Source organism: Homo sapiens, chromosome 1, assembly GCF_000001405.40.
Source record: "Homo sapiens chromosome 1, GRCh38.p14 Primary Assembly".
NCBI classification, from domain to species: Eukaryota; Metazoa; Chordata; class Mammalia; order Primates; family Hominidae; genus Homo; species Homo sapiens.
Window position 1 is genome coordinate 96986596 of NC_000001.11, and position 981071 is coordinate 97967666.

The 981071-nt window shown below is 35.3% G+C and overlaps 1 protein-coding gene, 6 long non-coding RNA genes and 3 pseudogenes across 15 annotated transcripts, besides 6 other annotated features; 8 read left to right on the forward strand and 2 right to left on the reverse strand.

Moving 5' to 3' along the window:
• DPYD (dihydropyrimidine dehydrogenase) lies at positions 91148–934464 on the reverse strand. Of its 8 annotated transcripts, none has more exons than NM_000110.4 (23): positions 934289–934439; positions 896669–896779; positions 841519–841601; positions 753797–753884; positions 734915–735076; positions 712756–712952; positions 705122–705203; positions 692500–692587; positions 608464–608571; positions 606623–606792; positions 587165–587375; positions 562965–563149; positions 529131–529346; positions 463464–463628; positions 395798–395866; positions 386966–387049; positions 319582–319702; positions 318664–318783; positions 248257–248399; positions 206474–206653; positions 111894–112037; positions 95735–95875; positions 91148–92551 (listed from the first exon to the last, which is right to left on the reverse strand). In NM_000110.4, exons 1-23 carry the CDS (start codon positions 934325–934327, stop codon positions 92381–92383), a joined length of 3078 nt encoding a protein of 1025 aa, NP_000101.2. In that variant the 5' UTR covers positions 934328–934439; the 3' UTR covers positions 91148–92380.
• On the forward strand, positions 109328–336360 carry DPYD-AS1 (DPYD antisense RNA 1). Its single transcript, NR_046590.1, has 5 exons — positions 109328–109391; positions 278819–278882; positions 319594–319714; positions 321795–321829; positions 336112–336360. It is a non-coding gene; the product is annotated as a DPYD antisense RNA 1 (long non-coding RNA).
• Positions 127979–128848: an enhancer, noted in NCBI's record as "NANOG hESC enhancer chr1:97580130-97580999 (GRCh37/hg19 assembly coordinates)". NCBI's record gives its function as "activates a minimal SCP1, AML or CMV promoter by ChIP-STARR-seq in naive H9 embryonic stem cells {active_cell/tissue: H9 hESC(naive)}" and the evidence as "EXISTENCE:reporter gene assay evidence [ECO:0000049][PMID:30033119]".
• Positions 151675–151804: an enhancer, noted in NCBI's record as "active region_1355". NCBI's record gives its function as "activates an Ori minimal core promoter by ATAC-STARR-seq in GM12878 lymphoblastoid cells {active_cell/tissue: GM12878}" and the evidence as "EXISTENCE:reporter gene assay evidence [ECO:0000049][PMID:35858748]".
• Positions 158340–159590: an enhancer, noted in NCBI's record as "VISTA enhancer hs671". NCBI's record gives its function as "enhancer in: forebrain[7/7]" and the evidence as "EXISTENCE:transgenic organism evidence [ECO:0001131][PMID:17130149]".
• LOC105378867 (uncharacterized) lies at positions 351064–399414 on the forward strand. 2 transcript variants are annotated; one of them, XR_007066237.1, is made up of 4 exons: positions 351064–355076; positions 380403–380606; positions 397039–397183; positions 399341–399414. It is a non-coding gene; the product is annotated as an uncharacterized LOC105378867 (long non-coding RNA). The 2 variants fall into 2 exon arrangements; XR_007066236.1 differs by lacking the exon at positions 399341–399414 and adding an exon at positions 397799–398723.
• Positions 399416–403350, forward strand: LOC124904226 (uncharacterized). Its single transcript, XR_007066239.1, has 2 exons — positions 399416–399499; positions 403228–403350. It is a non-coding gene; the product is annotated as an uncharacterized LOC124904226 (long non-coding RNA).
• Positions 455245–455882: an enhancer, noted in NCBI's record as "NANOG hESC enhancer chr1:97907396-97908033 (GRCh37/hg19 assembly coordinates)". NCBI's record gives its function as "activates a minimal SCP1, AML or CMV promoter by ChIP-STARR-seq in naive H9 embryonic stem cells {active_cell/tissue: H9 hESC(naive)}" and the evidence as "EXISTENCE:reporter gene assay evidence [ECO:0000049][PMID:30033119]".
• On the forward strand, positions 511055–522408 carry LOC124904225 (uncharacterized). The gene is made up of 3 exons (XR_007066238.1): positions 511055–511132; positions 521140–521254; positions 522334–522408. It is a non-coding gene; the product is annotated as an uncharacterized LOC124904225 (long non-coding RNA).
• Positions 559094–560565, forward strand: SEC63P1 (SEC63 homolog, protein translocation regulator pseudogene 1; annotated as a pseudogene).
• RPL26P9 (ribosomal protein L26 pseudogene 9) lies at positions 599271–599705 on the forward strand (annotated as a pseudogene).
• Positions 795252–795301: an enhancer, noted in NCBI's record as "active region_1356". NCBI's record gives its function as "activates an Ori minimal core promoter by ATAC-STARR-seq in GM12878 lymphoblastoid cells {active_cell/tissue: GM12878}" and the evidence as "EXISTENCE:reporter gene assay evidence [ECO:0000049][PMID:35858748]".
• DPYD-AS2 (DPYD antisense RNA 2) lies at positions 810326–811456 on the forward strand. Its single transcript, NR_046591.1, has 3 exons — positions 810326–810477; positions 810620–810700; positions 810873–811456. It is a non-coding gene; the product is annotated as a DPYD antisense RNA 2 (long non-coding RNA).
• On the forward strand, positions 868980–870421 carry LOC100419654 (MIA SH3 domain ER export factor 2 pseudogene; annotated as a pseudogene).
• Positions 934245–934644: a silencer, noted in NCBI's record as "silent region_1109". NCBI's record gives its function as "represses an Ori minimal core promoter by ATAC-STARR-seq in GM12878 lymphoblastoid cells {active_cell/tissue: GM12878}" and the evidence as "EXISTENCE:reporter gene assay evidence [ECO:0000049][PMID:35858748]".
• On the reverse strand, positions 946879–955145 carry LINC01930 (long intergenic non-protein coding RNA 1930). Its single transcript, NR_146275.1, has 2 exons — positions 954978–955145; positions 946879–947574 (listed from the first exon to the last, which is right to left on the reverse strand). It is a non-coding gene; the product is annotated as a long intergenic non-protein coding RNA 1930 (long non-coding RNA).
• Between the last annotated feature and the right edge of the window lie 25926 nt (positions 955146–981071).

A 981071-nucleotide genomic window follows, 5' to 3' on the forward strand; every position in this document is an offset into this window, starting at 1 on the left:
AATTCTTTGCAAGGTGTTTCCCTAGACTTGGCTGTGTCCTGAGGAGGAAGACTGCTCAGCTCAGCAGTAATCTTGTAGTTTGGTAGCCTTTAGGGGGCTTGAGCTGCACAATAATGGGGGTGGAGTGGGGCTGGAGACCCACTAGTGGAGAGAGAAAGAAAAGGCCTTCTCCTCAAATCTCTGTTGTGCTTTGCACCTGGGTTCCAGAGTAACTTAATTTGGGCCCTGTGATGGTTAATATTGAGTGTCAACTTGATTAGATTGAAGGATGCAAAGTGTTGTTCCTGGGTGTGTCTGTAAGGGTGTTGCCAAAGAAGATTAACAGTTGAGTCAGTGGACTGGGAGAAGCAGACACACCTTCAATATGAGTGGGCACCATCTAATCAGTTGCTGGGAGGCTAGAATAAAGCAGGCAGGAGAAGATGGAAGAGCAGACTTGCTGAGTCTTCTGGCCTTCATCTTTCTCCTGTGCTGGATGCTTCCTGCCCTCAAAAATCAGACTCCGAGTTACTTGGCTTTTGGACTCTTAGACTTACACCAGTGATTTGCCAAGGGCTCTTGGGCCTTTGGCCACAGAAGGCTGCACTGTCGGCTTCCCTACCTTTGAGGTTTTGGGACCCAGACTGATCCACCATTGGCTTCCTTGCTCCGCAGCTTGCAGATGGCTTATTGTGGTACTTTACCTTGTGATAGTGTGAGTCAATTCTCCATAATAAACTCCTTTTCATATATACATCTAACCTACTAGTTGTGTCCCTCTAGAGAACCCTGACTAATACAGGCCCAGAATTGCATAACATCATCTATGAATAAAGCTCTTTTTGTCCTAAAGTCTCCCTCTCTTTGTATTTCAGACTGATGTCCACCAGACTGGTGGTGAGAGGAGAATGAGTGGGTGACCCGAAGGCTACCATGCCACCACTTCTGCTTTCTCTTTTTCTATCTCAACACCCTTCAAATATACAATAACCACAGCCACACTGCCGTCCCCCAAATGCTTCTTTGAGTAAAAATTCAAGCCTCCTTGAACATTAACTCGTGGAAATGTATATACGTGTGTTGGGGTAGGATGGAGAAGCAGATGGATGGAAACCTTCTTACCTTGAAGTGCATGAGCTGAGTGGGGAAGAAAATGAAATATTGGAGACAGCTGGCTAGGCTCTTCCTGTAAGGGTGTCCAGTTCTCTTCATCCAATGGGCCAGGCTGTTTCCCAGGTTGTCAGAGGGTAAATCCTCTTCCTCGTCAGCCAGTCTACAGTGTGGCTGACTGCAATGTCTGCTTCACTGACTTCCAGAACAAACACACTGATGAACGTTTTCAGCAGCTCTTTACTGAAGCGTTCATGTAATTGCTCTCTAACCACAGAGTCAGGAGACGAGGGCAGTGAAATTGTGGCGCTTGGGCACTGCACATAGGCCTTTAGGATATTCCAAGTGGACACCTTATTGTTCACTAATTCACCCCATGCTCTGTGCCCATCCTTTTAAAGCCCTTCCCCATCTGTGTTCCCAGCATCATTCTTATCCCCTTCCATTTTCCTCCAATAGGCCTTGAAATTCAACACCCTGGCCAGAATAATGGAGCCATAGTATCCCTGACGTGTCCAGCAAATTCTGAGACGATGGGTCTCAGGCCTTTCCTGCCTATCATGGCTTTTTCCTTCTCTCCAGTCTTTCCCAGAACACAGAATAAACTTTCACATAGAGCCTGCTGGTTCTGCTGAAAGCACTTCCCCCTCCCCTCACCACCTGCCTTCCTTACCCTTCTCAGATGCTTTCCTTTGTAAGACACTGTGCCTAATCTTTGTGGTGGGTTTATATTTCTCCTTCTCAGCATACCTTTTTTTTTTTTTTTTTAATTTGAGACAGAGTCTTGCTCTGTTGCTCAGACTAGAGGGCAGTGGTGGGATCTTGGCTCACTACAGCCTCTGCCTCCAGGGTTTAAGCAATTCTACTGCCTCAGCCTAATGTAGCTGGGATTACAGGTGCACACCACCATGCACAGCTAATTTTTGTCTTTTTAGTAGAGATGGGGTTTTACCATGTTGGCCAGGCTGGTCTCAAACTCCTGACCTCAAGTGATCTTCCTGCCTTGGCCTCCCAAAGTGCTGGGATTACAGGTGTGAGCCCAGCCTCCACTTACCTTTGACCTTGGTGTTTTGTTTTGTTTTTGAGAATGTTCCTGGCCTTATTTGTTAAAGACACACTTGATCCCTCCCTGCCTGGATTATATTCTGAAATTCTAAATTTCCTTAGATTAATTCACATGAATAGCACCAAATGCAAATCTCTTTTTTCTAGCCCCCGAATTTCTTTCTGACACACGACTGTGGGTGGAGGAGGGAGGAGGACTCAAGGGTCAGTTTTCACCCGATAGCAGTAGAGGCTGTGCTACCTAAGGAGGGTGGGGTGGGATCTGTACCTTGAGAGTGCATGTTAAGTTTTAAACATGTTCTTTCGTCTTATGAAAAAAATTACTGAAGACACTAAACCTTTGTCTTAGGTTGAGTCCCTCAGAAGCAGCCCCTGAGACAACGATCTGAGCATAACTCATTCATTTGGAAGGTGGTCTCAGGAAACACTAACAGGGGAATGAAGAAGTGAGTCTGGAAGAGGATGAAAGGAAGCCACAAAGTGTGCGGGGCTCCCTCTCCTCCCAAACCCTGGGAGACTGAGGAAATTACCACAGAGGTGTTGCCCAAGGACTGGGAATGGTGGCCATTTTTCTCCTCCTCCATTATTGAGTGCTGCTCCAGGAGGGATTAACTCCCCCAGCATTTCTGGCAGCCCCTGCCCTCTGTTAGAAACCAGACCCCTGGGGCAGAGCCCTAGGTACTTGAGGTTAGGCGCCAATAGCTTATATTAGGACAGTCACAGCCCCAGCAGAGGGGAATGGGCAGGACACTCACTTCCCCATCTGTTGTGCCCTATTCAAAGACATGAATAGAAACACACTTTTATACTTTACTGGTCAGTGACCCAGAAATGCAGGGAACCCTCCTTCCCTTTGGTCAGAAACTACTCCATGCGGTTTGCTGGTGTGATTTTCAAAATGAAAGTCCTTCCCACACCCCCTCCACAGAGAAGGGTCCAGTGAGGAGGGAGGAAGTCTGCTGGAGTTTTATATCACCTACAGTCAGTGTTCTTTGTTTTGATAACTCCTAAGAAAGTAGTTAGTGTCTGATTAATGAAAATAAATATTTATTAAATGGAAGAATAAATAAAGAAACTGGGACTGAAGCCAAGGACACCTGATCCCAGGAGTTGTGTTCTTTTCATTTCATTCAGTCTTTACCTTGTTAGGGAATCCCTGAGCTAGGGAGACTGGAAACAGTGGTTGCCACCAGTGGTGGCAACGAAGTGTCCCTCACTGGGAATTTGCAGCCTTGGCTGATAATGCTTTTGTGTCTCTACAACTGGGACCTGTAAATTGGCCTGCTAACCTCACCAGAATGCAAAAAACCCCACTCTATTAAGGGCTGTTGAAAAATCAACCAAAATGTCAACACTCTTAATAACAGATCTATTAATAATTCAAATGTTTTAGTAACAATATAAGCATTTCCTCACATTATATCAGAAAATTTGACAATGTTTGCCCATATTTATAATTGTGGTGGCTTTACTTTTCAGAAACAGTATGATTATTAAGCACAAATGCATTTGTTTCTGCACTGAATAGCCTGGCTTGACGAAAATATTCCAAAGCCAATAGCTCTTATTTAAATAAATAAAATTTGTCTAGAAAACTTCTGAATTCATTCCAAGAAAAGGGAAGCTATGTTTAGCATAGAGCTAGTGCTGTTTATGTGTTTTTGTTTCTTATAATTCTTTCATAACTGGTTATGGATGGTAACTTTCTATTCGGGATGCATTCTATTCCGCTGGCTGTAATAGGTAACAGAGTTTCCATGGTGTAAATTTGCATACACATTATGTAGTTCACATGCATGCACATTTACACACTTACTACATTTGTTTATTCAACAACTACTTATTTGCTGATTAACGCTTTTGTCATTAAATGTACAAACTTATTTGAGGGCCACAATAAGATAATTGCTCTGTTAAAAAGGAAAACACAGTCTTTGTCTTAAGAAAGACCTAATTCAAATCCCATTAGCTGCTTAACATTGAGTAAGTGACTTACACCCTTCAACTGTCAGTTTCTACATCTGTCAGATTGTGATAGATAATCCTTACTGCATGATTGATGAAGGTTAAATTAGATAATACATGTGAGTAAATTAGTACTTAATTCTATGAATGACTTTATAAGGTTGATATTACTATGCATATTTTTACAGAGAAGTCAATCGAGATTCTCCCAAATATGAGTCCTCCAATTTGCACAGAATGGCACCTATGTAGCTAACCCACTGAGGGCACATTCTGATTTTGCCCTCAGTGTGTTATTTAATGGGTTACTGAGTGAGATCTGACATCTCACTTTAAAGTTTTCAGGGTTACATAGAAGTAGCAAGAAGATTCCTCTTATCTCAGATGACACTACAATTGTTCTTATCAGGGAAGAGACATAGAATCTCTTTTTTATCAGTTAGATACTCATTAAGGTTAGCAAACTTTTATTGATTAGTGAAGGAGTGTGTGGCTGGTTAAAGGGATAGTAGCAGCTTAACTGTTAACTGCGAAGCAGGGGACGCCTAAACACTTCTCTAAAAGTATTTTTATATATTTTTTGCTGGGTTTCATTAAACATCCAGCATCAAGGCCTAAGAAGGCTGTTTAAATATTTGAAAGAGGATTGATTGTGTGTTTTGACATAGTTGTCCTTTTACAGGAGTATCAATGATTGTATGGATTGGTTGTCGGTTTGATGTACTTGCATGAGTGGTGTTGACAAAGTCAGAATATTCCTGAAAGTACATGTTTGGCTTCACCAGCAGCATTTTGTAATATTGAGGTAAATATTTTTCTTTGTGTGTGGGAACACATTTCTAAAATGACAAAGGAAGAGAGTGAGCCTACATGATTTTTGTATACAAATATTTATCTTATAGACAACTTTTCAGGAACATTTAGTGCATAAAGCCAAGTAGATCTATATATCGATCAGGCTGGCTGGTTTCCAGGCTAGGAGAACTTGATTCCTCTCCCATAAATTCACTATTCTCTTTATAGTCCCAGGATTTTCACTGGCAGCATTTCTCCCAAGGCTACAAGGCCTTTGCCACCTACTTGGGCATGGGCGAAGAAGAAGAAAAAAAAATAAAGGAAGAAGGAGGCATGTATAGAACATTTACAAAGCATAAAAGTGTTTACCTTTGATATAATTTTTATAAGAAACCTAGAAGAAATAATCTTTGTATTTTTTTCTTTGATTTTTGTCCTACTTTTGGCAAAAGAAAGAGGATAAGGCAGCGATGAGGTGGGTTTGGAGCTTGGCCCACCTGCACTCTCCTCTACCCTTTACTTGCCATCCACGTGGCCTGGCTTGAAGGAATTCTCTCCAGTCTTGAGTGCAGGCTCATTCCCTCAAAACTGGGTACAATTATACGCCATGTGGGGTTGTTGTGAAGATTAAAGAAAAGTACTCAGCAAACAGTAAGTAATTAATAATTTTTTGGCTATTTTTAATTTTTAACAAGAATATGATCACCTCTGGGATGGCAGAATATCTACTACTTAGAATATAGTATTAGAAATGGGCAAGTTGCTAAATTTTGTTTTTAACCTTACTATTGACTCACCGTATACTTGGCGTTAATAATGCAGTTGTTTAAGTTACATAGAAAATTTGATGTTGTAATTTGGTGATGATAACATGGTCCTAAAGTGTTTTCAGAAAGGGATTTGGAGGTAATGAGGGAGGGAACAGGTCACACAGAGCCTTGTTGACCATTCTGAGGACTTTAGCTTTGACTTTTACCACTTCAAGGTTGTAAGTAAAGGTGTAAAATGACCTGAATTATTTTTTTAATGGACTGTTCTGGTCGCTGTGTTGATAGTAGCCTATGACTGGAGGTGGGAAGGGAAATGTAAGGGAGAAACAGGATGACCTTTCGGGCAGATAGTACAGTAAGTAATCCAGGTGAGAGTTGACAATGACTAGGATCAGTATGATTGCAGTGGAACTTTTGAGAAGTAATCATATTCTTGATATATATGTTCAAAGCAGAGACAATAGCATTGCAGATGGACTTACTGTAGGGTGCAAGAGAAAGAAATGAGTCAAAAGTCACTTCCAAGTTTTTAGCCTACGCCACTGGAAGAACACAGTTGCCCTCAGTAGGGATGAGGGGAACTGAAGTAGAGTAGATTCGGGGTGGAAGATCAGGTGTTCGTTTGGTACATACTATATTTTAAAATGTTTATTTAATTCAAGGTAGAGATGTCAAGTAGGCAGTCAGAAATGTGAAACTGCAGTTTGAAAACAAGGTCAGGCTGGAGATATAAATGTGGAAATAGCTTGCATACAGATGGCATTTAAAGCTACAGACTGGATGAGATCACCAAGAAATATGTGTGGTAAGGAAGACAGCACCAAGGGCTGAGCCCTGGAAGAGTTTACTTTCATTAAATGATGTCTCCTGAAGATTAAAGGAAAAGCAGCATTATTCAAAAGAGGCCATATCTACATTTGATCACTTTCTTGCCTTGTAATTGCAAAAGGTTTAAGTCCTCCTGCTTTTGCCAGGATTCCGCTGAAAGAGAGGCTGCAATGGGACTCAGAACACAATACCCCAAAGTATGGCATTTTGATATGCTGAGTACTTTAAACTTAAGGACATTAGAAGGGCCTTATGAGCAGGTCACTCTGACCTTCTGTTGCCTTTCTGTCTCCTGCCCCATTTTCTCCCCAAAAAGGGAGTCATAGAAACCAGAATTCCTTTTCCCCAATGTAGGTCATAGAAATTAGGATTCCTCTCCCTCAAACCAAACCATAAAGTCTACAGAGGTTACTCTTTCCCCACCCCTTGAAGATTCCAGAGGCATCCTGCCCCACACCTGAGAGGAAGGAATGCTATGCAAGGAGGTCAAGGAGAATCTGAACAGACAGGCCTCGCTGGGTTTCCCTCCTCAGTCTATTAGCACAAGTTCATACCTTGTGCAATCACATCTCTACACAGCTGTTCATTCTTCATTGAATCTAAGCATAAAAATCGACAGCTTTCCCTTCAGAAATGAAGATCTAAAAGCCCTATCTTCATTTCTGAAGATCTAAAAGATCCTATGTCACACAAAATTTTGATTAAATACATCTGTTATGTTTTTCTCTTGCTAACTTGCTTTTTGCTACGGGAGTTTCGACTATGACCCTTATGATCAGTGAGGAAAAGTATTAAACCTTTTAGCCCTTACAATAGTAAACACCAGATACAATTTAATCTCTTTAATTGAATGTCTCTTAACTGTCTTGGACTTGTATCTGGAATATATAAAGAACAATAATAATTTGATAATGATAAAACCAACTCTCAAATAAAAGATGGACCAAGATTTGAACTGAAACTTTTCCAAAGAAGATATGAAGATGACAAATGAGCACATGAAAAGATGCACATCATTAGTCTTTATGGAAATGCAAATAAAATCACAATGAGATATCATTAACTAAATGGTTAAAAAGGAAACATACCCCTCCCCTGCCAAAAAAGCCAGCAAAAACTGATAGTACCAAACGCCAGGGTGGATAAAGAACAACCAGGACTTATATATTGTTGGTTAGGAATGACAAAAGGCACAGCCATTTTGGAACACAGGCAGTTTTTTTTTTTTTTATATAAAGTTGAACACATACTCGCCATATGTGTTTAACTTTATAAAGTTAAACAGCAATCCATATTTAAACAGCAGTCCATATTTACCCAAAGTGGGGGTAGAAACATGGTCATACAAAAACCTGTACACACATGTTAATAGTAGCTTTATTCATATTTGCCAAAAACTGGAAACTACTCGAGTGTCCTTCAACTGGTGGATGGTTAAACTGTGATACATCCTTACGATGGAAGACCATTTAACAAGAAATAGAACAAATTACGGACACACACACCAAAGTAGATGAACTCAAATGCATTATGGTAAGTGAAAAAAATCAGACTTAAACAGCTACATATTGTATAATTCCATAAGGATAATCTATAAAGACAGAGAAGTGGCTGTTGAGGACTGAGGTTGTGGAGAGGGGTTGAGTACGAAGGGCACAAGTGAATATTTGCAGGAAAGGAAACCATTCTACACCTTGATTGTAGTAGTTATATTATTGCATACCTTTGTCAAAACTCATGGAATGATACACCAAAAAGGGTGAATTTTACTATATGTAAATTATATCTTGGCCGGGCGTGGTGGTGGCTCACACTTGTAATCCCAGCACTTTGGGAGGCCAAGGCGGGCACATCACCTGAGTTCAGGAGTTTGAGACCAGCCTGGCCAATATGGTAAAACCTTGTCTCTACTAAAAATACAAAAAAAAAATTAGCCCAGCGTTGTGGCCTGCGCCTGTAGTCCCAGCTGCTTGGGAGGCTGAGGCAGGAGAATCTCTTGAACCCAGGAGGCAGAGGTTGCAGTGAGCCGAGATCAAGCCACTGCACTCCAGCCTGGGAGACAGAGCCAGAATCCATCTCAAAAAAATTAAAAAATAAAAAAAAATATATCTTCATAGAGCTGATTTTTTTTAAAAAAATAGCATTTTTTAAATAAAACAATAAACAGCTACAAAAATATAATAAAATACCAGAACAAACAAAAAACCACATGGCTTTTAGTGCTGAACTTTTTGAGTTAACTACGTCAAAAAGTCAAGAGAAAGTGAGTTACCATGCTGAAGTCTTTCCCAAAGGATGGGCAAGAGGTGGAGAGTTATTGTCCTCTTTCATTTGCAGCATCCAGGAACACTTTGAACAAAGCCAGTGACACACTTGCTGTGGACCTGTTGGATAGCACATTCGCCTCAGTGAAAGATGACCCCACCTAATGTACTATAAAGTGTCAGCATACAACAAGCTTGTTGTATTTTTAGATCCCAGACTCAGAGACTCCATGTATGGTATTTTCACACGGGGTGAGGTTGACCCAAAACACCACAGGCAGATTCTCTGGAGTAAAAGATTTTTAACTACATGTCAGCAATGATTAGTTACAAAGGGAAAGAGAACTTGCCCCACTTGACACTAAATGACAGAACAATTTGACAAAAGCTAAAAACAGGAAAAAAATCAGTCCTTAAGACAAGAGGCTGATCCCCAGTAGTGTTAGGGACAAGTCTTTTGATTACATCTTTTGTCCCACGAATAATAAATCCCTACCCTCAAAAGTCTTTCTAGGCTGGTCTCCTAGATTTTGGCCTGGTGACCTCCAAAGTATAATTTGCAGAGTTAAAGGAATCTGACCTGCATTTAATATTTAGTTCCTATGTATCTCCACAAAGTATATTCTGGAGAGGGAGCCATAGAATTTCATTATCCCTCTACATACCAGGTACAGCACAGACAACATGTTCTATAGTTTTTTAAAGACCTGGGTAGCCAGTTAAAACCCTGATTACTGAAGATGCTCTTTAAAACCTCTTGACTTAGGCCTCTAGCCTGGTTATTGTTAATAATTGTGATGCTGGCTTTCTGTGAAAGCTCAATCACAATATTTAATCATGGGACATGCAAGGCTTTGCTAGGGATAGTGTGCAGAGACACCAGACAGGCCCCTGTCATCAGGGCTGGCATTGGGGTGGGAAGAAGCAGGACTTAAGTATAAAATGATAATCGTCATAATGATGGTAATTCAAAGTAGCATACACCAAATCACAAATGTGTGGTAGGAAGAGCAAACACAATGGAGAAGTAGCACATCATAAACAGAGGTTTGAGAATCAAATGTCTCTGCCCTTGAGTCCAGGTTCCATTCCTTTTTAGCTGAAACACTGGAAACTCACATAACTTCTCTAAGCCTTCATCTCTTTATCTATAAAAAACAGATACATAAATTTCACTGCCTAAACCTGTAAGAACTAAAGGGGATCATGCCTATAAATGTTTAAGGACAGTGTCTGGCATGGAAAGCACTCAGGAAGTGTTAACTCTTGGTGGCAGAAGAAGCAGTAATAGGATTTGAAATAAGCAGTGACTTCTGCAGTGGTACATGGTGTGTACTTCTGGGGAGGTCCTAGGTGGAACTATAAATTTGGAAGTATTAAATAGTACTTAAAATGATGGGCTGGAGGGAGATTATTCAAGGAGAGAAAGTAGATGAAAAGGAGGATAAGGTCTCGTCTGGAGCCCTTCCGCATTCCAAAGTTCAGCATTTTGGAATTGGAACTTTTTCCTCCTTTTTCCTTTTCATTCATTTTAGAATAAACCTCTACAACATTTTACGAATTCCCCACAAATATCACAGCCATGGAATTAGAGCTCTCTACCTAAATCCTGACAGGCTTCTCCACTCACTTTCATTTCTGTCACTGTTAGTGGAACGTGGAAAAATAAGTTACATAAACTTCCGTTGGCTTATGTCATTTTAGTCCAGGTCTCCATTGTCAGGTTAAAGGTTGAAGCAATTATCTGGATAATTCAGGTAGAACTTACCAGGCCTCTGGGACCCCTTTCTCCTTCTGCTACTTTTGCCTGAGTAACCAGGGAATCACTTCAATCCTTTTTCTGCTCATGTAACTCTGGTCTGACTACGTCTTTACCCACTGGACCTTGTCACTGAAACAAATATATCATATTGGAAACAAATACCAGTGAGGGAAGGCATGCTCATTTCAAATGTGGGTGTATTTAATTTCCATATGGACTATGCTGTGAGCCAGTGCAAAAGGCAGCTCTAAAGCATAAGGGATAAATGAAGGCAGACAGTCAGGAACTGAGTCCTTGTCAGAATAAAAGGAAATCAATCTCACAAAAGGTAAAGGAGATGAATTTTCTTGACAAGAGCCTGTATCACCATTTATTGTTATTTATGGCTTTTTGGGAGAATAGCTAGAATACTAAAATAAGGAACATTTTGGCCCATGTCACAAAACACCATGTGAATTTACAGCCTCCTCGTTAGAGATATTTTTCTGATCAAGAGGCAGCACATCACCCTCATGAAAAAGGAAGTGGCGGGGAGGGGGACAGAAAAGAGATTTTTGATGGAAAAGCCTGGAAAGTTTTACTTGTTTAATTGCTTGGGTTGGGATAAATAACAGCAGAGTAAATGAAAATCGCACTAGCAAAGGATACCCTCCTGTTTGTGTGACTGAATATATAAGTCCATGAAACTTATGGTGGTGCCCAAATAGAGAGAAGCCACTAGCTCTAACTCACCATTGACCGAGCCTGTCAGATCTTATCTTAATGAGCTACAGATCCCAGGACAGGAGAGGAACAAAACGAAGCCGTGTGATAAGGTACATAGTGCCGTAATTGGACCAAGCTGAGGCAGCGGTGTTCCTCAACAGCAGCTGTGGGTACAAATGAAAGGGCTGTCAGTCGCAAATAATTTGCTATGTTTCAGTTTTCACTTTTGTCCATAGGGTAGGATGTCAGAAGAAAAGTCTAAGAGCATAGCTTTCCCTTCTGCATTTGCCTGCCAGCATATTTCTCTCTATCCACACTTCAGCAAATTTAACAACATGACAAATCTCGAGATGTTTGAAATCCTTTATTTACATGAATCCAATATACTTTCTCAGATCTTACAACCTTACTCTGCATCCAGTAAATTCCCTATGTTGCTAGTGCACTGTTGCAATTTGCATTGCATTTTCCATGATTTGCCAGTGTTCCCAAGAAACACTCAGTAAATACTGATGCTGGGCACTGTGAAATGAGCCCTTCAGAGTAAACTGAGGTTTTGTTACAAATGAACAAGCATTTAGCCTCCCGTGATCCACAGCAATTTTATGACAATTCCATGGGCATTGTTTTAGTAATCTAATGTTGTATAACAAACTACCCCCAAATTCAGTGGCTTACAACAACAATCGATTATTTCTTGCCATTCTGTAACATGGATTGGGCTTAGTGATACAGTTCTTCAGCACTTTGTGGTGTCTGCTGGGGCTGGAACCTGTAAGATGGCTTCTTCACTCACACGTCTGCCGCTTCAGCTGTGATGTTGGGAACAGCTGGTGGCTGGGCAGGCATTCCTGTCCACATGCCCTCTTCATGTGGAGAGCATGGTCTCAGAGAGTTCTGATGTGTTACATGATGGTGGCTTGCAGGAAGGAGGAAGCAGAAGCTTCCAGTACTCTTAAGGCTAGGGCTTGTCCAAGTACATCACTTCTGACATATTGTAGTGATTAAAGCAAGTGATGGGGCCAGCCCCAATTCAAGGGAGGGGAGATAGGTAGCGGTAGGGATAGATCCCCACCGTTAAGGGGATGAATGAGCAGTGTGTGTGTGTACAGGGAAGGAAAGAACTGATGGTGGCCATTTTTAGAGGCCTCATAGATGTGTCCTGGACTGCTTGGTGGGGACTGAGGAGTACTGGAATTGGATTTGTTGCTTGTAACTGGTTTGTTTCTTGTTTTGAGCACATGATCTCAGAGGAATGAGGAACTCTAGACATTTAAACAGGGATTCTCAAACAATTTTGTGGTGATCCATACTGGAAGTTTTAGGAAACAATGTTGACTCTTAATCTGTGCACTGAATTCTGAAGTCCTTTATTCTGTTTCATTTTAAAGAAAGTTTGTCTTGACTCTTGACATTGATTTCATTATCTACCAATGGCATAACATTGTGATTTGAAAAATTCCAGTCTAATCCTATCTACTCATTTTAGAGATGAGGTGGCTAAGGATTAATGAGGTTGAGTGACTTTTTAGAGGCAGGACTAGTATGCAGGTCTTCTGACTCAGAGGTGATTAAATGCCCTATCAGTTCACCGTACTGCATTTATAAATACAGAGTAAGCAGTGGATCTAACGTGAGTTATTAATTTTGTTTAATCTATACTTACTCATTATGGTCTTCACAAAAGTACAAATGAGGGATTGTTGTTTTTTTAAATGTATTTTTTTCTCATTCCCCTACAACTTCACCATGCTTAATATAATTTTTCAAGCATGAGCATTAACTCACAGCATTTCTGAGCAAGTATATAATGTATAACCTATTCTCTGCCCTCAGACTGTTTTTTTTTTCTTTTTGAGGTGGGGGGTATAGTTTGCCTACTTCACAACCCCAGGGGATATAAAAGAAATAAAAATCCATAAATATCGTCCTATTTAATATTATTGTCAAGAGGAAAAATGTTCTGACTTTCCTATTATGAAAAATTGGAGTAGTATTCTAATGAAGATGGTGGAAAGGTCCACAGGAGATTTTGAGGAGCAGGACTGTCTTCCAGGAAAAGTTTTAGTGTAGTTCTGCCTGGAGTCATAGATGGACTGGAGGACCTACAAATCCAAAAGTTACTCACTTTGGTTTAGTGGTGTTATGGGGCTTCATTAACTGATGGTTCCATTAGATTTCCAACAATAAAACTGCTTTTTAGGTAAACTAAACTATCTCTAAACTTGGAGCTGCAATTGATAGCGAAGAGTTGGATGGATGTTACTTTGGTTCTTACTGCAGTTTGATGGTCTAGTATAGCACTATTCAATAGAAATATAATGTGAGCCACACACATAGCATTTCTAAACATTCTAGAAGCCTCGTTTTAAAAAGTAGAAAGAAATAAGTGGAAGTAATTTTTTTAAGTTTATATTTTGAAATAAGTTTAGACATTAAAAAGTTGCAAAAATAGTATGGTGTTCCAGTATATCTTTCACCCATCTTCTTTTAATGTCAGCATTTTGCATAATCATGGCAAAGTTAACAACACTAAGAAATCATCATAGATCCAATATTCTTAACTAAATTGCAGACTTTATTTGGACTAGTGAAATAATTAACTCAATAGATCCAAAATATTATCATTTCAACATGTGATCAACACAAAAAATTATTAAGATACTTTACGTTCCTTGTCTTGTACCAAACATTTAAAATCTGGTGTGTGTTTTACTCTCACAGCACATCTCAGTTTAGCCAGCCACGTTTCAAGCCCTCAGTCACCACATGTGGTTGGTGGCTACTGTATAGGACAGTACAGTCCTACTGTCACAACTCAGAGAAGAGCCATCATGAACAATCTACTTATTCTGCATGTGAATTATCTGTAGGGAACTTGAACATATGCAACGCTTATGGGAGAGGCAACATGGCTTGCTGTTAGGAGCACTAACCTGGGAGCCAGGCAGAGTGGAATTCCAGCTCTGCAACTTATCACTGGTTGTGTGACCTTGACACGTAACTCAAACTTTCTGGGCCTCCTTTTCTTCATCTGTCAAAAAAAAAAAAAAAGGAAATAGAAAATAAAGAAGATAGCAACAACTCATGGGGTAATCAGATGGACTGAATGAGATAACACGTTAAATGTGAACACAGCAACTTACCTGGAGTCGGTACACATCAAATGTTAGCTTCTAGTCGTCCTCTATGTCACTGCCAATAGATCAAATATATGTGCACTTTCTTTGGGTTAAGTGATATGAAAAGACCAATTAGGGCTCTGGTTAATACTTTAGAAAGGCTCAACAGATGTTTATTGAGTACCTACTATTTGCCAGACACTGGGCTGAGTGCTAGAAGTATAAAGATGCATAAAAAGCACTTAAGGAGTTTACTATTTAGTAAAAGACAAATAGCATTTAAATAAGAATTCTGCATTTTCTGTGTATATGTGCTTGTGTTTGTGTATCTGTGATGGGGTGGAGGATGGAAATTGTTGTGGCAATTTAATTAATTTTTAAAATTATAAAACAAACATACCTTTAAGAGTTATGAAAACAGTTTAAAAAATTGAATATTGGCCAGGCGCGGGGGGTCACGCCTGTAATCCCAGCACTTTGGGAAGCCAAGGTGGGCGGATCACAAGGTCAAGAGATTGAGATCATCCTGGCCAAGGTGGTGAAACCCCATCTTTACTAAAAATACAAAAATTAGCTGGGCGTGGTAGCACATGCCTGTAGTCCCAGCTACTTGGGAGGCTGAGGCAGAAGAATCGCTTGAACCCTGGAGGCAGAGGTTGCAGTGAGGCGAGATCACACCACTGCACTCCAGCCTGGTGACAGAGCGAGACTCTGTCTCAGTAAATAAATAAACAAATAATATCAGTAATCCTGTCATCTTCACAATTAGCTTTTTCTGTCTTTTAAAATATTTATTTTAGAGTTTTTTCATTTGATTAACATTGTGTGATTGTAATCATAGTGTAGGTACAGTCACTTAACTTCTATATTGCTAGATATTTGCTGCAGAATCTGAAAGACTATTTGTAAAGAGACAGTTACCTAAGGCATTTTTAAATAAATGATTTAAGCTGCATTCATTAGTAGGAATAAAATTTATTTATTTCTTATTACAGAAGGAGGTGGTGAACTCATGGAGGTGGTTAGATGTGTTTAAGAAAGCTATCAGTGGTAATGATAATGATAGAGCTAATTTTTCCTGAGCACAAGTATTGTGCAAACCCAGCAGTATGACTGCAGAGCCCTGTCTTGTCTAATAACCTGTACTGTCTTCAAAAAAATTTGTGTGTTTGTTTTAATCTGAGTGTAATATATATTGAGTTCTTAAAGTCTGGATATATACAGAGATGTAGAAATTCACAATAATGACTCTACCAAATGTGTAATTGTCTTTGGGAAGTTACACTATGGACTATGTCCTTTCCTCCCTCCTTCCCTCCCTCCCTCCCTCTCTCCCTCCCTCCTTCCCTCCCTCCTTCCTTCCCTCCCTCCCTTCCTTCCTTCCTGCTTTCCTGCCTTTCTTCCTTCCCTCCCTCCCTTCCTTCCTGCCTTCCTGCCTTCCTGCCTTTCTTCCTTCCCTCCCTCCCTCCCTCCTTCCTTCCTTCCTTCCTTCCTTCCTTCCTTCCTTCCTTCCTTCCTTCCTTCTCTCCCTCCCTCCCTCCCTCTGGCCTCTGTAGCTCCTCACCAGGCCAATTCCAAGCCTCCCTCCCTCCCACCCTCCCTTCCTTGCTTCCTTCCTTCCTTCCTTCCTTCCTTCCTTCCTTCCTTCCTTCCCTCCCTCCTTATATAGTCTGCATTTACTTTGTATTATGTGATCAATAATTTTAACTAAATTGTCTTTTTATGTTATAGACGCAATTTGAGGGATGAACTATCTTGCACTTTCAAAACGAAAACTAAAATCTCATTGATGTATTTTTAAATATTCTATTCATTGTGTACTGGTCACAAGACAAACAGATCTAGGTTTGAATTCTGGCTCTTATGTTTGCTAAATATATTCTTTTTGGGCAGCTTACCTTCTTTGAGACTCAGTTTCCTTATTTGTGAAATAAGAACAAGAAAAGTGCCTTTCTTCCGGGGTAGTTTTGAGGTTTAAAAAAGATAATGTATGTAAAGCTTGCACTATTACAAAATATACTTCACACACATTGACCACAGAAAGTGTTCAATAAATGGTTGTATAACAGTCAGTTCAAGATACCACAGTTAACTAAATGTGATCTTTGTATCACAGCAGTCATTTTGAAATCCGGGCTTTTTTTTTCCAAGATAAAACTGCTTTGTTTTGCCTCCATTCTCTTACTTCTCATTTATCTTTTCAAGAATCAAATATAGAGGACTTAAAGCAGGATGTTTCTTTTATTACTTAAACAGGATTGCTCTTCTAACTCTATCAGTGAGGCCATGAGGCTTGCTGCCCTGGCATGGAAGGAGACCATGAGGAAAAGGAAATGGAAAGCCAGAAGTTGGCCCCTTCCATTCCAGGAGGATGTGGGGAAGAAGCAGACAGAGCAAGAGTAATGAGATCTTTCTGCCCCTTGGTTTGGTCGGCATCTCATTGGCACAAGGGAACTTTAGAATCATCCACATAATTTTGGGATTCTGAGAATGTGAGTGCTAGTGCTGTGGTACATGGGGGGTGGCGGGCTGCAGGCTCTTATAACAATTCCAATCCTTGCTATAGCCCAAATTGGTTTAGGAGTGATAGTGCTGTGGCTCTGAGGGATAAGCTTGAGTGAGCACCCCTGGCTCTCCTTGGCCTGTGGAAAGCTTGGAGGAATTGGCCTGGTGAGGAGCTACAGAGGCCAGAGGATCCCAAGATGGGAATCAAGGAAATGAATTTAAATGGTTGGGATTATGGACTTTAGCAATAAACACCAGAATCTCACTTTCAGAAAAATGTGACATAGAAACATTATACCTCTACAGCACAAGCTGACCACACCATTTGTAGCAGAGAACATTGGGTGAATTCACAGATTCTGCCTCCCCAGTGCCAGCATTAGGTCACATTATCTACATTCTTCTACATGACAACATTTTGACAAGTAGCAGGGAAAGGATAAGATTGTTCAAAATCCTGAAAAGACACTGTTTGATCAGAAGAGACTGAGCTATCTAAAGAGAAAAAGTCAACTATTGGATCTAAGTTTTTCAGATTGGGTTAAAATTTATTTTTTCCCCTATCAACTGGAGGTGTGAGTGTATATGTTTGCATGAGTTAAAAAGGATGGGAAGTTCCTTTTAATGAGATGGGTAAGATTCTTAGAGCCCTTTTGGTGACAGGGAGATCAAAGTTTCCATTTTGAACGTACTAAATTTGAGATGCCTGTTAGATATCTAAATGGAGAGAATGAGTAGGATTTTAGGTATGTGAGCCTGATATTCAGAAAAGAAGGCTGTGGCGAAGATAAAGATGGAGTTACAGCAAATAGATGGTGCTTTTGTGCCAGGTCATAGCTGGCCCTTGGCAACTTAAGTGTTTGAAGAACATATACTTCTCATCTGTTTCTTTTGGAAACCACTGCATGAATAGCTGGGGCTGGGAGGATGGAAGCTTAACTTATTCTCCCTTCTTCTTCATCATAATCCTAAGGAAAATGGAAAAGTGGCCATAGACTACACTGGCCTGGAGGGTGTGTAATGCTGCTGAGCATGAAATTCTTAGACATATGCAGGGTTGCCCGTATGGAAGGGACTAAGGCAAGCCTGCCCACACTCCCACGTACTTCATGAAAGGAGTAGTGAGGACACTATTTGCACATCATCCAGGTTGATATTTTTAAAGGAAAGTCCCATTCTTTTGTAGCTTCATGGTTTAATATGAACGCATGAGAAGGGATGACATTAAAGGTCTTTTGCCTCTGGTTGAACACTAACAAAAGCCACTTACCTTCTACTGTTTTTCCCAATAGCTTATTTATGATCTAGGCCTGAATATCCTTCCACCTGTCTATTGGGGTTTTCACCATCCTTGTGTCATGTTCACGCTTTATGATGTGGCGACATTTAAGGCATGTAACTCTGATTTCCTTCCTTCCATTTGTACTATCCATGTTTACCTCTACTTCACATATCCATCTTCTCTAAGTGTGTGAGTACGTGCTCTATTTCATGTCACTGGAGAGGGATGCTATCTTTCCAAGTAGATGCATTTGAACCAATCTTCTCACCATCACTGACATAATATACAACTCCAGCTCTGTTGAGGTGTCAGCAGGTCCGTTGTCATACTTGACTTGTTTTGAGTTGCTGATTCTGTGGAATCTATCTTCTTCTTGAAACAAATGAAGTCTCCTTTTCTGAGTATCTCAAACAAAGTATAAGACAAAGGCTAATAATTACCATAGTATTAATAACATTAATTATAATATTGATAGCTAACACTTGTTAAATATTTTCTTACATACTGGGTTACTGGGTTCATTTTTTCACATGTGCTATCTTAGACACAGGTGAGGTAGGATATGGGAGGCCATGTACCTAGTGGTTAGGACCCAGGATCTGAAGCCAAACTCTGTGGGTTGGGATTTTGACACTGTCACTTGTAAGTGTGTCATCTGGACCCCCCCCTTTTGCCTTGATTTTTTAATATAAAAAATTGGAATAATAATAGTGAGGAAAATAAGAATACCTATTGCACAGAGTTGTTTCATGGACTACATTTGGTAACACATCCAAAAAAACTCAGAAAAACACTTGGCAAATAGAGATCCATCAATATCAGCTTTATAAGTATCAGAATGACATGTTCTCCTGTCAAAAATGAGAAAAATAAATTAAATATAAGCGATCCTAAACTGTACCATGATAGGTGGAATATTCAGACTTAAAGCCAGGTTTGTTTAAGGTGATACATCATCCAGTAATCTAGGGGCCAAGAGGCCCCCCTAAGATACTTCTGATACTTGTATATAACTAATGAACGTGCATTCTAATGTGAACTGGTGGCAAACATGCCACATGCTGTATCACATGAGTACCTGTTATATCACCTACAAGAGAAGAAAACAGTACTTCCATTTTGCTGGACTTTCTTACCAGTTCAGATAACTCTGATCCATACGCAAACTAAAAAAAACAAAAATAAAAACAGCAGTTGTGTGGATATACCTGACTACTACCACATCAGTTCTTGGCCTATATATGTAAAAGTATTTTCTAAACTTTAAAGCTCTTATGATTATTATCCTGGGATGCCTATTGCGTGGGTACCAATACCTAGGAATATTTGTGCCATCTGGATAGAAATAAAAAGGCCCTGAAGGTTGATGTTATAACTCTCAACGCATTTTTTTCCCTCTACTTTTCTTGTTTCTAATGTTGACAACCACCCACATGGTATTCACTGGTTCTCAGTGCAGCCCACAGAAATGCCAGCTGGCTGCATGCCAGTGTCAGGGGGATGAGATTGTTGAGAGCTTCCTCATAGCAAAACCCTGTCAATGACAAGCATTGTTTCTGAATCTGAAATATTTTTCTTTTTCTGTCCCTTTGGTTTCTCTTCCCACTGGGGAATGGGACTCAGAATGGGTAACTAATTATATCATGGTAGCTGTGATGTCTAACAACACCAGTTCTCATATTTATGCAGCATCACTCACTTGGCTGTACCAGCTAATATGTGAAGATTGGGTGAGGCTGTCAGCATCCACGTGCAGCGTTGCCGGCAAGTCTGGTGTGCCTCTTTGTAGCTCCATGCTTACTTTCAAAAATATGATTTGTTTTCTCCAGGCCTGTCCAATGCACCACATTTGGAGAGAAACACGATAAAAACACAAAATCTGCCTTCTGCGTATTTTTTGGCAATTAAACAATCTTTTTCTTAAATGAATAGAAATACCAAATTTTCCTGTTTGAGAACAAATGATCACCAAAATTCAATCGCAAGCATTTGTAAACCAAAGATCCTTCTTCTATCCTGATAACAACTTCTCAAGTAGCATCACAGATTCACTCTAAGGAATATTCTTTATTTGGAATCCGGTCTTGTGCACATTGGATTGCTGATTAGAGCAATAAATGAAGGAAGCTTGGAGAGCTCACAGCACTTCCTAGACTGTATAAAAACACATTACCTTTTACTCAACAAGCATAGTGCTTTAAAAATTGATCCTCACTGACTTAAGGACTTTTTTTGGCTTCTGAAATCTCTCATGCAAAATCTAAGGGATTCAGACTGTATGTATTATACACATAATGAAAATTGGTGAGCCTTCAACAAGTGTATGATTTGTGCATACCATTTCAATAACTTCATATGTTACTGTGCTTATATTAGTCCGCCAGGAATGAGATCAGTTCACCAACTCAAGGTTTCTTTAGATAATGACGGAGCTAGGATTCATAGGCTTATCATTCAAGATACTCCTGTTTTACACTAGGTATTGTGATAGTTCAGAATATTGTATTATCTCTTGTGGTGAACAATCTCCTACCAAGGCTCCTAGAGATTGCCAAATTGGATTTCAAGTAACTCTGGATTTGAGTACAACAATAAGAGAATGATTGATTGATGACCCTCTTCTACCATAAACGTGAGGTTTCCTTGTGTCTGCAATTTCTGACCAAGTGATGTCCACTAATTATGTACAATGCAGCTACGGTTTGGAATATTTCAGTTGTCCTTCTAGGTCTGTGAAGATTGTGCTTTTCTTTGGTAGAACAATAGATGAATTAGTGTTTACTGAGCACTATGACTAGGCGTGTTCTAAGGACTTTACATGTATTTAATCATCACAGCTATCCTATGAAGTGACATTACTGTTTTCCTAATTTTCAGACAAGGACACTAAAACACAACAAGGTTAAGTGATTTTCCTAGGGTCACACAGTTGGTAAGTAGTGGGAGGAAAACAGACCCAGGCACTCCTATTCCAGGCATAGTGCTTCTAACCTCTGTGCCCATAGAGTTTGAGAGACAGCTTTTTTGTAGAAGTAGCAGTAAGGGAATTTTTCAGTATTAGGTGAATCCAGTAGAGAAGCAAGGACTCTCTGATTTCTAATGCACAAACTTCCTGGCTTGTTAGGTTTCTTTGCCTGATTAGTAACAGCTTGCAGGATTCCTTAATTTGGGGAAAATCCTAAGCCTACTGTAGCTACACAATTTCTCCTTAGCAACAAAAATATTCTGAATGGGTAACATACTGAGAGCACATGAAGGAATTGCAAATTGTAAATGGTATAAGCATAAAGATTTCCTCAACACATGGCTGTGGTGGTGATAGGATAGGCATTTCCAAGATGGGTACCATCCACAGTTCTAAGCTCTCCCTAAGAAAGAAATAGGGTTCCACCCAAAAGGAATGTAGTGCTCCCAATGGTTAAAGTATCTGGTCATGTATCTAGAATAAGGAGCACTACTGTGCCTTCCTATCAGAGGAAGTGTGAGCATCACATTTTCAAGTTACATACAAGGTTATAAGACATTTTCTTTAAATGCACTACATGGTGCATTTGATTAAGGACTGAACTTTCAAAGGATTCCTTTGAGTAGAGTGTTTTGATTTGCTCCTATCAGGCCTAGCCCTGCCTCATAAATAATGGAACAAGCCTTGCATGCCCCTGAATTCTGAGCTGTGGCAAGCATTTGAGGAAATACTGAGTCACTGAGATTCTCAAGAGCCTTAAAGAAATGAGGACCAGTTGAAATTCTACCCTTGGGGACCTTTGCACAGACTTTACTTTGGTCTGTGGCTAGGACACAAGAGGGAGGTGAGCCATTGGTTCATTTGTTTTCAACCCATACCATATTATTCCATATAACACAAGCCATCGCACTCTGGTGTAATATCAACTGCATTCTCTTCTTGGTCTTAACCAGACCATGAGTCCTTTAGTGTCACCTCCTGTTGCTCCATACAAAATCATTAGCAGCACTTGTGCATGATTTGGTTGATTCTCTTGCCTGTTTGGCTGCACTTAGAATCCTAGAGCAGTTCTACAAATGAAAAGGTGTCCAAGTAAAGGCTCTACATGTTAGGATAATTCAGTAACTAACGGTTGCACTGTTAATTTGATTTTGCTGCTGATCAGAGATAGGAAGAGAATTGTAACTGAAATGCATTGCAACCGATTTGTAAATGTTGGTACACATTATCCATCATTGTTATGCTATTATGCTATTAACATAAATTATCACATAGAGGTAATTTGAAATTGTGAACTGACACAGGTATATCTCATTTCTGGCAATAATTACACATAAAGGAAGGAGGTCAGGCTAAATGTTGCATAGTATTATTGTGTGAACTACTGATGGACAGTAGTGATTAAGTGATGTTAGCATTGAAAAATTAATTTGTTCATAGCATTTCTATTTTTTGTCATATATAAATTTTATGTATCACATTCAAATGAGTAATAGTTTTTTTTAAGAATACACTTTTAGGGCTAACTTCTTTTTCCTTTTCTTTTTCTTTTTTTTGTTTTGAGATGGAGTCTTGCTCTGTCACCTAGGCTGGAGTGCAATGGCGTGTCCTCAGCTCACTGCAACCTCCACCTCCCGGGTTTAAGCCATTCTCCTGCCTCAGCCTCCTGAGTAGCTGGGATTGCAGGAGTGCGCCACCAGGCCCGGCTCCTTTTTTTGTATTTTCAGTAGAGACCCAGTTTCACCATGTTGGCCAGGCTGGTCTCGAACTCCTGACCTCGTGATCCACCCACCTTGGCCTCCCAAAGGGCTGGGATTACAGGCGTGAGCCACCACACCCAGCCAGGAATAACTTTTCTAAAGTCACTTCTGCTTCACACTGATATTGATTTTACTGAGTTTTTGTTTCACATTTTATTTTTAGCTTTATACATAGTGATAGGACATTTTCTTTAAAAAGTTAGAGGATACAAGAAGACACTGTTAAAAAGAGAAGCTCTTTAACAGTGACTTCTTGGTTGACTACACGAATCTCCAATTCATTTGTGTATTGATGAAGTGCCTTCCCTATTCTTAAAGCAAGTTAGGACAAAAACAGTAAGAATATGCTTCAGGAGACGAGTATTCATTTTGACTAAAGGAACTGTGTATGCAGGCAGATTCCATGTTGACTCTATACTGTGGAGAAATACTTTCCATTTTTCAGTGTAGTCTATCAGATTACATACTACATTTGGTCTTTGGGATGGACTAATGAAAAGAAAACTAAGATCGATTTTATGATGGGAGACAAAGTCAGACAAGAAACATTGGATTCCTCAGATTTAAGCTTTGAAAATCTTACATGCTCCAAGCCTCTCAGGCAGAGGTTAAGTTGTCAATGGATACCACAGTGAAAATAGTGGACAAGTGTCACTCTGAGATCTTGCCACAACCAGATGTCAAGAAAAAAATGTAAAATGACAAATGGACCCTTAACAGAATAATGTGCTATCATTGCATCCTCTCCCAAAGGGTCCCATCAATTCTAGCACTTTTGAGTCTATGCAAGTCATACGATACAACTATTTATGAGATGGAGATGACACAACAACACCTGTGACATTCTGGAGCTCTGAAATGGGAGGCCTAAATGGGTTCCTTCAGGCTCAAGTCTGAAAGAAGCTGCACATAAACTTATAGAGACAGTGCCATAACAATTCTTGGTTATTCTTAAATGTGGCATGCTAAATGCAGAGTCAGGACACAGGAGTTTTTTTTCTAAGTGATAAGTTCTACTATAATCATGAAGGATAAAAGACATATGCCATCAAAATTACCCTTGAAAATCTCAAGAAGATGCCATATTGAAGACTGAGACAATCTCTCAGTGAATGCTACACTGCCAGCTTTATTCCCAGGTTTGATAAATCAGTAGATATTTCTGTGCACCAGATGTAGTAGGTGCCTTTCATTTAGGGCCATAATGTATGAGAAATACATATTTTTAAGCATTAGAATCTGAGTCAACATAGCACAGATACTTGCATGATGAGGGGCACGTGAGAACTGGGGCTGACTCGAGGAGCAAATTTTCATATTCTCACACTCCGTCTTCAATTCTTTCTGGGACATACATGCATTGAGTGAAATGGCCAAAACTGCGGTCTGTATTGCTTTCCTAAAATTTTTCCCTTTCACTCTCTTCCTCTCTTTGCACTGCCTCTTGTTGTTCTCTTCCTCTCCCAGACCCTTCCTTCCTTCCCTCCCCTCCCCTATGAACTATCAGCAGTTAGCATTATTTGTATTTCCCCAACTAACTCTTTGAGATGGGGTAGAAACATTAAGCCTTAAAAAACCCCAAAAACCTATATATGTTCTATTCTCAGCTCTAAGGTTTCTAGTTTCAATTTCTAGTTTAAAACCTATACGTCTTATTTTCTGTTAGCAGGGGTTCTTAACTTTTTATAGGCCAGGATTTTTGAGTAGTTGATGAAAACAAAGGGCCATTCCCCAGAAAAATATGCTGTTTGCATTCAAATTCAAATTTTTAAAAATCAAGGTGAACTCATGGTCCTATAATCTTTAACTAAGATTCTCTAGAGTTTCTCTTTCACCACAAGTTTCTCTTTGTAATAGCAAGTGTCCCATGTTCTTGCAATCTAATATTCTATGTTTTAGAGGGAGACTATAATGATAATAATGACGATTATACTAGGAATAAATAGGTAACATTCATTAAGAGCTTAAATCTGTATAGGCATTAGGCCAAGTTAACTCATTTACCCTTTACCAAAACCCAGTGATGAATGTGTTGTTGTCCTTATTTACTGTTAAGAAAACTGAGGTATAGGGAAGCTAAGGAATTTGCTCAAGATCACAAAATTAGTGAGCAGCTGAGTTATGATTTGAACCCATTTGCTTGGTAAAAAAGAGAAGAGAAGATGAGCATGGCCATATTGTACCATCAGATTGTGACTCTCTAACACTGGTCCTTTCTAATCAGGAGAGCGTCCCTCCTTAAAGGAGAGGATGTGCCTTCTCTTAGTAGTTGATGTTTGCTGTTGACCTAAACTACATCTATCCAGTCTTACAATCAGTCCTCCTGGTAAGCACTTGAGTCATTTCAGCAGTTTTATAGCCTGATTTTGGATTCTTAAAAATATTATACCGGCTGAGGCAGGAGAATGGCGTGAACGCGGGTGGCGGAGCTTGCACTGAGCCGAGATCACGCCACTGCACTCCAGCCTGGGCGACAGAGCGAGACTCCATCTCAAAAAAAAAAAAAAAAAAAATTATACCTACTTTCCAGAACAACTTAATTTCATATTATCATTTCAGAGAATGTTTAATTTAAAAAGATATTATTGAGGCTTCAAGCATGTAATGACTTTTCATACATATCAGAAATCTAACCTGCAGTAACTTAAGGAAGAAAACAAACTTATTGAATTGTGGTGTCCAAAGAACTACTGAACAGCGAAGTTGTGGAAGGAGCAGGGAGGCCATGAGGCCTCAGGAACAACTCACACAGGGAAGCAAATACCGATAGGTCCCGCTGGTTCTAATCTGCTTTTATTTGCGTTCATTTTCTTTTACTTCCAACTCACTTTCTTCAAATGGCAGGAAACATAAATGACCATAGCTTATAAGTTTTATATTTTACATCTTATCACAAGAGGGTGACAGTTTTGTCATTGTCGTGATGTCAATCCAAGGCAATTTATTTTATTGACCTAACTTGGGTTAATTTCCCACCCCTAGAATAAATCAAATGTGACTTGAGATGGAGAAATAGGATCATTTGTGAAAACATGTCAGTCTCATAGAAATATGTGAATGGAATAGAAATGGAGAAGTTCCCAGGAGAAGGGACCGGGTGATGAATAGACAATGCTGGTTTGCTGAAAAGTAAAACTCAACTAAATTTATTTGTTTGAAGTTAGCATTAAGTTATAGAGGTAACTATTAGGGGGCTTGAAAACATATTTCTTGATTTATACCATTCGATGAATATACTGGGAAAATGGTATGCACATTGAATTTCATTAATTTAATAAATAGGTAATTATATGGAAAAATTTTATCATGTCTTTCAGCAAAAGTAACATTATTGTGAAGTAAATAATATTATCCTTAATTTGGATTTTTAGATGAGTACATTTAAAGCGAGATAAACTTGCAATGAGGAGCCAATGGGAATAAGAAGCACCTATCTTAGAAGAATAGCTAGGACCTTCTACTGAATGACTTCTGGAAGAATCCAGGACTATGATTAAGGTAGCTTTAAGCAGAGAATGAAAGTGTACATGCAAAGTTCAGTGACTAAATTGTCAAAGTTTTTTGATGCTGTACCTGTCACCTGGTGCTTTTTAATGAAAGGAGAAAAATAGAATTAGTATGCACAGGACATTGTGTAACACAATTCTAAGATGTAGACCTGGGTTAGCCCTTTGAAGAATCTGAAATTTGCAACTGGGAAATATCGCTGGTCTAGCTACAGCTGCCTTACATTGCTATAGCTATGCTGAGTAAAAGATGGTTCTGGATAAGAGTCTATTTAGGAATTATGTCATTGGAAAAGGCTTGCATTTTGTGGAGGTCACATTTTCAGCATTGAACTAGAGCCAAGACGGGAAGAAGAAATTTCTTTCTCATTCTTTTTTATTTGCATTAAGTAAGAAAAATACATTTACATTTGGGACTTCACATATTTGAAAATATATGGAAGTCAGGTTGAAGATTTTCTTCTTGGCCAGCATCAGTGAGTGTGAGAAATAGTGGTGTGCTGTGGATGGATACATGCAGCAATGAGCCCCATCATTTGGAAAAATGAACATCAACAATTTCAGCTCAAATACATTTTTTAAAGGTGCTTTATATGTAGATTTATATTTGATATTAACAAATCTCTTTTGTTTAGCATGAACTCTGGGAACATGATGATAATAATACTAGGGCTAATTTGTAGTAATGTTTTTTGCACCTGGGAATAAATGTGCTTTTGTACAGAAAGTTCAAAAAACAATTTAATGTTGAATAAATATAATCTCTAATTTATGGTGATAGTAGGCTGTCCTAGCAGCTTGAAAGGACAAGCTGGTATATATGGGGAAAACAAGGAGCCAAAGGGTGACACAGGGTGGGACAAACGCAAGAAAGGTGCAAAATTGACAAGAAATGAAGTGTGCTTACACAGACTGTAATTGATCTAAATATATGCCCTAGCCGACAGACACCCTCCTGAAGTTGCCACCTTGAAAAAAAGTACCTTGGTTAGTTTTATCCTTGTCCCACTTTCCTTCCAAGTCCTTTGGGAAGAACTTTCAGGCTCCCTTTCCTCTGTTTTCTAGACACTAGGACAGGGGCAGGAAATCTAGAAGCAATGACTCATGTGTTATTTGGAACTGATTTGAACCTAGAGTCTGACCCTTTGCATCTTTTGGAAATATTTCAAGAAATACATAGCCAACTCCAAGAAAAACACATTTTTACCAAATCGCTCAGTAATAGGACAGAAAACAACTTTAGGAAAAACTTAAGTACAGTTCTAATTTTTATTATGTCAAGAACATATGAGATGAGGTGGAGCCTCCAGACTGTCTTTATAATGGAGATAAAAATTCTCCAAAATATACCTTTTCACCTCCTGCAAATAATGACTTAGGGTTCAGCTAGAAACTTATGTCCAAACTAAAGGTTTTCCACCCGTTGTGGAATAATTTATTTCTTTTGGAAAACTTGCAAACCATCTCTCCATAAGCAAAAGAGTGAAACAATAGTAGACAGAAGGGAATAGAAAAACAAGGAACACTTTGTCTTCAAAATAACAAATGGTTATTAGAGTATTGGCAAAGGGATAAGAAGATGCAAAGGACAGGGTGTGTGAAGAGAAAGAAGAGAACCACAGAAGGGCCAGACTGCCAGCTGTCTACCCTCTACAAACCCATTAGGGCAGGGAGAGATTGGGAGGGGACTCTCTTCTCCATCCTAGCTGAAAGACTCCCGAGAAAAAGGCAGGTCTATTAGTCTTCTAGGGCTCCCATAACAAAATATCATATTAGGTAGCTTAAACACCAGAAATCATTTTCTCACAGTTCTGGAGGCTAGAAGTCCAAAACCAATGTGTTAGCAGGGTTGGTTTGATTCTGAGGCCTCTCTCCTTGGCTCACAGATGGCCACCTTCTCACTGAGTCCTCACGTGGTCTTTCTTCTGTTGGCCGACATACCTGGTATCTCTCCGTGTGTCCAAATTTCTCTTCTTATAAGGACGCAAGTCAGATTGGATTAGGGTCTAGCCCGATGGCCTCATTTTAACTTAATCCTCTCTTTAAGGTCCCCATCTCCAAATGTGGCCACACTCTGAAGTACTGGGGATTAAAGCTTCAATTTAGTGTGGGTTAGGGGACACATTTCTGCCCATAACAGCAAGATAGCTCATCAGCCTGTCAGCCTCACAAATAGGCATCGTTACAGAGATGAGCAGAAATTTTTTTGTTGTTGTTTAACTGGAGCAATATTTCTGTAAGGCAAGGTAACGCAAAGTGTTGTCATCATTTACTTTCAGTTATCAAGACTCTGGAGACATAAAGTAGACAGTGAGTAAACTGGCTCTTTGACCCAGGTGTGGCCTGACTTTTGTAACAGCTCTTTTCACAGGAGACTGAAGTATTTAGGGACAAAATATTATCTGTTTGCCTGAGGATGGATTTCCAAAAAGGCTACCAATCCTGCTACAAAGGCTTTGCTACCATATACCTCTCATTGCTGTGTTTACTCACCATGGTGGAGCATTTCCAATCCTGTCAACTTGTCTTTGATTTTACATTTTTTATCGTAACTTTCTAGCCAAATATCAATGCTGCTATCTTTTATATGTTCAAAATAAAAAATTGCACAGTGGTTATGTTTTTATTTTATTTAAAGATTATTTCTGTTTTTGGCAATCTTTCGCAGCTCTTTTCAGCTCTGGTGCTACAATAAACCTATTGAAACTCTGACTTTTATGAAGAACAAAACAAGCCAGAGAATTATTTCACCCCACAAAGTTGGGAGACAGATTTTATTTGCACCCTTTAGTGTTCATAAATCCTATATATCTCCATTATACGTTTACCTTAAGAATGGAATTTTGTGTCTTGCTTACATTTTATAAATTTTGTCTGGAGTATTTCACATAAGGAAGTACTTTCATATCTTTTATTTAAAACCAAGACATCTTCTGGGCTAAAGAGGTGACTTTTAGAAATGGAGTTAGGACATGATAGTCTGCCCCAAATGAGAGACAAATCTAAAGTATGCTGAGCTAAGAAGCAAGACAGGTTTCAAAAACCTCTTACCATATTTATTTTTATATGTACATTTTATCCTGTGTTCATTCCCATATGATCTGCCATCAATTACCCAACAGTAATGAAAACTTCTATGTTTTTACAAGGTAGAGACACAATAAAACTAACTGGAGGTTGGCAAGGCTGCCACTTCAGCTTCTTTTCATATTACCTGTCCCTGCATACCCCTGACTCCTTTCCTGTGCCCTTCTTTCAAGCTTATATATATATATATATATATATATATGTATGTATTTTTTTTCCTTTTCATCTCTTAAAGCTTTTTCCCTCATTTATTTTATTGGGAAAAGCATAGTGTTGTATATCAAAGCACCTTGGACTCAGACTAACCAGAAATTGAAATCCCATCTCTATACTTGCTGCATACACTTGGAAAAGTTACTCACCATTTCTCTGCCTTTGTCTCCTCATTTCTAAATTGGTGCAAATATGAAAAATAAATGAGACTGTACTTATAAAGCACTGAGTCTAGTGCTACATAGTATAGGTAGTTTGGCTGCATAGTGTGAATGAAAGCTATTTTAATCTTTCTTATTCCCTCTCCTTATTATCCTCTTTAAGTCTCTTCCTTCCTTTCCTTCCCTTCCCCTATCTCCTACTCTTCTTTATTTTCTTTTTGGTTCATTATTGTCTCCAGTCTTTTCTTTCTTCCTCTAACAATGACAGTATACACTTACATATAGAGAGATATATATGTAATCAGATTATCATGTCCTAACTCCATTTCTAAAAGTCACCTATTTGGCCCAGAAGATGTCCTGACTTTAAATAAAATATATGAAATTATTTCCTTATTTTATGTGAAATACTCCAGAAAAATTTATAAAATGCAAGCAAGACATAAAATTCCATATATATATGTAATTTCCTGTGACCTGATCCAGTGAGTATCAAATAAGAGACTATATTGGGAATCCTTATGGATTTTTAATTATTTCAAGAGCCTGAGGGAAGCCTTAAATTGATCTGCAATAGTACTTCATTGTTTCTTTTCTTTTGGCTCCAATTAGGTCAACTCAGTATAGAGAAACTGGTTCATGCTGATCAGAATCTCTGATGAGGAGTTATAAATGTCTTTGGTTTTAAAAAAGAGAGAAGGTGGGGGAAATGATCAACTTATACTTTTTCTGGGAGTACCATCTTTCAACATGTAACGTTCGTGAGTACTGGAGAAGAAAATGAACAAATTAAAATCCTTATAGTTCTCTTTTCTTTTGTCTAAAATTAAATAGGTGGACTAGATCCTTTTACCTTTTCTGAATAATAGTGGTAGGACCATGTCAGAGTGATTCTTTAATTGAAACATGCTTTGGTGTTTCAGGCCCTCAGGCCTTTCATTACGGTATGACTATAAGAAAAGGTTGATAAATCCTATCATTGTATTAGTTATTTAGGAATATTATTGAGGACCTTTTTTAACCACATTATTCAATGTGGCTCTGGTGTGAAACCCATTTCACTATTTCACATTGGAATCCAGAAAGCTCAGAGTCAAATTCAAATCTTAATCACAGGCATTGAAGAGGTCTTTTTAGGCTACCTGTACTCTAATATCTCTGGTCCTGGAGTTTAAAAAACAATTCATTGATTTTCAGTTTCTGGTTTCATACATACAGAGCTTAGAGTTGCCACTCTATCCTAAAAACAAGTAAAAAATTGAACAGATTGAAAAATCAACTTTCCTTAGGTCCATCAGAGAGCTGAGGATGCAACCAAACTGCTCAACCCAAGACTAAAGAGACAGGCAAATGCAGGGAGTCATGGCTTGTCAGAAAAGAGACTCGGGAGAGGAAACAGACATGGGAACAACAGCTAGAGTAAGAAAACTTGAACTGTAATTTGTGAATTGCTAGAGGCTTAGTGTGGACAAATTTGAGTCAAAAACTCCAGGGGGCCTCCCACATTTTTGTCAGTTTTATCTCCAGGAGTTTAACCAGGTTTTCACAGTAAATATCAGAGAAAATGTCCTTATGCTTCTCGAAGGGAAGGGGAAAAGAAGCCATTTTGAAATATGCCAGAGCACTCCATTCTTCTTAATAAGGCCCACATGGGAAACTAGTTAACCAGAGCCCCACCTGCTGGGCTATTATCAGAGCCTAATTGACCTGGGGGAAGGCACGTACTCAACTCCAGTCAGCTTTAACTTTTCACATGAGAAAGGAAAATACCCAAATTTAGCCCACTTTAGCCATCCTGTCCCACCTAAGGGAGATGGGAAATGAAGAATCACTAGTGAAGTGCCTAGACCAGAGTCACAGGCTCATAAAAGACTGAGACCTGATTATAAAACTATAGAATGCTTCCCCTTGCCCACACCTTATCACCACATTACTAAAGACCTATTTACAACAGTTTCTTTTGCCTGGTTCATCATGCTTAGCTACCAAGAAAAAACTACAAGAGAAAGGAAATAAAGTTTAGCACCACAAGAAAATCACCAAACCACAGGTGTAAATAATAACAGAGGATCTAAAGACAGATCCTCTAAAAACCAGAAAATGATTGACAAAATTATAATCTCAATAATAACCTTTATTGCAAATGAATCAAGTTCTTCAATTAAAAGTTAAACAGTGGCTGAATGGATTTTTTAAGAAGACCCAACTATATGGTGCCTCCAAGGGAATCATCTCACTATTAAAGACAAACATAGACTGAAAGTGAAGAGATGGAAAAAGATATTGCATGCAAATGGAAATCAGAAGTGAACAGGAGTATTCATACTTAGATAAAATAGACTCTCAGTTAAAAACTATAAAAAGAGACAAGACTATTATATAATGATAAAAGGCTCAACTCAACAAGAGGATATAACAATTATATATGCACAAATACTGGAGCACCCAGATACATAAAGCAAATATTATTAGATCTAAAAGGAAGAATAGAGTGAAATACCATAATATTAGGAAACTTCAACACCCCACTTTCAACAACGGACAGATCATTTAATCAGAAAATCAACAAAGAGACATCAGACATAAACTTCAAAACAGACAAAATAGACTTAACAGACATTTACAGAACATTCTATCCAAAAGCTTCAGAATACACAGTCTTCTCAATTGTATATGGAACATTCTCCAGGATAGATCACCACAGAAGTAAACAAAATAGAGACAAAAAATAATTCACAAAAATGGAAAAAACAATCCTAAAATTCAAGTGGAACCACAAAAATACTGAATAGCCAAAGCAAACCTGAGCAAAAAGCAAAAAGCTTGAGACATCCTACAACCTGAGTTCAAAATATGCTATGAAGATATAGTAGCTAAAACAACATGGTCCTGGCATAAAAACAAACATGTAACTCAATGGAATAGAATAAAGGGCCCGTAAATAAATGCATGTACCTACAGCCAACTGATTTTCAACAAAGGTGCCAAGAACACAAATTGAGGGAAAGACAGTCCCTAAAACAAATGGTGCTGAGAAAGTTAAATATCCACGTGCAGAAGAATGAGACTAGACCTCTACCTCTTGCCAAATGCAAACATCAACTCAAAATGGATTGAAGACTTAAATGTAAAACCCCCAATTATTAAACTACCAGAAGAAAACATAGGGAAACACTTTATGACTTGGATTGGGCAGGGATTTTTTGAATAAGATCTAAAGAGCACCGGCAACAAACATAAAAATAGACAAATGGGATTAAATCAAACTGAAACACTTTTGCACAGCAAAGGAAACCATACAGTGATGATGCAGCCTACAGAATGGGAGAAAATACTTGCAAACTACATACCTGACAAGGGGTTAATACCCAGACTTCCAAAGTATTTAGGAGACTTAACTGTAGAAAAATAAACAACTAAATTTAAAAAATGGCTAAAATACCCCAATAGATATTTATCAAAAGAAGACATTCAAATGGCCAACAGGTACATGGAAAAATGCTTGTCATCACTAATCATCAGGAAAATGCAAATCCAAACCATAATGACATACTACTTCACTTCGGTGAGAATGGCTATAATCAAAATGACAACAGAAACAAGTGTTGGTGAGGATGTGGAGACAAGGGAACACAAACACATTGTTGGTGGAATTGTAAATTAGTACAGCCACTATGGAAAACTGCATGGAGATTCCTCAAAAAATTAAAAACAGAAATACCATATGATCCAGCCATCCCACTACTGGGTATATATTCAAAGGAAAAGAAATTACTATGTCAAAGAGGTATCTGCACTCTCATGTTTATTGCAGCACTATTAACAATATCCAAGATATGGAATCATTACAAGTGCCCAACAATCCAAAAATGGATGAATAGATAAAGAAAATATGGTGTATATATACACAATGGAAATACTATTCGGTCATGATGTGATTAAAATTCTGTTATTTGCAACAACATGGATGAACCCAGAGGATAACATGTTAATTAAAATAATCCAGATGTAGAAAGACAAATACTGCATGGTCTTACTCATTTGTGGAATGTAAAACAAAACAAAAAAACCCAAAACTTGATATCATAGAGAGCAGAACAGTGGTTGCCAGAGAAATGATAAATACATGGGGTTAATAGATATGCTAATGCTCATGCTAATACATGAGCTTTCTGGATCTATGGGTAGGTGTCTGACATTAATTTGTTAAAATCCTCAGTTATTTTTTTCAATGAATGTCAGACACCTACCCATAGATCCAAGAAGCTCAAAGAATGCCAAAAGGATAAATACCAGAAAATCCATACCTAGGCATATATCTTTCAAACTATAGAACATCAAAGATAAGGGAAAATACTGCAAAAAGCCAGAGGAAAAAAGATATTACCTTTAGAGGAGTAAAAACAGAAATTACATCTGACTCTCTTCAAAATCATCCAAGGAAGAAGATAGTAGAGCAAACTATTTTAAATAATCTCAACAGCCTAGAATTCTGTGTCCTGCAAAATTATCTTTCAAAAGTGAAGGGAAATTAAGACTTTCTCAGACAAACAAAAACTGAAGAAAGTTTTTACCTAGTAGACCTGCCTTGAAGGAAATGTTAAAACAAGTTCTTTAGAGAGAAGGAAAAATAAAATAGGTCAGAAATAGGTCTACATAAAGAAAGGAATCATATCAAAGAAGGAATAAGTGAGAGTAAAATGAAAACTTTTATTTTTCTTATTCTCAATTGATCTTACAGATGACTGTTCTAAATGATAATAGCAACAATGTATTTGAATATGTGTGTTTCCATATTACTCACATATCTTGAGTGTGTATATATTAATATAATATACACACATATATATGTGCTCACATAGAAGTGAAATAAATGACAGCAATGATGCAAGGGATCAGAGGGAGGAATTAGGATTATTTTATTGTTATAAAGTATTCGCACTACCCTACCTGTGAATTGGTATGTTATTTGAAGGTAGATTTAAATTAGTTGTAAATGTATAGTAGAAGGTTTAGGGCAACCACCATAAAAAGTAAAATAAGAAGAAGAGAGCTGAAGGAGAAGAGGAGGAGGAGGAAGAGGAGGACAAGGAAGATGAAGAAGAAAAAGAGGAAGAGGAACTAATATGCAAGAAAAATAGAAAATGGAAAAAATGCTCAAATCACAAAAGGCAGAAAAAGAGTGGAAGATAAAACTAGGAACAAAGAATAAGATCAAGAAATAGAACATAGTAATATGATAGATATTAATCAAGCTATATCAATAATAATTTAGAGTGGCAATGATCTAAATGCAGCAATTAAAAGACAAGGATTGTCAGAGTGGATTCTAAAACAAGACCCAGCTGTATGTTGTCTGTAAGAAACACACTTTCAATATAAACTCGCATACTAATTAAAAGTAAATGTGTGAAGAAAAATATACCATGCAAACATGAATAAAAATAAAATAAGAGAAGACACATTAATTTCAGACAAAGCGGCTCTCAAAGCAAAAGAAGTTATTGGGGATAAAGAAGGGCATTACATGATGAAAAATTGGTCAACTGTCTAAGAAACGTAATAATTCTTAGTGTGTATGCACCTAACAACAGAGTATCAAACTAGATAAAGCAAAAATCGATAGAAGTGCAAGGAGAAATAGATGAATCCATTATCATAGTTGGATAACTCAACACCCCTTTATCAGAAATGGACAAATCTAGTAAGCAGAAAATAAGTAAAAACGAAGTTTAATTCAATAACACCATCAATCAACTGGATATAATTTGATTTCCATAGACTATTTATTTCAACAATTGTAGAATACATATTCTTCTCAAGCTCACATGGAAAATTCACCAAGGTAGAACATATTCTGGGCCATGAAATCCACCTGAACAAATTTAAAAGCATAAAAATTAATGTCTGCTTCTGATGACAATAGAATTAAATAATAATCAATAGCAAAAGTATAACTAAAAAATTCCAAAATATGTGGAGGTTAAGCAATATGCTTCTAAATAACACATGAGTCAAAGAAGAAATCTCAAGAGAAAAAATATTCTGAATTAAATAAAAATAAAATCACAATTTATCAAAATTTGGGATTCAGTGAAAGTGCTTAGAGGGAAATGTATAGTCTTGTGTGCATATATTAGAAAAGAAAAAAAGATCTAAAATCAATAACCTAAGCTTCCACCTTAAGAATCTAGGAAAAAAGGAGCATATTATGTTCAATTTAAGCAGAAGAAAGAAAGGAAGAATAAGAATTGAAGAAGAAATCAATGAAATTGAAAATGGGAAATCAATAGAGAAAATCAACAAAACCGAAACCTGACACTTTTAAAAAGTCCATAAAATTTATAAGCCCCTAGCCAAGCAAACTAAGAAAAAAAGAAGGATACACATTAGTAATATTGGAAATGAAAGAGTAGATATCACAACGGGTCCTATGACCATTAAATGGATGATAAAGAAATACTAAGAGCAACTCTATGCCTACAAATGTGACAATTTAGATCCAATAGACCAATTTCTCAAAAGATACAATCTGCCAAAACTCACACTCACACACAAATGAACAATCTTAATAGACTATAGCTATTAAAGAAATTGAGTCAACAATTCATATGCTTCCAAAACAGGAAGTACTAGGCCCACATGGCTCCACTGGTGAATTCTACCAAACATTCAATGAAAAAACGTGTCAATTACTACAACCTTTTTCAGAGAAGAGTGTTTTTTCCTAATTCATTCTATGAAGCCAGCATTACCCCAATACCAAAATTAGGCAAAGACATTCCAAAAAAACAAAACTACAGAAAGAGGCAGGTCAAGATGGTAAAATATAAGGTTACACCAATTGTCTCCTCTGCAAGCACACCAATTTAACAACTTTCCACACACAAAAATAAACACCTTCATAAGAACCAAAAAAATCAGGTGAGCACTCACAGTACCTGATTTTAACTTCATATCACTGAAAGAGACACTGAAGAGGTTGGAAAAACAGTGTTGAATTACCAGTGCCACCCCTCCCCACATCCCCTGGCAGTGGCAACGTGGTGCAGAGAGCATTTCTGTGAAGCAGGAGAGGGAGTGCGCAGCAACTGAGAAGCACTGAACTCAGTGCTGCCCCATTATAGCAGAAAGCAAAACCAGAACAACTCAGCTGATGCTCACTCACAGAGGGAGAATTTAAACCAGCCGTAGCCAGAGGGGAATCACTGATCCCAGCAGTCATTTTTTTCTTTTTTTTTGAGGTGGAGTCTCGCTCTGTAGCCTAGGCTGGTGTGCAGTGGCGTGATCTCAGCTCACTGCATCTATGCCTTCCAGGTTCAAGCTATTCTCCTGCGTCAGCCTCCTGAGTAGCTGGGATTACTCTCCACCACGCCCGGCTAATTTTTTGTATTTTTAGCAGAGATGGGGTTTCTCCATGTTGGGCAGGCTGGTCTCGAACTCCTGACCTCAGGTGATCTGCCCTCCTTGGCCTCCCAAAGTGCTGGGATTACAGGCATGAGCCACCGCGTCTAGCCGATCCCAGCAGTCTTAACTTGAGTTCCCACAAACCTTGTCACCTTGGGCTAAAGGGACCTGGGCCCCTAAATAAACTTGAAAGGCAGTCTAGGCAACAAGGACTGCAACTCCTATGTGAACCCTAGTGCTGAACTGGGCCCAGAACCAGTGAACTTGGGGGGACACATGACCTACTGAGATACCAGCTGGGGCAGCTAAGGGAGTGCAGGTATCACCCCTTCCCAAACCCCAGGCTGCATAGCTTGTGCCTCCAAAAGAGACCTCTTCCTTCTGCTTGAGGAGAGGAGAGGGGAGAACTTTGTTTTGCATCTTGGATACCAGCTCAGCCACAGTAAGATAGGGCACTGGTCAGAGTCATGAGGCCCCCATTCCAGACTCCAGCTACCAGATGACATTTCTAGACATGCCCTAGGCCAGAAAGAAACACACTGTCTTGAAGAGAAGGACTCTGTCATGGCAAGATTCATCACCCGCTAACTGAAGAGCCTTTGGGCCCTGAATAACTAGCAGTAATACTAACAGACTGCACTGAGGGCCTTGAATGAGACACTGAGACTTGCTGGCTTCAAGTGAGATTCAGCATGTTCCCAGCTGTGATGGCTATGGGGCAACATTCCTTCTGCTTCAGAAAAGGAGAGGGAAAAGTAAAGGAGACTTTGTCTTGCACCTTAGATACTAGCTCAGCCACTGGGGGGGTAGAGCATCAAGCAGGCCCTTGAGGTCCCCGATTCCAGAACTTGGCTCTTGGATGGCATTTCTGGACCTGCTCTGGGCCAGAGTGGAGCCCACTCCCACTGGGATTCCCTGAAGGGTGAATCCCAGGCCAGGCAGCAATGACCGGAAGCTGACTTAGCTCTTGGACCTTAAGGGAAGATCAGCGGTAGCCTGGCAGTGCTCCCCTGTGTTCTGGTGGTGGCAGTGGCCATGGGGTGAGGCTCCTCTGCCTTTGGAAAGGGGAAGGAATAGTAGGAAGAACTATGTCTTGTGATTTGAGTGCCAGATCAGCCACAGTACAATAGAACTCCAGGTCGACTTCTAAGGTTTTTTACTTTAGTTCTTAGCTCCTGGATGGCACCTCTGAACCCGCCTGGGCACTGAGGGAACTGATGCCAGGGAAAAGGCACAGACATGGCTGGGTTTGCCACCTGCTAATTGTAGAGCCCCAGGCCTTGAGGGAATGTAGGTGGTAGCCAGGGAGTGGTTACAGTAGGCCTTGGGTGAAACCCAGTGCTGTTCTGGCTTCAGGTCTGATCCAGCACAGTCCTAGTGGTGGTGGCCCTAGAAGTACTGGTGTCACTTTATCCCCAGCTCCAGATGGCTCAAAACAGAGAGAGAGAGATTTTGGTTCTTAAGGAGAAAATGAAGAGAGCAAAGTCTCTGCCTAGTAATCCAGAGAATTCATCCATACCTTGTCCAAGACCACCAAGTTGGGACCTCTATTAGTCTACAAGAACCACAGTGTTACTGGCCTTGGGACACCCCCTAAAGCAGATACAGTTTAGATCACAACACCTAAGTCCTTTTGAATATCTGGAAAGCCTTCCCAGGAAGGCTAGGTACAAACAAGCACAGACTATGAAGACCAGACAGACACAGACAAACATCTGCAAGTATCAAGACCATCCAGGAAAAAAACGACCTCACAAAATGAACTAAATAAGGCACCAAGGACCAATTTTGGAGAAAGAGAAATAGGTGTCCTTTCAGACAGAGAATTCAAAATAGCTGTTTTGAGGAAACTCAAAGAAATCCAAGATAACACAGAGAAGGAATTCAGAATTCCATCAGATAAATTTAACAAAGACTGAAATAATTAAAAAGGATTACACAGAAATTCTAGAGCTGAAAAACACAACTGGCATAACGAATAATGCATCAGAGTGTTTTAATGGCAGAACTGATCAAGCAGAAGAGAAAATTAGTGAGCTTGAAGACATGCTATTTGAACATACACACTCACAGGAGACAAAAGAAAAAAAGAAAAAAACAATGAAGCATGCCTACATGATCTAGAAAATAGCATCAAAAGGGAAAAATCTAAGAGTTATTAGCCTTAAAGGAGAGGTAGAGAAACAGATATCAGTAGAAAGTTTACTTGAAGGGATAATAACTGAGAACTTCTAAAACCTAGAGAAAGATATTAATATCAAAGTATAAGAAAAATATAGAAGACCAAGCAGATTTAACTCAAAGAAGACTACCTCAAAGGGTTCAACTCAACAAGAACAGCTCACTGTCCTAAATATTTATGCACCCAATACAGGAGCACCCAGATTCATAAAGCAAATTCTTAGAGACCTACAAAGAGACTTAGACTCCCACACAATAAGAGTGGGAGGCTTTAACACCCCTCTGACAATATTAGACAGATCATCGAGACAAAAAATTAACAAAGATATTCAGGACCTGAGCTCAGCTCTGGATCAAGGGGACCTAATAGATATCTACAGAACTCTCCACCCTAAAACGACGGAATATACATTCTTCTCATTGCCACACAACACTTTCTCTAAAATTGATCACATCATAGGAAGTAAAACACTGCTCAGCAAATGCAAAAGAGCTGAAATCATAACAAACAGTCTCTCAGACCACAGCGCAATCAAATTAGAACTCAGGATTAAGAAATCCACTCAAAACCACACAACTACATGGAAATTGAACAATTTGCTCCTGAATGACTCTTGGGTAAATCATGAAATTAAGGCAGAAATCACGAAGTTCTTTGAAACTGAAGAAAACAAAGACAACATACCAGGATTTCTGGGATGCAGCTAAAGCAGTGTTTAGAGGGAAATTTCTAACACAAAATGCCCACATGAAAAATCTAGAAATGTCTCAAGTTAACAACCTAACATCTCAAATAAAAGAACTAGAGAACCAAGAGCAAACAAACCCCAAAGCTAGTAGAAGACAAGAAATAATGAAGATCAGAGCCAAACTGAAGGAGATAAAGACATGAAAAACTCTTAAAAAAATCAACAAATCCAGGAGCTAGTGTTTTGAAGAAATTAATAAAATAGACAACTAGCTAAGCTAATAAAGAAAGAGAGAAAAATCAAATAAACAAAACACAATCAGAAATGATAACAGAGATATCACCACTGACCCTACAGAGATACAAACAAACATCAAAGAATATTATAAACACCTCTCTGCACATAAACTAGAAAATCTAAAAGAAATGAACAGTGTTCTGGACAAATACACCCTCCCAAGACTGAACCAGGAAGAAATTGAATCCCTGAATAGACCAAAAATGTGCTCTGAAATTGAGGCAATAATGGCCTACCAACCAAAAAAAAACCTCAGACCCAGACAAATTCACAGCTGAATTCTACCAAAGGTAGAATTCAAAGAGAAGGTGGTACCATTTCCACTGAAACTATTCCAAAAAATTGAAAGGGAAAGGAATAGAAGGAACTTTTTGGAACACATCAAAAAAATTGAAGAGGAGGGACTCTTCCCTAATTCATTGTATGAGGCCAGCATCATCCTGATACCAAAACCTGACGGAAATACAACAAAAAAGAAAAACTTCAGGCCAATATCCCTGATGAACATAATGCAAAAATCCTTAAGAAAATACTGGCAAACTGAATCCAGCAGCACATCAAAAAGCTTATCCACCATGATCAAGTTGGATTGATCCCCGGGATGCAAGTTTGGTTTGACACACAAAAATCAATAAATGTGTTTCATCTCAAAAACAGAAATATAGACAACAACCACATGATTATCTCAATAGATGCAGAAAAGGCCTTTGATAAAATTCAATATCCCTTTATGTTAAAAACTCTCAATAAACTGGGTATTGGGGGAACATATCTCAAAATAATAAGAGCCATATATGAAAACCCACAGCGAATATCATACTGAATAGGCAAAAGCTGGCAGCATTCCTCTTGAAAACTGGCACAAGACAAGGATGCCCTCTCTCACCACTCCTATTCAACATAGTATTGGAAGTCCTGCCCAGGGCAATCAGGCAAGAGGAGGAAGTAAAGTGTATTCGAATAGAAAGAGAAGTCAAATTATATTTGTTTGCAGATTACATGATCCTATATCTAGAAAACTCCATAGTCTCAGCCCCAAAGTATCTTAAGCTGCTAAACAACTTCAGCAAAGTCTCAGGATATAAAATCAATGTGTAAAAATCGCTAGCATTCCTATACACCACCAACAAGCAAGCAGAGAGCCAAATCATAAATGAACTCCCATTCACAATTGCTACAAAAAGAATAAAATACCTAGGAATACATCTAACAAGGAAAGTGAAGGACCTCTTCAAGGGGAGCTACAAACCACTACTCAGAGAAATCAGAGAGTATACAACAAATGGAGAAACATTCCATGCTCATGGACAGGAGGAATCAATATTATGAAAATAGCCATACTGCCCAAAGCAATTTATAGATTCAATGATGTTCCCATTAAGTTACCACTGACATTCTTCACAGAATTAGAAACAACTATTTTAAAATTCATATGGAACTTAAGAAAAGCCAGAATAGACAAGTCAATCCTAAGCAAAAAGAACAAAGCTGGAGGCATCATGCTATCTGACTTCAAACTATACTACAAGGCTACAGTAAACAAAACAGCATGGTACAGGTACAAAAATGGACACATAGACCAATGGAATAGAATAGAAAACTGAAAAATAATGCCATATACCTACAGCCATCTGATCTTCTGCAAACCTGACAAAAACAAACAATGGGGAAAGGGTTTCCTACTTAATAAATGGTGCTAGGAGAACTGGCTAGCCATAGGCAGAAAATTGAAATTGATTTCATTTTTATATAGGGTTGGAGGTCTAGTTTCATTCTCCTGCATATGGACACCCAGCTTTCACTGCACCATTTATTGAAGAGACTCTCTTTTCCCTAGTATTTGTTCTCGGCAGTTTTGTCAAAAATTAGTTGGCTGTAAATATGTGGATTAATTTCTGGGTTCTCTCTTCTGTTCCATTAGTCTTTGCATCTGTTTTTATGCCAGTACCATGCTGTTTAGGTTATTATAGCTTTCTAGTATATTTTGAGGTCTGGTAGTATGATGCCTCAAGCTTTGTTCTTTTTGCTCAGGATTGATTTGGCTCTTCAGGGTCTTTTGTGGTTCCATTTGAGTTTTAAGATTTTTTTTCTATTACTGTGAAGAATGTCATTCATACTTTGATAAGGATTGCATCAAATCTGTAGATTGCTTTGGATAGTATTGTCATTTTAACAATATTAGTTTTTCTGATCCATTAGCATGGGATGTCTTTACATTTCTTTTCTTCAATTTCTTTCATCAGTATTTTGTAGTTTTCCTTGTAGAGGTCTTTCACTTCTTTTTTTTATTATTATTATACTTTAAGTTTTAGGGTACATGTGCACAATGTGCAGGTTTGTTACATATGTATACATGTGCCATGTTGGTGTGCTGCACCCATTAACTCGTCATTTACATTAGGTATATCTCCTGGATCTTTCACCTCTTTAGTTAAATTTGTTCCTAAGTATTTTATTTTATTTTATTTTTTGTAGCTATTGTAAATAAGATTGCCTTTTAAATTTCTTTTTCAGCTAGTTTATTGTTAGTGAATAAAAATACTACTGATTTTTATATATTAATTTTGTATCCTGCAACTTTACTGAATATCAGTTCTAAGAGGTTTTCTGCTAGAGTCTTTTGGTTTTGCTATATATAAGATTATGTCATCTGCAAACAGACAATTTGACTTTCTCCTTTCCAGTTTGTATACTAGAAGAAAACATAGGGAAACACTTCAGGACACTGGTCTAGGAAAATATTTTATGAATACGACCTCAAAAGCACAGGCTGAAATAAACAAATGGGATTATGTCAAACTAACAACCTTCCACACAGCAAAGAAAACGATCATTAACGGAGTGAAAAGACAGCCTACTGAATGGGAGAAAAATATTTGCAAGCTACTCATTCAACAGGGGATTAATATTCAGAATATGCAAGGAACTCAAACATCTTTTTTTTCCTTGATGGAGTCTTGCTCTGTCACCCAGGCTGGAGTGGAGCAGTGTCACCATCTTAGCTCACTGCAACCTCTGCTTTCTGGGTTCAAATGATTCTCGTGCCTCAGCCTCCCAGATAGCTGGGATTACAAGCATGCACCACCTGGCCCGGCTAATTTTATATTTTTAGTAGAGATGGGGTTTCACCAAGTTGGCCAGGCTGGTCTTGAACTCTTGACCTCAGGTGATCCGCCTGCTTCATCCTCCCAAAGTGCTGGGATTACAGGTGTGAGCCACTGCACCTGGCCATGGAACTCAAACATCTCAACAACAAAAAAACAAACAATCTGATTTTAAAATAGGCAAATGATCTGAACAGATGTTTCTCAAAACAAGACATACAAATGATCAAAATACATGAAAAAATCCTCAACATCATTGATGTTTCAGGGAAATGCAAATCAAAACCATAATGAGATGTTATCTTACCCCACGCAGGATGGCTATTATCAAAAAGACAAAAAAAAATTGCTGCTGAGGATGCAGAGTAAAGGAAACTCTTATACACTGTTGATGGAAATGTAAACTAGTATAGTCACTATGGTGAACAGTATGGAAGTGCCTCAAAGAACTACAAATATTACTATCACAGGATCCAACAATCCCACTACTGGCCATTTATCTAAAGGAAAGGAAAGCAAGTATCCAAGAAATACCTGTGCCCACAACTTCATTGCAGCACTACTCACAATATCCAAATAAGGAATCAATCCAGGTGTCCAACAACAGACAAGTGGATAACAAAAATGTGATACATATACACAATGGAATACTATTCAAGTGTAAAAAAGAATGAAATCCTCTTATTCATGGCAACATGGGTGGAACTGGAGGATATTATGTTAGGTGAAATAAGCCAGGAATAGAAAGTAACACTGCATATTCTCACTGATTTGTGGAAATGAAAAAATATTGATCTCAAAGAAATAAAAAGCAGAACAGGGGATACTAAAGGCTGGGAAGAGCAAGAAGAAGGGAGAGATAGAGAGAGATTAGTTAAAGGATATAAAATTGCAGCTAGATAGGAGGAATAAGTTCTAGTGTTCTATAACACTGCAGGATGATGATAACATATTATATAGACTCAAATAGCTAGGAAGAGAATATTGAATGTTCCTAACACAAATAAATGATAAATGTTTGAGATGGAAGATATAATTACTCTGATCTTTTCGTTATATATTATATGTGTTGAAACATCACTACATACCCCCTGAATATATACAATTGTTATTTTTCAATTAAAAATAAAAATAAAAAAGACGTGCAAAAAATAAATAAAAAAAGAATAGCCAAAATCCAGAACAACACCAAAAGCAGGTAAATATATGGAACAAGATATGGAACAACATGAACTTTCATTCATTGCTTATAAGAATGCAACATTATATAGACATTTGGAAGACACTTTGGCATTGTTTTACAAAACTAATCCTACCATACAATGCAACAATAATACTCCTTTGTATTTTACCCAAAGGAATTGAAAGCTTATGTTTTCAATCCTTTACACAAAAACCTGCACACAACGTTTTTAGCAGCCTTATTCATAATTGCCAAAACTTGGAATCAAAAGATGTCCTTCAATAGGTCAACAGATAGATAAACTGTGGTTCATCCAGACAATGGAATATTATTGAGCACAAAAAAGAAGTGAACGATCAAACATTGAAATGATATGGAGGAAACTTAAAAGCACGTTATTCAGTGAAAGAAGCCAATCTGGAAAAGCTACATACAGCATGATTCTAACTATATACGACATTCTGGAAAAGGCAACACTATGGAGACAGTAATAATGTCAGTGGTTTCTAGGAGTGAGGGTAGAGCAAGGGATGAATAGATGGAGCACAGAGAATTATTAAGGCAGTAATCTTTATGGTACTATAATGAAGGATATATATCATTATACATTTGCCCAAACTCATGGAATGTCCAATACCAAGAGTGAACCCTAGTGTAAACTATGGACCTTGGGTGATTATGATGTGTCAGTGTAGGTTCATCAACTGTAACAAATATATGACCCTGTGGGGGATGTTGATCACAGGGGAGGCTATTTATGCATGTGTGGGGGCAGAGACATATGAGAAATCTCTATACCTTCTTTTCAATTTTGCTATGTACCTAAAATTGTTCTTGAAAAAATCCTTTAAGGCAAAAAATAAATTTAAAAAAATAGAATAAAAAACTCCTAAACCAAATTTATTCAGATTTCTATTTTATAACATTTACCTTAAATCCTCTGTAGAAAAACTAAGAATATACATTAATAAATAATTCTCATCTCTTCCTCTGGCTTCTCTAATTTCTTATCACTTAGATATTTCCTTCAGATGTCATTTTATTCACATGCCTTCTTAGGCTCTGTTTATCTCTCATATAAAATCATTGATTAATAATTTGTGCACATATGTAGAAGGGAAGGGAGGTCTTTTCTTCTTCCTCCTATCACAACCTCTAATTTTTGCATGTAGATTTTGTTTGGCTTGTAGATGTTACTTAAGAAGAGCAAATCTACTGTGATAACTGCTACCCCATATCATACATTACTTCTTTCTATTCGTGGTCTTAACTTTGTTGGTGAGAACTCTATTTTATGTTTTCTGTATTTCTCTTTTCTTTTGCCTACTTTACTCTGCAATATGCCATATTTTACCTTGTGGGCATGAGTTCCAAACAAAATTCTTCCTGGATGACTGTGTGGGTACCCTACCTAAAAGCAATTAGTTATTGCAACCCAAATTACCAACACAATATAACTGGATCATGCTAATTTTTGGTTTAGTACTTTACTGTAGGTTATTGAAGCTGTTTGGCATTTTAATTTTTCAAAATGCTTCAGGAGGTTTTTGATCACTTTATAATAAAACTTTATTAAGCAAGATACACATATAACATTATTTTACAAAAGAGCTGAGACACTGGCATGTGGTTTGGTATAAGAGTGAAGGCCATGGCCTCTGAAATGGGACTACTTGGGTTTGAGCTCTAGCTTTTTCACTTAACTACTATGTGAGCTTGAATAAATTACTTAATCCTTCTGTATTTCAGTTATTGATCTTGTTTTGTAATCTGTAAAATGGGCATTAAAATAGTACTTTTAGCTCATAGATTGATGCATATGTATTATTACTTTGGTGATTTTTAATTGTCATAATAAAACAGTCAAAACTAGTCTGTAGTAAACTTGTACATAATTACATTTAATTGCTCTATCTTCTTGCCTCATGGCTCTTTGTTGTTGAATTTCCATTATCCAGAGAGAGCTGTCCCTTGCTCTCTCGCTCTTTACTTGGACTTTGGAGAACAACAACAAAAAGCTACCATGTGTAAAATGAAGCTAAAAAGAAGTTGATGATTTAAATAAATGAGCATGTTTCTTATAAAATTCAGGAAGGATAAAGAACTCCACTCAGTTCATTAACCAGTTACTAAATGGTGTTTGCATTATCCACATGAATACTAAATGAATTCATTATGATATGTGCTATTACAGTGAATAGCAAATGAACTCATAACTATGGGCTCCATAAAAATATTCCTAATGGAGAAGTTATGCATTGTCAAGCTGCTTTCTAGAGTAACTGGGGCTTATATTGAAATGGGCAAAATAAATAATATGAGGCACAACATTGGTTAGTTGGAGTTATTTTAGTAGGTTCTTTAGAACTGAAAATACAGTTTATGTCTTGATAAAATGTCAGTGGCCTCAGATCACTCCATTATTTGTTTATGTCCTTTATTACTGATGGCTGATGTCTAGCTTTGTCTGTGATTCAAAGACAAAGATACAATTATATGCAGCTGGTCAACAGGAAAGCTTTGGTCTGTGATAAGACAGACTATGTGAAAAAGTCTTGAAGAGTTTGCAACCTTTTCTGCTCAGAGACTATCCAAAGAAATGGTTAGCACACTTCATCAATCTCAGGTCAGTTGCTATACATAAAATCCAGTGAACCCCCTCATCTGCCAACTTTTTCTCAGTATAAGAATAAAATAATTTTTAGAATTAACAGCATGATTGGTGTACCCCTGAAGTAATATTTGGATTTTATTGACCATCATAAATAGATTATGAAATCATGGCAGCAACAAAAGCACAGATGGTGTCTTATAAACCTGCAAACTACAAGTGATGAGCCCTAAGACGAGTCAGAGGGCACTCGTGGGCCATCAGTGGTCTAGAAACCACACTACACACTATGATAACCTCTCATTTAAATGCAGAATTAATTTCTTAGGAAAAAAATGACACAGCATCTTGGTTTCATGGTAAAATTAAAATACTTCCTGTGCTGAATTTTCAAGAATCACCAGTTTTATAAGTAATCCTAATCTATGGATTACATTTGAGCCTATGAAAGTAAAATTTAGCAAGAAGTATAAACAGTAGAAATAGAAAGTAAAACTTCACTAATGTAAGCAGTTTAACAATTCAGATAACATTACTTGCAGGCCCACAATGCCCAAGGCATTATGGGGAATGCACAAATAAGACTGTATTAGACTTCCAGAAATTTTTAATGTAGTCTATCATGTACCTATTTAAACATGATATACATTAAACTGGAATAAGACTTAGAACCAATATACACATATGCAGTGTGAATAATAGCAGCAAAATAATAGCAAACATGTACATAACACTTTCTATGTGCCAGGAACTGTTTTAAGTAAGCACTGTACATAAATTTATTCATTTAGTACCCACAATAAGCCTGTGCTGTGGGCCCTATTATTATCTCCAATTTACATGAGAGGATACTGAGCTGCAGATGGTTAAGTAACTCAGAGGTAGGTAACTGACCACAACATTGTCATGCTTTACTTCCATGATGGAGGGTTGTTGCTGAGAAGCAGCTGCTGCATGTAGAGAATGATGAGATTGTAGAAGAGGGGAGAGCCACAAGATTCATGATACCGTGAGAAAGAATTTTTGCAGATTAGAGAGATCATGGAGCCTAGAGAAGGATTTTCCAAAAAAGGGTTTTTTTTTTTTTTTTTTTGGTTTGACAATTAGAACATCATGGTGTTTTTAAGTAAGTGGCACGTGGAAGTAGTAGGACATGGAAGTTATTTCCAGATTGTTTCTAGTTAAGGAAATACGAGGGCATAAAAAATTAAAGATAGTTTTTGAAACCTTTTTTTTTTTTAAGAAGTTTGGTCTTGAGTGCCAAGGGAGTAGGGATGAAATTAGTTTTCGGGTATTAAAAAAGTAGAAGGAGTTTTACAAAATAAGCATGAAGTAGATTTAAGAGTGATCATCAGAGAAGAGTCAATGGAGGGAGAGAGACTGAAGATAAAATCATCCTCTATGAAATCATATGCATACCTTCTAAGCTACTGTTAGCAGAGAAAATTGATAAAAAATACAGCTCTTTGGTTAATTACATTGGCTGGATATCACCATTTTGTGAGGGTCCATATGGTTTGTGGGTCATCTTCCCAGCTCAGAGTCTTCAGATGGTCAAAGGATCAACTTTATTTTTTGTTATGATCCACAGAGGAAAGGAAAAGAGATAATGACCAAGACAAAGAAAGAAGTGAACCCGGGGAGAACCTTCAGGGAATCTAAGAGAAGAGTTTTTTTAAGTTTTTCAATGTGTAGACCATTTTAATATCGTGTCAATGTTTCCTGAAGAAGTTGTTGGCGGTCTTTAAGATTCCTGGACTTTCACCAAAGAGAGTCTTAAAACACACACACACACACACACACACACACACACACACACACACACGCCTCCAATCAATATCATAGAACACAAGAGTTGTAGTTTCAATTTCCTCTATTACTTAAATATATTATATGTATTATGGTTCAAGTACGTTTGATTATTCTTAACTTTGTGAAAACATGGCATTAGAGACTAACTTAATAATGACACATTTCAGGAATGAGAAAGCTTCTAACACAGCACCTAGTAAAATGTTAAATGAATTAAACACAATTAAATGAGATTTGACACGCATTATCTCATTTAACATTCACAAGAATCCTGTGAAGCAGATGTTATTATCCTGTCTTATAGTTGAGGAAACATGTTAATGGCATGCCTAAAATAACAGAGGGGTAAGAGGAAAAGCATGGTCTTGAATGGATTCTACATAACCTACTAGTATTTTCTTATGCATTACATTTGTTTCATTTGTACTTAAAATTGAAAGTGTAAGGCAAGTATAAACTTCAAGGTGCTATTAAAAATTGTATTTTTTAGTGTAATGATGTCTGAAAATTGTTCACAAGTATTTTACTATGGCTTACACCTCAGCAGAAACAGCTCTCAGCACTTTCAAAGTGGGACTATTTTATACAGCCTAAAAATGCTCTCCAATAAGGCTTCTTAGTAGCAACTCCGCTGACAACCTCTTGAATGTAATGTTAAGTAAGACAGAATCTAGTCCGGGCGCAGTGGCTCACGTCTGTAATTCCAGCACTTTGGGAGGCCGAGGCGGGCAGATCATGAGGTCAGGATATCGAGACCACCCTGGCCAACATGTGAAACCCCGTCTCTACTAAAAAAAAAATATATATATATATACACACACAAATTAGCTGGGCGTGGCGGCGGGAGCCTGTAATCCCAGCTACTCAGGAGGCGGAGGCAGGAGAATCGCTTGAACCAGGGAGCTGGAGGTTGCAGTGAGCAGAGATAACGCCACTGCACTCCAGCCTGGGGACAGAGCAAGACTCCATCTAAAAAAAAAAAAAAAAAAGAAAAAAAAAAGAACAGAATGTAAATGGGAAGAAATGTTTTCCTGGGAGAAAAATGATACTGGTCTCTATTTCCCCTCCTGGAGGTAATTGACAATCAATTGCTTAATTGTTCTCAGAATCTTTCCTATTTCTACCATAAATGTCACAATAACAGCACAAATGTACTAATACAATCATTTATTCATTCAACAAACTCTTTTTGAGTAATTATTAGTGGCTAGGCATTGGGATTATCATTTTTGGATACAAAGAAAAATAGAGTACAGAATCCATTACCTCAAGGCTCTTGTTCTCTAGCATGTGTGTCTTAGGTATTTAAACATATGTTCACAGGTACAAAATATTGCACATAGAACTTTAAAATGCATAACAAAAGAAATCATATTTGTGATAACTTAGTATTATGCTCCAAACTAATAGTTGTCACAGATTATTCAAATTCTAAACCTTTCCGGGAAGAAGTGCCGTATACAGCACTTCTCTTCCATCCTCGCATCTCCCTTCCCACCAGTACAATGCCTTGGACTTACGTAAAGTGTAGATTTACTGAGTGCCAGACAAATGCAAAATTGGCTTTTCCTCTGCTCCTTTCTTTTACATGTAAAATGTAGATTCACAAAGCTAATCAGACCCTCACAAGAATGTAACCACTTGTCTCATTGCTTACCCACTCTCCTTTTTTGTTCCCCTCCCGCTTGCTCTTTCCCCTTTAAATATTGAAGCTCCCAAAACCATCTTTTGAAAAAGCACTGGTCACACATCCTGCTATGACTTGCATTTCTTCTTCCCAGGAGTGTCTTCAACCTTGGCAAAATTAACCTCTAATTGATTGAAATTTGCCTCAGTCACTGTTCAGTTTACAAAGTTACCCAGCTCTTCTGCTTAAATCTTTCTCTTAAGCTCCCTTTAACTACCTTTACTGGACTTCTCTACCTTGTTGTTTCTTAGACATCTAAAGTTCAGCATATTAAAAACCAATGTTGTGGGGTTTTTTAAACATAATGATGTCCCTTTATTCATTGTGGTACTTCAAAAACAAAATACATACATTATTAAGAAAATAAAACACAGCAAAGCAGAATTGAACATTTGAGTACTTTTTGCCTCTTCCTTTTCTCTTACCAGAAACCATCTAAAGAGGTAAAGAATGGTAATTGTTTTCTAGATATGTTGAAAATATTTTTTTCTTTTCTTTCCAACTTTTATTTTACTTTCACTGGGTACATGTACAGGTTTGTTATGGATACATTGCATGTCATGGGGGTTTGGTGTGCAGATAATGTTGTTATCCAGGTAATCAGCATAGTACCCAATAGGTAGGTTTTCAGTGCTCACCCTCCTCCCAACCTCCACCCTCAAGTAGGCCCTGATGTCTATTGCTCTCTTCTTTGTCAAGAAACTCAAAGTTTAGCTCCCACTTGTAAGTGAGAACATGTGATATTTGATTTTCTTTTCCAGCATTAATTTGCTTAGGATAATGGCCTTCAGATCCATGCATGTTGCTGCAAAGGATATGATTTCATTATTTTTTATGGCTGCATAGTATTCCATGGTGTATATGTATCATGTTTTCTTTATCTAGTCCAGCATTGATGGGCATTTAGGTTGATTCCATGTCTTTGCTATTGTGAATAATGCTGTGATGAACATATGCATCCATATGTTTTTATGGTGGAAAGATTTATATTCCTTTGGGTATATACCCAGTAATGAGATTGCTGGGTTGAATGGTAGTTTTATTTTAAGTTCTTTGAGAAATCTCTAGACTGTTTTCTACAGTCACTGAACTAATTTACATTCCTGCCAGCAGTATATAAGTGTTCCCTTTTCTCTGCAACCCTGCGAGCATCTGTTATTTTTTGACTTTTTAATAGTAGGCATTCTGACTAGTACAGGATGGTATCTCATCGTGGTTTTCATTAGTGATATTGGTTTCAGTAGTGATATCATGGTTTTCATTAGTGAAATGTGGTTTCGTTGGTGATACTAAGCATTTTTTTCAAATGCTCAATAGTCACGTGTACATGTTCTTTTGAGAATTATCTGTTCATGTCCTTTGCCCACTTTTTTAATGGGGTTGTTAGTTTTTTGCTTGTTGATTTAATTTCCCTATAGATTCTGGATATTAGACCTTTGTTGGATGCATAGTTTGCAACTGTTCTCTCCCTTTCTGTAGGTTTTCTGTTTACTTTGTTGATAGTTTCTTTTGGTGTGCAGAAACTCTTTAATTAGATCCTACTTGTCAATTTTTGTTTTTGTTGCAGTTGCTTTTGGAGTCTTCATCATGAAGTCTCTGCCAGGGCCAATGTCCAGAATACTAGGTTTTCTTCTAGAGTTTTTATAGTTACAGGTTTTACGTTTAAGGCTTTAATCTATTTTGAGTTGATTTTTGTATATGATGAAAGGGAGGGGTCCAGTTTCAATCTTCTGCATATGGTTAGCCAGTTATTGCAGCACCATTTTTGAATAAGAAGTCCTTTCTCTATTGTTTGTTATTGTCTGCTTTGTTGAAAATCACAGAGACATACTAAGTGTCTGTCTTTATTTCTGGGTTCTCTAACCTTTTCTATTGGTGTATATGTCTGTTTTTGTACCAGTACCTTACTGTTTTTATTACTGCAGCTTTGTGATATAGTTTGGAATTGGGTAATGTGATGCCTCCTGCTCTGTTCTTTTTGCTTAGGGTTGCTTTGGCTATTTGGACTCTTTTTTTCTTTCCAAATGAATTTTAGAATTTTCTCTTCTAATTCTGTGAAAAAATGCCATTCATAGTTTGACAGGAATAGCATTGAATATATAAATTGCTTTGGACAAAATGGCCATTCTAACAACATTGATTCTTCCTATCCATGAGTAGGGGATATTTTTTCCATTTGTTTGTGTTGTCTCTGGTTTCTTTCAGCAGTGTTTTGTAATTCTTGTTGTAGAGATCTTTCACCTCCCTAGTTAGCTGTATTCCTAGGTATTTTATTCTTTTTGTGGCTATTGTGAATGGGATTGCACTCTTGATTTGGGTCTCAGCTTGGACATTATTGGTGTATAAAAATGCTACTGATTTTTGTACATTGATTTTGTATCCTAAAACTTTGCTGAGGTTGTTTATCAGATCTAGGAGTTTTTGGAGAGTGATTATGCGGTTTTCTATGTATAGGTTCATACTGTCTGCAAGGACAGATAGTTTGACTTCTCTTCCTATATGGATGTCTTTTATTTCTTTCTTTTGCCTGACTGCTCTGGCTAGGACTTCTAGTAGTATGTTGAACAGGAGTGGTGAGAATAGGCATCCTTGTCTTTTTCTGGTTCTCAAGGTGAATGCATCCAGCTTTTGCCCATTCAGTATGATGTTGGCTGTGGGTTGGCCATAGATGGCTCTTATTATTTTGAGGTATGTCCTTTTGTGCCTAGTTTGTTGAGGGTTTTTAACATGAAAGGGTGTTGAATTATATTAAAAGCCTTTTCTGCATCTATTGAGATGATGAAGTGGTCTTTGTTTTTAGTATTGTTTATTTTATGAATCACATTTATTGATTTGTGTATGTTGAACCAACCTTGCATATCAAGGATAAAGCCTACTTGATTGTGATGGATTAGCTTTTTGATGTGCTGCTGGATTCAGTTTACTTGTATTTTGTTGAATATTTTTGCTTCTATGTTCATCAGGGATATTGCCCTGAGGTTTTCTTTTTTGTTGTGTCTCTGCCAGGTTTTGGTATCAGAATGATGCTGACCCATAGAATGAGTTAGGGAGGAGCTCCTCCTCCTTGAATTTTGGAATTGTTTTGGTAGGATTGGTACCAACTCTTCTTTATATATCTGGTAGAATTCAGCTGTGAATCTGCCTGGTCAATGCCTTTATATGGTCAGTAGGGTTTTTTTTTTGTTATTATTACTGATTCAGTTTTGGAACTAGTTATTGGTCTGGTCAGGTTTTAATTTCTTCCTGTTTAAATCTTGGGAGGTTTTATGTTTCTGGGAATTTATCCATTTCTTCTAGATTTTCTATTTTGTGTACATAGAGGTATTCATAATAGTCACTGGGTTTTTTGTTTTGTTTTGTTTTCTGTGTTTCTGTGGGGTTAGTCTTAATGTCCCATTTGTAATTTCTGATTGTGTTTATTTGGATCTTCTCACCTTTTTTCTTTATTAGTCTAGCTAGCAGTCTGTCAATATTATTTATTCTTTCAAAAAAAAAACCCAACTCGTGGTTTTCTTGATTTTTTATATGTTTTTTTCTTACCTCCATTTCATTCACTTCAGTTCTGATATTGGTTATTCCTTTTCTTCTGCTAGGTTTGGGGTTGCTTTGTTTTCATTTTTCTAGTTCCTCTAGGTGCGATATTATGTTGTTAATTTGAGATCTTTCTAACTTTTTGATGTGGACAGTTAGCAATGTAAACATTCCTCTTAATGTTGCTTTAGCTGTGTCCCAGAGATTCTTGTATCCTGTATCTTTGTTTTTGTTAGTTTCAAAGAATTTCTTGATATGTGCCTTAGTTTCATTGTTTACCCAAAAGTCATTGGAAGCAGATGTTTAATTTCCACGTAAATGTATAGTTTTGAGAGTTCTTCTTTGTATTGATTTCTATTTTTATTGTGCTGTGGTTTGAGAGTGTGGTTGGTGTGATTTCAGTTTTTTTTGAATTTGTTGAGAATTGCTTTATGGCTGAAAGCATGGTCAACTTTAAAGTATGTGCCATGTTCAGAGCAGAAGAATTTATGTTGTGTGTTTTTGTGGGGGTGAAGAGCTCTGTAGATGTCTGCTGGGTATATTTGGTCAAGGGTTGAGTGTAAGTCCCAAATATTTTTGTTAATGTTTGGCTTTGATGATCTGTTTATTACCATCAGTGTAGTGTTGAAGACTCCCACTATTATTTGTATGGTTATCTAAGCCTCTTTGTAAGTCTCTATGAACTCGTTTTATGCATATGGGAGCTTCAGTGTTGGGTGCATATATATTTAGCATTGTTAAATCTTTTTGTTGAATTGAACCCTTTATCATTATGTAATGCCCTTCTTTGTCCTTTTCAATCACTGTTGCTTTAAACTCTGTTTTGTCTGAAATAAAAATAGCAACTCCTGCTCTTTTTTGTTTTCCATTTGCTTGAAAGATCTTTCTCCATCCCTTTACTTTGAGCCTATGGGTGTCCTTGCATGTAAGATGGGTCTCTTGGAGACAGCATAGAGTTGGGTGTTGCTTTTTTATACAACTTGCCACTATGCGCCTTTTAGATGGGGCACGTAGCCCATTTATATTCAAGATTAATATTGATATGTGCAGATTTGATCCTGTCATTATGTTTTTAGCTGGTCACTATGTATACTTGATTGTGTAGTTGCTTTATAGTGTCAATGGTCTATGTACTTAAGTGTGTTTTTGTGTGGGTGGATAATGGTCTTTTGCTTCCAAGTTTAGCACTCCTTTAAGGACCTCTTCTTAGGCAGGTCTGGTGGTAACAAATTCTCTTAGCATTTGCTTGTCTGAAAAGGATTTTATTTCTCCTTTGTTTGAAGTTTAGTCTGCTGGACGTGAAATCCTTGACTGGAGTTTATTTTCTTTAAAGTTTCTGAGTATAGGCCCAGTCTCTTTTGGCTTGTGGGGTTTCTGCTAAAAGGGTCCACTGTTCCATTTGTAGGTGACCTGCCTCTTCTCTGTAGCTGCCTTTGAATTTTTTTCTTTCAAGTTTACCTTGGAGAATCTGATGACTATGTGTCTGGGGGATGGTTATCTTATACAGTATCTTGCAGGGGTTCTCTAAATTTCTGAATTTGAATGTCAGTTTCTCTAAAGAGGTTGGGGAAATTTTCATGGACAGTATTTTCAAATATGTTTTCCAAGTTGCTTGCTTTCTCTCCTTCTCTTTTAGGAATGTCAGTGAGTCATAGGTTTGGTCTCTTGACATAATTCCATATTTCCTGGAGGTTTTGTTCAATTTTTAAAATTCTTTTCTCTTTATTTTAGTCTAACTGAGTCACTTCCAAGAACCAGTCTTTGAGCACTGAGATTCTTTCCTCAGCTTAATCTATTCTGCTGTTAATACTTTCAATCATGCTATGAAATTCTTGTGGTGAGTTTTTCAGCTCTAACAGGTCAGTTTGGTTCTTTCTTAAAATGGCTTTTTCATCTTTCGTTTCTTGAATCATCTTACTAATTCCTTAAATTCCTTGGATTGGGTTTCAACTTTCTCCTGAATCTTGAGGATCTTTGTTGCCATCCAGATTCTGAGTAATTTCAGCCATTTCATTCTGGTCAAGAATCATTGCTGGGGAGCTAGTGTGATCACTTGGGATTAAGAAGACATTCTGACTTTTAGAGTTGCCAGAGTTCTTGTACTGGTTACTTCTCATCAGAGTGGATTCATGTTCCATTAACTGTGGTGAAATTTGAGTATAGTCAGTTGGCTTTTTTTCTGGATGTTTTCAGAGGGCCACAGCTTTGTGCAGGGTCTTTGTGGCTGAGTTCTTGTCCTTGGTTTCACAGATGCATATATTAGCAAAGTATTTTTGGTGTTGAAGTCTGGACTGTGGTCCAGTGGATGGTGCTTCAGCATAATGACCAGTAGAAAGACTCTTACTCAGCCTATGTCTCCTCTGTATTTCTTTGTGTTTGCAGCCATGCTACCTCTAAATGCTCTGAAATTGTGGGCTCCTCTCCCACTCAAGTGCTGGCCATAGATCTAGACTTGGCACTCCCAGGCTTCACACTACATCCCTGGGGTGAGTTAAGGTTTTATGTTTTCTCTTCAACTTGGTGGCACCAGGGTCAGGGACCTTTGCAGTGGCAATGGCAGAGGAACTTTCAGTTATCTCTTGGGGCACCATTTCCACCCCAGAGAAATGCAGAGCCACTGCCAATCAGAATGATCAGCTGTGGGTGGGGTGGCTGTGCTGTGAACCCAAGCTGTGGGACCCTTCCTGGTGAAGACCAGGATGGATGGGGGTCTCATGGGGAAGACAGTCTGGCCTCTTCTCCATATGGTGAGTGCAATGTGCTGGAGGTATGAGTGAAACACCATGGCTCTTTGTTCCTTCCCCAGCCCAAGGGCAACAAGAGCCAGTACAGCTGCAGCAGCAGTGGCAGAGGAGTTATCAGTCGCCTCTGGGAACTCCACTCTAGAGAGACACAGAAGGGCTGCCAATGGGAAGGTTCAGCCAGGAGTGGGCCTGCTGGAGCAGGGGGTCAGGGGTTCACAGGAAAGAGAAACTGGGCTCCTTTCTGTATGGTGGCTGCAATGTGCTGGAGGTGCGAGCAAAGCAAGCAGGTTCTTTGTTCCTCAACCCAAGGGCAGCAAAGATGGTACTACTGCAGCAGCAATGGCAGAGAAAGTCTGTGGGTTGTCTCTGGGTATTCCACTCCAGAGAAAAGCGGAGTTGCCACCAACTGAAGTTATCAAGTGAGGGCAGGGCAGCTGGGCTGGGGACTCAGGTGAGGAGGCCCTGCCCATTGAAGAGTAGCAGGGGCAGGAACCCTCATGGAAAACGGTCTGGCCACTTTTCCATAAAGCAGCTGCAGTGTGCTGGAGGTCTATGATAATAGTTCTTAGGCTTTTTTTTGTTCCCTCCCCAGCCTGACGGCAGTAGGGATGGGGCCTGCAGCAGCAGCAGCAAAGGCTGCAGTCCTGTTGGTTACCTCTGGGAGCACCAACCCAGAGAAATGCTTAGCTGTGACCAGTTAGTGTGCTCTGAGGGGATAGATTAGCTGTGCTTGGGTCCTAGGGCAGTGGCCTTTGCCGGAGGAGGTGCAGTGGAGGCAAGGTCTGCAGTCTGTCCACTCCTCTGCACTGTGGATGTGGCCTCTATCCTAAGGATGTGCATGAGAGCCTGGCCTCCCTTGTTGGCAGGGCTGTGGTCCCGGGTGCCAGGGAGCCCAGGGATCCAATTTCCTTGGGGCTGTACATAGGCCTGTGCTGCGGCTCTGCCCAGACTCTACCCAGCTCTTCGTTTCAGTCTGGAGATCCCATGGAGAGGCAGTAAGGGGGTATCTCCTGTGCCCAGGGTTGCAAAGGTCCATGGCAGAAGTGTAGGTCTCTGGGTTCTCTCGCTCACTCACCCTTTCCCTGCAGTGGGGAGCCTCCCTTGCCTGCATGCCAATCCCAGATGGGTGGCTGTACTGCCTTGTTCCTCTCTGCTCTACATGGGTCCCTTGGCTTCCCTGATGAATCCCAATGTGTCCCTAATGTTGTTATTTCTCTCCTAACTTTTCCCTTATCCTGTGCTCATGATTATTATTGAATACTTGCTCCCCAAATATCACTAGCACAATGTGTTGATAATTTAAAGTTCAGTTCATTATTTACCGAAGTAAGAGAGAATACCACCTTGATAGAACTTTGGCAGTGTGTGGGAAGCGGGAAAGCAAAATTTGAATTTGTTGAGACTTTTGGTTTAAGATGGGTGTTTTAATGTGGGGACTTGATTAGGATTCGGTAAGGGTCACCATACAACTGTTTAGGATTGGTGGAATCGGCAAGGTGGGGATTTTTGAGGGAAGGAATTTAAAGAATTCTAGGGTACAAACTGTTGATGCTTTCCATTGAAGACTTTAGCTGTTTCCAGAAAGTTTTCTCATGCAGAATCAAGTCATTTGTCTGAACTAAATTCTCCTGCAATTGTAAAGTCTTATTAATGATGGCAATAGAAAAGTCATGCTGATATTGTGCGTAAGTTAGGTTTGGAGGAGGAAGTGGGTAGTTTCCATCCACATTGATTTTGGACTTCTAGCTTCCAGAACAAGAAGACAATACATTTCTGTTATTTTGAACCATCCAGTTTGTAATACTTTGTTATAGCAGCCATAGGAAACTACAACTAATGTTAATGAAGCAGGTGACTACACATTTTTTTTTAACAACAACAACAACAAAATTACCTCCTATTAAGAATAACCACAAAATCATCAAACTGGATTCTTTCAACATGTATTTATTGAGCACACAGTGTCCAATCTGTGTGTGGACGTACATGGTTTGAGTTCTCATTATCTACAAACTTGCTTGAAACAACTGGGCAGCTGATGGTTATGTGAATGTATACTTGCTTCATATATTCACTGTTTAAGCCTCGATAATATTAGACCTCTCTTGTAATTTCTTAGAAGAATTCATTCACAAATGATCATTGCTAATAAAAATTCCTTTTAAGCCGTATTTAATTGGATGACACTTAGCTTGAACACCTAACAGCGAATTATATATAACCCCATTTGTGATCTTCTCCATGCACAACTCTTTGATCCCCCATTTACATCAGGTACCTAACTGTATAAAACTATCCATGACACTCTAGGGCACTGCTTTACCTGTATTTTGCATGGGCATTTTCTGTGATTGGCTGAATAATCTTTGAAGGCAGTTTTTAGCATACTAGCTGCAGAACAGACAATAGGAGCTTAATAAATACATACTGAAAGAACCCAGTTTGATGATTTTGTGGTTATTCTTAATAGGAGGTAATTTTTTTTGGTTAAAAAAATGTGTAGTGACCTGTTTCATTAACATTAGTTGTAGTTTCCCATGGCTGCTGTAACAAAGTATCACAAACTGTGTGGTTCAAAGTAATAGTAATTTATTGTCTTCCTGATCTGGAAGCTAGAAGTCCAAAATCAAGTTGTTCTCAGGACCATGCTGCTCCTGAAACTTGTGGGTTTGCCTCCTCCTAGCTTTTGATAGATTGCTGGCAGTCCTTGGCATTCATGAGCTTGCAGCTGCATAACTCCAATCTCTGCCTTTGCCACCATGGCATTCTCCTTGTGTGTGTCTGTCTTCACGTGGCCGTCTTCTTATATTGACGCCAATCACATTGGATTAGAGGCCCAGTCTACTCCAGTTATGACCTTGTTTTAACTTGACTGATCACATCTGCAATGACCCTAGCTCCAAATAAGGTCATGTTCTGAGGTACTGGTATTCTGAAGTACTTTCATGTATCTATTTTTGAGAACCAATTCAACCTATAACACTGACTTATATAATTCACTTTTGAACTAGAATGACAAACTATTGGCACCTAGTGGGTGCCACAAAATGATATTCCTTTCCTTCCTTCTTCATGCTGGGTTATAATTACAGTGACTATTCATGACTGATTTCTGTCTGTCCCAGTGCCTTTATGCTTGTCAGAAGGTGTGCACGCAATGTGGTGAAAATTGGGTCACCCATTTACCTGTTGATCCTCATCAACTGGCAGGTGGTTTCTGAGGACCTGGGCTTTTTAATGCTATTCGGTGATTTTTCTTAGAGAACCATCGGTCTGCCCCTCATGCAGTATGTAGCCACTGCTGGTTTCTTTCTTTGTCATTTTGTACAGTCTTGCTGCACTCCCTCCTACACCACAATATGCTTTTGTGCAAGGAGCCAGCTCATTTCAGGGAGAGGAGAGGCGTCCAGCTGCCCATGGACCCCACCAACACCAGCTCTGACATAGGAGGGGAAACAGCCCCGAGAGGTGCAAAGTATTCTAAGTTATGGATGTTCATAGAAGGGTAGTTTGTTTTATTTGTAATTCTTTACTTTTGGCTGTGCTTACCTCCTGCCAGATTTCTAACTCCCTTAACATTTAAGATTGCCAAATCAGGCCATCTGTAAACATGAAAAGTTGTAAAACTGGGGTCTTTCACCAAAGTGATAGTTTTAATATTCTGAACAGAAGAAAAACTAATATTTTAGTTCTGAAAGTCCCAAATAATATAGTTTGGAGTGGGTATAGCCTCTCTGTTCTCCATCCTCTGCATTTCTCAGGGTTTTCTGAATGTGGGTGGATCTTGGTTTGATGGCCATCTTTTTCTTCCTCTCTGTCGAGAATGTGCCTTGGCAAGCATTGGAGAAGCCCAGCACAGCTTTTGTGAGCCAGAAAGGTTAAAACTGAGCTGACAGGACAGCCCCAGCTCTCTGCTGTTGGTGAGTTATTCTGTTTATTCTACATATGTTTCCTTTTAATTAAAATGTCATTTTTAATTAAAAATGAAATGTCAAGAAGGAAAAAAATTGGCAAAGTCTGGATGATTGCAATGAATGCAAGCAGGAATAGTCAGTAGAGAGAAATAACTTTAAAAGAACGAGACTGTATCTTATTCACCATTTTGGTTAAAAAGAAAAAAAACAAACAAAACAAAAACAAAGAGAGCTTTGGAGGGTTTTGAATGCTCTCTGCTGTTCATGGCAGGCACACACACACACACACACACACACACACACACACACACACACATCTGCTTTATAGCTTGTTCCCATAATTAAAAAATATATATTTGATGTGTGGGCACATGCTTTAAGTTAATGAAGGATGCTGATGGGTGCCACATCTTTCATGAGTGACAGAGCCACTAATGAGATGTAGCATTGACTGTAGAGGGCACCAATAAATTGTGTAAAACACCCCTGCTGGCCATTTATTTAATTTATTTTATGGAAGCATAATGCCTTATAGTTTAATATGGAGCTTTTATTTTGTTATAAAGACCCAAGTCTACAATGGGGTTTTCAAGAATTATGCATCATTTATGCCTCCCATTTCAGCATGGCACTGATAGAGAATATTCTACATTATGATTAAATCCTCAAAGAGATGCTTCTATAGGCAAAAGCAACTGCACTAGAGTTTACATTATGTTTTCTGCAGAGTGGGAACTGACACGTGGTTAGGAATGTGGTGGGGCTTGTAGAAATCAGTTGCAGAAGAGCAACGAAAGGTAGTTTTGGTATGGAATAAAGGAAAGACCAATGAGAAGTGAGCCTCTCCGCAGCAGGTAGTGTCTTCATTTGGTCTTCCATCTTTATCTTTTTATGCCTTTTTTGCTCTTTTGATCATGCTGAGAAACTTCCTCTCCCTCTCCACATTTGGCAACTTTGCCTCATTTTCTTTCCTGTATGGTGCCATTCTTTTCCCTGACTTAGGTCTTTGCTTATGTTCTTTCCTCCGACATGTAATCATCCCACTATACCCTCCATGAACTCCCCACCTAACTTCTGCTACTTGCTCTTTGAAGCTCTGTTTATGAAATCAGTTCTCAACTTCAATGATTTCTATCCTGTAATGACATTTTTTCCCTTCCATCAGTAAGTCCTGTGAATATTCTTTCATAACTCCCTGGACTTCTTCCTTGTATCACTTATAGCACCTGTAATTAAATGCTTAATTGCCAACTGAATTTGGTTACATTTTCTAGAATGTAAGCTCCAGGAAGGCAGAAACAGTGCCTACCTTGCTTATAGCTGCATCCCTAGCACCTGGCATGATGTCTTGTACATAGCAAATTTCAGATAAATATTTGTTGTTGATTAAATATTTACTCTCAGTAAAGACTGTAAGTATTTGGTTAGTATGGTTTGCTTAAAAGCAAGTGAAAAGTAGTACAGGTTCATGAAAATTGTGAAAGGGCTTTATAAACCATTATACATACCTCCAGTTTAGCTCTCTCTCCAATCCTGCTTGCATTCTGTGAAAATGAAACTAAGAATTAGAGTTTGATTCTCATAATGATACAGAAAAAAGCTGTAATTTTATGGAAACATAATTCAATAAACCTATACTGAAAGTCTACTATGTGCCAGACAGAGTACTTGGCACCTAATGTCCCTACAGTTAAGGAGCTTTCAGTTTGGTAAAATTTGTTGAGCAAGTAAGAATTGAAAAACATTTTTATCTACATTGGCTGTCTTTTGTATTTCCCCACCAGTAAATGTTATGTAAAGGAAGCCCAGTTCTTACAATGTATATGACAAAATATACTTGTGTCTATCTACAAAACAAAAACCTGAAGGAAATTGAAATGCTATTCCTTGTTTGCTCTATTAGTTTATTAGTATGAAAGTATTACTTTATTGAAACATAAAATAAAATGGTTGAAATGATATTGTGTACACATTATTTTCTGTCTAGTACTCAATTTTGTAAATATAAGTAGTAAAAGTAAAGACATCTCTTATCCATTTCACTAGATTTTTTTACAGTTATCTTTAAACATTTATTGGAAAGATTCCCCCATTTTTCTTTATCTCCATGATAGTCAAGAAGTTCTGCTTTGTGTCCAGTTGAAATATCTTCTGCTTTATTAAACCAATTTCTGCTTGTTTGCACCTCTGTGTCCATGGAGAACAACTGATCAGCATCCTTTATATAAAACCTTTTATATTCTTGGAGACAGTAATTTCCTGTGAAATGTTTAGTTGAAAGTTCCATAAACTTGAAGAGAAACAAAAGGGTTGTGGTTACTTTACACTTCATGAAAATATTGTTGCAAAGCTTTGAATGTAAAGACAGTTACATTTACCTTTCTATGTGACAAATTAACTTTAGCCCCCTTTTTAATCGCATTTTGGTTTCATCATGATACATTTAAATTATGTATTTCCTGGCAAATGTGGTTAATTATTTTGGAAGTGTATGCACATAGCAACCCTCTTTGGTTTCTCTTAATTTCTCGGTAAATCTTTTTGACTGTATTTTATAATTTAAATTTATAATTGTCCCAATATGAATTATTATTCATTTGGAATTGATTTTGGCAATTTGATTCTAAAACCTTGAAATCTAATAATGGATAACCACTAAGAAAACATTCTCATGAGATATAGAAAAAAAATTTAGGGTCGAGTGATTTAATTGCACGAATAGGTTTTTTTATTTAGAAAATGTATTATTCCTATCATTAATTTCAATAGTCCATAATTGTCCACAGTAGTTTAAGAAATTCAAACAATATTTATGTAACATTAAACCCAAAATATCACTGAAACTGCAAACATTTATGTGGCAATATTAATGTGCAGACATTTTCTGGGATTGACAGCACACGGGCACATGGTATTAACTATCTCATAATTTCTTCATTCTTTATGTCAAGGGAGCTCTTCATGGAAGTTCTATGATTGGAGGGGGTCTCTATATACATTAGCACACTTCTGCCCAAGTGTTTCCTTGGTTTTGGTGAAAGGCTGCCCTCTTGTGCAGAGATGAGAAGCAACTGTTAAAAAGCCTCATTTAGCTTATTAGCTGATGCAATTTCTATTGGATTCTAAAATGGAAGTTAATGCTATGCTTGGAACCCACAAGTCATCTTTTAAAAATATCAAGAATTTACTCTTAACCTTCCTCTGGACTCTTTGTACCTTAGCAGGGATTATGATTCTCATGATTCCTCCATATGACTCAGACCGAAGATAAACTCTCACCTTCAATTCAAGGAAACAGCTCCCCATTAGGAACAGCCTATAGAGTTTTGCTCTCAACAAATAAATGATGTGTTTATTTCTAATTACAAAACATTCTCATCTATTACTGAATCATATAACTTAATGAAAAAGAAACCAGACCCACTCCTTTGGGTCTATTGAAGTCTAGGTCTTAGCTTTGTCACCGCTGGAAGAGAAGAAACTTGAAGAATCCTTCACAATGTTAGTACTGAGAAGTGAAAAATAGAGTGCCACTCACTTCTACTGTTTTAGGTCTTATTTATCTAAGCATCTAATTGAATTGAAGAAGTAGTATTTCAAAAATGTATATTTGATAAGTAGGTAAGATAGATTATTCTATCTGAGACTTTAGTAAGTTTTATTTTATGTAAATGCTTTCTTGTACTTTTTAAATTTAGGGTTTTAAAGAGCTTCAATAATTATTGTCACTTAGAAAAGAATGAGTTGAATATCTTCATGAAAGTTGTAAGAGTGGCTAAGAACCCTGAGCAATGGTGTCTGAATTAATCACTCTGTCTCTAACGTATAACTCACAGAATGTAAAAGTAAAGCTCTGATGTGATTATAGTTTAGAATTCCACAAGGTCTTTGGTCACCAGAGTATGTTTGAGCCCCACCTTTTTATTAGATAAGGATGACATAAAAACAAACAGAGCCTCAAGGAAAATGAAAACATGTGTCCCCACAAAAACTTGTACACAAAAGTTCATAGCGGGATTGTTCATAATAGCCATAATAACCAAAACGTGGAAACAACCCAAATGTCTGTCAGTGGACAAAATGTGATTTATACATACAATGGGTTCTTATTCAGCCATAAAAAGAAATGAAGTACTGATACATGCCACAGCATGGATGAACCCTGAAAATATTACACTAAGTAAAAAAAGCCAAACACTAATGGCTATATAATGTATGGTTCTATTTTTGTGAAATGTCCAAAATGAGCAACTCTATAGAGATATGTAGATTAATGGTTTCCTAGAGTTGGGGTGATTGGGGAGGGGAGGAGAGGGGAAAAGAAGACAATGGTGACAATGGGCACAAGGGTTTTTTAGAGAAGGAGGTGATAAAAAATGTTCTAAAATTGATTGTGGCAGTGATTGCACAATTTTGTGAGTACACTGAAAACCATTACCTTGTACTCTTTAGGTGAATTTTATGGTATTAGAATTATATCTCAGTCAAGCTGTTCTTTAAAAAGAGTAAAAAAAGTAAATAAATTAAAAATAAAAACCTCCTGTGTTCTGTAAAAAGTCTTTTCCTTATTTCAATGGTTGGTACAAAGTCTTTATTCAGTACTGAAAATTATTCATATGTGTGCAGTTAGCCTCACCAAACCATTCTTGGTTTAAAGATTTTATGTCTGATTCAAACCTGCTTTCTTGTTTTATGAGTTTAATTATTATGAACAATCTTCTCTCAGACTTTTCTCCCCCCTCCCAGGACAACATGCCTTGGAGGGAATGTAAATATTTTACGTGTTGTTACAATATTTATATGAGCAGAAACAAAGAGTTGAGGGTGGCACTTTCCCTAATGAATGCCAGCGCTGGCTTTGGGATCAGATCTATTAAGATTCAAATCCTACTTATTCATTGTGAAATCTTGTACAAGTTCTCTTTGAACGTCAGTTTCCTTCACCATAAAATGAGGATAGCAGTACCTTCTTCATATAGCTGTTGTTTCATGTATTAAATGAGATAACATATTTTAAGCACTTTGCAAATTTACTTAGACATGATAGGTGTTCAAAAAATATAGAAATTAATAATAATAATTTTGAAGAAAATAATTCAATTTATTTAAAGATAATCCTTATTTAGCTAAAGTGTATGAATAGAAAACAGAGTTAACAGATTCCTCAAACTATTTCAATGGTAATTAGGGAATTTTTGCATTGGTCTTTAAAAGTATGAATATTTATAGAGAGTTCCTTATTAAGAATCATTTTTTTTCCTTCAAAAGAAAAGCCAGATACAAACAAGTAGGGAACCATTGTAGCTTTTGGGGAATGGGCAAAATTATTATCTTGAGGTATTATTTTCAAAATAATGGATTTTACTTGTCGTAGGACACTTTTTCTGCCTTTTCATCACAATTGCAATCAGCACACTACCTGCTTTCAGCAGCAACAGAAACAGCTGGATCACCCATTTTGATGAGGGATTACTCTTCAGTATTTATAGTAACACCCATTTCACCAAGTAGGGCTCAAAAGAAGGAAAAAACAAACAACTGACTTCTCTTGTAACGGGTAACTGCTTTCTTTTGTACTAAATTTTCTTTCCTATTGCTTTCACTAGCTTCAGATCCTGAAGCTCATTTCGCCACTCAGGGGACACTAAAAAGCAGCCAAACCAACACAGCCAATAGAAATTTAATCTTAAAAACATAAGACTTTGCTTTGAAAATCCTGTAGAAACATTAAGCAAAATATTAAGGAATAAAAACAAGCCCATGAGCATGGCAAAGGTCTTGAAACCTGAACAGGGACTACATTCTAAGTCAGACACGCATAAATATGTGTCTTTTCTCACTGATATTAATGAAACGGTTAATTCTGTTGTCATGGCAACAAAGAACAGCTGTGATAAAAAGCTAAAGGTCTACACATAATGCCCAATACAAGGTCTCTAATTCTAAAGCTGATTTTCTTAGCTACAATAGAAGTGATGTGTTTTCAATATCATTCTAAGCTTTCACATCAAATCCTTCTAGTTAATCCAATAAATAGACCAGTAGCATAAAAAGGAATATATGTTTGCACATTATAAACCTTATAAAAGAAGTTTACCTATGTCCAATGTTAAGAGGGGATCTGAAAAGTAAATATATGCTCCTTCAGAATAAAAACCTACTCTGAGTGAAACCCTAAAATGTAGAATATGTTTGAATAGGATATCAAGGTAATTATCAAATGCACTATTATCTAGCTAGTCAGTAGGAATGTATTATATTTGAGATAACAACATCACTGCTACTACCAACAGCAACACAACAGCAACAATAATTCAATTTTAAAAACTCACTGGAACATAGTAATGTAAGTGGCAGAGTTTGTTCTATAGGCCTATTAATGTTGTTTATAGGTCCACTGCAATTTGCCAAATATATTATACCAGTAATCCAACCCTGGTTGTAGATGAATTTCAGGCTCTGATAAAGACTCATGTAATATTTCAGCTTCATTGATGAATCTCTTCCTTACCTTCTTTTTGGCCCTGGAAGGTCACCTAGATTTCTTTGTCTTCCTCATCTCCCTTCTTCATAGGTCTCTACAAGAACTGTCCTCCCTCCTCTATTCCATATTCTTAGCTCAGGTACTCACAGTTTCTCTCCTGGATTACTGTGATCGAACAGGCCTCCAATTCATTCTCCAGCCAAATGTCAAAGTAATCTTTCTAAAACATAAGTGAAATCATGTCCCTTCTCTTAAAATCTTTCAGATTTCCTCCCTTTTCTGTCTGAGAAAAATCAAAAGTTCTTAGTATGGCTTAGAAGAGGCTTCACGTGAACCTTAGCAACTTCACCCTCATCTCCTCTGATGCCCCACTTGCTCTGTAGTCAAAAAGACCTTCTGAAGTTTTCTGAATGGGCATTATGTTTACGATTTCTATATCATTTTATAGCTGACTGTCCTTTACTTTGAATGTCCCTTTTTGCTTTCCCATGTAATGATTTCCAATTTGTAGTTGTAAATTTAACTCATATTTTCAAGGGTGAGCAATATAGTGCTTTATATATAATAGTTTTTGAAAAGGTCAAAATTAAAATATTCCACAGTTAAATAAATTGTAGCACAGCCATAATATCAAGCCATTACACACCATGCTAGAGATACACATGTAGTGATATAAAAAACTATTGTTGCTCTTTTTTAAGGTTATTATTGGGTTAAAATCAGTATATGCTAGGTGATTCAATTTTTTCAAAATTAACTTTATTGATGTATAGTTTACATAGTATAAAATACTCACATTTAAAAAGTACAGTTTGATGGTTTTTAAAAAAGTGTATACTACCACGTAACCACAATCACAATCAATATATAGAATATTTTCTGCTATTCCCTTCTAGTTATTCCTCATGTTCATCCCTGGCCCCAGGCAACCACTGATTTGACTTCTATCACTATAGACTAGATTTTTTTTCTGGAGTTTCACATGAATGGAACTTAGAGCATGTTTTTTTGTGTGTGTCTGGATTTTTTCTTTTAGCATAATGACTTTGAGATTCACCCATGTTGTCCTGTGTACCAGTAGTCCCTTTACTTTTATTGGTGATTCGCATTTGATTTGGACATTCAGTAATTTATTCACATGTTGATGGATGCTTGGGTCATTTCCGGTTTTGGCCTATCATGAATAAAACTTCTATAAACATTCAAGTACAAGTCTTTACATAGACATTTGTTTTCATTTCTCCTGGATAAATATGTAAGAGTGGAATTGCTCAGTTGACTGGTGTCTTAGTTCATTTGGGCTGCTATAACAAAAATACTATACACTGGATAGCTTAAAAAACAAACATTTATTTCTTACAGTCCTGGAAGCTGGGAAGTCCTGGATCAAGACACCAATAGATTTGGTACCTGGTGAGAGCTCTCTTTTCAGTTTGTAGATGGCCATCTTCTTGCTGTGGCAAGGGACAAAGGGTTCTCTCTGGGGTCTCTTTTATCAAAGCATAAATCGCATTCATGAAGGCTGATGTGGTTTGGCTGTGTACCCACCCAAATCTCATCTTGAATTGTAGTTCCCATAATCCCCATGTGTTGTGGGAGGGACCTGATGTGAGGTAATTGAATCATGGGGTGGTTACCTCCATGCTGTTCTCATGTTAGTGTCTTGTCATGAGATCTGATGGTTTTATAAGGGGCTTTCCCCTTTTGCTCAGCACTTCTCCTTGTTGCTGCAATGTGAAGAAGGGCATGTTTTCTTCCCCTTCTGCCATGATTGTAAGTTTCCTGAGGCCCCCCTAGCCCTGTGCAATTGTGGGTCAATTAAACCTCTTTCCTTTTAAATTACCCTGTCTTGGGTGTTTTTTCATAGCATCGTGAGAATGAACTAATACAGTAAATTGGTACTAGGGTGTGGAGTGCTGCTGTAAACATACCCCAAAATCTGGAAGCGACTTTTGAAGTGGGTAATGGGCAGAGGTTGGAATAGTTTGGAGGGCTCAGAAGACAGGAAGATTGGGAAAGTTTGGAACTTCCTAGACACTTGTTGAGTGGCTTTGACCTAAATTCTGATAGTGATATGGATAACAAAGTCCAGGCTGCGGTGCTGTCAGATGGAGATGAGGAACTTGTTGGGAACAGCAGTAAAGATCAGTCTTGCCATGCAAAAAGACTGTCAACATTTTGCCCCTGCCCTAGAGACTTGTGGAACTTTGAACTTGAGAGAGATAATTCAGGATATCTGGTGGAAGAAATTTCTAAGTAGCAAAACGTTCAAAAGGAAGCAGAATATAAAAATTTGGAAAACTTGCAGCCTGATGATGCAGTAGGAAAGAAAAACCCATTTTCTGGAGAGAAATTCAAGCCAGCAGCAGAAATTTGCCTAAGTATCTGGGAGTCAAATGGTAATCACAAAGTCAATGGGGAAAATTCAGAAGCATGTCAGAGGTCTTCACGGCAGCCCCTCCCATCACAGGCCTGGAAGCCTAGGAGGAAAAAATGGTTTTGTGGGCCAGGCCCAAGGTCCCCCTGCAGTGTGCAGCCTTGGGACTTGGTGCCCTGCATCCCAGCTGCTCTAGCCATGGCTAAGAGGGGCCAAAATACAGCTCAAGCCATAGTTTCAGAGGATGCAAGCCCCAGACCTTGACAGCCTCCACGTGGTGTTGAGATTGCATGCACCAAAGTCAATAATTGAGGTTTGGGAAGCTCTGCCTAGATTTCAGAGGACGCATGGAATTACCTGGATGTCCAGGCAGAAGTTTTCTGCATGGGTGGAGCCCTCAAGGAGAACCTTTGCTAGGGCAGGGTGGAAGGGAAATGTGGGATAGGAGCCCCCACACAGAATCCCCACTGGGGCACTGCCTAGTGGAGCTGTGAGATGAGGGTCACTTCCTTCCAGACTCCAGAATGGTAGATCCACTGACAGCTTGCACTGTGCACTTGGAAAAGCTGCAGATACTCAATGCCAGCCCACGAAGGCAGCTGGGAGGGGGTTGTACCCTGCAAGGCCACAGGGGCAGAGCTGCTCAAGGCCATGGGAGCCCACTTCTTGCATCAGCATAACCTCGATGTGAGACATGGAGTCAAAGGAGATCATTTCAGAGCTTTAAGATTTGACTGTCCCATTGGATTTTGGACTTGCTTGGGCACTGCAGCCCCTTTGTTTTGGCCAATTTCTCCCTTTTGGAATGGGTGTATTTACCCAATGCCTGTACCCCCATTGTATCTAGGAAGTAACTAACTTGCTTTTGATTTTATAGGCTCATAGTTGAAAGGGACTTGCCTTGTCTTAGATAAGACTTTGGACTTAGACTTTTGGGTTAATTCTGGAAAGAGTTAAGCCTTTGGGAACTGTTGGAAAGGCATGCTCGTGTTTTGAAATATGAGAACATGAGATTTGAGAGGTGCCAGGAAAGGAGTGATATGGTTTGGCTGTGTCCCCACCCAAATCTCATCTTGAATTTTAGTTCCCATAATCCCCATGTGTCATGGGAGGGACCTGATGGGAGGTAACTGAATCATGGGGGCAGATACCTCCATGCTGTTCTCGTGATAGTGAGTGAGTTCGCACAAGATCTGATGGTCTTATAAGGAGTTTTTCCCCTTTTGCTCAGCAATTCCTCTTGCTGCCACCATGTGAAGAAGAATGTGTTTGCTTCCCCTTCCACCATGATTGTAAGCTTCCTGAAGCTTCCCCAGCCATGCAGAACTGTGAGTCAATTAAACCTTTTCTTTATAAATTACTCAGTCTCAGGTATTTCTTCATAGCAGCATGAGAACAGACTAATACAAAGGCTCTACCCTCATCACCTCCAGAAGCTAAATCACCTCCCAGAAGCCTCATCTCCTAATACCATCTCATTGGGGGTTATAATTTCAACGTACAAATTTTGGGAAGACACAAACATTCAGCCTATAAGAATTGGTCAGTATATGATTACAGGGTACTGTCAAATTGTTTTTAAAAGTGATTGAGTGATTTTATATCTTCTCTTGGTGAATGTTTGTTTAAATCTTTGGCCACTGTTAATTTTCCTTTTTCTGGAGTTGTAACGTTTTAGAATTTTTTTTTCTGAAAATAAGTTCTCTGTCTTATGTTTGTATCACTCAATATTATGTAATATTTTCTCCCTGTCTATGGCTTCCTCTTTACTTTCTTAATAGTTTCTTTTAAAAATAGAAAGGTTTTGTGTGATTATATTTTTGTAAAAAGTGAAACATAGACATGCACACACCCCTTTGAAATACAGAAAAGAACCTGGAAAGATATACACATGGTACATACCTCTGGGTAATCAAAGTGATTACCTCTAGGTGGTATAATTATAGTTCATTTAAAATTTTCTTTTTTTCCCCTAACTTTCCTTAATATACATGAATAGCTTTTATAATTCAAAAAATATTACATGATATGTGAATAACATTATAATAATTATATATATATATCATTAAGTGACACTCCTCCGCTTCTTGATCTTCTGAATGTGTCTTTCTTTCATCTTTGTATTCCTGGTGACTGTCTCAGCATCTGATAAAACTGGTGCACAATATAATTTGATCAAATTCATTTAGCAAATATTTATTGAGAACCTACTATGTGCCAGGAATGTACTGGGTACTGGGAATGCAAATTGTATATGAAACACAGATCTCGCAAATAAGTAATTTACAGTTGGATAATCTCTCTATTGCCTATGCCTATTATAATGCCTAACACTTACTAGCTACTTGAAAAATGTGTCAATGAATGAAATGAAGAGATTGTAATTGAGTCTTGTATTTCTTAGCATGATATTTTTTCCCAGTTATATTATCTATTTATTTGACACTGATTTTTTGGCTTATCTATTAGAGTTCAGCATGAACAATTCAAATAAATTGTCTGTACAAAGGGTTTTGCCTGAAATGGCCGAATCAAGTGGGATATAATTCTGAGCCCTCTGAAGAGCTGATGAATTTTAAAAAGAGAGGTATAGGGAGGGGTTTGGAAGATGAAAACTTTTTCATTACGTTTTTCTAGGTGAGCTCATCTTAAATAAAAGTAGAGTTCGAGTCATCTGCCTGGCATGGTAACATTTTCCTTTTTATTAGAAGTGGTCAGATCAGATCTCAAGTCACTTAAGATTATCTTAATTATTAACATGACTACAATCATTCTTTACATAGATGTTGCATATGTATTACTTGGTCATTAGACTCAGGACAAACAGTGTCATCCACATAATCAAATTGAATGATTTCATTCTCTGGCTCCAATCTCATGATACTATTAAATAATTTCCTGTGAAATATCAACTACCAAATATTGGATATATTTTTGTTGGTTACTATGTTTGGTAACTGTGTATGATATTGTCAGCTATGGTTACTGTGTTTGAACCTTTTTCTAATAAGGGCAAATAGAAATGGTGATTGCAAGAAGTCTCAAGACCTGTGAATAAGGAAAATAATTGTTCTTTCAGCAGATACATTCTAGTTAGCTACATTCATGTGTAAATAGAATAAAAGGGGGGCAGGGAGATATTACTGCATAAATTGAACATTGACTACCTTTTTAGTAGTGGAATGTCTTTTTTTATAAGCTAATATTTGAAGGGCAGGATTTTTGGGTGTTAAGCAGTTATGACTGGAGATTAAAGCACATTTATTTTAATTTTATGGTGGCATTCCACAGGGTCAGAATTTTTGCAAATGTAAGTTTCATTCTGAATTTTACTTCTATCTTCTGCTTTGAGGATAAATCATTACCTGTAGGTGGAAATATATACCTTAACACATTTGATAATGACTTTGGAGCAGGAAAAAACCACTTTTTTGAGTACAAACATAAAAAATTCTCATAATGTTTAGCTTTTCTAGACAGAAACATGTTTCTAGGAAACACAAGAGAGTTGTCTAATTATTTGTGAGTTCCGAACTGCTTGTCAACTTATGTTAAATTGAACTGGAGTCATCCTTTAATCTGATCAATAAATTGCCCTATTACATTTACTAAACATTGCTGGCTAGCTCATGATCACTGCTTTAGTCCTTTTACAGGGCAACTGATTATAAAGTTCCTTTAAGCAAGAGGACTTTTCTTACACTTTCTAATTTCATCCAGTAGTTGATGGGAACAGTGGTGGAAAGTCTGTGGAGACACCAGTGAAATTTGCCTGTTTTAGTTCTATATAAGAGAACTCCGAAAGGGAGACAAATGTTTTCCATATGGTTAGAAATTGCTGGAATAAGTCAATCAACCACTTGGGGAAAGGTGGCTTCTATTGTTCTGCTATAGTTTCCTCTAAAACTTAATGATCGAAGAGCAGTTTTTGGAGGGAAGGAGTGACGTAGATTTCTATCTTCAACAATTAAAAACCAGTAAGCTGAGACCACAGTCTAATCCAACTGTAACATTACCATCTCACCAATAAAGTCAGGGTTTGTTAAAGTTTCTAAGTTTGTAAATTTGTAAATTAACGTTTGTAAATTTGTAAATTAACCTATCAATACCTCAATATCCTTATTTGTAAAATTGAGATAATCCTAGTATCTATGTCATTGACTTATTTTGCAGTTCCATGAAATCATGTAAATAAAGCTGTCAGGGCAATGGATGACACATAATGGCAGAATAAGTATTAATAATTATTATTACTGTTAGTACCATTGTTACTGCTATTATTTCCCACTTTTATTATTATTACTATTACTGATATCTCACCAATTCACCTCTGGGTCCCCATAATGTTTGGCAGTAAAATTTATAAAATCAACAATGCTCACTCTTCATTATTGAAGAAAATCAAAAGGTAGCATTTCCCTTCTGGGAGAAAGCATCCTCAAACATTACTGAATGTTGAATCTCACTTAATGAGTAGAGGAAAACAGTCTAAGCCTTCTGGGCCTGCAGATTGGAGGCAACAAGTGCCATGGGAACCTCTCTGTGCCTGAACCAAGGTCCTGAGGCACAACAATGTTTCCCACTGGGCTGAGATAGCACTAAAGATGAGCTAAAGTTGATGCTAATCAATTTATAGATTTATTTGGCAGTACAGGTCCATGATCTCTTTCCCACAATTCTGAAATCTAAAGAACTCCAAAAATAAAGAGGGTTTTTGGGGATGGGGCAGTCACTTATTAGTAAAACTAACTTGATCAGCACTCATTTGGGGGCAAAATCTGAACTCATGTGAGTCTACTGTAGAGTCTTCATTAACCTTAGAATGAATATTATATGCAATGATTCAGAAGCATTTAATGACCTTGCATATGGAGTGTTGCCCTAGACCCCACTGGGGGTATATATAACATAAAGCGTATACATTTTTTTTTCCTAAAATGTGAAAAATTCTGAAGTTGGAAACACATGTGGCCCCAAGCTTTGTGGGTAGGAATTAAGAACTACACCTACTCACAGATTTACTTTGGTTTAGCAATGTGAGCAGACCCAGTGTCACCATCATTTCCTCCTCCAGCCTCCAACTCTGAATGCCTGCTCCTTGAGAGTCTGTCCCTGATAGAGGCAGAAGGCAGACAGATGCCTAGGCAGATAGGTAAGTGTCCCCGGCAAAACCCCACCTTCAAGCCTAAAACAGCCTGAAGGCTGAAAGACCAGATGAAACCTGTGACCCAGAGGAAGAACTGCCCCTGTTTGCCTGCTCTTTCCCAACTGATTCTTTCTGAATAGTCCCTTTTAACCAATTGAATGTTACCTTTTTCTATACAACCTATGGCTTGCCTGGGCATGCCTGCATGCACACTGGGAGAATAGGGTAGAGCCACCAGGAATTCATGCTTTATGCTGGGGAGGAGCCTAGCCTCTTCAGCTCGTATGTGAAAGTCCTAGCACTCCACCATGAGATTGGAGGCTGCTGGCCAGACCCCTCTCTTTGTTGAGAGCTCCCCTTTTACTTAATAAATTCCACCCTCCTCACCCTTCAATGTGTCTATGTGCCTAATTCTTCTTGGTCATGAGACAAGATACTGGATTTAACTGAGCTAAAGAGCAGAAAATCCTGCATCATCTTTCACCTCTACACAGAGCCCTGATGGGCTCCCAGAGAAAAGGAAGGCCATTGAACCAAGGTCAACAGCCATGACAGACTGTGATGGGTTTTTTTTTTTTTTTTTTTTTTTGCACTAGAGAAAGCCATCCCTTCCTGCTCTTTTGAAGCCAGGGATCAAAATTTAGAGACTGTTTGGGTGATTATAATTCAAACTGAAGGATAATCTCCCCAGTGAAATTAGACTATAAGCCCATGGACCTAGCATTTCTGATTCCAGCAGGCCATTGCATGTTGGAGATTTGGTTTCTTCTCTCTCTGTGGTTTTCAGTTTGGTGTTCAGTTTAGCTGCTCTAGCGTGCTGACTCTACCTTGTCCTACTTCAGTTATGCAGCTAGCTCTTGGGACAACTCTGGGGTGACTCTCTGACATTTCTTTCTGTTCATCTTGAAAATAAAATAGCTCTGAGATTTAGGTTGGAAGATCTGTATTTACTAATCAAACCAGAGATATAAGGCCATGGTAAAGAGATAGCAGTTTCCTAGGCCTAATTAAGGAATGGATGCTAACAATGACATGTTTTACAAAAGAAATATTACACTGGAAAGGCATTTGTTTAGTAATGAAATCCCAGAAATGATTTCAAAAGACAGAAATTGTTAAAGTACCATGGAGGAAGGGAACCCTGGTCATGGGAGGTGACTTGCCAGCCTCAGTGCTCTGGACTCTTTGAAACTGATGTCAGCAAACATTCCAACCATCTAACCAACTTCCCTTGCTTTATTCCTACGTTTTCCCTGCCTAGAGGAAAAAAATACACTGGTCAGAAGACGCAAGAGTCCAAGTTCCTCGGTTGTTCTAGTTCTTATTGCACGTTCTATTTTATATAACTATGTTTGTGAATTGAGGTAGTCAGAGTTTGCCCCAAGGCAGGGAGCTAGTCATGGTGTGTGTGCTAACAAGCCCTCATAACTGAGAGGCTGAGGCTGCCACCCAGAGAGGACTTCTTGCAGGCAGACATGGCTTCTCCTGAGGCACCCTGCCCTTGCTTCCAGAGGGTAGACAGGTGGTCAGGTGAAGCAGACAACAGGTGACTCCCCTTGTTGTGCATCTTCCCCTAGAGTTTTTCTTTCTGAAGCAAAAACATGTATTTTAGTACTCTTTATTTGTTTCTGAGGTTAGAGTACATCAGGTTGACAACAATAAGTCAAATAAAAAATATTTACTAAGTATCTACTATTTTATTCACATTGCACCAGGCCTTAGGGAAATGCAAAAGAAGCAAAGAAATGTTCCTGCCCTGGAGAGACAAAACTAACAAACTTTGCACAGGAAGAAAACATTTCTGCAGCAAAACCAGGGCAGATAAATGTGGCTGTTTTGATTGACAGTGGGGAGAATCTGGGTCTAACTTGGTTAAAGGAGAGAGAAAGAAAAGCATGAGCTAACATGTTAAGAGATTCTAAAAACTGTAAACAGAGAAGAGACTTCCAGGTCTACAGGGGACAGGCAGGCAACTGGAGATATGACAGCCTTTGTGTAGGTGGTGGGATGGTCTGTTGACCTGGAAAACTCATGTCCTACTTAAAGAGGCAGTTGCTTCAGGCCTAGTTCAGGGGTTGGGAAATGTTTCCTTGTAATGTGACAGATAGCAAATATTTATTCTTTTCAAGGCCCTCCTGTCTCTGTTGCAACTCAGCTCTGCAACTCTGTTACCCATGGAAGCAGCCATTGACCACATGATTACTGGATGGGTGTGACTGTGTTCCAGTAAAATTTTATTTGCAAAAACTAGAGGCCATGGTGTGGTCACCATAGTTTTCCAACCTCTGCTCTAGAGCTGATGGCTGTTGGATCTGAGTTTTCAAAGGGATTTAGAAGTCAAGATTGTGATGTGAAATATCTTGATTTTAACATGTTGAATCAAAACACATTTAATGTCATCTGATACAAGCAAAATCCTTTCTATGACCTCATTTGCAGCTAATTTGCATACTTTGGGTAAGATTTGATATGGATTTTAAAGATAAGTAGGATTTGATAACTGAACAGGAGAAAGGAGGGTTTCTGAGAAGGGGGAATAGCATGATATTCAAATTAGCTTAAGTTCATACTGACATTGTTTGATTAGCACAGCACCAATAGTTCAGCTTCTCTATCCATCTAAGCAGCCCTCACTAAAATCCTGGCCTTCTTGCAATAGTTCTCTTTAACTATGCTTTGTTATTTTTTGGATGAGGTTTTCTAAGAATCTATTGTATTAGGGAGCCCCAAATCTGCAATTTCCTTCTAATGAGGCCTGTTAATTTGATGATAGCATAATCAAATATAAACACCACCCTCCCTTGGTCTGTAGGGTGCTTCATAATGAGATGGATCCAGAGGGGCAGAGAGTTGCCAGACACATGAAAGAAGCCTGTGTCCCTAACTAAGGAAGGACTTATTAATGACTTTAGTCCCAAAGGAAGAGACACACAGAAAATCTTCAGAAAAGAGAAATGGCGATGGTGAAATCAAAGCAACCCAGATGGCCTATAAACAGGCTAATTATGTGGAAGACCCAGAAGCAGCTCTGAAGTTTCTTTCCCAGCTGCCTATGGAGTCTGCCAGGTAGCCAGATGCTGGCAGGGAAAATGCCTTCCACAGGTCATCAGCAAAGTGGTGCTCCACATTAAAGCAAAGGATAACCCCAGTACTTTCCTTTATGCAACAAAAGAAGATTTCAGATCTTTATGAGAAAAATTTTAGAGAACTTGTAAACCTCCATATTATTCAATGAATAAGAATTATGCTGATTGTTTTTGTTGATGGAAAAACACAATTTCAGAATACCACATATGTTTTTGTGCATGTACATATACATATTAGAATAAAGAAAGAAAATGATTCCGGGGTATCTTGTTAATACATTGTAGTTTAGAGATAAATGTCAAAATTTTGATGAATAATGTCATTTCATGTCAATATTTTCTTTATCATCTTAGAAGTACCAAACTCAAAGCTCGGCTCAGATGCTGAAATAAGATGCTGTGATTGAAAAGCTCTGCTCGTTCTTAAGCCTTCCTTATAGGCTTTGGGACACCTTCTGCCAGGCATCTGAGGGTAGGTAGTGTAGGTCTTTCTTGCTAATTGAGTATGGTGATTTCAGCAATATCTGCAGAGAAGCCAGGCACTCAGATTCAGAATGGAAAACAAGATAGAAGAGTAAAAAAGGGCAATGTGGTGGCTTTTTATTTAAAGCTAAAAAAATTAATTTATCTGTGACCAGGAGGATATCATAAAAGATAATGGGACTTGTGTTTCAAGAGACCTACCTCAGTTTCCTAGCTATTTTTTAGTTTTAATAACACTTAAGATTTTCTTCTTTTTAAATCGAGACATCTCCATCTTCCTCTGTGCTTTTATTCTTGGTGTCTATTAATTGTTGAGAATTGCATATGAGTGGAGACAATAGAGGCATTATGCAGGTGTCATTTTAATTATATATCATAGGAAGAGAGAATCATTGTTTGTAAGTAACTCTATGTTCAATATCGGGGCTCAGTTCGGAAACTTGAAGAAGACATTCCTAGCCAGCTCTTGCACTCTTTTGGGCTCACACATCGCTATGTTGCATTGCCATGTTGCATTGCCACTTTTTCATGTATCTACCAGTCTCCATCACAGTACTATGCATTCCCTGAAGGCAGAGGTGGCGTAGTATGGAGTTTAATTCTAAATTTTCTTATGAGGGAAAGATTGGTCTTTTCATCAAATGGGCTGGTACATCTGGAAATCTACATGCAAATGAATGAAGCTGGATTCCTACTCACCATCTAAAAAAAATTAACTCAAACGGATCAAAAACCCAAATGTAAAGGTAAAAATATAAATAGAAGAAAGCCTTGGTGTAAATTTTGTGAACTCTCATTAGCTAATAGTTATTTAGATAAATTATACCAAAAATAAAAGTAACACAATTTTAAAAAATAGATAAATTGGGCATCACCAAATTAAAAACTTTTGTGCTTCAAAGGACACTATCAAGAAAGTGAAAAGACAACCCACAGAATGTGAAACATTTTTGCAAATCATACAGTTGATAAGGGACTTGAGTCTAGAATGTACAAAGAACTCCTGCAACTCAATAATAAGACAATCCAATTAAAAATAAGCAGACAATATAAGTACACATTTGTCTTAAGAAGGGACAGAAAAAGTCAACGAACACATGAAAAGTTGTTCAGCATCATAAGCTGTCAGTAAAATGCAAACCAAAGCTACAATGAGATACCATCTCATGTCATTAGGATAGCTATGATCCAAAGTACAGATAATAATAAGTGTTGGCAAGGATGTGGATAAATTAGAACACTCATTCCCTGTTGGTGGAAATGTAAGTTGGTGTAGCTGCTTTAGAAGACAGTCTGGCACTTCCATAAAAGGTTAAAAAGAGTTACCACATGACCCAGCAATTTCACTTTTAGGTATATATTCAACAGAAATGAAAATATATGTCCATAACAAAATTTCTACATGAATGTTCACAGAAGCTTTATTCATAATAGCCAAAAAGTAAAAACCACCCAAATATCCACCAACTGATGAATGGGTAAATAAAATATGTCATATCCATCAAATGGAATATTATACGGCCATAGAAAAAATGAACTATTAATACATGCTAATATATGAATTAACCTTGAAAATAGCATGCTAAGCAAAAGAAGCCACTCACAAAGTACAGTGGTAATATCCACACTATATTGCATGATTCTATTTTTGAAATGTCCAGAATAGGCAAATCCATAGAGATCAGAGGCAGATTAGTGTTTCCCTAGGGTTGGGCAGAGAGGAATGTGGAGTGACTGCTAATTGACTGAGTTTCTTTTTTTTGGTGTCATAAAAATGGATTCTGGTGATGGTTGCATAAATGTAAATGCACTATAACCTATTGAATTGTACACTTTAGATGGCTGTTACATGAATTACAGCTCAATACAGCTGTTATAAAGGATAATTTATTATGTACCTAGGCTACTACATGCCAGGCTCTGCACCTGGCTCTGGGAATGCAAAGATGAATATGACAACTGCTTTTACTCTGATGCACTAATAGGCATATGCATAAGGAGTAGAGATATTACCAGGAGTGAATGATTAATTCTTGCAATTGGGGATATCCTCAGAGATATCAGAGAGGAGGTCCCAGCTGCTTGAGATAGTATTTGAAGAAAAAAAAAAAGTTTCCTCCAAGTGTGGCATGATTAAGAGCAATACAGAATGAGGAAGTAGCACATGCTAAGACGTGGAGGTATTTTACACATTTATTTTGATATAATTTATTTTTGAAAAACTCTATGCTACAAAAAGGAAAAAAAGAAGTTTAAAAAGCACTTTTTGGGCAATTGCTTTAGTATTGATGAAAGGTGGCAAGGACGCAAGTTGAGGTCACACATGTGGGATGGTGTGGAGAGTTGGGAATAAGCAAAGGGCACATTTATAGAGCCCCTGCCCTGTTCCTACAGGTCTTGCCTCTCTTTGTCTGCACACAACCCTATAAAATCTGCTTACTCTTCTTCATTTTATTGACAAGAGAAATGAGGCACAGAGAAGTAAGGTGACTTGCCCAAAGTCTCAAGTGGCCAATTGGCAGAGTTAGTATTCAACCTGGAAAATCTGTCTCCAGAACCTGAGCTCTAAGCCACTAATCTTATTTTGAAGGCGTTATTCCAATTGTGTATTCCCCATGAAACCTGGCCCAAGGCCTGACCCATTGCTGGACCTTTGAAAATGATTATTGTTTGAATAAATCCATGCTCTCCTATCTGTTTATTTCAAAGATTCCATGCTATGAAGCATGAAGCATAGGCATGAGCACAGGCAATCCCACTGCCTACAAGTAGAGAAGCTGGAAATGGAGGTCCTGGCCTTCTGCTTCAAGACAGCTGCCTTTTTCCCTCCTTCGTACTCTTTATAGTGCCTAACTAGCAGATCCAACCACCCAGTGACACCAATCTGAAGAGCCAATATTTATTAATATTTAATTTTATGAGTATAAAATTAAGCTAATACTTATCAAGCAAGTTCTACATGCAGGCACTGTGCTAAGCACTTTACGTGCATTTTCCCCTTTGGATCTCTTGATAATGCTAAGCAGCTGATCCTTGGGAAAGTGGCATATTGATCAACAGCATGGATTCGGGAGGCGAACTGCATGGGTTCAGATCTTAGCTCTGCCATTTACCAGCAGTGTGGTGTGTGAAATCTGTTTAATATATCAGTACCTCAGTTTCCTCATCTAATAATAGTACCTACTTCGTAAGATTGCTGTGATGGCTAAATAAATTATTGGCTGTTGAGTATTTGGAATAGTACCTGACATGGTGACTGCTAAGTGGTAGCTGTTATCAGTAATTTTCTTTCTACATCTGTTTACAATTGAGAAAAGTGAGGTTTACATTATTAAGTACCTTCCACACAAAGACACAGCTAAGAGCCAGAGCCAGGATTCAAACACAGGGAATTTGATTCCAGAATCTGCATTCTGAACCAACTCCAGAAAATTCAGTTCCCATGGTATATAACCTCTGTGAAGCATCCTTTGTCTTCCCAGACGAATTTAAGGATGGCTTTATCTATACTTGCATAATAGCAATAAAATAAAATGTTCAACATTTTGTTAGAAATGTAGGACACCGTATTGCTATATTTTCCATTTTCACAGTGGCTGGTATCTAGTAGGCTCTTAATAAATATATGTTGTTAGTCTAAACCCTATTGCTAAATATTTCTTCAATCCATTCCCTCCTCCCTAACCCTATTACTGCTACCTTATTAGTCCAGGCACTCAAAATTTCTTGCTTGAGCAGATGTAACAGCATCCTAATTAGACTTTGTGCTGCCTACCCTGCACCATACCCTGTGATATGAGATAATATTAGTGATCTTTTTTCTGTGCGACCAAAAGAATCTACAGTTTTCCAGCTGATAAAATTGATCCAAAAGCTAAATGTTTATACATACAGCCCAATAATTTCATGATAATTTGGGCAGCCTTGCCACCCGAAAGTCCTTAATAATTGCTATTTGTTGAGTGTAGAACTATCTCTGTTATTTAAAGCATGGTGAAGAAGAGTGTTGATTTGTAAACACCAATGTAAAAACAGTTGACCTGATAGTCATATGCAAAATATGGTTTGTTTGTTTTTTACTGTTGCTGTACCAAATAACTCATCTTAAAATTTTAACTATATGACAAGTTCCATGTAGGTCTGTTCATGATCATGAACATCCTCTTTAAGGAAGGTGTCTTGGTCCATTCAAGCTACTATAACAAAGTAGCATAGACTGGATGGCTTATAAACAACAAAAAGGTATTTCTCACAGTTCTGGAGGCTGAGAGGTCCAAGGTCAAGTTGTCTGTAGATTCTGTGTCTGGTGAGGGCCTATTTCCTGGTTCGTAGATAGCAACTTCTTGCTGTGTTCTCACACCCTGTAAGGGGTGAGTAAGCTCCCTAGGCCCTCTTTTATAAGGGCACTAATCCCATTCACGAGGGCTCTGCTCTTATAACCTAAGCATCCCTTAAAAGGCCCCACTTCCTAATACCATCACCTTGTTGGTTAGGATTTCACCATGCAAATTCCTGCTTGCCATGGTATTTAATATATTCACAGGTTTCAGGGATTAGGATATAGGTAACTTTGGGGGCAGTGGGGGGGGGGGAGCATTATTCTGTCTACTATGCAGAACAATAAAGATAATATGAACTTTCAGCTACAGGGGTTACATGTGGCCTGAAAATAAAGCCACATAAAGAAGAACAGAGAGATGAAGGGAAACAGTTCTGATGATGCCACTGTTTGAAATTCTGAATTCAGTAAAAACTTCAGTGAACTCTATTCCTGGGCTTTTAAGTTATGTGAGGCAATAAAATTCTTTTTTCTTTTCCTAAACCAGTTTGAGTTGGTTTTCTGTCACTTGAAATCAAACATCCTTACTGATATGGGGCAGGAAAGAAAAGGAAGAGGTAGGGGGGAAAGAGAAGAAAGAGTTCATTGCAAATTTAATGATCAATCCTAAGCAAATGTGAGAAGGCTGAAGCGGTTATACATGTAGAAGGCTGAGAAGATATGAACTTAGGAAGAGATAGAGTAAACTTTAGACATATTGAGTTTAGGGTTTGTTATATGAATATACATTGTATTTGAATAAAATATACATTTGTATTCAAATATATACATATAGGTTTGGGTTTTAGAGAAGTCAGGATGAAAGAAAGATTTGGGGATATCTAATATTTTTCCCTTTATCTTTAATATGCATGTTTTTATCTACGGTGTTCTTGGTTTTCTAGATCCTTGGATTCCTATACTTCCATGTTCAGCAGAGGAGAGCATAAAGACATCACATTCTTGTCTTTAAGAAACTTTCAAAGTTTTAAGGGTTAGCTCATGTTTATATTGTGATGGAAAGCAATGTTATTGGCCATAATTGTTGGCAAGACTTTGTAGTGTGATAAAAATGACTCATGCGCGTAGTCTCAAAAGAGAAAGAGAAAATGAGGTGTCACTGTTTCCCCCCACCCCAACCACATATGCTGGTTGAAGTCTCATTGAAACATCCTAGCCTATAAGAAAGAAGAGCAAGATGTGGTCTCCGAAATGTTGCAAAACTGAAATGGAGTGTAAAAATATTCATGATTTGTTTTCTACAGTCCTATCCCAAATCCCTAACCCCTTTCTACCTATTTTACTCAAAAGCGGCTCTTCTAAAATTGAGGAAATAAGCATCTTTGAGTTTCTTGCCTGAAGACATAAATCAAATTGAAAGGCTCTTATCTTCCACTCAGGTTCTTATGCTTCCAAGACAAAACATGCAGACTTAACCTTTTCATTCATCTTAAATTTTAACATACATGTATATATGCACACTCATGGATGTGTATATGCATATATATTAATATATTTGGTCCTTTATTATTGACCAAATACCTAGGTTTCATAGAGATGGATATCATAGAAGCCAGGAAAGATGAATAAGCCAACACTATTAATAGGCAGGTAGATCTCATTTTCAGTAGAAACACATAAAGGAAAATTACTGGTGAGAGAGGAGGTCTTGATCCATATGTTGATTAATGCAAATCTTTGAAAACTGCCAAAAGCGTATAAACTTGAATGCATCAATGGTAGTGGAATAAGGAAGGCAGGGCCATAGAAAGACAGAAACAGACAGAAGGCTCTTGGTGCTTGCAGAATACAGCATACAAAAAAGCACGATATAAATTCTGTAAACAAGTAACTGCACAGATTCATAAATCAATATGACTCACTACTATAGACTATTTGCCAGTGACAAAATAACTTGGATTCTTTTATAATGTAGAAGTTTATAGTGCATACCAGAAGAATAGTAAATGAAAGACAGTATCAAAGTTTATAAATGCTCTAGATCAGCTAACGAAAGGTTAACACACTCAACAAGACAGTCAGCCATGCTTGTTTCCAATGCAAATAGCACTATCCAATTTAAAGGTGTCATCTGTAATTTTAAAAATTTAAGCAGAAAATCCATATTAATTAATAAAAGATGTGCCATATTAATTAATGCTACCATATTAATTAACAAAGGGGAGCACTATAGACTACAGGAACTTCCCAGAACCATTAAGGGTCTGGGTCCAAATTTTCACCCGGCAGGCAGTTTGCTGAATTTTGCACATATGTGAGTAAGTGGAAAATGTTACAGCTCTGGGTAGATACTAGTGTGTTTAATGGCTTTCCTGTTAATTGGATTAACTTCATGGGATAGAAGCAGACCAAATCCTGCCAGGTAACAAACTCATTCCTAAGGGCAGTACCTTTCAGACAATATTATTACATGATTTTGCCAGCCCATTTGCTGGTAACCTAAGACCATGCAAAAGTGAAAAATGCATCTCCAAATATCCATATTACAGCAAACTATCTAATGCTCAGAAAGATTATCTGACAAAGGGCATTGCCTGAATATCAAGTCAATTTAACTTCATTTCCAAATACAGTTCCAATTAAACATGTCAGTTTATGTAAGTCATTTATTTGCTTTGTCTTTTAATTTCCTTTTTAAAAAACATAGAAATAACCAGCTTATAGAATTAGGGAGGTAAAATGAGATCATTTAATATTTATATATTTTCATATTTATATACTAATATATAAATATATAAACATGTTCATTTTAATCACATTCACCTTTTCAATTATATATATTTTATTACTAAGATCTTTTATTTTTGACAGAATTGGTTAACTTACTCTTTTTTTTTTTGTGACAGAGTCTCACACTGTTGCCCTAGCTGGAGTGCAGTGGCGCAATCTCAGCTCACTGCAACCTCTGTCTCCCAGGTTGAAGCAATTCTCCTGCCTCAGCCTCCCAGGTAGCTGGGATTACAGGCATGTGCCACCACGCCCAGCTAATTTTTGTATTTTTAGTAGAGACAGGGTTTCACTATGTTGGCCAGGCTGGTCTAGAACACCTGACCTCGTGATTCACCCACCTCGGCCTCCCAAAGTACTGGGATTACAGGCGTGAGCCACCGTGCCCAGTTGATTAACTTACTCTTAAAAAAAAATCTTGATCTTTCCATTGCATGGAGTACTTTTTTTTTTCCAGATTGCCATGACAAATGTTAGCCTAGGAAGTCATACTATCAGTTACTACTATGACCATCTGACTTTGAGTCTAGCAAATGTAGATTTTAGTTAGTGGCCGTATATCTTTTAAAACTGTATTTGAAATTTCTACGCTCATGAACAACAGTAATTATATCTAACTTATTAAGTGTATGACTATTATCTTCTCCATTTTATAGATGAGGAAATTGAGGCTGAGCAGTCTAGTTAATGTATCCAAGTTCAGCAAGTGGCAGATATAGATTCTACTATCCTGTGTGTGTAAGGTGAATAACTATTTTCATATTAGTAGGAAGTTTTAAGAGACTCCAGTGAAGATGGGGATCATGCACTATGGACTGTATAGTGAGTGATTGAAGGAGCAGGTTTAAATATAAACTCTGCCCTTGGCAACGTATGGTCTTGGGAAAATCACAGAAACTCCTAAGCCTTGTTTTTTCATCTGTGAAATGGAGCTGATAACCTCTACCTGACTACATTTCTGTGCAGTTAAATGAGATGTTTCATTACATTTCAATTTTGGCATTTTTTTGGTCAATGAAGTTTTAAAACAAAGCTAGATTTTTTTTTTCAGCATTAAAAACATAAGATTTATATAAAAATTCTCAAGTATCTACAAGTAATTTATTTCTTGACATTATACAAAGTCAGCATAAAATTTTAAGCCATTTCAATGTATTGACAAAGCTCTACCATAAGTATTTTATAAGATAAAGTTGTGATGCTGTCATAGGATAATGTAACATCTTAGTTACTGTTTTCTTATTATTGAAATTATCCATATGTTATAAAGTATAATTTGATTAGATGAGTTCTGATACAAACATTTTTTAACTGAATACATATTAAACATTGTATTTAACTCACTATTAATGAGGGAATGGTTAAGATTTACAAGTAGTCCCGGTATGAACATTTTAATCTTAAAAATACATGAGACAAAATATGAAATATATTCAAAACATTTGTTTTTTAGTGTTTCACTATAGGATGTTTTTAAATGAGAAAAACAGTAATTGAATACTTATTCATTGAAGAGTCACTATTTCATTTTATCCTCACAATAACCTTAACCTTAGGTGGTACAAACTATTTTAATACCAACTTTACAGATTGGGAAGTTGAGGTTTGGATGTCTGAGGTGACAAGCAATTAAGAGGCAGCAGGGTGTCAAACTTCAAATACATACTAATCCTCAAACTTTGGGGGTAAGGAAGGTCACATATAGTTGGAATAGTAGTGGGAGGCCTTCCTAGGAGGGTCTTGAATTCCATTTTAATTTGTTAAAACGTGGAGAAATCTTGAGGGTTTTATAACAATGGAGAAATATGATAGGATATGCAGGTTGGCAAGCAATCTAGGAGAGTGCTTGCATGAGTGGGAGTGAGATATTCCTACAAGAGCTGGATAATACATAATGGAAGAATGAATCATGGCAGTGTGTACGATGGAAAACTGGAGAAAGCCTTAGGAGATGTTTTAGAGGTAAAATTGTTAGACATGGTAACTGACTGGATGGAACAGTATGGAACAGAAAAAGTAGGGAAATAACTATTTTGATATTGGAATTAAGTTAAAAATATTTAAATACAGCAAGTGCTCAGGTACTCAGAAGTCCAACTTACAGGTATAGATGTTGGCATTAACTGTACAGAAAAGGTGATAACACCAGTCAGAGTGGGAGAGGGGGAAGACATCCCAAGGAGCATCTTGCAGATTGCTTCTGGTTCATGGTTCCTATAGATTTTAGCTATTGTCTTTTACTATCCTACCTCAGCTTACCTTTGCAGTCATTTAAGTAACTCAGGCTCTCCAATCTCTTGACGTTTGCAATTGCTGTTTCACCTCTGGAACACACTCTCTATTCTTCATGCCATTGGTTTCTTCCCACCCATCAGGACTTACCTGCCCACACTAGAAGGAATAAGTACCTTCCTCAACTCCATCTCAGGCCTTGTTGTTACTGCCAGAGCACTTATCATAGTTTGCACTTAATTTATTTGCTTGATTTTTGTATCATCCACTAAGGGGCCCACCCAGTAAGGCAGGAGCCATGTTTGTCTTGTTCATAGTTGAATCCCTATCAGCTAGGAAGTTCTTGGCATAAAGAAGTTACTTAATATTTTTGAATGAGTGAACAAAGTGCGGATTCTGATTCCTTGAGGGATTCTAGTGTGATCCAAACCTGTCTCTCTGTCTCCACCTTACTTCCAACCACGTTCCTTTTGTCCTAGCTAATTCAAGCTTTTGTGGTTTTCCAAACATTCCAGACTTCTCAAACTTCTGTGCTCTCTCTTGTTTTCACTGCTTGAGGTGTCCTTCTCTTGTTACCTATTTAGGAAATTCCTTTATGAGCTCATATTCAGAAAGATTAAATAATCTGTCCAAGATGATACAGATAATGAGTGGCAGCTGTCATATTCAATCCAGTTCTGTTTATTTCAAAGCCCAAATTTTAATCACTGTGCAATACTGATAATCACGTTAAAAATATTATATTTTATGAAAAATCAATGTATCCCAAATTAAAGAGATATGTTTTAATCAAGTTGTTGAATACATGAGAAAACTTCTAAATAAAAGAGCCAAAGTTTAAAAAAAAAACAAACTTGGCTTAATTGTCACCTTGTTAAGACAGTATACCTTTGATGTCCCTGCTCTCAAGATTGCTTTCCTAGCATTTACCATATGTTACCTACTATTTCCCCTGTACATTGTAAGCACCTTGAAGTTAGGGAGTGCCGTGGTCTGAATGTCTATGTTTCCTCAAAATTCATATGTTGAAATTTCCATATCCAAGGCGATGGTATTAAGAGGTACAGCTTTTGAGAGGTGATTAAATCAGGAAGGTGGAACCCTCCTTAATGACATTAGTGCCCTCATAAATAGGCCCAAGGGAGCCTGTTCATCCCTCTACCATGTGAGGACACAGCCATAAGGTGCAATCTCTGTACCATAAAACAGTCCCTCGCCAGACCTCGAATCTACTGGCACCTTGATCTTGGAATTCCCAGCCTCTGGAACTGTGAGAAATGTTTTTTTTTGTTGTTGTTGTTTGTTTTTTGCTGTTTATAAGCTACATAATTTATGGTAATTTGTTATAGCAGCCCTAACAGATTAAGACAAGGAGCATTCATCATTCGAGTTCATACCCTCAGCCCTTAGTCCAGTGCTTGGTTCACTGTATAATAGCTGCTTCATAAATATTTGTTGAATAAATAAATGGTTGGTTGAACAAAAGGATGAAGGCATGTAGCATATTAGACATAACCAAGGGCACCTACAAACATATCTAAACAGTTATATGACCTGGAACAAGTTAGTTAGACTCTTTAAGCACCTATGTCTTCATTTTTAAATGGAAAAAAATATAGCACTTACCTGTGATCTTTATAACATTCCAATGTAATAACACATGTTGTATTAGTCATGATTGTCCAGAGAAACATAACTGATACACTTTATTTAGTTAAAAAAATTCATTTGTTATTTTAAGGAATGAACACACATAATTGTGGAAGCTTGATGAGTCCCAACTTTGACAGGGGAAGCCTGCAAGCTGGCCTCTCAGAAAAGAGCTATAGTTCAAGTCCAAAGGCAGTCTGATATACAACCAGAAAGAGCCAATGATGTAGATGAAGGCTGAAGGTAGTCTGCTGGAGAATTCCTTCCTGCTCGAGGGAGGTCAGCCTTTGTTCTAGCCAGGCCTTCCACTGGTTGGATGAGGCCCACCCACATTATGAAGGGCAATTTGCTTTCCTCAGAGTCCACTAATTTTAATGTAAATCTAACCCCAAAACACACACCTTCACAGAAACATGGAGAGTAATGCTTGACTAAGTGTCTGGGTACTGCAGCCCAGCTAAGCTGACACATAAAATTAACTATCATATATGTAGAACATTTAGTACAGCTTCTCAGACATTCGTTAGGAAGTGCTCACTAACCACACTCTCTGGTCCGGTCTTATGTCCCCAATCATGTCTGGAGGTAAGGTGCCATGAGAATGTGTGTGTTAGGGTCAATGGCTCCTGGTGTGTTGCTGGATGGGAATAATGTGGTTTTCATTCTTCCTTATTCTGAGTCTCTCTGTAAATAACATATGTAAAATTGAGTTATGTTTTCTACACACAACATGGATAAGAAAGACTTCTTGGTATGAAATAGAAAGTGAATACAACAGAAAGAAATGTGTGTAAGGAAGAAACTAGTATAAAATCATGGATTGCCATGGCCTAACCCTGGTCACTTGTAGTTCTCCACAGTAGTTACAGAAACAGTTAAAGTATTTTGCCCTCTCTTTCTCAGAAAAAAATGCAAAGGTCATGATTATTTCTTTAATCTCGATCAAGGAAATTTCTGCCTGGCATTTGGCATTCAGTATCTTGAAGAGGACTCAGGTGTGTACATACATGGGATATCTTTTATAATATTCCCAGAAGGCTACTAAACTCCCAGAACTCCCAGAGTGAAAAACTCTCATCAGATTCAGGTAGGGGGTAAGACATTATGATGGCATCCACGTAGCCCTGGTAAATCTCTTTTCTAGATTACTGGAACTGTTTTCTAAGTGTTACCAACTCCAAAAGTTAAAATCCCTCACCACGACAAGAGTGCAAAGAGAGTCAATTTATATGAGTCAATAATATCACATAACTATCTAAGCAGTAATATTAAGTGAGGTGTGTACTTCCTACAGTGAGACTGGCACTTTCAGACAGGCAGGCAGGCTGCCACTTTCCATTTGTCCCTGCCCATGGGCCATTGCAAGAATCCTGGCCTGTTCCCAGTAAAAGATGCCTTTTGGCAGAATAGAATCTAATTCAGTAGGTAAAGATGGGTAAGAAGGACAGGAAGTGAAACATTTGAGTGACTGCACTATTATCACCCTTATTTTACTTAAACTAACATGAGTTTTATATCTGGATGGAATGCTCTATAGGACTAACCAAAAACTGCTCTATCTCAAAATCTAAATTGTTTATATGAAATTATATTTGCAAATGAGGCAGCAAAAGACCATATTTAAAATGCTTTATGATATTTTATTTGATATTATTCAGTAATACAGGTTTTGTGGCAAATATGCATTTCTAAAAGTGCATAATGAAACATTTTATTTTTCTAGCTCTTGAATTTGTCATAGAAATAAGCCATAGATTGTTACTTTCTGATTTACTACTTATAGATTCATATTGAAGATGCCATGAAGAGGAGATAAATGAGTTTATATGACACTATTTACTGATTATGAAAATAGAGAAATACAAAAATATTATCTAATAATAACAAAAAATATATTTCTTTTAAACATAAACACTAAAACAGAGAGTAGTCAAACTGATTTGGCACACTTAATATATATTATCAACATTATATTTTTCATTCTTGAATAATGAAGCATTGCATACTTTGAGCTTTGTTCAAACATTAGTTGCTATAATCATGAAGGTGACTATTAAAACCAGTCAGAGCCCGTATGTGCACAGCAAAAGAGTGGTAACCAGGATCTATCCTATCATCTCATTTTGTTAGGAACATAGTTTAAAGAGAAATGCCATTAAAAGAGGATGAGTTTGTACACCCATCTCACGCATGAGTAGTGAATGGTATTTAGTTAGTAAATATTCTCCCTATCCTCTATCCAACACCAAAAATAAGCAATTTCAGCGAAGGGGATTTTACTTAATAAAGTTCTACAAACTCAATTTTAGGCTTTCTTATCCTGCCATAGCAAATAATTTTTTGACTTTCTTCATTTGTACTTTATGGAGCTAACTACATTTTCTTAGAAACAGCATTAAAATTAAAGGTAATTTTTAATGATAAAATGTTTCCTTGGATACATTTTCTTGTATGTTAAAGAGTACTTTGTTTCAAAATGCTTAATTTCACTTACAATTAGAAATCAAATATGGAGCACAGCATAGGGCAATTTGGAAACTGTCACACTAATTGCCACAAAAAAGTTAATTTTTCACATAAGACAACTGGCAGTGAACATCCAATTAACTGCCACACAGTTATTTAACTACTATCCTCAGAAAAGAATTATTCTATTTTATGACCACTAATTGAATGGTCATTGACATGAGACATTTTTTACACTTACAAATGTATTTTGAAATTACATATTTTTATTTAGAAAATGTATATTTGTTTTAATTTGGAAAGAGCTGAACACAAGGATCATGATTTTAAAAGATCAGCATATGTAGGTGACATGAAAGTTCACAGCAACTGTTTCACAAATCACCTTAACACACCGGATTCACAGATAAGGGTACGCCTCTCTTTGGTTCATAAGGTGTTGTCCTGGAAACCATTTTGATGCAGTCGACAATAGGGCAAACACTGAGACACAGAGTACAGCCTGTACAAGTGTCGGTTATGGTGGGCAGGTGGGTTTCTGGATCAAACTGTATAGCCTGCAAACAGAAATAGAGGGTATTGATGTCACTGACCACAAAGGTCAACAATGTCCCCATTTTAGCGTTAACATTTTTCTCTGCTGCAGAGGAGCCACACTATGAGACAACTACGTCCAGCTCTATGGTGCAACTATAGCAACAGTTGAGCTGACAGAGGAGGAAAAAAAGAGCGAGAAAAGAAATCCTTTTAAATTAAAAACACAATGTTTAAAATTCCTTAGGGGTATTTTTCTTCATTGTGTGAGGAAAATATGTCATAACATAGTCACTCTCTAGTTTTCTTTGTTCTGAGCAGAGTTCGGGTCTTTCCAGTTCTACCAGGATGGGGCGTCTTCTACCTGTGGATTTTGGGGGACTTTCACACGTCCTCCTTTTCCTCTTCACACTCTTTGTTCTTGACAGTGGAAAAGTGTTACTGTCAGATTCTGAGGCAATGAATACATTTGTTTGGATTTCAAATAATGCATGTAGTTTTTAGAAGAAAGCAGAAGAAAAAAATTAGCTTAACAGTCAGCTTTGAGTTTTGAAGATTTCCAAGCTGACTCTAGTCATTGTCCACCACGAAGGGGAAAAACACTGAATGGAGAGCCAGGAAAACTGATGTCCAGTCCTGGCCCTGACACTATTGAGCCCAGATTACCACAGCCAGGCCTCCAGCTCTGAAACGGCTTAGGATTTTGAGAAATTTTACAATTTTCCTTCCCCCGTCTTCCTCTATTCCCTCCCTCCCTTCCTCCCTCCCTTCCTCTCTTTTTCTTTCCATGAAGCAATGTAGAATAAGCAATTAAGAATACCTAGTATGAAATTCAGGACCGAGTTTTTTTTAAAAAAAGATATGATGATTATTTTCCCATTAAAGAGAAACATTTCAATGATGAAAAATGACATGTAAGACCTCAGCGGAAGTTACAGGATTTCTATCTAGGAGGGATTTCAGGGCAGCTACGTAGGGGTGGATCATGGTGTCAGAGGGGATTTAGGAAACTTGCCTGGCAGTCTCACTTGCAAAAAAAATACAAGAGTTTTACTCAGACTGTGTACTACTTTGAAGTGACTAAGTCGGGGCTGAGGAAATTACAAGGGACAATAAGTGTCTCTCCACCCCCATGGTACCCCTTGAGGCCAGGTCTACAAATCTTACATTTTCAAGGAATTGCATTATTTTGATTTTTTTCCTGTCTCATACCAATGTTATAATTCAATTATATATGTGTGTATATATATATATAGTTGTTTAAAAAATTCCCCCCTCCAAATGAAGCTGCATGCAACTATATTTTTTCTCTTTTATGCACATATAAATGAAAATAATATTTTCAGAGTAAATCATGATAGTTGCTTAATATTTTTAAAAAGTCTGATCTGTAAGGAAATAAACATATATTTGAACAAGAACTATAGCTATAGCAAGTCATGAGAATATCTGTCCACACAAATTGGTGCTATGTTTTGTAAAACAACATTTTAAGGTGCTGTTTGGATGAGTAAAAACGATTTATCTTCCTTAGGTACCCTTTTATATAAATGGAAACTCAATGAAGTAACTGATAAAAATTAAGACTAATGCTTAGAAATATACTTTGAAAATCTGCAAAGATATAAAACTTTATGTTCAATTAAAAATTTTGGCTTTCTATTTTTATCTTCTGAGACAGAAGAATCAAAGAACTTTCTAAGTCTTTTAAAATGCATACTTGTGATTTTCTTTCTCATTACTAAGAAGATTTTTCTAAAGTTGTTCCAAGTCTAGAATTCCACGGTGGGAGCCATAAGTTCTAAGATTTAAGATATTAGAGAGCTGATGCTCTGATAGTTATAGGACTTCCTGATTGATCTCTGATTGGTTAATTTGAAAGACGACATGAAAGTAAATGTGATATGGCTAGCACTTTATAAAAATAACGGTTAAGACAGCTTTTAGCTAGAAAAAAGGTGATGAATTGAGTAAAAATTTGGTGTAGAACTGTGGAACTAGGAAGAAAAATTAATAGTTTTTTTTTAAATTAAAATATGTCTGTCATAAGAATATGCAAAATCCCACCATGAGCAGTATGGAATCTGCCCCTAGGTTGAATAAGGTACACAAACTTCTCTTTTTAAACATGGGGACATTTTATTATGAATTTAGAACATTCCATTGATCATTTCTTAAAAAGATCTTTTTTTACTTATAGCTTGAAAAATATAATAAAAACAATATTGTATAGTTTTTAGCAATTTTTAATAGTTTAGTAGTTTTCCAAAACTTTAAAATTTGCTTTCTCCAAACTCTACTTCTTAAGAAATTCTTTAACTTTCACAATAAATCAGGCTTTTGAGAAGAAACTTATGTTTAAAAGTATTGTTATGATCATTTTTTCATTCATTTCTAAAATTCAACCAGTTAAAAGTCATAGTTGTGCCAAACTCTTTAAAAAATAGCAGGTTATAAATATATAGGAAGTAAATGAAGAAGCAAATTATAAGCCAAAGAGAAATTCACAGAATGTGTTTTCAAGAGAATAGCCCACTAGAAGGAGTCAAATCCCCAATTTTTCTTTCTTTTTCTTTTTCTTTTCTTTTCTTTTCTTTTTTTTTTTTTTTTTCCTGCATGGTAGATGCTCTGCTGAGGACTGAGGAGCTGGAAAGTAGCTATGGCTCACTTCATGAGGGAAGAATACATCTCTTAGGCTTTTCCAGCTTCAGAGGAATTCCTGGGACCAACCTATACAACTCGTTGGTGGGAAAGTGCTTCTTTCTGACTGTAGTAAAAGCCTAATCAATACTGAATGGAAGAGAACTCTCTTTTGGCAGAAGGAATCATAGCCTTTCAGAGTAATGGCCATAAATGGTAGTTCTGTTCCCTTTCCTCTGTATTAAAGCATAATGCTTTCCTAGTATTCCTAATTTTGTGTGCATTTCTCTTTTCAGTTGGATTTTTCTCTCTAATGTTGTGGCTGATGAAATGGTATAAAAATAATTCTGTGCATTAAATGCTGGCATAGTTAGTAAAAGTTACAAGTTTCCTTTTAAAAAAAGACCATATTATAAGGGTGACAGGACAGAAAGATGTACTGTTGCAGAAGAGCAATATTTGGCACCACTGGTTTAAATTTCACACATAGCAACAGAAAATGCTTTCTGCCGTAAAAACAAGAAGAAACATGTCTCATAGCATTCTAATTCCAGCAGGATTCTTACCTGGTAGCCAGAATCATTACAGGTCATGTAGCATTTACCACAGTTGATACACATTTCTTCATCAATCATAGCCACAACTTGCTCTACGTTGCTCAATTCACCAAATGTTCCAAGGTACTGCAGTGCTTTTCCTATTACATCCTAAAAATAGCCACTGAATTACTTAGCAAGCTCATTTTAAAACATTTTCATGTAATAATTAATATCACTCAGCATTTTCCTGTTTTTATACAATGTTGCATTATATTAACTTGGGAGACTGGATAGTATAATTCTCATAGATAAGCTTTTTATGATAATTATAGCTTAGATGTTTGTCTTCTGAAAGATGGGCAATATGCATGCCTGGCTTAGAAATACGAGACCTAATTAACTGCATTCAATAGGTTTTTGACTGGATAATTTAAAACAGCATTTCTGTGGACAGAAAGAATAAATGACACCCGTGTGAGTTGTTATGGCTAACTTTTTCTCATTTTTGGACCTTGAAGGACCAAAAGTAATACAAAGTGACAAAGGGTAATACACTATGCTAGAAAAGTTTAGATTGCTCATAATGAAGGGAATACGAGTGTGAATGTTATGCATTTATTTCACTGCATGAGGATTTTAGATTTTAATTTAAAAAGTGCTGTGATAGAATACTCACCTGTCATGTCTTGAAGAGTATGCAACATTATTTAAAAATTCTAATTTATGTTAATCGCTTAGGTTGATCCAATAATTAAGTCAGATGCTCTTTTACTTTAAAGAACTAGAATTTTCTTCATTCACCATTGAAGATCTTTCATGTGATTACACATTGCTTTGTTCTTCATACTAATTGGGAGTGTGCCTAATATGTGAAGCACAGACTATGTTTCATCAACAATAAGAAACATTTTGCTTCATAAAACAAAACAAAAGAATGTAGCAATGTCAAATTAGCATGCTGTCAAGATTTTTGCTTTTGTTTTTAACTATTAACATGAGAATCTTGTTTGAATTCAAGGTCCATGTTCAAGGAGGTTTGACTCTTAGTTAAAATCATCTTTCCATATTCTCTTTGGTATTGCATTTTCTGCTATTTTTATAATCTTGCTTACTCTTCTTTACTTTTTTTTCTATTTGATCTCTAAATTATAATATACTCATTATCATGGAATTTCAAACTGAGACAAAGTTTACATTTTTATACAGTTCCTTTGTGTATCTTTCAAGTGATAAGATGCTAGAAAACTTCCAATATTGTCTTCCCTATTTTCTTTATAATGCATTGAAGTTATAATTTCAACTACACTGCAGTCTGTTTGTAGGTGGGCACTTGACATCCAAATCAATATTTCCATTTTGAAATGCTCCCATAAACTCAAGATCTACATTTATCAGCTGCATAATGAGCACTGTCATTAGAGATTGGTACTTCAGATTCTCTACTCACTGAACTTATCATCAACAACACGAACTGGGTCTTCCTTTGTATTTCTTTAGTTTTGTGAATAGCATTACGATTTTTCCAATCACGGAGTCTTGGAATTTCATAGTTATATGTCACTACATAACTTGCTCCAATATCTCCTATCTGTTGCCAAGTCTGGGTTCCAGATGTGCAATATCTTTTGAATCCTTTCCATGTTTACTGCCATCTTTAAACATTATTAATGAATTTCTCATTAATTTTAATGCAATTGTAAGAGACTACTTGATAAGTTTCATCCTCACATTCTTCCTTTCCCACTCTACCCTGGGCAATGCTGCCACCTTAATCTAGGATGTAAGACACAGACTAAATTTCTCACTACCTTATTCAAAAATCTGTTGAATTAGGCACAGGCTTACCACGCTGGCATTTAAGGCTTTCTGCAAACATGTCTTTTTCTATCTTATTTCTCAGTTTCAAACACCATGCACTTCAGCTACACTGGAGGACACACTTTTCAACTGACCCATCTGAGATCTAACATTAGGTTAAATCCTCTGTCTAAGATACCTTTCATTCCTAACTCCACTTTGCAAAATCCCAAGCATCCTTCAAAGACATCTCGAATGCCACTACTTCATGAAGATTTCCTTAATCCTTCCTTCTTCTTTCCTAACCAAATGTGAGGACGTGATCTCTCTTTCTTCCTCTTTCTCACCTTTTCCCCTTTTCCTCCCTTCCTTGCCCTCTCTCCTCCATATCCTCTTTCTTAAAAATTTTTTTTGATGGCCAATATCTATTATATGGAACTAATGACAACAGATACCTTTTGAGTTCTTAATATATTTCAGGCCAGTGCCATATGTTTTACACATTTTCTCACTTAAACCTCATGCATTTAATAGTTGATGATGTGACTGAGATTTAAAGTACCCAATTAAGTAAATGATGAAGCAGGGATTGAGAACCAGTGTTGCCTGACTTTAAATACCACGATCATCAGCACTCTGCTATGCTGACTCATTTGTTATTCTGTATTTAGCAAATTCTAATTCATGTTATGGATATTTTCTACATTTAGCTTCCCATGTTGTGGTCTCTTAGTAAGCTTTAATTCATCTGTGTATCTCATGTGGTGTATCCTGTTTCTGGAGATCATTGAAACACAATGGGTACGCAAATATTTGTTAACATAAATATAAATTTTATATATCTATACACTAAACCTATAATATGGTAGTAGGCACATAGTGGGATGAAGTAATAGCTATTTTACTGAACATTTTTATTGATATGAGTATTTTAAATACAAAATAATCATAGTCAAAGTATCTGAATATGTGTAATATTTCCCAGTACTATTTTAAAATAATAAATTCAAGAGGTCACTATCTGGCTGTAAAAGCCCATTTATATGTGATAGAAAATAATTTTTTAAATCTAGTAAATAAATCAACCCAAAGAGTTGTTTCACTGAATCAGATAATGGTGACTAAAATCATCAATAAATATTCAAATGATGATTATACAGGAAACTCTCTAGGCAGTCAACAAGTGTATAAGCCTTCTTCAAAAGAAACGTTGTATATGCCTTAGAAATTTTACGTGGAGCAAGTCCACATTCTGTGTACATTAAATATGCCTTTTCCTCTAAATTGGAGATTTGCTTTTGTCATTTATTAAAACATCATTGTTTAATGTGAAGCCAATGTGGAGCCTCTAGAAGTTATTAGCACATGGTGTTAACAATTCATCCCTTATTAAGTACAATTTTTTAAGAAAATTATATTTTTTTCTTTATCTGGAAGAGGATAAAAGAATGACAACTATTTTAAATCATTTTGGGAAAGAGTAGCAAAAAAAATTATTCCATGTGGCTAAGAATGTGGACATTTGTTTTAATCCCAAAGCCTCCAGGTAGTACTACCAGCTTATGAATACCCTTGAGTAGATGTCCTGGAATCTGGAGTTGGCTGAAAGATGCATAAAATCAGTAAGTCACATATGGCTAGTCTCCAGCCCCTCTTGTACACACATCTGTGGAGATCAGGGAACCCATATTCATTATTCCAATTCATTATTACACCCATTTGGATGTATGAAGGTTCAGCAGTATGGTGTAGCCATCCCTGATTAGTGGAAATGGTTATATGTAGATATGTATGTGGAGAAAGCAATGTTAAATCTTTTAAATTATAGATGATAACACTTAATTTTAATGTAGGTGTTCAAGGAATGGATGTTGCAAAGTACTACAGAATTCCAAGATCCCATTATTATCAATTTATTACTTGTTTGAGATAATTAAAAGTTGTCGTTGTTTTGTTTTGTTTTGTTTTGTTTGAGACAGAGTCTCGCTCTGTTGCCCAGGCTGGAGTGCAGTGGCGTGATCTCGGCTCACTGCAAGCTCTGCCTCCTGGGTTCAAGCGATTCTCCTCCCTCAGCCTCCCAAGTAGCTGGGGCTACAGGCGCCCGCCACCACGCCCGGCTAATTTTTGTATTTTTAGTAGAGCCGGGTTTCACCATATTGGCCCGGCTGGTCTCAAACTCTTGACCTTGTGTCCACCCGCCTTGGCCTCCCAAAGTGCTGGGATTACAGGCGTGAGCCACGGCGCCTGGCCAAGTTTTTTTTTTTTTTTTTAATAGACCAGTCAATGTTTCTGTTTGATATAAAGTTTAAGGCCAAAGAGTGAGGAACTAGACAGCCCTGATTCCGTCCCTGATGTTTCATTCTGAATTTATTACGACTAATATTAATTTATTAGTTTTGGTCTATTTTTAATAGCTGATGGAAGTATTTTCAAACTGTGATTATCTAGCATGTTAGCTGTTCTTTCTAGCTTCAAGTCTTCATATTTGATTAGCATGTATCATATCAGTTTCTACTGCATGCCTATGGCTCTCGCCCTATCTTAAAGTAAAACAAAAGTCATAAGATGAACCATTGTAAGTCACACTGTCGTAAAGTAGAAAGAAAAATCATAAGATGAACCATTGTTAAGTTCTTAATATGAACCATTGTAAAATAAAAAAAAAATCATAAGATAAACCATTGTAGGTCAGGACTGTCTGCACTTTGTACAACTTCTGCAAATAAGTATCCTTCAAAAACCAGGACCCAGAACAGCATGCTGTGGGCAGTCACTATGACTTCTAACCCAAAAACATTCAATATTTAAATTATTTGGATGTAGCTATTTAATCATTTAACTATTTCCTTATCTGTACCATTACCAATGTCATATCTTTTTATGGTATATTCACTTCTTGCCTAATGCATCTTTCAAAACAGAAAATGAGATAATTCAGTTTGCTCTTACTGAATTTATGCTGATTTTTAACTTCTTCCTTTACTAATGCTCCCAAGTCAAAAGCTGAATGACGTTTGTAGGATTCCTTTGGGGTTAGATCTCAATCTTTCTGATTTGTTTCCATCTTTTCCCTACTTCCCCTACAACATCCACCTTTTTCTTTGGGAAAGAACCTGGAGCAACATTTATTTTTCATCAGTGTGGTATAGTGATCTCTTACAAAAGCACTTAAAAATATAGCAGGTGCCTTATTCTGGATATTCTATATATGCCCTCTGAGCAGAAGGCAGACAGGAGTACTGTACAGTAAGAAAAGGACATCTTAAGTTTAAATTTGGCAGAACTCTAATAACTAAGGACTCGGCTTGAATATGCTGAGAGCAGAGGGCAGAGACAAAGTATGATCCAGAAAATGAAGTATTAGATTGGCCGGCGAGGGTGAGAGAAGCAAGTAAATCAAGAGATGGAATAGCGGCAAGTGAGACTTTTGGAACCAAAGTAGTGAGAGCGGCTTGGGTGAGAGGGAGATTATTAGTGAGAGAGTCAGATGAGTAAGGATTGGCCAGGAGCAAAGTTGGTTCAGTACCTGTCTGTGGCCCTGATCACTGTATTTTTTCTATCTGGGATGAGCTCAGGCTTTAAAGTGGTAATGTCTTGCAAGACACTTTGGATTTAAATTCATTTAATGAAGGTAAGTGTATTTCTACAATATCCTTAGGTATCTTAGGTTTTAACTCTCAAATATATTTTCTCTACTCTTTTTAGTTCTGATAAAATTCTTTATGGGATTCTAGAAAGATAATAGGAGTCAAACAGTTCTCTCTAATTATAATTTAACAGTGTACCACCTGCTCTAAGTAGTGAGTATTAATAGACAAAATATGTTGCTATTTTTCCTAATATTTTCTCCAAACTCAGATCATTTGAGGCTTTAGCACTTCTGACCTGTCCTTAAATCTTGATGCCACCCTTTTATTTCATCATTGGTAATGTGATCTGTCTTTTCTCATATAAGCACCAAACACTGAGTTATCTAAATGCATAACCTTTTTCTTACTTCTTAGGAAACTTAGTGATTATATAATCAAATTTGTACTTGTCAGCTTCTCATTTTTCTTGATCCATCTTCAGGTTAGAGTTGCTGACTATAAGATAATATCTATTGTTTTCTCTGAACTTCCTGAAATTAGGTTTACTAAAGGTGGGATACTTGCATTTCTAAGCTCAGACTTCCTTTCATTGGCCTAATAAACTCTAAGTTAACGTGGAATGGTTACTTTCCTTCAAGATTCCTTTAGCTGCCATTTTCTTCAAACAGACTTTTTTAGCCAGAAATAAGCCAAAGCAGCAAGTCCCCTCATTACTTGTCTCTCTTTTGTGAGACTGAATTTCCAACAAGGCAATTCAATAATTTTTCCGATGTTTTGCCTTTAGTGGAGTGGGATTTCCATCTGAAGTTTGCAAAGGCTTTCATCACTCCTCTGTCTTGCCTGTCCCTATTAACCATCTGGTTACAAGGTCTCTGAGGCAGTCCCAGGGTAACATTTTGTTTTTCTTTCATTTCACTCTCCTGCAGCTGCTTCCTCCATACTCCACCCTGAGGTTTGTGGATTTCCATGCATGTGTATAATTTTTTTGATAGATACTGCTTCTCCCCTAGCCCTTCCATCAGACCCATTTATTCCAGACAAGATACACCTTTCCATGCCATAATCTGGTCAGGAATCACATTTCTACAAATCCCCATAAGACTTAAGGGATTATTTTACCAAATTCTCTTCAGTTTTTAAAGTTCAGTTTGATAATTTTCATCTGCTATGTGTTGGTACAGGGACAAGTGAGAATATTAACCTTGTTCCCAGCCCATTTCTCTGGTATCTTTTGGAAATTGCTGGGCAAGGCCTCCACTATTTTTCTTTCTGTTCCCTCCTGTTTATGCTCCATAGTATCCAATATGGTCTTGCAGTTTTATCTGAGTACTCTTCTCTTTCCTTTCACAATTCAATTGAAATAATAAAGCACTCGATCAGGCTGACTGGTGTCCCGCCAACACTGTCTTGCCAGTCTTATGAGATGCAGTCCATCTCTTACTAGAAGCAGCAGGAAGAAGAGATGAAAACATCACTAGTGCCCCTAAACCATTCATTTTCCTACGCAGAAATTCAAAGACGTTAGAGATACATTCCCGGCTTCATAAAGAGAATGAGAATTCATTCTCATATATATCAACAGAAGTGGAAAGCATTCGGGGGACTTTATAAGTCTTGGCAGACTCTCAAGTCTCTGTTATATGCTGCCTGGGAATAAAGCACGTTTCTCATTTAACTGGGCCAAATGTGCACACTGTCACTTCAGTTCTCTCAGCGAGGAAACGAAACTGCCTCCTGTAGGAGGCATTGTCTGGTTTCTTTTCTCTAGCACAGGTGAACCTGTAGAATATGTCAGGAGCTTCTTCAGAAGGTCCTTGTTCATCTTTTAGAAGGAAATCTTTATACTCATTGCAGGAGGCCAGGTTTCTTTTTCTTCTTTTATCTCATTCTTTCCCATCAGCCTTCCAGTACTTCTTTTGATACCCTCTTCTTCCTCAGAATCTTTTTCTTTCTGTTTCCCTTATGGAATTGGTAGCTTCATAATATGGGCCATACGCATGGTAAATGCTATGCTATTATGCATTGGAAATGAAGATGTGGTGTTGATAAAAGGGAAATCATGCAGATGCCAGGCTGTCCCCAGGGCCCCAGATCATTCCCAGGGGTAGGACGGAGGGCCTCTGAGGCCATTTTGTTTGTTTTTTTTTTTTTTTTTTTTTTACTTTCAAGGGGCTAGGAGAATCAGGATGTATGTTGTCTAGCAAAGATTTCTGGTTCTCAAGGACTCTCTAGTCCCTGGATAACACTGGGCATAACCATGCTTGATGTTCAAATGAAATTCATAGCAGTTTAATCAGTTGATCCCATTGCTTTTTTATATTCTGTTATTAATACTGATTTATAAAACCCAGTTATTTTCCTCATTATTGCTTCTCAGTTCTGTGCTTTCTATGAATTCCAATTTAACAAAAGAATGAGTTTACCATTTTGATGTCACTATCTGCTTGATCCAGGGATTATGTATTGGATTTAAGGTCCCATGGCTGCAGGTTATTACAAGTATGTTTGAATACTGTGCTTTGCAAACATACTGATTTGCTTGAAATGCCACCTTCCTTTTCTTTCTTATTTCTATGTTTCATGAGAGACAGCAGAGGACAGTGCTTAAGGGCCCAAGGTTTAGAGCTACCCTTTGGAATCAAATCTTGGCTTTGATATCTTCCTAGCTGTGTGACCTTAGGAAAGTTATTTAACCTTTCTGTTTATCAATTGCTTACTCCATAATAGCACAGAGGGTTATTGTGAGGATTAAATGAGCTAATTCGCAAGCACGTAGTGATGCTTGAAACCTCATAAGTACTCAATAAATATTAGCTTTTATTATTAATTCTCTGCTTAATTAACACTAATTTATTAAACTCCATTTTAAATATCACCATCTCTGTGAAGCTTTCCACAATTACCCAAGGCAGAACTAATCCCTTTCACTCCTCTGTTTTCCCAGAGCATTTTGTACATATTTGATTGAACTGTAAATAATTTTTAACATGTGTCTTTCTCCCTTGCTAGACTATGAGCTCCATAAGGATAGACGTCTTTCTTTTTAAAATTCACGTTGTATTCCTAGTTTCTAGCACAATTTCTGGATTGCAGCAAGTGCATAATAAATATATGTTAGCACTACATCTCCATCGAGATTACAAACATCCTGAGCCTTGGACCATGCCGTGTCTGTTTTTTTGAATCTCCTGCAGTCCTTAGCACACTGCTGGTCACACAGCAAATACTAAATACATACTTGCTGATTGACTGATATTGAAACTGCCTACCTCTGAAGAAATAGACCATTAAGTCATTAAGGCATTTGAAAGGAAAAAAGAACAAAAGATGAGATCTACTGAGCATAGCTTGCTTAGAAATATTATTGTTGCATTCCCAACCAGGGAAGATGGGGTAGATCAGAAACTTGAATGCATGACTGAAAAACTTGTTCAGACAAGAGGGGCTTAGTTAACTTTGTGGGACACTGGGGTTCTTTCTACAGCAGATGGGGAATAATGTGCTGTGGAAGCTGAGAGGATAAACAAAGCAGTGTCATGGAGTTTAAACTATCGAACAGAGGAATCTATAAAGAGGCCAGCAGAGAGGAGGGAAGAAACAAGCTAAAATAAACAGATGGGTGGACAGAGAAAATATTAAGCATGAAAACAGATAACCCAGGTCCTCCAGGAAAAAGGGAAGTAGGAAAAATGGTATGTCAAGAAAGAAGAAACACTCTAGGGAAAACACTGAAGTAATCATGTAGCAGCAATTACATGGCGTGCCTGGGTGTGTGCTAAAAAACAGCAATAACAACCACAATAAAAGGACAAGAAGCAATGTCTGATTCATGTGCAGACAGAAAATGACTTTAAAGGGAATGTGGCCGTTAATATCAACGTGGACTGAAAAATCACACAGCCACATCATCTAGATGTGGTCTGAAATAATGGGCAAAATGGCAGGGACTTGTATAAAAATGACAATAACTGTGGCTCCTAGAATTTGAATAGAGCTGTGCTGTGTATAATACTTTCACACATATCTTTTCATTTAAAACAATGGAGTTGAGGCCTTCTGACATTATCCAGTATATATTTTCCCTCCTGCCAATCCCTTGCCTGGACTGTTACAATAGCTTCTAACTGGTCTCCTTGTTTCTGCCCTTGCCCCTCTAGCAAACTGTATCAACACTGCAGCCAGAAAGATCCTTTGCAAAAATAAGCCAGATCATATCAGTCTTCCTTTCTAAAAGCCTTACTGGTTTCCTGCCAAGGACTTTGCTATTTCAGGGTCTTTGCACTTTCTGTTCATTCTGAATGCAGTGTTCTTCCCCTGGATACCCACATCATTCATTCCCTCACTTTTTTAGGTGTTTGCCCATATGCCATTAAACAGGCAGGTGTTCCCTGGCCAGTCTCTCTAGTAATTTTTATTCTCCTAAGCTTGTTCTATTTTCTCCATTACACTTGTCACCATCTGACATATTATGTATTCATCTGTTTATTTGTCATTGTCTGTTTCTCCCTACTAAACTGTGAGCTCCATGAGAGCTGGGATTTTCACTACTGGATTGTGCCAATGACTGCTATAGTACCGGAACATAGTGGTTGCACATTAAAGATTATTGGACAAATTAAGAAACATACATGGATGAATTTGACAACTGTTGCCAACTAGAGGTGGAATTTCATTGATTGCATATGCGAGACAAAATGAAACAATACAAAGTATTGGTAAAACAATCGGTGCTTTCTGACCTTGTGGACCACTTTCCTATTCTTAAGACTTCCTTTTTGTATTTCTTCCACACTATCATTTTATTTTGGTTATCCTTCTCTTTCTTTGATCACTTCTTCACATTTGTTCCTCCAGAACTCCCTACTTCTTCATAGAGTATTAGGTTAAGTAAGAAATAAGAAAATACATGTGCAGCTTCTATCTTGGGTCTGGAACACAGTGGGCGTTGGAAATGTCAGCTCTTTCTCCTTTATATCCTCCAGCATAGGCCCATAATTCCTTTATCAATTTCAATACATTCAAATCTAAGTTTTTCATGCTACACCCCAAACTCCCCTCAAACCTAAAACACTAACATCAAAACCTTAACTCATTATCTTTTATTTTTCTTTATCTCTGTGGAACCATAAAAAAGCTGGACATCTTAGTCTTCTTATTATCAGCTCTTTACTATACCTATGCCTAATATAATGAGAATCACTGACTCTTGGAGGAAGAATTAACAAGACTTTATTAATTTCATCTCTGTTTCCATTACCATAGCCAATTACCAAATCCAGGACCACATTATGGCATACCTGAAATATTCTCAGTTCCCCATTCCCTTCTAATCTCTACTTAGTCTACAGGGCTCCTTAAATGTCACTTCCTCAAGGAGGCTTTCATTGGCCCCTTCAATCTAAATTAGGTCTCACTATGAAACAGATTCTATATATCTTGCATTTTTTCTATGTAGCTCATATCAAAAAATAATTTTATCTTGTTAGTGTGATTCCTTAATATCTGTCTCTTTCTATATTCTGTATGCTTTATGAGGACAGAAGCTGTGTATGTTTTATTTATTGCCCTGCAGAAGCTCAATTCCTAGTGCATTGCTTATCTCATGGTAGGTATGCAATAAAGATTTCCTGAAAAATACATAGGCTTCTTCAAAACTTCCAACTTTTTTGGCCTCCAGAGCTTTATGTATTTCTATTTTCATTCTTCAGTTCATTTTATTGGACAAAATGGAAATGAATAGTCATCTTAACGTGGATTTCTTTCAAACTGTTCATTTCAAATATTATAGCTAATAGTAACATTTATTTAGGACACATTTGGTGCAGGCACCATGCTAAAAGCACTTCACACATCATCTAATTTATAACTCTATGAGGCAGATACTTTTATTATTTCCATTTCACAGATTAGTTAGCTGAGGCAAGTTCATGCAGCTATGAAACGGCAATGCCATAGTTTGAACCTAGGCAGTGTGACAGAGTAGTCCCATGCCTAATTCAGGAAATTCTTTCACCATAAATATAATCTGTTAAAATTTTACAAACTTTGCTTTGTATTTCAATGAGGGCAATAGTTTCTGAAGACATTTTTATGGTCACTTTCTTTAAATATGTCTGCTTGTTAAAATGACACTGGGAAGTCCAAATTCAGCTTCATGACACGTCTCTCCTCTTATGCAAGATATCTTAATATATTGTTTAGACTCCTTTCCCTCTCTGCTTGCCAAAGATGTAGTTTCCTTAATCATGCCCTTTCTGGCAGCTTCAGCTATTCTCTCCCAAACATATGCAAGCATATGCAAGCCTGGATCGTTCTCATATAAACAAAACAATCTTTTCCTCTACTCGATTCCTCTTCTTATCCCTTTCCTACTGACCTTTCTCAAGTTACTGAAAGTGTATTCTGCACACTTTGTTGTTACTTTCTCAGTCTTCATTCATTCCTCAAATTATCACCTCCTGGATTCTACTTCTCATCATTCCATTGAAGCTGCTTCTTGGGTCAGGAAAAGCTAAAATGTGATGGGTCTGAAGGTTATGCTAAGGAGCTTACCTTAGGATTACGGTTACAATGGGGGAATTTTAAGCAAGGGATAAAACAAACAGTCCTACATTTTTAAAAGACTCCTTCATAATAGTTGGAGAATGGATTAGATAAGGAGGACAAAAGAAAGCAGGACAGTTAATATAATGTTTTAGAATTCCAGGAAAGAATACGTAAGCAACACACTGAGGCCTCAGCATTATGTAAAGAATGTAAGAGGAGGGAGATGTAAGAGATAAGAACAATAGTCATTGCTGACTAGCTTGTGAATAGGATGAGTAATAAGATGACATCCAGGCTGAACTGCAGCTTTTTGAGTTAGGTAAGATGGGGTTCATTGAGACAGAGGACTCAGGAGGAAGAGCAGGTTTGGAAGGAATGGGAATCAGTTTAGTTCTAAGTATGATGGCTACTGGGTTCCTTGGTCAGACGATGCAGGTGGAGGTGACCCCAAGATATGGTGACACAAGTCTGAAGTATAGAAAAGATGTCTCGGATGGAGAATAGTTGAGTCATTGTGTAGGAAACGTTTAGATTTATCATAAAGGAAGATTATACAGAGAGAAGGAAGCAGAGAGGTGAATACAGACACCAACATCATGTTCTTTCAATCCTTTTCTACTTTCCCCAACCTGTTCTTCAGCTTCCATCATATGAGACTACACGCTGCTCTCTGAACTCAGTGATTTTCTCAAGGCCCACCTTCCCCTACCTCTTCCATGAGGTTAATATCAGAAGGAAAAAGGAATCATATTAAACATATTTCAAAGTAAAGGATCAAAGCTACAGGACAAGAAATAATTTTGTTTTGTAGAAGTGTAAAAGGGGTATTTTAAGTTTGGTATTAATTAAATAAGGAGTTTAGAACCCAGAATTTTGAATTTAATTAGAAGTTTTCATTTATAAAGATTTAAAAATTGTTTATTATGGCACAAATAATTACTTACGGCATAAAACTTTTTTCTAGAGATTGACCATCCTTATTAGAACCTTGTCTAATTCATTTTTGATTTGTCCTTGAAAAGTTTTGGAAAACTTTGAGAGGTTGAAAATTTGAATATAAAGTAAATGATGCAATTTATGGTACATTTTTGTCACTGAATTATAATTTGAGAGATGAAAGGGATCCCTTTAAAATGCAAATATTGAGGTCTTGGAACAACTGTCTATTTGGAAAAAAATAAAGTTATAACTGTACATGATACTTTAGAGCCAAACAAATTTTAGAGAAATTGAAGTAAAATACAAATATTAAAATCCTAAAACAACTAGATGGGGTAAATACTGATATAATCTTATGGTAGAAAAGGTTAACCTAAGCAAACAAACGGCAAAAATCACAAAATGAGCCTTTGCTAGAGATGATTACACAAATTAAAGCTTCTGTGTGTGTATGTATATGTATATATATACATATATACACACACACAGTTTTATAGTATAATATAAATATAAATACACAGTTTTATATTTATAATACAGTTATTTGTTATAACAGATTTAATCTCTAATTTTCTAAAGAGATAACTGCATTTATAAAAACTGAAAATGCTTGCTTCCCCGAAAACCTCGCCACTATCAGCTACTATTTTGTTTTTTGACAGGGCACAGCATCTGCCTAGAAATGACAACAGGTGGAATGAGTATGGACATTCTGGGGAGAAGGCCAAGGTAGTGGAAAATCCACCAGACATTGAGAAAATCTACCACAGCTGCCCATTAAGATGTTGACACTGATAAGGTCTAAGATGCTGGTAAGATGGTATCTACAATGTCTTGAGGCTTATGTAACATGTAACACCAAGGACATTTCACTCTGGATAACCTCCAAAGTAAGACAACTTAGGAGAGGAACATAAACTTGCACTATTTTTAATAAGATGCCTTATTCCTCTTTGATACTTCAGAAATCTTTATCTACATCCAAGACTTCACAATTCTTTGGTTTAATTCTGACTTTGATTTTTTTTTGATTAATGATCTACAGGCTTTCATGCAACCACAGATTTTTTGTTTGCTCTGTTTTGTTTTTTGTCTAAGTTATCAATATTTAATATACAATCTCTGAAAGATTTGAGGGCTAGAAAAGGTAAAAATGCTTTCATAATCATATTGCACTTCTTTTATTTCAAATATAAATAATATCTTCCTTTAGAAATTTTTACACCTAAGGAAAAGATGCCTAGAGATGGAGATTTTACATTTAATTCAAATTGATTAAGAAGAGAGAGAAAGCTGGGAGAATTCCTATTGAGAGGTGAAGCCAGCTGGACTTCCTGGGTCCAGTGGGACTTGGAGAACTTTTCTTACAAGAGGATTGTAAAATGCACCAATCAGCACTCTGTAACTAGGATTGTAAAATGCATCAATCAGTGCTCTGTAAAAACATACCAATCAGCACTCTGTAAAATGCACAAATCAGTGCTCTGTAAAACGCACGAATCAGCAGGGTCCTAAAAGTAGCCAATCACAGGGAGGATTGAAAAAAGGGCACTCTGATAGGACAAAAACAGAATATGGGAGGGGACAATAAGGGAATAAAAGCTGGCCACCCCAACCAGCAGTGGCAACCTGCTGGGGTCCCTTTCCATGCTGTGGAAGCTTTGTTCTTTCGCTCTTCGGAATAAATCTTGCTGCTGCTCACTCTTTGGGTCCTTGCCACATTTAAGAGCTGTAACACTCACTGCGAAGGTCCACGGCTTCATTCTCGAAGTCAGCGAGACCATGAACCCCTGGGCAGGAACCAATTCCAGACACACTATATCTCCAAATCATATAGTAGTCATAGCCACACATTGGCAAAAAGGCTCGTGAAGGGCTGTAGGTTCTGGCCTTCGCATTCCATTAGTGTTCAGTTTGTTCAGTTCATACTTTTAGTGGCACAAAAATAATTTAACATGAACAACTCAAGAGACGATTTGGGGCTTTTATGCTGTTAAAAGTCCCAAATGTTCATTTTATTTAGAATGATGGCATTGAAGTGCTGGCACGCTTTGTGGTCAGCCACTCCCTTTGCCCTTTCGGAACTCTGTATTGCTGAAATTTTGGAACATTGAGTCTGGACCACTGTTTTTAGCATGAGATACATTTTTTTTTTCTTCATAGGTAGAAGGAATTTTTAAGGGTTCCAGTCTCCAGTTGACTGCTAAAGATGAATTTCAGTGAGGTCTACTTGAGAACACATAAAAGCAAGCTTTTCAGCTGATATTTCAAACAGAAAATGGAGATGTAGGAGTAGAGTGTCATCAAACACAGAAGAATGAATTTCAGTAACTGCAAACTACATTTTAGTGATGATGATTTCAGACAGAATGCCATCCAGTAACACCTCCATTTTTCTCATTATGACTGCTTGGAAACAATACTGTCTTGAGGGTGACAGAAAAAAAGAAGGCGTGGTTACAAAAGGGTTACCTGAGGAATCCTGGTGGTGATGTCACTGTTTTGCATCTTGACTGTGGTGGTGGATACATGAACCTCCATACATGACAAAATTGTACAGAACTAAATACAACACACACATAGAAGTAAAACTGGAAAAACTTGAATAGGATTGGTAGATTGTGTCTGTGTCAGTATGCTGGTTGTGTTATCATACTATAGTTTTGCAACATGCAAAACAGGTGAAACTGGATAAAGGGTACACAAGACCTCTCTGTATTATTTCTTACAACTACATGTGAATCTACATTTCTGTCAAAATGAAAAGTTTAAGGAAAAAAATCAAGAAAGGTAACACATACTCATAATTCTATCTTAGTGTAATTTTTGTTATTACCAGAAAATAATCTCCTGAGACCCAAATAAATGTCCAGGCTTTCCAGAGGCCAAACCAGAGAAAGTTTTTCCAAAACTTTCAAGTGATCACATTGATATTGATGTGCTTATTGATAATTGAGTTGTACTACATGACTAATACAAGATATCTTGGAGTTAATTATGTATTAAAATAATTTTTAAGTGACTATAAGAAAACTAGGAATTTCATCTTAATATCTCCTGATACATTTAATGTATATAAAAATTTCCATGACATGCATGCTTGCCAGTGTTCTAAAAAGTATAAAATATGCAAATAAAAAAGGTTATTTTATAATTTAAATGCAGTTTTCACCATGGACAGATGTTTTTAAAACTTTCATTATAATTCTAAAACCAAATTAGTGATACATTTAAGCAGTAAATAAACATTTTAACTATATTTGTATATTTAACCAGTAAAGTAGGCATACTTATATAGTTGGCATAATTTTTACCTTGATGGTAGGAATAGGCCTTTTGGGGATAAAACAGTTTCTCTTAAGTGGTGAAAAAGCTACATTTTGTTCTTTCAGTCTAATCTTGTTTTCTGCTATGATTTTCTTGCGCTGTTCCAGATAAGGTCCAAAACTTGGCAGTTTCTAAAAGGAAAACACACAAATAAGGAAGCATGTTAGCTCAGAGAAGAGAAAAATGGGAAGATATAAACATATAAATATTATCAACAAACAAATGTGTGTCTAGGGATTGTTTCATGTATACTGTAACTAGGTCTTCACTCATTGTTTTGGACCACTAGTCTTCTCGGTATCAGGTTCCGTTAATTATTAAAAAGAACACAACAGTACAATACTTTTACCAAATATGTATGTATTACATATACAAATGTTAATTAAAATACATTTCTAAATGGAAGAAAGTTCACAATGGCAAACCAAACCCATTCACATAAAACAACAGCTATTAGTTAAACCATTTGTTTGGTTTGTATAGACAGAAGGTGAAACCTATTGATGCTTTTTTCCCCTTCATCAGGTTTTTAGCATGATATAGACACAGTTGTAGTCCCTGACAAATGCTTTTGTCAATAGCAAAGGTACTTCGCCAAAGTTCTCATCTGTATCTCTATTTTATTGTGTTCAAATTCTTACTACATCTCTTTAAAGATTGTAACTAATGTTGATTGCAACTTACTGGAATAGCTGAAAAACAAAAATGGTAAAAATATTGATTTCTCTGTACAGAAAACAAATTTTATTTTGCATGGAGGCAAAAATAGAAATGAAAAGGAGAGGAAATATTACAGTGCTTAAACAAACTCCATCAGTATTCAAAATCACATCACGGAGCTTTAAATTTCAAGGTTATCCAATTGTACTTTACAAAGTTCATTTAGAAAGATACCTGGGCGTCATGGAAAAATGCTAAGTGGTTTCAAGTTAACACGAAAATGCCCTCATACCATTCATTATCCCACAATTATTTTCTCTTCACTTTGTCCTTCCCCTCTTCTAGAAACTTTGATCTTCACTTTTACTGACACATACTGCTGGTGATAGACATCACTGAATTCCAAATGTTTTGTGTCGGCCTGTAACCTGGAATTGGTAGGTCTCTTTCATAAGACTGCAAAAATACCCTCTCTCTCCTGCAGAATAAAGTCCATTTATCTAGCTGATGGAGGTTTGGAAAACTACAGCACTCGAAGGTCATCCTGATCTCTGACCTAGCAAGTATTTTGGTGAAAAATCACACTTGTTTCAAAACACTGGCCTCCACATTTCAGCTTGCATAACGCCCCAGGAAAATGAGTTCTCTGGTCCTCTAGAGACCTCAGTAGAGTAGGTAAGCTAAACTTAAACCATGTTCCAATTAAGCCGAACTGCAAACTGCAACTGTAATTCATGTTAGCAAAGAACATACTTATGTAGAAATATCTAAGATTGTTACTTCCATTATCAATTCATTATAATTATGTCAACAAGTCAAGTAAATGGAAACAATGTTATGAATGCCAAACTAATTTATATACAATGAGACTAGAACTGAGTACTTCATCTCTACACCTTAATGCTTTCTTAATTTGTAATATTTAATTGTTGCAGTAATATGAAATGATAGGATGGAGGGAGATAGTATTTTGTATCCATTTTGCTATAAAACAAGTGATACTGACTTGCTAAAAGCATAAAATAAATAAGAGTATAAAACAAGTCCTTATCACATATATAAGCATCCTTAAAAGACAATGCTTTTATGAAATGGCTTTTTCTTGGGGCATATGAGGTATATGAGGTGTTAGGGATTACACTTGGTGCCAAAAAAATGCCTTTGGGGTCAGATAACACCACATAAGGTGGCGAGCACACGTCCACATGATATAAATCTTCAGAATGTCACCCCCTGCGTGCTTCTCTTATACCTCAGGGGCATCTCAATCCTAATCTAATATACTCAAAGACTATCAAGAACGGTTAAGTGTTGAAACATATGACCTCTGGTTCTAGCAGATGCCTCAGGTTAGCAGGCTCCATGAAAATCGGAACCATTATTTTCCCTGTTGGGGTTTACATGGTTCTCTGTTTGGACTTTACCTTACTCAACATCATCTAATTTCACCTAAGAGTTTTGTAAAGGCCATTCAAAAGAAATCATTCTTGCAACCTTTTAATCTATCTTCCTTTAAATGTACATCAGAGGATAGTATATTTTTTCATTTAGATTATTATTTATCCAAATGCAGACAATGAATGTAGTTAAATTTAAACCATAATGATTTCAAATTATTTCAACAATGGTAATAAGAACAATAAATTTTTGAAAATCTTTTGATGCTGAATATAATACAGCCTGTGTAAATATCCAACAGCCTGATATTTTCTGTCATTTTTTGCAATGATTGACCACATTTGCCATACATAAATTATGTTACACAGCCTTCCCCTGGCTAACATGCTAAGTTTCTAATGTGCTAATTGGTTTTATAATTAGTCCTAAAGAGAGAATCTCAATTTAACATAAAGATTCCTACAGGATTTTCTTTGTGCATTGGTTAGAAGAATTAATGGACTAAAAGGAAAACTTGCCAATTTTTTTTAATTGAAAGCAAAAAAAAAAATACCAAATATCAGTGACTGCTCCTTCCACCTTCCACCAAGCATCTCCACATCAAATTGGGTTCATTTTTGTTTAATTCCTCACTGCTACATGGAGCTCTCAGAGACTAAGGTATAGTACCAGCTTCCAAAACTTCAAGGCTGCTGTAGACATTTTGCTTTCCTTATTAGTTTGAAAATTTAAGTGCTTTAAAAAATATGTTGTATATATTAAAGTGGTCCTAAGGCTATTTAAGTACTGAACATTTTAAAAGTAAAGTTTTCCGAAAACAAAAAAACATCAATTCTCTCCCGCAACAAAGGATCAACCGATCACCTTTACACATACTACATTTAGGCATACATTTGTGTTTTGATCTTGCAAAAAAAAAAAAAAAAAAAAAAAGGAAGAAGGATAAAGCAAGCAAGCAAGCAAAACAAAGCTAAGAAAGAGTGAAGATGAATGCATAGTTGGCCACTGTGTGTGTGTGCAATCAGTGATGATTAATAAAGCATTTAGTTCAAATCTCTGCCTGAACATATAGTTAATTGATTTCCTATTGCAGGAGGAGAAGCAGCAGGACCTGACAGTGCCAGCAGCAGGAGCTTTTCCTCTTCATTCATTATTTTCTTACAGAAAAGTTGTAGCCTGCGGTAACTCAAAGTGAGAGGTTTTGAGCGTCATGCTATATTTCTTAAACAAAGGAAAAAGTTCTTTAGGACTATCAAAAGCTGCTTTGTAACTGATGAACTGAACAAAGCTCAGAAATGGTGTGAGTTTTGTTTCAATAGTTTCTCCAGGGATTCATCATTGATGAATTTGTTCTCACCAGAAAGGCTAAATCCTACTCATTTAAAGATAACAGTATCTTACACTAAAACTGTCTCTATCCAGATATAAAAAAAGCATTACATTGCCGATAGAAAAGTGACAACATAATGAATCAACAATGATACCTTAAGCCAGCAAAGCTTTAAGGTAAAGAAGTCTATTTGGATTATAATTTATTCATGGATCAATCTAAAGTTAATTGAGCATATTATGAAGTAGAAAAGCGTTCTTGTTTGTAATAGAAGCAAGCACTTGTATCTTCCAGTTTAAACTGCATAATTTTTATGAGAATGGCAGCAAGTTGCCTAATAGCACTAGTCTGTAGTACTGTAATGGATCAACTTTATTTTCTTAATCACACTCTCTTATCTAATTGGAAACCATAACAAGAAGACAAGTAATTACTTTGATATCTAAATTGTAATATGTGAAAGATGAAAATATTTCCGGCTTATATCAGAATATATCACTCAGTATCATATATATATATATATATATATATGTATATATGTATCTTATTCAGTATAAACCTGAAATCTATTATCTATCTATCTATCTATCTATCTATCTATCTATCTCCTTTATACCTATTTCGTGTGTGTGTGTGTGTGTGTCTATACAACTGACAGACTAAAGGATAAGTTACATGTAAAGGATATCTAAAAGTTGACTTTTTTTTCCCAAAAGACATGTTTGCATATGACATAGCTCTATTATTTATCAGTCTTTTGACATTTATTCAACAAATACAGTATTGAATATCCACTCTGGGCCAGGAACTGTCCTGTGCTACACTAAAGGCTAAACAATTTCCAGACAGTGTAGTACAAATTATCATTGTTATTAATTTTGTAAGTATCTTTTGCTATTCATTAAGGGCTAGTGTCAGATTGAATTATATGTCAAATATACCTGGTTGTTGCAGTTATCTCAAGGAATAATATGCCAGACTCCTTGGAAAACTGTTTGAACTCAATAAAATGACCAATAATTGCAGAGAAAAATGAAGAAAATAAATGTTCAAAGAGTTGATCTTTAAAAACCTCAAAAAGCTAATTGAAGTAGTTCTTGGATACCTAAAATAAAAAATATGGGAGCAGTGTGGTATAATGGTTGAGAGCATGGGTTCTCTGAGTCTGTTTCATTATCTATAAAATGGCCATTGTGAGGTTTAAATAAAGTAATCCAGGTAAAGTTCCTAACTCACCCTAATTTCAATCTCTGCTCAGCATGATTCAAGGTAGCACAGGAGATAGAGATGAGAAGTATCTTTTCTGTTCTGTAGTTTCTGAATTCAGTTACTTTTCTTCTTTCCTCTTTTCAATTATGAAAGTAATCAGTTACTTACATTTGATGCTGATTTTTATTTCAAAATCAGTTTTAGCATGGTTTAGAATCAGAAGCTCAGATTTTCCCATATGTAAGTGGCATGTAATGCTTAATCACCGATATAACAGTAAGCAATGTTTCATGATATTATCAAATTTGGACAGTGGAACACAATAAAAAGACAGAGACAGAAAGTCCATCTACATATTACACGTTACCATAGTGCTATGTGATGGCTAATGATGCAAATCAGTACACTGGCATTGGACATGTAAAATATATGAAATATGAGTATTAGTTTAACCTGATAAATGTAAGCTACAACTTTTGATCAAATATGTGATATCTAAATTGGTCAAAAGCAGAGATAGTTCATGTTTCATAGTGAAAGTAGAAAGTCAACATTCACATAGTGATGAGGGAAATAATTTAGAAGTCAAATTTGCATTAAAATCAGTTTTGCACTCATTAGCTGTGTGACTATGAGCCAATTACTTTACTATTCTGCTACTAATTTTCCTTATCAATGAAATGAGAATGACAGTATCAAACTCACGATGTTGGTATAAGCATTAAATGGAATAATATTTGCAAAATGCATGCCTGCCAATTTATTCCCATAAGCCTTAACTGCTTCTATTGCATTGTGTACTGTGCTCTGTGTTTCCATGTTTGCTCATGCATCCCCTCTGCCAGAATACCCCATCTTGTCTTTTTCACCTGGTACATGCCAATTAGGCTATTTAGTTTCAGCTCAGTCTTCATAACACCTAAGTAATCTCCTTTACCGATTACCCTCCCTGCCCAGTGGTTTAGAATATCCTGGGCATATTTTAATCTCTGTGCCTACTGCACTGCCTTATCATCATTAGCTTATGTGTCCATCTGCCCAGCTTGAGATCCTAGACAGGTAACTTTGATCCAGCACATAATAGGTGCTGAATATAATTTTTCAAAGCTTAATGAATGAATGAATAAATGAATGAATGAATATCTTGAATATATTTACAAAATCTTTCTGGTTGTTTGAATTGTCAAACAATCCCAAACAATTACTTTCAGAAACAAATTAAAGTATATAAATAGGTTTTCAAATATGACATGAAGTAAAAAATCGTACTTACAGAAAAGCTGTGATTCATACATTCAGAAAACATTTATAAGGAGCCAGACACTTGAAATTTATATAGAAAGGATAGTGTGTGACCTTAAAGAGACTATATTAATAACAATTGCAATACCCTGTGGGCTGTGGCAGAAGTGACACAAACTGTTATATGAGCAGTGACAATGTGTATCTAACGCAGGCTGAGGGGTCAGAGATTTTCTAGAAGAGGTGTCATCCGAGCTAAACTCTGAAGGATAAGGTGAAGGTAGGATGGCAAGTGGTGCAGTGGAGGCGTGAGGTCAGGAAAGGTGAAGAGAATCCTCCAGGTGGAATAAACAGCAGAGGGAGAAGGGTGACAATTTGGAAAAGGCACCGGGGAGCCAATGGACTGCTAACCCTCTGTTCCATCGTTCATAAGCTACAAGAGGGTGAGGCACTTCACCTGTGAAAAGCAGGCAGAACACATTTTGTTGTGAAGTGATGAAGTCGGATCATGAATTAGGAATAATGTCAATCAAGAGAAGAAAGTCTAACATTCATGGAATGCCAGCAAAGGATGATGGAAATAAGACTTGCTTTCTGCTAAGTGCTGTGCAGGTGCTGGGGCCCAGGCCACAAAGAGGACCAGGAGGCTGTTCCTTCCAAAAGCAGTTTATAGCCTTATGAAGAGGATTGAGTCATATTCAAAGGAACTCAGATAAGAACATTATTATTTTCATATTGAAACAATTTAAATAACTCATATCAGGTCTCTCTTTAAAAACTGTCATTTTTTAAAGTAAGTATTTTTGAAGAAATACCTCTAGGTTGGGATTTAGGAAATGTGGTATTGATGGCATGTTTTAGGAGAAACCAGAACAAAGAGATGGTCCAAGCATTATGCATGGAGAAATGTAGAATTTTGAAGGAGAGGGGGAATAGAAAAGAGAGGAGAGGGTAAAAGGAAGTGTGAAAAGAGAGGGCAAGAGAGAAGGAGCACAGCCTGTTGGTATGAGGCTGAAGGACTTTTATAAACAGGGAGAGCCACTATTTAATTTTAAGATGTTTGCATTGCTCCAATCTAAATCCTCCTCCATAGTCTTTATCTAAGAACATCTGCTACACACTTACATGTCTTGGTGAGACATTTGGAGGAAAATCAGGGAAACAGGGTTGAGTTTCATGGTTGGGTTGGCATATAGCTGAAAAGAATAGAAACCAACAGGAGGGAGGTTTGAGGGAGATTCAGAATTCAATGACAGCTGGAATTTATAGCCAGAAGCAACCTAGAGAACAGAATCTCTGGGGATTTGGTAGCAATTTCCAGAAGGACAGGACTGGGTAAAGTCAGCTGACATGTGGCTTACATACGTCATTGTAAGGAGAAATAAGTAGAGGACGACATGCACAAACAATCTGATGTAACCCAGATCCAATGAGCAATTAATTCCAACTCAGAGGTTAATACAATCTTTACAGTGAAGGAGGAATTTAAACTATGCTGAAAAATTCTGAAAGGGGAAAGCAGTGCCTAGTTGTAGGAGGAGAAGAGAAGTAAGGAAATGAAGTGAAGGAACTACAGGATGAGCTTATCCTTATATGGCTAAAATATACTAAATGTCAGGGAGATAGTGGGGGATGAAGCTGGAATATCTATAGATAGGGCTCTGAATTCTGGGCAAAGTGTTTGGATTTTATTCTTTAGGGTGTATGGGAACACCAGATATTTGAAAATGTGTGACCAGATCCTCATAGTGGCAGAAGGAAGGGTGGACTGTAGGATGATGGCGGTAGCAAAAAGGGAGAATCATCCAGAATGTTGGAGATGGGATTCTGGTAGTGGTAGGAAAGTGAACTAGATGAGTTCTAAGGTCATCATTATTTTCAAAGCTGTTATAGTAGAAAATTAAAAAAGGGTTCTATGGTGTAACGGTTAATTTTATGTATCATCTTGACTGGGTTAAGAGATGATGCCCAGGGAGCTGGTAAAACATTATTTGTGGGTGTGTTTGTCAGAGTGTTTCCAGAAGCAGTTAGCATTTGGATCAGTAGACCAAGTAAAGAAAATACGCCCTGAGTAAAGAGAATGTGGGCGGGCATCCCCCAATTGGTTGATGGACTGCATAGAACAGAAAGGTGGAGGAAAGGCAAATTATTCTTTCTTCTGGAGTGAGAGCTAGGACATCCATCTTCGCATGCTCTTGGATATCAGAGCTCTAGGTTCTTGGGCCTTTGGACTGTAGGCCTTATAGCACTCGCCCAGCCATCTCCTCCACCATCTGCTGCCCCCCTCATCTCCCAGTCCTGAGGCCTGCAGATTCAGGCATAGAGTTAAGTATGCCATTGGCTCCCCCAGTTTTTAGGCCTTCAGAGTCAGGCTGAATTACACTACAAGCTTTCCTTGTTCTCCAGCTTGCAGATGGCACGTCATGGGACTTCCTGGCCTCTATAACAACGTGAGCCAATTCCCATATTAAATTCCCTTTTACATACCTATATATAACCAATGGGTTACATACAGATATAACCTATAACCTGTTGGCTATAATAATATAACCAATTGGCTGCATATAGATATATGAGGGAATTGAATATATAACCTATTAGTTATGTATGGATATATAAGAGGGAATCTAATATGTTAAATTGGCTCTGTTTCTCTGGAGAACTCTAATACACGTAGTATTCGGGAAACAGAGAACCAACACTGACTACCTGTCCCCACACCAAGGCTCCAATATTGATCTTCACTCCCACACTGCCTGCTGACTGCCTCACCCTGACTCACAATGGCTTCTGCCTTGAAACTCCTGCATGCTGTCATTCTTCCTGACAGACTTCTATTTCCACCTCTTTGTTGGTCATCTTTCTGCAGATGACCCCTCCTTTATCACCATCCCCTGCTCAATCAGATTCTTGACTTTTAAAATTACATAGGAACTTTGTTAACTGGGGCCTGCATAGTCTATGAGCTGCCAAAGACTTACTTCTTAGTCAAAAGGAACATAAAGCAATGTTGGTGGACAACCTGGGAAGGGTAAAATGACTTAGTTTTACTTTCCTTGCATTCTAAAGGACCTTTGCTTATATTTTGTAGAGATGATGAGGTAGGGGAGGTGACATGGGGAAAATCAATTTCCTCAAAAATGGCTGAGAGGGGATTATAAATTTAACAAGGGAGAGGGAAGGAACTGCACCATCATCATCACCTTCACGAATATATCAGCTTATTAACTGATCATGGCTATATACCAGACACTTTGCAAAGCACATGAGTACATTATCTCTTCCTTATTGCAAAGAAGATAAAGAATATCCATGAGTTGGGTATTCTAGTGTCCATTTATACACAACAACACTGAGGGGCATAAAGACTAAGTAACTTGCTACAATTAATTCAAATCCAAGTCTGCCTGATAGACTCTGTGCTATCCTGCCACTCATACTTCTTTGTAGTCCTCACAAAGTTTTGTATAAGGTAGGTGTTTAATATGCTCTTTATTTATTTAAAGAAGCATACTACCTACATACTCCATTCCTTGAAATCTATGCTTCCTGTTTTACTTATTCCACAAATTTTGAAGGGAAAATGTTTCACACAGTAGAAACCATTAAAAAAAATGCTGAACACATACCAAGCAAAATATCTGAATTAGTTTGGTCCTGTTTATTACTGGCCTCAAGTTTAATGAGCTCAAGTTAATACAGGTGAAAGGCCAGGGTGTTACATGCAGAAGTTAATGAAATACCATAGAGCTGCTGAGAAAACGATTAGCAGCCAAATGTGAATTTAATATACTTCATCTTCAAGAAGCAATGCCCCATGGGAGGCATCTTGCTGGGGGAGGTAATGTGGCATATTGGAAACAGCACTCACTTGGGAATTAGGAGATGGGGCTCTGATCTTCACTTTGCTGTCAGCTGGTTTTGTGACCTATGGCAGCCTGATGACTCCCTCTGTGTCTCAGTTTTCTCACCGGTAACATGAGGGGGTTTGACTACATGATCTATGAGGTCCCTCCCAGTGATATGATCTGTTTTGTTTTCAAATTCACAATTAGAATTCCTTAGGGTTTATGCCTAGGTGGCATCACATTGTCTGTGAATGAAACATCAGATTGAGTCATAAATTATAACTCTTTCCATCCTACTTAACTATAGAACATTCTGAGTCTATTAGGCTATAACATATGGATATCATGGATCATGTTTATCAAACTTCCAAGGTTGGATGGGTTCATAAACTGTTTTAGACTTCATTAGTAAAAGGTAAAACTAAAGATATTGTAGCTATTTTACCTCATTACTAAATAATGAAATCTGTATAGAAAATTAATAGAACTAAAAATATTTTTTTAATGAAAGCTATTATAAATCTGTATGAATTGGGAAATTCATACAGTTCATAACTAACATTACACTGTAATTATCTTGACAAAGTTTGATGTCTAGTTACAAACTCATCTGAGACACACTCTATAGAAAATCAACCACAAATATTAGAAGTGAATATAAATGATAACAGGCATGAAATTACTAAAGAGGTAAGAATAAAATATAGATACACATGTGGATGCATTTGGTACATATTAGAGTTTTAGGATTTGGGAGAAAAAATAGAACCTTCTACTAAAGCAATGCAATATGCAGAATGATCATTGATCTTAGAACGCAGAAACTAGCTGAATGACCTGGGGCAAGCCACTTGCCCTCTGTAAGCCTCAATTTTCATCTGTATAAAACAGAAATAACAATGATCACCTTGCCCATTTGTTCTTCACCACAACTATTTAAAATAGGAAAAGCATTAATAGATGATTAAAATACAGACAGCTGTTACTATTTTGAAAACTCTAAAGCATTATAGAACCAAAGTATTATTACATTGTGCATAAATCTCATTTATGCACAATATAATAAATAATGTAAAGATGTGAGTGCTCTGAATTATAAAAATGTCACAGAGTATTAACAATACATAAAGAAAGATTTTCTCAGCAACAGTCCTTCCAGTGCCTTAGGAGTACTTGGATGAAATAATTTGCTTTTGAAACCCACCTTCAAAATGCTACTGCTTTCATGGCTAAATGTTGCATAGAATGTCAAGGGCAAAAACCAATGAGGGAAAATGGAATAAAAATTGCCTTACACAATGGAATGGAAGCAAAGGAAAACAGAAAAATGAGGTGATGAGGAAAATGGGACTGCTATAAATATGGAGTAAAAAAGCATACAGGATTCAGGCTATATTTGGAGCAAGACTAGGTTAATCAATTTTCTTCCATATTTATGCAATATGATACCTAATATCCTCCTATGCAGAAACACCTGTTTTAATCCCTTTTACAGCACAGGACATAAAATATTACATTTTGATCCATCTAAAACCCTATTTAGAGTTACAGTTCAGAGCATACTGGAATGAAATGATCATCATTTTGAAAGTCAATTTTTAGTAGTTCTATGCTAAGCAGCAGATTTATATTGGAAAGAAAATAAAAGGAAGTATAAGTTTTTTAATATAAAAAATATCTTTCTAATATAATTAATTAGCATACATGTATGAAATATTAAACATGGGAAAATATATTTTATACATTTGGCAGAGTGCTCCACAAATAATAGCTTCTCCATGCAGCTACAGAATACAGTAACAAACATCCATAAATCAGAATTCATCTCAAATCTAGGTCTCCCAACTCCAAGCCTAGTGCCACTCCCTCTACATTGGCCATGAACTTCCTGAAGTTTTTGGGCTACTGTTTTGCCCAACAATACTTAAAGTTTTTGGTGTTTTAGGAAAAGATACTGAGGGAAGGACCTAATAAACTACATCCTTGGGAAAGACTCCTTCTTTCAGATGTATTTGTTGAGTATTTACAATTTGTCTAGTACATGCTATGCGCTGACCATTGAAGACATAATGGAGAATAAAACAGATATGATCTCCTTCCTCAGGGAATATGTAATCACTTTTAGTGCAATAGAATTAAACATAAACAATCCCACTCACCTGCACTTTCACCCTCTGTCTTCTCTTCCACTACTAAGAGAGGTATCCTATGTCCTTTAAAAGACTCCACTCATGGACTCCACCTCACGTACCCTGTGATCATCTGAAGGAATTTGCTTCTGTCATTTTTATCTTTGACTATTCAACAATTCACCCTCATTTTTACATTATTTTCATTAGCACACAGATATACTTTAGCGTCTGTCATCCTAAAAACAAATATGCTAAGCATAACAAAACAATTTCTGTGACCCTACAGCCACTTTCAGGCATCATTAATTTACTTCCCTTCAAACTTCTTTTAAGCATTTTTAATAGTGTCTGTCTTCACACCTTCACCTCCTATTCACTCCTCAACATATCCTTTTCAGGAATTTGTCCTCCATTCCAAACAATTGAAATGCTTCCATAATGAAGCTAACAACAATCTTTATTGTGCAAATCCTGTGGCCACATTTTTGTTTGTGCTCATCTAACTTTATCTCTCAGCATCATTAAACTTAGTTGACCCTTCTTTCTTTCTTAAAACACTATCCTATGGCTGGGCACAGTGATTTATTCCTGTAATCCCAGCACTTCATAGGCTGAGGCGGGAGGATAACTTGAGCCTAGGGGTTTGAGACCAGCCTGGGCAACATAGAGAGACCCCATCTCTATTTAAAAAAAATAAACAAAACCCCCACTATTCTGTTTTTCATCCTACGTCACTTCTAAGTGTCTCCTTTGCTGGGTAGTACATACACCCCAAATCTCTCTACTTTTCACCATTTCCATTGATATGGCTCTAGTCCAAGGCTCAATTGCCTCATCCTTGGGCTACTGCAATAGCCTCCTAACCAATCTACCTGCTTTCTCTTTTGACTTGGTATAACGTATCCTCCTTATAGTAGCCTGAGAAGTTGTCTTAAATAGAAACTATGACAGATGATTCCTCTGCTTAAAATCCTTCAATGATTTCATTGCTCTTAGAATAAAATTGGAAAACATCACCATGACTGTAGGTTTATCTGGCCCCTGCCCACCTCTTCAATATATTTTAACCACTGTCCCCTTTATTCACTACACTCCAGCCATATTGTTCTTGCTATTCTTGACAAGTCTTATAAGATCATATGACCTTAGGGCCTTTACATTTACTGGGTTTTTTTTTTTGGTCTGCATCCAGATCTTTGCATAGTTGGATCCTTCACATGTTTTAGGACTCAGATAAAATGTCACCTCCTCAGAGAGGCACTCTCGGACCACCCAATCTAGAGTAGGCCTTTCAAATCACACTCTTCACATCTCCTTTTTAAAAATATTCACATCGTTTATTTGCTTACTTTTAAAAATCTCCAACCCCTCTAAAAGGTACTAGATTAAAATGTTCACTAATCTTATTTACTAATTTCCAGAACCTTGAGCAATGCCTGGCTCATTGCACACTCTTGAATGAATGAAGGTACTGGGTAATTGTACATTTATACACAGTACAGTCTTGAACTTAGCTTGGCTTCCAATTCTGGCTCCATTTTTACTAGGTTTTTGACTTAGTCGTGTTTTACTTAACTTTTGTAAGATCTCAGTTTCCTCACTCATAAAATGGGAATAATATTTTATAAGGTTGTAAAGATTATATAATTTATATAAATTGTATAGAGTGAAGCCAGAGCTTCATACACAATAGGCACTTAATAGGCCTCTTTGCCATCATTATAGAAATTCTTATCATCAACATTATTTTTATTATAGAAATTCTAGCAATGTCTCATAGCTTTTTATTAACTTTGTGAATTACTTATGTACACAGTGACACTATATTAATGTATTTATTTTTTAAAAATGTGCTTTTAAAATATTTTGCCTTGTGCTTAATATTACGATATAGTAAACATTTCCCATCCCTTCAGCAAACCATTTCTCCAGCATTTATAAGGGAAGTCAATGGATTAAGCATGTTGTACGTGATGGAGAACTGCTTATTTCACATTTAGACTGCATACACTGTATAAAGTCAGGATTGCTCATACAGTTATGTAATTTTGTGCTCCACATGTTTAAATAAGTAAAATTAAGAAAATGAAGATTTGATAGTTGACAAGTAAATGTAAACACTAGTGCTTAAAGAATGAAAGCAAGACCATTCTGTAGCCTAAACTAGATGCTGTCATCTGTGGGGGTTAGGGAAGATGCTAAGATCTGAGCCTGCTACCATGCTACTTCACGAACATCTGGCAGTGTGTCACTTCACAGGCAACAACATCTTCTCTAAACAGAAGAGACTTGAATTCATCAGGGATTCCTGTAGTACAGTATATGCTTAAGTTAAGTACCTGCTTTCCCGTGATTTCCATAGATTATCATATTCATGACACTGTGGAGTGAAAGCATTCTTCTCACTCTCTAACTAGAACATGAAAAAGAAATTAAAACATTGGCAGGCACTTTGTCTCCAGTTTGTTGGACAAGTAAGAAAAGGACTTTCCATCCATTAATGTAAATGAAATTCGGTCAACTTAGAGCATTTAAACAAAGATGACATCAGCCTGTCTATTAATAAATTCTTGACAGGATAACAATTACATTTGTAGTTGACTGTTTTTCTTTCAATAAATGTAGGTCAGTGGGTATTTTTAAGGAATGTATTTAAAATAAATTCGCAAACCCCAATAACTTTTCTCCTCATCTCTGTTAACCCAGAAAGTAACTTTAACATGCACATTCTTGCTTCTTAAGAGTGGTTTTCAGAACATTGTGGTCAAAGCCTTTTTAACACATGTGACTGTGTAATTAAATATGTGTGTGCCTACTGTGCATATACACACATATACATACAATGCATATCCATAATACATATATGGTATCTATATTCTACCCCAATATTTTGAACTGAATCCTATAGAAAGATTTAAAGCTACAGCGGGCTCTCTGTTATCTAGGGATGGTTTTTCCATTTAGGGATAATCTGGGCCCTTGTGTTACTGCTTCTTTCTGACTTGTGCATTTCTTTCATTATTGACTATCAGAAAGGAAAGGTAAGAAAAGGTAATAAATTGATCTAGCTGGTTAGTCCTCTAGCCTTAGGAATCCATTTCGTAGAGGAAGAAGAAGTGAATTTAATGAATAAATTGAGTTTGGGGGGATTATGTGTGGAATTCACTAATCTACCTGGCCCAATACCCCATTAGTTAGATTTGAGAAAGTAAGTTTCTAAACAGAATCAGGATGAGATTTTCAATTTCATTTTGTGGAACGTCTTTCCAAGACAATGTGTTTTCTTTGTCTAGGGGAGTTTTGGAGATGGTATATGTTGATATATTTGAATATCAGTTATAAGTACTACCAAAACAGTGAATAATTTTACCTTCATTTATTACAAATTAAAAGCACAGCTCTATATTTCATCACATTTAAGATGCTATCATACATTGTTTATTAATACAATAAACAAGAAAATATAAGGAAAATATGTTGTTTAAAATATTACTAAAACTTTTTCACATTCAGCATCTGGTAACTTGACGATATAATCAATTGTAAGACAAACTGATTCAGAGGTATTAAAAATGAAAAAATGCATGTCTTAGATTTGGTAAAATGCATTGTGTTTTCTAAATACTTACTGGCTCAGTTCTAAGTCTCCTTCTCATCATTGTTAGTAGCCATAATACAGTAATGGCATCTCATTACTCCTAGGGCGATGCTACATGGAAATTACATCATCATTCCTAAAACCCTATTTATGAATGAAAGTCCACATTTTGGATTATAAAACTTCAAAATTTGCCATCATAGAAAAGCAAAGAATAAACCTTGTTCTACTTCCAGCATTATCCCAGAAAACGATGAGTGACTATCACAAAGAAAGAGAGGTGAGGGTGGACATTACCGTATGTTCTTGAGTCGGGTTAAGTCCATACCTGAAAACTTCTGAGACAGGTGTCTTTATTGTTTCTTGACTCCATTTTCCTATCCATATCTCTTCTACTCTTCTAGAGGTATGTGGTGCTAAAGAATTTTTTAGGTTAAAGACTATGTACATTATATATTTGTATTTGTGTCTTCTAATGTGAATTCAAGGAGAAAATAGCATAAGCAATATTTGTTCCTTCAAAGAAACTCAGGATGTCCTAACCATTTTATAAGAGAATGATTTCCCTCTTGTATTTCTCCATGAATGTCTTTGCATGAGTTAAATATTTGAAAGGTTGACAGACTTAGTTATTTCTAGAAGAAGTTTCTGTTGATCAGTGTGCAGGGGTTAATTCTGGCACTGCCCCTTAGAGATATTTTTCTAGGGCAGAATGAGCCACAAAGAGAAAGATACACAGGACAGTGTCAATACAGCATCACTACGTCATTTAATGGCTGATGGTGGTTATGGCAGCCAATAGTCTGAGGAAAGCAGATTTTCCCTGAATGATGAAAAAAAACCCATCATATTCAATAAAATCACAAACAAATACCATATATTCCTGTTAACCATCCAATGATGAAACTGTATATGTGAATACACTAATGCATTCCTTAAATGCAAATTACTGCTAAATTTCTAAGTAAACTGTCTTCCACTTCAGAGCCATTGTAATCCATCTCTTATGTCAGATGAACTGTGAGACTTATCCTTCTGATCGCATAGGATTTACTGCTTTTTGTCATTCATCTCTCACACTTGGTAATCCTTTTACCTCTTCCTTCCAAGTTTGTAATTTAAATGCACTCTATTCACAACTGAAAAAAGGACCATAGTGTAAATAGGATGTCTTTAAGTTACGGCCAAAGAAGTCATTACTGCTTATACAATGGTGTGGGTTCTATTACACAGAGGACAATATGAGGAGGCTCACTCTTCACTTGCTTTCATCAATGTTTTGTGTCAACACACAGAATAAAGGGTGGGTGCTGAATTTGGGGTCTTCCCTTGCTTTGACTTGTTTCTTATGGTATTGCAACATTTTGTGTTTGAGAGAAAAGTCCTTGACTACCAGCATTGGCCCCCATGAGTTCTTCAGTTTGTCATCAACATGGATTCTGATTTTATTGTTTGAAAGTTCTAAAATAGCAAATTGACAAAATTGGTATTTACTCCTGAAAATCCTACGTGGCCATTTCAAAGAGAAGCACGTTTAGAAGAATTAAAAGGTGCATGTAAAATGCTTCCATAATATATTTTTAAGTGAAAGAGAAAGCAGGATTACAGCAGCACATACAGTATGATCCTAATATAGTTTTTATTATACTTATGTATTTTCCTAATTTTCTACAGTGAGCACACACTACTTTTATAATGAGGAAAATGTTCTTAAAAGTATTGTCTTAAAAGTCACACTAACAGAAATGGTTATAAAAACCTATGCAGGAAGAAAATTACAATCATTATTATGGTCACAATTGTTACCTTATATGTTTTTAAAATATGAATCTCAAATCGTAATTTAGAATGGTAGATATCAAAGAAATGTATGCTGTGGGAGGATGCATATGTAATGACTACACAGATGGAAATATGATAAGTAGACCTGAGGCCCACTTCTAAAATATGGTTAAATACATAATAAGTAAGAAATGCTCATTCAGTTCAGCAAAGCACTGCATATGTTTGAGGATATAGATTTTTTTTATTCCTGAGAATATGAAACTCCTACATTTTAGGTCTATATGGGGTGTTGGCAAATTAATATCCTCCAAGAATTAAACTGTGATGCTAACTTTCCAAGAATTAAAACTATAATGTTAGCTTTTATTAGAGTGAGTTCTTTTCTATTTGCAGCTCTCAAAGAAGAAATACATTTAGGAGGATATACATATGAGAATATTTATATACAAAAACACAGATTAAAAGTTTGTCTTCCCAAATAAGTTAAACATTTAACTTAAACCAATGTTTGCTGAGCACCTACAATTTTTTAGGTATTGATCCCTCTAGCTGGCTCCCTATTCAATGAGCACACCCAAACTGCCTGCACCACGACTGCCTTTTAACGGGGGGGCTATAGTGCATCTTACCAAGACACAAGCTTAGGAGGTCCAGATATAAACTATAGCTGATGTAAAATGACAAATTGGTCATGCACAGTGGCACACACCTATAGTCCCAGAACTTCGGGGGGCCAAGGAAGGCAGATTACTTGAGCCCAGGAGTTGAAAACCAGCCTGGGCAACATGGTGAAACCTGTCTCTACAAAAAATACAAAACTTAGCTGGGTGTGGTGGCATGCACCTGTAGTTCCAGCTACTCGGAAGGCTGAGGTGGAAGGATTGCTTGAGCCCAGGAGGTCAAGGCTGCAGGGAGCCAGGATTGTGTCACTGCACCCCAGCCTGGGCAGCAGAGGAAGACCCTGTCTCAAAATAAATAAATAAATAAAAGATACAAATATATAAATATACAAATAAAATGACAAATCATGGATTTACTATGGAAATGGGTAGTTTTTCTCACAGGATTAATTTTTGTACACAATCTCCTTTCTGCAGTGTTTTATATACAGATAAATTTGAGTTGTCTTTAGATATCTACCTCAGAAAATGCTCAAAAAGGCAACTCCAGGCCAGTGACTCACACCTGTAATTCTAGCACTTCGGGAGGCCGAGGTGGGTGGATCACCTGAGGTCAGGAGTTCGAGACCAGCCTAGCCAACATGGCGAAACCCCATGTCTACTAAAAATACAAAAAAAAAAAAAAAAAAAATTAGCCAGGCATAGTGGTGTGTATCTGTAATCCCAGCTACTCAGGAGGCTGAGGTAAGAGAATCGCTTGAACCCTGGAGGCAGAGGTTGCAGTGAGCAGAGATCACACCACTGCATTCCAGCCTGGACAACAGAGCAGGACTCCATAAAAAAAAAATGCAACTCCAGACCCCTGGAATAAAAGCATATGACAGGTTGAATGTGCTAACACTACAAAGTTTCCAAAATAAAATCTTTATTGATTGATTGACTGAATGCCTTGTAATTATCAAGTGTCGCTCATTTATCTGCTGCTTTCAACTATATGTGAACGTATGGATGAAGAAAGACTTCCTGAACAATCTTCACTAGAAGATCGTTTCAGAACCATATGCTAAAGCAAAGCTTTTTTATTGCTATATAACTGCAGAGGACATTTACAGGAAGCTGGGTCAAGCACTCTTATCATGTTTCTTATGTACTAATTCAACCTATTTCCTAAGGTTTACCCACATTCATTCTATAAAGTTAATACAGAGACAATTAGGAGAAAGACAATCCATTGTATACATATTGCAAGAAACTTTTAGTGTCGCTAGAATGTCGAAGATGCAATTTATCATACTTTCTTTAGAACTTTTGCATCTTTATTCATAAGTGAAAATGGTCTATAATTTTGGTCTACAATTTTCTGGGTTGTACTATTGTCAGGATTTAGTATTAAAGTTGGTCAAGGTTCATAAATTTATTAGGGAGTTTTCTGTACCTTTCTATAAGTTGTAATTGTTGAAATAACATAGAAACTCTGATAAAACAATTAGCTAGTCAGATGTGAAATCACTTGTGCCTGATATCTTTTTAATAATAAATTTTAAAATTTGCTTCCAATTCTATGGATGATTATTGACTACATAATCAATTTTAGTAGTTTTTATTTGACAAGAAATTACTCCTCTCTCTAGATTTTCTGACCAAATAATTATATATAACACCTTTTCACTATTTAATTCTCTCCTGCGTTTGAGGTAACAGTAGAGAATTAAAGGATTCTGTTTTCATTCTTATAGAATACATTTTTGCTTCCTTTTTGCTTGAGATTTCATTGTAATTGTATATATCTATTGATCTTTTCTTTTCAAATGTCACCTTTTGTTTTATTTTTCCTTTTCTTTCGGTTCTTCCTAAGACTGACCTTGCTGATGCAAGGGGGAAGTGACATCCCTTAGAGGCCAGCACATCGTCTCCCAGTCCAGGCGGGTCTTCCACCCAGACTCTGGGCACCCTGAGCTCTCTTGATAATCTTCAGATTTTATTGTGATAACACCTTCTTTTTCCCCCTTTTGTTTCCCACCCTGTCGTTAACCTTCTGCTTAAACTCTCTTTCCATTTCTCTTTCTTTTTAACATTTTTTTTTCTAAGCCAGAAACTTTTCCAACATACAAAGCCATTTAAAAACACACAGGTAGAAAGCAAGAGATAACTATAAAGTAGATTCCATGCTTCCTGGCTTCTGCATGGGGCAGGAACTGAGGAGGGCATCAAAAAAACATGGTTCAACAATATAAGCTGCATTGCTGTTTAAGTGCCTGGAAACAGCAGTGCCCATTGAAGAGTACTGAACGTGGAATCAATACTCAATAAGGAGATTCAGGTTCTAGGGCTTTGTTTTAAATATTTTTTCTGCCAGATTCAAAAATTAACTCTTATCTAAGGAATCAGTCACCAAATTTCCCTTTTACTGTCGACTCAGAAGTTTAGATAACTACATAGAACCAAATGGAAGAAAAATATTCTAAGTTTTATAATCACATTTATTTGCTTCAAAACTTTCAAAAAACTTGTTTGTTTGTCTTTAATAACTCACATTTTGGTGGTTTAGCGCATATCATCTGAGGATTGATGTTGAATGAGTAAATTACTGTGCCAGTTGCAAACAGGAAAGAAAAAAAATAATGGAAGAGGATACAATAATATAATAATATTTAGTGACAACGGGAGAAAATCCCTCATTTTTTTTCACAGACTTTGGGGACAGAAGGTTCTTTCCTTCAGGTATTGGGAATTTTGAACAACAAGCATTCATTAGAAAGCATACTAAGTGTGTGATTTATTGTGACTTCCAGTGACATAACAGAGCTCAAACAGAACAATATTTATTTGAAAAAAAAGCCATATGGCAGTGCATTCTATAATTCTGGCTTATGAACATTGAGAAGTGAATTTTTAGGCCATCTACAATGGGTCTCAGCACTTTAGTATGTCTCCAGAAGTCAGGTAACAGCTCTCCATGCTAGAAAACCATTCAAAGCAATGACATGGAAATTAGCACACGAGTGTCCCGCTTTGCAGCCCAGTCCCTTGATTTCTGTGATTTGACAGGAAGATGATATCAAAGACTGCAGAAAAGTGTTAAGGGACAGCTCAAATGCTGGTGTGTGTGTGTGGTGGAGCAGGTGAGCAGTTAGGATTGTGTGTCATGGGCTGACAGGAGAGGGAGTGTCAGGCTACCACGTGGGTGAACATGGGCCCTATCATAGAAAATATGCTTTTTGTTAGGATTCTCAATATCTAGAAGGAGGGGCAACCTTTCTGGCATGAATGTGCAACTGCTGTGAGGATCCAGTAAAAGGTCTTCTCAGGATTTGTTTAAAAAGGTCAGCTCAGGAACTACTGACCCCTCTGACTTCATCCTGACAGTTTCAGCCCTCTCACAAAATCACTCTTGTCACTTCTAGCCTCCTGTGCTTTTCTGAAAACAAAACCCTCTACCACCTGCCATCCATTATTCCACCAGCAAGCAACATGCGCTCTCTTCAGCTGATATTTCAATTTATTCGTGGTTAGATGTGCAGTAATCCTCTGACTGAAGCTGAGGGAGCAGTTTAAAGATTTAAAACAAAACAAAGCCAGTGCTTCAAACATCTCTTCATGCAAAGCTTACCAGATGCAGAAATGTGGCTAATTCTCATCCACACAAAAGCTAAACGAAGACCCGCAGATGGTCAGTGCCTGCCCTCTGCAGAGGGAGAGGCAGGGTTGGCTCCAAGTAACAAATAATTATCCAGGCCCTTTGTAAATCAAGTTGTACCACTTCTCCTGTGAGCATCCACAAAGACGGCTGCATATATTTGCTATTAGCTCCTTCTTTGTCTGGGGATTTTGTTAATGCCCTTTCTTCATATAAGTTTGTGTCGCCTTGTTCTCACATTTGACACCAACTGAAATAGCCTTGCAGAACCTTTGTTTCTATTTTCTTCAAAATGTGTATTCCTCAATGAGGTTTCATCTTAATCTCTTCTTTTCAAAAGGATATGAATTGAACATGCAGAGAATCAGCCTAACAGGACCGATTATCAATTTCCATTTCCTTTCAGCGCCTTTGCCACCCATGGGCCACCTAGACAGCTTTCCTTGAAGACAAAGGGTGTCTGAAATGGACAACTTTATTTTATATACCAGTCTCTTAGCGGACGACAGAGCCTCATCGCCAGTAATAAATCCTTCTCCTGACCCTTTTATATAATGCACAGCTGAGCTAAAAAGGAAATCAATGTTGCAATTTTAATTTAGCACTTTCATTCTGTTAATTTATCTAAAAAATCCTATGCCACGACTTTACCTTGTCAAAACAGCCAATTTGTGTCAATAGGAAAATGTGAAAATGCTCTGAGTCTCTCCTCTGCACCCCCAACCACGTTTTTAGTAGTATGGCTGTAAAAACCATGGGGCACATACTAAGCCCTCCATGTTTTCCTGTAAGTACAAAGCTTCTTTTGCAAATGGTGTGAGCTCAGCAAGTTGAAGAAATATGGAGGGTCTTTAGCGAGAAAATAATCTGGGACCACAGTGTTAGTTAGCTTTGCTAAAGATGTTTGTGAAACTACTAAAATGGAATGCCAAGTGTCTAAGTATGTATTAATGGTGATGCCTGAGCATATTAGTCAACTAGGGATATTAAATCTTGATTAATCTCTGGGGAGAGTTCTAAGTAATAAATAACACTGTGTTTTCTGTCAGGGGATCATAAAATAACTCTGGTTTTACTCTTTTCTCTCTGTATTTCACAACTCTAGAATAAGCCAGGGATAGAAACTTAATTTACTCTGGGAATGATGCTGCCACAGGAGAATGAGGTCAACTCCACACCACACTGCACTAGTGCCATGGTGGAGATGCAGAGGGGTGGAGCCCCTGAGCAGGTGAGGACCTGCTACCTTTCCAGTAGGAATCTTGTGTCAAGAAATTGTTTCTTCAAGCCTTTATTCAAATATCACATTCTCAGTGGGAACTTTCCTAATCATCCCATTGACATTAAAATTCTTCCCTGCCTCCTGCCACTCATTGGCCTTCACTATATCCCTTCCATGACTTTTTCCCCTCTTGGCACTTCTGACTTTCAATATCACTTTATAATTTACTTATTTTATTATCTATCCCCATTCCAATGATATGTAAGTATACTGCTGTTTACTAAATAATCCTCAGGGTATGGGACTGTTTTTAACATACTGCAGGTGCTCAAAAACATGTTTCCCAAAGAATTATCATGAGGTCACTTCTGGCCAGTTGTTTCTTGGGTGCAGGAATGGCTGCATTATATAGGTTGATGCATGTAACAACTCTGTTGGAAAGAAAACCACCTCTTGCTTTCAGGGTGCTTTTGAACTCTACAAGAGCTGAACTTGGTACGGGAGAAGGAGCCAAACTCCAAATCCAGGGTAAGGAATTAGCCCAAAGGTGGGCTTATAAACAGAGTCAGATCCTGGGACTTATGTGTGGCTGAAATAAAAAATAAACCTAGTTGGTTTGGGCTCGAAAAAAGGCTTCAGCTATTAGTCCAGCATGCTGTAAGCAAAGTAATTCAATGAGGGCCATTATAGCATAGGTACCATGCTTGGCACTGTAAGACAGACAACATCCTGGCCTGGGTCTGCAAGTAGATTATGATCTAGGGAAGTTTACATACATGTTTCAGTCTAGAGCAGGGCATGGAATGTATTATCATGGGAAATCAAGGAGGGTTTGTCCAAGATTCTTGAATCTTGAAGGATGGAAATGTTTTCAGTACCAGAGATGAGATAAATGGCATTCAAGGCAATGAGAATGCTGTTAAGGGAAGCAGAATGCATTTGAGGAGTAGCAATTAGCCTCATGTAGCCTACTTCCTTTGTAGATGTTTGCTGGAGTACGGATGAAAAGAGAGATAATTCTAGAAAGATAGGTGACTATCATATAGAGGCTGGGTTTTACATGTTGTATTATTTTATTGGGTAACCAGGAATAGCTCTTAAAGAGGAGACAGACTTCATTCAGAAGCCTGTGCTGTAGGAAGGATGCTCTATTTTGGTTTTGTGGCAGTGATGGGGCTAGGGATAAATATGCTTAGTCAAGTAAATAAGTATTTAGAAGTACTAGGCTATAAAGCTTAAGAACTATGGAATCTATCCAACTTATAACTGTAAAGCAGTAAATGTAGAATATTCTAGAATAAAGAGTCATACACTTACATTTCAAAGACTTCCCATCAGAGACTTTGCAATTTTGCTCCTTATTCTTTCTAGTATTCTTAATCTGAATGGTTAAGAATTCTTCAAATGAAATCTCTTTAACTTAATTATAACCAATTTCATCTTATTTCCTCATATATGTACGCAGATAATTACCACATGGCATTGCGAAAAGTCAGCCTGTTACATGCCTGATGATACTAAGCAAGTCTACTGTTCTTTAAAAAAATGTTGCTTTAATCTTTCCTTATATCACTTACTCTATCCCTTCAGTTAAAAAAAGAAACTCTTCTCTTTACTCCTTGCTATCTTTATTTTTTTTTCCTGAATATTGACAATAAAACTGTATGTGGACCTGAGAAGAATGTGACTACTGGAGAGACTAGTGGATGATCATTTCTTGACTCTTTTATGCAATTGACTTTTTAGTTCTCAATTGCACTGCTCTGATTAGTCAAATTAAATATAAGGTTGCCTATACTCTCAGATATTTTTCTTCTATACTTGGATCTCGTTAGATCAGACCATCCTCTATTATCTTTAAAGTAAAGGTTAACTACCATGTGGCCAGGGAATAGTAAAACATGATGCTGACACATTTATTTCAGTTTTAAAGGAAAAACCTCAGTTTTCAGCTGATGAAACATAGGCTGAAAATCCTAATGCTAACCATAACATTGTAGGTTCTCATTTGAATTCCAAAAATTGGGTATCTTTACATAGAAGAAACATATTTACTCTATATGTCGGTCAGTACTAAGATATACACACAAACAGTTTACCACACTTCCTGTAGACAAAATTTATTTTTTTCTAATAAACTCTGCTTCTAACATTAAGGTTAAATTTAACTAGTTCATTGAGACTTTGTTCTTTATTGTCCTCTGAAATTGGTATTATGCTATCAAATAAATATAAGAAAAACAGTAAAAATTCATCTGAGTAGGGTTTGAAATATAGTACCTTCAATAGCCCAGAGGACTCACTTACTTTTGAATCTGATAAACAAAGTAAATATATGAAGAAAAATATATATGCTCCTTGGCATCACATTTATACACTAGCTTATTTACAAAATTTTTCTTTATTGGTCCTTTGAATGTAAGAAAATCCACAATCTAGATGCTTAAAAAATGGATGAGAACATTTATTAAGTAAGAAAATATACATGGACACATATATATGAATGCATATCAACATTTACTTTTGGTTTTAATTCTCTCATTTATCTTTCCCAAATTTATTTTATAGTCTATCTAATCTTTAACAGATTTTTTGTTGTTGTTGTTAGCTTCATTACAACATCTGAAATATCCAATTTCCTCTATAGTTGCTGCTGTGTTTCGGCAGACACCTTTATTGAGTTATCAGAGGACTGTGCAGGTTCTGAGCCCTGCAGCATACAGAGTAGCCTGGGTGATTCAGGTCAATGTGCAATAATGAATCTGGGTCCCTGCCAAATATGGTCTGCCATTGTGAAGTTCTATCTCTCTGCATTTTAAATCATGATGGTTTTTTGCATTTCACTTTTCCATGGATTTTGCTTCATTAAACAACTTTGGAAGGAGTATTTTGCACTCTCAATTTTTGCGTGAAAGTCACTGATTAACTGGTGAATTTATGGTTTGAAATGATGCAAGGCCTGATCTGTAGGAACCAGAGGAAAATTTCCTAATGGACTTCTTCCTGATTTTACCAAAGCAAATGCCCTCCACCCCCGCCCTGCTCTAAATAGCACAGATTTCTGGTATTTTAATGTGTCATTAGTTTGACCAGACAGATTTTAGTCCCTAATAAAATAATTCTCCTAACTCTTAGGTTATTTATTTCTTAATACTTTGTTGTGAGATAAGGCAGAAAGACATGCTAACTGAGCTGCAATGCTTCAACATTATGACTTTAGTAACTTTTCTGAGTAATTTTAAAAACATGGAGAGCTACAGTTACCCAAAAAAACAGTTCAAGGAAACAAAAGGACTAGATTTATTCCAAGCACAGGTTCAGTAGGTCAGTGTCCACATAATAATCTGTGCTTTGTATTTTCCATTATTTCTTTTAACATGCTTTAGTGTCTACAAAGGATGAAAGAATATAGACTCCATTGTCCACTTGGAATTTAACCTTCCTATTTGGCCAGCTACTAGGCACAAAATGTTTGGGTTCAGTGGATATAAGTCCACTGAGGAAAGTTAGATGCTACTAAAATTTTCCTGCATCTTTGCACACCCCGGATGATCTATCCCACCCCAAATATTTGTGCATCCACACAGTGAATAGTTTATCTGATCTCCTCATAGTGATTTTCTGGATTACCTTTGCTTTATGAATTTAAGAAAGTCACTTACTTCTTTTTATCTGCTAACCAAGAGGTTCATAAATATTCTCTAAAAACCTGTGGGCTCTAACATGGGAAGTTAGAGAGTACGTACTTTTCCTAGTGGGTATGAAAGAAAAACTCTAGGTTCACCCTGAATAGCATCTGGAGGGACTGAATTAATACAGTAAAACTGCAACTTCAAAACTCTTTTTTTAGAATGTTAATTTAATTTTGAAACCTTTTTAAAAGGCTTAAAGGATTCTTTTTAGATAAACTAACAAGTGGGGAAGAAATAAGCCACTTCTTTTGGGAAGTTATCAGTGGTTTCAGGACCTTGCAGTGGCAACTGGATTTTCAGAAAAGAAGAAATATTTTAAAATAATCCCCCATTTTTGACTAAGATAAGACTGTTTGCTTGTGAATGGAGACTCAACATGTATAACATGTCTCCTATTTATGTGGATGAATCTTGTTTTCAAAAGACTATCTTGATCACATGAGATCGTTTTTCTCAACAAAAAAACAGAAAAAGTATTACACCATAGATGTTCTGATGCATTTTTTCTCACTCATATCCAACATCTCATTTGTTATAGAAAATTAAGTAGATTTGAGTAAAAAGGTATAAAAAAGAAATTCCAGTTTTATGACTTTCTAGTACTTATAATTATTGTAACTATGCTGAATACTTGCAAAGGCCTGGAGAATGAGACTCAGTTTACTCAACAGGCCAGAATAAGCCAGAGAAGCAATTGCTATGGTCTGACTGTGTCCTCCCCCAATTCATATATTGAAACCCCAACCTCCAAAGTGATGGTAGTAGGAGGTAGGGACTTTGGGAAGTGATTAGGTCATGAGGGTGAAGTCCTAAAAACTGAAATTAATGCCTTCATAAAAAAGATCTTAGAAAGACCCCTTCCTCTTTCTACCATGTGAAGTTATAGTGAAAAGATGGCTGTTTAGGAACCAGATAATAGGCCCTCACCAGACACCAAACCTGCTAGCACCTATATTTTGGAATAAATTTCTGTGGTTTATAAGCCTGATTTATAATATTTTGACATAGCAGTCTAAACTACTAAGCAAAAAATTATTTTTATATGAATAGGTACTTTTAAGATAGTTTAAAATGGTTAATTCGGTTTAGTTTAGAAATAATTTATATCATTCCTTTCTTTTGAGATCATTACTGGCTAAGTACAAAAAGTAATTTCAAAAGTAAAACTTTTGAGATTAATAGTACAATGATAAACTTCAGCCATGCTCTTGTCTGACTTGTCAGAAATTCCCAATTTTTAAAAACAAGTGAGATTTGCTGTGCGTGTGAGGCTCTTTCCAGAACTGCTCTTTTGGCCCTCATTCTTATGGATGTGGTATTCAGTGGTGAATCCAACCTCCACACATGAGTATTTGATAAATTTGCTCAAGTAGAACTTCTAGATGTATCTGACACTTGTTCCCATCCTACTTGTTTTTTAATTACCTATAGATTATAAGGCATTTTTATATACATGTTTTATTGAAAGCTCTGGATCTTAACAAAGCAAGCACTTGCTTGGATTTGCCTCCCTGGCCCCTTTCTCCACTTGTTCACACTCAAGCTTGTACCAAATCAAATTCCTTGCAGGCCCCTAATGTTCCATTACATATCATGCCCCTCAGTCTATGCACGTGCATGCTGGGTCTCATATACCCTTCCTCCAACATAATCTAATAGGTGAATCCTTACTATGTCCTAGGTCCCACCTTGATATGGCCTTCTCCAGGAAGCACTCCCTGATGACACTCACTTCTATCACATCTGAGATTAACTCATTCTTAGTATTTACTACACTATACTGAGTACCTGACTTTCCCTCAGGCCTAGGACAGAATCTTGTAATATTAATAGCATGCTGTCTGTCACAGACAACTGTTCAAATACATTCGTTGAGTAAATGAACAGGTGAATGGTAGCTAAAACTTCATTTTCTCTTTAGCGTGTCTTTTGCACATGATTTCCACATTTCAGTTTTTCTTAAAATTCCCTGGGAACAGCATCTTGAAATTTTCTCAAATTTTATATTTTCTTTAGGACTTTTGTACCTTGCTCTGCCTGGGCAGTCCTTTATTCATTCAACAAATATTTTTGAGTTGTGTTTATGTACAAAGTACTTTACAAGGTTTTCTAAGGAACCCAAAGATAAATAGTACTTGGATGTTGCTCACAAAGGGCTTACAGTCTAATTGAAAAGGGAAGACAAGTATAAACGTAGCAAATGGCAAGCTTCATACAAGGGAAGTGACACATTCAATTGGAGGATAAGGCAGGCCTTCTTGGACACGAACAAGGCCTGACAGCATATGCAAAGTCTGGACATTACAGCATAAAGAGAAAAGACATTCCAAGCCGTGAGATGATGTTTGTGACAAAGAGGAAAACAGAACATGGAAACTACAGATCAAAGCCTGACTGGACCTCAGTGTTTATGAAGAAGGGTAGCAATGCTGATGGTATGTTGAAAAGGGAGCCTGGGTTGGTCCAGGTAGGGGAGGGTCTTGGAAGTTACATTTTTGTAGGCAAAGGAGACTAGTAAAAGCTTCTGTGCAGAGTTGTACATCTCTCATTGGCTGACTCTTGCTTCATCTTCCTACGCAGCATTTCTGTACCTAACTCCTTTTTCTATGAAGCTACAGAAACCCCTCGTATCCCATTCCACCTCCTTTTCCTATTATTTTATGACATTCTAAATAATTCTAGAAATTCCAACTTGAAGGTTGCTAGAAAGGTATTCATCAACTCATTTTCCCCCATCCTCATTAAGCTCTATTACTTACATCAGGCTCAAAATCCCAACAATTAGTTTCTGCAGTAGTCCCCTACTGGCATCTTTCCAGTACTAATTTACTTGCTACAGATTATATATTTTTTTAGTTATTTTGAGACCTTTGACATCAACATTTCCATTTCTGGAGCCATTTCCTTGTCTTACAGCTCCTGTATTGTTTCTTTTTTGAAACACCAACTCATGGCTAAACTCCACTGAGCATCTTCTTGGATTATGGGAAGAGTATATTAAACAGAGGCCATTATCTTCCACACACGGTTCCATGTACTGCAATAACAAACCATGTATGTATTGCTAATCTTGCACAGACCAAGTACATAGCAGTCGGCACTCAATAAATTTGTTGAGTGCTTAATAAATGTGTGAATGAATAAGTGTTGGTTCATGCTGGAGTGCAGGTTCCTCAGTATCAAGTATTAGTATTTCTATTCTGTATCCTTGAACACTCTCACTGAAACAGGCACTAAATAATTCTGATTAAATGAATGCATTAATCCCTTCAGAAAAAGGATGCCTGCAGAAAAATCCCAAGGAATTGCAAACAAGATGCAATGCAATAAGTTTTCTCACCCCAAAATATGTAGAGCATCATATATATTATTTAGGCTATTACAGAAACATACATATTCTTGAGTTCTCATTTACTGATGCCTGGCATATATGCTTTCAATAAAGTATAGCCATTGCTGATTTTTTTTTAAGCCTGACTCAAAGGCTTCATGTCTTTGAACTAAACAAGAGTTCCGGGTTTTTATGACTTATACAAACAAACAAGCTGAGTGTGGTTAGAGTTATCCGTGCCTAATATTTTAATTCCATTGTTCAATAATTCCAATTCCTTTGCATTAGTTTTGCTTTAGTATACCCTTATAATACTTTCAAATATATCTATAAAACTTTACAGCCCTTTTCCAATGGCATATGGTGTGTGTTCTGAAGAGAAACATGTTTATGAGCTGAAAGATGGGAAGAAAATGTAAAATGCTCTTACGGGACTCGGGGAGGGATTGCTGCCTGCCTGTGTAGCAGGAACACTGCAGTATATCAAGACTCTTGCAGACTGAACAGAAGCCCTTCTATTTCAACAATGAGCAGAAGTCTGGAATTGTGCTATGCTAACTTTGATGCTATTAGGGTATTTTTGTTTTTTGCTTTTTTCTCTCCTAAAGATTAAAGTAAATATTTCCTGAAACAATATTTGAATACTGTATGTTGTAGGATAGTATCAACTGAGATGGAGGGAAGGAGAGAAAAGTAGAGTGTGGATGGAGGAGTGACAAAAAATACCATTTTTCTGTCCTCTCCCACTGAAGCCCACCCAAACTTTGTCCAAGCCGGAGCTTGCAACATTGTTCCTTACAGAGCTTATCTGTAGTTATTCTTGGAAACATGCAAATACTCATTCTAAAAGGTCCTGCTGTATTCTTTTTTTTTTTTTTTTATGGAGTCTTGCTCTGTCACCCAGGATGGAGTGCAATGGCATGATTTTGGATCACTGCAACCTCCACCTCCCAGTTCAAGAGATTCTCCTGCCTCAGCCTTGCAAGTAGCTGGGACTACAGGCACGTGCCACCACACCCAGCTAATTTTTTGTATTTTTTAGTATAGACAGGGTTTCACCATGTTGGCCAGGCTGGTCTCGAACTCCTAACCTCAGGTGATCCTCCTGCCTTGGCCTCCCAAAGTGCTGGGATTACAGGTGTGAGCCACCACACCCGGTCCTGCTGTATTCTTAAAATGGTCATTTGCTGAGTGCTAGATTCAAATTTTCAGTTGCCTCATATATTCCATCTTGGTCTTCCTTGTCACGATCATTGATATATAGTAACACAGCTGCAGAGACTAGAAAGCTTCGTGTGACCTCTGACTTCTTTGCTGTTGCCCCTAGTTGGTCACCAAGCACAGTCATTTTCCTCTCCCATCTCTCTCACTCACTCTTCCCCTTCATTTCCGTGGCTCTTCCGCAGGTTTCAGGCCCTTGAACTGATCTCACATGGCCTATTCCAATAGTTTCTTAGTCAGTCTCTTTTAATGCTAGGCTTCCTCACTCAAATTACCCTCTAACATGCCACCACAAGATGGTTATTTCTTTTAGAAAGTCTACTGTCATTGCATCCTATTGTAGCATTTTTATTCTGCTTTTTATTATACTTTGCAGTTTTAACTCCTGTTTGCACCCAGTGACTGTAAACTGCATCTTCATGTCATCTTCAACATCTCCGTTACCCATTTCACAGTGTGTTTTAAATAGACTCAGGATTATCTTTACACAGAATGTTGGTTTTGCTCACGAGGATTCTCCTGGTCCATACCCTGACATTTCTAAATGTCCAGCCTTTCCTGTTGATATTCTATTAGAAGGTAAAATAAAAAGGCACTCACTGCCTTTAAATAGCAATACAGGAAAATTTCACTGCTACTCTCATGTTGTCCACCACCGAGTCTTGAGCAAACATAGATGTGAAAATAAAATATTTAAGGAGAATACTTTGAAGGATCCACTTTTCTGAATTCTCTAAATTTTATTTCTAGGTGTTCTAAATTTAAGCTAGATCTTTAGAGATCTGGTTAGCTGGAGAGTCCTTTGCAAAATTCTTTCCATGGTTACGAGTGAGAAAAGAAAGTATAAAATGCTACATTATGGAACCTGTTGTTGCATTTGTATCAGAGATGTGGTTCTAGAACAAAGTATCTTCTTTGTATGGACACATCAGACATTTCTTGAGGGAATCCTACCAGAAGGAGATGCTCTTTACCTCTTCTATTGGTTTATACCTGTAGGTCCTGTGGTCTGCATGTGATCTATATGTGATTGCTCCACTTTTTGCATTAGTTACTAGGCTGCTCAGAGTATTATTTTTAAACTCCCTTTATTAGGGATATCATCCCTACTACTGATAATATTTAGCTTATGACTTACATACACATAGATACTAACTCTATTCCATCTCCATTTTATCTTTTTCACTCTAATTCCTACCATCTGATCTTTTCCTTTCCTTTCCTCTCCTCTATCCTTTTCTTTTTTCCTTCCTTCCTTCCTTTCCTTCCCTCCTTCCCTCTCTCCCTCTCTCTTTCTTTCTTTCTTCCTTTCTTTCTTCTTTCTCCCTTCCTTCCTTCCTTCCTTCCTTCCTTTCCTTCCCTCCTTCCCTCTCTCCCTCTTTCTTTCTTTCTTCCTTTCTTTCTTCTTTCTCCTTCCTTCCTTCCTTCCTTCCTTCCTTCCTTCCTTCCTTCCTTCCTTCTTTCCTCCCTCCCTCCCTCACTCCCTCCCTCCCTCTTTCTCTCTCTCTATCTATCTATCTATCTATCTAACTTCTGCATGCCCAGTTATTACTTAATTACTGAAAATCATTATGACAAGTTTTAAGTATGAACAGTGTTTGGGAATAAATGAATATGCTAGTAAGTTCTATTTCCTGTAAAGGCAGCACTTTACACATAGAAGATGCTCAAGAATTTCCTGATTGGATTCCCAAAATTTCAAAGCACTAAAATATATCAAAAAGAAAAAAAAAAGGAACGCTACAGGTCAGAGGTAACTAGTCATTTGAAATAACCTAAATTGGCTTTTGGTCAAAGTTGAGCACAACAATATGGTACTCATCCTTATTGGCTTTCATCTATTCTTAGTGAGTTATATTCCCTAACTTGAGGTAAAAAGTGAGGTAATGTGTGGTATTTTTCCCTGCTATAATCCTCATACAGAATATCTGAAAGAGAATGGTACTTTTCATGCATGTAATAATACCCAGGCACCACTATATCAGCTAACTTTGCTAGATAGCAGTCACAAAAAGGCCATTAATATCTCTCTTACCTCCACCTGAGAAAGGTTAGTGCTATGGGATGTGCACAAGAAGAAGATCAAAGAGCATGCATTGCTGGTCCCTGCTATATGTCAGAGCAAGACAACTGAAATACACTGAGAAGGTCAAGAGCAGTGGAAGCTGAAGAGATAACTATTTGTGTGTGTGTGTGAATGTTTATAGGATCTGAAGAAACCTGAGCACAAACGTCAGTCTTCATGACCTGATCACATATGACTCAATACAGAGGTGAAATCAAGGTGCTCCTACTGAGGAGTTCAAAGTAGAGACTCCGAAGAATGAAGAGTGCAATACGCCAAGGCATCCAGGTCCTAACAGGAAGAAAATCCATGAACAAAACCAGCAATGAAGAAAAAAAGATCATTCAAAATGGAATAATTTTAGTTTCTAGGGTTACCTTTTTTTGTATTTTTCACATAACAAAAACTTTTTTGTCACTTATTTTCCTTTACTTAAATGATTTTGAAATGAAGACAAATGGTTGCCAGGGTGCCTACAATTTAAAATATGTCTGAAAAGGTTTCTGTGGCAGTCCCAATTACTGAGCTATTAAAAGTAAACACAACTAAAAATTTGAAGAATATGCAGAAAGAAGCCTAGGAAAATGTTGATTTTGAAAAAGCAAAAACAAACCACAAACATATTTTTAAAAACACACATACACAATGTAATTCCTTTATGATCCTCATCAGACTTTCCTACATCTCAGCATTCTTTAGGTCAGTCAGTCAAATCATCGCTAAAGCTTTCACCAACAGGAACATCGTTCCTGGCGTTAATACTTCAGTGTAAGAACTGTTACTAATAATAAAATTTTATATACTAAGAATTTTTTCCTCAAGTGATATACAAATGCCTCTACAGATAAATACAATGTTGTATCTTATCACTAATCTATTCTACCCCACATTCATTAACATAGCTACGGTACAGTGTATTGGGTTAGGAAATGAATCAGATGGAGGAAATCTTCACAGCTCCATATTTCTAATATAAAATAGGAATTGTGCATAAACATTTTGTCTTTATATTTTTCAAATATAACAATAATAACTATAGAACATTTGACAAATGGAGAAATGTAAACAACAACTACTACATAAATTTAGCACTCTAAAAATTCTATCATAAATTCTATCATTCTTATAGGTCCTTCTTCCATCTTTTTCATGTGCAAATCATCAAGATGAAAAATGACTTGCATATGTTTGATCATTTTGCATTTTATCATTAAAACACCTGATCCAATAAATTTACTGTAATTTAATCAATTATTTTCTATATTGCTCCCAAGTTTTTATAATGACTACTATTTCATTAGTAAGCAATGATGAAGAGAACTTCTATATGCACATTAAAATATATTTTGGATTATTTACTTAGAGTTAATTCAAATACTTTAAAGAATTTCTTTTCCAAAGAGCTGAACCTATTTCTAAAGTCATCAATATTTATGACATCAACAGTTTCAAACCAATACTTGATATTTCTTAATATAACATGAATATTATTTTTTTTGCTCCGTTGGTATGTGATGAAAAAGTAAGGCCTTAGTTTTCCTTTCAATTTTTTAAAAAACTAGTTAGCTTGAACATTTTCTAGGTTCTTTTTTAGATGTATTTCTTGTTTTGTAAACTGACTATAGAGTACTAAGATATTTTTTAAAAAAATTTAGCTTAGCCTTTTATAAAATAAAAGCATTAATTCTGCCACACTTATTATATTTTTCCCGAAATCTGTTGCTAGCCTTTTTGGATTTGGGTTATATATTACATACATAAATTTTACAATTTATTAAAGCAGATAAATATATTTTTGGTCTTCTCCTTTTTTAATTGCTTTCTGATAGTGATAACATACAATGGTATCATAGCTTTATTTTATTCTACTTTTTTTATTTGAAAAAATAACTTTTTTCTCTAACTTATGCAGGGGAATCTGCTTGTTAGTGTCTTTTTCCTTTTTGTTGCTTTTAAAAATTGATTACCTATAGAAGCTTGGTAAATATTCAGTTTTATTTTCTTCTACATGTACTTTGGTTTGTTTTTATATCTAACTATCTAATCCTTTGAAATTTGTTTTGGTATATGGTATGAGACACTTTTGATCTTTTTCTTCTGTAATTGCTATACCATATCACAGAGCACACTGCAATTTAAAAAATCCTTTCCCATTGTTGTATGAAAACTTCTATGATACACATTGACCTATTAGGTTACATTTTTTATTTAAAATTATATTGTAGGCCTGGTGCGGTGGTTCACACCTGTAATCTCAGCACTTTGGGAAGCTGAGGTGGGCAGATCACTTGAAGTCAGGAGTTCGAGACCAGCCTGGCCAACATGGTGAAATCCCGTCTCTACTAAAAATACAAAAAATTAGCCAGGTGTTACGGCATGCGCCTGTAGTCCCAGCTACTCAGGAGGCTGAGGTGGGGGAATCGCTGAAACCCGGGAGGTGGAGGTTGCAGTGAGCTGAGATCACGCCACTGTACTCCAGCCTGGGTCACAGAGCCAGACTCTGTTTCAAAAAAAAAAAAAAAAATATATATATATATATATATATATATATATATATATATATATATATATATATATTCTAATTATATTAGGTAGAGACTGTTAAGGTGTAAGTGTGAGCAGCAATAATAAGCTGATAATAATGTCTTTATCTTTTAGGTAAAGACTTATGGCCAAGCTAGGGTTTTATATAGCTGGCTCTAGGCTGACCATAAGTTTTCAAAAAATGGGAAGAACATCACTTTCAACATTTAAATTGAGTTATTAATGTATTTCCATAGCGAAAATAACCCTATTAAACCTGAGTATAAATATTTGCTTTCCTCTGAAAAATGATCAGATTAAAATAAGCCAGAATTTGGTATTCTCACATCGTATGTATGAGCATGAGTTCTGAAACAGATTGCCTGAGTCTAGCTCTCTGGTCTGCTACCGACAGGCTGGATAGTTTGGCAAATTATATACCACCTTTGTATGCTACTTTCCTCATACGTGACAGGATGGTAATAATAGTCATGATTTCTTGCAGTTGTGATAAGAATTAAATGAATTGAATTAACATTTATGCCATTTTACCAAGTTTGGGGAGGAAGAGGAGGAAACGTGTCAACAAAGGCTTCCTTAAAGAGGGTGACCATTTGGTTAAATCTTAAAATATCAGTAGATTTTCACTATTTGAATGTTCTATTTTGACACGACTTTCTGAAGTTGGTGGTGGCCCAGTTAGCAGAGAATTTTTACTACATACTTTTAAAGGTTCAGCGCAGCTCTGCAGGGCCACGTGAGATGTTGCTTCTTATTAGTAGCCCTCGGCATAATGATGAAGTAAGTTAACGTTGCCTTTGACACTTAACCTCCTCTCAGTGAAACCAAGGTATGGATTTGAAAGTACCTCAGTGTTGGGAGTTTAAATAGAAAAAGATCTGATAAAATAATTTACGCAAAGGTGAACAGTACCTAGTGGGTTACTCTTTCCAGGTGGGGTCTTATATATATATATTTTTTTTATTTAAAAAGTGTTTTGGAGATAATTGATATTTTAAAAAATCAGCCTAAAAGACAGCTTAATCCACCATTTTTCTGAGTTTCCCTAAGCATTAAGTTTGGTCACCAAGAAGCAACGTTCTTAGATTTTATTAGCTTAGGTTCACTCGAGCATACTTCTTTTGAGTTGATTTAGCTAATCCTTAGCTTTCACTAAAAATTGATATGGTATAGGTATTTGAAAGACACTTTTGTATTTTTCACAAAACCCCGGCTATAGGCATTGTACAGTAAATTATTAAGTGTTCATTAAATATGGATCCATGTAACAAAATTTTCCCAATATTTACTGCCAGGAGCAAAGTGTTGTCTCTTAAGACAAACCTAGACATCCCCTTTTATCAGACCATGAGAGCTATAAAACTCATGAATTTCTTTAGTTTCTTGGCTACCAATAAGTTTACAGCAAAACATGATGTCCTGTTTTAATAATATAGCTTATCTTTTGTTTCCCATACAAGCACTTCTTGCTTTCTAAATAATTTCTGCTGTGTCTTAAATTTTAAAAATTTTATTACCTTTAATGTTTTAAATTGGTAAACTACTTTAAAAGACATGTAGGAACATGAGTGGAATAGTTGTTGCCTGTGTTCCTCATTTGACCCTTACTAAATATTAATTTTTAAAAAATAGTGTCTTTTTTCTTTCCAAGTAGATTTCAAGGTTTTATGGTAGAACAGGATTTCTTGTTTTCTATCCTCTATACTCACCCCACATGGGTACTCAATAGCTAAATTGATTGATTGATAGCTGTCTTTTAAAAGCAGATGTCTAGACAGGATTTTTAATGATGGACCTTGTTAAAAAATGATGGACTAATAGTGGAAATACTAGGCTGAGAGAGTGTTTCTGTTATTTTTCAAAATTCCTCTACAATGGACTATGGCCATTTTCTGCATGCAAGGAAGAACACAGCCAGGATCACCGTTCTTTAAATCAGAAAGGACTTTGATAGAGTCCAGTTCCCTCAGTTCAAATGAGGAAACCAAGGCCCGAGGAGTTACTATCATTCCCAGAAGTAGCGAGCTGAGTCAATATAACGTTAAGACTGAAATTTAGGCCTCCCTGTTGCCAGTCTGATGTTGTTTGATGCCAATCCATTTATTCACTTTCTGCTTCCACACAAGAATGACTTGCATAATTTTAAAGGTTGGAAATCCAGCATGATCCTAAATCAGAGTCTCCATTCATAAAACTCTAAGCTTTAAAAATGCTAGGAATCATTACACAAATAAAATCCTGAGCACTCATTGTGCTATGCTTTGTGCTAAACATGTTTCTTTTTTCCATATAGTCTTCGCAATCACCCTATGAGGTCAGTACTGTTATTATTCCTGTTTTAAAGACGAGAAAATGAGAGGCATGTCTCATGTTTAGCACTGGGATTCAGTGGCACTCTCCTACACTGTGTGGACTGCCTCGCGAATCCAGTCATGTATACACATGTGTGTGTTTTTCCTTTTGGACACGTAATGAGATTTTTTTTCCCATGCCAGACTGGGGTATCTTAGTATCTCTCTCATGGAATTCTCAATTCCTACCCACCTAGGTTTTTCCCTGGAAACTTCCTGCCATCAAAGCAGGAATGATATTTAGTGCTTCAGTATTAGAAGGTCACAAATTGTGCTGGAATCCAAGGGAGAATCACGTATTTGGATGAATCACGAACGAATAGTCTGAACTTCCCCAAAAACACTGTCAGTAAAAATAAGGTGCTGCCATTAAATGACACCTTTAAAGAAGGCAAGAACGCAAATTTATGACAAGAAGAAAGAACTTCTGAGCCAAAATCAGCTAGATCTTTTTTGTTTTTTTCAATGCCATCCTTGACACTGGTAAAGAGTAGTCAGCTAGGTATTTGTCGACTAGAAAGAATCGTTAAAATGGACAACTAAAACCATCATATTTACAAGTGACACAAATCAGAAATTGTTGGCTAACAAATCTCCTTATTCCATCACTGTGATATTTGCTAAAGCTGACCACCTATTAATTTTTCCAGTGGAGCCTAAGGATATAGCAAATGCCAAGTAAATAGTTCAATCTGAACCAGGTTTATTGTTCATCGGCTGGTGCTGTGGTACTGTGCCGTGCTTGTGTCTTTTGTTGCTGTGGAACAGCAGGCCTTCCGGGAATGCTAAGAATACAGTGTCTTCCCAGAGCTGATTACACCAGACACGGGCCTCAATGATGCATGGACCAGCTAACACAGTGCCACACAACCCCACAATGCTTTCAGCATATTCAGTCATCTGCCTCGGAGAGACTGAAAATATTACTATTGATTTGGCTTGGTGTTTAATGTGGTTGTTAAATTTTAAATCCCTGTACAATGACCAATACTTTGGGTAGTAATGTAATTCTTCCAGGTTTATCATCTCTCTTGAAACCTGACTATTTAGTACATTGTGTAGCATTAAATTTCAGACAGGGGAATAGGTTTTAATAACACAAACACTTAATAAAATAACTTTCCATGAGCTTTCTCATAATGGTATTAACAGGGAAAGACAATTTCTCTCATTGCGCTTCTCTGCAGACATTCTGTCGGCTCTGTATCTCCATCAGTTTTTTCATAATGTGCTCTTGGCACACTTACTTTAATATTGCTGGTTTGAGAGCACTGTCTTTTTTATCCTTGTCACTAAATGTGATATTTTGAGCACTCAAGATGCGCTGCAAGCAGGCCTAAAGTATTTATATTGAAACTACAATGGCAAAGCATGTAGGATGATCTACCTCTCTGAAATGAGCCTTTAGGAAACAACTTCATCTTGGGAACATCTCTGGCTACACAATTGTAAAAATGGGCTGATAATTAAAGTACCAGGGAACACTCCTTCCATATTCACTGTTTATAAGCAGAGTGGTCTTGGTGGGTGCACACCTTAACATAAAGGAAGTAATACTTACATCTTGCTTTTGTCACACCGAGGCTGATATCTCCACTAAGTACACATCCCTAATCCAAGACGTTAGCAAACATATCTCTTATCAGCAGTACGGCTTTCACAGGCTTTTTTCAGTGTCCACCAACCACTTTCCATTCTGGATAAAGGATGTTAGCTAGGTAAGAGGATAAGCACAGTTGTAATCTGGATATTCAAGCTGACCTAATGGTAGATGCTGGATGCACACTGAACCTGGCCTGGCGGAAACCTGTTTCTATATGAGAATGGCATGTGGAAACAGGGACAGATGGTGGGGTCAGTAATAAAGAACTTGTTTGTTGTTGCTGATTGGAGGCCATTTCTTCTGCCAGCATGACTCCACAGATTTATCCTGGCATTGGTGACCAAGGGGAGACAAACAATGTTGTTCAACAAGCATTCTGAAAGCTACCATATGGCCAGAAGGAAATCTCTGGAGAATACTAGGATGTGCTGTGTTGTGCTACACTGTGGTAGTATTGCTCTTAAGCAGTAGGGGGCATGGTGAGTTCATCCGGTTAGAAGTATAAATAGAAGTAACTGAAAACAGCAGGAAATATAATCCGGTGAGCTTGCGAGCTGGTGAGCAGTTGTGTTGTGGGCTGCTTTTAAGATTATTTGCTTAATAAACTGCATTAGTTTCATTCTTTTGCATTTTTCTCGCAAAAAATGTTCATAAAGGTTGGGTTCTAGGGTGACAAAGTGTTGGGAAATTTTGTTGATTTAAAAAACATAAATATGAACTAATAAGAGAGAAGAATTCATGTTAGTCTAGAAGCTTAGTTAATTGGGAGTCTCTAGAGGAGTCACTCAAGATAGTGTTTGCTAATTAAGGCAATGCATTTTCCAGGGATTTGGAGAAGGAAGAGCTCTCCTCTGGCTTTCTGTCTGCTTATGAGTTACTGTGCAGCACCAGTGACGAGCTTTCACTGATTCCAGTCACATGACTGACTTGGGTAGATGTATTCCACCCTCATAACAAAGGCTTGTGGGTAGTAAATATTACCTATCAAATAAAACACCAAGGTAATTCCAGTTAACTCTTTTCAGGAATTCTAAAATTTTGTCATTGAGTTTGGTCCTTTCGAAAAAGAAGTCTGCCAGAATTGGATATTTCTTTTTTAAGTTTTTGGATTAGTAAATCTTATCCAAAATGTAAATTAATTTCCTATAATAGCTCCAAATTAAGAATTCTACAATTCTGTTGATCCTATTCTGATCGATGCCAGATTCGGTTCATCGGTGATGAACAAGTCAGTCATGGTGCCTCAGATTCCTTCCATCTCATTTCTGATGCTGTAGCTGGATTTCTCTAATTATAATTGGATCACGCCAGTGGGATTTTTAGAAAACTGCAAAGTGTTTTTTGTTCTTCTGAGAAACAAGTTATAAAAATAAAAAAAAATTTATGTATTCTGAAAATGGCTTCACAAGATGAATCTTTTAAAGAAAAATCAAAACATTATGAAAAACCTAATAACACTCATAAGTTTAGATATGCAAAAGAAAATGAAACAGTATTAAACCCCAAGACTGGGTTCTATTCATGGATTTAAAAAATCTTGGACCTGTCTTTACAAAACTTGAGTTTAACCAACTGAAGTATCATTACATCCTTGGTTTTAAACGTCATTACCACACTACCAGATATTTCTAGACTGAAAAGATTTTTTATGTTTACGAACAACAGATTAAAGGCAAAGGCAGCATTATTGTAATAGGATGTCATAAGATGTTTCTCAGTCTTAGATGAGGCCCCAACTATGAAAGGAATGTTGGCAAATCTCCTTCTTTCTAAAGGTGGATCAGGCAGGACTTGGTGAGATGTGATTCAAATTTACTCTGTAGGTCTGGGATCTTTCCCTGTCACCCATAGCTCTAAGGAGAGGCAGAGAAGACACTGGAGAAAAGATTATGTATTGATAGCCCAGAAAAAGTGCTGTAATTTTCTCTGCTCTCTCCTGTAGAATGTTCTGTTTCCGCTACCTCAAGCCAAGTGACAGAAGACACTCTAAATACAATCAAGAGTGGGGTACTTGCCCAAAGAGGCAACTGACATTTTTTTTTTTTTTTACTCTGGGCTACCTATTTGCTACTTGGAAAAAATCTGCCTTTATGGGACACTTGCTGACTGTAGTGATACCAGTCTTAGCAACCTGAACATGGACATGCCCCTGGGTGCTTGGGTGGGTAGCTGTGGAGGGTTAAAGTAAGGAGGCTGGTGTCTGACTACTGCTGAGAAAGGCCTGTATGTCAGAGGTTGGTTGTGAGGGTTCCCTGATAGTAGGGCCAGTAGAGGTGTTTGCTTATGATGACAGAGACAGGAGTTTTTTTTGGGGACACTCTGGAAAGCTGCTGCAATATAACTACATTGAAAGCCCTGCCAAGGAGAGGTAATCCCAGTAGAAAGAGACTTCAGGGGTGAAATGCCGAAGCATAGGAAATCATAATGGGCAGAGCAGAAGGTATCACCAGGGAGACAGAATGGGAGGCTCTGAAGATCCCACAGAGGTATCCTTTAAGAAAAAGAGTTGGCACCTGCCCTGATTGCATCAATATCACAACCATGCCATAAGAGCACTACACAATCATCTTTTAGCCTCATATGCTTCATCCTTTCCCAGCACAATGGAGGAATCACAGGTGACATGGAGAAGTGGAGAAGAAGGATGGGAGAGGGAGGCAGAAGATAATCACAGACGACCTAAGCATCCGGCCTTTTCTCTACTGATGCTATAGGGCCTAGTGCAGGTTAAAGCAGAGATTGTTTAAATAAGAGGAGAGCCACAAGTTTCCTGGCTGGACTCTTTATTATCTGAGGGTGTTCTAATGTCTGGAAGTGATCAGAAAAACTCTGGGATTTTATCCATAGCCAAGAAGAGGAGCTTAGTGGGTTTTAAGAGAATAAAGATGTTTCTGGCTTGTTTTGAAAGTGCAGCTCATTTGGTACACTATAATACTGTTTTTTCCCAATAATCAAGTAATTAATTTTTGTGTGATGACATGAAGCCAAATGTAAGTGTGAGCTGAGTGGATCATACGTCTAATAGATCTGTAAACATGAGGAGGTAGGGAAAGTTCACTTCTGAGTACATATCACATCTGCAAACCTTGTCATAGTGATCCAAAATGGAATGGGAAGTACTGAAGATGTATAGTGATCTCGCTTCATGTAGGATTGTGCTTGCATTTTCTAACACAGTCCCTGGCATATAATGGAAGCTTAATAAGTGTATGCCAGACCGAACTGGGAAGCTGGGAAGACCAAGCGAGGCACGAGGTGCATAGAAGGTGACTAACAGGTTCTTGAATTAGAAGGGAACTAAGTTAGAGCATGAGCATGGCCACTATTCCTCTACTCTACCTTACTTACCTCCCTGACTTTGTCTCTTATTACTCCCCCTATCTACTCTACTCCAGACACCCTACTCTTGGCTGATCCTTAAGGCTTTTTTACTCGCTATTCCTTCTGCCTGGAAATCTCTTCTCACAGACATCCACGAGGCTTATTTCTCATTTCCTTCACATTTTGCTCATATGAGACTTTCTCTAAAAGGTCCATACTCACTGCTGTCTAACCTTTAAAATGCAACCTGTCTCCTGACTTCCATACTTTTGAGCTCCCTTGCCTTCTCCACCCTTCCTGTTTACATAGCCCTTATCACCGAATATACTATCATTTATTATCTTTACTGTTTGTTCATTTTTATCTCTTTTACTTAAATATAAGTTCTACAAGGGTAGGTTCCTTTTTTAAATGGATAAATCCCAAGTGTCTAGAACAGTGGCTGACACATGGTAGGAATTTCAGTCATCTTAGCTGAATGAATGGATGGCAATAGATGCCCAGAGGCCTCTGTGTCGTGTTAACTGGATTCCATTTGAGGCATTACAGAACCCTCCGGGGTCAGGGGAGGAGTTACTGACTCCTTTGCCAAGTAGCCGCAGTACATATCCACAGCCTCCTACCAAAATCAGCATTCTGGGTATTCTAGAACCACACACGAAAACTGCTTAGGAACTCTCAAATCAAGTAGCAGGTCAAAGAACTCCTTTGATTGACTCTTTGTTAGGCTGTTTGGAGTAGGATGTACTAATTAGATTTGGAAGCACTCAAGGTTTATACTTTGAGCTTTATCCCCATAGAATGCAGAGAGAATAGAAATGTAAACCCTAGTAAAAATTAAAATAAATTAACAGAATCAATCTAGATAGTTCTTCAAGTCAACTTGCACTCAAAGAGTATTGGGCCTTTTATGGTGCAAATAATCATATTGTACATTAGGGATAAGTAAATCTATCTTCAGTTAGACTTTGGCAAGCATTTCTGCTTTTAAATGTGAAAAGCCAACTTGAAAATTCTGACAAATATATTTTATAGAAAACTTCATGTAACATTAGAAAAGAAAAAGAAACTAGTTTCCTTCATATGGTTCTACTACACATATAGAATTATAAATACATGCGAATCTCTCTTTTTCTCAAGGACCAAAGAAGAGAAATGAAAAGAAAAACAAGAAAAAAGAAACAAAAGATTCCAGAGATGTTGTCAGTCTCTTTCAAACAGCTCATTCTTTGGAAAGCATATCTCCGTCAGATTTCATTCTTCATACTTGTTTCACTTTCCTTCATCAGTAGTAGACTTAAAACACTGTTACTCTCTTTATAAAACTTTACATAATAATCTGTTATTTTTTTTTACAGAAAAATAGCAATTCCTCCTCAGCCATTCTTTGTTGGCTAAACTAATTTAATTTATTCTGTAAGCTAAATAATGCCAGCTCTTTATGCCCTTCCTGACTTTCCTGCTTGGCACTTGAATAGTCTTGATTCTTTTAAATTTGGTTCTTCTAAGATTTTCTGATGAAATTTGATGAAATATTTTGATGAAATATTTGATCAATAATTCTTTAGAGACTTATAGAAAACTTTCAAAAGCTATTGCTTTCATTTTTAGTTTTTCTCAGTATAAAATACATGTTCCTTAAAGAAAACTGAGGAAATATAGAAAAGAAAAAGAAAGAAAAATTACCAAGAATTTCTGCTTTCAGAAATGTCTGGTAATATATGGGTATTATCATAGCTTTTTTTTCCTGTCCACAAATGCATGCTTTTTTTAAATAACAAAAACAGGAATTATATTTAGATATAGCAAGGTTTCTTGTTTTTTTAACTTAATAACATGAGCATTTCTAAGGGCCATAATATACTATTTTTAATATTATTATGATTATTTTGAAAATAAGTCACTTTCATTCTACCAGGGATGTTTGGAACAAGGTGTGTTTTGGAATTCCTTCTTGCTAGAATGGCTATATTGGAATCCTGTAGGGCATCTTGACATCTGCTTTAGGCACACTGAAATGTTCAATGGCAAGAGTATTTAGGACTGAGAACATCTGACCACTCAGAGCAAATTATTTGAACTTCTAAGTGAATTAACCCACAAAAATGACTTGATAACCACTATCTAATGCTGATTGAGATATCGAAACCACTTGTCCACAGGTGGAAAGAGCCTCCAAGATAAGTGAATCTAGATTCCTGAGTAAGGAAATTTAGTATTACCCAGTGACTGTACCAATTAGATAGACCCTTCTACCTACAGACTCAGTGTCAACCTCTATAAAATAGTAAATATAATCCTCACCTCTTTTCACACAGGAGTTTCTTAGAATTTAAGTTTGGCAAACACTATAAAAAATAGCTCTGAGTCACAAGAAATTGCCATATTGCCAGGCTACTTAGCTATTTATTACCTCACACTTTTAGTGTCTGAGGTGAGTCAACTTTAAACAAAAAAGCATTTTGAAAATGGATTTTACAGCCCATCTTCGTAAGGCCATTTCTTATATCTCATCTTTCAAATTTCATTTGACCAGAATTTGGGCAAAGAGAATTATTCTTAATACATTTGTAACGGCTGCTTTTATGTGTCATCAAGAAGAGTTGTTCACCAGCCAATGGTAACTGACTCTTCTGACTCTTTATCCCCAGTTACAGACCTTCCGAACAAGGAAATTATTATTCTTGCCATGATTCTCTGGTCATCAAACCCTGCTATGCATCACCATGAAACAAATATCAAATAAAGGATAAGTCTCAGGAAAACCCCAGAACTGGATTTCAATGCTCAGATCCTGAAAAAGTATTCTCTGATTTTAAGACATTTGCTGATTCAAGTGACTTTTTAAAGCAAAAAGACAACAAATGGGTACGCTTCCTTAATGCAGAGACATAGGCAAATGCCTTTCTTTCAGCTTTACGCAAAGATAGAAGAAGAATCTCTTACATTCTGGGCAACCATCTGGAACTCTATTAATTGGTGTATGAAGCAAGCTAAACTATAAGCTCAGATGTAACATGAAACAAATATACTCAATTAATGGAAGGTAAAATTACAGTCCCCAAATGGAAAGAACTACAAGTTCTCTGGTCATTCTACACGAAAAGTTCATTTTGACATTTCAGTTATATTAACAATCTGTTCCTGCTTTGGTGGTCTGGAAAGAATGAACAGCAATATTCATAATCTCTACTATCAACTTTGCTAAATTTTTTCCCCAAAGACCATCTTTATTACCCTGTAACTTTCACTACTTGAAGTGTTCCCATTTCTACAATAAATAGATTAAAATCAACAGAGAAAAGCTTCAAAAAGTGACAGGGTTGTTGGAATTTTTCTTGGGATTGTTATGACTCCTTCTTTATACACAGGTCATCTGAGTCATAATGAAACACCAACTATTCAGAGTCACATGCTGTGCTTTGTGCTTTTGGTTGATCAGAAAAGCAGTGAACTTGATCCCATCACTATAATCTGATGCAGCAAGGAAGAGTGATAACAATTATTCTTAGCTGATTTATTTTTTTCTTACAAATCACTTTCTTATGCACACAGAACTGCCAAAATGGCATCAGTTCTCTCACTAAATCTTGCAAATAAAACAGTATACCTTTCAACGTGGTGGCTGAGATTGTGTGATGTGGAGAAAAGGAAGATATGCAGAGATGTTAGCATGGCCACAGGGTGATGGTGGTGGTGGTGCTGGGGCAAGTGTGCACTACTAATAGGAGAAGATGTCAAAAAAAATGAAGCATAATAATAGTGCAATTTATCCTTGCTAAACGTACTGCAGTGTGCTATAATTAAATATGAAAACCTAAATTTATCTCTATGTTCGGTTGTCATTAATTTAACAGGGAGTGCACATGTTCTAATCTAATGGTTGATTTTTTTTCTCCATGTGCAGCATATTAAAATGTATATTAGCCTCAAGGTGCATAAACACAAAATAATAGACCAAAGGTTTTGGCCTGTGGAGAAAAAAAATCCATGCTCAAAGGCCGTCAAGTAGCTGTGATGCAGGGGAGACACTCACTTAGCCTCATTAAGCCAAAGCTCTCTTTTGCTTGTCTTTTGTTCTGCATGACAGCAGCCTCTTTGTTGTATAATAATTCATTCCAAGTTCGTTCCAAGCTACCGAAACTGGTGAACTGTGGCCATTTTAATGAGAAGTATTGGTGGTATGCATAATCTGGAAGCCACGTGGGCCAGACAATCACAGAGCACTGCAGCCAGCAAAATGAGATATTGTCGAAATCACAAATTTGTCAAGTTGTTTTTGGACAGGGTATTATAATAAGCACTAAAATATGCATCCTATTACTCTGCATCTGCCAGTCAAAGATCACTGTAATGAATGCGTGCTGCAGGGTATAACCAGGCCGTTTTCCTAAGTAAAACAAACCACAGAGTACAGAAAAGAATTGTGTGGGTTTTTTTTTTTTTTTTTGGCATTGTTTGACTTTTTTTTTTTTCCTAATCCTTTTGCACCAGGAGTCAGGTTCTCCTGGCATGGTGTCCACTGCTAGCAGTGAATACACAGGCCCTGCTGGTGCCAGGGAGTTAACATGAATACATTGCTTTTTTAATAGGTGTGCTTACCATCTGAGAATACAAAACCTCAAACTCAAGGCTTCAATTGAGTCTACTGAAGAATTCCTGGGAGAGAAAAGGGAAAAAGGAGGAGAAAAAAATATCTCTCCCAATGATCCTAAGCCTTATGTTTTATCCTTTTCTACTTCAAATGGCTTAGCCTTTGGGACTTGTTTTGTTGTTTGTTTTTCTGTTTGTTTATTTTTGCTTTTTTGTCTGTCTGTTGATTTATTTGCTTTTTAGATGAACCTAAAGCTTTGGGAAGAAATGGGTGAGATGCTAATCTATCCCAGTTCTATAATATTAATAGTTTGTATAAGAAAACTAATACAATGTTGACAAGTAGAGAGAGTATTTTCACTTGCCCATAAAAATGGTCCTTAGGGAGAGTGACCATATACTTTCTCATCTAAACCAGAACTCTTTTGAGAGTGAAGGGAAGATATTATCGATAATTACAGGCACAAAAAGCAAGACTGTCAGAGACAAACTGGCCTATATGATCATCCCAACCATAAGCTCTTGAATTGGCAAATGTAAAGGAAGCACACCATGTCCAAAGGCCATACAATACATCCTGTTATTCTGGGCAGTCTCTATGAAACATTCAGGGTTATTTGTTTGTTTGTTTGTCTGTTCTGTTTTCAGCCAATGGACTTTCCATAAGGTCTGGATGGAAATAAAATGATTGTTAAATCTAAGAATACGGAGAATACTCTTCCATTCTTTTCTAGCCATTTTTTAAACCTTACGGAACCTTTTTTGTGTGTGTGATCAGGAGGCATGATGTGAGACAGAGACATATAAAAGTATGGTCCATATGGTATTTATAATTGGGGCTGCAGTAGAAAGATGGGTAAAACCAAGTACAATTACTCAAATAAATGTGGATTTGGATGGTAAATATGAATATATGTATAAAATAGATGCTTTCTTAGTTTAGAGGAGATAAATATATCCAGTGGGAAAAATAAACAAAGCTTCCTGGGGTAGGTGAGAATTAGTAGAATTTCAATGGCAAGGAAAATAAAGAGTCAGAAGAACTGCATGCCATGAGCCAATGTATTGAGGCTGTTATAGGAAGGAGGAGAGCATGTTTGAAAACCACTTTACTGAAAGATAATTTACATGGAAGGAAGTAACAAAAGTAAGACTGACAAAATAGGCCAGGTGCAGTGGCTCACGCCTGTAATCCCAGCACTTTGGGAGGCCGAGGCCAGTGGACCATGAGGTCAAGAGATGGAGACCATCCTGGCCAACATGGTGAAACGCTGTCTCTTCTGAAACTACAAAAATTAGCTGGGCATGGGGGCATGCTCGTAGTCCCAGCTACTCAGGAGGCTGAGGCAGGAGAAGAATCGCCTGAACTCAGGAGGCAGAGATTGCAGTGAGCTGAGATCGCGCCACTGACTCCAGCCTGGTGACAGAGTGAGACTCTGTCTCAAAAAACAAACAAACAAACAAACGAACAAACAAACAAAAAACTGGCAAAATAGGTTGCAGGGAGATCACAAACAGCCTTGAATGCCAGATGAAAGAATCCCTTACATTTGTTGGTCAAGAAGTATCACTGAATGCTCTGAATCAGAAAATAAGCTTTGGAAAAAATAAACTGGCAGTGATATGTAAAGGGTCTGGAGAAGGAGAAGCTGGGAGAAGAAAGTCTACAGTTATAGCGCAGAAGAGTGGTCCTAAAAGCCTAAACCAGGATATTGATATTTGAGATAAAGATAAGACTATCCAAAATGCTCCTTCCTTTTCCTAAATATCCCAACTGTAAGACTTACACATATTTCTCAAGTTGTATAAAATCTTCTCAATGTCCTCTACGTCCTTAGCCCATCAGTCCATCTTATTTTCATGTTAAACTCTTCTGTGCATCATGTCAGGCTCAGTGATTGTGGAGCGAGTAATAGCTCTCTTTTACTGTACTTTGAGAATGGGTAGAATCAAGAGGGTGAGTGCAATATTGGTTTATACAACTTGGTATAGCCTAAGTTGGTAAGCATTTTCTTTTACCCTAAGTTACAAAGTGTGTGCACTTTGGATAGATACATGACTACTTTATTGTAGAGGCACAGGTTTGAGAAGGGAGATAAGTGCAAGGCAAACCAGATCCCTGAGTAGGTCTCGGGAGATATAAGCTAGAAACTCTGCCCACAGCCTGAATTATGGAAGCCTGCAACTGTAACAAATGTCCTGGGATGAAATGTCTGGAGCCTTAAGCTGTCATGCATGACAAGAACAGCTCTTTAGTGCCAGAGGTCTCTGTCTCTGGGGCACTGGTATATCCCTCCATTGCCCATGTGTTCTTCTGTTTGGTGTATGTGTAGGGTGTGTGTGTGTGTGTGGGGGGGGTGTGTGTGTTCTTTTGGGATATCTGCTTTGAAATTTCATCATCAAACTAGGCTTTTCCCTGATGAAAGTTCCATACTATAGAGAAAACATCCACATTTGCTTGCAGTTTGTGCAGCTTAAACTGAAGACAGATGTCTTGTGCAGCAACCACAATATTTTCATTTATCTCTTAATAGATTTCCATCTAGGAATCAAAAGTCTGATTTTATTTTTCAACTCTGATGATGAATACTAAGAATTATTTTAATTATAGATCTATTTCATTCTGCAGGAAATAAGGAGAGGCATTTTGAAGTTTTTTTCTTTAAAGACCTCAATAATATTTATCTTCTAAATGGGATTTTCATACATACCATGACAATCTTATGGATTACTACATATTGGGAGATACCTACTATGGAATCCCTGGCAATATCTAGTTTTAATTAAAATGAAATGTCATAATAATGTCATCCCACATTCTGGTGTCACGACAAACATCTTTGAACTCCTGTGATTAAATAAGCAGAAACACTTGATAAAACTTCTAATGATTCTTCTAAAGAAACGAAAAATCTTACAGTTCATTGTTTGTATCTCCTTTACAAGTATATCCTTTCTTGTATTATAGCTATTTAGATCTTAACTTTCAACTCAGTTATAAGCTCTTAATAGAAAATACCTGCATCACTCTAAGTTTACAACAGAGTCTTTTGTACGCTTTGGGCTTGATAGATATTAATGAAATGGAAAGGTAAAGGTAAATGTTTCACGCCCTTTGGAATTAATCTCTATTGTACATACATAACATGCAGATGCACTAACAGAAGATGACAAAAATTAGCAATCTTTTGAAAACTAGTATTTACTAAATGGATGTAATATGTGTTGATTATCATAAGTTAGGATTGAGTAAACAATTAAAATGCTCTACTTGGACCAAATTGAAAGCCCATATTACTGGCAATCTGATACAGAATTATAGCTGTGTTTCACTTGTGAAATAGAGATAACTTTTTTTATTTTTTTGTAACAGAGTCTCGCTCTGTCACCCACGCTGGAGTGCAGTGGCATGATCTTGGCTCACTGCAAACTCTGCCTCCTGGGTTCAAGTGGATTCTCCTGCCTCAACATCCCAAGTAGCTGGGATTACAGGCATGCACTGCCACGCCCAGCTAATTTTTGTATTTTTAGTAGAGACAGGGTTTCACCATGTTGGCCAGGCTGGCCTCAAACTCCTGACCTCAGGTGATCTGCCCATCTCAGCCTCCCAAAGTGCTAGGATTACAAGCCTGACTCACCGCGTCCAGCTGATAACTTTTGTCTTTCTCCAGTGTCATTATCCTAGTTTATAACATCATCTTGCAACTCGATTTCTATAGTAGACAGTATTAGCTACATAATTTGGGGACCCAATGAAAAGTAAAAATCCAAGCCTCCCAGTTTAAAAATTATTATGAATTTCAAGATGGAGTTGTCAGAGCATTAATCCAAGAGCAGGACCTTCTGAGAGGGAAGCTTTGTGCTATGGCACAGATTGCATACCCACAAAGCCAATTCTGCTAACCACCTCATAATGATGTCTGTAACTTCATTGCATCACATTTCCTATATATTTTCACATAGTAACATTACGATGTATTTGTATATTTTCACCATTTCTGTGTAAAACCATTTGGCAGTTTCCCTTTGCACATTTAATAAAATCCAAATTCTTTGTCATGGTCAACGAGCCTCCACATAATGTGGCCATTGTCAACCTTTCTAATACCATGTGGCGTTACTTCCTCTTTTTTTCTCTAACTTGTGCCACAAAGGCCGTCCTTCAGGTTTTTGCACACCTTCACAAATGCTACTCTCACCAGTGGAACGCTGTTCCCTGGCTCCTCATCCTTCACATATCATTCCAAATATCTCTTTCTCACAGAACGCTTCCCTGATACCCAAATTAAAGTAGCTCCACATTCTCTATTTTTCTTCTAAGCATGCCTTTTCCTCCTGCAAATGTTTAGTACACACTGTATCTTAAAAAAAAAAAACTAAAATAGTTTCTGTCCATGATTAGCTTGTAATCTCCAAGAGAACAAGGACCAGTCTCTCTTCTTCGCTACAGTATGACAATGTTTAGCACATTGCCTACTTCACAGTAGGTGCTTAATAAACATTTGCTGGATGGATGAATAAATGAATGAATGAAAGCACCATTCAAATGTTCAAGAACATTTTTCTCACTATTACTATTATTTTCACGTAGGTAAAATATAATTTGCTTGGGCAACCAGAACTATAATAAGCTCACCCAGGCATTTTCTTGTGGGCACTGGGCTCTCTCTGGGTTCTCCTCTGAAGAAGCCCTCTTCTCAGATATACTGTATATATGAATATTTATTTCTCTTATACAAAAGAGGACCTCAGAGCTAGGTACATCACTGCATCATCTGCTTTCATGACTTCTGGATGGAGTGAGACATGCTTCTTTCTAGGTCCTTCTCTTTTCCATTTTCTATTTTACTTAAAGAGAAGGAGCTGTTAACATATTGAAACTAACCATCCTGTTCTTCTTTAGCTTCAAATAGAACTAAGGCTGTTTATAAGAAACTACACACAAATAGAATATATTGCATCTTCCTGGAATTCTAGTACATTATAATGACAAATGTTTTTCATTGCAATATTCATTGCATTATGTTCAATTGTTTTTGTTGTTGGTCTGGAAACACCAGAAGTGTAATTACTAGCTTTGATAAAGTAATAAAGTCAATGGAATAAACTATGCTTGGATTATGGCCTCTTGTTATAAGATAAGCAAAGCTAAGTCAATACCCAATAAAAATTAATACTGATATCAAATCCAGCTATCTTATGTTCAAAATGAGAAATCATTACCTTCTCGTAACATTCTTCTATGAAATGTGTTCCTTTTAAAACATTAAAACTGTAGAAACATTAAAATACTTTACATATATTTACATATACCTTACTGTATTTGAGAACATATATAGAGATTATACAGATATAATCGTACATATATATGAGCTCTTTTGATTCTTTACAACAGTGCTGTGAAGTCAACTGGGAAGACTGAATTATCTCCAGTCTCTAGATGAGAAAATCAAGAATCAGAAAGATTATCTGGGGCTGGGTGCAGTGGGGCTGGGTGCAGTGGCTCATGCCTGTAATCCCAGCACTTTGGGAGGCCGAGGCAGGCAGATCACCTGAGGTCAGGAGTTCGAGACCAACCTGGTCAACATGGTGAAATCCCCGTCTCTACTAAAAATACAAAAATTAGCCAGGCATGGTGGTGGGCGCCTGTAATCCCAGCTACTCGGCAGGCTGAGGCAGGACAATCGATTGAACCTGGGAGGCGGAATTTGCAGTGAGCCGAGATTGTGCCATTGCACTCCAGCCTGGGCTACAAGAGTGAAAGTCTGTCTCAAAAATAAAAAAATAAAAAAATAAAAAAATTAAAAAATGAAAGAAAAGAAGAGAAAAAGAAAGATTATCTGGTACTATGCAATCAGCTATTAATACAGACAGAATCCAAATCTTCAAATCCCTGTTCTTTCAATTTTACTGTTAATATGTTCCAAAATGCATTTTAAATTAAAAACATACTAATGGTCATACTCTACTATTCCATAGAAGAATTTAAAAATGGAAAGTTATTCATGGAACAGTTTTGAAGTAGTATATTATCTGAATTTGTCTAGTATATTTTATTAAGCTCTCTTCAGCCTGTCCTCATCAAAAATAAGTATTACATTAACATTACAGTTATTTAAAAATTAACCTTTTCTAGGCTGGTTTAATTTTATGGATAATGTATTAATCAACATGGCTTGAAGTTTCCTATCAAAATGCAGTCAAGGCCATTTACACTACTATTTTCAGGAATCTCCTTCTGCTACCTTTGTAAAGCATTTACTTCATAGGAAGCATTTCAAACACTACTAGTGGAAAAATACACTAGGCAATTATAGCCAAAGTTTCTACGGATGTGGCTAATTTATTTCCTGGTTTAAACCATATCTAAACGAGATTTAAGAGTTCAAGAGCTGGGAATGAATGGACAATTGGGTTATTTTGTATTCTGTGGAGTGAGATTTGCAGTCAATGTCAGTATTAAATCTAGGTGTAAAATGCAAAGGTGCGAAGTTTGAATGATGCCTCCACTTTGTTAGGTGATGGCTGAATCACATACACACACACACACACACACACACACACACACTTACATAAACACATTGAATATATACACAAATACATGCAGATATAGTTAATATCTATAAATATATCTATTAAATTATAATATTAATGTCACGTAAAAATACACAGATACCCATATTTAATAATTTTTAAAATATACCATATATAGTACTTATATCTATTGTATATAACATATATATGCAAGGCACACATGTAGATATTGCTGTATATATTCTGTAGACTAATATATTGATATATATAATTATCATATTTATACAATATTATCATCATCAATGTTTTCATCAAGTTGTCACTCTCTCAGGTATAGCATACCTGAGAACTGAATACTTTTCAAGTTTATGTTTAGATGGTTTTCATGGTTGCGTTTTCCCACTGATAAAGTAGAATTTTAAATATAACTTGTCTTATTTTTATCTGTCCTCAATTTGAGTGTGTCCTAGTTCATTAAATTTAGAAATCCCTTCTCATTGCCCCTCTGCCATGTAGTTAATGGTCTGTAAAACACTTAAAAACACTAGAGGAGTTCATTTTTTTAAAAGGGGCTCTATGGAGAAGCCTTCTAAAATGTAAGAGTCTTTTGTAATCACCTATTTATTTACTTGTACTTTAAGTTCTGATTTTCATCTAGTAGAGGCATTCTTTGGTCAAGGCAAAACTGCAGTATTCTCTGTAGCTTAATATGAGTATAGCTGATAACATCATACTTTTTTCCATTACTACTATACTGAAACTAGTCTAGAACCTAATGAGCTGAATTGCTATCCAAAGGAACAGGATTTAGGTTCAGATGGGGAAAAAGAGAATAACAGCTGCATCCACACTCCCTTCCACATGATCTTGTTCATGAGCAATATGATGACCTGGCATGACGTGCAACTTTAGGTCTGGCTCTATAGCCCCAGGAGAACATGGCGAGGACAGTATTAAAAACGTGTCTATCCTATTCAACAAATGGTGCTGGGATAATTGGCAAGCCACATGTAGAAGAAGGAAACTGGATCTTCATCTCTCACCTTACACAAAAATCAACTCAAGATGGATCAAAGACTTAAATCTAAGACCTGAAGCCATATAAGTTCTAGAAGGTGACATTAAAAAAAACCTTCTAGACATTGGCTTAGGCAAAGACTTCATGACCAAGCACCCAAAAGCAAATGCAACAAAAACAAAGATAATAGATGAGACTTAATTAGACTAAAAACTTCCTGTATAGCAAAAGAAATAATCAGCAGAGTTAACAGACAACCCACAGAATGGGAGAAAATCTTCATGATCTATACATCCAACGAAGGACTAATGTCCAGAAGCTACAAAGAACTGAAACAAATCATCAAGAAAAAAATAAACAATCCCATCCAAAAGTGGGCTAAGGACATGAAAAGACAATTCTGAAAACAAATGGCCAACAAGCATATGGAAAAATGCTCAGCATCATTAATTATCAGGGAAATGCAAATCAAAACCATAACACAAAACCACCTCACTCCTGCAAGAATGGCCATGATCAAAAAAAAAAAAAAAAGATGTTGGCGTGGATATCGTGATGTGATGAAAAGGGAACACTTTTGCACTGTTGGTAGGAATGTAAACTAGTACAACGACTATGGAAAACAGTGTGTAGATTCCTTAAAGAACTAAAAGTAGATCTACCATTTGATCCAGCAATCCCACTAATGGGTATCTACCCAGAAGAAAAGAAGTCATCATACGAAAAAGATACTTGCACAACCATGTTTATAGCAGCAGAATTTGCAATTGCAAAAATACAGAGCCAGCCCAAATGCCCATCAATCAATGAGTGGATAAAGAAAACGTGGTAAATATACATCATGGAATACTACTCAGCCATAAAAAGGAATGAAATAATGGCATTTGTAGCAAGCCAGATGGAACTGACTATTATTCTAAGTGAAATAATTCAGGAATGGAAAACCAAACATCTTATGTTCTCACTGATAATTGGGGGCTAAGCTATGATGATGCAAAGGAATAAGAATGATACAGTGGGGCCAGGCACAGTGGCTCACGACTGTAATCCCAGCACTTTGGGAGGTTGAGGTGGGTACATTACTGGAGGCCAGGGTTGAAGACCAGCCTGGTCAACAGGCGAAACCATTAGCCATGTTATTAGCCAGGCATAGTAGCGCACTCCTGTAGTCCCAGCTACTGAGGGGTTGATGTTGCAGTCAGCAAAGATTGCGCCACTGCCCTCCTGGGCAACAAAGTGAGACTCCATCTCAAAAAAAAAAAAAAAAGATTGATATAATGTGGGCTTAGGGGAAGGGGTGAGAGGGGGGTGAGGGATAAATGACTACACGTTGGGTACACATTGGTAAGTGTACACTGCTTGGGTGATGGACACACCAACATCTCAGAAATCACCACTAAAGAACTTATTCTTGTAACCAAACACCACCTGTCCTCCCAAAACCTATTGAAATAAAAAATAAATTAAAAATAAAAACAAAAACACGTGTCTAGGTAGCATACATGATAGGTGTACTCACCCTAAGTAAGTTAATGTGTTTTACTTGTGTCATTGCAAAAATGAAGCAAGGTAGAGCTATAAAGGCTGTCTGAACTTTTCTCAAGACCCGGTGGTGGGGTGAGGAGTCAGTTACAACTGGTTATTTCCTCTTTGCAGGGAACGTATATGTGGCCTGAATAGTTGAGCAGACAGACTTGGGCTTGCTGCTATTAAATATGTGGAATGTGTGTTAATATTCAGGACATATTTTTTCTATTTGATTTCACTACTATACTTCAAATTTCATGCCTCCTAAAATCAAAGGCTTTTCACATTTCATATTTCCAAGTGTTGTCATAAGTCTGACTTTGGAATCATCATTTACACTATTCATAGTTCTTTTCATCTATCAAATGTTATAACCTGTTGTTCCCTGGATTCTGTATGAAACCAGAGCTCTTCTGCTTTTGTGTCCAAATATTCTCTCTGAATTTTCACTCGAGTCATTAAAAAAGAACTATTATCTGACTCTTCCATGATTTGTCTCTGGATAGGAAGCCCCAAATTGCATTAGTTGTTTTTATTATCCTAATACACTGAAAGCCTGATTTTACTATAATTTGTTCTTCACTTTCATCCCAGCCCTAGGTCTCCTGATAATACTGCTTTCTAAATTGTGTCTATTAAATGCCTTATTTGATATTATTATTTCACAGATTCATATCTTACATTTACCCAAGTTTCATTTCATTTCTTCTTTCTTCTTTGTAACCTCTTTAGATTCTTTTGTGCTAGTTATCTTTTTTCTGAGAATTGAAAGTAGTTCCCAAATTATAGCCAACTACAAATTTCCTTAGTGTTCTTTTGATCTCACTTTCCAACGGTCTCACTAAATAAGACAGATGAGATGCTTCTTACATTGAGATTTTATTTTATTGTATTATCTGTTCTAGTACTTCTCAAACTTAAACCTACATATCAATCACCTGGGGATCTTTTTAAAATGCAGATTGTGATTCCATAGCTGTGGAGTTGGGCCTGAGATTCTGCATTTTTCAACAACCTCTGGTGATGATGCTGATGTTGCTGGTTTGGGTACCATGTTGTGAGTAGCATTGATCTAGATAATTCCAGTTGGTACAAATAAATAACTTGATTGATTTCAAATAATGTTTTAAATAAAATGTTTATATTTTTAGTGATGGAAAATTTTTAAATCTGTAGTTATTTGAAATGAATAAATTTTTTTTACCTTGGATTAGAGAATCTCACTTTAATAATACCTAAGAAGGAGACAGGAGCTTGATTTTCCCTTCTTTAGCCTCCAGGGTTCCATTCTGATAGAAAAATACAAACTGCATTCTTTAAAGAAACTACCATCAGAGTAAACAGGCAACCTACAAAATGGGAGAAAATTTTCGCAACCTACTCATCTGACAAAGGGCTAATATCCAGAATCTACAATGAACTCAAACAAATTTACAAGAAAAAAACAAACAACCCCATCAAAAAGTGGGCAAAGGACATGAACAGACACTTCTCAAAAGAAGACATTTATGCAGCCAAAAAGCACATGAAAAAATGCTCACCATCACTGGCCATCGGAGAAATGCAAATCAAAACCACAATGAGATACCATCCCACACCAGTTAGAATGGCAATCATTAAAAAGTCAGTAAACAACAGGTGCTGGAGAGGATGTGGACAAATAGGTACACTTTTACACTGTTGGTGGGACTGTAAACTAGTTCAACCACTGTGGAAGTCAGTGTGGCTATTCCTCAGGGACCTAGAACTAGAAATACCATTTGACCCAGCCATCCCATTACTGGGTATATACCCAAAGGACTATAAATCATGCTGCTATAAAGACACATGCACACGTATGTTTATTGTGGCTCTATTCACAATAGCAAAGACTTGGAACCAACCCAAATGTCCAACAATGATAGACTGGATTAAAAAAATGTGGCACATATACACCATGGAATACTATGCAGCCATAAAAAATGATGAGTTCATGTCCTTTGTAGGGACATGGATGAAATTGGAAATCATCATTCTCAGTAAACTATCGCAAGAACAAAAAACCAAACACCGCATATTCTCACTCATAGGTGGGAATTGAACAATGAGAACACATGGACACAGGAAGGGGAACATCACACTCTGGGGACTGTTGTGGGGTGGGGGGAGGGGGGAGGATAGCATTAGGAGATATACCTAATGCTAAATGACGAGTTAATGGGTGCAGCACACCAGCATGGCACATGTATACATATGTAACTAACCTGCACATTGTGCACATGTACCCTAAAACTTAAAGTATAATAATAATAAAATAAAATTAAAAAAACCCCTTCTTGGTAATAAGTTATATCACCTAGTGTTTGCACACACTCATACACACATCACCTTTTCTGCCCATGCACACAGTTTTAGAGATCCCTTTTCAGTGTATTACCATCATCTTGCCTTTTTCTTATTGGGAAGACTTATCTACTTATGTGGGATTTTATTCCTCAAATAAGATGGGTTTTATTACCGACCCCTGAGGAACACAAATGCCCAGTTATCCCTATATGGAGTTTCCTATTATTAAGTCAGTTCTCTATCCAAGACAACAAAGTCCTTCTCATTTCCATGGTGACTGAATGGGGAAGCAATGATTATAAGGCATCAGCCAGAACATATGCGACAGAAAAAAGGAGGCTTGAAATTTCTCTAGACTCAGGAAATATGTATTCCATGGCACACAATAGAGTATTGCTTCTGAAATATTTCAATTTCTGTGGAATACAACTCTTGATGGATATATTTTCAAGTTGTACCGACATTCCCATACCTGTAATATGTGTATAAGCTCTCCTTTACTTTTGACACTTTTATTCACCCTTAATGGTACATGGAGCTAAAAGTGATATATTTTCCAGATGTGGCTTGATTTCAGGTGATATATATCTGCAACTAAAGAATAAGATTCTTTACAATGAGCAATGCTGAATAGGTACTTCTATAATAATCAGGCATCACATATTTGGACTTGACTGCTTAGGGTAACCATATATATTCTTGTTGAAGTACTGGGTGCTTAAAAATGTTTTACTTCATTCCTCAGTTAACAAAAATGACCCTGAAAAGTACACTGATAGCAAGTAGTATTGCACCAATTATACCCTTCACTGCATTTGATTGTAGGGTTTTCTCTTTATTAGCTTAAAAGTGAGCAGTACCAAGTCCAATTCCCCAGGGCTTTTTGTGCTTCTACAAATCATGTCAAGTTGCTCACAACCAGTGAATTCATTACTCTGATTTAGCGATGGCAGTACACAGGATGGGAATTTAAAAACAACAGCAAAAAACATTTAAGTCTTCAAATTTTACTAGTTTGCAATATGAAAAAGTTTTATATCTAGGTGAATGCTCTTTCTAGAAGGATTCTTCATATTTTTATTTATGATAGATGATTTTTGAAGATTTCAACTTCTGGTAATGGCAGAATACCTCCTTTGGGCTTCTCCTGCAGATAACTCACCAGACACACACACACACACACACACACACACACACACACACACACACACACACACTCTATCCAAATGCACTGAAGAATGTCCAAAAGAGGGCAGAAACTAAAGGGGAATTGGCACCTGGAAGAAGGGAATGACACTATTCTTTTTGCCTGAGAACAGGCTCAGGGGGTGGTACCAAGCAGGGAGGTTAAAATTCAGAGAGAAATTCGTCTTCTAACTGGCTGAGAAATCAGAGTTGGGGCCATCAAAACATCTAGAAACTGGGGAGATATCCAAGAAAGAAAGCTACAGAGAGGGAGCACCAGATTCTGCATATGTATTCTACCCAAATCACTGGCTGACATCTGAGCTATGCATGTGCTTGGCAGATGCCAAGCAGCACAGCTAAGATTGAAATAACTGTACAGATATTTCAGTCAGTTGCTAACTGCAGAAGGGGCAGAGTTTTGGGGTTTGCATTAAGATAAGTTAATTGTCTGCTAAAGCAAACAAAAATCGGGACTCTTAGGTGTGGAGAGTCCAGAGTCTCTGTATAATGTATCATTTACACAGTCCAGATACAATATAAAATTGTCAGACATAGGAAAGAGCATTTTGACTGCTCTCAAAATGAAGGGCAATCAACAGGGATCAGTCCTGAGATGATCCAGATATTAGAATTAGAGGTCAAGGATTTTAAGTCAGTTATTATAACTGTGCTCAGAATATAAAGTAAAATACTCTGATAATGAATGATGAGATAATAAATATGGCAAAGTAATAAATGAGAAAAATGAAGCAAAAAGAAATTCTAGATTTAAAAGATGTGATACTAAAATAAAAAGTTCATTAGGTAGGCTTAACAGCATAATGGAGATGGTATGAGAGGAAAGACTCAGTGAACTTGAACATGGATAAATAGAAATTGTCCAATCTGAAAAACAGAGAAACTATTAAAAAAATTAAAAGAACATCTGGGACTTGTGGAACAATCTTTGAAGTTCTAATATATATTCATTTGGAGTCTCAGAAAAGAGGAAGAAAGAATGAAACAGAAAAACTATTTAGAGAAATAATGACTAAATATTTCCTAAACTTGGTAAAAAAATAAACCCACAAACCATACATTTACCAGTTTAAGAAACCCACAGAAGCTTAAGGTAGATAAATAAAGGTTTCTAACATTTTAATAATATGTAGGAAGTAAGTTGCAGAAACTATTCAGGGGGCAATTTTGAGACTGAATTTGTGGTATGTTTGTAGAAAACTGTAGCTAAGGAGATATGAAAAAATGGGAAAATAACAAAAATTAATTAGAAATACATTCTGTTCCTTTTAATCTTATTATTAGAATGTTAAATAGGAATATTAAAGGAATAAATTTATCCATTAAATAACAAAACAGACATATGATTATTCAGTTACTATGCCGCTAAATAAATCCTATGATTTCATCTTCCTCCCTTATCTCCCTCCTTCCTTGTCTTCTTCTCTCCCTCCTTCCCTCTCTCCTGTCCTTCTTTTCTTTTATCGTAGAGAAAGATGAAGGATAAAATCTTTCTTACTGATACTATTATCATTAGGATACAATCATCATTAGGAAGACATAGTGTTTTACTGTTTGGGTCAAGAGTCATTGTAATAACCAATAGTTTTATATTTACAGTGTTATATATTCAACTAATTCACCAACAATTTCTATATAGTGTTGTGGTGGGCCTTCCAAGATAATTTTAGAACAATTCTTATTTAAAGGACATGGAATTAAAGCAGAAAATTATTTTATAAAAATAGGTGAAAAAGAAAAACAACAACAAAGACAACTTTTCTTTCTTATCCTTTCAGAATATTTCAGTAGAATGGGAAGCTACACTTGAAATGCAAGATGGAATATTTTCCCCTAAGCTCTCCATAATAGAATGTTGGTTATACCATCCTTAACTAAACTAACACTGTATCTTTTCTGTAGTACTGATAAGAAAATTGAAAATGAACAACTCGTTAATATACTACCTGAAAAATGTGAGATTAGAGAGTCCAGCAGAATTTTGAAGGCCAAGTAAGGGGGTGTTCGATGATGAGAGATAAGCAACTCTTTGAATAGAAGGATTGTAAGAGATTTACCCTCTGCTATTAGCCCCCCTCTAGTTCCCAGGGTTTAAAATCAATTACAATTTCATTGGTACTTAAAATTTCTCTTATTGTCACATAGATTGAATTTCAAAGAGAACAGGACAGCCTTACACATAGAACTAGTCAGTGGGGAGCAGAAAGTGTACAACCTAAATTGTTTACTTCATCCACAAGAGACTGTACTATGACTGGGATTCCATAATGTGATATCTGAATAAAAGCCTTACTTTACTTACTGATTTATTTTTCAAAGTTCAGTTCTTAACAAATTTTGAAAACAGAAATTCAGGCCTGGTCACTATTTATTCTTGAGTTAATTTTTCAAGTAGTTTCAGGATAGCCTTAGTTAACTTGGCAAAATGCCCTGAAAAGTGAATTAGCATGTTTAAAACTTGGCTAATCACTCCCTCATCCCCAACCATAGCAAAGCCTGCTTAATTTTGAGCCGGCGTTTTAGCATACAGTGGTCTAACTCCATCCTGCACACATATCTTGAATTGGCTGATTTGGAAGCAGGCAGACTTCCTTCTGGATCTCATTCAATTTAGAAACAACAGCAGATTAGCGATTAAATCGGCCAAACAACTTCTGGCTCATACCAATTAATTTCTTCAAGGATTTTTCCCTTAAATAAAGTGTCTTACACAGTTACAGGGAATGTCTCAAACAGCCTGACTATATATACCACTATTGTTGAATGTTTTCATTTTTAATGTTAAAAGCTCTGTCACAGAAAACAGCCTGGAAACTCTGTGGGGCAATGCAACCCATCATTCTACCATACTGATACAAGTAAAACAACAATATCAATGTTCTAATACATTAGGACCCTTTATAAAGAGTTCTCACCGTCTAAAAGCATCAGCAATCATAACGGAGCTGTGGGTATTTCTAAGCCAATCAACAAACAGCCATAAATATACTTGGAATATACAGAGACATTATCCTACTTCACTTTTAATTCAACATGAAGTCTTTTTTAAATTTAATTTAATTTTATTATTATTATACTTTAAGTTTTAGGGTACATGTGCACAATGTACAGGTTAGTTACATATGTATACATGTGCCATGCTGGTGTGCTGCACCCATTAACTTGTCATTTAGCATTAGGTATATCTCCTAATGCTATCCCTCCCCCCTCCCCCCACCCCACAACAGTCCCCAGAGTGTGATGTTCCCCTTCCTGTGTCCATGTGTTCTCATTGTTCAATTCCCACCTATGAGTGAGAACATGGGGTGTTTGGTTTTTTGTCCTTGCGATAGTTTACTGAGAATGATGATTTCCAATTTCATCCATGTCCCTACAAAGGACATGAACTCACCATTTTTTATGGCTACATAGTATTCCATGGTGTATATGTGCCACATTTTTTTAATCCAGTCTATCATTGTTGGACATTTGGGTTGGTTCCAAGTCTTTGCTATTGTGAATAGAGCCGCAATAAACATACGTGTGCATGTGTCTTTATAGCAGCATGATTTATAGTCCTTTGGGTATATACCCAGTAATGGGATGGCTGGGTCAAATGGTATTTCTAGTTCTAGGTCCCTGAGGAATCGCCACACTGACTTCCACAGTGGTTGAACTAGTTTACAGTCCCACCAACAGTGTAAAAGTGTTCCTATTTGTCCACATCCTCTCCAGCACCTGTTGTTTACTGACTTTTTAATGATTGCCATTCTAACTGGTGTGAGATGGTATCTCATTGTGGTTTTGATTTGCATTTCTCTGATGCATTCTTATACACCAATAACAGACAAACAGAGAGCCAAATCATGAGTGAACTCCCATTCACAATTGCTTCAAAGAGAAAAAAATACCTAGGAATCCAACTTACAAGGGACGTGAAGGACCTCTTCAAGGAGAACTACAAACCACTGCTCAATGAAATAAAAGAGGATACAAAGAGATGGAAGAACATTCCATGCTCATGGGTAGGAAGAATTAGTATCATGAAAATGGCCATACTGCCCAAGGTAATTTATAGATTCAATGCCATCCCCATCAAGCTACCAATGACTTTCTTCACAGAATTGGAAAAAACTACTTTAAAGTTCATATGGAACCAAAAAAGAGCCCGCATCACCAAGTCAATCCTAAGCCAAAAGAACAAAGCTGGAGGCATCATGCTACCTGACTTCAAACTATAGTACAAGGCTACAGTAACCAAAACAGCATGGTACTGGTACCAAAACAGAGATATAGATCAATGGAACAGAACAGAACCCTCAGAAATAACGCCACATATCTACAACTATCTGATCTTTGACAAACCTGAGAAAAACAAGCAATGGGGAAAGGATTCCCTATTTAATAAATGGTGCTGGGAAAACTGGCTAGCCATATGTAGAAAGCTGAAACTGGATCTCTTCCTTACACCTTATACAAAAATTAATTCAAGATGGATTAAAGACTTAAACGTTAGACCTAAAACCATAAAAACCCTAGAAGAAAACCTAGGCATTACCATTCAGGACATAGGCATGGGCAAGGACTTCATGTCTAAAACACCAAAAGCAATGGCAACAAAAGCCAAAATTGACAAATGGGATCTAATTAAACTAAAGAGCTTCTGCACAGCAAAAGAAACTACCATCAGAGTAAACAGGCGACCTACAAAATGGGAGAAAATTTTCGCAACCTACTTATCTGACAAAGGGCTAATATCCAGAATCTACAATGAACTCCAACAAATTTACAAGAAAAAAACAAACAACCCCATCAAAAAGTGGGTGAAGGACATGAACAGACACTTTTCAACATGAAGTTTAAACTATATGTAGTTGAGGTGCTTTTCCAAATGGAAAGAAAACAATCTACTACCCAAATCAACACATAGTTTCCTGTGAACAATATCAGAAACTAATAGGATGATCCTCTGTCTTAGTCCATTTGTGCTGCTATAAAAAATGGTACAGACTGGGTAATTTCTAAACAACAGAATGTTTTTGTCTCAGTTCTGGAGGCTGTGAAGTCCAAGATCAAAGTGCTGGCAGGTTTGGTATTGGGAGTTTGGTTTCTGCTTTCTAGATAGCGCCTTGTTGCTGCATCCTCCAGAGAAATGAATGCTCTGTCCTCACTTTGTGGAAGGGTCAGAAGGGCAAGAAAGTGTTCCCTTCACCCTCAAACCCTTTCATAAGGGTGCTAATCTCATTCATGAGTTTGGAGCCCTCATGACTTAATTACCTTCCAAAGACCACATCTCTTACTACTGATGCTCTGGGGATTAAGTTTTGACATCAGTTTTACAGGGGATGTGGTCATTCAAACCACAGCACCCTCTTTTAGAAACAAGATTGAGAGACAACTTTCTGGTATTCACTTATTTTTGGTTCATAGAGTTCAATCATTAAGGAAAAATGGCAAGTTGAAAAGTTGTGTAGTAAAAAATAAAGAAAACTTCAGGCCAATATCCTTGATGAACACTGATGCTAAATTCTTCAACAAAATACTGGCAAACCAAATTCAGAAGTGCATCAAGAAGTTAATTCACCATGACCAAGTAGGCTTTATCCCTGGGGTGCAAGGTTGTTTCAACATATGTAAATCAATAAATGTGATTCATCACATAAACAGAACTAAAGATAAAAACCACATGATTATCTCAATAGATGCAGAAAAGGTCTTTGATAAAATTCTACTTCCCTTTATGTTTAAAACTCTCAATAAACTAGGTATTGAAGGAACACAGCTCAAAATAATAAGATCCATATATGACAAACCCACAGCCAATATCATACTGAAAGGGCAAAAGCTGACAGCATTCCCCTTGAAAACCAGCACAAGTCAAGGATGCCCCCTCTCACCACTCCTATTCAACATGGTACTGGAATACCCGGCCAGAGCAATTAGGCAAGAGAAAGAAATACTGGGCACCCAGATGGGAAGAGAGGAAGTGAAACTATCACTGTTTGCAGATGACATGATTCTATATCTAGAAAACCTCATAGTCTTGCCCCAAAAGTTCCTTCAGCTGATAAACCTCTTCTGCAAAGTTTTGGAATACAAAATTAATGCACAAAAATCACAAGCATTCCTACACACCAACAACAGCCAAGCCAAGAGCCATATCAGGAAGGCAATCCCATTCACAATTGTCACAAAAAGAATAAAATACCTAGGAATAGCTAACCATGGACGTGAAAGATCGCTACAATGAGGATTATAAAACACTGCTCAAATAAATCAGAGATGACACAAACAAACGGGAAAACATTCCATGCTCGTGGACAGGAGGAATCAATGTTATTAAAATGACCAAGTGCCCAAAACAACGTACAGATTCTTTTTTTTTTTTTGTATTTTTAGTAGAGATGCGGTTTCACCATGTTAGCCAGGATGGTCTCGATCTGCTGACCTCGTGATCCACCTGCCTAGGCCTCCCAAAGTGCTGGGATTACAGGTGTGAGCCACTGCGCCCAGCCACAATGTACAGATTCAATGCTATTCCTATTAAATTATCAATGATATTCTTCACAGAACTAGAGAAAACTATTTCAAAGTTCATATGGAACTGAAAAAGAGCCCAATTAGCCAAGGCAATCCTAAGCAAAAAGAACAAAGCTGGAAGCATCAAGTTACCTGACTCTAAACTATACTACAGGGGCTACAGTAACCAAAACAGCATGGTACTGGTACAAAAACAGACACACAGACCAATAAAATGGAATATAAGCCCAGAAATAAGGCTGCACACCTACAACCAACTAATCATCAACAAAGCTGACAAAAACAAGCAATGGGGAAAAGACTCCCTGTTCGATAAATGATGCTGAGATAAATGGCTAGCCATATGCAGAAGATTAAAATTGGACCCCTTCCTTACCATATACAAAAATCAACTTAAGATGGATTGAAGACTTAAATGTAAAACTCTATAAAAACGCTGGATGACAACCTAGACAACACCATTCTAGATACAGGAATGGGCAAAGATTTCATGACGAAGCTTCCAAAAGCAATTGCAACAAAAGCAAGAACTGACAAATGGGAACTAATTAAACTTAAGAGCTTCTGCACAGAAAAAGAGAATGTCAACAGAGTAAACAGAAAACCTACAGAATGGGAGAAAATATTTGCAAACTATGTATCGAACAAAGATCTAATATCCTGAATCAATAAGGAACTTAAACAAATTACAAGAAAGAAGTAACAACCCCTTAATAAGTGGGCAAAATACATGAACAAACACTTCACAAAAGAAGACACACATGTGGCCAACAAGTATATGAAAACAAAGCTCAATATTTCTGATCATTAGATAAATGCAAATCAAAACCACATTGAGAAACCATCTCACATCAGTCAGAATGACTACTATTAAAAAGTTAAAAAAAAAATAGCAGACACTGGCCAAGTTGCAGAGAAAAGAGAACACTTATACACTGTTGGTGTGAGTGTCAATTAGTTTAACCATTGTGGAAAGCAATGTGGAAATTCTTCAAAGGGCTTAAAAAAGAACTACCATTCAACCCAGCAATCCCATTACTGGGTTTATACCCAAAAGAATATAAATTATTCTACCTACCATAAAGATACGTGTCCACATAAGGTATGTTCATTACAACACTATTTACAATAGCAAAGTCATTAAATCAACCTAAATGCCCATCAATGGCAGATTAGATAAAGAAAATATGGTACATATACACCATGGAATACTATGTAGCCATAACAAAGAATGAGATCATGTCCTGTGCAGGAACATGGATGGAGCTGGAGGCCGTTATCTTTAGAAAACTAAACACTGCATGTTCTCACTCATAAGTGGGAGCTAAAGAATGAGAACACAGGAACACAAAGAAGGGAACAGACACACTGGGACCTACTGAGAGTGAGGGGTGGGAGAAAACAGATAATCAGAAAAAATAACTATTGGGTACTAGGACTAGTACCTGTGTGACAAAATAATCTGTAAAAGGGGCCCCCATGACATGAGTTTACCTATATGACAAACCTGCACATGTACTAAAATAAAAGTTTTAAAAACATTAACATGAAAAAAGTAACACTGTACAGTAAAGCTTAGGTGTCATACAAATGGGAAAAATTAACTTTTCTTTTAAGATTTCCTTAAGACAACTAATGGTTTATCTTTACCTTCCCTTCAGCCCTTGGCAGCTGACCGACACAGCTACCTATTCCTTCCACACTTCCCCTTCTCTTAATTCAGAGGTATAAATGCTTTTATGTGCCAGAAATTATATTTTATGTTATGAGTTCTCCAGACATAAGCAAGAATTGCCAAACTTGCCAGATGGCCCTATACTTATATTTCAAAGTTTAAAAAAGCAGAATTTAATGCAGATACAGGAATATTATCAAAGTACCATATTATTTGAGCATTTTGGAAAATATTTTTATTTTATTTTCAATAGTTTGTATTACCACTAATGTTGTTAATCACTTCAGAGAGTATATTAATGCTAAATTCAGAAATAGGAATTTTTTTTATAGCCAAAGTTTAGATTTATAAAAAATATGAGATTCTGCTTTAGAAGAGATTCTTCATGAATAGATTTATATTTCAGTTTTCCTGGTGGGAAATCTTGTTCTTTCAAAGCCTTTCAGAAGATATCCCATTAAAAGTGTACATTTTTCAAAAGTTTTAGTGTAGTTTAAAATTATTTTGGACATAGGAAGAGCACAATATATACTTCCATGGAATAGCTACCTCATATTCATATACTCTCTCGATTTTATTTAGTGTGCTGGCATTAGATTTAAAAATTAAAGCACATATCACTCCTTTTCCTGAAAGTTACCACTTCTTGACACTGTACAATTCTTGGACATAATTACTTTGAGTCTCTAGAGTAAGATCAGTAAGCAACTAATGAAAAATTCCTGGTAGAGGCAGACAGAATGAGAAAATGACTATATAACTGAGATCAAATTATATCCACAGGGAGTAGGATGCTTTCTATATTCTACAAAAGTCTACAGCAAAAATGCACTAACGTGGATGAATTGTGTGAAGAGTCATTTTGAATTGGTGAAAAGACTGAATTACAGATTATTGGGAAAGAAATGCATTTTTTTCAGGTACATCCAATGGGAAGAATTGCTAACAAACATTCATTTAAAACAGCATATTCATTGTTGATTTTCATGTGAGTTTTGATAGCGTACTTGAAAGCTGTTAATTATCTTAAGTAGGTTAAACAATTTCTTGAAATGTGTTTATATTAATAATTCACTTAGTAAAGTAGGGCTTTTTGTCTGATAGCATAAAGGTATATTATAGCCTAGAAAGAGTAAAGAGCCTGCATTTTAAAGTAGTTATTTCTAAAATTCACAAGTTTGTAGCTCTTTATTACCAATCTTGGGAAAACTTCTAGACCTTTCTTTCAGAGGTCAACTACTCTCATTTAATAGTCATAAGTACATTATTTTTAATAAAATAACATATCCTGATGGAGTAATGTTTTCTAGTTTGGATGACAGATTTCTATAGTGGATGATAAACCTAAAGTTTTTATTCCAGTCATATATTCACAGATTCTAATTATAAATCTGAGGAACTCTAAGAACATAAAATCTTTTTTTAAGCGTGATATTCTCCAAACAAGTTAAGCTTTTCTTAGGGAAATCAGAATATTATGAGGCTTTCTAGCTCTGTGATCCAAGTAACAATCTTCTCCACAATGTGTAACAGGCTATCATACTCAGCTGTCAAATGCCTTCCAGAAAGCAAGATATGCCTTGCTGGCAGCAGCTCTTCACTCTATTGAGGGATGTAGAATGGTTTGGAATTTGGGCTTTCATTTCCTGTTGTCTGGGTTCAAATCTCAGCTGAGCCACTTGTTTTATCATCAGTTAAAGCACAGGTATCAGGAAGACCTACTTCACAGATTGCTCTGAGGGTTAAATGAGGTAACTGAAGTAAAGCCCACTGCAAGGTATTAATATTTAGTAAGAGTTGGGTGAAAATTGTTATCCATTGCCTGGAAACATATTAAAAGAGGACAGTATGTTCATCTGGTATGAGTTATTCTCATTGAATTTTCATTCTCCCTATCCCTATTCACATACATTGCTTTAGACAAATCTTGCTTCCAGAGGAACACTGCTACTTTTCCTTATTTAGATTTTTTTAACCAATGAGTTTAGATATATTCTAGATGACCAAATTGAACTTTAATATTCAGAAATTTTCAGAATTCACATTTTCACCCTTTGATAAAAATGAATTTAACGTGATTAGGCACTACACCTGACTATGCTTGCTCATATAGAGAAGGGGCTTCAATTCCCACTTAGTAATTTTTTTTTTTTTTTTGAGACAGAGTCTCACTCTGTCACCCAGGCTGCAGTGCATTGGCATGATCGCAGCTCACTGCAACCTCCACCTCACAGGTTCAAGCAATTCTCCTGCCTCAGTCTCTTGGGTAGCTGGGATTACAGGCACCCACCACCATGCCCAGTTAATTTTTGTATTTTTTTGTAGAGATGGGGTTTCACCATGCTGGCCAGGCTAGTCTCGAACTCCTGACCTCAAGTGATCCACCCACCTCAGCCTCTCAAAGTGTTGGGATTACAGGCATGAGCCACTACACCCAGCAGTGATTCTGTTTTGCTCAAGAAGAATAATCAAACTGATGATTCTTCTTGGTGAAATATTAATAGTTCTACCTACTTTGTGTTACCTATAAACATTTTACAGTTTTACATTTACTTCTCTATGGAATGGTCTAATCATTACCATTTTCTTCAGAGTGTTCTAAAAAGTCAATATTTACTGATGATATCAGTAATCCATAATGTATTCTTTTCTTTCCAACTCCAAATGTTTACAAATTGGCATTCTCTTTACATTTTGTCTTAGAAGGAGCATTTCTTTCCAAGGCGAAATACTTGAGAGAAAATGCCCTTAGTAGGAAGATGTGCTTCCAGATGCCTATGATAATTGATTAGATTTTTTTGATATATTGGGTTAATTTTTATTTTATTTTATTTTATTTTATTTTATTTTATTTGTTATGGAGTTTTGCTCTTGTTGCCCAGGGTGGAGTGCAATGGTGCGATCTCAGCTCACTGCAAAAATACTTCCACACTTTCCTCTTTTAATAGACTCTACTAGCAACCTGTCACATTTAATCACTACTGAACTAGCCATGTTGTTTTAATCTGCATTCTATACATATTTAGCATAATAAATGAAAACTTCAAAAATCCTCCCTGTTGATGACTGGTAGTGTAACTCTTGCTGTATGCACACTTATGCTCTGCCTTGGATTGTTGACATTCTATGCTCATGACACTGGAATCACTCAGAAACATCCTTGGAGCTCTCCATCTCCACCTGCATCCCTTCTACTGCCTCATCTCACTTCACCCCAACCATGGTATTTATACCTTGTGACACTCAATAAATAACTAAGGAATAGATAAATATTTAGATCATTATCCTGGGAATTCTTCTTTGGTGCAAGAGTATGAGGCTAGGTATCCTCTAGGGAACTTCCAGGGAGAAATATGCAGGCATACATACAGAAAATATATTAGCATCACAAAGGCAGGGGAAATAACCCACATACAGATCTAGAATACTTTCAGATGGCCCTCATAAGTTTTCTCTTGGTCCTCTGCAGAACTGCATACATTACAATGCTTGAGTAAGGACTGTATGAATGGAAACTTCACCTGCAGTTGTGATGAGGACACTCTAAGGTCCTTGGCAGGTATATCTAGGGTTTTCCTTGCTATTAAGTGTAAATCAGTCATTGCCTGGTACCCTGGACAGTAATAAGAATTATAAGCCAATTGAAGGTTGCTTACCACAGGGGAATCTGAAGCCCATTCGAGTACTCAGTTACTGCCTAGATAGCTGATTTTATATGAAATTGACACGACTGAAGAGACACAGAAGGCAATGTTCACATCAACAGTTTGCTGGGCATGCAGCCAGGCAACCATACACATCTACATAGGCAATGCAGCTGATGAAGGGAAGGCCCAAAGCTGGGGAGAACAAGGCAATTTGCAGGGATCTATGCAGACCTCAGGATCAGGTTTCTCCCCATTCCCTGAAGGTCTTCTCTTCTTCATTATTCTCTGGCTGTCTCTATCTTAAATACTTTCTTCTTTCCATTTCTTTTTTTTTTTTTTGAGATAGAGTCCCGCTCTGTCACCCAGGCTGGAGTGCAGTGGCGTGATCTTGGCTCACTGCAACCTCCGCCTCCTGGGTTCAAGCTATTCTCCTGCCTCAGCCTCCTGAGTAGCTGGGATTACAGGCTCAAGCCACCACACCCAGTTAATTTTTGTATTTTTAGTAGAGATGGGGTTTCACCATGTTGGTCAGGCTGGTTCGAGCTCCTGACCTCATGATCCACAAACCTCGGCCTCCCAGAGTGCTGGGATTACAGGCATGAGCCACCGTGCATGGCCTATCTTAAATACTTTCAAAGACATAATCAACAGACTAGAAAAACTAGTTTAATTAAGGCATTGGTAGGGAAAATATATGCATGTAAATAAATACATGGAGTCATAACCCAAGTTGGATTTGTTGTAGAAAAGCTAAAAGTCAAGTAATATAACATACATGGGCAGAATAGAAGGAGGAAGAGTTGGACCTGTGATCTTTGCCAATAAACGGAAGGTCCATGGTAAGGATCAGCCCACGATGGCAATGTGGCTTGATGCCAATGATGAAAGGTTGAGGAAAGAAGGTGGCATGCCTGCAAAAGCAATAATTTATCCTAAGTTCACTGAATACAGGTGAGTAAGTATTGTATTATTTCTACTACAACTGACTGCCACAGGTCACTGGGAAAGAGGTAAAACGTTCAACAATCTTGCCCACAGATTAGCAAAATCTTAATCTGCTCTCTGCCAACTCAGAATCAAATCCCAAGCATTAAAAACAATGATTCTCTCTGGACAGGATAACAAGTAGAGGTGGTAGAATGTAGTAGGCAAGTGCGGAGGTTTTGTGAGCACACAGACCAGGACCAGAATGCTGCCTCTGCTCTTTCCAGCATGGGACCTAGGACAACTTCCTAATCCCTCCAAGCCTTCCTTTTCTCAACAGGATAGAGAATAATAATTCATACCTTACATAAATCATTGTAAGATTAAAGTAGATAACACAAAAAGCCCTCAAAATGTTAAATAACAACCATTGAAGGTTTTTAATTTGTATTGTCATTATCATGATTATCAATTCTACTTTTCCTTGGGCAAATAACCTTGTACTCATAAACTGATTCTAACAGTTGTGTCTGTTTTATAGGATGAACACATACATCATTGCATGGAAAAAGCAGAACTTAGCCTGGCTGTGCATTTCATGGGTGCAGTTTATAGGCATCACCTGCAACTAGAATAGCAATATTAATTGTAATGCTAACATATGGAAAGATAAAGATAAAGGTGTAAGATAAAGCTCACTAAAACAAAGGGATCTTGATGTGGAAATGTTAGTATTTAGACAAAGTATAAGGACGCAAATGAGCAAAAAGAATTTTTGTGTTTACGACCATGATACAAACAGTTAAGAAATCCAGGTGAAAGTGGGTTTTCCATCCCACAGAATTTGAACCGCCCTCATTGTCACAACTGTAGGCATCGGTGATGGTGTTATCTTTCTTCGTAGGCTCTCTGGTCTCTAGCCAGTGGGGAGAAGGAGATTTCGATTTTATAAACTCCAGGACACATACATTAATGAGTAAAAAATGCTTCATAAGCTGATCAACAGTATTTTTTGTCATCCTTCAAGTAATAAAATACTTAAAACTCATATTAGGTTCTGACGAGCCCAAAAATGCTAAGAGGAGGGAAAGACATGATTTGATACAAAGTATAGATCTGATTTCTGTGTATGGGAATTCATATGAATTTGTTTTTATTGCACTGATTTTGATAACCTGCCATAAAACTTTTGTTAATGCTAAGAAGAAAGACATAGCTAATGCTATAAATTCACTTAGATATCTCTGCCTTCCATATTTTGGTATCAAATTAAATTTATCACTTCATTATCCCTTCCTGGCAGTTGGAAGTTGTAGACTTTAATGGAAGGTGCCAGGGTTGCTAATAGAATCTTCTCGTCACAGATGAAGGAAATGTAAAAGCGAAACTCACAAAGATTTGATAGGATTTATGCTAAATGACAACGACACCCAAAAGCACAAACTAAGAATGAAGCCTGTGCCCTATCGGGAGAAGGAATTAATTATCCAACAGATTTGTAACTCTTTCTCTACTATAAATAAAAATGTAGCAATTTTCACAAATGATCATTTAGCCAGAGCCAGCCATTGCCTATAGAATGGAATTAATGAGGACATTTACATAAACCTTACAGTGTTTTCATCCCTCAAGACTCAGTTCATCTGTTGCCTCCCAACTGCTCCTGATGCCCTAGGTTGAGATGGACACTTGTTTCCTTCTAATTCCATAACTCCGATAGCATAATAGCAGTTATGTTGAGGAGTGGTAATTGAATGGTTACGGGCACAATGTTTGTAATAAACAGAATTGGGTTTGCGTCCGGCTTCCACTAATAAATATCTAAACCTCTTTAACCTCAGTTTTCACCTTTGTAAAATGAGTATATATACACATATGTACGTATATATGTACACATGTATACATATATATGTGTATATATGTGTACATATATACACATATACGTACATATATGCGCACACATATATGTACATATATGCACACATATGTACATATATATGCACACATATATGTACACATATGTACATATATATGCACACATATATACACATATATGTGTATATATGCACACATATATGTACATATATACATATATGTGTGTATATACGTACATATATGTGTGTATATACGTACGTACATATATGTGTGTATATACGTACATATATATGTAAAATGAGTATATATATACACACATAATGTGTATATATATACACGCATATATAAAATACACACACAAAAGGTATATACAATTATGTGAAGTATTTAGAGTTTATTACTATTTTTTTTTTAACAATTGATCATCAATGATAAAGAGTTTATCTTATTAATCACTCAATCTCAATTAACTACTGCAGTGCCTGGCATGGAATACTCAATATATGTTAAATGCATAGATGTTTATTTAAATGATTAAAATCCAAACACTAAAGTTTCTGAGGCAGGGATATGTAAAATAAATTCTAATTAGTACCAAAAATCAAAATCTGTCAGAATTATGTGAGTTCAGAAAAGATGTGCGATACTTGTTTCCAGTCACAATTTTCTAGGAGAGGCATCCTAGATAATAGGAAGTACAAAGGCAGAAATCCTGAATGCAAAAATAGCAGAATGAAAGTACAGTTTTGACTCTTTTCCAATTTGCAATACTAATGCCCTACAAAATGCACAAAGTGTACCCAGAGTGAATGGAAATTCAACCTCAAGTGTTTTGTTTTCAGTTCTATAAATGTTATAATTTTATTATCCATTAATAATAATGCTATTACAAGACAAAATGTCAATGCATATATTAAAACACTAGAAATGTATTTGATTTAAAGTTTCCAGACAAATTTCCCACTGGGTTTGTTTGTATAAGGGTAGGTAGGACGTTAGGGCAAAAGAGTCCAGCCCTGCATGTAATATCCTATCGGCAATCAATTTAAGGTTCTGTTCTGGAAGCTTTGGCCTCAGGCAAGGCCAGCTTTTGTTAACGGAGGCTGCAGGCACTGGCTGATCCTACAAAGCAAAGCACATGGAAGGCCTACCAAAAGACCTAATCAAATTTTCCATCTTTAAGAAGCAGCTTCTCCTTTGAGTTGTGACACCACATCCACTACCTACTCCACTCCTCAAGGAGCAGATGTGCCCCTTCTCTGTTTCTAAGTCCTAGCCAGCCTCCCTGATGTGAAAGGCCGGAAGTCTTCCAACTCCACACCCAGCTGCTGGCAAGTTGGCAGAGTGAAATGCATTTGTTTATGCCCCTAGCCATTCATTTTCTTTAAGCTGGTTTCCAGCCAAGATTTTTATCTAGGTACCAGCTATTCTTTTCCAGTGGTTAACTTCATAAGGTTTTTAGTTCCCAAAGGCTACCTGATTAAAAGTAATTTGGGCATAAAAAATGTCTTTAGTATTTCTTATATGATATATCTTATTTTGTCATAGAAATATTACCAAATGCTTATCCTATAGTTTCTTTCAGAGTGAGTTTGCATTTCTTAAAAAAATTAACAATGTATTTATAATATGTAGGATTTATAATATACACACATTTTAAGTATACAGTTACACTTTAGACAAATATACACATTCACAAAACTACCACCCCAGTTGAGATATAGGATAAAAATATTACTGGAGAAAATTTCTGTCTTGATTTCAAATAATATGGATTTGTTACTCCCATTTTAAACTCCACATAAATGAAATCATTTGGTAACTGCTCTTTTGTGTCTGGTTTCTTTTCCTTATATGTTTGTGAGATTCAATTACCTCAAAACCTTATGGATATGTGCTTTCATTTCTCCTGGAAAGATACCTAGAAGTAGAATTGTTGGGTCTTACAAGAAATTGCTGGAGAGTTTTCCAAAGTAGTTGTACCATTTTATATACTCATTAGCAATGTATGAATTTTCAAGCTGCTCAATATCTTTGCCAACATTTATGTTTTCAGTATTTTGAACATTAGCTATTCTAGGGGGTGTGAAGTAATATCTCATTGTAGTGTTCTACTGTACTTTCTAATCTCACCTAAGCATTTTTCTCTCTTTTACCTAGGTTGTCAGTTCTTGTTCAGTGCTTTCCTTTATGTAAGAGAATACTATTCCCAATCAAAGGACAGACTACCAAAATTATGGTGATGTGCAAGGTCACCTGTGTGATGACATATAAGTTGATTATGACAACAGATGCATCTGCCAAAACATTTCCTTGATCTCCTCCTGTAAGCTTCCTTTGGGTTTCTCAGGAGGGGCAGAATGATTCACTATCAACATAGTATCACAGATAGACTTATCAGAATCTTGGTGAATTCATTCAACAGAAGTCTTCTCCATTTTGGTGCCAAAGCGATAAAGGAAGAATAAGGGCAAGGGAGTGGGTCTAGAGAATGTCTGTTTCTCAACTATACCTTATTTCCCTTATTCAACTGCCACGTTCTATAAGCCTTAGCTCCTACCTAAACCACCTAATGCATACCTCTTAGTCCAAAAAATCATCCTTGAAGCTCATTAGAATCAAGTGCATCTCTTATTAATTGATTCAAAAGTGGGAAAAACCATTTCATATAATTTAGGCTACATAAAATTTTTAAATACAGTGCAAATCAATTGAACTGTCCTTTCGTGTTGCATCTTTCAACAGCTGAATATTCTATATGGCATTTCACAGAAATAAGATTTGATTTGAGAACATCTGCAGCAGTCTGGAACACATTTTCCCCTGTACTTGACTTTTAGCTCATTATAGCTCTCAGATGTTCTCTCGGCAATCCTGTGACATATTGGAGTGTTACTGAACAAACATCAGTGAAGCCTATGTCTTGAGTAGTGTCAATCTCAGTTGAAAATGTTTCAGCTTTCTTAGCATCAACACTAGAAGAATTTAATTAACCCACTGAAACTTTCAAAGTGGTAGTTAATGCATGGAAGAAATGAGAAATCAGAAAAGTGGGGGGAGAGTGGATAAGTGCTTAACCTCCCACAAGCTGATGCCTGCCATCATCAGCCTCTGCTTAGGCAGGCCATGAGAAGCCTTGCTGCTCTGTGTAGCCTCCTGCATTCTGCCATGAAATCTCTGGCTTGCTCTATTGCCCCTATGGAGATGGAGAAGGTGTGGAGGTGGCAACTACTGCTGTCATGCTCCCCTGGTCCCCACACAAGGTCAGCTTCCAGGCTCTAATCAGCTCTCATCCAGATGCTCTCATGTTTTTAGTAGGTGGGGCTGGGAGACCAAGGTCAGAAAAGAGCTGTCGGGAGTGACACGGTTTTTTGCCCACTGCTGCTATTACATTAAGGAAGCAGCTGGTGAGATAATGTATGCCAAAGTGCTTTCTAAATTATAAAGTGCTTATATAATTGTCAGGGATAATCACTACTGTTGTTTTATTCTGAGGTTGCAGAAAAAGCACTGAACTGGGATGTTGGGTATCAAAGTCCACCAGAAAGCTGAATATAGGAATGTGTAGGGTCCACAGGGAGGTCTTTGGTGAGAGTACAGATTTGGAAGATAACAATAAAGAGAGGAATATTGGCTTCAGGGGTCAAATGACCATACAACAATATGAGAGCCAGAGATGGAACAAGGGAATACCAGTATTCAAGGGACAAAAAAATGTGTGTGTGTGTGTGTGTGTGTGTGTGTAGGGGGGGTGTCCTAAAAGATTAACTCTAAGAAGTTTCTCTTCACACACAGAAATATTGTTTATCTCCAGGCCTTTGCCACGCTTTATGCCTTATCCTAGAGTATTTTTCCCACTCCTACTAGACTTTGTTTCAGGTTATCTAGGAAAACATTCTGAAACTCATCCCCTGTTGTCTGTGTATATCTCTATAATTGCAATTATCACACTATATTATTAATAACTGTTTAAGCGTTCTATTTCCACACAGTCTGTGATCCTTTTAAGGGCACAATTATATTACTGTTAATGTTTGCATCTATAATGACCAGCAAATACTAGGTACGAACGGTTGTTTCCTTGAAAGAAATAATAGAGAAATATGAGAAAAATGTGTTTAAAAGTCAAAGAATACATTTCAAGTATGAAGGAGTAGTCAGTTGTTGAATGTCACACAGATTTTGCAAAATAAAGACTGGGAAGTATCTACTGGATTGAGTGATCAGTAGTAAATAACTCAACTTTAGTGAGAGCATGTTTAGTGATTTTGGAGGTTGCCAGTGGGTAGAAATCTAACCTTGAGTAGCTGAAGACAGAAAAGCAAGTAAGAAACGAAGGGCAGTGAGTACGGATGACATTTTCTAGAACCTGAACTGTGAAGGGATAAAGAAATTCAGACCATTCTTTCTTTCTTTTTTTTTTTTTTTGACATTCCTATAAGATATATATATCCTAACTTTTTGGATCAGGAAATAGGGGCTAAGAGAAAGTATGTATATTGTCCAAGGCTTACTGCTTACAAGACAGAAACCATGAGTAAGGTGCACACTCTTCTTGGTTCCACAGTTGGAGGAGGCCAATTGCTGGATATCCTCCTAACTTATTTAAAGTCAGGCTGTCTTAGTCTGTTCAGGCTGCTATAATAAAATACCATAAACTTGGTGGCTTATAAACAACATACATTTATTTCTCACCATTCTGGACGCTGGGAAGTTCAAGATTGAGACGCTGGGAGATTTGGTATCTGGGGGCGGCCTGCTTCCATACAGATGGCAACTTCTCACTGTATCTTCACATGGTGGAAGGGGCAAGGGATCTCTCTGGGGTCCCTTTTATAAGGACGCTAATTTTATTGCCTTCCAAAGGCCCCACCTCCTAATAGCATCACCTTGGCAGTTAAGATTTTAACATATGAATTTTGAAGGGACACAAACATTCAGACCATAGCATAGGCACAATGGGGAAATAAACATCTTAGCTGTATGTTATGGAAAGAAAGGCTATGTGGTAGCCTGGAGCACTCTGACAGGAGAGGTCAGACTACTAGTGGAGTGATATAATGGGAAACTGCACTACAGCACTAGCTACTTGCAGATGGGAAGGAGTGCAGAAAAGGAAGTGAAGAACACAAAAAATGAGTGTATTAGTCCATTCTCAGACTGCTATAAAGACATAACAGAGACTGGGTAATTTACAAAAGAGGTTTAGTTGACTCACAATTCTGCACTGCTGAGGAGGGCTCAGGAAACTTACAATCGTGGCAAAAGGCGAGAGGGAAGCAAAGGCATACCTTACATGGTGGCAGGCAAGAGATGAGTGAAGAGGGAAGAGCCCCTTATGAAACTATCAGATCTCGTGAGAACTCACTCATTCTCATGAGGACAGCACAGAGGAAACTGCCCCCATGATCCAGTCACCTCTCACCAGGTTCCACCCTTGACACATAGGGATTTTGGGGATTACAATTCAAGATGAGATTTGGGTGGGGGCACAAAATCTAACCATATAAATGAACTTTTCCATTTCATAATTTTTCACAGGGCTAAAGAGCCAGCTACCCCTTTGGAAACAGTTACAAGTTATCTGGAATTCTATATTAATCCTCATAGGCTGGTTGTACTGTGGTAATAATAGACCCTTAAATCTTAGTGGCTTAACAAAATAAAAGTTCCTTTCTTACTCAGAAAAAGTCTGCTGTGTCTCTAGCTGTGCTAATACGTGGTATCTGACCATCTAGGCCATCCATTTTATGTTGCCACTATCTCAGCATGAGACTTCAGTGTTCATCGTGGCAGAGAAAGGGAGTAGGGAGAATTGAGTGCTAGTGCTTAAACGCTTCCAGCCAAAAGAGTCATACACCACACTTTGCTCACATTTCATTGACTAAAGTAAGTCGCTCACTCATATGGAACATCCAAGGGGCAGGGAGGTTTGCCTCTTATAAAACCAGAGGGGACAAAGAATAGAAAATATTAGCGAGCACTAGCAATATCTACCACAAATGCCAAAAGCACGCAAAGTCAGATGGCATTCCAGCCTTACTCTGTATCTCAATAAAGATTATATACAGTAGCACAGGAATAATTTTATTTTCCTAGGAGGACTGGATTACCACAAATGCTATGTGTTTGCTTTTGTTTGTTTCACTTGGGACCTACATTAAGTGGAAATAAAGACTTGGTAACATTTAGGGTTTGAAAGGTGCCCAGATTGATAGCCTGATGATGGGTGGGTGACATTCTTCAGCTCAGCTGGGCTGGGCTGAGCAAATGAAGAGACTAACAGCCAGCACAGGACCTAGAAAAGGCTCTATAGTTTGAGATGAAATGGTATAAAATTGATAAGTAGGGAAGACAAACGAAATGCTTTAAAGATGTATGGCAACAAATCTTCAAAAGGCATGGTCTTGACAGTGAAACAATCCACAGCAGACTGGCCAGCATGGTGTAAGGGGCTGGGAGTGAAGGCTTCAGGGCACTTCCAGTCTATAAGGCACTTCATAAACAGTGCCTGAAGCTGCAAATCAAAGGCTTCTCAGTGCAGCATTAGTCACATTTTCTGTGCGCATTGTAGTCACATCTTCTCAGACACATTTCGAGGGGTCACCTGTGACTATGAAGCACAGAACTATTATAGGGCATGGATTTGAGCTACCAATAACATTGCTTTTTAAGATTATACAGCATAAAATAGAGTGGATATTTGATAATTAGGTGGTTAACTAGATCAATATGGGTAACCAAACAGAGTAACCAGGTTTCTAAGAAGAAAAGGAAAGGAGATGGATATTTCATCTGAATGTCTAAACTGATTTGGTTAAGTGTGAGACTGCCAATTATTCAGGGCAACTGAAGATATCCTCACCTATCCTTCCTAAGCTCCCAGGGTTTTGGTAACGCTGTTCAATATCCATATCATCTTGAAGCTAAAAATAAATTTAATTATGGTTTGTTTTGTTTGACTTTTTTTTTTGGTAAATTAAATCCCCCTTTTATTATTCCAAACAGCAGACATTTCAATTTTTTCCCCTGAAATCTTAGATGAGGACAAATTGGCATAAAGCTCAATATAATTATAATTTCTGTTGACTCTTTACATTATCAAAATGACTCCTTTGTCTCCTATAATTACCAGAAAATTGTATCTTCAAACTAATATTCCCTTTATTCAAGTGAGCAGATGGGCTTAACGGGAGATATAACAAATACATGTTTTTCTCAGGAAGAGTATCAGGGGCATAGCTCAAAATTGCAGAGAGGTATTTTCTTTACTCCATAAAATGAGGATTGGGAACAAAGCTAACTGGTTTGCTATAAATGTCCACTGATTGTGTAGAGATCATAGAAGGAAAGGTAGGGCATGAATTCAAGGCTAGAATTTGAATTCAAGTTTTAACTTACATGGATATAGTAATGATTTCATTTTAAATCCTCAATCTCCACCCAGAACAAGAACAATCCTCATTTTTTTTCATGGTTTAAAAGCAACATCAGAATTAATCTGGACAACTTGTGTTGAATATGAAAAGCATTATTATACAAGTTTTAAGTATATAATTAAATAAGGTGCATTCTGATTAGTTATATTTGATGAAGTATGAGGAATTATACTTAACCACTCCCATGAATGTGACAAAAGAAGTAACTGCATTTGTGTTTGGCAATTTGATGTAGTAAGGAGAAATGGGGAATCATAATCTGTATAAGCACGATGGACAAGAGAAAGGAACTTATGGGAGAATGACAACACAATGAAAATGTAGTATAGTTTACATTTTATTTCAGGCATGCAATGGTGGATTGTGATAAGGCAGTTGTAGCAGCTACAGATTCAAAAAGCACATTGCTGCCCAAATTCCTAGAATTGGTGACCTGTTGGTACTCCACACTCAGACATGGAAGTGGAAATCCATGTTCTGTACTATCTCATCCTATATCTCAATGTCCATGCAGGCACTGACAATTGATCACACACCTCTGCTGGGCTAGGCTTTGAATCACGAGCTTCCTCTATACAGGGCTCCCAGCAGGTACTACCAAATGATTAGAGTTGCCTTGTAAAATGAACCAACTTACCTCTGGGATGAGAGAAACCAAGTTGGGGAGGCTTACAGGACTTCACAAACTACTCTGGTTACAAGCAATGCAAAACTACCTCTTCCCATAACTTGAGGGACTCTTATCAGCCCCTCCCCTAATGGTTCACGTTAAATTCAGATGTTAACTTTTGGCAACAGCAGTAGACACCTCCCTTCTGCCTATTTTAGGAAGAATGATGGACTACTCATGACAATTTACTGCCCAAACTTGAAGTTAATTAATTTATCTCCATTTTACCTGGAAAGTGAACACTTCTCAATTATTTAGAAGCTTTTTGGGATAGGAGGTGCTTCAAAAGACAAAGATGCTAGCTTTTGACCAGATCAAACAAAACTAAGCTAGTAAAATCATGGTGTCAATAGGTTAAGGTAACTTCTAAAAACAATTTGTAAGTACCATCTGAAAAATCTGCACAAAGCAGAGAAGGAATCAACTCATAAAGTATTGCTCAAATGTTTCTATCTACCCCAATATTACCCATATATTTTGGAAATGGATATATCACATATTCAGTATTATCCCAAATTGCCTATCTATCTATGCCTCTCCATGTTACGAATAGTTATAATAACAACCACCATGTATTGATTGCTTACAACTACATGCTATACACTTTAGATAGAGGATTTCTCTTTTTTATCACAGAAGACTTCTGTGTACATATATGATTTCTAATCTTTACAAAGTACTGCAAAATAGCTATCATCATCTCAGTTTGCCTTTACATAAATGGAGGATTGTGGGATCCATGTAGCTGTTCCAAGCTCACCCAGTAGTAAGGCATCATGCCTGGATTTAAACTCAGACCTTCTGGGTTTCAAGCACTCTCTCTTCTGTGGTAAGCTTTTGACTACAGCACATTGACTTATTTGTGGGATCATCACACACTGATGAGATGATCAGAAGCTCAGAACAAGATGGGGCTAACAAATTTTATCCAACATTTTTTGCTTCTAAGGAGGAATAATCACAATTTATAAAACAGGTGTCTGTCTTATTTTTACAGGATACTTGACACTCCAGCATTCTACTTAAGATATCACTCAAACCATCTGACGATATTCAGATGTAGATTAAGTCTTCATAACATTTATGCAGTACATTCTGATCTGATAATTTTGAACCTTTGAACTTTCAGGGACTGGTGTTTTGTTTTTTATTTTCCTTCCTCATGCCCTATGAAATGAACTAAAACAATAAAAAATATTTAGCCTCATGTGATCTGACTACAATCATAGAAAGTGACCTCAATAATATATTTTATATCAATCATTACCCAAGTGACTGATAGAAATGCAAATATCATCTGGAACTTTTCTAACAACATAATGTAACTGTCTGGCAGTCCCAGGGAGAATAACTGTGGGGACAAAGCTGTAATGGGAGAAGATAACATGGACAAGAAGTACAGGGCCATACAATGAACTTGAAGAAAAATGGCTTTCATTCCCTTCCCTTCTCCTCTTTTCTGGGTTAGCTCCAAGAATGGTCATTACAGTATAAAAAAGTCCCCCAAAAATGTTATCATAGATGGACAGGAGTAAGCTGCAAGAGCCTACCAGCAGGTCCTTATTATAGATTTTCCATTTTAAGATTCTATATACTCATCAATAAAATTAAATTTTCTAATTATTACAGTTTACATTTTGAAAATATTATATACATTTATTCTGGGCACAAGTTCTTCATGAGATACAAGTATAGGAATATTTTCTCCCAATCTGTGACTTGAGTTTTTATTTTCTTAATTGTATCTTTTGATGAGTATGTTAATTGCGATGAAGCATAATTCATCTATTTTTTCTTGTATGGTTAGTGTTTTTTTGGTATCCTGTCCAAGACATTTTTCCTTTCCCCAAGGTTATAAAGATATTTACTTAATGTTTGCTTTTAAAAATGTACAGTTTGAAGGCAAGGAGTATATGCCTTCTGTTCAATTTTGCTGTGAATCTAAAACTCTAAAAAGAAAGTCTTATAGTCTTACCTTACTGTTTACTTTTTTATATCACATATTTAAAATTACTTTTTTGTCCTGTGTGAGGTAGACATGAGGTTTATTTTTTAATATAGGTATCCAATAATTCCAGTACTATTTGTTGAAAGGGCTTTCTTTTCTCCATTGGATTGCTTTTGCACCCCTGTCAAAAATCAATTGAGTGTATATGTGTGGGTCTATTTCTGGACTTTCTATCCATTACATTGATCTATTTGTCTACCCTGACACCCAAACACACTTGCTTGATTACTGCAGATTTATAGAAAATCTTGAAGGCAGATAGTACAAATTCTCCCACTTCCCACTTTGTTCTCCTTTTTCAAGATTGTTTTGGCTATTCTAGTTTGTCTGAATTCCAGTGTAAATTTTAGCATAGCTTGCCAACTTCTAAAAAACACATGTTGGGAGTTTGATTGGGATTATGATGTATATACAGATCAATCCAGGGAGAAATAACATCTTAATATATCTTACCATTATTTTAAGTCTTCTTTAATTTTTCTTCAGCAGTTCTTCTTAACTTTTATTTTAGATGCAAGGGTACATATGCAGGTTTGTAATAAAGGTAAACTCGTGTCATGGGGGTTCATTATACAGGTTATTTTGTCACTCAGGTATTAAGCATAGTGCCCAGTAGTTATTTTTTTCCTGATCCTCTCCCTCCTTGCACCTTCCATCCTCAAGTAGGCCCCAGTGTTTGTTGTTCCCTATTTTGTGTCCTTGTATTCTCATTATTTAGCTCCCACTTATGAGTGACAAAATGGAGTGTTTAGTTTTCTGTTCCTGCATTAGTTTGCTAAAAATAATGGCCTCCAGCTCCATCCATGTTTCCATAAAAGACACATCTCGTTCCTTTTTATGGTTGCATAGTATTCCATAGTGTATATGTACCACATTTTCTTTATCCAATCTGTCACTGATGGCCATTTAGGTTGATTTAATGTCTTTGCTATTGTGAATAGTGCTGCAATAAACATATGTGTTCATGTGTCTTCATGGTAGAATGATTTATGTTCCTTTGGGTATATATTTGGCAATGGGATTGCTGGGTAGAATAGCAGTTCTTTTTTTTGCTCTTTGAGGAATCAACACACTGCTTTCCACAATGGTTGAACTAATTTGCACTTCCATTGACAGTGTACAAGCATTCTGTTTTCTCTGCAACCTCACCAGCATCTATTATTTTTTGAGTTTTTATTAATAACCATTCTGATTGGTGAGAGATGGTATTTTAGTGTGCTTTTATTTGCATTTCTCTAATGATCAGTGACACTGAGCTTTTTTTCATACGCTTGTTGGCTGCATGTATCCACGTCGCTGTGAAAGCAATTCTTTCAGTGCAGATACTACATATATTTTAATTTGTTCCTAAGTATTTTATAGTTTTTACATGCCATTGTAAATGACATTTTAAAATTTTAATTTCCAGTTCATTGTTCCAATTGTTCATGTAGAAACAGAACTATTATTGTACATTGTTTTTGTATTATGAAACTTTGTTAAATTCACTTATTATTTTAATAGTGTATTTATAGGTTCTTTAGGATTTTCTATGCACACAATCTTACCATCTGCAAATAAAGACAGTGCAAGCCCATTTTTTTCCAATGTAAATATCATTTATTTATTTTTATGACCTTATTGCGCTGGTTAGGACTTCCAGTACAATATTGAATAGAAGTAGAAAGAATGGACATTCTTGCCCAGCTCTTGATCTTAAGAGAAAATAATTTATCCTTTCAACATTAAGTATGATACTAGGTATAGGATTTTTGTAGACGTTTCCTTCTATTAATGAATTGCTGAAGGCCATTATTATGATTGGATGTTGGATTTTGTCAAATGCTTTTGCTGATCTAAGGACTTATAACTAGAATGATTAAGAACTCCAAGAAATCAATTAAAAAATTAAAAAATGGACAAAATATTTGAATAGACAGTTCACAGAGTAAGATACATGGAAGGCCAATAAGAACATAAAGAAGAGTTAACATCTTCTTATTAGGGAGAAGAAAATTAAAATCACAATGAGATATCAACACATATGTACTAGAATAGCTGAAACTAAAAAGACTGAGAATATCAAAAGGTGGCTGGAACATAGAAGAACCAAACACCCACCCACAGCTGGTAGGACTGTGAAAGAGTAAAGCCACTTTGGAACTCTGTTTGGAAGTTTCTTGTAAAACTTATGCATCCACCTTATGACTGAGAAATTATACTTCTATGTACTAGCCAAGAGAAATGAAAACATGTTCACAAAAGGAGTTATGCAAGTATGTTTATAGCAAAAATATTTATAACACCAAAAAAGTGAAAACAGCCTAAATACAACTTAGAGTAAATAAATTGTGGTATTTTAATAAAATATAGTATTATTTACCAACAAAAATGAACTAATACCTACAATAATATGAAAAAATCTCTGTAATATTATAGTGAGTGAAAGTTGCAACACATACAAAAATACATATTCTGTAGAATTCCATTTATGTGAATGCTAAAAAACATGAACAAACTAATCTATGGTGGCAGGTGCTAGATGGTGTTTGCTTCTGGTGGTGGTAAAGGAAGATGTAATGGCTGGAAAAGTGCACAAGGCAGCTTCTAAGGTGTTGGCAATGTTGCATGCTTTGGCAGAGGTGAGGATTTCACGGATATATGTGTTTGTCACAACTTGTCAAATGGTTCATTTAAGACCTCTGTATTTTTCCTCCAAGTAATTTATATTTCAATAAGGGAAAATAAGTGGCATAGAAGATACAAAACTTTTAAAGTTGTAAATAGGAAATTATAGTATCCTCTTTTGAAACTGTCATTATGCTTTTGGTAAGGGTCTTGCTGTTGACATTTACACATTTCTTTGGACACTGCTTTATTCTCTGTGTTGAATAACTTTCCAGAAAGGAAAAAAATAGATAATTAGACATCTACATATAATATTACCACAACCAAATAGCAATAGTTTTATGAAATTGTGTTATTTCAGTTTTTTTTATTAGTATAAAATTAAGGGGTACAAGTGCAGTTTTGTTACATGGATATATTGCATAGTGGTGAAGTTTGAGCTTTTAGTGTAACCATCACACGAGTAATGTACATTGTACCCGTTAAGCAATTCCTCATCCCATATCCTGCTTCTACCCAATTCCTCATCCTACACCCTGCTTCTACCCTCCCACCGTTTTGAGACTCCAATGACTATTATTCCACACTCTATGTGCATGTGTACACATTAATTAACTTCCACTCACAAGTGGGAACATGCAGTATTTGACTTTCTTTTTCTGAGTTGTTTCACTTAAAATAATGGCCTCCAGAGGGCACAGTGGCTCATGCTTGTAAGCCCAGAACTCTGGGAGGCTGAGGTGGGTGGATCACTTGAGGTGAGGAGTTCGAGAACAGCCTGGACAACATGGAGGAACGCTGTCTCTACTAAAAATACAAAAATTAGCTGGGCGTGGTGGCAGACGCCTGTAATCCCAGCTACTGGGGAGGCTCAGCCATGAGAATCGCTTGAATCTGAGAGGCAGGGTTGCAGTGAGCCGAGAACGTGCCACTGCACTCCAGCCTGGGTGACAGAGCAAGACTGTGTCTCAAATAAATAAATAAAAATAAATTAAAAAAATAAAAAAGAAAATGGCTTCCAGATCCATCGATGTTGCTATAAAATACATGATTTCATTCTTTTTTTATGGCTGAATAGTATTCTACATTTTCTTTATTATCTGTCAAAGTACATTTAGCTTTATTCCATATCTTTGCTATCGTGAATAGTGCTGCCATAAACATATGAATGTATTTTTTTGATGTAATGATGTCTTTTCCTTTGGATATAAACCCAATAGTAGGATTGCTGAGGTGAATGGTAGTTTTATTTTCAGTTCTCTGAGAAATCTCTATACTCTTTTCCACAGGGTTTGAACTATTTACATTCCCACCAAAAATGTATAAGCATTCCCTTTTTTTTCCCACATCCTCACCTACATCTGTTATTTTTTGACTTTTTAGTAAGAGCCATTCTGACTGGTATAAGATAATATCTCATTGTGGTTTTAATTTACATTTCTCTGATGATTAGTGATGTTGAACAGTTTTTTATATGCTTGATGGGGTTTGTCTTCTTTTGAAAAATGTCTGTTCACGTCCTTTGCGTACTTTTTAATAGGGGTTACTTGTTTGTTGTTGTTGTTGAGTTGTTTGAGTTCTTTGTAAATTCTGGGTGACAGTCCCTGTTGGATACGTAGTTTGAATATATTTTCTCCTATTCTGTAGGCCTTCTGTTATCTCGATTATTTCATTTGCTGTGCAGAAGCTTTTTATTTTAAGTCCCATTTGTCTATTTTTGGTTTTGTTGCATTTGTTTTTGAGGTCTTTGTCATAATTATTTTTGCCTAGACTCATGTCCAGAAGAGTTTTCCTTAGATTTTTTTCTAGTACTTTTATAGTTTCAGATCTTACATTTAAGTCTTTGATGGGTTTTGAGGGGATTTTTAAATATGGTTAGAGGTAGAAGTATAATTCAATTTTTATGCATATGGCAATCCAATCATCCCAGCACTATTTATTGAAAAAGGTGTCCTTGTCCTAGTGTATACTTTTTGTCAACTTTGTCAAAGGTCAGTTGACTGTAGATATGTGGCTTTCTTTCTGGGTTCTTTATTCTGTTCCATTGATCCATGTGTCTATTTTTGTACCAGTACCATGCTGTTTTTATTACCACAGCCTAATTGTATAATTTGAGGTCAGGTAATGTGATGACTCCAGCTTTGAACTTTTTGTCAAATTTGCTTTGGCTATTTGGACTCTTTTTTGGTTGCATATGAATTTTAGAATTGTTTTATCAATAACTGAGAATGATGTATCTGGTCATATGGATACAATTTTGGTTTCTATTATCAAAACAAATCCTTGTTTTCAGAGTTGCTGTACAACCACCATGACAGAATTTCTGATTTTATCCTAATGAGAGCCTTTTAATGAGCACAGATTATGTTCATTTATTAATATCACCAATATGTATTTCATCATTTTTGAAACCTACTGAAAGTACAGTAATTTGGCAGGTTTATTGTTTTCTTCTAAAATGACTGCTGCTGTTCTTAAAAGGATCTAGCTGGAATTTTAATTATACATTGACTTTCTTTTTTCCTCCTAAATAAGGACACAACAGATAATTCGTGCAATTTAATTCTATAAACATGTAGCATTGTGCTAGGTGCTTGCAAACTCCAGTATGAATAAGATATTATCTTTCCTTCAAAATGCTTGTAATGACCTGCAGCACTGGACAAGAAGATATACAATTAAAGAAAATGCAGTACTTGCAATACTAGTTGTAGGAACCATGGGCTGTAATAAAATAAAAAGGAGTGATTTGACTTTCTTGGAGGCCAAGGAAGAGGGTCATAGACAGACTCACAAAAGAAGTGACATTTAAGATAGATTCTAAAAATATATTAATGATTGATCAGTATGTTCAATTCAGCTACCATGCCATTACTCCTACATGGTAGACATTGCATTAGGCACTGGCACACAGTCTGTGTTCTAGGCCGTCAAGAAGCTTATAATCTAGGCATATTTTGCCAAGTCAAGAAGGCATAAAGGTTGCTCACCTGTCTATCTCACTCCTTCTATTCTGGCTTTTTCCATGTTATTTTTACCAAACTCAATTCACACATAAAAAGGAACTTTAAGTTCAAAGGTTATTTCTTTACATATTCTTTTCTTTTCTGATGTAATGGAAAAAGTAATGGCTTGGTAAGTCAAGTGATTACTAATTCTTAATGTTACCAATAAGCTTTTTTCTTTCAACATTCATTTAGTCATCAGTTCACTTCTTCAGTCAACATTTATTAAGGCATTACCATGTTCAGTGCATGTCTAGAGAACTTAGATACAAAGATGGGTAAGAAAAGTGAGGTTATTTTCTAGTAAAGGAAGCAGACTTACAAAAATACAACTGCGATGTGATACTGGTTACAGCCAAGGTTCAAAAAGGAAGGAGACATTAATTCTATAGCAAAGGTCAGGGAATAGCTCAAAAAGTGATGCTTGAGAACTGGAAGGCCATTCCAGATGTCGGGAACAGCATGTGGAAATGCATGCAGATCCCAAGTGATCATTAGTTTTTGGCCTCTACTGTTTTTCTTTCATGACTGGTATTTAGGAGTCCTGTTCTCATCCCAAGCACCAAAAAGTGAAGACATTTTCTTTCATGCTTTTCCAGTTGCAAAATTTGTTGTTCAAATATCGGACTGTCCAATTTCTTTCATGTTTCTTAACGAAGAATGTCAACATAACTCTTATTTCCCATAATTAAAAGTGCCAAATAGTAATGTTTTCTTTTCTGAAATCACTAAAATATATACATTGCCTCCAACTCTATAGATGAATTTCTGGATGAAGTTATATTTGCAATTATATTTTCATTTTGGTAATCTTCACAAGCCCATAGTTAAAACCTTTGGAGCCAGATGTATGGATTTAGAAATATCTTTTGGATTTTAGAAATGTAAAATGGTACATACACCTAATTTTAATAAACACTCCCTCTCCAGCCCCAGCAAGGTGTGGGGTAGCAACCTGGAATCAAACACGTTAATCTGATGTTCTCTGAGAGGAATAAAGATTATAGCAAGTCTCACATCAGTTCAGGCCAGGTTTTCTGCTGAATGAATTATGTAAAACCATTTGGTTTCAGTATGTTTTGGATTTCAGAATTGTTAATGAGGGATTATGGAACTGTATTGTAATTATTTTCATTGTACAGTTTTATAAAAAGGTTTACAGAGATTAAGTAACTTGCCCAAGTTGTCTAGCTAACAAGGAAGCTTCACATAAATCCAGCAGTCTTACTATTTGCTAATAACTGCTGTCCTACATGCAGTTTCTTCATTGGGTATTTCCAACCTCTGGCCATTTGGAACCTAATGTGATGCTTCTCTGGCATTCCTCTCCTGCCTCTTTTATTTCACTTCTTTTTCAGCTCAAAATTATTTATTGTTTACTTTCTCCATCAAGAGAAGCTTGTGTTCTGCTCATTGCTGACTTCTCAATCTCTCACTGTTCTATTGCTATTCTCTTTTTTGTCCCTTTTGGCAATGCAGATTTTTGGATCCCTCCATGAGAATTATGATGTTAAAATGCAGATTCTCAACACACCTCTTACCCACTGACTCAGGATCAATGCTAGTGGGGCCTGGGAACCTACATTTCTCACAAGCATGCTGCATGGTTTTTAAGCACCAAGAGTTTGACATCAACAGCTCTGTGTTGTGCCAAAGCTGATGACTGTTCTTCTCAGGAATTTGCTCTTCTTGCAGGCACAGATTTTAATGGCTTGCACAGTAAGTGTACTAACACCCAACTACCTGCCCTTCAACAGCCACCTGAAGAAATGCTGGTTAGGCAGTTTGATCAGTTAATAAGTAAGGTAAGCATAAGGAAAGTATATTAATATGCTAATTACTTGAAAGATAACATGACATACTTGGCCAAATCCTTGTTTCCATAGCCCAAGTCTCATTTTCTCTCCATTGTCAAACACTGCACTGTAATGGGTTTCTTCTAAATATCTATTCTGGTTTATTCTAGCCTGACCTATGAGTGAATATCAGAGTAGCCATTGTACTTTCCAAACAAAATTTTCCTGTGTAAAGAAGCCAGATACTTCTAGAGTGTCTTTCTACAAAGGGTCTACATTTTCTCTCATCTTCCTATAGTATGCGGACACTGTGAGGACCAGCATACTATTCTTTGGCTAATGATAGGACAATGTGAGTTATATGCAAAGACACACACACACATACACACACATACACACGTACATACAAACACACACACACACAAAAGCAGCAGCAACATTAAGAAAGAATGATTAGTTTGCTGAGAATGATGCACATGTACCCTAGAACTTAAAGTATAATAAAAAATATAAACATAATAAAAAGAAAAATAAAAAAATTATAGGACCAAAAAAAAGAACGATTAGGAAATCACCTGTACCCTAGATCCAGAGTACTTTGATTCACTACTGGGGATATAAATCTAAAGGGATAATCACCTATTGTTTTAGTCATGTCAGCCTGCACAGGAGAATCCAGAAGCACAAATCTATTACCAGACCATCTGCTTATTCCTCAAGTTAGTGTTGAGAAATGAATCACTAATATAATCACATAGAAAAATCTTCCTTTTTTTAAACGAATGATAATGCTGAAAATTACACTTACGATTTTGATGAAAGCTGAGCTTAACAAAATAAAGTCTGAATCTTGATTCAAACTATTACCAAATCAGTTTCCATTTATGTCATTGACACAAGTTGTCTTCATCATTACCCATCTTTTATTTGAATATGTAAGTTTTGAAACGAGTGTGAAAATCCTTTAAAGACAAAACATGACAGTGCAATGCAGCTACTTCCATTTCCGCTCACATGGCAACCACCCAAATTTGAGACAATGATTTTATAGATGGTCATAAACTATCATGTCAGAGACAATTTCCTTGAGATATTTACATCGAATGATTGTAAAGTCATTTGTGAATTTTTTTTAGTTATAAGCAACCTTAGGATATTGATAGTCATTGATAAAGGCAAGAACACTCACTGTCTAAATACTGCAGAGTCAGTTTATGATAATATGATTAGTTACACTAATAATGCTGCTTAGGCATTATCTTGCTAATTACAATATTATAAATATTAATGTCACAGTCTTTCTGTTTGATTGCCACTCATGGAGTCATTCATCATGACATTTTCCTGGAACCCACATTGTAAGATTTTATTTCTTTCCTCCTTTTCTTTTTTCATTACTGGACTTGCAACCATACACATTACTCTTGAAGAAGGGTTTTTTTTGGCTATCTATTAGGAGAGGGACAGTGATATTTTCTACTAAAACTAGCCAAATATAAGTCAATTATATGATGTTTCTCTTATTCTTTCTGAGTCCCTAACCCAGTCATCCAAGGCAGAGTACCCAGGGCTTTTGTTTTCCATTCTTTTTCATGTGACCTGCTTCAAGTTAAGATTCATTTGAATTATTAAATGCTTCCTTAAAGAATCTTTTTATACTGCCTCTCTTTTTTTTAAAGTTAATTATTGATGTAGTGACAAGCTGAAAAGACTAAGAATTATAATTTTTTCCTCCCCTCATTGAGGGCTCAAGAAATGTCTTCTGACAATGGTTATCTATTTAGAATAATACAAAGGAAATACAAAGGCAAAATGCTGAATGTTGTTTTAGCAGTGTTGCTAAAATCACTGTATTATAGAAAACGTAAATGTAGTGTATATTTCTTGGAAAATAGCAGTTAGTGAGAAAGCTGGGACCATAACCGTTTGAGACCGGGTTTAACCACACAGCAGAAGCAGTTACAAAAGATACTGATTAGATTTTAATTTTAAAAACTTCCTTATATTATTCAAGACTACAGTGATTTGATTGTCTTGAAAATAGAAAGGTAATGTTATAATTTCCAGAAAGCATAAAGAAATCTCCAGACTCCCACTGGGAAGAATGCCAGTCATCACCACAGTAAGCAAGAATTTGGAGGCACTTTACACTGCAAACATCGGTCTTTTCCTTTTATATAATCTTGTGTTGTATTGGTTTATAAAAAGGTAACTCACAGACCCATCATATGGCTGTAATCAAGTCTCCTTCAGAAAGAGTCCACTGAAGAAATCACATCCAGGAGGCACTGTGTTTCCTTTGTTAGTGAGAATGTGAGATGGTAAATAAGATCTGAAATAGAAACCAAGGCTGAGTTCTCAAGAATAACACAGGAGATTTAAGCACATACCTTGTCCATGAGTTCAGCTATACGTGGAACTGGTTTCCCTTTCTGGTGACTCACAGTAGCTGGACTCTGTCCATCCCAGTCTTGTAGTTCTTCAATGCTTTTCAGATAAAGCAGGGCTTTGAGGCCAGTGCAGTAGTCTTCGATCACAGTGAAATCCTGATTCTGAATGGCACTGCATACCTAGAAAAGACAGAGCAGTCAACCAAGTGTCAAACCAAGAGATAATTCTCCAAACAAATTCACTTTTCTTTGAGTCAACAAATATTTATTTTATGTGCCAGGCACTGTTTGAGGCATGATGGATCAGTAGCCGTCTGGAGATGGGGGTGGTGGGGAGGAATGGACTGCAAAGAACACAAGGAAATTTCCAGGGACAATGAACATTTTTCATAAACTTGCAATGGTAATGGTGTCACAGGTATATACATGTTCCAAAACTTATTAAGTTGTATAGTTTAAATAGCTACAGTTTATTATATGTCAGGCTTAAGGAGTCGAATTTGGCACAACATAATAAAGGACATTTAAATTCTCATTGTCACTCTATTGGGATGTGCTGCCTGCAGGCAGTTCTCACGTCTGAAAGTGGTCAAACTGAGGTTGGAGTGCTGTTTATTACGTTAACTCAACCATCACTTACCCCTGCCTCTGTCTCCCTCCTCATCTGCTATTGTTCTCCTTGTTGTCAACTATGATCCAGTTACCCAGGTCTTTCCTTTCTTCCTCAAAAAAAATGCCATAGTCTTTCTTTGCCTTAGGATCTTTTCACAAGACCTTCTCACTGGCTAGAAGGCCTTTCTTTTCCACACATGGCTAACTACCAACCATTCCTCAGGCTCATGGTAAATGTCCCTTCTTCAAGGAGGCTTCCAGGAGCCCAGAATAGGTTATGGCCTTCTTTTAATCAGACATTTTTAACTTCTAATTATTGCATTATTATTTAGTTGACAACTCACTTCCCAATTAGACCAAAGTTTCAGAAGGGAAGAACTGCATTTATTTTGGTCACTATATTATCTGCAGTGACTAGGACACTGTTTGTCTGTTAGTCTGCTCTCCACAAATATAAGATGAATGAATAATGATGATATGGTTTGGCTGTGTCCCCACACAAATCTCATCTTGAATTGTAGTTCCCATAATCCCCACGTGCAGTAGGAGGGACCTGGTGGGGGTAACTGAATCATGGGGATGGTTATCTCCATGCTGTTCTCGTGATGATGAGTGAGCTCTCACACAATCTGATGGTTTTATAAGGGGCTTTTCCCCTTTTCCTTTGCACTTCTCCTTCCTACCACCATGTGATGAAGGATATGCCTGCTTCCCCTTCTGCCATGATTGTAAGTTTCCCGAGGCCTCCCCCAGAAATGTTGAACTGTGAGTCAATCAAACCTCTTTCCTTTATAAATTACCCAGTCTCAGGTATATCTTTTTATTTATTTATTTATTTATTTATTTTTGGAGTCTCACCCTGTCACCAGGCTGGAGTGCAGCAGCGCGATCTCGGCTCACTGTGACCTCCACCTCCCGGGTTCAAGCAATTCTCCTGCCTCTGCCTCTCGAGTAGCTGGGACTACAGGGACACACCACCATGTCCAGCTAATTTTTGTATTTTTAGTAGGAACGGGGTTTCACCATGCTGGCTAGGATGGCCTCAATCTCTTGACTTTGTGATCCACCCGCCTCAGCCTCCCAAAGTGCTGGGATTACAGGCGTGACCCACTGTGCCCGGCCTCAGGTATATCTTTATTAGCAGCATGAGAATGGACTATTACAAAAGATTAAAAAGAAAAGAGAACTAAAATAAAAAATTCTGGAGTTAAGGAAGTTTGAATCAGAGAAATTAAAGTTCTTCCACTAAAAAAACCCTGGGGATTCTGTGAGTGTGGCTGGGATTTGAGTTAAAGCTTGAAGAATGTGGATTTAGATACTGCTTCTAGGTTGCTTATTTCCAAAGATATCCCTCCAATTTTGATATCACATGTAGACTCCAGAGAGTCATTTACAACTTCCTGTAGAACCTCTTCACCAACATGGCCCAACATTACATCAAATTCAAAATTTACAACATGAATTCAACATACTTCCCAATTTATATTTCAACTTCAAACAATGAAACAACCATTAAAACAAAACTGAGCAAAGAAAAACTCATTTCTATCCTGTTTTCCCAGATGTTGAATACCTAGTATATCAGGGTGTCTGGCAATGGCAGCCAACAAAGAAAAATCATGTCATGCATGAATGAAAAAGAAAATGAAGGAAATGCCTGAAAACAGAATAATAAGATTCTATTTCAAAGACTCTTAAAGCCTTTTGGGTCTTTGATTAAATACATTTTATTGTAAGCCTCGTGCCTAGCATGCTACCTGATACCTCATTGTTGCTAGGTTGGTTGAGAGAATTTATTGAAAACATACTAGGAGGTTCCAGAATGGGGAATGGGATAAGGAGAGAGAGAGAGAGAGAGAGAGAGAGAGAGAGAGAGAGACAGAACTCTCATATATATATATATATATATATATATGTGTGTGTGTGTATATATATGTATGTGTATATGTATGTGTATATATATATATATATATATATATATATATATATATATATATATATATATATATGCCTAGGAGTTCTCAGCAAGCAGTGGTAGTGATTCCATGATGTGTACCTAAAAAAATGCCAGGTGTGAAATTCTGGGAATGCTAGCACTTAAAAGGAAGGCTAAGGAAGATGATCGTGAGGGACACCGAGCAGAAGAGATCCAAGAGAGTTAAGTCAGGCGCTGCAGAAAGGTCAGGAATATCAGAGCTGGAAGCGATGACTGGATGTAACACTCGGCAATATACCGGATAACATTTGCCTTTATAGGAGAGATCTGCAATGGAGTAGATGCCGGTTTTTTTGGTAGGTTGAGGAATGGATGAGGGATGATGAACTAAAGATATGCAGCCAGGTCACATTTCTAAGAAGTTTGGCTCCTGTAAGAGGAAGAGGCGAGCTGGGGTTATAGGTTATAGGGTTTTGCATTTTGCTTTTTACTTTTATTTTTGAGACAGAGTCTTGCTCTGTCACCCAGGCTGGAGTGCAGTGGCACAATCATAGCTCAGTGTAGCCTCAACCTCCTGAGCTCAAGCAATCCTCTCACCTCAGCTTCCCAAGTAGCTAGGACTACAGGCACACACCACCATGCTTGGGTAATTGTTTTTGGTATTTATTTATTTATTTTTTTATTTATTCTTATAGAGATGAGGTTTTGCCATATTGCTCAAACTCCTGAGCTCAAGCAATCCGCCCACCTGGCCTCCCACAAATGCTGGGATTACAGGCATGGACCACCATGCTTGGCCTGCATTTTATTTTTTTAAAGAATGAAAATAATTATGTTTTAAGGAGATACAGTTATTTTACATTTCAGAATAGGACAGACTGATTTCTGTGTATGAGATTTCTGTCAAAATTGGCTGAATGATTATGCGATGAGAATAAAACAATGCAATATCTAACATGATGCGGGCTCTTCTTAGGGGCCAGGCACTTTGTTAGCACTTTTAAATATATTATCTTCTTTAGTCCTCAAGATAACCCTAAAAGATAGGTTTAATTTTCAGCCCCATTTTACAGGTGAGGAAAGTGAGTCTTAGGAAAGTTAAATGACTTGCTCCAGGCCCCATGGTTAGAAAGTGGTGGCACCAGAATTCCTGGCCATACAATAGAATATGACCTAGATATAGACATTAACAGAGGAAAAACTTTTAATATAACTACAAATACTTTCCTACAACTATTGCATGGACCAAATGCATACGTTTTTAAAAATTTAATCAAGTTATCTTCAACTGAAATATAGCTCTGGTTTTGAAAAAATCCACACTTTTAGACAAAAATTGTCAATGTTTTCAATTTACCTTCTTACTTGTACAGTATGAGTAAGAATAGTAACAAGCCAAAACCAAAAAGCAGAAACAAAAACCCCTTCATTTTCTATTCTGAAGTGCTGCATGTTAGTACAATGTAGAAAAGAGTATAGAATAACTACTAAATATGAACAAGAACATTTTCTAGGAAGCCCATTTACATCAGATTAAAAAAATCTGTTTCTCAGGAGGAACAATTTGAACATTAATTAGGCCTGTTATAACCTTCTTAGAGTTGGTGGTGTTTTTTTCTCACAACAATTATAAGGAACATCATTATCATTTCCTCCACAGGGGTATTTTTTTTCTTTTGACTATAAAAGTCAACTGATGCTTTACTTAATCCTCTTTGCTCACTCTGAGATTCTATTTTTTTGTAGTATATGCTTATGGGTATACTTTACTATAGTCTTAAAATAGTTCACCATGTGAACATAAGAAATCAGATTTTGAAAATCACATAATGTCATGTACTTTATGGGATTTTCATGATTATTGTAAAATCCTGCTGCTAAAATGAATCTAGAAATACACTGCAAGGGATGAACAGTAAAGTATAATCTAAATCATCCCTGATGTTTCCAGGAAGAAGATACAAAAGCTATGAGTTATCTCAATCCTCAAACATGGCACAATTTGTATACAGTAGACTCAGACAAGGAGTGGAGTGATCAGAATGTAGACTTGGGATCTTTTAACTGTAGAAGAACATGGTAGGTCCCAAGGCTAAGAAAACTTCCTCTTTCCCACCCACTTCTAGACTCTTTATCATACAGGGTTGGTGTTTCACATAATTGGGAGCTATACTGAGAATGTGAACTGAACACAAAACCTTAAGAGGAAGGAGAGACTACAAGATACTTACTGAGCAAGACTGGGATAGTGTGCAATGCTGGAAGCCCTGGAATCCACCATGAGACACGAGTGCTGGAGGGGACCACTTCAGATATACTTAATCATATGGCAAATGTCACACCACTTACGTACCTTTACAAAATGAGTAGTTTAATTTTTACTTCCAATAAGATTAAACCTACTAATTTTCCTGATAGAATTTTTGATAGTAGGAACTTTGCACATTGATATTTTCTTTTAAAATTTTGTTGCACATACAAATCAGGTGGGGATCTTTTTAAAATGCAGATTCTGGTTTTGTAGCTTTAGAGTGGGATCCTGGAGTGAGATCCTGCATTGGCCAAATTTTCGGGGGATGCTGCTGCTGCTGCTGGACCACACTTAGAACAGCAAAGTCTTAAGCACTGGCAGGGGTGAATCTCATCTCAACTGAAATGCTGACTGCAAAAAAAAATTTCTTCTAAACAAATAGGTTTCTTCTTAATTTTTACTATTAGATTATATCAACATTTTCCTAGCCTTTCAAAGAATGCACTACTTATAATAAGAAGTCATGTTTGAAGAAACAAGAATAATTTGCTGATTAAATACTAATAAGACTAAAAATAAAACTTAGGATGCAAGTGCACCATTGAGAACAGCTTTGCCCATGGATTTGATCTCAGGAAATGGAATTGCTTAGAAAGATGCCTTGTCCTTGCCTAACTTATATACTCCATTGAGGGCCTTATCGCTATCTCAAAGGTAAATCGTTCTTGTTAAAACTCCAAACATGTAGCTGCTATGCCTAAATGGGTGCATTTTATATGACATCTCTTAATTGTTTGTTTAACAGCTCTGATTAGGACTCTTAATAGCTGTTAACATGTTTGCTTAGTATAATTTGTAAGTTCTTTATGGTGAAGGCTGGTTTATCTTTCTTCACAGCAGGGCATCAGGTGCCATTATAAGGATCGTTGCCACCATTAATTATTTCTATATGTGTGAATATCCCTATAGTGAGCTATTTTAAAGAGAGGCCCCTAGATTCTCAGCAGGACCAGCCCTACACAGGAGCAGAGTAGGTGGTGGCCCCCGTGCAGCGTGATTTGACGTGTTCCATAAAGCACCAAATAGCCTCCTCCAGGGGTCTGACACAGTGCCCTGAATTTTTACTTTAGGTGCAGACGCATTTAATAGAGGCCGACCTGTGCAGAACAACTGTACAAATACCTGGATGGTAACAGAGGGTTGTGGGGAGCTATTCTTTTCTCATTATTTCTCATAAAATGAGATTAACTAGATTATCAGTAAATTACCTATTTATGGAGATTTACGTCTTCAAAATCTTCTTTACATACATTATTTCTTTCAGTACTCAAAGCTGACTTAGTCAGGAGAGGGAGTAATATTCTTACTTGTAAAATGGAAAGAGCTTGGACTTGAAGTCCTGTTTCTTAAAGTCAATCTTGTGGTTTCTATGCCATATTAAGTTAAGAGGCTGAGAGCATGCACACAGAAGTCAAGCAGAATAGAGTTCCAATTACATCTTAGCTGTGTAATCATGAGCATTTTTTTCACTTAAAAATGGAGATTAAATACTTAGCACATAGGAAACTAAAAGGCAACATACTTAAGTGCTTAAAATAGTAGCTTATACTCAGCTACATTGGCACCAAAATTAAATTTCATACTATGAATAAATCATTAGGGCATGAATTAGGCAGGATATAATTTTTTTAATGTAATACATTTTTGGTCAAATACTGCAGAGGAAAGGCATGGACCTTATTTTTATTTGCATTAAATAATGATCTCCAAAAAAAAAAAGCTTTGGTTTTGTTGTCAGAAGACTCAGGTCTGAGACCCAACTCTTGTCATCTGGCAGCTGTGTAACTAGGGCTAGTCATTTAGCTTGTTGATTCCCTTCTCCCTCCTTTACATCTGAAAAAGGAGGATGATAACATCTTATTGTTGTGAAGATTAAATTATACCATGAAGGTGGAAGTACTGTGGAAATTATAAAGCTTAGACAGAATGGTACTAAACCTCATAGGTATTGTAGAATTTCACGTAATCTAGAATTTCAAGTGCCTGGCAGAGGCCAAAATGGGAAGTTTTGCCTATTAAAAAAAAGCTCACTTCATCTGAAAAGTAAAATAAATTTACAAGGAAGCTATCAAATAAAATCTAAATTAGATTAAAAATATTTATCCCAGGTAAATAATTTGGCAGAGAAGAGTTCTACAAAAGCAGGAACACCCTGAGACTGGCACATGCTTTTGTGTAATCAAATAGCACATTTTTCAAATGCTATTTTAAAATATAACAAAGTTTAAAAATAGAGATCTTGATCTATTAAACACAACTCAGATAAACCCATGACCATAATTATCCCTTTTCATTTCTTATCATACAGGTGGATAAACTACACTTCAGGACTTAGAAGTATGTGCCTCCAGGTTATATGCAAGTAAAATATATGCTTACAATTTAAGTCTAAAGTTGTCTCAAATTTACTGTAAATTCATTAGTAAAAGTTCTATTGGAGAATTACTACATTTAAGCAAAAACGGAAATTCTTCTGCAATGGTTATCACATCACAAATTGCATTAATAACTGAGTTATGTATCTGGAAGAGGTTCAAGAAGCCTCCCATGAATGTGGTTCATATATGAAACACTGAATAAGAAGGGTTGTTCATCCAATTCTTAAAGCTTTCTCAGGAAAAAGAAGGTTATATTATCTCTTCTTACTAACCTATTTTGATAAGCACATATTTTGTTTAAACTATGCAAAACATCTGCAATATTTTATATAGCACTTTATAGTTTTCAAAGCATGCTGTCAAAAAGAAATATCTATACAATGATTTATAGTTTTCAAAGCATGGTGACAAACAAGATTAAAGGGAATTTAGACTTTTTTTCAGACCAGCTTCCTCATTTCAGAGATCAGGAGTCCAGACTGGCTAAATGATCTGTGCATGGTACACAGCTAGTTGGAGGCAGTGCTGGCAGACCCGCCTGGTTTGAAGCTCTTTCTGCTACAACACTGTCTGTCAATATCATCGTACAGCAGTTCTAAGAGAAAGACAGAGAAGGTGCTATGAATTGTTCAGTAAGTGAGGAAATTGAAACCAAACATTGAATGCAGTGCCCAAAATCAAGATTAGTAACTGGGAGGGCCAACAGTAAGACTCAGAATTTCTGACCTCTGCAGAGCTTTTTATCTTTTCTTTTTATTATTATTTCCATAAATTTCAAAGCCTTAAATGAGATGAAAGTCTTACATATATAAACAAGCATATATGTATAATTTTCATAAAAAGAAGCGAAGTGATTTCACATTTATTAGTTAATTATTATGACAGAAATCCACAGATTTTTAACATTTAAGGTTTTAATATTTGGATGACCCACTTAAAATTTCTTACTTTAACTGGAAACTAAATTTCTCCTGTTTTCGGATGTTATGCAGTTTCTAATTCTATCTGTCCACACCTACTGATTAAAAAAATCAGATTTTCTGAAGGCATGGAATCAATAATTACTCACGGAATTGAGTTCTGACCAGTACTAACAAACAGATGTATAAAACTACATTGTACTTTAAAAATGGATGTACAATACATATAGATAAGGTAAGAATTCAGAATAACAATATCCGCCTATGAGCTTTTGGTACTACATAAACATGGCATTGCTTACTGGAATTCATGAATAAAACACCAAAATTATAATTTTATAAAAATATAGGTTAAAAGACAGCCCCTGGAGATACATAGTAAATAGGGAACTAGATGGGGATGTATTTGTATATTCACATAAAACCACAAATCTTAGTTGTTCTATCATATTAGTTTCTATCTGTTGGAGCTGTACAACATCAAAGTCATGATGTCCCTATATATTGCATTTAGCAGTAATGTAACGGACTACGTGAAGAAATCAAAGTGAGAGTTTCTAAGTAGTTTCCTGGCAATTGAGACAGCAGGCTCTCTCATCTGCTCTGTAACTGTGGCAGTGCATTGATTTAAACTCCTTCTGAGATCTCAAATGCTTTTATATTCTTAGGTCTCTCAAGCAGCTTTTTTTTTTTTTTTCCCAAAGTGATAAAATTCCAGCATTCAGCAGAATACCATCTTGTTTCCCCCAAAAGGAGAGGGCTTATTTCAGCTTTGCTACGAAACTGCACAGGATCACTAAGTAAAATAGCTGTCCAAATGTCATTCTACTAAGAAATCTGGCTTTGAGTTCAGTTGTCTATGTTCTGACCACAGCAAATAGGATTGGGAAAAAAAGAACAACAAACGAATAGCCCCGGAGATGTTGTTTTTCAAAAGTTCAGTTCAGAAAAATTGCCGAAATGGATAAGTAGTTCTGCTTATTAAATATTTTCAAAGTTGTTTTTAATTGCCACTCATTGATCAGTCCAAATGGTATAGGAGTCATTTATTTTGTAAATCATATATTTCTTCTCAGTACATTACTTATCCTCTGAAACGATAAATTCTCTGATAAATTTTAAGTATAAAAATTTCCCCCTTTTCCTCCAATTAGGAAGGAACTTTATGTAGCCTGAAAGTCTATTTTTCAGTGTAACTCTGTGGTCATTCTTTAATTAATTTCTTAACCCAAGATCAGCTAAAGACAGACTGAAGAGAATAATATGTTTTCAAGGTATATTATACTGAGATCCAAACCACATTTTGCCAGCCAGAATATAATCATCAATTCTCCAAGTATTTTCTCAAAGGCAGCATATGATGGGCCACCCACTCGACTACTATTCAGAAGAGCATTTGTGAGACTGATCTTCTCTGTTGCACTTTGTTGATGACACAGTTTCACTGAAGATGGCCTGCGCTGATTAGTCAAAGGGCTGTGCCCTGCAGGCGAGACTGCCCTGCCCCCTTCCTTGTATCTGTCCTTTACAAAGTGAGCTCTAACTGGACTCAGATCTCAATAATGACTGCAACCAAGAAATAATAATAAGAACCATACAGAGACACAGCACCTCTGTCTGCCTTTTATGTGACACTAGAGATAAAATGGGTGAGACAGGTACAACATGTAGGGCCAAAGAATGGTGATTACTGTTCTGTCTCTTCAAAGATATTGCTGTTGATGGCTCTGCTTCCCAACGGGCATAAATACAAGACTCAAAAGACTGAGGTAACAACTGGAGTCTTCTACACACCAGGATCCTATGCAGCCCATTCTTTGGTTAGGAACTGTGGCTGCAGTTTGAGGAAGCTTGGCCACTGCTCTTCAGAGGCAGTAGGATTTTTCTACTAACATCGTTTCTCACCATCAGGCTTTGGTGCTGCATCAGTTACCACAGCAATTTTCAATTACTCTGCAGTAACACAGGTGGTGGTGTAAGGGTTTGCATGTAGCATTGTGCATGCTCAGCACCTCTCATGATAAAAGTGGGGTAAGAAAAGGAAACTAAACATCCAAACAATAGCTGTCAGAAGACTCAAATCCTTAATTTTAGGCAATCTTTCTTTTTCAACAGAGTCAACACAGCTGGGAAAACTTGATTTATCATATCATTCACTAAAATACCAGATAGAGTTTGATCACAGAGGAGAAGTCATAATGCCTAGAGAGAAAAAGTTCAGGAAGGGGAATATCACACTCTGGGGACTGTTGTGGGGTGGGGGGAGGTGGGCGGGATAGCATTGGGAGATATACCTAATGCTAGATGACGAGTTAGTGGGTGCAGCGCACCAGCATGGCACATGTATACATATGTAACTAACCTGCACAAGCACATGTACCCTAAAACTTAAAGTATAATAAAAAAAATAAAAAAAATAATAAAGGATGAGTTCAGACCCCCCCCCCCCAAAAAAAAAAAAAGAGAAAAAGTCTATAGGGAAAATTAACGCATGGAATTTTTTTCTGAACTCTGAAGATGGATGAAAGTTATGTGGTCACTCAATAACTAAGCAGACATTCACATTCCAAAAAAAAAAAAAAAAAAAAAAAAAGAACAACTCACCTACAATGAGAAACATTTGTTAACATGAAAATAACATCTCAAATAGTCCTGACTACCTCTGAAAGCATTCACAATTCAGTAGTTGGTGTGATAGTTAATCTATAATTGATAAAAACACAAATTTGTGAGAGAGTACAACTTGGCTGTTATCAGTGAGTCAACAATTTTGACTGAGTTGCCAATATATTCTGGGACACAAAAGTTAAAGTTCAGTTGATTAAGAGTGAATAAACTATGTAAGAGTTAAGCGTTATAGGAAAAACAAAACAACCTTACCAATGTTGAAGTTAATATATGGTAAACACGGTGCATATTTATGGGAGGGCTAGAGAAGCAAAGCAATAAGGTTTGCATTTGTTAAAAGGAACTTTTAAAAATACTAAACTCATTTTTAATCCCTTTACTGTGTATATGGAAAAATAAAAGCTCACAAAGTTTGTGGTTTTGCAGAAAGACCAGGAAAATAAATTGTATGCTAGTTTTTTTTGGCTTTTTGTTTTAATGAAGGCCAAGAACCTAAAAGTAAAATGCCTGGTCTTCAGCTACAAAAGATGGATCTACTGGAACATGGTTACAGACAAACAAATGCAATGTCCAAAGAAGTAGTTTTATTTATGCCTTCTCACTAAAAGGGCACATATTTTATGATTTGTGACTCTGACAACCTGAAGAAAGATTACAAACACCAGTAAAAGTTCTAGGCTGAGGGTTTTAGGAGGATGCTTAGAGATGACCATATAATTTACCATCCAAACTGTGACACTTGAGAGTAAACAGGAAACTATTAGTGAAAATACCAGGACCAGCAGTATAAACTGGGATTGTCCTGTACCACTAGGATCTGTGATTCCCTTACTCAGAGGGTTTTTTTCATTCCTGTCTTTATATTGGAGGGAGACTTTCACTTGTCCCTGTGGAATGCATTCCAAAATGCTCCGTCACTTTTGGTTTAGTTTAACATTCTGGTCTTTCAGATACTTATGCAGGCCTCAGAGCATTAACATTGGATCTAATTCACCAGGCTTTTATTACTTAGGTGGGGATTTGGAATCCTGGAGACCTGACTTGATCCAATAAGAGGACCCGACTTGATCCTGTTATTGACCCAGATAATCCTAGATTTAAAGGGTCCCTTTTGGCCTCCAACTTTAAAAAAAATAATTAATAGACTTTGCTTTTTAGTACACTTTTAGATTTACAGAATAATTGGGCAGATAGTACATAGAGTTTCATACGCCCACACCACCCCCAAACTCGGCACCTTCCCCATTATTAATATCTTGCATTAGATGGTACATCTGTTACAGTTAAAGCACCAATATTGATATGCTATTATTAAAATTCATAGTTTATATTAAGATTCACTCTTTGCATTGTACCTTTCTATGGTTTTTGACAAATGTATAATGACATGTATTCATCATTAGAGTTTTATACAGAATAGCTTCACTGCCCTAAAAATCTACTATGCTGTACGTATTCATCCCCCTCACCCTCACCTCCCCCATCCCCTGGCAACCACTGATCTTTTTTACTGTCTCCATAGTTTTGCCTTTTCCAATATGTCGTATAATTGAAATCACATATATGTAGCTTTTTCAGATTGACTTATTTCACTTAGCAGTATGCATTTAAGGTTGCTCCAGGTTGTTCTGTAGCAACAGAATCCATTCACCTATTGAAAAATTATCACAGTTTTTTTCAACTTTAGTAAGAACTTCATATATTTTAAAATATAAAACCATTTTTCTATATAGCCAAATAATATTTTAACAGTTAATAAAATAAATAATTCCTTAGTGTAATCTGATATCCATAGTACAATTTCCATAATATTTTTATAGCTAGTTTATCCAAGCCTAGGTTCAATCCAGGACTGCATGTTGCATCCAGTTGCTCTGTCCTTCAAGGTTCCTTTTATCTGGCACAGCCTCTTTTTCATTGCACCAGCCTGTTGTAGAAACCCTACTGCTGGAGTCTGGCTGCTTTGCCACAGTGTTCTTTACATTTCTTTCCTCTAACCCTTGCATCTCCTGGAAACTTGTACTTGTCTTGAATCTTGTTGAACTCTCACACAATGTGGTTCACTAGAATTGGGTCCTCACAGGGCATCTCCAGCGCTTAATGGGAATGGGGTGGCAGGGAATGAATGGTGGACATTGCCTGTAATCATGGGCTTGCTCTGCTGTCCCACTGGACTTCAGTTTAACCCTTTTATGATAAAAGATACAACTCAGAAACAGCCAAACAGAAAAGATGCATAGGGCAAGGTATGAGGGAGGGGTACGGAGCTTCCATGTCTTCTCCAGACACTCCTCCAAGGGTCTTTCAGCCTAAAAAAAAAACTCAAAGGGGACAGGGGAGGCAAGGAGCTACTCAAAATCCATATCCTTTAAGGGTGGAAAAGTTTGGTGTATTTTAACAAACTTAATATTCTGTCCTTTTGTAACTTATTTCTTTATGCTTTACCCAAATTCCCTTATGATTACAGCATTTTGAAATTTACTTAGGTTACTTATTATGTTTTAAACCCTGTTCAAAATATGTCTACATGTAGCACCACATTGAAACTCACAATAGCACCTTGGGTAAGTATTATTATTTTCTTCAGTTAGCAGATGGGTAAATATGGGGTCAGAAATTACAGGCCTTGATTAAGATCACACAGCTACTAAATGGCAGAACAAAGATTAAAATTCTGGCTCAGTTTGCCCACAGGATCCTTTCTTGTAACCACAGTGCAGTCCTGCTTTCTGTTCTGACCACTACTACGAAGGCAACTGGCTTTCATGTGAAAACAGGGAGATTTTATATATATATATATATATATATATATATATATATATATATATATATATAATCTATATGCTTATAATGCATATGTGCGTATACATGTTTATATGTTTATGTTAATGTATGTTTTATATGTATGTGTGTATATGTTTTTAGGTTTATGCATACACATACATATACACACAAGCATCTATATACACACAATATTGTATGTATGATATACAATATATGTACATATATTTATACATAGACACATATATACACATATATACCTATGTATATGTAGTATAGATTTCTTGTAAGTATTATATCAAATAAAACATACATAATTATCTACTTCAGTGCCTAAATAACTGCACAATAGGTATCATCATTTGGATCTCATTCACCAGATTTCAGAGACACAGCAAAAAGGGCAGAGACTATATTTCTTTTGGTTACCATTGTACACCCAGTACTTACCACATAAAGATCTTTGCCTGGCATATGACTTATTCAATGGATGAATACATGAAGCAAAATAAAAATATTGTAATAGTATCAGTCAGTGACAAACACAATTCCCTTTCATTCCCTGTCCAGAATACATTTTTCTCTCCAATTATACGAATATATCATAATTAAGAACTCACATCAATCCACAAGAGAATACTTTTCTCTCAACTTTTGCTGCACTCTATATCACTCATTGCATCATTTATACATTAATATCTTTGCATTATTACTTAACTCTTCTTTGGATATGCCAATGTATTTCAAGGATGCAGGGAGTAACTCTACTTCTTCAGCATTTTTCTTCATATTCAAAGTACTATTTGTCACAGACAAACTGGACAAAGCCTGTGTATAGATTTTTGCATCTCTGGTGTTCCCAGTCTGGATGCCTGAGTCTTATCAGCAATTGTCATTTGATTATGTTTTCTCTTATGATAGTCCCCTTTAACACTAACTGAAGGAATGTATAATTAAGAACCCTATAAAAGATCTCATTTAACAATGACTGAATTCACACTATCAAATCCAATATATACAATGTTCTAATTTTCACACATATATATTAAAGCAATCTGGATTCTAACTCTAATAAAGGACAGATAAAACAGAGCCCAGAGACGCTAAGGAAAAGGTCTTCTATCTTGTTTTGTGTCTAGACTCTCTTATCTAATTTTTTTGGGTTTCTGCATCACGCACCAATAGAGGTCAGTCCAGCATTCTTGGGTCAGGACTAATGTTTTCATTTTAAAGAATTCCCTCTCTATCTTTAATTATTTCAAGTTCATAAAGTTCAACACTTCATCAAATTACTTTGAAATAGTTCAAAGTAAATGATAAAATGTATTATTGAGCAAATTTGTACAAATATTATTGCCATTGTAAATGATTTGCTTCCTCTAATACAGGTCCTGCAAAACCACTGCACATGCCCAGTAAAGGCCTTCTCTCTGTTTGCTGGGAATGTAGCCAGGAGTGTTTAATAGATTATTCTGAATTTTTACCAGAAGAGAGCAATTGTTTTTGTTTTTTTCCTCTCTTTCTTTTTTCTTTTCTTTTCTTTCTTTCTTTTACTTTTTTTTCTTCCTCTTTCTTCTTTCTCTTTGTTTCTTTTCTTTCTCTTTCTTCTTTCTCTTTCTTTCTTTCTTTCTTTTTCTTTCTTCTTTCTCTCTCTCTTTCTTTTTTTTTTTTGACAGGGTCTCACTCTGTTGCCTAGGCTGAATGCAGTGGCATGATCATAGCTCACTGCAGTCTCAAACTCCTGGGCACATGCAATCCTCCTCCTTCAGCCTCCTGGGTAGCTGGGACTACAGGCGCATGCCACCATGCTTGGCTAATTTCTTAATTTTTTTGTAGAGACAGGGTCTTGCTATGTTGCCCAGGCTGATCTTGAACTCCTGGGCTTAAGCGATCCTCCTGCCTCAGCCTCCCAAGGATTGGGACTATAGGTGTGACACACTGCACTTCGCCAAGGGAGCTATATTCAAACTCATCATTTCTTCAAAAACTTTCTCTATTACTCAAAAACTACCTACTAATTAATTTATTCTTTCATTCAGCACATGTTAATTTATGGACTAATCTTCCGGTTTCTTTTCACATTCAATTATCAAACAAAATTGTTGACTGAAGCAGCCTGAGGTTATGCTGTTTGTTTTCTGTCAGAATGAACTTTCCATGCAGAGCTGTTGTGAGGACCAAATGAGATAAGAATTATTAAGTACTGTTTACTAGGAAGGCCTCCCTTGTTGGTATAGGTGTGACACAATGCGTTTGATTCAGAGGTAAGAATAATTATTCAAGTTCTGAATTTTGTATCTGAATGTGCAACTGGTGTCTTCTGAGGTGTGTGTGTGTGTGTTCCATATTGACTAATTTCTAAGATGAGTTGCTCCATTGAGCTCCAGGACCAAAATGATCATATCTTTGTTGTAAACAATTAACTTAATCACACACAGATAAACATATAAGATCGAATTTTGAGACAAGGAAATGACCTGACTTTCAATTGTTATGCTTTGAGAGTATAAACCAGAATCATATTACCACCGCCTACCCATAAATCAATATACTACAGGTTTTAAATCAATTATTGAATATGAATTAGGTCAAAGAAAAGGTAAATAAGGTAAATAAATACAGGTAAGTTGGATTTTATGTGTTTTATATTTCATTTTTGTCTATAAAATGTCACACTTTAAACCATTGCTTATATTTTGAATCTGCTTATAATCAACATTACCTAATTAAATAATGCTCAGACATGCAATAGAATTGGCTTTTTTTAAACTCCCTCCAGATTACTCACATTTATTTTTTGTGTTTTAGAGACATCAGGCCTTATAAATGTGCAACAGTATTCTTACTGTAGCTGTGTAAGACCAGGCATGTGTAATGTGTGATGTATTTGGCCATACAAATTCACCAGTGATTAAACTGATTTTTTGCTTGTGTCATTGTTTTTAGGCTCAATGATGAGTCGTGAAACTTTCCTCTCACCTCATATTCATTGCTACATCTGGTGTCATCCAGAGTTAATATCCACGATGTACTGATTGATTTAGGAAGATGATAATGAGATTATTGCTTATGCCCTTAAAGCATGACAACTGAAATCCCATCATTTTCCACATGAGGAAATATGCTAAATATTATAATATCTGACAGGTCTATCACTGTGGGATTAAGCCAGCTATCTGAAACAAAGGTTTGATATTTTGATCTTTAGACATATTATCTTCTTTCGTCTTACAAACACAGAATTGTTGATTTGGAGATAATGGCAGTTTATATTTGCATGCCTACATCTTTAATTCCACAAACTGTTAAGGTCCTCCTGGTTCATATCTGCCAAACGAAGCTAAGAGCAAACATTGTTCTTTCTTCTGATTATGTGGGGCATGACCATAGAATAGGGGAAGAGAAATGTTTAACTTGGAGCATTTATATTTCAGGCCAGGAGAATCTGGTTTAAAAGTTTTCAAAAGACTGATGAGCCACAAAAATATTAAATGTGTAGGAAATCTGACCAGTTAAACAAAATGAAGAAGGAATGTTTCCTGAATATTCAAAGAAGGCAAGTTATAGAATTGGATGAGCATGTGTTTAAAGCTAATAAATGTAGAGCGTTTTTTTCCCTCCCCCTTGGAGGGAAATGTTTTATAGACCATTTACTTATTTTATTTTAAAATGTACATTTGATATGAATTTCATTTCTTTTACTCTTTCCTCAAAGATTCATAATCTTCTAAAATTTAGCTTCAGGAACATATTTCTGAGAATGACAAGAGCTTACTGAAACTGGCCTCTGAACTATTCAAAACACAGTTGCTTATTGTCCATTTTTAAACATTCATTGGTCGAGACTTACAGTAAGGCATTCCTCTCTCCCCTTAGCATCTGTCCACAAGCAAGTATGCACATATCTGCTTTGTGCCTAATATTATTTCAATTACTATGAGGCATTCTTAAGAAGTGAAAATGCACATACATCCTAGCTAGGAGATAAGACATACATTCATTTATCTGCATTGGCTTGTACATGCATTTTCAGGCTTGAGACATGTCTAGAAAGTAGGATAGAAACAAAAAGATACTAGTGCCTATCTGACATTTTCACGGAGGTGTTTCCTAGGCATCTTAACTATAGCCAGAATACCATTCCTAGTTTTTCCACTCACTGCAGCCTACTACTCCACCAGTCCAAAGTCTAGAAATCATCTCTGTCCCTTTCTTTTCATGTCCACAACCATTCAATCTCTCAGCAAATCTTGTAGCACTACTTCAAGTATATATCGTGAATCTATTTGTTGCCATAACCACAGCTTCTTGCAACTGGAATCAATCATGGTCTCTCACTTGCCTCACTGCAATACTTTCTTTATTCACTCTTGACCCTCCTAAATTAATTATCTACACGACAGCTAAGATGATTATTTAAAAATATTAATTAGATCATAATTTGCCACTGCATAAGACCAACAATGTCTTGCCTCACTTTGCAAAAATGGGAACACTTTCTACAAAGTACTGCATGATCTGGTCCTGCCTCGTTGGCCTTCCTTCAGTATGTCAAGCTTATTTCTGCCTTAGGAGCTTTGCTCTGTCTTTCTGCAATGCCTTTCTCCATACTTTCCCATAGCTGGATGAATCTTCTCATTCAGTTCTCAGCTTAAACATCACTGCTCTAGAGACGACTCCCCAGCCAGACAAGGTATCCTCCCAGTCACTATCACACAGTCTAATTTAAATTCTAAGTTAATGTAAAGTACTTACCACTATCTGACATTTTTCTTATATATCTGTTTCTTACTAATGTGCCTGGTACCCATCAGACACTCAGTAACTATTTGCTGAATGAATAGAAATTATGACCACTACATAATACACTGTTTGATAATATGAACCTTATGACTGAGTTTCTCAGCAGATATTAGTTATTGACAGCTTCAAAGCCAATCTCTCCTTGATATATTTAACTTTTCTTAAATAATATACAGTTTTAAAATTTAAATAACTTGCAACATTCATAAACATTTATACAAAGTATGATTAGTGCTTATTTGTAAGGAAATACTCTAATTTTAATACTTTAATACATGGAACACACTTGAGAAATATAGAAATGCTTCCTACCCAGGATGCCTTAATTAGGCAGACTTATTTAAACGTGCTTATTTTTAAATTTGGCAAGGTTCACAAACATTAATTTTGTTACATTGCTGATACTAATAATAGTATACATATCTTAAATAAAGGTATTATGTCATTTTCCCGTAAGACTTTGAAGAAATAGAACTCCTAAGCATGAGTGAAATCCCCCTTACTTGCCTACAGATTTTTCTCCACTATGAATCGCTCCCAATTCAGATTTCAAAATTCAGTATTTAATAACTTCATTACACATATTATTTAAGCTATCTTTAAGTATGTGGGTTTTTAAAAACATTATTATGGTATAATTTACATAGCATAAAACTCGCCCACTATACGTGTGCAAGGCAATGATATTTTTGTAAATTTATAGAGTTGTGCAGCATCACCACAACCTGGTTTTACGATATTCCAATTACCCAAAAGTTTTCTTGCATCCTTTAGCAGCCACTGTTCACCACCTCCCCAAGCTTCAAGAAACTACTGATTCGTTGTCCTCATAATTTTGTCACATCCAATCATTTCATAAAAATGGAATTTTATAATAACAAATATTAGTATTTTGTGTCTTTTTATCTTCATTTAGCATGTTTTTATACATGTCAAAATATTCTGTGCTATTATGGTGTCAGTCTATTTTATTGCTGAATAATATCTCATTGTATGGATGTACCACCACATTTTGTTTACCATTCATCAACCTGCTAGGGATTTAGACTGTGTCCAGTTTTGGGGTATTAGAAACAATGCTGCTATGACCATCTGTATGCAAGTCTTTTTTTCTGGATATATATATTTATTTGTCTGAGATAGATGATGTGGAGTGGAATTTCCGGATTGTATGGTACATTTTTGTAACATTATAAGAAACTGCCAAACTGTTTTCCAAAGCAGTTGCACCGTTTTATATTCCAACAAGCAATGTGTGAGGATTCCAGTTTCTCCACATCCTCACCGTCATTAAGTATTATCTGTCTTTTGATACTAGCCATTTTAGTGGGCAGAAATGTCAACATAGTGTACCGGTTAAAATAACAGATTCTGGGCCAAATTGTGTAAATTCATATCACAACTTGCCATCCTGTAACTTAACATTCCTGTCTATAGAATGAGGACAGTAATAACACCTGTCTTAGCCTGTTTGAACATGCTATAACAAAAATGCCATAGACTGGGTAGCTTCAATAACAAACATTCATTTCTCACAGTTTTGGAGGCTAGGAAGACCAAGATCAAGGTGTCTGGTGAAGACTTGCTTCCAGGTTAATAGATGGCCATCTTTTTGCTGTTTTCAAGTGGCAGAAAGAATAGGGGCTCTCTGGAGTCTCTTGAATAAAAGCACCAATCTCATTTATAAGGGCACCACCCTCTGACCTATCAAACCTTTGACTTACCAAAGGCCTATCTCTTAATACTACCAGATTGGGGTTAGTATTCCAACATATACATTTTGGGGGGACACAAACATTCAATCTATAACAATAACTATCTCACAGGATTACTGGAGGTATAAATAAATTATTACAACTTTTAGCTTACAAAAGGTGTGTCTCATAGTAAATTTCACATACAAGTTAACCATGATAATTTTTTTATTATCATAATTTGCAAAGTGACAACATACTTAACCTGGCTGTGGATTATAGTTAGGCTTTGGGAAGCTGTTTATGTTCTCTTAATGATCGCTTCCTTACATGATGTCAGCTTAAGATAGTTAAGATGGTTATCACAATGTCCAGGCACTAGAATGCTAGGTACTGTGAAAATCAAATCACAGATTTTAAATGACAATTAGAATGGTTAAAACTTCTAAATGGTCAGATTGACCTGCCAGACTACTTCAGTCAAATACGGGACTTTGAATGAATGATTGAACCAGTGGTTTATTTTACTAATAAAATGTACCTGTCCATGGGGATAAAAAAGGAAACTGCTGTAGGTAAGCTGTTTTCCTTTACAAAATTGTCAATTGTTTGACCATAAGGACCTTCGTCCTCTGTTTTCTTTATCCCATTTATTTGTTTCCTTGTCTTCTTCCTCCTTCACTTGACTACGTGGGTGATTAATGGATCACTGCTGCTTTGACCAAGGAATAAATGGAGAAACGGCAAAAGGATGATATTCCCCCTCTCGAGTTACTAAAATGCCCATTTTAGACACTTTTCTAGAAAGGCACATGTGCCGTCTGCTTGTCAAATCCCTTTCTGATTAATAGCTTTAGAAGATGTTTTGCATGCATGCTTGCCAGTTTTTAAAGCACATTACTGAAAGCATTTCAGAGCACTTCTCCTGGGTTTCCAGCAACAAGCAGGGATCACTTCTCCATGCTTAGGTCACTGCTGTACTAATTTCTCCAGGTTCCAGCAAGCCTTGGGGGTACCAATAGAATTCCCTAACAGCAGCCAAATTTTACTTGAGACCATCCAACTTAGCCTTCTGTATTGCATCCTGGGAGTGACTTGATTTAGGTTATGATATGGTAAAACTATTATAAAATTGCACACTATTTTCACTCACCTGTGTACCACTCATAGTCATATGAATATAAGATTCAACTATTTATGGATTGTCAAGGTTTTCTCCATTTCTGAAAGTCTCTGTTTCTATGAAAATAGCATGGATAGATTCTATCTAGTTTTAAAAAGAAGTAGGCCAATGAATAAAAGATATATGAAGGCACATCCTCCAAAATAAGGCAGAAATTGTGTATAACTTTATGAATATTCAACCACGTTGGATAATCACAAGTGTAGAAGAGAGTAATATAGTGGATTAAGTGCCATACTGGGCCAAACCACAGGGTGTTGAAGAAGCTTTCACCAGGTGATAAAATCCAGAAGGACTGGGTAGTGGACTCTCCAGAAGGATGAACTTCAACCAATGCATGACAGAAGGCAGAAGGGAATAGAAGATACATTTCCTCTCCATTTTTTCCTGTGATGGATTACCCCAAGGCATTGCTTTCTAGCTAGTCTATCTGGAGTTGTTCCACGTGGCCAGTTGGCTGTCTTGTCTCACTGAAGCTTGTGAAGCAGTGGCTAACTCAGTAATGCATTACCTTGTATTCAAGTCTCATCTTTCTCTGTCTCATTTCCATCTTCTTTTACTCTTGCTACCCTAGAATTTTATCTCCCAACAAAACATTAACACTTGACCCTTTCCTTGGGTTCTGCTTTCTACCACCCTGAGCTAAGATACATACTAGTCAAAAGCTAGAATAGAGGGCTGTACATTTTATTTTAAAATTTGGCATAAATGCATAAAACTACTAGCAGACTGGATGATGATGATGGCTGATGATGATAATTAATAGCTTGCATCTGTGGTACACATACTTTGCTTCAGATACTGTATGAGGTGCTTTGCATATGGTTGTGAATCCTCACAACCATACTACGAGGTAGGTAGTATTATTATCTCCACTTTACAGATAACAAAATTGAAGTATAAAATGTTCACACGTCTAGTAAGCCCAAGGTCATATAGCTAATGAGCAACAGAGCTGGGATTTCAACCCAAACAATTTGATGCATTTTCATTTGGGTTGAAGCATTCATGAATAAGGTGGAGTTCTCAGTGACTTCCTGTTCTTATTTGGTGATTCTGAGACTGATATCACTACCTGTCCAGTAGCTTCTGGAAAAGGTCATCTGAGTCCTTGCCATATTATTTATGATTACAATAGCGTCTCTAGAGAGCCGAAGTCCACTTTCTTTCAAGAATGTATGGTTGTTGAGGCATCTGATTCTCTACCTCCCAGGCTATTCAAATTGTATGTTCAAAAGGAGGCAATGAAAAACACACACTTAGTTCAACTAAAATCTCTCATACCTTTCCTTGTAGTAGAGGTTTATGAAAGGTCTACGTTATTTTATATTTAACTGAGGGCACTTGTAGTTTCATCCTTGAATCATTTTTACCCACCATCACATAGTGCATACCACATTCCTCCTGCGCACAAACAGGCACGCCCATGCTTAGGCCCATGACACTCCATCACGTGACTGGCGCTAAAATATAAACGTTCCCATTTTGTGTGGTATAAGATACTTGTGACTGAAAGTGACCTAAGCATTCTTTTTGCCTTTCTGTTGCTCTATTTAAAATAATGACTACAGACTCTCTTTCAACAAAGGGTCATTTGTGTCAATGGACAGAAGAGAGGATCAGATCACCTGCGGTAATTGCAAATTAATGTTCTCCTGGTAATGCACTAACTACACACTATTGATCTACAATTGAATACTAGAGGCTACTGATAAGTGATTTTTACTTTCCTGCTTTTTTGTGTGTGCTTTTATTGCTTTTTCCATAATGCATTTTTCTTTCAACTGGAATTTTCTCTAATTGTCTCCATTTTTAATTTCCCACAGTGAGATGACTTCTAACTTGTAATTAGAATCTGTAAAAATTCATGTCTCTGTCTCAAAAGCCTTTTAGAAATCTACTGAACTGTAACTTTGATGCCATAAACCACATATATGATGCACAGATACATAGTTTGAGAGAGCCAAGCTTTCGAATTTTTTTTTTATTAATACTCAGATAAAACAGAAATCCATTTGGCCCTCTATCCAAAATAGCAATTTGTTGAGTAGTCTGCAGTAAAACATTCAAAAGTTTCCCCTAAAAGCATTTTACTTGGAGAACATTGATGACGTGTTTTTCTTTCCAAGAGCAAACTTTTAAAATATGAGTAAACGGTTTATTACAAGATAATTTTTATTTTTAAGTGTGTGAGAGAAGCGGGGCACAGTGGCTCACACCTGTAATCCCAGTACTTTGGGAGGCCGAGGCAGGCAAATCACTTGAGGTCAGGAGTTCGAGACCAGCCTGGCCAACATGGTGAAACCCGTATCTACTAAAAATACAAAAATTATAGCCAGATGTGGTGGCGGGCACCTGTAGTCCCACCTACTCAGAAGACTGAGGCAGGAGAATTGTTTGAACCTGGGAGGCAGAGGTTGCAGTGACTTGAGATCACGCCACTGCACCCCAGCCTGGGTGACAGAGCGACACTCGTCTCAAACAACAACAACAAAAAAGTGTTTGAGAAGAGGATGCAGATTTCCAATTGAGTAAATATTTATACACATCTTCACAGCATACTTTTGACAATGTTAAATTTTCTCATGTTTGTGTCAAAACCTTAATTGAGGATCTGGCACCGTGGCTCATGCCTGTAATCCCAGCACTTTGGGAGGCCGAGGTGAGTGGATCACCTGAGGTCAGGAGTTCGAGACCAGCCTGACCAAGATGGTGAAACTCCGTCTCTACTAAAAACACAAAAATTAGCTGGACATGGTGGTGGGTGCCTGTAATCCCAAGTACTTGGGAGGCTGAGGCAGGAGAATCGCTTGAACACGGGAGGCGGAGGTTGCAGTGAGCCGAGATCATGCCACTGCACTCCAGCCTCGGCGACAGAGCAAGACTCTGTCTCAAAAAACAAACAAACAAAAACAAAAAACACGTTAATTGATAATAATTATTCTATCTGGTGGAAATTAACACACGTTTGTATTTCAGTGTTGTACTTGATCATGCTCCCTGTTTAGACAGAGGTCATTCATCCTAAATCTGGTTTCTGAACTGTGGTCTAGAAATCACCTGAAATGGAGAGATAGTCTGACAGTAATTTCCTTCACTACTATTTGTAAACTTTAAGCTTATCATTGATTTTCTGTATTTCTAAATAAGAGACATAGTTGTGATTTCTAAGTGTTTTCAGGCCTGTAAGAACTTTGATATTTTACTGTAATTTCTTTTACAATCATTATTTGCAGCTAGTCACAATTAAATACCATCAAAATAAATGTGTGCCCAAATTGTTTGCTTATTTTTTATTCCTAAGTCATGATTATCTGTACCAAAAAAAAAAAAAAGTAATAACTGTCAACCGCATGGCTAGAATTATATAAGTCTGGTACTCTTTCTTTTATCAGTTTATAACTAGAGACAGATACAATTACAGTTGATATTCATTTTACAAGCAGTCTTAGGGCTGGACCAGAGTGCTGATGGCTCCCTGATGTGCCAATCATTGTTGGATAATGAAAAGCGGGGCAACACCAGGGTGGCTGGAGCAGGAGGGAGATACTCGGAGGACTGAGACTCTGAATTGTGATACTCGCTTTATCATATTAAATATCATTTCTGTCTTATTACAATCCAATGAGATAGGTACTATAACTTCCATTTTATAGATAAATAAACCAAGGTTTATAGAGGTTAAATAATTAGCCCAAATTTATCCAGCTAGTAAATGTTGAGCAAAGTATTATAAAACTTCAAAGCTCCTTCTCTTAACTACCATAGTATACATGACAACAGAACCACATCTGTATACATAATGATAGCACACAAATACTGTAAAGAATCTTCAAGCTTAGGATGAACTGAGATTTTTGAAAAATGTTAAAACTAACAACAGGGTTACATTACAATATACATTAAAAGTCCAGAGTTCACTATGAATCCATGTAACAAAACTGCACTTGTAATCCTTAAATTTACACAAAGAAAAAAATGAATGCATTAAGAATGAGGAAACTGAATGTACTGATTTATGAAGAAAAAACAAAAAATGACCAAAAACATACTTGGTATTAGGTATATACAGGTATAAGGTAGAGCAATTCAGCTTTAATTTCATCTCACTAATAAGAGCTACCCATCCGCCTTTATACAGAGGTTCTCAGAGCTTGGTTATATTTTTGGTCTAGAGCTGGAGTCATTCCCGTCTAGCTACTGTCTAACATTGTCTTCCTCCCTTTTCCTCTTTTCTGTTCTGCCTCAGCCTTTAGACATCCTAGATCAAACCCAAAAAGTCAATAAATAAATCCTCAAATTTTCTAATCTTGGACGATGGTTAGGAATGGGACCTTTTCAAATCTACTCCATAAGCAATAAACTCAGAAGAAATCAGAAGTACATCAACACAAGGAAAAAAGGAAAACAAGAATAAAATAATGATATGCCAAATCAAAAGTGATGAGTGGGCTTTCTGAGAAGAAGATAACATCAGAGGGTCTAGTTTGTTGTGAACACATTGAAAATATGGTGACCAAACATGAGACTAATTGTAAATAGGCCTATATAAACATGAGTGTAGGTGTTAGGAGGATAAGAGATTTTAAAGTTTGGTTTGTTAGTACTGCAAAGAGAAATTGCCTTTTGAAAAGGCAAAGGTGCCTAAAAAATTAAAGGTACCAGTCTGAAAAAAGCCCAGAAAAATCTAAATTTGTTTTGAACCCTTTAGAAGAAAGATAGTAATCATCAGGTAGAGAGAGAAGTCCTTTAAAAAGGAGAGTGGCCATAACCCATGAGTTTCATTTTATAATAAGCTTATAATTCAGTGTTATTTAGAAAATGTAATGAAGAAAAGTTATAAAGAATTGGGACAGTACACACAAAGCAAAACAGTGGGGTACAAAACTGAATGTCATGAATGGAAACTCTTAGAGAGGTAGATGCTTTTGAGGGACCAACTGTGAAATGTATTTTTGTGGTCTGTATTTTCATTTTTTGTTGCAAGATAAATAGAGTGGCAAAATCTATTCTCATCTGAACCCTTGGGAAAATTTTTAAATATATTAAGCACATGATAGAACTGAATGATTCTGGAAAGAGATGTGTGTTAGTCTGATTTTTGCATTAATATTTAATAATGTTTTCCCTTGTATAGAAAGTTAATGATGATGTCCTACCATTAACAGAACATGTGCTTTGGAGACACGTTTCCTCTAGAAGTGATGAATTTGAGTTGATAAAGGCACATTTTTGGGGCCTGTCACCCTTGAGAGTAGTAAAAATTATTTATAAGCAGCTAACCAAGGGTGAAGGAGGCAAAAAGTAGCCCTAGAAGAGAGGAGAATTAAAATTATGAAGGATAAAAACCATTATTTAAAAATGAACAAGATGCCATGGAAGTACAAAGTAGAAAAGGCCTACTGAGCATTCACTCCAGGATCTGAGGAAAGCGACAGCTGGTGTGGTGTTGGCCTGTGAAAATGTAAAGACCTTGCCACTCTTTGGAGACACTTCACTCCTCAAGTGCAGAATAACATCTAAAATCGTTATCATGACCTGAAGTACTCCACAAGATTCATCTCTGCCTATGTCTTTCTCTTCATTTCCTATCATTCTCACCTCTGTTCAGTATGTCTTGCCATGCCTGAAATAGGCCATATTTGCTCACTTGTATAACTACGCCTTGATATTTATACTGTTGCTCTTTCTCTGGCCAGGAGGACACTCTTCTCTCGGGGTCTCTGAATGGCTCAATTATTTTATCATTGCTATGGTTTGAATGTCCCCTCCAAAACTCATGTTGAAACTCAATCTCCAATGTGGCAGTATTGAGAGGTGGGGTCTGTAAGAGGTGATTGGATCATGACAGCTCTGCCCTTATGAATGGATTATTCCATTCACAGATTAATGCACTATCATGGGAGTGGGATTCATGGCTTTATACGAAGAGAAAGAAAGACCTGAACTAGCGCATTAGCAAGCACAGGCCCCTCATCATGTGATGTCCTGCCCCACCTCAGGACTCTCCAGAGAGTCTCTGCCAGCAAGAAAACTCACACCAGATGCAGCCCCTCAACCTTGGACCTCTCAGCATCCATAACTGTAAGAAATACATTCCCTTTCTTTAAAAATTGCCCAGCTTTGAGTATTCTAAGTAACAGAAAATGGACTAAGACATCACTCTTGTGAGGGAGCTTCTAGCATGCAAGCTTCCTGAGGGCAGGTCTCAGGTGTCTGAGAATATCCTTGTATCCTTGATGCTTGAGCTCTGCCTGGGATATAGTGGGGCTCATTCAGTGATAAAGATGCCATTTTATGATAGTTCATTGAGGACATTATTTTCATTTTCCTAGATACCACATTTCAAATGTAACTAAGATAAACTTTTTAAAAGAAGCTATACTGTTTATCTTACTGTCAATTATATCCCTCTATGGTTTTTCCACAAAATCTTCTCTTTGCCATGGTTGTCTCCACTTCAGATGTATACTTAAGTTTTTGTACCCAAGAATAGAACCTTACTTTTGTCACTAATTAACTGTGTCTTCTCATATTAGATCAATCACACATGCATCTTCTGATTTTTCTGAGTCTACTTTGTGATTTACTCTTTACCCCAAGTTTACTCCAAATTTCATGTTATCCAAAAATGTGATCAAATGGATTTCTGTGCTTCCCCCAAGTAGAGCCCAGGAGCCCCAGAGTAGCCAGTCTTCTAGAAATCTCAAAGTTTTCTTTACTCAGCACGTGGAAAGAATGTTCAGAATTCAAAATAATTTTGGAAACTGAAGAAGTCAGGGATAAATTACTTAATAAAGACAAAAACAAATATCTCACTTATAAAATTATATGATTGGGTATAAACAAACTACTCACAGATAGAGCTCAAGAACTAAGAAGAATCAGCAATTAATAAGTGAAAGAGCAAGCTTTCACACGTTTATTATTTTGAATTCCTCTTTCATTTTGCTAGCACATTTCTTGAGTACAGTAACAGGGAGGGTGGGGGATGCAGAGACAAATTATAGAATAGAAATCAGGTAACATGGTTCCTAGTCCTACTGGAAAGTCAACTGATAAAATGAACCCAAGGAAATTACAAACTGTGAATATGCAAATCTATAAATGGGGTTAAAAATGCTTATTGATATACCCACAGCTTCATAAGAATTATATAAATTAACATATGGAAAAGGCTTTTTGAAAAAATAGAAGATAATATTCAATAGATCATTAATACTCTTTATAATATATTTTGCTATGGTCTAAGAGCTCTCTAAATTCCCAGTACAGTCCAGGTTTTCTAGATCTCTAACTTAGTACCAAAGTCTATAAAACATTGAAAAAATTTTAAAACAAATATCAAAGTGTATACATCAAAATGAAGTGGTCTTTTCAAAATAATCACCTGGGAAGATGTTCGCACTACTCAGAACAATTTTGGAACATTTCTCTGTAAACTGGTAATTAAAATCAATTTATGAACTAACAGAAAAAAGACTCATGACTTTGGATACCTAATTCACTCAACAACCAACTTTGTTCATTCATCTTGGCTCTCTTTAGCTTTTTAAAATGGGAATGAAATCCATTCCCAATATATAAAGAGTAGTTACTACATTACCTCCCCAAATAACTATTTCTAATAGTCATTTGGATGAACAAGACACAGTTATTAAAAAATCAGTTACCCATCCAATCACAACTCATTTCAAGTGACACTGATAAACCAGAAATAGAGGAAAGGAACAAAGATATACAATGTTTAGAAAGTAATATGTGAAATAAGAATATCTAAACAACTGAGATTTTCTTTCAAAATGAAGAATAAAAATAGTAGTTTAAGACTTTGGTCAAGCATATGAAGACTCTTTGAAAAAGAAGTCAGACCGTTAATTAGTCACATCTCTGCATACAATTCAAATAGGAACGGACAGTAGAAAGGATTTGTCAGGGACAAGAAAAAATTTAGGCAAGGACATTTATATAAGGTGAGGAATTTTCTGTAGCTATACGCCTGCAAACATCTTAGCTAACTCATGATTATTCTCTAACTTGAAATAGTCATTGTGCAATGCTATTATTTTTTTCTATAGTAAAACTGTCTTTCAAAAATATTAGCTTGAGTTTCAATTAATTTCTCTTGAATCTAGATGTTAATCTTTCTATCAAGTGGAGAATGTGTAGTCACTCAAAGACGTAATAAGTTTCCATTTAATTTATTCTCTTTGCTTATAAACAACATTTGTTGCACTAGAATCAAGATGCTTTTTAAATATGAAAACCTCTTGAAAATAACCTTTCATTAAAGTAATTTAAAATAATGTGATAACTGACACAGCAATTAGAACATCATTGAATGGATAAACTAAAAGCATTTTTTTCTTATATATTATTGTGAGAATATTGAGTTTCCATTTTTAAAAATATCTACTTACATATTATTCTTAAAGTTGTAAGTGAAACATTCATTAAAGCCAGGACACAAGAAATTGCATAATGGAAAGAAAAAATATTTCTCTTTTAACCAGTTATGTGAAATAGTTCTGATTCCATTTAAAATAATTTTGAATGCTGTCAAGTATTTTTACTACATTTGTTACCCTCTGGCCTGAAACTGAATGATGATGAAATAAAAAATTAGAAGTTATTGAATAAATATTTTCCACCTACCCAATGAAAATTTGTAATATAGGGTGCAAAATTTTTATCACCTAAAGACACCCGTCAGTAAAGTTGAAGCAATGAAGCCTCTGTGTATATTATGACCAAGAGATAATATGGGTAATGCATCCATCTGCACTCAAGTGGAAACAGTGTCATCGTGCTGCTTCAATTACTTCTTTTTCTCTAATTTTAATAAAATAATACATTTCCTGATCACATTAAAAAATTCCATTTAGCTTGAACTAGCTCCATCAGAGCAGCTTTGATTATTGTTAAAAATTGATTTGGTTATCTGAGTTCAGCGAGTGGCCGTCATGTGACCATGACTTTCCACAGCAAATGCCCACTATGCTTCATCTTTCCGTTATATTTCAGGATTTTCTATTAACTTTAGTGACAAACCCACGCAGAAAAGATAGAATTAAACACACACACACACACACACACACACACACAAACACACACACATCCATACAATCTCAATGAAGGCACAGGTCATAATTGTTTGTGAATTAACTGATAAGTTTTGACTTTCTGAATCAAAGTCCTTAAGGTAATGAATTGTAATGGCAGTATCATTAAATTAAATTAAATTATAGAAACCTACAGTCATTCAGTGAAAAAAGTCATATAGTATGTATATTTTTTATCTATAGAGGAAGGTGAACATTTTATAATGAAACCTATCACTGAAAGCAACTGACTCAGTCTGAGCTTTGGTTGTAATACAAATCCCTAAATAGTTTTTCAACAGAAATTATAGTCTAGTACTTGAATACTAGAAAGAAGATACAGGACTCATTGGGAAGATAAGATCTGGGACTAACAGTGAAATCAAAACTTAAAAAAGCCAATGTTAATTTATTAAAGTTCTCCCTTCAAACTGTTTTGAAGGTGAATTACTAGTTATTTATTTATTTTTCTCTTCATGAAGAAATAATTGGCAGTCAGAAGCAAACTTCTTTTTTTCAGAGTAGCCCTCAAAAAGATTTCAAGACCTCAAGAGTTTATGAATAATTTGAGAATATAATTTAACAGGAAGGTTTTTATAAATATCAGTACCTGAAATTTACTGATAATTTTCATCTGTCCTTTTCATATTTCTAATTTGCATATTCTAACTAATGAAATCCTGTCAAATAAGATTAAAAAATCAGGGATTTCAAAGACACTGAAGTTCACTTAAATAAATTAGAAGTCAGTTGGGTTGACTGAAGAACTTATAAGAGCATTTACCCAGGAAGGCAAGCCTGTAATCGGTTTTGAATCTTATTTCTAGGCCACGGTGTTACATCTGGTTCTGTTGTAATAGTCATTTTCACTCCAAAGTTGTACTAGGAAAATGATCTGGAGTACCCAGATTACTCTCTAGCTAATTCCTTAGTTTTTATATTCAGGATTCATTGAAGCATTTTATCCATTTTAAAATTATACAGATTTAAGTGTACTGCATGATGTTTTGTTATACATATACACACTCAAATGATCACTACAGTCAAGCCAATTAACACATCTCTCATTTTACACAGCAACATTTTTTTTCTGGTGGTAAGAGTGTCTAAAATCTACTCTCTTAGCAAATATCTAGTATAAAATACAATATTATTAACTAGATTACTTGTGCTGTGCTTTAGATCTCCAGACTTACTCATCTGACATGACTGCAATTTTGTATCCTTGAACTGCATCTCTTTGTAACCTTCCTACTTCATGCACCCACATATGATAACTACAGTTCTACTCTCTAAGTAGTCAACTTTTTTTTTTTTTAGATTCCACATATAAGAGAGATCATACAACATTTTCCTTTCTGTGTTTGGCTTATTTCATTTGGCATAGTATTCTCTAGGTTCATTTATTTTGACACAAATGGCAGGATCTTTTTTACAGCTGAACAAAACTCCATTGCGTATATATGCTGCAATTTCTTCATCATTCATCTATTGATAGACACTTAAGGTTGCTTCCATATCTTGGCTATTGTGAATAATACTGCACAGAATATGGGAGTACAGATCTATCTAACTATCTGTCTGTCTGTCTATCTATCTATCTATCTATCTATCTATCTATCTATCTATCTATCTATCTATCTGTCTATCATCTATCTATATGTAGTGCTGATTTCATTTCCTTTGGGGATTTACCCAGAAGAAGGATCGCTAGGTCACATCGTAGTTCTGTTTTTAATTTTTTGAGGAACCTCCATATTGTTTTCCATAATGGCTGCACCAATTTACATTTTCCCCAACAATGAACAAAAGTTGCCCTTTCTTTACACCCTCATCAACATTTGCTATTTTTATCTTGTTTGATAATAGTTATTCTAACAGGTGTAAGATAATATCTCATTGTAGTTTTGATTTGCATTTTCCTGAAGATCAGTGATGTTAAGCATCTATTCAAATATCTGTGCCATTTATGTCTCCTTTGGTCCATTATTTACTCAGGTTCTTTACTCAAAGATATTTACTCGGGTTCTTTATTCAAAGAATATTAACGTCTACACTCAAGACACATAACTCTCATTCATTTTTCTATGATTTCACATTTTTTTTCTTCAAAGATCCTGAGTAAAAAATTTTGAAATCAGGTTGTTTTTTTTTTTTTTTTGCTTTTGAATTGTGAGAGCTCCTTATATATTTTAAATATTAACCCCTTAAAAGACATATGGTTTGAAAATATTTTTCCAAATCCATAGGAAGTCTTTTCATCTTGTTGATTGCTTCCTTTTTTGTATAGAAGTTTTCAGTTTGATGTAGTCCTACTTGTTTATTTTTCTTTTGTTGCATGTCCTTTGATGTCCTATTCAAACAATCATAGCCAAGGCCAATGTCTAGGAGCTTTTCCCCTGTGTTTTCTTCCAGGAGTTTTATGATTTCAGGTCTTATGTTTAAGTCTTTAATTCATTTTGAGTTTGAGTTTCAGCTGAGCCCAGTATTACGCTGAAGCCAAACCCAGAAAAGGGTACTATAGGAAAAAAAGTATAGGCCGTATCTCTGATAAACATGGTTGCAAAAATCTTCACCAAAGTAATAACAAACTGAATTCAACAGCACATTAAAAGAATCATTCACCATGATCAAATAGCAGTCATCTTAGAGATGTGAGAATGATTAAACCTATGCAAACCAATAAATATAACAACACATTAAGAGAATGAATCACAAAAACCATACGATAATCTTAATAGATGCAGAAAAATCATCCGACAAAATTGAACATCTTTCTTAATAAAAACTCTCAAAAAATTAGATATACAGGGAATGTACTTCAGTACAGTAAAGGCCATATATCACAAGCATGCAGCTAACATCACAGTCAATAGTGAAAAGTTGAAAGCTTTTCTTCTAATATTAAGAACAAGACAAGGATGCCCACTCTCCTCATTTTTACTCCACATAGTACTGGAAGCCCTAGCCAGATTAATTAGGAAGAAAAAGAAATAAAAGCACCCAAATCAGAAAGAAAAAGTTAAATAGACTCTGTAGATACCATATTATATGTAGGAAACTCGGAAGCCTCCACCAAAAAACAGAACAGTTAGAATAAATGTATTCAATAAAGCTGCAGGATACAAAATTCACATGCAAAAATTAGTGATGTTTCTATAAATTAACAAAAAATTATCCAAAAAAGAAATCAAAGAGTTAATCTCACTTACAGTAGCATAAAAATAAACACTTAGCGATAAATTTAACCAAGGAGGTGAAAGACCTGTATACTGAAAATTATAAAACATGAATTAAAGAAATTGAAGAAAGCACAAGTAAGTGATAAGATACCCTATGTTCAAGGACTGGAAGAATCAATAGTGTTAAAATATCCATACTATCCAAAGCAATCTAAATATTCAATAGAATCCCTACAAACATTCCACTGGCATTTTTCATAAAAAAAATCACTGAAGAGTTTTTTAAGGTAAGATGATTGGATGATTTACCATTGAAATGTTGACATCTTGTCAAAGCATGTTACAGAATAAGATCATAGAAATAAACAGTGCCACGGAGAAATGATACATTCCAAGAAAATTCGCTCAAAAATTTTGAAGCAAATTTTGCTATGAAAAGCAATAATTGGGCTGGGCATGGTGGCTCACTCCTTTAATCCCAGTCTTTTGGGAGGCTGAGTGGGTGGATCACAAGGTCAGAAGATCGAGACCATCCTGGCCAACATGTTGAAACCCCGTCTTTACAAAAAATACAAAAATTAGCTGGATGTGGTGGCACGCACTTGTAATCCCAGCTCTACTCGGGAGGCTGAGGCAGGAAAATGGCTTGAATCTGGGAGGTGGAGATTGCAGTGAGCCGAGATCGTGCCACGGCCACTGCGCTCCAGCCTGGCAACAGAGTGAGACTCTATCTCAAAAAAAAAAAAAAAAAAAAAAAAAAGAAAGAAAGAAAAAAGAAAGAAAGAAAAGCAATAATTGCCCAATAAAATGTAATCTGAAACCCTAAGAGACATTTCAGTTTATCAACTGTGAGGTGGACCCTATTTAGCTGATGTGATTACTATGCATTGCATGCTTATATTAAAATAGCTCACATAACCTATAAATATGTACACCTACTATGTACCCACAAAAATTTTAAGAAGTTTAAAAAAAGTATATGCCCTTTACTGATCAATTACATTATACTAAAATATATTATAAAATAATTAGAGATAAATGCAATTTGGTTTTCTCAGCACTGCTTAAACTAGTAGTGAAGAAGAACCCATATAATGGATTTTATAAATAAATTTCAGTGCATTTATAATATGGGATAATATGTGACCACTGAAGGTAGCACTATATACCGAAGTATGTTGAGATGCAAAATGTATTTTGGTATATCAAGTGATAATAAGGTTCAGTTTGATTATACATATGAAAATAAATAAATAAAAATAAACTGTGAGGTGATATACAATATTTTGTGAACTTACATTTAATTCCTCAATTAGCAAAAATTTAAGCAAATGATGCTGTAACCTAGGTTTTTTCTTCAATAAAAATTTTCTAGGATTTACAACCATCATTTTTTAATAAAAATATTATCTTTACAATGAAGTCTGTTTTTTTCCCACAGCACTTATCTTATGTTAAATATAATACACTTACATTTAACATTTATTGTATATTTTTCTGTCTCTGCTCACAAGAATGTAAGCCCAATAAGGTAACAGACTTTAGTTGTTTTTTTTTTTAATTCACAGAAATACTCTAAATTTCTACAACAATGCTAAGAATATATAGTAGGGTCTCAATACATATTTATTAAAAAATGAATGAATGAATTATTCTCTGTGATGCATATAAAGCAATAAAGAAGGTATGCGCTATCACACTTATGCAACTTATGAAAAAAATTAGCTTTCCATTCTTGAAATGTCATTACTCTTCTTAATGTCAGTCATATGGCTTAATTTACAAACATAGATTCATTTGGAACAGATTTTGAAATTACTAATTTGAGTGTAAATCTTTATTTTAGCAGTGAACTCACTTAATTACATAAGATTTTGAAATTACTAATTTGAGTGTAAATCTTAATTTTAGTAGGGCACTCACTTATCTACATAGTCTATACACATGATGAATAGTGTATGAGAAAAATCAGAATCAAAATATTTATTTATATTACTATTTCTACACCCATTACAGGACTTCTATTTCTATACTCTAGTGTATCAGCACCATAACCTAGATATTTAAATCAATTTCATTTGTCTGGTTATACCTGCTATAAAGAATTCATTTTGTTGGTACACATTTCACTTGTGAATAGAAATCATTAGAAAGGTGGATTTAATAAATATTGTAAAACCAGAGAACAGAATTCGGTTGGGCAATGAGAGGCAATGAAAGGATGATATGAGAGAAATGGGAGGATGATGATCAAGAGGCTAAGGGCTTTGAGCTGTATGAAAAAGATTCGAACTAACTGCAAGAAAGAATTTGAGGCTGGGTGCGGTGGCTCATGCCTGTCTGTAATCCCAGCACTTTGGGAGGCCGAGGTGGGCGGATCACGAGGTCAGGAGATTGAGACCATCCTGGCTAACATAGTGAAACCCTGTCTCTACTAAAAATACACACACAAAAAAATTAGCCGGGCATGGTGGCGGGCACCTGTGGTCCCAGCTACTTGGGAGGCTGAGGCAGGAGAATGGTGTGAACCCGGGAGGCGGAGCTTGCTGTGAGCTGAGATTGCGTCACTGCACTCCAGCCTGGGCAACAGTGCGAGACTCCTTCTCAAAAAAAAAAAAAAAAGAAAAAAAAAAAAGAATTTGATGGGAAGTAAAAAAAAAAAAAGACGAATAAAAAGAAATACTGACTAGTACCCAAGCCCCAGCAGACATTAAACACTATGTATTTGGAGTAAGCCCAATTGCAGAGTTACATTAATTTCTCTAATAATATTCAACAGCTTAAAACTATACTGAACGAAAGGTTAGGTTAACCCAAGATTAGGGAGTGGAATGAAGTGAAATTCAGTTAGAATGGAAGAAAGATGGAAATATATATTCTCTACCCTCCACTGAACTACCAAACTAAAATTATAAATTCAAATATTTCCCACCTTATGACCATCCTAAGTATATATATATATATATATATATATATATATATATATATATATACTGATTTTAATTCATACTTTAGCTAATATTGGTTAAAAAAACATGTTCTGGCTGAGTTAAAAATCTGACTCAAGCTAATGGCAGAGCTGAAAAATAATCTTTAAATTTCTACAGATTAGATTGCCAGCTCTCTGGGCAATAAATTCTCCTAGGTATTTTTTAGCTGAAATTGTCTTGATTTCCTCTTCATTTCTGAAGTAAAAACCTATGTGTGAAACTTTACATTTTTAACAAAATCATTTGGGAACCAATATTTTAATAGCCAGAAAGTCTCTGGGCTATTCCCAGCTAGAGCTAAAGAGATAATGATTTCTTTTATACCATGTGAATCCTTGTATCCCCTCTTCACAATTCTGGTAAAAACAAAACAAAACAAAAAACCCATAACCAAGCACATTCATTTAACAAACTCATTCAACCAAAATTTACTATATTTCTGTTACACACCAAGCAGTCAATACATGGGGTAACCAATAGCTTATGATGGGGCCTGGCATAAAAAGATAAATTTAGGCAAACAGATTTCCTCTCTTAGCAGTCTGAGCTGTACACAAAGGAATATAAATCATCCCATTATAAAGACACATGCATATGTATGTTCACTGCAGCACTATTCACAATAGCAAAGACATGGAATCAACCTAAATTCCCATCAATGATAGACTGGATAAAGAAAATGTGGTACATGTACACCATGGAATACTATTCAGCCATAAAAAGGAATGAGATCATGTCATTTGCAGGGACCTGGAGGGAGCTGGAGGCCATTATCCTTAGCAAGGTAATACAGGAACGGACAACCAAATACTGCATGTTCTCACTTAGAAGTGGAAACTAAATTATGAGAACACATGAACACATAGAGGGGAATGACACACACTGGGGCCTATGAGAGGGTGAAGGATGGGAGGAGGGAGAGGATCAAGAAAAATAATGAGTACTAGGCTTAATACTTGGGTGATAAAATAATCTCTATAACAAACCACATGAAAAAAGTTTACCTATGTAGCAAACCTGCACACGTACCCTGAACTTAAAATAAAAGTTTAAAAAAAGAAATCCAAGCCAATAGACAGTAAGCTATTGGGACATTTCATGGAGAAATGAGAGCTAAAAGGCTGCAATGTGGCGTGGGTCTAAGGGTCATGACAGCCATGTGATAGAAGTTCAGAGGAGGCAAGAGTAAGCCATGGAGAGAACAAGAGTGGACAGAAATTTAGTTTCTTCTGAAGAAGAAATCACATGGCTCACAAAAGAGAGATGGCAAAGGTCTTGCCCCAGGACTGTCCCACTGGTTCTTGCAGTTCCAGTTCCAGGGTCCTTTCATGTCCAGAATACAATAGGCTTCATGTGCATAGTCAGTGAGTTTCTGATTTTCCATCTAAGAGGAGCCTAAGTAGAAACTGACATTTGAATAATTATTTCACCATTCATTTCTATGAGGACACATAGTACTCTATGTATATTTACATACTAGGATCTGCACCCTGAGCACACATCTACACCCAGGACACATAACTCTCGTTTAGTTTTCTATGATTTCACTTTTCTTCTCTTCATAGAAACTTGACTCTAAGAGGTAAGCTATAGCCTGAACATGTAAGCTTTGAGTGGGCATGGAAGACTTGCGTATTACTAATATTCCCGTCTTACAGGTCCTGTGATGGAAGACAGGCAATATGCCCAGTTGGAAGAGTATTTGCTTTGTGGCTGTGAAACTCTAGATGGGAATTCTGGCTCCATTGCTAGTCATGTGACTGCTATTAAAGACACACCTAAGACTGGGTAATTTATAAAGGAAAGAGGTCTAATTGACTCACAGTTCCACATGGCTGGGGAAGCCTCACAATCATGTGGAAGGCAAATGGTGAGCAAAGTCTCGTCTTACATGGCGGCAGGCAAGAGAGCATGTGCAGGGGAACTCCCCTTTATAAAACCACCAGATCTAGTGAGACTTACTCACTGTCAGGAAAGCACAGGAAAGACCTGCCCCCATGATTTAACTACCTCCCACCAGGTCCCTCCCACAACATATGGGGATTATTACAATTCAAGGTGAGATTTGAATTGTAATCTCACACAGAGCCAAGCCATATCAATCACTTTTATCCTCCAAGCCTTAGTTGATGTCAATAAAAAAAAATATTTAAAAATTTCACTCTCAAGTAGGTTGTGGAAATACTATATGTAGCAGCAATTACTACCAGCACATGGTAGACAGTCAATAATCTTTACTTCCATGTGTGACTTGCCCATGGTCACATCTGACAATGAGCAAGAGTCTCTTCTGAAACCCACTCATAACTCCATTGTATCCTTCAGCTCAGGTATTTCTACATGTGGATGAAAATAAATTCAGGTGATACTCAAGCCTGGATACTGTTATCTTCCAGATTCTTTTTGAAGACACTGCTCCATATTCTTCCTTTCTTCTTGATATCCTAAGGTGCCTTCTTTTATCATTTTCTTTCTTCTGAAAAAGCTTTCTTTAGCCATTCTTTTGGTTAAGGATTCCTGGCAATACATTCTCTTAGTTTTTCTTCAGCCGAGAATGTCTTGATTTCTGGCTCATTTCTGAAGGATACAGGATTTTGAGCTGACAGTTCTTGTTTTAGCATTTGAAAAATGTCCCACTTTCTTCCAGACTCCATGGCTTGTGATGAGAAATCCCCTGTTATTAGAATTGTTTGTCCCCAATAAGTAAGGTGTCATCTTCCTCTTGCTGTTATCGAGGTTTTATCTTTTTCTTCAGTTTTCAGAAATTTGAATATGATGGATTTTGGTATGGATTTCTTTGAAGCTGCCCTCTTTGGAAGTCTACCTTGACCTCTTGAATCTACAGGTTTATGTCTTTTGCAAAAATTGGAATATTTTTAGCCATTATTTTTTTTCCATTCCTGCCTTTTTCACCTCTCCTCTGGGACTCTGAGGACATTAGTGTTACATCTTTTGTTATAGTCCCACAGTTCCCTGAGGGCTGTTTTCATTCTTTTCTTCAGTCTTTTTTTCTCTCTGTTTTTCATATTGGCCAATTTCTATTGCCAATTTCTATTGCTCTATCTTCTAGTTCACTGATTTTTTCTTCTGTTCTCTTATTTTACTATTGAGCACATCAGCTGAGTTTTATATTTAAGTGATTGCATTTTTAAGTCCAAAATTTTCATCTTTATATCTTCTATTTCTTTGATGAGACTTTCTGTTGTTTCATTTGTTTCAATCATACTTGTAGTTGCTTGTTAATGCAATTTTATAATGGAGGCTTAAAATATCTGACAGATAATTATAGTATCTCTGTCATGTTAATGTGGGCATCTATCAATTCTTTTTTATGATCCAGCCTGAGGTTTTCCTGGGTCTTGGTATCATGAGTAATTTTTAATTGAAATCTTGACAATTTTGGTATAATATTAAGAGACTCTTGATTTTATTTAAACTTTGTTTCTGCTAGCTTTCCTTGGTGTCAGTCTGGCAGGGGAAGTGGAGAATGCCACCTCCTTAATGCCAGATAGAAGCCCAGGTATCTTACTTGGCTTTCTTGGACACCCGAGGGGCATGGCTCCTGGTTACTGCTGGGAGGAGGTGAGAATTCTGGCTCTCCAGTAAGCCTGCACTGACACATCCCTGGCTAAGAGATGCAGGCACGCCTTGTTGCTGCTCCCTACTTGGCCTTCACTGACACCATAAGAAGGAGGAAAGGAGAGTGGCCTTATTACCACACGGTGATGATGAAGGTCCTGACTCTGCACTAGACCTCCTCTACTACTACTGCAGAAGGGGGGAGGACGGACACCTCATTACTCTCAGGTGAGGGTAGAAGTCCAGGCTTCTGATATGGGATGGGGGTGAGGGCTCATTTTTGCCCAGTGGGGATGTGAGACTGCTTGGTGAGGGTGGACGTCTAAGATCCCTACTTGTCCTTTGCTTGCATGGATGGGTGTAGGGATGGAATATTTATCCGTGGTGTTGGGTGGAGCAGGGAAGTTATGTCTAAAAGTTCTCTCTCTTGCTAGACTGCCCCTTTCCTGGTTCTTTGGCTAGAGAGAGCAGGCTTTTCATCTGTGCCTATTGTTGTTTCTGGGCTGTTGAGCTTCTTTGGCTCCAAGTGTGAGATGAGATATGTGAGGAAAAAAATCGCAGGAAACTCACCACTGTGTTGTTTCTCGGGTCTTGAGATCCCTAGCCAATCTGCCTTCTCTTCACCTTTCAGTCTTCTTATATCATCAGTTTTACATATAAGGGTTTTTAGCTGTATACAGTGGGAGGCACAGAGAAAAGTAAATCTATTCCATCTTCTTGGAAGCAGAAGTCTGCCTCCATTAGCTTTCTAATACATATTATTTCCACCATAGATTGTAGGTATTTCATAGAACAATGTTAATTCTGATTGTCAAGTTAGCAACATGAACTATTTACACTCTACCCTTTTGCCAGAGAATATGTGATGCCAAACTTTCTGCTTTCCAATTACCATCAATGCTAAGTAGTGAGAAGTCATTATTAATGGAGTATTACCAGAGAGTTCACAGTTCACAGTCTAGTCATATAAAAAGCTTGGTCCCTAGGTCAATTCAGACTACAAAACCTGAATGAGAAATTCTTATGCTAAAATGTGCTGACAGTACTAAGCCCATGTTGAGCAACATTATTTTTAAAAAGTATATGAATACTTTTTAATGTTCTAATTTTTATTATTTTAGGGGTATTATTAAGAGTACAATTCACTACATCTCACAGCATCCCTTTAAGAGGACAAGGGAAGAAAGAAGTTCCCTCAGCTTTGTACCACAAGAAGCTGAACAATCAATTTATTTTAATATTTTAAAAGTTATAAAGCTAATAATTTATTTCTTTGGCTGCCAGGAATCTCAGGATCAAATTTGGTAATGACATAGATTTTCATACCCTTGATTTCATTTTGTTTTTCAATTGAGATTTTACTTTTACTCAGATTTCCTCATGTATTGTTTTTCCAGGAGGACAGTACTCATTTTGGTACCTGATCTTATTTATTTCAGGATCACATGGGTGAATAAATGTATTAAGAAAAGACAGTGGGTTCGTAAGCCCTCAACAGGACAGGAAATAAACCTCAGGTCTCTTCATAACTTGTCAGAGGAACTTAATACATGCTGCCATTTTGATCCCAAATGGCCTCCTTTTCAAGAGGCCCAAAAACGAATCTATTTTTTTTTTGTCACATAACTTACATTGCATTTGTGAGATGGAGATTTTTAAAAGGGACAGACAAACACAATGACTACCTGGAGGACGGAAGCACCACTATGGAGAAACTGAAGACCACTTTCAGCAGAGTCAATTCCACCAGTAGCCAAAATGGGAAATCCAGGCAGAGCACGAGCAATGGAGGTCACAGCTCTCAAAGCAATAGGTCTGATTGCTGTCCCTACACAAAATCAGAATAATCAATGGTTAGCACACTGACCACTTGAGTATACTGTCTTATATTACTTCTATTACTATGATGTGATGACAGCGTCACTGGACAAATTTCAAATTACTTTATCTCTGTTTAAGATGTATATACATATGTAGTGTATAAATGTTATGTTTTAAAGCATGTTAATTTGTTAATGGATGTTTATTTATTTTAAGGACTTTGATACCAATATTGAATTTAGACATGTTATACAAGTAGGTATAGCAAACACAGAATTCTCTGTGCACACATATTACATGCATATTACAATTGGATATACAGTAATGTGTAAAAGATTGCATAGAATATTTGAGCATCAGTGGCTCACGCCTGTAATCCTAGCACTTTGGGAGGCCGAGGTGGGTGGATCACCTGAGGTCAGGAGTTTGAGACTAGCCTGGCCAACATGGTGAAATCCCATGGCTACTAAAAATACAAAAATAAACATTAACCAGGCGTGGTGGCAGGCTCCTGTAATCCCAGCTACTTGGGAGGCTGAGGCAGGAAAACTGCTTGAATCCACGAGGCGGAGGTTGCAGTGAGCCGAGATCACACCATTGCACTCCAGCCTGGGTGACAGAGTGAGACTCTGTCTCAAAAACAAACAAACAAACAAAAAACAAGGAACAGCAGATTTTGAAAAGAAAAACAATCCCATATAGTACATCAGTAGACATACAGCTATGTTATGTTTCTTTAGAGTACAAAGCAGATGTTGCGAACATAGACTCTGTAAAAAAAGGCAAGGTGCTGATGAACTTACAGATTCCATGTTGCTTTTTATATGTACTTCCCACAATTTGAAAAAAAATAGGGAGTCTAATCCAATTTTTCACATATTAGAAAGTTTTAATCAAGTTAAAGAGAATTTACTAGAATCCAGTAATTAGAGTGTATGAATTTAATTTTTTAATATTTAATTAGCCAGACATTACCAGTATATTATTCCCTAATAGTAATAAAAATTGTATGGATAGAAAGAATACTTTGGGGCTATTTTAAAAATGAGTATATTGTACTAAAGCTACTTTGAATTCTCAAATGTTAAACATCCCAGAGTACATTAATGCTTTCATAATAAAGGAATATAATTTGATATTCCTGGTGTTCCCTTATAAGTCAGGGGTCCTTTAAGCATTTTCTGAACTAAAGGCAGTTCAACTTATGCAAGAATTTGACACTGCCTTAAACCAGGGCTTCACAAACAACATAAACAAATAACTGGTTCAGCCTCACGTGGTGAGTTCTTTGTCATCACCTCCACCACCACTAGTCACCAGCAATATCAATATGTATTTACTGGAGTGCTTACTCTGAGGTAGCACACACAGCCTTCCTTTAAAAAATGGCCAGAACTTAAAATTAAATTAAATTAAAAAATAAAATAAAATAATTAAATAAGAAAAGAAACAAAAAGTTAAAGGGCTTTCAATTTGAAAAGGCTAGATAGCATATGATTCCAACTATATGACATTCTGGAAAAGGAAAAACTGTGGAGACAGTGAAAATATCAGTGGTAGTAAGGAGCGAACGGGAGGGATAAATAGGCAGAGCAAAGAGGATTTTTAGGACAGTGAAAATACTATATATACTATAATGGTGGATGCATGTTGTTATACATTTACACACACACACACAAAACACACTTAGAGAATGTATCTGTTACACTCATAGAATGCCCAACACCAAGTGTGAAACCTATTGTAAAGTTCGGACTTTGGGTGGTTAGGCTATAGGTGTCAATGCACGTTCATGGATTACAACAAATGTATCACTCTAGTGGGGAATGTTGATAATGAGGGAGGTCATGCATGTGTTGGAGCAGTGGATATATTGAGTATCTCTGTATCTTCCTCTCAATTTTGCTGTGAATCTAAACTGCTCTAAAAAATAAAGTCTAAAACAGAGGCTGGGAGTGGTGGCTCACGCCTATAATCCTAGCACTTTGGGAGGCCGAGGCAGAGGGATCACCTGAGGTCAGAAGTTTGAGACCAGCCTGGCCAACAGTTTGAGACCAGCCTGGCCAACATGGTAAAACCCCGTGTCTACAAACAAATACAAAAATTATCTGGACTTGGTGGCGGGCGCCTGTAATCCCAGCTACCCAGGAGGCTGAGGCAGGAGAATTGCTGGAACCCAGGAGGTGGAGGCTGCAGTGAGCCGAGATTGCGCCATTGCCCTCCAGCCTGGGCAACAAGAGCAAGATTCTGTCTCAAAAAAAAAAAAAAAAAAAAAAAAAAAAAAATCGGTGGCTTTCTTTTTATCCTGTTCATATCTGTTTCAGATAAAATTGAACGTTTGCATGACTACTGCTTTTGTACTCAACACAAAAATGTTTGTGGAAATGTCTACTTGTGGCTCCCACACCTCAAACATCTTCCTCTACATATTACTATAGCATTCCTTAGTTAGGAATATTCAATGCTGACACTTCAAAATTCATAATAGACATTTTGGATACAAAGTATTAAGTTGGGCAAATTAGAAACCGGACATTAAGATTCTACTTCTATATTATTTATCAGTGATTCCTCACAGTTTTTATGTTTTAACCATAAAAAGGCTAATAGTGGACAGAATTTATAGTGAGAATACAAAAACACACATATATATACACATATCTTCAGTTATACTAAAAGAAATCTACATAACAAAAGTTAAAGGAAAGCATTTTTTAAGGAAAGCTGTAACAAACTTTTTGATAGACACACAGCTATCTCTGCATAATATAACTGGCATAGCCAATACATACCAACCCAATGGCTTCTTTACATACACACTACTTTGAAGTAATAAAGAAATATTGGTTTTTTTCCTCCCTTATTTAGTTGACCCAAGAGAGTAAATTTGAGCTAAGTAGATAAATAATTTATTTCTACCTCCACTGTTAGAAGACTATCATTAACAGTAAGGGGTAAAATTTCAAAGTGGTATACAGGGATTTGGCCACATATTCTATTGATATTAATGGACATAAAAAGGCAACACAGCTTTGAAAAATTAACCAGTGACACTTAAAGGGCAACATTATTACACAGGTGTTAAAAAAATCAGCAAATTCTTATTGGCATTTGAAGATGTTCAATTAGGTCAATAAGACATTTTCCAATTTATGCTTTTCTTCCTTTCTAACGCTTTTATAATGTACCTAATGAACAGAAAATCTTTTCAAAAAATAAGAGTATTTTTTCAAGTTAAGAGTAACTATGTTCTCTGAGGAAATGAGATCCAAAAAATGAAGAAATGATCTCTCTGTTGCTGGACTACAGTAAATTCAGTTTTTATTTCCATTATAAACCCAGTTTGATTTTTTATAACTCAACTGATTTAATACAAAATATAATCTACCTGTTCTCAGCATTTTTATGGGGAATAGTTCTTAAGAATGACTTCATCCACTAAGAACGGTTTCTAGAAGGAAAATGAAGGTATATAAAAAGATCTTTCTAAATTGCTATGTAGAATTTATTTTTAGTTTTAAAATGACAGAAATGAAGTAATAATAGGTTCAAGATAAAAATAAAACTGTTGGTTTAAAGAAAATACATATATCAATGCCATACAAAATTGTACATATGCCAATTAAAATCATAAAGACTTCCTGAATTACAATTATCGAGATAAAGGTCTTTTAAAATTTTGTCACTGCTACAGTGATTAATGATTTTAGACCAAAGACTAGGGAGGAAGAAGCCAGTGTGAGAAGTTCAAAGAATGTGTATGCGGGCTCTATCTTTAAGGAAACAACAAGGTTTAAATCAAGAAATTGAAATCCTATACACTTAATTGAACTAACAGGTAACATGCAATTTAAATTAAGCCCTCATCTACATGGGGTGGCCAGATGAACCTAATGGGGAATTCAGTTACATCAAGCCATTCTGCTTCAACTGTGTGGAATCCTCCAATAAAAATCAAGCCATTCTGAGTTCCCACGTTTTGAAACAAGCTGCAGGTTCGAACAAACAAACGAAAAATGAACTGGACTTATGAGTTGCAACATTGCTACCAAGAACTTTGCTTTGCATTATGTGGCTCTTGTGGTGGACTAGACTGAACTGTAACTTTTGGTCAATAATCATTCTAGGCCCTCCATGTAGTCATAATTTAAAATACAAATCAGTGTGTTGAATTCATAGATTGTCTTAGATAAACTACACAGAACATTCTTGAATTGATTCATGTTTCAGAAAAACATTTTAGTAAGCCAGAGATTTTGAATTAAGTTAATCAATCTGATTTTGATGAAAAGTATTTTTCTTAAGAAAATGAACTCTCATTTGTCAGATATCATTTTAAATACAATTTCAGAAATGCTATCATTGGCTATAATATTATATATTGATATATGTGTATTAATGTATTATGACAATCAGGTTCCTTACTCAGTCTTCATTTATCCATTCATCTGTCTATCCACAAAATATTTTTTAAGCACCTATGGCTTTTTTTTTCCTGGTTCATCAGTTTGTGTCCTAACTATATATCTACGCTTGACTCACAAAACACCAGGTCTTATCATTGTAGTAGGTTATTTCAAGTTAATAATTTGAATCCAGTTATTCATTCTCTACCAGTATTCCATTAGAAACAATTCACATTTGTTAGAACATTATACATTTTATAAATACTATTAATATGAATTCTATCAAGAAGGCAATTTGAGGATGAACTAGTTACCAACATCAGAGAGACAACTGGGCCAACTGTTGAGGTTCAAATCTTAGTTCCATTTATAAGCTGTGTGACTTTGTGAAAATTTTTAAATCCCACCGAATCTCAATTTTGTCATCTATAAAATAATAAAAATTGTAATAACGTCTTCATAGAGCTGTTTTGAAGAATAAATTACATAATATATATAAAAGGCGAGGACATAATAAAAATTGTAGAAGTGTTTGCTGTTATAATTTGTACTGCCCTCAAGGACAATTGATTTCAGAGTGAGCATTTATGTAGTTTACTTTGACATTGCCTTCTATGTTCTTGTGTGTTTAGTGATGCAATTAAAACCAATTTTTAAATTGGAGACAAAAGCATGATGCCTATGATGACAGAACTTTATCCTCTGAAACCTTAAGAGGACCATACATGTCCCCTCCTTTTTCTCTTTTCCTAACAGCTGTCATTTAGCAGTGTCATAATGTTGATGAAGATTACTTTGACCCCAAAGGAAAAAAAGCCTCAAAAGGCTGACATCAATATATTTAAGATTTTTTTTTTTTGAGAAGCAAAATGTCCATGGATTTTAATTACAATATCTGAACTCAAGTTTATTGGTGAAAAGGAGGCAGAGATGTACTTCGCATGACTAAATCCTTGAAGAAAAAAGGAATTTTTAATGAGCAAGAGAGTGTGGAACATATGCTAAATAACTGGAATTTTGAATAATTGAGTTTAATTCTGTTTGTCTTTCTCCCCCTAATCATTTGACTCCTCTAGGACAGCGACTGTTACACAATTAATTGTTAGAACTAAGTCCACAATAAACTCCCTGATAATAGCTCTAGCTGGCAATAAAACAGAAATTGGGTTATAATACTCATTCGTGCTCACTGTGTATGCAAAAAGAAAATGTAGTTTTAATTTGCTTACATTAATTAAAATATAATGAATTAAGTGGATAACAAATTCATTAGAAATTGAACCTTGACTGTCTAATTGTTAACAGTTTTAACACCATCCAGAAGAAAAAAAATTAGTAAATCAAGAATTTCAAGGATTTAGGAGGTGAGAGATTGATTTTTATAACCTACATATAAATGAACCACCAACAAATTTATGCTTTACTAAAATTAAGTGTACAATGTTAATGAAGTTAATATACTAATAAATACATGGGACACACCTATTTAAAAATAACATCTTTACACATGGATTAGGGTCCTCTGAGAATATTTGCATAATTCAATCAGAAACTGAAGTACTAAAAGGATCTAGGGTTATATGTAGAGATGTGTAATTTAAAGAGAAGAAATGGAAAAAATAAAGTTGATTATTTGATGTTATTTTAGTTTTTTCAGAAAAGCTAAAAATTTCTTCTGAAAATGTTTTAATTTTAGTTGAATTTTTTATGTTTTCTCCAAGTCTTCCTATCTTCATAGCTATGTTTTTCTGCTTCATAATGCATTCAATATGTTCCTAGTGGATTCATATTAAATAACTCAGTACCTAGCATGTGTCAGGCATTTATTTTTACCAAGAGAATTAATAACATTCACCAAAGAGGGCCATTCTCCTTTCTGAAAGTGTCAGCTACTGTTACTGGAATGAGTAGGATCACTCATTCATAGAGTGATTTCCACGTGCAGACACTGAGGCAGGGGCTTCATGTACACTGTGTACTTTAACCCTTGTAACTCTGAAGCTAGGTGCTGTCCTCTCTATTTTGTACATAAAGGAAGAGAAGCTCAAGCTGAATAAATAACTTATCCAGTGTCACGTAGTTTAAAAAGGATGTAATACATTAAAAATAAAGTCTCTGCGACATGAAAGTTCCCATTTTCAGTTATTATTGAGAAGTGACAATGCAGCAATTACCAAAAGAACCATCTCTGGATTATTTTTGCCTAAGAAAACTAGTATCAGTACAGACTGATGCTATGAGAACACAGAGGAAGTCCAACCAATTAGGTGTAAGTCTCAAACCATTTGCTTTATACAATTGTAGCTTTGAGCAAGCTCCTCAACTTCCTAAAACATTGGTTTTCCCTAATTAAAAAACAAGGACATTAATACTAATAATATTCCAGGGAGTTTGGATGTATTAGATGATACAACTCATGGGAAAGACTTGGCACAGTGCCTAGCTTATAATGTGTATAAGCTAATATTAGTGTCAAAGCCAGAGAAAATTGATCAGAAAAATAAACATTCAGCTATAACACATATAAGGATAAACACTTAATTTTTAAGGGTTGTTAATATTCATTCCTAGATATAACATTTGGGGTTCCTTTTGTAACCCATATATTATTTCATTGGCTTCAAAATTATGAATATTCATAGCTTGAGTCTATGGTAGTAAATGTGTGTATCTGTGTGAATAAATCTTTATTAGATTTTTAAGTGTAATTTGCAACGTGTGTGTGCGTGTGTATATATATATATATATATATATATATATATATATATATATATATATCTTCTAAGTCTTTTTTGAAGAATCTGTTCCATTAGTGCTTAGACACAAAGTTACATATACAACAATGTTCCTGGAAGTATTACTTTCTATAGAAAAACCGTAGAAAACAATCTAAAGGATCATGAGTAGTTACTCTATTAAATAAATTATAGTTCACCAAGATATGATATTCCAGAAAACCTTTAAAATTGACACGCAAATAGCTCTAATTTATAATGTTAAGAGTTAATCACAAGTAGCAGAGCAATATATATGGTATGCTCCCATTGTTGGCAAAAAAGTATGTGATTACATTTAGTATGTGTGCATGTAAATGCATATAATGTTGAATTTCATACTGTTCACAGGTATCATCTCTGGGAAAGGGGGTGAGTCCTGCAGTAAAGGGATTGAAGACCTTTCAAGTTTATATATATATACTTTTTATTGTTGGATTCTTTTTGATAAAATGGTGTTATAATTTACTTCTGTAGTAAAAATATCTATTTTTATAATGTTCCTAAAATTCACCTTACGAGAATAAGCATCATCAGTATATATGATGTGACATTTTTATATATGAGTGATACATACAGTGATTCTATCCTCTGTACATTACAAAGAACATGTTTGGTTCTGTGTCCAATATTTTAGATAAAAGATCTACAAACACAACAGAGTGAATAGGATGATCTCTCTTGATCTGTCTTTCTCACACACATATCATATATATCTATATAGTGATTAAAAGAAATCCTATAAATGGTCATCAAATATTTGAAGGATAATCATGAAAAAAAGGGCTTATCCTATGTAGCAAATTGGAACGAACAATTCAGCATACACGATTGGTTTTATTATTCTTATTTTTATAATTAATTTATTGTAAATTCAGCAATGAAAGCAGCTACAATGGAACTTCCCTATTCCTTGAATCTTGATGGCTACTTGACAGCAAGATGCAACAGAAAGACTTCTCTGTACTACAGGAAATATTGGATTAGTTTTTCTCTTCCAATTCAAAATCTGGGGATACTATAACTTATTCTTGGTAGTTTAAGAGCAATTTTATATGCTCTATAGTTTTCCAACAGATACCAGTGATTAACTTAGAAAAGAAGCAAGTATGAGTTAACTTTTAAGATTAAATATGTTAAATATAAATGCTCCTCTTTTGAGTGCTTTCTAATTGACAGATAGTTTCCTATTTATTTTTGCATACATTGTGCTGGTCACATTACTATGAAATAGATATTTCTGTCTCTATTTTTATAGATGTGTAAACTGAGATTCAGCAGGGATAAATGCCACATCCTCAAGATCACTCTGTTAGAAAGTATGGGTCCAGTATTTGAATCCAGGCCTACCTGACTCCCAACACCATGCTCTTAACCACAATGCTATGCTGCTTCCTGATTTTAAGTGTCTGGATATAAATTAAGCTTTAGAAAGAAGAGTTAATAATAATAATTGTTATAATTAATAAAGATATATTATCCAGGTATGATAAAACCATAAAAATCAACATTATAGAAAAATAGACATTATATTAATTGTTGGATAAAAATTAAATTAGAAGTAGAATAGCTAGTAATTGTATAACTAGAGTAACCATATAGCCCAGTTTGCCCAAGAGAGTCCCAGTTTATTATACCTGTATTTATTTGTAATTACATAATGTAACAATAGCTATCTTCCTTTGGTCTAAAAGTATCCCAGTTCAGATGATAAATTATAAAATCATACTAGCTATAACTAAAGATAATTATGTCCAAGAATAATAGGACAAAGACAATTACAGAAGCAAAGTGAAATTTGTTTTAGAACCAAAACCAAATTTATGAGGAGCTTAGAAACTCACTATACTGTCCAAGACTCAAAAGATGGCATGAAGAGCTAAATGTCTTTAAATTTGTCACTAGAGAGAAAAATATATGGCATTTACTAGGCATAATTAGTCTATATGTATGTTCTTTCTATTTTCAACCTGTAGGTGGCCACCACAAGCTACACTTATTAAACAACTCATTAGTAGCATTTTCAATACTGTCATCTTCAGATAATTAGCAATTTATTTAAATAACCAATTTCTGTAGAAATAATTGCCATGAAATGCCCTGAACCTACTTTTTATAAACTATAATAAAAGTGTTAAGATAATCCCTGACATTTGCAAATGCCATTAGTTCACCTTTCCTTTTGATAGTGCTATGGCATTATGTTTAAACAATTACCCGACAACACAGCAGTTTAATGAAACAGTACAGTGAGCACATTCTTCAATATGGCCAGAGAGGACATTCAGATTTAGAAAGAAATCCAGTGCGCAGAGAGGTTTACCCAGAGGAAAAACACAGCTAAAAGAAAAAGAATTACTGAATTAAGGACATTATTGCTATTTCCAAGTTGGTTTAGTTTCCATGGTAGATGCCGTATCATATGTACTCTCTTTGGAAACAAGAAAGGAGAGTTTTACAAGTTGATTTATGTGATAGGCTGGTGTGAACTATAATCATATATATCTACGAATATGTATAATACCTTCATTGTATTATTTGCTCTAAAACCTTGATGCAGGAACAAGTAGTAAATTTTTCTTACTATCAACCTTAAATGTACTTTTACTTTAAAAATGGTGTGCACTTTCAAAGTAGAGTTATTGAGGAAACGCACAAATGGTTTTACATCGCAGCTAGTATTTATCATTTAAAATAGACCAGAGTTCTAACTCAGTTTCTTCCTTGCTATTCAGTTCCTTATACTACTAAGATCCATTGATGTGGGATTATACAGTGTGTCTTGGTTGCGAGTGGTAAAACTATTTGAAGCCTTTATAATTTTTAAGCTGGTGTCCACTTCATATGAAAAAATAAAATTAGAATTCAAAGCCAGTGGCAATATTATTTTTATGGTTAGACTGAAATAACTTGAGAACCTATTAAGTACCAGTTGCTCTGCTAAATTATTCACTCGTTATTTATATCCTCACGACATCATTACAAGTCACATATACATTATCTCCATTTTACAGACATGGAAATTCAGGCTCAAGGAATTAAATAGTATGTGCATGTAAGAAAGGCAGGGCCGTGTGGTTAGATAATGCATTACAACAATAAGACAATTAGTCTGCAATATCACCATAAAATTCACTGCCGGGTTTGAATGTGAGGACTTTTCTTTATTTCCAGATTAACACATGCCTCAATCTCTCCAAATAAGAGCTTCTGGCAATGCTTTTTGCCTACAATTTTAAAGGTTTACCTATAAGTATAAATAGAAGAACTATTTAAAAAAGACATATTTCCCCAGCCAAGAAATTATTCTCACCTATGACAGACTTAGTGGACTTGAAGTAATATTTCTCATGTGATTTTGCTTAAGGATGTCCAGAGCAAATGTTACACAGCATAAAAATCTCACCATTCTATGTGTTTTCAAAAATGATTATTTGAGTAGGAGAAGGAGGAAGATTATAATGACAATGATAATGCCGATGACCGGAGTTTCATTTTACTCTTGGGAGAATCCAGGATAACAAGTGGGCATTATTCTGAGAACATACAGAAAAATAAAAAAGAGGTTCCACATCCATTAGGATCCTATTACTTCTTCCTTTGGAAAATCACAATTTCTTTTCTCTCTGAAATCCTGTGCTCTGTTTACTCTGTGGGTGGTTCTATGGCCAGGGTGTCCATGGCAGCACTTGCTGTACTGTAAAACCATTCCTTTCACTCTCAGCAACACATTCTCTTTCACTTTACAAAGAATTACATGTGTTAATCTCTATGCTCTGTGATAAGGCTGTGTCCCTCAGAGTCTACTGAAACACAGGCTGTACAGCAGTTGATGGCGTTTTGTTCTCTTCTTTGGCCTGTACAACTCTCAAAGATGTGGTGTGGACAAGGACATCTCTACCTGGGCCCTTATCTGAACCCTCTGAATCAATGCTCACTCTAAAACTGACCAGGCACTTTGAAAAAGAGAGATCCTACTGTTTAGTTGCTCTATCAATTAGTTGACAATAACATTTCTTCCTAAATTTCAATAGGGTAAAAAATGAAAAATCATTTTCAGTCAAAATTATTTCTTGTACCCAGCACCATGGCTGTTGCTCAAAGGCAGCAGAAGAGATGTCTCTTCTCAGCAAGCTTATAAGGCTGGGTCAATGAGATAAAAAACATGGACAACCCATGTTCACATGCCCAATTTTGTGGGTCAGACAACAGACACTGCTGAAACTTAGAAGACAAGGAGAGCCAGGAAATCTGAGGTGGTCTAGGAAGGCTTTGAGGAAGATGCAGGACTTACTTCAGTTGGGCTCTTGAAAGATAAGTGGGTAGGTCTGGGGCTAAAAATTAGGATATTTCAAACTGTGGCAGAGTTTGGGAACAAGGTGAGAAAAATTTCAGATATAGTAATGAACAAATCATATTTATAAAACACGTTAACAGCAAAACTAAAGTAGCCTCTCAGGTTGGGAAATGGTATACAGTGCATTACATAGTGTAGGGATGTTGCCTCGTAGGCAGGAAAACAGCCTACCCCCAGCTCTCGCAGCTACCAATATCAATTTCTATATGGCATTTTACTTTTTAAAATGCATTAAAAAATATTGACCTAGTATAAGAATAAACAGGTTTAAATTTAAACAAAATATCAAGTAAGGGAAGTTCAAAGCTATTTATTGTTAATAAAAATAATATTCCTATTTTAATAGCAATTGTTAATTATTAATAAATTAATAAATATTGCTATTTACTGCCAATAAAAATATTTCTCAGGGGACACTAAAGAGAATCTGTACTCTTTATACATGTCCCTGTCTGCAGCCTTTCTAGAGATCATAAAGTTCTTTCTAGTCTGATGAAAAGTAATATTAGGATTTTTATCAAACAGAAGGGATAAGAACTACAACTAGAATAATATGATCCACTTTTTCATAATATAGAGAGCTTATATAATGGAAGAGAACAAGTGTTCCACTCCATTCAACCATTCAGTAACTATTGCCAGTAATGTGAATTATCATTTTCACAGATGCATCTATACTTTTAACAAACATCATAAATAGTGCAGGAATCTGTAGCATGTATTAAAAAGAGCATATGATCAAAAAACTAGGAAAGGAAAAAGAACTTAAGACTACATTATTTCAGACAAGATCTCCTAAAGTATTACCTAAAGGAACTGTAATACTACCCTAGAGCATGAGGATATGGAGCAATCTGGCAACCTCTCTTAACATACCACAAGTCAGCTACTTGCCAAAAATGGGAAGCTAGTTTCAAGCTGTGCATATCTGTGTGGCCCCTGAGACCCCTGATGTTTCAGGGCTTTGGACTACAAGCTGAGGATGTGCCTCAACCAAATGGATGATAAAAACTAGTAGTGATTTGTATAGCCACTGAGTAGGCATGAATTTCTAATGTATCTAATACAGAACCAAATAGAATAAAATAGAATAATCTATGTAAAGCAGGCAGCACAGTGACAAGCACATAGTAAATGCTTTAAAAATGCCATCACTACAGTTTCTAAAAATATAAAAGGATAATAATAGAACAATATGAGCAATGTCATACAATAAACTCAACAGTTGAAGTGAAATGCACAAATTCCATGCAAAACACAACTAACCAAAATTGAGACAACAAAAAACAGAAAGTCAAAATTAAAAATAGATCCATAACTATTGCACAAGTTGAATTCATAATAAAAAACATTTTCACAAAGCAAACTGCAAGCCCAGATGGCTTCGCTGGTAAATTCTATTAAACTAAAGGAAGGAATAATACCGATCTTACACAAACTCTTGTAGAAGATAGAGGAAGAATGAGCCAATCTCAACTCATTTTATAAAGCCAGTATAATCTTGATATTGAAACCTGACAAATAAACTAAAGGAAAATAAAATTATAGACCAATATCCATAGACTCAAATATCTGTATTAAATAAATTCAGCAATATATAAAAGGTGTAAAGCATCATGATCAAATACAGTTTATCCCAGGAATATGAAGGTAATTTGATATGGTTTGGCTGTGTCCCCACCCAAATCTCATCTTGAATTGTTAACTCCCACACTTCCCACGTGTTGTGGGAGGAACCCAGTGGGAGGTGATTGGATTATGGGGGCGGGTCTTTCCTGCGCTGTTCTTGTGATAGTGAATGAGATCTGATGGTTTTAAAAACAGGAGTTGCCTTGCACAAGCTCTCTTTTTGCCTGCTGCCATCCATGTAAGATGTGATTGCTCCTCCTTGCCTTCCACCATGATTGCAAGGCCTCCCCAGCCACATGGAACTGTGAGTCCAATTAAACCTCTTTCTTTGGAAATTGCCCAGTCTGATGTATGTCTTTATTAGCAGTGTGAAAATGGACTAATACATGGTTTAACATTTGAAAATCAATTAATGTAATTCACCAATCAACTGAATAAAAGAGAAAAGACATATGAGTATCTCAAAAGGGTACAGAAAGTGTACACAGGAAAATCTGAAATCCATCCGTGATGAGAACTGTAAGCAAAACAAGGGTGAGACTATCCTCAATCTGACAAAGAACATCTATAAAAAAACCTATAGCTAAAATCAGACTTTATGTTAAAAAATTCTTTCTCTATATACTCTTCATACTTTCTATATACTCTATTCCATATACTCACAAGAAGCAATTAGAAAGTTAAAAAATAGTATTCACAATAGCACCAAAAAGCAACAATAGGAGTACATTTAGAAAAGATATGTAAGATCTGTACACTAAAAATATTTTGTAAAATATTTCTGAGAAAAATTCATGATACTTCAGAAAATAAAGAGACATACTAATCATAGACTTGTTGACTCAATACTGTTAAGATGTTAAACTTCACCAAATTGATCTGTAGATTCAACACAACTCAAAACAAAAATCCAAAAAGGTTTCTTTGAAGAAACTGATAAGCTGATTCTTAACATTATTTAAAAATACAAAGGATGTAGATTAGCAAAAACAATCAGGAAAGAAAATAACTCAAGGACACGATTTCATTTTAGGACTTGCTTTAAATTTATAGTAATAAAGACAATGGCATTAGAATATACGACAAATAAGTGAAAGAGAACGGAGTCCTGATATAGTCCCACAGGTAAGGCCAATTAATTTTTGACCAAGGCAGGAAGTCAGTTCAATGAGGGGAAAAAAGCCATTCTAACAAATGGTGTGAGAAAAGCAGGATATTTTTAAGAGGAAGGGGGGAGAAAAGAAAAGAAAAGAAAGGAAAAAAATGAAACCATGGCCTCTACCTCACTTCATATACAGTTTTTTTAAAGATTCAAGATGAATTGTAAATCTAAATGTAAAACTTGAAACCATAAAGTTCCTAGGGAGAAGAAAAGGAGAATATTTCTGTAACCCTGAATTAGGCAAAAATTTCATGGAAAGGATGTTAAAAGCAACGACTAATTTAAAAAAAAAATTGATAAACTGGACACTTGAACAAAATACATCATTAAGAAAATAAAGAAGCCAAAGTCTAGAAAAAAATATATTCACACACATATATTTTAAAACGAACTCATATGTAAAATACATGAAGAACTAGAAACCAACAGTTAAAAGATTACAATAGACAAAATACTTGAACAATACTTTTTAAAAAGACATACAAATGATCAATAAATACATAAAAAAGTGTTCCACATCAGGGAACTCGAAATTAAAATCACCATGAGACACCATTTTAGGCCCACAGGAATGGCTAAAAATCCAAAAGACTGATAACACCAAATGTTGATAACAATGTGGAACAAAACGAACTCTCACATGCTGCTGGAAGGAGTATAAAATGATAAATCACGGCCAGGCATGGTGGCTCACGCCTGTAATCCCAGCACTTTGGGAGGCCAAGGCGGGCGGATCACGAGGTCAGGAGTTGGAGAACAGTCTGGCCAACATAGTGAAACCCTGTCTCTATAAAAACACAAAAAATAAGCCGGGTGTGGTGGTGTGTGCCTGTAATCCCAGCTACTCAGGAAGCTGAGGCAGGAGAATCGCGTGAACATGGGAGACGGAGGTTGCAGTGAGCCGAGATCACGCCATTGCACCCCAGCCCAGGCAACAATGCAAGACTCCATCTCAAAAAAATAAAAAATAAAAATAAATAAATAAATAAAGATAAATCACTTTGGATAATTGTTTGACAGTTTCTTTAAAAAATGACATACATCTATCCTATCACCCAGCAATTTCTTTCCTAGATATTCACTCAACAGTGAAAACAGAACTAAAAAAGTATATGTACAAAAATGTTCATGACAGCCTTACCCATAACAGCTCAAAACTGGAAACAACTGAAATATCCATCAATTGGAGAATGAATAAACACATTTTGGTCAATCAGTAGAATGTAAACTACTAGCAATAAAAATGAAATTTCTACTGATGTATGTGACAATATTATTTTAAAAATTATATTGAACGTAAATGAGGCCAGACATGTCCCCTACTCACACACACATGGAAGTAGCAGGGAAGAAAGGTAAGAAAGAGAAAGAGAGAATAGAATGAATATTATTTAGTTTATATGAAGTTTTAGTACAGATAAAAAGAGTCTATGGTGGTATAAGTCTCAGCTGGAGATGGAGAAATTGACTAGCAAGCAACCCAAGAGAACTTTCTGGTGTGAAGGAAATATCCTCTGTCTTGTTTCAGATTGTGTTACTACAGATGTGCATCATTTTGAAAGCTAACTTATCTGAACATATATCATATCTGTGTATTATATTGTATTTAACTATACTCCATTAAAAATAAAAATATATGAATACATAAATAAGAAGTAGCAAAATGTCCATCTCAAAAGTGAGCATCTCCTATATGAATCCACTTCTAAAAAATTCTTTTGATGGTCAGAATCTTTCAAATACTTAATTTTATGAAATATGAGGACATCTTCCCATTTGCAAATAGAAAATGAATCTGTGGCAGGGCACGGTGGCTCATGTCTGTAATTCCAGCACTTGGGGAGGCCAAGGCAGGTGGATGACCTGAGGTCAGGAGTTCGAGACCAGCCTGGCCGACATGGTGAAAACCCATCTCCAGTAAAAATACAAAATCAGTTGGTCATGGTGGCAGGCGCCTCTCCAGCAACTTGGAAGGCTGAGGCAGGAGAATCGCTTGAATCTGGGAGGCGGAGGTTGCAGTGAGCCGAGATTGCGCCATTGCACTCCAGCCTGGCCAACAAGAGTGAAACTCTGTCTAAAAAAAAAAAAAAAAAAAAAAGAAAGAAAAAAAGAAAAAAAATGAATCTGTGAGCTTATATTTTAAAGGTGAATGGGACTGAAGATCATCATCTACAGTACATCATGTAAGGTAAATCAATGTCAACTTAGATGACCCAGTGAGAGCAATTTTTATGGTGGTGTTGCTCTTGTTAATGTTCGTAATCTCCATGAAATTTTCTTGAGAGCAATGCTTTTAAAGAAGCCACATATATCACATATAAGCACGTACACACAAACATACACATACACACACACACATTGTCAGTGATAAATCACTAGTTACTAAGAATAAGGACACATGGAGTACAAAATGATGAGCATATAAAGACAGGTATTACGGCTAGACTATACCTCTAAATCGTAACTCTTGAATTAGCCAGGCATGCTAAAAATCACTCTATTTAGAAAGGCACAGCTTCAATGAACCAAAGAAGCAGTTTGGCCCTTTGCTGACTGTAGTGCTAAGTGAGACCCCAGAGCCAAATTTCAAAAAATGCCATCAACTGATCACAAGTATTGTTAACATATAATGAGAATGTCTGTTTCTGCACTTTATGCCCAAATTGGTATTTGAGTATATCTTTACCTCTCCAAAACGAGAGAGGAGTCACTCAAGGGTGTTATTCCTATTAAAACCTTGTAGTCATAAACTTAACTTCCCAGACAAATCTTTAAGGAATATTTGGCTCATAGTTATGTCAAGTCTATGGTGGATTTGTAATGAAGTATCCTTTCTCTATTTGCTATTTTTTCAATCTTTAATGTTTTCTGATGAAATTTCAGGCTCTTGTCAAATTGAGGTCATTACTTTGTCTACTGGCATGGATATGCAGGCAAATTGGCCAGTGTGCAACCCTGGATGACTCAACTTATTGCCAAATGGCAGTTAGCTAACTTCCATTTGCAAGAAGAGGAGACAGCCTATTGTCAGGACCAACTTGGTGGGGAAAGGATATATAGTCTGTGTCTAATGCACATATCTAAGCAAAATGTGATGCATATATTTTTCCACATTCGTAGATGCTCTTTCTTGTTTTTTTCCAATTTATATTGTTGACATAAGTGTCTCATCGTCCAAATGCTTAAATTGTGTATAATAATTCCAAACAGCATTCGACCATTCAGATTTGGGCATTGGGCATCACAGATATGTTAAATCTAGTTACAGAGGCAGAGCTAGAGCATGGTTTCCATGCCTTGAGGGGAGAGACATTTTTCAGTAACCTTTGCCAAAACCGCTATATACTGTTTTTCTCAACAGAGCTCAGAGACTCATTGTAATTGTGTAGAAGTCAACAGAAATCATATTAAACTATAACACTTTCAAATTTTTTCAAGTATATTTGCAATCCAGTGTAAATAGGGCCAATGGTCACAATGTATATATTTTTGGAACACTAATATTTGTTTTACTCTAGGCAAGTGTTTTCACAGGTAGTAACTGGTATGAAAAAGATCTGCTTTCACTCTAGAAGATTATTTATTCATAAACTTCGAAATACAAATCATAAGACTCCCAGAATTCTAATTTACTAAATGCTGAATATATTATGAAGCAGTTCTTAAAATTTAAAATTTGAAAATGGAAATGTATTGAAAAAGTTTCAGAAAAAAATGATGTATTTCCCATATCCAGCACAAACTGAACTAGAGAAACATATTATGATTGCCAAAAAACGGGCTATCACTCTAAAGGCTGTAGGCAAACAAAATACTAACAAGTTTAATTATTCACAATGGCACATTTATGGAGAGTATAATGTCACAATCAATGATTACAAGCCCACACAAATAGCACTGTAATAATCCTACAAGGCGTGTTCAGAAGTGAAATAATTTAGAATTTGAAATCAATAGCATTTATAGACATTGGAAAATGTCAAATGGAAAACGAATGCCAGTATTTGTATTCTTTCTGGAGCATTTTTACTTCTCAGCTTTTAATTATTCTTTAAAAGATTTTTTAGTATCTGAAAGCAAAAGCAAACATTTCCCTTTCATGTCTCAACTAACTCTTTCAATAAACTTAGATATGTGAGGGTATTGTTTTATGTATGGAAAAATGAGAAGTCTTTGTGAGAGCTAAGGTTTTGCTAAGTGTTTCCCTTTAATTTCCCTTCTCGTGGCATCGTTCCCTTGTGCCATTCTCATCCTCCATCTCACAATGTTTTTGTTCCATTCATTTCCCATCACTATTAGCATTTAAATTCCGGTTTTGGCACAAAAACTTTCCAACACAAGGTATTACTTTGACAAATTCTTAAAATACTCCTTGTAATTAGAGACAGGGTAAATTGGATGAGAAGTATATAGGGATTCTCTCCACTATCTTTTCAACTTTTCTGTAAGTCTAAAATCATTAAAAAATAAACCTTTATTTTTAAAAGTTTCCCCTATATAACACTTGGATTCTTCTTGCTCTTATAAAAATATCAGTTTACCTATATTATTTGGGAAAAACAAGGACACAAACTTGTGAATATTGAAAATAATTCTTAAAAATATAACATTCATAGCTATTTTAATTAATTGCCATTTCCTAGCAAGGAATAATAGCAATAACAATAACTATCCTTTGTTGAATGAACTAAATATGCACACAGAACTCTATTAAGGCTTTTATTAATATTACTTAAGTTACTTTATCTAAATCTCACAGAATCTCCAGGAGCTATCACTTTTTATGCTAAAAATTGTTAAATATCTTGTCTTTATAAGAGTAACTGGAAGGTCTCAGATTCTACCCAAATATGTTGACTCCCAAACTAGGGCCGTTTTTCACAAACATTTTGCCTTCCTTCAATAAGTTGATATTTGTATGTACCTATTGGCTCTAGGCATTGCACTGTACATATACTTTTTATATATATACTTATTTGTATGAATGCTCAAAAATAACCCTGCAACAAGTTGCTATTAATTCTAAAAACGAAAGGAAAAATCCTGACATTTTCTAGTAAAAGCTGTTCTAGTTACGAAAGCATTTAACTGTCAACTCTGGTCTTTGCTGACACTTTTTTAGATTTCTGAAAAAAAAACTGTATTTAACCATTTGTCCATTAATGGAGTGATGTCCAATCACCTTATGTACCATCAAATTACCTATCAACAGAAAGAGAAAGAGAAGAAAATTTAATTTCAGGTTACTCCAGAAACTATGGCAACCAGGCTGTTTGGCAGCCAAAGGGTGTAAAATCCAGATTAGATAGATGGATGTATTTACATATTCACTTTTACATTAAACAGAGTGGATGACACATCCCTGTATAAAACCTATTATTTAAAAACTTCAAGTGAAAACTGTTAAAATAAATGGCTCATGACTTATGAAGTGTTAAAATAAACGTTTATTTCAACACTATACATGTCATAAGCCATTTATTTCAACACTCCCTACTTCAGAAGACTTACCCAAAACAAGAAGAAAAGATCTCACTTGCTAAGTGTATGTCAAGAGGCCAAGACGCAGAAGATAAAACCGAAGTTTTGATGCTAGAGCTTTGGTATGTGGAAGTTCAGATCAGAAGGTGGAAGAGGAGGTTTGATGCTTAACACCTGGTAAAAGCTCTGTGGTTGTGGTAAACTGTTCATCATCACCACCTACATTGGCTTCATTTAGACATCACGTTTATCTTAAGTCATTCTGAGAGTTTAGGGCATGCCTGAGTATCAAATTATGAATGAAATGCACTGTTTGAGGTGTTTCTGCAAAGATAATATATGTTTTATTTTATGTCCCCACTTATTAGAGAAGGCTCATGTAATCAAAGTCTTCAGGGAGCAAAGCTTCAGGGACAAAGGCCCAGTTTCATAAGCATAAGTGCATACACTTATACAGCACTTCCTATATGACAAGCTCTAGTGTAAGTGTTATACAAATATTAAGTAATTTAATCTTCACAGTGTTTAGGAGGGTGATATGGTTTAGCTGTGTTCCCACCCAAATTTCATCTTGTATTCCCACATGTTGTGGGAGGGACCCAGTGGGAGGTAATTAAATCATGTGGGCAGGTCTTTCCCTGCTATTCTCATGATAGTAAGTCTCATGAGATCTGATGGTTTTATAAAGAGGAGTTCCCCTGCACAAGTTCTCTCTCTTTGCCTGCTGCCATTCATGTAAGTTGTGACTTGCTCCTCTTTGCCTTCTGTCATGATTGTGAGGCTTCCCCAGCCATGTGGAACTGTAAGTCCATTAAACCTCCTTCTTTTGTAAATTGTCCAATCTTGGGTATGTCTTTATCAGCAATATGAAAACAGACTAATACAGAGGGGTAGGTATTTTTATTTTTGCCGTTTTTTTTTTTCAGATGGGAAAACAAATCTAGAGTGGCTGAGTAATCTAACCAGGGGAAACTGGTAAGTGGTGGCACCAGGATTTTACCCCAAGCAGTTAGCGCCAGAGTCCACGTTCCTTATCCCTATGCTAGGTTGCTGACTTTCAGCAGCAGAACAGCAGACTATCTCATGCTCTAGAAGTCATGTGGGCTTGAGAAGTCAAGTTCATCATTTCATTTTCGGGCAGGGCTAGCCCAAATGGGTGACAATTTCTCTCCTTTATAAACAAGATCTCCTAGATGAAAAGAATTAATGCTATTTCTATAAGAAATTAGTATTGACTGATGACTGATGATAGTTGATTATGACAGCTTTCAGTTTTGCCTATTTTAAGACTTTATGTTCCTACCAAAAGTTGAAGGCCTATGGTTGAAGTGGGAACGTCTGACAGTGACTGAATTATTTCCCTCCAGGATGTCTTTTATTGCCCGCTAATAAAAGCGCTAGTAAAACATTTCCATTGTTAAGCATACCCAATAATAGCAGTCTTTATATTCTGAAACAATGCTGTATAGCTCCCAAGCTTCTCTCTCCCTCCCTTCCTCATCCTTCCTTCTCTCTTTCTTTTATATTTCCCTCTTGATATGGTTTGGCTGTGTCCCCCCTCAAATTTCATCTTGAATTGTAGCTTCCACAATTCCCATGTGTTGTGGGAGGGACCCGGTGGGAGGTAACTGAATCATGGGGGTGTGTCTTTCTCATGCTCTTCTCATGATAATGAATAAGTCTCATGAGATCTGATGGTTTCATAAGGAGGAGTTTCCCTGCATAAGCTCTCTCTTTGCCTGCTGTTATCCACGTTAAGATGTGACTTGCTCCTCCTTGCCTTCCACCATGATTGTGAGGCCTCCCCAGCCATGTGGAACTGTGAGTCCATTAAACCTCTTTCCTGTATAAATTATCCAGTCTCAGGTATATCTTTATTAGCAGTGTGAGAACAGACTAATACACTTCCTCTTATTTCTCTAACATCTCTTCTTTCCTTTATCTCCCATCTTTACCTTACCTCTCCCCTCTCCTCAGACACCTTAGCACTAAGAACAAAATTAAGTGTGGATTGCTTAAAGTCCCTCAGTCTTTATAATTTTATAAATCTGTCAATAGTTGGAACATATGATGTAAAATCATGTAGTCTATCTGTAATACATATCCTTGTCCACAAACCAGACTTTAAAATATCTACACCCTTCCTCTGCCCACCCACCTTCCCACTTCACACTACGCAATGATTACCAACAAGTTCCTTTGGAAATCACAAAGCCAAAAATTGGTAAAAAGAAATCAGAAGACTCAGTGCACTGTGACATACAAAAAACAATGTGCTTTTAACATACCACAATGGAAAGAAAAATTCTGAGTTTTTTTGATTAGAACATTTGGCATTTGAAAGAAGAAAACTAAATTATTATAAAATTATGGAATGTACTCAACAAAAAAGTGACATAATTAAAAAAATAATAGGTTGGATAATATGAAAATATACTATATACTCACCTATTTATAAAATCTCTATATTTGATATCTTGTTATTAGAATCCAAACTACTCCAACTAGTAAAACATTCAGATGTATTTATACTACATAAATGAGACCTATATTTTTATAAGTGACACCTGAAATGTATTTTCTGAGAGCATATTTTGATATTTACTACTGGTACTAAAGTAAAAGTACATATACATACGTATATATATATATATATAGAGAGAGAGAAAGAGAGAGAGAGCACGTGAGTTATGTAAATATACATATACCATATCTCTATATAGTGTGCATATGTATATGTGTGTGTATATATGTATACGTATATATATATTTGTGTATGTATATGTGTATATATATGGTACAAGTATATCTTCCCAGCTATTTTTTCAATTTAAAAAAAGTTTCATACCATCAATTTGAAAAAATTCTAAATTTAAAATTAATTTTTATACAAATTTAAACTAGACATTAAAAACCAAATATTTTCATTCATTAAATAAGTAGACATTTATTGAATGCCAGCTATGAAGCAGCTATTATGTTTGGAGCTGGTGACATAAATAGGAGTTAGACATTATCCCTGTCTTTAAGAAATGTACACTCTAGCTAAATGAATATATAAATAACTTATTATAATGTATGTTAATGACTCCAGTAAACCTTAGAAAATGATCATGACAAATCAGAGAAAAGTGTATTGTACTTTGTCTAGTTGGGTCATCTTTACTTGAAGATGAAATATGAACTATGTCTTAAAGGATAACTAGCATTTTGAATGCAGAGAAGGAATGGAGGGAATCACAGATAACGGCATGAGCAAAAGGATACAGATCTGGCTGGAATGTTAGGTGTGTCGTAGGGCCTAGAGTAAAGATGGATTAGGAGGGAGAGGAAGGAGACAAGGCTAGATGGAGAGTGGGGCAGATATTTCTGGGACACACACTACAGCCTCCTTGACCACCTCTAATTCAACAGCAGCTCTTCTAGTCAGTTCCATGTCAGCTCTGACTGACCCCAAGAAAACAGAGCCCCACTTCATGCTTTGCTAAACTTCTTTGTACCCCCTGTCCCAGGGCCTCTCCTGCCACCACAAGAGCCTACTAAGCCTGTGCTTCCAAGCCACAAAAGTACAGGCAAGTGAATAAATACTTTCAGGGACAGCCCTTAGGCTGCTCCCGCCTTCCATCCTTCAGGGGGACAATTCTATAAGGCTTCTGCACACTTTCTAGGAGTTCATAATTGTGATCTAAAAGTGATACCTGCTTAAGTTGACTTTTGCTCCTTCTTTGTCTCATATTTCCTCCTCCCTGATGTCTATTTCCCAAGATCAACTCCCAAATAGGCCACTTTCATCCAAGTCCTTGTCTTCAGGCTTTGCTTTTGTAAGAACTCAAACTAAGGCAGAGATGCAATGAGGCCTGTTTGTGAAGGGTCCTATACTCTGCATTCAGCATTCTGGACAGTTTCTTACAGAAGTGAGAGGGCCTCTGAGAATTTTGAGCAAGGTAGTTACCAGATAAGATTGTATTTTGGACTTTGTATATGATGGTGGTGTTGCATAAGGACCAGAAGGACAAGAAAGTGAAAGTGATTAGCAGATGGTCATTTAAGAATTGTCTATAAACACAAGGGCTTGGACTAAGTCAAGCCTATATAAGATAGAAAATGACATAAAAGATTTCATTCACATTCGGAGATGGACTATATAAAACCTTGTGACTAATTAGAAATGCAGAGTAAAAGGGTCAACAGTGTCAAGAGGACTCAGGTTAATGCCATTTACTGTGATAATTTTTAAAGTATTTAGAGGATAACAAATTTGAGTTTGGGTAAATACCTGAGGCTAACTGGATGGAAAACAGCTGAGCTACTTAAAAACATGAAATATAACCTATTACTTATGTTTTGGTTTGCCATGCATGGTATCTCCAGTACTGTAAAACTGGGATTCTATAAATGCCTTATTTATAAATAGGATCCTAGAGCTCAAAGAGATTGTGACAATGCTGACTACTAGAAAGAGTTTGCTAAAATGTTATTCAATTGAAAACTGTGTATGAACTTTAGGATCATAAAAAGCTTGGTATACATTCTCCTTTCCTCTCTTAACAGCAACCACAAACTGGAATTTACCGATTAAAAATATTATTATTTTTGAGTCAGAGTCTTGCTCTTTCACCCAGGCTGGAGTACAGTGGTGTGATCAATAGCTCATTGCAGACTCGAACCCCTCCTCAAGTGCCCCTCCTGCCTCAGCCTCCTAAGTAGCTGGTACCACAGGCAGAAATTGAAAGACCAGTGGCCAAGGATCAAAGTATTCAATCAAGGTTGGGCAGTGACTTAGGATTAGCAGATGAGATCAGGTGGCATAATGGGAGGCAAAGTCAGTGTATAAGGTCAAGATGGTATAATGGAGGCAAGAACTTCAAAGACTGGTGAGTGAAAACTGTACAATAATGATTTGGAAGAAGCAGTGAAATAATAAAACAATTATAGTAACATCACAAATTTTGATTACATACAACAAGAATTTCATTTCTTGCTTTCAATTTTCATCCTTCTTCTATATCTGTACAAGTCAGACTAGCCAGACTGAAATTGGAAGATGATATGGGCAATGGTTGACATAGATAGATATGTACACATCTCTTTACATATATACATAAAGTTACCTTTCACCACTGTCATTCTTGGCAGATAAAACACTATAATCACTTTATAGTTGAATGGCATATAATGCAATGAAAGGTCTTCACAAGAAAAAAAATTATGTTTTCACCTTTTTACTTTCTTTAGCAGTGATTAGTTCCAGAAATATAAGGTATCATCACTTCTCAAAAAGCGCTGTAGGTTATAAGATTGCTCTTCTGAAGTTGGCAACATGTAATAAATGTGCTTTATTCCTAAACATCAATCAGTTTCAAGAATGGCACTTGCTTGTAAAATGGTAATAATAGAAATAGTCAGCTAATAAGTACTATAGGCATTAAAACACTGGATGACAGGTGTGAAGACTTCTTGTTATAAAAGAATACTCTCTTATATAATTATGGTTTTATAACTAGTTACATCAGTTTCTAAATATTTAGTTTTTAAGATTTCTGTATCTTTTTTGGTAATGAAACTTATATGATAGTATTCTGTACTATCATATTTATAACAAATAAAATATAGAGATATAGCCAAAAAAGACAATGAAAGTATTCTGGAGAGGTGTGATGGCTGTAGGTCATTTAATCTGAAGAGTAACAAATTTAAATAATTATTAAAAGTGTTGCTTGAGAAGATATTAATTTGTTGTATAAGTATACAATTGAAAAATATTTGTGTAAGTCTTAAAATTACCATAAAATTAGAATGTTTCAGTAATTTATGAAATAGTTGCATGGATAAACTTTATTGAATGTGTGGTTTAGTAGAAACAAACAAAAAACACTCAAATACAAAACAAAAGGACACATGGTGATTTTCATTTTCCAAAGCAAAACTTCACTCTGTGTCAAATAAACAGAAAAATCAGGTTCCTAACCTAAATGGAGTTATATTTTGCTGGAGAGAGGATCTGCAGACTGAACATAACTATATAATGTACGAAATCTAAATGCCAGGGGAATGTAGCAGACAGTCCAGAGGGAGTTCAGAGAGCAGGCAAGTTCCAGAAAGTACATGGAGGCAGTAAGCATTTTAAGTACAAAATCAGATAAATGGACCACAGGCATATCAAACTTCAGAAATGTTTTCAAAGAAGGCATGCAAGTGAGAACACATATTTTGTTTTCACAGAATGAAGAGATAATCGTTCACCATAAGTAAACAGTTTGTAAATGATCACTGAATTGTAGATAGGGGTGTAAATAGTTGCTGGATTGTGAAGACTTAGTCTAGAATTGTGAAGACGTATGACAAACACATGACAAACAAGTCACTGGCAAAATGTCTGGAGTTCTCTTTCCATGTAGCTTTTCGAAGTAGATTCAGAAAAGGCTTTTAATATAAATTTGAAAGGAAAGAAAGGGAAGGGGAGCTAATGGATGCCTCTATGCGCTGGGCACTGTGATGGACACCTTTAACTTTAGAATACATTATTTTTATGACAGCTACTTTATTGTAAATATATGTATCTGCAATCACATCTATCCAAAATTAATGTAGAGATCCAACTGCACAAATATGAGAAAATTAAGTATCAAGTGACACTTGCTAGTGTGGATGAAGTTATGATGACTTTCTTTGAGAAAATGATAAAAGACTATGCATCTTTTTTTTTTTTTTTTTTTTTTTAAAAAAGAACGATTTGTGTCTCTCTCCTAACTTGCCAAGCAGGAAAATTCAAAGGGAAATTGTGCCAAATGACTATTTTATTTAAAGAAAATAGTTTGAGATGGCAGTTCCAAAATTACTTCTGAAGGTAGCAAAGGGTATGAATTTAGTTAAGAGATAAAACTGTGTTTTTAGAATTGAGAACTTAGGCTAGGCAGGCATTTGGCATACATTAGCTAATTTATTCCTCATAATAGCTCTATGAAGTCTGATTTTTGGCATTATCTTCAGTTCACAGTGAAGTTACTGAGGTCATCAGCTGGTGAGTGTGTTTCTGACATTAAAACTCCGTAAGTTTTTTTCATCATTCATGTGACTTCTACCTGATAATTCCTTAAACACTAAACTATTTGCTGTTTCTTGAAAATATCATAATTATTCACACCTCTGTGTGATTTCTCCTGCTATTCCTACTGCCTGAATTTTTTTTTGTTTTTGTCTTCTTCTCTTTGTTTGTTAAGGCTAATACCAAATATTACATCCTTTGGGGAGCACTCCTAGACCATCCTCAATCACCAGATTCCTTTCTTTTTGTTCTCTCTAGCATGAGTGGGAACAACATCTTGAATAATAGCAATACCCACCTGCCTCATCTTTTAATGTGTGAGCTCCGTAAGGGCAGGAGAAATGTCTAGTTACTACTTTGACTGTAGGTATATCCATTGGAAAGAAAATAAAGGTAATCTTTACGCACACTGGGCATGACCAGATAAGCTCCTTAAGTTCTTTGAGTCTTGGTTTCCTCATATATGAAATGAGGCCAATGGAAGTATCTATCTCATGTGAGTTAGATGAGCGATTGCATGTAAAATGCTCCACATAGGGTTGAACACATTGTAAGCCCTTAATAAATGTCAGTTCTTACCAACATCATCACCTTTATCATTATTATTCCTAGTAATTAACAATTCGTTCTTCAACTTCCTGGACAATAAAAATGGGTTACATTTTCCACTAAAACTTGAAGACAATTAATTTTAACTTTTTAAAATTCTAAAGTTTTGAGAGTAGTAATGAAAAATAATCTTTATTTCTTTTATGATCTATATTTTGTCTTAACTTCTGAACGAAGCCTCTACAGAATTAGCAGTTTGGGATATATTTTCTTTTACCAGAAGCTATATAAAGAACAATATAATTCTTCTTATTTCTTTTTCTTTTTTTAGGAGGTGAAAATTATAAGACATTTTCTGATAGAGAAGATAATATCAGACTTAGGTCTACAGCAGGTTCATTCTGGATCCATGCTGGGAGAGAAAACAATGAATGTTACACTTCATTTATAATTTCCACTGTGAACATGATAAGGGCTAGTATATTCTCAAATCAAATTAATCCACAATTCTAGCATTTAAGATACAGTGCAAATCCCTAATTCAAGTATAAAGTATCACCTACAAAGCCAAAATAAATGGGGTAAGATAACAGTTCTCAGTGTTGGGTTATAGTGTCAATGCAAGACTTGAGCTGTGTTAATTCAACAAGCTTGATCTTGATTGCCAAAGCATGCTTGTCAATATTTAGCTCCCAGAGGGCATGTCAGGGGCCTTTACAGAAACTAGCTTAAATACAAAATACTATAGCAGGATTTGTGATCCTTTTCCTAATACTCAGATTAAACTGCTGATTTTCTTTCTTTTAGCTTTTTAAACCAAGAACGTGTTTTCCATACTCCTATGGTAACAAGAAGAGAAGAAATTGCATAGAAGAATTGTAAATGCTATTATTAGAGTTCCTTGAAACCCAGATAAAATTCTGTCACATGAAATCACTATAAAGCTTTTATCTGAGGTCTGAAATACCATTTCCCCACTATGATTACAATATAGAAAAAGGCTTGGAAAAAAATGTTAATCTTTATTCAAAAACAAATGTAATACAGATGAGATGATGGGTAATGATTCCCACAAACTTAAAAACAAATAGTTTACAATTTTAATAACTCTGCACTTAGAATCTTCTGCTACAAGGATGCTGTGAGGTTTTGAAGCTTATATAGCCATTATTATTTATTATTTAAGGGTTGAACCATTAAAACAATTACACTTAAGAAAATATAGTGGGAATCAGTAGTACACTGATGAAAACCTATACCCTCTATGGTGATTAAGTATAATACATGATATGAAAAATAGCATTTTTCCAAATTAATACATTTGTTTGCCTTCTAACTTTTATTCCTCATTAGATATCAATTAATTGGACATCTACATTCTCCTTTTCACTGAACCTGACAAAACATTCTATGAGATTGGGTATGGTGAGATTCTGACCAAAATATTTCCAAAACAAACAAAATAAACCCTACCACCACAACAAAAACATGTTAAACACATACTTCAGATAATTGAAAAATTACCCCCTTCATTTGATGATCAAAATTTTAATATATGTCAAGTACTTATAACATGGCTGAAAATAGCCCTTGATATTATCTTTTTTCTTTTATCTATTTTTTTCTAAAATAATGACTAAAGATAAAATCAGATCAATGCTGCAACAATGAGAATCAGGCTGAAATGGAAGAGCCAGATCATGATCTAGATTCTTTTGGTTACCTACAGATAGCTATGACTGCCAATTCTGAATCTTAATAGCAAAATTCTGTTTTTTTTTTTTTTTTTTTTTTTTTTTTTTTGGACAAAGTCTTACTCTGTTGCCCAGGCTGAAGTGCAGAACTCATTGCAGCCTCAAATTCTTGGGCTCAAGCGATCTTCCTGCCTCACCCTCTCAAATAGCTGGGATTATAGGCACACGCCACCATGCCTGGCTAGTATTTTTTTGTTTTATGTTTTTTGTTTCTAATTTTTAGTAGAGATGAGGTCTTGCCATGTTGCCCAGGCTGGTCTTGAACTCCTGAGCTCAAGCAATCCTCCCTGCTTGGTCTCCCAAAGTGTTGGAATTACAGGTGTGAGCCAACCCTTCTCTTCCCACTTTATACATTTCTGAATTGAAAATTCCAGTGATTTGTCGAAACAATACCGTTTCCATTAATCATATTTGTTTTACTAAGCTAAGACAAATGCATAAGCCACATCCCTAAATCCTATTTTAACTTTTACACAGTAATAAATTTTTCCATCATTGTCCCTAACTTAAGCTTCCTAAATGTCAGCTGATCTTCACAATTACCATATTTTATAGATAATAAATTGTGCTCAGATGGATCAAAACAGCACAATTCAACACCACAAGGCAAAGCTAATTTATATTTAAATTGGGACTCGAACCTGGGTCTGCTGACTACAACCTTTTTGCTGTCTTTATCCACACATCAGATATTTCTTGATCAAGGCAAAGCTTAAATATAAAACCACTATGACTTCGAGACCTGAAAGTGTTTTTGTTTTCAGAGAAATGTTATTCCTCAGCATGTGTCAAAGATATGGTTATGAGAAAGACAAAACTTTATAGTTTTCAGTTATATTTTGCCTTGTCCCTTCAATTTTACCCCAATAGATAGTAATAGCAAGACTGTCCCGTTCATCCGTGGACAGTGCCATTATTAGATACTGGGAATCCTCGTTATAAATTACATCATACCACTTTCACCTTGTTTATCAGACTCCTGCCTCACTGATACTTGTTGTTTCTTAAATTCCCAAGCTCATGGTAGTAGGTCCTTTGCATGACCTTTTCCCTCTTCTTGGTGTTCTAAATCCATATTATTGCATGATTGGCACTGTTCATACAAGTCTTAGCCCAAATGTCATTTCTCAAAGACATCTTCTCTGACCCCTAATCTAAAGTCCCATCTCTTTTTCTATCACAATTATACCACCTAGTTTTGCTATTTTCATAACAGTTAGAGGTATTTGAGATTATTCTTATGTATTTTTTATTCTCTCCTCCCCACAGCAATCCCTGCTTCCTGTCTGCTCAATGCTCTACGCTCAGAATTTAGAACAGCACCTGGCATATGGTAGGCTCTTTTACAAATATATGTTTAATGGATAAATAATTGAATCAGAGCATTTTAACATCTAGATGTAATATATCCTACAAGAATTGTTTTAAGAATAACATTTGTCTTTATCAGTCCCACCTGTGGGAGTTTGAATGTGGTAGAATTTGTGTCATTGTGATGTACAAAAAATCTTATTATCTGTTTTTTATTATGTAGTGTATAGTTTTTATATCACTACTGTTTGAGATAAATGTGACCTTTTAATCTTCTTATTAAACTTTTAAATACAATTTTTTCTTTAATCATTCCAGGTCTCTGACTAACATGCTCAATTTCAAACATGTACTCTATCTACTCATAAGTTAGAAAATTTTGATACTCTCTACTTAGATGACTAAGTTTCTAAGAAAACCCCATCACTCTATTTTGGTCTAAATTTGATTCCTTTACTCAGAAGTTTACAAATTAAACTTTCTATATGAGATGCATTCTACAGCATTTTAATTGGTAAATACATTGTGCTTTAAGTAAAGGTAAAAATTACTTTTAAAGTCACATGAATTTAGACAAATAGTACTACACAATAAAGTTACTGCTGATCACCAGGTTTTTTAGCTAATAGGGACATCTAGAAATAAATAAACTTAATCTAAGTTTCACAATAATTAGCTCATAATATTTTTAGTAGAATATGAATTTCAGGGATATCCTGTGTTATAAAATCTGTGTCATTTGTTCCTTTGAGTTCAGAAGGGTATTAATAAATGCCCCTAGGCAGCAGTATCCAATTGGCTTAGCATATCAAGGGAGAATACTAACTAGAGAATGAAAAATAGCACATTAGTGTTCAGAATGCTCATCTATTAAGAGAAGATACGTCTGCACCATGGAGAGAGGGTACAAGGACATCAAGACAAAATCTAGGAGTGCTATCTAATATCAATTAAACAAATCATTGCTGTGTCCTGCAGTTCAGGGTTCTGCATCTTTGGTGTCTTAATCTGCTGTATGCTGCTATAACAGAATACTATAGACTGGGTAATTTGTAATGAACAGATATTCATTTCTTTTTTTATTATTATTATACGTTAAGTTCTAGGGTACATGTGCACAACGGGCAGGTTTGTTACATAGGTATACATGTGCCATGTTGGTTTGCTGCACCCATTAACTCGTCATTTACATTAAGTATTTCTCCTAATGCTATCCCTCCCCCTGCCCCCCACCTCATGACAGGCCCCAGTGTCTGATGTTCTCTGCCCTGTGTCCAAGTGTTCTCATCGTTCAATTCCTACCTATGAGTGAGAACATGGGGTGTTTGGTTTTTTGGCCTTGTGATAATTTGCTCAGAATGATGACTTCCAGATTCATTCATGTCTCTGCAAAGGACATGAACTCATCCTTTTTTATAGCTGCATAGTATTCCACGGTGTATATGTGCCACATTTTCTTAATCCAGTCTATCATTGATAGACATTTGGGTTGGTTCCAAGTCTTTGCTATTGTGAACAGTGCTGCAATAAACATACAGGTGCATGTGTCTTTATAGTAACATGATTTGTAATCCTTTGGGTATATACCCCGTAATGGGATCACTGGGTCAAATGGTATTTCTAGTTCTAGATCCTTGAGGAATTGCCACACTGTCTTCCACAATGGTTGAACTAGTTTACACTCCCACCAACAGTGTAAAAGCGTTTCTATTTCTCCACATCCTCTCCAGCATCTGTTGTTTCCTGACTTTTTAATGACTGCCATTGTAACTGGTGTGAGATGGTATCTCATTGTGGTTTTTATTTGCATTTCTCTGATGACCAGTGATGATGAGCATTTTTTTCATGTGTCTGTTGGCTGCATAAATGTCTTCTTTTGAGAAGTGCCTGTTCATATCCTTTGCCCACTTTTTGATCAAGTGGAAGAAAGGGTATCAGTGATTGAAGATCAGATTCATTTCTTACAGTTTCAGATTGAAGATCAGATTCATTTTTTACAGTTCCAGAAGCTGGGAAATCCAAGGTCAAGGGGCCTGCATCTGGTGAGAGCCTTCCTGCTGTGTCATCCCACGGTGGAAGGCAGAATGGCACAGGCGCACACAAGAGAGAAAGAGATTGAACTGGCAGCCTCAAGCGCTTTTATAATGGGCATTAATCCATTCATGAGGGTGGAGCTTTATGGCTTATCACCTCTCAGGAATCACCCTCATGAATGGGCATTAATCCATTCATGAGGGTGGAGACTTATGGCCTAATCACCTCACACCTCTTATTGCTGTTGCATTGGGGATTAAGCTTCCAACAAATGCTTTTGGGGGACACATTCAAACCACAGCATTCCACCATGGTCCCTCAAAATCATGTCCTTCTCATATACAAAATATGTTCATTCCATCCCAATGGCTTTAACCCATTCCAGCACGAACTCCTAAGTCCAAAGTCCAGAGTGTCATGAAAGTCAGATATGGGGGAAACCCAAGGCACAATTCATCTTGAGGCAAATTCCCATCAGTCTGGGAAATCGAACAAGTTATCTACTTCCAAAAACACAATGGTGAGACAAGCATAGGATAGACATTCCCGTTCCAAAAGAAAGAAATAGGCAAGAAAAAAGGAGTAACTTGTTTCATGTAAGTCCAAACCACAAGAAGGGAACATTAAATTTTAAAGCTAGAGAATAATATGTTTTGACTCTATGTCCCACCTCCTGGACACACTGGGGCAGGGGTTGGGCCCCTAGGGATTGGGCAGCCCTGTTTATGGCTTTGATGGGTTCAGTACACTCAGCAGCTCTCACAATTTGGCGTCTTATGCCCGCAGTTCTCCTAGGCTACAGTTGCATGCTGGTGGCACCACAGTTCTGGGGTCCAGGGACTGCCTCACTCCCATGGCTCTACTAAGTAATGTCAAAGTGGGGATTCCCTGCAGTAGTCTCACTCCTGCACTCTGCTGTGCATTGCCCTAGTAATAGCTCTTTGCAGTGGCTCTGTGCCTATGACAAGTCTCTTCTTAGGGACCCAGGCTAACCGAGAGATCCTTTGAAATCTAGGTGGAGGGTGCCATGGCCCCAGAGCTCCTGTATTCTATATTCTTGAAGAATTAGCACTATGTGGACACTGTGAAGGTTTGCAGCTTATACCTTCTGGAGTGATGGATCAAGGTGCCCCTAGGATTGCTTGAGCCACTGCTGGGGAAGCTGAGGGTGATGGACAAAAATTCAGGGAACAAAGTCTCAAGATAGTGCAGGGCACCTAATGCTGAGGTCCGATATGAGCCCCTGTCTAGAAACCCTGCCTTCAATGTCCTACCTAACTTGCCTTGAAGATCTCAGAAATGCCTCCATGGTCATTCTCCCATAGTCTTGATGAATAAAACCTGGATTTCTTCTATCCATATTAATCTCTTTAGCAAACAGTCGCTTAGCCACACACTTAGTATTCCCTCCTGAACACATTCTTTTATTCTTTATGTGGCTAAGTTGAGAGTTTTTCAATGTTTTCTGTTCTGTTTCCCTTTTAATTATAAGTTCCATCTTTAAAACATTTCTCTCTCTCATTTTACTGTAAGCTGCCACCATATAGCACCTTGAATGCTTTGTTGCTTAGATATTTATCCTGCCAGATGTTGTTTAGATAGTTCTTCTTAAGTTCTGTCTTCCACGAAATCCTAGAACATAGACACAATTCTACCACATTTTTTTTTGCAACTGCACAAGGATAGCTTTTTACTCAAGTCTCCAATACCACATTCGTTATTTCCATCTGAAATCTTATCAGAATGCCCCTTACCATCCACATTTCTACAACATTCTGATTATGACCACCTAAGTAATCCCTAAGAAGATTTAGGCTCTCCCTGTAGCTCTTGTCTTCTTCTGAGCCCTCACCAGAATTGTCCTGAAAGCTCTATTCATGGAAACCTAGGCTTTTTCTAGCCTTCTCCTCCAAACTGTTCTAGCCTCTACCCGTTACCCAGTTCCAAAGTCATTTCCACATTTTCAGATATTTGTTATAGCAGCAGTCACACTTCTCGGTACCAATTTCCTGTCTTAGTCCATTTTATAGTGTTTTAACAGAATACCAAAGACTGGGTAATTTATAATGAACAGAGATTTATTTCTTATAGTTCCAAAGGCTGGGAAGTCGGTGGTTGAGGTGCTGGCTGATTCAGTTCCTGGTGAGGGCTCTCTTCCTAGCTTGGAGATGGCTGCTTTCTCACTGCGTCCTCACTCACATGGTAGAGAGAGAGCTCTGATATCTCTTCCTCTTCTTATAAAGTCACCAGCCCTATTGCATTAGGGACCCACCCTTATGACTTCATTTAACTTTCAGCACCTCTTCACAGGCTTTATCTCCAAATACAGTCACATTGGAGGTTAGGAGGTTAGGGCTTCAACATATGAACTTTGGAGGGAGGGGCACAATTCAGTACACAGCGCTCAATATCTTTCCAAGTAAATTACTTCATCAGCAAATTTATGATAAGATTTAATTGCCCAAATTCCCTCTGAAAAGCATATGAGATTATGTCACATCATTTGGCTCAAATGAAGAACTGTAAACTCTTCCATATTTCAGGTGCTTTTCGGAGGGACATAGGTTATAAGCACCACGAAGGCCTGGGGCCATGTATGTTTCCTTCATGCCATTCCAGCAGAGTGGCATATAGAAAGCACTCTATTTGTTAAAGGAAGAGAGGAGGCAAGAAAAGTAGTAAAGAAAGCAATAGAATCACTAACAATTTCCCATTAGGAGTCTAAATTCATAAACAACCGGAGAATGGGTTTAGTCTTCCCAAAGGAAAGATATATGGTCATCTTGCGGTTGAGAGGCATCATAATATTCCAGTAGAATGTGTATAGACTATAATTTTTTATTCTTCCCTACCCCAATCTGTGTTCTTGCAATATCTCAACCAAGTGCTGATATTTCTCATATTCAAGCTATTCCTTTGTGTTAAATCTAGAAAAATCTAATTAAAACACACACACATTTTCTGTGAAAGATCATTAACTACAACATTTACACCATTCCCCATTCATATGGACCTGTGCTCTAAAGGCTGTGAGAGGGTAAAACATGGGGCTGGTAAGCTCTGCTGCAAGTGTGGGGCCAGAAAATATTTCATATATAAACAATTGCTACATAAGGTAGAGTTTGGGAGAAAAATGTTTGTCTCAAATGAAGAAAGGTGCTGTGAACACTGGGAATTTGTCTGCTAAAAGAGGAAGTAAAAGTGAGAGGGACAAAGATAAACTTTGTCTGGTTATGTTCTTCAAGAGCCATCCTTGCCTATTTAAACAGTTTAAGGAGAAGTTAGTTATGTAAGTTCTCTCACAAACTCTTACATATTTCGAGCAAATTTATTCAGGAAGATTTCTGCTCTTAATACCTGCCTCTTTTATTCTTTCCCCAAGTGTTTATTGAGTGCCTACTACTACATACCAGGTACTTTGCTAATGCAAGATTTAAAAAATGACCAAGAGGACATTTCTGTGCTGAAAGAACTTGCAAACTGCTAAAAGAGAAATGCAGTAACCACACAAAATGATAAGTCCTTTGACAGAAACACACTGAAAGTATGTTTCCCATCAAAGGAAGCATCAAATTCAGCTAAAGAATTCATAGAGAAGGTTTGTTGGCACATTGAAGGAAGCTGGGATTTCCCCAGACAAGAGATAAGGCACGGAGTGTGGGGAGCATGGTGCATTAGAGAGTAGAACAGTTCCCTCTGACTGGAGCACAGCTGAGCCTGGGGGCAGGCAGGGAAAGCTAAGGATAGAAACGTTCTTAGGAATGAGCTTGTGGACATCATTAACAAGGATTTTGAAAATAAAAGAAAATTAAATGTAGTGTAGAGAATGGACAGAAGGGAGAGAAATAAAATAAAATCAGGAAGAAGTTAATTGCAGTATTCCCAGAGATAATCTTGTGGAATTAGACAAAAAGGACCAGCTCAGAAAAACTTTAAGCAAGTAGGTTCTTTGGGCTTTAGAGATCAATCAGATATGGCAATACTTATCAAAGCCTCACCTGTCCTCTTAGAAGAGGTAATGTGTACTGGAGGAAAAATTGTAATAAAGATCAAAGAGAGATTGCTATTTTAAATTCAACCTTTTTCAAGAAATCTGCATATTCTCCACATTCTGCCGATATTATATTTTGAAAACCCCATAAAAGCATGTTTTGCTAATGCAGATTAAAAGAAATTACTAGGGCATAAATATATAGATCATTTTCAATTTAGTCCCTACTCACTACTGTTTTGTACCTTACCACATCCTCAAATAGCTGCATTCTCCTTTCTCCCACTTGGTGAACTATTGAATCACAATATCCAAATGGAAGGACTTCCACACTTTGAATAATTGATCTCAAGCATGTTCCCTGATGATTTGACATTCACTCTGTTCTTCTCCCTGAAGTATATTTATATCAATAACTGCAGCTTCAGTTGCCCTTATATCACAGTGTTCCTTTTTAAGAGCAAACTGATACCGTAAGTAATTGCTAGCCTCTTTCTGAAAAATTTTATTCTTTCTGCAATTTGAACTTAGAGCAACAGACTTTGTCAAAGGCAAACCAGCACATTTTTCTCTTTTAAAAACACAAGTTTTGAACGCCTGTGAAAGGTCTCCATTCAATTTGACACTCAGCCAAGTCCTAGGAAAATAAAACTCACAGTCTTGTTTACTTTTTCTCTACTTTTTCTCCAACTTCCTCTATATTTTAAAACATATTTTCTGGCCTCATGAATAAAAACAAACAAAAATGTGGCAGAGAGCACAAGCATGAAAGTTAAATTTCAGAATGGGCTACATTTAGCTATTCTGTTGCTTCTAGTCTGACTCTTTATTTGCACAGCAATTAATCAGCTATGGTATGTCTTTTAACTGAGTAAACGATCATCAACCTCTCCTAAACATGTTAAGAAGTTCATTTCCGTCTGAATTGTCCTGACAAATACTAAAATAGATAACCTTAATAAGGCACTAATGAGATCATTATAACTAGTTTTGTCTGTATTTAAAGTACAGATTTAAGATCTTCATTAATGATTAACTACTGGAAAACTTTGTTCAATCCCTTGAGTTATTTTTAATCTCTATATACTATAATTACATATATTCAATCATAAAACTTTCCATGGTGCTGAACACAATTGAACTTTGAATAAGAACAAGTACGTTACACATCTTGGCTGTTTAAAAAGGTTAATCTTTAAGTAGATTAATGACATAGTGATCTTCACTCAGTTCAAGCTTTTTTTCTTTTTGACTGAGGAAAAGATACGTTACTACAAGCTATTTCATATCTTTCTGATGGAACTTACATGAATGACTGCTTTAGAATATTGAACAATCAGAACCCTGAACTTTCTATTATAAGGTGTCTCTGAGATCAGATAAGTAGGATGTGGCCTATCACTGGTCTTTATTTTCAGTTGTGCTAAAATGAAACAAGTGTGTTTTCTCCCGTCAGTTTCAGAGGAGAGTGGATATTAAATGTTAAATCACATTTAAGCTGAAGTCAATGTACAAAACTTTCAACCCTAAAGTTGCCTAAGGGAATCAGAAATAAGGGCATTTTACGGGTGTTACTATAAAATTAAAGAGGAGACAGAAATGTGGGATGTTTCCTTTCATTAAATGCCAAATAGTTATTTCAAACAACTTGTAGATGACTGTATTTTAATGTTATGACATACAATTTTCAAAATTAAATGTGTTTTAAGTCAAATTTGCTAATAGTATCCAGCAAAAAGATAAATTTTAGAAACATAATTCTCTAACTGTTCAGGCCTTTCAAAATATAGTTTGCCATGGGCCCAACAAGGCCAAGGGTGAAACGCAATATTTTCTGATCCTAAAATCTTTGCAAAAAAGGAATGCAGAAAATCAATGCAGAATTATATAAAATATGTTTGAGGCACAGACTAGCTCTTCATCTATACTCCAACTAAACTACTCCCTCTCACAAGATACCACTTTTTAATATAGTACAATTACCTCCATACTGACTGCAAAATGGCAGTTAAACCTTTAAAGTGTAAATCTTTGCTTTTGTGTGTTTACCTGTCATGGACTTTAAACAGTGTGGAGAGAGGACTAAGGAAGGTGGTAAGCTATTTATAAATTGGAAAGTCTTTTTGCATTTATCTAGGAATATAGACATTGTCAATATGTGATTGAATTACTGCACCAGTTTTCCTGGAGGATTTGTATGTTTATTGCTTTTTTGTAAGACATTTATCCAGCTCTCTCAATCCTGTTCTCTTTCTTGCATGAGTTCACACATATTAAAATGCAAGTGTCTTGCTTGTCTGATATGTCTTTTGCATTATTTGAAACCCTGAAGCCCCAATATTTCTTGATATCTGTACAATTCTGAAACAAAATTATTTAGTAATAATATTCCAGGGATAAGGCAATAATGAAATGTATATGCAACAAAAAGTTCACAAGCCATCATTTCAATTTTCCTCTTGAATTTTCAGGGTAAAGTTGAAGGAAACATTTACTTTTGAAGAAAGAACAAAACTCTAAATTATTATCATCACAGCCTGTGAATTATTCTTTGATGCCTATTGTGCTAAATAGGAGATTTTATACAACATAAAGTTAAGGCAATATTTACTTTAGCAGCTTACATTTTAAAGAATAAAAACGAGAAAATAAATATGAATTTGGATATATACATCTAAATTCAAGGAACCTAGAACATGATATGGTTTGTATATTTGTCCCCTCCAAATCTCAGGTTGAAATGTAATCCCCGCTGTCAGAGGTGGGGCCCAGTGGGTTATATTTGGGCCATGGGGGCAGATCTCTCATGAAGGGTGTGGTACCATCCCTGTGGTAATGCATGAGTTCTAGCAATCTATTATTTCACACCTGAGCCGCTTGTTTAAAAGAGCCTGGCATCTCTCTTGTGCCCTCTCTTGCCATGTGACACATCTGATCTGCTCTCCCTTTGTTTTCCCCGATGATCAGAAGCTTCCTGAGGTCCTCACTAGAAGCAGATGCCAGCACTATGCTTCTTGTAGAGTCTGCAGAACCTGGAAACAATTAAACCTCTTTTCTTTATAAATTACCCAGCCTTGGGTATTCCTTTATAGCAAGGCGAAATGGACTAATACAAAATAATATGAACCAAAGTACAAATACTCATTCATGATGATAAAGCAGAAACCAGCATTTACTATTAGGTTGGTGCAAATGTAACTGCAGTTTCTGCCATTACTTTCAATGGCAAAACGCGCAATTACTTTTGCACCAACATAATATGTTCTATTACACAGGAAGTTGCTCCAGGTTGTCAAAAAGTGATCAGTGCTGGTTGGTAACCATTGTATCCTAGTGTGTGGGTCTAGGGATCAGTTATATGCCAGGCAAGTCTCTGATCCCCTGAAGTTCACAGATAAGAAATTATATGTAGAATATGATATAAACACGAGAGAGATGCACAGGATGCATAAGATGCATGGAATCAGGGGTAAGGGCTTCTAAAGTAGTTTGGGGAGTGTAAGGAAAATATTGGACTGAGAAGCTGGTTCTAAGGGTAGAAATGCCTCTGTGTCTAAGGTAGCAGTATGCTTGTAGGTACCATAGGTATAGAAGCAAGAGCAACCTTGGCATTAGGTAAAAGTGTGAGTAGCTCAGTATGGTTGATTATGGCCTGGGGCAGTGGCAGGGGATGGCAACAGAAAAGGCTGGAGATGTAAGCTGGGACAAAATCATCCAGAGCATGGAATACCATGACTAGGTAACTTTTATCCTGGAATCATATTCTTTCTTCAAGTTTTAGTTAAAATGTTATCTCTCCCACAAAGTCTTCCCTGATCCTTCCAGTAAGAAGTGATCACTCCCCCATGGAGCTCCTACAGATCTTTGTTTGAATTGCTCCTTTGACAGGTACCAAATTTTCTACTGCAATAGGTAATGGAGTGAAAAGTATAAGAATCTAGGATTCAGAGGGCAAGAGGTTCTACTCCCAATTTTGTCACTTTGCAGTGGTCTATTTGCCTTTGGGCAGATCTGTTCACCTTATTTTCCTTTACCTGTAAACTCTGCGTAATAGTAGTTACAAACATTTGTCATTCAGGGTTATTATGAGTATGTGAAAGTGGCTTTAGAAATTTTGAAATTTCTAAAAATTGAGGTGTTTGAATATATGTCATCTATTTCCTATAAGAATGCACACACCTTAAAGGGAGCAAGATTTAGATTCTAGAAGAGGTGGATAATAGTTTGCCAATTATTTATAAGCCTAAAACCTTGAAGATTAATTTATCTCAATCCTTCCTCTTTCCAGGAAATCTTCCTTCAGTTCTTTTCCATGATAAGTCAGCTTCCTGTTAGCTTCCTCTCTCCTTGAGGCATAGACATGTGCATAGCTATCTCACTGCACATGGCTTATCATGCCTTCTCCTGATCTTCTTCCTCTCAGCTTCTTTTGCTGGATCTTCTTACTCTTCCTGTTCATAAAATGCTAAAATAGCCATTGGACCTCTTTTTTTTCTTTATCTGTATGCATTTCTTAGTTTATCTCAACAGGTTCCACAACTTTTTATAACATGTTTATGGCATGAAGGTTCAATTTATGTATTCAGTTCTTTCTTCTCCTTGAACTTCAGGGTCAAATATCTAACTAGTTAATCTATATCTTCATTTGGATGTCTGATAAGATGTCTTAAGTTCAACATATCCAAAAAGAACTATTCTTTCCCAAGGCTGATGTCCAGAATGGTGTTTCCTAGGTTTTCTTCTAGGACTCTTAATGGTCTTATATTTAAATCTTATGACTAAGTTCTCAAAAGCAATTGCAACAACAACAAAAATTGACAAGTGTGACCTAAGTAAACTAAATAGCTTCAGCACAGCAAAAGAAATTACCAACAGCTTAAACAGAGAGCCTACAGAATGGGAGGAAATATTTGCAAACTATGCGTCCAACAAAAGTCTAATATCCAGAATCTATAAGAAACTTAAACAAGTCAACCAGCAAAACATAAATAACTCCATTAAAAAGCTGGCAAAAGACATGAACAGGCACTTCTCAAAAGAAGACATACAAGTGGGCAACAATGAAAAAATGAAAAAATGTTCAACATCATTAATCACCAGAGAAATGAAAATCAAAACCACAAAGGGTTACCATCTCACACCAGTCAGAATGGCTATTAAGAAGTCAACAAATGTGACACAGCAAGACTCTGTCTCAAAAAAAAAAAAAAAAAAGTCAACAAACAACAGATACTGGTGAGGTTGTGGAGAAAAGGGAATGCTTATACACTGTTGGTGAGAATGTAAATTAGTTCAGCCACTGTGGAAAGCAGTTTGGAGATTTCTCAAAGAACTTAAAACAGAACCAGCATTTAATGCAGCAATCTCATTACTGGGTATATATCCAAAGGGAAATAAATTGTTCTACCAAAAAGACACATGTGCTTGTATGTTCATCACAGCACTATTCACCATAGCAAAGACACGGAAACAACCCAGGTGCCCATCAATGGTGAACTGAATAAAGAAAATCTGGTACATACACACCATGGAATACTATGCAGCCATAAAAAAGAATAAGATCATGTCTTTTGAAGCAACCTGGATGCATCTGGAGGCCATTATCCTAAGTGAATTAACGCAGGAACAGAAAACCAAATACTGTATATTCTCGTTTATAAGTGGGAGCTAAACACTGGGTATACATGGACATATAGATGGGAACAACAGACACTTGGGACTACCAGAGAAAGGGAGGAAGGAAAGGAGGTAAGGGTTGAAAAACAACTCACTGGGTACTAAGCTCACTACCTGGGTGACAGGATCATTCATATCCCAAACCCCAGCATCACACAAATTACCCATGTAACAGACCTGCACGTGTACCCTTGAATCTAAAATGAGAGTTGAAATTAAAAAAAAAAAGAGAACACAAAAAACACAAAACAAACAAATAAACAAACAAACAAAATGCCCCTCAAATCAGAAATGAACTATTGATCCTCCTCCCTTACTCTTTTGCCATAAAGCTGTTCTCCAGAGTTTACTTAAAATGGCACTACTGTTTGTTCACATGCTCAGCCCAAACTATTTGAAGTTATTTATAATTCCCTTTCCTCTTGTATCACACATTCAACCCATCAGTTAATCCCATTGACCTTCTCTAAAACATATTCTGAACACAACATTCTCCCTCCTCCAATTCCTCCATTGCTACTACACTGGTCTAAACCACAACTGTCTCTTGCTTAGATTCCTGAATTAGCTTTAAAAATAATTGCCCTGTCCCCATTCTTATGCTGTATAGTCTGTCTGCTACACAACAGCCATGGTGCCCATTTATTTAGAAATTGAAATTAGATCATATAACTACCTTAACAATTAGAATAAATCCCAAAATCCATGCAGGGCCTACATGATCTCTGGTTAGTCCTCCAATCTCATTGTCAACTATTCACTCTCCTATTCAACTTACTTCACACCATGCATCCTTATTGCTGTTTCTGAGCATTCTACTATATTTAGCCCTTTGTCTTTGGGATTTCTGATCTATTTATTTAGTTTGTGATTGCCTAGTTCACCTTATGTGACTAACTCTGACTAATGTGCCAGTGTTAAGTGTTTACTGTCAATTCATCTCATGACTCAGTCTGTTCCAGGAAATGCAAAGATTAAAAAGAATTTCTCTTGATTGCAGCTTAATATTTTCCTTATTCTAAAATGTTTCTTTCTGTCTTGAGCAATACCTAACTACTAGTAACTACCAGAAATGTTAGTGAAAGTTTGCCTACTCAGGGGCTTCATCTCATAAGAAAGTACCAGAAAAGCCAAAAGTAATGCGCCAGTCTATAACAAATCTGTGTTTTTGATAATCTAATTTTTAAAAGTTACATTTACTTTCTGACTGCCCCTTATCACATTACAGTTCAGGGCAGAACAACCAGAAACTACAGAAAGTAAATGGACAGGGAAAGAGATGTGCCATTGTTGTTGATAATGTGCCGGCACATGACTAAGCTGTGATAGTTCAATGTTTCTTAATGTTCTTAACTCAATGCCTAGATTTAAAAAGTCACAGATCAGAGCTGCAATTATGCCAAATACCTGGTGGTTTTATTAAACCCCCAAACAGATTTCCTGTTGTTGCTCCCCTCTAAAAGTTTCAAAATATGCAGAGAAAAATGAGGACAGCCAAATGAGGATAATCTGATGTGTACAGTTGAAAATAAAGCATCATTTAGGAAGAAACAAAGTTTTCTGTTATGTAGTAATGATGCAAAGGGCTAGAGAAATCTATAACCCTGAATTCTGACAGTGCAGATAATAATCTGTTTTTCTTGCACAATGAAATTTACTATCAGTGTATGAATTTTAACTGTGTGTAGATATATATGCACACTCTAACACATATATACATAAATATATATTACACTCTTACTAAGACAATGGTATTTCGTAAAAATTTTTTTTTTCCCACAGCTCTTTGCAGACACTAAACTTGAGCTTCTGAATGGCAGAAATTGACTTTTAAAATATATGACTTCTTAAAAAAATTCAACTTTGATTCTAGATTCAGGTGACGGACATGCAGATTTGTTCCATGAGTATATTGCATGATGCTGAAGTCTGTGATATGAATGATCCTGTCACCCAGGTAGTGAGCATAGTGGTGAATCTGTAAGACATTAGATTCTGATATTACAATTTCCAAGGGATTGTTTTTGAAATTACATTAAGCATACCCCATACTTTGTTTAAACATGGCAGATTCCCCACACATATATGAGAAGTTTTGGAAGATGAAAAGCAGATTGTAAAATGATAACTGACTTAGTAGAAAAAAAAGAACATTCAACATGTAGAACTCCCAAAAAGGCAGCTAAAGACAGGGTACTGGAGAGCACAGTTCAAGCAGGGAGGCACAGTGGGTGAAATGTGAAGACTGTCTGAAGATGGTATATAGAGCCAATTGGACCCCAGTTTCCATCACAACCCTGTGCAATCAGGTTTCTAGTGGTCCACTGGAGACAGAGATTTGTTTGTTTGTTTGTTTGTTTGTTTGTTTACTTGAGATGGAGTCTGGCTCTGTAACTCAGGCTGGAGTGCAGTGGTGCGATCTTGGGTCACCGCAACCTCCGCCTCCGGAGTTCGAGCGATTCTCCTGCCTCAGCCTCCGAGTAGCTGGGACAACAGGTGTGCATGACCATGCCTGGCTAATTTTTGTATTTTTAGTAGAGATGGGGTTTCACCATGTTGGCCAAGCTGGTCTCAAACTCCTCACCTTAGGTGATCCGCCCACCTCAGCCTCCCAAGGTGTTAGGATTACAGGCGTGAGACAGAAATTTATTTTTATAGAAGTGTACTAGAGATACTCCAGATATCAAAACTAGTGGAAGGCTGTAATTGAGACAGGAAACTGAAAGCAAGGAAATGAAATGAAAGTCTGCATATTGAAAGCTGGGACTACCATTCATCCACTGATCCCTTTTTTACAGAAAGGCACATTGCTTTCATGACGGAGATCTGAGGATCCTTCTAAGAAATTGTTTATCCCCAGAGAAAAGACCTGAAGATACTCACATTTGTCAGCCACAGTAAAAGGAAGAGCTTACCACTCAATCTCCTCTGCAATAAAGCTCCCTAGCTGTTAAATTTCACTCACATACTCAAGGCTTCCAATCAACTTTTTAATATCTCACACTTAAAAACTAAATTGAGGATGTCTTGAATCTCCAGACATTTCAGAAGTCTTTTTTTTTACATGAACTAGAGAAACCAAAACAAATAATCAAAATAAATAAATGAATAATGAGGCAGAAGATATAGAGATTTATATACGCATTGAAGGGAAACTGTAAGAAAAAAACCAAACATAGCTAACATCTTCAGAGACAGTACAGAATGAACTGCATCCAAAAGATAATGCAATCAAGAAGAAACCACCAAAGAAAATGATATCAATATGCTGAAGAGATATCTGTGCTCCCATGTTTATTGCAGCACTATTCACAACAGCCAAGATATGGAATCAAACTAAATGGCCATCTATAGATAAATAAAGAAAATGTGGTATGTACGCAATGGAATACTATTCAGCCATAAAACAGAATGAAATCCTTTCATTTGTGGCAACATGGATGAACCTGCAGGGTATTACGTTAAGTGAAATAAGCCAGGCAGAGTAAGACAAATACTGCATGAACTCACTCACATGTGGAATCTGAAAAAGTTGATTTCATGGAAGTAGAGAGTAGAAAAGTGGTATTAAGAGACTGGGGAGGGGTAGGGGGAGCAGGGGCCTGGATAGGTTAGTCAATGAATACAAAGTTATAGTTAGGAAGAAACATTTCTGTTGTTTCATTACACAGTAGGGAGATTACAGCAAATAACAATATAGTGTATATCTCAAGATACCTCGAAGATTTTAAATCTTATCTCCACAAAGAAATGATAAATGCTTAGAGTGATGGATATGGTAATTACCCCGATTTGATCATTATACAATGTATTCGTGCACTGGAACATCACTACACACCCCATAAAAATACAATTATTGTTCGATTATAAATACAACATTATTTTAAAAACTATCAAAAGCAGAAAGAGTTGTACAAAAGTTAAAATATAATGATCAATAAAAAATAAGTTACAGGTATGATATCAAAGAAATCTCCCAAAAGAGAAAGCAAAATTCAAATAGGAGAAACAAAACAAAATAAATCAGAGGGGAGAATGACTAAAAGAAAGAATGGAGAAAATGGGAAGAAAAAATGATAAACAGATAACACCAGAGAATTTCCAGACCTAAAAATAAAATTTTCCACATAGAAAAGAGCTGAGAGTAAAACAAGAAATTAAAAGGAAAATCCAGGTTGTGAAAACCAGATCACAAGAGATAAAGAGTAGATCCTACCAAAAGGATAAAACAATTTGAAAGAGAGAAAATATATAAATATATATATGGATGTGCATATATATAATTTAAATCAAAGAGCAGATAACAGATGAGATCAGCCCTCTCTATAACTGATAGAAGAAACTAGAATATTGGCTATAAATACTTAATTAAAAATTGTTTTCAATATAAAATTTTATACCCAATCAAATTATTAAGTATGAGGATAGAATAAAAACATTTTCAAATATGCAAATTTTATCTAAAGTTTCTCAGAATGCTTAGAATATCTCAGGAAGTTATCAAACTAAGTCCCAGAAAAATAAGTAAATATACTAAGGGTGAGAAATGTATGGGATCCAGAAATAGAGGGTTTAACACACATAAGCTAAGGAACATCCCTAAATAACATCAATTAGGACACACAGGGAATAATTTTAATTTTTTCCCCCATGATGTATAACAAAGTGCAATATCATGAGTAGGGTATAAAATTATCTACCTCATCATTATCTTTGAATTATATATTGCCTTTAAATATTTTACCAATTTGATACTCAAAAATAGCTCACCATTGCTTCACTTTGCATGTCTTCGCAAACTGAGTTTTAAGAGTTTTTGCACATAAGTTATTGGCTTTTTTCCATCTATTGCTCAAATAACTTTAAATATCTATCTCTATTTTAAGCCAGAGCAGCTCAGAGTTGCTTTTATTGACTTACCACTTGATATTATGTTTGATATTAAACCTACACTGAGGGATGTTGTAAGAGAAAACCCACTGGTGTTACTGTGTTGACTACAAAGCTTTTGTTGAGGATACAGCTATTTTATGACATCATACTCTCTGAGTGAGAAGTCATAGACCTTGATTCTGAAGCAATTGCATTATTGTTGTCTTATGAACACTGTTTCATATTCGTCTTCTAATTTTGTTCTTTTTTTGATATATAAAAAATTAAAGACAATATGCAGTCAAATATTTGCAATATTTTCACTGATATTTTTCCATTTATTTTATCTTTACAAAGCTTTCCTTTACCATTTTCTCTTTTTTTCAGAGATGCAGAGGTTGTTTAATATTAGGAAATACATTAATATTATTTTATGACTCTAATAGACAAAAGCAGAAAATCATATATTTTCTAGATACACTAGTTTATTTGACTAGACAGAAGCTAATTTACTAGTATAAAATTTTTAAAATAAAATTCAACTTTTTTCTTGCCAACATTTATTTTAGGTTCAAGGGGTACATGTGCAGGTTTGTTACATGTATAAATTGCATGTTGCATGGGTTTGGTGTATAGAGAATTTTGTCACCTAGTTAATCATCATAGGTAGTTTCTATCCTCACCCTCCTCCTAACCTCCTCTCTCAAATAGGCCCCAGTGTCTATTGCTCCCTTCTTTGTGTCCATGTGTACTTAGTGTTTAGTTCCCACTTCCGAGTGAGAACGGTATTTGGTTTTCTGCTTCTATGTTAATTTGCTTAGGATAATGGCCTCCAGCTTCATCCATGTTGTTGCAAAGGCCATGATTTCACTTTCATATGCTGTGTAGTATTCCATGGTGTTTATATACCGCATTTTCTTTATTCAGTCCACTGCTGATGGGCATCTAGGCTGGTTCCATGTCTTTGCTATTGTGAATAGTGCTGTGATGAACACATGTATGCATGTGTCTTTATGGTGAAATGATTTTCAAATAGGATAAACATACACCTATCTTTTTTCTTTTTTAATAGTTTAATTTAGTACAATTGTTAAAATTTTAGTCTACTATTTATTTTGATACATAGTATGAAGAAAAGTTAATACTTAGACTTTTTTCTAAATAAATAGCTAATTTATCCATTGATTATCTGTTTAATAAAACATCTTTTGTTTCCCTGACAATTGGTTTGAGTGTCTTCTTTTATATGCGATATTCTTGGAAATACGAAGACTATTTCAGAGTTCTCTGTTCCATTGGTTTAATCTACTGGTTCTTGTGCCAGAAAACATTGTCTTAGTTATTATAATTTTGAAATTGGTTTAAATAATCTGTTATGTATGTCCTTTTTCACCTTTCATCTAGGTGAAAAAGTTGCTTAGTGATTTTTTCCTGTTTCCTCTTGCTCTTAAATTTTAAAGTAATTTTATGTGTCTTAGAAAAAAGCTCATTTCAATTTTGTAATTGACTTAATTTGAAATAACTGCCATATTCATTTCTAATTTGAACTAAATGCCATATTATGAGTCTTTTATTATAACTCAATTTAATATAACTCAATTTGAAATAAACGCTGTATTTACTATGAGTCTTCTACTATAAGAACATATTGTGTTTTGTCATATATTCAAAGCTGCTTCTCTATGCTGAAGTAGTTATGTTGTTTCTTTCAGTCCCATATATTATTTAAGAATGAGTGTTTTATACTTCGTTTTTGCTAGTTTGAATGCTGGTGTATAGGAAAGCAATTGTTTGTGTGTCTACTGTACAGTGGAACACTGGGTCCAAGAGTATAAGCCTTGGAATCAGTCAGATCTGACCTCAAGTACCAATGGACCTCAGGCCTTGGTATTGTTTTTCTCATTTATAAAATGATTCTTTGTGAAAGCTGCCTAACTCAGAGCCTGGTACACAAAATCTCCTTAATAAAAGGCAGCCGATATAATACCTTAAGCATCACCATTATCATCTCACTATCTTATACTTTAATTAATTCTGAGATTTAAATTAACTCTTCACATTTCCTAGGTATATGAACAGAGCATCTCTATTAACAATAATGGTATTTTCTAGAATGATACGTCACTTCTTTCATGTTACATGTGTCACACATAACTTTCACAACAATATTAAATAACAATGTTCATGGTATATATCTTTGTCTTGACTTTTATTTTAATGGAACTATTTTTAATAGTAAACTCACTCATTAAGTGTGAGTTTGACTTTTGGTTTATGATGTATATTCTCAATATTAATATTTATCATAAACTACTTTTAGTTTTCTAAGATTTTAAACAGAAAGTGATACTGAAATTTTAGAATGAGTTTCCAGATCATTTCAAAAGAATTAAGCTTTTTCATATTGGATACAGTTATATAGTATATTATGTTAATAATGTTCATAATATTAAGCCATCTTTGCATTCCTGGAATATTCTTCTTTGGTCAGGATGGCTATATCTTTTAATGTGCTGTTGAATTTAATTTCCCAGCAATTAATATAAAATTAATTGCTAGTCAATTTTTTAAAGCATCAAATAAAAGTTTTAGATCAATTTCATTTATGAATATAAATGTATATTCATTATTCTGCTCCCCCACTCCCATCCTGCTACTTCATCATGAATTCATTTTGGGTTGTCTCATTGTCACCTTCTCTTTCATAATTTTGATTACTCTGTCATATTTTTCTACATTTTCTGGAGAAATTCCTATGGCTATCCTTCACAACACATTCAATTTTCCATGATCTCAATTCTGCTCTGTCACAACAGCAATGTGTATTTTATTTGTGCTGCTGTATTTTTGATTCTGTATTGTCTTTCCATTTCCCACGTATTTTCCTATCCATTCTGTATCTTCTTGTTTCAACCCAGTGTGAATTGCCCTGCTTTTTCTGTCTGCTTGTTTGGGAAAATCCCCTTTTCAGGACTAGAGACACACACAACATTGATGCTAACGGGTCTGGATCAAAGCCAAATTGGCAGAATCTAGCAGATTTTTATGGGACTCTACAAGACTAAAGGTGGAGGGTTTTAACTTTTCCTCCTTGCCTTGACCTCTAACACTCTGTATAGAAGGGATATATGTAAACTACAAAATTCACAGTAAATAGACAGGAAACTTGAAGTCTCTGATTCTACTTGAAGATCATGGCTTCTGAAAATTAGACCTCTTAAACATTAGGCATTGCTTCCAACAACTGCTTGCTCGCAGAAACGAAGAGAAATGAAGAGGCTTCCTTCACTGTAGGTTCTATCCTATGGCATCAGAACAAGAGCAATCCTGCTTGCCTTAAAGTAGGTATAAAAGTGCCAAGTGCTTCATTTCTCTATTTTTATCTATTCGTAGTTTAGAAAACAAACACAAAAAATAAAATCTGAACCACTTATTACAGTATCCTTATAATTGCTCTTTGATGTATACAATCATATATACATACCCTCAGAAATACCTGGTCAGAAATTAGGAGTAGTAAAGAAGGACTACTACTGCTGAATCCCATCACTCAAAGTTTAAATCCATATGTGAAGTTCACTAAATGGAATATTTGTGAAAATTTCTTGGCCATTCTGACAATTGGCTGAAAGTCAACTTTTTATTGTTCCTTTAATTTTTTTTTTTTTTTTTTGAGACAGGGTCTCTTTCTGTTACCCAGGCTGGGGTGCAGTGGCATAATCTCAGCTCACCACAACCTTTGCCTCCTAGGCTCAGGCAATTCTCCCATCTCATTAAATTTTTGTTTATCCTCTATGTCTTCATATATTTTAGTGAGACTTTTGGAGAGTCCACCCGAGTGTCCAATCACAAACCTAAATTCCTTTTAACTGGACCATTTAGTCCATTTACATTTAAAGTTAATATTGTTATGTGTGAATTTGATCCTGTCATTATGATGTTAGCTGGTTATTTTGCTCATTAATTGATGCAGTTTCTTCCTAGTCTCGATAATCTTTACAATTTGGCATGATTTTGCAGTGGCTGGAACCGGTTGTTCCTTTCCATGTTTAGCGCTTCCTTCAGGAGCTCTTTAGGGCAGGCCTGGTGGTGAGAAAATCTCTCAGCATTTGCTTGTCTGTAAAGGATTTTATTTCTCCTTCACTTATGAAGCTTAGTTTGGCTGGATATGAAATTCTGGGTTGAAAATTCTTTTCTTTAAGAATGTTGAATATTGGCCCCCACTCTCTTCTGGCTTGTAGAGTTTCTGCTGAGAGATCCGCTGTTAGTCTGATGGGCTTCCCTTTGTGGGTATCCCGACCTTTCTCTCTGGCTGCCCTTAACATTTTTTCTTTCATTTCAATTTTGGTGAATCTGACGATTATGTGTCTTGGAGTTGCTCTTCTCAAGGAGTATCTTTGTGGCGTTCTCTGTATTTCCTGAATCTGAATGTTGGCCTGCCTTGCTAGATTGGGGAAGTTCTCCTGGATAATATCCTGCAGAGTGTTTTCCAACTTGGTTCCATTCTCCCCGTCACTTTCAGGTACACCAATCAGACGTAGATTTGGTCGTTTCACATAGTCCCATATTTCTTGGAGGCTTTGTTCATTTCTTTTTATTCTTTTTTCTCTAAACTTCCCTTCTCACTTCATTTCATTCATTTCATCTTCCATCACTGATACCCTTTCTTCCAGTTGATCGCATCGGCTCCTGAGGCTTCTGCATTCTTCACGTAGTTCTCGAGCCTTGGCTCTCAGCTCCATCAGCTCCTTTAAGCACTTCTCTGTATTGGTTATTCTAGTTATACATTCGTCTAAATTATTTTCAAAATTTTCAACTTGTTTGCCTTTGGTTTGAATTTCCTCCTGTAGCTCGGAGTAGTTTGATCGTCTGAAGCCTTCTTCTCTCAACTCGTCAAAGTCATTCTCTGCCCAGCTTTGTTACGTTGCTGGTGAGGAACTGCGTTCCATTGGAGGAGGAGAGGCACTCTGCTTTTTAGAGTTTCCAGTTTTTCTGCTCTGTTTTTTCCTTTTCCCCATCTTTGTGGTTTTATCTACTTTTGGTCTTTGATGATGGTGATGTACAGATGGGTTTTTGGTGTGGATGTCCTTTCTGCTTGTTAGTTTTCCTTCTAACAGACAGGACCCTCAGCTGCAGGTCTGTTGGAGTTTACTAGAGGTCCACTCCAGACCCTGTTTGCCTGGGTATCAGCAGCGGTGGCCGCAGAACAGCGGATTTTCATGAACCACGAATGCTGCTGTCTGATCGTTCCTCTGGAAGTTCTGTCTCAGAGGAGTACCCGGCTGTGTGAGCAGTCAGTCTGCCCCTACTGGGAGGTGCCTCCCAGTTAGGCTGCTCGGGGGTCAGGGGTCAGGCACCCACTTGAGGAGGCAGTCTGCCCCTTCTCAGATCTCCAGCTGCGTGCTGGGAGAACCACTGCTCTCTTCAAAGCTGTCAGACAGGGACATTTAAGTCTGCAGAGGTTACTGCTGTCTTTTTGTTTGTCTGTGCCCTGCCCCCAGAGGTGGAGCCTACAGAGGCAGGCAGGCATCCTTGAGCTGTGGTGGGCTCCACCCAGTTGGAGCTTTCTGGCTGCTTTGTTTACCTAAGCAAGCCTGGGTAATGGCGAGCACCCCTCCCCCAGCCTCGCTGCCGCCTTGCAGTTTGATCTCAGACTGCTGTGCTAGCCATCAGTGAGAATCTGTGGGTGTAGGACCCTCCGAGCCAGGTGCAGGATATAATCTCCTGGTGCGCCATTTTTTAAGCCTGTCGGAAACTCTCAGTATTAGGGTGGGAGTGACCTGATTTTCCAGGTGCCATCTGTCACCCCTTTCTTTGACTAGGAAAGGGAACTCCCTAGCCCCTTGCAAGACACAGACTGGCAAATTAGATAAAGAGTCAAGTCCCATCAGTGTGCTGTATTCAGGAAACCCATCTCACGTGCAGAGACACACATAGGCTCAAAATAAAAGGATGGAGGAAGATCTACCAAGCAAATGGAAAACAAAAAAAGGCAAGGGTTGCAATCCTACTCTCTGATAAAACAGACTTTAAACCAACAAAGATCAAAAGAGACAAAGAAGGCCATTACATAATGGTAAAGGGATCAATTCAACAAGAAAAGCTAACTATCCTAAATATATATGCACCCAGTACAGGAGCACCCAGATTCATAAAGCAAGTCCTGAGTGACCTACAAAGAGACTTAGACTCCCACACAATAATAATGGGAGAATTTAACACCCCACTGTCAACATTAGACAGATCAACGAGACAGAAAGTTAACAAGGATACACAGGAATTCAACTCAGCTCTGCACCAAGGGGACCTAATAGACATCTACAGAACTCTCCACCCCAAATCAACAGAATATACATTTTTTTCAGCACCACACCACACCTATTCCAAAACTGACCACATAGTTGGAAGTAAAGCTCTCCTCAGCAAATGTAAAAGAACAGAAATTATAACAAACTGTCTCTCAGACAACAGTGCAATCAAACTAGAACTCAGGATTAAGAAACTCACTCAAAACTGCTCAACTACACGGAAACTGAACAATCTGCTCCTGAATGACTACTGGGTACATAATGAAATGAAGGCAGAAATAAAGATGTTCTTTGAAACCAACGAGAACAAAGACACAACATACCAGACTCTCTGGGACACATTCAAAGCAGTGTGTAGAGGGAAATTTATAGCACTAAATGCCCACAAGAGAAAGCAGGAGAGATCCAAAATTGACACCCTAACATCACAACTAAAAGAACTAGAAAAGCAAGAGCAAACACATTCAAAAGCTAGCAGAAGGCAAGAAATAACTAAAATCAGAGCACAACTGAAGGAAATAGAGACACAAAAAACCCTTCAAAAAATTAATGAATCCAGGATCTGGTTTTTTGAAAGGATCAACAAAATTGATAGACTGCTAGCAAGACTAATAAAGAAGAAAAGAGAGAAGAATCAAATAGATGCAATAAAAAATGATAAAGGGGACATCACCACTGATACTGCAGAAATACAAACTACCATAAGAGAATACTACAAACACCTTTACACAAATAAACTAGAAAATCTAGAAGAAATGGATAAATTCCTTGACACATACACCCTCCCAAGACTAAACCAAGAAGAAGCTGAATCTCTGAATAGAGCAATAACAGGCTCTGAAATTGTGGCAATAATCAATAGCTTACCAACCAAAAAGAGTCCAGGACCAGATGGATTCACAGCCGAATTCTACCAGAGGTACAAGGAGGAACTGGTACCATTCCTTCTGAAACTATTCCAATCAATAGAAAAAGAGGGAATCCTCCCTAACTCATGTTATGAGGCCAGCATCATCCTGATACCAAAGCCGGGCAGAGACACAATCGAAAAAGAGAATTTTAGACCAATATCCTTGATGAACATTGATGCAAAAATCCTCAATAAAATACTGGCAAAACGAATCCAGCAGCACATCAAAAAGCTTATCCACCATGATCAAGTGGGCTTCATCCCTGGGATGCAAGGCTGGTTCAACATACGCAAATCAATAAATGTAATCCAGCATATAAACAGAACCAAAGACAAAAACCACATGATTATCTCAATAGATGCAGAAAAGGCCTTTGACAAAATTTAACAACCCTTCATGCTAAAAACTCTCAATAAATTAGGTATTGATGGGACGTATCTCAAAATCATAAGAGCTATCTATGACTAACCCACAGCCAATATCATACTGAATGGGCAAAAACTGGAAGCATTCCCTTTGAAAACTGGCACAAGACAGTGATGCCCTCTCTCGCCACTCCTATTCAACATAGTGTTGGAAGTTCTGGCCAGGGCAATTAGGCAGGAGAATGAAATAAAGGGTATTCAATTAGGAAAAGAGGAAGTCAAATTGTCCCTGTTTGCAGATGACATGACTGTATATCTAGAAAACCCCATTGTCTCAGCCCAAAATCTCCTTAAGCTGATAAGCAACTTCAGCAAAGTCTCAGGATACAAAATCAATGTACAAAAATCAAATCACAAGCATTCTTATACACCAATAACAGACAGAGAGCCAAATCATGAGTGAACTACCATTCACAATTGCTTCAAAGAGAATAAAATACCTAGGGACCCAACTTACAAGGGACGTGAAGGACCTCTTCAAGGAGAACTACAAACCACTGCTCAAGGAAATTAAAGAGGATACAAGTGGAAGAACATTCCATGCTCATGGGTAGGAAGAATCAATATCGTGAAAATGGCCATACTGCCCAAGGTAATTTACAGATTCAATGCCATCCCCATCAAGCTACCAATGACTTTCTTCACAGAATTGGAAAAAACTACTTTAAAGTTCATATGGAACCAAAAGAGAGCCCACATCGCCAAGTCAATCCTAAGCCAAAACAACAAAGCTGGAGGCATCACGCTACCTGACTTCAAACTATACTACAAGGCTACAGTAACCAAAACAGCATGGTACTGGTACCAAAACAGAGATATAGATCAATGGAACAGAACAGAGCCCTCAGAAATAACACCGCATATCTACAACTATCTGATCTTTGAGAAACCTGACAAAAACAAGAAATAGGGAAAGGATTCCCTATTTAATAAATGGTTCTGGGAAAACTGGCTAGCCATATGTAGAAAGCTGAAACTGGATCCCTTCCTTACACCTTATACAAAAATTAATTCAAGATAGATTAAAGACTTAAACGTTAGACCTAAAACCATAAAAACCCTAGAACAAAACCTAGGCATTACCATTCAGGACATAGGCATGGGCAAGGACTTCATGTCTAAAACACCAAAAGCAATGGCAACAAAAGCCAGAGTTAACAAATGGGATCTAATTAAACTAAAGAGCTTCTGCACAGCAAAAGAAACTACCATCAGAGTGAACAGGCAACCTACAAAATGGGAGAAAATTTTCACAACCTACTCATCTGACAAAGGGCTAATATCCAGAATCTACAATGAACTCAAACAAATTTACAAGAAAAAACCAAACAACCCCATCAAAAAGTGGGCGAAGGACATGAACAGACACTTCTCAAAAGAAGACATTTATGCAGCCATCAGACAAATGAAAAAATGCTCATCATCACTGGCCATCAGAGAAATGCAAATCAAAACCACAATGATATACCATCTCACACCAGTTAGAATGGCAATCATTAAAAAGTCAGGAAACAACAGGTGCTGGAGAGGATGTGGAGAAATAAGAACACTTTTACACTGTTGGTGGGACTGTAAACTAGTTCAACCATTATGGAAGTCAGTGTGGCGATTCCTCAGGGATCTAGAACTAGAAATACCATTTGACCCAGCCATCCCATTACTGGGTATATACCCAAAGGACTATAAATCATGCTGCTATAAAGACACATGCACACGTATGTTTATTGTGGCACTATTCACAATAGCAAAGACTTGGAACCAACCCAAATGTCCAACAATGATAGACTGGATTAAGAAAATGTGGCACATATACACCATGGAATACTATGCAGCCATAAAAAATGATGAGTTCATGTCCTTTGTAAGGAAATGGATGAAATTGGAAATCATCATTCTCAGTAAACTATCGCAAGGACAAAAAACCAAACACCGCATTTTCTCACTCATAGGTGGGAATTGAACAATGAGAACACATGGACACAGGAATGGGAACATCACACTCTGGGGACTGTTGTGGGGTGGGGGGAGTGGGGAGGGATAGCATTAGGAGATATACCTAATGCTAAATGATGAGTTAATGGGTGCAGCACACCAGCATGGCACATGTATACATATGTAGCTAAACTGCACATTGTGCACATGTACCCTAAAACTTAAAGTATAATAAAATACAATAAAATAAACCCTAAAAAAAACCCTAAATTCCTATATTTGAATTACTAGTACTAGAATGATCACTGACTAAATTTAACCTACCAAAGATATATATTTTTCATTTCATTCTCCTTAAAACAAACATTTTAAATTTTTTTTACACAAAATTATAATGCGTTATACCCCACATTAGGTTTTATTTTTTTTCCTTTCAAAGTGGGGACTAAAGTTGCATGTATCAGAATCCTCTGAGATGCTAATTGAAAATATATATGCTTGGCCTTAACAAACATCTACTGAATTAGATGCTCTAATTCCAAGAATCTGTGTATTTGAAAAGCTCCTCAGGTGACTATTATCATACTAAAGACTTCAGTGACCTCTGCTGTATTATAAGCTACATTGGTCTGTTCTCATGCTGCTATTAAAGGCATACCCGAGACTGGGTAATGTATAAAAGAAAGAGATTTAATTCACTCACAGTTCTGCAGGGCTGGGGAGACCTCAGGAAACTTACAATCATGTCAGAACGGGAAGCAAACATGTCCTTCTTCACGTGTTGGCAGCAAGGAGAAGCGCAGAGTGAAGTGGGGGAAAAGCCCCTTATAAAACCATCAGATATTGTGAGAACTCACTCACTATCATGAGAACAGCATAGAGGTAACTGCCCCCATGATTCAATTACCTGCCATTGGGTCCCTCCCATGACATGTGGGGATTATGAGAACTACAGTTCAAGATGAGATTTGGGTGGGGACATGGCCAAACCATATCACAAGCCTATATAAAAAGGGTGAAACTAAAGAAAGGTCTTTGAGAGTGATTTCAAATAATGTACAAGGAACAAACACCCAGACACAAACACACATGCGTGCACGCGCGCGCACACGCGCGAGCACACACACACACACACACACACACTATTTCTACAAAATATTACCACACCCTCATCTAGTATAAGCTTGCTATTAAAACAAGGGTTTGGGGATCTGGGAACACTAGGGTAAAAAGATATTTCAACAACACAAGGCATTGTTGTTGGCCTAATTCATTTCTATTATGTTTTCATTTTAACTACTTAATAGAGAAATTCATAATTTCATTTTAGTATTGGAGTAAACTAAAAAAAAGACCAAATGTTTGGAACTATTGAATAAAAATCCAACATAGAAATAATTTGATCCATTAAACCTTTGGCATCTGCCTTGAAAAGTACATATGTTTCTTTGTGTTATTTCTCAGTATATTAATATGAGAAATGCATGAAGCACAGAGGTTAATAGGAATATGGAGAGGTTTACTAGACCACTTACAGTGTAATTGTGACCTGTCATTACTGTGAATTTTTTTAAAACAGTGATTAATCTCAGTGTTATATTTATAGATTGTTTTCAGTCAATTTTTTTGTCAAGTACAAAAGTGACTATATATTTTCATCCTACAATATGTTAAGACATTACAAAAGCTTAATGGAATAAATTAATACAGAATGAGCAATGGAGAAGGGGCAGCTGAAGCACAGTGCTTAAGTGTACAGTATGAAGAGTCAGACAGTAGAGATTCCCATATACCTGGATACCAGCTGTGTGATGTTATAGAATTTACTTGACCTTTCTGTGTCTCAGTTTATATTTCAAAAAAGCAGGCCCCTAATTGTGCCCACCTGATTGGTTTGTTGTACTGATTAAATAGCATAACATGTGAAAAGCTCCCAGCATCTGACATCTAACACATAGTAAGATGGCCTATATTCTATTAGCTAGAATTTCTTACTAAGTTTCCAAAGCTCAACAGCAAAATCAAGATGGCTGGCAAAGATTAAAAGTCAGTCCAGGCCGGGTGTGGTGGCTCATGCCTGTAATCTCAGCACTTTGTGGGGCTGAGGCAGATGGATCACCTGAGGTCAGGAGTTTGAGACCAGACTGGCCAACATGGCAAAACCCTATCTCTACTAAAAATACAAAAATTAGCAATTAGCCAGCATGGTGGTGTGAGTCTGTAATCCCAGCTACTCGGGAAGCTGAGGCATGAGAATCGCTCGAACCCGGGAGGTGGAGGTTGCAGTGAGCAGAGATCACACCACTGAACTCCAGCTTGGGTGACTGAGTGACACTCTGTCACAAACAAAAAAAACCAGTCCAATCACTAAATGCTCCTGCTTGTATGCAACTGAATATTAAGAATAAAATGGGGTTTCTTACATGTCTACTATGTCCCTGAAACTTTCATAAATTCTGGAGGAGTCGATATGAAGGAAACAACGGCTCTTGCTTTTAAGATGTTTATAATCCAAACAGGTCAGTCATCAACCGAATGTGCTAAATGAACTGAGACTAATTAGGAACATTCCTTGGACTCATGGTTTCTGTTCCATACACTTCTTTTCAAATTAATACACACTAATTAACATTTCTCACACCATATCATGACAGATATGTGCTAAGACAGTTTAACCTTCTTGTTTATTTTTGTTTATTTATATTATATATCGTTTTGTTGTAAACCAGGAGAAATGAGAAAGAGTGTGAGCTCCTTTTTCACTTCAGAAAGGACTTAGTATAGGTTTTTTAAATCTCAATTTCTTCCCTACCTCACCGTCTTCAAAATGTCCTTCTCTTTTTCCTCATCTAATGAAAAGGTAGCATATCTGAATTACTTACTAGGCTTTTGCAAGCTCAGTTGAAATTATAAAAGAGATGATGTTGCTTTGGGGAAAAAGATGAATCTGTTCGAAAAGAAGGTGAGACATATGCAGGAACACAGGTATTTGTAACTTACTCAGGATTACAAAGAAGAAATTAAGAAGGACATCCAAAGTTGCTCTTGGCATCACAGTTAGACTGAGTGCTCAGACGGTTCATCCAAGGCAGTAAGAAATAAAGTTTTTTATTACTATATTGATGGCAGCTACATTTCTAGCTGCATGCTTACACTTCAAGAAAAATGCCTGAATGATGCCTCTCATTTTTGTTCCTTGAAACGAATCCAAGAATGTTTCCCTAATTTACCTATCTGACTCAATTTTCCAAGATAGAGACTGAGTGAAACAGGTAATATCGGCCCATAATTTTAACAAGGGTCACAGAAGAGTACACTGGCAGCTTTTCAAAACCAGAGAGAATAAATGTTAGATTAGTAAGTGACACTTGTAGACTATTAGAATTTAATGAGTATACTATATTTAGACAGATATGACAGATGTTAATCTCTGATATTAATAAAAATGCCTAAAAGTTCATTTTGGAGAAAGATCTGAGTATGAACCCAGACTATGACATATCCTGGTTATGTAAACTCTGGCAAGTTTCTTAAGTATCTAGACTTGAGTCTCTAAGTCTGCAGAATGGGCCCAATGGTATCCACCTCCCAGGGTTATTTAAATAAGAATGCATACAAAGTGTTCAATAAAGTTCTGGGCACATAAAGATTGTATTATTCCAAGGCCTCGATATTCCCACACAGCTGCTATGCATTGCTTGAATAGCCAGTGCTGCTGAGGAATGCAGAAATGTTGATCAATTTTCTAGCAATACAAGTCTGTCAACATAAATTTCCAAATACCAAAAAGAGCACATATTAACTTAAATACTGAGATTTATAAATCTATAAATAACTTTTTTTTTTTATAGGGTCTCACTCTTTTGCCCAGGCTGGAGTGCATGGGCGCAATCTTGGCTCACTGCAGCATCGACCTCCCAGACTGAATCGCTCCTCCCACCTCAGCCTCAGGAGTAGCTGGGACTACAGGCGCATGTCACCATGCCAGGCTAAGTTTTGTGTTTTTGGTAGAGACAGGGTTTCACCATGTTGCTCAGGCTAGTCTCAAACTCCTGGGCTCAAGCAATCTGCCCGCCGCAGCTTCCCGAAGTGCTGGGATTCCATGTGTGAGCCATCGCTCTCAGCCTGATAATTTTCTTAAAATTGCCAGTGCTACTGTAAGAGACATAGTTAAGTTTATATTAAAAGGAAAACCAAGGTATTGCTTAGTTGTCATAAAGTTGTGTGAAGATTAAGTGAAATATGTTAGTGGTTTTCTCACAGAGTATACACACAGAGAGTTACACTTTACACAGAAATCTATATATCCCACAAGTAAACTGATTTTAAGGGAATCATTTTCTAGTTTCCCAATTTCCATATGTATGATGTCTTAAATTTTGTATGCCTGAGAAACAATGCAATCAAGGCATCCCGCTGGTTCTTCTGTCTCAACTCCTCTGTTTCAACAGTCTTTCCCTTACTTTCGAAAAAAAGCATATTTTTCATTGATCTCAAATATTACAATAACATATACATAGAATATAAAAATTTGGGGATACCAAACAAAATAATTCAAAATATTGGTGTTGGTTTTGAGAAAATGATTGATTCTAATGATTGAGTGACAAAAATTCTTGCAAATCAGGTAAAACCCAGGTTTCTGATTTCAATAAAATAGAAAGAGCAAGTCATCAAGTTGCTTAATCACTTTTGGTGAAGATCGCTAACTAATTTTAGGCTTACAATGGAGAAGGTGTCCAAATATTTAGGTAAAATGACTATAATAAACTCCTTCCAGTTTATTTATTTAGATAAACAAGGATTTCCAATGTCTACACCTAAAAAAAAGAATAAAACTGATGATAAACTCTATTTAAGAATAATATGTCTCGATAGATACATGATCAAATTATTTAAAAAGCCATATGTTTCTCATTAATAAATGAATCTTCAATAAAATTCACTTTTATTTTGAATAATTGTCAATATTTATGATATATTCATGCTGTTTTGATAAAGTATAAATTATAAATTCTAACAATACAGGAAATCATTTATCATTTAAAGACTGAATCTAGGAATTTTTAAAATGTAAAAGTCCATTTATAGACATATATTTTGTTAAAGAGTACTTCCAAAGAGGATCCTTAAGATGTTCAAATTTTAAAAAAAACATAAAAATAGGATAAAATTTGATGGAGAAATTGTTTTAAAATATGAGTTTAAGGAGGAAAAAAGAGGCAAAACTTCCCACTATTTGTTAGAGCATGTTTATGAATTTTTAAATGGGTGATGATAAATATAAAAAAGCACAGTGGTGTTATTTATTCCTAGTAGGTTTATTTAAAAAATGCTGAAACAATTTCATTTAAAGAATTCATATTTGCAAAACATGGGGGATTATGTCTTTTGCTAGCACTTGAACTTACTGCTAAAATTCTCAGGTCAACTAAAATGAGTGAGGAGTATATGGTTTATAACGTTTTAATTGTAGGGTATTTGTAAGCATAACAATTTGAAAACCACAGAAATAATGTACTGTATATAAAAATCTTCAGTACACTTTCCAATCCAACATTTTTTCACTGAATTGAATTGAAACGTTGGACTCTCCAAAAGCATAGCAAGTAAAGTTAAGCTGGCCTGACCAAATTCCTTTCTCTTCTCTATTCTGATAACAACTCTTATCATCACTCCTGTATAACCCTGGCAGTCTCCACCTTCAAGTATCAGACACCATGTATGTGTCTCAAAGGTTTACTATGCCCCACACTTAAGGACCTCTTGGAATTTGAGGTGTTTTCTACCAGCCATTCACATGGTACTAAATTTTTGGGAATGCACATCAGGACATTTGTCTGTCAGAGAAGGTTTCAAGCAGCTTCCAGGATTGATGAATAATATCATGAACAGTCTATAAAGATGACTTTGGAAGAGCTCAGTGCATAGTGTAACAGTGCTAACAGCAGGGACACTGCATTGAAATAGCATATCTCCAAATCATTGATTATCTCCTCCCTTCCACTAATAAAAGGATAGCATTGTCTGGGGATGGCAAGAAAGCAGTAAATTAAGAGAGAAGAGCAGTAAGCTACCAGCACTGCTGTTTCCCACACTTTAAGGGTTTGAGAACATAACTAGGTAAATTTGCATGTAAGCACTGTCCTAGAAGAGAGCTGTTATTTCTCAATATGCTAGTGTCTATACAAAGTTAAGAAGAAAAACATAACATTTCACAATCGAGAACGTAATTTTATCCTTGCCTAACTCACACCTGTTTCCTTTTCAAAGGACTAGTGATATCCATAAATTGTCTTCAATGGCACTCATAATAAATTCTCTTTGCATAAACAATGGTTTCCACTCAACATTTAATCTTAAAAGAGTGAATGTTATTCCCTACTCTGAGACCTCAAAGACTGTGTTCCACTTTTTCTAAGAATTCTGACTTCATTTACTATAATTTGTTTCAGATACTTAACTGTGGGCAGAGATTCTTATTTATTTATCAAATACTATACCCCTCTAATTTTACCATTGCTTAAAGCGTTTGACATTATTTTGGAAATAAGATATTCTAACTAAAATGCTCGATGATACTAATCTTTCTTCATCTACTGTTCTCAAAGTGTGGTTCCCAGATCGGTAGCAAAAGCATCATCTGGAACTTGTTAGCAGTGTACATTCTGATACATAAGGCCCTCCAAGCCTTATGTATCAGAAACTCTGGAGAAGAGGTCCAGCAATCTGTGTCACAACAAGCCTTCCAGTTTCTGATGCATGCTAAAGTCTGAGAACCACTGATCTACTGGAATCTCACCTCACCAAGAGGATGTTGATATGCAAAAATTGGCTACAGTTTACAAGTTAAATAAAAATATTTTTCTTTACTAACATAGATGAATCCTGATCCATAAAAGACTCATAAATATAAATCTTAAATCCCATAAATTAAGAATCTGATTTCTTCTTATGTAATCAGACATTTGCTTCTAGCAGGTTTCAAGATCTTCAACTACGGAGAGGCAATGACATTTTGATAGTCCTCTAGATTTAAGGAATAAATATGCTGGCTGTATAGTCAGAGTAATGCTAGAGAGTTTGGTCTGATGCTTAGGGATTTAGGACGACGAATGGATAGAGATGGTGAGGAATCTCATTCCAGTCATGCTCTCCTTTCCTAATTTCCCTTTTCACTGTTTGGTCTTCTCCCCCTTTTCCTTAGGGAGTCGAGTGATTGATAGCCTAATCCAATGACTGTATTACAGCTGCCTCAACTAGGACTCTTTTCCTTATCATTAGCAGTTAGCCTATGGTTAAATTCACAGCTCACTGCTTGGTACAGCCCCTGAGATTTAAGGGTCTGGCCTTTAGAAAATATTTAACATAAAACTGAAATCTTGACATACTGAGAACTCAGTTCTCTGCAAGGCTTCCTTAATTAATCCAATGTACTGTACCATTGTTCTGTATGAGACTGTGACATGGTGAACTGTTTCTGAAGCTTACAGAGATGTGTAGTTCTAAATTAAACAGCCACTGACGTGTACCTACACTGATTTTTTAGTACAGTAGATATGCATGAATCTGTGAATATTTAAATTCAAGCTCAAACAGTGACACAATACTCTCTAGTTTTACTTTCATAATAGAACATTTTTTGATTAATTTCAAGCTTGAAATCATTCTTTATGAAAAAACACACACAGAGGAAAGAAATTTAATAATTCATTACCACTGCTGCAAAGGTAAGTTTTCTTAATATGCTTGTCAGAGTTCTTTGGTTTACAAAGTCTATCAAATATTTTCTTAGGAACTGGAACAGACATTAATTTATTTTCCTAATTTTTAACCAAAGGAAAATATATATAATATCCAGGTACCCATGAATTTGTTGGCTCTTAAATACTATTTGGTTCTACCATTTATCTGCAGGACAATAGTTATCTTAAAATACCTAAGGAAAGGATGTAGACCTTGATCTATGCTTTAAACCTTTGCCCTTGCTCCAGTCTGTCCATGAGCTGTAAGCATCTATGAATATGGCAGCTGAGTCCCAGATGAAAAATTATGCATCTCATAAACTGCTATTCTGCTGAAATGTCAAGCCAAGGCAAGGCTGTACCTCAGACTCAGCACTTGGCATTTTCCTTCTGTCTGCTTTGTTGCCATGAAGCAAACATGAACAGTGAAGATTTGTGTAGGGCAGGTAGCAGGCGAGCTCACTGTCAAAAATCTATTATTAGGGCCCTGGTCTCCTGCACAGACCAACGATGGCTAAACAGTGAGATACTGAGGCTCTGAGAAAGGCAACATAATGAAAGAGGGGATTCTTTGTCAATCTGTACATGAATATATTCAAATGAGCATTATTTAAATGAGAATATTTCTAATGGTAAGCCTCTCTCAACCAAAGTGATAATTTATAATAAAATTGTAATCTAGCATCTGTATTTGAAATGCCTACTTTTGACTGTTCTGCAAATATAGTACATACATATTTGTATAACAAGTTCTTTAATAGTTTGATCAGTTAAACTTGTAATAAGCTAAGAATGTTTTTACATAGGTGAATAACAGGCCAGATTTTTTGCATTACTTTTGTCCATACAAAAAAAGGAAAAAAGTGAGTATAAAATGGAAGGCTCTCCTTTTAATTATTCTTTTTGCATGAATTACTACATTTTTATCCATTTAAATTCTATCTTTATCTATCAGGTTATTTTAGATCTTCAATGTTAAAGCCTAAGCTCTTATCGATCAAGATGATTACAATAGATAGCTTAAATTTGATGACAGATAATAGGCATGTTTTTCTAAAAGCAATTTATGCATCGATAATCATGTGATTGACACATAAAAAAATCCAGCACATTAAAAACAACTTCCCAATTAAAAAAATACTAACACTGTTTTTTATGATGGAATTGTAATGTGTGGTGTAAGAACTTAAAGCAATCCTGCCAAAATCTTCAGTTGCTGGCATGCGTGAAAATAGTTATTTAAAGAAAAATGTAACTAAAACTTCTGAGTTTGTAATCTGTTTTGTTTTGCCATCTCCCTGATTTTACACAAATATTCACTAATAAATACAACAAAATAAGTGTATGATTAGAGTGGGTTACACTGGATTTGTGTTTACGTAATGCCCAGTAGCACAGTGTATGCTGCCAAGTTATTATTGCATTCTAACAATTCACGCCTAAGTAACTATCTTAAAAACACATAAACTATGCGATGTGAAGTCGATGCCTAAAATCCCTTTCTAAGCTACTATATTGATTCACATTTGTGCAAGTTTTCTAAATTATACACTTTGTACTCACTTCTGGCCCTACACTGACGCAGATCTACAAATTACTAGCTAAATTTCTAACTTGTACCTTCTTTTATTAGTATTTCCTATGTTGGATTTACAATGAAAACACCTTTAGGAAGCTAGTAACCATACAAGCCAGTGTCCAATATCTCACACAGCTAGATTTCAAATCATTCATTATTCACTTGTAGACTCTAAGAACATTCATGGAATATTCCATTATAACTTATTTAGAAATACACAGTCATTTACTGGATTCTGTAATAACCTCTATGAGAGGAGTAACTTTGAGCTGAAACAGAAAATCTTAAAAGCCATCTTTTATGAATTATTCAGAAATCAATAATAAAGTTTATGTCTTAATACTGAAAAAAATGTGTTCTATTGTTGTAATTGTATAAGTTCATACATAATGAATAACTTCAAACAAGCATTCAAAATTTGAAGTTAAGAACAAGAATTTCCTTTCCTTTGGTGAAAATAGAACAAATTTGGCAAATAAAATAATTTAAAATAATAAGTTTTTCAAGCTTGTGGGAAGTAAATTATATTGAGCCTAAAGTGTCTATCATTATTTCAATTTAAGTGCCTTCTGCACTCTTTCCTATATATGTGAATGTGCATGTGTTTGTAAGTGCAACACACAAAATATATACAGGACAATGAAATTCATTCCCCATTAATAAAAAAAAGTTAAAAACACAAGGAACAACAACGAAAACTTCAAATGAATTCACCCCATTGAAAAATGCTTGAATACTGTTTCTCCCGAAGCACCTGTAAATGAATAAAGGTTATCCTCATGAAGTCAGCTGCAAGAAAGACATCTTTAGCTTATGCCATGCAGGACTGATTCTTAACCAGCTCTGAAAGAATCTTACCCACAGGGAGGATTTCATGTGAAAATGTCACACCACAGCTGGATAACACCATTTATATAGGTGATAGTAATCACTGATTTGGGGGCTATCTTAAGATGCCCTCATTATTTGGGAATGAAGTCAGAAAAAAAGGTCAAAATTTCAAACTAAAACAAGAAAAAAAGAAATTAAACTGGGAAAAATAATGGGTCACGCAGTCAAGGATGGAGTTTATAATTGTTACTGAGATTAGGGTTTTTTTCCAATCAAATAAGTCAAAGAATTTCTTCTTCCTTTCCTCTCTCCAAACCCAATAAACTATTCAGCTGTGTGATGATACATGAATTAACTGCTGTTTGATGCAACAGAAGTTTTCTGCATGGATTCTAGAAAAAGGAAAGGTCGTAACAACTTAGTGTTACATCTATACTGTCCAAAGAAAGGTACAGAATTATTTAGAATCAATGGTTTAGACAGAGTACTTATATGGTGGAGAGCTGAATCAGCCATCCTTGTTTGATAAAAAATATTCCTTTTGGATACCAAACAAGATTTCCTTTTATACTGTTCTCACTATGAAATCATCTGGTATATAATTCAACTTTTTAATGGAGCAATACTATGATGTATTTCTCCCATAATTGAAATTCAAGTTTATAAATCACTTTATTATGAGTTTGTTTCATATATTTAAGCACCGCCCCCCAGAGTTTAATCATCTGTAGATGAATTAGAAAAAGTGCTTCTAAAATAGCAAAGCTGAGGATAAGACCTTGGAGTGAGGTCCTAATTTGCTCTCTTGATGTAACTTTTAAGCTACAGCAGGTAGAAGTTATCTTTCTATAGTCTTATTGACTTCTTTTATTTAACAAAAGAGACCTCCCTCTGAAACAGTAACTCTCAAAATATTTTGAAGTTAACTAAGTAAAAAGTGCGTTTTACATTATGGCATATATAAGTGTATATTATGTGTATAACTGAAAAAGAAGTTTGGCCAAACAATGCTTATCCCAACTATATGCAAAGCATTCTGACATTTCTTATTCTATTTCATTATTTAAAATGTTGATTACAGTTCACTAAACTTGATTGCATAGTATACTCATGAGTTGGGAACCAACCTTTGAAAGACATTGCTCTCAAATCCAGGCTACTTATATCGGAAATAATTCCACTGACATTCCTTAGCTGAGATCCCGTTTTCCCAATGCAAGTCACTGTCCCTTATTAGCTAATGCATTTTCTCTAGAAGAACATTCCTGAAATGTGCCCAGTTTTCTACAGCAGGTATACTACTCCAGGTGCCTCACTATTTCCGTATTTAAACAAAACATAATCTTCATTTCAAAGAGCAGAAATCTTATTCTGAGAAAAATAATAACAATTGAATAAACAGCTAAAGAATATATTGAAAGGGGAAAATATCCTTCACTGGCAATGAAAAGTATGTATTGTGTTCAGGTGGCTATCCAAAATTAAACTCTATTTAGTTTTCACTTTTTAAAAATCTGTGATTCATGCAGCATCTCTGAAAGCAGACATTGCCATGCTCTGAGACAACACTTGAGCAGATATTAGCACTGTGCTATGGTAAATTTTTTAAAAATCTTATAAAAATATCTAGCTTATTTTGTGTAACTTTCAGTATTAAGGCAGCATTTGAAGTCCTGACAACCATATTTGATACAACTCTCGTAAAATTTGAAACCATTATTATTTAACACAATTTTGCTAGGCTAAGTTTTGCTATAACTCATACTGAAGGTACTCTGTTATAGAACTTGCTCTGTCCTAAAATATATTATCATTGCCTATTTAAACTGCTTTTCAGATTCTATTACTTTTAAACTTAAGCAAGCATTACTTTAAAGGAGGAAAACTATATTAATTCTGTCAATGTGGAGAAAGGCTATTTTCAAAACAGATTGTTTAATGTGAAGAAACTTAATATAGAACCTATTAGAAATGAGGTACAAGTCCTTTAAAATGTTAGGGATTTTTTGTTGTTTAAAATGAAAGTTCTACCCAGGCTTACCTAAGCTTATAGCCCAAGTGAATATTTATATATGAATTTATAAATCTTAGAAATAGAGTTTTATGGAAATGCTAACAGGCCCTGAGGTATGACTGAGCTTGTTTTCAGGTACTGCTATAATTTCCAGTGTGTGTATGCTTAAAGACTGCAACACAAAAGACTTTTTCTAATGCTGTAATTTTGTAGTTTTATTAGACTGAGTTATAGTATGGGAGAATATTCAGACATTGCAGCTTAAATGAGAAAACATGAATGGTGTTACTTATATAAAATACTACTGCAATAGTTCTTTTATTAATTTTTAATGTTCAGCACCCTCTGTGACCTCCTTTATTCTCTTGCTGTCAACATGGCAGGCTGGAAAAATTGAAATGGGCTGACAGAAAACATAGTGCATGTTACAGCCCAACTCTGGAGTCTCTTGACTCTCTTTCTGTGGCACATGCTAACGCGGTCCACGTTATTCTGCATTACAATAATATTTAAGGCCCTGTTTGATAGCTCCTGATAAAAGCGAGCTGTGTCTGGAGCCTGAGCAGGTGCTCCTCGTCAGCCTTCTTCTTTCTGACATTGTGGGAATGGCATTCAATTAAAAGCAGAATATAACCGTTTTTGTTCTTCATGGCTCACAGGCATACTTCATACTCTCAAAACTGAATACCTCAGCATGGATAGAGCTTTATTTGTGTCTGTCCAGCCTCTTCCAAAAGCACATTTTGGTCTGATTCAGCAATGCTTTTCTTGAACAGTGGGGCACTGTTATGTTATGTATATTTACCACTTTCTCTATCACCAAGGAGACTAATCCCAAACCAGTACAGTCAAGAACCTTACAGCATTGTCTTTGCAAGACCAAGTTCATGTTGTCACAGTCACAGAGTGCACAGGGTAAAGATACTGAACAGGACCTTGAGATTAAAACCTCTCTTTCTTTTTCAAATTCAAGCGTATGCTGATGAGAAAGAGCGTGCAAAGGTGTGAGGTCTGCAAATGTCTTGTCAGCTGATGCTTAATTCAGTGTTTTAATGGCTTGTTTGGGACAGTTGGGACAAGGTTTTTGAAGAAGGTAGATGTCTAAATTCTAGGAAGAATGAAAACTAGTCCAGACCATGAAAAAGATATTATAATGAGGGTACTTATATTTTTCTCTCAGAGGGCCCTCATATTAACCCTTACTAGTAAGTGGCAAAAGAACTGAGAGACGATGAGAAATTCTTAGGAAAGCATGGACCACAAGAGAATAGAATTTGTGCAAGACCTTATCTTGATATTCTCTCATCCTGTGCTGTCACTTGAGCTTTCATATTCAATCCGTTCTGTCATAACTATTAGGAATATTGATCAGCTATGAGTTATAAGAATTTGGGATCATAAAGGGCACAAAACTCTTGCAACATGACCTTCTGATTTTTCAGCAACCTCCAAGAAAGCACAATGCAAGAAGTGGGCAACACCTACCAGACACTCCTCCATATGTAGTTCGCTTTGCAATCCCCACTGCTGGCCAAGGTGTGCCATCAGATTTTAATCCCATCAGACCTGAGACAGTGTTGGTGGCTGTAACGCCATTGGCACCACCTATGCAAGACACATCAACATTTTCATGCAGCTCTTATAAGACACGATAGTTAAAACCCATTCAAACCCTCACATCCCAGAAAAATGCATTCTATTTTATCTTGAGAACATGTCTTCTCCTCAAAGTTCTTCACTAATTTAACTCCTACATTTATGTTTAAAATTTTAAACATTAAAGAAGTTTTAATTACCACAACTTTACTTTCTCAAATATTATACAGACTTGTTGTTACCAAATGTTTTGTATTTGGTGTTATTTTCCAGGTAATTTACAATGTCTTTGCAAGTCAGGGTGCAATTTCCCTGGGATGGAACACAAGCACGCATGATTTTTGTATTCAACAGATATTTATTGAGCATGTGTTTAAGGAAGTCAGCTAGGCCCTACAAAATATGAAGAGAACTCATAAGAAATTTCACATTGTGCAAATTGAATTTTCTTTTTTTCTTTTTTACTCATTAAAGTTTAATATATTGAATTGTTACATTATGAGGTCATTTATTTTGGACGGGTTTGCTGTGACTGTGTTTTTTGTTCTTATAATGTGTGAAATAAGTGTTTATTAGGAAAAACTATAAAGGATCTTGTGTTTCCAGATCAAAATTCATGGTCAATTTGCTAGCATGAGTCCAGGTGTAAATCTCCTGTGTTTGTGGGATCAAGTGCTCAACTGGAAACTTTTAAAATTGAGACAAAAAATATGCACATGTTTGTAGGAAAAGACATACTTGAGTATGGCTACATAATGTGGGCCAATATTTACAATAGCGGGCAACTGATTCAAGTCAAGTTCTTACCTTCCTTTGCAGCTCTTGCGATGCTCACAATATCAGTGACATTTGGGGTCAGCTTGGCAAAAAAAGGAATCTGAACAGCTTGCCTAACCCAGCGGCAGATGTTCCGCACCAGCTCTGGATCCTGTTCAAATAGGTCGGTTAAATATAGAACAAAATTAAAGAATTGTGATCAAAATGTGTACTGGAACAACAGCAAAGCTGGAGACGTGCAAGACAAATCCAACTTGACAATGAGCTACATGATATATTTCTCAAATTCCTCCTCAGTATTACACCTAGACTCATTAGGGAACTAAGGTTAACACACTTCAAGTGAACTGCAAATTCATCACATAAAGGTTAAATTCCTCAACAGAGCCTTTAGAAAATAAAATTTCAAAGAACAAAATGGAAGACAGTGTTTCCCACTTTCAGTTAAATATTATCAGGAATGAAACACAAACTTTTGATGTTAAGTACAAGAAACATTACAAAATTTCTAGTGATCTCATTGGTTTAAGCAAAATAAAAAATATTTAAAACTGCTGACTCAAGTGAATGATATTAAATCTAAAGCTTGTTTTCATTATTAGACTTAGTCTTGATGTGTATTCAAAATAAAATCTATGACTTCATCATCAATCTACATGTGATATATAGTATATGCAAATATGGAATAATTCAGCCTTGTATTATACATGAGCTGATCAGTAACTTTAATTTACTTTTGTAAATGTTACCAAGATCTGTGCAGCATTTTCAGCACTCACAAACTTGACAGAATTGATCAAAATGACAAAAATGAAATAAAATATCAAATGCTCATTTTAAAAAGCAAGAAATAGACATTTCCATGTGCCTATTTTCTGTGATTTTCCAGGCTCTTATTTTCTCATGGGGCAAGTATCATTTAGAGGGCAAACACCTATCCTCTCCATTGAATAACTTAGCTACAGTACAGTAATGTTCTTTGATTTCAACACATACAATAGTCCTTTTTTTCATTACTTTTAGTGCAAAATTTATTCTGACAGGTACTGATAATGTGCTTTGATAAATTACCTTAAAGTATGCAATAGCAATTCATTATCGAACTTGGTAATATTATCTTAGCAAGTTAAAATGTTTTTGAATAAAAGAAAAACCCAGAGAAATACAGTCATATATTTAAACTATGAAATAGCAGGCAAGCATATCATTTGTAATTAATGTTTTTGTATGTAAGAAAGTTGCTCTTTGCATTTTAACCTTTCGAATTCCTTTAAGATGAGATTTGTAATGTTATAACCTTTAGAAAGAACCTTCTCACTTAGGTTTAATGTGTCTTGATCCATCATCCTGTATTACTCAAAAAGTTATGCATTTTTGTGCTAAGATACTGCAATGAGGTAATTTCTGTTGATTGTTATCATCTCTATTAAGCAAAACTTAATACTTTTAAAAAGAAGTCTTTGGCTTGGCTTATTCTCTTTTTAGAACAGTAATTTCTTCATTAAACATAAATATTAAAAAAGTGCTATATGGAATGCTCTACAGGGCATAGTGTGCATTATGAATAGTAAAATGTGGAGACTTAGCTGTACAAATTCTAACTCATGAAAATGGAGATCTGCCCCTGCCCATGCAATGCTCATGAAATATTTATAACCACTGCATTGGTATTATGAAGGCAGTTGCATCTTTGTGACTTTCATTTCTAAGTTATGAATTTCCATGGGACTTAGCCTAGAAATGACAGTAACTCTAGATGATATGAATTGCATGTCCTTTGTGGAAGCTCTCTTTAAGGTAGACTTTGACAATAATTTAAAGATCACTTGAATGGCATAATACATGGAATGTGTCCTGATAAGAATTACTGAAACAAATTTGAAATATTATTTGGTTCCAATAGAGTAAACACTAATAATCTGATATAGGCTTCCAAGTGGCTTTCAATACTATTGACCCCCATGCCATAATAATTTACTCTGAACATCTGTCAGACATTTTTCCTGATTTTCACTAGGTGACTGCTTTAAATGACTGCCTCTTACCCATTGCTTAATGATCTGGAATTTGTTCAAAGTTTTTCAAATTCTTAGAAACACATGGTTTTTTTTGGTTAGCACTGTTTACTTGAATCATCTGTCTCTATTTTGAGATACCATAATTTGACCCTCCATGAGTAAATTTGACCCTCCATGAGTAAAGTTGACGGTGTTCACATATATTTTTCTCATCTTCATACTTAGGCAAGCCAGCTGCTGACTAATCATCACAGCCAAGGGTAAGTACAGTTTGGCTACCTGAGAATTTTAAAAACAACTTCTAACCAAAATTACCATAAAAATTAATGATTGTTCTGTAAATTGCAATGTTTTGTTTGACAGGTATAATAGAGAATATTCTAATACAACTAGAAATGTGGTGAGGTCAATAACATCATGAAATGAATCTATATACTTCAGGGAATTCACGAATAGACTGTAACTATTTATATTTTCCTGGTTTCTTCAAAATTTTGATATGAATGTTCAAGATCTAAAAGCAATTAGTAGTGTTTCTACATCTTGACCTTCTCATTTTCTAGTGATAGCATGAGATGGCTTTGCCTTTTGTAACAAGCCAGTTTTTAGAATCTTATTGAAATAAATAAGTTTTAGACAATTTCTAATTCTTCCCAAAATCTTCAGGATCTGAAATATACAAAAGTACTCTTATCTCTCAGACAAATCAAGAGTTTACCATTACCAATACATACAAGGAGAAGAAGAAGAGGAAGAAGGAAAACAAAAAACAATTATTGACTGCTCTATTTCTGGGCACTAAAAAATATATGTTGTGTCAATGAATGAGAAATGAGTGAAAACTTGGCAACTTGGCATATTTTCACATTATTTCCTTATATATCCATCAAAATATAAACTATGTCTAGATTTAAGAAAAACCCAGCTATATTTTATGACAATGTCCAAAAGCATGAAATGTAGGAAGACTACTTTACAAATCACTGGTAATTCTGTGAAAAAGTGATGGATAATTAAGAAAAACAGAATAGCTTAACAAAATCTTAAAAATGTCTAATACACAAAAACGTCTACGTAGATCACAAAGGCTTTATTGGTGCTTTCTAAAGGCATTAATGCTTCTCCCTGAACATGATTTGCAATCTCTGTCACAGTAGTTGCTTGTCTTGTGTGTGTGTGTGTGTGTGTGTGTGTGTGTGTGAGCATGTTCTTCAATACCTGTTAACCCTTTTGCTATTCAATGTGATCACCAAAGAAAGCTCTGAAGCAACAAAATGATTTCCTGTGACAGAGGTGCATGGCATTATAAGCAGAAAGACACTTGAAGCCCCTAAGAGAATGAGTGACAGATCTAGGGAGCAAATGGTGGTCTTGAGGATACTACATAAAGTGAAGGTACCAGAGCAGACTTGTGAAGTGCTGAGAAGAGTTTTGATAAAAGCAAGCTAGAGGCAAATTTGGCCTATTTGAAAATTTTGATGAGGTACAGCCCAGTGTCTGCCTGCAACTAATCTTATCGGGAATAGATTCCTATGAAAATCAAACAACGGTGACAACACAACTAGAAAAGGTAATGCTGAGGAATGCAGATTACTTGCTGCAGTAATGTCCATTATGCAAAACTGGTTGTTTTTAAAGCTTAATTTCTAATCTGGGACACAAGATAATAATTTTTAATTCTAGTAACTACTCTGTATTTAGTTACACATTAAGGGAGTTCTATAAATGACCCATCCTGCTGCTTTTGAGACCCTGAAGATGACCTCTTCATTGTAGAGCAGGTATTTCTACCAATTACTTAGGGCATCAAATCTCACTGGTTTCATGTCCTCTGCAAAGGAATAAGCACTACAGAATGAGACTGAGAATTTCCTGATAAGCTAAATTACAAGTGAAATTTTGACTTGAAGAAACATTTCTCTCCCATTTACCTAGTAATTTTCACTCTGTACAATTCATTTCAAAATGGCTTTCTTAGAATCTGGCATTTCAATAAATCCACTGCAAAATTTTACCAGTTATAAAATGTTTTTCACTAAGCAACTCTTAAGTCTTAATTCATATGACATGCCAAGAGGTGGCTAGAATTTTCATTACATCCATGTTTCTGATGGAAAGAACTGGGGCCCAGAAGATCAATCTGAGTACCAATTTCACCTTCTTAATTTTCTTTCCCATTATCATGTCCTAAACCTTCATCTTCTTTAGCAAAATTGCTCCCTGAAGTGAAATTCAGCCATCAATTGTAAACTAGAACTATCGAAGGCTTCTACTTCACTTATTCCTGTAAGACTAGAAGTAGCTGCAACATAATGAGCAAACGTGATGTATTATCCTTCTATGTCAATAAAACAGGACAGGCAGTCAACTGTTCCAGGCACAATTATAATATTAGTGAATGCAAAGACTATGTGTTGAAATGGAGATGTTTTTATTAACTATTTTTTAGCATGTGTCCTTCTTGCATCTGTTTTTCTGACTTAAGTATTCTAAAGGTGGTCCAACCACTTTGGAAATTAGTTGTGCAGTTTCCTAAAAAGGTAGACATGGACTTACTAATTAACCCAGAAATTCAACTCTTAATTATATATACAAGTGAGATGGAAACATATTTCTACATTAAAACTTGCACATGAATACTCACAGAAACTTTTTCAAAATAGGCCCAAATTTGACATAATGCCAATATTCATCAATATGTGAGTTGAATAAACAAAATTGCTGCATATCCACGCAATGAAATATGATTCAACAACAAAAAGAAACTAATGAATCATGCCACAACTTGGAATTAATAAAACAAAATGATGCTAAGTTACAGAAGTAGACATTATATGCATACATTTATTAAAATTCTGTAAGAGGAAAAACCATGAGTATGGAAAGCAGAGCAGTGGTTGCTGAGACTGAGAATTAGGCTGGAGGAGCAATTAAGTGGAAATAAGTATAAGAAAATTTTTGAGGGTAATGGAAATGTTCCATTTTCTTTAAAGGAAAACTATTGATATATTTGAAGATATTAAAATTAAAATGTTAATATATTTAAAAACATTGTGAAAAGACAAGGCACAAAGTGGGACAAGATTCTGAAGCACAATTCATAAAGGAGTAGTATCCAGAATATATAAAGGACCACCTGAAAATTAATGAGAAAAATGGGCAAAACTTTAACATACTTCGTTCAACATAGCATACTTCATTGGATTTCATTCAAGATGAAATCCAAATGGCCAAAAAATTTATGAAATGTGATCAGCCTTATGAACACCTTTCACATTTTTTCCATATAAGGACAATGCTCATTTAAACCACAATGTGATGCCATTATCTATCTACCAGATTGGGGGGTTGGGGGAAAGTCAATACACCCTGGGGAGAATGTAAATCAGTACAAGAGTCTTTGGGAAACAGTTTCACATGATCTAGGTTCCACTCTTACGTATATGTCCTTTTAAAGATGCAAACTCCAGAATACATGTTCAAAATATCCATAGTAGCACTGTTTGAAATAGCCCCAAAGTGGAAAAAATCCAAATTGTCCATCAAGAGTAAAATGAAAAATAAATGGTAATATAGTCATACAATGGAATAAACACACTAGAGCTATATACAATGATAAGGATTAATCTCATAAGGCTTAGCAAAAGAAACCAGTCTCAAAAGTATACAATATAATTTGATTCATATAAATTCCTTAAATAGAAAGTAAATATGGTCTTTAGAGACATATATATGGGTGATAAAACTACGAAGAAAAGCAAAGCAAAGAGTAGGGATGGTGTTAAAGTGGACAGAGAGGGTTGTGTTAGGGTGGGACATATAGGGAGCTTTTGAGGTGTTGGAGATGTTCTATTTCTTGACCTGGTGGTCACATGGTGTGCACATTATGAGTTGTTAAAAAATATATATGTGTGTGTGTAGGTATCTGTTTATAAATGCATACATATATGTTTCATGTATGTTGTCTATATTCCACAATAAGAAAATATACAAATGACCAGCAAATATGAAAAGACATCGAATCTCGCTAGTAATTAGAAAAACAAAAGAATAAACATGATCACCTATCATGATTTGCCGAAAATGTAAAGACTGATAATATCCCTCTTTGCTGAGGTTGCAAAGAAACAGGCATTCTCATAGGCTCTCAATAGGAAAGTAAATTAATAACTCCTTTTTAAGAACAATGTGGTAATATGTATAAAAATGTAAAGCTCATCTTATAAGTTTTAAATTCCAATTCCAAATACCTAGCCTAATTAAATCCACATGCATTCAAAATATGTGTACAAAGATGTCTGCCATTCACTACAGCATTGTTTGCAGTAGTGGAAAAAAAGAATAAATGTCAATATGGGAAGATTTGTGAAAAGTACTATAATCCATACAATGAAATACTATGCAGCCATTAAAAATAAATCTTTGTAAACTGACATGGAAAGATATCCAAAACATATTAAGTGAACAAAAGCAAGACACAGAATAACACACAGATAGCCTAATCCTGTTTTTAAAATATAAATATGTACATATATTTATATAGAGGTCTGAAAAACAGACTATGCATTTATGCTGTAACCTGTTAGCAGTGATTACCTCTGAAACGTTCCATATTTTGAATGTGGTATAATCGGGTATAGACATTTGCCAAAACACATCAAACTCTATACTTAAGTGTGTTCATGCTAATATAGGTAAATTATTTCTAATATAGATAAATTTCATCTATTATTCTAAAAATAATTCTAAAGGCACTCAAATATAAATAGAAAAATGAAAGAAAGTGGCATTGTAGGTAATGTGGGTTCTACCCTTTTGGCAAATATTTATTGACCATGAGGCACTACAAATTTTCCGTGCTGAACACTAAGATGAATGAAACTAGAGTCTGCAAGGAAATGCAAACCAGGCACACAATAAAATGGACATCTGATATTAAGTGTCACAAAAGACAAGACATCCTGAAAGTGTTCTATCATTTCAGCTTATTTCAGAGCATGTAGCGCAGAACCTGACACATAGTAGGCATTCAACAGTATTGTTGAATTGATAGAGCCTACACCACACAAATTGACACTGACTTTCTTATTTCTATGTACTTGGAGGAAAATTGAGAGTACAGTATACTGGGTCCAGGATAACATAATAGATAACTGTTTTAGGTACTATATTGGATAATACAGATTTAGAGATATGTAATATGCTATCCCTGTTCTTTAAAAACATAAAGCAAAATACTTTACAATCTAGGGGAGACAAATGCATACAACAAACACATAATGTGATTATAAAATGTTGTAACTGTATATACCTGGAATGTGTACATGTGTGCCTGTGTGTGTGTGTGTGTGTGTGTGTGGCTACTTCCTTGTGCCTTAAATAGAAGATGACATAGACCCACCTGTGTGTCCTCTCCTCCCCAAGCACATAGCCTTCTCTATTCTGTTTCTCATTTCAAGTTTTTTCTTATTTTTCTCTTTCTACCTGGAATGCCCTTCATTTTTTGTCCCTTGAATAACACCCTTCAACGCAGCCCTCCATGACAAATCCTTCCATCTCACTTCAGCATAGGATGGATTAGTAAATGACTGCCTCTTTAGTGCTCCTATAATGTTTCTTTATTACTGCATTTATCACAGTGTTTTATAGTCATCTTCTCTGTTCCATAATCAATTTCTTTCTACTAGACTATTAGTCTTTTAGGGGATGTATTTTACTCTTTTATCCTAGCAAAGAGCCTGGTACATGAAAGACAATAAATACCATGTTGAATGAAAGAATGAAGAATTTCTAATTGCATACCAGCTTTCCATCATGAACCACAAAACATTTGCATCTCCTCTTCCATGGAGCCAAAATAAGCTGGAGATACAGGATATTAGCAGCTCTTGCTCCAGGAGCCAACTGAGTTTGAAAACAGTCTTTTGATGCTCTCCATCAGTGAGCTAAAATACTTGGAGAGAACTGTCTCCTACTGTGGCCTAGAAGTCCACGAGAACCCACCTGAGGACCCAGGCTGACCATGATCCTTTCTGTCTGAACCTTTAATATATTGAGGGCTTTTCCAGAGTTTGTACCTCTGACCCTGACCCTGCCTCAACTCTCAGTCTTTAGTCCCTGGGACCTTGAGGGGAAGGGAGATGCTGTCCATATTTTTATCAGCTAAGGGGAACTATATTCCTGTTTTGTTCCTTTAAATATCATTTCTGGTGAACATAACTTAATGATGTTTTTTTCTTCCTTTCAGACAAAATTTCCCTAGTGTACCATTCCTCTGACATTCTTAGTGTCAATGCTCCCCATTCCACTTAGTCGCTAAAGCTTTCTTTTTTTTTTTTTTTTTTTTTACAAATGGACAAGAATTGCCATACACTACTCACTGTTTAGTTAATTCCTGACTGCCAGCGTTCTTTCAGGCACTATTTTAATTCTCTGTGAGGACTCTCAGATCCTCTCCACCAGCTCACTTCTTTACTCTCAAATGGCAGTGTTAATTGTAGAGATCAGCCCTGAAAGCTGTTCAAATTTCAGATCTCCTCTGCCACAATTTGTCCCTATGGAATCAGATTCAGATTTCATAGAATTATCTTGCTTCTGCCGGCTAATCCCAACAGGAAATCCACGGCCTCACCTGGCCATGGTAATGAAGTTTGAGAGGTACCTGCCCAAATAAACAGATCAATGAACACCTTCTGCCCACAGTTTCATGTGCTATTCTAGACACTGAGCCTCTCAGGGGCACTGTAGCACTGTTGCTATTTTAATATGTAAATACCTTGTCTCTATTCCAGGAATCCCATGTTGCATCAAAGAAATGGAAGCAGGGCTCAGACCCTGCATGGTAGAGGGGGCTCTGCAATTTAAAGGGTTAACTTTCTGCAATGTTGAGGAGTCGCATAACTTTTCACGAGAACTGATGAGTAGATATGCTAAAGTAACTAAGTTCTGAAAACGTCTAAGAAAAATACATGCAGAAGCAGGCAACTGCAACAGACACAGACATGAACCACTCGGATCTACCTTCAGGAACAGACTCTGGCCCAGCTGCAGGAGTGTGGTGAGCTGACTGCCTCTAACTGCTTCCTCCTTTAGGTGTGCCTCGCTTTTAAACTGGGGTCATGCTCCTTTCAGGGAGACCCCAGTGAATGATAGCAAAACTGTAGTACAAGGGTCTAGCTATTTCCGGTGAATGTGGGACTCCTCTAATAGGCACTTTTTGTCCTGAAGCTCCCTACTGGGCTAGCAAAGACTTTTCTTGTGTCTGTATCAGGGTCCAATGGCTCCCCTTTTCCAATTTTGCTTCCACTTTTTTCCTTTCACAAGCATTTCTCTCCAATAAACCTTTGGCCCTCCTAACTCCCTCTCTGTGTCTGATTCCTGGAGGACTCAACTGACACAACAGTTCTCTACTTGTATGAAGAATTCTCCCTGTAAGAGGATTACGCTATATTCTAGGAAAGTCAAAGAAGAAAGAAACTTGCCCAAGTGACCCCAGGATATCTTACTGAGAGGAATTCAAGAAAGCTACGCTGAATCCAAACGAATCTCTCAAATTTCTTCTGAATTCTAGTTCTACCCTTGGCTTGACAGAACAAGGTCTCTTGGAATGTCCTGAATACAGTTAAGCCTTGTTGGTGACCTACCCAGCAATAGCCAATATATGCTCAGGGGAAAGAAAAGGTCCAATACCAGGAAGCAGGGCTAATTTTTTTCCTAGAAAAAGACTGCTTTTAGGGACATGGTAGGAGACAATGATTGAGTGACCTCTGCAAAAAGACAACTCAGAGACATCCTTAAAGAGTTTGGACACTTACTTGATCTTTTGATTCAGAACTTGCTCAAACTCACTATTGTGATGTGGGACTCTGGAAGCAATTGTGCAAATGCCCATGGATAAAGGACATGATGCCTTTGTGTCCGCAAGACAAAATTATCCATCAAGGGAGGATGGCCAGAGGAATCAGTGTAGATGCTAATACTCATTCCAATTCTTTGTCTCTTACAGATGCAATCAATGACAAACCCTTTAAAACATCACTGAGAGGCTGGGCACATTGGCTCATGCCTGTAATCCCAGCACTTTGGAAGACTGAGGAGGGTGGATCACTTGAGGTCAGGCGTTCAAGACCACCCTGGCCCACATGGCAAATCCTTGTCTCTAGTAAAAGTAAAAAAAAGAAAAAAAAAAACAAAAAAACAAAAAACCAGGCATGGTAACACATACCTGTAATCCCAGCTACTCAGGAGGCTGAGGAATGAGAATCCTTTAAACCCAGGAGGTGGAGGCTGCAGTGAGCCGAGATTGCGTCACTGCATTCCAGCCTGGGAGACAGAGCAAGACTCTGTCTCAATAAAATAAAATAAAATAAAATAAAATAAAATAAAATAAAATAAAATATCATTCATTGAGAGGTCAGATGAAACTTCTTCCAGGTGTGTTGGGCCTCCAATGCCCTCTGTTCTGAACTGTACTCCATTCTAATGTCTGCCTTAGCTTTCATAATCCATTCTGCTTGTTTGAAGTCTAGTTCTCCCTTTCCGCTATCTGTACTCTACATTTCTAGACTTTATCCATTGTTCACTTCTTTCTGGATTGGATCCCTCTGAGCCTCTATGCCTGCCTGAATTGACCTAAAGTTGCCTACCTTGCACCCAAAATTGATCCATGACTTGTCTGTCACTTAGGGGCAGCCATTCCTTTCTGCCTTATAATGTTTTTCTTTACCTATGGTGTATATTCCCAGGTCTATTTCCCTTGTCTTTAATTTTATCATGTTTTTTTTGTAAAACCAAGATTGACACAGGTTCCATAGGCCTATCTTCACAGGCAAACAAAAAACTCTTCGAGAGCCATACATTGGCCATATTTCGCAGTAATTAGGACACCTCCAAATCTTCTACATTAAAGCATTTCAGAATAGTTTATTCTTTTGTTGAATCCTTTATACTGGGCCAAAAAATGAGCTTGAACTTTCTTTATGTGTGGGATATTATTTATCTTTAAATTAAAATGCTAGTTTTATCTACCATACAAAAAGGGTGTCATCCATAGTTTGCTTATTAATGAGGGTATGCAGCATAATTTGGAAGATCTTAATATATGCAGAAACAGGTCATGTACACATTTTCCTGATACCACCAGTAGGTGTTCAAAATTGTGGACCAGCTGAGCCAAAATGAACCCCAGCAGGTTTCCTAATCATTGCTTAGAACACATTAAAAAGACCTCAGTGGGTTATGAAATATAGGCAGCTGCTTGCCCTACTATGTATGGATTCATTTTGGATAAGGGCAAGTGTGTATGTAAATGTATAATAAGGAGTTTTTATTCTTTGCAGACTTCAAGCAGCTTGGCATTTGTTTTCTTAATGCAAAGCATTAGTGTAAACAGTATAACAATTTATATTTTATACATCTGCTGGTCTATTCACTTAGCTTATGTATTTCAGTGCTAGACTTAGAAAACAACCACAAGCATAAAACCTCAGTATTTTTATAATTCCATATTGAAGTGAATGATTAACCAACACAGGGAGGAAGCTAGTGTGGGGCACCATTCTGCCCTGGAGCACCCACCATGCTGATACATTTAGGATGAAGAGAGTCTAGGGAAGTCACGCTTCTGTCCTGGGAATGTTATGAAATCCAAGCAAGAAAGAATTACTATTGAGGCAATTTTAAATAACCTATCAGAGAAAAACTGCAATCCCTTGGCAATGAATGGTTCCGACTAAGGAGAACTCATCCATAACAAGTTGGTATAGTTCTTTAAAGAATTTCAATTTTCAACCCAGAATTTCATATCCAGCCAAACTAAGCTTCATAAGTGAAGGAGAAATAAAATACTTTATAGACAAGCAAATGCTGAGAGATTTTGTCACCACCAGGCCTGCCCTAAAAGAGCTCCTGAAGGAAGCGCTAAACATGGAAAGGAACAACTGGTACCAGCCGCTGCAAAATCATGCCAAAATGTAAAGACCATTGAGACTAGGAAGAAACTGCATCAACTAACGAGCAAAATCACCAGCTAACATCATAATGACAGGATCAAATTCACACATAACAATATTAACTTTAAATATAAATGGACTAAATTCTGCAATTAAAAGACACAGACTGGCAAGTTGGATAAAGAGTCAAGACCCATTAGTGTGCTGTATTCAGGAAACCCATCTCACATGCAGAGACACACATAGGCTCAAAATAAAAGGATGGAGGAAGATCTACCAAGCAAATGGAAAAGAAAAAAAGGCAGGGGTTGCAATCCTAGTCTCTGATAAAACAGATTGTAAACCAACAAAGATCAAAAGGGACAAAGAAGGCCATTACATAATGGTAAAGGGATCAATTCAACAAGAGGAGCTAACTATCCTAAATATTTATGCAACCAATACAGGAGCACCCAGATTCATAAAGCAAGTCCTGAGTGACCTACAAAGAGACTTAGACTCCCACACATTAATAATGAGACACTTTAACACCCCACTGTCAACATTAGACAGATCAACGAGACAGAAAGTCAACAAGGATACCCAGGAATTGAACTCAGCTCTGCACCAAGCGGACCTAATAGACATCTACAGAACTCTCCACCCCAAATCAACAGAATATACATTTTTTTCAGCACCACACCACACCTATTCCAAAATTGACCACATAGTTGGAAGTAAAGCACTCCTCAGCAAATGTAAAAGAACAGAAATTATAACAAACTATCTCTCAGACAACAGTGCAATCAAACTAGAACTCAGGATTAAGAATCTCACTCAAAGCCGCTCAACTACATGGAAACTGAACAACCTGCTCCTGAATGACTACTGGGTACATAACGAAATGAAGGCAGAAATAAAGATGTTCTTTGAAACCAACGAGAACAAAGACACAACATACCAGAATCTCTGGGATGCATTCAAAGCAGTGTGTAGAGGGAAATTTATAGCACTAAATGCCCACAAGAGAAAGCAGGAAAGATCCAAAATTGACAACCTAACATCACAATTAAAAGAACTAGAAAAGCAAGAGCAAACACATTCAAAAGCTAGCAGAAGGCAAGAAATAACTAAAATCAGAGCACAACTGAAGGAAATAGAGACACAAAAAACCCTTCAAAAAATCAATGAATCCAGGAGCTGGTTTTCTGAAAGGATCAACAAAATTGATAGACTGCTAGCAAGACTAATAAAGAAAAAAAGAGAGAAGAATCAAATAGACACAATAAAAAATGATAAAGGGGATATCACCACCGATCCCACAGAAATACAAACTACCATCAGAGAATACTACAAACACCTCTACGCAAATAAACTAGAAAATCTAGAAGAAATGGATACATTCCTCGACACATACACTCTCCCAAGACTAAACCAGGAAGCAGTTGAATCTCTGAATAGACCAATAACAGGCTCTGAAATTGTGGCAATAATCAATAGTTTACCAACCAAAAAGAGTCCAGGACCACATGGATTCACAGCCGAATTCTACCAGAGGTACAAGGAGGAACTGGTACCATTCCTTCTGAAACTATTCCAATCAATAGAAAAAGAGGGAATCCTCCCTAACTCATTTTATGAGGCCAGCATCATTCTGATACCAAAGCCGGGCAGAGACACAACCAAAAAAGAGAATTTTAGACCAATATCCTTGATGAACATTGATGCAAAAATCCTCAATAAAATACTGGCAAACCGAATCCAGCAGCACATCAAAAAGCTTATCCACCATGATCAAGTGGGCTTCATCCCTGGGATGCAAGGCTGGTTCAATATACGCAAATCAATAAATGTAATACAGCATATAAACAGAGCCAAAGACAAAAACCACATGATTATCTCAATAGATGCAGAAAAGGCCTTTGACAAAATTCAACAATGCTTCATGCTAAAAACTCTCAATAAATTAGGTATTGATGGGATGTATTTCAAAATAATAAGAGCTATCTATGACAAACCCACAGCCAATATCATACTGAATGGGCAAAAACTGGAAGCATTCCCTTTGAAAACTGGCACAAGACAGGGATGCCCTCTCTCACCGCTCCTATTCAACATAGTGTTGGAAGTTCTGGCCAGGGCAATCAGGCAGGAGAAAGAAATAAAGGGTATTCAACTAGGAAAAGAGGAAGTCAAATTGTCCCTGTTTGCAGACGACATGATTGTTTATCTAGAAAACCCCATCGTCTCAGCCCAAAATCTCCTTAAGCTGATAAGCAACTTCAGCAAAGTCTCAGGATACAAAATCAATGTACAAAAATCACAAGCATTCTTATACACCAACAACAGACAAACAGAGAGCCAAGTCATGAGTGAACTCCCATTCACAATTGCTTCAAAGAGAATAAAATACCTAGGAATCCAACTTACAAGGGATGTGAAGGACCTCTTCAAGGAGAACTACAAACCACTGCTCAAGGAAATAAAAGAGGACACAAACAAATGGAAGAACATTCCATGCTCATGGGTAGGAAGAGTCAATATCGTGAAAATGGCCATACTGCCCAAGGTAATTTACAGATTCAATGCCATCCCCATCAAGCTACCAATGACTTTCTTCACAGAATTGGAAAAAACTACTTTAAAGTTCATATGGAACCAAAAAAGAGCCCACATCGCCAAGTCAATCCTAAGCCAAAAGAACAAAGCTGGAGGCATCACACTACCTGACTTCAAACTATACTACAAGGCTACAGTAACCAAAACAGCATGGTACTGGTACCAAAACAGAGATATAGATCAATGGAACAGAACAGAGCCCTCAGAAATAATGCCGCATATCTACAACTATCTGATCTTTGACAAACCTGAGAAAAACAAGCAATGGGGAAAGGATTCCCTATTTAATAAATGGTGCTGGGAAAACTGACTAGCCATATGTAGAAAGCTGAAACTGGATCCCTTCCTTACACCTTATACAAAAATCAATTCAAGATGGATTACAGATTTAAACGTTAGACCTAAAACCATAAAAACCCTAGAAGAAAACCTAGGCATTACCATTCAGGACATAGGCGTGGGCAAGGACTTCATGTCCAAAACACCAAAAGCAATGGCAACAAAAGCCAAAATTGACAAATGGGATCTAATTAAACTAAAGAGCTTCTGCACAGCAAAAGAAACTACCATCAGAGTGAACAGGCAACCTACAACATGGGAGAAAATTTTCGCAACCTACTCATCTGACAAAGGGCTAATATCCAGAATCTACAATGAACTCAAACAAATTTACAAGAAAAAAAAAACAGCCCCATCAAAAAGTGGGCGAAGGACATGAACAGACACTTCTCAAAAGAAGACATTTATGCAGCCAAAAAACACATGAAAAAATGCTCATCATCACTGGCCATCAGAGAAATGCAAATCAAAACCACAATGAGATACCATCTCACACCAGTTAGAATGGCGATCATTAAAAAGTCAGGAAACAACAGGTGCTGGAGAGGATGTGGAGAAATAGGAACACTTTTACACTGTTGGTGGGACTGTAAACTAGTTCAACCATTGTGGAAGTCAGTGTGGCGATTCCTCAGGGATCTAGAACTAGAAATACCATTTGACCCAGCCATCCCATTACTGGGTATATACCCAAATGACTATAAATCATGCTGCTATAAAGACACATGCACACGTATGTTTATTGTGGCACTATTCACAATAGCAAAGACTTGGAACCAACCCAAATGTCCAACAATGATAGACTGGATTAAGAAAATGTGGCACATATACACCATGGAATACTATGCAGCCATAAAAAATGATGAGTTCATGTCCTTTGTAGGGACATGGATGAAATTGGAAACCATCATTCTCAGTAAACTATCGCAAGAACAAAAAAACAAACACCGCATGTTCTCACTCATAGGTGGGAATTGAACAATGAGATCACATGGACACAGGAAGGGGAATATCACACTCTGGGGACTGTGGTGGGGTGGGGGGAGGGGGGAGGGATAGCATTGGGAGATATACCTAATGCTAGATGACGCGTTAGTGGGTGCAGTGCACCAGCATGGCACATGTATACATATGTAACTAACCTGCACAATGTGCACATGTACCCTAAAACTTAAAGTATAATAAAAAAAAATAATAAATAAATAAATAAAAGGAATTAGGAAGGGAAAAAAAAATTTCTTCCCACTGCTGCTGTAGGAGCTGGAAAGAAATATCTAGGCCATTTTGTTTGTTTGTTTGTTTGCTTGCTTGTTTTTGCCAGCTCTGTGGACTGATATCCCTTTTTGAGGTAAATACTCAAAACTAAATACTAAAGGAAATAATAATACTAAGGAAATACTAAAGTGGGTGACTTTGGTAGAAGTCTTTGGTGATAATGTGGGATAGAGAAGGCTTTAAACATGACCTTTTGTAAGTGTAGTATTCACAAATTCAAAATGAAATTCATGGATACTGGATTTTATCTAAAATCTTTAGCAATCTTGAACCTAAAAATCCTTGAATATATTTATTACACTCATGTGGTGGTTTATAAGCATACATGTCATAAGGGGTGTGTCTGTGTAAAAAGAGAGTTCTCTATTTTAATCTTTCAGGTGTCAAGGAAAGGAAACATGGCGAGGTTACCCCATTTTGGGGAGTTTATTACAACTATACATGGAAAAATAAAAAAGTAAGTGAAATGTTTTTGGTAAAGGAAGGGCTAGGCCTCTGGGGATTGGGACACCATAAATCATTTTGTAAGACATACAGCAGCTCTAAAGAGCAGCTCCTGTTTTCTTGTTGTTACTTTAGGAATGGGTGTCTATTGTTTTAAGGATTAAAAACTCTGCAATACGAATACATCTGCTCTTATTTCTCAGCATCTCTTATTCCATTTCTACTTCTACTCACTTTCTCCTTTTTCCTATATTAGCTTTTTGGTTCTCCAATTCAATTTTTTTCAAAATTGAGTTGAACTTGGTTTTCCGATTCAATTTTTTTACTATTTTTTATATATATATGCATATATATGTGTGTGTGTTTATGTATAGGCATATATATGTGTAAATATATATGTATATATACATATCATATATACACGTATATATATCCACATATGTGTATACATACATATGTATATATGTATACACATTTATATACTTATATACATATGTGTATATGTACACGTATATATACATATGTGTATATGTACACGTATATATACATATGTGTATATGTACACGTATATATACATGTGTATATGTACACGTATGTATACATGTGTATATGTACACGTATGTATACATATGTGTATATGTACACGTATATATACATATGTGTATATGTACACGTATATACATATCATATATACATATATGTGTATATATACACGTATATATACATATCATATGTACATATGTGTATATATACACATATATATACATATCATATATATACATATATGTGTATATATACACGTATATATACATATCATATATACATATATGTGTATATATACACGTATATATACATATCATATATACATATATGTGTATATATACACGTATATATACATATCATATATATACATATATGTGTATATATACACGTATATATATACACACACACATATATATACATATATATATAATATATTTAAAAACAAATCCACAGAGAACAACACTCAGTACAAATAGCGTTCTTTATATTTTGGCTGTCTGAAATTTGACTTCCCTTCCTATTTGCAGGAAATTTAAATCATATGAAGCATTGGTAGGACACAGGAACTATCCCCATTTCGCAAGTCTTTGAAAAGAGGGTCTTACTCTTTCTACTGTCTTGCAACCAAAAAACCAGTACATGATCTAGGCCTAGGCAACTGAAGATCCAGCCCAAAGTTTTAACCTCACAATCAGAAAAGTGGTTAAATTGTATTTGTGGTAGTGTGTTGTGCAGCATCTCCTGACAGTATCCCATGATGGCAGTAGTGGTGGATATCAACCCTGGTAGAGGCTGTATTAGCTGGACAACTCTTGGTGTTCATTCTCTGAGCCTTTTCGTTTTTTGCCCATTTTCTAAGCCTGCTGTTCCTGCCTTCTTTGATTCCATAAGCCATCTTGTATCCTGCCAATAAATCTCCTTTCACTTCTGACAGCCAGTCAGTTTCTGTTGCTTGCAATTAAGAGTGTTAATTGATACAGGCAGTTGGCCACTATCCAGTGTGGAGTGACATTATTGCCTGGGTTATGGCATCACACTTCCTGACAAGTTGCTGACCTCTTTTTATTTAGTCTCCAAGTGGTTGCTTTTTGCTCAGGGATACAATATCTGGTCCAATAAATTGTGGTCAAGGTAGCCAGGACACACACTTTTACGGCAGGTGTATGCCAAATACTGCTTCTGTTTACTTTTCTTTAGAAAGGAGCTATTGGCCTGGCCGAGCAGGTCCTTAGTTTCATGGACTATGTGGAAATTACAAGAGTAAGGCATCAACTTTGTCCTCAAAGAACTTACAATCAAGTTATAGTTTCAGTTGTGACACTTAAACTATGTCAGGTTCAGCAGAATATAAAAATGGCCTTTAGAATTACAATACATCTCTATTCCTCTATAAATCATTTAGCATTTTAATATGTCATAATGAGTAAGCCCTCATATAATTCAGGAGACCCTTGCAGAAAGAAGTGATAAATATCACCCAGATCCAGGAAAGCTTTATTTGAAATGTATTAACAGTGGCTATGATTTCTACAAGATGGATATGTAGACAGAGAACAGTAATATAGTCCATAAGGGAAAATATCTTGAGGCACTGAAGTTAAATTAAAATATGATCTCCCTTTCATTCTCAATACCTGCATGATTACCAATTCGACAAGGATCTTTCATTTATCCCAACTCAACTTTACAGAAGTGCCTGAAGCCTACATTGTTGATAAAACAGTTGATGAAGTTTTCATGGGGGAAAAAAATCTTTAAAGTGCTTGATATACAAAATCATATTAGTACTAAAACAGATGGGTATTTACTTTTGCAATATTCAACAAATGCAGAGTACCCAAAGGACTGCTAAATTTAGATAGTTTAAAACTTTGCGCTTTTTTTCACTTAACAAGGAACATACTATGGTGAACTTTGCTGGTTATGTAATTAACACCTAGAAGCAGCAGCACCTAATTAGATTTTTACATCATCTGGGCAAAGGCAGCATCCAGCACTATAAAGAAGTCTTTATTTCATACCTTTCAAATTGCTACTATTCCTAGAACTTAACATAAAACTGCTAAAATCACAAATGCAACTCACAGATTTCTTACTGCTTTTTCCTTTTTTTGAAAGTGAATAATTTGTGGGAATACTGAAACCTTCTGAATCTGGACCAATGTCCTTAAATGAGCACTTGCAACTATCCTGCCTCTAACCATGAAAGCTTTACAGTCTTCATGGTTTAGGCCATTCTGGGTTTGGTAAAATAAACAGACATAAAAATGATCCAAAACAATCTGCTCTACTTGAAGTGTTTATGAAGTGAATGAAAACTTAGCAGTGGAGTGATTACTTTTTATTAACTTCTAGAGTGTGTGTGTATGAGAGAGATGTGAGGAGACAACAGTGAAGGTGATTGTAGTTTGGAATCTTGAGGGATTCACAAAATCACTGGCTGGAGTAGAGCCTATGGAAAAATGTATGACTAAAAAATACTTAAGAAAAGGTTCAAAAGCATAGGAATGCATGGTATCATATGAAATGGGAAGGAAACTAGTGCATATGAAGGAAGCAGGGAGGAGACATGTCCACATGGTTCAGCTAGAGTTTAGGGTCAATTTTTGAAAGATTTTGTGCCTTATCCTTTAGGCAATAAGAAAACATGGAAGGCCATATGTTTAATCCATGTTTTAGAAACATAACTCTTATATATGTCTATGGGGTGAGAGTATAAGAGTCCAAGCAGGAGACCAATCAGAAAGAGAAGGTATGGCTAATGTGAAACAATGTCAGTGAAAATCAATAATTTCAAGTGGACTAGGATGTTATTTTAAAGATGAATGTTAAAAAGTTTCAAGATAAGGACAAATCAGAGTTGGGGAATGAAAATTTAAAATTTTGCAGATTTCAATTGCTGGAGGATAGTAATGTATTCAATCAAGTTAGGAAACACAAGAGAAGCAGGTTTTGGCAAGGGCTGGGGAAGGGTGAATGAATTTCAGATACATTGAGTTTGAGGTCTCTATGGGACATCTACCTGAAAGAATCTGGTTGAGAGTTAATAGAAATCTGGATCTCAGAAAGGAGTTTTGGAAACATAGATTTGAGAGTCATTGGCATAACTCTCAAATTAAACTCTAATTAGTAGATGGTGGTTGATGTCTTGTGAATGGATGAGAAGATGGAAGGAAAAGGGCTTAAGCTTTGGGATCATTAATACTAAGGTGCAGAATCCTTATAATGGTCAGAGAGAGAGGAGAACAACCAGGAAAAATATAAATGAGAAGACCACTTCCCCTAAAAAAGATGTGGATGAAATTATTGAGGTAAAATACTGCAGAGAAATTAGGTAGAATGAAGACTGAAATGTAAGTAATAGAATATACCACTCACAGTTATTGGCAACTTATGGGAATGTAGTTATAGACACCTAATAAGATGGAAGGCAGATTGCAAGGGGTTAAGAAATTAATATTTGCAAACATATAGTCAAAGAAAACTAACAATAAATTAATCTGAACTATCAGAGTCTATAACTGTGTTTTACATAAAATACGTATAAAACAAATATAGCAATTAATTATCATTTTACAGTTCTCACAATTAGAACTAATGACATGATGAAAGAGATCATCTGTTATGTTACAAGGCAATAAGTGTATGTAAAGATAAAGAGATTATAAGACATTTTAAAATAAATCAATTGTGGTTTAAACAACATCCTGAATTCTTACAATGTGAAACCAGCAACTGTCTGAGACACCAAAAATGAACTTTGCTTATTAAACACATAATTGAGATCACAGGCCTAAATAGGACCTGAAGAAGTTCCCAGACAATATTAAAACTAACATATATACCACAGTTAATGATTTTCCAAGTCCTCTCACCTATTAGCTTTACGGTGCTTAAATCATTCCAGCTTTCTTATTTTCTTTCAAATTATCCCTAGCAACAGATACAGTAGACTCTGCTTCTCATAATATTTATAATCATCAAATTCCAATGAATATCTTTCTTATCCTGCTACAGATTAAAATCATATCTACTTGTCTTACCTTGAATGAGAAAAGAAACAACTATTTACCATAATTCATTCAATATTCCTACATTATATTTTTCAAATGTTATTTTCCTGATTATAAAAAAAGTTCTTAATTATTGTGGAAGCAAATACCAACTTGAATAAAGAAGAAAAAACTAAAATTACTCATAATGAAACAACTAAATAGAAATAAAATTAAAAAGGTCTATTTCCTTTGAGTAAGAAAATTTTACTCCTTTATTGAGTAAATACACTGTACTCAAAATTTAATGCTTATCATTTTTAGTTATATATCCTTCATTTTTATATAAGGTGCATTCCCTATGTCACTAAGCTTCTTTAAAAATACTATTTTAACAGTCATATATTTCATATAATAATTTATAAATCATATAGATACACCCTATTTTACTTAATTATTTATTTCTCAATTTTTGGATGTTGAGATTATTTCCAGGTTTTGTTATAAATAACATGGCACTAAATCTCTTCTAATAGGTGGTGCTCATACATTGCCTTGCTTTTGATGCTACGTGCTGTGTTCATAGGCAAAACTGATATTACAAAAAGCAAATACATAACAATAGGCATTTAGAAGATATAACTTCTTAGAAGAACTGGGTAATCCATAGCTCTGGGCCTGGCACAAGCAGGAACTTTGATGCTGTATGTTAACACAAGGGCAACTGATGAAGGAGATATAAGTGGGTATTTCAGTTGATGCACGATACCCATCCACAATTGGTCTTCAAATCTCCTCTGTCCTCTGAGAGAGAGTAGAGTATACAGGGCTTCTATGTCTTGCTCACATACAGATCTCCTCTCAGATAGCACATGCATAATTCGATTTGTCCACAATGTATAATCTGAGCCTATGTTATTCATAATAGAATTGCCTAAACCTTATACACCATAGAGATGCCTCTTAAGAAATAAAACAGTAATGCTACTATATTATAGACATGGTTATTTCTAAATAATTAAGAAAGAGACAATAGCCTATATAATACATATAAATCATGGCATGCAGCGAAAACCAGTCACTATATAGTATGTTAGGAAAGTCATATTAGTCTACTTATGTTTAACTCCCAGGCCAGAGTTTATTAATGTTGTTTCCTCCATCCACAATATCCATCCCATTCATATCACACACACTTGCTCCTGCCCTTGAGTGAATTTACTCATTTACTTTTCCTTCAGATTTTACTCAGATTTTTGCTTAATAGAAATGTACTTAACAGATGAATAAATGAATACTACTTGTTATATAACTGGATACTATGATAAAATTATTTGAAAAGTATCAATAGTGTTATAGGTATCCAAAAGACACATTAGTTAGAAAAGATAACAGAACTATATCCTACTAGAAAAGGGAAAAATGGTCAGATTACATAAAATATAGGTTTACTTTTACAAAGTATACTTAAGTAGTATTTTGTTAATCATTTCAGAGTTATATATTTACTTTTATACAAATAAATGTACTTAAAGTATGCTGAAATTTTACTGTGATTATGTTGCAATCAATTATTACAGAAAAGTTGTGAATATTCAAGTTGGACTTATTTGTATCAGCTCTTTACACCAAAGGGCTTTTTATTGTATGCTTTTGTTTTATTTCACATTTAATTAAAGCTAATAATTTGTTTAAAGTTTGATTAGAGAAAATATTTTCCAAGGTGAGTGAGAAACAACTTCTGAATATTACTTCCTAGATTTTTGGACAATTTGGTAGGATGAACTTAAGCCTAAAGCACCTATTAAACAAGAAGGAAAAGAAGAATAATAGTAAATCTGAATTTTGTTAAGATTTCATGAATAGAAATGAGCATTACAAAAAGATATTTCAGGATGTGGAAATGCTACCAATTTGAATACTGCATAAATTCATTTTTGTGGTGATGTCACTAACTTTGAATTATCCGTATTAGAGTGGGAACAGCCATTTATATTACAAGCATATTCAAAATAAAGTATATGTCTCTTTGGGATGTAATCAGCATTACAAATGTACACTGCTAACATTCTTTATTTTCAGTATTTAATCCTGTATTAAAGTGATGTTTGATGAGCACTCTGTGGCTACTAATGGGTAAGGGTAAGAAATAATTTTGAGGCTGGGCGCAGTGGTTTACGCCTGTAATCTCAGCAATTTGGGAGGCCCAGGTGGGCGGATCACCTGAGGTCAGGAGTTCGAGACCAGCCTGGCCAACATGGCAAAACCCGGTATCTACTAAAAATTAAAAAAACAAAATTAGCTGGGCATGGTGGTGTGTGCCTTTAATTCTAGGCACTCGGGAAGCTGATGCAAGAGAATCTCTTGAACCCAGGAGGTGGAGGTTACAGTGAGCCGAGACTGTGCCACTGCACTCCAGCCTGGGCGACAGAGTGAAACTCCATCTTAAAAAAAAAAAAAAGGAAAGAAATAATTTTGAGACCCCATGCATGAATGGCACACTAGATAAATGTCTTACCCTATGTTTGAACACAGATTCACAAAAGAATGACTATCAGGTCATTTTTACCATGTTTGTGACTTTTGATGAAGGTTAAAATTTACAAAGAATGGAAATATTTTGATATCTTATTTCTATGTTATTTCTGGTCACTTCTAGAACACCAAAATATGCAATGTATTTCCATCTCAAAAAAAATTCAAGTCCTAACTTGACTACAACTTTCGTTATTATGTATATATGTATATAATCCTAATATACAAGAAACATTTTACTTATATTTCTTAATTCCTAATTAGATAGTGAACAACTGTTTGGACATTAAATTTCCTGTATTTTGCCCTGACACAATATAAAGTGAATCAATAAAAATAAATACTGATTTTCCTGGCTTTAAAAGAAATCAGGATGAGCTCAAAAGCAGCCCTAAAAAATTGAAAATTGAAAAGATGATAAGTTCATTCTCTTTTATATCACTCCTTGTTGTGGTTCATTGTTATAACTGTTGTTTAATTAATATCCAAACTTGCATAATAACTAAAGTATGTGAATGGTAAACAGTAGGGTATCATCAGCCATAATTATCTTATTTGCCTAGTAGTGGGCTGCATGTTATATAACCAGTCTGTAATAATCCTTATTTGATGATACTCATTAATTCATTCACTCCACAAATATGTATTCAACTGCTACTCTATCTGCCAGAGCTCGACAGTAATAAGACAAAGCTACTTTTCTCATGAAGTTTTCATTCTAGTGGAAAATATGATAAGAACAAAATAAATAAGTAATATAATTTCAAGTAGGTGATTTAAAAATATACAACAGGGCAAGGGATGAGGGGGTAGAGAGTGGCTGTAAGGGTGTGGTACACTGGGGATGAATTACCTTGGATAACCTTTTGGGAAAGTCACAGTTAACTCCGTATATTCTATAACTACACAAATTATCCATTTGCTTTTATAGTTGCCTTTAAATTATTTTAATTTCATGAACTTAAATTTTGTCTTTGCTCACAGATTTTGAGTTGCTCAAAGTTAGAGATCATGTATTTTTTCATCATGCAATATCATCCACAGGGACAATCATAATATTGGTACATGAAAGACACAGTAGATATCTTTGTTGACTGAATATTAATTCTTGACTAAATATTCATTACTTAGATAAAACTTTTTAAAAATAAAACGCAACTGCAAAGCAAATGTAATGCTGACATATTTCATATGATCATTGCCTGTCTACATGATCCAGTTCTATATAACACAGTAAGAGGAAACTGAGATACAGGTGTGAGAAAGCTTCTAAGAGTTAGGATAACTCTTAGCCAAGTCACTAGCTCACACCAGCCTCATGACTCAAATTTTTTGCAAACCTATATATTGAGGATGGGTGTGGTGGCTCATGCCTGTAATTCCAGTGTTTTAGGAGGTCAAGACAGGAGGATCGCTTGAGGCCAGGAGTTCAGAGCCAGCCTACGTAACAAAGACCTCTTCTCTACAGAAAAAGAGGAAATTAAAAAGTTAGTCAGGCGTGGTGGTGTGTGACTGTAGTCCTAGCTACTTGGGAGGATGCGGCAGGAGGCTCGCTTGAGCCCAGGAGAGTTCGAGGTTACAGTAAGCTATGGCTGTGCGACTGTACTACATCCTGGATGACAGAGCAAGACCCTGTCTCAAACAAACAACCCCCCTGCCAAAATTGTGTATTGGTATATTTTATACGAGTCCATTCACCAATAGTTGAAACTGCAAATGTTTGCACTCATGTTCATATGGGTTATGGGTAGGTAATGAGATTTTCTTCACAAAGGAGAAAAGCAAAGAAGGAGGAAAGAAAGACTAAAGAAGACTAGAGCTAATAAATTAAATTATTAATAACTCCTCTGAAGTATTATAACATTTAGCTTTTGCTACAAATTATATGATGATGCCATTTGTGTAGGGCAGCTTAAGAATAAAGAATAGTGTTTTTGTTGTTGTTCAGACATGGATACAGGATAATATAAAGAATGCTTGTGATTTTATTAAGAAAATAACTTTAAAATTCCACTTGGAAGCTATATATGTTCAGGTCAGGATGAAAAATTCTGAGAAATACAGATCTAATGGGAGTATTAACGGGATATTCTCATCACTGTTTTATCTATTATCCAGAAACTTTTACCTTAGAAGAAAGAATGCTTTATTTCTCTCGTATTCAAGGTTTACATATCCAGGTCCTATGAATTCCATCTGAGATGCTATTAGTTGATCATTGTTATCTTCTAATTGTGTGCCTAGGAACACTGAGAATTCCGTTGGTATTTCTGAGCCTAGATCTACTGTCCAGAGTCATACACCCTTCTTGTCCAGCTCTGCAAGTGGTAATCTGAAGTCTGAGCTGCTTCTCTACAATGAGGCACACATCCTGTCTATTCCTGTAGTCTCTGAGCTAGTTCTGCTTCTGTTTTACAATTTAACTACTTTAAATGGGCCAGATTGTTTTTGGAAAATTTAAAAGAGCTAAATAAAAATGTACATGTATAAAACAGAGTTATTTCAAGTTTCTCACACATGCATTCAATTTTTATTAAACACACACGCATATATGTATTTTTAGCAATATAATAAGGATGGTAGTAATATTAAAGTAGAACTAGGAATAGCATTACTATAGGCAAATTATTGAACTAGGAATTCTGAGTTTGAAGGCTTGATGATTTCGTTGAGTTTTGTGTCCTAGAAGCATCTTCATCTGCTCCAAGCCAAGTACTCTGTCTTCATGCTTGGGCATGAATACAATTCAAGATAGTTACCAACAAAACGATAGTGGTGCCTTGTCATGTAATAGAAAAGATATTGCACTTTTTTGATTCCTGACATAGTATGAATAGTAATGTAAATCACAAACTCTGGAAAAATGAACAAAATGCATAGTCAAGTAAGTAAATTCTTTATTATTGTTGATGGATACATTGAAAAACACAAAAGAGGCTGAAATTAAATAATCTAAATCTCTGAGAGTCATAGACTAAACATTTGCTGTTTCAACTATTTGTGAATGGTTGTAAAGAACATATTAATATGTAATTCTGTAAGAAACTTGAATCATGCAGTGAGGGTATGTGAATGACTCACATGGCTAAGAATGAGTTGAACTTTCAAGAGCTTTTCCAGCTAGCCCCTACACTGTAGTCTCAACTCTTTTTTTAACTTAGTAGTTTAATTTTGTGAAGTTTTATTTAAAAGACCCCCAAAGAAAGCCAACTGCTAATTCTTTTTTTTTTTTTTTTCAGACAGAGTCTTGCTCTGCCACCAGGCTGGAGTGCAGTGCCATGATCTGCTCACTGCAACCTCCGCCTCCCTGGTTTTCAAGCGATTACCCTGTCTCAGGCTCCCAAGTAGCTGGGACTATAGGCATGCACCACCATGCCTGGCTAATTTTTTGTATTTTAATATTTGGTATTTCTGGGCCTAGATCTACTGTCCAGAGTAATACACCCTTCTTGCCCAGCTCTGCAAGTGGTGGTCTGTAGTCAGAGCTGCTTCTTTATAATGATGCACATTCGGTCTATTCCTGTAGTCTCTGAGCTAGTTCTAGAGATGGAGTTTCACCATGTTGGCCAGGATGGTCTTGATCTCCTGACCTTGTGATCCGCCCTTCTCGGCCTCCCAAAGTGCTGGGATTACAGGTGTGAGCCACCATGCCCGGCCCCAATTGCTAAGTCTTAGGATTTTTTTTTTTTTTTTTTTTTGAGATGGAGTCTCACACTGTCGTACAGGCTGGAGTGCAATGGCAAGATCTCAGCTCACTGCAATCTCCGCCTCCCAGGTTCAAGCCATTCTCCTGCCTCAGCCTCCCGAGTAGCCGGGATTACAGGTGCCTGCCACCACGCCTGGCTAATTTTTTTGTATTTTAGTAGAGATGGGGTTTCACCATGTTAGCCAGGATGGTCTTGATCTCCTGACCTCGTGATCCACCCGCCTCGGCCTCCCAAAGTGCTGGGATTACAGGCATGAGCCACCGCACCCAGCTGAATTTTTAAGTACAGTTTTTGAAAGTTGATGGGTCCTAGCCAAAAAAGAGAAGTTCTGGATAAATTTGATGGTGACTCAGACAAAAATGAGCATACCATATGCTCTATATGGAAACAAGAAAAAGTGATATTTGAAAATGTTTTAGCCAGTGCTCAATTCAGAATTTACGTTAATAGCATTATAAACGACTTTAGTTCTGTTTCTATAGACTCATTAGGGGTCTACAGGGATCATTTAAATATTTCAGTTACACTTTACTGCATTTTATGAGGAAAATTATATATTATAATGATACTTGGGGATTTGAGAAGGTCTTGGGACATATCCCTCATGAATATCTAAGTCTCAGCACTAGTAGATTTACTTTTCCCCAATAATTTCTTGTTAATTTTTCAGTAATTGCAAAAATTTGGCTTACTTAGCTTATTATGGAACTCTACTTTTTTGAAGATGCAGAGTTTTCTTGCAAGTTATTTTAAATTTGACAGTAAAATGCCTAAAAACTTAAGACTTAAGATGCTAGAGGAACTGCAACTGCTCCAGATGTACAAGTGCTAGCATGGGGTATGGTTGAAGTTATAACCCCTGCTCTTGCTAATTCCTGCTGCATGGTCATTGTTCAACTCATCTGTCTACATTAAAAAACAAACAAACAAAACAATAGCAGAATTACGGGATTTGTAACATGCATATTGCGTGGTCTGTGACCATAAGTCGCTTTCAGGCTAGGAGCAAAGACAAAGTCCGAGTAATCAAAGTATTAATAGAAGGTGGTATAGAGTAGGGACTGCAACTTGCAAAGCAATGAAAAGAATGTTGGCTTTGGATCAACTAAGCCTCTGCTTTCCTGGCTCTGTTGAATAGCAGCTGTATGACTGGTGCTGACCACATAGTAGGAGCTCAATAAATTATAATTATAAGATCAGTGTCACAAACTACAGTAGAATTTAGAGAAGAGAAGTCATTTTGGATATCAGTGCTCAGCAGAACTATTTAAATTTGTCCTTGGAGAACAAATAGACTTGATGAGGCAGACATTAGAGGGGAATTTGTGCCGCCACCTAAGAATGAACAAAGGTGCTGTAGGGAACAAGAGAGCCCGGTGCATATTGGGAAAAGCACTGTGTGTAAGTGTGTTACCACGGAGGTTCTGTGTGTGTTGGGGCAGTGGGGAACAGACCCAAAGAGTAGGTTTTTAAAAAACGACAGAATGCCTGTCACTGTGACAAACTTCTAGAGAAAATATTTCCTGTGTTTTTCATCATGCTTTCCTTTGCAGCCTGCATAGAAAACTTTGCTGTCAGCTTTTGTAGAGGCTGCTTCCTAAATTTAATTAGAAGATGTTTCCTAACAGGGAAGCAGAGCCTCCCCTCTTCTTTCCATGGCTGCAGTTTATCTAATCAAACTAAGCTCATCAAATTCCTGGCTTAGTTGTTCTTCACGCTGGCTATGCATCACAATCATTTATGGAGTTAAGTACACACACACACACACACACACACACACACACACACACACACACACGATGCCTGGGATCCAGAATTCCTGAAGAATCTCAGGAAAAAGGCAGTCCATGTAACTGTTTAAAAGAGCTTCACAGATTCCAATATTCAGAAATGATTGCAGGAGAACTTTGAGCTCATATCACCTTCCTTAGAAATTTTTTAAAACAGGGTGTGAAGGTGGAATCTATTTAGATATGATAATGCTGTGTTTCTCCATGGGAATCACTATATATTTTTCCTTAAAACAACTGAATACATAATCATCAGGCATTATTTGTAAAGATGTCAAAACTCAAAGAGTTCCATTTACCACAGCTCTCTCTAACTTAGTTGGGTCCCCATAGCCCTCTGCATTACCTTTTCCACTCAGCCAATTCAACAGATAGGTATCAAAATAACTCTAAATTTCTTGCATTTTAAAATAACATATGGGAAAAGAAAATAGTACAGTTGCTGCTTTACTTCAAAGAAGTCCACCTGCCTTTTGAAAGCAAAGACAACAGAGTCAATTTACTCTTTCATATTTTTTGTCCTTCTGTTCCTCCCCCTCCATCCCAGTGTTTCAAGGCTACCCAGACCTCCTTCTCCCTTTGACTCTCATGGGCATTTTCCTTTGCCCAGTGTTTCGTATCCTTGTCCTTCGTGTCTTTCTCTATCTCTTCAAGTCTCTCTTTGAGGTGACTGGTTTCATATTTTAGTCATGAAGTTATAAACAGCTTAATAGTTTTTCCTTATAAAGAATATTCATATTTTAAAAGAAAGCTCCAAAAAAGCAACAATGTGACAGTGTCTCCACCTCACAGAATGACTCAATAATAGTGCATAATTCAAACACCATGGCACAATAATAGAAGAGATACATTTGAGCAAGTAAGCCTTTATGGAGTGCCTCTTGAATTACACCTGGTAGGCTATTCAAAGCCTGACCCAGAACAGGTAAATGCAGTATCAATGAGCCCAAATCAATTTTGAAAGTTTTACAGCAGTTTTTAAAACATAACTGCAAAGATGATTTAAAGAACTAAGTCTAGTAAAACCACCAGGCATCAAACCTGAGGTGTCGATACCTACTAGGTTCTCAATAAGTGTTTGTAGAATGAATGGATGTACTAACATATTTAAATCATATCAAGGAAAGAAGGCTGGGTGTGATGGCTCATGCCTGTGGTTCCAGCACTTTGGGAGGCCGAGGTGGGCAGATCACCTGAGGTCAGGAGTCCAAGACCAGCCTGGCCAACAAGGCAAAACTCTGTCTCTACTAAAAATACAAAAAATTAGCCTGGCACGGTGGCGTGTACCTGTAGTCCCAGCTACTCAGAAGGCTGAGGCAGGAGAATTGCTTGAACCCAGGAAGCAGAGGTTACAGTGAGCTGAGATTGCACCACTGTATTCCAGCCTGGGTGACAAGAGCAAAACTCCATCTCAAAACAAACAAACAAATCATATCAAGGAAAGAGATGTGAATCAGGAGCTAGGAAAGCTGAGTTCTACTTCTGACTTAGGAACAAGGTGAAAATGGAACAGCAGAGGGTAGAAACTGAAGTGGTCACAGAGATGGGATTGAATGGAAAAATACAATGTTAAAGAGGTTTCAAGGAGAAGTTATAAATAAGGTCAAATTCTGTGCAGTACATGAAAAGGGAGATGATTGTGAAAACGTGACTGGTGACACTTCTGATAGTGTTTTGAGCAGAGTAGGAGAAAGCACAGACAGAAAGAGTTTGGAGAGTGGAAGCAAAGAATTTTCTGAATGACCAGAAAGGAAGGAATGATGAAAAATAGACAAGTGTATTGAGAGGGTGGCAGAATCAAAGCAATTTTTATCATGCATGTAGGAGAATGGGAATGGACCATGAAGAGGCAGAAATGAAAAATGTAAAAGCTGAACAGAGAGTAAGATTTTTAAGAAGTTGATGAGGCTCAGATTAAGCATATGAGTAGGGAAGTTTGTCTCCGAAAGGAGAAGTTCTTCTATCTGATACTGAGCTTAAAGTACAATGCCGAGCAGAAACAAATATTCCCAGGTGAGTCAGAGCTGGGAGGAAGCAGAATTCCTCAGGACTCTATCAAATACCTCGTGTTATGCTTCCTGTCCAAACGAAAGCTACTAATTTCCCACTCTCCATCCTTCTGCCCTGACCACCACATGCTGGCTCACCTCTGTAGTGTAACACATCTCATTCACCTAGGCCTCCTAAGACAGCCCTCTGATTTCCACTGTTCTAAGACAGAACACCTTCAAACGAGATCTTAGCTGATGGCTGACCTCCTAGGCCTTTTGCTAAGAAACTACCAGGGCTAAGTTGAAGGCTCATGACTTAACACATTTTTTTTTTTTTTTTTTGGAATTGGTTTCCAGTTAGGAGATTGTCTCAAATGAAAGCAATACAGATCTGAGTGGAATTTTTAAAAAGCTGTATTTCCAGAGACACTTTAAGTCTGGCAGAATGGCATGGGATTGCTTAACAGTTGAGTACCATTTAACTATGTTAACATTTATGACTGTGCCAATACTGGGCAAGGGTTATTCCCCGGCAAGAGGACCTGAAGCTGTGGCACTCAGTCTGGCTACACAAAGAACTTGCTTTATTTCATGGGAAGTGAGTTGCCACTAAATCTCCCAGGCAGAATGGGCTCTGTACTTAGTACCATTGACAACTTACACCTTGATTCTCTCCTTCTCCTTTTCTAAATGTAGTGGTTCCTCCATTCCTGTTTGCTAAATGTGTCTGTTATTATACAGTCTATTTGTTACAGAGTTTTATACATGAAGTATCAAGACATTATGGTGTCATTATTTTCACCTGCCACTTTAACCCCACAGCTATTTTTACTGAGACATTGGGAAAATTAGATTCATTAGAGATAATCTAAGCAAAATAAAGGTGAAAATAAAAAAAATTGTATACGGTAAAACCTTTACACTTGGTGGCAATATTTAAAACTGTGAAAATGGATTCTAGGAAGATGGGAAGATGCCAGGGTAAGTCAACACTTAAATAAGCCAAGTAGTACCACTGAAGCCTTGAGTTTCCTGGAGAAGAGAGCAAGTGTGAGGATTCATTTATCTTGGGGAAGGGAGAAGAACAGAGGTCCCAACAGGTCTGAAGCTAATATATAGCAGATTCCTTGGCCACTGGAGACTGCCCAGCCACATATGCCGGTGGAGCTTCGATCATCCAAAGAAGAGCACGTCTGCCAAGGTCTCACACAGTCCTTCAGGAGGTTGCCTCATGCGGCTGGTAGGCAGTCCTGGGAGGGTAGGGGTGATGCAATAGGTAGGACAAAATGCTACAAGTTTTTATATTTTAGAAGGAACTTTGTCCCCCTTGGACCTAGAGAGTCTTAGGTCCTGGTCTTATACCTGTCCCAGTGAAGAGGTTCTGGTATGCTAGGGTGTAATCACTAGCTCACCAGACAAAATTGCCATTGCACCCACAAACCTCCAGTTTACCAGTGCTCAAGAAAACCTCAAACCTGGCCTGTTCTTGTGTGGCAAAATCTACATTACAAGGAAGTCAAAGAAAAATTGCTACCTATTTCATGTACTCTTAAACTTGTGGGAGGGAGGTCAAGCTTGAACAGGTAGCTACTATTAAGGAAGAGCTAATGAATGAGACAGAGGAGAATGTTAGTTTCAATGTAATGAGTATTCTCAAAGAGATACAATTAGAAAATAAAAATAATAATTACTTGAACTAACAATAATGATTTTCACAGTTCTAAAATCAAAGAGAGGAGGTAAAAAAAAAAGAGAGTAGCTACTGCTGAGACCTGAATTAACTGTCTGGATGACCAAAATAAAGGGACAAAGAAGGAAATTAGTGATAAAATAAGTGATTTAGAGGAAGATCTAGGTGACATAACATGCAAAGAGAAGTAGTTCCAGATGGGGAAAACTTCAGCTTCTATCAAATAGAAGTCATAATCATGGAAATAACAGAATAAAAATTCTGTTGAAGAAAGGCTTGTGCCTTTTGACTGAATGGGCTCACTAAGACTCAGACAGGATTAATTTTACAAAAAGCCACACACCTAGACATAATCAGGGAAAATGTCTGACCTCCAATGCTAATGAAAAAAATTCTTTCTTCTACTCAGAACAAAAAATAGTTTTCTTACAAAAGAAAGATTATGCGACTATGTTATTAAAAGAAAATGACTGTCGCCCAAGAATCTTTATACCAGCCAATCAATATAATAATCAAATGTTAAGAAAAAAGGCACAATGGTTTTCAACAATCAAGAATTCAGAAAATATGCCACCCATGTACTGATATCTTATCTGAAGAAAATACTCAAGGAAGTACTCCCAATCTCATAAAATTTCTACCAGAAGCAAATCTCTTCTTTACAAGAAGAGCAAAGCACAATGCAGTGTTAATACAGTGAATAAACAGTGTTAACTTGTTTTAGTTTATGTGATGATAATTCTATAACTAAGACAGAATAGAAATTATAAGACAGTGTTCTTAAAATTTATGTTTGTGTGTGTGTTTAATTAAAACCCGTAACAAAGAGCTTTCAGCTACTCAGAAAAATCCAAAAATTGTGGAGAAAAGAAGGAAGAGGAAGTAAGGTAGAAAGGAGTTTAAAAGTCTCTAAAAAGGTACAGGGAGTAGAGATTCAGGAGTAAAATGGGCAAGTAGGCTGTCTTAGTGTGATCATTGTCATTACTGAACTGGATATACTAAGCGAGAAATATTGTTTCACATATTATTGTGAATAGCAGAAGAATGCAATTTCCAAATTAAGAGACTTTTAAAAAAGGAAAAACACCCAACAAAGTAAATAAACAGTAAACACAAAATATTATAATAATAAGTAAATAGGTCATTTACCACTATATATGTTAATGGAATGAATTATGAAAATAGAGAAAAGAAAAAAAGAATGCAGGAATGGAAATATTAATGTTAAGAAAACAATGAAAACTCAGGTCAAAAGCACTAATAAAGATAATTAGTGATATAATGATTACAGGAATAATTCTCAAAGCTATATGCATAAACTATATATCAAACAAGAAAAGACATATAGGGAAAAAGTGGGAAATGATATAAAAACACAACGATGGCCAGGCATGGTGGCTCTGCACTTTGGGAGGCCAAGGTAGGAGGGCCACTTTAGCCCAGGAGTTCAAGACCAGCCTGGGCAACATAGGGAGACTCTGTCTCCACAAAAAAAGTAAGAATAAATTAGCTAGGTGTTGTGATGTGTGCCTGTGGTCCCAGCTACTTTCGGGAGGCTGAGGTGGGAGGATCCCTTCAGCCCAGGAAGTTGAGGCTGCAGTGAGCTGTGAGCACGCCACTGCACTCCAGCTTGAGCAACAGAGTGAGACCCTATCTCAAAAAATAAAAGAAAATAAAAACACAACAATGGGAAATTTTAATAGGTATCTGTTAGATTTTGACTGATCAGTCAGATTGAAAACAGTAAATACGTAGATAAGTTGAGTGATACAATTAACTTGCTTGATTTAATAGATAATTGTGAAATTATGTAGCAACATACATAGCACATGTATTTTTCTCATATACTCATGTGAATTACTTGACATACAGTTGGCCACAAGAATACCTTGGCAATTTCCCCCAAAATAGCTGTTTTATACATTGGGTTCTTTGACTAGAATTTAATAAATCTAAATCTAAACCAACAGATGACCTACCTCACCCCTTTATCAACTGCTTATATTTGCAGGAAAGTGACAGTAAAGGCTAGTTACCAAGAGAAATTGAAGGAGGAGTACCATGACATTAGGTCCTTGTCTCTGGTCTTCCCCCATGTCAGGAGTACTGCCATTCCTATGGTTTGGCTCTGAGTCAACAATTTCTCTTACTGGGCTTAGGCTAGTTTGCCTTCCTTTCTGTTTCATAGCAAAAGGAGCTGATTAACACAGGGTTCTCTCTTTTTCTCTCCCTCTGTCTCTGTCTCTCACTACATATACATGCGGACATGTATATTGAATTCATACAAATACCTTCAATTACATCAAGTTGAATTGCAAAGCCCCTAATTTACTGCAGATATGCTTAGATTGATATTTCTATGCACAAGACTTGACAAGTAAAATTTTTTCTCATGAATCCTTCTCTCTCCTAAAGTAATATAATTTAAGGAACAGATCTCCTGAACACAGGATATACATAGGAACCCATGGAATTTTCATCTCTCTAAGTTCTTTTACTGAACAGAGACCACACCATTAAAGAGGAACATTTTGAGTTCTCTAGGTTAGCATATTAAAAAGGTGAAATTTACATTAAAAACTTTTTAGTTTTACCTTACCAAATTAAGGATCCTTATTTCCTTTATGTCAAAGCAGATAATCACGAAGACCTGGTAAGAACAGCTGACTTTCTGGTCAGCCATTTTATCACTCTGTTTTTCTCCTTAAGGAAGATTAGCACATCCTTTTCTACTGTTAGTGTTCTAGTCATGCTAACAGTAGCTGCAGAATCAAGTCTTTCCTAGAGAAAGCCTAACTGTTTCAGTGTTGTCCTGGAGTCGATTCCATGTTGAGTGACATCAGGTTGGTAGCTTGAAATTGGCTATAGTGAGAGAATTCATAACACAGAAACCAGCAACAAATGCTACAAATAGGAGATTTGTTTTCAGGAGAACTGCTTCACTAGCATAGTAGTTGTTTTGTTCCAGGTAGCTGATCTGACGAAGTTTAGAATCTCATACTCTAGTGAGAAGAAATAAACTGGGGAAAAGAAGTATTAAAAATTGATTATGTTCTTCTTGAGTCAATGAATTTATTTCAGAGAAGTATAATTTTTTAGAAAAATAATGGAGTCCTTAAACTAATAATTTTGGAAAATGTTAAGTGTGAAAAATTGTCATATAAAATTGTAAGCTGAGAAAAAATAGTACTTTTGCTTAAGGCGACTTAAATACATGATCTTGTCTACTTTCTTCCTTTTAATCTCCTGTATTCTTGTAGTATTGAATCTTTCTAGTTTCTACTTCGAAGAACAACTAATTTAATTTTTCAAAGGATGGTTGGAATGGTATTTCAGTGAATAAGAATATTTCATATTGTGCCTTAATAAAACTTGGAAACCTGTTATTATTATAAGGATAAAAATTACTAAGGCTTTTTCTTTCTAGAAAATCACTGAAACATTCTTATTACTTCATACAGCTTCACAGTGCTAAGCAAAGTCGACTTATGTTCTTAGTGGAATTAATCAATGTACAGCCAATTATAACTAGTAGTAGGTTCAGAGTTGACAAATATGCGTATCAAAGTCATGTATGGAAACTTGAACTGAAACCCCTTAATTTACATTCCCCAAATGTCCAGAAGAATAAGAAAATTAAAAACAAAGTCAAAACTGAGCACTGAAAGTTTAGCACTGATGAATGTTCAGAAGTCTAAAAGATACATTTGTGTTGGGAGTTGAAGTCGTGGTAAGGGTGCTGTCAGTGGCATGCAGGGATCTGGCTTCAAGGATTTTGAATTGTTTTTATTTAGTGGCCTTTGCAATTACTGGCCTTGCCAGCTCATGAAGGAGCTTATCATCACTCCCCCTACCACTTACCATCACCACCACTTTGAGAAGAACAATTCAATTTATTTTTATGATAGAGCACACTTTTTGATCTCTGGATGAAGTCAGTTACATCTCCTGTATTTGACTTAAAATTTCAGGAGAGGAAAAAAAAACACTCAAAGAAACAAACAAACAAACAAATAAACAAAGCCTTTTAAAAAATACTGTGAATCAGTACATTTCCTTAATGTTATAAAAGTCTTTTGAGATTCTTGTATGTGTGTGTTTAATTGTCCCAGCTATCTTCTATGAACTGAGAAAGGCCTTCTTTTGTTTGAATGTGACAGATCAGTTAGAACTGTGGCAACTACCATTTACAGCTATTGATTTCAATGTGACATTAAAGGCCCCAAATTCCACCATTATTCTCTTCAATTGTCACAAACAAAGGTTAATAATAGTTGAGTTTGGACTGAAGGAATCAAGTAAAGATTGCCAACTGAAATTACATGTTGTTTATCTGAGGCACAAGTCAGTATGAGGGTCTCTGGTCCCTAGGTTGCATGTGTATTATCATTATTTTAAAAATATGCCTTTTGCTAAAAGTAATATTTAAAATACAGAAAATGAAAGTGTAGTATAAGAAATCATGCTATTTAAAATAAATAATTTAAAAAATATACTTGTCCTTAACACAGAGTAAAAACATTTTGTTTTGTTGCTTCTATAGCAGCAAAATAATGTTTCTCATAACTGTAAAAAGTGGTATGTAGCATGATTAAACAATATTTCAACTCTTTAGTTCATGCAGAGGTTACCAGCTAGAGGGTAGAAAGGTTTGATTAGGTTTATGTCTTCCATGAGAATTTTTTTTAAAAAGCATACAACTCCCTTAATATATGAGTGCTAAAGCTACAAATGGCTTTCTTTTGTGGTCAGGTATGAAAGAACAAAGTCCCTTTACTACAATAAATAGGTAGAAAATAGCTAGTGAGATATTATAAATCTTCACAAAAGCAATGCCAAGTTAAAAAAGTCTGTAAGTCTTTAAAATTTTAACTCGTTTATATTTATATCATCACTTACTACCTATTTACTCCAATGGTAAATGGTAAATAGTTTCATGTGCTGTTTCCATGGTAAAGCTTCTTAAACAAGCATCTTATTTTTTAAAAAATTACACTAATAATTGCAATTATATTAATACATAATTATTCAATATTTACATAGAACTGCAGAATTACACTTATTAGTGGAAAATAGCTATTTTAAAGTATTTTATGAAAAGGAACCCTAGATTAAGTAAATGAATTGAGGATAATTTATTATTGGTCATTATTTCTTAAAAATAAAAAAAAGAGAGAGAGAGAGAGAGAATCTCGCCAAAAGTACTTGCTAGTAACCATTCTAAGGAATTCTAGAAGTAGGGCAGTATGATTCCAAATAAATATGGTTTATTTTTTGAATAGACAGACCAACATTCACGCTTGAGTTAATGCTATGCAGTACCATTTCATAACTCAGAAGATAACAATAAAACACACAGGTGTTGAGAATTGTTCATATATAGACAATTGTACAAAGAAATGAAAGTTCTCCTTTCCCAGTACCAGAGGTTCTAAACACTAGTAGTGTTGGTGTCTATTCTTTTCATTCTTTAAACCCTATGTTTATATATGTACATCTTTATATAATACATGTATTATTGTTATTTTAACATTCAATTTTTTTCTCTTTACATTATATATAATCTATATATGTCACCACACACACACACACACACTACATTGATATATGCGAAAATTGCTTTACTTTTTCCCTTTCATTAAGACATAGAGATCTATCTCACTGTTTTTTATAGTGACAGAGTATCCCATTGTGTACATGCCATAAGTTACTCAACGTTCTTTAAGGATGGACATTTGTCTCCAGTTGTGTTATTAAAAATGGTGCTAACTTGAACTACATGAAACATGTTTATGCATGTACTATAATTTTTATAGGAGAGATTTTTAGAATTGGCCTGCTGGGACTAAAAGTATATGCCATGAAATTTACTTAGATGCTGCAAAATGCTTTCCCAAAGGGTGGTACTGTTTCACTTTCCACTAGTAAAATATGAAAGTGACTGCTTCCCCACACTCTCTATAGCACTAATGGTAATCACTCTTTGCCAAATTAGTTGATGAAAAATATAATATCTGTGTTGGTTTAATTCGTATTTCCATTCTGACCAGCTGGGTTGGATATCTTTTCACGTTTACCGGCCATTGGTAATTTTGCTTCTTTAAATTGTCTATCCATTTTTAAAAATCTGAATTGTTTGTCATTTTCTTAGTAACTGGCTAAAAATATTTTTTCCTAATGTCCCATTTTCCCCTGCTTACATGAAGAGTGCATTATCATTTTAAAAAATACATATGGACAAAAAGAAGATGAAAACTGTCCATAATATTTTTGGTGTATATTCTGACATTAGTGTTAAAGATGAGATGGAATCATGCTTCCCATTCTATTTGTCATTGCTTTTCTTCACTCAACAAAATGGGCTCTACATTTTTGTATACCCTTAAATGTTCATTCACAACTATGCTTTTTAAACTTTGTGATCAAAACAAAAGTAAGAAAACATTGAAATCCTTTCACCAAGCAAAATTTCATTTTGAAAACACAAAAATGGAGTCCAAGTGGAATGGCTCAATCACCTTTCCCTCATAACTCATATCCTAGACTGGATAACGGTGACTGTCGGGATGCGAGAAAATGCTTTTTAATTGACAGGTAGAAAACAGCAGGAAGAAAAGTGATGGGTACCTCACTTGCAATTATGTGTGTAAGAAGGCTTCTAGTCTTGATTACAACTCCATGAGATGAATGCTGTTATTAACCCATTTTACAGAAGACAAAATGAGTGCAAAGTCACTTGCTTTATATGATAACATATAGTATGCATAGCATTTGAATTCAGCAATCCAGTTCTGAAATATGTGCTCTTAATCACTATGAAACCTGCCTAATAGAAGTACACAAACAATATTTACACTTGGGTCATATTATTTTAATGATTTTTTTTACAAGACTTTCCCAACATGTTGCAAGAACTGTAAAAATAGGTTTAAAATTTTGTTTAATGCAGTAAATGCAAAAGAATATTTATAATACATATATTAGGTAAAGTAAGTTTTTATTTCTCATTCCTTTGCTTTTAAAAGTTTTACCATATACATTTATATCTCCAAAGAACATATAATTTAGTATTAAATGTTTTTATCTTCCATATACATGAAATAATATTCTTCCTTATTCTTCAGCAACTTCCTTTGTCAATCTGACATTATATCACAGAGATTTATTTATGTTTTCCATATAGCCATATATCATTCATTTTTATTGCTACAAAGTATTCCACTGTATAATTACAAGTCTTTTTATCTCTTCTACCATAAATGGGCATTTGGTTGTTTCTAGTTTTTAAATTATTACTATATCTTCTCTTAAGTGGTTGCTCGATCCTTTTTTTAGTTTTTATATTGAGTTGTCTTCCGCTTCTGAATTTGAAGAAATGCATATATTCTAAATATCACTCTTCTGTCTCTTGTTTGTAGAACAAGTGTTTATTCCTAATTTATATCTTGTCTTTTCGTTTTCCTCATGGTATTTTTTGATTAAGAAATTTTAACAAACTTTTATGATCTCTGTATTTTCTGCCTTGTTTAAAGAATCCTTATAGATTATAAGGTCCATAAGGCATTTTTCTATACTGTTTTTGAAACATTTACCGTACTGCCTATCACATAAAGGTCTATCTACTTAAACTTGATTTTTATGTATAGATAATGATTGTCTTACTAGTATTTAGTTAATAGTTCAAAATTTTCTCACTGGTTTGTAATGATAGCTCAGACAAAAATCAAGCTTCCATATCTGTCTGGGTATCTTTACGAGTTCTGTGTTCTGCGAGTTTGCTCAATTTATCCAACTGTGTGTCAAAACCCCTATCTTAAGAGATATAGCTTTATAAGAATTGTTGAAAGTGGTTATGACCAAGTTAATATATGTTAAGTGCTTAGAACAATGTCTAGCATAAATGCTATATAAAATATTTTATTTTATTATTATTATTGAATGCCTTGGTGATTTGGGGCCTTTTAAACATCCATATAAATATATAAATCAGTGGATTCTTTTGGATATTTTTTATAGATTATCAGAAGATATGTGAATAATGTCATTTTTCCCAATCCTGATATTTTCATTTTTTATCTCTTTATTTTAAATTCATTTTTCAAGCCTTACTGTATTGGCATTTTATATCTAGTACAATGTAGAATGAATATGCTAACAGCAGGCACCCTTGTTTTATTTCTGATTTTAAAGACATGCTTACCACATTTCACTATTAAGTTTGATGTTTGCAGCAGATATTTTGCAAATATCTTTGATCACTTTAAGGAAGTTCCTTCCTATTCACAATTTTCTAAGATGTTTTTAAAATTATGAATGAATCTTGACTTCTACCAAACATATTTTCCGTATCTAGTGAGATGATCATATAATTTTTCTGCTTTAACTTGTTAATATGATGACTTACATGACATGATGTTTTCTTTCGGTTAAGCCAACCTGGATTTACTGAGATAAGCTCCATGTTGTCATGCCATATTCATCTTTTTAATCTTTTAATATGTTGCTGGATTCTGCATGTTAACATTTTGTTTCATATCTTGCATTGATGCTTATGAGTGAGACTGACCTATAATTTCTTTTCTTACACTAATCTTTCAATATCAAGGTTGTACCGGGCTCATAAATTGAGGGAGTATTGTGTTTTTTTATTGACTGATTGTTTTTTCAATTGACAGACAAAATTGTAGGTATTTATCATGTACAACATGATGTTCTGAAGTATATATACATTGTGGAATAGCTAAATTGAGCTACTTATATGCATTATCTCACACAGTCTTCATTTTTTGTAGTGAGACCACAATAAACATTCTCAGTATTCTCAAGAATACAATATATCATTTTTTTTGCTATAGTCTGTAATAGCTTAAAACCTTTCCTCCTGCATTTCTGACTTTCTAAAGCCTGTTTGGAAGGCCAGCTTTCTCTTGTGTACTGAAAACCAATCTCACTGGAATGCTGGTCAGCCATTCTACAGTTAAAATGGAAATTAGGAATCTTTTTGACTAATTAGATTTCAAATAGCTTTTGCTTGTACAGTATATTCATGGATGTTAAGAAGGCATTGTCACAATTAAGGTTTTTGAGAAAATCCTTTCCAAGAGGATGTTTTCCATCAACAAACAGAAGAAAAATTAAATGCCCGATTAACAAACATAATGTCCTCTTTAATAATTCTCAGCACTCTGGTAATTCTGTTAATATTACTGTGCTATATCTACAGTTCTTTCCTTTTGTTTCATGTTCTGAATAATTCAATTAAAAGTCTGACAAAGCAATAACAAGGGATTGAATGCTGTCGAATCGTAATTTGAAATAAAAACATAAGCTCTTTGGGAACACTTATTTAAAATTCTGCAAAACCTTTTCAAGTATCTGAGATTGTTGCATTCTACAAAAGAAACAGTTAACTACTTAGCTAAGTTATCCTGCTTCCTTTCTTGTAACCAATTTCCGTAAATAAGGAAAACACAGTTGTGTAAAACAATGAAGTTCTTGCAAAACAGACCACTTTGTCTGCACCTGGCTTACATGGAAGGAAGAACTATTCCTTTTTCCTGAATTTTGAGGAAAAACAGTGGCACAGCTTGAGTACTGAACAGCAGAATTGCCTGGAAGGCTCATCCACAGGGCCTACAATTTCTGTCCTTTTATCTGGAAAATATTAATATACAAGGTAATGTGAGGGAAATGAAAAAGAATGTGATAAAGACCTTGCCCTTAGAAAGTGGCCACTCTAGTAACAGAGATAAGAGCTGTCATGTGTGACACAATCTCATGCAGTTGGCGGACAGAAGGGAGCCAGAAGGTATGAAGGGGAATATTGATCCAGATGTTAAAGCCATAGGCTTCAACTTCCCCTCCCCCAATATGGACACTATTCTGCTTCAGTTCTCTGAGCTGTCATCAGAATTCATGATAAGGAAAGACACAGTGAGGAAATCACTTATTCTGACATCAAGAAGAAAAGCAAGTAATATAACCTGGTGTCATTTTACAGAAAAGCTACGGAGTAGTGATTAAGTGTACAGTCCTGTAGTACAGAAACCTGTGGTCAATTTCTGGCTGTAGAATTTCAGCCAAGTTGCTCAACTTTTCTATCCTGCAGTTTCCTGATCTAGAAAGTACGAATAATAGTACACTAGCTCAGAGAGTTGTTTGAGGATTAAATAATATAATCTACTTAAAATGTTAACCATTTCCTGGCATAAAATAAGCTCTCAAAAATGAGAACCATTTAATATTATCAATGTGAGCCAATCCTACAAGTTCTTACTGAAGAAAGTAGCAATGATTCTTTTTTTTTTTTGGAGTTATTTCTTTTTATTAATTTTATTATTATTATATTTTAAGTTTTAGGGTACATGTGCACAACGTGCAGGTTTGTTACATATGTATACATGTGCCATGTTGGTGTGCTGCACCCATTAACTCGTCATTTAGCATTTGGTATATCTCCTAATGCTATCCCTCGCCCCTGCCCCCACCCCACAACAGGCCCTGGTGTGTGATGTTCCCCTTCCTGTGTCCATGTGTTCTCATTGTTCAATTCCCACCTATGAGTGAGAAAATGCGGTGTTTGGTTTTTTGTCCTTGTGATAGTTTGCTGAGAATGATGGCTTCCAGGTTCATCCATGTCCCTGCAAAGGACATGAACTCATCAATTTTTATGGCTGCATAGTATTCCATGGTGTATATGTGCCACATTTTCTTAATCCAGTCTATCGTTGTTGGACATTTGGGTTGGTTCCAAGTCTTTGCTATTGTGAATAGTACTGCAATAAATATACGTGTGCATGTGTCTTTATAGCAGCATGATTTATAATCCTTTGGGTATATACCCAGTAATGGGATGGCTGTGTCAAATGGTATTTCTAGTTCTAGATCCCTGAGGAATCAGAAAGTGGCAATGATTCTAAAAGAATCCAAAAAAAAAAAAAATGCTGCAGATTCAAACAAGAGAAATGCTATGTAAGCAAAAAGAGAAGAAATATGTAATTAAAGAAACAGAAAGACAAAGTTAATTTTTAAGCAAAATTCAGTGAGAGAAACCAGTCTCAGAGCTGAAGACCACTCCTCTTGTAGGCTGGGAAACAGATAGAGGTAGGAGTGACAAAGAAGGAGACCAAAGAAAAAGAAAGGAAGCCATGGGAAAATTGAAATCTGCTTTTTAACTAAAAAGAATTAAACTTTATTGTAATACTGGCTGGGATATAGCTGGTAAGGAGGAACATATTAAATACTCAAACCATAGGCTTTTGTCCAAAATGTCTTATTTAAACAGTTTTCTAATCTGAAGTTTAGTACTAATCTGAAGCTTAGTACTATATACAACTGATACTTAAAAATAATTTAGTCATTCAAATTTACTTACATTCTTTCTATGCTTACAATTTATAATGGAATGTGGGTTGCTCATAACATTTTTATATTTACTCCTCCATATATAAGACTGAACTTTTGTAGGCAGCCATCCCATTTGACAAATCCAAGGTGACCTAAAAGTTTAGGTTACAGGGGTCAGTGAAATAAATTAACTGATATATTAATAGCTTATTATTGGAGCAGTTGTGTTTAAATATGACAGGTTTTGTATTAAAACTGGCACTAGTTAAGCACAGCCAGAACAGAGTTTCAATTATTAATAATGCTGTGAGTCACAAAATCAGAAAAAATTTAAAAACATCTGACATAGTTGTTCAGGGTTGTTTTACATACTGACTTTAAAATGTAATCATTTACCCAAGTGTTTATGTTATAACTGGAATCTGGTCAATAGAAATGCAATATGAGATTCAACAGCAACCGATACTGTGTGCTTTTAAAAATGAGTGTGTCATGTCAAAGACTTGTAAAATGGGAGCAGTGCCTTACCAAGGCTGAGTCTTTTAGTAATGAAATGAATGAAACTCTATATGGTGAACTTATAGAAAAGCCACTATGTTTGATGCAATTGGCTACAGGAAGTCGTGGCCTTCAGGAAAGAATCTGTGGGAGGTTTGCTGAACTTTGTATCTCCTATTCAGCCACTATAAATAATTTCCCTGTGACATCCTCTAAGGAAGCAAGTGTCCCCGTTATCACATTTGCTTATTTATTTTCAGTTTATTATCTCTCTTTCAAAACTTCATAGCTCTTTATATCTGTTCCTCCCTCTTCTCCAAACCGAGAAGAGAGTAATTAAAAATTAGAAGTTTGAAATATGTAAGATCTAACATGAACATTCCACTGCATCTGGAAGCTGACAGGGCAACTGACTTATTCTTGCAGGTGCTTAAAATGAACTATATGACAAGTTGGAGAGTTTACTCTGAAAGCCCAATTAGTAAAAATAAAATGAGAGAAGATGTTCCCACGGCGTTTGCAAAATGATATTAAAAGAACCAATGTTTCTTTTAAAAATAAGCCTGATACAGGAAAAAGGTAAAGGGCAGAATCAAAGTGGCAAGAAAAGAAAAAAATAAATCATGGAATGAAAGAAACACTGAACTGGAAATTTAGAGATATGAGGTCAAGGGGAAAGGTTAAAATTATAAAGGACATGAATACAGAGATAGAAGAAATCATGTCCGTGGTAGAAGACAGTACACTAACTTTTTTGAGCTACTATCCCCAATCTTATTTAAAATAATAACTACAACAAAAATAAAAACAGCATTAATCTTAGAATACAATAAGGCAAAAAATGGAGAATTAGCAAACACGATAGGGAGAGAAACAAAATCAAACGTGTTTCAGGAGAAACAGGATTAGAAAAGAGAATGTTTATAAAAGAGGAAATCAGTCAGGCAAATAAAAGCAAATGGAGAAAAACATTTAAAAGGAACAAGGAACTCAATACCGTAAAAGAAGAATTGAATTGCAGATTTTGATGTAACTCACTTATATTTCATAACTATACATCTCAATTCAATTTAATTCAGCTACTGCAAGTATTACAAAAATTTGTAGCCATACCAGAGGTGGAGATTACTATTTTTATTTCATTTTGAGTGTGACACAAAAATGGGGTTAAAGAATCTGGCACATTCTTTGGTATTCACTGCCAAGGAGGTTTGAACTTTCTAAAATGATGCAGTGAGATTTTCAAGCAGAAAAAAGTCCTTCTCAAATAACTCTAAATAAAAAGAAGGAGCTCTAGATCCAAAGGGATCAAGGAAGTGAAAGTGGAGGAGGTCAGACAACAAGTGCCAATGTGGCGTGTCCACACAAAGAGGAAAGAAAAATTGGGAATGATGGACATAACCAACTAAGGAATATAAAAGATTGAACAAAACCTAAACTGATGGTTCCCAGTGTCTCTAACATCTGCATGAGGCCTGCTACCTAATAGTTGCTCAATTAATAACTAATGAATTAAATGAATCAGTGAATTAACTGAATTCCACTTAGTGGAACTATCTTTTCAGGCTGTACTCATCAGTGGGAAACAATGAAAGAATGAGCAGACAGCTGGATTTACAAGAAATAGTGTCAAAAATTTGTCACTTTGGAAAAGACTTGCTCTTGGAGAAAAGAGGAAAATATTGAACAACCTGAAATAGTAAAAAAAAAAAAAAAATCTTACAGATTCTATGTGAACTGATCTACAGGGAAGAAATAGGTCTACACTGTTTTCAAAAAAAACTACTCTGGTTGTTTGATTTTTTTTTCCCCTTCCCTACTTTGTGGGATGATGTTTGATTGTTTTTTATTGCCATCAGCATTGGCACTCCTCCGGACACGTGTTTGGGGTTCTTGGAACCAAAATGAATAGTACATACAGTAAAGTGCACCTTTCGTGAAGGGAAAATGACAACTACATAACACCATGTAAAAGAATGCAGGCAAAAAGAGAATTTGTTTTTCTGTATTATATGAGACAATAAGGCGGAAAGAGAAAGAAAAGTAAGGCAAACGACGCATGACAGAAAGGAGAACAAGGCTCAGAACACACAAGATCAAGCAAGGGGGGTGGGGGAGCCCATGAAGGCAGAAACAAGGTAACAAAAAGGACAAAACCAGCAGTAGAAAAGAACTGTCAGACACAAAACCCTCAAAACAATAGATAGGAAAAAAAGGAACAAGATGACAGGAAAAGAGCAGCATGGAATCTAGTAAGAAAAAGAAACAAAAATTTCAAATAATGGATTTTCTAACACCCCCGCTGTTCCTCCAGTGCATTGTGTCACAGTCTCACAGAGCAGTGCATAATTTATTATGGTCACTCGCTGCCAGGCTGCTATAAAGGGCAGTAGCTATATGAAAATACTCCTCACTGCCTGGATGGCTTAATGATCTACCATTTGTAGAGGGGCAGGGCTGCGGAATGGCAGGCAAGGGCAGGAGGAGCACTTGTGGTGCTGGATGGCGCTCTGCATATTTAGTGCTTCCCACCGTTTGAAGAAGGGGTGTATTAACTCTCAAGACACCTCGGTGGGGTTTTTTCCCCCTTTTAAAGCCTTTCCTAAATAATAAACTTCTGTCCAGAGCAGTTTCTTAATCTGAAACTACATATACCCTCCTTTAAGGCAGGGGTCATGTCAAAGTAAACAACCACCAAAAGATGGATTTTAAACATAAAATCTGACTTGGACAATTAACATTAATAACTGGAAAACTGCATTCTGTTTTTTTTTTTTTTTTCTATGCTACAGTTTCTCTTTAGAAATGAATTTTGGGTGCAGAAAAACTTAAAAGTCTCAAAAAAAATAGAGACCATACAAATCATTTTCAGCAATCATTTTCCAGAAACTGGACTTTTCGGTAGTATTTATATAGAGGAACTTTCATAACTTCCACAAATAGCACTGTCTTCAAACTGAAATGCATCATCAAGATATCTATCAATAATTTCTGTGATTGATAAAGCCAGGGATTACTTCTTTAAAATTCTTCTTTGAGAGGCAGTCATGTCTGAGGGACAGGAGCACAGGCTCTTGAGCCAGATGGCCGAGATTTGGGTCCAGATGAGGCCACTGACTTGCCGTGTGACCCTGCCATGTTACTTACCCTTTCTGAGTTCCTTCATCTGTAAAATGGGAACAATAATAGTAAATATATCATAGAATTGCTGTGAGAATTAAATGAATTAGCCCTTGGGTGAGAGCCTGCTAAACAAAAAGCACGGCAGGTGTCAGGTGTTGTACCTGCTCTCAACAAAGCATGATGGGACATTAGGGCATTTGTAATCCAGAACCGTTCGCCATTTGGTCATAGGCATAGAGACAGCTGAAAAGTGCATCCCTTAATTCCACAAAAGACCAGGCTAGACAGTGCACTTTCTCTTTCTGTCCTCTCATCCTTGGATACAACCCTTGCTTATATAGGACAACAGATGTGTAAAAGGAAGTCACAGTCAGCTGTTTTGACATCTTTCATCCTCCAAACTCCTATAGTAAAACGCAAAATGCAAAAAATGCTCATTCTTAAACAAAATGATTTTTGAGTTCCAAAGATAAAATATTTTGAAAAAGATGGTCCAGATCACAGAAAATTGTTAATAATATGCATATATAAGTAGTATGTAATTCTGGACAAGGACAAACATATTTAGGTTGGAGAAATCAGACATGTGAAGCTTAAAATAGTAGAAGGTGGAAAGATAGCAAAAAATCAGAACAAGTTATGGAGAGTGGTCACAGAAGGAAGAAAATTAATTTGAAATGTAAGTTCTCAATTTAAAAAAATCAGAACTACTTTCCTGGGTCATACTCAAGAACAATCCTTCTCAGGATCTTCTCACTGCCAATGACACGAAAAGACATTTTGTGTCAAAGGTGAATTCATTCAATTATCCACTCATTCATTCGTTCATTCATTAATCTATCCCCAAATTATTTACTGAATACCTGCCATGTATCACATTAATCACATTAATCCCTGGAGAATCAATGGGGAACAAGTCACTCTACCATCAGTTTCTTTATTTTTCATGTGGAGAATATTCTATCTTCCCCCTCAAAGTTGATTGAGGAATGAATGTGATCCCATGTGTAGAAATAGGCACTTTGCCTAGAATACAAAGGGAACTGACTGAATAAAATCAGTTTCTAATCACCATAAAAATCATTTATGAATTTATTATTTTGGGATATATTTACATCATGATAACTATACTTTTATTGCAATCACCTTAAGACACACTTATTTACTACCTAAAGGGAAACTATATTTCACTTTATGTATTCTAAATCTATCATCTCTATAGGAATAATAGGTATATGTTTAATATTCAAAATCTTTCATTTTTGAAATTTTATTTTTTAATAATTGAAAAATTATTGTTGTATATATTTGAGTTACCAAGTGATGTTACAATTTATGAATACAATGTATACGTTAAAATTAAATCAAGTTAATTAACATATCCATCACCTAAAATACTTACTTTTTGTGGTGAGAACATTTGAAATTTACTCTCTTAGCAATTTTGAAATGTACAATAAATGGTTATTTACTATATTCACCATGTTTTACAATATATCTCATAGTAAAAAGAACCCTTATTATTCCTGTCTAATTGAGACTTTACATCCTTTCACCATCTCCTCCCTATTCTTTGACCATCTTCTCCCTATTCTCCCCACCCCGAGCTTCTGGTAATCACCATTCTACTTTCTGTTTCTTTAGTTTTAGATTGTTTCATTGTTTTAGAGTCCACATGTAAGAGAATATGCAATATTTGTCTCTCTAGGCCTGCCTTCCTTCACGTAACATGTTCTCTAGTTCCAGTCATATTGTTCCAAGTGACACAATTTCTTTCTTTTTTAAGGCTGAATAGTAGTCCATTGTGTATATATACCATATTTTCTTTATCCATTCATCTGCTGATAGACACTTAGGTTGATTCCATAAGTTGCCTATTGTGAATAGTACTGCAAGGAACATAGATAGGCATGCAGACATTTCTTTGATAAGCTGATTTCAAATCTATTGCATAAATACCCAGAAGTAGGATTGTTGGATCATATGGTAATTCTACTTTTGGTTTTTCGGGGAACTTTTATGATGTTTCCATAAAAAGTATACTAATTTACATTTCCACCAACAGCGTGCCAGGGCTCCCTTTTCTCTGCATCTTCTCCAACACTTATTATCTGTTGTCTTTTTGATAACAGCCATTCTGACAGGTGTGAGTGATATCTCACTGTGGTTTTAATTTGCATTTACCTAGTGATCACCGATGTTGAGCATTTTTTCATATGCCTATTGGTCATTTGTGTTATTTCTTTTAAGAAATGTCTATTCAGCTCCCTTGCTCATTTTTTATTCAAACTATTTCTTTTCTTTCCAAAGAGTTGTTTAGTCTCCTTATATATATTTGATATTAACCCCTTATCAGATTTATGGCCCAAAAATATTTTCTTCAAATCCATGGGTTGCTTCTTCACTCTGTTAATTGTTTCCTTTGCTGTGCAGAAGCTTTTTATTTTGATGTAATCCAATTTGTCTATTTTTGCACTTGTTGCCTGTGATCAGGTAGCAATATTTGCTGTTCTGCAATATTTGCTGTTCTGCAGCCTCCGCTGGTGACACCCAGGCAAACAGGGTCTGGAGTGGAGCTCCAGCAATTAAAAAATTAAAAAATCATTATCTAGACCAATATTGTGCACTTTTTCTCCTATATTTTCTTCTAGTAGTTTTACAGTTTAAGGTCTTACATTTACCTCTTTAATCCACTTGATAATATTTCTGTTAATGCTGTGAGATAATGATCTAATTTCATTCTTCTGCACATGGATATACATTTTTCACAACACCCTTTAATGAAAAGATGTCCTTTTTCCAATGGTTATACTTGGCACCCTTGCTTAACATCAATTGACTATATATGAATAGGTTCACTGCTGAGTTTTCCATTCTGCTCCACTGGTCAATTAGTCTATTTTTATGCCAACATCATGCTGTTTAACTAACATCACTTGGTGGTAGAGTTCAGAATCAGTTAGTATGATGTCCACAGCTTTGTTCTTTTTGCTCGGACTGACTTGGCTATTCAGGGTTTTTTTGCAGTTCCATACACATTTTAGAATTATATTTTCTATGTCTATGAAAAACTATATTAAATTTTCATAGGTATTACACTGATTGTGTAGATTGCTTTGGGAGATAATATGAACATTTTAACAAACCAATTCTTCTAATCCATGAACACAAGATATATTTGTTTTTGTATCTTTTTCAATTGCTTTCATCATGTTTTACAGTTTTTAGTATATGGGTAAGTTTCTCACCTCCTTGGTTAAATGGATTCCTTTTGATTTCTTTTTCATATAGTTCATTGTTAATGTACAGAAACATCATTGATTTTTGTTTATTGATTTTGTATGCTGCAACTGTGCTGTGTTAATTTATTAGTTCTAACAGTGTTTTTTTTTTTTGGTGGAATCCTTAGTATTTTCTACATATAAGATCATGTTAGTAAACAGCAACAATTTGACTTCTGCTTTTCCTATTTGCATGCATTTAATTTCTTTCTCTTGCTTGATTGGTTTGGTAAGGCTCTTGCTTGATTGGTCTGGTAAGGACTTCCAGTACTATCTTTTTAAAACAGACTTACGGGATACAAATGCAGTTTTGTTACATGGATATATTGCATACTGGTGAAATCTGAGTTTTCTGTATAGCCTTCACCCAAATACTGCATATTGTACCCATTAAGTAGTTTATCATACCTTAACCCTTTTCCACCCTTCCACCCTTCTGAGTCTCCAGTGACTATTATTCCATTGTCTTTGTCCATGTGTACAAATTATTTAGCTCCTGCTTATGAGTGAGAATATGTTTCCGTTTCTGAGTTATTTCAATTAAGATAATGACCTCTAGGATTCCATTCTGAGATGGCCGAATAGGAACAGCTCCGATCTGCAGCTTCCAGCATGATCAATGCAGAAGATGGGTGATTTCTGCATTTCCAGCTGAGGTACCTGGTTCATCTCATTGGGACTGGTTGGACAGTGGGTGCAGCCCACTGAGGATGAGCTGAAGCAGTGGGGGTGTCACCTCACCTGGGAAGCACAAGTGGTTGGGGGATTTCCCTTTCCTAGCCAAGGGATGCCGTGAGAGATGGCACCTGGAAAACCAGGACACTCCCACCCAAATACTGTGCTTTTCCAATGGTCTTAGCAAATGGCACACCAGGAGATTATATCCTGCGCCTGGCTCAGTGGATTCCAAGCCCAAGGAGCCTTGCTTATGGCTAGCGCAGCAGTCTGAGATCAACCTATGAGGCAGCAGCCTGGCAGGTGGAGGGGCATCTGCCATTGCTGAGGCTTGAATAGGTAAACATAGCAGCTGGGGAAGCTAGAACTCGGTGGAGCCCACCGCAGCTCAGCAAGGCTGGCTGCCTCTGTGGTCTCCACCTCTGGGGGCAGGGCATAGCTGAACAAAAGGCAGCAGAAACTTCTGCAGACTTAAACATCCCTGTCTGACAGCTCTGAAGAGAGCAGTGGTTCTCCCAGCATGGTGTCTGAGCTCAGAGAAAGGACAGGCTGCATCCTCAAGTGGGCCCCTGATGCCCGTGTAGCCTAACTGGGAGACACCTCTCAGTAGGGGCCGACAGACACCACATATAGGCAGCTGCCCCTCTGGGACGAAGCTTCCAGAGGAAGGATCAGGTCGCAATATTTGCTGTTCTGCAGCCTCCGCTGGTGACACCCAGGCAAACAGGGTCTGGAGTGGAGCTCCAGCAAACTTCAACAGACCTGTAGCTGAGGGACCTGACTATTAGAAGGAAAACTAACAAACAGAAAGGAATAGCATCAACATCAACAAAAAGGACATCTACACCAAAACCCTATCTGTAGGTCACCAACATTAAAGACCAAAGGTAGATAAAACCACAAAGATGGGGAGAAACCAGAAGAGAAAAGCTGAAAATTCTAAAAATCAGAGTGCCTCTTCTCCTACAAAGGATCACAGCTCCTCGGCAGCAACAGAAAAAAGCTGGATGGAGAATGATTTTGACAAGTTGACAGAAGTAGGCTTCAGAAGGTTGGTAATAACAAACTTCTCTGAGCTAAAGGAGGATGTTCGAACCCATCGCAAGGAAGCTTAAAACCTTGAAAAAAGATGAGATGAATGGCCACCTAGAATAAACAGTGTGGAGAAAAACTTAAATGACCTGATGGAGTTGAAAACCATGACACGAGAACTACGTGACACATGCACAAGCTTCAATAGCCAATTTGATCAAGTGGAAGAAAGGGTATCAGTGATTGAAGATCAAATTAATGAAATAAAGCAAGAAGTTTAGAGGAAAAAAAAGTGAAAATAAACGAACAAAGCCTCCAAGAAATATGGGACTCTGTGAAAATATCAAATCTACATTTGATTGGTGTACCTGAAAGTGATGGGGAGAATGGAACCAAGTTGGAAAACACTCTTCAGGATATTTTCCAGGAGAATTTCCCCAACCTAGCAAGGCAGGCCAACATTCAAATTCAGGAAATAGAGAGAACACTACAAAGATACTCCTTGAGAAGAGCAACTCCAAGACACATAATTGTCAGATTCACCAAGGTTGAAGTGAAGGAAAAAATGTTAAGGGCAGTCAGAGAGAAAGGTCGGGTTACCAACAAAGAGAAGTCTATCAGACTAACAGTGGATCTCTCAGCAGAAACTCTACAAGCCAGAAGAGAGTGGGGGCCAATATACAACATTCTTAAAGAAAAGAATTTTCAACCCAAATTTCATATCCAGCCAAACTAAGCTTCATAAGTGAAGGAGAAATAAAATCCTTTACAGACAAGCAAATGCTGAGAGATTTTGTCACCAGCAGGCCTGCCTTACAAGAGCTCCTGAAGGAAGCACTAAACATGGAAAGGAACAACCAGTACCAGCCACTGCAAAAATATGCCAAATTGTAAAGACCATCAATGCTAGGAAGAAACTGCATCAAGTAACAGGCAAAATAACCAGCTAACATCATAATGACAGGATCAAATTCACACATAACAATATTAACCTTAAATGTAAATGGGCTAAATGTTCCAATTAAAAGACATGGACTGGCAAACTGGATATTCAAGACCCATCAGTGTGCTGTATTCAGGAGAACCATCTCACATGCAAAGACACACATAGGCTCAAAATAAAGGGATGGAGGAAGATCTACCAAGCAAATGGAAAGCAAAAAAAAAGCAGAGGTTGCAATAATAGTACCTGATAAAATAGACTTTAAACCAACAAAGATCAAAAGAGACCATTATGTGATGGTAAAGGGATCAATTTAACAAGAAGAGCTAACTAACCTAAATAAATATGCACCCAATACAGGAGCACCCAGATTCATAAAGCAAGTCCTTAGAGACCTACAAAGAAACTTAGACTCCCACACAATAATAATGGGAGATTTTAACACCCCACTGTCCACTGTCAATATTAGACAGATCAGTGAGACAGAAGGTTAACAAGGATATCCAGGACTTGAACTCAGCTCTGCACCAAGCAGACCTAATAGACATCTACAGAACTCTCCACCCCAAATCAACAGAATATACATTCTTCTCAGCACCACATCACACTAATTCCAAAATTGACCACATAGTTGGAAGTAAAGCACTCCTCAGCAAATGGAAAAGAACAGAAATCACAACAAACTGTCTCTCAGACCACAGTGCAATCAAATTAGAACTCAGGATTAAGAAACTCATTCAAAATTGCACAACTACATGGAAACTGAACAACATGCTCCTGAACGACTACTGGGTAAATAACGAAATTAAGGCAGAAATAAAGATGTTCTTTGAAACCAATGAGAACAAAGACACAACATACCAGAATCTCTGGGACACATTTAAAGCAGTGTGTAGAGAGAAATTTATAGCACTAAATGCCCACAAGAGAAAGCAGGAAAGATCCAAAACTGACACCCTAATATCACAATTAAAAGAACTAGAGAAGCAAGAGCAAACAAATTCAAAAGCTATCAGAAGGCAAGAAATAACTAAGATCAGAGCAGAACTGAAGGAGATAGAGACACAAAATATCCTTAAAAAAATCAATGAATCCAGGATCTGGCTTTTTGAAAAGATCAACAAAATTGATAGAACGCTAGCAAGACTAATAAAGAAGAAGAGAGAGAAGAATCAAATAGACACAATAATAAATGATAAAGGGGATATCACCACGGATCCCACAGAAATACAAACCACCATCAGAGAATACTATAAACGTCTCTACCAAGTAAACTAGAAAATCTAGAAGAAATGGATAAATTCCTGGACACATACACCCTCTCAAGACTAAACCAGGAAGAAGATGAATCTCTGAATAGACCAATAACAGGCTCTGAAATTGAGGCAATAATTAATAGCCTACCAACCAAAAAAAGTCCAGGACCAGACAGATTCACAGCCGAATTCTACCAGAGGTACAAAGAGGAGTTGATACCATTCCTTCTGAAACTATTCCAATCAATAGAAAATGAGGGAATCCTCCGTAACTCATCTTATGAGGCCAGCATTATCCTGATACCAAAGCCTGGCAGAGACACAACAAAAAAAGAGAATTTTAGACCAAAAACCCTGATGAATATCGATGCAAAAATCCTCAGTAAAATACTGGCAAAGCGAATCCAGCAGCACATCAAAAAGCTTATCCACCACGATCAAGTCAACTTCATCCCTGGCATGCCAGCCTGGTTCAACATACGCAAATCAATAAATGTAATCCATCACATAAAGAGAATCAATGACAAAAACCATATGATTATCTCAATAGATGCATAAAAGGCCTTCAATAAAATTGAACAGCCTTCATGCTAAAAACTCTCAATAAATTAGGTATTGATGGAACATATCTCAAAATAATAAGAGCTATTTATGACAAACCCACAGCCAATATCATACTGAATGGGCAAAAACTGGAAGCATTCCCTTTGAAAACTGGCACAAGACAGGGATGCCCTCTCTCACCACTCCTATTACACATAGTGTTGGAAGTTCTGGCCAGGGCCATCAGGCAAGAGAAAGAAATAAAGGGCATTCAATTAGGAAAAGAGGAAGTCAAATTGTCCTTGTTTGCAGATGACATGATTGTATATTTAGAAAACCCCATAGTCTCAGCCCAAAATCTCTTTAAGCTGATAAGCAACTTCAGCAAAGTCTCAGGATACAAAATCAATGTGCAAAAATCACAAGCATTCCAATACACCAATAACGGACAAACAGAGAGCCAAATCATGAGCGAACTCCCATTCACGATTGCTACAGAGAATAAAATACCTAGGAATGCAACTTACAAGGGATGTGAAGGACCTCTTCAAGGAGAACTACAAACCACTGCTCAATGAAATAAAAGAGGACACAAACAAATGGAAGAACATTCCATGCTCAGGGATAGGAAGAATCAATATCGTGAAAATGGCCATACTGCCCAAGGTAATTCATAGAATCAATGCCATCCCCATCAAGCTATCAATGACTTTCTTCACAGAATTGGAAAAAACTACTTTAAAGTTCATATGGAATCAAAAAATAGCCCACATAGGTAAGACAATCCTAAGCAAAAAGAACAAAGCTGGAGGCATCACACTACCTGACTTCAAACTCTATTACAAGGCTACAGTAACCAAGACAGCATGATACTGGTACCAAAAGAGCTATATAGACCAACGGAACAGAACAGAGGCCTCAGAAATAACATCACACATCTACAACCATCTGATCTTTGACAAACCTGACGAAAACAAGAAATGGGGAAAGGATTCCTTATTTAATAAATGGTTCTGGGAAAACTGGCTAGCCATATGTAGGAAGCTGAAACTGGATCCCTTCCTTACACCTTACACAAAAATTAATTCAAGATGGATTAAAGACTCACATGTTAGACCTAAAACCATAAAAACCCTAGAAGAAAACCTAGGCAATACCAATCAGGACACAGGCATGGGAAAGGACTTCATGTCTAAAACACCAAAAGCAATGGCAACAGAAGGCAAAATTGACAAATGGGATCTAATTAAACTAAAGAGCTTCTGCACAGCAAAATAAATTACCATCAGAGTGAACGGACAACCTACAGAATAGGAGAAAATTTCTGCAATCTACCCATCTGACAAAGGGCTAATAACCAGAATCTACAAGAACTTAAACAAATTTACAAGAAAAAAACATACAACCCCATCAAAAGGTGGGCAAAGGATATGAACAGACATTTCTCAAAAGAAGACACTTATGCAGCCACAGACACATGAAAAAATGCTCATCATCACTGGTCATCAGAGAAATGCAAATCAAAACCACAATAACATACCATCTCATGCCAGTTAGAATGCCCATCATTAAAAAGTCAGGAAACAACAGATGCTGGAGAGGATGTGGAGGAATAGGAATGCCTTTATACTGTTGGTGAGACTGTAAACTAGTTCAATCATTGTGGAAGACAGTGTGGCGATTTGTCAAGGATCTAGAACTAGAAATATCATTTGACCCAGTGATCCCATTACTGGGTATATACAAAAAGGATTATAAATCATGCTACTATAAAGACACATGCACACATATGTTTATTGTAGCACTATTCACAATAGCAAAAACTTGGAAGCAGCCCAAAGGTCCATCAATGATAGGCTGGATTAAGAAAATGTGGCACATATACACCATGGATATTATGTAGCCATAAAAAAAGGATGAGTTCATGTCCTTTGCAGGATCATGGATACAGCTGGAAACCATCATTCTGAGCAAACTAGCACAAGGACAAAAAACCAAACACTGTGTGTTCTCACTCATAGGTGGGAATTTAACAATGAGAACACTTGGACACAGGATGGGGAACATCACACCCCAGGGCCTGTCATGGGGTGGGGAGCAGGGGGAGGGACAGCATTAGAGAAATACCTAATATAAATGATGAGATGATGGGTGCAGCAAACCAACATGGCACATGTATACCTACGTAACAAACCTGCACGTTGTGCACATGTACCCTAGAACTTAAATTATACGTATAAAAAATGATAATGACCTCTAGTTCCATCCATGTTGCTACAAAAGACATTATTTCATTCTTTTTATGGCTGAGTAGTATTCCATGATATCTATATCTATATCTATATCTATACAGATATTAGAAGAGAAAAGATACTGTTATCCCTTCATATATCAATTTCTTCCATGTTACCCAAAACACAATTACAGGAAAAACAGGAGTGCCAAGCCTGCCATGTTGTTTACAGTTTTGGTGTGGTCAAGGAAAGAAAAAATGTTGGCAAAGGAAAATTGCAACAAAGTTTTCCATTCACTTAATAGAAGGTTAGACATTTTACAAATAAGAGAAGAAAGCTGCATGTTCTTTTCTGATGAATCATGAACACATACTAAGGTTAATGGAATTTGCAACCTATCTATGAGGACTTTCAAAACTGAATAGACCCAGTAGCAACAAATAGGGAGAAAGGGGCAAAAACTCAAGCAATCAATCCTAGAAAAAAATAAATAAATAACATGAGGAAAGAGTCAAAGATGTTTAAGACATCTCAAAGACAGTAAAATTGTAATTCATGCTTTAAATTGATTTTTCCTTAAACAAAACTTTTTTTTGGAGAGTACATATATTCATTAAGCATACTGATACTTAAAGTGCTTTTGGTGAGAGAACAAAAACAAAGTTAGGTATAAAACAAAATTTTCAATAAGATCTCTGCAATATAAACAATGTCAAGAGAGACTTCATGTTGGTATAAAATCTGTGATTATCAATAAGCACCACCTCGTGTTTGTCTGGGGGGTTGTAATAGTTCTCAGAGAATATGGCTTCCCCAATGATCATGACAAAAGAGCCTTCAGTCTTCAGCCAATACTCCTAAGTTGTAAAATGCCGTAATTTTAATAACTTTATTTTTCTTGACTTACCTTATCTCCTTCTCTAGTCAGGCAAATCCATACGCCTCCTTCCTGACAGCTCACCTATCGCAGTTGGAAACCTTAAACTGACTGCACCATAAAAGACTGACTACCTCAGCAGGAAGCGTGTACAAATTTCTCTTTGCGGTAGAAGTACCTTAATTTTAAGGTCTTTGTGAAGGTGGTGCCTCTGATACCTTCGTTTAATTTGTCTTATTCCTTATCTTCTCTCTTGCCTTATCTTGAACTCTGTTGGCTCTACTCTCAGCCGCTGAGTACTTACTAGTTTTCTGGTCCAATATTGCTTTTTAGCCTGAAATGCAGTCTCCTTTACTCTCGAGTCATTTGTGGCTTCTAATACATGACTCAGTCTTGTCCACCAGTTCTTCCAATATTCTAGGCCAGTCAGATCACGTAACTAGACCCTCCCTTTTCCTGCCAATATTCATTTCTTAGCAATCTTGGTGTCCCACCTTGTCTCTACTCTGCCCTGACAATCTCTATTATTCTTCTGTGACATTACATTACCTGAACTCTTCATGAAATCATGAACTAAGACCATAGCCTCTCCTCCATCTCACCTCTGTCTCTGTCTCTCTTTATGACATTTTTATTTCATCCTTATGCTATAGTCAACAAATACATAGAGAATTCTGCTATATTTCTCAAACTCACTGTGATGTGAACAAATATTTGAGGGTGATTTTTAAAAAACTTAAAAAATACTTTTGTTGCTTATTTCTGGAATAAAACAAATGAGAACAATAAAAACCAAGTAAGTTAAAAAAATCCATAGTTAGCTGTTTTTCCTGTAACATTCACCAGGCTGGAGTGCAGTTGTGTGATCTCAGTTCACCGCAACCTCCGTCTCTCAGGCTCAAGTGATCCTCCCACCTCAGTACCCCAAGTAGCTGGAAACACAGGTGCACACCACCATATCCAGCTAATTTTTGTGTGTGTGTTTTTAGCAGACACGGGGTTTCGCCATGTTGCCCAGGCTGGTCTCAAACTCCTTAGCTCAAGCAATCTTCCTGCCTCAGCCTCCCAAAGTGCTGGCATACAGTCATGAGCCACCATGCCTGGCCTATATATAATGTTTTTTACTGCCACATAATGGTTGGGCTACACAAAAACAACAATATTTCCTGACCTAGAACTGATAATTCAGTTAGATTTAAACGGTGTTGCTTTCAACTAAAAAAATTACAACTTTTAAAAGCAGCAAAAATTTTTACATCATTACCAACATTAATAACTATAATTGAAAAACTCATAGAGAACCAGCTGTAGGCAAAATATTGGCAGTTACATAAATGTCTCTTACAGATTTCCTGTAGTTTATCTACTTATGTAAGCACCCATGTCTATCAAATGGCTGAGAATTAAAATCAAATAAAAAGTTGGGCAACATAATATAGTATAAAGCAGATTTTTTTTGATTAGAGATAGTTTTTCTCATAAACAAGTGGATAATTTATTTTAAAGAACTTCAAAAATTATAATGCTATGAGGAAAATAAAATAGGATGAATCCAATGAATATGGCTAACATCAGATTTTAGTCACTTTTGCAGAAGCTTATACCACACAGTCATTTCTCATGTTTCTTCATGGAACTATGTTATTTCATAGTGCAATGATTTTCAAACCCATAAAAGTGATGCCTCAGGGGATCATCCCACTGAGGCCAACCTAGTCTATCCCATACTTATCAAGTCAAATCATAGACCTGGAGTTCCAACTCTCTAGCCCAAACCTACATGTGTCCATGCTGATTCCGGCATAACTAAACATCACATTCAGGATAATTCTCCACATACATAGCTCATAGAGGCTTAAGTCACAAGGAATGAGAAGAATCAAGAACCTGCAGAAGATGTCTCAGGAGCACATACCTAATCAGTATCAAAAAGCGAACAGAACTCAGCAGTGATCCTCACCTTAGATTCTCCATGAGATGCCAGGGAGGCTACTGTGGCTTAAGTTTGTTGTATTTTACAAGTGCTGGGGCTCCCACATTCTTTTCTCTAACCTTTGGGATTTCTTATATTCCCAAACTCCTGAGTTTCAACTCTGGGAAATATGGAAAATACTATGACTTTTCAGCTGTTTTGGTTTTAAAAAAGTGTCTTCATATTGTCTCCTCCACAGACATCTATGGGGGTCTGATCCAAGCAGGGCTGTGGTCATTGCTCCCTGGACACTGCATTGCATATGAGATAGAGGGTCTGCTAAGCCAGCTGCTGAAGGAAGACTTTATTTCCCAGGGGAAATTCTAGCACATCTGGGGCACTGTGGTCCTCACACTTGGTTTGGATTCTCTTCCTGATGACGGACGTCTGCTTTCTGGCAAGGGTAAGAGTAATAATCTGTGGTTAATGTCTAATGAAAAAATGCTGGCATGTTGAAACAGAAACAAAGCCTCTCTCTTTTTTTTAAAAAAAAAAACATACAGTTTTATGCAAATTAAGTTTGAACATAGAACAGATCGTGAAAGAATTATCAAAGTATTGCTCTGGGTGGTATTTGGAGTAATAATCTTTAAAAATCAATTTTAAGGTTTACCACTTTTAAACCTTTTATTCTTGCTTAGCTAAATCGTCATGAAAGCAGGACTTCATACATCTCCCTGATGACAAAACTAATGTTTGGACTGTTTGAGTTGAACATTCTAATATTTAAAAATTCTATGCATAGAATTGAACAATATGATTAAACGCAGGAAGGGGACTGTGAGGTGGCAAGATATAACAGATGATAGCGGTTGTACTGCCATCTTTGTTCAGGTCCTTATTTGCCTGTAAAGCTACGGCAGTCTTCTCTCTGATTATACTATCATTTTTGAACTTTCTATCCAAAGAAATCATTACTAAATGAGTGTATACTAAATAGTTGTTCACTCTTTAGCAATCATACCTACAATGAAGGCACTCAAACCACTGAACAATTGGAATCCATCGAGGGCTAGGGAAATAACATCTTTGTAGCCTCTTGGAACTGTTAGGTAAAGAAATCAAATTCTTTGACAGTGATTCAAGCTCTAGGTCACTACAGATTCAAATGTGAGTATGCACTGGGTTTCTATCTTTAAACCCTTTCACATATATTCTTCTTCCTTCCTCATGGAAAGTTTGATTGACTGATAATATACACCCAGCTCATGAATTAGAATGTCATTTGAAATAGAATTAGAGAGGTGATTTCCATTTGGATAATTCCAGCTGAGAAGGTATAAATTCCAAGCAGAAGGAATAATAATTGTATGCAAAAAGGTATAGTAGGGAGTAGCCAGGGCAATGCGTTGACTTTTCCTGCTTGACCAGAAACTTTGATACGCCAAAATAACACAGTTGGGAATACTAGACAGAACACTAGACAGGGGTCAGTAACAAAGGCACTAAAGCTGTGGGACTTGCTACTTGGTTACCTTAGGCTAAGGCAGATTAAGCACTTTTCTGGTCCTTAATTCCTATCCTGTATATAAGGGAGATGAATTGGAAAATCTTTAAGGTTCTTCTCAGTCACAAAATTCTGTGCTTTACTATGCCCCGTCATCAACTCAAGGAAAAGAAGTAAGCAGCTTTAGGTTTTCTGATGGCAGGAAAAAGAAAATCATCCCAAGAGGGTTATATGACTAGCATTGAGAAGTCCTGTGGAGCATGCTGCATCTTGCTCTTCTTTATTGCCATATGGAAGGCAAGGCCTCTTACCACATATCTCACTCCATTTATAGCTCCTGGGCAACTATTTTTCTTTTGATAGCTGATGGAAGGTCTAAGAATTAAAGGTACTGCTGGCCAAAGAAGGCAGCCCAAAGACAACAATGTCAGGAACTCAGAGGTTCAGTAGAACTCCTGGGGAAGGTTGGTCTTGATATTAAAAGGTGAATCAGAAAGATATATACTGGTCAAATTCATGTTTGAGAATGAGCACATATTCTTAGTCAAATGTTTGCTACTATTCACATGCACCAGAAACAGTGTCAGAGGAGCCTAGTTAAGGTCTACCTTGTTATTGTTGCATGACAATGCAGGCCAGGGAAGGCCATATCTTGTCATTATTTTAACAGAAATAATAGGATTTTTTTGCCACCTATTGTTGGCAATAATTTTAAAAACACAACAACCACAACAATACAAAGGCCTACTCGAGGTCTATTCAGTACTAGCCTGAACTGGGTAAGAAGGTTCTGCAGGATGGAAGTAAAATATGTAATATAATTTTAGTAGGCTAAAAGAGGGTTAGTACTCAATGTGGTAAGAACATGTAGCATGTAGGAAAAGGGGAAAACCTCAAAAAGGTGTCATTTTGGCTGAATTTTACAGAATTGGTTATAAAACAATTAAATCTATTAAGTAATATGCTGTTACAGAAAATGGAATTATATAAATTGCATGTAGACAACTTTAAATTTGGATGCTAATACACCAGAGAAGCACCTTGAGTCGCAGGAGACAGAACCTAAGTAGTGGATTCAGGTTTGCTTGTAGTTTCATATATTTAGAGAAATGAAATAGAATTATAAAGACAACTTTAGAGCCTATGTAATCCTGCACTTAATTTTCAGTTAACAATACTGATACTTAACATTGATATTGCAATACCTACTTATTAGGAACTGTTCTAGACAACTTCCCTTTATTCAGGCTAATATCAAATCAAAGTGCAGGTCTAGAAGCCACTGACCAAATCTTTGACCTGGGAAACTCGAGGGCCTCTGCCTTGTGAAAAATGGAACAAAAACTCAACCGGCTTCAGAGGGTTGTTGGGAGGGAATGGAAGAAGAGTCATATTTTATTTTTCATGCTGTAATACAACTTTGATTCTTTGGAATGAATGCAACCAAAGCCGAATGATATTTTCACCTTTGCTTAAGCATCAGGGTTATTGACACCGTTAACTAAAATGGAAGCGCAGCCTCCAGTATAAAAGACCAAGGGTTCTATTCTAGCCACTTTAAGTACAAGATGTCCACTTAACCAATCATAGCCTTTTTGAGCAACTGCTGCCTAGATTCTCATTCATCAAAGTAAAATATACCAAAAAGCGAGCAGCATTAGTTAGGGTAAGCATTAGTAAAAACAAGAATCACTAAGTAAAATACTGCCTTAATGCAGGCTAAAGAAATGTTAGTGTTTTTAAAAACAGCAACATATTTTCTTTATCCACTGTATCATTGATGGGCATTTGGGTTGGTTCCAAGTCTTCGCTATGTAAATAGTGCTGCAATAAACATACGTGTGCATGTGTCTTTATAGTAAAATGATTTATAATCCTTTGGGTATATACCCAGTAATAGGATTGCTGGGTCAAATGGTATTTCTGGTTCTAGATCCTTGAGGAATCACCACACTGTCTTCCACAATATACACCATGGAATACTATGCAGCCATAAAAAATCGAGTTTATGTGCTTTTCAGGGACATGGATGAAGCTGGAAGCCATCATTCTCAGCAAACTAACACAGGAACAGAAAACAAAACACCACATTCTCACTCATAAATGGGAGTTGAACAACAAGAACACATGGACACAGGGAGGGAAACATCATCACACACCGGGGCCTGTTGGGGGTTGGGGGGTCAGAGGGCTGAGAGCATTAGGACAAATATCTAATGCATGCAGGGCTTAAAACCTAGATGATGGGTTGATAGGTGCAGCAAACCACCATGGGACATATATACCTATGTAACAAACCTGCACGTTCAGCTCATGTATCCCAGAACTTAAAGCAAATTTTTTTTTAAAAAGAGCAACACAATATGCACTTGTTTATTTCTTTGTTTTTGTTTTAACAATGCTCTTTAAAGTTAGTTTAAAAATAACAGTAGCCTGCTATTTTTAATGTTAACATTAACAGAAAATTAAAGCTTAAAGGAGATTTAAAGATCATTTAGTTCAAATCCCATATTTTAGAGATGGACACTTATCCTTCAGGAGAGCAAGTGGCTTGATAAAGGTGACACAGATGGCTGATGGAATGAATACATGAGACTACTTTTAAACACTTAGCAATGCTGAGGTGTTTTAAGATTTGATATGAAGCTTTGTTTTGCAGGAATACACAATGCAATTTCCCAAGGTCAGCTTGAGATTCTGTTTCCATAAATTTCATAAATAAATATGGAACCCATAATGTTGCAGAGTATGGATTACGGCCTTCCCTCTTCATAAATTTCATGATTTTTAATCACTTATTTTATATAGATGTGTATATATAAGCTTATATATATGTATATATATCAGTGTTACATCTATATAATGTTGATTACACACAGGCAAATTACTTAGGTACAAAGGCAGCATTTTTCACTCATTAAATATTTGTGAGAAAATATTTGAGATAAAGGAGAAAAAAATCAAGTATTTAGAGAGGAATGTGTACTGAACAAGAAAGTGTCTCTGGCAGATAAATATTTTAGCCATGGAACCGACAGCATGTCTAATTCGTGAAGCAAATATTAATCAGGCTCTGACCATGCATGCAGCTCTGTGCTTAGCACATAGTAAGTTTTCAACAGATGAAATGCAAGATCACATAGCAATGGGGAAGAGGGACTAGAATGACTCTTCAGTCCCCCACCACTGAGTATAAATTCTGCACCCCACCAATTGGCAAGTGTTCAAGACTTTGGAACTTAGAGAGGTAAAGGGAGAAGCAATGGGAATAGGAGGCAGAGAAGGGGTAAAAGGAACTAGAGGAAAAGGCAAATAAGCCCAAGTGTGTTTGTGCTCACTTCAGAAAGTCAGAGTCACAGAAAAGCATTTTTTAAAATGCACTAATATTCTGCCTTCCCTTTATTTAAAATATGGAACATTCATGTGTCCTCAGGCAGAGAAATCATTTAAAATATGTTGGAACAAAAATGATTAAATTAGCTTTATTCTTCAATCATATAATTTACAAGAGAATATCATTCAAAAGAAAATTTCTAAACTTGGCTGATATGAAGAATTGGTTTCAGTTGTAGAGATTATAACTAATAAGTGAAATGGAAATGTTCCTAAATTTTTTTCAGCCAAGATATCATGGTTTTTGGAACATGTGTTTTCCAAGAGTTTTTAGAAAGCTTAATGATATCTCTGATTGCAAAGTTTTAGCATTTGGCATTCTCATTCAGCCAAAGGCTGTGCAAAACTTTATGTGGCTAAATAACTCTCCAGAAAGGATGCACCTAAGACACTTAATGGCTGAGTAAATTCAGATGTGCTCATATAGCAAAAGCCTACTCCAAAAAATAAACTCAGGTGGGACTAGGGCAACATTTTCAAAATAATTGTCGTATTTGTGGTAAGAGAGAAATATTGAATTGCATTCTCCCCTAACAAAGCAATCAATAGATTTAAAACCTCCGTAGTTGTTTCTATCCATGTAGCTAAAAAATACTTCGGTTCTGAGATTCACAGACTGTGAAACAAGTGGAGGGACAATCTTGACTTGAGATGGGAAAAGAATACTAACTCAGCCCCCATTCCAGGTATCCTTTAAGGAATCCTTCTCATTTTAATCACATTACTTAAATGCTACTATCTAATCATGTGACTCATAAAAGTCACGATTCAATGTCATGTTTTCCCTATACTAGATAGTTCTGAGTCTTGGTTCTGTTATCATATATCATAGTTACTGATCTTCTGGGCAACCTGTTGTGAGTGGAACAGAGAATATATTTGAAGAATATTTGACTAGACCCTCCTTTCTTGTTGTTACATAAAAATGGTTTCTCCTTAAGTCACAAATCTATTCTGCATGTTAAATATTTACAAAGTACTTTAAAATTCTTCCTGAATGCTAATACAAAGATAGCAATCTATGTTCATTTAAATAAGCAGAAATGTTTGCCCTCCCAAATTAAGGGCCTCTGAGTTTAATTCAAATCAATTTGATGACTTGAGAGAAAAAAAAAAAGGTGGGGACCTACTAAGTACAAGATCCTGTGCCAGACATGGAGATAAAATAAACTTTCCAGGACTAGACAATCCGTCAGAAATTACTACATTTCACATTATTTAATTCACACCATTTCCTTCTGGGCTTAAAAGGTAAATTATAAGATGCAAAATACTCACCTTTTTAGCATTAAGTTTTTACAGTGCTCCTTAACATCCAACATTTAACTAGTTACATAAAGATGCAGTGTTTTCTATATATTAACATATTATTTCACATTTTGTTCATTAGGCTTTTGAAAGTATTTTAGTATGAAGGTTCCATTTATTGTATCCAAAAATAAAAATAGCATCAAAGTCTTTTTGCAACTCCCCAAACACAGTTAGTGAATAATGATCGTATGCTAAAAAATGTAAAATGCAATTTGTGCCGTGCCCCATTTACTACAAAATCACTACGAACAATGCATTTTGTACAGTATATTGCTCCAGGGAAACTGGATCGGCATCAGGAATGAATAAAGAACACTGCATTTGAAATCAGCTAATTCTGCTTCAGCGCTTTTAAAAACTATTTGTTATGATATTACTTCCTGTCAAGCACATAATGTGATATTTTCCTCAATAAAACTAAACAGTTGCTATAATTTCAGCTTCCCTCATTTTCCACTTTTTAAACACTAAATATTTAAACAATGCAGACCTGGAAGTCTCTAGCCAGTCATCTGATCCATGCATCTCCTTGCCTAAGGTATAGTAACTATCCATACGGGGGCCTGTTATGTCACACTGACATACTTAGTGGCAGCTGTCAAGGTCCTTACCTGCCCACAGGCCAGGCCCATTCCTCTTTCTCCCATGCCATGTGGACATGATAAATTTAACTCCAGGGCATCTGCTCCAGAATCCTTTAAACAAGAAAGGAAAATGAAAGAAAAGGCAAAGCTTTATTTATATACCAATAGGCTTTCACCGTTGATAACACAAGTCACATTTGTCAAGTGTTAACTATTCTGTTTTCTGCATCACAGCTATCTTGTGAGGTATAGTCTCTCTCTCTCAAATTAAGGTCTATATAACAACCACCACCACAACAACAATCACACACCAAATATTTACTCAGTGCTCATAAGGGGCCACTCACTGCTCTATATGTTTTATATTTGTTACCTCTAATTCTCATAATCTTTGTATTATTATGCTACCAAGTTTACAGGCATGTGAACTGAAGCATAGGGAGGTTAAATGACAAGCTTAGTTATTAGGTGACACAGTAGAGATTGTAACTCAGATCTGTTTGACATCACATTTATTCCTTCCTAAATAGCTTCTATTTTTATGGACACAAATCTTACTAATTATGGATAACTGATGCTGGGATTAGGCATACAAACAAAAATGTAGTAGGCTAGCTAGAATGAATAAGCAAAATGTAAAATGTTTTTAACAGAAAATCAACATTATCATACTTAAAAACAGTTTGTCTAAGAAATAGGAAGTATTGATAGTTTTGTCTTAATTACTTAATAGGAATCCTTCTTATTTAAATCATTAATTCCTTGATATACAAATAGATCTTGTATAAATGAACAACATAATTCATTCTAAGTATTCTTGGAATACTTTGAGAATCTTAGAATTCGTGGGAAGTCTTCTGTAAAGAACATGAAGAATAAACAAAACACTTTTAAAAGTTATTATAGGCCGGGCACAGTGGCTCACGCCTGTAATCCCAGCACTTTGGGAGGCCAAGGCAGGCAGATCATGAGGTCAGGAGATCGAGATCATCCTGGCTAACACAGTGAAACTCCGTCTCTACTAAAAATACAAAAATTAGCCGGGCATGGTGGTGGGCGCCTGTAGTCCCAGCTACTCAGGAGGCTGAGGCAGGAGAATGGCGTGAACCCAGGAGGCGCAGCTTGCAGTAAGCTGAGATCGCACCACTGCACTCCAGCCTGGGAAAGAGCAAGACTCCGTCTCAGAAAAAAAAAAAAAAAAAAAAAAAAAAAAAAAGTTATTATAGTGGCCGGGTGCAGTGGCTCACAACTGTAATCCTAGCACGGTGGGAGGATTGCCTGAGCTTAGGATTTCAAGACCAGCCAGGCAACACAGTGAAACCCCATCTCTACCAAAATACAAAAGATTAGCTGGGTGTGGCGGCCTGTGCCTGTAATCCCAGCTACTTGGGAAGCTGAGGCAGGAGAATCGCTTGAACCTGGGAGGCGGAGGTGGCAGTGAGCTGAGACCATGCCACTGCACTCCAGCCTGGGTGACACAGCGAGACTCCAGTTCCAAAAAAAAAAAAAAAAAAAGTTATTACAGTAATTTTAGAGATGGAGGAATAAACTAGCTGATTCAAATTTTATATTCTTTTACCTAACTTCTATAATTTTTCCAGTGCCGCGGTTTATTTTTCGGTAAGGCCAACTAGAAGCTTGAATTGGTTATAAGAGTATTTTAACAGGTTTATCACATGCAAAGGCTTAAAAAATAGTTCACTACTTTCTAAGTACACCAGACCTTTCTTTAGGGCAACAGTTGTTTCTTCTTTCTCTTTCCTTCCTAATTGTTTAAGATTTTAGCCTATTTTTTCCTGCTTTGTGAATTTTAAGTAGGACCTCAACAAATTTAAGAACTCCAGCTAGTCATTAATCGGTTGATAGTCTTGCCTATCTTTATTCATTAGTGAGTCTGCTTTTTCTTCTGCACATTTGTTAAAGTCCATTTGATCATTGAGCCTGTTTTTAACATGGTTTCCTTATGGTTTTGCTTTCCTAATCCGATTTTAAAGGTCTTCATGTTATTTGAGAGTTGCTGAAAACCATGCTGCTCTTTCCTTGATGGTTTGGTAGTGAGCATGGATGAGCACAGCCTGCTGAACCCTGAGTTCTAATCTTACGCCTGTAGCTAAGGAATTGGGGATGATTTGGACAAGTCAGTCAATCTTCTTTGTCTCCAGCTGCTCAAGTGTCAACTGTGGATAATATGACCTGTCTCAAAACCATGTCATGCGGTAATTACCAGCTTAGTGAAAAGATTGTATAGTGCAAGTATACACTTATAACATGTTTCTTATTATTTCCTGGTTACTTCAAATATTTCCTGTAGACTTCTCTATTTAACTGAAATGCAGCAATTAACAGCAAATCAATTCAACATCATTTTGGATTAAATAAGGCTTTGCATAATAATTTTATACATATTTACATTATGCATATTTCATTTCAAACTTACACCTAGCTACCATATTACACAATAATAGCTTACATTAATTGAGCATTTACAATATGCCAGATACTTTACTATGTCCTTTGTATGTTTTATCTTACTTTATCTTCACAGCAACTCTAAGAGGTAGGATATATCATCATTTCTACTTTACAATTGATAAAACTGAGACATAAAGAGTTCAAGTGATTTATCCAACATCCCACAGCTTATAGCTGATAGTAGGGTCTTGAACTCAAGCATTTTGAGTCCAGGACCTGCATTTATACCCACTATTATAATTTACTACAAATCACTTATTTTATGGCTGGAGTTGTCATAGTGTGTTACGAAAAACATAACAGCTCAATATCCTTACAGCTTCCAAGCTTGAAGTAAAAATTAAAATATTTTAAAATCACCTGTTCAATATAAAATTTTTTCACTGACTAATTATTATAATTTCCCCAACATTATACACATATACAAATGCCCACTCACCAAACACACCTGGCAAGGCCTTTGAAATGTGTATCCAAGCCTCAAAAACAGACAATGCTGTTCAAGGTGACACCATGAGAACAGGAACATTCATGTGGCCTCTGCTTGAAAATTCCTGTCTCAGGATGCACACCACCTTAAAAGGCAGTTAATTCCATTTCCAAGCAACTCTAACCATTCAAAAAGCCTTAATTGCTGAATTAGCATGAAATGTTAAATTAACTGAAATTGGGCATGCATTCTGATTCTTGTTAGTCACAAGCTTTTTAGTTTAGTCACTTACCCAGAGTTTATTCCACCTCACCTAAATGGTTATAAAATGAAATATCCTAGTGATGGCAGTGACATAGGAAATACACTGTTACTAATTTCCTACATTATCTATTTATCATCCATCTATACACAGTAGAAAGAGAGAGTTTGTGTGTGTGTGTGTGTGTGTGTATATATATATATATGGTGTGGACTCTGAGCCAAACTATAGGTTTGAATCCCACTTTTACTCCATCCTAGCTGTGTGAACTTGAACACACTCTTTCACTACTTTTGGCCTTAGTTTCCTCAAAAAAAGAAAAAAAAAAGGAAAACATCAAGTCAGAGAAGCTAGAACTCCAAAAAATATTAAAAATTAAAAATAAAAATATATTTAAAAAGTGGAACTAAGTCACAGAGTTGTTGTTGTAAGGCATAAATAAATTTGATATTTGCACAGAAGAGTTCTAGGGAGATGTATTTTTAAATGTTTCCAAGGCTAACACAGGAAATGAAAGGTGCCAAAAAAGAAAGTTTATTTTTTACAGTTTTAAGTAAACAGAAAAGAAAAATAAGAGCTTTAACATATATAAGAGTTTAAAGAGGAGTGATAAAAAATAAAAGTAAATGACTTCTGGAATGTAGTAAATACTATAAAGGTGTATACTATCTATCTAAATACTTTATCTATCTACCTATCAATCATCTATCTATCTAAATACTTATCTATCCATCCAAATAGACCTCTGACTTGTCCTTCCTCTGCCTTGATATGAAAATGATTTAAGATAACTCACCTGGTCCTACATTGTCTATACCTCAGGAGGGAAAGGAAAACTATCCTGAGAAATTCTTGGAATATGACAGTGGTATAGTTTTTAAAATTCTCTGAACCACTTTATAAAAACACCCAGAGAAACTAAGGTGGCAAAACCACAAACTCTTGTGCAACATATACAATGAAATCATGCACAAAGCATTTCTCCTCTCTTCTCCTTCTTTCCTTACCTCTTCCTTTCTTTCCCTTACCTTCCTGATCAATACAGCTCTAAAGTCACTGGTCAGGCAGGGCAAGACAGGTGAGCACGAGCATTTGAGGAGCCATGAGGGCCCAGTGTGGGATGTCACAGCCTAAGCGGAGCAGAGCCAGAAGGATGTCTACATGGCCAGTGGCATGGTGTGGTATATCACGGTCCAAGTGGGAAGGGAAGACGTCCGTGGGTGATAAGGTCTGGCAAAGGACATCAGAGCTCAAGTAGGGTGAGAACAGTGTACTGTACTGGGGCATGAAAGGCACAGTTATTGGATTCCCTCTTAACTTCTTCTGTTAAATGAATACATGGGGTCAGATGTTGACTTTCCAAGTAGCAATGCTATCCTCTAGTCTCAACTATTCAAAACTGGAGTTAAAGTTCTCTGGGATCTTAAACCTCTCTGAGATAGACCTGGGACAGGTAAAACACTCTTGGCTTGGGCCCCACTGGATGTAAAGTCAGTTACTATCTCTCATCTCCAGCTGCGTGTCTATCTCCTGTGATTCCATTCTGTCCTGTTACTGTCCCTGTTCAGAGACTTAACATCCAACTGGTCCTACATATCTCTGTAATGTGCCTCTGTTTGATTTTTACCTCAAACTATTTGGGATTTCTAACTCTCACAGCTATTTAATTCATGACATATTGCTGTCCAGATTCAGGTAAAGAAACTGATAGGAAACTGGCTTGTTAGTGTTTTAGTGTTTTATTTTGGCCCCGCCAGGAATAGTGTGGTCACTTGGTTTTAATGCCTATGCCTTTCTGCTGGACCTTCCTTGTCTCTTCCTACCAAAGGTGGTCAGAACCTTGGCAATCTCTCATCAGGTACCTGACTTAAAATCATCATCACTGGATTTTAAACACTTCAAGTTCATGGGTGCCAAATAAAATACCATTCTTCCCATTTATTCTGTAATGGCTTCCTTTTTGTTTGTCACATGGCAATACTCGAACTGTATACTTCTTTTTTACTTCATTCAACAAATATCTGCTGGTAAAGAAAGCCTTGTGCTTGGAATTGAGGATTAAGCAGTGAACCATGCAAGGGTCTCGACCCCCACGGAACTTGCTTTCTAACAAGCAGGACAGAGGAACTATTAGTAGTGGCCAATGACACAACTGTTAATCACCACTTTATTATATGCTACAGAGGAAAAACACAGACAGAGGTAGATCCAGATTTTGGGGAGCCTAATGCTTAAATAATTTGGAAAACCCTCTTTAAGGAAAAAACAATAATCAAACATTGTAAACACAGAGTTAGGTACAGGGACTTGCAAGTGGCCCATGCAAGTAAATGCCCTGAAGCTTAAGCTTCATTAACTATCTGGTCAACTGGCCTCTGAAGACAGGGTCTTACAGAATAGGACAGGGAGGTTTAAACTACGTAGCCAGAGGCTCAGGACTGAGGAAGAGAGAACATTGCAGGCCAAGGGAACAGGAAAAGCTCTGAGTTGGGAACGTGTTGGAGGAGGAAAAGAAGGCAGCGGGATCTGGAATGCAGAAAACAGACCCACAGTGACAATGGGGAGAGGCAGGCAGGGCAGGGGCCAAGTAGCACTTAATGGTCAAGTTAAGGGTTCTGAAATTAGGAAAGATGGAAAGAATTTGGATTGGTTGAGAGCAAGAAGATTAGTGGAGCTATTGTAGTTAAACTTGGTAATGATGCATTTTGGACCACAGCCAATTATACGCTTCCTCAAATTTGATGGCCCTACTTGTCACCCAGGAATTTTGCCACTAGTTAAAGGGGAGCCCCAGTCCCTTTTGCTATCTTCACATCTCCTATAGTAACTGTCCGCTCTCACAGACTCCCTCCAGATGAGAGTGGGTTGTGTCACAACCTCCACTGAGCCTGTCAAAGTGAGAGCTCCAGGAGCACCAGTGCCCAGGCCCCATCAGGAGGCTCTGGCCTTCCCCTACAATTCTGGGTTTAGAAGAAGCATCACACCCCATGCTAGCAAATCTAGCTTCCCTAGCAGCTGCCCTGAAGGGGCAGGACATGCAACTCAAAAGTTCAGAGGAAAGGAGAGCCCTACGGAGTGAAATGGGGCCAGTGAGAGACAGGAGACTGAAGGAGCCAGTAGACTCATTCCTTCCACTTCCTTTCCTAGAAAGTGATGAGAGAATGGGTGATTCTATCATCTTGTGAAATGATGTGCTATTCCCTGTCCCATATGACTGAGCAATTGGCTCCATTTCCTTGTGAAGTTGTGGCCAGCTCTGGAATGCACCATATTGCACTTGTTTTCCCTTCTTCCCATCTCATTTTTCTTTTCTCCTCAGTCTTTCTGCTCTGAGATTGTATACTTCAATAAAGCTTTTTCACATTAACTTTTACTCGGGCTCTATTTTCAAGGCTGATTACAAATTACAAAAGAAATTGATTCAAGATCGACTACACTGGATTAAAGATCCATTTACAAGTGAATATTGTGAACCTTCAGAAATGGCTCAGTTTGGCATATATCTGATTGCTCCCTATTACTCATCTTTGTTTTGGCTAGCCAGGGACTTTATACATAGTAGGTGTTTCATAAATCTTCTTTTGCATAGAATTGGAGTAGACTACCAAGGTTCCAGAAAAGCAAGAGAGCCTGTGATCAGGTACCTGGATCAAGAAAACTAACTAGATTCTAACAATGCTACTAATTTGACACAAGCAGTAGAAACTTCTTTGTGGTGCTCAAAAACATGACAAATTCAAACCAGGTTGAAGAATATAGAACATGAAATGCATGTGCATTCTAAGGCTCTACTGCTCCATATGTGTCATTTCTGTTTCAGATGAAGTAGTAAAAAGCTGATAGCAGGTTTCCTCAGCTCTCCATTGTGTAATTCAAGAATTAATCTGCCATAAAGACAGTTTTATAAACTTAAGGTTTAGTATACATCATCATCACATCACAGCATTAGCTAAACTTGAAACAGTTGGCATGCTAGAGTGTTGGTGTGGTGTCTCTGATTTCTTACATCCCTATATCACCACCCCAAAAGAAATGTATATGTTAGGTAGTACAGTAATTTTGACTTGAATATGTTTTTGTTGGTTTGTTTTAACGTGGGTTTTTCCATTGTAAGGAAATCTGTTTTAACCGGTTTTGAAGCATATTCATAAAACCAAAACCAAATACTGATTCTACAAAACGTTATTGGGTGCCTACCATATGAGCTGTGATGAAATCATGCTGCTTAATGCTACCCTCCTAGAAGCTGTGAAGGCCTGCGGGATACTTCCTTCATATGATATCTCCTGGGCTAGTCCAGACTTAAGATTATAGTGAATATTTTTATTTTTTAATTGACATTATCATAACCTCTTGTTATGTAGACTGCTCTCCTATGGAGAGATTTTGCAGACTGTTTTGATTGAACAAAAGGCATACCTTTTCCTCCCTTCTTTCTTTTTTTTCTTTCTTCCTTTCTTTTTATTTATGTTTTTGCTACAGAGTAATTAGAAGGTGATATTAAATAAAACTGAAATTAAAGAAAAATATGAAATGTGAAAAATATCTTTAGGTTAGCTAGTTTGCTTATAATTAAAGGCTTTTGACTTATAAAAAGTAATGTTGTCTATTTAAAAATTAATGTCTAATATTGAAAAAAATAATTTTGAAAAGTATTTTGTTCTTACAGAAAGGCAGAGAAGCAAGCGGCATGATAAAGCCATTCATCATAGTCAGCTTAAAATTGGCAAAGCTCATGCCAAGCATGGGCTCTGTGGAAGATTTCATGGTCAATTAGGTAAATACATGTATCAAATGAACCCAGCATGGAAGATCACGAGGCCAATTACTGATCATGTTTAATTTCACCCCTCTAAGTCCCAGTAGTAATTTTTCCCTTCTCAGTTTTAAAATATCCAAATAAAATGTATAATCAACATTTTTGAACACTACAGACAGCTTTGCAATATTTTATAATGTAGCGTCAATTAGTTCATTGGTATAGTTAGATTTAGTCTTCTACATTACTGAGAGGTTTTCAAGGAACCCCAGCTAAGACTCTCCAGACTATTTTCCATGACAGCATGATGGACATAAGTGTATAATTTTAAGTATGTATTTTTCTATTTGAAATACAAATTTAAGGCACATGGTTACTTGTTTGCATTTGTGCAGGATTCAATTTATATTATGGAAAACCTGCTGACTAGTGTTCCATTCAGGAGCATTCTGTCCCGCTCTTTTATGCATGTCTGTATTCAAACTAGAATAGTATTAAATGAACCTTTTATACTTTAAATATTCAAGAGTTTTATATTCAAAATTTCTTCTCTTACTGTCAAACTAGTTTGCCTAAAGGCAAGGTAAGATCAAGTTAGACTCTCAAAGGTAGAATTAAATTTTATCATGGCATCCATCATAATATACAGTTTGCTTAACATGCAAATAAAGAGTGTATGGATTCAGAGAATAAAGGATTTTTAGGTAGTGTGTGAAATCCAAGGGACCGCTTTTATAGAATAAATTCCTTTTAAATTTACATTTCCATCATTTTAATGAAAACACAGGGTAAACAAATTATAATAGAAATGTTTTAAGTTACATTTTCAATTCAGTTTTACTTCTACTGTATTATTTCTCATGGCAGCTCTTTATTTAAAACTAATAAAAATAGGAGAGAAGAAATAAAATAAATATATACTAAAGTAACCATTACCTCAGACTTCTTGGCAAGTTCCGTCCAGTCATTTTTATTGTAACTGCACATAATGCTAGCAATCACAATCTTTAAAAAGAAAAACAAAAGAATATAAGTTCAAGTAGTTATCCAGTTGTACACAAAGATATATTAATATTTACATAAATTTATAATGGTAAACTATATTATAAAATTAGTTTTCAAACTGTGAAAAAATAAATCATTAGAAAATAGCAGGGTAAGATAGCAAAACACTGGATGACATTTGGGGCTTTGGAATTACATTAGGAGATTTTCTCATTTACTATCTGTGAACACTTGGGCAAGTTACTTAACTTTTCTGATCCTCAGCATTCTCTTTTTCAAAATAGAGAGGATTTTACTGGCTTTGCCATCCTCTGAAAGTAGCAATGTAAATACATGCATGTACGTGAAGGGATTGTCTAATTATACAATGCCATTAAAATGCTGTTTGTAATTACTGGTACAGTGAAAAGGTTTTAAGTGATGGAAAAGAAAAAAAATAGTGTCTCTTTCAAACATAACTCACTATAGTACACATAATAATATCTTAAATATTCATAGTGCATTATAGTTTTAAATTTTATTATGTATTGATTATTTAACTACATTATTACAGAAATCCCATAATGGAGACTGTATAGAGTAGTAATTACCAATGCCTCCTCTGAAACTAGGATGTCCAGGTTAGAACCCTGACTCTGTCACTTACTTGTGGCCCTGAGCAAAGTATTTAGTTTCCTGATTGGTAAAATATGAATAATCGTGCCACTTATTAAGAAAAGTAATAACAGAAATTGGCCAGGCGTGGTGGCTCACGCTTGTAATCCCAATACTTTGGGAGGCAGAGGCGGGTGGATCACTTGAGGTCAGGAGTTCGAGACCAACCTGGCCAACATTGTAAAACCCCATCTCTACTAAAAATACAAAAATTAGCCAGGTGTGGTGGCGTGTGCCTGTAATTCCAGCTACTCGGGAGGCAGAGACAGGAGAATTGCTTGAACCAGGAGGTGGAAGTTGCAGTGAGCCAAGATTGCACCACTGCACTCCAGCCTGGGCAACAGAGCGAGACTCTGTCTCAAAAAAAAAAAAAGAAAAAAAGAAAAAAAGAAAAGAAAAGTAATAAAAGAAATTGCTAAGACTTACATAGCTCTTACAGTGTGCTTGGCACTGTTTCAATGGTTTTTACTTTATTAACTTATTTAATCATTCCCAATGTTATTCTCCCCACTTTATAGATGAAGACGCCAAGGCAATGACACCTGACAGTCATATAGCTGATAAGGAACAGCGCCAGGACCCAGAGCCAGGCAGTGTGACTGAGCAAGAGTCTGTGCTTTTAACGACTAGGTTTTGCTAGCCCAAAGCACATACTTGATACACGTAAGTAATTATTTCCTACCATTATCATTTAAAGACTATGAGATTGAGGCTGGGTGCAGTAGCTCACGCCTGTAATCCCAGCACTTTGGGAGGCCAAAGCAGGAAGATCGCTTGAGCCCAGAAATTCATGACCAACCTGGGAAACAGAGCAATACCTTGCCTCCACAAAAAAATAGAAAAATTAGCTGGGTGTGGTGCCCTGCCCCTGTAGTCCCAGCCACTCAGGAAGCTGAGATGGGAGGATCACTTGAATCCAGGTGTTCAAGGTTACAGGGAGGTATGATTGCATTACTGCACTCCGGCCTGGGCAACAGAGCGAGATTCTATCTCCATAAAATAAAAAAATAAAGACTAAGAGATTGAGACACAAAGAGTTTGTGCCAAGCTTAAAGTTGCAGAGTCTAGTGGTAAGAGTCCTCTAAAAGCCACTGTGCTCTCACTACATAGAGCTTTTTTATTTACTTTGAGAAAAAAAAAAAAAAAGATATGCTGTAAAAGTCAGATAAACGTTTTCATCAGGAGAATAGAAAGTTGTGACCATATTGGAGAGAGTTCTAAAAACCAGGGAAAGAAGCATGTCTTTAAAGTTTTTTTTTTCTTTTTCTTTCTGGATAGACTATAAACACCATGAAAGCTGGAGCTGCTCTGCATTAGTCATCATCTATCTACAGTAACTAGCATGGTATTTGGCACGTATCAAAGACTGAAAGAATAAATGAATGAGGTCACCAGAGGTTTAGGAGCAAGGGGTTGCATTATCAGCTAACCCTTTTAAGAAGATTAAGTAGAAATGGATACCATAAGTTAGAGAAGTGAAAAATAAACAATTGAAAACTGCTGGCGATTATATGAGTAAGAGTGAAGAGTGATTAGGGCTGATGAAGGTATCTGTCTTGGTGATGAAAAAATAATCAGATATTAAAATACACAGGACTAGTCAACTAGAGAAGCAATTAAAAAGAAGGAAGCAAAAGATCTGAGACTCTGAATCAAAGCCACTGAGAAATTCGCAGACCATTAGTCACAAAAAGGTTGAACAACGTTCCGAAATATGGAAGCCAGAAGAAACAGCAATTTTGAATAGATTCCTTAGAGAGAGGAACAAAGAGAAGAAAGTAAAAGTAGATGATGGATAGAGAAGGAAAATTAAGCATGCCAAATTATTGTTCATTGAGTTTAGGATTCAATTTTTTTCGTCTAGTGAAACTACAGCTTTTCAGAATTGGGGAGAAAAATGTAAGAATGCTTGTTCCATGGCCTTTTCCCTAGGGGCTAAAAAAGTGAGAAGTCATACTCCAAGCTTCATTTGCAAGTATAAAAGGGGCACCATGTAATTACACAGCTTCAGTTAGAGATGCTTTCCGCCCTTTCCAAGTGATCTAAGAGCTCAGGGATGCTATGCCCTATTCTCCAGTTAGAAAAAAGATCAGGGAGAACTATCAAAGAGGGCACCAGATCTTCCAGGACTAGACCTAATACCTCTTGGTGTAGGCATTCCTTGCAAAAAAAAAAAAAAAAAAAAAAAAAAAAAAAAAAAAAAGAGAGAGAGAGATTAAGGACCTTATTTGAAAGGAAAAATCAACTGGGGAATGGGCAGAGCCCTGAGGCTTATTGCTAGAACTTCAAGGGCAGAGACAGATACAGAGATACAGACTGAAGAAGAAGAAAAAATTAGCTATTAGATACTAGTTACCCTGTGGCGAAACTGATAAGCAATATGCATAGATTTTTAGAAAATTTTTTTCTTAAAAAAAAAAAAACAAAATAAAACAATAACAACAACAACCACAAAACCCCCACCTCCTAACATAACAAAATAATCCCCCAATTCACATTCTCATGCAACTATGAAGTGGCTGCTCAATCAGCACAGTCACAGCATGTGCACCTCCCTCTCCAGCTCCCCTCTCAGGGTTCCACAGAGGACAAGAAAAACCTTTCTCGTGGGCTGAATCTAGCCAGGCAGATGGGTTGACCACAGAAATCCACAGCAGGGAAGCAAGGTTTAGCAGCCTTGACAGTAGGATAAGATATATCCTCTCAAGTAGGGACTAACACTGTTTCTCTCTTTTACATGGCAATTTTAATTTTAACAGAGCTATTTTTGCTTCAAATTTATATTGACTGTGCCAGGTTGGTTAATTGTTCACCCTGTAGGTTGCTGAGAAGCATGAGGCACTACAATTGGACTTGATGAAGGGAAATAAATATCATACAGAGAGTTGTTCAGGACATTGCGAGAATCATGCCACTGAATGCTGGTGGGGCAGCCTCTGACTGGGGAGGGGTGACCACAGATGGGAGAGATACATTATGGTAAGCAGTGGTTTCCATTGTATGCTCTGAGCAGCCAAGCACTACCCTGTTCTCCTTTCCCTATCCATTGAAAGCAGACTCTATCTTCTTGCCCAGAAAGATGAGAAAGTATCCCCACCTGCACTGATCATAGGAATTAGGTACTCTGCTTCTATCAAAATCCCTCAGTGGAACTGGGAAAGTTAAAACTTTTTTTTTTTTCTCCTTGGTCACTAAACTGGAATGAAGTTTATTCAGAGCTGCTGTTGATCACTGATTCCTCATTTAACCACTTTCCAATCCCAAAGCTTACTACACTGGGAAAAAATAAAACAGAGACAGGAGAAAGTAGACAAACACACAGGATGGAGAGAGATCCCCTTTGCAGCCACTTTTAAGGCTGGGTGCCTCACTAACATATCTGCATATTTAAACTAATAAATACCACACTTTGGCTTAAGGAAATTCTATTTTTACATTCTTGTTTCTATGATTTAACAGTCTTGACAATTACTACATGCAAAACTAAAGTTGTCATGTTTTGAAGAAATTTTCAAAGCAATTTTTTAAATCAATTAAATTTCAGGAAAAATGACTTTATATTTATTTTAAAAATGTGAAATGGTCTAAGGATTCTAAATATCCTTATCTAAAGCCAGAGGATGGTTTGTGAAAATATGTGGTAGCATTCTATTTCTGAGAAATAAAGATGACCAAAAAATAATTTTACTTTTTATTAAAAGAGAAAGCAATTTTTAAAAGAGTCAGGCTAAAAGACATTAACAGTAAAAGGACACTGGACATAATTTAATATTTATTTGATAATTAGGAAGCCCTTCAGTATTTTGCTGTACTCCGTTTTTAATCAAGCAGGAGGGAACAGATTTTTTTTCCTAAGAAAAAAAACCAGAATGATGGATATTTTATATCGTGAAACATCATGCAATGTTATTAGAAATAAATACCCAATGAAATATATTTTTAAATAAAAGCAACATTTTTCTATATCAATATTTCACTTAATTTATGCCATTTCTAGTGCTCAATTTTTATGGCTCATATTTTAAAACATTATTGAATGAAGAGATAGTGAAACCCAGATGCTACACAGTATTTGAACTTTGTCTTCCCCCATCCTACAGTTTATGTTACACAGTCTGGTGGGAGATTCAATGTCACCTAATTGATTAATAAGCAAATTGAGCATCTAATATAAGAGGAATTAAATGGCACACAAAAAGGAGCTTGAGACATTGACTTAGCATTTTCGTGTATTCAACTTCTAACCAATATTTCTTGAGCTCCACTATATGCCAACAGCTGTTCTAACTCAGAAGTGATGAACAAGACAGAAAAAGTCCCTGCCCTCCTGAAGCTTACATTTTAGGGAGGAAAATGTCATAATGAGTTAAAAAAAGATACTTTAATTGGACCATTTCCAGTTCCAATTGTTAGACCTATTTATAATATTATTTTTAGGAAGGTAGTAATAGAGGAGGAGAGCATGACAGAGAATCACCAGAATACATAAATGCATGTCAGACACATGGTCAGTAAAAAGCTCCCTGAGTTGAAAACTGAGAGATGAGATGGCACCTCACATTAAATAAAATGTGGAAGTGAGTAAAAGCAGCCAGGTATGTAGAAGTAACTGCAGGTGCAAAGACTGAGGTGGGAATGAGCATGGTATGTTCAAGGGGAAAAAAGAAGGCTTTTGTGGTTGTAGATTCATGAGAGGACAGGAATAGTATGAAAGAAAATGAGAGAAGCAGGCAATAGCCAGATCTCTGGGAGCTCTGAACCCTGTGGGAGATTGGGTTTTATTGTTGGTGTAATGGGAGGCCGCAGAAAGGTTTAAAGGAGGGTGATAAAATAATCTGATGTACATTTTCAAAAGATGCTTGTGACTATAGGGAATAGGATAAGTGGGTTAAGGGTGAAAGCAAGGAGTCTGATTATGTTGAAATAATGTGGCTTTCATAATATCCACGGAGATACAGAGAAGTGGATAGTTCTGAGGTTCTAGTTGGTGAATGCTTAGATTCAGAGAGACATAGAGAAAAGTAGAAATTAAGAATGATCCTAGATATTTGGCTTGAACTACTGAACTGTGGAATGTAGACAATTTACTGAGATAGAATAAAGCCTAATGAAGAAAGTATTGAAGAGGTCCAATTTTAATATTTTATATTTAGTATGTCTAGTAAGCATAGCATTAGTGAAGACATCAATTGTGCCACTGGATATATGAGTGGAGAATTCACTAAAGAGGTCAAGGATAAAGGTGCAAGTTTTAGAGACTTCAAAATAAAATGGTATTTGAAGTCACCAGGCTAGATGACTTCACAAAAGGAAGAAAATAATATAGAGAAAAAGAAAGGCCCTAGGACTGACCTGGGGGCACAAGAGAGTGTGATGTCGTGCCAAGAGAAGGAAGTGTTCCAAAAAGTAAGGAACAATCAACCGTGATGAATGCTTCTGAAAGTCTGTGTCAAAGAGTAGAAACGTGTCCACTGGATTTGAAGAGACAAAAACCATTCGTAACCTTTAAAACAGGGGTTTCAGGGAAGTGACAGGACAAAAGTCAGGCTAGAATGAATTGAGTGAATAGAATATGAAGAAGTAGAGGCAATACATGAATCTCTCTAAAGGTTTTCTTGGGCTAGCTAAAAGACAAATGAAGGCAGCCTGTACAAGATCACGGGAGGACTAATGATGTTTTCTTAATGGACTATATTTGAGTATGTTTTTACACTAGTGAAAATGATTTGGGAAAGAGAAAGAAGCTCTTGAGAAGGGAAGAGGGGATGATGAATCGAGAGTACAAGTGGAGAAAGTGGGCTTTAAGAGAGGCAGAGGCATTGTTTGTATCTAACAGGATAGAAGACGAGTAGAGAGAGAAACAAATAAGTATGGATGCATTTAGGTTTCTAAATTCGATGTGGAAAAAGTAAAATCATTCTTCTTGGTGTCTACATTTTCTTTATGAACTAGGGTGTAAGGTCTCTTACTGAGAGTAAAGAGAACTAGTTATGGGTTTGTGACTATGAGGAAGAGATAAAATGTGAAATAGTCTCTAAAAATGGGCCAAGCATGGTGGCTCATATGCCTGTAATCCCAGCTACTCAGGAGGCTGAGGCAGGAGAATGGCTTGAGCCCAGGAGTTTTGAGGCTTCAGTGAGCCATGATTGTACCTCTGCACTACAGCCTGGGCGACAGAATGAGATTTTGTCTTTGAAAAAAAAAAAAAACGAAGAAAGAAAAGAAAGGGAAAGCAAATTTACTAGAACATGGTATGATTATGAGGTCAAAAAGGCAGATATTTAATCAGTGTTGATAATATTTATGAAAAATATGATTAGTAAAAATCAAAGGACAAGTTGATTTACAAAGTTGGAACACAGATTACAGTCCCCTTTATATTACTGAAAACATGAAATTGGGTTTTATAGATTGTCTTAGAGTTGAGACCCATCTTATCAAGATGCTTTTTAGTGCTTAAGTCATTAAAATTTGATATGCTCCTGAAAAGCCATTCTTTTAGTGAATTCTGCTTCGTAGAAAATACTTTTAAATTGGAGTATTTAATAGTTTTGACTTTCATTTTGACTAATTAATACAACTTAAGAAAATGTATACACTTTTTGTAAACATCTAATTTCTATGAGACATTAACATTTTGAAGCATATAAAATGCAAAGTATGATAATTTACTAATCAAATTTTGCATATTTCTTTCTCTCTAAAAGGTATCTCAAAGGTGAAAAACAATGTGCAGATGCTTATTTGGCAAAAAAAAAAAAAGTAGTGCTATATGGCTTCCATTGTCATCCTTTGAAATTTTAAATAAAAGAATCAAATTTAATGGTCAACTTTTTTTGTTTTGACAATTCCATTTCCTTAGGGAATAAATAAAATTATTTTATTAAGTAGCTTTTAAAAACTGAATTTCATTAAAGTTTACACATTAAAAATTAAGGTGAAGAACAACATAAAACTTGCAATGGCTTACAATAACATGCAGGCTGTCTTGTCAAATTCCCATTGACTTCAGGTCTATGCTTTTTAAAACACATTGACAATGCTATTTTGGTATTCTGTAACCATACTGTGAACTACATAGGAAATCCAGTCAACAATTCAGCTTCAAGACAATCTAAATTTTTTAGTAGGGAAAAACTGCAAAGTGACGGGGGTGAACAACTATAAATTACAAGCAGCCAAGTTAGGTTTTGTCAAACAATTCAACAAAATCATTCCTAAGACTACTGGGATTACATTGATGAGGAAAAACAGCATGAGACATTTGATTTTCAAAGACATTTAAACAAAGAAAATAAGTTTATTAAATGTTAATTAACCATACAACATTCAAATTTTAGATGTCCTTTATGCCTTAGTTCAAATTTAGTGAAAGTGAGATTGGTGCAATATTCCTGAAATATATACATTGACTATAAGACATTTAAGGTGAAATAATAAGCTTTTCTAATTTTATTTGTTCATTGCTTACTTAATGGTCATAAATGAGACTAGTATGCTTACAAGTTGTCTTTTAAAATTATTTAAAAATTCATCATTTTTTGGTTTATTTTGGGGCTGACAAATGTCTTATTTACACAACTATTTCAAATATAGAAAAGTAACATTTAAACAATATACAAGAGTTTCTATAAAAAATCAGAGATGTTTTCCAACACAACAGGAAACAACCACTGTACCACTCTAGGAGCTACAGTAACTTGCTTTTTCCTCCCCTTTTGATCACTCCATAATATATTTTTATTTAGTTTCTGTCCCCAATATGCTTAGGAACTGATCTCCCCAAGGTTAACAGTGACCTCACCAAATATATTATATACTTTTCAGCCCAGATCTGTACTAAACTCTCTTCAGCATTTAAGACTACTAACCACCTCCAGTTTCTTGAACCCCTCTTCTAACTGAGCTTTGGAGATACCACTTACTTTTCCTCTTTTTTTTTTTTTTTTTGGTGTTCTTTTTCTACCTCTGTCAATTTCTCACATGTTGATGCTCCCAGAGTCCACTCACAGTCCTCTTTTAGTCTCATTTCACATGCATTCACTAGACATCATATTCGCAATGACTGTAAATAATATCTATTAATACATGCAGAAAATCTCGAAAGTGTATACCTCTAAACTGCATCTTTTTCCTAAGTGCAAGAATTGCATATACGACTACCCGTTAGCACTTAATTTCCATTTGTCCAAAACCAAACTTAAATTTCTCCACTCTAAATTTGCTTATTTATCCACACTATATATGCTTTTGTTTCACTCTTTTGTCCCAGATCAGAAAACTAGGAATACCTATCTTTGTCGCCCACATCCAGTGATTAACCAAGTACTTGGCTGAGCATTGAAATTACCTAGAGAGTTAAAAAATAATAATAATTCCAAGGATTCTGTGTTACCTTGTATGGAGTGAGGTGCAGGCATCAGAGTTTTTCAAGTCTCTCTAGGTGGTCCTAAAGTACAGGGAAGTTTGAGAAGTACTGCTCTAGTTTATTTTCCAAATATCTCCAGGTTCCTCATTGTGACTACATTAAGATCCTCACCATTTCTTCCCTGGATTACTGCAGAAGATTCCTTATTAGTTGCCCCATATCTGATTTCAGCCAATACTATCTGCCAAAGTATTCTAAAGAGACAAACCTCCTCATATCACACTTTGGCTTCAAATCCAATTTCAGGATAAAATAATAGGCTATACAAGACCATAGTGCAACTTTTGCTTTGACCACACTGAATTGCTTTGCTTTCTGAGTGTAATTTGCATGCTGAATTCTCTTGATCATATGTCTGTTTCTTTTGTCTAAATGTATAAGGAATGGTCAAAGCACATGGCATAATAAAGGAAACATGAAAATTGATACAAAAAAAATAATACTAACTAAGATAAAATGAGAGCAAAAGAAAGGGTAATCATTTGTAACTGTGTGAATCAGGGAAGGCACCATACAACAGGAACACTTGGCCAATTATGAAATCACCCATGGACATTTAGAGGTATACCTCGAAGATATTGCAGGTTTGATTCCAGATGACAGCACTAAAACTAATATCACAATAAAGCAAGTCACACAAATATTTTGGTTTCCCAGTGCATAAAAGTTATGTTTTCACTACAATCAACTGAGCCTTTGGTGAATCATAATCTTTTTGCTAAAGGAATGTCTTGTCTTGATGGTGATAGCTGCTGATTGATCAGGCTGGTTATTACTGAAAGCTGTAGCATTTTCTTTCTCACTCTTTTTTTTCCTTCTTTTTTTTTTCTAGATAGGGTCTTGCTCCGTCACCTATGCTGGAGGGCAGTGGTGGGATTATAGCTTACCGTGGCATCGAATTCCTGGGTGCTGTAGCAATTTCTTAAAATAAGACAATAAAGTTTGCTAGATTGATTGACTCCTCCTTTCACAAGAGATTTCTCTGTAGCATGTGATGCTGTTTCATAGCATTTTATCCACAGTAGAACTTCTTTCAATCCTCTTAAATCTCTAAAACTCAGTTACTGCTTTATCAAATAGGTTTATGGAATATTCTAAATCTTTTGTTTTTATTTCAACAACGTTCACAGCATCTTCACCAGGAGTAGATTTCATCTCAAGCAACCACTTTCTTTGCTCATTCATAAGAAGTAACTCCTCATCTCTTCAAGTTTTATCATGAGATTGCAGGAATTCAGTCACATCCTTAGGCTCCACTTCTCATTATTGTTCTCTTGCTATTTCTCTAATCTGTAGTGACTTCCTCCACTGAAGTCTTGAATCCCTCACAAGGCTTGCAATCAATTTCTTCCAAACTCCTGTTAATGCAGACATCTGACTTCCTCTCATGATTCACAAATGTTCTTAAGGGCATCTAGAATGGTTTGATATTCTATCCAGACCACTAAAATGTTATCCAGACCACTAAAATGTTCTCCATACCAGCAATAAGGCTGTTTTCTTTCTTATCATTTGTGTGTTCACTGGAGTAACATTTCTAATTTCCTTCAAAAACTCTTCCTTTGCATTCACACTTTAGCTAACTATTTGGAACAAGAGGTCTAGTTTTTGCCCTATCTCAGCTTTCAACATGTCTTTCTCACTAATCTTAATCATTTCTAGCTTTGGATTAAAGTGAGAGACATGCAACTCTTCCTTTCACTTGAACACTTAGAGGCCATTGTTGAGTTGTTAAATAGCCTATTTTCTTTTTTTTTTAAATTATTATACTTTAAGTTCTAGGGTACATGTTCACAACGTTCAGGTTTGTTACATATGTATACATGTGCCATGTTGGTGTGCTGCACCCATTAACTCGTCATTTACATTAGGTATATCTCCTAATGCTATCCCTCCCCACTCCCCCCACCCCACAACAGGCCCCGGTGTGTGATGTTCCCTACCTTGTGTCCAAGTGTTCTCATTGTTCAGTTCCCACCTATGAGTGAGAACATGCGGTGTTTGGTTTTCTGTCCTTGGGATAGTTTGCTCAGAATGATGGTTTCCAGCTTCATCCATGTCCCTACAAAGGACATGGACTCATCCTTTTTTATGGCTGCATAGTATTCCATGGTGTATATGTTCCACATTTTCTTAATCCAGTCTATCATTGATGGACATTTGGGTTGGTTCCAAGTCTGCTATTGTGAATAGTGCCACAATAAACATATGTGTGTATGTGTCTTTATAGCAGCATGATTTATAATCCTTTGGGTATATACTCAGTAATGGGATCACTGGGTCAAATGGTATTTCTAGTTCTAGATCCTTGAGGAACTGCCACACTGTCTTCCACAATGGTTGAATTAGTTTACAGTCCCACCAACAGTGTAAAAGTGTTCCTATTTCTCCATATCCTCTCCAGCACCTGTTGTTTCCTGACTTTTTAATGATGGCCATTCTAACTGGTGTGAGATGGTATCTCATTGTGGTTTTGATTTGCATTTCTCTGATGGCTGGTGACGATGAGCATCTTTTCATGTGTCTTTTGGCTGCATAAATGTCTTCTTTTGAGAAGTGTCTGTTCATATCCTTCACCCACTTTTTGATGGGGTTGTTTGATTTTTTCTTGTAAATTTGTTTAAGTTCTTTGTAGATTCTGGATATTAGCCCTTTGTCAGATGAGCAGATTGTAAAAATTTTCTCCCATTCTGTAGGTTGCCTGTTCACTCTGACGGTAGTTTCTTTTGCTGTGCAGAAGCTCTTTAGTTTAATTAGATCCCGTTTGTCAATTTTGGTTTTTGTTGCCATTGCTTTTCGTGTTTTAGTCATGAAGTACTTTAAATAGCCTAATTTCAATATTGTCGCATCTCAGGGAACAGGGAGGCCTGAAGAGACTGACGGAATGAGGGATTTGCCCATGAGTGTAGCAGTCAGAACACACACAGTATTTATCAATTAAGTTTTCCATATTCAACGGGTGTTCGTGGCACCTGAAAGCACTTAACAATAATATCAAAGATCACTAATCACAGATCACCATAACAGGTGTAGCAATAATGAAGAAGTTTGAAATATTGCAAGAATTACCAAAATATGAACACAGAAACATGAAGTGAGTGTATGCTGTTTGAAAAGTGGCACCAATAGACTTGTTAGAAGCAGGATTGCCACAAACCTTCAATTTGTAAAAAAAGCAATATTGCAATAAAATGAGGTATGTCTGTATTGGAAATTGATTTCAAAATCCAAGGAGGTAGAGTACTCCAGGTAGAGTGAGCAGCAAGATCAAAAGCAAAGGATGGTGTATTTAAGGAATATGCTGTGTTTAAGAAATCTCAGGTAGTTCAATTTGGCTGACTTTGAAACAAATGGTTACGTTTCATAAAAAATGAAGCAAGATATCTAAGTAGGAATCTGGTTTATGCAGGTAAGGGACAAAACAATGGTTTCTAATCAGCTAAGCATTTGGATTTGAATTTTCGATCATTTTCTCTAGTAAATTCGTGCTTCTCATGTAGACATTGCCTTCTGGGATGCCTCTCCTGTGCCCTATTGCTCCTCTGACTTCCTTTGGCACCCCTCTTCTGAGATTCCTCAGTATCCTTTGCATTTTTCTGCTATGACATGTATTTGTTTATATATTTTATATATTTTTAAATTATATATTTTAATATATATTGTGCCTTTCTACATTCTAGAGACAGAATAAGGACACATAGATGGTAAAGGTAAGGGGTTCTAGATCCTTTTATAATTTATAAAGTACATTTTATATCAAAAATAATTTTTCATTATATTTGTTTCTGTATTTACAGTTTAGTACAGATTTTCACATACATTATCTCATTTATCCCCCACAACAATCTTGAATTTGGAGAATCTTATACTGATAATAATGAGGCATGGATAATTTAAATTACTTTACCAGGGTCAAGTTAATCAATAGCAAAGGCAGGGATTAAGCTCAGGTCTTTTGATTCCAAGTTCCTCTCTACTACATCAAGACTATACCATATTGATTTCCTATCCTTTCAATTTACATTAGAGATTCTAGTTGATTTTATGTCTTCAACCCTCTCGTGGTAGATTGTTTGAAAAAATTGTTCCCTCCTGGTTTCCATGCCACTTCGGAAGGACTCCCATCAAGTGGGGGCATTTATCTACCCAACCTTTGGGTGTGCGCTGATTTTGTGACTTGTTTTAATCAGTAGAACATGGTAGAGGTGATGATGTACCAGAGTTAAACCAAGGCTTGAAGGGGCCTGGTGCTTTTCTGCTTACTCTCTTGAAATCCTACCAAGACGACAAGCCAGCATAGGTTCCTGAAGGATGACAGACCACATGACACACAGACAAGCCATCCAGCTGAGGCTGACCTAGATTAGCCAGTCCCTAGCCCACCTGGAACTTGACCACAGATGGCATAAGACCAAGTGAGGCCAGAAGAACCATGCAGCATAGCCCAGTTAAGCAAATTGCTAACATCCTGAATCAAGAACTAAATTAATAATTGTTTCAATCCCAAATTTGAGGTATTTTGTTATATAGGAAAAGCTAACTGATGCCACTTTTACTAAGTACCACAATAAGAACTATTACATGCTGTGTACTTGCATATGCTGAGTACTATGTTTAGAATTTCACATGACTTATCTCTAATCCTTAGAACATCATAGCATAGAAGTTATTAGCCCCACTTTACAGACAGGAAAAAAAAAACTTCAAGAAGTTAAATAACTACTCACAGTTGCATGGCTAATAAGAGTAGATACAAAGCTTGATCTGTTTGACTATAATATTTATACTTTGAATGATTTTTTTGTGCTCCTTATACAACCTTTATAGAAAATGTGTTGGTTTACTTTTATAGATGGTTAATTTTATTCAATGTGTGTCAGTTTTTTATTATATTCATTCTCAGAGGCTAACCTTATTTATATGATCTTCGCCAGTGAGTTATTTCACTACAGCTCTGCATACCATCTAAGCTAGACCAGCAGATGGAACTGCCTAAGAAATAATAAAATTAGAGGAAAGAATGAGTGAGCAGGAACCAATGGGATGATTCACAGCTTCCTGACCATTACTGCATGTTAAGGGCTGATGATAGGGTAGTATTGGCCCTTTATAATCTGGCTCCAAATCACCTTGCTGCTCCTTATCTTGACATATCAAACTGAACCTCTTATATATACTGCCTACCGCATGCCACATGTACTTTTAGATGTCCATTCTTTTCCTCATATTGGTCCTTCTTGTAGTGCCATCCTAGACGTCTGACTGTACAGCTCCTACCTACTTCTCAAGGTCTAACTCAGAGCTAACCTCAACTGTATCATCCTCAATGATCTCAGAGACAGAATCACTGCTTTCTCTTAATATTCAAGTGTGCTACACCAACCACTACTCAGTTCCTGTTGGACTGTGTCAGATAGATGTTTATTTATATACTTCTCTTCTCTTGTCCCACTTCTCTTACCTCACTCAATGTGAGAACATGCTAATTATTATCCACCTTTAGTTTCTTATCATTTGGTGCAGGATTGCCTAGCACCTAATGTAATTTAGTAAATGTTGGTGGAAAGAAAGATGGCTTATTATTAATAAATTTTTTAAACCTTCCGTTTCATCCCTATGAAGATTGTAATACTTGCTACAAGCAAAAGTGCATGCAGGAAACTACCATGACTAATATATACGCATGTATAAAAGATCATGACTACTACTGTGTAGACTGTAGTAGTTATGTAGTCATGTAGTAGTAGTAGCAGCTGTCACATATGTATGACAGATATATATATGGTATGTCTTATATGTATATGAACCTATATTGACACAGCATCATCATACAAATCCACAGTTTACATCAGAGTTCACTCTTGCTGTTACACATTCTATGGGTTTGGACAATGTATAATGACACGTATCCATTGTTTTAGTATCATACAGAGTATTTTCACTTTCCTAAAAATTTTCTGTGCTCCACCTATTCATTCTTCCTCACCCCACCCAACCCTCCTGCCTATCACTGATTTCTTTACTGTCACCATAGTTTTGTCTTTTCCAGAATGTCATATAATTGGAATCACACAGTATATAGCTTTTTCATTATGGCTTCTTTCAGTTAGTAACATGCATTCAAGCTTCCTCCATGTTTTCATGGCTTGATATTTATACCATTTTAGCACTAAATAATATATCACTGTCTGTATGTACCAAAGTTTATAATTCACCTACTGAAGGATATTTTGGTTACTTCCCAGTTTGGGCAATTATGAATAAAGCTGCTGTAAACATCCATGTGCAGGTTTTTGTGGAAATATAAGTTTTCAACTCCTTTGGGTTAATACCAAGGAGTAGAGTTGTTGGATCCTATGGTAAGAGTATTTGTAGTTTTACAAGAAACTGCCACATGCTGTCTTTTTTTTTTTAAATTATACTTTAAGTTTTAGGATACATGTGCACAATGTGCAGGTTTGTTACATATGTATACATGTGTCCATGTTGGTGTGTTGCACCCATTAAATCATCATTTACATTAGGTATATCTCCTAATGCTATTCCTCCCCACTCCCCCAACCCCACAACAGGCCCCGGTGTGTGATGTTCCACACCCTGTGTCCAAGTGTTCTCATTGTTCAATTCCCACCTATGAGTGAGAACATGCGGTGTTTGGATTTCTGTCCTTGCGATAGTGTGCTGAGAATGATGGTTTCCAGCTTCATCCATGTCCCTAAAAATGACAGGAACTCATTATTTTTTATGGCTGCATAGTATTGCATGGTGTATATGTTCCATATTTTCTTAATCCAGTCTATCATTGTTGGACATTTGGGTTGGTTCCAAGTCTTTGCTATTGTGAATAGTGCCACATTAAACATATGTGTGCATGTGTCTTTATAGCAGCATGATTTATAGTCCTTTGGGTATATACTCAGTAATGGGATCACTAGGTCAAATGGTATTTCTAGTTCTAGATCCCTGAGGAATCACCACACTGACTTCACAATGGTTGAACTAGTTTACAGTCCCACCAACAGTGTAATAGTGTTCCTGTTTCTCCACATCCTCTCCAGCACCTGTTGTTTCCTGACTTTTTAATGATGGCCATTCTAACTGGTGTGAGATGGTATCTCATTGTGGTTTTGATTTGCATTTCTCTGATGGCCAGTGATGATGAGCATTTTTTCATTTGTCTGATGGCTGCATAAATGTCTTCTTTTGAGAAGTGTCTATTCATTTGCTGTGCCCTCTTTTTGATGGGGTTGTTTGTATTTTTCTTGTGAATTTGTTTGAGTTCTTTGTAGATTCTGGATATTAGCCCTTTGTCAGATGAGTAGATTGCAAAACTTTTCTCCCATTCTGTAGGTTGCCTGTTCACTCTGATGGTAGTTTCTTTTGCTGTGCAGAAGCTCTTTAGTTTAATTAGATCCCATTTGTCAATTTTGTCTTTTGTTGCCATTGCTTTTGGTGTTTTAGACATGAAGTCCTTGTCCATGCCTATGTCCTGAATGGTATTGCCTAGGTTTTTGTCTAGGGTTTTTATGGTTTTAGGTCTAACATGTAAGTCTTTAATCGGTCTTGAATTAATTTTTGTATAAGGTGTAAGGAAGGGGTCCAGTTTCAGCTTTCTACATATGGCTAGCCAGTTTTCCCAGCACCATGTATTAAATAGGGAATCCTTTCCCCATTGCTTGTTTTTGTCAGGTTTGTCAAAGATCAGATAGTTGTAGATGTGTGGCATTATTTCTGAGGGCTCTGTTCTGTTCCATTGGTCTATATCTCTTTTGTGGTACCAGTACCATGTTGTTTTGGTTACTGTAGCCTAGTAGTATAGTTTGAAGTCAGGTAGCATGATGCCTCCAGCTTCGTTCTTTTGGCTTAGGATTGACTTGGCAATGTGGGCTCTTTTTTGGTTCCATATGAACTTTAAAGTAGTTTTTTTCCAATTCTGTGAAGAAAGTCATTGGTAGCTTGATGGGGATGGCATTGAATCTATAAATTACCTTGGGCAGTATGGCCATTTTCACGATATTTATTCTTCCTGTCCATGAGCATGGAATGTTCTTCCATTTGTTTGTATCCTCTTTTATTATGTTGAGCAGTGGTTTGTAGTTCTCCTTGAAGAGGTCCTTCACATCCCTTGTAAGTTGGATTCCTAGGTATTTTATTCTCTTTGAAGCAATTGTGAATGGGAGTTCACTCATGATTTGGCTCTCTGTTTGTCTGTTATTGGTGTTTAAGAATGCTTGTGATTTTTGTACATTGATTTTGTATCCTGAGACTTTGTTGAAGTTGCTTATCAGCTTAAGGAGATTTTGGGCTGAGATGATGGCATTTTCTAGATACACGATCATGTCATCTGCAAACAAGGACAATTTGACTTACTCTTTTCCTAATTGAATACCCTTTATTTCCTTCTCCTGCCTAATTGCCCTGGCCAGAACTTCCAGCACTATGTTGAATAGGAGTGGTGAGAGAGGGCATCCCTGTCTTGTGCCAGTTTTCAAAGGGAATGCTTCCAGTTTTTGCCCATTCAGTATGATATTGGCTGTGGGTTTTTCATAAGTAGCTCTTATTATTTTGAGATATATCCCATCAATACCTAATTTATTGAGAGTTTTTAGCATGAAGGGCTGTTGAATTTTGTCAAAGGCCTTTTCTGCATCTATTGAGATAATCATGTGGTTTTTGTCATTGGTTCTGTTTATATGCTGGATTACGTTTATTCATTTGCGTATGTTGAACCAGCCTTGCATCCCAGGGATGAAGCTCACTTGATCATGGTGGATAAGCTTTTTGATGTGTTGCTGGATTCAGTTTGCCAGTATTTTATTGAGGATTTTTGCATCGATGTTCATCACGGATATTGGTCTAAAATTATCTTTTTCTGTTGTGTCTCTGCCAGACTTTGGTATCAGGATGATGCTGGCCTCATTAAATGAGTTAGGGAGGATTCCCTTTTTTTCTGTTGATTGGAATAGTTTCAGAAGGAATAGTACCAGCTCCTTCTTGCACCTCTGGTAGAATTCAGCTGCGAATCCGTCTGGTCCTGGACTTTTTTTGGTTGGTAAGCTATTAATTATTGCCTCAATTTCAGAGCCTGTTAATGGTCTATTCAGAGATTCAACTTCTTCCTGGTTTAGTCTTGGGAGGGTGTATGTGATGAGGAATTTATCCATTTCTTCTAGATTTTCTAGTTTATTTGTGTAGAGGTGTTTATAGTATTCTCTGATGGTAGTTTGTATTTCTGTGGGATGGGTGGTGATACCCCTTTATCATTTTGTATTGTGTCTATTTGATTCTTCTCTCTTTTCTTCTTTATTAGTCTTGCTAGTGCTCTATCAATTTTGTTGAGATCACATGCTGTCTTCTAACGTGATCAAATCATTTTGCATTCCCACCAGCAACGAATGAGAGCTCCTTTGCTCCAGATCCTCATCAGAATTTGGTGTTGTCAGTGTTATGAATTTTGGCTATTCTAATAGATGTGTAGTGGTACCTCATTGTTGTTTTAATTTGCATTTCCCTCCTGACATGATGTAGAGTACCTTTTCATATGCTTATCTGCTATCTGTTTATCTTCTTTGATGAGGTGTCCGTTAAAGTCTTTAGCTCATTTTTTAAAATCTGGTTCGTTGTTTTCTTATTGTTGAGTTTTAAGTGTTCTTTGTGTATTTTGGATAACCGTACTTTCTCCAATGCATCTTTTACAAATATTTTCTCCCAGTCGGTGGCTTGTCTTCTCATTCTCTTGACATTATCTTTCACTGAGCGGAAGTTTTTTTTTGTTTGTTTGTTTGTTTGAGACGGAGTCTTGCTCTGTCTCCCAGGATGGAGTGCAGTGGCACAATCTCTGCTCACTGCAACCTCCGCCTCCCAGATTCAAGCGATTCTCCTGTCTCAGCCTCCTGAGTAGCTGGGATTCCAGGAGGCTACCATCATGTCCAGCTAATTTTTGTATTTTTAGTAGAGATGGGGTTTTGCCATGTTGGCCAGGCTGGTTTCAAACTCCTGACCTCAGGTGATCTATCTGCCTTGGCCTCCCAAATTGCTGGGATTACAGGTGTGAGCCACTGCGCCCAGCCAGAGTTTTTTATTTTAATGAAACCCAGCGTATCAATAATTTCTTTCATGAATATTGCCTTTGGAGTTGTATTTAAAAACACATGTGTCATCAACATATTCAAGATCATCTAGGTTTTCTTCTGTGTTATCTTGTAGGAATTTTATATTTTTGTGCTTTACATTTAGATGTATGATCCATTTAGAGTTAATTTTGGTGAAGGGTGTGTCTAGATTAATTTTTTGTTGCATGTGAACATGCAGTTGTTCCAGCACCATTTGGTAAATTACTATGTATTCTCCACTGAAGTGTCTTACTGCTTTGTCAAAAATCAGTTGATTTAATTATGTGGGTCTATTTCTGGGATGTCTTTTTTGTTCAATTGATCTATTTGTCTATTCTTTAACCAATATTACACTGTCAGATTACTGTAGCTTTATAGTAAGTCTTGAGGTTAGGTAGTGTCAGTCCTCTAACTTTGTTCTTCTCCTTCAATATTGTGTTAGCTATTCTGGGTCTTCTAGCATGCCTTTAAACTTTAGAATCAGTTTGTTAATGCCCACAACACAACTTGCGGGGATTTCTACTGTGATTACATTGCATCTATAGATCAAGCTGGGAAGAACTCACATCTTGACAGTACTGTCTTCCTATACATGAACATGGAATATCTCTCCATTTATTTAGTTCTTGTTTGATTTTGTCCATCAGAGTTTTGTAGCTCTCCTCACACAGATCTTGTCATATTTTGATAGACTTACACCTAAGTATTTCATTTGTTTTGATTCTAATGTAAATAATATTATGTTTCTTTTAACTTCTACTTTTTCATTGTTGGTACAGAAGAAATCAAATGACTTTTGTATATTAACCTTTAATCTTGCCACATTGCTATAATCACTTGTTAGTTACAGGATATTTTTTGGTCAATTCTTTCTGATTTTCTATGTACACAATAATGTCATCTGCAAAAACAGTTTAGTTTTTCCTTGATAACTTGTATACCCTGTTCCCACCTTTATTTTGTCTTATTAGCTAGAAGTTCCAGTATAATTATGAAAAGAAATGGTGAAAGGGGAAATCCTTGCCTTGTTCTTGATCTTAGTGTGAAAACTTCTAATTTCTCACCATTAAATGTGATATTAGCTGAAGGTATTTTATAGATATTCTTTATCAAACTCAGGAAGTTTCTCTGTATTGTTAGTTTACTGAGAGATTTGATCATGAATGGGTGTTGAATTTTGTCAAATGCTTTATCTGCATCTGTTGATAAAATCATGTGATTTTTCTTTTTTAGTCTGTTGATGTGATGAATTACATTACCTGATTTTTTGAATGTTGAACCAGCCTTGAATGTCTGAGATAAATCCCACTTCACTGTGGTGTATAATTCTTTTTATACATTGTTGCGTTGAATTTGCTAATATTTTGTTGAGCATTTTTGCATCTTAAGAGATACTGGTCTATAGTTTCTAGCATGTCTTTGTCTGGTTTGCTGTCAGTGCAATTATTAGGTATTAGGGCCTCATATAATCAGTTAAAAAGTACAGAGGCTCCTTGACTTACGATGGGGTTAAGTCCTGATAAGGCTGTAATAAACTGAAAATATTGTTAAGTCAAAAGTGTGTGCTTCAACTTCTGAGATTTTCAACTTACAATGAGTGGAGTTATCTAGACATATCCCATTGTAAGTCGAGGAGTGTAGTGAATGTATGTTGCTTTTGCATCATCTTGAAGTTGAAAAATTCTAAGTTTGAGACTATCGGTATTCCCTCTGTTCCTGAAAGATATTGAGAGAATTGGTAGGAATTTTTCTTAAATGCTCAGTAGAATTAAATAGTGAACCCATCTGGGTCTTTTGCTTTGTTTTGGAAGGTTGTTAATTATTGATTTGATTTCTTTAATAGATATAAGCTGATTAAGATTGTCTATTTTTCCTGTGTGAGTTTTGGCAGTTTCAAGGAATTGGTTCATTTAATCCAGGTCATCAAATCTGTGGGCATGGAGTTGTTCATAGCACTCTTTATTTTCCTTTTAGTGTCCCTGGGACCCGTAGTGATGTCCACCCTTTCATTTCTGATATTATTAACTTATGTCCTCTCTTTTTATTCATTAGCCTGGCTAGAGGCTTATCAATTTTGTTGACTTTTTTCAAATAATCAGATTTTGTTGATTTTCTATATTGATTTTTTTTATTTCATTGATTTTTGCTAATTCTTATTATTCATTTTGTTCTGCTTATTTTAGACTAAATTTGCTTTTCATTTTCTGTTTCCTAAGGTAGAAACTTAGGTCATTAATTTTAAATCTTTCTTCTTTTTTAATATATGCACTCAATGATATAAATTGCCCTTTAAGTACTACTTTTGTAGCACCTCACAAATTTTGATAAGTTTTCTTTTAATTTTCATTTAGTTCAAAATATTTTTAATGCTTTTTGACATTTCGTTTTTGGCCCATGTGTTATTTAGAGGTGTGTTGTTTAATCTCTGTATATTTTGGGATTTTCCAGATATATTTTGTTAGCGGTGTCTAATTTAATTCCATTGTGTTCTCAGATCAGAGACTTTATGATTTCTGTCCTTTTAAAATTTAAGGTATGTTTTATGGTCCAGAATGTGGTCTATCTTGGTGAATGCTCCATGTAAACTTGAGAAAAATGTGTATTCTGTTATTGAATGTTGTTGTCTATAGATGTCAAATTATATCCAGTTGACTAATAGTGTTGTTGAGTTTAACTATGTGCTTACTGATTTTCTACCTGCTGGATCTGTCCATTTCTGACAGAGAAGTGTTGTAGTCTCCAACTATGCTAATAGATGCACTACTTGTCTTTGCTGTTCTATTGGTTTTTCCTTGGCATAGTTTGATGCTCTGTTATTAGATGGATACACGTTAAAGATTCTTATGTCTTCCTGGATAATTGATCATTTTATCATTATGTAATACCCTTCTTTTGTCCCTGATAACTTTCCTTGCTTTGAAGTCTGCTTTGCCTGAAATTAATATGGCTACTCCTGCTATCTTTAGATTAGTGTTAGCATGATACATTTTCTTCATCCATTTACTTATAATCTATGTGTTTTTGTATTGAAAGTGACTTTCTTATACGCAATACATAGGTGGGTTTTTAAATCCACTTAAACAATCTTTGTCTTTTAATTGGCGTATTTAGATCATTGATATTCAAAATAAGTATTGATATACCTGGATTAATATCTACTATATTGATTAATGTTTTCTATTTTTTTCTCTGTTCCTATTTTGTCTTCTATACTGTTTCCGTCTTTTGTGGTTGTATTTCATTATTTTATGTGATTCAATTTTTTTCTACTTCTTTTTAGCATATCACTTGTACTTTTTTTTTTTTTTTACTTTTTGTAGTGGTTGCCCTAGAGTTTACAATATACATCTATAGCTAATCCAAGTCCATCAGATAACCCCGTACCACTTCACAGATGATATGAGCATCTTATAATAAAAAAATCATATCCTCCCTCCTGTCCATTGTGTCACTGCTGTCATTCATTGGACTTATATATAGGTATACATAAGCACATATATTATACGTAAGTATACACAATCAAATATATTGTTACTATGATTATTTTGAACAAATTGTTATTAGATCAATTAGGAGTAAGAAAAATAAACATTTTTATTTTACCTTAAATTATTCCTTCTTTGATGTTCTTCCTTTCTTTATGTAGGTCCAAGTTTCTGGCCTATATAGTTTTCCTTCTCTTGAAAAACTTCCATTAACATTTCTTGCAAGGAGGTTTATTCTGAATACATTCTTTCAATGTTTGTTTGTCTGAGAAAGTGTTTATTTCTCCTTCACTTTTGAAGAATAATTTTGCAGAGTATATAATTCTACATTGGTGAGTTTTTTTCTCTGAATACTTTATTTATTTATTTATTTATTCTTTTGTTTGTTTTTTTGAGACAGAGTCTCACTCTGTTACCTAGGCTGGAGTGCAGTTCTGTGATCTTGGCTCATGGCAACCTCTGCCTCCCAGGTTCAAACAATTCTCCTGCCTCAGCCTCCCAAGTAGCTGGGATTACAGGCATGCACCACCATGCCCAGCTAATTTTTGTATTTTTAGTAGAGACAGGGTTTCACCATTTGGCCAGGCTGGTCTCTTAAACTCTTGACCTCAAGTGATCCACCCATCTTGGCCTCCCAAAGCTTTGGGATTACAGGCGTGAGCCACTGTGCCTGGCCCTCTTAATACTTCAAATATTTAACTCCAGTCTATTCTTGCTCTTTAGGTCTTGTTAAGAAAAACAGAATGCTCTGCCATATTATGAAATGGTTCTTCTTCTCTTCCCCCTGCCAGAAGCAGCGGGGGAATTTTCTCTAATACTCACTTTGAGAAGTTTGTCAAGCTTCTCTAGATAAATCTCACAATATCCTTGGTGTCCCCTATGCCTGGGCCCTCCTGGAGTTTTTAACTCTCAGACTTGTCTGCACTGATCCTCCAGAAATTCATCAATTATAGTTCAGGTTTTCCTACGCTGGTCCTGGATCCTGATGTGGTTTCCGCTAGTGAGTCTCTGCTTCAGTAAGCCATAGTTCCCTATATTTGCCTGTCTATCTCTCTAACCTTGGCGTAGCAGTTTTGCCCTAAGTCCTCCCATCTCTTACAATCTAAGAAGAGCTGTTGGTTTTTAGTCTCTTTAGCTTTTTTTTTTTTTAAAATTATTAATTTATTTTTTATTTTTAAGTATATCTTATTTATTTTATTATAGAATAAAACCTATTTTAAAATATTCTTTTTCTTCAGACATCAGGAATTTTTATTTATTTATTTATTTATTTTTATTATACTTTAAGTTCTGGGGTATATGTGCAGAATGTGCAGGTTTGTTACATAGGTATACACATGCCATGGTGGTTTACTGCACCCATCAATCCTTCATCTACATTAGGTATTTCTCCTAATGCTATCCCTCCCCTAGCCCCCCACCCCCCGACAGGCCCCAGTGTGTGATGTTCCCCTCCCTGTGTCCATGAGTTCTCAATAGGAACGCTTTTACACTGTTGGTGGGGTGTAAATTAGCTCTTTAGCGTTTTACTTGTTAAGATGGAGTGGCAACTTCCAAGTACCTTACATGTGTAACCGGAAACAAGCTATCATATATTTTTATGCCTATAAGTCATTCACTGTTTTCATAGCATGTCTGGTATTGATATTAATCTACAATATCCATTTGAGTTGTTCTATCACTTTTGAGCTCTCATTGAGGCTGTAGTAAGTCAACTAAAGTCATAAGATTTGAATGCACTATACACAAACAAAAAGGTGTGTTTTCCACATAAAATCTGTGCATGATATTTTCTTTGCTTTTATTTAAAAGGTCATGATATAGTACCTGCAAGGTTATGGTTCATTTAGGAATAGAGCTTTTCAATGGCACATAAAGAGCTTGATTTAAAATGTGTTATTATGCATTTATATTCCAATTATAAACTTCCTTTCAGAGGCTTTAACAAATATTCATTTAATAAACTACCTTTCTAAATTAAAAAGGTTAATAATTAATGTAGTATTAAAATGTAACATAGGAATAAAAAAGAGGTTAATAATAAAATAATGAAAACTCTTAAAATAATTACATGGAATGATGCACAACATCAAATAGTCTGGGTACATTTTCCAAAACCATACATTTAAGCACATGGGTGTTGTAAAGATTATTAAAACATTTTCTTTAAAGATTTTACATTCCCAAAATAAAATTCTATGTCAATACTTATTTTAATAATTTTATGAGATTTAGCTCTTTGCTCTCATTAACTATGATTGCATGTTTAATGCATGTTCAATTAGATAATCCTGGCGTGTACATTAGTGGTACTGTGTCTTAGGCAACGGATGGCAAACTCCTAGAGGACATGGGCTATGTCTTCTAGCTCATCATGTCCCTGTGGCCAGAAACTCATCAGCCTGAAGCAGCTGGATTAATAGAATGGTGGAATGGCCTTTTGAAGTCACAATTATAATGCCAACTAGGTGACAAAGCTTTACAGGGCTGGGGCAAAGTTCTCCAGAAGGCTGTGTATGCTCTGAATCAGCATCCAATACACGGTACTCTTCCTCCCATAGTCAAGATACATGGGTCCAGGAATCAAGGGGTGTAAGTAGAAGTGACACCACTCACCATCACCCTTAGTGACCCACTAGCAAAAGTTTTCCTTCCTGTTCCCACAACATTATGTTCAGCTGGTCTAGAGGCCTTACTTCCAGAGGAAATAATGCTGCAACCAGGAGACACAACAACGATTCCATTAAACTGCAAGTTAAGATTGCCACCTGGCCATTTTGGGCTACCTCTCAGTCAACAGTCTAAGAAAGGAGTTATAGTGTTGGCTGGGGTGATTGACCCAGCCTATCAAGATGAAATCAGTCTACTACTCCACAACGGAGATAAGGAAGATTATGCATGGAATACAGGAGATCCCTTAGGGCATCTCTTACTATTACCATGCCCTATGATTAACGTCAATGGGAAACTACAACAACCCAATCCAGGCTGGACTATAAATGGCCCAGACTCTTTAGGAATGAAGATTTGGGTCACTCAACCAGGCAAAAAACCATGACCTGCTGAGGTGCTTGCTGAAGGCAAAGGGAATAAAGAATGGGTAGTAGAAGAAGGCAGTCATCAATACCACCTACGACCACGTGACCAGCTACAGAAATGAGGACTGTAATTGTCATGAGTATTTCCTTCTTATTTTGTTAAGAACATGTTTGTGCATGTATACACTTTTACTAGGAAAATATCTTCATTTTATTTCCTTTTTTCCTTTATCATGTGATGTAAGATTTATTGACTTCATATAAGAATTTAAGTGTTAACTTTATGTAATAGCAATTAGGGTAAGGATTAATGCACTTCTGGTTGTGCAAAGAATAGCTGTGTAATTATGACCTTATTATTGTCTTTATTTGGAGATTATGTATGATTTCAGGAGATGTGTATGGGTTCATGTTGACAAGGGGTGGACTTGTGATAGTTAAAATTGAGTGTCAACTGGATTGGATTGCAACGTATTGTTCCTAATTGTGTCTGTGAGGATGTTGCCAAAGGAGATTAACATTTGATTCAGTGGACTGGTAGAGGCAGAGCCACCCTCAATCTGGGTAGGCACCATCTGATCAGCTTCCAGCATGACTAGAATAAAGCAGGCAGAAGAAGGTGGAAAGAGCAGACTTGCTGAGTCTTCCGGCCTTCAGTCTCATGCTGGACACTTCCTGCCCTCCAACATCAGACTCCAAATTCTTCAGCTTTTGGACTCTTGGACTTACACTATTCATTTGTCAGGGGCTCTTGGGCCTTCATCCACAGACTGAAGGCTGCACTGTCAGCTTCCCTACTTTTGAGGTTTTGGGACTTGGACTGGTTCCCTTGCTTCTCAGCTTGCAGACGGCCTATCATGGGACTTCACCTTATGATCATGTGAGTCAATAATCCTTTATAAATTCCCCTTCATATTTACATCAGATATACATCTATCCTATTAGTTCTGTCCTCTAGAGAACGCTGACTAATACAATACATATAAGCACATGGGTTTTGTAAAGATTATTAAACATTTTCCGTAAAGATTTTAAATTCCCCAAATATGATTTTATGTAAATAATATTATTATAATTATTTTATGAGACGTAGCTCTTTGCTCTCATTAACTATGATTGAAAGTTTAATGCATGTTCAATTAGATAATCCTGGTGGGTACAAGAGTGGTACTGTGTCTTAGGCAATGTATGGTAAGCTCCTAGAGAACATGGGCTATGTCTTCTATCTCATCATGTCCCTGTGGGTGGTAATTTGCTGGTCCTTTTTATCAAGGTACCTGATACATAGTAGGAACTGAGATAATATTTGTTGAATCAAGAACAAATGAAAGAATCATTGAGATGTAATTAATGCTTGTTAAATGCAATGCTTTAAAAAGTCAAGGACTTGTAAAAACACACAACTTACTCTTTTCCAACTATGTCTATCCTATTACCTCACAGAAATTCTAAGTGAAAGCTTAGATTCATTCACTGTGAAACATGTTGCATACCCTCCCACTTGAGAGACTCTACCTTGGCTGCCTGCTCAACCTTATATATTCTTCCCCAGACATACACATGGTGTTCTTCCACATCTTCTTTAAGCCTCTGCTCAAATGTCACTGTCTCAGTGGCACTCTTTAAAACTACAGGGCCAGGCACAATGGCTCACACCTTTTTGCTGAGGCAAGCGGATCACCTGAAGTCAGGAGTTTGAGACCAGCCTGGCCAAAATGGTGAAACCCTATCTCTACTAAAAATACAAAAATTAGCTGGGTATGGTGGTGCTCACCTGTAATCCCAGCTAAGGCAGAAGAATTGCTTGAACCGGGGAGGTGAAGGTTGCAGTGAGCTGAGATGGCTCCACTGCACTCCAGCCTGGGTGGTAGAGCAACAATCTGTCTCAAAAAAGAAAAAGAAAGAAGAAGAAGAAGAAAAAAAAAAACTACAAACGACCTCCTCCCAGCTCTATTTTATTTTCCATAGAACTTTCTATTATATCATTTTCTTATTTAATATATTTATTGTCTTTCTCTCTGCAGCTGAAATGTAAGCTCCAATAAAGTGAGAATCTTTGTTTTGGATACAGAATACTGCTGACATAGAGTAGATGCCCTGTAAATACTTGTGGAATGAATAATTAGACACTAACATATCATTTGAAAGTCTTTTTGCATCAGCTACCCGATATATAAAATGAAAATAATTTGGTTGCCATACTTATTTCATAGGACTGTTCTTAGAATTATATTGTATATTTGACATTAAATAGTTTTCAATAAATTCAACGATTATTTTGATAACTGAAAGAATAATGTCATATTCAGATTTGCCTTTTTTCTACAATTTAGCTAGAGTGCAAACAATGACATTTTGAAATAGCAGAATACTTTGGTTTTAAACATCCGGAGATAAGACTTTAAAAAATATGCCATCGGAAAGGGTAAAAAGCATCATCTTTATATGCTCCTTTGATCTTTCTGTAGTGTCACATTGTGAGCATATTATATTTGTGAATTAATGCAGTTTAAAAAAGAAGTAGAGCTATAGAACCAAAGTTTATAGATAGATTTATATTTTATAAATATTTTAAAATTATTTTTAGATTTAACCAAAATGCTAGAAAATTCACCAATATGTAACATCACTTTTTAGCAAATTATGTTTCCTAGTTTACATTGCTTGAGCAGAATTGATATTAAAAATTTTTGTCCTACTTACACAGAAAAAGTTCCTAGAACTGTGAGCCCCAGACATGTGTGCCTCTCTGATTTGAAGGACCCATAGAGGGCCACTATTGCAAACAGATACTACGTCAAAGATAGAATAGTGAGCTGGGAATGGCTACAATGTTGGGTGAGGAAAGAATGGACGGTGGGGTCAAAACTAGGAATCATGTTCTTTACCTGAATGGTCTAAAGGGCATGCATTCTGATCACGCAGCTGGATGATTCTTTTCCAATCCAGGCTCTACATGAGACATAAAGATTTTCATTGCACTTATCTGTCTCCTATGCACTTCAATAATACTCATCCTCTTTTTCCCCGTGAGATCATCTCCTTCAGTACTGCATCTTCAATGCCCATCTCTGAGCTGGCACAATAATGAAGCTCAGTGTAAATAGTGAATGAATAAGCTAATGATCCTGTGTACTATTCCTGCACAAATCAAGTCAACTTCACTTTTTTTCTGCTCTCCTTCCTCCCACTTTATCATATTCCATCCTCACTACAATTTCCCTCATCTCTATAAGATCTTTCTGTACAAGAAGGTATTTCCACGTTTGAATTCACGAGCTTCCACCTCCATTTTGAGCTGTCAATCCTGCTAACAATGAGCACCCCAGTAAACAACAATAGAAAAAAAAAAGTAAAAACAACCTCTAACATGTCTCACTACTTAGGATAATGATTAATGATACTAAAATAATAAAATATTCATTTATCATTGAATACTCATAAATCATTCCTTTGCCTTAATATGCAGTTGATGCTTAGGGATCAACCAAAAATGTTTCCCACATTTTTAAAACATCATAGGGTTTAATCTTCATTACAAATTTCAGTTCAAAATGTTTCTTCTCAGAAGCATGACAAAGTGATTTAGAGTAGAAGTAGTGAAAGGACCTTTTTCAAAGTGATTGGAACCTTTCTGGTATAGACGTTAAACAGCATAATGAATGTGTTGGCATTTGTTTCTTATTTGCATACTATAAAAATAAAACAGAGTGTACAACAAGTTCCTGTTAAATTCATATTACCTGTTTAAATAAGGATATTCAAAAGGCAATGTGATCTAATTAAAATCAAGAAATGGTATTCAAGCCATATTTATATACTTCTATGATAATACACATGCACTAATATTTACAATGCATGCAAAGGGTATACACCTCATTAAGCATACCGGGAGGAAAATTCCCCAATTTCTTCAATTCAACTAGTCATTTCATAATTTTTTTCTAATGTGAATGTTAGCTATTTCAAGTGCTGAACTAAAGTCACATTTAACTATAATCAATGCATTTGCAGTTGTAGTCCAAAGCAAACTCTGAAGGACGTTCTCATAGTCTAAAACTTGACGCATTTTGAAGATAATACACTGAAGGCTTGAAAACAAACTATTTACTCCCTTAAATGTGCCTTTTTCTCATTGTTCATACTTTCCAGCTTGCTCACAAATGCCCAAATGTTGATATCAATGCTGTTTCTAAGAAACTACAATAAGGGGTTTGTTTTGCAATCTTTTTTCTCCCTTCTCCCACACATAATCACATGATCTTTGAAACTTACAAAACGAATAGGAGAAACGTATCCTTTCAAAATGAAGTAACTTTATGGGGTTATAGTCCTCTAAGAGCAGATTATGCATTTTTTATACCATAAAAATTTGTCAATTTGGAAGTCTGTTTAAAATATAAATGTATAAGCATACCTTTGTCTTAGAAATTATTATATGAAAGTATGGACAATTAAGTTTTAGGAAAAAAGTGTACGACTACAGTTTTGGGTCATTAAATGCATCCTGTTTTGAGAGTTGCTATGTATTTTCAAAGAGCATTATAAAATCTATAGCACTGATTGTTTTCATTAATTAGAATAAAGCAAGAACAGCCTCTAGAATCACTTGATTTAAAAGACAAATTCTGGTTCAGAACCTTCTGAATTATTTACAACCAACTCCACTTGGTCTATCATTTAATGAAAGAACAGAAAGGTGTCCTTCCCCCACACCACCCTAAACGAGTCATCATAGTAGAATGCCATAAAAGCCTGTGATGAGGATTTTAGTCTCAGATGCAGCCTATGTCCCCACATGTCTCATAAATTCTTCTAATGCATTTTCACATCCATGATCATGAATGCCTATTCAATGAAAGGGTTTATCATATGCTACACTTTTCAACTACCAAGAACAAAGAGTAAATGGTCCCTGGCCCCATATTTGGAACAAAAAGTATGAAAGCAAAACAAAAACCTCTTACATTTTTACTAAATAAAAGAATGAATGCAGACTGTAAAGGCTGAGTGGAAACTTCTTTTGGCACCATGATGTTCTTTCTTGAGACCATGCTGCGTTTTCTCTGCTCAGTGAGGGACAGATAGAAAAAAATGGAGATACAAATGTAGTCAACCTCATGTGTCACCCAATCCATCTTCTCCCTACTAAAGAACTATTCACTACATTATAGCATTAAATGTTTCCATCAGTATGCTTTAAGAGTAATGCGGATTTTTGCTATCTATTTAGGAGGAATTCACAATATAGTAGAGGTAGCTACTGTCAAGAGTTTTTCGTTGTTTTTTTGTTTGTTTGTTTGTGGACTGGTTCTGGCTCTGTCACCCAGGCTGGAGTGCAGTGGCTTGATCTCGGCTCACTGCAACTTCTGCCTCCCTGGCTCAAGGGATCCTCCCACTTCAGCCTCCCAAGTAGCTGGGACTACGGACACTACAGGCCCATGCCACCACACCTGCCTAATTTTTTGTGTTGTTTTTGTAGAGACAGGGTTTCACCACGTTGCCCAGGCTGGTCTTGAACTCGAGCTCAAACAATCCTCCCACCTCAGCCTCCCAAAGTGCTGGGATTACAAGCTAGTTTTTGTCTTTCAATTTCTCCCTCAAGCTACTCGTAATTATACCCCTAGATCAGGCTAAGCAATTTCCTATCCTCTTTTTTTTTCAACATATTTTCATGACTTGGAGTATTATTTCTCATTAGGTAACTATCAGCCAAGCCAGAGAGATTTATGCATTTCTTAAGTGCACAACATACTCACACCAAATTATATATAAATAATACATACATATGTATACATAGAAGTTATATGTAGATTATAATATATACAAGTACATATGCACTTTTCCTTCAACCAACTGCCCCAGTGACTTCACTCAGAAATAGCCACCTATGAGACAAAACTACTCAACAAAAAGAAATAAAACAAAACAAAAAAACTAAAAGAACAGTAAAAAAACAAAAAACACACACACACATATTAAAAATTCTACAACTTGGAAGGAGACATACCAATATACACATTTGATGGCAAATTTTTGTCTAGTCTAGGAAAATGCCTTCTTTTCAAATTATAATTTATTACAATTAGTCTATCAGTTGGTTATCAGCCTTGGTTGAGTAGACAATTTCCATTCAAGGACTCACTGTATCAAAATACTATTTAAGGCAAATATACAGTAGATGCTGTGAAGCTCAGTAATATGGGATATTATCCCTATCTTATGGTCTTGAAGAAATCTCATAAAAATAATTCAAAATTAATTAGTGGCTACATTTCATGTATTATAGGACTTGTACAGTTTCGGTCAAGCAGTGGTTTCATGGTGCCATTTTTCTGATGTGCATCAGAGGGGGCTCAGAATAGAAAATTCATTTGGGTTTTTAACTATAAATGTAGGAAGCTCACCTTCTAAATACACTCTTGCCTTAACAGTGTTTATTCTTATATAGAATTACTCTGTCCCACTTCATTTCTTACTGGACTCTTATTTATTTGTAGAAGAGATTGTATTCTTCACTGAATATGCTGTAGCTAGAAAATGTCTTAGTTAAGTCTTTCTAGGTGCGAAATAGGGTCACAGCCTATATCTTACTAGGCGTCCTAGCAGTAAGCAGTACTGAAGCAATAATATTGCCTGGCATTGTGTTTGGCTTTTAGTTTGGCTGGCAGGGCCAGCTTCTTCCATCTATTCATCCTAAATAACATTGTCAGCAAATCTTTTTTTTAGGCAACTGCAAATAATCTTCATTAGACTATCTCATTCTTTTTTTAAAAAACTCATTAACTTATTTCACTTTTAGCTAATATTTTCTTTATCAAATGAGTTTCTGTGTAAGTAGCATGGCTGTTTTTACTTCCTATGAAGCTACCCTTCCTAAAGCTATAAAAGAAGAAGGAGAAAACTTTCATTACGGGAAAAACAAACAAACAAAACCAGAACAAAAGCAAACAAAACTCTACAAAACCAGAATAAAGGCAAACAAAACTCTAGGACATTGGTAGAATGAAAAGCTGGGAAAATTACTATCAACACACATAGTTTTCAGACTTTCTTAATTTAAGCAACTGTTGTAGCACAGTCATTGATCCTATCTAAATGAATCAGGATCTTTTTCACAATCTCCAGCCTCAATGAAATAACACTTCATCTACAATTATATTATTATTATTAGAGACTCACACTGTCACCCAGGCTGGAGTGCAGTGGTGCAGTCTCGGCTCACTGCAGCCTCCGCCACCAGGGCTCAAGCGATTTTCCTGCCTCTGCCTCCCGAGTAGCTGGGATTACAGGCCACCGTGCCCAGCTAGTTTTTGTATTTTTGGGTAGAGGTGGGGTTTCACATGTTGGCCAGGTTGGTCTCAAACTCCTGACCCCAAGTGATCTGCTCACCTTGGTCTCCCAAAGTGCTGGGACTACAGGCGTGAGCCACCATGCCTGGCCTTCATTTACAATTATTAAAAAATACTATGCTTCCTGAGTTGTCCATATTTGAATGAGATACTTATGAGGAATGTGGCATTTTCCATGCTTTATTACTGATAAATTTTTTGGACATTTCTGCTGCATCATCCATTCTCTGTGATAAAGATTGTGGTACACTAACAGGTATGTTTACTCCTATAGCATGTGCAGCTTGTACAGGGTATGGCTTTTAGGAAGTAATATCATTTTAAAATTAATTGTTAATTTCTATGTGTTTGTCCTGTCTTCCCAAGAAGTTTATACTCCTTTGATGGTGGGGTCTCTTTCTTATAAGTTTTATTTTCTCGTATATAATGTCTTATACATTTATGAGTCGTACTCCTGATTAGTAGATAAGGTAACTATTCAATAATACCTGTCTTACAATAAAAAAGATGAAGGAGATGACATATCTAGCAAGAGAAATCCAATAATATTAATGCTTAAGAACCATTGATGTTTCAGTTCTCATTTGTCAGAATTTGATATTAAATTGCTTTTTGTCAAGAATCTGGAAAAAACATGTCATAATATAGAATCCTTTATAAAAAGGGCAATCTAATTCCTTATAGCTCGGAAAGGACTTCAAACTGTGTCATTCCATTTGCCAACAAGGAATAAATTCACATAAATTAATCTCTCATTCATGTAATGTAGTACAGAAATTTATAGTCTTGTCAATAGTTCATGTGGAGCTATAATTTGGGATAGGTAAAGGAAATGTATCCAGTGACTGTGTATGGTGCTATATCCTTCCAGAATCAATGACTGAGAAAATGTTTTACTCTCTGATTTTCTTTATCCATTAGATATCAAATGTTTGGACTTCTCTCATTTTTAACTTTGAAAATGCTATTCTGTTTTAGTTCCAAGGTATACAGTGACATGCTTCCATCAGAAATGGATCCTAGAATACTTTGAAGCCACTGATATATCACTTCTCTTGAAGTATTTCTGTGGTAGTCAGCAGTTGGCATTGCCTGTGGTAGAAAGCTTCACATTATTCTTGGTGAAACAGAAAAGAATTCTGTCTGGAAATCATTAGGGATCCATGACCTATAAAGCTCTTTGCAAACACAACACAATTTTAAACAAATGCAAAAGTCTTGCTCCACTCATCACTGGAATGGCAGGATTAATTAATATCCTCCTGAGATATCCTTAACCCAGAGGTGCTCATCGAACCCCCTTTTAGGTAGACCTTCGCTTCATGTGCAGCCTTAAGGATTAGTTGTCAGCATTTACCCTCAAATAAAATATAGCCACACAAATATTAATTAAACAATTTCAATTTTCAAAAGAGTGTCTGGAAAGATCTGGAGCCAGATATAGTGAAGTCTGACTACTATTTCCCCTGCTTGCTAGCTGGAGAAATATGTTCCTTTTTAAAATTATTACTAATTAAGGCACATTATTAATTATTTAAAAATGAACATATTTCCCTAAACCCTACAAGAGAGGCCATATAATCTAGTAAAAGAGCATGGGCTTTCACATTTACTAGCTGTGGATCTTGGGTAAGCTTCATAATGTCTTGGATAAGTTAAGTAACCTCTGTGACCCTCAGTCTCTTCAGCTGTAACATGAGGTTAATAAGAGTTGTCTTAGTGAATTGTTGAGTTGGTTTTTAAAGCATTTCTATTTGTTTATTTGTCTATTTATATCTCTGTCTCTATTGCTATCTCTATCTCCATTGCTTCTTTTATATCTGTATTTTAAAGTGAAAACTTAAAAGCACTCAACCAATATTAGCTACTTCCTCTGCCCCTGTAATTATCTAAAATTATTATATATGTCTTGCATTCAAATAATCAACCAAATATGTAAATTTCAATTTCAACAAATAACATACTCTAATATATGCTTTTTACTGTTTAGTAAAATTGAGCTGAAAGATTGAAGGAAATGTTCATTTCTTTTCAACAAAGCTACACATAGTAAGCAAAAATTCTTTAAATAGCCATATTGTGTTGCCTGATATATTTGATTTTGAATTTATTTTACGATGTTGTTTTCACTTTAATTTTTTTCAATATTGAAATACAAATGAGCTTCTTATTAAAAACTACCTAGAACATTGAGTCCCATACAATAAGAGTGTTAACCATTGTAAACCCTGTCATGTCTCTGGGAAGCAGAGGAATTATCTTGTTATCAGTTTAATAATGGAACATTGAAGTAAATGATGCCATCCACTGACACCAGTAACACTGTCTCTCTGGGGAAATTCATGTCTGTGAGAACTGTCAATCTAGATGGATACAGACATATTAAACATACTCCCTTCAATCCATAAATCCACCCTTTCTGGGTTGCCTTAATAAAAAGATCCCTTATTTTGATAAAGACAAGCTATGCAGAATATCTTGACATTACTGATCTATAATCCCTTTATTTTAAAAAAGTATTTTGTGGAAGGATTTAGTAAATAAGTTAACAAATTTTCATCTACTTCCTTTTTGTGCTTTAGCATAACTTACATGTAAACATGTTCCTGAGGTTTTAAATTAATAAAGTATTAATAACTACATAGAGATGTGGGAAATACATATAATGTATTTATTTCCACTACTTGCTTTGGCAAGCTTTCTTCAAAACACAGCTTACTTTTGTTGTTTTGCATTAAAATTGCCTCTAGTTCTAATTGAGATAGATATAAGATGATTTTTTTTTTTTTTTTGAGATGGAGTCTCTGTCACCCAGGCTGGAGTGCAATGGTGCGACCTTGGCTCACTGCAACCTCTACCTCTCAGGTTCAAGTGATTCTCCTGCGTCAGCCTCCCGAGTAACTAGGATTACAGGTGCCTGCCACCACACCCAGCTAATTTTTGTATTTTAGTAGAGACGGGGTTTCACCATGTTAGTCAGACTGGTTTCGAACTCCTGACCTCAGGTGATCCACCCTCCTCAGACTCCCAAACTGCTGGGATTAAAGGCGTGAGTCACTGCACCCAGCCTAAGATGATTTCTTATATTAAAAGTATCACACGTTTTCCCATGAGAAAATATGACAAGAAAAAGTAAAAATTATCAACATAAATATATCAATGAAATATACAACAGTAGAACATAATGAAAACCTTCTCAGTGCAAAAATACACTGTATTACAGAACAAGCAAGAACCAAGAAACAAGTTGAATTGCATTGTTAGTTACCAAAATGTGTTGGTATATCTTAGTTTGCCAGAGTAGACTAAATTGCATTAATGGACACAGGTTTCAGCCAAAGCCTAGAAGCAATGACACTTACCCTAAAGACTGAAAAAGGAAAAATAAGTATACTGAAAAAAGGAAAAGAAATCCAAGGTGGCAGCAGGGATTCTAAGAAAAGGCTCTTATAACCTCTAACTGATTTTGAATTCTTACTCCCAGACAATGATGTTTCAGGGTAGAGAGGGCCTACTTGCCATGAGATCATTTGACTTTTTCTTATCTAAGTGCTTCCTAGACAACCCAATGGATATCCCACAGGCACCAGAAACTCCATTATGCAAAACCAAATTCTTCATCTCCCTTCCCAAATCTCTACCTCCTGGTGCATTTTACCTTTAGTGAATGGAGCCATCCAACATACAGTTGCTTAAGTGATAACTGAAAATCACTGTATAATACTTTCTTCTTCATATGCAATATATGCCCTACTCTTGCTACTTGAATAATCACCATCTCTGGTAATTCCAACTCCTATACCACTCAAAAACTCATCACCTCTTCCACTTCCATTAGTCTGCTGTAGTTCCGGTTATCCCCACTTATTACCAGGTCCTCTAGACCTGGTACGTAATCACTATTATAATACATTATGATTTTTGTTATTCACAACAACGCTGTAAAATAGGCACCGATATTCCAATTTTAATGACATCTTTGAAAATTAAAAACAATTTTTGTTAAAAGTTAATTGAAACAGTTTAGAAGAATTGAATACGATGAGACAAAATCTACCTATAACCCCACCCTCTGCCTCCAGGCCTTTTCCACATATGTGAACACTATTAATGTTGTGTATCTTTATAAAAATATATTTTTTATACCAAAAAGATAATATTAAGCATACAGTTCTGCAACTTGGACTACATTAAAAAATACCACAGTAAACATGGGTTTATACCTATGTTGGCAATTTTATCCACTGAGTGAAATTTTAATTGAGAAATTTCTAGGTCAAAGAGTGCATGTATTCAAAAATTTTATTGCTATGTTCAAATTGTTCTGTAGAAAGAATGTACAAATTTATAATCCTACTAACAGATTCTGACAATGCCTATTTTCCTTTATTCTCGCATAGTCTTCAGAATCCTAGCAGGAAATAGAAAGGACAGTCAATTGTGGATAAAATGAATAAATGTTATGTAACCACTTACAAAGATATAGCCTTGTGCAGGAAAACCACAAGGGACAGTAGAGGACACTGGGAGTGGCAGTAAGGACCCAGGACCATCTTAAGACCAGAGCCTGGCAAAAAGGGCCACCAGACATGAGCTGAGATTTCAGTGGCATCCACAGGTACTTCACAGTGACCCTGCAGGAGGCCTCCCCCTCCTCAGTCTCTCTGATCTGTCCTGACTGAGTCCAGCTGGAACCTAGAGGGCAAGGTGGCCAACTGAAGTAGGTCCGTCTTCCAGATGCAGATACTGCGTCGAAGGGAGGCGAGTGGATCTGAGCAGCAAATTGAAGACATGGAGAACACTTCGTAATTTTCTGGGGTTGAAGATGAAAGAGTCTGTGTTTAATGTGAAAACTTGTAGATTTTTTTACCTTGCCATGTTCATTTCTGAACTCTTATTTTTTCCTTGGCTAACTGGTTTTGTTGTCTCTATCCTTGCTTTCCCTTCCATCAAGTTTCTGCAGAGCCACTCAAGGATCTTTCCAAAATGCAAGCAGGATCATATAATTTCTCTGCATAAAATCTCTCACTAGTTCTCCACCTCTCCAGGGTAAAGCTGAAACTCCTAGGCAAGCATAAACGGCCTTTCGTAACTGGGCTCCTGCGGTCTAGGGATCTCTTTCCAACCATCATGTCTGCTATTCTCCCATCTGTATTCAGCACTCAGGCAGTACAGAGCCATTTGTAGTTCCCGGTTGTGAAATATTTTCTCAAACTTCAAAGGTACTGCATCACTCTGCTGGTAATGCCAGTGCCTTCTCTGCCCACACGCTGAACTTCTAGTCATTCTTCAAGATGCCAATCAAGAGTCACTTTCTCTGGAAGGTCCTAATCAACTTGCTCTTGTGGTAGAGTTAGGTAATTAATACTCTGAACTACTATGTGACATTGTGTGTTTCTCATCTGCACATAGTTTTCTGAAACTATTTAGTTGCTGCCTTCCCCCTTGAGATTGTGAGCACTGTGACAGCAGGGGTTTGTTCCTTGTTCACTTTATTCATTTCTCTCTTCAGTATTTAGCACAGACTCTGATGTCTTACGGCCTATATATTATCTTAGTATCTTCACTAACTTGCCATGTGTACTTGGTAAAGCCCCTTAATTTCTCCAAGTTTCCTAGCTATAAAATGGATGCAATATTAGTGCTAAGGGTCTGGCAAATATTAACTCTTTTAACTCTCACAACAACCTTAAGAGTTAATTTTAGTTAAGCTCTTGGCAGTATGTCTGGCACACAAGTGGTCAAGAAATGTTAAATCTTCATGTATTGTATCAAATCACCAAGGATCTTACTTCCAGAGATTAACTATTTGCATGAAAAACCATTAGATTTCCCAAGAGAAACGTGAAAAGTTTTGGGGCCTCACACTAAGACTCGTGAGGTTATCAAGCTTAAAATTTCTGAGCAAAAAACAAAACAAAACAACAACAACAACAACAAAAGTGATTGCCTAGAAACTTTGGGTGTTTGAGAAACGTAAGGATGGGTTTTTGGTCAGTTTTTATTTATTGCCTAATCCAGAGAATACAAGAGTGCCTATCCCATAACAGGTGACAATAAATATTTGTTGGAAGAATGTATTGTATGTGCTTTAGTTTGGGACACAGCTGCTTATCAATATGGATCAGTACTGTGGCCCAAGGTGAGACACAGGCACCCTGTCTCCATGTCAGGGGGATATTACTGCAACTCCTCAGGGAGGTGGAAACACACCATTCAAAGAGTAAAGCAACACTCTGAGCATCTTAAAGACTATTATCTCTGGTGGAAAATTCTCAGCTTCAAAGACTCCATGGCAAGAGCATTAGGAAGAATGTTTCCAAAAACTGATATGGGGGGATTTTCTGGCAGAGGTGAGTTTCTGAAATGGTACGAGTGAAATAGTCAGGCATATAAAGCGCTAGCCCCTGAGGATGGGAGCACAGAAATACAGAATAGGGGCAGTGGGGATTGGAGTTCTGTATTACAATACCCCTGAAATTGTTGTTTATTCCTACACCTTGTGTTTTACCTCAGGAAAGCAAGAGATATGGAATTGTTCTCACCAATAGTTGAAAGTGATATTAGGAATTAACTTTTTTAAAAAAGCAAAGACCTAACAATCTTTTAGTTATCAGCATTGGTTTTGGGAAGTATTTTTAACATTATTATATTAAAATATTAATATAGGTAGCAATATTTGAATATGGAATTATTTACGTTTTAGAAAATGTGCATTTCAAATAAAATAATGCACTTATTAGCGAGAGTTTTACAATTAAAGGGAAGACAGCTTGCACAATTTAATTGTTTAGTCTTTAACAAGGGACCATGGAAATGACTGGAGAAGCCTTCAGAGGACAAATGACTTTGAATTAGAAAGCTAAGGTCACATTTACAGACTTACTCTGATAACATGTTTGCTGCTAACTAGAGATTGTAGTAGACTGACCTAGGAGAAGACCAAGAATGTACCAAACAAAGGAGAGGTAAAGTAGAGTAACCTTTTTTAGAATGTATTTTTCTGGTCTGGATTTCAGATGTCTCATTTCCTACCTCCACGGGCTACTGGGTCACTAGTATTACTTCACATTGTACAGGTCACAACAAGGACCCTGAGCACATGACAGGGTGGTGGATTCTGGGAGTTCATTCCCTGAGCACCTACTATGGACCAGGAATTGGACTAGATTCTGAGAATACAGTATTCAAGAAAACATATATGACACTTGCATACTTCAAGCTTGTGATCCAGTGGAGAAGAGAAACATTCAAGGAACATTAACACAATGGTATACATTACAAAATGTGGTAAGTGCTACAAACAAGATGCTATCCAAAATAAATGAATGAGTAAATAAATAAGTGGCCTGTAATACAGTTCACCCTTTCAGGCAATGTCTCCATGTAGAAGTGACATGAAAATGGAAATTTCACAGATGAGCTGGAATCTGTTTTGGGTGAACAATGACTCAATTCAAGTAAGGGGAATATCATACATCAAGGTCCACATGCACCGAGAACTAGGCATGTTTAAACACACAGAAAAAGCCAGTATTGCTGGATGTTAATGACTGAGCAGGGAATGGAGTGAAATGCTGTCATGGAAGCAGACAGTAGCCACATAAAAATGTTGGTCCTAGCAAGAGAAATCATATTGTAATGATTTTACTAGGGATGAGGTAGAAAATGCTCCAGCTCTCCTATGCTGCCCATATGCCCATTTTCTTTGACTTGAAGATGGAGCTGAACAGCACTGAATTCTTGATTTTATTCAAGTCTTTGAGTAACCACACAACCTCTAAGCTCATTTTCTGTCTGGTTCATAGTCTGGCCAAGTGGAAAGAGGGGTGTGATTATGGCTAAGTGGGGTAGGTGGAAGGAAAGCAGCAACTTCCTTTGTTCCTTCCCTTTCAGACCTGATATTATCCTAAAGAAGAGAGTACAAAATGACATTGCTTCCCTCCTGCTGGGGAGAGTGCAGAATTGGTCATGGGCAATTGTGAGCACTGAGCTGACATAGTACCCTGGTGACCCGAATGAGTTAATGCATTGTCCTAAAGCTCTAATTTACAACCAGGAAGAATTTGGGGCATTGAGAGGCAGATTGAATAGGTCCATTTTTACCCATTGTGATTTCAGTGACAGGACCAGTTTGCTCTCGTCTAAACTGGCCCACCAAATCATGCATTCAGACAATTGAATCACCAACCCCCTGACATACTGCAGAATCTCTGCAATGTAACACAGCACTGTCACTTCAGGTTCCAGCTTAATGTACCCTTTACTTTCTAGTCCTCTTCTCTCTTTGGACATTTTGCACTGAAAAGCTTCTCTGACACTGATTACAAAATAAGAAATTAATATTGTCATTCATCTTTCCACTAGCCTGTGAGTGCAAAATCTTTCCAATAAACCCACTATAAAACCAAATATGCAGCCAAAAATAGACCTAGTCCTCCTGATTCTCAGATTTGCACCTCTTTAACACACCGACACTATGACACATCTGTTTGTCTTTTTATGTAGAACTTTCTTAGTATATAATGGTATTTATTTTTATCTACTAATGATAACAAGAGACAATTCCAATAACATCTAAAGCCAGACAATTAAACAAACTACATTAAAAGCTGTTCATAAGTTTAATAAAAATGATTATCTTGAAAGCTCTTAATATTCTTCAGATCAAAGGATATGTGGAAAGGATATGTGAAAACCCATTACACCTATAGTAATGGGTGTTTCGTGGTTACATGGTGAGGCTCTAGAACTTTTGATAGGATAGTTTATGCAGAAATAACCATAATGCTGCAGGATGGAAACAGGGTAGAAATTTCTCTTTCACCTCCTGAATAGAAAAGACAACTGAGAGTGGTGGTCAGAATACTACTGGGAAAGGAAACATAGACACACTGTTCAGGCAAGACACAGAAGCACAGTGTGAAAACAAGACCTGCTAGAATATGAAAGAAGCATCCTTTACTCCCATAGGTTAAAGAATGTCACCAGAATCACAGTAAGGAGAAAATGAACACTGATTATAGTTGCTATGTGTCTTTATCATTTCTTATGCAAATATTCATAGTGAATTTCTCTATAACACTCATTATATAGTTTGGGCTCACTAATTCTTATAGGATACCTTTTGTCACCTTCGTAAGATCGATGTTTCTCCAGAAACCGATACTAGCATCTGAGCTAGTATGAACCCTTTAAATATTATATTTTGGATTCTTCTGCCCACAGTGAACTGAAAAAAATCCTTTTCTGAATGCTGTCTTATTGAAGGTTAATTTTTTCTCAGAGTTTTCCACAACATATAAACCCAAGCAATTAAAAGTTCTTAAACTGACCATTGTCAGCTTCTCACATTACCTTTATTTTAGTATGTTCTGAATTAGTTAAGCACAGACTTAATCAATTCAGTTTTTCAGATCTGAAAATTTTTTTGTGTTAAAAATATATGAAGTTATAACAATAATATCACATCAATTTCATATAAATTTCACAGACTCTGCCCTAGAAAACCTAGGGTATATGATGACTATGCTTAGGGTATCGCATTATAAAATACTGATAAACTTTTTTTAGAAAGGATTAATTAATTTGAAATCTCCAGATGATAAATATGTGTGCTTCTGCATCAATACTATTTTTTAAGCCTATAAGAAAATCAGCAGTATAAATAGATGTTACCACATTTCAACTAAAGAAAAACAAATAAAAAATATCTGCCATAGGTCTCCCTCTTACAACAATATAATATAACAGATTATGAAAGTGATCTCCAATGATTTGCCTATTTAGAATCTTTCGGTAGAAAACAATTAAGCAAATCGAGATATTTCAGCATAACATTATAAAGGCAAAAACCATCAAAGTAGACCAAACAATTATTATCCTATTAAATATTAACCAAGAATATTGTTACTAAAACTGTAAAAATGAAGAAAGAAGGGAAACTTAGAGATTTCGGCTTTCCTGTTATGACTATAACTTTTCAAAATGTTAGTCTCCTTTACTGACCCAGCACTTCATTACTCCAGAGGGAAATTTAGAAAAGGTCTTTTATAGAAACAGATGTCTACGAAGGCATCTATAATGATTCATATATGGTTGGGATCCTACATCTATAGTTGAACTTCAATAGCCAGAAAAGTACATCTGACATTTTGCAAACAGACTTTGTCCAATCATGCTATGGCTTCACCTAAATCCCCCAACTCTGGTCAATTCCCCTGCATAGGATTGTAAACAAGTTCACATTTGAACCCTGACAGCATTCTTTTCATTAATGCCTTTTTCAGAAATTTCACTTGTTTGCATTTTAGCTGTACAATTTCATACATATTATACATTTCAGCTTCAGTTTACCAAAAAAAAAGTCTGCATCTTAACTCTTTAAAACTATAATCAAAGAAGAAAGTAAAGCAAACATTAAAAAAAAAAAACAACATTTGTCAGTTCTGAGTGGTTCTATGCAAAGGTGTTATTACATTATTATTCTATGAAAATAATTTCATTATTTTTCATTTTTTCAAAATTAAAAGAAAGGCATTAGTTGACATTAGTGTTCATTAAATATAGGCTGGAAAAGGAGGGTAGCAGAATCAGAAATTGGCTTAGAATTAGAGCAGAAAGGAGGTACGAGGCAAGAGGTCATGAAATTGTTAAAAGTACACGTGGTGGGAGATATAGAGATAAGGACTTCGGTTCAGATGACAGGAACACAGCTTTCAAAACTGCAGAGGTGGCAAAATTCTTTGGGAAAAGAAGGGCAGGAGCTGTCTATGGAAGAAAGTCAGTGACATGATGGCAAAAGTAACTAGAGGATGATACGTGGTAGCAAAGACCATAAATGCTGACAGCAGACAAAGATTAAAAGTAATATACCAAAGGTCTCATGAATATTTGGGGGTAAGGAGGAAGAAGAGAAAGAAATGCAGAGCAAGGACCCATGAGGCTGAAGGATAGAAAGAGTGTGGCTTAGTCTAATAGAATATGGTTTGGTGACATAGAATGCTGACTCAACCTCTCTCCAAATGGCACTGCGAAGCAGGAAGAGTACTGGATGCAACTATTGGCTTAAAAATAGAGGAGTGGCTCTATAGTGGGGTGGGATGAAGGGTAGGCAGAGACAATGGAAACTAGTGACTTCTATTTGAGAGATTTTTAAGGAATACTCCTCTTTTTCAGGGTTAATAGATATTTTAGTAAAGGCAAAGAGGTAGATACTAGGATCTAGAAAAAAATTTAGGTTATCAAGAGATGTTAAGAGGATATGTTTCAAAGAGCAGAGTCAAAAGGGAGGTGCTCTAGAAAAGAGGAGAGTTAATTCTTGTTGGGTGGTAACTGATTAGAGAATATTAACCTTAAGCAATGATGCATGATTTTTATAATGTCTTTAACTTTTTAGGCCAAACTAGAATTTCATTTTATCTGATGTCTCTGCAAATTTCTATGGCATAAGAGATTTAAGATTCAGAGTTGGTAGAAGAAGGACTTTATTTTTATGCAGTATATAATATGTGAATTAAGTTGTTATGAACCTATAGTATTTCTTAGTTAATCTTCAAATAAGTCCTTTAAGAAAATTCATATCTACAACTACTACCTCGGGATACTATGACCCAAAAGGAGGGCTATATATCCAAAGATTTATCTTTTATTGTTTGTTTTTGAGATTAATTATCTGTTTATGAAGTTAAATATTTGTTGGTACTATCCATCAAAAGGTAAGTTTTCTGATATTGGAAGTCTTAAAGATCAGACAAAAATGACCTTCACTTTTTTTTTTCTGATTGTTATCTCAAGAGCCAACATAAACCTACTCTTATTTCTGCCTGGCCAAATGACTGACATTTGTGTTTACCTAAAGATCTATACCTTCAGCACATACAGGCGATAATATAAAACTCCTGTGTGTCTGTTGTAGGAAATTACTAAGAAAACATAACCCCAATCCTTCACTCTATACTAGGTACCAAAATAATTTCACAGGTGATTTAAAACTCTTACCCTAATCTTCATGCCCCAAGTGCAATGTGACCTGTCTAGCCAGGAAACTAACAGAGCATTCTCTCCCTTCCTCTTTCGGTCTTGTGTTCCCCAGCTCCCAGCAGTGGTCTGTTCCCATAGTTAACCTCACAGAACAAGATAAAGCTTTCTTGCCCAATGAAGCAAGAAAAAAAAAAAAATCTCTCCCTGAAAATGCACCTCCGTCTCAAACATTTTTTCCAGAAATAGATATTAATCCTGCCCCTTTGCCCACTCAGCCAACAGTCAAAGAACCTCAGAATATAAAAATTCTCAGTAATTTTCTATGTTGCTCCCATCAAACCATTTCATTACATATGACTAAAATGGAGTAGGGAATAGAAAATAGTATGTATTCACCTCTGGAATGATCTCATATATTTTCCAAGCATGAGATCCCACTGGTTTCTCTTATGTGCAATTCAAAGATGCCTAAAAAATGGCTAAGTATTTATGGTTCAGTTAAAATATAAAAGCTTTTTCTTCTACTATTCAATACACACTGTAACAATACAATAAAAGTTATACATTACGAAAGTGATTTCTGAGCCTCAGTGAGAGGTCCATTTAATCAAATCATTGTCAGAAGTGTAGTATCTCTAGGAGAGTGACCTTGCCCAACCTCTTTGTTTATAGATGAGCTATGACTTGCCCAAGTTCATATAGTTGGTGACACAGCCATGAAAGGCTCTAGTTCTTCAAGATCATGGTACAGTATTTAACCATTTATTTTAATGTGCTCCATGATTTTCCCCCATAACATCAACAATCCCACAAATTACAGATTTCCTAATACATAAGTCAGTTTTTTAAATCTATTTTTGGAAAGAAAGGCAGTTCTTCAAATTCTGAACATGAAAAAGAATTTTTTAAAAATTTAGTGCCCAGTGAGTACTTATGTAAATGAATACAATGAATCAGATACTATAGGACAAATTAGTAAGATGGAAGCAATAGAGGCAGGAAAGCAGTAGGTTTTGTTCCTGGAAGTTTCAGAGTTTGAGCTCATTATTTAGAAGTAACCGGGAGATCCTATGCTAGTAGGCAGCTAAGACTAAGAAATTCAATCAGCCAGCCAAGAAACAACAACCACTAAAAGCAAAATAACAACAACAAAATCTACTTCAGATTTTTAAAAATTAAACTTCATAACATCTCTTACAGACACAAGTGATTCAGATAAATTGAAAATGAACATGTTGTCCAAAATTCAGCAAGTCCTTAAGTTTTCTTTTTTTTTTGAGCATGTGTAGGTGTTTTTATGTTTGCTCATGTGAGTGACAGTAAGAAAGATTTCAAAATGTGAATATGATTATGATTAAACTGTAGTGTTAATTTAGCCTGAGAAAGTGGGCTTTTTGTTAATAGATTATTAGGTAAATAGGGTATTAAATTTTTTAAATCATTTAAAAAGTTTTATAAGGATTCAAATAAAATCAAAATATCAGTTCAGGAAAATTTAAGAGCTTAAGTAGTAAAATAGTGTGGGCATTTTTAGAAATGAACATTAGACATGAATTTGTATTTGGGGAGTATTATAAATTACAACACAAATTATTATGTAGTCTTAATAATCATACAGAGATAATGTTAAACATTCATCTCAAACTATTAACCAGGGTAACCTGATATACATCTTGGTAAATCTGAGTTAATGAAGAATTATCATTTGTTTTACTAAATAGGATAATATAATTGTACCATATGTAGGAGTAGAAATATTGGTATGCTTTCTAAGTTGTTTTATTTTGCAAAATTTGATTTTCTATTTTACCTAAAAAAGTGGTATGCTTCTTAAATTTAAATCAATAGTGTATCTGTAAATAAATTTTTACTTAAGAAATAACTTCAGCATACATTCATCTGCCTTAATCATAAACAGAAAGAAGTATCTTATTTTCTCTTTATTCTTTTTTTGGAGGTCAGGAAATATGATTAGGTATATGGTACATTTAACCGTTGTGTATATAGGAGAGATTGAAAACTCTGAGGTTCAATTCCTGGGTTTGCCACTTTCTAGTCTTTTTATCTTGAGTAAGATACTTCTTATTTTTTATGATTAGTTTCCACATTTGTAAAGTAAGGATAATGATACCTCCTGTCTAAAATTGTGCTGAGAATTAGTGATAAAGTATGTCTACTACTCAGTCTAGTAACTGGCACAAAAACAAGTAGCTTCTACTAACGAATTTAGTCATCATTAATTATGATACCCTGACTAATCAATATTGGCAACACATAATTCTAAAAGATGTGCATCTGAAATTTAATGCTATACTCTTGTGTTTTCTCTGGATTTAAGAGGAATAGGGATGTGGAGAAGAGGGTTGTGGAGAAGGGGGGGTAATCAATAATCAAAATCATATTTAAGAAAAGAAGTATGATATGCTTAATAAATGTGGACAAACTGAACACTAGTTTGCACAAGTTTGGAACCAATCTCTTTAACCCTTAGTTTTTCCCTTGGTAAACAAACAGACTAAGTCATATAATGCTTGATAATTAATTATTCAAAGTTTCTCTGGCATTCAGTGTCTCTATGATTAATAATTCAGTTACGTTTATTGAGAATGCTAAATAATGGCAACTCACATTTTTCCTACTATCATTAAGACTGTCCTGTTCCAGTGATGGCTGGGAGTAAATCTGAACATAAATCAGAAAATCGCAGGAGATGTGTAGTAGTTCCTTAGTTACAACTATGAGAATGAAGTCGTACCCTTGGAGAATTCTAGTGTGTGACTTGAAATATACTTAGTAATCCAGTCACTGAAAGACTGACAGATTTGCTCATTGGTTTCTCAGATTCCGCCTAACAAGGCCTACGGGACATGGATTCTAAATGAGAAGAATAATTTCTAAAAAGTATTTTGACAGTTGCCTTTAAAAAAACAGAAACATTTTATGGCATATGTCCTTTATTTATAAGACTGATTTTTATAGATTATTTAGCATGCTTGAACCCAGGAGGTGGAGGTGGCAGTGAGCTGAAATCGCGTCACTGCACTCCAGCCTGGGCAGCAGAGTGAAACTCAGTCTTGGGAAAAAAAAAAATGTCCTCTTTCACGTGAATTTTAATAAAATACTATGATGCACATAAAAGAGAAGCAGTTGAACTGTGCTAAGCATGGGGCTTGGCCCTAGGAACACTGCGAGACTGCTGTCTGGTTAGTAAGCAGAGTCTTATATGCACATAATTACAAGATGCATGGATTCATGCATTAATAGAAGTATGATTATCCTTCCCCAACATCTGATTCCTCTTACTGAAATACAATTTTACATCTATATACTTTTTATATCTATCTATATCAATTTGTAAACATTGCCTATATGTGAACCAATCCTACTGAGAATTTAGTAGAAGTGGAGCCTGAGTTCAGAAGGAAAAAAAAAATAACAGATAGCAGAACAGGCTTAGCAGTTTTTTCCAGACAATCCTGGAGGAGGAAATTAAAAAATAGGGTTTTAGAATTGACCTGCAGGACAATTAATTAATTTATTTTTTCTTAAGAAATATTTATTGCGCTCCCCTTATGCACCAGCCATTCTTCAAGGAGGTACAGATTCAGGGGTAAATGAGAAAACAAAGAAAAAAGATTCTTACACATAGAGAAAAAATGTTTTGTGAGAAAACAGACTCCATCTGTCTTGTTCAATACTAGGTTCTAAAATAATGTCTGGCATTTAGCATACATTCAATAAATATTGGTAGAATAAAAAGAAAAAAAATGAACAATTTATACAGAAATGAATATTATTGAGGCACTAAAACCTAGCAATGTGATTGAGAATGACTGGAGTCTGGCATAGGGGCCTGCTTTTAAAATGATGGCCAAGGAAGGCCACTGGGAGATGGTACCAAGCGAGTTGATGATTTCTGCTCCAATCTCTATCTTATCTCTTTATAACATTCAATTATATGAATGTTAGAACTTCTGATATTGTTCCACAGGTATTGGACACTGTGGCATATTTTTTCTCTTTGATTTGTCAGTTTGGGGAATTTCTTTCAATAATTTTTATGGTTATATAATAATTGTACATTTTTATGGAGTACCTATGATATTTTGATACAAGCATACAATGTGTAATGATCAAATCAGGGTAATTAGGATATCCATCACCTCAAACATTTATCATTTCTTTGTATTAGAAACATTCCAATTCCACTCCTCAGTTATTTTGAAATATGCAATTAATTATTGTTAACTATATTAGCCCTATTATATTACTGAACACTAGTTCTTATTCCTTCTATCTAACTATATTTTTGTAACCATTAACCAATCTCTCTTTACCCTTCCCCTTCCCCTCCCACTACACTTCCCAGCCTCTGGTAATCGCCATTCTACACTCTATCTCCATGAGATCAGTTTTTTATCTCTCATATGTAAGTGAGAACATGAAATGTTTGTCTTTCTGTGCCTAGCTTATTTCACTTGACACAATGTTCTCCGGTTCCATCTATGTTGTTGCAAATGATAGAATTTCATTCTTTCTACGGCTGAAAAATATTCCATTGTGTATCTATACCACTTTTTTTAGTCCATTCATCCATTGATGGACACTTAGGTTGAATCCATATATTGGCTATTGTGAATAGTGCTGCAAAAAACATGAGGGTGCAGATATCTCTTTGATATAGTGATTTCTTTTGGATATATTCCCAGCAGCAGGACTGCTGGGTCATACGGTAGTTCTATTTTTAGCTTTTTTAGAGCCCTCTCCCACACCCATACTGCTTTCCATAGTGCCTATGCTAATTTACTATGTCTTCAACTTCACTGATTCCTTCCTCCATCTTGTCTAGTCTCCCTTAAGCCTGGTCAATGAATTCTTCATTTCTCATAATGTATTCTTCACTTCTTTTATTTCTCTTTGGATCTGTTAAAATATTTATTTTACAACTCTCTAATAAAATTCCACATCTTTTCATGACTGTTTTTCCACCTCTCCCACTAGATTTTTTTTTTCCACATTTATCATGGTTATTTTACGTCTCTATCTGATAATTCCAATTCTATGTGTGGGTCTGCTTCTATGGACCACTCTCAAGAATATTCTGTTGATCTTGGGCCACACTTTTTTTCCCTCATGTCTTATAATTTTTTATTGAGTGCCAGATGGTTTCTGTAAAAGAGCAGTAGAAATTTACAGAAATAATAGTCATCCCCAGAAAAGGGCACACCACTTCTCTTATTAGGCTGCTAATTAGGAGACTGAGTGGATTAAGTCTACAGTTAAGCAGAGTCTGGGTTGTGCCGCTGCTTTAGTTAGATTCGGTTCTTCATTGCCTTCAAATGTGTCGAGAGCAGAACCTTCTCTTCAGCAGGACTTGGGACTTGAGTCCCAGAAAGACTCTAGAATCTCTTTACTTATTGTTAATCCAGTAACCAACTTTCTGAACCAAGGGATATCTCTTGCTGCTTTACAGGCCAGCTCCTAGGTTTTTAGGTTGCTCGGGAGTTCTCTCTGCTCTCTAGTTTCACCATGGTTTTTTGTGCTTCAGGATATCTTTCTACTGATCTTCCCTTCCTCTAGTCTTCCAAAGAGCCACTGCAGTACAACTAGTGAAGGCCTAGAATGCACTGGGGGGATTTCTCTCAAGGCTTTTTCCCTGCCTTAGCCTTCAGCAGACCTCTTTTAACTGGAGGAGGCCCTGCTTGCCTTAGGGGGGATATCTCTCAGCTTGGCTGCCTTGGCTTTACATTTGGTTGACAATTCAGTGAAGTCCCATGAGACGGTTGGTTGATGAGTGCAGAGATGGTCCGTGCCTGGGCTTCTTGGGGTTCTCACACATCACACAACTCTAAAAACATTCATTAAAAGTTCTTTACAATTTTAACTGGTGTCTCTACAGTGACATCTTCCTTTCACCATTTCTCCAGGGAGCAAAGCAGTCATGAGTTTCTGCTCTCCTTGTCACTTTCTGAAATTTAGTTCATTTAAGTTTATTTGCATTTTCAGATTTTAGGTAAGTTTTTTAAAAGTCTAATTTTGTGGCTTATATCTTTTGTTATGGTTATTAGGGTAGGAGTAATAATCTCTTATAGCTTTCTACATCCTTACTAGAAGCAGAAGTCCTGCCTGAATTTCAAAGTCATAAGCTAACCATATGGTATCTATTATCCTAGCAGTCTGAGTTTGAATTGGAAAGGCCTTGGAAGGTTTTAAGCAGAGATTAGGCAACAACTGTGAGTCATAAAACATTTCATACAACTCTGCAGTTGAATAGTATGTATGAAAATATATGAAATGTAAAGCATTTGAGGAATAATTATAGTCGAGGTAACAATAATAATTACTGTTATATGGTGTTATATGTCATTTCTCATATTGATTGCTACACAGTTTCCAGTAATTCATTTAAAAACTTATTGTACACGTAGCCATTCCAGCCTTTAATTGTGTTCATTTCCTATATTAAGACATCTCCCCACCCATACTTTGTAACCCAAGAGCCATAACTAAATTTACAATTTAAACTAAATCAGGCACAAAACAGTCACTGATCATTTTAATATTGAAGGTTTTAAAGGACACATTATGAAAAAATTAAAATGCAAAAAGCAGCACAAAGTTAAATTAAATTATTTATTATGGAAAGATTAGTCAATCTGGTTACTTCCCTAAATTTTGCATGACTAAAATATTACAGAAAATTTCCTTTTGGCTGATCAGTATATAGATCAGAAACTCCCCAAAGAAGATGTATTAATAAAGTTAACTCATTCCTTATTAATGCTCTAGGCATTTTAACAAATGCAAAGTGAAATATCTACCTCAAAAATGACTTTAATGATAAGTTATTTCTTTGCTTCATGTACACAATGGATAATTAGTTCAGGAAAAGAATCTCAGAGGGAGAAAAAATAGCCAACTGTGAAATTCACAAATACTTTCCTTGGATTGGGTACAAATGCTATTCAGGCTAATACCAGGGATGCATAAATTCTTTCTATCCTATTTACAATCCAGTCTTGATTAGTTAGGAGCTCATTTTCCAGTTTGTGAATTATCTAGGTCTTTGATTCTTCTCTTCCCTCTGGCTGATTACCTTTCCCATTTCTCTGCTCATTAGCACCTCCACCAAAGGAAATGAAAATCCAGGTGAAAAGGAAAAGTAAATCATTCATAGATAATTCTAAATAATCTGATGTTTGGCTTTAAAAAACAATCTTTTTATTGTGCGTAAGTATATATGCATAGTTTTATTTAAGAAAATACAGTTTCTTAGCAGAACAGTGGGGACTGTGTGGTCAGATGTTCTGTGTTCAATTTGAAATTCTATCACTTACTATTTAAAAACTATCCATAGGAAAGTCCTTACCTTCATCCAGATATCAGTCTTATCATGCAATCAGGATGATATTCATATCTTTTTTGTGAGGTTATTGTGAAATCGATTCAGAGAAATACACATCTGTATCCTATAAATGGCTATACAAAACTAAGAAACTGTTATGTTTTCAATTTGTAAAACCCCTTTGTCAATTCTTGTTTCTTCTACTTTCCTTAAGAATCAGTTTGTTTTGGGGAAAAGGCTCATTGCCAAAGTATATCTCTTTTTTTCTTCTTCCTTGCTCCTTTTTAAAAAATTGTACCTTTTCTCTCTAACATGGTTATGAAATACACTGGTAGAAAGGTTGAAGAAACTGGTAGAAATATGGTTACATCTTTACCAACAAATTTCATTGACTGATTCTTCCCTGCCTCCTATTAAAATGGATAACTACTAGTTACCTGTATTAGTATATATTCTTACCAAAATGGCCCTCATTCTAATTTGTACTTTTATAAATTTTGGTTATTAAAATGAAGACATATCCCACATAGTAAAATTTTCAGTAAATTAAAGAATTCATTATACACATTTAACTGTTATATCAAAGTATACTTCATTTGTCTTATTTTAAGGATGTCTGGTTTGCCTGGTGATTAAGCTAGTAGTCCTGTGTCTCTCATGAACAGTCTCTTTTTAATTGATTTACAATTAATTGGATCATATTTGTGGATCACAGATATAGTTTAAACTGAATCAATTATCTAATCAAAAATAACAATTAAAAAAGAAAAGCAGTCATTAAAATACAGTATATAAACCCTTAAAAAATAATGTGTTAAGTATTGTTTTTTATAAGCTATTTTAAACAATAAAGAGGATGCTTTCAAGTAAATATCTTAGAAGACCTCAGGGGGAAAATGTGAAATTAGTTCTTTGTGAAAAATAAATATCTAAAGAGTATTCCCTGTAGGGTACAATGTAAAAGAATAAACTAGCTACTGGCAAAAAAGGAAGCTGGGGGAGAAAAAAAATATATAGTTATCAATAAGCCCAAAAAAGAGTAAAATGAAATGAATAGTTTGTAACAGAGCTAATGAAACACATATACTTGTAGCATATTCTGCTAAATAAAAACTTTATATTGCCTCCTACATTTAAGCCTCTCATAAAACAGTTGTGCATTTTTCTAAAATTGCTTACAAATTAGCAGATTAAATGGGCCCTTTGCACATTTTAAAGGCTTGAGGGGATAAGTAGGAGGAAAACAATTGTTACAGTTTTCACATTATCCTTTCTTTCTCCTTCTTTCCCCAGCCCTTTAAGAGAAGATTGCATTAGAGTTGAGTTCTCAACACTGATTGTTATGAAATAGTACCAAATTGATACTAAGTAAGATTACATTGGAGTTGAGATCGCAACACGAATTGTTATGAAATATTACTAAATTGATATTATGTAAGCGAGCCTACTGAACAAAGCTTTTCAGCTCTTTGAATATGAATTTTATTTTCATTTTTTGACATGAACTGGGTATGTGACAAACATAAGCAATTTATAAATTGTTTCCATTGCCTCTCTCATGAGCTAGTTTATACCATGAAAGACTCCACATTCACTGCATCATTGCCATCCCCAGGGTCTCTTTCACATGGTTCAGTGTGTTAGATGCTATACTTCCAATGTGGAAAGACAATATTCTCACCCCAAAGGCAGCCTGACAAATTACAAAATGAAGGGGTATTTGAGAAAGAGTATGTTGTAGCCAGTAATGCTTGTAAAATGACTCTTTTAAAAGGTTTGATGGATTTTCTCAAGATTCTTCTTTTACTGAATGACATGAACCACCAGCATTTTAATCTTCAGCAAAGCCAAAGCTTAACAATCCAACCAATATTTCTTTCATTTCTTAATACTATCTAAGGTCATTTTTAACTTCATGTTAATTCCCATGACTCAGTATCAAAGTGAGAATGATCAAAATGCTAGAGGGTGTTAATTGACTGGTAACTTGAAGAGTTGGGTAGGGACTGAAGAGCTAGGTAGCCGGGTGTTAGCGATTCAACTCAACCTAAAAGTAATTCCCAAGATGCATTCCAGGAAAAGGGCTATAATAATTTTAAGTTAAACCAATTTTTTAAACAGATTTATGGAAGTATACTTCTATATATGTTATATAAAGAATAAAATAATAATTTATTAAAGTATACAATAAATTATACATACTTAAAGTATACAATTTTATAAATTTTGACATATGTAATACTTTAAGACCATTATCACAATCAAGATAATGAACATATCTATTTTGCCAAAAAGTTTCCATGTGACTCTTTATAACTCCTCTCTCCCACTCATAACCCCTCTGTCCATAAGACAACCATTGATTTACTTTGTGTCACTACAGATCAGTTCACATTTTCTAGTTTTAGGATGACATAATAATATATGTACTTTTGTGAGGTGTTTTTTTTTTTGAATCTGGATTCCTTCACTTGAAATAATTATTTTGAGATTAATCCATTTTGTTGTGTGTATAATAGTTCATTCTTTTTATTGCTAAGTGATATTTCATAGTATGAATATACCACAATTTGTTTATCTTTTCAGTTGTTGATGAAAATATGAGTTAGTCCCAGGTTTTTTGTTGTTGTTGTTGTTACAAATAAAACTTCTATGAACATTCCCGTACAAGTCTTTGTATAGATATATGTTTTGTTTTCTCTTGGGTAGATATCTAAAAGTAAAATATCTGGGTCATATGATGGGTATATGTTTAAATTTCTAAAATAAACCCACCAAAGTACTGTATCAGATATATGATTTGCAACTATTTTCTTTCAGTCTGTCATCTGTATTTTCATATTTCTTTATAAACGAGTTTGAAGAGGAAATGTTTTTAATTTGTATCAAATCACATATATCCTTTTTCTCTCTTTCAAAGGCAGTAATTTTGGTAGGTATCTGACAAATATTTACCTAACAAAGGTCAAAAGTTTTCTTCAAAAAGTTTTATAGTTTTAGGTTTCTCATTTAGGTCTATGAGTATTTTAAGTTAACTTCTATATATCATGTGAGATCTGAATCAAGGCTTACTTTCTTGTTGCATAAGAACACCCAATTTTTCCAGCATATTTGCTGAAAGACTATATTTTGTCCACTGAATTGCCTTTTTGCATCTTTGTCAAAAATCAGTTGTTCATATAAATAATTTGTGGGTTGTTTGTAGGACTTACTATTCTGCCACATTAATCTATTTGCCTATCTTTATGCCAACACCAGACTATCTCATTACTGTAATTTTAACATAGCTCGGTATCAGAAAGTTTTAGACTTCCAACTTTGTTCTTTATCAATTGTTTTGTAAGTCCTTTGCACTTCCATATGAATTTCAAGATCAGCTTGTCAAACTCCACAAAAAAGGTTTGCTAATATTTTGATTGGGATTGCACTTTATCCATAGATAAAAATGGGAAGACTTGGCATCTTAACAATAGTGGCTCCTCTGATCTATGAATACAGTATATTCTTCCATTTATTAGGTTGTCTTTAATTTCTCTCAGAAATGGATTGTTGTTTTCAGTGTTCTTATCTTTCACATCTTTTGTCAGATTTATCTGTATTTCATGATTTGCTGCTACTGTAAATGATATATTTATTTTAATTTCCAGTTGTTTATTGCTTGCATATAAAAATACAATTAATTTTTACAAGCCAATCTTATATCCTTCAACCTTGTCAAACTCACTGATTACCTAAAGTATTCTGACAGGGCCAAATCTAGGATAGGCAAGTTAGGTATTTATCTCAGCTGCAAAAATTAAGGGAATGGCAAAAGTCTCAGTAATGAAGAGAAGGTGTTTTACTGTAATTAAAAAAAAAATACAATCTAAAAACAACAGCCTGTGGGCTATCTGACTGTTCCTGTAAATTAAGTGATTTTTTTGGTTGGTTGTTTCTTTGGTATATTCCATGGATTTTCTACACAGATAATCAAATTGTATATAAAGACAGTTTTACTTCTTCCTTTGCAGTCTTTTATTTTTTTCTTCTAATTGGACAGGGCAGAATCTCTAGCATAATGTGGAATGGAAGTTGGTGAAAGCAGATATCCTTATTTCACTTAGGAGGAAAGCATACAGTCTTTCACTATTTAGTATGATATTAGTTGTAGGCTTTGTTGTACATACCCTTCATCAAGTTAAGGAATTTTCCTACTATTAATTTGCTGAGATTTTTCCCATTTTAACTAGAAATAGATTTTTAATTTCTTCAAATTTTTTTTTCTATTGGGTTTATTGAGATAATATATTTTGTGTGATTATCACTATTTAGTTTATAACATATGAACTATGCTACTTTCAAATATTAACCCTATCTGGAGTTCCTATCTGGAGTTCCTTGTACTCTTTCTCTAATTGTGGTATCAGGGTGTTGGCCCCATAGAATGTGTTGAGAAGTATTCCCTCTATTTTACATTTCTGAAAGGTATGTATAGAACTGGCACTATTCTTTTCTAAGTAGTTTAGCGAATCTACTTGTGAAGCAATCTGGGCCTGAAGTTTTATTTTCTCTAATGTTATCTATTGTCTCTTGAATAAGCTTTTATAGTTTGTGTCCTTCAAGGAAATTGTCCAGTTCACTTAAGTTGATTAATTCATTTACATAATGTTGTTCATAATATGATGTCATTTTCCTTTTAATATCTGTAGAATCTGCAGTGATGTTATCTCTCTCCTTTTCTATATTGGTAATCTGTGTTTCTTCTTTTTGTTTCCTGATCAGTCTGGCTAAAGTTTGGTCAATTTTTTTCGTCTCCGCAAGGAACCAGCTTTACCTTCATTGATGTTCTCTATTTTTTTTCTTTTTCCAATTTCATTTCTTTTCCACTCTGATCTTTATTATATCATTTATTTTATTTACTTTGGGTTCAATCTGCTCTTTTTTTAGTTTTTAAAGGTAAAAATGTAGGTCATTAACTTGAGACTTTTTTTCATTTTGATACATGCATTTGGTACTATAAATTTCCCCATGAATAATGTTTTATGGCACACCACAAATATTGACATTCTGTATTTTCATTTCCATTCAGTTCAAGGTACTTTCTAATTTCTTTATGATTTTTTCTTTGATCCAAGGGTTATTTAGAAGTCTATTTTCGGCCGGGCGCGGTGGCTCACGCCTGTAATCCCAGCACTTTGGGAGGCCGAGGCGGGGGGATCACCTGAGGTCGGGAGTTCGAGACCAGCCTGACCAACATGGAGAAACCCTGTCTATACTAAAACTACAAAATTAGCCAGGCATGGTGACGCATGCCTGTAATCCCAACTACTCGGGAGGCTGAGGCCTTGAACCGGGAGGCAAAAGTTGTGGTGAGCCAATATCACACCATTGCACTCCAGTCTGGGCAACAAAAGCAAAACTCCCTCTCAAAAAAAAAAAAAAAAATCCAATGTGAAAATCTCTGCCCTTTAATTGCGGTGCTTAGACCATTTACATTTTTCATGAGATTATTTAATGGTTAGGTTTAACTCTTATCATCTATATACTATATGGATTCTATTTGTCTCATCTCTTTTTTACTCCTCTTTCTTCTTCTTTCTTTTGGATTAAGTACTTTTTATTATTCCATTATATATTGATTGTTGGTTTTTTGGCTATAACTCTTTGAGGCTTTATTTTAGTGATTGTTTTAGAGTATCTTTAAGGTACTCTTAGAGCATCTTTGAATTATAAAAGCCTACCTCCAAGTAATAGAAAAATTTACAAAAGGTGTTAGAACCCTAGAGCAGTATACTTCCATCTCTTTCCTCCCAACTTTCGTACTATAGTTGTACATTTAGCTTTATGTATGCTATAACCCCCATATTATCTTATTTTTTGTTTAAACAACCTATTTTCTTCTAAAATGAGTTAATTAATGGGAAAACATCATATATTTACCCATGTAGTTACAATTCTGGTGGTCTTTATTCCATTGTGTAGAACCACAGTTTGACCTGGCATCATATTCCATCTGCCTAAAACAGTTTAACATTACGCAGTGTAGACCTCCTTTTATTGTGCTTGAAAAATTATTTATTTCACTTATATTTTTAAAAGGTATGTGGCTGGATTTTGAAATCTAGGTTAATATTCGTCCTTTTCTTTCAGTACTTTTAAGATGTTGCCCCTCTGTCTCATAGCTTAGATTGTTTCTGACAATTAATCACACTAGTAACTGTTACATGTGTTTTTCTGTACAGAACATGTCTTTATTCTCTGGCTGCTTTTAAGATTTTTCTCTTTATCACTGGTTTGATTAATCTGATTACATTACTGCCTGGTATAGTTTTCTTAATGTTTCTTATGCTTGGAGTTGATGAAGTTTCTTGGGGGTTTTTTTGGGGAGGGGTGTTTTGGGAGGTTTGTAGTTTTAGGCAAAACTGGAAGCTTTGCACTATTATTTCTTGAAATTTTTTTCTGTATTTCCACAACTTCCTTCAGGGACTCTAATTACACATATATTAGGCCACTTATTGTCACCAGCTCCCTGATGGTATGTTTACTTCTCTCTCTTTCTCTGTTTGCGTGTGTGTGTGCGTTTCATTTTGGATAGCTTTTATTGTTATATTTTTAAGGTTACTAATCATTTCTTATGCAATGCCTAAAGTGCTGTTCATAGCTTCCAGTTACCTTTCATCTTATTCATTGTAGTTTTAATTTCTGGAAGTTTTATTTAGCTCTTTTATCTATCTTCCATGTCTTAGCTTTTTGAACATAAGGAATATAATTATAACAGCTTTATTGTACTTGTCTGCTAATGCTAATCTTGTCACTTCTAGGATGGTTTTAATCTATAAATTTTCCTCCTATAATGGCTTATGTTTTTCTACTTATTTACATAACAGGTAATTTTTTATTGAATGCTGGATATTGTGAATCCTACCTTTTTTGGTGCTAGGTATTTTTGTATTCCTATAAATATTCTTCAGCTTTGATCTGGGTTGCAGTTAAGTTATATGGAAACACGTTGATCCTTTCAGATCTCACCTTTAACATTTGCTGGGCATGACCAAAGCAGTGCTCAGCCTGGGGCTAATTATTTCCCAATACTTAATTAAGAGTCTTATTTATATTCTATTCAATGCTTGTGGTCATAGAGTTTTCCAGTTTGGCTGGCAAGAACAGTCACTATTCCCAGATATATGTAAGAACCAAGGAGTAGTCCATGTCATTCCTCCTTTTTTCCAGTCTCTTTGTTTACTCACATGCATGAGCTGATCTGTACTCAGTGCTGCATACTCAAGAGAACACCTGCAGGTCTCTGGAATTCTCTTTATGTAGCTCTCTGCTTTCTGTACTTTATCTTGTGAATTCTAGCCTCCTCAACTCAGGGCCTGGGGCAAGTCCTTTGTTTTCTATCTCTCAGTGACCACTCTCCTTTATTGCCTGATGTTCCAGGTCTTAAAAGCTGTTGTTTCATGTATATTCTAAGATTTTTGTTGTTGTTTCCATTGGGAGGTTAAATCCAGTCTCCATTTCCATCTAGGATGCACTAACATTTTATTTTAAAGAACTACGAATGTCCTATGTCAAGAAAATACTTGGCTACATGGAGCCGTAAACTAATCACAGAACTGTGAGCCATATTACATATTCTGATTCATTTTTTGCTACCCTTGTTTTGTGAAATTAAATATATTTTATTTTTTTCTTTGCTTCTATGCTGATACCAAGAAAAGAACTCACTATTTAAGTGTTTTAATGAGAAGCTGTGAAGTAAAATGAATGAATGATATTAAAGCAGGGGAGTATAATAAATAAAACATTAAACAAGGAGTCCAAAAACTTACATGATATAGGACATATAATGAACTCAAATTGAAGGAATCACTGAAAAACATATTTAGTGAGTTAGTGTTTAATTTTTAAATTGGTAACTATTTCTGAAATGAAGTATTTTGTATAAAACCACTAGTTCACCAAGTTTTGAAAATCAATTGGGCAATATACTTTAAAAGCTATACACATGCTGTTACCTTTGACTTGCCAAATCTCCCTTTCACAACATACAAAAATATTATTTTAAAAGTAGGGATAAAAACCAAATGCATAAATATTCTATGCAATCTAATTTATGGTAGTGAATAATTACCGTGTGTCAAAATGTTATATGTAATCTTTCAAAATGTTTAAACTATCTCTGAGGGTCACACAGATGAGGAATTGAGGCTGAGAGTGTCATAAAAAGCAAGTCAGAGGAGATGTTGAGATTCAAATCTGTTCTGACTCTAAGCCCTCTGCCTTTAGCTCCTAGACTACAACTCTAGAAAAACAGAATTTTGTTAGGATAAGTGGGCATGGATGTTTTTACTCTTAACCACTCATATTTTAAATTTCCACTACTATTATGATATATTCTCTTTTTTTGTAAATTAGAAGAATATTTTTAAATGTCCACAAAATAATGTCACTAGATAATCTGAGTTAAAATTTGTCCCGAATTTTGGCAAAGAAAGGAGGATGGGATGTAAGTATATATTGACTCTAGAATTCATGAATATCAGAAAATCACTACGTAAGCTCTAGCACAAAAAAACTGAACGGTTTCCTGGGGATACACTAGTCTTCCCTTCAATAGTTGCTTCAGCAGTTTCCTAATTTATTTAAAATAAATCAGCATGGGACTGTGTAGAAATCAACAGAAACAAGGACTTGACAAGCTCAAAAAATTTCAGAGGGAACAAAGGAGAAGTCCCTTCAGTACAGAGACTTACATTTCTCTTTGTGAATATCCTCTTTGGGGTACAAGGCAAAAGAACTAAGGTGATGTTCATGCTCTCGACGTTCTTTGATAAGTAACAAAAGTAATTATCTTGCACTAGCCATTGCTGGCCTGACAACAGATATAGTTTCACCTGTTACAAAATTTTATTTTTTTAAACGAGTTGTCTGAGTGACAAAAATCCCCCTATTTCTAATAAGTGAAACTTAATTATAAAAACTTCAAAGAAATAGAAGCCTACTTTTGCAGAGGTAGTCTTCGTGGAGATGGCAAGAAGACTGTACAAGGGCTCTGGACTAACGTACGCCCATCAAGTAAGCAATAAGCATCCTCCTCGCTTGCAGGACACCTAAATTTGACTCAGTTCCCTGATTCCGCCATTTTGGAATACAGAATTTCAGATGAGGCCAGGTAACAGCTCAAATCCAAGTCCAAATGGAGTCCCACTGACACTATTTTCAATAGACAGCTACATCCTTGCAAAGCATTAAGAGCTGGGCATAAAATATCCTTAGCTGGGATTAACAGCAAAACAATGCTTGGCTGATAACATATCTTCTTTCCTTGTCAGATCATTTGTTTTCTTTTTTGAAAATTTATATTTAAGATTGCCCACTTAAGAGAGTTGGAATAACACATATTCTTAATTTCTCAGGCTACTTAGGGCCAAATGAAATATTTCTTCAAGGTGTAATGGAAAGCCTTCCTGGCCTAGTGCTTTCACTCACTAGCTGTGTTACCCAAGACAGTCAATGCAATATCTCTAAATGTCAGTTTCATCATATGTTAAAATGGGAAAAAAAATCTCTGCTTCACAGATACATAAAGCCCTTAGCACAGTGCCTGAAACATATGAAATGCTCTTAATAAACTGTTCTGATATAGGAGTTTTAAAAATATTTAATAATATAGGTCAAGAGCCATAAATAACACTGGCTGTGTATGTAGTAGAATCAATTGATGAACTTTACAAAAAATACACACACATATGTATATACACATATACATATATATACATATATACACACACAAACATACATATATATTCATTGTATCCACAGGAGATTTCTGAAATGATTGAACAGAATAGGGCCTAACCATAAGTATCTTTTTTAAAGCTTCTTATAAGGAGATTCCAATATCCAAACAGAATAGAGAGCTACTGGACATAGGTTCTTAACCGGCGGTCCAGAAACTCTTTATAGAATACAGAAATCCATAAACTTGGGTGAGAAAACATTTAGACTTTTATTTTTACCAATCTTCCAAACTTTGGCATTTTTCAATCATGAATGTATAAATTAAAAATAAGGGCCCTTGGTCCCCAGGTGAGACAGAATGGACTCTTTGTGTTCAATAAGATACCAAATTATAAAGGAGACCTAACGGCATGCCAGGCAAAGGTAAAAACAAGCACCTCTGCACTTGAATAAACTGTTCTCAGTGCCACAAGGATCCTTTTTTCTTTTTCTCTGGCAGTTAAACAAGCACTGGCCTCAAGATAAGCAATATAAAAACAATTATAGCTCACTGATCACCAGATGCTGACCGACTTCCCCTCTTCCACAGTCATAACTACAGATTTGATTGGACAAGAGATGGATTTTAGCAACTTTCTCCTAATAAGGGACTACAAACCATCGACTGGTTCTGCCCAGTTTACAGAGGCTGTGCACTGAGTGCCTTCATGTCTCTGCTTCACCTTTTGATGTACACAGCCCAACTGTAATACATTCAAATGTTAAGTCTCCACTGCAAAGTGAACATTGCATGTATATAACATGCATGTTTGTTCAGCACACATGCATTAAGACCCCTTCATGCATATTCATAGCTTCTCCTATAACCTAATATGTAACTTAAATGTTAAGGCCCCTTCATGAATATTCATAGCTTCTCCCATAACCTAATATGTAACTTAGATGTTAAGGTCCCTTCATGAATATTCATAGCTTCTCCTATAACCTAGTATGTATACTTAGCCAACCCCTTCACCATAAATTCCTGTCTCACCTTTCTTCCCTTGAAGTTTCTGTCTCTGGTTTTGGCCAGAAACCTGCTTCCTAGCCCACAGGTAGTAATATTTTCTAAGTATTACTCCTTTCTAAATGTATAAATTGTCTGATTTTTTTTTTTTTTTTGGAGATTGAGTTTCACTCCTGTGGCCCAGGCTGGAGTGCAGTGGCATAATCTCGGCTCACTGCAACCTCTGCCTCCTGGGTTCAAGCAGTTCTCCTGCCTCAGCCTCTTGAGTAGCTGGGATTACAGGCACCTGCCACCATGCCTGACTAATTTTTTGTATTTTTAGTAGAGACGGGGTTTCACCATGTTGGTCAGGCTGGTCACAAACTCCTGACCTCAAGTGATCTGCCTGCTTTGGCCTCCCAAAGTGCTGGGATTACAGGCATGAGCCACCACACCCAGCCAATTGTCTGATGTTTTTAAGATGACAAATGCAATAAACCATAGTGGCACTATTGATATCTGTCACTTTGGACCAAAAGAAATCACAGAAAATCACAGTAGAGTTGCTGCAGAAATCTGAAGTACTTATACTCACCACGACATCAAAATTTGAGTAGTTATTAGACCCATCACTAGATTGTTACTTAGTGCCTTAATAAAAAAAATACATTACTATATCGTATATTTTAAGTGAGATAGTGAGAATCCTTTGTAACCCTATGAATTTTGTTTTATGCCTTCAAAAATATTCTGGAAAGAGGCTCCCAAGCTTCGCCAGAGTGCCTAAGGAGTCCCTGGTACACATAAAATGTTAAGAACTCAATATTTAGAGGCTATTTGTCAGTAAAGCACCTTCAGGAGTGCTGATGTAGATCAACTTCTTTGGAATCACTTTGAACCCAATGTGTACAATGCTGATCTCTCAGTAATTAACCGAGGAAGTGTTTTTTACAGAAATGAGGTGTATTGTAATAGATGTATATTTACATATCAATTGTTCTTCCTTATTAATTTCTCTAACAAAGCCATCATTTCCTTTTCTATCTTCACTACCTGATTCACTGCTGAAGCCCTACCTTCTGCTTCCTACTTTAACTGCCACAAATGATAAAAAATTTCAGTCTTTGCTTCCTAATTCAGTGCATTCAAAGTGCAGCATGTATTTTTTGTTAAAAAAAATTTTCCCCGGCCCAAAATACATGATTCATAAGGCGTTTGCATTGAGAATAAAAGGATTCACTTTAAACTGACTTCTGCAAGCCCTAGTTATTCTGCACATTTAATAATAAGCATTACAAAATCTCAGCTTAGGAACAAAAAGCTCTTAGTCAGTAATAAATTGTCACTACAATGATCAATGTGCCAAATTTAATTCACAGATAAATAAAAGGAAACCTTGAAAGCCAAGCAGAAGTCTAGTGTGAATGTAGGCTTTGGTATAACTGTGACAATTCAGAGATGAGCCCTCACAATATATTTCAGAGGTCTCTCTGCCTTTACATTCAAGAAGTTCATCAGCCATCTCCTCTGGTTCATGGTCAACTGGTGCTCACCCTCTCTGGAAACAGAGACATTAGCTACTGATATTAGCTGACCTATGTCCACACCCAGCACAATTCTTTTTATCAGAAAAGTTAGCTTTTGCTTAGAAGCTGCCACAGTGGGTTGAATTGTCCAGTCCCTGTCATTAAAGGTGGCAGCCATGCACTCGAGAATGATGTGAAAAAACTCCAGCAAGAGTGATAATTAAACTTGGAAAATGAAGGGTCACCTTCTTTCATTCAGCTCATTGGGCAAACCCATCAGAATAATTCCAAAACAGCGGGGGACTGTCTACTCTCAGCATGGCAATATCGAGGTGCACACACATTATTTCTATGGGTTCAAATGGGAATGCCATTTTAATGGTATTTAAAACGTTATCTTCGATATGAGGAGTAAAAATGTTAGAAATTAGTTCTAGGAATACAGAAAAAGAATGATGTGTATAATCTAAATAGGGAAAGAATCAGAAACAAGAAAAGTATGCATTTTTTTCTCAAGAAAAAGCATTCTAAGAGAAGAAAATTATCTCCAGGGAAACTGAAAAGAATATTAACTATGTCTCTTCTTTCTACTCAACTGTAGAATCACAAGGCAAGGGTTTCATCTCAGCTTTCTTGTCCACTTACTGTCATTTCTTGGTGGTCATTATTACAACAACTTACTCCTACCCAAAAAAGAGAAAAAGTGTCACATGAAGTTAAGACAATCCATTGGTAGGAGTTATTTTCCAGGAAAATTTTTTTTTTCAGACACATTAGCTTATCTAGATACTATTGAATCAGTATTTGGGAATTTATATTTCATACCATTCTCATGTTGCATTAAAATGTAATACTAGAACAGTGGCTTACACCTGTAATCCCAGCACTTTGGGAGGCTGAGGTAGGAGGACTGCTTGAGTTCAGGAGTTCAAGACCAGCCTGGGCAACATAGCGAGACATCATCTCTACAAAAAATTAAACAATTAGCCGGGCATGGTGGCATGCACCTGTAGGCCTTAGGAGGCTTAGGCAGGAGGATCACTTGAACCTAGAAGCTGGAGGCTGCAGCGAGCCATGATGGCGCCAATGTACTCTGGCCTGGGCGGGGGGACCCATCTCTAGTTAAAAAAAAATGTAATACTGAATATTTAAGGACAACATAGGCAAATGCACTGGATCAGAACAGAAGCATGGATGGTAAAAGCAAATTTCAAGTTCAAATTCTAGCTTCACCATATATTAGGTGTGTAACGATTGATATGGTATTTAATCGCTGTGTGCCTCAGTTTCCTCATCAGTTAAATAGAGAAAATAATACTACCTATCTTATAAAGTTGTTCAAAAAGATCAAATGAGCTTAAAATAAATAAAACTTTTGTAACTGTGCCTAGCACAGAGTGAGTGTTATATCAGTGCTCATAATATATTATAACCATTATTATTATGTTGCATGTTCAGTACCTGGCAGAGTATTTAATACTGTAGATCAGGTTTACAAACATATTATTTCTTTTTATAGTTGATCTTTTTTTTTTTTTTAGTCCTTATCATTCTGAGAAAGGCTTCCCAAAAGATGTGGGTCCTTTAATAAACAAATAGCTCAGCATAATTCTCATATAGAGTTAATTATATAATATGAAAACAGGGATAATTTTCACATCAAGCTCAGGAAGAGAAAAATTTCTAATAAGCAGAAACTATAGATTTTAGACGGGTCACGATAGTTCCCTTCACATCCAAACGACTATCTTGAGGAAGATAAATTATATTTGTCCTATGTGCATGTATTTTATTTCAAGTTAGTATTTTATTTTATTTCACGTATTTTATTTCAAATGCATGTATTTTATGTCAAGTTCTATGTGCATGTATTTTATTTCAAGTTTATTTTATTTCTATGTGCATGTATTTTATTTCAAAATTATCAAGAGATAATTTTGAAATAATTAGAGCTGTCTAAAACAGAAAAAAAACTTGATGGGCAAGGCAATCATGTGATTTCTATATTCCTTTGTAAGAATTTGCAATTTATCAGTTTGTAGACAAACATCCACCAATTTCAATAGATTTAAAAATATTTATCATTAGTATATTTAAGTGTTGTCTTTTGTCTTTGAAAGACATATGTAGGTAAAAAAATATTTTCGATGACATAAACCCACACATTGCCTCAAACCTCAACCTCCATTCACTAACAATTCATTGAAAGAAAGAATGAAAGAAAGAGAAATAAGTTGTGTATATTTGAAAGAGACAGAGAATTGAGGAGGAGGGAGGGGAAAAGAGAGGAAGGATGAGAGAGAGAAAGAGGAAGAAGGAGTAGGAAAAAAATAGGAAGTGGGAGAGGGAGGTGGGAGGGATAGGGACAATAAATGAATGACATTAAGGATCACCCTAATCAGACTATTGAAGAGAAAATATTATCTATTATATTCAAGCCTGATTTTACTGCAATATTTAGGCATGGTTCTTTAAGAGAAAAAAAAGATTTTATAAAAGATAGTTGACTAATTTAGTATAGGAGTGTTAAAATTATTTAATAAATTATTTCCCACTGAAAAAATATAGACTTCATAGGAAGATATGCTGCTTCTGCCTCAGGTTTATATTTAAAATGATTTATAGTTTACAATTTCTTCCTAAGGTCATCACCTTCATAAATACCAGCCACATACAGTGAAAACCAACTCAATAAAATGAGTATTTCATTTCTCTTCCTTCTGCTTATGTAGATACTTCTTCCATCTTACATGGCACCCATTTATAACAAAGCTTCACATTGTGTGGGTTTTTATGAGTTCTTGAGCTTTTCTTTCTTTTTTATCTTTCTATGCATCAGCAAAGCAACTGGCAGATTCTTTAATAAAATATACACATTAATATTTATAAGCCTATGAATTGGATGTTTAAATAAACATTCACCAACTTATGCCAATTCTCTTGTTTTAGATGTTAAATCACACTTACGTTGTCTGGAAAGTCAGCCTTTAGTTCAGTGACACTTTGACACCAATATGCAGCCGTTTTCTCACTGATGAGCTCAATATTCAGAAAGGAGCTTTGTCCAGGGCCATACATGGGGCCAGAGGTGGTTCCCCGGATGATTCTGGGGGAAACATTTGTCACAATGTCCTGATGAAAGAGTAAAGATATTGAGTCTCCTTTTGACAAAGAAAAGCTATAATCTTTATTATCTGCTCATTTCCATATGACAATATTTTATGAGGTCCCTTCTCACATTTTTGCAGAGGAATTTTTAATATACATTAAATTAGAATTGAACATAAACTACTTGCAAATAAAAAGGTAAAATAAAGTATTTGTTAGCTTTAGCTAAATTACTTCTTGTAATTCTAGGTTTAGAATAGCGCAAAAATAAAAATATTTATATTCATTAACACTCATTTAGGGCATACTCATTTTAATTTGTTTGCAATTAAATAATAAAAATATGATAGGTAAAATGCAAAAGTTTATCATTTCTGTCTATTTAATCTAGGTATCTCCAATCATAGTTTAACTCCAATAAGAATTAATGTTAGTAAAAAGTTTATATTTTTTTTTTCTGAAAAAAGTAACTCCGATGTAAATCAGTGAAGGAATAATATTAGTATTACTGGCTCATCAACCATTAACACACATTCTAATAAACTGGTTATGTGAAATTACTTATAGGATTATAACTATATATTCACTTTAAATGAGAAGAAAGTCACTTTCTCCAAGACTGAAATGAGTATATCAATAACTTCCTGATACCTATAAACAGTAAACAGTAAAATTAACTTGCTTGTTAAGTGTAATTAACAATCCACAACTGCTTCTAAAGCTGTATTAACGAAGAAGAATAACATTCTTCCATTACTTAAAACTAAAAAGAAACAAAGAAGGAAAATGTTTCTTTTGCCAACTTCCAATTAAAATTAATTTTGAGGAAAGGTCATTTAGTTAAGGATTTATCAGAATTAGTCATTTAAGTACCCCTCCTCACCATCTTGTCACTTTTAGTAAGATAACATGAACCCCCATTAGTATATAGCAATTAAGGTCAATTTACATATTTTAATTAAGAACCACCCCATATAAAACAATTAGCGTAATAGGCATACTAACTGGATTTCATAACATTTGGACGTTTTTCCAACTAGATAGACAGGAAACCTTAATTAGCATTAATTAGTGCTGATCTGCATATGTTTGATAAGGCATACCCTTGCCACAAAAGATTATTTATTCCTGAATCTGCCAAATGCTACAGTTGCAGAGGATAAAAGGACTTTTCTTCACATTGCATGTTAATTTCTGGTAATTTACATTCACTTTTACATGCGAATTAGTATATTATAAAATAAATGGTATAAATGTTACAATAAGCCTCCTTAAATATGTACATTTTAACTTATAGGAATCATGCCAGTTAATTTTTTACTAATTAAGCCATTCCATTTCTATTGTAATTGTGTGCAACATCACCAGCCTTGCTTTGATTTGCTATTGTGAAACCATGTTTCACAATCCTAATGGGTAAAATGACAAATAGAGTTACTCCACGAAGCTCAAGCCTTGTGGGTCAATTTCCATCTTGGCAAACGCTTAAATGTATGTTCTACGTCCCTACAGGTGGCTCTGTGAAGCTCATCCAGTGGGTACTCCGGTGTTTTCATGGTCTGAGAAGGCAATTCTTGAAATATTTCACTCAGATGAGGCTGGTTTTCTTCTGTGTTCCAATTTTCAAGAGCCATACCCTTTAAACCTTGAGATCCTCCTTTCCTCTGCTTTACTCCCTACTCTAAATGCTCTTCACCTAAGTAAGTCCAACCTAGGCCACAAGTTGTTCTCTACACAGGATTTCTTAGCCAAGGAGGAGTGAAGTCTGTATTTAGTTCACCAAGTCAAGTGCCCTGGTACTGTGTTGGTGAGCAAATAATGGGGCATCTGGTTTTGATGACCATTTTTTAATTCATTGGTCTGGAAACAGGTGCTTCCTGCTTATTCAACAAAACTGATTCACGTTAGCAGCATCCCTACTCCCGCCCATTCTCCATATCTTCACTTAGACTTCAGTTCCTTTGAGAAGTTTTTCTTTTCTCTCCAACTCCATTGAGTCTTAGTAACATGCTCTGACTCATGCCACCATAACAATATATACCTTCCTCAATTGGCATTCTTACTACCATTTATTGTGGTTGTCTATATTCCTGACTGTACCTTCCACTACAGCATAAGACTTGTAAAGAAAGAAACTATATTTTGTTTACTATTACATGCCCAGCTTCCAGCCTGGCCTTTAGTGGTGCTAAAATAAAGTACTGTATCTTCAATGAGTCTAGACTAAAACCATAGGCACTAGAATAAGTCTTGTCCTGAGGTATGAGAACCAAAGACATTTATTGCTGGCTGCATTCTGCTGCTGAACAGACCAGTGGTTTGGGCTTTGATATAGTTTGGATGTATACCCCACCCAAATCTCATGTTGAAATGTAATCCTCTGTGTTGGAGGTGGGGCCTGGTGGAAATGATTGATTGCATCATGGGGGAGAATTTCTCATAAATGGTTTAGTATCATCCTCTTGGTACTGTCCTCATGATAATGAGTGAGTTCTTGTAAGATGTGGCCCTTTAAAAGTGTGTAGCATCTCTCCCCTCTTTCTCTTGCTCCTGATTTGTCATATGATGTGACTGCTCCCCCTTCCCCTTCTGCCTTGATTGGAAGCTTTCTGAGGCCTCCACATTAGCAGATGCTGCTATGCTTCCTATAGAGCCTGCAGAACCATAAGCCAATTAAACTTATTTTTCTTCATAAATTTCCCAGGCTCAGGTATGTCTTTATAGCAAAAACGGGCCTTTATTCAAAGTTCAGGATTTATTACTATGCTTAGATCTTTTCCTGCTAGTCCATTTGTCTAGAATTGGGTTCTTGCTTGCTTCTTCTGATCCTTCAGGGACCCCTTTTTCTAGAACTCAGTACACCCCCTCCCTTGGATAGATCCCTGAACCAAATGCTGTGATACAAAGCACCCACTGCTATAGGCCTTCTCACGCAGCCTACTGTGATGACTCCCTGACAGAAAGCATGCTTGAACTTCATCTCACTGCAGCTTCTAAGACCTTCCTGGTTGCTAGTTCTTAACTGCTGGGTATCGCTGATCTCTAGGATTTAAATAGAATGCCCCCATTCAGATACAATACAACTACCAGTCTTTTTTGGTTCATGTGGATGTGTATTCTTAACCTGATCCATGACCACCTAGGGTATTTCCTAGCTAATGAGCCTGTCCAACTACAGTTGTCTTTTATGTTTGTCCTGTATGCTAAGAACACATCTTAACAGTATACATAGGAATTTTTAAAATATCATAGAATATAAAAGACACAGAATGGAAATTTCACCTATAACTAATAAGGAAAAAAATCTTCATGGTTCAGGAATTCTAAGCTATATGCTATATGCTATTTACAGTAACCTACTAATAACCACAAAGCCAACATCTCACATTAGCCAAAAGGATCAATAAGCTGACAATATTTAATTGGAAGACTGTCAAGAAAATGCTTCTTTCTTAAGCATTTCCCTCATCAGTAATACCTCAAAGCCTACAATTCTACCTTTAAGAATTTTTTCTTTGTGTATTATGAGTTAAGTTTCTTGTTAATGTTGGAGCTGGTTTATTTTTCTCTTCTACGATGTGGTGTTAAACTGTAAATATAGCATAGGAAAGTTATGAATGATCTCCTTAATCAAGATAATGAACAGGAAGTACAAACCAAATCAAAGGAAAATTTATTTGCTTTATGATAGAGAATGCTTATTCCTTTGTGTTGATTTATAATAGAGAATGTTTATTTAAACAGGTCAATTTTCTCATTCCTTAATTCAACCAAAGATAAAAGGTCCTTTATAACTTCTCAAATTACAGATGCCTACTGTTGTAGAATGGGTTAACTATCTGAAAGGAATTTGTTAGCATCATAGAAATTCAACATTTTCCAAATTCAACTAAAGTGCAAAATTCCAATGTATTCATCCAGTAATAAATCGGTAATAAAAATTTTATTCTAGATTTTCTTTCCCAAATTGTCATGTTTGCTATTGTTTTGCCAAAAACATTCTCCACTGAATTGAGACTTTTAGAATTTTTAAATTAAGTGAAAGATGAATGAAAACACATATATAACCAATTATCTTTGGTTATATAACTAGAGTTAGAGTTTAAATAATTGGACAATAACTTACTAAAGCTTTTGACCTGGGAAGACTAGAATTTGAGCATGATTTCATAAGAGAATATTTTGCTTTAATATTTAATGGCTAAGTCTTATTAGCATTGCTTAAAGGAGTTAATATAACAAAATAAACATATTCAAGAATAGTTAGAGTAGAGAAGAGTTCATTCTCTATAATAAAAAAGACAAACTGCCATAGCTCTCATCTTCAGTGCATTAACGATATTCAGATATTTTAAAAACAGATGTTTATAGAAAAGGAAGTGTTAGGTAATATCTTTGCTTTATGTAATATTATAACTACCATTATAACATCAAGTATTAGTGACCTTTTAACATTTGAAGTGATGATAATGATTTTTTCTCTATCAGAAAAGAGATTTAAATGGTAAGCGGACTGATTATATTTGTTTAGGTTCATTTACTTGACCTCTCTTATTATAAAAACTTATGATGTTTCTATGGTTACTACTGAATTAAAACAGTCACAATGGCCACAATGAACACAAAAAGAAAACTTTGCAGAAATGTCTGAGTAAGAGGCTAGAAAAAGAATGGGGTCAAACAAAGTTGGATGAAAACAAGAAATAAAATTTGCAAAGTGAATCATGGCTACATATACCATAGTGGATGAATTTTATAAACATCTTGTTGAATGAAAAGGGCAAGTTCTAGAAAAATATATAGAATATGACACACAACACAAAGCAATATATTATTTAGTGAAACATACTGACAGGATAAAACTATAAATATAAGTAAGGTAACAACTAAAAATAATTCAAGATAGAAGTTACCTCTTGGAGTAGGTAGATGCTGGAGGAGAAATTGGAAATGGTAGAGCAAGGAGGGCTTTCTGAAAGTACTAGTGATATATAATTATAAAGAAGCTTTACTCTTGAACTGCAGAAATGTGGCAGAATGAGAAATCTGTTCAATGAGTTATGCAGTAGTATAGTGTATATCGCTATGAGTTGTTGATAAGGTTTTATCAGTTTACTTGAAAACCTGTAACTGAAATCGAAGAAACATTTGTTTTGTTTTCTTAACTTCCAAGATTCTGCTGTAAATATTTTGTCAAAAATGTTTTAATTATTTGGTTTTACAAACTAGGAGTTCAAAAATTAAATGTACTTCATGACCAACTGTTTCCTAAAATATATCACTTTCCTAATAAAATCCTACTGAGATAAGTACAACATAACCATACATTATTTCACAAAAGAGGAAAATCACTCTACAAACAAGTCTAACAACAAATATCTTGTTACAGAGTCAGATTCCATCATTATAAATCTAACATACTGATACCCTGTGAATAGCTAAAAGTGAAATAAAATTCAAGAGTGGCCCAGTTTCTAGAACAATTGCGCTACTATGAAAGAACTCACTAACATTTTATTTTCTTCATGAACTAAGTATATTAATATTTGATTCCTCCACAAAATAAACTTTATAATGGTCAGAATACTCTCTACTTGGTTTTCTTGGAGGTGCAAAGTGGGCAAGATAAGTATTTGTTCCCAATAAATCATATTTTTCTCTTGTAGTAGCTTATATAACGACAGTACTCAATATCTGAATTAGTGACAGAATTTGCCCTTTTGTCATCAGGAACTTCAGACCTATCTACATGGAAAACACAATAAGCAAAAATAGCACTATTATCCTAGAAATAAAAGATAAATTATCAGAGAAGTTGTAGCACTGACATTGTAGAAATAATAATATTTTAGATATGTATAGCACAAATCTGTCACATATATCAGTCTTTTCAAATTATCATGACCTATATCCATGGTTGCATATCTAGTAAGCATTCGAGATGAGACTAGAACTCAGGTGTGCTTATGTGATATGGATAATAATAATGTTGTTAGTGACCTCTTAACATTTAATATATGTAATAATAATTAGAACTCATTTCAGTTGCAAGAAAAACAAATCAACTTGAATAAGTTAAATTTTTAAAAAATGGGGTGTTGTCTATTTATTTTAAGGAAAAGGAGTATTTCACATAACACACACAAATATGCAACTATACCTCAGCTAGGAATCATTCTGTGTCTCCTCTCTGCTTCTGTTGGCTTATCTCTTCATTTTTCTTTCTGTCTCTCCACAGAGGGCTTTCTCTGTCTCAGTTCATATGATAGAATATAGCTCTCTGACAAGTCCCAAGTCTACAAGTTGTAGGGAAAGACACTCCTCCAAACTTGTAATCTCTTAGGCCAGATTTTAACCCCTGGTGACAGAGGCCCTAACGGGCTTAAGCTGCATTAGTTAGTCATCCCTTGTTTAATGAACTATGTCTGGCAGGATAAAATTAATTAGGATTCACACAGATGCTCAGGTAAACAATGATGGCGTAATTGAGAGCTGGGCAACTAGTATTATAGGAATCTGTGACACCAGGACCAGTAGATTTAAATTCACCTTAGAAACTTTAGAAGAAAATATACAGGCATGATAAAGGATAATTATCTAGGAAAATGGGGTAAGACAGGCAAAATAATTATCATTTAGTGAAATAAAAACTCTCCATAGTCTTGAATCAAACATGATGGTCCATTTCCTATTCCTGTGGCCCAAAACCTTGCAAGATCAAAATTCTAAGAATGCTTTGACATTCTCCAGTGTTTTAGACTACACTGGGACTCTCTCATTATCATGTGTTAGTGTGTTGAAGACTGTCAACACAACATGGCACGGTGTGTACTTAATCTCAGTCTTGGCCTAGGCTGAACTGATGGAATGGATAGATACTCTACGTAAGCAGGGAAGACAGTGGAAGAAGTAGGTAAGGAAGAACAAAGAAGAGCACATTGTTCTAAAATGAATAAGAAAAAATGTACGACCTGATTAGGCTTAAAAGACGGGAATAATAAATGAAAACTGACCAGACTGAATGTCTGCTATATGCCAAGGAAGGAGTTTTACTCACATATTCTCCAGTGCTCACCCAACACCAAATGTTCCTCACCTCTTGGATAGTGTGTCACATATATAAAGCATGTGGTGTCTTATACCACAGAAATATGGAGATTAATTTTCTGAATTTTATTTATGTCTGACTGATAAAAATACTGGCTCACATAATCATGTAGCCTTTTGTTTTTCCTCTTGCCCTTTTTCAAAGAGCTTATGATTTTGTAAACTAGACACTAAAAGTGGTTTGTTTTGTTTTTTGACCTTCTCATCTGCCGATCCGGATAACCATCACTCTGTCACAGAGAAGTTGTAGGATAGTAAATGAAGCAATACAGCACATGACTGGCATGTGGTATTTGATAAATAAATGTTTATTCATTCACCAACTCACTAGGCTTCAGAAACAGTCAAAACAAAAGTTGTGGGAGTTCAGGTGACTGGCTTTAACTAGTTCACGGCTAAAGCTGGGAAATAAACCGGAAATGAGGATGGGAGGATTAAATAGAGTTGGGTCAGATTGCAGAGTCCTGAATGACTGTTTTAAGGAGTTCAAACTTTTTCTGCAGGCTTTGAGAATCCATTGTGTTCTGTCTCCTATTCAAGTTATTAATACCAATAGCTCACAGCAGCTGTGCATTCACGGAGATAAGTTTTACAAGAAACAGATGAAGGGCTTTTTTAGTGCTGATATCAGATGGATTAGAACGTGATTAATCAACAGACAGACTGATTAAATTATTGGGTTCACTGTTCAGATAAGAGGTTTTGGATACACTCTGCCAAACGGTAATTAACTTAGAAATTTCTGCTGGCCTGCTTATAAGATGATCATGTGATATGCTTTGAAGAAATCTTTTAAGGCCCAGAATAGCAGCTGTGAAGGTGTAAGCATGAGTCAGTTTTAACAATTATTAATTATCTTCAAGTATTAGAGCAGAATTTTCATTGGAAGTGATAAATATTTTTTAAAATCTTTACTTTTAAGAAAACTTGTGTAAATCTCTGGCTCTACTCTACAGTCGACTGCAAATGAAATGACTACTATTTAAAGGAGTATCTAAAAGAGTCAAGAGAGGAGTTTTCCATTTCTACAACATGGTTAACAAGATATTGAAAGGAATCCCTTGCAATATAACACATATAAACCTACTGGACAGGATATGATTTTTTCTAAAAGATGCATAGCTGTACTGGTATCAAAATAAGGAAATTTCTGAGAGATCAGAAATAAGCACGAAGCAGAGATTCACAAGGGCAAACTAACTATTGGGTGGTGTTTACCCTCAAGGTTTTCGCCCATCCCTGGTGGCCTATAAACTGAGTTACAAACATCTGAGACAGCAGACAAAGTCTGGGACTGAGCACGTTGTTAGGTAGAGTAGAAATCGCCACATAAATATAGGACCAAGAAAGAGTGATGCTCTCACTAGAAAATAACTAGAGAGCAATGGCGGGTCATGCGTCAGTTTCAGCTTTAGCAATCAAGGAGGTAAGTCTCTTCTAAGAATCTTAACCTGTGTGAGCCCCAAAATTTAAACTGCGAGGTTAAAAATTTGGTTTAAAAGTGGTTCCTAGTCATGGTGTCCTTAGATAACTAGTAAAAGCAATCTCAGACCCTCTCTGAAAGAATTTACTTTACCTCAAATATTTATAAATTCCCATAAATACATTTTCAAGGAATGTGAGCCCACAAGAGAAGAAAATCACTAATGACATGAGAAAAAAGATATCATAGGTGGGAGCCAGTGCAAAGAAAAAGCTACAAAATCAGATCTACCAAAAAATGTATATAATGGGATTATCAGATGTAAAATATAAAAAAATTAATATGCTTAAAAATACGAGAGACTTGAATGTATAAATAATGAGAAACTCAAAGTTTATCATGAAGATATAACATATGAGCAAATAGAATTTCTAGAAATAAAAAAAATAATATGGAAAATTAAAACCTAATGGTTTGGGGATGATATGATGATATATCTGGGCAAGTTACCTGAAAGCAAACAAATGTGATGCAAAACATGATCTAGAGGTTAAGAGACATGGAGAATAGCTTAACAAGGTAAAGGAAAAATCAAATTGCAGTTCACAAGAAGCAAATGGAGAGAACTAGGAGAGGCACCATTTCCAAAGATATTGTCAGGGGTTTAATAGAATTGATGAAGGACACCAATTCTTAGATTCCAGACAACAACAAACTGAGGAAAATACGTTTTTTAAAGAATTGATATCTAGATACATTGTAGTATACAAGAAAGGGAAGAATTAAAAAATAACCAGAGGAAAAAAAGACTACTCACAAAAATAAAAAGCAGATTGAGAGCTCACTTCTTGGCAGTACCAATGAAAGCCAGAAGAGATTAGAATATTTTATATGAATAAGAAATGTTAACTGAGAATTGCATACCTTGTAGACTTATAACTCAAGGATAAAGAAAAAATGAAGACATTTCCAACAAAAGGAATTGTGAGCAAATAGTATATGGTAGAGAAAATTAATGAACTAATGCTAATTCTGCAACTAGGATTGATGTGAAAAAACAAAATATTGAACAATAACAAGAAAAAAGCAAGCTGTGTAAAAATATAAAGGTGTGATTATGTTTATATGAGGCAAAAAAATAAACAAAACTAAATAGTACACTGTTTAGAAATACATTATGTGAAAAACATACGCAAAAGCAAGAAAATGATTATCATAAAATCTAAAATAGTCACCTTTCGAGGGAGGAGAAAGGAATATAATTGAGGAGGCACAAACAGAATCAAAGGTACAGGAATATCTTATGTTCTCTTCTTCTGTGAAATGAGAAAAAGGTATTCATTTTTACTATATCTTAAACTATATAATTTTTGTAGTATGCAATTTTTATAGTAAAAAATGAAAACAAACTTATTAAGCAGAAAAAAAGCAGGTGCAAATCTGAAGATAACAGTGTTTGATAACTCTAAGATTGTATGTTTTGCCTCAGTATTACTGCCTCTGTTGTCATATGGTTCTGAATGATGTTTTAGAAAGAATATTGATTCTAGTCATTCCACTAACAAAATGATGAGCTTGAGCTTGTATTACATGATCCTTTGGGATTACAGATCCCTTGGTGGATCCCTAATCTACCACTGATGAGGATTTCAGTCATTTATCTATACAACTACAAAACATACAACATGGGAACATTTCAGATTGGAGATACTGCTATCTGAAACCCTTGGCACAAATTTATGATTTAGAGGCATTGGGGCTCAAAAAAACGACACCCTGAAGTATGGTGCGTTGATATGCTGAGTACTTTGAACTAAAGGAATAGCCTCAGAACCAAGGTCTCTCTGGCCTTCTCCCAGCCCCCATCTCTTGTTCTTTCTTTCCTGAAGTGCAGGGAGAGGCCTTCTCAGAAGTTTCTTTTATCTGACTAAAGGAAATTCTTCCTGAAGAAATGTCATTGTCCTGAACTCCTTCCCTGGAATCTACATTAACCAGTCAAGATTAACTCCTTGCAAAAGAAGAGACACGGCCAGGCACGGTGGCTCATGCCTGTAATCCCAGCACTTTGGGAGACCAAGGTGGGCGGATCACCCGAGGTCGGGAGTTCAAGACCAGCCTGACCAACAGGGAGAAACCCTGTCTCTACTAAAGTACAAAATCAGCCAGGCATGGTGGCAGGCCCCTGTAATCCCAGCTACTCGGGAGGCTGAGGCAGGAGAATCACTTGAACCCGGGGGGTGGAGGTTGCAGTGAGCTAAGATCGCGCCATTGCACTCTAGCCTGGGCAACAAAAGTGAAACTCCATCTGAAAAAAAAAAAAAAAGAAAGAAGCGATCACACTTACACTTTTCACCTATTCTTAAGGCTACTACCTGGGACACTTTATCTGCATATAAGGCAACCTTTGTTTTCAGTTCAGTTCCTTCTTTCACCCTTCTATTGCTTGTGCTGCCACCTCCCCTCAGAAGCCCCAATCCCCTACTTCATTCTGTAGCTCAAAATATTATTTATGCTTCCACAATTTGGCACTCCTTAGAGTCTCATATTTTGTGGGACTTCCGTATATATGAAGTTGATAAATTTGTATGCCCTTTCTCCTGTTAAATCTGTCTACTTTCAACTTTATTCTAGAGATTCCAATCATAAAAACTTTGGAAAACAGAGGGAAAGCATAAAACTTCCCTATAGAGGTAATTTCAAACTCATATTAAAGTCATTTCGGGCAACACACACCTCTGTTTTGGCTACCTTAGGGAACCTTCCTCACCAATATCCTACTGACTAAAATGGAAAGAAAAAAATGAGGAGGATAAAAAGTTTGTTTCTGCCAAGAATCTATGAAACTATTCAGCTAATGAAAAATCATTTATTTGAGCATACATACAAAGTCAAACTACCCTAAATATAAGATAAGCAGCTATGCGATATAATAATTAAAATAATAAAATTTGAAGTCTGTTTTCTCATCATTCTACTCAATAGCATTCTTTCATATATTAGGCCATAAAGATGCTTGTATTATAATTACAAAACACCATTAAAAAATGTATTATGTCCTACAGCACTTAGCCTTAACAAACAATTACTGGATCTCACATTCAACTGAATACAAAAAGCAATCTTTATCACAAGGTTAAAATTAGCCTTGGAACAATAAATGCTTTCAAAGCTATTCTAAACTCCAAACTGCTTTGCACCAGTCTGTTTTGAGGAACTGAAAACAAGTAAACTGAAGGACATTTGAAAAACTTCCTGTCTGTGTCCTCTCAATTTTTTTTTTGTTTGTTTCATAGGAGACAATCATGTTATACCTGAAAGGTGATCCATATGGCCCTCACAGGGTAAGGTTTCAGAAGTTAAAATCAAAACCAAACAAAAATAATTAACCAAGTAAACAAAGAAACCCTGAGAATTCTAGATTTCACAATGTGTTATTCATAATAGCACTCTAATTATCAGCACTACTTTTCAGCCATTACTACAGAAAAAAATGAATAAATTTGATTCACGGAGGAGGGACCTGAAAGCAAATGGATTTGTTAGTTAGTTCAAACCCAGAATTCTGAGATAATACACTTCTCAGTTCATCCTTCAGAAGACAATATGATATGTAGAATTTCATCATTTAAATTACTTAACAAATTAATCAGAGTAGCTTCTCCTTCTGTAAAAGGTGTTGTAAACTAAAAATAAAATTCTAAGCCCCCCAATCATATGAATAGGCCCCCTCCTCTCAGTCAAGGGCATTGCAAAGTTAACCTGAAAAACTAGTTCAGACCATGATGGGAAGGTGGGGCTGGACATGCCTCATTCTACCCTCCTCCTTTTGAAATTCAGGCATAACTGTAGGTATTAACATTAAAACAGAGATCTTAAGACTGATGAAACAAACTTTTTGTGCAATAAGACACCAAATTCCAGCCTCACTCTAGTACAGCATCACATAACAGGCTCTGAAAGGAATTGAAGTATTTTACCCTAAACTATATTTCTTTAACATATTTTGAAATGGTCCTGCAAAGTTGTCTCTTGTGGGGAAAATCTACTTTCTGTAGAGAATCCCCTTCCTTTTCCAGGTCTTTTCCCTGATCTAGGAGAGAATTAACTAAGAGTCTGGCATATTTTTAAGTCTGACAAGGAACATTTACAATCTATTCTCTCTGTAGCCTGCTACCTGGAGGCTTCATCTGCATAATAAGAATCTTGGTCTCCATAATCCCTTATCTTAACCCAGAAACTCCCTTCTATTGATTCCAAGTCTTCAGATAAACTCTTTCAACCAACTTCCAATTGGAAAATCTCTGAATCTATGACTTGGAACCCTCCCCTGCTTCAAGTTGTCCTGCCTTTCTGGACCAAACCAATGTATATCTTGCATGTAATGATTGATGTCTTATGTCTCCCTAAAATGTGTTGATATAATTTGGCTGTGTCTTCACCCAAATCTCATCTTGAATTCTCGAATGTTGAGGGAGGGACCCGGTGGGAGATAACAGAATCATGGGGCAAGTCTTTCCTGTGATGTTCTCATGATAGTGAATAAGTCTCAAGAGATCTGATGGTTTTATAAAGAGGAGTTTCCCTGCACTCTCTCTTTGCCTGCTGCCATCCATGTAAGATGTGACTTTGTCCTCCTTGCCTTCTGCCATGATTGTGAGGCCTCTCTAGCCATGTGAAACTGTAAGTACATTAAACCTCATTATTTTGTAAATTGCCCAGTCTTGGGTGTGTATTTATTAGCAGCATGTAATGGACTAATACAGTAAATTGGTACCAGTAGAGTGGGGTGCTGCTGAAAAGACACCTAAAAATGTGGAAGTGACTATGAAACTGGATAGCAGGCAGAGGCTGGAACAGTTTGGAGAGCTCAGAAAAAGGAAAATGTAGGAAAGTTTGGAACTCCCTAGTGACTTGTTGAATAGCTTTGACAAAAATGCTGATAATGATAAGGGCAATGAAATTCAGGCTGAGATGGTCTCAGATGGAGATGAGGAACTTGTTGGGAACTACAGGAAAGGTGACTTTTGTTGTTTTAGCAAAGAGACTGGCAGCATTTTGCCCCTGCCCTAGAGATCTGTGGAACTCTGAACTTGAGAGAGATGATTTAGGGTATCTGGCAGAAGAAAGTTCTAAGCAGCAAAGCATTCAAGAGGTGACTTGGGTGGTGTTAAAGGCACTCAGTTTTAAAAGAAAAACAGAGCATAAAAGCTTAGAAAATTTTCAACCTAGCTGGGCATGGTGGCTCATGCCTGTAACACCAGCACTTTGGGAGGCTGTGGTGGGCAGATCACTTGAGGTCAGGAGTTCAAGACCAGCCTGGTCAACATGGTGACACCCTGTCTCTACTAAAAATACAAAAAATAGCTGGATGTAGTGGTAGGTGCCTGTAATCACAGCTACTCAGGAGGCTGAGGCAGGAGAATCACTTGAACCTGGGAGGCGGAGGTTGCAGTGAGCTGAGATTGCACCACTGCACTCCAGCCTGGGCAACAGAGCAAGACTCTGTCTCAAAATAAAATAAAATAAAATAAAATAAAATAAAATAAAATAAAATAAAGAAAAGAAAATTTTCAACCTGGCAATGAGATAAAAAAGAAAATCCCGTTTTCTGAGGAGAAATTCAAGCTGACTGCAGAAATTTGCATAAGTAACGAGGAGCCAAATGCTAATCCCAAAGACAACTGAAAAAATGCCTCCAGGGCATGTCAGAGACCTATGTGGCAGCCTCTCCTATCACAGGCTCAGAGGTTTAGGAGGAAAAAATGGTTTCATGGGCCAGGTCCAGGGTCCCTCTGCTGTGTGCAGTCTAGGGACTTGGTGTCGTGTCCTGTGCCCCAGCAACCCCAGCCATGACTAAAATGGGCCAAGGAACAGCTCAGGCTGTTGCTTCAGAGCGTGGAAGCCTCAGGCCTTGGCAGCTTCCACATAATGTTGAGCCTGCAGGTGCACAGAAATCAAAAATCGAGGTTTGGGAAACTTTGCCTAGATTTCAGAGGATGTATGGAAATGCTTGGATGCCCAGGGCAGCAAAAGTTTGCTGCAGGGACGGGACCCTCATGGAGAACCTCTACTAGGGCAGTGCAGAAGGGAAATGTGACATCAGTGCCCTAGAGTCCCTACTAGGGCACTGCCTAGTGGAGCTGTGAGAAGAGGGCCACCATCCTCCAGACCCCAGAATGGTAGATCCTCCGACAGCTTGCACCATGCACCTGGAAAAGCTGCAGACACTCAACACCAGACCATGAACACAGCCAGGAGGAGGGCTATACCCTGCAAAGCCACAGGATGGAGCTGGTGAAGGCCATGAAAGCCCACCTCTTGCATCAGCATGACCTGGATGTCGGACATGCAGTCAAAGGAGATCATTTTGGAACTTTTTAAGATTTGACTGCCCTGCTGGATTTCAGACTTGCTTGGAGTCTGTAGTCCCTTTGTTTTGGTCAATTTCTTCCATTTGGAATGGCTGTATTTACCCAGTGTCTCTACCCTCATTTTATCTAGGAAGTAACTAACTTTCTTTTGATTTTACAGCCTCATAGGTGGAAGTAACTTGCCTTGTATTGGATGAGACTTTGGACTGTGGAAGTTTGAGTTAATGCTGAAATGAGTTAAGATTCTGGGGGACTGTTGGGAAGGTATGATTGGTTTTGAAATGTGAGGACATGAAATTTGGGAGGGGCAAGGGCTGGAATGATATGGTTTGGCTGTGTCTCCACCCAAATCTCATCTTGAATTCCCATGTGTTGTGGGAGGGACCCTGTGGGAGGTAAATGAATCACGGGGGTAAGTCTTTCCTGTGGTGTTCTCATGACAGTGAATAAATCTCATGAGATCTGATGGTTTTATAAAAGGAGTTTTTCTGCACAAGCTCTCTCTTTCTTTGCCTGCTGTCATCCACGTAAGTAAGACGTGACTTGCTCCTCCTTGCCTTCTGCTATGATTGTGAAGCCTCCCCAGATATATGGAATTGTAAGTCCATTAAACTTCTTTCTTTTGTAAATGGCCTAGTCCCGGGTATGTCTTTATTAGCAGCATAAAAATGGACTAATACATGTGTAAAACCAAGCTGTAGCTCGATTATCTTGGGCACAAGTCGTCAAGCCCTACTGAGGCTGTGTCATGGGCAGGCTCTTAACCTCACCAAAATAAACTTCTAAATTCATTGAGCTCAGGAGTTCAAGACCAGCCTGGACAATGTGGGGAAACCTTGTCTCTACAAAAATTAGCTGAGCATGGTGATACATGCCTGCAGTCCCAGCTACTTGGGCGGCTGAGGTGGCAGGATGGCTTGAGCCTGGGAGGAAGAGGCCGCAGTAAGCTATGATTGCACCACTGCACTCCAGCCTGGATGACATGGAGAGACCCTGTTTTTAAATAAATACATAAATTGATTGAGACATGTCTCACATACACTCTGGTTTACAGTGTAATCAAAATTATAACAAAAAAAGTTGGCAAATAGAAAATCTGGATATATACGCAAAATATTCTTATTTGTTGACCTAAAAATAAATTGATTCCTGCAGAAGGTTCTACAATCAAAATCTTCCTATCACTTTGGTTAAAATACTGATTGAGACCCTATCACTAGCTTGCTGAAGTAGCTTTGCAAATCATTAGATGGTTATAAGGAACATCATCATGGTGGCAGTTTTCTTTTCGGCTGTAATCACAGTCTGACTTCACGTGTATATTCAAAATTAATTAAGTAGCAACAGTAACAACGACAACAAATACATTTTAAGTAACAATCGAGTCAGTCACTTAGATGCCTGTCTCGGTGTCAAGATTGATAAAAGCATCTCCAAATGATAGCTGATATTTTTATAGTGCTCTATAATTATCATTTGTGCTTTTAAACATGCAATAAAATTTAACATTCTGAAACATCCTATGAAATGAGAGAACCTTTTTCAAAAATGTTCTTTGAAATATTTGGGGCTAAATGGGAAGTTATGTGACCACGCTATTTTGGGGAAACACCAAAGAGACCTCCTTCTGGTGATTCACAAGGCATCTAAGCATATTAAAGGCCACCAGGCATCCAGTACTAAACCTACCTGCCTAATTTTCTATAATCCATTATCTTTCAAACCTTTTGGATTCTAAAAGTTTTTCATATATTACCCATAAATATACCAAAGAACTCTAACATTTTACAGAAAACAGGTTATTGAGATAGAGAAAGAACCCCCTTTAGGGGCCTGCAGTGGGGGGTGGAGGGTGGGAGCCCAAGCATGGAAATAAAGGAAAAACTTGAGATCCTACAAGAAAAATTCCAGGCACCTAGCTAGCCTTGAGAAGTAAATAAGCAAATTGATAAGCAAGAAGGTAACAGTAGCTTAAAACAATAGCCAAGGAAGCTATAATCACAGGATGTTTCGTTCTCTCATAGAAACTAACGATAAAATATGTCTCTAAGTTGTTTTTCGGAAATCTGTACCTCCACCGAATGGATCTGCCTGCAAGCAGGCCTCAGATAAGGGAGAACTAAGGGCTGAACTTTGACCAAAGTTCTTTGTTCTGCATTTCTTTCTGAGGTACCTAGAGAAAGTCAAACCCAAGAGCCAGAGCTAACATTCTTTTTGCTCACCACAAATTTCAAAACAAAGCTTCTCTTCCTTAACTGATTGCAAATCAGAAAACATCTGAATCTACCTATGAACTGTAAGCCCCCTGCTTCATGATATCCTGCCCTTTTAGGCCAAAACCAATGTGAAACCTCCATGTATTGATTTACAATTTTGCCTGTAACTTCTGCTTTCCTGAAATTTACCCCTGCTTTAAAAAATCCTCATCTGTAAGCCATCAGGGAGGTCAGGATTTAAATGTGAGTTGCCTGATCTTCTTTGCTTGGTGCCCTGCAATAAATGCTTCACTCTCTCTCGCTGCTATCAGGTTGTCAGTGTTTGTCCTTGCTGAGCCAGGTGAGCAGGCTTCTGATGTATTTACGTAGGTCAATGGTCTCTAAAATTATTTGATCATGTACTCCATCAACAAAGCAAACTTTTGACCTGCATCTCCAATAGAACATTTAGAAAAATAGAAATCAGAATAAAAGAGACAAATAATATAAATATTTTCAAACTTTCTTGCCATATCCCAATGCTTTAGGGATATCTGAACCCACAATGGGCACTGAACAAGATTTTTCTGGAGTGCAAAAGAAGGGAACAGATCTAGAAAAGAAGCTATTTAGTTTGGTGCAACCTCATAAAAATCTGCCCTGACAAGAGAAGACTGTCCAGAGCAGGGGTTGACAAACTCCTATGGTAAAGAGTCAGATGATAAATATTTTAGAGTTTACAGGCACTATAATCTCTGTCACAACTATTCAGCTCTGCTATTGTCACAGGAAGGTAGTCATAGACAACATTACTGAGTGAGTGTGTCTATGTTCCAATAAAAAATTATTTATGGACACTAAAATTTGACTTCCATATGTATATATGTATTAATCAGTTGTTGCTTTCTTACTGCTACTTACATTAATTTCATACTATTTTCAAATGTAACAAATCTTCTAATTTATTTCCAGCCATTTATACTATGGTCTGAATGTTTTTGTCCCTTCAAAATTCATATTTTAAAATTTAATTATCAATGTGATAGTTTTAGAAGGTGGGCATTTTAGAGGTAATTAGGTCATGAGGGTGGGGTCCTCATGGATCAGATTAGTGCCCTTATAGAAGAGACCCCTAGAGAGACCCCTTGTCCTTTCCATCATGTGAGGACACAGGTAGAGGGCATCATCTATGTTAACAGAAAGTGTGCCTTCACCAGACACCAAATTTGCCAGTGCGTTAAACTTAGACTTCTCAACCTCCAGAACTGTGAGAAACAAATCTGTTGTTTAGAATCTAACCCATCTATGACATTTTGTTATAGCAGCCCAAATGGACTAAGGCAATTTACAAATGTAAAAATCATTCTTAACTCATAGGCAGTACAGAAACAGGTGGGAGGCTGGATTTGACCCACGGGGCTATCATTTGCAGACTCCTTGTCCTAAGAATGAAGGAGTAGATTAAAGAGGAAGACCAAAGATGACTACAGAGGGTGAGCTGAAACACCGTTTTGATTTTCCTGCTAAGTTTTAAGGATGAAGGATGAATGATTCAGTTTCTTAAGGTTAGGAGGGCATAAGTCTTGAATTTATTTATAATAAGTAGCAGTAAGAAATCAGCAGCTAGCCAATGCATAATAATGGATTCCAAAAAAATTAGTTTCCTTGAAAGAGTTCAAAACATTATTTAAAACATGATTGCACTTTTGACAAGTTTTTAGGAAACTCCAAAATTATCAGAGCTGGCTCTGTGATCCTAATGGCCCTCTGTAGATAGTCACCACTAATGTTTATCAGCAGGAATTATTTCTGCAAAAATGGTATGAAAGGAACAGCCATTTAATATATCCAGCTCATTAGGAACAAATATAGTCCTAATATCTGTAATGTTTGATAGCACTAGATATAATTATTTTCAAATTTAGGTGAGGGTTACACAAACATCATAGGTCTCCAGAAGCCTTTTATCTGATAAATCTAAGTGCAATAAAACCTCATGGCTCTGATAACCAAAGGCTAAAGAATGAGTGATTTATATACACTGCAGCCTTCCAGAATTCCAACTTGTTAGCTAAAATAGCTCTAAGGGAAGCTAAAATTGCAAAAAAAAAAAAAAAAAAAAAAAAAAAAAAAGACAAATAAATAAAATGCCAGTATTTCCTCAGAAACCTTTTTGGTTGTAGTTGATTTTTTAAAAAACAGTTCTAATATTACTGAATTTTCTGGTAGTGAAAATAGAACAATAGGTATAAGCATCACTGTTTCATATTAGCTATACAGAAGAGTATGTTGAAATTCATTCATTAGCATATTGATAAGTTTCTGCTTCTCTGATAAAATTAAACTATACTAAAGGTTCACAACTTAGAATGTAGATACTAACCATAACACCATATTATGATCTTATAATTGGGTTACGATGTCTTGGATCAATTTTGTAATGGAAGTAATTTCAAAGTAATCTTATTTTTTTAAATTGCTACAAATCTAATATACAGAGAAATGTGAAAGATTCCAGGTATCTGAACAACTGGAAGCAAAGTATCTGATTGTTTACTTAGATAACATGGAGGATACAGGCTAGAGAAAAATACTTAAATGATTGTGTATTCACATGGAAAAGTGTTCCTAATATATAAAAGCCCTCAGCCAGGTCATTTTCATCGTTCTTGCAAATAACAAATGGATAGCTAAATAGACTTGAATATAGACATAAGCAGATCATATTTGCTAAATGTGTTGATGTTATTGAGAGGAATTAGGAGGTGCTCCAATGGACTGAGGGACCAGATTAAGAGATACAGGTATATATTGATTCTCATAAACTTCATACATTCCCCCTGCATTTTTCGAATCATTTTTTTGATATGATGGGGCAGTATGGTGTATTGTTTAAAAGAGAATGAAGTCAAATTAGCTGTTTCACATACTGATTCTTTTATTTTACTATCTGTGCCACCCAGACAAGTAAACAGCCTCTTTCTATTTCACTTTCCTCATTAGTAAAATGAAGATAGTCAGAGATAACATCTCAAAAATTAATTGACACAGCCATTAAATAAGGTAAAATAAAAAAGTGTATTTAGTTTGGATAAGGTAAAATAAAGGATGTTTAAAGTGCTTAAAATAATGTGTGGCACAATACAAATGATTATTATGATTTCGTGGTCTTCCATGAATTAACATTTTTACCCTCTCTATGGAAGTAATATGTGCAATATAATACTGATGTATACTTTATCTTTGGTGAATGGATGCTGGGTGTTTCAGAGGTTGTATATAGCTGTAAGCAGTATAACTGCACGAGGATACTGGGAGAACTTTGATCTTTAGGAGGGCTTCCAAATGCTAACTTGCTGAAGCTGCCCATGTTAGTGATACAGTTAGACCTACAAAAGAATTATAAGATTTCTGAACTAGGGCCAGGCACAGTGGCTCATGCCTATAATCCCAACACTTTGGGAGGCCAAGACAGGCAGATCACCTGAGGTCAGGAGTTCGAGACCAGCTTGGCCAACATAGCGAAACCCCATCAAGTACAAAAATTAGCAGGGCGTGGTGGTGGGAACCTGTAATCCCAGCTACTCAGGGGGCTGAGGCAGGAGAATAGCTTGAACCCAGGAGGCGGAGATTGTAGTGAGCTGAGATCGCATCACTGCACTCCAGCCTGGGCAACAAGAGCAAGACTTCATCTCAAAAAAAAAAAGGTTTCTGAATTAGTTATCCACACTGCTTGATCTGGTAATGGGAAAGGATTTGAGCTGGAGATTGTGAGTGCAGAATGCAGAACAACAATGCAGAACAGGTCTAGGCCATACATCTTTTCTGAAAACGTAATGTAAGAACAGAGCCTTATATGCCTACTTCACTGATGCCATTATGTATAATGAGATCAAACAAGTTTCCCTCTAAGTTTCATATTTCATTGTCTTTAACTTCAATATGTTTTAAAGGGGTCAATAGGGAAATTATAAAAACAAAGATGGGGGTCCCAGGACAGGGAATAAAAAAAACCCGAAAAACAAAAACAAAGAGTCCGGGAAGGAGACCAAATATCTTGGATACAGAATCAAGATCCAAAAAGATGTTGTGATGGACCAGAGCAATGGACTTACTTTAACAAATTAACATGTAACTTGGGGTCTAAAACTGCAACCACACAACTACAAGATAGAGACAGTAGAGTTTATCAGCTGAAAACATTAATAAAACACCATGGAGCTTATATTTCAATATAGTCAAGACAGAAATGAGTATTTTCACAGTAAATTAGTATGGGATGTGATCGTCCCACTTTCCTTTTTTTTTTTTTTGAGACAGTTTTGCTCTGTCGCCCAGGCTGGAGAGCAGTGGCACAATCTTGGCTCACTGTAACCTCAGCCTGCCGGGTCCAAGCGATTCTCCTGCCACAGCCTCCCGAGGTAGCTGGGATTACAGGCGCCCACCACCATGCCCAGCTAATTTTTGTATTTTTAGTAGGGACTGGGTTTCACCATGTTGGCCACCCTGGTCTCAAACTCCTGGGCTCAGGTGATCTGCACATCTCGGCCTCCCAAAGTGCTGGGATTACAGGCGTGAGCCACCACGCCCATCCCGTCCCCCTCTTTTTCAGAGATGTTTGAAGTAGTGCCTTCAGTTTTTGGCAAACTAGAAAACTTTAAGTGGAAAATGTAAAAAAAGAGACAGGTTTAGAGACTTAAAGACAGGTCATATGAGAAACAGTTAAAAGAAACAAGCATATTTAGCTTGGATAAGGAAAAGAGTCATACAAAAAATCTATTTTTACTTATCTGAAGAACAGTCATAGAGAGGGAGTTTAAATTTTTCTGAATCACCTTAAGATGGGATAATGTGCACAATAATTAGAAACTACTCGAAAGCATTTCAATTGTACTTTCAAACATCCAAAGCTATTTAAAGAGGCAATTGCCAGTCTCTGAAGAGTTCCTCTTAACTAAAGGGTTTGAGGATAGTGTAGTAGACACCTACTGGATTAACTACCCAGCACTCCTTTTCTGAGAATTGCCTGTTCTCTCCTTCACCCACCTGGTTGCAGCCTCTGTCACACCTTCATCTCCCCTATGCACATCACTTTTGATAGGTTCAGAGGCAACAACCTGAGAAAGAGTCCATACATGGTTCCAATTTTTAGTACACTTTCTTCCTTAGGCAAGTTGCTTTACTGTTATTTGGATGTGAGGGACACCTCCGTATATTTTTCACTTGGATTTCAGTTGTGCAACCAAAACAAAACTTATATACATATTAGCCAGGGCACTAATTGACAGCAAATTGGGGAATACAGTAAGCAGATGATGGCCAGTAAGCCTGTAAGTTCACTTCCAACTGATACTTTGTATTTGTGTGACTACTCACTTTTAGTAAACATCTATCTTTAAGGACAAGCTTTGGGAATTTGATTATAAAACCATAACCTTTTCTCAAATTATATTAACCTAAATAGCCATAATGAGAGAAAAATATAGGATAAAATGTTCCCCTAATTATTTACTGAATTTTTAATTGATTTTCCAGCTTTATTGAGGAATAACTGGCAAAACTTGTATATATTTAAGATATGCAATGTGATGACTTCATATATCAAACATTGTGAAATGATTACTATAATCAACCTAACTGACACAGCCATCACCTCACATAGTTGCCTTTGTTTTTTTGTGGTGAGAATATTTATGATCTACTCCTTTTACAAATTTCAAAAATACAATATATGCCATTATAGTCACCATCCTGTATATTAGATCCCCAGAACATATTCATCTTAAAATTGTAAGTGTGTACCCTTTAATCAACATCTTCCAATTTCCAACCTGCTTCCCAAAATCTCCTGGCAACTACCATCTTACTCTCTGCTTCTACAAGTTCAATTCTTTTAAATTCCACAAAGAAGTCAGATCATACAATACAGTAGTACTTGTCTTTCTATGTCTGGCTTATTTCACTTAGCATAATGTCTTCTAGGTTCATCCATGTTGCCCCAAATGTCAGGATTTCCTTCTTTTATGGCAGAATAATATTCCATGTGTAGGCATACATACCACATTTTCTTTTTTTATTCATTCATCAATGGACACTTAGGTTGTTTTTCTATATTGGCTATTGTGAATAATACTGCAGTCAACATGGGAGTGCAGGTATCTCTTTAAAAATGGTCAAATGACTCGAATAGAGATTCTTCCAAAGAAGATTCACAAAGAGCCAAAAAGTATATGAAGAGGTGCTCAATAGTTCCAATCACCAGGGGAATGCAATCAAAGTCACAATGAGCTATCACCCCACACCAATTTGGATGGCTAGTATCAAAAAGTCAAGGGACAACAAGTATTGGTGAAGGTGTGGAGAAAAGGGAATCCTCATACACTATTGGCAGTAATATAAACTGGTATAGCTATTATTGAAAACAGTATGTGCCAGGCACAGTGGCTCACACTTGTAATCCCAACAATTTGAGAGGCCAGGGTGGGCGGATTGCTTGAGCCCAGTAGTTTGAGACCAGCCTGGGCAACATGGCAAAACCCCATCTCTACAAAAAACATAGAAAAAAACTTAGCTGGGCATGGTGGAATATGCCTGTAGTCCCAGCTACTTGGGAGGCTGAGGTGGGAGGATCACTTGAGCCCAGGAAGTTGAGGCTTCAGCGAGCCATGATCATGCCACTCACTGCACTCCTGCCTGGGCAACAGAGTGAGAAACTGTCTTTAAAAAAAAAAAAAAAAGGAAAGAAAATGAAAAAGAAAACACAGTATAAAAGTTTCTCAAAAAATTAAAAATAGGTTACCGTATGATCCAGCAATTTTATTTCTGGGTGTATATCAAAAGAGAATGAAATCATTTACTGAATTTAAAAAAGAAGTTAAATACTTATGCAAGGTAATCAAAATGACACAAAGTCTACAATAAAATATTCTAACGATGAACAATGTTGTTTACCAGAAATGCAATTAATTTGTATTCTAAATGTAAATATAAATATTAACACAATGAAATGTAAATGCCAATATAGCCCATTATACATACTCTGAGTGTCTAACTAAACATATGAAAACATACCAAAGATATATTTACAATTAGATACAGATCAGGTGTTCTGTCAGACATATTTCACATTTAAAATTTCTGGGGAATGTCTTTAATAATGTTTAAATATTTAAAATCCTTTGAAAAGAGAGTTTAGGTATTAAATCAACTTAATACAGACTTACAGATTAATATTACTCCTAGTAATTATATATTAGATGTTCTGAATATACTTATTAATAATTCATTTAATAACAACTTAAGGTTCAGTTTTTCTGTCACAGTTTAAGATTAATAAAGAAACAAAAAATAAATGATAAACACAGAAGCTATGTGTTATTTCTATTTAAGAACAAACTTGTGGTGGCATATAATGTAGAAAATGCATGTAGATATTTAATTTTGGCATTTTGAATATTCTTCCCAATTTTATTTAATCTGAATGAGATATATGTTATAATTATAGCAAATGTTTGATCTAACTTTTATATAGAATTCTATAATTAATAAAATGCAATTCAGACATAAACTCCTATCATTGACTTTTGGAATTATGAAAAAATAATTCCAACTTTTATCTATAAAAATTATATCTTATATCTATGAAAGTTGCTAGAAAAGTTAAGAAAATGTAAAAAGAAGAACACAGGTCAATAATATATGAGAAAATGTAATAAAGGTTAATAATATGTATTAGCACACGTAATAAAAATCAGTAATTTAAACAGTATGGTTATGTTACAAGAAGAAACTGTAAGACCAATGGAGCAAAACAGCAGGGCAATGATTGCGGCATCATTTTTGTGGGCATTCATTCATGTTTGAATCTGATATATAGTTAGGCTATAATATTAAATTAATGGGGAAATATGAGTTATTCATCAATTGACATAGGATAATTGATAATTTAGTGAAAAACAAAGTTAAATCATGATGATTTGCTATATACCAAAATAAACTCTAGATATATTAAAAACATATAGATAAAACAGAAGAAGTAGAAGAAAACATATGTTAACACATGCCTCAACTTTAAATGTTGGAAAACTTTTAAGTATAAAAACAGTGACAATAAATGAATAAATAAATGACTTAATAAATAAGTAAAGGAACAAATTAATGAGTAAAAGAAAAATAGACTAAATAAAAATTCAAAATAGAGCTAGCATGGATTAATGTTCTTGATATATTGGGAGAAAAGGATTAACGGCTGAGTTGTGGCCTTTCCTCTAGCCCTGGGGTAGCCAAATTTTATTTGTAAAGAGCCATTTAGCAAATACTTACTCTTTGTGGATCTGTCTGTCACATCTACTCTGCAACTGTAACATGAAATCTGCCATAGACAATATAAACCAATGGGTATGGCTATGTTCCAGTAAGGCTTTATTTTCAAAACTAGGCTGGTGGCCAAATTTGGCCTGTGCACCTTGGTTTGCTGACCCCTGCTCTAGCCTCAGAGATGTGAAAGACTTGACTTTTGGCCTAATCCTCCTTGGCCTAATCCTCCTTGCAACAATAACTCAAAAAGTTAATACCTGATCCAAGATAAATCAGAGTCCTGCTGAGGTTACACTCTACTCACTGGATACCTATACATTGTTGAGTTTGATTATTAAGTAATCTATAACTAAGGAGATACAGTTACATCAGAAAATTAAAGCTAGATTCCTAACCCTGAGGGGAGTCATGGGCTAGCAAGGTAACAAAGAGTAAATAGATCCCAGAGCCGATGGTTTCCCTAAACTGACAGACTACATCAATCAGTCCCTTTCCTAGTGACCATGGAAGTCTATGGTGCAGAATCATCTGGGGACACTGAAAGTGGTGCCAGAGCCACATCACTTTCACTTTATTAATACTGTACCTGCTGTAACAGATTCATCTCAGATCCTTTTTAAAGACAAATAAACTTGATGCTACATTTCTGGGTTGGACTATCAATCAAAATCCAAAAATAACTGCTGCTGGGAAGAGTAAAATATATGTGTGATTATAAAATGTGTTCAAAACCAATGAGAAAAAGATGACCCCTTTAGTAGAAAATGATAAAAAATATGAACAATTCACAAAGTATAAATTTATATGAAAAAACAAAGCAATGAAAAATGTTTTTACCTTGTTAGTAATCAGAGATAAAATGATCCAATTTTATACTTATCAAGTCAGAATTTAATGATAAAACTATGCACTGGTAGCAGCATAAAGAAATAAGAATCTTTGTGAACTGTTAGTAGAATTTACACTGGAAAACTTGAAAGTAATTAGGCAATAGGAAGTACCACAAAATGTACTTTTTGAACTACAATCCCAGTTCTAGGAATTTATTTCATAAATAAGTCATAGAACGTATAAAGATATGTGCACACAGATACCATGTTTAGCATTATCGCAACAAAAATACTAAAAAAAAAACAGCTTATATGTCAACTACAGGCACACCTAGGAGATGCTGCAGGTTCAGTTCCAGACCATCACAATCAAGTGAATATTGCAATAAAGTGAATCACACAATTATTTTTTGTTTCCCAGTGTATAAAATATATACACTATGCTGTATTAAGTGTGTAATAGCATTAGGTCTAAAAAATGTACATTCTTTAATTTAAACATTCTTTATTGCTAAAAACTGCTAATGATCATCTGAGCCTTCTGAGAGTCAAAACCTTTCTGCTGGTGGAAAGTCTGGCTTTGATGTTGCTGGCTGCTTACTGATCAGGATGGTGGTTGCTGAAGGTTAGGGTGCCTGGCAATTTCTGTAAACAAGACAACAATGAAATTTGCTGTATCACTTGGCTCTTTATTTCACAAAAGATTTCTGTGTAACATGCAATGCTATTTGGATAGCATTTTACCCACAGTAGAACTTCAGTCAATATTGGAGTCAACATTTCAACAATGTTCACAGCATCTTCACTAGGAGCTGATTCTATCTCAATAAACTACTTTCTTTGCTCATCCATAAGAAGCAATTCCTCATCCATCCATGTTTTATCATGAGATTGCAGGAATTAAGTCACATCTTTAGGCTTCACTTCTAATTCTAGTTATCTTGCTATTTCTAACATATCTTCAGTTACTCCCTCCACCAAAGTTTTGAACTTCACTTGAACTCAGTGAGAGATATGCAACTCTGCCTTTCCCTTGAATACTTAGAGGCTACTGTAGGGTTATTAATTGGCCTAATTTCAAAGTCATCAATGATTATTGGAATCAAATTCTTTGAAACTCCTGTTAATATGAAGATTCTGACCTCCTTCCATGACTGTTCTTCTTTTTTTTTTTTTTTTTTTTTTTTTTTAAGACGGAGTCTCGCTCTGTCGCCCAGGCCGGACTGCGGACTGCAGTGGCGCAATCTCGGCTCACTGCAAGCTCTGCTTCCCGGGTTCACGCCATTCTCCTGCCTCAGCCTCCCGAGTAGCTGGGACTACAGGCGCCCGCCACCGCGCCCGGCTAATTTTTTGTATTTTTAGTAGAGACGGGGTTTCACCTTGTTAGCCAGGATGGTCTCGATCTCCTGACCTCGTGATCCACCCGCCTCGGCCTCCCAAAGTGCTGGGATTCATGACTGTTCTTAATGAAACCTAGAATGGTAAATACTTCCCATTCACCACTAAATGTTTTCAACTGACTATGCTCAGATTCATTAGAGGTATCACTATAGCAGTTATAGCCTTAATGCATTTCTTAAATAATAAGACTTGAAAGTCAAAATTACTCCATGATCCATTGGGTGCAGAATGGATATGTGTTAGAAGACATCACCACATTAATCTCCTTGTACATCTCCTTCAGAGTTGAATAACCAGGTTGATTGTCAAGAAGGAGTCAGTAGGTCTCAACCTTAGGCTTAAAATGTTCAGTAAACCATGCTGTAAATAGATGTGCTGTCATCCAAACTTCATTCTTCCAGTTAAAGAGTACAGGTAGAGTAGATTTAGCGTAATTCTTTTCTTTCCTTTTCTTTTTTTTCTTTGAGATGGAGTCTTACTCTGTTGCCAGGCTGGAGTGCAGTGGCATGACCTTAGCTCACTGCAACCTCCACCTCCTGGGTTCAAGCAATTCTCCTGCCTCAGCCTCCCAAGTAGCTGGGACTATAGCCATGCATCACCATGCCCAGCTATTTTTTGTATTTTTAGTAGAGACGGGTTTTCACCATGTTGGCCAGGATGGTCTCGATCTCTTGACCTCGTGATGCACCTGCCTTGGCCTCCCAAAGTAATGAGATTACAGGCATGAGCCACCACGCTCAGCCAATTTAGCATAATTCTTAAGGGCCCTAGGACCTTCCAAATGGTACATGAGCATTGGCTTCAACTTAGAGTCATCAGCTGCAATTTGCCCATTACACGAGAGTTAGCATGTCTTTTGAAGTCATTCATTCACTCCTCTTGTTTAGCTGTAAAAGTCCTAGATGGCATCTTCTTCCAATATAAGGCTGTTTTGTCTACATCGAAAATCTGTTATCTAATGTAGTTACCTTCATCAGTTCTCTTAGCTGGATCGGGATAGCTCACTGCAGCTTCTACATCAGCACTTGCTGCTTCGCCTTGTAATTTTATGTTATGGAGATCTCTTCTTTCCTTAAATTTCATAAGCCAACTTCTGTTGGCTTCAAACTTCTCTTCTGCAGCTCCCTTACCTCTCAGCCTTTACAGAATTGGAGCACGTCAAGGCCTTGTTCCAGATCAGCCTTTGACTTAAGAGAGTGTTGTGCTGATTTGGTCTATCCAGACAACTAAAACTTTCCCTATAGCAGCAATCAGGCTGTTTTGATGTCTTATCATTTATGTGTTCAGAGGAGTGGCACTTTTAATTTCCTTCAAGAACATTTCCTTTGTATTAACAACTTGGCTAACTGTTTGGTGCAAGAGGCCTAGATTTCAGCCCATATCGGTTTTCGAAATGCCACCTCCACTAAGCTTAATCATTTCTAGCTTTTGATTTAAAGTGAGATGAGTTAGTCTTCCTCTCACTTGAACACTTAGAGAACACTGTTGTATTATTAATTGGTCTAATTTCTATGTTGTTATGTCTCAGGGAATAAGGAGGCCCTTGGAGAGGGAGACAGACAGAGGAACAGCCGGTTGGTAGAGCAACCAGAAGACACACAACACGTATTGGTTAAGTTTGCTGTCTTATATGGGCATGGTTTGTGGTGCTCCAAAGCAATTACAATAACATCAAAGATCATTGGTGTAACAGATGACCCTAACAGACATAATAGTACTAAAAAAGTTTGAAACATTGCAAGAATTATCAAAATGTGGCACAGAGACAGAAAGTGAGCACATGCTATTAAAAAGAATGACATCAACAGACTTGCTCGAAGAAAGGTTGCCACAAACCTTCAATTTGTAAAAGAAGAAAAAATACATGTGAAGTGCAACAAAGCAAAGCACAATGAAACAAGGTATGTTTGTGAGGTATGTTTGGAATAAGGTATTAGTCATATAAATTATGGTGAAACCAAATTCAACAGTTACTTTTCATTGCCTATCCAACATCCATTCCTATATTTGTTCTTACTAATGGGATCCTGATATTATTTAGGGGGCAATGTGTCCAATTTAAAACTTGCTTTAAATTCCCTTGCAGCTGGGAGAGACCATTTGACTTACATCTGGCTAGTGAGAAATAATCTGAGAATTTCTGGGAAACTTTTTTTCCCTAATATAGAACTTGTATCTTCCTGCTTTTCTTCTATTTCTTTCTGCCTGAAAAATATATTTCTCAGTAGCAGCATTAAATGCTAGAAAGCAAGGTGTAATGTGTTGAAACTTTTTAAGAAAAATAATTTTTTTTTACTCTAGAAATTTTAAATCTATAAGGATACTAAAAATATACCTACTATACATCCCTTTTGAACAATCTCTGGATGACTGGTTTTAGGAAAATAAAATATCAAACTGAGAAAAAAAAGAAATATGCCACATGGAGAGTGGCATAAAGTAATTTGAGTACTCAGAAATGAAGTACACTTCTGGAATACGAAAGACTTGTCTCCAGATGACCGATGGAAACTGACAGAATCTTTGGAATTATGTGTAAAAAACATATACACTCATAACAAATCAGGTAAAATATAGAAAAAACTAATGATAGTTATGTATAACAGGAAGTCAATAGAAAATGTTTAAATTGGAAAAAAGTGTAGTGTAGTCATACTCTTCGGAAGCATGAATTTACAAATCTAAACATAGTAATTGCAAGTATAGCTTAACAAGATCAAGGAAGAAGAATGTGAAAAGACGAGGCAGGGAATTGCTGAATTTCATCAAAATATTTTTGGCATTATTTAATGTTTAACCTTGTGTACATTTTACTTTTCTAGAAGTGAAGTTTTTAGTTTTAAAATATTATAAAAAGGCTGGGCACGGTGGCTCACGCCTGTAATCCCAGCACTTTGGGAGGCCGAGGCATGCAGATCACCTGAGGTCAGGAGTTCAAGACCAGCCTGGCCAACATGGTGAAACCCCGTCTCTACTAATAATACAAAATTAGCCGAGCATGGTGGCATGCACCTGTAATCCCAGCTGCTTGAGAAGCTGAGGTAGGAGAATTGCTTGAACCCAGGAGGCGGAGGTTGCAGTGAGCCGAGATCATGCCACTGCACTCCAGTCTGGGGCGACAAGAGTAAAACTCCATCTCAAAAAACAAAAAGAAAAAAAATTATAAAAAGCTGAAAGACAATGTAATATGAAAAACTGATTTGTTAAAGATTACTATCTTCTATGTATAAAAGTACTCCTTAAAATGATAAAGGCAAATAATTCAATAGAAATGTAGTCAAAGGATGTGCACAGTTTCATAGAAGAAGAAAGAAAAATGTAAGTAATGATTTGAGAGGACGCTCAACCTTACTAATAGAAAAATGCACATGTGAACGAACCATGAGATGCCATTTTTTTTTGCACATATTATTTGGCCAATATGACAAAAATTTTAAAAGACTGATAACATCCAGTGCTAGAGATCGGAGGTAGAGGCAGGGAGGGATGCTATCTTATATTATTTAGTGTGTGAACTGTTGTTGAGATACTTTTGGAAATTTATCTTCAGTTTCTATCAACATTGAAAATATATATACTTTTAAATGAGTAATTCCACTTATAGGAGTCTATTCTAGAGAAATTATAGTATAGGAAACAAAATATGAACATTTCACAGTGACAAAAATTGTAAAACCCAAGTGTTCATCAAAAAAGTAATGGTTAAGCAAATAATACTGTATATAATCCATACTCTGAGAATTACACAGCTATTGAAAAAGTGAGTTAATAATACCAAAGCGTTTTCCTTTATCTGTTTTACATTCTATTATGAGATAATAAACAGAAAAATAAAACCAAATATATTAATACAACTTTTAAATTGGAATACTAAAAATGACAAAATTCAAGCTATTCCTTAAAAGTCATGATTCCTTTGGTTATAATGTTTCATAATTGATAGCTGCATTGGCATGGATTTTTGCCTAACATAAATATTTTAAATTACCAGTTCTTCAGAAAATTATAATCTCTACTCTCTCTCTCTCTCTGTATATGTGTGTTCATTCACACACACACATATTTAGACACACACATACAAACATTTCTAGAGAAGGATATAATGCACTGATAGTAGATTATAAACCATCGTTGCATTGAAAGTATCTTTTTTTAGATTACTTTTACTAAAGTAGATGCATTATCTTCTCCTATGGGAGTGGAGAAGAAAGGTCTATTACATTAAAAGTTATAACAAAGTATATTATATGTCAACTTGACAACAATTGAACAAGCGTAGTGCTGGTATTGAAAGAGGAGTCTAAGGGGTATATATAACAAATCCTAGATATAAAGACTTACTGTCAATCAGTGAACTATACAGTTATTTAATATGTGGATGTATCCAGTTCTTCCCATTGCATTAAACTGTCTTATTCCTCCTTTAAAGTGGTGTTATCCATCTGAACACATATTCAATTACATTTTCCACTAAGGATGAACTGCTAAAATCAATGTCACATCATAAACACCTGTATTTTTCTTTTTCCACTAGAGTTTAAGATTGCTACAATTCTATAAGTATTGACTGACATCATTAGATTATTAAGAATGAAGAACTTGAAGGAAAGATACCGTTTCCATGTGAGTGCTAACACAGAAAATGTATACTTAAATTCTACCTTTTTTCTTCAAGTAAGGGCTGAATCAGATTCAGGTACACATGGCTAAAGAACTTGTTTGGATAAAATGATACATCCAGGCCAGTTTCATTAGTGATAATAAGGAAGCACTTTTATTATTATATTGGGAATCAAAGACAGCAAATTTAGTTTTTGTAATACGAGTAGCCATTAAAGAGAACAGTTAGCATTTCTGTGTTGATTGTGGATACTGAGAATAGGCCAGTTACTTTTGTACAGAGAAAGCACTCCCACCCCACCTCACCCCACCTCTGCCTTTGCCCCTAACTTCCTATGATGGAAGCTAAGATTTCAGCTCTTTTATATAACCTCTCAAGCAAATTTATTCTCCTCCAACTTCCTAAAATATTTAACACATTTTCAGTTAAATCTAAACTCATTATATTTTATGTTTGTAGCTATATAAATATTGGTCACAACAGAACCAAATAGCAGTCTGTAATCTCATTTCTTGTACCGCTCTCTCATTTCACTCTCACCCCAACTTAAATGTTCTTTCATTTACTTGACTTTTCCCGAATCACAGGCTGTCTTCCCACATACCATGGTAACTTCATAAAATGGCTCATAATCTGACTTTCCACAAAGTCAAAGCTATCAGATAACTGAGCAGTTTGCTCTGTTTCCGGAGAAATTCCTTCTAGCTCTTGGTTACCTGATCCCAGACTGCCCTGAAGGTATACTGCATACCTCTTAGCCTCAAATTTCCTTTGCAGTCCTATCAGAATTTCTTTTTGGTGCAGTCCAGTGTTCACTTTCTTCATTTATTTACTCGTTTCAGATGAGCACGCTCTCCAGTTGCTTCCTGAGAAAGGGCTCATGGAAGGTAAATGTATTTATCTGCCCTTGCTATGGTTTGAATGGGTCCTTTCCAAAATTCAGGTGTTGCCAATGTCATAGTATTACTTATAAGTGGAAGCTGAACAATGAGAACACATGGACACAGGGAGGCGAACGACACTGACTCGGTCCTGTTGGGGCTGGTGGGGAGAACATTAGGGAAGATAGTTAACGCATGCTGGGCTTAATACCTAAGTGATGGGTTGTTAGGTGCAGCAAACCACCATGGCACACGTTTACCTATGTAACAAACCTGGACATCCTGCACATATATTCTGGACCTAAAAAAAAATTTAAAAAAAGAGATGTGGCTTTTAAGAGGTGATTAGGCCAGGAGGGCTCCTTACCCGTGAATGGGATTAAGGCTCTTATAAAAAAGGCTGAAAGAGGCTTCAAGCAGCATTGGGCTAGCTAGCTTGCCTGCCCTTCTCTCTTCTGCCATATAAGGACACAGAAAGAAGGCCCTCACCAGAGCGGATGGTGATTCCTTGATTTTGGAATTCCTAGCTAACAGAACTGTGAAAAAAAAAAAATTATCTTCTTTATACATTACCCAGTCTCAGATATTCTGTTGTAGAAGCACAAAGTGAATGAACTAAGACATGACATCTGACTGATATTTTGGTTGGTATAGAATTCAAAACTAAAAATAATTTCCAACTGGGTCCCATGGCTCACGTCTGTAATCACAGCACTTTGGGAGGACGAGGTGGGCAGATCACCTGAGGTCAGGAGTTTGAGACCAGCCTGGCCAACATGGCAAAACCCCGTCTCTACTAAAAATACAAAAATTAGCTGGGTGTGGCGGCTTGTGCCAGTAATCCCAGCTACTCAGGAGGCTAAGTAGGAGAATCGTTTGAAGCCGGGAGGTGGAGGTTGCAGTGAGCGGAGATAGCACCACTGCATTCCAGTCTGGGTGACAGAGCAAGACTCCATCTCAAAAACAAAAACAAAAACAAAAACAAAAAAATTCCCCTAGGTTTTCAGAAGTATTGTGTTCTAACTTCCAGTGTTGCTTTTTTGGGTTTTTGCTTTCTTTATAGATGGCTTGCTTATTTTCACTCTAGAATTTTCTAGGATCTTCCTAAATCCATGTTTAGAAATCTGAAGATGGTAAATATTGGTGCGGGTCTTTCTTATTTCATTGTGCCTTTGTGGCCACCATGTTCTTCATTTCTGGGGACATCTTCTCATTTTATATTGTTGGAAATTCCCTCCTCTTTATTCGCTCTGACTTCTCCATGTAGCACAACTGTTTTAAAGGTATGGAGCTATTAGTCACAGTCTCTATTTTTCCTGTCTTTTCTTTCCTGTTTTCAGTTCTGTCATTTTGTTCTTCTTTCTGAAAGATGTTCACAACTTTCCCTTCCAACTCTTAAAATACATATTTACTTTGTACTGTCACAGTTTTAACTTCCAATATTTCTTCTTTGATTTGTCAATTGTAATAGCATTATATTTTTATTCATGGAGTTAGTATATTGTACTGTTTCTCTGCACTGATTATTTTTCCGCTCACTGTATTCACTCAGGTAACTATGAATTCATCTCTTATGTTAGACTATTGTGGTCTCTGTCTTTATGTCAAGGAATTTCCTTAAGCCATCTCTTTTCTTTCTGACTACTTTTAAGGGCTTTTCTTTGTCTCCGATTTTCTGTTATTTCACTATGATGAGTGTAATGAGGAGTTTCTGTTCATTTATTCTGTTTGAGATTCATTGAGCTTCCTCAATGTATACATTAGGTCTTTCAACATTTCTGGACAGTCTCAGCTAACTTCTTTGTATTGGATCTTCCCTATTTTGTTTATTTACTAGAACTCTGACATACTCTCGTTTGTTTTTATTTATTTAGACAGAGTCTCGCTCTGTCTCTCAGGCTGGAGTGCAGTGGAACAATCAATCTTGGCTCACTGCAACCTCCACCTCCCGGGTTCAAGCAATTTTCATGCCTCAGCCTCCAGAGTAGCTGGGACTACAGGAGTGCACCACGATGCCTGGTTAATTTTTCTATGTTTAGTAGAGATGAGGTTTTGCCATGTTGGCCAGGCTGGTCTCGAACTCCTGAGCTCAGGTGATCCACCCACCTTAGCCTCCCAAAGTGCTGGGATTACAGGTGTGAGCCACTGTGCCCAGCCTGACATACTCTTTTTTAGAACTTCTCATTGTATTTTCCATGTCATTTAATATTTTATTCATATTTTCTATCTCCTTTCTTCAGATCACTATTTTTCTCTTCAGCTATTTAATCAATTCATTGAATTTTTTTATTAATTTTGATTTCTAGATTTATTTGGTTCATTTTAAAATACATGTGGTCATTTTTCAGTTTCATTTTCAGGAATATAATTGCCGATCCTCTGCAAAATTCTTCAGCTAATATTGACTTGAAGCAACTACAAGGCTGCCCCCAGATAGTTTCAGATATCTGCAGTTGGCTAAGTAACTTACAATTAGTACACTCACTTTCTGTCTTCTAATATTTTGTTGGTATCCTTTACTATGTTCAATCTCCTGATATGTTTGTCATTGTGAGTTTGCATATATACTGTAGTTTTAAAAAATTGATATTGCAATATTTAAATGAATGATATTGCAATATTGACATGGAATAGAGATTGGGAGAATAAGTATGAAGTATGATAAAACTACTATGTTTAACAGGAAGTTAATACAATGTATTAGTTAAAGGATTTTACTACTAATGCACAACCCCAAATACCCAGATTATGTGACAATTCATAATTTTAAAGAGGCACATCATAACATTGTTATTGTCTATCCAGTGACTAATTAAAGTATAATCTTTTTAAATGCTTGTTTTTGAAATTTATAAAGTTCATGGATAACAGTTCAGTTGTGATTTACTTGTAAAATATGTAAGGATAGAATCTATTTGAGTACATTAATAAATTATTTTGGCCTTCCATTTTGCAGTTTTTAAGGGCTGAAGAGAACACTCAATTTTTCATTTGTACTATACTCCATTACGTATGAAATAACAGATGCACATTTTTGTTGTTGTTGAAAGTTGGGGCCTCCAAAACTTTATGACAGATCGTTCATAAGTTTCATGGTTCTAATGACTGGAAAAATAATACAGAACTTAAGCCATGGAGATTATGGGTAGAGAGTATAGAATTTATATCACATAAATCAGTATAAGATGTTGGTGTTTTAAGAGACTGTTACTCATTTCATATCCATTACTCAGATAGATCACTTTAATTTAGAATCCTTCAACTTTAATGATTCTGTAAATAATGGGAAGGTATATCACTGTTAGTGCTATCCAAATCAAATTTTATACAAATTTATGATTAATTCAGAATTTCTAAAACTCCAAAGGCATTGGGATATTTTCATTAATACCTTTAGTTTTGTTCTTATTTATTATATGGGTTTATAACTCAGTTTTTAAAACACTAGGCTACTGAAAAATCCTAGAATTGAGTAAAGTTTTCTTTTTTATATAAGCTATTTCTAAACATAAATACAGAATTTCTCTCCATAAGTTATCAACTTGTTTATTTTTCAAAGTCACTAAATAGCATTATTAAAATAGCAAGCATTAATTAATGAGTAAAAAAAGATAAATCAGAAATAGCCATGCAAATATTAAAAATAAGATGTTTTGGAGATTAGTCATCTTTGAATCATTTTATCTGTACTCTTAGGTCATATTTCACATACTTTTTAAGAAATAAAATGCTAAAACGATTAATTTTCTTAAACATGGATATTTATTTATTGACCCATTTGAAATTAAAGATGACCAATTTCATACATAATTGATTATAGTATTTTGGTATATCCACACAATGGAGAATTATACACCAGTGGAAACAAAGACAAAGAAATATCTTTATATTCTATTAATGAGTGACCTCCAGGATATTTATTTAAATTAAAAAAAATATGGAGAAAGAGGAATTTTACTAAGGAGGATATATAAATGGCAAATAAGCATGTGAAAAGACGTTCAATGTCATTGCACATTAGAGAAATTCATATTAAAATGACAATGAGGCCAGGCGCGGTGGCTCACATCTGTAATCCCAGCACTTTGGGAGGCCAAGGCGGGCGGATCACGAGGTCAGGAGATCGACACCATCCTGGCTAACACGGTGAAACCCCATCTCTACTAAAAATACAAAAAATTAGCCGGGTGTGGTGGCGGGCACCTGTAGTCCCAGCTACTCGGGAGGCTGAGGCAGGAGAATGGCGTGAACCTGGGAGGCGGAGCTTGCAGTGAGCTGAGATTGCACCACTGCACTCCAGCCTGGGCGACAGAGCGCGACTCTGTCTCAAAAAACAAAACAAACAAACAAGAAAAAACAATGAGATATCATAACATGCATAAGAGAACTGCTAAAATAATTTTTAAAAATAGTGACAAGTGACCATATTAAGTACTGGCAAGAATGTGGAAAAACTAGATCACTTATACATTGCTTGTGGGAATATAAAATGTTACAGCCATTCTGAAAAACAGTTTGGCACTTTTTAATCAAATTAAACATATAGTTACCATATGACCCATCAATTGCACTCCCTTGTATTTATCATAGAGAAATGACAACTTATGTCCAAACAAAAGGAGTACACAAATTTTCATAGCAACTTTATTTGTAGTAACAAAAATCTGAAAATAACCCAGATATCCTTCAACAGGTGAATGGCTAAGCAAATTGTGGTTATATACATAGCATGGAATACAAGTCAGCAAAAAAAAAAGGAACTAGCTATTGACATAGGCAAAATCTTGGATGCATCTCAAGGGTATGATGCTTATTTTTTTTAAAAGCCAATTTCAAAAGATTACACTTGTATAAATCTATTTATACAATATTTTTGAAATTAGAAAATTTTAGAGATAGAGGACAGATTATGGTTTCCAGGCGTTAGGAATGCAGAGAGTGAGGGGACAGAAGTAAGTGTGACTACAAAAGGTTATGTGAGGGTTGCTTGTGATGATAGAACTGTTCTTTATCTTGGCTGTGGTGGTAAATACATGAACCTACACTTGATAAAACTGCATATAATTATATATACACACACATACACAAAGGAATAAAAGTAAAACAGGGAAATCTTCATAAGATTGGCAAATTATATTAATCCAATATTTGTGCTCTTGTAAGTTTAATCTGTACTTCATAAGCTTACCTCAAATTACTGTGAACCTACAAGTGCTAAGTCAGAAGAATCATGCCTATAACTAGGTAACACTGAGGTAGGAGGCAGGACTCAACTCTGGAGGCAGGGTTCAGACACCAGACCCAATTGAGACCTAGCTAAAACAGGGCCAGGGCAGAAGCAGCTTTCCACAAGACAAGACATGTCCACCAGTGTGCCATGTCAGTTTACCATTGCCATAGTAACAGCCAAAGGTTACCGCCCCTTTCCATGGCAACAACCCAACAATCCAGGAGTTACCACCCTTTTCTTGGAAATTTCGGCATAATCTGCCACTTAATTTGGATGTAATCAAAAGTGGGTATAAATATGACTGCAGAACTGCCTCTCAGCTGCTGCTCTGGGCACACTCTCTATGGGGTAGCCCTGCTCCACAACGAGCTGTACCTCTGCTGCTGTGTATGCTGCCGCTTCAGTAAAAGTTGCTAACACCTCTGGCTTGCCCTTGAATTCATTCCTAGGCAAAGCCAAGAACCCTCCCGGGCTGAGCCCCAATTTGGGGGCTTGCCTGACCTGCATCATCACCACTATTTGAGTACAAAAAATGTAGTTGAAGAGACAACCCATAGCTTTGTTAAACTATTTACACTCACTGATATCAGGAATCCTGTTTTTAGGAGTAATCATTGTGAGGAAAAATATATTTTCACGGAACCACAGAATTTTTGGTATGTGCTACATTAAGCAAGCGCACCAGGTTTAACACCTGAGCTCATGTTCCTACCTTGAAGTTAAGGCAAAAAGCTCAAATCTAAAGAATGGATGAATTTAGCACAATAAAGGTAGGAAAATGTTGACCAGCCATGCTCATCTATACACAATACTCCCAGAGGGTTCCATCCTTATTATTACTACATGTGATAAAACTGTCTAGACCTAAATACACACACATACAAAGGAATAAAAGTAATACTGGAAAATTTTCATAAGATTGGCAAATTTTATCAACATCAATATTTGTGGTAGACAATACACATGGTACACTTACACCAGGACACACCACAGCCTTGACCTATGGTTATTGTCCTGGTTACTCCTGTCCTATTAAAATAAGGATGAAAAACTACATTAACAATGATAGCCTTTGTTGAGTACTTACTATGCCCTGAGTACTTGCTAAAGTTTTACTTCTGTTACATGCTACAAGAGTACTTGACACATGCATGAACTCAGTAAATTACAATATTCCTATTTCATTATAATAATTTTACAAATAAGAAAACAAACTTAGCATTTTAAATAAAACTGGCACAAAGTCCCATAGCTAATAAATTGCAGAGGTGGGATTATTCATTAGTTATTCATTCAACAAGTATTAATACTTTATTAATGCTCTAGAAATAGCCTTTAACATTAATACCTATAATATTTTTTGAGGACTCACTAGAGGCTAAGAAATGTATTTAGTACTTTCATCATTACACCAAATAAACAACAATGTGTTCCTGGTTGCGCAAGTCACTAACCCTTTTGTGACTCAGCTTCCTTCCTGTAAAGTGTTAATAATTATACTACCTCTACTCCATAGTGCTATTGTGAAAACTTACACGAAATGGTATATGAAAGATGCTTAAAATACTGCCTGCCACATAATAAATGCACCATAAGCTGTCATTGTCATCATCAACTCACTGCATATTGACAATTCCTTATAGTAGAAATCTCATCTGCTATACCGCTTACTAACAGTTTTATCAAGAACAACCATTCTGTCTCATACCTTCATCCTTTATTATTATACTACTACTAATATAATATAGAATATACTGATAATATATTATATATTACATAGTATATTATATTATCATATATATTATTAACATATATATTACATATATTACAATTATATATTAGTATAACACACTAATAATTGTATAAGTATTATATAACGTACTAATTATATACTATAATAGTATATTGTGTTATAATTACTAATAATTATATTAATAATATAATATGTATTATTCATATTTAGAGGCTGCAGAGAGAAGGCAAAAAGAGGATGCATCTCAGGGAATGTTGGATGTTTAATCTCTAGAATAAAAGAGAAAGAAAAGAAAAAATAGAAACACAAATTGGTACATCTGGGCCCCCACCAGAAGGTGAACTTAGGTGTACAGTTTCAAGAAGCATAACATGAGTGGACAAGTCTACTGCCAACAACTGGTTAATATCTGCAATCAGGTGGAATTCCTCAACTTAATTTCTTCTCTGAATAAATTAAGATTCAGACTTTGTAATACTATTGCCCTGAAATGTAATGCTAAAAAAAAAAACCAAAAAACTGATTTTCAAGCTTAGAAGATGGCTACACCTTTCACTAAATACTTATTTTACTACATTTGCTCTTCTGCAGTAAGCTACTGATTTGCTATTTTTCTTAGTATTTAAAAGATGTAACTAAATAGTGAATATATACATTGCATATAAAATTCTGCATATACTTCTAAGATTAAAATTTGCAATTGTATTTCCATCTCTCATAAAATGATCTAATGACTTAAAAATATTTATAATATATAAATATGTAAAAATTTGTTAATATATAATATATTAACCTAATGATATATTATTTCATAATATAGATACTACATAATAAAATATACATTATTCGTAGTATATTATATATAATATAATTAGTATATTATTATATATTTGTATATTATATACCACTAATAATATAAGATATAATAATAATATGAATAGAATATATATTGCATAGATTTGTTGCAGAGGTTCAGTGAGTTAATTCCTTCATGGTGCCTGGGATATAAGTGCACAGGAATAGTTTTAAATGAGGGAAGCACCTAATGGAATGAGGAAGGGGGCAGATAGGAGTGGCTTCACCCTTGAAACTGAAAAATAACTAATTTTTGTATATACTACGTAACCATGAGGGCTCACTGCTTTTCTGTGTCTTCATTTCCTTTTTTAAGCTGATTTTGAGGCCAATTTTCAGTGACATCTTTAATGAAACAGAGTTGTGTAGCAGAAAAGCACTGGCTCTGCAATTATACAAACCAAGGAAGAATGCTGGCTTCCTTATTTAACAGCTGAATGATGCTGAATAGTACACTTAATTCTCTGGGCCTCAGTTTTATTAACTAAAATTTCAACAAATAACAATATAAACAATATGAAAATATTTAAAACTTCTATCTCTAAAGGCTGTTAAAGCTATTTTAATCATATTGTCTATTATATAAAGTTTTTAGATGAAAAGGGGGTTGCTATACAAAAAGATTTGATCTTACGGTTTTGCACCATCATATTAAACATGTTTTTCCCCAATAGTAGCAAATTCAGCAATTCTCCAACCAACTTCCGGGGTAGCACTGCCTTTGGAAAGGCATTTACAAGTTGGTTTAAATGTTACAGGGCTTATTATGGATACATCTCATGTATTCTGCGGCAGGTTTCCCTTTTATGTTTCAATGCCTCAAAAAGATCTCTTCTGATACTGTATTTTTAATTCATTTCCACTTGTCAAAGGGGGATATCAGGTTTTATTTCAAATTTGTGTCATCTCATTGCTATGTGATATTTGACATTACAAAATATAGTGCAAATCTCCACATATTAAGCTCGATATAGTCATAAATTTGTACTCCAAGCCCTCATTGACTTCAATAGGGCTTGGACTTGTGGAATGATTGCAGATCAAGGCATTTTGATATAATGTAATTTTTTAAGTAGCTTTTTTTCCATAAGGAGAAACATGCTGCGAATAGCAAACTACCTGCACAGCATACACACAGCAGTCAGTAATCCTGGTCCTTGTCAAAATATTTTCTGTTCATATGTAAGTATTGACTGTGGTGAGAGACTTAAAATGACTTTAAGGAAAATCTCTGTGGTCACACTCTACTCCCTATTCACATAACACAATTTGAGGAACTTCATTAAAATCCATTCTTATAGAACCACCCTTGCATGCTTTATTACAGTAAACTAGCTATCAATTGGACTATTGACGTTCCACGTATGCAGATCATAGTATCTTTTCCATTATTTTAAAATGCTTTTGTTTCTAAATGAAGATTTATTTTGCCAGTTGATCACAGAATGAGCATGCACAATAAATCATGAAGAGCACAGTCTGCAAATATATGTTTCAAGTTCAAGCAGCAATGATCTGCTACTTACAATCCTGAAGATAATAAACATTTTTATCCAATCATCCAGAGTCTAAAGAAATTCAAAAAAATGGAAACTCTTTGAAATATACAGGCTTTTGGGTATCAAATTACCTTTGAAACCCCCCACCCAGAAGTATCTCTAACAAAATCCATTTGAAATACTGCTTCAATATTCTAAAAAATCAATAATTTAAACCACAGGTTGAACATTTTTACTGCTTCCACTGCAGACTGTCATTTTTCGAAATGAAAATGCTAATGATACCGAAGGGGAAAGCACTAAGCCGAAGAGATGCATGAATGAAACGTTGGATTGGCTAGACTTGCTGGTTTGATCTCTTTCTCCCTCACTCATCTGTGACAAGATGTCTTTTAAAATCAACAACTTTCATTTCAGTGTTTCTAAAAAATGCACTTCTCTGTTGTACATTACATCCTTCTCTACAGGAAGTTAAGGAATATGCTCTAGCAAGACATTTTATAGTAAATATGAATACAGAATGTAATACCAAGTAGGCTGTCTTATTTCAGTGCAACCTATAATGTTGGGACACCTTTAAAATATTGCAGAGAGCACTGGAGAGAGGATAATCCCCTCGTACTAACGGTTTTCATATTCATACCACTGTACTAAAACACAAGCCATGAAGGAAGCCATGGAAATCCAGAGCCCAGAGGAGTTCAAATCAGAAAAAACTTTTTCATTGCCTTTGAAATTTATTTTTGTCTTTAAAGATTTAAGAAGTAAAGGTGTGAGATCAGGGTCATTGCCTTCTCCATAGGGCTCCTGGCTTTGAATTTGCTCTACCTAATACAGGATCTTGCTAGTAAACTTGGTTAATGTCAGGTGGAGCAATTTTCATCCAAGAACTGGGAATTATGATTCATGGGATGTAAAACATCTTACTGGAGGGAAGACTAGGGAGGTGGAGAAAACAAAACAATGATTGTCAATGAATAGCCAAACATGGTCCCATGAGCTATGGGACTCAAAAGGGAGAAAGCTGGTGCCCTAAAATAATGGAATTAAAAAGAGGCCCACAGCAAACCTTTTAACAAGTTTCTCATTTCTTTCTTAAAAACCTACAGAAACCTAAATTCTACCCGCAGCAAAATGATAGCACACAAATATTATTGATCGATTTCTATAATGTGATAAATCACATCATTTCCATCTGGAAGCAAAAAACTCTAACAAGATAGAAGAGGGCAACTCAGTCTTTGTTGAGTATCTGCTGTGTTCAAGGAACTGAGATATGACTGTAGGGACAGACAGAAGAGAGGAATTCGAAATTATTAAAGCTCAGTTTATCCATGCAGTGGAGATTATGACATCTACCACAGTGAGTTGCTAGTAGTAAAAGAGAAAATGTAAATTATATGGCTTTCGAAATGCTTGACAAATAATATATACACAATAACTACCCAATGCTAGTTTCACAGAGGAAAATGGACCTGGTATACAGATAACTCTAAAAAAATTTAAAATGTTTTAATTTTTGTTTGTTTGTTTTAAAGATAAGGTCTTGCTGTTGCCCAGGTTGGAGTGCAGAGGTGCGAGCATAGCTCACTGCATCCTCAAACTCCTGGGCTCAAGTGATCTTTCCATCTTAGCCTGCTAATTAGCTGGGACTACAGGCATGTGCCACCATGCTCAGCTTAAAAAAAAGAATTTAAATTTAGCATGATAGAACTGAAAAGAGCTGATAGCTGGTTCACCTATCTCATTTTAAAAGGCTTCATAGTGTGTTAGTGGCAGATTTGCAATTTCATTGCAATTTCTGTCTTTTTCCTCTTAACACAGGCGGTTCTAGGACTCCTACAGTTTATAAGAACACAACTTTAAGCCTGGGCAACATGGCAAGACCCCAAATCTATGAAAAATACAAAAATTAGCCAGGCATAGTGTCACACTCCTGTAGTCCCAGCTGCTCAGGAGGCTGAGGCGGGTGGATCTCTTGAGCCCAGGAGATCAGGCTACAGTGAGCTGTAATCATGCAACTGCACTCCAGCCTGGATGACAGAGTGAAAGTTTGTCTCAAAAAAGAAAACACACACACACACACACACACACACATACGCACACACACACATAATTTTAAGATAAAAGAAAGCTTCCAGGGTGGGTCACATCTAAGCCGGCTCCTGAGGATGAATTGTATTCTCAAAAGTCAAAATACTGGGCAGAGCTCTTCAGATACGAGCACAATGCATGCACAAGTGCTGGGGCAGAAAAGCACAAGCCATCTTCAGAGACTGTGCATGGCACCCTCAGGCAGTTTTACCTTGAGTAATGAGCGGCCTGCGCATCCATGTGCACAATCATAGTTTGTGGATTGAATAACAAAAACATCATGTGAAGTCTGAGAAATTTTATCAGGTTCCAAAGGGACAAATATTTTAAACATGTTAAGGCTTCTGTTATTGTGTCTCCTTTATGGGAAGAGGTTGGTGGGAGGAATTAAGACTAAGAGAAAGTTAAGATGAGAGAGGGCATTGTAGGCATGCTAAGATTTATGGCCTTTCTCCTGCAGATAAGCAGGAGAGAGAGAGATGTCAAAACATACTTTGGGGAGATACAGTTGGATGAAAATATGTAGATTAATTTCTGTAATGTCCAGAAAGAATACAGAAATCAGATTTTAAGAGTTTCAGGCAGTGTCCTTTCTTTGTGCTCCCTCTTCCCTTCATTGAAAGTTAAAAGTCAAAATGTAAATACAGACTTAAAAGGGTAAATCATTCTGTTTTTCAACTTTATTCATGTGAACTCAATGTTTTAATAAATTTCTCTTCCCAAGCCACATCAAAATGGTTTGTTATATTGTTGATTTTATTATTATTGATTATATTATTATTACATTAGCATTTGAATCTGTGAAGTGCTGTAAGACAGTTTGTTAACAATTTGTCATGACACCTCTGCTGGGTGGGAGGATGACACACATCATTATCATTATTATTAAGATTTTCTTTTACAGCTGGTATCATGATAAATGATTTACAGATAAACATAGCAATACTCAAGTTATTTATATCAAGTTAATTAATCATATTGATTTAACATCCTGTTCTGTTATTTAACTTTTCCCCTTTCTATGTTAGTTTTAGATCTAATTTTAGAATAATTAAATAGAATTTGAAATTTAGAACTCTGCATTAGTACCTATATCACATCTGAAAAATTATTAACATTTTCAGATCAATTTTAATAACTGCAGGTCCTTTATTAGGTTGACCTTTTCTTTCCAAATATTTGACATCATTATAGTTGGAGAATAAAAGTACCTATTGACAGTTTTCTTTTGATATTGAAAGGTCCTGCTTCAGTAACTGCACAGAACATAGTAACCATGTTTTTCTCATCTTATGTTCACTTCCTTTGCAAAACAACAATAAACAGCTGGCAAGTCAGAGATACCAGAGTTTTTCCTAACTTCTCTCTTCCCATATCTAGCCTCATGCAATCAGTCACCAGGACTGCTACTTTACTCTCTTTTATACATGTCAAATACGTTCACTTTGCTCTAGATACAACCTTGAGCCAATATCTTTTCTTCCTTACTGTATTACACTGTAAGCTCCATGAATTTAGGGCCTTATATTCCTCTCCACTCTATCCTCAACATCCAAGCACATTGCCTAGAAATAATTTGTCAATGAACATGTTCATCTGCTCTCACTCTTGTGACTATTTTCTACACTATTATCAGATAATCCTCTCTAAAATGCACATCCAAGCCTGTCTTATCCTTCTTTGCATATAGTTCATTATCCTTTAAGATAAAGTTCAAACTCTCTTTGATGATCAAACAAGGGCCTTTATTATGTGGTTCCATTCTAATTCTTATTCTCACTACATCATCCTTCCAGTGAAAGTAAACACCCATTTTTACGGGGCTTTCTTTTTCTCTCTGACTTTGCTCATGATATTCATCTATAATGTATTCTCTATTCTTTGGACAGGCACTATGCAGGGCAACTGTTTGGTATCATCTTTTTTCCAATGGCATTCCTTGCTCTAGCTTGGTTTGGTGCTTCCTCTGTAGTTTTATAGCTCTTCGTTTCTAATTCTCTCATAGCATGTTTTCTCACGCACATCACATCTAGATTTTAGGTTCTCTGAGAACCAGGATTGTATCTTATTGTTATACAATACATGATCTATAAAAATGAACAAACAAATTACACAGAGTATAAAATACTATAAAAATACAATGCTAAGGGGGCCAAGTATGTGGTTTAAGAGCACTCTATTGCCATCCAAATGAATTTGAACAAATCTTTTGATTAAAGAATAATTTTCATTATCTGTAAATGAAAGCTCTTAGACTCAAGCTAGATCTCAGGCAAGTCTTTTTTTAACACTCACAGTCTGTGCTATTATATCTAGAATGATAAAATTACCAAGCAGGGCAGAAGTGAGCAGGGAACGACAATTGATTCAGACTCCTAGAGTAATGATCTTTCTCCTTGCTATCTACAGTATATTAAATGCTTTCCTTTTGGCTTCTAATTCTGTATGTTTTGCTCAAAATTTAGCTAGGAATATTTATTCATTTCTTTGAACTATATATAAACAGTAAGAGACTACTCATTGAATATAGATGATCCTGTAACACTTTCTTCCAACGGCAAAGAACCTATATAACTAGCTATTCTTTGGAAGTTGCCTGTAACTCCAAAACTCTATTTTTAGATTTGCTATTACACCATGTTTCTAACAGAACTGGGTCAAATTGCCCCTGATGACCACACTTTCTGAATAAGGGGAAAAAAATATGGAAAGTGGAAGCTACTTTAACTGTCAATTATATTAACCAGTTGCCACAATGATTGTTAATAAGAATATTAAGGAAATTATTAGGCCTTCATATTTTTACTTTTTCTACTTATCAATAACACTAGGAGTCAATATCATAATGGGAAACAACTTCATACCCACTATGAAGTTTATAACAAAAAAGATGAACAACAAACAACAATGTTGGCGAGTATGTGAAGAAACTGGAAATATCATACATTGCTGGTGAGAATGTAAATTGGGGTAGCTGCTTTGGAAAACAGTTTAGCAATTCCCAAAAAGTTAAAAATAGAGTTACCATATTACCCAGAAACTCCACTCCTAACTATATTCCAAAGGGAATTGAATATATATGTATCTCCCCTCAAAACTTACATATGAATGAAGAAATATTTATAATAGGTAAAAGTAGAAAAATACCCCATGAAGGGTTATGAACTAATGAATGGATAAACAAGAGTGGTATATCCACAGAAAGAAATGAAGCATTACATTGATAAATGCTACAACACAGGTAAACCCTGAAATATTATACTAAATACATAAAAGAAACCAGACATTAAAGTCATATATTATATGATTTTGTTTATATCAAATGTACTCAATAGGTAAATCCATAGAGATAGAAAATACATTACTGGATTCCAGAGGCTGCGGGATGTGGGGAATGGGGAGTAACTGCTAATGGGTATGGAGTTTCTTTCTTAGGGTGATAGAAATGTTTTGAAATTAGATAGTGATGATGGATACACATTTGTGAATATACTAAAAACCATGAAAAGTTACACTTTAAAGAATGGATTTTATACGTAAATTATAAAAACAAATAATTCTGGAGATGAAGTTGATGGTTAAGAACACTAAATATTATATTTTCGTATTCTGAATTTTTTAAATTACAGGGATAAAGCTTTCCAAGTGGTTAAAAGAGAAACTGTCTTTACACTAAATATACACACACAGTACTTTGCCTCTCTCTCTCTTTCTCTGTGTGTGTGTGTGTGTGTGTGTGTGTACTTATTTAAAAGCCAAAGTAAAGTATTACATGAAGTTCTCAACAGATAATTGCATAAAATCATGATATACAGAATTCACTCTTGTGATGGCTATATATTAATGGAAGCCAGCTACATTTTAAAAATTATTTTACATTTTTTATATATTGACAAATTATAGTTGCATATATTTATGGTATACAAAGTGGTGTCATGACTTTTGAATACAATGTGGAAAGATTAAATTAAACCATTTAACATATCACCTCAAACATATCCATCACCTCAAATATTTAACATTTTTTGTGATTAGAACATTAGAAATTTATTCTTAGTGATAATGAACATACAATGTATTGAAATAGATTAAAATTTAATAGAAAACAACATTGAAATTTATTTGTAAACATAAAGAAATATTTTTTCTTAAAAGTTATGATTTATAAAGAGTTCTTCTCTAAGACCTTAATTTCACTGATAGATCTACTTGGTATTTCTTTTATGTAAACCTTTATAACTTATAATAAATAACTTTAAAAGTTATTTTCATGAGGACTAAGATGAAAAGTTGAGTGGATCAAAATATAGATGGGTTGGAGTTACAGCACTGACCTCTATCTGATTTTTCTCCCTCAGGAGATATATCTTTAAATAAACAATTTCTGTTTATTTAAAACAGAATATATCTTTAAATAAAACAAATTTCTGTTTGTTTAGCCTTGTATTCCTTTGGTAAATTTGGTAAATTCATTTTTCTGCTATCTTGAATAATTTGTTTATGAAGTCTTCCAAGACTTTGTAACCTATGCTTCAAATGGAATGAATATAATTTTTCTACATTCTTGAAATAAATATTTTTATTTTACATCCATTTTTATGTCTGAGAACTAGTATTTTAGAACATTGAAAAACACCTTTTGTGTTAAAACAGTAAATATTTTCATTTACTATGCATATATCTCCAAGATTAATGCTAAGGCAAAGACATTTCAGAGACTGCATGATGTGTATTTCTCTCTATCTAAAAACATATATAGTATATATACAACTTCAAATTCTCCTTGGAGAACAGCGGGAACAAAAAAACATCCATATCTATCTAATCACATACAGACTTACTTACAAAAATTACTTACAAAAGAGGTGACCCTCAACACTTTTCTCAAAACAAAGGGAAATTTATTTTATTTAATAAGAAAGTCACAACAATTTTTGATACTATAATTTAATTTAGGCCTTCTTATCTCATTACAAATACAATTTTTATTTAGTAATCTAGTTTGGAAATACTGAAAAGTTTTTCAAGTTTTATTTACACAATAGTGTAAGTCAATCCAAGGGTCACTGTGAACTTGTGGTTCTTTGTTACAACTGCAACCTAATGTTCTATTCAAAGTCTTATTGCAAAATCCTCAAAATATGATGAATCTGGGTGGCAAATGGTAATAGAGGCAATCATTTACATTCAGGTCTCTTATGAAGAGGCAATGTGTATGTACCTAACATCATCTGTAAAGGACCTATATTCTCCAATGGATTCATTTAATTTATTTGCAGGGTGAATTTTTATGTTAGTATTTCAGCCATAGGTGACTTATTGAAATGAAAAGTTAAACTTCCTCAGCTACAAAGAACAATAAAAACAACAAAGCAAACTTCTAGAACTTTTAGTTTTAAAGGCACTCAAATTTTACAGGTAATTCATCAAACACCACTCACATCCACACAGAAATCAAATACATTTAATTATGTATTGAAATATTTTTTCTTACAAATTAAACTACAGGCAAAATCCAGTTGCATGACAAAACTGCATAAACAGTAAAATGAAAATGCTCTCATTACAAATACAATTTTTACTCAGTTAAAATATCATCCAAACTTATATTTGTATCATGTCTAATATTTTTATGATTCACAGTGATATATAAATTAATAATTAAATAATGAATTCAAAGCTCTTATTTCAAATGTCTTCTAATCAGTCATTTTGTTATCTTATATTTTCATAAAAGAGGCATTGTTTTAGATGCATGGGATTATCGTTTTTTATTTTTTGCCAAATATATATGTTAAAAGGAGGAACTGTAGAATCATACAAGGCGTAGATTAATATAATGTGAGATAGTGTATCAGAGGTGATACATGCCACGCAAGCAGCATATTTTACATTCTGACACACATTTTAAGCCTTCTTTTACTCACGTAATTTAGGCTTCAGATGCATTTCTCAATTGCTCACTGCAGAATAGCTGCAGAACTGAAACAAAACCTTCAGTACAAAAATGACAACCCTTTTGTTTCCACTAAATCCGTATTCTGTCATCCACTGGCAGGGAGTTTTCCAGTCATGTTCTCTGCCAGTCCTTACCAGTTTGCCAATTATACAAGCTGCTTCCCAGACATCAGACACAAATTCCACAAGACTGCTGTGCAAGCGTACCCTAATTAACCATCAGCTTAATTAGACAATTTACTGTGTAATTAGCAGGCAATTAGTCAACACCTCTCAGATCTTATTGACTGCTGTGACAGCCTTTCAGTCTTTGCACATTCCAACATTCCAATACACAACAGCGACCATGTTTCTAGCACTCTGAAACCCTGTACGACATAGTTCTGGACGGAGAAGTGGGTAATATTATATAACAAAGGAAAAAATCAATATGGAGCCTGTCCAATTACTGAACTGTTTATAAACTTGTCTTTTATTTAATACCAGAAGTCTAACATTAAAACTACTTTAATATCTGCTTCAAAATGGTTATAGAGCCAACTTCTTAATATGTTCTATTTCATGTTTTAATGTAAAACACTTTAAATTTACTATGAATTATACCCCCGATTGGCTCTGCCTATAGTAACTTGAGTAAATTTTCAATCAGTGTATCAGAGATCTACTCAATTAAATCCAATTAATGTGGCCTGGTGCAGTGACGCACACCTATAATCCCAGAACTTTGGAAGGCCAGCACAGGAGGATCACTTGAGCCCAGAAGTTTGAGACCAGCCTGGGCAACATAACAACACCCTGTCTTTAAAAACAAAACCAAACAGAAACACATTAGCCAGGTGTGGTAGTGCACGCCTATAGTCCTAGCTACTTGGGAGGCTGAGACAGGAGGATCACTTGAGCTCAGGAGTTCAAGGATACAGTGAATCTACACTCCAGCCTGGATGACAGTATGAGACCCTGTCTCAAAAAAAGAAATCTTACTCATGTTAATAGCAGTTGTAGACACAAATCCTACAAACACTGATAAAAAGTGCTCTGGGGTAGGGAAGCGTTTTTTAGTTTTCTTTGAGTCAGCTACGAAGAAATCACACCTCAGCATTTTAATGTTTACATTAACACTTTACATGAGTTACATGATTTTAACATTTAAATTAACACATTAATTTTACATAGAAAAGCATGTTTACAAATGTATTCCTCTGAGGTCATGTATATGTCATATAATACCCACTGCTCTTTGTAATGCAATTTCTGACCTATATAAAATATTTTCCATTATCTCGAGATTTCATGACTTGTAACTAATGAGATCCCAACAACTGTAACAAAGAATGATCCTTTATCGCTTTTCTTTCAGAAATATTACAGAAGAGGATAAATTTTATTGAATGATTTAAAAGTCATAAGATCTTCTGTTAACCAAAAAGAACAGGAGGAAAGAATTTGTGACCACTCCTTCATAGTTTAATTGGTTAACTGCCACATACATTTTCTAACACCTGATAAACTTCCATAAGTATAAAACCACTATGACAACATAATTATTTCTGCATTATCTAAACTTTGCCATTAGCAGCAATTTTCTTTTTCTTCTTTTTGAATGTAAGGGCCTGAAAATTACCAGCAAGAACAGTTATTGAAAGGCCACAGGTTGGAGGAATCTAGAGAAGTCCATTGTGGCCTTATTGGTACCAGGTAAAGTAGAATGAGATGAGGACCGAGAGACAGGCAGGAGCTGTTTGCTGACATGATTTGTACAAAGATTCTGGATTTTATTTTAAGGGCTAAGAGAAGCCATTGAAATGTTTTAAGCAAACAGCCACGATCTGATTTAAGATGTCAAAGTCCACTCTGACGGTGGTGTGGAGGCCGGAATTTAGGATAAGAGTAGAAGCAGCAAGACTCTTTTAGGAAGCTGGTATACTATTCTGTGAGAAATGATGGGGGCTGTGATGTGGGTGGTACCAGTGGAGATGGGAAGTGACTTTCTACCCTTTAATAACTGATCACATAACTATTAATGTTTTAGTCTGGCATACAGATTATGGTAATAAGAATTATAACTTTTATTGACAGGGTATTTTACATGTTACGAATCATTTTAATATATTTATTTAAAAAAAATTCAATCTAAGCCTCACTAGAATACTGTAAAAAGGCAGAGCAGGTATTATGGTCTATTTTGTAATTCAACATGTGGAAGTTTAGATAAGTTAACTAATTTATTAACAGTCAAATTACTTACAGAAGAGGTAACCCTCAACACTTTTCTCAAAACAAAGGGAGACAACTGTAACGTTTCAATAATAACTAGTATGATTCACTATGAAAACCATAATTTAAAACTTAAGAGTATATTGTGCCTCTCTAGCCTTCTGCATGCAAGCTTGTTTTTCTCTTTTCATATTATAATACTTAATAAGATAATATTTGTATACATTTTATTTACCTGTGGATCTCTGTTGTCTATACAATATTTCTCTTTATATTGATCAACAGGAGATGTCCAAAAATCACACCAATGTTTGTTTATTCCCCCCATTTAAAAGCCATATACTAAGTGGCTGCCTACCTTATGCTGAGTATTGTAAAAGATCCAAATATCTTTGTGGCAATCTCACGTAACTCCAACTATCAGGAGTATAACTGAGCAAGGACCCCAGCTGCTGTGCTGTGAATGAATCCACTCCTGGATTTTCACTGCAGCCATGCTTCCTGTGGCTTAGCCAATGACTGAGCAGGGCAGAGATACTAAGCAGGCCCCTTCCTGAGAGACATGAAGACTCTAGATGGCTTTGTCGAAGCTTTCTCAGTCTGCAAGGCACTCTATGATGCTCCTACTCAACCTTTCTTTCTTCTCTCCCCAATGTATGGCTTGACTTCTATTGCTGTCTTATGGCTCTCCCAGTCCTCCTCAACACCCTCCATATTGTCTCCCACAATTATTTCACCTAATCAAATCCATGCATGTTTAATCACATCTTGGCAACGGTTTCTTGGAAGATCTGAACTAAAACCTGCTGCCATATTAAAAAAATTAAATGTTACTGACAAAATCCAGAAAAAAAAATCTCTATATGCAAATAGTTGTATGAAATGTAAGGGTTTTTAAATAATGCATTTTCATATACTAAATGTCCATAAGTAAAATTCAATATGGATATTATTAATGCAACAGAATATTAAAATATACATTTTGGCTGAGACCTTAAGGGGCATTGAGATAAATCACAAAAATAAATTTTTCCCTTACAGAAATGTTCAAGTAGATAACAAAAATCTGCTTAGGGAACTCTTACACCCTTCACTCCAATATGGAAACAAAATGTTAACAAAAAGTTAGGGATGGATGTTGGAGATTATGACATGGTTTCTTTGGAGCATGCTTCTGGGATTATATGAGTCCCACTGTCATCCCAAATCCTGAGAGACAGCTTTTAAAAGGGACCCTTCAGAGCACTTTATATGTGTTCCCCGCAGTTTTATTTTCTTTTTTGGAGGTTGGTGCACCGTATACAGTGTCCCACTCTGCTTGATATATCGAAAAGGTGTGAGTTGTCTGTTGCTAAAAGATGAGCTAAAAGAGATGCAACTGTACAGCAACTAGCCTATATTCCTAGAATTTGTCAGGGGAAAGGAAATGTAAGATTTTCCTGTGGACCAATTAAGGGACCCATATTTAAATAAGTAATGTGAAGTCACCTTAAGCTCTGTTCAATATGGTCCCTTGGAAAGGCAAATGTGTTGCAGCAGAGAAAAGCTAAGTTACTCAATAGCTTCCTAGGAGTTTCCTAGAGAGCAAGCTATGACCAAAGATTCAAAAGCACCATAGGGAAGAGTTCCCAAGTGATGGGAAGTATTTTTGAAGAATGCTTGGAGGTACCCATTAGATAAACGTTAGTCTAAACAAAAGTATGTCTCCTAAAGAGGAATATTATAGCTGTACAAAATTATATTTAGCCATGAAAGTGAAAATACTCTTCAAGAGGTAATAATATTTATCAATTTAAAATTCATTATATTGCTGAACAATGTATTACATTGCAAAATAAAACTGGTTGATAAGAGGAGGGAGGTAGTCAGTCAGCAGGTTCCCTTTGCAGGGCCTGGTGGTCACGAGATCTGATCTCCAAAGGCTTCCATTCAGGAAAGGGGCCGGGGGGTGGGGTGGAGTTTAAAAGGAATCCATTCCCTCTTGTGTCCATTGAGTAAAATTCTATAAGAGCTCAGACAATGGAGAGAAGATAACCATTGATTAATGTAGCTCCAGGGGACTTGGGTGGTCATTGGCCTTTTAATATTTGAAGAACAATAAATGTCTCCTTACCGATAAAGAATGGTAAAATTAAGGTATAGACGATGCAAACATAAACCTGGTGATAAAACCAGTTTTGTCAGAAAAGAGAGTTTGTATGAGGAGAGAAGTGAAAGTTATTGTTGAAATGATAAACAGTAGTTGTATTATGATTAACAGTCTCTTCCAAATTGAATTATGTAATTTCTTTGCTTAAACCTCTTAACAACAGGTTCCCTGTTTATACAACAACATTTAAATTCCTAACCCCACAGGCCTTTCTCACTATCTCTACAGCTACTTATAACATTTCATGAGACATTATGCTGCATCTTACATATGCTCGGTTCTCTCATGACCGTGACTATCCGTGTGCTATCCCTTCTCCCTAGAATAAAGACAGTTCAAATGTGAAGAAAATAAAAAAATAAAATATTGAAAATAAAAAATTATTAAAAAATTAAAATTATAAAATAATTTAAAAAATAAAATATTGCATATTAAGTAACATTTTAGTATTAAGTAACATTTTAGTCTAAGAATTCCTGTGGCCTTAAGTCATCTTACATCTTTTGGTGTATATATTTTCTGAACTACAGTTTAAGTTGTCTAAAGTGAATACCATACATTACACACATATACACACACACAAACACACACTCGAAAAATAGTATATATAAAAGGACATTATAAGAGCTCTCAAAATACATCAAATCTTGCCCAGATACCTAAAAATGGTACTTTCTTTAATGACATTTTAAGCTAATTTTTCACATAAATAGAGGGTAAATTTGGCAGGATAGAAGTGAGAAACTGTTTCAGACACATGAGATATTGTAGAAAAACATGCAAATGAGGAAAGCAGGGCAGGATGAAAAGGGCAATGGGCTTAGCTGAAGTGAAAGAAGCAGATGAGGCAGTGGGGTAAGAAAAGGTAATTGGTGTGTGATAGGGCAGTTTGAGTGAATATTTAACTAACACACCAGTAACTTCCTTGAGTTAGTGACACTTTATTTCTCATGACACCTCATTTCAGAAATAGTGGTACTTGAACATTAAGCACATTGCTAGTCCTTTAGGAAAAAGGAGCATACAGCGAACTGTAATTTTACTAAAACAGAGTCAGTCTTGTAACAAAATAGCCAATGTAGGTATGCCTTTAATAAAAATCTGACAGTAAGGTAATCATGGTATAAAGTATTTAAAATGAGTATAAAGAATATCATTACATAGTAGTTACTAGAATCTTATTAAAAAGCAATAAAGAAAATACAAAGGCAAGGAGAATATTATGGAATTCAATCCAACTAATTTCAACCAAAGATTGTATCATCTAAACATACCCAAAATATGGAGATTTTTAACTGGTTAAATTTAAAATTCACAGAAGAATTATGTGAGACAGAATAAGGGTAAAATCAGTTTCTCAAACAGCAGGACTGTACTTTAAGGAAATTTCCATTAACCATAATTATGAGAATTTTCCATTAACCTTGACACCACTTGCTTTTTTTAAAAAAGGAAACTGAATAAGAGGTACTTTCCATTACAAGTTAGATTCATCTACCAGCTAACCCAGATCAAAATTGTACACGTCAATTTATATTATTAAAAAGTCTATTTGAGTTTCACTTTGTCCACTCTACCAAAATGATTAACTAATTAACAGGTGTGAAATCACAGCCTGAAATGGGAAAGTGGTGAAGATGTAATTATATTGGAAAATTGATTAGTCTGCTTCATGGTTAAAAATATTACTTTGGCTATAATTAAAAGATTTTTACTTAATATTCGAAATACATGCATTAAATTGTGTTTGAAAGCATCTTAATCTATATTTTTTACTTAACAGACTAAGTCTGGCAAACATGGTATGATTGCGAACAGAGACTGATTTAAAACTTTAAGGATAGACAGTGGTGTATTCATTAGATTCTAACTTGCAAGATTTAGCTTCAATATTGAATGTGTACACACGAGTGTGCAAGCACACATACAGGTTCTTTTGTTGATGAAGAAATGAGGGTTACGTCATAGAAGAGCTTGCTAAATAGTCTTGAAGTGAACACTTGGATGAAATGTCCCATAGGAGTACTATATGTGAACTGTAGCCATTTAATAAACTAATTCTTTATAATTGGAGGATGAGTTGATTTTATGAATTTCAATAAAATACGTCTAAGTTATAAGAACCTAGCTAGGTGATAAACTATTAGTATACAGAAGTCATCTCAGTTTTCAGCATGTTAAAAGTCTCCCAGATAAAAAGCTTACATTGAATTTATTTAAACAATTATAACTCCTAGTTAATGTATATTATCAGGAAAACAATACTATGCAATAAATAGAAAATAATCATATACAAAATTGGAAGCTAGAACTATAGCAGCAAAAATAATGCACTGGACTATTGTTAATTTATTGTTTCATAGACTTTCATGATGAGGTAATAGATAAACTCTTAATAATAAATAAGTAAATCAGTTTTATTTAATCTTTTTAAAAAATCCAGATCTTTATTTCTAACAAGGTTTCCAAAATGAGTTTCAAAAATAAATTGTGATGTTTTGTATTGTAATCCATAGAGAATTACCCAGGCTCTAAAATATTATTACATGACATGTTTGTGAAATTTTCAACTTTAAATATTATCTTTAGCATTTACAGTCCTGACAATGTTATTCCTCAGTTCTCATCTCGTTGATAGGTGCTGGCAATTTGTGCAATTTGTGCAAACGCAGGAGCAACTTCCTCTCAATTAAGATAATGTGGATTGAAACAAGTTTCTTGGAATCCACATGGGAGAACAGACAACCTACATGGTAAAAAGTCTGCAAACCTTATTATGAAAAGAAAAACAGAACTATTTAGAAAGGAAAAAGAAAAGGCTTATGGATAGGACATGAGAGCTGTCTCCAAGTAACTGAAGAGCTGTCATGTGGAATTGTGGTTCAAATTAGAATACTATAATTATTCATTCATCTAACAAGTATGTATTGCGTCCTTTCTATCTGCCAGACATTGTTCTTGGCACTGGGCATGCTGTAGTGAGCAAGAAAGACAATATCTCTCTACTTACAGAGCTTACTTCAAGTGGCTAAAACAGAAATAGATGTCCAAGAGCATGGCAATTTCATATGGTGATAAGTGCAGTGAAGAAAAAAACAACCAATGTAATGTGGGATGGAGAGCCTGGGTTTTGAATGGTTAACAAGAGCTTCTCTGAGGAGGTAACTTTTGATCTGAGAACTGATTAAGAAAAAAGAGCCAGTCATATAAATATCTGAGAGAAGAGCATTCCAGGCAGATCAAACACCAAGCAAAATGGTCCTAAGACAGGGAGGAAGTTGCCATGTTGGAGAACTAGAAAGGGGGCCAGTGTGGCTGGCAAAAAATTGGCTTCTGATGACAGCAGATTCACAGAAGCTGTTAAATCAAAATGCTCTCTTGTATTCTCTCTGAAATTGCACATAGAAATATAAAATTTCTGTGCAACTTTTATTTCTCAATAGAAAGACAAGCATAGGTGCCACTCTATACGAAGCAGTGGGTAGAAAGTCCTCAGTGTAAATGCTCAGGCTGAACTCTAAGTCTCTGAAGACATGAGTGCAGTCAAACTGCCTTCATTTTAGACATAAAGTAATATGGTCCAGAGAGGATACATTATGTAAAAGCATGATATAGTGGAAATTGCAGGGATTTGTATCAAATAGACCTTGGTTCAAATCCTGACGTGGTGGATTTCAGTGTTTTGATGGGAGGGGCCATTTCCATGCTGTTACAACCTGATCTGGTCTTGTGATGTGCCCTAAAGAATGGAACACAATGAAAATTATATTGTGCAACTTCCGAGCCTTGGCATCAAGAGGATTTGCAACTTCTCCTCCTGCCTTTTTTGTAGCACTGACAACTTGTGAACAAGTCCAGTGTAGTCTCTTTGAAGATAAGACCATACGGAGATACAGGCCTAATCACGTCAGCTGAGGACCCAGGCATGTGAATGAAATCATCCAGGACCGGCCATCAGCCAGCCACCAAACAGTCTGTCAACTGATTGCAAATCCATGAGTGAGAAGAACTAATATCATGTGAAGCAAAGGCAAGTCAACCCAGCTGAGCCTTGGCCATACTGCCAAACTGTCGAAACAAGAGCAGAAAACGTGTTGCTGCTTTTGGTAAGGTTGTCTGATATGCAGCAATAGGTACGTGATGCTGAAATAGGTTATGTTTGCTAGCATAACAAAATATAAAACATGTGGCCCTGGCTTTGGCATTGTGAGGCAGGCAGAGCCTTGAAAAACCAAGAGTAAGATCTTAGTAAAGGCTGGAAGAATGGTGAACAAACTGTTGTAGAGGTTTAAAATATGGTATGAAAATTGTTATTGGAGGGTTGGAAAAGTGGCCTGTATTATGTGGTGACAGAACAATTGGCAAGAATGTCAGCAGTGATAATTTGGAAAACAGAAAGTGAACATAATACATCTCTAGAAAGAACACTGAACGTGTTCAGTTGAGTGTTTCTACCCAAGTGTGATAAGGTACTAAAAGAGAGAAAAGAGCTAAATAAGGCTATATTTAAATTTGCCATGCAAAACAGACAGAATCCAAGGGACCTAGGACACACTGGGTCAGAAAATAAACTATTCTTTATATTTGTTCTCTCCTAGATGGAAAAAAGGTTCTCAAAATAAAGTACCTTAAAGATCATCTCAAGAATATTGCAGTAAGACAGTTTGTTAAGACTTTAGAAAGACCTAAGGCAGGTCCTAGTAGATTCTCTCAGGGCTTCTAACATTCCTAAAGACATTGTACCACAACAGCAAGGCATATCCAAAAATAAAAGAAATCTGTTTAAAAAGAATTATGGATGTGACTTTGGGCATCAATTTAGTCCTTAATAGATTCAAAATTATGTTAACAGAGTTTTATGATGATATCACCATGAGTTAGGATTAAAAGAAACAATTCAAAACAAAGAGAGGAATAGGGTGCTATAACTTTATTTGGGCAGGAACAGGCTGACAAAACTACTCAGCTGTCAACAGGGGCCATCATTAGCCATTTACAAAACAAACAAACAAACAACAACAAAAAAAAAAAAACTCAGAGGAGAAAACCAGTAGCCCAGAGATAATCAGTAGCCCAGAAGGCAGAGCCAACAGTAGATAGGAAAAATGTATTAGGACATCCTTACCAAGGAGCATAAATGGACCCTGATTCTCCATCCCTGGAGCAAGAGGCCCTGAAAATATGTGCCAAACTGAATTTCAAAATTGCTATGGACAAGTGATTGCTATGTGCCTTCCATTTCTCCAGTTTCTAAAGGAGATTTTATCTACTGTGGTTCTCTTGACTGTATCGTTTTGTGTTGGGTATATGGAAGATAGAAAACATGTCTTTCTATATCACAGAATCCTCAGTAAAAAGAAACTAAAACCAAATAATCTCATAGGCATTTGGACTTGATGAAGATCATAAGATAATGAACCTTGAGCCTAATGCCATGATTAGATGATATTTTGGGTGTCTTGGAAAGGAGTGGATGCAGTTTACATTTGGGAGGGATGTGAATTGCTCTAATCAGAGGGCAAGTTAGGACTGTTTGCAAAGATGGCTGCAATAATCCTTCCCTACTTCTATGCATGTCCCTTTGTAATGTGGTTTTGCACTTCTTTTTATCAATAAGTGGATGGTATTTACCTACTTCATGAACATACATTGACTTTGTAACATGCTTTGAATAAAATACGGAAGTAACACTGTGTAGACTTTGGAGTCTTTGTGTCAAGAGATCTTTCAGCTTCCACTCTTGTCCTCCTAGAACACTACTAGCCTTGTGAAGTAGCCTTATCAAACCTAAACCAGCCACCTTGATAAGACATTGTGAGGCAAGAGAGATTATGAAGAGATAGAGAGAAAAGCTCAGCCATCTCCGCAATTATAGCAATCCCACATGATTGCTATATGCCCCACATGAGGCTCCAGACACATTAGTGGAACATCTTGATCCCCAGGGATCCAAACAACCAACTGTAAATGCATGATTGAGGCCAGCTGACACCCTGTGAAGTAGGAGAACTGATCATGCGTGCTGAGCCCAAATTGCCAACCCACATGACTATAGTCAAATAGATAACTGTTGTCTTAAGTCCTGGACAATTTATTTAACTTTCTCAGACTATTATTTCATCTGAAAACAATACTATCTATCTTATAAACAGATTGTGAGGATTAAATGAAATAATTTACAAAAACATTTAGTCTATACATCCTAAGCACTGAATATAGGGTATCTAATAATGTGAATAATGATAACAACTATAACAATGACCTATAATATTACACATGTCCAAGACAGTGATTTAGAAGCAGCTTTGGATTAAGACCAGGGCCTCCCAGGCCAAAGTACCTTTCCCCACACTACACTGCTTCTCCATATTTGTTAGATTTTTTTCTAACGTATTTATTTACTTGTGGAAAACAACAACAACAACATTTTATTTTAAATAATTCATTTATATTAATATTACTCTTATTTATTCCATGATGTATCAGAGGGCAGAACTATATATAAAACATGGATGAAATTTATGAGAAGGGTGATATGGGGTCAATAAAAGGAACATATTTCTAAAACAGATCTTTCTACAGTCATACAGGTTATATTGCCTTAAAGATGTAGTATATTCCTTGTCACTAAAAGCATTCAAGAACAGGTTACATTTCTTCTCTCAGGACTACCAATACATGCAGTTAGAAGTTAGGCCAGCCGATTTTTACGTATCTTCTTAATATTGTGTGATACTTGCCCTGTTTTCTCAAAAATTCTCTGCATTTTAAAGGCTTATACAACAATCTAAGTCTTAAACCACAATCTATACATTCAGAAATTTCACTGACATTTTCATTTTTAGACACGTATAGATGCACTATAGAAAAGCAACATAGAATATGAAAATTTTTTAATTGGCCTTTTCTCCTTCGATTGAGATCAATACTCAAAACATTCAATTCTTTTATGTGTTAACTGTCTGTTCATATACTGGGAAAAAAATAAACTCGATATGCTCTTGCCAAAAAAATCTATGTATTCATTTATCCAGCGAATATTTATGAAACATTTATCAAGCCTCTCCTATACATTAAGCTTTGTGCTATGGGGTATAAGGTTGTGTTTTACAGAAACAGCTACATAAATACTTTGATGCCAAAAAAAGAGGCTTAAATATTTTCAGTCTTTACTTCTTAGCATTTTATAAGAGAGACCTATTACATGGATACTTATTTACCTAATTTGATACTTATTAAAACAAAATCTATTCATTTGAGATATTTTCATAATTAAAGTTAATCACAAGTTAATCTATGTATAGAAAGGGCTTACAAGTGAAGTGAACTGTTGCTTGGGTTTAGATTTGATTTAGGATAGAAATAAATACTTCTTAGTTTATTTATCTGTGCAGTAATAAAGCTATGCAACTTGCAGTTTCATGTTACAGATTTGCAGTATATAATATGTAGCTCTCCAAGAGAACAAAATTTATGGACAAAATTAATGAAAACAAAATGTTTTTATCTACTTCCTATCAATATAATGTGAACACAGGTCAAGGGGTTATTTTATGTGAAGTCCAAACCATTTCTAATATTCCCTCTTAAACAGATCACTTCTCTGTTTTGTCATGATAATTTAGCTTTAATCAAGCTTGACAGATCGATTTCTCTCCCACCTTTCAAAATTTAAACTTGGAGCCGATATACATTTGTATAGAAAAATGATTTCATAACTATATTTTAAATATGACTTTACTATCTTTATAAAACATAAATAGAATCTCAAGAAAAGCAACCTTGTTATTTTGAAACATTCTTGGAAAGACAGATTTGAAGAGGAAGAATATAGTTAATAAAAGCCATTTTTGATGTTATTTAACACAAAAGCAAACAGATCTTTTCATATTTGACATTAAAAATATGATCATTTGCCTTTCTAAAGAAAGCACATACAGCTTTTATATAGACTGCACAGTAAAGAATAATAATATTTCTGTTTACTGAGATATCAACTGGCATTTCACTGTAAGTCAATGGTCTATCGGTGCTACAGCATATTAGACCTCAATCTGGCATCTACAAATGTCAAGAGTATAAAATATATATATATATACAGGATGAAAATCAAAAGCATGTTCCAAACTCCCAAAAAAATAAAAAAAGGGAAACAAAGTTCACGCAAACATATTTGCTGCAGAAATCAGTGCAATATTCAGCTGTCAATCCAGAAAAACAACGAGGGAGCCACACTGTCAGTAGGACAGGATAATAAAATTTCTAGCAGATGTTCAGTCAGGGCTCTAATTTTCACCGAACTCCCTTGGTAAGCATTTAATTTCTTTATCATATGCAAGCTTGGCAAATTGTACTTCATCAAAATTGTATTGTGAAATATTAATATTTCATATGATAACAAAACCCCATAGAATAACCTTTGTCATATTAAGAGCATCCAAATTTCAAATGTCAAGATTCTGAATTTTAATTCATTTTAAATAGATTCTTCAATTGCCATAATAAATTATAATAAGGCTAATCTAAATTGGTATACTATAATGTCACCGAAATGTATAGTACATGTAATATTTTAATAGACGTCTTTAGTAAAAGGCTGTGGGGAAATAAGTATGTTCATACTACTGAGTTGTATACTACCAACATTTCATCAATAGGAAAGCATAGAAATAAGAAATAAGCACATACGATGTAATTATATATTCACAAATTTAATCACTAATTAGGAACCAGATAAGGAAACAAAAAAAGTAGACCTCTATGAGGCAAACGGACTACTCTGCAAAATCACGTATGGAAAATAATCTTTTTTGAAAATGGCATTACATAAGCCCAAGGTGGCTTCATTATTTTTGTCATTGCAATTTGCAGAAATATGTTTAAAATAGTCTGCACAATATTTTGTTGTACCCACCATCAAAGTAAGTAAAATAGGGTTTCCAAAAAACCCCGCATGGTTACATTTCATGTGCCAAATTTAATTTCCATTTGTTCATAACTCCCCTTTTGAACCAGCATCACACACTTCTAAATTGATAGATTAAATTCAAATTGGAGGTTTAGAAGGAAGTTAGCTTCCACATTTATTTCTGCTGGTGATCCTAATAAAGGCAAGTGCTCCTAGGTTACTGAAAGACACAGCATCACAAATCAATGCATGTCACCAACAGTGTAAAGACTGATGTCTCTGATTAATCAGAATTCAATTATTGCAAGCGAAGAAAACATCAAATTCAAAGCAGCAAACACCTCTTTTTTTCAGCTATAATTCTTCACCTGTGCCCAATTAGCCACCTATTTCGGTTTACATATATGTTTTTTAATAGCATAACTAATATAGTCAGTATATGCTATCTGAGACTCAGTTTTCTCCAATAGATTAAACATTTGATTACAGCTTCTCAGTAATTCTTAACGAATCAATTGAAACAAAGACAAATATACTATCAATATTCTACAAGGTTATAAACAATTGATTCATGGTATTCTAAAGCTGAATCTAGTATATTCTGTTACGCTTCACACTTTGTTTAATAAAATATTCAGTTGATCTATTTGAAAAAATAACTTCTCTTTAAATATAAAAAATCTTTACGAAGGATTTTTTTCCTGCACTGTTTTTTTTTCTGACTTTTGAGAATTCTCTAGATTTTCCTGACCACACTTACACATTGCATCTTGTAAAGCTGTCAGAGTAAGACAGCCTTAATGTTTTAGCCATAATAATGCCAGCTATTGATCCTAGTAAGAGGAAAAAGAGAGAATGTGCTTAATGGGGCATGTTTGTTCTCTATTATTTTCTTTGCCTAAGGATAAAGCTGATTCAAATAATGATACTCTTTTCTTAGTCACTAAATTCACACATTCATATACATTAATTATTACTAACTACCAGTTAGTATTAAATACATTGAGAGGTTTAGCATTTGTAATTTATCAATAAATGGTCTAAAAATGTTAAAGTCTGTTGTTCTTTTCTAATTCAAAACCATATAAGGATGCAATCCTCTTGTATAAAGCATCTTACTTTGAAAACATGCATTTATATGCTTTGTGTACTTTAAAGACTCAATCTCAACTTTAATACGTAGTTTATTTCCTACTAAGTATAAGATGTCCACTTCTGGTTAAGTACAAAGTCATAATGTTAAATGAAACTCAGGGTATTTGTTTTTGAGAAAGGTTTCTGTATTCCAAATTTATAAAGAATCTATCTTATCACCAATACCAATAAGTTACACTGAGATTCTTTTCAACATAAATTGAATTCCAGAATTTTGTGCAAACCAAATCAATTGTGTCCCTATCTTTGAGCTGAGGCATCCAAAAATAATGAAACAATTAATAATACAAAAATAAGAGTTTGAGATTATTAAATGAAAAAGTCACTTTCATAATATTTATATCTTTGTTGCTTCCTAGACAATACTAAATGAGCAATATATGCCTGCCCCTTCTTCCATGGGACAGAAAGGAAGGAAAGAAACTAAAGATTAATGTGTAATGATAGGTCTTGTCAAATAGTTTAATAAGTAGTATTTCTTAGTAAAAAAAATCCATTATAATGTTTATACCTTAATTAAAATATATGATAGACATTTCTATATGACTTCAATAATATTTTCTTACCTTATCAAGAGAGAAAGTTTTGGTGAGGGCAAAACCCCATCCAGCTTCAAAAGCTCTTCGAATCATTGATGTGCTGGTGGCTGGAGTTGCGCTAGCAAGACCAAAAGGATTTATAAACTTCAATCCGGCCATTTCTACACTAATGTCCACCAGATCAATAGGAGTGTAAAAGAGGGGTAGTTCAGGCTTGGCAGAAACGGAAGCTCCATATTGTGACTGCAAAATACAAACCAATACTTGGTTTCATATTACATCTAAATTGTCCATATAATATTTTACCAAAAAAATCACTTCAACACAGCATCCGAATTAATATAGATTACAACAGTCTGTTTACAATGAAAAAAACTGGCAAAAAGTCAGTGAGCAGTGAACTGAATTCATATAATATGGCCTTTTAATTTCAAAGGCAGTATGAAGAGTACTAGCAGAAATAAAATCAATTAAATCAACAAACAACTGTATTTAAAACATACTGAGATTCAAATACAAAAGGGAATAATTTTAGAATTTTTCTCCCTGGTCCAATCCAGTCTCTTTGTACTTAAGTTATGAAAATACCTTTAGTGCTCAGAGATATGGGCAACGGCAAGTCAGGAGGCCTAAATTCAATTTCCAGTAATTTCACTACTGTTTAGGCGATTTTAGGAAAGGGAACTAATAAGTCCCTGTCTTTTCTTCTCTATAGTTTTCAGTATAGCAGCAGGAATGCTGCTTGCCTAATTTCTACCTCACAGGAAGACTGGAAAATTCAGGAAATCATAAGCTGCAGGGAGACATTTAATTTGGAAAGTGGGTAGTGTTCTCATGCATTACGGGGGTTTGTTCTTTTTTCTGAAACCAAATAGGTCCCAAATAGTTTACGTCAAAATCTTCGACTGGCACTCAAAACTGTAAATTTACCTTTGTTAAATGATCATGGTAATAATGCTTCTTTGCAGGATTATTGGAATGATTTAATAAAAACACTTACTCTTAGCACATGGCACACTGAAACATCATACATAGGTGCTTGCTAAATGTTGTCTCTTTTTCTGACTGGGGAGGTTATTAAAGATTGCATCAGGCCTTTTGTTTGTAAAGTGTCTCTCTCACTCCATTCCTCCCTCCCCTTCTCTCTCTCTATCTCCAAAAGACAAATAACATTGGAAAATATAAAAAGGATGAATTTTCTCAGCCAAAGCAGTTACTGAATGGACAGGGCTAGTTAATTCAAAAGTAGAAATCCATTCTCTTGTGAATCATCACTCAAAAGAAAAGTTATTTGAGCAGAACTTTAATTTTATAGGAGTGTGTCTTGTGTAGATAAAGATTTCCATGACTTGCATAGAAATTATTTCTGGCCCTCCACCACTTACAATGCAAAGCAAAGTTCACTTAATATGTAAAAAGGCATCAAACTTGTCAATTGAAACACTAATGTGTCTCTGGTACATGCAAAGAGATGCCTGATGGGATCCAGGCTTCAGCTATGGCAGGCACCTTCTCCCAGGGATGTTCTGGGCTTCAAGGCACATTTCTGAATATTGGTTAGTCTGGGTGTGAACATAATTTTTCTGTCCTCACACAGGATTGCTATACTATTAAAAGGATTATTAGCAAATACAAAAGCTACAATGTAAAATATAGGAAATTGGAGGTTAATTTGAGGTGTGTGTATGTATATCTGTCCACGCATGGATGTTAACAATGACAAAAACTGGCAAAAAGTCAGTTAGCAGTAAACCGAATATATACGATATCATCCTTTTTAAATTTCAAAGGAAGTATGGAAAGTATTATCAATTAAATAAACAAACAAACAACTTTATTTAAAACATACTGAAATTCAAACACAAAAGGGAATAATTTCAGAATTTTTCTCCTGGTCCCACTAACCAGCCTCTTTGTACTTAATTTATGAAACCTTGCTTGATGGTATTTTCTTAGCTTTGTGTAATCATAATGTAAATTCAATCAAGCAAGTTTTAGGGTTAGACTAAAGAAGAATTTCCTGACACTACAGGTTGATTAATATCAGTAAAAGTATAGAAGCAACTTCTCTGTCTTAGAAACAATGTTGAGCCAACTTGCCTTTGATGGCAATAGCATAACTACATATGGTCCCATGTGTCTGTACTTTACAAGGTGAAATAAGTGAACTTACAAGTATTCTTCTCTTTTTATGGCTGTGTGTTGAAATATCTATTTTTTTCAATCTTACAGATGAATTTTGGTTTGTTCATAATTGTAGCTATATATGGCATTAGGCAACAGCCCAAGGAGGCAGATATATGTGTAGTTCAACTTGCATTGCTTAATTTATGTAGTTTTAAATAAATAAGTAATTGCTTTGAAATTCTTACGAACATTGCTGCCTTAATACTTAGAAAGAAAATGATTTGGACACATTTTGCAAGATTTTCCTTAAGCTTCAAAACAAAACAAAAACCAAACACAACAAAGCAAACAATAATAAAATACACACACACACACACAGACACAATTCTTTCAAATGAGAAATACAGCTTCTTATATATTTTTTCTTTTATTCACAAAAGTGCTACTATGTATATGTGTTTATAATATAATCTAAAATCTTCACTTGTCATAGGCAGTCTTTTTTCATACTGTGCAACACAGGGCTATTTTTAGCTTTGTCTTTGTCGTGCTATAGCAACTCAGTCTGTTCAGCTTCATCATATATCCAAGCCCTAATGTACACCTCCTTTTCTGAATTTTAAAAGCCTGTTCCCCCTCTGTACCCTTGCTCAGAGAACTCAAGCATATCTACTTTCAGCTCCCATCACAAGGTTAATTCCTCCCAAACCTCAATTGCAATCTCCAAACTCAGATTTCCAAGAGACATCAAGGCCTTTGGATGTAGATGCTTTGCTCTTACACTTTAACCTCAACTCTTTTATCTCATCATATTCCCTCCTAACAAATATGTTATTTAGATTTTCAATTTCAGAAAATACTATTTTTCCATTCATCCAGTAGTGTTAGTAAATAACAGATATAAGGAAACAACCTAGGTGTTGAACAATGGGGATAGGTTCCATAATGGCTATATTGTAAAAAGGAATGCTATGCTAGTATCAGAAATGATACAGAAGAAAATAATTTATTGACATGAAAGAGGGTTTATTATGTACAAAGTAAAACTGTGAGTTAATATTATAATATTATATGTAAATTCCAAGTTTTTGGTGGAAAAACACATATATCTATTTTGCTGTACGTTTCTGTTTATCCATCAATCACAAAAGATAAACATCAACATGCTAGGAGAATTACATCTCAGAATCAGGGTTTTAGATGACCTTTAATTTTTAAATTTTTGCTTATTATAATTTTCATATTTTCAATAATAAATACAAGTTAATTGAGATAGATTTGAAGGTAAACTAAAACAATTTTTAAAAGCCATGTGTGTTAGTTCATTTTTACACTGCTGTTAAAGACATGCTCAAAACTGGGCAATTTACAAAGGAAAGAGGTTTAACTGGACTTACAGTTCCACCTGGCTGGGGAAGCCTCACAATCATGGTGGGAGGCAAGGAGGAGCAAGTCACATCTTACATGGATGACAGCAGGCAAAGAGGGAGAGCTTATGCAGTGGAACTCCTCTTTTTAAAACCATTAGATCTTGTGAGACTTATTCACTATCAGGAGAACAGCACAGGAAAGACCTGGCCCCATGATTCAATTTCCTCCCAACGGGTCCCTCCCACAACACATGGGAATACAAGATGAGATTTGAGTGGGGACACAGTCAAACCATATCATCCTGATACTCTAAAACCCATTAAGTGAAGCTCAAAGTAAAGAGCCTGCCCTTTAGTTTCCTCCATAGAGTGTCCTGAATCAACTTTTTCAGTTCTATGTATTATTATGTAGAGCTAGAACAATCAAAGAGACTATCTACTTTAAAAGCTTTATTTTACAAAGAGAAAACAAAAGCCAAAGGAGGCTAAATGAATATCTGTAAGTTGCTCAGTTACTGGTAAAGCCACAATAAAATATATAGTTTGCTGTCTTGTTGGCTTATGTTCTTAAGCCACCCCTCAGAAATAAAATGTTTCAATCATTGCTTCTCCAAAATACTTTGTGCCTCCCTACCTCTGCACTTTTCACATTCCATCTTTCTTCTCCATCTGCTGAAAATTACCCATTCTAAAGTCCTTCCCTTGTCATTACAGAGAAATTATTTTATCTGAGACACTTATAGATCATAAAAAATATAATTATTTTAATTAATTACATTGAAAATATTTGGTTATATGTTTAAGTATTAAAATGCATTAACTTCCCCATATTTTTCAGGAAACCAACTTAAAATTTCTTTGCATGGCATAGTCTGATTTTTTTATAACATAGTGCCAATATACCTGTTAGACTCAGTTATTAATGTTCATATAGAACTATTTTCATTCATTTACTTATTCAGCAGGTATTTGTTAAGAACTTGGGGTTAAAAAGATGAACAAAACAGACAAGGTCTCTGACATTTATATGCAAAAAAATACAAATAAATCTACCACCTACCACCAAATAAACACAAAATTTAAACTACCAATAGTTCATCACACTGTTACATGTATTTTACCTGCCTAAAATACAAATAAATCTAAGACTTTACTCATGCGTTAAACTCTTCATAATCCTTCCAAACTCAACTGATTCATTCAAGCATATACTTCTTGGGACATTTCCTTACTACCACCTATACACTTTTCTGAAGTAGTTACCTCTTTTTTATTTACTATTCCACAATTTTACTTTAGTATTATTCTTTGAGTTCTGGGATACATGTGCACAATGTGCAGGTTTGTTACATAGGATGCTATGGTGGTTTGCTACACCTATCAACCAGTCATCTACATTAGGTATTTCTCCTAATGCTATCCCTCCCCTAACCCCCCACTCCCCAACAGGCCCCAATGTGTGATGTTCCCCTCCCTGTGTCCATGTGTTCTCATTGTTCAACTACCACATATAAGTGATAATATGTGGTGTTTGGTTCTCTGTTCCTGTGTTAGTTTGCTGAGAATGGTGGTTTCCAGCTTCATCCATGTCCCTGCAAAGCACATGAACTAATCCCTTTTGGAGGCTGCGTAGTATTCCATGGTATATATGAGCCACATTTTCTTTATCTAGTCTATCTCTGATGGGCATTTGGGTTGGTTTCAAGTCTTTGCAATTGTGAATAGTGCTTCAATAAACATGTGTGTGCATATCTCTTTATAGTAGAATGATTTATAATCCTTTGGGTATATACTTAGTAATGGGATTGCTGGGTCAAATGGTATTTCTGGTTCTAGATCCTTGAGGAATCACCACACTGTCTTCCACAATGGTTGAACTAATTTACACTCCCACCAACAGTGTAAAAGTGTTCTTATTTCTCCATATCCTCTCCAGCATGTGTTGTTTCCTGACTTTTAAGTTATCGCCATGCTAACTGGCGTGAGATGGTATCTCATTGTGGTTTTGATTTGCATTTCTCTAATGACCAGTGATGATGACCTTTTTTTCACATGTTTGTTGGCTGCACAAATGTCTTCAAACAGAGAGCCAAGTCATGAGTGAACTCCTATTCACAATTGCTACAAAGAGAATAAAATACCAAGAAATACAACTTACAAGGAATGTGAAGGACTTCTTCAAGGAGAACTACAAACCACTGCTCAAGGAAATAAGAGAGGACACAAACAAATGGAAAAACATTTCCACGGATAGGAAGAATCAATATCATGAAAATGGCCATACTGCCTAAAGTAATTTACAGATTCAATGCTATCCCAATCAAGCTACCAGTGACTTTCTTCAGAGAATTAGAAAAAAGTACTTTAAATTTCATATGGAACCAAAAAAGAGCCTGTATAACCAACACAATCCTAAGCAAAAAGAACAAAGCTGGAGGCATCACTCTATCTAACTTCAAACTATACTACAAGGCTACAGTAACCAAAACAGCATGGTACTGGTACCAAAACAGAGACATAGACCAATGGAACAGAACAGAACCCTCAGAAATAATATCACACATCTACAAATATCTGATCTTTGACAAACCTGACAAAAACAAGAAATGGGGAAAGGATTCCCTATTTAATAAATGGTGTTGGTAAAACTGGCTAGCCATATGCCGAAAACTGAAACTGGACCCCTTCCTTACACCTTATACAAAAAATAACTCAAGATGGATTAAAGACTTAAATGTAAGACCTAAAACCATAAAAACCCTAGAAGAAAACCTAGTCAAATACCTCAGGACATAGGCATGGGCAGACTTCATGACTAAAACACCAAGAGCAATGGCAACAAAAGCCAAAATTGACAAATGGGATCTAACTAAACTAAAGAGCTTCTGCACATCAAAAGAAACTATCATCAGAGTGAACAGGCAACCTACAGAACAGGAGAAGATTTCTGTAGTCTATCCATCTGACAAAGGGCTAATATCCAGAATCTACAAAGAACTTAAACAAACTTACAAGAAAACAAACAAACAACCCCATCAAAAAGTAGATGAAGGGTATGAACAGACACTTCTCAAAAGAAGATATTTATGTGGCTATTCCACAGTTTAAAATATGCTGCTACTCAGCTGTCATCATAGTCGGCTGTACATGTTAATTTTCTCTTCAAAAACAAGCTCCTTGAGGACAGTGACCAAACATATCTTAACCAAATTATTATCTCCATTGCAATTAAAAATATGCATGTATGTCGGGCGTGGTGGCTCACACCTGTAATCCCAGCACTTTGGGAGGCTGAGGTGCGTGGATCATGAGGTCAGTAGATCGAGACCATCCTGGCTATGGTGAAACCCCGTCTCTACTAAAAATACAAAAAATTAGCTGGGCATAGTGGCGGGCACCTGTAGTCCCAGCTACTTGGGAGGCTGAGGCAGGAGAATGGCGTGAACCCGGAAGGTGGATCTTGCATTGTGCCAAGATCACGCCACTGCTCTCCAGCCTGGGCAACAAGTGAGACTCTGTCTCAAAAAAAAAAAAAAATCCATCTATATAAAATACTTATTCTTGAAGGCAATTCTTTCCTCTGTAGAGATATAAATAAAATCACCTTTTCACATGGCATTCCTCAAGTATATTTTGCAGAACTAACATATACTTCCTACATCTCCTTTTTTTCTCTAGGCTAAACATTTTTATCTTTAATAATTATTTTTAATACAAAATGCTTTTAGTATTCTAGTTATCCTTTGTCAGATATCTCATTTACCTATATGCTATGAAATTGAGGAATCCGCTAACATAGTTGAAAAGGTTAAAAATGAGAACTCGAATTTTTGCCATTTCCCTCCCTCCCTTCCCATTGTAAAGCAAGAATCATTTTATAACCTGGACATCACCATGACCTCTTTGATTGTTCAAAATACACTCAATGAAAACTAAAGAAAACTACAAAAGGAAAAGAAGCTGAAGTCCTAAAGAACTGAGATGAGAATGGTAAAAATGGAGATTAAGGAAAAGCTAAATGTCCAAGTTTTAGAGTGTAAAGATAAAGAGCAACCTTTCCTTTTTAGAAGTCCTTCCTAGACATAAGAAAAATTGAAAATAACAAGGATGTTTAAAGACTATTTTTTTAAAGTTTGCTTTCTTCACCCTTAGAATTTTTGGGGGGAGACTGAGTAAAGGTTTTATTCACTTACAATAAAATTTCTAAAAATTAACTCCATGACAAGTATAGACCATCAGGAGCCCCAAATATATATGCATTACACTTAATTTTTTTCATTTCATTGTCATCTGCAAGTTCCTTCAAGCTTCTTTACTACATACAGAATAAAGCAGAACCTCAGCATTATATAATCCCAATTGTGATCTGGGCCCTTCTCCCTCCCCGCCCTTTCTAATCTCATCTCCTATCCCTCCTTCAAAATATTTTTTGCTTCCACTTATTGAACTAGTTATAATTTCTCAAATAAAACAATATCATTAATGCATCTTTGCATTTTGCCTTTCGTTTTTTGTTTTTGCTTAGAATGTTCTTTCCTGCCGGTGTTAATGCTTTGAAAATTCCAACTAAGCCTTCAAAAGTCAGTCCTGTTGTCCTCTCCACTAAAAATCCTCCTTATGTGTAAAAAAGGGAGACAGAGGGGGAAATGATAAACTATCATTTAATGCGTATAGTGTTTTAGTTTTGCAAGGTAAAAAAGTTCTGGAGAAACATGATGTATGTGCTTAATGCCACTGGAACTGTACACTTAAAGATGTCTAAGATGGTAAATTTTATATTATGTATGTTTTATCACAATTTAACCATGAATAATTATTTTAAACTAAAAAAAAAAAGTCTAGTAAGCCTCTTGACAGAAGATACCGCAAAGGTGTCATGAAGGCCAAGGGTTGAAGTTTTAAAACCTAAACTGTGTAACAGGCTCTGTAACGGGGAGAAACCCAAGAAACTTATGGTCAAGTTGAAACTCACAAACTGCAGGAATATAGTCATTGGGGTCCCTTAGATGCAGAAAAGAAAATTAACTACAGCGAGTTATGTTTGTATTTCACATAAGAAAGAATTTTGAAATAGAGTTGTCCATTAGGGGTAGGGTCTGTCCTGGGAGATGTGAGCTCATTTCCATTGGATATGACTCAGATTATCTATTAGTCATGCCATGGGTGTGAAGTTGGAGCTAGATAAACTTTAGGATATTTTCCAAGCCCTAATTCCATGACTTTGTGATTATTATCGCCATAAACTCTGAAGTCTTGGCTGGGCACATTTTCCACAAGGGGCTTGTGGTAAAGTGTAGAACAACGAACTCAGAAAAGGCCTATTCAAAAATCAGAACTAGTCATGGTCTAAGATATATTCCCACAAAGTTCTGAGGCCAAGATAACTTACCGATATATAACCCAAGAATATTTCTGGATGTTTCAGTTACTGAGCATCCAGGAAGCCTCACCTCTGGACATTGTGTGCTAATCATCTCTTCTTTCTTTCTTTTTTTGAAAACAGTCTGTATCCATCATCAAACACCCCTAGGATGTTATCCTTCTTGATGGACACATTACAGTTTATTCAGGATATAATTTACACCCCCAAATTTCTATCCCTAACTCAGACCTCTCCTCTGATTAGATTGTTGCAATCAGTTGGATATTTCTGATTTGTATTTTAAACTTATTACACTTGAATATTTATTAGGCATTTTAAACTGAAAACCCCTGACGCAAATTTTCTGCCATCAAACCTGCTTCTTCTACAGCCTTGCCCATTTCAATGAATGGCAACTGTATCCTTCCAATACCTTTGGCCAAAAACCTTACAATCATTTGTGCCTTTTCTTTTACACCTTACAGCCAGTCTGTCAGAAAAATCTATTGTCCCTTTTTCCAAATATATTACGTTTCTCATCTCCACTACTACCTCCTGGTCTAAGCATGGTTATCTCTCACTGAATTTACCACAATAACCTCTTAACTCATCCCTTTGCTTCATGTCTCAGTCTTTCGCAGCACAGGAATCACAGTAGGCTGATGATTCCTACTCAACATTTATGGTGAGTGATTGTGGTGATGGTTGCATGACTCCATACATCAGTCAAAACTCATCAAATGGTATAATGGAAATTGGCAAATGTTATTATATACAAATTATATTGCAGTATAGCTGATGAAAACAGAAAAGAAAGAAAGAAAAAAAAACCTCCTCAGCTTCCCACAAGCAAAGCTGCTTCCTAATCGTACTCTGTACTTATTTGCTTACATATATGCTATCTCCCGCTTGATTTAATTTCAGCACCTAGCATAAGACTTGGCAGAGAGATACTCAACATATTTACTGAATGTATTAGACTAGTGACCTTGGGTACTTAGTGTCTTTTTCAAATTAGTTTCCAGTAAGGTGATAATCAGTTTAGATGAAATAATCATTAGCTTTATTCCAAATCTATAAAAGCCCATTATTCTATGATTCTAACATAGAGTGGCATTGAAGCTCTGGAAGATTGCTGATTTTAGGCCAGTCTCTCCAAGAGCCATCTAGTGGGAAGAGTAAGTAATTGCCCTGGGTAATTAGAGAGAGAGAGAGAGAGAGAGAGAGAGAGAGTGTGTGTGTGTTTTAGGCCAGTCTCTCCAAGAGCATCTAGTGGGAAGAGTAAGTAATTGCCCTGGGTAATTAAGAGTGTGCGTGTGTGTGTGTGTGCGCGCGCGCGTGTGTGTGTGTGTGTGTTTTAGGCCAGTCTCTCCAAGAGCTATCTAGTGGGAAGAGTAAGTAATTGCCCTGGGTAATTAAGAGTGTGTGTGTGTGTGTGTGTGTGTGTGTGTGTGTGTGTTTCTATAATTCAGTCACATTAAATGACACAAAGATTCACCAACATCACACTTTTGCCAAGGTCTTGCCTAAAATAGAGCATTTTTCTCCCTACTGGAATTCTGACTTCCAATTTAGAATGAACTCCTTTGGTGGGAAGTAATGAATTGGCCTCAGATACTTATCATGAGTTACAGGAAGATCTCATGAAACTCATGCAGAAATGCAGCCAGGCCTCCAGGAAGAGCTGGGAATTCTCGAGGAAAGTAAGAAGATTTTTCGTGCTTTGTCCTCTTTCTTTCTATGTACAGCTACTTTATTCTTCTCCCTCTTCCAATTGGCTTTCTCTACTTCTTTATCCAGAATGATTAATATTGTGTAGGTCTAGACCAGTAATTTTTTACTCTACTTACCAGAAACACGTAGAGAGTTTTAAAAATTATGATGTCCAGGCCAGGTACCTTCCTACTAATTATATCAGAATCCCTTGGAGGGGGACTCAAATAATAGTATTTTTAAAAATATTTTAAAAATCCCTCCAAGAAATTACACAGAGCATTCAAGGATGAGGTCACTTCTCCAGTAACATGAGTTCTTTTCCTAGTTCCTAATTATCAAGTAAGAGATTCAGGCTTGGCCAATATTGTGTTAGGTGTCTATTTTATTCAACTACGTGGCTACTGGGGGTCTGTTCAAGAGAACAGACCGTTTAAGTTCGGAAGATAGTCTAAAAGGTGCTCATGTGGACCTCTCATCTGCTAATAAAGTGTCAGCTCTGACAAGCATCAACACATTGTCCAAATGTTAAGGTCTACTGTAAAAATAGGACAGTTAAAATGTTTTTCTATTTTATTCTTAAAATCAACAAGACAGTTGTCCATTTGCAAGTAATATTTATACCAGATCCAGTGATAAGTATTTTTTAATCACGATTTTTAAGGTATGCATTATTCTCCTATTGAAGATGAGGAAAGTGAGGCCCAAAGAAAGTAAACTGCTTGTCCAAAGATTAATAAGTGGTAGAGCAAGACCTGAATTGAAAGTTTACACAAACTACATTATATCAAACTGCCCCCAACCTTTTTTTTTTTTCTTTTTTTTTGAGACGGTGTGTTGCTCTGTCGCCCAGGCTGGAGTGCAGTGGCGTGATCTCGGCTCACTGCAAGATCTACCTCCCGGGTTCACGCCATTTTCCTGTCTCAGCCTCTCGAGTAGCTGGGACCACAGGCGCCTGCCACCACGCCCAGCTAATTTTTGTATTTTTTGTAGAGACAGGGTTTCACCATGTTGGCCAGGATGGTCTTGATTTCCTGACCTCGTGATCTGCCTGCCTTGGCCTCCCAAAGTGCTGGGATTACAGGCGTGAGCCACCATGCCCAGCTGCTGCCCCCATCTTACATAAACATGAATTTTCTAAATTATTAATGTCCTCAAAACAAGAAACTAACCTAAAAAGTTATTCATGATGGTTTGATTGAACACACAGAGTACATATACACACACATTGAAAAATCTTATCAAAAATAAAAACCATACCCTATTCAAATATCATTAAGACAATCATAATGCCATTAAAGAATAGAAATAAAAATACAGTCAAACTATAATAACCCATTATTTTATTATTAAATTATTACTCTTTACCACTGGTTTCCTCTGTTATACCTCGTGGGGTCATGGAATTATAGCAGAGACATTTGGATGTGTAATGATTATGTTGTTGGGAAAAAGTAACTCACATGGTAAGTATACATCCCAGTGGCATTTTCTCCTGATTTGCTTTGCTAGAATGAAATTTGGAAAAAAAAAAAAAAAAAAAGGAAGAGAAAAGCACTACTAAAAGCAATACTAGTGGTAGTGTTTGTTATATTTGATTGAAGAAGAAATCACCATCACTATGTTCCATGCAATTCAAAATAATCAAACAGCTTTCACTTAGTCATTTTGTTTATATTTCATTGTGATATGCTACAACGGGCCCTATCTTGGAGTACAGCTGCTATAGAAACATCCATTCTGAAATTATTTTAAGGAAAAGAATAAATAACATTGCATAGCTGCTTGTGGCTAGATTAATTCACAGACTGGATTAATGCATTAATAATTAACTCAAGATCAGTTCCTTCGCTCTTTGAAGAAATATCTATTGAGGGAAAAATCTTACAGGGTAAAAATTAATTTGGATTAGCTGTTTCCATGATGGAAAGGCCTAGCTCCAGTGATTACAATTATAATATAAAAACAGATTTCATTCTCCATTTTGAGAAATTATTATTCATAATAAAATTTCCTTCTGATATAAAATCTTTTCTGATTTGAGGCTTCAGAAGTTTCTACAAAATAATGATTCCATTTTACGCATTTCTTTAAAAGACTGTGTTCACATTCTTCTATACTTGTAATCTGAGCATAAAATAAGACTAGAAAATTAAATAATATTAATTGGCTCCATGGCATAATGGTCAGCATATCTGGACTCTGAAAATTAAATGATATTAATTCAAATCCATGTCCCATCTTTCTCCATCTAAACTCTACCTCTACCCCCAATTATCAGCTCTTTAGCAACTTAATGTAGTAACATGCAAAAACTCCTCCTCCTTCAACAAAAAATAACTATTCCTCCCCAGTTTTCCCCCATTTACTTTATGACACTACCATCCATCAAGCTTGTTAAAACCTGTTAATTGTATTATTTTTGATATTTCTTCTCTCTCAAATCCCATTTCTATTCTACAGCAAATCTAATTATTTTTGACTCCATTCTCTTTGCCACTATTATCTCTTACTGAGACTTTTTCTTACTGACTTCTGCATTCTCCTTGCCTCCTACTCAAATCTGTTCTTTACTCTGTACCAGAGTAGGGTTTTTAAAACAGAAATTTGATTGTGTTATGCACCTGCTTAAACTTTTCATTAGTTTTTCATTGGATTTTGTTAATATTCAACTTTTCATGATAGCCTACAAGCTCTTTCATGATATGGTCCTGTCTGCCTATCCAAACTTACCTTATGCCAATCTCTATAAATATACACATCATAGTCACATGTGCCTTCTACCAAACTCTGCCTTTAACTGGACATTTACACTTGCTATTTTCTCTTTCTGATGTATTCTTTTTCCATACTTCTATTTCCTTGTAAACTCTTCTCCCACTGCCACGTACCAGCTCTTTAGCAACCTGAGGTAGTATCACCAATGAGCCAAGTGAACTTGTAAAATATGCTTCCTAAACCCCATTTGTCCCATGATCTAAAATATTTCCTTAGCATATAAAATTTATCTATATCTATCAAGTGCATTCTATACGGCAGGCATTCTGTCCAGGTGCTAGGAACACAACAGTTAACAGAGTATCTTTTCTTTCTTTTTTAAAAAAAGTAGTCTATTTTATTTATTAATGGTTAAAAAACGGCTTCACTAAACATTGTTTTGTTATTTAAATATTAATATGCTGAGAGCAGTATTATTACACACCTTTTTTTCCACAGCCTTATTGAGGTACAATCAGTCTACAATAAACATAATTAATGTATAAAAGTCAGTGCTTTGGATATATGCATACACTCATGTTACTATCACTACAATCCACGTCACAAACATATCCATCACGTTCAAAAGTTTACTTGTGTCCCTTTATTGTTGCTTACTTTATCCCTTCCTTTTTTTCTTTTCTCTTTCTCTTTTCTTTTCTTTCTTTCCTTTCTTTTTTCTTTCTTCCTTTCTTTTCTTTCCTTTCTTTCCTTCTTTCCCTTCCTTTCTTTCTTTCTCTTTCTTCTTTCTTTCTCTTTTTCTTTTTTCCCTTTTTCTTTCTTTCCTTTCCTTTTCTTTTTCTCTCTCTTCTCTCTCCCTTCCCTCCTGTCTTCCCTTTCCTTCTTTCCTCTTTCCTTCTTTCTCCTTCCTCCCTTCCTTCTTTTCTTTTCTTTCTCTTTCTTTCCTTCTTTACTTTTCTTTTCTTTCCTTCTTTCTTTCCAATATACCCAGCATCCCTCTCACCCATCTCCTGGAAACCATCATTCTATTGTCTATTTCTATACATTTGACTACCTTAGATGCCTCATATAGAGGGAATCATGCAGTATGTGTCCTTCTGTGATGGCCACTTCATTTGGCATGTCTTCCCGGTCTATCCATTCTTTCACAAACAGTACAATTTCTTTCTTTTTTAAGTCTGACTAATATTCTCTTGGATGTATACATCAGAATTTCTTTTTTTTTCTTTTTTTTTTTTTTTTTTTTTGAGACGGAGTCTCGCTCTGTCACCCAGGCTGGAGTGCAGCGGCACAATCTCAGCTCACTGCAAACTCTGCCTCCCAGGTTCACGCCATTCTCCTGCCTCAACCTCCCGAGCAGCTGGGACTACAGGCGCCCACCACCACGCCAGGCTAATTTTTTGTATTTTTAGTAGAGACGGGTTTTCACCATGTTAGCCAGGATGGTCTCGATCTCCTGACCTCGTGATCCGCCCGCCTCGGCCTCCCAAAGGGCTGGGATTACAGGCGTGAGCCACCGCGCCTGGCCATTATCCATTTATCTATCAGTAGACATTTAGGTTATATCTTGGCTATTGTGAATAATGTTGCAGTGAACATGTGGGTGCAGATATCTCTTTGAGATAATGATTTCAGTTATTTTAGATATATACCCAGAAGTGGGACTGTTGGATCATATGATAGTTCTATTTTAAATTTTTTGAGAAACATCTATACTGTTTTCTATAGCAGTTTCACCATTTTACATTGCACCAACAGTTGTATAAGGGTTTCAATTTCTCCACAAACTTGTCAAACTTTTGTTTTTCTGATAATAGTCATTGTATCAAGTGTGAGGTAATATCTCAATGTGGTTTTGATTTTCATTTTCCTGATGATCAGTGATAAGCATTTTTTCATGTACCTGTTGGCCATTTGTATGGCTTGTTTGAAAAAATATCTATTCAAGTCCCTTGCTAATTTTTAAAATTGGACTATTTAAATATTTTGCTATTGAATTTTAAAAGTTTCTTATATTTTTTGGAAATTAACTGCTGGTTAATTAATGGTAAATATTTCTTCCCATTCTAAAGGCTGCTTTATTACTCTGTTGATTGTTTCCTTAGCTATGCAGAAGTTCTTTTAGTTTGTTGTAATCTCACTTAATCTCCTTTTGCTTTTGTTGACTGCACTTTTGGTGTCATATCCATGAAATTATTGCCAAAACCAATGTCATGAAGCTTTTCCCATATGCTTCCTTCTAAGGAGTTTTAGAGTTGCAGGTCTTACATTTTAGTCTTTAATTAATTGTGAGTTAATTTTTGTCTGTGGTGAAAGAAAACATTCCAATTTAATTATTTTGCATGTACATAGCCACTTTTCCCAATGTAACATTTATTGAAGAGACAATCCTTTCCCCGCTATGCATTCTTGACTTTCGTATTGAAAGTCATTGTATATGTTGTATAGTTGACTGTACATGACATGGCTGTAGGATATAAGCTCTCTATTGTTCCAATGCTCTACATGTTTGTTTTTATGCCAGTAGCATACTACTCTGATTATTGCTTTGTAATTATTTTGAAATCAGGAAGTATAATGTTTCTAGCTTTATTCTTATTTAAAATTGTTTTTGTTATTTGGGTATTTTGTGGATTCATACATATTTTAGGATTACATTTTCTATTTCTGTAAAAATGTATTTGGAATTTTGATAAGGATTTCATTGAATCTGTACATTGCTTTAGGTGAAATGGATATTTTAACATTAGTTTTTCCAATCCAAGAATATAAGATGTCTTTCCATTTAGTTTTGTCTGCTTTACTTTCTGGCAGTATTTTAGAGTTTTTATTTTAAAAGTATTTCATGTCCTTGATTCAGTGTATTCCTAAGTACTTTATTCTTTCTGGTCTTATTGTAAATGGATTTTTTTCTTAATTTTTTGGATAGTTTATTGTTGGCATACAGAAACACAACTGCTTTTTGTATGTTGATTTGAATCCTGCAACTTTACTGAATTTGTTTATTAGATCTCCAGTTTTTGTGTGTGTGTGTGCAGTTTTCAGGGTTTTGTATGTATAAGATCATGTCCTCTGCAAATAGTTAATTTTTCTTCTTGTTATCTGATATGGATGCCTTTTATTTCTTTGGTTTGGCATATGGTTTTTGCCCATCATTCTGTTAATGCGGTGTTATCACATTTATTGATTTGTGTATGTTGAACCATCTTTGCATCCTAGGAATAAGTCTTGCTTTATAGAGATTTATAGGTCATAGAATATGATCTTTTTAATGTACTGTTGAATTTGGTTTGCTAATATTTCATTGAAAGTTTTTGCATCCATATTCATCAGGGATATTGGCCTGTCATTTTCTTTGTTTGTGGTGTCTTTGTCTGGATTTGGTAACAGTGTGATGCTGGCCTCATAAAATGAGTATGGAAGTATTTACTCTTCTACTTTTTACAAGCCTTTAGGAAGAAAGGATATTAATTCTTCTTTAAATGTACAGTAAAATTAACCTGTGAAGCCACCTGGTCGTAGGCTTTCCTGTTTGGGTTGGTTTTTTATTACTGACTCAATCTCCTTATTTGTTATTGGTCTTTTCAGGTTTTCTATTTCTTCTTAATTCTGTCTTTATAGGTTGTATGTTTTTAGGAATTTATCCACTTCTTCTAGGTTGTCAAATTTGTTCATAATAGTCCCTTATGGTCTTGCTTTTTATTTCTCTGGCATTAGTTGTAATGTCTCCTGTTTCATTTCCGATTTTATTTTTGAATACTCTTTTTTTTTCTTGGTTCAGATAACAAATTGTCAATTTTATCTTTTGAAAAACAATTCTTAATTTTGTTGATTTTGTTCTATTGTATTTTTATTCATTTTATCATTTATTCCTGCTCTAATCTTTATTATTTCCATCCTTCTGCTAACTTTGGGCTTAGTTGTTTTTTTTTTTTGTTGTTGTTGTTGTTTTGTTGTTATTGTTCATCGATGTTTAAAGTTAGGTTATTTATTTCAGATCTTCTTTCTTTTGTAATGCAGACATTTACTGCTATAAAACATCTCTTAGTACTGTTCTTGCATTAAGTTTTTTTTTATTAGTCTTTTGGTATTTTGTGTTTTTGTTTTAGTTTGTCCTGAGAGATACTCTAATCCTGCCCCCATGATTCAATCACCCCCCACCATGCCGCACCTCCAGCACTGGGGATTACAATTCAACATGAGATTTGGTGGAGACACAGATCTAAACCATATCACTGAACTACAGTAATATGTTGGTTTCTTTCACATTCTACTAGTTATAATATTATCTGTTAATATAATAGCATGTAGACTATTATAGCCTCTACTGCATACAAACCAAAGAGTCTGTTCAAAGAATAAAACAGTAAATTAACTTCAAGAAATGACTTTAAGTTAGACAGAGATCCCCCTAAAATAATAAATAACATGTTGACAAATTTTCAAAAGTGTCAATCAAAAAGGTAACAATTGCCATACTGACAGGCCCCGGGGCAAAGGTGGTGATACTGCTGACAAGATGTCAATGACTAAAGTAATAAAAACATGGTGACCAGCTCAGGGTGGTGCCTGACAGCAAATCCATGTAACATAAAGGAGTCAGTATGATCAAGGTGAGAGTGACGAAGGTAAATCAAATAAGCTGACATTTAAGACAGGTGACAGCAGTGATGTTAAATATTAAGCCTTGGAATAAGAAGTTCAAAATTGTAAGTCAACAACATATCAGCCAATACTTGCTCTTGTGTTAACCTATTAACCCTTATATTTCTAGAAGGAGAATTCTCTGAAATAGACTAAGGTGAGGATAGAGTGTGAAGAGAAAACCAGCGTAGTTGCCCAGAGGTCACTTCAAAATAGAAATAACAATATCTATAGGGAAGGATGGTTGTGAAGATCAAATGAGAAAAACTACAAACCCCAAGCATGCTCATTTGTATCCTTCTGTTCCCATGGTAACTCTACCCCACCATCAAACACCAGATCTTTTAGTAGTCTAAGGTAGTATCTATCACCACTGAGCCATGTGAACTTATAAAATCCATTTCCTAAACTCGGTGTCCTCATAATCTAAAACATTTCCAAAACCTACCCATTGTTTCAATTGTATTTATTAAGTGCCTACATATGGCAGGCATTTCATTGGCCAACCACCAACAATAAGGTAACCACTGTTCTAGGGATACAACAGAGAACAAAACTGATTAAAAATGTATTTGAAGGCTACATTCTCACAGGATGTTGTCTGGTATACAGTGACTGTTCAATATATGGGAAGTGATCTAAAATGAAATAAGGTAAAATTTTGAGTATTGGTTATAAGAATCACAAAAAGTCCAATACTTGTCCCCACCCTGGAGCAGAGTTCTCTGATAACTGGTAGGAACTTACTTATGTGTTCTGACTTCCACATGCTCAGCTGGAACTCAAAAAAAGAGAAAAGAACATCATGAGGAAAAAGTAAGCTGGTTATTGAAAAGAACAGTAGAACCGAGAACAGAAAAACTTGGGTTCTACCCCCAGCATTGCCATTAACTAGTTTTAACACCTTAAGAAAGGCATTACATTTTTTTCTTTTATTTTTTATGGATGTTATTCTTTTCTTTATCTCTTTGAGGATATTTAACAATTTTTACAACATTTTCAGATAATTCTATTATTGTTGTATTCTTCTGAGTAAATTATCTTACTATGTGAATTTACTCTTTTAAATCCAGTTCCTCAGCTTCCTAACTCATGGCCAACTACATCTTAACCAAATCCAGTATAGTTCTCCATTTTTTTAAATGGGAAAATGGTTAATCCATAGGTAATTTTGCACACAATGTGAATGCTAAGCCTCTAAAAACAATCAACCATAATGGGTATTCAATAAATTAGATTTTTAATTTTTTATATATATTATTTGAGTTTTAGAACCATATAAAATTATAATTCTGCCCCTTCCATGAATGAAAATGATGAGGTTCAAGATAACGTATTGGAGATTTTAAAAGTTGTTAAGTCCTTGAGCTGGGAATTCTACCTCTATGATGACAAAGTTCTGTCTCAGAGACATAAGTGAGAAAACCAAAAAGGCAACATGATATTCCCAAAAGTCTGAAGGCAGAATTACTGAGCAATTAGTTCACAACTTGAACCCAGACTGCTTGACTTTCAGGATGCCATTATACCATCCTGGATATTTTTTGATCTGATCCTTTACAGCTTGTTTGAGATTCAACTTTACTAAATCACTGAATTCAGAAGAACACAATTCTGGTCAAAATTTCTAACTAGGTTATTTTGTATTTAAATTCTCCACAGCAAACTAAAGATTTTGGGTGTTTTGTTTTATTGTGCTACATTGCCATTAGACCCAGCAGACCCCATGCATTAGAGCGCTGAAAATTTGGCATGGGATGCATAACACTTCTACTCTATTTGGACCAATTGATACTGCAGTGGTTAATTTCCTTAATACTCCATCAACATGAACTAAGGTTAGATTCCCTACGTATTGGATCAGATTTTTCAGTTAGTTTTTATTTCTGCCATTCTAATCTTCAATTATCTCTGCCTGAAGTAGCAATCTATTGCTATATGGGTAAGGAAATATTCTGTCTTTATGGAGACAATTTCATTTTAAATTACTTTTCAGGTCAAACACTGCCATTTAATAAAAGTTTGGAACCTATACAAAGTCAATAAAAGGCATTAAAATTACTTATTAGTCATGGTATTTTCTTTCTCTATCACCAACTAGACAGTTTTGTTTTGATAGCTCCATTAGGTACAGCCTCATTGCTCATTTTTTCCTTGACTTCCTTTTAGAACATATGGATGTTACAAAAAATAAATTCTCCTTTACAAACAAAAACCTTCACATTATTAGGAATATAATTGTTAATAGAAAAAGTGTCAAGTATCTGATGCATAATAATTATTTAAAAATATTAGCTGAAGAACACATCACAATTTAACCTGAATGTACTATCAAAGAGGAAAATTATGTGGAGAGTACTATAGGGTTTAATGTATGTTTATTTATAAGCAACTGAAGAAGACTTCATTTTTCTATGACTGTAAGCAAATTTGACTTTACTACTTGCCATTGCGAGAGATAAAGGTGAGATCACATACATTTCTGGTACTAGTTAAGTCTAAAGGCCCAGTTTCCCAATGAGACTGACCTGAAGTCATCTCAACAGTATGATCCTGACCCAGTGGAAAAACTTAGCATGGAAACAGCATTTAGCCATGACATACTTCAATATTATTTTTTGGAGGCTATCACTATCTCAAACTAAACCCATTATGATTTAAAACTGTCTTTTTATTGATATTCATTGTTTTTCAACCTGACAGTGGCCAATGATTTATATCAATCTTCTCTTAACACAGGAATAAAAGAGTTTGCAACATATCTTAAACTGAAGGACACTTTTTCAGTAAGTCTCAAGATTTTAATACAGTTGTCATTTCAAAAGCCTACCTCTTCTCAGTTGGAAAGGTTTAGAGAAGAAGAAGTCAGCTCTGTTGATAAGATTGTTTTTATCTGAAGCAGTAGAGGATTCAAAAATTAGTATGACATATCGATGATGCCCTTTCTTCAGGCATTTTTATTCTTTAAGTGCAAGAACACTGCAGCTGGCTGTCAATCATTAAACTACAAAATGAAATCCTTTGCCTGGCTAGGAGATTTGCAACTATACTGATGCTGGTAAACTAAACACCAAATTATAGCCTTTTCTCTTGCCTCACCCAGATTTCACAGGGGCTGCACACCCAAATAAATGCCTCTTGGCTACCCATTCATCTAACAGCTGGAAAGATGACACTTGACATTTGGAAACTTTCCTGTGAAGATTGCTGCAAGGCTTTCCCATTAGCTTCCTGGTGAGACTGTAAGGTCGAATAAGCTGCCTCAAAACCTGCAAAGGGTAACGGAAATACTCTAATATTAAGCCTGTGCAATTTAAATTTCTAATTCTCGAATCATAGTTCTTCAGATATTGTAGAAATCACTGGTATATTTCAGGGCAAAAGAATGCCTTTGAAGATGTGAAATTAAAGTGATATTTTAAGCAATGATAATGATAACAAGTGTCTTTTATTTAAAGTTGGGACTGAAGGTCTTCTAAGTAACAGGGACTTCAACACAGAGAAGTTCTTGTAAGTTTGTTTTCTAAAATCCCTGACTGTCATATTTTCAACAACTGTTCATCTTTGTCCAGAGCAGAAATCTTTAACACGAGGCAGAGTTATTACCATTCTTCACTTTTTTTCCCACATCATAAGCATTATTGAAGGTAGCTTTAAAATTCTTACAACCCAGCATTGTGGATTCATTTCAAAAATTACTGCCCCCAACATAAAATAAAATAGTAAATATGCCATTATTAAAATGCTGTCATCTTATAAAATTTTCAGGTATAAACAAGCCTTTTTTCCTCTTCAGAAAGATAATTCCTTTAAAATGTCCCCAAATCAGAAATTGTTAATAAAATGACAGTTTATTAAAGATAGCAGAAAGACAAAATTCCTCACATAATCTCAACCCAAAAAAGAATGTAAAAAATTTCATTTATTGATATGAATGCACACAATTCAATTAGATTTTATCACAATGATCTTTTTCCATGATACTCAATTTGGAATTCCATATTTTTAATTGTCTTTATAATTGTCTGTTCTTGTTTGTTAACTAAGTATTTTTCAAGTGAAAGATTAACAAGAATGAAAAGGCTTCCCTAAATGTTCAGTCATATGTCCAAATTAGATGAAATTAATGTCATGATTAAAAAGGAAACTGAAACCTTTAAAAAATATACGTTGAGGGCATTGAAGAAATGGAAGACATGAATGATGTAACTTTCAATCTTGAATTCATCATCATCTGAGACTAAAATCACTTTTTAAAAGTTCAGGACCAGCCTGACCAACAAAACTAACTGGGCGTGGTGGCATATGCCTGTAATCCCAGCTACTTGGGAGGCTGAGGCCAGAGAATCGCTTGAACCCGGGAGGCGGAGGTTGCAGTGAGCCAAGATCGTGCCATTGCACTCCAGCCTGGGCAACAATAGTGAAACTCTGTCTCAAAAAAAAAAAAAAAAGTCAATTTAGTGATGCTGAATTGTACCTCATTAGCAATGGATGTGCACCTCTTGGCCCCAAATCACGGCATAAACCTAGTTTTCTCATGCCATTCCATTAACGAATCCACCAAAAGGAAGCTCAGCTCACAGAAAGAAGATGGAATATCTAGCAATGACTGGACTTCTCATTTCTCTTCAAACCAAAACCACAGCTACCATTTGTACTCACTCTACTGCAGGTCTATGGCATGAATTTGTCTCCACTAGGTCTTGAAATCACACATTCATTTCACATAGCCTATTGAACTGCCATCAGATGGTAATGACTTTCTGTCACTCTTGACCTGGGGCAGATTTGAACTAGTGACCAAGAGGTTAAAGGCTCTGTATCTCATTACCAATCCCCTGAGATACTTAGTTCCCTCAACCACTAGTGATTTTTTTTGTGCCTCAGTCAAGCCAGAAGAAAATACACACAGAAAAAATCTAAGCAGTAGAAAAGTAGGTCACCAATGCAAGACATCTATGATAGTTCTCATGAACCTAATAAACACCTATTTCAAAATATACCCATATACTACATGTACCTGAGTAGAATCACAGTAACTGTTAAAGAACTTCATTGTAACTTTCAATAGTATTTCACATAAGCTACCATTAAGCTGAAAAACACTGCAGAGAAACTGAAGATACTTGTGCTTCATGAGCTTACAGGGTTAAGGAATGTATTTTAGATTCAGTATCATTCCAGAATATTTGTGTGTGTGTCTTGTGTATCTATTCTAAAATAATTCTGCCTCACAAGTTAGTTTCAGAGGGGGGTTGACAAATTGGAAGAAATAATATAGATTCATAAATGAAATAATCAAAACATTATCAAACACCTTAACGTGGACACTTACTATAGGAATACAGCATATTTTAATAAGGATAAAGTTTGCTGAAGAAAACAGAAGAATAGTATTTAGGAACATATATTTAGGCAAACATATATATATACAGTAGTAGAAATATTGAACCTAAGCCAACAATGAAAAAATTAACTTTTTGTTGTTGTTTTTATTGTTGTTGAAGGTTGACTTCAAATGCTGGCTGCTAATAAACAATATTCTATAACTATTCAACGGCAATTATTCTGTACATAACTAAGTAGGCAGTGACTCCTGAAGTCACTTAGAAATATGTACTCAAATTTTTTTTAAATTTAATGCCCTGACGCCTCCTTCCTTACACTTTGCATTTTCCCCTAAATGTTTGATTTTCATGGAATGAATCCCACTTGGAAGAAAATAGATCTTTTCCTTTTCATTTCTTGCCTATATTTAAAATGGTGCTCTATACAAATTATTTTATTTGAATTTCTACCTCTACCTGTTGATTCCATATTTATCCTTCTATTAATAACTCTTATTTTTTGTCTCTCAATATATATATATTTCTACCACAACTGCTTTTGTAGCAGCAACATGTACATTTAGTTGTTCCCTTCCACTACTGGTAATAAATACTGTGGCTTTTTAAACGTTGCATCTAAAATATAGAGAATTGAAAACAATTCTTAATAAAAGAATAATGACACGGCAAAAATAACTCTAATGATGTAACAAACCAGTTAGTTTTGTGATTATAATTTCTATAAAGATCAACATTATTTGACAAAATGTTCCATGTTTATAAGAGCTCCTTCTCAGGACTACCATGACTACTGAAGGGACAATGAGCTTCTGATCTGGGATTATAATTTAGAATAATTTAGTTTGTGTTCTATCTCCAAGTTTTTTCTCAGTGGCAGGACAAAACATGATGAGATATCCATATAGCCTTTTTCTCTCCACTTTTTGCAACCAAATCTGTCTATATGCTAATACTAGAACAAAGTAAGTGCTCCGCCTTCTGAATGCTGTGTGAGTGGATAAAACAAACTCAGTTTCTCCACTAAAATCTCACAACACGCTTCTGACACCAGGTGTGTGCGAACTGCTCCCCACCAGCAAGCAAGCAAGCAATCAATTCTGTAGTGGACACAAGCTGAATGTCTTCTAATTCAGCTCAATTCTGACACTATCTACCTGATGATAGCACCAGTTCCTACAGGTTGAGAGCTCATTCCCCAAAACTGCCCCCTACCACTTCAAATGCCAATAACAAGCCCCAGGTTATTTTACCTGTGCTTCTGACCAACCAGCTATAAACTGGGATTCCCACAACCCCTTCTTCGGGTTAGATTAACTGGTTAGAGCAGCTTACAGAACCCGGGGTGGGGGGTGGGGGGTGGGGGTGGCGGCGGGGCAGGGAACAAAACAAAACAAAACAAAACAAAACAAAACAAAAACCAAACTTTTACTAGTTTATTACAAAGAGTATTTTAAAGGATACAAACACAACAGTCAGATGAAGAGACACATAGGGCAAGGTCTGAAAGGGCCCCCAGAGCAGAAGCTTCTGTCCCTGTGGAGCTGGGGTGTGCCACCTTCTTGGCACACGGAAGCGTTCTAGTTTACTTTCCTGGAAGCACCCCCGTCACCCATATTTGTCTATTGGCAAGTTCTCAGAACCTAGTCCATTTGAGTTTTTATGGAAAGTTCATTACATAGGCATGATTGATTAGATCATTGGCCACTGTCAATCAACTTAACCTTCAGCCCCTTGACTCTCCCCGGAGGTTGGGGAGCAGGGCTGAAAGTCCCAATCCTAGTCCTGCCTCAGTCCTTCTGGTGACTAGCCCCTATCCTGTAGTTACCTATGGGCTGTCAGCCATCAGTCAACTCATTAGCATACACACACACACACATACTCATCACTTTGGAGATTCCAAAGATTTTAGGAGTTGTATGCCAGGAAACAGGGTAAAGATGAAAATTTCACAATATCACCATGTGTTTTTATAAATTAGTAACATTGGATATTAATTCAGTCTCTATTTGGTGCTTTTGTAATGAAGAAACTGAGGTCCTCTACATGCTCTCTTAACCAAGTTGGTTGCATCTGACAGATTTACTGGACTATTTCCTTCCCTTGTTTTCCTCCCTAAGAGACACAAAAGATGGCCAAGTAATGCTGATGCTTTATAACCAGTGGTACCCCTGTATACCTACGAAATTTCTGCTTTTATTAGTTGAGTTGTCTACTTATCAAGAGTCAGCTGTATGTTTCTCGCCCTGTTTCTGTTGGATATAAATGTAAATAAATAAACATTAATTAGTTATATGGATGCAAAAAGAAAGAAGGTTGATTCTATGAAAACTAAGTTGAATGTTCTTGAAGGATATGATAAAAATGAGTTACTTAAAAAATACTGCTGTCAAATTAGGTGTTGGTCAAACCACTGAAATGACTGCAGGACAAACATAAAAATCTGGAAAATTGCATTGTATGATTCTCGAAGGTCTTGTACCACTTTTAAAAATGAAAATGGTAGACAATATGTTATAGATAGATTTAGGCAAGATACATAATACACATCTGGCTATTTTATTTAAAAACATCTTGGCCCTGGATTTTTTTAAAAGAAAAAGGAAAATGAGAAAATATCTATATGCTTTAAATAAAATTATAAGCTTTGGTCATGTGCTGCTTATGTAATAAATAATAAAATGATGAGGTTAATGTATGTGTATATCCTTTTTACAGTTTCCCATTTTAACTTTTTCTGATTAACCAACAAAGTATTAATTTTGGTTTCATAGGAAAAGAGAAATTAAGGAATTAAACTAATTAAGGAATTCATTTAGCTATAGTCATTCTTTCAGTTACAAATTCTTTCTTTAGGTACACTGTCAAAATTATCTTTCGTATTCAGTAATTCTTATTCATTTGGTAGAAGAAAATAAATATGCCTGGACTCCACTAATATCACATTATAAACAATTAAGGTGAAGTCATATTGAATTATTAGTAGAAGTAACTAAAAAAGTAAATTTAATATTATAACAGAATGACACTTAAGAAGGGAATTTCTGACAAACTGGAAAACGCTTTTCTTCACATTAATACCAGATCTGACACTACCATATCATTTCTATACATGAACAATTCCTACCACATTACCTACTCCAAATTGAAATCCTAGCTAGGCAATCTCATCATGTTCTACTCCTGGTATAATTACTGAACTTTCTCTCTCTCATTTTTCCTATATAATCTCTATATTCAGAGCTTCCATTTGTCCACCCTATGCTTTTTGGTGAAATAAAAAGGAGTTGCTGCACAGTGCAAAACTTATGGACCAAACAGAGAACATCTTTATGAAAATTTGAGGAAGGTACTCCCTCCTCTGTATAGAAGCAGAACAACAAAAGGTTTTATTGTTTGATTAGTGGAGCTTGGTCTGGATTTCAGCCAGCTTGTACCCTGGTCTGGGTACCCCTCATGGAGTGAGCAACATATAAAATCTTATCCAGTAGCCTTCTTTAAATCCCAGTAAATCTAATTACCCAGTATTATTCTAATTTTTCTTATTCTTTTTAAATTTTGTTTCTTGTTGTTTGTGATGTCCTTGCTGATTCCACATCCTAATACCCACATCCAGATGGAATCAGTCATTGTCTCTTCCAGGTTACCTTTGTAACTTGATGCTTTTTATTATTGTGTTAAGTATGCTATATTGGGCTTACATTTACACAACTCACTTCTTTACTAGACAATAGGATTCTTACTTGCAAATTTAAATCTAATAATTGGTGCTATCTATTATATCCACTACTTTTTAAAATGCATCTTTTGAATGAATGAATTAATTAATGCATAAATGAGATTGATGGATGTATGTGGATGAATAAATTAATGACTAAATAAAATGCTTTTGCAACTACCTAAAATATCCTATTTCAATATTCATCTGTTAAGACTCTATACATCAGATTTCTATTCAAATTTCCTATTTGCCATCTTTTTCCTGATCTCGTTTTAACAATACAAGGTGAATGATTTCTAATAACCCACAACAATGGTATACACAACAAATATTCACAAAGCTTAGTCTTTACCAAGAGCTTTCCATACTTTCTTTCATAATCTTCTGCAAGACCCAAGAAGATAGCAGCTCTAATTATTATTTTAAGTAATAATAATAATTTATAATTGCTTATTCACTTCTATACCCTGGAGTGCTGAAGTAACCTGTCCAAGGTAACATGATTGGAAAGTGTTGGAACTGGATCTGATGTCTTCTCTGTAGTTCAGAGAGCCCAAATTTATAACCACTATATTATACTGCTCTTATTTATGCATTGTGGTACCCTCCCGAAGTCAAGTGTGGGCCCAAAGGCTATTACTTAATAAGTGGTAATTGAGCAAATTAACTGATGAAATTTAAGTGAAGCTCTCCTCAGAGAAATTGCCTCCACTTTCTCCCAACATGGATGTCTTCAAACAATCACATTTATCTGAAAATGCATATTACAAAGAATTTCTAAACACCCAATTGCATGCATTAATACTATAATCTGTTTATAAAATCATATTTTAAAATAAGCTATTCAATGTTACCTTTTCCCCCAAAACAAACTAATGTAAAATATAAGACAAAATGTCATAAGCCTTAGTTGTGAAACATACTATAGACATTACAGAAATTTTTTTAACAAATGCTACATTTGTGAGAAAACAATATTATATGCTAATGAACTTATCATATAACAAACTCATTAGTTTTCTTAACTCCTCCTTAAATGTATTTAAGATAAATGATTTCTGCATATTTTTCCTATGTAATAGATGAATACTTTATTTTGAGGGTACAGCAATACATAAACATGGTTCCTAGCTTGTGCAGAGACAGACCAGTAAGCAGGCTTCAAACAAGGAGCACAAAGGAAGTTCATGTCACAAACTCCCTGGACGAGGAGGAGAAAGCCAATCCTGAAGGACAAGTGGGACTCAACCAGAGGGAAATGGGTGAAGTGGGGGAAAGGCCCAGATTCAGGAGAAATCTTGGTATGCTTGGGGACATTCAAATCAGCATCTCAAAGCTAAGAAGTTTGGCCTTTACCTTGAGTGTGAGTAAAAGTCATTGAAGGGTTTTAAATGAGCTAATTAGGATTCAACTGATAATCTAGAAAGATGACTCTGGCTGCAGTGTAGGGGCATTGGATTTGACAGGAGAGAAAGTGGAGGCAATTTCAAGAGAGGTGATAGAGGCCAGAACTAAGTTAATGACAATGTGGAGAGAGAAAAATCCCACTTTGTCTATATGTACCTTGTTAGCCTTATCGCTGCTTAGCACTTTGCATCCAACACCCTGGCAGGAAGGTGGAAATGTTGATTTTACTTGACAGAGATTTTTACCTACCTTCCATCTCTACTCCATTTTAACATGTAATTCAACACTTAGTTTGACAAGTCTGAATCCTTCAACCAAATCCAAAATTCTTACATGGCACAACCTTTATTTTATATTTCAAACACTATCATTCCTAGCAATATGTGTTTTTAAAGCACATGCATGTTTTCTTCATTATAGCTAAAGGTCTGTTTCTCTCCTTTCTCTACACATCAGATTTCTATTCAAACTTCCTATCTGCCATTACATGGAAGTAAAATAATTTCTTTTTTTTTCCAGTACACATTTATTAGATTCAGGAAGTTACAAGACAACAGTGAAATGAACAGAAAAAAAAAAAACATTAAGATTCCTTTAGAATGATATTGTGAAACACCACCAAACTACAATCATAAATATATTTAAGCATTGTTTATTCATTTTAATTTAAAATCTATAAATGGATTTAAATATTTAGGATAAGAACAAAAAACAAAATCCTCCACTGACCTGTGTTCAATTTTACTTTTTCAAATCTTTTTAGCTTCTCTGCCCACATACCATTTTCACTATGAATTCACACATTCACTGGGCTTCATCTGGTCTAACACAAGAACCTCATCTCTTATCCCTTGATTCCACTTTCATTTCTTAAAGGAGCTAGCAGGCTGCTCAGTAAGATTTCTGGTCAATCAAAATTATAACTCCACACAAAAGATAAAATAAAATAAGGGTATAAAAGAGTTTTTAAGAGATAGAATAAGAATTGACCAGTTATATAGAAAAGAGAGAAGAATAAAACTTAGATAAGTAGTTGGTAAATACAGCTATGTACCGTTTTGTCTTATAATGAAAAAAAATTATGTGCATGTTGTATATGTGCACCAATGTAAATCTTTTAACTGTACTTTCTTGAGCGTATCTCTTATTCTGAGACTCTAGCCTTTCCTAACTTTTTCATAAAGTGTCCTATTAATTTATATAAATAAATGTCAGTTTCCTTTGTTCTAATATTGTTATTCTGTAAAAGAAGAAGCCATCAGCATTGTATTGATTTCCAAATCAATGTTGAAATTTTAATTATTCTGAGTAATTTATGAGGACCACTAACTTAGTAGGTTTGAACCTGGAAATAAAAAATGTTAAATACTGGAGTTGGAGCAAGTTGGGAAGAAATGTTTGACTTAAAAGCAGTGAATCTGAAATGTAGGAAAGACATTTACATGAAGATGTTTGGTGAATATGAAAAGTAGATTAGAGACACAAGGGAAGATATTCAGTGGACTGCTGGATTATGCAAGAGAGTGCCCTGTTGGAGGTACAGATTAGAGAGTTACACAGCAGGAGGTAAGATTAAAAACTGTGAAACTAAAAACTGCCAACTAATAGTAATGGCCCCGAACCGTGAAGAAAGGGAATTTCGTGCTCCAACTTTGGCATCCCTAGAAAACTGCATGAAGCTTTCTCAGATGGCCGTTCAGGGACTTCAGCAATTTAAGTCTCCCCTTCTGCAGCTCCCTTACATTGAAGAGGACAATCTTAGACAGGTTTCTAATCATAAGAAGTATAAAATTTAAACTATCCAGGATTTGGTGAGTTTAAAGAATCAGATTGTCATACTCTACTGCACTTCCTTGAAGATGAAAAATATGAAGAGGTTATGGCTGTCCTTGGGAGTTTTCCATATGTGACCATGAATATAAAATCACAGGTGTTAGATGATGAAGACAGCAACAACATCACAGTAGGATCCTTAGTTACAGTGCTGGTTAAGTTGACAAGGCAAACAATGGCTGAAGTATTTGAAAAGGAGCAGTCCTTCTGTGCTGCAGAGGAACAGCCAGCAGAAGATGGGCAGGGTGAAACTAACAAGAACAGGACAAAACGAGGATGGCAACAGAAGAGTAAAGGACCCAAGAAAACTGCTAAATCAAAAAAAAAGAAACCTTTAAAAAAAAAAACCTGCACCTGTGCTATTACCACAGTCAAAGCAACAGAAACAAAAGCTGGCAAATGGAGTTGTTGGGAATGAAGCTGCAGTAAAGGAAGATGAAGAAGAAGTTTCAGATAAGGGCAGTGATTCTGAAGAAGAAGAAACCAATAGAGATTCCTGAAGTGAGAAAGATGATGGTAGTGACAGAGACTCTGATAGAGAGCAAGATGAAAAACAAAACAAAGATGATGAAGCAGAGTGGCAAGAATTACTACAAAGCATACAGCAAGAAGAGAGCGCTCTATTGGAAACCAAATCAAAAATAACACATCCTGTGTATAGCCTTTACTTTCCTGAGGAAAAACAAGAATGGTGGTGGCTTTACATTGCAGATAGGAAGGAGCAGACATTAATATCCATGCCATATCATGTGTGTACACTAAAAGATACAGAGGAAGTAGAGCTGAAGTTTCCTGCACCAGGCAAGCCTGGAAATTATCAGTATACTGTGTTTCTGAGATCAGACTCCTATATGGGTTTGGATCAGATTAAACCATTGAAGTTGGAAGTTCATGAGGCCAAGCCTGTGCCAGAAAATCACCCACAGTGGGATACAGCAATAGAGGGGGATGAAGACCAGGAGGACAGTGAGGGCTTTGAAGATAGCTTTGAGGAAGAAGAGGAGGAAGAGGAAGATGATGACTAAGCAGTACTCTGAATGGACCATAGTGTTTGCACATATTTGCAATTTTTTGCTGTTTTGGAAGTTTATCATAAACCAGAAACAGTACAGAACTGATGTTGAGGGAGGTGTAGTTTTTTTACTCTAGAAATGGGTGCATAATATAACTAGGCAGTGGCAGTGCCTTGGTACAACCTGAAAAATGTTAAGGCTTACTGAAACCTTTCAAGTATGGGATGGTGCATTTATTTCATCTGCAAATGATAATAAATCCTTTGTTATTATTAAAAAAAACTGTGAAATTACTCTGAAAATAAGAGTAGAATGAGAAAATAAAAACAGGAAGATAGTTTGGGGGGCAGGAAATGCAGAAGGAGGCAAAGTAGGGAACCATCCACTCCCTGAGTGGATAGCTGTCCTTTGCTGCTTCCTCTGTCTGAGGCAATAAACACTTGGTAAAGCATAGTGCTGCTATCTATCCTTCAGTCACTGCAAAGACTGGAGCCTGAACCACTCACCAACTTGTCTCCTTTGGGTTTTCCAGTGTCTGTCTCTGTTTAAATTGTGTTCTTTTTCTTTCTTTCTTTCTTTGCCTAGCCTAGTCCCTTTTGATGTATAACTTTTTAAAGTTTTAAAATTTTAGATTTGGCATCTCCCTAGATGCTATTTCCTGAATCAAAGCTTTGTCTCTTTGCAAAATCCACAGGCTCCTTTCTCTCTCTTTCTCTCTCGTTGTTTTGTTGTTGTTGTTGTTGTTTAAAGATGAGGTCTCACTCTGTCACCCAGGCTAGAGTGCAGTGGTGTGATCATAGCTCACTATAGCCTCCAACTTCTGGGCTTAAGTAATCCTCCCACCTCAGTCTCCCAATTACCTCATTCATTTTGAGATTCCTACATTTCTGGGACACCACGGTTTGGCCCAACAACTCAAGCCCCACTACTCAAAGATGCCAAGGAGGAGGTGGAAGTAGGCAGGTGAATCAAACTTTTAAAAGATGATACTATCAGTGTCAAGTCCAGGCCCTACCTAGCAAATAAGTAGGTCCTGCATTAGTTACACAAACATGAGAAGGACAACTAGAATAGACAAAATGGTCATGGAAAAGAGGAAGAAATTAAAGGAAGCATTAAAGATAAAGTGAATTTTGTTAGCATGTGGGAAACAAACAAGAGAACCAAAACAAGAGTGGTAAAAACAAGAGTGGTAAAAAGGCATAGTGTGAGCACTCTTCCTTGAATAGGAAAGAAAGAATAAAAATTTTATTAACAAGAGCAAATTTTCCAGGAACATTTTACATAAATGAGGTAACTGTATCTACATTTAATTAAATCACAGAACAAAAAGAAAACAAAGCATTTAGTCGGAAAGTAAGCTACTGAGATCTGGTAGTTACACTTTTCTTCCTCAAGACCACAGTCGTTGTGGCAAAGTATGCTCAGCTTCACATCTCATCATTTCACATTCTGTATCCTAAATTGTTAAAAACTAAATTGTTTTCAAAAATTACAACTGAAGGCTGGGCACGGTGGCTTATGTCTGTAATCCCAGCACTTTGGGAGGCTGAGGTGGGCGGATCACTTGAGGCCAGGAGTTTGAGACCAGCTTGGCCAACATAGTGAAACCCCATCTCTACTAAAAATACAAAAATTAGCTGGGTGTGGTGGCATGAACCTATAGTCCCAGCTACTCAGGGGCTGAGGCATAAGAATTGCTTGAACCCAGGAGGTGGAGGCTGCAGTGAGCCAAGATCGTGCCACTGCACTCCAGCCTGGGCATTAGAGCGAGACTTTGTCTCAAAAAATATAAAAAAATTAAATTTAATTTAATTTAAAAAATAAAAATTACAACTGAAATTCATCAAATGTTTGTTTCCTTTCCACTTAGGTGCATAGAATTTGGAAAACAGACAGGACCTTATCTGGTCCAAATGAACAGATCAAACCATCTTTTGGAGTATGTAAGATTATAATTAATGTAGATTCTAGTATATGTCCTATAATATTGTATACCATCAGATTTGATAAGTGTATGATCTATGTATTTAAGCCAATAATAAATATTTTGAACACATCAGGACTAATGACTTCACAGTACTCAAATGGTAGGAATGCATGATAAATTTTCTTTCTTATTTTTTTTTTTTGAGACAAGGTCTCTCTCTGTTGTCCAGGTTGAAGTGCAAGTGGCACGATCATGGCTTACTGCAGCCTTGACCTCCTCAGCTCAAGAGATCCTCCCACCTCAGCCTCCCAAGAAGCTCGTACCACAGGCGTGTGCCACCATGCCCATCTAATTTTTTATTTTTTGTAGAGATGGGATATTCCTATGTTGCCCAGGCTGATCTTGAACACCGGGCTCAAGCATCCTCCCGCTTCAGCCTCCAAAATTGCTGGGATTATAGGCATTAGGTGGCATGCCCGCCTGGCCCAATTTTTAATCAACTCAACAGTTCTACTACCTAGTCTACATTTTAAAATTTGTATCCAAGTATGTACGTGACATATTGTATATATGCTTATTATATACCAAATAGAAATGCTCTTATAGATGAGTATCAAAAATAAATGAAGCACTTATCCATTGGAAAAGAATTAAGTGGAAATGATGGCAAATGCCTACCTGTACGTATTTGTGAATGTACCAAGAAGCTTGCTTTCCATCATTCACCGATTCCACTGTAGTGTTAGCCAAACCAACGACATCACCACCTGCAAATACCCATGCTTCACTAGTTTGCATAGTTTCTGGATCTACTTCTGGGAGACCCCATCTGTTAAATTTTATAGGGCTCAAGGCTTCTTTTACTGAAAAAACAAGTGAAAAACAATAGACAATCACTAGTCAACAGACAATTCCATAACAATAATTTTAAAATTAAGAAAAATTATGGTTTAATTATTGTTCCAGGGATTCAAACAACTGTTTTTAGTAAACTATAAAAATGAAAAGCTAACGAAATATTGGAGTTAACAACACATTTGAAGGGCACTGACTTAACTTTACACCTCACATACAGGAATTAAAGACCACAGATTTGGTCAATGTTTCAGAGCGGACATTTATGTCTACGAAGTATGGATCTATAAAGAAGGAAAGTACAACCTTTTAAATACATACAAAATACATTTTTCTAAAACTTTATTCATAGCCATCATTTTTACAAATCTGTTACTACTTATATTATCCCCAACTTGTTCATGTGTGTCACTTTTGAAAGTTACATCATGAATTCAGGTCAATGGCTAATCTCCCTTTTACAACAAAACATTTTATAAAGCAAAATGAGACAACATATATAACATTTTCATTAAATTATTTGCACTTACTATTAAGCAATTTAATGGATCTAGTATACAGTTACATTTAGCCAGCAATTTCTGCTTTGTTTTGTTAAAAGCAACAAATGCAAACATTACCATTAATTCCTTGTGGAAATTGCTCTGTAAAGTAGTTTTGCAATTATTTACTAAATATGCTGCATTCTAATGAATCTAAAAGAGTCATGGAAGAGGAATGAAGCTGTGTTTCTTTAAGAAAAATATCTAACGAACATTTTGAAAGCATAATCCTGACATGTGGAAGAGATCAATGGATGCAATTTAGAGAAAGGGTTGAGTAAGAGAAGAAATGAAGAAAGGTGGACAACACCCTATTTGATGGAGTAAACTGAGTAAGCCAGTGTTTAGGATAAAATGTTCTCTCCAGGTAACGTCATAATTTTTAAGCACAGCATCTCAGACAGACTAAGGGCCTTATTCTTTACTCCAACTCCAAAGAGAAAATATTAGTAACAACTTAAACTAAAGGAAGAGAGCTTGGGAGATTTTGGAACAGAAAAGTTAGTTGTTGAATTTATTTATGAATCAAGTATAACACAAAATAGCCAAATACAAAAAATGTTATTTTTGACACCTAAAACCAGTTTCTTCTGAGTAAAATAGAGGAAAAAAATAGAAATAAAATAAACACTGGTATATATTTGTAGCTTTCTACTTAAAGAATGTTAGAGTTGTAGAAAATTATTGAGGGTTTACTGTTGATTGTGTTTTTCCCACAAGATCATAGGTTCCATGAGAACAGCAATTTGTCCACACTGCTTGCCTGTGTTCCACAGAGCACACTACAGTTTTTGGAGCAGAGGACACTCAATTGGATTGATGGATGAATGAATGAATGAGTAGATGGGTCAATGCTATCATACTCAGGTTTTTATTTTAAAATCTTCTACTGTTTCTATTTGTTTTTTCGTCTTTCATTGAGAGGAAAATTAAATATTCATGTAATTATTTTCAAAGCAGAAAGGCATTTTAAGGAAATTTTTCTAATGTTTTTAAAGGTCACATGAAAAGAGATCTTTATCATTTGTTCCCTGTTGCATAACAGATCATCACTACCATCTGTTGACAGTTACTTGAGTTGCAAGAAAGTCAATAGTGAGTATGGCTCATCAATTCAACCTATTTTAATAATGGCAACTGTAACACATCATCATTGAATGATATATGTAATGAGCTTTATAAATAGTGGCAAGGGGTAAAAATGAATTCTGTTCTATCAGAAATGATCTTATGTTTCCAAAACTTTGGCCTACAACAGATCTGAAATAAAGATAATTAATAAAAAGATAAGAAATTCAAAATTTTATCACTAGGAGATCAAAGCATTTTTTTTTACATTTATCTCATGTTTCACAGCAATATCCTTGAAATTTAAGTAGAGATTTCATTCTATGCTTGAGCAAGGTAGGAATAATTCCTTAGTTATCTCTGAGTCCCACAACATAAATTAGAGTCAAAGACATGTTTACAGTCGGCCCTCCATATCTGTGGGTTCCACATCTGAGGATTCAATCAACTGTGCATTGAAAATATTTGGGAAAAAAATAGAATGTTTATGTCTGTACTGAACGTGTACATACTTTTTTCTTTCCATTATTCCCTAAACAATATAGTATATCAAGTATATATACAGCATATACATTGTATTAGATATACCATAAGTAATCCAAAGATGATTTAAAGTATATGGAAGGATATGTGTAGATTATATGCAAATAATACACTATTTTCTATAACAGACTTAAGAGCATAGATGGATTTTGGTATCCATGGGGGATCCTGGAACCAAGCCCCCCTAGATGTGAAGGGATAACTTTATCATGAAGTTACTGAAGCTTAAGTAGGGTCCCTCACTTGCATGGGACTCTTTCAAAGCCCTGCGCCTAATTTCAAATCTATGAATTTTTCTTTTCTTAAAGAAGAGCTCTCAAATTGTATACACTTCAGGCCTCATAAAATTTGAATCTTCACTTGAGCACAGTGAATTGTACACAGGAGGTGCTGAATAAATGCTTCACAAATTAAATTGAAGTTCTTGAAGAATGTGCTTTACCATATTTTAGGATGCAAAAAATGTACATAGAACAATTCACTTTAACACTCCACCTGTCACAAACTCGGTCCATAAGTAGTCAGGAAATGTTACTCTGAGTTTAATAAGTAACTTTATGTTTCTTAAAATATTTAGCACCAACATCATAAGCCACCCTAGGGGCATTTATTTGTGAATTCAAAAGCACTCTTCTGCTCATGGGCATTTCTATTGTATATGCATTGTGTTATTATGTATCCTTAAACATTCATAATACTCATGTATACTTTTAAAAATAAGCTTTCTTTCCTTAATATTTGATTTATTTATTCTGTGAAGTCTTAAACCTGAATATCAACTGTTTTAATTATTTTATCATTTGTAATATCCAGCTAACCTCATTAAAAATCAAACAATTCTTTGATACTCTATTCTAAAATAGAAAAAGGATTTTCTTTCATATTAAAAATCATCTCAGTCTCCTTTTGAAAATTAACTACCAAATTTCCTCCTGCTCATTTTGGAGACCTTCAAGTTTAACATGTTCCTAATTTCATTCCAGAAATAAAAAGAAAAAGCTGAGAGATCACACAGCTGGTTATGAGGTTACTAACATCAATCAAAATAGAGACCATCTGTATATATTTTAATACCCAATATTTGGCTCATCAAATATCTACAAAAAGATCACTAAGAAAGTAGAATATGGACAACATTTATAAATATAAGCAATGCTACAGTGGGTCAGAAATATTTCTTTCAGTAGCCCTAAGCACCAAGAATGACTATCACAACTGGAATATCAAATGGTTAGGATCATTTCCTTGTACATGTAGTAGACTCTAAGCACATGTAATATTCATATATAGTATGAATTTGATTCATACTATATATGAATTTACTGAAACTTTGTTAAATCTGGAGCTAAATACCTTTCCTAATTTCAACAATTCTTTTAAAATATAGCCATTATTTTAATTATTTAATCATTTTCTTAAGCTTAGAACTCAAATCAAGGATTCAGTGAAAAAATCCACGTGCATGTTATTCATAATTTCTCAGAAAGGAATTCATTTATTTAGTTGCTCCTTATGAGGAAGACTATCATCCTCATCATTGTAACTGTTCTTCTATGAACTCCTCAGAGCTCTTTTACATCTCTGCTGATAGATTTAACTTGGAATACAATAAAAATAAAACTCAGAAGCAAATCTTCTGTTCTGTCTTTACCCAGCTTGGAAGGAGTGAAAGCATAAGTGAATGAAAAATGTATATTTACATCTGCAAACCAAATAACTGCTTGCCATTTCCTCTGAAGTGTTAAATGAATATTAATAGAAGGATTGTATTATTCCTTTCTTGTTTATAAAACGGGGGGGATTTTCTGTTATGTTCATGCACAGTTTTCTCAGATTTTCCATGAGATTGCATCTTGATGGAGACTGTGGCATATGTCCCAGGAGCTCCATAGTTGAACAGAAAAAGAACTTGAAAAAGAATCCCAAAACATGCTTATTCACAGTCTATATTATTCTGCAATTGGAAGAGAAATTTGTTAAATGATATGGTGCCTGGAATTTTATGCAGTCTTTATAAAGAATGAAAACGTCCTTAATTCATACCAAACATTCAAGATTTATGTTAATTTTCTGCTTTAATTACTACTATGTTCAAATGAGCTTATTTAAAAAACAAAGACACTCTGAGGTAGCTTTATAACAAGAAACGGTTTTGAAATTGGAACTTTTAGTCAATTTAATGCTGTGCATGAAATGATTTTTTATACAGACTTAATGGTATTGTGACACACAAGTTCTTCAATAAGCCACAGCTTAAAATTGCAGAAACCGTCCCTCAGGGACACATCACTAGCAGATGCAGATTGCCAAGGTCAATTAAACTGATGTAGCTGTGCTGTCACATATGTAAAAGAGAAACCCACAAGCATATGACAAGTATATTTCTCAGTTTTTATAAAAAGATGTCAAGAATGTTATATTTTAGTACACAAATATAAATTAATTCTCCATAAACAATAAAACAATACAACAGATATCATAATGAAGAAGGATTATTAGTATTCTTTGGAGAGTTTGATGTGTTATAAAACAATGGGGGGAATAAAAACTTTCAACATTTACAATAAAATGATACCTTGAAAACATAGATGAATTCATCTATGTCCTTGTTGTTTAATTTTACATAACCTATCACCCACTAGGACCAAATCACAATGAAACTAAAAGGTGTGCTGAGGCAGTAATCTCAGTAATTCAGCGCTGAAAGCAAAATCTCAGCAAGATCAAAATAAATTCTAATTACAAGGCCAGGATATCAGAGTTCTGTTTAAATAGAATAACCTGGGGTAAGGAAGGGCCAGAACCAGAGAATGCCTCCAACTAAGAATATCAAGTCTGGATGGCTTGAGCTTTGTCTTCACATCTCCCTTCCACTTCTCAGTACTTTAATCAGTATGCTCTCCACAATGAAGATTCATTGTTTTCCTTCTGCCAGTCTCTCAGAAGATAACCTTGATTCTGTACCTTCCTGCTCCTCCAGGTCCTCAAACACTGTCTCTTACTCTTTTCAGTATATTGTATGTGTCATTTTCTCCTCTCCTCTCCAATTTGAAAAAAACTTTGTTTTTGACATGGTTATCTTTTCTCACTGCCATTCTTATATCTTCCTTTACCCAATTTCTCGGTCATATACTTGGACTGCTTACTTGTCTCACCACCAAATTATTCCTTGAATGAAAGTATGGTCTCCACGGTCACCAAATTCTGTGACCTTAGTCTTCAGCTCTTTTGCCTTTCTGTAGCATCCAACAGTTGAATGGCATTAATTTTGATCTTTTTTGATTTGCAGAATGCTCCTCTACCCTGGCTCTGCTTATCTTTAAACTGTCCTTCTTGGGCTCTAGCCCCTCTTCACCTCTTCATTTTCCTCTTCTCAGCTCTCAAATATTCAGTCCACTGCACTTTCTCTGTCAGAAATCATAGTCATTTAGGGCCTTCAATTTCATCTCTATAAAGATGGCCTCGAACTCTCCCTTGAGTTCTTCCTTTTATTCTGGAACTTCTGGATGCCTGTTTAAGATTATAACCTGTATGCTCTAATGTCCCTTCCAAATCATCACATCCAAAACTCAGTTCACAAGCTTCCCCTGGGCCTTCCCACCTCATGATTTATTATTGGTGACCTTACTCTTTCATTTCCTCCACTCATTGTGAACACGTCTTACCTTTGCTTCACTCCTCAAAACTTCTATAGACTTGACTCCTTTCTCTTGCCCCCACTGTCAGGAGAAGGCCTTGTCCCACAATTCACAGAGAATATAAAAGCCATCACATGGGAACTCTCTTTTCTTCCCATCAGCAAAACTACAAACCTACTGGATCTATACCTTCGCTCTCTCTCTCTTCCTTTTTAATACCACTAAGGAACTCTCCCTACTATCAGAAGCCATTCTCTCCACATGGGCCCAAGAATCCTCTCCTCTGACCTGGTAGGAATTTTGCCCCTGACACTATATCCACTCTCTTCTCTATTACCAGCCACTCTCTACAAATTAGAGGTTTCCCATATGTAGGTACATACATGTACAGTAGTACCTCCCAATTTAAAACCATTCCACATCTGCATTTGACTCCAAAGCTTCACTAAACCTCTTTTCACTGATATGATTAATTGGTTCCAGGTCGCCAAGTCCAGTGATTCTTCTCAGTGATCATCTTGCTTCAGAGCCTGAAATAGGGTGAGGTGAGTGAGGCAGACAAAGAACAAAATTTAAGGAGGTCCTTACTCTCAGGGTCATGCAAAGGCAAAGTTGTTGGACAGGCACCTAAGGTGCCTCCCCCTTGTTGTGCTCCTTGATTTCTCAGCAAAATTCAACAGATAACCACTTCCTCCTCATGAAAGTCTTTTAGCCTGGCTTCTGTGACATCATACTTTCTGCTTTCCACCTGTCCTCATGATGCATTTTTAATAGTCATTGCTGCTTTTTTCTATTCCCTTTTTTTTTATTTTATTTTATTATGATTTTTTTCTTTTTTTTATTATACTTTAAGTTTTAGGGTACATGTGCACATTGTGCAGGTTAGTTACATATGTATACATGTGCCATGCTGGTGTGCTGCACCCACTAACTCGTCATCTAGCATTAGGTATATCTCCCAATGCTATCCCTCCCCCCTCCCCCCACCCCACAACAGTCCCCAGAGTGTGATATTCCCCTTCCTGTGTCCATGTGATCTCATTGTTCAATTCCCACCTATGAGTGAGAATATGTGGTGTTTGGTTTTTTGTTCTTGCGATAGTTTACTGAGAATGATGATTTCCAATTTCATCCATGTCCCTACAAAAGACATGAACTCATCATTTTTTATGGCTGCATAGTATTCCATGGTGTATATGTGCCACATTTTCTTAATCCAGTCTATCATTGTTGGACATTTGGGTTGGTTCCAAGTCTTTGCTATTGTGAATAATGTCGCAATAAACATACATGTGCATGTGTCTTTATAGCAGCATGATTTATAGTCCTTTGGGTATATACCCAGTAATGGGATGGCTGGGTCAAATGGTATTTCCAGTTCTAGATCCCTGAGGAATTGCCACACTGACTTCCACAATGGTTGAACTAGTTTACAGTCCCACCAACAGTGTAAAAGTGTTCCTATTTCTCCACATCCTCTCCAGCACCTGTTGTTTCCTGACTTTTTAATGATTGCCATTCTAACTGGTGTGAGGTGGTATCTCATTGTGGTTTTGATTTGCATTTCTCTGATGGCCAGTGATGATGAGCATTTTTTCATGTGTTTTTTGGCTGCATAAATGTCTTCTTTTGAGAAGTGTCTGTTCATGTCCTTCGCCCACTTTTTGATGGGGCTGTTTGTTTTTTTCTTGTAAATTTGTTTGAGTTCATTGTAGATTCTGGATATTAGCCCTTTGTCAGATGAGTAGGTTGCGAAAATTTTCTATTCCCTTTTTCTTTTCTTTTTTTTTTTTTTTTTTTTGAGGAGTCTCACTCTGCCGCCCAGTCTGGAGTGCAGTGGCATGACCTCCGCTCACTGTAACCTCCACCTACTAGGTTCAAGTGATCAAGTGATTCTCGTGCTTCAGCCTCCCAAGTAGCTGGGATTACAGGCGCTTGTCACCACGCACAGCTAATTTTTGTATTTTTAGTAGGGATGGGGTTTCAGCAGGTTGGCCAGGCTGGTCTCAAACTCCTGACCTCAAGTGATTTACCAGCCTCGGCCTCCCAAAGTGCTGGAATTACAGGCATGAGCCATCGCATCTGGTCCCATTCCCTTCTTCAAAACTAAAAATAGAGCTTACAAATCTTAGTATAATCCATGAATCTTGTTTCCAAATATATCAACATCCAGTCAGTTAACATGTTGTGCCAATCCATCCAATGAAAATTTTATCCTAGTTACTTCTTACATTCCATTAACATCACTGTCAACTAAAGAAGAATGTTAGAAAAAATAATCAATCAGCACTTATGGATCTCTAGTACATGGCAGGCATACTGCTGGATATTTCCATAGAATATCTTATTAGATCACAAAAGAACCCTTGAAGGTGGATATTATCATCCTCAATAAAGCCAAGAGGTGGCAGAGGCAGTATTTGAATCCAATTATTTCATCTCCAAAGTCCTGCTGCTTCTGACTTTGGGTGTGGGGGCAAGAGAAAGCCAGAATAAATAGACTCTCCACAGTCTCATAAAATTCAGCATTGGGGATCATGGGAATAACTAAAGTGAAGACAGGAACAGCAAAGAATTCTAGTCTTGGCTAGCTTCACAGATTCAGCCTTGAGAGCATCCTTTCCAATGAAACCTTTTTCCCCCCCTTTCTAGTGAATTAACCACTAACGACTTTCTGTTACGCTAGGCACTATGTGACTTTATTTCAAGTATTTGTTTTACCTCTACTACTCCTAAGTTCAGATAACTTATTTAAGTCAGCTACTTCCCCCCAGCATCTAGCATATAATTGGCATATAAGGGGAATCTAGTATATGTTTTTTGGTCAAAAAATGTAGTATTTGTCCATTCCATTTATTTAGCATTCATATTATTCTGTCTTAGTTATTTTTCTTGTAGATCTTATTTTCACAATTAGTCAGTTCATCATGTGGAGAAAAAGTATTTCTACACTGACAAACATACTGACTAGGGAAGAATGGGCACATAGTGAATTTCTTTTGATCAATTTAAATATCTGATTTTCCTACTGCTATGGTTAGATAATTTTCAGTTTGAATATGCTAGTAGAATTCAGTCAGGGTAAAATACAGATCTGATCTTCTCCCTCACCCTATTCAGGATAAACTTAGGCTCCCCAAGTTGAATGGAAACGATGGATGTCAATAATAGCCTATAGCAACTCCTTTTGTGTTATTTGTATTCTATTGGAAGTTTCATTTCCACTTCCTAAACTGACCAACAAACCAATTCAGAATTAAAATAGTCCAAGCACTTCACCTTGATCTGCTTATGTCTCTGAAATAATTCTATCTATTTAAGACGCTGAACTCCTTGAACATTGGATTTCATTTTACCTGGAAGAGATCTCCTCCAGGAGGTCAGTGTCCTTGAAGTAAATATATGGGAATTGTTTTCAAATTCTCTGTTGGATTCCCAAATGCTGTACTTTGATTTGCTTATTTATATTCAATGATACCATCTCTTTAAGACTGCAAACTGCTTGAAGGAATAGATCATCCTTTAATCTGGTTTGGACCATAATCATTATAATTCTATGCACATTTGGGTGCTTAATATTTCTTGATAATTATGAGATAGTGAAAAAATAGCGTATTGAAATATTTTTTGTATACTTCTCAGCAAACAAAATTTTTTAAATGCTCAATTATGTCATCAAATGATATAAACAATTACTGAAAGGGGTTAAGAAAAATGTTTCATATAAAATTCCCATTTGCTGCATTTAACGGAAAAATAAAAACAAATAGGAAACCAGTAGTAAATTATACTACTTGTGAAAACAATATTATTAAAATATAAGTGAACACTGAAAAATATTTTAATTAACAAAATAAATCAAATGGAAAAGATTCCCTAAATAGAGCTTTAAAAGTAAGTCTATGTGTGTCTGACTGCCATGACTAATTATGTATCCATGTAATGTGTGTTCAATTTGGGCTTATTTAAATAGCAGAAATGCTCATTAGCTGCAGTATATCTGTGAAGCTTCAGTAAACAGTTTAATGGTTTTTATGTTTAACCAATTTCATAAGTTCCTGTAATTTTAGCTTTAGCAGCTCATTAATGTTATTTTTTGATATCCATCTTACGGCTTTTTTTTTTCCTTGTCAATCGTCAGTAGGCACACTTCAATGCAAACTTAAAACACACAGTAGAATTTTGTTTAAACAATTTTAGTACATAAGTAAATGTGCAATTCAAAAGTATAGTTTCTTTATATAGAGAACTAGCTGTATTATCATGCACTCAAAAAATATCAACATTGGCAAAGGCTATATCTAATGGGGATAAAACTATAATAATGGAAAACATTTATTGAGCGCTTTCATCAGCATGTAGCTGGCTCTAGGCTAGGCACTGTATATACTATCTCTTTGGATCCTCACAAAATAGGTATAACTCAATTTTATAGTTGAGGAATGTGAGATTGAGATAAGTTACCAAGGTCACACCCTTAGGATTTAAACCTCACTAGAAATTAACTACATATGTAGTTGGAAAATGCCTGAAAAATCCACAGAAGCATTTGGAGATACACACCTAGACCTCAGATGAAGGCACTGCAACTTGGGATCAAATAAATCACAAGGCTGGGTAAAGTTTCCAAAGAAAGAGTGCAAAAACAGGTGACAATAGAATCATCCACTTATTTTTAAAGTGTCAGCAAGCATAACCTGAACTAAAGCTAGAGAATAATTCCTCAGAGTTACGTGAGAATCAAAATATTTCTAAGCCACAAAAGCCAAGTAAAGAGGTAAATTCAACAAGTATTAAATACAAAAGAAATATAATGTAGGTAAATAGATTGATGACGTGGAGGTCAATGAACCGTAAAAAGGTGACACTTGCAGTTAAATAGTAAAGGCAAAAAACAGAATTCTGAAGTTATGGACAAAGTATCTGGCAAAGACATAAGACAGTGTACACAAGCTATTCTTCCCAGGTGTTTCATAATTTTTAATAGGAAAAAAAGCAAGGCATTACCTTGCCTTCATTCATTCAATTAGCAAAAAAAAAAAAAAAAAATTGTTTTTGGTCTCTCATGTATTACATCCTGCTGCAGGCACCGTAGTAAACCACAGATAAGAGACCCATCCTTGTGTGTTGTAAATTTCATCTGGCAGAAGATAAAAAATGAAAAGTAAATAAGTAAGTGAACTATATGATAGTGAAAATGGTTATGAATAGGGTTACATGAAAGAGACTAGTACAAGATGAGGGATGTGAGAAGCAGAAGGGGTGCTTTAGATCATAGCAATTATGGAGGGTCAGAGAGCGCCTCTTTGATGAGATGCCATCAGAGCTAAAACATAAAGGATAAGAATGAACCAGTCACGTGATGACTTAGAGGCAGATTATTCCAAGAAGCGGGAACAGTGGCAAGGGTGTTAAGGATGAGATGCAGTTATAGCACGTGAGGAGTAGAAGGAAGGTTTTATGTGGGTGAAGGAAAGCAAGTGAGACAAGAGAGGAAGTCTGAGAAATAGGCAGGGGCCAAACCAAGGAGTGTGTTAGAAACTGTAGTAAGAAGTTTGTTACAATAAAATAGGACAGCATTTGTAGATTTAGAACAACAACAAAAAAGAAATTAAATAATCTCTGTTTAGAAGCTCATTCTGGTAGGATTATATGGAAGTGAGAGTAGAAGCAGGATGACCAGTCTTAGGAAACCATTCTCAATGCAAAGAGAAAGCATCCAGCGTCTGACCATTCCCTGAACAGAAGGAGGGCTGGCTGGCCTTCATGACACCTCACAAATACAACACTTTCACATGATTTTGCCCTTACTGTTAATTTTCAGTACAGACATTTAGAATAAGTCACTTCATTCTTTTCATTCAACCATTTATTCATCTCTTCACTCATTCATCCATTTGGTGAATATTTATTGAGTTAAGGACTGTGCTGGATCTTTGGGTTAAAATATAAATAAAGTACCCTGCAGTGGTACTGTCAATATACTTCAGAATATGTAAGATATACAGAGTGAAATAGAAGAGCAAGAATCAAAAAGGAGAAGCATATTTAACTACATGGTCCCTATATGTGTGTAGCAAACATATTTAATCTACGTGCCTCTTTAGATTTCCAGTACCACAATTCTGGAATAAAATTCACATAGTTAAACACTAAAAACATTTCATGAATTAGCAATGATATGTTTTTCCACCCTTACTCTATTATTTCGCATATACCTTATAATCTAGACGAAGAAACTCCCCCATGTATTCATCCAGCCTGTTTACTATAACTGGAATGGGCTTTCAATCCCTGTCTCTGTTCTCCTAATTCCTACCCAATCCTCAACTATTATAAATGTCACTGCCTCCACAAAACCTTTTAATTCTTGCTGCTGCAAGTCATCTCTCTACCCTGTATGTTACACCAGAAATTTATCTGTTTCTCCTGAGTCACTTTCTACCTAAAGGTAACTTTATTTGCATGCATCTTTCCTCCTTTATTAGACTGCAAGCTCCTGCAGATGGGGACAATGTATTCATTTTTGTGAACTTTAGAGAACCTAAAAGAATCTTGTATAATTAATACAAAACACATATAATAAATACAGAATGAAAGAATGGGAAGTAACATCCCACAAGTATGTAGGAGGGCAGATTAGTAGGATGTCAAAATTAAATTGAAGCATTTGGTTTTAATCCCACCATCAGGGAAGAATAGTTTTAGATTCCAAAGTATGAGAGTAATGTGATGAGACTGGTGATGTAAAGTTCATTTGGCATCAGTATGCAAATACAGGGAGAAACACTGGGTCATGTTAAACCAAATGAATTGTAAATACACTTTGAGGAGGGCTTGGAAAATCACTGGATATTTGGCAAACACTTACTATGCAACATGCTTGCCATTCTTTCACATACTTGTATGGAAAAAATGGTCAGGTAAGTCTTGAAAACACTTTAAAGAGCTTTAGAATTACAAAATATAACAAGTATGGTTGTTAAAGAGGAAAAAAAGATTAGCACTGGTTAGCATTAATCCACATACTGTTAGGCAGGATCCCCAAATGGATGTTAACATTAATACTGGTTTCCTCCTCCAACAATGGCAGTATATTACATTTGAATTGAGTAGCTTCCATATTTTGGGAGTAGATATTGAATAAGATTTAATGTAATTTTCTAATTTATACAATAGCATATATGCAGATCAATGTCTTATTTTTTTGAGATGGAGTCTCACTCTGTTGCCCAGGCCAGAGTGCAGTGGCATGATCTTGGCTCGCTGCAACCTCTGCCTCCTGGGTTCAAGTGATTCTCCTGCCTCAGCCCCCCCGAGTAGCTGGGATTACAGGTGTGCGCCATTACACCTGGCTAATTTTTGTTTTTTCAGTAGAGACAGGGTTTCACCATGTTGGCCAGCTGGTCTCAAACTCCTGACCTCAAGTGATCCACCTGCCTCAGCCGCCCAAAGTGCTGGGATTACAGGCGTGAGCCACCATGCCCGGCCAAATATCTAATTTAACCAGAGTATTTTAGATAGGGATGTTGTCCTATTTATATTGTGCTTTGAGTCAAGAACAGAAACACAAAGTAATTAACAATAATAATCTCACTCTGCAATACAAAATACATATAATTAAGAACCTTACTATACTCTATATTATCATTTTATAGTTTAATTAAATCTTACATCTTGATTTTACATCTCACAGCGGCTTAGTTTTAGTTTAACATTTCACCAGCATGTTAGGTTTCAGAATAACCTTTTACTATACTATAAGCTAACTAGTTTTTAAAATAAAAATATTATAGGCTGTGGTCAATAAAGCTCAGTTTATCTATTACACTCACCGTATCTATTACATTAAATACATCTATTACACTCACTGTGTGTTCAAAACCATTGGCTATGTTTTATGATTTCTGTTCTCTGAAACAATTACGTTATTTTTTCCCATTTTCTACCTTCTTTCCCTAACAAAACTTGTTACATGCCACTGCTCTACTTCTTGTATGTAATCTTCAATTTGATGGAAAACTACTGATTTATCCACTGTCTCCCTGTAAGAATGCATATGATATCAACCAGTAGTGAAACCTGGAAAATAAAGATAAGGAAAGGCTCTGAGCAGAGCTATTCACTGGGGAAACAAACCTATTCCTATGCAGTTATTAGAGGGAAGTAAAATAATTACAGAAATATCATGTTGTGCTTCAAATGGATATCTAAGGCAGATGTAAGTGATGTGGTGTTGATTCCCAATCACTTTCAACACTGTTATCAGTTTGACCTCCATCCTCATCACCTCCACCCTTTCAAAATAATTCCAAAGAAAACCTGTGCAAGGATTCCATTAGTTTGGATAGTTATTCTGCAGAAATGCCAGTACTTACACTAGATTCCACCACTTCATCCTCACCCTGCACAACATATTTCGTAATAGAAAGATGATAAATCTTTCAACCAAGCAAAAATACTTCTGATAATCAGAACAATTTTTGAAACATGTACAGTGTTTCAGTTAGGTTCCTGAAAATTCTTCTTGCCCAAAATATAATTAAAGGCAAAGCACTGTACAAAGAAGGCAAAAATAGTTCATTTTCATCATTTCGCAATCGGTACACAGGATCTATCAATGTTATTATTCAGGCATTTTAAAACAACATGGCAGCACATGAGGAATCATGTGTGTTATTAAAAAGCGAACAGGTGGTAGAGAGAGTACCATGGAATAAAACTGTCCCTTCATGTCATAACCTCCTTAAAATATTTACCATCAGGAAATCAACAGTAACAAAAGCTGACCTTTTTTCTCTTCATATTATGGAATATGACAGGCTTCTGGATTTCCAGAATCAATGCCACATATACTCTTTAATCACACTCTTAAGAAGCTGTTATTTAAATGATAGGCTACAACACCTTTCATTAATTAATTAAATCAATGAACAGCTCCTGCTGTAGGCATTAAGGTATAGTAGTGAAAAGACAGGAAGATGATGTGTACTAATTCCCAATGTCTGTTTTCAGTCATTCTCTGTTTCCTTAGTTCTAGTCCCCTGCTTCAGTTGTTCAATAGCAAATCCAAATTCAACACACCACCATTTCACTCAGATCTCTTCTATCTGTGAGTTCTGTCAGCACTATAAACACCTGTTTACCTCCCAGCTAGCTACCCCACATCCAATCTCTTTATCAAGCAGATAACCAAATCCTGACTATTCTACTTAAGAAATATATCTTGATTCCAAATTTTCTCCTGTATTTCCACTTCCTCTAACTTAGTCACGGTAACTACTGAAAAAATTATTTTAATCCTTTAACTTGTCTTTCTTAATTCCAGGCCATCTTTCCCAAAATTACTGACACTGTAGTTCCACACTCCTGATGTTGCCTTCCATGTAAAGAAACAATCATTTGTATAACAGTCAGGGTGTCGCATTGTACCTTTCTCGCCTCTCTCCAAAACACTAAAATAGAATCCAAATTAGTGAATCTGGAAGAAGAAATAAGGCATATATAATCCACCCTGGTCAAACCTATAACTTGAGAGCTGCCCATCTGAGCATAGGTTCTCAGTCGCCCCTGATACTGAAAATGTTACTGGGTCAGCTTCTCATAACGGCATTTACTGTGTGGGATCATACCCTGTGACTGAATAACCACCTAATTCAGGTCACCAAATGTTAGAAAATGCATTTGCCTACTAACATGAACCATCTCAAAATGTGGTTGCTTATTTTCTAACCCCCAACTATTTGAAGATTATTACAAATGGTGCACAATCCAAGCAGAGAGAAGGAAGCTCTAACACCTGCTAGAATTACCTCATTCAAGACAAAGAGCTCTTCCTTATTTAAACCTCCTCATTTGTCACCTGCATGTCTACAGCATAAAATTCAAAATCCCTACTTTAGCATATAATCCTTTGACTCCACATATATTTTAGCCATATTTCCTGCCATCTTATCCCTACCTGCTCCCTACCCTTATGTAACCACACACCATCTGGTCCAGCAAAACAGAATGCCTCCCCGTTGTCTGGGCATATGAGGTCATTTTGTCGGCCCATACTTTTGTATATGATGTTCTCTGTAACAGGAAAACTCCTACTCAAGCTCTAAAACCCATTCCAAATGTGATCTCAAATTAGCACACTGTGTTGCTATATATGTATTTACATGTCTATTTCTCTCATTAGCCTATAGGTCCCTGAAGGGCAATGACTCTTTTACTTGTGTCTGTATTCCTAGTGCCTGAGTAGTGCCTGGAACACAGTTGTGCATCAAGAAATGTTCATTGCATGGTGAATAATGAGAGAATGAATAGTAGAAATCATAAAATAAAAAGTTCTATTTAGAAATACAAATGAAAAATTCAGACCATCATTTACGAAGATGAGAACATGCATGAAGTAAGTAGGCTGATGACAACTTTCTAAAGACATATATTTTTTACAGCTTTTTAAAATGACTGTAAAATGACTATTTAATCTAACAGTGCGGTGTTGAGCAAATTGCATAATCTCCCTGTGGCTTCCCTCCCTTCCACCCCCGTTCCACCTGGAAACTCCTACACATCACTCAGACTTCAATTTACAACCCACTTCCTCTAGGAAGCTTCCCTGAATGCTTAGACTCTGTTCTGTGCTTCCTCGGGAATCTAAACTTCTCAAAGTACAATTTATTGTAATTCTGAGCCTCCCCTGTTAAAATGTGCATTCTTGGAGGCAAAGTTTGCATTTCTCTTTTCACTACTTTATCCCTGAAACGTATCTTTAAAAAGAGTCTGCACTAGCCACCATACGTTATTTAAAAACCTGTGAAGTGAGGGGATTAGAATATATGATCTCTAAGGTCCTTCTAGCACATTCAGAAATATAAATAAGGAAAATCCTAATGCAAGTTATTGTATTGTATCCAGTGTATTATACCGGACTGATTACTTTAGTTCTTAATGTTAGGTAAGAATGTCATTCATTCTTACTTATATTAATCCTTAATAAGTCCCTTCCTCTAATGTTTTGCCATTAGTCAAAAAGGTATCCTAATTAGCAATATAATGCAGTATTCTTTAATCTGTTCTTTGAAACTTCATTGTAAATATTTGTTTATTAAAATGCATGCAACAGTGAAAATTTGATGAATTATGATAGTTTCTCAAATTAGTATTCAATTTTTCCCCCTTCCCCTTTATTTTTGATATGAGAAATTACGTAAGCTGAAGGTCATAAAGAGTGGTTAGTTGTTCAAAGAAAATTTTGCCACCAGTAGCTTCTATAAGATATGTTTTGTTGTTTGAAAAATAGAACATGATGTTAACCAAAAACTGTGGTTTATTAAAATGTTCTAGCATTCTCAATTTCATTATAAATTACCAAATAAGTTACATTTTAATAAGGAGTAAATCAAATCAAACATACTGATTCCAGGTCTTTTAAAACATAGCTAACTACCATTTTTGAATACCTAAATAATATAATGCCAACATTAAAACATTTTTCATAGGCTCTTCCCAACACTTAAACAATTGAGAAAAGAAAAATGGACACATTTGAAAAATTCTTGAATTTTTGCATCGTAAGAATCTTAGCAGGCCATTTCTTGCCTAACTGGCAATTTCTAGTTCTGAGTTAGGCCAGAACAAGGCAAATTAACCCATGGCCTGCACCTTTTCTCAGTATGGGGGCAAGTGAATCAAAGCTACACTCAAAGCTGCTATTGACAGAATGTTTGATTTACCCCATGAGGCTTTCAAAAACTTTTCTGAGGGCCTTCTAATAAGAGGAACTGATGAGTGATTTAAAAACCTTTTTTTTTTTCCTGCAAACACTCCCTTATGGAACTAACTGCAATCAATGTTATCAAGGGAGCTGATTTCTGAGAGTTGCATTTAAGATTCAGAACTATCTAGGTTTTGTGTTTCCTTGTTATCTCTAGTTCCCAGTGAGTGAGCAGAAAGAAAATGTAAGCAGTGGGTGAAGTACGTAAATTCCTTTCCTAACAGAAGGGTCGTATCTTCCCTGGCTGTGCCCTGAGCTCAGTCACCTTGTCTCCGCTCTACTGAGCAGTGTGGTGCAACATGATGCTGAGTCCCTCACCATTCATCCTAACATCTTCCTTCCCAAAACATGGGTTTTTAATCTTAGTTATGTAATCCCATAATTTTCAAGCATTTAAAATCTCAAACTTAGTTGAAAATTCAAAAGTGCCTTTCTTGTCTTAAAATACAAATGAATGATCCTTACACTAAACAAAAAAATGTGGTCCAATTTTCACCATTTCTAAGAGGAAGAACAAAAGTCATTTAAAAATATGTGCTTTTTACATACCTCATTTGCAGAAATTCAAAATGGAGATTTCTTTTTTTTTTATTATACTTTAAGTTTTAGGGTACATATGCACAACGTGTAGGTTTGTTACGTATGTATACACGTGCCATGTTGGTGCGCTGCATCTGGATCAAGAAAATTTGGCAAAATGGAGATTTCTAACAACTAAAAATAGTTGAAAAATTGTTTTCGATGGCATGAAAAACATTAGAATTGATAATAGTTTAAAAATATATAATACAGTTACAGACTGTTCAATCTTTTTTTCAGGAAAAAAACTAACCAAATATATTGAACAATTTCTCATTAAAAAAATCATGAATGTATGAGCATCTGCTTCACTTATTTACAAAGTCATGTTGACAGAGCCTCCAAAGTTCCTGATGAAGTATTGATATTCAAATGACTTTATTCCCAAACAACATGAATAGCTACATAAAAGTTAATATAAATCAATTTAATTACTAAAATATGGTTTTGTTACAGATTAATAATAACATCTGTAACTTAAGCTTACTATATGCTACGCCTATATGTAAATGATTTACATATATTATTAATTCATTTCTTCTAAATAACTCTAGGATATTCATACTATAGTCATCCCCCTTACAGCATGAGGACCATGAAGAACAGGTAGACTAAGTAACTCATTAAGACGATGAAGTTAGAAGGAGGACAGCCAGGTTTCCAGCTGGGGCAGCCTGGCTCCAGAGACCCCACTCTCAGCCAATATACCAGATAGACTCTAATTAGTGTAATATTTATTGTATTATGAAGAATACAACAATTTATGCCACAACAAAGGAAAAATTCAGAGCAATAGAATAATAGAATTATTTTTCTAACTTTTACATTTTCGAAGAAAAATAAACCAAGCAGATCCCATCATAGGAGAAAATAGTAACTCATAAGAAAATTAATACCCTAACATGAAGCAAGTCAAGTCAAATGCACAAATATTTTTGTGGATCTATTATGGGCACACTAATATGTCAGTTGCTATTGGGACTACAATTTAGTATAAAGGTGCACTCCTTGCTCTCCTTGGGGTTTATAGGATAATTTGAAAATAAAATAGATTCCGGAAGATCACAGAACATAAATCTTTACAGAGTCAAAATTTCATATAATGAAAGAGTGGTTGTGGTACAGGGTATGGAGGAGGCACAGAATCACAGAATGAGCTAAAGTACATTCATTCAGTTGTCTGAAAGCATATTCAACAAATCATAAAATTATGTCATCCAGATCTCCTAGGAATGTGAGGACACAGGCAACCTTATTGCCTTGGTTGTAAAAATGAAGCAGTGAGATTAGTGAAAGGGTGGAAGAATTCTTACTAATGCAAAACTAACAGAAATTTGGGCCCACTTAACAACTGCCAGTTTGGTTCCAACAAGAAAGAGAAGGAGAGATACACTATAAAACAAACAATAAATCGATTAAACCTGACACTGTACCAACAAACAAGAAGAAACACAATTCAATTCAATAAATATTGAAAATAGTGTTTAGCAGAAGAGGAAACATCCTATATTAGGAAATATATATATTTATATCATATATAGAAATATATATTCATATATTTATATTATATTTATATTATACATATATGTATAATAAAATATACATATACATATTTTAAATAAACGTTTAGAACTTTCCAGTGAATGGACAATATTTGTAAAGCAGAAATGCAGTTACAGAAAGTTTGTGCTTAATCTCCTGATAGCCTTTACAGTCTATCTAGAACAACAAAATCCCAAGTTAATGTGACGTGATATGGAGTCGTACATTCTTAGAGGGAATAGAGGAGACTTTTTAAAAGTAGAACCATTTTGAGTTTTTCACAAGAAAGATATTTAAGGCTGACGTTATATCAATTGAGTCAGAAATTGGACACCATTGCCTTTAAAATTTGAGCTAGTGTTTAATGAAGTATTCAATTAAATTATGCTGATCGGCACATAACATATTCCATGCACATGGATATGGAATATGTAGTCTTTTGTTCCTACTTCCCACTCCCTGGTACAATCCAAAAAGTGATGGAAGAAACAGAATTATGTAAAGTAATGATGATTACTTATCACTCTTATTATCCTTAGTGGCAACGAAATAATTAGCAACTATAATCCCAAACTCTTATCCAAGTTTATTTTATAAATGATATACTTATCTTTTCTATAAGCTGTTGAGGCACTTATCATTTTATGATAGGGAATATTTATTACAGATATATTAGGTGTATAACACTAAAAAAGTTATTTTACATTCTCCATTGTGAAACAAATTTAGAAACTTACAAAGATTGTGGAATATTTCAGAAAAAACTGACATTAAAAATGTAATCTCCTTTCAATTTTCCAATTAGCTTAGCTTTTCAAGTTCTTATTATTGATATATTTGAGATTTTAAAAGTATTTTCATTTACAATATTATTGCAACCAGAGACTTCTGAGAGTGTAATTTATCACTGTACTTTATATGTACTCTGTCAAGTTTACTTCATTACTTGAATTTTTCAGTATGTCTTTATGTAATGCATTTACCAAAGATTTTCTGTGTTGCCACTATGGAATGTTCCCTGTGCTGGATGCTGGCAGGAATAATTCAACAGGGAACAGAAGAAAATATAGGTGGATACACAGAATGTATATAAGGCCATTTGCTGATGTTCTCAAGTGTTGAGAAGTGGAAGCTTTATACCATAGTATAAGATAACATTGGTACATTTAATAAATATTATAATTAGAAATTTGAACTGGGGTAAAATTTTGAACTTTGGCTATGGGGAGTACTAATGGTACCATTTGCAATAATAGTGAATTTGAGAAAAGATCTGTTTTAGGTAAATCTGATAAGGTGAACTTTTTTTTTTTTACTTTGTGCAAATCTCTCTTAATGTACACATTCCTCACTTTGTAATAAAATTAATTGATTACAGATCTGCCTCCACCCTAGTCTATGGAATTTTAAAGCCCATGCAATGACTCGCTCATTTTCATACTCTCTAGAATATAATTTGGCACCTGGCATTCATTAGGTACTCAGTAAATGTTTGTCACATGCCTGAGCAAAAATTTAGGATGAAAGGAGGTCTTCTGCGAAATGGGGAGTGGAAAACTAGATTTAAGAGTCATTTTTACACAAAAAGGAAATAGTGCCTACTGTAAGTCTAGCCACTGTCTGGCACAGAGAAGTTCATTTATATGTCTTGAGGAATGAATGCACGTATGAATGGATAAATGAAAGAATGAACAAGACATTCATTTCACTGAAGAAATAAATACGATAAGGAGAGAAAATGAACAAATTCTGAACTTTGGAAAGTAAAAAGCTAGAGGAAGAAAAGCAGTCAGTGATAGGCTTGGAAAGGAATAGTTAAAAGAAGCAGCAAGGTAATAGAGTGTCACAAACAAGAATATGCTCTAGTTTTGTTTCCAAGTCTTTTACATTATTTCATTTTAATTCTGACAATAGTCCTGAGAGGTAGAAAGATAATGTATTACTACGCTTTTTTTTAGTAGATAAAGAAATTGAGCCTCAGAAAGTTTAAGTGACTTGGAGGAGAGCATTTTAAACAGAATTCTTAACATTATCAATCATAAAATGCAGAAAATATACTAAGGACTGAAAGGATGTCACTGCATTTGGCATGCAGTTCACTGAAGTCTGGGCAAAGTGAGGTTGAAAAGGAGAAAAGTGGAGGGGTGGAAAGAGAAGTAAACATTTTAAAAGATGAATGCATTAAAACAGGTATCACATATGTGATAATCACTAGGTACCATCCAGAAATGACATGACATAGTGTTAGGATGGGGAAGAATTTATGGTAGAAGAGGATTAACATGAATATCTTCTCTTCTTACCCAAATGGACATCTTGCTTCCAATAAAATGCTTTTCATTTTATTTTACATATATGTGTGCACATGACAGTTTTCTGACTTTGAAACTATTAAGATTTTAAATCCTATTGAGTAAGATCTTCTTGATCAAATTCTAACAAACACTGCTTCTGTGACTCCTTTATTTAATGTTTTCCATCCAAAAGAACAGTACTGAAAACATTTAGATGGGAGTCCAGGAATGAATGCTATCTCACACTGCAGCTCTGCCAGCTCCCCTCTCACTTGGAGAATAACTTCTTATTAAAGTAAACATGGAAGGCTCCTGGTAAAGTTAGTAATTCTACTTAAGGATAATTTCTACAGGCAGTTTATTATTTCAAACCAGAAGAGGAAAAAAAAATAGCGAAGAAACATTTTTTTCCTTGACTTCTCTAAATTTATAAGAGGTGGCATATGTGAAGTACTAGAAGAAATATACACAGTAAATTCTGGAATAAAATGCATAAATTCTGAAATGACCTAGTCAAACTTGAATAGATCAAATTTTCTCCTTCTTCATATTTTATATGCTAACTTAAATCTTTTATTCTTCATACATACATACACAAATACACATGCCTGCGCGCACACACACACAAGCACAAGCTTATAAAATCGTATCTGAGATTGCAAAAGCTGTTTTCTGAGCCAAATCTGTTCAGGTTTGTTTAGGAAAATATAATTATTATTAATATTAGGATTGTCAATTATGGAACACAAATTTAAATAGTTAAGCTAACCTTTTTGGATAGGCAAATAATCAACAGAATTGCTAGTTAAACATGATTCAACATTTTACTCAATTTTTGGTGATGTACATAGTATTTAATAGTAAGAAGAATGGGATTTTTAAGATAATATAAGCACTTTATATATCATTCTTTTTTCCTTCCTGAATTCAGTTAAATAAATAAACTATACTCTGACTGTGTCTACATACCACATAAATGTCTAGATAAAAAGTGACAAATTTAGGCCATCATCCAGCTATTTGAAAACATTTATCTCGATGACATTAAACATCTGGATGTTTCCACATACCAAGATGTTTGATGCCCTGCAGATAAAATATCTGATGACTAGTTGAATCCTTTACTTATCTGTGGCATAAAAATATACATTTTCATGTATATATCTCTTCCAACTTCAGACAAAAAATGTAATTTTAGCATGGATATAGTAGGAAGTCATAGGAATCATCAGGTTTAGAGAGATTTTTGGTATGGTTGTTCTTAATGAATCTCTGACCTAGAAAAACATATTTTATTTTCCCTTCAGAAAACAAAAGAGTTAATTGTCATTTCAATAATGTGAATTAAAAGGTAAAAGGATTTGTAAAATGAAAGTACCTAGATACATAAGCTTTCATCTACAATGACCCACAGAAACACTGTATGTGGGAAAAGTATAACATAAAGTAGTCTTACTTGACTGAATCATTATTCAGTTGAAATGTTATATAAAACATTTCTTTCTCTCATTATCTTTTTAAAAAACATTTTGTTTTTCTTAGCATGCTCATTTATGCCATCCAGGTGAAAATGACAGACATTTAAACTTTCTAATTTGATAATTCTGACATCTGAAGTGATGATCTGGCACAAGGATGGTAATAAACACAAATTCTATTTTTGGCCATTCATTAGATTTTGATTTGTCTGAATCATTGAAGACTGGCTGTTCCAACTACTCTGCCTCATTTTCTTACTCTAGTCTAATTGAAGAAAAAGCCATTCTTCTATAAGAAACAAGGCAAATATCATTATAGAGTAGAATATGTGTTTTGGTTATAAGCTTAAAAGAAAGATTAATGTTCTTTTCAATACTTGCCACTTTAAAAATAATTCTATATAAGCATTAAATAACATTTCTAAGCCTTTTGAATCAAGATTGCTTTTACTTCTTAACTAGAAGAGGAAAATAAATTTTAAAGTGAAAAACAATTCCCTGAAAGCTAGAAACTATTACAGCACTAAAATAACAGACAATTGCATCACACATTTCAGCTCCCAGCACTGTACCTTTAGGATCACTCAGAACTGAACCAAAGGCACTGATGACCACATCGGCTTTCAGATGGACCATCTGATCTTCATCTTCATTCCATTTTCCAGTTTCATCTTGCTCTGTCCGAACAAACTGCATAGCAACAATTCTCCCACCTTTTACTATAACCTTCCGTGGGGACAGGAATGGCAGAAATTCACACTTTTCTTCCTTAGCAAGTTCCATCTAAAACAAAACAGAACAGAGAAGAAACTTGAAAATGTTTCTTATTCCACACAGTATTTGATTTCTAATTGAATTACACATGCTAAAGCTTATGATATTAAGTCAATATGCAGCTTTTTCTTTCACCAAACCTGAGTTTCAGTTACCAGTTATTTGCATTTTGTAAATCACTGACTCAGGGAGTCTTGAATTGGAGTTGTAATGTGGACGTTTATAGATCACGGCATCATAAGGTATTTCTCAAGTTTTAAGTACTGCATGCTCTACATTTGGTAGTTTGTGAGGTTTCTGACCATAGTAGCCTATTATTTTTATGTTTTCAATTCAGTAGATTAAGGTCTCTTTTTTTAATCATGCTGCATATTAAAATAAATACTTCTGTTTATTACCAGGTTGCATACATCCAAGCTGGAAAAAAGTCAATAAAGTGGGTGAGCCAATCTGTGCAAGTACATGATTAGAATGGTAGGTAGGAGAAAAAGACTAGAGAAACTCTGTAGAACTAAGAAATAAAAAACATTTTTTCTTCCCTTTATAAAACCACAGAAGCAAATACTATAAATGAAAAACTGAGGACAGCGAAACAAGCATGTCCTCCTGATGAATGCCCAGTTCTTCCCCATTTCCTACGTAATTCATTTTGCCATAAAATCTGGATACCTCGGTTTCTGTTTGTTTTCATATGCATAATGGAATGTTCATTGAGACAGAATATTAATGTTTACTCATTTGCTTATTTTTCCATTAATTGTTTTTGGAGAAATCCAGGCCTTTGTCAATGCAATCAGAAGTACTATGTTGAATGTTCTTTTTTTAAAAAATGCAAAAATGTCCTACTGAAGTGTTTTGGGATGTTGTCTTATTATTTTCCTTCACTCTGAAAGCCAGGTAGATTCTCAATAGGCTCCCTGGGTAATGTTTCCACTGAGGTTGTGTGTATGAGGCTTCAAACTAAGAGTTATCTGAGCTTTGTCAAGATGGAAAAACTGAGACATAAAATAATTAACTCAATGCTGTAATCAAGCCATGGGCCCATCTTTCAACAACCTATCCAGAGCTAGTGCCATGCATCACAATCACCTGGAAGGCTAATTAAACCAGACTGCGCAGGCCCATTTTCAGAGTTTCTAACTTTGGAGGGTTAAGTGGGGACTGAGGATTTGCATGTCTAACAAATGCCTAAGGTGATGCTATGCTTCTAGTGCACAGATGATACTTTGTTAACCACTGTCTTTATTAGATTATAGCTGACTGGCTCAGCACTTGTTCTCTATGATGCATTTTCAAAGACAGGAATATTGCCCCTAGGGAGCAAAAATTAATTCTTGGGGGAAAGAAAAAAATCCTCAGATATCATAATGGTCTTGTCCCTTCAAGAAGAGCTAAAGTATGTAAACAGTTATACAGTATATCTATGGTATTAAAATCATAGCAGGGAGGATTAAGAAAAAAATCTAAAGATACTCCCAAAAAGGGTAAGAAGAAAATGGTTGGGAAACACTGATCTATACTATACATTATTTTGAAGCTATTCAATCTATGTCTTATTTAGGATATTTTTAATATTGTCATTAAAGGCTTAAAAATTGGAACCACATAAAAATTATTACACAGTCTTTCCCTTTTTATTATGAAAATCAAGAAATTAGCAATATAAAACAAAACATGTGGGATGTTATGCTGGTAAACATACAAAACAGTTGATATAAAACTGCTCACTCCTCAGACAGGAAGATTAGAGGTAAGCGGAATTGAATCAAATTTGAAAACTGCTCTGCTGCTTATTTGGGATAGTTTCCTTATATATAAAATGGGGAGAACACCATCTCATTAATCGGTATGTGTGGTGTTACTTAAAACAACTCCAAAATGTAAAATGCCTAAAGCAGAATTTAGCATATAGAAGGCTATGTACTCATAGTTGCTATTTTCTGAATTCACTTTTTTTTTCTCTGAATCATTCTTCAGCTATTCAATATCACTTAGAAATAAGATTGTGATTTCAAGAGAAAGGTGGCCCAATAACAAAGGTTAGTAAAAGGCAGCACAAAGACAAACCTTAGACTCCTCTTTAGTTTTCTACAAAATAAAAATGTATGATTTCTGGAAGGCAAATTATTCCTTGAATAATTCAAATTACAAAATAAATATGATTCCAATATGTAAAATATGTTTTCTGTATCGCTTTTGTCATATTTGTGCCACATATCACCTTATAACTCATCAATATAAACCAGTTTATTGTGTTTCAAAATGTCAAGTGGTGCTACATTTTAATGATAATGCCACACTTGACTGAATAACAACTCCAAATGTTTATGGTTTGAATAAATCAATATACAATGTGTACCTGTAACAGTACTGTTTTCTGTGGAGGGCAGAAATGAAACACTGAACTATGCTGTACCTATTGGGAATATGTCTTACAGATCGATTTAGGATCTGTTTGATCCCACTCTATCTTTGCTATCTATTAATACCTCTACAGTATCTGTTATTACATATAGATAATCTCTTATATATTTTGGCAAATTTGGCATTAAATTTGGAAACAAAAAATTGGACATGACTAAATCAAAAACTTCTATGAATTTAAAATAAAGATTATTAATCACTGAATGCCTAAGCATGTTTTAGTAATGTTTAGTAATGTTCTCACCATGGTTTTGATTTTTGAGGACCTTGTATAACCATATATAGTTACAAACATAAAAAAACTGGCTTTAGCATATGCTCATCTATGTGCCCCAGGTTTGATTACATGTATTCAAATATCTGGCATTCTTACCAATTATCCGACAGTGCACTGGGGATGGCATGAGCACTGGACCCCACAGAGATTCATCTGCATTTTTGCTTTTGAAACTTTGGAGATTTTCTTCACTCACTAGTACATGTAGAACTAGACTATTAAGCAGCAGACATAAATCACACCACTTCTGCTATTTAGCTCGATAGCTAGATTTTCCATTTTACATAAGAAAGGGAAAATTGTTTAAAGAAAAAATAGTAATATCATTTGCATATATATATTTGTTTGGAAAGTATTAATATTGGGAGAGTGAGATCATGTTAAGATTTATCTTGGGAAATAGGGAAATACTAGGACAATGAAAACACAGGGTAAACTTGTATAGTGAATGCTTATCATTTTATGCTGCCTTGGCATCTATTTTAAATATAAGCTGGACTTTGTTATAGCAGAAGAAAGATTCAGTCACCCTTGACACACATAGTTTCCAATTCTATACTCTACCTCCCTGCAGCACCCCCGTTTCTCAGTGTGGTGGATCAAGATATTTCCCTTATACACCTGCTCCCTGATCACCACATCCCTATGAAACGAGTAGATGCAGCCTGCTGGACTGGTCCTGCTGACCCTCCACCCTGCATGGACTGTGCAGACACACCACAGTGACTGCCTCTCAGTCAATGCTTGACGTCCTGGAACTTGTGCCTGCTTGCTTTAAACCAACCAGTTAAAATTTCCCACGAGAAACCTGTTTGGATAACGCCCTGGACCCATAAATAAAGGCACTGGCCCGCAGGTCCCATTTTCTCTCTTTCTCTTTCTCTCTCTCCATGCACTCCTAACCTCCGTGTGTGTGGCCTCTGTGCATTATGTGTACCCCTTCAGGAACTGTAAGTAATAAAATCTTTATTTCCATCTTGAGCCTGTCCCAATCATTGAAGGAATGCTCTCATCTTAAAGATCCTAAATTAAAATTGACATTACATGTGAAGTGAAATATACTTTGAAATATTTTTGGACATTATAAGGATTTACTTTCACTATTTAACAAATCTATTATTTGTCTTGTTATAAGTATTGTCTTATTATTTTTGTTATTTTTTATTTTATTTTAATTAATTAATTAATTAATTTGAGACGGAGTTTCGCTCTGTTGCCAGTTGCCCAGGCTGGAGGGTAGTGGCAAGATCTCAGCTCACTGCAGTCTCCGCCTCCCCAGTTCAAGTGATTCTCCTGCCTCAGCCTTCCAAGTAGCTGAAATTACAGGCACCCGCCACCATGCCTGGCTAATTTTTGTATTTTTAGTAGAGACGGGGTTTCACTCTGTTGGCCAGGTTGGTCTCAAACTCCTGACCTCAAGTGTTCCGCCCACCTCAGCCTCCCAAAGTACTGGGAATACAGGCGTAAGACACCACGCCCAGCCATAAATCTTGTTTTATAAGAAGATAAATAATAATGGTAATAAGTATTTATAACACTTAAAAGTATTCTTTTAAGTGCTTTACAGGTAATTCACTTAATCTTCACACAGAAAATACATATAATGCTTTACCTGTAACTCAATCTTCAGACAGAAAATGTTATGACACCCATATATTTGTTACAAAAAAAAAGTATTTAGCTTCAAACCGACTTTGTCTCCGTGCTGTGGTGCAAAAAGCCAAAACCGCACTGGGCATCATCATGATTTTACAGATTTAGCATACAGCCTTAGGCACACTGCTGCTTGCTGGCCTCACAAAGAAAAAAAAAATCTGTGGACAAGCATTATTTTCTTCCTACAGAGGAGAAACTGAGGCTCAGAGAAGCCAAAAATACACTAAGGGATGAAAAAACTTATCTGAAATTAGGATCTGGCTGAAACGAAATCCTATGTGATCTTCATTATGTCCAAGAATAACAACTGTAGTATATTTGAAATAATGAGACTGTATGATTCTAGTTGCTGAACCTCAAACAAAGCAAAGTGGAAAAGGAAAAGCTAAAGTGAAAGGTGAAGGGCTTGGCTAGACATAGTTCCCTTTGTGGGAAGAGGAGACTCAAGCTTCCCAGTCTAAGCTCATTTACAGGTACTATAAAATCATGAAATATAGGAACCACATGATGGATTTATGAACCCAATACTGTAAACGAGTTAATAGAGACACCTTGAATCCAGATAAAGAGTAAATTTAGAACAAAAAAAAGTACTACTTCACAAAGTGGATATTAGATACACAGAACATATTATCTTAAGATACAAAATTTAAAAACTAACAGAATTTAAATAAGTTTGTTCGATAGTAAACTCGTTCTCAACACTCTTTAGAGGAAGAATACCTTATTTAACATTCTATCCTTTATGTCCAAGAGTGATATTAAAATAGTCAACAATTGATAAGTATAAGCCCATGAACATTAAGATAGACACCCAGCAAATCAGAATATATGCCAGTCAATAAGCCAACGAAGAGGCATCAAGTGAATGTCACATGGAAGGACAGGGCATCAAGACTGGTCACAGCCCTACCTGTGTCTATCAAAATGATTGGCACACAGTAGACCTTGAATACAGTTTTGTTTAGTAGAATGAAGGACAAATTATTATGAAAATCTGAAGAACATTCAAATTAAGGAAAGTACAACCAACTAGTAGTATACTGAGTGAATGGCTATTAAACATCCATCCCAATGTAAGTAACAGGACACAGCAGAAGACATGCTACCTGCCCAGATCATCCTATGTTGCGAGGTTGAAATAAAAAAGCAAATGGTGTTCCTCATCAGTTGTCAAGTTATGCTGCTATCAGAAAACATGGACCAAATTGACCTGTGGTCTAACCACATGCAGCGTTACTGTTTAAATTAACCAGCCTTCTGTGACAAGTAATTCACACATGTCAGTGTTAGTGCCTTTTAACAACTAATGTTTGTCAATAATCATTAATAATCAGTAACTCTGAATCTGGATATGAATGCTTCTCCTCATGGCACCCATATATATTTATTTGTTTGATGGAGCATGTCTTTATGAGGGACAACTGGTTTATCAAGCAAACATGCCAACCTCTCTTTTCCTAGTCTCCACCAATAAAGTAGTAAGCAGCTATAAGGGTCCATTTTTTACATTTGACAAATCAGGTTGTCACTTTCTTTTTACACAGTAGTGGGAAAGTTAAAAAAAATTCTCAGCTTTGATTTTCACCTCCATATTCAGGAAAGATATGTGGCTGATGCTGAGTGAAATAAAAATAGCATGCTATAAACTTGCAATAATGATCATCATTTTAATGATTAACTTTATGTAATGCGATGATTTGGTCTGATTAATATTACAGGCATCATACTCTAGAAATTATGAAACAACTTAATTTTCTATAATTAAAAGCATGATGTCAACTCACTTTTAGATTGCACATAGGCAAAGCAAGAATAGGTTATAAAGTATAATGAGCAGAGCTCAAAACCAGCATATATTAAATTCTGGAATAACTTCTAATAAGCCAAAGTTTGAGAAGCAATATGAAGAAACAACATTCTTTATAAAGGTTACCCTCTAATACTAATTGACCATTTATCCATTCTATATGAACACAAAAACCTAAAAATATTATTTAGAAGCAAAATTGTTTAGAAGTCCACTTTGGCCAGTGATAAACCTAGAAAATATTATCTCATTTCATCACTGTTAAATTATTGGATGTACCAGAAACATTCAGAGCCATGTGGTAAGAGCACGCTCTATGCATAAATCTAACCAAACATTTGTTAAATATTATGTACAAAAATAGTGCTGTGAGCTACAGTTAAAATAAACTCTGCCTTAAAAATCTCATAGAAGCAGAAAATCAGCATTTGTAGGTAATAATGTATGACAAACATTATTTGCTTGACCCAACTTTAGTCAGGTTTCTGAACCTTTTCCTAAGCCCACTTGTGTGCTTTTTTGTAAAATCCAGATTTAGCAATAACCCTGCTAAGTCAGTTTAGCAAAATCCCTCACCCTTGATATCTAATCATCTTCAATATCTCATCAGGTACCTCATCCTCCACTATGACCCAGGTGATGTCTTACCCTCGCCTGTCTTCTGCAAGAATCCTGTTAGATTGATTTAGCCAACAGGATTAAGCCTTACCTTGATGTTTCCTTTCAGTAATATTTTATCTACTAACCCGCAACCTACTCCTTGGCTATTACTTCCTACCTCCGCATTCTGTATTTGGAGTTTAACTCGCATTTGGGGGATAAAAAGTGTCATCAGATATTGATAATGGAGGGTTCTTGCTAAAACTGCACTTTATGGGGAAGTACACAGGTGGGCCTTGGAGAAGGTTTAGGAGCCTGATTAAAATTTGGCCTTTGGGAGGCCAAGGCAGGCAGATCACGAGGTCTGGAGATCCAGACCATCCTGGCTAGCACGGTGAAACCCTGTCTCTATTAAAAATGCAACAACAACAACAACAACAACAACAAAAATTAGCTGGGGTGGTGGCGGGCGCCTGTAGTCCCAGCTACTCAGGATGCTGAGGCAGGAGAATGGCATGAACCCGGGAAGTGGAGGTTGCAGTGAGCTGAGATCGCACCACTGCACTCCAGCCTGGGCGACAGAGCGAGACTCAGTCTCAAAAAAAAAAAAAAAAAAAAAAAAAAAAATTGGCCAAGTTAGGAATCTTTGTCATGTGTAAAGGCAGTGTACTTGAATGGCACATAAATGGGCATTTCACCTAGCAGTAGTGCAGATCAAGGAAGGGCAGCATTGCTGGGCATGGTAGCTCAGGCCTATAATCTCAGTGCTTTGGAAGGTTGAGGTGGGAGAACTGTTTAAGGCTATGAGTTGAAGACTAGCCTGGGTAAAATAGAGAAACCTCATCTCTACTAAATTTTTTTTAAAAAATTTGCCAGGTATGGTGGCATCTGCCTGTAGTCCCAGCTACTTGGAAGGCTGAGGTGGGAGGATCTGTAGAGCCCAGATGTTTCAGATTGCAATGAGCTGTGATCACGCCACTGCATTCTGGCCTTGGTGACACAGCAAGATCCTGTCTCAAAAAAAAAAAAAAAAAAAAAAGAAAGGACAGCATGGAAAAGGTGCTATATAAGCTAATCTTGAAAGAAAAGTAGGAATTAATCACTGGAAAGGAATTAGTTACTAGGAAGTTCTTGTATGGAATCCATTCTCTCTCTTTGAAGAAGTGGGTGTGGAAGGGTAAAGGAGTTTATCTCAAGAAGAAAAGAAGGAAAGCAGCTTGGTTAAAGCTCTATGTAATATGTAAACATCCTACTGGGAAACAAACTATTGTCATTTATAAGTGGAAGAGTCCTTACCAATGGAATGCTTTTGGCATGGCGTATCTGTTAGTTTAGGATTGCTATAGTAAACAAACCTGGAAACGTGAATTTAGGGGGCATAGATCACTATAAAGAGTAATGCAAGTTACATAACTATCTGAGTATAAATTAGATGTCTCATAAGTGAAACAAGTTTTTTGACCTAAGTGATGGAGCTACTTACATGACTTAGAGACCACATGTTAATCTGGTTTAGAGCAAATCCTAATGCAGCAAGATAGAACCTGAGGAAATCTGTGGGCAGTGGTCCTGCACTTCTTGTTTACCTGAGTTTGTTTTTAATTGTATCCTTGAAGTTAATAATAAAGTTTGATACAGAGTGATATTTAATTCATATGAATTTGATTTCACAATCCAATCTTCTAGTTATCTTGGTTACCAAGGACATGAAGGAGGGTAAAGGAAGAGGCATCAAACTCGGCCCATTCACACTTGATCTCATATTCTTTAATTTACTAAACAGTTTTTTAATATTTAGTAATTTTTGACTTATTTTATTTTGAGTGGTGAAATGCAGAACAATTTTTATATGTTAATTAATCTCTGGCCTGTACAAGCAAATTCTGCAATTATTCTTTTAATTAGGCAAAAAAAGTTTGCTGAGACCACAAATTGACATTCCTTCTTTTAGTACCTGGTATGGTATTACAGGCTTCATTCACATATAGAATGTTTTCATTTTAAGTTTTTTAAAGTTGAAGAATCTTGAACATAAAGAAACATTTAACCAAATGAGAGTTGTACTACACATTGGATAAATATAGTCGTCCCTTAACTGAGTCCTTACTAATTTTATTGTGTCACTATTGTGCTGCAAAACCCAGATATGCAATGTAAGGAATAATTTAGAGGCTTAAAATGGCTTGACACAACTATCATTAAATACATCTCTTTTAACAAGTAAAGGGTTGATTTTTTGTTGTTGTTGTTTGTTTTTTGAGATGGAGTCTGACTCTGTCGCCCAGGCTGGAGTGCAGGGGTGTGATCTCCACTCATTGCGAGCTCTGCCTCCCGGGTTCACGCCATTCTCCTGTCTCAGCCTCCCGAGTAGCTGGGACTACAGGCGCCCGCCACCACACCCCGCTAATTTTTTTGTATTTTTAGTAGAGACGGGGTTTCACTGTGTTAGCCAGGATGGTCTCGAGCTCCTGACCTCGTGATCCACCCGCCCCGGCTTCCCAAAGTGCTGGGATTACAGGCGTGAACCACTGCGCCTGACCAAAAAGAGTATTTTTAAACACTATTCATTTACTATTGATGACATTTTCTTTTTTTATTATTATTATACTTTAAGATTTAGGGTACATGTGCACAATGTGCAGGTTAGTTACATATGATGACGTTTTCTTAAACCTAACACCTATTTTCTTCATCTTAGGTTTTGATGGATTCAAGCCTCCCTGGCAGCTGTTGGAGTATCTCACAAAACTACGTTCTGTGTAACTTGGTGCCTTTGTAGTTCCTCCTTTAATCTTAAAATGCCTCCATGTACAAATTCTTTACAAATTAGGATCATCTGTTTTCTGCCACCTGCTAATACTCTCGGATTCTAGTAATTTTTATTATTTTTTGCTTTTTTATATATTGCTTGCTCGTATTTCCTTTTTTTTTTTTTTTTTAGTTCTCAGGTATCTTTTAAGAGACTGAAAACTAGGGATAATTTACTTTTTTCAGTCTACTTTTAATGTTAGATTGACATAAAAATGTGACGCAATATTTTTTTTAACAGTTTAAAATAAAATGTGTACTTATTCCAGTCTATCATTGTTGGACATTTGGGTTGGTTCCAAGTCTTTGCTATTGTGAATAGTGCCGCAATAAACATACATGTGCATGTGTCTTCATAGCACCATGATTTATAATCCTTTGGGTATATACCCAGTAATAGGATGGCTGGGTCAAATGGTATTTCTAGTTCTAGATCCCTGAGGAATAGCCACACTGACTTTCCACAATGGTTGAACTAGTTTACAGTCCCACGAACAGTGTAAAAGTGTTCCTATTTCTCCACATCCTCTCCAGCACCTGTGGTTTCCTGACTTTTAATGATCGCCATTCTAACTGGTGTGAGATGGTATCTCATTGTGGTTTTGATTTGCATTTCTCTGATGGCCAGTGATGATGAGCATTTTTTCATGTGTTTTTTGGCCGCATAAATGTCTTCTTTTGAGAAGTGTCTGTTCATATCCTTTGCCCACTTTTTGACGGGGTTGTTTTTTTCTTGTAAATTTGTTTGAGTTCATTGTAGATTCTGGATATTAGCCCTTTGTCAGATGAGTAGGTTGCAAAAATTTTCTCCCATTCTGTAGGTTGCCTGTTCACTCTGATGGTGGTTTCTTTTGCTTTGCAGAAGCTCTTTAGTTTAATTAGATCCTATTTGTCAATTTTGGCTTTTGTTGCCATTGTTTTTAGTGTTTTAGACATGAAGTCCTTGCCCATGCCTATGTCCTGAATGGTATTGCCTAGGTCTTCTTCCAGGGTTTTTATGGTTTTAGGTCTAACATGTAAGTCTTTAATCCATCTTGAATTAATTTTTGTGGCACATATACACCATGGAATACTATGCAGCCATAAAAAATGATGAGTTCATGTCCTTTGCAGGGACATGGATGAAGCTGGAAACCATCATTCTCAGCAAACTACCGCAACGACAAAAAGCCAAACACTGCATGTTCTCATTCATAGGTGGGAATTGAACAATGAGAACACATGGACACAGGAAGGGGAACATCACACACCGGGGACTGTTGTGGGGTGGGGGGAGGGGGGAGGGATAGCATTAGGTCATATACCTAATGCTAAATGACAAGTTAATGGGTGCAGCACACCAACATGGCACATGTATACATATGTAACAAACCTGCACGTTGTGCACATGTACCCTAAAACTTAAAGTATAATAATAATAATAATAATAATAAAGAAATAAAATAAAATGTGTACTTATTTAAAAGCTATCAGAAATAATTTTGAGTTGTATGTACATACGTAAAATTATATATTTTGAAAATTTCATATTAACTTAAAGTCTTCCTATGAAGTTTTCAATGCTTTTAATATATTGGCTAATTCAACATGCCTCACTGGTCTGCCACCTTGAATCAAGGGCTGCACTATATGTTGAGTCAGATACCAAGTTGAATTCATCAATCCAATAAAGAAGCTTGTATTTCAGTTTATGGAATAAGTATAAAGTAATAAGTACCCTATGTGATAAATTCTATTAACAGCAGGAAGCATAAAAAGCCCACAGAAAAGAGAAATTAAATTGGTAGGGAACTAAGGAAGCCTTCAAGAGAAAATGACATTTGGAGCAGACCTTGAAGGATGAGTTCACGTGTAGTAGTTAGGGGCTCCCCTGGTACTAAGATATTAAGTACACCTCTAAGACTTTATGATGACAGGGGGATGACACATTCCAAGGATCTGTATATGTTTATCTTTTTGAAAGTTGTGAAAATTCAGTATAGTATGAAAAGGTAGAATGGAATTTTAGAATTTAGAATTTTAGAAAAAAATTTTAAAATTTTTTAAAAAATCACTTTTAAAACAATGACAATTCTTTGTTTTTATGTTAATTCATGTGTATTTTTCATTTATGTCTTTCGAATAGCATATACATTGACTAATGTGTGTTTAATAGATTATACAAATTACTTTTTAATATTTTCATTTTATAGGACAAGAAAAGATATTGAAAAGCGGAGGTGAATATTTTTAAATGAAGAGGGGCTTCTAATGTTCACCTAAAAATGAATGAAGTAGAGCATACAGATCTCTTCCCACTTTCAATTATTGCCAGGCAGTGGCCAAAGGGAAGTTCAACTCCTTTGTGACTTCTGACAGCAAGAAAGAACCATAAAAGGTATTTCAATGCACCTTCCCATGTTCACAGAACAATTATGTCTTCCCTCTTTCCAAAGAGCTGAGATAGAAGTACAATGTTTGATCCATGCCCATCTGAAAGGATGATGAAGTTCAGGTTGTGTGAGGACACTAAAAAGTTCAGCAAGTTGGCAAAGTGGTCCAAGGTTACAGGAAGAATTATGTCATTTACATTGAACGGGTGCAGCAGAAAAAGACTGGGCTAATAGGACAACTATTCGTTTGGGCATTGCCCCAGCAAGGTGGTTATTAGGTTGGAAGTGAAAAAAACCCACAAAAGATCCTTGAATGGAAAGCCAAATCTCACCAAGTGGGAAAGGAACAGGACAAACATAAGATAGAAACGATAGAGATGGTGCAGGAATAAAGTAGTCTTATATACAATTTTCATTACAAACTACTAAAATGAAAAAAAAATTAATAGAGTAATAACAACTTGTTGTTATTAAATAAGGCCTGACAGTGACACACCAGGTAAAAAACGTTCACTTTTAATGAATCTGTGGGCTTATCTGTGAAAATACATACATACATATATATATATATATATATATATATATATATATATATATATATATATATATATGCTGTGAAAAAAATATATATAGAAGATTAGTAAAGATTTCTTAAAAGCATATAATTTTCAGCTCCTCAGATATTCCTGGTCAACATAATGCAACAACCTCCTTCAGAATTTTGAAAATAGTTATGCTTTTAAAATATGTAATCTTAAATGGGCACAAGCTTTTGTTGGCTCCTGGCCTATTTGCAGTCTTCTTTTTTTTCCACTCACCATCTGAATTATCACATGTACTGTAGAATTCTGACAATTTCACCTGTCAGTTTCTTTATACTCATGTCTTGAATATGGTAGATTTTACCTCACCAATTGGCTGGGGATACATTAATTGCAATTTGTTTTAAGTGTAATATTTATACACATTTCTAAAATTTTCAGTATAGAGCTGTCACTCTGTGAAGAAATAGAGCCTTCCTGTCCAGATTCCACATCATTCATATATATTTCTCTGAATGTTAAAAATATAAAATGAGGAATGGAAAAAACTTTAAGAAGCATATAATTACAACACTAATTTTATAGATGGGCATACTCAGACTAGAATGTAAATCAAGAACCAAGTGCTCCAACTGTAATTCCTTTTTGACTATTCCATTCTACCTTTTCATACTACACTGAAGTTTCACAACTTTCCAAAAGATAAATATATACAGATCCTTGGAATGTGTCATCCCCCTGTCATCATAAAGTCTTAAAGGTGTACTTTAATATCTTAGTACCAGGGGAGCCCCTAACTACTGTTAATTAGCTTTTTGTGCCTAGAGAAGATTTTGTGTGAGTGTTCGTTTTCAGCTACCTTCAGAGAGCAAATCATGTCAACATGTCTCTGATTACCTTCCATGAAGAACACCAACTCAAATGACGTGCAGGTGCCAAACGTTGAAGAACTGCTGTAAGCATCACTTTTAGTAAATAAAATTAAATTTGTCAGCTTATGGGGGCTATTTTCTAAAAATAGTCCCAGGTTCATATTTGTTGTAATTAAATTAAAACTAGAAAACATCAGTTATCTGTAGAAAATACATGTTTAGGCCACGCACGGTGGCTCACACCGGTAATCCCCGCACTTTGGGAGGCCGAGGAGGGCGGATCACAAGGTCAGGAGATGGGGACCCTCCTGGCTAACATGGTGAAACCCCGTTTCGAACTTAAAAATACAAAAAATTAGACGGGCATGGTGGTGGGCGCCTGTAGTCCCAGCTACTCAGGAGGCTGCAGGAGAATGGCGTGAACCCGGGAGGCAGAGCCTGCAGTGAGTCGAGATCGCGCCACTGCACTCCAGCCTAGGTGACAGAGCAAGACTCCATCTCCAAAAAAAAAAAAAAGAAAAAAAAAAAAGCATGTTTAGCCATAAGAAATTGATGACAAAACTATCCATAGACATAGCTTTAACATGGTCCTTTGACATTAAAAATATCTGAGAAGAGGCCTATAGGTCATGCCACAAAAATGATCTATTATGGGGTATGCTGTGTGGTGGTGGAAAAAAATCAGGTAAAAGGCACATTCTTTTAAATGTTGTGCTATTTCAAAGTTGTAGTACCAGATGAAGAAAAATTTGATGAACAGACTGAGCAATCCGGTATTGTTATTTTTCTAATTAAAATAATAAAGTAGCATTAATTATCAAAACAGTTAACCCTCTCAATAGCTAAAACATGTAAAAACTGACATACCAAAGTTAAATCAGTTACCATTTTGACAAACAAACAAAGGGAAGCTAAGGCGTACCAGGGGTAGCATGCAGGCCCCATAAAAATGCAGCAGAATTAAAGATCAATCGTGTTTTGCTCCTATTGGAAAATTGAATATGTAAATAACAGATCTTTGAAATATACTTTGTGTGTGGGATTGTGCTATTAAAAGTAAATTTGAAACCATCCTCTTCTCGGTAATAATTAATAAGAAATATAAAGTCCTTCTCTAACCTTATCCTTTAAATTTATCAACTCTAGCAGGTCTGTTGAGTTCTGACCTTCATGCCTCCTTTTAGGGATTCCCAACTGCCTAAAGCATCCTTGCAGTTCTATCTGATCTGTCAACAGCTTTTAATACCAGCATTTTGGGGGATTCTGTTATCCTGTGAAATTTAATCTCACCTATTTAAGCTTGCAGAAAGTACTGGAGGGAATTATTAACAGATTTTCCCTCATCTTCTTAGAGGATAGTGTCGAGTGATTGGCTGGTTTCCCTAAGGACCCATGGCTGAGAAGCGCTAGTTTGTCAGTAGCATCCTATTTAGCATGTGTGTGAGGCCACAAGGGAGCTGGAAAGACACTTGGAATCAGAATTACATCAATATGCTGATGATGCCTGCATATCTTCATTTCATCAAACCTATATCCTTTAGTATTAATGCTTTCTTAGCCAAGATGGAAAGTACCTCCACACAGCACACTGTTTGTGACTCTAATTAGACAGCTGGAAAGCATGTTGATGATACATCAGAGCAGTGGACCAGCAACCTCAGCATCACAAGGAAACTTGTTAAAAATGCAAATTCTCAGACCCACCCCAGACTTACTGAATCAGCAACTCTAGGGACAGGGCCCAGCAATCTGTGTTTAACAAGCCCTCTAGGTGACTTAATGCACCCTAAAGTTTGAAAACCTCTACATTAGAGAAATGGGATGTGTTTGTCACTACAGAGTCTATTGGATGATGTCTCCTACTTTTGTGGATTAAAACATTCCTGAGTCTAACCATATAGTTCTTGGTTACTAACCACATAATATACATGGTCTCAAACAATTCCATGTGTATGGTTAAGCTTTGTGCCCCCACTCAATTCTCATTTTGAATTGTAATCCCCATAATCCCCACCTGTCAAGGGAGAATCATGGGGGTGGTTCCCCCATGCTGTTCTCATGATGGTGAGTGAGTTCTCACAGATCTGATGATTGTATAAGTGGCTCTTATCTTTTTGCTCAGCACTTCTCCTTCCTGCCACCTTGTGAAGAAGGTGCCTTGCTTTCCTCCATGATCGTTAAGTTTCCTGAGGCCTCCCCAGTCATGCTGAACTGTGAGTCAATTAAACCTCTTGCCTTTATAAATTACCCAGTCTCGGGCAGTTCTTCACAGCAGTATGAAAATGGACTAATAAACCATGTTAAATGTAACTGGCTTCTGTCATAATTCATATTTGTCACTAAAGGATAAGTAAACTTCATATTGTTCTGTATTTCCCTCACTCAGAGAATGAGAATTAGACTGCACCATCAGACATATACATGTTGACATGCCTAATGGTGAGGCATTTTACTGACAAACCATGCTATTTCCAAATTACACCCAAGAGTCCATGACCATTAAATAACACACATATTTGACGACATCTCTAAATGTCCCTGTCCCTCAATCTTCACTGACTCTAAAGAAACCAAATGTGGCTGAAGTTTTTACTAGGGGAGACAGTGTAGGAGAAAGAAGACAATTACTCAAGAAATTAGGGCCAATATTAAATTCTTCATATTGGCTAAAAATTATGTGCTAGACCTAACCTTTCAAAACCTGTATCTTAAAGTAGATAATGATATTGGACCTGTACTCTCCTGACTTTCCAGTTTCATGAGTGTTAGCACTGCAATATTTTGGCTCCTCTTTTGATGTATACAAAACCAAGCAATGGCCATAAAGGATTAACACTGAAACTTCTATGAATGCCAAAAGTTCCCAGTCCTTACATGGTATTACCCCTGGTAAGAGAATCAATCCTGAAAACTTTGCATAATCTAATCATATATTACTTATTATTCCATCTCTCCAAGAAATTTTGCCTATAATTATGAGATGAACCTTCAAAGGCCTACTGTTATAATATTTATCTAACTTGGAAGGTATTAGCCCGTGTAATGCTAGAAAGCCTTCGGTGCTGATTCCCTCCAGTAAATATTCATTCCACAATTATTGGTTGAATCTTTTATAGGTAGCACCCAAGGTGCTAAACAGGCGGAAGGTAAAAGTGACCCAGAGAGATGATCATGGCCCTTTCTCTCATGAAGCTCAAGGTCAATTAGTTTTAATATCATATAAAAATTTGGTTAATTGTAAGCTAATAATAAAATAATTCAAACAATCTAACATTTGTTCTTCTAGTTTTAATTAAGACCAGACCCATTTGAGTTCTACTAAGCTCTACTGCAGGCAGGTTACCTATTATCTCAAGGATCTGTTGCTTCTCAACACTTTGGTAATCAAGTTTCAGGCAGCTGAGCTCTGGCCTTCCAAGGTGCTATGCCTCTACTCTGATCCTGTGCTTCTTGTAATCTACTCACATTAACCAATAGCTCACTCTTTTACTTAGCCCCTGACTAGCCTCTCTGCTTCTGATGCCACTCCACTATAGTCAATTCTCAGCAGAGTAGCCATTTTAAAATTTAAATCAGAGCTTGGCACTTCTCTGTTCAAAGCAGCCCAGTGATTTTTCTCTTTCAATGAGAGTAAAAGCTAAAGGTCTTATGAATGCCTACAATACATAATCCGGTCAGCCACATTCTGTCCTCTCTTACTCTATTCTGATGATACTGGCGTTTTTTCTATTCCACAAATCCAGAAGACTTCCACAATAAAGGGTGAAGGCATTTAGCTTGCCATGGAATGTTTATCTCCTGGATGCCTACTTTCCCTCAACTTCCTCATCTCTTTGTTCAAAAATCATCTCATCGGAGAGGTCTTCCAGGGCCACCCTGTTTAAAATGGCAAACCCTGCCTTCTCTTCCACCATTATCCTCATCTCTCACACACTCATTATACTCCTATATTAATTTTTCTCCACAGTTCTAATTACTTTTCAATATATTATTTATGTGACAGTTTATTTGTTTAATTATTGGGTATCTTCTGTCACTAGGTACAAATTCCATGAGGGCATGAAATTCTAACTGGTTTGCTGACTGTTGTATCTAAGTTGCCCAGAACAATACCTGGTACATAATAGATGCTCAGTAAATGTAGTTTTAATAAATGAATGAATGAATGAATAAATAAATTCATACCGCTACCCTCTTCTTATCTGGTCTCAGTTTGTTTGTGTCTTAGTTCTACCTAAGACAGAAGAAATAACCACCATTCATTTCCAGTGACCCTTGCAAATGGAAGATGACTATGATATAAAATGTGAAGTAAATTGATATTGCCAATCAGTGTCATCTTCCCCTTCCAACCCTCAAGAAGTCACCTTTGGTAATGAAACTTTTCTAACATTGGAATCAGAAGGATAAGACTTAATATTTAAAATGTTTAGTTCAAAACCTATTTCTCAAGTACAAACTATGTGCCAGGTCCTGTGCTATGCACAGGAATACAAAGATCAAAATGTTTCTTTCTATGTGTAAAAAAAAACCATGATTACACTAATTATTGCCTAAGACTGTATCCCAGGAAAAAAAAAAAAGAAACCTATGATCATAAAAACTACCTTGGATTTTATAAAAAAGTCTAAAAAGGGTAGATTGGATGGAGAAAAGTCCAGATAATAAACGTGGAATTTGAAACTCAGCCATGAACCAATGGTGACCCTGATATTTTGGTAAGATTAATTTGTAATGTGGGTAATCTACATATGACAAATTACCTATTGACTACAGCTATAATTCTTGCCTAGTATAGAGACTCCAAACACATTCAGGCATTCCGAAGCAAGTCAAGTTCATAATACTGATTTGATTTAAATGAGTAATTTATCTTTCTATAAATACATTTGGTTCTTGTTCTCAGAACTAATATTCTTTATAAGGTATTATATTTCTCTAATAGCATTAAAATTTGAGAAGTGTGTAGTACATGTAAATAGCCGATACCTCACCCAAGACTACTCACCAGTCACTGGTAAGAATGAAATGATTTTAAACATGTTATTATTACTATTTTTTTGAGACAGAGTCTCTCTCTGTCACCCAGGCTGGAGTGCAGTGGCACGATCTGGGCTCACTGCAAGCTCCGCCTCCCGGGTTCACGCCATTCTCCTGCCTCAGCCTCCTGAGTAGCTGGGATTACAGGCGCCCACCACCACGCCCGGCTAATTTTTTTGTATTTTTAGTAGAGACGGGGTTTCACCGTGTTAGTCAGGATGGTCTTGATCTCCTGACCTTGTGATCCGCCGGCCTCAGCCTCCCAAAGTGCTGGGATTACAGGCGTGAGCCACCGCGCACAGCCAAACGTTATTTTTAGTATGCTAACTAACTACTAATTTTGAGTAGTGCTTATATTAGAGCACTTTAAAAATATACATGACACCCTTTTCTTTCTATTTGCTTCACAAATAATGAACTGACTGAAAGTATGACCAAGGTATACATCTTAGAATGCAGTCTGTAAATTGGCTTACGGAAAATTCCGTATGTGTCTTATTACCACATTCTTCTAATATGCATACATTTTGTGAAGAGTACCTACTATTCAGGATATGGAAGACTTAGCACTTTACATTGTTACTAGTTACATAGAATACATTTCAAGCATATTAACACTAACAAGAAGCCCTTGAGTATTGACAAAGATTAAATTTCTCATTTTACCCAAATCAGTATTACAAATTTTCTTTTACTTGGAATGTCTGAATTAGAAAAGAAACAATTATGTGTAGCCCTGAAATTTTTAAACTTGAATTTGACAATTTCAACATTCTAGCGATTTAAACATTAACAGTTTCATCTCCTAAAATCTGTTGGAGTACAACTCCATATTTTCTGATGGTTCCATTTTACCTCCTCAGGGACAGCTCTTATATTAACAAAGCCTTTTCTGAAGACGATGAACACACGGCGAGCTCCACAACGTAGAGCAGATGTTGCACAGTCAAAGGCAGTGTCTCCAGCTCCAAGTACAATCACGACTCCCCGTATCGATGGCAATGGAGAGTGACAGGCGCACATTCCTGAATGATGAAAGGAAAACCCCATTTTCAAGTAGAGAAACCATTTCTGCATGACAGCTCAAAAGATACTTGTACTCAAAGCAGTGTAAAATTGCATCTTGCAGTTTTCCAGGATGAAGTGTCACTATCAAATTATTCTGCTTCATTGAAAGACAGTTTTATTCCCATTTTAAAAATATGCTCATATATGTAATTTCATAGTCAGTATCTTTAGTTTCTTTTTTCTTCTAGGATTCCTACAACACATTTTGAGAAGTTTAGGTCATAACAGACTGGAATCAATCAATTAAAACTCTCTTCATCAAAATTGTGCTATCTATCTTTAACTCAGCATAATTTTCCTTTTGCTAGAAGAAAAAAGTGATCCTTATGATCTGTGTTAACGGTTTGCAATATTTCATTATAATACTTTTTTATGTATTACCTTATATAATTTCTAACACATACCTCTGTTATATATTTTGTTAACTTTGAATATTAACGTGCTGAATAAGTGTCCTTTATGTAACTGAAGAATTTCTGAGAACTATTTTCTTGAAATAGTTCAAATAAATCTTTCTCCCTTTCACTGCTTTCCTCTGGTTTTGTTTGTGAAACTGGGCAGTAAAAGAAATATGACTTTCTAAGCATCCATTTCTCAAGGTCATCTCTATTAAGATTTGCTGTCCATATGAAGATCCTTGTAAAAAAAGTAAAATGCAAGTATTCCTTATGTGTTAGGTAGCAGTGTATAATAAGATTAAATAAAACTGTTTATAAGATCAATTACTATAATTTTTTAAATGGTACCAAGAATAGAATAAACCTATAATTTCAATAAGTGTAATCATTTTGCTTGGAAGATTTTGTATTTGGGACACTCTGTAATTTTCAAATACAAGCTAGGTGCACTATGACCTTCCTCAGAAAGGGTTTCAGACATACAAACATCCAGTTCTACTGAGAGGCAGAAGGTGGAGAGGGTATGCATCTTTAGCTGTAAACTTCTGAAGAATAATTTAATATAGAAAGTTTCTTACTGTTTTAAGTCCTGGGAGAAGCATAAAAGTTTGTATCATTTCTACATGTAATTAATGTAGGAATAGCTGTGGCTCAGACCTCTTTAAAAATATACATTTGAAGGATTTAGATTATCTGACTTTGGATAAAATATTACAATTTTCCCCAAAGACAATGACTCTGGTCAGGCCAAACCAAGGTACAACCTTCATTCAGGTGGTTCTTCTTGGGGTGTATAAAGTGATAGGGTGTCTATCAAAGTATTTTATTTTAACATCATAAAATTACTGTTTAAGAGAAGACAGTCAATCTTTCTGCCTGTGTAGATACAAATCATATAAGATATGTGACGATTCATGCCATTTCTTTGAAAAACATCTTCCAATGTTTGTTAAGGACTTGCTTACCTTGAAGCAATTTTTCATGATGTAGTTTAGACATATATATTACAGTGAAAATTCCTTACGATGATACTTTATTGGAAGAATGAACAAACAGATGATTCTGGCAAACTGTTATACCCGGCCTTTTTTTTTTTAATTTTACATTTGGGTCTTAGGCAAGGTTGGGTGTGAGAGCTGAACAATGTGCTGCTGAGCTTGATTTTGATATTAATTTATCATAAATAAAATAGCATACTCACTATTAAGCATAAAAGACAATATGTTATACCTGCTTTACTGCCTTTGGCTACAAGTGGCAAAAAGTCTTTGGATGTATAAAACCCCTGGTCCTGCGTCAGGCCTTGGAAGATGGCATCTTTATTGGGTTCTGGCAAACCTAAGTAATCAAATTTATAAAATATCATTAGCAGGAGGAGGGGCTTTTCCTATTAGATATTAAAACAAAAAAGAAAACTTTAATCTTTGAAATAATGTCATTCTTAGAGGAAAACATCTGTAAGCAAATCAATATAAAATGTACATAATACAGTCTAACGGATCTCAGAGTATATTATGTATATCTTTAATATATAACCAAGTACACATCGTAAATCACACATTAATGTATACCTATAAATATATGGAAACATATGTATATACACACATAAACATATATAACATTACAGGGAAAATCAGGTTATATTCTTGCCTCATATCATAAATAAGTCAGTTTCAGCTACATTAAAGTACTAAATATAAAAAAAGTTAAAAATGGGTACATATTTATCTAATTCCTGAATAAGTAAAATCATTTCTTTTTTAATGAAAGAAAAAAATTAAAGGAAAAAACAATGTATTTTGCCACAATAATTCAACCACTGCTAAATTTAAAAAATATAAATGAATTAAAACGAAAATTATTAACCAAGAAGATGTTTTAATAATTAAATGTCTTTACTGTATAAATTCTCCAAATCAGTAAGGAACATATTAGCTTTTCAATGGAAACATAAAGAATAATAAAAATTGGGAGAAGAAAAAATATAAATCACCTATAAGCACTAAAAATATTAACTCCATTAAGTCATTAAACTGCAAATTAAAAGAATAAAATTGTAACTTCTCTATAAAAAGAAAAATATTTAAGAAAATTAAACTATACACCAAGGGTAGACATGGAACTTGTCATACTCTTTCAGTGGAAATATACATTGGTGTTCAATATCTAGAAAATAGTCTTAAATCTATCTTAAGAAAATACTGACACATGCAAATAAAGGTTTAATGCACAAAAATGATTAATACAGAAAGAGGAAAATAAGATGAGAGAGTACCAGAATGTCAGGTAAATGAAGAAATTAGTTTTACCGTATAAAAGAAAAAGACAACAGAACGAATATTTGAGAAATATGGTATAAGATTGTAATCAAAATACAGTCTTAAATGAACCTGCAGGATTCAAAACTCTGTATAGTATAATTCAAATTTTGTAAAAAAATGTATTAATATAAACCATGTAATCTAAACAGAGATCATTTAGAGTGGTGGTATTAAGGATATTCCAATTTTTATTATTTCCTTATTTTCCAAATTTTCTACATTGTACATATATCAACTATAAATTAGTAAATTCTTACCAAAACTTTGAAAGGAAAATAAATGGCAGACTAAATTTTTTCCAAAGTGTAAATGAAGAAAATCTTATAGCAGTCACCCCATCCAAGGCAAGTAGAGAAATAATTCATCTCAATTCCATAAATGCAGGGGAAAACATGTAGTTTTATTTTATTACTAAGACTCATTCTACCAATGGGTCATTCTAGAGAGGCAGGAGTTTATTTTACAATGAAATGAAGGGCAATGGACATTTGCTGGTAGATACAGAGTAATAAGCATAGCCGAAGGATGACTTTTGTCATATGAGATAAGGTGGGTGCCATATCTGATCTGAAAGCTGAAGGTTTCTGTGGGTTGCCTGTAATCAGCAATAAACCACCATTGTCTCTTCAGATTAAACCAAACATTTTTCTTCCCCATCCAGCATCCCCTGAATCTCCTTTTCCATAGCATTTGCTCATAAATGATTTTAAAAGAACTTTTGCTTTCAAAATGATTTCCATTATGTAGTAGCATAGTTAGGGGAGCCACCTCACCTGCCTTTGCCTCAGCTTCTCTGTAAAGGAAATGGGGATAAGACTGTTTCCCCCTTTTATGACATAAAAAGGTATATTAGTAACAGAAACAATTATATAAATGGGTGGCCGTTTATGTGATTCTTTTAGAAAACCTGGGTTGGAGGGATGGGGTTGGTAAAAATAGCTGAATATGTTCTTGAAGGCTCTCTAATGACAAAATGATTTCTTCTGAAACCTGTTAAAAGAAGACTGAAGTTAGGTCTACATTTGACTATTCAAACCAACATATACATATGCTACATATAATTAGCTTTTCTTTCCAGTTTATTTAGCCACACCCCAGGTCACACATAGGGCCTCAAGGTCCACGGAGCCCTCCTCCTCTACCTGGGTGACAGGTCATCCCTTCTGGCCAGGGACAGTGCATCTGAAGGTCTCCATGTGGATACTTTGATAGTCTATGCTAATCATAGTGCTGTGGGATGATCAGAAGCAGGGATTTTGTCACTAGACAGACTTTGGTATGAGTCCTTCCTCTCTCATTTACCAGTTCTGTGGTATTGTATAAGTTCCTGTGAATCCTGTGAAGGTTAGGGTTAGATGTCAATTTGGCTAGGCTATAACACCCGTTAGTCAATCAAACACTAAGGTAGGTATTGCTGGGAAAGCCTTTTGTTGATGTGATTAATATCTACAACCACTTGACTTTAAGGAGATTGCCTCAATAATGTGGGTGGGCCCTATCCAATCAATTAATCAAAAGGCCTTAAGAACAAAATTGTGGTTTCCCTGAGGAAGGAGAAATTCTGTCTTAAGTCTGCACAATCAGCTCCTACTTGGGAGTTCCAGTCTCCTGTCCTGCGCTAAGGAGTTGGACTTACCAGCTCCCACAATTAAATAGCCCAATTCCCTAAAATAAGTCATCTCTATCTACCCATCTGTCCATCCTACTAATTATGTTTTTCTGGAGAACCCTGAAATTGATTTTCCACTACTTCATTTCTAAAAACAGAGATAAAAATTCTACTTCTCTCATGGATGTGAGATTTTTTAAAAATGTTAAAAAAATTACAAAATTATGAAAATATTAAAAATATATCCATATGGATAAACCATATATATAATTGAGAGCTGGCACATCGTGAATACTCATTAAACATTAGCTATTAATATTAAGATAGGTTTATTCTATAATTTATCAATTATTTCATACTTCATATTGCATGGCAAGGAAAGAATAAAAGCTTAAATAAAAATAAAGTATTAAACCTTAGCATATGTAAATCAAGTTCCACAAAGAAAGAAAAATGAGGCAACCTTAAGTGAAATATGAAAGAAAATGAAACTTGCAAATAGTCATCTATCAAAGGAAGACTTCTCTGAGAGTAGGTGGCATATTAATAAATAAGGTATGTGTCTATACTAGGATGATTTCAAAATGACACTGAAATGACTTTTTAATTCACCTTTCAGTGTGAAAAAGAGAGTTTATGAATAAAGATGAATTGACAAAGATTTGACAAACAAAACAGTTCAGCGTAGTAGATATGTATAGTCTTTGTCTTTCAAGGAGGCCGGATAGTTTGTTTCTTTAGAATAGTTATTGAAGTTTTTGGTGTTTTAGCATGCATTTATACAAAGGAACACCTCCTTAAGAATTATTTTTAAATGGTGATTTTCACGTTCTCTGAAAAAGAAGGGAGGGAGGGAGGGAAGGAGGGAGGGAGGGAGGAACGAAGGAAGGAAGGAAGGATCCTGCTTATGTTACAGAAAATTTAAATTAACTTTTATTGACTACAGACACTACTCTAAATGCCTGGCCCCCAGGTGATTATTATATAACTCATTTTAATTCTCAAAATAATTGTATGAGGCAACTGATGTTATTATCCACATTTTAAATATGAGGAAATTGAGGCATATAGGGATTAAGTAACTCGCTGAAGGATCACAGAACATGTAAGAAGCAGCGCCAATTTCTAACGTGGACACTGGTTGTAGAGTCTATGTTATGAGTTCAAAATGGCTGCCTTTTTCATGTTTAAGGTTATAACTAGGCCAGGTTATAATGTGAAGCTACATAACCAGTCCTATCTAAAGTAATCATTCAACATGTATGTATTAAGTTTCTCTACAAGGCTGCAGATATGCGTACCTCACAGGATGTGTCTGCAGCCAGGTTCCAATCTAGTGACAGAGAAAGGACTGGCTGCTTCTCTTGTCAGCATTTTTGTTTTGTGATTATTTTCTCCAGTACAATCCCTTTCTGAAATGTTTTCCTTCTTAAGTGAATTCCTCTTGGGTATATCCTGGTTATTTTTCACTATTTGATATTCTTTGAAATGTGTATCCTTGCATTGTTGCCAAAGCACCTCCCTCTGGAACAACTACAGAATAAATAACAGCAGTATATATAGTAAATTCTTTCCTTGTGCTCACATAAAGTTTTGCACAACTTCAGTTAACATGAACAAGATATTAGATGTTCTGTTACATATTAAAATCTAGGAAGTAATAAGAGAAAAAAAAAAGCTTTTAAGGCTTTGCTTTCATAGCTATGGTAGGGCATGTTTAAGAATTACTCAGATTCTATAATGTTTGCTTGTGTTACTTCACCAAGCCACTTGTTTAGTGTTAACTGAATGATGCAAGCATTTGTGTGATGCTTCCTGTCCTTGAAAGGATTCATCTGAATGACAGCTAAGCCATCATGAGAAAGACAGTCATCTTTGGAGATAGACTCACAAATCCCAGGTGTGAAGAAGATAGCACAGACCACAGAGAAACTACCTCAGGTCCCTGGCCAAAGGCTGTGGCTCACAGAAATGGGTGATGCTGGCCAGTCACGGTGGCTCCTGCCTGTAATCCCAGCACTTTGTGAGGCCAAGGTGGGTGGATCACTTGAGGTCAGGAATTCGAGATCAGCCTGACCAACATGACAAAAACCCATCTCCACAAAAAAAAAAAAAAAAAAAAAAAAAAAAAAAAAAAATTAGCCGGGCGTGCTGGCTCATGCCTGTAATCCCAGCTATTCCAGAGGCTGAGGCACAAGAATCGCTGCACCTGGGAGGCAGAGGTTGCAGTGAGCTGAGATCGCACCACTGCACTCCAGGCTGGGTGACAGAGTGAGACTCTGTCTCAAAAAAACAAAAACAAAAACAAAAACAAATGGACAATGCTCTAGTATACTGAACTCTACAGGAACACCAATTCTTATTATTTCACACAGGTGCTTTTTCAATAAGACTTTGGTAGACAAATAAAACAACACTGATTGTCACTACTCTCAAGTTTTCTGGATGAGATCAGCAAAATGTAGCTGATGGCAAATACCGTAAGTTTTTCACCTTCCAAAGTACTTTTGTATGTGAGATCTCACATGTTATGTTACTCAGTCCTTATTTTCTAATGCTGGCTTGGGAAATGGTGCTGCATTAGGGACAGTATTAAAATATACAGATTAAACATGTATTTATGGAATAAACCAGGCTAACTTCCCCCTCTGTCTTAGTAAAAGAAAAATCCATGTAACAACTTTTGTCTTTATTTTTGTTTATTAAATCTTATAAAATATCTTAAGGCCGACTGACCTATTTGTATAATTATTTGTAAACAGTATACTGGATAGGACTGAAAACTCTGAAGTCAGACTTCCTGCATTAAAATTCTAGTTCTAGCACTTACTAGCTATTATGACCTTGGCCAAATAAATTATACTTTCTGGGCAACAGCTTCCTCATCACAGGACTGTTGGGAGAATTAACACGAAAAACAGGTATATAAAGCTCTTTGCACAGATGTGAAATAAATGTTTCCTTTAATTTTCTTTGCTTCCTTAAAGCCTTTGTTTGACTTAATGAAATGATACGTTTGAGTACATATAAGTTAAATGATCATCTAATCCATGATATACACAGTTTATATTATTACATATTTAAGTGGTCAGTATTGGATAGGTAGTATCACAGTCCACGAAACTTAGCATCTTTGGCTAAAATGAAAGGATGTAGCCACATAAGAGTATTATTCTAACTTCATTCATTCTATAGACTACAATGAACTCCAGCTACATGTGCATCAAAACAAGGAAAGTATTAACAGCAAGATAAAGTCCACTCCTGCTCAAAGTGTCATTCAAATTGGAGCATTAAGAACAAAATCATGTCTCAGACAGCATTGACCTAGGGTCTAAAGAACTGGGTTCTAATCTCATTATTTCCATTTTCTAACTGTAATTGAATAAAATTGCTTAATCCTGTGGCTTTCAAACTCCTTGATTTTAGAATGCAGACAACCCTGCTTACTATACAGGGTTCTTTGGAAAATTAGGTAGAAAAGTGCACATAAAGCATGCTGGTAAATCTAAAATAACATTAAAATGTAAGTCATTATTACTGTCTTTGGTAAAATATAAAAACTATGGGGGAAAAAGGCTTACATGATAAAGAGATTCATAATAAACACTTTCAAATAAAGAAGATATTGCAAACTAATCATAAGCCATTTGGGTGGCTGTATACAGGATGTGTAAAAGTAGGTAGAAAATCATAAATATATGCATCTATGTATATATATGTTTATATATGTATTAGAGAAGATAAGCTATTCCTGATTCAAGCCCAAGCAGTTGAGATTACAATATGGAAGTAAAATATTCCTTTCAAGTGTCTAACTAAGCATGTCGCAGTTCCACAATGGATTATAAAGTGTTTCATCTGTCACTTAAAGATCACTCAAAGGATTTATGTCTTACTTCTAAGGGACAATAGTGCCATATGGGTTATCATTCTAGGATCTATATATTGATGAGAAAGAGAATAGATCAATGATGGCCTATTGTGGTTCTTTTCTCAATAAAACTCCCCATTTTCTTCCCGATGTGCTGCTGTAAATGCGTTTAGTACTGAGTGTTCAGACAGAATGCAGAAAAAAATGGAGTGATTCAATATAACACATATGAAATTAGATCACCATGCATCACAATAATATTCATTTCATTGATTTTTGAAATCCCCATTAAACATCTGTTTCATATAACTGCTGTCTATACTCTTTCTCTAAATGTGACCACACACATTAATTGTGTGTATCACACAATTGGTTAGAGAATAACAAGAACATTTTTAAAAATGTTATGAATGGAGACACCATTTAAATAGTATTTTTTTCCATTACACAAGATTCTTTTTGTACACCAGCACATAACAATAAGTCCAGAACCAAGTGGATTACTGAGTATTATTATATCATTTTGAAAATCTGATACATGCTGAATTTCTCTTTGTATTTAATGTATAAAACAGTACAATTTTAAAAAGCACTAGAAAAGAGAATAAAATAATCAAATAATTTTTATGAAGTTATAGTATTTCAATTGGCTTCTATACTTCATGTAGAAAACACACAAATTCTATCGTGCCAATGTAATTACTTCACCTAACTTCATGTTAGAACTTATATCAGACTTCAATTTAGAATATCTACAGGTGAGAAAGGATGTGAACATATTCTTTATAACAAAGCAATGAATGTATTAAGAAGTACAAGTACACATATGAAATGAATTGAATTTGAGTGGTTGAAATTCTTATAGAGGATTTTTTATCTGTAATAAATGTCCAGTGATTTAATACAAACACAATGAGAATATGGGTTCACCATGCATTTTTGGTCTCATACTTTTTACTTCCTTTATACATTTGGAAAAAATACATAGATTTTATTTTGTTTAACAAAATTATGGCTTTCTTTATGGAGATGGATAAAATATCCTTGAGTATATTGTACTTTTATAACAGATCATGTCTATATTAGGATCTGTTGCATCTTTTCTTCTATCTATAGGACATTATGACACAATGAGAACAACAAACCCTTTGGACAAAAAAAAGAAGTACCTTTTTCTTCATTATTATTTTATAATATTGCAATTTGCTTATAATTAGTAGAAGTTATTGCAATAATTGAAATTATACTTTAATATAAGCATTTGGTTTAGTTGAAACATTTCTAGAAAAGATGTTAATGTAATTTCATATTTCAGCCATAAATTTATCCTCATTACTCTGCTTTATGGTATTATTTATTAAAGTATACTTTGTCTCTTGAGCCTTTTCTCTTCTCCTTTTCTTTATTTCCCTCCCTTCTATTTTCTCTGTTTCTTTTTCTCATTTGGCTTTTGCTATAAAACAATTTCCTTAAATTTTAATCCCCGCATTGTGAAGTAAGGGTAAGCAAAAATCTCAAACAATACGCCTCAGGCAAAGATTTTTTTTCTTAATGATTGGAGTTCTTAGATAGTGTTAGGAAATTACTGTTTAGGACTGTGTAAGTACACTATATCCCAAAGTAAAGAAATCATTAATAATAAAATACTAAAAAGGAACAGTTATATTACAAAATAAATCTTCCAGGCTTACAAAGAAAACAAATTTGCAACAGCCACCTGCTGTGGAGATGAGGCAGTAATCTCAACAGCAGGAAATAAAAGGAAAGAGAGGAGAAAAATACAAAAGCACAGACATTAAAAAAGTAATTAAAACACTTATCTCCATCGACATACATAACGGAAAAAAACCCTCAACCAACCACCTAAAAACATACTCTATTGAACTGCACAGTAGGAAACAGCATTAAAGCTGCCACCATAAACACACATTCCGTAGAAGGAAGAAGACCCCTTTAAAAATGTAATATCAAAAGTATTACTAAAGTGTTAATCACCAGTAAATGTAACTCACATTCATTGTATTGTATTAGTTACTTTCTGGAAGGCGTTTTTAAAAATTGTACTTTTACATTTTTTACTCAAGTAAATTCTTAAACACAGGCACTGATAACCCCTTTATCAGTAATTGTTCTAGCAAATTATACAATCATATTGTGAGACTGAAACATTCTGTATTTGAAAAACTTTATGTAATAATTGTTAACATATCATGCATCTTGATAATGGCATTTAAACAGTTTCCTTTGAAGTAAACTAGCCTTTGCTATAGTACTGGAAAAAAATGAGGTGAAACACAATGTATGAGTTAGGGTCATGGATTAAAACGGAAATGAAAGCTAAGAATCGTTCTGAATTACTCATGTATGCTCTGGCCTTCAGAGCTCTGCAAAGTGAAACAATGCAAGACTGAGGAAGCAAGTGGCAGGCTTTAAAATAAAGAACATGTAGCAAACGCGCTTGTGACTCTCTTAGCTGCTGGAATTTGTTTTCTACATCTATGTGATTTTCTCCAGGCATATATGTGAAACGATGGAGAGCTGCTCAGTTCAGAAGGATAAGATCTCTCTAATGAGCTCTTGGCTCTGTTACTTATATAGCTATAAATCCAAGCATAAATAATTAAACTTTAAGCCTCAGTTTCCTCATCTTTAAAATGAGAAGCTACAAAACCGCATCTCCTTATAGAACTGTTATGTGGACAAGTAAGCATAAAATAGCTCTGTCATACTGAAATAATTTTATAGGTAGAAAATGTAATTCACAAACATAGAAATTTGTCGTGCTACCATATAATTATTTTATCTGGTGATAATATTCATCGATCAGTGTTATTTCATTTTAATTCTGCATTTTCTTCTTTAAATGATAAACTTCTGTGCAAATTTATTTTATTTTACTCTAAGTCATTACTGTAATTTCATAAGTTTTCCAAAAAAATTACTGTTCTCAATAGATTTTTACAAGAAATATGTTAGATATTAGAAAATATGAAATCATTTTCATGCATAAATATACTTGGAATATATTTAGTATTACTGTCATATTGCTGAGACTTAAAATCACAGTACTTTTCTAGGAATTCAGAAAATTCCACAAGAAAATCACCTTCTAAAGGGCATTCTTGATGGATGCGCTTGGTCAACAATTCCAGAAACATGTTTGACCTTTTTGCACCTCAGTTTCTTCATCCATAAAATAGGTAAATCATCTAGAAATGGAGTTCTGGGCCTTGTCTGTGTTTTTTACAGACTCCAAGACTATATTAAAACAGAGTACCTTTTAGAAGTATGCATTTTATTGTGTACAGAGGGCTCACACTTTTCATGACATTCTCCTAGGATCCTGTGACTCAAAAATAATTAAAGAATCACATTTCCCCACTCTAGCATTAAATCAATTACACTATACCATATCCAAATGTCTTTTCAAGTGTACAGACTATGGCTGAAAATGCCAAATGCACTGCGATTTTCCACATCTAACAATCACTACATACCTGTTCATAAAAGAAAGAATATCTGTTTATAAAAGAAGTTGTAAGAATATTGGGTCCAGTGTAAGCGGAAGCAACAGTTTTTAATATCAGACATCCTTATGTTCATATCGATATGTGATATGGTTTGACTGTATCCCCACCCAAATCTCATCTTGAATTGTAATCTCTGTAATCCCCATTAATTCTCACATGTTGTGGGAGGGACCTGGTGGGAGGTAACTGAATCATGGGGGTGATTTCCCCCATGCTGTTCTCATGATAGTGAGTGAGTTCTCATGAGATCTGATGGTTTTATAAGCATCTGTGATTTCCCCTGCTGGCACTCACTCCGTCCTGCTACCCTGTGAGTAAGGTGCTTGCTTCTCCTTTGCCTTCTGCCATACTGTAAGTTTCCTGAGGCCTCCCCAGCAATGTGAAACTGTGAGTCAATTAAACCTCTATCCTTTATAAATTATCCAGTCTTGGGTATTTCTTCATAGCAGCGTGAGAACCAACTAATATACTACTTCACTATAAATACTAGCTGTTTAACCTTGCATAATCACAGTTATTTAAATTTTAAGTCTCAGTCTCAACTATAAAATCTGCTCTGCTGGGATATTAAATGAGATAATATATCTCAATAGTATGATAATTGCTTAGCATACTGACTGGCATATGGAAAATGTTAACAGATGAACTGATCTTGATGTACTTAAAGCTTAAAAAATCTATTATTTTCATATGCATACCTTTCTTGATATTTTTTCTTCCTTGATATTTAACACAATTATTATATAAAACACCATAAAAACAACTTTAACAACAATGAAAACTATGGACACTTTAAAACATTCAGTCCCAATTGAAATTTCCTTGAGTATTGGTGATTAAGCATACAAAACTTGGCAGTTTCATTGTATAATCATTATATATCTAGTTCTGAAATTTTTGTTGCATAAAATTATTTTAAAATAGTCTATCATATTCAACTTTTGGATCTGGAAACCAGCTTGATGTTTTAAGAATCATGAGGACAATCAGTTGGAAATACAAATCCTAGGTATTAATTTAACCACTTATTCATTAATATTTACTGAATGCCTACTACGTGCTAAACACCATATTAGGTGATGAAGATACATAGATGAGTACCTACTATGTACTAAACACCATATTAGGTGCTGGGAATATATAGATAAATAGCTTCTGGGGTAGTAGGAAGAAGGACATGTAATAAAAAAATTTAGAATAGAGCAAGACACCTGCTATGAGAGAAGGATGCATAGGTTACCACAGGAGCAGTTACAAAGGCACTTCACCTGGACTGCAGACAACATTCTAAAGCTGAGTCTTAAAAGATTAATGTTTCCAGTCATAGAAAAAGGGGGAGTATAAGCTTCATATACAAGGGCATGATGGGGTATGAGTTCAATCTGACAACAACTGGGGTATGATGAGGGGAGTAGATAGGAGGAGACAGGAAGAAGCAAAATGCGAAATTTGACAAATAGGCAGGGTCCAAACTATGAGGGGTCATTCAAGTCACACCAGGATGTTTGGATTTTACACTGAGGAAACATTTTAGGAAATGATATAATCAGCTTTGTACATTAGCAAGGACAAATTGGTAGTAGTATATAGAAATAATTTGCAGAAAATAAGAATGGAAGAAGGTGGATATAAGGGGATACTGCATAAATCCAGATAAGAAAGGAAAACTTCTCTTCTTCTTCTTAACCAGGATTACTAGTAACCTCCACTAACATGGCATTGCAGGGGGTATCCATAGCTTAGTATAAACACAGCTTACCCTCCTGGGGCAACAATTTCACTCAAAGATAAGTAACTTAAATTATAGTGTTCATATTACGACAAATGTAGAGAGACTGAAAAATGAGATGCAAATTTTGAATGAAATTTTAATACTTCAAAGACATTCTATATATGGCATTCAAAACTGTGCCTCCAGATTCCCTAGAGGTATGTTTTCATTCTCTTCTCCTATTACAGTAACTTAAATGAGAAAAAATAGCACTTATACTAAGATACTGACAGTGGGGATGCAGAAGAATAAAAATATAATCTCAATATATTTAGGCATTAACTTCATAGGATTTGGTCCCTTGTGGTTATAAATGGCAAGGTCAAAGCTGAGTCTCAGCTTTCTGTTGTATCTCAATAGCCTATACGTCCTTCTCTCATAGCACATGTCTTGCTCCATTCTAATTTTTTTTTATTACATGTCCTTCTTCTACTGCACTGTGATTCAGTATAGTGGAAGAGGGGCAGATTCTAAGGGAAGAGTGTTGTTCCTTTTTGGACATATTTAATGGAGTGTGGAACAAAAATCTGAAGCTCAGGAGGGAAATCCCGTCTAGATAAACAGATTTGAAAATTGTTAGCAAAAAAAATGGTGCTGGGAGTCAGAGATGCTAATGAGCATTAATCCAGGGAGAGCGTATACAATAATCAGAAGAGAAGGCCAAGAGGGGAGCATAAGATAACACACATACCTTAAGGAAGGAAAGAGAAAAGGAAGCTAAAGGAGATATTGAAGAAGGACCAATCAGTCAGGAGGAGGGGTAGGAAAAAGCGGCATGCTGGAAGTCAAAAAAAGAGAGGTATCAGCTCAAACTTTCTTGTTATCACAGAAGAAAACTGGATGCAAAAATTTAAAACATTATACAGCGCATAACACTATGTACACTGTAAAGCACAAACAGTGTTCAAAAGAACACTTTTGATTTTAGGAGTCATCTTTCTTGATTTTTCAGTACAATACATGGCCACTAGCCTACAATTAATTTTAGAAATAATATAAACAAAAAAGATTTATTGAAAGAGAATATTAAACAGAACAAAAGCAACAAAACACAAATACATATATTGTAACTATTAGAATCTATTTAAATGAGCCAACTCAGAAGAAGAAAGGGGAAAACTCTATAATAGCCACATGGGGAAGTATTCTAGTGGCAATGTTGGACAAGTATGAAAAGAATGAATTGGCCAGAAGGAGAATACATCACATGAAATCCCAGGAATCAGTACAATGGAGAATATATTCGCACTGGAGCACTTTCTCAAGAAGTAAAAATTAAGTCAGTAATGGCAACTGCACATCAGTTACATTCTGAGTAAATAATATAAAAGGGACATAACTTAATTTGTGTAATATTTGTTTGATTAAAAACTACATTTAGAAAATATTCTCTTACAATCTTAAATAAATACATCAAAACTAAAGCCCTGAACAATGGAGGTGTTGTTTTTCTACTAGTGGGTTTGGAAATCCCACAGAAGGGTACATTCACGTCTGGTTCACCCTACCACAGATTTTCTGACCTCTGAAACCAAAACCAAATAAAGACTCCTAGACAGTAGAAATATATGGGTAACGTAGCGACACCTAGGTTTGCTCTCGGTTTCCCTACCTACTAGCTTTGTGATGTATGGCAAATTAGCTTACTTCCCTGTGCCTTAGTTTCCTCACCTGTGAAATGAAATGTTTAGTGCTTCCTCACCTGACCTAAGTGCTCTTGAATTATGAAGCATGTAGACAGATATGAGAAATTTAATAATAATGAAAATTATTTTCATTTTAATTGGAGCACATTAAAATGTACATTAATATGCATTTAATATAAATTTAATAATACACATATAAATGTATATTAATGTGCAATTGGCAAACAGTCATGTTTTGATTTATCCCACTACTAGGTGAAGAATCTATAGCAACAGTTCATGGTGGATTAATTAGGGAGATCAAATAGAAATTCTCAGTTGCTGTTTAGAAACTATTTAAGTTCACTGTAAACTATATAATACATACCAATTCACGAATTATACTAACATCTGAACCACTCTAATGATAGTATAGAGAGCATACATTTTGACAGAATCAATAAAAATCTCACATTTTTAAAGTCAATGTAAAATAATGAATTACATTCCAAATGCCTTTGGTTTAATAAACTGAGCAGTCTGCTTTGATACTTTCTTTTCAGTTTCTGAATAGGTAATTTCTATGATGACATATGGTTTTAGGGCCATTTTTAATCATTTGTAAATACGTTTATATTTTTTAAAGAAGGCATATTCTAATGCTAAGCCATGTGATTCATCCTCTAAGACCAGGCTGTATAAAGGGCCACTACCGGCAATGAAGTCTAGTTCAATCAGTTTACATTCCAGCCACAATCTAGACTCTTTTGAAACCCTAACTTGCTGTTTTGTCAATGTATTCTACAGAAGATAAAGAAAAAGAGAGAGAATCTAATTCAGAAGGTCTTTCACCACTAACTGTCTTAAATATAGGCTCAACATTATACAAGCTCAGTAATAATAAATATTTTAAAACTTTGCATTTGTAAAGTGATTTATTACTTAAAAATATTTCTTATATACTTGAGCCCCACAAAAACACTATGGACTAGGTATCCTTATGCTCATTTACAGATGACAAACTGAGGTTCAAGGCAGTAAAAAAAGCTTTCTATAATCTCACAGACAAGTGGCAAAGACAGATTTAAAATAGCAAAAACTGTTAAATACATCGTTTCTTCCATCATTTCATAAAATATACTTTAGGGCAGCATTTAATCTTTATTGTTAGAGAGAGAAAAAGGAAGCTTAACCTAGTCTGAAAATTTGGCATACAATGCTATGTGGTGCTTGAATGTTAATATAGCTATTTTATTCATAAGAAAGAAAAAAATATGCTTTAAAGATTAGTAGGTAATTACTTACCTATCATCCCACCTACACTACATTTTGGAATGATTTTAGGTAAGCCACACCCACTTAAACTTAAATGGCGTCTTGTAAAAGTATCTTCTAAGCACTACTCATTTGTTTAAAGCACAGATCTACAATGACAAAAATCAATTCATTTTGAGAAAGAGGTAATAATTAAAGTGTTATTTTTCTTCTTTCACTGCAAGTCATTTGGCCTATGTTAAATCAACTATCAAATTTTCATTCATTATTTCTACATGAAGGATTCTGCCAGCTCAAAAAAGTATAAATCTTCATTTGACAAATTTAAACTATAACTGTCCCAGATGTTATCAGGCCTCATAGTTCTTATCCCTTAAAAACAGCAAAATATTGTCAAGTCACACCACCCCCCATACCCTCAGATAACCCCTGGAATCAATAATATTTGTAACTTGTAAGTGCACGGTTAAGGAGAACAGAAGGCAAGTGCTGTCCTCGTTAACCACATTGAGCTGTGATACCACAGCCGACTCCCTTGTGTGACCTGTGATCAATTTTAATCTCCTGACCAAGAATAAAAGAGTGCAGACTCCTGATTCTGGATTCATCTTGAAAGGAGATTATAGATTTGCATGTTTGCAGTGGGAATGAAAGATTTAATTCAACTGGCATTTCAGGAAAGAACACATCTAAACTATCATTCCTCCTCATTTACCCTCACTGCTTCCAGGTCCTCTATTGACAGAACTAAATACTGAAAACTGTGTACGCGATGGGTTAAAAAGCAAAGCTATCTTCGTGGACATATGATCAAATAACTACAGAAACAGACTCCATAGTGATTTCAGTACATGATTTCAGATGGAATCAGATTTTTGTATCTCAGATTTCAGATTTCTCTATAAAGATTACAATTTTTTGCCCAACTTCTTCATGTGAAAATCCTATTTTTAAGCAATTAAAGAATTCATTGTTTGCTCAAATCATGATTAGCTGCTTACAAAATACATATATCCAAGTACATTGATACATCTGGGGAGCTTTAAAATGCAAAGTAACCGTGATGTCAGAAAGAGGAAAGACATTACCAGTTTTAGTTTCATATCTCTATTTGTAACTATATATCGGTGTGTTTGTGTGTGTGTATATATATATGTGTGTGTGTGTGTCTGTGTACGTATGTACAAACATACATATGATAATAGATGTATTCATCCATTTTCACACTGCTGATAAAGACATACAGGAGACAGGGCAATTTACAAAAGAAAGAGACTTATTGGACTTATAGTACCATGTGGCTGGGAAGGCCTCACAATCATGCCAGAAGGCAAGGAGGAGCAAGTCACATCTTACATGGAAGGCAGCAGGCAAAAAGAGAGCCTGTGCAGAGAAACTCTTGCTTTTAAAACCATCAGATTTGGTGAGACCCATTTACTATCACGAGAACAACACAGGAAAGACCTGCCCCCATGATTCAATCATTTCCCACCAGGTTCCTCCCACAACACATGGGAATTATGGGAGCTATAAGATGAGAGTTGGGTGGGGACAGAGAATTTCATTTGGGTGATAAACCGTATCAGTGAGTTTATACAAAAATGCACAAATCTTATTTTTCTATAGAGAGAAAAAATAAAATATCTTATTGTTGAAAATCAAGTAAATATAAGGTGTTCTAGGAGGTTACAGGGGCAATCCATGCAACTGCAATTTGAAAATTCTATAATTAGTATTAAATAACTTTTTCTATACATCAGATAACATTTCCAATTCCACATCATCACAGCAGTTTTCAAACATTCACAATGCATCACGTACTGTGCTAGACAAATCCGAGCCAGAACCTAAGTTTGAGTCCTGACTCTGCTACTTTCCAGCAAGTTAGCTTACCATCTTTTACTACAGATTTTTTCATCTGCAAAACAAGAATAAGATCCTTAATAGCACTGAGATTAGGATTTTTTGTAATGATTAAATGAGATAATATAAGCAAACCTAGAAGTAGTGCTCGTGGTACTTAATAGTTACTACACAGGTGTTAGTTGTAGTAAAACGTATTCTGATTCATTCATTCATTCTTTCATAAACATTCATCACTCCCCGTGTTGCAAGGACTGCGTTAGGAAATATTCTCATAACTTTATTGTTAACATAACCTTCAAGCATTAGTTTATGACTAGAAGATGCATGAGTGGCTCATGTGTAATCTGGGACATAATGACAAATATTTAGGATGTATCCTATTTCCACAGATCCCCTTATGCCCTGTATTGATATTAAGTGGTATTAAAAGTAGAGAGGGCAAAATAGACCAACTTAATATGGTGTTGCATTTTTAAATTCAGCATATTAATGCAATATACTATTGTCTCTGTGGAGTTTCATTTCACACGATAAAAGAACCAGGAGGCATCTGATCAATAAATAGAAAATCAAGTTATATGTTCCTGTTAGGGTGGTCTAACAAGGATTAATCTCAGAAATGTTGGTGCATGCCTAATGCTGTGGCTTTTAATCTTTTCACACAAGTGGGTCTAAAATACTTGCTATTAGCACTAATGTAAAAAAAAATTAATACTTTACATATGGCTATCCACTGTACTCAAATGAAGGGGTTAATGGTAAAACAAGCCTTTAAAGATGTAAATGATTCCTCCCATGTGGCTGCAAAATAGCTTAAGTGTTTGCCATCTAAAATTATTAACATATAGAAACATTATTATCTCTGCAGTTAATATGCACCTCACTGAAAATCTCATGGATGCAACAATTAAGGAAGGCACCATCCTTAATGAAGTTATAAGACATATATCATTTATTAAGCAGCAAATAATATCTTTAATTTTGGCTTTAATATATCTTTAATTTTAGCTTTAATGATTATATGCAAAATGTCTTCCAAAACCTCAGGACAAATTATACCATAGCAGTTGGGCTTGTTTCTTCAATCCCTCATCCTCTATGCTGCCCCCAGTGCTGAGCAAGAGTTGTCATTTACCTGAGGCTTCCTTTCTATGAGCATGTGCTTCTCTGAAATACTGAGATAATCAAGGCCAGGACAACACTACATGGATGTTTTTTCATTAAGAGTTTATATCTAATTTTGAAATTTTCTTACTGATTATTATAGAGTTTTGAATAATCTAGAATGAATGTTATCCATCACATTTTTATTACTACCCTAAAATGCTAAATAGTAGCATAAAAATATTGAAACCAAGTTGGGCAGACATGTCTTTTCTCTCTCTTTCCCTTTCTCTCTTTCCTTTTTTCTGCCCTTCCCTTGATTCCTTCCTTCCTTCAATAAATATTTATTAAGCAGCCTTCCTGTAACAGGCATTGTTCTCTAGGCAAGTTATCTAAATTTGTTTAAATCATATACTAATTGAATGTAAAGTCTATTTGTACAGTCAAAAGATAATTTTGGTGGTTAATAGTCAATTGAGTTTAAGTCTGGGAACCCTCTTTCCTAAGGAAAATATTTCCTTTATCACACTCTTTGTTCAGTGTGCTCATAAAAATCAATCATAACTCTCTGAAAATGATGAGAAAAAAAGAGTGGACATGTCACTAAAATCTTTAATAAATTTTTTACTCTTCTGCATCCTCATATTTATCATCTGTTTTACATAAACTATTGGGTGGTTTCACTCACAAAAAGTCCTTAAATGCGACATCTAGAAATCTGGGGCATACTGAGTGTGCTGGTGAGACTTTCCGAAACACCTGTTTTCAACGCATGATCTGCCAATATGTGTTTAAATTTGTTCATTTGTTCAATATATATTTACTAATTAAAATTATAAATGGAAAGAGCTAGAGCATGAATATAGCGTTTAAGTAATAAAATGAATCCTAATGTACAGATTTTTAGGCACAAAGGACATGACAGAAATAAGATAAATAGACAACAATGGGTATGATTATGTATTAGCAAACATCAATAATTAGTAAAGGCACAAGTAGAAAGGATAATGTCATAGTGGCAGTAGCTACAGAGATCATAAAAGTAGCAGTTCTACCATGTTATTTTCCTTTGTGCATACATACAATATTATAACAGTCTTTGAATTTCCTTTACTAGCTCATCCTTTTATCTAATTATCTGGCTCACGAAGAGCCAGGGGGAGGGATGGATCTTACTTGTAATCTCAGCAATTTCTCTCATTGAGTTGATATTCAAGTAACTGAAAAATTTTATATAGCAGCTACCGTAGTTCCACACATGGTATTGGGATATGGTGATTTAAAACTTAATTAATATTTTTAAATGAGGCAAATCTTCAAAGTTTATTAAAAATTTTTTAAAGTTTTATGACAGGGTGTATCAAACAGAATCCCTACAAAAAATAAATGTCACACTTAAATTAGGATAACCCGAGATTTTATTTACTAAAGAATAATTATAAAGATATAGGTAAGGTGTTAAGGTACTACAAGAGTTAGAGACTTGAGCTAGAAGAATTAGTTTAATATCAATGTTTCTGATGAATAATTTAAATACTTTTACTCTGTGTTTTCAGTAGATCAAGTGTTGCCTTAATAGATATTATGTGAATGATATTTATAAGACTGAGTTGATTTCCCCCACAAGTTTGACAGGATAAAATCACACATAAATACTTTTAATAAAACCATAGTAGACTAGAGATAAAAGGCATGTCAAGGACAATTAGCCCCTAGAAGGGGCTTAACAAGTCCAAAATTTTATAGCTAATTATTCACAGAGATGAGGCCTAAATCCAGTTAGCTAATTCTAAGTTCCACTTCATTTTCATTAGCAATGGAGGGAAGCATCACGACTACTCACTAATATAAATCAACTATACATCCTCCCCACCCATCAAGATGCACACTTTTCAATATGTATTTTAAAATCTTTAAGTATGAATGTACAGGATTATTTAATGTTACAGGTTGAAGAGACATTGGATACCATGAAATATCATTGTCTCATTTTAGCACTGAGGAAACTGCAGTCTAGAAAATTTTACAATTCTTAGTGACTAAAATCTAGTTAACAGCAAAGTTAAGGCTTACAGATCTTCTAATTCAAAAATCAATGCTCTTTCCACAATCAAAGCCGCCTCTTTTCTCTGCCTTATTTATTCCTTAAGACTGTAGGCTTTTAAAATCCAGGGCAATATCTAGTTTTTCATATATGCCTAAAAGATCTAGCTTACTCTTAAACTATGCAATACTATTTGAATACTAGTGCTAACTATGATTAAAGTTAGCACACATTTGGAAACTTGCATAACACTGCTAAGGTCTCTAACCATGAGTAAGACACAATTCTTGTTTACAAAAATAAAAATTCATAAACCCATATATCCAGTTGTCCAACTGCTTACTGAACATCTTCCACTGGTTGGGCTAGTAACACAACAAATTCAAGATGTCCAAAATGCGATTCTTCATTTTCTTCTCCAAATGTTCTATTATTCACACTTTCTGTCTTTTTGAACTATGAGATGATCATTGATTCAAAATATATTCATAGAGCACTTACTATGAGCTAGACACTATGCTGGGTGTCGGGAATCTATGCTGACCAACAGTGGGGTGATTCTGACCTTCATGTAAAACATGACAAAATAATTGGTAAGTACAAACTACATACCAGCTATGCAGATTACCAAGTAACAAACAGAACCATCCTACACAACTCCCTCTCCATCAAACTTCATTTCTACAATCACCAAATCCTATTCTTTTCACTTAATAATCTTTCAAATTAATCTCCTCAGTCTCACTAATATTGCTTAGGCCCTTATCTTTTCTATCCTGGCTGACAAAAAAATAACCTCCCAAACTGATCTTCCTGCTTCTTTCCTCTCTGTTGGTATCATTCCCCATCATGCTGGCAGATAAGTTTTTCTAAAATGAAAAATTCGAGGGACTCCCCAGTGTTTCACTCCTTAGCAAGGAATATAAGGCCCTTCATTATTTGAACCTTAGTCTCATCTCCCCCAACCCCTTCAGCAATTACACTTCATTTCTGATAAACCAATTTGAATTCTGTCCTATAGTGCACTGAATACAACATTCCCCTTCATTACCCCTGAGTTAAGATTCCCTCTGACTGGCATGCCCTTCCTTCCCTCCTTTGCCTGGCTTCCATTTACCTTGATCCTTATGAAGCATATGATACGTTAACTCCTCTGAGAAGACTGACAGACCACTGTCACTCCCTACCCCAAACAGAAATAGCAGATTCCTACCATGTGTTCCTCCTCTTCATTATCCTTACACCCAGGGTTTGAGTCTATTTTATTGGTATTTACACTGCACTCTAATAAATGATTTTTTTTTTTGTCTGGGAACTCTTTACGGAGTTTCTGCTTTGTTCTTCTCGGCATTCTTTCTGCCTAGGACATACTAGGTATTCAATTAATGTTAGTCTAATGAAGGAATGGTAAATTCAGTTTTCATTTGTTCATTTTTTATTTATTGTCACACTTTTCTCAGCATCATAAAAGAAAGGTTCCACACATAAGTGAGTAAATCATCCCTTTCTTTTTAAATATCCAAGGATCAAAATGTAATTTAGGATAATGAGATTGAAAATTATTCCAAGTCAAGAATAAAATTCTTATTCAAAATATTATCTTTTTGAGACAGATAGGATTACATTAAAAGACCAGAGAGACCACACGGAGATGCTGGATACTTACCTATTGTTCACTTAATTATTCATGCAAACTACTTGGATGTTTTACTAAAACCAAGATTTGCAAGCATATTAATATTATAAACCCAAGAATCACAAATATTAAAAACCGTCTCTAACCATGTAGCTCAAATTACTTAAGTGCTTAGATAACCGTGATAACACAAAAAATAGAGACCTAGTTCATACAAAAAAGAAGAAATATATATCCTAGGTGAATGACTTGTACAATATGAAACACAGCAATTATAATTTTTAATTTCAATTGTTTATGTTATGTACAAAAAGAAAACTTGAAGAATGAATATTTCACTATTGCATTAAAATTCCTAAGATTATTAGAGTAGTGATTTCTCCTAAAATTAAGGCTATGAAAGTTTTATTTCTTTTTTTTTGAGACGGAGTCTCCCTCTGTTGCCGGGCTGGAGTGCAGTGGTGGGATCTCAGCTCACTGCAACCTCCGCCTCCCGGGTTCAAGTGATTCTACTGCAAGACCATCCTGGCCAACATGGTGAAAACCCATCCCTACTAAAAATACAAAAATTAGCTGGGCATGGTGGTGCACACATGCAGTCCAAGCTGCTAGGAAAATTCTCTTTCTTTCTTTTGTAAATGATCCAAGGATCTAATTCCCACATATTCAGATGGGGCATAAGTATGAAGAAAACACACATACAAACACCTACGCATACACACACACAAACACACAGTTCGTGTCTACAACCTCCAAACGTTCTTTATCAGAACCACAAGACTGTTCTAAAATGTCTATACAAAAACACTCAACTATCCATGCCTAAATAAAGGTAATTGGCTAGGGACTACTGATTTCAGGCAAATATATTTTTACAAGAGTTACAAAACACTAAGCAACAGTGGCTGTGTCAGACTAGTCAGCCTGTCCTACTCATATTTGTAAGTTAGTAATTTAAAAAGCTATTTGGCTTAAATAAAATTATATTTACATTGGAATTCTTAGAACTTTAGCTTTGCTGGATCTTTGGCTTCTGGTGGTCTCTAGGTCCAGTGAAAAACACCAACATTGAGAGTAAGTTCAGGGTGAGGATAAAACATCTCCTATGAACTAGGGATACCTACAAAATATTTGCAGGGAGATTCTATCTCTGAGAGAGGTGCTGTGGAGGGGTTGGGGGTGTCTGCTGACAGGCACTAGGTGGAGTGCATACCTGGGAAACAAGACTTGTCAAATCATTGCTACCAAGCAAGGTCTGCACATCTGCAGCATCAGCACCATGTGAGAAATGCAGAAACTCAGACTCCACCCCTCTGAGTCAGAGATGGATGCACATCTCCAGGTGATTCCTACACGCATTAAAGTTTAAGAACTATTAAACCATGAGTTATCACCTCGAAATAAGGAGAAACTTTTATGAAAAGAAGGAAAAAGTCTCAAGCTGCCTTCTCTTTTAAAACTCTCTCAGTTTGCCACTTGGGTCCCCAAAATGTAAGTCATACCAGGGTCAGATCTGCTGTAGGTCTGATAACTATATAAGAAACCAAATGGGCAAGTATGTAGAGAAATAATTTTTATATGGTACAGTAGACCCCTTTAAGTGTTGTCACCTGAAAGGTATAAAAATCATTGCCCTGCCTTGCTTTTTGTCAAATTTCAATGATAAGGACATTAAAGCTTTGCCTTAGTACTGTTCTAGATCAGTGTTTCTCAGACTCTCCATGGCAAGGGACTAGTCTTCTTTCATTCCAATCCTTTTCAATTATTTTTTAAGAAAACAAAAATAAATTACTAGAAACAGAAATTGACAAAAAAAATCACAGGCATAGCATGTCCTGACATTTTATTACTTGATTCATTAGACATGTAATTATTCTGTCAAGGATTTTTTTTCTTTTTTTTTTTTTTTCTAGATGGAGTCTGGCTCTGTCACACATGCTGGAGTGCAGTGGCATGATCTCGGTTCACTGCAACCTCCGCCTCCCGGGTTCAAGCAAGTCTCCTGCCTCAGCCTCTTGAGCAACTGGGATTACAGGCATGTGCCACCATGCCCGGTTAATTTTTTTGTATACTCTGTCAAGTTTCTATAAAAGTTTCTAAATACAGTGTGTGGGCTTATCTCATTACAGACCAGTAATAACCAGTTCAGAGTCCGGCGCCAGTCTATGGCTACACAACCAGCAGCATTGCTATAGATGACACAGAATTTGAATTTAGGTAGATGATACAGAATTTGAATTCAGGTAGCCACACTTCAGAAATAAACGTAGGATTTTAATCCAGGCAATCAGGCTTCAAAACCAACAGTTTCAACCAAGCCACCATCACAGATTAATGAAGGGCACGGGGTTCCTTGCCCATAGCTTAATATGGAGTTTTGGTGAGCTCACCACATAAAATCGAAGGCAGTGTAGATAGAAGAAATAATAATGCACCAGAAACATCCAGGATGCAATCTTGTGTCTCATTTCTGCAGTAACAGTAAGTAATCTTGGTGAAGATGTTTTTATTTATCTTCATTCCTTTTTATGATTTTTGTTTCTATTTGATGTGGATATCCACCAGACTGTAAATGGGGATAATATATCACACAACCAGGTTGTTATAAGGATTATATACTTTGGTAAAATTTTGTTGTTTTATTTCATACAGATTGGTAAAATTTACAAAATCTTACATTCTAGAAAAGTGTAGTCAATTGTTTAGTTTCAAATCAATTAGGTAATCATAAAATATTTTCCTTTCTTTTAGGATTGCTAGAGATGCCTAATAACATTATTTCTACTTTAAACAATTTGTACTAAATTATATTTAAGTATCTTATTTATATCAACCTGACAACTACTAGCTTATGATCAAAATGGAATGCTGGTTGACAGGACAAAATACCATGTTCTGTTTGATTCGCTTGTCTTTAGCATGTAGTAATATATAGAGATAACAAGTTAGCAACTTTCCATGAAATTGGACTTAAGCATACGTTTGTACTTAATTGTTCAGAATGTCATATGAGAATCCTGAAGGAATAATCTGCTTTTCTTTCAAATGTATTGCCTATATTAAATCCGCATCCACCCTTTTATCAATGCAAGGGAAACACCGGTTACAAAGTTAATGTTAACGACCATTGCTTCTATTTTTATAATACTGACTAGCATAAAAATTCAAGTAATCATGCTTCTTATAACTTTGAAAAATGTTAGTTTTTTCCTTGCTCTTGGTATCTTTTGTGATTTTACCATTACACAAACTATCTAATTTCACTTAGTTTCTAGGAAATTTGAAGGTAACTTTTTAAAATGGATATATTTAATATGAAAACATTATTTTCTGGGCTTAAGGCCTTAAAGTATTGCCAGTGGCATTTGTGCCTATACTGTTTGACAGCTTTTTCTCATGTTGAAAAATAGATTTGAGGAAGTTAAATCAAATTCAAACATCTGTGATTGCCATGACTGATTCTAAATACAAAAAAGCTGAAAGCTGTAAGAACCGTTTTTAGCCATTCTTTTTCATTTAATTTTAAAGTTCGGCAAAATCTCCCAGTATAAGTGAAAAAAAAAAAAAACATAGGCACTTTGGAATTATTAGCCTGGGTTACACTCAGATTCCAGTGAGATTTGGCTGCAATCACTATTCCAATTGATACACAGGGCATTCATCTTAATGTTCTGCCATTTACTGGTGTTCCCATACCCATTTTGAAGGCATTTACATTTTCTTTTTGTCCTTTTAAAAAAAATTTTTTTGAGACAGTGTCACTTTGTTGACCAGGTTAGAGTGCAGTGGCATGATCGTAGCACACACTATAACCTCAAATTCCTGAGCTTAAGCAATCCTCCAGCCTCAGCCTCCCTCCTAAGTGGGACTATCGGCACATGCCACCACACTCCACTATATATTTATTTATTTGTAGAGATAAAGGTCTCCCTATGTTTCTCAGGCTGGTCTCAAACTCCTGGCCTCAATTGATCCTCCCCGCTTGGCTTCCCAAAGTGTTAGGATTACAAGTGTGAGCCAAGGCACCCACTCTCACATTTAGATTTCTTACTGGCAACATCTCATAGGTTATTAACCATCTGCCCTCTTAAAATTAACTTTTTAAACATAGTTGGCCAAAATTTATTTCAGTGAAGTTTCAGATAAATTACAATTTCTGGATATCTGGACAGGAATCCACATTTACCTTTTATATTGTTCATAATTTTATAAATTCTATTCGTATATGCTCTTTCATTCTTCACTGTCCCAAAATGTAAAAGTCCAATCTTCTTAGCCTTCCTTCATACTTCTGCCCCTATCTAATCATTCTTTTAGCAACTTCTGGTTCCATTTTGATAATCATTTTTTAATTTAAAAAATCAGCTTCCTACTTGTACATGGATTACAGCTTTATTTAACAATTCGATAATTAGATAATGCTTTCATCCTCTTAAGAGATTTATCATGAAATAAAAAAGTTTAGCATTTCATTCAAACTCAGCTATCTAACAATCAGCATATTTGTACATATACTGTACAAGCCTGTCTAATTTTATAATGATGGCCATGTCAGCACTGCAAGAGGCTGTAATGCCTTTTGAATATCAAAAGAAATTTAGATTTGATTGAGTATATTAACTATTTTGGAGACTCATCAATAGCATATAGGACCTACTATAAATTCATCTTTATTCTAGGTCCTTTCAGTAGTACAGAAACATGCTAAGTATCTGGCACTTTTGTATCATTTTAAACATAATGAATTGGAATGGTGGTATGAATTAATAATTTTAATGAATGTAAATAAGAATTGAATAATTAAGTAAACTGATAGTAGATTATGGGAGTCAGGTGTTTTCACTGTTGTATTGGGAGGTTAAATGTAAATAAGAAGAAAAGGATAGAGAGAGGCTACAATGGTCTACGTGGTGATGAATTAGAGTGGAAGACATCAGTATATACACATGTTTCATTTAATACAGATACATATGGTTAAAGAAATATGTATGTATTAGCATTTTATTCAAAAATCAGCTATCTAATAATTAACATATTTGTACATAAATAATATAAGTCTAATTTTGTACTGATGTCCACATACATGTATATGCATAGGTTAGTATACACATATATATTCCCTTACCCATCAGCTGGGAGGGCCTAACAAGCAATAACATCACAGTAGCAATGAGCACACTTAGCTCCCAGATCTTGATTTCTAATACCATTATCCAATAAAAGAAATCAGGGCCCCCTTGGAGAAACACCTGATTCTAGGACTTAGGAAGGAAATATACAAGATAAGCCTAGATCATCTTGTAGGGCCAGAAATTAAGTGCTAAAACACAAACACACACTAATGCATGCACATACACACATACACACGCACAGATGTAGATATATTAAAGGGACACAGGAGTAAACTAAAAGAACTCCCAATGGACACAGCCAGAACAATTTGAGCAACAAAACAAAGTGATATTAGTTTACAGCAAAAAGTAAAAAATAAATATCCACGAGTCCATCATACTTATATAAATAAATGACTGAATAAATAAATGGGCAGAATAGACAAATTCCCATGCAGATGAATCCCAAATGATTTATGTAGATACTCTATTCTCAAGGAAGTGGAGCATAATTCCCCACTCATTAGGTGTGGCCTGCTCATAGTGGCTTTCTTCCAAAGAACATGATATGCAAAGAGTCATAAAAGAGTAATTTTTTAGTGGAGAAACCTGACATACACTATGTTAGTCATGAAATCAAGGTTAACATTAATCATGACAAAGCTTATTGATAGTATATAAAATAAGGTGATTTAAATAACCCTTTACCTCTGTGGTCTTCTGCCCAAAAACCCATAACCCCAGTTTAATCATGAGAAAAAACACATATAAATGTCATTTGAGGAACATTCTAAAAAAATACTTGACTAGTAATCCTCACAGCTGTCAAGGTCATCAAAAATAAGGAAAGTCTGAAAAAACCATTGCAACCAAAAAAAAGCATAAGAAGACATGGCCACTAAATATAACTTGGGATCTTGGATAGACTCTAGGTAAAACCGACCCTGGGTAAAAACTAAGGAAATCTAGCAAATGTGTGGACCTTAGTTAATAATAACGTATTAATTCTGGTTCATTAATTGTAACAAAAACATACTATACTAATGTAAGGTGCTAACAAGAGAGGAAACTGAATGTGGACTCCAGCGATTCTGTATTGTCTCTAAAGTAACTCTGTAAATCTAAAACTGTTCTAAAATAAAAAAGTTTATTTAAAAAGATACCGAGGAATAAAAGACTAAGTTGCATGAAGTATGAGTTTCTATACAAGACTGTATATAATTAGATGTTATTTTATGCAGTTTCCAGTGTGGTGAAAGTGAAGAAGAAAGGCAGGCAAACAAGATCTGAAGGAATCAGGAAATAGTTTCATGAAAAGAATGGCGTTTACACAGAATCAGGAGAGCTAAGATTTGCATATGTGAAGTTGAGAAGGGAGTATCATGATACTGAAGGGCAAAACAGATGCAAAGACTTCAGGCAAAAATTATTTAAAACCACTTCTCAAGAAAGTGGGTATGAGATAGGACTCTGGTCATTCTAGTTTCCATCAAGCTGGGCAATGTTGAAAGTGAATGGAGTTAGTCCAAGGATATTGGCAATGACCAGTGACTCAAGAAGCAAAGGAATGCTCTCAAGAATCATGACCAAAGACTGTGAAGCAGAGAGGTAAGAATTAGGTGCAAACTGAGGGGTGTCCCCCACAAAAAAGCAAGATGAAGAAAGCAGTCTGAATAACAAAGGCAAGCCAGTAAAGATTCCTCATGAATTTCCCCACAAAGGAGAAAACACATAATCTTACTCATAAAGCTAGAGCAGGCTGTTAAATGTTCTCTTATGGAAAGTAAAAAGGATGTTCAGTCTTCAGCAAACATAATTCACTGCAGAATAACAGGAAATAAATTTGGGAACACAGTGTTCAATTGTTACCAAGGCCTCAGGGAGTCAGGCATAGTGATAGAAACATTTTAATGAGGGGGTTTGGATCAAAGTCATAATATAATGAAAATAACTACTGACAAAAGGAATCTACAGGTTCAGTGCAATCCCCATGAAAATTCCAACTTTAATTTTCATAGAAATAGAGAAAACATTACCAAAACACATATGGAACCATTGAAAAACCCTGAATAGCCAATGCAATCATGAGCAAAAAGAACAAAACTGGAGGTATCACATTACCTGATTTCAAACTATACAACAAAGCTAGAGTAATTAAAACAGAAAGGTATTCGCCAAAAAAAAATAGACACATCAACCAAGGGAACAGAGTAGAGCATCCAGAAATAAACCCATGCATATATGATCAACTGATTTTTGACAAAGGTGCCAAGAATAAGCAATGGGTAAAGGATAGTCTCATTGAAAAGTACTATTGGGAAAACTGGATTTCCACATGTAGAAGAACAAAATTTGACCTTGCACCATATAAAAAACCAACTCAAAATGTACTAAATACTGAAACATAAAACCAGAAACTCTAAAATTGCCAGAAGAAAGGATAGGAGAAAAGCTACATGACATTGGTCTGGGAAATGATGTTTTGGATTTGATCCCAAAAGCACAGGCAACAAAAGCAAAAATAGAGAAATGGGATTTGATCAAACTAAAAGACTTCTGCATTACCAAGGAAGCAATTAACAGTGTGTAGAGACAACTTACAGATCAAGAGAAAATATTTGAAAGCTGTACCTCAGATAAGGAGTTAATATCCAAAATACTTAAGAAACTAAACTCAACAGCAGTAAAACAAAAATCCCAATTAAAAATGGGCAAGGGATCTAAATAGACATTTCTCAAAAGATGACATACAAATGGCCTAGAATATATGAAAATTATCCTCAATATCACTAATCACTAGGGAAATACAAATTAAAACAATGAAATATCATCTCAAACCTGTCAGAATAACTTTTATTAAAAAGATGAAAGATAACAAGTGTTAGCAAGGATGTGGAGAAAAGAAAACACTCTTGTTAGTGAGAATGTAAATTAGTAGAGCCACTATAGAAAGCAGAAAGGCAGTTCCTCGAAAAACTGGAAATACAATTACCATGTGATCCAGAAATCCCACTTCTGGGTATTTACCCAAAAGATTTGAAATCAGTTTGTTGAAGACATGTCTGCACCCCCATGTTTATTACAGCACTATTCACAATAGCTAAACTTTAGAATCAAACTAAGTATCTATCAACAGATAAATGGATAAAGAAAATGTATATATACAGTATGAAATACTATTCGGACTTAAAAAAGGGAAATTTTATTATTTGTAACAACATGGGTGGAATTGGAGAACATTACACTAAGTGAAACAAGTCAAGCATAGAAATACAAGTACTGCATGTTCTCACTTGGATGTCGAATCTGAAACAATTAAACTCATAGATGCAAAGAGGAGAATGGTGGTTACAGAGCTTGTGTGTTGGGGAATGGGGTGATGATGGTCAAAGGGTAAAATCTCAGACCATAAGTGTGTGCTTTTTTCTTTTTTTTGAGTTATACTGCACAGCACAGTGAATATAGTTAATAACAGAATACTGTACATTTCAAAATTCCTAAGATATTAAGTTCATATGTTCTTACCACAAAAAAGTTAAGATTTGAGGTGATGGGGATGTTAACTAGCTTGATTTAATTGTACCACATACTATTTGCAATATTATAACATCATCTTATGCCTCATAAATGTATACAATTATAACTGTCAATTTATAATAAACTTTTATAAATCAAGAAAAGAACTATTGAGAAATAATTCTAATTGGAAGGATTACATGTAAGAAGAATTTCTGAACAAGAGTCTGCCTTTAAAAGAAAACACTGTTGTTTATAAGCATCTGGATTAGAGTAGTATCAGAGGCAATAGAATAACTGGATGTAAAATGATGACAGAATGACTATAGATGATATATCAATGGGTAACTGTTGTGAACTGAGTAGTATCCCCTCAAATTGATATGCTGAAGTCCTAACTCCAAATACCTGACAATGCATCTGTATTTGGAGATAAGATCTTCAAAGAAAGAATTAAAATTATGGTCATTAGTTAGAGTGGGCCCTAATTCAACATGACTGGTGCCCTAAAAACAGGAGGAAATTAGGACATAGGCATATACAGAGGTGACAGCATGTAAACACACAGGGAGGAGATGGTCATCTACAATGCCAAGGAGAGACACCTCAGAGGAAAAACCAACTCTGCTGCCACCGTGAACTCAGACTTCCTGCCTCCAGAACTGTGAGAAAATAAATTTCTGTTTTAAGCCACCCTGTCTGTGATACTTTGTTATGGCAGCCCTGGCAATCTAATACGATGATAAAACACTCAGTTTTATTTTTTGAAGCTTTGCAACCTTATACAATAATTGTGACATCACTGACATAGACTGGACAAATGAAAGAAAAGGTCACGTGGGCTTTGGCAGATGATGAATCTGTCAATACAAATAAATAATTGTTCTTTTCGGGTCATTTCAAATATCAAGGGTAGGAAAGCTTGTCCTCTTGGACCTACTAGACTATGGGCAAAGTGAGGTCAGAGACCACTTCTTTCTTAATTGTTCACTCTATCCGTGATGCCTGAAATACAGCATTAAATACTTAACTATTTGTTAAATGAATAAACTCGTATTTCCCACGGTGCCAAGTCCAGAGTCTCTTGCATTTTGTCAGCGTTTCATTAATGTTTGCTAAATCAATGGGAAAAAAATGTCTTAAGCTCTAATCTAAGTTGCAACTATTCTGAAATGTCAATGATATTAACATAAATGAGAAAATCATTAATATAAACAGAAAATTCATATAAATATTCAGTTACTTCAACTATTTCTTTTTTAGAAGATTTTATTCTCAATTTAAATTGGAAGTAAATATTTCCAATGACTACGACTGTTTACTACAAAGACAAGAAAAAAACAAACAAACAACAACATAAAAAAACATACAATGACTTCCCATTTCCTCCAAAAGGAGGCAAGCTCCTCTGCCTAACTGAAAATTGGTTCACATTTTGCCTCAAGTTTCTACTCCCATCTATAGTTTCTGAATGTGATATATACATTTCACAAACATTGGTCTTCTAAAACAATGTTAAATCAATATCAGTTATTATTTGCCTGATTATCATAGGTGGGAAAGATAAAGTCTTAGTATGTCTTCCTTCCGCATTAGCCTGACCATTATAAAAATAAACGACATAGTAAGGAAAGAGAATGGAGGGGAACTTTAATTTCTGAAATACATATTACATGCTAAGTATTTTCTCAGTGACTTAAATTCCCAAAGCATCTCAGTAAAATATATTAGTAGTCTTTCTTTCTTTTTTTTCCACAAGGGAACTAACTAGAGCTTAAATAGACTGAAATACCTTTCCATGGTGTCTTAGTTCCGGCTTCTATGTCAAAGTGCCATAGACTGCGTGACTTATAAACAGCAGAAACTCATGTCTCATAGTTCTAGGAGCTGGAAATCTCAGATCAGTGTGTCAGCATGTCTGGATCTGGTGCAGGGCCTCTTCAGGCCCAGCTCCTTGAGGCTCCTTTTATGAGGGCACTAATCCAGTTCATGAGGGCTCCACTCTCAGGTCCTCATCACTTCCCAAAGACCCCACCTCCTAATACCATTACAACAAGGGTTGGGATTTCAACATACACATTTAGGGAGACATAAACAGTCCATAACACAAGGTAAAACATCTGCTGAGATGCAGATCCAGGATTTGGATTCAAATCCTACATAATTTAACTTACAACATATTGCCTCCAGGATTAATGTCATTTTATATGTAAATATTACCAACAATAATTTAAGAAACATTATTTCTAGAAACAGAAAAGTTTTCAATTATCTCTTCCAAGTAAGAACTGATGCTACCGCCTAATCCCCAGTGTTCCATTGTGCACTGAGAGCACGAGGAAGCCAGCCTGTGGCAACTCACTCTGTTTCAGGTATTTTCCCTATATCACCCTCCTGCTCTGCAATTCCCCAGGTTTTCTAAGAACCAAAAAATGTATGCTTCTTTTTCATTTCTTGTTAACAAAGAACAAGACACTGTATTAGGATGCCTTTATCTTACCCACTTATGCTATCATCTGCCATAGGGCTAGCAACTTGTAAAATTCCTCAATTTCCACCTTGCTTTTAATAGAAAATACTGCTCTAAATAACACCAACTCTCTTCTCTCCAAGTATTCTATCTTGAAACATTTATCCAGCCTAGATGACCTAGAGGAGTTGAACATCATTAGCAGATTATCATCTGATATAACATTACTAATAGTATTATATATTAATATTATATAAAACACATATACATATACAAAAAATAACATTATAATACTATTAGGTTCAGGAAGGCAAAATTATAAAGGGCCTTTTGAGCCATGCTAAAGACTTTAGATGCTATCCTTAAAAAGACCAGTTTGAAAGTGAGTTGTAACTATCTGCTAGCAAAAAGACAATTGCATGGACAAAGATAATGATAGTAGGAATGAAAGGGCAGGTTCCTATTTCAGAGACATTGAGGCACAGACTCTTCATGATATGAAAACTGCCTGGATGTTGGGGGAAAGGGAAAGGGTCTTCCAAATCTTGACCACTTTCATGGACCAAATCCTCCTCTGATAAGTACTTGTTTCCTAGCTCTATTAATTCTATTGCCCAGGCTCTCCAATACCCTCCATCTATATTCTAGGGACCAGATGGACTTTTTGCTGTAAGGACCTATTTCTAAATTCTTCCCATGTGTCCTCATCATTCCTCCCTATACCTTGATTTCAAGGCAACTCAAACTTTGAATAATACGTATCACATTCCTAGACACCACTCAGTATACACAGTGATTTTTCTTATTGTGTATGGGAAAGAGAAAATATTCTCAGACATTAACAGTTAAATTATCATTTGTAAATCAGCTAGTGATAAGAGAAGATGCCTTTGGCATCATATATATTTTGCCTGCTGTTTTAGGTCCTGCCATCAAGCATGTAGTAATATTTTCAAACAATTCTATCAAATAACAGTTGATTATAGAAAATTCAGTACAACTTAGAAATCTTGCCAATAATAATAATGATAGTAATATTACCTCTTAATTTTTATGAGAAGGGTCATGATTTTTGAAATGATAGCCAAGTCCAACTTAGACTTACAAAATACTTTATATATGCATACATGCAAAAAAAAAGTGGCTAGAAGAAAAATTCAGCACCACCTCTTCATTATATGCAAATAGAATTAGTAAATACGAATGTACTACGTACTAGTAATATGCATGTATATATGTATGTAAATATGAATGTATGACCATGCTGTTTTATAGCCTATGTACTATCTGTGCAAAAGAGGACAGTGGTTATTTGCTCAGACTTTAGAACTAGATACCTTGAGTTCAAATCCCAGCCTCTACATGCTAAATAAAAGAACCCAGACTCATAATGATGGGGCTTTAGGGATAACTCATATGATTTAACATGTGCAGCAGGACTAGGTGAGTCCCTGGCAATTAGTAAACAATCACACAAGTTGGATGTTTTTATGGCTCCTTTTAATGATTAACATTAAAAATAAGTCATTTATTTGATTTTCTGTTTTCCTCCTACCCCATATCTAATCTATCAGTAAATCCTATCGGTCTCACTTCTAAATGGCATGCGGATTCTGATGAATTCTTACCACTTACATTGTTACCACTCTCTTAGCTTGGGTTCTTCCAGAAGCAGAGCCTGAGTCAAGAAATCAAGTGGAAGTATTTATTTGGGAGATAATCCCAGGAAACACCAATAGGAGGGTGGGCAAGTGAAACAGGAAACAAAATAAAGCATGTGTTAAAAAGTCATGCTAAAAATTCTAGGAGCCAATGTAGGACACACACCTCAAAGCTATCCTACCCCAGTGGTCAGGCAGTTGGTGCATGAAGGGGGCATCATTCATCGTTTGAAGGCTGCTCACAGAGGCACTAGTTCTTTTAACACATCCTCCTCCAATGTTGTCATCTCTTTTGCCCCCTTACTTAGTTAGATATAGCCATATTTTATCAGAATACAGCCAACATAACTGACACTCTCACTTCTTGCAGTTAACTCAAAGGTCCCTCCACAGACAGGCCATTTCTGATAATCCTATTTAAAATAGTGTCTCTCCAAAAACAAAAAAAAACAAACAAAAACAAAAATGCATAAAATGCTAGAAATCTTTGCCATATATCAATATATTCAGCAAATTCTACGAGTGGATTTTAGAAATTAGGATTTAGACAATGCTATGATCTATGCAATCATTTTAATTTTATTCACCTATGTAATGGGGGTAATGAAATTTATACTGGGGGCTGTGAGAATTGAATAAAATAATACAAATAACCACTAACCTATTACCCATTTCTAAAATATCATAATTTCAAAACATTGTATAAATAGAATCATAAAGTATGTAACCTTTTAGAATCAGATTTTTCCACTCAGTCTTATTGTCTGGATAATCATCTAAGTTGTCACGTATATCAATAATTTGTTCCTTTTTAATGCTAACTAGTACTAATATGATATATATTATGACAGTTTGTTTAACCATTAGTCAGTGAAGAACGTCTATGCTGTTTATAGTTTTTGGCTATTACGGATAAAGCCACTATATACAGTCAAAAAAAAAAGAAATATAAAGCACTATATAAATATAATACAAATGTATTATTCTTACATTGGACATTTTTTATATTTTGCCCTAAAGTTTTCTGTGCAATTTGTTTTATTTCATTTCCCATTTTCCTAACCAGTTACTTTTGTTTTGTTTTTACCTCCAAAACTCCTTTAAGTACTTTATGTGCCTCATCATCTCTCAGTGTTTAATTTGGTGTTGCTCTATTTCTCCATGCCTTCTCTCTAATGCTGTTTCTAGCTCCCTCCACATCCCCCTCTTGGGGTGCCTGCTCCTTCCTCTGAGCACTCTGCCAGTGTTGTCTTTCCTGCAGCTCGAAGCTAACAAGACCCTGAACTGCTGCTTCTCTAGGACCTCAGAGCTTAGTGTTTTGTCAGCTTCAAGCTGTTTTGGAGAAAGTGTTGGCTTATTTCTCAGCTGTAGCATTGACTTAGCAAGTCTTTCTTCTAAACTTGTAAATAATTCATTTCAGGTCAAGTTTTGCTACCAGAAACTTTTCCCAGTAAATAACAAGTTTCTTTATCTCCAGTAAGAAAGTATGGTTTTGTGGTAATAGTGGTGAGCAACTTATTAATAAAAGATAAGTTCTATAATAGGAAGGGATAAGCCTTCCACTTTGGTACAACTCTTATTTTGCTACTATTTTTTGATAGGGAGCAAAGTAAAGAATTATAGTGGTAACACAACTTCCTGCCCTTTACAAAGCCCATCAATAGGAAGTATTATCAAAAGCTTTGAGAGATAAGCCAAACCTCAAAAGGATACTAATACTCCTTTGTCTTGATTTGTTTCATTCCAGGTCCTCTAATAACTTAAATAATTGAAGAAATGGAGGTAGTTGAAACAACAAAAACATAAGCACGTAACAGGCTTCTGAGAGCAAGCTTACTGATTTTCATTTGCTGGAACCACGCCAAATGTGGGCTATGGCGTCTCAACAGGATTTCCAGTCACTTCAAACTGTCATTGTCTGAGCTGCCCCAGTGACTGGATTGAGATCAGGAGTTTCAAGCATTCTGTTTGGCCACTGCAAGCCAAAAGGAGTGATGGCTGCAAGGCATAAAAGGGTACAGACTCTCTCTGACTAGCAAAATTGAAAGCCCAGCCAGCCACAATCAGGCTGGCTTAAAGCATAGTTTATTTTCTCTTGTCAATCTCAGCAAACCCTATTTGTTGTTGGCGTTTCAACGAGCAAGACTTATTAAGGGTGAAATGTCAATCTTGGGCCTTGCTCTACCTTGTCCCAGGTCAGTAGGCAACCAAAGTGGTCATTCTAGCAAGTAGCATTTTGCAATCATAAGTGCTTATGTGAACCCAATCTGAGAAATGATTTATGTTGACAAAAGAGTAAGAGAGCAAATGTATAAAGCAAAAAAGAGATGGACAAAAGAGAAAAAGTGCTTCAAAGGAACTAAGCCAGAGGAATTTCATATATAAAAATATATATGAATTAATTTTATATGCTTTACTCAGGAAAAGACACACATACATACCACAAAAATGTAAGAATAATTGAAAATAGAGTCTTCTTGAAACATATTTAGGAATTTGAACAAATGTCTGTTCTTTAAAGTTACGGGAGTGGGTAGAGCTTTATGACACTGTGTGGGGATATGGGGGATAGAGGAGTCAGAGAAACCATAACATTAAACAGATGCATAAAAATAATATTAGAGTATTTTATGGATGACACAGTTATAGTTTTTAAAAATGATTTTTAAAGACCCCTTTGAAATTGAGATTTGAATTATACATAAATATAGCCACAGGACTTCTAAAATTCTATACCACCGTTCGATTGTAATCTAAAAGGGATGCCAAAAGTGCATAAGCAGAAGCCCATGTAACTTCTTCACAGTAAAAATTACTAATATAACAGGGACTGAAATGAAAAGAGCTGGCAATGCATTTTCCCCCCAGCATATCAAGCAGGTTTTCATAAGGAAGCTGTGGTCATCAATCACTACCTCATTACCAGCCCGTCATCTGGGCTTAGGCTAAATGTATTCTGGCTGGCTGCCATACTAAATGTTCAATGAAACATCCTTAAGGCTCTCTACAAGTTCAGCTGAAGTCGCACATGCTATACATCAAAGAGGAACATTAGCGTTATCATAGCTTAATAAATAGTGCCATTCCAGCGATGTAATCCTGTGTTCTAGAGCTATCTACCATCCCCAGTATTCTACTGCTTAAGTAAACAATCTTTCTGTCTCCTGTGAGGTTTATTTAATGATAAATACATGTAGAGATAATTAGTCATACTACTACTGATATACAAATGTACTTCTAAACTTGCTGAAACCTGGACATGAATGAGAGTAACAAATATTTTAAGACACACAATACATTTACAAAATCTGTCTTGGAATATTAATCATACATGTACATTGCTATTCATCAATGATATTTTGACTCTCATTGGAAAAGTTTTAAGCCAAATAATGACCCCAATCTTACTTCTGACTTCCCCAAGTTCAACTGATTGAAATGTTGTGCAAATAAGCAACCATTTCCTTATTGAAATGGTCAACAAGGACCTCAGTTAAAACAATGGTCTCAGGATTTTTAATATATTTACAGGTGTCACTACCTTCATTTGTATAAACTATCCTCAGATAAAAAGACTAAAAGATGGGTTTTTTAAAAGACGAAAATTAGACAAAATTGTTTTAGATCACTCAACATTTTTACAATTGCTGGTCAATCTTAGATTGGTCTTTAGAGCCTAAAGATAGAGCCAACATTCACATTACTAAATAAAATGTCCCTGGCTTCTCTCCAAGTTTCAGAAACACACGTAATCTTAGCACAAAAAAAATGGGGCATACTTTTCAAACTGTATCAAATTTGCCCAGGCCACATGGCTTTCTTTAGTTTTCCTGCTAATCACATGCTATTGATTAAAAGCCAAAAAAATAATATTTGAGAGACCTGAAAGGTGAACCTAAAATGTGAAGTAAACCATGTTTATAAGAATTTTGGGTCAAGATAGGATATGACAACAATAAGTTATATTCAATAAGAAAGAAAAAGACTTAGGGTCAAATATGAGATAAAGATTATTTTGGACCACGAAATGAGACAGAAATATAAAGTAGCAAGCAATCTTAAGGCCCCTATAATGTAAAGGGAACTAAAAGCGTCATGGGGATCTAGAACCAGGTTTTCCCTGAAAGCCTGGGCCTAGGGTAGTATTAAGCTGCCAAAGATAAGTGGCCAAAACTGTTGCCAACACACTGACTGCAATTTTGACTTTATTTTAAAATGGGAACCTAGAGAGAGTGGGAGGGCATAGACACAGCCTCTTCACTATTAATCAAACCAAATCATCAACGATTTTAGACATCACTGTGGGAAGAAGCCCCACAACACATTATTAAGATGTTGGGAAAAAAAACCAAAAAACTTTTCTTGTATCCTCATAGGTTCTGTCAAGGGGGCCTGCAAATTAAACTAACAAAAGCTAGGTAAGAGAAAAGGTCTAAAATTTTTATTAATATTTACATGGATAGGAATTCACAGAAAACAAGTGAAATTCAAGTGGTTAGATTCAGGGGCTTATATGCCTTTTAAAAGGGGGCATTAGGCTTCAAGGGATGATTAACTCATGGGGAAGTGGCTAGACAATATATGGGGGAATTAATGGAATAGTCGGGTTATATTAGTAAGGTTTATTCGTGCAAACTCGTTTCAGCGTTGACTCCCCATTTGCAGTGATAAGAGTTGTTCTTCCTTTCTTGGTGCCAGGCTAGGGAGGGAGAGCCTTCACAAAGGAAAATTTATGCCCTGCTTTTAGACAGATAAGGGGAAAGAAGATAACTCTTCCTGCATCTTCTGCTTCTCAACTGGGCTTCAGCTCGAAAATCATCCTTATGCCAAAGTAGAATATTTTGCAGTAGATTCTCATTGAAGACCTGATAAGAACTAGAGTCCTGAAGGAACAGGTGAAGAAACTGCTAAACCACTAAATAGGAAGGACAGTTTATAGATGAGGAGAGAGAAGAAAGTAAAGCCAACATGAATTTACAAATTCCTATTAAAAATAAGCCTGAAAACCCAAACTCAAATCCTGTAAAAGATTCTAATGCTAAGAACAAAAACCAAGTAAGTCAATAAGTGAATCATGAATTCACAGAATTTAAATTAATTTTAAGGAACACCAACAAAAACTTTGAAATAAGTATGTCAATGCTTAAAATGGAAACTGACACACTGGCTTTTATCAAAATGAAGCATCAATTTATGACACAAAAAGAAAAATAATTAAATATAAAACAACAGATTTGAAGAAAATAACTAATACATAACAATAGAAAACATATATAATCATCAAAATAAAAATAACTAAAAAGATAATTCTTACTCTGAAGATGTCAAAGCAGTAATTAGTGATGATACCAAGAAATTCATCCACAAGGTAGAGGAAAAAGCCATGAATAAGTAGGTGGAAGATACAAAATATAACAACAGATGTCTTATAAGCACCAAAGAATAAAATAGAAAGAGAAACACTATTTGAAAAAATTGTAGGTGAGCATTGTGCAGTATTTGACACTGGTGGCCACAGTAGGCATACACGTTTCTGCAAGGCATATAGAATAGCATCAGAACAAAGCCTATTCACTGTCTGGATATAGTAAAACTGACAATATCAGGAGTTTTAGGGACAAAGAGAAGCCCCTCAGGACCAAATCTAATCTTATCCATCTAGTTGCAATTGCTTGAAATTCCTTTAACTAGAGACAAAGCCTTTCAATCTATAGCTAGAGATAAAGGGCTTAAAATGCAAATAACCAGGGAGAAAAAAAATGTGTTCAGTCCATGTTCTGTTTACTTAAATGGAGTGTTGAAAACAGTGAGGAGACACAGAGGTGCCATTGAGAGTGATGCCTCTGAAGAGAAACGCTGGAGTGGCACTGCCTCAGGCCCAGGCTAGCTTGATCCTTGGCTCCAGAGTTTAAAAGGCACTGACCATAGAGGACACTGCTCTTCTTTGGCTGTACCTTAGGATAAGGAATTATGTAGGGACCGATATATATGCCCACCTCAAGCCCGCACCTTCCTTCCTCCCATTTAATTGTGGGAATTCCATTCCCAAAAGGCTGAACCTGTTTCCAGGGCCTTTGTGAGGCACAGTCTATTCCTTAGTGTTCCATCCCTAGAGTGACGTGTCTACATACCAAGAGCTAGGGGTGGCCAGGGTGCAGTTCTTGGGATGGGAGAGGAATGTACTGCCTACTTCTCCCTCAGTGGCTCCGCCATGGGATTATGTGTTAACGATGTAATTGGCACCCACAGTTTAAGACCACCAGTGTGGTTCTTGCCTAAATAATGAATTTACTTACAAATTGCACTGAAATTATTCTCTAGCTATTAAATACATGGATGCATTTCTTAATCAACTAGCATGGAATTCTTCAAGGGCAGGGAATACGTCTGCTAAAATTATTCAACTATCCTCAGTGTCTATATTGTACATGTAGAGTGTATTCAAAAATTAATGTCAAACAATTTAAAAGGAAAGATACTGACATTCTCATTAACTCAACTCATTATGTCTAAAGTTGAAGAAATTGTCCCGTCCCAAAAACTAGATATTTTTCTGTTCCTCATAATTGTTTTTATTTGTTTGCTTCTTTGTTTTTGAGACAGGATCTTACTCTGTTGCCCTGGCTGGAATGCAGTGGTGTGATCACGGCTCACTGCAGCCTTGAGTTCCTAGGCCCAAGCAATCTTCCCACCTCAGCCTCCCCAGTACCTGGGACTATAGGCATGCATCACCATGCCCAGCTAAGTTTTGTATTTTATTGTAGAGATGGGGTTTCGCCATATTGCTCAGGCTGGTCTCGAACTCCTGGACTCAAGCTATCCACCCACCTTGGCCTCCCAAAGTGCTGGGATTACAGGCATGAGCCACTGCACCCAGCCATAGTCCCTCATAATTTCTATTAAAAAAAAATCACTAAGCCAGGCTCACTTAGCATCATTTTTGGCTTCATTCCCATCTCTCACTCCAAGCATATAGTAGTTACTAAGTCAATCATCCAAGTAATAATATCAAAGTAATAATACCAATTAATGAAGTCATACTGTTGATCCTATTTCATCCCTTTTTCCCACTTTCATTTCCATTTCAACTGGCCCCACCTTTCTCTAGGTCTCTATTTCTTACTCCTAGATTACAATCATCACATCTGAGTCCTACCGCTTACAGCTGTGTTACCCTGGGCAAGTCACCCGACCTTTCCAATTTCATGATCTTTATAAATAAAATATAGATAAAAATCCACCAAATAGAATTGTGCAAAATTAAGTATGATTTATTTATGTTTCTTAGTGCCTGACAAGAACACTTTTAGGATTACTTGCATTTGCCATTTTTATATGAAAGAGGACATGGGCAAATGAAGACATATAATATGTGAATTATCATTTTTATAATTATTATTTAAAATCATCATTAATAACAAACTTTTGCTTCCCCACTTCTCTGAGATCAACACAGCTTTACAATGTTATTTTCTACCGAAGAGTCTTGAATGCTTCCCCAGTAATGTCTGAATTCTTTAATCTCTGTAACAAGTGAAAAGTTCTTATTCATATTATCTTAACACTAGAAATGAGAAGTTCACTCAGTGAATGAGGGCATTGTCTCTCCCATGAAATGCCTTGACAAACCTACCCAGGGTCAGTAAGAAATCCTGTGAGCATGGATGGCAGGCATACAATGTTGCAAAATGCCAGGGACCTTGATTCACTGTGTGGGAACCCACTCAGGTCCCCAGAGTTGGTATAAGAAATTAAATTGAAGGTATTTGAGATTCAACCAATGCAGAAAAAAACATTGTTGGAGCTTTCCCAATTTGACTAAAAGCAGAAACTTCTGGGAAATGAGGCTGCCATAAATTCCATCTTCTGGGTGGCTTCTACTCCCAGGAAGAAGACTAAGAGTACAGCTACCATAAATCCTCTCTTCAGGAGAGTTTCATGGCATGAAGAAGAAGGAAAAACCACACACACCTCATAAATGAACATTATCACAAACTTTATCTCCCATTTGTTCTCCTCAAAACCAATTTGTCTTTCCTAAAGAAACCTACTTGTTATTCCCATAGAAGCCTTCCCCCACTCCCCTACTAAGTTGGGTATATTAGGCTTTAACTTTAACCATTTATCCAGCTACCTACTTCTTTTGTTAGCTCCTTTATGCATATGAATAAACCTTTTTTCCTTCTGATAATATCTTTTGGCAGTTTATTTTATAGACCCCCCAGACACTGAACATAAGAGAGTACAGGAAAAGTTTTCCCCCCCTCAACAACACAAAATACCCTAAGGTTGGCAAGCACCCAGAAAACCAGGCAAAGGACTAAAGAGCTTTGCCTTAGACCAGGAGACATATATATTATTTTGCTCCAAGACAAACAAGAAAGAAGTGAGAAAAGAGAAAGGGCAGAAAGAAGACAACAAAGGAAATAGGTGAGATGTAATTTCACGAAGGGAACAAGTGTGATAGCCAACGAATATTTTAAGAACAGTGATGCCTACTCTGCTTTCTAATTAATATTTTTATTACTTTACTATACATCTCTTTTCCAATTCCTTTAAAATATTTCAGGAAAATACTAACCTTACTGATGGATTTTGTGCAAATCTATACTAAGGATCATTCTGAAAGGATGGAATAGAGAACAGATAAACCAAGACCTTTTGTTGACAAGGTCTCTTTTGCTTGAAGGGTGCGCTAAATGCAATACGTTGTGCCCAGCATCATTTCTCTGAATTTGCCTGATGAGCCCTTGGTGTTCACTCTAAGCACATGTACTGTATCTCATGTAACATTAAATATTAATGGTGTTCTCATAAAACTTGCTCTCTTCCTTGGCCTTGACAAGTCTAGAACTTGTGTTTCCAATTTGTTGAGACCAAGGAAGAGAACAAGTTTTCATCTGGAAGGCAGAAGGTTTTACAGATGAGAATCACATGCATAACATTTTCAAAATGTACATACAGTGAGGGTAAAAACCCTCACTGTCAGCTCAGCATACCAGGATTTGGTCAAGAGAGGCACACAGACATATGTACATTGGCACATCCCCTGAAGTTATGCTCTCATTTATTTCCACAGAGAACTATGCCCTGGGAAGCCATGCCTGACAGAATAAGACACAGATGTTTTTGCACATGTGGGTACTTGTGGCAAATCATTATGTCACCTAGGAGAAGCTACTTTCTAAATTAATGGCCATCAACAAGCTTACCAACTCTTTATTATTGATCATATAGACTAAGCCATTATGAAAATTCAAGAATTAAGTTGAAAGCTCCTGGTATTGAGTGAGAGAAAATCTTCATATTGGATGACTTAGTCCATTTTGCATTGCTATAAAGGAGTACCTGAGACTGTGTAATTTATAAAGAAAAGAAGTTTATTTGCCAATGCAGGCTGTACTAACATGGCACTCATATCTGTTTGGCTTCTAGTGAGGCCTCAGTAGACTTACAATCGTGGCAGAAGGGAGGGGGAGCTGGTATGTCACACGGTGAGAGAGAGAGCAAGAGAGAAAGGAGGAAGTGTCGGGCTCTTCTTAAAAACCAGGTCTCATGTGAACTTACAGGGTGAGAACTCACTCAATGCAAGGACAATGCCAAGCTATTCATGAGGGATCTAGTCCCATGATTCAAACACCTCCCACTAAGCCCCAACTCTAACAATGAGGACCACATTTCAACATAAGATTTGGATGGGATAAACATCCAAACCATATCATTTGGAGATGGTATCATAACGGTTTCAATATATATTTTTGAAGCTTTAAAAACATATTTTTAGCCACAGAACAGTCCTGCATTGTTACCCATCAGCAGTGTAGTAAGGCAAATCTTCTTTGTAGGCAGTTGATGAGGCAGAAGATATACAGACACTGGGTTGCATTCAACCAGCACTACCCATTTGCTAACTGTAAGGCACACAGTTTTAAATAATCTTGGTGTCTCTATATACAAAACAGAAATAAGACTATTCTCAGGATTGCAATAATGACTTAAAAATACATTATAGATGATTGGTATATATATGTAAACAGTTAATAAATTCTATTGCTTACTGTTATTGATAATGCCATTATTACAAAATATGTGTGTGTACTAAATTAAAAATAATATTCTATTACCTTTTGTTTTCTACCGCTCCATGGCTCAGACACTGAAAAAAATTATTGTACTCTATTCACTATTAACTGTTATTTTGTGTGTGTATTTTCAGTTGCTTTCCTTCATCTTATATTTTTCTTACTTATATAAATTTTGGAAAAAAAATGTAAGCACTATGCATTTTTAAAAGTATAAATAAGAGTTTAATTTACTAGAGGTTTTTAAAAATCTCCTTCCTAGTGATAATTAAGGTGATGTGCTATATCAAATAATCAATGGTCTCATTAAAAACAAGACCCCAATCTTATAAATAGTCTATGAAGCTGGGTCCTTCAGCGTTATAAGGGTGTGTGTATGTGAACTTAATTTCATATAATTGGTAGGTAAACAAAGAAATAAGATTTTCAGATAAAACATTGATTCCAATTATCTCATTGTTAATTCAAGAAACTACTATGGAGGCTTTAATACCAATTTTTTTAAAATACATGGTCAAATTAGATCCTCAAACGCATGTGTATGAACAGATGACGCAGAACATGCCTATTCAAGACAACATGGTTTCTGAGTGACACTGATTAACAATCTTGTGAAAGCTGGCCTTTATTCTACTCAACTTAACTGAAACAATGGGGCAGAAATGGTGTTTTTGCCATATCACAAATATGAAGTTAATTTTCAAAACAAAAGCAACCCAAAGTTAATCAGACATCAGAAAATCTATCTGTCTAGTCTTCATATATAACTGACAACTCATTAAAATGTTTAAATACATACTAATGAAGTCAAGTTACGTAGTGACTTACAGATTTAAAGGGTACAAATTCTTCGATTTGTTTTTAAGAAAAAACTTCTAAGAAAATGGCATTTTCCAAATCCAATTGTTGCATTTAAGATTTTTTTTTATTATTGCTTCCAGCTTCTTGTAGAAGCATTTTTACTTACAAATTTCTTTTATTTTCTTTTATTTTTATTTATTTTTTATTTTTGACGGAGTCTCTCTCTCAGGCTGGAGTGCAATGGCACCATCTCAGCTCACTGCAAACTCCGCCTCCCAGGTTCAAGCAGTTCTCCTGCCTCAGCCTCCTGCGTAACTGGGATTAGAGGCACTTGCTACCATGACCAGCTAATTTTTGTATTTTTAGTAGAGGTGGGGTTTCACCATGTTGGTCAGGCTGGTCTCAAACTCCTGACTTGAGGTGATCCTCCCACTGAAGCCTCCCACAGTGCTGGGATTATAGGTGTGAGCCACTGTGCCCGGCAATTTATTTACTTTCTGTTAGATTATTAGAGTCTGTAATTGTAAGTTATGTAACCACACCATGAATTAACAGGCTTGAGGGCTTTCCCTGAAAGATGGGCAAAAGGTGGGACAGAGCCTGAGTTTTCCACAACTGCTACTGCCATGAAGTTCCTGCCCCTTTACACAAGTGGTCCCTCATAAAAATTTCCCCTGGGTGAAAAAAAATGGTCACTTCAATAGAAAAGTCACAGAGGCCAAAACAGTGATAGAAGAAAAGCATGACTCATACTTGGCCCTGTTGCTTGAGGCACCAAGATATGACATTTAGTATAAGTAATTTGTTTATTCTTGCCTGCTATGATTTTAATGGGTGGGCCTTCTAGCATAAAATTCTTCTAGCATAAACTTTTCCTCTTCAATTTGAAAAGGGAGCCATAGGCTCCCAGTTTTTCTTAGATGAAGGATATGACTACCTGTCTGGCACATGGATGGAGTGTAAAAGCTATATGGCACTGCTGAGACTGTCCTCAGGCTTGCATGGGGGAACATACCAAATGATCATTTCTTTATACACAGTTGATTAGATGGGGGATGAACGCCTAATCTAGTTCCTGATTTCTGACAAATCCACCCAGATATTGTACACAGTGCGTAGTGGGCAATTTGGCTGAAATCTGGTGCAAAGTACAGGACTGAGAACTTCTTTTGGAGACATATATAATGAGCACATATAAAGGTGCAGAGGAAAGGAAGGGGATGGAGATAGAAGAAACAAAAAGTGACAGATCAGATATAAAAGACTTTCTAACCACCAAATAAAGAAAGATTTTACTTCTACTCCTGATATTTTCCAGTTCCGCTTTCATTTCCTACATAATCCATCACATAAACAGAACCAATGACAAAAAGCCACATGATTATCTCAATAGATGCAGAAAGGGCTTTCGATAAAATTCAACACCACTTCATGCTAAAAACTCTCAATAACCTAGGTATTGATGGAACGTATCTCAAAATAATAAGAGCAGTTTATGATAAACCTACAGTCAATATCACACTGAATGGGCAAAAGCTGGAACCATTCCCTTTGAAAACCAGTAGAAGACAAGGATGCCCTCTCTCACCACTCCTATTCAACACAGTATTGGAAGTTCTGGCCAGGGCAATCAGGCAAGAGAAAGAAATAAAGGGTATTCAATTAGGAAAAGAGGAAGTCAAATTGTCCCTGTTTGCAGATGACATGATTGTATATTTAGAAAACCCCATCGTCTCAGCCCAAAATCTCCTTAAGCTGATAAGCAAATTCAGCAAAGTCTCAGGATACAAAAATCAATGTGCAAAAATCACAAGCATTCTTATACACCAATAACAGACAAACCAAGAGACAAATCATGAGTGAACTCTCATTCACAACTGCTACAAAGAGAATAAAATACCTAGGAATACAAATTACAAGGGGTGTGAAGGACCTCCTCAAGGAGAACTATAAACCACTGCTCAAGGAAATGAGAGGACACAATCAAATGGAAAAACATTCCATGCTCATGGAGAGGAAGAATCAATATGGTGAAAATGGCCATAGAGCCCAAAGTTTACAGATTCAGTGCGATCCTCATCAAGCTACCATTGACTTTCTTCATAGAAAAAAAAATTGTTAAATTTCATATGGAACTAAAAAAGAGTAAGTATAGCCAAGAAAACATTAAGCATGAAGAACAAAGCTGGAGGCATCATGCTACCTGACTTCAAACTATACTACAGGGCTACAGTAACCAAAACAGCATGGTACTGGTACCAACACAGATATATAGACCAATGGAACAGAACAGAGGCCTCAGAAATAATGCCACACATCTACAACCATCTGATCTTTGACAAACCTGACAAAAACAAGAAATGGGGAAAGGATTCCTTATTTAATAAATGTTGTTGGGAAAACTGGCTAGCCATATGCAGAAAACTGAAACTGGATTCCTTCCTTACACCTTTTACAAAAATTAGCTCAAGATGGAAATCATCATTCTCAGTAAACTATCGCAAGAACAAAAAACCAAACACCGCATGTTCTCACTCATAGGTGGGAATTGAACAATGAGAACACATGGACACAGGAAGGGGAACATCACACTCTGGGGACTGTTGTGGGGTGGGGGGAGGGGGGAGGGATAGCTTTAGGAGATATACCTAATGCTAAATGACGAGTTAATGGCTGCAGCACACCAGCATGGCACATGTATACATATGTAACTAACCTGCACATTGTGCACATGTACCCTAAAACTTGAAGTATAATAATAATAAAATTAAATTAAATTAAATTAAATTAAATTAAGTTACATTAAATTTAAAAGATGGATTAAAGACCGAAATATAAAATCTAAAACCATAAAAACCCTAGAAGAAAACCTAGGCAATACCATTCAGGACATAGGCATGGACAAAGACTTCATGACTAAAACACCAAAAGCAATGGCAACAAAACCCAAAATTGACAAATGGGATCTAATTAAACTAAAGAACTTCTGCACAGCAAAAGAAACTATCACCAATGAACAGGTGACCTACAGAATAGGAGAATTTTTTTGTAATCTATCCATCTGACAAAGGGCTAATATCCAGAAACTACAAGGAACTTAAACAAATTTATAAGAAATAAGCAAACAACCCCATCAAAAAGTGGGCAAAGGATAAGAACAGACACTTCTCAAAAGAAGACATTTATGTGGCTAACAAGCATATGAAAAAAAGCTCATCATCCCTGGTCATTACAGTAATATAAATCAAAATCACAATGAGATACTATCTCATGCCAGTTAGAATGGCAATCATTAAAAAGTCAGGAAACAACAGATTCTGGAGAGGATGTGGAGAAATAGGAACACTTTTACACTGTTGGTGGGAATGTAAATTAGTTCAACCATTGTGGATGACAGTGTGACAATTCCTCAAGTATCAAGAACTGGAAATACCATTTGACCCAGCAATCCCATTACTGGGTATATACCCAAAGGATGATAAATCATTCTACTATAGACACATGCACATGTATATTTATTGTGGCACTGTTTACAATAGCAAAGACTTGAAACCAACCCAAATGGCCATCAATGATAGACTGGATAAAGAAAATGTGGCACATATACACCATGGAATACTATGCAGCCATAAAAAAGGATGAGTTCATGTCCTTTGCAGGGACATGGATGAAGCTGGAAACCATCATTCTCAGCAAACTAACACAGTAACAGAAAACCGAACACTGCATGTTCTCACTCATAAGTGGGAGTTGAACAATGAGAACACATGGACGCAGGGAGGGGAACATCACACACCAGGGCCTGTCAGGGGTTGGGGGGCTAGGGGAGGGATAGCATTAGGAGAAATACCTAATGTAGATGAGGGATTGATGGGTTCAGCAAACCACCATGGCACGTGTGTACCTATGTAACAAACCTGCACGTTCTGCACATGCAACCTAGAACTTAAAGTATAATAAAAAAAAGAAAATTGTATTTTTAAAATCTGAAAAAAAAAGAATCATCCTTTATTTGAGCTCACTGCAATGGTTTTCTACACAGAAGTCTTCTACTGAGAACCACAGAAAACATCTGTATTGAATGCTATGTCTGTATATGGGGGAACTTGGAAAAGAAAATTTCAAGCTTTTCAATCTCCAATGATTAATAAAAATAAAACTGTAATTTTATATATCTACCAAAAGATCATGTTAAAAATTCTTGCCATCGCTTTCTGACCCTTGGTTTCAGGTAACTATATGTTGCAAATAATTTGAGTATATACATCAGATGGTAATACATTATAAAGTGAATTTTCCATTTTTGTTTGTTTGTTTGTTTTGAGACAGAGTCTCCATCTATTGCCCTGTCTGAAGTGCAGTGTCACAATCTTGGCTCACTGCAACCTCCGCCTCTTGGATTCCAGAGATTCTCCTGCCTCAGCCTCCCAAGTAGCTGGGACTCCAGGCGAGCACCACCACACACAGCTAGCTTGTTTTTTGTTTTTTGTTTTTGTTTTTTTTTTTTGTATTTTTAGTAGAAACAGGGTATCACCACATTGGCCAGGCTGGTCTCAAACTCCTGACCTCATGATCTGCCCACCTCAGCCTCCCAAAGTGCTGGGATTACAGGCATGAGCCACCGCACCTGGCCAATTTTACATGTTTTTAATGTCAAATATTTCACACATACATTCTGGAATAATTAATATATTCACATATGCAAAGATAAGATATAAAAATATACACCATGAAAAGTGACCCTTCACTGTTGTCTCCTCTATCTTAAGTTTTCTTGGGTAGCCTTGTGTCTATAATTTTTTAATGCATACACAAGAAAAATTTTACTTTTTTATGCAAATTATAATATATATGGTTTTACATCAACTTTCTTCCCAGTACTGTTCCATCTTAGAGATATTTCCCCATCAGTATTTAAAGATCTTTAATATTTTTAAAACTTACAGTATTCTATTGCATGAATACGCTGTAACTTATTTATCAGTTACTACCTAGTTTTTCTTGATGGACATTTAGGTTGTTTCCATTACTTTGCTATTATAAACAGTAGTGCAGTTAATAAGCTTTTAGACACATTGTTTCATGTATGTAATTTCCAAGAGGTGGAATTGATGGTTTTATATAATAATTGTATAGGAGTGTCTATTTCCTTGTACCCTCGTCAACAATTTGTCAGTGTGATAGATAAAATGGTAGGTCAGGGAGTGTTGAGTTACACTTCTTTTATTATGTGTGAAGTTGAGCATCTCTTCAAAAGTTTAGAAGTCATTTTAATTTCCTTTTTTGTGAAATATATTATTTTATCTTAGTGAATGGATCCAACTCCATTACAGAGGATATCCCAGTTATATCAATGCCATGTAAGAAATAACTTGTCTTTTCTACACTGATTTCAAATGCTACTTTTTAAATATTCTAAATCTCTGTATGCATTTGTGTCTGTTTCTGTTTTTTTAATCTGTTCTGTTAATATATGTTTTCATGATCTAATGCTATATTATTTTAATTCATGAGGCTTAATGATATGTTAGGTTTATAACAAAATAATTTAACTTTTGTTGTTCTTATAAATATGGTCTTTCCTTACTACATCTTCTGATGGGTTACTGTTTGCATATATAAAAGCTGTTGATCTGTGTACAATAATTTTGAGCCCCAATCTTACTAAAGTTTTTCTCTAACAGTTTCACCAAGAACAGTCTCCAAAAAACAATCTTTCCTGAGTTCTGAGAAATTACTTGTAGATTCTATATTTGAAGAAAATCTTAGCTGAATATCAAATACTTGGCTCACACTTTATTTCTCTAAATATCTTGTAAGTTTGGTTTCAGTGTTTTCTGTTACAGAATGATGCTGTGAGGAGTGTAAAGCCAGTCTAATATTTTCTCTTCAGTATGACTTGATCATTTTCCCTATATGTCCAAGGAAGTTTTATTTTGTAAAATACAAAAGTTTTCCTAGGATATTTCTGTCTAAAGCATCCCAGGGCAAGTCTTTTCAAAGTACAATTTCAAACATTTCATTTCACACAAAAATATTTTTTGTATTATAGTTTCAAATACATATTCTGTTCCAGTGCAGTGCAGAATCCTCCTGAAGTACTCCAATTATGCATATGTTGAATCTGCTTTGATTGTTTCCTTTGGTTATTATTTTCTCTCCCTATTCTTTACTTTTATCTGTATCTTCTTTTTATTTTTTTTTTCATTTTCCTCCTTTCCATATCAGATGTCCTCTACAGGGCTTTGCTATCTTTATTCATTCTTATGCTCCTCCCATTGTGTCTTTATTTTAGTGATTATGTTGTTTGAACGCACATCTTCTTTTATATTTTGTCAACTCACTTTCTATTTCCTATTTTTTCTTATTTTGTTCTGAGGCTTATGCTTTATGGTTTTCAAAACACTCATGGTAATACAAGATTAAGTTTTCTTCTTTTAAATAAAATTCAAAATGTTTTGTTATTTTCTTTATGTTCCATTGCAATTTTTTTTGGAAAGTATGCTTATCTCTTGGTAAATTAATTGCCTCTTTTCCATAAATTTTCTGTAGTATTTTTCTTTTAATGCCATGAGAATATCTTATTACTCATCATGTAATGAGCTAACTTTGCTTAATTGGTTATTTGCAGGATGTTCCTGCAGAGGTGGTTATGGTGAGGGACAGAGTTCTCTCCTTTCTTGCTGCCACAGGGATAGGACACTACTTGCAAATATGGCTTATTTGTACTGGATTACTTGAGTAGTTTCACCTACTCTGTTTTTCTGAACAAAATCAAGTTCAGAAAGCTCTTGGTTGCTGTTGTTTCTTCCCCTCACCAGCATTGCTCATCTCAGTTCCCATACCCATCCATTTAAAGAAGAACAAAGTGCCCTTGTATCTGATACCATTCCTGGGTTTCCCAAGACTCTAAAATACTTATTTGCACTTTCTCACCTGTAGTTATTGCCTGATTTCATCAGCTCTGGAAGCTCCTAAATTACATCAGAATATACCACTTGTATTTGTTTTCTGATTTCCTAAAAAAATGCATTTTTTGATATGGCTGTTGACTTTAAGGAGAAATGGGAACTAGCTTACTAGAAAATATAAGTTTAAATATTTTGGTGTCCTTTCCACCAATAAAAATTTAAATACACATATATTCTTAAATTTTAACATTTATACATTTTCTTATAAGTAATCTTATATTTGGTGGCCCAAAGTGATGGGGAGATGAGTACAGAGCCAAATGTCTATCTGATTAGAAATGAAAGATAAATTCTCTTGGGTTGAAATAACATGTAGGAGATCATGAAGAAAACAATAATAAGAACAATAACAGAACCAGTATAATATACAGTTTTTATTCTAATGTAATAAATATTTATCCAGCGTGAGTGTTTTACTAAAAGCAGACAACTTTAAATCCAAAATCACATATGTTTTTGAAGGGAAATATATATACAATGTATAATAAAATAATATTGAGCATAATTTCATTCAAAAATATTTTATCTTTATAATTTCTCTGAATGAGCTAAAAAGATTATCTCTAATTACTGACTTGTTATCAAACCATATTATATCTGCATAGTATCTTTGTATAATTGTATAACTTCTGAGAAAACAGATATATAAAATTACTTCATATTTGAAGTTTTTCCTAATAAAATATTAAGATCACTAAACTGTCAAGGCTGTATGATAACCAAAATTATGTCCAAAAAGGAGCTACTAAAATAAAAAGTTACTAACTGCAGAGTCTCTTCTAGTTTTTCCCAACTCATACATCTGATATTTTGCCAATTACTGATGACTCAACTCTGCCCTTTCTCTCTCATCCATCTTCTTAAATTCATTCCTGCTGCTACTACCAAATCAGATTTTCATTAACTTTCACCTTGGCTACAGCCTTACAGAAACACAGAAAGTTATTATTGAAAGGAACCTTGTAGTCATAATAAGCCTACTGAATGTCAAGTCTGGATTTAAGTGCAAGCATTATTAGGTGATAGTTTGAGTCAATTGTCATAGTTTTGGTCTGGCAATCAGAAAACCATACTGATAGCCTCACTATAATCATGGTAAGGAATCTAGATAGTGAGACTAAATATGGATTCAATCAAGCAGTCATCATCTAGAACATCTAACCTTAGAAAGTATGACTATGGAAATCACTCTGGGGCTTAGAGTAAATGTCTAAGACATTATAAGCAAACTGACTTAAAACTAAGGTAAAAGTGGACCCAGTCAGGTAGACCGTGTTACTTACAGGCAATTTGGTGTTTGTGGATCATCTCAATAGATACTATGTCATGTGTTTGATAGGAAGCTAAATACTTGGGGAATAAACCTGGATTTCCTGTTATATGATTATGGTTAAAATTAGTATTTTGACAATGAGGTTTAGAAATAGTTACTAAAAGAAAACACTTTATTAAAAAAAAAGAGAAATCAAGTAAAAGTGGAATCAGAACTAGGAAAGACACTGATTTCTCCTATAAAGACACGCAGTTTTATTCACTATTGAAAGGTAAGAATACATTATAATAATAGCTAACACATGTTAAGCATTTGTTTTATGCCAGGCATTATTCTAAGCATTTTCGCTGTGTGAAATCATTTAATCCTCTCAGTCCTGTGAGGCAAATTATATGATTATTCATAATTAACTTTAAAAAAATAGAACAAAGAATTGTTAAGTAACTTTTTAATCATAATCACTTGGAATGGAAGACTCTTAGAAACTATGTATAAGCATACGGCTACTGTTACCTCATTTCAGTCAGAGAAGATTCCCCTTAGAAGATCCTCTATAGACCCTCAGTGTCCTATATTGAATCTAAATTCGTATTATATTTGTAGTAAGTACACCCAGATCTTAATTTTGTTTTACATATGTTATATCTACATAATTAGTAAGAAGAACAAATCTCTATATGTCCTTTGATGTTAAGCATGTTAGGCTACATTAATATTTAACATCTAAGCAAGGAGCTCTAAAAAACTCCTAAATCAAGAAGGTTTATATTTTCCTATGTTTGCCTACATATTGCAGTGTAATTGAGGAAGCAATTTTTAGTCTTTAATTAATTGGAACTGTAATTATTCAGCCTAGAGAAGTAAATACTAAAAATCAATTTAATAAAGATTTTCAGCTACATAAGGAGCTCTCAAGGTGATCATGACTATTTCCATTTAAAAACTGGATTTATCTGATAGCACAAAAGATGAGTGAAATATTCCTGACAGTGAGGGTTAGCAAATTTTAGAAAATAAAAAGGTTGTAGAAATTCTTTTTATAAATGCGTTTTTAAATCTTGTTCATATTTATCATCCTACTTATGATACTATCTGTACATGAATAAGTTACTTAAAATATGTTTCTTTTTCTATCTTGAATGATTTTGTGGTTGGAAATAACAATTAGTTTGCTTAAATCTGCTCATACTACAATTAATCATGTATTTCTCTTTGATAATAAAATAATATTTTTTCTTCACATTTTAGTGAAGTCAAAACTTGGAAAACATAAAATCTTACTGGAACTGTGTTATTGTCAGAAGAATACCACTGTGTTTAACTTAAATGATAATTAAGACTCGCATATTTGAAAGTTTAATATAAGAAAGGGAAGTAGGAAGTTCCAAAAAGTAATGATGAAAGACACTCTTATTTTTAAGCCATGACCATTCCTGGAAGAAAACAGAAACTGGGACACAGGCGAAACACTGAGGTTCCATAGTTGGCAAAGATTTGTATGCCTGGATAGATTAGAATTCAATGTATTACCTCCTGTTCTTATTAACAGCCCCCCTTGCTATAGCCTCTTAAAAGGTTTCCCAACTCTACTCTGCCATCCACCGAGGCCGACAGAGTAATTCTTTTTCCAAATGCAAATCTGATCATTTCACTTCCCAACCTAGCTATCTACCATCTCCTGCCACTGCTTCTTTTCTTTGTTCTCTCAAAACTCAGCTTGCAGGATCCCTCCTCCCTCCACTTAGGGGATGTTCCCTTAGAATGCACCCTCATAGCCCCTTACATTTCTGCTTTTCAAAGTGTTTCATTATGTGATGTGTTGTACTGAATGTCTGTCTCCCAAAGGCTAGGAGCTCCTCTAGAACAAGGACTCTATCCTCTTTACTGTCATATTTCAAGTGCAGCTCTTTCCCTGGCATAGAACAGGTTCTCCATTACTCCAGTAGAAAAAGGAGCAAAACTGCTAAGAACAATGTTTCCTCTTCTAATCTTGTAATGTATTCAATCATTCAACAAAACATTTAGTGAAGATTTAGTTTTATGCTAAGACCTAAGGCAACAATGGTCAAAAGAGATACCTAAACCTTGCTCCAATTCAGTTTCTAAGTTATTAACAATTACGCACACAATTTGAAATTTTCAAATTTTAAAAAAGACATGTTTTTCCCATAGATTTTAGTTTATGATGGTGATTATATTTTCCTAAATTCTGTTGATCTGGAGAGGAGCTTGCTCATAATTACAACACCCAACTTCACAAAAGGGCATTTTAGAGGCAAGTTAAACAAACAGATAGAAACATCTCATAAACCACAAAAGAAGGAATTAGTAGTCCCTAGGGCATAACTCTAATATAGATTATTCCAAGTTTATTTTCACATTCTTTATCATTCCTATTATGAATATTATCAGTTTACTTGTTCCTTGAAAAAAATTTAAATCTTATCTGTTTCCACAGTGAATAATTCAAGGTGTGTATACACACACACACACACACACAGGAGAGCTTAAATATTAGTACTTAAGATAGTACCATTCCCTTCATTATATTCTATTATTTGTCATATAACATGTCACCTAACTAAAAATTGTTCAATCATAAAATGATAGATTATTCAAATGTCTAGCCACAATAGCTGCAGTGAAAAGCCTTAGCTCTGAGTATTTGATGAGTGTTCAATTAAGACCTCAAACCTTGTTTCTCTTTGGGCACCGTTATTTTAAGTAGCTATAATTTATTCATCTTTATACATAAAACATGTACAATTTTAATAGTTGTATATGATACAAAATTTGAACATTTAAGGATATGTTACACCACATTAAGTTTAACCCACATTTATGTCTTGGATGATAGATGCAAGAATTCCAACTGAGGCGATTTTATGAACCAGCTAAATGATTTGTATTCAGAACAGCATTAAAAATCCCCATGACAAAGTGTACTTGAACAAAAATACCCTGCTTGTGACACATCCTTTACAAGTAATGTGTTTTCATTTTTCACATGTTGCATCTCATTTATTTTATTCAGGCACACATACCTAAATCGGCAAGATACTGCAAGCTTCCAATACCTTTGAAATAATAAATCACTTCTTGCAGATGTTTTCACCCGCTGCAAGGCTGCCGTTCATTAATCAAACATTATCATTTTCTATCAGTGCCCAGTGTTAAACAGAAAAGGCACTTCATTTTGAGTTCTGACTTTCATCTTTCATTCACTGGTTACACCCTGACCCCACAAAACTTACTGCTTCCATTCTGGAAATGTGAAACCTCCTACAGCGTAATAGATTTTGCAGCAAAAAATCCTAAATGGTATTATATTTTCTGAATTCAATATGCTTTATCAGGAGCTAAATCAAACCAGATTTTAAAAATGCCAAATAAATGCAGTCATAATAGGCATTTAAAATTAGGTACACAATAATAATAAATTTATAACATAAGCTCTTTTTCTATGAATATATTTAATATCTAACACATCAAATTGCTAGAACAAAGATTCAGAGATATATTTTTTAATTTAGCTTAAGCTATTAAAATCATTTCAGAAGCCAAAGAAAGGCAATTTATCTACCTACTATAATTTTTAAGCCCACAAAAAGAAAATGGAACAAAGTGAGAGACAACTGTAAAATCTTTCTCATTTTTTTTTATTCTCTAAGTAAATAAATAATAGAGAATGATCAATTTATAATACAAGAAATCAAGATGATCTTACGGATCATGAGTCACTATATTCATTCTATAAATAGTCATATAACCTAAAAAAAGGACAACTGATTTAATCTAGATTGCTTTACTGCCTTAAAAACAGCTCAAGAGTACAGATGCTGCAAAAGAGAATTTTAGAAATCACTTTCATTTTCTCTTAAAAAATTCTCATGTTATTCATCCTCTTTGACTAACATCTCCTAACCTATAAGAACATAAAGCTAACATTCACTTAAAATCTGACCTGATAATGAATTCATAAACTAGAAATGGCCACGCAATTGAATAAAAAGGAAATAGTTTATAAATATTCTGTTTCATCATTATGAATTGGTATCATTACTGATTATTCACAATCTGTCTCCCATTAAGGTATAGTGCTAATAACTTTACACATGGATATGGCCCCCTTCCCAGTAAATTTATAATAAACATTATGTGAATTTGTGCAGGAGAATTTTCCAGAAAAAGATCTGAAGAATTCAGAGTAAATAAGAAAAGCTAAAAGCAAAGCATATTATCAAGATTTCATTCAGGTCTCAACAAAACCCACATAATTTTAATTTGAGGGCGGAAGGGTGAGGGACATTTCTATTGCAGTATTTTATATGGTGAAGATCCTGAGCATGGTAGGCCTAAGGCAGTTTCCTATGATATCAATCAAGAAACTCAGATGCTTTTTCACTGTCTCTAGGATAAATCTAAACTCTGTAAACTTCTTAACCTCGGGTATATGACCCATAATTGTTTATTTGTCTCCTACCCTCATGTCCTATCTACTGTTATTTACTCTCTGCCTCCCTCAGCATGCTTCCTAGGCATATGCCATCCCATAAGTATCACAGTTTTCCAAATCGCCCTCTTCTTTCAAGTCTCCGTGTTATGGTGGACACCACTTTATCTGCCAGTGATGATCCTGCTTCAATTTTTCTATCTAACATACTCCCACCCCTCCAGATTAAAGACTCAACCCCCTAGATGGTCATTTATCTATCTTCTCTGTCCTCCCTTTGTACGTCACTACAATAATATTTTTCCCCTTAAACACCTATGAGCATCTCTGGGAAGAGAGTATGCCTAAATTCTTTACCGAAGGACAAGTATAGTGCATGGACAAATAATACCTTTCAAAAATCTGACAAATCATTAAATGAAAGAATGGAATCAGGTAAAAGTGGCCTTTCATAGTCAGAATTTCAGTTTGTTTCTTTCTCCTTTTTTTTTTTTTTTTTATTTTGAGACAGTCTTTCTCTGTTGCCAGGCTGGAGTGCAGTGGTGCCATCTCAGCTCACTGCAACCTCCGACTCCCGGGTTCAAGCGATTCTCCTGCCTCAGCCTCCCGAGTAGCTGGGATTACAGGCACGTGCCAACACGTCCAGCTCATTTTTGTATTTTTAGTAGAGACAGGGTTTCACCATGTTGGCCAGGATGGTCTCTGTCTCCTGACCTCGTGATCTGCCCGCCTCGGCCTCCCAAAGTGCTGGGATTACAGGTGTGAGACACCACGCCCAGCCAAAATGTCAATTTCTTAGTTGTCTTATATTCTGTTGTCTTTGTATTCTCATGATAATTTTTCTTGTCTTTTTATATTTTCATGAGACCAGTGTCCCCCTTTTCCTTCTCTTCTATTCTCCCTACCTTCTCCTCTCACCTTTTTATAGGGAAGGGTCTGCAATATTTTTGTACTAAGTGTTAAATGAGTAATAACGATAAAATTCTATCCTTCCAGACACACATACATAAACACACACACACATTTAACAAAGGATAAACATAAGGTATGGTCCTTATACGAAATAATAAGGCTTTAATTATGAAACTGTGAGTATAGACTGAAGAGTGATGGAGAAAAATCAGAATCAGATCTCTGTTGAAGTCTGAACTTTGTATCTAGCAGTGATCAATATTGTGCGTGTGCTCTCCATACATGTGCACAATAACTTATCAAGGTGTCTCTACAGTTTATAACCCCCACCTTATCTTAGCCAACCCAACAATCTCAAAAATTAACGAGTTAAGTAAAGATGCCATTCACAGAATTGCACAGGGCCAAATAGATTACAGAATATGTAGCTATAAATATACACTGTCCTGCTTCCATAACGCATTTGAAATAATCTAATATGATGGATAGATAATTACAATGATTGAGCACTGAAATTAACCCTGAGATTTTTTGCATTGAAGTAAAATGAAATTATTAGAAATCAATATCTGATGAAAGAAAGCTTACTGACTCATTAGGAGCCAAACTATTTTCCTATCACTAAATTCTTTAAGGAATTCTATGACATCAGCCAATATATAAAGATTTACTGACCAATATAATATAATTTTTATAGTGATTTCACAAAAGATACAAGATTTCATTATGGGACCCTTTAATATTCATAAAAGTTCAGGGAGTTATAATAAAGTAATATATATTTCCATATATTTTCACGATTATGTGAGGTATTCTATTGTATATAATCTTTCTGTATAGAATCTCCAATACATATTATTTGACATAAGCAGCAAAAGCATACCAATAGAAAGAATAATTTGATCACTACATTGTTCTATTTGTCAGAAATGTCCTTTATAAAAATAAAGACATACTATTAAATGGTAAATAATAATTAAAAATAACGTGAAAATAGTCAATAAAAATGACTATGGTATTAGTCTGCTTTCATGCTGCCGATAAACATATACCTGAGACTGGGTAATTTATAAAGAAAAATGGAATCGCAGTTCCATGTGGACTGAGCTCGCAGTTCCATGTGGCTGGGGAGGCCTCACAATCAGCAGCAGATGAAAAGTATGTCTTACATGGTGGTGGCAAGAGAGAATGAGAACAAAGAGAAAAGGGTTTCCCTTATAAAACCATCAGATCTTGTGAGACTTATTCATAACCACAAGAACAGTATGGGGAAACCGCCTCCATGATTCAATTATCTCCCACCCCGTCCCTCTCACAACATGTAGGAATTATGGGAACTACAATTCAAGATGAGGTTTGGGTGAGGACACAGCCAAACCATATCAGCTACCACAACAGAAATAGTTTTCTAACTGTTGTGACCTACTTGAATATACACAAGCATACTTGACCCTTGCATTTCCTAAGAAAAAAACTTTGGCAATTAATTTAGTGAAGAGGAATTCTGAAAATGAACAAAATCCTCTGGGATCCCACAATGAAGTGTCATGGATCTGATTTTTAAAATTACTGCACAGCTCACACAAAAGTATGTACATCTTTTTCCTTAGAGGCTAAGACATGGTCTCTTGAAGCTTAGCTCTCCTACTCTGTTAAGCCTCAAATAGAGCGAGACACATTTGTGACTGCTGTTTCAGCTCTCAGAAGATGCTTTTTGCAAGTTCCTTCCACTGCTGCCTGCTGAAATACATCCAGCTTCCCAGATCCAAAGTAATAGAAGTAATTTCCTATGGAGTTAAATTTGTTTTGTTTTGCTTTGCTTTTGCTTAAACAAGTTGATTTCTAAAATTCAGCTTGGACAAGGAAATTAAAATTTTGGTGACAACAATAAAAGTTAAAATACTTAAAAACAGTCTTTTTATAGCAGAAGCAATCAAATTAGAATAACAAGCATAGGAATACACAAAGCACTGCTGCAGAAGACTCTGCCTCCACCCCGCCCCAACCAAGGGAAACAAAAACTTTAAAAACTGTACACATTTGATATAAATTTGAATGAACTCATGTTAGCTTGTGTTGTGAGCCAGTTAACAGAAATATTGACGTTAAAGGTTCTTTTTGAGTCATTTAGCTTTCACTGTTTTGGGAGAAATCAGGATGAAAAGGGTTAGCATGCCTAGGAAACTAAAAAGAAGGACACACTTTACTTTTTACTTTTTAATAATATAACTGCTAAAGAACATCATTATTTATTACGTAGAAATAAAGGCTTAGAAGACAAGAGTGACTTTTCAAAATACCTACATTTCCTGAGCTCTAATTTTGTCATATTTCCATTTTTATTTGTAAATCTAAATGTACCATTTTCCAGTAACTAGCAATCTTATAATTCACAACAACACATCTTATGCAACAAATAACCAAGCCAAACTGTCATATTCTACCTACGGAGCAGTTGTTCTGGCAGCCCAGCAAGAAGAAGGAGAATAATGTTCTCCACTTGTAGCATGCAGAAATTCACTAATCCCCTTCTTTTCACGGAAGATCTTTCTGTCTTGTGTCCTCTGGTCTAGACATTGGGTTTATCCTCTTTACTGAACAACAGAATTCTCAAGCTACTCAAGATGAATGAGGGAATCAAGGGGTCTAGCTACTTTTTTTAATACACTCTTCATAAATTCCCTATTTTTTGGCCTTGTCTTCACTCTTATTTCCACAGCTACCTGGTACTACCAATCTTGAAACCTTAAGTAGGTTCAGTAGTACACATTATGATACTTCTCCAGTCTGGTTAAGGATTTAGCTTTCTTGGGTCTGCTAAGTCCAACCTCATGTAGCCATCTGCTTTTCAACTTCCAAAATGTTGTCATTTCTGCTCCTTTCTATTCTTTTTTTCCTTCTGGGCTTATGATTTTTGACAAATCCTGTTGCTTTCATTTTTGTGACAATCCAGGACAGGATATAGAGATACACTTGCATTTGGTCTGCCATTTTTAAATGAAATCCTCATTAAACTAATTTTATAAAGAAGAATTTCCATCGATAAATTGTATCATACTTTGTCTCAATGCTTAGGAATTTTTTATTTTTTTTTTTTTCAAAAGACTGACTGGATCTATGAGATCTATTTCCAGGTGTGACTTTGCTTACTATAAATGGTCAATATTCCAAGAATGAACTTGGGCTTGATTCAAAACTCAACTGCAATTTCTTAACTCTGCTGCATGATTGTATTTTTTTTTTTTTTTTTTTTGGATGCAGTTTCACTTTGTAGCCCAGGCTGGAGTGCAGCAGCATGATCTCAGCTCACCACAACCTCTATCTACCAGGTTCAAGCGATTCTCCTGCCTTAGCCTCCACAGTAGCTGGGATTACAGGTGCAAGCCACTGCACCCAGCTAATATTTTGTATTTTTAGTAGAGATGGGGTTTCACCACGTTGGCCAGGCTCGCCTTGAACTCTCAACCTCAGGTAATCCACCCACCTCGGCCTCCTAAAGTGCTAGGATTACAGGCATGAGCCACTGTGCCCAGCCTGTATTCTTTAGGACCTTCACTGTTCAATTAGCCTGCCAGTAAGCAAGGATTAGGGAAAACAAAATGAGTTATGACTTTCTGTAGATATTTATTCACTAAAAATTATAAAGAATATTAAAATTTGTATTTTTAAATTAAATTTCCAAATTCTAAAACATGCAGTCTTGCCCATCAGCTGCCTCACTCTTATGACTTATAAAGTTGTCAATATTTTTTATGGGCAAATGTAATATAAAGCAAATTATTTTTTGACATTGTTGAATGATCTCCTCTCAATCAGTGAAAACACATTCTCTTGCCATTACTGACTAAGCAACTGGTTTTATTTTTAATACATTGTGTGTAAATGAACAACCATCCATCTTCTTGTAGTCATAAATATATCTGATAAAAGATGATTCCCTAACAAAGGAACCACGGGCGTCTAGAAATAACAGTTTATGCTGCAATTTTTATCTTAATAACGGTATCAGAAAACTGATAATTCAACATCAATAACGTGTTCCAATTAGAAATATATTTATTATATAACTAGCAGAAAATGTTGAAGACTGGTAGTTTCTGAAATTCTTCTCAGAGACCATGCACTAGAAACAATGGAACCACAGATTTGCTAATTAGAATTATTCCTGAATAATCATTAAAGCAAACAGCAGCTTTTGCGTTTGAATTTCACATGAAAATTCAAACACTTTTGAGACCAATAGATAGTTGAAATAGACCTATAGGAACACAACTACTGAAATTAAAAGGTATTCAGTTGCTTGTTTCTGTTCATGAGTACTAGTTTTATTCTACAGATAGTACCTACAGTTTGCAGCAAATAAGCCAAAACAACAAGAAAATATCTTGTTTGGTTATACTAGAATTCAATGGCTGTTAATGCTCTATTACACACTTAAATTAGTTTTATGTTTTAGTTTTATAAATTAGTCTTCTCTGCATATCTAAATATATATTTCCTAATGAGGTTTAATATTCAAGGAGATAAATATGAGAAAATGCTTTGAAACCAATTATAGGAATAATCTTACATAATCTGCAAATGCTGATCAAAATACATCATTTCTACAATGTCAATACTGGGAAAATATAGCTTTATTAGGTTGAAAATAATTATTTTGACTTTTATGATAATGGTTAGATTTGATTATATGTACATAGGGATAAATACAACATTGAAAACACTAAGCCACATAAATTTAAAACATCGTGTAATTCGAACAGCTTCTTACTAGTGGTTTATTTTTTAATGTTCTCATTAAAGTTCCTGATATTAAATTATAAGGAAAAAAGACCTAAGAATTTAGACTTAAATAATAATTAATTACTTCAGCATTTGCCCAAGTTCAATCTCTAATCATCACTCTCCTGCACTGTATAACCTCTGTCCAGCCCATCTCCACATGTCCAGTCTCATCACTTTTAAATTCATCATCTACCCAGAAAGCCTACACTGCATAAAACCTTTTCATCACTTTTCGTATTCAGTAGAATAAATGCCCAACTTTTCTAACCTACTAACAAGCCCTCTATGACTGTATGACTTGCTTCTTGCCTTACACTTCAGCCTAAAGACTAAAAAATTGGACTGTCACAGATCCAGAAACACTAGAGGTTTATAATGCTAGTTCACTGAACACCTGGCTCTCTGGAACCATCTTTCAGAAAAAAACCTTCTCCCTCTAACTTCTCTTTTCCTGTTAACTCCTAATCATCTTTGCAACTCAGTAAAGACACCACTTCTTCTAGGAAGTTTTCTATGGCTCCCTCCCTGACCCAATACACATCCTCACACTTAAAAGTCATCCCAGGAATGTTGGACCTACCCATTGTGCGCCCACAACTCTCTGGGAATCTCTCTATCACTACTTATGTTATTACCATATTTTGTTGTAATTATGTTACTTTACACCCAATGAATCTCTGATCTTTGTGAAGTCAAGAAAAATGTTTTCCCCTTCATTGAATGCGTAATAACAGGTACCTAGACAGACCATAGTAAATGCTGGTAGAATGAATATATAAATTTGATATAATTACATATGTCCAACCAGGCTGCTTATAAATTGGCAGTCTGGAAATTCAAGGGAAAGCTTTCAATGATAATTTTTAGATTATAAATACAGTCTGTACATTTGTATAAGAGTGGTATCAGCTCAACATATTCAGTGATGGATATTATTTGATTATCTGTATTGCTCTGAACAGTTACAGTTTAAAAATATCAATCCATAATGGGGAGTATTTTCCATGCCATGTATATTGAACTATTGTTCTTTAATACATGGCTAATTAAGTCTTTAACAGAAATCAGTACTCACTTCTTCCTTCAACTAAAGTTGAAAGCTTAGCTTAAAATGAATTACTTCATTCCTCAAAACAGCAAGTTAAATTTTTCAACTTGCTATTTTATTCATGTAATGCTGTGAAGTTTACCTGAAATTTTTAAAAGTGCACATAGTATAAGAACTCAAAAGTTTTTGAATGAATGCTAAATTACATTGCCCTTCATCGAGTCATACATACATTTTCTTGCTTTCTTTTGTTTCTTCACATTCACCTTCATTTCTTCAATTTCCACCTTACTGTATATGAGTATTGTATATTCATATGGTCATCTGATTTTGAAATAAACCCAGTGCACATAGCATAATATGCTTACAGGTGAATTCATCTTCAACTTTCAACTCAGAAAATGCCCTATATTCTTTCCAATAGTAATACTCTGTAATGGCATGGTGGTTGGTTCTATCACTATATTTAAGCAAAATAAAAGTAGCTGCTAAGGACTAACAATTTGCTAAAATGCTACTGTTCTTGTATTTAACAACTAATATGCTTGTCACAATAATTTACTAATGGGGTTATTTAATGACCTGATAGGATTAACTTCTTTTCAAAGCAATTAATTACAACCTGAGTATTATTTATAGCTGGATAAAACTGGCTCAAACCAGCTTTGTGTGTTTGTTGATTTTATTTATATATGCTTGAAGGGGTGATAATTTTGTAGGTTTCCTAGAATATCCATTTGATAAATAATCACTAATTTCATTGTAAAAAGTACAAAATATATTACTTTTATCTTAATTATAAACAATAAAACTAATGTTCAATAAAGGTATCATCCCTAGTTGTTCCCTCTGTTAAAATAAAATGCTTTATTTATTCTTTGCTTCCTTCCACCCCATAAATGTAAACTAGTATTAAGACCCATCATAAATGTAAAATTAATTAACAATGTAATGTCCCTTGTATATACTTCTCTACTATGTCATACAGTTTCTTCACACTACTTATCACTTTCTGTTCTGTGTGTTCCTGGAGAGGACTCAAGGTTCTTTCTCTCTCTCTCTTCACCCCTCCCCACCAACCTTTAGATTCTAGTAAAGCCTTCCTACTCAAAGGAGTAAATAAAACCTTACTACTTCACTAAGAAGAGGCTAAAGCAAAGTGAACTCACTTGGCTGACATGTTCCACCTTAGAACTTTTTCTGTCTTCACTATTTTTGTGTCAATGGGAAAAAAAATATCCTTTCAACTTTCAAAAGCGAACATTTCTGCCTATGTTCTTCTTTTCTGGTCTCTTCCTGTTTTGCTCACTCCCCGCTTAAATTTAATTATCATCTCAAACATCTGTTTTCTACTCACTTCTTTATCTTGCCATAAAATGTGTTTATATTTCTATATTAGGAAAACAAAACCCAACTGACAAACTCTCACCTCTTCTTCTCCCTTAAGCCACTGTATCATGATTTACCTCTCCATAATTATTGTATGAGGTACCATGGAAGTTTGAGAAAACCACAGGTTTGGGTTTCTGGTTCTGTCCTATTACATATTAGAGGAGAAATAATTTAGCATAATGCCAGTTATGTTTAAAAATATATGCTCATTTGATTTAACATATAGCATATATGTAGGTATACATATTAGAGTTGTAATGAACTCATTATTACAAATTCATTTGAAGAGGGTAAACATAAATCCCAAGATCAAAGACTTGCCTACAGTGTTCTCTCCACCTCCTTCCCCCTCATTTTCTTGTGTGTATACCAATTAGCCTACAATGGTAGAGACCATATGTTCAATTATTCGGCATTATGGAAACATATAGAATCGAGGAGGACTGATGTTATGTTTCCATAATGCATAATGCATATTTTCCTCCCCTACTTTAGGAGAATACAATATTTAACTGTGACTATGGGAAAAAGTTAATTTTAGAGACCCATCTAGTTGATACTTGCCAAAATAAGATAATTTTTAAATGTGTTAAGACATATACTACGCTTTGATAAAATAAAAAAAATATATAGAAATCCAGGAACAAAGCTCTATGGAAGAAGCAAACTTAAAGTCAATCAAATTACAATAAATATTGAAATTTCTCTTGCAGAATAACTTTATTGGTTAGTAAGAAAAAGGGAATGAATTTACATATCACTTTTATGATGAACATGCATCTATGAAATAAATCTTCATCAGCTTTTGTAAAACAAGCTATATGTTAATTAATGTTAAGGAAATTTGCTTTTTAAAACTCCCCAATCTAATATTTTTAAGTAAAAGATTTTCTTCTCCCATTCATCTCTTTTTAAATATGTATATACATACATACACACGTGTATATACACATATACACACATAATATCAAGTTTTATTTTAAAAAGTATATATTTTCACACATAGGAAATATTTAGTATTTCCAAGTCAACTTTTTTTTTTTTTTTTTTTTTTTTTACGGAGTCTCGCTCCGTCGCCCAGGCTGGAGTGCAGTGGCATGATCCCGGCTCCAGCTCACTGCAACCTCCGCCTCCCAGGTTCACGCCATTCTCCTGTCTCAATCTCCCTAGTAGCTGGGACTACAGGCACCAGCCACCACATCCGGCTAATTTTTTGTATTTTTAGTAGAGATGGGGTTTCACCATGTTAGCCAGGATGGTCTCTCGATCTCCTGACCTCATGATCCACCCGCCTCGGCCTCCCAAAATGCTGGGATTACAGGTGTCAGCCACCGCACCTGGCCCCAAGTCAACTCTTTAGCAGGCTCAATAGTATTCATGAATACCAGCTGTGTACATCAAACAGCTGATATTAAAACACAGTGCTCACTTTGGGAGGCTGAGGCGGGCAAATGACGAGGTCCAGAGATCGAGACCATCCTGGCCAACATGGAGAAACTCCATCTCTACTAAAAATACAAAAAAATTAGCCAGGCGTGGTGGCACGTGCCTGTAATCCCAGCTATTCGGGAAGCTGAGGCAGGAGAATGGCTGGAATCCAGGAGGCAGAGTTTGCAGTGAGCTGAGATCGCACCACTGCACTCCAGCCTGGGCGACAGATCGAGACTCTGTCTCAAAACAAAAACAAAAACAAAAAAGAGTGCTAACAAAAGTTAGTCATCATGTGGACTAACCTTTTTTTGCCCTATTATCATGAAAATCCCTCTAGCCACACAGATTCATCTAATATATGATCTGGTGAAAATAAGGATGGGGCAATGGCAACACCAAAACACACTATGAATAAATCATGTTGAAATAATATTCTTAGATACGGAATTAGAGCCTATTCATTTCAGTGTGTGTGAATATCACACTCTGTGGAATTGGTAGTCACACAGTTTCACTGGGCTATAATTTTTTCTCGTTCTGCATAGGGTGGTTATGAAAACTAAATATGTAATCTCGTCAATGCCATGGCATCTTACTGTGTGCCAATTTCAGTGAAAAGGTAGTTTATATTATTTCTATTACTCCCAACAATCATGAACTATAACATACTGATTGCATTTAACTAGCTTCAAGATTCATACTAGCAAATAGCGAGGAGATACTGCCACTAGCATCATTTGCCACAGCCAAGGATACCAAATCTACCTCTCCTGCCCACACTTCTCATATTATTTCCCCAGAACTAATCAGGTACACCTAAGAGCTTCCTGGATATTTCCACCAGGTTGTCACAAGGAATCTCAAACGTAAGAAGTCAGGAAAGATCTCATAATCTCCCCTTATTTTATTTTATTGGGTAATTGTCACCACCATCCATTTATTTGGTCAAAAGAAGTGTTGAAAACATCCCGACTTGTACCTATTTCTTAGATCTTTACCCTGCCTTCTCCTTCTGACTCCTGTCCTTCACTAACAGTATCTAATCAGTAACCAAGACTCATTCATTGTATTTCCTTATGTTTGTTTCCTGCTCTCAGCTCTTGCAGCCCTACCTTTGGTCCTCAATTTTCTCTTGCTTGAATTATTCCAATAGCCACAATGTAAAAATCACCCAGTGCTGGTCTTGCTCTTCTCCAAACCATTTTCACAGTGCGACCAAACCTATCTCACTAATCTCTTACCTCTCACATCAAAATCCTTCATTTTCCACAGCACAAAGTAAACACTCAATAACTACAGATAACTAAACACATTTGCATTGCCATGTGAAGTCTCCTGAATCTGGTCCTGGTTTGTGTTTGTCCCTATTTGTCAGCACACGTCTCTGGAAGTGAAAACTCTAGCAAGAATATAGAGCTGTTACATATGACATTCCCTGTATCTGGGTGCACTCCTAATCCCTGCCCCAGCATGTCTCCTGAATTATCCTTTTCCTACAGAGGCTTATAGTCTAGGATGAATGAATAGAAATATATACATGTAAGTGAGCAAAATTTTTTGGATGCTCTTATATTGTGTTATATATTGTGGGAAAAAAGGAATAGTCAAAGTCACAGATTAGAAAATATTTACATGTCTGTCTCCCCCAAAACTGTAAGCCTCTTGATAACAAGGTCACATTAATCACAGATCAGGAACTTGGTATTTACTGAATGAGTAAATGAAGTTATATAAGCATTAATGTGGGTGAAATCCTTAGCATTATTAAAATTATGAGAATGAAGATAATTTATTTTATTACTACTTTAAGCACATGACTGTTGATATTTTATCAATGATAAAGTTGGATTCTAAGGAAACTTATAAATATTAGATTTTTCAAATAGGATTTTAAGGTCATGAGGGCATATATATGTGTGTGTATGTGCATATATATGTGTGTATGTGTGTGTATATATATATAGCTATAGGTATAAAACTATTCAAAACATATATATGTGTGTGTGTACATATATATGTATAGCTATGAGTTTAGTACTTTAAACTATAGCTTAAAGTACTATTTCAAATAGTATTTTAAGGTTGTGAGGGCATAATTAAGTAAAACACACACAAATATACATGCATATATTGTATATCTACATAATATATATATAACTATACATTAGTTTTATACCTTGGGTATAAAAACTATAAGTCAAAAGTTTTCTTAGTCACTGCCTTATTTTGCTTCCTCTTATTAGAGGTCTTAGTAGTCCAAAACCTTTAACCTCTTTAGGGAATTTTGCTTCTCATATAACTCGTTGATTTTAGGCTGCTTTCTGATCCTACAGAAACAAGGGTCTTCGAGTGAAAATAACTTTAAGATAATGCTGCCTTTATGAATTTTAGTTTTTCCTTACTCTGCCACCTCAAGCTTCCAGTTTTCAGAAAAAATGACTATAAGTTGTAAAAGGCTGGAAGCTAGAACACATGCACGCACACACACATACACAGGGGAAAAGAGAGCATACTTAAATATAGTGGAAAGCAGTTGCAGAAAAACATAAGATTGCTTTACCACTAAAAGTCTAACACATTTCGGTCTCTACCACTGTAACAGAAAACCTCACAGATGGATCAATCACTAGAGATTAATACTCTGTCTTTTCTAAGCCCCATATGATCTCGTATTATCACCCAGAATGTTTCTGTCAGAAATTCTAGTAATATAGCTACCAAAACCACATTAGAATGGGAAAAAAGGCACAAACATAACATTGATTCAACTTGCCCTAGAGTACTCCATTAACCAAATATTTCTACAGTCAACAGGAGAGGAAAACAAACATGCACACAAAATCCCAATAATGTATTTACTTGACTGTGCCAGAGTGGTTTGCTTTAGAAAATAATTTGAGTCCATATACTTAAAATGTTTATATTTTAGTAATTACAAATAGACATTAATATAATAAGTGATCATGCCTCCCATAAAATAACAATAGTATTTTTCATTATCAATCTTTTTTCACATTGTTGTTTTTATTTTTGCTTTTTCTTTTTGTGTTTTTCTAAGTATCACAAAGGCCAATCTGAATCCAGTTTAAGGCAAAAGGAATAAAAAATTGAATTAGTCAGTCTTGAATTTAATAAATTTTTACAATAGATCAAACAGATTTTGAACTAACATGTTTTGATCCACCACAAAAGAATGCATTTCTACCTAATCACATTATCTTCTAAATGAAGAAAAATCACAAATTCTATTCAATATCCAGGTATTTTTCTTATTCAGTATTCAGATGAGTCTATCTTTAATTAATTTATCAGTAATACTTTTCCTATGGTTTTTAACAAATTTTGCTACATAACAAATGTGTACTTATTTGTTATTCATAGCAAGATGATGAATATGCTTGCATAAAAAGTTAAGGACATCTTCTAAAATAATTCCACTGTACTGCCCTGAGCACCTTGAATAAAAGGAACTATGCTCTGGATGGCTTTTTGTTATTTCCTGGCTGAAGTCAATAGGTGCTAATTGTTAGAATTCATCATGAAGAATCCAGAGGCAGAACAATAAAGTGAAAAGGAAAAGTTAAAGAGGTTTTATAGAAGTCCTAGCCTAGAGGCTAAGATAAATTTTTTTGTATATGTATATTTTCTTTTTTCTTAAGTTATCAAAAATTGATGTGAAAAATAAAACCATTCATTAATAGTGTTTAAGATATACTTTCAGAACCATCAGTCACTTCACAGAAACTAATTTCAGTTCTCATTTATTCCTTCTGTGATTTATTTTATTTTATTTTATTTTCAGAACCAGAATCTCACTCTGTCACCTAGGCTGGAGTTCAGTGGCACAATCACGGCTCATTGCAGCCTTGACCTCCTGGGCTCAAGTGATTCTCCCACTTCAGCCTATTGAATAGGTACATCCCACTCTGCATGGCGAATTTTTTCTTTTTGTAGAGATAAGGTCTTGCTATGTTGCCCAGGCTGGTCTGGAACTCTTGGCCTCAGGCGATCCTCCTGCCTCACCCTCCCAAAATGCTGGGATTACAGGCATGAACTACCCTACCTGGCCCCTTCTGTGTTTTAATTCTTGGTTGTGTGTGTGTGTTTTTTTTCTTTGATTACAAAATCAAGTATAAAGTTATTTATTGAAGATGTACTTTAAAAGGACAAAACACTACACTTTAGAAATAAAAACAGCAGCTTGTGTTAGTAATATTTAAAAAAAATAACACAAGCATGGTATCAGGAAAACATATTTTTGGATACACCTTTCAAATAAGCTATTTGCTAAAACAGTAATTAAGGAGTGAGAAGCAAGGTTGGTTTCTCACCATGGGGGGTTTCACAAAAATTCAGCTATTTTAAAGTTCTAGTACAAAATAATCAGGGATAGCTATCTCTTCTGCTACCTATGTTGTTGTTCTTAAATTCCACAAACAGATGCATGCATGCAAAACAAGTCAGGTTCTATTAGACAAAAGTTCACTTGATTTATATTTCAACTAGATTTCCACTTAAAATGTTTTTTCTTAAAACAAGAAGAAAATATAAGCAACTAATGTTCTTAAGTAATTTTTTGGTGCATCATCTGCTGAGCAAATCCGCCCTGCTACTCATTTTTTTAAATAAAGTTTTATTGGCACATAGCCATATTCATTTGTTTACATATACTCTAAGACTGCTTTCATACTACAAATGTAAAGAGCTGAATATCTACAAAAGAGACCATACAGCCCACAACATACAAAATATTTGATATCTGTTCATTTATAGACAAATTTTGTAGACAACTCACTTTATTAGTTAGAAATTTAAATATAAGATATTTTGCTATCTCTTAATAGTCCTCTCTATAATTTGCCAATTCAAAACTGGTCTTCATGCTGAATTTGGCCCTCTATCTTCATCCCTTTGGCATATAATCTAATTGAGGCCCTCAAAATATCAAAAAATGTGAATGCCATTTAATTTTTATAGGAGAGGTTCTTATTTTCTAATTCATCTTGTTGATTAATCATATGTTTATATACTTAAAAATTTTTTTTATCTATATATTATCACTGCAAGTTTCTGTTGGTAACAAGCAGGCTGCAAATGAAAAGCAAATGAAAAATCATTATATACTACTTACATCCATTAGGATAGCTACTATCAAAAAACACACAAAAACAAACTAGCAAATGTTGGCGATGATGTGAAGAAACTGGAACTTTTTTTCACTGTTGATGAAATATAAAATGGTGTAGCTACTTTGGAAACAGTATGTTGGCTCCTCAAAAAGTTAAACAGAGTTGCCAAATTATCTAGCAATTCCACATATGGATGTGTGGCCAAAAGAGATGAAATCAAGGACTCAAAGAAATATCTGTATAACCTATGTTTGTGGGAGCATTATTCCCAATATCCAAAAGTCAGAAACCATCCAATGTCCATTGATTGATTAATGTTAAACAAAATGTGATATATACATAAAAAATTATTCAGTCTTAAAAAAGAATAAAATTGTGACACATGCTACAACATGAATGAAGGTTGAGACATTATGCTAAGTGAAATAAGCCATTCACACACAAAATATATAATGTATGATTCCACCCATACTAGGTACATAGAATAGTCAAATTCATAGATTTGTTGCTTAATAGGTATAGTTTCAGTTTTGCAAGATGAAAAGAGTTCTGTGGATGAATAGTGCTGATGGTTGCACAACGATGTGAATGTACTTAATCCCACTATTCACTTAAAGATGATGAAGGTGGTATATTTTATGCTATGTGTACTTACCACAATTTTTAAAAAAGAATTAATTTAAAATATTTTTTAAGAAAGCATAAATAAATTTTAAAAAATGATTAAATTCTGCCAACTTAATGTATTAGCCAAGAGTAGGGCTTTGGTTTCAGAGGGACCTCAGTTAAATCCAGGTTCTAGTACTTGAGAAGGTTACTTAATATCTGTTAGACACCATTTACATAAATGTAAAATAGAGATATGAATAATACCAATCCAAAATTACTTTGTGAGAATTAAACATGACTTTGCACAGAACTCAATAAATGTAGCTATTCTATTTATTATATTTATATGCACAAAGTTCTTATTTTTAAAATGCATTAATTACTTTTCTAAATATATAATAACCTCTTTAATTTTTCTGTAACATATAATTGCTAGCACACTGCTAGGTATATTGCAGAAGCTTAAAAATATGATCAACCAACTTTAAAATGTGATCAACCAACAGTGGCATTAAAAGAGTAAGAGAAGTGGAAAAATACCTGACTGTGATACAATCTCCAAAGACAAAAGAAGGGCTATTTTTTCCTGTAAAATGGAAACTTAACCAGGGAGAAATTAAATAGCAATCAGTTTTAAACTACAGTATTCTAGGAATGATAAATTTATTAGTAAAATATAAATGATAAGGCTCAATAGACAAAACTACCAAGTATTTTTTTTAAAAAAAGGAAAGAATAGAAACACAAAATAAGACTTTAAAGATCCAAAGCAGCAATTTTCCAATTAAATATTACTTTATTCTCATAATGGATGTATTAATATAATCTTTGACTGATTAACCCAAATACCAATATCTTAATCTCCAAATTTAACTTATGAATTAAGAGTTGGATGCACAACGTATCTCAGTAACAAAAGCAAAATGAACATCTGTTAACTTTCTGCCATGTAAGTTTGTGTATGGTGGGGGTGGGTGTGAACAGAGCCTCTGATGTGTAATGTTCTTTCCATCTGCACACCAGGTGGCACTGCATGGTTAATCAGAAGATGACAACACACATCAAGATTCCTTACATATTTTGAGATAGGAAAGTAAATAAGTCAAAACGTTGTTTTAAAAATAAAACTTTCTTAGATGTCCACAGTATTAATGCTTAATAATGCATTTTAAGAGTTTATGTTTCTGACTTCATATTGTAATCATTCTTGCAGTATTGTTTTTCCCATAAATTCCTGACATAACTTATAACAGTACTAAGTAATATGAGTTTAAGAAATAGAAAAGTAATATAACCAAACTAGATTGTATTTGGGAAGGTGGGAACAATATGACTGTTTTGGACACCTCTTAAGCCATTCAAAGGCAAGATCTGAAGAAAAACTGATTTGATATAAATTTCAATTGCATTGCTTCTAAAATAGATTTACTTAAAATATTTAATGCAGTCCCTTAAAAGCTTTGGTCTTGCTTTAGAGTATACAGGTGTTAAGCACTTAAAGTCAAAAAAGCTGTTTAAATGACAGAGAAAGAGATTATTAGATCACTTTAATCCTGCTAACGAAAGATGGCATAGCTTAACTGGAATAAACAGGAAATAAGGAACGGATAAAACATAAATTATCCCCCAAAATTTCACATTTCTGTACTTTGGTAAGATTGTTCTAGAAAGAAATATATATCATATATGGAAATATGCCTAGTTTCCTCCAACTTGCATCAATCCCTGCCATTTCCATGCCATTTTCCTTTTCTCTTACTAACCCCTCTTTTCTTCTGTGTATGTCTTCTTCAGTTCACCAAACTTTACATAGCAGCGATTCGTAAGATAAGAGCTGTGTGGTTTGTAGTGTGAAAATAGCTATCCAACAGTACATCTCCTAGCTCTATTTGAAAACCACTGTGTACTGTGCACATGAATACAATGTAGTCTTGAATTCTCCACATTTAGCTTCATTGAATTACAGTGGGCGGAGGGGAAGGGTTGTGTACTGTGATGTTCCAAAAGTCTTCTTGACAATATCCACTATCTCAGTAACTTCTAATTTTGTTAAGTATCCTAAAATTTATCCTTCAACATCAATATTCTACCTTTAGAGGACAATGCAGACCTATAGTATGATTACCAAACGTAAAACAAAACAAAACATCATGATGATCCTAAGGACAAATGTCATATGCTGAAGCCCTAATCTCAAACATGATGGTACTTGGAGATGGGGCCTTTGGGATGTAATTAGTTTTAGTTAAACTCATGAAGGTGGGGCCCCCATCATGGGATTAGTGCCCTTATAGAAAGAAGAAACGTCAGAGGTCTTTCTCTTTCCATGCGGATAAACCAAGGAAAGGCCATAGGAACACACAGGGAGAAGGCAGACATCTTCAAGCCAGGAAGAGGGCCTTCACCAGAACCCAGCCATGCTGGCATTCTGATCTCAGACTTCTAGCCTCCAGAATTGTGAGAAAATAAATGTTTGTTATTGAAGCCACCCAGTCTATGCTATTTTGGCATAGCAGCCCAGCAAGACTAAGATAATACCCATAGTATATGTTCACTAATAACCCCTTCCAGGTTCAAATGATAATTATCTCCCACAAAAAATGTAACTGGCAGCCATAAATAGCAGTTGAAAGACAACATTTTTCTTAGTTCAGTAATTTTCCAATTCTCTTATCAACTTCACTTTAAGAGTTAATTAAACCATTGGAAACTACTAAAAGAAAATTAATGCTTAAACAATGAAAATACCAAAAAGAACTGTTTTACTTCTCTAATTTAGGTAACTACCATAAGTAAAATATGTCTTTATTCCATGAAACATATATAGAAAAATATAATAAAAATTCCTCCATGTCTCCATCCAAAGAAATACAAAGAAGATAAACACAAAGAAGGTAAATGCAAAGAAGATAAAATATTTTAAAATATAATTTGTGTTTTATAAAAGGTTTTTTAAAATAAAAAGAATATAAGCTGTATAATGTTAAAATAACCTTAGTGATTAATAAATTATCTCCTTTTTTACAATAATACGGAAGACATCATGAGTTAATAGGGTTAATTAGAGTTAATAATTAATCAATACTTCAACAGATATTTATTGATCATCTACAACATGTAAAGACTTCTACGAGTAGAAAAAGCCATGATTTTAAAAAACATTTCCTTATATCATCATCTTCATCACAAAACGCTCATTAAATACCCTAGCGAGTACTACCATTAAAAATTAACCAAAAATACTTAAAGAAAATATCTGATATTCAGCACAGTAATGTAATACTTGACATAATTATAAGGCATCAAAGTAGGAATGACTTAAGAGTGGCTTTGAGTCATTAATCAGAACTAATGAATATGTCTTTGCATTTTGTCAAAAACAAAAAAAGATAAAAGAGGATGCTTGGAAAGATGCATGAATTTTAAGCAGTGAAGTAATCAAGTATAATCTCAAAATTTCTCAACAAGTTATTACATTGCTTTTCATTTCTTCCATTGTTTCTTTTTTTTCTTTTTCCAATTACTTAACTTCAAAAAACTTTATTGATGTTGTATTATGTGTTAAGAAATGTGCTGAAATTATGCAATTCAAGGATAAAAACCAACACCAACTCTCATAAATGTTTAATATACTGTGTTTGTGTGGGTGACAGGGGAGGGATATATGCACACAACCAAAAATGACAAAAGGAAAACTATATACTATAAATGACATATATTTCATTATATATGAACACAGAATAAACTTTTCTTTTCTTTTCTTTTGTCTTCTTTTTTTGTCTTTTCTTTTTATTTATTTATTTACGTATTTATCTATTATTTTTTTTTTTTTTTTGAGATGGTGCCTCACTCTGTCATCCAGGCTGGAGTGCAGTGGAACCATCTCACCTCACGGCAACCTCCCCTTCCCACGCTCATCTCCCATAATCAAACTATTTAGGAATCAGTGGCAGTTTGGTGAGCTTGGAATCAGAACAAGAAGATTCAGAGGTCTCTAAAATAGACTTCTCTGTCTATCTTACGACCTGGGCTCAAAGAACTCCCGGTCCATTGATTCAGGTGCCTTAAAAGAGCCACTGTCAATATTGCTGATATTTCTGCAGGTTCCTTTTCTTCCTCAATACTTCTAAAGATGACCAGCCCCCATTGCCTGCTTCTGCAGATTAATATGTGCTTTCTATAGATATGTTAATATGATCAAAGAATAATTGCCCTACATCTATTTTATCTCCTTCTGGGGCTTTGCATGAACTCATTAAGTAATGATTTAATGAACTCTCAGCTGGAATTCTATTTCCCTCATTTCCAAAATCTTGGGAGCCATTTTACAATTACACCGAAGTACTTACAAGTGACAGTAGATTAAACAATATTACAAATTAAAAAAAGTAGATTGGCAAAATACTCAAGACTTGCTTTTTGCTTAAAATTAAGTCAGGTTTATTTTTTAAAATAATCTATTCATAGTTGTGGATAGTGACTAAACAATTTACATTTTTATCTGGGGACAGAAGTAAAGCAAATGGTCTAAAAACTTAATTGCATTTTCCTCTGAATAAATAGAAAGTATACACAACTATGTACAATTTAAAAATTCCTGATTAAGAAGCCAATTAAGAATAACTTTTATAGAGAATAATTCTGGCTTTGTGAAGGCATGAGAGATTTAACTAAAGGCCACTCTGTAGCAAATTTAATACCACAATCTCTCGATGGATTTTTTAAATTATAATTATCTGTTATTTGTCTGTTATAATATTTGGGAATCTTCACATTTAAAAAAATATTATTTTCTGATGGTAACTAAAAGAAAACCAATTTGTGATAACAATGAGAAAAATGAGGCTAAATATAAAGACTAATTCTTCTTGAGTATCAGCTTACCCTCTTCAAGAATCTTAAGTGAGATGCTGAAATGTAGACAGAGTCATGTTGGCTTTGAGTCACAATTGAAGTATGGATATTTGCACTTGTTATTTTTTTTTTTACTTTCTTTATAAAACTCACTTTCCATGCTTTAGTTGCCATTTACTTCTTTTCTGTTACCTTTGATAGTCTTAATTTTCTTACCCATCAAAGAGTGTTAAGAATATCGACATCAAGGACCATTTTAAGAGTTAAAAGGATAGATCATGTTAAGAATTGAGCCTGGAATATTATTCACTGTTACTGCTATTATTACCAATATCACCACTGCTAATATCACTATTCCTACTTGGAATAGTGTAATACCAAAATTATAATAATGTAAAATGTATTCCCCCTGGGTTTGGGCAATGTTATAATACTCCAAAATTGCCAACTTTGTTAAGCAACCTATAAATTTACTTTATTTTGGAAAACAGTCAAAAGAGTTGCATTTTAAAATCAATAACTAAAAATACGTATAAAGTTCCTACTATGTACCCGCCACTTTGCTAGGCACCAAACATCTGTCAATGAAGAAAGCAGACAGAATCTACAGTCTTTAAGAAGCTTAACTTCTAGTGGTGGAAACAAACATGTAACTAGTGAATTATAATAAAGAAGGTGAAGAAGTGCTATACTACAGTAAAAAGTCCAGTCTGAACATAGAGAGCAGGAACACAGAGTTTGTGTGGGGTGGGGGGTGAGGAAGATGATTCATTAATCCAGGCTAAAGTATGAAGGTAGGGAGTAGATCATCACAAGTAAAATAATTGTATCAAATAGAAAAAAAGCATCGAAGTCAAGAACACAAATATGAAAACAAAGATAGCTCTAGGTCCATGTCCAAAACTTGAGGTTAAAAAACTTCAGATAAGGTAAAACTAAAAACAGTTCAGAATGGCTGAATCACATAATTTAATAGGAGAAGTGACTAGAGACATAGCTGTGACCAAATCAAGAAGAGCCTTGAAAACCTTCGTGGGGACTTTTCTTTATCTGGAAGGAAATATGGAGCTATGGAAGAGTTTTAGTGAGGAATAATGATCAGATCTGATTTCAGCATGATTACTACTTTTGTTGTGTGAACAGTGGTGGCCAAAGAGACTGGTTGAGGCCATAGCAGTATCCCAGTGGCATTAAGTGAGGGGAGTGGTGGTAGCAAGAAGTAAGTTCAAGGAAAATCTTTTGGGTGGACACAAGTAAAGCACTTGGTGTTGAAAAAGACTATTCATCTCTACAACACCTTCCTGTAGTTCCTGTTTCGTAGTGTCTACTGTGACTATTATAATTGATTTCACTGCATTTTCCCCTTAGCCCCTTCTTTCTCATGCATTCTAAAAACAAAAATTCAAAGAAAGAAAAACTTGGCAGAAGAACATATAAAGTTTGATCAGTTACCTAAATGTGTCTTACTGGATGTTCTTTCCCTTGCATGCTTGTTTAACCTTTTTGGCACTATCATGTTTTATGAGGCTATGAGATGAAAACTATCAGAAGATGAACAATCAGAAAGAGAAAAATAAATGGGCTTCTTTAAAACAAAGACGAAGGGTCCATCTCTTCAGTTATCTATAACAGTGACTCTTAAACCTGGCTCTAGAATAAAATTACCCACAGAACTTTAAAAAAAAAAAAAGGAACTATACCCATGTCCAGCCCGTCTACCACACTACGTCCCACTCCTGAAATTGTGCAATATGGTTGTTCTTTTTGAATGTCTTATGATATTTCTGACTCAATTTAATACCAACCTAAACAACGAATTCAGATTTCTTTATTGTTTTTTAAATTCTTAGCACAGTGTTTGGGACATTGATTGTAGTAATTCAATACTTATTTAACTCACTAATAGCTACTTATTGATAGGTGTTGAGTATACTATGGGAAAAAGGTGTTTAGTCCATCAGAGCCCTTACATTGTATAGCATTGGCTATCAAACTTTAACTAGAGCCATATTTAAAAAATACATTTTATTTTAATGCAGTGTGAACGTGCAAGCACACACATCAAACACACATACACACAGGTGAAAAACATTTTTCACAAAATAACACTTGCCCTAACCATAGCCAACACACTTTGATATGTTCTATTCTATTATTTTCTGGTTATTTTTATAAAATAAAAAGGAAGAAACAATGGTTGTAACCTATTATGTCAATTTCAATACCAAACAAAGAGAGCCATCCAATATTTTTTAAAAGCCTTGTATAGTAGATGTTCCAATTCTACGTCTCAATATTTTCAGTAACATGCTGTCCAGGTGCTCTGATTTCAGTAAAACCACCAAAACTTTAGAGTCTTTAACAATGACTCAATTACTGTGAAGATAACAGACTAATTTTGAATAAGACATAGGGCTTTATCTCAGTACTTAGAAGAAGCTAAACTTCTCATGGTTCAAGAGACATAAGTCTTTAGAAGTAACAATGATGTACATTCAATGAGATAATTTCCTTGGACTGTGGTAGTATTAGAGAAAACTCTAAAAATGAGAGACTTTTCATGAGCAATATCATGCACTATAGTTAAAATCAGGAAACATGTGAACAGACTTGACTTAATACAATGGGCTTAATGAGCTATCTTCATTATGTCATAGTTAATTAAAAATATTTTTTATTTTACACAATCTAACGTAGAATAAGATAGTAGTTATAAACACATAAGATTAATAACTATGGCATTTCCAACTACAGAAAGAGAAAGTATCTCTTTTTTTTTTTTTTTGTAGACGGAGTCTTGCTCTGTCAGGAGGCTGGAGTGCAGTGGTGAGATCTCGGCTCACTGCAACCTCCACCTCCCCGGTTGAAGCGATTCTCCTGCTTCAGCCTCCCAAGTAGCTGGGATTACAGGTGCACACCACCACACCCAGCTAATTTTTGTATTTTTAGTAGAGACGGGGTTTCACCATGTTGGCCAGGATGGTCTCGATCTCTTGACCTCATGATCCACCCGCCTCGGCCTCCCAAAGTGCTGGGATTACAGGTGTGAGCCACCACGCCTGGCCTACCATCTCCATTTTTAAAAACTACCTATGTAACCAACATGTATGCACCAGGTACTAAGAGTGTTTTCTTTGCTACTAAGTACTTTACTGATCTCCTGTGTCAAATACTAATGATGATGCACACCTGTAACAGAGACTTTCATTTCTATCCTCTCTCAATATCTGTCATCCCCTTTCCCTATGATTCTAGACGTTTGATGGGGATTATGTCCACCCAGCAAAAGGCAATACTTCCCAGCACCCTCTGCTGTTGCCATGCTTATATGATCAGGTAACAGACAATGAGATGAAAGAAGAATTGATTTGTGTAACTTCCGGCTCATAAATATAAGACTGAAGGAGCTGCTTCCCTCTTTCCCACTTCTATTAGCATGAATGTGAACATGGTAACTACCCACAGACCAAAGACGGAATTCAGGTTTGAAAATGGCTTACATTGTTACATGAGAAAGAACTAAACGTTTATATTGTTTTACCCTCTATTGTTTTCTGAAACTGCCCAAATGTATATCCTAAATAATATGGAATTCCTATTCTACATTTCCTCCTACAAAATCAGTGAGAAAGGGTAGATAAAATAAGTGAGTAATGTTTAATTACAATATGGAAGCAAGGTTAATGAACAAAAACATGTAAGGTTGTGTGGCTGTCCAAGTAACCGCCAGTTATATGGTAATACAAAGGTCATAAATTCCCAAATCGACACTCATGAGTGTCAAATAAACATTTCCTAGAGAATACGGCTACTTGTCTTCCACAGACTGAAGCTTTTCTTTTTGACATGATGAAATTTTTCTCGTATATGTTTCATACAAAATACTGAAATAGAGCATAACTGCATTCCTCACATCACTACACCAAAATGTCAAAGATTCACTTCTCAGCATGAAAATGCACAGCACATAAATATGAAAGGACTCTACATTCTAAATGCTGTATTCACACCTCAGTGCAGAGTCAAATGGAGACAACTGTATTGTGAACCAGTATAGCATTATCAAATAATATACTTAAGGGGACTTAATAGTATAAAATTAAATTAAAAAGCTGAAACACTATTGATTATTTCAGTTAGAAGGTGTTTCGTGGTTATAACTACTCAGAGTGATAAACAATTTAATTATTCCACATTTTTGGAATAATTTGCTTATGTAATTAATTTGGATATTTCAATGTATTGGTTATTTTATTGGTCCATATTCCTTCAGTACAAAGATTCTTTGTAGATGAAGTTCTTACAGATACATGTATTAATAATTGTATTAGTATATACTCAAATAATGGAAAACATATCTTTTAGTACATTGGTGAATTTCAAATAGTTATTTGATAACATTATTAGTATTGCAGACCTAAAGCCTGATGAAATTTTTCACTTATTACTGACCAAGCATTTTTGATCATGTGTTTATTGAGAGTAATTGGAACTTACAGACACCTGCCCAATTTCTTTACATTAAATTATCAATACAAATGTAATGTTGAAAAGTAAAGCTAAAGTCAAATATAGTATGCCTAAAAATAGAACCCAGGGAAAATATCAGATCTTGCCTCCTTCCTACTTTTGATATACACAATAAATATAATATTGTAATTAAGATCATACAGACAGATACTAATGACAATGGCACCCAAAATTTTCTGAAAGGAAGGAGGTTCAGTTGAGACATTTAGGAGCTAGAAGACAGTGTAAATTTATATTGCTTTCCATAATTTTTTGCCTAAATAAAGGGGCTGACAGGCATGGTCTTAGAAATGGCATTTTGATAAGAAAAGTTTAGTAGACAAAGAAGCATTAATGATGACTGCACTTCAGAAAGGCAATGAAAAAGGACAGCTGCAAAACAAACATTACTCAGTGTGTGATCACTTAAAGAGATATTATTTCGAACTTCATATTCTGAGTGTGAACTGCCGAAGAGACAGACAAAGTAAAATACAGGACGATGAGTTTATATTAAAAATGAGTAACAATTTAACACAGTGGTCCCCAACCTTTTTGGCACCAAGGACCAGTTTCATGGAAGAAAATTTTTCCATGGACCGGGTTGGAGAAAGAGGATGGTATCAGGATGAAACTGTTCCACCTCAGATAATCAGGCATTAGTTACAGATTCTCATAAGGAGCATGCAACTTAGATCCTTCGCATGCCCAGTTCACAATAGAGTTTGCACTCCTATGATAATTTAATGCCATTAGATTCTAATCTAATCTAATGCTGATCTGACAGGATGCAGAGCTCAGGCAGTAATGCTCGCTTGCCCACTATTCACCTCCTGCTGTGTGACCAGGTTCCTAACAGTATAGTACTAGTTCGTGGCCCCGAGTTTGGGGACCCCGATTTAACATACTCCATTTATATGCCGTAATTGCCCATAGTACAAATCATATCAGAGAATGAATATGACATTCATGAGGCAAAGACTAAGTCAAGCCAACTTACTTGTTCTCTCTGGTCTCTCAGTAAACACTAAGTGGAAGAAAAATGTTAGAAAACTCATTCTCCATAACATATTTAGGCAAAATATGAGAAAACAGTATACAGTGAGTGCCTCAGGAGTAATACACTGTCTATGGGACTTTCAGAACACTGATGAAACATTTAAAAAATTCAACCAAATAAGAAAAGTCTTTAGAAAATTTTGGAAAATGAATAGCAAAGGGAACGAGCCAACTCCATCCTTTATGATCACTTTAATCAATTGTTTTTATCATAAAAAGAAAGCTACAGCCTCTAGACAGATTCTGAGTTTCTGGTGGTATGACTTGAAAATATTTTCTTCCTAGAGATTCTCACTGGTGATGATGGTGTGGTGAAAGAATGGGAAGATAAACATCTTGCCGAAATCTCTCCATAATTAAGGTGAAACAGCACTCCTACTTATAAAATAGAAATTTAGTTACTTGGCCAATCATTTCTATCTGTTATTCCCTGAACAAATATAACTTTCATCACGAAAATGTCTGAAGGCAGTCATTCTTCTGGATATTGCTAGGAAATAAAAAAATACATTATAAATAAATATATTTAAGAGTAAACTACTCACCTATTCCAATGAAAGCAGCTTTGTAGCCTTTTTCTTTCAAAGTGCTAAGAGTCATTTCATTCACTGAAAGGCTTTTACCGCAAATTATCTATAAGAAACAATATTTTGCATAAGAAAATTTGGCATATGATTAATTAAAATCTTAATATTTAACATCAAAAAGAATGAAAAGTCAGCCAAAAATTCTATGAGATTCCATATAAAATGTGACAACATTTTTGTCTTTTAGTATATAGGTTTACATACACAAAATAGTATATAAATAGAACAGGAACATGTTCTATTAAGGGCTAAATGCAGAAGAAAAGCCAGTGTCATTAAAACCATCAGTAAACTTCCATAGCTTGCATAATATGTTCAAAGCACGATGTGGGGCATTTAAATAATAAGACGATAAATAAGACACATTTCCAGCATCAATGTACAGTCAAGTAGGGGCAAAAGATATACACAAATAAATGTAACATAAAACAAGCTATGATCACCACATGTGTATGAGAGTTCAGAGGCTGGGGAGATTCATTTTAGCTAAGCTTAGAAGGTTGAGAATACAGAGAAGTGGGATTTCAATAGGGCCTTTAAAAGGAAAAGACAGGATTTTGATAACGGACAGTGTCAAGGGAAAATGAATAAAGTCAGGAAGCAGAGGGTAGTCACCCCTAGTAAAAGTCACAATGCTTGGTCAGTTCCCAGACATGAGATAATTTTCACTTCTGGAACCTGCTGACCAGGGAGGTGTCAGGGTCCCTAGGAAGAAAGACCCTGAAACATCCCTACAAGTAAGTACTGTGATTCCCCTAGTCCTTTCCCAAAGGAAACTATGGTCATTTATCCAAGCAACTAAGCCCTGGAAAAAGGGGAATGATCAGACATTTCAAGGACTATTAAGCACTGGTTCTTCAGTAATACTGATACTTGGAAACATAAGAGTGGGTACTTACAGGGTGAGGTAAAAAATGGAGCCTGACTGAAGTCTAGTTCACAGTGGGCCCACTGAAACCACAACTCAGTTAGTGATCGTTCTCCTAGTCTCTAAGAGCATAATTGAAATTGTTACATTTGTCAATTGAAGTAATCCCTACATTGGGTCTCTGGTCTGTGAAGTAAGAGCTATAAAAGCTATCATAGTTGGGAAGGCCACATGAAAATATCTGAAAATCCAGCCAAGAGACTAAATCAAAGATAATATCCTATCCTGGGTGCAATGGGATGGGGAGAGATGTTAGTGGTCCCTGTCATATCCCCATTTAATCCACCAGCCTGTCCCCTGCCAACACCAGAGAATTTCTGGAGGATGACTATAAATGTCTGCAGGCTTAACTAAAGAGTAGTCCTGATTGCAGTTTCTGTTACAGATGTGGTATTATTGCTAGAGAAGTTTTATAAGGCCACACATAGACTGCATGTGGCCATTGATTTGGCAAATGCATACTCCTTCCACTCCAATTACAGAAGGAGATCAGAAATAGTTCAGAGTCACAGAGTATAGATAAGAATATTCATTTACAGTTTTGCCTTAGGGATATGTCAACTCTTTTCAGTAATAATATATGTAATCTGAAGCGATCTGGACATCCCACAGAACGTCACAGTGATTCATTACCTTGACGACATCAGGCAGATCAGACAGCATGAAAAAGAGGTGGTGAATATGCTGGAAACTGTTAAGATATCTGCACTCCAGTGGGTGGAAGATGAACTCTATAATCAGGGACTGGCCTCTTGAGTGAAGTTTAGAGATCCAGTTATCAAGTATGTGCCAGTAAGTCCCCTTGAAAGTAAAAGACAAATAGAGCTGCATCTCACATTTCCTGCCATATAGAAGGAAGCACAATGCCTGGTAGGTTTCTTTGTGTTCTGAAGGCAAAATGTTCCTAAAAACAAAGCCCTTAAGCTGAGTCATAGAAGAAGAGCAATGTATACCCATGAACTGGTAATTACAGCTACACTGAATAGTGCACCTAAGTGTAAAGCTCTCTTCTAAGTACTGCATATACTGACTCATTTAATCCCCACAGCAGCCCCATGAAGTGTTATCAGTATTTTCATTTTACAGATAATGATACTAAAGGACAAGAGAGCTTACATAACCTTTATTGCAGTCAAATACATAGTCTAATTTCAGAGCCAACATGCATAATTGCTGTGCTCTTGTGCCTCTTGAGGTTAGAGGGCAGAGCTGGCACCATCCTCAAGGACAAAGAACAGCATATTATACGTGAAGACCTACTAAAAAGGTTGTGTTTCAAGAATATAAAGTGCAAAGCAAGCAATGGAGCAAGAAGTTGGAGAGGAGAATATGACTGGAACTGGATCATAGAGGGCAATGTTTTGTCTTCCTAAAATAGTAATTCTGTTTTTATATTGGCAGATATGGTAACTGTCAGAAAGTTTATAATAAGGGGACAACCAAGGTGAGATTAATAACGAATATTCAGAACTCTGGAATGTATCAAAAAACATTAAACTGGAACATTAATTAAATATGTATTATTCAAAGCATTTTATAGTAAGTAATAGTATTACTATTAGAATTAGTAGAATTCGATGCTATTAAAATCATCTAATAGTGAGGCTTTAGAACTTTAATTTATTCTAACTTTTAAATAATACATATTTTATTGAAAAAGAAAAATAATTTCGCTGTTTGTTTTATGAATCAAATACCCTTCATACCAATATATAATAAAGGTTAGACATAAAAGAAAACACCAGGTCCAAACATTCTAATAGAATATTAGCAAACTGAGTAAGTATGCCATTTTCAAAGTTGAGCACTGGAATGCCATGCCAATGAATTAATTGGTGGAGGTGATTCTCAAAATACTTAATCTTAGGTTTACTTTATTCAGTGCCTCTGCAGGAAGATTCAAGAAGACCTCCCATCCTTTTTGAGGTGGGTATTTGTGGGAGAAGGCACAATAGTTTAGTTTAATAGTAGCTTTTTGTGATTTATCAAAGAGGAATAAAGACATCCCAATTCTTCCACCACAGCAGAGTGAAAATGTCTTTGATTTTGTAATATATAAGAAAGATGCTCATTCTGTATTTATACAGTCTGATTCTACTCTAATACACAATAGTGTGCAAATGGGGATAGAAAACAGTTGAGTTTTCCTTTCATGTATGGAAAGCTGCAAAGATGAGTATCTTGATCTTGGTGTGAATCTACTGGGATGGAGACCAGCAAGACTTGACTTTACCATGAACAGACATTGTGGGAAAGATGGAGGATGGTCATCACTGGGCAGCAGATCCCTGGTAGAAATGAGGACAAAGCCATAACAAGAACATTCCAAGCAGTGACAGGCACAAGGCTTCCTTCCTTTTTGTGAATGGGAACCTATTCAAATTTCCCTTTCCTAAAAGCCTGAGGCCCCAAATATTTGCCATGCAAGAAATAATCTATTCTTAGAAAGAATTAGAAGAAAGATTCCTTGACAACAAAAGTAAAGCTTTGCTTACATTATGCTTTGGGAAATTGAAATGAAATGTGTGTTAACTAAAACTGGAATTGCAAGACAACTACAGCTATCAGGAACATCATGTTGGCTGATAAGCTATGAAATCTCAATGTTATTTGTTAAATATATATGATGCTAGAAAAATCATATTACGGGCATTTTGTTTGGTGTTTTTGTTTCTTTATTCCTTGTACTTTTACATATGTAATATTTCCATCTTGATTTTCTTAGATATACATTCTACCTTCCTCTAATGACTTTAGTAACATATTATTAGATATTTCCTACCTAAATTCGGAATACAAATTCAATCTATTTCAAGTTCAGTGTAATAGTCACTACTTTATTCCAGCAGTTCTGAATGTCATATACCCTGAGCCAAAGTTCCATCTAATAGTCTCTTAGGGATTTGATGAAAACTTTCTTTATATACTATAATATGTATTCATATACATAGTAACATTTATTATGCAGGATAAAGGCTGACAACTTTTTTGTGGAGTATAAATCTTCAAATAAAATAGGTGATGCCCATTATTTTTAAAAATCAAATAAAAACATACATACTCTTCACAGTTGTCTAATAGAAAATTTGGTTAAATAGACCAAATATTTCCAGATGCTCTAAGATAGAAAATAAAATGAAGAAATTTTGAAAGTATTTAGCTATCTTTAGAAATGAAAATTATTTATTAGCTATTAGTGTACATGTTTCCTTGTGGGAGAGAAATAATATGATTTTATATTTATTTTCTAATACTATCTCATAATCACAGATATTATTGGTTCAAATAACCATAGTGAAAACAAGATGTTATAAGAGGTTATTAAGAAAAAGGTAATACCTCTATTAGATATTTCATCTAAAACTACGAAGCAGAAGAAATGTATAGAAATTACAAATTAAGGTAATCAATTAGAATTCTATCAGAATACTTTGGGAAATGACAAATATACATATTTTAAATATGCAAAAATGCAATATCTTCATTCATATTTTATACTTTTAACTTTGAAAAATTAGGATATAAAGACCATGAAACAAAAATATGTATTTCTATTTAAATTCTGAGTTGCATTACAAAAAAAGGTATAAATAAACATCAGCTAAGAAGCCATTTCTCCTAAAGGGAATACCCAATTTTATTACACTATAAATGATCCTTTGGTGTAAAATCAATTGAGAGTATGCTTGATAAATTTAAAAAATGCAAATATGGCTAATAAAGTGAAAAAATAATGAATTATATCACAAGAATACAGAAGCAAATGAAAATACTATCCTACATAACTGTTGTCTACACGGGGGAAAAAAACCTACTTTCTGAAGAAAAATAAAAATAATAAAATAATGAAAACACATGGATGCTGACAAAGATTTTTCTGAAACTAATAACTTTAAATGTTTTCATTATTCAATCTATAAAATGAAAATGAAGTAAGTTTACAACTCAAGATTTTACAGCAAATAACAAATAAGTTCCACTCTGATCTTGCTTATTTCTTGTCTTCTGCTAGCTTTGTGGATATTTTTCTCTTGCTTGTCTAGTTCTTTTAGTTGTTATGGTAGGGTGTCAATGTGAGACCTTTCTAGCTTTCTGAAGTGGCATTTAGCGCTGTAAATTTCCCTCTTAACACTGCTTTAGCAGCATCCCAGAGATTCTGGTACATTGTCTCTTTGTTCTCACTGGTTTCAAAGAACTTCCTGAGTTCTGCCTTAATTTCATTGTTTACCCAGGAGTCATACAGGAGCAAGTTGTTCAATTTCCAATTGCGTGGTTCTGAGTGAGTTTCTTAATCTTGAGTTCTAATTTGATTGTGCTGTGGCCTAAGAGACTGTTAGTTATTATTTCAGTTGTTTTGCATTTGCTGAGGAGTGTTTTACTTCCAATTATGTGATCGATTTGAGAGTAAGTGCCATATAACTCCAAGAGCGGAACTGAAGGAGATAGAGACACGAAAAATCCTTCAAAAAAATGAATGAATCCGGGAGCTGGTTTTTTGAAAAAAAAATATATATATATATACACACACACCAATAGGTAGACTAATGAAGAAAAAAGAGAAGAATCAAATAGAAACAATAAAAAATGATAAAGGGGATATCACCACTGAACCCACAGAAATACAAACAAGCATCGAAGAATATTATAAACATTTCTATGCAAATAAACTAGAAAGTCTAGAAGAAATGGATAAATTCCTGGACACATACACCCTCCCAAGGCTGAACAAGGAAGAAGTTGAATCCCTGAATAGACCAATAACAAGTTCTGAAATTGAAGCAGTAATAAATAGCCTACCAACCAAAAAAAGCTCAGGGCCAGATGGATTTACAGCTGAATTCTACCAGAATTACAAATAGAAGCTGGTACCATTTCTTCTGAAACTATTTCAAACAATTGAAAACAAGGGACTTCTCCCTAACTCATTTTATCAGGCCAGCATCATCCTGATACCAAAACCTGGCAGAGATACAACAAAAAGAGAAAACTTCAGGCCAATATCCCTGATGAACATTGATGCAAAAATCCTCAATAAAATGCTGGCAAATGAAATTCAGCAGCATATAAAAAGCTTATCCATCACAATCAAGTTGGCTTCATCCCTAGGTGCAAGGCTGGTTCAACATATGCAAATTAATAAATGTAACTCATCACATAAAGAGAAATAAAGAAAAAAACACATGATTATCTCAATAGATGCAGAAAAGTCCTTTGATAAAATTCAATATCCTTTCCTGTTAAAAAATTCTCAATAAACTAGGTATTGATGAACATACCTCAAAATAATAAAAGCCATTTACAATAAACCCACAGCCAATATCATACCAAATGGGCAAAAGCTGGAAGCATTCCCCTTGAAAACTGGCATAAGACAAGGATATCCTCTCTCACCACTCCATTTCAACACAGTATTGGAAGCTCTGGCCAGGGCAATCAGGCAAAAGACAGAAATAAAGAGTATTCAAATAGGAAAAGAGGAAGTCGAACTGCCTGTTTGCAGATGACATGATCCCATATCTAGAAAGCCCCATTGATCAGCCCAATAGGTTAAGTTGATAAGCAACTTCTGCAAAGTCTCAGGATACAAAGTCAGCGTGCAAAAACCACTAGCATTCCTATACACCAACAATAAGCAGAGAACCAAATCATGAATGAACTCCCATTCACAACTGCTACAAAGAGAATAAAATACCTAGAAATACAACTAACAAGGAAAGTGAAAAACCTCTTCAAGAAGAACTACAAATCACTGCTCAAAGAAATCAGAGAGGGCACAAACAAAAGGAAAAATACTCCATGCTCATGAATAAGAATAATTAATATGACAATAGGCATCCTGCCCGAAGCAATTTATACATTCAATGCTATTCCCATTAAACTACCATTGACATTCCTCACAGAGTTAGAAAAAACTACTTTAAAATTCATATGGAACCAAAAAAGAGCCCATATAGCCAAGACAATCCTAAGCCAAAAGAACAAAACTGGAGGCATCATGCTACCCGACTTCAAACTATACTATAAGGCTGCAGTAACCAAAACAGCATGGTACTGGAAAAAAATAAACACATAGACCAATGGAACAGAACAGAGATCTCAGAAATAAGACCACACAATACAACCATCTGGTCTTTGACAAACCTGACAAAAACAAGCAATGGGGAAAGGATTCCCTATTTAATAAATGGTGCTGGGAAAGCTGGCTAGCCATATGCAGAAAATTGAAACTAGACCCCTTCCTTACACCTTATACAAAAATTAACTCAAGATGGATTAAAGACTTACATATAGGCCGGGCGCGGTGGCTCACGCCTGTAATCCCAGCACTTTGGGAGGCCGAGGCGGGCGGATCACGAGGTCAGGAGATCGAGACCATCCTGGCTAACACGGTGAAACCCCGTCTCTACTAAAAATACAAAAAAATTAGCCGGGCGTGGTAGCGGGAGCCTGTAGTCCCAGCTACTCGGGAGGCTGAGGCAGGAGAATGGCGTGAACCTGGGAGGCGGAGCTTGCAGTGAGCCGAGATCGCGCCACTGCACTCCAGCCTGGGCGACAGAGCGAGACTCTGTCTCAAAAAAAAAAAAAAAAAAAAAAAAAAAAGACTTACATATAAAACCCAAAACTATAAAACTCTAGAAGAAAATCTAGGAAATACCATTCAGGACATAGGCACGGGCAAAGATTTCATCATGAAAACATCAAAAGCACCTGCACAAAAGCAAAAATTGACAGATGAGATTTAATTAAACAAAAGAGCTTCTGCACAGCAAAAGAAACTATCATCAGAGTGAAGAGGCAACCTACAGAATGGGAGAAAATTTTTGGAATCTATCCATCTGACAAAGGTCTAATGTCCAGAATCTACAAGGAACTTAAACAAATTTACAAGAAAAAAACCAACCCCATTAAAAAGTGGACAAAGGAGGCCAGGCACGGTGGCTCATGTCTGTAATCCCAGCAATTTGGGAGGCTAAGGCAAGCGGGTCACTTGAGATCAGGAGTTCAAAACCAGCCTGGCCAACATGGTAAAATCCCATCTGTAACACAAATAAAAAAATTAGCCACGTGTGGTGGCAGCCACCTATAATCCCAGCTACTTGGGACACTCGGGCAGGAAAACAGCTTGAACCCAGGAGGTAGAGGTTGAAGTGAGCCAAGATAGTGCCACTGCACTCCAGCCTGGGTAACAGAGCTAGACTCCATCCTCCATCTCAAACAAACAAACAAACAAACAAAAAACTTACGTAAAGGACATGAACAGACATTTCTCAAAATGAGACATTTATGTGGCCAACAAACAAACATGAAAAAAAGCTCAAAATCATTCAATCATTGGAGAAATGCAAATCAAACCCACAATGAGATACCATTTCACACCAGTCAGAATGGTGATTATTAAAAAGTCAAGAAACAACAGATGCTGGCGAGGCTGTGGAGAAATATAAATGCTTTTACACTGTTAGTGGAATATAAATTAGTTCAACCATGTGGAAAACAGTGTGGCAATTCCTCAAAGACATAGAACCAGAAATACTATTTGACCCAACAATCCCATTTTTGGGTATATGCCCAAAGGAATATAGATCATTCTGTTATAAAGATACATGCAGGTGTATGTTCACTGCAGCATTATTCACAATAGCAAAGACATGGAATCAACCAAAATGCCCATCAATAATATAGTGGATAAAGAAAATGTGGTACATATACACCATGGACTACTATGCAGCCATTAAAAAAATTAGATCATGTCCTTTGCAGGGACATGGACAGAGCTGGAAGCCATTATCCTCAGAAAACTAACACAGAAATGGAAAACCAAACACTGCATGATCTCACTTACAAGTGGAAGCTGAACAATGAGAATACATGGACACAGGGAGGGGAACAACACACACTGGGGCCAGTTGAGTGGGGCAGGGACAGGGAGAGAATCAGGATAATTAGCTAATGCATGTGAGGCTTAATACCTAGGTGATGTGTTGATAGGTGCAGCAAACCACCATGTCACACGTTTACCTATGTAACAAATCTACGCATCCTGCACGTGCATCCTGGAACGTAAAATAAAATAAAATAAAACTAAATTTAAAAAAGAGACTAACAAATAAGAATAGCAGGGGAAAGCATTAATAAATATATAGTCAGCAATTAATGAATAAGAAAACAAAACTTTGATAACTGTTTATTTTAAAGAAAATATTAACTGGATAGGAAAACACAAAGGAAATTTAGAGATGCAAGAGCAAATATAATCACAGGCACAGATGACATATTTTTATTGTATACTGAAATAGTAGACTTAAATTTTTGCTAATAAATTCAAAAACCTCAATGAAGCAGAAATTTTTCTAGAAATATATTGGCAAAATTGATACGAGAATAAAATCAGTGGAAAAAACTTATAGACGATATGAAGAAAAATGGTCATAGTTCTATTTCATAAGAGGGTTTGGAGAAGATGACAACTTCCAAATTTAGTAAAAAAGATGTCTCAAGATAATATTCTTACCAATGAGAAAATAATAAAATGCTTAGAAGTTTAATTTTATAAGGCTAATATAACTCTATTATCAAAAATTCACAAAACAACAAATAAAAATAAAGCAAAACAAAACAAAAAGTCTTTGCACATTTAAAACTTGTAATGGTAACAACATTATTTGACTGTTCCCTGCGATATTTCTGGTTTTAATATCCATTACATAAATAAATGAATGCACAAGAAAAATTTTAAAAATACTAACCAATTGAATCTGAATTACATGTACAGAAATAAACATGATGCCAAAATTGATAAATTTTAGAAATTCAATGATTAGTATAATTCAACATATAAACTCAACGTAAGTATTTACAAAGGGGAATTGAAAAATTTAACACACTTTTGATTAACTTTTTAAATTAATAAAATGTATTAATGTAAGACTAGAAAAATATTTATTCAATATGATTAAAAATCCCATTTCAGAGACAAGAAAAAGAATTCCATGTATTATACCTCTTTTTTTTTTTAACATACTAGATATTGAAATTGTGGAAGAAAAATATGAATAATGTACAAATAACAAACAAAATTATCTTTATTCTCTTGTAACATGATATTTGACTTTAAAAAATTAATCTTAGAACTAACAAGGACTGATTGGCTAATAAGATAAATTGAAATTAAAATATTCAATAGGAAATGCAGCTAAAAAAAGATAGTTGGGAGTGAAGATAAAGAAACTGAACTGGGTTCTGGATATAATCAGGTTATGTTATTTGGATGATAATACGCTTATTAAACTACTAAGTATACAGGACTGGAGTTCAAAAGAAGGATGGCTCTACATGGTTCTAGTCCTGGCATACTACTTGGCAAAAATAAGTTCTGAACAATTATTTGTTGAGTAAATGAAATAAACCTCTTTGGGAAGTAAAAGAGAAAGTAGAAGAATAAACAAGATAATGCTAGGTCATGAAAGTCAAAATACATACATACATATATAAGAGAACTCTTACATCATATGCTACACGGGAGTCAAACAGTATGAACCCACAAAAATAGTTCATTTCATTGCCAGGAAATTATTTTTGACTTTAAAATATATATTAGTTGAGAGAGACAAACAGAAGGCAAATTATAAAAAGAACCTCCGTGATGACTTTTCAAAAGGAGGTAATGAGCACAGACCACTTTGTCAAAATGTACCCACTTATGGCTAAAGTTCGTAAATCATAAAAGCTGCAAGAGTATCTCATCAAAGGATACAAATCCTCAAAGTGAAAAGGAATCTCACTGCTATCTTTCCTCAGAATTGTATATACAGTTTATTGTTTACAAAGCAAATTTGAAAACATCATTTCCTTCACATCTTAAAACAGCTTGAGAGATGGACAAGACAGTACTGTTAGCTTTCTCTTTAATTTAGGTTCCATTTTTTTTCCTCAATAATGTAACAGATTCACAGTTTAAAATTCAAATGTACAAAATGTTGAAAAAATTGTCCCACACCTTCTCAAAGGCAATCTGTTCTATCAGATTCTTATATCTTTCTGAGATATTCTTTGCATATGTAAACAAATATTTTTATATTTTGTTCAAATATTAGTAGCATACTTTTTATTTGAGCAGATTTTGAACAACGTTCTAGATATTAATAGACTTTGCCAAAGATATCTGACAAAATTAAAAAGTGGCATGACTATAGCTAAGATATATTTCTTGGCACTCAGTATATTGCCTACTACTGCACCTTGATGAGTTTTCAAATAAGAGTAATGGGTATGCTCTAATTTATGCAATATATCTGGTCCTGTGAAAACTGAATGCAATTTTGCAATTTTATATAAGATAAATGGAGAAATAAAGCCTAATTTCTTTTTTCATTTTTTATTAATATATAATAATTTTACATATTTATGGGGTGATACATGCATAGAAAGTGTAATGATCAAATCAGGATAATTAGGATATTCATCACCTCAAACATTTCCCATGTCTTTGTGTTGGGAACATTCATCTTCAATTCAGAATACCGAATCTAATAGTTGGAAATTTCAATAATCATTTCCATATTTGATGAGATTTAGAGAAGAACTTGTATTCAAAATGAAAGACATTTAAAAACTTTTCAGAATGTACTTCTGTAAAATAATCACCTCTAAATTATCTATTTTGAACACTGTAATTTTGAACATTAAGTTTTATAAAGTTGCCCAAATCTATACTATGTGTTTTTATTCCCAGACATCTTGTTTAGTCATTATGTGTGAATGTTTCATCACCCGGCCACTGTCAATTAAAACGTAATTATAAATATAAACCACAAAATATTTTTTTGAGTGTTTTCTCTTTTATTGATTCATTTTAAGTTTTACTGGTAAATGCAAAAGGTATGAGTAGTTTGTTAATCACTTTTCAAAGTATCTTCTGCATATACTTACAGCATGTATTATGTAAATCACAGTACATTATTAATCTATTGTGTTATATCTATTATGAAAAATTAACATTTTTGAAACAAAAATAGCAATATGTTCAAGTGAAGAGCTAGAATATAATGCTCTTAACAGAAAAGAAGAGGAATATTTAAAGCTATATGCTGAAAATAACGATGTGTCAAATTTTCAACCATCTCGAAAAGAATAACACAATATTTATTTAACAAAATAATAAAAAATACGAAGCTGTTGCTTTCTATCCCACTGATTTACTGCTTGTGTTGAGAAAGGATTATCACATTCACACTACTGACATGATGAATATAACAAATAAAATAAATCTCCATAAGAAATTATGTTCCAAATTGTGAAATACTAATGTTTCAGAGTGCACACAACTTGCATGAAAAAACATGATTAAAGAAACCAAATCCTTCTATTAGCTGCACTGAACCCCTAAAGCAATTTAGGAATTTGTTTCTTACAGACAATTAATCACATGCAGGCATGCCAGATGAGAACTATTGATTGCCCTTTTCCAGGCTAGTGGCATTCAGACAGTAGACAGACAAATGCCCTAAGCAAGGGGAAGCATCTTTCTGCTTCTGCCTGATGTAGCTTTTAATTGTTCTTTCCTAAAATGCATGACATTTGCTGTTAATCTTTAGTGTAGAGCTTACTCCTTTCTTTTTGAGCAGTACACAGATAGGTGTTTTTTTCATTTACCTTTACACCAAGGTCCTTCATTAGCTCAATCTCAAAATTCACTACATCATACGGCAGCCGGAACTGAGGAATTTCAGAAGTACTGAAAAGAAAGGAGAAAGAAAAACAGGCATCAGTAGAAAAATGACCAATCTTTGACCAATCTTAAAAAAAGGTAACATGTCTTTATGGATTAGTAGAAAATAAATATCTCTTCCAAGGATATTTATATATCACACAAGATATGCATGAGGACATCTACATTCTTATTGATATAAACATGTTACGTGGAGTGAAGATACAGTAGAAACTGATATAAAAATAACTAAATTACAGCAACAGAAAATGATAAATATAAAACTGGCCAAAAGCAATTTCAATACTTTTAAGTTCAATAAAGTATTTGGTTGATTTATTTAATAATAATTCTATAAATTCCTAAGATAAAAAATCTTAAAATCTATTAATAAAGCTAGATGGAGATATAGATTTTAATATATGTATACACATATATATATACACTAACATTCATATACATAGTCTATAAATGTACTTCTAGCTTGTTGATATGCAAATGTGTAACTGTATTACCATACTGTTTAGAATATTACAAAATCAGTTCCATGTGATCTATAGAACATTTTAGTCTTCTGTGAAAGCAATGAGTATTCCAAAAGTTCAGTCATTAAAAAACAATTCTATTGTATATTAATGCCTATTGCCTGCATTTAAAAAAAAAATGAGGCCTATGGCACTATTATTTGAGTAGTATAATAGAGTATTAAAAGTAAGCTAAAAACACTTTCCAGTGTTTTGTTAACAATTAAAAAAGCTATGTATGTCCATGAATACACAGCAATCCATTCATTCATTCATTTGCTGAATCATTCATTCACCTACTCATTAAAAGTGAATAGTGCCAGGCACAGTGTTTACGAAGTGCCAGCTAAGTGTAAGCTGCAATGATTTGATGGTGAATTTCACCAAATTCTCACTGTTAATAAGTTCTTTTTCTGATCAGGGAAGGATACACAAAAGATAATTACATTTAGAATGTGGTACGCACAATGAGAGAAGTATATCCATTATATCTTTAATGTGTATATATACATAAAATAGCAATCATATTTTATATATTATAGAGATTAATTTGGAAAATAAATAATTGTTGAAGATGAATCTTCTGGATCATCAATTGAAAAATCTCCCAAAGTACAGCCTTTTCATTGTTTGATGACTTAAGAACTTGATTATGCAATTAATTTTTATATATCAATCAGCAAGACATCATGCTCAATGCTATAGAAAATGCAAGGTATCCGCGGTGGCTCACGCCTGTAATTCCAGCACTTTGGGAGGCCGAGGCCAGCGGATCACGAGGTCAGGAGATCAAGACCATCCTGGCTAACACGGTGAAACCCCGTCTCTACTAAAAATACAAAAAAATTAGCCAGGCATAGTGGCGGGCACCTGTAGTCCCAGCTACTTGGAAGGCTGAGGCAGGAGAATAGTGTGAACCCGGGAGGTGGAGCTTGCAGTGAGCCAAGATCATGCCACTGCACTCCAGCCTGGGCGACAGAGCCAGACTCCGTCTCAAAAAAAAAAAAAAAAAAAAAAAAAAACCAAAAAAGAAAATGCAAGGTATCAAACACCATAAAATCAAAGCTGTACACTAAAGGAGCTTCCCTCTAGTTAGGAATACAAGATGATGTTTAAGAATGAATTCAGGCATAGGGCAGGGATAAAAATCTCTTAAGCCAACTTGTGAACTCCAGCCACATTACCTCAAGGTAACAAGAATGTGCCAGAATGCTCTGGGCACCAAGAAGGTTTTCCCTTCAAAGTCTAAGTAGAAAGATTCTTAACAACTATGGACTGTATGTGGACACAAACAGACACACAGACTTGATAGACATGGGGCTGCATGAGAGGGAGATTAAATATGGACTAAAACTGGGCACTGATGCAGATCCTCAAAAGGTTGAACAGGAAAGCAAAAGCAATGGACTATGAACAAAGAATTCCAGCCAAATAAACCAACTACAACAAGATGAGAATCTTAAATACATCCAGACACATTGTGAAGCCGAGAACCTTCCAATGAGTCAGGCCTACTCTTGGATTTTTATGGGATGTTAAGTAGAAGCACATGGAATAAAAGGAAAAAAAATGGTGTGAGTGCAAGTCAATGGTTCTGACTTAAGAAAAAAACTCTGAAAGGCATGTTATAAAAAGCAGGGACAACTTTTCTGTTGGTCAGAAAAAAATAAAGGAAGGAACACCTAACCTAGCAGGAAGACACCTGAGAAAGGAGGAAGGGGCAGCCACCACCCTTGGCAGTATAACTTTGAATGCAGATGCAGGCACCAGAGAAAATGGAAGCCAGGCTGCTGGAGTTCAGCAACTCTGCTTAAAACCCCATGCTGCTCTGGAACCATTGTCACCAACACTTAGCACAGTGTTAAACGAATAAGTGTGAGAGAATCCATTTCCCAGCATCTCCTGAAGCAAATCAGAGAAATATGAAATACTGAGAAATGTTAGATTTGGTTACAGTCAAGTAGGTAGGGGGTAGGTGGAAATTACTGATTGTGAAAAATGTGACGTTTTTATATTCACTAATGGATGAAGTCAGCAAATAGACGAAACACATACACACATACATCAGCAGAACAACATGACAAATGTAAAATACTAAATGTGAACAAGTGTTTCAAAGGAGGGAAGGCTTATTGTGGGATGAGATAAGTGGGTAGGGGAAATGTCTTAGGACTTTAAAATATCATCAGTGTATGATGGCTTCCACATTTTTCTTCTTAAATTCCAGACTTTTATGTTCACTTGGGTGTCTAATGGGTAACTCATATTTATCATGCCTAACAGTAAGCTTTGGTTCTTGCATCCCAACACTGGTCCTCAGACAACCCCATTTTATGAGTTGCTCAGGACCTAAACTCCATCATCACACACTATTCCCTTTCCAGCCCCACACCAAGCCCAGATGCAGGCAGTAAAGTAAAAAGGTGTGTTCTTTTTAGACAATTTAAAAACCATTATAAAACTTACTAAAGTGAGTCTGTTTTGTCTTATTTTCATGAGCTAGCAATTCTAAATAATATCACTAATATCCTAAACAATGTCCTCTGCCAAAATAAAAAAAATTCTCTGGTGAGTCTAAATTCTAAACAATAGCCATAGTTGCTATTGAGTTTTAGTAATATATATGTAAGCTTTCAATGATCCCATTTTTATTACCAACTCTTTAATAAACATTGTGTTCTACAGGAAAGTTAACTTGCAGAACTACAGTTAAATAGAGGCCATCAGCAACTGCTGATTCAGCTACAGGCATTCCTCATTCCAATTCCCCATAGGCGACATATGCCTCCACTCTTGTGATACTACAGATTCCAATATGTGAAAAGTTGATTTGGAATAGATAAAATGATAGCACATGAAGCAATATTAATTACTTCAATTCTGTCATTTTGTATGATCACATGGAATTTTTGTGTTTAAAATTGAAAATAGCTATATCCTTCACATTAAAATAATGTTTTAATCATTTTTTGTTTTACAGGAATAAATTAAAAAATAATTATTACTGGTTATTGTGTGATTCTTATTCAATCTTATTGTATAGACCAGAGGATAGCATGTTAAAAAAATCTATTCTGAGTATCTAGTATGCTAGGTATACCACTAATCCATCATTTTTTAAAAACTTCCTCCTTGCATTTATCCTCACTTAACATATTCTATATTTGGTTTATTGTTCGTTTATTGTCTGTCTCCCCACGACTAAAATATAGGGCCCATGAGAAGGCACTTTGCCTTGTTTACTTTTATGCTCTAAATAGAGCCAGAAATAATGACCAGCACATAGTTAAGTGATCGATATATATATATACTGAAGGAAGGAAGGGAGGGAAGGAGAAAGGGGAAAATACAGGTAGGTATCAGGTCGTGGAAGGGTTTTTATGCCAGGACAGATCCTTTATCTCTGAGGTTAGGAGGAGTTGTTGAAAGATTTCAAGTGGAAGAGTGATAGAATCAGATTTGAAACTAAAGGAAGAATGAATTTGAAAAAACAAATCAGGAAGCCAAGATAACTGCTTGGAAGCTACTGCAGTGGTAAAGAAAGTGAGAGGTGGCCGGGCGCAGTGGCTCACGCCTGTAATCCCAGCCCTTTGGGAGGCCAAGGTGGGTAGATCGCTTGAGGTCAGGAGTTCAAAACCAGCCTGGCCAACATGATGAAATCCCATCTTTATTAAAAATACAAAAATTAGCCAGGCATGGTGGTGCATGCCTGTAGTCCCAGCTACTTGGGAGGCGGAGGCAGAAGAATCACTTGAATCCCGGAGGTGGAGGTTGCAGTGAGCCAAGATCTCGCCACTGCACTCCAGACTTGGTGACAGAGCCAGACTCTTTCAAAAAAAAAAGAAAGAAAAAAGAAAAGAAAAAAAGAAAAAAAAAAGGAAACTGAGAGGTAAAGGATATCAGAGGACATTTTTTTAGAGTGTTCATAAAGTGGAATTGCCAGGATATTAAAGAGTAGCCCAGATAATCCCCATTTTGGTGATGCCATCCTCTGAGATGGTAAACTCAGGAAGAGAAGCAACATTGATCATTGATATGAAGTTTATACGGAGATGTCTAGGATTTGAATGTATAAATCTGTTGCTTAGAATAGAGAAAGAGGTCAGGGCAGATATGGATTTTTAAGAAATTTGCATGTAGGTGATAATTGAAACCATGAGAGTAAATGAGATTATTCTGAAGACTGCATGGTGAGAAAGGAGATAAAAGGACAGAAGACAGAATTTAATAGGAATGATTATTTTCCAAGTTTGTTGTGCTTAGGAAAACAAACTTTTCTTCTATCTGTGCTCCTGTAACAATCTAAGGCTTTGAAAAAAAAAAATTTCTTGTAATCGTAAGTCCTTTAGTATAGTCAGTGGAAAGTCAGACAACATGAAAAAAATCTTTCTTCTATTTTCATGTTTCTTTCATGTGATGAAATATATCTATAACAACTTTCCGTTCTTTTTAAAGCACAATTCTCATACTCTGACAGAGGTATGCTTCAGTTTATTACTATAGAGATAATAGACTTAAATTTGTAATACATCACACATTCTCAAAATATTTCCTATTGCTATAACTAGTTCACCTAGACCTCATTTCTCTTTATTGTCAATCAACAAGAAAAACAATAGGCCTAATGAAAACAATATAAAATTTGAAAGAGGTAAAGCAAAGGGCAGCATTGGCCTCACTATCCTAACAATAACATCATAATCCTTATATATTAATTTATAAGAGAAAAATCAGAATGTATATATGTACAAACATTCTTGAAAATCTATTAGCACTATTTTGTTTATCTTTGTTATAATATCAAGCCCTTTTAACCCTGTTAAACTCGTGTCCTAAAAACAGAAGCCACTGTTAGAGGAAAGCAAAACTACTGATTATTTTATAAATTTGTTGCAACATTAAAAATAATTGATGTGTTCAATGCAATGGAGATTAAATCCTAGATATTTTTCACTGACTCCAGTGATTTCTTAAAAAGTGGTTGTGATACTAATTCACCAGAGATAAAAGAATCTGTTTGGATGCAAAGGAGAAGGAAAGATAAAACTTGACATTACCTCTTTAAGCAATTGATTTCAAATACAAAGCTAATTTAATCTTTTTTAGCCACTTTCAAGATACAAGAGAATGAGAGGCAGCCGTAAGTAGAAAATAAAGTAACAGGAAAGTTTTGTGGCTATAATTCCGGCTAAATTCCAGCATCAGTTTTTATAATCCTGTAACAGTGACACAGAATGCCTGTACCATGGGACAGTACAAAGGAGATTGATTAAATATTTCATATTGTCTCTACATACTGAAAAGATTCAAAGGCAAAAGAAAGAATTTAACAACTTTAAAAGAAAAACCACCATGTTTGGTCTGGATCCAGAGAACTCTGTCTCACTAAAAAAATGTTCAGCAAATAAATTTAAAAAAAACAAGTTTAGTACTAATTTATATGAATTACAAATGCCTATCCTGCATTTGAGTTAAAAAAGAGATAGGCTAACAACAGTAATCTACCAAAATTGGCAATACATAGTAAGTTACAAATAGGGTTGGTTCCATTTTAGGCCTTTTGTGAAAATGCAATCAAGTGGCAAACAGATTTTTCCTAGTTTACCAGGGTACACAATTAAGTTCATATTTTAAAAATTGACTCAGATATTCACTGATGTGTATAACTGAAAACAACATACAATGCTTATACATATATTGTTAATAGATTATGTTTTTTCTAATTAATAAAGCTGTGGTAAATACCATTAAAATGATATTCTAAATCTTTCCAGAGAAATAATATATAGGACATTTTACTTTCCAGAAAAATAAATTCATAAAATACATGTAATCTCTTGGAATTCATAGTAGTGGAACATCAGTACAGAAGAATAATTATTTCTTAACAATCAGGTTATTTATGTTTCATGCCCACACTAAAGGGTCTTCCTAAAATGTGATATTTTTGCTTGATGATTCAGTCAAATAAGATTATATTAATGATAGCTTATACATCAATATTTATGTTAATAAATATATCAACATATTTATATCAATGATACAAATAATTGATAATTGATAATTTTATATTATCTTGGGCTTAGCATATTGTTGTTTGAGTAATATTGAAATTTATACATTTATTAACATATATTCACTGGTGCCAAAAAACATAAGAAACTTCACAAATTTTAGTAACAAATTTGATTAAATTTATCCTCTGTGATTATTGGGTATGATTAATTTATTTGTTACACATAGGGCAGTAGCCACAACAAATTTAAATGTTAAGCATAGAAACAGATATTCCAAATGGATACATTTTGTAATCCATGATTTTTTTGATAATATACATAGAGAAAATAAAAATCAATTGAGTAATATTATTCAGTTACCATCCAAATTCTTTATTTTGTATAAAATGTTTTAAGCAATATCTATTCCCTAATTGTAATAAATTTTATTTCTTTATGATAATGAAATATGTGTCCCGTATAGAGTTCTGTTTATTTTCAATATATATTCCCATTTCCATGTATAAATTTTCATGGGAATAATATGATCATGTGATTTTAAAAATGTATATTTAAATACATTTCTAGTACATGCTGACAAAATTTTAATCAAAAGTAAGACTTAAGAAATTTTAAACTGAAAATATGTAAGACAACATATCTATGTAGACAACACAATGAATAGTCCAATATTCCATGGATCTAGGTTTTCCACATCACTAATATCCAGGATTTTCAGTTATATCTCCATTAAAAGAAATATTCACAGGGCTAAAATCATTTTTCATATGATTGGTTCTTATAATCAAAAAATAATTTGCAGAGATTTCTCTTAAATTCACAGAACTAGAGAGAAAATTTTTTAAATAAATATTGCTTCAAGCCAACTGCAAATTTTAAAGTGAATAATGTAATCAAAACTTGAACATTTGGAAAAAGAACATTTAAAATACCATCTGTGAGCCTGAAGTTCCTATATGATTATGAACCAACAATATTCATAATTGTTTTGCTCCATCATTTCTGACACTATAAACATGAAATAAATGTAGGCATTACCTTAAACCACCAACATATTCTTGTTTTTCAAATATAGTGATGTCAGAGTACCCCAATCGAGCCAAAAAGGAAGCACAACTTATACTTGCAGGCCCAGCACCAAAAAGAGCAATCTTTGCAGAATAGGCTTCAGACATTTTTTCTGGGGGAGGCAGCGAAGGATTTCTGATCTGTGGGATACTCATTGCTTTGAATACCTACGGGGAAATCAATTGTCATGGTTAAAATTTTGAAACTAGCTTACATCCTCAAACATATTTTTAATGTTTCAAACGAATTCTTGTTTTAAATAGCAATGAGCAGTACATTTTCAGTATTAATATGGTATACTTACAACTTTTATTGTGTCAAGTAGATGAGGAGTTATGGCTAACTTTCAGTCTTTCCTTTCTAGAGTCATGCCTCCTCTAGGAAACACTCATGGGGCACATTCCCTACTCCCACCTAGAGGGTACATTAAGTGCCTCTCCTCTAAGCTCCTACAGCATAATCTGTATGTCTCTAACATAACCATCTGTGGTATGTGTTATGATGTCAGTCAGTAGAATGAATGTTAGTTCCCTGAATCAGAAAACATGTCACATGTAAACACATTACCCTTGCATTATAGGAGTTAGCATTGCGATGGCACACGGTAGACATTTAATAAATAATTTCTTGAATTCTGCTTTTGATTATGACAGATTAACTTTGGGAGAATAATGATTTAAAAAAATAGTTGAAACATTCAAGAACTACTGACGCAGGCATCTTGGAAGGGCTAACATCTCAGAGGAAAGTAAGAACAAAGTTAAGTGACCAGAAGTCACTTTTCCCCTGAGGGATTTGCGACTTCTTACCAAAGGGAGGAAGGCTAAGCATCTTGAAGAGAACCACAGCTCAGAAAAGAGATGTTGGCAGTCTTTTGAAACCAGAGAGACACAGAGTTTTGGAAATGTAGGAGGCCATTAACCTAGAGCAAAATAAAGTACAGAAGAGTGAGATTAATTCTTAAAGTGCATATGACAAAAACCTAAAGATCTAAACAGAAAACCCTATGGTCCAGGAAAAACAAAAACTGGAGTGACTAAATAAGAAAGAGCCCTAGTACACACCTCAGTGTACGGCTGAAGCTTCTGGAGGGCTACACTCTACAAGTAGGGCAAATGAGGGGTAAATAGCCAACCTAGCCTTGAGTCAACTCAGCCCTGGATTTAAATGACAGTGATCAGTCCTCACTGTTATCTATGTACCAAACGATAGAATGCACTTTCTGTGAATAATAAGTCAACCACAGTTTCTACAAATTTTTTATAAAATGCCTGGGTTTTTATTTTTAAAAGTCCAAGCCTGCAAGAAAAATAAACCTAAAAAAATTGAAAGAGATACATACATAATCTCGTAAGTGTGGTTATCAAAAATAAATTTTAGAATAACTATGATTGATATGTTCAAAAATATGTAAGAAGAATGTAAACTTCATTAAAAGCTGGAATTTGTTAAAAATAAAAAATTAAATTTACTAAGTACATTTAGTAAAACATATTTAGCAAAAAAAATAACTAGCTAATGTGGAAGGAGGGAGTGGGATTTTAAAAACACATTATTAAAATGTATTAATTAAAATTATTATAAATAGGTGGTAGAGGGTAGGAAACAAAGAAACAAATGGTAAGATGGTAAATATAAATGTCAACATGAGAAATTATATTAAATGTAAATGGACTAAAATTCCAATTAAAAGACAAAAGTTATGGAAGATAAATGCCTTAAATATAAGAGCACAGATAGATAAGTGTAAAGTTAAAGACTAGAAAAAGTTATACAAAGCAAACACTAACCAAAAGAAAGCTGGTACATATATATATTATATATATATATGAAATATATATATACCAATATTAGAAATATTACACTTTAAGGCAAGATGCATTACTAAACTTAAAGAACATTTCATAGCAAGGAAATGGTCAATCTTTCAACAAGATTTTAAAATACAATTTTAAATATATAAAGCAAAATTGATAGAACTAAAAGTAAAATAAATAAATCACTATAATCTCATTATTCTACTCTCATGAAAACTTGACTACCAATAGAAGTGGCCAATGAATAAATCCATATTATAGGTAAGTTATTTATGCTATCCAATGGATTGGCTCACACAGTTGCTTGCATTTAATAGGTCAAAGCAGTAACTTTCTCTCCTGGAAACCCAGACAGAGATCAATAGATATAAATGTAAGTTTTCTTAAGAATGAGGAATAAAGGTGACAGGACTTTACATTTTCTTAACCTCATCCCACATATACCACAAACTATTGTAAATAAAGTCAAAACACATAAGGAACATCCAAACAATCTTATTTTAAAAAATTGAAGAGGGTATTATCAACAAGTATTATAGGGTCAATTTCTAAGCATGAGATGAAAGGTCCTCATAAATGGTCTCATAATATTTTGTCATTTTCATTCTAATACTTTGTCACTTTTACTGGTTTACTTATCTGTTTCCTCTCTTAGACCATAAAATATTTAAGGGAAGACAACATCTTTGAATTCACCTTTTAATATTCAGTGTTTTTATACATAAGGGGGAATATATGTTAACTAATGAGTTTAAATTGGTAATAAAATAATTTCTTATTCCCAGCTACAATTTGTATAATTTACAAATTATTAATATGTGTTCCTGCTCTTCCCTGTGCTATCCAAACAGTACAGATTTTCTTAAATATTGTTTTTGAATCAACATATACTGTTATCTTTTATTCCTTTCTAAGCAATGTGAACAAGGAACTAAATTCTGGTAGTTTTATATGATCATTAATTAAAATGTAGTTAAAATATATTTTATATTTCCCCAAAGAAAGGTTTCACATACTTTTCATAAATATATATTTTATTAGATCATTAATTAAAATATAGTTAAAATATATTTTTTATATTTCCCCAAAGAAAGATTTCACATACTTTTCATAAAGAGATACTTAAAACATATGTTTAACGTGATCAAGGATCTCTGATCAGGGAACAGAGATATAGCTAATTTTATTTAGGGATTAAATAAATGCTAATTTCTTTCATATTTAGTTGAATAATTTTAGCTTTGTGAACTAATAATTAAATATTTAACTTTCCCATGTTAAAATCTGCTAACATTTACAAATAACATTGTGTTTTAACAAATCTTAAATGAAGACATTTATGATGTATTTAAAAGTATCATTTATTGCTGACATCTTTTACAATGGAAGCAGATTTAAATGTACTAAGGCTACAGCATTCATTATAATATGAAGTTACAGTGTCATAACCAAATGGAATATAATTTGTGCTCAGCATTCACTCATAAGCAAGAAATAGGTTAGTTCTGAAACGCCTAGCATATCTGAACAAATTCTAGCTAATGGCATGCAAATAATAAAGTAGCAATTACCAAATAATACACAATATGTATGTATTTTCACCTAAAATATTTTAATATTTTTGAATAAAAATTTAAGCCTTCTTTTAAAAAAATTATGAGATGCAAACATTGAATTATTTTAAAAAATGTTTACAGAATCCCTATTAAGTACCCAACACAGAGTTAAAGACTCTTAAAAAGTGTTTGAAGAAATGAAAGCAAGCACACTCCTCAGTACACATAGCATATGTGCACATACTAGAATGTAAATTGTTAGCCCGATTTGCTCAACCCCGTGCACTGCAGCTTAAGAGTTGTTCAATACATACTCATTACATTGCTTGGCTCAATACACTAATCTATCAATTGGTATCCCTTTGCCTGCTCTGTTCTGGAATTTTTTCTTTACAACTTTTTATTGCACTAGGTTTTCCCCGAGTTTAACAGGAGTTTGGATTAACCTTGATGCAATTTTTAAGGAAGTAAATAATTGAACCACATTTTTGTGAATTTCAGCACAACAGATGGTATATTTTTAGAAGTATGGCATTGAAACGAGACTCTTGGGGTTGAGTCTTGACTTCCATCATTCTCATGATGTATAGAATTGAACAAGTCCTTTAACATTTCTATGCCTCAGTCTCCTTAATAAGGTGGGATTAATAAAATATATTTCATAGAGATGCTTTGAGGATTTAATGAGCTAATTATATGTGGAAAGTGCTTTAGGAAACTGCCTGCCCATATAGCAAATGTTATCTACTTCTCATTTCACCTAGTGTTCAAATTCCATGAGACAGAATGTATCTAAACTCATAGTGTCCAAGACGGAATCCACTAGCCACATTTGATTAAGTTCAAATTAAAATTAAAATTAAATAAAATTAAAAATGCAAAGACCTCAGTAGCACTAATTATATTTCAAGTGCTCAATAACTACATGTGGCTAGTGGATAATACATCGAACACATCCATCACTGCAAAAATTAAAATTTCAAACATATAATGCAATAGATATAAATAATCTCATGAGCATAGTTAATGGGAAATAAATAATTTAGAGGCAGTGAGTTTGTAGTATTTGTTATAGTTATTTTTAATATGATTTTTATGACTACATGTTCATATACTTTAATTTTTCAAAATTACTGTGTTTCACAACCTGTTTACAAAATTCCTAAAAATTTAATCAGCACTAGAGCTGGTCCTGGCTGGCTTCAGCACACTATTGCACCTCGGCAATACATGAGGGCTCATTCAATGTTTTTTTAGCCACTAATATTCTTCTACCATCAACCCTAAATTCTGAAATACATAAGTTACACTTTCCAACTTAATAGAGATCTGAAGGCATAAGTGGCCCTCTATCCCTTTAAAACATCAGCAACTAACTCTTTTTTAACTGAAATACAAGTAATGGATTATTTCATATATACACAATATACTTCCATGAATGTAGCCTGATTATGACAAAATGAGGGCAAATGGATAAAAAGCCAAATAAATAGCTCCAAAAATATTTTGTGGGTGAATGGGGGGTAGTGATTTGTATTTAAGTATATTATGAAACTATGAAAATTGAAATCAATTATAAATCTAGAGTTGGCATTATATGAAAAATGTAAATTAAAATAACTAATATTGTAACACTTTAAACTGCCAATGAATAGATTGTGTAAGTTAAAAAAAAGAGGGTTAACTTAATTTTGTTAAATTTAAAAATAAAAGTTTACAAAAGTTAGTTAAAACAAATTACAAAATTTAAAATGTCCATAAATACGAAGAATATTTTTCAAAAATAATATTTTTCATTCCTTTTATTAAACTACATCAGTCTTCAGAGAAGTGCAACATAAAATTACAAACAAATTATACATAAAAGATATTATTAGGTCCAGTTACTTACAGTATCAAATTCCTAAGAGATTTTTTCTTAGAATATAGTTCCCTATTGTTTCATAATGTAACAAAAATATTATAAAATAATTTGGCTCTTTCGGTGAGAAAGACCCCTCTTTTTTTCGTTAAAGCAAATGTCAGTTGTCCATCAACTGACTAATATTCTATGATTTAATTTTTAAGTTGAAGGGTCAACTGCCGAAACAATGTAATAAATGAAATAAACTTGTTAATATCAGAAGAGAGTGACTGAAGTATTTAAAGATGAATGAAAAGTATACTTAATATGTATTTCCCCACAATAATAAGGTGGCCAATATTTATTGAAATATATCCTATGTGCCAGGCTTTATGTTAAATCTCTATCATTTAGTCTTCAACCCTCCTTTATGGAGGTACAATTATCAGATCCATTTCCTAGGTAAGAAACCTGTGGTCAGGTTCACATACAAAAGATTTTATCTTAAGGCTACTTGACTCCAAAGCCTGAACTCTTTTTTTTTTTAAATTATACTTTAAGTTTTAAGGTACATGTGCACAACGTGCAGGTTTGTTACATATGTATACATGTGCCATGTTGGTGTGCTGCACCCATTAACTCGTCATCTAGCATTAGGTATATCTCCTAATGCTATCCCTCCCCGCTCCCCCCAACCAACAACAGTCCCCGGTGTGTGGTGTTCCCCTTCCTGTGTCCATGTGTTCTCATTGTTCAATTCCCACCTATGAGTGAGAACATGCAGTGTTTGGTTTTTTTGTCCTTGCGATAGTTTGCTGAAAATGATGGTTTTCAGCTTCATCCATGTCCCTACAAAGGACATGAACTCATCATTTTTTATGGCTGCATAGTATTCCATGGTGTATATGTGCCACATTTTCTTAATCCAGTCTATCATTGTTGGACATTTGGGTTGGTTCCAAGTCTTTGCTATTGTGAATAGTGCCGCAATAAACATACGTGTGCATGTGTCTTTATAGCAGCATGATTTATAATCCTTTGGGTATATACCCAGTAATGGGATGGCTGGGTCAAATGGTATTTCCAGTTCTAGATCCCTGAGGAATCGCCACACCGACTTCCACAATGGTTGAACTAGTTTACAGTCCCACCAACAGTGTAAAAGTGTTCCTATTTGTCCACATCTTCTCCAGCACCTGTTGTTTCCTGACTTTTTAATGATCGCCATTCTAACTGGTGTGAGATGGTATCTCATTGTGGTTTTGATTTGCATTTCTCTGATGGCCAGTGATGATGAGCATTTTTTCATGTGTTTTTTGGCCGCATAAATGTCTTCTTTTGAGAAGTGTCTGTTCATATCCTTCGCCCACTTTTTGATGGGTTTTTTTTCTTGTAAATTTGTTTTTTAACGATTACATTTTCACAGTAATCGCTAAAAAATTCACTATATTTCTCTAATTTTTCAATAAGAAATGTATAACTGAAAAAATTATATGAATTTGTCATTCCTAACCCACTTAGAATATGTTATATTTTAATATATTAAATTCATACATTCTGATAAAATAGATTTTGATATATTCTAGCCACTCTACTAACAAAAATAGCTGGTTATTATAATTAATAAATTAACTTTACAAACCAAGAATTGTTCATGAAGCATTTAAAAAACACTGAACTACATCATCTGGTTTCCCACCATGCTATCCTGCCACCCGAGAACTAAGGTAGTTGGTGCATTAAGAGAACTGCCTCCCTATTATCAACATCCTCTCCATAGTGGTACATTTGAGTACATTTATTACAACTGGTGCACCTTCAATGGGTTTGCACAAATTTATTATGAAAATAGCATCATAGGACTACAGCATCATACACAATAGTTTCTTTCACTGTCCTAAAAATCTTCTTAATCTCCATATGCATCCCTCTCTCACCTTCTCCCCAGCAATCACTGGTCTTTTTAGTGCCTCCATAGTTTTGCCTTTTCTAGAATGCCATACAGTTGAAATCATACAATATACAGCCTTTTCAGATTGGCTTCTTTCATTTAGTAACATATATTTAAGTTTTCTCTGTGTCTCTCCATGGCTTGATAGCTCCTCTCTTTTTAATCCTGAATAATATTGCAATATCTGTATGTACCATAGTTTATTTATGCATCCACTTACTGAAGGATATCTCAAAAATTTTGGTGATTATGAATAAAGCTGCTATAAATATCCATGTGCAGGTTTGCATGTTAACGTAAGTTTTCAACTCTTTGGGGTAAATTGCCAGATCATATGATAAGAGTATGTTTAATTTTGCAAGATACTGTCAAACTGTCTTCCAAATTGGCTGTACCATTTTGCATTTCCACCAGGGAAGAATAAAGTTCCTATTTCTCCTAATCCTGTCAGCATTTGGTGATATCAGTGTTCTGCATTTTGGCTGTTTGGTCTCCTCTGAATGTTTGTGTCTACGCCCCCATTTCATTCAATTCGTATGTTGAAAACTAACCACAAATGTTAGAAAGGTGGGGTTTTTAAAAAGTCATTAGGTCATGACTTAGGAGGTGATTAGGTCATGAGGAGCCCTCCTCAATTAGATTAGTTCCCTTAAAAACAACCCCAGGAGAAATACCTTGCCCCTGTCACATGTAAGACAGGCACAGTAAAAAGCCTTTACCTATGACCAGAAAGCAGCTTATGAGCATATATTTTTTTTATTATACTTTAAGTTTTAGGGTACATGTGCACATTGTGCAGGTCAGTTACATACGTATACATGTGCCGTGCTGGTGCGCTGCACCCACTAACTCGTCATCTAGCATTAGGTATATCTCCCAGTGCTATCCCTCCCCCCTCCCCCCACCCCACAACAGTCCCCAGAGTGTGATATTCCCCTTCCTGTGTCCATGTGATCTCATTGTTCAATTCCCACCTATGAGTGAGAATATGCGGTGTTTGGTTTTTTGTTCTTGCGATAGTTTACTGAGAATGATGATTTCCAATTTCATCCATGGGAATTCCCAGCATCCAGAACCAAGAGAAATAATTTTTGTTGTTTATAAGCCATCCAGTTTATGGTATTTTGTTGTAGCAAACTGAGCAGACTAAGCATTCTAATAGTATAGTGGTATCCCGTTGTTGTTTCATGTTGCATTTCCCTGATGATACATATGAGGCATCTATTCAGATGCTTATTTTCCATCTGTATATCTTTCTTGGTGAGATATCTGCTAAGGTCTTTGTATCATTTTTTAAATGGGTTGTTTTCATATTGTTGGGTTGTAAGAGACTTTTGGACATTTTGCATAACAGTTCTTTATGAAGTATGTCTTTTGCAAATATTTTCTCCCAGCCTGTGGCTTGTCTTTTCATTTTCTTTCAAGACAGTTTCCTGCAGAGTAGAAGTTTTAATTTTGTTTCTGTGTTTGTTTTGAGATGAGAGTCTCACTATGCTCCCCAGGCTGGTCTCAAACTCCTGCATTCAAGCAAACCTCCCTCAGCCTTCTGAGTAGCCAGGACTACAGGTACATGCCACCACACCCAGCTCAGAATTTTTTATATTTGATGAAGTCTATCTTATCAATAATTTATTTTATAAATCTTGCCTTTGATTTTGTACCTAAAAAGTCATTGTCTAACCGAAGGTCATCTACATGGTCTCCCATGTTATCTTCAAAGAGTTCTGTAGTTTTGTATTTTACATTGAGGTTTATGATCCATCTTTAATTAATTTTTAATGGGTGTAAGGTTTGTTTCTAGATTCACTTTTTTACATATGGAAGTAGGGTGGTATAAATATCATTCGTTGAAAGGACTATCCCTTCTCCATTATATTGCCTTTGCTCTTTTGTCAAAGATAAGTTGGCTATATTTACGTGTGTCTATTTCTGGGCTCTCTATTCTGTTCCAGTGATCTATTGTCTATTATTTTAACAATATCACACTGTCTTGATTACTGCAGCTTTACAGTAAGTCTTAAAATCAGGTAGTCCGAGTCCTCCAACTTTGTTGTTCTATATTATGTTGGTTAATCTTTTGCCTCTCTATATAAACTTTAGAATCAGTTTGTCAATATCTATAAAATAGTTTCCTGAGATTTTGATTTGGGATTGTACTGAATCTATAGATCTAATTGGGAAGACCTGACATCTTGAAAATACTAAGTCTTCTATTTGGAAACCCGGAATATGTCTCTATTTATTTAGCTTTTTTTATTTATTTCATCACAGTTTCATAGTTTTTCTCATATACATATTATACCTATTTCATTAGATTTATATCTAAGTATTTCGTTTTTAAGGATGCAAATGTAAATGGTATACTTTTAATTTCAAATTCTAATCATTTATTGCTATTGTAAAGGAAAGTGGCTGACTTTTGTTTATTAATCTTATATCCTTTTTTGCCAAAATTGTGTATTAGTTCCAGGAGTTTTTCTGTTGATTCTTTGGAATTTTCTACATAGACAATTCTGCCACCTGCTAACAAAGACAGTTTTATTTCTTCCTTCTCTGTATACATTTCCTTTCCTTTTCTTGTCTTATAAATTGCATTTGTATTCTTTTTAAGGTGTTCCCTTCCCTACAAATATTGTATCACTTGGACTATTTTAAGATTATTTTAATAGGCACTCAACAAGATTTTGATGAATTTCAAAATTCCTGGCCTTCAGTGATATGCTTAAACAAAGTAGTAAAAGTCACCAAGGAAAACAGTTCTACCTTAGTGATAATGAAGAATTATCTGCAAGTGAATATCCTTTTTTAAATTTTACTTTTTAATATTTTTACTTTGTAAGTACATGGTATATATTTTTTTAATTTTACTTTTTAAATTTTTTAATATTGTGGGTACATAGTACATTCTTGAGGAACATTTTTAATATTAATTTTCTTGTGTATTCATCCTGTGATTTCTCATCTTTCATTCATCTAGAAAGTGCATGTATTTCACCACTCCAAATTGACTTTACCAGCATTTTCTCCATAATTTTCACATTACTTTGAAGAAAGGGAGAGATTATATTGATATTTAAAATGGAAAGATTGCAATGCAGAGAGGAGCCACAGGATTTTCCCCCAAGTCTCCTCACCTTCTGGAGACAGAAATAGTATAATTTTCTAATCATTATATAGTGTTCTATAAATGAAAAAAGACAAAGCATTGTAAATAAAAGTATATTTACCAATTCAAATTTGAGGGTAACTCTTGCTTGTTTTAACCCTTCTTGCTAAGAGTATATAATGAAAATAAACATAAATGTTTGATAGCTGTAATTATTCCTCAATTACTCTGTTTGTTCTAATTAACCAAACAATAGCAAATATATACCATAGGGAAGTCATGAGAAGTAAAATACTCTTGGAAATTTTAGAACATCTCTACTAGTTGAAGGATGAATTGTAACAGTATGATTGTATTCTACATACCTCACAAGAGGATTATACTCTTGCAAGTGTTTACCTTGATTTCATTATCAAATAAAAATAATTTCTGGTAATTTCTAAAGGAATGTTATTTCATCAGTGTAGGTCTAAGATAAATCTTAATAAAAATAATACATCAGTTTTTCTTTTGCTCGTTTCAGTTTCTTGAGTTACTTAATTAGTGGGATGAATGTCTCGTTACCTTTTGAATGCCTGAATGAAGAAATTGCTATTTGTGCATCCAAAAGTAAGTTTCCTGAAATTACATACCTTCTAGGAGATGCTTCTATGTAATTTTCTTTGTTGTTTGTTTCCTTTTGTAAGACAAGTCAAAGGAAATACTGAGTACATACTAATCACTGCATTCATTCTTTGAAAAGAAATATACTTGGGCTTCTTGACAAATAGTTTTCTTCATAACAATTAGACCAGGAACACCAAAAGTGAGTACTGTGTTTCAAATGTATTAAAAATGATAAAAACTTCATGTAATGTCAAATTTTTATTTATCAAAATTATTACTGTATTAGTAATTCTCAAAGATTTTTTTCCATAATTTTCATATTATTAAAATAGACATTGAGAGAAACAACTGGCAGGTTAAAAATACTGTGTTAGCTGAAATCAGAATATTCTTTCATTCAATTTCCTTTTCAATTTGGTAGGTATTGTTTAGGTACCTCCTATGTCCTAGACACCAGTATGAAAAAAAACATAGACTCTCCAGTAACTAGCTCCCTGGATAATAGAGCACTCACATGTCCTAAATATTTTTAATAAACTATATTACTATGTAGCCTGTCTGGAACAGGGTTAATTTTCACAAACGTTGCTCTCAGAGTATTTGAGAAGGTAAACCCACCTGAAAGAGAAATTGACACCTAAGCCAAACCTTAAAAACAACAATAAAAAAAACATATATATATTAGACAGTACTTCACCTTTTTAAATACCAACACTGAAAATTAAAAGAGTAATGATTACTTCAGCAATTTATTGTGAAGATTAGAGTCAATGGTGATAACTTCTTGTGATGAATGCCTTTTCCTTACAAGGCACTCTCTGGGGAACTTAATATTTATATCTCCAATCCTAAAAATCTTCGACTTTAGGTATGATTGTTCATTTTCTATACAAAGGAACTGACTCATAAGATTATAGTCTGTGTTATTATGACTAAACAAAGGTTATATTGGATATTTGATAAACCAATTGAATAGAGTGGTTAAAACTGACCAAATATAGATGAAAACGTTAAGTGTTTATAGTTTAGTTATAAGAAACTTATCCAAAATCATATGCTCAGGACACTTACATTAGCCCACAGATAGGCAAAATAATCTACCACAAAGCCTGTTATAAGATAAAGTACTGAATATTTCATGTAATTTATCGCATACAGTACTGAAAGTTAAAAATAAAGTAGGTGAATGAGTATTTGAAGTAAGTTTTCTACTAAATGTGCATCACTTTTACACCATTTTAAAGTCAAAAAATCCTAAGTTGAATCATTGTAAGTCAGGGACTATAAGTCACTGTTTTTTAGTACATGGTCAGTTTTGATAAATGTTCTGCAAGTGCATGAAAATGATGCATTCGTTCTATGTTAGGCTCAGAAAAGTATAGATTTCTTAAATCAATCCAATAAACTTTATACAAATAAACCTTACAAATTTTGAGTAAATTTATGTTGTCATGTGTATAAATGTTTATGAATATTACATCTTTTAAGAGTTTTTTATTATTATTTTTATCTTCCAAAACACGTCCTTGTCAATATTATAAAACTTTTTTTTACATCTTTATTTTTAAAACTCAAAATAAGTTATAATTACTCTGGGATCAATATTTAATTATATTCACAACCATATTTTTACACATTGTTTCTTTTATCTTTCTTTCCACATTTGTTTCCTTCCTTCTAAAGAATAACTCTTAGTAGATGCAGATGAGAAATCTAAGGTCAGAGTAATTGTCATTTGGTTTTCCAGTAATTTGTTTTCCCTTTATCTTGAAGTTCTGATTCTCATTATCCTTAGTATTGCACAATATTACCACAACCCTGTGTCTAGGTGAAGACCTTTCATCTTTCCTTTCTTCTGGAAAATTTTCCACCATAACTGCTTTAAGGCTCCTCCTGTGCCAATCTCTGTCTCTCTACTTTAGGAGCTCCCCTTACATGTGTATTGGAGTCTTAGAAGCTTCTGAACTTCTCTATTAAACTTTTCATTTATTCGTATCTCTTTATTGTGCTCTGGTTGAATACTCAGATCATATTTTTACTTTTTATTTCTTTAGTTCTGCAATTTATGCCTCTATCCAGCCCAAAACTGACCTTTTCTATTGAGATTGTCATTATAGTGTAAATTTACAGTCAACTATTTTTTATATTAAACTCACCGTTGATTTTTTTATTTTATCTCCTTTTAGGATATTATTTTATACATATTAATTTTAAAGGCCTGATTATAATATTATTTGTGTTTCATTAGGATAAAGTCAGGTACCATCAGGTAAGTCTTTAAATTATCACTAATAGATTATCTTTCCTAACATAGTTTCTACCTTTTTGTTTCTCATTTACGTTGAGTGAATTTTATTCTCTTTCGGGGCACTCCCCCTATGGCTTTGTATCAGGTGTGTGTGGCCTTCAATCAACAATACTCCTATCCCTCTCTCCCACTGCAGAACCAAGTTTCTTAAAGTCCAGGGCTCCAGTCCAAGGTGATTAGAGGCATCACAGAACCAAATCACTGTACCATAGACACATGCCCACAATACCTGCTGTACAGCTTTCTCTACTTTTTTCTGCAGCTTTCTATAAGCCTCAGCTCTGTACAGCAGTTGCACCTATTTTTTATTAAACTTTCTATGAGGTGGAGCTGAGTCCAGTCCTCTACCATGCAAGATGTTTTTGGCACTTAAGTTTATCTTAGACCACTCCCCAGCAGAAGTTAGCAGAGAATAACCTAGTCCCCATGTTTTTATACCATTTCTGGCCCAAAAGGTATTTATATTTCTTTTTCAGTTCACCTCTTAATTTTTTTTCTACTTTCATTAAATTTTACTTATCATCATTATTTGAAGATAAATGGGTGGCTTAAATGTTAACTTACAGCATCATGCCTTTTACAAGTGATTCATGTTGATACAATAATATTGCTTTATACTACCCTATATTATGAGTCATCAAATATTTTTATGAAAGTATATACATTTTTAAGTTGTTGAAGCTTAAACCAACGAATCCTTTAAAACTGTAAATTGGCAACGAAATAGTATAAATTTACATTTATTTTTAAAAACTAATGTAGAAAAAAGTAACCGCAAATAATTTTAACCATGCGATTTCGTTAAATTTCAAAGTTATTGCCCCCAAATCACGGTAGCTTATTTTTAAGTCCTAGATATTAAGATACAGTTTTAAAACAAACTAAAATATTGTAATAAAAATCATCTAGCAATTCATCTGGCCCCACAGTTCTATTATAAATCATTGTGCCAGTAAGGAATATTTTAATAGATTTCTAAAGATTTTTGGAGAAGAATGTCAGATATTTAGTGAATTCTATCAAGACATTATTCTTTTCTATTAATCACTGCATTAAGAGTAAAAGGAGAGACACAAATCAAATCTTCAAAGATGTTACTTGTATTTGCATTCCAGACAGACACATTTTACCAGGGTAAAAAATATTTATCTTATTAGTGCTTAATGCATATTTTTCATCTATATCTTACTTCTCTCAGAAATAATTCACCTTTGTGTTTGAGGGTTGGGTATTGGTTAAAGACATTCACAAATAATTGAATAGTACTATTTTAAATAGAAGTAGTATAGAGAAATCCCATTTAAAGTGATAAAACTTTGGGATAATAGGGCAAGTGTGATATATCATTAATCTAACAAATATAGTTTAATCTATATCCTATTTATAAATGACCTGCAAAAAGTTATTAGCTATATATATTAGTAATTTTTCATTATCATGATAATTTATCTTAGTTATAGATTACAAAATGAACTGATAGATTTTATTGATCAGTTTGTCAAACTGTATCATAAATGTGCTAGGTTTATTCCTAAATTTATTTGTATACCAGCTTTCACAAAATCATACTTAGGCATTCCAAAATAAAATAAAACTGCAGATAAACACTTAACGCTTCAAGGCTCCTCGTCACATAGACCCCCCCTTTTTATTTATTTATTTTTTGAGATGGAGTCTCGCTCTGTCGCCAGGCTGGTGTGTAGTGGCGCAATCTCGGCTCATTGCAACCTCTGCCTCCAGGTTCAAGTGATTCTCCTGCCTCAGCCTCTTGAGTAGCTGGGACTAAAGGTGCACACCACCACAGCTGGCTAATTTTTTTTATTTTTAGTAGAGATGGGGTTTTACCATGTTGGCCAAGATGGTCTTGATTTGACCTTGTGATCCGCCTGCCTCGGCCTCCCAAAATGCTAGGATTAAAGGCATGACCCACCACGCCTGGCCCATATAGACCCCTTCTAAGGCCTTGTATTTAAATTTTTCAGTAGTGCTGTAATGTAATTTCTAAAGAAGGAACCCAACATTTTGTTATCTGAAGCCCCATAAAACTTAAGATTCATTCCTGGCTACAGAAGTTAAAAAAGAAAAGACAAAAAAAAAAAAAAAAAAACAACTAAGCCGTATGTGTTGGTCTTACCCAACCTATTTCAATGTAGTAGCTTCATATCTAACAGAAAAACAAGGACTTGTGAGGTATGGTGACCAAGTATATTTGGCTAGCCTAGAAGATGCAACAGATACTGCTGTGGCCTTACAGCCAGAAAACCAGGGTTTACATTGAGCGCCTCTGTCTTTGACTAGTAACATTACCTGGGGCAAGTAAGAGTTTGTGAAATAATGAAAATTAAACCACTAGCTTTGTATTCCAGATTTGCCTCTCACTACATGTGAGGTTGTGGAAGTTAATTAATTTCCTGGAGTTTCCTGTTACTCATATGTAAAATGGAAATAATAACATTATTTGGAGAGTTATTCTGAGGATTAATCAAGCTCTAAATAAAGTACTCAACATTGTGCAGGACACTGGGAGTTTATTTAACATTAGCTGTGATTTTGTAATCACTTTGATTCTTAGTTTCCTTATGTCCAAAATGGGAAAAAAATTACCTGGTTTGCATGCCCTCAAGCGTTGTTTATCAGCATTTTTGAGTGAGATATTACAAAAATGCACTGAAGCACTATGCAAAGTACAATATAACTGCATTTTCTCCTTGCCTGATACTTTTCTTTGCACTAAGGTCTAATCACCTCCAAAACCATGTGACAAAAATTAATGAAGATTGGACAATAAGTCCAAGGATGCCAATGTAAACCTATATGTCTCATTACATTTACTACATTATTTCAATTGTTGGCTTTATTTCCTGAGAAACTACAATGTTCCCTAGGACTTGTAGTAAAGAAGCAGTCTACAACAACACACAGTGCTGATCAATGCCCAATCAATGTTAGTTTGATTAACTGAATCCTTACCTAGTGGGCTCTTACTACACTGGGTATTCACATAAGCCAGTTTGCCTGGGGTGGTGTTAGTTTACTCCTGCTGTACTGGACTGATTATTAATAATGTCCTGATCATTATCTAACCTATCTCGGTCATTTGATCATCTTACTTATAAAGCAATCAACATAATACACAGCTAGAGTATTTCCAACCTCACTTTTCAGTTTATGCACAAATACTCATCTTTTTGATGACTGTTTTTAATACGGGGCTTGCACTTAATATTTCTGTCTCCACTCTTCTATTTGATAGATGAAATTTATCACAGAAATACATTATTTCAGAGCACACCTGCAATACTCTATTGTTCATTAGAATACATATGTCTATGTTCTCCTAAAATAGAGTTGTAGAATACAAAAGTTTAAGAATTTCAGTGACTGCCATAACCAAGGTGAAGATATGGTAGAAGTAATATTTGCTCTATTAAAACAATCATATACTAATTTGAGTGAACAAGTTCCTTCTCCATTCCCAATTCTTCAAAACTGTTTATTATCGTTTTTAAGCAAAACATAAATGTTGATGTAATTTAAATAATTGTTAAATGTTCTCTAATGTAGTCTCATAACACTTGACATTTTTAATTGTATTAGTGTATATTTACCAGACTAATTTAACTCAAACTGTGTCTACCCTTGATAAAATATAGAAATAAATGTTTACAGTCCCTTGGAATATATAGTATATTCTTTCTTTAACCCTTAAGAAATATCCCATCATCATGTTATTAAGGCATAAGAATAGTTAACAAAATTCTGAAAATGGTAAATCAAGAATAAAACACCCCATCATATATAAAAATATAAAACTGTAGCAATTAATACATTTTGTGTCAGTGAATGGATGCATAAATAGACCAATGTAAAAAAAATAGAGCTCCAAACCCTGCCAAAAAAACAAAAGCAGACAAATTCATACATATGATCTTACTGTATAAAATCAGAGTTATTACAAATCAGTGTGGAAACAACAAACTACACAATAAATGGAATTGAGTTAACTGGCTTTCTGTAGAGAATCCAGGGTGGGTGTGTTATATCCCTAGATCCCTCCATCACCACACATATGACACAATGTACAAAGAATAAACTTTTTAAAAAAAGATGAGGAAGATGAATGGTCAATAAACAGATGAGAAAGTTTCTAAACTTCAACATTCATTTGAGAATTCCACATTCTTTGTACAATTATTTCTTAGGAAACATAAAACATAGACCATATTCATCAATGAATCAGAGTGCTTGACTTGGGAAGGGAATATCATGGCCTTTAGCATTTTATCTATAATATATGTTCAATCTAAAGCAAATAAAACAAAATACATTTTATCAATTACATGAAAAAATTCAATTTTTTATTTTTTATTTTTAATTATTATTAATACATATTAGTGTCAAATGTGTATGGTGTACATGTGATGTTTTGATAGATGCATACAATGTGTAATGATCAAGTCAGGGTAACTTGAGATATCCAACACTTCAAGCATTTGTCATTTATTTGTGTTAATGAAAAATCCAATTCAATTCCAGATAGTTAATGGGTATGAAAATACACTTACATGGAATAAGATCTACTGTTCAGTAGCACAATAGTGTAACTGTAGTTAATTATTTATTGTATATTTCAAAGTATTTATTGCATTACTGCAAATAGTATATGCTGATACGACAAGGATTGAGTAAAGTCAAATGAGAGGTGATAGTTTAGAAACCTGCTGAGAGACAAAAAGTAAAATAAAAAAAATGTTTAAAAACATAAAAAAGGAAAATCTACAGATACCTCTTTTCTGAATGAGTCACCTGATTTCATCTACAATTGCTTGTCAGTTCCATTCTCTTTTTTGGCTTAAAACCACAGAAATTTCTTACATTTTTAAATATTTCAATAGTTTTTGGGGAACAGGTGACTTTTTGTTACACTGGTAAGTTCTTTAGTAGTGATTTCTGAGACTTTGGTGCACCCATCACCCAAGTAGTGTACACTGTACCCAATGGGTTGTCTCATCCCTCATCCTCCCACCCACCATTTCTCTTCCCCCTAAGTCCACAAAGTCTATTGTATCATTCTTATGCTTTTGTGTCCTCACAAGTCAGCTCCCACTTATGAGTGAGAACATATGATGTTTGGCTTCCATTCCTGAGTTACTTCATTTAGAAAAATGGTCTCCAACTCCATCTACATTGCAGCGAATGCCATTATTTTGCTCCTTTTTATGGCTGAGTAGTATTCCATGGTGTGTGTGTGCATGTGTGTGTGTGTGTGTTTGTATCACATTTTCATTATCCAACCATTGACTGATGTGTATTTGGGCTGGTTTCACATTTTTGCAATTGTGAATTGTGTTGCTATAAACATGTGTGATCAAGTATCTTTTTCATATAATGACTTCTTTTCCTCTGGGTAGATACGCAGTAGTAGGATTGCTGGATCCAACGTTAGATCAACTTTTAGTGCTTTAAGAAATTTCCACACTGTTTTCCATAGTGGTTGTACTAGTTTACTTCCCACCAGCAATGTGAAAGTATTCCCTTTTCAACACATCCATGCCAACATCTATTATTTTTTGATTTTTAAATTATGATCGTTCTTGCAGGAGTAAGGTGGTAGTGCATTCTGGTTTTAATTTGCATTTCCCTGATGACTGGTGATGTTGAGTATTTTTTCACATTTTTGGTGGCCATTTGTATATCTTATTTTGAGAATTGTCTATTTGTGTCCTTAGCCTACTTTTTGATGGGATTTTTTTTTTCTCGCTGATTTGTTTGAGTTTCTTGTAGATTCTGGGTATTAGTACAATAAAAGTATAAAATCTAAATATAAGTAAAGTGCTAAGAGGTATATATCATAAGATGGTATATTTCACAGATATCAGAAAAATCTTATAAAATGTTTTTGTGAAATAAATTTTATATTTAGATGTCAATATCATAATCCAGTATATTCCTGAAAATTCAGAATTGAGGTGGTAATTTTAAGTATAAATTTTCCAGCTCTCATTCATTTTGACACACAAATCCTGGAAGACTGGGATTTTTTAATTTTAATATTTCTAAATTGCCTCCATAATTTTTTAATCAGTAGAAGAGAACTGATTTGACATGCAGCTAATTTTCTATGTAAAATCGTTTTTTTTCAAACTTTAGGCAATGGGTAGAAAGATGCATTCTCATTTCCTTCTGCTTTTCCAACAATTCATTAATTAAATTTCAGAGGCAATGAGAGTCTAGGTGGTCTATTAAATGTAAATAATATATAATTCTTTCAAAATTCCAATAAATACACAAATATTTTCAAAATAAAATTTTCAAGGGTTATATTTGTGCAGAGAAATTCAAAAACCATCATGTGACTGATAAAATCTATACTAAACTATTATTTCCCAGTTATTTTATTGAAACAATGTCATGATAGGATTAAAATATTACTAGGGAAAAAAAGTGCCTCCTAGAGTGAGTCACAATCACCCCGGTAGCCTGTTTACTACATGAACACACCAGTGTGTGAAGGAAGGTGGCTTTTTCACACTGCAAATGTGGAAACAGCAAAAGGCTGAATAGGAATGACAACACAAGATCCACCCCCAACCCTGCCAAAAAAAAAAAAAAAAAAAAAAAAGCAGCTGGCCTCCTGATTCTACATAAGGCTATGCATCATGTGATTTATTCCTTTTCCACTATGGTCCCTCCAAATCACATGCTCATGTTAAACTGGAGAAGAATAAGGTATGTACCTAACCAATAATGGCAGACTACTGAGTTGGTATTTTAAAAATCACTTATAAGTCACAGGAAAAACAATTTTGAAAAATACCATACTATTGTAATCTGCTTTCCTAACCTTTGCTTAATTTGGTTGAAAAAATAGATTTGTATTTCTTTAAAGGTCAAAAAACAATCATTGTTTTATCAAACAATCAAAATATAAAATTATTTGCATCATATTACACTTCAACTTAAATACTCATGTCAATAGTAGTTTGAAAGAATAACATTTCGCATTTTGTACTTTTTTCCGTGAATATCAGTGAAAACGGAGTTACTCGTTTTGTTGTTTTTTTAACTTCCTAATAACTTTGACAGTTGGGTAAATTTAAGTAAACCACACACTGACCTAGGGAATACAGGACTTTCTAAAATCAGGCACCCTAATCGGCCAACCCAAAAAAAAGGACAAAAAGCTTTTCTCAGTAGTTCCCACGAGGACATTTTTAATTTATAATTTGATATTGAAATTACAATTATACAAACTATAATTGGAATGAAATAAGCAGATACATTCCTATTCTAAATTCCTTGATTCACTTAAAATGCATCTACTGCAGTCCTAATCTATGCATAACTCTTCATTAGGTGATACTTATGGCAAGACCTAAGTGTGACCACTCTCAAATTTTAGTAAGTTTCTAATAAATTCTGTTCTGAAGGCACATGTCTCTGTCTTAAATAGACTCTGCTCTGGGAATGAGTGGTAGAACCAAGTAAGAGTTCCCAGAGGGACAGTGTTCCCAGAGAAAAGAATTAAAACCATGTGAGAGTTTCCAGAGGAATAATGTATTTCCCTGTCTCTCTCTCTCTTTCTCTCTCTCTCTCTCACACACACACACACACACACACAAACACACACACCTCTCATGACCAGATCAATTACTAATGATATCATTTTAATTCATTTTGTTTTAAAATGCTGTGTTAGTTGATATACATACTATGTGACCTTTCACTTACTGCATCTGTGAAAGCTTGCCCTGGTTTAATGAAGAGGCAATGGGTCCCCAAAGAAAAGTGAGGAGGAATTCAAGTGAATCTTCTCCATCAACTAAGGATTTTCACAGGTAGTAAAGATCATACTTCGTAGTGGTCAGGTAAGCCTAATGCAATTTTGAATTTGGTAAGAAAAGAAATTAAATCCCAGAATTTATTGCAACAATCCACAACCTCGAATTGTTTTTATTTTCTTATTCCCAGGAGCTCTTCTTTAGAATTAACCTGTCAGAAAGCAGGAAGGGAATAACCCTGATTTATTACTAAGAGCAAAGTGAGACTTAAGCTTGAGGAATATTATGGGAAGGGTCCCAAAATGAAAGAACACATTGTGTTTATGCTGACAAAACCAGATCAGTAAGTCATTAACTAAAAATCTAGGTTGACGGGCACTTAATTTGACCTTCTAGCCAACTAGTCTCCAAAGATTATAAAATCTTACTATACCCTTCATATAAGCTGATCATTTAAATGATACATGGGAATTAACCTGCTTGTTGACTCCAAATAGGAGACGTCAGAGAGCCCAAGAGTGTCTGAAGAATCAAAGTCTTTACAAATGATTCATTAAAGAGAAAGCCAGGATCAAAGTCTATGGGATAAACAGAAAAAAAAGTGCTCTCATTTTATTTCCTTATACATTTTTTACCCAAATAAAAGACCTGCTTCCAATCTATAAGTTCACAAAATCTAATGACATTATTAATGTGGTTAAATAACATTACTTAGTTTCAGGGTTTTTGAAAATTCTCTAACATTATTACTCAAAGAATACAATGAAATATGCTGTATTTCAAGCTTTAAAGATTAAGGAGAGCTTCAGGGAAAATAATCTGTTACAGAAGATAGTCTTTTCATAAGAGGGTCTCCTTGCCATACTTCCACATAAAGTTAATGAATAAGTTCTATTTTCGGATCATCTAATTTATATAATTTCAGTCAAAGTATTTTAATAACCTGCTGGGATTGCAACTAATTTGACATATGGTTTTATACACTTCCTTTTTGTAGCTAAGCTGCTGAATAAAAATAAAGTTTGTTGTACAAAACATACTTGAGCTGTGTGTCACACTAAAAATGTTGGGTATCAACAGAGCACCAAGGATTAAAGTTATTTTAAGATATTTGTGCATGGTGATGGTAGTGGGGGGATGTCACGTGTATATCATACATACCTCAGTAGCAAATTGCTGCAATCCACCAATATTAATGGGTCCCTCTTCAGTGGCATATAAATTGCATCCACCTACACAAAGATCAGAGGTTGGACATACCATTCCACAAGTCAGACCAAGTGGGTTGTCAGAAAATATCATCTTAGCAGCTCCATAATAGTTCTGCAAAATTAATACAAAATAAAATTTTACTACTTAAAAATATACTTTAAACAGCCAAATTACGACAAACATTATTTCTTCTACTAGGTAATCAGATTGAAGATAATGATGTGTATAAGATGCATAGGTTTCAATACTACTATCAGGAACCATCAATTAAAACTTAGCAGAGTATTTGACACATAGGAATATTCAATGCACAGTATGTTGATAAATGAATAACTAATCAATTTTGGAAAACTGAAGTTTAAAATATAATAAATGTTCTGTAAATGGTTTTCATTTACAAGTCATCTAACTATATCTTGTCAAAAATTATTCATTTCACTTTTTAACAAATGAAAATTAGATGGCATTGTTTGAACAAACTCAAAACCTAAACTTTAAAACAACAAAAAATGGTTATACTCAGGTTATCCTCCATTTAACTAAATTAAAAGCAGCCAGAGCTTTCATTATTTTTGGAACATATTATTTTCTGAAAAAAGAATGAATAATAAGCTGAATATTTGGGAGAATGTTTTCCTCTAATCAAAAGGAAGAATTGCATCTGACCAGTACTCCTGAAAACAATCAAGTACATCAAAAACAAGAAAAGTCTGGCAAATTTTAACAGACAAGAGAAGCCTAAGGACACATGACAAATAAATGTATTGTGGTGATTTTTATGATATACTGGAACAGAAAAAAAAGTAAAAATTAAGAAAATCTGAATAAACTAGGGACTTTAGCTAATAATCATATATCAATATTATTTCATTAACTGCAACAAATGTACCATACTAATGTAGGGTGTTAATAATAGGGGTAATTATGAGTGCATATGGAAACTCTCTGTACTACTGTCACAATTTTTCCATAAATCTAAAACTGCTCTAAAATACATTTTAAGAATAGAGCTGATAGAATGCACTTAACAATATAAACATATTGCATTTATTTTTCCTTTGGCTTTTATTTGTAATAATTTTGAAGGTCTTTGAAAGCACAGACGTTGCTTCCATGAAAAGCCTCAGACATAAGTACAGATTCCTAGTGATTACAGAATACTGATGATAACAAAAAGGAACAATGACATTTACTATTTATTGACTCTTTAATATATCCCCAGCACTTTAAAAGACTTTTATTTACTCTTAGCACCAATTATTTTATTTACTGTTATCATCTCTCACTATATAGGATGTCCATTGCTCGATCAAAAATTCCTAGATGCAAGAAGAGACAGGACCAAACGCCTGATAATAATAAGAAAACAATAAATAAAATAAGCAAACTCCTAGGTAATCAAGAAATTTAAGTCAGAATAAAAGACTTTTAAAAATAACCTTGACGAAAATTCAGGAAAAGAAAAGACAAAAAAAGAAACAATTAATAATAGCACCAGAATACTGGAATCTGTTTAAAAAGAATCAAACTGATATTTTAGAAGTAAATGAACATTTTAAAATAAAAGCTAATGCACGGCTTTCACAGCATTCGTGGTGGTTTAACAGTATTTGTCTTGTTCAGTGTCCCTTCAGCAATGAAAGTTATGTCTGCCATGTAAGAATGGTTCTTCTACATATATTTTCTGAATATGCAGTAAGAATGTGGTATGAAATTAAACTCACAAGCAATAAAACTGAAATATAAAGGGTAAATAATTAGCAAAGGATCATAAAGCAGATAAGTGGCAGAGACAGGATTCATACTAAAGCATACTGTTCATGGCTCAATAGATTACAGAATCTAGTTACAGTGATCTTATTCAGCTATGGTCCATATGTTGATGTAAACACACACACACACATGCATACACACACACACAAAAGTTCTTTTCAATATAAGCTGGAGGACATATAGCTAGTCCATTCGATTCATTACACTTTATATTAAGTAGTTTTTATTACATAGTTCTTTTAGTTGTGGTCTTTCCATCAGTTCAATGAAAAGCTTAATAAGTTAAAAGTCTGTTTCTTTTAATCAAGAGATTAGGATCTGTTTATTCCCCCAAATTGGATCAGATTTACCACTGTGTTTGTCAGAGTCTTCGGTAGTGTCTCTAAAAGAGGTTAATAATAAATCATTAAGCTGTCAAAGTATAATATCCAAAAGTCAACACAGAAATATCTTACACACAGAGAAGAAAAATGTGTGAAAGATTATATTTACCTCATTAACAAATACAGAATAAAGATAGTAAAATCTGAGTCAAGGGCATTTGAGGCTGCCATGGCTTAATCGGTGAATTGTATAAAACATATAATAACAATTTATGCTAATTTCTGACAAATACTTCTAGAACATACAAGAAGGATTTATCTCAGGAATGCAAGGTTGGTTTATATCAAAATATACCATATCAGTAGAATAAAAGACAAAAAATCACACAATCATATTAAAAGATGCAGAAAAGGCACTTGACAAATTCAACATCCCTCATGACAAAAGCTATCAACAAACTGCAAATAGAAAGAAACTTCAACACCTTAATAAAAGGCCTCTACAAAAACCCACAGTTAACATCTCACTTTATGGTGAAAACTGAATGCCTTCCTCCAATATCAAGAAAAGAATGTTCACTGCATTAGTCAAGGAGTCAAAAGTTCTCCAGAGACACAGAAAGAATAGGATGTATGTGGGGGGGGGGGGGGGTGTGTGTGTGTGTGTGTGTGTGTGTGTGTGTGTGTGTGTGTGTGTGTGTGTGTGTGTATGAGATTTATTATAGGAAACTGGTACACAATTAAGAACCTGCAAATTTCCAAGATCTGCAATTTGAGTCTGCCAGCTGGAGACACAGAAGAGCCAATGTTTTAGTTCAAGTCTCAGTTGGAAGGCCTGAGAACCAGTTAAGTTTTAGTTTTAGTTCTAGTCCAAGAGTAGGGGAGAAAGCCAATGTTTCATTTCAAAGGTAGTCAGACAGGAAGAATTATGTGTTTTTCAGGGTAGAGCTAGCATTTTGTTTTATTCAGTCCTTTAACTGATTAGATGAGGCTCACCTACACTTGGGAGGGCTATCTGCTTTACTAACCTTACTGATTTAAATGCCAATCTAATTCAAAAACACTCTCACAGAAACATCCAAGATAAAATTTAACCAAATACTTGAGCACACAAAGGTTCAATCAATCGGACACATAAAATCAGCCATCACACTAACTTTTACAACTTCTATTCACCATAGCACTTGAAATTCTTGCTAGATAATTAGGCATAAAAGGAAGGAGGAAGTGACAGAGTGGGGAGGGATAGAGATAGAGAAGAAGAGAGAGAGAGGGAGAGAGGGAGGGAGGGAAGGAAAGAGAGAGAGAGAGAGAGAGAGAGAGAGAGAGAAAGTTATCCAGATTGGAAAGGGAAAAATTATTTCTATTTCCATGTAAAATGATCTTGTATATACAAACCCTAACTAATCCACTAAAATACTATGAGAAGTAATAAAAGTACAGCAAACTTACAGGATACAAGATTAAAATGCAAATTAATTGTATTTCAATATGTTAGTAATGAACAAACGAAAAATAAAATCAAGACAGTAATTCCATTTACAACAGCAACAAACAAAATAAATTATTCAGAACTATATGTATTAAAAACTGTAAAAAGTTCAAATTTATACTCTGAAAACTATAGAAAACTGTTGAAAGGAACTAAATAATACCTAAATAAATGAAAATACATCCCATGATCATGGGCCAAAAGACTAATTATTGGGATGGTGATACTATCCAAATTTATCTAAAATTTCAATACAATCTCTACTAAAATCCCAGCTGAGTTTGCAAAAATTGACAAGCTGATCCTAAAATTCATAGGAAAATCCAGAGGATCCAGAATAGCTAAAATGAAAAATAAGAATGAAGCTAGAGGACTAACACTTCCTGATTTCAAAAATTACTGCAAAGCTAACATAATCAAGATAGTATGGTACTGACATGAGGATAAGCATGTAGATCAATGTGATATAAATATGAGTCCAGATAAAAGCCTTCACATTTATGTTCAATTAATTTTTGAAAAAGGTTTCTAAGGCAATTCAATTGGAAAGAATATTCATTTCAATGAATGATGCTGGAATATCTGAATATTCACATGCAAAAGAATGAAGTTTGACCCTATCTCACACCAAACAAAAAAATGAACTAAAAGTAAATCATAGATCTGGGGGTCTGAGAGGGAATGGACAATAACTGCTAATAAGTATGGAGGTTTTTTTTAGCGGTGATAAAATTGTTCTCAAATTGACTGTGGTGATGGTTGAAACTGCAAATGTACTAGACATCAGTGAATTGTCAACTTCACTTACATGAACAAATACATGGGAAGTGAATACATCTCATAAAAGCTGTTATGTTTTAAAGCATGCATTTAAAGGAGTGGGAATTATATACTCAATTTAATAAAGGAATAATTGCATAAAATAGCTAGATTATATACAAAACTAGGCAATGACCTGTAGGGCAATAAAACATAACTTTTGGAATCATTTTTCTTCTGAATAGAAATTGCATCTCTACTTGACACAAAGCTACTAGTTAACATGTACATTCATAGGTTGAATTTTTAAGAATAAATACAGAAGTGAGCCAATGGTTCTTTCTCCTAGAAAACTAAATAGTACTTAGTTGTTCCCTTGTATTTAAAGAATACCTTAGTATGATAATAAAAAGACACAGTCATCTCCTTGACCTGACTTTCTGGTTTTGGATAATTTTACTTAATAATAATGAAAATGAGCAATTACTAACTCAGAATTAATCAGTCTATTCCTAAGCAAACATATTTAGTTCCTGCTGAAGCCCACTGATCTCTTCACTTAGTAAAAGCAACTGAGCAGGTCATCATTGTTAGAAATAATCTCAAAGTCACTGTCAGTATTCTTTCCTCCTCTTATATGACATCACAGAAACACTTGATGTGATTCATTAACAAATATTTGACTGACTCCATGACTCAAAATTCCCATTGTATAATTAGAAGTGTCCTTGTAATATAAAAACAGTATCATGCAAAAAAATGTGATCTGCAATTGGTAGACCACTTTTAAGGATACTTGGGGTAAGGAAGCACAGAAAAAAAAAACATAATCCAATTAAACACTTAAGTATCTTTCCACAAGAATATTGATTGTTTCATGGGCCCCAAATTAGCTTCAAGATTGCACATAAAATGATATCACAAGAAGAAAAAGAGACACGTTTGAAAAATTGCAACAAATAAAATATTTAAAGTTATACTTATGGCTCATGATTTTTCTATAGCTGTCAAACTATGAGTGTCTGATCTACTACTGCCATGAAATTGTCTAATAATTCTTAACACTCTCATGACTCTAAGTAAAACCCTTTCACTAAAATAAAATTTGTAGGAGGTTAAAAATTGTTTTAAGTTAGTAAGGATTTATTGAATGTCTTCTAAATATAAAGCATTATGTGTATGTTTATTTTTTTGAAAAAAACAAGTATATGCTTCCTGATATCAAGATGCTTTAGCATCAGAGTAAGAAGTCATTTCAGGTTAAGGTGTCCAGAAACAGCATTAAATGGGTAACAGTCAAAATGATTCTGGCTGTGACTTGTCTAAGATAAGAGAGAATCATAGCCACATCATTCTTGATTGATATGAGTAAATATTCAAGAAAGTTCACAATAGGGTTTGGTGTAATGACTTGGCAATTTGGCTGAGGTAATTCATTCACTTGGGAAAGATTATTAGAAGATATATTTGAAAAATATGCATGAACCAAATTATGGAGGATTCTGACTGGCAAGCTGAGGGATTACTATTTAATTAAAGCTTTTTAATAGAAGGGTTCCAGTATTAAGAAACTAACTAAGAAAAATATTGAATAGATGATGTGGAAATTCTCAGAAAGGAAGGGGAAAGGTAGGGAGCCCAAGAGAGGTTACACAATGATGCCTAGAAAGAGGAAAGCATAGGCATGTTTCACAGAATAAAGAAGCATGATTTTGAAAATGGGTTGAACCAATATTAAGCAATGATTCACAAGTCACCTTTGCAATCTATCTATTACAAATAACTTTGAAGAAATGGTAGATAACTCCATTGTTTAGGGATCTTAGTACTCAGAGCCAAAGACACTCAGAAACCTATTAGGAGGGGAACACCTCCTCAATTCTTCCCACAGATAATGTCAAGATCAGTATCAATTTATTCTCTCATAGCAAGTGGGAAGATTTCTTGAGTCCTCCTTCTACATAAGAGGTTTGATTTCTGTTCTGTGAGCTCTTCATTCTTTTTAAAAGTAAAGGCTAGAAAATTTAAATTTAGAAGGGTACTTTATAGACACCCCAGCAGTCTCCTTCTAGAAAATACACACTACTTCAACTGGTTCATGTTATTCAATCAGTCACAAACATTTCAGTGTTCCATCATGTGAGGAAAAAATGTACAGAGCTATGTCAGGAGGGATACAAAATACATATCTGATTTTTTTGTGCATAGAGATATTTTATGTACAAAACATTAAGACTTTCAATCCTTCTCCTAACAAAAATCTAAAGACAAAAATAATATTTGAAATGTTTGCTGTTTTCAAATCAACACATTAGGCATTGAATGTTCTTTGGCCCACTAATTTACCCACAATTTGCAGGTGTTGAATTTTCTATTAGTCCTTGGGGTATTTAAAGCATGTCTATAGGCACGACATGTGCCACTTAGGTGAGTTAATTTTAAAATAATTTAATTTCTATACTTTGCTTTTTATTTAAAATTACAGCATGAAACTGCATTAGTGTCATTCCTCCACAATTTAATGATTTCCAAAGTCATTATCAAGAAATGGAAAACTCACAAGCCGCTACCCTGTCATATGGTATAACTAATTTAACAAATAGTCCTATCATATTCAAGTCTTCATATCACTACAAGATTATCAATACAGCTGGTGGATTTATTTTAAAGTGTTCTTCCTTCTTCCAATGACAGTTTTCACAGATGGAAGCACCCTTCCAAGATAAACTCCAATCTGCTGCATTTAAAAAAACACTTGGGCTAAACTTCAAGAAGTTTGCATGTGTGAGAAGGGTGAATTAACATTACTTTTATTTCTGGCTCAAGCTGTAATGGTGAATGTACTGATGTACATTAATTGAATAGAAAATGTCTCTAGCACCACACACAGAAAGTACATGCACACAGAACACTCTTTTTGTCAAGCTGTCACCATCCCTCAATGAACAACCTGTGGGTCCTCAGATATTTGGCAAAGAAGAATGTAGATATATTGTGAACAGAACACATGAAAATTCCTGCCCTCATCGTACTCATACTCTCAGAAAAAAAAAATGGAGATAGAAGAATAGGTTTGACTAGCTTTATTCTGAAAAATTCTCTTTTCATATCTTAGATATACCACATTTTAGATCAGCTTTATACAATATGATTCATTTTTAGAACTACACATTTGGTTCAGTGAGCCTCGTTTAAGCCTATACATGTAAGGAAATTAATAATCATTCTTGTAGAAGATAACGTTTTTATTGATCCTGAGATATTTAACTGGAACAAAAACACAGGCACATACAAGCACGTGCACACATACACACACGTACACGAGCTTTGAAGTCATCAACTGAATTTGAATTCTGCTTATACTATGCACAAGCAATATGACTGGGGAAATGTCATATCTCTCAGCCTCGGTTTCATCACTTGAGACATGAAGATCAAAATTCCTTCTTCGTCAGGCATATTTATATTATGCATTTTTTAACTGTGCATGGATAAGATGCCTATTCCATTATGTACTATACAATAGATTCAGTGAACTTAGGTTCCCACTCTACCCCTTTAGGCTTTTTGTCACTAAAAAGATTTTGTTAAATGTTAATACTGTGAGTTTAAGATTTTAATATTTACTAAATAAATATTAAATAAATATTCCATGTTAGGAAGTAGAATAAGAAATACAGAAAGAAAGAAGCAAAATGTATGTACAGAAAATCACTAATCTACCAAACCATAAAATATCAATGACATGGGGGCATATGAATGGTGGTAAATTTTTTATATAGAACCTATATAAATTTTAAGTCACTTCTATTACTCCTATTTTCTGCATCCTATCCTCCCTGCTCTATTTAATGAACTTGAGAACTTACAATCTTCCCCATGAGTTAGTCAAAATAACTTAGTCTATGTGTGCACATGTATTCAATTCATTATTCATCAAATATGTGAGAGCGCTTTTGGTAAGCACTAGATATGAATGAAGAATCAATATTGTTGCCTCTATATTGTTCTAGCTAAATGAAATAAAACTTTCATCTGTATCAAAACCCATTCTTTTCAGGTAACATTTCTTTTAAAGACCTTTATCAATACTTCAGCTTTTTTCCAATTGGAAGCATAATGCCAGAAAGCACTTTGTACAACAGCCTTTTGATGATTGTGTTTGTTAATATATATTTGCGGTAGTCTTATATTTTTATGACGTGTCTTATTTTTTCTTTTATTAATGTCAGAGATCATGTCTAATCAACCCCTTTTGGCTGTAAGCATATAGGCAACTACATATATAATACTAGAAACTGAACTACTGATTACTACTTATCGTCTTCTTTTTAGACAGAGTCTGGCTCTGTCACCCAGGCTGGAGTGCAGTGGCGATATCTTGGCTCACTGCAACCTCCACCTCCCAGGTTTAAGCAATTCTGCTGCCTCAGTCTCACAAGTAGCTGGGACTATAGGCATGCACCATCACGCCCGGCTAATTTTTGCATTTTTTTAGTAGAGACAGGATTTTTCCATGTTGGCCAGGCTGGTCTTGAACTCCTGACTACAAGTAATCCAGCCGCCTCGGCCTCCCAAATTGAGGGGATTACACACGTTAGTCTCTGCACCTGGCCTACTTATCCTTTAATATTGAAAATGAAAATCTCTATAAAAGGCAAAAATAAGAAAGTGCTTTATAGTTTTTGAATTATCAATTAAATAACATGAATATATATTTTAAAATTATAAAAGCCCCACTTTATCCAGGGAAAATAATTATAAATGCAATAAATTTTATAAGAAATTTAGAGGCTTAAGTTTTTCATTTCCAGTAAGTTATTAAATTTGAAGAGAGAAAGAAAAAGATGAAATACTATTTTATTTAGTGTGTAGTAGAGTTTCTACAATTTGCTTCAAAGAGGATACTTTTCTACATCGAAACACTAATACAAATACAAAAACAAAGATGTCAAAGCTAGTCATCATTAGAGTTGAAAAAAAAAGCATTGGGTATTGAAAGAATTCTACAATTTCATTTATGAATATTACACAGCTTGCAAGCAAATGAGAATCTTTAAGTTTGAGAAATTATTGAAAGGTGAAGATTATTAATCAAAGAATCTCATATTAATGTGAAATATATATATATTCAAACATATATAACTTACATATAAAATGCTGAAAACTTTTTCTTTAATGATTATTTATGCCATGCCAAAAGACACATGATTATTTATGCCATTAAATCTAGACTGTAATATCACACCATTTGTTCTATACAAAAAAGTCAGACTATTTTGTGCGAGTTTGCTCTTTATTGACGAGAATATGAGCAATTCCTTAATTGACAGACTGTTGTGATGCATAGTACAGTGTGTTATTATATTCTACAGTGGAAATAAAAGGGTTTTTCAAAAAAGCCTCCATTCTAAGTACATAATTTAAACCCATTAATAGCTTCAAAATATAATTAGTATCGATTCTAATAATTTACTTTAAAAATTTTAATTTTTCAAAGTAGTTTTCAAAAAAACTAAACTCAAGTTTCTTTAACATGAAGTCTATTACATTATACTTTTTACTCAACATTCAAGACGTTAATAGCACTTACAAAATTTGGTCATGATAGCAAATGTTCCAGCCTTTTATATTTTAATAATATTTCATAATCTGCATACTTTGTTAATATCGATAGTATAGTGTAATACAAAGGCACACTGAACAAGAAATCTAGAAAATTCAATTATACTATCAAGCAGCTGTGTCATTAGCTTTGCTGGGTTTCAAATTTCTTTTCTATACAATGAGATGCCTAGTTCAATTACATTTTCTTTTGGTCTATATTCTGTTACATTGACTTTTACTTATTAATATTAAAAAATACCCAAAATAGTATCCTATGTGTTTCTTATACAGATTTTTCTTGTCTTAATATTGTAAAAGAAAATAGTTGTGATTCCAATTTAATTTATATATATTTAGTTTTTATATCATTAGTGTTTTTTAAAAATAATTTAAATTTTATCAAATATTTACAAAAGCATATGTTTAAATTTGTCTATACTATACACAACCACAAACAATATGATGTTACTCGTTTCATATAAAACTGGCTTAAGATGTATAATAAAAATCCTTTCTCATTTATACTAACATGACTCTTGGACTTATAGTTGTTTACATTTTATAACTTATAATTGACTAACATTTGCTTTGAGCTTACAGGCTTTTCAAATCTGAACTTCCTCTATTAAAGCAAAAGTGAATAAAATCAGTGACTATTACACATTGTATCAGCTGTGATTAAAAGTAAAAATGAGCCGGGAGCTGTAATCCCAGCACTTTGGGAGGCCGAGGCAGGTGGATCATGAGGTCAGGAGATGGAGACCATCCTAGCTAACACGGTGAAACCTCGTCTTTACTAAAATACAAAAAATTAGCCGGGCATGGTGGCACACGCCTGTAGTCTCAGCTACTCAGGAGGCTGAGGCAGGAGAATGGCTTGAACCCGGGAGGAGGAGGTTTCAGTGAGCCGAGATTGTGCCACTGCACTCCAGTCTGGCAACAGAGCAAGACTCCATCTCAAAAAAAAAAAAAAAAAAGTAAAAATGTAACCTTGTGAAGTTATATATATATCAAAACAGAAGCAAGATACATCTTATATAAGCATTAATGACTCAATAGATAATGTTATATCCATCTATCCTTTTCACACCATACATTCAATTAAGATGTGATATTTTAACAATAATACCCCAGTCCTTTGTCTTTAACTCTAGTAAATTTAGTATTCCACAATTTGCCAGATTCAAGACTAGGAAGCTATTTATTAAAATTAAAGTCTGGATTCTGGAAAATTTAGTTAATAGTTACATTAACTACAGTAACATTAGTAATAAATGAATGAGTCAAGGTGGGCATACATTTACATTAATAATTAGAAATTAATATTTTATTATAGTCTGAACATGGTGCTCAATATTTATTCTGTAGAACTCTTTCAGTTTACAAAGCTAGTTTTACACGCAGAAAAAAGCTAGGATACTTTGAAAATAACTGTAATGTCAAGGAGATGCTTTTAGTTAATAACAAAATATACTACACAGCAAAGAAATTAAAACAGCTTGGTCCTGTTACATATAGATAGGTAGGACAAAGAAGATTTGAAAATAGATCTAAATAAATATGGAATCAAATAGGCAATAAAGGTGGCATTAGTATACTAGAGTAATTATTCAAAAAACATATTTGGAACTATTTTAGCAATCTGGGAGGAAAATCTTGGTATTTTTCTCACTCCTTATACCACAATGAAAACTTAGAATAGGGTCTGTCATGTGCTATTGTGAAACCTCTCAGCTTTACTTTATTTAATTTTACTACTGAATTTTAATATATTGTTTTTATTATAAAACGTATGTTCATTATAAGAAGCAAAGTCATTTAGAGATTTATAAGGAAAATGTTAGAAACCTAACTTCACCCTACACTAACCTCAATCAAATGAAGAAACTAAATTACATCCTCCCCTTTTTTGTTTATATACAGATTAAATTTTTTTCTAAAAGTAGTGTCATACTATTCACATTACTATGCAATTTGTCCTCTTTCACTTACTACAAATATCCTTTTAGACCAATAAATATAAAATGCAATTTTAAGAATTGCTTCTTAACCTTCCATAATATAAATATAGCCTAATAGATTGAGCTGATACTAAAGTATTCACCCGTTTTTATTACTTCAAACAATGCTATAATTGCTTTAAATAATATATTTGTATATGTGTCCCTTTACATTGTAATTACTTTATTTCTCTAGGTAGAACAAATTAATAAAGCATGCTGGTGAAACAGTACATATATTTTTAATTCTCAAATATATATCCATCATATCAAAGTTCTTTCCTTCCTGCTGAGTAACACAGGGGTTTACTTTTCAACTTCAACAATTTGATGAGAGAAAACTGGTATCTCATTTTTTCATTTACATCTTACTGACTAATATGCAAGCAGGCTAATTTTAATATGATTAATAGTCACTTATATGACTTCTATAATAGTAAAATTTTTGCCTATGCCTGCACTGAGTTATCCTTCTCATATAAATTTTCAGGAGCTCTTTGAGTAACAAAGATGTTAACACTTGGACTGAAACATGCATGGCAAATAATTTTTCACTTGGTTTCAAGTGTGGTTAGTTTTTATTTTAAAATATATTTTTAAAATGCAGGTAGTAAAATGTCCTCTCCCATATTTTATAGCTGCTTGTAATTAAACTTATCCTTAAATATGTACTTTTAATATCTAGGTTAGTCCACCTGAAAAGAATTCTAGGAGATAACCTATGAAAGATTCTAAAAGTAAAGTCAAAATTATTCCAGATCTACTTATTGAAGAAGTAATTAATTTTCCACTGAATTGAAATGTCCTCCTTATTATATATTACACACTCATATTTACTTGGTTCTATTTATAGACTCTCATCTGTTTGAGAAATGTATATTCCAGCACCAATACTACATTGTTTTGATTACAGTAGCTTTGTAGTATCAGTATCTGATATAATAAATCTTTTTTGTCTTCATTTTTTAAAGTTTCTTTCTTCCATATATCTCCCCAATTACTACTCCTATATTTTCCTACAAAATCTCTGGGTTTTTTATCAGTTTAGACTATCCACTCATTGTTAAATATCTACCGCACTTTTCCAGGGCATATTGAAAACTAATTATCTGCCATGACTCTTCTAATTAGAAATTAAAATTATAGGAAAATAGCTTTTAAGTCATGAATAGGCATGTCCAAGGACTGAAAATAACAAGGCAGTAAGTAGACCAGAGAAATCAGTGGGAATCATCTTAAAGGCATTTGCCAAACCATGTAAACAAAGGCTTCTGTTTTAAGGGTCTCCAAGCATATAGGTTTTAGAAAAAAAAGCTCAAGGCCCACCTAAAGTCTGAGTCTAACATAAGACTCAATCATAAAACTAGGATTGTGTAAGTCCACATCACCAGAAAGAGAAATTAAAATTAACCCCACCTAGGTCCCACCTGGAACTGCACAGAAACTTTTCAGTCTTAAACTTGGGTACACAAGAAAAAGAGGGAAAATAATGTCCTTAGCAAATTAAATTTATATTTGTATTTTTGGTCTGATTCACACAATCTTGGTGACTCGAAAAAAAACATTAAGTGAGGAATTTAGTTTAAGGTGGTCCCAGAGGACTGGCGGTAAAGCCACTGCCTGAGGGAAGCAAATATAAATCCCTTGTAAAGAAACATGCATGCTTCACAGTTCTCAGAGAATTTCCTCCAATAAGGCATCAACACAAATGACAGAGTAAAAAAATAATAATAAAAATTCAATGAACATACAAGGGAACACAAAGCACTCAGTGGAGGCAACAGATAGCACAGACAGTATCATCAGACTCGCAGAGACTTTTAATAGTAAAATTGACAGAATATGAAAACGAATATTTTAAGTTTTAAGAAATAAAAGGCGGCCAGGTGCGGTGGCTCACGCCTGTAATCCCAGCACTTTGGGAGGCCAAAGCAGGCAGATCACGAGGTCAGGAGTTGGAAAGCATCCTAGCTAACACAGTGAAACCCTGCCTCTAATAAAAATACAAAAAAAAAAAAAAAAAATTAGCCGGGCGTGGTGGCGGGTGCCTGTAGTCCCAGGTACTCTGGAGGCTGAGGCAGGAGAATGGCGTGAACCCGGGAGGCGGAGCTTGCAGTGCGCAGAGATTGCGCCACTGCACTTCAGCCTGGGCGACAGAGCAAGACTCTGTCATAAATAAATAAATAAATAAATAAATAAATAAATAAATAAATAAAACAATAAAAGTCTTGAAAAGATTAATAAAAAGCTGGCAGATTAGAAAAAAAGCACAAAAAACTCTTAGAAATGAAAGATATAATTGTAGCTCAAAACTCAATGGACCATTTTAACAGCATATTTGAAACTGGTGAAGAAATTATTAGTAAACTTCAAAACAGAATTGAAGGAAATTATCTATAATAAAACCCCCACACTGTAAATAAAAAGACAAATGTATGAAACCTAAGAGTCATTGAGAACAAAGTAAAAAGATTTAACATGTATCTAATAAGAGCTTCATAAAGAAAGAGAGACAGTGAGATATTTCCCAACATGATGAAAGAAATCAATCCAGTTTCAATAATTGCAAAGAAAAATAAGTAGGACAAATAAAAAGAAATATGGACTTAGATAAATCATGGTAAAATTGTTTAACATCAAAAACTAAAAGATCTTTAAAACAGCACCCCAAAGGCATATTAACCTCAAATGAACAATAATTAGACTTCCATTCATTTTTCAATAGTAGCATTGTATGATAAAAGGCCCCAAAATGGTAAGTTCTATGAAGTGGAAAAATAATAATAATCATTGCCAACCCTGAATTCTATAATTAGTGAAAAAACTTTTCAAAAGTAAAAAAAATGGAAATAAAAATAGTTCAGAAACAAAAATTAAGATAGTCTGGCAACAAAAAAAAAACCCTTTCTGAATAAAATTTTATTTATTCCAAGTAGAACGGCTTCCACATGGAAATTGCAACACTGAAAAAATTGACAAAAATATGAATAAAGCTAATCCAATATTGACTAAATAAAGCAATTATAATACTCTCATCAAATTTTAAAAGAGAGAATTAATATCCACAGAACGTCTTGTAACGTGGAAAGAGGTAATTAGAATTAAACCTCATTCTATGACACAAAACCCACTCACATTGATATTCTAAATGACACAAACCAACCCATAATACATAGGCCAAAATTGGCAGGTCATCTGTAATGAAAACTGGCACGAGTTCAGAATTACTTATTTAAATCACATGGCATACTCAACTCAGCAACTCTGCAGGATTATGGCTTGTGTACCCTCTAGGAATATAACAGAGATAGAGGTGGGGGTGTGTGTGTGTGCATTTGTGTGTGTGTGTGTGTGTGTGTGTGTGTGTGTGTGTAGGGCTTTATTAAGATATAATCTACATAGCATATGTACACCAATTAATTTAGAACACTGATTTTTGAATCACTCAAAAAAGATACTCCATCACCACTAGTAGTCATTACCCACTTTTATAAAATACTCCTCACCTATTTTTGCCCAACTCTCCAAACCGAGTCCCAGGAAATCACTTATCTACTTTCCGTTTCTATATAGTTGTCTATTACGGACATTTTCTAAAATATTCCTCCTAACTGTAATTCTATAACTTTGGAGACATGCTGGTCAAAGGAGATAGAGGTTTTGTTTTGTTTTGTTTTAAAGCTTTGTTCTCTTGAGCACTGTCTTATGGCAGATAGATAAGTCAATACTCTTTAAATGGATAGAGGGGTAAATACTTATTATCCAACAATAAAGATGAAGGAAATGACCTCCTGTACCAAGGGAAACCTGAAATCTTATCACTACTTTTTGTTGCATATATCTAAATCTTCACATTTTAAAAAATTACTGGGTTATAAATTACGGACTTTCCAACATTTTTTCTTCCACTTACTTCTTTAATATAATAGTGGGAGAAACCCCAATCAACTTACATAATAGATTATGTATTTGGACATTAGTTTCTAGGCACTGGGGAGTAACTACAGTTACTGAGCAAGGAAGTCAGAATTTGAGCAAAGCTTTAGAAAGTTATTCTGGAAATGATCAATATTTTGTTTGATAAGAGTATAAACCATTCAGCCATTGAAACTGAAAGGCAAACTGGAAAGCAGAAAGCACCAAATCTATTGGTTACATTTCTGCTTTTCTGCTTTGTAACAGCTGTAATATGTGTGTGTGTTTGTGTGTGTGTGTACAATATATGTACAATATATATCCCTCTCAACCATATATATATACACACACACATACATGCATACACACAAACACGTATCAATGTAACTTTCTTATAAATGCAAACATTATTATCAATAATTTCTGCTGCTTCGATTTTGTTGTTTCTTTAACTTCCAGTTACTTTTAATAAGGATCTATCACAAAGAAAAACTTTTCTTTTACATCGTGTAATTTAGTCAGCTTTTCTGTAACACATAGTATACATTTATTTATCTATACACAAAAGCCACACTAATCTGATTACACAGATTTTATAAACACATGCAAAATCATGGAAAAATCGATGGCTTACACTTTAAAAGTTTTAAGGAGAATATATCTCTATTGTTTTAAATACAGGATCACGAAATCAAGGAACACTGTTTAAAACAGCCATTTATTTCACTATATTTATAGACTGATCTCATGCATTCTCATATAAAGTAGTGTTTTTTAAAAGAAAACCTATCAAGAAATATAACCCAGGATTCACTGTTTGATGAATCTGAAATGTGTACTTCCAATTGAGAGATACAATTGCAAACAACAGCCTGCACAAACCAAACAGAGAAAAACTGACTGAGGGGGGACAATAGAATTGAGTGTACCTTTCAAAACTAGAGCTGTAATCCAGTTTGTAAGAAAATAAAGAATGGAAGTATTGGCCTAAACTCCACTGAATCACAGAAGCCTAACACAATACAAAACAAGTGACATCCTTTTCTCAAAGAGGCGCAAGGCTCATTGAGTCTGGCGATTCAATTACCCTCTCAACCTGGAAAGAACACCCCTCCTGCGTTGAGGTCCACTGGCAAAGCAATGTGGGACAGCCTACATTGTACACAGCTGGTAAATATCTAAAAAGCTGCAGGCTTTAAAGAACAACAGTCTTTGACCTTTTATGATTGCTACAGTGATCCTTCAACAAAAAATTAGGAGAGTTTTTTTTTTTTTTGAGGTTTGACAACATATTATCTTCTCAATTAATCATCTTCAAATCTCTCATATTCATATAAAAATCTTTTAAATAGATATCTAAGCACAACGTTCCATTAGGTAAAGAATATGAACAAATTAATGAAACAGAAAGTGGATTTCCAAAAATAGAGATGACTGTGATCTTGCTTAGACATTTTGTAAACCTAAGAATCCTTTTTGTCTTTTTTTCTATACATTTGTGTAGACCTTGAATAAATGAAGTGTGTACTCATAAAATAACTACTGATTCTGAAATATCTATGAAAAAATTGGGGTAGCATGGATCTTGTAAGATAGTCCGTCATAATTCTCATATTTCCTCATGCTTGATATGAAGAGTGTTAACTTAGATATATTTTTAGCGAAAATACTTTAGACTTCAATCTTTGGATTCTCCTTTTCTGATGAGATCTTTATTAAAAAATGTGATTTTATAAATAGCAGTTTACTTCAAAAACAGCAATCACTTCTATAGTATTTACCATATTGAATGAATAGGGAAACTAATAATTCCACATAAAAAATTGTTGAGTAATCACTATATTAGACATTTTCACATAAAAATATTATTCAGTTTATACTACAACTCTGTAAGATAGATGCTACCTTTCCTTCATAAGTGAAAGTAAGGAGGTAATTACCCCCAGTTTCACAATAAGCGGTTTATCTAAAAATTCAAACCAGACTTCAAATCCTAATAAATCTGACAATGCAGATTTAAATCTGACCATGCAGGAATAATTTTTAAATTCTTTCAAGACCCTAAATTTATATAAAAGTATTTATCATTTTTCTCCTAAATTATCTAAGTACTTGAAATATTAAGAAATAAACTTTATACGTAAAAAGGCACCTGGTTGTTGAAGAACGAGGAGTTAAGGTATCTTTACAGCATTTTAGAAAATTAGTGTTAAACCTTGTGAAAGGATTCTCTGTATCTTTATGGGAGACATTGTTCAGCCTTTGCTCATCCTTAAAGGATTAGACACTTGGGCGAGCTCTCAATGCTCTCTTCACAAAAACAATAGGTACTATCAATTATTCAATCAATCAACCATTCACTTAGTGAATGAAAACTGGGCTTAGACTTACATTGATTTTTAAAAAAAAATAAAGATCAAAATTCCTTTTGTTCTACTCATGCCCATATAAGCCTTTTCTTCTAATTTTAGTTGTGTATTTTTTTTGCTACAACTCTATGAGTCATTATGAATTATTTCAAGTCTTAAACATATTAACTGAATTTTAGTTAAAAAAGTCTATTACCTTGATATATCTATGTGCTAGACTTACTATCAAAGCACACTTTCATAGATATTTCACAAATCATAAATGTGTTTTGATGATCAATGACAGTTCTTGTCTATTAGTATTTAGCAAGCATAAACTAAAATCAATCTTTTCAGTGTCTTGAATTTTAAAAATCATTCATTTTAACACAAACTAATTTTCAAAACAAAAAACAATGAACCTGGATTTTCATGATAAATCACAACTTGGAAGTGCTTAATTAATAAATGTGCCACATTTTTAAATGCCTATAGAAGTCATATTTAATGGTTTAACTGGATTTGCTAAGACAAGCTGTATTCTGTACCCACAGATAATAGAGAACAAGATCAAATACTGTTATTTTCATTTGCAGAGTTAAATCTGAATTTACCTTGTTTGCAATACTTGTGATGAATGATTTAATATCAAGATTAGTTGGACAGCTCTTCTGACACGGGGCATCTGCACATTTCAGGCATCTAGGAAATAAAATAACTATGTTAAGAAACTACAAGATAAGTGAGATAATCTATTTTCTACCTTATACTCATTCAGAGTCCGTGTCTAGTAAGTATAAATAAAATCGTATCATTTTTAGGTACAAAACATTTTTAAGCAATAAATACAAAGTTTCTGTGTTTCATCTTTGGCACTCCTCTTGGGATGCATAAATGAGAATCATGCTGGCTAGTAACTGTCCCTCCTCTCAGAGTTCCTTCTTGATTTTAAGAGAATCATACTTATTTAGGACATACCATTCCCTCACTCTATCAGTTTTGTTTCATCCTTCACTATGCTGACAATACTTGCATGCAGTTTTTTATGATAAGGTTTGTAATTCTTTTAGACCAAAATTATTAAACAAATGCAAAGATTAAAGGTAAAGTCTTATTTTACCACTTGAAATATCCTTTCTTCCACTCTTCCTTCCTCCCAGCTTCCCTCTCTACCTCTCTCTCTCTTTCCAATTGTCTGAAGTCTTTCAGCCTCCATCCCATTCACAGGACAATTGAGTTCTGTAACAGATGCCTCAAAGCATAGCCCAGATCCATACCCTTCAGGACCAAAGCTTTATTCCCACAGCTGCCTTCCCTCTGCTGCTGAAGAGAATGGGCTCCAACAAGGTCAGCCTCCTTTCCAGTAGCAGCACACATACAATTCAAGGTCAGTGAGCGGGGTTGGAGGCTCTCTGCCCATTCCCATATTTGGGGAACTAGTCTGCAAGGAGCCATTGAAGCATTTATTGTGACTATTTGCTCAGTCCCACTTCCTTCACTCTTCTACAGATGTTAACCTGCATATAAACTTCCTGCATATTAATCTCATCTGACTCTCCTCTCCGGGGGACTGGCCAGAGATGTATTCAAACTTTGTTGCACCTAAGAACCACCTGGGAAGCTTGATAAATGGCACAGACTTCACAGAGGAGCCCCTACTGAGTCCAAGTTACTGACCTGGGAATCCGCATTTTGAAAAGGGCCTCTGAAGTGATTCTAGTGTTCATAGTTGGAAGCACATTGTTAGAACAACATTCTATAATTATTCATTCAGGACAACTAAAACCAATGGCCAGACTCATCCTTTATTTGCACATTAACTTATGTGTGTTTTTCTTCATTTATTCATTTATTTAATACATATTTAATAATCCTCCATTACATAGCAGACCCTGGGATATGAGAATATAAAAGTGTTGGAAAAAGATCACCATGGTCCTGCCATCATAGAACATGCAGTTTGAATGAAGTACAGACACAGAAAAAGCCACACACTGGTCAATGTGGTCAATGAGAATCTGGGTGAAATATAGCATGCTAAGGGAGCACAGATGAAAGACAGTAGTCCTGGAGGGAGGTTGTCAGGACAGGCTTCTTGGGAGGAATAATATTGAAATAGAAGCTTGAAGAACGAGTGGACATTAGGAAAGCAAATGACAGTGGGATTCTGAGTGCAGGGTCACTCAGGATAATTACCCAAGAATAGAAAGAGTATGCACCAGTGCCTGGAAAGAAAAGAACGTGACAAGGTAGGTGAACTAATGAATTTGGTCTAGCATAAAGTGAGAGTGGGAGTAGAAAGAAATGAATGTGGAGACAGACAACTAAAGAAAATATACTACTGCCACATGTGTCAGAAAAACAGCATTCTCCAAGAATTTCACTGAGCATGAATCCTACATTGCTCAGTGACAAAGGTGACTAGCTAGTTCATTTTCTATACACTTCCATGTGTAAAGACCTTGGTTCATTTCCTTCATGAAAACAATACCAGTCTCCTTGTCATTCTTTTGTGAGTAAGAGAGCCCTCTTCATTGTCTGAACCAATTTCTCAGTGCCTAATTAATATCTTGTTTTTAAATCTGATCTCTTTTCTCTGGTTTGTGCCCTTAGCCTTCTCTCTAAATTAAATTTTACACAATGAGTACCAAAGGCTTTTCATAATCAATTGTCCTCTCTGAAATGTAGTCATTAAACCTCTTCCCTATCATTTCTCTAAATGCCATTGTTAGATTCACATCTATCATTTAGTTGAATTCCTGTCTGCTCATACTTAACGTTTTTTCCCCGAAACACTATTGTTGAGTTCAAAAATAATTTCTTCGAAGTATAATCTGCAGCATACATTGCAAACAATACAAAAAGCTCCATAATGTATGGCCTATTTGGTCCTTGATGTTAAAATGAGGTGATATTTATATGTGTAACTGTCATGTGGATAAATATACTGAGCATTAATAGTGGTTTGAAAGGATTTTCTTTTATGTCGCAATACAAAATAGCTAAAAAGTAAATAATATGCCAACTTAAATGTCACCTTATTGTTGAAAAAAAGTCTTTTAAACAGTTGTAAAAATATCTGCCATCACACAAAAGTAAGCGCACACACACACATATATGGCACATCATATGGATTCTGGTTATCTCTATGAAGTCACAAGTTTTCTGCTTTTCTTTTTTCTAACACCCAACTTGAATAATAACACAATTAAAAAATAAAGTTATAATGTCAGCAGATATAAGGGAACCAAATTAATGTGCAGTGTATTTTTCTGTTCTTCCAGAGAAATCTTATATTCAACATAAACAGATTCACTTAACAGTATTGACAATGTAAGGATTTTTAGTTGTGGTTATTAAGCCTCTTTACCAAATAATTCTCCTTTTATTATTGAGCTAGTTCACAAATAACAGCTGTTGAAAATGTCAGATGTTAATGAGGCAGGGCCACGCAAACCTGAATTGTAGCATTCCTTTTTCCTTTGGTGTCATGAATATGCCAGAATGGGCAGACTCTGATAATAATACCATCTTGCAATTCTCTAAGCGCTCTGCAGACTAAAGTGCATCAGGCTGCCATTAATCCCACTTATCACTCTGACAGCTCAGTAATTACACTACTGCTATAGCCAGGTAGTCCTAATAAAATATCAACCACTGCACTGGAATGCATACTGGTGAGATGTTTTATTAAACTTTGAGCGGTGGGGGTTGATCATCAAGTGACATTAGTGTTGACCTATTTTTCTATTTGACAATAAATTATCCTTTGACCATGCCATAATAGATATTACAGAGTGCATTTACTGCACCAAATCAGAAAGGTACTGCATTACAATGATATAGGCAAATGGTGTAAATAAAATAGCAGAAATGCATGTCAGAATGTTATTACCTAAATTGCTTTAAATGATTGATACCATGAAAAATCACAGACACAGTACTTAGGGGAATATGTCAACAATTATCGTAAACCACAGTTCCACATAAATTTCTCCTTAAAAGTAACATTTAAATTACACTTGTTTTCATCTTTAGTCATTTAATTCCCCTTTTACCTTTCAAAGTTACTCTGTTATAGTGCAGTTTATTTTTAAATGCATAAGCAGCAAAAATTAATTCAGAGAAACAATTATGTCATACATTTTCCCCCAAATAGTTGTTATACATAAAGAAGTATATTTGATTTTTTTAAACTACAAGAAAACAACTTAGAGTTTTCACTAGGCATACACTTTTTAAATTTTCATATTTAATACAAAGCATAACAATGAATTTGTCGAAGAGCAAAATATAGAATACTTAATCAATGTTAATTTTTTATAATTTGACATGAACATAAAAATGTATGAAAACTTAAGTACTGTTACTTAAAGGCCAAAAACTATTAAAGATATATTTATCCATGATATTTCTCTAGAGAAAGAGAAACATGATTCCTCTTCCCAAATATCCGTGAGGCTAGACAGTTTGACTCCATAGTATGACACCAAAAATATTATAGTGAGTAATGAAACAAGCGGCATTTCATTCTTCACACATCTGAGAACAGATGCCTGCTTCTTTTATTGGTAACCATCCACAGCATTTGGAATTGTAACCTATGCTTGTTAAAGAATTTTCTAGTCAATGAGTTTAAATGGCTGAATTAATTTCTTTCTCAGATAAAAAATAATAATAAAAAAACACATACACACAAAGCTATCTGAAACCCTTAAAACTCACATTGCATTGTCTTAGCTTTGCTAGAGTTTGGTTTAATTGAGTCAGCATGGTTTCATCAGGCTATGTAAATATACGTTAATCTATATATAATGGCATTAAGCAAGAAAGTATTCACATTAAAAATTAAAATATTTTCCTAATATTAACATTGCATTTCCTTAGATATTTAATGTTCTACATCATCATTTGGAAAGTCTACCTAATTTACATGTATCAGATGGATTCAAAACCTTGTTTCCCTACCCTATAAGCACCAGTGTAGGAAAATACATAATTTAATATCTTCCTCAGTGGTGCAACATGTCTACTGAAAACTGAGCAGAATCAACTATCAGGTTGAAAAGAAATGTGAATAAAGAAATCAAAGTTGGAAGTGTCATACATGTATGAGTTCCACAACTTTTATCCTTTGCTTCCAGACCCTATCATAATAAAGGAGACAAGAAAGATGGCTGGTATCTTTAAAACATGATAGGACTAACTCCATGTTCTGATCCATTAAGCAGTCAAAACAGTCAAAAGCCATCCTCAGCTTCCAATAATTATCTGCCTATTTATACCTCTGTGCTTCTCTTAATAATCCATTAACAGCCCTTCCTATGTACTTCTGACTCTGCTTTTCTGATTACACCACAGGTTCTTAATAGCTTAGGGCTATCTGGAACTAACTTTGAATATTCTTAAATATGCATCTTGGCTCAGCCTCTATTATACTGAGCTGGCAGCTATGATAACATCAATGAAAATAACTGAATTTTTAATGCTGTGCACCATTTGCCTTTTAACCACACCTGTGATGTTCATGTTTTGAGGCTTTTGATATTTATTTGTATTTACAAGTTAATGCCAAACATAATTTTAAATAGCTATTTATCTACTAGAAATTTCCTTTTGCACATGGGTGCTTCAAAACAATTCAAGAGAAGCAAATTTAGAACAGAACACAATTCACACAACTGATGCTCAAAATTATTTGTTGGATGATAATAACCAGGAAGCTGGGAATAAAACACAGTTGAGAACTTTCCTGTAAGTATTTTCTGACGTCTATGTCAGGGGATTATTGGTTTTACCATATAATAGCTTTAAAATGTATAGTTTATACTTTTTGCATATTTTGAATTAAATGAAGGGACTTACATTAAATTCCATACACATTATTTATCTTCATCCATAACAGATTCCTAAAAATTTATAAGACTACCTCTATCTCCACCTCATAGATGAGGCTCCAGTCATCTCCCGTAAGCATAAAAGACCAGTGGCCAAGGCAGTGGAGGAAATAACTAAAACACATTTAGTATCTTACACCCAGGACTATCCCATCTACGTACAAAAACAGGTTAGAATTTTAAAAGGTGGTGTTCTAGTGACCCCATCTCTTGATGACATCAGTGCCTCCTTGCCAGAGTAATTTGAAGACTGAGAAAAAAGCAGTTAAGAAGTCACAGCTAGAAAAAGACTACAGTATTATCTCTCCTGGAGTCCAATTTTAGTTTAGGAAAAAAAAAGTGAAAGGTAGTCTTGACTGTCTCCTCAAGAGGCTTCTCAAGTCCAGATGAAAAGGTTGGAGTTTTACAGTATCACATAGTTTTGAAGGCTTACCCAACCTTAGTAGTCATTGAGGCACTATGACTCAGAGAAGGAAAGTGACTTGTCCTAAATCTTCCTCAGAGTTTATGGCAAGCTTTTCTAACTCAATCCATTGCCTATTCTAGTCTGTAACATTTATTTTCTTCTAATTCATATGCTATTATTAGGAAGCTAGTTTTATTACAATTTTAAGCAACTGTGATTTAGCTGTTTGTGCTGGAAACATACTTTTATTAGCATATTCTTATTAAAAATTAAATATGCTACAAAATCCTCAATAGCATAAGAAACCACAACCCCAATCAAGTACTTTGTGCTGTCTCACAAGCAAATAAAATATCTTCATAAAAACTTAGTACATATCACCTTTTATAAAATTTTAAACAAAGCTTGTCCTATTTTACTATACACGAAAAATATACTTATGACTATTAAAGACTGTTGCTCTTAAACGTATTTGTTTCGCTTTCTTACCCTGGAAGATATCTGGATAAAGAAGAAAAAGATTAAAAAATAGGCTTTTGGTATACAGTGGTGGAATACGAAAGACGTGATGGAAATTGTATACATTAATAACTGCAAAGGAGTCATTGGAAGAAAATACACACATCATGAATACAGGTACAGACAGTTATAACCAGGAATGAAAAGAGAACAGAGCCCATATGAAGAAAGTAGCGTCAGTACTTAATAATTTCTGAATCTACTGGGGCTCTCACTTATTGGAAATATAAACGATATAAAAATGAAAAGATTTAAATAGTAACACTAAACAACAATGACCAAAAGGCCAAAAGAAAATGTTTTTTGTTTTTTGGATTTTTTTTGTTGTTGTTAGTGGTGTGTGTTTTTTTTTTGTTGCTAAACGAATGTACTGATAATTATGCTGAAAATTATGGGATTGAATGAAATTACTGTAGGTTGCAGCATGAAGGAAAAGTGTCCCAATTCTGACTACTCTCTGTTAGAAATTTATTTATGGAGCATAAGATCATGGTTTATAAACTGAATTCTTAAAACTGAACAAAAAATAAGTTATTAATTACAACTATTAGAAGTAATTAAATATTAGCTATTCACCAGTTTTTATATATCAATAATACAGAAACAGTAACAGTAAAGACAATGAATACCAGAAAAAAATACGTAAAAGCATTCATTAAATGTTTTCCTGCCCAGTAGATATGTTGGCACTAAAATAGCTGATATAATTTGATCCCTGTCACCTGCAGCTACAAGTGAGGTACACTTTAATCAAGAAAACCAGAGAATACCATAGATAAAAGCTCTGCTTTATGTCCTGGAGGGACGGGCTTGTTGGCGACACTCTCCTAGGAAGCCATTCTTTATTCACCTTAAAGATGGTGGGGATTGAGAGTATGTACTTAAAGGGATTGAGGAAGATGGCAAGATTCAAGAAGATCAGAGTTTCCTCTGTCTTGTAGTAATGAGGAAAATAGTGATAAGCCATGTACCTAGGACAGGATGCTTTATAGAATGTCTATATTTAGCATAAGTCAGTCAGATAATACATAGCATATATGTATGTAGCTATGTATGTACATAGCATATATGCATGGACCCAGACTTTCGTGTATACTAATATTAAGTGCTCAAATGTGCTTGCTCATCCAAGGCCTTTAAGTGTATTAACTCAGAAAGCGTAGCATTGAGGTTAAGAGTACAAGTGCTGGTGCTTGATTGCCCATATTTAATTTTTGACTTCACTTTACTGGTTTTAACACATTAGGCAAAGGACTTAAACTCTCTGACATGACTTTTCTCATTTGCAAATGGGGATAACTTGTACATCAAATTGTTGCGATAATTTTTAAAGATTATACCCTTATATGCATTTCTTTAGTAACTTAACAGGTATTCTCTACAATCTTCAATATATTCTGAAACTTATATATTGCTTTCTCTTCTTTAATGTGGAAGGAATTAGTGAAGAGTCAATGTATAATGTTTTATAATTATTTATGTACATTAAACATAGTAGACATCTGACAAACATATACATATGCTTTAAGGGTTCATTTTCTCCATACGGGATTTCAGAAGAAGGAAAAGTTATTTTCCTCTCAGGAGAACCAGAGACGCCTTCTTAGATAGAGAAACTTATGCTGAAAGTTGAGGAACAGGTAGGTTTTGACCATGTAGAGATTAGTATAATAGATAGATAGAATGAAGATAGATTATGGGTTCATCCAGGACAAAGAGTATAATTTGGCCAGGCACGGTGACTCACACCTGTAATCCTAGCACTGTGGGAGGCCACGGCGGGCGGATCACGTGGTCAGGAGATAGAGACCACCCTGGCTAACACGGTGAAACCCCATCTCTACTAAAAATTCAAAAAAATTAGCCAGGCGTGGTGGCACGCACCTGTAATCCCAGCTACTCGGGAGGCTGAGGCAGGAGAATCACTTGAACCTGGGAGGCGGAGGTTGCAATGAGCTGAGATTATGCCACTGCACTCCAGCCTGGGCGACAGAGCAATACTCCATCTCAAATTAATAAATAAAACAAAAGACTATAATTCATCTTTGGTTCTCAGTGCGTATCCTATTAGCGGGCACATATATAAGTGCTCATACGCGTTTAAGAAACATTTCTCAGTCACTGTACTTCAGGAAATCAAACAACAAAAATACATGTCAATCTCATCAGTGGTCCAATATTATTTACAGTGTACTGTATATGGAATCCTTTCTTCTTGAGGCTTTTGGTTGTTTCCCCATGGTAATGGTATGATGTAAAAAATATTCTTCTAAAATAATTAAATTAAAAATGACAGGTTGGACAACACAATGTACTGTGAAGCTTCTACTTTTGAAAATGGCTACATTCTAGCTAAAAATGTAATTGATCCTTATTATGGTTGCATATGTTTGAAAAGTATCTGAAGGATGCAACTGGTAAGTATGAGAATATATGTGACAAAAGACGCTTTCCTTTATTCCTGCTCCACACATTATCTCTAGCTATTCTGTACAGCCTATCTCCCTTCCCTTTCTCAATTGTTATCTAATGAGATGGCAACAAAATATTTCTCATGTTCCAGGGTAAGGCAGCAAATTTCCGTGACAAAATAGGCTATCCATGTACAAATATGGTCTATCTTTCTGTAAGTTCTGAAAGTTATACATTGCTTTCTCTTCTTTAATGTGGAAGGAATTAGTGAAGAGTCAAAGAGTAATGTTTTACAATTATTTATGCACAATAAGGATAGTAGATATCTGACAAACATATACATATGCTTTAAGTGTTCAGTCCAACCATTTTTACATTTTGCACTGGTCATATGAATTGACTAGGCAAAAGCAAACCAACGATACTCCCATATATGAATTTCCTTTCTCAAAATCCTTCCAAAGCTTTACAAAGAATTCAGTTAAGAGTTTTAATAGAGAATTTTAAAGAGTTCAGTTAACAGCTTTAACAGAGAAATACCTATATCTTATATACCACATTAATTTAAATAAGTTTACATAAATGCAACCACATATATCCATAATAGAGAATAGTTATGCATTTAGTTAACACGTAGCCATATTCTGAAGCCCAAGGTTCAGAGTATTTTTTACAGTCCAATCATTTTATAGTTACCATTTTTAATTTAACAATAACAAGCCATATGTAATTTTTTTTTGCAAACCAAGATATTGTTCCCTGCTCACCACAACTATGGTTTCCTTCATATTCTAGACAGCTGTTACATGATGCTCAATACACTTTTGATCCTTCACAGACCTTGATGACAGTACTAACAGTTTTTATTATAGCTTTTCTATTGCACTGTAATCTTATTTCACCTGGACCATTTCCCCACTAGCATCATAAACTCTTTGATTTATATCAAATAATTATTCCAGGCTTCATAGAAAAAAAAAGGAATTATTTTGTGTTGCATATTCACATGCTATGCAAATTATCTTCTTAATTTTTGAAACACCTGTTGTATGTTTATCTTAATTTCAATGAAGCTCCTTTAGAAAACTTTAAAAAACTAATATATATTTTTCATAGATGCCCTAGAAGTAAACCTCTCAGCAAACTTCAAAACAGAGAAAGCTCTATATTTTATGACATATTTGTGGGCAATTTCAGAAATAATATATTAGTAATAGTAATCTGACATATAGATTTAGAGTGCATGTACCCTAGAACTTAAGATAAAAATAAAAATTTTTAAAAAAGAGGTGAAAAAGGAACTCAAATTGTTAAATCCATAAATAAAATAGGTTATTTGTTCCTATACAATTCCTAGATGTACGGAATATGTTTGTTATGAAAAAAACAGTATGTAGACAAATATGTAAACCCATCTTAGGGCATGTGGACTAAGATTTGGGATAGATTTTACTTTTCACAATGCTATATTGTTTGCGTTTTTTGCAATAAGTAAGTATAACTTACGTTATTAAAAACAAGACATAGATGTTGACTAAAATCACATTATCCTAAGTAATTTTTACTTTTTGCACTGGTCATATGAATTGACCAGGCAAAAGCAAACCAATGATACTCCCATATATGAAATTCCTTTCTCAAAATCCCTCCAAAGCCTTACAAAGAATTCACTTAAGAGTTTTCATAGAGTGACCATAATGGATATTCAATTTACACAGGTTTGAACTGCTGGGCTCAAGTATACATGGGCTTTTGTTTTCAACCAAACAAGGATTGAAAGTGTAGTATTTGTAGGATACAAAATTTGTCTATATGGAGGGCCAACTGAGGGACTTGAGTATGTGCAAATTTTGGTATATGCAAGGGTCCTGGCAACTCTCTAGCATATACCAAAGGATGACCATATTTCTGAGTATTTGGTGGCTCATAAAGCTACCATAAAAAAGGGCTGAGGTGGATGAAAAGAATACTGAGTGACAATGCAAGTGCTGGAGGCACTCATTCATTAAGCTGAAACAATAGTGAAAAAAAGTTTGGCCTTAAAATTAAAAGACAGTATTCATCAATAATAGAATCTTGAAGTAAATAAATGTCTCCACATATTAGCTGTGTAGGTATAATTGAACAACAGAAATAATTCAACTCAAAATTATTAAAAGGTTCTGTGTTCTAAGTTCTGTGCTGGCAAAAGGGAGGAGTTACTGGAACCTACTTAGAAGAGGATGACTTAATATACTGGACACATACTTCATGGAGAGGGCTTTCAAAATATATATATATACACACACATATATATACACATATATACATATATACACACACATATATCTATACATATATACATATATATAAACACACACATATATATACATATATGTGTGTATATATACATATATACGTGTATATATATATGTATACGTGTGTGTGTGTGTGTGTGTGTGTGTGTGTGTATATATATATATATATATATATATATATATATATGGCAGGGGACAGTGGCTCACGCCTGTAACCTCAATGCTTTGGGAGAATTACTTCAGGCCTGGGTTCCATATCAGCCTGGGCAACATAGAAAGACCTTGTCTCTACCAAAAAACAACAAAAATGAAAGAAATTAGCCATGTATGATGGTCTCTACTTTAGTCACAGCTGTAGGCTGAGGTAGGAAGATTGCTTGAGCCCAGAAGGTCAAGGCTGCAGTGAGCTATGATCATACCACTGCATTCCAGCCTCAGTGACAGAACGCTGTCTCTAAAAACGATTTTTTTTTTTTGAGATGGAGTTTCTGTCGCCCTGACTGGAGTGCAGTGGTGCCATCTCAGCTCACTGTGACCTCTGCCTCCTGGATTCAAGCGATTCTCATGCCTCAGCCTCCCGAGTAGCTGAGATCACAGGCCTGTGCCACCACATCCAGCTAATTTTTGTATTTTTATTAGAGACTTTCACCACGTTGGCCGGGCTGGTGTCGAACTCCTCACCTCAGGCAGTCCGCCCACCTCAGCCTCCCAAAGTGCTGGGATTACAGCTGTGAGCCACTGTGCCTGGCCTAAAAAAAGATTTTTTTGTGTGTGTAGTTTTTTTCTTTAAAAGTGCAACAGTGATTGCCATTATTATAGAGGATGAAATAGCACATTTGGAAAGCAATGTCCATATATGAATTGTCTTCCTCTTAGAACTGTTGAGTTTCATGTGTGACATCCATACAAGTTTATTTGGTAGTTTTATTCCATAAAAATGGTGTCATTCTCCCTTTTACAAAAATAAAAAGTAAACCTACTTCACACACACACACACACACACACACACACACACATACACACATACATTAAATTTAAATTCAATTTAAATTTAAATATTCATTCATTTTACTTAGCTAAATCTATGTTGATTACGCCAAGTGAAAGGATAATTTATTCAGCACGAATTTTTTTCTAAAGTTTTAATGCAATCCTGGTGATCTTTTTAAAATCCCTGTCTGATCACGACATTCTCCTTAAGGGGAGAATCTTGGTACAATATTATCTCTGAGCCTCGGCTTCTATTGCATTTCCACAGCTACAGCTGCAACACCTGCCTGATGCTAGAACTCTGCTCATAGTTCCATGTGTAGGTCATTTTCAAACTGTGCATTCCACATGCTCTTCCCTTTCCTGAAGAGCCACACTTCAAGTCTTCATCCGAACTCAGCTCAGATGTCTCCTGTGAAACCCCCTGGCTATCATGCTTGGAGCCATTCTGATCTCTCTAATAGCACCCCGTGGGTTCCCTTATCAAAGCAATTATCACATTGGACAGTAACAGCTGATTCACTTTTCTAGTCTATCTTCTATTTCCTCCTCCAGTGAGAAAATGGTTGGGTTCCTCTGTCTTTGAGGTTAGTCTACTTGGAAATAGATTAATTTGAATTCAGATGAAAAAGCCAGAATTTTGGCAATAATCCAGTTTTTGTACAGTTAATGTTTGGTAAAAATTATTTTTTAATAAATGTTCTTCAAATTTATGTAAATAACAAATCTTTATAATTTAAACATTATATTTAATTTATTTAGTAGGTATTTATGCAAGGGGTTACTATATGCTAGCACTGTTCTGTGTGTTTTATAAATGTTAACTCATTTAATTTTCATAATCACTCAATGAGGTAGATATAAATATTAACTCCTATGTTTATAAAAACCCAATGAGATAGATACTGTTGTTATTCTCATTCTAAAGAAAAAGATATTAAGGCACAAAATTTGCTCCTCTGATTTAGGTTTGAAATATGTTACTGCCTATTTGTATGATCCTGATAATCATCAAGAAGTTAATAAAGATCTCCTAAAAATCTATAATTCTGGTTATCTCTGCCATTTCCTCAGAACAGAGTATGGTGACATCAAGGCTTGTCTCACAGTTTGTGAAAGGCAGATTCAGGACTCTTATCCAGGTTTGACTTGCTCTACAGACCAGCCTGTGGGGATCATCATTTCATTTCTGCAATAGTTCTCATAATGATAGCCAGTAATCCCAGAGAACTTGAGAAAGTTTCCTGAAATAACACATTAAAACCAAGCATAACATAGTCATTACTATATATTTTATATATGACTGAATTTAGAAACAAGCAAACAAAAATTCCTCATTTATTTACTAGGAACTCAGCAATAATACTTGCAGATCATGTAATTATTTACAAAGCATTTTCTCGTATGTAAATTACCTATAGAAATCAGTAAGACCAATCTTTCCAGTAGAAATACTAGACAAAATAAAAGCAATTAGAAACAACATTTATAACTATCAGAAATATGAGGCATAATAGATACAATAAAAATATATAATGGATAAAATAAAAATACATATCTAACTTATATAACTTTGACTCTAAACTAATTATGTCCCTATCCAGTATCTGGAATATTATATAAAATGACATAAAAGTAGCTCAGAACAAAATTGTCCCCATTAAAACTATTGTGTGGGACCACTATAACCTCATGCAAGCTTTTGTATGAAATGGCTTAAGACATGACTTTTGTTCTTAGGCATTTAATGCCTAAGAATCAATGCTGATGTTGCACATAAAGAATATGTGGAAATTTCAGGAAATTAATGAATATGGGTGAAAAACAGATAAGAATATAAATGTTTAATCTTCTCAGTTTAATTCATATCATAAGGTAGACCACGTTTTCGGGCAATGGCACTGCTTAGAAAGTGAACTAATATGAAGATGACCTATTCATTAAGAGAAGATTTTTTGAGAAAATTAGCCTAGAAGCTAAAGGACACAATATTCAGAAATAATATCTTAAATAACATCAATAAAATTAGCTGTCTACAGCTTAATATGATTTAAACTAGAAAAACAGGAAAATAAAAAAGCTAAGGGCAAATAATATATAGTTTTGTAAAAATGGAAAATTCCCTCCACTATGCTCCTAATGAAATGCATAAGAGCACTGACAATGCTGTCACAGTACGTGGCATGCTCCATTAATTTAAGAAAGCTGAATGAAAAATTTGAGTCAAGGTAATAGTACTTAAATGTGTTTGTGTTCTGCGGAATCTTAACATGTTATTTGCGTTGTTCCTTCATTCTTTGTTTTCTTCTTTCCTTCAATCAACAAATGTCTATAGAGCACTTAACTATTTTCTGAGATTTTGCTAAGTGCTGGAGATAGCAGGATGAATAAGTTATAGGTTCAGCCCTCAAGAATCTTCACAGTGGTGGAGTCAGATAAATAAATGCCCATCCTCAGATTATGTACAGGTGGGGTAATAGAAAGATAAGAGATACAGGGTGTTTATCTTTTTCTTCAATTAAAACCCTAGTTCAGAGGTACATTCATTTGTTCATTCCTCTATCTTCAAAGCCTAGCATCATGCTAAGGACACAATGACGGTTCAATGTTCATTTGTTGATTAAATGAATGAGGTATTTATTTGTTTCTTCGGGACGAATAAGAGGGAGAGAGAGTCTTGTGGACAGGCCAAGTAACACATGGCTTTAAGAAGACACAGAATGTGAGGAATTGAAAGCACTTGTTACTATCCTACTGAAAGTAGCATAGAGGTTGCAGGACAATTCTATGGATGGCCTTGCACCAACCCGGTTCTCCCCTCTTTCCTGCTTGTAGGTCTCAAGAACAACTATAGCATGTGCTGTAAATGCAGCATCTTGAGCTAAGAAGGGACAAGGTAGAACAGATCAAGCTCTGCTCTAGTCTCCCCTAGAAACAGAGATTCCTTCAACACTTTAGCCCAATATGTCCTATGACCCTGGGGTATAAAATCCAGGGCAGGCTGCTTCCCTGAATCCCCCAGCTGTGATGCCAGTGGGATGCCCCCATTAGTGATACCATCCATGCCTGGGCAACTCTCCTAAACCTTGGAAGACTGGCCCACAATGGGTCTTAGGCTCCTGTTTTCCCTACTATCTATCTGTAAGTAATAAACCTGCTTCATGCAACTTGTTGCATGTAAGCATGTTTTGTCTCACCAGACCCAGACAAGCTGGTAACTGTGCACAATGAGTCTGCTTCACAGAGCTCTCTGCCCAACCACATTTAATTCACCCCCACTGTAAACAAATCATCCCTTCTTTCAACTGATCTCTCTTCTTTTATCCACACTCCATACATTTGATACCCACCACAACACAATATCATAAAAGGCAGTATGGTTTAATGGATTCTGGATTTAAATCCAGCTCTATTATTAGCTTTGTGATCTTGAGAAAGTTATTTAAATCCTTTGTGTCCCAGTTTCCTCATCTAAATTGCTAATTATAGTCTAGACATCATACCATTATAGGGAGGATTAAATAAATAATATATGTGGAACATTTGGAACAGTTCCTGCCATTAATGAGTGCTCAATAATGTAAATCATTTGTATTATAATCTAGGAACAATGCAGAATACAATGTGGGAAATGAGCACTGTTTTTTAATAGCCACTTGGAAGTATAGAGCTATGGTGAAAACTGTAAAACAGGGACTACCACATCAGTTACTGTGAAAATAAATGAGGTAATTATGACAAGCACCAACATCATATTTATAGTAGCTGCTCAATAAATGTTAACTAGAAAACATGATGAAAAATGTCTCAATCTCCCAAGCCAACCAAGGGGGAACACAGAAGGGAAGTAGTATGTTGAATAAAAATAAACTGTGTAACCAAAGAGATCATAATAAAATTGTAAATATTACGTGCATCTATTAGGATTATAATGAAAGCAGCAGCCATACCACAAAGCCAAACATAAACTGATCTCCATAGATACCCCATTTGCACGATGAGTTACATTACACAATGACTTGGCAATCATTATCTTATAGCGCAGGGTGGTGGGAGCAGGCAGGGAGGCCAATGAGTCTCCCTTTGTCAAGGGAAGATCTCTGATGGAAGTTTGATTTTTGCCTCGTTTATTCCTCACATCTAAAATGGATATTTTTCCAAAACATGAATGCCTTCCATATGATGAGACAACACTAAAATTTCTGCTTTAATTAAACAGAAAGAAGAAGAGAAACTTATTTTAAAATAATATTACAGAAATTTTTCTTATGTGCCACCTTTTCATTAAGCTGTGAAATTTCTCACCTGCTCCCTACTTGGTATTTTTTTAAGGTGAACTTTTCAGAACAACCCCACAGAGAGGAAATTGCTTTGCAAGCTAGGAAGATATTAATCTGTTCTCCCAGCATCATGGGTGCATAAATCCTTTCATATTGAAGAGGTGTTGTTAAAGTTCTATATATAAGATGACAGTACAGTATTGACTTTAGTAATGCTAATACAAAAGCAGTATTTTCAGTTAAATATGCTATATTCTTTCAATTTTCCTGCCTTTACTTTTGCTTTTCCCTCAATAGAAATGCGTGCTGCTCATTCCCACTCCCTATCTGGCAGGTTCCTGGGCATCCTTCAAGACACAGCATTAGGTGTCATCTCCGTTGAGAAGCTTTCCTCAACTACCCCCCACTCCTCCTAAATGTTATTTTTTTCTTATTCATATCCCCATATTTTTCAAACTATAATATAATTAATTTGTAAGCTAACTGTATCCCCAAATATCCTGATAGGTCTCAAGAGGACATTCATTCATTCAACGAATATTGTTTGAGTACCTGTTAGGTCCAGGGTCAAGGGAAAATGATGGCAAGTAATACAGAGACAGATTCTTTCTGTAACTCAGAATTAAACAAGTGAACAAACAAACATTGCATTGTAGACTAAGCTTAAATCATGATAGCACAGCACAGTGAGATCAGGGGATCAGGAACGTCTTCCTGCTAAGTCAAAAAGAAGCAGGAGTTAGCCAGGGTGAGGAGACAGTGGAAGAGGCAGAAGAGATGTGCAAATACCATCAGATGCAGGAGGCCCAGCATTTGGAGGCTCTGAAAGAAGGCCCTGGTGACTGAAGCAGGAGGTGAGTCCAGGGAGGCTGATGAGGGCAAGGAAAATGCCAGGTTAGTCTTGCATTTTCAGCAGCAGCCACACCAGGTGTTCAACAAATGCTTTTTGAATAAATAAATAATAATACTAACAAAGATAACGATGCCATTGTTTGGCTTTTGAGGATATGCGTTCCTATCTTGAAAAAACTGAAATTGTTAGAAGGTAATTTACCTCCCATTACTATAAATAGGAATATTTTTGCCTTGTTAAGACTTTCCCCTTTTCATATACTTAAAAATAATGTAGACAGCTATAATTCAGTATTAAATACAGAATATAAAGTATTTATGATGCAAGTAACTAGAAAAACACACATCTTACATACATCAGCTTCCAAGACAAGTATTCACAATATGTAGGAAGTTCCACTGTGGATCCAAGGGGATGTAGATGGTACAATCTCTTTAGGAAAAAAATGATCATTATTTTCTACATAGTGTTACCAAATGAATACCCAATAAGGCAGCTTGGCGCTAACCATTTCTTTTGTCTGCACTACTGAATTCTCATAATACGCACTGCCTGAGAAATGGAGCGCCTGCCCCTTTTTGATTATCTCATTCATAGACATCTCCCATCACAAAATACTTCAGTCATAGGGCAATCAAAGATACCTATAAATAAACTCTTGAGGGAAGACAAATAAGAAAATCTAACCCATAATTGTCCCTCTGCATTGAAAAAACACTGGACAAATAATGCAATCTGGCTGCCATTCTGTTATCAACAAATTATATAACCTTTAACAAACTACTTAACCTCTGCTAAGTGAAACCTCATTTTTAGCTATGAGCAATGGGTGTATGATTAGGTGGTCTTTAAAGTGCCTTCCAACACACAAGGGCCATTACCCCATATCCTCTTCACATATGTCAAAAGTGTTATCAGATTATGAGAGCAAAAAAAAAAAAAACAGTTTCATTTTAGGGGAAATTGATAATCACCAAAATTTTAAACTCTGAATGTTTCTTTACATGAGAGACATTAATCTTTCAATAAGAACATAGTTGAGGCCTCTCCTAAAATTTCATTAGCAGTGAAACCCTTATTTTAAAAAGAATGTGAATAACTTGAATGAAATCCAATCCACAGCAGTAAAAATGATAAAATATTTGACAACTCTAATCTGGTCCAAAATATTTGGCTACATTAAGTGATTAGGATATAGAATGTTTCCAGCTTCTCCACCCTGTAGTTCTTGGCAGTCCGACTAGTAAAATTTTGGAATAAGTCCTTAAGAGAGTTATTTAAGTTCAATTTTGAGAATCAGGCACTGACCTTCACTACAGTCAGCAATTTCCCATTTATTTCTATCCCTATCATGTCATTTTAGCCTCCTGCACAGGAAACATCAAGCTTCTTTCTAGAAAGTATAAGACAGAATAACCAAAAGATCTGGTCTGGAGCCAGAAAATAAGAGTTTATATCCTGTCCCTGCTACTTGGAGGCTGCAGGGCTTGGCTAAGCCACTTAATCTTTCTAACATTCTCCATTTGGGAAATGAGACAATATTTACCTTAGAATCATGAGAATCCAATAAAGTACACAAAGTGTTGGGGCAAGCAGCTATTCAAGACACAGTTATTTATTCACTTATACATGGTTTGCTGGTGTTCATGCCCATTCCACCAACAACTTACCTGCAGTGTACTTCTGTGGGACTAAATTTTTTGGCTTGTGTTTTGCTTACTTGCTGCCCAGTCTGTATACCAGCGTTACTGCATCCTACCAAAACAAAGCTTTGCTGCATTGGTGTTCAGAAATATTTCACTAAATATCTTAAAGTTCTAAGAGCCCAAGGCATTTGTTGACTAATCATTAGGTCAGATTTCTTATTCCTCTTGTCCTACTTCCCTTCATGTTTCTGGTTAATGCTTCTTAAAATTGCTAAAACCTTGGCTTTTGAGTCTTTACTGCCCATTTAGCTTTTAATATTATGCTCACCGACTCTTAGGCAATCCAACAAATTTATCCATATGGCTGCTTCTGACCTCACAACCATCTTTGATATTTCTTTTTCCTGCTAGCCATCAAGTTACACATAACAGTGGAAAACAGCACTTATCCAAAGTAACATTGAAATATTTCTCTTAGAAGACAAGCAAATTTTTGTTTATTATTGTGTAGAAACCATTCAGTACTGGTATTTTTTCAGCTGTGCTTTGTTTTAGATGAATATTTGTAAAACAAATAAATATTACATTGTATTGCCACCTTCTACAATCTTTTATGTATTTTTTGTTGTCCTAAATTGATATACTGTTACTAAAGGCATGATTCTGATTTAATTCACTTAATAATTACATATTTATTTATTGAACATTTCCTAGATACTTACAATGGGACAAACACTATACTATGCACCAGAGTTTCAAAGATGATCAGAATGTGATCCATAACTTACACAATAACCATATTATTGGACAGCAAATACTTAAATATCCATTTATGGATATATGGGACGTGATAAACTAAAAGCATGCGCAAAAGACTCTAAAAACACGCAGAAAGGAATGGGAAGAAACAAGATAAATGTCCCATAGAAAGTGGCTTTTGGGATGAATCTTAAAGAACGATGTCTTCAACAGAGAACGGAAGGAGGTGTTTTGGTGGAAGAAGCAGAATGGGCAGAGGCATAGAATATAGAAGTACGTAAAGCACTCAGGGAAAATCTCTGTTCCTCGGAAGAGTTAGGATAACAGATACCTGAGAGAGGGTAGCTGGAATGAAATTCTAGTCTGTATTGGAACTCAGTTTTACTAGTCCTCTAAGAATTTTGTTGTAAAACTTTTATTGGAAGCCCATCTTCATTCCAAATATACAGCCATATTTGAATCTCTCTCTCACACATACACAAACACACCCCACATATATACAGTTGATCCTCCCGTATCAGTGGGTTTCACATCTGCAGATCCAACAAACTGTAAAGCAAAATATTCAAAAATAAATTTCAAAAAATAAAAAATAGCAATACAACAATAAAAATAACATGAATTTTAAGATACAGTATAGCTATTTATATTTGTATTTACATTTTTTAGGTATATGAGTAATCTAGAGATGATTTAAAGTATACAGGAGGATGTGGAAGGATGTGTGTAAGTTACACCCAACTATTAAACCATTTTATATCAGGGACTTGAACATCAGCTGATTTCAGTATCACTGGGGATCATAGAACCTTGGTGGACGACTATAATGTCAAAGTACAGAGGGCACCTAAAGAACAACTGAGATACTTCAGGGATCAGAGAAGAAACAAAGACACAGGGTAGCAAGCATAACTGAAACTACAGGTCTGAAGTGCTCCAGGTTCTGAAGCAAGCAGAGATAGCCTAGAATCAACTCTGCTAGTGTAATTGAGACCAAACGTCCCCTGCCTCAGGTGGGGGACTGTAGTTAAGCTCCTTGCTTCAAATCGTGGGCCAGGTGGATAGGACTGATCTTCCCATGCAAGGGGTTAGAACAACACTGAAAGTCGTGCTAATTAGGATAATATAAAACCGTATGCCAAAGAGAAAGGAGGAATCCAACACAGATGTAGCTTGAATCTAAGGTGTAGGTCCAGCCACCCCTCGTGTGGTTTCCATAGATAAAACATCAACACAATTATCAATGGGACTACTCCCAGAGCCACCAGTTTAAGACATGGTTCTACATCAGGTGGCTTAAAGTCCATGTTGAGGCAATCACAGAGTTGTTAGTTCATCAAGATAAAAACAAATAAACACAACAATCACCGTAGATGCACAAATTCACAAAATTTCTAAAATGATACAAGGAAAAACTAATACCAAAGAAGACTGCCAATTACAAGAAACAAATTTATTACAAAGTGAAAAAGGAGCAATCTGAAAACGTCTTTAAAATTACTGTTTAAAATTCTCATAAGAAAAGAAAAGAAAGGAGGTACTACTATCCCTTAATGACAAAACGAGAATATATGAAACAAAATGAGCAGAAATTAAAGAGAAATGGAGGGTACTAAAATAAGCCAAGCAGAAATTCTAAAGATAGAAAATCCTGACATTACAGCTATTACTAAAAAGCCAAAAAGTAACAGATGCTGGCAAGGTTGCTGAGAAAAGGGAATTCTTACACACTGTTGCTGGGAGTGTAAATTGTTCCAATCATTGTGGAAAGCAGTGTGGCAATTCCGTAACTGAAAACCAAACTACTGTTCAATCAAGCAATCTTATTACTAGGTACATAAATCATTCTACCATAAAGACACAACTATGCATATGTTCACTGCAGCACTATTCACAATAGCAGAGACGTTTAATCAGCCTAACCACCAACACTACACTGGATTTTTTAAACAGTGTTATATATACACACCATGGAATACTATGCAGCCATGAAAAAGAATGAAAGCATGTCTTTTGCAGAAATATGGATGGAGCTGAAGGCCATTATCCTAGGCAAACACACACAGGAAAAGAAAATCAAATACTACATGCTATCACTTATAAGTGTGAGTTCAACACTGAGTATATATGAGCACAAGGAAGGAACACAAGGACACTAGGGCCCACTTGAGGGTGGACAGTGGGAGGAGGGTGAGGATCAAAAAACTACCTATCATGTACTATCCTTACTACTTGGGTGACAAAATAATCTGTACACCAAACCCCAGTTTCACACAATTTACCTAAACAACAAACCTGCACATGGACTCTTGAATCTAAAATAAAAGTTAAAAAAAGAAAAATCTGTGATTGAAATGAAAAAGTAAAAGATGAGGTACATTCCAGAGAGGACATAGTCAGAGAAAAATTTAGTGAATTGGAATATGTTACTGGAGAACTCATATAAAATGTACCACAGAGTGACAAGATTAACACCTTTATATCCGAGGATAAGAATTTTAGATATTATTGTACAGATAAAGGAGAGCCATTAAGGTTATTATTCAGAGGATGCTGTAGAAACTCAATTCTGGTGTCAGTATAAGGAATGAGTAGCAGGTTATTGTCATAGTCCTGCCAAGGAATGATAAAGTCATGAACAAATAGCTGATAGAAGGAATGGAAAGAGACCAATTATTTCCCCCTGCTTTTCTCTGTAACTCCATTAAGTCAACCTTTATATTTTAAAACTGCTTAGATTTTGTTAAAACTTGATTAGTCATTCTCTAAATCCTCTCCTTCTTAACCTTAGATTCTCTCTCCACATTTATTCCTGTCTTCATCCTTTCTTTCCAATCTACTTAGCAGAGAACTTCAGTATTTCTTGACTAGAATATAATTGTCTTTTTTTCCCAAAAAGATGTACACCTCCAATTTGTTTTAAGCATAGCAGCCATAACATTTTCAAAGAACTGTCAAATCAAGCTCACACTCCCGAAATAGGGTAGTAGAAATAGCAGTCTCTTAAAAGTAAAATGGACTTAGATTCAAATCCTGATTATTCTACATATTAAATATGCGTCGTCACAACTGCTGTGAGCCTCACTTTCTTAATCTGTATTAAGTGGCATAAAAAGCTCCTTCTTCCTAGAGTTATTATGAGGAACAAAGGAGATTAAGTCTCTACAGAGTCTAGCAAAGTGTTTGTAAAGTAGTAAATGTCCAATAAATATTTTGCTATCCTCATTAACACCCAGCATGAAAGGTATTTCCTAATATTCTTGACTGAGAAAGAAAAGACCAACACCTCCATTGTGCCTTACTTTTCTGTTTATATATTTGATTAAACTAATTTATGGACACATCTATCTCCCCCTACTAAATTGTAAAATCATTTCAGAGCAGGGCCCATATTGTATTCCTTTCTGTATCATTATATTTCTAGCACAGTGCCCAGTTAATAGGAGGGGATTAATAAATGTTAGATTAACAAATTATTGTAGATAAAGTCTAATTTATCTTCCACTCAGTGCCTATACATGCAACCAATGTTTTTTTTTAATTGCACAATACAAACTTCTTAAATTATTGTTACCTTCTCTTCCTCTTTTTTCTGTTTCTCTCATTCCCTTTAGTTTTCTTCTTCTGGCAAAAGCACACCCAATCTACCTTCATTGTGTCCATCAAGGCTGACCTATCCCTTCTCTGAACTCCTCCATCAAGAAAGGAAAATGAAAGGATTTTAACTATTATATCCAACAACATACTCTTGTTTCCTAGTCTAGTTTGTCATACACAGTAGGAATTCAAATTTGTTGAACTCACCTGAATAATCTTGCCTATTGATTAAAATAGTTCTTGCATAGGGGTAAAATGCACCATATAAAAAGGTAATGCATCTTTTAAATTATTGTGATTTATTAATTTGATTATTTTTGATTTATGTTAGGGTATTTGAAAAGAATATTTTAAAATAAAAAAGGCATCAAAATTCTCAATATTCATCCAAACATTTATTATGAATCTTATTTTTCTCTGAATGTAAAGCTTCATACTAGCTTAATTAGTATGCATTTATTGTGTGTGAAAACATCCTCAAGGATTTTCGTTTTCTTCCAGTCAGGTCACAATTGTTTGCACTAACAGTTACTACATATTTTATTAATTCAGAATGAACATAAAAGTAGGATGTCATCACTGTATTCAAAAAATAATAACACTGCTGACAGAACCTTTTGTGGTGAGAAGGATGGCATGAGACGGGAGGAAAGACAAAGTTGATAAAGAGGAAACAAGGGTCAAAGCAAACTGAATAGGAAATAAAACCGATGAAGGGGTAAATATAAAACAAAAAGTGAAAAAAGGAGGGAAGATTACATAAAGTAAAGAGAGAAAAACAAGAAAAGAGAAAATTGGAGAATAAAGAAGGAAACAAATTATAAATGCATAGTTAGATCCATAAAATTCTAGCACTAGGAAATTAAAATATAGTATAAGGTAAAATGACTGTCTTCCCAACACAGAGATTTTTAATATTTTCCCATTCCCTACTCAGAAATTCTTGTATAATTCCAAAACACTTAAAAGGAGATCTGTATTTAGATTTTAACTATCTATTCTGGTTTAGTACAAAGGTGACATTACATCTGCACTACATGTTCAAGTTAATAATAATGAATACTTTTTAGCATTTGTCTTTCAGTTCTAAGCAAAAAAATAAACTTTTAACTTTATCACTTTACACAAAGTTAATTGTCCAATTTTCAGTTCCCATATTTTATGTGAAAAGAAGTAAACTAGTTCTATTTATAATTAACTTACACTTTAAAGAATTTTTAAACTCTAGGGAAAATATCTTTTTCCTAAGAATAAACTTTAACAATACTTTATTATGATCTGAAATGCTGATTTATAAATAGCTTCACCATATTTTACGTACCATATTTGTTTTAGAGATTTATTACGTACTTCTCCCTGTAGACTGAAAATTATTTGAAAGCGATGTTAATTTTAATTTATATTATATCTCTCATCCTGTGAACAGTGCCCAACAATTTATACATTCAATGAATATTTGTTGAATGAATTAAGGAATAAATCAATGAGATGTTATAGTTTAAGTATACTTTGATTAAGTTCTACGTGAACTAATATTCTCATATGTTTGACATATTTGTATGTATTTCTTCCATTTGAATCTACCTATTACTACCAGGCCAATCTTCTTTAAATATTTATTTCATAATGGTATTGCCCATTTCCTAAACATTAAGAGGACCAACTCTTTCTAAAGCTTAAAAATATAAATGCCTTGACCTTTTTCAGTCACAGATTTTAATTCTATACAACGCCTTCACTCTTGAGTTTTACTTTTAGTTTCAAGCATTGTCATAAACTCATTGTGGGAGTTGTTTATAGAGTTTTGGGGAAGGAAATGCTTTTCTATTTTATGTTTCATTGCTTGGATATCTAATCCATTTATCAACAAAGTATTTTCAGAAATTTGTGTTTAATATATTTCTTTGGTCTAAGGCTATATAGAGAGGCTACTAGAGCACTGTGCCCATCAGCCATTACTCTGAGGCAGATCACTGGAGCTATTCAGGTATAAGCTCACAGGACACAGAACCAGCTATGTAAGACAGCAGCTAGGACAGTCAACACAGAGAATCTACCCCAGGAATTCCATATTCCATTTTTACTTAACAGCTCACACCTCCCAGGTGGGTTTAGGAAATGAACAGAATAGTTTGACAGCCTTACTCCTTAGGAGGCACTGGCAAGTCATCAGAAAATTGGCTGAGATCAGTTGAGCCCAGTGTAGACCTGCAGGACTGTCCACCTCACCCTTAGACTTGTGAGCAGTAATACATGCACGTTGTTCTAGGCCACTGGGTTGGGAGTGGTTTGATCTACAACAACAGCTAGTTGATGAAAGACTGTGTCTACAAGTACAATAATATGTAACACAAACCTAAAATATGTGGCACTGGCTCTAGGATCAGGTAGTAAGCAAAGGCTGATAATTGATGCAAAAGCTAAAAAGACGATAAGTGAACTATTATCAAAGGCTGAATAATGAAATGATCATGTGTGCTGGAAGAATGGTGACCTGTGTTATGCAGCAGCAAATGTAAAACTGTTGTGGCCAGGTGCGGTGGCTCACGCCTATAATCGCAGCACTTCAGGAGGCCAGGGCAGGCAGATCACCTGAGGTCAGGAGTTCAAGACCAGCCTGACCAACATGGAGAAACTCTACTAAAAAAACACAAAAAATTAGCCATGCGTGGTGACACATGCCTGTAATCCCAGCTACTCAGGAGACTGAGGCAGGAGAATTGCTTGAACCCAGGAGATGGAGGTTATGGTGAGCCGAGATTGCGCCATTGCACTCCAGCCTAGGCAACAAGAGAGAAACTCAGTCTCAAAAAAAATAAATAAATAACTGTTGCCTGTGGTAAATTTAAAGTAAGATAATATACCTAATGGATTTATGAAGTATGGTAAGATAAGTTTTTAGATATTATATTCAGAATGTCAGTTGGTTTTATTGCATGTGATAAGGTATATTGATAAGGAGAGAATCAAAACAGCACTCACCCATTTGCAAGCAGATTTTAGAGGGAATATAGAGAGGCCAAGGATTGCTGAGTTGGAAAATAAAATTGTTTTTCCTTATAGTCTTCCCATTTGGCAAAAGATCATGTAAAATGAGGCTTAAAGACTATGATCAAATTAAGGCTGTGGCCGTAAAACCCTTTGTTAACACCTCTGAAAGAATTAAGTGGTGCCCAACAGGGGAAAGGAAAGGGGAAGGGTGCTTCTAGAAATCTTAAAGAGTGGTCCCACAAATGTCAAATCCCTAAATAGCAGTAGTTAAGTGTGTACAAAGAAGCATTCTTGAAAATAATTGTAGTATGGATTTTGCAGCAGAGAGTAGAGTATAACCAGACTTAAAGAAAACACACAAAGTTTTACAGTAAGTTTCATAGGTAAAATAGCCATCAACTAAATTGTCTGCAACTTTCTATAGGAAAGAATAAGTCTAAGAAAACTAATCAGGTGCCAAATAGAACATTTCTTCAGAAGTGGCCCAGGAAAGTGATAGACTACGAAGGTCATCATAGAGGGTAGAGCAAAAGGGTACCATGTGAAAAAATAAACAGGGAAGTTACTCCCAAGGAGCAAAGGCAGGATTTAAGAAACATTTCCTATTCTGTAGATGAGGGACTTGGTAACATTTTTCTAGCATGATTTCAGAATTACTACTGATCGGTGATTGCTAGGTAGCTCCTGTTTTTCCCCTTTTTGGAGTTACATCTGAGAAGCCACATCAGAACTTCATGTAGTATAGGAGACCCTGGAATTAACATGATGTTAGAACTGGATTCAATTTCTGGGTTTGGATTGGGCATATTTTTTCCTTTAGGAGAGACATGTATAACTGAGACCAGGGATGGTAGTCTTTGATAGACTTGAGACAAAATGAGTCCATTTTTTTACCCTTCCCTGTATTCATAACCTTTGCAATGGGACTTTGCAGCTCTTCTTATCAAAGGGTAGGCTTTTTCCCTACTCTGTGAATTTAAACTGAGACAAACTGCTTTGACCAAGAGAATGTGGCAGAAATAATGGTATGCTCATTCTGAACCTCAGCCTCAAGAAACTCTGCATGTTCTGTTTCCTCTCTGGAACCCTGCCATTCCTATGTGAGCGACTCCTAATTTGTCTGACGGAGGATGAGAGACGACAGGGAGAAGAGTCCACGTGATGGAGCCAAATCTACCAGACTACTCTACAGGCAGCAAATCCCAAATGTGTGAAAGAGTTCAGTCAAGATAAGCAGAACAACCTACACAATTCAGCCCTGACAGGATGCATAAGTATACTCAAGTAATAATACATGTTTATTATTTGAAGCCACTGAGTTTGGGGCTGGCTTTTTTTTTTTTTTTTTTTTGCAGCAGTTAACACATGCAATGATCCCCTGCAAATATCAACTGCAGATTAACTAACATCCAAATGTTTTAAATATCTAGAATTAATTTCAGCAATCCTCTCTTTAAATAGAGCCAAAACTAGATAATCATTTTAGGTTCTTTCAACTTGACTGTGTTTTTCCTGCCAACATACCAAGGAAATGATGAGATTTGTCAAAGTTAATAGAAAATCCACTACTGCAATAGAAGAGTATCTGATTTTTACTTAAATGTTTCCATGAATAAGTTTACAATGCTCAAGTAAAGAAGGACATAACCCAGAGAGACAGCAATCAGGTCCTCGAAAGTTTTGGGAATCTGAGTAGTATTCTCATAAATATGTACATGTATCTCTTCCTAATTATGAAATATCTTGAGCAAGCAGCCCAAATAATTCTTGATTTTTTTAAATACTTGGAGCCATATAATATACAGGTTTCTGAAAGTTGCTGTATGTCTGTATGTATATCTTTGTGTGTATTAAACAAAAAAATTAAAAAATTTCCTTATAATGAGGCCATAGACATGGGACCCAGGAAAAACGAACTCGTGTCCTGAATGTGCCCTTGCCAGAGTTTATTTCAACGTGAATTGATTCTAAATACACTTTTTTGCAAGCATTGCCCAACATCATTATATAGGCAAGAATTTCACACAAATCACTGATTGACAGAAAAAGAAATTCACTCTTCTCTTTTATTGTCATTTTAGAAGATACATTAAGATCTGTGATGATAATGTAAGAACTTTAAGTATTCTTTCACATTCCAAGCTTAGTCATTTTCTTTGTAATTTAGATAGGTGAACAGTTATTGTGATGTGAAAATTGGAATAATTCAATTATAAAAGCTAAATTTCTGCTACAAGATGCATAAATGCTCCACATTTTTTGCTGTGGCTAAAAACTGATTTTCATGCATGTAGGGCTTCTAAACCCAAAAATATTATTTCAAAATGCATCTTTTCCAAATAAGAAAAAACCCACATTAGTCTACCAGGTTAAATGAAAAGGCTAAATGAGAGAGCTCTTAAATATAGCAAAACAAATTTTACAAAACACAATTTTAAGATACAATAAATATTTGTCATATTTTGGCAATAAAATAAATGGGAAATAAAATTATATTTATAATATTAACCACGATATAATCAAAAAATCTCCACAAAATAAAGAAAAAAACACATAAAAAACTCGAGTATTAAATTTAAAAGTGAAAATTTCATTTGGTTTTCCATATGAGATTACAAAAAGAAAGGCATTTACTAAGATATAACTTATAAGAGGACTTTCTATAGCTATTCATCTTTCTATTGACAGAATATCCCAGATTCTTTACAAACTATTTAGAAATTGCTGGGTTTGCCTAGATTTCCATTAAGTAGCAGTATTCCACAGGAAAGAAAAGGACATTTTGGAAGGAATAAAGTATTCTTTGGCATAATGATTTTCATTCCCAAAGAATACAAGAACTGGATACAATTATACATTTTTTTCTAAGGCAATGGAAAAGTAATAGTCAACAAGGTGGTAACAGGCTTCTTCTTTACCTTGAAAAAACACTATTTTTAACATTTTTCAACCAGAGAATAATCTCTATCATGTATTTGAGTTGTGTAACACCATTTAACATATCATGCTGGAAAACATTTGCCATTATATGATTTCATTTTAAATAATTATAAGATGATTTGTGGTGGTTAAAACACTCTGTTTTTTAGATTAGAAAAACAGTTTCGTTTCACTCTAAACATTTTCAAAGAGTAGGACAAGATCTCAGAACTAGCCCTCAAAATATTTGGTGGAAAATATTTCAAAGTGAAATGTGAAGTTGATTTAGAAATATTTCTGTTAAAATATAAATACATGTACTATCAAACTTGAACATATTAGCTGCTTATTCTACCTGTGAAAACAGCTTAAAAATTTGCAAACATTATCTCCATAAATTATTTTAAAAATCACTGTCCAAAGAAATAAAATAGAAAATTATAGGAAACATTTAAAAGAAGTTATCTTTCCACTTCGGAAGTACCATTTAGGGTGGGAATATAAGGTGGTGAGGACATGGGAACAAATCAGTGAACAAATGAATAATCAAGATGATTTCACCTGTGATTGTGCTGTGAAATAAACAAAAAACTTGGAGACTGATTTATAGAAGAAGAGATCCTTTAGATTAGGTAGTGAGGCTTTTGCATAGGAAGCCAGTATTTACACTAAGCCTGAATGATATTAAAAAGCCATTCAATGAAAGATCTGAGAGGAAGGGCATTTTGGCAGAAGGAACTGCAAATGCAAAGGGCCAGTGCTCATTAATATGTTCATGCTGTGCATCCACAACTAAACTGCAACCTGCCTAAGTTTGAAGCTCGCATGTCCTAGTTGTTTGGTGTAAAGATTATTATCAGTATGACTTTACCATCGCAACAATTAATTCATAAAAGTCTTATTTAATTAAAACACAAATTTGGCCACTTTACAGGGGTATGATATATGACAGCACATACTGATTTTAGCTGTTAGAAACAAATAAGATGTTATGATTTAGGTAATGTAAACAAAGAAATGCCCAATGTTTTTCAATAAATTAATTCAATAACAAAACTCAAAGCCTTTTAAAAAAACTTTCCATATTTTCTTTTCTATGAGTACCAAGATTTTCCAAATAAGAAAAGGGAAAAAAAAATTTTGAATAGTGAATGCTCTGCATGTAAAGGAGAAAAACTGTTTGGAATGTAAAGATATTAATAACTGTAGTGACTAACACTGTACATGAGAACAAACTGTTTTCAAACTGTTTTGAGTAGCTAGAAAACATACTAAGTTTGCGTAAGTGTTTTTTGATATAGATTCCATACAGGCTGACTAGATAATATAACAATTACTTTTATTTCATTAAATTGGGAAACTTCATAATCCTCTTGCAAATAAAAAATTTCATTGTAACAATTTATTTGCTGCACACGTCTCTTTCAAATATTTTATTTTTTAACATTTACTAGTTCCTTAATATATCTTATTATAATCTTAAAATGATATGTGCACACATATACACAGGATGTGTTTGTGCATATGTAGCTAAAACAGACAATAATATCATAAGTATTATAAACTAGTCATTGTGAAAAAATTCAAATGTTTATCTAACATATGAAAAAATGTGTAATCTAGTTATTAAGGAAATTAAATCAAAATGTACGTTTTCTAGCATGAAATTTGCTAACATTAAAAAGAAAAATAGGCTGGATGCAGTGGCTTATGCCTGTAATCCCAGTACTTTGTGGAGCTGAGGCGGGTGGATCACCTGAGCTCAGGAGTTCGAGGTCAGCCTGGCCAACATGGTGAAACCCCGCCTCTACTAAAAATACAAAAAAAAATTAGCCAGTTGTGGTGGCATGCGCCAGGGGGTAGTGGAGGTTGCAGTGAGCCGCACTCCAGTCTAGGTGACAGAACGAGACTTTGTCTCAATTACAAAGAAAAAAGAAAAATATTAATTTTGGAAAGTAAATGAGAAATAAGTACTTTAATATGCTGTTAGCGGCTGCATCAACTTCAATGAGCTATTTCACATTTCTAGTAAAAAATACTTCTGCCTTTTTAACCAGAAATTGATCTCTAGTAATATATCCTATAGAGACATGCATATATGTGCACAAAAAGACATGCATACAGATTTATTTCAAATAAATGAAGGAGATGAAATTAACAAAAAAGCATATTTTTACTGTAAAGCAGTATATCTTATTTAAAAGCACACATTCTAAAGAAAGAAAATTAAATCATGGTATGATTCTGAATAATAATTGTATATGATACCATATTCCCTTACATCTGATTCAAAACAGCTAGATGAATGCATTAATCTTCTTTAAAACTAATTATATAACCCATATTTGGGGATTAAGAATGTTTCTGACTTCATCTGTCAATATGATAGACAGTACGTTAGCCCCACAGATTTTCTAAATAATTACGAAAACATTCATATTTAATGGATAAGGAAAAAAGCCATTGCTGTTTCAAAATGAATAACTTGTGTGCTTGATTACATAGTCTAATAATTTAAAGCACCTTTTGTTTTATCTTACAAAATATATTATAAAATATTATCTGCTACATGGTCTTTTCTTATGCTCAACTTATTTCCATTTCTTAATAAAAGGAAAAGGCTATAAAATTTAGTAAGTAGAAAAATAAGTAAAAGGTATTAATATTCTTTCTTGTATTCTTTATCATATTATACAAAAATAAAAGATAAATCTTTATTTATCAAAGTCCTCTCACTTTTTCTGCCCAATGATGTTGTCTTAAATTTTTTTATCTCTTTAAACTACTCTCTGACTTCCTCATTCTCATCAGGGAATACAAGGAAAATGGAGAAAATAAGACAAGACTCTCAATTTTGCCACTCAGCATCCTCTGTATTCAATAACTACTTCTTGAGTGTCCTCCATAGTCTTAGGCACTGCACAAGGTCATGAGGATACAGCAGGGGATGAGTCAAATCCATGTTTGACCTTAAAGAACTCAGAAATTGTACTTCTTTCTTTCTTTTATTAAAGGAAAAGTTAGCTATCCAGCCTGTTCAGTTAACAACAGCAGTATTCCACCTCTCATCCTATCTTCTCTCCACAGAAAACTGTAGAGAAGCCACTTGAATTTGGAGAACTCCACAGTCATCTATAAAAGTATAATTTCAATAGATCACATTGAAGGCAGAAGTGTAATTTCACAGGTTGGAAGTAAGCATTTGATGAGGAAACAGATGCATTGTTTGTGTGTGCAGATTTGTTCAAAATAGGCTGACTTGTGAAAGAAAGAATTTAAGTAGAATGATAACTAGGGAGAACAGGAAAATTGAGCCAAAGCATATTCAGTATAGAAGAATCTCATACATGCTTACAAATGGAGGAAACTGGTAAGTAGAGGAGAATGGAGAATCTAGCATAACAACAACAACATACAAACATATACATGAGGGAACAAGGTGCTGAAGGAGGTAAACTAGTTTGATTGAAGGCATACCTTAAAAGTAAACTTACAAAGAATAGAAATATTTCTTCTAATAAAGTTGAAAAGCTGAGAGGCCAGATTTCTGAAGAGGATGGATGGTCTCTGATAGAGCTCTATACAGATGATTTTCCATGGCCTCTATGATTTTTCATGGCCTCTGCAGGAGATTCACTTGGAGAGTAGAAAATCAGGAATCTAAATAATTAGCTAGCTAAGAAATTTAAAATTTGTTTTGAACTAACTTTTTCAGAGCCCTATGGAAGAAGTGTGAGTTTTATTCTATCTCTAACAATGGCTCTGAAATAAACACTGAGTTCTTACAATGCCTATACCCCGCTAATTTTCAATAGGGTAACTTATGTATTCTTACATCAATCCTGGGAGGCTAATGCTATTTATCAAATGACTGCACAAATGAGACAACTGAGCCAGAAAGTGGTTCAAGTAAAATTTGAATCCAGGAAATTTAATTCCAACACTCTTAATCATGAATATATATTTCCTCTGAGCTTATTTCCACAAGACATATTAGGATATTAGTAAATAAGTTTAATTCATATTTACTAATGATACAGGAGAAGGGCAGGGAAGTGCTGGCAGAGAAGGGCATTGTCCCCGGTGAGGGTTCTACCCTCGGGCCTGTGGCCCACGGACCTAAGTGAGAACAGCACTCCTATTTTCACGTCCGAATGTTCCATTTTCCAAGACCACTCTGACCCACCATGCTCCCCCCATCCTGTGCCTATAAAAACCCCGAGACACGAGGAGGCACACAGACACAGGCAGCTGGACATTGAGTGGAACACACCAGCAGAAAAACACACTGACAGACACTGTGTTTGCCATCGATGGCAGAACGACACGGCCATAGATGGCAGAACGAAGCGGATTACATGGAATTTGGCTGAGGGTGGTTGGAGAAGAGCCCAGCCACTGAGCTGCCCAACTCCAGGGGAAGACCACCTTCCTACTCCATCCCCCTTCTAGCTCCCCATCCATCTGCTGACAGTTACTTCCACCACTCAATAAAAAACTTTGCACCCATCTTCCAAGCCCACATGTGATCTGATTTTTTCAGTACACTAAGGCAAGAACCCAGGATACAGAAAGAAGCCCCTCTGTCCTTGTGATAAGGCAGAAGGTCTAATTGGGCTGATTAACACAAGCTGCCTGTGGACACCTAAGCTGAAAGCACACTGTAACACACGTTCACTGGAGCTTTGGGAGCCGTAAACACCCAACCCTAGATGCTGCCGTGGGGTCCACATTCCCCACTACCTGCCCATATGCATGCTCCCCCTAGGGGTTTGAGCTTTGGGACAATGAAGAAGCAAGCCACACCACCGTTGCATGCCCTGTGAGGGGGATAAGAGAACGTTTCCTGTTTTACCTGGGGCTCATCCAGGATCCTGGAAGGAGAGTATGAATGCAAAACTGTAGGATCTGCCACTCTTCCAAAACACTGCCACCTCTCTCTCTTTCCTGTGAGTAAAAGGATCTGTTTGCCCTCATGGAGTTTTAACCACCCTAACCAGGCTGGTTAAACACCCCAGACTTCGTCTCTTGTCTCTCTCTCACTGTTTGAAAGGCTCTTATCTCTTCCTTTATGATATTAAGAGTTTTGCTAGAGGCTGTGGCAATGTTACTAGGTAAAATGAGCATTTCACTCAGCTGCCAAAGGTGCAAATCAGACCACCTGTAGAGGTACACCGACTCAGCCTCTACCTAAAAAGCCACAGGCAAGTATGGCTCTGGGTATCTACCCTTACTCTTTCCCCTCCCATCTCGGGTGCCTGGGCATGTCCACAGCATGCAAAGGCCATGCCCAACAGCCACCTTTAAATTGCTTTGCCATTTTAAGGAACACATGAAATCACATTCTACTGAGAGTTTCAAGTGTGAAATACGCAATAAAAAGTATCTTCTGGAGAGCACACGGAAACAGCACCTAAATTGAACTACCCTGAAGTAGTTGGTAACTGGGAAAGAACTAGGAAAAAAAATTCATGTATATCAGTACTGTGGGAAACGGTTTGACGATTTTGAACATTTTAAAGAACATCTTTGAAAACATACAAGGGAAAAACCTTTTGAATGTCCAAATCATCATCAATGATTTGCTAGAAATAGCATCCTCAAAGGTCACCTCACTGCATGCCAAACTGGAGTAGGGACAAAAAAAAGAAAGAAGCTCTATGAATGCCAGGTTTGTGACAGTGTCTGGGGTTTATATGTAGATTATCATCATTATATTGCCAGACTCATATTATTATCTACTATTTTAAAAATATTTGTCTTTTATATTCACTTGTACTCTCAATTTCTAAATTGTTTTCCATTCAAGTGTAAAATATTTTCCAGGTTTTTTTCCTAATAGGTTAGATAAATGGTATATTTTCTGAACCCCTGAATGTCTAAGAATATATTTATATACCAACATACATTAACTATCTTGCCTCTACGTGAAACTGTTAGCCCACAACATAATTTCTTTTAAAATTCTGCAGACAAAATTTTTCTATTATCTTCTGATATATGGAAGTGAATAGGTGAAGCCACCTAAATTTCCCCCCCTGCTCTTGGTAACCTATCTGTCCCTTTTGCCTACATATTTATTGGCAGGACTTTTCTTAATTGCTGTAGTATAATAACTTGACTAGATAATAGTAAACTAGGAAAATAAATCATTTGGAGTTATACATTCAGGTAAAGAAAAAACTCTTCTATGACATCTCTGATTATTGGTTATACTTATTTAACTTTCTCTTTGGGGTATACCTATTTCTGCCTCCCTACTCTCGATTCTTAACTCTGCTCTGTTTTTACTCAACATGTTATCATCTCCCAACATATTATATATATTCTTGTGTCCTAATGTTTATAATCTGTCTTCCTCCTCAGGATGTCATCTTTGTGAGAGCAGGTGCAATGTTTGCTTTGTTTATTGCTGTATTTCCAGAAAATTGAATGATACCATAGCTAGAATGCAAATAGTTTTTTAGTGAATTCAAGAAATCCCACATTGGGTCATCATTTATCCTGAATATTACTGAGTTTGTCTCACATTACTGTATCTTAATTTACATTTAGAATTTTAAAAATAATTTTCTATGATGTGTTTCATTTTCTGTTAATTTTTTCATTTTTACTTACGGTGGGTGCATATTAGGTGTATATATGTATAGGCTACATGTGATGTTTGATAAGGTTGGGAGGGAAAGCAGGTGGGGAAAGGTGGGGATGGTTAATGGTTACAAAAACATAGAATGAATAAGATCTAGCATTTGATAGTACAACAGAGTGTCTCACATAATTTTAAGCTTTATCATTTTCATCTGCTTTATCAAGAGCTGATCAAATTTCTTTTTTCACCACTGATTGTATTTTTCTTTAGCTATAATTCTACTCATGAATGCCTGCAAAGTGGAGTTTATTTAATGTTTTTAGATTCTTAATTCTGTCTTACCTCTTTCCTTTGTTTTATCTCAGTCTATATTTTGCTCCTTTTTCAAAGAAGTCATGCTTTCATGAACTGTGCTGAAGTCCTAAAATTACGCCAAGGTGTGTCCATATCTCTGAAGTTATCACAAAGGTTAATATTTTTCAGTATGCTCCAGGATGTTAGAATATAGTGCGTAGTAGTTGCAGGCACTGCTACCAGGGTTCATCTGTATCATACAACCTGCAAGTCTTTATTTTTTGAGGTGATCCTCTTAAAAAGGTCTTATGATTGGATTATTTTCCCAAGACGTTCTCTCTAGTTTTTCTATGCTTTTCAACATCTGCCTGCATGTAGAAGAAGAAGTAGTGGAGACCCAGGAAAAAGTCCTCTGTTTTGCACAGACAATCTAAAAAAGACAGAGAAACTGATACTCAGCTTCCTCATTAACACAAGTGTAAATTCTCCAGGCAGAGGCAGAGTATTGAAGCATTTTCCTTCCTTGGTCTTAGGCAGTCTACGTTTTGGAGCACAACAATTTGGAGCACAACAAAAATAGGAAACCTGCTTAAAGTTTTCTTATGGAAATTCTTTTTGATGTATACTTAGTGTATTTTTCTTTAGGACTTTATTAATTGTCAAAATTAGTTGTTACTGTTATTACAAGTTTAGACATTTTCTAGGGTATTTGAGAATACATAAAGGCGCAAAGCTACAAACGTGAGTTTTAATTAAAGTAGTATTCAAACTTTTCGACAAAAGTTATATACTCTAAGTGAAATTATCTAAAAATACTATAGGAAGTGTGGATATCATTTACCATGATGGAACTACTAATAACTGCAACAATTATTTATCTGTATGTCTTTTCTTCTCTGAGTATTCATTATTTACTACCTAACACCTAGTTGTAAAAATTTTAAATGTTTCGCTTTTTCACCCAGATCATTTATAACATTAAAACTTTTAAAAAATTAATATACTCCAGGCTTTTAAATGTTATGTATGTATATTTTTTCACTTACCATAGAGACAAGATTATTTAGTCATGAAAATGACTATCCATTCACTTATGAGCAACTACAAAGCTGTTTCTTGCAAATAAGGCCAAAGAGACTGCAAATACTCAAGGCCACACTAATTTCTCTTCCCTTTGAAAATCTACTGTATGTTGCTTACTTATTAGCAAATTCATAACACAAAATATTCTGTGGATAAAAGTGCCAGAAGGGACCTTACAGATGATCAAGTTCAATGTACAAATGAGAGACTGGAACCACAGAACTTTTGACACCTATTCAAGATTTCAAAGCCAGCTAACCCTAGAACACAGGTCTTCCCATTTCTTATCTAGTTTTATTTTTTCAGCCAAACAGAAAGGTATTTAAGGACAGATATCATGTCCTCTGGGTCCTAGTAACCTCCTCCATGCACATAATATTGGTAGGAAATTTAAAAATGCTTTAATGTTGATATATGGTTGATGATGAACAAGACATGCTTTTTGGTTTTTTGTTCTAGCTTGACTGTGTGGTGAAGTAGCCATTATGTACTAACCTGTCATGTGGCAAATAAATGCGACAACCCTCAAGTTTTTCTCTTAAGATTACATCAGAAAATAGAAATAGGAGCCAGGTGTAGTGGCTCACACCTGTAATCAAGCACTTTGGGAGGCCTAGGCAGGCAGATCACCTGAGGTCAGGAGTTTGAGACCAGCCTGGCCAACATGGTGCAACCCCATCTCTACTAAAAATACAAAAATTAGCCAGGCATGGTAGCACACGTCTGTAGTCCCAGCTACTAGGGAAGCTGAGGCACCAGGACAGCTTGAACCCATGAGACGGAGATTGCAGTGAGTCAAGGCTCCGCCACTGAACTCCAATCTGGGCAACAGAGTAAGACCCTGTCAAAAAAAAAAAAAAAAAAGAAAGAAAGAAAGAAAGAGAGAGAGAGAGAGAGAGAGAGAGAGAGAGGGAGGGAGGGAGGGAGGAAGGGAGGGAAGGAAGAGTTAATATATTATTTGGTTATAATAATAATTAGAAAACATCTCAAAATTTAGAAAGCATACCCATAAACATCATCTCATTAAATTCTTCAACAGTCTTGTGTGGTAAACATTATATTATCTCTAAATTATTAACAAGAAAAAAAATCCAGAGCCCAAGTAACTAGCTCAAGTTTGCAAAGCTAATGAGTGAGAAGGTAAGAAATTAAACTTACTCTATTTCATTAAAAAGCTTAAATTCTATTACTTCTCCATAGACTAATGCTATTTATTAAATCCTGCCAAAATACTTCTGCATTCAATGCTACCAAAGTCAAAGTTATAACTATTACACAATATTCAACAGGACTATAACCTAAAATGTTATATCTTAAAACATGTAAACTCACTTACTACTTAAATGTATCAATGACCATAACAAAAGGCATTTATTTTCATTGCTGTATCAATATATATAGGCATAGCTAGGGTGAAGGAAAAGGTTTTATTTTATGCAGCAGTAAGTAATACTGAAAATCAAAAGAGTAGTATCTTTGATAATTTCACACATATTACCTAAGAAATAGCTGCTCAATTTTCCTCAAAAAAAATCTACAGGGAATTTTCATACAGAGCTCAAACTAGCTAAGGAACCACTTGGTTCAACAAGCTCTCTTTCTATACTGATGGTTAGCATTGAAACATACTGCCACCTTATGACAATTCTTTTTATATCTTAATTTTCAGAATATTCTGTTATAAAAATAAACCTTCACCAGGAATATAGCCATAATGTCTAGAAATTATCTGGAATTTATTTGAGATTTTTAAGTTATTAGCTCTATTGAAAGCAACCTGAGAGAAAAACACTACATTTAAAAGGGTATTTTTAGATTTGGAACAAAATAATAATTTTGACATGGTTTCACAAGGATTTTTAAATCCAAGAATCAGGCATATAACTGATTACATGCTGGCAAGTAACCTAAAATTTAGAATCTATTTTTCCAATAACAGTTTAAGAAGTTATATTCAAGTATTTGCCCTTATTGTCTCTATAATTTTGCAAACACACACACACACATACACACACACACAAAGACTTACAAGCTGCAATAGCTTAGATTTGAAGAAAGTACAGGGAAAATAAAGACTAAAATTGAAAAAAGACTGTAAACATAAATACACTAGTGTGTGAAATTTACAAGAAGACAAAATAAAACAGTACTACAAAATTACTACTACTACAAAATAAAGTACCTGTCTACATATAACCCTCTTTTTGAGTATCCACAGTAGAAATTTCCATTGCACCATGAAACATGAAGTTTTTATACAGGAACTGATTTATTCTTCTCTATGGATCCAGTGATTCATGTTTGTAATGGGTTCTCTGTTTCCCTTTTTGCATTAGTTGCTAAAGTACTTACAGAATAATTTATTTTTTATCTTTATCAAGTATATAAGAAATCATGGCGTGCATTTTGTACAGTATTATCACTCCTGGTTGCATCTTTTTTTTTGGCCTTATTTTCACTTTGGCCTGGTAGTACCATTTACTTTATGTAACAACTTGTTTCTATGGAAAGATAAGAATTTAGAAGTTGAACAACTAGAACCAACTCTAACTTTTACTAGCTGTAGGGCCATGATCAGTTACTTCATCTCTAGGATAAATTATAGATTGTCTATTCATAAGTTGTGACAAAAAATACCTTTAGAGATATCTAATATTTATTGGGTGCCTAATATATAATGGCTACTTACATAACTTAATTTCTACATTGTTTGATTTCAGTGAAGCTTCTAAAATCAAGTTATGTTTTATAATTACATTTAATGCAGTTGTGTTCTCCCACAAAAGCAATTTTTAAATCAGTGATGTCTTGGAATTGAGGAAAAAGAGTATTAACTTATTGTACTGTACTTTTGTAATCACCTTTGTGTTCTTTTCGAATTAAGCAGAATTACTAACAAAAACATTTCAGTAAAATGCTCAGTTGCAGTTAAATCATAAATGGGGAAAAATTAGAAACTGATGAACAAATAAAGGCTATGATTAAGACTTCGACATTGTTGTTTTGAGAAAAAAGTTGACAATTCAGTAAACTTTTCCATATGTCATGAACACTGAAAATTCACTAAAACTTGTTTAAACTTCATGGACAAAAGAACAATAAATTTTTTAAAAAGTCATGCACAATAACATAATGCTTAGTTTAATTACTGATTTGCTGTTTGCCCAAAGTTTTAATCAAGAGAGTTCTTACATGTGGATAACAATGATGACATCTGTAAAAGCTAGTGCCACGTTTAACTCCTCCAGGCACTACAGCACCTGGTGACGCCACAGGGAAGAAATCATGGATACTTCTTGAACATACTGCAACAGCTGTCAACTCAGAAGGAGGTATATTCTAAGTTCTACCAAGCAAGTAGTACTCTACAAAACCTCATTCTGTCCCTTCTTTTAACTGAAAAGAAGCCAGATGGAAACATGCAACTTGTCAAATTGCAAATGAAGAATTACTATAAACTGTATTGCATGGATCTCTGGGTGTTCACCACTAAAAATTTGGTCGCTCAATTTGCAGAGTAATTTCACTGACATTTAAAGAAAACTAAAGATGCTTGATACTATTTCAGATAAAGACAATATCATATTTTTAAGAGAATACAGCAAGGTAAAGACAATGAAAATATGAACGTATCTTTAACATAACAGCAGAACAAATAACTAACAGGCATTATTCTAGAAGCTTCATAATGTCCAGAATGACTACAACTGCAACTCTCACGACAGTTAATGGGGCAATCTGCTTGGAGCACACAGCCACAGAAAACCAAGAAAACAAGCTGTATTACTCATGATACAGCAGTCTTAGCTACACTGCTATGGTTGGCTAAACCTCCACCTGTATCTTCATTATAGAGTTCTATTTCCATCCACTGTATGTGATTACTATAAATGTTTAAACATTTTGAGGAAATATTCATTGTAAATGTATACAAAAGTAAAAACTAATAAATTTGCTTTATACTTTTGGTACAAAAATTACCTATGATTTTAAGACCACCATTTGTTTGATAAAATTAGACATATGTAGTTATCTCATATTTAGAGTGTAAGCATTACCATTTCTGAGATGCCCCAGGGAATGTTTTGATTTGCTCATCCATTCTTGTATGTCTACATATATGCATCCATTGAGCACCTACTGTATAACATGTTCCATGCATGTTTAGTTACATAAAGACATCCTTTCAACATCATTAAACCCTTCTTTAACAACTAGAGTCTTGTTTAGGGTAGAAAAAATGCCCTGCAAGTTCTGAAACAAAATGATTTATATCAACCTGAATCACATCCTAAATGTATATGTGATCCTAATGATGTGATAAAGATCACTGAGTTCCTGAGAGTATCCATGAACACACCTTCCAAAACTGTGGTACAAATAATTTCTTAGCAGCTTTAAATGATAGACATTATTTACCTATCTTCTAAAGAAACCCTAAAAATTATACAAATGATTTTAACAAGTCAACTCACATTTTTTCTATACCAATAATGCATTTTAATGTGGTTAATCAGCACTAAATAATATTTCAAATGCTTATAAATTTAGATACAGCTTAGCTCAATAACCACACCATGCATGTCCACAGAGGAGAAGACTGAGTCTTAGCAAAGGTTGAGAAAGCTGCTTAAGATCACACAGAAACAGGATATGGTGGTTCTGACTGATTCACTTTAGCGTCAGGCCTGTGTCTCATTCCAATCCTTTATTCTTTGGTAAATCTCTTAGACCGAAAAGTGCAACACTGGAAGGTATTAGTACAAGGTAACCATGTAGGGACAGAAAGATAAATTTTAAGTTGTTGAGGAAGTAAACTCAGACACCTTTTTCTGTTCTCTCTCTTCCTCATCCTCTCACACTAATAGATACATGATTAAACCACTGCAAACAAAGGTCTGTGGAGGATGCTTTGTCCATACTGCCTGGTTCACTTCACATTACATAAATCACGGCGCAGAGCTACCAGCCTAAACCACCTCTGTTATCTTCATTTCTCTACAGATTTGCCTTTCTTTCAAACCCACTATCCCATTTTCTTCTGTGGCCCCAGACAGCTGTCTTTGCAGCACAACAGACAGCAGTCACTGCAGCTTTGCTTTGAGCATGTTCTACAGAAGTCCACATCCCTTGCAGTTGCCTTTCCTGGATCATGGGACCCCATCACAGTGAGCTCTTCCCTATCTGCAGGTAGAGGACTAAGAATTATACATTTGCTGGGGGCACTGCCATGTATACTCACTTTACTTCCCATTTTACTAAACTGTATTCTAATTTTATTCATTTCCCTGTTTAGATTTAAAACGTTCAGTAAAAGCACAGAAAGTAAAAGTAGTATAAAGGCAAGACCAGTGAATGAAAAACAACTCAGAAATTGACCACAAATTCAGTGCTACTTTATATGACAATCCCTTCTATCTTTAATAGTATTAATCAAATGTCTTAAATCATTTATAAAGAGTAAATTATTTTCCTTTGATACCTTTGACAGAATAAATGGTCAAACTCCTTTGTTACTTTTGTCTGTAGGAGTCAGGACTGAGAAAGTATTCTCTGGATATCAGGTGGTGGTATCATCAGGGTGATACCATGGTTCACCCTAATGTGAGCCATGTGAGCCGACATAGTGAAGGCACAGTCCTAGGGGAATGTGCAATACTGTGGTGGGCACTGGAGAATTCTGAAAGCATGGGGTAGGAGTGTGTTGGAGAGAAGCACCAAATGCTAGCTGTTATAATCCCTGTGTTACTCATCTCTCAAATGTCCCCTTTCTATTTCTTACAGAGCCAACGCTGTTGAACAGAAAAGGATAAAAAATGGATTTTTGAAAAAACTATTATTCGAATGATCATGACTATAAATAACTGGCCTCCTCCAAAATGAAAAAGAACTCCATGCCCTAGTTGTACAGGAATAGGTATTGATCATCCTACTTAAAGTAATACTTTTATACAAGATGACTTACACCACAGAAAATCAGATGTGCTTTATCGGGTTTGGCAAGTAGGGACTGCTTTCCCAGGGAGATGTTTCCAAATAAGGAAAGAATACAGCTTTGTTATTTTATTTTATTTTTTATTTATTTATTTACTTATTTATTTTTTTGAGACAGAGTCTTGCTGTCACTCATGATGGAGTATAGTGGTGTGATCTCGGCTCACTGCAACCTCCACCTCCTGGATTCAAGTGATTCTCTCACCTCAGCCTTCTGAGTAGCTGGGATTACAGGCATCCACCACCACACCCAGCTAATTATTGTGTTTTAGAGATGGGGTTTCACCATGTTGGCCAAGCTGGTCTTGAACTTCTGACTTCAGGTGACCCACCTGTCTTGGCCTCCCAAAGTGCTGAGATTACAAGGTGTGAGCCACCACACCCAGCCTTGTTATTTTATTTTTAATCAAAGTAAGGAGGCATCATTTACCAGAGGTCATGAAACTGGAAAAGACAAAAAAAGTTGCAGATTCGGAAGACAACTCATTCAGAGAAAGGCTACACCTTTCTTATGGTCAGTAATTTATTCTAAATCCCAAGTCTAACCCAATATCATGGTAACAGAAAGCATCAGCTTTTCCCTGAAATCTCTCATGCTTCCAATAAAATAATGGTTCCCATGACAATAGATGCTACCTCAGCAGAGGCAAGTTCAGAGTACAGGCAGTACACATATCTTGGCTTAATAAGCAGGGAGGAAACTACACTGGCAGTATTATCCTCTCACTTTCTTTTTGCTGTTAGTAATAGAAGTAATAGGTTATAAGAGATATGAATCACATTATCAGCCATCTAATATGCAATACTTGACTTCATTTGATTTTCTATTCCAAAGAGACTGTCAGCGTTCAACATAGGAGGAATACTAAAAAGCAAAATGGGAGACATGACGATTCCTGCTAATTGCCATTCATTACCTCTCCAAACAACAGTGTTTCCTTAGATATAAGCCATGCTTTTCCTTTTTTTAAAAAAAAAAATTACTCTTACAGTGTAAATAAAACCAATTTCTCAGCGCTTTATACCAACAGTTGAGAGTGTAGGTATCTACTTAGTAACCAAGCTTCCCTGGCAAGAAGCTCTAGGGGATATATGAAGTAGATCTCTAGATGAAGAGGACATAAAGAACAAGAGAACACACTTAAGTCTCTAAGTGTTTTAAACAAATGTAAATATATGTAGTTTTATAAGACTAAACTATCTTTCTGAAGAAGTGTAGTACAAAATGTTCTGGGTGGTTCTCATTTAACAAAATAGGCGATTACTTTACCAAGAAAAGAAATCCAGTTTATATTTCCTATTACTCCACACAGGCACTATGGAAGCACTCTCTCTCATAAATGATCTGTGTTCAAATCTACCTACCTCTCTCCTATTTCCTTTTCAGACAGTCTCTTCTAACTACTGTGAAAAACATGTGAGGGATGCATATTACCAGATTAACCTGAGTTATCCAATGTGACATTGTCATGAGACTGTGATTTGGACTGTCATCTATATCAACTTCTTAAGGCCTCCATTTTTTATACAGTTAAATAGACACTAACAAAGGTAGCCAATACATAAAATTTTATGTCCAGAAGAATTTTAATGACAAACAGATGCTAGGAAAACAATTCCTGCCCTGGTTACTTTTGTGTGAGGATATAATGTGCTTAAAAGCAAGAAAGACAATAAGCTATTTGTAAAATATAATTTTTTATAATTTCATGGTGTTCTGATTTTAATAAACACAAATAAATTTATTAATCTTTGCTGTCTAATGAAAATTATTCACATCCTGTTGTTTAGTAAAATCATTAAATGAGAATATAGCTAATACAAACTTTTATTTGTAGAAAGAGAAAAACATAGCAGCATAGCAAAATATACTTGCATTTTGTATAAGCTTCAAACACCACAAAGTCCATTGAACGTTTAATAATTATGCATATTTCATTTGTTATTTTCATAATGTATAACATATAAAAGTACTTTACTGAATATGAGAAAGGTAAAAATCTATCTCCCTGAGATACAACATGCACCACACAGATTTCTTCTATCTGTGTGTTCTTCATACTGTCATACAAATCAGTTTGGATCACTGTTTTATGTTATGCATATTATTCAATTTGAATATATATTTAAAGTGGTATTTCACAAATGGAAGAAAATAATTACTTACACACATATTTGTGATTTGAAGCTTTCAACAGGCAATGACACTCATCCATCAACAGTCTTCAATGCCGTATGTTTTTATAGCAGTTCTCCAAACATGAATAGAACCTAAATATGCAGTGAGTTTCAAGCACATCACACACCCTGTGTTTATTAATAGATCTTTATGCTGGCCACAAGAGAGATTATCTTTTTTTCTTTTGGGCCACTGACTCTTTTTTTTTTTTTTTTTTTTTTTTTTTTTTAGACGGAGTCTCGCTCTGTCACCCAGGCTGGAGTGCAGTGGCACATTCTCCGCTCACTGCAAACTCCACCTCCCGGGTTCATGCCATTCTCCTGCCTCAGCCTCCCTAGTAGCTGGGACTACAGGTGCTGGCCACCACGCCCAGCTAATTTTTTGTATTTTGTAGTAGAGATGGGGTTTCACTGTGTTAGCCAGGACGGTCTCGATCTCCTGACCTCATGATCCGCCTGCCTCGGCCTCCCAAAGTGCTGGGATTACAGGCTTGAGCCACCACGTCCGGCCGGGCCACTGACTCTTGACTGCAATGATATCTTCCCAATTTGGCCTTTAAATCTTGGGTCAACGATATGCCTCAGCCAAATTAAAAAAAAAAAAAAGAAAGAAAAGGGATTCAACTTCTCTCCCAAAATACGCAATTTAAGACAATCAGAAGATGAATGGCAATTAAATCACATTACTCTAAAAAGAACAAGGGCAACTTTTAGAAAAGCATTCCTTTCTCTTTTACATGTTTATTATTAACCAACACTTTACCAATTCTAACAAACTTGATGATTGGTGCCCTAGAAAATTTATATTTCTGATGAAATTCATGGATTCTTTTAACGTACAGATGAAAACAAGTGTGATATGTAAAAATGTGGACATTTGTGACGTGTAATTGGCCTTCACTTTTACGCAAAAGACATCTTCCTTACAAATGATTTTTTTTAAAGCACAAAGATAAAATGTGCTTAGTCCACTCTGAATTATTGTAATGTTCTCATCTAAAACCACCATCTATCAAAGATTATCTTATTTTATACCAAAGGACCATCCATTCAATATTTATCCTTCTCATCCTGGAAATGTGCTCACACACAAGATGAGGGCCCTACCTGAGGAGACATTTGTATAAGTCATTTTATTAGCTTGTCTCTGAATAAAACAGAATAGACACCTGAAGTTTACACCTAAAGAGCAGCACTATTTTTAGGCTGAAGAGTGTGATTTCTGAAGGCCAATATTAAATTACACATTCTGAAGGCAATGAGTTAACTTATGTTATCTTGGCAACAAGGAGTTATTACTTATTTTGTTTGACCTAAAAATAGCAAAAATTTGCAAAGGGAAAGCTTGTTAAAATATAGTATATACCTGAAAGAATTTGGGTGGAAATAAAAAGCTAATTATTACATAACTAGTGAGGGAGAAAACTGTGTAAATTGTTCTCCTTTTGCATGGAAGTTCCTAACTTCTAGACTAGTTAGCCATTGCTTCATATTTTATGCTTTATTTCTCTGGCTTTGAGGAAAAAAAACCACAGGTCACTGTGAACTAAGAACAGTCCTTAAAATATTCATGCATTCTCCTATTTTCCATACAATAGTAATGAAAAAAATTGAACATTTGGTCAATTACAGAAAATACTACTACAATTTTCAAGTTATATATGCACACAAATAATACCTAAATTCAGAAAGAAAATAAAGCCTCTCATCTTGTTTCACAGATTTCCCAGTAGGATACTTGATATTGGCAGTGAAAATATTTGAAAGCATAACTTAATAAGCCACAATTGCATCAACATCTAAAGTAAAATGAAATAAGTGAGACTTTTATCCTAAACAGTGAAATAGATCATAATGAAAACACTTTGGAAATAAAGAAGTTTCAAGATGCTATATCACAACTGCTGGCTTAAATTGTCAACCTGCATTTCTAGCCTGCATTTAGAATAATGGCAGTCATCCATGGCAAAGTTCCCCTGCTAGTCTGTAATACGTGAAGAAGAAGAAAGAGGTCTATTTACAAGATTCAACTTACCGTTAGGCAGAGAAGTAGCAAACACTTTAAAGAATAATTCTTGGCAAAGACTGCAAGTCTAAGGCACACCATTTAAAATAATGATCCTTCTGCAATTTTTATGATGTCCTCCATTTGTTCATAAAAAAGAAAAAAAAAGCTAAATCTTAAGGGAAATTCTGAACAAACAGAAGTTCCGTCGAACAAGGCTATAACAATAATAGAGCACTTTTGAAAACTAAGTTAAACTCAAAATCCTCTTTTCTGAAAAGAGGTGAAGATATTTACATGTAAGTGCTAAAATATAAGCATATATAAACATTGATATTACCATAATCAACAACTTCAACATAAAGATCACTCTACCATTGACCTTTATTGGTCACCTGCTGCATACATATAAGAGACAAGATTTAGTAATAAAGCTTCCTCTAGAAAAATCACACGGTAGTAGAGAGGTAGACAGGTTAAATTGCCATTGCAACACAATGTGAAAACTACTTTATTTGTAATAAGTGGCAGCTTTACTTCAAAGATGGTGCCAATAAACCCTCCCATCCCTGTATGTCCGTGATATTTATCCCATGAAGATATATAGAGAGCTGCAACAGCAATCCATGAGGTATGTGCAGGACGTGGGGCAGCTTTGGGGAAGAAACAAAGCTACAGAGGAGGCACATTAACAGAGACTTGGGACCTTCATTCCCTTCCCTTGAATCTGGACTACTTTGTGAGTTCCAATGACCTATAAAATGATGGCAGAAGTGATGCTGCACCAGTTTTGAACCTGGTTTTAAAGAAGCTTGGTAACTTCCACTTTTGCTCCTTTAGAATCCAGACCTCTAGGCTGTAAGATATTAGTTTAGCCTACCAAAGGAGGAGAAGCCATATGAGAGAGAAGAAAGATGCCAGATACCTTAGCTGACGATCAGTACCAACTGTCAACTACATGAGAGACCATCTTGGTCCTGCCAGCATCAGCGGCGCTCCCACATCACTGAAATAGTTTGAATGAGCTCAAGCAAGACCAACGAACTACCCACTGAGTCCAGCCAATTGACACAATTGCAAAAAATTATAAGTTGTTATTGCATTAGGCCATTGAGGTTTGGAATGGTTGATTATGTAGCAATTGATAACTAACATGAAGTGAGAAAAAAGTGATCAAGGAGTACATAGGCCTATAGAATCCAACCTGATTTTCCCAAGGCTAATCAGCTAATAAAGGACAGAAAGGCAATTCCCCTGAATTCTCATCCAGGATTGAATAATATTGCAAAGGCAAAAATACAAGCTGTATTATTTTTCTTATTGTTGTTGTTGTTGTTGTTGTTTGTTTCCAAGCAAACTCTGGCTCTATGGCCCAGGCACCATCTCGGCTCACTGCAACCTCCGCCTCCCAGGTTCAAGTCATCGTCCTACCTAAGCCTCCTGAGTAGCTAGGACTACAGGCATGCACCACCATGCCCGGCTAATTTTTGTATTTTTTGTAGAGATGGGGTTTCACCACGTTACCCAGGCTGGTCTCAAACTGGTGAGCTCATGCGATCTACCGCCCACCTAGGCTTCCCAAAGTGCTGGGAACAAGCTGTTTAATGCAAACACCTGTGGCTGAATAAAACCTTAACCCAAGAAATAACCTGCACTGGGGTACACATTAGTACCTTCATTCAATAATAAATTCATAGTGACCCAGAATCTGGCTAATGTCCACATAACAGCCCTAATTTGAGTATAAAATTAATCTACTAATTACCCAGTATTAAAATTTGAAAGCACTATCCATATATTACATATTTCAGAAGCAAATATAACTAATCACATGAGCTGACCCTCCCTCAGAAATGCTTTATATGAGACACAGTTTAATGATATGGCTTCTGACTATACTGGGAGCATCAATCATTTAACAGCATTTCTTTCTTTTGCAAAATTGAATCACAAGCTATTATTTGCATGTTTACTATTGATCAGTAAGATACAAAACCCTGCATGGTGAATTCTAGTAGTTTAAATTCTGGGAAATAGTTTATGAAAATGAATTTTAGGCTTTCACCCTCAGAAAATAAGTCATATTATTTATTGTAGATGATAAGGAAAATTTTAAATAGCCTTGTTTTTTCTGTGCTTTTTTTCTCACCTCCCACACTTCCTTCCAAGCCCATATGACCTCATGCTGGCCTAAGTTCCTTTGCTACTTCATAATTTTCTCAAAAGCAGTATTTGAATAACAAAATTAAGAATAAAATAAATATGTCTTCTTAGATATACCTCCTGAAAGACTCCGTGTCCACAAATCACTCAGCTCCCTTCCTCAAATCAAAATGCTCAACCTCTGAGTACAGCTGATCTCAGCTAGTTATTAGCATGCAGCTTTAACACAATATGATTAATTTATATACTGCTTTAAGTCTTTGATAGACTTAGAGATTGATGGTTTTGAAAAACAAAAAACGAAGCCCTTCAAGATTGCAAGGGAGAAATATCAAGTTAAAGAACAGAGAAAAACCGCAAAGCATCACTTGAGGTATTTGTGGGAGGTGGGGCAGCTTTGGGGAAGGAACAAGTCTAATGAGGAGCCACATTAACAGAAACCTGGGACCTACGTTGTAAACTTTTCATCTACCTCCCTCAAGAAATCATCTGGAATCCCCACACTGCTTACCATTTTCTAAGAGCAAACTCTTTCTGGTATTGGAGAAAAATGATCAATTCTGTCTTAAAGTTGGCCTAGGTTCAAAACGAATACTCTTCATGGACCCAGCTGACTTCAAGATCACGTGCTTTTTACACAGAAAAGTTGCTGCTAAAAGAGGTCACTTTTCTTGCATAAGAAAGAGAGGAATGATACTAATATTTTAGTCTCTAATAGTTATTTCTTAAACATATTGAAAAGGATGATACAAAGCCCAGAAGGATTCTACACCAGACGACCCTAGAGAGAACTGATTTTCTACAGAATTTACACATTTCAAACAAAAATACAATGTTTTCATGGAGGGCACAGAATAGTCTGCAACAATGTGATTTATATGGTTCTCTTACTTTTCTGACATTTGTCTCAGAAAACGTGCTTGAATACATTCTATTTTTCTGCAAAATGTGGATAATACCATATGTTGAAAAAGTAAAAACAGTGTGGTTATTTTCTGTGTTCTCACCATTTGGATATTATTTCTTACTCTCTTCACATCTCTTTTTCACTCATCTTTAGAATTCTTCAAAAGACTAGGCTCATGTTAGGTCACATATTGGAAAAAGTAGAATTACTAGAAAGACATTCTGTTGAGTTCAAAAGATTCAATTAGGAAAAAAAATCAACAGATGATTTTAATCAAATTTGTAAGCATGATTAAAGATTATCTACAATTTTCACGTCCTTATTTGCTTTAGTATAAGCTGCTATCAAAAATAAATTTCCAGTTATCTATTAAACTATTGAAAGACATTTTATGAATAGATAAGTTATTCTGTTGAGCTTATAGCTTCTTTATTAATTTTTACATATTCAGTAAGAAAAAAGGCAGTTGGTTCATCCAAAGTTATGTCTAAATAACAGTTTAATACATAATGTACATAAACACAGATTTTTCTCATAAGACATCAGGATTACCCACAGTTCTCAAGTGGCATGATTCACATTTTTAAGAAATATTTAATGCTTCCCTTTTATTAAATGCTTTCCACAACATTGTGGGATGTATTGTATTTCCGACCCCTTCCTATCAAATGTCAGAGAACCTAAAAATCATTGTGACAATCATTTCCAAATGTCCATACATTTCCAAATGTCCTCCAAAAGACAGGAACACCCAGTCCCCCAGTTAAGAACTACTAGACTCACAATATGATTCAGGAAGGAAAACATCTTCACAAAATTAAAACCACTGAAACCTCTGCTTAATTTGGAAACCATAATGATGTGCTTTTGCAACTGTAGCATTAGAGTATTGGAACAAGTTTTGTGGTCTAATGTAGATTCATACTACAGGTGTGCTAAATTTGTACCATGTGTAAATTTTTTGAAGGAGTAATTTGCATTTTTGGTAACACAGAATGTCTCCAGAGAAGCCATGCTTAAGTCTAGTAACTAAATGTGATGGTCTGGTTGTGAATCAGCTGGCCTCAGATACAGTTCTTTTTACTACTTTAAAAACTTCTTTCTTTTGAGAAAAAGAATAATTAAATGCTAGTGTATTGACTAACCTAATTTATCCTATTCAGTTTCCCACACTGAGGACAGAGAAAAAACAAGCATTTTATACACCTGTCTAAAGCTATTCTGATCACTAAAATTTGTGCACTCAAATATTTAGCTGCACCAATATTGTAATGGATCTTTTTTATGTTACATTGTAGGAAAAGACAAAGAAGTAGAAATATAGAAAGGAAGTTAGTAATGGGTAAAAAAGAAAAAAACCCAAATATTGTCAATATCCTATTGCTCTGCGAAGCAGAGTGCTCATAATATTTTGAGTTTGAGAAACCAATTACAAAAAAAAACTATATTTTTAAATGCTTTAGCTGATGGAATGGATTCATACTTCTTAATTGTTCTAAGAGAACCTTTCACCTGCTAACTCTATTATGCATAGTCATAATGCAGTACCGAGTGAAGATATTTCCATTAACAACTATTTTTGGTATGCCCATTAGACACAAGGAAGGACAGTGCAGTAAGAAGACCTTAATCATAGATACTCCTGACGCCAAACTAGTCATATGGCCTTGCCCATCTCCCAAAGAGAAAAATACTGCTACTGAGCTTTTATTTTTTTATTTTATTTTTTTTTTTTGAGACAGAGTCTTGCTCTGCTGCCCAGGCTGGAGTGCAGTGGTGCAAGCTTGGCTCACTGCAACCTCCACCCCCCAGGTTCAAGCAATTCTCTCTGCTTCCAGGCAGCCAACACACCCAGCTAATTTTTATATTTTTTAGTAGAGACGGGGTTTCACCATGTTGGTCAGGCCGATCTTGAACTATTGACCTCAGGTGATCTGTCCACCTCAGCCTCCCAAACTGCTGGGATTACAGGCGTGAGCCACCGCGCCTGGCCGCTACTGAGCTCTTTAGTCTGCATCAGATCTTCTTAATGCTAAATACTTTACACACATAGTTTTCTCACTTAGTGTTTACTGCATGCCATTATCATTATCTCCACTTTACAGATGATGAAACTAAGCCTCAATCACATCAAAACGCCCATAAAATTTCATGAAAATAAGAGAATGACACTTCATCTTAGTTCTTGTCCTCCCAAAACCAGTAATCCCACTCTAATCATGAGGAAAACATCAGACGAATTCTAAGTAAGGCACATTCTACAAAATACTTGACCAATACTCCTCAAAACTGTCAAGGTCATCAAAAACAGGGTAAGTTGGACAAACTGCCACAGCCAAGAGAAGCCTCAGAAGACATAACACGTAAATATAATTTGGTATCCTGGATGGAATTCTAAATCAGAAAAAGAACATTATGTAAAAACTGAGGAAATACGAATAAAGTATGCACTTCAGTTAATAATAATGTATCAATACTGGTTCATTAATTTGACAAAGCACATTTATATAAGATGTTAAAGATAAAGGAAACTGACTTGGTGTAGGTGGGAAATCTCTATATAGTGTACTGTCTCTGCTATTTTTCTGTAACCCTAAAACTATTCCTAAGTTTTAAAATATGTTTTAAAAAACTACCATGCTGAGAAAAAAATTTAAAGTCCTTACAAAATGGAAAGTTATACTATGTTCATGGGTCAGAAGACTCAATTTTGTTAAGATGGTGATTCACCTCAAATTGATATATCAAGTCAACACAGCCCCAATCAAAATCCTAGCAGATGCTTTTAGTAAAAATAGACAAACTTATTCTAAAATTCATATGGAATTTCAGGTGACCTAGAATAGCCAAACAACTTATAAAAAGGAAAACTAACTTTGAGAACTATAACTAACTGATTTCAAGACTAACTGTGAAGACAATATGATACCAGTGTTAATATAGAAAAAAAGATCAATGCCACAGAATACAAAGTCCAGAAAGAGACCCACAAATATACTGACAACTGGTTTTCATAAAAGTGCAAAGTCAATTCCGTGGAGAAATGAGTCTTTTCCACAATGGTGTTAAAACAATTGGATGCCCATATGAAAAAAACAAAAACAAAACAAAACGAAAAAAAACTTTGACCATAACTCATACCATATATAAAATTTAACGTGAAATGTAACCTAGAGCCAAATGTAAAACACAAAACTACACAACTTCTAGAGGAAAACATGGCAGAAAATATTTGCAACCCTAGGGTAGACAAAGATTTTTTTAGATATGACACCAAAATACACATCATAGCACAAGAAATTGATAAATTTAACTTCATCAAAAATAACAATTTCTGTTCTTTAAAACACCTGGTTGTTGTGTTTGTTTGTTTGTTTGGTTTGTTTGTTTGTTTGTTTGAGACAGGGTGTCACTCCAGTCGCCCAAGCTAGAGTGCTGTGGTGCAATCATGGCTCACTGCAGCCTCAACTTCCTGGGCTCAGGTGATCTTCCTTCCTCAGCCTCCCAAGTAGCTGGGACTACAGGCATGCGCCACTATGCCCAGCTAATTTTTGTATATTTAGTAAGGATAGAGTTTCACCATGTTACCCAGACTAGCCTCAAACTCCTGGGCTCAAGCAATCCATCAACCTCAGCCTTCCCAAATTTTGGGATTACAGGCATAAGCCACCAGGCAAGGCCAAAAGACATTCTTAAGAGAATGAAAAGACAACCCACATACTAGGAGGAAATATTTTCAAGGCACATATCTGATAAGAACTTGAATCCATAATATTGTTTAAACTCTCAAAAATAAATAATAACAGAAACAAGCCGACCAAAAAAAATAAACAAATGTCCTAAACAGACACATTACCAAATAAGACATACAGATGGCATAAAACACATGAAAAGATATTCAGCATCATTCACCATTATAGAAAAGCAAATTAAAAACGTTAAAGACTGATCATAGATGTTTACAGTTAACATATATTACTTCCGTTTTGTTTTTAAATCTCTATTTTAAAAAGCTTGTTTGACCTGGATTCCATTCACCTAAGGGTACATATTATCAACATGACTTACTACCATTGATATCAATCTTGATTGCCTGGCTAGTTAGTATTTTTCAGGCTTCTCTTCTGTAAAGTTACTCTTTTCCAACTCTTTACATATTATACTTTTCGGAAAAAAGTCACCACGCTTATTTCACACTTAAAAAGTGGGAAGCCATGCTTCACTTATTTCAGGGCAGGGTACATAGATTTTTAGTACACATATCTTTCACATCTTTCACAAGTCAGATTTATCCCTAGTACTGTATAATTTTTATGCTATCTTAAATGGTATTGCTTTAAGTTTTAATTTTTAATTGTTTGTTGTTAGTGATTAGAATATATTTGATTTTTGTATATCAATCTTGCAATATACCTAATCTTGTTTGTTCTAGTATCTTTTTGTAGATCACATTAGATTTTCTTTGTAGAGAACAAATAAGAGTAGGAAATAAAAATAATTTTACTTATTTCCAAAATAATAATAATGTGAGAAAGCAGTCTTAACTAATGGGATGAGCACAGAGTCCAGTTAAAGTCATACTTCTTTATGTAAAGTTACCAGTGTTGGGTAACTTCAAAATGGGTGGCAGAAAAATTTACATGAGAAAATAATTATTTTTAATTTCCTACCCTCTCTAAAAAGACATTTAGCAATGGGAGGCAGTTTACTACATATTCACCATATTTAATTCATTCATTCAACAAATATGCCTAGCTACAAATTTCATCAAATTATTTTATTCTATCATGTATCAATTTTCTAACTGCTAAAAGTGTATAATTTATAGTGTTAGAATGATAAATAAATACATAATTAACTACTCAACATTTAGTAACTGATACTAACTGTTAGCTATATGCTGATCTTGCTAACAGAATACATAAAATACGTTTTAAAAGCAAAATAACATAGAATGGAGACTAAAGATCATAATGCACATTGACGCAATTAAAAACAAACATTCCTACATAAACTCATTTCTATAATTTTACCTTTGTCTTAGCAACTTCACTTTTTGACATAGTGAACAACTCATATTTCACATGTACTCACCATTGTAGCTTTTTAAAAAATAATGGACATACTATACACACTCCTATATTATTTTATATTTCAATGCTGAAATTTTAATTAACATATACATATACTCAATAAAAACAATAAAAAATATGACTCATTCTCTGGAAAATTTCATTATTAAAATTACTGTTATTTTATAATGATAACATCTCATTTTGTTGTGCCCTAGGTATAATGAAACACTCTTTTTATTATAATAAAATGCAATAAAAAGTGTTCTTCCCTGTGTTACTGCTGTTATTTTGAATTATCCTTATAAATTTTCTGATAATGAGGGTAGGCTATCATCAAAAGATGCCTCCATTAAAATATAACAATGATGGTAATAGCTTAAAACTTGTATTGTACAGCTGAAAATTCATTTGTACACATATCTCTTTTCATCCACATACCAATTCTGTTAGGTGAATATACTTAACCCCATTTTACAGATGTATCCCCATTTATATGACAATGATCATAATAGCTTAAAACTTTTATTGTACAGTTTAAAATTCACTTTCACACATATCTCTTTTAATCCACATACCAATTCTGTTAGGTAGGCATTATTATTATCCCAATTTTATAGATGTAAGTACTAAAAAGCTAAGTTGTTTTCCTTGTCCTAAGCAACACAGCTAATTAGGGAAGTTAATTTTTCTCCACTGCTTTTAATCACATTAAACTGATCCTTCTATTCAACACATGAAGTTAACATTCTATGAAAATAAAACTGGAATCTCTGAGTCTACATTGATCACAAATTGAATGTATCCTCTCAATACACTGTTTTAGTCCTTTATATCTTTGATAGAAGTGAACATCCTAATTATGCCCATGAGTTACATATATGAGATGCCTTCACCCCACTTCAATAAAACTCTTTCTTAATGCCAATATAAAAAATACTCTACATTAATTGGTAATTGTGAAAAGAGACTCAGGGAGAGAGTCTGAATCAACAAAAGAGGAAAATATAGGAAGGAAAGGGAAAGACAAAGAAGGAGGGTGAGACAGAGAAGAGAGAACAAACATCCAGGAGTAGTGATGTGAATTATTTGCTTAGTTACCACAAAAGTAATAATTACACTAACTCTGTGGGAACAATGGTAATTTCACAGTAGCTCACGTTACTGTTATCACCTTATATCCTGATAACTGTGAAATTAATTTGTGGCACTACTGTATGTGTCGGCCATAAGCTGTTCCCTTGGTAACAGTATTATGCTACCATAGAGAAGGAATGTTTGGCAGTAAAATGGGCAGCAGCAAGCTGATTACACAGGGAAAAGCTTCTATCTAAATACACATAGCATAACAATCACCCCTGGAAAAACTACATGGCTTACCAAAAGAGGTCTCTCTGTTCACTGTCCATTATCTGTTGACTGAACTAGTTCAAATGAATAACAAGTAATGATCAAATTGCCAGTTTATATTTTACAACAGAGTCTTATCTTTAAAAAAATGCAAGGAGGAAATACAAAAATGTAATACATTTATCTTGCTTTCTTTTCTATTTCCTCCCCTGAAATTATTACTATGCTATTGGAAGCCATACAAACACATATATACACAAATATACATATGCTTCAATGAAAAGCAGGCATGCAGCTGACAGCTCGGCAACCCTGAGGTATAAACAAAGATACCAGACATATTTTTTGAAATAATTTTGCTCAAGGAAATTCATTTCAGTAGGAAGATCAGTTACTCTGCTGTCTCCTACCTACAAAGTTACAGAAGGAAAAGTTCAACATTTGGCCAAAAGGATAGTAGCTTACATTTCTTTTTTTTCCTTTTTTCAGCACAGAATTTTGAAGAGAGAATACACTAAAAGGGAAGAACATAACTACATGACATCATAAGAAGTCCTGAATTAGAAGCGTATATTTGAAAGGTCATGCATCCTGAGCTGCCAACAGCTTAACAACCAGAGGCAGAGGCCAGCTTTGCCAGCTCACTGCTTCTACTCATCTTTCATGATAGTAGCCAGGCTGAATATAGTTCCAGGATGATAATGAATTGGCTGGGCATACTGTTTATATTAGTATGTATGTTCCTGTACTAAACCAAGCATCATGAGGCCAGCACTATTTTGCCATTTTTCAGAAAAAAAATATGAACCCTTCAAAACATAGTAAGCCTTTTTTAAAGTATATATTTGATTTTGAAATAATCAAAATATATGTAGGGATATGACTGCATCCTAAGATTTATGATAAGTTCTGATGAGTAATATTTTCTTTCTACATGCAAGGCAAAGTTAATAGTAACTAGAAAGTCTTTATTTGGCATATCATAGATTTCTGTCAACCAAAACAACTAACTCTGGGGAACATAACGTTCTGACAACTTCAGAAGAGTTAAGTCACAGACAAAAGTTTATTGGATCTTAGTTGGCTCCTACCCACCAATTCTTTCTTTTCCAAGTGGAACATAATAGATTTTCAATATTTGTTAAATAATTGAAAAAATATCCTCAAAATTCTTTTTTGGCCATCTTCCCAACAAGAATATGGTCCTAACCTATATGTAGAGTCCTTTGCTGTGTCATCTATTTCTTCAGAATTATTCTCCTAATTCATATGTCTGGATAGTCTCTCTGAATTGTTATAGAAAATTAAAAATGTGAACTATGAAATTAATTTTTAAACTTTTATAACCATCTAGTCATACACAGAATAACCACAAATATAAACATGGTTTCAAAGAATTCCCTGTGACAATCAAGCAAATAGTGAAATAGTTTCTGCTATTATGAATTTATCACTTACTCAGTGTATGACCATGGGCAAATATCTTCACCTCAATCCTGTGAGGCAGGTACTATTATTCTACCCATTTTAAGTATAGATTTGCAATATTTGTTAAATATTCAATATTTGTTATTATAAAATGAGTATACTAATAGTACCTACCTCACAGTATTGAGGTGAAGATATTTGTCCATGTACGTACAATATGGGCATAATAATAGTACCTACCTCACAGGATTGTTATTAAGAATAAATAAGATAATCCATACAAAGTATTTAACACATTATTGAAAAATTAAATGATCAAAATAAAGCTTGTTGTTATTGTTATCTTTTAATAAATGCATCTAAAGTATTTTTAAATGTATTCACTTCAGTTATTTAAAGTTTCATCTGCTGTATCACAGAGCACATATATGTTCAGAAACATTTGTTAAGTATCTATGTACCAGATAATAAAGGTGGTATTGAAAAAAGAATAGGCATTGTAACAGGCAGACAGGAGTATAAAGTCCAGCCTTGCCACTTATGAGACTCCCATCTTCAAATTATGGAACCTTTCTGAATCTCCATTTTATACCTATAAAAAGGGGTAGACATTACGTCTCTACTTGCTTCTTATCATTAAATTAAAATTCATATTCCTTTCTATGGCAAGGAAACGAGTCCTGTATAGTCTTGTAATTCATCTCCCTCCACCAAACTTCATCCACACTGACTTCTTTAGGCCAAGCTTGTTCCTATATCAAGGTGAGCCTGGAAGCCTGTACACTGTTCCACAGTGGTACACCTCCTCTAGCCCTATAGAATGCAAAATGGAAGCACAGAGACATTATACAATGGTTAGCCAGTCACATTACATCAAGTAAAAACAACAAGTTACCATGAAGTTTATTTATTGGAGTGGCTTCAGTATTTCTTGAGAAACACAAATGATGACCCTGATTTGTATGATCAATCAGCAAGTTTTCAAAAAGGTTACTGAGTATATGACAGTAATTTCTAGAGCCAAAGATATACCCGCATGAATAAGCTTTCATCCTGAAAAAAAAATCACCTTCTGAAACTCCATGCTAGTTATCTGAAATAATAAAGGTGAAGTACAAATTATGTGATCTATCATAACCTGAAATAAACATATGTTGCTACTCTGTGATTTGGTCTTTATCCCAGTCTGACCCATTTCTTGAGACTGTTACCTCAAGATGCTCTCCCATGGAGCTTTCACTGAGAATACTTTAATCCATTTTCTTAAAAATCCATAACAAAATTACTAAGATCTCAATGTCTTATCAAAACTTTTTTTTGTCTCAAAAATGATACATGAAAAAGATAATCTTCAATAAATGCAGGTAAAGTATTTTATACCTGCAGCATTGAATTGTTCCACTGGAGGGTAGCAGGGGGAAAGAAAGTTCACGTTGCCTAGAACAGAACCTTGTTGTTACCTTAAAGTGTGTTCTTTCTGAATTTTCTAATTCAATCATCATCTCTTCCAATGCACATCTCCAAACCTCCCATTTCACTTGTTCAATTCCCCCATTAGTAGTGATATTTATGCTCCTCAGGATCTCTGTGTAGCAAAGTCCTTTAGCGAAGGCACAAGAACTAGACTATAGAAACATTCAAATTCCATATTTGCCATTTATTTTTTGTATAAAGGTAGATGTCTTCATATTAACTGTAAAATTAGAGTAATAATGGTAGTTTAAATTTAAGTAATAATACCTACTTCATAGGAGTGTCACAAGAATTGAGTAAATATATGTAAAATATTTAGAAAAGTTGTTTGCACATAGTAGGTGAGCAACAAATTATAGCTATTATTATTATTGACTTCTCTTATTTTTTCTTATCTATTTACTTCAAGTTTTTACTGTTCAAATTCTATTTTTCATCACTTCAAATAACTCTTTATAAAGAGCCCCCTTGCAGTTCTTCCATCATGCCTTTCTTAGAATATCCTAAGTCTAGATGAAAATATCCATGTCCACGGTGAAAACCTATGCAGAAAACTAGCCTCATGGTCTAACCTCTGTCACAGATCGAGCTCTCAACACTGCACAGCAATGGAACTTAACTTCTTTGGTCAAACTCCCACTCTCCCATTCCCCAGAATAACTCATTAAAACTTTCCTCTTTCTCTTCCAATTTCCAAGCCAGTCCTATTCCATTCCTTCTTCCTCACCAGATAACCTTTCTTTCTACTTCTGTGACAAAACAAAGTTTTCAAGTGGCACTCCCAAATAGTGCTGCCACCATCTCTGTGGACCTATTTGTAACTGCCACTGTCTTTTTTTCTGTCTGTTATCATGATGCTGTTTCTGACCCTCCTCCCAGTAAACAGGAATCCCCACAAGTGTAACTAGATTCCATCTCCTTCCACCTTCTGTAGAGTCAAATGCTTTTAACTTTCATCTCTTCTGTTGTTTCTTGGAGCCTCCTTAATACCATTTAATTATTTTTGATTGTTCCAATCTGATAACATTTCTCCCTGAGTCTTACATCTCCTTCCTCCTCTGCACAGCCAAAAAGTAGGAAAAAGTTTGTCATCTATAGTGACAATCTCCATTTCCTTTCTTTGCATTCATCCATCCATTCATTCTACAACCTATTCCAATTGTTATGGACTGAATGTCTGTGCCTACCAAAATTCACATGTTGAAGCCCTAATCCCAGTGGGAAGCCTTTGGTGGGTAATGAGGTCATGATGGTGGAGCCAACATGAATAGGATTAGTGTCCTTCTAAAAAGAGGACAGAAAGCTAGTTAATCTCGTTCCACCATATGAGGACACAGCAAGAAGACAATACTCTGAAAGTCAGAAAGAGGGCCTTCACCAAGAACCTCTACTGGCTCCTTGATCTGAAACTCCTAACCTTTAGAACTGTGAGAAGCAAATGTTCGTTGTTTAAGCGATCCATTGATGGCATTTTGCTATAGCAGCCAAAACTGACCAAAACACCAATTTAGCTTCTGTTCCTACTCCTCAAATGGATACAGCTTATGTCACTAATTATGGCCCTGCCACGAGCTTATATTTTACTGAGAGAGATGCATTAAAGATTTTTAAAATGTAAGATATATAGTATATTAGATAGTTGTAAGTTCTCAGAAGAAAAATAAATTAGAAAAATGGATAAGAAGTGTTAATGCTATAAGTTGAATTCCAATTTTATATGGTAGCCAAAAAAGGCGAACCTGAGAAGGTAACATTTGAGGAAAGAACTGAAGGATGAGAGGAAGTATCTGGGGGCATGCAAATATCTGAGGGCAGAGGGATCAGCAAATGGAAAGGCCCATTATTTTTCTCTCTCGTGTTTCTTTTTTCCTGTATTCTGTGAAACTGTTTTATGGTTTGCCTCCTCTCCCTTATTGAAATTTCAACCATGTGCAGTAACTATTCACTGCTTAGCATGTTTTTTTCCAATTTCTGTAGTTCTTGTCTCAATTGTTTAATTTAAAATGTGATAAAGATTATTTATTTTATTATTTGACTAGTAGTGTCTAATTTTCATACAAACTTAACATATCTCCTTTTAATATTTTAGAAGTAGGATATAAAATATAAATAAGAAATTAAAATTAAAATTCATCAGTATATCAATTGAGCTTTTACTTTGTAAAGGGCACTATGTCTAACAGAAAAAATGATGCAAAGAAGCCAGATTGTAGTGGGTTGAGGTATGACTGGGAGGTAAAGACGTAGAGTCACGCTGTTCAGACTACATATTCAAAAAGCTTGGCAGTGAAATGCCTTCCAGATAAATTTGTAGTTGGATACAGCACAATTCTGACAGTTGGCTCTAGCAAATTCTTTCAGGTTTTTAAAACTATTTAATTATGAACATATGAACATAAGCCTTAATTAAGACAAATCTTTCTTCTGCCTGAATAAGAACTGCCAAAATGTCAGAGGGCAAGACTAAAAGTTCCTGTCTGAACTCATTTTACAGTCTCCACATTTGCAGACTGTATAATGCTCCATACTACCAGCAATCACTCAGCACATTCTCACACTGTTTTAGGGTCACCTCTTCTGCAGTAGGAACTTTGGACTTACACAATAAGAAATATATAAGGAACCACAGAGTCAGAAGCAGCTTGTACTACTCAAAGCACAATTTTCCTTTTGGGGCCTCAGATCTATCCCTCAGATATTTATTTTACCAAGACTCCCAACTATATCTTTTCAAGATTCACTGTCAAGAGACACCTGACTTTTGAGATCTTATCCTCCCTTAGTATAGAAGTCCCAGTTCTCCCACTTATCCTTCTTGCCTTGGTTGAACTTTCTAAAACCTAGATCTCTTGCCATTAAAAGTGTCAAATTTCCACAAATCCACAAAATCAATCCTTTTTCTCCTATGCTATAGTCCAAGATGTTGTCCTGAAGTAATTTCAGACTATTTTTCAAAAGTTCTATTGGATCCTATGTCAATTTTTTTGTGATGTTTGCTGTTCGTTTAATTCACAACATCTTTTCCTCAAACTAAACTGAACTGGCAAGAAACAGATACCAGCAAAAAACTGATACAGGCAAAGTTTAAATGATTCAAAGTTTACTTCTTACATGCCTTCAACATAAAAGTTTATTAATCTTTCAAAATGAACATATTCTCTCAAACTGAAGGTATGAAATTATTACAATGAAAAGAAACTAAATATATTAAATACTGTATAATTATCTCATTTATATGGCTAAGGTTATTAGCTTATATATGGTGTCTTTAAAATAATTCCCATTTGCAGTTACATTTCAAACTGCCGATTTGACGCACCAGTCAGGAGGAATGCCACGACTCCTGCTGTGCTAAACTTACTGAAACAAATAGGAAAAACACTTTATTGTGTTTTGTTCCTGTTTTACTATTTTGTAATTGGACTACCCTACAGGAAATACTCTTCTTTATAATATATCACTAAGTTACTATAATAATCTTGTTTCATGCTCTTCCTTTACATATATTCCTGAATTATCATTTGTCATGGGTAAAAATAGTATGACAGAAAAAAATTGAGACATTAATCAAAAAGGTGTTTTAAAATTACTGATAATGGTGATTGCTCTTAATTACATGATTGAATGTATATTCAGAGAATGAAAATATGGACACACATACTTCTATCCAAGTATCTATGAAATGGGACTACACAAAAAACAGAGAGATGAGAAATATTTTGAAAAATGTGACTTCTCCAATTTTTTAAGAAAAAGATTAACAGCATATATTTCATTATTAAAAGACTACAAAGTTCCCCTTCTGATTATTAAATGAAATATGGCTGAAAAGTTAAAATTTCCTTGTATATAAAGCAGTCTTGAAATTCACTCCTGTAAACTATGACTTAGGGTTATATTTCATTATGCTTATATATTACCATGCGTTACATGGTTAGTTTTACCAAAGCAAATAACTTTTATGAAAAGTGCTGATATCTTTATTGATGAATTTAAAGTGTTAATTCAGAAAATACTTGGCAACTCCACCTCATATGTACCTGGACTTAAAATATCAAGACCATTTTTAAAGTGAAAATAACTTTGAAAATATTTTGTCACTGAAGCAGTGCAATTCATTTAAATGGTTTTAAATCGAAGTAGTTTTATGAACAATTGTGCTAAATAGCAATGAAATTTCATTTCTAGTGAATAATGAAAAGTCTCATCACAGTCTATTAAAAAAACAAAATTTGTTGTTATATTAAACGTTATTTTTCTTGACCCTTATTCTCATTTGTTATGAATATCTCTGAGGGAAAAACAAGAGCCTATGTAGTGGGATATAATATTCAATTTAGAAATTTATATAAATAATGCCTGTTCTTTATGTATTATCACCACTTACTAAGGATCAAACTACAAGAATACTAAAAGATTTTACTTTACATAAAGACACATATAGAATTTTCTCAGAAATAGACACGCTTGTGAGTAGTGAAACAATTGAAAGGAATTAAACATAATCATGCAAATTACTTCCCATAATATAAAGTCCTAAAACTATTTGTGAAGTCTCAAGATGTTAAGATGCTATACAATTTCATTAAGAAAAATAAATGAAAACATTTATTTCATAAAACATTAATTAGACAAATTCTACAGTGTATTTTGAGTTTATCTATCCCTACAGTATGTCATTGATATTTATCTTCCTACACCAAAGTCAAAGTCATTTGATTGTGTTCACCCAAGTATAGCATACTCAATGATACAGAACTCTCTCCAGAGAAAAGAGGGAATTAAAGAAATTAGAAGATAACAGGTTGCATATTCTAGCTGTAAAAACAGACACTTCAGGATAGGTAAGTGTTTAAGTGGTCACATAAAAAGCTCAATTAAAACTAATTTAACTTCATCTCTTAGGATTTGTAAACCTATTCTTTTGAGCATTGAACTGAGTTGACAGGACAAAGTTATCCTTAATTATTATTTAACTAGACCAATTAATAACTAATTCTTACCAAAGTAATAAATTATTTCATTTACATATGAGGTAGCTGCAATTCTATTATGGTTTTATAAAAAAGATAAATACTAATTTTGCACTTGATAAAATATTTTGTTAAAACAAGCAATCTAGCTACATTTTGATTCGTTTAAATGAAATATAAATTGAAAAGTAAGGATCACAGAGATTCAGAGGCTTACTAAAAATTACAGTCAGTCCCACTGACAGAGCCAGATGCAGAACCCTGGGAATGTAGGAGACCAACTAAAAGGCAAAGCAAATGAATTTGGGGATTGAAATGTTGAGTCTGAAGTTTTTGAAGAACAATCAAATGTCAAACAAACATTTAAAACTGTAAGTTTGAGATTCAAGAGGGTGACTAGGGCAGAGAACACAGACTTGAGAGACACTGATACACACAGTGGATAAGAGCCAAAGAATAGAACATGAACATAGAGTGAGAACAGGACCAGGCACGAAACTTTCTTACGTGTCCAGATTTTAAAGAAAATATAGGGGAAAAAAGACAGTGGGTTAAATATTTTGCTTGAAATAAACAAAACAGAAAGTAAATTATTTTAAAAAGCACAGTTTTGTCTTCCTTTAAACATAATGATATGTAGTTGCTTATATTCAATCAATCCATGACTTTGATTACCAAAACAATGTGCTGAGGTAGACACAGAAAGGAATTTCACCTTCTAGGCATAATGTAGTAAGTCACAGGAGGCCAGTGAATGTTCTCTCTGCTAAAATCTAGAAAAAGCTGGATAAACCACAACACCATATTTTTTAGAGGCATAAGAGATCTGAGAAAGCAAGGAGAAGTAGACAAACAAAAGTTCCTAAGAGAGGAGAACTTTCTTAAAATGGGCTAAGGAGAAATCAGCAAAACGTTTAATGATCACCGGCACAGGCGGAGGGGTGTTATAATTGGAAAATTAAGAGAACAAACACATCTGTTTCCCCACTGGACACATACTGAATTCAAGAGGTTTGTGGGAGGCTAAAAAAGAGAGGCTAGAAGCTTCCAAAATACAGAAATAAACAAAATGAATGAGGGTTCAGGAGAAGCATAAAATGTAAACTGTCAGACCTGAAAGAAAAAAACTGACCAAATTCAAATCATAGTTGGAGATTTTAGCAACCCTCTATCAGAATCATAAATAAATGACAGTAATGATACTGAAGAGCTAGATAAATCTACCTATTGCCTCAATCTAACTGATATTTATAGAACACTAAATCCAACAATTGCAGAATAAACATTTTTGTCAAGTTCACACAAAACATTCACCAAGAATAGACCACATGCAGGGACAAAAATCAAGTTTCAAAATATAATCTTACACATTTTATTTTCTTGCCATAATGGAAGAAAATTAGAAGTCAATAACAGTAAAATCTAGAAGAAAATGCAGTTGTTTCACATCTTCACCAAAATTTGGGTTTTGCCAGTGTTCTTAATATTCATCATACAAGTGGGTATAAAATAGTATGTTACTGTCGTTTTAATTTGTGTTTTCCTGATGACTAATGATGTTGAGCACACTCTCAGGTTTCTACTGGATGTGTGTATATCATCTTTTGGGACATTTTTTACTCAAATATTTTGACTATTTTTAAAAATTGTACATACTTCCTTTTTTAGAATATTTTAGGTTCACAGCAAAATTCAAAGGAATGCAGAGTTCCCATATTTCTGCTACCCCCACACAAGCAAAAACTCCCTCACCATCAACATTCTGAATCAGAGTACTACACTTATTACAATGATGAACTAACATTGACACATCATTATCACACAAAGTTCATAGTTTACATTAGAAATCAATTTTAGTGTTGTATATCCTAAGGCCTTTGACAAATGTATAATAATATGGATCTATCATGATAGTATCATACGAAGTATTCTCACTCTCCTAAAAATCCTCTGTGCCTCACCTATTCATCTCTTCATCTTAAACCCCTGGCAACCCCTCATATTTTCACTGTCTTTTAGTTTTGCCTTTTCCAGGATGTCATACATTTGGAATAATACAGTGTGTAATCATTTCAGATTGATTTCTTTCATTTAGTAATAAGCATTTAACTGTACTCCATGTCTTCTCTGACCTGATAGCTCATTTATTTTTAACTCTAAATAATATTCCTTTGTCTGGATGTACCACAATTTATTTAGGCTTTCATCTTCTAAAGAACATATTGGTTAGTTCAAAGTCTAACAATTATGAATAAAACTGCAGTAAACATCCGTGTGCAGGTTTTTGTGTGGACATAAGTTTTCAATTACTTTGGGTAAATGCCAAAAATGCAATTGCTGGACTGGATAGTAAGAGTATGTTTAATTGTGTAAGAAAGTGCCAAACTGCCTTCCAAAGTGGCTTTACTAATTTTGCATTCCCAGCAAAAATGAATGACAGTCCCTTTTGCTCCACATTCTCATCAACATTTGGTTGTGTCAGTGTTCTGGATTTTGGCCATCCTAATTGTGTAGTGGTATCTGTTGTTTTAATTTGCAATTCCCTAATGACATATTTTCACATGGTTATTTGCCATCTGTATATCTTTCTTGATGAGGTGTATGTTCAGATCTCTTGCCCATTTTAAAATCAGGTTATTTTCTTATTGTTGGATTTTAGTGCTTCTTTTTATATTTTTATGTCATTTATTTATCTGTTATGTTTCTTTCATAAAATTTTTAACCAGTCTGTAGCTTATCTTTTCATTTCCTTGACAGTGTCTTTTGCAGAGCAGAAGTATTTAATTGTAATAAAGTCTAACTTATCAATTGTTTATTTCATGGATCATGCCTTTGGATTTGTATCTAAAATGTTATCACCAAATCCAATAACATCTATATTTTCTATGTTATCTTCTCAGAATATAGTAGGCATGTGTTTTCTATTTAGTTCTACACTTCATTTTGAGTTAATGTTTGTGAAAGGTGTTAGATCTGTGTCCAGTGTGTCTAGATTTTTTTTTAGCATGTGTATGTCCAGTGGTTCCAGTATCATTTATCGATTGAAATGCCTTTGCACCTTTGTCAAAGACAAGTTGATTATGTAGGCCTATTTCTGGGCTCTGTATTCCAGCTCATTGATCGTGTCTATCCTTTCAATAACACCACATTGCCTTGACTACTGCAGCTTTACAGTAAGTCTTAAATTTGGGTACTGTCAATTCTCAGACTTTGTTCTCCTTCAATATATGTTAGTTATTCTGAGTCTTCTGCTTTTCTATATAAGGTTTGGAATCATTTTGTCCATAAGCAAGATATAACCTCCTGATATTTTGATTGTAATTACACTGAATCTGTGGAACAATTTGGAAAGAACCAACATCTTGAGAATTGTGAGTATTCCTGTCCAGAAACACAAAAGATGTTTCCATTTATTTTGTTTCTCTTCAATTTCTTTCACCATATTTTTATAGATTTCCTCATATAGATTTTGTACCTATGTTATGAGATTTATTAAATATTTCCTTTTTTGGTGCTAATTTAAATGATATTATCTTTTAAATTTCAAATTCTTATTGTGCATTGCTGACATATATGAAAACAATTAACTTTTGTATATTAATCTTGTATCTGGCAACCTTGCCTATTAGTAAGGAACTAATAATTGTTGATTAGTTCTAGGAAATTTTTTGGTCAATTTTTAGGATTTCCTACATGGACAATCATGTCATCTGTGGACAAATGTAGTTTCATTTATTTCTTCCCAAACTGTACACCTTTATTTTCTTTTCTTTCTCATCACATTAGCTAGTGCTGCCAGTATGATGCCAAAAAGCACTGGTCAGAACGAACATCCTTGCCTTGTTCCCAATCTTACCAGGTCTTAAATTGGGGTTTATATCTTTTTATTATTTAAAATATTTATTTATATATCCATAATCTTTAAAAAATATAATAAATATATGGAGTAATTTTATTTTGTAAAAACACTGCCAAACTGTCTTCCAAAGAGGCCATAAACTTTAAGTGACTCTTTCACTGCATTTGAAAAGTTTTCATGTTTAATTTCATTGTTCAGTTCAAAATATTTTTTTAATTTCCCATTATTTATTTTCTGACCTATGGTTATTTTGAAGTGTTAATTTCTCAATGTTTAGACCAGTATGGCTAAATATGAGAGATAAATTGAGTTCTAAAATATAAAGTCATGGAGGCAGTAGAGGGGATCAGGATCACATAGGGCATTGTCAGAATTTTGACTTTAAGTGCAGTTTGAAATCACTAGTGGGTTTTGAACAGAAGAGAAATATGATTTGACCAAATTAAAAGATCACTCAAGCTCCTGTGTGAAGAACAGTCTTTATGGATACCAGTTACAAGAGTAATCTTCAACCATGACTGCATTCTGAAATTATCTGCAATGGGATGCTTCAAAAACACTGATGCTAACTGCTACCTCTCCAACACATACACATACACACACAGACACGTGATTCATGCATGCCTGTGATTCTCATTTAATTGATCTGAAGTTTGTATTGGGATTCTGTTAACCACCCTCACCACACCTCCAGCCCAAGATGTCAGCTGTTACAATAGCCAGCAATTACGGTGGCTTGGACTGAAGTGGTAGTCTTAGAGGCTGTCAGTCTTTTAATATTTTGGATATATTTTTAAAGGAGAGTCAACAATAGTTTCCGATTGACTGAGTGTAGAATACGAGGGATGGTTTAAAAAAGACTAGAAGAGTCAAGGACTACCTAAAATTTGGGAGTAAGCTAACTTCTGTTGAACTACAAGACAAATCAGTGGTCACAGGGAGATGCAGGATAGCTGAGGTACCATGTAGTATACACAATATCACAGAATTAAGTGTCTGAGGTAACTGTGAGAGTAGGTGACTGGGTTAAGGTGGAGAACCAAAAATACTGGAGAAGAATTGAAGGAATAGAGGCCAGCTACTGAACGCCTCATCTATGTAGGTTATTGAATTAACAAAGAATCAGGACAAAAGTTGGACAAAGCGAGCCCAGAGACAAACTTTATAAAGAATGAGGAGTGTGACCAAAGGATCCATAGGTGTCTACAGGAAGGATGGGTAACAGGCAATATGATATAATGGGAATCACATTTTATAGATTTCCAGAAGAGAAAGGTAAAATAAACAAGCACCGGCCGGGCGTGGTGGCTCATGCCTGTAATCACAGCACTTTGGGAGGCCGACGCGGGTGGATCACGAGGTCAGGAGATCAAGACCATCCTGGCTAACATGGTGAAACCCCGTCTCTACTAAAAATACAAAAAAATTAGCCGGGTGTGGTGGCGGGCGCCTGTAGTCCCAGCTACTTGGGAGGCTGAGGCAGGAGAATGGTGTGAACCCAGGAGGCAGAGCTTGCAGTGAGCCGAGATCATGCCACTGCACTCCAGCCTGGGCAACAGAGTGAGACTCCATCTCAAAAAAAAAAAAAAAAAAAAGAAGCATCAACGGGAAATAAAAAGGGCACTTACCCATCTCGCTTAATACAACAGATGTGAAGAGAAAACAGCATCATGTGTTAAATAATTATATAGCATATCATCCTATTTTCCCTTTAATTACACATTAAAGGGAGTGAATATTTAAATTTGATATTGTCAAATAAACCTGCAAAGAAACATTCTACTAATGTACACTCTCACCAATACAGTTCCCTATCCATCCAGTTACACCAGAGACCTGACTGTTAATTCTCTTCTCCCATCCTTCACATTTTACATCCTAAACATCTCTCCAATCCCTGCACATTACTTGAGCTCTAATATCCATATTAGAGCTCTCATATCCATCTCTTACCAAAACCAGTATGACAGGCTCCCATGCAGACTCTCTGTATTCATTTTAGATCCTTCTGAACCTTTTTATTTCAGCCAGAGTGATATTTTTAAAAATTCTACAATTATGGTGATATATCTCAAAAGCTTAATTATTTTACATACTTACCTAGTATACGAAATACTCCTAGTATAGAGAGTATTTAGTAATACGAAATACTCCTAGTATAAAGACAAAATTTCTCAATGGGGTTTCCCAAGGTTGGCCCCTACCTATAGCTTCAACCTCATCTCCCACAATGTAACTCCGTACCCTCTGCGTTTTTCATATTGGTCTTCAGTTACTTTCATCTACCCCATGCCCACAAATACTTTACATCAGAAAACTCTCATTTATACACTGGCCTATTTTCTTAGCCTATATCCACTTACCCTTCTTTCAGACTTCAGCTTGATTAACTCTTTGTTGAAGACTCCCCTGTCAAATCTTCCTATAATTTGTTGAAGACTCCCCTGTCAAATCTTCCTATAATTTACACTCTTAGCAACACTTCTTCCTCTTTGTAGAATTATCTTAGTTACAATTTTATATACATTTGTGTGGTTATTTGATCAGTGCCACCTGCCTGCCCGTTATCCAATTTTCATGAGGATAAAGCTCATGAAAATTTGCTCATAACTGTATCTCCAGTTTCTACTTGTACTTTGTATATGTAAGAACTCAATAAATATTTGAAAGACTAAACCAGGTGTAAGAGTATCTCCACAAATGTTCAATGCCACTGTGCCTTCAATGGCCTTACACTATAATTCTTAAACTAGAGTCATCCCTTAGATATAAATGCTAGTAGTATTCACAAATACAAACATTGCTCAAAACAATAAATATTTCAATGTAATAACCCCTCTTTCTTAAAGAAAACCTCTAAAATGTCATAGATTAGATCTCAGCCCCTTGCACATAAAAAATAACTTTGTTTCGAAACTTCAGTTTTACAATCAATCAGTATTCTTAATTCCATCTTAATACACATACTAAAATTTAAAACTATATTAAAATACATAATCATGTTGCAAACATACATAACTTTTCCCCTATTATAATCTCCAAATTGTAGGCTGAAATTCAAAGTGTATATGATAGTGCACTGTAACTCTTAGCTATAAATAGTTCTTATAAAGCCTAATACCCTTTAATTATCAATCACAGATAAAGAGTCTGAGGTCATTAAATAAATTAATTTAAAACTATAAAAAAGTGATACATACACATTTGAAGGTATCATTAAGATTAGAAAATCACTATAAGTGGAAATTTTAGAAAACAATACAACAGTCATCTCTTTCTGGTGATAACTTCTTTCTTTCCTCATCAGTTATTATATAGCTGTGACTATTTTCAGATTTTCCTTTACCCACTGCTTCTTCCCCACTGGTTTTGCTTTAATCTTCCCTCATGATTTTAGAATTAATAAATGCATGCTGATGACTTAAAACATTTTATGCACATCACTGGCTTCCATCTAAATACTTTCAAAAAACCACCTCTTTTGACAGTAAATCTACCCCTAGGCACTAAGCTTTGAAAGCAGGAATTGAGGGCTGTTCATTCTTATACCTTAGCACCCAGCCTTGTGCCTGGTATTTGACAGGCCTCATAAATTAACTGAATTTAATGATCAAGAACAGAAAAAGATTTGCCTCATATTGTTTTTAGTAACTACAATCACTTTCTGTATAATTAGAGATAAACCTGAAATGTGATAAGCCATTCAAAAATATTCAATCTGAATCATGGTGCAAGGAATGTGTGTGTATAATATTTATGTATGTCTTCAAACACTAAGGACTTTTTTCCAAAGTACATTTTTAAGACTGAGTACCCTAACAGTAACACAATAATCTAGATTTAGTCAAGTCAAATTTATCTACTATGCTATATATTTATGAGGATACAAAATATAAAACTTGGCTTATGGAGAGGTATTCATGGTCCTAAATTATTTGGCATTTTAAAAAATACTCTATTTCTGGGCATCATCATATTTAAAATGTATTTGTTTTTATAAACAAGCAGAAAAATCATAATCACAGGCATACAATGATTCAGGTATGTCTAGAAATTATTAGTTTGCTCATATTAATTATAGGTTTCAAAGAGTATACGTTAGTATTGATATAGTCAAGAAACCCTTCTGCAATAACTATGTCATCTATGGAAATATGTGTGACAAAAATATTTATCATGCTCTTTAAAAACAGACAGGTACTTTGGTGGAAGTACTGAAAGAACAATCAATTCTCAAAAAATTTCAGATGAACAGATTATAATCCCGAGTAAATATGAAATGCAGGACAAGTCTTGTATTAATGCCAAAGAACAATAGACTTTCATTTTGGTGGAATGCCCCATACAAGGAACAACTTTCAGACTGCAGTTAATGGTAGTGACTGGCTCGAACTGGCTACCCAATGTATTTAAATTATTTAATATAGCTTCCTCATATGCAATCATCTACCTTTAATTATGTGTCAAAACTAGTAATTATTTTCATTCACAGGAAGAAAATTCTTATCATTTTTTCACTACTAAAAAGAAAAAAAATCTGATTCCCCAAACAGCTTTTTCATCCAAGCTGTTTAAATTTCAACCCAATTCTTACCTCTGGGTGAGAAATGTCTCAAGCAATATTCCCTCCCAGAATATGAAATTATAAACATCATCTAAGAGGATGAAGAAATGAAATATGAAGAAAAAATATGACAATGACAAATATAATGCCAGTAAGTAATTTAACCTTATTGTAAATCATTTTTCTTTCCCCATCTAAAAGAAAAAAAAGAATTACTCTAAACTCTCCTGAAAGATAGAGAAAGATGCTAGCAAGATAATTGGTTTGTAAACATAGCACAGATATCAACTAAGAGTATTACCTCTGTGGTCCAATGACAAACACCCATTTCCACTAAAAATTGATGTTATGGAAGATCTCTAAATAAAATTACTACTATTACTTCTATTCCCCAGCCAAAATAATGTCCCTTAAAGTGGGACAGAGCTATAAGCCTGAAGTTAGAAAACATACTAAATTAAACTAAATTTCCTAGACCCCTTGGGAAACATTAGGAAGACTGATCTTTAAATATCTGTATATAATTTCATGATATCTATTATTTTATTCCTGTATTCCTTTAATGAAGCTTTCTCTAATATGTGCATAAAGTGTACTGACAAAGTACTTTTATCCCATGGCCTAGATAGGAAACACACAGACACACACACACACACACACACACACACACACACACACACCCCTAAAATTTTCTGAGAGGTAATGAGTTCTGCAAGAGGAATGAGTCTGGGTTCAAATTCTGGCTCCTTCAATTTTGTGCCATATGCCCAAATTACTTTACCTCTTTCATTCAATTTTTATTCACCTAACCTTTATTGATCTCTTTTGGAAAAGATGACACTGAAGCTGAGAGCTGAATAGCAAGAAGCAGCAAGGCATGGAAGAGCCCATGTAAGAAGGAGCCCAGGTAAGCATCAGGTCCAAGCCTGGAAAGTTTTAGGGATGGAAAGACGGTTGGTCAGAAGCTTTGTGAGCAAGGCTGAAAGAGGTTAGACATATGGTTAATGAGTCAGAGGAAGATCACAAAGGTTTTTGCAAGACAAGTTAGGAGTAAGGAATTTGTCATTTATTCTAAGTAAAATAGCAAGCCTTTGGAGAGAAAGGTCACAATTTGGTTCATCCTGGTGATCTGTGGAAAATGGATTTTTAAGGAAAGAATGTAAAAAGGGAAATTAGTAGTTCAGATGAGAGGTAAGGAGGGTAGCAGGGGAGAAACAAAACTGGACAGATTCCAAGGATATAGCTTTAACAGGAATTTTTATACAACTTTCTTACTGATTAGATGCGCATGTGAGAGAGAAAATTTTTTCCACGAATTCCAGATTTGTAGTTCAAATAACTAAAGATGATGCTACTGCCATTTACTCAGATAGAAAGACTTGTGGATGAATTGGTTCAGTGGAGGGTTGTGGTGAGAAATCCAGGAATCTCCAGCCTGGCCAACATGGTGAAACCCCGTATCCACTAAAAATACAAAAACTATCCAGGTGTGGTGGTACATGCCTGTAGTCCCAGCTACTCAGTAGGCTGAGGCATGAGAATTGCTTGAATCTGGGATGGGGAGGATGCAGTGAGCTGAGATCGTGCCACTGCACTACAGCCTACGCGACAGAGTGAGACCCTGTCTCAAAAAAAAAAAAAAAAAAGAAAGAGAGAGGAAAGAAAGAAAGAAAGAAAGAAAGGAGAGAAAGAAAGAAAGACAAAGAGAGAAAGGAAAGGAAAAGGGAAAGGGAAAAGGAAAAGGAAAGGAGGAAGGAAGGAAGGAGAGAGAGAGAAAGAGGGAGAAAGAAAGAAAGAAAAGAGAAGAAAGAAAAGAGAAGAGAAGAGAAAAGAGAAGAGAAGAGAAAAGAAAAGAAGTCCAGATCCAGATATCACCTTTGGATATGTTAAATTTGGGTTGTTATTTACATACTGAAGTGGCTAAGTCAAGTGTCTCATTGAAGTGTAAAGCTGAAGTTTTTTTAGGGGAGACATCAAAAGTAGAGATGAAAGTATGGCAGTTATCATCAAATAGATGGTTATCTAAGGAAAGAAATGATAACTACCTAGGAACAGAGGAGAAAATAGTAGAAACAAGGCATTCCAATTTTATGTCCTATAATATGTCAATATTTAGACATTGAAAAGAGGAGGACATAGCTGCCAAGGAGAGTTAAAAGGAGTGGCCAATGAAGCAGGGGAAGAATAAAATGATGTAAAGTAACTTAAGCCTAGGAGGAAAAATGTTTCAAGAAAGGATAGTCAATTGAAGCAAATGCTGCAGACCAGTCAAGTACAAATTACAGATTTGGCAACACAGAGCACTCTCACTGAACAGACAGCAAGAGATGTCCAGGTGGAGTGGATTAAGGTGAGACCAGGAGATTAGAAAATGAAAAACCTTTATTGACAACTCTTTCATTAGGCTTTGAGGGTGAGGAGCAAAATGGAGTGGCACCTGGAGAGGAAAATGTAGACAGGTTTCATTTATTTGTTTGTCTTTAAGATGCACAATATGCAAGTATGAAGATGTAAATAACCATGTAAAAGCAAAAATTAACGTTTCAGGAGAGAGAGAGTAATTACACAAGGGAAACTTTTGAAAAGACTAGAGGAAATGGGATCCAGATCACAAGTGAAGGTGTTGGCCTTTGACAGGAGCAAGGCCTTTCCAGCCACCATATGAAGCCATTGAAATTAGGGTTTATTCCCAGTTCACTGCATATCTGCACATATCACAACAGCTGTCACCAAATAACATCTTGCACATCAATAAAACACCAAGAACATTTACATTTTTAATTTTTAATTTTTTTTTTTTTAGGAGATGGATTCTCACTACATTGCCTAGGCTAGAGTGCAATGGCTATTCACAGGTGTGGACACTGTACACTATAGCCTCATACTCCTTGTGACTCAAGTGGTACTCACACCTTAGCCTCCTGAGTAGCTGGGACTACAGGTGCCAAACACATTTTTTAAATGGAGCTTAGAATATCCTATATACCATCTCCTTTCACTCAAAAAAAGAGAAAAAAAAAAGAAAATACAAAAACAAAAAACCCTCTTTGTAGACTACAAGAAAAGTATTCAAGATTCACTAATTTATTAAATATGCATTGACTAAATTTTTAATAAAAGTAATTCTTTAGATAATTCCATGGGTATAAAACTTACAAAGGCATTAAAATAATAGACCACAATCAATATTTTTTCAATCGGTAGCAGATATCATAGATATGCCTTAGTATAGATACCATGATTCATCTACTTAAAAGAATCATAAATAAACTAACACAATGTTGTCCTTTTATAAGTACCATACTATACAAAGCTAATTGTCCAACTAAGAGCAACATTATACTGTTTCATAATGTAAATGATTCATTGGTGGTTATTCCACATTTTAACTATAAAACATAAACATGAATAATCAATGCTAGTTAATTCAGTGGCACTAGTACCTATGTCTCATGTTTGTTGCATATTGGTGATTTCACAAGCTAGATTGTCTGTTTAATTCCTAATCACACTAATTACTTGAAAGAGTAATCCAGGAAATGTGACTTATTCAATTTCAAAGAACAGCCTAGAAATTAGTAGATAGGGCACCTCAGTAATGTTATATAGTCATGTTCATTGATAAAATTGGAAGGACTTCATAGTATTTGTATTAATCTATCAGAGAAAATCACAAATTCTTAATATATTTCTCCAAACATTATTTGAAATTTCTTCTAATGGACTTAAGTCATGTTTGCTCTCAACCAGGGGTCTGCAAACTACAACACAAGGGCTAAATCCAGATGGCTGCCTGTCTTTATAAATAAAATTTTATTGGAACACAGCCACATCAACACAGCCACACCTATGCATTCACATATGGTCTACAGATGCCTTTGTACAACATCAGCACAATTGAATAGTTGTGACAGAAATTATGTAGCCCAGAAAGCTAAAAATACATGCTATCTGGCCTTTTACAATAAAATGTTTCCTTACTTCTACTCGATTTTCAAAAGAGGCAACACATTTTTTAAAAACAACTTGTCAGAATGGGAGACTTTTTTCCCCAAAATAAAATAAACACAAATACCTTCAATGGAAGGTATTTAGTACACATCATAATAACCTGTAGAAATGCTGGATAAGAAATTGTATTAATTATCTTCTAAATGGAACAAGCTGATATATGAGAAATGAGAAATATTATAACTAAATGTCAATGTCTATCTTCCAGAAGAGATGACTTACAAAAAAACATAGGGCCAGCTATTTTATTATAGTATATTGTGACATATATACCAAATAATTAGAACGAGTAATAAAAAATGCCAACGTGCTTATAAACAATATTATCTGTAAATCTATTCTATTAGTCTTCTTTAGTTGTAGAAAATGACAAATATAATTACAAAATACTTATTCAAAACATGTAAACCACTAATTTTCCACTTGTAAAAGCCTGATTCAAAAAGCAATTTACTTTAAGGTTTACTTAAGCTTTGCAACTACATTAAAATATGATAGTATATACACAACAGCTTGTTAACAAGATTATCATAACATTAAAATCATAATGTGGCACTTCAATTATGGATACTTAAAATTAAAGCTAATCCTCACAGTACCAATTTTTATCTCCTAAATAATTTTAGCTATTAGCTGCTCATTCAAAGTCTGTATCTAAAATGATAAGCATTCTAGAGTAACGACTTAGCTCTGCACTTTTCTTTGGTAGCAAAACAAAAGCTGCATCCCTTCTTTCCTAGTCCTTAATATACAATCTTTTGATACTAAGGGGAAAATGCAGTTTTTTCCTGACCTTGCTTGGCTCAGAGCTTCTTACTCATGTTGCTGTTGCCAATGCTGTTGTTTCAAACAGATACATTCTGTATATCAATGGTACATATTTCTTTTCTGGTTTTATCTTTCCAAAAATATCAAACTATCACTTGCAATATTAATTTGATATTTTCTGCAAATACTATGTTTGAACAAATGTCACCTAGTACCTACTAGGCACCAGGTGGAACAAACCAATGCTTAGATTAATGAGTATTATAATGTATTTCATAAATAAATAATTAATAACAATTAATTGTGTTAGCCTATTAACTGATTTCATTTTTTCTACTGTTTCACCAGATTTGTACTTGATAATTATGTAATCAATATTTCTCACCTTTGAATTCTAATTCAAGTTTAAAGTGAAGGAAAAGATTCTAAATTGAAAGAATTCTGTATTTATAAATGACAGTTAATAACAAATCCATAAATAATCCAGAAGCATTGTTGCCGACCATATGGTTGATTTTACTAAACACTGGTAACAGCTAATATAATTGTTTTCTTCTATTTCCCCAATTAAATTATATTTGGGCCATTTGAGCAGTGAGATTGGAAACTGAGTGTCAAATCTTGCTTTCACTCACTCCTAAAGTGAATGAATGGAAGTAATATTCCTAATTTACATGGCAAACAGATAATACCAAATGTGTGTATCCGTGTGTGTGCATGTGTATATATGTGTATAAAGACATATACACACATTCATATTACAAAATGTACATGAAACTAATTATATAAATTACCAAATGTGTGTATCCATGTGTGTGCCTGTGTATATAGGTGTATAAAGACATATACATACATTCATATTACTCAAGGTACACGAAATTAATCACATACATTACAAAAATTACATAAGACTAATTACATATATTTTCTGACCTGTATTTCAATGATATTTATTAGGGCAGGTGCATGATTATGTAAAGTAATCATGCACTTTTGTCTTTTGATTTCAAAAAAATCTGAAAGTACTCATCCTGATTGACTTCCTCATGTGTTAGGTGGCATAAACCAAATCAAAGAACCTGCTCTGGACATGGTGAAATATGTGTTTTTCTGTAATAGAAATGATAAAGATAACATGTTCTCTGTGCATAGAAGACAAGAGAATACTCTTCTCTGCTGATTTGGGGAGTAGGGCTTTCAGGAGGTTCCTGCTGATCTATTTAGTGATAGAAAACTTGGAAAAACATAATTAAGATAGAATTTTAGAAATGATTAAAATAGAAAAGAGTTGAAACATTGCTTCTGAATCCAATCTCACTGCTCAAACTTTTCAAGTAGTTAAAATATACCCTTATACATGGGCATTTCTGATTATAAAGGAATTTGTTTTTCAACACTTTGAAAATTAAAAAAAAGTTACAAACGTTAAATCATGTATTACTACTTCCATCATTACATAACATTTTCAGAATGTTTAAAAAATTATTTACTTTCCATACTATTAAACAACCTGCTAATTTCACTGGAAGTATTTTGTTAATACTTTCTCATTTTATTTATTTTATATTCTTCTTCAATGCCACTTTGATTTTTCCCTCATAGCTTTATATTTACTTTGTAAACTACTTAATCAATTTGCTAATCTCAAATACTTAGCATGCCTTGTCCTTCCACTCTTCCATTTTTAACTATTTTAAAAGAATTCCATAAAATTTCCTTAAATCTTTGTAATCCTAATGAATACACCTGAAAGGCAAGGGAAGTCCAAACTCCAAATGCTGTCACAGTGCAAGTTTTCCTTGACTGCAAAGAGGAGATTTTATAGAGAAATATATCCATACATATACACACATGTAATATCTATATAATACATACCACATATAGAAATATGCATACACATGCACACACACAAATCTCTAAGAATAAGATAAAGTAGAATAATGGCCATATTATTATCTTTAAATCTTATTCAGAGGAACAAAATTACTCGGTTCATGGTTTACTAATCACAGCTTCCTCGGAGTCATGGTTCATGTAGAAGTATCAGTTAAAGTATCAGTGTAATTCAACCATTATATTTAGCAACAGATGCAATATTAACATAACCCAAATCATAAACAGCTAAAATAATACCTAGGTTCCAGTAGTAACACAACCCTTAGGTCAGATGGTAGTCAACACCAGTACTACTGAATACTAACAGAGGAGTGAAATTAAAGACATACATTAGGCTAATACACACAGACGGGACATACCTGAAAAGCTGAAAAACTACCTCTTTTAAATGTCTTGGTATCTCTTTTCGGACCTCAGCCTTTCAATAAAAAGTTAGATTGCTATTTATATTGCTTCCACCTCTAAAAGTCCTTGAGTTGAAGGTAAAGAAACAATGACATTAAAGCAATTTTAACCTTTTGACTCAAATAATATTTAGAAATGTTAGACCTCTTAAAAGCTACTTTCCAAGTTTACATGGCTATACTTTTATATTTAACTCTGTATAAATGGCTGTTTATGATGCACCTACAAATAGTATACACACACCAGTAAAAAAGCCAGCACAGATAAACTGTGCAACTCAACATCACCATCTAGTGACAAAATTCTTAACACGTGATAAAGCCAAGCGAAAAAGAATACATTTCAGAGACATTCTGTACTGGTAGTTCATCTTTATAGTACTAATGTAAATATAACAGATCTCACTGAATAGACTTCGCTCTGCAAATAAAACAATGCCTAATGGCAATGTTGGCACTCCAAAAATAATTTGTATTCTTGCCATAGAGATATACTCATAAATCTATTAACAATCTATATTTTATGTGTATTAAGAAATACACTGTAAAAAACTCCCAATAGTATTTTTATTTTTTTTATTAATGAGTATATTCTATATGTACCTCTTCTTTTTCAGAATCTGACGTCACCTTTTCTCAAGTTATTCAATTCAAGTACCTTCCAATTGCATATATCTATTACCCATAGCCCTCTACTGCCTGTGAGACTGAAAAGGGACAAAAAGACAACACATTGGAGGCCGAGGAGGGCAGATCACCTGAGGTCAGGAGTTCGAGAGCAGCCTTACCAACATGGTGAAGCCCCATCTCTAATAAAAATACACAAATTAGCCAGGCATGGTGGCACATGCCTGTAATCCCAGCTACTTGGGAGGCTGAGGCAGGAGAATCTCTTCAACCTGGGAGGCGGAAGTTGCAGTGAGCCGAGACCGCAACAATGCACTCCAGCCTGGACAACAAGACTGAAACTCCACCTCAAAAAAAAAAAAAAAAAAATACAACACAATGTTAAAAGTGGCCCCATCCTTCCCTTTACTGTTCAGGATTTATCACAGGGGCTAAAATAGGTACAGAATATGATAGTAAAGAAATCAAATCCCTTTGGCATGATTACAGAGTTGAATCAACCAAGATAAAGAAAGAATATGATGAAAAGAAGTTGAGAATTTTACCTCTAAATTCATTATCATACTATAAACCAGAGATTTGACCTAGAGATGATGCACTTTTTTCCTGTCCTTAAAATGCTTTTTCTTTGATTATCATTTTCAGAAATGCTGTATAAGATTTCCACACCCATGGCACTACAATAGACTATGTAGAAGTTGGACAAGATATACAGCTTCTAGTATTCTATATGCTAAGACTGCAGTGAACTTCTCCATTGAATTCCATTATTTATACATTACACATGTAATTCTTGTAAGCACATACAACATTAAAAGGAAAAATGTATACAAACATTATATTTTATATCTTATTTTTATTAATTTTCATAAATTACAAAGCATTCTCTCCTCTATATCCTAGTTCCTCATATAAATCCTAGGAGATTTTAAATCCCATTTTACAAAAAAGTAAGAGTAAAATAATTAATTTACCTAAAATTACAGTTGGAGTCTCAAATCTGATTCTTACTATTGATTCCAGTATTTATTTCATATTTTTAGTTTTCTCCATTTTTCCTTCACTGTTTTTCTAATTATTCATAATATATTCCCATTACAGAAAATATAGAATGGAAAAGCATACGCCTCAAAAAATTATCTTTACGCCAACCAGCCAGATGTAATAGCCACATTTCATTCCTATTTTTTCTCTGCATTTTTTATATTCAGTTGAGATAATATTCTACAAGCAATTTTGTTTCTCTCTCTCTCTCTATATATATATACACACACACAGATTTATTTTAAATATATGTAAATCTGTGTATATATCTGTAAATATAAATATATTATATATCTGTATATATACACAGATTTTATATACTTTATAAATTTATAAATATTGTAAAATTCTAAATATGAATATATAAATAATATATATTTATATGTAATATATACATTTATATATATTTATGTTATATACATATAATTGCCTTGTCTATTGTCTTAATGGTAGACAATTAGTTCCTGTAAAATTTGTTCAGGGTTATATTCCATAATTTGAGTATCACATTCATATTATGCATAATTTCTATGGCTTCTGCATAATATATTCCTAGAAGGTAAATTAATACAAAAAAAAGTATGTTTGTTTTAAGTCTCTTAATACTTAGTGACACAATCCTTTCCTTAAATGCAGCAGTAATTTTCAATCCTCTGAGAATGTGAGAATGGCTGTCTCACCATTCCATCTCTAGCCATCTGTGAGAATGGCTGTCTCGCTATTCCATCTCTAGCACTCAAAAACTTCCCACCAAACTGCATTAGCAGCAATAAGCAAGAGATTGGTGTATTTTTTGTGAAATTTACACTTTTTGTTTGCCATTAGAGTTGAATATTTCCAAGGGTTACTTAATCATAGTTTGCCAATTATCTACTGAGTTCCCAATTTTTAAAATCTGTCATACATATGGCAATATAGTACATTGATGTCTTTTAATTTTGTGATTGTCCCCATTTGCATAAGTTTTTTAAAATAAGTTTGTTTTTAATTGGCACATAATAGTTGCACATATTTATTGGATACAGTGTGATGTTTCAATACATATTAGATTGTGTAATGATCAAATCAAGGTAATTAGCATATCTATTACCTCAAACACTTGTCTTTTTTTGTTTGTTTGTTTTGTTTTTTGTTTTTTGTTTTTTTTGAGACGGAGTCTCACTCTGTCACCCAGGCTGAAGGGCAGTGGCGTGATCTCTGCTGACTTCAAGCTCCACCTCCCCGGTTCATGCCATTCTCCTGCCTCAGCCTCCAAAATAGCTGGGACTACAGGCCCCCGCCACCATACCCGGCTAATTTTTTGCATATTTAGTAGAGACGGGGTTTCACCGTGTTAGCCAGGATAGTCTCCATCTCCTGTGACAACACTCCAAATTTTCTCACGTTATTTTAAAGTATACAATATATTACTGTTGACTATAGTCACCTTACTGTGCTATAGAACACCAACCTCTCCCCATTTCCACTCCACACTACTCTCCCAAGCTTCTGGTAACCACTATTCTACTCTCTACTTCTATGAGATGAACGTCTTTAAATTCCACATAAAAGTGAGATCATGCAGTGTTTGCCCTTCTGTGATTAGCTTATTTCACTTAACATTAACATTTTCTAGGTTGATCCATTTTCTTGCAAATGACGGAAGCTTTTTTTTTTATTATTGGAATCAAAGCTTAGTGATTTCTTCACCTACTTGTTAGCGTATCATCTCTTCCCCCATCTCAATCTCAAAAGTCACTTCTATATTCCACTGGACTTTGACTGTTTCATTTATTTCCCTTAGCTCTTTAAAAATGCATGAAATTTCCTTTGGGCCATGTGAAGTGAGACTACAAAGTCTTTTTTTTTTTTTTTTTTTTTTTGTCCAAACAGCAAAAACAAACAAGTAAACAAACAAACAAAAAAAACCTTTTATACCATTTACTGGGTGATTGAACATGTCCTGAACTACTTGGGGTACTTCATCATATAATAACTTCATCAGATCTTTATAGTATCTATTATCAATTACAGACACTATTTGTTTTAAATAACACGCAGAAGAACTTAAGAATTTCCATCTTCATTTTGAATACAATCACATTAAAAGATGTCAAATTCTTAGGGAGGTTTTGTTGTTAATTCTGTTGGGCTTTCTAGGTATAAATTATGTCTTTATAAAATAAGAGCTACCTTGTCTCCTCTATATCAAATTATACTTTTTAGTTTTGGTTTTACATCTATTACCAGGTTATGGATCTACCTTTTACTATTAGTTTTCTAAGAAAGTAAGTGTATCTATGTGTGATGTGTGTGAACATGGTTTAGCTTCACTCTGGCCTCTCCATTGTTGAGAACTCTGTTAAGTGAGAGGCAGTCAAGTGTCATATTAGCAACACAAAAACTTCCCTTTAGGGCAGCACAGAACAAACCACAGCCACTAACCACATATAAGTATTTAAATTTAAATTAATAAAAATTAAGTAAAATTAAACATTCGGTTCTTCAGTTACACTCATCGCATTTCAGGTACTCAGTGGCCATATGTGGCTGAGGGCTCTCACACTAAATGGCACAGATGGAGAACATTTCTCTCATCACAGAAAGGTCTGGGCAGCATTGGTCTAGATGTCTCTAAGAGCCACAGAAAAACGGCCAGGAATTCCATTCCCCTGTCCTTTTCTTCTTAGGCACATTATATTTCAGTCTAGTCTTACTCTGTTAGAGAAGGTTATTCAGAATTTTAAATCCCAAAATATGTTTTTTCTGGCACGTATTTTCCTAAGCCCTGTATTTTCGTAGACATCTGGCTGGACTCTCCTTCTTTCTTATCCCAATGCACTATTCTTGGAAATCATATGCCTTCCCTTGGCTACAACAAGTATCAAAATACTAACAAGTCTCAAATGCGCACATCAACTCTCAGTCTTTTCCTTGAGTTGTTGCATTGTATTTTCCCTCTGCCTATTGCACATTTACACGAGTTAACCTCAGCTATCTCACAGTCACCTGAAAACCCAAATCTTCACTAATCCTCTTTTTTTCTCTCTCTCTACATCAATTAATGTATTTATTTAACGTTTTATTTAGCTAGCATATTCCAGAGAAGGTTGTAACCCCTCGTCCTTTTTACACACCAGGGCTACAGGCTCAGGGCATCCTCAAGACTGGGATCAGGAGGAAGCATGGGAGGGATCTAAAGTGATTTGTAAACTCGGATACTGACAAGAAACCAGATTCAAGACTGCACAGCAAAGACTGGCCAGAAAGAGAGACTGGATGAGGTGGCTAAGAATCCTCTCTTTTCTGTTCTAAGCTCATAGAAATAGTAAAACCTAAATAAATAAGGAGGTACCCAAGATGGTGAAAGGCCCCCCAACACTGCAGCCACAATAGGACAATCTTCAGATGTGGGTCCAACTCTGTTCCAGTTACTCCTGGCTAGACACACTCAGGACAAGAACACCACTGTGGGGACCTGGAGCCACTTAGGGGCTGCTAAAGAGATCAAGCTAATAAGAAAAAGGGATGCTCCATGTTCTCACCCACAGGTGGGAATTGAACAATGAGAACACTTGGACACAGGAAGGGGAACATCACACACCAGGGCCTGTCATGGGGTGGGGGGAGGGGGGGAGGGATAGCATTAGGAGATATACCTAATGTGAATGACGAGTTAATGGGTGCAGCACACCAACATGGCGCATGTATACATATGTAACTAACCTGCACGTTGTGCACATGTACCCTAGAACTTAAAGTATAATAAAAAAAAAAGAAAGAAAGAAAAACGGATGGTCCCATAGCCAAGCTATGCCAGGCCAATGGACTAACAGAGAAGCTACCATGAAATATTCTGGGCCAGGGAAAAGACTGAAATACTCAGTCTCTGGGTCTTCACCTCAAGCATATTCCGAACACATTTTAAAAAGCACCTGACCCACCATATACTAAATTGTTGTATGCTATTAATTACTAAATTATTCCACTGTGTTTAATGAATCCAGACATTACCAATAATGTGTGTCTGTGTGTGTGTGTAAGTAAAATGTATAACTTAAGCAAACAAGTACATTTCATGCCATAAAATTAAATTCTCACTTAAATTATCCAGACTACTGCTTTGTCTCATAGAATGGGTGGTTGGCAAGTTATTCCAGGCAGGTAATACTTGTTTTTATCATCAGTTCATCTCTAGTTTTTTAAAAAACAGGACATCCTGGTATGTTCTAAAATGTTATGTATAACGAAATTTGGCAGAATTTAATCATCTCTTCATTTGAAGTTAATTCTTATAATTCAATTTGTTTTTTTCTTGAGGACAAATTTCCTACACTGATTACATATCCTTTCCTTGTTCCTTGTATTTTCCTCATTCACATCATTTTTCATTCACATTGCCTCTTTTCAGTTCTTTCTGTCTTTTGGTCTTCAGTTCTTTTATTCAAAGCATAAGAGTTGCCACCCTCTTTGTCTTCCTGTTTGTCTATGTATTTACTTCAAAATAAATAGATATAAAAATATAGAGAATAACTGCAGTTTTCCAAGTAAATATTGGCATGCATGTTTACTGTATTTAAACTTATCATAATAAGCATTTACAAAAAATGTTAAATTTATAGCAGTGGTAATTTTAGGATAAACCACTATGTATGGTGAAAATTAGAAATTCATTCATAATTTCTGCATTAGCTTTTTCCAAAACAAATATTTTACAACTTATTTTTAATTTGCTAAAATTTTCAATAACTTAAACTTTCTGAGAATATCTGATTGCATTTTATATAGATACAAATTCTCTATTGTGTACTCAGTTTTATTTTTCCCTCTTTTTTTTATTAGTAAAGACATTAACAATAAAATAGGCTCACTTGCTCCAGCTGGTAATTTCTCATACTAGTAATATATTATTCCTCTTTTTGTGACATCATAATCATCTATACAGAAGTACCATGTATCTTTGTGTAGAAGCTACTGTTTCCATTAAATTTAATTACCTCCCCCTGTGGTTTTAAATAGAAGTGGCTTCAAAATGAGGGCAGCTTCTATTAAATTTAATTACTTTCTCCTGCTGCTTGCATGGTAAAAGGAAGGTTACTAAATGAGAGCAGCTTCTAAACTAAAGTATATGGTAACTGTGTGCTAGCAATAACAAAATTGTATCTAAACTACCTTTCTAGGAAGCTCTTAGGTTTATCCTTTCTCTCATTTTAATCTCTTTAGCCTTAACATCCTTGAAAAATGAGCATTAAGATAGAAGAAGGCGTATTTTAAAAACATATTTTAATTTTATAGGCTAAATAAATATAAATACACTTTCTTTACAAAGATATTGGAAATTATGCTACTCAAATATTCAAGCTCAGAACTTTTAAGACTACTAACATTTGTTGTTTTCTCACTCTGTGGATGATGAGTTTTATTTCCCACAAATTTTCAATGTCTAATAAAAAGCCTTTCTTGATTCTGATCAAATAGATTTGAAAAATGCTTCACTAAAAGTTATTTAAAAGGCATCAAATTTGGGGCAATTTCATATAAATATTCAGAATTACTGATGTTAAGAAATGAAAAAAGAAAAAAAGTCAGGCTCATTATAGACCACTATAGTTGAAAGGAAGTTAATTATATGCTTTGTAATAGTGTAAAAATGTAAATCACTAAAAATACTATAATATAATATAATCCTATAAAATGTTATAGAAGATGAAAATGTAAGTACCTCTCTTTAAATTAAATATTAATTAGGAGGAAATACTACTCAATTAAAGCACCATTGTACAATGTTTATTTCTTTATATACAGGCAGAATTTAGATGAACAATATTTTCATTCAATCACACAGTTTAGTATAAGTATAAAACAAGACACCCCTTAAGCATTTTAAGTAACAAATTAAACATTTACATTTTTTACTGTGCACTGAGGCTTAACATTTATGCAGCTTCAAAACCAAAGTACAGCCTCAAGGGAAGTCTCTCCACTGACAAATTAATACCTTAGAGAACAGAGCTGAATGGTGGCAATGAACTCATTTGTTCCCCAAATAATGAAGAATGACTTTTTCTTTACCACATCTGTGACTGTTGCTATGGTGACCCAGACTTACCTCATTGCTTCTCGGAGAGCTCCTCGCTCACCAAGAGTCGTGTGCTTGATGTCATCAAAATTATTCTCCAGCTTCTCACAATTCTGCAACATATTTAAAAATTGCATTAATTCTCTAAGATCCTGAGAAAAATTGTATCTATGCAGTTATGCAAAAATGTAATTGATTATATTGATCATGGACTCATGAAAAATATGCATACCACTTTAATTGGGTAGCATTCATTAAAATTGACAGTTAAATCCAACAGTAACAAAATAAAAACATTTTATGATACAGCTGTCACAGAAGTCTCATTATCAATTTTTCAAAGTGGAGTTTCGTTATCAATTTTTCAAAGTGGATAAACAGAAGAAATGAATTTATAAAAGTAGGAAAACTTCTTAAGTTTGGAGGAATAAAAATTAGTTCTCTAAAATAATCTTAAGTATAGAAAATCCAATTTAAACTCAAAAGAGAAAACCATTAAGTTTTTGATCACCATAAACAGTATACAATAAATACCAAGTTCTAAATAAGCTAGCATTGACTAAGATGAAGGGATAGAGCACAGATATAATAATAAAAGTTTCAAAATTTTTGAATCAAAATTTTATAATCAGATCTTTAAATAACAATTTTATGTGTAATATTTACAACTGCACATATATATTTATATACTTGAAACTAAAGTTAAAATCTTAAAATTAGGTGAAAATTAGATTAGATCAGGTTCTTAGAAGAATTTTAAGATTGAGTAAATATGACATAAGCAGTTTAAATTTCATAAGTGTTTCTACTTTTTGGTAAAATAGCAATACTAGACTGAATTTTCTAAAAGTACTTTAAAAAATTTTTACTACAATTCTAAATATAATTATACGTACTTAAAACTCACTTAATCTGAGAGAACCCGAATAGGTTTTGAGGGCATAAATTGTAGAAATTTTCAATTTATATACATATATATATGAATCTTTTGGCACCCTAGATTTCTTATGGAATTTACTAGTATTTAGTTGATAAAATAACTAGATTTAGTGTATTACTTATTTTTACAGAAAGAAAAACTAAATGACAAAATTTTAGTATTAATATGTTCTTTCTATTCTTGAATAAGTATCCTGAATTTTACAAAATTACAGAAATTATATTAATAATGTCCAATGTATAAGAATGAATTGATTTGAAATATATTGGTATATAAACCACTATTTTTAACCTTGATATTTTTTAAAACTAAGTCAAATTAAGGCAAAGATCCTTTTAACAAACACACACAGTTATATGTTGTTATAATTAAAATCTTTGAAATTACCAAAATGAATCTACAATAATTAAAATTATATATTTTTCAAAAAGTCCATTTTGGGTATATACATTAAAAGTATCCTCTTCTGTCTTATCTTCCCACATTTTTAGAAGTGTCTTTCAATAAAGAGAACTGCTTAGCTGAGATCAAATTTGTTAGTTTTCTAATTTAAGTACAGTGTTTTTGTGTGCTGTTTAAGAAATTTAAAAACTTTCTCAAAGTTATAAATGTTGTTGATTGAGACCATTAAGAAAAAATACACATAATTTTTTGTTTGTTTCTTTTTGGCCCTGAAATTCCTCATCAGCTTCCTCCTCTTTGCCAATCCTACTGCAATCTTTTTTTTATTTCTTTTTTTTTTAATTATACTTTAAGTTCTAGGGTACAGGAACGTGCAGTTTTGTTACATAGGTATATATGTGCCATGTTGGCTTGCTGCACCCGTCAGCTCGTCATTTACATTAGGTATTTCTCCTAATGCCATCCCTCCCTCAGCCCCCCACCCCCAGACAGGCTCCAGTGTGGGATGTTCCCCACCCTGTGTCCATGTGTTCTCATTGGTCAATTCTCACCTATGAGTGAGAACATGCTGTGTTCGGTTTTCTCTCCTTGTGATAGTTTGCTGAGAATGATGGTTTCCAGCTTTATCCATGTCCCTTCAAAGGACATGAATTCATCCTTTTTTATGGCTGCAAAGTATTCCATGGTGTATATGGGCCACATTTTCTTAATCCAGTTTATCATTGATGGACATTTGGGCTGGTTCCAAGTCTTTGCCATTGTGAATAGTGCCTCAATAAACATATGTGTGTATCCTACTGCAATTTTTAACTTTACTTGGGCCTCCACCACTGTAGAGGAACAAGTTCATAAAAGAATTAAAGAAATAACAAAATTATTGGACATAAATTTTTTAAGGTCCATTCCTAGCATAAACAGCAGGGTTGGAAGATTACTTGACTATCTAGTTTTTCTAGCCACAGAGACAGGAGATAAACACATTCTTGGATTAAAATAAGAGACAGAAGCCTGGGCAGAGTGGCTCATGCCTGTAATCCCAGCACTTTGGGAGGCCGAGGTGGGCGGATCATGAGGTCAAGAGATGGAGACCATCCTGGCCAACATGGTGAACTCTGTCTCTACTAAAAATACAAAAATTAGCTGGGCATGGTGGGTGCACCTGTAGTCCCAGCTACTCAGGAGGCTGAGGCAGGAGAATTCCTTGAACCTGGGAGGTGGAGGCTGCAGTGAGCTGAGTTCGCGCCACGGCACTCCAGCCGGGGACAGAGTGAGACTCCATCTCAAAAAAAAAAAAAAAGAGAGAGAGAGAAAGTGGACACGTGGACACTGAGAGACTGTAGTAGCCACACTGAGTAGCCACACTGAGCGCTCAGTGATGCCAGGAATTGAAGACAGCCAAATTTCTGATTTAGCTGAAATACCGTGTTTCAGAGTACCTTCACTATAATGAGTAGAAGCGGCAACCTTAATAATAATTTTATCAGGAAGTGGTTAAAATGGCATATTCTGCCTTGATGTGGAATGGGAAACCCAAAATGAGTATTAGGCTAACTAACAGAAGAACAAATGCTCCATGTTTTACACTTTGTGTCTGCATGAAGTTTATTATACCCAACAGAACAACAAAGGAAATAAGTAAGCACTGTAGCATTTAAACAGTTAACTATTACCTTGACTAAAAATACTTCTGTATACAGAAATTGAAATCAAATCTATTTTTTATGCTTCAAGAACCATATGTAGAAGCACTAAGTAACAGACACATGATTTGAATTATATTTCAGACAATATTAGGCTCTTGCCATATAGAATAAGTATTTCAAGCAACTAACATCTTTATCTGCTCAAACTTCTCATAAATAAAAGTAAGCATTAAATATCCACTGAGTAAAGGGCAAACAGATTCACTGTCACGTTTACCACCAATAACACTTCTCTAACATTAAAGACAACTGCAGGTAAAATTGAGCCAGCGGCCTCCAATCAAAATCTGTTCTCAGCCCACTTTATATGAACATGGATCTGAGAAAAACTGTAAATTATTTGTAATCAACAAGTTATTCATTCTTGGGGATTCTGTAAGTTAGTATAGGACTGTCCCAGAATACGATTTCAGTGGTAAGTATCACATAGGGGACTTACTTTACAGGATAGGAAAGTTCATAAAAATTCAAAAAAATTATCCATGGTAGTGGCTTGTGATTTCCACCCTCCAAGTGCCTCCTAATTTCCTTTGACCAATATAATGGCATGAGAAACCTACAACCATCACAGCAGAAGAAAGGAAAAGGCAACAGATAAAAAGAGAAAAGGGGACAGAGAGAATGAATGAACAAACTACTCCTGAGAACAGCAAGCAGAAGAACAAAAATAATCAGTGATTAGTAATAAAATACTGGAACAAAACGCAGGCCTGCTAGCCTAGACAATGTGGAGCAAGAAAGTGGGAATACACAGGAAAAATGGAAGGTCACAAAGGTACTAAATTTAATGCCGACCAGACATGCCATGTAATATAACAGGCACAGGTTAGCTCTAATTAATTGGTAGAAAACTGAAAATTCGGAACAATTTGTATCAGCAACCATGGTACACATTATAGCTTTAATATATAATGTATTGTGTGTGTGTGTGTGTGTGTGTGTGTGTGTGTGTGTGTGTGTATTAATTATAGTAAACCAGTTAACATTGAGTAGTGACTCTGGGTTAGGTACTTTTTCTAGGAAGTCTAACCATTTAATCTGCATGACAACCATATGTATTCCTATTTTACAAATGAGGAAACAACCACAGGGGAGATTAAGATAAAGCTTGCCCAGGGTTATACAGCTAGCAAGGGATAAAGCAGGGATTTGAACCCAAGCAGTCTAGCCTCAGAGCCAGACTCAAACTCCTCGCGAGTCCGCTTCTAAAGAGTAAACTGCATAAGTGAATATAATAAAGTTCTGAATAGGCCTTCCTCTAGGTGTCATCAAATTTAAATACTGAGCTGGATGGAAAATAGTTTACTAGCAGAGTCAAATGTAGCAGAAGCTCTTGCAGGATTCTGTCTACATCTGTCTGGAAGTGCTATACTTTATAATGTAGAAAAATATGGAATCCAATATACACATTTAGGCCAAATTAATACCCATAAATATTTTGCATGCAACAGTCTTTATTTGGGTCTGTGACACCACCGTGACAAATATAATGAGCAATTAAATTCCCAAGTGTTCAGATTTTGGCAGCAATTGAAGTAGAAACTGGAAACTAAGCATCAAAAAGAACTGGTTTTGGTGGCCTCCTGCCAAATGAATCCCCATGGGTTGAGGGAAGGTCTAGAGTTTCAACTGTGATAGATTTCATAGTGTTTTATATCTCATCTGTGTTAAGGATTCTATAAAAGTATAATGAAACAAGTAGAACACCAACAGTCACATGAAAGAAAATAATATACAAGGAGATTTCAGAACGCTGAGGATTTTAAATAAAATTCACTGAGTTATCTTTGCTCAAATTATACCAAAAAAAATCACAAAATTCAACCAAACACCTACTGATTCTGGATGGAGGTGGAAAGAGGCAAAGAAAAAAAAAAAAAAAAGAACAGCTAGCAAATTACATTATTAAATAAAACAAATCACTGATAATTCCACAGGACTTTATTTCCATGGGACTGAATTTTTATGTTATAATTATGATAACTAAAACTAAATCAGATCTAAAATTTATATACAAACCTAAATTGAATAAATTAGGAAACCAATTTTAACAAATGAAAAGTCACAAAGAGTTAATGGCATAGCTACTGGAGTTTAAGTCTCAGAATTACTAAGTAACAAAGGCTCGAGTTAATGAATTAAATTTCAGTGCAGAAAAAAAAATCTTGAAAATCTATTACATGTCAGGAATAATACTATGCACAGGGATATGAAGGTAAATAAGACAAGACTTCAACTTGCTCACATGTAGTAAGAATACAGAGGAGAGAAAGGAAATAATTCTCTTGGAACAAGAGATGACTATGAGTTTGTTACTTCCAAACCTGTCTTTGAAATGATTTACAATTTTCCAGATTAAGAGAAAAAAAGGGGGAAGGCTAAGGTAATAAAATTGGCTCTAGCCTCAGACCTTACCATTACTGTCTACAGGCTAAGTCCTTAGGCAAGTTAATTAACTCAGTTTCCTCATCGTGAAATATACTTACCTTCTAGAGCTATCAACAAGATTAAATGAGGTAATATATGTAAATCCATTAGTACATTCAGCAACGACGTTTTCAATAAAGGTGGAAAAAGAGGAAAGAATAAACAGAAGAAGAGTATCCATGAACCCCAACTCAATCCTAATGGATCAGATTTTATATGGTGAAATAGAAAAAAATGTGCATTTTTCATGTTTAACCAGGTGATTTTTATGAATAATAAAGTAAAAGAAAGTCTTTATGGATTTTTTTAAACTTTTTGGTCATAAGACTCCTATGAGAGTATAATGAAAACCATGATCCTTTTCCTTAAAAAATTACATTTTCACAAAAGTACATATGCACAAGTACACAATATGCTATGCTATATACAATTTCAGTGGGCCAATACAGCTCCTGAAGCCCATCTATGGCCCAACGTCTATGTGCAACAAATTTTAGTATCAGGGAGGATGATTTCACAATGGACCTAGACAGCTTAGAAACGGAAGTTACAAATATAATCAGTAGTCCAAGAACCTTGTGAAACAAGGGGTCCAAAAGTTGGCAAATTTCTATTGCTGTTTGACAATAAAGCATCTTAAGTTCAAACATCAAATTTCTAATTTAAAAAAAGACACAAAAGTCAATCCTGTTGCCAAGCTAGAAATGAAAACCAGTCATTCATTCATTCATTCAATATTTATTTAGAACATAATGGGTGCTAGATAGTATGCTAATCATTGAGACACCAAGGTTTAAAACCTTTTTTTTAACTCCTTATTTTGAAAAAAAAAAGCCAATTCAATAGGGTAACTGTTATAAGGTAAATAGGCCTCACATCCATTGCCATGTATTAGTGATATATCAGCAATAATTACAAATCTCAGCTGGTTGAAAACCTGCAGGATACTAAATTTTGAAGGAACCTCAGAGAATTATCACAAGGGAAACCACCACTCTTATGAAGGCAATGATAAATTTCATATTTTAAAATATGAGGAATATTTAAATAAAATGGCACACTCCAACATGTACTGCTACAATTCTAAGGCAGTTCAATGTTGGTTACTACAAAGCTTTTCTTTAGGACATAAAGTAAATTGGGAAAAGGTAATACAAGTACATGCATTTCTCATGTAGTTAGAATTTCCTAAGGTCTAGGTTCCTCTAAAAAAAAAAAAATGAGTCAATTAGGTGAACTTACTCTTTCTGGAAAATGTTGTATCTTAATTTTTGCACTCAACAAGAAGTCTCAAAACTAGCCCTGCTGAAGTTCTTTATAAGTACAAGTAAGAAATAATTACTATATTCATATTTTTTTAATTCTAGATGAACATTCTACTGTCAATATATGATTTCCAGTTCTAATCAAGAGATTCATATTTCAATAGATAATTGCTTTTCCCTTTGGTGTGTCTTAACTAGTCTAATCCTTTCAGGGAACATTAAGAGGTAATCATATTTAGCTAATGTCATTTCACTAATTGTGGCCAGCTTACAATCAGGCCCTGTCTAGGAGAATCTTATATGAGTCACAGTGAAATACAATATAATGCAGTAGGAGAGGTAGGAGCTATGCAGAGAGAAAATTTGTTTTTGAGTTTCATCTCTACAACTAAACAGCTTATGTGTTCTTACAAAAATGCTTAACATCTCAATCTGCAAATAGTCCTTCATAAAATGAAGGTATCAATGAAGATGATGAAAGTAATATTATCCACTCAAAGTGTTATTGTAAAGATTAAAGTAAATAAAAACATGTATGTGAAAATATATACATTGTTCAAACATTATTACATATTTTTAAAAGATAGAATGAATCTCATTTCTGCCTTCATAGTCTGAAAGTATGTTAATTTTATTTGAAATATTTTAAGATTTCATCTCTCATACACAGTAAGAATTAAGTAATATTTTAGTACTTTTTTGAGATAAATTAAAAGTTTAGCTACAGTATCCTACCTGCTGATAATTCATTCCTATATCTATGAGAGGTCAACAAAGTTCAGGATAAAGTATTTGCTTTTTAATCATAATTTCATATTTAAAATTACAATGCGTTTGTTTGCATAATGTATGGTTATATTTTGATTGAGTCTCATATGGTTTACATGATAATCAAATGAAACACAGTATCATTATTTCAATATATATTGTGGAGTTCTATGTCCCATGTACTGCCAACCACAAACTATTATACAAATATTGATATTTACTATTTTGGAAGCCATTATAATTTACTTACTCACTTAATCTTGACAAGAGGGAAGGCTCTCCAAGAGCAATTTAAAAATGAAAATCTACTATTTCAACCAGGGAAGCCTGCTCACCTTTAAGCTCTGAACAATCTGACCCATCTCCACTAAATTAATTACCACCACAGGGAAACCACAGCTACACAACTGCTCTCTAGGATATTATCCCTATAAGGATAAAAAATTTGATGTAATCTAGAGGCTTTAAACTTAAAACAATCCCTTGTCCTTGATGGAGTTTTTGCTGAAGCATCTGGCAATCCCTGCTAGACTAAGTGGTGTCTAAGCAAATGAGGAAAACTTTGGTATCAGGGATGGGGTGCGGGTGGCAAAGTCAAATAAATCCACTGTTACTACTTGAACATCAGTGGTGTTCCTCTGTCTCAATTTTGGATGGTTAATTTTTTCATCTATGTTTATAGGACTATCACTCACTTAAGAATGTTAAATGTCTCATTTACTCAATCCAGTGATTTTGTTCATGCATTTATTAGTAACACAGAAAACACGTTATTCTTAGTCTTTGGAAATCAAGTTTTAATGTATGCTTAATCTAGTTAAAATATAGAAAAGTCTATTTAGATGGTATGGCTGTGTAATGCAGTGCATGATGTACTGTAATAACACCACCCAGTGTGTGTAAGATTAAAGTTAGACACCAGGTAAACTCACAGATGTAAACAGTCTTTTCTCTAGAACATACTTAGAAGGATCACTTATTTTAAAAATACGTTGTTTAAAAAACAATTAACATATGAATATGTATTACCTTAAGCTACCTCAATTCTCTGATTGGAAAAAAAAACCTTGAGATCACAATGGAGTGGGTCAGTTCAAACAGAAACAAGGAATTTACTAGATTAGGGCTCTAAAAATTAACAATCTTTGGTGTATCATGAATTTTAAATGTACATTACAAAGAAAAATATGCAAGCCAATTTAACATAAGTCTCAATAAATAGTGCCTAAATTGATAAACTGATTTTTGTTTACAAAGAAAAAATATGCCTAAGATTTCCATATACTGTACACAGTTATGGAATGGTTGGTACTAGATAGATATCAAATAAAAAACCTAAAATAGTATTCATGATCATTTATCTTTAAAAGCACATGTGTGCATTTTAATACATGAGGAAAGATTAATAGAACCATTTAAGTTTTTGTGTTAAGTTAAAATTCAGAGAAGCAATCATTTTTAAGTCACAAAAGATAAAGCCTTCCAATATCCTTCTGGTTTTGGAGGAATAAAGGCTTTTACTTGACAGTTACTTACATGAATTTGTATCAAAAAGAGAATTTGGCAGAGACTTCTAAATTCATAACAATTGTCTATTAGTCTGTTTTTAATAATTTTTCTTTGGCATGTAATCCTCTTTAATTAGATTCCACTCTCTGTTGTTTCAAGACTCCATAAACGGGTGTCTTATGTACCAGCTGCTAAAGCAGGAGTTACTGTCTAAATGATATTCACAATGAGTATTTAGAAGGTTTACAATTATACCCTTGCTAATAAATTGTGCTATTTTCCCCAACAATTTTAAGTGCTAATCTTCAGAAGGCATTTTAAAATTAGCTAAAATTCTGTCAAGAGATTTACAAAAATTGTTAGCATGAAGATAATTATGTCACAGTCCTTGGACTCCATCTCTGATTGTGTGCATAAATCAGAAAATGTCAGCTGTGTTTTCCCTTAATAATTATCCTTGCAGCAATATATTATAGTCTAAACTCCTATTATAATTTCTGTTTCTGGTTTCTAAAACACCAGACAGTTATTTCAAAAGTTTGGAACCGAATAAATAATTCATATTTCCCAGAATAATAAGTGATTATCAATTCTAAAATTGTAAGTATTAGCAATAAATAGATCAATATGGAAAAGATAAACTCTGTTTTCATAAACTCTCCATCCTGAAAAACCAAATGCTTGAATGTGATAATGACTTTTTAAAAATATTAATTAGGTAAAAATCTAACATAGCAGATAGTAGGCAAATAGAAGCAGGGATCTGAATAGAATTCTAAGGCACCCACTATTTTTTATTCCAACAGCACAGACACTTGAAACACAGATGTCTGAAATACATATCAAGTTGCTTATCATCTGATACTATCCAATTTTCTATATTTCTTATTAAGTATATAAAATTTTGACCCTCATTTTAGAAGATACAAAATAAAAAAGAATTTTTTGACTTTCATCCAAATATCAAAAATTATAAGTATGCTTTTATTTTCTCTGGTTAAACAGATTAGACCAGAAATATAATTTTTATGCAAGCTCAGTAATCATGTTAAAAACAAGTCTCAGACAGCAGTCTTTATAATAAATTAGCTAAGCATTTTGTTTAGTATGTTTCTAATACTATCAAGCATTTCAGAATTCACAAAGATAAAAAAATCCAGTTCTCTAAATACTTTAATGCTGTAGCATATCAAACTCAGGTTTATTATATAAACCATATAAATCCAGATATAATAGCAACGGTATGTGGCTCAGAGTTGTGGGTATTCAAAGACAAGTGAAAAACAGAATATATTTTCCTAGAACATTAGGTTCACGGAAACTATTTTGGAAAAAGGTTTTAAAATTTTGCTCATCAACTGTAATCAACAGAGTCAGATTTTTCAAGTTACTCAATATTGTGTTCTTTCCAATTGTGTGTTTCCTCGGAGTAGAAACAGTCATGTAACTTAAAAATAAAAGAACTTGGCCGGGCGCGGTGGCTCACGCCTGTAATCCCAGCACTTTGGGAGGCCGAGGCGGGTGGATCATGAGGTCAGGAGATCGAGACCATCCTGGCTAACAAGGTGAAACCCCGTCTCTACTAAAAATACAAAAAATTAGCCGGGCGCGGTGGCGGGCGCCTGTAGTCCCAGGTACTTGGGAGGCTGAGGCAGGAGAATGGCGTGAACCCGGGAGGCGGAGCTTGCAGTGAGCCGAGATTGCGCCACTGCAGTCCGCAGTCCGGCCTGGGCGACAGAGCGAGACTCCGTCTCAAAAAAAAAAATAAATAAAAAAATAAAAGAACTTGAGTATTACTACTGAAGTTAACATAAACTTTTCAATCACATCAAATGAACAGGGCCAATGCTAGAACAACAGGGACTATAGGAACTAGAATCCGTGATTTCCGCAGATCCTCATGAATCAATTTTCTGAAAAATAAGTTTATAGCCTTAAATCAGACTTCCTTACACCTTGGTTAAACCAACCAGCAAACAAAACTTTCTCCTACAAAATACATCCACTTCTTTCCAAAACCACTTCCTTTAAAAAACGTTTTAGTAACAAACATACTATTAACCTTCCTTCCTTTCACAGTATACTCCCCAATATATAAAGCATGTTGAAAATTACGCATATTGTAAATGGTTTAATTTTTTAACTTCAAATCTTAATATATTCAATTACAAAAGTAATATATGCCCTTTTATAAGAACTGAATACAAAGTTATGTAACAATAATTTTCTGTCTCCAACCTAACATCTAATTCTACTCCAGTGAGCTAGATTACTACCTTTCTATAGTTTTCCATGCTCACACAACACGTTTTATGTTGCAGCTTTTTGTGTGGGGTATGTGTGTGTACTTCTTGTTTCTCAGTGGGGTCTACTTACTTAAAAACATCAGTCAGCAATTCTTTGTGTGTGTGTGTGTGTGTACCACAAACAGGTGGATCTACCACCAGGTCAATAAATATGACTATAAAATTCCAAAAACTTCTCAATATTACATATTTTACTTAACAATTTTCTTAATGATGGAATCATAGTTTTATTTCCCTAGAATTTTGCTGTTAGGAATAATGCTATAATATATCCTTGTACATGTGTGATGGTGACTTCTCTTACTAGGGGATAAATTATGGTGAAAATGACAGGATCTTTTTTTAACCATTTTGATATACATTACTAGACAATTCACCACAAGTTTGTAGTAATTCACAATCCACTAGCAATGTATGAAAGAGCTTAGTTGCCTGAAACTTTGCCAGTGCTAGACATTATTAATCTCCTACATATGCCAGTTGGAGACTGAAAAGCATTTTATAATTCCCTGGATACTAATGAGGTGGAGCATCTTTTCATGTGTTTATCGGCTATTTACATTTTATTTTTAGATATTGCCTATTCATATCCTTTGCCATTTTTGTCATTTATGTCATAAATATATTCTCAATAATTTTCCCTTCACTTGTGTAGAGTAACTTTGGCCACACAATAGTTTGTTGTTTCTCTTTAAAGGATATTAAGAATAACCAAAAAATGACATAATGTTTGAGATAAAGCTATAGTGGATTTTTAGAGGAAAATGTATAGCATCAAAATATAAATCAGGAGACAACAATAAAGTATTGAAAATTATAAAGTGTTTTTTTAAATGCACGACAAAAAAAAACCCAGAACACCCTCTCCCTTAATCAACGAAATAGGAGTAATTTTTTAAGCCCAGTGCTGTAATATTTTGGTTGAATCTGCTTTGGGCCAAAGTGAAGCATCCAAGCGGAAAATGGGGTTGTTATTCATCTAAGTCTAAACCATAAAATGTAATACATAGAAATAATTTCTGAATAACTGGTTGAAAATGGAGGTTAACTAGATACTGTATTTTTCTGGGATTAAAGGATGAATATCAACAATATTCCTTATTCTTTGCCACATTCACCATTTCATCCCATTATTTTTTATGATGTCTTCATTTCCCAAATATTTAAAATTAAAATATGTGAAGAAAACATCAGTAGGGTAAGTTTTTTGTCTTATTTCTTTTTAATTATTAAAAAATATGACATTAATTGGAAAAATGAATGGAGTTATGTGCACAAATGATGTGAAATCCATGAAAGGCAGAAGCATGAGGGGATTTCACTGCATCTAGGCCTGGCCACTTTCCAAATTCAAGGAACAACAGCCTCACTCTCAAATTATACTTTGTCTCCAAGAGTTTATTTTTTCTCAATAGGTTTATTTCAGTGATAAAACAGTTGAATTATATACATACGAAGTTTCCAAAATTATAACTTTTAGTCCATTTTAATCAAATGGGCATGAATGTGGACAGTTTGCTCTTCTGACCTTCACTGGAAGAAAGTGTAGGTGTAAGAATTTTTCTCCATGAAGAAAAAATGATGCTGTATCAGAGGTTAAAAACTACAAGTAAAACAACTTAAGTTAATTGTTCACCCTAACACAGACATTTGCACATTTGGCCCATTAAAGTATTCTTACAACTTTGGGCATGATTCATTTTTTAAAAAATGTAAAGAAACAGTATATTTATGGTACATGACCAAAATGCTGCAATGAAAATGAAATTTGAAAATTGAATGAAGAGAGTTGATTATGTAGATTGCAAGGCTCAGATAATTTACATGTGATGAAAATTACAGTATCAGTTTTAAAATTAATGGCATTATCACTCATCATTATTCCCTGAACTGATCCTTTTATGAGATTATCACAGAGACAAGAGAAGATTGACCAAAAGATTAGTGACCCTTTCATCTCATCATAATCCACAAGTGGCTTAACTTGTCATCAAAAAATATACTTATCAAAATTTCTATCAACACAGCCTGGAAATATTGCACTGTACTGCTTCTTTGACTTAATTCTGAGTATCTCTTACTAGTGATTATGTTGATGTATTTTACAAGCAGTGAAAAAGGAAACTGATGGCATCTCTCCCCACATGACTGTATGCAATCTTCAATGCTATGACAGCTCAAGAATGATAATCGCCTCATTGCTGAAATGAATATCTGACATAAGTATTTAATTTAAACCAGTTTCCTGAACCTGACAGGATCATAGAAACAGTATCCCACCAATTTACCTAAAGGGAGTAGCAGGGGAAAAAAAAAATGTTTGTTCCCAGATATGGAAAATTCATATATCATTTTAATGTCAAAATGAGCAAATCTTATAGGAATCTAACATACTCAACATTATGCTTATTTTTTGTTTGTTTTTATTATTAATTTTATTAAAATAGAATGCAATCTCTAGGAGACAAGAAATTTTCCTGTATTTCATTCACTACTGTATCTGAAGGGCTTAAACAGAGTCTGACCCATTCTAGAAGTTCAAGGAATAAATAAAAAATATATTATATGTAGAATAAAAATTTGCATTATTATTAAAATTAAATAAAGACTTCATAGATATTGCCTTTTGTGGGCTAAGGGCCTGGATCTTCTCTAGTAGTCAGAGGCTTCTTTTTTTACTATTAGTGGAATTTCACTGGAAAATTTGATATGTAGTCCCTTGTTGATAAAATTCTTAAAAACTGACTTGCTACACAGGGAAAGATGTTAAGCATATTTTAATTTTATTTTTAATCAACTTTGGCGATATATAAAGTAACATTTTTATCAAACATATTAAATATTTCAACTTGAACTGAATAGCTATATTGTTATCCTTGTTAGAATAATTAAATATTGGCTACAATCATCAATAGAATAACAAGTATAATAAAATTAAATTGTCAGTGCATATGTTAATTGCAGAGAGGAAAATATTCTAGAGCTTAATTTTCAAATGGTCTTTCAAAGGAAGATCATACTAGGTGGCATTCAAGTTGATTTTCTCTCTCACTAATATATATTTATTTCTATCAGAAGACATTTTAATACAATTGAGTAATCCAAATATTTCAATGCTTTCTACAATTCATACAGGAACTTATGTTGCATAATGATTCTACTAAATGCAACTATTAATACCTTTTACTCTTCTACTGATTTCATTAATTATTATAACTAACATCACGATTATTATTTTAAACAGCTTAAATGTTGACTAGTTCTACAAAGTTATCAGCCCTCTATTCACTGACACATTGCTGAAATCATTAAACTGGAAGGGGCTTTAAGAATGCAATAAACGTTTGTTAAGGTGAATTGACACTAGTGCCTATTTATAAAGTTATGAAGAGAAAATCTATATTGTTTAAAAGATCTCTAAAAAACAAAATTCATAACCTCTCAAGGATTTAAAATCTTCATCTTAGTACATTTTTTAGTTCTCATCTAAAGCACTTATACTTCCCATCCTCTTGTTCTGCACTTGGTGGAGATGTTCAATAAATATTTGTTAAATCCCATCTTCTTGTTCTGTACTCACTGGAGATGGAAAACAGCTAGTCTTCTTTCTCTTATAAGAACCCTTCATCCTTAAAGACTGTTATTAACTCCCCACTCTTCTAGTCTCAAGCCTGAACAATCCAATCTTTTAGCCTTCCTTCATCATCCTGACTTCTCTTAAGTCTCAATTTATACAGACGCCTATCTCAGAAAACCTACTCAGGGTCTCAATTTCCCTTCTTATTAATTGAGCTTAAAATTGGAAAAGTTACCCAATGCATTTAACCAATTTTTACCATAATCAACAAAATATTGCTTTACAGCTTCTCACTATAGCAATAACTCACCCCTACACCTATCTATATGTTCTTTTGAATATAAATAACACTTCAACTCACTAGAACATTCAGATTTAGTAGAAGAGGCTATTTTACCTCATAGCAAATAATATGTTTCTCTTCAGTATAGGCAACAGGATTTTATCTTAACTTCCCTTAGCATAATCTGATTGTCTGGCCCAAAGCCATCATCTATGGAGCCTTCTGAACAATCCCCAGTGGACATTACAATATTGACTGTGTGAGAAATTTTATTTTCCTAGACAAGTTAGAAATGTGAACTTGGTTTTCTTTAACACTTATTTATAGCATTCAATCAGACTGACCTTGTTTGATGGAATACCTAAAGGATACTCATGTTTCTTTCCATAAGAAGTCAAATGTTCATTAATTTAGTAAGCAATACTCTAAACACTCCATAATTATTTTCATATGTACAGCATTTGTATGAATTTGATCTGTATGAATTTCCTAGAAAAAAATTTACAATACTTTTAGAGTTTATTCTAAATATTTATTCTAAATATTCTAGGCATCTGCCCTCATAAGCTTACATTTTAATGAATAGGGGAGAGATGATACAAATATATACTTAAAATATCTTTTTAAAATATGAAAAAATATACATACTTCAAATGTTTACATTTAACACTATGTGATAACCTCAGATACTATCAGAGTTTATCAGATAGTGTTAAACACTACAGGGAAAGAAAGGAGAATAAAGTGATAGGGAAATAAAGATCTATTACAAACAGAATGGTCAGGGAAGACATTTTCAAGATCTTAACAAAGGGAAAGGAACTGCAAAGACCCTAAAAGAGAGTCAGTATGCCTAAAATATGATAATAAGGTACATAATGGTAGAAGGAAAAATAGGAGACAGGTTTCAGATCACAGAGAATCTTGCCAAACCATGGTGATACTGCAATATAATAAAAAATACATATTTTGGTTTTCATCCCTGTTTTCTGGCACACAGCTCCTATAAGCTTTGTAATCTCAGAAGTCGTAAGTGTCTTTTTGTATGCTGATGAGATGACTGATGCCTGGAGGCTCCTGTACAGCTTCAGAATGGGGGCTGGTTGCCAGTCAATCAACCGTGTGATTACAGAGTTGGAACTTTTAGCCCCATCCCCTATCCTAGGAGAAGGGAGAGGGGCTGAAGTTTGAGTTAAAAATGACCAATAATTTGATCAATCATGCCTACATAATGTAACCCTTATAAAAACAAAAGAAAGGGGCTCACAGAGCTTTGGGTCAGTGAACATGTGGAGGTGCTGGTGATAACAGCGGTGGTCTATCTGGAGTGGCTGCTGTGAAGACACCAGCTGCAGCTGGGGAGGTATGGCTGGAGGAAGCATGGCCAGCGCTACACCCTCCATAGGGCCAGCAGGAGCCAGGTACAGGTGGGAGCCCCACACACTTCTGAGTTGGCAGGGTGGGAGCCTTGCCCTCTTGGGTGCGGCTGCAGCCACCCAGCTGTGGCTCCAGACCTGGGCAACCCTGCCTTCTCAGGGGCCTGGGAAACCCCCCACTGCCCCTGCAGTCTCAGAAGTGCCTGCTCCCACTACCTGGTCTCTCCCCACCCAGGCACCTGCTCTGATTTTGGAGCAAAGTTGTGCCTGAGCCCAGGTGCTGTCGCAACCTGGCTGGGTGTGCACACATTTGCAGCAGTGCTGACAGGCCAGCTGTCTCTCACCTTGTGCCCCTCTGGACTTTGGGTACCGATGAACAACAGTGGAAAGCAGGGGGTGCTGAGGGGTGCTCAGCATGGGCCTGCAGGCACTCTTGGCACAAATAGCCTGGGCACTGTAGATTACCTGATCAATGGCAGCAATACGCAGACAGCCTCAAGCATGGAAAGGGGCGGGTCCCCAGTGAAGCCCCACCTTCAAGCCAGGGACTTCCTGAAGCATGAGGGCTGGACTGTCAGTTCCAGGTGGAGTCCCTGGAGTTAGAACTTACAGTGCTTTTTCTGGACCTGCCCACAGCCACCTATAGACCAATCAGCACACACTTACTCCCTTCTGAAGCCCATACAAACTCTGGACTCAGCCAGACTCAGAGACATCAGGACAACCAGCTGTGGAAAGGAGCTACCCAATTTGGGTCTTCACCACTAGTTGGGACGACCTGCCTACAGAAAGAAGCTACCCACTCCAGGTCTCCTTTCTGCTGAGAGCTGGACACTCATTAGGACGACCTGCCTGTGGAAAGCTGCTAACCACTATGGGTCTCTCGAGTACTGTTCTGTCACACAGTGAAGCTCCTTTCTACCTTGCTCTCCCTCCAGTAGCCTGCGTACCTCATTCTTCCTGGACATGGGACAAGAACTCAGGACCCACCAAATGGTGGGAATGAAAGAGCAGTAACAAAAATAGGGCTGAAACAGAATCCTCCTACTGCTCGCCAGGTTGTGGGAGACATGAAGGAGAGGAGAGCTGTGGCCCTTCAGGGAGGCCAGACCTAGGGGTTACCTGATCCAGGGCTGTCACATCCTCTTTGGGGCTCTGTGGCTCCTGACATTTCCAAGCTTCCGGGCACCATCACATTCCCCTCATCCACGTGTGGGTGCATACAGCAGATGCCGCATGTGGTACATCTGATCCAGCTGCAGCCTCACATGGAGCCGGGACCTGTACCAGTGCCTGGAGCTGCCCACCCTGCTGCAGCAGCAAGCATCCCTGGCTGTGTGCAATGGGTGGACCCCACACTCACTCACTCACACACCTCTTGCCACTCTGCAACTGGCTTGCCCTGGGCAGGTATGGGATCCAGACTGGTGGTGCGAGCCGAGAACAGCCTGCTGGGCCGAGTGGGCAGAATGAGCCCAGGTGGCATGGGCAATACTCAGGCAGAAGGCGTTGTTGAACACAGAGGTTTCCGGCTGGTGAAGTGACACCTCAAGGATCACGTGACACTGGGATGGTGGCACAACCAAGACAGGACATGGAAGCTCCGTGTCTTTTTTCCCCATACCTTGCTCTATGCATCTCCTCCAATTGGTTGTTCCTATGTTGCATTCCTTTATTTAAAAAAAACTGGGAATCTAATAAATAAACTGTTTTCCTGAGTTCTCTGAGCCATTCCAGCAAATGATTGAACCTAAGGAGGGTGCTCTTGCAACATCTGATTTATAGATAGTTGTTCAGAGACACAAGAGACAGCCTGGACTTGTGTTTGGCATCTGACTCGGGGGAAGTCTTGTGGGACTGAGCCCATAACCCCCAGGATGTGATGCTACATCCAGGTAGATCGTGTCAGAATTAAGTTGCAGAACACCTAGTTGGTGTCCTCAGAGAACTGGAGAATTACTTGGGGTGGGAAAACCCCACACATCTGGTATTAGAAGTGAAGTACTGAGATTGGTATGAATATAAAGAAGAAACAATATTTGTTTATTTTGTTCAACAATGATAATGTTTGCATTTATTCAAATTACAGTATGAAGTCTTTACAGGGAAATAGTTATGTAGCATCATTGTCTTAAAATCATAGGAAAACAATCACATCATACTTTCTATTTTTTAATGACTATTATTTGTTCACCTATGTTTAACTTCTCAAAATGTACAACTAATAAAACATTAGTTCATCGTATGTTTTCATAACAGAAATATTCAGTAAGAAGTACAGATTTTCAAAAAAACAGCACTTTTCAGTTGTGAAATTCAAAACCATAAAGTGGAGGGAGGGATGGCTGCCCCAGGTATCATTTTTAGCTATTCACCTTCAAATCCCACTTACACTTTGGAACTTTTACCTAAGAATCAGTCATTTATTTCCAACGGATTGCCATGAATTTAGAACTGGACTATGTGAATTTAGAACTGGACTATGTGAATTTAGAACTGGACATGGAGTTTTATATTTTTCCTCAAAATAACTGTCTTTCTTCCCAGGAACCACAAAATAAATTTGGAATACAGTGACTGCTAAAGAATAAGAATATAATCTCTACAAAAACACGTCAAATAATTACTCAAACAAAAACTCTCTCCATTTACATAATTTCTTAAATAGAAGGAATATGTAACATACAAACTGAAAATAAATGAAAAATAAAAGTGTTACAAACTTAAGCAAATGGTATTATGTCTTCAACATACCTATGAAGCTTAATAAAAATATTTAAAATCATTCTTTGAAAAAGGATTCCTAGTGCCAAAAAATAAAAAGTAGAACACATTTCAAACACAGGCATATTCTAACAAAATAACAGAAGGTATTGTCAGGCAGGGAATAAAGGCATGCTAATTTTATCTGCTTAAATGAAGGGACTCAATGGAGCCTGACTCTATTTATTGACTCTGATACTTATTGACAATTATAAAAAACAATTCAATTATGTTTAAAATTTAATATTAAGTACTTACAGAATTAAAATATAGTGTATGACATTAATCAGGAGAAAAACTTAAAATTTCAGCAAAAACAACAAAAGAAAGAAATACTATATACATTGTAGGGGTGGGCTGCGAGCTAATACAGCATTTGAATGCAAGTCCAAATATGTAAATTAAAAATAAGGTTAAACTTTTCTATTAAAGGAAAAGATTCTCAGAATCAAAAATAACCAAATAAAGCTTACTCTGTCATACACAAGCTATATCTCTATATCAAATGCCAGAATTTAAAAATAAAAGGATGGGCTATGTGAATGCAAAGCACATGATTGTTTTATATTCATAAATGGTGAAACCCACAAAGAACATACAATAATAGGAAACTAAGGTGAAAATATAGCATTTAAAATATTAAAATATTCAATGTTAATGAAAATTGTTATACCCCTCTAACGAACAAGAGAAAATATCACTTCTTTTTTTTTGAGACGGAGTCTCGCTCTATCACCCAGGCTGGAGTGCAGTGGCGTGATCTTGGCTCACTGCAAGCTCCGCCTCCCGGGTTCATGCCATTCTCCTGCCTCAGCCTCCCTAGTACCTCCAACTATAGGCGCCTGCCACCACGGCCGGCTAACTTTTTGTATTTTTAGTAGAGACGGGGTTTCACCGTGTTAGCCAGGATGGTCTCAATCTCCTGACCTCGTGATCCACCCACCTCGGCTTCCAAAAGTGCTGGGATTGCAGGCTGCACAAATACCACTTCTATTTAAAAACATTTAAGAAACTTTTAGTGACTATTTTCCAAAAATGTCATATTGAGTGAAGTGAAGTAAATTCAGTTCATCTTTTAAGAGGATGTGAAAGTGTTACTTTAGAGTATTCAGGAAGTTGGACTGTGAAATGCAATTATATTTTATGTTATTAGGGCAACAGATGTATTAGTTTTCTTTTATGCGTATCTAGCATGAAAATATCAAGCACAATTATTATATACAATAATGCTTAATTTGATATGAATCAGTGCTATTGCATCACACTTATAAAGGAAAGATTATGTTGTATAATTAAGTATAAGCAGAATCTCCCTCTGCATGGCACCATTAACCAGCATCTTGAGTATTACACTTGTTTTAGAGAAGCTCAAATAAAGAACAAAGGTTTTCAGAGGAAAACAATGAAGAAAGGTTTCGGGATTTTTTTCTGTGTATTATAAGGAGATTAGGAGTCATATGTCTCCAAACATTTGAAATTGGATCAATTTAAGCTTGTCTGAGTTGTAAGTAATGACTGAAATCTAAATATTAGAAAGAAAATCTGTATATATCCTAAGGAAATACTCTTAAATACGTGAAATGATAGTGATTACAATTACACCAATTGAGGCATTGGTTATGATAGCAAAAAACAAAACAAACAAAAAAAGCCCTGTATAAAAATTTAATGATTAGCTCTAGAGCATTAGATAACCAAATTACCATATTATTGTGATACTGAAGTCACTTAAATAATGTGTAGTATAATACAAGATTATGCAAAACATTTGCATATTATTTTAAATGAACAAAGTTACAAACTAGGAATATACACTACAATCTCATTTTTAAATAAAAATATAGACATATAGAATAAGATTAAATGAACACACTTCAAAATGTTATTGACTTATTTCTAGGTGGTAGGATTTCAAGTGATTCTATTTGCTTTTGTTCTATGTATATGTATTTCCTGAATTCTGTACACTAAAAATCCTTTAGTAGTTAACTCTTACTGAGTTCTTACTCTATATATGGCATTGTTCTAAGCAAGTGCTTTATATGTCTTAATTTGTAAACACTTCAACAGCCCTGTAAAAGAGCCATTTCTACATTCATTTTTTTTTTTTTCGCCAGCTGAGAAAACGGAAGCCCGGAGCTTAAATGACTTGCCTAGGTTTCCTGAGTAGAAACTGACAGAGCCTAGATGTGAACCTTAGAAGTTTGGCACCAGAACCAGCACACTCCAAGCACTCCACAAATAAGAACTGTATTATCTTTCATAATTTTCAAAGAACCTTAATAATAATGATAAAAATAAAGGAAGATATTTGATTAATTTTAAGTTTGCCACACTTGCCATTCATCACAAAGATCAGTTCTATCTTTATTTCTACAAATTTACAAATTTTATTTCTACAAAATTACAGGAAACAATACTGGCCAATATTCCTCAGCAGTGTTTGAATAGAGCTTTTCCTGAAGACATGAGTGTCTTCTAAACTTTTAATTTTGTGACTTTAACAAAAACAAAATATCACATGTTGTTGTTGTCCTCAGGAGCACTAAGAAATTTCCTGCCTGAGAAGTAAATGACTGAGGGGAAAAAATTATAGACCATTATGGCATGCTAATAATCCAAATTAGATAAACAAACACAAGCAATGGAAAGGAAGAAAGAGCAAATGCATTCAGCAGAGAATGGTGATAAAAAATAATGGACAGCTCATTCTCCACAGCTAAAATTGCACAAGCTGAGCTGTCTAAGGGAAATGAGTCATCTGTTTCTCAAGTTATAAGGGAATCTTACAGAATATTTTGAGTTTGAATAGCTAACACCGCAGGCAATTGAAATAGGTCTCCAAATATCTGATTAAAGTCATGCATGATTACAGCTGGTATAGAATATTTTTGTACCTTTCTTGCAAATGGTAAAATGTAGGTTAAATCTCTAATTTTCTCTGTTACTTAACTTCTAAAGTAGGTATTAATTAAAGAAATAAATTAAGATATGCTTAACTAAATTCTTAGATATGAAAATGAAGTATGAAACTTTTTATTAGTACATTATTCACTTTTACAATGCTTCTTAATGAACTATTTGGTCCTTTGATTCAACAGTCCTTTTATCTCATATGAATTCTTTAAAACAAATGGATTTTCTGGAGTAGAATCCGGTTTTAAATATCTAAAATATCAGCCTCAGAATGCCAGAGTGACTGAATAGAAGGAAAAATGAGAAGAAGAAGAATATAAAGGGTGCTGTGCAATCATGACAGATAAAAACACAGGAGATCACAGTAAAAATAAAACTACCAATAGTGTCATCTATAGAATTCGGTCACCTATTTTTTCCAACTTAATTTGATCGAGCAAATTGCCTACAAAAAAACCATCCAGCAAGGTGATTTTTGTACTTCATTGCTTATAACTATAACTCCACCATCTGTTCTATAAATGATATATTAAAAATCAAATCAATGGTGATTTTTAAAACACATGTCCTTTTTAAGAATATGATATATTATCTCCCATGATTCCTTACCAATTTGCTACTTCACAGAAAAAAATGAATTGTCCTCTGGTTTCTTAAATTGTCTATGTAATAAAACACAGTAACACATACTATGAAAAGCTGAGGGTAAAACAGAACTTTAGGATCTTTCATAAGTTAAATATGTCATAATATTTTGTCATTTCACAAAGCAATGATGCTCAAGGAGATATTATTTGAAGAACAGATAGCCATAATCTCTATTAATACAAAAATATATAGGGAAGGACATTTTCATTTAGACTTTTATACACTATGATAAGTTTCTAACAATTTATAATTTTGGAACATAAATTATCATTGTCTAATTACCATATATATATATATATATGTCACTTCTGTTGCCCTTTATTTAATACTCTTATTCAAATAAGTAAGTGGAAAGTATTGCTTATGATGAGGTCAGATTAGGATTCTCCTTATTTTTATGTTAGTGTAATATGTCACTTCATTCTTTATTCCTTTCACCAACTATATGTATTAAATCTCCTAGATGCACATAGTGCATGTAAGGTCAAGGTCAAATAAAGGTAAAACACATGAATGGCATACAGCATCACGGAAATTCAAGAAAATATAGTTATAATTTAAATATGCAGGTGCATTCGGACCTCCCCTATGTAGTCTTTTCAAATCTCTACATAATCATAACATTTTACAGAAAGTTTCTGTCCCGAAGTCCAAATATGATATTTAACCCTAGTCCTCCAAACTCAGCAAATACCAGGCCAACTTTTGAAATTTCTACCTTGGCTAATGGTGACAGTAGCAAAGAAAAAAAAAAAAAGAAACTGGGCTCTAGGCTCTAAACAAATATATGTGAAAGTTTTCTATCAATTATAATGCACTATACATGAGGATTTTCTGTCTACATTTGTCTACATGTTTGTGTTTGTGTTTAATTCAGGAAAACCAGGACTGTAAAAAAGAAAATGCTTAAAGCTTGCATCTTTGAACCAGGCAGAAAGTGCAGCAAACCAACATGACACATGTATACCTATGTATCAAACCTGCATGTTGTGCACATGTACCCTAGAGTTTAAAGTATAGAAAAAAAAAAAGACATACCAGAGACTGTGCAATTTACAAAAAAAAAAAAAAAGAAAGAAAGAAAAAGAAAGTGCAGCTACCTGATGCCTGAAGGAAACCAAATGAAAGAATGTGGAAATTAAGCCATTCAAGCATTCAAGGACCAGCACTAGGAAATTTCAAGTAGCTATTACCTAGATTTAAAAAATCAGAAATCCTTACATTAAAAACTAATCATTTGAATTCTGTTTTAATTTACTTTCTATTTTCTCTTAGGTGGGATAATCATACCTGATTAGTGCTATTATAACATAACAGTGCTTATTATGTGCCAGACCTAAGGAGTCACATACATAAGAGTTATTATTTACTGTTATTACTAATATTAGTATATATTACTTTCATCCTCATTTTATAAATGAGGAAACTGAGGACTAGACAGTTGAAGTAACCTCCTCAACATCACAGAGCTGGTAGTTTTCCAAAATTCAGTTTTCCCATCTTTAAACTGAAGAATAAAACATAATAACATGGAATCTATTACAGTAATTCTTATTGTATTAATGATGATGTTATCCAAATTGTACAAGTGGAGTGTAGCCATTGAGCAATGAACACTGCATTTTTATCAGTGATTTCCATTGTTAAACTGCTTTGTATAATGCCAACTATTTTTCGTCTTACTCAAATTCAACTGATCTGATGCTCATATAGCAACTTTCTGAATACAATTTGACTCCCAATAGATTTTCTTCTTCAAGGATGATGATTTCTCAGGTTAAATCAACAACATATTTATAATGATGATGTGTTACCCCATGAAGCTGAAACACAGGCAAAAAATGATGTTCGTCACAATTCAAATACTCATACACATTTTCCTCATTATAATTTAGTAAGCTGGCACACTGGAAGCTACTTTAGCAAGACTTATTCAGATGTATTTCCCTCAGGGATACTTCACCAATTTATTATTGAAAATCAATTGGCTGTCAATATCCAAACCCCTTTGTATCATGACATCACTTCTAGGCAGAAGTCTCCCCTGATACCCAGGGAGCCCATTCTGAGTAATGGTTGCACAGAAGGGCATCCTAGCACTTGGGCATGTGTCAAGTTGTTTCTCTTGTTTTACTGTAGCATTCTGTAGGTCTCCCTCCTGCACTAAACATTATGAGGGCAGGAACTGTCCTCTATGTATAAATGTCTGTTGCATAACCCAGTGCTTGTTCTATCATAGTTTATTATATGGTAATATCAGTTTCCTGAATTAACGCTCAATATCAATGTACTGAATTAATTATTGATTTATATTTAAATCAATCCTTCAGAAACTTCTATGCTGTTAGTTCAGTTATGCACAGTCTTAAGCATATCTTCATTCAATAAACTCTCTGGGTATTGTCATACTAAGTTTCTGAAGCAGGTGAACTGCTCTGATAAAAACAATTAAGCTTGTGTTGCCAAATGTGGGCTTACTTGATAAACATCAGTCTTTATGATATTGCTGAGCACAACCTTAAGGCTGATTTTGTTCCTAACCAAGTGTGATACATATTACACTACATGTGGCCTAGAGTCTATAACTAGAATATTACCCAAATGAAGATTTTCAGTAAATCTATTAAACCATATGAATAAATTAACAGCTACAGTTTATTTAAAATTTAGTATTTTCCAAAATGTTTTACACATCATCTTCAATTATCTTCAGACTAACACTTTTACTAGGAAGTAGACATGAAGGACATGATCAGATAACAAGAGATCATCAGATAATGCACAGAAGTCAAGTGACTTGTCTAAGATTGCGTAGTTAACATAAATAGTGTTCTCCCACTTTCCAGTATTGTTTTGCTTTACAAAACTATACTCAGACAATTAAAAGAAAATGTTATAATAAACCAGTCCATGTGGAGGCAAATCTGTCTCATCCTTGCAAAAAATACTTATGGCCAAAAAAGAATCTCATATAAGAAAAAAAATGAAAAGACATTTCTTATAGGAACAGAATTAAAATATTGCTTTGTCTCATCTTCCTGTCTGTTGCTCACACATTTGACTGCTGATTATATTGTTAACTCTTCAGAATAAAAAGGAAATACCAATTCACCATTTCTATTATCCAGAAAATATATACATAAAAAGAAAACATTCATATTATTTAATTGTTTGCCTTTTTTTCTTGATTTTTCAAGCCTCTATGCAAATAAATTTTGGAGCAAAGACAGAGATGTGCAAGATTCTCTGATAAATTTAGAAACACAAGAGATTTCTGCAAAGGAATTCATGAAAATATCTGTATTTGCAGATTTTTTTACAGATGTTGAGACTTTAATAAGCAGCATCTTTAATATCATACATCAATTTCCAAAAGTTTATTTAGCTTACTGCATATTCTCAATCTGATACTCAATAGTAGCTAAAAATAACATATAATACATTTATGTAATACATGGTTATAGTTCAAAGAGCCATCCACTACACTGGGAAGAAGCTCAGGTGCCCCAACACTCCTACCATGGGAGCAGAGAGAGTTCTATTCAGTATCAAATGCCCCCAGTTTAAGATTCTGAACACTAGCATGTAGAAAGGCTTTTGTGTCAGAAAACATTTTATCACATTCAGGAAGAGTTTAAAATCAACTTAGATAGCACATTGCTGATACGTGAAAAGTTTGAAAATTCTACTGAATACTTCTCTTCCTTAGTTTTGAAAGCTGGTATTAGTGAAGTAAGTTGAAACTCTTGGTTCAGCCTTCCAAACCACTCCCATACCCCCTGCTTATGTACATTCAAGACCAGCCAAATACAAACAAAAGAGGGTACAGGGTCAGGAGATTCTTGTGCCCATCATGAGCAGGGTGAGATGTCCATGGCCACAGAACGAAAAGTTTATTAAGAGAAGGAGGAGCACTGGCCAAGCCTAGGAGATGCAAATCCAACGCAGTTTATGCTTCCCAACAGAGAACCCATGAATGCTTTATGGGTATGACAAGACCTTGATCCCATCAGCTAAGCCCATCACCTCAGCCTCCTGCATATCTCAGGGGCCAGGTGATTCTATTATAGTCTCTGAGTGTCAGGATGTGAAGGAGGTGGGAAAGCTGTGTTCTACTGTTTGCTTCCCCTTCCCAACCTCCACTGAGGTCTGTCCTCATTGCCAGGCACTTGTTCGGTTCAGAGAAGAATTGTATACGTGTGTTCTCGAAAGTTCATAGTGGTAGGCAGGCTTCTGGCGACCTGAGATAGCTCAGCAGTGGCCTCGGGAGTCACAGAGAACGTGTTGTTGGCCATGGTGCTCTGTGTCAAGCTGGTCCTGGAACTGCTATGACAGGTGACGGTAGTGCTGCCAGAGGCCCTAAGCCCAGGCACAGGTCCCTGCAGATTTCTGGATGCAAGTAGGGACAAAGAACAGACTACTGGAGTTTTTGTCACTTTAGAAGAAAAAACATATTTATGAGATTTGTCTCATTCAAAAAAAAATGGCCTTAAATCAACTTTGGTAGAAGACAAACTTAAGAACAAATTATTAGAAATTCACAAACTGGAAATCTTTAATAAAGCACTAGAAAGCCCCAACTCTTTACTTGGGCTTATATTAAAGACTCTCAGAAAAGGACCAAAAAAAATCTAAATGTTTAGAACAATTTAGGTTGGTAGCTTAAAGACAGAATGTTTCAGTTTTTAGGAGATTCATCGAAACACAATTCACGTAGCTGCAACCAAAACAGCCTTCGAAATACATCAGAACAATGAAGAACAACTTCAGACAGCATTGAAAGACACTTCGGATAAAAATTCCAATCTTCAGGGAAACACAGAGCTGCTTTCACAAGAAGCTGAAGAGTGGAAAAGGGAAGAGGGAGCAAACATACTAAGCAGAATAAAATGCTAGAAAATTCTAAAATGTGTAGGAAACAAGTTCTAAAATATGACAAGTCTGATCAAGCTTCTGTGTGAACACAAGTTAAAGGTGAGAGACTGGGCTACTGTTCTTGGAGACGACGACATGGATGCTAAGAACTTGGATATAAAAATGCAACAGAAACGGAGACATCTTAGAAGATGAATCAAAATTTTGAAGAATCTTACTAATGGAGCTGAGTTATTTAGAAAATCTTGATTCAAAAAACATGAATGCTCACTAAATTAACTGAAAGAGGGGAGGTCATATTAAAAGTCTGCAAACTGGGAAAGCTTCACCGCACTCAGAAACAAACTAACAGGAAAACGCACACAGAAAGGAGAGGCAAAATTGCTGGTGGAAATTTCAAGTCCTTCTTGAACTGAATCAAAGAAATGAAATATATTTTCACAAAATATCCTATTTAGACTGTGTTTACCCCATAAAGATAGAGGAGAATCTTCCCAAGGGAGGTGAAAAGATCAGTCATGCATGTGAAGAGATGGACACCTATAAAATATAAGCCTAAAAGTTTTTAGAAAAAAAAAGGTCATTGGCCTATTATCAAAGCCAGATTATTTTCAATGAGCAAAATACTCAAATAACAGGTTGACAGTTCTGTTGTGTGAGTGAAACCTTAATCATGTAAGAAAACAAAATGCCTGCACATAAGACAAATTATTAACAATTTACATGTTTCAAAAAATATCCTAATATCCTTGATATTCCAAGTGAAACATTTAGCAGAGACTTCTGAGGACCACCAGGGCACACTCTGGCTAACCAGATCTCTGATGAAGGAGGAGTATCAAGTTGTGAAGGTGTGCAAATGCAAGGCCTCATGCGTGATATGGACCGGATGCCACCCACTACCCAGCCCAGGCTCAGGACTGCATAAGCAGGGTCCTTCCAACAGACCACTCCCTCCTGACATAGGAGGTCCTCCATAAGCGCAAAACTGAGTTTCTCCTGGTATCTCTGGCATTGGCAGATGCTGCAGACCTCCTTTGGGCTCAACTCTCCCACTGATGTGGAGTTTCTGGTTCAGGTTCTGGTGCTCTGAATCTATCCTATCATTCATTCTGTTAAACGGCAGCTATTACAAAGGGATCCCCAGTAGCAGGTACTGAGAAGAGGATCCTCTCCCCAACCTCCTATTCTATAAAGATGAACCTCTCCAAGAACCCTATTTCCCAGAAACTTGCCTTGCCCAGTACATCTTCCCCTGACAACAAGAAGGGTCTCAATACCAGCACTGGATTTTGTCTTCAGACCCCATAGCCTGAAAAATAGAAGTGAGTCAATTTCCTAGCTATCATGGAGTATATGTCTTAAAAGACATACACTGAAAATAGCCTAAACATAGAAGTGAGTCAATTTCCTAGCTATCATGGAGTATATATCTTCCTCCATGTTTCCTGGCATACAACTCCTAAAATCCTTGGAATCTCCAAAGTGCTTTCTTTTTGTATATTAATGTTGACTGATAGCATCAGGATAAGGCTGGTTACCAAAAAGACCAAGCCATGATTAAAGGATTGGAACTTTGAGCCCCATCCCCCAACTTCCAAGGATGGGAAAAGGAGCTGAAGGACAAGCTGATTACCAATGGCCATGGTTTAATCAGTCACGCCTATGTAATGAAGCCTCCATAAAAACCCAAAACGAGAGGATTCAGAGAGCTTCTACATAGCTGACCACATACAGTTTCATGGAGGGTGGTGTTCCCGAGGGCATGGAAGCTCCACACCCCTTCTTCCGTAGCTCACCCTATGCATCTCTTCATCTGTATCCTTTGTAATATCATTTACAAGAAACAGGCAAGTGTAAACAAGTGTTTCTCTGAGTCCTGTGAGCTGCTTCAACAAATTAGTCAAACCCAAAGAGGTGGTCATGGGAATCTCAATTTGAAGCTAGCTGGTCTGAAGTTCTGGAGACCCGACTTGATACTAGTGTCTGAAAGGGGTGCAGTCTCGAGGCCTGAGCCTTCAGCTTGTGCAATCTAACACTATCTCCAGGTAAATAATGTTAGTCTGACTAGGAAGAGACTCAACTGGTGTCTACTGCTTGGTGTATGGGGCTTCTTGGTCAAACAAGTCTTCTGTGTGAATGATTGCTGTGTTGTATGAGAGCAGAGGAAAAACAAATGTTGGTTTGGGAGTTTTTCTGAAACATAAGTTGATCCTCTTCCAATGAGTCTGTTTCTAAAGATTCAGAATTATAGCAAAATGCTTTTCTCGTCTCTTTACTTAAGGAATTTTAACTTCTTCCCTTTTATTTCTTCTGCTATTAAGTGATTATACAGTGGCTCAAATGGAAGCTTGATAGGACTGGAATCTGTAAGATAATATTTTATAACTTTAGATTATTATTTATATATGAAGTGCATAACTAAATTGCTTCAATCTTATTTGATTTGTAGGCCACGAATTCAAGTGTTTTTGTTAAGTCTGCTAAAATAATCCAGAAACACAACAAGTGTCTTCAAAATTATGATTTTTTGTTTTATTGTGTTATGGCTATTTAAGTAATTAGGAAACCTTGATAGGATTACAATTCTAGGATAGTGTTTTAATAAATGCAGCTTATTTAAAAGTGAATTTCATGAATAAATTGCTTCCTTTCTTCTACTTCCAGATATTATAAAGATAGTACATCTGTTTTTCCTGTTTGACTAGTCCCATTAACATTGGCTGTAATCAGAATTTTGTCAGGGAAATCTTCAGTTAAGATGCTTGAAACTCAAACTTTATTTCTGTATACCAAAGACTAAATTTAATCAAGTTATGATACTAATATATTTACCAAAATAAACTGGTTTAAAAAAAATGAAACTACGTAAACATACAAGCCTTTGGGGAAAAAATAGGCATTACTACCTAGTACTTCATTCAATTAAGTATTATCAAATCTTTGCTACTGTCAAAACAATTTTAATAGTAGTCATAATATATGCTTAATGAATATATACATGAAATCTTTAATCCCAAATGCAGAATGTGTTTGACAAATATTATGTAGCAGTAGTACTTAATTTTGATTCAGCATAACATGTCATGTTACAGTTCTATGAATTTACAATTCATAGAACTTAATTTAACTACTACTTAATTTTACTCGGTTTTCAAATTTTTACTCAACTTTTTCTCCTCTGTTATTTCTAGTGGTAATTTTTGATAATTTCCCTCCTTTTTGAATCATTTCCTTCTTTGTTCTTAAAAATAAGTGATTTTTCTGTGTTATGTTTTATTCTTCAGCTTTAAGATTTCTGTCTGTTTGCCTATTACACAAATAACTCTAAGCAATACTCTTTTTAAATATAAAATATGTAAGCTTAAAAAAAAGAATCTCTATGGTATGATTGTGTTGTCTAGCAACACCATTCACCACCCTTTTCAATAAAGAGCAGCGTATGGCAGATGCATCTGAAAGCAATAACTAATATTTATTTGGAGTTCTGAGCTAAGGAATCCAGGAATGATCAACCTGGAGATTCATTCCTTATCTATAAAGAACATCTGAACCTGGCCCCTCATGGGGAACATGGGCTGTACAGGGGATCAAGGCCCTTTGTTTCGGGTTAAAAGTTGTCAGATGGAGGATGCTAAGGGGAGAACGCTAAGTGAAAATGCTATATAAACTGCATGTTTTTTACAAGCGGTAGCAGTTCTCCTGTACAGCCCACCACCACTGGACCACCCTATATGTAAGTTCTCTTGGTAAACCCTATGTGTCCTTCACTAGCTCCAGGTCTCTTCTTTGGTCTCTTGAACATGGTGCTATCACTACTGAAGTCAACAGGCTCCAGCAAGACAAGCAACGACAAGGATTCCTTTCTCTAAGTCTCTTTAGTATACTAGTATGCAAAACCTTTCTTTTACTCATTATTTAATAATAGTAAAAATAAAAATAAATACTCACGTATTTACTCATTATAAATGTAAACAAAGATATAAATGACAAAGATATGTTCCACTATGAATATAAATATTTGTAACAATTTAATAATTTTTCCTCAGATTTTCATAAATATGGGAGATAGAAATTCTAAATATTAGGCTGGGTGTGGTGGCTCATTATGAATATAAATATTTGTAACCATTTGATATTTTTCCATATTTTTCTCTGATAGATCAAACGAGATACCTCAGATTTTCATAAGTATGGGAGATAAAAATTCTAAATATTAGGCTGGGTGCGGTGGCTCACGGCTATAATCCCAGCACTTTGGGAGGCCAAGGCAGGCCGATCACTTGAGTCCAAGAGTTTGAGAACAGTCTGGGCAGCATAACGAAACCCTGTCTCTACTAAAAATACAAAAATTAGCTGGGTGTGGTGATGCACTCCTATAGTCCCAGCTACCCCAGAGGCTGAGATGGGAGGATCACTTGAGCCCAAGAACAAGACCCTGTCTCTACACAGATAAATAAAATTCTAAACATTTTTTGAGATCACATTTAAACATATCTTACTTACTACGGGAAAACAATTACAAAGAGATGCAAACCATATTTGTACTAAAAAGTATAAAAGAGAAAAACATAAAATTAGCTTACTGTGGGACATAAGGTATTAAGGTATTATGAAATTTTCTAAAACAAATGAAATAAAACATATCTATAGTGGAAACCAACACATAGCAGAGAATTATGCACAAAGTAAAAAATTAAATACACAAATTCCAGTAAATATGAGGCACCTGAGTACTGGACAAATCTTTAAGTTAAAAATAAAATATAACCAGTGACATTCTCAGTGCACAACGACATTCCATACAAATGACAAACCAGAAACTGAAATTTGCAACTGAAATAATAGATACAAAGTCAGTTAACAGAAAATGGCTAAAACTATTTCTAACCTAAAATACTGAAAACAAAAGCCATATAAAAACAACTCTAGTAATTAAAAAAATCACATTATATGAAACATTGGAAAGCATTACTCTAAAGATATTTAATACACAAAGAAAATGTTTTGTCCTCTCAAACGATAAAAAGCTACAGGGTAAAAAAAAAGGAGGGACTTAAAAAAGAGATCAGGACAACATTTTTTAAGGTTTATATATCTTTTGAGATAAAATCTAGCTAAATAAGATGAGGATGGGATGAGAGAAAGGCACTTATAGAAAACTAAAATGCAATAATAGAAACATAAATCCTTTGTAAGCATTAGAAAATAGAACTGACGTTACAGACAGAAAGACAATTTACTAGTATCACAGATCAATTTGAGATCATTTCTCAAAATACACCGCAAAAAATAGACATAAAATAAATTAAGGGAAAATGATAACTATTTTGTACTAGTAAAAGAAATTCAATACATGGATAGTGGATATCTTAAAAGAATAAAACATAACAAATGATGCAGAAACAGTAAGCTGAGTATAGCAAAAGAAGATGCTCCTTAACTCAGGAAGAAAAAAAGACTTTGTATCATTGTAAAGACTTACCAAGTTTTACACAAAAGTAGTGGGAAAATGTCATTTTGAGATATAACTTCAATGAATTTTAAACAAAAAAAAATAACTGTAAAATAAAAGGGTGATAAATTCAACCAAATTAAAAATAAGAACATTTATTCATCAAAATTTAAAAAGAGTGAAAAGATATGCCACAAACTGAGGGAAGATATTTGCAACACATAAAGGTAAAAATTATATAATTTGTTATATAAAGTGCTCTTCAATATCAATAATAAAAAGACAATATAACAACAAAAAAATGGACATAAGACATGGAGTTATGGCACACAAGAGAAACATGCAAAGCCCTAAGCATAAAACGATGTTCAAACTCATTAGATTCATCCCTTACTAGTAATTTGGGAAAAGTCAAATTATGAATGTATTGAGATATAATTTTACACCCCAACGTGAACCAAAATTTAGAGGATGACAATACTAATTGTTGGAGACAATGCGGAAAGGGATTAAGATTATTTCTAAAATGTTGCTGTGGAAGTATAAATAGCATAAACAATTTGACATTCTGCTACAATGTTCTACATTTGCAGCCTCTATGACCCCCTACACTCTAAAGACTCTTTTCCACATATGTACCAGGAGAAATGTATAAATGTAAATAAAACAAAGATGTCATAAAGTAAGAAATGCAAAACAATGAAAATATTCATGAATAGAAGTGTAGATCCTAAAATCCTTACTATTATTTAATCACTGACTTAGAAAATTAGAACAATCTCAGTTTAAACATAGTTAATAAGGTCTTAAAGATAACCACTATTATTTTTTAAAGGGGAATTTTCCTCCTAAATCACTACAGAAGACAATAAAATATACCAGAGTATATGTACGATAAAACAGAAAACAGTAAAAAGATTTAAAAACAAACTCATAAAAGCATTTAACACTTGATAGAAACAAATTTATCATTTATTACTATGAGTTTAAATGGTTTCCAGTCATCAATAATAGACTACATTTTTCACCTGGAATTATATTTAAATTCAAACATACACTAAGGAGAAACAAGCCAGACACAAGCTGAGAAATCCAATTAAAGAGAAAAGCATAGAGAAAAAATATATTAAATAAGCAAAAAGAAAAGCCACAATAATATACTACCCAAGTATGACAAAAGATACCTCTTTGGAGACTATCCAACCTAAATTCCCTGACCAGTCAACAACTCTTACTTCTCCCTATTTTATATTCACCAGTATCTAAAATTTTGTCTATTTGTTTATTTCTTTATTGTTCATCTTCCTTATCTACACTGTGCACACTGTGTGATATGACTTGTTCAAACAGAGACCTGACAGTATTGTTTAAACAATGTAACTCAAAAACTCAAATTAATTGGTATATGTCAAACATAATATCCCACAGTTAGGGGATATACTTTACTCTCAATAAACATTAGAACATTAAAAAATAATGACCTAATATTATATCAAATTAAAAACATTTTATAGTCAATTCAAAAAAGGCAATTATTCTATACTTTCTCACTACCATGTAAGTGAATGAGAAAATGATAACAAATATAGCAACAGGAAAAACATGCCCATTTGGACAAAATCATCACATCAATCTCGAATATCTACTAGGCAAAACTGTAATACGAAAAATACTTTTCAAAAAATAAAATGAGAAAATGTTTATACCCAAGACCTATCCAAGCTGTAATCATTATTTTTTTAATCTTAGTGATATATTTTACTCAAGAAGTTATGACTGTTAAAGCAAGAAATGATAATAGTGAAATATAATAATAATGATATTAATCATTAGGATAAAATGTGATATGGTATGCATTGAGGGCATCCAGCAGAGGAACATGACCTAGGCCACAGATTCAGAGGTTACCCTCCCCTTTCTTTGATAAAGAAATGCCATATGATCATCAGAATATGAAAAAATTACACACACATAACAGCATTTATATCTATAAAGTAAAGGTCTGAAAAAGGGAAGGGAAACAGCAGTTACTATTTGGGAGATTATAAATTGGTAATGCCTTTCTAGAGAATAATTTGTCAGCATTCACTGTTTAAACCAACAATTCCACTTCTAGGAAGCTATATTAGAGAACCATGCAGATATATACATAAGAAGATATATACAGAGAGGTTTACGGTCACATGATTTGCAATGGTAAAGACTCAGAAGTAGTAAATGTCCTTAGAAAAAGATGATTAAATATATAATTACATATGTATATTATAGAATATTATGCATTCATTAAAATTAATGGAATAGATCAATATGTACTGCCCACAAATCAGTTAAATTCTGCCTTGTATGTAACAACTAGCAGAAGACTTTTCTAGAAGTCTTTATACGATGAACAATTCATTATAACGCTAAGTTACAATGTGATATATAATTATATATAATATTGGAGAGCAACCAATTTTAAAAAACCCTTCAAACTAGAATAAAAATAAAATAATTAATGCATGTAACACAGTAATATAGATCTGTCCAGAGGCAACTTATCTCTAGAGTCTTAATAAAGCATGAAGGTGACATTGGACTAAAGCTAATTTATATAAAACCCTGGAATACAGACCAGCCTAATTTGGCAAGAGCACTCACTGATTTCGTGTGAAAGGGAGATTCTAGAGTCAATAAATATTTTTAAGCACACAATAAAATGCCAGGAACTTAGTAGGTAAAGGAACTTATATCCTTGGGAAAAAAGACAAGTAAACGAGCAATATTAATACAATATAAGTAAGTTTTAAAACTGTATAATGTGATTATTTATAAGTGTCTGTTGTCTGTCTTTCCGTGACTAGAATGAGAGTCCCATGAAGCAAAACTTTTGGTCTGTTTTGTTATTTTCCAAATGTTAAGGCAGTGCTAGGCACTTAATAAGCCCTCAACAGAGATTGATTAATTGAAAGAAAAAAGGACAAAGAAAAGCAGAAGCGGGCAGAGTGGGCTATATTAGAGGGAGGCTCAGGGGGCTGGGGGCCTGGGAAAGATTCATTTTCCAGAAGGTATGAAATCTTAGTTGAAGCCTGAAGGTCAAGATTGGATTCAGTAAACATATTTGAATGGTGATTGTTTTCAGGCCTGAGTCAAAGAGATGACTCTAGGCCACTAAGGAGTGGAATTGATTTGGAAGAAAGGAAGTTACATCTGAAAGAAGTCTAGTAGGCATCTCTCTCTTTTTTCTCTCTCTCTCCCCTCCTCCCCCCACACCTCTGTAGATAATAAATCTTGATAAGAGAAAGCTTAAGACAGATGTTAGATAAAAACTGAGGCCAAGGAAGAGATGGGCAGAAGGAATACTGAATAGTGAGGATGGCGACTCGAGAAGCTGTTCTAAGAAGAAAAATACTTCGAGAAGGAAGGTATCCACAGTGCCAAATTATACGAAGTTCTGGTAAGGAAACACATGGAAATATGTTCACCAGATTTATTAATAGTAACAAAGAGGTCATTTGAAACTTTCATAACAGCAGTTTCACCGGTGCAGAGGAGGTGAAAGCCACATTATGGTGGCTTTAAGAGTAAGATATGAGAGCCTGGCATTTCTAGAGAATGGATAGTGTTTTTGAAGCCTGATTCTAGGTGAGGGCAAGAGATTTATTTAGCTGGTTATATCTGTGAATGCTTCTAGTTGTAATAACATACTTTCACTTTTTTTTTTGAAGTAACAAACCTAGGCTATGTGTTTGTAGAGGAGGAAATATTGCTGCAGAAGGAGAGGGAAAAAATGTCTACTGCCTTGTATGTGTCTGCTTCTTCCATAGGCTTTGGGACATTCTCACCAGGGGGTTTGAGAATCAAACAGTATAAGACAACTTACACAACAAGTTGGTCAGGTAAAGACTTGTCTGCCTATTATTTGGATTTTATAGGAAATTTAAAATAAACAGCTCTAACAAGCAGAGTAAGCTTGTTGACTGAACCATATGAGATGCATTTAATTTTTCTCACCACAGGTGTTCTCAAGCTTCTATATACTCTGTGCTTGTGGTTGTTCTAAGATAATATTTCTGAAAATATGGAAATATCTCTGGGGATATTTGAAAATAATTTATTTCAAAGAATATGGAATGTTAAGACCTAAAATCCATGATTTATTCAATACTGGGTATTCATTCATTTATGTGATGGAAAAGTTACCATAGACTTTCCATCTACATTTTCTTATTGCATCTTGTTCTGTTCCTTCAAGCCATCCTCCTTCACCCTCTGATTAACCACACAGTTCCATTCTTCTCACAATATATAGGCAGTAAATTTTTTTCTAAAAATAACAGTAAATGTGTGTGTTTAACAGTATAAGAGGTAGATCTCAAATGAGCGTAAAGATCAATAACAATTATGTGCCAATTATACTATGAATATGTAATTGGCAGAACTGTATGGGCAGACCATGAAGACTGAGCAACAGCAATTCTGATCGAACCATGCCCTAAATGTCTCTGCCTAAAACCCCAGGTTTTTAAAAGAAGCCTAATACAAACAAGTACCTAAATGAATTGAAAATATCAACACTGGCATATATTTGAAATTAATATATACAATACAACTTCTATTTTTTCATTATTCATTGAACTATTGAGCTATAAGTGGTTATATACACATAGGTGAAACAAAGAAGACTAAGACACAATTCCCTACCCTCTAGTAACTCAAATTATCTTTGAATTAAGAAGAGTTTACTATATTGTGAGGTTTTCTCTAATTTGATAATAGAAGAGATGGAAATGCATGCAGTTACATGGCCACAGACAGATAACTTCCTTACTTAGCATTGGGATAAATCCTCAAAAACTAATTCCAAAAGTATATCTAAAATAAACCTCTATTTTCCATTCATTCTCCTAACCACCTTGCCATAGACTTTGAAGTGGAAGACTTTCGGTTCAGTTGAGAGATGCCACAGGACGGCTCGTGCAGAGCAATTACTCATGTGGTGGCTAAGCATGGCTTCCACAAGACAGCTTCTTTACTGGCCTTCTGTTAATGAGTTAGAGGTATGACAACAGATACTGATGGATGTGTTTAAAGAAGCAAATGAATTTGAAAAACCAAACTTTAAATGTGAACTTCAATTTTTATATTGTGTGACTGTATTTTTTATATCATTGATTAGATTTGAGATAGTAGCATAGTTTAGTCTCTGGAATCTTTGTTTCATTCATTTAAGTAGCCACGAGGTGCCAGGTATTGTTGTAGACCCTGAAGTTACAGTTGTGAACAAAACTGACTAAGCTACTGCTCTCAGGAAACTTGAACCCTAGAGACGGAAAGAGGCATTAGGCAAAACAGTAAAGATAGAGATGATAATAAATTCTGTAGAGAAAATAAAATGTAGTCAGGAGTAATAAATAAAATGTGGTTAGGAGTAATAAGGAATGCTGGATGATGAATGTTACATATGATGTTGCGTGTTAGGAAAATTCACACTGAGTAGCTAGCATGTGATGAAAGTAAGGAAGTGCAGTATGTATATAAAACAACATAAAGAAAAGGTAGTGCAAATGCCTTGAGGCAGAAGGCCGCAGGAAGTGTTCATGAAAAATCAAGGAAGCCAGAAGACAGTGACTAGGAGCCTGGGAAAACAAGCAGCAGGAGATGAGGATAGGGGCTTGTAGGCTATAATAGGACCAGGTTTTATTCTGAGTGACACAGGAAGACAATGGAAAACATAATCTATTTTAGGTTTCAAAATAATAATACAGTTGCATTTTTTTTAATGTCTGAGGACAAGGGGAGAGGCAGAGACATCAGATAGGAGAATATTAGAGTTCAATACTGTCATTAGACATGGATAACAGAGGGTCACTTTAGAGAACCTCCATATCTCAAACATAAACACAATAAATTTATTAAACGAGTGCCTGCTTCTGTCAGTCTGATATTGGTATTAAGAGCTCACGTAGTTCTAAACTCTGTCCTAACTCTGGACCTCAGTTCTCATAACCAACCGTTCAGTCTGCAGTGAACACTCCTCTACATCTTCTGTCTTATGTACTCAAAAAAGGAAGAACCATATGAATAATTGTGGGTTATGCCACTGTTGATACGAGAAGAAAACTGCTTTGAAATGAAGGAAAGATTTGAGTTGTAGAAGCCTTTAGGTAAATGAAAAAGCAAAATTAACTACTCAACAAAACACTAACAAACCAAACTCAACAGCACATTAAAAGGACCATTCACCATAATCAAGCATTATTTACCCCCAGGATGCAAGGATGGTTCAACATACACAAATCAATAAGTGTGATATACCACATTAATAGAATAAAGGACAAAAACCATAGGATCATCTCAATTGATGCAGGAAAAAACATTGGACAAAACTGAATATCCTTTCATTATACAAATACTGTAATCATTAGGTGTAGAAAAAATGTACGTGAACACAATAAAAGCCATGTATCACAAGCTCACAACGAACATCATATTCAATGGTGAAGAGCTGAAAGCTTTTCCTCTAAGATCAGGAACGAGACAAGGATACCCACTTTTACCATTTCTATTTTACATAGTACTGAAAGTCTTAGCCAGAGCAATTAGGCAAGAGAAAGAAATAAAAGGCATCCAAAACGTAAAGGAAAAGGTTCAGTTGTGTGTTTGCAGGTGACATGGTCTTATGTATAGAAAACCCGAAAGCCAACACCAAAAATAGTTCAAACTAATAAACAAATTCTGTAAATTTACAAAATACAAAATCAACATACTAAATTCAGTAACATATCTACACATTAACAATAAACCACCCAAAAAAAAAAGAAATCAAGAAAACAATCCCATTTACAAGTAGCTAAAAAATATATAATTAAGAACAAATGTTTCCAAGGAGTTAAACTATTTATATCATGAAAACCATAAATCTTTGAAGAAAACAATTGAAGAAGAGAAACAAAAAGTGTAAAAGTTGTCAGAATCTAAATGGAGTCAACGGCATTAAATACCTTGACAAATGGGGCCACAGTAGGCCATAAAGGAAGGGTTCTCACATACACTCTTGATAACATACTATCTTGATAACAAGAACTATCACAAAAGACTTCAAATGATATCTGTAATTTATTACTAAAAGATAAAATATTATTCGAAGAAATCAAAGCTAAATGATTAATCATCTGAATTACCAATTACCAGTCATTACCAATATTTAGGTAAAACTAAAATATTAATAATAAAAAGTACTACTTAGTGAGCATTTACCATGTGCTAAACTTTGTATTATACCCTTTTAAAATTCCTCAGTTCATTTAACTCTCAAAATAATGTAGTTAGATTACCATAATTATCAAGATTTCTATTTAACAGTGAAAGAAACTAGAGCTAGCTAGTTAAGGTGAAGAATCACACCCAAGATCAAGTTAGTAAATGTAGAGACGATTTCAGTTTGGGCATGTGTCTCTGAGTCAGAGCTGATTATATTATACCCTACTGCCTCACACAACTTAATCGTAATTTTAACATATCCCATAAAAATAAAACACCTCTATCTAGGTCATTAAAACTTGACATATACCACTGTGCTCCTTAGGATTTTTTGGTTGTCTATATCTCAAACATGATTTACATAGTTTAAGCCAATAAAAAGAGTCTATCCAAGAGTATCTCACAAAACACAAAGTTGCAAAACTCTCCCTACACAAAGCCATGAGAAACCTGCGCAGCTTCTTTTTCTATGACTGCCTCTATCTTCTCTCTCCTCAGCCTGGCCTTTTCTGATTTTCAGTACATGTTGCAAGTGGAAAATGGCCACCCTGCAGCACCAAGCTTTCATTTTATTCCTGCTCAAACAGCCCAGAATGAAAAAGAATCTCTTGTCATAGATATCTAGGAGAGAATCTGATTTCCCCAGCCTCGGTCAGTTCTCTCCATCAGATTCAAGTGGCCAGAATGAGGGCCAGAGTTAGGTGGTACAAAGAAAGCTTCAAGGGTCTATGCCAATAAACTTGTGGATTTGTGTGGTAGGTACCTTCAGAAGTATACATCACAGTCAAATTTATCCAGAATTTGTGATAAATATTCCTATCTTCTAGGAAAGAATCCTATAAATAAGAAATATAATAAACAAAGGAAACAATCCAAAGAGGCTGTATGTGAGGGGGTCAGAATGTCACCGCAAAATATGTCACCTTGGTATAAGGACCATTTTGAGCTGAAAGCACTTAAGAAACAACAAACTGCAGAAAGAGCTCTTTGCTCTTTGCTCTCTCCCTATCTGCCTAAAAGCAGACATAAATTTCCTTTTGTGAAGGTGTTCCCCTCCCTTCTTCCATACCAGGAGGAGAACAATCCTTTATCACTGGATACAGAAAGTTGGCACCAAGATGGATTTGCACAAACAAACCTTGCTAAAATAGCCCTTATCTTCCATTGGTATCCCTCATATATTTATCTTCCCACAATTTATCACCCCTAGAATCCCAAACCCCTTTTCCTTTGTGTTATCACTTCTGCACGATTTATCTCCCTTTATTAAAATGGTATGTAAGCCCCTGGGTTTAACTCCTTCTTTCTGTCTTCATTTCTTTCATGTGAAGGTCTTGTGCACATATAAATTAAAATATGAACATCAAATACAATGTGTATGCATGTTTTCCTGTCAATCTGTCTTCTGTCAGATTAATTCACATGCCCCAGCCACTGAACATAAGAGGTTAAAGGAAAAGGTTTTTCTTCCCCTACATACATTACACATAAATGTAGTATATACAGTTATTGATATTTGGAGCTCCATATTCAAATATTGATGTTGGAATTTTAACTACTGATTCAATTTGCAAATGCTGAATAGATATTAACATTTTTAGGATAAATCACATGAAATATTCTGGGGAATAGGTTAGTAAAATCTAAATAGATATTAGAAATTTGAAAGAAAAGAGAAAATAAAATATTCCATTCTGTCTCACTAATGACTACTGAATCAAAGCATGACCATGCAAATAGGGTATAACACATTTTTTTTGTAATTAAAGCAACTTCAAGATAGGTAACATTAAAAATATCCTGGCTTAATGAAAACAAAAATATGAAATGCAGTTAGGATGTGTGGATCTTTATCGTGTTATATAAAAATACAAATATTTCAAAATTCATAAACTTCAATAACGGAGAGCTATGACAGCAGAGTTCCACATTTTTGTTCATATTCATTTTAAGTGCATGACTGCAGGAAGGCGTTTCTCATGCTATTTCTCTGTGGTCCCTGATATTCAAAGTAGTACATGCAATATTAATGATCTCACTTTTGTGAGTATACAGCATACACCACATTCCCACCTAAAGAAAAGCTCCTCAATTCCTAATCATTTCAATAGGCTCTAATGTAATATTTCCTACATTGGAAATCACAGCACTTTATTTAAGGAAATCAGTTTGGCCAAGTGAGCTCTATGGAGTGCAGCCTGCACAGACGTCAGTTCAAAGGATCAGATGTCAAAGTGCTCCCTCTAATGTCCTTTAATCATCACTCCGATTAGTGCATGAATAGGACTGTGATTAAAAACGCTGCTGCCATTGTCTACCTATTCAGGCCTCTAGCATTTTACGTGGGTTCCACCGATTAGTGTTTGAATAGGGGAACGATTAGAAAGACAGCTGCCATTGTATGCCCATTCGGGAAAACAGCAAAACTCACATATTTATTTGCTATGAGCACCAAATAAATGTTTTGCAAAGGTAAAATATACCATTAGACTCTAAAGACAATTTTGCTGATTTCTTTTGTTCAGAGCACTGTATTTTCCCATATGCAAAGATGTTTCTTATTTGCAAATACAGTAATATGCTTCATTAATATCTTTTAAAATATACATATTTTGTTTTCATAGAAATAGTCTTAACACACATCTGCTTTATTATATACTACTTATTGACCTATAATACATCATACAATTCCAGTTTAATATTTATGATTATGCAAAGATTTTCTGTGTAAACAAATTCAATCTATTTGGTTCCAGATCTTTTGGATCCCTTCTCAATATTCTTGGACTAATACGTAGTCTATAAGAACAACTTCTTCTCCCAAGAGAAATTTCCTTGTCAGACACGGAGAATAAATATTTCACTCTTGGGCCATTCTAAGAGAGGGAACACATTTCAGGTTAGCAGTTAGTAGCCCTGCAGGAGCTCACACAAGAGAGCTTCGGCCAGAGTGGAATTCCCCACGACAATACAAACCTCTATCCTATGATAAAAATTCTCCAAGACCAAGGCATCATGTTGAGGCTTTTTGGAGAAGGGAGAAATACAGGCAAAAAAAAAAAAAAATCACAGAAAAAGAATCCATCCATATGCAAATATAAGACAGTGCTCAAAAAAATTTTTGTGGCTGTTTCTCTCTCTCTTCTTTCTGTTTCTGTAGAAATATGCTACTAGGAAATTTCTGGGCAATAGAGGAAATATTCTGTCTTCCATTACCATCCTCAGTATCTTGCTGCTCAGTACTTCTCCATGGTTTTTCCATATACATTGTTCTCTATCCACTATCATGATGTGCTTCCATATGTAGTAACAGAAACCTCGGAGCATCCCCCTTATAAATGCTGATAATGATAAGCAATAATACTTACATAAGGTTATATATATGCCAACCACGATTTTAAGAATACTATGCACATTGACTCATTTACTCTATCAGGTAGATATTATTCTCTTAATTTAGAGATGAGGAAATGGAGACAGTAATGGAATCAGAAATTTACTCAAGGTCATACTCTAGTAAATGGCAAAACCAATAATTGGAGCTAAGCAGATTATCCCTAGAGCTTACTCTCTTAACCAAACTCTCTACTGACAACTGAGCTCTTTGGGTTCCACTGCCTGCCCTCATAAAAACCCAACCTCAAAGATAAGGAAGCTGTGAAGGGAAAATTTTTCTTCTTTTGCAAATAAAGCTAATTGAAACATACCTTACACAGGGGAAAGTTTTTTCCAGTTCAGTTTAAACCCTGAGTAGATAACTATATTCCATTAACCATAAAGTTGTTTAAAAAAATAGAGCACCCTGCTTAACCATTATTAAAATTTCAAACCAGTGAAGAACAAAATAAAAGTAACAAGGCTGATGGCTGACAATTACAAACGAGTTTAATTTGTGTGTCACATGGATGTGGAGAAAGTTGCAATCAGTCTGAAATAAATAATTAAAGCAAAGCATTTTTGTAACAGCCTCAGGAAATTAAGAGTTAACACTTTTCTTCTTTTTAGTCAATTATCATCTTATTACATATTTCTGCCTGGAGAATAAATCTCTGACAACACTGGTCCATGTGTGGAATGAAGCACTAGGAAAAAACATACTTTTAAAGAGGGATACTAATATATATCAAAACTCTAAATTACAGCATATCACAAACAAAGAATGTGCCTTTTTAACATATAACATGCACTTCTCAATGAAATAACCAGACTATAGAACTTTTCGAGAAAAAAATATTTATCATCATCATCATTGTCACTACTCTGTGGAGAGGTCCTCAGCATCATCTCTTGGTACTTTTCTTCATGCTCCAGTCTACGACTTCAGCCATGCAGTACTGACACCGTTTCAATCCCTTAACTTCAATCAGTATGCTCCCCCATCTTCGGACTTTCAGATACAAGTTTTCTACTCTCGTGAAATTCCTCTTTTTCCTTCCTTCCTTCCCTCCTTCATCTTTATTTTCAGTTTAAATTCTGGTTCCTCAGGGAGGCCAACCTTGAATTCTGAGACCAGGCTACAGTACTTCAGCTGTAACTCCCATGGAAGGCTGTACTGACGAAACTTGATCGTGAAATGAGGTTAACACCTGTGCAAATGCCCACTTAGCTGTCTGGGCAAAAACCGTTTTGTCCCTTTCCCATGACTTATCACAGTGGCTGGAACATGTTAGATCTTCCATTAATATTTAGTAATTAATAAATATGTACAATTTAGATTCAAATATTTATACTATATAAGTTTCAAAGTGAAATAATTTATATGTAGTGGTGTTACAGAAATACTGAAAAGTGTGATGCAATAAATTAATTCTTTAAGGGGGTTCATTACTCCAGAAGGTAACTTATTTCCAGCAATTGAATTAATGCCCAAAAATATTCAGGAGATAATACTCACAGTTCATACTTCATATATATATATAAACAACGGAAACCAATCAATAGCTTCATATTTTACTTGCTGTTTCAGGGTATACTTTGTATTCTTACAGAAATCTAGGTGTATGTTAGTAGATAAAACTTACATAAAAATTCTTCAAAAGAATATCAAAATACATTTTTATATATGTGTAGATTGAGCAATTCACTTATCTTCACCAAGCTTCGTATTTCCCATTAATAAAAAGAGGATTATAATCATAATAATTAACAAAACAACAGTAATAGTTCTCATCCACCAGAATATAAGTTTTGGAAGAGTAAAGTACACAGTTGTATTCTCAGCACCAAAAGCAGTGTTTAACACACACTAAGATTTCAGTAAATATTCAATTGTTATTTATTGCATACTTACTACATGTGTGGCACTATTTCAGGAGCTGAAGATACAGTTGTGAACAAAATAGGTCTTCACAGACCTTACATTCTCGTGGGGAGAAAATGACTAAACAACCAAACAAGTAAAATATGAAAAATAGTATGTTAGATGGCAATATGTTCTATGAAGAAAAATAAAGCAGGAAAGGGAGTATAAGGAGTAAATGCATGAAGTAATATTTGCTTCATAGAGTTGTTCATCAACTAATTTAGTTATTATAAACAGCCTGGTTCACTATCCACCATCCTCATTGTCTTCATCATCACCATTATCACCGGTATTATTTGAGATACTGTTACAGAGTACAGCACTGTGTCACACAGCTAAATCCTTTGTTAGATGCACTCCCTACATCATAGAACTTCAGAAAAAATGAGTGAAATGTATTTGCTTCTCAGCACAGAGATGGAAAGAATATATGAGAAACTGAATCATATAATCTAAATTAGGTATTTGTATCAGATACTCAAAAATGCTTTGTGTACATTAAACATATCATAAATTCATAAGGAAGGAGAACTACAAATATTTTACAAATCATGAACATTTATGCCACTTATGTTTACATAATTTACTTGCAGAACTAGGTGCATACAGGGTTTTTCTCAAATCAAGATACCATAAGCAAATTGATCTCTCTATACAAATGTCTACCAATATTTTCAGTTAAATTAATTTGGGACAGGAAAATAATATATTTGAGAATCCTTAAAAATGATGTGATTCAGACACTCAGAGGAATTGCTTTTTATTCTGGAAATACAAGACAAAATTATCCTAAACTAAGTTGAACTGCAATCTTGCAGTTACTAGGACTATTGTTCATATACCTATGTTTTTATTTTCAAAGAGTTTCCTTTTCATGAATTTCCAGTGCTATGGAAAGCTATCACATCTACCAACAACATTAATAAAAATTGGAGAACATTTGCTTCGGTCAAAATATTTTCTGCCTTCTCTCTGTACATGCTTTATTTTATAGTGCCAAAGACAACAGAGATTTTTAAGATATGTTATTTTTATATACTAACAACAACAAAAAACTGCTAATTAAACTGATACAAACTTTCTTATCAGATTAACTATAAAATGAATCTTAATTCCAGAGATGTGAAACTGTGATAAAATATGCATCAGAGAATTGATCAAATATGGCAAGTACCACAATGACATAATGATTCATTGTTTCATGCAGAAATGAAAATCAAATGGCATAAAAATATTAAATGAATGTATGTTATACATTTGAGTCTTCTTTTATTCTATGTTAGTTACAATACAGTGTTGTTGATAATAGCATTTTTAGTGTCAAGAATTGCCCTGAGTTTTCTTGCCTAGATGACAAAGTGATTATTTTTGCTACCAACATAGCAAAAGAAAAGCCAGGCAGGAATAGGCATGAATAATTCGGTTTTTGACATAGTCATAATCAGAAACCAATACAATATCTAGGTGGAACTATCATAAGAATCATCTGGATACAGACAGGATCTTGGATGGAGATATTCATTTGGCTGTTAATAAACACATAGATGGGCATTAAAACTATGGAGTGAATGTAGCTATCAAGAGAGGCATAATTGAGATTTTCCACTGTTCCCATCTTGAAATCTACAACTAGACTCTAAACTTTCTACCCAAAATGCCTTTGCATAAGCAGCCAGTTATTATTTTAAAATAAATACCTGTTGTATGTCAGAATTCATACAATGAAAGACTCCACCTCAACTTCAAAATTACAAGGTCTACAATATGTGTAAATGAGCTTTATACTCTGAAGGGATTTCTAGGTAGTCACATTTCACAGTATATTTTTCCCTCTCTAATTTTTTTCCCTCTGCTGAAATTTTAAGCTCGCATTTTCTTTAAAGTGTTATTTTCTTTAATTTTCCTAAGACACACACGCAAAATTATTAAATTTACACATTAATAATATCTAACATTTGTTAGAAATAAGAAAGCTATTGCCCAGTAATGATCACTTAAAATATACTTACTTCAAAGTAAACTTTTATTTTTCTAATTCATTGCAATGTTCTCAACAAATGCCACAGGAAAATTGTTTTTAAAATGTATGTATGCCATTTATGTTTACATAATTTACTTGCAGAACTAGTTGAATACGGGGTTTTTCTCAAATCAAGATGTCATAGGCAAACTGATCTCTTTATTCAAATGTCTACCAATTTTGAGTTAAATTAACTTGGGGATAGGAAAATAATAATATATTTAGTAATATATTATTCACAGTAAAATCATACCATTATCAAGTGTTCCAAAACACTCAATAATGCGTCATGACTGGTAGTGCAATTCAGAAGTTAATGTAATGACCAGGAAATCCCACAGAGTGAGCCAGCAAGTACTTCTGACTCAACCTGGACATCCAAATCCATCTGGGTCGCTACTGCGGTTTTGCAGTTGCTACTGAAGTTTAAACACCTGTGGAGACACTACTGGGTCTTGAGGCTGGCTGGTACCTCCAGGACAGTGGAAGCCCTTTGGGCCAGTAACAGGGTGAAGTAAGTGAGGCACTGAGGCACTACATTTAAGTTGGCACTCAGTTTTAGGATCACGCAAGTAATGTCCCAGCTTCCCAACATGGGGTTCCTCTGGCATTGCCTGCCCTCGCCTACCTTTCTATAATCTTTCCCATCCCAAATAGGAACTTACTCTGCCATCTCTCCCCACTCCAACAGCCTTCATTTGAGAACTTGCTGGATAGAGGGCAGGAGATGATCATCATTCATGATAAATTCAAATTCAAAATCAGTCTTTATGAGGTGGTTGTAGTTTTGCTACCATCCCTTCCCATTCCACCTAGAAATTTATACCTATTAGGCAGAGAAGCCACTGGGTTTTCATTTCTTGAAGGAAATAATATAACTACAGAAAGCAGAGAAACAAAGGGTGTTTCTTTTGGACTTAGAATTTTAGAAGTCACGTTTTCAGAAAAATTGAAAGGACTTCAGTGATTGACAGTGGATTTAGGAGGAAATGGGTGATAAGTTAAAAGTAACTTTTTTCCTCCACTCCCATCCTTCCCACCCAGTCTATATAAATATTTAATGGACAGAGAGACAAAATGAGGACCAAAAGCAAAGTGAAGGGCCCAGAGATATTGGCAGATCTTGGAGAAAGAGGATCAATGCCCAGCTCCTTAGGCTATTCTCAGAGGGCTGACAAATACCAGGTGTGGGTAAATGAAAGATGGAGAATCTGTGACTCGACAAACGAAGCCCTGGGAGAGTAGATTGAACCATGAACTTCTCTGAACCCCAGTGTTGAGTGGAACATCAGAATGACTGTCATCTTTTCAAGAATGGCTTCAAAGTAGTAGAGAAGTGAGGGATAGAAAGGGTTCTAATGAATGAAAATGAAAGATGACTCCAAAGTCCCCATGATGGTGACCAGTGGGAAGATGGCATGAAAAATCAGCTGGGCTTACCTCACAGCCCACACTTGCCACCAACCCTCATAAAACTTAGGTATCAGCTCGCAGAAATAAGGGGTGAGGGGGACAAGCAGGGAAAAATGAATACTACAAGTGACACACAGGTTTCCACTCTCACAGATACTTACAATAGAATTAAGTTCAGTTACAAGAAAATAAAAGAGGTCACGTGACTTGCATGCCTGAGTTTCTAGTTGGATATCTGCATGCTCTATACAAACACTGCATTTTTCACATACTGAAAGAGGTATTTAGTTGCAAAGAATCTGTTTTTATTTTTTTATTTCAGAAACTCAACTACTGTCTATTTTTGGAAGAAAATAATTGTCAACAATCAAAAAAGCAAGCTCATGCTTGAGAAAGTATTTTCAAATATCATATAACAGGAGGCAAGGGTAGAACAGGTATTGCTTTCTTACTGGGTATCTGGTGAAAAGTTTATTTACTTTGGAGCTTAAAAATAAAAATTCATATTGTGAATTTGATATGTCAATGGAGGGACATATATTCTCCATCAAATTTAACAGATCCCAGTAGCTGGCTATCCATGAAAGCGTGAATGAGATTGACTGCTAGTTGTACTAATTAAGTGGATTTCATCTCTTAATAGCCATGTAAACTTGAGAAGGAAAAATGGTGCCAGCAGACAAGACAAACATTAAGTATAATTTCCAAAAGTATAAAAATTAAACGTATTTGGAACATAAGAAATATTATTAGAAAAACATATTAATCTATCCTTCCTCCATGGAAGTCCCCTACTATGCTCTTGTGGTTCTCATCTCACCTCTCATAGTGCTTATAGCTAAATTCTCATCTCTGCCTGCCTTTTCCATGCTACGTTCAGTACCATGCTGAGCCACATTGGAGCCTGAGGCAAAAGGAAAAAGGTGTGTGCCTATATATATTTATTATTATTATTGTTTTTCTAGATTACTGAGTCTTTGTTAGCCCCTTATATTTTGAACCTCAGGCCAGTGCCTCACTTGCCTCACTCTAATTTCTGCCCTAATCCCAAAGGTCTAACCTGCACCCTCTTTCCACTTTACACACTCTTCCTGGGTAACTCTCCCCCTAGGCTTTTAGTTATTTACATATATCCTGATGATTCAAAAATTCTTTATCTCCATCCCAGACCCTTTACTAATCTTCAACTTTTGCAGTGATCCACAGGCACAAGACCTCAAATAATCCAAAAGTGAGTTTAGTATTTACCCTCAACTTATGCTATAAACAAGTAAACATACACATAAAGTCAACTCCCAAATCATATGTGTTTTATCTCCTAAATCAATTCAAGCTCATCCTCCCTCCTAGTCTTCATCACCTGTCTTCCAACTTTCTAAACCCAGTCCCAGAGACCTTGCCTCCCATCTTTTCATTAAATCCATGGTCCACACTGAAAGCTAGACTGATTCACCTAAAGGCAAATATGATCAACTCACACTGATCATTAAAACGCCTTAACTGTTCTTCCTTCAAAAGAGTATTATTATTATTTATTGGTATTTCAGTCTTCTTCAAAACAATGTGAGAACTTCTTGGCAAGGCCTATGTCACATAAATTTCAATGTGGCAAGTGGCACAGACAATAAATGTGAAACAAACGAGTGACTGAGATTGTGAAGCTCATGCAAGAAAAAAAAATTATCAAAACCCATATATTATTTAGTTATTTTCATTGTCTACAAGGAAAATAAGTCAATGATTTTCTTTTATTTCCTTATTCAAAAAAATTCTACTAAAAGAGCTCTCTGGCAATTGCATAGGTTCAGTCTCTAGTTCTACCATTCAGTTGTGGAACTGTGAATAGGTTTCTTATGCTTCCATGTGCCTCAATTCCCTCATCTATGAATGGATGATAAAATATAATGTATACCTGACAGGGTGCTTCTGAAGCTTAAATAAATTACTTCACAAAAAGCATTGCAAATTCTTAATATACATTATAGCTTATTCTCATTGTATTTTTTTTTATGGTGAGCACCTTGTATGTGTCATGCATTTAGAACAAATTTGCTATAATTCTTAAAAACAAGTCTAATAATTGGCTAATTGGCTGTCTTTAACTGCCTTTCCTTTTAATTTTCACCTAGCATAAGTTTTCTGATTTGTAATATTTTCTGGTCTTCAAAAATTGCTCAGGAAAAATGAGTGCAAAATATTTATGTAATTAGGATAGTTCAACATTTTCAAAAATGGCAAAAATAAACAGCAGTTATGGAACACCTGCTTAAAATATACTGGAAATAACTGCTTCATGCTTCATTAACCAGTATAAACATGTTTGCCAGTTTAAATCCCCTACTGAAGTCAGAATTTCCAATTAGTACTAGAAGAATATTAAACTACCAAGTGAAGATATTCCTGGGCAATAATTTCAGAACTGCCATTCTTAAGGCACTTTTACCGGTCAAACACATGCTTATTTTCTAAGAAGCCTATGATTTACTTATTAAACAAAATTTGTATCTATTTTAATAAACGATTTTAGACTACTTATTTTGCTAGATTTTATTCACCTCTGAGTAGCATTCAATACAGTGCCTGAAATAAGATGCTTCGAGCACCAAAGAAATAGAAAAAAGGAAGAAGAAGGCAGATAGTAAGAGAGGACTATATAATGCCTCAAGAAAAACTTCTATAATTGTTGAGTCCAATTATAACTCTGTTTTGGGTAAGTGAACATAAGAAACATATAGCCTATATATAGATAGATATCTATATATAGAGAGAGATATATGTATATATATCAATATATAGATAGAGAGACAGTAATGCAGGCTAGAAATATAAAGGAATCTTCAATCTAAAGATAGTATTAAAAGTAAGGAGATAACGAGATAACCAATGTAGTGACTATTTTAAAAGAAAGAAAGAGAGTTTGAGCTCTGGGCACTGAAATATCTAGGGATGAGAGGAGAAATAATCAACAAAGAAGTGAAGAAAAACAAGAAGGAGATGTCAGTGAGGTAAGAAGAAAACTTTTTCGTATCTCATCAGTTACTGGTTACTGGCTAGCTAGTGGGGATAAAAGTTCCAGCATCCTACTTGGGTCTTTATGAATTGAAAAACAAACCATATGTTTTGGTGACACTTTCATTCAATTATTTATGCCAGCATGAAGAGGATAATAACAAATACGTAAGGAGCAGCATTATTCAACCACACCGAGAATAACTTTCAACCCTAGCTTCATATTTCACTTTTGGGAATAAACCTTACTGCTCTGAGAAATTCATGAATGTCACAGAGAGTCTTCAAACTAACAGACATCAGTGCAATAAATCTGATCTTATAAATCGAGATTACTATTTTAACATAGATCTAAAGCTTTCATTTTATTTTTCTACTAATACTCATTACAGAAGACCTGAAATATACAAAAGTGCCAAAAAATATAATCAATATTAATATTTCATTTTTTTGTTCTTTTGTGCATATATATATAAAGGTATGGTTATGTGTAAGTGTACACAATCACTATTGAATACAGTGATGTTAAATCCTTTTTCCATGTAATGCAGATAGAATTTATCCAGATTATTATTTCAAAAACATCTTAATGACTGCACAATATACCACTGAATTAATTTACTCTAATTTGCTTAACCATGACCCACTGGTTGGAATTCAGTGGGATTTCCCCTACATTTGTCTCCATTGAGTAAATAATGCCTAAGATAATCCTCTTTGTGCTTAATTCTTTATCTATATTCCTAATTCTTTCCTTCAGATATGTTATTAGAAAATAAATTACTGGTGCAAGTGTTTGATAATTTTAAAGTATTGTTATGAACTGAACTATATCTCCTCAAAAATCTTATGTTGAAGTCCTAACCCCCACTATCTCAAAATGTAGCTATATTTGGAGAGAGAGTCTTTAAAGAGGTAATTAAGTTAAAATGAGGTTATTAGGGTATGTCCTAATCCAATATAGCCGATGTCCTTATTTGGACACACGCACACCCAAAGTGAAAAACTCAGGGAGAAGACACCATCTACAAGCCAAGGAGAGAGGTCTTGGAAGAAATCACCTTGATCTGGGACTCCTAACCTCCAGAACTGTGAGAAAATAAGTCTCTGTTGTTTAAGCCACCTAGTCTGTGGTATCTTCTTGTAGCATCCGTAGGTATAAATAGCATCCCTAGGTATAGCATCACAGGTCCAAATGAATATTGTCAAAGATATTGTCAAACTGCTTTTATAAATATTTGGGTCAATATATATTTGACAGAGAAAGTGGACCTCACTGTACCTTGGTTATTATTTTTAAAATGATAAAATAAACTCAATTTATAGGATCACATTATGAGATACAAATGCTAATTTCCATAAAATAACAACAACAGCAATCAAAATAAAGAAAGTCTCCATTTCGAAATAAAGTCCTGACCATAAATACTTTGAAAACTTATAAATGCGAGACATTAGGGAAGTCACATAGTGTCTCTTGATCATAGTTCTCAGACCTTTAAAAATTAGAGATTTAGGCTTGATAGTCTTTAAGGGCTTTCTAAGTTTAAAAATTATATCACACTCTGGGGACTGTTGTGGGGTGGGGGGTGGAGGGATAGCATTAGGAGATATACCTAATGCTAAATGACGAGTTAATGGGTGCAGCACACCAGCACATGGCACATGTATACATATGTAACTAACCTGCACATTGTGCACATGTACCCTAAAACTTAAAGTATAATAATAATAAAAAAAAGAAAAAAAACTATAATAAAAAAATTATATGATTCTTTTTTCAGTGTTATTCAATTGCTCTTATCATTAAACTGCGTCATGGCTTGTAAGTGGCCTATTCCTTGAACAATCTGAATCACACTGGTTTCCTTTTAGAGACCTCTACTAGAAGCATCATGATAGAAAACAAAGCTCCCAAAACTGGAACAAGAAAAACTGAATTCAAAATCCATGTCTGTAATTAAGTGACTATGGGATCTTTTCATGTAACATTGTTTCTCTGTTTCTTTTTCTTTTTTCATTCAAAAAAAATTGCCCAGTGGCTGGTGATAGAAAAACTTAAAATTAGATAAATACAAGCACACATGAGCACACACCCTCAGTTTCCATCCTCAAAGAGTTCATAATATAAGAAGGAGGAAAGAAGTACATAAACTAAAATCATACATTCTATAAGAAAGTATATACACGGTTCCAATTGAGCTAATGTTAAACTAATACTACTGTCTCACTCATTAATTTGGGAATGTTAATTTGGGGTAATCTGGGGAAATCAGATAAAAAGACATTTCTTTCAAAATTTAAAAACGTATATAACTTTAAGATGGAATTTCTAACATCACCTTTAAGGTTGTACTTATATCCGATCTATGGTGTCAGTTTCAGCTCTATAATCACCTCCTATATACAGTTAAACAAAGTTCTAGCAATAATCTCAGAGAAATGCTGTTTTGCTCCTACACCTCACCTGGAAATATTAGGTGTTCATAGAACATCTAATGTTCATATATTTTGTGAGGGTGTATTTTTAAAGTCCACAGATACCAGTGTATCTATAGCTTTCTTCATTTAGACTATATCTTTAACATGAAAACTCTTCTGTATCATTGTGTCATTAGGCAAAACAATTTTAAAACAAATTTTAAAGATTTTGAAAAAAGAAATTTTGGCACCAAACTAAATTTACAGGTTGCATATCCCTTATCAAAAATGCTTGACAACAGATTTGTTTCAGATTTGGGTATTATGAATTTTCAGATTTGGGTTACTCAACCTGTATATAATTTGTATTTCAGGAGATTTTTTAAAGCAGTGTAATTAAAAATACACTTTCAAACTTTTTCAAATATTAAATATTTAAAATATTTTTAAAATCACGGCTGTACTTTAATACCTTATTTCTAAGTGTATGTAAAATCTTGCCTTACAATGTGTGGAGTGAGGTAATTTTCAGCATGAAATAGTGTATCAGTGGTACTTACAAAGCAGTTCTTATCAGGATTTCTTTTCCAATGTTTCTTGTCTAATTTCTTGGCCGAAGTGGAACACAGAGTTGCATGAGTTTGTGTTCGAGGATTTAAAGCCAGGATACTCTAAAGACAGCATAAACAATGTGTAAATATATGGAAATATGTTGGCATTTGTTTAAACTTATTTTTATTTTATTTTTATTTATTTTGAGACACGGTCTCTCTCACTTTGTCACCCAGGCTGGAGTGCAGTGGTACAATCTCAGTTCACTGCAACCTCTGCCTTCCAGGCTCAGGCGATCCTCCCACCTTAGTCTCCCAAGTAGCTCGGACTACAGGCGTACGCTACCACACCTGGCTAATTTTTATATTTTTAATAGAGATGAGGTTTCGCCATGTTGCCCAGGCTGGTCTTGAACTCCTGGTCTCAAGCGATCCACCTGGCTCAACCTCCCAAAGTGCTGGGGTTACAGGTGTGAGCCACCATGTCTGGTAGCATTTTTAGGAATCAAACTTTATCTAAGATTTCCTCTTACAGGCCCCTAAAGAAAGGGTTAGCCAGGAAAGAAAACTTAGGAATCACAAAAAAAAAAAGATACATGTAAATCAGAAGAATGACCCCAAATTTGCAAGATTGTGTTTAATAAAATCAAGTGAGGAATCCTATATTTGGTTTTCCAAAAAAAAGTTCAGTATGGGAAAATCCTAATACAATGAAAATTTATATGGAAAAAGTGAGAAGATATACTTGTCTTAGAAAAAATCTAATAATGTTATCATTGATATAATGACATCATTATATCAATGTATATCATTATACATTGACAAAAAGCTAAAATATATGTTTAAAATGTTGCATGGCTCTCAAACAGCTTACATTAATAGACTAATATGGGGCAAAATATAAATCGAGTAATTGTTATTGTATTTTCTACTAATTAGCCAGAAGCAATTCTTGACCAGAAGAAAAACTTCAAGAAAAACAAATAAATATAATCAATAATGAACAACATACCATTATTTCACCAGAGAGGAGGAAACATGGTAGTAGCACATGCTTCTGTCTAACCAAATTAACATTATTACCTACCATCTTTCAATAATGATTATGTGTTGAAAAGTTAGATGCAACAGCTGAAGAAAAGCCTGGAGAAAAGATCTGGGAGAGACACAGTGTATTTCAGTAGGTGAAGAACTTTCACATGGAAGAGAGATTTAATTTGTTTTGTATTAACACAGAACCAAGGCTGTGGAAATTAATGGAGGAAGATTTGGATTCAGATATAAATTAAAAAGTGGCAGCTGAGATTGTATTAGAAATCATTCCAGCTGACATTACTGCAGTCATTTTAAATGATGTTCATTTCAAAAGTCTTCTTCCATGAAGTTACCCCTAACTAATCTAGATCCATTTTTCTGTTTCAGATCACTGAAACATCTCTACCACAGTATTTCAGTCTAAACAGTAACTGCTGCTTTAAGAATTTTCTTCCCTTCTAAACTGTGAATGTGTTGAGTTGCGGGATTCCTGACTTTTCAAAAATCTTTCAGTTTATGATATACAGTACCAGGTAGGTAGCATATGCTTATTCCTGTAAAATAGTAATTCAAAAATCATAAATATAATTTTTAATTCCTAGTACTCTTATAACTTTGAGTAAACCATTGATCTTTTTGATCTTTGATTTCCTCACATGCAAAATAGGGCAACACCTGAATCAGAAGTAAAGAATAAATGAAATGCATGATACAACATGTTTTCTAAACTACAAAAACCCTAAAAATTGAAGTGTAGTGAAAATGGAATCCAGAGGCTATGTGCAACAGTAATCCTCTGTCCATGATTTGTTCATGTAGTGGCCAAGTAAGAATTTGAAGGGGACCTGAGAATGCAATTCCTACTAGATTTAACCAAATCCAAGATCACCTTCCAAATCTAGATTCCATGATTCTTTAAAAATTATTGGGTCATGTTCATCATTTTCACATATAAAAATGAACTCTTATTGAGATCCACAGAGAACTATCAAAAAGACCACAATAAATGAACAGATAAAAGAATTATTATACTATTAACAACAGACACAAGCTAAAAATGTTATTTTCCACCTCTACTAATGTAATTCCACAATCAACATATCTAAAGTAATCATTTTCTAGGTGATATCTTAGCTGATTTTATAAGAGTATCACATGCTAATATGAAGAATTTAAAAATCATAAATGACTTTCTAAAATAAATGTTATACTTAGTATTCTTAGACAAGAATAAAATCAGAAAAAGTCACTTCATTTCATTCTGCATTTGATTTAAAGTGGTAATAACAATGCTTTGTGTTTTAAGTTTTTAGAGTTTAAAAGTTCAAAAGCTTTCACATCCATTATGTAACTTAACTTACAAACAGCTACTACTCTCTCAATACTTAGGATGAGCAAATAAATTGAGGGTGATTAAGTAACCTGCTTAAGATCTCACAGTTAATATGCAAAAAGAATTGAATTGGAACTCTGTTTTTCTGAGTATGGGACTTATATTGAACCTGATCCAAAGATGAGGGCTATATTTAAAAGTCACTTTTTGAGATATAAGGTAGGAAACATTTTTAACCACATGTTTAAATAATATCAATTTGCACCTGAGTAGCTCAATGAAAAATTAATTTCAAACCCTGTCTTGAGCAAGCCAGTAAACATGACCATTAAGAGGTCACCTCTGGAATGGTAGAGTAAGGACCTCTGCAGACTGACTCCCATAAAAATAAACATATAACTGCAAAAATAGTAAAAATGAAAACTCTTTGAAGTCTCTGGAAATTTGCCTTAAGGCAAACAGCAAATGAAGAAACAATAATACATGAAAATCTGCTAAAACTGGTAAAAGGAGTGAAGGTCTATGGCATTTGAAGTATAACCCACACCACTTCAGTCCAGTGTGACAGTCATTCTACCTCAGATGGGTATAGCTCAAAACACAGAGCTCGCTCTACCCCAGCCACCAGTTGAGGGCTATGGTATCTCCCAGAGAGGGGTAAGATGCCAGCATTTCTCATTTTCTCTCTCCCCCATGCTACACAGAGACAAAACTGCAACTGAGTGCAGCTGAGACTAAAGTGCAGCTGACAGGTCAGGAGTTCTGTTACTCCATCCAGCCCCCACTCATAGAGCCAAGGTTCTACCTCAGGAATATCATGCCAATAACACCAGGGCCCTGATTATCCTTGCCTCACCTCACTTACTGGGTAGAGATTGCACACAAGGAAGAGCAAGCTGAGAGGACTAGAGGCTATTGCCTATACCTAGTACTTTGCTCATAAAGCAGAAATTTAACTCTGAGAGAAGTGGGCCATTGTCACTATCCTCAGCTCTGGAGCAGTGGCCCAGAGATTTTTCCCAGAAGACACAAGCCATAAGAACAGAGAGGTCCCCCCAAAGGAACTGACTTTATTTGAACCTGTATGCAGGGAAGTTCAAACCTAAGAGTACTCTTATAAACAATAAAAATGTTCATGTCAAACAATTAAGAAGAGGGAGGTAGCTTCCTGAAAACAAAAAACTGAACCATAAGGCAGGTAGTTCATAAGGGAAACCCAGGGAAAGAAACATAAGATGAGTTCTCCTGGAGTTACAAAAAACCTCAAGGACTCACCTCAAAAACTACCACTGAAAAAAGGCCCAAATTTAACTGAATCACACTGTGGAACAACTCATATTCCACAGCAAAAGTAATAAAGAAATCAACCAGAAGCCACTGGAACTAAGATCTGGGTGTGACATTACTACAGGCAGACATCTTAAGAGAGAGATCAGAGAAAAAGGCAAAGAGACACCTGATAAAACCAGGGACACCCAAGAATGACTGCACATATCCAAGGCTGCACCCTGTGAGAATGACATCAGCGGTTCACACAGAGGAAAATGTACATCCCTAAATAGTATATCCAGGCCAGGCATAATGGGTCATGTCTGTAATGCCAGCACTTTGGGAGGCTGAGGCAAGTGGACTGCTTGAGGAATTCAAGACCAGCCTGGGCAACACAGTGAATCCCCATCTCTATAAAAAATACAAAAATTAGCCGGGCATGGTGGCATATGCCTGTGGTCTCAGCTACTCAGAAGGCTGAAGCAGGAGGATCGCTTGAGCCTGGGAGGTCAAGGATGCAGTGAGCTGTGACCATGCCACTTTACTCCAGCCTGGGTGACAAAGTGAGACTCTGCATTAAAAAAAAAAAAAAAAAAAAAAAAAAGTATATCCAGTCGCTAGTAACAAGTCGCCCTCCTCTAGAGGGGGTTTAGTGTCCGGCAAGAATAGCTACATTATGTAAGATGTTCAGTCTTCAATTTAAAAAAGTATGAGCCATGCAAAGAAACAGAATTGTGTGATCCATACAGACACACAAAAAAAGGAGACAACAGAAACTCCCATTAAGAGGGCCCATGTGTCAAATTTAACACTTTGATATGGTTTAGCTGCATCCCCACCCAAATCTCATCTTGAATTGTAGTTCCCATAATCCCCATGTGGTCATGGGAGGGACCCGGTGGGAGATAATTGAATCATGGGGCCAGTTACCCCCATGCTGCTGTTCTCATGATAGTGAGTGAGTTCTCACGATATGTGATGGTTTTATAAGTGACTTTTCCGTCTTTGCTAAGCACTTCTTCCTGCTGTCATGTGAAGAAGGATGTGTTTGCTTCCCCTTCTGCCATGATTGTAAGTTCCCTCACGCCTCCCCAGACATGCACAACTGTGAGTCAGTTAAACCACTTTCCTTTATAAATTGCCCAGTCTCGGGCAGTTCTTTACAGCAGCATGAGAACTAATACACACTTCAAAGCAGCCATTACAAGGAAAGTATGATGACAATGTCTTAGAGAGTACAGAATATCCATATACAGATATAAATCACTTAAATTATTTTAACAAAAACAACAAGCAGGCATTCTGGTCTTGAAAAATACAATAGCTGATATGAAACATTCACTAGAGTTCAATAGTAGATTTGAACTAGCAGAAGAAAGAATCAGCAAACTTAAAGACAGATCAAGAGAGATTACACAATCAGAAGACCAAAGAGAAAAAGAATAAAGAAAAATTAACAGAGCCTCAATGATATGTGATACACCACTGAGCAAACCAAAATACTGTAATGGGATTACCTGAAAAAGAAAAGACAAAGCAGGAGAAAATACAGAAGTTACACTGGCTTAAAATTTGCCCGATTTATTTTTTTTTTAATAAAGTAGAACAAGGTATATTACACTATACCTTCAGGAAGCTCAATGAATGTGAAGTATGCTAAATGTAAAGAGATCCACACAAAGAACATCAGTAAAAGGGCTGAAAGTCAATAGCAAAAAGAAAATCTTGAATGTAGCAAAAAAAAAATAATTCATCATGTAAAAATAGTTTCAATAAGTTTAACAGTGAATTTCTCATTAACAACCAGAGAGACCAGAGAGAAGTGGGATAAGACATACAAAGTATTAAAAGAAAAAAAAATGTGAACCATGACTCCTATACCCAACAAAACTATCTTTCAAAAAATACATTCCCAGAATAACAAACAATAAGAGAATTTGTTATTAGCAGATGTGACTTATAAGAATTACTAAAGGAAGTTCTTGGCCAGGCATGATGGCTCCCGCCTGTAATCCCAACACTTTGGGAGTCCAAGGCAGGTGGATCACCAAGGTCAGGAGTTCAAGACCAGCCTGGCCAACATGGTGAAACCCTGTCTCTACTAAAAATACAAAAATTAGCCAGGCATGGTCGTGGGTGCCTGTAATCCCAGCTACTCAGAAGGCTGAGGCAGGAGAATCACTTGAACTCCAGAGGTGGAGGTTACAATGAGCCGAGATCACGCCACTGCACTCCAGCCTAGGCAACAAGAGTGAAACTCTGTCTCAAAATAAATAGATAAATAAAAATGAAAATAAAAAGTGAAAAAAATAAAATTAAAGGAAGTTCTTCAGGCAGAAAGTAAGTAACCATAACTTACTATTCACACGAAAAAAACAAAGGTCAACAGTAAAGTATAGGTAATTATGAAATTATAATAGTATAAATGTATACTGTCAGACTAGATAAAAAGCAAGATGCAACTATGTTCTGTCTTTAGGAGACACACTTTAAATTCAATGACACAAATATGTTGAAAGTAAAAGATGGAAAATGACATATCATGCAAATAGCAGCAGCATGAAAGCTGCAGTGCCCATACTAATATCAGAACAACAAACTTTTAAAGAAACAAAAAAATTTACTAGAAATAAAGAGGAACATTTTATCATCATAAAGGCTCAATCTACCAGGAAAATATAACAATTATAAACATATATGTGCCTAACAACAAGGCCCAAAATACAAACAAATTTGAAAGGAAACAAATCTTTAAACAATACTAATTAAAGACTTCAATACTCCACATTAAACAGTGGATAGAACAACTAGGCAGAAGACCAAAAAGGAAACAGAAGACTTGAATAACAACTATAAATCAACAAGACCTAACAGACATCCATATAACACTCTAAAAGAGCAAAATACACATTCTTCTCAACTCTATATGGAATCTTCTCTAGGATATATTGTATGCTAGATGAAAAAACAACTTCTACTAACTTAAAAATATTAAATCATACAAAATAGTTCTCCCTCTTCAATGGAATAGAATTAGATATCAATAACAGAAAGAAATTTGGAAAATTCAAAAACAATATGATGAATACTGTAAACATTATGCTAAGTGAAAGATGTCAACTACAAATATGACATATTGTTGATACCATTTATATAAAATGTCCAGAATAAGCAAATCTATAGAGATAAAAAGTATATTAGTGGTTGCTCAGGCTGGCGGATTAGGGAGAAATGAGATGGCTACTATAAAAAGGATAAGTGATTTCTTTTTGGGTGAAGAAACCTGATTATGGTTATATTGGCACAACTCTGAATACACTAAAAAATACTTTGAATTCTATAATTTACATTGGTTAATTGTTGATTTGTGAACTGTATATCAATAAAGCTGTTACCAAAGTAAAACCCTATTAAATTCTACATTCAGTCGATTTAGCCATATACTTTATTCACTGTAATACCACTAAAACTTCCTTTATTAGCTCAATATAAATGTAACAAGATTATTTTTAGTAACTCCTAAATATTACAGAAATCATATTTCTTCAGTCTCTCAAGTTAGACATCTGTGTCTTTTTGAAGAAAAATATACAATAAAGCTTTAATTTTAAGTGGTGTATTCCTTATGATGAAATAATACTAACAGGACCTATTTTACAAAGCCAGTATTAGAAGATTCAAGTAATCTCATGCTTATAGAAAAAAAGTGAAAACATTTTCTTATTCCAGAATATAATGTTTGCTTATCTATTCAGTTTTCAACCATTACTAATCTCATCCATTAATTCAAATTGAGAAATAAAAAGACACATTTTTTTAAAGTAGTTATTCTAACATTTAAAGCAAACCAGCCAGGTAACATGCAAGAAAGATGGCTGCATTTATTTTAGTTTTTATTTCCATAATCCATATTGTGATAAATGATCATGTTTATCTATGTCAGCATAGCAATATAACTTTTGAGAATAAACATTCTGAATGTAATTTATTGGCTACTTATCACAGCTACTTTTCTTTCACATAGCATAAGTAGAAAGCATAACATAACATGAAATATTGGGTTAACCTTTTGCAAAAAGGCAGTGAGTTGAATTCAATGGATCTTGGGTAAAAATAAATTGGATTGTGCAAAATGGTTACCAAGGATTTGGCTTAATAATATCCCAAATGAAATGTGATATAAAATAAAAATACAAGACATGAGTGGTTCAGAGCTGTTAAAAATAATTTTCCAAAGCAAGACTTTAAAAAACTAAAAGTCAATATCATCAATAACTAAGCAGCTGACAGATAATACAGGAGAGTTCTAAATTGCATTTTTCCTAAGAAATGGCCAAAGGCACGTTCCAACAGGTCACAGAGTCCCCTCTCTGGATGAATTGAGCACTTTAAGAAGCCCATTAACCCTTTCAGATACAGGGTACATTACTTATACAGGGAGATTTTTCTCTCATCAAAGAATTTGACTTGTTTGGCTTTACCAAACATTTTCAGTAACACAATAAAGATACACTGGTTATTCCAGACGCAGAAAAAAAAATTAGAAAAAATTTAATTGTACTAATTTTACCTAGTTTAAGAAATGATGGAATATTATCCAGGGCCAAGTATAAATGAAATCAAATAAGAGTTATATATTGTCACCGTTTGGTCTGTTAACACTATTCTGTGAAGCAGTGGAATGCGGAAACATACAAACTAGAATTATACATCTAAAGAGAGTTTTTCTGTATTACCATTGAGGGCAAAAAAGAGAAGCCTGTATTGATTACAATCACAGGCCCTCATGTCACAAACAAAATCACTAAATCTTAGGCCTAAAACATTGGAGCTTCAGTATTATTCAAGAGCTTGAATTCCAATTGCAGGAAGCTACTTGACCAACATGTCCTCTTTCTTAACATGTGGTATTGTTTTATATCACAATAGTAATTATCCAAACATAGTGTACCATTAAGCTTCCTTTACCCTTTGCATTCGAACTTATAAACAAATTTTTCCTATTCAATACTGGTAATTACTTGCTATAATTCTGAGCCATTAAAATGATACACATGTTGCTGACATTTTGTACTTACATGCTTAAGATGATAAACTAAGTTTTGTCTTATTTAAATTATGCTTACATTTTTCTTTAATGGCTTATTCTGAGTTCTCTATAAGTTATCTCCTACTTTCCAATGCATCAAGTAAACAAATAATAATAATAATAAACATGTTTTTCCCATTTCTTTCATAATTGGACAGAAATACTTTGATTTCAATATAACATTGTGCTGTGGTGCCAATTTTTTATCAATAAATATTCTCAGCTAACAGAAAAACAGAAATATCTATTGATTAATGCTTTTGACGAGTATTTGTTGCCTTATCCAGGTAACAATCTAACTAAGGCTGGTCAGTGGAGAACTAAATTTTTCAGTTTATTTGCTTAACAGTCTCTTGTTTAAAAGCCCCAGTCTCAGCCAGTTATCCCACGCTTCTCCATGTCTCTCATTAGTCATAGTGTAGAGTGATTTAATTAATATCTCAGAAATTCACAAAGGTATCTTTGGTTCTTGAATAAGCTCAGAACTGATACGGCCCATCTCCTGCTAGGTAGGGAACAGAAGAGGAGAGAATGCAGCTTTATTTTGCATCCTAGGTTCACACTTGAGATACAATCAACCTTAGAGTCTGAAAATTTCAGAAACCCATGGTAATCAGTCCTGGTCAAAGACTTACATTTACCTAATAATTTTTTAAATGTACTTCCATTCTTTGCCCAGACACAGGTTTCTAAGCCCCTAGGTTGTTCTACTTTTCCAAGTAACTTATCATACTTTTTTTCCCATTTTACTAGCTCTGTACAAAGGCCAATTTTCCCTTTATGCACAGTGGGTAACTCACTGCAGTTGATTAAAAATTTATGAAGGAAAGAATCTCTGATAGTCCTAAATCTTACAACTTTCATTTTGTTAAGTATTCACTAAGCAATATGCATAGTGTTTGAGATTAAATTTGGGTTTCTATCTTAGCTCTACTATTCTTGTTGGTTATTTAAACTCTCAAGCTCTCTACTCCTTCAACTGTAAAATGGTGATTAGTAATAGTACTTACCCCATAGGGTTGTTGTGATGATTAAATAAGATAATGCAAAAGATGTTTAGAGTGGTGCATGCAGTAAGTGCTTACCACATGTTATCTATGTATGTAATAGAACTAGGTTTTAGCCACTATTAACCCAATGTATACTCATATTCCTATATTGTCAATTCTGAATGTATACATGGGAATCATATTTTTAAGTACAGGAATATAGAAAAAGGATGAAGACAACAGGTGAGAAAATATCTATAAATAAGGTAGTACAAAAAATAGAGATGTATCTCAGAGGAAACCAAATCACTGACTGAGTCATGGGTCTCTGAACTTATCATTGCCCTAAGCCCTGCAATTTCAAAGGCAGACTGCCTGAAAATACAATATGCTTTTTGCAAATTAATATGGCAGTGTGGAAGGGTCATGAAATTCAAAAACAGATTTTAATATCCATCGCATATATATATATATATATATATATATATATATAGCAATGGAGATATCATTTTATAATCCATAGAACTGTATATAACTCATGGGTCTTTGGTCCCAACATGTTTAGGTAAATTTACATTACATTTCCTTCCCAGGAAGGGCATGTCAGATGAAAAATGATGAATTTGTAAAACATCAAAAAATGTTATCAACTGAAAATAAATGAATCCCTTCAGAATGCTCATCATATCGCCTGGAATATTTGATTCATTTCTACTGAGCATATAGTTAACACAAATAGTTTACACATTTTAAAATATCATGTCTATTATGTCACTCTCACACTCAACAAGGTAAGGTGAGCCAGAGGAAGCTCTTCGTCTGTCTTTGCAAGGCCCAGTGTGTGACTCTCCTTCACTTCTAAAATACACACCACACAACAGGTGCCTAAATGATCTCTATGTGAAAAAAAAAGTCTTTTTATTGTCTTTCAGAAAAGATTGACAATTCAAACACAAGAATAATAACATCTGATATTAACCTCACAATTCTTAATACAGAACAGAGCATGCCAAAGGTAGTGACTAATTCTGACATAGACAATTTAGTCTGTTCAGGCTTTTATAACAGAATTCCATAAGCTGGGTGGCTTAAACAACAGATCTTTATTTCTCACAGTTAGAGAGGCTGGAAAGTCTAAGATCAAGGTGCCTGACAATTTGGTTCCAGGTAAGAATCCTTTTCCCTCTTCTGACTCACTCACAGCCACCTTTTTGCAGTGTGATCATGTTGCAGAGAGAGAGGATGAGAATGAGAGAAAGCTCTCTGTAGTCTTTTCTTATAAGAAGCACTAATCCCACTATGAGGGTCCCACCCTCATGACCTCATCTACCCCTAGCTACCTTCTAAAGGCTCCATCTTCAAATACCACACATTGGAAGTTAAGTCTTCAACATATGAATTTTGAGGGGACATAAACAGTTCATAACAGACAAGGAAAGGATTCCACCACCTGTGGAAGTATGCAAATACTATTAATATTGGGCATCAACTTAAAGTCACCTTTAGCCTAAGAGTTCAAATGGTACCATGTTGACTGTACCATTTTATTTTATCAAGAAGAAACTTCAGAATAACCAAAGGAGATATTTTAAAGTATTGCTTAATTTAAGAAAAGAAAAGAAAACAATATTACCAAATAATGTAACACTAGCTATTAATTATATATCTTTATTCTTTAAACAATTTAAACAGCAAAACATTAATAACATATATACTTTATATATACTGTTTGTATATTTTTATTATAGGAATTGAGAAATAAAGTGTCAAATGCAAACACTTATAAAGAGATATCAAAAATATATAAAATGGGATAACCTATACTGTACTTTATTTTAAAATTTCATTACTTTAATTATAAACTATTTTCAATTTAATATAATGTGGCAAAGCATCCATATATTACATATTTAAATTAAAACCAGTATGTAGAAAATGTGTAACTATGAAAATACACGTTGGAATATCTTGCATTTGCAAAAAGTTGAACATATGTATAAATTTATACAAAATCCCAAGACAGAATTATGTGAAAAGAAAGTTGATAGGGATTATTACGTTACCAAAAAAATTCACCAGTTCATTGGGTAAGAAAATCTATATTTTAGCATTTATACTTTTTTTCATTCAAAACAAATTAGTCAATTTACCTCAAAACTTGCTTTACAGAAATTGCCTGGCTCCTATGTAAAATTGGCCTTAGAGGGCCTTTTTCAAGTAGTATGAAAAGTATTATGATTTACCTTTAATCTAGTACCTTTTGTGTATAAAATACTCTCATTTACAAAAGACACTGCTCACAAGACCAAGGGTTATTTTAGTTCAAAAGAGGCTAAGTGTATACCAGCATGCTAAAATTATTTAATACCAGTCAACAAATAGAGATGCTGGAAAACAGGACTTCAAGGGAAAGATGAAAGCAGGACCTGGGCTAACTGAGTTTAAATGTTTTACAAATTAAGTAAATAGAGGAAGTAGCATGATTTTCAGGTTCACAAAACTGTAATAAATCATAGCGTGACTAGTTGCCCTTCATCTATATGGTTAACAGCTAAAAGGAAATATATATATGGGCTGGCAAGTGACTTATGTTAAAAATAAGAACTGATATGATAAAAATGAGTTTTCATTTCTGGATTTTATTAATTGAAGGATTATCATATCTATTTTTTGAGAAGGATCAGAGTAGAGCAAGGAGCTGAGGAGTTGGGGAATTGGGTGAGTTGAGGAGTTGGACTATTTAAAATCATGAAATTTATGAATTTAAAGTTCATGCATACAATTACTATTTAAGCTACTTTTATTTCCTTAATAAGTAATATTTTGTATTCTTAATTAATACACTTTGTTTCAATGCCTAGAGAGAATGCTTTCCATTTAAACAGTAGTATTAGCTGTATATGCAGTATGGAGTCACATCAAGATATCCCAATTTTTTTACCAAAAACAACCTAGGAATTCCAATTTAAGAGAACAAATATCTCACTTAAAATAATTTAAGTTTATACCTAAAGCAAGATATAAAAATATAACACCCAATCTTACACTGTAATTACATACTATTTGACCTAATCTAGCTTCTTTCCAGGGATTAATAAAATTAACTTGGCATCTTTTTTGGGTCCCTAGGATTTAGTATATTAGAGTTGGAATGGACTCTTAGAGATTAACATTTGATTTCACGTCCTATTTAGAAATCCTGTTCCAAACACTCATTGAACTATATCAATCAAATTAATCAAAAATGACATAGTGTTAGTCTCTTATATAAAGCTCACATAAATGGATAAGAAAACAGGAAAATATTATCAGATAAGCTGGAAAAGGGCATGAACAGATCACAGAAGAATGCATACATATCTCCAATTTAAAGTGAAAAAGAGAAACATTCAGCTACCCACTGAGTCTTCACTTTCCTACCACTACTGCAAATGCTCTTGTCAAGTCTCACCGATGATGTGCATGTTACCCAACATTCTTTGTGCATTGTTAGGTTTTACTTCTCCCCGTCTCATATTTAAGTGACTTTATTTTTTTCTTCATAGGTAAAGTATTACTTTTTTACAATAGCTTTATTGAGATATAATTCACTTACACATGATTCACCTATTTTAAGTATATAATTCATGAATTTTAGTATACCTACAAAGCTGTGCAACCATCACCATAGTCAATTTTAAAACATTTCATCAAACATATCCCTGCCAAAAACATGTACCCATTATCAGTCACTTCCAGTTTTCCCCAAACCTCCAGATTTAAGCACCATTAATCTACTTTCTAACTCTTTGGATTTGTCTGTTTTGGACATGTCATATAAATGGAATCATACAATATGTTGTTTTTTTGTAAATGGTTTCTTTCACTTAGCATAATGTCTTCAAAGATTATTCATATAGCATTTTACTTGTATATGTGTTATAAACCCCATACTTTACTGTTTAATTTAAATGACCAATTCTCTTAATGAGGTTTAAATAGTAAGTAAAAATCATATATCTACCTATGTAGTTACCATTTTTGCAATTATGTAATCCTTGGTGCAAACCCCTATTTTTACCTACTATTGTTTCCTTTTGCCTGAAGGATGTGATTTCCTTTAATATTTCTTGTAATGCGGGTCTGCTGCTTATAAATGTTTGCAACTTTTGTATGCCTGAAAAAGTCTCTACTTTGCCCTGGTTTTTGAACTCTAATTTCACTGGATAATAGAATTCTACACTGAAAGTTTTTGTTCCCTGATACTTTAAATGTCTTCTCACTTGCATTATTTCCAACAATAAATCTGCTATTGCTTTATCTTTGTTCTTCTGTATCCAGTACACCTGTTTTTTTCCTCTAGCCGCTCTGAAGATAAACTCTTTATCACTAGTTTTGACCAATTTGATTATGATGTGCCTCGGCGTTGTTTTCTTTATATTTCTTCTGCTTAGGTTTCACTGGGCTTCTTGGATTTACAAATTCATTTTTACAAATATTTTCTTCTTCTCTCCTCCCACTGCTTCACTCTCATCTCTGGGGAAATTCCATTTACATGTATATGAGGCCACTCGAAGTTGTTCCACAGCTCACTGATAGTCTTTTCATTTTTTTCTCTCTCTGTGTTTCATTTTAGAGTTTTTATTGCTATGTCCTCAAGTTAACTATCTTTTCTTCTGCAGTGTCTAATCTGTCTTCAATATTATCCAGTGTGTTTTTCATCTCCTTACAGTTGCCATCTTTAGAAGTTCAATTTGGGTCTCCTATCTATTTTGCACACCTCTACTTCATTTTTTGAACATATAGAATACAGTTATAATGACAGTTTTAATGTTCTTCTCTGCTAATTTAACATCTGTGTCGGCTTTGGATTTGTCTCAATACATTAATTTTTATCCTCATTATGGGTGGTATTTTCCTGCATCCTTTCATGCCTAGTTATTTTTAATTGGATGATAGACATTGTGAATTTTACCATATTGGGTACATGATATTTTCGCATTCCTATAAATGTTTTTGAGTTTTGTTCTAGGACATAATTGAATTATTTGAAAATGATTTGATCCTCTCAGGTCTTGGTTTTAAGCTTTGTGAGGAGGGAATCAAGCAGCATTTGCTCTGGGGCTAATTATTTCCCACTACTGAGGCAAAAAACTTCTGAATACCCAATGTCGTATGAATCATGAAGTTTTCCAGTCTGGCTGGTGGGAGGAGGCATTATTCCCAGACCCATGTGAGTGCTAGTTCCGTCGGACTGTTCTTTACGCAGCCATGGGTCATTTTCCCACATGCGTATACTAATCATTACTCTGTGGAGTACTCAAGGGGAACCCTCTGCTGATCTGCAGGTTTCTCTCTGAGCAGCTCTAGCCTCTCTGTTGTTCTGTTCTACAAACTCTAGCTTCCTTGGTCTCCCTAGACTTTCAGCTCTGTCTCTCCAATTGAAGGATTCCACCAGGCTTTGTGTGGTTTCCCCCTTCTGATCTGCAGCCTATAAACTCTCTCAAGAGGATAAACTAGAAAAATATTAGGGTTTCCTTCATTTGTTTATGTTTCTCAGGGAACACTGTATTTCATTGCTTGATAGCCAGTATCTTAAAAATAATTGTTTCATATATTTTGTTTCTTTTTTATTGTTTCAGGTGGAAATGTGTACAGGAAAGAACCTGATAGGCCTGAGTTGCTCAAATCCTGAGCAATATGGTTTGACTGTGTCCCCAACCAAACCCACCTTGAACTGTAATAATCCCCATGTCACACGGGTGGGGCTAGGTGAAGGTAACTGAATCATCAGGGAGGTTTCCCCACACTGTTTTCATGGTAGTGAATACGTCTCATGAGATCTGATGGTTTTCTACATGGTGGTTCCTCTGCATAAGCTTTCTTGCCTGCCACCATGTAAGATGTGCCTTTGCTCCTCCTTTGCCTTCCAACATGATTGTGAAGCCACCCCAGCCATGTGGAACTCTGAATCCATCAAACCTCTTTCCTTTATAAATTATCCAGTTTCAGGTATGTCTTAATCAGCAGCGTGAGAACAGACTAATACACTAAGCATTCCCAAGAAAGGCTTGTTTTCAGAAGAAGTGGCCCTCAGCTCACTCCTAGGAACCAAGCTGTGACTATTCTGTCAGACAAGAGTGTTTTGTTTTGTTTTTTTTTTTAATGCCAAAGGCCTTGGGCCACGTTGTAACAGTTGGCTAGTTTACATTAACAGTGTGATTAATGATGAGTATCTGCTTTTTCTCTGGTGGTCTGAACCTTGAATAACTGAAGTCAGTCACACAGCACTATATGTATACATGACTAACACGCAATTAAAAACCCTGGATACTAAGGTTTGGGTGAGCTTCCCTTATTGGCAACTCTTCACATGTTGTCACACATCATTTGCTGGAAGAATTAAATGTGTGCCATGTAACTCCATTGGGAGAGGACAACTGAAAGCTTGTGGGTGACTTCCTCTGAACTTTGACAAATGCGCCTTTTCCCTTTGTTTCTTTTAATTTATTCTTTCACCATAATAAACTATAACCATGAATACAACAACTTCTATATCCTGAGGGTATTTATAGTAAATCAATTGTGCCTGGAGGTGGTCTTGGAACCCCCAATACAAAATGTACATCTATTCCCTAGTGTCCCACCTTGAGTGTATGCAGAATTCCAGTAAGAGTATCATACTCTAGTGGCCACTCCTTCACATGGCTTAATTTTATAGAGCACCTGGACAAACAATACAGAAAAATTTTCAAAATGGCAATACGTAATTTCTTTACTCACTTTTATATAGGAATCTTAGGTAAATGTATTAGAGATTGATACGTGGTCATGGGACCATGGGCTTTAAAGTAGAAAAAGTTAACTTATCACAGATACTCCTGAATAAATCAGCTGCATCAGAATATCTCAGATTTCCCTACACATCTATCAATTATACATGGATAGGCCTTGGGAATCAATCAGTTTAACAAATGTCTGTGGCAGACTTTGCAGCTCTCCTGCCTCAGTATGCACTCCATCCTTCCTTCTTAGTAGCAAACCCCTATTACATTTTGGGAGCCATAGTTCTCAGCTACAGACTATAATTCCCAGGCTTTGACAAGCCATTCAGCTAAGTACCAGGAAATAATATGCATTTAGAAGTGTGTATCTTTTAAGGAGTCTCATTAAAGGGAGAGGTATACCTTGTTTTTCCTGTTCTTCTCTGCTTTTGGAGCTCTAGCTGCTAACTTCAACAGAGAGGTGAACTTGAGGATATCAGAATGGAAAGACAGAAACCTGTTGACAACAAAAAGGTGCTATACGCACTCTAGTATCTATCTCTGGACTTCTTTTACATGAGGAATAAATAAAGTTCTGTCTTCTTTAAGCCGCTTTTAGCAATTTTTCCCATGTTATACCCCAACACCTGGTTTTTACAGTGCCCAAGGTGATTCTGGTGGTCAACTAGGTATGGGAAGGACTGATAGTCCAATCAACAAGGCAAAATATTCAAAACCAGGGTGCATGGAAACTTCAAAATAAAAGCATTTGGCTTATGTACTTAAAAGATAAGTGGGAAATCACATCAGCTTAAGTATTTTTCTTGAAATCCATCAAATGTCAAAAATCCTAAACCAAAACTTACTCATTTCAAAGAATGATCAATGGAAATTTTATTGTGCCAGCACAAAAAAAGTAATTCATTTTCATCTCCATTCATTGACTGCTAATAGGTTTCTCCATTTTAACTGACATAATTTTTTTACAATATAGCATAATGATGTGAATAAAATATATCCAATGCTCCTTTGCAAACTGTTTTTTGAAAATCTCCCATGCACACAACTCCCTCCCCAAAATCCACACTTCCAACCAGTCTGTTAAATCCCTCCCTCCTATCAAGCCGCAGTAGATAACACATTTCTGTGCTCCCAAGATACACCATGCAAAACACCCTATCTCTATTAATATTCTAACTTGATTTCTGGATGTGTTCTCAGTCTAATATATACTTCAACAATAAGACAGTTTAGCAACTTTTTATCAAAATTTTATAATGTCTTTTATTCGAAAAAAATTATATTAAAAAATGATATAAGAACATTTTTTAATGTTCTTATATCAGATGACTATTTGGTAATACCTGATGTTGAATGAGAGCTTACAGTATGCCAGGCACCCCTTCAAGTGTTTTTCAAGTACAGATGAGAAAACTAAATCACAAGGAGATTGAGTAACTTCCCCAGGAAGTAACAGAGATTCTTAACCCACATATTTTGGCTTCAGATTATGGACTGTTATTCACTACTCTGTACTTCTTCTATGGGCAGCTAATATTAGTTTCATTTTAATGTAGTAACTCAACGATTGCTGCATATTCACTGTAAATACTGAAATCAATTTTGCGCTGGTGCAGCTACAGAAACAAGACCTGAAATAAGTCAGATTAAAGAAAAGTCTATTATATGCTGATTAAGCCACAATATATACCAAACTTCCTGGTACACATTGCTTATATAGTGTTACTTCAAATGAAAAGAAAGAGACAAACCTCAGAAATATTGTTAAGGAAGCTCTAGCAGGACTTGATAACAATGAGTATAGGTTGTAAAGAGACAGAAAAGTAAATACACCTCCCATATTAACAATTTGTGATTATAAGGGGAATAGTATGCACAGAAAATAAAAGTTGGGATAGAAAACTGGCTTAGAAAAAAATATTTAGTACTGTTTGGCTCATCACTTGAATAATGGTGTCATCTTACAAATGACATATAAGCAGCAACAATAACAAAAAACTGACAGTGAAATACAGCATGTCTCCAGTGCCTTTCAATTAATTGTTGGATTTGAATTAAGTTCACACATCTTGTCTAAAAAGCTAAGATTTTTCTTTAATTGTAAAAAAATCACAGATGCTCTGGTATCAAAAATACATTTACCATTCAGAAATGTCAGGTAATGCTACTTCCATTAAAATAGAAATTCTGGGTTTAATATTTATCAATTTATAAAATAGTTTACATATATTATTAAACCCTCAAATTCTTGTATTCCAATTGAAATCCACATAGTCTAAAATTCTCTGCTTATATGCCTGTCTGCCCCACTAGCCTTTCAGCTTACTGAGTATGATGACTGGCTATTACCCTTCTCAGTATCTCCAGGAACTTATATAAGGCATAAATATAGAGACTTGCAATAAATTGAATTGTATCTCCTTAGAGTGTAAGAGCCACAAGGGACCTCTATTTACAGATGCGCCTAGTGAAGTAAAAGAACAATCCATATTAAAGACTGAGTCAAGATTAGAACCAAGTCTCCTAACTCTATGACATCACCACACTCATACAAAAATATCACTACAATGAGGCTCCTGAATACTTTGAATTATCCATGACTTTACATTGCCTACGAGCCTACTTCTGATAAGAAACCATACTTGAAAGTAGCATAAGAGCAAGAATTAGAAGATGCATAAATAATATAGACCAGAGAGGCATAAGAGGTCAGAAGTTCAGTGTTTTGGATTTACTGGGTAAAACTGGTTTTCTTTAATTTCCATAGGAAAGATTACAGGATGCCCACATGTCAAGTAATTCTTTAATCATTAAGTTTGCTGTTTCCATTGAAATGTTATTCATCTCAAAGATATGTAAATTATCACCATCACTTTAATACAATGCTTCCTACACTTTCTCTGTCATTTTAAAGATTAAGACTGAAAATAAATTAAAAGCAGGGGTATGTTGCTATATAATAAGAGGTAATTTCATCAAATTAGTAACATTCAGATTCTAATGAGATTTCTTTATTATTTTAGACACAGAATATTTTCCTAAAGGAGCATACTAAACAAAACAATCTACCTTTTAAGACTTTTCTTAAATGGAGCATACCACTAGAAAACAAACAGCTATTATTTTTCATTTCAATCTAAATAACTGCAATAACTTCCAGGTGTTTAGAAAGAGGTACCTCCCAACACTACATAGTTCCACGCTTTCTTTAAACCTTCCTAACACTTAGACTTACTCAAAGATATAAACATTATTCCAAAGGATGATAAATATTGCATCGTAATTAAGGTTACTGGGCTGGCACAGAAGAGAATTTGACTTAATGGGAGACTTCTGTGATGGAAATTAATAAGTTTGCCACTTAATTACAAACAGTGTGGGTTGTGAGCAACATTCATACTATTTACACACTTGTTAAGATTTAAGTAAGAAAAGGCTTGATAATACATCTCTTATTTACTACGAAGCAAAATTAAAACTTGAAAACTAGAAACAATCTATATTTAACAATATCACAAAGAATGAAATAGCTCCGATTTCTTTTGCTTTAAAATTTGTTTTACTGAATATAATACATATTTATTTTTAAAAGTTTTAATCCGAATGAATGATAACCCCCTAAAATGCAGGTTATAGAGCTGGATGAAGCATGTGAAAATTTTTAGAAACGTATGTAAATGGTGTTTCTCACAATTTATGGATCAGTTCTGTCTATCAATTCCAAATTTGAGTTTTTGTCATAACCAGAATCTTGAAATGGTCAAAACATGTTGGTCTAGCAAATCAATATCTAACATGGACAACGCTAAGTAAATGTCCTTGGTTATTAAGTTAATTATATATTAACATATAAGTATGTTTAATATCAACAGTATCTTTTTAAAACTATTCCTTAGAAAATCTTTCTTGATACTGTCTTACAATTCATCTTTTTTCACATTCAGGCCCATTGTTTGGTAATTTTAAATTACTTCAAACTATACTAGAGGAACTAAGAAATCCAAATATCTAGAGTTTTAAAATGTTAATTCAAACTTTAGGCAGCCTTTTAAAAAGCTGCCTTTCCAAGACTGCTAGGCAAATGGCCAACAACAACATTTTAACTGTCCAAAAATCTGACGGCTGAATAAAAATTTGAATTTTACTAGCAAATGAATTAAGAGAAACAGCTAAAGTGTTGCTTCTAGAAAGGGAAATAGGAGAAGATGGAGAGGGGTGAGGTGAAAGCTAGACCCAGTGGGCACTGGAGAGAGGATAGCTAACATCTATTTCCAACTCCCTATTCTTAGGGAGGGCTTAAAATCAGCAACAGAGGCTGTATTTACCCCAGGGTAATCAGGAAGGGCTACACATCAGGATGTCCCTTCTCTGCACCATCCCTCCCCTAACTCCCATTTACTAGTTTACCATCATATCACTGGGAGGAATAGAACCACTATTCCACAAAGTTGTTTGTTTATTTTTAAATGTTTATGATATGCATGTACTATCATGATGGAAATCAAACACATTTAAAGATGTCATTATTAAAACAATGGAATAATTCAGAAATGATTATACAGGATCCACTGGGTGGCAAGGTAATCATAACATTTCAGTGACAATATCTTAATCATAATGGAAGTGTGGGAGACCAGAATATACCTTCCCAAAATATGAAGGGTTATTGCACTGAAGGCAGTTAAGAAGAAACACAGGAGAGTTCTCTGGCCTCCCTTTATTTGCCTAAAAGCAGTAGATAGATTTACAAAGAAAATGGTATCCTGCCCACCTCTCTACCAAAAAGAAAAAAGGTTAACCACCAAAGACAGCTTTAGACCCTTATCAGCCTAGCAACAGTACCAGAGGAATTTATATTAACAAGTTTTACTAACTTTTGTCTGCCATGCATTTGCCTTCTCCTCAAGTTGCCATCCTTTGTCTTTTCAGTTCTCTAAAAATGTACTGTTCTTTGTTGAAGGAGCTATTTCAAAACCACTTCTGGGAAAACTACTCATTCTCTGGGTATCTCCCATGTACTTGTGAAATATATATGTTAATCAGCTTGTTTACTTTTCTCTTGTTAATCCATCTTTCATAATAGGGGTATGTTCCAACTAAGAACCTACTGAAAGTTATTACTCCCTTACAGTTTGTACTCAAAATTCCATATCAATCCAAATCAGTTGCCATGGGTATTAAAAGGCACTACTGATCTTGAGTAATAGCAAGGGCACCTGCATAGTCAATGTAATCTAATTTCTCCAGGAAAGTTGACTTACACAATTAAAGTTACCAAACCTAAAATTATATTTATTTTAAGCCCAATATATGTTTTTATGGAAGTATACTATTTTAGAATTGATAAAATAAAGAATTTCATAGATTCTGGATTTATTTCACTTTCAGATTAACTGAGAACTAGACTAGAATTGCTTTGTTTTGAACACTGTAGTGCAAATTATAATTACCCAATATGCACCTCTAACTATTTGCTCCTGTAGCATAATTAATTCAAAATTATACAGGACTAAAGATGCAAAGGGAGCAAGGGTTAGACTAATATAAAATTAACCTTAGATCATATCCTTGTCATTATATTTTTTCAGTCCTCAATATGAACTGGTTTTCTTGACAATGACATCATTATCATTATAAAGTAGAAATAAAAAGAAAAATGTCCTTCAGTCAAGGGCTCCAGTGAATCAGTTTTATAACACATCTAAATGTATACAGACTTTAAAGAAAAGAAAACACGATATAGAATCCCAAAACCAATTCCAGTCCGGTAATCCAGTTTGCCTATTTCTTTTTCCAAATTTCCCAACAAATAAAGATTCTGTCCTGTCAGCTGCCAAAGTGGCCGGCAAAGGACAAAACTGGTCATTTGACATGATGTAGAGAAGTGATTGATGATATCTCATCAGCTCCCTCCACTGCAACCATCTGGCCTGTGGATTAGACGCCATTCATACCTTGCTTCATTTACACATGTGAAGGACTCCTTGAAGAACCGAATATTAAACATCTTATTGAGAAACTCAGTGAATACATACGGTCAGGAAAAATGAGGTAACTTTTGAAGGACTTCCCACTTCTATACCTCTATGATTCCTAATTTTCATGTCATGTATTTTAATGTCTGAATAAACAGCAATGTAAAACTGAGCTCATATTCATAGATTTTAGTTTCCAGTTCACTACTGACTTTAATCAAACCATTTAACCTTTCTATGTCCTTGGTTTCACCATTTCTGAAACGGATACATCTTTTTAAGACTGGAAACATGTTCTTAAGTAGGGAACAAGAAAAAAAAATGCTCTGAGTGCATAGATCCATGATGATCCCTATTAATTCTAACTCTGCCAGCTCCTATACTTACACCTGCCTCACACCTGACCCATTTCAGCCAGGACAGCCTTCCTTCACCTGTCCTTGGAAAATGATCACCTAATTCATTTTCTGGCCCCTAAATTACTGGATATTGAGGTGAAGGTGAAGGGAAACTGTAACAAAACTTATATGAATTTCTTTATCATTTATTAAATATAATCTAAATAATGGTGTAAAACTAAATTATTAAGTTGCATGAATGTGAATTTATAACATGCTTATTTTAACTCTTACACCATAATTCTGAACCATCATCCCCAAGTACTTATGACTTTCTGTCTTGATATATAATTATTGGTGAAATTGCCTCATCTTCTGTTCTGTATCAAAAGCACATTTAGAGGAGATGCATTTATCTTTCTAACCAGACTCTAAGTGGTACTTAATATAGTTCCCAAGATACAGCAAGTACTTAAAAATTACTTATAAAATTGAACTATGGAATAATATGTTTTGTTGGTAACTTAAGCTTTCGAAAAATGTATACAGGAGTCCACCCTAATCCACGGGGATATGTTCCAAGACTCCCCCAGTGGATGTCTGAAACTGCAGATAGTATTGAACCCTACATATATATTTGTTTTCAATGCTTTTTCCGTTGTAACTGAGCACTTCTCATGAACTGTAACTTTTACAGCCTGTGGTGCAACTGCAAAACTTGCAAGAATTTCTTTTTCCTTCTTCACAGCTTCAGGGACAGAAGATTCATTCTTACCATAGATCTTAGCAATCTCAGTATCTTTCCTTAAGTAAAGAATTTTCACATTTTCACTTGAGGAAGCACTTTACTGCTTCTCTTTGGCATATATGAATTGTCTCCATCACTACTGTTGCACTCTAGAGCCATTATTAAGTAAAATATGCGTTTCTTGAATACAAAGGACTCCAATATTGCCACAGTCATCTGAGAACTAGCATGGTTACTAAGTGACTAGCAGGCAGGGAGCTTAGAAAGTGTGGAGACCCTGGCTGGACAAAGCGATGAGTCATGGGCTGGGCAGGAAGGAGCGGAACAATGAAAGATTTCATCACATTACCCAAAATCGTGCAATTTAAAACTTATGAATTATTTATTTCTGGAATTTCACATTTAATATTTTCAGACCTAAAACTACAAAAAGCAAAAATTGGATGAAGGGGAACTGCTGTGTTTAATTTTTAGTGTGGGTTTTAAAAAATTATCTACCTGGTTCTTTTCCATATTTGATAACAAACATCTTTTCCCTTCATATAAGGACTGTGCATATCTGGAAGTTAAGCAACTTCATGATAGTAACAGCTTACATTTGCATTTGTTCTTAACTTATTTCTTCCAAACAACAACATTATAAGATAAGCAGAACAAGGATCACGATCTCGATTTTATAGATGGGGAAATTAGCTTAAGTTCACAAAGCTCAAAAGTGCCAGAACCAGGACTTTAATAGCATATTTAGGATTCTTCATATTTAGGAATAGTCAACCCCAATTACTTCCTTCAACTACAAAAATTTGAATTTAATAAATACTGTCTCTTACAAATGTTAGTTATCCCCAGTCTCATTTATTCCTAATATCAAAGTATCTGAGGTCCTCCCCTGCTTCCTCCTCCCTCCCTTCCTTACGTTCTTTGTCCTTCCTCTTTCCTTCCTTCCTTTCTTCCTTCCACAAATATCCCAGCTCCTTTGCAGTTCACATCAAAATTTGTATTCATTTTCTTGGGCTGCCATTAAAAAAATTACACAAACTTAGTGGCTTAAAACAGAAATTTACTGCCTCACTCATTCTCAAGTCTAGAAGTCTAAAGTAAAGGTGTCAACCTTGTCATATTCCCTCTGAAATCTGTAGGGGAGAATTCTTTGTTGTCTCTTCTAGGTTCTGGCAATCCTTGTTATCCTCTGGCTGGTTGATGCATCACTCCAATCACTGTCTGCATAGTCATAAGGCTATCTTTTCATTTTTTTCCCCTTTCTTTTTGGAGACAAGGCGTCACTCTGTTGCCCAAGCTGGAGTGCAGTGGTGTAATCATGGCTTACTGCAGCTTCCATCTCTCAGGCTCAAGCAATCCTCCCGCCTCAGCCTCCCAAGTAGCTAGGATTACAGGCACACACCAGCACACCAATCTAATTTTGGTATGTGTTGTAGAGATGGGGTTTTGCCCTATTGCCCGGGCTGGTCTTGAACTCCTGAGTTCAAACAATCCACACCACTTGGCCTCCCAAAGTGCTGGGATTACAGGCGTAAGTCATCGTACCTGGCCTGGCTGTCCTTTCTTATGTATCTTCCCATCATATTTCCTCTGTGTTCTACTCCCTATAACTCAGTGCTTCTGTCATCTACCAACCCCAGGGGGTTGCCACCACACCCTCTACCCAGATTCAGTGAGAATTTAACATCTAATTCTCTATGTCTTCAACTCCACTCAATTTTTTACACCAGTCTTAGTGACTTCAACAGACTCTTGGCTCATTTAGCATCTGCCTCTTTTTACTCACCATCTCACCACCAATAATTCTTGTTCTTCCACCCCACTGCAGCCACCATCACCCTTGGTTATAGTCTTGACTTTACCATGATTATCGCACTATCTCTAAAAGCTTTATTTCAAACATACCACTCCAATCTTTACCTCTGACAACATTCCACTTTCCAAGAATTATCTGACCTTCCTGAAACCATCAATCCATGGAGCGTATCACTGGTGTTTTCAGTAGTCATCTCATTCTCCTATGCTGACGTCCCTCAGATCAGCTTCCATGATACACTATTATGACTTCTTCACAACATCCTTAATTCCCTACTCTTCTCTCACTCCAACTTTATTGCCCAAGCAAAACTAATCCACTTAAACTTATCTCTTTACATCTTATTTGCCTGAACCCAAGCAGTTAAAAGTGGATGGAGAACAATCCACTATTATGTTCACTGCTCTCATGTTCAATTCTTGACTGCAAGCATCAAGTAGAAAATAAATACTGCCTAACAATCCTACTATACTTATTATTTTCATTATCCTACTTTACAGAAAATCTATTCATACTTTCACCTGTTCTTCAAACTTTTACAGCCTGTTTTCCTCTCACCCTCAGTTGGTAATCCTGCCTCATACTCTTATTGAGAAAATTAAAACCATCCATTGGAAGAGGGAACTTATTTTTTGTTCCGCCACCCAATGTGCCACCTCTGTCTCACCACCTATTCTAAACCTTATATTATCAATCCTATTCCCTCTCACCAAAAGAATCCCTTTATACAAGTAATTATCCTGTCTATGTCTTTCAACTCTAGTTTCCCCACTGCAACTCTTCCCTTAATATATGTACCTGCTCTGTTATCCCTCTCCAGCTACTTCCCTATTTTCTGTTCCCCTTTACAGGAAAACTTTTCTCCAGCATTTCCCAATGCCATTGTCTTACTTCCTCACATTCTATTTTCTTCTCAAACCATTTTTATTAGGCTTCTTTCCCCAATGGCTATTGTCAAGCTCACACTTTTTCAATGTTACTAAGTTAAAAGAAATCTTTATGCCCTCAACTACCCTCCCAACAGCAGACAAGAAAGTTGACTATATACACATCCTTCCTCCTCCCTTGGTTTCTTGGCTATCTTCTCCTCTTCTTAATGCCTAAAGTCCTCAGTCCCTTGTTGAGCTACGCTGTCTTTAAGTAATCTTACTCAGTCCCAAGACTTTAAATAACATCTTTATGTCAATAATTCCTCAATTTCTATCTCCAGCTACGGCTTCTTTACAGACATCCAAAAGTTTACTTTCAGCTGCCTACGTGGTATCTTTACTGTGCTATCTAATAGTGATTTCAAACTGAATGCCATTACATATTAAATTTGTGTTCCCCACACCTCTTACTTTTTTTGTTTACCAAAGTTCAGTCCCACCTCTTTGATTTGCTTTCATTTTTCCTCAAAAGCCCCTAGCAGACTTCTTATGATCTTCTAGATTTCAGTTCAAATGTCACCTCTACAGGGAGGCCTTCTCTGACTACCATGTGAAAAAAGACCCTACTAGCCATTCTGCATCACATTTTCTTGGTTTATTTTTACAAAAGCTCATGATATTATCTGAAATTACTGTATATTAAAGAAATTTTTTTTACTATTGTTCCTCCATTAGAATGCAATTTTATTGACTGCAGAATTCTTTTCTGTCTTGTTTGAAAATGTGTTTACAACATCTAGACCAGTGCTTAGCACATTAGGAAAAAATTAATATTTTAGATTTAAAAAAAGAGAGTAAATTCCTGTGTTTTAAAGAAGACTAAAATAACATATTGTCAAAGAGATAAATCACTGAAGTCAAACAATAGGTGGTAGCCATTATTAATAATTTAATACCTAATATTAATTGCATACTTGCCACATGCTGGAACTATTAAAAAGGATGAATCTGTAGTATTTTCTTCAACCACACAACAATCCTGTAATGTAAGTATGATTTCTATCCCCACTTTTACAATGAGAAAACTGAAACAAAAAATGTTTAAGTTATTTGCCAAGGTCAAAACTAGTAAGTGGCAGAGCTAGGCTGTGAACATTAGCACTCTAATTCCAGAGTCTATACTCTTAACCACAAATCTATGCTGTCCTTCCACTACAATCAGACTAAATATTAATTATCTGTTACTCATCATCAATAAATATTATAAAGGACAGAGGTTATCAGTCTACTGCTGTTTCTGAATTTATCTGAGGTTTGGGGAGATTTTATGTTTCCAAGATAACATTCATTTTGTTGTGATCTCATGATACATTAGCATCTAGTTTTCTTAAAATCTGTTATACTTCTACTTTTCTTATTTGTATTCTTATTTACATTTTTTTATTTTACTCTTACATTAAAATGTTGTTAAAATAATTTGTTTAAAATAAAACCCAAAATATTTTAAAATGTGGAAAAATGTTTAAAATTTACCAATATTCAAACAAATACAAATTAAACGAATCACACAAAAGTTTCACCTAATTGTTTATTTAAAAAATAATTTTTATTAACACTTGAAAGGGTATCATTTTATACATACTCATACAGCTGCTAGCAGCTATATTAATTAGTAGTACTATGTAGACATCAACTTGAAAATATTTCAAATCCTTAAAGTAGTCATACCTACCATTGATGATTCCCTTCTAGGATCCTATAATATTGTGATCTTAAGCATAAAGGATGCTTAAGTTTTGTTTCTTACTGTCCAGTCTTGGAATGAAAGGGGTGATGGGCACTAATTTTCATGAGCTACATACAAATTTTTCTCTGCAAATGTTTTTATCTCTTTCAGAAAAGACAGAGCCTTAAGCATACCAATGTCTGGAGTCTGGGTTGCAAGTAAACTTTAGCTTTAAAATGTAGCAAAAATCAAGAGTCATTTTGGTTGGCACACCCAAGGAAGAAGTATGTTTTGCTTCATTTAATTTGTATGTGGGAGAAAAATGTGTTGAGTCAAAAGTAGTTACACTCACGGACCCTTTCTTCTCTGAGTACCAGGAAGAAAAAAAAAAGAAAATGTACACACACATGCTAGTGCATATGCACATGCACACACATGACAACCCATACTTCAAAGTAAAGGCAGGCTAGGATAAAATAATTCTTTGAGAATCTGGTCTGCCAGAGTGGTTTGTTCTTGGGGTGAGGGTGAGAAGGCTGGGATAATATAAAAGTTTCCATCACATAATGAGACAGCTGCAGTTAGTATTACATTTACTCATTCTAGATAACAACCTGAGATTTATCCATTCACGACAATAATCTGAGGTTTATGAATGTTCCATCCAAGATAACAACCTGAGGTCCAACCTTACTCTTCCTTTTCTCCCAGGGCAGAAAAAATTAGGAACCATGCACGCTGTCAAGCCATTCTCCAGAAAGAAACGCTATTATCAGCACTGAGTTAAAAGGAAGTCACATCCACATCAAAGGGAACTACATCCAGATGCCTGCCCGTTCTGTTACCTAGAATCAGTGTTAGGAAGATGAGGCAAACGGTTAAACTGGTTCCATTTCCATTTTGCTCCTTCTGTCTTTGCACCCCAAAATGGTCCCCTTTTCCTTTTTTAAAACATATTTTTAAAGACACTTAATTCAGTTGAAGCATGCAAACGAGAACGGCAGAACCAAAATGCACTATATATCATTGAGCCAACACTCTCAAGTGTATTTCCAGCACAATGCTTTAAGCAAATAAAAAAAAATTGTGCTGAAACATTGTTCTTAATAACTGACTACTAAAAAACAAGGTAAATGTATGATAATAAGAGAGAGGCTTGAATACATTTTGATATCTCCACTCACAAGGAATGTTACGCCGTGACTTAAAACTGAAGTTAATATGAATATAAAGAAATGCTTTTGATAGGACAAGAAAACAAATATCAAATTATATATGACTAAAAGTATTTAGGGAAAGATTACCTCGTGCACAGGAAAGAAATGTACTACATCAATATTACGTGGATGACTTGAGTGGGATGACTATGTATCTTTGGGGTCATCTTTTGATTTTAGTTTTTTGTATGTTTTAAATCTTCTGTAATAATCATGAAAAATAATTTAAAAATCAAATCGGGGAAATAAAGCATAATAAAAGTTAACACTTTTATTACACTAAGGTTACACTAAAAGTTAACAGGAATGAACATTTTGTGGTGAACGGTAACACACGTTACCCCTAGAGATCTGTAAGGGGAACTGAATGCCTTTCTTCTTTGAACTGTGGAGAAGTTTAAATTTTTACCCCAGCACTCCTCAATATTTGGCATAGAGAAATATCTGAAAGAAGTCCCGCAAAGCTCTCAGGTCACTGTGGTACAAGGAGTCAGATTAGTATAGCTTGAATTCTGGGGACCCCATTGCTTATGCCATGGTTTTCACCTACAATCATCAATCAACAAACACACTGAAGAAATTGGCATAAAGAGTCCCATCTCCTTTTTCGAATCTCTGGTCTTAATTTCTAGTTAAAGACAGCATAATCCTAAACATACAAAATGTAAATTTGTTAATTCCAGATCACCCTTACACAGAACTCCAGCCATATATAGTACGATTGAACTTTTCTTGTATTCTCAGGCGAAATTTAGATTTAGCTACTTCATCAGATTAAAAAAGAAAAGGCAGCAAGCAGACATTAAAAAAGTTTAAAATCAGGTGAATAAGCACATGAAATTCATACAGCTGGTATAAATAGTACACTCAATCCTACCAAGTATGTAAATCGAGGAGCCAATATCTCAGCATTTCCTTAATATGAACACACACCAGGTCACATTTCCAAACAATTTCACCATTGCCATATTTTATTTCAAACCATCCTTAAAAGACTGATCAACAGCAAACTCACTGAAGATCAGAAAACTCTTCACAGTGGCTGAATGATTCCCACAAGGTCAGAGAGCAAGGGATCTATGGCATAGAGCAAAATTATCCCCAGGCTTATCCTGTATCTTGGGAAATGTACTTATTTTAATTAACAAATAGTAAATACACATTCTACTATTTTGCTGGCAATTTTCACACGACCTTTTCATTAGGCATGGTAATGTTTCTATAAATTTTAACATGCTACAATTTTTCATGTCAGTCTTAAAGAATTTCATAAAGATTAAGATCTACCGGGTGAGTCAATTCTGTGTAGGTACACTGAGTTGTAAGTTGGAGGATAAAGTTTTGGGAGAGAAGTAAAAGTGCTGGGGGCTTTGAGGGGTTGAGGTGGAGGAGAACCAGCAGAGAGAGGTGAGGAATAAAACATGGGGGGGAGGAGGAAGTGCAGTCAGGGCTCCATCCATGATCGCCTCCTATATAAATCAGGCCTGGAGTTGACATGTAATTTTGTGTGGGTCCCCTGAGAAGTGGCCCTCAGGGATTAATTATTGATGAAGAGATTTTTCTTCAAAGTGGCTCAGTCAAGAGTGCCTCAAGGGGACATTCATAAGTGCTTATAATATCAATTTCCAAGCACCTGGGAGGTAGGGACACAGATTGTCTCTTTAATTATTATGATGGAGGTAAAGTCTAGCAAAAATGCTGTTACACAGCCAAGGTAAAATTCTCAAAGAAATGAAATTATTATAGCTAGTATAAAAAGTGTAATATATGAGTCATCTCTCAGTAAGATCACACTTTACCTTTTCCTGGTGCAAAATAGGTTATCTCCAACCAACTGTTTCCTAGGAGCTAAAAGAGTTATTCATAAGCAAATGCAGTGTGTTTAGGGATGCTTAAAAGTTTAGAAAAAAATTGTTTTTGAAGCTAATATGTTTGCTTAGAAAGAAGATGAGTTTACTCCAGTTAGCACATGGAAATACAAGGGTTTGTTTTAATTATGTAGGAATTTCTTTTCAGAAAAAAATTAATGTCAAATGCCTTCTACATTTCTATGAGAATGCCAAAAAATAATTTTCACCTATGCATTAGCCCTGATCTAGTCTCAAAAACACTCAGAAAAACACAGAAGAATCAATCCATATGTATGTTGCAGTAAAAAAAGGATGGGGCTAGCCTGGATTTGAATCTTATTAACCTACGTAATAGATGTGAATAGTCATGTATAAACAAAACCTAGGCCATATACTTCCTTTGTACCATCTGAAACTTACACCAGTGGGCTCGCAGTACAACAGGTACTAAAAACATATTTTTAGACAGAAATGAAATGAAATGGGTCTCTTTAAATTGATCTGAATTTCAGAAACTCCCCAATCTCCCTCATAATATTGACAAATGTTAATTCAGTAACTTTTTCACAATAGATATATGCAACATTTATAAATCTATAATGCACCTCTTTCATAATCTTTTAACTTCATTAACTCCTCCCTTTCTCATAGATTCTAACAGACTTCAATACCACTAGTTGATTACTAGAGCAAAAACAAATTCTTGCCAATTGATGTTTATATAATGTACATGATAGACGCAGTAATAACATTTAAAATAAGTGTAACCAATTAAAAAAGCATATATTTATGTGACAAATGCTGTCTGAAGCATTTTGTGTATGTGACTCCAATTAATCCTTATAGCTATTGCATGAAATACATAGGATTAAATTCAATTCACAGAAGAAGAAATGGCAGTCCAAGAAAGAAGCTGACCACAGTCACACAAATAAAATAAAATAGTGCCAGGATTCTAACCCAGGTCTGTTTAAATACAATGTTTTCTTTTTGTACTAACCATGAAAGGAAGCTTGATTTGGGGAGATACAAAATAAATAACTTCATATAAAAGTACTTAATTCCTCAATACATATAAATATATATGTATTCATGGTGAACTGGCTAAAAGTTATATGTTGAGTTTGAATGCAGATGTTTCATATGTACTAGTGTAACATTTTAATTAAAAGCAATGGAAGCAGTAATAATTATAAACCACAGGAAAGACATAATCCTATTAAGAGTTATCTCAGTAGTATAATTGGCTCCAGGATATCAGTGAACACCCACATGACTGATATTTGAGGCCAAAAACACCTTCTGTCTTGATATGGAGGATTATGAGCAAATGAAGTCCAGAAGGTAAATATGTCACATTTTAAAATCAAAGTCCCAATTATAGATAAAGGTGTAATCTTACAATGCCTTATTAAATATTTTTAATTAAGGTGGAATATAAACAAAATAAAATTTTCTTTACAGTTTTAAGGACTGAAGGGCTCTGCAACATATTTGTCATGCATTCATACAGCTGAGAGGCAGAAAAATAAATTGGCCAATCCTCCATTTTGATCTCCTCTTTAGCTGTATTGAAGCCTGGATTATATCAAATCTCATCAGATTTTCTTTGTCATGATATTTTACGACAATCTTTTTTCAGTCTCATTGTCTTCTAGTTTTAGTGTTCCAAACTATTACTTACATTTACGCTAATTATTAGAATTCTCCCACAGTGATCAGACATCTTTATTTTACTAGGGGTTCCAGCTTTCAGCCCTTGTGTTGTTGCCAGTTTATACAGAGTTTGGTAAGATGCTGTATTCAAATAGTTAAAGAAAGGTATGATTGCTTAAAGATCTTCCATAACTGAATCAGTATTTTGACTCTAGATCTTCTTAGTGTCCTTATCAATTCCTTACTGTTAATATTCATCTTTTTTTATTATTATACTTTAAGTTTTAGGGTACATGTGTACAACGTGCAGGTTAGTTACATATATATACATGTGCCATGTTGGTGTGCTGCACCCAGTAACTCGTCATTTAACATTAGGTATATCTCCAAATGCTATCCCTCCTCCCGACCCCACAACAGGCCCCGGTGTGTGATGTTCCCCTTCCTGTGTTCATGTGTTCTTATTGCTCAATTCCCACCTATGAGTGAGAACATGCGGTGTTTGGTTTTTTGTCCTTGTGATAGTTTGCTGAGAATGATGGTTTCCAGCTTCATCCATGTCCCTACAAAGGATATGAACTCATAATCTTTTTAAAAGTGAATTTTTCTTCTAGAATGTAACAAAGGAGGCTACCAAATTCCAGCACACTTTACAATTAAGCAATCAGTCAACACCATTTGCTATCATTAAGATTAAGCAGATCCAATCTAAAAATCACCCTCCATCAAGATCCATCATTAGTCATTAATCTCCCAGATTTTAATTAAACTACCAAAACTATTCATCTGAATTCATATGCAAAGGATAGAATTTTTCTTTAAACTGCCCACAACTTTGGTGGGCCAAGCTGAAAGGTTCGCTTGAGCCCAAGAGTACAAGGCCAGCCCGGGCAATATACTGAGACCCCCATCTCTATTTTAAAAAACTGCACTGAAACACATATCAACACACTCAACTACAGAAATATGCAGTACCTTAAAACTACAGGAAGCTACCATTAGAATCAGTGACTCCTCAAATCAGATAATCAGACACATTTCTACTATCCAGCTAAACTCCTTAGAAAGGAGAAACACTTTAAAGTAAAACTATGGCCCACAAAACAGCTTAAAGTAGGAAGTACAAGCATGTTTTCAACAACTCTAACTCACAAAATAGTTTTAAAAAGTTAAAGCTTTAAAAGTCTTAATTTATTTAAGAATATATTTCCAAAAGATCTGCAGTGCCCAGTCAATAAAAGGAAGGAGAAAAGAAATGACTGATGCTTACACATTCAGTAAAAATATATCCATTTAAATCAATAAACAACTCATGGCTTTGTATAAAGTGGAATCTTTATTATCTTTTTTGGATCCATGATTCTCCTTCCTCCCCAGCAGCAAAGGCAATTATGATAAAAGATGTTCTGAAAATTTTTTTGCCATCTCTGCCAATTTATAACCCATGACTTTCCTTGTTTCAAAATTTGTAAAGTCCACTTTCTCCAAGTCTTTCCCATTATGCTTCTATTTTCCAAATTCGCTATTTTTAATCTCATTTTCCTAGTTAATCATACAGAAAATTCCCAATTACCTTTTCAAATGAATAGAAGTCACAGTATCAGTAATTCCGAAACCATTTCTGTTTGACTTAAAATGCATTTGATTTTGTGGACAATGGACTAAAATCCCTTTTTCATTTAGGGTAAATGTGAATTAAGTTTATAACCCTTTAACATTCACTAACTGATCATTCAAGGAATGGGCCTTGTGATTGTGACTGTGGTAGCAGTACAGTAACAGATAGCAACTTGGTTTGGCTACAAATATATATCAAAAGTACTAGTATTCAAATAGTTAAAAGCTTGCTGCAGCTGCATACATTTCGTTTAGATATATATACTTTCAAAGTCTATTCTCATTATCCTTGCCGGTGGAGGGGAACAAGGTCTTGAACAAAAGAGTACTGTTTCAAAATAATTCTCATTTCCTTTCAAGTGTGCAGATATTCACAATATACTGGCTGTAAATTCAATCTAAATGAAGAAGTGCTGTTAAGTTACTGCTGAGGCCTGGGAAAGTGACCAATGTCCAATACTAACCTTCTTTGAAACCATCCCAGGAGAGTTTGTATTAAAGTCATCGTTGACAAAATTCAGACTGTATCCAAACAGTACACTCACAAAGCAAAATAACTTCTAAAAGCATATAACTACTATTAACGGACTTTAAAATGCTAATCATTTCATTGGAAGTGATTTTCCTGAGAATAAGATATATTTTTCTGTTATCTTTATTTTTTAACATTTTTGTCCTTTTTCCCAACAAGATGCTGTCAACTTGTGACATTTGTTTATTATCCTTAGCAGATTTTCCATGTGCAATTCAGAGAGGCTAACTTGCCCAAACACACAGCTTAAAGTTAGACCTCAATCAGAGGCAGTTGGTTTCAGAAGCCAGGCTCTGAACCACATTAATATATCTGAAAAAAAACATGATTTCTCATGCAACTTCTATGATTACAACAACAACAACAACAATTCTGAGTAATGAGCTAGGTCCTATTACCAAGTAACACATCCTTTCCTTGCCTATCTCCCAGCCCAGGGATATTCCAGCTATGGAGTTTGGTGATCTGATTGTTTTCCATGTTCCTAACCGTCAAATCCTGATGTGATATTGGATTCAGACTAGAAATTATGAAGCAGGCACACAAAGCACCTTTATATATACCTCAATAACTTTTCCCCCAGAAACAAAGATATTTCTTGGCTGTTTCACTGAAACCTGAGGTTCTGTAGTTAGCTCATAGGGAAAAGTCAGTCACTATTAGAGTAGGTTGTTATCATCACCTTCTGTTCTTTTAACAATTGTCAAGTACTTTTCACATTTATCAATGTGTTCTTATCACATTCATTAACTGCTTCATACCAATATTTTTAAAATATTACTTGCTTATCCATGTATTTGAAGCTAAAACAATGATCACAATCAGATCTCTAGACAATGGTTGTAATGAATTTGTTCAAGAAAAGCATTCAAATTTGATGGAAAACTGAGCCTTTATAATTCATTCTAATTCTTCAACACAAAAATGAACTTTGGTAAATCAATAGGATCAACTGAGGCATTTATGCTTGAATGTGCTCCCCTAAGCTTAATGTATTTTTCCTCACTGCATTATATTTTAATGATTAATTTCATGCTCTTTCATGGTATTCTAGCTCATGAATCACGGGTATTACTTTGAGGGAAAAGTAAGGTGCTGTGAGTGATGAAAGATGTTACTGATTAAAGTGTTGCACATATGAACTACATAAGAGCTGAAGGTGTTTGAACACCAGCAATCTAGATTAAAAGTAATATTAGGCAAACTGGCCATATAGACTAAGGTTGAATTGAGTGGAGGGAGTGGGAAGGATGGGCTTCTTAAATGTTCTTAGTTGAAACAATATATGAAATCAAGCTTGGCATTCAATGTTTCACTGGCATCTTTCTCCTCAGTAGAATGTAAGAACTGATTTCGAAGACAACTGCAGAGAAAGAAATCAGTTAAGCAGATAACACACCATTCTGAAATTAAAGAGCCAAAAGCCACCCATCCTAAGTCAACTCCGATATCTTAAATCAATACTGCCTTAATACTGTCAGAAGCTTGTTTTTCGACTTAGTAAATAAAATTTTTTAAAAAGTTAAGTCAAAGTCACAAGGACCAAAAAGGAATAGACTACCCTAAATGAAATATAGAAAAAGACAAGTATCTATTATCCTGCACACAGATGAACAACTATTTGTTAAATATATCATATTGCTCAATATCAAAAAGTCAACTCTCCAAAACAGAAACCAAAAGTAAACTAACCAGAGATGTCCACATAATACACTTTGGCTCTTGTTACTAAAATGATTTTTCAAACCAAGTTATGGAGCCTGGAGAAAACAGGACTACTTCCTCCCAGAATATAAAGTTTCTTCAATTACGGAGGCAAAATGTGGCAAAAGCAGCTATTTTGCAAACAGGTGGTTTGCAAAACTTTTACTTAAGCCGCCAAAAGGACTGACGAAAGGAAAATTTTGTTATTTCTAAAGAAAACACACACACACATAATTTTCTACCAGAGTAGAAGACTCAAATAAAGAAAAGCCCCAAACAAAACAGAAAACTAAAAATCAGTTTGTCTTAGCTCAAAAGTGCTGACCTAGGTTTAGTATGTGTAAAATCACTGTTGATAATTAAATCCTTTTCATCGCATATATTAAGATACTAGAGAGAAAGGAAATGCCATGTCGTTTCAGGTAGGACCTTATTTACATAAAAAAAGATTTTTTTTAACAGAAACGGAGTGCAAGAGGGAATCAAAAACCGTTGAGAGGAGAGAAAAATACAGTTAGTTTTTCTGAGGGCACTGCATTTTTCATGTTCTGAATACTTCGTTCCATTCTCTCCATGTTAAATTATTTCATAAACAATACTATGACTAGAGGCGACTGCTACAGCTGACACACAGATGTTTTATTTCTATGCTTCACCTTTGCAAATAGCAGGATTCAGCTATTGGAAATGGGGGCAGTGGAGGTGTCCAGAAACGACATACAGGAGGTGAAGGGGTAGAACGTGTGGGAAATGGGCACTCCTACCCCCTAGAGTCCACCTCTCTGGAACTCCAGTGCTTCTTCAGTCACTGACATTCAGAGGAGGACAAGACAGGCTTCCTGAAATCTCTTCCGAAGTAAACAGGTCCCGACGCAAAGGGCAACCCCTCCAGTAGCGGAAAGTCCTCCCCTGAGCTCCCCGCCTGCCCACGCGGGCCTGTGGCTCCGCGCTCCTCCGCTCCCCCGCAGAGCTCCCACGGGGGAAACTTTCCCGCGTCTCTCACTCTCCGGGGTGCGGGGGCCGCGGGGGCCTCCCCGGCACCTACCCGCAGAGCACTCCCCACCACCCCGCCACCACCGACGAGCCGGCGCGAAGTCCGTACCTCGATGTCCGCCGAGTCCTTACTGAGCACAGGGGCCATGGCAGTGCCTACAGTCTCGAGTCTGCCAGTGACAAACCCTCCTTGCGTCCTCAAGCTCCAGCCAGAGAGCCAAGTGACAGCAGCCGGAGCGCGAGTCGAAAACAGGCAGACTAGGGCCGGCGGCGCGGGGGCGGAGCGGGCGCGGGGCGGCAACGCCCCCGGGGCGGGGCTGCGCTCTCGGTCCTGCGGCTCCCGCGCCAGGCACGGCAGCCGCAGCCCGGCCTTCCCAGTTCAGCCCGCTCCGCGCCCCAGCCTGCAAGCAGAAGGGAGGGAGGGAGTAGAGCACCCGCTCTGGGGACTGGCCTTTAATCTCTAAACTGCTAAAAACAGAGCTAGGCAGGCGGGGCCAGATAGGAGGGATCCCCAGGCAAAGGTAAAAGCAGTCCGCGCTCCAAGCAACAACTTGCACTTTTTCTTTTCTTCCACAGAAACCCCGCGAGATGTAGATACATTGTTTGAGGGGCAACTGCATTTTCAGGAACTCCTCAAGGATGAAATAGTAGATGTTCCTCCATCCATCCACCAAGTAGGTGGGCGGGGTTTGAGCTGCAGTGGAGGATACCAAAGCACCGGTCTTCTGAGAGTTCACAGCCCCAGCGGGGAGGGGAGGGAGGCGAGCAAAAACATCCACAGCCCGCAGCAGCATACAGGAAGTGCTGCAGGTGGTACATAATCAAGGTTGTCTTTTTGCAGGAAAGTCTCATTTTAATGGTTATTTTTTTAAATATTTTTTATTCTAAAACGTGAAACTCTTTTGAAAAGTTGCTCTTCGTTTTTGCTCTAGAGCTTGCTGAGGAGAAGGGAGAGATTTCCTGTAGAGTTGGTCCCAATCCAGAAAACATTCACCTCGTTTTTTGAGGATATGTGTACTCCAGACCTCTCTCCTTTTCTCCCCGCCCCCCCCCCACCCCTGTTAGATGCATCCCACCTCTCTTCTACCATAACACTTTCTACTTCCGTTAGGACATTTGCGGCACTCCTTCATGCACTTGGCTAGGTAGTGACACCTTGGAGTCAAGTATTTCTCCCTTATTATTTTTTCATTAGTCCATTCATCGTTTTATTCAACGAATATGTTTATTGAGCATTTTCAATATGCCAGACACAGACACTGTGCTAGGTTCTCCGGATATAGTCTTCAAGAATACACATCACTGTCATGGAGATTATACTCAAAATAAGCAAGTAAGAAAATGTGATGCCTGCTTGTAAGATAAAAGAAAAATAGGACAGAATAACTAGGGTATGGGTACCTTGCGTGGTTGAGAAGGCTTCTCTGAACAAACCATCAGATTACCTTCCAGAACCTGGAAATTACTAAAAGACAGATACATTTTTCTTGAATCAAATATTAACAGACACTAGAAAGTTAAATGGAAACCTTAGAATCATCTTTGACTCCTTTATCCTTATTGCCTCATTTAATCTATGCCCAAACTCTCAGAAGTCAACCTCCTAAATAGATTTTGAATCATTCATTTCTCCATTTTGCTGCATCCACCATGGTCCAAGCTACTGGTATTCTAGCTTCTATTCTTACCTCATATCCATACCAGATTGAGCTTTAGAAAGTATTAACTGGCTCATGCCATACAACGATACATCCACACACCCAGGTACCCATGGTATAAATCCTTCAATGGTCCATTGCAGTCAGAATATAATACAAACTCCCTAGTAACCGCTGAATAACCTGCTCTACTCCGCTTCTCCGCCACTCTTGCCCTGACTCATTATGTTCCAACCACAAGGTAATCTTCTCATCCTCCATCCACTTCTCTACCTTTGCACATTGCCCTCCACTTGGAGCTCTTCTTCCCCTTCTACTCATCATTTAGGTCTCACTGAAGCCTTTATGATCTAACCCCATCACCAACAAAATTACACCCACTCTGTCTTTTTCATTATATTTCGTCTTCATAGACTTTTCAAATGTTGTTTAAATATTTATTTGAATGTGATTCATTTAATATATGTCTTCTATTTAGAGAGGAAGCTCCAGGAAGAGGGGGCCCATGTGTACTTTTATTGTTTACTGGATACTCAGTTCCTAGCTCAGGACTGAAGCATAAGAGACCAAGAACACTTGGTGATTGAATGAACAGAGTACATTCGTTTATACACTGGGCAGTTCATTTTAGAAACTTTAGTTTCTCTGCATCACATATTCTCATTGTCCTACTTACTGCTGAGAAATAGGTCACAATATCTATCAATGAATTTGTAGTTAAAATGGGTCAAAATAACTACTTATCTTTTCATGGAGTAATGTTCCAAAGTCAGATGTTCCTGCATCTCCCTACAACCACACCTTACCCACTTACTCTAGATCCTCTTGGAGATATAGAGAGATAGATAAATCTATCTATATCTATTTTTCTATCAGTCTATATATATAAATACACATATAAACACCCAAATACATACATACATATACACACATATGTATATATTGAGAAAAGATATACACATATAAACATATATAAATTTACAAATATAATATATATAATTATAATACATATGATTTCTTCCCCAATTTAATCAGTCAGGTTCAATGTTCAATTTCCTAACTTACAGGGATACAGGCTTATTGCTCTTTCAGGTTACACTTTAACATACATCTTATCAGTTAGCAATTGATAGTTAATTTATGTGTACAAGAATCCAAGTTATCTTTAAGAGTTATACAGTGTATTTTCATATTCGTTTTCTGTTATAATTCTCCTAAACAACTATAGAGGATAAGTCCAATATACGGTGGTTTTCCAAAGATAAGAGTTTCATCGGTGATAGTCAATAATCAAATATAAAATTTAAATGCTATTTACCATCCCCCCCAACTTCATCAAACAGATGTATCCTGTTCTGACATATTAATTAAGGCATCTAATCACATTGCTCACGTGCCACACCTATGCTCTGTGATCAGTGATTTAATCTAATAATATTTTAAATTCATTGAAATTGCACATTAAGCACAGTTGTACCTGTAAATAATGCAAGCTGTTTAAAGCTTTTACTGCAAATGCATTTGCACCACACTTTTTAAAAGTTGTAAATTATGATGGCGTTTGTCAAGCTGTCCCTCCATCTGGAAGCACAGTGAAATATCAGGTGTTCCACATTAATTTTTTGTAGGCTTTGGAGAAACAGCTTATGTTTGAACCTAATAGTTTACAGTACATAAATGAATATTATTACTACCAAAGTCAGAAGTAGGACTTATGAGTCATCTTTAATTTCACATCTAAAAAGTTATTCAATATTACAAATTTAGAAACACAACAAAAATTCAGATTTCCATATGCCTTTATTTTCCCTTTGCAGTGTAGCATTAAGAGATTTTTTTTGGTGGGGGACATTTCTTTGAAAATGATTTCCTCCCAAAAAGTCAGAGGCTGAATGATCATGAGGTGCATTTTTTCCGCTGTCTGATTTTCAAGGGCCAAATTAATTCCTACCCATATTGACCAGTAGGATAATGACTAAAGATCAGTTAGGCCCAAATATTTCCAGCATTCCTGTTAAAAAGACCAAAAGGAATACGTTGGTTCATATTTCATGGAACAAACAGTATAATGTGCTCAACTACATGTCTATCATATTGCATATATAGATATGCAGTATATCAGCATGTATTATGTAAATGCCATAAAAAGCACAGATAACACAGAGAAACTACAAACCTCTCCCATAAATTTATTTAGCAATTATTTATTGAGTACAATTGTTTCAGACACTGTCATAAGCATTAGTGACATCTCAGTGGACAATAGAGACATTGTCTCTGTTACCACAAACCTTTAGCCACTAAATGAAAAACAAAAATTGCCGCTTAGTGATTTTAAATGAGTGGTTTAACTGAATGGATTACTATGAGAGTCAGATGTCAAAATATATGCAATAGTATTTTGTAAATTGAACAGTGTCATATAAATTAAATATTACAAATTTAAAGATATAATCTTTCAATGCCCACGTTCCCACGTTCTAGAAAAATGTCATTAATGCATGATTGCCTATGAAAGATTTTGGGTAAAATGCAGTGTAAGGGGAAAGTTTATAGACTTATCTAACTTAAAGTGGGGGAAAACATCCTTTAGAATGAATGTCCCCTGAAATAATTTGCCTTACTACTTAGGGGTCTTTTCCTTGGCCTTGTTGGTTTCCTCTCACCATCTAATATTGTCACAATTCCAAGAACTGGCATTTAAAGTGGTTTCTTGTTTTATTGCTGGAATTTTATTGTTTTATAATTTCTAGTTCATTTACATTTGAGCAAGTTCTTCATATCCTTGCCTTAAAGTATGTATTTTCCCTTTTGGTTATCTGTAGCAGATGTTATGATGTGCTTCACAGATCACCACCCATCCCCCAACCCATTCAAAACTGAGGCACTCATTCTCTCAGCTCCTGGGAATGTTAGTGGTTGACAGCTGTCTGCTGAGTCCCTCTCTGGAAATTGCCCCTGGCTAAGAGAGACATCTCACTGGAAGTTCAAGCCCTTTCCTGGGGTAGCAGATATCCAATGACAGTTGATGTGGGAATTTAAAGGCTGGGCCCTTGCCTCAATTCAAGACACCTTTTAGGGGCCATCCCACCTTCAGAGGTCCCTCAAGGGATTAGCTGGGACATAAGTTGGGACGTCTGTAGAGTTCAGCTTCTCCCTTTGCCCATCCTGCTTCATTTCCTTGCTCTCACTGGGCCTCATACAGACAGCACTGAATAATGAATATACTTCCTGCACACACATTTCTATTGCAAAGTCTGCTTCCTAGTGAACCTAAGCTGCATTGTTACCTCTGTATATTAATTAACAAATGGTCTATACTGCATGTAAAATGTACATGCTTAATTATCATCATGCCTGGACATAAAAATTAACCCATATTTTTAAATCTCATCATTTATTTCATTGTTCTGAGATGTTTCTGTATTTGTTCATTCATTCTTATCACTGATAATTATGTGCCGAACACATGCTAGGTTCAGTGGAAAACACTAGAGGTACCGTGATGAGCAAAATAAAAGTGAACTCTTATTCTCCTGCGCTTTGCAGATTAGTTAGGGAGATGGACATTTGCAAAATAATCACACAAAAATATATTTACTGCAAATGGCAACATCAATGAAAAACAAAAGGCTGTTATAGTAGAGGGCCCTGAGAAATCAATGGAGTCCTTGAGGTAATGGCCTTACTGCTGAGACCTAAAGGACAACGTAAGAGTTAAAAAGGCAAAAGGAGGTTATTAAAAGACTTCCGGGAAAGGAGAGCAAAGTGTAAAAGCTCCAGGGTCAGAGATATCCAACAGGGAAAGAAGGCCCTGATGGCTGGAGTTTAAGCAACTAGTGGGAGAGTGACCCAGGGTGAAGCTGCAAGATAAGCATGCCATGTTTTATTTAGTCTTTGTTTAGGGTTTTGAACTTCATTCTATAAGAAATGGGAAGCCATGAAAGTTTTTTAAAGTAGAAGAATGGTATGATCAAGTGTGTATTTTGAAGTATTACTCTGATTGCAATGTATGTGTAATTGCATATTCATATACTCACTTGGTTGAATGTGTGAAAATCAACCAAGGCAAGTGATTTCTGGAGATGGGCTCAGTCATTTCCTGTGCATGCTAGCCTGGGTGGTAATCATAAGTGCCATTAGAAACCAAAATAGTACATTTCTACCATATATTAACACCGTTGCAATTTAGCATGTTGTGGCACTTAAAAGGCAGATCTCTGTTTTTAATCAGAGGCCAGAAAGAAAAACCTACACTCCAGAAGGATTTCCCTCTCTCAGTCACTGGCTCTCATTCTGTTTTCCTACATAAAATTATAATCATCAATTTTTAATCATCTGAATAATGAACGATGTGCTGTTCTTGTTCTGCAGTTTGTTTTCATGATTTCCACTACCCCTACCCCTACACTACCCCTACACTGTAAGATCCTTGATAATTTTTAATGGGTCTTATCTTTTTATCCTCCATGCCTAACATAGTACCTAGTACATAGCAGGTAAATAAATATTATGAATAACTATCATATTTTTATCTTAAAACTTCATTGCAGATCATTATTTAGCATTACTCTTTTTCCACATAGCAGAGAGTATAGAAAGCCTAAGGGGAAAAGATTTCCAGTGATATACAAATAGATAAAGGGCATCAATGGCCAACTCACAAAAAAGGGAATACAAGCAGTTAATGAAAATGTGAAAATTGAGTCAACCCAATCAGTAATCAAAGCAATGTCAAAAAATTATAATGACATAGAGTTTTTCACACATCAAACTGGCAAAGATTTTTTAAGGAAATGAAGGTGCAATAAAATTAACAGGTTCGTAAGATTCCATAATGAGTAAAAACTTAGTATAGTATATAGGCAGGGCAGTTGAGCAATACATAGCTTTCTTAGTCTATTTGGCTGCCATAACTAAATACCATGAAGTGGTTAGCTTATAAACAGACATTTACTGCTCCCGATTCTGGAGGTTGGGAAGTCCAAGATTAAAACATTGGCAAATTTGGTGTCTGGCGAGCACCCACCCTCCGGTTCATGGATGATGCCTTCTCGCTGTGTCCTCAGATGGCAGAAGGGACAATGCAACTCTCCAGGTTGCTTTAATAAGGGCACTAATCCCATTTATGAAAGTTCTGCCCTCATGATCTAATCACCCCTCAAAGGGCCCACCTCATAATATCCTCACATTGGTGATTAGGTTTTAACATGTAAATTTTGGGAGGACACAAACATTTAAACCATAGCAATAGCCAAACGGTAAATATGTGCTTTCTCTGAGTCATCAACTTTATTTCTGATTTTTTTAAGAAAACAATATTCTTTTTGCAAGATGTATCCAAAAATATGTTCATTCTGAAGTTGTTCATGCAAAAATAAAATAGCATATATGCCCTATAACAGGTGACTGATAGATAACTGATTATTAATAACTGACATTGGCCGGGCACGGTGGCTCATACCTGTAATTCCCGCACTTTGGGAGGCCAAGGCAGGCAGATCATGAGGTCAAGAGATCGAGACCATCCTGGCCAACATGGTAAAACCCTGTCTCTACTAAAAATACAAAAATTAGCTGGGCGTGGTGCTGCGTGCCTGTAGTCTCAGCTACTCAGGAGGCTGAGGCAGGAGAATTGCTTGAACCCCGGAGGTGGAGGTTACAGTGAGCCGAGATTGCTCCACTGCACTCCAGCTTGGCAACAGAGTGAGACTCCATCTCAATAAAAAATACATAAATAACTGACATTAATCTGGTGAATTCATAATTCAACTTTATGCAGGCATTAGAAATGATGTTGTAGAAGAATATTAACAGAAAAAAACATGGGTAATTATATATATAAATATATATATAAAGAATATATATCAATAAATCGAATAACATGATATAAGATCTAAATATTCATGGACAAGTAACAAACACATATTAGTTAATTATACAAAAAAGTAAAAGTTATTTTACAAGCTCCATTGCACTCTGAGCAGATAGACCAATACAAAAACCTTTTATAAATGTGTATGTTTGTGCATGCAGGGTAAAAACCTCATTACTCCCACCCTTGATACATATTAGGTATTCTGTAATTTTTTTATATGAAGTGTTTTACATGAAAAGCTGAATACCAAATTTGTCTATAATCTATAGTCCATTATTAGCAAAATAATTATCATCAGTCTGGAGCAAATTATTTTTAAGAGTTATAGAAATTGGCAAGTAGCACAAACTCCTTAAGCTTTAACTAGGCAAAATAATCTAAATATGTGGAGAATGTCCTATTATAAGATAGTTGTTTGAATGTTTTGATTTATTTAATCTATGAAACAGCAATCCTGTCAGTCTCTCACTCCAAACCCATTATGTCTTCCCATTTCACTCAGTAGAAAAATTGTACAATGGCCTGCAAGACATGTATGTATATATCTAGCTTTTTGTTTCTTCTCTCCTTCTCATTCCTGCTATTCTTGTTTACTCCAACTCCACCCACAGAGATTTTTCCACTTGCTCTTCCCTCTGTCTGCATTGATATTCCACACTAGGTATTTCAACAGATAGCCCTTCATCAGCTTCAAGCACTTGCATAATGACCACCTTCTCAGTAAGGTCTTCTCGAATACCATATTTAAAATTGCAGCTCACATTTCTCACATTCACTACCCCCCTTTTCCTATTTTATTTTTCTCCCTAGCAATAGAATACAAATGACATTCTATTTGTTTTAGTGATGCGTGCGCTCATTGCCTGCCTTCTCCTAATAGAATGTAAGTTCCCTGAGGCTGTTTTGTTCACTGCTGTATCATCAGTGTCTGAACCAGTGCCTAGCATATTGTAGATGCTCAATAAATGTTTTTGAAAAAACTCATGAAACAGATTGTAGGTTATAGTCTCTTTTCATACTTATGTATTAGCATTTAATATTCTACATTTATGTGTCTGTCTCATCCACCAGACAGAACTGTTCAAAGGCAAGGACTACACCTTACTAATCTTTGAATCACTCAGTTTAGACAGTGTCTGGATTTAAGTAGATGTGCTCTAAATATATGTTGATTGAACAAGCAAATGGAATAAAAATCATCATGTTTGTGTACTTTCCCAAAAGCACCCACCTCGGTGCATCTTTAGGTATTCAAAAATTGAAATTTATCATGTTTGTCAATCAGAGAAACTCTAAGCTAAGAGCTTGCTCTGAAACACATTTCTCATTCTTGTCTTAACAACTCACTTGACAATATTTGATAAATACAGTCATTTGTGCAAAGGACCTTGGTATTTCCAATAAATTTGAAAATATTTCCCATTTCCTTGTATCTTTCCTTCAACATGTTCAAATAGTTTAATTTGTTTTGTTGTTTCAAATATTCTGAGCAGTTTCTTCTCCATTTATTAAAAATTTTATTAAATTTTAAAGAATATTCACATCTTATTTGCAGAATTTAAGGGAAAGATTATTTGGTACTTTGTGTCTTAAACAGAATAACCATTCTGAAAGTATTTTGACAATCTTTTGGAAGAACCGATATATTACGTGCTTATGCCATTGTATGTGTTGTGTATATATAGATATATACATGTATGTCTGTATGTATATTTTAAATCATCCATCATACTTTTTCCAATTGTTGCTTAAAATGAGTCATCACTAGATTCATTAATTCAACTATCTTGTTTTAGGCTTCAATGAAAAGAGCTTATAGATTTTTCCTTTTTTTATTTATTTTTCTTTTCTGGGGGTTGGTGTTGCGGGTGCTGATTACTATCACTCTTCCAAGTAGCACAAATACATTTCACAATGTGAACTTTGATAAATGTCCAAATGGATTTTAAAACTAAGCAAATTGAACCGCTTTTTGAGTCCCATAATTTATTCCAGCCATCTGTGTCACACACACGTTTGTTTCTTAAAGGCTTTATACATTTTTTAATTTTTTTGCCCATCTTCCAACCCAGCAGCACCTTAGGATGTAACAGCATTAACATATTTCAAGATTAACTTTGACCCCCTGAAGAATATAATAAGAAGAAAAATGAGAAACATTTTTCAATTTAACTATTTTCAATTTGGAGATTAAAAAGTATAGAACCAAAAACATTCTTTTGGCATGATACTTTCTATTTAAAGGCCACCAAATGTTTCTTTCTGGGAGATTGTATTGAGTGGTTAGGATCTTGGCATCCACTATTGTTCTAGGGAAAGATTTTCCTGGCCCACACTTGTTGTTCCTGGGTAATGAATGACTAGAGTATATGGACAGAGCCACCTTCCCATCTGTACTAGCTTTAACTACCATTGATTGCTGTGTTGCATCCTCTGTTGAACCATGCATGCTTAATCATTAATTTTACTTAGAGCTAATAAAAATAGCTGACTTTATTGATCATCTACTGTATGCCCAGGACATTACACATGATCTTTTATTTAATTACCACAATAATCTGAAATTAAAAATGTAGAAACTGACACTTATGTATTGTATTGGAGTTTCAGATACCTAATTTCTTTCTTGGGGGTGGTAGGTAGGAGTTATTGAAACACCACCACAATATCGTGAATTTTATTTATTTATTTTAAATGCAGTATACTTTATAAACAGCTTTTTTTGGTTTTATAAACGTCCAAATGGATTTTATTTTGGTTTTATTCATGGAACTAACATTTAGAGTTCCTATTTTGCTAAGCAATTTATTAGACATTGTATATTAATTATCATATAATTAAGAAAATCGAGGCTTCACAATGTTAATGCTGTATCTTCACAAGACTAATGGGTGGCAGATCTTGGATTCTTGCCCAGGACTCCTTCACTCAATACCTTCTATTTTACATGTCTGCCTTGAAATAGAGTAATGTGTTCCCTCACAGAATTTTCCTATTTTGCTGTTCTATTCTAGTCTAATCTGTGACCTATGAGAATCCTGATTAAAGAATGATAATATCTATTTCATGGTTTTTCCTTGTTAGAGTACGAAACAAACATATGTATATACCTATTATATATGACTAAATATATTACAGGTATCATCCACATCCTAAATAAATATGTATAGTTGTAATTGTTACGCATAGTAAATCCATGCCTACGCGATGAGTTGTATCACAGATTTTGACAGAAATATAATGTGTTAAATACTTTGTCATCTTCCTCTCATCATTTTAACTAAGCTAAATTGCTAAACATAGAACATAAATTTCTAATCAACTTGTATGTGCTTTGATACAAGAAGCAATTCATACTTTAAAGTAGATTTTTCTGGGCATAAGAAAAATTTGACTAAAGTGATAAAAATAGGGAATGATAAAAGAGTTTCAGATTCTTTAGCTTAGAGAAGACAAAGCTGGCTAAGCTTGAATAAATTATTGTATTCAAATAGTTTTTATCAGAATAGTGAGCAGTTGTTTTCTATTTTGACATCAGGTCATGAAATAGGTTTAATAAATTGAGACAATGTAATTGGATATAAAAAATAACTTCTTTATGTCAAAGATAAAATATTAGCGTGGACTACCAGGGATGATATGAAGTCTTTATCCTGGAAATCTGAACAAAGAACATAAACAGCCATTTATCCCAGCTGCAAAAAGCAACCTGATGGACAATGTGATCCTTAATAGTCTTTTCTAATGTTTTGTTTTTATAGACATCATAACTTTTTCTTCTCTTTCCTTTCACATATCCCTGCCTTTTATGATAATAGTACCTTAAAGCAGGAGCGATTTCTGATTTTTATTTTTAAACATACCTGACTATAAGATATTAACTGCAATTTCTCTTTTACGTTAAATTTTCAATAAGTGAAAATGGTAATGTATTAGCCAGTTCTTCAGGAAAAATGCAGATTTCAAGGTAGGTCACATTTCTATTATATCCCATAACATACATACAGCAATTAGATTGATGGTTGAAAAACATATTTACATCATAACACTCCCCTGTTAACCTATCAATGGATTCTCATTAAAATTAAAGTAAAGCACACATTACTTACATTGGCCTACAATGACTATACCTCTGTGTATCTGTGATCTCATGTCATCTCCATTTTACTCCAGCTTATACCACGTCAGCCACTGTGGCTTTACTATTTATCCAGCATATTAATTCTAAGCTCTTTCTATTATTTGTACTTGGATGAATATCAAAATGGTACACAGCAGGCAACTATTCAATGATGTTGGATCAGGATCTTCCTTAAGTAGGAAAAAGCAAGTGCAAAGTCATCGACTTCCCTTTCCATCATTTTCCCCTGAATATGAATGGGTACATATACACATCAATGCCCATCAGTTTCTCCCGATCGTTTTCTTTATTCTATATACGCTGACTTTGTATCTATATCTGTATACTTGTATATTGTCAGTTTCTTCTTCTCTACCATGAGTATTGTGTGTTCTTTGCTGTGTTGCCTACACCTAGAATGGTGCCTGGCACATGATAGACACTTAATAAATAAACCTTTCACTTCACTTTCAATTTAAAAGTAGATATTATTTCTGCAATGTCAAAATATGAAAAATATTGTTTATAGTTGTGACTATAGTTGAAGTCAATATATTTGTGAGTGAATATTATACTTTCCATCCATATAGTTTGTCATCATGGAAAGAGAGCCGTAGTCTAAAGGTGAAGTGGGAAGTACAATTTGCAAAAATCATTACCATTCCTTTCTAAATCCAAATCAAGGCTTATTGTCTTTGGGTAAACATGTATTATTTAAGAAACTTATACTGAAGTTCTTCTCTCCATATAAGAAAACGTTTTCTGTTAAAAAGATGTGATTCTCTGATGTGAGAAGAATTTATTCCATTCCTTATCTGAGAATTTCATTACCATTTGCATGTTGCCTGGAATACAAATTGTACTGAGTAATCAATCATTGTTTAATTGCCGCTCAAGTAAACCCTTGTAATCAGACTTGCTATAAAAATGTTAAGGTGTGCAAAAAGCATAAGGTGGCATTTTCCCCTCCTTCTTATTATGCCTGTGTAACTTCCATTAATACTAATAGGAGGCACAGCTGGTCGTCAACAGGAGATTACAGGTTGCTGTTTAAATCATATTTTATTTTTATAACTTGGCAAGATTTATGTATTGAAATCAGGTGGCCAGATTTTTGCTGTTGTTAAGAAATCTTTTACTCTGAAAGAATGAGATTGGGGGGTGGGAATTGGGTCTCACATTTTTTATTTTAGGAATATAAAGACTCGAAATCCAAGCAGCAGCTTGTCCTTATACAGCAAGTCTGTCTTATTCTTTAGCACCAGCTGGAGTCCCGTTTCTAATTTGCTGTGAAGAATTAAGTGATTTGAGACCCATACCCTGGAGTATTTGACCTCCAATGTCAACCAGCTAGCTTGCAATTCCCTTGGCTGGAAAGTTTCTCCAGAATTGATTTGAACTAACATCAGTTAAAACACTCTGAAATATGGTAGTAAATATCATTGCAAATCTGAGTATGACTTTATAGCCGTGAAAATAAACACACTGTAGAATATTAAAGAAAAGAGTTTAGGAGCATGGAGAGCCTTGAAGATCAGAAATGTTGTGGCAATAGAACGATTCACCTCAGGGTCGTCAGTTTAAGTCTGGCACAGTTGGTTCGCTACACTGTCTGAAGATGGTTGTTTGTAGCATATGTTAACTGTGCCAGTGCTTGCAAATTCATTTCATAGGGTTCAGGTCCATTTGTCATAAAACAGTTATTCCTGTTATTTTCAATTGCCACAGTGTTGACAATCCTAGAGGAGAATAGAAGGACTAATAAGAACAAAGTTAATGCAGTATCTTCGTTACCCCAAGCACAAGCCAGTCTCCTTTCCCCCAATCTTCATTTTCTCATGCTGTTGCCCTCACTCACCTAGATTCTCTCCATTTTTTTTTCTCTATACTTAATCTAGTCCTTTAAATTATCTAATGCATTCCTTCTCCCTCTCCATGAAACTTCTCCCAGTTATTCCTGTTACTGGTAGATTTCTATCATTCCTGAACTTGGTTGGTACCAACGACCTGAAATTAGATATAATACCAGTGCAACTAAGTAATAAGGTCAATAGTGCTGGAAGGATTGGTAGGTAGGAGGACACTGTGGTAGCCAGAAGAATAAATATCAATGTCCCCATAACTCTTTTGAAACTCCTCAGTCCTTATTCTCTCTTCATTTTTTCTTTTTCCAGCTTTCATCTCAGTTAATTAACCACATCATATGAAACCATATCCTGCTCCTCACCCTGAAATCTCTGGCTGCTCACCCTAGAAACACCACCTGCTAACAACCTGCAGTGCTGGTATCCATCTTTGGCCACCACCTATCCTAACTTGCTGGACTAGCACCCTATGCCAAGAAGGGTACAAAAAACGTATACGGAAGTAAGTCCTACCCACATGAGACAATAAAATGGACGGATGAGAAAGTGGATAGAAAGTGCCAGGCGTTAGTCGAGATCAAAACGTGTTAAGTGCAGCTGGGCATGGTAGCTCACATCTGTAATCCCAGCACTTTGAGAGGCTGAGATGGGAGGATTGTCCAGGAATTCAAGACCAGCTGGGACAACATAGTGAGACCTGTCTCTACTAAAAATTAGAAAAAATAAATAAATAAACCAGGTGTGGTGGTGCATGCCTGTATTCCTAACCACTGGAGAGACTGAGGCAGGAGAATTGTTTAACCCCAGGAGTTCCAGGCTTCAGTGAGCTATGATCACCACTGCACTTCAGCCTGGGTGATAGAGCAAGACCCTGTCTCAAAACAAAACAAAACACCTAGGTGTTAAGTGTGCATTCTGGTTGGAAAATAATTAAATAGCGATTACCTTTCACAACCAATTTCCTACATATATTACTTTCATATGTTTATTGAGGTACTTGGTGCATCTAATACTATTTTTCAAGTATACTGTAAGTTAATTTAGCTTTATGCCTTTGTGTAATTTCCAACCTTGAACTTGCATGTTTTTTTCCCCATGAGTAAAACGATGAGACTGAGTAACAAAAATAGCCACCATTTATTGAGAGATTATGTTATGCCACACACTCCTTTAAGTGCATGATATACATTATACATACTCATATGATACTTAATTATCAATCCAGAAGATATTATTATGCTTATTTTACAGTTCAGGAGAATGGGCCTCTAGGAGTTTAAGTTCCTTGACCCAAGACACTACCTAGTTAGGCACATTAAAGACCTAGCCTGAGATTCTGTCACAATACATCAAATTTGCTGCAAGAAAATATTATGTTTGTGCATTCAACTCAGTGCTTTATCATATATAGTGGAAAAAAGGAAGGCTGTTTATATGCTATTGTACACCAATTCTTGCTTGTTTAAGTCTTTTGTTACTAGGTCAGATTTTGAGTGTAATATTCCAGTAATTGATATATGCACTTCTTGTTCGTCCTTGACATCGCATGACACCTCATGGTACACTGAATAAATGTTCAACAAATAAATGCATGTGGCTTTGATTTGATGTTCTGATAAAATTGTGGGATCTTGTTATTCCTTTTATTTTCAATTGCCACAGTGTTGCAATCCTAAAGAAGAATCGAAGGACTAATAAGGACAGAGTTAGGGTAGTAGCTTTCAGGGATGTGAGGTTTGAACCCCTTGGTTTAAAATTGAAAGAAAAATTTTTCCTACCTCCTATTACAGTACCTAAGACCGTATGCAGTACACATCCTGGTTTTCTAGTAATGAAGTTTTAAGAAATATGTGATCACTTTCATTCACATTTTTTTCTGAATATGTGATAAAATCATAAAACACAAAACATTAAAGGGGAAAATACAAAATACTCATAATTGTACTATCAACATTTGAATTTATATCAATTTATGGAAATTTTGATTTGTTATCTTTTTTACTTAACTTGAAATGTGATTTTTAGTAGATTCATATTATTCTAAATTTTGGATGTTCCCTAAAATATTAATATGTGTAGGCTAGGTTATGCTACAATAACAAATCACTCCAGAAATTTCAGAGGCTTAATGCGACAAAGGTGTATGTCTTGCTCACGTTACATATCCCATGTGGGCTGGTAGAAAGCTTCTGCTCTATACAGATACACAGGGACTTGAGCTGCCAGAGGTTGCAATTTCTTTTGATTATACCTTCAGGAACATATGGCCTCCTCAGTCCAAGTGGTTATAAAGATGCAGAAATTTCTCACCTCAAAGTAAAATACTTAAATAAGAAATGACATATGTCACTTCTACTCATAGTTCAATGGCCAGAACAAGTTGCATTACAGTGCCTAATTGTAAGGGGTGTGCAGACTGTAAAGGAACACATGGGATATTTTATGTAATTAACCCTCCTCAATTTCTTTCTTAAATAGATGTCCCTCAGTTTTATATTTAGCAGTGTTTTCTCAAAGTTCGGGGTATAAAGAAAGGCATCCTTCCTTTTTTCAAGTGTTAATAAATCTGTAATAGTTACTAGCCTTTAGACTTCAGACTTAGGTTCACTCAAAATATAACTTACGTGTTCTATAATAAAAGTTAATTTCTATTTTGAATCCTCAATCAGCCAAGTGGCAAAACAAAATCTCAGCCAATCTAATACTTCTTCTCCCATTCACCTAGAGTTTCTTCTAAATTTAGGGGGTAGCAAAGTGCCCATATTTCAGGCAGGAGAGTGAGGCACCTGGGCCCTAGTCATTTGCATGTTCCAGTGTGGTGACTGATGAGATGAGCATCACCCATTCTATTCGCTGGTCCATCTGCATGAGTACAAGAAGCTTCTGTTTCCTAAAGAAAAGACTCTCAAAGCGTTGTGTTCTCTCTCAGTTGCTGCTGTGCCAGTGTGGGCCTCATATTCTGCTCTGAATGTGTCAAAGATGGGGTGCTGGCAAGGGGATGTAAAACATCAGGGCTCAGATTCTTTTCTCAGAGTCCCAGTAGTGACTAGTTTTTTTCCCTTGATAGGGAGGATAGGAAGTGTAGAAATTGGCTGATTGCATATTCTCCCAAATCTTACAATGTACCGTAACTTCAGGTTTTGAAATCAAGAGGCTAAAATTTGACTTTTCTAAAACTTGTCTTCTGTTTTAATAACTCTCAGCTGAAGCTATAATCCCGCTGACTGAGTAGAGGCAAAAATGAGGAAAAAAAGTTGAAAAATGCATACCTTTCATCAAAATATCATTCTATGAAAGAGATACATATATATGTTTGTGTATGTAAATGTGTGTGTGTGTGTGTGTGTGTGTGTGTGTGTGTGTGTGTGTGTGTATTTGTTGTTGTTGTTCACATTGAAAGAGATAATGCTGCCTACCAAACTAATAAGTCCTTTCTTGGAGAAATTGCCAAACCTGCTGACTAACTACTCAGGTTTCCTGTGGGTAAGGTGGTCATCTTCTGCACCATGCAACTATATTATCTAATAAAACCTGACTATCCAGTGTTTATTTGCAATCCCAGAGCCAAAATTCTTCTTTAATAATATGCATCCCAATCATATTCTTAACTTAGTATTTTACCTGGAGGCTTAGGTGTTCCCAGAAATACATTTTTAAAATGTATTTTAGAGGTGGTGGTGATGGGATAGGGGATTATTATTTGTATGCTCATTTGTTGGTTAGCTGTGGCTTTAGAAGAGCCATTTTGTCTGTCATTGGAGGAAGGTGACTCACTAGTTGTAAATGTAATTCCCTCCCTTTCTACATCCAGTTTCCAAGAAGGAAGACTTGCCACTGTGTTTCTAATGAGTCATTTTTTAATCATGCTGCCCATCAAGCAAAGACAGATGAATAGATTATTTTTTCATTTTTGTGGATAGTTTTGCAACCCAATAAGCACTTCTTCTTGAGACATTAATCCACTTTATGAGAGAGAACAGGACCAGGATAGTGGAGGGTTTATGTTTTGGGAGGCAGTTGGAGTGGGTAGGGTTAATGAGAGAGTTTCCTGATTGGGAAATGGGAAGGAGAGGAAAAGAAAAAGGAAGTACAAGTTCCACAGAGTAGAGGCCCCCTGAATATGTAGGTTCATAGAAGGAGAAGCCTCTGTGGGTCCCTGTAAAGACTTAGCACTCAATTTCGCTGTTTCAAGGATCTTGGCGAGTGTCTCTCACAACTAAGCCAGGAAAAGAGGAAGTTCATCTTCCACGGGAGCCACAGCCATCATAAAATGTTAGAGTGGAATGACCAGTGAATGAGTGGAAAATGCAGTGGAAGAGTAAAGTTTAATAGTGACAGTGTATAATCCCTAGACGATCCCTCTACTTTTAACAGACTTTTAATTTTAGAATAGTTTTAGATATAGAGAAAAGTTTCGAAGATAGTACAGAGAGGTCCTATTCATCTCACACTCAGTTTCCATTATTGTACCTTCTTACATTAGTATGGTACGAATATTACATTCATGATCCAATGTTAGTCCATTATCATTAACTAAGTTCCTACCTTACTCAGGTTTCCTTGGCTTTTACCTAATAGTTTTCACTCGTGCAGGATCCCACCAGTGTACCATACTACATTTACTGGACATGTCTCTTTAGGTTCCTTTTCACTGTGGCAGTTTCTCAGATTGTCCTTGTTTTTGATGACCTTTGAGTAGTACTAGTCAGATATTTTGTAGAATCCCTTAATTAGATTTGTCTGGTATTTCTTAATGATTAGATTGGCTAAAGATTTTTAGGATGAAGACTTCAGAAGGAAACTTCCATTTTTATCCCATCATAATACAAGTGTGTGCTAGCAATATGACTTATCACTGTTGATATTAAATTTGTTCACCTGGCTGAGATATTGTTTGTCAGGTTTCTCCACTGTAAAATTACTCTCTTCTTCTATTTCTTTTCATAGTGTATTTTTTAGAATGAAGTCCCTTATGAGAAGACCACATATAATCATTAGAAATAAGAAAGATCAGCGGGGCGCAGTGGCTCATGCCTGTAATCCTAGCAGTTAGGGAGGCCAAGACGGGTGGATTCCCTGAGCTCAGGAGTTCAAGACCAGCCTAGACAACATGGCAAAACCCTGTCTCCACTAAAAATAGAAAAAATTTAGCTGGGTGTGGTGGTGCGTGCCTGTAATCCCAGCTACTCGGGAGGCTGAGGCAGGAGAATCACCTGAACCCAGGAGGTGGAGGTTGCAGTGAGCCAAGATCATGCCATTGTAGTCCAGCTTGGGTGACAGAGTCAGACTCTGTCTCAAAAAAAGAAAAAATAATAATAAGAAAGATCAGTGGTGGTAGGGAGGAGTGACCAGATTGGAGAATAATATAAAATAAGTAGAGTTTGATTTGTGCTTTGAAAAAAAGGTAGGGTTTGGATAGGTAGTAGGGACAGAGGATGGGAAGTTATGCTCCCCCTCCTTATAGCCAAGTACCTACATAGATTATTTGGAATTCTGCATGAAAGCTCTGTTTATTCTCCCCTATTTATTTACTTATTCAATTATTTATTTATATTAATATGGACTGATGGATTTTTTTTATACTTTGAGTTATAATCCACACTACTTTTTTTTTTATTGTTGCTCAAATTTTTCCAGCATTTGACATTGAGAGCTTTTTCATTTGGCTCCAGTGTCCCTTTGATATGCCTCCTTCACTCATCATTATGTGTCTGTGTTTGTGTCTCTGTGTGTGTATGTGTGTTTTAACACTTCCTTACTTTTTGGCACTACAATATGCCCCAAGCTTATCTTGTATATTCCTAGCCTCAGTTTTGGAATCAACCATTTTCCCAGGTAACTTGCTTCCTTCAATTGGAGAAATGTACATTAGAAACAAAGATCTGGGCACTAGGTGTGCTTATTGCTATTGGAGTGTCATTTTTCTAGGTCTTCTCAGCTGACAGAGCAAAAACAAATTTATGTATACTAACCCTTGTATGCACATTTATCTGTAAATATTTCCGTAATCTGCTGTAATATATAGAGGAAATTAAATAATGTGCTAAATTAAACATGAGTTCATACTAATGTCTCTAACTTTAACCCATTGCTACATTGATCATTCTAACCACCCCTAGTGTTTTTGTAACTTCCCACTCCAACAGTGAGAAACCTGGCTTCCACCATCCATTTACTTAATTCTTCAGTTCCAGTGTATATGTATGGTAGTGTCAGAATTGTTAAGCCATAACCCTGCGGGAAACAACTTTGTCAACTATACTACATTGCTTAGGTACCATGTCTTTTGTCACTAGCTTTGTGGACTCCACAAACTTCTGGAGTTGCTTCCATCAGTACCTTTCTCCCTACTTTCTTCAGTGAGGTTATTTCATCCACTTGTAGTAGAGTTAGATTCTTCTGTCACACGTTGCCTTCCATCATGGGATTTCTTAATCTCCTATATGATTTTGTTTTAATTTACATGTGTTAAGCTTTACTGTTGGTGCTATAAAGTTCTATGGGTTTTGACAATTTAATTGTCAAATTAAATTGCATTTAATATATATGCACCATTTAATATGTATGCACCATTTAATATGTATGCCATACCATTTAATATGTATGCACCATTATAATAGCATACAGAAAAGTTTCTTGCCCAAAATATCCGCTGTATTTTTTCTATTTAAACCTGCCCTCTCCTGGAACCCTTGGCAACCACCGGTCTGTTCACTGAATCTATAGTTTTGCCCTTTCCAAATGTCATATACATTGAACTGTAAGTTATGTAGCCTTTCAGACTAACTGCTTTCACTTACTAACATGCATGTAAGTTTCATGCATATTTTTGCATAACTTGATAGCTCCTTCCTTCTTATCACTAAAGAGTATTCTATTGTTTGGATAGACAACAGTTTGTTTAACCTTTCACCTACCAAAAGACATCTTGGTTGCTTTCAGTTTTTGCCTATTATATATAAGACTTCTAAAAACTCGTGCAGATTTGCTTTGCAGCTTTATCATTTAATTTTTTTAATTTAGATATAATTTGCATACCATAAGATTCATCTTTTTAAAATGTATTTTTAAATATATATTTCAGTGTTTCTTAGTACATTCACAGTATTGTGCAGCCATCACCACCATCTAATTCAAGAATATTTTCAGCACCCAAAACCATGTACCCAACAATTATTTCCCATTCTCCCTTGCCTCCGACCCACTAATCTACTTTCTGTCTCTATAGCTTTGCCTATCTGGACATTTCCTACAAATGGAATCAAATGATACATTACCTTTTGTGTCTGGCTTCTTTAACTTAACACAGCGTTGTCAAGGTTCATCCATGTTGTAAACATGTGTCAATCATTCCACTTTATGTCTGCATATTATTCCATTATATGGATATACCACACTTCATCTTTTCGTCAGTTGTTGGACATTTGAATTGTTTCCACTTTTGGCTATTAAGAATAATGCTGCTATAATCATTTATGTACACATTTTTGCATAAACATATATTTTCATTTCTCATGGATATATATCTATCACTGTAATTGCTGGGTCATATGGTAACTCTTTGCTTAACTCTTTGAGGAGTTCCCCAACTATTTTTGAAAGCAGCAGTACTATTTTAGATTCCCTCCAGCAATGTTTGAGAGTTGCAATTTTGCCACCTCCTCACTAACACTTGTTATTGTCCATCTTTTTTATTATAGCCATGTAATGGGTGTGATTTGATATCTCATTAAGATTTTGATTTGCATTTCTCTAATGACTAATGATCATGTGCTTCACATGCAGGTTTCTGTATGTTCATAAGTTTTCAAATCAGTTTGGTAAGCACCTAGAAGCACTATTACTGGATTATGTGTTAAGATTATGTTCTCTTAATTTTTAGTCAATCAAATAAATGTAATCATCTAAAACAACCAATATTTGTGAACTCTCATCTGTTACAAACAATGATAGCTAGCTAGTTGTTAGCCAGAGAGGAAACAGAAAACTCATGTTGTTCTATGTTATTCTTCCCTGAGTGCAAATGATTATTGCACCTTCTAGGGGAGATGACAAGGTGCTGGGGTACTTTCAGGTGTCACAATGACCATGTGTGCCACAAGCATTTAGTGTCTGAGGATGAATCAATATTGTGCAGTGTGTGAAAGAGTCTTGCACAATTAAGAAATGTTCTATTCCTAATGTCACCGAACATCCCAGATGAAATTAATAGACAAATGTAGGAGTCAACAGAAACTGAAAGACAGAAAAGATAGAAGGTAGAGTTCAAAATTTGCAAGTGAAAAAACAAGTATGGAAAGGAAATAGTGGTTAACTGACAACTTTCTGGGACTGATAAGATCTGCTTCCTAGAAATATTTTGAGACTTAAATAATCTCTGAGACCTATAAATGTCACAGTCTTTGAGACTGTTGTTTTTATTTATATTTTGCATCTTCATCCTGACTATCTAACATTATTTAGATTACCTTACTGAGTGGCCTTTGCAGTCAAAAGATGCTAACCAGCACACTTTTTTTTCCTATAAAGGTACGGACAGGGTGGAATTTGAAGGAGGTGTTAAAGTTCCCACTTTACTCTGAAGTTATTCATTATAAGCTGTTAGGACTAACATTTGCATTGTGGTTAAAAAATAACAAGTAATTGTGGTATCTTTAAACATTAACCTGGCAAGCTCATTATTTGGGATGCTTTGACTAATTATTTTTCTTTGTGATGCTAATGAATTGCTTTCTGAGGTCTCATAAAATTATGAAATTGAGGCTAACATAAAATCAAATATTTGGTTAGGAGAAAGTAGCAAGTGCTTTGCATCCTTATTCCAAGTATGTGGGATAGTATTCTAAAGTATTATTCAGCATTATAAACCAGGAATTAACACAGAAAAAATGAAAATTTCTTAATTTAATTCCCATTGGTAGGATATTGTGGTGAAGTGGAACTTTTTCAAAAAAAAAAAAAAAAAAAAAAAACCAAAAAACCCAAGTCACACTCTGTACATACCAAAGTGTTTAATTTCCATTTAGTTGATTTTTGCATGTTACCAAAATGCTAAATTCATTTTCCCCCAACAATTAAAGAATAGAATACATTGTTCTATATTTCTCGCAGCCAACTCAGTAAGTAGTGATTAAGCCTTCTGGCAGTCTGTTCCGTTCATGGCCCCCAGTGAACAAGTTTCCTGGTATTCATCCCCTTGTATAATTCTTTCCCATCGAATCTGGGCTGGACCAATGACATGCTTAATCAAAAGAACATGTCAGAGTGCCAGTTCCAGGACCAAGCTTTAAAAGGTCTGGAAGTTTTCACTTTTGCACTCATAGGAGCTCTGAGCCTCCAGGCAGAAATACAGCTATGCTTCTGGAAAGGGCATGTGAGAAGCACCAAGCAGAATGAGAGAACCTGTGACTACATGGAAAAAGAAAGATGCCTAGCTCTCTCAACTTCCCGACCTGCCCACCGCAGAGTTACCAATTGAATTCACCCACAGAAGTGACCAGCAGCAAGACAAGCAGAAGAATCAGTTGCTGAGTCCAGCACAGACTGCAAAATTGTAAACAAATTAAATAGTTGTTGTTTCAAGCCAGTAAGTTTGAGAATTTAGTTTTGAAGCAATAAAAAAACCATGGCACCTGCTATATATCCAGCACTACATAATTTGACAAGGAAGCACAAAAAAATAGAAAATGAAGGAGTGATGAACGTTTGACTTCCAGTTGTTGAGCTGGATTATGGTGTACTACATCTTTTCTTTTTTTCTTTCTTTCTTTTTTTTTTAGACGAAGTCTCTCTCTGTCGCCAGGCTGGAGTGCAGTGGCATGATCTCGGCTCACTGCAACCTCTGCCTCCTGGGTTCAAGTGATTCTCCTGCCTCAGCCTCCGGAGTAGCTGGGAGTACAGGTGCATGCCACCACGCCCAGCTAATTTTTGTGGGTTTTTTCTTTTTTCTTTTTTTTTAGTAGAGACGGTGGGGGGGTCCATGATGTTGGCTAGGATGGTCTCTATCTCTTGACCTGATGATCCACCCACCTCGGCCTCCCAAAGTGCTGAGATTACAGGTATACATCTTTTCATAAGAATTTTGGAAATTATGTTTTTATCAGTAATATGTTTCAGCTACATTTCAGATTATCCAAAATATGGCTGGAATATTAATTATACTTAGCATTTTTTAGGCAAATGAATTCTTCAACTTCCAACAAGTAACTTATCAATGAACTTTGGGAACATATTAATTTACTGGGTGTTACTGGTATCATGACATGCAATCTTTCAAGGAATAATTTCCAATTATTACAATAAGTCAAGCAAGGGAGAAATTTGGACTTGCTGTGTGATACAAGGAAGATGCAACACACTCAGTTTCAGGAACTGATCGGAAGGAAAGGGTCGGAATGAGCCAGGCATAAAAGAACAACAAAAACATTCTAGTGGAGGAAGCCGCCATCTTAGAAGGGTACACAGGATTTGGTTTATAATCACACTGGATGGTGAAAAGGATTTTTATGAAATTACTCAAAGATAACAAGGAAATTACATGGTTAGGTCATGTTTTAGAATTATGAATTTGGCAGCAATTCATAGTAGAAGAGGGAAAGATTAGACAAAATCTTTAAAAGACTTCCTGACATCCAGTATTTTCAGTAGCTTTCTCCAGTATTCAAAAGAGATTTTTTTTAGTTCACATTTTATATTTTCAAGTGTAAAATAATGAAATAAATGGCAGTAAGTACACTTATTTTGCAGTTTAGTCAAATGTTTTCACATGATGTCATAATAATATCAAATTTTCTTGACCAAATATCGAATCATTTACTCAAATAACTTTGATGATCCCCTGAGTTCATCCATGATATATTAAATAAAGAGATGTATGGTTTTTACATGCATGACCTTTGATATCCTGAAGAACATTTTATAACGACTTTCCTTAGCAATATTTTTGTGAATGTATATGTTTATATGTGTTTTTCTCTTTTCGATTTTTTATTCTGAGCATGATTTTTAATATTCTGCCAAGAGAGTAAATAGCAGAGCATTATCTTATGTACTTAGCTGTATTTCCTTGTGAGGAGAAAAGATTTTTAAGAAAAAAAATCAGTTGGGTACTAAAGAAATAATTGAGTCAGGATGAAAAAGAAAATGAAAAAATCCTCCCCAATTCTTATTTTAGCCCTAAATTTCTTTTAGAGTATCTTATGTCAATGTACTTCATATTGTTATTTGCAGTTGCATAGACTGTATCACAAGAACTAAGAGAAAAATATCTTGCTGGGATTTACTACCACTATAGGCTTTGTAAACAAATAATTTGTTTATACACAAATATATTATCTAATGGTCTGACACAGTGCCTAGTAAACAGTTATGGCCAGAGTTAGTGCGAGAAAAGCAGATCCATAAGGTCTGTTCAATTTATATTTCTAGGAGGATGAGCTGGGTTTGGATTCCTTCTAACATGTAACTTGGATATATTGTTCTATAAAACTTTACTGAAATTGGGGGAAGTCTTTCCAAATTAGGTAAAGTGTTTTAGAGGGCTTAGTGCTTAAATTTCATGAATTGGTCTCAGTGCTGATCTGTGCTTTAGTGGCATATGATAACTACTTCAGGCATTTTCTATGGCCAGAATTGATGTTGTATGTGCTTCTGTGATTTGTAGTGTTATGTCATATCACTGGATTACAGGTAATTCATTTCCCATTGAAATATGTAGCCATGACCAACCACAGTGGCTCATGCGTGTAATGCCAGCTCTTTGGAAGGCCGAAGCGAGCAGATTGCTTGAGCTCAGGAGTATGAAACCAACCTGGCCAACATGGTGAAACCCTATCTCTACTAAAAATAAAAAAAAAAAATTAGCCGGGCATGGTGGCGCGTACCTGGGGTCCCAGCTACTCCGGAGTCTGAGGCGCAAGAATCACTTGATCCTGAGAGGCGTGATTGCAATGAGCCTCGATCGTGCCACTGCACTCCAGCCTAGGTGACAGCGTAAGACTCTGTTTCAAAAAAAAAAAGAAAAAGAAAAAGAAAGAAAGAAAAAAGGAAAAAAGGAAAAAAAAGAAAGAAAAGAAAACGAAAAAAAGAGAAGAAATACGTAGCCACAAACTTCAACTGAGTAAAGAATGAATCAAATAAGAAGCATGGTGAATGTTTCTAAAATGCAAAGTCTGTATTTATTTTTAGGTTTGTATACATTAGAATCTATATTATAAAGTATGGAAATTCTTTTAAAATCCAGAAATGCTACATGTTTTTGAAAAGCATTACTCTAAATGGTATAATTTAGGTTTAAAGTATAGTTTGTGATAAAATATTAAAGGTAGTTTTTGATTTGAAATATTTAAATTAGAGCTGTCTATAGATTAATTTCAAAATTATAACTCATAATCAGATGTTAATTCTAATTCTTTTTAGTGTCATATAAGTGTAAAATTGTATTTTTATCTCTAAGGTAGCATAATGAACTGTGAATCTAAGATTTGAAAAACGGTGTACTAATGAACTTATAATTCCTTGGTGCATATGTTGGGGGGGCCTTTTTCAAAGCATATCTGAAAGTATAAAGAATCTGTTTTTAATGTTTGATTAGCAGCAAAATTAGTGGGCTAGAAACATTATTCATAATATAATAGAGGTGTAGGAAAGTTGGAAACTCTCCAATTGGATATTTATTTGGAAACAGGGACAACTTAATTGTTCTGAGGTTGAGAGACAAATTACTGATTACATTTTCTCAGTAAAGGTTTCTTTTTAAAATTAAAACTAAATTTGTTTATATATTTTACTGAGAAAATGCTCATCTCCTCCTGCATAATGGTTGGCACATAGTAGGTGCTCAATACATATTTTTAAATTAATTCTAAGAAGTGCAATATGTCCATTAATTTTGTCTATTGGGCATGCTGCTTATTTGAACTTGGTGAAAATTATGGATTCTAGTTTTTCTATTTTATGAATTAGACACAGTCAGAAGGTATGAATGTTGATGTCATTTTTGGTGATTTTATTTTGAAGTAAAAATAGATAAATAATAAAAATTAAATTTAAAATTTAAATTCTAAATTTGTGATTTATGATATTTTGACTCAACATTTCTATTTCTAGTGTACAAATTATATCTGATTCCTGGGAAGTATTAAGGGTAATTTGTTGTATATCGAATGTTTTTATCTTTTTTATAATACCTCTTAAAAGTGGTTTTTGAATATAAACCTTAACAATAGAAGAAAGAATGAAAGTGCTTACTTATTAAATGAAATATTTAGAGGGGTATTTCTTAAGCTATATCCTCTCAAATTGAAGGTAAGAATTTTCTAGGCAGCATAAGAAATTATGCTAAAATGAGTTCCCTCTGTGCATGTGAGCTGGTATATATTCACATTAGTGATGTGTATCTTTTACAATAAATGGGAAAAATAAATACTTCTTGTAGTTGAGTGGAAACTTCATTGCCCCAAGTTGTGTATGCATTAGATAAAAGAATGTTTTAAATATTCAAACTCGGTATCATAGTTATATGCATTAAGGACATTCTTCCACTGTATGGAAGAAGCATGCTTATGCAAGCCTGGAGTCGGGAAGGGAAAAATAGGATCAAGGATCACTAAGGATGTAAGTAAAGATAGCCATGAACTAACTAACCACAAGTATGAAAATACTTTTATTATTCATTGGACAAGAAAATTACAGAACCAGGCATTTGGAAAATCTTCACATACTGACGTGTGGTTTCAGTTTAAAAGGTGCTGCTAAATAGAGACAGAAACAAGCTCAAATATTCCCAAATGATGCTTGCATCTGAAAGAAGAGGCAGATATGTCAAGCTTTATTCTAATCTACCACTAAATCTGTCTGATCTCATCATCAAGTATTTATTAATAATCTAACATTTATGTGCATACTATACTATGTTAAATGACAAGAAGACAGAGCATCATTAAGTATACTGTACAACAATCTTAAGTTGTATAGTCTTATTACAAAGCCAGGCATCCACCCATAGAGAGTAAACTCTGGTATCATCTGCTTTGTTCCAAATATGTGTAAACAAAAACAAAAATGCTATATTCAGCTATTATATAAGGTGAAATATGATAATTGTTCAAACCAAATAGCATTGGTACCTAAAGTTGGAGAAATTAAAATTGGGGAAGAAGTCAGATTTTAACAGTCTAAGATTTGATGTAATGGATATAATGAAGTAAAGGCACTAATATTAGAAAGATGGAGTAAGATGAGGGAGTTTCCACAACTGAGCATACAACAGTATAGTGATGTAGTTTCAAATATTGGACTAAAGGATACTAATTATATTAAATAATCCTGTAAAACTATCAAAAGAGATGTTGAATTTTAGGAAGGAAACTCTGATAGAGGGCAGTGAAAAGAATGGAGTGAAGGTGTGGGAGACAAGTTGGAAAGTTTTAATAATCCAGATGATTGTTATAAGACTGAAATAGGACAAGAACAGAATGAATGGAAAGCAAGAAGTAGATGATGTTGCAGAGATTGAAATAAAAATATTGCACATACAAATAGATGTTTGGACAGATAAAATTGGTAAAGATCTTAGTAACTAGTATTTGTTACAGGTTTTTACATCTATATTCATGAGTAATATTGTCTGAAATTTTATTTCTTTTAGTGTCTTGTCTGGTATAGGTGCGGGATAATGCCAGCCTAATACTGAGTTTAAATGTCTTTCTATCTCATCTGTTTCCTGCAAGGATTTGTGTAGAATTGTTACTATTTCTTCCTTGAATATTCAGTAGAATTCACTAATAGAATCCAATTCTTTAATAGATACAGAGCTACTTCTTCTTGAGTGAGCTTTGGAGGTTTCTGTCTTTCAAGGAATTTGTCCATTTCATTGATTTATGAAAACTATTGGCAACAGTTTTTCATAATATTTTTTCTTCTTCCTTTATTTTCATGTCATTTGCAGTTATATTCTCTCTATTTCTGACATTGGTGATTTGTGTGTTCATTCTGTTTTTACTTGAGCAGTTTGGCAAGAAGTTTATTAATTTTATGGATCTCATCAAATAATTAGCTTTCAGTTTCACTGATTTTCCTCTATTGGTTTTGTGTCTCCTATTTCAATGATTTCTGATTTTATCTGTATTGTTTCCTTTCTTTTGCTTTCTTTGAATTGAAATTGTACCTCTTTTTATGTATTGTTAAGATGGAAATTTATAACATTAATTTGAGAACTTTCTTTTTTAATAAAGACATTTGATGCTTAATTTCCTTTTTTTTTTTTTTTTTTTTTTTTTGTGACGGAGTCTCACTCTGTTGCCCAGGCTGGAGTGCAGTGGCGCGATCTCGGCTAACTGCAAACCTGCCTCCCGGGTTCACGCCATTCTCCTGCCTCAGCCTCCCGAGTAGCTGGGACTACAGGCGCCTGCCACCACACCTGGCTAATTTTTTCTATTTTTTAGTAGAGACGGGGTTTCACTCTGTTAGCCAGGATGGTCTCGATCTCCTGACCTCGTGATTCGCCCGCCTCGGCCTCCCAAAGTGCTGGGATTACAGGCGTGAGCTACTGCGCCCGACCTAATTTCCTTTTTACAACTGTATTAGCTGCACCCTGAAAATTTTGATATATTTGTTTTCTAAAGTTCGTAATTTCAAAATAGTATCGGTTCCCATTTAATCACTATGAAAATTATTTGGCCTTGGTAGGGAAGATATAATTATTATATAGATTACAACATTCTAGAAATGAAGATTCAGGCAAATCATACTCAGATCTGGGTTTTCAAACCAGATAATCTGCTTCTAAGCATCTTGCTCTTCACACTATACCACATGGCTTCGTGGGCTACTTTACAAGTTCTCAAGTGTGGAAGACTTGAAGAAAGTTGAATATATAAGCCAAAGTTTTGAATACAGAAAGAGAAACAGATTTTTTTTTTTTTTTGGAGGGGAAGTTAGTTGTTTTATCCTATGGTGAGCTGAAGCTATTGATGTGAGAAATAAAAGGGCTGTCTGGATAAATGCTCATACCTTGAAACATCATGAAATCTGCTCTTAGAGACTATTTCATCCAGAAGAAAGGCACTTCCCATTTTCTATTTCTGAGATACCGTTAATTGAATTGGACTAAATATTGTTTCGTTTTCCTCCCAACTACAGCTTTCCATATTCAGGTACAGACTTCAGTTCTAAAGAAGCAAACAATTAGAAATAGGATACTGAAGATGGCACAGTGGTTTTCAGATATATAAAATCTATGAGTATGTCCTAACAGAAAGTTGTAGAACCCAGAAAACCTCTGCTCAGTATGCATCCTAGTCAATTACATGTTATACAAAGATATTTACATTATTATGGAGTATCAGAGTATCAATCAAGAGCATAAAAAGATGTCCTCTCAAAGGAGGAAGGGAATAGGCAAAATCTGATAGAAACTGAAATGTATGGGAAATATACATGTATTATCCTCCCTGTCAAATTTACGTCTGAAAAGGTTTTCCAGAATCACTGTTGGAAAATGTGCTGGGACAAGACGGTTTGCTCACCATCTTAACTGACACACTGTAAGTGTAATTAGTTATTGTCTTCTTTAAGAATGAGGAAAATAAATAAAATAAAGGCCAAACTTGAATACGTGAAAACAATAAAAAATAATAGAAAGAAAAGAGCTTCTGGATAACTTAGTAGAAGAATTTTGTTTCTGAAAGGATTTGCTGCAGGAACCAGAAAAAAATACTATCAGAATACAATTAGCACTCACGGAAGTACACAAGAAAGCATTATTTTTAATAAAAGAAGGATAAAACTATGTTAAGAGACAATGTTCATATGAAATGGTAAGAGAGTAACTTAAAATATTAAAGGATGGTGATGAAATTTAAAATTATATTAACAGGATGAAAATCCAAAAAGCCTAATAATAACGTACAGGCTGAACTTGGAGATCAACCAGAAACAGAAGAAAAGAATATTAAAACAGTAGAAGATTTACCTATTTTTTGTCTCTGATATTTCTGTAAAGTATAAAATATGAGAGTCAGATATAATCCATGGGTCTTGTCTTCAGAAAATATGTACAGATAAACAAGCATATACACATAGAATTCATCAATTTCCAAGGATTTAAAGAACTTCTAAATGGCATTCATGTATCCCATGTTAGGTGAAAAATTCCCAATATGCAGCGGAGCTGAATAATCTAGTTTAACATTTCCAAAACCAATACTCCCATGAACACATTATTTTCCCCCAACTGGTTATGACCACTCAAATAAGTTTTGGGAATGCTCGGGTAAGTAATATTAAGCAGATTCCATTACTTCATTACTTTTCAGAACCTCTTATAGGCAATGTCTCAATATATAGCTCTTTCAAAATGTGCTTACTCTCTGCCAGGCATTGTTCTAAGTGTTTCACACTTAAATCCTCCTAACAATCCTATCAGATAAGTACTATTATTTTCTGTATTATACATAGAAACTGAGGAAAAGCAAGATTAAATAACTTGTCTGGTTCACACAGCCTGTATATTAAGGAAGCTAGGATTTGACAGTATGGTCCAGAGTCTGTCATTTACCACTACAATAAAAGCAGGAAGTAGAGCACACAGGGATGATTTAACTTTTTATTTTGAGGTGAACCTATTAATATTCCATAGAAGTGTGCTTTATAGAGCATAGTATGGAAAGTAGTAAGGTGATTGATTAGATAGATTGAACCACATGTAAATACATATGAAACTTACACATACACACACAGTTAAATAACTTTTAAAACTAACAATACAGGAACTATTTACAAAACCTGATCATCTATGAGGTAACCTAAGATGTCTCAATATATTCCAGGCAGACTTCGTACATTATATATTATTTGATAACAATGCAATGTAACTAAAAATTATTAACCGTATTAGTTATAATTACAGTTGCTGATGTAGGGTTTCAAAATAAAGGGTTTTAAATGAGATAGAAATTTCTTTCTTTCTCATGAACAATTATTTTATAAACATAGGGCAGCTCCTTGGTGTCAGGCACCCAGGCTTCTTCTATTAATACTTGCTTATTCCACACACCTCCACCAGCCATCTCCACCCTGGGGTCCAAAGTAGCTGCTTCAGCTCCTGTCTCCTTCACGTCTGCATTTCAGGCATTAAGGTGAGGAAGACACACTTTTCCTTTCAGAGTAAGAGTTTGCACCGTTTCATCATTCCATCACTTTCACTCATATCTCCTCATGGAATTTAGTTACATGGCAAACCCAGCTACAAGAGACCCTGGGAAGTAGCACTCTTTAGGCTGGTGGTCACGTGCTCAGCTAAAAATATGTTACCATATAAGAAGAGATTAACTGATATTGAGGTGCTGGAGCAACCAGTAGCTTCTGCTGAACAGAAAGTTTCTCTTAACTCAGATAAAAGATGAAATCAAAAGTATAATTACGGAAGGTTTAAAACCGGTAAAATATTGCCAAACCTAACTCCAAAGAAAATTGAATGCTTTAATGAATGTATATTAAACATGAAAGAATGAAAATGAATGAGTTTATCATTCAAGTTAAGAAGCTAGAAATAATTCTTCCAACTGAGTATAAGAAAAGCAAGGAAGAATTAATAAAGATACAAATGTAGTTTAATAATTTATAAATGAAAAACAAGTTGAATTATTAAATTTGAACATGGGCTCTTCAAAAGACCATTAAAAGAGATAAACTGCAGAAAATACAAATCAATAAAAAAGAAGATGCATATCTTTAATGTTATATATGAAAAAGAGAATATAACTACAGCTGTAAAAGAAAATTAATAATCATAAGATTAATAATTATACCAGCACCTAGTACAGTGCCTGGCAAAGTACCTGACATAAGTACTAGGACCTTAATTATTACTTAATTAATTACCGAATAAACTCTGGCCTACAAAACTCTTGCCTATAATATAGAAATCTATTACAATAACAAAATCAGCTTAAGAAAATCTTGAGATATGAATCACCAAAGCAGAGAAGAAGAAAGGAAATCAATCTTTTTCTGGCACATTCTATGTACCAGGTGTTTTACATAATTTTTGTCTTTTATTTAAGCTTCGTAACCCTGTAAGGAAGGAATTCTAAATTTCAAAGCTTAGAAAGTTGTGATTTAAAAAGATTCAGTCTCAGACAGTAAATGATTGAATTGGTGTCTGTACTAGTCTGCCTAATCTGAATGTTGGTGTTCTTTCCTCTGCACTTTTTCATTATTTTTTAGACTCCTCTTTCCCGAGAAAATCCTACCAACTTCCTTATATCTGAGCAGGTCCATTTTATCTATTTTACTGGTTTAAATGATGGGAATTTGATTTGTGTGATACTTTTTTTGAAAAAGGAGTTTGATTCTTACAAAATATTTTTGAAAAATGGTTGCATCTATGTGGAAGGGAACTTATCTATGCAGAAATTTCTCTCATGTTTCAGTACAAACCATATTGTTTCTAATCAACTGGTCTGTTTTATCTTTCAGACATTTGTGGGCATTATAATTGACTGTGCTTTTCTCTCGTCTTGGCTGGTGGGAAGATAAAAAAGCGGAGGCCAGTTTATCTCTAAAACCCTATAACACAATATCCCATGTATGTTTTTTGTGCTAATATTAGCTCTGATTTTATTTTCCCCCTACATGTTTTATTTGACTTTTTGCGTCTTTATTTTATCCATGATATTCTGAATATTTTTGTTAGTCATTTAAAAGTGAATGTGTATAAAAATATATAAAACTGATAAACAATTTTCCTAATCACGTTCTTATTTTTGAATATTTAGTTGCTTTCATTATACTTTTCTGCTTTTCTAACGTAGTTTACTAGTTTGCTTTGGCACTAGCAATGTTTGAAACTGCCAGTTTTACCACTGACACATTTATGGTGGATACTATCATAACCCATATTTACTTTAATATTAGTAATAATAGGATTTTATTATAGAAAGAGAAGAAAATCAGGAATGGGAAGGGAAAGTATAAAGAATTCATTTGATCACAGAGTAAACACCAAGAATAGTGGTGAGCAAACCAAATCATGGTCGAAAAGGATATGGCAAACTCAGGCTTGATTTGTTCTGAGAATATCAAAGTATAAGCCAGTAGATTGGAACAGAGTCAGCAACAATTTCAAGATGGTAGTAATTCCTGTGGTAAGGTAGGTGGTACCATCAAGATTTCAGGGCACTGTTTTTCAGTTTAAAGCAAAATTCAGCTAATTGCTAGCAGTACAGATCAGAGTCCAGTGCCTAGTCCAGAGTCTAGCAGTCATCAGAGCTGATTTGATTGGAAAGAAAATACTTATTTTCATTCTCATTTTTGATAAGCTCATCAGCCTAGCAGGTTCTTAAACATTTAGTTATTAAATTTACCTCCTCATTAAAACTTTTTAATAAACTATCCTACTAGCTATTGAGATATTAATGTTTTATTAGCTTCTATGACCTCTTTGTATAGATATATACAATATCCATATATAGATATTCACCCTTTTTACTTTTGCGAAAATATTTTCCTGGTTTTTTATTTAAATATATGTGTATATTTACAACTTGGAGAATTTGTGTTAGATTTTAAGTGTTTCCTTTTGAATGTATTGATCACCTTGAGAGATATTGCATCAGATGTAATTCCAGTTATTGGCATGGTGGAATGCCTTGCAATGGACCAACATTCCTGTTGAGAACAAAAAACGGTGATTTTTTTAAGTGCATATGAACTCTGTATTTTCTGCTCAATTTTTTTATAAATCTAAAATTGCTCTAAAATAAAGTTTATTAATTAAAATTATACAAGTGTTCTATGGTCTGAATGTTTGTGTTCTCATCAAAATTTATATGTTGAGGTCCTCACCCAACAGGTGATGGTGTTAGGAGATGAGGCCTTTTGTGAGGTGATTGGGTCATGAGGGCAGAACCCTCATGAATGAGATTACTACCCTTATCAAATAGACCCACGGGAGGTCCTTCTTTCTTTCCACCACGTGAAGACATAGTGAAAAGACACTGTCTATAAGCCAGACACCTTTTTCCTTGGTCATGGACTTCCCAGACTCCAGTATTGTGAAAAATAAATTTTTGTTGTTTATATACCACTCAGTCTATGGTATTTTGTTATAGCAGCCTGGAGGCACTGGTGAACTTCAAGCATTAATAGGACTAGGGAGACTCAAGATTTTGGATGCAGACACAGTCTAAGACAAGCTCTTAGACTGATCATAGTTTTTTCCTGAGGATATTTGCCAATTCTGGTTTCATGATAAGCGTCTGATAATCCAGGATTTCCTCCTGCAGCAGAACAAACTCCAGGGACAGAGAAAAGAGCAGAGCTTTGGTAGACTCCAAGGCTTAAAGATGAAATTTGAGACCTGTGGGGATAAGATCCTGGCAAGAAGGGAGGGATAGAATGACATTGACACTTGACAAATTTTCCTCACCAGATATTTGCCATTTTCTGAAGCTACACAGGTGACAGCCAAGAAGCTGAACAGCTTCTGAAAAACAGATGGGAGATTTCTGCACTCTTGCCAAACTGAGTAAACAACAACAACAACAACAACAAATCATTTCACAGCCTACCAGAGAGAATAATCTAAGTGAATAAACTAAGTTTTACTACAAAAGTTGTAGGTGGGTTCAATGAATGAGAACAAGCCAGAAGTAGAAAAAAAAATCATATCAAAGCTGTAACTGATCCTAACTTAGCTCAGCCCCTGATTAAATCAAGCCATCACTTTACTCACTCTGTCTTCCTGGCCAAAAAAAAAAAAAAAAGGTGAAGCTTAACCCTCTCTGCAAGAAGATAATATCATATGGAGAAGCCAGAGTGACAAAAATTTATGAATGACAAACATTCAGTTATAAATTACCAGACAGGCAAAAACAAGAATACATGAATTTTAAAAATAAGATTAAAAACTGAAAGAAAGAATAACAGATGATAAATACATTAGAAATTAACAGGCAGGAACGTCTAAGTAAATATAATTAATATATTAAAAGAAATAGAGGAAAAGAGAAAACAGATTAAAAAATTGAGAATTTCACCAGCAAATTAGAATATGTAAACATAAATAAATAATAATTTTAAAACTGAGAAATATAATAATTGAAATGAAAACCTTCAAAGATGTGTCTAAAAGAAGACTAGACAGTAGAACAGAGGATAATAAACTGGAAAATGAGTTAATGAAATCAGGCAAACTGAAGTACAGAAAAAATGAAAATACAGACAAGCATAAGAGAAATGTAAGACAGTGTAAAGATATAATAAGCATATAATTGGATCTCATAAGAAAAATACAGAGAGAATGGGGTAGGAGCAGTATTTGAATACACAATGGCCACAAATGTTCCAAAAATGATGGAACACATCAACAGTTGAGTTCAGAAGTTCTGATAGACCTGAGAAGGTTAGATATAATAGTAAAGCTGCTTCATATAAGAACAAAAATACAATCATACAAATAGTCACAATAATAGAAACATTGCCTTAAAAGAGCATCAATACATTCATAAAAGAAACAATAAAACCAAAAGACAATGAAACAATATCCAACTGATCAAAGAGAATCCTATTCCCAGAGAAAATATCCTTTGAAAATTAAGATGAAATAAAAATTTTCACATAAACAAATGGTGAGAGAATTTGTTCCTAGCTGAACTAAACTAAAAAAAAAAAATCCGATAGAAGAAAAATTATCTCAACGGAAAAAAATGAAGAAGAAAATGAATAAAAGAAGGATAAGTATACAAGTAAATATAAGTAAATATCCATGTTAGATAACAATCATACTTATGGCTTGGGGGATTTACAATGTATACAGAATTATAATGTATCATAACAACACAAAAGGCAGAAGTGGAATAAATTGAGTCAAACTATTCCAAGATCCTTACATCGTCTGGGCAGTGAGAAAGTAATAACTTATATTCAAATACGCATGTTTTAATAATTATCCACAATAAGACAAAAAAAAAAGAAACGTATAACTAACAACGTAGTAGAGGGAAAATGGAATCGTGAAAAATAATTGATTAATTCTAAAGAAGATAAGAAAAGACACAAAAAAATATAAAACAGGTAGATTATATAGAAAACAAATAGTATGCTAATACCTATCAAAGCCCCATCAGTAATTATATTAAATTAAAAGGGATTAAGTATTGAGTAAAAGATTAAAAAATAAAACCTAACTATGCTGTTTATTGGAAACATATCTTAAATACAAGAACACAGAAAGCCAAATTGTAAAAAGATGTGAAAAAGATATACTATAAAAACACTACTCAAAAAGAAGCTAGGTATTACATTAATGTGAGACAAACTAGATTTTTAAGACTAGTTAAATTTCTAGAGAAATGCTGATAAAACGTCAAACTAACAGAAGCATATAAAATTATAAATTTGTATATACCCACTAACTTAACATGTTACTATAGACGGATTATAGATAGATGATAGATAGAAGATAGATAGATAGATAGATAGATAGACAGATAGATAGAGAAAAGTTGGCAGAAGAAAAAAGAGAAACAATTCCAAAATCACTGGAAAGAATTTAATTCACCAATCTTCCTAGACAATAAAACAAATGAACATGTAAGAATAAAGAATATCTAAACACAACAAATAACTTATTGTCATAAATTGACCAGTGCATACAAATATCATAAAATGTATATTATCTTTAAATGCATACTCAATATATACTAAAAGCTATTATTAGCAAATGTTAACTAACTGAATAATTCAGAGAATATACACTTGGCCACTACTGAATTAAATTGTAAAATAATAGCATAAATAACTATAAAATCTCCAACTTTTGGAAATTAAGCAATATACTTTTCAATAATACATGAGTGAAATAAGTCATGATGGATATTGAAAATCTTATGTGCTAAATAGAGTATGATACAGTCAGTGTATCAAAACTTTTGAAATACCAAATATTGTTTCTAAAGACTTGTTTACAGCCTTAAATTCTTACATTAAAAAATGAAAAGAGCTGATAATCAATATCTAAGATTCTATCTCAAGAAGCAAAAGAAATAAACAGCACATTACACCCAAAAATTAGACTGAATGAAGTAATAAACAGCAGAAACCGATGAATTACAGTAGAAAGCAAACACACTACAGAGAAATTGAACAAAACACAAAATTGCTTTCTGTTTTTGAAGATTAAAATTTCTAATCACTTACAGGGCTGATCAAGTAAAATAAGAGAAAAGCCACTTGCCAATATCGGGAACAAAATAGGTCTGTAGGTCCTGTCTGTTGCAGAAAGAAACACTCTTTCAAGTTGACTTCGCCAGTGAATTCTTCCAAATATTAAGGAAGAAATAATGCCAATCCAGCATAAACCCATCCAGAGGGTTAAAAAACAGGGGAAACACTTTCCGTTCTTTTTATGAGGCCAATATAACCTTGGTATCAAAATCTGGCAAAATATTACAAAAAATTAATATCACACATTAAATCAACCTGTTTCAGGAATACAGGTGAAAAAAGTTCCTGAACAAAATATTAGAAAATCAAATAGAACAATATATTAAAATGATGGGTTTTATTGCATGAATTGTAATGGTGTTTTACCAATAAAAAATAGATTAATATAATCGACATGAACAGAAAAGATGAATAATACATAAAATTATATCAATAGATTACAAAGTTAAATATCATTTATTTTAAAAATCCTATTAGTAAGGTAGGAACAGATGAGGTCTTCTGTTCTACATAAGAGCTTCAGATAAAGTGTCTACAAATATTGTAGTTAATTGTAAATCGTTGAAAGTATTTTCAGAAATTGAAAATGAGACAAAAGTGTCTGGAGGTCTCAACTAGTGCAGAAAGGCATGAAAAAAGAAGTGAAAGGGAGAAGGATGTTATAGGCAGAAATAAAACCATCATTTTTGAAATATATGATTACATATGTAGCAAATCCAAAAGAATATCTAGACAAATTATTGAGATTCACAAGTGACTATAACAAGGTCACAAAATACAAGGCCAATACACCAAAATCAATTGCTTATCCATATCGTAGCAAGATAAAAGATAATATAAAAATTTTAAATATAACTTTTATAACAGCATAAAACAGAAGCTATTCAGAAATAATTTAATAAAATATGTACAAACCCTGTGTCCTAGAAACTACAAAACTTTGTGGACGGAAATTATAGAAGGCATAAATAAAAGATAGCATACAACATGCTCAAGAGTTGTAAGAAATAACAGTGTATAAGATGGTCATTCTCCACAGAATGATCTATAGATTCAATGCACTCCCAATCAAAATCCCAGACAAGTTTTCATTCTGGTGGAAATTGATCATCCGATTCTAAAATTTGTATAGAAATGCCAAGACCTAAGACTAGCCAAAGCAGTCTTGTAGGAGAAAAAAGCAGAAGGACTTTCATTACCAGTTATCATGTCTTATTGTCAGACTGCAGTAAATATGACAGTGTGATATTGGCAAAAAAAAAAGAAAAAAGACAAATAGACAAAATAAACAAATGAAGGTCCAAAAAGAGACCCACATTCATTTGGCCACATGACAAAGATGACATTGCAGGGCCAGGGGGAATAAATGTTACTGATTCCATTTAATATTCATACAGAAAAATTGCAATTTTTGACAACTACCTCATGCCATACAGAGAAGTAAATCTCAGAAGAATTGTAGGCCAAAATATTAAAATGAAAACAAAGAGATTAAGAATATAAATAATGGATTTTTTGTTGGAAGAATCAATGATTTATTAATCAGGACACAGACCACACTAGTTTTACATAAAGGAAAAAATGATAAAATTGATAATAGAGTTAAGTGTATAAGTTTTATTACAGTAGGCTTAAGGATGTTCAATATTTAAAAACATAGAATCAAAACCAAGACACAGTGGTAAAAAATATTTACACACATAGACACACGTAAAACAAAAGACTTATATAGAATAAACTAAGAACATCTTCAAATCAATTTTTTAAGTATATAATCCAATGGAAAGATTGGCAAAGGACTTGAATAGACAAATCACAAAATATTATATCCAAATGACCAATGGCTGTGATACAAGAAGCTCAATTCCAGTGATCATCAAGTTAGTGAAAATTAAAACCAGATTGACATGCCTACTAACCCACTCATATAAAATGAAAAATACAGATAATTCTAGTGTTGGTGAGGATGTGGTGCAACCAAAACCTTCTGTAGTGCTAGTGAGAATATGAACTGGTACAGAGAGTTTTGGGCTATAAGATAATGACCCTAACCTTGTAGACAATGGTTAAACAGTATCTTCTGAAGCTGCATATATGCATTACCAACAATTCCACTCCTTGGTATATCCAACAGAAATGAGTAATATATTCACCCTTCCCCAAAAACAAACATTCTAATGATCACAACATATACTTATGACTATTCATTTCAGCAAAAAGCTGGGAACAACCCAAATATTCATCACCAGTAGAATGAGTAAATCAACTGTGGTATATCACATAATTTAATACTAGAAAGTTATGAAAATAAACAAACTATTGCTACCTGCACCAACATGGATAATACCCAAAGACATAATGTTGACTAAAAGAAACCAGACTAATAAACACTGCATGACTATATTATATAAAAATCAAAACCAGCCAAAACTTATCTATGCTTTTAGAATTTGAGATAGTACCCTTGGAGTTATTAAATCCTTGAAGAGAACATGAAGAGTAATTCTGGGGTGCTGGTAATGTTCTAGTTTTTGGTCTGGAAGCTGGGTACACAAGCATGTTTACTTTGTAAAAATTCATCAAGAAGGATACTTATGACTATGCTTTTATTTTATGTGTTACATACATCAAAAGATTACTAAAGAATTGAAAAAAAATTTCTCAGAAACGTTTCCCACCAAAGTCTTGATAACATACTGCATTCCACTAGTTTTAAATAATTTCAATTGTTACATAATTTTCTTTGTGTACTATGTGAATTTAAACTGATGTTATATAACTGCTAAGTAGCTATCCGTACAGCACTTATCATAAATCTTTTCTACTGTTTGAACATGTACTTTATATATTTTAATCATTTTTTATAAAAGGGATTTCTATTATATTCTATAGTTGTATATTTCCAGTTTTGTTCAGTATCTTGTTGTTTTATTTTTGGTCGATTTTAAAATAGACAACTTTCAGAGTACTCCTTCATCAGTCTTCATGATTTGCTTATATTCTCTCGTGTTTATTTTTTCACATGAATTTTATCCACTCTATTGAAATAATTCTTTTCTTTCAGCTATCTTATATAAACAAAAAGATAAACCATCAAAACTTTTCATGCAGGATTTGACCCAATCATATTAGTGTCATAAAATGAATACATTGATATGAATAAAGACTAAGTATGGAAGCACATTTTAATATTGAAGACAATATGTGACTAGCACATGAGATGAGCCCAAGAGTAGGAGGAATAAAGAGTGGTAAAACACCCATGAAAAGTTCATGAAGTGTAATCGGTGATCAAATAAATATGAAGAACATGAGAGAAGGAGTAATTAAGAATAATTCCATCTTGAAGTATTTAGCAGATGTTGATATTAAAAGGTCTAGATTTTAAATAGAAGGAGAGAGATTTGGGCTATAAGATAATGACCCTAACCTTGTAGCATTTACCTCTGAATTGCCCGTCAGATGCCCAAAGAAAATATGACCTGGCCAGGCATGGTGGCTCTCGCCTGTAATCCCAGTACTTTGGGAGGCCGAGGCGGGCTTATCACCTGAGGTTAGGAGTTCAAGACCAGCCTAGCCAACATGGTGAAACCCTGCTTCTACTAAAAAGACAAAAATTAGCCAGGCGTGGTGGCACATACCAGTAGTCCCAGCTACTTGGGAGGCTGAGGCAGGAGAATCTCTTGAACCTGGGAGGCGGAGGTTGCAGTGAGCCGAGATCGCACCATTGCACTCCCGCCTGGGTGACAGAGTGAGACTCCGTCTTAAAAAAAAAAAAAAAAAATGACCTAGAGGAGATGAGGCTTTTTTTTTTTTTTTTTTTTTTGACAGTGTCTTGCTTTGTCACCCAGGCTGGAGCAGTGGGATGAACTCAGCTCACTGCAGCCTGAAACTCCCTGGGCTCAGGTGATCCTCTCACCTCAGCCTCGCAAGTTGCTGGGACCACAGACACGCAACACTACACCCAGCTAATTTTTTGTACTTTTTGTAGAGACGGGGTTTTACCATGTTGTCCAGGCTGGTCTTGAACTCTTGGGCTCAAGCAATCCACCCGCCTCAGCTTCCCACTGTGCTGGGATTACAGGCGTGCACCACCAAGCCCTGGCTAAGCTCTTTTCTTATTTTAGATTTGAGAGCTATTAGCATGCATGGATAAGAAAAACCATTGAAATTACTTTTTCGCAATAAGGGAAGAAAAAAAGACACACACAAAAAATCAAATTTAAGCGTTGGTTAGTATCTTAATTGGCTGCTACTTGTAGCATTAAAGTAACTTCCTCCAAGGCAAAGTGTGCAGGAATGCTCTCAAAAACCTCTCCAGCTAGGGCCCAGGTTCCTGGTCTGTTGCCTTGGTTCCAGTTTCATTATCTTAGCCATCAAATGGACGTGTTGAGATTGTTTTACTTGATTCCAAGCTTACCTTTGCATTCTTCACTTTCTAATCTTTCTCTACTCTATATTCTAACATCTCTGAGTAACTTTCACTCTATCCCTATAACTAGAGCTTTCTTCCAGAGCACCAGCCCAGGAATTGCCCTCAGAGCCCCTCCTTTGCTTGGAAGAAAGGAAACACTAAGGTGTCCGTGAAGCAGACAGAAAACCAGCAATCAGAGAAGAACCCCACTGGTTAAATGGGCACTGCTTTTCTAATTGTTCTAATTGTCTTGTCACTTTTGTATCACCAACATTTTCCCACATTGGTGAAAACTGATCCTAGATATACTCACCTGGCATCCTAGATATTGCTCTCCTGGCATTCTTCTGGGCATACATCTATTATCAAAATAATTAACATATTTTCAGATACTTTGCCAAGGGAGGAAGTTCTGACTGTTGAAATTCCTGTTTAACACTATGCTTTGACTTCGTGATAGTCTTGTAATGTTTATCAGAATAGTGTCATCTGAACTCTTCACAAAATCCTCCAATGGTTTCACTGCCTTTGTCCCCTTCCCTTGTTTCTCTATTCCCTTTGTTCCTTTCCAAAGTTCAAGAATTTCCACTTGTACCCACAACTTTATAACATACAATGCTATTCTCAACCCCCTTCCACTGAGCATGTTTTAAAATATATTTAAAACCCTTTTATTCTCTCTTCTACTATTGAATTCCATCTCATCAAGCTGTGTCCATAAAACTTTTTTAAGTTTAACATTTCAAAGTAATTCTTATATTAAATACGAAATCTGGAACAATTAGCTTTCTGGTTGTTTTTCTTTTTCCTTTCCTTTATTTTTTACATTTTTTACAGTAGCTTCATTTCACACCCCTTCAGAGTAGAACTGTGAGAAACTTCATTACCTAATTGGCATTTTGCTGCATGATGTACCGCCCATAAGAGAATCAGTTTTAGAAATTACACAACAAATCCATTCTCACTGAATTTAGGCGAGGTTAAAAAATATATTTTTCATTCTAAAAGTATTCATGAAGGGATAAATGTTAAAAAGATCAATTCCATAATAAGGAGAAAATGTTTGACATCTGGTTAGTGGGAGGGGGGATGAAAATAAGAAAAAAACTAGAGATGATATAACTTCTGAATCCTTACAAGTTTTAAATATTCGAAACCTAACATAATGCCATCTTCTCTTCTCTCTGAATTTCTCTCTGTCTATGCACTTTTTCTTCTTCAAATCCTTTAATTATAGCCCTAGACCAGCTGCAGTAGTGCGGACTGTAACTATGATTTGCTAACACTCTAAGTTTCTTGGTTTGCTGCAACTGGCTACCTCCTAAAAAAGATTGGACTTGCACCTCAGCTCTCAGATAAAAAGTAAGAGCACTTGTACTCAGATGAAACTGAGTATAAGCAGATCCAGGCGGTGCAGAGATGGACTGTACTAGGCTCAGTTTATGTGCTACCTGAGTTCTGCCTGAAACCACCTTCATCACGAGACCTCAGCCACTTGCCTCTCTGGTAGAGCAAGAGAGGCACTAGTGAAGACTCACACCTTCCACAGCTGTGATGTCCTGGATACTGCCACTGGTACTGCCACCTCCATCATCACAGATTTAGGAGCCTCCACACACTGCATCTACTGACATAGGGACACAGAATCTACCCATTGACTGTATTGGTCACATGGAGGCTTTGACTTCTCCAACATATATCTGAAGGGGCAAGATAATACACCCAGCATATGGTGGCATTAATGCTAAATGAATAGACTTTAACCAATAAAAGGGAGAAAACAGAGGGGGGCAGAAAATAAATGTTTGCCATCCCTTCCTGTAATTATTTTTTATAATAGTTTCATATAGCCTCTCTGGAGACTTCCTACAACAATTAGCAATCAACTGTCATGCAAGGCTGCGAAAAAAAAATTCAGGAACATACTCCTTAGTCTTAATTTTTCCTTTCCTCTTGCTTTTCTAAAATTCTATCCTCAAGAAAGTTGTAACACATGAACTTTTGCCTCAAGGTCTGTTTTCCAGATGGTCCAGATGGACCTTCCAGCTTCCATCTTCCAGAAGCTTATGCAAGATGGGCTAACTATCAGCAAAAATGATATTTTACATTGGCTATTCTAAATGATGACAACTAAAACCTAAGGATATGGAAAATTTGAAAGAAGTATGAAAATATATATAGCAGGCAAATAGTAAATTTTTAAAACTACTGTAGTTCTATTAAATAGAGATAAAATAGATTTTAAGGAATAAAAACTGTAAGTAATAAGGTGGATAAATACTCAATTATATAAAACAAATTTACCAGAAAGAGTTAATAATTATTTTGTGTGCAGCTAATAAAATATCATCAAAATGTAAACAGCAAAAATGACTGAAACACCACTAACAAAGTGACAAATTCTCAATCACAGGGAGAGACTTCAATTTACTTCTTTTAATTGTTGGTATGTTAACCAGGAAGGAATTGGGAAATATAAATAATTAAACACATTATTGAAATATTTCTAATAGCAATTTTTGAAAACCTAGAATGAATCAAAATATCATTTGACTGATGACTTGAAAAGTTGTATAGTCACTCAGAGAAATATTATGTAGCCATGAAAACGAACAAATTACAGCTATGTGCAACAACATGATGAACCTAAGAAACACAGTCTTGAGTGAGAAAAGCATGTTGCAGAACACATTGACTATGATACCAAACTATGAAGTGCAAAATCTAGAGATAAATTCATTTGTAATAGAAACTATTTTCAAAAGCAAAGGAACAATAAACCTAACATCTAGGATACTAATTGAGTTTTGGGGTTGGCAGAGGGATGGGATTTGGAGGAAAGCATAGATACAGCCTCAGTGATATTCGTAATATCTACCTCATAAGCTGGTTGGAGGGTTAGTGACCATTTTATTTTCATGCTTCATTACTTTTATGTAAGTTGCACATATTATTTTTATGTATTAAACATTATAAAATAAAATAATATGTAAAATTTAAAAATTGATTTTAAAGTATATGTCTAGTAAGTAGAGCAAGGTAAACCATTAATTACTGAAAAAGTTATTTACAAAAAATGAATTTTACCAATTTTGTTACCAAGCTTTACTTACAACAGATCTTGAATTTGGTCTAAGATCGTACTGCACTGAGTTTCCTAGATTCTCCGTCAAAAGAACTGTAATTTAAAAAACGATAAACATTGATTCAATTTAATGAGCTGCTTTCCAATTTTACTACATGATTTCTTTCAATATGGAAGGGCTTTATGGTAATGTCCAGGGAAATTCGGCATGTTTTATTTAATTGTGGTCAGAAATGTAACTATAATTTTGAAACTACCAGTGAAAATGTGCTAAAAATGTATCAGTATAGAGGAATGCCAGCATTACTTGATGTCATTTAAATATTCTTCCTTGAATTACCATATGCTATGTATATATACTGTATACTGTTACATACCCCGGTCCTCAACCTGCAAACCATTAGTATAGTCAGCACACAGAGCGACAATGTAAGTGATAACCCCAGAGAACATGAATTGCTACTCTGTTCATTTTAATGCTACATACAGCTAAATGTCCATATACAGTCTATATCTCAATTATCCACATGCGTTGAGATACGTAATGATTACTGGCTTGTTCCCAACAGACTTGGATTTATTCACTTATTAGCTGTGGGACCATGGCAGTTTTATTATTGCTCTGACATATTTTCTGCATTTTAACAAAAGTGATATTATGACTCCCCAATTTAGAGGTCTGTAGTGAAGATCAAATAAAGTAATATATGTAAAATTCATAGCACGATGTCCTTTTCATTCATTGTGAGCACTCAATAACAGTAAGCTGTTGTCATCATCATTATATGGTTGGGTTAGTGCTCACATCCATGACCAGCTTCTAGCTCAAAAGAAACACTGTTGGTCTGTTATTTTTCCTAAGACTTTGGACTAGCCAGACTCTATAAGAATATAGAGTTCATATATATGGAGAATATAAATAAAAGAATGATGAGTGTATGAATTTCAGCTGCAAGAAATAGAAGACCCAACTAAAAGTGCCTTAAATAATAAAGAAATTTTATTATGTCACATATTAAGAATTCTTTTATAGAGGTAGGGTGGTATGGGGTTCGTTATTCAGAAGCTCATGAATTTCACCAAAAACCTGGGCTGTTTCTATCTTTATTTTCTGCTATCCTCAGTGTGTCTGTTAGTCTCCCCAGACTTGCCAAACGGCTACAGCAACTTCAGGTAAGCTTCATATAGGATTGTTCAAAGATTGTCTGAAAAGATATCTCTCCCTTTTGTCTGAAGACTATGGAAATGTCTTCCTAGAAGATGTTGCCTCATGTTCAGTGATCACAATTGCATCTCTTGTCCATTCACAGAAGTTGGGAGTGGAAAGGCTGTTAAGGATAGGTAACTGACAGTATCTGTTACACGGAGGATGAGAAGTAGGTGTCGGAAGTAGCATTGAAAAGGTTAATCGATCAACAAATAATTACTGTACAGTATCTATTACAGAGAACAATTCTATGAATATGTGAGAAAATTAAAAAATGAAGATGGCAATATGCAGTTGAGAAAAATAAATGATAATTTTTATGAAAAAGCAAAAATACCAGCAGGGACATAAAATTAAGTAAAATAAGAAAAATTTACAGAATTTTAAAACAATATTATCTTATTAGTTATGTATAGTGAATGTCATTATTCTAGGCA

What these genes read in the sequence shown, in the direction of transcription:
- DPYD (NM_000110.4), bottom strand. Translation starts at nt 934,327, where the DNA reads ATGGCCCCTGTGCTCAGTAAGGACTCGGCGGACATCGAG. An exon ending in TACATATGGAGGAGTGTCTG is followed by an intron (nt 248,400 to 318,663) that starts GTAGGTGTTGCC and finishes GATTTTGTGTAG; the next exon opens with GGACAGCAATCAGACCTATT. An exon ending in GGCCTATTCCTACCATCAAG is followed by an intron (nt 95,876 to 111,893) that starts GTAAAAATTATG and finishes GGCTATTTTTAG; the next exon opens with GATGTAATAGGAAAAGCACT.